The 963,285-nt window shown below is 38.5% G+C and overlaps 1 protein-coding gene across 1 annotated transcript; it reads left to right on the top strand.

The window, feature by feature from the left end:
- Positions 1-147,311: 147,311 nt before the first annotated feature.
- On the top strand, positions 147,312-680,270 carry ROBO1 (roundabout guidance receptor 1; the record flags this gene model as incomplete). The annotated part of the gene is made up of 30 exons (XM_082008056.1): positions 147,312-147,420; positions 300,010-300,093; positions 411,272-411,598; positions 565,567-565,724; positions 592,227-592,347; positions 595,977-596,115; positions 597,393-597,520; positions 616,955-617,079; positions 619,018-619,189; positions 621,741-621,946; positions 623,346-623,427; positions 623,595-623,763; positions 623,865-624,031; positions 627,633-627,754; positions 630,242-630,473; positions 631,716-631,837; positions 635,352-635,523; positions 642,804-643,001; positions 646,376-646,402; positions 649,066-649,108; positions 652,709-652,863; positions 656,225-656,560; positions 659,027-659,134; positions 661,803-661,947; positions 662,255-662,506; positions 666,320-666,729; positions 669,945-670,097; positions 677,876-678,184; positions 679,448-679,647; positions 680,256-680,270. The coding sequence occupies 30 exons, from the start codon at positions 147,312-147,314 to the stop codon at positions 680,268-680,270; spliced, it is 4,986 nt and encodes a 1,661-aa protein (XP_081864182.1).
- Between the last annotated feature and the right edge of the window lie 283,015 nt (positions 680,271-963,285).

The following is a 963,285-nucleotide window of genomic DNA, read 5'->3' on the forward strand; positions in this document are numbered from 1 at the left end:
AATAGGTCAGATTCTTAGCTGGTGTAAAATGAAGCATTGTAGACTTCCACCTGTTTAAGGTCAAGCCTACTATATTCACAAATGGCTGTCCCATATTGCTGTTTTATATAGCCATATAACTTTCTAGTCTGCTTTTTAGTCCTTTCCAAATTCATCCTCAATTGCTGCACATCTAAAAATCTGTTAAAGATCATCAGTGGAACAACATAAAAGCTCAGCTCTTACATTAAGACTTTAAATGAATTCTGCGTATCAAATTGTTAATAATTTTAAAAAGTCAAAAAAATTAATCCCTTCAGAGCTGTGATTGTGTATTAACTTTATTCACTCAAGGAAAGTTTGCACAGAACCTTTGTGGTGTAGTTCTAACTAGAAGGCTGCAGGCATGCCATGTGATCCATAGCTTTTTTGGGATGGGGGGCCAAGATGTTAATATTGTAGAAATCAAAATTCCTCTCTTCCCCCCCCCCCCCCATGTGACATGGTAAAAAAAAAAAGACAGACTTGTGAACTGCAGGGCTGAAGCTGTCTCCAAGTGATTACATGTGCAAATAAGGCTGCCCCTTATTTTGCTGAATAAACTAAAGGCTATTGTTTAAACGATCTTTAATGCCCTTCTAAATCTTTACTTTAGTAACCTTCTGCTATGAATAACGACTCTGACCTTCCTGACTTCTCATGGTATGAGGTGCTATCCAATATGCACAGGACCAGCAGGAGTCTATCCTTAAAGGAGCCCCAGTGAGATGCTTTATTTCCCCCACACCCCTTCTTTTCCTTCTGCAGTATCAAGTGGTAACAAGCTCTTTTACTTCTGCCAGTGTAGGACATTTCCCAACTAGAATGCTGGAAATCCTTTTGTGGCACAGTACCCCAAATTTCTTGAAGTTTTAAACTGAGTCTAGAATTCGCGGTGCATTTCCATTAAAAATAATTGTTTAAAATCAGTTTGGTAGTCTTACCACATGAAGGTAGCTATTAAGTTTTCAGAAATTAGTTCTGCAAGATGTATCCAATAATGTTGTGCTCGATGCTAAACCCTTATATTTTAGGGTACATTTTGTTATTGTTAAGTTTTATGTCCTCTGAAGCTAAAAAACCTCTCTCATATTTCATTGCTTTTGAAACGGAATGATAAAATTTTCATCTAAATTTTATATCAGAAATCTCAGCCATTGCTTAAGGGGCTTGAAGCTGTGCAGGAGGAGTCTTCACAAGGGCCCTTTCAGAGAAACATTCTTTAGAAAGTATTTATCTGTGTGCTAAATTGCTAGGATTTTCTTTCTTTTTTGTTTTATTTTATAAAGGTGACACTATTTGCATTCCCGTTAGCAAATTCTTTGTGTTGCACAGATCAGTCTCTGAGACTTTCATTCAAAAGCCAACAGTAGATCTTCCTTTGTGTAATCTGTCTGTAGCAGGGCAGCTAAAGCCATATCCTAGGCTAAGAGGTTGTTCAATAATGTCAAATGAATCCCTGGAGCCCTGCTCTCTGTCATACTATTTTCTGCAAATGCTGACACAAATGAAGTGAAGCATTTATTTATATTCATATACCTATTATTATGGTAATGGAATTGCTATTGTAGTATCAATATGAGAATTTGAATACATGGGGTGTAACTTTATGGTCCTTTTCTATGATTACTTCACCATTTCTTCCCAAAATTGAAACGGAAAGTCAGATGGAGTTAAAAAATAGTAAAACTTAGTTTCTGCATGAGTAAGGAAGGTAACAGTTCAAGAGTTTAAAATAGTTATACCTTCAGTGAGGGGCTATACTTAACTGCTTCCTGCATCTATATAAGTGAAATGTATCCAGCAATATACAAAAAGCTGTGTGACTACAAAGGATACCTTAGACTGTGTTTTGAGGCAGAAAGAGAACACAAGTTTTCTTCATTCCCTAGAGAAAAGTGAGGATCCATTGTGAGCTCCATTTATTGAAGTGCACTATTGCACTCATAAAATGTTTTTTGCTTATGGTTCAGAGGAGAGAGTAATTTAACCCCTAGCTTGCAGAAACATCTGAGCGCTTAGAATTCCTGTTTAAATTAAACATGGAAACATAAGGTAGCACTTTCACTTTTAAGAGAAACTAGATTTAATTTTAATTGCCTAGCTGACTGAAAAACATGACTGGTTTGTGTGCTTCAGGTCAGACCCTTTGCCGAGTCATGTACATATGTATTTATATATGTAGTTGCATGTATAGGTTGTGAACTTCTTTTCAGTCGTCTTTAAAAAAAATCTGATTGTAAAATAACAGAAGACACTACTTGGTTCTCTATTTCAGTTGTTTTTGTAAAAAAAAATTGAGAAAAGTATGTTTTAGAATTTCCAACTTACTACTGTGCTACTATTCTACTGTTAACTCGTATTTAGTCTTGCATATCCATGGAATTAGCTATGACAAGTCTTTTAAGTATAGCTAACTGCTGGTTCACCTTTCCACTTTCCTACTTGCCCATTATGTTAAGAAGGATGGCATATTGTGATTTGGGGCTGCTAAATGCTTGATATATTTTCTGTCCTTTCTTAATGATAATTTACTTTTATGTTTCTTGCTCCTCGACGTTTGGCTGTCATCCACTCTTCATTGCATTGAGGATTAAGTGGTTGCTACCTATTCCCCTTTTATGTTGTTTCTAGTTTTCTGCATCTCTAGTGTATGATATATAGTCACTTTGACAGTGTTCTGCTTTTGATGTGGGTTTTTTGTTCTGTTTTCTTTTTTTTCAGTCTCTAGTATATCCTTCTGTGATTTTTATAGTTCTACAACATCCATTGCCTCAGGGTATGTTCAGGAAAATCCTGCAGGAGTTTGTTTAGTCTTTAAGAGGTATCAGTTTGTTAATAATGTTACAGGACCTGGAAAGCAAGAAAAAATGTGAAATTTGTGGTAGGAGTTGTTCATTCACTGAGGCATTTTGGCAGATATATTGATATATAGTTTCTTTGAACTTAATGCTTTTCTGTCAGGATAACTCTCTACTTTTTCTTGTTCTGTCTCAGCACTAGCAACCTCTAGGTTCATGTGGTGCGAGTGTGTGTGCGCATATGTACACTTAAAAAAATGTTGCATTATGCTTTACATTCTTGTCTACATTTTGACTTTTATTTTTCAAATTATTTACAATCTCTACTGCAGCTATACGGTAGAATGTACATGCTCTTTATTGCCTTTTAAATTTACTATGTTGTAATTAAGTCTCTAGGTAGCCAGCAATTGTTCTGTCCCTGGTCATGGGTGTCTGAAAGAGATGCACCTGTAGGAGCTATCTTACGGGATAATCAAGAAAACTCATGCTTTTGACTGTAAAAAAAAAAAAAAAAATCTATTCAGTGGGAAGGAAAAGGCTCAGGAGTCTTGTTAATGAGAGAATGAAAGATCATGAGAGAGAGAATATTTCACTCCTAGGTCACCAGTTCAAATGCAGACTAGCTTAATAGTTAGTGTAAGTTGTTACCATCTGACAGCTGTTCCATCATCCATGAGAAATGGAAAAATCATCCCAATCTAGTTTCCCTGGCATGTAGATCTCTCAATGTTGACATACTACAGGCAATCATAATTTGCAAAAGGATATTAATAATTTGTTTTACCCTTGCAGACACTGAAATGGAATATTACAATACTGAATGTGAAGAACGCTTATAATATTGTTCGGTGGGACAAAGTTGAAGGGTATTTGAAAGCTACTGTTAGAAAGGGGGAGGTACCACCTACCCCTGCCATTTGCAGTGTTCAGTTCCTTGCATAATTGACTGAAGATAGCAAAGACGCTCAGCATCAGACAACACGGACCCTTTCTTTAAATAAGCTTTACTGGAAGTTTTTAATGCATAAATACAAAGCAATAATTCCAAATTGATTTTGAAAAACAGATTAAAAAATTAAAAAAATTAAAAACAAACAGCATGAATATACTTCCTTTGGATTCATAACTCTGAGGTAGTAGTATCTATTCCAAGCTGTAACTTCTAAAATTCTTAGGTTACACTGTTTTGTGCACTAATGAAAGTTAAAAACAACACACTTAAACAAGTGTAGTATTTATATAAATACAGTGATCAGAGTAACAAATTAGTGCATTTTTACTTCGCAATGCTTCAAATAGTAAAGGTATAAATATTACATATATCAGTTGACTGTAGAAGAACAATTACATTAAGATTTATAAGTGTAGATTTTAATAGGCAGAAAAATTCAGTACTTATTTGAAGGCACCAAAATTCTTGGACTTGATTCTGGAAGATTTAAAAAAAAAAAAACAACACAACAAAACCCAAAAAAAGAGCAGGAAGATAAGTCTGGGCTGTGAGAAAGCATTAGTATGCTGCATAGATGATTTTTTTTTTTTTCCTTTTTAAATTTTTTCATCCAACAAAATTCTGCGTAAATATCAAAGTCAAATATTACCCCAAATGGGGAAAAGCAAACCACGGAACATGTGTGTCATTAATGTTACAGTTCTGGTCCATTTTCTGATCTTTGATTTGGAAATATAAAATTAAAAGTTCTTTGGGCAGGATCCATTTTTAAAATGCAAAGTGAAAAACATTGTCACCTGTTCATGTTGCCTTTGTCACCTGTCTGGCTTGAAGGATTTGGGAACTCGAGTGTCTCTCTTCCATTCCTCAAACCACAGCAATCATAGATATTAAATAGGTTAAGATTTATTTCAAGGCTTCAATTTTGTTTCAAATTAGTCTACTTTATCAGTTTCTTAATGACCGAAGGCCCCAGGCCTCGTTATTAGCACTGCTGAGCATCCTTTTGACTTCAACAGGCCTTGTAAGCGTTCTGGGCTTGTCAGGTTCAGGCTGGCACTCCAGGAAGAGTTCGTTTGCATCCACATAAATTCATTTTGCTCTTTGATGCATCTTGTGAAGGCTCATCAGGTTAATGAAAACGCAACCCAGCTGCTAGGAACAGGGAAACATAATTTTGAAGAGCCTTTTGCTGTTATAAAACATAAATGATGCATAGTGCTGATATGTTTGTAAGGGAAAAGAACATACTCTGTCTCAAATGGTAGAGCACATCTGGGCAGCTGCTCTTTAGATGTAATTAGAAGCCAGATGCAGTAGAGAGCTGGTCATTTAACGGTAGTTAACAACAGGCATTAAAAACTTACTTTGTTAGAATAAAAAAATGCAGCTAATACAGTAACACAACATGGAAATTAGTGAGCATAAACCAGATTTGATTAAGCCTTTTGTTAACCACATTTCTAAATTAGCAACTACATTTATATAAATGTCAACAGTTATAGGCTGTTCTGGTACCTTTTGAACTACCATAATGAAATATTCCTTTCAAAGTAGTATGTTTTTCTGAATATAATCAGAATTATAGACTATCTCTGCTCCTCAAACACCTTGTTCTCTGGATTTAACACTTCTGCCATCTAGTTAACTTCTGTTTTTAGGGACACATGCTTGGAAGGTTCTCGCTGTTACTGTCTCTGGATCAAAAGACTAGAGAATTACTTGCCTTCAAAATGCTTGCAGCTTTCAAACTGAATATACAAGCTAGATTTGCATTGTAGGTGTATAAGAATTAGTTTCTTAGAATGTGTTAGTGCCCCAAGGCTTAGTTGCAAACAGGACCCAAACTGAAAACAGCTGATGATCAGTAAGTAGAAGAGAGTGTCTATTCCCCAGGCATTTCTACCTGAAGATGGGAGACAAAGCTGACAAACAAAACCCAACATTAAAACTGCTTATTTAAAGTGGCAATCTGTTTTTATTTTTGATGACATTTTCAAGATGCAAGCTCATTTCTTTCCAATACGATTACATAGTCTGTGATATATAGCCAAATGATAGAATTACTGAATTGTTGTTTACTGTAACTTGAAAACAGCACAAGGTACTGCATGCTGTATAATTTTTAATTTTTTTTTTTTTCCATTTTTATTGCCAGTGCAACTTTTCTGTTTAGCTCAAACTTCTCAAAGAAAAAAAAAATTAATTTCAACTCTTTATTTGCAAAGTGAAGCAGTTTATAGGTGCATAAATTAATTTCAATAGCTACCAGCTGGGGGGAGCATGTGTTTCAGGTGTGCTACTTTCCAATCTGTTTGCAGAAAAGAAAAATTTTTGCTATGGCTCTAGTGGTTCAAACTTTTGAAACTCACAGGTGATGTACTGAAGATGATTATATTCCCTTAAATTATTTCTTGTCTTTATCAGTTGTAAATCTGACATAATTTTATACTTCATCCATACATTTTGCTTAAAAACATTAGTAAGGGATTTACACTGTTCAGCATCATCTGATATATACACAGCCTTGTGTATACATATATATACTCATATATTGGGTAAGTTTTGGGAAGAATCATTAGTTAAACATTCTGGAGATATTCTATATATCTATTATATATATCTAGTGATATATCTGTCACTAACAATGTAAAGTTGAAGCAAGTGTTGACTTTAAAATATTTGTGTATTGAGGATACTAAGTAAACCTGCTTTAAAAATAAATTTTAAATAACTTTCACTAGAATTATTCACTATTTTTCGTACTGTTTTCTAAACCAATCTTTTTTCCTGACGTTAAAAAAATAACTAGAAAGTAAGGACAAGTGTTTTCTTTATTCTCTTTCTGAAAATATATATTCAAATGACATGGATATAACCATAACTAAAGTGTAGCTTTTGCGGGAACATGTAAGGTCCTTTAATTAAGTTAGCAAGGCTTAAAATGTAACTTATGTTCCTCCACATATTTTTTTTTAATATATACACTCACAAGATGCATAGTGCAATGTGGGAAGAGGAGAAAATACTACTACAGGCTTAATGTAAATCAGTGATTTGTAGGACAAATAGAGCAATGGGGTTCCAAAGTTTTTTGAAGATGAATAACAGATTGAAAAAAAAAAAAAACTGATTCGAGCCTATGCAGTGAATCTTTTTTTTTTTTTAATAATCCGTTTTAATAAAATCAACATCTGGCATCCATTGCATATCTAAGATTTCTTGAAGTTTTTATTGTAAAAAAAATAATTACTGTAGTGATAGATGGTTACAGATTTTGATATGTGTCTCACTGCAGCTTCTTTGCGGAATTAAGGATGGTGGCAAAGGTGAATTGGTGGCTGCCACCAGTATAATAATGTTCCTTTGAGTACGTTACTTGCCTTTTTTCCTTGGCAAACATGTTCTTTAGGGTTTTTGTAGGAAAATCAAGAAAGTTCTTTCAGGTTTTTATTACTCCTGTCGCAGCTCAGTCATGACAGCTCCACCTCATGTAGTCTCATCCCTCCAAAGTACATCTAGTTACCCGACAAGAGCCTAGTCCAGCCTTCCCTACCTGCGGTTTTGACAGCATGATGGAGTCAAGGGTTGCTCAGGTGCATTAATTAACTGGCTGGCCTGGGCAGGTGGGATGTTTGGCGAGGAGAGCTCCTGCTGCTGGCTGCCCTTCAGTGAGAGCATGTGGAAGTTCATCTCTGAGACCCCACCTCTCAAATTTGCTTACAGTTCATGAATAGATTCAAGACCTGTTATGGACTTGGATTCAGAGTATATGGCATAAATCTTGTTTTGAAGGAAACTAGGGGAAAAAAATGAGTCAGATTTACTCATTTTGGTTTAGGCAGCTGTTACTGTGGGAAAAAAAGATTTCTATTATATATAGATTATATTCACCTATTAAGGTATATTTTTACTGTCATTTCCATGCCAGTTTAGCATTTGGTTTAAACAAAGGTGAAAACTACATTCACTACATTCAGATGTATCTGCTTCCATGCGATTTCAGAATTCCTGTTAGACAAAAATAGGAGAGATACTAAGAAGTTAATCTGCATATATCTGTATGGAAAGCCAGCTGCAGACCCAGGATAGAGAGTTCTTTTGATAAATGCTGTGTGTCGTTTTAGAAATATGGAATCCTCTCTTTTTATTTTGCATATGAGTGTCTCGACACGCAGATAAAAGAAGGCAAGTTGGAGAAGAATGTGTGTCTAGTACTTTGCAATCAAATTAAAATGAGCATAGCAGGCACAGCAGGATGGACTGGAGATTGTGTTGTGTTATGCCCTCTATATATACACCTATAAGCAAATTGGATTCTGTACTTTTTAAAATGCACTCTTCAGGAAAATGCTTGAAACCAAACATGTTTGAGGTGCACTATGGCATATGGTGTTGAACGTGTGTGTACATAGGTGTGGCATTGTAACGGATGCTCACCAGTTCAGCCTTGTGTAGTCTAGAACAGAAACCTGCAAAGATGATGTTAGGCAAAACAGTAATGCAGCCTGTGGCTTATAAAGACTTAGACGGCAAGAACAATGTGAGCAGAGGAGAAAACGTGATGACTTTCATGCAAAGAGAAAATGAAAGTGGTGCTTCCACTTATCAATGACATTTGGATTGTCAAAGCCCCTTTCAACAGTACAGAAAAGCCTATGCGCTGAGGAGCTCATTGAGATAACACAGCACACAGGATATTTTAAAAAAAAAAAATGTGAAAACTGTGAATAATGCAGGCATATTTGAGACGAATGTGTATCTATTATGTTGCATTCAAAACTGAATGGGCAAAGGCAGAGATTGCAGTATGCGGTTAAAACTACCGTCTAGAATATACTGGAAATTGAAAAGAATTTTGCACCTTAAATAGTTGAAGGAAAGCTTTGTAAAAGAGCAGAAATTGCAGGCCAAAAAGAAAAGCTGAAAACAGGAAAAAAAAAAAAAAGATGTGGTTTTCACCTGCCTCAATTAAAGCATACAGTGAATATTGCATTTCCTGATTGAAATTCAAGCTATTCTTTTAATAGTTTGAGGCTTAATTTAATGGAAGAATGCATTGGATAGTGTAGATTGGATAGTGGTTTTCTTCAGTCTCTTTTCCTGCATTCAACTTTTCTTTTGTAATTTATATACTTACAGATAAAACAAAGATGGGAGTTTATAGCTTGCTATTGATTAAACTCCTTTTCCAGTTGATTTAATTAGGTCCTTTGCTCCTTGAAAATCTGATCTGAAGCTTAGATACGGATACGAATGCCTTCAGGCATTCAGGCTAAGGTGATGGAAGGAGGCAATGAGCCCATTGTGAACGGCTTGGGATGGGGAGAGGTGAGGGAAGCCAGGCAGCAATCAATCAGTGCTGCTTGCCTCTCTAGCGCTGAAGTCACTATTGGGAACAGAGATAGGCAAATGAAAGCATAGATGGCTGCATAAATGCAGACTGATAAAGAGGGGGATTTGGCAAATTCTGTATATATTTGTGTCCAGTTCATACAGACTGAGGCTGGTGGGGTTTTTTTGGGTGGTAGCTTTTTGTTGGCGGTTTGTTGTGTTGTTTTGTTTTAACATGATTAAAAAAAGAAATAAGAGCAGGCTGGAAGACTTGCTTTTTACCAAGGCATGATAAATGAGCTTTATGTACAGTTATTCTAAACGGATGCAAGGACATGCCTAGATGTGTGTGACCTATTGACCATCTAGCAAGAGAGCAGTACTATAAAGCAAGATCCACTGATATTACAGTAAAAATAATTAATTTATATCTGACAGTGGTTATTTTTAGAAATACAAGTGATGAGATTACAGTTAATCTGACTACTGCTTTCTAGCATCTCATACCCTTTGTGGAGGCTGTCTCCTGTATTTAAGATATTTATTTTTCAACTCATTACATTCTTAATCTTTCTGGAGCAAATACGAAACAATCTTTATACTGCCTAGCTATTTTCCCATGAGCTAAGTAGCCACAACTCTACGTGTATATACAGACTATAATCCTAGCTCTAGAATAGCACATTATTACTGTATATTTAAATGAAGTCAAAATACGGAAGGCCAAAATAAGGCCACTATATTTCCTAAAAGCATTTCAAGAAGTTTCTTAGCTCAATAGGCTGTGTACATTCAAATTAACTGTAAGTTATTTCAAATTCCAACCACCCCTACCAAAATGCTGAAATTTAGGTGATAGAGTATAAATCTAAGCTCACTTCAGAATTGCATGTACATTATCAGAGCTTTAGGCATTATGAAATGATATAAACGGTCCCAACAGAATTACGTTTACTAATGCTATAGTGTAGGGTGCCTATCGAGGAAAATGATCTTCCTTACTTCAAACATGATAAAGTATATGGATATTGTCTTTTGTTTCTCAGACATTAGGGCTTGAAACATGAAAGCTGGAGAATATCTTCTTTTTGGTCGTGACAAGTAGAAAATAGGGATTAATGAGCTGCAGTTGTGGGGAAAAAGCAGATTGTTTTCCCATGTTTTTTTGGTTGGAACATATGCATATAAGATGAAGTATGTTCAAACTTCAGTATTTGGCAGCTAGTTCAACCTCCTGCTGCAGTTAGCAGGGCTAACTTCAAGGCTCACGTTCTTGATATTTTGTTCTATTTTATGGATATTAAAATAAAGATCTTGAATTATTCCTGAGGCAAGTTTTCAGAATTCAGTAGGCAGGAGAGAAAGGTTTGGTTATTTCTGATGCGCAGTACTGTATTAGCAAGACTCTACCTGTTTTGCCAAAATAAGTCATACCCACGTAATAGGTGGAGGGCAGAGGAGTGGAGAGAGAGGAGGTCCATCTGTCTCAAACTCCTTCAAGAAAAACATGAGAGGGGTGGGTCTAGCAGTTGTGGATGGGGCAAGTCTCTCTGTGGGGACAGCAAGGTCCAGATCTTTATAACTATTTTTTTTGAGTCTTATTTCCCTCCTGTGCTAAGGGCAGCAATGCATATACCAACACAAAGCCCAGCAGAAGGGAATGGGTGTCGGTCCCTGGAAGAGGAAATGCAGCCTCCTGTGCTGGAGTCCTTGGGTAGGGACATGCCCACCAGCCCTACAATATGGCATGGTTGTCGTTGCATGCATGAACTTTTGTCCCTTAACTGCCTTAGCTCTTAGCTACCTGGCAATCTGTTCGCTATACACAGTAAACTCTCAACAAATAAATAAAACAGTACAGGCATGGAACAACGGCAGTTTTTCTATGCCTGGTCATGAACATGGGGACCAGTGGTAATGCGAGGTGTGCCTTGGAACTTTTCCCTGCAGATGTCCGATAGGTGACAATACAAAAGATTAAGTATCTAATAATTTCTGGTTATTTGTGTTTATTATATTCTTTTACTTTTTCATTTTTTCTTTTTCACTGAATTATTTAGAGTTGTCATATAAATATAAAAATAGAGAAACTCTTTACTAATACCAGCTTTTGAATTCCGTCTTCAAAATGCTGCTCTGTTTACTCTGTGACTAGTCATAAAATCTCATAAAATATCTCCAGATATTTTGTTAATTTGGTTTTTTTTTGCTACCCTTTCTACCAGACAGTCTCAGTAAGGATTAACCGTTTCACTAGGCAAAGAGAGGTAAGTATATGAATGTGGTGAGGGGAAAAAAAATTATTGATTCCTGACAGAATTTGCAAGTAATTTAGTATTGTCAATGCCAACCATAATTGGAAAACAGGCTTACTTTTTCTATGGAACTTTTAAAACTTTTTCCTAGAGTCAATTGCTGTAGCCACTTACCCACAAAAAAAAACCACCAAACCAAACACCCCAACACAACAAAACCAAACCACAACAACCCACCAACAAAACCACACCAAAAAACCCACAAACTGAAAAAGCATCTTAACACTTCAGAGACTGTATCACCTTCCTGACATCACCTGTCACATTAGCTTTGCAGGTCACTGATGTTTCAATGCTGACCAGGGGGTATCCTTGTGACTTGCATTTTGCTTCAAATCATGTGAGAAACATTCAAAATTGTCTCAGAAGATAAATGTTGCTTGTAGGCCTTTGTTTTATTGCCAAAATACCCATATTAAAACAAAACTCAACACCTTTGTTTCCTTTTCAATTTAGGATGTCTGGAACAAGAATAATGTATTTTAGATGTTGATTCAGTATTTGGCAGATCTTCTGGAAAACAAATAGATCTTTTAAGATGGGACAATATATGTCAATCACATTGCACTGTTACTGTAGTTTGTATTACAGATCTGTACAGGTCTGATACATGGATTCAGTACGCTCCTAACTACTTCTATTGCCTTCATGGTTCAGGTTGCATTACTCCCTCCTCTGTTCTGGGCATCTGTGCCCTGGATCATCTTCTCTCCATGGTGCTATGCCGGGCTACTCTCCGGCCCCTGTGTGAGATGGTACAAGCATCCCTAGAAAAATCCCAGTGGTTGTTGAGCAGTTACAAACATGTTATATGCAAATGTACTAAAGGTGCCTATGGGTGAGTATCTGTGGTATAGGTACAGCCTATACCTATATACAAGCCACAGATTAGTTCACATGCCATGTGGTGTGAGTGTGACCAGGCAACTCTAAGCAGTGGTTGCAAAGAACAGTATGGATGTGAGCCACTCTGAGCCAACTAGCATAGGAAATGGGGATTGATCTGAGGCAGCTCAAAAAGACAGTGTGGATACACGTGGCCCATGAAAAATTTGGGAAGACTGCTACTTTTTCAAATCTTCCTGTAACACCAAGCTAGGTATCACAGAAACTGAACACTGCCATGGCTTGCCTGTAAGTTGCTTCTTAGAGTCGGTGTTCTGTAGTATGGCTTTGGGCTGTATTTCTCCACTTCTGATGTGACTGGCTCTTTCCCAGCCCTTATCTCCAGGCAGTCATACTCTTTCAGAGGCAGAGGTTCTATGTATGTCTCCAGGGGTTGAAGTTAGGTTGTTTCTTCCATCATCGTCTTTTAAATATGGAAGAAACTGGCCATTTTGCTCTACTCGGGAGTTTCTTGCATTGTCACAGGTTTGTTAGCACAGTATCTCTTTGCAGGCAAGCGGATAAATGTATTTAATTATATCGTTCTGACTTGTCTAGAGATATAGCCTAAAACATTCCTTTTCCTGGGTTTAACCCATTCTGTCTCTTCAATAACATATGTTTTGAATGTGGAGGCATACTTGCATGTCTCCATTTTAATTCTGACATCTAGAAGATAATTAAATTTAACAGAAATGCATGTCCAAGGAATGTGCAGTCCATACTATTACTCCCACAGACGTGCAGCCAAAGTTTGGGACCCAGTGGAAATAAATACTGCTGGTAACAGCACTAGCTTATAGTGTTCTTAGTTACTTTGTACTGTATCATAACAAAGTCATATCCAGGGCTGGGTAACCAGCAGCATTTGTGGGAACTATATTCACTGAAACATAAAGGGAGGAATGTGAAGGAAGTCCTCTCCAAACTTCTGGACAGATGTAAGAAAGAATGAAATCTAGCATGCGGAACCATGTTTGAGTCCGTTGTCAGTAGTGACGTGGAGCCCCCTCCCATGTGGAAAAGTGCATCGTGCGCATCATTACTCCTCCTGCCATGAGACTTAAGGAAAACACATTTTGTTGGTCAAAAACTCTCTTTCATGAGAAATTAGGAAATGCCTCTTAGAGTGTGGGTCATTTCAACATCCTTTACTGGCTGGGTCTCTTGATTGCACATTTTAGCAGACGCAGAGCCTTGAGAGCCATGGCCAAGATATACTTAGCAGAAGACCTAGCAAAGCAGTTCTGGTTATATATTGTTACGACCTCAATCCTCAAGTCTCTGCTCAGCTCAAATGCCATTTCAGCTAGCAACAATTAAAGAGAGAGGAGTACATGCCATTATACAGAAGATAGTATCAGATGATTAATACTATGTGCTGGCCATTTTACGCCATCATTGAAAATGTGCAGAATTAGCACTTCTGCTAGAAATTTCTTAGTGCTTCATCCCTAAACATATCCCATGTGAATCATTTTTGGCTTCAGTACTAGAGTTTTTTTCTACAGGATGCTTAATAATACATATTGAAAATGGCAATTCATATTTCTTTGATAACTAGAGCTTTGGATTCAGTGGTTTGTTTTTCTTTAACTGCAGGCTGTAGGTAATGCATGATTTAATAATATTACTTGAGCATTCCCTTCTGAGCACTGATCATGATAGAATAATACAAATGATTGATGTTCCCTTCCTTTATGGTAAGCCAAAAAACCTGATCATGGTATCATAAAAAAGGAATAGCATTTTATAGCAGCAATCAAAGTTGAATGAAAGCTAATGAATTAAAGGGGGAAGTTTTAGTACATCTTTTAAGGAAAAATTCAAAGTATTTTATGGGATGCATTTATATAGGCATTAACACAGGGTTCTTTTTATAGAACAGATATGATAGGTTTTGCTGTCACATTTAGTGTTAAAAATATTCTAAGAGCAAAAAAAAAAAACATCAGGGTTTTCTAAATAACAGGCTCTGCTGTTTTTATTAGAATAACTAAATATTGCTTTATTTTATAGCTGTGAAATGAATATGTAAATGAAAGAACATATGTATTTCCTACTGTGGATAGAAAAGAACTGTGTGATTTTTCTTAAGTAATTTCATTATGTATGAAGCTTACCTGTAAAGGCTGTTGAATACCTTCTCCCTGGGGTTTTGTTGTGCTGTGCTCCTTCACATATGTATACCTTAAAAATCTATCCAGAAGGTAGAGATTTATTATTAAGAATCCCTGACAAGTTAGAGTTGGGATCTGGTCATGATCTAAAGGCATGGTCATATAGTCATTTAGTTTAGCATAAGTGTGAGCTGCTGCCAGCAGAGGCAATTTCTCCCTTCCTCTTCCATAGTCATGGCTGCCTACTCTTACTATGTCCTTCATGCTCCCTGTAGCACTTATGAAGCTAAACCATAGACTGAGTGAAAAACTTACCCAATAAAAAGAAAGTGGCTAGCTTGCTGGGTGCCTACAGGAATTTTATCACCAGAACTGAGCAAACAGCTGGGTCTATAACAGTCTTTTTTACAGGCACAGAAACTTTGACACGTTGAAGATGAAACTTAGTAATGGTGCTTATTAGGGGCTGTGGTGGGTTGATGCTGGCTGGATGCCAGGTGCCCACCAAAGCTGCTCTATCATTCTCCTCCTCAGCTGGACACGGGAGAGAAAATATAATGAAAGGCTCGTGGGTCAAGATAAGGACAGGGAGAGATCACTCACCTGTTACTGTCACAGGCAAAGCAGTCTCAACTTGGGGAAATTAACTTAATTTATTGCTAATCAAATCAGAATAGGGTAATGAGAACTAAACCCAGATCTTAAAACACCTTCCCCCTACCCTTCCCTTGTTCCTAAGCTCAACTTCACTCCTGATTTTCTCCACTTCCTCCCCTCCAGCTGCACAGGTGGATGGGGAATGGAGGTTGTGGTCAAGTCATCACATGTTGTTTCTGCCACTCCTTCCTCCTCAGGGTGAGGTCTCCTCACACTCTTCTTCTGCTCCAGCCTGGGTCCCTCCCACAGGGTGCCGTTCTGCCAGAACAGACGGCTCCTGCGTGGGTTCCCCATGGGGTCACAAGTCCTGCCAGCAAAACTGCTCCAGCCTGGGCTCCTCTCCCCATGGGTCCACAGGCCCTGCCAGGAGCCTGCTCGAGCGTGGGCTTCCCATGGGGTCACAGCCTCCTTTGGGCATCCTCCTGCTCTGGTGTGGGGTCCTCCATGGGCTGCAGGTGGAGATCTGCTCCAGCGTGGAGCTCCATGGGCTGCAAGGGGACAGCCGGCCTCACCAGGGTCTGCACCAGGGGTCTTCACCACTCCCACTTCACTGCGGGTGAACCTCTGCTCCGGCGCCTGGAGCACCTCCTCCCCCTCCTTCTGGGAGGAGGGGGGTGTCTGTGGGTGTCTGACCTTGGTGTCTCCAGACTTGTTGCTCTCACATATTCCCACCTCTCTCTTCAGCTGCAGCTGCTGTGCTGCCTTTTTTTTTTTCCCCCCCCTTAACTCTGTCATCCCAGAGGCGCTGCCACCGTCGCTGATGGGCTCGGCCTTGGCCGGCAGTGGGTCCATCTTGGAGTGGCTGGCACTGGCCCTGTCGGACATGGGGGAAGCTTCTGGCAGCTTCTCACAGGAGCCACCCTTGCGGTCCCCTCCACTACTGAAACCTGCCACGCAAACCCAATATGGGAGCATAGGGAACAGGACGGTCCACCAAAAAGAGGAGAAATTGCTGTTGTCATTTTGATGTCATGGGTGGTTTATGTTAACATCCAAGGACAAAGCTTCTTATTTAACAAAGCCTCTAAACCGCTCTGTTCCTAGGGAGGCATTCCTCTTGCCTTCCACGTGCCCTGGGTTGGAAGTGGAGGCAGACTGGCTGAGGGCCATGGCCCTCACCGCTTGCCATTTCAGAATGACACAGGGCCGGGTGTCTTATCCCCCGTCCGTAAAGGTCCGTCTGTGACATTAAGCACCACTTCAGTTCAGAACAGGCTGGTGGAGGACAAACAGGTTGTTCAGTTTGTTCTTTGAGTCAGTTGTGAGCCACTGTTGTGAATTTGCTGCTGCCTCAGAGTACACCTCGTGATCCATATGCATTGTCTCTGGCTAACAAGGTCAAAATATTTTTTTCTCTTGTTTAGTGCTTTCTCTTTTGTTCATTTACTGTTGAAAACATAGATTTTTAATAGTTAATTCAGAAAAATTACACTGTGATGTATGAGAGAGTGGGATCCTAAGGAGAGGCAATCAGAGAAGAATCAAAGATTGTTTATGTGTGGTTGGCTGTAAAAATGTGGCGTCAAGTGTTTGACATTTCTACATAGTCTCTGTGCATGAACTATTAGAAGTTATGGTTTTAGTGTACATATTGATAGATGATTTATTGTTCCCAGTGAAGGCTCAATCTCACTGTAAGACACACAAATTACATAGATTGGAAAGTAAAATCATTGTAAGAAGAGTGACAATATGCAATCAAATATGTATTGTTTATATACACATACACATTTATATGAATTGTTACTTGCTTTCTTACTGTTGTAGCATTAAGCATCTTAAACTTAGCTGGCATTAGTGAGCTGCTTCTTAGAGTTAGGTGTACCATTCAGGAGGAAGTTCATAGAGGATGTTTTATGCCAAAGGCATGAATTGAAATGAAATTTTAGATATTTATGGGAGAAAGTGGCAAAGCTCTATATAAAATAAATGGTAGCAGAAGTAGGATTTAAAATGCCGAGAGAGAGGAGGAGGCAAAAAAGGATCAAGTTAAGAAATATGAAAAAATTGGTGCATGAAACACAAGAAGGTGGCAGAAGGATTACAAGAGTGGATGAGTGTGTAAAATTGTCCAATTTCCAAGATACTTAGGGGCTGATGTGCCATTGTCAGAGAGTGAAGCTTTTGTAGATGTTCATGTGTCTAATAATAATCTGCATCTTTAGCTGCATGAGTGCTTACAAAAATGACCCATATCCATTTAGAAACCTGAATGGATTCAAGGATCTTTGGTTTTTAGGCTGTTTTATGCTTTTGGAATTTTTACCCATTGTGATGAAACCTAAATGGAGATAAAACTAAAAACTGCATTTAGAATGGGTTGAAAGGGAATGGTTGATACGATGTAATGGAGCTTGAGAATAAATGAATCAAAATGAGAACCAAGAGCTTAAGTGAGCATTTAGCTGTGCAGGCAAAAAGGAAGAAAATTATCTTTAATGTGTAGAAGAAGCAGCAGAAAGATTTATTTATGATCTAGATTAGGAAGGCTAGGGAAAGGTGAAACAAAAATGACATTTTTATTACAGGCTTGAGTGACAGGAGGATGCTGGTGATGCAGTGCTTGGGTGGGAAGACAAAGAGGACAATTTTGGCCACGTTAAGCCAATGGCATGCCAGCTAGGTGAGATATCAGTGAGACAGCTGAGGTAGGACATGAGGTATAAGAAGAAAGGTCAGGAGTGGAAAGGTTAATCTGTGATTTGTCAATAAAGCTGCTTATATATTCTGTTTAGTAAATAGTTTTATTAAGCCTGTGTCAGAATCACAAAAAAAAAATCCAACCCCAAAAGCCATTGGCGGTGACTAGATATTTTTAATAAAGGATGCATTTATTGCAGGTTTCATGACTTGAAAATAGATCTGCTCACAGAAGTCGTCCTTCTCATATCTTCTATTATTATAACACTGGGTTTGATTTATGTTTGAATGGAGACAGTGATCCATTAAAAAAAATTGCCTGAATGTTTGCCCAGCACATCAGATGGACTTTCATATGTGAAATTTAGTGGTTTAAACTCACAGTTAGACAGACAGGTTGCACCTAAATGGAAGCAGTAAAACTATTTTGTGTCGTCCCTGCACTGTTTTCTTATTTCCCTTCTTCTAATATTGTATTCTGTATCTGTTGTGTCACACTGAGAATACAATTCAGTTTATTGCACTTCAGATGTTCAGAGAAGACGTGTATTTTCTGTATGATATATTCTATATTACTGAAAACTAAAACAGGTGCTTTGCCAAGCACAGAGTAAATAAACTGCTTAAAGAATGTGATGGTGTAGTTGGCTTAATTTATATGTTAATGTGAGCAATCCTATTTTAGATTAGTGCAGCAAATTGCTAAAAGAGGAGACTCATAAATAAAAGCTTTTGAAGATTGGAGTCTGAATATTTAAACAGGAAAAGTTTTTTTTCAGCGAAATTTGATTTTCTGAATGCTATTTAAAAAATAGGGGTTTTTTTCCTGCCAAGGACTGTTGGTTTTCAAACCACTTTTCAGGAGCTTTGGATTTTTTTTTTTGTTTGTTTTACTGTAATCAAACCTGCTGCAATTCCTATTCATGCGCTATATTTTTATTTGTCTCAGTTTTCCTTGCCTGCAGTGGTAGAGCAGCATCTGTTGCTTTGAAGAATGTCAACAACTTGTCAGTCATGAATTATTTTTTATTTGGTTATGTTTTATCTGTGAGAGTATTTTTAAACTGATTTTACTGGGGGAAGGGAGCAGAGAGTTATTTTCTGTAGGCATTCATAAGGGTAAAATTTTTCCCAATGTACTGATGAAGGTGTTACCTTCCAAGACATATAGCGTGTCCTAATGTGTATCTTTGGTCCACTGCTGAGCATGGCAGTGTACTTTAGCATGCTCTTTCTCCCCGACTTCAATTTAACTTTGTTTCATCAAAGGCAATTTCAGACAAGAACTTTAGATGCCAGGAGAGTTAGTGTTTTTTTTATGAAAATGAGATTTTGATTTGTCATCTGCTGGCACTTTGGTTCGTGGCTCTTGAGCTATTTGAGTGCTCTGCGTAAGCAGAGTCTTTGCGGAACTAGGAGACACCTTGAGGAACCAAGAAACAGTTTCTCATGGCATCATCACCTCACCTGAGCAGGAAAACCAGTGTTATTGTGATTGTTACAGGTGTAACTGTAGGAAGGAACTATTTATAAACACACGGTATAAACCATTCTGTGAAGGCCAGGACAGCTGTAGATTTTGTGCTTACAAATAGATCATCCTATGGTAATGACTTTAGTAAAGATTCAGTCAGAAAAGTTTGACTGGGTGTTAGGATGCTGGTATCTGTGAAAGAGATACTAATAAAAGTATGCACATGGGGTGACATAGAAGAAATGGGAAGAGTACCAGGGAATAATTAAAATATTTTGTTTCAGATACCAAAATTCTTTAATTGCTTTGTGGTTATGTAAAAGAAGCTTTATTGGTATTATTAATTTATTAACTGTGAACATGTGTTGTTAGAGGTCTCAATTTTAGTGCTTCCTATGCAAGGTACAGTCTTATAATATAAGCACGTACAGGTATGCTAGTGCATACTCATTTCCCTGGGAAAATATAATTAGCTGTTACTTTTTTCCAGTTAAAAAGTTTAGGGATATTTTGTACTCTATGCTCTTTGTGATACTCAACAAATTTACTTTTTGTCTGACAATAGATACTGGAGATCTGCAAGGTAGATTGAAAACAAATTAAGCATTCATTTTTCAGGAGATGACTAGAAAGTGGGTTGTGATATGAGTTGGCACAGATGAGAGCAAGGATTTAAAATAAATTTATTTCCCTCTCACTAGCAGGAGAAGAGCTGGAGAAGAGTAGCTCTGAATCAGTTTAATGTGTACAAGGAACGTGAGTTTGAGGCATGTTATGAACCTCTTCATTAATACTGATTAGTTCATCTGACTATATGATAAATCATGTGCTCAAAATGTCAGTAAATTTACATTGCAGCCACATGAACATCTAATCCACTGCTTTCTTCTCACTGGTTGTAGCACCAGAGTGCTGTGAAGCAGCCATCTACCATGGATCCAGGTTTCCAGACTCATTTGAAAAGAAATGAGGGGAAAGAGAGGGCATGGAAAGGCACGGTAATGGAAATATTAGAACAAAATTATTATTTTAAAAAGGGGTAAATAGGGTAAAAGTATCCTGAGGCAGTTTTTTACCGTGCCTTCCTTTCACTAAGTTAAATTAACGTTGCCTTTTTTTGAGTCCTAGAAAAGCAATATTGCCTTCTGAAAGTTCCGGTAGCACAAGACAGCACATGCATAATTTTCTCTAACATCTAATTAACATTCTTCATTTCAGTTTCCAGTTCAGAGAGAAAGTACATGATATTGTTCTCTTCCTCCACTGGTATCTTATTTCTGATAGTATCGGGCTTCATAGAAAATGAACACTATTTTGTTTCAGGTATAGAGACAGCGACTCCAGTGACAGAAAATAAAAACTTTTTCTACAAAAGACAGAAATGTTTCTTTTCAATCACTCTTAGCCTTTTTAAAATTATACTGTCACAATGCCTGTGTGGCAGTCACTCCTCTAGTAGTCCCAGACTGAGAGAACTGTTTAAATGAAATATGCAGAAATACAGCTGATTATTAAGTCATGAATACACAATTCCTGTGGATTCAGCCTTTTTTTCTACCCCTACCTGATTATTCATCCATTACAAGTTAGTGTGGCCATTATGATTTACTGTTAGGAAATCAGTTGTCCACCTCTATAAATTTCCAATTGTCTGTTTCTGTCCAGCTCAGGAATATTTAAGCTCTAGTCTCTGAAGGTTTAGGAGCTAGCAGTTTAGTTATTTGGTCCACGTTTTCAAATTCCTGCTGATGTGACTAAATTCAGTCATTCAAGACGTTTTATTTTCTTGCCCACCCGAGAGTGATTATACAGCAGTTCCTCTATTAGGAAAGGTCACACCAGTTATGTCAGGCACATCCATAACTTTTAAAATATGTTTATAGCTGGTGTCTGTTGTAGTTACAGGGAGCGTGATAAGTGTGCATTTGACAAATCCAAAATGTGTGAGGAACCGTGCTAGAAACTGGGTATCTGTCAAAATACTAACCAGTTAATCTCAACTTTTAGTGTATTAGATATTCTGAGAAAATTAAATCCCTTTTGTTTGTCCTGAATGTCTTCACTCAGGAAAGTTCATTGCATTGATAGGAGAAAATATGAATGCAAATTATTGCCAAGCTTTGGTTTACTGTGCTATCTGGGTAGCTGAAACTCCAGAATCTGGTATTGAGAGGCGTGGGGTTTTTTATGTTTACTCTTGTATATAAATGTTACTTCAAGTTTTGCATCGGAATTTCTAAGTTTGTATAGCCTTTCTGAGACATAAAACCTTAATTCTCTTTTGCATGTCTGTTGTATTTTCCTGGTGAGGACACTTTTAGGAGCTTTTTGCTTCTTATTTATTTTTCTACAATAATACTTAGAAACAAAACTTAAAATGCACACTTTTGTTTACTGTATTTCATATACTAATGAACATTAAGAGCTTCTCTATTTCTAATAGATGGGATTAATGGTCTGAGAGCATCATCACAAGGGAAGTTTTCCACGCTCAAAATATTCAGCCTATCAGTCTGAGTTCTCTGCTACTGTTACACAGAATCACAGAAACATTAAGGTTGGAAAAGACCTTTAAGATCATCAAGTCCAACCATCAACCCAACACCACCATGCCCACTAAACCAGGTCCTGAAGTGCCACGTCTACGCGTTTTTTGAACACTTCCAGAGATGGTGACTCCACGACCTCCCTGGGCAGCCTGTTCCAATGATCGACCACTCTCTCGGTGAAGAAATTTTTCCTAATATCCAATCTAAACCTCCCCTGGCACAACTTGAGGCCATTTCCTCTCGTCCTATCACCTGTTACTTGGGAGAAGAGACCAACACACACCTCACCACAACCCCCTTTTCAGGTAGTTGTAGAGAGCGATATGGTCTCCCCTCAGCCGCCTCTTCTCCAGACTGAACAACCCCAGTTCCCTCAGCCGCTCCTCATAAGACTTGTGCTCCAGACCCCTCACCAGCTTCCTTGCCCTTCTCTGGACACACTCCAGCACCTCAGCATCCTTCTTGTAGTGAGGGGCCCAAAACTGAACACAGGATTCGAGGTGCAGCCTCACCAGTGCCGAGTACAGGGGCACGATCACTTCCCTACTCCTGCTGGCCACACTATTGCTGATACAGGCCAGGATGCTGTTGTCCGCCTTGGCCACCTGGGCACACTGCCAGCTTCATGTTAGCTCTATAACGGATAACTTCAGACCTTAAATTATGTTCCAGAACTGATGAGATGATTAAAAATATGCTGTAAGGGATTTTCGTAAAAGGATAAACTGAGGAGGAAGGGGGGAAAGAAAAAAAAAAAAGGATGATAGTTTTTTAGTAGTGATCTGCTTTTGGAAATTAATATTTAGATTATGAGGCAAACTTGCTTATCCTGCTCTTTGATAAAATTCAGTGCAATTTTTAAATATATTTTGTCTGAGGCATCAATACAATATTTCTAACATTGTTAGAAATACTAACAATGAGATTTCATTGTTAGAAATACTAATAAAGAAGATTCTCTCTTCCCTCCTACATGTAGAAACACTCTGTGCGGAGCTTGCGGGTGATACCTTAACTTTTCATAGGTTGTTGGCAGCATATATACTAAATAAAACCCTTTCATAAAGTATACTTGAGAGATTATCAGGGTTTACAGAATAGCGCTTGCTTGCATGTAGTCTGTGGTCTCCCCACCTCCATTGGCTATTCTCCTCGTAAGAGGCTGAAACAGAAATAACAGGACCAGAAGGACTTGGGTGCTGACGGATTTGCATCCTGCATCCAGTAACGTTTCTCTCTGAAATAATCCCAGATCTCCTTTTTCATTCCCTCCCTCATATGGAAGGCCCAGCTCTGCACTGCCCGGCATCTCGCTCCCCTGCAGCCAGTGTGGAGTTCTGCATGGGTGCCTTAGACTGAAGAGGTAAGGGTGATGTCCTCCCTCTCTTCCTCTTGGGGCTAGGAGTGGCGGCATTATGTTTTTTTTCCCTTGACCCGAAGATTTACAGTCTCAGGAGCTGTAGAAATGCAATTACTTTAAATCTTTGTGTTTCTCCTCACGCTAGACTCCTGGTTTGAAAAGCTAGTGGGAGCAAAATGGACAAGAAGGTGGCAAAGTCTGCTTTAAGTATTAAACATGGCTAAAAGCTACTAGCTTTGGTCCTTGAAAGTCTAGGAGGCAATAGTAGTCCTCTCACTCACAGGGAGAAGCTCTTATGCCTGCTGGGATTATGGACGGGCCGGGGCTTTCCAGAGGCGCAGCCAGGCCGCAGTGTCCCCCTGCAGTGACAGCTCGGCTGCTGGCTGCCCCAAACCGTGGCGAAGTGCCACCGCTTCATCCCAGGAAGCGGAGGAGAGGGTTGCTATTAACAACCGTAATGACCTTATCAGATCAGTCTCTGTTTCAAAGGGATTCTGCCACTCTCCAGTATCTTCATGAAAGCTGGCATCTTCTTGCTTTCCCCCAGGGAGTTAGCATTTCACGTAAGCCTGTTTAACCAAGAAGCAGACAAGGTTGAAAGTCCTTATATTGTTTAAGCTTCACCTTTACTGGTGACCCCAGGAGGATGAATGTGCTCTAGGGGGAAGCTGACTGTTCTTTGAATCCTGATGAAAATTTCTCTTTGAGAAGGCTCACCGGTGGGGCAGGATCTGCAGATACTTACTGCCTGCCTCTGTTCTTATTAAGGGCAAAAGCCAAGCTATTTTTCTTTCCCTCAACGTAGAATCTCCAGAGGAAAAGAATTCTGGCAAGCCTTTTGCCTCCAGAGGCTGCAGTCCATGGTCCCAAAATGCTTATTGTTTCCTAGCTTTGCAATGGAGTGCGTGTTTCATAGCTTTGCAGTGGAGAGCATCTCCTGTTTTGCTTTGTGCAGAGACTTTTTCTAGTATTCCCTTTTTATATTTCACAGTTTTAAATTTATGAGGGGGCATTTACTGCCTCTGTCATCATAGATAGAAGCCCGAGAGGCTTGGAGGCTAGATGGACACAAAGCTTTCACCATGCGCTGAAGTGGAGTTTGGGCTTTTCTTTGCATCGAGTGACCAGCAGTTGCAGTGACCAGTCTCTTTTTGATAAATTGTAGCTGGAGAGAGAATTTATCTCGGAATTTTACTTTCATATTTAAACACACTTTCATAGCACCAGTTATGCCAAAGCTGTGATCTCAGGTCAGATCTTAATTTTCAGACAGGCAAAACCCCAGGACTTTTTCCTGCCTGCCCCACTGAATATATATATGTGCCTGACTGCTGGAGCCTAAATGCTAGCAGAGTGTCAGCTCTTCTTGGACAACTTTAATTCATGTTTTTGTGCAAGGTGAATAATGATGCGTGCAGAAATGCTGTCACTTAATAGCTGAGAATCTGAAAGGAACAGGTTTTAAAACTGTCCCTATGTTCTTGACTCTGTGATCGCTACTGTTCCACTCCAGAGTAAAGGCAACCAGCTTAGTTCAAATCTTTGTTCCCACACTGTGTACTCAACAGTCATTGACTCACCTCTCTGCTATGTGTATGTAACATTTTTTGTGTTCTTATTTTTAAATTATGGGAGTGGGATTTACAGAAGTGCCTAGATCCATCCTATTTCATTGCATTTGCAAAATTCCAATCAATTTGCTCCAATCTGGGAGCAGAGTTAGGTCAGAAATGTGTACTTTTGAGATTACCACCTCAGATCTGTTGCATTTTTCAGAAAGCAAACACATATTTCGTAAAGCCTGAGGAATATATAACTTGGTCAATTTAATATTGTTGAAGCATTATCAGTAATCTTCTGCTTCCCATCTGTGATTCTGAACTCTGCATCATTATGTTGATATTTCATGCTCTCCACTCCATTAACATTTAGGATGTGTAGTGGGTGCCAACACTTCTCCAAGCACAAGGAATTCAGCAAGATTACAGGATTGGCTTTTACAATGTACATTTTAAGAAGACTCACTGAAATCTGAGATATTACATGTACCTGTGGGGTTTTTTTAGTTGGTGAAAATAAGTTAAAAGTGAAGTTACTCTGTATTTTTAGAAAGGACTGCTTCAGAAATTGTTAGTCTTTTTTCAAGAAGGGTGATACTGTTCTTGAACATTGGTGACATTTTATAAATTCTTTTTAGTTTGTCAGTTAAGACTATAATTGTTTAAGTTTAGAATGCTTTTTAAGTTTGCAACAAGATTGACTTTACAGTAATTTATATTTCAATTTCTGCTTATATAGCATTATATATCAACATGAGACAAGGTTAGACTGAGTAGTGAACAAATGCTTTCCGGAAAAATGAGTGGTTTTAGGGACATGTATATTTATCAACGTGGATTTTGAAATGTAATTGTTCTCTAGTACGCAGTCCTGTTTTATTTGAAAATTAATATTTTACTTCACTGGTTAAATATTGATTCTGTTTACTATTTCAACATTTTATGAATATTTTGTTTTCTCTGGGGACTTTCTATGCATTTTATCAGCTGAATAAATGAAGTAATTCACAAACCAACTGCCTTTTGCTTTCAATGGCTTTAGGGGACCTTGTCATTCCCTGTAGCCTTTTCTCAGGCCCAGCTGTGTGGCTCTGAAATCACTTGGCTGGTAATTAGGTATTTATCAGATTGTTTCTGAAAAGGGATGAGACAGTTATCTGACACAATTATCTTTGAAAATTGAATCCCTCTTTTCTGGTCCTGCTGAGGACATTCAAAGGTACTGTGAATGTTTAAAGCTAAATGCCTTTGAAAAACCCTTGCTTTTTTAGATCAAGTATAACAGAGAAGTCAAAAACGCAGTCAAAGGATTTTTATTTTTTTTTAACCTTTCAGGCACTGGATTTTCTTTCTATCAAATGTGTTTCTTTTCTATGTGACTCTGTTTGGAAGTACTTTTGACAACAACCACTTTACTACTTCAAAAGTGTTTGAACATTGACAGTATTTCTTATGAATCAAGAAATCACTAATTACATCAAGAATTTACTTTTTTTTTTTTTTTTAAGTGATGAGCATGTAGTTTTAGAAAAGCAATTTGAAAACATGGTATTTCATATTGGGAAATCTGCAATAGATACAGTACCCATTTTTTTCCAAACAGTCCCTTGAAAGTCTTGCTAATTGAGATGTGGGCTGTTGATTTAATATGCCAAAGGGCAAAAAGAGGTAATGCATCAGTAATATAAGATATGAGAAAGTTCTTGTTTTATTTAAACCATTTTTTTGTTGTATTTTTGAAAAACACAAACTTTTTACCATTTAGCTAGCTCTTTAGATTTGTCTATTAGAAAACACAGGGCTCATTCCACTGTTACTGAATTTGTCATAAATTTAGATTAGAGTGCAAGCATATTCTTATTATTTTGAAGAGATAACCTTGCTTTTAACAAGTTCAAACCTCTTTGAAGCAACCTATTTAAGTTTGAACAGAAGAAACTTAATTCTTACATCACTTACGTGCAAAAGGAGTTTATAGAAAGGAAAGGCGGAAGTGTCTGATCTAATAGCAGTAGAGCACCACTTTCTTTCTTCCTGATATTCACAAATAGGAGTATCCCTAAAGGGAGCTTCCCTTTTTACTTTTGTTGTATTGTTTTCCAGGCTTGAGAAATGATGAGAAAATTATTTTGTATCATACATGTTGCTTTCTTTTGAGTAGTTATAGACTAGTGTCTGATGCTTGGCAGTCTTGTAATCTGGGTTCAGAATCATGTTGAAGTTTTGTTTCCTGATAGTTCAATCACAGTCAGAAAAAGAAAATCTCACTAAACAGGGCAAAGCATTTAAAAGATACAGCCTCACAGATAGTCCATTAATTTTGTGATAATTTTTATTCTCATGACTATGTGCAAGTTCTTCGCAGACACCCTGCCTCAATCAGTGATCCATCTACTAACCAAGAATTGTTGTTTTTTTCTTTCCCCTCCATGCTTTCTACCTAGTTTTGTATGTGGTACCACACCCAAATCCATCTCTGAATGCAATAAAATTTCCCATAGGGTTTTCCATAGTACTGTTACTACAGGATTTGCTGCACATTTGCTTGCTTGCTCTTATTAAGAGGTGGTCCCTTATTTTGCAAAAAGGGAGGCCCAGGTTGATTAGAGAGGATACAATTTTGAAAAATACAAAATTGCATTTAAAAAAAGAAAAAACAAACCCAAACAGCTGTTTCAAAAGTTTTGCATTTTAGAATTGCGTGGAGTGAGTCAGTTGAAGCTACTGGAGACTGTAGTTTGCTCCTTTGGCAGGCTTCTTCAATTATAGAGACATTTGGTGTTCTATGAGCAAAATTATAGCAGGCAGCCTGGCTACAACTGGGAAGAGCAACCCAAGGTGTCGCTTTCCTCTAGGTTTGAAGCACAAGTAAATTTTAATAGATTAGAGGTATCTCTAAAGCCACATCGCTTCTTCCTCTCACACAAGTGCTTGTGCGTATGCACACACACCCCCCCGCCAAGTATCCTGCACTGTAAAGCTTTTAGCTAAGATCTTAAAATTTTTCCCTCTCACTCTGTTGGCTTATTGAGAGTGATGATAAAAATATTTTCACTTCTCCCCTCTCTTCCCACAGCTTTTAGCTATATCAGCAGTTTCAACAAAAAAAAAGTCTAATTAACAGAATGAAATTGCCTTCTGGATTTGAGGGAAATTTTGTTCAATTAATTCACTGGTGACTGTTACCAATTATCTTTGGCCTCTGATTGCTCCCCCGAGAGTGGCTGAATATAAAAAAGAGAACAAAACCTGCAATACTGTGGGTCTGTGCAAAATAATAGTTTGCAAGTTAGAATTGATTTTTGCATTCCAGGGGAATAATAAGCCTGAACAAGCACTGCCGTGACAGGCAATGGCGTACAATGCTGCGTAGCATATTTAAGTGTTAGGCTAACTTCTATGTTCTGCTTACCTGTGGGATCATAAGGTTATTCCCCCAAAAAAGCCTCCTCAACTTTCCATTTTTGACCATGCATTGAGGACTTCTCACAGGATAAGTGATTTTTCTAGCATTCATATCTTCTTGTTTTTTAATCTTTTTTTCTTTTAAGCCCTAAAATACATGCCCAGCATACTATCCCCATCCAGTCAGATTCTCCTCCAGGACCATTTGATGCTGCTAGCTTTTCTAGTCACCACTCTACACTAAAGCTTCTGAGGATTTTGTGACTAGTTTTCTATGAGAGGTAGCCTTCCCTCATTCTGTGCTACACAGTTTATAATACTGCATTTCATGAAACAGTGTATAGATTGCTGATTTTGGTGTTGTGGTTCCCAAACAGTGAAGCAGGATAATCACAGCTGGGACAGGGAGGAGATCATTAGTCCAATGCCCTGCTGGGAGCAGGGTCAGCCAGGGCAGGTTGCCCAGGACTGTGTCTTATCAGGTTTTGCATATAAGGGTGGAGTCTCCACATTTATCTGCGCGACCTATTCCACTGTCTAATCACCCTCACAGAAGAAAAGTTTTATTTCTTATGTTTAAGTGGAATTTCCCGTGTTTCAATTTGTGCCTTTTGTCCTGTCACAGGGCACCACTGACAAGAGTCTGTCTCTCTCTTTTTCATTCCCTCCCAGCAGGTATTTATCCACATGGATCAGATCCCCCTGAGCCTTCTCTTCTCCTGACTGAACAGTCCCAGCCTCTCCCTGTATGACATATCCCACCCTCCCACCCCTTATTCATCTTTGTGCCCCTTTGCTGAATTTGCCCCGCTCTCAGTCTTGTACTGGGGAGCCCAACTCCGCACCCAGCACACCAGATGTGGTCTCAGTCAGTGCTGCGGAGAGGGGAAGGATCACCTCCCTTGACACAGTGTCAACACTCTTCCCAGAGTAGCCCAGGATATCTTTGGCCGCCTTTGCTGCAAGGACACATTGCTCACTCAACTTCTTGTCCAGCAGGAGCCTCAGGTCTTCCTTGGCAGAGCTGCTCTCCAGCCAGTTGGCCTCTAGTGTGTACTGGTGCCTTGGGTTACTCCTCACCAGGTGCAGGACTTGGGATTTTCCTTTGTTGAGCTTCATGAGCTTGTCCAGCCTGCAGAGGTCCTTCTGGAGGTAGTGGCACAACCATCTGATTTATCAGTCACTCCTCCCAGTTTTATGTCGCCTGCAAACTTGCTGAGGGTGTACTCAGCCTCACTGTCCACGACACTAGTAAAGATGTTAAACATTGTTGGACACAGTAGCAACCCCTGGGATATACTACAAGGGACTGGACTTTGTGATACTGATAACAATCCTTTAAGCATGGCAGTTCAGCCTTTCAGTCCACTTCACCCTCTGCTTATCTAGCTTGTACTTCATCAGCTTCTCTATGAGGATCTTATGGAAGACAGTGTCAAAGGCTTTCTTAAAGTCAAGATAAACAACATCCACCGGTCTTCCTTTATCTACCAATCCACTCATCTCATCGTAGAAGGTTTTCAGGTTGGTTAAACATGATTTCCTCTTCACAAAAGCATGTTAACTACTCCCAATCACCTTCCTGTCATTCCACATGTATGGAGATTGTCTCCAGAATAGGTTCATCCATCACCTTCTCAGGAATCAAGATGAGGCTGACAGGTTGTCTCTTCCCTAGATCCTTCATCCTGAAGATAGGGGTGACATTTGTTTTTTTCCAGTCCTCAGGAACCTCTTCTGACCGTCGCAACCTTTCAAGGCTAATCAGGCATGACCTTACAGTGATGCTGGCTACCTCCCTCAGCTCTCACAGGTGCATCCTGTCAGGTCCCAGGGACTGGTATGTGTGTCCAGGTAGTTTAAGTGCTCCCTAACCTGGTCCTCCTTCACTGAGAGCAAGTCTTCCTTAGTCTAGACTTCCCCTCTGGTTTCAGGCATCTGGAATTCCTGAAGGCTAGTCTTTCCAACAAAAACTGAGATAAAAGAAGTCATCAGATACCTCAGCCTTCTCCATGCCCCTAGTCCCCGGGTCTCCTACCTCATTTTCCCTGGTCTTCCTTTTGCTGCTTATGTACTTGTAGAAGTTGCTCTTGTTGCCTTTCACATACTTTGCCAGACTGACCTCCAGGTGGGCTTTGGTTTTCCTAAGCCCAGCCCTGCACCCTCAGACAGTGTCTCTATACCGCTTCTGGCACAGCAGGCAGAAAAGGCAGAGAGCAGTAGGTGCTGGGTGGTAACCTAATTTGACTCCCTGGGAGCGACCAACAGTCTGGGGGACGGGCAGGGGCCTGCAAAGCACTGTCAGTTATCTCAAGTGGTCCCAATTCAAAGAACAATTGGAAATGATTGTTTTACAGTTAATGGGATTGTTGTTTGGGGTTTTTTTCTGTTTCTTTTTTTTTTAAATACACTCCTTAACACTACTTCATGCTTCATACCTTGTGTTGCACATTTATTGCATTATAAATATATTGCTTCCTTACACAGAAATCATGTTGCTCGCTGTCTCACTTATGTACTCCTCCCTGAGGAAAATGTTCTTTGTTAAAGTTGTCACTTACTCAAAATTAATCTCAGTTTATATAGCCAGGCACATGAAGGAAACATTAGAGATTAGCAAAGTTCTGGTAGAGACACTGTTTATGAGACTGAGACTGGTGAGAGAAAAGATGTTTCTTTTGTCATGAATTTGGCTCCTCACACCAAGCTTTCATGTGTAGGCTGCACAGTAGAGGGTATTTAAGGTTTAGGCTACAGTTTATGTCACACAGCACAGTTTGTCAGGATGATACTGCTGTTTGGGATTCTGCTGCAGTCTTCCAGTATGGTGGGATGAACATGGACACAGCTATTTTTTTTTTTTCTTTGAATTATACTAGGTGAACTATTCCTATGGTACTGCTTAGGCAGTTAATATACCATACAGAGAATCAGGTCAGTTAAAATCTAGGTAAGACTGTTGTACACGTAAGTTTTTCACCTGCCAGCTTAGAAATGGAAGTTGAGAACATTCAATCTATTATTATTACTTTACTCTTGCTTTTCTCACTGCATTTAAAAAAAAAAAAACCAAACCCACAGCTTAAACTAGATAAAGTATAAATCTTGCATCATAATTGTTAAAACTGACATAACAATTGGTTCTAAAAAAGTAAATGTTTTAGAATACTAAAACATTAAATAAGGTGAGCTTCATGAATGTCTGCTGAAACTGTCGCTGAAAAGATCACAGTCCAAATCCATAGATGTTCTGTACTGATAACTACTCTGGTTTAAACAGATTTTTTTTTTTTTTCAGCTGCTTTGATCTTAGTAGAGTTGATTTATTTTATAACAGAAAAGGAGCTGGCCAGGCTTTTTTCTCCTAGTTTATCAACTCTCTGTCATTCTTGCTCCTAAATGGAAACAGTTGAGACAATGTATGGCAGTGCTTCCTTCTCATCCTCCTGGAACTCCAAATAAATTTAGTTTAACAAAGACAGGATGTTTAAAATAGTAGAGGGAAGTTCTTAATTTCAGTAATATATAACTTTACTGATGATAATGCACAGGAGAAGTAAGTTCAGAAGTAATGTCAATGTAAACAGAGATGACCAGATACCAGACCAGAGATGACACCAGAACTGGGTGTCCAAATAATAAACATTAGGACATTATAACAAAAGGATTGAAAGTATGGGAAGGTCCATCCAATATCAGCAGGCCTAACAAACATGCATGACAAACTTTAAAAATTTTCTGCATTGAAAATGAGTTAATGCTTCAAAAGAAAGATTCTCTATTTTTTTCTGCTTTCAGTGAAGTTTTGCCAGTCCACTCCAAAATGGCCTTTGAGTACACGGCAAATCAAGATTCTGTGTCATCCTGTAGGTAAACAGTCATCTTTAGCATAATATTTACCAAAGTGCATACATTTTATGAAGGGAAGTTATTTTTACAAGTTAGAATCTTACTTACCTGACCTTTGTGTCCTTTTTTTTCTATTCAACATACTGTCAAAATCTAGTCTAACCATTTCTGAGAAGCAACAATAATAATCAAATTGTAAAAGAATTTTAAAAAATTTAAAAGAAAACCATCATTGGTTTTGGTCTTGTCTCAGTGTCTTTGCTTCTGCTGCTGAATGCTGCACTGTCTATAGTGATAAATAGCACTATAGTTGGAAAGTGGAAGAAAATAATTGATTAGACCCTTTCCCTGCATTTACCATAGTCCTTCTTTCCCCTCTGGGTTTGTGCAGTTTAATTTGCCATTGATTCTTTAATGATTATAATGTCACTGAGGAGCCAGTGTTTATCTTCATTGTGTGCTCTAGACAATGCATTGGACCTGAATCTCTTCTTGCACATTCTGGTGTAGATCTGCACTCATTTGATATGGACTTAAGTGAGGTCTCAGGCCAGCTGAAGTTTATATGGCAAGTGCATCCTTCTTCTGTCACTGGCAACATCTAATTAGTGCCAGTCCTTATTCTGCAGTATTAGTTTTCTATTTCAGACAGTGAAAGACTAATTGCAGAGAAGGACCAAACACAGAAACATTTAGCTCTTCTATTACGATCAAAAAGTTAAATGCTATGACACTGAGAAATTTATCTATGAATAGAAGTTCTAAATGCATGTGGCAGATGCTTCATGGGCTTTTAGTATGTACTAAGGGAAGCAGTGTTCTAAATTGCCAGCTGAATCCCTTTGGTTGTGATACAATTCTGTGGGTTTCTTCCACTATAGTGTAGTACTTGAATTGCAGACTGTGGCAGTGGGCTATGATAAAAAAGAACTGTTTCTCTTCTGCTGAAGTCAACTTCTATCTGAAGAACATTTTCTATTCTGATGACATCTTTTTCTAGTTTATCTTCCCTGTGATGAGGGCTACTGTGTCAGAAGCAAGCATTATACTCCAAATATAGAGAATTAGCTTCCTATTCAGGATTGTTTTAAAGGAATACAAGAATTGTTTTTAAATGTAGACTAAAAAGCTTTGTTTTCTTACTAAAATTATGTGGCTTTATTAAAGCCATCTTCACTGAAATTTTCTGCAAGAATAATGTTTTTAATAACACTGAAATAATTTCAGGTTTTAGAATTAAAAATTATATTTCAAACATGAAACATGAAACACAAGCAGAATTAGAGGGCAGAAAAGGTTTTAACGAACAAACTGGGCAGTTAAGGTCTGAGCTCCCTGTGGAGCTCTGCCAAATACAAATGGATTATAAAAATTTAGTCTACTAAAAAATAGTCTACTGATTAAGTAAATGGAAGAGAGAGATATGGAAAAGATGAAACTTTGGATTCATGCATGGGATGCTTCACAGATAGAGCAATTGCCATAAAGTCTGTTGCTGGGATTCATCTCCCCTGCCCCCCCAGCTTTATGGTTGTGGTAGGTTAACCTTGGCTAAAGAGCAAAATGTATTGCTGATTAAAATGGAACTGGACGGTGAGACAGACAGACAAAAGCTAAAACACCTCCCTCCCCCTCCCATTTTTCTTAGGCTTAACTTCACTGCTTCATCCTCAACTCCTCTACCTCTGCCCCCACCCCGCCTCCCCAGTCCTTTCCCTGGAGTGCTGCAGGGGGATGGGGAATGGGAGGTTGCAGTCAGTCCATAACACCTCCTCTCTGCTTCTCCTTCTGTCTCCTCACACTTTTCCCCTGCTCCAGAGTGGTTACTTCGCATGGGCTGCAGTCCTTCAGGATAAACCTGCTCCTGCTTGGGCTCTCCATGGTCTGTAGCTTCCTTCAGGGCACATCCACCTGCTCCAGCCTGGAGTCCTCCACAGGCTGCAGTGTGGATATCTGCTCCAGCGTGGTCCTCTCCATGGAGTACAGAGGAATTTGCTCTGGCACCCGGGACACTTTCTTCCCCTCGTCCTGCTCTTACCTTGGTGTTCCTTCTCTTGTTTCAGACCTTTTTTTTTTTCTCTATTACTCTGCCTACCTGGCATTTTGCCCTTTCTTACACAGGCATTCCTAGAGGCACCGTCAGCTTGGCTGACAGGCTCAGCTGCACCCTGCAGTGGGTCTGCTGGAGCCGGCACCAGACAGTCCCTAGCCTCCCTCAGAGAGGTCACCCTGCAGCAACCCCTCTACCAGCACCTTGCCACATAAACCTAATACCATTTGGTCCACAAATCAAATCCCGCCTCCAGAATGTGTGATCTTAACTCCTATTGAGATCAGTAGGAGTTGTGTCCTGCCACTGGATGGGAAGACTTTAGACTCTTATGAAATCCGAGTCCTTGAAAAATTTTGCAACATATATTAATGAAATGATTCTTTCACATTGACATATATTGTGTGAGCATCTCACATTATAATGACAAAGTAAATCCTTAACTGAAAGTGTTATTTTTTTGTTTGATGAACCAAACTCAATGGGCTGCCTTGTCAGCTTTCAGTTAGAAACAACATTCAATCCTGTATTTGCAGACAGAAAGTACAGATGAGGAAACTGGGAATCTGAAGCCAATGTGGCAAATAGTTTTATAAATTAAGCCAGTATTACTGTACAGAGAAAGAGGTCGATATTCTAAAGGGCTGAAGCTGCAAATGCTCATTTCAGTCTTGGGAGTCATATCATGAATAGCATTTAGAGCAGCATGTAACACCTTGGCCATTAATTGCCGTTAACTCTGCTATTAAGAGCTGTCAAGCTGTTTGCAACAGAAGAGCAGTCATACAAGTGATAGGGGAATTAAAAGAACGGGAATGGAAGAAACTGGGTGTTTTGTGTGCAGTGCAGATGAAGTGAGAAAAATGAAGAAAAAATATTTTTTAGGACTCAGGTAAGAGCAGTAGTAGGAAATGAAGTATTATTATTTCTGGTTGCTAAGATAATAGAAGCACGGTATAACACAAGAAGCGATTGTAAAATGCAGCATGTGTAGGTGATTGAATCTATTCACAGCTAACTTATTTATGCATTTTTGAACATCCAGAAGTATCAGATGACACCCAATACTCCCAGTACCAATGCAACTCCTATATCTGTGGTCATTAAATATATATTAAGTTTACAGCTGAAAATTCTCTTTCCCAGCAGACTGAAGAAGTGACTGACAGCACCATAGGTTTTTTCACTGTTACGATTCTGTCTGCTGGCATTTAGGTGATAAAGGAGTCATAATCCAAACTGTTCATCTCTGTGTATACATACTTAACTACAAGGGGAGCGAGTACGAGGAGAGAGAAATGAGAAGCACAGTTGTAACGTTATCAAGGTCTAACATAGTTATTTATTGTTGGAGTAGAGCTTCATCATGCGTCTGCTTGCTTCACCTTTACAGTTGCGTTTGGTGGTCTCTAACTGTTTGTTAGGGTCAGACAATTGTGTGCATCTAGTAACTTGATAGACACTTAAAATAGTGTCTCTTTTGTCATCGAGAAGTTGACATGAACACCAGGTACTATGCAATATATGAGACATCGCAGCCACATACATTTTGGTTTGTATTGAGATAAAAGCCCTTACAAAAAACTCCCCCTCCCCCCCCAACCCAAACAAAATACCAAACCCTTTTATTTACAGAATGTGTGTATTTAATTAAAGAGATTGTCTAAAAAAACTTACTGTTTTTAGAAACCTACGATCACCTAAAAAACACCATATGTTTTTTCAAAACCTATAGATGGAAGGAAAGGCATTTTGAACTGGTTGGTATGCTGTAAAGAAGGCCTGGGGAGTTCTGGCGAAATCTGTGCTAAGCACTAATGTAGCTGAAGCATAAGAAATGAGTAGGATGAGCAGACATTATTTTTCAACAGCGGTGGAGTTGTGAATACTTTTCAACTTACAGTTGTGGTGGTCAGAAAAATGAGTGTAAAAGTCACATTTTGATGCAAAAGTTTTTCTTCCTTCATAAGATGCCAGTTTCCTGCCAGTTGGATAAAAAATTTCTGCCCTTAAGAACACAGAGTCTCAACAAAAAGTTACCTTAACTGTTTAAGTTATTACTGGGTAAAATTTTCTCTAATCCTCATTCAGCAAAACACCGTGTTATAAGAAGAGGACTAGTGTAAACTTTTAATGCTGCTTCTATAGAAAGCTGTATACCATTGAAGCGTTTTCAACTAAGGCAAGTGCTTAAGTATTTCCTTGAATTGGGATGAATTAAGCCTACACTGAATTGCTGAACTGAGCAATTTCTTTAATAACTTGGGTTACATGACCAAGTAACATGCAGCACTTTGAAATATACGTGTGCACTATGGGGCTCCCCATGTCTCCCTTTAAAATATCTGTTTTGAGGTTGTCTGCTCTGCAAGGATAGTTAATATTCCGGTTGTGGTTTACACCTTCCTAATTGTTAGAAAATTTAGTATTATTTTAATAGCTAAAACTGTGTTGAAACCAGCATATTTCATATAGTTATATTGGACAAAAGTATTTGGAAGAACCTTAAATTTATCATTAAATTGCCTGTTCTTATTTCCATTGTGTATTGCAGGTAACAGTTACGTTAGTGCTGCTGAGCTGGTGTAATGCAAGGAAGGACACATCATGAAATGGAAACATTATCCTTTTTTGGTCATAGTAGCTGTATTCAGCTTTTCCAGATGCCATCAGTTACTGGGTCAGCTCATTCCAGGTAGGTAGCTTTTATTTAAACATAAATGTTCGTGTTTTTACGAACCATTTTTATGCTGTCCATGTGAATATGTGCATCTCTATACCTGAAATTCTCTCTGGCGTTAAGAAATTTATGAGCATATCTGCATATTTAAAACACAGAATTTAGTAAGGGCTGTATTGTCTATGCTGCAATGAGTTGCTTTTTTTGGCTGCAAAGGAAAATATAAAAAAAGAATGGCCTGAAAATACAAGTACAAGAAGGTTAACGTGGCTATTAAAGCATTCCTTTGATGACCACTGTTGGTGGAGTGAAGAAATAGAGTGCAGAAACAGACGTGAATATCAAAGAGAATAGGAAATATATAGAGAACCTTCCTGAAGAGAAAGAAAATAGCAGCAACTGTGAAATAGCTGAAATCCAGTGTTTTCAGTGAAGTCCTAGAGATCAGGGATCGTCCTGGTGCTTGCATATGGCAAATCTTACTAGTGCAAAGAGGAGTAATAAGCGTGCATAAAAATGGCAGGATTATATCCAACTTCAAAGAGAAGGTGGTGGTAAAATAGGTAGCCTGTATCACTTCAGTGAGCAGTGGATTTTTATTGAAGTAACATACAGGAAACAAAATCTGGTTTGTTGTGTTGTTTTTTTTCCTTAAGAATAAATTTGTAAAATGAGCTTCTGAGTCATTCTGAATCATCTTCAGTATTTGTTAGGAAAAACCCAAAAAAACTTTGACCAGTACTGCTAATAATGTACAATCTTTCAGTAAAGTGTAGGAAAATACAACAGACATGCAAAAAAGAAAGTGACATACTGATTTTGGGTGGTTGTTTATTCTGCTTTGTGTCCAAATAATAATGTAGAAGACACTACTGGCTGGATTTCTAAGTTGAATGCATTGTCCATGCAGAATTTGGTGGCTATACAATTCTTCTCCATATATCTATAGGCAACTAGGTCAAATATAGACTACTGAATGAAAAGAGAAAGAAAAAGTTTTTTCCTTCAAGGGTTTGTTGACCTATAATGAATGGTGGTTCATGGAAAGTAAATTAAGGAATTTTTTTTTTTTCTGGTTTTGTTGGTTTCAAATGCGTTATATAGGAGGTGCAAAAATACTCCACAATAAAGGAAGATGTGAGTTAAAATTATCATTTAAAAAGTTTGACCTTGGTTTTCAAACATAATTTCAAAGCAATTTACCTGGCACAAAGATATATACTGCTCTTTTTAGAAAGGACGCCTGCAGATCCAAATGTATTTGCGTGATAGCTACCTCCATCCACTTGCATTGGTTTCAATTCAATCATAGTTTTGTAGACTGCACTAAAAAGGCTGTTTGCATTATTTTTTTCCATCAAATTAGTTTTAGAATAAAATCACAGGTGGCATTTTGATTTTGTCCCTGCTTTATAATTTTCATCACCGACCTCAGACTTGAACGAAGAGATTACTCTACTTGGCCAGACATCAGTATGCTCAGCCTCGCTGACAGGGTGCCAGGAGTGTGATTATCACAAAAGATCGAATAAAGCAGGATTGTTTTTTTCCTTTAAGCAGTTCATCCCATTTATTTTGCTCTTTTCATGTCCTTTCCTTACAAAGGCAAGTCTCTTAATTTTTTTTAAAAGGTTTTTTTTTTTTTTTTTTCCAAGAGACACCTGTGCAAAATCTCAAACATTTTCCTTCATTTAATGGGGGGAAAAAAGAAATAATGGCTCTTTGGAATTCTGCTGTATCCATAAAAATATCAATAGACCAATAGGTAATAGCTTTTTCTGAGGATTGCTAAAAGCACTAAGCAGCTAAAACACCTGTGATCATACTACTGCTAATTTGTATTATTTTATTTCAATAAAAACCATGCTTTCAAAATAACAGCTTCAATGAAATTAATTTTAGATAATGTTATCAGAAACATTTAAAAATGAAATCTTATGGTTTCAAACTCTCCAATTCTATCTTATCTAAAAATTGAAAATTGTTCCAGCTTACTGATGATGTAGCTTTAATTTCATATGACAAAATATCAGAAATGTGTTAAAGCTTACCCTCAGAACTGGTATTCTCAATTTCAGTAAAATGTGATGAATTTAATGGTGGTCTTATAACTTTGAAACATTTATTGTCATTTTTGCTGAATCTTTTCATATATTCTTGTTGAGTTTCACTCTTTCGCATATGGGGTCCACAGGGAAGTACTGTCTGCCCCCTTTATTAAAATCACGGCTGAGCCTTTCATCTCATGTCATTACATCTTATCTCTAATTCACATATAAAATACCCTCACAATTCTACTACAACTGTCTCTTGAGGCATAAAGTATCTCTGCCTTGGCACATCTTTATTTAATCAGGGGTTGAACATTATCTGGGAAAGATGTGATTTTTGTTTCTAGTTGCTCTGTATATTTAAATGCTAGAAAACTTGATACATGATTTTGAAGTGCACTGATCTAAGAAAACATGGCATTAACTAATGCTGTATTATGTTTAGATGCGTACATTGAGCTCTACGTTTTCAGTTAAGTCATTGAAGTGTTTTAAATTTACCAGTTACTACATTAAAAAAAAAAAACCTGTAGAACTATAAATCCCCCAGGCAGCAAAAGATTTTAATAATTTAAACTGAGAATTATTTTTATTTTTAATTTTTTTTTTTTACATCAATATGAGTGCAAGCTTTCAGATTTGTCGTCTGTTAATAAAGACAGTAGAAACATTCCTCATGGATTTGGTTGGGCTTGGGATCAGGTCCTTAGGCAGGGAGTATTGTGGAAGTGCCTTCCATCTGAACTGGAACAGATGCCAGATATGTGGGATCTAGTCAATCCTTGAGGTGTACAGAGATATCTGGACAAAGAAAGCCTTGTAAAACCATGGAATGACAAATTATCTGCCCCTGGTAGATTATCAGTAGATTTTTGTAACAGAATTCTCTGTAGATATTGGGGAGCGAAGGATGAGGAGAAAACCTCTTTTGAACACTGATTTTTAGGAAACCTCTGTGGACTACAAGTCCTGTCTCTCAGTACTTGAGCAAAGGCTGATGTTGTACTAGAAAGCCTGATATATTTCCATCAATTTCAATTAAAAAAAATTGCTTTTCTGATACTTTTTAAAAAATTTTAAAATCTGTGAAGTGCATTGTTTCCCCAGAAAATTAGTTTTGTTTAGGAGATGCAGATATATAACAAAGCATAAGATATTTAAAGCATACACGGTGAAATGTAAATTTGAGAAACATGTTTCGCTAGTGTAAGTTTAAAAAACACAAAATAAACCTTTCTGATAATCATAGAATCTTACTGAAATCCTGAAGAGAACCAGCCCAGGATTTGACCTCTTCTGGGGTAGACAAGAATATTTTAAATTTCCTTTTCCCTAATACTTCTTGGCTTACTAATGAAACACTACAGGAAATACATTCACTATCCTAGCTTGTTTGCCTCTTTCAGGAGACAGTTATTATTCATAATGAAACTTTCATAAATTCAAGTTGTCTTTTTTCACTGCCTCTAACATGCTAAGCTGTAAACAATCATTTTTGGAATCTGAAAACTCTTATATCAGAGCTTTTTTCAAGTTCATCATAATTCAGTAACATGAGTAATTAAATTGTTTGGTGTGATCTTTTTAAAATCACTGTTAACTTTTCAGTACTCAAGACTCTGATCTGGCTAGTGAAAACAAGATTTGTAGTTTTCCCCTGTCACGTGCTTGTCAAACTGCGATTGGTATTTATATGTGCAATTGGTACATTTTGACAAAAAATTCTATGTTCCTCTTGTTTCTGTGCAACCTGTGAAGATACCGTGAAAAAATGGTTCCTAGCACTGAAAGATCTTCATTTGCTGCTACGTAAAGATCAGTGTCTTGTATAATGTAATGTGTACTCATTCATTCTTCTGCACTCGTTAAGTGCCTGAAAGAATTTTCAGTCAAATATCCAAAATAAATCTCTCAATGATCTGAGCAGGTGATGAATTTAGCTAGTTTTATGGTTGTGCAGTTTTTTTCTGAGAATAATGTTTAAAAAGGAAATGTTCAGCCAAACTCAACCCATAGTTTAACTATTGACTGTCTTTTGGCACAGGCTCAGAGACAAAGAGAATTGGATGCTCAAATTTCATGTAAGCCCCTGATTGTGAAGCTGTAAAGGAAGACTCTTCACTTTACTCTTCAGTGAGCTAAGGAAATTAAGTGACCAGTATTTCCTTGACCCTTCTCAAAGAGTAGGGGATATGGATTTAAATTCATTCATCTGGGAGGTACTTGAGGATAATTTTCATCCTAAGCAAGTGATCCAACAGCTGAGCTCATATTTAAAAAAGATGGCAGTTTATATTTTTTTAAAGTAAAGTGGTGTTCATAACTATTTTGTGATGAGCCAGTAAGCATTTCAGAGCACCTGAACAGGAAAGCCTAGTTTGTATGTCACAGGGGAAATAAGGCAAAGGACAGAAGCCAAAAATCTCAAAACTTATGTAAAACTACACCTTCTCAGGAGCAGAGCTTTAAGTTCTGGAGGACTATGAAGACAGAAGGATTTGATTTAACAGGGTCAAATTTTTAAATATAGGGCCACAAATTCCATGTAAATTCCACATATTCTTTCACTGAATCTGAGCCCAAATGAAGATAATCTTTAACAATTTTTTATTAAAGACATAAGTATAAATATAAGATTGGAAGTGTGTGTAGCTCTGATGTAGGAACACTCATGGAATCATGGAAAAAAATAGGTTAGAAGGCACATGGAGGTCATTTAGTCTGATTTTTTTTCTCAAAACTGTGCAACATGATTTAACTCTGCAGATAGCACTGAGCTGTGTCCAGCTGTGTTCTGAGCATCTCCAGGGGTGGAAATTTCATAACATCTTTGGACCACTCTCAAGGTGAATTTTTACTTCCATTTAGAGCCAGCTGGAACTTTTTGTATTGCCATTTGTGACCCTTGCATCTTGTCCTTTCACCGTGTACTTCTGAGGAGAGTCTGGCTCTCACTTCTGGCCAAACTTTCTTTACGGTAGTTGAAGACTGTAATTGACCACTACCTTAGACTTGTGTATGCCAAACCATCTTCTTTAGCTTCTCTCAGTATCTCATATTCTCCAGCCCCCTGACCAACTTAGAGGCTTTCCTTTCGGCTCTGTCCCATTTTTCTGTTTCTCACTTAGTGAGTGGCCCAAAACTAGATGCAATCTTCCATGTGCAGACTCGGGAACTGACAACCGGAGGGAACTAATCACCCCTTGACCTGCTGGTTATGATCTCATTAGAGCATGCCAGTATGTTGGTATCCTTCCCTGGGTCAAGGGCACACTGCCAGCTCAAATTCAACTTACCAACCAGAACCACAGATTTATCTCTGTCATGTTCTTAATTTTCCATCATATAACTTCTACCATAGAAAGGATCATCTTGGAGGAACTGTTCTGTTGACAAACTGTAGTCACAAGAATTACCATGTTTTGGTGCATGTTCTCCGGTAATTTTGTTTTCACAGTCTTTATGAAATGTCACTCTTGGCCATTGATTACATTTTTGTGATCCTAATTTAACATAACTGTGACAAATGCATGTCACTGTAAGTGATGTGTATAGCAAGGGATGATGGTTTAATGTATTGTTTCCAGTTGTAAGTGCCACCAAGTCTGTAGACTGTGGTATTCAAGGTCAAATTCAGAGAGAGTAGACAGGCAGTTTAGGCCTTGCTTAGGTCAAGGAACATGTGGAATGATATGCTTCTGTCATCCACATCCAATTAACTGGAAGCAGACAGAAGATATTCTTCAATTCAGATCTTAAAAAAACCCAAAAAACCAAACCCAAACAAAAAAAACACACCAAACCAAAACCCAAACCAAACACCACTCACATTTTGGCTAGCCCCTACAAAGAAGGGGCTCTATTTAGAGAGACTAAAGAAAATACAAATGAAAAAAGATAAAAACTGGCATCTGTGCTCTTGTAAAGACCATGTTTGTGTCTGCCTCTTCCTTCTCTCCTGTCCCTGCAATGTGCGCAGGCCATACTGTAACCTCTTGTAGCGAGGAAGTACTATCAAGTGAGATCGTCTAATTAGACCACTGTATATTTGTATGCATGTGTATATGCATTTGTAAGTACACATAACGACATACAATTAGTAGTAACTCTTAAGACTGAAAGTCATCTTTACTCATGGAGTATTCAGCTTGCTTTTAAGTGCAGGGTAATATGTCATCCTTGCAAAATACTTAAAAATACTTATAGGAATTTATATTCCTATATCTCAATATTCATGAATTAATGCTCGATCACATTATGTTATGCTACAATGTATTTGTCAGGGAGACATGATGTTTCCATGGTATGATATTACCATGTATAATTTCCATTATGACTGTACAAACCAGATTACTTAATAACACAAGAGATAATAATTTCTTGTTATCATAAAATGGAAACTGTGTAGTAAATCATATATACTGTTTTCAGTTAATTTACCTGCATAATGATCATGTAATTTATCTAGTCATCTATCCCTGCTGATAGAAGTAAAAATACATAACTGTTTTTCTCTTAATTTGGAATATTGTGACCAAATTTTTCTGACTCTATCAGATAAATGCCAGCTGATTTTTACAGTTTTGTCAGTTACCCATCGTTTTTTGATTGACATCAACACATTTTCAAAGTACTCACGTTGTTTCACATTTGTTAGCTTTATAGTGTGACCTTAGGTTTTCCCTGTTTTGGTTTTGTTTTTTTTTTTGTTTTGTGATTTATTTTTCCCCCCCCCCAACTCCTCTCCCTGCTTGGGAGGATGACAAACATTTGTAATTCCTATTAGTAGAACTGTTGTGCCTGGAAAGAAAACATATATTAAAAGGGGGAAAAAAAATCCAGGCACGTGCCTTGTCTTCCAGAGATTGTCACTGTGTACACTGAGGTCTTAATAAATAAAAAGATTGCCAGCTGTACTTCAATTCATGGCTTCTTTATTAGCCTTTAAAAAGAAATAAATAAAGCATGACGCTTTATTTAATTGTCTGAATAAAGGGAGACAAATCAAGAGGCACAGTCAGCTGCAAGACACTTAATGAAGAAATCCCGGTTTTTAATCTAGCTGTAGAAGACAAAACTCTTCTGCTTTGATGATGTGGCCTTTGTGATGAACCTGGCTGGAAAACCACATGTGCTGCACCATCTTCTTAATTAAGACATCAAAATGCACTGGAGCAAACTGGGTGACTTGTGTAGACCAATATAAGTAATTTTAGTTCCTCTATTGCTTGGTTAATAGGAAGTGGCACTGTTCTAGATTATGACTGATAGAGGTTAGATGCTGCAGCTGCTATTATTGCGCCCGCAGGTAGGTGTCTTTGCAAGCCGTTTCTGTATCTGTGTAAGAAGGCACACTTTGCTTTGTTTCCCTTTCTTCTCTCTTATTTTTCAACGACGTAATCCCAGAGGCATTTCTTCCATATTTTCCCCCTCCAGAAGCTTCTGCTTGTGCTTTTCCTCAAATCATACAAATCTTCTTGTTTTGGATGCACTGACAGACCATTCGCCAAAACTCATCTCAGAAGTAAGGTTTTGGGAAGGCTGCCCACTAAAATAAATTAAAAGATAAACAAGAAGAAAAAATTTCAACAATGATAATCATGGTCATATAAAAATGTTTGAGTATGTATAATGAGGAGGAAATCAGTTTTTCTGATACGGTCTTGATTGGCCACAGCTAAAGATTTTGTAAATGTGTAGACCAGATTCTGAAGCTTTTATTGGTAAAATTGTTGGTAAATACTCGTTTCTTGCTTCACGAACAGTCTTACTTGAAGCTCTAAGCTTCTTAGGGACAAAAATACACTGATTATGAGAATAGCATAATCAGGTCTTGAGTATCTATCATAGGCTTTATAAACCTATGTTGAAAAGCTTTCCTAGTTTACATAGCTCTGTAACACTCCGAAGTTGATAGCAAGGCTACTGTACAGGCATTTGCATACAATAATGTAAGAATGCATTTGCTTGAATTTTTCTATAAACATCATGTTTCATATGGTTAATGGAGAAAGTGGCTATGTGTATATTTGTAGGTAATATTAACAGAATTTTCACCAGAAGTTGTTCTACCTATATTAAAATTAACAAAAATAAGTGTTTCTTTACATAATTCATCAATTATCCTGAGAACAATCTTTGGTTACGAAAGTACAACACAAAATGATATAGACTCTCTATTGAATCTAATAATATTTGTTTAGATGATTAATCTGTTTGAGCTTCAAAGCAATTTAATGTCTTTAACATAAATTATAAAACTAATTTCAGTCATATCAGTGAAAGAATGTAACAATTTATAAGGATATTTTCACACTTCTGACTACTTAAGGGGTTACTGTAGGCATATCTACACTTGCTAATTTATTTTCAGTGCTGTGAAAGACTGTGTCTAGAGCTGCTTTATTAAATATTTTAATAAGTGTCGAACATATTTGCACAATTTCTGCCTTGACAAAGCGTGATTTATATGCACCTGTTATCTGCATATACAGAAAAAAAAATACCCTTTTGTCAGAGACTGCCACCTTATTTTATGCACAAACTAAACAGGAAATTACTGCCTTTTGTCTAATCTGAATTTTAAATCAAAGTGAAACAGGTAAAAGCAAACAAGTCTTATATTTTAAGCTTTTTTCTCAATCTTAACTGTAGATTTAGATTTACAGTAACATTATTCTAAGTATTTATACTATATCTTTGATGGTGTTAGCAGTACAGCAATGTGTAACTGACTAGTTGCTGTGTCATCTTTATTCAACGTTTTTTAATATAATTTTATAAATTTTTGGAAAAATATTTTTCTCTATGGTTTAAAAATCACCATCTATTATTTTAATCCAGAGAAAAACCTATATATTGCTCATATTCAGAGTCGTCAATATTTTATATTAGATAAATTAAACAGTATAAGGCTGCAGGTACCACGACGTTCAGTAAATTTGTAGTTTTGTTAATACAACTTAAATATTTTTCCTACATTAATTTAATTATTGTACACTAATTGTCAAAATAGCATGTCTAATATTCTATGCATGCTACCATTAAATCAATCAACTCTTCTTCCTCTGTTGTATGAAAATGAAGAAACACCTATCCTTTACAAGTGATTTTTGCTCAAGGCATTGTTACAGGCTGCCATGAAGATAAAAGACCCCTTAAAAGTTCTGCAAAGCGCATCTGGTTGGCCATTTACTGTTAAGTTTCCATGTTTATGACATTTCTTTAATTACATTTTGGGTGTGTTTTTTCTTTTTCTTTTTTTTTTTTTTCTCCCCAATATTACCCTAAGGGTAAAATTTTTAATGATGCTCTTTAGAACTTGTTTTTTAAATCAGATCGTCAATGACTGAGGTTTTAAGCCCACTTCATTTTGACACTCAGCTGAGGTGACCTCCAAAGTCACACTTTTAATATATCAAAATAAAAAGGCAGTCAATGGTACACAACAAAAGGATGCCTTGGGTTTTTTTCTTCCTTTCTCTCTCCCATTTTTGCAAAATTGATCAGTTATGCCATTCAGGATTTTATTCACTTACAGTACTCCCTACTCACAGTAAGATTAAACAATTTCCAGTTCGCTTTACATCCATCTGGCACTTAAACGTACGGGTGTAAAATTAAAGGTTCTGTTCATGTACAGTACTATTTCAGAAAACATGCTTTGTTATATTCACTAACACTCATTTAAAGACATGGCATCAAACTAACATAGAATTGATCACTTGCATTTTTTGAAATTATTTAATGTCTCACCATGTCTTCCTTTAATCATATGCTATGCTAAACTTTATAGGATAGCTTAATGCTTGAAATTTGGTGCACATTAGGCTTCTTTGCTGATTTGGCATGATTTAACACGTAAACAAATATCACAATTTTGAAAGAATGCGATACCCATGACCACTTCTATTCATCAGTTTCCACCATCTCCTTTTGCCCTGGGTCTTAAGTACGTGCTTGCTTATGAGTAGTAGCTGATAAGCTGGATTTTATCTGGCTATTAAATCAGGACTAGGCATTGTGCTATTTCAGAATTGGAGTTAGCAGATAGGTTAGAGCCTGTGGATATTCACAACTACCTCTTCCTGAGGAAGATTGGGAAAGAGTTTACAGATGTTTAAGTAAGAACTAAACCACCTCTTGGTTGCATATGTTTGGTTGCCTCCTTAATTTGTTGTCTCATAACTTGTACATGGATTCATTATTTTCCAGTTCCCATTGGCTTATTTCCTATGTTTTAATATTTCTTTCACTTTTATCAGTTGTCTATAACAGCTCAGAATTTTATCCTTCAGTTTTTAACTCATTTACAATCTGAAATACCTGTGATTAGGTTTACTGTAAACTTTGCGTTTACTTCAGCCACCTTTGCACAACAAAACTGACATCTTTTAAATTTCATCACTTTGGTGGCCTGCTTCTGATATAGCACTCATGAGGGGTTTCTGTTTCTAAATTGGAGCTGTTCCAGGACAGAAAGCTTCTTATGCATTAACTTTTGTTTTAGCATTTAAGTTGAACAAAGTAGTTTGGATTGGTCTCATAAACTAATCACGGCAGTCTGATACACAGATCAAAACTGGTGTTTGAATTTGATGGTACTCTGTCCTAAATTTTCAAAGTATACAGAGAATTCTGATTTTGAAATAAAACGCATGAAACTTAGGACTGGGAAGAGGACAATGATTACTGCCTACCTTCCTACTTTATTTTCCATTCCTTTAAAACTCATCTTTTTCAAAACTTTTCTGTCATTGAGAGTGCTTGCTACATAAAGAGGTTCAAATGTTAACTTAAGTTTGGGTCTTTCCAGCATTCACACAGTTTACCTGAATTGAGCTCCCTGCTGTCATGGCTAGATTACTTCTGGGATCTGAGCTAGCTTATTTAAAGCTAGCCTGGGACCTTGACTTTACATTGCGATCTGCTGTTCTGTCACTGTTTGCTGTCTTTATTTCATAGTGCTGCTTTTCTTGTGAGACTTCATGGTGTTTTATCCTAATGCAGACATTTTAAAAGTTAATATATAGCTTGTAAATGAAATTAGCCTCTAATTCCTGTTTTTTTTAGAAATATTCCATTTGTCCAATTCCACAAAATGCCAAGGTATTTGTCTCCTGTGTTTTTTGAAAGACTGTGCAGAGGGTTTTTTAAACTTTACAAGAAGAAAGTTGTGCATGCTTTAGCAGGAAAGTCTGAATCATCTAGTATTTCAAAGGAATTAAGTACAGTGAGGAAAAGGATGGTCTAAGGTCAGTCGTACCTTATGAAGGTATTCAGTCAGTGTCAAGTCTGGCTTTGAGCTCTGGTTCGAAATATTTAACCTTTCTATTACTGCAGAAATTCCAATCAATCTATGTTACAGTCACCTTGCAAGAAATAAGTGAAATCCCTTGGTCAGCATTTGCAGAACAGTCCATTTTGCTAATCCAGAAAGACTGACAGAATGTTGATCCTAGAAATAAACCAACTAGTCTATCCTCTTTTCAAAAAAAAAGACTAAAAGCATGTATGATATATATAGCTACAGTAATAACATGTTTAAAATTCATAAAAGCACATTTTTCCCCATTTTTTGAAACTGAAGGAAGAGCTAGAGTAAAACTGCTCCATTCTAGGCCAGTTGTATAAAATCCTTATTCTGATAGTTGACGACATAAGCATTCATATAAATAACAAAGCATAAGCAATATTGTAATAGTACAGTGCCGAGATAACAAATTCCATTAAAGGGCCACAGGGCACTCGCAGTCATCATTAAAACTTGCTAATGAATTGACTTCTGTCAAAGTGAAGAGTTAGGTGATCTGAGTCATCTTCTACTGAAGCCTTTGTCTTACTTCCTAGTTTAATCTTTAATACATGTCTTCATTCAGTCTCATAGAGGTACATCATGTTTCATTCCCCAGCTGTAAAAGACTGGTTTGCAGCCTTTTCTCTGCAGAATTCTTCATTCCTACCTCATGGATATTTCTCTTTGCTCTATCTTGCTTTTGTCTACAGAAAGATTTTTTTTTTTTAGCCTGTTTATGTAAACAAGTAAAATATGCATTTTTATACTTCTGTAATTACCTTTTTATTTCTTCTTTTCCTGTTCAGTTCACTTCCAACTATGCAGCAAAGTTCTGGATGACTTGGAAAGTTTATTTCAATCTTCAGGTAGTGATAAAGCAATGAGCTTGACTTATGATTGAAAGTTCCCATTATTAGGACCTACCTTTTGACTAGCTTACTAATTTGGATTGCAATTTTCAGTGTTTCCAGGTGAACCAAATTGATATGTTTGTTTAGTGTAACATAAATGTTTTAGGGGTTTGTTTTTTTTTTTTTCAAGAACAGAACAGATAAAAGGATTCTCTTTTCCCTTGTTAGTAAATGCTTGACATTTTGGAGCAAGAACTTGAAACTGGCATCTTTTTGTCAGCTTTTTGAAAACTCAAATGTGCTTCAGCTGTATAAGCCCATGAAATCTCGTATTCAGCAGCTGATGTTGGATTTAACATATTAATGGAATGTGCAAAAACATCTTTCAATATTTTTAGATTGGAAAGGATGAGCAAGACTTTCCCTGTGGTCTTTGCTCCTGAGGAATAGGAGTTGGACTTTGGTAAAGCAATCAGGGTGATGCCAAATAAATTACCAGGAGGGAGCTGCTGAACAGAAGAGCCAGTGTGGTGAAAACAATGTGGGAAAGGAATCAAAGGATGTTTGTATTAGGAATTAGGAAAATAAAGAGATTCTGCTGTGGAATTTGTCCTGATAGAAGAAAAAACAGAGTGGGACAAGTACAGGAAGAAGAGGAAGGAGAACAGAGAAGGATTGGTGCAGAATGACTGTTACTGTAGGCACAGCAGTCCTAAGAGCCTAAAAACAAATGTGGGAAGTGTGGGTCTCATCCTTCACTACCTTGGGCTTTTTCTGTTAGATTGTATGAAGAGACCTCTATCTCGGCCTCCTTCCAACTACAAGGTAAAGTAGAGAGAAACTCCTAAAAGTAAGGAGTTGCTGTGTTTCCATTCATATTGGGATGACTCTGGGGACCCACCAGATGCTGTTCAGGAGTTCACAGAATCACTAAGGGTGGAAAGGACCTTCAAGATCATCAAGTCCAACCATTAATCCAGCGCCACCATGTTCCCTAAACCATGTCTTGAAGCACCACATCCACTTGTTTTTTGAACACTTCCAGAGATGGTGACTCCACGACCTCCCTGGGCAGCCTATTCCAATGCCTGACCACCCTCTCGGTGAAGAAATTTTTTCTAATATCCAATCTAAACCTCCCTTGGCGCAACTTGAGGCCATTTCCTCTCATCCTATCGCTGGTTACTTGGGAGAAGAGACCCAATACCCACCTCACCACAACCCCCTTTTCAGGTAGTTGTAGAGTGATAAGGTCTCCCCTCAGCCGCCTCTTCTCCAGACTGAACAACCCCAGTTCCCTCAGCTGCTCCTCATAAGACTTGTTCTCCAGACCCCTCACCAGCCTCATAGCCCTTCTCTGGACACACTTGAGCACCTCAGCATCCTTCTTGTAGCGATGGGCCCAAAACTGAACACAGTATTTGAGGTGCGGCCTCACCAGTGCCGCGTACAGGGGCACAATCCCTTCCCTACTCCTGCTGGCCACACCATTGCTGATACAGGCCAGGACACTGTTGGCCTTCTTGGCCACCTGGGCACACTGCCGGCTCATGTTCAGCTGGCTGTCAACCAGCACCCCCAGGTGCCTTTCCGCTGGGCAGCTCTCCAGCCACTCCTCCCCAAGCCTGTAGCATTGCATGGGGTTATTGTGACCGAAGTGCAGGACCCGGCACTTGGCCTTATTAAACCTCATACAGTATCCTCTTTCCTTCACTAGTCTTGGAATCCATTGACAATTTTTTTTGGATGTAACAGAAGAAGAATTCAGAGATGTGAAATTCTTATGGGAACTGGGCTATGTAGAGAAGACCTAGGTTAGTACCCCCAGACATCTATTGCCCATCAGTACATGATGTAGCTCAGAATGAACCTTGTACATGTTGGGGTTTGGGCATATACAGCTAGGGGTTATGGACAAGAAAGGAAAAGAAATGCAGAAGGGTGTAGAGGTACTGGAGGAGAAATGAAATCACTCCTGAAAGGATTTCATAAAGATCTGGAATTATCATGGTGGGACAATGTAAGAGAAGAGAGGGCTGTGCTTTGTTAGATGTACTGCTTATGGAACGATTTCTTTTTCTATAATATCCTTCTGTCTTTGAGTGCATAGTGCTTCTGCACTGTGGTCAGGGTAATATCGTAAATAACTGCTGGTTTTATATTGCCTTTCTTATTTACTGTGCAGCCACAGAGAAATGGAGTCCATCCATGCATCTGCCACAGGTTTCTTAAGTGCTGCTGCACAAGAGTCTTCAAACAAACTGCCAACAGCTGGACATTAATAGTCCACATTTCATTTCATAAGTTGTCTAATTTGACTCCCAGGACCACGTTTTCCAGCAGGTCTGAGCATTCACCATTAGAATTAAACACAATCACATTTTTCATCACCACAGAAGATTATTAAGGTGTGAAATATTCTTAAAAAATGAGACTTACCATGTCTCAGTTTATCCGTACAATATTTGTGGAAACTCTAGGTATTATGGGTGGTAGTCCTTAATTCTTTCCATCTGTATAATGGAAGATATTTTACCTTACATGAGGAAAATTACATTTTCTAGTTATGGTGTTCAGATACTTTGAGAGTAAAATGTGCTGTGATGATGTTAAGGGAATACAATAAAAAATTCTCTTACACTGTTTTATGTTGTAGCATATCTACTGATTCATAGGCCTGATTTTTTTGTGTATAGGATTTAGGGGAAAAAGTCAATAGGGGTTTGCCAACAATTAAGTTTCAGTGCTGCCGTATACAGAACTCTGAATGTAACTGTTCAGAAACAGCAGCCTAGCAGCACTGTAACTTTTATCAGCGAACTTCAGAAATACCCAAATCTTTTCAAACAGAAGAAATAATATTTTTGAACAACATCCTGAAACAAGAAATCCTAGTTTTCTTTATACACACTTTTCCTTCATTGTATCCCAATGTGTTGCAGCGCATTGCCCAGACCCATCAAATAGGCAGTGTCTCTGCGATGACACTTGGTCATCTTCATTCACCCAACTAGCATCACAGATGCAGCTATCCAATGCTGTAGATACTTGCATCTGAGCTGATCACTTGGGCTCTAAATACTTTATACTCAATAAGGAGAGGACATTCAGACTATCTTTGATGTGTCCTAGATGCATTTTGGGAGTTGCCCTCTGTAGTTGCCTGTTCTCTCCCTTTATTAAAGAAAGAGTATGGATTTACCTTTGGTCAGATAAATCCCATCCTCAGTGTCTGTTAATTCTCTTTTAATGACTGGTCTGCCTCTAGACTAAACAGTGGATATGCTGTTGTTTATCTTGCGCTTGTTCATCCTTTAATTACCCAAATCAGGGATCAAGACAAAGTGTACTGTGTCTTGTACTGTAGCCCATGTGTTCCTGTTTTCTTTCCAAGAAAACTAACACCTAGGGTAAAGGCCCTTGGTGCTTGCCTGAAGTACAGGTCAGGCTGAGGATGTACTGCTAGCCCCACTATTTTAGGTGTAACAGAGAAGTCTTCATCAGATTTTAAATGTGAGGCCTTTTCCGTTGTCACACTGATGAGAGGCTTAAAGATGATATGGGAAAAGTACTTTTCCCAGCCTCTTCTGACAGAAGCTCCAAGATTACGGGGAAGACTTGTAGCTCTAGTGCGTGGGGGGACATATTTGGGGTTCACTGGTATTTTCAAAACTAAGTGAGACTATGGTAACATATGATATATTTCATGGCATTGTTTGGACATTGAGCTGTCAGAAATGAGGAATTTTGAAAGCCTTTGTGAAGTCTTCAGCATCCGTGCATGCTCTTGGAAGGGACTCTCAAGTGAACCTGCTGAAAAGCTTAAAGCATGAGTCACAAGCTTCTGCAGCCTGGCCAGGGCATCTCAGGTCTCAGAATGGGAAAAAGAGTTATGCCTAGAGCTTTAACTCCAGACATAGTGCCTGAAAGCTAACCAGTCTCAGGAAACATAGAAGCTCAACCGTGTAAAGCCCAGGGAAATAACTTAGGGAGTAGTCATGAGGGTCTGAATTTATTCCAGCTTATGTTAAGTGGAGACTCGCGAGGTAGGGCCCTGCTGCAGCCAAGGTTGAAGTGAATTATTCCTTGACTACCTATGTCCTGCCATTGACTAAAGAAGGAACCAATAATGGTACCTGGTGAGTGTCTGATGTTGGATCCAATGTACTGAGTCCTTTTTTCTCATCTAGATACTGATGTGCTGTGTCAGAAATTGTACCAACATTGTAAAGCAGCCTTGACATCACTTACTCTAGTATGGATACATCAATTTTTTTTCAGTCCTCAGATCCCCAAGCTTCTTCGGCTGTCAGGCTCTGCAGATAATCCTGAATTGCCTAATTCTATTTTTGTCCCAGAATGTGTATGTAGTGAAAGAGTGTTGAATAAATTGCAAACTAACTATTTTTGTGACTACTTTCCTCGTCTTCTTGGGATTTAAAAAAAAAAAAAAAGATGATGCTTAAGAATGTAGTTGAATGGAACAACACAAGAACCACCAGAGAAAGTAATTTATTACTAGGCTTTACCTTGAATAATAAATAAAACATTTGTTCACAGTTTTAAAGATGACAATGAAATGAAATATTGCAGCTAGGTATTGTGACCAATGCTCAGCCTGTGCACTGAAAAAGGTGTTCTACCATGTGAATAAACTCTACAGTATTACATATACAGAAGAAAAGAATAGGAAAAAATTAATGTTTTACAGAGAATTATTTTACTGACATTTCCCAAATGTTGAGTTTCACTTTATCATTTGCTCTTTAAATAAAAAAAAACCCACCACAAACCCATGTACAGTATCCTAGTTTTGCAGAAAGCCAACAAAGTAATCAGTTTAGTTTTGAGTTTGAAATTAACATCTGTTTTGAAAGTTGCTTGGCATTTTCTGTTACAAAATACTATCATAATAAAATAGTAAAATAATAAATAAACAATAAGAAAAATGTGTATGAAAACTCAACTTTCTTCAGGTTAAGTTTTCATACTTTGATTGCTTCTACCAAAACAATTAAGCTCTTCCTGAGGGTATGGTTCCATATGTTTTAACAAGTTTTTACCCCACATACTTGTTTCTGCATGAACTTCAATTGTGCTAGTGTAACTATTGGTGGTGTTACGGAGTAAACCAGATCAGTAATATGATCTGTTTACACAGCAGCCCTGCAAATGATTGCATCTTTATAACTAAGGTACTGGCTTTGGAAGGACAGACTGGAGAGTAGGATATGACAGCTTTTCTCAGAAGCAGTGCTGTTGTAAAGAGCTATTTGAACATGGTGTATGTGAGATGCACAGCTTGTTAGAGCATCCTTGGCAGAGGACGGGAGCAGAATGCTGCAGCAGCAAGAACCAACCTTTGCTGTTAGACTATATGCATTTGCAAATGTAATAATTTGGTGGGATTTTTTTCCTGTATGATAGTTAGAAAGGATGATTAGAATCTTTCATTTTCAAATGGCATTTTAAATTCTGTTTTGTGCTGCAGTTTTTTGAATCACATTGGTGTTTTAAGGTTGTAAAAAGTACACATAAAAATAAGTTAGGGTATGCCTGGTCGTATCAGGACTGTTGCTTCAGGGAAAGACTTCAAAAAAGGTGTGAAAAAAATTAGTTTTATAATAATTAGAAGTAACATAACTAATTTAAAACTGTTTAAATGACCTAATTTAAATTTAAATTGAGAGAGAATGCATAGCAAGTATTTAATTTTGCATGCTGCTTGAAATTCAAATGTCAATCTATTCATTTCATAAGCATGAAAGTAAACTGTTATGTTCTAACTTTACAAGTGTATCCCAATTTCCTAATTTATAGGACATGCAGATAGTTTTTGAATAATTTTATATATCGGTATCTGCCTCCCACAAAATTGTTTCATTTCTTGATACCACACTTTTTTAGTCTTTCTCCTATACTCCCAACCAAACTTGAAAATATTTAGGTCTTCTCAGAATTACTCACATGAATTATCAAAGGCCTGTGATATTTATAAAATCCAGCAGGGCTCACTGAAGTGAAATGGAATTTAGAAATCTAATGTTTTCCATACTTGTTTTTATGAGTATTTGCTGTCGTTTGGAGTCTAAAAATATTCAGGGACTTGACCCTGGAATTATTGTGGGAGCAACAGAGGTCACAGCCCTTGACAATTAATTTCTACTCATAAATTGATCATATCTTCTGACTAATGACTCAACATGTTGATGTTAGTGTTTTATTACTCCTGCGTTTTTACATAGTTTGTGAATTATAGATGTAGTTATAACCCAACATTGCAAGTGTAGTAAAAATGTACATATTATTATTGCTCTGCTTTTGTTAGTTTATTATACAGACTTCTGCATGAATGATTTTATTTCTCTATTATTAAAAGCCTCTTTAATTTGCACATATAGGTGTCATTGCCTCAGCATGTTTCAGATGTAATCTCCATGTTACGGCCATAATTCAGTGTAGTTGTTTGCTGTAGCAGTGAGCATCCATACCTAAGTATAAGAGATGCCAAATTACATACTGATTTCTGAAAATTACATTGCACAACTGAGTCAGCAAATTTTAAACTCTTATTTGAATAAGGGAGCAATGATCCCAGTTTATATGCTGATAATGAAAAGAAGGAGATGGATGGTTTTCACTATGGATTACCTGCCAATTTTTATCTCTCAATTGCTATTTTTCTGTCATGGTTTTGGGTTTTGAGTTTTGCTTTTGGGGTACTGAACGCTGCTTCTTCTGATCTGTTATTAATGGAGATGCGTAATACTGAAATTTATGCAGTTGCAGAAAGTCCATCAAGTAATATCTAACTTTTATGATGGACTGAGAAGATTTTGAAGAGCAGAGCTTCTGTTGTTCGTGTGTTGTGTTCTGTGAAATAGCCGTGTCCAAGTCTTCAACGTAGCATATGCATTGAAAGGAAGAGCAGATCACTTGTACTGTGGAGCCCTGCTTGCTGAACTTAGCAGGGACACGGAGAGCACAAAACACATGAGTGTTGGGGGTTACTAGTTAGGGGAAAGGAGAAATAGCTAGATAAATAGCTGAGAGGTGTTTACTAAATACATCTGTGAAATTAGTTAAAGGAATGCAGCAACAGAGAGGAGAGAGACTGAATGATGGAGGTCCTACAGCTCGTATCCTTAGAGCAGTATTTGTGGCACATACTCACTAGCTGCTAAGAGAAAATTTAAAGGCCGATGAGCAGCTCCGATACGAGAATTAGAGCTGTAGTCCGAAGGCAAGAGAAAAGGAGACAGGAGCCCCAGGAATATCACATTTATTTTCTAAGGGAAAAACGAGGTAAAAAGAACATTAACTAAAGGATTCAACTCTGTATGGTGACATGTCTGATGACATGGATTAACCTCCCATGTGCCACTCAGGGAGACTTTTTAGTGCTCACAGTGCAAGTCAAACATGTCAGCCAGCCATTGAGTCTTTCTCAGAAGTCTCTAAAGTCACTGTATCTTTTTAATGCTTTTATATCATAACACATCAGTAGCTCAGGGGTTAATATTTATTGTTAAGCCTATACAGCTGTAACATAAGGCCAGCTCAAGGGGGAACAAGATGATGAATAGATATTGCTGTACTTTATCCCTGTAAAAGAAGACCTATGAATTTTGCGCCAGGGTCTGGCATAGAGATGCTCACCCCATAATCAAAAGATTATTACTTGGGAGAAATAGATAAACCAATTGGTTGCAAGAAAGTCAGATATCACTTCAAAATACTTTATTTTATCTTATTTCTCAGATGACAGATTGTGGTGAATCTGTAGTACAGTTTCAAATAAATTCTAGAGGAAGATGGTCTCATAGTTACCAGCCTTGCAGGAAAATACATGTTAGGGTTCTTCTAATGTAGAATGCTACAAGATAAGGATTCAGTTTCATTTTGAATTTTCAATTTCAGGGGATTTATTTTAATTTTAAACCAATTTTTATAATACTGAACTACAGTTACTTTTCTTCATGCAGTTCACAAGCAGTTTAACAGGAATCCTTGGCAGATTAAGAGAAAGAATAAGTGGTCTCTGCACATGAATATATAACAGATAATACTGTTAAAGTACCTAGTCTGTGTATTACTACATATTTGTATTGGTAATGAAACAATATATGCACACAGTTTTCCATTTGTAGAATAGATGTTGATTGGAGGAGAGTACCCAAATATATGAAACACCCTATCCATCATAGTTTAAGATGATACCTTTTATATTATCTTCTCCAAAAGAACCATTTCTTTGCTTCTCCTCAATTTATGGATCTTTCTTTCACACGCAGTGTTGTTAACTTTATATTCCATTTTTCTGATTTATACAATTTCTGTTCTTTGAGGATCTCTTTGCTTAGATTAAATTATATTTTAAAAATTTAACACAAGATGTAGGCATAACATAAAACTCATGTTGACTATACTGAAAGTTGTTTTTTTAACCCCATAAAAATGACTTCTGACAGAGAGGTCAGAAAAAAAGTACATAATTTCTTAATACGGTTCTTAGAAATAATGCAAAATTAGTTGATCCAGTGCACCAGTCAGAGAGGCACAAGCTCACTCTTCTGATTACTGCGTTCTGATCCATTCTTCTCAAATCACTGAAAGATGACTGGTATACAGGACCATAGATGTCTTCCAGGAGTTTCCACATCTAGAGGATGAATTATGTTGGAATTAAAATAATTTCATGCTCAGTTAATCTTCTGAAAGCCAGCAATGTGGTAAGGAAGTGTTGGAAGTTCATAAACAAGTTAACCTCTTTTAATCTATCCTACATAACAAATAAATATTCTCCTAGGCATCATATGGCTGTATTTTTGAAGGAACCGAGTCAGCAATGAGGAAGACTTACGGGTCAGAAAACGAGTAAAATACGAATCAAGCATAAGTGCAACTCTTTGTACACAAAGTCACGCGTGTTGAAATCCGCTGTCTGCAATGAAGGGATTCCATTTCCCCCAGCTGAGTTTCTGTCAGATTGTACCAAGGTTGACTTCCAAGACAGCTCAAGGTTTTACAGCATGACTCAGCAGCACACTGTTGTGAGGTCGTTTGAGTTGGGTTTCCTAAGCTCTTCATATAAATCACAAATATATGAGTTGAAATTTCCTGATAGACTTTGAAACCAAGACCAAACTTCAGAAAAGAGCTCACTCTAAAAGATACCAAATTACAGGGTGAGCGCTTTTTGTTTTTATAGAATACAGTAGCAACATTAAATGAGTTCAGATTGGGGAGCTGCCAGATGTAATTGTATGTATCAATGGAGAAAGTGCTCTCTACCCTTGCTTCCTTGTAAATGCAGTGAAGGATAAAGAAGAGGCAGGAAAAAATAAAGGTGTTTTATCTGATACTTGTCAACTGTGGAGGAAGCACAATACAGTGGAAGGGTATAAAAAACTGATTCACAGAAGGTAGCAGCAAAATGCTAGGTAGTAACAAAGTAATATTGATCACTCAAGCTAAAAGCAGGGAAGACTTGGATATGGAATGGACATCTGTGAAAAATGTGAGAACATACCGTCAATTACTTTTATATATCTATTTCTAAAGTGTTCACTGATATGTAATCTATATGGTTGTTTTAAAAACATATTTTATCACTAATCTGAGAGTTCAGAATGTGTTCCATTATGATTCCTGTTAATACTATCCTGACACACATTTCTCACAGTCAGATTAACTGATCCCAGTCTGTAGACTAAGCTACCTAATTACTTTGGTTAAAGGTGGGGGAAAATTGGCATATTTGTAAGTGTTATCCACCAGCTTAAAAGTATTACCCTTTCAGTCCACTGAATCAGTGTGAAGTTACCATGGGAAAGGAAATCTCCATCCAAAATATGGTCATTATTCATGTTATCTTAATATTCACATTTTTTGCCCAGAAGATATCAAAACACAGTAAAATGACATTTATAGGCAATCTTTCTGTTCAAGTTAAATCCTTTGTGTTTCAATACGTGTGTAACATAAATCAGACAATGGTACCCAGTGTATCTTTTTGAGGAAATGATGGTTGCATCAGGTATCATTAGAGTGTGTGTGTTCACACATACATGTATATGTATGTGTATGTGCACACACACATGCACCTGGACATCTAAGAGCTAGCTTGTAGACACTGTAGATGGTCACGGGACTGTAGAATAGTTCTGGCTGGAACAGCCTTGGGAGGTTACTACTGCAACCTCCTGCTCAGAACGGGGTCAGCCACCAGGTCAGAACAGGTTGTTCGTGTCTGTGTCCAGTCACTTCTTGCAAATCTCCAAACACTGAGTTTGCACAGTCTGTCTGGGCAACCTTCTACGATGCTTGACTGTCCTCATGGAGAGACATATTTTCCTTATATCCAGTCTGAACCTTTTTTCTTTCAGTCCGTGTCTGTTGTCTCTCATTTTCCCACCACTGTAAAGGGCTTGCCTCTTCCTTAATGGATCATGACTTTTTTGTGTACCAGCATGGTAATGAAGGTTTGTCTGTAGTGTCAGAAAACTGTTCCGTAGCTTTTACAATAGCAAGAAGAATCAATTGAATACCTTTACTTCTAATTCTTTTTAAATTTAAATGGAAACTTGTTACATGGCTTGTTGAAACATAACTAGTGGTCACACAGTCTTTCCAAAGTGGGACTGTCATATGTCAGAAAGATAATGATACTTTGTTAGGGATTAATCCATATTTTCAACAAAAGAAGACATATACAATGTGTTTGGATGCTGGTCATACTATGAAATACTGAACTATCCCAATCCATGTTATTTTTTCATTAAAATAAATCAAGCAAATGCAGAATTACTACTCAGCGACCTTGACTCACTTTCTTATATTGATACTGTGAAATTAATTGGGTGAAATGCTACCTCTTTCTGTTTATCTACTCTGGCCACACTAATGTACCGGCAAAGGCTGATGGGATATGCTTTTTCATCTGTTTCTTTTAATTCTAGGACATAAAAGGAGATTTCAAGTGAAAGATGAATATACTCACAGGATTGTGGCCATGTCTGTGAATGGAAAAGCAAATGTCTTTTATGTTTTTTCTGCATTTTGTCAGATGCTTGTACATTGTGTTGCAAATTTTATTATAGTAATTTTAATGTATTTTTTAAAGTTAATCTTCAAATCATTATTTCAGATTCCATGTAGCTATCTTTAATACATATTATGTTGCTACTAGTTCTATCTCCTGTGACAGTTTATGAACAGAAAAGAAAGTTGGATCTTCATATGAATATTTCTGCTACATATGTGCATTGTCTGTGCTCTTACTCGGTGTATGTGGTGATTCAGACTCCAGCTTTATGTAGGGAGCAATGAAAGATTGATAACAAAATCTGTTTAAGAGATTAGCAAGAAAACAGCTGAGCTGGGGATGTAGTCAGGTGTTCAAAATTACTGGTGTGGATAAAGCACCCAGAAAAATTAATAAAATTGTGGGATGCATATTTGTCTTTCTCTCTACAAATGTGAGATGTGTATATAAGATGTCATATTAGATTATTTGAAATGAACTGTCAAATGCAAGTTAGTTCAGCGTTTTCTGTTTTTAATTACTTTTGAATAGCAAGCAAAGGAGAGTATAATAGTGGAATAAAGAAAACATTACAGAAAGTACTTCACAAATGACAACCGAAGCCTATTCATATATACACAGAAATACCTATGATAACTAAGAACCTGAAGTGCTCAATGAGGTGAAAAAAAGCAATGGATTTAATGCATTTTGGAAGTATATATTACATTTATTAAAATTAAATAAAATTTAGTATTCTCACATTCAAAGTGGGATTATGTTTTTTGGTTTTGTGTGGTGATTTTTTTTGAAGTCACCTCACTGCACAGGGAATGTATGTGTCATCCTGGTCCAAAGCTTATTTATATCAGTGGACTGGTATACCATGTAGTGTGCTAGTATTAGCGTTAACATATAGAGATAGTAGGGTGGTTTGTACAGGTCTAGAGCTTTACTGATCTCAGAGTGAGAAGGAGAACACTTGCAGCTAAAACGTCCCCTTTCTACTGATTCTTCCTTCAAGAGAGTTGAGAAGATGGGGAAGGAGAGCAAAAGAAAGGAACAAAGACGGGAGTAGCAGTATAGAACTTTATGCTTTCCCATGAAGCATTTTAATACCTGCAGTACATCTAAGCTAATTAAATGGACTACTTTGCAAGGAAGCAAACTTGCTTATTACCTATGTACTTGCTTGCAGGTGGAAATTATTGTCTGGGAAGCCCCAGGTACCTTCATTCTAGTGTTAGAGTCAGGGTTAGAGTCTGAGCAGGGGAATAGGAAAACTAATCTCCTTTTTTATCCCATAGCACTTACTGCAAATAGATATCAATAGAGAGTCTCAAGGCTATCCAAGTAAAGCCAAAGGAAGAAAATCAATTTTGTAGTAGATTAATATTGTCAACATATTATGATGAAAGGGTCAATCATATATAGGTATTTACATACACTTGAATTCTGCTGTGAAATTATTCAAGATGGTATTAATAACCATATATTGATGCTGGAGTTAGTTGCATTCTAAAGGTGTACAGATGGAATATGATTGACAACGAGAGTAACTCTTTTTAAGGAGTTGGCAAGGCATTAAGGGAGGGAAAATAAGTATGATCTGCATTGACACAACACATGGCTCCTCACAGAATAAGTATCCCAAATCTTTAACACAGAGAAGGATTGCAGCTTGTGCCAGTCATTTTTAGGCTCATTACTTCTGACGTGGAAATTTCCTTTGTATGTAACTGATGGATATAAAATGTTTTGGGTTTTTATGTGTGAGGGTTTCTTTTCCCGATAATAGTTACTAGAGAATACATAAAATAAAACCTGCTTATTTGCATTTGAGTGTTAGTTTTCTCATACATCCCTGTGTGAGCAGTACCAACCCTCCTTCTGTACAGAAATTACCTATTTCAGCTGTTTTTGTTTTTGTTGTAGAAGGCATCTGGACAACAGTGTAGAATATTATATGATGATGTTGAAGAGATTTGTGCAAAAGAATGAAAAAAGGGGAAGGGAAAGAGCTGAAAAATAAAGGCAGAATTCTAGCCTCCCAGCAGAGACAAGTCAGTTAGGAAACAGAAGGAATAAAAGATTGCTCTTGAGAGAGGAGGAAGGTCGCCAGCAGAGTCACACATGTCTGGGTTGTTCAACATTCTCATTAATACTGAAAAAGGGGGGAGGTGTATGAGTAGACAGAATTTACTGATGACACTAAGTTTTTCAAAGTAATAAAACCAAAGACTGACTATGATGAACTGAATAAAGATATTACCATATTAAGTGACTGCAGTAAAATAGCAGAGGAAATGCTATCTAGATAAATTTGAAGTGATGCACATGGGAAATAAACAATTCTAAGTTTACATATGTAATAATGGATTCCTAGCTGACTATTATCACATGGAAATGAGATCTTGGCATTATGACTGATAGTTCTATGAAAATGTCAGTTGAGTTCTCAATAACAGTAAAAAAAAAAGGCAAATGTTAGGTGTTACTAGGAAAGGCATATAGAATTAGGCATTAATATGCATATATAAAAATCTCTAGTGTACTAACATTTTTAATACTGTCTGAAGTATTAAAAATAAAGAAGAGAAAGACATGGGTCTGAAGAGAAAGACTGTGGGTATAACTGCAGAGAAAGACTGACCCATCAGACTGGGACTTATGAGCCCTTGAGAGAGATGGCTGAAGGTAGATAGGATGGAGATTTAGAAACCATGATTGTAACGGAGAAGCTGAGTTTGGAATGATTGCTCACTAGTTTTTCAGATTCAAGAACTGGAAACATTCAATAACATTTACAGGAGAAAATATTGTAAAAAAAAAAAAAAATCAAAAAACAAAAAAAGTCAGCATGTTCTTCTTTTATGTAACGTTTACTCAGACTGAGGGACTCCTTACCACAAGATGTCATGTCAAAAATTGGCTAGAAAAATCAAAGGAAGAAATAATGCTATTATATACCAAATGATACTTCTAGCACTGAAAGTCCATGACCTGGTAATTGTTGGTTATAGGAAAAGCAGATTAAGGAAGTAGCACTATACCCTTGCCCAGTAATGCACTCTCTGGCTGGCATTGACCATTGGCTGCTGTTGGAGGCAGGAGCTAGGTAGACCTTGGCAGAGCCATTCAGATATAAGATAGGATTTTAAGCAAGACCTGTATAAAACCACCTCCCTATTTATTTATGGTGCACCTTTTTCCTTTCACCAGCTGCACAGCTAAATGCAAAGTTCTGGGCTTAGACTTAAAAAAGCGCCAGTTTTATGATAATAATTATTTTTGGTTTTCTGATGCTAGGAAGTAATATATATGAAATTTGTGAGAGTATGTATTTACAGTGATATCTCTAAAACACCTGTTCTCCAAATTGCCAAATCTACCTTTGCTGGTGATATATAGCTAACTGTTTACCTGAATTTTTCCCCTTTTTTCTCTGCCAAATTGAATGCTTAGAAAAACAAAATTCATTAAAGCAATTATTAGAAGCTACATGCTTATATACTAGTTCTTACCATAACCAAAGCACCAAAATAATGTCCTTGCTCTTCATAAGCACAGCATCCCCGAATAGTTCAGAGAGCTCAGACTTGCTCATGAAGTTATAAAGGTTTAATCTTTCCAGGGCTCACTCTACAGATTCCTTTGAGTTCTCTTTTCCTCGTGTCGCTGTCACACATTTCCATACTAATTCTGTTCTGCATTTATATTAACACATGCACTTGACATTTGATTCTGTTCAACAGAAGTCAATAGATATTTCACTTTTGACTGCAGTCAAAGCAGAATCGAGCCACAAGCAAAGAACATGACAAAACCTGCTTTTCAACTTGGGAATCAACTATTTCTTTCATCTCCTACATGGGCTGTAATTGCTAATGTGGGACCTGCAGGTCTGTAGTTTGCAACTTAATAGTTTAACAAGTCTTCTGAGCTAGTATGGACTGCTAAGAATAGATTTATAAAGCCAGTACATTTATTTCACTTTTATCTTTCTTCCTGCCCAAAACTGAAAAACAACAAAAAAAGCAAGTTCTTTAGTTAAACTAAATGTTTCTTCCCTTCTGTTTTTATTTGTGCTTAGTTTGTTGTAAGCAGAACTTATTTTATTGATTAAAAAAAAAAAATTAAGCAAACATGTTTCTAGACACATCAAGAGTGTGCCTGAGCAGTTTTACAGTGTATATAACCTATCGACAAGTCAATATGTGTTAGAGTGGAGTGTAGTTTTTATAGGAAAAAAATAGTGAGGTTGGAGCAGAGGAACTAAAAAGTTGTTCATGAGATCACAGGATAACAGCAAAAAATTTCGTTTTCTTCACATTGCACATACTAAGACAAGCAGGAAAATATAAGCAATAACATGAATTGACATCTTTATACCCCCTGTACAGAGTTTCTAACACCTGAAAGATACACAGTAAGGGCCCTTTTCACATCAAAGGTATTAATTCTAGTCATACGGGCCTAGACTGTTTTGCTCAGCTGCCTAGTGTAGCCCGGGAGCAGAACGTGCCACCTTTGGTCGTCATTCGCTGCAGTTGGTCGGGGTGTACCTGAACAGTCCTTTACACAACGTTATATGATACGGTGTATATTCTTTTGTGCCCATTTCATTCTTTTAACGAAGATATGAATGTACATCTTTTAATATTGCTCTGTGCTTTTTCTTGGAAGATACTTGTGCATTGAAATCTCACAGGGTGGGCTGAAACCACGACTGTGGTCCTGCGGGTAGTTCCTTCCCAGATGAGACGCTCAAGCCGGTGGCCGCAGTGCTGGGCAGGGGGGCCGGGCAGGCGGTGCGTGCTCGCAAGGCTTGGGGGTGCTGGTCTCTGTCTAGCAAATATTTTTTCATGAAACAAACCCATGTCTTCTTGATCCTGACTGAGTAGTCTCTGGGAATTAAACTGAACTGCATAAGCCTCCTGACCAGAGGCAGTTCTGGGCATTTTTAGAAGAATGGTTCCAGACACCAAGGGAACTGCAAAGCCAAATACAGAAGGAGCTTCATTTCTTCCACTCTGGGAAGAAAAGAAGAACAAATTTTCAACACCTCCGTTCTATTACCTTAGTATAGGTCCCTAAAATTTTTATTGGGCAGATACCTTTGCCTGACTTTCATATCAGAAAAGTAGGACTGCACTATGCTTCCTGATGGTGTGTTTTGAAGATAAATGCAAAAAGCGGTAGTGAGATAGCCTAGGTACTGTGCTTCTCCTGGGCTATCGCTGCACTAAGTTACCCTGAGGTGGGTTCTTCAGTAAAGTCTGGGTAGCATCTTCACGGCAAAGGAGGAAAGATAAGCAAGTAGACACTGGCTTTATACGTCTGTAAGAAAATGAGTTTATAAACAAGGCAGAATTCTGTAAGTCCACTTACAAAACTATCAATTTGGTGTATTTTTTTTAAGAAGTGTTTCCTTGATGGACTTCCATATATTGCATTTTACTTTTCAAAAATGTAGCCTAGAACTAAAGTTAAAATTATTCTTTCCACAAAAGCAAATTAACAAAAAACCCTCAGAGCAACAGGTAGACAAGATAAAACTGCCATTTATATTTGAAAGATATATTTTCCTTCTAATCATTAAACATCAATGCATCTTAGATATATTTCTCACCTTTCTGTCATAAAATCAATGGGAAAGGAACACAAATCAATTTCAGCCTCAGAAAATAAGTTGTCAAGGCTTCGGGAATTAGTTTATCATTATTTGCAATGTATTTTAGAATGAAGAACAGTGTTTGTGACCCACAGTTTTATGTTTTGTGCCTTTTAAAAACTGGTATAATGGCCTTCAGAACGCTACATATCATTCAGGAGCAAGTTCTCAGCTGATATTTTATGAAAGACAATTTTAAAACATCTACGCGTTTTAGGATTTTGTGTGGCTTGTGTTTGATTTAGTTCTTTCTATTTTTTTTTTTAAGTTTTTTATTATTATAGAAAAAGACTTACAAAATATCATATTACATAGTTATTAGTTGCACTGCTATCAGATGTTGATATAATCTAATAATTGCCTGGGGGTTGTAATCTAAAGTCTTCTGAAGTTGTTGCAACCTGTTGAGTGCTTAGATGTTTTGCAAAATTGAACATCTCTTTAAGGTAGGAATTCAAGAGCCTTCTTGCATTTTAACATAAAATTTTATTAGCATATACTAGCTGTATAACTAGCTGCATAGTTTCAAGAATTATATTTAGGACTGATAGGAGAATGCTAAACATTTAGTGCATTATATTTGAACGGGAGAATGCTCTGAGTTTCTGAAAGTCAAAGTTCAGTTTAGGGTTTTGCAAACTAGATATCCTGACATGGAGGTAGAAAACACTTGTCACATCTGAAAATTTTGGCATAACAGTAGCCATGGAAATTATGCATATAAGCGTATGCCTATCCTGCTAGATTTAAGAGTCTCTTGAGAACATTCCTGGCCAGTGAAACTTGGCAATTAGTGTTGATGAATACCTGGACTGGCCCCTAGCATGGGTGTTGGCCTGGGCCAGCCAGAAGCCCAGGCGGTCCCCAGGCATGGCTGAGCAGTTAACATCAGTCCCTGTAGCCTGAATACAGTCTTCATCCTTAGGTGAATAAAAAAATTTGCTAGCAGAGGCAAGAGTGGCATCGTTATCAAAGGACCTCAGTGGCATGTTTAATTCACTGTTGTGGCCACACACGAATCATGAATCCTGGAAAGATTCGGTAAATGCTTTTATAATCATCTGATTCTTAAAAGAATAAATCTGAACTTTGGAAATATCTAAAGTTCATCAAGAAACTGCATAGTACCATCTAGAGACGAATGTTAATGTTAGCTATGTAATCCCTTAAAGCTGATACCAGGCATGAACACCAGCTCTGTGCTCTTGTGCATAGGTGCGCCATAGATTTCTGGCAGTGTTTTCTGATCAAAGTCATTATCGTGGCAAGTGGTGAACCACTTACATTTTGCTAATCTTCATAAGTGCAAAATGTTAATTAACAACCTCTTAGATTTCTTATTAAAGAAGTGATCTAACAGATTTCTATGCGTCTGTGTCACCTGCCATGCTGTCACCATTGAGATAACTGGGGAAAGACAACACTGCACCACAAAACTTCCATTGCCACCTTAAGCAAATTAGTCCCATAATACCCAGAAGCAGCAAAACCATCAGCCAATGTTTAATTATGACACTATTGTTTCCTTTTGTTTTGGCATTGCTAAAAAGAAAAAGAAAAATCTCAACTGAGTAGCTGTCTGATTAATAAAAACCTCAAATAAATATTGTTGGTTTCAAATAAACATTGTCGTTTTCAAATATATTTTATACAGATTCAATATGATTCATTCTAACATGTCAATAATGCTAGTGACTTTACATTTTTGTTTATTTTTTTTATTTTAGAGCAAGACATTAATAAAAATATTTCAGTGTTAGCATATCAAGGCTATCGTTTTGATACGTCATGTTAACATACGATGCTGCATCTGATAAAAGTTTTCCTAGAGGCCCTAAAGCACAACATGTTTATAGTTTCTGATCCCTTTTGTTGAAATGGTATCGCTGAAGGAGAGCTGGAAAGGCAAGAGAGGATATTTGGGATATTCCTATGCCCTTTGTAGCCAGAACTCCCTCTTGCAAAATTTTTGTGCCGCCCTGCAGTCAGGAGAAATAGGTTGCCTTTGAATAGTTAAAACAAGGCTAAGGAATCAGATCTTTACTTTTGAATGGACTGAAACCAGAAAAGATTGGGAAATTGTCCAAGTTTTTATTTTACTAAGTTATTATTTTAAAATTTTCAGGGGTGAAAATGATTAATTATTTTTAAATGGCAGTAAAAATATTGATTTAGAAACAGATTTAAATACTGTGTTGCACTGAGGAAATGTTTCCCCTATTACTGGCAAGTATTACTGAACACTTTCTTGATGTGTAGATAATGTCTCCCAGAGGAAGTAGCAGTAAATGCTCATGGGCAAAGCATTCAGTGATGAGATGAGTATTCTTTTCTTGGCCTTTCTGTAGACTGCTTGTGCAGCTTAGTTCAGTTCATTTAATACTGCTATGCTGTTTTCAGTTATTCTGTAAAGTTTAATAGTGATAGTTCCCGAACCATAGGTATATGTGAGAATAAACATAGTGGTAACTGAAAAAGTCAGATACTACCGTGATTATATATTTCTGCATACCTAGAAAAGATCTTAAACACGGAAACAAGAGGAATACACTATATTAAGCTCAGCAAAATGCTCAGTGGAAAACCAGTTTATATAAATGCAGTGACCAAATAACTATTTATTGATGTTCTTCCTTATGCTGCTTTGCCATGACATCTAAACTTAATTTTCTTGGGAAAGAGAATTGGATCTGTGATTCAGACAAACTCTGACTGATAACTTTGACATATAGTGTAGTACAGAGAGTACAAGGATCAGAAGTTAGCCATATGCTGTATCTTCCAAGTCCATTACAAGCATTTATCCTTGGCCTGCAAAAAGTAAAAAGGAATTGATTTCACACTTATCAATTCACTGCTTATTTTTCAGCTCAACAGAAAGCTTTTTAATGAGGGAAAGGAAATCAGTTGATAGCAGTTGCCTCTCTAGTCTGTTTATGGATTATCTAACCATGGAAGCTAATCCAAGAAAATATAGCTGGACCTTAAAAATTAGGATGGTTTGATTTCATGAACTAGTCTGACATCATAAATTTATTTCATAATAGCTACATATAATCATAGACTAAATTATGCATGTTCCAAGTTCAGGCTCAAAGCCTGCAAAATATACAATTAAAGCAAACCAACAAACCTGTAGACTTCAGGGGATGTTATGATGATACTGGAGAAGAAATTAAATTAATGACTCCTGGGACTTGACCAAGCTCTGAAAGGATGAGGAGATACACTCACATAATATTTGGAGTAAGGAATTGCACAAAGAATTCTGTGGTGGCTTCTTAACACTTGTGGATCAATGTGACATTTTGGACAAGTATTGTAATTTTTCTGTGCATAAATTTTTCCATCTATATAATATAGATAGAACATTTCCCATCCATATGAACTGCTCATAGACCTGTGAATGTTTCTTATTTTGATACTAATCAAACGGAGACTAAATATACTGATTTTTACAATAATATATTTTTCAGAAGTTCAAGACTTTACTTTCAAAAACAGTTATTGAGCAGAATTATTTTTCATTATAAGTAATGAATCAGTAATGTTTTCAGCACACTTTAATGTTCAGGTGATTTTCATTCTCATTATAGAATGTCTACTGTAACTATTATTCAAATTTCTATTAGTCATCACACAGAGTCTGTCTTTTTTGTTGGGATAAAGTCTAAATTCTCTCTTATTACATGAATGTCTATATATGCATCTCTATATATGCATGTTTACATTTTTATGATTATATAGTATATATATCATGTACATATATGTGTAAATAGTTGTATATAAATAGAGGGTTGTATTTTTAAACACAGACACATTTATGTATATCTTTTAAATTGTCTTCTGTGTTATGTAAGATGTTGAGGTGCATCATTGAATGAGGTGTTCAGGAATATAGTAACGGAAAGAAAAAGATGCTGTTTTAATCCAATGAGAGGTAATAATATGAATTGATGAAGCGATGTACAAGCAGACTGTGTAGTATCTGTGTCAGAATTATTGAGCTTGAAATCTGATCAAAGAGGGGAATTATTGAAAGCTGGTGATTTAGAAGTGGAAATTCTTTTTTGACAAGGCAAGACAAGACGGCAGTAACCTTGACTTAAGATGCGGAATCAGAATGATTAGAGTTAGTGCAAATTTCAGTCCCAGTCCCTGACAATAAATAAATGGAGGTGTCGAGTCTCATTTTGATCACCTTCAGTAATGACCTTGAATGCATGCAAATGTGAAATTTGCTCAATGGGGACTCTGTGGCAACTCTGCGATTCAACTGTGAAATTAGAGTAGCTTATACTTAAACTGGAATTTCACACCTGCTGAACTAGCAGTCTGTTTCTGACTTACAACCGGAAGGAAAGAAATATTTTACAAAGCCATGTTTCTATTTTCTTATTTGAAATAATTTCTTTTTCCTCAGTTATGACTACGTAATCCAAAAATAATTTTAAAGCCCAACTGGGGTACCCTAAGACAAAGTGACTGTGGTGGATTTTATTTGAAAGCTATGTTCACCCTATTTTAAAAACATTTTTCATTGTTGAAATAAATATCACAATCTTTATAGATGCTGTATGAATAAGAACTTACTGAAACACCAAAAGTGTTTTTCTGATTCTTAAATACGAAAAAAAAAACCTTCAACACAGTGTATCTGATACATTAAATATCCAAATTGTTAAAATTAGTATAGTTGAGAATAATAGATATATACTTGATTTCATAGGTGAGTCCACATATTTATTTCTTGACCTTGCCATAGAGAGAATGTTTTTTAGAACATAACAAAATATGCATTAATTGAAGAGCGGTATAGTACCAATCACACCCTATCCCAAGCACTTTCCAAAGTAATCAATGGAATATTGGCTGTGTAGACAAACAGTGCTTTCACAGCAGAGAATCTCAAATAGAATTGCATATTATGCTGGGTTTTTGTGAGGCAGGAATGGGCTGTTTCTGATTATATACATCCTTTGGAATTGCATCATGACACTGTTACTTCCCATGTTGGCCACCATGTGGAGAGAGTGAGCTGTTCCATCCAAGTTCCGTTGAACACAGTGCCTAGGTCCCACCCGTGAAGGATTTTTACAAGTTAACTAAATTAGTATGCATACAAAATGCTGAGTTACCAAAAATTTAACTGAGAAGTGGAATAATTTTTAATAGGATGAAAATTCTTTTTTAGAAGATTTAATAGTTAGCTACTTAAGCTGTGTTCAAGAAATTAACCTGTCATGTATGCAGCTTTCTTCCATAGGGATAGTTGTTTCTGGTGAGTAATGTTTTTTATATTTACTGTGAGCACATTTTTTTTTCAAACACTTATAATGAAATGAAAAATAACAAAATAGCAAATGTTTCTATAGATTTTCAAATATGGCTCTGTAAAAACGACACAATACTATGCAAAGCAGTACCTGTGTTTTAGAAGGCACTTTTTCTCTAATGGTTAGAACATCTTTCTAATCTTCAGATTTTAGCCCTGCTGCTTTTTAGAAGGATTGAATTGAGAACATGTCCAGTCCTCCTCTGTTCCTACCATCATTAGTGCTTCAAACATTTGTCACTTCCCTGAGATAAAATCTCATGCGTTTAAACTGCTCAAACAGAGAAGGAACCGAAACATTCGTAGGGACTTTCCTGCTCTAGATATCAGGCTGTTATAAAAAGAGAAGAGCACTACCACCAGAACCTTCTCTCTAATGAATCAAACTCTGAGTCACCAAACCACTGGGTGTAGTCCACCCTTATTTGCTTTTATTACAATTGCCAAAGAAAAAAAAATTCAAGTGAAATTGCAGTGTAATACTACATTGTATTATCAAATACTCCTAGGAAACACAAAAAATACATTTTAATGCATCCACTATTTCTCAGATTTTCTCAATTTTTGTGCCCTGAAAAAGGAATTACATGAACATACGCCTGTTATCATTCAGCTAGTCCTGCCTGGACCCATTCTCTAATAGGGTTACCTCTGAGTTGGAAAACAATTTCTGGTTTTGTTTTTCATCTTTGTTTTCAATATTCCACAGCAATAGCACAGTCTGTTGTTTTTTCTATTGCATTTTTTTCTGTAATAAGTTCACTATTCCTAAGCGTTTGTTTACAGGTGCATTTTATATTGGGTATCTCTACAGTTAATCAACATACAATTGATCAAAGTGGTTTCTACAATACCTTGTGCTGTTTGTTTGTTCTTCTTATTGAAGCCATGTCTCAAAAAGTATCCCCAGGTGGTGATTCAGTGGTGAAGAGGTTGTCAGCTATCACATGCAGATACGCCTACTCCTAAAGGCAATATTTGTTCTCTAAGCTGTATCTTCAATGTAAAAAACTACCAGTATGATTTGCTCCCTAATTTTCAGCAGAGGTCTCTGCTGACATCCAGAGACAGTGCTAGTAGTCTTAGCATTATTCCAAAGTCTTATTTTTGGTTTTATATTTAGAAGATTTCTTCTGTTCTAAAAAGTTGAAGCAAAAGCTAAGTGCTGGCAGAGTGGCTACGTTTAAATTTGATTCAGCTATAATGGAAAATTTTTTTTCAATAGTTATATATGCTCCTAAGAGGTACAAATTATAAAAAAAAAAAAGTTTACAAAATGGATCCTCTCTTTCTGTGATTAGAAATCAGATCTCTCTTATTTAGCTTCCTGGAAATTTTTCCTGATCACCCTGCATGTAACAGCAATAGAAACATAAGCATTTGCATTTCACCAAAGCCTTTTGGAGTACACTTTGTTTTAACAGATAGTATTTTAAATATTAGTTAAATATGTAATTATTGCGAGGCAGTTGTGTTTCAGTGCAGTTGCGCAGAATCCATAGGCACCAGTCTAGGAAGTGTCTTAGGCAGATGCTTATCTTTAGACTGATGAGGTCTGTTAACTTTGATAAAACTAAACTTGTGCTCTAAGTGGTTTGCTGGATTGGGGCCATATACTGTAATTGAGTTGGATTTTTATCTTTAGCCCTTCATTCATTTGTTAAAATTTTTGATGAATTTTTTTCTCTTACGCATAATTATCTTTGTTTAATGCTACTGGTTTCCTAATGTAATTATCTTCCAGGCTTCATTAATCATGTTTAAAGTACTTTCAGATATTCATGCATAATTTGTGCATGTTAATTTAACTTGGTTATTAGGATTTGTTTAATACCCTTAAATATCACAGGATACACATCTGTATGTGTGTCCTGGTTAATAGACTGATGTGATTCTCATATTGTAAGTACATTTATATTTGTATAAGGCTTAGCTATAATGAATAGAGTTACTTTTGGCAATGTTTTGCATTGTAACTGCAGTGCATACACTTCCCTCATAAGATGAGTCTACTGAAACCTGTACTTCTGAAAGTTTCTGAAGTAGTTGCAGATAGAGGCTGTTTGCTTTTTACTGTGAACATTAGTTTGCATCAGGATCTATTTCAGCAGTGATATTAGTGAGAATCCAATGAAAAGTAGATAAAAATAGAAGCTGGCATTCGAAAATAGAATGTATTAAAGGATAAAGAATATAATATTTATGCATGTGGTTGTTTTCATAAGCGCAAGGATTTTTATTGTACTATATGACTGTCTTCGTTTTCCCCTTGTTTGTTTTATAATCGCTTTGTTGTTCCTTTCAGTTGGAATGTCAAAGTTTTCAAGCATGGATCGCATAAGATTTATGTACGCATGTATAGTATCCATCATAATGATTCTAATTAATGCCTACAAATAATTATAATCACGTAAGGAAATGGGTAAACTTGACCAGTCTTAGGAGACAAGAGCGTCCTGAGAACTACTGCTTCTTCAAATACATCATAATAGCAATCCTTCCCTAATAAGCTAATTAATTATTAAACGTTTTAATTATTAATTATTGCACATTATTAATTATTACAAATTTACAGTGCCCAGGGAATTGGTAACAACTGAAAATGTTTTAATGAGTTTTGCGATAATATGCCTTGAAATATATTTTCATTATTTCATACTTTTTGTGTTAAAAATTTTCAAAATTTACTCTGAGAATATTTAAACTATTTAATTGTCAGATTTTACCTCTATTGCTTTTTACCATATAATACAGTTTTGTTGCTTTCTGTTTAACATATTCTTTCTTAACTTTCATTATTCCTTTTTTTTCTCTACCAGTACACCTGGCCATAGTCCGTATCCTTGCTGGTTTGCACTATTACAGATTAATATGATAACTAGTTAATGACGAGTGATTAAAAGCACTTTTCTAGAAAATGCAAATATACTTCTAAATTGTCCTTTCAATGCCCTTTAAACGTGCATTCATTAGATCTTGCGTATTTCATGTGCTTCAGCTAGAGGGAGAGAGACAAGGAGAGAGGTGGGCAAATTTCCTCCTTGGGCTACATGTTTCTTCATAGCCAGAAATATGCCAGATAGGTAAAGCAACCTAAGGATATTGTGAAATTAAGCACAGAGCTCTGTGGATATGGTTCTGATACTTTTGAATATTCCTTGTTTCACTAGTTATCTTCAAAAAGGTTCCTTATTTGAATTATTTCTTTTCCGAAGATGATTTAATGGGGAAGCTGTGTAGCATTATGGTAGAAGACTACTACTACTCTGATGAGAGTATATTCATTTAATAATTTTTTTAGTATTCCATTTTCAAGCATTTTGATTCTAAATACAAACAGTAGGATTTGACCCATATTATGTTTGTCCATTTATATACAAAATGCCAAAGTAGAAGAGACATTTTGTTGTTGCTTATAGTTCTCCTGAGTTATGACTATGTCTGGGTGAATGGTTCATCCCATCAAATCTGAACCTAGCTAATAAAAACAAGATTGTTTCTGTTCAGCAAATACTAGTGGCTTGGTATGTATTAGATTCAGACTTTGCTGAACTGTTCACCTCCTCTTAATCATTAATCAATTTAGTGACAGCTTAAACACATGAGCAACTTTTTTATGACAGTTGTATGATGCCTGTAATAACAGAGATGAAATGTTTTAGTGTGATGCTTTCTGGAAAATATGCTGTTTTGTATCTTCTGTCTTCCTTTCATTTTATGCATTTAAGGGTATATGGTCAACCCCAAGCAATAGGATGTTTAGCTGACAGTACTCATAAGTCAATATTAAAGACGCTATATGTCCAGTTTACTGCCAGATAATTTGCAGATGGAAGAAAGCTGTTGTTGTTGGCTACGTGGCCAGAAACTACCAGCAAACTGTATACAGTGAATAAAACCTAAAAACTTAAGTTTTGTGTCAGTTTCTACAGTTTCTACTGGTTTGTGGCGATGACGTAAGTGGCTGATCAACATTCCAGTTAAAGATCAACGTTGCTTTATTAATTCCTGAGGGGGCAATATTAATTATATGAACTTAGAATTGGGTCCACTTGGTTGAAAATTCTGTATAACTTTGCAGAGCTAAAATATGATGTTCCTTTTTTTAAAAGTTAGTCCTTTTGCTTGCTGCTAGAAGTTCTCCACCTTTGTGTGTGCATGTGTGTACGCCTGTGTGCATTAGAGCTAGAGAGAGTATGATGGTAAGCACCGTCTTTAATTTGAAGAACTTTTTCAAAGAACAATAGAGATGTCAACCCCCAAGGGAAACATGCAGGACCAATAAATACAGATATGGTTTTGTTAAGTTATAGCTTTTGTAACTGTAAGATAAACCCGAAGAAATATGAATAGGGAAAAATACATTTTGCTACAGGGAAAAGAATCATTTTTCATTATTTTTAATAAAGATTACAGGAATTGGATGATGTTTTGAATGTTGAAAAAGTAGATCTGAATTTCCAACAGACCATACACAGCATTCATTGTAGCAGTAGTTGGGAAATGCTGCAGCCCACAGTCTCCACATAAAACATTAACTGTATTTAAAAACAAGATCAAGCTGTGCAGTGTCAAGTGTGGTGTTTGTTTCTTTGTAGTTTCTAAACTATAAAAACAAGATTTTAGCAGACACTTAAAAAATGAGGAAGTGTTGAATTTAAACCTGATTCCTTCATTATGAAGAGCTCAATCAAGAACTTGGCTAAGGACAAAACAGTTGTCTTTACGTACTTCTTTACAATGCCACAAGATTCAAAGATAATGCTATTGTGTTTTCACTTACAGAAAAGTTTAATGAGAATACCTACGTATCTTAATATGCTTTCATTTTAGACCAAATGATAATTTCAGTCAGTACAAAAATATTTCTCACCGTTTTAATAATTTTTTTAAAACATTTGAAAACTATTTTTCTTTAACATATTCATACATTTGTAAAATATACCATTGCTTTTTGTGATAAAAAGGCACATTCTTCTTAGGTTTATCTATACCACTGCAAAAGGAGTTTTAAATGTTACATTTTATACTCTTTTCATTGGCAAGGAAACAAAAAGTCCCTTTGTAATCCCCATACCTTGAGGGTGTGCTCATTACAGAGTCATAGACCTGGCATTATCCTTATCACATGGATGCTAGAAAAAAAACCCACCACACAATCATTTCAGGAAATTAGAAGCTTTGCCATGCATCCCTGGTACTTTGGATGGATGGGAGTACGCTGCACATGCTCGTGGCCATTGTCATGCACGCACAGTTCCAAAACTTCCCCTGTAAAATCTATTGTTCATGAATTTGGAAGATTCACTTGTCCTGCCAGGACTGATTTCACTTTATCACTCGACTGATAAAATGACAACAAAACAAGCCAGGCTGGTTAGCAACTAGCTACGTATCAACCTTAGTTACTACTGAGGTGCTATGTTAAGCTCTTGCTAACAGTACTTGCACTCTGCATCTCATTTTAAGGTATTTTCTATGTATATGCAGGATATATACATGTATGCATACACATACACATTATGTGTAAATAAGTCTATGTATATCTGTTAATGCAGATAGGCAGTGCCGTTGGCCTTGTTCATTACTAAAAGGTGTCAAAGCAGCAAAGATGCTGCATTCTGAAAGTTGTCAATGGTCTCACTGAAGATACAGGCACATCTGTCAAATATGAAAGCACTAATTTGAAGAAATTATTTTAATGTTAATTAAAATAAAATATACATGTATGTACATGTTATGTACATATTACATATTATTATAAATATTATAAAAGTTATGTAAATGTTACATAAACATTATACAGCTTGTGTAAATATTATAAAATTAATAACATTTTTTTCTTCAAGAAAGAGTTAAAAAAATATATATATCCACTAAAGGAAACAGCATCTGCTGCTGACAATAAGCTAAATATACTAAACATCTGAGTTCAGTTCTGAGAGAACAGGTTGTCTTTTTTCTATAAAGTATATTGTTTTCATGCTTTGTCTAGGAAATGATCACTCCCATAATGGTATTATTTTTAGCATTTACTTTCATAGGATTTTGGTTAGAAGAAGGTGGGATATATTACTTTCTCCTTGTTTTTTTTAAGTTCATACTCACAAAAGGAGAAAAGAGACAAAATGAAAGACATTAAGCATGGTGTTGCCAAGGCAACAAGTACTCAAGCCCCAAGGTGAAGTGTGACTGAAATGCCTATGATGCCATTGCATAGGGTCATGTGGTCTACTACACTTAGAACTAAAATCAGCTGTATTTAAAAAAAAAAAAAAAAAAATTAAAACCTGTATTTTTAATACCTGTTACTGTTAAGACAGTTTAGTTTCCAGATGGTAGCACCATACAAGGAACAATGGATTTCAGATATACTGGCAAATATTATACTCGTATTCATCTGTGAACTAATACTTAAATTGAGTTTTAAGGTCATCTAAGGAAGGGAGGAGGTTCCTGTGTTTTGTTTTGGCCTGGGAAAAACTATTTATGGACAAACACTGATATAAATTAGGGAAAAGGAACTGAGAATTCAGGGAAGGTGTACAGACCTTCTGCTTTGGTAATACTTTGTAGAATAATTGTTAGAATTGTTATGGGCTACATGAGGGTTCCCCGTCTAACCTGAAGCATGTTGATCTTTGTTTTGTTTTTTGCTATTAACTTGGAAACTGTAATAAAATCTATTATTAATAAAAGTAATTATAAGCTGAAAATATCATATACATGCAACACTGTCTATCCAAAGCTTTAAGAAATCATGAGATAGGCTGAGAAAAATTGCCATTTGTTTTCCTTTTCAATAATTTGGATTCTTTGTATTTTTTCCATCTCTTAAGACAAATTAATAAATAAAGTTTGAGAGCTTGACAGAATCATGTGACTCCAGAACCTGAGGATTTAAAGCTAAAATGAAATGCTGTGCAGTATCAACTAACTTCCTAGCTTCATAGCAATGGGATGGTTTTCTTCTTGTTATTCGCTGGAATAGTTCTCAACTGGACCTTTTTCCATCACAAGAGATCCAGGTATTAGTGTTTCACAAAGCACTTGGGGAACAAGAGGCAGTAGTGGAATTGGTCTCAGAGTAAAGATTATAAAGATTTAGGCTGAATGAAACCCTGACCAAGTCTCAGAAAAATGCTAACAAACGCATGCAAAAAACCTTACTCTCTCTCTCTCTCTCATTTTTTAATCTAGTTATATCAAATTAAAGGTATGGAGAGCTATATGTATGATGTTGTTTTAAACTGTCTTCGCACAGATCAAACCTTAACAAATGTTTTAGTCAAAATTACAATATTAAAAAGCAGTTACTTTTTGAAGAATTCCTTCTCCAAATTGACTCAGTAATGTCTCTCCTGTGATAGTAACTGATGTTTTAGAACAATGTTTAAATATTGTAAAAAGGAGCAGAATTTGAGGAAAGCAAATCTTACCTACCACAGTGTGTTTTACTTGCAGAGCTGCGTTTGCTATCCAGTGCTCCAGAGGAGCTGTGAGAGTGTAGCTTCAATTTTATGATTATTTTGGGCAAGCGAATTTATCTAATTTTTGTTCTAGAGAAGAAGGAAAAGACTGGAAAAAGTCCAAACTAGCTTTAGTTTAAGAATCATAACTGATACGTAACGATCGTAATTGGTCTGGGATTCATTTTACCATGAAGACGACTATTCAGTTGTCACTTCCTAGCATCTAGAACATTTGTTTCTAAACTTTCAGTAGAAAGAAATCTGTGATGCTGGGAAAAAGAGAACTTAAACACAGAAAACAGAGTAAACAGATAAAAAGGATTATTCTGTTACTTACGAAGTACACATAGACTAATAACCATAAATTAAACCACAGATTCTCTGCAATTGGAGCCATATTATGAGTAGAATTCAGACTGGCATGGCTGGATGTGCTAAGAGAGGTAGAGTCTTGATTATGAGAGACATCTTTCTAGATAACCATGTCGATATAATACCTTGGATTTTTCAAAAAAGCAATGTTGAAAATTATTTTGTGGTATGAGCAAATGTGTGCATGTGTCTAATGGACTTACTTCGATACGTGTATTTGTAGACATAGGGTTATATAGCTTTTACGTGTACAACCTATTCCAGCATAATTTATTCGAGTTTGTGTTTGCTTGGGGAACTTTGTTATAAGGCCCAATATTCTACCCCAGATGTTTTTTATCTTAGGACATATTGTTTGCTGCTAGTGCTTTATGGTAGAGGATACTCAGTATTGTTGGAGTGGAGAAAATGTTCTTTGTTGGTGCTTGCATATGGTTTGGCTTGTTTTGAAGATCGCTCTTTCATTCATGGCATTTTCTGGTGGCAGTGTACATATTTGCTACACGCAATAATAGTTGTTCAAAAATTTAAAGTTTAATCTTGTCAACATTGTGATAATATTCCAATATTAGCTTTTTCCTTTCTAGGAAAATACACCTTCCTTATCTTAATTAGACTAGATAGAATTTAATTTAAAATAATTGCAGTTTTCTGAGGTAAACCAAATTGCTATTTTCTAATTAGAATCACTTTGGCTGGCTGTCCCCATTGTCGAGGTGAGGACCTTTTGGGGTCACACTGTGTATTATATATCAAGAATTTCTATAAAAGCAGACTAATTTGTTAGATCCGTGAGCCTCACTGCCATGTCGAGCTGGAATAAGGCTGAGCAACACCAGGCACACCAATTTGGTGTCTTAAGAGTCATATCTTCTGATTGCTCTCGACTCTGGGGCTTGATGCTGCAAGTTCATGTGGCACGGCTTTCTGGTCAGCTGCTGTCCACCTTCTCTCTCTTGAGTCAAGTGAAGGTCCTTGGGAGAGGGGACTGCAGTGGGGCTTGCACAGACAGTTCCTAGAAAAGTCAGCATCCCTCCATTCCCCCATCCTCCGAGCAATGCGAGAGTACAGAAGTGCCATGGGAAGAGGTTAAGTCGGTGATTAAACCCTACTTCCACCCTTGGAAACTCAGGAGTCAGAAAGAGTAACTATCCTACCTTCCTGCCTCGGCTTGTTCCTAGCTAGCACAAAGGGAATACGGATGCTTTGACCCAAACAAGAGCTGACTGCAATAGTCAAGGAACTGCTCCTACTTCTCTTGAGAAAACTACTTAAAGAAGCCGTTTTCTTTAAAGATTTCTTTACCCAGCTTCATCCTACATCTTAAAACTATGTTTTCTGTTTGGTTCACTATTGTACTTGTCTGTTAGTATTAAAAACCAGAATACATTTTCATCTTTCTTAATATTCATCTCTGGGCAATCTCCCATGAGAAGGAGAAAATGTGGGTTTTGCTTTACCAGATAGAATAATCCTAGCTATGTGTGATGTATATACATAAACTTCAGCAGTAATACTTTTTAATAGTTCTTTCACTAGCAATTAAAAAGCAAAAAACACTCCCCACCAAATAAATAAAAAAAAAAAAAAAGCACAAGTTGCAGTAAAGCTTATTTCTACACTAGAGTAATTGATAATTTGTGGGATTTTTTTTTTCTCTCTGTGAAGCCTGCAAGACAGGCAATTCCTTAGCGTATTGCAGTAGCATGCAGTACAGATGTAAGGGAAAGCTAGGTGTCACTCAGTAAGGAATGCTGTTGGTATGATTGACACATAAAGCAAATTTTTTTGCCATTCTGATGTGTGCTTTCTTGCGGAGGGATATCTCAGAGACAAACCATTGGAGTAAACCCTTTCTGTTGTCATTTGGAGAGAAGATTTTTATTTTAATGAAAGCAATCTGTCTTGTGTGCAAATACTAGCCTTTGCTGTTTGATATGCACAGAAATTCAATCAGATGCTTAATTACATCTTAACATGAGTTCCAAACAGCTGGCTAATTCCCTTGTTTCTGATTAAAGAGATTACAAAACTAAAATTTAACATTGCATTTACATACAGCTCTAAAAGGAAACACTTGCCCGTAAGTTCTAGTCATTTAGGAAATTCATGTCTGTTCAATGCAAGAGATCAAAGCTTGTAGCATGATGAATTGCAGAGTGACAAGAGATTTTAAAAAAAGAAAAAAATAGCAATTGGAATTTGTCAAATGTTCTGCTTTCTGAGTATGGCAGGCTTTAACTTGAAGGTGTGAGTGCATAGACTTATGCAGGAAGTATTTTGTTTCATACTTCTTTGTGAAAACATAGAAATTAAGTTTGTTTCTAAATCTTCACTTCCCACAAACTCAGAAGATTATTTTTCAAATAGGATTGTTATAAGCATATGCACTAATTTGTTTAAAGTTGATTTATTAACTATTACAAAATAAGGTAGAATTTAATTTGTTTTCTGTCTAGTTTAATCTTCGAGTGGTGTATTTTTTAATAATTTTAAATTGTATTTTTAATCCAAAGTATAGTTTTTCTAATGTCAGAGAGTGTTTGACATTTACATATATCTTCAGCAACAATAGTATAAAAATTCTCTTCCACAAAAAACAGTTAAACTCCTTTTAGCTGTAATTCTTGTACCAACGCATGCACCAGAGGTGAAACCAATCATAGTAACTGCTAAAAGGCAGTGGAAAATAGATTCCTAATGTTGTCATTTAGGCCTAATTGAGATTCATTTAAACACATTAAAAGAGCTATTGTCGTACATAGAAAATTCATGTGAAAAGCTTTCTTTAATATTTAAGTAAGAAATACGTTGATTATTTAGAAGTAGGAAATCAAGGGAGCTACAGACAGTGAAAAGCAGCTAAATGAACTGTATGCGTGACTCGCTGACACTGAAGGTTGTGAAGAAATACCTCCCTCTTTTGGCAATAAAGACTGAGCATTTCGAGAGGTTCTGGGACTATTCACACTTTTTAAAAAATCAAACAGGACGAATTCAAGTTTGCTAAGAGAACTGGAGTATAAAATGAATGAAAGGTTATTAAAAATATGCAGGTTTTTCTTGTTCAGGGGACTGGAGAGTGACAGATATCACATCCAAGTTTTACAGATGTCTGTGTGTGAACCAGGGACTACGGACCTCCAAACTATAAATTTCAGCCTATTCTATTAGTGAAAGAGAAGACCTGGGAGACCATGACATGACAAGTCTAAGTAGAAAAGTCTGTGTGAAAAAGAAAACCTCTCCTTTCTTGACCTGTTGAGATCTTACAAACACGTTAATAAATGAGCACATTAAGAAAATCATAACCAACATTTTGTTTAGAGTCTGCTGAGACTTTGAAGAGATCTCTGGCAACACTCAGCAAATATATTGAATAGTCATGGGATGCAAGCTGTAAACGTTGTATTGTATCCTATCAACAACTGACTTAGATATAGAAGATGAAAATTGAGATCAAATGACCAGATTTCACTGTCACCCCCCCTATGCCCCTGTGACAAACAAACAAGCAAACTGAACAGAGATACCTACTTAGAGCTTCTGAATTATCCCATGCAAGAACAATGTACCGGGTCAGGCTAAAGGGCCGGCTTGTTTTTTACCGGCCAGCAGCCAGTAAAAGAACTTTTACAGAAGAAGAACTATTACAAGGTGGTATTTCCCCTCACATGCAGGTTAGGGAATATCAGATGAAAGATTGTACTGAATAATGGTGTTTAACAGTCCTTAAAGGCTTTTTCTTACGTTAAGTGATCTAACCATGTTGGACTGCATTAATGTCAAGAGTCCATTTCTCTCTGACCAGGTTCTTTTGATATTCCATATGTGAAAGGTTTGATGTTTAATATCAGGTTTACTTATTTGACGTTATCTGACATGACATGGGATTTTGAGTTAGCACAGTGATGCAGCAGTGCATGTAGATCAAAATACAAGTACACTTAACAGCGTGTAACAATTCCAGTGCCCAGCTGGATGCCAGTACAATGGCCGGGTGTCCCCAGCCTCTGGGAAGGAGTACCAGGGTTCAAACCAGCTCAAGCCCTTTGCTCTCTTCTAAGTTCTGTTTGCTAGTTACTGACTTTTTGTAGTCTGTGTTGGGCTGAGCCGTGTACTAACCTGCATCTCACCAGTCTGGCTAGCTGAGGAAGACAGCTGATGTAGCCTAAAAGCTATCCTCTCAGCCCCTCGGCCTTGAGGTAAGTTTAGCATTCGTTGCATCAGGACTGGACAGTCACTCCCCACATCCCATCACGAGTGAAAAGTCCTTACCTCTCTCCTCAGAGCCTTCTTCTGCAGGGCTTCACTGGTCAGTTACAATTTCTACTTTTGATGTTCACAAGGTTTTGTGGCAATGAGGGCTGTAATTTAAGCATGAATTGTATGAAAAATAATTAATTTTTGTTGGTTATTAGGAAATAAATGTTGAAAGGCATAAAAATAGACAATGGCATGGAGAAGGTTTTTTCAAAAGTAATAGACAGCATCAAATAAAATGCTGAATCCTCAGATCCAAAACCGCCTGAAGAGTCCCATGCTACCTTATCTCTCCTCATACAAACTCTGCTGCCTATCTCCCATCAATTTTGTTGCTCTTTCCTGTATTATTTCTATTTCTGCTGTATACTACTTTTGATTGTATGTAGTATCCAAGACATAGGCTCACTGTGGTTTTCTACTGTGGCATAATAATTCTAAGCACTGGACCCAGCTGGAGCCCCAGCCACCTGCTGTATTGTTGCATTGCCAATGAGAACTGAGAGAGAAGAATCAAGAGGGGTCCCCAGCAAACCGTTCTGTGCGAAAGCCCTCCCTGGCAGATTCATGCAATGCTGTAAAAACAGTAAGCTGTCACTGTACACGTCTCACGGTACCTTATTCTGCTTTCTGATGCTTATGCACATCACCTCATAGCCTAGCCAAGACCATAGGCTTTTGTCTTCATTTCAGTGTTACACAATCTTTTCCATCGCCGCTCAGACCACTTAGTACCCTAAAGCTTTAGTGCACTGGAAATACTCAAGGAGAGGGGAAAGTGGAGGCTTCGTTGCCTTTATTGATAAACAAAGTGGTACAGAAGCCAAGACAACCTGTCTGCCCAGTAATGAGAGACACCTGCTCCCGATAATCATGAATTTGTATGTTTATCATATCATCAATTAATTGTCTCCTTTCTAATCTAAAGAGATCAGGGCTAGTTAATCTTTTCCTGGACAAAACTTGTTAAATACCTTCTCAGTGATCAATGGAAAGAGTGTGTAAGCTGTTGAAAGATTTATGCAACAGAACAGAGGTTTAGAATTACCAGTGAGAGACCAGGCTGACGGTGAGCTCTCAGTTCCGGCTCTGAGCCATGAAATGCTTCTTGAACTCTGCTGCTGGCCACCAAGGCTCGTTCTTATGGGATTTCAGGATAGCGTGAACTCTCTAATTAAAGTGAGAGTAGGAGGGAGATAGAAAATACACTCTAGAGAGTAATGCAGGGTGTGCAGGCCATGTAGTGTCTGAAAATGCTGAGAAGGTTAACAGATCTGTTGGAGTCTGCTAATCACTTGCATTAGCTTCTTTCCTGATTTCATAAGGTCCTCCTATTTCTTTCTGTCATATTAGATATATACCTGCATGCATGCTACCCAAATCCACTGATGCCTGGCTGAGCTCCAAGACTTTGTTTCCGTAAATGAAACCACTTTCCAATTCTTGGGATTTCAGTGGCGTGTTCTGCATTGTAGAGTTTGCATGGTATTAAAAAAAAAATTGTTTTGTAAAAGAAAACATCATAATTTCCTGGAAACATCTGAGAAATGGTTAACTGAATTAATGAGTATTTCCTCAGAACCAAGCAAATGCCTCAAAAAACACCCTAAAGCCAAGTCCAAACAAACAAATTACATAAAAGTATTTGAATTTAGCACATGAAATCCTAGCCTCCTTGTAGCCAGTGCTGGAACTGACTTCAAAAGAGCCACAACATTATCTAGAGCTTCAGCTCAGACTGGGTCTGGGTGTGAGTGCACGTTCCCCAAAGGAAAAGGAAGACAAGATATTGAGCTTGAGGTACACTTGTGTTCACAAGGGTGGAATCTCTCAATCAATGTTGAGATGACTAGTAATTGTGCTGCAATTACTATGACCAAAAACCTCCACTGTAATGAATAACTTTGCCTTGGGTTCTGCAGGAAAGATGTTTTCATCAAATTAACTTCAAAAGCATTCATGGCTTGGGAGGACAGGCACATTTAGGTATTCTCACAGTCTTCAGTTAAATGAATCAATGGTTTACATTAAAGCATTTCAATTACAAAAAAATCTTTCAAATTTTGCTTATTTTTATAAAATGGAATTAATTTAGAAGCAAGCTTGCAGAAGCATGCAGTCTTAGATTGGGTGAAAAAGAAAGAATTAAACCATAATTTTTAATATTAACATTGTAAACATACAAGAAAAGGTTATATCTTCTTTGTTTTCCTGGGGAAATCGTATTGGTTTTAGGGAGCACTGTTGTTGGTTTCTTTGTGATCTTTAATGTTTCAGAGACCTGAAGTAGGACCTGAATATAGTAAAAATTACAGGTAGACGAACTTTCAATACTGTTCCACATACATATGGTAACTATCCTGTAATTCAGATAACTTAGTTCAGAATAATTACATTGATTGTATTTTCATTTTAGATATACTGCAGTTATACCACAGATGCTGCATCATGGCGGTGACACGTTCCATTATTTAAGAGGCTTACATATTTACTGAGTTTTCAAGACTACATAAAATTGAAAGGATGAAAACATATGGCACATAATTATGCTTAATTGAGGAATTTAGCTTGAAATACAAACTGCCACATTCGTAATCTGCCTCCTCCAAAGGGCAATATTTAGGCCCCTGTCAGATAAGGGTTACATGTAGAAGATAGGGAGGCAAGTCTCGCGCAGCGTATCATCACATCTGCGAGTTGACAAGTAGCCAAGAAGGCTGGAATGCTGCCAGCCAGATTATATTTTATTTCTGTATCATTTATACTGCTTGCTATGATACATGGTACTATCTTTTAATCTCATTTCCTATATTTAAAAGAGTTCATTAGGGGGAAGAAATCACAGTACTGCTGCTTTAAAGAGCATGTTTTATTATTACTATAGAGCAGAAACTTTAAAATGAATTAATTTGTAAAGAACACTTCCCTCCTTCTCCCTGCAAAATACACAGAGCAACCTTACCAAAAGGTTTGGGGAGAACTATAAAGTCTTAAGTTGAGTGAAGTCATCACTTTGCAGTTTTAGCAAGTTTTGCTACAGCCTTCACCGAGGCCCGGGCTGCACTCCCAGATTATCTTTGTTCTGCTTCTCCTTTGTTATGTTTGGCCTGTTTTGTTTCTAGCTCTTCCCTCAGTTAATGAGTTGAATTACAGAATCTTTGGCATCGACCTACCCAATATTAAAGTTTTTATGCTTGTATAAGAATATATATTTTCCTGCAATCATTTCCATAATAGAAAGTGTATTAGTGCTAATAATTTGGCAATGTATATTTTGTGTGATAGCAGAGACAGGCATGACATGGGAGTGGGTGAGTCTGTTTACCCAGCTCAACCTAATCTACCTTCTAGTGATGACCCTTCTCTCTAGGAGGTCATGTAAACTCTCTTAGGCGATGTATACACTGATCCTTTGTGTGTGTGTGAAATTCAATGACATTTTACATTAAGGCTTGAATAAATACCAACAGGATGTTTTGCCAAGGGCTTAGTCAGTGGTCTTCCAAACTACTGAAATTAAATTAGAAAGAACAAGTAAAATGTCTTGATGTGCAAGAAAGAAAAATATGAAAAATTCAGAAGAGCTAAGAAGTGTTCATAGTATCACTTGTACTTCAGGTCTTTCAAGAGTATAAATCAGGACTGTAAAGAAGCACAGTTTTGTGCAAAACATTTATTTTTGAGACTTTCTCCCTATAAAGGATGTAAGGGAGATAAGCATATGTAGTTATATGAGAAGTACATTATGTGTATCAATATAAAACCAATAACATATTTGTAAATGATGGAAATGATGAAATAGTTATCAAACTAACAATTTCATTTAGAAATATCTCAAAAATAACCAGTCTTTTATATGGAGGTTAAGATGTAAAATAGCTACATTTAATACTCTGGAAAGTAATAAACATCTTAGAAATTAAATCACTGTATTCACTTTATCTATATCCTGGAACAAGATATATATCAAGAAGTGTAATAGGATGGTTTCAGGTAGCAAAAAAAGCTAGGGTAAGTAATATTACTGGATTTGGCACGTATTTCATTTGATTAATGAATCACTTCCCTGGATTGGGTTTCTAGTCTAGAAGGCAAAGAAAATAAACACATCTAAGTCTGCCTTATTAGTTGATGTTTGTGAAGTAGTTGATGAATGAGGGGTGTAAATGTTAATTGCTATTACCACAATAAGTAATCTTGTTGTGATATTTGAATTGCAAGAGAATCTAAGCCTTCAGACTTTTCTTCTTAATGAAATCTCCGTGAAGAATATGACACTTTTACTACTGAAATAATTAGGACATGTTTAGGGCTTAAGGGTCGGGAAGAGTATGGATCCATTGACCCTATAGACAGAGATGAGATCTCTTGCTCAAGACAGTCATGAAACTCACTATCACAAAATATGATATGGGTAGCAAGATTTGTCATGCATTTGCATCTCTTAAACTGTAATCTAGCCCCAAATCCAAGCTGGTAAACTTTGTTCCATTAGATTTTATGATGATTTATTAATAGATTTTATGATTTTCATCTTTTTCATATTCTTGTAAATCTGCCACACCACTGACACCTTTATAAAAGCATTCTACAAAGACATCAGAAATTTTCAAACACTGTAACTGACCACTTTGCATGGTGCAAAATAATAATGAAGTAGCAGGCCCTCTGTGCTTTTTGTCTTGTGTTTTGCTTGGTAATGTCCAGGAAAGTTGAATGAAGGCTTGCAAAGGTTTATCACCTTATCAGGAGAAAAATAGCTTACATAAAGCTTTTCCACCATGTTCAGAATTCTCTCTAGTTTTGCCTTCCTGCAGGGGCATTCAGTGTCACAAGTAGCTGATATAGCAATCAGACAGAAAACGCTTCCTCCCTTCCTCCCTTCCTCCCTTCCTCCCTTCCTCCCTTCCTCCCTTCCTCCCTTCCTCCCTCCCTCCCTTCCTTCCTTCCTTCCTTCCGCCCTTCCGCCCTTCCTTCCTTCCACCCTTCCTTCCTTCCGCCCTTCCTTCCTTCCGCCCTTCCTTCCCTTCCTTCCGCCCTTCCTTCCCTTCCTTCCCTTCCTTCCCTTCCTTCCCTTCCTTCCCTTCCTTCCCTTCTTTTTTGTCTTGGGGTCCACTGACTTGAATAGTTATTATTTCCAAATTGTTAAAAATATGGTTATACTGCTTCCTAGTGGTGTATGAAAGCATATTTTGTTCTCATTTGGTGAAACTTTTTTTTGTGATCATGCATGCGTAGTTTTTTATTCTTTGGATTTGGTGCAATACCAGAGTATTTAGAGCTTTTCTTTTTTCTATTGCATGGTTTTATATCAGTGTAGATTGACTTCAGTGAATTTGTCCTAGTTGATGCCAGTGTGTGTAAGAGAATATAAAAGCAGAATGCCTCGCTGTTTTACAAGGGTCTTAACTCAAGCCTACAGCATGCTGTTTATAATCCAAGACAGTGATTACACTAGGTTAGCAGCTATAATCTCCCCTGGAGATGTGCAAGAAAAATATTCTTTTCCCTTACCTCATTTGTGACAATCTATGTTGGATAGCAGCAGGCACTTCTAAAAAGAAGATATTTTCTTTTTATAGGGAGAGACAGAAGATGTAAGTAACTCAGAATATGTGGAGGTCCATTTAAAAACAGTTTGGCAGAGAGAAATGCCTGTCAGGGAGAGAGATGATTGCTTTTTGAAGCATTCATTGGGAAAGAAGCGACACTGTGCACTGACCTCCCCCAGAGAACAAAGCTTTGAGTACCTTCAACACATTACTGATATTTGCCCAGTAGTACAGATGTTGGACTGAGACTCAAGAGATCTGCACATAGCTCTTGCTTCTGCCATCAATTTCTTGCAAACAGCTGGGGATGTACCCCTCAGTTCCAAAATTCAGCACTAGCAAAATGGCAGTGTTAGATTTCCATCTCCCTCCTTTCGTCTGCTTAGGGACAGACTCAGTGCAATTATTTATGTTCAACTATCACTTGAATATTCCCACTAATTTTTAGTGAAATTATGGAAGCAATAAGATGCTACGGAGTGATGGAGAGATGGGTCTGCACTTCAGAGAAGAACAGACATGTGCAATCTGTTTAAACACCACCTGGAGCTGGAGGTCCCAGTGCCTGGCTCCGGGAATGTGACGCTGAGTTCAACGGTAATAATTCTTCCTCATGTCCTTGCAAGGTGCATACTTTGTTTCTCTCTTTGAATTATTTTTTTTCACCTAGAATCCCAAATCCACAGAATTGGAGAGAGAGGCATTTTAGCAGAATCCACATTTTCATGTTTGTTTTTTTTTTTTAAGTAGTTCAGATTCTCTAAAATTGCTTTCCACTGTCAGCTGGTTTTCTTCCAAGACTCCATGGCTCATGAACCTACCTACCATTGTAATGTCTTAACTTAGACGGTAAGAAAGAGAATTGGTAATATCTCAGAACAGCTGTGACCCCTTCTTATATTTGCAAGAAGGACTGGATTTGTGATTATATGTCATTCACAATCATATTTTCTTCTTAGGCATGCTTATTTGTTGATTCACTGTAGTATGACAACTGACAATATACAATATATCAAATAAAAAAAAAAAATCTGTTCTTAGTACACAAAATATTTTCCCTAAATACCGACTGCTGTTAATAGTGGTTATGTATATGAGTGCCCTGTGCATTAAAATAGATCTTTTTGTGTTTAGACAGAGATATACCCAGAAGTACTGTTATGTAACATTTAGAATTTGTAGACAATGACCTATGCATTTTCCTCTCCTAAATTAAACTTTACTTATTTGACCATCTTTTACCAAAGTTATATCTATACAAAAATGTTCCACTCTTTGCTTTCACAATAAAGCCATTCACAGCAATTTCTAATTCACATAAAAATTGTCAAACATAGAGTGGTCTCAAGGTCTCAAACCTTGCTGGGGTGGTTAAGACAGAAAATGAGTAAGTCTCCACTATGTTCTTCACAAGAAATTATGTCCCTCAAAGAAGGCATTGCAGAGAGGACCTATCCCTGTACTCCAGGTGTGTAGCCTACCATGTTAATGTAAGCTACTGTTGCTCACGTGCCCACCTGAGCAAAACACAGTGGGTATTGCTGTCTAAAGGGCTTTGGCTTTTGCCACCCATTGCACTTCGGTGCTGCGTGCCTGCACCAGCCCCAGCATTGCTCATGGTTTTAAGCCTTTGTTTATCGTGAGATAACTGGAGAATCTGACCGTATGAATTCCCCTGTCAGAGACTAATATACAAGGTTTTCCAGGGGATTTGGATTTTTATTGCATTTATTTATAGAGACTGTTCTAGAAGTTTAATTGGGCCTGAAATTTTTTTACAAAGCTGAAGACTGTAGGCAATTTCTGTACTACCAGTGACAAGGTGTTTCCCTTCAAAATAAAACAGCAAAGCTTCTGTAAGTAACTAGCAACATCATTTCTTCCTCCTAAGTCAGAAACGGCTATCAGCTTTGAGTGCTAAATTACAGCTGAAGTTCTGTGTTGAGAAAAGCAAAATAAAAATAATATAAACCAACGCATACACTGACTGATTCTGCTATGCTTAATCAGTTTAAATAATATTTTACTGTTCAAGAGGTCTTGTTTAGTTTAATGAATCTAAAAGCTGTTTCTGTTTATGCTCACTATTAGTGAGGATGACATGTTTTTACTCATGGTTAGAGTATTAACTGTGCTTGGCAGTAATTTTATTTAGGTAGCAACTTGCCCTAATCTGAATGAAAAGACACAAAAAAATGCAGGAAAGCCAGGAAAACCTAGTGATTTTGCTAGACTGCCTGATTAACCAGGGACAGTGTGATACAGAGACTATATTAATGAAATATTTTCTTTAAAATAAACAAATGTAAAGTTGTGTTTCTTTAAATTTTATAGTAGTCATTGAAATAATTGATGTAGGTTAACACATCACTGATCAAAATACACTGAAGCTTAACAAGAGTGTAGAACAGGCTATCACAGGACCCGTCAATGGTCTGTCTACCTTGATACCTCGAATCCAAAATTACCAACAGCAAATGCATAGGCAATGTAAGGAAAGCCCACTTCCCTGAAACACTTCAAGGGATTATCTTTCACTTTAATAGCCCTTAGCGGGGGGGAGGGGAGGGGTGTCCATTAATTTGTCTAAATATTTTTTGAAATCATGTAAACTTTTAGCATCTTCTCTGTCTTGTGGCAGTAAGTACAATGGCTTCATTGGCTCTTAAGAAAATACTCCAGAGGATATAAATATGCCACCTGCTGCCACCTATTTTTGCTGCTTCATGGCTCTTGTGTTATAGCTGGAGAATAGTTCTTCCTATCCTTGAGTAACCTCTTCTTAGGTATTACTATTTTTAATAAAATCAACATGCTAGAGAGCTGATATTTCCAAATATGAGAGAGGATGTTGTGCTCAGTCAAATGTGAAGGCTTTTGAACTTAGCAGATGTATAAGTAAGTAGAAACTGTGGATATCAAAGCGTTCCCAGCAGTTTTTACCCTGGTGATATGTAGTCAGGGTCATATTTTGGTTCATCTGTGTACTACTCAAACAGAAAACCTACTTGGAGCCCTGTTCTTTATCAAATATATATATTCATCGTTTCTGTTGTTTTTAATGCCAACTGAGTGATCATGATATAGCAGCAACACAGCAACTGCTTGAAAGAGACTGGAGTCTGAGGTGAAAACCAAGTAGGTTTGTTCTCATCAGGTAAAAAAGAGCATAAGGTCTCCGAAACAGCTGGGAGCAATGTGTGAAGCTGGGAAATCACCTTCACCATAGTGTTTGTGCAGCGCTCCGTGTTAGTAAAGAAAGCATTGAAAGAGAGCAGAGAGATGGATTCCTGGGTGTATACATAAAGGTGTTTGTACATAAGATGAGGCATACAAAAGCAGAAAAACTATAGAAAAATTGAACTATTGAAAACCCACCAGAGGGTCTCCCTTTCCCCTTCCAGTACTTCTACGGTAGTTTGACTGATTTCAATTGATCTCCAGCTAATTAATCCCCGAGAAAGATGGAAGAAATTAATCCCTATTATATATTTGTAATATGACATTTTGATATTTATGACTAGGGATGAGAAAACACCGTTTACCCCTTGTTCTGCTTTTAAAGCATACGAGGGGTAAACTTGCACTGCCTAGTTATCCTGAGCAGTATCAAACCCAGGACATAAAGGCTTGCATAGCTCAGATGTGAACAACTATGAAAGGAAATCCCTATTAGTTTACTATGACATCTTTTTTTTTTTTCCCCCCCTGCATTTACCCTTGTGCAGTGCCAAGGCATCTGTGAGGAAAAAGAGAACAATAAATCCTGTGGGGCACAGTAATCTCATTTTCCCTGTGCTCCTTTCTCGGTCATTTTGGAATTCATTCCCGTTTCTGGCTGTTGGGGCTGCAGCGGGGGAGCTGCCGGAGGAGGGACTGCAGGAACAACAGACCCCGGGGAACGCTGGTGGCATCGCTGCTGCGGTGCAGCAGTGGCCCAAGGGGAACGGGAGTGGGCAGGCCAGCCATGTTCTCACTATTTTTACTGGTTTGGGGTGAAATTAGTGATTAATTCCAGTTAAACCTACCGTTTTAAGAATGAGGCAAAACTGGAACAAAAGAAGAGCCAGTGAGTGGCATATATGGAGTGGGGCTTTTTCCTCTCTCTCTCCCTCCCTCTCTTCCCATTCTTCTCCCCGACCCACCCTTCTCTCTCCCACTCTCATCTTTTATCGCTTGTATGTTGTTTTTTAGGAGACAGTACAATTTCATCCCCTCAAAGCAGCAATCTCCAGCCTATCATTCAGCATGAAGCCTGAAATATTATATATACACGGTATTACAAGCCTGAAATAACATAACGTGAATTACACGTTTGATGACAAAGGATAGCTATGCTGTTGCCAAAGGCGTTCCCTTTGATTTTGAAATTCATTTGAGTGAGTCCCGCTGCCTCCTGGACGGGCCTGCCTTCCCTGGCAGTGCCCGGAGCAGCTCGGTGTGAGGTGGGAGAGCTCCGAGCAGCTGCTCTGCCTTCCCTGGAGCAGCAGCTCAGCAGCCCTCCCTGACCATTTGTTGCCTCAGTTTATGACATTTCTGCCTTTCCTTTTCATGTAGTGTATGTTCAGAGACCTCCTAAGGAGCTGCGTAGGAGAGCTCTGCCAAACCCAGAAAGACCGAAGCTTCTAAAGTGTAACTCTAGGCGTATGAAGAAATACAATGTGGCTCAGACAAGGTTTAGGATAGAAGATAACCTCTGTACACGTTGCTTTTTTTTGTGATGCTACCCAGCATATCTAGGCTGTAATAGATACGTTGCTGCTCTTTTGCAAAGCCTTTGGCTACCAGAGGTGATGCTTACTATGCAAGAATTAAAGGCAGAGTTGCAGCGCAGCCTCCGTGAAATTTGCCGTCCCGTCTGAAACATGGTTAGTGCTGTCAGCAGCAGATCACGTGCAGCACTGCTGGAGTTCAGCTGGACATAACCTCTCAGATCACCAACACACGTTGTTTTCCACGTATCCACGTGAGCTGCTCCACTGAGTTGCTGCAGTGGGGTATAAGGAAGGGGTATAAAGAAGAAATTTTTCACAATGACGGTGGTGAAACCCTCAAAAAACAGGTTGCCCAGAGAGGTGGTAGATTCCAGGTCAGGTTGGACAGGGCTCTGAGCAATGTGATCTTGTTGCAGATGTCCCTGCCCATTGCAGGCGGGTTGGACTAGATGGCCTGTGAAGGTCCTTTCCAAGCCAAAGACTCTATGATTCTCTATGGTTCATCAAAGACATGGTGGGATACAGGAGTCTATGAGCCTGAGAGTGAACAAAATGAGATTTTAATCGCTTTCAACTGCAATACAACTGAATTGCACCTTGCTTTTATTAATTTGTTTAGATGTATTTGTTTGTTGTATTCTTTCATTCAGGAAGCTGATCAGGTGAGCCAGGGGACCTGTTAATCTATTAATTTCCGTTAAACTCTTAATTCAGTTAATATTGTTGATAAAGAGCAATTTCAAATTTTAGAAGAGGGAGTAGAAGAGGTATTTTTCATCCGTCTGTTCATTTCTGTACTTGAGTGTTTTGTGTCCCAATATCGTTTCTATCTGTCTTACCATTCGATTCCTCGACAAGCCCGAAAGGTAAATCCCTTTCCTCGATCAGTACGTCAGCGCTAAATCCTAAATTCGACGTTCGGTTCTTGGTCGTTCCCAACTTAAACACGCAGCCCCCTGAAGGCAGCCCGGCCGGCCTTCAGGAGCCCGGCTTGCGGCTGGGCGGGTCTGCAGCCGCCGCGGGGAGGGGGAGCCCGGGCTGCTGTGGCGGCCGGGGCGGCTGCCGGCCGCGGGCGGGAGGCGGCCGCGGGGGGGCGGCGGCGGGAGCTTCCCGGGGAGACACCGCTTGCTCTTCTGTTTCGGGGAGGGCACACAGCGCGCGATGCCAAGCTTGTAACGTACCGGCATGATTTTTGTGTAACTACCGACAACTTTCACACATTAAAAAAAAACCAAAACCCAAAACAAACAAACAAACAAAAAACCCCCACAAACAAACAAACAACCCCCCAAAACAACCCCAAAAAACCCCAAACCAAATCCGGGGGCAAAGTTTCAAGCCGTGTCTTTGAAACGCGCCGGGTATAACGCGGCCGAGCGCAGGCGCAGCCTTTTTTCAGCCGCTCAGCTCCAGCCTGGTTCTGCCATCTAGTGTTAACGTAATACATTTCACCTTCCGCAAAGTGATTTTTGGAAGTATATTTTTAGGACAAAAGCGTCTTAAAATAAGAACGAGGTGGAGAAACAGCATTTGTTAGTGTGAAAGAAACGTAACAACAAAGGGAGGAAGACTCAGTACAAACGGCGTTTTCTGCATTCTGAATAAAACTGCTCTTTTAGACAGTAAACTAACTGGTCCTCGTCAAGGCTAACATTTTTCACTGGTAGAGCTGTAAAAATTTTTATTATACTCCTACGCTTTTGGATTCTCCTTTGTTTGGTTAAGAGCAAATTTATTTTAAGAGTAAATCCAGATGTATCTGTTACCATAAATAGTCACTGAGCACTTTGCATAATTACCCATCAGATTTTTCGGTGGGTTTTTTTTAGACTGTTTACTTTTGACTGTTTCATACTTGTATTTGTGCCTTGTTTGACTTATGAATGCTCGGTTGATTATATGGGCTTTTGAAACTAGAAAATAATTGATTCTATTTCAGACCTTACAAGATGGGGTCATCTTTATCAGACAGATTACTTCTGCCTCAGGATGCTATGGAAACTTATTTAACTGGAGGTTATGGTACAGCACAGTCTTCTGTGTTGATGGGACCCTGTTAAACTCTTGAACAAAAAATGTATCAATTAAGTACAATTTTCTATTGTACTTGGTTTACAGCTAATTTCATCCTCTGCTTAGTAAAGTTTCTTGTTAGGAAAGTGATTCTTAATGATTTTTGCAACTCTTGCACAGCCACTATTTTCTGCCAGTAAGTTCTATTTAAGTGGCTGGTTGCTTTTCTGTGTTGGGTTTTTTTCAGTTGGTTTTTGGGGGTTGGTTGGTTTGTTTACAAATTTGTGTTAAATTATAACCAGTAACGGTATGACTGAGAAAAAAAACCCCAAACCAAACATTTTTAGAAATCTAAAGTATAAGAGTGAGCTGTTGAAGAGCAAGTCTGTATCATTTTCATATTTGTTGGAGGAAAGGGAGGAGACGGGAAAAAAAAGGGTGCCTTCACTTTTATAGTAATAATACATTTGGCTATGGCAAACTGAAGGAAAGGCATTGGCCGCATTGGGAGCCAGAATGCATTTTATCCGGGAAACTAACCTCTGCCATGCCTTTCTGGTTCTTGAATAGAAGACCATTTGCAGACTGCAAGTAAATAACGTGCAAGAAATCATGGTAGAACATTAGACCACAAGAATGGAAGTAGTGTAATAGCTGGGAGTAGTGTTACCCCAGCTATGCTGAGAGGCAAAGAAAATGATGGGAGAATAAAGAGGTTTAAAAAGAGATAGAGGGAAATCGCAGAGGAAAACAATAAAAGAAATACAAAGCCACTAAAAGAAAATACATAATTTGCAACATTTTATGCTTAATAAGAAGTTTTTTGTATCTTCTAAGGAATTCCTCCTGCATCTTTCTGGTTGTTTTCTATGAGAAGAACTAACAGGATGAAATTAAACTGGATAAAAATATCCTGTTGGCATGTTGAGCAGTAAAGTATAGCACAGATCTCCAGGAAAAGGATGGACTGGGAAGCTGTACATGGTATCTCTTCAGTGATACCACACTTTCACGTTTCCTGCGTGTTTGGATCCGCTTTGGTCTTTGTGGTAACTAGAAGAATTAGAGACATAAAAAAAATTGGCCATCTTTCCTTTTCAAAAGGTAAAAAAAAGACATCATTGAAAAGACAGTGTAGTCATGAAGTTCTTCCTAACATTTCCCAGCATCTTTAAAATGTCAGCAACGATACCTGTTTTTCTCTCCTATTTTGAAAAGAGACAAACAAATCCTGTTTGTCTACTTTTCTTTTTAATTTTAACATTTTGAATGGTAATTTCATCTTTCACACACTTTCTTTGTCCAAGCATACCACAAGTTTCCACCTTTCCTCTCCTTTGGTACATGGACTGCTTGTCCTCAAAGAGCATGCTGCAGCTCTGCACTAGTTCACCTCTGAACTGTAATCCACAGATTTTCAGTGGTTTTTTTCAGCTTTCTGGAAAAGATTATCCTGTCTGCGGCTATTTATATGTTGTATACTTACAGAGTAAAAAAAACCCACCGCTTTGTTTTGCTTTCTGTCAGATGTGGCTCATAAACCTTAACAGCTAAGTTTATAGACTAGGAACTTTTCTCCTTTTTGCATTATTGAATGTGAAATTTATTTATGTTATAAAACATTCCATGTTCAACCTTTTTATTTTTATTTTCTGGTATGAAGTGACTTATGACCAAAAGAAAAAAGCTACTACGTAAAAATCAAGGACAGAGTGCTCATTTTTGGTGTGTTTACAAGTTGCCTAAGAAAGTTGCCTGCTGCTAGTGGAGAAGGTCCTTATCCTGTAAGTCAGGTCTTTGTGAATGTATTCTTGCAACCATTAAAGTCAATTGATTTTATCAGGGTTCAGCCACCCAAAAATATCTCTTATAGTCTGACTTTTGTAATACTCAGCACCCAGTCTTGTCTTTATTCCTTTCACAATAACTTCTCAGCATACAGTCATATCTGTACTATTCACGGGTAAATAGGATTATTTGTTTTAACGTCAAAATCAGCATACACATTCATAACTGTCAAGTATGAATGTCAAGTATGTAGACTTTATTTATGCAGTAGTAAAAACTGATGGATAAGTATGTTCTACTGTCTATTGACATGGCACAACTCTGTTACTTTTCTAGTCGGCTACAGACAATTTTTACGTTTCATGTGGAAAATTGCATTTCACAAAGAAGAAATGATGTATTTGCCATGCAGTAATCTCAAATCCTTTGTCGTTGCGTTTTTGCATACCCTATTGCTTTGTCATTTTGAATCAAAATTTTTAATGTGTGTATCTTGATAATTGTCCACATTCATGAAAAAAAGAAATAAAAAATGATTGTATAATTATCACTAATGGAGAGGAGAAAAAAGACACTGCAAAAAAAAGTTTTCAATTTCCATCACAAAATAGGCTTAAAGATGTTTCGGTATCCATTTTATTAATGCTAAAGTAATAAACTTACATGCTTTTCTCCAGGGAAGGGGAACGTTTTCACTGTGAGAGAGGGCAAGTGCCCCTCAGCAAGAGCCACTTCTAACCTTTCTTCAGCATTGTGGCCGAGAGCAAAACACTCGGTGTGTTTAAACAAACATACAGTCTGTATTTCTCAGGAAACTAAACAAACGTGATGTAACTCTAAAGCATTACAAGATAAAAGAAGGAAGGGAAAATTTTGCCCTCAGTTCAGAACAACAGAGTGGTTTATCACGAAGCAGCAGACAAAAAAGGACCCATGCCAACAAGTAAAGCTTGTCTGGCCTGGATTTCTTTCTCCCATCTCACCCAGCACGTATGTTTTCTAGTGACTGCAGATGAAGAAGCATGTAGACTTTTTTTTGCATATTTTCTCTGTCCTCATTGTCCCTTTAGTGCCTCCTGGAACAAATGACATCCACAGATATCCATTTATTTTCTGTGCTACACCAGCCTTTCTCCCATAGTGCTCAGAACATTTAAAGATCAACAGGAAAAGCGTCCTGTCAGCTTATATTAGCTGATTCCCTCAAAATTAACAACTAACTTGCTGCTATGAACTACTGGAGTTACCTATTAGCTCTACTAACACACATATATATTGTTACTTAAATGTTTGCACCTCAAATTCTGTTGATAATCCTGTAGAGAGAGAAGAGCAGCAGGGCAAATCGGAGGTTGTCCGTGCTTATTTTGCATGGGAATGAACATAAATGGGCTGGGGGGAGAGCTGCCCGAGGAGGGGCAGTGGACAAACACACCACTAAAGGGTGTGATGGGAACGAAAAATGAGAAGGCAAAAAAAGGAAGGAAGTTATATTTTTTTTTCTTAATTCTTGTGTAGAAATGGCTCTCTAAGAAGGTAAAAAATAGGGCACCAGAAAAGACTGCTAGGAAATGTATATCAGTACCTTGCCCTATTCTAGTCAGCATTGATTAAAGAGCCTTATTTTCCCCCAGCATGTTAGTATTAAAAGACTGTAAATTCAAAGTGTAAATTATTTTATTGTTTTTCAATCCTTGCAATCATTTCATCATCATATTCCAAATGTAATTGTGTACAATTTTACCTTGCATACTCTATGTACATATATGTATGTATGTATGTATGTATGTACTACAACCCATTGGTTTGCAGCTGTGAAGGAGCTCCTGCTGACAGCTTCACAGGCCTAGGTGCCTCTTTGGCTGATTCAAGCCACTTAAATAGGTTATCAACTCCAAGCTGCAGTTACAAAACTATATACTGTAAATAAACATAGCTCTGACTGCATCGTTTGGCTACTAGCACAAATATATTTCTAAAATCAATTTACTATCATTGGATTCCATTTTGCATTCTTCCACATGGGCAACAAAATCCAATGATATCTATTTTATTTCCAAAGAGAAACAAATACATTTATATAACTGATTCTTCAAGGTGTCAGCAATGCATCTACTCGGTATTCAATCTCTATTACTGTAAACAGCTGAAGTTTCATAATTTATAACATCAATACTACTGGCATCTTTTCAATTGTCAGAAACATTTGTAAAGTTAATTAAGAAAAAAGCTATTTTCACAAAATACACAGCTTACAAACAAAATTTCCACCTAAAGAGATGTTCATTCTTTTAAAAGCATGAAATTAGTGAAATAAGAAAAAACTTGCAACTTGTTTTCCTATAAATGTTATTGCCTTTGATAAGTGCATGAAGACAAAATGTGCTACTCCTTATAAAGACAATGTTGTTGTCCCGTTTTTCAGCATTTTCTGAAATACTAGATCTGCAGACGCATGGATCAGTCAGTAAAGATAAAAAATATCTCTTATGCTTCATTAAATATCACTGTTCGTTTCCTGATATTTCTTTTGATATTATTTGTTCTCCGAATCTCTTCCGCTGTCTACAAGCATTTCACAGATCGGTAATCGGAAATGAGTTTTTGATGTTCAACCTTAACTCTGCGGCCAGACATTACATATTCTACGTGAAGGTCAGGTTACCGTTGACTCACAGTCTCTACTTGGATGTGCAGCGTAGGGAATATTTCTATTGCTCCTGCTTAGAGGATGCTCCCCACCCCTGCCGCTCCCCACCCCTGCTGCTCTCACCTGGTTGTTGTTGCCTAAAGGACTAGTTTTCTTATTACTGAGTTAAGATGAAATGTATTTCAAGATACTTCTCTTGAAATGCTTGGGCTCTGGTCAAATACTAGGTCATATGGAATACAAAGAAGAAGGTTCTGTAAACTTGTCTCCGCTCAGTGGTTTCGTGGGTGGGTCCTTGCATGCAGCCTTGGCTCCAGTTACCTCTGGCCTCCAGGCCACTCTGACTGGGAGCCAGCCCCACACAGTCCCCCGAAAGCTGCTCCCCCCTGCCTAGGAAGTCAGCAGGCAGCTCCCAGCTCTGCTACCTGCAGGTAACCACCTTTTTAAGACTTACATGGAATTTCTATCCTTGAACTGAAACTGTTTCTTCATTAAAGGTTTAGGCATAACTTTAGGAAAAAGGAAAGAATGAATCAAAATTTGGTATGTTTCTGCTAAGACAGGCACTCCGTTAATAGCAGACACAGAAATTCAGTGTTTCACAAGAGGTGATTTTGGAATATGACGTATTCCTTTGGAATCTGTATTCCCCTGTCTTGTAAGTAACTGTGTGTAGCTTAGGATAATCCAGATACTTTGACTGCATCTGGACTGTGGCTGATACAGTTTTAGGAAAAAAGCAGAAACCTGAAGGGTTGTCCCAACTCCTACCAGCTGCGGTGCCACTCCGGAGGGCTGCCTGCCAGCTGGATCTAGGCAGGCGCAGGCAGCGATCTGGCATCCTCTGAGCACAGATGCAGCATTCCCCCTTTCCGAAGGCAGGGAGAGCTGGAGTGTGAGTAGCAGATACCTCCTACAGACTTTGTGCTGCTCACATAACGTACATAAAAATGAATTGTAACAGGATGTAAAAGTGTGTTACTATCTAGGTCAGTTTTTCTTCTCTTTCACTTGTTGATGTGGCAGAAATCGTCTCAGAGATCATAGACAAAGAATTAATTTATAAACCAATGCAAGGGCAAAGTACATAGATCAAAATGAAATCCAGAGAAATCTCCTGGCAAACTGAAGAAAATGTTTGTATCTGGTTTTTATAAAGTTGTTCCTGTGCAGGAACAAACAATTTATTTTAAATGTTTCTTTGAGCTGTGACTTTTTTCTGGAATGGAAAATTTCCTTGTAAATGAAGCCCACCAAATTCTGGAGTAAAACCAGTGGTGGTTCTTCCCCTGACTTAGTTAGGGCTGGTTTTATGTACCAGCAAGTAGGTTGGCTGGCTGACCTTCTCCCTCTCCTCCCCTCCTGTCAGAGCTCTTGTATGGATGGCACTGATGGAAAGCCCCATTCGCTTCTCCATGCTGCTGATTATCATCAAGCGTAATGGGCTGGAGCCCAGTAATGGGTGGCAATAATAGTAATTTGCAGGCAGCTGGGAAGAGGGGTATTACTTGATTTCCTTTCTTATTTCAGAGTCAGTTTCTGTGCTTTGCTAACTATTTTTAGCTGACTGTGCACATTCCAACATCTCTAGGTGTTCACAGCACTTCAGCTTATGGCAGTGTCCTGCATAACTCCTTCCATAAGTTGTGACTTTGCTTCTAGAGATTGTATAGGTGTCTCATCTAGGTGATTAAAGCAACTCTTAAAGAACACTATTGATTTAAAACATTTAGGGATTTGGCTCACCGTTTAAAAGCCATCAGTCTAAAAACAAAGGATAGAGGTCTTGAAATAGAGGCATGATGCTAGATATATTTATATTGAAAATGATGACAGAGAATGCTAAACACGAATTGGGGAGTCTGCCAAATCCAATTGGGAAGAACACTGGGGAAAAGGGAAGGATATTAAAAGGGAGGGAGGGAAAGAGGCAAAGTAAAAGCTATAAATTTTTCATCATGAGGGATCATTCTAGCAGAGCTGACTCAGGGCTTCTCAACAATGTAGGCAAAAATAAATTTTGCTCTCCCAGCTGCTGTGGAGTAGAGCTATGACAGAGTGCTGGCTGAAGAGCAGGGAGAAATTTTTTGGCTTTATGCTGGCTGTGCTAAGAGCCTTTAGATAGGCAAAAGGCATAAGGGTAGCACCTCCTCCTGTGAGCAGAAAATTGAAAATTGAAAATTCATCCTGCTAGCAATGTCTGCTACCACAACTGGCCCTAACCTCAACCTTTGATGAGCACCTGGACTAATTTTCCAGAACTGTGGTGTAGGCTCAGCAGAGCCATGTCTGTTCTTGCCAGGGAAAGGGAAGGAGGGCCTAAGCAAGCTTTCTGTATCCTTTCAATGCTGTCTTGATATAAGTGAATAAAATAAATGATACCTTACGTAAACAATTTTGCCGGTTTAGAATTTACATTCTGAGGCCAATGTAAATAACTGTCAAATGATGTTGAAACCTGTTGTATTTTGCCCAGGACCTCTTCTTTATCATATTGTTCATGTACATCAGGAATGGTCTTGCACGGGTTAGCACAAGCTGTGATCATGGCTTCTGTCACCCGTCATGTTCAGTGGGGGTATAAGCATTAATGGGACATCAGCGAGGAGCAGAAGATGTAGAAGCTGCAGATAGCCATAATGAGAGAGAAGCTATAAATCCTGTGATTAAAGGGATGTAACCTCCTTTTGTCACTGGGCTTTAATGTTAGGCTCATTTTAATCCTTGGCTCTTGCTGGAGTCTAATGCAGTAATTCAGAACCCACCAATTTTAATGAGTTTGTGGAGATTTTGGGCCAAATGCTAATATTCCTCATACTTCCCGTATCCAGAATCAGGTTTGCTTGAAAAATGTTATTCTCATGATTCAGTTTTAGAACAGAAACAGGATTAAGTGCTTTAGTATGTTGTAGGAACTCCTTCTTCATATACGCCTTGTGTTAATTATCAATAATAATTGAATTATTATTGAATATTGAATAGCATTCAATATAACAAAACATATTAGGTATTGCTCTGCCAAGATGTTACTGCAAAGAAGAGCTTTGTTTTAAATAGACTAACAAACAAAACAAGAGATCTGAAAGTTTTACATTGATTTTAATTGTAATGTTGCTATACATGCACATTCACCATTAAGCAAAGTCAGCAGAAGACTGAAGTACCACATAAATCTTTTACTAGCTGGAAAGCACAAATAATGTTAGTAGCGCTACTGCTGTGGCCTCTCGCCCCTTCTTGCCTCCCATGAAGTGTGTTAAATAAAGATACTTCGTTTGAGTTCTGGATACCAAAAATAAAAATGAATCCATGAGAGAAGACTGTATGTTTTGAACATTAAATGTTGGGCTGTAGTATCTTTGGATATAATAACATTGTATTTGGGGGACCTAAATTAAAAAATATTTTGGGGAACAGTCCTGCATTTAATACATTCTTTTTGAAGTGCAGTAACTCTTGAAGATAAAATGTTTTAAAGCATATTGATTTCAGGGGGGCGGGGCAGGAGGGGGAAGCTATTTTAGAGGCTTTTTGAGACATCCAGTCTTTGGAAGGTCTATTGAACAAGGAGCTTCTTTCACCCACCTTTGTAAAGGAGTACTGCTGCTAATCTCAATTTATCAGGATATGAGACATTGATCATGACCCATGAAGTGTTTTATCCAGCTGAAGGTACTTTGTGTACACAGAATGGCTTTTATTTGTTCCTCAAAGGGACTGTTTGCAGACTTTCTTAATAGTCCTTGAGCTGATCGCTGTGTTAGTAGAAGGGACTTGCAAGTAACAGCTTGTGTTTCTGCGTTACTCCGTGACAGATAAAAAAGCACTTTTGCTTGTTATGTTTGAAAACCTAATTTTCTGAAGATGTAAGATGCTAAGGAAGTGTTACAAGAGCAAATCGGGTAATGTATTTACACATTTGACACAGTCATCACTTCATCATTTATTCAATTACTAACATAGTCATCAGTGAAAATGTCACAGGCCACACTAGAGTTACTTGTGCACTGAGTTGCAGCAGTGAAATTCGGATCTAGGATGGCTGTCGTCTTAATTCTTGATTACAACAGGCTTAATCCTGACCATTTACTTGCTAGGACTGAACTTAGAATCACGTCTTTTTTCCTTTCTTTTGCATCGAGCGCAGACAAGCTTTCTAAGATTTATCCTTTTCTTCTCACGTAACTCAGGAATTTATGAAGCTTATGTGTGTATTTCACCTAAAGCTGTAAGGAAATGCAGGAGATGGCAGGGGTGCTGGAGGTTAGGACCCTTTCCCCACACTGACTGCAGTATGGAATACTGCCTACATTTTTCCTTGGAGCATTTCACACCAGACAGCTTCATCCCTAATATTCTGCAGCTACAACTCTCTAATTCTCCTCTGCAGCAGTAACCCAAAGACAGGGTAGCCCCGCCGAGAAGTTCCAATCGCACTAAAGTCATAAAAACTGAGCAAGCCATCAGGCTGGTCAGGACCCAAGCTACTAACGCTGATCTACCTGTATCTGGCTTGCAGGGAACCCAAAATTGTTCTAGACAGCTGAACAGATCTCACTTAGTTTTCTCTGTGTGTGTGTACATGTGTGTATGTGCTGTGCATGAAGGGCTAGTTTTCACATTTTTTTCACATTTCTCTAGGGTTTTTTATGGATAAATTGTTTTTGGTGCACTGATGATTTTCTGCTCTGTATGAATTATTTGTCAGAATCAACAAAAATACCAAGTACCTTGGTTGCTCCTTCATGACTCTGGATTGTAAATGGTGCCTTTCCAAGATGATTTATCAGATAGATAAGATGAAGGTATAAATGGCTAAGAGAGAAATCAGAAGAAAATATGGTTTGTTCTTTGAAATGAGAGAAATTACCACCCGGATATTACTAGAGTTACTGGTGCTGTATATATGTCTGCTTTTGAGCAAGAATATAAAAGCCGTCACCTTAATATATGTTTTCATTTATCCTCGGTTTGGATGTTACGATAATTGCTCCTAAGGTTTCATGATCCATGCCTTTCTGGTGTGGAGATCAGTTCTGCTACATGGTGCCCCTTCATGAATACAGTTACAGGAGCTAGTCGAAAGGGCGGGGGCTATGTCGGTACTGCTGTTCTTTGTGAACATGTGAGCCTAATGCTTTGTGATGTATGTAGGTGGTTTGGGGTCTAAAGTCTGGGCATTATTGACCTCAAACCACTAAAGCCTCAATTCACCTACGTCATCTAACTGTGGTATTGCTTCACATCTCAAGTCGACGTGAATTGACACCGTTGACAAAAGCGATGGTTGTGTTCCGCCCAGTGCTTTCTGCCAGGCATCCCTTCCGCTTCCCTTGAGCCAGCATTAATATTTGTGAAGCTACATGGTCAGTCAGCTCAAAGAATTGATCAGACTAGCCGTGATAAACAAACCCTAAAAAAAAAAGTAAAAAAAAAAAAAAAGAATTACTTTTCTGCCAGATCAGCTTATCTCGTATTGGCATAAGCCTTATGAAATAGTTTTGTTTCTGTATTATTGACATTGAGATTATATGTTGTTGTATGTATGCTGATATAAAAGTCATAAAGCATTAAACATTGCAGATGTTATTTGCCTTTAACACACTTCCGTGAAGCAGGGGTAACTCAAGTAATTTAGGTCCAATAAGCATGTATGAGTGTATGTTAGAAGGCATATACATATATATATGTGTGTATACAAACACACAAAAACACAAGCATACACATTCTAATAAAAGCACTGAACCAGATTTAAGGGATGTTTTAGATAAAATTCTGAGGTAAAAGTTTAAGAAATGCAAGACGACTCGTAGAAAACTGAGCTAGAAGAAAACATGGAATAATCAGCTGAGGATGTTAGCAAGTTTTTTAGGGCCTTATCAGTCAACATAACCTCAGCTTACAGGATGCTCATTAATTATTGTTTTCCTAGGGCAGGCAGAAGCCTTAGCCAAAAACTGCAGATGGGAGAAAAGAAAAGAGGGAGTTGCTGGAAACAAAACAAAGCTTGAGGACTTCCATTCACCCAAATATTTATCAATGACATTGTGGCCCCAAGTTGTTCACAGTCTCCATAAACAATGCCATATATTGAAAGAATTCAAACATCCCGTAAATTTACTTTTTTTTGTGAGACAACCCAGGGATACCAACCAGTTAAACTTTGAAGCTTCTGTCTCTTGGATTGATTTCATCCAGGCAAATCAAGTAAAATATTTAGTTTGTGCCAGCACTAGGAAAAGGGTCATGGGACAGGGTGAACTAAAATGTGTTAGCTGATCACAACGTCCCTTCAGCCCCTTTTTCTAAACTAAATAAAACCTTAGTGGATGAAGAATAAAGCAATCGCACCAAATCCATCAGATCCTGGGGACATATCAGTGACACCTAGCTGTCAGCAGTATCAGAGGCTGTTGATAACATTAACATGGACACCTGACCTTTGTCCACAGCTAATGGAAGTCTTTGATCAAGGGTACAAGTGTTGTACTAAACTGACTCATGTCTGAAATAAAACTGAAATTGTAAAAAAAAACCCAAAAACCAAACAAAAAACCCTACTTAGAGGTACCTGAAGTTGCCCTAAATATAATGCTATGTAAATGTGTTAAATATAACTTACTTTCTGTTAGAAGACATTCTAAATGAATTAAAATATTCATATTCTTCTATGAGCAGATTTTCCCAGGGAAAATTCAGGTACAGTTCATTTTTTAAGTCTTTTTAAATATCCTGATAGTGTGTTAAACTGACTTTGAAGTTCTTGAGTCTTCTCTTAGCTTCATTAAAATCTATTTTCTAGTTCTCTAGTGCTTGATTAAATGTGTAATTCAGGCTTCCTGATTTTCTTGTAGGTTCATAAGGAAAATATTGCTCTCTTAAATATGTATTGAAAAAAAGATTACTAAATTTATTGTTCTTTGAAAGTTTGTATTTTAATTACTCTGCATTTAAAGAATGAGAGTGATTTGGTAGTGAACTATGAAGCATCCAAGGGATTCTGTTTACATGGTATCTGATACAGGTAGTAGCAGTCATAGGTGAGGTAAGCCTGGGATTTTCCATAACACACAGATAAACATTCTAAAATACAATTTGGCATGGTTAGGAAAAATTTTAACTTCGACAAGGATCTAAAATTCTATATAATATTTATTTCCATCTTTTTTTTTTCCAAATGAACAAATGAAACATTGACTAATCTTAGGCTCTACAATTTGCAGTGCATGGGCCTGATTTACTACTGTTAATTACCTAGGTTTGCTTGTCAAATGTAGCCCTTTACACAATATATTCAGTGATTGCCATGATAAACTACTCACATCGTGAATTTAATAAATCATTACATTCCAGACATGAAAATATCACTGCAAAATCTTAAATACAAAGTAACTTGTACTTTATCACGGATTCCACAAGAGGGCAACATGTACCAGGCATTTAACTACAACGGTGTTCTTAAAATACTTTCCTTATTCAACAGACTTGGATGAAGTTCATTGATTTTGTATTTAGCATTCTTCTGTATTAAATTGTACTGTTATCTAAACCTTGCACATTGATAGGTGTTAATAGAAACCAATCCTATTTTATATGGTACTGAACACGGGCGCTGTTATGGGTACTTATAATTAATTACAATTAAGGCTTAATATGTGTTTCATTTATCACTTAGACTGTCTTAACACAAGCCTTCTTGTATTAGAAATGCATCCATGGCTAATGGAAGCATATAGTGTATGTTAGAAGGTCACACGTTAGCAGAACATATGCTAATATTCATGTTGGAGTAGGTTAACAGCAATGTTGGGAGGTTACTTGAAGGGAAAAAAACCTCAGCACCACGTTACACAACTGAAGGATATAATCTTTGTAGATTATGTAAAAAAACAACTTGTAAAGGTGGAAGTGTAATTTTTGTCTGAGTATTCCTCTTGCATTAGCTCACTAGGGCAGGAGCCTGCATTTCTTACACACACTGGATAGGACTTTTCTCTGCAAGTAATCACAATGAAATCAATTACGCTCTTAATAGAATAACGGTGGTCCAACCTGGTCCTAAACAATTAAATCAGTCCTGTGAGACTGTGACACCTGATCAATGGCATTGGCGTAAAACTCGCCATCTCATCAGTTTCTTGAGACTCACAAAGCTCATGTCTAAGGGCTGTGCATTTGTATTTCTCTCTTTCCAAAGAACAAGGAAGATAAACTTCTCAAATTTTGTGTGTGCTGCACAGAACATATAAGAACATTTTTATATAGTCTAGCTTTGAAGTAGTTTTATTTTAGAGGAACTGATACACCGAAATTTCAGTGTCAAAATGGGCATTATTGTTATACAGTAAGGTCATAAAAACTGACCGATACAGTAGGATGCTCAAACTCTCGAAAATAATTTCCTCAATATGTATGAAACACTTCATTTTTCACACACTTGTCTCTTCAGCCTGACTGTATGATGAACGATTTGCTGTAACTTACAGAATGTCTCACACTTTATGTCAGTACTTAGGAATAGAGATAGCCATCATTACCTTCACAAAGCAGTCAAACTGATTTCTTCCTTCTTTGTAGTAGTCTCACTGAAATAAGCAAAAGTTTGCTGGAAAAATTAATGTTACCTATTCAAAGTCTCCAGAAAGAGCAGACAAAGAATACTGCTTTTTATGTTTTATTTTGCTTTCAGTAAGGCTTAATAGAATAAAAATAATAAACTTACACCATTCAATATGCTAGAAACTCACTGCTTTAAGTCAACCATGTCATAAAACAGCAAATGTATCTGGAGAGTGAGTACCCTCACTTAGAAAACAGAAGATTTAATGAATACTTGAGTAAGCCCATATATATTTAAACTGCAGCCACAGAAGTTATTTATATATGAATTAGCCTGTGGTGGGCTCTAGTCTGTCAAAACTGATTGACTACTGAAACCCAAGCCAGATAAAGATTGGTTGGTTTATCTCTCAGCTACACAGCCCTGACTACAGTGTAGATGAGATCGACTCTAGCATACCTATTCTGCTGTATTTATCTTTGTTGTCTAAGAGTCTTGATGTAATTTTTTCTCTTTTTCTATGTAAGGTTTATTTTTCCTTTGCTTTGTCCTGGAGTAGTGTGAATTGGAGGCATTAGGGTTTGTCTCAAGTAATTAATACCTGCTTTTGCAATCTGCTGGCCCACTCAGCAATTGCCTGGATGTTAAACTGTATTTCCAGCAAAAATGGGAGTTCTTTGGTCTTTAGGTCTTCCAGATGCACCTCTGCTGAATAAAAGTCTCCCTTGCTTGCATGTGCTTTCCTATGTAGAGAAGTTCTTGATGCTATTGCTTGTCTCATCACTGCACATCAATAGTACCTTTAACAAAACAAAGCAAAATAAAACAAAAATCAAAAGTACAGTTTGTCTTTATAATTTTACTAAGAATCAGAATATGGTGACCGTAAGTCTAAATAGTCCTTTGTATCTAGCTCCCTTTCTTGGTATTGTAGCCATTTTTGTCTTTTGTTTCTGTGATAATTATCCTTTCTGCAGTGATAGATTAAGTCAAAATGATCTATATTTGTGTTTTCTCACTAAGAGGTTTTTCCGGATTTAAAACTTGCCCTGTGCTTCTAAATAAATCAAGATAGCTTTTTTCCAAGCTGTTACCACTGATACCCTTCATCATCTCTAAAAAATTTCTAACACCACTTTTGAAGCTGGATGATATTGAAAAACTTTGTTAGGTTTGTTTTATTCTTACCTAGGAAGTTTTTTACATCATTACTAGTAAAATTTGAACCATTGACAGGGAAAATGTTTCTTGTAGTCCCTGTAAAACAAAGTTTTGTCTGATTTTTCCACACACAGTTGTTTATATTCCAAGTTCCATCTTGAATACAGACTGAAATTAAACACCCTCTCCCTTTGTCTGACCTTGCAAAAGCTACATGTCCATGAAGCTGCTGGTCTTCCCTGCTGGAAAAAAGTGTGAGGGAAAATGTCTGCTGATATCACTGATGCCATTGATCATATCATGCTGTAAAGTCTTGATTTCACACTGGAGGGGGTTGGCGGGGATGGCTGGAGCACTTGCTCCTGTGTCCCACAGTATGCATCCAGCACTCAGTGCATCACTCGAACCCTTTCAAGGTTATGGATAGACTGCAATATATATTGCTGCACTAGGAAAGGATATGATCCTTTTATTTTTCTTATCTGGGAAACCTTCCTGATGGCAGGTCAAGGGTGTCCCAAGAGTAATGCAATCTCCTCTGGAAATTTCAAAGAGCTTGATGATTATCTGCAATTGACTGAGGACATCTGTGCTGGCATTACTGACACCCTGCCTAATTGATTATCCCAGATTCGCGCAGCTACATTCAAAACCAGGGCCCCAGCTGAACAGATGCCATGGCTAACACCCCCTCGCATTTCATCAAAACGTTCCACAGGTGGCTGGTTGTCTGTCAGAGTGGGGAACGTGTGGGTACACTGATTGGGTTTTATTAGTTTTTCTTTTTGTAGTTGGGAAAAGCCTTATACAATGTCAGCCAGTAATGCGGAGCCATAACTAATTGGTTATTAATACTACCTGTGGCAAAGTCCTTACCCCCAGCTATGAGGAAGCAGTACTAAATGTGAATTCTTCCTGTAAATCGGAACATGCCGACGGTTTTGAGGGCTGTGCCTGGAAAGGACCCTTGGCTCTTCCCCCAGGGAGCTTGTTTCTTCAGTTCTCTGAAAGAACTGAAACTTTTGGTAAAATCTAATAGTGCGTGATCATATCTGTGTTTTTCAGTGGGATGGTCGCTTTGAAGAGAGTGTCACTAGAAGAGAGTAATTCTCTCTTGTAGTCTCTACAGTTGACCACATGCTCTGATTGTATATAAACACTTTAAGCAAATTCTCATAGCCTCTAGTCAATCTAGTCCCTCTCTATTGCTGACAGATGTTTATCACCACTTCTGCCAGTAGTGAAAATGCTATCAGTCCTTAATATAACGTATGGGATACCTTTCAACATTATTTTCCACAGCAGTCTATCCAGCAGTTGAAAATTAAATGTGAGTACGTATTACAGTACATTTCTTAAAGCTTGCTAGTACATAGGTGTGAAGTCCATAATAAGTTTTCTATCTTTAATTTCAGTACCAAGTCACACTTTTATAAAAAGGAACAGCACTTAATGAGTTGCAAGTTTATGATTACTGCAGATACAGATCGTTTAGTTATGAACATTGCAGAAAATGTCTTAAAAGCAAATGAAAAACATGAAGTGAAAAATTGAAACTATTCTTCCTCAGCTTATCTAACTCACCTTTAATTTTGGTGACTAAACAAAGGACTGATCTACTTTTGGCTTGACTAAATATCAGTTCTTTATATGGATCTTGGCTGTAACATCTTTCAAGGTATTTTCTGTGAAAATGATTGGGTGATCTAGTGGAAGGTGCTCATGGCAGGGGGGTTGGAACAAGATGATCTTTAAGGTCCCTTCCAACCCAAACCATTCTATGATTCTGTGGTTCTTTGACATTCACAGCATAGCAGGAGTTCTTCTTTTATACTTCACTGCAGACTAAATTGAGTTATCCAGCTGATCTTTGCTTAATGTATGCTGACTTTCCGTCCTGATTATCAGAACTAGGATGTCTTTCAGGTGATACAAAGCCTACCATCTGGGTGAAGTCTCTAGTTAAAGTGAAGTTTTGTGGATTATTTCTGTATTTGCAATCAGGTCACTGCAGTGCAGATATGTTCACTCATTGATCACAGCTGCTGAGCTCTCTGTACTTGTTTCCACCTGTAGATTGACTGTGTCATTACTTGCTAAAATCCGTCCCGCTGTCTCCATTTTAGTAACGGGTAAGAGCTAAAATTAAAAGAAGTTTAAGTTTCTTTCTTTCCCTCGGTGTCAAATATGCTGCGAGAAGAGGTCTGCTCACTTTGGCTGTTTGATAGGTAATAACCTTAGGTTGATCTGCTTTAAAAGTACAAAGTAGTGTACAGAAATGTCCACAATAGCAAGAGAAGAAGTCGTCTTTTACAACTAGTTTAACATTTCACTGTAACAGATAATATCTGTTCCATCTAATTTTTCTACTTTGGAGTAGATTAAATTATAGTTTGGCAGACATGATCTCGGATTTTCTCCTTACTAATACCTCAAGTTAATTTGCCTTGCAGCATTTTTTCTAGAACACTTCCTATGTTGAACAATGCTTAGTTAATGGTTTAGTTCCACCCATTAATTTCATTTTAGGCCTTCTCATTGATGAGGAAATTTTTTGTGTTCAGCAATTACATTTGACATTGGTGTCTGCTGATATAAAGGAGCTCAGAGGAACAAGAACGGAAGTTGCCTTCAAAAGATGGCCACCTGGGAACTTGTGACCTTCTTCAGCTGCATTGCATGAGAATGGGAAGGAAAATCCCACTTGTAAAACAGAAAATAAAAAGTTAGAGCACGACTTTGTGCTAAGTTACTTTGGAAAATGCAGTAAATACTCTCCTGACCATTTTACTATACTGCTTCTGCTCCAAAATGTCATCCAACCATTCATTTACATAACTGAAATGTTGAGTTGTTGGGTTTTTTCCTCAGAAAACAAACAAGGATTTTTCTATGTTTATGGAATTAGCTAGTTGAAGTTCAGCTTTGAGTTTTTGAATGTAGTCCTCCTCTAGTTGAAGCCTCTACTCGTTGACCTTAATGCTGTGGAAACATACAGTTCAATAGCAGCTAAGGTCCCTATTCCAAAAGCAGGTTGGTGTTCTCTCAGTTGTTCTTGTGATTTGTTCTGGAAGAGGCAAACAGACACAACAGATAATTGTATTTCTTTTTCAGGTCTTAATACATTGAAATGTTTACAGAATTGACTAAGTATGGGGGAATTCCCTATAAGCTGTGGGTTTTCCTCCATTAGACTATATATACCTGAAGTCCAGGTCAGTGCAAGGAGAGTAAAAACACTTCCCTTCTCACAGGTGTGTCATGTGTCATAAGTACTTTTTAAAAGTGATGTGGTGCTTAGATACTCTAGTAAGGGGAGCCATGAAAGTTGGGAAAATAGGTAAGTCAAATTCTAAGAAGAATTTTAGAGGAAAAGGCAAAAGAATGATCCCAGGAGTATCCTCCAGCTGCTTTGTGCTGCTCATATACAGCAACACAGGGGTAGACGTAGCTCACCACACCTGGGTACTCAGTGCAACCCAGGATGCAAAGGGGCTGACAAAGGATTCTCAGAAATAAATCTTGTCCCCCAACATGGGGGGAAAGCTGCGAGCACACATGCAAAATACACTGTATGTGAAGATGAAAAGGATTGTTTCATTTGGTCAAGGCATGCAGATGACTGAAAAGAGACTAAAGAGAGTAGGCTATTTCATCAATTTACTTTAGCTGCCTGGTGGAGGGGTTAGGGGACAGTGGTCATTACTGAGCGTCCCAAAGGAATTCAGCTCAGTATAAGAGGGAAAAAATGGTACATAATATCATTTCAAATAGTAGAAGGTCTACTGGTACATGTTTTTTCTGCCTTTTGTCTGTATTGCTATCTTATAGAAAGGGAAGACTCACAGCATTCATATTAACTGGGAAAAGTATGAATTGTTACATGCCTTTGCTGCGTGTCCTGAGAAAGGTGAAATGGTCAATCAAGTCTCTGTCCATTTTGACCCACTGCTAAGAAATCATGGTTCCCTTAACAGTTGACCTCTAAAACCTGAAGCATCCTGCAAATGTTGGCCTTAAATTACAACATGGAGGAAAGGTGCTTTAGTTGCAGCCAAAATATGCAAGTCAACCTCTGCATTTTACGGGAAGCTGCCTTCCCTCACCTACTGGGCAGGGAACAGGAAGAGCCATCAGAAAGGGGAGGTGCTTTGTAAGGGAGCAGCGTACTACAGAATTCATAATTCACATTGTGAAGAATTTTTTCATCTGATGACAAAGCTAGAGGATGTTTCCTTTGATATCAAAGAGACATCAGAATTGTATATTTTCTTTCAAATTACCAAATACACTTTTGTGGGCATAAATGTGCATACAACTGAATTTCCTTTGAATAAGGTACTGGCATCTAACTAGAGCAGATAGTCTGCATAAAATGAAATATTTTAAGAAATTTAAAAAATTGATATTCACAGAATGAAAGATTTAAAACCATTTGTTCAGCTATATTGAAATGAGTTTAAAAGTAAACAGTTCTAATTAATGATTGTTAACTGATAATGTATTGCGCTTTCCTCAAAACCACTGGGCAGTGAAAAAGCCACTTCAGCAATATTGAACAAAGGATTATCCCAGTGTGTACTGTAAATTTCATTAAGATATCAGAAAGAGTTCACCCAAGCAGAAAAAATTGCTGCATCCTTGACTGTAATCAGAAGAAAGGAAGCAGTAGCTAAGATTATATTTGAGTTTAGCCAGTCTGCGGCAGGAAAAATCCCGTTAGTCATGCATTGATTTGGAATATTCAAGTGCAGCCTATGTTGGTTTGGTTGAGAAGTAACCCTGATTTAAATGTTAAGCTTCTGAGGGCTAGCTTAATTTAAAGAAGATAAACCTTGGGATTGTATGAGGTATTTACCACAAAGAACATCCTCTATATTTGAGAGAGTACTTAGCAGTTTAAAGAGCCAGAGAAATTGAAGTTCTGAAGGCCACAGAAATGCTAGAATTCACAAACACTTTTTTACATATTCTGTTTATATATATGTAAAAATTAAGAGTGTCTGTTCCATGAGACTAATTCAGGCCTTCAGCAGCAGCAATGACAGCTTCTGGTTGTGGATCTAGCTTATTTTGTGGCAAACCTAGAGAACCAGTGGTGTAGCAGACGTGTAGCTGATGAATGCCACAGCTTGAGATTCCCTGCTCCAGGAAGTACAGCACTGCTCTGGGACTCAGGTGTGCTCATTTCTATTCTAGCAAGCAAAGTTCAGTTTTCCCTTCATACTTCTCTTTCTTCTGTTCATTTTGCTTAACTGTGTATGCATGATCTTGGCTTGGAAGGCTAGACATTTCTTTAATGTAATCACAGAATCACAGAGTAGTTGAGGTTGGCAGGGACCTCTGGAGACCATCTCATTCATCCACCATGCTTAAGGAGGGACACCTATAGCAGGCTTCCCAGGACCATGTCCAGACAGCTTTTGAATGTCTCTACGAATGGAGACTCTAAGCTCTCCGGGTAACCTGTGCCAGTCCTCTGTCACCTCACAGTGAAAAAGAATTTCCTAATATTCAGACGGTACATCCTCTGTTTCAGTTTGTGCCTGTTGCCTCTGGCCACAGTCATAAAGGATAACAAAAAATGTTTTTACAAATGTATTAGCAACGAAAAGAGGGCCAAGGAGAATCTCCATCCCTTACTGGATGGAGGGAGGGACATTGTCACCAAGGGTGAGGAAAAGGCTGAGGTACTTAATGCCTTCTTTGCCTCAGTCTTTAATAGCCAGACCAGATATCCACAGGGTATTCAGCCCCCTGAGCTGGAAGATGGGGATGGAGAGCAGAATAAACTCCTCATAATCCAGCAGGAAACAGTTACGGACCTGTTAAGCCGTAAGTCTTAACAAGACACCCACAAGTCTATGGGGCCTGATGGGATCCACGCAAGAGTGCTGAGAGAGCTGGCAGAGGAGCTTGCCAAGCCACTCTCCATCATTTATCAGCAGTCCTGCTTAACAGGGGAGGTCCCAGAAGACTGGAGGCTTGCCAATGTGATGCCCATCTACAAGAAAGGGCAGAAGGAGAATCCTGGGAACTACAGGCCTGTCAGCCTGACCTCCGTACCGGGGAAGATTATGGAGCGGTTCATCCTGAGGGCGCTCACAAGGCATGTGCAGGACACCCAAGGGATCAGGCCCAGCCAGCATGGGTTCATGAAAGGCAGGTCCTGCTTGACCAACCTGATCTCCTTCTATGACCCGGTGTCCTGCCTAGTGGATGAGGGAAAGGCTGTGGATGTTGTCTCCCTGGACTTTAGTAAAGCCTTTGACAGCATCTCCCACAGCATTCTCCTGGAGAAACTGGTGGCTTGTGGCTTAGACAGGTGTGCTCTTCGCTGGGTAAAGAACTGGCTGGAAGGCCGAGCCCAGAGAGTTGTGGTGAATGGCGTTAAATCCAGTTGGCAGCCAGTTACAAGCGGTGTTCCCCAGGGCTCGGTTGTGGGGCCGGTCTTGTTCAGTATCTTTATCGATGATCTGGATGAGGGGATCAAGTGCTCCCTCCATAGGTTTGCAGATGACACCAAGTTGGGCAGGAGTTTTGATCTGCTGGAGGGTAGGAAGGCTCTGGACAGGCTGGATCGATGGGCTGAGGTCAACCGTATGAGGTTTAATAAGGCCAAGTGCCAGGTCCTGCACTTGGGTCACAACAACCCCATGCAACGCTACAGGCTTGGGGAGGAGTGGCTGGAGAGCTGCCTGGCAGAAAAGGACCCGGGGGTGCTGGTTGACAGCCGGCTGTACATGAGCTGGCAGTGTGCCCAGGTGGCCAAGAAGGCCAACAGTGTCCTGGCCTGTATCAGCAATAGTGTGGCCAGCAGGAGTAGGGCAGTGATCGTGCCCCTGTACTCGGCACTGGTGAGGCTGCACCTCAAACCCTGTGTTCAGTTTTGGGCCCCTCACTACAAGAAGGATGCTGAGGTGCTGGAGCATGTCCAGAGAAGGGCAAGGAAGCTGGTGAGGCATCTGGAGCACAAGTCTTATGAGGAGCGGCTGAGGGAACTGGGGTTGTTCAGTCTGGAGAAGAGGAGGCTGAGGGGAGACCTTATCGCTCTCTACAACTACCTGAAAAGGGGTTGTGGTGATATGTGGGTGTTGGTCTTGTCTCCCAAGTAACTAGTGATAGGATGAGAGGAAATGGCTTCAAGTTGCACCAGGGGAGGTTTAGATTGGATATTAGGAAAAATTTCTTCACTGAGAGTCAAACATTGGAACAGGCTGCCCAGGGAGGTGGTGGAGTCACCATCTCTGGCAGTGTTCAAAAAACATGTAGACGTGGCACTTCAGGACATGGTTTAGTGGGGATGGTGGTGTTGGGTTGATGGTTGGATTGATGGTCTTAAAGGTCTTTTCCAACCTTAATGATTCTGTGTGATTCTGTGATTCCGGTCCTGTCAGTGGGCACCACTGAAAAGAGTCTAACTTCGCCTTCTTTGTACCTTCCCTGCATGTATTTATGTACATTAACAAGATCCCCTCTGAGCCTGATCTTCTCCAGGCTGAATAGCCCCAGTTCTGTCAGCCTTTCCTTATAGGAGAGAAGCTCCAGTCCTTTAATCATCTTAGCGGCCCTTCGCTGGACTCTCTTCAGTGTATCCATCTCTCTTGCACTGGAGGGCCCAGAACTGGACCCAGAACTCCAGGTGTGGCCTCACCAGTGCTGAGCAGAGGGAAAGGATCACATCCCTCCACCTGCTGGCAACAGTCCTCCTAATGATGATTTGGTTAAAAATAAGTTTAAAATTACTTCAAACAGTGTTTTGACATTTTTTAAACCAAATAAGTTGATTTGCCTTCTGTAAAAAGAACTTACTTCACAATTTGATTCCACTGTGTTTAAATAAACACATATAAAATAGAAAAATATTCAAAATTCGCTTGTTTCAGTTGCATGAAAAAGATCATGGCATCTGGTATTTTTCTGGTGTCATTACCAGCAAAATGAAAAAAAGAGTGTTCCTACTGTTCTATTCAGAAGGACAATATTAAGTGGACTGTAAGGATCTGACAAAAAATTAAAAAAATATTTAGGAAGTTAGCTGCTTAAAAAGGGCTAAATTCTGTAACCAAAACAGAAATTTTACTTTGACTTTAAGTCAATCAAGAACTTTTTTGTTGTTATTGTGGTAGTATTATTATGTTTCTATGTTATATCAGAGAGCAAATGGTTAAGTATAGTGATTTTGACCTTTGTATTCCTATTGAATTTGAAATACATACTACCTTTAAAAAAAAAAAAAAAGATGGAAATTGGTTATGACTTATGATCCTCAGAATGAAACATGCAAGGGAGGATCATGCTTTAGCTAAGGTGGTGATTTAAATTCCATACCCTGGGATTTCCTTACAGATTCTGGATAGACACAGCTAAATATTTATCTTGGAAATTACCTTTTTTGATATACAAGTTGCCTTTGTAATGCAGTAAAACGTACTCAATACATACAAAATATAGACATTATATATAAAGGCTTACTTCTGAGGTGGCATTAATGTACTCTGTCTTCTTGAACAGAAAGAAATGGACAGAAAGGAGCTAACACTTTTTTTTTTTGCTTATATGGTTTCATATTTCATCATCTATTCTAGTAGATTAGTAATTAATGAAATTCAGAATGCCGACCAGATATCATAGAGAAACCATACTGGGACATTAAAATGAACAATAGCAAACATAAACATAAAGTCTCCTTCAGATTCCAATTACAACACACCCATTTTTTTCTGTTGCCAAGGAACACAGGGAAAATACTACTCAATAATGTAAGATATGAATTAATAGCAAGCTATCTAATTCTAGCACACACTAAGAATACCTTTATAAAAGATAGTTTACTTCATTCTACCTTGTCCAGCTAGGTTGTCCAGAAAATAAATTTGTGAGAAAGATGTAGTATATTGTAAATCCATAATTTCATTTGATATGTAGGAAGGTTTTGTATTTACTCGATATTTTTTGAAGGTAGCAAACTGAGCAGGAAAACAAAACATCTACTATTAATCAAGGAAATATACAGACCATGTTAAGCCAGTTAAGTCAGAAGGATGTGTTTATTTTGAGATTAGTGGACATCCCAACCATAAAGACAGGTTTTGTGCCTTAAAATTTCTAAGGAGCTCTTTTAAGACTCACTCCTGAATGAAGCAAAAACCAAATAAATATTGAAATAATTATTCAAGAGAGTGCAAGAGTATTGTAGCACAAAATTGGAGTGCCTTGAACATTGCGTGGACACCAAAATGAAATTTAGAGGTAGTATTTAGAAAAATATTTAAAGACTAGGAAGTCACAAAGTGCACACTGAAAAAGCATGACTGAAACATTGTAAACACTTTTGTGATATCAAAAATTATTAAAAGGATGGTGAAGTTCTTTAATGTGTTTGTATTTTCCATTCAGCTCTCCCCTTATTTATCTCACTCCTCACCTTGTTTTCTTTGATCCTGTCTTCTATTCTGCTATTCGTCATCTTCTGTTGCCTTTCTCTTTTGTTTCATGGTACAGTTGGGTCTGTGGTTTGATTTATAGATTACATGCTGAATATTGCAGAGAGCTTTCTGTTAAACCTATCATCTCCCAAATGGAAATCATGGCAGTTGCTTTGTGTAAAAGCCTAAAGACCTTTACCTGAGATTTCCTCTCTGCTCCCTGCCCCAGAGGGGCAGGTAAAGCAGCTGATGGCTTTCCATCAGGATCACATCGGAGCTGTGATGGGACAGGGGGGAATCTGTCATGCAGGATGCTCGTGCCAGGGACCACTCGTGTTTCGCACCAACTCCTCCATTTGAGATTCCTCCTCAAGTAGCCTAAGACCATAGACCTTCCCACAGTGTTACAACGCTCTTGGCTCAGTTATTCACAGAGGGTGGGGAAACCTGAGATACTGTTCTGTATATGACTATGTAGGAGAAAAGGTTGCTTCCCTTTTTTCCTCCAGAAATTCAAGGGCTAGGAAAATCTTTGGCCTGTGATACTTTCCTCATGCTGGTCCTTTACATTTAGAGATGTGCTTCTATTTATATTGTATTAAAGTATTGGTGAGAGAGCCTAGAATATGAAATAGAGGATAGCTTTGTTACTTCAGAAAAAGCTATGGAAGTAAATGTGTATTTGTTGCATTACTCTGGACCTTGAAGGTCCTTTCCAACCTTAGTGATTCTGTGATTCTGTGGTTCTGTATGCCAAGGATCATTAATGGTTGCTAATTTTGCTCGAGTCTGTGAATGAAACTGAGTTGTTCCTTCATAAAGGGGAAATTAACTCTTAGATATATATTGTATGCATTAAATAGACCAGGAAACTCCCTGACTGCCATTTTGTGGAAAAAAGGTCCATCCTGAAGATACAAAAAAACATTTAAGGAAAGGAGAACCAATACTTACAGAAACATATGCCTACCGTGTTTATGGAGAAAATAAAACATGAGTAAGATGAAAATGGTATTCAGGTACAAAGTTTTCATGCTAAGCCTTACGTCATATATATGTTAACTGCATATTGATCTTCCAAGAAAGGATTTTAAGACAGAGGAGACTACATAAGGGGGAGAACTCTAGTTAACTACAGAGACCTTGCTAAGGCGATACATTCTGGGTCCAGTAACTAAGACATACTGTTGTGGTTTAGCCTGGCAGACAGCTGAACACCACACAGCTGTTTGCTCACTCCCCACTCCAGTAGGATGAGGGAGAGAATCAGGGGGGAAAAAACGTAAAATTTGTGGGTTGAGGACAGTTTAATAGAACAGAAAAGGAAGGGAAAATAATAATACTGCTACTACTACTAATAATAATGATAAAAGAATACACAAACCGAGCGATGCACAGTGTAATTGCTCACCGCCCGCCAACTGATGCCCAGCCATTTCTCAAGCAGCAGGCCTCCGGCCAGCTTTCCCTCTACTTTATACACTGGGCATGACGTCATATGGTAGGGAATACCCCTTTGGCCAGCCTGGGTCACTGTCCTGGCCGTGTCCCTCCCAGCTCCCCGTGCACCCCCAGCCTGCTCGCTGGCAGGGCACTATGAGAAGCTGAAAAATCCTTGATTTAGTGTAAACGCTACTTAGCAACAACTAAAATGTCAGTGTGTTATCAACATTATTCTCAACGTAAATCCAAAAGACAGCACTGTACCAGGTGCTAGGAAGAAAATTAACTCTATCCCAGCCAAACCAGGACACATGCTTTCAGATGGAAAGCAGGAAATACATGTTAGAAAATATTAAGCTATACTATCTTACTTGTGTATTTCAGCTTACTTCTTAGTTGTAAGTACTAATTGCTTAATAGTTTTTAAATTTCTTTTCTCGTCTTTCTCAAACTGAAGGCAGTATATCTGTATTGCCTGAGATAACTGGGCTTGAACCATTTCAACTCTTGCTCTTCATAAAAGCAAAGCTCAGGTGTCAGCCAGTCCCTACCCAGTATCTGAATTTTCTGGCCACGAGAGCCAGAATGTGAACCAACACGTGAAGTGAAGATAATCTCTGGGTTTGGGCTGCAGTACAGACTGGAGTCTCAAGTAAACACGACGTTACAGATACAGCCTTGCTTTCTCTCCATAAAGGGGAGGAGGAAACTGGACTCTCACACCAGGGAAATATGTAACACATTAAAGGCAAAGGTTCATTCTGAAAGCCTAAAGTGAAGAATCAATTCTAATCCATAACTGCTTGTCACAAGTAGCTCCTTCATGCATGAATAATAATATTCAACTCAATGAATACTCAGGTGCATGGTTTCTCTGAGATAATGCTTTTTTTTTTTTTTTTTAGTCTGCTTTGTAATTCCTGGTCAAGATAATACACCATGTTGCTAAAGAACACAACTAAAATATTCTAAAAACAATGGAAAATAATGGGCCAAACCTCTGAATATAAAAGAAATAGTTGCTCATATATTTACAGGCTACTATGGCTCTTGAGCATCTGCCTAGTTCTTGATATTATTACACTACACTTTCATGCCTATTCCAGCATAAAAAGAGTTAACTGCCCTGACCAGTAAATGTGTTCCTTCACATTTGTAAGCTCCTTTGGCCATTCCAGGACTTCTTAGGGAGGGCTGATTTTATCTATGGCTTGGATTGCTTGCTTAAAAAGCACATTCTCTTCCTAAGCCAAAGATAGTACGATTGCATAGTGATGCTTCTGCTGTCCCAGCATTCTCTAGGACCTAAATCAGAGCGTGACACAAGTGTGACTGGCATAGCTACTGATACAGCAGTTATGAAAGTACATTTTTCAGAAATGTACACTGGCCTGCAATGTGTATTGTCATAATTCTCTATATTAACATTGATTTTAAGTTACAGTCATTTCTTTTATTGCAGTTTTCACAGGGAAATCATGTACTAGCTGCTAATATGCTATCTGTCTCCAGGATGCTTGGGTAGCTGAACCTAGTATTAGTATTTCACTGACCTTATAAATTTTACCTTTGGGTTTATTTGTGTTTTGTAATGGATTTTATTTTTTTTAGTATTTAAGCTTTAAATCTTGTTTGATGTGTTAGAGGACAAATAACCTCTAATGAAACTGATGGGACTGTCCCTTTCAATTACAAAGACAAAGGAATCAATGGGACTCATTTCACACATTCAATGAGGTTGGTATTGTTTAACACTACAATGAGGGACAATAATTGATGATAAATGATGAATGAAGTCTGATTGGATTATGCATTACTTTACTCATAGTGGTGTGAAGGATTAATTAAATTGTGTAGGAAGCTGCAATACATGAAGTTTTTCTCAACTCTGCCTCAGCTATCAAACCATAGGATAAGCACATAAAGTGTGCTTTTATTTTTATTTCTCTGAGGGGCGAAAAATAAAATAATGCATTTTATATTTTTCTATACATGCATTTAGGTGGTCCATCGTCTCTCTTTAATTGTTCATTTCAGCAATGCAAGGAAAAGGAAACATAAAATTAGGAAAGAAGTCATAAGATAAATCTCAGATCCTGAACACAAAAACTAACATTTATGTAAGGCAAGGAGAATTCAATTAAACTATGTATCTTAATTTGTACTGTACACAAAAATATATTAAATTAGTTTATATTCCTCCTCAATCACTTCAAGTAATTGCTAGTGCACTTTTCTGCACTAGCAGTGTCAATTCTTTTGTAATAAAAGGTTGATAAAGATTCATTGACATTACTCCTGAAAAAAAATAAAAGAAATGTGTTTGTAGCAGTGATTTCTGTAATGCTTTCATGCATTAGATACAAATGGTGGATCCCAGCAGTAAATGCTTTTTGTGTATTTATTTATTTTAATTTATGTATTTAATTGGGTAAAGATATGAGGCTTAATAATAATTTCTTAAGGATCCATTTAATACTCTTCTGCACCGTTAGTTCCCTTATACGCTCAGTAGTTCCTCCTGGTAACCCTTGCCCTACCAGGTGAGCTCCGTTTGTTCAGCCAGCTGGTTACAAAGGAGTAAAGAGACTTCCGTAGCCCACCTTGGTCTCTGGGAAGTGCTCATTTATAACTTGATCAGCCAGGACTGTTATCCCAAGGTGAGTCTGTAGCCATGCTCGTTAGCATTGCTGGATCTTGAAAGTGTAAACGTCAGAGGCTGTAGAGAGGTCGGCCTCATTGCCTAGGTCATGAAGATTCCCCCTTCCTCACTGTGGCAGCTTCTACAGCTATTTTGTGATGTCCTGACTCTTTTATGGGTAGGTAACCCTAGGAATAGGATAACGTATCGCAAATAACATCTCTCCTGCAATACTGCATGTTGTTTTCTGCTGAATCTGAGGCAGGCTAGCCAGCATAAAGGAAATGCTCTGACCAGTGGAGGCCAATTTAAGAATTCATTTGCACAAGTTACTAGTTACCCTTTTATTCTATGAATTATAGTCTTGTGAAATGTAATAGCAGTGGGATTACTCAAGGTTTAAAAACAAAAACCCCAAACAAAACCACACACCTTTTTACATGGGCAAAGATTTGCAAGGAGGTCTTCTGTTACACTGGGAGGAACTCCATTATTTATTTTCTCTTCCCACTAGGATGAAAGAGAAAACATTAAATATGCAACTAGAATATGTTTCCTAAGATATCAAGTTATACCTTTGACTGACCTCATGAGGTATTTATACTGTTGGGAAGTAATATTTCCAGGTTTTCTGCAACCTCCTTTGTAGCCTGTAGTTCCTTTTTTCTTTTAATATTTCTTATGTAGTGATGACTGTACAGCGGACTGTCAGTCACGACTAGCTCATGCACATCCTCCTGTCAGTATGTGTGTGGAGCACCGTGGAGATCTAATGGAGCAAGGGAACAAAAATCAGAAGGCAAAGTCATCCCTGTGTGACTTTGAAAAGTCATTTAGCCTTTTTAAACAGGAGCTGTCACAAGTGGACTCAGCTGCGCTTGTTCTCCTTTGTTGTGTCCGGGGAAAGATCTGTGTATGTTAATGAACACTTCCAAGTCTTGCACTCTTGTTTTAAGTCTTGAAATTCCCATCAGCTCCTAGCTTATACTAACAACATCAAAATTTTAGACCTTTTTTTTTCTTCTTCATTTAAAAGAAGAGTTTTCAACTCTCTTGTAGAGAGTAAGCTTCCAGAGGAACACTTAAAAACTTCAAGAGAATGCATTTTAAAGTCACAATCAGGAAAACAGAAAACAAATTAGAACACAAGATCTGAACTGTATTTTAAAATCTTGTTCTCTGGGAGGTCTTGTTTAGTGTTATATTTTTGTGGACTAATTATAATGAGAGTTCTGTTTCCTTTCAATGATAAGCAAATGTTCAATACCAAAATTGCACAATTATTTCATAAGAAACATAGAAAATGCTTAGCTTATGCATACTGTAAAATAATTTTAAAACCTCAAAGGTCCCTGAAAAGAAAAATCAAGTTCTATTATCCCACTTAAATGAGAATAAGCTTAAGAAAGGCTAATTGTGCTGTTCTGACTCCAGGCCATCTATCATCACGTTGACAGAACATTTTCTTCAGTGGTGGAAGCAATGATAGGGCGTAGCAGTGATGAGTTAAATTGAATAGTCACTTTTTCATGCAGATGTATGCACTTGCAAAAATAATGCATTGAGATTCCCAAGCTGTGACAACGTAGGAAGTTGCGGTTAGAAAAAATGGTGAGAATGGGCTTGAAATGTTCAAGTATATTTAATTGACATGAAATGCAGAACAAATTGTATTTAATAACCTCCTTTTGAAATTATTTCTAATTAGTGAGATGTTTTGGCAGGTGCGCTTTCCTTTTCATCTTTGAAATTTTACCTTAATTTTTTTGACAGACTAGTCTCATAATGATTACAAAAGAAAAGGCAAAGCACCTAGGTCATCTAATCTACAATTAACTTCATTAATTTCCTGGAAGAATGAAAAAGATTGATATAAATGTTACACATTACCTGATTCATCAGAATTATTGTTAAACCTAGGAGTAGAACTTCAAGGCGTATTTATTCTGTTAAAGGTACATCACTGCAAGGTACAACACTTTAAAATAAAAGTGTTTTCTGATCATATGTTAGCACGTACAGTAAGGTGAGAAATCAAATTCAACTCGGTGACGTGCCTTTAGCCTCTGAGAATTTAGTACAAGAGAGAGAGATTTCTCCTCTAATTATATAAATAAATGTGATCCAAAAAGAGAAAGTGAATTTTCTACAGCAAAATGGTCTTGACCGTTGAAGAAATTTTCTATGATGTGCTTTAACTTCAGTCGTTCTGTGTTTGTAGAATCATTTCAATGTTATAATGGTGGAAGCAATGAGGAAAATGTTTATCTCAGATTCTGGATGACCAATATAACTTCGAGTCCACATTTACGAGTGCAAAATAAATAGAATAGAAGAAAACCATAACCATGCTAAAACTAAACAATGGCTCTGCTCTTTCTGAATGTCAACTGCATCTTCTCCCGTACCCTTGGAAAGTAAAGAGACGGGGCATGATCGAGGAGCCGCACCCCACACGTTTTGTTTCTGACATGCCATTCTACGCGGTGAATGCGAACCAGCAGACCCCTTCTGTTCATGATGAAATAGCTGCAGGTATCTATCACCCGGAGGAAGGCACCTTCTCATTTAGGGATATTCTTAAACCACTTGGAGCTTTTCTGATTAAAACTAACACGCTGAATTCTACCAGTTTATTCTTTGGCGCCATGTAGATCTGCCCAGAGCACTGATGTAACATCCCCCGGCTGTGAAATCCCCGATAACCAGAAGGCCCCAGAATGCTGCATTGGTTTAAGTTTACCTTGATTTCAGTGTCACATCTTGCCTAACATGGGATTTATGGCAATCAAATGCTCAAGTACCAAAGTCATGAGTATTTGTGTGGCAAATTTTATATTGCAGAAATGTTTCACAGTTTCAGCCAGAGACAAATCGTTAGTAGAGCTATATTCAAAAGAAAACCATGATGCAACTCTGTTTTCTGTTGAAGGTGGCATGAAAAATCCCTGCTGCTTTTGGGAAGATTTGTTATATCTACATTGAGTGCCTCTGAAAATCCTGTTTTAGATGCTTTAGCCACAACTTACCCGATCTGTTCAAACTCACCATTACCAGCACCTAGTGTTCCAAAGGGCATTTGCAAGAGTGTCGTGTTAAACACTGTCCCTTAATTTTATGTGTGTGGGTTACTTAGGTGTGTGATGCTGTATCTTTTTGTCTTTCTAATCTTCCTGCTCTCTGTCGGAGGAATGAAAGGACTCCAATTTTTCACTACTGTGTCCTCATAAATTCTTTGTGAGAGTAGCATTACAGTGTAAGACTGAGGGCTTTATCAGCCTCTGTGATGCCTTTTGCCATCCTGTGGAAGTGGGAGATTGGATCTTCTAATAAGAACAGCCAAAGTAGGCTGTAAAACTTACCCTTTCCAATTATTTTCTTCATTAATCACAAACACTTTTGTCTCCACCACATTGTTCAAATGCCAACCCCATTTCTGTCTTTCCTAAAGTATTACTTTTCTCAGCCCATTTGCTTTACACTGTTCATCAATCTATTCACTATATTACCTTGCAAACACAGTAAGAATCAATCTCACTCAGAAGAAATGAATGGCATCTGTTGCAGGGTATTACTTGTCACTAGGGGGAAAAAAACCACCAACAATTTCTTATGCCAATTTTTTGGCTTATGATACAGGGAAATACCTCTACGAAACACTAGCTGTGGGCAGATATTTGGGTGACAGACTAGGGAATGAAAGTAAGCTAACTAAACAAAAGACACTGTAGATTTTTAATTTTCTATTACTAAATGACAAGGATGCAGCTATAGATAGGTAACAGTTTTGTTTCTAGTGATAAATTCTTTCTAGAGCTCCCCTAGATAATTCTTTCCCCCTAGAAAATTGTTTCAGAAAATGAAAATTTAATGCATGTTTGTGCAAACCTACATTGCTTTGAAGATTTGTGCCAAAAGTGTGGATTTACGTGGCACTCCTGATTTTTTTTCAGTTTCCCTTTGCATATTCATCCAAGGCACAGAAACAATAGCAAGCAAAAATATTAAATATTTGAAGACACAGCTGAAATTTGGACACTAGATACCTAAAAATATTTTGTGAATGCAAGGAGTTCATAAAGCAAAGAAAAAGAGCATTTGTTTAATAACTTTTATAAACACTACCAAATTAACTGAACTTTAAATTGGAAAAATCATCAGGCAAAACCTGATGCGCACCCGCGTACACAGGCAGACAGCCACAGAGGAGAGGAGATGCAAATGTTAAATAAAGGTGCATCTCTACCAGTCTCTCAAGCAATCCCGGCAATAGTAACAAAATCCTAGCTGAAGGTCAGGTAAAAAGTATTTACTGCTACTTGTTTTTCTTTCATTTACTAGGCATTGCTGAATAGGGATTATGGATTCTGACGACAAATTTCAACAAGCGTTTCTATTTTTCTGCCACCTCTGTGTGACACTTTTTTTTTTTTATCAGTACTGGAACATATTCTAGTGAGCCTGAAGTACCCTGACAGCTAACAGGCAGGTTGAATAAATTGTTGCTATGTGCCTGGGGGTCTACATTTCCCTGAGTCCTTCTCTTTTCTTTTTTCCCTGTCGCCATTCCTATCCCTCCCCTTCCCCTTTTCTCCCCTCATTTTCCTGTCCTGTCAGCTGTTGCAGAGTTCAATTTTTAGTGCATCATGTGCAATGTGTACAAGACTGTGGGCATGGGCAGGCTCATCTTCATAATCATATTTTACCCTTCTAGTAGCACACATCGCAATAACAACAATAATATTTTAATATTCATAGCGAGGTATTTTACATGCATAAAATTCGGAGGTCTCGTGCTGCCTAATACTGTATTCTTTTAGTATCAACTTCAATTCAGTGTATGTGACATCAGTAAACCAGGCAATCGTGCCTTGACTTTGTTCTGGATTGTCCCTTTGATCACATCATGCTTTAAGGAGTCTATTTGCCAGCAAATAGGAGTTGCCCCTCTGACCTTAAGGAAGAAGATTGTCCCTTCCCACTGCAGTAATGACTTCTTTTTCCCACATGCCCAGAAGGATGGAGGTTAAGAACTGTATTCCTAGTAGATGACACTGACAGGCAGCAGCTCTCTGATGCATAATGTCATAGTTTTGCTGGCTTGCAATTGCGTTTTTTTTCTCTTTGAGGGAATGTAATGTTGAGTTTGGGTTTCTCTTTGCTGTGGCATGATATATTCACAACTTACAAAGATGTGAATGTAATCATTAGAAAAAATTTCTATTTATTTCTATTTATCACATCAGGACCTTTCAGAATTTGCATGGTGTGTCATGTGGCTGGAAATTAATAACTCACTGGAAAAGACAAAGATTCTTAATTACTAGGAGTTTATACCCTTTCTGTAGAGATGGACAGAGGGAAGAGTGAGAGGAAGGATGTCCACGGCACAGGAATGTTTTAAAGGTCAAGATTTTTTTGTGCAGCATGGCTAGGTGCAGACTCAGAAGCCAGGCGTGAACTTTCCGCCTGTACTGTCGCTTGTTTGCTTTGGCCCAAAGCCTGAGCAAGCGACTTGTGAATGTTTAAGTGTGGGACATCTGGTGCTGATCTATTACCAGGCTTGATGTACACAGCCTGGGGGAAGAAGAATACCCTCAAAGGTGTCAAGGAAGTGTCATTCCTCCTCCAGAGGCTCCTGATCCATGGCCCAAGTGTGCATACGAGCATGGGGATGGTAGGACAACCTGAGCTCGGACCAAAATTTGGCTGATGGAAGTGACTGCTGAGTAACCGAAGTGACCCATAGAGTTTCCCCCTTGTTGACTGAGAAACTAAAGACACAACAATGATATGGCAAAACAGTTGCTACCCTCATCTTTCTGTCTTTGTGAAGCTGAATAAGCCGCCCGTTAAGCAGCTACTGAACTGCTCACAGCATGCTTTTGTACTGAAACACTGGACTGTAAATTGTGACATCTATGATCTGATTCATTTTCAGTTTAGGCATCAGGTAGAAGAGATGGATGAAGATCATGGGAAATAAATGGATAATCTTCCCTGTGGTAACCCATCTTCCCTCATAAATACGATTCTTGGGCTTTTTCTTGTCCAAGGCTGACTAATGACTTGAAAAAGTAAAGCACATCTGCTTTCTATGGACAGACACGAACTACTTCACTATATCCTCTAGCTATGTGTTGTAACGTAATTTCTGGAGAGCCAAAGATTAATTTCAGTGCTAGTTACATTTCATAATGAACTCTTAGAAAGTACAGTTTTGACATTCCTGACTTCTGTGATGTATCAATTCAAAACCTCATTTGTCTTGACTGAATTTATGGTATGTAGTAATTTCAGAGAGATGATTTCTCTTTTATCAACTATGCTTTTATCACTTTACAGTTGTCTTCACTATTTTAACTTCCGTACTCTGTAAGTTACACTGAAAACAGAAATCTTCTTCTATAAGATAATTATATCTACAGGATATTTCCAAGATTTTTATTTCATTTTTTTGGACATTAAGTCAGTTATACAGTAGGCACTTTGTGAGGTCTGAGATTTTTTTCAGGATTGATTGTATCGATTCACCTGAAGCTTCCACTTATAATGCACTGAGGACTACATTTGGGCAGATATATGTTCTTGTCCTCCATCTTGTTTCTGGAGAAATATTTTTAATTATTTCCTACACAACATACACTAAAAATATCAGTAAGGGGCATTTTTATTTATGTATCTGCTAGCTTTGCTGTGAGAATTAGTCCACTCTGTTCTTCCATCTTAATATCTTAATGTATAAGGGTTAAGTTTTAGAATTCTTAATGAAACAAAACTTAAATTTTGAAGGCAATATTTAATATAATTGTAATACGAATGTGTTTAGTTAATATATTGTTCATTTTAAACCGCACTAGATTAGAAATAGCATTTGTTTTAGGAACAATGAGGACTATAATACATTTTCCTGTATTAAATTAGTTGGAAGGGGAGGATATCAGTAACAAGACTGATGGATAAGATTTCTGCTGGAAAAAATAGTTTACAAAAAATAGTAAATCAGATTGAAGTTTGAGTAACTAATATTGCTTTTAAAACTTTCTTGGTAAACAAAGCTAAAGACGTTAGATGTATTATTGTAGATTACTTCAATATTATGTTGTCTTTAATTGTAGATGGAACATACAGGAAATTTGAGAAGGATGATGTAATGAAAGATGCCTAATAATTATATTAAAAAAAAAATGCATTTTATTTCCTTAGCATGCACACTAATGAGAAAAAAGCATTATAGGACTGTCCTATTTAAAGTAAGGCAAAACTACTTCAGCACATTTAGTAATCGACTGTAATCCTTTCTACAATTTTGCAGCTGTCTCTGATTCTTATGACACGCAGAAAATGAATGAATCTAACAAGTACTAAATTATTAAACATTATGTTACAAATTTCATCACACAAGTTTTAAGTGCTTGAGGTTCTTTATTGAATCTTTCTAAAATGAGCAGAGATAACATTAATGTCAAGCAGTCTTTATTAAAAGAAAACTGGAACAATCTAAAACCTTAAAATAATTTCCATTCTCATTTTTATACATTGTTTAAGTCTGTCAAAGCAAGTTTATGCTTCTTTTCTTGAGGGAAGAAATATTATATTATAAGATTTTGATAGCATTATACCATATTTTTATATTAACACTTCAACATTAACTAGGATTTTTTTTTGCATGCATATTTTCTGGAATTTATCATTTATGAGCAGAGCAGTGCTTTGCTTCTTTCCCCAGTCATCTGATTCAAGCCTGTCCTCACAGCAGAGCTGTTCCATCCCTCCTATCATTTGTGTGGCCCTCCTCTGGACCCACTCCAACAAGTCCATGTCTTTCCCGTGCTGAGGGCTCCAGAGCTGGACACAGGACTCCAGGTGGGGTCTCACCAGCGTGGAGCAGAGGGGCAGAATCACCTCCCTCGACCTGCTGGCCACACTGCTTTGGATGCAGCCCAGGATACAGTTGGCCGCCCGGGCTGCGAGCGCACATTGCCAGCTCGTGTCCAGCTTTTCATCCACCAGTACCCCCTATTCCTGCTGTGACCCTTACCACTTCAAAGAAGGGAAACAAAGAAATGAAAAGATGAAAACAGGAGTTGAAAATGTAGATGCAACACCTCTGGATATTTCAAAATAAAGAGCATGGGGCCATTCACAAATTACTTTTTCTAGTGTTGCTGCTCTCACTTTGAAGATGCATTTACAAACACTTCACTGACACCAAAGCCAGTGCGGAGTCCCTGCTCAGATTAGCAAGTCCCTGATTCTCATTTTCTCCTTTACTCTGTAGTTAGTTACTCCCTCAAACTGTCCTCATTCATCTGCCTATAAGAGGACAGGTTGAAGGAAAATAGGAGTAGGGTGGATCATGTTCTTCCTAAAGACACTGATGCTTCTTTTTCTCAAAGTCTTTGTCTAAATTCTATACAATTCCATGGAAAATTTTCCATTTTCCAAGTCTCTCAACTTGAATCTCTTCCCATAGTGTTGGAAGGTTGACATATCTTATTTTGGATCATTCTCTTTGTAGTTCAAGTTTTATTATGACTTTATAACTTCTCCAATTTCCTTAATTTAGAGAGAAAGAGGGAGAGAGAGTGAGGAAAACTTGGAAAAAGTAAAAAAAACCTTGGAATAGTATTCATTTTTAAGACAGCTGAACTTTTTTTGACATTGTATGAGATAGAAACAACTTAAAATACTCCATGTGAGCATTTTGTGATATTTAAATCCTACTACCTCATCTAAAAATTTCACTGGAGTTTTATTATGTGCCTGAGAGCCATAAGATATCCTCAAATCTCCTCTGCAGATCTCTGACATCTGGTTTCATTTTTGTGTTTATGGGGCTCGGAGCAGCCCCCGTGGCTAAATGAAGACTTGCTGCTGTGTTCCTATTCTCCAGAAGGAGGTGGATGACCCAACCTACACTGTGTGGCTGGAGCAAAAATGAATAGAATTTGTCCAAAGTGATATTATTTAGCGTATATGGTATTCTAGCAAAATTAAAACAGGAGAGATACATTGTAGAGCATACACTGGTATTAGTGTTAGCTGCAATAACATACCGTGTTCAATAGATACTGAGTATAAGCTTTGACACTAATAAAAAAGGAAATGTTCAAGCTTTGCAAACATTATCATTCCTAACTGGTAATTATCCTACTTCATAGTTAAGCTGAGAGTGCAAAATCTGGAATAAAAATAAATTCAGTGTATAACATTCAATTTTTTAAAGAACAAACGAGCAAGCAAACTATATACCCATTTTTCAGAACAAAATGTAGAGTGAGGTCATAGTCTCAGTGATGACAAACTTTACTACACTTAGGTTGAACTTTTGGACTGTTGTTTTGTACAACATACAATAGAGATATTTTAAAGTCTGTAATATGTTTAATGTAGTTTCACTCCTGTTTAGTGAGTGAAGTATATATACCTATGCATTCTGCTTTATTTGTCAAGATCTATGACAAAGCAACTATGTTATATTTTTGATTAAATAATACTGCTTTTAGAAGTTTCTTGGTAAATAAAGCTACAAGCATTAGATAGACAATTGTAAATTTTATATTGTGTTTGATTATAGACTATTGTAATTATAGCCATATAGACTATTTCAGAAACAAGTTCTGGTGTAGAATGTCTAACAGAATTTTAATTAAAAGAATTCCTATAAAAGGAATACTAAAGAATAAATTTTACCTTATGGATTTCAGGCAAATTAAATGCACAAAAATATGCATGTTTTGAGGCGATGAATCTTCAGGTATTTCAATGCTGAAGAGAAAAAAAAATGTGATTTTAATTTTAATGTTTTTTAACCATTTTGTAAATTAAAAAGAGATGTTCAGACAGGAGTGGCAAGCACACTGCAACTGATCTCACTGGAGTGGAGGTCACTTTTTTATGTGAGGAACTTGGTTTCGAAAGTTATTGTGATACTATATTTTAAGTTTCTTGGCTCTCAGACCTCACACATCCTATCTCTTTTGCCAAAGACTATTTGGAATAGTTTATCAGCTTCACAGCTCCCAGCAAAGTGCCTGACAAAAACTTGACCAAAAATAAATCTTTTTTTTCTACTGATATTTTTCTTCTCATTTTGATTTATAATATTACAACTTTCTTCATTTTTCATTAATACTTTTTGCCATTTTACTTTTCAAATTCTGCCTTATGTTTTTCTTCTCTACAGTTCCCTTCTCTGTGCTCAAAGGAATAACATGTTCTCATGCTTTTTTTTCATGAGGAGTTGGAGAAATTCTTAAGATTCAAAGAAGAATAAAATGTTCTGCTGCCAGAACCAGAAATCTTACATGGAATACTATTTCAAGAGTGAAAACTGGGAGGGTGGTTTTGATGGAACCATCTGCTGACACAGAAACACAGAATAAAAGATTTGGCTCCTGAAGCTATTCACTCTAGAAAATTACCTCTCCCTTTCAAGAATGGTGAAAAATTCTGAAATTACTGGAAAAGGTTGACTATTTCCAAGTGCATATGTTCCTATTTGACAAATCATACCATTTGGCTATGTATAAATTAGATGTTTATTCTAATGAGTTGTGGTTTGCCAATGAAAGTGAAATATGTGCTATAATTATAAAATGCTGATGCAGAACTTCACAAGTTAATTCAAGGCCAAATATTTATTCATCAATGTATGGTAGTTGAGTTTCAAAAGCACATGCTTCTATCCCAGAACAAACTTTATCCAGAGGTCTAAATCAATACTTTTGCAAATACTAATTGATCTATTGTTCTGTGTTGCACAAGAAAAAAATGTTTCCATATATCAAAGGAATATTTATAGGTTCTGGTGACTCCTCATCTTTGGAATTTGAAGTAACAGAGCCAAGTCTGTATTTGATAGCAAAGGATTTAGAAGGTATACCCTAAGCCTTTCACGTCTCAGCATTGTAGTGTGAAAAAATGTTTCATGTTAAGTATGAGTAATGGTCTTCATAATGTCCACAGCCACTTGTTGTAGCCTTCATTTCAGCTGGCTACATACTTCAGGTCCAAATGTTCTTAGATTTTGGTTGATTATTTGGTTGATATAATAGCAATGAAAATTTGGTTGTTTAAAATTTATCTGGCTACATTGGTGCTATTTACAATTTGCTTTAACAACAGTTGATACAGTGACATCTACAGTCTTAATTTTATTATATAAACAAAACATAATAGGTGGTTAAAAAACAGTTTTCAAAACTCACTTCTTTCCAGACTTTCTTTGAGGTTAACTTTAAAAAGCCAGTATGATCATAGAATCATAGAACCTTTGGGCTGGAAGGGACCTTTAAAGGTCACCTAATCCAACCCCCCTGCAATGAGCAGGGACGTCTTCAAGTAGAACAGGTTGCTCAGAGCCCCGTCCAACCTGACCTTGAACGTTTCCACAGACGGGGCATCTACCACCTCTCTGGGCAACCTGTGCCAGGGTTTCACCACCCTCATTCTGAAAATTTTCTTCCTTATTGCTAGTCTAAATCTACCCTCTTTTAGTTTAAAACCATCACCCCTTGTCCTGTCACTACAGGCCCTGCTAACAAGTCTATCCCCATCTTTCTTACAAGCCCCCTTTAACTACTGGGAGGCTGCAGTAAGGTCTCCCTGGAGCCTTCTCTCCTCCAGGCTGACCAACCCCAACCCTCTCAAATGAGCTTGAGTGAGTAAGGAAATAAATTTCAGACACTTCCCTGAAGCTGCAGATTTAATAGACTATTTCATTACTCTGTTAAGTACTGAGCAGGTTGTCCTTTGGTTATAACTCCTGCTGATTTTGAGAAAAATTGTGTTCCTTCTTCCTACCTCTTCTTTCAGGGGTGTGTTTGGGTTTTTTTCCCCCTCTTCTTCTTTTATACCATTTTCTGAACTGTGACACAGTGAGTTACAGTTCCTAATTTCTGGTCCACATTGCCTTACATAATGAGCACAATAAGCATGGTAATGTATGAAGCAATTACATACATCTCAGAATCATGAATTTAAAATGTATCTAATTCAAAACAAATCAAGCAGTAACACAGATTACAAATATAAAGTTACTCTAGGGATTTCTGTGTATACACTGCGCAGTTTTGCTGTATGCTAACAGTTTAGATTCAGTAAAGAGACCTCACAGAGTGAAACTGCCAACATATGTTGTAAGCAGAGAATTATGTCATCTAGTGTTAAGGTTAATAGGCTAAATTACAGATAAATGGTAATGAATCCACAGGTGGCCTTACGCCTGCTACGAAGTGTAGCAGCTAGTTAGAGGAGAAGCTATCACCTTACAAAACAAGACGTTAGGTATTATTTTATTCTCCATCTATTTACTTATGCTAAACAAATAGTACACACATATCCTAATATATATTGCATATATATAGCCATGAAAAAGACTTTAACTGCTCCAAAGAGAGAATTGCACTGCATTGATGACATTAGGAGAGGAAAAGAAGAAATTATTAAAGATTCCCTAGAAAGTTAGAATGAAGGGAACAGGTTTGTTAATTCAGCTGAGGCCGACTCTTTCTGTAAAATGATCCTCTAAATGTGTAGTCTGATAAACCAATCAACTTTATGTTAAATGAATGAATTATTTAAATAAACTGAATTGGCATAACTGAAGTTATGCCATGTGACTTGTCCAAGCTGACCAGTTGCATGTGTGTTTTGTGAAGAAGTGTAGGGGGTGGAGAGGAGGAGGAGGAAATGAGAAGGAAGGTGAGGGAATGAAAGCAAGGGTGAGCAAGGGGAAGAGTTGTGTGCTGTTCTTACAGGGTCCTCTCTCCCCTCTTTCCTACTTTCCAGATTTCGTTGGGATTTATTTGGGATTCAGATCTGCCCTGAGGTTTGTGAACCAAATGCTTTTGATTTCTGTGGAGTTTGTTTACATCCGAGTTGACTGTGGCTTCTCTTTGACTGGTTGTTTGGGTTTTTTTTAAAACTTGAATTAATGAAATCCCACTGCATAGTAAAAGCTAATGGTGGGTCTTGGAAGATGATGGGAGAAAAAACACTTCTAGAGGCAGATGTTCACTCCAAAATGAGTGTGAATGTTAAAGGTGTTCCTGTACAGCCAGGCTGAGATTCATTTACACAATGTATGTTGGGTGTATCTAAAATCCAAAAAAAACCCCTTGAGCAGCCCTCTGGGTTAGACATTACCTCAAAATTAGATATTTTGACCTGAATTGCAGCAATCTGCAGTGGAGAGAAGGAAATGCAGGGTGGGAGTCAGCAGGAACGGTATCACCTACTTCCATGGCCTCACAAAAAAGCACATTCGGGCTTTTCCCAGTACGAGCTTCCGTCAGACGTGCTGCTGCCACCACGTCGCCTGGAGCCTGCGTGGGTGCATACCCATCCCAAGGACCGCCACTCGTCCTTTGCACTTACCTCTTTCGTGGCACTCTGGGTCTTTATTTTTGCTAACAACAAGTCTTCGGTTTGAGAAGACTGTAGTACTTTGCAAGACACAGGCAGGCTGCCATACTGCATTCTTCTATGGGCTTCATTTTTACAGGCTGCAGTTCCCATATGAACTCTGCAGTTCAAATACACTACATGCAAAACCAGTAAGTTTTAGAGGTTAATTTTTACTCCTTTCAAAAACCTTCCATGCTCTAGTATGAAATATGCAAATATACTTCAATTTTATGTTAATCTTTAATAGTAATATAATTTTTACATTTAAAAATTCAGTCTTTTATCTAGTAAGCTAACAGCACTTCTGTGACTGCTGATATTTTTAAGATCTGATTAAAAAAAGAAAAAGAGTGCTTTAGAATTTTTTTAAATTTTTTTTTTACAAACTTATAAATTTGAGACTATTGTCGTAACTGGCCTGTCTAAGAAGTCATGTTAACAGCTTTCATCTTTAAAATAGCTCTGAATGCACCTAGAATAGCCGTCAATAGAGCAGAAATCTGTGAAACGTATCAGACAACAGGTCCACATGTAAGTGCGAAGCACATGTGTTAACTTTAGCTAACATGGAAAATCAAATAATCAGGAAAAAGAAAAAAGAAGAGGAGAAGAAGAATAGATTAGACTTACTAATTGGAGAAATACTAGCTTTTCTGTGGGAAGCAACACCTGCAGGCACCGAAACCACTTTACAGCATTCAGGTTGCATTCATTTTCGTACAGAGGGTTTTATACTGATAACTCCAAAAGGTGATACTCATCATTCCCATCTTACGAGAAAGTATGGTAATCACTCTCTCCTCTTCCCTTACTGAAGTGGAGGTTTTTTCATTTTATTTTGATGATTATTACTTATTTTTGTGTTATACATAATATATCTATCTTATCTGTAAAAAAAAAAAAAAAAAAAAAAAAAAGCTTCCTGGCAAACTATGTTACTACATAGCTCTGCCTCTCAAAAATTCATCTTTTCCATAGCATAATTTAGCCATGTTTCATCCTGGTATTAGTAAGGAGAATTTGATTATTACAGCCACACTTTTTTTATTAAAACCGTATCTTTCATTTCAATGTACAATTTTTAATTCCCATAACAAACTCCCACCAATGAATGAAAGGTGCATTTGCATTTTCATATTTTTCAAAGGAAAATGGCCGGGATTAAATGTCTCCAAAATGTGATTTGATAATCTTTAAAGCAGTCTACTTGGATGTTTCCAGTTATTTCAGTGCATATTTTCAATGATTTTACACAATAATGCTTCTCTTTATGATAGATAAAAGTTATAACATGAACTCAGACCTTAGCAAGCCTTATGGTGATGTATAAGAATTTTCATATAACAGATGACAAAAGCTTCTGTGCATTAATTGAGTCACAGCTTATGTTGGAAGCGGTTACTAAATACTGTGAGAAAAGTATTGATTTTATTATTAAAGTTATTAATTTCAAGTAGCTCATATACTTAGGAATGCTTATTATCCTGTGTCTTGGTTATTATGATATCATTCTAAACACCAATATATTAATCTGGTGATTTTCTAGATTAGAAAGTGTGGAACTCATTAAAAACACATATTTTGTCGTTGGACTGATTTCCATTAACACATCTGTGTACGGTAGTACAACATGAAACTTAAGGTGAAATGCTGCCCTGAATTAGCGAAGTATTTTTTAGTTTGATACATAAACAAAAGCCAGGCACAGTCGCCTATGTTATGGGTATCTTTACATCCCAACTCATAGAAAATTTTTTTTGTGTTTATATTTCACTTGAATGTTGAGTTGGCATGAGATTTTAAGATGGTAATTTTAGCCCCATGTTCTTTATGATGTATCAGCTAGTGATGAGACTTTTTTTATTTCCATACATCTATTAAGCATACGACATTCCTAATTCCATCAGCTCAGGGCTTAAATTAGAATTTAAGGTAAATGTTTTCATTTAGCTTATTGATTCTGTTCCAATTTAGGAGATTACCCCATAGCTCTAATTCACCCAAAGAATCTCACTGGGGAGATTTTCAAAGGCACAAATAGAAGTCAGACCATTGACTGCTGAAAATTGTATTACTGCATTCTCTCTGGATACACAGAAACCAGTTCCCATTGTTCTTTTAATAGGAATGTGCATCCATCTTTCTCAAATAGGCTTTGAAAATGTTGATCAAAGCAGAGGAGGCCAGATGCTCACAGTTTGCTATAGTTCTGCTACAGTCAGTGAATTATTTGCACCATTTGAGACACAAGCCATATCGTTACTAAAATGATTATAAGTTACTTAGTCTCCTAATAACAAAATTCAACATTAAAGAATTGTTTTTCCAGCTAAAATGGAAAAAGAAAATATGGGGGTTGTTAAAAAAAACTCCGTTTATTAACACCAATGCAATTGCCTGTTAAAGTCATCCTTCAGCTGGGATTTTTTCTATTAGGCTGTGAGATGTTGACCTTCATTCTTGTTCTGATCAGTATGGAAGCACTGCGGTGTGCCCTCACCCCCTTGGACAGTGTAATGCCTTCACTGCATTGCAAATTACGTTGGAATATTATTGGCAGATGCAAAAAAAGTGCATCCAGACTCTTATACCTGCTTTTACACATTTTGTCATAGCTCTTTTCTCTGTCCATCTGTCAAAATAGTTCCCCATGCTTCTGGTGCCACCCACCCCAGGAAAAATCAGCTGATTTTGTGCCGATCAATTTGTGTGCTGAATCATCATGCCCTGTTCAGCAAGCATGTGTCGAAAGCAATTTCTTTTCTTAAATGAACAGAATGAATGCCAGGAATATTTCCATCTTCTAGGATAAATTTAATGGGTTTTTATATACTTGGTAGGCTGGCTCCAGTTTCTAGCTTTTTGAGCTAAAAAGTACAACAGGGCCAGAGTACAAGGTGTATTGTATTTTTCTCTCATGTCATCTACTTAAAATCAGCCGCTGAGCTAAAGCCACCCTTGCTTTGGTTTCTCGTCTGTTATTCACTCATGTTGGCACAGTGCTCAGCCCAACTACCTTTCCTTCACACCTCTTCCATGTGGCACCTTAGCGCTGAGTAGGGGTTGGTTATCCAGAGGTACGGGAGAAGAAGGTGAGGAACGATAGGTGGAGAACATACTGGAAAAAAGAGTGTCGTTCACTGAGACAGAGAATAAAGAAGTCAGAGCTAGGTGGAAAGGAAAATAACATTTCAGTAAAGAGCAATTAGCAAAAAGGGAAGATATTTTAAAAACATAAGAAATAAAGAAGAAAAAAAATGCAACAAGCTTTGTCTTTCATCTTGCAATTATAAAATGTCCAGATCTTCTCTGAATGCTTTTTTGAAGCCCACTAACATTATAATTTAAGTGTGTGAGAAAAAGTAAATACAGAAATGCAAATTAGACCTGCCAGATTAGCCTAACAATCATTTCTTGAAAAACAGAAAGCCGACAACAGTTTAGGAGTTTATTCTGAGAGCTGAGTAGGGTGGCATATTTTTACATTAAACAATGTTAATTTTAGGTTTTGTGTGTTTATTTTTGTCTGAACATATCATTATAATTCTCCACCACTTAGTAAACACTCCTACATTTGCCTGAATTAATAGGATAAAGATTACCAGTTTGTTAGAACAGATAAAGATAAATGACTCTGTACATTAAATGTGTTTGGGATGCGTTTAATCCATAAGTTTGATGTTAAAAGCACCAGCATTATCCTATAAAATTTTACTATCAGCATGATCTGGATAGCATTCTTGCAATAGTTTCATATGGCTTCTCATTTACGCTAACATAAAACACCGGCTATGCTGAAATATCAGTTCATGTAGAACTGTGTAGATCTGCTAGGTGTATAGTCACACATAAAAATCCTAAATAATAATTTTAAGAAGGCATGCTATGGCTGCTGGTTTGGGATCAAAACAGTAAGAGACAGAGTGCCTTTAAAAGACTGAAGTGCCATGGTGTAAGAGTCCTGTGAGCTCTTGAGATGTACTCGGGTTTTTTGCTGATTTAGTGACAGAGCTGAGAATGTGATGCTTTTGTGAAAGTCATGCTTCCTTTACCAATGGGGTGTTGGGATTGAGAGTCTGGTGGTACTTTTTGCTTTTAAAGAAGTAATTTTGTATTGCACAGAAGCTATTTGTGGCTCTAGAAGGAGAAGGTACAGGAAGGAACTTGTAACTTACTACAGTAACATCAGCATCACTCTGGTACACTGGCTCAGCTACGGTGGGAGTACCCTGCTCTGGTCCCTAGCCATTTGGCTACTTTTTTTTTTTTTTTTTTAATAGTGACTATAAATGCATAAACTCTCCTAGAATGCCACAGTATGAGGGATACGTTATCCACCTCCACCTCAGATAGAGAGGTTTTCTCATGTAGACTTCAGCCAGTTGCAATGTCTCAGATATCTAGGTTGTTGTCATGGTTTAACCCAGCAACAGCCGGCAGCTAAGCCCCACGCAGCCGCTCGCTCACTCCTCCGCGGTGGGATGGGGGAGAGAATCGGAAGGGTAAAAGTGAGGAAACTCATGGTTTGAGGTAAAGACAATTTAACAGGTAAAACAAAAGCCACGCACACAAGCAAAGCAAAACAAGGAATCCATTCACCGCTCCCTGTGGGCAGGCAGGAGTTCAGCCATCTCCAGGGAAGCAGGGCTGCATCACGCGTAATGGTTACTTGGGAAGACAGACGCCGTATCTCTGAATGTCCCTCCATCCCTTCCTTCTTCTTCGTCCCAGCTTTATATACTGAGCGTGACGTCATATGGTATGGGATGTCCCTTTGGCCAGCCTGGGTCAGCTGTCCTGGCTGTGTCCCCTCCCAGCTCCCCGTGCACCCCCAGCCTGCTCGCTGGCAGCCCAGCACGAGAAGCTGGACTGGCCTTGACTGCTCAGCAAGAACTCAAAACATCAGCACGTTACCAACATTTTCTCATCCCAAATCCAAAACACAGCCTCACACCAGCTTCTGTGAAGAAAATTAACTCTACCCTGGCTGAAGCCAGGACAGTTGCTTAGGAAGGCTGATCTTTTTTGCCTGAGTGCAAGTTGGAAGATATCTCATAAGAACTTACTTTGCATTCTTGACGACAACAACAAAAACCCTTCTTTTTTGCATGCTTATAGATCAGTTTTTCTTTCATTTAGTTCCTGATGGGTTTAAAGTATCTGTTGCAAACAAAGAGAAAAATTATATGTTATGAGATAGGAAAAAAAATAATCCATGTTTTTCTCATACTAGTTAGGCCAGCAGTGTGGAATTTCATGTAAAAGACACAGTAGTTGCTGACTTAGCTTTACAGACATTGTCTAATGCCTACTCTTCTGCAGCCAGATGGAAAAAATAAGTCTGGTAATATTCTTTGATCTCTGTATGTGTTTTGAAGTCTCTTTTATAGTTGATAGTCTCAGACTCTTGCACTTAAAAAAAAAAATAATCTGTGTTACCTTGAGGGCATGAGGATAGATGGCAAATTGATAAGGCATATGGGTAAGAAAAATTATATTTTTTCCTCTAAAAACCAGATCATCTCTTTTAAATTTTTCATTAAGAGTAACTTCATTCCATGTTCATTATATAAAATAAATTAGTATATATGTAAGTCTGGTCGACCCAAACCAAGATTAGTTTACTCAAATGTTATTTCAATTAAGATTAAATAATACGTATCAAAACTGATTTTTTAATTGTGCAACTCTTGCTTTGTTTATGTGTTTGTGAGTTTATTAGTAGGAGAATGTATATATAGATGCATGTACATGCATTTAAAGATTTGTACGTGTATAACCATTTATGCAGAATACATTTGTTTTCCTCTACCACCAAGAACTTAAAAGGTGCTAGCAAAATGTGTATTGTTATGGTTGAAAATTTAAATGCTCAAAAGTAAGGAAATTAAGAAACAAACGAACAAACGTGCCCTCACAGAAGTGACAACTTTTAAGACATACTTGTGTGTACAGACCATAAAGTCTTTAGCGGAGAGGTAATGTCAATTTATATCTTTATACAGTGCTGAGTGCACTGCTGGTGTTCAATAAGTAAACAGAAAAAGCAAAGGGTATGTTAGTAGGATGGTAAATTTTGCATAATTCTTTAATTCTATGCATTTGGACGATAAAAAAAAAATTAAGGCATGTTTTGTACTTTCCATGAGCTACAGGAAGTCTAAGGTTTTTTTGTTTGGTTGTTGTATTTAATAGTTCTATAGTACAAGCAAAACAAAAAAAAAACCTTACCAAGCTGATCTGGGAGCTTTACCATTTCCCCAAGCTTGCAGGGCTAAAATGGCATTTAGGTCTGGTCCCCACACACACTGCTGAATTATGTGAGCATGCCCTTCGCTTCACGGAATTGCACTGTTTTCATGGCAAACACCACTGCGTCCGAGTTGATCTCCTCAGAGTTGTTAGAGTCATAGGGCCTGCAAAATAAAGCTTGGGTACTTTTTAGCTGTAATGAGTTCTGTAACTGTTGTCCCGTCATGCCTGAAAGTCTCTGTATGGCTGCCTCACAGAGGTTCTCTGATTGATAGTCACCCGATTTTGTCTTTCTTCTAAAATGGGAAACTGTTGCAGAAATGCATCAAAGGCAATGCAAGAACTGTGTGTGGCAGCGGTCTAAGTATGCTTTGTACTGCAGAGAGAGAGACCAGCAAACTTGATAAAGATGCAGCTCATTACCCTCCATGATAAGACAGGAAGAGAGCAATAGATGCCCTTATTTATGAGTTGACCCAGTCCTAGTATAACCTTCAGGAGAGGATGACTCATCAGCCCGTGCTTCGGTGGCCAGGCTCTTCCTTGTCAGACTGTCCTCTCTAGTACTAACGCAGCACGTGACCTCTGTGCAAAAAAAGCTTGCCCCGATCATCAATTTCCAATGCAATCAGTGGTGGGTTCTTCAGAAGAGGCAACAGAGAGGTCCCTGTGTAAGGAAGTGGCTTTGGCTTTGAGGAGAGTGGAAAAGGACTTCTGTGCATAAGAAGGCTGACCTCACGGCCCTGCGGACTTCCAGTGAGAGAGGTTGTAGCTTTCATCATGTCTCAGTGAGTGAAGCATCCTTGTGCAGAAGAGAGGAAAGTTGCTTCAAACCCTTCCTGGAAGGATGTGCCACGATGCTGCAGAGAGCTCTGCTACCCTTTAGAAGAAGGTAAAGGTGAAGTCTCTAATGAAGGTAGAGAGGACTTTAGAAAAAGTTCTGCGTTTTATGGATAAAAAGCTCTGTGAAAGACATCTGATCCGAGGAAAGAACTGTGCCGTAAATTGCTAGTGACTTTTATTTATGACACACTAAAACAAAAATTAAAAGGCTGGGGCATAATGAAAGCTGAGGAGAAATTAACTATGTCTGAAGATTTTAGAGAATGACATATATTAAAGCTAGATAGAACTAGCATAACAGAGACCATAAATTAATTTTGTGATTTTATCTTTTAGTCCTTAACTTCTGACTAAGCTGCAACATATAAGTCAAAAAGGCATCCCATCTTGGTGTAACATCTTCAAGTGGTGTACTGCATCTCTGCAAAAGTTGTCCACATGGCTAATTCCAGAATTAATTGCCTTGCTTTTCAGTTAAGCTTTCAAATTGCAAAGGAGCTCACTTGAGCAGAAATTATACAGCTGAAACTGAAACTAGCTAGTTAAATGAGCTATAAAACACTGAATCACATAGGAGCAGGTCACCTTTTATTGGGCTTCACACCTCTGAATGCTCAGTCAGTTCCGTTTTACTTGCTGTTACTCCAATGGGGAAGGCAGTGGACTGACATTGCCTCTATGGCAGTATTTGTCCAGTATCCTGATAACCAGCCACACTGTGCATGAGGCATTCTGCTAGACAAGGTGATTTTTAAACTTTTCTGGTGATAAGTTTTCCCTGTCTGACTGCATTTTTGGTGTGCATGAAGAGAAATATGGTCACATACAAGATGTTGCTTTGGGCATCCCTTCATATCCATGAGAATATGGGGCAGCTTTTCTGAAGGCAACAACAGCTCCTTCTCCTTTGACAGGATAAATGGATGCAACCTGTGCAAAAATGTCCATGCAGGTTTTGGGTCTATGAAGTACCCTTCCGTTAGTCTTCTAAGATGAAAAACCATCTGGCCTACAGTTCTGAAACTTTCCATTAAGTCTCTGTTAGATTGTGTGCCAAACAACTGCATGGCTTGAGAGCTCAGCAGACATCTGCTGAAACACCAAGCTGATGCACCATTTTACTCTTGCACAGCACAAAGCTCAATGAGGTTTGGATCTGGGACCAAATAAAGGATAACAGGCATTAACTACAAGGCAGCTCAAGTGTTCGGCTGGGGTTGGTTTTGTGTAGTTCATTCTGGAATTCCACAATTTCTTTTTTTTTTTTTTCCTTTGCTTGAAAATCTTTATCTTTTGTCCTTCAGATAGTGCACTGCCAACTGCAAGATCACGAAGCCTTTTGGTTTTGGTGCTCATAACTGCAGCTGTCATTTGAAAAGGCAATTTTTTTGCATTCAGAGTAAATGGCACCATTCCACGTTACAGCTAACGTGCTCCTAAAGGACCACTGTGTACTAACTGAGGTTTTTTTTCCTGTGCCATATTTTGGTGCAGTGAACAATTTGGTACCTTCAGGTGTCTTACATAACCAGCAAGAGGATGAGTCATCTTTAAGAGAATGAGTATTGACACACTCCCCTGGCATGAGTTCAGATGGTGAAGGATGTGCAGTTAGAATGTGCTTAAAACAAAGGCAATCTGAAACTCGTAACCATTTCTTTTCACGCCGTATGTTACCGTGGGAGTTATTTCTGCTCGGGGGCAAAGGGCCCGTGGCAGGTATGGTACTGAAGCTCCATTGTTCTTCAGGCCATACGTGTAACTCCTGTAGAATAAAATGATGGCAAAGAAACCAAACGTCTTCGTCGGGAACTTCCACTGGGATGAGGAGGCGGCGAGTCTCCCCCTGCCCAGCCACACTGTTGGGTCTGTATGCAGAAACAGACCCCTCCTGGTGATCTGCGCGGGGGGAACAGCCGCGTGGGGGCTGCTGGGGTCGGACTGAGATTGGAGACTGCTTGTAATGTGTAACTTGTGGGAGATTTGACAGATCACTGGTTCTTTATGTCTTCTGCTGCAAATGCGCCTCTTTTTGTGCTGAATGTAGTTACCCAAAATTGAAATATGAGCACATCTCCCTTCCTAATTTCTCCAGCTGGTCTGAATGAAGAAACAGAGCTTTCCTTTCAAAGGACTCTTGCATAACTACTTTAATAGACATGGAAAACTTTCTGATACAACATTGCTGCTGTCATCTGAAGTCTAACAACTTTAGGTAAAAAATTGCTCCTGACCTCTTTTGGAAAGTTATCATCGCTAACGTAAGAACATCTAGAGGTGAATGGCTTCAGATGGTCACACTTTAACTGGTCACTGTGCAGTGTTTCAATAGCACTAATCATTTTGAGCTCAAACTTCATGAAGAGCAGTGGCTGTGAGCACTATGAATTGAGAGATGCATTATTAAGACTCAAATAGCTTACTTTGTCTCATTTCTTTGTAACTGAAATTGTATCTAGAAACTTACAGAGCTACGTCATTCAAAAACCTGAATTCTGCAGCTCAGTTATAGCCACAGCATCTACACAATAGCCAATATGCAATGGGTGAGGCAGGAGATCAGCTCGTAGAATGCTAATTCATTGCTGTTCTATTAAGAAAATAAGTCCATTGTATAAGTAGGTTGTAAGTATTCTGAGGCTGATGCTTATGATGCTAAAGAACTAGATATTTTGTAATTTCTTTTATTGAATATAGATGTAGACTTCATCCAGACGGAAGTCCACTGTCACCAGGAGTGAAAAGCACTCTGGTCTTATTATAGTGATTTTCAGCTCTCAGGATGAAGCTTTCCTGGGCTTCTACAGGTCGTACGGAATGATTTCATAACTGTGGTGAAAGGGTTAGCGGATAATTTTTGTTACAGTTCTTCCTTGAGGCTTTTTTGATTGCCATGGGGAAGTTTCTGATCTAGCTCCCTGGCACGGACAGATACGGGGTTAAATGTTTTCCAGCAATACTGCTGTTAATGCTGCAAGCACCGGAGTCTGCTTGCGCAGGGTACTGGCTGCCCAGAAGCTGCTGGGGTGCAGGGTGAAGCTTTGTTAGGTAACATAGATTATATACATAAATTCTCGTGGCGTCTCTTACTGTTGGTGAACTGTTCATTCATGCAGGGTCTGCTGACAGAAACCTGGGCTGGAAGTAGTATTGTTGGCACTATTTTCCCTAGAAATAGGAGATATGCTGAATGAGAGGCAGAGTTATTGAACAGATTAAAAAAAAAAAAAGAAAAAGGTTTTTTCTTTTTGAGCCTTTCTTTCTCATCCTAGGCACATTATTTTTCCTCCCTTTCCTTACCCACCGTTTGTGGGCAGGGAAGGAAGCTGTACAAACTGTTCTTTTACACCCATTGATAAACGTAGTGAGTTTTGAGTGTCAACATTAAAACGTTCTGTGCCATCAGCCCTGGGAAACTGCAGTGCAATATGCAAGCGATGGAGAAAAAAACCTCCTCCGCTTGCAGCCCGGCTGTGTCCCCTGCCAGGGTGCCGTGGGGAATGTTGATAAACATTGGGAAGGGCTGAGAGGTGCCAGAGGCGGGTGAGGAGCCAGTGGCTTCTGAGGGACCACAGAAAGCTGCCCGTGCGTCTCTCCCGGCATCTGAGTGCCGGAGGCTCCTGCTTAGGGGAAGCCTTTACGACTGTTCTGTTTTTACGCTCCCTGGATAAGAGAAATAAGCGATGCAATGGAAATACGATTTTTAATAAACAGTTCTAGGAGGAATTAGATTTTACATCTCCCTCTGCCTCTGCTGAGTAAGTGCTGTTAGCTCCAATTATTCATTCCTGAGGAAAGTCTTCTCATTCGTCTTTATCGGTACTCCAAGTAGAGGTGATTTTTTATTTTTCCGTTACCGGGCATGGCTGTGCTGTCAGTGCTGCTGCTGCTTGGGCTAGTAGACGTAACTGCTGCCGCGGACGTCGCGCCTAGAATAAAAGCGGGGTCGAGGTGGAGAGGTGAAAAGAACCGTGAGTAACCCAGGCTTTTCCTTCTCTTCTTCTCGGCTCTCTGTTGCAAGAAATGTGTTAGGCCTCGTTTCGCCGTGTAATTCTTCCTCTCTGGGAGGTTGCTCTTTAATAATAACCTTAAAGGCCGTGCCATTTTACCTATTTAAATATGCAGGCGGAAGGCGCGGGCCACACCTCCTGTGGGCTCCCCAGGCCCGCGGCAGGTCCCGGGTGCCACGGCACGCTGCCCGCGCGGGTTAACGCCCCTGTTGCCGGAGAGGCGCAGGGCCCCCCGGCTGCCGCCCCTCCTACCCCTCCTCACCGCTGCGCACGCAGTTTCAAGCGGTGGCCGAGGTAAAGGTGGCAAATTTTAGGGGTCTGCTGGTGGTGTGGAGGAACCCTGTAACCCCGGTGATGATGCTGGGTAACGTTGTGGCTAGGAACGGGTAACTGCGGCTGAAACGCGGCAGGTTTGGGAAAGGGGGGTTTAACGCAGCGTTGCAGCTTGTGCAGGGTCATCAGTGCCGCACTTAGAAAAGAGCAGCCTTAGAAAAGGAAAGTAGATGAGTCATGATAATATTTGGGAGTGAGACTTCCCGCTGCATACAAAATTGCTGGACTGAAAATAGCCTGGTGATTATTTTCATTTAAAGGGCAGCTCAGCTCTTGCTGAGGTTATTCTTTATTCCTATCCAGCTATTTATAAATAAGCATGCTCATGATGGGCAACACACTATTATCATTCTGACTGTGAATTTTTGCTATGCTGCTTTTTTTTTTTTTTTTAAGAAATACCTAGGTTATAACAAGGGGAAGGAGTATTGAAAATGGAATAAAGGTTTTCAGTTTAGATGCGGCTAAATGTGATGTGATTAATTGGAAAATATATGTGATGGAAGTGCCTGAAATAACCAGAGCTTGGAGGGATGGCTGTTGGTATCCTTGGGCTGGGTATTATTTGACAGTCATGTTATCCGGAGAGATGATCTGCAGCTTGAATAATATTTGTTTATCTTAAAATATCTTCATCTTTTAGTATATCAATAAATGTGCCACATATCAATAAATCTGCCACTTCACTTGGTGCCCCAAATGAGCAGCGCTGAGGAAAGAGGTGCTGGACTGAGTGGAACTGAGAACTACCTCATCCACTCATAAAGTAATTTACATCTAAAAAATACACTGCCCAAATTAGCAGGATGTTAATGTGTGCATAAGTGCTGCACAAAAATAATATCCTACAGCTTATAAATATTTAAGCGTATTAACTAATTATGGCTAAAAGAGACCTTTAATTTAATGGATGTGGAAACTGAGGCACAAATCTAATAAAGCCTGAAATATGTTCATTGAAATTTTTCTAAGACATGTTTCTTCCTCAATAAAAAGATCTCCTAAAATATGTAACTATATATCTTCTCAAGTACTACCTTATATGAAAAAAGCCAGTTCCCAGACTAAAAATACTGTATTTTCAGTTTTGAATCATTGATTTTCAGGTGTTTGGAAGTCTGTGATTCTGAGTATTTAGTCTGATTTTTTTTTTTTTAATGAAGAACTGAAATTGCTGGAGATATAGATATTAATGTCTCAAAAAAGCATAACTGGATAAGTTAATAATTTTGGGATGATAAGTAAATTACACAAAGACTCAGGGCTTTAAGAGCACCGCATCTTTTGGAAATTGTTTTGCAACTATGGTAGGTCACTTAATGTCATCTGTAGTTAACTATTAGACTTTATGGATTGAAAATGTTTTATTTCTTCTCTCAGGACAGAGGGCTCTCAATCGAGCACATGAGCGAATTACTAATATTTGGTTAAAGGAAAAACAAGGATGTAAATTAGTTTTTATATCCTACTGATGTTGTGTTGCTTAATTGCCTAGAGAGATCAGCTGTGGAATGTATTAAGAATTTGAAACAAGTCTCCTTGGAATTCAGAGGCATTTGGATCAGACCCTCACGTTCCTTTCATTTAAATATTAACAATATTCTCACTAAGAACAACTGCTGGGTGGGAGAGATTTTACAGGAATGCCGTTTGAACCATGATGTCAAAATTTCTCTAGTAGCGGAATGCAGATATCCTGCAGAGCGGGATGCAATGGGAAGTAGCTAGCTCCTCCTTTCTGAGAAAGCAGAAAGCCAAAATGTTGTGTAATCGTAGTTGGTTGATGCTTTGTTGCCTGTCAATTGACAGAGTACTCAAAGCTGTTCTCTTACTGGGTTATTTTTGCACATCATAGTTAAAATGCTACTAAAAAATACTCTGAGAAAGTGTGTGTTTGTGTAAGATATATGTTCATTTAATTGGGTTACACTTACATTGCATAACCCAAGCCAAAAAGTATGACTTCAAATGAAAGGGGATGTGGCTGGTTTCTGCATCTCTTAACAGGAATTCTCACTAAAGCATTCAGGTGTAGCAGTATAGCAATGCTTTAAAAGTTCTTCATATCTACAGTATAGAGAGATTTCAAAATACTTTTGCTCCAAACGGGTCTTTTAAAAGATAAAATAACTTTGCATTTCTTTAGAGTCTCTGTGATGCTTCTCCAAACAAGATCATGGTATAGCAGGAGGCATTATGAGTTATCCAGAAAAGTCTTCATGGTCCAAGTTCTAACCATGCATCTCAAGGGCAGGACCAGAGTGGTCCAGCAAGGAGCACAGTAAAACTCTGTGAGTGGCGTTTGCTTTATCTGCGCTTACACCTCCTTGGACAAAGCTTTGCTCTTTACTTCCCCATAGAAGGGTCTTGGGGCTGGGAATTTTGTAGCCTAGTTTCTGCTCCACCACAGCTCAAATGAGTGAGATCAGATTTGGGGAGAGAGGGAGGAAATTACCATTTCTGACAAATACAACTGCAACAGAAAATGGTATGGAAGGAAAATAAGAGGATTTATTCCCATATACATTTTCATTGTAACAGCACCTGGGTGGGGCAGGAGAGAACGACGAGTATCTTGAAGGTAATATTAAGCGTATAAAATGTTTAAATGTATAAAAAATATCATTCCTTAATTGCTTACGCTATGGTATCTTCTTCTGGCACATGTTATTACTTTTTTCTGTTCACTTCATTTTTAAGAAAACCAACAATTATTGTTTGAACGCCTGTATTTTACAACTTCTGTGCTTATGATTGTGGGAAATAATACAAAGAAATCTCATTGGTATTTTGACACTGAAGTGGCAATGCATTAAGAGTGTCTTACTACCCCTCAGAAAAACTATATTATGGAGTAATACCATGGTTATTATTTATTGCCATATACTACATATAATTTTTACATTGGAGACTGTACATGCATATTTTCTGACATTTACAACTTTTTATATTTATTGCTATATTGTATGTAATTTTCTTTGTTAGGAAATTTTAATCAAAATGGTTTGCTTATTCTGTGTATATTTTATATACATTTTCTCCTAGAGAATAAAATTGTAATTTTCTGGGCAAGTTTTGGATGTCATAGGTAAGATCAGAATTTAAAGTTGTCACAGCGTGAATCGCTGAGAAAAAATGTGGGTTTGTATTTTTGGTAGAATGAAAAAGTTTTAAGATGTTAGGCAAAGAGTTTCAGATTAGCATTGTGTTATTTACTATAGCTGTCACTAGGAATGTCAAATGCCATGGTCTTTGTTTAACCATAGTTATTACCAGGAATGTCACTAATATATCACTAGTAAAGAACAGTGATACCTGTTTTTGCTGATTCTTTTTATGTTGAAAGTTATATACACACACACACACAAGCATACATACATACATACATAAAGGTATGTAATATATACATACATACACTTTCTAAAAGCTCCACAGCTGTCTCACTTGAGCACTCCGGGACAAAATATATTCTTGCTGAACCTGCGTGATTGTAAACGTTTCCTATAGTTTAGTTGATTTTTGTGAAGAACTGATTTTAATGGAATTTTAATATTTCTAATAGAAATTGTGTGCTAGGGAAACATCTGAAAGAAAAGGTCTCACGGTAGGACTGACTCCCGAGAAAGGACTGACTTTTGCTTCAAACTTTTGCTGCTGAAGCTTAGAATATAAACAGCACGCTTCCATCCCGTGGGCTGACAGCATGCATGGGTGTGTGCCTCGTTCCTTTGGCGGAGCTTCGTGTAGGCTAAAGGATGATCAAGAAGGAAAACCCCCACAGTTACAGGATTCAGACTGTCACTCTAGAGCAGAATGTGTGTAGCATTTGTGAACATGGGATTTCATGTTCAAAACATTTTACAATTTGAACTGGTAGAAAAAGAGGGTAAAAGTAAGGTACTTAAACAATAAAGGTCTCTAAATAGAGGATGGAGCTAATATTAAGCTGGTAAATATTTTAAATATTTGCATAGTAACGATAACCTCTTATAAATCATTTTTATCTTTATTATGGTCTTATTTTATATTTTTTATATTCTTCATGCCTTGTTCAAAAGTACAGTTTCTGAGTTTTGTCCCTAAATTGTACAGAACCTAATCATAGAGTATGCAGTTCAGGAGAGGAAGGGTAATAAGGTTATCAAGGTTTTCTAAGCAATAAATCTAGCAACTACAACGAACACCCCCCCCAAAAGTCAGCATACATGTGATTTTTGGGGGGATTTCAAAACTATCAGGCTATTCATTTGAATATACTGAATTAGGAAATGTAAGAAAAATTCCAGTGTATTTTTTAATCTAATCTATTGATATTGAAATTACTGTATGAAAATAAATTATTTATTACATTGATAAGAATTTTCACTTTTAAAAAGTAAATGTGTATATACATATAATAAACAGAAAAATATTGGTAAATAGTTGTGATATTTTTCTACTGCTGTCTCCATATAGAAAAAAGCCAACAAAAGTATGCACCTTTCTTCATCTGGACAGTGAATATATTTAATTTTCCAGATTTATTTAGAAGTAGACAATAATTAAAATTTTTAATCCATTGAGGGATTCATTGGGACAGAAAGCTTTTAAATCCTTGTAACATATGTGGTAAAGAGTAATAGAAATAATTTCCTCTAATTTCTTTCGGTATTCACATAAGCTAAGGAATTTCATTAAAATGATACTGGTAATCACAATATACTTTTTAATTTTAAAATATTTTGCTTTCTTCAGGGTTCACACTGGTATCTGAAGCCTGTTTGGTATTTCTATATGACTGAGTCATCAGTCTAACATTTAATGTAGGTGCATACAGAGCTACTCTGTTAAAAGCTTTAACAATCTGATGTTATGGTGTTAAAAGCCCATCAGCAACATATTAGTCATTTTTCAGTTAGTCCTAATCCAGTATTTCCTAGGTACAGTAAATATGCTGGAATTGTTTACATATTTTCTTATAAAAAAGTTGTATTGCTGTTCATTGATTAATTGATTGTGAATTTATTATGGTATTTCATGCTCATAATTTCTACCTGTCTTCAACTGATAAAGAAACACTGTCCTAATTCTGTTCATGCAAAATCGATCTGTTCCTTTCCAGCTTTCCTCAGACTCAGTGCAACTTAGACAAGTTGAAGGGTGCATTGGGCTTAAATGTTGCCAGTTATTCCATGGTTTACACTTGACTACCAAATAACTATATCCTTCAAGCAGTTTTTGTAAGAAGGAAAAGAAATCTGGTATGTGGCTTTATCTGCATGGATCCATGAAAAAAAAACACTTTCAGATTTAACGGTACCGTTGCTGCCTCAAATATAAATACGCTTGAATAGAAAAGAAGCAAAGGCAGTCCTGCAAGGAGTTTGGGGGAATATCTTATGGCTGAAACCCTTTAAAAAAAGGTCTTTGCTTACAGTGTTGAGAAGGCGTTAAGTCTATCTGCTGTTTCGATGGAAAAGTCATCTCCAGCTTCCGACCAGAGCCAGGTCCGTAGGCTAGCGCTGCGAGCCCGGCGTGTACGCATCCACCACGCCTGGGCAGAGGTGGCCCGTCCCCGCCCTGCCCGGGGTGGCCCGTCCCCGCCCGGCGCGCCCCGGGGTGGCCCGTCCCTGCCCGGCGCGCCCCACGCCTCCCGCCGCCCCGGCCCCGGGGGAGCATCCTGTCGGTCAGAAGCACCGGCCTCCCGGCGTGTGCCCAGACCAAAGGTCTGCGTCCAGCCCAGCCCGTGCAGAGCTCTCTCACGCTTTTTCCAGGAGGGATTTTAGAACGAGGTGGGCTGTAAGGTTGAGGGCAGGGGGATTGCTCTGCAGTCACCATCTTAGCGGGCAGCCGTTAGACCCAAATGCGACGCGGCCCGGGCACGTCACCGGCTGTGTGCCCGTCTCCCCGTGTGGGAGCGACCGCTGGGCTCCCCAGCCAAGTAGCTGCTGGGAGCACGCCACGGGCAAGAGATTAATTCCTCTGCCCGGATGAACTCTCCTGGTTTGACGTAAAAAAGTGTAAGGTTGAGTACACCTGCTTTAGATTGCTAAAATGAAGTGTTCTTTTAGAGAGGCCGGGAAGTGGCTTATCTTACAAAGAATACAAAATGGTTTTTCTTGAACTGCTGCAGAGTAGACTTTGCTGTTCAAATTTGGGCTATTGTTGCAGTATTTAACCCTGACGTGTATCAAATAATTGTAATGTGCAAGTCTGCATTATCGTATTGCACTACATGTTTCACTGGAAGCTTTAAACAGAATCCCAAACCAGAATCATTTGGTGACCTTTGGTTACCTTTGTCTGGTAACAAACTGTAACCAGAAAGGTTTAATACAACCTTTTCCTTGAGGAAAAGGCTCAACCTTGAGGCCACTTTCAAAGTACTTTTTTTCCGCTTTCAGGTAGTTGTATTTCTTATATGAAATCTTGTTTCACACAATCCTATCTTAGATGATAGCGTTTTATCACAGGCATTTTAACGACAAGTAACTCAGTATCTGAAAAGAGCTATGAACAGAAAAGATAGTTGCCTTTAGATGCCGGAGACTTTTTTTCTCCTTGAGTAGATGTGGCTGATAAGAAAGTTAGAAGAATGGTGAAAAGAGAGAGATTAAGAAAAGGAGGAGATAGATTTTAAAAGGGAGAAAAAGAAGAGAGAATGGGAAGCAAACAAAAGAGTGACAGTTAAATAGCTGAAGGCTGAAGAAAAGTAAAGAAAAAGGAAAAGAAAGATAAGAAGGAGAAAAGAAAATCTAGAGGTGCGTAAAACAAAGTATTTCTGCTGTTACCATTTAACTAATTTGCAATTTCTCATGCAAACTACTTTGTCTGCAGTATTAACTTCAGTGTCCCACTTTCATAAATGACCTCTTATGTCGAGAAATAAATTTACCTAGAACTTTGTCTAAGTTATGAGGATAAAATGAACTGTTTTATTTTAAAATTGCCTCAGTAAGATTTTATGGTAGAAACTGAAGTGAGATGACATTGATTCATAAAAGCATAAGGATTTCAGAGTAATTAAAAGTTGGAACATTTGGCACCCCAGAAATTTTGACCTTTAATAAATTTGAATGGAATTGAACTGAATTTCAATGTGCAGTGTACCATATGATAGATAGTAAATGAAGCTCTGTGAGATTACATTTCTGTAAGACACTCTGCAATTTCAATAGAGCCCTTAAATGATTTTGAAGTACTTATGTGGAGAGAAAAAAGCATAATTTGTGTGCTCCTATTTGTACTACTTTTGTGTAAAATTATTTAATTATAATCTTTTAGAAACTTTGCTTTTCATTTATTATTTCTGAATAACAAAAAAAAAAAAGTTCTTTTTGTAACTTAATTATGTTGAGCTATAAATGCCCATTTCTCTTTGTGGGCCTTCTTGTACCAACTATTAAAGCCAGCCCATGTATATTCTCCTTTCAATATATTTGACAATGATTTCTTTTTAATCATTCTGTAGTCGATTCTAAAGCATTATATTTATAACCTAACACCTACAACAGTATCTTTATTCTTTTTTATTTGGAACTCCTTATTTTAGCTATTGTCTAAGGACAATGGAAGAGTTAACACCGTTCTCTACATGAACTCTACTAAAATCCTGTGACTGCATTCCCTTCTTTTTTCCCCTTATCTTAGATAGTCAGAGTCCCCGATAACTCGTCTCTCTCTGCCTCTTCGCTTGGTGATATATGGAATCATTAGGCACAAGTATCCACACAGGAACATGAGGACCACCCAGTACCTAGATAAGTAGTTCATGGTGCTCCAAGTCTGCCTCCTTGCCAAGAGCGCTGTTATTAAGTTCAAACATTTACAACCATGATTAAAAATCTCACGATTTAGAAAAGAACGGGAAAGAACCCCCTCGTTCCTCTTACAGTGACCTTACAGCCTTGCACTTGCACTCAACTCCTCCATTTTCAGGCTGTTTCCCAACGTGAGGAAGATTCAAATAGTCTTTGCTTATCTCCAGGGCCTGGAGCTGTAACCGGGACACTGCCTCGTGTCCCACTGCTAATGAACCTGCAAGGCACGGTCGGCTACACCAGGCACAGGTGCATTAATAACTAATTGGGGAAAAATATCTCTGAATCGCAATGTGTTACGGATTCCCTTTTCCTCTTCAAGGAGTGCTTTCCTTTTGGTGATCTTTCTCCTCTCACAAATCTGATACTCCCCTGCCAGCTTCCTTTCCCTCAGCCAGCGAAGGGAAAAGCGGCAAGGACCCTCAATTCCTCCCGACCCCTCCAGTTTACGGCAACTGGGGATACAGCAAGGCTGTGTTATTTGTACAAATGCACACAGATATGCCTGAGCCTGTACTTGGGAGTATCTATACCCCTTCATCTCGTGCGCTGATTTCACCTCTGCCTTATCCTTGTTCCTTCTTCTTTTATCACGTACTTTTCTGGTGCCCCAGTTGTGATTTTCTGAGGCTTTTTCAAGCTTTTCCAATCTGTTGCATCTTTTCCGGGACCTCGTGTGAGCGTCGCCAGCCCACGTGGCAGTGAGCACTGGGCAGCCTGTTTTCCCGTGGAAATGAGCCTCCTGGTGCTGCTGTGATCAATATTCTGGGCTCTCCTTGGGATTGTATTGTATACCTCAAGGAGAACTGGGGACTCAACAGGTATTGCCACCATCAGAGTTACTTTATGTGGCTCTCTGAAGTGCCTATTGCGTTTCAGCAAGATAAAAACTTTGGGTTGCAGGCTGAAGGATCAGAAAGCCTGGCTACCCCTGCGTAAGTTCAAGTTAGAGCACGGCAGCATTTCAAGGTGACTACTATTGGCTCAAAGAGATGTTCTAGCCAAAGTAAAAAGCTTTCGTTTTAATTTTCATTTTTTACTATAGTCCTGATTCCTGTATCATGAGTTGCACGTATGTGGTTCTACAGCGGACTATTTTGTTTACACAGATACCGTAGGTGAAGATGCTTGTGCATACGTGTCTCAAAGCTTCAAGAGAGATCCAGATGTAGGAATCCACTGGCATCCTCATGACTTTCTTAAGTCAAAGTCATTTATCTTTGCTTACAAAGAAGGCTTTATATTTTTCATATAAGGCAAGTATAGTTTTCCAGAAAGCAAGTATAAATTTAGTCATCAGTTAATTTTATTTGTATTTATTATAACATAAGTCATAAATATTTTTCTGATGTGCCTTTTTTTTTAGTTACTTGTACATCCTTAAAAATGAATGGTTTCCTGATTCATCACTGTCCCACTTCAGGTCTGCCCTCCAGTGAAATGATTGCTTTATAATGATATGATGCAGGATTACTGATGTTATAAATCTGACCCTCTTGTTACAGATGAAAAAAATCCTTATGGCAATAAGTACTTATAGAAATACTTACTTCTATATGAGGTATAAATTAATGTATATACTACAATCGAGTCAAGATAACATGCGTGCGTTTTCTAGAAATGGAACTTGGTGTCAACCCGGAGATATTTCTGTACGGTGAAAGGATGCATATGGGAATTATAATGAAACAAAATAATAAACATGAAGCTTGCTCGATCTAGATCACCTCCAGTGTGATGTGTACTTTATATTTCTTGGTCTTTCTTTGGATTTTTTTATTGGACTATAAAAAAAACAAATCAGAAAATACTCTTCAAAAATGGAAGTCTTGGGTAATGCTGTATTTCTTTCTTTCACTATTCCAAAACTACAAGAGAACAAACTTAAGACAACAGTTGGTTCAAAACCTGAAAAAGAGCTTGTGAGCTTGAGTTTATTTTCTAAACAGCTGTTTGTTGGGGTGGCCCCGTCAGTGATACAATTTACTTGCTTTTTGCCAACACCCATTTAAACGGGGTTTGTTCAGAAATTATTAGGAAACATCTGTTCTTTGTACAACTACCCATATTTGCATTCTTGCAAATAATAAATGACAAGTATTTCAACTGTTTTCATTCTCTTTAAAAGTTTGCAATCCAGTTAGGCACCAAAACCAATACTATGTTAGTTCAGGGACTAGTCACATGCTACCTAAAGAAATTTCTACAAATATCAATGAACATAGATTTAACAATGCATATGCAGAGTTTGTTCCTCAGAAGTGTATTGCTTATGTTTACAAGGAATATATTTATAAAAATCAGGATTAATTCTTAGACAGTGGAAGAATGCATGAGCTTTGTCATAACTGGTTTTACTTGGTACGGTGATACAACCTCATATATTTTGTCTGTGATACAAAATGACTAAGGCAAAATGCCATTACATGTGATTTGTGCCCTGCAGAGTGCTTGGAATATCAGTGTGTTTGTACTCAAGATTGAATATGACATAAAACAATAACAGAACAAAAGAAAAATTAGGAAATTCACATACAGCAGAAATAATGAAGCATCATAATAATATAACAACAATAACAACAATAATAATAACAACAATGTGCCTAATAATAGTGTCTCACATTGTATGTTTTTCCTGTCTTTGAAGGTGCATGCATATTTTTAATCTCTTCCTCTCCCTTTTTATCTATTTGTAGCACAAAACTCTTTGCTTGACACCAAGCTTTCATGCAGAAAGAATGCTCATAGGGTCCCTCTCTCCTACCCAGCCTCCTGTTTTCATGTTACATGTAAGATCTTAGTGTCTCTGAGAAACTTCATGCTGCAGGGCTAGGTAGGAATTTGGGCAAAATAGAACAAAAGTCTTTTTCATTTGTGAACTACAGACTTGAGTGGAGGAAGGCACTGAGAGCTCATAGCATACTAAAAGTCTGTATTTGAGTAATTAATGTAAAAATGGCATGACTTACAAAAATCTACAAAAGTTAAAACCTGGCTATACTGTGTAGTAAATTTTTGTGTGAAAAAATCTGTCTGTGATGACTTGAGCTGAAAAACGTAGCCACTGCAGAAAACCCCACTTATTTACTATTCTTTTACATATGTTCAGAATCAATCAGTTCTCTAGTCATAATTACACTCCCTTTCATCCAGGTTTTTATATGTGTTAGCCTACCCAATGGACTGAATTGTCAGGCTCGGAAATTACCCCTGCAGAATGTTTCCTCTGATATATTGCAGTCCAGAAAATGGACTTGCTTTTGTTGCCTGCATTTTTATTTGCATTTTCTCCTCGACAGGCTTTGCTGAAAGGAACTACCTTTTGGAATTCTTACTCTTTTTTTGTCCCTTCATCCTTGCTCTCCTAAAACAATTCTTGGCTGTCAGTCTCCAGCACGTGATGAGGGGACATGTGGACACTCTAAGCAGAAAGAGTCAGGGAGGAAGAAATGTCCCCAGTTGCTGACCCTTCTTATTCCATGGCCTGAACCGGAGCTAAGGGGTCTTCTAGAATTTACGTAAATCCTGTTATGAAACCCATTTTGCTCAGAGATTTCTGTGACAGAAACACAATGCACTACAGAAAAAATTAGGTATTTAATGAGAAACAGATGGGGCCTGTGTATTGTTAATGGAGAAAGACTACTGTTTTGTGTAAAGAGAAGCCAACATGTAACATGAGGAATAAAATCAGAGTGGGTTACAGGACATTGTAACAAGATGTTAATTTTATGCTTAGTGTTTTAGCTATTGCTTAAAATAATGTCGTTTTAACTTAATCTGTGCAGTCTACGTGTATGTCTTCATTAAAAAAAAAACACACAACACAGAAACTAATAAATACCTATTCCAATACTTTGTTGTTTCTAGTGCTTTCAGTTTTACAGATACACTCTTTCTTTCTAAACACCAGTTGTCCCTTTACAACAATATCCAAAGATAATATTTTTCTCACAATCAATTTCTGGTTGCTTTAACATTTGTTGATGTGATTTATTAACATTCAGATAGTTTTTTTCTTTTTTGCGTGCGTTCAGCAACTTAAAAAGAATCTAACTGCATGTTTCCTTGAAAATAAAGTCTCACTGACTTAGATTTCTTTTTTCTTAAAGACCATGGGGAATATTACAGTTTTACATGTCAGTTACTAATGGTTTTATATCCAATATTTGATTTAAAAATCACATGGCCCTGAATAGTAGTGTTTGGTTTTTTTTAGCAAAGCCTGCTTAGTTTCGTATAACACTATGACATTAATGTCTTCTTTTTAATGACTGCAAACATTTTCGTTTGCATTTTATATGCAGCACCTTTAAGCTTTAATTGGACATCTGATAGTCTGTGTACATAAGCACCTCACAGATAATGTGGAAATTGTAGACTGAGAAGCAATGATACTATTGTGCTGGTGGATGCAGACTTTAGCCTGTTTTGTCAGATTGTCTCCCAGGAGTGTCTGCTGTATTTCAGAAACCCTTTTCATATGAACTGTTAAGAGAAATATGAAAATGATGAGGCAGGTGCCAAAGCAAATCTTTGACAGGCATTTTATCCCACCAGATTATAAAGTTCACACCTTTTTTTTTTAAATCTTAAATATTGAAATCCTAAACTGTGTGTCTGGTAAGGTTACATCTCTGACTTTTGATATATGTTCAATCTACTATCATATGTTATAAGTACAGTCCATCATTCTGTTGTTGTAGATGCTTTGGTCTATACCATGTCTTACTTTTTGGGGTTTCATCCTGTAGCTAGAGAACAACATATGCTATCGATTTGTTTTCTGACAGATTTTTTGAGAAGCTCTCCCCCTTTTCTTCTGCAGCTGCAGCACCTTCTGCTCTGTGAAAATGTGTATAATCAGAATGAACCAGTTTTCCCTTTCTAACTCATTGTAACTACTTAATTTAACTACAGGAAACATCAATGGTCATCTAACAGTGCTGCATCGAAATGTGGTTTGAAGTGTTAATTCATCCTGGGATTCAACCTTTTGGGATGGTATTTTATCAAAAGCATTTTGTTTCTGAAGTAGCCCCAGCCCAAGAAACATAATCTAGCAACCTTGCAGCAATTTTAGTATCTAAAGACATTAATTGATCCATTTTCTTCACATCACTACCAGGTGCTGTAAGTAGCAGTGTTTGTTGTCTTTAATTTATGGATGAAGTCAATGGTAGACAAAGTATGTATGAGAATTTGCAAAAACCACACAGAAAATTAGTAGATTTACAGATTCTTGTCTTGTAGTTCTAAGCTCACGAGAACCTGGTGTTGCTAAAAAAGAAAGATACATTGATATGTCAGTATATAGTGCAAAGTCTATATATGGGTATTCCCTTGTACATGTTATTGGCTCTAGATATATTTTATGTTGGTTACTGACAGTGTTGCCGTATGTTATGAGCAGCTAGGGAAATAGGGTCAATCCAGAAATATCTGGGCATATGCAGTCTTTTGAGGACATTGCAGCAGAGGCAGAAATCAAATGCAATTCTGGATTAGCTTAAGCATTTTTTAATTGCTAAAACTGTTTTGGCAAAGATTTTGGTAAAATTTCTATGTAATCTAGTGCACATATATAGCAGCATGTTCTCTCTTGAGGTGCAAGAATGCTTTTCCGTACCTCGTTCTAAGACAGCAGCTCATGACAATGAAGATAAGCAAGAGAAAAAACATTGAAGTTACAGTTTCAGGACTTGAGCAGCTCTGAAAAATCTACAGCAGCTTTTTCATGATGGAGGAAAATTTGTTTTCTCTGGGCTATACCAAAATCAAATGATTTAATGTTTTATTTGGAGTCCAAGAGACCAGATGTATAAGTCAATTAAGGTAGTAACCAAATAAGGGTGGTATTCCTATAAAGGCTGAATTTAGACTAGCTATCCAAAAGCTTCTCAGCACAGGACTTCCTTTGAAGGAGCCAGTAAGGGGAGCCTGGGGAAATTAACCTCATTAGGCTAAAGTTTGCCTTTGGACCACTCAAAGTGCACAACATTTTTGGACAACACATCTCTGCTATGGGCTTGGGGTCATCAATAAAACAGAAAATGTCTTAGGAGCCAAGAACATATCTAGGGATACATAACTCCAAAACAGCCAGGAAAAGGAGTCTCAACAACAGAGAAAATACGTAATAAAGCATGTCTCTTAGGGAACTGAATGCTTACAATCAGATCGATTGACATGTGAAGTTGAAGATCTCAATTACACTATAGTGTACTGACACCACCTTAGAAAAACTGGGTCTCTATGCTCTTATAAAAAGCCCTCCTTGACATCTAAGTGATACTACTCACTAAGCAAGAATAAGGTATTACCAAGCAGTAAATCAGGCTTAAATTTACACACAGCAGTCTCCATCACTTGTATAGAGAAGAAATTATTAAAAAAAGTAGAATCTGATAGTAAGTAGTCTGCCAAATAGAACCTGCTCAATGGTTGAGTAATTACCAAAAGGGATGAGTTTCTTTGTGACAGAATTGAAAAAAAAATTACAGTACTTGTAAAGCATGCACAGCACCATATATATCCATATACACCAGAAGTTTTTGCTCAGCACTTGGATAATTGTTACTTTCTCTAGATAAAAGAGGTCATGAGCTATAAACTAGGTTCCCTTAGTATGATGAAACAAGGCTCTTGAATAAAAAGAAGCAGAAAGAAATTTCTCATTAGTTGGTTACAGAAGACATGAATGCATATACTTCAAAACGTGCTATGTTAAATGTTAAGATTAAGCCTCTCCAGTTTAGACAGAATTAGATAAATACAAATAAAGTAATAATACAACGTCATGAAATACTGAGATGTGACATCAGCCTGTGCAGCTGTCTGTTTTCCTCAGCAGCTTCCATAGTATACTTGATTTTTAACTATGAGAGCACTCTAGTTGCATGTTATAGCAACTTGTCGTGGTTTAGACCCAGCCGGCAACTACGCCCCACGCAGCCGCTCGCTCATTCCCCCACGGTGGGACGGGGGAGAGAATTGGAAGAGTAAAAGCGAGGAAACTCATGGTTTGAGATAAAGACAGTTTAAGAAGTAAAGCAAAAGCCGCGCACGCAAGAAAAGCAAAACAAGGAATCCCTTCACTGCTTCCCAGGTGTTCAGCCATCCCCAGGGAAGCAGGGCTGTATCACGTGTAATGGACAGATGCCGTATCTCTGAACATCCCTCCACCCCTTCCTTCTTCTTCGTCCCAGCTTTATATACTGGGCATGACGTCATATGGTATGGGATGTCCCTTTGGCCAGCCTGGGTCAGCTGTCCTGGCTGTGTCCCCTCCCAGCTTCCTGTGCACCTCCAGTCTTCTTGCTAGCAGGCCAGCACGAGAATCACAGAATCACAGAATCACTAAGGTTGGAAAGGACCTTCAAGATCATCAAGTCCAACCATTAATCCAGCGCCACCATGCCCCCTAAACCATGTCCTGAAGCGCCACATCCACACGTTTTCTGAATACTTCCAGAGATGGTGACTCCACCACCTCCCTGGGCAGCCTGTTCCAATGCTTGACCACTCTCTTGGTGAAGAAATTTTTCCTTAATATCCAATCTAAACCTCCCCTGGCGCAACTTGAGACCATTTCCTCTCACCCTATTGCTAGTTACTTGGGAGAAGAGACCAACACCCACCTCACCACAAGCCCCTTTCAGGTAGTTGTAGAGAGCGAGAAGGTCTCCCCTCAGCCTCCTCTTCTCCAGACTAAACAACCCCAGTTCCCTCAGCCGCTCCTCATAAGACTTGTGCTCCAGACCCCTCACCAGCTTCGTTGCCCTTCTCTGGACACACGAAGGGCAACGAAGCTGGACTGTCCTTGACTGCTCAGCAACAACCCAAAACATCAGCACATTATCAACATTTTCTCATCCCAAATCCAAAACACAGCCTCACATTAGCTTCTGTGAAGAAAACCAGCTCTACCCTGGCTGAAACCAGGACACAACTGACTTTTGCTATGAAGAGGAAACAAGCATAACAGCTCAGTTTGCACCATTATATCAGCGCAATAGAAAATTGTTTTGTTAGGAGTTGGCAAGATCAGTGTTGCTGTTACCAATGAAACACGGATTCCAGGTTCTTCTAGGACATGTTTCCTATCACTCATAGGATTAGCTGGCCGCAGTGGTAGGCAGGCTAGAAATATCTCATTCAGCAGAGAAGTGTTACAGCTGCTTTAAGCAATACCTTTGCACAAAACCTGTGGTTCTACTTAGCAAAACTGCCTCCTTAACTTCCCAGTTTAGCCAGTCTGATCCTAAGTTTACCTGATGTGACACTTCTACCATTTCCTTGGGGTTGAACTGTTACGGGTACTCACCTGAGTTTTGATCTTGTATAGATAAAGGAAAGTACAGCCCAGAGGCCCAAGTCTCCTATATGTGTACCCAGAGATGGGGAACATAAACAATGCCAGCTGTGTTGAGCCCGACAGTGTGTTGCTGATCATTTGTAGAGCTCTTGGAAGGTATGCTGTATTCGTACAGGTATGATATTTCAAATAAAAATGTCACTGCCTTGCAGCTGAGTTATACCTATTTCAGAAGGCTAGCACTCGGAGTAAAATTAGAAATTACCAAAGAATGCACCAAAGCTGCCAGCTACACTGAATGTGATTTCATGCTCAAATACTCAAAACACTACTAATGTAATCATTGATGAGCACTCTCAGAAAATGCCAGTGTTCAGATTAAAAATCCAGTATTTAGTTTGCATTTGCATTACCCAACTCTCTTTGATCATACAACACTCTTTCTGCTTTGTGCATATTCATAAAGATGTGTTCACGCTCTTTGCTTGCCACTGTGTCGTGACTACATTACTTCCACACAGCAGTTACAGGCTCAGGCTGCAGTCCTGAAGTGTGGGAGCATTCCTAGAATAAGCCATCATTAGATTTTTTTTTTTTTTAATGTACTCTTTTTTCGATCCCTTGTGTCAGTGTCAATGCCTGACAAAATCTCTGTGGCTTGCTCCATATCAGTTCTGTGGTTTTTAAAGCCTTTTGCAAACTTTTTGCTTTTCTTCGGCTCTTTCACACCTTGTGTTACAGCATCTGCAATAAGCCTACGGTAACCCAAGTGTTTTTACCCATTCAGAAAAATGCAGATACCTAACCTAGCATTTCACCTGTGCAGTCTAATTATCTCTGCACCCTCACCCAGCACATTCTTACGATATAATTTCCAAGTTCAAGGAAAAAAGCATATTTTGTGTGTTTAGTGCATAATTTCCATGTATTCACACAGTAACAGAACCGGTACCTTCCAGAGGCAGGCGTGCACGACTGCTTACTGAAACATATGCCTGTGGTAGATTTTATCTTCCAGGCTACACCTGCTCCAGTTATTCAAAGGAAACATACTTGTGTGCTTACTAATACAGAAAAACAGTTCTTTCACTCAAAATGGATAGAGGCATTTTTGCTTAATTAAAAGCAATTACTTTCATGTGGGATGGCAACATGGAAAAATATCAGGATGTCAGCGGTGAACGTTCAAAAAAGTTACTGGTTCTTGGAAAAAAGCTACTAAAAGGGAACAGTTGTTCTGTTTTGCTTCTAGACTGCTACTTTTGTTCTTATCCATAGTATTCATACATTTCTGACAACTAACAAATTCATTAAATTTAATGAATTTAATTCTAAATCTTAAATTCATTTCAGACTTGGCAAGTACAGAGATAAGACTAAAAGAAGTATTGTGAAGTATTTAAAGAGTATTTGTTAAGAACTTTAAGATTCTTGGAATAATATACCGTAGAATGCAAGGCCCTTTTATTTCAATAAGATACTTTTATTACTGTAAGAAAGCTTGGGGTTTTATTTTTGATATTTTATTTTATGTTGTGGTTTAACTTTATAGTAAAATGCTTATATAAAAAATCAAAAAAAAGTTCTTAATTCTGAAACTGTAAGAGAGAAAAAAATTCAACTTGGACGTGAGCCATTCATGCTACATAACTGTCAACTATTGTTATTCTGGTGATTTGAAATCAACTCTTCATGCTTCACAGGTGACAAGAAATTTTGCTTAATTTGCAAAATGTGTATGCATAGGTTATGAGTTTGAATTTCAGAAAGATGATCAAAATAATGTAGAAAATCTCCATTCATGCATTAATTCTTTTAATGTAGTTATTCATGTGTATTATAAAGTTACAGTATAAATCTCACTTTGTACAGAATATTTATTTAGACAGTTGTATTTTAACATCTGAGACAAAAACCTTTCCAGAATCCTGCTGCAGAAAACAGCTCACTGTGTTCTCCTCTCATGGGAAATGCAAGTAGTGTATTTAGTGAGATGAGTACCAGTAGGTACTCATCTTAAAACAGTACTTGCACTTTTTAGCCAGTTTCGCAGCAGGATTCGTGTGATTGCCAAGTCCCAAAGCGAGGTGATAGGGAAAGGAACAGTTTGGAAATTTTCATGCTTTAGGGTAGTCCAGCTGTTTGTCTGTACAGGTTCTGGGGTTCAAATGGGTAGAGAGTTTGCGCACACCTATTTATGAAGGAGAATGAAAGACTGCTGTTAAACTGCCCGAGTGTTTTGACTCCCTGCTATGAATTATCTTGAGTCCATCTATGGAGAGAAGTAAGTATAAGAGTACCCTTACACTGAAGTAATAAAGCCCAACTTGTCAGACTCAAAACTTGCATCTGATTTCAACAGTTATTTAATATATTGTCACAGATCTTTACATTGTTTTTATTGTCAAGAGTTCAACGGGCAGATGTGCAAACTCAGGTGCCATTTAAAGTAAGGAGAGTAGCTGTCTGTCAGAAACATAACCATCTCTGGGCTACTTCTGCCACATATGAGATGACAAATGATAGAGTAAATGGAGTGTACTCCAAGCTACAGAGTAAAAAGAGGCCCCTTCCTCAGCTGGCAGGAATGAATTTAGCGATGAGATTGATTTATACCAGCTGTGGAGCTGGCCCACTGTTAGAGAAGAGGGGGATCAAAGACAGCAACCTGTTAGCAGCCTGCTCTTGCTGAAGTCAAGACTTTGGAGTTATGTGGGAGCTGAAGGTATGTGTTATAGAAGTGTTTCATGGAGTATTGGGATATCTTATTTATGTTATGAAAATACTATGTGTTGCTTTTTGGCTTGGTGGCCTTCACTATCAGCTTTCCAGTCTGACACTTGGTTTGGTATTGAGCAGACTTTTTGTTAAGTCCTGTAGCCCCGTAGGTGATGTTTAGCTGGTGAATATTTGCAGTCCAGTCTGGAAAGGTTACAGCTGAACTGCACTGGGAAACAGATGGAATAATCTGAGAAGGAGCAAACTGTAAGATGTGTTCCCTTGCAGGAACAGGGAGAGGAAAACACTGAGATGGAAACAGGTTGCCCAAATAGTTTTCCTTTAGGAAATAATAATATGGTGCGCTTTGGCTTTGAGTTGGTAACTTAAAACAGTGTGGGAAGACAAAGCTAATATAACATTAAAAAAAAAAAATGCTGTTCTTTAATCTTCTTTCTCTATGTTGTTCAAATTTCTGTGGTTAAAGCTTATCTTGTGGGCTGTTTTGTTTTGTGTTTTTTATTTTCCCTGCTTTTTTTTTTTTTTTTTCTTTTTTACTGTAGTCTTGCAAGGGTTGCAGTGTCCCAGGTATGGTAAGGCTGGCAGTTTAAGGCAGCATGTAGTGTATCTCTAGCTCTGAACTTGGCAAATCTAGAGTCAAAGCTTTTCTTGTTACTGAGTCTAGAACATCAAAGAGGGTAAACTATCTCTCTTCTAAAGCTTTCCCCACTGGGCTTTAAGGACATGGTAACAGAGTTTTGAGTCTTGTTGATCTCACTGAAGTGAGTAAGGCTGCTGAAAAGCAGACAAACCCCTTTTGATCACAAGGGACTGAAGGGTACTTGTGGTTCTTCCTGTCTGAAAGATAAAGCTGTGGGCCTGCCGGCTGAATAAGCTACACAGAGCTCGGTGAAGAGCAGTCAAAGTTGTATCTTGGCATTAACTGTGAGGTGGGTCAATTGTACTTGTATTTAACTTAAAAAGAACTGCCTGATGTAATGTGTTCCTGATTATTTTTAACATGCTATATAAATGCAATTATTAATTGTGCTAAAAGTTCTGAAATTATAATGCATGGTTAATTAAGTTGCTAATATTCTGAAGTTACCAGAGCAGCAATCCTTGGTGTACTGGAAAATCCTCCATTATCTTTTCTACAAAAACACTCTCCAAAGAAATTCAGGGAGGTAGATTCACAAACCTGCTTTTTTTTCAGCTTTGTTTTCCAGCTAAACAAGGCATGTGGGCATGTAATTGGTTTGGGCAAGAAGTTTCTACATAAAGCTGACTAAGGATCTCTTTAGCAATTATTTTTCCTAATGGCAATTTGGGATTACCTGCTGGTATTTTGTATGTTGGCTTTTTGTTTTGTTTTTAATGTCAACAGCTGCTGTCTCAAAGCATCCTAGCATCTCTCTAAATGGTCATCTGAGTCCTGTGAAGCATGAGATTGCTCCTCGTACTTCTGAGGGGCACTTGCTCAGTGGCCCAACCTTCATTCATGGGAACCATACTTTTTGCTTGTGATGATATCGAGTCCACTTCAGTCTTACATTTGGAATCACTGCTGTTCTGTGGTGCGTGTGGCATAGTTACCACCTGCTGTGCGGGCTTTTTGGGGGGTTGTAGTGATTTTTTTTGCATACAGTGTGGTGTTTTGCAGTGCATGTGTGTTTAGCTAAAGGGTTAGGGCACTGAAGTTCAAAATTACAGTTCTGAAACAGCGTTTCTTAACAAGTTTGCAAAGCAAATCACAATATGCCTACAGGGTACAGTGCCCTTGAATCCTGACATATCTTTAATGCTGTCGGAACCTTATTCCTGGCTATCTGTATGCCTGTAATAGCTTTAAGGTATTGACATTCTCTGTTAAGTATTCACATGTATGAAAAGTCTCTGTTGAAATGAAGTATTTGGTCTTCTTAATCTATGAGATTAGCTCCCTTGTGGGAGCATAGGTTCCTTGGTTTAAAGTAAATAAATAAATAAAAAGACTTATTGTTCATAACACTAGCAAATATTGCTAGCCTATCTACCAGTTTGCCTCAAGTCAAAGAGACGGTGAGGGCTGTTTATGTATTCTGAGGTGTGGTTACTTTAAGGTCACTTTTGAATGCTGCTTTGTCTTTCGATCCCATTAGCAGTGTAATTAACTCTCTTGAAGAGCTTCGTTTGGTTGAGGGTGGGAATCTTCTTCCATTGATGGCACTTGTCAGCAGCGTTTACCTTGCCCTATGTTTGAAAGCACATCTAACTGAAAACCGTCTGTGAAAAACCTCTCTGCAAATAATGTGGTTAGAGCTGAGGCAGACCTCTGGCTCTGGCAAATAAAATCTAGGAAGCTGTAAATCAGACATCAAGGCCCATATCTCTGCTGTAACATGAATATTATCAAGTTTTTATGTTAGTTTTATGAAATCTTAAACTAAAGAGACCATAACTTTCTGGAGCAGATAGAATCACTGAGAGCTGTGAAGATATGGCTATTGTGGAGGTAGATAAGGACAGAAGGAGTTTGAGGACATGCCTGAGACTTGGCTTGATGAGGAAAATGAAGCAAGGGAAGTTGCTAGGTGACCATGGGTTTTAATGCAGTTAGAAGGAAATAGGCTAGCCTATCCTGAGATGCTACCTGTGCAATGGCTGGTGTGAAACTGTGTGAAATACTACCCGATATCCTTGAAAATGCTTTAAGAAAAGCCATGCAGTTCAACTATAACAACACTGTTTTTAATTGTCACTTTACCTTATGGATAGGGTTCACAGTTAAATTCTATCTATAGTTGCTGCAGAAGCAATTAAGAGAACATAGGCAGCACTTGAAGATAGTGTGATCTTCTGTTGCTGCAGCCTTCTTTCACAAGACTTGATTTAGCTTTCTTTAGTACTAAGAATGCTAAGTGAATTCTTCGGGTATTAAAGACCCTTTCTGATAAACTGTGATGAAGGGCAAGATCCCTGGTCATTAGTGCCCCACTTGCACTGTCTGGTCAATATGAGGACTGGAAAGTAAGGATTAGGATTGGAGTGTAGATGCAGAGGATTGTGCTTCATCTAGTACTTCCAGTTGTTCTGGCTAAGATCAATATGTACAAGACATAGGTCTGGGGCAGACAGTCAAGGAGCTGCTACTTGCTGGGAGCCTGAGCAAGGAGCTGAATGTAACCTATTGCAGCCTGTGAGCATGAGTGGTGCAGAGGAGGTATTTTTCAGCAGAATTGGAATAAACAATACATGCAGTAGTCTTTTGAAGAGTTAAGTTTTAGCTGTGATAAAGAGAAATTACTTGTTTCCTTATGACTGGATTATTGTAATAAGGTTATAATGATGAGCCCAAAACACCCTTAGCTACGCTATAGGTCATCTTCCTCAGTACACTCCCATTTTCTGCAGTTCACTATATCCACTGTGATTAAACTTGACTGTAAGTGAATCTACAATGCTGGAAAATTGTGGAAGTTGGGCTCCCTGCTCCTTAGTGTTATTACAGAAAGTCAACTGCTGGAACATGAGCTCACCACACTACATATTTTTCAGTTTTTCTTTTGTCTTTTTCAGATGGCTGAGTAATTGCCTGTTCTCTTAGGTATAAAGCCTTGTGAATGATTGTCTTGTAACTTGCCTGACAGATGCTAAACCTGCTATAAATTAAGTTGTCTACTTGTTTTACCAGGCGAGTGGGGCTGCGTTAGTCAATAGTTGAGGTAATGGAGAAATAGGAGGAGGAACGTGGAATGTGAACCAAAAGCTTGGTCCTGGGAGCCTTCAGGGATTGGGTTGGGTTTGGTTTGCCCCTGATGATTGTGTGTGGAAGTTGATGAAACTCAAGTGGTAAAGTCACCCCCAGATTTCTCTCCATCACTGCTTGCTAAATGGGAAGCCAAAGAATCAGTATGGAGGAGTTGCCTTTCTGCAGGTTCTGGCATGACCCTTTGCTGATAAAAGACAGATTATAGTGTGGGGCTGTTGTCTAACAAGCTGTTGGCTTGGGGAAACTGGGTCCATATACTGTTCTCTGTATGTATGGCCACCTCTCTCTGGTGTTTTCTGGCATGCGTGAACCTGTCTACTTGGTTTTGTTAAGATCATTGAACAGCCGTGGTAGTTCCTAATGAGAGCACAGGTTGGATGCATCTGAACTGATGGTCTTCAACTTGCTTTTGTACATCGTCAAGTTGCAATATTAAGGCTACTAACTAAACATTATGAAACTTTCTTTTACATTAATACTATCAAGTTGAGGACTTGAATATTCATTGTTTAATCATGCCTGCAATGGCCTGTTTGTCTACAAAACAGTTGCATTCTGCAGAAGGCATTGATTAAACTTCATCGTGAAACTATTTCTGTATGTTTGCTGTTTCCTCGGCTATGCTTTTTACCAAGCGCGTCATTATCCCTTCCACAACAGAACCTTCTGGAAAGGAGCAAAAGCTTCAGGGGGAGGATGGGGGGGAGCTTTTGTCATTTTAAATTTCTCACAGATTGCTCAGGGTAGCAAAACAATGAATGTTTCATTATTACCACAATAGATTAAAACATCTGCAATAAATAATGCCGATGGCTATTTGTGATGGCATGAAGTATTGTTTTTGTTCTCTTTTATAAAATTACAGCTCATTAACTGTCATAAAGCAAAGATACCATAAATAAAACAACTAGTAGTGTTTCATTTCCCAGAAATGTGAAAGCCTGCTGGTTGGGAACTTTGAAAAGTTTGTTTTCACAGCTGGGACAGTCAAGTATTGGAATATATTGGGGTCTGTCACTTTTGTGGCCAGAGAAATTATGAGGTTTCAAACAATTTTGTTTGTCCTCTTTACAAAGCTAATATTACTCTTATCTTCCTTCTAATCATGAAGAGCTCTTTGTTTAGCCCACAAGACACCTGTATTGATCAGCAAGTGTGTGTATATATTTTCAAGTACAGCAGTAATTATAGAAGGGTTGTTATTTCCAAAAAATAATTGGACAACTTAGCCTGACTTCCACTATTGTACTAACCATGGAATAGTTGCCCAGATATCCCCACATTGAACCCAATAACTCGTGATTATAGTGGTGTTTCAAGAAAAGGCCTAATCTTAACTGCGAGTTGTTAATAATAATCCAATTGGTCCTTCATCAGAGATCACCTCATCTCACCTGAGATCGCAGCAGTTTTATGCGCTCTCAGTTTTCAAGCTATGAGAAAAGACTTGCAGTGGCTCACTTACCTCACACATGTGCAACAGTATAACTTCAGATTTGTTTCCAATTTATTTGCCATAGACAGGCTTCTACGGGGTGTGTGTGGGGGAAATTCATTTGAAAAGCAAAATAATTAGAAACATACCTCATTGTCTCAAGTTCTGAATGATAGTTCAGGTTTCCAGCCCCAGATTTTCTCCTGCGCAGCTCGGTGTTTGTGACAGATACAATCATGTGGTAGTTATGGGATAGCTAGGGATTTTTTTCACCGTCCAGAAAAAAAACCGTGGGCCGGGTTCATGCTGGAGCCGCGGACTGCACACATGCTGCGTCTCGTTGTGGGACGCTTCAGCCCACAGCTGTAGACGGCACAATAGGAAATCCTCCTCTGGATTTAACATTTCTCAACATAAAGGCTAAATTTGTATTTTGGCTATAGCCATGCGTCTTTTGAAGCAACAGAGGGGCATACAGCACTCTTTGTTCCTGAGGCAATTTAGGATTAGATTAAAAAAACTTGTCTGGCAGTCTGAACCGCAGTGCTCAGCTGCCTGCGTGGTGAAATGCTCCAGTTCAAGGTCCAGCAGACATCAGGTGACAGGTTTTTCTCAGTTGTGTGGGGATGTGCTTGTTTGGTTTTTGGTTTGGGTTGTTGGTGGGGTTTTTTTGGTAGGGAGTTGAAGGAGGGGATGCGTGTTTGCTTGGTCTGTGGGTGCTGGGGTGTTTTTTGTGTTGTTTTTAGTGAAAGAGGGTGCTTCTGTGACCACAAGCAGTTGCATTGTAGAATTCTCTCCCAAAGGAGAGCATGGAGGCTGGAAACTAGCAGGAACCCAAACAAGTTCTGAAAAAAATACCTTTAGGACTGCACAGGAGGAGCAAAAAAAACCAAAACAAACCCAACAAAACCAACAATGTTAGCACACGTAATAAAAAAATACCTCTGGTTTAGTAAGTTCCTGTAGAGCATATCACTGGGTACAGGATACTGATAATTCAGGGAAAGTATCAGTTCTGTGTTTAAGTGCAAACACCATCCTGGACACCTGTCTGAAAGAGGATACTTGGCTCTTCGATCTGATTTACCATCTACCAGTCAATCCTTTTCATATTATTTACTCCTCTTCTTTGAAACCATGCCCATATAGAAAGATTTTCTAAAGTAATTTGGAGTTAAGTCCATCTTACTGCTAAGATGTTCAGGTGGGGTTGGGAAATTACAGGTATCATTTTTTTTGACAATAAACCCAAGGTGTCTTTAAGGGCTGGGGAAACCTATTGGATACATGCAAGCTGTCTGCGCTTGCTCCTCCTAAGGATGGTGATAATCCCTTGCAGTTTCACTTCAGGATGTGCTGCAAGAATGTTGACCCCATTTTCCCTCCTCTAGGGCACTGATTTTTGGAAACGTGGGAAACTTCCTCCTGTGCTCTTTTAAAAATGAGGTGAAGTTCCAGCTTTGCTGTCCAAGGCAGAACTGAATTAATATAACTGAAATTAACCGTGGTAGGGTTTTGTTTTGATTTTTAGATAGATTAGTAGTGTGGCATATCCTTTCTACGGTATGTTTTTAAAAACGCATTTCTGGATTAGGAGTTCAATACAGATCTCAGAAAGAAAATATTATAATACGCTTTGAAGTAAGGGATTTGACTAGGTATTTCACCTTTAGATCATGGAGAAGAAAGGCTGGGATAATAGATGAGGGTCTATATTCTCAGCAGCGTACAGCTATGTTTCAGAAAAACCCGGTCTGTTATGTGAAAAGGAATGATATGTGCGGAGATCATAAAGGAGGGTGTCATTTGTTTTGGGTTTGTTTGGTGTTTTTCCTCCTTGCTCCTTTGTGATAATTAACTTGACATCTTTCAGGCTGAGGCACGGATTCTGTCTGGGCTGAGCACGTACGCTAGCTGTGCTTTTACTGTCTCTTTGCGCATGTTTACAATATTAAAAAAAAAAAAAATCTGCTTGTTGAAAATATCAGCTGCTCCAAGTGAATGTGCATGCGTCAATGCTGTGCAACACCGCGTTGGGCAGCGGTAGTAGCCAGAGCCCTGGAAGCAGCAGAGTCCCACTTCAACTGGTCTAAGCAGGGACCTCTCGGCTGCTTCTAGGTCTCCAGCTATTTGTTCAGAACTAGCGGAGATATTTCTGCACGCCAATCAATAAGGTATGGTGTAGTGCAGATGTTCTTCGCTGCGTGAATCTTGGCAAGACCATGTGGAGTAGATTTCAGTGGTCTGAAGCTTTTTGAAGGAAAAGAGCATCTCTGTCACTTCAGCAGTATCAGGAGCTTGTTAGGAATATCTGATTTCACAGATGGCAACTGTATACGCTTTCACATCCATACTTACTCAAGCTTGGGAGCTGTGGTCACAAATGCTTAGTATCACTGATGAACAGCTTTATATTGCATGAGTGTATTCACTGGTTTGTAAACCTAAAAACTCCTTTGCCTTTAGTTCCAGAAAGGCTTGGAAATATGGAAGAAAAGTGTTTCCAAGCAATTTATCCTTAATAAAGGGGTGGTTGTTGCAGTGCAGGACACGTGGCTCTAAGGAGAATTTGTGTGTGACTGTGCTGGTGCGATACACAACAATCCCAATGGACCGTAACTTAATTTACACCCTGAAGTGTGCTAGACAGCCTGCCCAAATCTAGGAGATCCTGGCACTGAGTCCTCTATCTGTACCTCATCTCCACTATTCTGGATTTATTCTATCTTCTCCTGTGGTAACAGACAGGAAGGGAGTAATCTCTAAAGCAACGCTTGTTCCTACCAAGCAGTCTAAATGACATCTGTGAACACGACATGCAGACACAGCAGTTCCTGTTCGCTGCAGAATCCAAGCGCTCGCAACTAATTGTAGCCGAGGTTGGCTGAGGACATGCAAAACAGGAGGAGTATTTTGCCTCTTAAGGCTATTAGATTGTTTTTATTCATCTGACATCCCCGGGAAAACATTGCTTGTGTGACACTTGGAAGAAACCTGCAGAGGAATCACATGGGATGCAAGAAAGTGTGTATGTACACACATGTTTTTATACTTATAAATATATGTGTGTGTGTATATACTCACACATAATATAGTTACAATATGGCATAGCAGAGTTTAAAAGCCTAAGGACATAGGGCTGAGAAGCTGGTATTACCCAGCTATAAATGGCCGTTCCTTAGGCTCCAGCTTACACCTTAATAATCCTGGGATGCCCTTGGAGCTAAGGGTAACAGACCAACTGCGCGTTGTAGATTGTGGGGTTTCTTGAGTGGGGAAGCGTTAAGTCTCTCGTCATGATCCCGTGGCTGGAATGATTTGCAGATCAGCTGTATGTGATATATAAAGGATACTACTGATGGTAATACTTCTAATTACTAACTACTCAAAAGCGTGGGGTAATGAACAAAGCACTCTGAAATGCCGGGAATAAAGACTTTTCTCGGTGACCTACAGATGGCAGACCAATATAACAGATGAGCAATGTGCTTGAGGCATAGTTCTTTGAATATTAGAAACCTAGTACAACCTATTTATGAAGGTTTTCATGGGGAAAGAGGTTTTAACTGGGTCACTATAAAATTTAAGCACTTTTGCAGTTTCTTGCTTTACTTCAGAATGTGTTCAAGATCTTTTGCATTGTGCTATGAATTGTGTTCAAAACTAAATCCAGAAGTTCCAAGCTGGGAATGTTTTAAGTATTGTTGGACTTACCTAAAGCTGTTGATAAGTAAGAACAAATTTTCAAATATGGACATGTACAGGAGCGCACATAATTTATTTTAAATAAGAATGCTGCACTTGTTTCCACTGACATCCTGCTGTGTTTTGTGTAAATCTAGGTGGTTTTTGTCCTATGGAAGACACCAGTAGATGAAACTTACAGTTGACTTGTTCAATCACCTAATAAAAAAAGTAAAAATTCTTTAAGAAGCATTTAGTTTGGAAGGAAGGAGGAATTGTTGATACAGTAAAGCTTTTGTTTTCTCTTCCTCTTGGGTGCTGAACTTTAGTGGATGATTTGATACTCTTCTGCATCCTTAGCTCATAAAATTTGTAATTCCAGAAGCACAAAAAAAGCAAGCCTTTTGATTCACTTGGAGAAAAAGAAATTATTGGAGGGGGGGAAAAAATTAAGAGAAGGGTTTTATCAACTTTGTTCAGTGAATACCTAACAGAAAAGGCACCTTAAACCCCATATTCTTTCAAGTATTTGTGTTTGTTAGATAACATCATTAAAAAGCAGTTGGAAGAGAAAAGCTGTTGTAGGATCCCTTCCCCTTCCATATATTTTTTTTTAAGATGGCTAGAAAGAAACTCTCTGTAGTTGAGTGTTTTAGACTTTCTTTTTTTTTTATGACTGTAGGTTGAAATAGGCATATTTAAAATATTGCAGAGGATGGAAGTGATTACAACCTGCCACGCAAAGCCCTACTCAGGAAATTGAGGAACAGGGGCTGAAAAGTAGTCCCCAAACAATGGGCTTAACAGACTCTCTCTCAAAAAATTGCTTCGACAACCTCTTTTTTTTTTTTTTATTAAACTAGAAAATACTCTGTTTCAACCAAGTGACTGGAAAATATTTTACTATATTCTTGAGCTGTTTTCTATTATGGAAATGAAACAAACTGTCATGCTGGATTATTCTTCAGGCAAGGGGAAAGAATGCTGGTTGAAGCTGCACGCAGGTCTGTGGTCTATGCTCTGCCGTACTGTCGCATCTAAGCCTGTCCTAACTGTCTCCTGGTGCAAAACAGTGTTCTGACTGTTAAAAACTTAGTGAAGCAATAACTCCTAAACCTAATTCTTTTCGGCGTTACATATTGAACACTCAAAGTGGCAGGGGGGTTGTATTCAGTCTTGTGCTGAGAAACCATGACAGAGGGGAGTCGTGGTCTGCTCTGGCTGGTCTGCATTATCTGTCATGCATATGTTGGAGCAGGAAAAGGATGAATTTCCCAGTATATTAACTTCAAATGTGACGGGGAAGTGTCTGGTTGCATAAAATCTGCTGCAAAGATGAAACGTGGAAGAGGCTGCAAAGGTGGCCCTTTAACTTTGCTATATGTCAATGTCAGAGCCTTGCTATCTCTGTCATAAGGTAGAAGAAGAATTTGAAGAAAATTGTCTTGAAGATCTGCCTGTATGGGAAGTCCAAATAAGAATGCTGAGGGAGGGAAGGAGGTGGTGAGCATAATGATGCACTCTGATATTGGGGATGGAGCATCAGCCTGGCATTTGCCTGGTGGGTGGTTAGGTTGGGTTTTGTCTTAAACAAAGAAACAAAACAAAAAAAAAACCCCCACAAAACCAAACCAAAAACACCCCCTCACCCTCCCCGAATTATATGCAATCAAAAGAGAGGGATATAATCTTGCTTTGAAATTGGCTTCTGTCATGACACTAAGCTTTGCTGTCTCCTGAGGTTTCTCAAACACCGAGAAGCAAATGAGACTAAGTAATTAAATGTGTAAACTGATCAAATAAGTTCTGCAAGTCTTTGCTGGCTCATGGGAAGAGGCTTCTGAATCAATGCTAAGGTGATGAACTGGCATCTTGCAAAATGAGCAGCATACTGAAAAATTTTGATTTAATGAATCTACAGTCTGTGACTTCCAGCCTCAGGACTGGGAATTCAGGTGACTAAAATGTCACTTGTATTTTCTCACACTGTTTCTCACGCTTTTAGAAGAGATAGGGGTTCTGACCCATTTTCTTTCTTCTTTGGACTGCAGAAACTCTGTTTTCTCTTCCATATGCCAGCATATAGTATTCTTGTAGCAACAACTGTATAGTCCAAGTTACTTTGAAAAGTAATACTTACAATGTGCTTTGCCTATAATATGACCTAGCAGTTATGAAACAGGAGGTTAGTGGAGATTATAGGAACAGCTGTTTGCTTTTTGCCACTCCCACGCATTCCCTGAGCCAAGCTTTGAGGACCTGACAGAGCAAGGCATATTACAGCCAATATCCTTTCTTCTTAAGGATCTATGTCTACATAAAGAAGTCAGAATAGACTCGGTGGTAGCAAATCATACTTCTTTATAGTTTGCTCTGAGATTACCATTATTCCGACGTCCGCAGGTTGCAAGCAAAAATATGTGCTGCTGTTTTCCCAAGCTATTCCGGTGAGACGTTTCCCTGAGCATTTATACAGGGAGAAAGAGAAATTGAACCAGGATCAGTTCTGTTATCTCTCTCCAAAACGTTCATTTACTTAAAGTGCAGGGGAAGCGTAAACCAGTTTCTTGTTGTTTGTCTTTGATTTCTGTTTTTTTTATAACAGTAAGTACAAGCTCTGAGCCTGCAGTTTACTACGTGCACATGGACAGCTGCACCTGCACGGAGCCATGCTGGCTTCAGTGAGGCACCATGTAGGCACAGCAATCTGCCCACTCGTAAGTTGTAAATCTCAGGATGAGGAATTTAACTTGTTTATTTAGTGTTCTTGAAGGAGTAAGGCATTGGAAAGTGCCTGTAGGGTGTCGGCAGGTGCCATATGCATTTTCCCACACAATCTTGCCAATGCACAGCATTCCTGACCTGTGACTACCCTCCTTGTGCACATGGTGTTCAAGCTGATGACTATTCAGGGCTGTGCTGCCTGCATTGAGGTAAGGGCAAAGCAAGTCTTGCCATGCTAGCTCCAGTTTGTAATTGGTATTGTACTGCTAAAAGGCAAACGAATGGAATGCAACTTCCAAACTTCATTCTGTTTAAGATGAAATGCATTGATTTTTTTTTTTGTTGGTATTTTCTTAGTTGTGTTTTGTTGTTGTTCTTACTGCAATTTTTTTGCCTGGACATGAGGTTCTGGCAACAAGTTGTTTTTTACAGCAAGATAACAAGTAAAGATACTGAACTGTAAGGGGAAAGCAGCACTGCTAATGCACCTTGCAAGAAAACACTAACTGCAGCCACCTGTTCTAACCTGGCTGTGCAACCTCATATATGTTTTATCCATCTTATCTAAGAGTCGCAAGTCTGGCTTGCTTGGGTACCACCATCAAAGAAGGCAAACAGCAGCTGCTTCTGGCCCTGGGCCAGGCCTCACATGCAGAAGAAAAATCGTGCCTTCTGCTCCACCTCTCTCCTCTCAAGTATCAAACTGGCTTCAAAAAGTTTGCGATGTTCTTTCTTGCATGCAGCTTACCATCATTCTGCCTTCAGCTATGTCATCATTCTGTGTTGACTGATGCAATTAGTTCTACTTCAAAATAATTATTTTTTTAATGTAGACGTATTAAAACAATTATGTGTAATGTAACATGGGGTCAAATTCATTGTTGGAAACTGTTTCATGTAACTGAGTTTCACTATGTTTCCAGGTTTGTCTAGGCTTTGTCTCAGGCTTGTTTCATTATTTAATCAGGACTAAGAACTGCTCTCTGTTAATAATCAAGGGTATCAAAGAGGGCTGTATCAAGTTTCTGTGTTTTGAGAAGACTGCAAATAATTATCAAGAGGCAGGTAATTAAATACATAGTCTTTTGTGCCTTTTTCAACTGAAATTTCAGAAGGAGAGTCTGTTTATCTGAAGATGGGAAGTAGATAAAAGTATCAGTAGAGTATGTCAAAATAGACTTTTGGTATGCAGAGGCATACTTGTCATGAAAGAGTTAAGATCTGTGGGGAAGCCTGCATTGGGTTCTTCAGTTGAGCAGCTGAGATTGTTTGAAAGAATTTTGGTCAGTAACAGATCAAGTTTTGTTAGAGCATAACCTAGACTATTTAACTGCTTAAATAACACAAAACTCAAGTGGTCTGGGTAAAACGAAATAAAAACACAAAGGGTTTAACCATGATAGTCTCTCTTCTTGCTGTGTCCATGCAGTATGTGTCTGGCCTTGATCTTCGCTCTGCAGTAAGCTGGACATGCTCTCCACTCCGGTCCAGCGCGAGGCTGGGCACGCTGCTGCCTGCTTCTCTTGGCAGTCGTTCAGCTGCTTTGCGCAGCAGCCAGCTGCAAGCTGTATTCTGTATTTTTGTCTTTTATAACAGAAAGTGACTATCACTTCTGGGCACAAAATTCTACTGCATTCTCCTACCAAGAAATGAAAAGAAACTCTGACGAGTCTTTGGTACTGTAATTTAGAAGAACAGGGTGTGCATGACTGTAGTTGAGCAACTCCTATAAGTCTTCCCAATTATCCTGTGATATGTTTGCATTTAATTTCCATTAAATGTTCGTAGCAGATTAATTACTCTTAAAATGCTGAGGTGGCAAACAAATTACTGCCTTATTATTGAGTAATTTTAGCAAAGGTTGAGCAGAACCTAAAGCAAGCTGATCTCATCTGAAATCAAGGATGCAACCTGGTAGGCAGGGTTATGTGGAAGGGGCTGAGAACTTTAATGCCCTTTCTGCAACTGTGCATTGATCCTTGGCTGAATAAATAATCATCCTGGTATATGATTGGAGAATAGAAGATCACACATCATGTGGAGGATTACCATGGCATATGCAGTAAGCATTTCTTTTTTTAAACAGGCTTTTTGATTTTTAGTTTTTTTTCCAAAGCTGTTTTGGATAAGCTCAATTACACTCAATTTGGATGGCTGCAGAGTTTTACTATGTGATCCTGAATGTCCAAATCACTCTTGAATATCCTGGACTTTTTTTTCCATTGGTTTGTGTGCAGTTTTGTGTTTGGGTTTTTTTGGTTTTGTTCGTTGTTTTTGTTTTAGTCAGTACACTGAGGACTTTGTTAGAACAGTGGACTCTAGGGTAACATGATGATAAACTGTTTTGTTGTGTATTTTCCAAATTTCTAAAGTGCAAGAATGAACTCCATTAAAACCAATGGTGACATCTTGACAGAGTGTTCCTGCTATATAACAACTGCCACAAAAGGGTGTTTTTCATGGGCATCTGTACAACAAACTGTAACGTACGGGAATGTTCTTGTTTCTGTTTGTCTCTTGCTGGTTTCCATTGCTAGTGCTCTCCTATCTGTCTCGTAATTCAATTCTACTTGAACTTTGTATGGTATTTTAAGGTAAATGAAACAATTATGATCTTTTGCCTAAGTAAAACTCCTTCCAATTTTTTATCATACTGTAAACATCAGTTAATGCTGCTTGAGCTCTTTCGTTACTTGTTTCAGACAAATAGGGCAGATATAACAGAGTATATGTTCAGATAGTATTTGCTTGGGCATGTCTCTCTTCTCAGGGAAGAGCTGAAAACATCTGCAAATACATGAAGTATCATTCCTTTTCTGCACTGCAGTTGCTCAGACTAGGAATAGCTCTTTAGCTGTCTTTGAAGACAGAATTCAGTTGCCCAGATGTGCATGTTTTTTTGTGACTTGAAGTCACTTCAAGAGTATCCTTCCTCGTTTCCAACTACTTTGGATTGTCATTGATGTCCCGCAGGTCCTGCCTCGTATGTGCCAGCTACACATGGGATATCTGGGATACCCTAGGGCAAATGAAGTAACCAGCTGGAGACTAGGAGGAATATCATAAGCCATGCAAATGTCACCAAGCACCTGGGTTTGCAATAAAACTAGGCAAGTCTTTGCATTATAGTCAAACAGTATAGATCTGTAATATTCAGCTTTTTCCTTGATGTTATTCTTTCCAAGGGTAATGTGCTTATCAAAGGGATGTTACTAGAGATAAGCATAATATCAGATGTAATGTTTCCTTTGTTTAAAATCAGTGCTCTGAGAGAGAGTAGAAACTGTGATCTGAAAAACTGCTGAATTCCATACCCCAAAAGAAACCGAGGCCTCTTTTATCATGGGGTCAAATCACATTCAGCAGTGGCAGGCTTTGATACTTAAACCACTGAAGTCTTGTTCACAGTCACCTTGCTGCACTGCAGTTAATAACATATATACTCTAATTTCTGTAACAGATGGAGGTATTCTATATACAAATATTAGAAAAGATGGTAAAATGCAATCTGTGCTGCCATCATCCTTCATAGCAATAACTCCAACAGCAAAGAGCTAGACTGCGATTTGGGAACCAGTCTTGGGGATACCATCAGTCCATGGTGACTGGAGATGTGCAAAATGGAAAAAAAAAAAGGATTTGGAGGAATGGCTCTGATAGTCTTCCATGTGGTGCTAGCAATAGGGATTTTTGTATGGCAGGACAGTAAATCACATCGTGTGATTGCATGTTATGATACTGCTTTTTCATTCAAATGTTGTGTAATAAGGAAAGTATTAATTATATCACAAGATAGGCTTTAATGGGCTTGAATTCCTTTTTCCTAGCACAGTGTTTTGTAAGACTGCTATAGTATATAGTGCACACTGCTGCATTTTACATGCAAACTTTGGTAACTACTAACAGAGACCTGAGGTGTCCTGACTTCTTGTACACCACTGTTGGCTTTAATCACTAACTCCAGGCTTGCTTTTGTTTCTGGGGTGAAGCTAGGAGTTTGGTATGTTCTTTGTGACCCACAGTGGTGTAAGTGCCACAGTAAAGTAAGTGTTCTTGCTTAATGGGCACTAAGGGCAAGATGTATCTTTTTCAAAACAATTGGGGAGAAGCACTCTGGGCGACAGAGTTGTTTCTCTCATCTGATTACAGAGGGAACCTAGAAGCACCATCTTCATAAGCTTTTGCAAGGAACTCTCCTTCGTGTCCACAAACCCCCACCTTTTCAGCTTGATCTCAAGTAAAGTAGGCTTTTTTTTCATGTGTTTGATCTTGAAACAGATGTGATAAGTGAAACACAATTTTTCCTTTACCTTGTCAGAATTCTTTGGGATTTTTTGCTTTAACTGTGCTTACAGTTGAGAAGTTTTTGGTATAAGCCTCTGGGTTTAATGATGTTTACTGAACAACTCCATACCTAGTTCCTGGCTTTCTGCATTATAAACAATGTTGTTTGTGCCCGTTATGAGAGTGCGCTTTCCTCTCTGGAAAAATAAAGGGACTCTAACAACTGCAGAAAGCAATGGGTTCTACGATGCATTTTATTAATGATTGCTTGCTACAACTGAGTCCAGATGAGGGGAGGAGCTTAAAACTAAGACTACCCTTGTGCTTTCTATTAAAAACACATTCATGGTATTTTAAGTAACTTGCCTGCACCTAGTAATTTTAAACAAAACAGCTGATTCCTGCATGTATCTATCACGTGTACAATTAGTTGCTCTTTGGTATAATCAATTAGCCCTTACAGGGGGAAGCTTCTCAATTTGCAAGCTACATAAGGGCTGCTTCTGTGAGGCTGTACACAAAGGGAAACTTTTGTATTTGTGTTTGTCACACTTTATGATGTTTCTTCATTTATTAATTTCTTTTGATAGAAACCTCTGAAAGGAGACGAGCAGGAAGTTAAAGCAATGCTGGACCGTACTTAGTGAAGCCAAGTTTTCAAGCATAAAATGTAGGCTTATAGCCAAGAAGATTATAGTTTAAGATAGCTTCTAGTATTTCTCTTCGGAGATGATGAGATATCAGGTCATTAAAATGTCTTCCTTTTCAGGGAAGGATCAGGAAAACTTCTTAGCTAGAGGCTGATGTCAAAGGGCATGGAATGTGTCTGCAGAAAGTGGGCTGTAACTTGGCTTAAGAAAGTACAGGTAGCACAGAGCCCAGGTCATGGCTTGATGTGAAGATCTGTTGTAGGTTAGGCATTATGTAAAAAATCTTTATTTCATTTAGCCTATGTGTGCACAGTTGATCAGAAGAGAAATCGTGCTGTCCTGTGAGGAAATGTTCCCAATGTCACTAGAAAAGGTTTGAGGAGGGGAATACTTTTTGGAGCTATGACTACGGCCAAAGCTCAGAAGAGACCCTTGGAGCATTCTAAGAATGAGTTCCCATTAAGAAATGAAATAGGACATTGTTTTGGGTATCTGGCTGTTTTGAGCACATTAACTGGTTAACATGTTAGTTGGTGATAGTTGTTCTTCAGGAAGAAAGATATGCAAGATGCAACTCTCCTCTATGTGTTTAAGCAATTGTCTATTGCTTCTGAGGAAATCATGGCCTTCCAACTTCCCCCAGTAGCAGAGGAACCTCCAAGTTTAGGTGTCTTGTACAGACAGATATTGAGAGTTGTCATATTCTACAGATCCATTCCTCAAAGCACTTGTTCCCTTTCCTGTAGACCCTAGTACTACCTAATTGCCTGTGCAGTTTTTAATGTGTAGAAAAGTAGCAAAACTAAGTGAACATAGTAAGCCCCTGTGTCTTGCCTTGCTTGTGCTTGTTCCATGCTACCCTTCACACTCTCTCCAATATTTGTGGAAACCAGTAATGAAAGGACTAGAGGCTGAGTATTTCTCCTGCTTGCCAAATGTAGATATGCTCTACCCTTATCTCTGCTGGTCTTTGTCCTCTGAGTGTGATGAAGGGTATTTTAAAGTTAAGAAAATGAGATTGTTTTGAAACATTGGCATTGGATTTATTTTTCTGTATAGGAAATTGGAACATGAAAATATAAAAAAACCTTTGTATGCATGTAGGGAAGTGTTACTCCAAGATAAAGGTTGTGCTAAAACCTAATCAATATGTATATACACTTGTGCATGTGCACTAAAGGAAACAGGAAAAAAAACTCTTGTAACATTCGAACTGATTAATTGATTCTTATGAGAGAGAACTTTTGAAGGCAAAACCATATTTCAACTGAAAAAAGTCTTCATTACCAAACTTTCCGTATGATCGTTTTGGAGGAACAGAATAATTTTTTTTTTTTAAATACACTTAGCCTGGATATTGGTTTGTTTTTTTTTAAGATAGGACTACTGCAGTAAGAACATCGAAAATCATGCACTTGGGAAGAATGTAAATGATGTTATAGCAACAAACAGGTTACAAGAACAAAATTTTTTTGTCCCTTTTATGAGTAAAACATACAGAAGATGCAGTGAGAAAAAATAATTTTTAAATAACTTCACTCTTGGGGCTTAGACAGTCCTAAATAATAGTGCACTGTTCTTTTTTTTGTTTATATTCTCATTGATATTGGAAATACTTGCCAAGCAGCCAAGATTGGCCACCTTTCTGAGGACCATATCCCAGGCCACTCTGCCTCCCTTCTTTCTTCATTCCTTATAGCTCCTTTTCATACACCAGCTATAGCCTTGGTTTCTCATACAGCCTGGATTAATGTTAGTCTTATCTGACAAGGATTTGATTGCCATTGTTAGTAACGAAAACCTTAGTTTCATTTAACTTTAAAATGATTGCTTTGTCCAGTGCTGGCATTCCCACCCCACCCCAAAAGAAAAAAAGAAGTTGTAACTTTCATGTCATTGATAATGAAGCTATGAAAAGTTTCTGTCCTAAAATATCATGATTACAATAAAACTACAAGAACTGTCTATTCATACTGTGTAAAACAGAAATCCAAAAGCCACTGGTTATGTCTTATTGATGGCATTACTATATATGAAAGGAATGCAATAAGTGAGTTTTTTCAATGCTCCTTCATTTCTTCAAAGAAATGACTTAATCTGTGCTAGAAGTTGCCAAATTCATGTACAGTGTTTACGATTGTACTCCCAGCAGTTAATCTGAGGACAAGTAAGGTTGAAAAGAGATATTACTGCTTTTTAATGTATTGAAATAAAAATAAAAAATAAATAAAACCCAGCTTTCCCATGTGAAGTGTTTTTTAATTTTGAAATGTCAGCCAATGTTATTCCAATGCAACAAAATATTGGCCAAAAGACAATGTTTGTCAACTTAAAATATTTTAACAGTCTATGTCTCTTAATATGTGAGCATTTTTAATTGGTATTATAATAGATAATGCATAAATAAGTAGTAATTACTTTTAATAAATCATTGGAAAATGCACACTAAAATTATAGCAGGTGTGTAGTGCTCTTTAGAAACTGACCTTCTGTAATAGTGTGTTGCTTTTTGCTGTTAAAATCTCTTGAAATATAATTATGAAAATTGTCTTGTGTAGTTGAACAGGAAGAATTTTAGAATTACTGCCTATATCTATTGCAAGCTGTGCTGGGGTACGCAAGTAGAAGGATCACACAAAGGCAAATTACCTTCATCAGGAGCTTCACAGAAAGGTGAGGAGGTGAGGGTGTCAATATGTACGGGTGAGATTCTTATGATTATCAAGAAGTCAAGAGCACTCAAAGTAAAAAAAAAAAAAAAAAAATCCAAAAGCAAAACAAACAAAAAAAAACCAAACCCAAAAAACCAAAAACCAAAACCAAACCCTGGTTTTAACAGCTCTGCTCTGCCTTGTGAGATCTTCTATTCATATAGCTGAATGTTGGGTTCTTGTTTTCTTTGTCTTAAGAAGGCCAAGGGAGAGAAAAATGTATCGGTACTCTGTTTCAGGCAGATTGACCTTCTTGTGGTAAATGTCATCTGCTGTTGAGACACTTCTGACATGATTTTGTTTTTCTTGCAGAAATCAGTTAGGTACCTTTTAAAGATCAAGCATCTGTACTTAAGTGTGCCCAACTAAACGCACAAGCTCTAACATGATGTTTGTACGTTTGATGACTTAGCATTGATATAGGAGAGGTCAGGAGTGAGGCTTGTGTCAGACTGAGTGCGGGCCTGCTGGTGCATGCTTAACGGTGAAAATACCAGACTCTCTAGTTGGAGCAAGCTGTGAGCTTGTGTGTGCTCAGGTATTACTGCTCAGCTAACACTAACTCATTAAGCCATGGTAGCTCTTTCTTGTGATCACCTGTTCGTACCTAAGTATAGTAGTTGCTGTTTGTGCACATAACTAAAGTTTTCATCCAGGTGGTTCTAAGCAACTCAGCTAGCACAGCACACCCCTGATCCCTGGTGCTCCCCCCCCCCCCCCCAACTTTGACAAATGCTATCTTTTGCTATTCAGGTGTGGCATGTTGACTGTAGTAAAGATTTGGATGCCCAGTGACGATATAAGCAGCAATAAAAAGGAAAGGTTGAAGTGATAACTTTGAAAATCATGTTGTCACTAAATATGAGGTTATATAGTCTAGGTCACATACTGTATCCTTAACTTCTCCATATTTCAATGTTATCCCTCTATAGTCAGAAGACTGATAGAAATGACTTTGTAATGCACTGTGCGTTTGTTTGGTTTCTTTGTGTGGTGTGTGTTGTTTTTTTTTTCTTTCTCCTCCCTCCCACCCCCCCTTCAGCCTATGTCTGAAAAAGTTCTGGTTAGTCACTTAAATATGTTCCAACAGCAGCATCAAAATAAACTGCCTTTGAGGTCTGTAAAGAAGGAAGCTGCTGTCAAGCCTGAAATACATTATTTCTGGTTTTCCTACTCTAGTCATCTTGTGCGTGCTCCCAGCTTAACTATGTTTGTATGTAATGCTTTGCTACATCTTAAACTCATATAGCTTCTCTCTACTTCAGTTAAAAAAAAGTCAGATTTTTAGTATGTATCCAATATTAGCCACCAGACTGTTTCCATCACCTTTTTTTTGATTCCCCAAAGCAAGAAGCCGGGAAGGCTATCCATCCTTCATAAAAGTTCAAAACTTCGTTTCTTTTCACTATAGATCCATTTTTTTCATTGCCAAAATTTTACTAGCATATTCTTCCATTGAGTAAACGTAAGGGCTATTAGCAATTCAGTGCATGAAAAACTGCTTTTTATAGACTGCAAATAAATTTAGAAACATTTCTTGATTATATATGGAGAGGAATCCTGGAACTCCTAAAGGTTGCTGGTGGTAACAGCACTGGGCTGAGGTGCTCAGCCCTCACACCATTTGACAGCACTGATGACATTGCGCTCTGTTAAGAATTAATCAGCCAGAGCTGCTAGTGGTGGGTCCTGTGAACTCCTACCCCAGTGCAAGTCTGTGACATGGAGATTGATGACATGAGGAACATATGACAAAAGCTATTGGCTCTTACATAGAGTGGAGAGTGATGGAGTGGTGGACTTGGGGCGTTTGTATCTGCTCCTAAAGGTGGCTTGTATTCTTCCTAGGGCAGTAATCAGTCTTGCAGGAACAGTGCTTCAGTGCCTGATGTTCTGGGGCTTGTTTTTGTTTTTCAGTATGGATGATGGGGTTGCATAGGACAAATACTTGTTCATCTCCTATAAAAAGACACAGACACCAATCATGGATAGGTTGTTGCTATTTGGTTGGGTTTTATTTTTGTCTGTTCCTTAATATGATGCCAAGTGGCTATCTGTAAATTAGGAAGACATGGCAGGGATGGAAGATTTTCATAGTCAAAAGTAGGACTACTATCTACAACCAGAACAAATGTTTGCTCTCCCCAGGAATACATACGCCCACCCCCCTCATAATAGGAGAAGGGTTAGACCTATTTTCTGCATATTGAAGGAAGTTCTTCCCTCACCTTTGTTGCACTTGCCACTTCCTGATTTACTTCTGAAACATGAAATAGAGGTTTCCATGATAAAAACAGATATGTATGGATACTGAAGTAAACTCAATAAAAAAAAAAAAACAGATGAAAGTGTTAGTAAAACATTAAAGCATTATATTTGCTTCTAGTACTTGTGTTGAAAAAGCTTTAAAATGGGACTATAAAATGTGATGTGAACAGGTATTTTTGGAAAGGCATTTTGTACATGAACACTTAGTTACACAAGGGGTAGCTAATTCTGAGAAAATTGTAAAGCTGACATCGTTTCCTGGTGGCACAACCATAGTGGCAGGATGTGAAGTCTATAAACGTTGAAATTTTCTGATGTTCTGCAGAGTTGGTGAGGCACATAGAAGTCAAAGGGCTATGCAAAAGTGCTTGATATTAGAACTTCACTAACATTTGTCACCTCTCTTCAGCTTGGTACCATACCGAGTTTCATCTTAATGCATTATAGTATGCTAAATATGCTATAGATCTGTCTTTTCTAACATAATACAAATATATATAAGAAGAAAATTTGCTAACTCCTTGTACACCCTTTAACTGATATGTGGCTACTCTTTACTCGGCCATCTTCATACAGGAATCCAACAGTAAAACAAATAAATTGGAGACATTCTTGCCATGAGAGAAAGAGATAGGTTCATTCCAACAGCCTGTTTCTGCAAATGCTATTAGGTGGAATGTAACAACCAGATGTTTTCTCATGAGTTTAGCTCATATGCAAAACATTCTGTTAGTAATATGATTCCAAAATAAACTATAAAATAAGGATAAAATAAAACTCAAGAGACGGTAAAAACTTATTTTTAACTGCTGTGATAGGCCCTTCCCTTCCTATTGTCAATTCAAAATTCCTTCATTTTGCGGTTCAGATCAGAAAACGTTCTTGCTGTAGAAACGCAACTAGTATAGCGGCCCTCCAGTTGGGTGATCCTGAATAGTGGGGAGTTGACTTGGGATTCAGTTAAACAGTGTCTTCCTGTTTGACAAATACATTATCCAAACTTTTACCTATGATACTTTGTCTTTTGGACATGCAAATTTTAAAATACTGAATGCAAAACATACTTTAGACAGTGCTGTAAGGTCTCAGAGGATAACACATTATAATGGTTGTAAAATCATGGTCTGATCAATGATCACCTGTGTCTTGTAACTAGCAGAGTCTCCATTTTTGATTTTGTGGAAATAGTTGATGGCTTAGTATTAGCTGGGTTTCGACATTTGCCATTGGGAAATGTTTCCCATTCTTCACAAAGTCCTTTATGATTTAGATTTGGAAAGCACTGGGTCCATGAGGCATGTGCAAACATCTGTGAGAAAAGTGACAATGTTGAAGACTGAAAGGAACAAATGGAAAAAATGGAAGTTCAAAATATGTCTGAGTAAACTGGAAACCAAGCATGAAGACATAGTTACACTTTTAAGAGTTGTATTACAGCAGACTTTTATTCCAGGTTTGAAGTGGCATAGTATAAATTCTTGTTCCTGAAGGCTACATTTAGAAAAAGAAAGCAATCTATGCTAACAACAACGTAAGGATGATACCACAGTGATAAAACATCTGAGTTAACGGAGCAGTATGGGATAATTATACCCCTATATTAGTTTTTGGTGATGCAGAAAAGTACTGTATTGGACTACACTGGATATGCTGCATTAGAAATTAACTACAATACATATATAACAAAATTCATTTCGGCTTACAGGTACTAAGCCAAACGGGCTAAATTTTCATGTGTACGGTGCTGTGTAGGCCTTTTGAGGGAAGAAGGTCTTGAAGTAATGTCCTTTTTTTTAAAGGCTTCCTACTTATGACTTGTGCATCATGTAAAAGAAAACCAGGTAAAAATGTAAGGCACTGTGTCTTAAAAGTTCCCTTAAATTTAACAATTGTAGCTTTGTAGGCTCTCTTTTTATCCCCAAACACATATCCCTTCTCCTCCACTCCCATCATGCCCCAGAAAAAGAGGAGTTAAATAAGGCTATCCATCTCTCCTTTTGGAGGAGTCAGCTGAGGTCTGGTCACAGCCTTGCAAGATTAGGATTGTGATGTCTGACATAATTAACAAAATGCCTGTCTTAGTGTCAGCTGCCAGTCCCTGATTTGATGCATGGAAGCAAATATTCCCATGCTTGTCTGCTGTTCTTCACATGGCAGAAAATTTTTATTTTCTTTGTATGGCTTGGTATTTCAAATGGTTATAGGCCCAATGTAGTTTCATTATGTAAGGTGCTGTACAAATACTTCAGTAAATGACAAGAAGAAAACTCGTAACAAGAAGGAAATTGAGCTTTTATGCAATTCCTGGAAAGATTTCCATAGCTTTAAACTACCCTTACCAGGAGGTCGCTTGCATGTAAAGCTCACAAAGAAGTCAGGCTACTCCAGAAGCATGTTTGAAGTGAAGCTGTGTTGCCAAGTAGTATGGAGCAGTCACAGGCCTGTAGGGATGAGATCATTTTGTCCACCTTGGGAAGGCCTGGTTAAGACTTTACTACTTGTCCAACTAATTTCTACTTCCTGAGTGGAAGAAGTTATTAGTGTTAATAGTTACAAAGGCAGTTAGTAGTTGGTTAAATAGTAAATGGCAGCTTCAGTAGTAACATATGCAGAAAAATGCACTGTTTTAAGAAAAATTAAAAAAAAACCCCAAACAACAAACCCACAAGAAGAAAAATCCTCAAATATTCCCTGTCCCTTGGACAGACTTACATCAGAATGGAAGTAGTCGCTTTGACTAATACTGTCATGTTGATACAAGGTATAATTAAACAAAACCTTTTGGTGGTGAATGGAAATAAACTTTATATAAGTATTAAATGCTGCAGTACTGCTAGGCACAACTGTATATCGTATAGTCAGTCAATCTTTTAGACACATTTCTTTTCCCAAATATTAAGAAAGAGTGAAACAAATTATATTGTATGCAAGATAAAATTGTAGATCTAATGTTAATTTCCCTGTGTATTTAATGTCCCATTAAATCTGGATTTACATTTTTATTGGTTTGGAGGTCATTATTTGTGTATGCTGTGGCATTGCTTTTCTAAATTGCAACTTTGTGCTTTCAAGCATAGCCATTTTCATTTGAAAGGGGATGTACTGAAAATGTGCTAAAGAGAGCCAACTGTTATATGATGCTTTCCAAAGCTTTTTCCCAGGACTTAATGGCCAGCCCTCCCATTTGACCTGGAGTGAAACAAGTATCTCTCTTAAGTATAGGTCTCCCAAGCAGGAAATCTTATATCAAAAAAGTAGTATTCTGTTTTCATTTTCTTTTAAACTCATTGTGATTTAACTTGGGCTGAAATCACTTAAACTGTTTGGGTTTATTGGGAAGGGTTGTTGCACATTTTAAGTGAGCATCTGGTACGCATGCAACTGTGCCATATGCAATCCCACTGTCTTTAGAAGGTGAAAGGCCAGTGTAGTGGTAATTTTGCCCTCTTTGCACCAGATGTTAAAGCTCTGCAATGTCCCTGAGTGACCATTAGATCACAGGCAGCTGGGATTCGTGGTTTATGTTTAATTTATTATCACACTATTAATCTATCTGACTGTCAGAACTCTCTCCTCCTCATCATTTCCAGAAGTCCTTACATTTTAGGGACAATTTAATTTCCCTTATGATGGATCACTTTTATTTTGGCTATATATTTACAAAGATGGAACATAATTTTGGGGGGGATGGTTTTGAGATTGGAAATATATAAATCTAACAACTCATTAAGCTTTAAAAGCACATCTGAATTTATTTAATGCCGTATGCTATGGATTAAAACACATCTCCTATAATCACCTCTTTGTTAAAAAAAAAAAAAGGACCACAAATAACCCACAAAAAAATACCTCAACACAAAATAAACTCCCCCAAAACCAATGTGCCCCCCCACAACCCACCAAGGAGCCCCCTCTGCTCTAGGTATTTTTTCCATTTACAAGTTTGTTTACATTTAGCTGGTATGTTTTTTGGGTTCTTGGTGGGAGCTGGCTTGTTTAGCTTTGCATTTGTGTTTTTGGGAGGTGGGGGGAGTGCTGGGAGAATGGAAGAGATAATGATAGTAATTGGAATTTGCTACTGGTAATTCTTGGAGTATTTTAGGCTAAGAGTGGGGAGAAATTGACAACACTGTTCTAATTTATTTTATCATCAAGATGCTTACTTGCTTCAGTAGTTCATAGGCAATTTTAATAGCTTATTAAGTTAAACTCTGTGGTCTTGTCTTACCTTTAAGGGAACAAAAGAAAAAAAAAATCCATATATTTGATTCTTGTATTACTTGCCCCACACCCCTGCCTACCACCAATGCTAAATTTTTTTTAACACTTCCTGGGGGAATACACTTCATATAATTAATATTTTGCTCCAAGTGAAGCCTTTATCCAAATGGGGTGTTCACTGCATTGCTAAAAGGTGGACTCTGCAGGACTAAATCATTCTTTGCTGCTGTCCTAGCTTCTGATGCTCCCTCCTCCCTCCAACAGTGCTAAACCTGCAGACCAGCTACTGTAAGAATAGAATCACAGAATAGTTTGGGTTGGAAGGGACCTTTTAAAGGTCATCTAGTCCAACCCTCCTTCAGTGAGCAGGGACATCTGCAACTAGAGCAGGTTGCTCAGAGCCTCATCCAACCTGAATGTTTCCAGGGATGGAGCACTTACCACTTCTCTGGGCAACCTGTGCCAGGGTTTCACCACCCTCATTGGGAAACATTTCTTCCTTATATCTACTCAAAATCTACCCTCTTCTAGTTTAGAACCATTACCCCTTATCCTATTTCTACAGGCCCTGCCAAAAAGTCTGTCCCCATCTTTCTCATAAGCCCCCTTTAAGTACTGGGAGGCTGCAGTAAGGTCTCCCTGGAGCCTTCTCTTCTCCAGGCTTACCAACCCCAACTCTCTCAGCCTGTCCTCACAGGAGAGGTGTTCCATCCATCTGATCATTTTTGTGGCCCTCCTCTGGACCCATTCCAACAGGTCCATGTCTTTCCTGTGCTGAGGGCTCCAGAGCTGGACACAGTACTCCAAGTGGGGTTTTCCCAGAGCAGATGGGCAGAATCACCTCCCTCAACCTGCTGGCCATGCTTGTTTGGATGTGGCCCAGGATACAGTTGGCCTTCTGGGCTGGCCCAGTTGCTGGCTCATGTCTAGCTTTTCATTCACCAGCACCCCCAAGTCCTCCTCGGCTGGGCTGCTCTTGATCCCTTCACCCCCCAGCCTGTAATGATACCAGGGGTTGCCCTGACCCAGGTGCCTGGAAGCCACATAGCACTATAAACAGATTACATCCTCAGCAAGTCTCACCTGCTCTTTTAGCCACAAGAAATTCATAGTTCCAGATTTACTTTTTACTTCATATTCAGTGTTTGTGTGCCCAGGGTGCTGCCTTCAAAGATAGTTTTGAAGTTTTGTCAAGAAAGATCCCTTGTTCTTTATCAATGTAACTGCTGTTGGGTACTGCCAGCCCTTCTGGGTGAAGGCAGAAACCAGTATGTTTCTGTCAGTACCACAGAATAGATATTTACACACTGCTGTTCTTGTCCAAATAGGCTTGTGCACTCCTGGTAGGATATGGCACATCAAAAAGGTCTGGAATTGAAGGGAAAACTTGCTGGTTCTTTTCAGGAGCCCAAATAATTGAAAAGAAAAGATGAGGCAAGTTTGGGAACTCCTCAGAAGTTAGGATTTCTGTTTTCTATATGCTTCTGAAAAGGTGATTCTTCTAAGTTAACATGTGCATGGATAACTGACAACAATCATTATTCTGTAGAAATCTGTCTTCTGTATGTTGAATGTATGGATTTTTTAACAATATTTGAAAACTAGCAATACGCTAACTATGAGCTGATCTCCTTTAACTACTATTAGAGCATGAAGTGCTTGGGCATTGCACTGTTAGCTGATGCAGTGAAATTAGGGATGAATCTAAAACAGTACTGTTGAAATTTCAACAGGACCCAAAGGAATGTAAATATAATAACTAACAAAATACAGCGTGAGTTCTGTTTTTTATTACTTGAATATAAACTTGTGCTGTATTTTGTTAGTTGATATAAATGCAATAAAATCATTCCCAGTGATTTGTAATGCTCGTTTTTATTTACACTGTTTACTATACAAAATACATTAATCTTTCCATGCAAGTATTTTTTTCTATGATTAATGGCAGTAAGTATTGAATAAAAACTTGGGAATAGTCTTTTCTTTTTTCGCCTTTTTTCTTTTTATGAAACTTCATGTAGTGAGGTCACAGTATCTTAAAATAGTGAGTCGCTGTAAACATTAAAAGTTAAGTAATGTTTTGCAACATTGGTGATCTCATTATTCAAAATATATTTGTGTTAATTTATAGTAAGTTGCATGCATGGAATTTTATGGTAAATGTTCTGTTTCTGCAAACATTAGGACACACTCTTAATAAAAAGCAGAAATCAGGCAGAAATCTACACAGATGTACAACAATTCATATTTATTCACAGGGATCAAGCTGCAAAGATTACCATAGCATTCTCTGTGTTTAATACCTAATGAATACTGGTTTTGTGTAATTACTTGCAAAGGAATCTGTAGAGAGCTTAATGATGATCACCTTAATGCAAATGAGATTAAAATTTTCCCTAAATTAGCACTTGCAACTCACTTGGGTCACTGGTCAAATTTGTAACTACTGTTTAACACGTCTACAACCCCTGTAGTTTGCACGCTCCTTTGCAGACATACCAGAAAAAAAGGTCTCTGCCTAGTAAATCTTAGCAGTTGTGTTTGTTCTTATAACTGCACAGGTTCTGCTGAAGGTAATGGAAATGCTCATGTTACAATAAGTGGAAGATAAACTTGGCTTAATTAACTGATAATGTAGTTTCGAATCCTGCTAGAAAATGCACTGCTTGTGGTAGAGGAAACTTCAAGCAAAAATGGATTAATCCATTCTTAGAGTTTTTATGCAAGCGTTAAATTTCTCTGGTCTTTTAAGAAATTATGACATATGAAAAAGGAAAATAAAATGAAACTGTAGTTTTAAGTGAGATATGCCCAACCTCAAGTCCATTGCAATGAGAGAACCTATTTTTCTTGCTTGTGGAGAGAGCAATGGCAGAGGCGGCCGTTTATGTGGCTGGGGTCAAACTCAGCCGTGGGCTGCTCAAGGCTTGCGCCGAGACTACCCTGCCCAGTCCCTGGCGAAGATAGTTGTCCCAGCCCAGCCGCCATCAGGAAGCAGCAAAGCTCTGGGGATGGCTGGCTGGGCTTGGCTTTCCAGAACTGGGATGGCAGCAGGGTGCTTGCCCACCTGTGGAGGTGCATGCTACCAGCAGGGCTGTCCCTGCCAGGTTAGGGTGCTGCAGGAGAAGGTGAGCAGATTACACAGCATCAGGGGAGAGGAAAGAGGGAGCATGAGGATCTTCACAGGGACCTTGTAGAAAAGTGCCTGCATCCCATCTGCGTGGAAGAGGAGGGGCAGAGGGAAGCTGCTTGACTGAGCCACAAATGGGGTCTGTCATGATGACAAAGGCTGGAGGCTTGGGGCTTCCAGCAGCAAGAGGATGGCTCTGTCTGGCCCCACAGATCAGAACCTGCAGAATAGGTTTGGTGCCCTGGTGGCAAACAAGGGACTGGGAGATCCCTCTGGGGAAGTATCATAGGTGCTCAGTCTGAACCTCATGTCCACCAGGAGAGACATGCTAAGGGATCGTGGTGGGAGACTCCTTGCTGCAGGACACTGGGACCCCATCTGCTGATTTGACCTACTGACCAGGGAGGCTTGCTGGTGGCTCAGAGCTAGGATGTCATGGAGGCTGCCAAGGCTCATCTAGCCCATGGACCGTTTATCTTGCTTCTCTTCCATGTGGGCATCTGCAATATCACCTGGGAGACCTGGACAGTGTATCAACAACTGTCACACACGCCTCACCTTCAGAAAAGGCCTAAAGGATGATCTGAGGAACTACAGACCTCACTTCAATCTCTGGGGAAATCAGAGTCGAAATTCTGCGCCCACGAAGGCAGTGGCTGGTAACGAATTGTGTTACCAAGGGTAAATCCTGTCTGACCAGTTTGGTTGTCTTTTATAACAAAATAACTGGGCTTGCAGATGAGCACAAAGCAGTGCATGTCACTTACCTCAACTTTAGCAAAGCTTTCCCCAGCGTCTCTCACAATGTTACTGTGTCCAAGTTAAGCTATTGCAGTCTGAGTGGTTGGACAACTAGATGAGTAAAATACTGATTGGATGGACTTAGGCTGAAGGAATGGATCAGCAGGAATTTTAGGAAGTTCAGCAAGGACAAATGCGAAGTCTTGCACTTCGGAAGGAATAGCCCCTGGCAACCTAACAAGCTGGGGAGGAGCTCTGCAGAAAAGGAGGTGATTCCTGGTGTCAGCAAGCTAAGTATGAGCCAGCAGTCTGCCCTGGCAGGGGAGATGGTCAATGGTATTCTCAGCTGTGCTTAAAGGAGCACAGCTGGTAAGTTGAAGTAGAAATGGAAGATTGAAAGGATATCCTTCCTCTACTCCAATGTGGCTCCTAAAATCAGAAAACTTTTTTCAATGGACAGTAACAGTGCTTACACAAAAGAAGTTCTAAGATGAAATTTCAGAAAAGGAATATGCAGTATATGATTTTTTTTTCATTATTATTAATTAATACTAAAAGAGAGAGAGCTAATATCACATACTTGAGTATACCTGGGGTACTATCTGCTATGACACCTGAAACATCTAAAGACACAGTTATTTCTTTTATTAGAAGCATTTAACTTCTAATTTTCCATTCTTTAATGAAACCAAAGTATTGAGACTCTCAAGAGAGGAGGGGGGGTGGATTTGGGCTTTCTATACAATGTAATCTTCAGGTAACCTCTATTTAAACTTGAGAAGCAGGAAGGAACAATGAAAGGTTTGGTGTTATGGTTTGAACTAAAGTTGGTTTTTTGTTTTATTTCAGTTCTTTTTGCCACACAGATATTATGGTATATTCCTTACCTCTTGCTTAAGATTTTCATACTTTAAAAAAAAAAAAGGCTTCTGGGAGTTGTAGTAATGGAAGCCCTGTGATTGAATATTTTTGTACTTGCTGCAGCACTTATTGCGATATATAGAAGAGGAAAAAAAAAAAGAAACATTAGATGTTCCTCATTTATTCAGTTTTCTTCATAAAACTAAACTTTTATATTCAGACAGTTTTTAAAGTGTGACATTGATAATAAAGTATGCACTAGCATTTTTTTTTTTAAACAAAGTAGACCTACTCTGGTATCATCTCTTATGTTATCTTGGAGGTAGATACTGATTAGCTCTACCTTCTGAAAAACATCTTGCCAAAATACTCAGTTGTCCTTAAACTTTGATTTGAACAGTAAGTTTTCTGATATTGTGCTTTTACAAGTAACGTTCAGATACTCCTAACCTTTATCATCCTTGGGAATTCATACTAAATTAACTATATTTGGTTAGATGCAAGTTACTATTGCTGTGATATAGAATACATTTAAAAACAATCTGTTAGCGCATAGCATTTCTCTCTTCATTTGCTAAGAACCAGAGACACACAGAGAGTGAGGTTCAAAAACTGTAGCTCTGTAGAGACAACCCCTGTGAGTCGCTTGAGTTGTCCCTTTATTTAAATCAAATTTTGCATTTTTAAGAATAGTAGAAGCTCTTGGAAATGCCTTTTCTAGCTAATGCATTTGTAGACATTGTATACAATGACAACTTTTAAGTTTGTATTTATAACACTGAGTATGTTTCAGCTTTCCACTGCAATTATAGCCAGCACATGAGAATCATTGGGAGATTTAAGAAAGGGGGGTTTGTAGTCAAAGTAGTGTAATTTGGATACCGAATAAATTCTAGCAGCACAGTTGTAGCAGTAGGTTTTGTAAACAAAGTTTTTGAGTTTTTTGTGAATTAGCTTTTTGAGTTTTGTTTGTTTTGTTTAAGTGGTACAGATAGTTATGAGTTATCTATGAGAATAGGGCTTTTAATATAGAGTCATAATTCTTAGGGAATGTCTGTTATAATTGTTATCTCAATGAGAGGAAAAATCATATTCATCTTTTAATATCATCCCAAAAGTATGATACAGAGGAAAAATCAATTATTATAATTTAGAATAGGAAAAGGATATTAAAATAGATGTGATTTCTTTTCTTTGTATCAATTGTGTGTTAACAAAAACTCAAGATTAAATTAAATCAGTACGGGTGAAAGGCTTTTATACATTCTAAGATTATTAAAATATGCTCAAAATACTGCAGTAGAGAAATACTCCCAGAACTGTAATGCTGGGAAGTTTCACTACCATTGATGTTAAAAAAACACACACCAAAAAAAAAAACCAAAACAAAACCACCAGCCCCCAAAACAACAGAAAACCAAAACACCACACCACTTATTTATGCACCTTTCTGTCACTGATAGATGACATACACGATTTTGCATTGCCATGTGTCTTCAATTTCAACATATCTCTGAGGGTTTTTTTACAAAAATCCTTTATTTTTCCCTAAGCATGTCTTGCTACTACAGATTTTAAACCTTATTATGCTATAACTGACCCGTCTGATACAGTGTGAAATTGTCCATAAAACAGTTAAGACTTCTCTCTTACCTCTTTCCTTTACTTTCCATAATCTGCCTTAGTCTGAGGGCCAAGCAAAAACACTGCATTGAGTCCTAACGTCTCAGGAGAGTCAGGAGGAGCAAAGCACACCCATGCAGTATGATGAAAAAGGCTCAGCAATACCCGCAGCTGCCAAACACTTTTTAACAGACCTAAGGTTCACAATGAAATCTGGGCCCAGAACTAATCGGATCTAATTAAGACAGACATGCTATGGTCCAGTACTGTTGACAGGGTCAGGGTTCCTGTAACTGTAAATGAGGCATGTTACAATTATTATCTAATTGAAAAGCTGGGAGTGATACAGAACCTGTGCACTGCAGGGTCGGAAAGAAAACTTGCTCTTCAGGTCCTGTTGTGTACCTTATTAGGTTGTTAATGCTCAATTGAACAGCTGTGCATTTAAAGAAAAAAGTGCATGTGACAGTTGCCCATGGTTCAAAGAAAACCTATGTGAATTTTCAGTATCTCTTTGGATTTGATTCATAGAGATCTACTAAATATACAGAAATAAGCTGTTTGCTTGATGTTTGCTTTTTTCCTCACAGCTTATCTTAATACACAGCAAGGCAAAGGGCTCTTAGATTATTTTATCATGATGCAAAAATACAGTGGAGTTTTTTCAAAGTGCAGTATGAGCATGCATCAATCTGCAGTGTGATACATGAAACTTGGAGGCTGCATTTTCTACCACTCATCTGTCACTATCAAGCAATCAAAGAGCTGTAGAGTGGCTTTTTCATTCTAGAGACCGTGGTGCCTTCATTTCTGGTGTAAGTATGACTTGATATACGGTCTTATAAATTATCATGCCTTACCATGGGTTGTGTCATGTACAGTTCAGATTTCCCTTTTTTCTGTGCAGAATTTATGGATTTGAATTCAATGATTTCTTTTTATAAGACCATGTCTGCAATAAAAAGTTATATTAGAAAACAGGAGTTCTCACTCCACCTTGAAAAGTCATTCACGTATACATGAAGTGCATAGAAAATTGCTGCCATTGTGGAGAGTTCTACTTTGATCCCGTGTGTTCTTGCATCTAGTATGCATACATATACATGAATAAGAGAGATAATGAGCCTAAATCTGCACTGCTTAGCATGTGTTAGAGATGGAGATCACTGACTTTTTTCAGTCTACGTGGAATTCCAATACAACAAAATATTTTGTTCTGGCTATTCAAGATGTTTTTCAAAAACATTCCTAAAGAGTTCTCTTACTCTGCTTTTTGCCCAAATCAAATTTGATGAGCTCTATGAAGCATTTTCATTTTGCAAAGCAATGTGGCCATACCATATGCGTGGTAGATTAGCCTTGGCTAACAGCCAAATGCCCACCTAGCTGCTCTCTCGCTCCCCCGTGTGAGTGGGACAGGTTAAAAATAGGACAAGAAAGGTTGGGTGTCAAGATAAGACAGGAGGATGACTTACCAGTTACTGGCAAAACAGACTTGGCTTAGGGAAAAATAAATTAAATGTATTGCCAGTTAGAAACAGAATCAGGTGTTGAGAAACAGAGACAAAAGCTAAAACAGCTTCCTTCCATGCCACCCCTTCTTCCCAGGCTCAACATCGTTCCTTTGCTCCCAGCTTCTCTGCCCTCTTCCTTGCACAGCAGGGAGTGGGTTGGGGATGGAGGCGGGGGGTGCAGTTAGCACCTAACGATTTCTCTCAGACGCTTCTTCCCTCTCGCAGTTTTGTCCTGCGCTAGTGTGGGCTTTCCACAGCCCACAGTGAATCTCTGCTTTGGCACTATGGAGCACCCCTTCCTTCACTGACCTTGGCGTTCGTTGCCTTGCTGTTTCTCACACTTTTCCTCCTCATTCCTTTCTCTGGCCATCCAGCACTTTGCCCTTCCTTGCACAGGCTGTCCCCGAGGTGCTGCCATCGTAGCTGCGGGGCTGAGCCAGGCCCTGCGGTGGGTCGGTTGGAGCCGGCTGGAACCGGCTGTGTCCGGCACGGGGCAGCCCCGGCCTCTGCTCGCAGGGGCCCCAGCAACCCCCTGCCAGCCCCTGGGTACCCCCACCCTGTAAACACGTTGAAAAGAAACACAGAATACTCTGCCTTGGTCTTCTGGTAGTAGCCAACTAAATAGAGAGTTATATGAACTTTGTGTCAATTAATGGCTGGTTCATGAAACCATCTCTAGCTGGACGCTCTTCTCAGGTTGATGGAAAGAATTTCACGGGTTCCTGTGTGCATATCCTCCATCATGTCTGCTGACTTGTGCCTCCCTCAGGTAATCGGCATAGTCAACTAGAGGGCCAGCGAAGTGAATGCTTTTCTTGTTTTGCCGCTACCTTAATAAAAGCTCAGTCTGCTTCTGCCTTCTACGTATTTCAAGCGAACAGGGTAACTCTTTGATCTGCTGCCAGAAGGCTCTCTCTTCCCTATCTTCCTAGGGCTGCAAAGCAGGCTTGCCCCCTCACTCAGGGGGGATTAGCCAGCCTGGGAGACAGCAAATAATTATGTCAAAACCAGTCTTGTGCTGATTTAGCAATAGCTGTGGCTGCCTGGGAGGAGGAAACCCCACCCTGACAAAAAAAAAAAAACACCACCAACCAAAAAAACCCACACCAAAAAAAAACCCAAACCCAACCCAGAATTGTGCACAACTGCATTGATCCTATCCATCTTTCTGGAGGCTTTGGTTTGAGTTTAAAGATCTTGAATGCCTGGGGAGATTAGCATGTGTGGCTGGAGAAGGAGAGCGTGGATATTTATAGTCCTGGCTGTCCATCAGTAGCATGGCCATCCCCTGGACAGCAGGAGTTGGAGCAAGCTGAAAGCAGGATGGAGTAGCATTAGAAATGGCAGCTGTTTGGGTTTAATCAATAAACCCTTTACTCCGATTTACCATGTTGCCTGGTCTGTGCAAGTGGCTTCTGTCAGCTCTGCAGGGGCTACAGGAGGCTGGCAAAGGCAGCCCAAGAAAGGCTAAGTTAGCCAGTGGTGGGCAGCTGCACGTGGCTTTCACATATCTCCTTCCAAGTAGGAGCTATGTCCAGACCTGCAGGACATGCTTGCTTCCGTCTGCTTAATGCTCTGCTAGATCTTTGTGCCAGTCCTGTGTGTGTCTCTTTTTTTGTGTTTTGTTTTGTTTCTTATCTCTCAAGCAATTGCAGTAAAGGGACTACAAGCTCAGTCTTCTTAAGTAAAGCCTAACTGTTTTTTTCAGCAGGTACGAACAGGATCCCTGACACTCAGTTGTTATCTTTTTTGGGTAACCCTTTGTGCTGATGACTCAAATACAGTGTAAGTAAAGAATGAAATTTAGAATTTAGTATTTAGAATGAAAGGTGCAGCCTTGCTGCTTAGTTCTTGCCAAACAATGTTCAATACCTTTTATTCTTAGAAAAAAATCTCCAAGAATTTATTCTTTCCCTCTCCTGTCCCAAAATTATAAATGCCATACAATGATTGGAAGCATTTTGGTGATTTAACTATTCTAAGAGTATGGAGAAGGGAACAGATAATGATAGAAGTCAGTACTGTATAGTAGCTGATGGAAAAGAATGGCTTCTAATTGAGAACACTTATTTCTAGAAAAAAATAGGACTTTTTATAGGAAGCTATTTGTAGAGTCAACATTCCTTTCAAAAGCAAAGTGAAAAATACACAGGCAGATGTTTCCATGTTCTATTTAAAAAATCTCTTATAGAGAACTGCTTATTTTACTTAGTATCATAAAGAACATCTTAATTTTTTATAATACATATTTGTTCAGAAAATATTCATCTTCACAATTAGAGAAATGAAGCTCTTGCCTTCTTTGCACCTCTCCAGCTTCCAAAATGTTCTGAATTTTGTGCACAACAATTTCAAAAGTATATATTTAATGTGATTTAAAATCCAATTTGCTCTAACTTATTTTCTACAGAACTTGGCATTCTAAAATTATTAGCTGTTCTATGAATTTCTACTATTTCCTAACCCCTTCTACAAAGACAGGAAAGGATAGGAAAGAGGTTACATAAAGATATAAAAGGTTAAGAAGGTATGCTTTACTTCCTCCACTAATAGATTTTAAGAGATTTTGCCAGTCACATACATTTTCTTAAAACTCATTCTTGTTAATTTTGAGCTGCAGCCACTGGAACCTTGAACTCTGTGTAAAGGCATTTGCAGTTTTGTAGGTCTTCCTGTTCTTTTCGGTATCCTATGTGAATTAAGTTTCACTGCTTACTTGGAGAAAAAAACCTGGATTTTCTTTTAAGCGTGTTTTTTTGCGTGTGTGTGGATTTTTTTCTTCTTTTTTTCTTTTTAATGAGAAATTCACACTACTGACATATTTCTTTGACTGACTACACAGATTAAGGCTGCTATGAAACTGACCCTTCCTATTGACACAAAGGTCTGGTCTATCTATCACCTACAGCAATTCCTAATTATTTTGAGCATGTCATGTGTCAAGTGCTGATAAACTTCAACATTAAATTCTTTTCCACATGAGTTGTTATCAATATTTCATGTTGGTTGGCAGGACATATTTGTTATTCTGTTTTCCTTCCACTGTACTTTGTTTTGCCTCAGCAAATTACAGTGGAAAAAATATTTGATATGTGTAGAGGACTTCAGCTGATATAGCAGACTTCTGAATGCTGGTTCTTTGCTAGTGTGTTTGTTTCGGTGGGTTTGGGCTGCTGTGCTCTTCCCCCCCCCACCCCCCTTTTTTGTGTTTTTGACTAGGAACCTCTTCAGGTATGGGCTCTATCCCTGGTTTGTCCTAAGCATCTTCTCTCTGTTCAAGACACCCGTGCCCAAAAGAATCACTCTGAAAGCAAGACAGTGTGCACAATATTTGATAGTAGCTCTGTGGCCATAGAGTACCTACAAGATTAATGTCTGTTTGAAAGGGAAAATCTCTGAGGAATGGCTGAATACCACTGCACACAAAAATTACAGATCGGGTAAAGGGTATATACTGTGTTTCTTTCCCTCACAGGCCAGTACTGGGAATGTTGTTAGATGTGCAAGCAGTTGCATTGTTCAGTGTTCTTAATCCATAGGAATAGTGAGGCCTCATCTGGAGTATTGTGTCCAGTTCTGGACTCCCCAGTTCAAGAGAGACAGAGAACTTTTGGAGAGAGTCCAACAGAGGGCTATGAAGATTACTAAGGGACTGGACATCTCTCGTATGAGGAAAGGCTGAGAAACCTGGCGCTGTTTAGTCTGGAGAAGAGAAGGCTGAGAGGGGACCTTAGCAATGTCTATAAAATATCTGAAGGAGTCTGTCAGGAGGATGGAGCCAGTCCCTTTTCAGTAGTGCCCAGTGATAGAACGAGGGGCACAAACTGCAACACAGGAGGTTCCACCTCAACCTGAGGAAAAACGTCTTTACTGTGAGGGTGATGGAGCATTGGAACAGGCTGCCCAGAGAGGCTGTGGAGTCTCCTTCTTGGGAGACCTTCAAAACCCGACTGGAGGCATTCCTGTGCAACCTGCCCTACATGATCCTGCCTTGGCAGAGGGGGTTGGACCAGATGATCTTCAGAGGTCCCTTCTAACGCCTACCATTCTGTGATTCTGTGTTAGTTTTGGTCAAAACTTAAGGCCCCAAGAAGCTAACAGAACAGTGGATGGATCTAACATACTCCACACTGAAGTTTCTTTCACCAGGACTTGGTTTCTGTGAAAACATTATTGGTCTTTCAGACCAGGGTTATCTTCCCCTCTCTTTGTACATTCCAGACTACTTTCAGTTGGATCCAAGTGGCCCTATTTATGGTGGTATAGTAGAAATGAGAGAAACTATCCTGCTTCCCTGGGAGTAACTGGATTACAACCACATCATAAGTACCATGAATTACAGTAGCCATATAGGATACGTCAGGACAAAGTAGAATATTGAATGGTTAGTTATATACATGCATCTTTCTGTTTCTTTTTGTTCCAGGAAACACTCCTAAGATGTGAAAACACAAGAAAAAATGTGGTTAATCATATTTTCTTGGAAAGAGGAGACAGTTTTATCAACTCTCAAGTGAAGATTAATATAGATTTGCAAAATAGGAGATGGAAGAAAAAAAGAAAAGAGGAGGAGAGTGTTCCCATCTTTCTTGAAGGAAAAGTGGAATGTTGAACTTCGGTTGCACTATTAGATGCTAGTGTGGCTTCTCAGGGTCTTGGGGGAGGCATGTCCTGGGGAAACAACTGTTCTCCAAGCAGAGAAGAGAGAAAGGAGGATAGTGTGTCATACAGGCATGTGCTCTACCACCATGGCTGTCTATCTCATCTTAACAAAAAAAAAATCCATTAAACAAAAGGGTCTTGTATTATGTTATCTGTTAAAGCGAAGCAGTATACTGTACACTTGAAGTGTCTTAAGCTGAAGAAATTATTTGAAAATAGGTTGGAAAAATAATTTATCTTCTCAGTACTAACCTTAGCCTTAATTACTTTAAAAAAAACAAACAAAAAATCATAGTCCCAAGATTTATTGGTATTAAAAAAAAAAAGGTCATGTTCCTAGTAACTGATATTCCTTGTCACACATGGAGAATGATTCCGTTTGAAGGAGAAAATGTTCAATGTTCAACTAGTTTAAGTAATAGGTTCTGAAAGCAAGCACTATGCACACATATCTGTCCATTTATAATTAAAATTTATAATTATATAAATATAAGTTATATAAATATATGTAAATTATATAAATATAAAATTATATAATTTTAACTTATAATTAAAAACACTCAAGTAGTCTAAATACTAATTATTTGTATATATTTTTTTAAAATTGCTTTATCAGTATTTTGATCTTAGAATTTGCCTTCAATACTTAATAAAAAGCAAACATACACTATTAACTTGCTTTTCAGGAGTGTTATAGAAAATATGTCCTGTAGAGTACAAATAGGGGAAAAGAAAGAGGGGGAGTACTTTGTTCTGTCACTGTGTAATGTAACCTAAATAAGAGTGTCACAAATACCTGTTGTGGGAGAAGGAATATTTAAGGTTATTTCTTTAATTTGGCCTGAATGTTGGGTGGGGGGTGGTTTTTGTTCGGTGGGATTTTTTTGGGTGTGTATCTTACTTTTCCGTGTCTGATTCCATAGTTGGTTCAGCAACTTGATTATTGCAAAGGTACCTTCAACTCTGTTAGCGTACAGTCCAGAACCAGTAACCAGTTTCTGAGTATGAATGCCTTACGATGGCTTTACCTGCTACACACAAGGTCTCCTTTCTCTTGTTCTTCTCATTTTGCTAATACCTCCCTCTGTTTAGCTAGTCCAGTAGCTCAAGTAAAGCTAGAGAAAAACTAGATGCTGATGGTCTGCTTGACTTTGCCCTAGTGCATCCAGCAACAGGATTTGTCTGTGTGAATGTACTTGTAGTGGTATGGCTCCATTGGTCATTAAATAGATGGAGTATGATATTGCCGTTTCTTATATGGGTTTGACAAGTGTGTAATCAACTTATAGACTTAAAATTTTAATGCCTCATTGTCCTCTTCTCAAAAATAACTGTTTCCCTCATCCATCAGTTCTGGAAACAAGAATAAGTAGTGACAATTCTATAATGCAATGGTTTCTATTGTGCATCATGCAACAGTTGATGAAGTGGTCAAATGTTTTGCATAAAACTTGATTTTTGAGCATTGTCTCTGGAGAAAACAAAGTGCTAGGACACAGAAAAACAAATCCAGTCTTTAATCCTCAGATTTGTAGCTGGTTGTTGCATTGTTGATGAGCAAAAGCTTGGACTCCTGCTTCTTTGACGAACAACTCTAGCATAAGCAATAATTGCTGCGCTTTTGGACTAGTTGCTGAAGGGACAATTATTATACTACTTATGAAAAAAAAGGTAGATAACTATGAGCTTAACAGGTAGTATATATATAAAGCGTCTTGTCTTTGCTGCTGATTAGAATGCTTCATCAATGACAGGATGCCACATGTGACAGCCAAGGACAAAATGCATTCCCTCAAAATCAGTGGTAAGACAAACGCTCAAAATGAAGCTTCCGGAGAGTTTTGGCTTCTGGAGCTCCTGAGGAATTTCTCCACAGATAAAAGTAAGGGAGCCATCTCTGCCTGGAAACTGCATCATGGCAGCTGTGAAGTACTTTAACATTTATGTAGTTTATATGTAGATAGCAATCTTTATTTTGTTTTCATTGATGCAGCCAGGAAAAAGAAAGAGAACAACTGATACCCATGGCATAAGAACTATTCCTTCAAGAGTTTTCAAAATGCTGAAGGCAAAGTCCTTTGATACAAGCTCTAGATATTGGGAAGCTGACTTCTTGGAACTTAGAACGTAATTTCAGGGCAACTAGAAAAAGTAGAATGTGGCTAGTGAAAGAGAGCTGCTTTGTTCGTTTGTTTGTATGCGTTTCCTTGCCTTTCCTTTCCTTTGCTGGAAATTCTGAAGGAAAGCATGAAAATATTAAAGAAAGGCTACAAATTACTGTTACCTGTTTCAAAAAAATGCTATGCTGTACCCCATCTGAATCCCCAAGGTTTTCATCCTGAGATAACCAAGTAGTTGTCTTGCATCTTGCCACTCTTACGTTTTTGAGAAAAATTGGGACATTAAGACATTAAGTGACAATAGATTCTTCTTCCTTTCAGTTTAGCTTTCTTTCCAGCATGTACATGCTGTTCCTCATCCTCCTCAGTCAGTGCAGTTTAAAAAAAAAAAAATTAAAAATCCAAATTTCATTTCTTATTAATAGCTTCTATTAATAGCAGTTTTTGTATGTTTGTTTATTTTTTGCTTCAGTCCAAATCGCAGTTCCAGTCAGTCCTATTCCTATTAATTTACCTCTAAACCCTGAGGACTGTAATAAAGTCTTTAATCTCCTTTAGCACGTTGAGGAGGGACACCATTGGATTGGCAATCATTAATGAAACATCTGTATAAAGTGCTGTATCTTGCCCCCGTGCCCTTGCTTCAGTCCTTTAATATTTGTACATTTTCTTATTTCTTTGGCAAAAGCCATCCTTTCCTCCTTCCCTTTTCAGAGCTATTTGGACTAATACCACTGCTGATTAGTCAATGAGGTTTTCAAATTATACTATTCAAGAACATATCAAAATTTAAACTCGGGTCACCTTGTGCCTGAAACAGTCTCATCTGAAGAGCTGCAGAACATGGAGGTATTCAAACAGTCAGTCAGTTCTTGCAGGAATATTTTCTTTGGGGGCTCTTTGAAGCATTATACTTTATCAGCGCTTTGTACTAAGATACCACTGTTGATGCCTGCTTTTTGGCTTCAGTGGCCATTTTCATATCGGCATTCAGATGTAAAATCTTAGAACTTTTTGTGGAGTACTTTCCTTGAGCAAACAATCTGCAGTTTTCTTAAATGTGTTAATGTAGGTTTTACCTGTTTATCTTATGCCTCTTCAAACATGAAGCTGACAAATGAAATGAAATTTTGACAACAAAAATCGTGAGGGGAGGCATTTTTGCGCTTTTTTTTAATAAACCTGAAGTTGAGCTTGGCATGTATAATTCATAAGGAAATGGCTAGTAAGAGTGTATTAGTGCTCTGTCCTTTGAAATGGCTCTAGCTGTTGATTCTCCATAGTTACAAACACATTGACCATGCCTCTTTCTCCCCTGACCTCCTATTACTGTGCCTCTACAAGCTAGCCGTAACAAAAGACTTAATATCATCATGTACCCTTTTGTTAAGTAACCTTGCCTGTGCTCTGCTACCTCATGTAACTCAAGCAGCAGAATCTCCGGGGTCGATTATACGCTTAAAGGCTCTCTATGCTCATAAGGTAAAACTTAGAAACTCTGACAACTTACGAGGTTTTTTTTCTGGAGCTTCAGAAGTAACAAATCCTGAATGATAAAAGGTCATCAAATAGCAGACGTAACCATTATTACCCATGCATACCTGAGAAGTATCTCAGCTATGCTACTCTATGATGCAGTCATATTCTGGTCTCGGAGACAACTAGTTATTCCCTTGCTTATGCCAATTTTTGTGATTACACTAAATACTTGGAGGGATTATTCTTCCTATCTACAAGAAAAACTATTAAATCCTCGAGGAGTCATTTCCAGCCATTTTGGCTTTGGTCTCATGAATACCAGCCTTGATCAGTGGACAGTGTAATGTTGTGTGGTGTCTCTCATGAGAGTCCAGTATGTTAAAAAAGCAGATTTCAAATGTTTGCCCTGTCAAAGCAATCAGAACTAGATAAACTGTAATGGCTTCTAGATTTTGGACAATATGAACTCCTTGACAATTAGATCACTTGGACGTATTTCCTATACCTTATCTTTTTCTACATAAACTACATTTTTACTCACCTCCTCCATTCCCCATGCCATCATAATATTTCTTCTTTAGCTAAAAACAGCCCTATCACTGTAGCAAACTAATTCTTCAAATAATGGTAAGATAGGGACAGATAACCTCCTCCTTTGAATAGCTGGATACTCAAGGCTCCATTTTCTAAGATACCATTACACTGTGTACGTTTCAGTGTAGCAAGGTGGTAAATAAATCAGCATGTTCTGAAATAGGGTTTTTTGTTGTTGGTTTTTTTTTTCTTTTTTCACCACTAAAAGAACTGGTACTTTATTTACAAGTGGTGTTCATTTTTCATGTCATTGTTCCCACGGGAATTAACATAAATCAGATGAGCTCAAATGTTCTAATTTCAGTGTGGGACCAGCAGCTGTTTCCCAGAAGTTCAGACATGCAGGACTCAGTAAGTCACCAGTCAGACAGGCAAAGTCAGCTATATCCAGTTTCATGCCATGATATGTTCACGCTACATATGCCTATTAGAGATTATGATAACAAAAGGATTCTGTAGGGCTTCTGAGAAATTATGAGTTTAAGTAAACAGTTATGTAATTGTCCCCCTCGCACTCTGTAAATCACAGTGACATAAAAATGCAATCTGTGAGTGACCAGTCTTTGGAGGTATGCAGTAGTGAACTGGCATAAACATGAGTCACTAAGTAGCAGTAGCAAGAGCTAAAACCCCTTGGTTTTTTTCAGTGTGAAGCATGTCTATAGAAGCACATAAATGTATGCAACATGTCATTTTTCAGTCTATATTATCATAGAATACCAGGTTGTAAGGGGCCTCAGGGATCATCTGGTCCAACCTTTCTTGACAAAAGCATGATCTAGACGGCCCAGCACCCTGTCCAGCTGAATCTTAAAACTATGCAGTGTTGGGGAATCCACCACTTCCATGGGAGATTATTCCAATCTAAACCCCTAAATTATTAGAACAGCTGGGAAGAGGTAAACAACTTCTGCTTTATTCTTCTGGCCTGTAACTGAACTGCTCTCATAGCATAGTCCATAGAAAGGAGAAAAGCTTGCTACAGTAGTGTCTTGGGAAGGATGTATAGATTCTTCTTTGTCCTTTCTGGGCGCAGGTTTTCCTGGCCTGCCTTTTTTCCACATTAACTCTGACTTACTGGCTAGCATGTGGAAAGAAAGCAAAGGCAAAGGAAGGAACCTTTATTACCTACTTTACTGACCAAAGGTATCAAGGTGTATGTTGTGTGCAAGTGTGCTGTGTTGTGCAAAATCAAAGAGAACAGTAAGTTAAGAAGGATCAATTGTGTGTTGAGTTGAACCTCTAAATTTAAGACTCAGTGCCCAGACCCAGGGATGAAGTCTTCATTCTTAGGAATTCCATAAGATTTTTGTCTCGGACACCAGTAAATCTAGGATTTCTCGCCACCTTTGAGTTAAACATATGAGAATGAAGAAGGAATAGGTGAGAGAAAGTGGCAAGCATCTCTCTCTTCCAGTTTCACCATCACTTTGATACAGACGGGATCAGATCCTAGGTTCACATGTGGTAAAGTGTATTCATGATAGTATTTGTCAAAAATCTACAGCAACTACCTATGTTGTAGTAATGTAATCATCATTTGGTATCAAATTTTGACATTTTAAAATATCCTTAAAAATGTTTAGGAAAATTCAGTCTTAGCTTAATATAATGCATACATTTGTTTTGCCCAAAGTATTTTTGTAAAAATCTCTCTTCAATCTCCCAAGATCATTTTGGTTTAAACAGACACTGTTTCACAAAGCACTAGTACACTGTGGCTGTTGATTTCTGTTTCTTTATTTTGTTTTGTTGAAGACTTCTATTTATAACAGGGAGACTTCTGCTCTTAGAGACAGGGTGTTTTATGGCAGTTTGTCAGTGGAAGGGACTGAAAGTGGCCATCAAATGGCACCACTGTATGGAAGGGCACACATTATGGTTCTGATTTACTGATCTGTGCATTGTTTGGGTCTTTTTTTCTTATTTTAAAAAAAGACATGTATCTTGAAAACTATCAACTAACATACAATAAGTATGAATGATGAATTTAGCTGTCTAATGTCCTGGTCTTTGATGGTATTCATGTTGTTAGCTTTTTTTTTTTCCTTTAAGTATATGCATTACTTATAGGCAGAAAACTAATTTCCAGACTTATTACTTCAATGCTAATTGGAATTTACTGAGGATTTACTACATTAGGCCTGAAGCTTCCATTTGGCTATTTCATTAATACGACTGTTCTTTCTTTTACAGAAAGAAAGTATTATCTTACCTTATTTTATTGAATATTTTTCAACAGTCTAGCTGCAGTGAATCTATCTCCTTGAAGTATATGTTTGTGTAATCATCTCCTTCCCCCCTCCCCTTATTTCTTTTATTTCCTATTCCAAAAGGAAAATGAAGCTGGATGAGATTGATTAATGTAGGAACAAGGAGGTAAGGCAGACTGCACTTCTGTTGACTTTTGACTTCGGCCTAATAGAGATATATTGGGATATTTTAAAATGGCAGGTTGGGTCTAAAGATTAATTACCTTATACTGTTGCTTAAATCTCTTCCTCCTCCTGGTCACTGAGCACTAGTATAAAACATTTAGTAAACAGATTTGAATTACGCATTCAGAGAAAGTGCAAATTTAAGTAGTTGTTTTCATATGGGGGGAAAAATATACTTTAAAGCATATACTGGGATACCTAGGTTTAATTATTATGTTGCAAACAAAATTAGAATATGTTCTGCCCAGAATGGGAGAAAATATTTATAGTTCATAACCAGATTATGTTACCAATGAGTTTAAATAAACAGAACCATAGATAAATTTATGCAAGAATATGAAGATTATTTACTCATGTCTTTCTCTTTAATACATTTAAGTGTTTACTAACGATATGTAACATGTTCTTAGTAGTACTACCTTTATGAAAGCATAAAGATGATTCCTGTGGAGAAGAGAAGGCTGAGGGGAGACCTTATCACTCTCTACAACTACCTGAAAGGGGGTTATGGCGAGGTGGGTGTTGGTCTCTTCTCCCAGGTAACTAGCGACAGAATGAGAGGAAATGGCCTCAGGTTGTGCAGGTGAGGTTTAGACTAGATATCAGGAAAAATTTCTTTACAGAGAGGGTGGTCAAACATTGGAACAGGCTGCCTGGGGAGGTGGTGGAGTCACCATCACTGGAAGTATTCAAAAAACATGTAGGCGTGGTACTTCAGGATATGGTTTAGTGGGCTTGGTGGTGCTGGGTTGATGTTTGGACTCGATGATCTTAAAGGTCTTTTCCAACCTTAATGATTCTGTGACTGTGATAATAGGGAAAAAGGGAGTCTTTCCTCATAGGGTAGTGCTGTGAGCCTCTCCAGCTTTGTCAGGTAAAACAGACTTGCACTACAGGGAAAAAAAAAAATCTAATAATTGAAACACAATCAAGTATGGGATGTGATCAGGTAGATTTTGAAACCTGCTTAGACTGTTTGGGACTAGTAATTGCAAGATTCACTCTGTCCCAAATTCTGTATCTGTGTCAACATGAAGGCCAATGGAGGAGCATAGAAAATATGCTATTGTTTTCTATGCATTTGTTTTCCTTGTGGGGGGAGTTGTCAGTCTGTTCTGGGCATCCTTTTATTAATTAAAATAAGAAATTAATAACTGACCACCTCTAATTACAAAAAGGAACTATGAACTATTTCTTTTATCTGAATTGCATCTGCACATCTTGCTCTCAGTGGCCCATAGGAATGGGCTTCCTGTAATCATGTAACAGGCTGTTCGCGCTGCATTTAGCCTGATCGATGATATAAGAAAGTACCAAGCATCAGTGCCCCTTTTCAGTGACATACGCATGAGTGGTGAAGCAATGACGGTTGAATAGCTGTAACAGTATCTCGCATCCCTGTACGTTCAACAGCTACGTTCCTGCTTGAAAGGGAAAAGTGTAACTTAAAAAGACAAGAACTGCTGATATGCACTAAAAGATATAATGTTAATAATACTTGCAACACCACGTCAGGCAGAAGGTTGAAGGGGGACTTGGGGGGCAGCTGTGAACTTCTAAGGGAGCCGGTTCAATAAAGAAAACCACAGTGCTGGGGGCAGGGGAGATTTATTGCCAGGCCAGTGGATTCTGCATCTGCTCTCTTTAGTTTCATATGGATCCAAAATCGGAGTCTTGGATTGCTTATCAGCACGTGACTTACGCTATTGAGGAACAATTCCCATCTGAGCTTGTTTCATTCTGTCTTATGTAGGTAGATAATTTCTTTTTGTAAAACACTGCGGGACTGTGATTTCATCAGTCTGAGTAGTGTGGTTTGCACCAGAAATGTTGATTTTTGTGCTAAGTTGCTGATGGCGTATTGGGGAATAACTCCTGCTGTAGCTGTAGCTAGAGCTGGGTTGAAGGAAGCTAATGCCCGTAAGAAGCTTCCTGCATGTGTCGTCCATCTGCCCTAGCAGCTACTGAGGGGAAAAAAGACAACCTGCTTCTCTCTTCTCGTACTAGCCTGTAAATAGTATGTAACTGAGCCCCATTTATGTAATTTTGGGTGTCCTGGCATGTTTAGGAGATTCCTCCTTGCTGATTATGAATGTAGGTACCTTTTAATTAAAAACTTCCCCAGAATAATAAATACATATAACTTCTAAATATAATGCTAGGTAAAACGTAATATATTTTCTGAATTACAGTTGTAGAAATTACAGTATGTTTTAAAAAGTAATTTTAAACAGAAAGAGAACAGCTTTCAGAGTACACTACAGATAATTAGAACCTGTTAGTTTATACACACATTTATTAGCAAGATTAGATCTAGTGTTCTAAGAAAACCCTCTTATTTCTCTTGTAACCACTTAAAATAAAAAAGAAACTTTTTTTATTGTGATTTTTTTTAAATAGAATACATTTCATTGGCACTTTTCAACTATAACTTTATGTGATAGAAGCAAAAGTTACTATAGTGAGCACATCTGATACTCAAACACATGCTTTGAATTAACTTGCCTTGTTTATTGCTGGGGTTTTTTGCTTCCTTTTTTTTTCAAAGGCACAGTGCTTCTTGAAGATTTCTAAAATTTCTGGGGAATGTGCTCTAAGGATTTTTTAATTTTTTTTTTTTTAAAGCATTCCCAGAAGATTGTCTTAAAGATATTTCCCTCCAGGGTTAGCAGGTGTGAGGATGAAATATCCATGCCTTTCTGCAATATCAGGTTTAGAATTTCTGAAGGGAATGAAACTGCAAGCAAGATGGTTAATAGTTTGCTAAACCCTTTAAAGCCTGGAAGTTAATAGTGAAAACGGAGGAGCGTCAGATGAAGACCAGTTGGACTTCAGTTTCTCTTTTCTAATTGTAAACCTTGGAAAAGCTTGGATCACAGCATGTTGGGCAGACTCGGATTTTGGGAAAGGCTGTTCAGTGAAGTAGTCCAACGTTTGCTCTTTAGCCCTTGTTCCTTCATTGAGACACGTTTCTGTGAAGCCAGTTGAGGTCTATCCCATCTGCCCTGCTATGATTGCGATGGCTTTTGATCACTTGGTTGCAAGGACAAGCAGCTTGGAGCCCCAAGAGGCTGTCTTATGGGGTGTTGCAAGTGTTATTGCATTAGATTTTTTTTTTAGTGCAAATCAGCAGTTCTTTTATGATTAGATGGACTGTCACTCCAACAGGCAGCTGAAAATAGTATTGTGTTGATTTGTGTTCCTCGTGTAAATGAAGGAGAAACATGACAATACATTTGACCTAATGTTACCTTGTAAATTAAACCTCTGTCTTCTTTTAACTCTTCTCACTTATTATCAGAAAAATAACTAAAACATTCAAAGAGTACACAACAATCTGAATTCAGAGATGTAGGAATGGCATGATCTATTTGTGTACTATACTGAATTCTTACAAAGATGGGATTACCTGACTTGAACACAGCTGTGTTATGGAAAGCTCACTAAATTAAAGGAAAACTCTGCATATGGTATTTCATATTTTGACAAAATATTTTAAGCAATTATCTGTTTTTTTCTGATAATGACCAACATCCTGCTTATAATTTTAGAAAGACTGTTTTTCTGAAATACTTCAAAATACACTGTTCTAAATTCTGCTTGGTTGTCAAACCACAGAGCTATCCAATCACTGTATTAATCATTCCAGTAAACAAACTCCCTCTTTTTCCACTTTTGGTATCTCGGAGATGATAATGTGGCCAGCTGCCACTACATGTGGGGATAGTTTCTGTGATTTGGACACCTGTCAGCAAGAAACTGAAAACCACACAGAACACAAAGCAGCTGCCATGTGTAATGATTTAATATTAACATACAATAAAGAGTTGGGGCATGTTTCTCTTTTTGTATTGCACTACAAAATAAATGATGTAGTTAAATCACTTGTGATACCCTCCACCATTTGATATGTGCTGTCAAGTGTTTAATAAATAAAATGAAGACTACTTTATGAATTCCTTGTTATATTAGATTTTAAACCTCTTTTAATGCCTGGCATGCTACAGAAGGTAGTTTTTCTCTAGTCCTGCATACTCAAAACCAACTGCCTATTTTCCAGGGCATGCTGTAATGCATGCCCATGTGTGTCAGATTGGAACTGAGCCAGTGCCTTATCCATCAGCATCAAGAGCATGACAGGGAGCTGTTCTGTGTGCGTGCGTATCCATAGGCCAGTATGTTATCGCACAGTATTTCAGGCCTACTTGTTTTTATACAATTCTGTTGCAAATTTTCTCCAAGTAATTAGACCCAGTATTTCTAGTTTGATAGTAAATCTTTACTAACCCTCCTTGCTTTTATTAATTTCATACACAACTGGTCATGCATTTTCCAAGTCTTAGGGCTGTATCTTAGAAGAAACTGTTCTCACCTGTTTTCTTTGATGGCTTGTAAATTTTGACATACAGGATTTTCATATGTCGTTGAACGATGGAAGTTCAAAATATTGAATGATGCTCAGAAATGCAATGTAACATTATAATTGTTAAAATACAATTTTCAATTAAAAATAAGAAAGTAATTTTATTATCTTACAACATATTATTCTGGGAGTAATGGAACACTTCATGTGCAACATTTCTTACATTTTCTATACAGAGGGCAGTGCTTTGCAAAATTATAGGAAAGAAATCTTATGAGTTGTTCTCAGTGACACTGTGCTTGCTTCCCCGTCTGCTTGTCTAGCAAATTTTTGGCCTTGAGACGCTCATTATCCTTGAGGGTTAAGTCAAGGGGGAAGCATGGCAAGCTAATTCACATTTTGTTTTAGAGCTAGCTTCAACGGTTTGACTTTGGGAACGTTCCAAAATACATCCATTTGTACAGGTTGCCACAGATGATTTAGTGGTTAGGGAGGGTCATGTTTTAGTTTGCTTTCTGTTTAATTTCTGGGTTTATAATTTATAGTGAAGAAATCAAAGAGGTCTGGTTAAAGCCCTTTTAATTTCTTCTGTGCAAATATTGACTAAAATAATTTTAACAATAAATCTAGTATTTAGACTTGACAGAATAAGCTGTGTATTTCTAATCTCTTCAATAAGGGAAGGCCTAATGCTGGAGTGAAGGAGTGGGAGAGGGGAAAGCAACAATGTTATATAAACTTGGAAGTACACCAGTTCTGACCTCATAGGAATGTGAAGTCCAGTGAACTTAATGGTATCTTTCACTGATGTCTGTGCCATTTTGTGAAAATTAGGTAGATAATGCATGTTGCAAAAGTCAACAGATTTTTCTGCCCAGTTTCTTTGGACTGTGTGAGATGGTCCCATAAAATACATCCGAATACAAGTTTCACTGCTTTACTTAGTTACATCTAAAAAGCAATTGTTTATGGACTGTTAGTCATCCTTCCTCTGTTCACTAGCTGGAAACAAAGTACAGGAGCTATTAAACAGTGAATTTATTTTTAGTAAACTGCTCCAATTCAAAAAAGCTATGCTGGAAAACTATCTTTTAAAATCCTTTGGGACTTTGATTTCTTTACTGCTGGGATTGTTTTAAAAAAAGGAACGTGGGCTATATGTGTTGCTAAAATAATGTGGACAATTTAAGTGATTGTATTGATAAACTGTGCAGGCTCATTCATGAAGAGTTTCTATTTATCTGGTTTTAGGATTTTTGCTTGTATTCCCAGTTGTGGCTCCTTAGGGAAGGGAAAGTGTTGACTCCTCAGTGATGCCGTTTTTCACATTGAAGGGTTACACATTTTGCGGAGGATAATAAATGTGCCCGAAGTGACAGAGCTGACATCTAGAAATCTGGAAGTGTCTTTGAATAAGCTATTCATAGGGTTTTTATTTGAATCTATGATATGTTAGTTTTAGACTGAGTCAGTTCTAATTCTTTTTTATACAGATTATACCTTCCTAAGCTTAATTACTATTCTTTTCCTAATATGTCCCTGAAGAAAAGCTATTTTACTGCAATTACTGAAAATGAAAAGGAGAATAAAATTCAGTGATGGTAAACTAGGCTCCTCAACCGTACATATTCATTTTGGGGATCTGTGTTTTTGCTGGTTTTCTTCTTCCTTTTTTCCAAATGAAAGGCAGGTCCCATGTCATTCTGAATTTAACAATCAAGCTTTTAAGAGCTATAGAACCAACTTCTTTCCTGTTACTATCTTACTGAAATAATTAGAGATGGATATTGTTGAATTCAGCTCACTTATTTTTTGTCACATTAGGCTTAGAATACTTTTCAAACACCAAACATTGAACAGTGTTTTTGATGTAGAAGCAATTATTGCTTGTATCTCCTGAGGTTTTTTGGGAAACAATCTGGAGTAGAATTATTAGATGAAATTCTTAATGGTGCATTCATTAAAGCAATTATTTTAAATATCTTCAATTAGTGGTAAGTAGCTGCATGGAATGTACATCTGGAATGCAATTAGTAAATGAAATTGGGGCTATACCACATGACTATGGATTTAATCCAAATATTTATATGGTACTATCCAAGCTCCCAAGGCAAAAGGAAAGTGGCAAGATTTGAGCTCCTGACCTCAGGTAATAAGAAAGCTGATGAACTTTCAGCAAAAATGGTCTTAACCTTAAAGCTGAGTCACTCAAACTTGAGATATCAGTAGAACATAAGTGATCCTTTAGGCTGCAAAGAAAAATAGAAAACACTATTTATTTCTTTTTTCATATGTGTACATATGTAACGCCAAAGAGCTGCAGCAGGGAATCGATGCTCTAGTCAGTGTCTAGCCTTGTTCTTTTTCAGTCTGTGATTGACAGTAAGTAGGGTTTCTGAATGATCTACACCTCTAGTGCAAGGAGGGGAATAAAGAGAGGTACAAAAAAAATATATAATCAGACACAGCTCTGCAAAATGTCCCTTTCCAGTTCTGGAATTTCTTTCTCCTGACACTAAACTTGAAAATAGCTGGTTTGGAATTTTTATTTCTTGGTATCAAATAACAGTTTTGTATAGTGCCTATCCATATTATCCCTGTAAGCTGAAAGGATCCATAGCTGTTTCAATCTTTCCAATTAGTCTTTGGCTTCCTTATATTTCCATTCACTCGGTGTAGTTTCCTCAAAGGTACTTGAAGGTGATGGTTACGAGAACTGATAGAATATCCTCTTTTGAAGGTTACACTTCTAACAGGAAAATTCTCAGATGGGAGAAATTGTTTGGTACAATTTACTGTACGAAACAGTTTTCAAAGAATATTTCTTTTATTTAAAAATCTTATCTTCTGGAGTATGAGATGCCCAAGTTTAATTTCCTGCAAAGTTATTAACTGCATTTAGTCTAGGTGATTTTGTAATTAGTTAAATAATAAAAATAGTTGATCAAATACATCTAGTTGGGCAATTCAGCATTTTTAAAAGCATAATTTTCTTGTGAGATTTTATTATTAGCTTAGAAACACTGGATAATTTATGTACAATAAAACTAGGAGTCTCATGCCATGAGCCTTAGATTGGTAGGGACCCTGGGATACAGCTATTTTAGTGGTCGGTGGAGTCTTGAATAGTTGAGTCTTGATGGAAGCTAAAAGGCCAGAGTGCCGTAAACCTGAGTGAGGGGACAGTACTCGCTTCCCTTGTCCAGAGACAAGGTTTGTCTTCTGGCATCAAAAGGAGGGGGACCCAAGCCTGGCTTTTTCAGGGATGTGGAAATACCTGAGTGTGTTTGTTGGATGAAAGGAAGAGGGAAGACTGGCTCACCCAGACCACTAAGACACAATTTTCCCTTCAGGGTTTTCAGTTTGGTGCAGGTTCAGAGAGGAGAGAGAAAAGTGGCAGATGTGTAGGGAACATATTCCATGTTCACCCCAAACCAGATCAGATTTGAGACACTTTCATAGAATCATGGAAGAGTTTGTGTTGGAAGGGACCTTCAAAGGTCATCTAAAGGTCATAAAGAGCTTTTTTTATTAGATGACCATGGAAGTCACTGAGGGAAACCTTGAGAGAAATTACCCTTCTCGTTAAATAAGTTGGCTTTTTGTGGATCCAGTTCCTATCGACCTACAGTTTCTAATATACTTGGTATTTATATGTGGCTAGCTTCACCATTATATTTTAAAGTATCTCAATGGAATATTTAAGCAGTAAAAAAGAATGCAGTTTGAAACTATTTACCTTTGTATAAAGGCACTTATAGTTTGTTTAACTTATCTTGTTATTTCATATAACCTGAATGTTGTATGAAACCACTGTTTTCATATATTAGAAGCTAAGTATAATTTATTGAATTAGACCGTCTCCAGCTATGACAGATGAGTTCATGTGACATAAGTACCTGAAAAAGGAGAATAAAAAAGATGAAAACAATTGTATAGTTAATAGGTATAAAAATCAATATATAATAAAGGAAGAGGTATGTAGTATAAAAAGCACAATGTCAGCACAAAACAAGAAAGATGCTGAAAACCTATGGATAGCTTTAGTATGTGGAATCAGCAATTCTGTGACAGATAAGTAGCTCAGACTGTGGTCATACAACTTTTACAAGGCATTAAAAAGACAGGTGTTTGCAAATGACTGTGTAAATCTACAGTATTTTGTTATTAAGTTCTAATATTAGACAAGTATTGCATGGGTCAGTAGAAATGTATCCTTATTATGTCAGTGAATTTAAGCGTAATTTTCCTTGTAGGAAAACTAACATTAGGTTAGCAGTGAATAAGGTTACCGTTATCTATGATCGCGTATGAGGCTCCTGGCTTGCATGTGCTGATGAGACCTTGATGTGTGACAGAAACATCACCAGCTGCGTTTTCCATGGAAGCTAGGTGGGTATGAGCCTCCAGAGGTATTGTGACATGATATCTGATGTGAATCCAAAGGGATACGGTGTCTTACCTGTTAGCTCAGGGTGACATGGCCACCAGGTACTACGTGTGAAGACTGAGATAGGAAACAGCAGAATTGCTGCCCCTTTGGTCAAACTTCCTGGCTGAATTTTGACTTTGAGTAAGTTCCCTTGAAGTAAACACTTGGGTTTTTAGGCACTGGGATTATGAGGGCTGTGTGGGCAAATAATTTCACTGCACAGACTGTGGATCTGGTGCTTGGTTTGATGTTTTTGGGGGAAGGAGAGCTAGATGTGAAGCTGAATGGGAGTTAGCTTAACTGGAAAGTTGCCCCTTCCCACAGGTAAATGCATGTTTTAAGTGACAGACTAAGGAAGTAAGTGGAGTATTGATGAAATGCAAAGGCAGGATGAAGCACTCTGAAGGGCAATGAATACTTCTCAGTCCTCAGTATTTGGTGGTTCCTCAGACATTTTCAACTCTGTAGCTCGGGTTTGGTTTTCTCTGCAGTTTCTAGGGCTTTCAATCCCAGTTGACCCATCAAATAACTCCCAGGTGATTCTTTGGTTGCAGTTTTCCCTGCCAAAATAGCCATCACACCAAAATCATACTGATTTATAAAAGCACATATAGCAAAGAATAATAAATAATGTGGGGGAAATCCTAAAAAAAAAAAAAAAAAAAAAGCTCTAGCTCATGAAAGTGACAGATGACACTATCGTGCAGATAGTCTTTGTGAAACAGTGTCCCCAGATGAATAGATCTAGGGTTTCTAGAGATAAACAATGTAATATGGTATTCCCAGTAGATGAAGAATAATAGAAGAACCTTCCAAAAGTGAAACCATCTTGCATTTAAGGTACTAGTAAGCTTAGACTGACAATAATATTTTTGTTGATCAAATCATCATGTAAGTTGTGAGAAATTTCTTAAGAGGTTTGTTTTCATGCCTAGGGTGAAAAAAGTAAAAAAGACTTTCCAGTTCTTTACAGTGCAGTGTCTCAGGTCTGCCATGGAAGTCTCAATTTAACTAATATTGAATGTAGTTCGTTATTATTAATACAAATCTGTAAAGAAGTATCCACTATCCCAAAGCGTAGGGAAAACGTGCAATACAGCCTTCTCTGTTTAACTACAGAAATAAAAGCTCCTTTTTAAAAGTCTACATTGGTCAACTTCTAAACTTGGATTAATAAAGCCTGTCTTTAAAAACAAAGAAGCAAAAAAAAAAATATTTACTTTATTGTAAACATTTCTCAAAACCAAGGCCCATTAAAAAGATCTCTCTGAATTTAATGAACAGAAGTTATTTCTTGAATTTGTAAACAACAAAAAAATCTGCATTTTTGTACATTTTGTTTACATTTATCGTTATATTTTCCTTATTATTTGTTTGTTACCTCCTATTGCATGTCTAGACCTCAAACATACGCTGTAAATTACATCTGTGAAATAGTAGGCACTTAACTATATCTCATCCGCAGTTTACATTAAAACCTCAAATGTGCTGATACAAATAGAGTGGGAGTAAGAATTGACAAATGATATTTGAGAACTTACCCCATTTGGAACTTTATCTTAAATTAATGTCAGGAACACTGCATGCTTCATTCTTTCCATCCGTCTCTTCGGGACATGCGACTTCTACTTGCATCTCAAGTTATGACGGGGAGGTAGTATCTTAAAGATTTCTACAAGCTGTCATTCCAATGCAGTTTTGAATTTGGGATTATAACCCTGTTCTGAGCTGGTTTGGGGAAATGGGTATAACCATTTTAACCTATTAAAAAAAAAAAGTTCTTTATACATTGATTGGCTTTTCCCCATACTGTTTCTGAAGTGCAAGGGGAGGTATCACCAATTTGAAGAAGCTTTCAGCACTGTTTCCACACAGCTTTTGGGCTATGATTAGTCCCACTAACTGCGCTTATCAGACCTGTCGGCAGCTGAGAGGAAACCGCGTGTATGTGATGTGGGGGGGAGGGAAACCATGACAATGAAGTCCCATTCCACTCCCAACCCTTGGCCAGTTCATGAAGAATCAAAAAGGAAGGTGCAGCTCTGGGTCAGGGTTTCCAATGGTTATGGCAAGGCAAACCAGCAGCTATAGCTGTAGTAAGAGAGAGAGGTAAACTGTAGAGCATGAAAGTAATCTGTGGTGAACAGCAAGAGTTTGTGACCCTTAAACCACGCAGCTTCACATGTCGTCCATCGCCAAACACTCAGGTAGAATTCTATTTGACACACTCACCGTGTCTTTTTCATTACATTTTCAGCTCAGATTTTATGTTTGAATCCTCATAATGAACAGCAGCATGTTTAAACAGAAAATACAATTTAAAGGTGATTTCTGTCTTCTGCCTGGGACTGCGTGATTTGCACAGTCCTTTCCTTTAGGGGCACTTGCACATATTTGCTTTTCAGCAGGAAGACACACCTAATGGATGAGGGAGAGGCTGTGGATATTGTCCACCTGGACTTCAGTAAAACCTTTGACAATGTCTCCCACAACATTCTCCTGGAAAAACTGGTGGCTCATGGCTCAGACAGGTTTACTCTTTGATGGGTGAGGAACTGGCTGGATGGCCGAGCCCAGATAGTTGTGGTGAATGGTGTTAAATCCAGCTGGTGGCCGGTCACAAGCGGTGTTCTCCAGGGCTTGGTTCTGGGGCCGGTCTTGCTCAGTATCTTTATTGACGATCTGGATGAGGGGATCGAATGCTCCCTCAGGAAGTTTGCAGATGACACCAAGTTGGGTGGGAGCGTTGAACTGCAGGAGGGTAGGAGGGCTCTGCAGAGGGATCTGGACAGGCTGGATCAATGGGCAGAGGTCAATTGTATGAGGTTTAAAAAGGCCAAGTGCAGGGTCCTGCACTTGGGTCACAACAACCCCATGCAATGCTACAGGCTTGGGGAGGAGTCGCTGGAGAGCAGCCCGGCGGAAAGGGACCTGGGGGTGCTGGTTGACAGCCGGCTGAACATGAGCCGGGAGTGTGCCCAGGTGGCCAAGAAGGCCAACAGCGTCCTGGCCTATATGAGCACTAGTGTGGCCAGCAGGAGTAGGGAAGTGATCGTGCCCCTGTACTCGGCACTGGTGAGGCCGCACCTCAAATACTGTGTTCAGTTTTGGGCCCCTCACTACAAGAAGGATGTTGAGGTGCTGGAGCGTGTCCAGAGAAGGGCAACGAAGCTGGTGAGGGGTCTGGAGCACAAGTCTTATGAGGAGCGGCTGAGGGAACTGGGGTTGTTTAGTCTGGAGAAGAGGAGGCTGAGGGGAGACCTTATCGCTCTCTACATCTACCTGAAAGGGGGTTGTGGTGACGAGGGTGTTGGTCTCTTCTCCCAAGTAAGAAGCGATGGGACGAGAGGAAATGGCCTCAAGTTGTGCCAGGGGAGGATTAGACTGGATATTAGGAAAAAATTTGTTGCTGAAAGAGTGGTCAGGCATTGGAACGGGCTGCCCAGGGAATCACCGGGGGTTTTCAGAAACGTGGATGTGGCACATGGTTTAGTGGGCATGCTGGTGTTGGGTTAATGGTTGGACTTGATGATTTTAGAGTTCCTTTCCAACCTTAATGATTCTATGGTTTGTGCCTTTACAGACTAAGGCCCATAAGGGAAATGAATGCAGATCAGGTGTTTGTATCAAGGTGTTCTGTTTTTTTTTAATGTCACTACTCAGCAATTAACAGTGAAGCATTTAAGTAGTTATAAAGCATAGCAGTTCCAGGAGCAAGCACATCCTTAAAAATGAAGGATCTGTGGCAATTCAGCTAGAGGAAGATCCGAAAAGCAATCATGAATAGATGTCCATAAAGAAAGGCTTTTAAATTACGGAAATAATTATTATGCTTAAATTGCTTTGTGTACTTATTTTGCAGGCATGAAATAAAATCTTTCTCTGCAACTGGTGGATTTCTTTTAATTAAGACATATACAAGCCTAGCAGCATTTTAGTGTATTAAGAAGAAAACAGATTAATACACATATCTGAATGTATGCTGGACATTTGCTGTGTTAGGGGTTTTTTGTGGGCTAAAACACTGTGCACAGATTTTTTCTTACTATGGTAAAAGCTTTGCAACTGTTAAATTTTTTGATCAAAAGTATTTAAATAGAAATTTCAGCAACCCTTTGACTAGCATAATAATATTGTCTTTTACTGGATTATTGAAGTATAAAGGAAGATTGATATTGCAGTAATTGAAAAAATAATACGCAAGCAGTAGAACTTGTTCTAACGTTGGATGATAAGAGTCTACTCTGTCCTCGAATTCTGAATGTCATTAAGAAATGCTGAGAATGGAATTTCCAAAGTGCATTTGAAGTAATACAATATTTATGATGATAAAGAATGTACCATTGGCTTCCCACGTAATCCCTTGAGGCTCGTTGGCTGCATAATTAACATAGATACAAATTAGATTTCAGTAAAATCAGATTACTTTTTTTTTTAGCAAAAAGACAAAGGTTCTATCAAAATACAATTACCAGAAAACTTAGTAACATAGGACTGCCTTTTTTTTAGCTATCTATAAATGGTATGCTATCTTGTGTCAAAGGCAAAAATGACAGTGGACTAAAGCAGCTTTTGTGTGGCTGATGGCTAAAAGCAGGAGACTGCTGACTGTGTGATAAAGAGCGATTGCTGTAGTCATTGATGAAGAGGTTTGAATATTGCACTGATTGATTATTTGTTTCCATGAACATTTGGCATCCCATTAGAAAGGATAAGCATCAAAGTCAAAAGACACCAACTTATATGGAATAATTTAAAAAGTGGACTTACCAGTTAAAGTTATTTGTGCAGTAAGCTTTGTGTACAGCCTACATATGGGCTTAAAAATTCCTTTTAGGACTGGAATTAGAGGAACCAAACCATCAATATATCAAGTCATTATGTATTGCCTTCTCATCTGCATGACCTGTTATCATGACACCACCATCCCATTAAACAACTTCATTCACTGGTGCCGGCCAGAAGTAATGCTTGGTAGAGCAGGCACAGTTTTTGGAGGCAAAACTGAGATGCTTTGAAATTAAATACAGTTATTAATTATTGGTTATTTTAGCCTTTCATCTGCTTTCCCAATAGTGCTGACAGTTGTCTTCATTTCCCTAAGGAGAGACCCTGTCCCGGTTGAAATCAATGGGAATTTTGGCACTGCTTTAAGTATAGTCAGAGGCACTCTTTCAATGCCTGATGCCTAAGTGAACGTAAGGGAAGGAAATCTTTAAAAGAAATGTTTAGCCTAGAATTTAAGAATGGTGCTTGGTTGTGAGGTCTGAGTCTACGAAATAATTTCTCCGTGAGACACTGTTTGGGATATGTGTCTATTAATTGTCCATATGGAATAATCTCCTTGCAACATAACAGGTATTAAATGAGGTGGTACTTTGTGGCTCATTGAGAAAAAACTCAAATTTTCTGTGGTGTTTAAATCAACCATGGCTGCCTAGAAAGTTTTCAGTTGTTTTTACCTGGTAGAGCCTGAGACAGATGCTTTTATAAACTTTAAAACTGGCTGATAATTGCTGTGTGTAAAATGTGAAAAATTAAAATATAATCTTGCATTTTTATTCTATACTAAGCAATTATTGATTTCCCTGTCCCTGAAATGGTGTAAAGATTTATTAGCATCAGAAATTGATATTGATCAAGACTAAGATGGTGGGTCAATGCATATTAAATTAAGGTATTTTAATTTTCCCAATGTTAAACTAATATTTCGCTCTGTGAATTCTGTCATCAAGATTTTGCTTCTGGTTTCAGATATGCTGAAAATGTAACTGCAGATGCAGGACTTAACTAACTCGAGATGTGCTTTCATATGCAATGTCATGTTTCAAGCAGTTTTAAGTCAGATGGAAATGATTACCAAAATCATGCAAGCTGTTTTTTTTTTTTTAAAAAAAAAAAAAGTGGGGGGTGGGATGCTGAAGTTTTACTGTGCATAAAATGTTTGCCTACACTGCTATATCACTTCCTAGCCCTGACTGACACGCTGGTGGATGCTCTGATGCTGGATTGTCTAATCACAGTACATGCATACAGATTGCTTTTGTGTACCACGGCTCTGCAGACCCTATTGACCCTGTATCACCTGCAGGAGACAGGGAAGTCTTTTGCAGAGCTGGGAAGCTGGAAGTTGCTATTGCCTCCACAGATCATGGTTTCTCCTATTTGTGTCTTCTTAAGGCTGGCTTTGCCCATCTTCTTTTTCTTATTTTTATTCTCTTGGCTCTAGCCTATTTATCTACAAATTCTAACCAAGACTGGTATCGTTGATCATGGTCCCCAACCTAAATCCTTACTTCGGTGTAGATGGACAAAAAACCTTCTGAAATACAGTTTATTTTTTAATTATTTTTTTTTTTTAAGATAGGTTGAGCTTTAATTTGAAAGAAATGGTTTGAAGTTTTTGCTGGTATAAAATGTATTTGCTGGGATTTTATACCAGTAAGCCACCTTCTTAGGACCTTTTGTTTACAGCTTGTCATCTATTACTGAAACTTGTGACTGAAGAAGAGAATATGGAAAATTTTTTGAGTGTCAAAAATTAAACAAAAGTCTGCTACTTAAAATGGTGATCTTGAATGAAAACTAAACTCAGTGCTTAGACTATAGAATGTCTCTAAACTGTCTTTACATTGTTATTATGTGAACAAAAAGCTTTTTTAATTTCTGCATCCTAAAAATAAATTCTTTCAGCCTTATGATCGGCTACAAAGCTAGACAATCAGTGATCCACTGCCAGTCCATGGAGCAAGGTAGCCATTTAAATATTTATCAAAACTGTGCTGAGGGCAAGATAAAATTTTAAGGTTGACTAAGATACAATACTCCAAAAAGATAAAACGGGGCAGGGGACACAGACCCAAATCACTGGCAGTTAAAACACAGGATTTGTCTCCCACTTCTGCAGTCAATAGAAGCATGGGCAGGTTTTGGTTTTGTTCTTACCTTTCTGTGTCTGTTTCTCTTGTATTTCCTCGTCCGAACTGCCTAGGTTTAGAGAAGGGACCATCTCTTGCAGAGACCTCAGTACTGAGAAATGTATGATATTACAAGCAAAGGAAAACTATGTCTGTATTTAGATGAGCATATATTCATTAGAACTGATAGCTTCAGACTGAGGCCTTGGAGCTGAAAGTTAAGTAAGATCTCTAAAGGCCAATGAATTAGGCTGCTGCCCTACATACCGCTTTGCAGTGGGTGCTGGATAGACATAGATGACAAGGATCAGAAGTCATCGTGAACGTTTCATCGTGGGAATGGGAAACAAAGTATTAGGAGTGGGCATGTAACAGAAAGCACTACAGAGTGTTTTATAGTATCAGTAACACCAGGTCCCATTCTAGTTTCCTTGGATCTGTTGTAGCCTGGGCTGGTAAGAGCAGGGTGAGAGGAAAGGAGTGCGAAGTAGACTCTGTCCTTCCCCCTGACTTCTCCACTGCTCTTTTGGCCCCTCTCCAGACCTCCTGCACCTGCTACAGGACCAGTCCAGTAAGAAGAGGTAAGATTAGGAGATGATGATGTCCAATGACCGGGAAGCTTATTCCATCTCCTTCTGGTTACATTACATCTTATTCACAGCTCAGTCCTGACCTATGCCCAGGCTGTCTCCTCTGAGCAAATAGAAAGGTCACTGTCTCCTCAAAGGTGCCTTTCTGTGGTCCCTTTCTTAGCGTCCCCTGGAGTTAGGAGAAAGGAGTAGGCTTTCCCTGGCTGTCACGTCTTGCTTATTTTTCCTGGTGCTCAGGACACTATTGAAGAAAACTGGGGAGAATAAGCAATGCATTTATTCTCCTCCATTGCAGGCTAAGGCTGTCTGAATTTGTGTGTTCCTACAAAACAAAATGAAGTGATGAAACCCTCTTTTTTTAAATAACCAATGCTAGTACTTTGTCCCATGTGCCAACTAGAAAATAGGAAGGGCTTATATGACTGAGCCATTCTCCTGTCCTTGGGCTGATTTTTGAAGCAATGCAATTACATGTTGTCACATGTATTAGGTTAATTTAAAACACAAATTTGCCCTTGTAACATGATGACTTAAGAGATGTATTTTACTCAAAGTTACTAATTCAACGAGAACTCTCTATTTCAATGTCATGTCTGAAAATTGAAGTACCAAAACTGAGTGCAAACACATGGGTTTGAGATGACAGATTTGCCTTTAATGTTTAACTTTGTTCTGTCAAGAAAGTCCCTGATTTGTATTCATTTCCTGTTTCGTTTCTTCATTCTGCATTTGGGTAAAATCTTGAAAAGTCTCTTATTCTCACTGACTTTCTTATCTTAATTTCTCTTTGATCCTTTTTTTTTTAGTTCCTTTTTTCCATTTTAACCTCTCTGTAGCTGTACATGTTGTCTAAAGCTGTTATTCTCTCTAAAAATCCCTTCCCTCCAGATAATTTCTGTCCTTCAATAAAACGTTCAAAGTAGCTCAAGTCTCATATTCAGAAGATATAATTACTTAGAAGCCTTTTCTCTTTGAGAATCATTGAACTAAATATTAAGATAATCACTTTAGTGGTTTATGTTCCACTCGCTTTTGTAATCTTTAAAACTTTTCCTCCTTTTAATTTTTCCCAGTTGTACCTAATTCTTTCCCTCTCTCCCTTCCTATTTTTTTTTCTTTACTACACTGAAAAAAACAGAAGACTGTTTTCTTCATTTGTCTCTCATGATAATTCACAGTTTTTCCTGTATCTGGCATATTCAACTTTTTTCTTTTTTTCTTTCACAGTCCCATCACATTTCCTACATCACTTTTTCCTAACTTTCATCTGTTTTTTTCTTTCATGTCTGTGCAAGAGCAATGGTGGTACCTTAAAGCAAGAGAAGAAAATAACTCTGTGTAGCAGCCAAATCTAGTGTTTTATTCCGCTCCCCATATTCTGTTCATAGGACGCTCTCCTCATATCCATCTTTCAGCTCATTTTTTTGAAATGCATGCTATACAAATGTCTCTTAAGGGAGAGTTTGTGAACCTCAGCAAGGTAAATTGACAGCCTCAGAAAAGAAAAATTTAATACCTTCATTAAGCATGGCTACAAGGCAAAGAAGCTCTTCAATTTCTAGTAAATTCCCCAAGCACTTCCTTTCCTAAGTTATTCTTTCTACGAAGTGGTATGAAGTTATGAGTCTTTTTTGCATTCACAGTAGCCTACTACATGATAAATTACAGTCTGAGATTTTTAACCTCTTGGTTCCTTCTACGGATTCTTTGTTTAACAACTTCTATAATTGAAAAACTTACTAAGAATTATGCAGTAAAATCTGACACTCCCTAGCATTGTATCAATCTACAAAATTCATGATACGGGTATTTCCTGTGGAAAGCAAATGTTTTATCTATCTAAACCAAAGCATTGCAGGCAAGGTAGTATCAATACAAATAAGAGATTATTCACCCCAAATTAACTAATGTCTTTAACTCCCAAAAGAATTGAAAATGAAGCCTATGCGTATTTTTTGTTCCTATATGAAGTATGTTTTATAGGTACCGATTTCAATTTAAAAAAGAGGTTACACTTCTTTTAATATTTTACAGGTTTATTGGTTCCACCTTGCCATTTCCAATGGGCACCCATATTTCTTAAATTAGGCCAAGACAGTAGTTTTGTTAGAAAAGTGATAAAACTGACCTAATTAAGTTGTGAATTGTGAAATACTTGTGGGTGAAAGGTCAGAGACTGAGAAACATCCTGGGGAGACTTTGAACATGAAGGGTTACCTGTATCCTAGCAAAGGTATGTTCCAATGGAAGAAGTTCTTCATATGAAGGTTGGGTAGGCCTGGACCCCAGCTGTGAGTTTTTCATCATCTGTTATAGCAGCTGGTTAGTTGGATAAAGCAAGAATGAAGCTTTTTGGAAATTAACTGAAGTACAGTTAGCTGTAAGGATTGTTTCCTTATATGTGTGTGCCTCTCTGTAGACCTGCTCGTACTTGATATTTTAAGTATAATGAATAAATTGCTTCTACCTTAACATGTCTTGGGTGTCAAGGCTGGTTTCAGGTTAACTGATGAACTAGAGATATGATAAGTCTTAAAATCAGGTACCTGGACAATTCTTGTATTCTGTTATCAGCAACATAAGATGCAAGCCTACGCTGGGAACAGGCCTCCTTCTCACACGTTTTTTAAAGAGTTTTAAGCTGGTAAGGCAAACCACTGGTGTGGAAGGAGCCTTTTTCTAGCTCATCAGCTTGCTCTTCAGCACGTGACTGCCAAAGCAGGGGCAGCCTCCAGATCCTCTTTAAGGACGTAGCTACTAAGTTGGTATGCGTGACTACTGAGTTAGTTATTGACACTTACTGAGGAGTTAGTTACTTATTTATCATTTAAGATCTCCTCAATTACTGAATTGATAAGATGTATTGCTGTATGTCAAAGTTTTATTTCTAAAGCAGTGCAGTCAGGATTTTAGTAAGCCTCTTAATATACAACTTTATATGAACAAATTTAAAAGTTGACTTAATAATACTTAGAGTTGCAGCTGTTAGAAATCCTGTTTGTCACTCTCTTAATTTCCTCTGAGAATTAAAGGAGATGTTTATATTTTCCATAAAAAGGAAATTATAGAAAAGAGAGTTTAAAAATGTTGCTGAATTATTTTTTTTAGATTTTTGAAATACCTTTTTACTCTATACATATAATATTATTTCTTTATGTATCAGTGCATGATAGTGGTATTAATAGCATACTTCTATTACTAACATGTCAGAATATCACAAAACATTCTCTTCTATTTTTATTTTGGTACATTTTTGAAATTGTTGTGGACAGCTGCTGCTAAGTAAAATATCTCTTCCTTTTTCTCCAACCTGCCTCTTGGTCTGAAAACAATTTGGCAGAACTTTCTTATGTAGATATGTGTATATGTTTCAACTGTAAACATACCCAGCATGATAAAAAATAAATACAAGGTAATACATTTTTAACTGTAAAAAAGGTAAAATACAGTGTAAAATTGTGAAATCCTTAATTTCCTAAAGCAAAACCTTAAAATTAAGACATTTCCCCCTCGGAATTTTCTCCAAAAGCAAGCTGTTTTCCTACAAGTCTTGCTTTAAATAAAATAAATTCCATCCCTCTTCCTTCCTTTGTGTTTCTCCCTTCATCTCCCGCAAAAGTGGGGAACTTCATAGTAGCTCAGCACATAAAAGTACCTCTAAATCAAAGATCCTAGTTGGTAATTAGAAATCTATCTCCTAATAAAAAACCAGAAAAAACCCAACCAAACAAACAAAAAAACCCAAAAAACAAAACAAAAAAACCCCCACAACACATGCTGCTACGGTGTTACGCTGTATGGTATAATAGATATTGTGGCTATTCTGAGCTAGAGAAGAGCACTGCACATAGTTTATCTGTGACACAGCTTTATTTCAAGTTCTACTTAAAATTCAGAGCTACTTCTCAGATGTTACACATGACAGCAACTGCTCTATGAACGATTGCATTTCTGTACATGCTACAGCCATGATCGCAGCTTCTCTGAGTGCTGCAGCTGTTCAGTCAGTACACAGCACTACAATTACAGTCAGTTTTATTTCTCCTGTATTTAGTTTCTAGAAAAATGTCATCGTGTACTGCCCTCCCTAGCTTCCTCAGAGAACACATGCACTTTGAAGCAGTCGTTCTTTTAACAGCACAGTTTTCTCGTTTCTTCCATGCTGTGTTCGTGGCTGTTGGGCATTTACCTTTTTTTGTCCTTCCAGGGTCTTCAGGTTAATTATAGGTTATATCCTAGAATCTTTATTCATATGAAGAGAACATTATTCGTTTCCTTTCATTCTTATTTGCGAAACATTTGTTTTGAAATAAAAGCTCGGAAAAAATGTTTCTAGACACATTCAGTATACAGCTTTTAATTTTTGTGAAAATTAAGTTGACAGAAGTTTCCTTGACCCTATTGTTCTAGTGCTTCCTCAGAGCATAGAATATCATCGGTGATCAGTAATTCATCTAAGTGTTATGAGTGATTTGAGGGAAATTTGGGGCGGGGTATTAAGGTTTGGCTTTTAAGGAAATAAACTGAAAACAAAATCCAGAAATCTTAACCTCAAGTAGTGTCAATGTGACTTTACCGCCTGGAATTTATTATGAACCTGCAAAGCTTTCATTCTGCAGCTATATCCAGTGTGAAAATCTTTTGCCTGAATAATGAAAGGTATAACCAATTGCACGCTGGGCCTCAGGAAAAGAATTGGCTGCAGCATCACATGACATTAGTGAGGGACGTGATCATCTTCACCAACTATTAGAAAAAATAGAAAAATTTATCTCTGAGTCTCCTAAATGCATGCTCCATTTTGCCTTCTGGCAGTGATTTCCATGGTCTCTTTGCATGGTGACTAAACTCCTCTCTTTCAACTGTTCTCAGCTTCCTACTTCTTAAGCACTTGGACTGTTCTCTTGTTCCCATATTGTGAGGTACGATGAACTGAAAAGCTCAGGGTATTTTACGCCTGTGGTGTTTTTCATTGTGGTGTTGTATGACTCCTTTTATCCATCTCTTGAAGACCAGCACACTCCTCATCCTTGGCCCTACTTCTTGCTGTAATTCCTTTGCTGGACAGTTTTTAAAGAAAAAGTTTTAACTACTTTTTCTATGTACCTCTCTGACGTCTGGTCAGTGAAACCAGTTTCACTTCACTTAAAAGATGAAACTACAGCTGAAAAACAAAATATGCTGCAGACGTATGTGTCTTCTAGTATGAAGCTGTTGTTCCAGATCACAGAACCAGATGCTATTGAGATTGTTATCCAGTTGTAGCACTGAGAGAACAAACTCATGTATATCACACTGCTATAACTCGGTTGGGTACTCCAGCTCATTCTGCTGACTCCTGTGTGCAATGTCTCCAAAGAGAAGTCAGCAGCTGAAGAAAGCTGGTTTTGTGCGGGGCACACTTCTTTTAGGGGTGGAAATACGATTTCATCTACTTTCATAGGAGGACTTGCGTTTGAAGCCTCGTTACCTTAATAAAGCAAATTACAAAAGAAAATTTTGTTTAAAACTGGTATTTTGGGATTCTCTGTTTCTGGTGACTTAGTAAAATGTCAGATTATTTTAACCTCTTCTAGAAGGAAATGCTGCTGAAAGAGAAAAAGAGTCTGTTTTCTTTTATTCTTTTTTTTTTTTAATTATTTATTCCAAAGACAGTATATGCATCATTTGCGTCTGGCTCGAGTGGCAGTTTAAGATCAAAATAGCATCATAACTATTTACTATTGGAAGAAAAGCTGCGATTTCATTTTGTAAGTCCCACTAGGGTAAAAGGATCTGATCACGTAAAGATTCCCAGCAGGGCAGCGCATTCCCAAATTCAGTGTGTACTCTTGAGTATATGTATGTGTTGTTCAGAGAAGGTTATTTATTCAGTGAACATAGCTTTCCAGTTAAAATACAGCCTTTATGCCCCATTACTGTTTTTACTTGCATCTGGTGTACAAATTGTGTTCTTTATTTATCGATTCTGTGCTTTTACCTTTTACTCGAGGAGCATGTCATAAGGCTTACAGAAGATCGAGGGTGGCTTGTGAGCACTGTAGTACAAAGGACTGAAAGCTTTTTCTTTCCTTCCTTATGGAATTCAGTGTTGAAACTGAGGCATTTAAGTACAGTTGTTGAAAAGCTTCTGTTGTGAGCAGAACTTGAAAAGAAAACAATACCATAGCGAGTCACTTGTTCTTTTATTGCTTCTCCCTGTGCAACCTGCTTTTAGCTGTTTATTTTATGCTGATTAAACAGACTCCTTTCATTAACTGCACTTCCTTAGATATTGTTTCTTCTGCAAACATGGCAAGTGCCAAAAATAAAGTCATCTTTTGAGCTTTGTTCAACCTGAGCTTTTGCTAAGCCATTCCCATGTACTCTGTAAATAATGAATATAATGTGATTCCATTAGCCTAATCATCCTAGTACAGAAGGAGAATATTTGACCAAGTCAAAAACGCAATTGATAATATACCCTGGAGAAGAATAAGCAGCCGGTTAGTATAAGAAAGAAAAATAAAAAATAACTAAAACAGAAAAAAAAAGTATAGTTTTCAGACCACTTGTTTCTATTCATCCTTTGCACTACCTCCCACCCTTTCCTGAAGTTTCGAAAATATTTCTAGGTTTTTTTTCAGGATGGGGTTTTCTGACATTCAGGGTAATGTTATTTGTGTATTCCATTATTCAAGATACTAGAATACTATGGCACGTGCGACGTAGTGCTGGGCAGAAGCCCAGTTGCCCCTAGTGAGGCTTATTTCAGGTCTTGACGGGGAAACTTAATTAACTAGCCATGAGCTACGTCTTGCAGAGCCACTTGGGCACTTCTGCGCTGCACTCCTCATTGCGTCAGCTTTCCTCGGGGTGGCACGATGCCTCACTGGCTTTGCGCTGGTGCAGTGCAGGACCACAGCGCCCGGCGTCCCCCGCAGTGCCGGCCTGCCTTCCCTGCCGAGTTTGGCCAAACCAGGCTTTGCCCACCCGGCACGCGGGGCCGAGATGGCTCCCAAATTGATTCAGTGTTTGGTGCCGGCGCTGCCCTGCAGCCGCCTGCTTGCCTCAGGCTGGTCCTGCAAGCTCAGCTTTGGGTATCAGCTGAGGGTGGCTGCCACAAGTTAGTCGTACGTCTTGTTTATGTTAACTAGGCATGCCTGAAGCCAGGTGTTATGTGGTCCAGAAGAACAGATTAAGGATAGCTCGCCAACCTTAACCATTTTAAAGAGGCATTTCATATCTTTTTTTCCCTATTTTATGCGTTTATAAAATAGAAACTCTTAAACTGTGTCTGGATCTAAAATGAGCGTGTGCTTCCTGACATGTTTCTGTTGTTGTAATTTAATCTCACACTTCATTACTAACTATACCTGTTGTAAATGACCCCGTGTATTCTAATATAGATATAGATATTCAAATCTAGTAATAGTAACGTACCTCTACTTTCCTATTTATGCAAAAAAAAAAAAGTATTTTTAAGTTAGTCTTCTGGATAAAAGGGCTCTATACTGCGACATCTACAATTTACCTGATTTATTTCAAAGCGAATGAGATCTATCTTAGGCTTTTCAAGTCTAAATTTTCCTAAAATTCCTGTATTTCAATTTCTTCAGCGCTTAAAAAAAGAAATCAAAACTGAGTCAACACATGATTAAATCAAAGTGAAACTGTTCCCTATAATAATGCATTTCATGTAAAATAATTTTCGGGCTTGTGTTAGTTAAGCAAACACAAAAGTAGTGTCTATAGGTCAATATATTCTTGAAGTCACACTGAAATGCATCCAACAGAAAGTCAAACATGTCTAAGAAGCATTGAACCGTTGTTTTATTCATTGTCCTGGCTCCATACTACAGTAAACAAGAGCTGCTCAACTGTTTTGTATCCTTAAATCTGTGTGCAAGAAACTTTGCGAGTAACAGCTCTGTCAGATAACCTGGCTGAAATCAGTAGATGGACTGCATAGCTTTACTTCTTATTTAGCCATTCAAACACAGAGATATAGTTGAGAAGAAATAAGGTAAGAGTTTGAAAAATTAATAAAATGCTTAGGTGGCTTAAATCTCCTGTCAAGATCAGCAACAGATTTACTTTAGCTTTTACAGAAACGATGTTTAGGATAATCGAGAATTACTTAAACTAGTAGTACATTTTATTATCAAGATATCTAGGGGAGAATAAATATTACTATTGAGTCATTAATGGTAATGAATAAAACAGTTAATAAAAACTTAACTGCATGTGTTTTTCTACAGCCCCTTTCTTTATATATTTTAAAAAATGGCCTTAGTAGCACAAGTCCTCTCTGATGGTAAATTGCATTTTACAAATACCTCTTATTTGCACGAATAAAACAGTTGGTATATAACTTGTAATCAGTGTGTCACCACTACTTAAAAGTGAACTGCAAGGCTTCTGCCCTCCTTTTTCATTTTCTTCCTACTCTCTCTTGTATTCCTCATCAGTTTTTCTCTGCCTGCCTCTGGCTCATTGGAGAAGCCCAAGGCTGTGCGTATGGACCATAGTTTGTCAGCGGTGCAGTGTCAGTCCAAGTGGTTATCTCGTCCTAGCATTAGCAAAACTCATAAGAACCTATCAGTAGATTGGACTGCGGGAGTAGCAATAGTGGGAACAAACATGAGGGTGATCCTGTGAAGGCTGGAATGCTTTGGAAATGGAGCAAGGGGCGAGAAGATGATGTGAATGTGATGCCACAGCGGGATGTCTTGGGTGCGAGGAGTAGCAGAGCTCAGCAGAAAGGAGAGGGGGCTTGTGCCTCCCTTGCTCAGATTATTTTGGTCCATCTGTTCAATCTAACTGTTGAGTTGCCATAAGACCAGGGTAAATTGCTTCTGTTCCTCATCTTTTAAGGTGAGGAATGACAGCATTTCTGTGCTGAATGAATATATCTCAGATATACAACACTGTGAAAGAGGTAAGCAATATTATTTTGTCTGGGGTTTAAGATAGAAAGAAGGACCATTTGGAACACATGTGAGGAAGGTTAGCCACAAAGAACTAAATTAGGAGGGGACTCACTCATTCACCAACCTCTTAACCCTATGATGCTCAGAAAGTGTTCCATAGTTCTGTAGAAGTTATTTTCCTACTGTTCAAGAGGTATGCTTGATGATTGAAATGAAATTCATTGTGGATTATGCTGATATTCTAGATCAAGATGAGAGCACCTTGCTGACATTTTCAACAAAGCTGGTTGGGAGATGTATTTTGTTTCAAATCTTGATACTTTAACAAAACCTTAGAGGACACTGAAAAATTTGAAAGAAACTTCTAGTTCTGCAATTTTGTATTTTTCTCTAAATTCTGGAGGTCCCTTATTTAATCTGTCCTTAGTGCAAAACAAAATTTAGTATTTCCATTCTAATTACCGTATTTTTCTAGCACCGTATGAAAGTATATCAACAGACATGCTCTTATTCTAAAAAGCTCTGAACAGACTGTTGAAGGTTCCCCTCCCATTTTACTTGTCTGATTTATAGCTTGAGTTGGCAGCAATGTCTATAGCTAAAGTTTCTTAACACTTTCTGTTGCCACGTCTGTTTTCAATTGTTTATAATTTTGCCAGCTTCAGCTGCTTCCCAGTGTTTTTAGACCTTTTGGCTTGGCCAGTGGTTTTGAGCTTTTACGATACTGGTGAGTTACTTCAGAAGTTTTATGGACCTCATCCTGAGCTGATCTAAATTTGTGTAACTTGAACACTGGGCTTAGCTATACTTTCCTGGATATAATGCTACAGAAAGAAGCCCAGCTGGTTTTTATTTATTTTTTAGAGAGTTGTGATGTGAATGAGAATGAGACAGACAGTAAGGAAAATGAGAGGAAGTTGGGCTGGAAACTCTACAGTCATGACATGTAGTAACTTCTTTCTATTATTCTGCCTTTTCATGTTGCACAAGCATGTGGATTCCATTTGACTGTAGCCAGCTCTGCCCTTCATCAGGCTCAAATTTCTTGCTATTGCAAAAGCAAGCTTGAGGGGGTTATCCTAAAGCAAAACTTCCCTAAGCAATTTAGTGCATTTTTCGCTAAATTCCTACACGGAAGAGGTGGTAGAAACTGCATTTGTGACACCACCCTCACCCCCTCCAAGATCGAGCTCCTCTGCCTGCAGTAGCAGTGGATCCTCTGGGACACCGGAATTTCTCCGCTTCTGTGCCATAACACCCTCCAGCGTGGGTGCGGAGCAGCAGCACGCTTAGTGACAGATGGGCAGGCAGAAGAAGCCTGGCCCAGCAAAGTGGGTCGCTCCGCTTCCAGCGGCTGCAGTAAGACTGCGCGCAGAAGGGGGGGTTCACGTGCTTGGTGCCTTAATGGCTGTCGCGGGGTTTTTCATAATTTAATGAATAGAAGCAATATGAATGATAATTTAATCAGAAGAATTTTGAGTCCTGCAAGGATATTTCAGCCTAACAAAGTGTACTTAATCTGCGTACGTATTGCTAGTTTGTCTTGGTTATAAGACTTTTGTTCTGCTGAGCTAACCCTTATTTTGAGTACCTGACCCAATTTATAGCTAAACTGGCCATGGTTAAAAATAAGGTCAAGTGTGTTGCACAAAGATAAAAGACTAGCTTGTTCAAGAGCATGAGACTCTTCTGAGCCAATATCTTCTTTTAAACACTGGTTTCCATATTGCCTGTGCCTTTGTTAGACTTTTTCATCAAGAAATCAAAAGTTCTGAAAAAACAAAGGATTTTCACTAAAGGTTGTGTGCTTGCCTTCAACATGTTCATTTTTTTCTTCTGGCAAGTTTAATTCTTTTTGGGATAAATAAACCATTTAAACACCTGATAGAAAGCAGATAAGTGGTGTCAGGGAAAAAAAAAAAACAAACATTTTAACCAAATTATTTTTTTTCCAGTGAAAAATTACTTATGAGGAATATCTTACTGTGCTTTTGCAAACTGATCGATCTTTACCCCCTTTGGCTCTCAGTGCTTAGGATGACATATGTTTTGGTTTCTGTGACTCAGTTTCACCAACTAAACTTTGCTTGAGAATTAAGCGTGCATCTAAATATAAGCATGCCTCTACTATTCCATTTTTTAACCCTTTACTCCAAATAAGTGTGTTTGCACTGAATACTACTCTGAATTGTTTTTAGTATGGCATTTAAAAGCACTGTGCATTTTTTAAACAATTTTAATGCCTAACACCTCTCTCTATTCACTTGCTCTTGTGATTACAACTTTTGGACTTTTTCTTGTATTCTTATCATCTTTTTACCTTTTAACTGTCTCAGAACAGTAGTCTTTGTTATTCTGAATCTGTGCTTACTCTGTTTTAGACATACATGGGTTACAGGAGAGAGAGTCTCTGTGTAGTATACTGTATTTATTTAATTTCCAGTACTCCACTGAAGGTGTCAGTATTTTCAAGGAGACTCCAGCGTTGCTGAAAATGTGTCAGTCTTATGTAGGCAGCACTATGCCTAAATTACACATGTAACAAGTGAAAGAGGATACTTAATTAAATTCTTAATTAAGGTTCGGTTTGCTTATCTGAGCTCTTAGTAGGGCACATATAGTTAGTAATGCAGTAATGAAACACAATTATTGCATTAAAAAGGGCTGGGGGCAGGGGTTGGGAGGGGGACTGAACCAGCAGCTTTTTATTCATGTCAGAAAAATCTGGTTTAGTTTGACCAGATTAGAGACGTTATGTTCTGTTGGATTAAGTAATTTATTAAGAAAATTGATCTGAAGAAAGAAAAAAGACATGCACAAAAACCCCAAGCAGATTATTTTTAGCCTGAGTACATTCTCGACCATGGTTGTCTTCACAGTGTCAGGGCCGCTGGCCTGGCCTGGCCTGGCCTGACCAAGGGCACGTGGTGCCGGGAGGAGAGGTGCTGCTTGAGTCAGTGCTGCCGCTGCTCAGCAACTTGAGGTTTGAACGTAGCGACCAGGCAGATTTCCTGCTCGTGAAACTGCTGCACAAAAGGTGCTGCCGGAGAGCAAGCTCGTTCAGACCAACAAATCAATACTTTGTTATGATCAGTGCACCCCGCAGTTCCCACTCTGCTCCCCAAGAGAGGAATCTTCACCAGTCATGGAACTTTGTAGAGGAGAAATGTTCAAATTACCTGGGAGAGTAACAGAGTTGCTTCTCAGGAGGCTCACTTCTTGCTCAATTTATAACAAATATGATGCCTAGATCTAAGTCCTTCTGGATCTATTTGGGTTTTTACCTAGTTGGATTTTTGAACAGACCACCTCTCCAGTCTGGTCTTCATTAAGAATTCTGATTCTTTTCTTTCCCCTTCCCCTGCTCCCTGACAAATTCCTGGTACTGGCTAATGAATGCATCCTTTAGGGATATAATCAATGTCTCTTACTATGGGTGGATGCAGAACTCCACACCTTTGGGTGCAGACAAGCTGAGCTATCAGGATGCAAGATGCAGCACCTTTATCATCCCTTGATCTCTAGGTGTTGAGGACTACTTTCAGACTAAATTTCAAGGTTTTGAATACTACTCTATTTTTTTTTTTTTCCCCCTGAGAATTAGTTTAAAAAGAACTTCAGAGCACCATAATGCTCTGACTGCACCCAGCAAGCGTGCTCGTGAGAGCTGAGCAGTATGCAGGCTCCCTTTGCCAGTATATTCCACTTGCTGGTTCTCAGCTGTTGAAATTTGGTGAATTAGGATGCAATGGGACAACAAAGGCATAGCTGATTGCAGGGTTCACTGTCACTGAAAGAGATGGTCCTACGTTCTCCTCCCTCTGCTCCTTATTCTGTCCTCATGCTTAGTTGACACCTTGGTAAACCAAAGCAGTTCTGATGGCTTCATAAAAGTAATAAAGGGGGGGAGGGAACTAGATTTTTTGCTGCCTTGGTGAACCACATTACCTTGCTGTTAAGTCAGCTTAGTACCACAGTCAGTGTGGGAGAGGCGCAAGAGCATGTGTCTGGGAGCAAAAGAGAAAAGAGGTAGAAACAGGAGACAGCAAAGGAATAGGTGAACTGCCCCTCACAGCAGCCTTTTAGGTCAGCTGAGCTGTCTTGCCTGCCATTGCTCTGAATTTTATAGCCTTTTTTATGCCAACACAGACATGCAATGTGGATAGAGTGTGACTGATGTTCTGGCCCTTCGTATTCTTGAGAAAAGTCTCCCAGAAGGAACAGTACTTGAAGGAAAACGCAAGACGACTCTCTTTAATGGACCATGAAGTGCTGACAGGCTACTTTTAAAACAAACAAAAGCCCAAACTATCCAAAATCCCCACTTGCTTTTGTATGTTTTTCGATTTCAACTCCCCCAACATGTGTAGATGTCATACATAGTATTACACTTTGAGAATGTTTTAGGTCATCAGTCTGTTACTTACAGGATTAAAAATTTGTCTTAAAGGATACTGTGATCTGTCTGGAAGCCTGATGAAAATGTATCCTTCTCATAGTTGTTAATCTCCACATCTGCCCCTCTAGAATGCTTTCATGTGATCTACCAGTGTTGTTTTTTAAGCTTATGTGACTGATGCTAGATAAAGATTATATAGATCAAATGGGAGAGAAGTATGATTATTTTACATACAATATAAAATTCAAAAAGCATGCTTTCATCTACCCACTATTTAAAAAAAAAAAGGGGGGAGGGTGGAGGAGAAAGGTGTCAGACCTTACTCAAGGGATAATTATCTTCTCCTGCACAGTGAGTTATATAAGAAACATTGAACTCATCAATATGAGAAAATCCCCCCAAGTTATAAAGTGAAAAAAGTAGAGGGTTGAAGCTAAGAACAAAGGCTTGTCAGACTGAAATGGATACAGCTGTGTGTACAATTTTAATACTGTTCATAAGGAATTACGCTAAGACTTCTACAAAAGGAGTCGTGTGATCGCCAAAGTGGACACTTCTGGGATTTAGAAATAACAGCAATAGTGGTGGGGTTTTTGTTCAGCTGATTTGAATGCATCGTCCTTGTTTAGGTGTGTTACACTGCTACTTCTTGCAGCTTGAACAGTGACACTTGGTTGGCCAGGGCTTTCCATGAGCCTCATGTCCGAGAGCTGCAGCAGCTGTTGGGATGCTAGAAGGTGCACAGTCACTCCGAGCAGCCCTGCCCTAAAACCTCAGCAGAGCGTGGTAGCTATCATTTGATGCAACCAAGGTTTTAGAAGAAAAACTTCGTGAGCTACTGTTTTTTCCTATGTTTTGGTGATATTAAGTGATTTCCTGAGCTACTTCTATAGTAAGAATATTTGGTAATTCAAAACATGCAAAGCATAGGAGGGATTTAACTTGAGAAAAATCACTTGCAAATTCCTGTTAATTTTGCACACAGTTAACATGGTGTTGGCCTTTCTTAGTACTAGTCAATATGATTGATGGCTTGCTTTCAGGGAAGTCGATTTAGTTTATTGAGGACTTCTACAGAGCTATCAGTCACTGTTTAAGACAAAGAAAGAGCAGTTTAAAGGACTGACAGAAAAAGTACTGAATATAAAATAACTTTTTTTTTTAAATTAGGAGTTGTACTAAAAAGTTTCATGAAAACAGTAAATTGTTGCACCTTTCTGAGAAAGAATGTATGGACAGAAAATCTTGTTGACAACACATTGAGATTGGGGGGGGAGTTGATTGATATCTATTAGGATATAAATAGCTTTGGTTTTTTATACTTAATCTATCAGTTAACGTGTTGTATCAGCATTCAAAATAAAGTCAAAATGCTGCTACTGGAAATATAGTGATACATTTACCTGTCAGAAAACAAAATATATAATTCCAGATAACTTTTCTAGAAGTATTTACTTTATGTGGGGCAGAAGGTATTTTTAAAAGTGAAATTGATAGGAAAATGCAAACTTCTATGGTTGGGGGATGTGGATTTCCAACCACCATACAGCCTTCTAAGGGTTTCTCAGTGGTATGAATTTCACTGATGGTCACTAACAAGTCAAGGCAGGAAGGCACCTTTGGAGATTGCCTGGTCCAAGCCTCTGCTCAGAGCAGGGTCAGCCAGAGCAGGTTGTTCAGGGCCACATCAGCTGGGTTTTGATTATCTCCAGGGCTGGAGATGACTTCTTCAGTTTTCCTATTACTTAAAATGCACTCTGATCTCGCGACTGATTGTTGTAACTGTTACTGTGAGGAGCTTAGCTGTCTCCAGGTATTGTAGATTGAATTCAGGTGACAAATTTGAAGATGAACAGCTCTGCCTGGGAGCTACACACACAGATTCACAAGATTTATGCTCCTTTGTACCTCTTCAAAACAGTACCTGGCATCTTTTTGTGGGGTTGAGATTTCATGAGCAGCTGGAGTCTCTTTAAAGGTGGAATGAACCACTAGAGGAAATGATTCAACTCTTTTTTCATTCCACTTTGGTCTGCAAACTTGGTTCTTACCAACTACCCAGCACAAGACTTAGTACTGTGTGGGCACATCTTCAGCCACATAAGGGATCTGATTCAACTGAAAAAAAAAAAAAACTTCTGGGTTTCTTTTCTTAATTTTGTTTTGCGGAGTTTTATGTTTGGGTTTTTTTAAGGGACTGAGATTAGTTTTCAGCTGGATCTGTTGAGAGATTGAAGAGAAGCAGCAGAGCTGCCTTTGGTGGGCTGAAGCTTCTCAAGAAAATTTAGCCTAAAAACAAAGGCTTTTTACTCCCATGTCCTGACCATTTTTTTAATATAATTTTTCCCTTTTTACTTGCCAATCTTGATATCCTTACAGTGATCTACCCTGTGAAATAAATACGTAGCTGGATGAACCTATTACCTTATACTTTTTATCCCTTATTTCATTTTGTTTTAATCCTAGGGTTAGTGTTTGTTCCTAGTAGCAGTTCTTTGCACTGGAAACTGAGATGCACATTTTTACACAGCTAAATTCTGCTTTTGCACAAACTGGCTGGGAGACCCTTTCAATAATAGAAATCAGCAGTAGTTTGGTTGATCTTGGCAAAATCATCTGCTATAATCCCCTGATACAGCCAGCGTGTCTATGGCAAATGTACTTATACTTCCTTCATGGTCTGCATGGAATGAAAGCAGTTTGGTAGTATTACTGTTCAACTTTAAGGGTTTACTTAGGTGACATTATTAATAATAAGGAAGACTTGATAATGTTTGTAAAAGCTCTTCAGTGACATTTAGTTGATCGACATTGGTAATATGCTGTTACCATGCAGTCGTAGAAGTAGCTGCTGTAAATGTATCAGTAGGTGCTACTTCCCTCAGGAAATTAAACGTTGTGGGGCATTGTATCATTTCGGTTTGACTTCTTGCAGTCCGGAGTCAGACTTGGAGTAAGTAGGATCAAGTTCTGCTGCAATGGAAATAATCTGTGATGTTAGGGGAGTCAAGCAATCTGTAAACATCAATTCTTTGTAAATAAATAAATTAGGGATGACAAGATGCTTTGTTTACCTCATGGCATATCAATGTTTTACTAAATATGTAGTTGAAATTCTGTAGTGTCGAGGGTCATGCAAGATCTTGGGTCTGGACAAATATGCTGTTCACAGAAGCATCATCTGGAGAAAAAATGTGGTGGGTTAACCTTGGCTAAGGGCCAAATGCCCACCCAGCTGCTCGCTCACTCCCCCTTCTCAACAAGACAGGGGAGTAAATAGGATGGAAAAGCTCATGGGTCGAGATAAAGACAGGGAGATCATTTACTGGTTATTGTCATGGGCAAAATGGACTTGACTTGGAGAAAACTTTATTCATGCCAGTTAATATAGCAAGAAACAAGGTAGTCAGGGTACTGAGGAAAAAAAAAAAGAAAATGCAAAACTGCAAAATTAAAACACCATATTCCACCCCCTCCCCACCCCCATTTTCCCAGGCTTGACTTCACTCCTGACTCCTCTGCTTCCTTTCTCCCAAACAGAGCAGGAGGATGGGGAATGGGGGCTGTGGTCAGTGCATAAGGGCTCCTCTCTGCTGTTCCTTCCTCCTCACACTTTTCCCCTGCTCCAGCGTGGGTCTTTCCCACAGGCTGCAGTCCCTCAGGATAAACCTGCTCCTTTGTGGGCTCTCCAGGGGCTGCGGTTCCTTCAGGGCATAGGCACCTGCTGCAGGGTGGGGTCCTCCATGGGCTGCAGCACAGATATCTGCTCCACCATGGTCTCTCCAAGGGCTGCAGGGGAATCCCTGCTCCAGCATTTGGAGTTCCTCTTTCTCTTGCTTTTGTGCTCAAAGGGATGTTTCTCATGCCTTTTTGTTCCTTTTTTCTTTTTGGCATTTTTGGCCTTTTCTTATATATGCTTTCACAGAGGCCCCCTCAGCCATGGCCTGCAGTGGGTTGGTTGGAACTGACTGTTTTTGGTATGGGGAAGCCCCTGTCTCTCCTCACAGGGGCTGCCCTGCAGTCCCCTGCCAGGCCCTGGGCACCTACATCGAGCACAAAATATCAGTAGTTCCGTCAAAAATTTTAAAGCATAAAAGATTGTATAAAAAGATCATGCTTACCTTTCCCCAGATATTTTGGAGGATGACAGTATGGCGGTCTACTGCCATTTCTATGAAAATAGAAAAAATCTGTTGCATGGCAGACAGATAATTTTGTACTATTTGGGCAACTTCCTTGCCTTAACCGACTACCAATCATTTTTCTTTCGAAAAGTAGTATTAGGATGGTATTTATATATGAAAAAAAAGCTAGCATTATGTGCATGTAGCAAATTAAAATATATTCCTTTATTTTCTTTCCAGCGTAAGAAACAAATAGGTTTCTGCTTTGTTCAAGATGGGCCATGTAATTCCTTGTGACTTTTCTTGGCTTTTGTACTTGTGAATTTTAGGGTGGGGACAGTGATGAACTTTGGAAATTTTTCAGCAGGAATTTTGGTCATCTGCCATAGGGCAGGTAAAAAGCCTACAGGAATAGTCATATGGTATTTTATATGCACGTAGATTTTCAAACAGTAAATGTAATTCTTCCATCTTATTTGTATGTATGTGAAATAAATACACAAATCTGATAGTAAACAGAATATATCAATTATGTTGGTATTTGCACCTTGCTAGTAACAATTTCAAAGGCAGGGAGAAGAAACTACTTGGCTAGGTAGGCATTAGGAAACGTTATGATTCCCTTTTCTACAATTTCAGCAGAATATATGGCTCATTCATCAGATTTCCCACTTGTCCTTCTTTGTGTAACATTGCACTGCTAAAACAGTTGATCAGTGACCTGTACAAATCAATGGGCTATCTTTTCAACATTTGACAGATAGGTATGGATGAGTTGCATGCTGTTAGTCCGTTTGTCTCTGTTGCTAATGAATGTTCTTGACCACAAGATGCCAAAGATCAGAGAACAGGAGGCATCCCAGGGCAACTTTTCTGTCTTACACCTTCTTTGTGGCTGTCTCAACTCTGTCAGGCTTGCATGCTAAAAGAAGTGGCAGTGGCAGTCTGATAATTTCTTATCTCCTCTGACATCACTAGGTCCTGTGGTTAAGTATACATGAACAAAGAGAGGTGGAGGAGGAAAAAATTCAGAGTTCTGAGGAAAAATGCTTTGTGTTTGGAGGTGTTGCTTCTCTTACCTCCTTCGAATGTATGTGCATATATAGAAAACTGCTTTGTTATACAGGAACCTTCCTGCCTTTTGCTGCCCTGTGGTGTTTACATGTTCCTGGTATAGTTCTCTGGGATCTTGATGTGTTTCCATGAAAATTTAACTGTGGAAGGGCTGCTCTTCCAGATAATTGGTCTGCTAGTTTGAAAGCATCAGCATGTGTTAAGGGCTCCACTTTCAGAAACAATGTGTATTTATAAATCAGTTTGAATTGGGTGAGAGTTTTGGCTCTGGGGACAAATCTTGTTGGGGATTCTTACATTACTTTATTAGACTAGGTGACACAGCTGGAAAATACAGATTCCTTGGCACTCAGGCACCAAGGTCAGAAACAGCAAACTTCAAGGTAATCACAGAAGGGTTGTTTCAAGCTTAACTTAGTTATATCAAGGTATTAAAGAGAAAACTCTTGTTGGTACTTCTTAGAGCAGAGGTGAATGTGAGCAAATGGAGACTTGATAAGGCCATAGATAATCTTTTAACACTTTGTAAATGAAAAGTACTGAGAAGAGTGAAATGCTTTCAATAGCAAATCTCTTGCTGTCAGGAAGAATAGTTCTGAGACCAAAAGACGTGCAAAAGGCTGGCTTCCTCCATCTCTAAAGTTTTATACGCTCCCATTCATCCCGGCAGCTTAACTTCCTGAGCAATTTCTACTAGATTTCTCTTTAAAGTCACTATGTCACTTGCCCTAGCCTCATATATATTCCTTAGTAAACCTTTAAGCCATACTGAAAATTTGTTATACTTTCACCAACTGGTAAAACCAAGAGGTTTTGCAACATGTTGATGTCTTTTGATCAAAGAGAAATCACTTAGACTAGAAAGTTAGTGTTAGAAGAAATTTTAATCACTAGAGGCTTCTTGTGAGTGTTCTATTATTTATACAGTTCTATAAATATACACATTTTTACAAAGAAAGGAAAAAATATTTCATCAGTTACCATCTAAATGATACAAAGATGTGGTTATTTAAAAAAACAGGGAAAATGTGTAGCCTGTTCTAAATGACTAAAGCAAACAAAATACAGATGGGTCTCTGCTCTGCCTTTTGGGAGAATTAGAGAAGGGAACATCAAGCAGACATAATTTTTGATTTGCTTAGCTCAGTCATGTAAAGACACTTGTTTTCTTAGTTGTTTAAATACTATTTCACTTATATTTATAATGGGCTTCATATAGGTGCTATGAACTAGTAATTTTATATGTTTACTGATTGGGAGTGGGGAGAAAGAGCAGCAATACAACAGTGTAGTCCAAGAAGAATTAAAAGAAACACTGGAAATTAAAGAGAAGTTGGTGACTCTACTCCCTTTTTAAAATTAATTTGAACAAAAAAATACATACACTTAATATGAAATCTGACAAAGAGTTAATATGTATACTACAGGGATGCCTAGAACTCTGACATAACTATAGGGACCTCAAGGCAAAATTTTGATTAATAAAACTTTAGCTTCTTAATAGCACAGAACTATTTCCCTATATCTTCCCAGCTATGTGAGTAAATCAGATTTCAGGATGATATTCCTTAAGTCATAAAAGCATAGAATGGTTTGGGTTGGAAGGGACCATTAAAGGCAATCTAGTCCAGTGCCCCTGCAATGAGCAGGGACATCTTCAACTACATGAGGTTGCTCAGAGCCCCGTCCAACTCGACCTTGAATGTTTCCAGGGATGGGGCATCTACCACCTCTCTCGGAAACCTGTGCCAGAGTTTCACCATCCTCACTGTGAAAAATTTTCTTCCTTATATCTACTCTAAACACACCCTCTTTCAGTTTAAAACCGTTACCCCTCGTCCTATCGCTAGGACAGGCTCTGCTGAAAAGTCTGTCCCCATCTTTCTTATAAGCCCCCTTTAAGTACTGGAAGGCTGCAGTAAGGTCTCCCCAGAGCCTTCTCTTCTCCAGGCTGAACAACCCCAACTCTCACATAGGAGAGCTGTTCCATCCCTCTGATCATTTTTGTGGCCCTTCTCTGGACCCTCTAACAGGTCCATGTCTTTCTTCTACTGAGGACTTCAGAGCTGGACACAGGACTCCAGGTGGGGCCTCACCAGAGCAGAGGGGCAATCTTCTAAGAATTCTCCGGTATGCTGATAAAACATACACCAGCTTCGTTGAGAAAATGAAAATCACAGACCTCAGTAAAAAAGGTCTTCTCTTTGTGAACACACCGCATGAAGAAACAGTTATAGACAAGAAACTGTCATTTTTCCATAAGCAGGTTTTAAGCATGGCTGTAATTTTAAAAGTTGCTATTAAAACTGTTAAAGCATATGTGCTTCCTTGTGCATACTGTAAGTTAAAGAATAGATTTTCAAATGCATTTTCTGCCACTAATCCAAAGAAGGCGTGTTTTTACTTCTAAGCCAATACCAACTTACAGGAATAATTAGACACTTGTGTGTATCTATAGAAAGAAAAGATAAAAATCCATCCATTTATTTATGTGGGGAGAAAGAGTATAGTTTCTTGTTCTGGCTTGCAGGCTCCAGACTATACAGATGTTAGCACAGAGTATATTTGATGTAGTCCAAAAGTGACAGAAACTATTTTTACAACAGAATTAATTGGGTGTTTCACATCTTGCTTAATAAATGATTTTACAATATCTTCATTTTTTAGCTTATTTTTCTACCCCTATTTTCAAGGAGATGAAATAATATGGAACCTCTGTAAGAACCAGGACTACTTCTAGTAGTATTAGTGTTGCTTCATCTTTACAGCAATATTAAGTTGCATAAATATATTTATGTACATATATATATCACATCAGCAGAGTTGATGGGAGAAGCTGAGGGCAACGTGAAATGCAGTCCTGATTCATCACCAGGAGATTTCATGTATATTTTCTTTGATCATCTCTATAAAATCTGGTAGCAGTATATTATCATACACTTACGAGAAGAATGAGCAGCATGGCTCAAAAAAGCTGAGCTTGTTCATCTTTCAGGTCAAGCAGTTAATTGTGCCAAGAATTGCTTTGAAATCATGCATGCCTCAACTTAGACCTTTTGCCTCCCAAGAGAATTCCTCAGGTCTTACTGTGTATCATGCTTCCTGTGGATGCCGGTCTAATGCTAGCTAATCCTGTTAGCATGTATAATAGATACAGTGATATGTGGAAATCTGAATCTGTATTCAACAGTCCTACACACCAGCATAGGAGGAAATTGAAATATATGTGGCTTCTTGAACATGAGAGTAAAATCTGATTCGTGGTTAAAATTAGTGTCATGTGCTTCGATAATTCATACTTCACAAGGCAGAGGAGTAACTGCCAGTTAGGATTAAAGATTTTTCAGCTACTTCTTGTACATTTTAGCTGTACAGTGAAACTGTGAAAGAGTTCCGTGCTTTTCAGCTTCCCATGCTCCCCTCTGTATAGGAGACTACTTTTCTAGTGGATTTTTTCTTTTGGATCTGGTGTTTTCATACAAATCTCTATCAGAATTGTGTAACTGATAAGGATTGGTCTGAATTTTTATTTGTTTTATAAAGTGGAAAAAAGGTTTTTTTCAGTTTAATAATGATGAATCTTGAATCTTTAGAAAATGTCCAAACAGTGCAAAAGCAAACTGTAGTCAATGGTATCTGATCCTTTGTAGGCTTTGGTCCTTCCCTGAAATATAGAAGGTCTAACCATAACCCCAGTCAGTGTAAATACCAATCATCATTAGTGTGGCAGTAAAATAATGCAAAGATCAGGTCCAACTGAGTTGTGGGCTTTGTTTTGGAGAAGTTCATTGTAGTAGTGACTATTCAGAAAGATTCAAATGGAATTGCAATGTAAGTGCTCTGTTGCAAATGAGAGCAACATCTCTGTTGCTGGAGAGCAGCCCGGCAGAAAGGGACCTGGGGGTGCTGGTTGACAGCCGGCTGAACATGAGCCGGCAGTGTGCCCAGGTGGCCAAGAAGACCAACAGCATCCTGGCCTGTATCAGCACTAGTGTGGCCAGCAGGAGTAGGGCAGTGATCGTGCCCCTGTACGCGGCACTGGTGAGGCCGCACCTCGAATCCTGTGTTCAGTTTTGGGCCCCTCACTACAAGAAGGATGTTGAGGTGCTGGAGCGTGTCCAGAGAAGGGCAACGAAGCTGGTGAGGGGTCTGGAGCACAAGTCTTATGAGGAGCGGCTGAGGGAACTGGGGTTGTTCAGTCTGGAGAAGAGGAGGCCGAGGGGAGACCTTATCGCTCTCTACAGCTACCTGAAAGGGGGTTGTAGTGAGGTGGTTGTTGGTCCCTTCTCCCAAGTAACCAGTGACAGGACGAGAGGAAATGGCTTCAAGTTGCACCAGGGGAGGTTTAGATTGGATATTAGGAAAAATTTCTTTATGGAGAGAGTGGTCAGGCATTGGAACAGGCTGCCCAGGGAGGTGGTGGAGTCGCCATCTCTAGAAGTGTTCAAAAAACATGTGGATGTGACGCTTCAGGACATGGTTTAGGGGACATGGTGGTGCGGGATTAATGGTTGGACTTGATGATCTTGAAGGTCCTTTCCAACCTTAGTGATTCTGTGATTCTGTGAAATGTATTAATATTGATTATTACTTGTAGTCCAACATGTTGCACTCCATATATACTCCAGCATATATTTTATTAATAACTATATGTGCTTTTTCCTGAAGAACTTGAAGTTGTTTGACATACATCATTTCAAGAAGTTTGAAAATATTGCTAATAAACAAAACCAAGGCTGTTTTTTTCTTTTTTTATTTTTTAATAGAATTATTCTTATCAGAATATGGGGCTGATTAAAAGTTTGCATATCTAGCTACACTTATTTCCTGAGACAATTTTGCAAAACCGAGATTTACAGTTTTGTAAATATTTGTAAGTGATGTCAGAGTTTCCTCAGCTGCAAGAAAGCCAATTGGTAAGTATGTGAACTGGTAAGAGTCCCCAAAACAATGGCAAATAGACGTTGTTACAGGCACAAAACAACTACGTATTAGATGAAGAATGTACAGGGCAAAGTACATTCTTGGCTACATCCCAGCTGTTGCAAAGATTTTTTCCTCTCTCTCTTCAAGAAAAAGTTGGTTTTTGATTTCCTGTTAGCATTCCTTCTGGAAACTGAGGTCTTTCCTTCTTTACAAGATCAACATCTTTTCAGAGATTAAAATGATGATCATACACAAAGATCCAGCAGGATCAGATCATCTGCTACAATGACTTCAAATAATACAATACTATATATATATATATATATATATAATATAATAAAAGGCTTTCTTCCCTTTAAGCCTGGTGCAAGAGAAAAAAATGTCCATTCTTTTAAACAGAATTAACCCCATTTAAATGGAATCAACTTTGTTCTTCAATCTGTAAGGAAGACTAGGTCACCTTGTTAAAGCAATGGTCTTTAAATAGTATGAAGGCTTAAAAATAATAAATATAGATGCAGAAATGTCTATCCCATAAGTGAGTGTTACATAGGGTTTATTTTGCCTTATCTGTGAAAATTAAAAGTATTTTCTCTGTCTTTGTAATTCTTTTCAATCCCGACATTCAACAGATAGGGAAAGAGTGTTGGTTTTCCAAGGATGTTCTGTAGAAAGTAATTCTTTCTTGGCATCATGTCTCACTAATTATTAATACAATACCACAAATATTCTCCAAGGATTTGTATGCCCTGTGGTACAGGCTGTACATGTAGTAACCATTTCTATACAAAACCTTAACATTATAAAGGCATAGAAAAATGGAAGGAATGGAAAAGGAAGTAACTTAAGAAGAGGCAAAAAAATCCCATCTGTAAATCACCGACATTTACTGATAATGTTATTGTTGAAGGTCTTCCATTATAATATTTTAATGACAAAGTTTGTTTATTTCAAAGCTAGCCTTGTTTACACTGTCAGTGAGAACTTCCACTATTCCTTTATATCTTCAAGAAGAAAACTTGAAATTTACAGTTTCACTTTCTTCATGATCAGATCATTTTGTATAAGGCAGCACAGCCCTAATAAGGATCCCCATTTCATATCAGAGGAAACTAATGAAGATCAGTGGGTATTTACTCCAGGTGATTGTCAGGAAAGATCCCATTCCGACTCTTTTTAGACCTAATATTCACTGACACGCCACTCTTCAGGATCTCTCCAGCCACTGACCCATTCTTCATAGTTTCTGTAAATGGACATGAATTCAGTCAAAAGTTCATTGTCTTTGTATAGTTTCTGGCCTTTAGCAATTCTCTTCACAACTCTTTGTTCCATCTGTCTCATTAGGTTGGAGAATGTAGGTACCTTGAAATACATGAATATTTCTGAGATCACCCGACCTAAGTGATGCTTATGTATGCCTCAGGAAACCCTGATGTATGCTTCATGACAAAACAGAATAGTGTCCATGCACTGATACTGCTTGTTCTTTGTGTTCAATATTTTCAGCAGGGTTTATTGCTGAAAAGAGAAATATAAACTATTCATTAAAAACTGATCTGCTCATTCAGATCTCAAGGTATTACAGGCTATCCTACAGTGTGTCCTGGACATACGAAGTTCCCTCTTTTGAGTCACTCATTTATTATTGATTCAATGAATTCAAGTTGCTTGTCCACAAGCTTCATCCCTTTCTGACCGGTGTGCTTCTAGCCATTCGGTAAGAACAGTTGTAAGTCTGCACCATGAAAAAGATGTGCTTGATAGCTGCTGTGGTGACTGATGCTGTAGTGGGTCTTTTTGTTCTCTAATAAAGTCTATCCTATGCATAATCAAGGAATTTGTCTAAGAGGAATCCCAGGCTCCAAGTCAAGAAACCATTTTAAAGTATTTTTAAAGTTTTGTTGAATTCACTGCTGCTTAGAATGAAAATAAGTATGTGCTTAAAGAGTTAGCTTTACAGGGGTGCTTTCCCGGATTGGGACTTCTATTGAATCACACTCCTATTTAGTCTACATTTTGAAATTCTTGCTCATTTCTCTTGTGAATACTTTGCTGTCTTAGTTGTTATGAATAGAGCTCTTTGTTTTCTATATCTGGAATTTAGTCTAAATAATGACCTCCAATGAAGTACTTCTGTAAGGTCACAAGTGCCTCTCAGAGCCAAGCTAAAGTAAACATCCTAAATAATGATATTTTATTTTTTATGGGCCTAATATATCACTGACAAATATTGAAAGTTCTCCAGTACGGGAATGGCAACTCACCACCTCAAGTTTCATTGACCTGCAAGCCGCTTTTTCTTCTGAAGACTTTAATTGCAAAGGACTGAACTCCTGAGTACCCACATACAACGCATATGGCTCATTTCAAGCCAGTAGGTTTGATTCGGAAGAAGATGGTTAAAATAGGCTGATTCTGTATTGGTGAAAGTCCCTCAGCCAGGCAGCGTAGAGACGTTTCATTTTTAAGCACTCGCTTCTGATCCAGAGTATGATGGTCCTTACGTAGTCTCACGTTGAGATGTCTGAATGAAAGACCTGCTTTTTTCTTTGGGGAAAAATGATAAACCAAAATCTGAACTGTGTGTTATCTGATCCCACTATTAGGGAAGCTTGCAGCTGTTCATATTTTTTCTCCGCAGCACGTGTCACTGTGGCAAATGGAAAATATTTTCATCCTCTAGGATTACAGAGCTGCTGAAAAGCCATAAACAAAACATAACTAGAATTGTGCATGTAAGTGACAGCTAATGCAGCCTCTCAGAAGAAGAAAAGGTAGAAAGGAAGGAAAAATATGGGACAGAATTCATACTTTTGCTTGTAACAATACATTTCAGAGAGAGTTTCTGAAGAAATTATTATACGTATTGATGGAAATGTGTTCCTTCCATTGTTCTCAAACTAAACACAAACACATAAACCTGAGGGAAGTACTTTTTACAAAGAGGTGTGTGTGCGCGCATATGTACGTACTCAAAGGTAAAGACCCAGTGTGTAAAGTGGGGATCCATCTAAAGTCATCTATATCAGAAAAGTCACACTGATGTTAATGCACTTCAACAGTTTCCGTTCCCAGGGTATCTGACAGGCTTGCAGGCCTTATTGATGACGAAGGAGAACGTGTCAATATTCCCACTTTAAGATCTGATTCAGAAGCAAAGTCATTTTTTTCAAGGTCAGACAGAAAGCCTGTGTCTTAATTCTTGATTTCATCAGGCTAAGGCCCCAACCCCAGAGGCCTTTTCTTCTGAGGAGAAGGTGGCCTTAGCGTTTCTCTCAGTGTTGCTGATCCCTTCCACATTCTGTCCCTCATTTATCCCAGCAGTGTAGATGTGCTCAATGAAAAAAAGGACTACTGGCGAAATAATTCGGAAAGTTTCGGTTTGCGTCTTGTGGCTGGTTAAAGTGTCTTGAGCCAGGGCTGGCGGTTCGCACCGCAGCAAAAGGGGGGAGAGCAGGGCGGTGCTGTTCATTCAGACTCAGAGCAGAAGACGCAGCAGGTCCCCTGCTTGTCGTGCTACAGATGCTGGCCCTGACTATTGAATTTTATCCGATCCACCTCTGGCATATCTACAGGTCTCCCATTTCCCTTCTTTTCCCACCGCCACGGCTCTTCTTAGAGGGACACGGCAAAGCAGAAGCATGTTGCCAGTGTTTCCCAAACCTCACCTTCTTGCTCCCCTGCTTTCCGTCGCACGCCTGCGGAGCAGGGCGGCTGGCAGATCCCGGTATTACAGGCTTCCTTTCCTGGGGCATCGTTTTGACGCTCCTGCACGAAAGTGACACAGGTATTCCTGAATGAACTGCGCCACGCATCACTTCAATGGGCGCTGTTCCTGCTGGAAAAAGAAATTCTTAATAACTTACACGGAAAAGTGGTAGCTGCAGCATGCACGTAGGAGTATCAATTCACTGGGGTGATATCCTAAACGTAATAAAAGATACAGCAGTGCTAGAAACCACTCATGTAGCTAATTAGGGGTGACCTGATAATCCATTTTCTTCATTTGCAGAGTGTTTAAACAGAGAAAAAGAGAGGCATTTAAAAAAAAAGGGGGGGGGGTGGGGAAAGAGTACTTTAGAAACCTGTTTTTAGTCCTGGCATTTATGGCTACTCAGTTCCAGCAGGCAGCTGCCTGCGGGGCAGCCTGGCGGGGCTCTGCTGCCAGCCAGCCCTTCCCAAGGCACAAGGAGCCGTACCGAAATTCCCGGTCATGTCTCCATATGTGAAAGTGCATGTAGTGTTTGTCACAAGTGCAAAAGAACCGAACACCAAAATGTCATGGTCTTATGTCATGTTACGGTAGCGATAAGGCTGCTGACTATGAGTGGGCTTAAAGCAGCAAGATCCTTATAAAAGGCATTACTTGGTGGCTAAATACGGTCTGCTAATTCTCCATTGCTTTTTCAAGTATTCAGACTAGTATCTAGAAATAAACCTAGACATCTAGGCACTAAAACAAGAACAATATTTTAGGGTTTTAAAAGTTAATTCTGAAGATATAAACTGTCTACTGTTTAATTTAAAAAAAAAAAAAAAGTTGCATTGTTACCACTTAAAAAATAATCTGATTAATGTGATTTGATAACCGTCTGGGACTGAGTGTTCACCTCCTTACTGAGAGCACACAATAAAAACAACAAAAGAAGAAAAAAGGATTTAAAATGCTCTTTTCCTGTTTAGTGACAGGAAGCCCATAGTCAGCAGAGTTGGAAATGCTTATTTCACATTGTGGACATCAAAAAGATATGACATACTTTTAGCATCAAATCTACCCGTTGCATGAGATCACATTTTCAGAGACTTACTGTTGAATTCATAGCTTTGATTTATTAAGTGTGTTTTGTTGAACAAAAGCTATGTAACTGATTTTTCCTTTCATCTTTTTTAATTCTGCCACTTAGAAAGCAATGTCATTTGAGTACAAAATACCTGGGCATTCTTCATTAAGAAATTTTTACTCTCTTGCTTCCCCTTTTGTTTGGGATCAACTCCTGGGAACATACTGCAAGGTGAACAGTGATTTTATGATGCTAATTCTAGGGCATCAGAGGAGCATAAATGTGCAGAAACTGGACAAAAAGGAGCATTCAAATCTTTGGTAGTCTGGATAAAGTGAGGTAACAGTTTTGTATTTACGGTTGGGCCTTGGTTAAGATTCTGTTTATTGGGTTTGGCTATCATGCAATTATGAATTTCACTTTCATTTGACTGGGGACACAAAGTCATGATCTTTCTTCACACGCTGGCGCTGACGTGCTGTTGGCACATCCGCTGCGCAGAGATCAAGTGCCAGGGCTTGGCACTCGGGACCGGCAATGTTTCCAGCTCCTGTGGTGCACTTGGGACTGGTCAGAAGTACTAGATTACACTTTTGGCCTGCAATCCTAGAAGAATCCTGCAGCAGAGAAGGATTACCATTGTAGATATGGGCTACGCCTTATGCGGCTAGTTTGTTCTTCATGCTTTCCCCCACCATAATGTAGACTTGTATCGTGTGCTAACTGTAGTACGTAGTCAGAAAATTCACACTTAAAATTCCCAGCTTATTTCTGGCATCCGTTACATACCCAGAAGCGGGCAAAATTCAAGGTATGACTTACGCGGTTAACCTGTTTCAAGTGTGTTTTTCTTCTCTGTTTTGGAGTACAACTTTGGCACTGTAAGAGGAGCTATAGCAATGCAGTTCAACATGGAGACAGGTGAAGTCCAGATCCACAGTGACCTCACAATGTCAGGTGGAAATAACTGGTTGTGTCTCAAGGTGGTTTGATGATGTCATTCTCTAAGGGAAAAAAACTCCAAGCTTTTTAATGAGTTGTTGATCAGTGTGGAATAGATAGTATGAAAGCACGAAACTTCATGACTGTCGTGGCTGCTGCACATGGCTTCAAAGGCCATGAGATGACCATGTAGGTTGGATATGGGCTACTCTACAATGTGCAGTTCAAAAAAATGTGAACAATTACAAAAGCTGTCTTTATAATACCCGTTTATCTGCCATACTTCTGTCTTGCAGCTTGAGTGTTTTAATTGTAACATTTAAGAGGGATGACATCTGAATGAAATGTTACCATGTTTTATTTTGAAGTATAGGAACATGCGTCATTTTTGCAATGGAATGGCTGCATGAGTGGTTGGCTAGCTTCATGAATTTCTCATTCAGAAGTTAGTATGGAGCTAACACCCATTTTACAAATGGAACAAATGGCTTGTAGGAGCAGGTGGCTGTTCACAAGAATTACTCCGTCAGGTCTGAGTTTGTAAGGGAAGAATATCTTGTGCTCTGTTTTAGTTATGCCTATACAGTTTCACTGCAGATGGCAGTAGCAGTTTCCCCAGCAAGGCCTTCTAAAGACTTCACTGATTGACCATAAAGCAATTGTTTTATGTCTTCCTCAGGCACAAAAATCAGAACTGTGCCTAAGGAATTCTGGAATTCCTTTATAGTTGCAAGAACACTGAGGCTGCACGGTAACGTGTCTAAAATACTGCTTTCCTGTAACTCAAGCTTAATTGGAAATTATCATCTGACAGTATATATAGTACATAGTGTTTTGGTGCCAAACCTACTAAAATATGATCTTTAAACTTATTTAATTTCAGTTGTAATCTTTATGATTTATTATGACAATTTTTTCCGTGGCTCAGTTTGGAAAGCTGTTGTATTCCTTGTCTAGAGAAAAGAAGAATTTTTAAAAAAAAAACAAAAAAAAATTTTTTTCTGTTATTGTAGTTGGTAAGGAAAGATTAAAAAAAGAGCATCTTTAAAAAAGCTGTCAATTAAAATGTTGCCACCTTAATAAGGTTTTGAAACACACATGTTGCTTGATTTTTTTAATATTGAAGCCACTTTTTATATATTTAAAGATTGTTTCAGAAGTTTAAATTTTGTCATTTAGTTTTCAAACCAATAGTCATATATTTTTGTAAATCTTGAATGCCTTGGTATTGTTTTATACCATGGACAAAATAAGGAGAAACTGAGCAAGAAAGAGATTTAAAAAACACTCTAAAATAAGAAATAAATGCCAGTTAAGATACATTTTTTTGGCAGTACTTGGTAGAACCTCATTGCCTCTGTGAAATTTCTCTCTGTTCCTTCATCTCAGACTGCCCAGCAATATGGCTGTTGTTGGGATAATTTTTGTAGTGGGGATTGTGACTAGTCCATGGAAATACATGTACATATAATTCTTCAGATAATTAATCACATCTATTCTGTGTCATATCTGGCACACTTACAAAACCATGACAGATCTGGCCAGATTTTGGCTCTCTCTTTGGGAAAATACAACTACTTTATGTCAAATCTTGCCAAATTATTGCATGTAAAATCCCTACTCTTGCTACTGTGGTAATACATCATATTCAAATACTTTTTTACTACCATTTTAATATGACTATCTAATAAACTATTTACTTTGTTGTTTTAAATTGGACAGTGTCTGCAGTTATTGATGGAAAAGTACTAATTTACATATGTAATACTCTGGACCTGTATTTCGAATGAGTAAAAATACATTATTTAGAGGGAGTAGCAGCATAGTTTACAGTTATGTAATATCAAGTGTTTTGTTTTGTATGAACATCATGGTCAAGAGTTACCTGTGACTGGATAGGTCCCAAGTGACGTTGTGATGTCAGCTAATTTCTTTAGTCTGTGGAGTCAAAAGTCACCATCAAGACCTGAATGTTAAGTTAATGAAAGAAAAAAAAATTAACTATTTTCTTTAAAATTCAATTTTATCATACATATGTGACATGCAACAAAAAAAATGCTTTGTAGTTAAGTGACATCTTGATTGTTTGCAAACTACAGACCATCATCTGTAATAGCTCCAGCTTTGGAAGACAAATCCCTGTACATGGGAAAGGATACATTGCCTTGCATCCCTCTGATAGATTCCAGAACTGAAAACTGTAGCCGACATTAAAGGCATTCTGTGGTGATTTTCTTGTAAATTTGACACCAGTGATAAAAAGCAGCCCTGCAGCACCCACAGTTAACCGCTAAATTTCAGGCGCCAGTGGCATGATGTCGTTCCATGTCCATGAAATTACCCGTGGCATGTATTTCCCCCTCCGAAAATCCTTGTGTTCAGGGTACCTGTAGGAAAGTGGCCACCCCCTGTCAATATCTCAAAGAAATGAAATTAATTGAACGTGGATGTAATGGTTAAGAACAAAATGACATATAAGAGCAGTATAGCATCCCGAAAATTGATATGCTGATTGCAAAGTGAAAAAGAGAAGCCAATGTAACAACCATTAGAGAAGAGAGCTGATGGGTTTAAACTGAAGCATGTGGGAGACATTTTATTCAGAGTTCTTCTTGGAATCCTTATTCTGAAATAACATTTGTAGGCAGTATGTCATTTCCCTCTATATCCACCACCTCATTAATACAGGCTGGCAGCAGGAAAAGAAAAAAGAAAAAGAATGTGCAAGGCTTGCTACATATACTAAAAGGGGCTTTTGCGTACTGTAGAAATAGGTTTCCTTTGGGTGTCTATTCTAACGGTCAGTCACCGATACTGATCAGTGAAAACAGTGTTTTCCTAAATATGTGCCATTAGATTGTGACATCTATTTGGGCTGCCACAAAACCTACCAAGCGACCTGTGAAAGCCTGGGCTTCAGCCGGTACCAATTCTAGTTTCAAAACGCTAGTGAAGTGAAAACCAAAGGGTTTTGTCTCTGTTTTAGCAGGGAAGTGCATAGTGTGTATGCATACCCTTGCATTTCATGTACAAACACAGAGTTTGAATCGAGGGTAAAACAACAGACGCTTATTGGGGGAAAGATTTAATAATACTGTGCTCACAACTAATATGTCCACCCTAACATCTGTGAAGCAAAGTTATGCTACTTTGGGCTTCATCCCCACGAGATGCATAGAGATCTTCTTTCTGAGGACTGGGAGTTGTCAGACGTGGACTATGGGGAGCTCATTTGCACAGGCTCCATGACTTGTAGCTGGGGACCTGGGGATTTTGGTCTGTGTCAGGACATCTGCAGCAGGTTTACTTTTCATCTGCGAAGGGACTGGCTTGGTTCGCAGCTGGAGTCAGAAGTCTCTCAGGGGCTGCAAGGCTCACAAGGCCGCAAAGGTGGTGGAGATTTGTCTTTTGCTTTGCCATTGTCATTGTTTTGGACCTGTTGAGCTCCGGCATGGTTAGGTTTTCTTCTCTCGCCTGTACCTCCATGGATGAAACACATGAATTCTCCTGAATTCAGAGCAGGACTGAATCTGGTGTCCACCTGCTTCTTTGGTGTCCATCTGCTTCTTCAGTACTGACCCTGTGTTTTATCCAGTATCAGTCAAAATAAGAACTGTCACGAGTGAGTAAATGATGACACATTCATGCTAAATGGTGGTGAGATGACTCAAGAAGCTTACAGGAATATTACAGAGTGTCATATAGGACAGGGAGTGCCTCTCTTAACACCTTCACATTAATTATTTTTATGTTGTGGTCGCAACTGACTTCCCTGCTTGATTTGTAAGGTGTATGCCAGTGGAATGTAGCTTTTCAATTTTTAATTAGTCTCTCTTTGCAGCTTGTGTATGGAAAGATTCATAATACTCCCTATTTGTTCAAAGGCCTTGAAATTATCTTGCATCATCCATTTGTATAATGTATGTTCTCTGTATTTTTAGCACATTAGAATGACTGTAACTTCTTGTAAGTTAATTTCAGGCGTTTAGAGAGAAGGAGAAGTGTTACAGTTTCTATTTCTTTTAGGTCTTTTATGACCTAAACTGTTTTTCATCACGGAATCTATTGCTAAAACAGTTTTCTGAAGAGAAAATAGTGTTTACTAAGAAAACGTTTTTTCTGGCTGCAAAATTGTTTGCTGTCCAGGAAGCAAACACATTCTAGTTCATTACATATATTTTGAGTGTATGAAAGGAAAATAAGTTTATACATTTTAAACGTGCAGCTCACAGACTTTCCGGCTGGAACCCACTTGGGAGTCATAACACGTTTCCAGGACCTCCCCTAGTGAGACTCCTCAGATATCAGAGTAGTAGTGACTCATCGACCGCAGGAGAGGCAATTGAATTAAAACTTAAATATTTATGCATCTGACTCACTCAAATTGCAAAACAAATACAGCCCGATTTCTGGGTGAGATATCTGTGTTTCTCAAGAAAAGTTGGAGCTGGTATTTCCAGAGCTGCAATGGCCCAAATTTGGCTGTTGGTCTTTGTTTTCACACCACTTTTTTTTTTTTTTTTAAAGTGCTTTTCACAGCTTTAGAACTATAGAAATAGGACTATTATAGCTTAGTTATTAAACATGTCTGGAGTACTTGACAGTAGTGACAGAAATGGAATTTCTATCAGACGGTTCAACATGCTCTTTTGCACTCATAACTCCTGCCTTTGGATGTACTGAGGGTCCGAGGTAAAGACGGCTGTAAATGTCACTGCACTAGAACAGTGTCATCCTCCCGTCACTTCCGAGATACATGAAAGACTGTCCAGGTGTAGGTACAATGAAAAACTGAGCAAAGGAAGGAGCTGCTCTAACTCTGGAACTACTGCTGCCAAGCTGTGCTTTTGCCAAGTCCTGAGATTGACAGTAAGAGCCACCAGGTCAAACGTCTCCCTCTCCCCGGCACAGCATCAAGGTCTTTGCAAAAAAGTGGAGCTTGATCCCTCTGAACTTGTTTCTGAAGCTGGTCTTGCTGACTAAATACAGAGCAGATGTCGCTACCCACGCTCCGCTATCCCTTGCCCTGCAGTCCGGTGCTGGGTCTGAGGCTGTTTCCTTCTTCCAGGCCAGTCTGCTTGGGGAAGGCTGTAACATATACCTAATTACCTTACAGCTACGAAAGCCTTAGCAGACCCTACTTATTGAAAACTGAGCATGTGCTTGCTACAGTCATAATTTGAATCTAACTATTTTATTACACATTTTCTGTTCCAAAATACTGATTTCCAGCTTGCCTTTGAACAAGAAGTACAGGCACTTGTCTGTCAGCAGCAAGATACGAGGTATTTCATGAGGCCACAAATAAAGCTGTTGTTCTGCAAACCCAAGTACAGCACGTGTTTGCTTCTCTTAAGACAGCTTTCTGAGCGACACAAAAGTGTGATCTGAAAATATAACCAACTGTTCTCTTCAGTGTTCTTTATCTAAAGAATGTCTGATGTGCTACTGCCAGTAATTATCAGCTCTTTGTAGTCCGCAGAAAAAACTACACAACCTGTTCCAGTTGTCTTTTTTTTTTTTTTCCCCCCAAATGTTCTTATTTTGCCTTGGATCAGAAGTATCTTCTGCCACTCATATTTCCAGGTCTTAAACGAATTTGTAGATTTGGCATGAAAGATGGCATCAATATTTTCAAGTTTAAATTCTACATTTATAGATGGGTCATCCAGATGTAAGTCATAATACTGCCTCATTAGGCTCTTTTTCTAATGCTGAATTGCTCTGCTATGCAATGTGTCGTGTTTATCCTTTTTCTTTTGGTTGCAGTAGGGATGATTCCACATATTAGATAAAATCAAATTAAGCTGGCTTTTTGGCAAATCTTGTATTCTTTGATCAACTTCAGCTTCTCAAACGCTTTGAATTAAATTTGGATGATCAGCCCCATCCTCAGTTGCAGTGGTAACTGCAGCTTGGTATGGCACAGTTGCTTAGCATAAAATAAAATTCACATTTGAATATGATTTTGTGATTACAGGTGTGTGGTTTTTATAATTTAAAAGAAATGTTAGGATAGCATGGTATTAGATTTTTCCATTACACAAAAGTGTTTGGCTAACTTAGAGACAGCTATTTTTTAATATATTTTTATCTTAAATTCTGCTGTGCTTGTCGCAGGGGAGCTAAGTTTATGGCTATAAAAAAAGCTAGGAAGAGTTCATCCAGTGTAAAACAAAATAAATACACCTTGCTGCTGCCATCTCTGAAGGTCATAAAAATATTATGGGTTTGAGGAGCTTGATCAGTTTACATAAGGGATTACAAAATGCGGTTGCCTGTAATACCAAGGGACTGTACTTGATGACCTAAGACTTTTCTTCCAGTTTTTCATTATTGAAATCCAGTCATAAGAGAGAAAACAAAACCATAATCACTGATGTATTATCTTAGATGCTCAGTACATAGGCTGTTGCTTAGCCTATGAATGCTGTGCTGCTGAAGTCCCCCGGCTGAATTGCATGCAACTGAGTGAATGACATAGCCAAGCATCAGATGCTGCCCAAGCTGAGACTCGTACAGACCAGCATTTCATGGATTTCCATGTGCGTATTTGCACATTGTAAACAGTACGTAGCAGGTTACGCCGGGAGGACCCAAACTGTAATCCATGTAAGAAGGTGAAAAAATGCCAGATTTTCCTTTGGGGTCTCCGACATCAGTTGCCTGAAAGAGCATTCTGTCTGGTTTGCTAAAATTTGCAGGCAGATCAACAGCGTGCTTTAGTCAAGGTATCAGAAGCTGCCTATAATGCTAATTAAAAAATCACTTGAGGGCAGCCTTCCCTGGGCTGTTACGTTGGTACGGTTTCTGTCCCACTTCCACATCATTTCAGCCTGTTAAGAATAAATAGCAAATATTATGGCATCCAGTTGTTCCTGGAGCTGCCTCATTACCGCTTCCTTAATAATTCTTTACATTCTGGCAGATCTTTCACTATTTAGATTAATGACACTGACAAATTTTACTGTTCTCGGTAAAAAAAATCTACCCAAATTTTGTCGTGAGTGTCCTTTCAAAGGAAAGTATTAACAAGTATTGCCACCTGCCTGATATTTCTATATCAGCTTTATGTTTGTATCGGCTCCATATATATCTGATGAAAGCTACATCTGTTGAATGCAAAGTAAAACAGCAGAAATTGGTTTTGGGTTTATTTTGCATGTTTTGGTTAAAAGTCAAAAAATTAATATATTTTTAGTATACTTTTCTGGAATGTATTTTTGGCTTGAGTGCTTTCAAAGTGCTTTAGTGAAGCTTTTGAAGATTGCCTGAAAGATTTAATTGTATTATTTTACAGCTGTTTTAATCACATCGTTATTATTCTGTAGGAGAACCAAAAACCTAAGGTATGTGCTGTGAATTACTACATTCAGAATTAATCTGAAGAAATCTATGAATAAGGAAGAATATATGTAATGCACCGTGTTTTAAAAGTAGTATAATTTATACATGGTCAGTGAAGAGAAAGGTAAACTTGTATTTTCTGGGATGACCCGTGACTATAATAATTTTTATCCTTCTGGCTGGCTTAGCACTTTGAAAAGATAAGAACTCATCCGTTGTTGAATATAGGCAGAAAAATTGAGCCAAATCTTTTGAAATGTTCTACCGATTTTTGTCAGTGAAAACCCAAAAACCCTGGCTTCACCCGTGTGGAGCTCTAGCACAGTCCCTAGTTTTAGACTTCTGAATGCGGTGGGATTCTTACCTTCTGTAAAAGTGTTTCAAGAATTTATAATACAAAATAAAATACTGTGTGCTACTAAAGTTATCCACAAAAATGTGTTATGCATAATCCACTCTTGGCAAAACGTACGCGTAGCATGACCATTTAACTGTCTTTCATTCTTTAGTTCATCTTATTTTACCAGTTGATTTTTAACACACCTCATAGGAAACCTCTTCTAGTAGTTCAAATGACACCAGTGTTTTCACAGAGAATATTTTTGTTTCAGGAATACTGATATGATGAACAAAAATTACTTGCTTTTGTTGATGGTTTATTATTCTCTTAAGGAAAAAGAAATTTTACAAATGCAGGTGAATGGCAGGAAACGGAAAAGCAGATAGTCACAGCAAAGATACAACTGGGAGTTCATGTAAAAAAATTAAAAAAAAAACAATTACAGCCCACGGTGGGGATAGAAATAATGTCACAGGGATCACCGCAGACAGATCACAGTTGCTCTAATCAAAAATCTCTCGGTGAGTGAACCAAAGGGCTAAGACAAATACGCCAAGGCAAAGGGAGCAGTGGGAATTGTCTGTGCCTTTTTACGTTACTTTTCTGCTTTTTCTGTACGTGGAGTTTTCTCTCTTTTAGAAGCTAAGTGCTGAAGGTTGTACTTGAATAAAACCTGGTTTTTTGATCCTTTGGTCCACTTTGGGCACTCAGTGGAGTGCCTAGGAGAAGGGTGTAGGCATATTCATGCTAAATATCTGGCCCATTCAATGTCCCATCTCACCATGTAAGAAGTGGAAAAAAGCCCAAGTGATGGTACACCACAGCGTCAAGTTTATTGGTTTTTCATCTTTCCACAAAATGAAGTTGTTTGAGTTTTTGTAAGACAGCCTGGCATGTCTACTCAGCAGGGATATTAAAGCAGTTGTCCAGTAGTACTTGTTTCATGTATGGAACTGAGTTAATTTTATTTATTTGTTTAGCTTTATGTTGTGATTTGGCCCAGGTTGTTAGGGAACTGCAGTGAATTTTAAGAGTATTCAATTACTGTAGAATGTCACGGTTGATAACACAGCACTGAATGATATTTTGGAGAAGAAACATTTCTAGCTTTGTTTGCTACTTTTCTTCTTCTGTTGGTTGATACAGATGTTAGTATTGTTTCAAGAGATCTGAAGGTGCCAGAGAGCAGCTGTGAGCAGTGGGAGCCTGTTCCCTGACAAAGGCTCTGAATTTGACACTGGATTTCAGCGTTACTTCGGCTCCCACACTCACGTAACATGCTGTGGGAAACGGGATAATGCTGAGGCACTCAGGTGAAAGGACCAAAGAGGTTCTGAGTAGGAAAAAGCTTATTTAGCGTGCAAAGATCCAGCAGATCATCAGCCTTTCTCCAGGCACAGCAGGGGCAGATCCACAGCCAGCTCCTACAGGCACCGAACGACTCTTAAGCCGCCAGCTGCCATGAGACCATCCACAACACAGGCTGTCATTTACTGTCAGCAATCACTGCTGCTGTATGGTTTTTAGCTCTTTTGGGGTTTTTTTTGTTGTGTTTTTGTTTTAAATAAGCCTTATCCAAGATGAATATGGGGTTCCAAAACCCATCTGGAATCAAGTAGGTTCCAAACCGACTGATTTTTGCAACTGGCATCCAGTCACTGAAGAAGCCCAGTGGAAAATCTCTGGCAGAGCTTTCCATCAGGGATGTAATCAGCCACATCAGCAAGAAAGCCAGGCAACAGGAAAAGGGACACTCTGAAGCGTTTTAGAGGACTGCTGTAGTTAACTTCCACAGGGGCCCTTTGTATGAATGCTGGAGCGCAGTCACCACACATCACTTCTTAAAACACGTTTCACAGACATCTCGCTACAGATGTGTGACAGAGAAGTTCCCTGTGGAGAAAAAAAAAAAAATTTAGGTGTACCCTTCTCATCCTCAGTTTATTGCAGTATTTAATATTAGGCAGAAATCTGGCTTTCAAGATTTCTTCACACTGTGAGAGCATGGAAAGCAGGTGCCTGGGTAGCGAGGAGCGAGCACGCTGTGGCTGGCTCTGGCTGCACTGAAGTCCCTGTGTCTCAGCCCAGTTTGCTCTGCTAAGCTAAGCCCTTCAGGAGGTGAAAGCTGGACACATGATACCTGCGCACGTATAAATATTTTTGGTATAAATAATAGATCCTGGGGCATTTAGTGCTCCCTCCAGAAATACAAACCTCCGCTATTGTGATCCTAATCATTGTGTAACTCTCACCTGTGAACAGGCTATTGTGTTTAACATCTGTGAAAGTCTGCTTCCTACTTGGGCGTGCTGCCCTCTCGGTGGAGTGTACTAAATCTTCTCAGCGGGGAAAATAACCTTAACTGATAGAGATAACATAGCCTTAAGTCCGTAGAGATTTATTATCATCAGTGCAACTAAACATTGAAGCCCTTGTATCATGAATTAGCTCCGGCACGCATGTTGTTCTGCTGATTCTGGCAGCCTGTGACTAGATCCTACAGAAGTTCAAAAGTAGGAAATGAGTGCGTGTAAACATACGGGGAATTCAGCAGTATACAGAATGAATGTTAAAATGTCAGCTGTGTTCTGAACACTGAGTAATGTAAGAATAACATAGTTTGAGAGTGTACTTAGGTTCTGTACAGTTGCAGAACAACACCCAGTCCCCAACTGCAGCAATTCCCACGGCTTGCAGAGGAGCCCCCGAGGAGGTGCGGCACTCGGCAACCCGGAGCTGCTGATCTGCGAGTCGCAGGCTGGGATAGCTTTCCTTGGTTGCTGTCATCAAGCATCCTCTGGAGCAATCTCTCTCCAAGTTGGAGATAGAAGTCCTCCACTGTGTCCTCCACATATACTCAGGGCACAAAATGTTTGGTTGTTACTCTGCAACATAACTGCTACAGTTTTTTTGCTTTTTGACTTAGCCCATCTGAATTCCAAACCAAGAATTTTTGAAGTTGCTCAATCCATCTTTCCCCTTTTTTTTTTAAGATAATCTTCCTTTTGTGACTTCTGCTTTGTTTTCCAGTGGCACAGTCCTAGGAGATGGAAAGATCTGAGAATCTGTTAATCTGGGAAATTAGTAAACAGATTCTACTCCGTGCCAGAGAATTAATTCAACTGGAAAGTGCCATGTAAATGTTTTATTTTGGAAATCAAGATTTTATAGACTTGCTTCTCACTGTCAAGATTCACTTAGCTAACGACATACAAACCTATTCTCACAAATGAAACGTTCATCTAAATATTACGGGAAATGTGCTTGTAAAGGACTTATAAACTGTCTCACAGGGTACTGTAACGTTTTCCCCTATGAGCTGCTCCTGTGTCTCCTATCAAAGCAGTTGTCCTGTAACAGAAAGAGTAACCGAAGTGTAAGTACCTCCTGATTAATCAGCTCATTTGCATGTGTGCCACGCCAGTGCCTGTGGCGATATTATGCTAAACACAGATGGGTTCTCTGCGTCTCCTCACACTTAGGTTTTGGTGCAGCTGCACGTGAAATGGGTGGTGGGAATAGCAACACAGATGTAGCTACAGCTAGTCCAGAGAAACCTGAGCAGAGCAGTTTCACCTTTATTGTGTGCAACTGGAATTCCTTAGGGGTTATCTCCTTCCCTGCACATATTTGGAATTTTTGTACTAATCTTGCCCTTCTGCATCACATCCTAAATACATTTAACATGTGGCAGTGATTTCCACTCCAAGTGTGTTGTGTGGGACTCCTATTAGCAACAGTTGCCGAGACGTTCGGTGCATCTTTCTGATGAGCAGTATATTTTGTTTCTATATAACTTCTTTTTCTTTTAGTCTTTGCGCTTTTAAAAAAATAAGTTAACTCATTCTTCTAACCATAAATGGATTATAAGTAGTCTTCCTCCATCTCTAACGCTGTCTAATAGGTATATTTTAGTTCTCTGAATATCCAGCATGGACAGAAATCTGGGCTCGATAGAACCAGTTATCAGATTTACTACAGCTGGTCCTGTATTTCATCAGTCTCTAACCACGTTATAAAAAGATGCCAGGAAATAACGTTGTGCGCCATGATTTATCACTTGCTTACACATGAACAGACATTTGTATCCTTTTCAACCCCCTCCATCTCTTCTATTCCTCCCCAGATTAACTTGGTTTGTAATTTGATGGTTTAGTTCCAGTACTTGTCTGTCAAAAGCAGCCGTATTCATCCAGTAGGCTGTAAAAGCAGGTGTTTGATATTATCATCCAATATTAGAGAATAGTAGCCAGCCTTGATACAGATGTCCGCAATTTCGCGTGGTTTGAAAAGAAGTTTTGCTAAGTACGTGCACTTTGAATTCACAGGTTATAACAAATTAAGTTGTCCTTTCCCACAAAAACAAAGTGTTTCTGGAAGAGGGGTGTTTGAATTTTTGAGGGTTTTCTTAAATGTTTCGAGTATCTTGTGTTATTATTTTTTTAAATGCATTGCAGATACTCCTCAGCTCCTTGAAAGCATTCTTCCTATGCTGTAACCAGGATAGAATAAACAACTTCACCTCTTTGCAGTACAGAAAGTTGTATGGCTAAAACTGTGCCTCAGCCACAGTGAAAGTAGTTATCTGTGACCAAAAACTACAGCAGGGTTTTGTTTCTACATTTTTCTTCAAATTAATGAAAAATAAAGACTGTGGAAGAGTTTTTTTCTAACTTTAGTTAGAAGGAGCTAGATCTACTGAAAATGACTTGAGTAACTTAGAGTAAAAAGCCAAGGATTTTCCCTGGGTAGATACCTGAGGTTCTTTTAAAAATGCACAGAATGAAAGTTGTTGCCTTAAATAAAGTTAGTGGAAAGTTGTGTTATATTAGCTGTTATATGATTGAGGTTCTGAAATACATGGCATTTTATAAAAATCTGAGAGTAATTAAAAGTGAAACTATGGAATGAAGAGGACAATGATGTGCGCAGCATGAATAAAAGCATTGATAATATCACTCTAGTATTGTTTTTTATTCTGTGACCTATTAATTTTAGTTGTATTTACTTTAGGAACTGTTTAAATCTGTTCCAAAACCATGTCATTTGAATTCTGATAACTTAAATTATTTAACTTTTTAACTAAGCAGCCAGATGGTATTAGCAGAATCCTTTGCATTATCTATAGTGTAGGTGGTAAAGAGCTGGCTTTTCTATTTTCTCAAAAACTCCGGCCAGTGTGGGAAATTAAATTTAGAAAGCAACTTGATTTACTGCAGCAGTGAATTTGCTTCCTGAACATATTCCCTGTGGCTCTGGCTACACTAGCACCAAAAAGTTGCACTTTAGGATTCCTGGGAGTTAAACTAACTTGTAACTTATTCATTGAAAAGTACCGGAAATGAACTTCTAGAATGAAAAATCTTACATGAAGATTAGAAAATTGCTGCCAAGTAATAATCGTTCTTCTTAAAAAATAGAGTCAGAATGTCCACTAGCATCTTTCCTGTCTTTTCTTCACTCTCTTTTTCTAACTATTACTTCTTCAGGAAAAAAAAAATCTCGTTAAAAACTTCATAAGGACTTTAAATTTTTAAAACCACTATTAGTACCATGTAATAAAAAACACTAATAGTATCATCTTTGTATGGTTAAGTAATATTATGCTACTCAGTCATCTAATACCAATAAAGCCTTTTTGAAATTACAATTTTCACTTATTGCTTTGCAAGAAAAAGCATTGGCGAATACTGTTTATTGAAGTGCATATTTTTACGAAGTGAATGCATTTCCCTGAGCAGCAAAAACAACCTCTGCAGACATGTTTCTGCAGAGTTCTAGAATATGGTGCCTAGCAACATGGATTTTGTGTGTATGCTCATGCCACGTTAACAACATTTGAAGGCAAATGGATCTTTTTCGCGTTGGGTTAACGGTTGGACTTGATGATCTTGAAGGCCCTTTGCAACCTTAGTGATTCTGCGATTCTTTTGAATCTGCAGCGCAAATGACGCGCAGCCCATGCTTTCAAATGCGTACTTTCATACTAGGGGTCTTTATGAGAGAGAAGTTCAGTTTGGCTTTTTTGTTACAACCACCAGCTGTTCCTCATCAGGAAATACACTACACTGGGATCTGCTCTTAGACTACTTGCCCGATTCACATGTAGTTCATGAAACAGCCATTGGCTTGTATTGACTTTCTGTCACTATTCGTCTGACAGAATTTGAACCAGTCACCTACAGGTGGTAGGCAATATATTCCTTAATTGTCTGAGTATTTGTATCCTGCCACTATTTTGTCCATATTTCAAGATTTAGAATAAATGAAACTTCAGCATATTTATAGTCCATAGTTCAATATAAAGAAATGTTCCCGTCCAAAGTACAGGTCAGCCTGGGGCTATTTCCCAGATTTCTCCCTCCAAAGATCATTATGGATCTCTTTTAGATCATGTCTACACGTTTTCATACTAAAGACTCAAGATTACTTGAGTGGCTTTTTTTTCTGTATCTGGAAATACTTTAAAAATCAGAAAAAATTTAAAACCTGTATGTCGGTGCTCTACTGTGTTGACAGATTAACATCCAAGCGTGCAATTCGGTATTATGCTTCTCGGAAGACTTCCAGAGCCTCATCAGCATCAACTGATAAAATTACCCCATTCTTTCTAGGCTGGCCCAAGAATGAGAGTTTTTGAGAGCAGCATCTTTCGGGTGCTTTTAGTCCTCTGAAGAATCAGGGATGGGTTCATCAGCTTCTCTATTGCTAATACCAGAGCAAGGTGTGAAGATTTTTAACCCACTGTCACAGAACAGGAATGTATGTAAAGAAAATTTAAGAAAATCCTGAGTGATTTCAGAAATAACAGACATATTACAGTTTATAATAAAACCTATTCTCAAGTAATAAGATACCAGTTTCTAAAGTTCCTTAATGTTTTGTTAAGCTGGTAAAACATCAGTGGTTTAGCATTCCACCTTCGTTATTTTTACTTTCCGGTCTCTAATAAACGTTTGCATACAGCTTTATTTTCTTTCTAGAAATGCAAAATATAGAACAATTATTTGGATGAAAATGTTTTAATAATACAGTTTCAATAATACGCAATCTTTGTACTTCTTACTAATTTTAAATATTTTGAAGACATTTGTTTTCTGCATGTAATAAATGACAGAGCTGTAGCGCTTTTTTTCCTGTGCCTCTTCTCCAAGATTTTTAGATTGGATTGAGGTATTTTAAGTGGTTTTGTTAGTTTGTTTAAACAAGAAAGTAAAACCAAACAGGCCAATGAAAGGGAACAGACTGTGTGAAATCTTGATTCATTAACTGAACATTCATTCACTCAAAACTCAAATATTTACAATTTATCTGTCTGTTCTTATCTGAGGGATAAACAAAAGGGCATACTAACAGCAGGGCATCTTGCATAGCACATGCAATTGTGATTGACCTCCTTTAGGTTATGGCTATTTTTGGTGAAAAAGTTGTAAATATCAAGTAATACATGTTTTAAGATCTTGTTTACAAACCTATGAACAAAAAGATTTTTCCTTATCCTTAAAGTGAGGGCAAGAAAATTTTCTGAGAAAGCACAGAGATTGTTTTATTAAGTAGTATGTTGTCTACGTGAAGTTCATTCTAGCCACAAGTACTCAATGAATGGTCCCTCCAACAAAAGATCAGGTGAAGCATGGACATCTTAAACGCTGGCATTTTTCACTCAAGGTGTTGAACTGAATGTCGATTTTGAGTTCAGTCAGCCAGTGTCTTACTGTGGGAATAATGATTTTTTTTTTTTTTTTTTTTTTTTTTTCTGTCTTTAGATGCTACTTAACCTCTTTGTTGCACTTAAAAGCAGGGCTTGGACATTTCAGTGGTTTGCCTGTGCAGTTTCTGGCCACAGAGCTTTCCACTGGGTGAAGGACTGTGAGAAAAAAGAGAAAATGGAGTCTCCGGTAACAGACTGATATAAAAAGAATCTGATATAATCACATTAAGACGATTTATAGTGCAGCTTATTCTATTGCTATTTCATCCAGTAACAGCTGCATGTGTTTCCAGAACAGATCCATACAAGGACAGGAAAAGATTCTTTAAAAAAAAAAAGTAAAAAGGATATTCTTCCTTATTTTGTTTGTCAATAATGAATGTGTGTGTTTCCCTATTTTAGTGATGAGTATGAGTGATGTAAATCTGGGATTGTCCTCTTCCTTTACTACTTCCATCTCTGCTATGTCTGATCAACTTATTTCCAACTTACATGAGGCAACGGATACATTTCCATTCAGTAACGGACAAAATTGCTCACGTACGTACATCTGCAACATAATGACTTCCATATTCAACTCACAGAAATTCCTCATGACTAGAGGGTCTCCACAACTTCTGTTTCTTTCTTCTGCAACGACACGAAGTAACGCAAGCTTAATTCTGAGCATGTGAAGTGAATGCTATCTGATTATTCAGAATGCAGAGTGGAGGAGTTACTGCCAGGATGCTTAGTTTGCATAGTGGGGAATTTCAGCTGATGGCTATCTCAGAGTTGGTTGTATCAGAAGTCATATAAAAGAGGGAAAGGCATGGCATGCATAGATGGAAGATTTTTATAAAAGTACCCATGATCTGGTATTTTGTTATAATTTCTGTTGATTCCTCAATGAGGAAATGCAGTGATACTTTCTGTATTTTAGTTGTTATATGAGATTACAATTTCATAGAAGCAGATAGGTATGGTTTGTATAAATGAGATTAATATTTCACATTAAAATTTGACTCTGTCGTGATGGGTGCAAACTCTGGACTAGAATTAGCTGGTAGTTTTCTTCTCTCACATGCTCAAATATGAATAAGTTCTTTTATAATGTTAATGAATCTTTAATAAAGATGTGCTCCAGAAAACTCAGGTGGTTCCTGAAAGTACCAATGCTCATAGATAAATACCACTACATTCTTCTCCCTCTTCTTTTGCTTAACATATCTCACTTCTAGTAGTCTGCTTTTTGAAACTGTTCCTGGTTTCTCTTTGCAGAGTTCTGATCTGATGGCCCCATGATTCTTCTAATGTAGTTGAATAAAATAACGTTTGAACATGAAGATGTTTTTATTTTTGCTTCATTTTCTTTCATGTGTTTACATAGGCCTTTAATTCATTTTTATTTTTACATTTTACATGCCCATAATGGTATACATATTATAACTGTCCTGAGTACTACAGTGAATGAAAGCTCTGTTTAATTTGCTGTGGGGTTTTTTTATGCGTCATGAGTTGAGTGTTCTATAAATGAACCTGTACATATATTTTTGTCAGGGCCATTTGGTTCAAGACATTCTGTAAAGAGACCTGAAAATGTACAGACATCCTAGAAGCGAAAGTCAGATAAATGCAAGCAAAACTGAAAAAGTCAGTTTTTCAAAAAGTCAGAGTCCCGTTATACATAGGAGGATTAATACTTCCCCAGTATCTCAGCGTTCTTTGCATGATGTCTCTGTGTAAGTATGGTCTCATACATATGTGACTTAAAAGCCTACGTAAGCTTAAGGAAGACCTTCATATTATGTTTTCTTCTTAAATGGGGGTAGGAAAGGAAACACAATAAGACATTTTCCTGTATCCCATAGTAAAGTTTTCACAGCTGTGCTTTTATTGTTCACAGACTAAACATTCCCTGAGGACAAGATCCAAATCCCATTTGAGATTAGTGGAACACTTTGGATCCAGCTCGAAGTCATAGAATAACATGTAATCTTTATCTTAAAATGTGGTAGCTGTTATCTCATCCTTCAAGATTACTTCTCTGCATCGGCATGAGAAGGCAAACAGCAGACACGTATAGAAGCAGGAGGTTCCAGCGGAACAAACACTGCCCAGTGTCCTCTCCAGGAAAAAGCACGGTTACAGGAGTTACATGTGGCTTCAGGGTATAAAAGACATGTGGTTTTGCATTACCCCCTGATTGAGACTTCGTATGTGAAAAATAGGACAAATTTTGCCAAGCTAGTTTGTAGGGGAGGGTTTACAACAATTTCCAAAATCAGATCCCTAAATTATGCATTTTTTCTGATTTTCAAGCAGAAGTATTCCTATGCTGTCACTCTGATTATTTTTATCAGAACCGCTTTTGAAACTCCACTTGGAGGCAAAAAAAAAAGAGAGGAGGGAAGGCGAAACCATCTGATGTACTTTGCTGCCTTTGTTGAAGTTCCACTGAGTCATTCTGAGATAAATGGAATTTTCTTCTTCAATCCAAAGCTTAATTATGGTAATTAGCCTGTGCAATTTGTAAAGTTTGGCAGTCAATTCAGCTCCTAATATGCATAAGCCTCTTTCTGTTACAAATTGAGCAGGTTTAATCAGTTTTAAAAAGACAGTGTCTCACTATGATTTCTCTTAGATTTTCAGATTGGTTGTTATTCCAAACTCTGCTACATCATTAGCAGTTTTGATATTTTTAATATTCATGAAGCCTTCATTTTAGCATTAATCCCCAGCATCTGTGATTATGATGGGTACTTTTGGGATCTGTCTATTGTGTGTCTACTCAGAATAAAAAGCCCAGCAGTTCCTGGCAGTAAATTAACCCCCACAATGCCAGTTGGTGCTGAACCCCTTTTGAAATGTTGCCTTCTGCTATTTTCCTTTCTATTCAGATTTCACACTAATGTATGATTCCCTCAGCAGACACAAGCTTCATTTCATCCTGACAGCCATCTGTGACAATAAGAATTTTTCCTTAGAAGATGAAGGCATTAAAGAATTTTATTTTCCCAGGATTCAAGAGAGGGAGAAGGATTTTTTTTTTCTTTTTTTTTCATATTCACAGTAGGATTTTCTTTAGTGGGAGATATTTTGCTTAACTTCTAAACGTGGTCATACAAAGGTCTTTGGCTCTGCAAATGAAGTCTAGTGAATGGAGAACAGATCTTGGGTACTGTTTCTCTCTCTGCTGCTAACTTGTGTCATATAGCAAATTAAGCCTCTATCCTTTTTTTCTCCTTTTCTTGTTTAGAACTGTATGTGTTATTTACAGTGCAGTATCATATCACCTATTTTAGGCATGCAGCTTCAGCTGCTTATCCCTATTTGACAAGTACTTAACAAATGAGGACAGACTCAGCTGGTAGGTTGTAGTGCAGGTGCTTTAAGTTGCTGGAGGAGCTTCCCACCATGGAGGGATCCTCAGGGGTGTAGATGGCATCCAAATTAGGATGGCAAGAACAGATACTGTAAAATATGCACACTCTTCCTCCTGTGCAAAGCATGAAGATGTCAGCATCAGCAGGGCATAAAGGTCCAATAAAAAAAACCAAAAACCACATGCTATATAGATCATGTTATCACACACTGCCATGGTTATAGTAAGAAGTCTTTGCAGCTCGTCGTACTTTGTGCCAGACATGTGACTCAGTTCATATCCTGAAGAAGTCCTGAGCAGTTAGGACAGCTTTGGATTCCTCTGTAGGCTCTGTCAAAACCCTTCTAACGTGGGTTGCCTGGAGATTGAAGCGTCTCCTGCTCCTAACTGCCTTACCAGGCTCGCCTCCCGGGCTCTGCTACCTGATCACAAGTGCAGGGTTGTCAGGGTTTGCTGTTTCATCCATTCTTCCAAACCGTCTTTGTCTCAGGCTACTTAAAGGCTCTGCCTGCCCCTTCGGATTGAAATGAAATTTCTGTCTTAAAAATGTGTACAAGTAGGTGGCTTTTAGCACATTGTAAATAAAGGTGGAAGGTTCTTTTGTCTTTATTCATCAAGCTTTTTCTCCAAGACTGCTTAGTTGTTTACTGTGAAGCCACGTGGATTTAATTACATAGTTTTGGAAAAATACAATTGTGGGTAAGTTGCTAATTGGCCTGTCATTAGGAGCCCTAGCTTCTAAAGCAACCGTACTCACTGTAAGGGGACGTGCCAGCAGGTACTTCCAGCAATACGGGGAGCACAGAAAGAGCCGCATCAGCAGCAAATGCAGTCAGAAAGCCGGGCGTGTGGCGTAGAATTAATATTACAGACCAGAAATGAGTTGCGGAGAAAGAAGGACGAGACTCTGGTGTCTTGGTGATGACAAGCTTTTCGGATGTCCTAACGGGACAGTCCTGAATGCTGTTTGTAATGCCTGGAGTGTTAATGGGGACCGAGGATGGGCACACTCGTATGGTTAGTGCCGGATTGTGTGGCACTGCTTCAAAGCTAGTTCGGGCATCCTGATAATTTAAAATAAATAACCCTTTCATCAGCTTTTTCATGCTAATTCTTTCAACGTTTCTAGCAATTTTGACAGCAGGAGCGTGCTGGAATTTGGGCGGAAGCATATGCATCAGCAGGCATGCAGTAGATGATATGTCCATAGTCATGTTCTTGTGTCACAGATTTCAGATTCCATCTTCTTCTCCCTTGTTGCATTGTGGAAGTGCAGAGGGCAGACCTTCCCTTGGCACCGCTTGTGACTCTGTTCCTCCCACCTGCACAGCCCTTTCACACCAAAGATCTGAACTCGGATCTTCTCAGCCTTTTAAGCTTGACGTATTTACCCAGGTTTCTTAGTAGTTGTACTGTTTGGAATATCCTGGGAACAGTTTGTAGGTAGATGCAAGTGCAAGAAAGCCCCAAACCTCATCTCTTTTCTCCAGCTTACTAGTTGCACTGTGTTGTGCGTATATAGTTTCACTGGTGCTTTCCAGGAAATACTGGATATTCTGCTCATGTTTATGGACGTGCCCAGGCTCCCTGGTGTCTGGGAATACAGGGCAGGTGCTCAAAATCTTTGCTCATTCTCTGGACTACACTTTGAGACAGAAAAAGTAAACGTGCTGGGAAAGCTGCAGAGGTATTTCTTAAGCCCTACATACCCAACTCCATGCCTTCACCAGAAGGCATTCTGCATGTTAGCATTATCTGTCCTGATGGTGAGAGCTGAACTGGCCTCCTTCAAGCAGTCCTCGTCTCCCAGCTTGGGTACCCCCTTCTGCCATGCTGGTGGCTGCTCTGTGCTTCCACTGCTGTGGTAAGCATGGGGCACGGCTCGTATTTCTTAAAAATAAGAATACTCCGCCACTCCCTACCTCTTCACAAATTAAGCGGCACCTTTGGTAGGATACCTGTCATGAACTGTATTCTTCCAGTGTAGACTTGGATTCTGGAGTTATCTGATCCTAAGCACAGTAATCATGAATAACTTCAAGTACGAAGGATGGAATTTAACAGAGGTTCAGTTTTTATTACAAAAGGAACAAGAGCTTTGCAGTCTAATAAATGAAAGAAAGGTGACAGGGCTGGAATTTGATTTAAGGAAGCAGGACTCTAAAACATAATTCCTTCTGTGTAATTTAATAGCCATTGAGGAAGTACTGGAATCTACAGTATGTGGTCTGTTAATCTAATTAATCTATCCTAAAGGTTAAGTCACACAACCGACAAGTGTAAGTGGATTTTGATCAAGTTTTACTGGGCCTATAAAGTATTGAATATATGAGGATGTCCAGATTTACTTGTGTTTGCATTGGAAATAGCTCAACTTCATAAAGTCGCATGCTGATATACACACGCACACACAGAGGGGCGTTTTTATTTAACTTTCTATTTCCAAACATAGCGTACTGTGGATTTAAGAATTGTTTTTTATGACGCTGAATGTCATTGAAAAACTGTGGCAAAAAAAGGAAGGAGAGAAGTGCTGTTCGTTGCCAGCGAAGGTGGGGGTTAAAATGAGCGTTGAATTCCAAAGCCTATTATTTTTAAGGATGTAAGAGGGGCCCCCAATTAGTTTTGTGTCACACTTGGTGCTCCACAGATCGGTGTCCTTGGTTTGCATGCACTCTGTCGTCCTGAGAAGCACTGAAAGCAGAGACGAATCTTTCTATTCTTAGTTTCTCGTCAGCTGCAGCCAGATTCCTGCGATGATGACTCTCGGTGAGAAAGATCAGGCGGAATTAACCTTTCTCCTGGGATCTCGGGTGAGACTGGCTCACCGTACCTTGCAGTAACCCCAATCCTGGTCTGACCTAAGAGAAAACTAATCGGGATCTTACCAGCAGCAGCCCCGGGTAGCTGAACCCAAATCTACACACATCTGTAGAGGAGCTTGGTTGACAGAGGCCTTCCCAGCTGTTTACCTTCAGTCCGCGTCCTCTGTTCTATCAAAACCCACATTCTGATTCTCTCTCCGTGGTTTTCAGTAGGTCTTCTTGCCTTATGCAAGCAGCATAAACATACAACCTCAATATCACACATGTATCCGTGCACTCCTCATGGAAGGTCCTCGTTCGTCTGACCGTACGTCTGCTGCTGCGACTGTTGTCACAGTGACAACCCTCAAAGAAACCTCCACCTGAAAGAAGTTCAGATGGAGGGGCAGAGTGCTGCACGCTTTTGGGGCTCTCCGAGAGTTTTTGTTGCCTTCTCCTTCCCCCAAAGGTTTTTGTTACCCGTATTTAATTCAAAAAGGCTTTTTTCGAGTGGAATCCGAGCTGCCCTGGACCGGCGCACCTCGCCACGGGTGCGCCAGGCCCGGCCTCTCGGGCGCAGCAGACGGCCGCGGTGGGGAAGCGGCAGGAGCTGCCGGTGGGGCCCGTGCTCCGGCTCCGTCTGCGGTCGGACGTGCTCCGGGGGAACCTATCGTGTGTATCGCCCTAGTTGTGTTCATGTCAGCATGCAGATTAGTTGCTTACCGTAGGAGAAAATTACGTACTAAGGCTCTAGAGAGCGTAAATATTTAAACATGTTTTAAATACGTTCAAATATGTGTGTGTGGGGAGGGGTTGGTGGAGGTGATATATTCAAATAAACTTGTTCGATATTCTATTGTATAATATATCAACCCTGCAAATTCATACTAATTAGTATTTTGAGCTCTCGTGGTATTACTAAATCATTGGCACCAGATGAATAACATGTTTAGAAAACTTTTTTATGATCTTATTGGTGCGTTCACCCATATCAATGACCGAAATTTATCTTGCTTTAGCAAATCAACAGATTTCTTTCTTCTGCTAAATGTTTTTGGCAACACAGATGGAGAACGCAGCAGTCAGGGCTCTGCTCAAAGGCGCCAGATAACTGAATGGGTAACTTCCTACATTAAAACCAGCTTGTTGACTTGGCAAAGAGCCCTGGTCAAGTAATACAACCAGTGCTGCTGCCATTTGTTAATTCTGCATAATTAAACACCAATTATACATAGTATTGTCTTCTAGCAGGCTCCTCAGCTGGCTTTGCTTTATTATGATTCTGTGCCAGTTTCCTTCCTTATTACTAAAAAGGACTTTTTATTTGTTATTGTAATTAGGAGGTTTCAAAGATATCAAATTTTTCTAAAGACAGAATAGCAAATGATTATGGAAGTTGGCATATCATTTTGCAAGAAAGACATTGTATATAATAGGTATTTTGATTTTTTGGTATAATCTGTACTATTACAGGACTCCCCAGCACAAGTCTATTAGCGAATATACAATAATAAATGAACATATTTACAAATCGCTTTCAAAGTCTGTCTTAAGAAGACACTGGGAAATTCAAATGTAGAACCAACATTCATTTCATTGCGCTTTTATCCTCATTTGGCAAGACATACAACTGCCGCAAACCACACGCTTAAGTTCTGTTGAAACGAATGTAGCTTAAATAGGTTTAAAAGCGATACATACTTAGCTGCTGTTTAAGGGATAAACCTAAATATCTGGTCAATGTTCTGCTGAAGTTGGAAGATCTTATGCATCCTATCATACTACCAAGTATTTGGAGGCTGAGCAACAAAGGAGGGCATTGACTGTCTTGATGCTTTAAACTGTGGTGTTGTCAGTGATGCAGCTCTATTAGTAATGGTGATGGAGAAATTTCAAGAAAGGTTTTGCCTGTGGTGCTGTGTTAAATGGAAACTGTGGAATTAAAGGAGCAGAAAGTTGGAGGCAGGTTTTATGCTTGTTTAGGGTTTATATCTTTCCCTCAGTACTGATGAAGGTATTTGTTAGGTAGACTCAATATTTATTTTTTAGCTGCTTAAGTTTACAAAAATAGTCTGGAAAATGTTTTTTCCCCTTTCTTTATGATTGATTATGTAGTAATATCACCAGAGGATACTGTACAGCCAAAATAGGTATGGGAACTCTCTGGAGGGTTTAAGTGCATATTATACAACTCATAAACTTTATTGGAAAAAAAAAAAAGGAGAAAGTTTCAGGCTGGATAGTCATTAGAATTTAAAAGCTCAGGAGAGATGTTAACTGCGTCTGTGGCTCTTAATCCATGGACTATTCATCAGTCACACACACATACTGCATCTGTATGCAACATCCTCATGAACTTTTTTGGGAAATGTTTCTATGAGTCAGCAGCTGGACCTCATTTCTCAATTTTTTTCTTGCCTCTACTGTCCTTGTGACTGCTCTTGTTATCTACCGTTCCCTTCCTTTGAGTGCACATAATTATTGCCCCGCCAAATAAAAATGTTCAGTTTTAATCTTGACAGTTCTTAGTTCATTTGCTAGACCACAAGTCAACTAAACTATAAAGAGGAGAAGACACGGTTGTCTGCTTAACCTTCAAAGCCATGAGGTCAGTGGGACTTCCCACAGCACATAATAGGAAGCACAAAAGTCTTTGCAAGATGAGGCTTTTGTTTCATGTTACGGTTATGTTAATGGAGCCATTTTAAGTTGTAATTGTCAGTAAAGTAATTTCTTAACTCTTTGTAAGGAAAGGTCAGCTGTTTTGAATCATGTTGTGTTATGTGTGAAACATATATATTTCAAATTCCATAAACTCAGTAAAACAATACTTCTTTGTCTTACTTGCTTGAAGGAACACATTATTTTTGGCATCTTCTTTGGATCTTCTATTGTCATAGCCCTTATTCTTCCTGTCCTGGGCATACACTTCCATTTTAATTATGATTTAAATAGAAAAAGTGGATTATTTAAGGATTAATCTCAAATATTGTATCTAGATACAACATCAGGTATGCCTTCATTTTACAACTACATCAAATGCAGCAGATTTTAACTAGTGATACATTTTCACTGTAGAAAGCTTCCTTTAGCCTTTTATCCTGAAAGAAATCTTTTAGAGGATACCAGTGAGGAATGCAACAGAGGATCTTGAGGAGAAGGGAAAAGTGCAACCTGTGGGAATTACAGTGAAAAAGAGGAAGAAAAAAAAATTTATTCCTCATTGGCAATTCTTCTAAACAGCTCCAAGCCCTGGGATGTTGTTTATTATTGGTATTACAATAATGCCCCAAACATGGCAGATGTTGAATTGTTTACCTGCATGTAATCAAACCTGTCCTGAGTTTTGAAATGTTTGTACTCTTAAAGAGCTGGAATTAGACACCAATTCAACCAAAGCTGCTGAACCGCACAGATAATTTCTCTAGTAGTTTGTGCCATTGATTTCCATAGCTTTGTTTAAAGAACACTCCCCAGTCATGGCACTAAGATTTTGCTTGGAGCAAAGAACCTGCATAAATCCTGTTTTGGATGAGGGTAAGTGGGGAATACATGCATAAAAGTGGATCAGAGCAGCATAATGAATGCAGCTTGACTTATCTCCACTAAATGCCAATTTTTATTTTTGTGCACATGTACTTATTTAAAATATATTTATATATAGGCATTCTGAGTGTATCATGATATCCCATTGATTAATTGTAGAATGATGTGATAAGTTGCATTTATAATGCACCTGGGAATGCTTCCCTACAGCCATGCTATTGAGGCTAATCTCCTGGAGTCAATGCTAATAGTCTTACCAGGATCAAAAGTTGAAGGTCACCTGGCTAACAAACCACAAAGGTTAGAAACAGAGGCATCAAACCATGAGAAAGGATGGATCCTCAGCTTCGCTTAGGGAGAGCATTAGCCTCAAGCCATGGAAAGCCCCACAACACTGGGCCTTAATAACATGCAGGTTTTATGCCTGGAAAAGCCATTTCAGACTATAGCTGGAGTTTTTTAAGCTAATTATTTTTCTCTGCTTCTGGACTCAAAAATAATTTAACTGTCCTCCTCCCAGATTTGGAAGAAAAAGAACTGGCAAAAATGTCAATCTATTGTAAATAACTTGGGGAAAAAAATTGGAAGATAATTTTGTCATACAACAATGACACATGGAAAGTCCATATGGCATTTGTAGATGCCAGGATCTTTTTTTGCCTGGACTACTTTGTCTTGAGAATAACCTGGGCATGCTGCAGCTAGCCTAGCTTCATGAAACAAAAATATTTAGACCATGTCGTTGTCTACTCTTTCCAAATTAGACTTTTTGCTATATTTAAAATGTCACTAATTCCTTAAACTACAAAAGAGCAAGCTGTTGTGGCTTTTTCACCTAGACGTGATCCCAGAAATCAGTTTGATGACAAGGGGTGATTCTACATAATAGAGAATAAAAAACAACTCATTTTGCAGTTCATTTCATAATACAGATTATCGGAACCTCAGCCAACAGCCTTAGAAGCTGCTGATTAGGTTTCTGGAAATGTGGGGTTCGCGTTCAGTGAGACACTGGGAAAAGGGAAAGTATTTCCAGCTTGTATTATTTCAGGATTGCACTGAGTGGTATTGCAAAATGTCATGTTTAAATGCTGCTAGGGGCTTCTGTAGTACCACAGAAATACCCGAAACAATTTTGACAACTAGTTTATAGTAATGAAAAAAACTAATCTACTAAGTAAGATGTCGTGTTCATATTTGGTAGCCGTAGTTAGATTTTGTAGCTTAGGAGTCTCATACTAAGAAAGTTGAGTTTGTAAGACTAAGCTGTCACTTGACCATTTAAAAGACTTGCAGAAAGAACAGATTTAATACTTAACATATTAGCATTTCTCTTTATGTAGAAGAAAATCTCTGTTGTTTCTTCTAAAACGTGAATGATGTTATGTGAGATAAATCATTATTTTACAGACTACTGAATACCTATAGATGCTCAGCAAAGTGCCGGCTTGTAGGAGTAGTAGTAAATTTAGGCTTAATAAAACTATTTCTTTTACAAAGTGCAGCAGTTGATGTTTCTGGAGATGTAATTACAATGCAAATAAAATGTTCTCTTCTAACTATAGGACTAGTAAGATAAGAGTTGTACTTACACAATTCTTAACCTTCTTAACCAATGAAAGTTTGAGTGGTTAGGAAGTGTCTTAGACAAATTTATGCCTCATAACTTGTCAAACCTGCTGAGATTACTACTGAAACATTTTTGACAGTGTAATTTATAGTCGTAACAAAGATATTAAGACACATTTCAATTTGATATGGACATGCATATTTTATAATTCAGAAACCTTTTATTCTGGTTTTATAAACTGGATAAAGAGAGGTGCAGGAATAGAACCTCAGAGGTGTCTGGCATCTTAGTACCTGTCTGGATTTGAGTACTATTGATCTGATCATAGTAATCTAGCAAGAAAGTGACAGATTAAGATATTTGATTTCAAAAGTTAGCAGCTGAGATGGTTTCCAGGCTAGCAGTCTTTCTTTCAAAACATCTATCTCTCCTTAAGTTTTCCTTTTCTTTAAGCTACCTTGATTTCAGGAGCCAAAACATTCTCTAGAATAACTTTTCCTCTGTTTTCTTCCTAAGCAATCAGTCCCAAACTCTTTCCTTTAAATAAAACGAACCTTTGTCAGCATGACCTTATTTTCTGCAGCACATACAGAACTTGGCCTCAGCAATCAATTTTCTTCCACATGCATACTTACAAATGGCAACAGGGATTACGTTTTTGCTTTGTTGGGACAGGGACTCGGAAGAAGAAAGAGAGAAAAATAGAAGACAGCAATCAAAGTCTATATTTTATGTTTGATTTCATACTAGTCAGGCAAACGTAAACCCAGATTTTTAAAGATTAACTATAACATGTATATATATTTTGCAAAAGTAGACATGAAATATGAATCTTGTTCAGAATATTACAGATTAACTATTTTATCATTTAAACACATTCAGTGGAAGTGACAAATGTATTTCACACTTACTAATCCTTTCCTAAGAATTGGAAATGGTCTTTTGTAGGTTGAACTACTAATTATTTGTTGGTCTAGTGATGTTCATGAAGGCAGGAAATGTCCCCATTTGGGCTTTATAACATTTTTGGCTTGCTTGGTGCCTCAAGCCAGCTAGGCTAAAACTTTGAAACTAAGTCAACCTCATGTTGTCAGACAGCAGACTAAAAGCTCCAAAACACAGGGTCATCACGGTATTGTGACATCACTGGTGTCCTCTCCTCCCTGTACTAGCTCCAGCATTACAGGTTTTTAAACACGGAGCTGGAAACCTTGGTGGTGCAGGTCTTAAGAGAGTAATTTTCTTCAGAGAACTTGTCTTTAACCACAACAGCATCTTAGACCTCAAGCTTTAAAATGGAGATGATAAGAGTACCTCCTCCAGCTTGCAGCCTTTTGGGGAAAATGTATGAATTCAGATTTGCAGAATATTGAGCAGTGGTGTCCGTGAGCTTGTTGATTTTGAAGAAGCCCGATTCCTAATCGGCGTTCAGTGTCTATGTACTTCAAACACTTTGGACTTACATTACTATAGGGGAAAGTTACTTAGCAAAATGAAACTGTCATTAGAACAGCATTTGGAATATGTATGAACAATAAGGAGAAAGCGAACATTGCATAGTTGCTTATTGACTGGGCATCATCTGTTCTCTATGCTGGAGGAATACTTTGGGATGGTCATGGAATTAATGACTAAAACATGCCTGGGGAAGCTGTAGTAAGATCAGTCGCGTAGCTTCTACAATTTCCGAAGTTTTAAGTTTGTGTCTTCGTGACCATAAGACTGTACAAGGGTCTTTTTACTTGCAGGGATTTTTAGTTGGGGTGAGGGGTGTCATCTTGTCACTGCCTATTATTTGATGCTATTGACTGAAATAACACGTCACAATGTTTTTTTGAAGGAACGTATATCTGGCTGCACTCATTTCATTGGGACTCAGGCAACAGTTTGTACCGTTTTTAAAGCTTGTTCATTATCACTTTATTTCTACTCTCTGTAGATACTTGCAAAGCACAAAGACAGAGGAATCAGACTTCCAAGTGATGGCTTTCATCCCCCTAAAGCGATTCTCAAGAATATGAGAGGGATGAAAGTGAAACTGTGGTGTTTTCATCCCTTCAGACATTCCGCTTTTCTCCCCTCCCTGCCTCCCCCCTCCACGCTATAATTTCACCTCCTCCCTTCCCAGCAGCAGCTGTAACTCAGCTCTGTCAGGCCCCCAGGAAGCTCTCCCCGGAGGCACCGCCGTACCTCCCTGACCTTCGCCGGGCTCCAGCCCCAGCTGCAGCAGCCGGGGGCTCCTCTCGAGCCCAGGTTTTCCCTCCGGTTGAGCACTGCCTGAGACACCAGCCGGATTTTGCTGAGCATCCTTGCAATGGGAGATCTGGTTCTGTTTTCCTCAGATATCTGTTTCCAGTTTTTCTAGTAATGAAAATACAAAAGAAATCAATCGTTTCCTTAAAAGGAGCTACAGACTGGACCAAATGTGTGCTCTCTCTCCTCCCTCTCTCTCTTTTTCTTTTCTCCAAAGAGCTTAAATAAAATCATAAGATAAACTTACCTACCACCTTGCAGCTTCCCTTAGCACGGTGACCTTTCTGCAGCTAATGGAAGCCTGTGTGAACACAGTTTTCACAAAGATGCATCTTCAACTTTGTTTTGTTTTCCGCTAACTAAATCTGAAACACCGAACAACCTGAAATGCTGAAAAAAATGCCAGGAGACTTTGTGCTTGATTGGGAAAAAAATTGCTGTTGAGAAAGAGATTTTTAAATGAAGAAAATACCAAAAAGATCCTTGCAAAGATTAAACTTTCTAAATCTGCAAATAATAAAATAATAACTGATTGAACTGGCCTAGCAATCAAAGATTGGTCATTAGTTGAGCTGTTTAGTCGGAAAATGAAAACCAGTCATACATGCAAGACAGAACAATAGTTATTTTGTGAAAGGGAGGGAGGTCAAAGAAAAAACTGACACTGCTTCCAGTATTTTTAAAAGACGCATTGTGTTGATAGGGTAGTATTAGATATGTTGTATAGTATTTTAGTCACATACTAGTTCAGTCTGCTCTGTACCGTTCTTCACAGATTGAAGCCAATTGCACAAAGTGCAGAGCATCCTTTCTCCCTGCGGAAGAAAGATCATTTCCATTTCTCTTATTGATCAACTTTTCTTCAAAATAAACATTAGGGTGGGAGTCATGTGCTCTGCACTTTACATTTCAGTGAGAGCAAAAAACCAAACTTCGTAATGAAATCAGGTGTGCTTATAAATGGAATATTTTTCCCTTGTCTCATCTTCAGATACTGGTAGACTAGAGAAGCCGTGGTCTTAGGTACCTATTTCATCGTTGTTCTCTCGATGATCAAAGGTTCCCAAGCAATCCAGAACTCCCAGGTTCAGCGAAAAGTGACACTTTTAATATGTATCGGATCCTCAGCTGCTACAATTGTGTTGAAGTCCATTTTAGTTACTAGCAATACACTACTTCTGGGGATCACCTAGTGTGTATTATGTGATACTTCCCACTGTCATTATATGAATATGCCCTATAATTTCAGTACAGCAAATCTATTGTATAATAATCATTCTTAACTGCAACTTCAGATACTTATCATTGAAATATTTTTCTCTAAAATTAATATCTTATGGTTACTTTCACTTTGGTTGGATGATGTATATAAGAATGAACACAAAACAGAATCAATATAATCATTAACTGACACACCCACAGAGTATGATAAATGAAGGGTCAGCTTAAATTCAACTAAATTTTCTTTGGTACTGCATCACAAAAATCTTCACGTGCCTATAGCATTTTTCATCAAGTGAATTTTTTTCTTCTTAGGAATGGCCTTTATTTTCAATTATAAGAATCTTCATAGTTGTTCAAATTGTGGAATTGGAGTCAGTCATTCAGATTTATGAAATACATAATTTGTATTTACATTGCTAATTCAGATTATGAAATATATATTGATAAGATCAGCTGAGTGGGATGGGGAAGGGCTTGGAAGTGTTTTACTTTAGTCTGATTTTCTACAGAACAGGGTTTCTGTTATCACACAGTCTGTATCTGTTGGGTATCCTCCTCTAGTGTCTTCTGAATTCACTTGCTAATCTGAACCAAAATCTTAAAGACAGAAGGAGTATCAAAGCTATGTCTGAACCAGTGGACGGGAGATGTATTTACATTTTGTCTGCATATTAGGAGAAGATCTTGCCATACACCAACTTCTGTCTTTTGGTTGCCTTGAGAAAGATACCCATGGTGGGAGGCTGGAAACCAGGGAAGGTTTTGTCTAGGACTCTGATTGGGATCACTGGGGGGGGCAGGACCCTGAGACACACTCATCTTGAATCTAGTCAAACATAATTATGTTCAAGTTTCAAGCTGATGAGAAAAGATTAAGTAGGAGCTTACCTAGGGAGCCTTATTAAGCATGAGTGCCAATCAGTGTAAAACTAGCTAACATTCGGCTTATGGGAGATTTATTTATTTATTTATTTCAATTTTTTACCCAGTTTGCCTTTCACCACTGAACATAACTTGCTTTTTGTTGTATGTGTCAGTGCATTCTTCTCTGAAACTATGTACATTTTCAAAAATACAGCCATTTGCTATAGCAATTTAGAAAAATAAACATCTTACGTTATTTCTAATTATATTATTTCTAGTGACAAATGTTTCTGTTCTCATTGCTCAGTCTTTTGCAGTTAAGAAAAAGTTCTAAAATGTTTAACAATTTTAGTAGCTTTTGCTGAAGTGTGCTGAAAACAGTCTTAATCTCAGATGTAAACTCTTTTTCACCGACTTGCTTAATGCTTCAGCTGTATTCAGTTTTGAGCACTTACATATACCTACAGCTTATTTATCTCCAGACTTATACTTTCAAGATCATATCACATCACTTTGGTCGCTCTCCAGTTGTAGAACAAGTTTCAGTAGAGTTAGATATACTGTAAAACTTGAGTAATGGGAATGATTTGGTAAACTCAGTACCGTTTCTTTTCTTTTGAAGTTTGAATTTCCTCACTATCTTTTGAGGCATTTTTTCTCTATTTGAAATATTAAATTGGTGTAATAAAACAATACCATTCTGCTTTGTGTTATTTTACTTTCTGACCAGTGTTCAATGTCAGATTAGTCTCTAGCTGGATATGTTATTTGATCCAATGTGCTAGTCTCTTTTTTTCATATCTAGCACCTTCTGAAATTACAGTGTTTTTCCAGGAATTTTCTATAGTCTGGCCTGCTAAAATGAAAGATTGCCTTTAATATGCTAAATATGCTTTTCTTTCTCTAGGTTCTTGTGTTTTTGTTGTGTTCTTGTTTCCTTTCTCTATGATCTTTCATACCTATACTCCTAGAAAAGTCAATAAAATAAATTTGAGGTCTGCAAAAATATATATTTTTCCATTTTGGTCTGTTGTATGGTAGAAGTTTAGTATACTACTCGAAGTAATCTTGGACATACCTAGAAATATTTAGTGTCACAATATGATGAAGTTCCAAACTAGCAAACCTTTAGACACAGCCTGCAGTCTTTTAAATTCAGTAGTAGTAATGATGTATCACTGAATCGTGAGCCACCGGTTGCTTGCAATTGATAGGTTACGTGTACAGATCTGGTTCCATAGCTCTGTGTTTATCAGTGACTCGATCTTCTGATATACTCTGTTATGGGGTATACTTATTTTCTGCTCAGTGTATTTAGTTTTAAGGGTTCATTGCTGTAAGCTAACGTTTTCAACTTGAGACCTAACTTGATTATAAGTTTCCCTATTGACTAGGTAGTAAAAATGTTGGTGAAGGAGATTTGATTTAGTTTATTGGCACATCTGTTGCACTCCAATAGCCTGTTGCCCACGTGCGGCACCCAGCAAGGACTGGGGGCTGTTGGCCCCACTGCCACTGAGCTGGGGCACCCCTGGGTTGAGGTCTCAGCGATGAACAGAGAGGATCCCTGAGGGCACCAGGGCGTGCAGGAGTTTGGAGGCGGTTGCTGGCTGCCGCCTCAGGGCTCAGGCCACATGCTTTTATCGGCAGCCCACCGGAGCATGCCGTGCTCAGATGGAAACCAGGGCACCATCTTCCCTGTTGGAGTTTCTGTGCTGGATAGCAGTTGTCCTAGCCTGTAGGGATAAAGCGTCTACTTCTGACTTTTATCCAGTTTGACACGTTAAAATTTGCTAAAGAACTCTGCTAGAGGTGCTTGAGGGCCCCAACAATATGGAACTAATCATGCTAGAAACATATGATATGTATAATGTTGCTTCAGAAGTATTTTTTATTTCCTGCTCAAAGCAGCTGCACCAACACATTTAATGAAGTTAGGACAAACAAACAATCTGGGTTTGCTAAAGAAATTTTTCTTTTTTCAAGCTGTCACTCTTACAGTGTTATAGTTCAGTTCAGAGATATTAAAGCTGTGACCTAGCCAGCAGTGATATACTTGGGAAACTTTCTACAAGTAGATCTGACACAATGCGTTCTTAGTCCTCTGCGCTTCTATTTTCAATTCATTGTTGTGTTGATAAATGAGTCCCTTACTACGAGAAGCCTAATTTCCTGATCTCTAGCACTATGGATTTTCTGGCTTTGCTTTTTAAGGGTGGCATAACTGTTTCCTTCCATTTGCTATTTGGTTGTTGTTCTGTATCTACCAATACACAAACTGAAGTTTCTGATAAGGTTATATCTTACTGGGTGGTTTATCTCAAAGGTCTGGTTGGGTTTTGAACATAGATATGTGGTTTGGTCTGTCTTTGCCATCTTGATTGTCTTATCCACTGAAATTTTGATGTGGCTGCTTTTGTTGTTTACACTGGCATTGTTCTCATCATATCTGTATAGTTTAAAACATATCATTTTTCAGTGTTCATACTTTATTGCTTTGGGCTTTGTGCTTCCAGTTACAGTTCTAATTATTTCAGGGGTTCCCATGGATCTATTGAAGGTCCTATTTTGTTTCAAAATTACTGCCTTTAGCTAGTAATGCCCATGCTCAATGTACACAATATTACAAACTGACAATATCTAGAGAAATCTGTAGATCCTTGTAAACTGACGTACCCCCTGATGTATTGGATGATTTCTTATCTGGTATTAATTCTGGCAAGATAGACGACTTATTGATTGTTCTCCTCCTCGGCTATTTCATTTCATCATTGTTCTCTTTTGTCTGGAGCTTGAGTTCATAAACTTGGAGTAATTTTTGACCCTGTGCTTTCTTTTGAAGCTGACATTAATCACACTGAGAAATGAGATTCCCAGCTAGAAGATGCTAAAGAACAACTAGGAACTATTAAATTAACTTACCACTATTTTATGAGTCTTTCCTGGTTTAGACTGAGAATTATTAAGTTGATTGGGACATATGTCTATGTTTCATTATGAGCTAGATAGTAATTGCTAATTCTTTATTTGTGGCTCTTTCTCCTGTTTCCCTGAAGTATTCACAGCTGTGCTAACAGAACCCTGCATATACAGTCAATGGGAGCATTTTGCTGCTTTAACAAGAAAGGACTTCAGCCTACTATCAAATTTTCCAGGCAAATGCTTACATGCTCCATCATTTGTTTTCTTAAGGATATGATTTTGAGCTGTGAGTGGTCAGCTCAGGTAAACAAAGAAAGGAGGAACACCTGTTGTACAGCTTCTCTCAAAGGGACAACCTTAAAAACCTCCTTTGTAGAAAGCATTTCATTACGCTGCACAAAAGCAGTAGCTTTTAGGAAGAGCTTTACAGAAAGAACCCCTGCAATCTAATAACAAAAGACAAAAACTTCCCTGAAGTACTTACCTCTACTTAGTATGAACAAAAGAAAACATTCTTTGGATTTAAAAAAAAAAAAAAAAAGTTGTGTTGCAAGTCAGTATCATTTGATATCTGTGTATAATTCCCTGTCTTGGAAGGTGAATAGGACAGGGAACTCTGGGCAGACTCGACTTAACACTGCTTTGCATGGATATGTACTTGTGATTTGATGATGCTTGTAGCTTGCTGGAAATTTATTCTTGCAGAGCTGTACTGATTGACATGGCATGTTTTTCAACTCCATGCCTTTTTACAAGTCAGTGTGAATATTTGTTTACCTTGCAATTCACCTTTTTGTTTCAGTTCAAAATCATCCCTGTACATTACTTACTAAATTACTTTCCTGTTAGGCCACAAAGTTTTTAATTGTTAACTACGACAGAGTTAAAACCTCGTTTGTTGAATGCTTGAATCACCCCATAGCATCATCAGGTTTTTGTTTTGTTCAGAAGACGGGTTAAAGAGAATGTGAGTGTCTTTAAGTATGAAAGGAAGGGGACCTTCAGAGCCTGACCTGCCTGCTGGCTTCTCTGTCATAGCCAAAGGGCTGGGATTGTGGAATGGAAAGCACAGAAGTGCAACAACAGGACACGTTTCCTCTGAGACATCTATATGCTGAGGGTACCAGTAATCACGATGTGGCTGAAGTCACTGTTGGGAGCTAGAGAACATGTGTTGGCAACAGCAAAATGATTCAGAATGTTGTCCTTCTAAAAGGAGCAGGGAGGGGGCAACCAAACCAGGACAGCTAGAAACGTAGCTAGGAGTGTCTCCTGAAAAAAAGAACCCAGGATTCTTGCAATATCAGAGAGACTTCCTTGCTTATATAGCAGTTTTAATAGGCTTAGTGTGCCAATGTATTCCCTTGCTGGACAGTGTATCGGTGCTAGTATGTCCTTTCTATAAACAGGCATTGACATACATTGATTTAATACTATTCTTTGCGCTGAGCTCTGCAGGTAGACTACTGAAATGTAAATGACACAGCTGTGTTGCAGATGTATCTTTGATAACTCGGAAGATGACTTTGCATATACAGAAAAGCAAGGGAATGAGAAAGGGCTTTCTCAGCTCTTGAATTGTGTACTTTTCAATGGTCATTCTTACGGTAGTTTTAATTTCAAATCATGTGACTGCAAGGCTGTTGGGGTTGCTGTGTTGAATTAGTTCCTGCATTTTCATTGCTTGTCTGTAATCATCATTAATGAAGGAAATTCGTCACCTTTCCTAAGTTCACCACTCAGCTGAATAACATAAGGGCTAATTAAGCATGGTGGGTTTCTTGCCGTGTTCAAGTTCTACAGTAAAGAGGAAATGAACCCAGTTCTTTGCTACTATTTTGGGGGCAGCTACTTGTAAAGCAGCTGCATAATTCAGCCTTTAGCCTTCCATGGCTAAAAGAATGGAAGCAGCAGCTCCAGGGGTTAATGTCTGGAGAGCTGGGTGTAGTCTCATAGAGTTGATTACAACGGTTAGGGGATCATTGCAAGAAGACCAGTGGAGTTGGAGGATTGCATGGGAAGCTTGCATAACCAGTTCTTCAGCTGTACATGGTGCTAGTTGCTATTATTTAAATGTCTTGATAGTAGTTCCCACAGTAATCCGAACTCTCTTGAGAAACATGTAAGTTTACTTGGAAGAAAACAAAATAAAAGAGCCTCTAAATGAGAGGAAATTTCCTAAAGTAAGGTCACATTCAGAGCTTGCACTAAAAAGAGAGTAAAAAATATTGATATGAAGAAACCTATGCCAAATAAGTCTTATGCATACGCCATATTGAACATAGTCAAAATGACTAGTGAGCACTTCAGAAGAAGTCATTTATTTCTGTATTTTCTGCAGAAAGTTTACTTGTTGCCTTAGAGAAGAAAAATCCATTATAAATCTGGTTGTCCCTCCTTAGCAAATGGTTTCTTGTCCTAATTAATCATAGTGCCTTATACAGGCTAGTGATGGGTCTCTTATCTACCCAGAAGCAGCTGGGGCCACCACCTGTTAACTCACTTCCAGCACCGTTTAATTAGCCGAGTGGCTGTTACCTTCGGGTTTTTCTGGCAGGGGAAGAAATGGGAGCAGATGCAGAGTAGGAGAGAGCTACAAGGGACAACCCAAGAAGTGTCAGGAGGAGCCAGGAGAAGTCAAGGTGTGGGAGGAAGTGGAGACAGGACAACAGACAGGTTTGGGAGCATCAGAGTTTTATAGTGCATGTTTATGTGCTCTCTGCTAAAGACCAAGTTTGGAGAATTTAAGTGTTCAGTCAGAAATCGTGCTATGTAATTATATTTGTATGGTTTCCTGCATGACTGGTCCCAGATGGGAGTTCAGCTTCAGAATTTGAAAGCAAATGATGCAGATTTAAAACAAAACAAAACAAAACAAGAACAAAAACACCCAAGAAACCTAAAACATAAAAAGTTATGTTACTCTGTAAAATACATTTGCTGGATCTGTATTGAAGTTGCTAACACCTAGGTTTACTACCTACTTCCAAAACAAATAAATAAGATGCAAAGTGGTTGTTTACTAGCAATGTAAAGATAGAGAGGTTGTTTTCTGCTTTTGCATAACTAGAAGTCCTCATTTGCTTGTTACTGAGTTAAAGGCTGTTATGAAAGAACCATGAAAATGAAGGGAAGGAAAGGTGTTTAAATAGCATCCACTACTGAGGTTTTGTCAGGATTTCAGTGGTATGCATATGTTCTTTGAAGACAATAAAAAAAGATACTCAAACCATTAAATAAAAGCTGTATTCTTCCTTGTTTTAGAAAATTCTGTTCCTAAGGCTTTTTTACACCACAAAGTATTCTATTCTCATCAGAATATTGTCTCTTGTGCATAGTGAATAACATTTCTGTACCTGTACATAAGTATACATTTTATTTTTGGAACCACATATTGAGTTGCTAGAACATACTTTTATAGGCTATTAATAAAAAGCATCCTTACGGATTTACTTGTAATTTACTTGTGCCAGATCCTCAGATTAATGCTATTATGTGACAACCAATTCTTGCCTTTCCCCCTTAGCTTAAACCTTTCTTAACTTTCAAGATGAGACAGCTGAGTAGTGTAAACTTTTAATGAAGAGCTTCTTAATTACTTGTGGAGACTCTTGGCTGATGAAAATGGTCGCAACTCCCTATGGTTATCCAAATTAAACAAGTTAGCTGGCTGAATGTGAATGTCTTTAGAAAGTTGCCCTATTAAGTCTTATTAAAAATAATATAATAATTCCTTTCAGCTAATATGAAACAGATTAATCAGCCTTGTGCTGCATAAGCTTCTGAGATAGACTTGCAAGTGGTTAGGAAGCTGTGATAGTCTAAGAGTGGCCTAATTATTCCCAATTCTGTACATAGCTTGAAGATTTTCCTTTTTGTTCCAGATCTGAAGAATAGACCTACATTCTTGAAAGCTTGTCTTTGTTTTTCTGAATAAACATATAATTTTAGGTAGTACTTCCCTCACAGATGTATTAAATTAACTTTAACAGTAGTTCTCCCTTGGGTATTAGCCTTACTTAACTATACTCTGACAGCATAAAATGGTTTGTCATTATGAGTAACCAAATGAAGATATAGAATTCAATCAAATATTCCATAAGACATATTGTAGTGTATTTCTACAGTAATTCCAATGAAAACCTAGAATAAATCAAAATGCTGAAAAAAAACAGGCTACTAATTTATTTTCTCCTCAGGTTGTGGTTTGATGTGGTCAGAGTTGGTTTTTTTTTCTTCCTGATGTCTCTTCCTGAATTCCTCTAGATCACTAGGAAGGAATCAATGGGAATTGATCCAATTTGTAGAACACAATTCTAATATTGATAGTAGTTTATATTAATTTGCTCCACCCTAATCTTTTACTAATGTTCATTTGCAAAATGCTGTTCATGCTGTTTCCTCCCAATTTTGTACCCCCAAGCTGACGATGATAATGAAATTTAGAGAAACGTAACAAGAAATAATGAAGTTAGATATTCTGGAATTAAGTAAGGCAACAGTTACTATTTTTGTAGTCAGACATTTTTCAGTAGATGGCTTTAATTTCCGATAAACTATTACCTGTGTATAGTCTCAGATACATGAGATTTCTACAGTAGTACGAAGTTGTGTCTGTTTAAGTCTTTTCAATTTTTCTTATGTCCTCCAGGAGGATGGGCCAGGGCATCAATACTGAATTATTTGGGGGCTTTCAAGGATGCATCATCAATAAAACATGTCATACAGATATATCTCCCTGGTACAAAAGCAGCAACAACTGATGGCATCACTTTCTATTACCGTTGGGGGAAAAAAAAAAAATCACTGATGACTTTTCTATGAATAGCAAAGCCATGGTTAAAAGCATTTAGTACAATTTTTGAGGTTAAGATGCACAATGCACTTGAACGTGAGTAGCTGTGCAGATAACACTATCTGTCTGGTTTGAGGTGTTGTAGGAGAGGAGAGAATGAATACTGTAGTAACTATTTAAGATTTGGGTTTTCTGATCATTTTTAAGAGTTAAACATATGTAAATTAAAGCATGAATGGTGTTTAGTTACTCCTGCTGCTGTCCAATAAAATGGAGTAACTTACAGATTTCAGTGGGAATTTAACTGGCAAATGTTTCCCACATTTTCATAAATCTTTGATGCTATCCCAACTGCCATTCAACCACCTAAACTTGTTCTGAACTTGTATCATTAAGCCAAATCCTCTTGCTTCTTTGAAGGTACCATCTGTGACTGGGCTACACTTACTAAACCTGAAACCATTCCACCAAAAATCTAGACCACTCAGTGCTGGTAAACTTAGCACTCTCCTATCAAGTCAAAATAGATGTTTGTTGGGGTTTTTTTAATGCCTTAAGGTGTTTATCCAACTTAATGGATAGTGCCTCTGGAAATGGCTGTTGAAAGAGGGAATGAGATATTTTTCATCATGATGAGGGTGGTTCCTCCTCTCAAATGATGCCTCTCTTAAATGTTGCTGTGAGAGTGTCGTAGCAACTACACTTGCTTGCTCCTTTTTTTTCTCTTTGGTAGTCAAGGCTTCACTTTTCGTCTTCCTCTTCCAAAATAAATCCATTTGGGACTATTAAAAAAAAAGGCGGGGGGGAACTCCTTTTACCTTCTTCCTGAAATTTTGCATACTTACAGGTAAAAGTAATTTTCTGTTGAATTAAATGTTGGAATTTGTTTTGTTTTGTTTGATTGCTTGTTTGTTTTATTGTGTGGTTGGTTGTTTTTTGGGGGTTTTTTGCTTAGTGAATCAACCAATTACTGCTTAAGGTATTTTTAAAATGCAAGTGTTATTTTACTAAAAATAGACTTTCCTTAGTAGCTAGGATATCAGAGACCTTGGTTTAAATTCCTCCCGTCTCATACAGAAACTCAACCAAAACATTCAGCCTTACTGGAAAGTTGTTTTGAGAGACATCTCTCTGTGTCAGTTCTGTGAAACCTCTACCCCTTCATATTCAAACTAGATGAGAACCCTGTTATAGAGTGATTGTGGCATTTCTCTAAGAGATGACACAGTGAGTTCAATCTTCGCTTTGACTCAGACTGAGCTGTAAATTTTTCATACACCAGGTGAATTGTTCCAGGTTATGTAATCCATTCCCTTCACTTTTTTTGGCACAGTGACTACTTCAAAAAGTGTAATGATGTAAAATCGTTCATTATGTTTAGCAAAGCTAAATGGAAAATTGCTTGTTCCTACAGCAAAGTAGTCAAAAGAAATACATCTCTTCTTAATATTCAGGCCCTTTACCACCCATTCAACAGAGTGCTTTCACAGCAGTCTCATGGTGAAATGTGCTGTTTGAGTCAATAGTACTTATTTCTGTTAAGTTTTAACAGAGACTCTCAAGTGAGGACAAAGCTGGATCTTGTGACAGAGCTGAAATTAAATTCAGCCCAGTGCAAGGGGCCACAGCCTGAAATGCAGGACTTAGGTGCAGAGTTATCATTCTGTGAAATGGGTAGACTTCATCCACAGCATCCATAGAACTGAACTTCAGCAATCATCATTAGTGAAAGTAATTTCCAGCCAGGGACCGTAACTGAACGTTCGTTGAATATCCTGTACTTCATGACTAGGTCAAAACCTAGCATTTCTCAAAGAAAGAGGGAGTGAATAATGTCTGTACGCTTTTGGATTGTAAATAATAAGTGCACAGTCACTAGCAGATATCATGTAAATATCAGTAGTGTTAAAAAGAGCATATTCTCCTCATTTCTGTCAGTGGACAGATTGAAACCAAGATTTTCATGCCTAAATGGCTGCAAGCAGTTGCAGCCTACTTTTTAAAGCTGCTGCTCTTATGTCTTGTTGGTTGTATTAAAAGCACAACATTTCTGAAATGGAGACTGCTCCTATTTAAACCCCGAAGTGAGCCTTACTGAAGGGCGTTAACATTGGTTGTTGTGTGAGATGTTACGAAGAGGGTGGCCCATTGCTGGGAATGCCATGTCCAAAGGAGTTTCTTGGGTAGAAAAGATCAATTCATTATGCAATTATATTTTGCACATGACACCGGACATTACACTGACACATAGAACACTCCAGTAGCTTTCAGTGCATCTTCCTTCTTCATCATTTTGAGTAGCATGTGGTTAAATCTCCTAGAAGGCAATCAATCTTTCAAAATTGTGATCAGCAGGTTCGTTGCTTGAAATCTTGGTCCGATCTTTCTGTAGTCAGTTATAAACATTTTCTTTAAAAAACATAGGCACAGTCTCTTCCTCTTAATTTAATAAAAAGTCCCATCCTTCTGTGCTTTACTGCTGTAATTTAAAACTCTGACCCAAACAACCTTTGAATGCAAATAAATGAGCAATCTGGAAAAACAGAATGTTGATCCAGTCACTCTGCAGCCATTTTCAGAGCGGATTTAAAAGATGTACGTGACATTGGCCATTAGTGAGCCAGTAAAGATGAATGGACCAATAAATGAACATATTTCACTTTTTTCATCTGTCAAGATGAAACACCATCTTGGTGTTTGGTTGTTTTGTCTTTTATTTTCTTAATTTGAACAGCAGTGTTTTCAAAGGCATGCTATCAATCCTTCCATTGGCTTTTTTAAAGTTTTGTTTTTTTTTTTTTAATAAGTCCCTTTAAGTGGATTGGTCTGGAGGGCTTTTATTTTTCTTTTGTAATTCATTAAAAAGATTTCGGTTGCTAAGGATGCTCTCTCTATAAGATTGTTTAAAAGACAAATGGTTGAATATGAATGCTTGGCATCACATTTTAAAAATTAGATTGACTAAGCTAGTAAAATCAGGCATTCAGAAAAAAAATCCACTTATGTTTGTTTCTACTTTAATCTCATACATAGTTGCTTTAGGTGTTTAGTGAAACTTCAGAATGATTTTTAGCACTGCATGTGCATTTTATTGAAAAGGTACAGTTACTTTCAGTCATTATCGAAGTCCAGAATGTGTCTGTGTGTGAAAGAGCAAAACATATCTTTCCTATTCAGGGTCTTTACAATTATTAATAAATTATCTGACACCTGTCAACAGGAAAAAGAAATAAGGAGCCTATTGTTGTGGTAGTGATCTTCTTGACAAGAGATTTGCTTCCTGCAGTTTTGGTTTTTTTTTTAAACAAAACATGACTGTTTCTTTTTAGGTGTTGCCTGTCATACGGTGCACTATCAAAGGTAAATTAAAACAGAATTTTAGTTTAATAAACAGTTTTACATTAAGCCATATAGACAAGAGTAAAAAGAATCAGTGATATTCACAACAAATTCCTTTGGGTTGTGCTGTTTTGTTTTCAGAGCCACTGGGATTTTTATTTTATTTTTTGCTTTGAATTATTTAGTTCACTATTATGAGTTATCTTTGCAGTGCTTTGTGGTGGTTTGATCAGCAATTTATCTTGGGGTCTTAAAATATGTGTTCATTTATGTGTTTAGCTGACCAGATGCTTTCCTTTTTTTTTTTTTTAATGTGACATTAAAATTGAATGTTTCTTTGCAAGCATCTTTCAACTCAGAAAATGCATCTTACTTTTTGTGCTGCTAAACTGTTGCCTTTTCACAGAGGGGTACTACCCCTCTCCACTGCCCCATCTTCCAGAAGAGGTAGAGCAGCCCCCCCGTGCTTGCCAAGACACAGTTGTCCCCCCGCCTCCTCCCCACAAAGAGGTGAAGTCCCCTGAGCCTGTAATTGCCAGGAGATGAAGCGATGATGGGGAGTGATCGCAGTCAATAGCTTTGATTAACAATAAGGTGGAAAATTAGCAATGCTAGCATTCAGCTCCCCTGCCTGCCCGTCCCCATATGCTCACCACAGCCTGTGCTGGCTGGTTGGCAGGGTGGCCACTGCGCCCGGCGGGCTGCGGAGCCAGACTTGGCTGGGCAGAGAAGGGCAGCGGGCAGCGTTTCGGGGACCCTGGGCAATGCTCCCAGCCGCCTTTCGCTGGGCACCACCGCGCAGGCAGGGAAAGGAGGGAGCGTGCCCCGCGCTGGCACTGTGGCTTTTGCTGTCATGTGGGGATTTAATTGTGTCTGGACGTGTTGTGATCGAAATGGCAACTGCTGTTACTCCTGTGACCCCATCAGCAGCTCTGGTGTTGTTTCCGACAGACTCCGACGACCTAGAGAGGGGGAACGACAGCGGGACACCACTCCCCACCTCTGATAACGGTGACAATTCGCTGGGCTACACAGGTAGAGTGCATCTTTCCAAAATATTCCTGACTGCCTACTTCTGATACTTTCCACCTACATCTGCCATTACAACCTCTAGAGGGTTTTTTAATCATCTTTGCTAGCTGGCTCTCTTTCACCATCACCCTAGAAGTTTAACATTGTTAGTACTGTTGGGAAATATTATTGTGCCTTTTAACTCACCAAGATGACTGTCTTTTTGTGTGTGTTACTACATTTCAGTTATTTTCATGTTTAAAGTATTTTTCTATTGTCAAAACAACGTACCCGTTATTTTGCTTTGAACTGTGTATATTAGTGCATGAGGCGATATAGCATCTCAGATAAATTTTTCCAAAGACCAAAGGAAAGGATTTTTCCATATGTTTATTTTGTTTTGTTTTTTCTTTGTTTCTGTTACAAACAAAAGTAAAATATATTGCAGCAGGGAAAAAAAAAATCCAAATGAAACTGCAGTGTGAATGGAGGAGAATCTGTTTCGTTGCCTTCTGCTTTGCATAAACTAGAGAAATGTATCTCTAGGCCAAATAAGAAAAGCCACAGATAAGCAGCACCATACGGAGTGTTGCAGCAGTGATCGCTGAGGGACCCAATTCTGTAACTCCTCTTCACACTGAAACGATACCCAGCTCCAGGAGTCCCGCTGCTGACCACAGCCCGGCCTCAGCTACGGAGCCCCTGAGCCCAGGGTTTTCATGAACCGGTGGTCCAGTACAGCGGCAGATTCTAGATCTAACTAACTTTTAGGTTGCGACGGTAAGTATTAGTTCTTCCGGTGATAGCAACTTTTGGAAAGGGAAGGAGGGAGGATGAGTTGGACGTTTAATCGGAAGGTGTTCTCCAGATACTTTATTGGTGGGTTACTAGTGCTGCTACTGCTCACACAGTGTGAAAATGCATGTAGTCAAGTTATTAACCAAAGTGTGTGAACTGGATATCCATAACTAAGACAGTCTTACAGGATACAAGAAAAGGATAGGCAGGTATAAGAGAGAGGGAGTAATTTCTTGTCCATTCATAAACTTTTGGTCTGTTATACACCACTTACAATGGTTACGGCTTTCATTGCCTACCCCTTGCAATCATCCCTGCATGTGGTTTAAAACCATGACACATAGTTTTATTCCAGTTTAAAATACTTTTTTTTTTTCTAAAAAGGTAAAGAAACAAAGCAGTACAAATTTCCCCTCAGTCAAGAAGATCAATGCCTTCTTAGAAAAACACAGCATGAACCCTGCTGCGTGTGGACTATCTAGACTTTTCTATCTTCTGAATATTCCTATTAATCTTTTTCTAATTTCCCCCGCCCCGAGTTTGGCACATCTGCACTCCCTGATGCATATAGTGTCTTCATATGGACAAAATGAAAATTAATATAGCTTAAAGACTACTTTTTTTAACTTACTGCAAGTCAGATTTTTGCTTTCAGAAAACAGGGCTGGGAATGGTGATCCCTGGGTCTCATGTTTAAATCGCCACTAATTTACTTGGGACCATCAGTCAGACTCTATTACTAATAAGGTTGCTCAGTGTTGCCTAGAGAAGAGCAGCCGCCCCCCTCCAGCCCCCTTGCCCTCCCTGACTTGGGGCTGGTGCCCAGCAGGCAGATTCCCTCATCCAGCAGCCTCCAGCCTCGCGTCTGGCCACGTAGGCGGGAGAGGGGCCCCTCCACAAGCCCCCTTAGCCACGAGAGTGGCGGGGGTGCGAATTCAGGAGGAGACGCCATCGCCTCTTCCCACCGGCGCGTTTCGGAGAGGGGCCGGAGGCTTGGCGCGGGGCGCGCCACGGCGAGCGTGCCGGGGGGGCGATGGCAGGCAGAGGCTGCAGGGCCTGCAGGCCGCGCTGCCTGGGGGCTTGGTCCCCTCCCGGCCGGGCAGTGTCGAGGGCGTATGAGGTGGTGTTTAAGAGCGTAGCTCCCCTCTGAGCGTGGGCACATGGGACGACGTCCCGAGCAGAGCACAAGCCCTCCTGTGCATGCCCGCCCGCCAGCGTCCCTCGCCCGTGCCAAGGCGCGCCTGGGCGCCACGTCCCAGGCCAGGCCTCCGCGGGGGGATGCAGCGTGTTTCTCTGTCACTCATGGGGTCACCCGGGGAGACGGGCGACACCAAACCCCGGTCTAGTAGCTCCCCAGAGGCTCTGGATCTTAACTCCAGGCTGGATTTGAATAGGCATTTTCCAAGCAAGCACGAAGGTCAGGATCAAGTTAGGAGCAAACACAAGCTGAACAAAGATACAAACCGAGAGGATGGCTGGCTTTCTTTAATTGGAGTTTTTGTGGCTCTGTTTGAATAAGCACTGGATGAAGGAAAGACCAAGTTTTTCACGTTTAAAAATTTAATGATCCAGTATTTTTTTTTCTTCGCTGTGTAATAACAATCGGTGGCACTATGTGTGTATACCTTGGGTTACACGGAAAAGCCTTGAGGTATTTATTAAAATTAGTCCAACAGTTACGTAGCAATCGGTAAGGATTTTAAAAAATAACATTAACTGTAATAAAATCTTACAGGTAGAGTTACATTTTTTCCCAATTTATGGGCCCATTTATGTGGGCCTAATATGGAGTTCTTGGATTTTATGGAAGTATTCTCAGATCATTTTTTGTTCTCTCTTACCTGTAGAATTCCATTCTCCAAAAGGAAAACCATTCCGGAAGCTTGTTTGTACTGAAAATTCTCTGACCCATTCCTAACATGTCTGGACCTGTGAGGAAAAAAAAGCAGCAGTTTATTTTTGAACCTTATTTTTATCTTCAGGTGGTGTCTGAATGGACAAAATCCAAACAAGCTGATAACTGCTGTCACACAGCAGCATCATAATTTTTACTCATGCTAAGAGCAGTGATAGATCTGCAGGGCACATCTTCCTTCCAGTTCCATATAAGTTTAGCTGTAAGGTAAATAAGCAAAGCATTCACTAGTATGGGAAGTTGCAGGGTTAAAGATTATAATGTTTTCCTACATATTTTTCTTTCCATATATGCTTTTCAGGATTAATACATGCAGCTGTTTCATACTGTTCTTAAGTGGAGGTACATGACTCCTAGAGAGTGTTTCAGTGTGTTCTCCTAAAGCCTGCTTTAAATTAGGAGATTTTTGGCTATCCCATTAGGTTCTTTTGTCTCCACTGTGGATGTGAGCACTTGCCTTGAGAAGTAACCTCATACCAACCAGGAAAGACATCGGTTTCAGGGGGGAGAGACAAGTTGCTAACCCAAGCTGTTTCAGATAAAGATTGAAGTTGTTGATAAATTTCAAGACCGTTATTATGGGAAAATGATGAACTTGTATTTGACTTTTCATGACTCTTGGTATGTTACCGGACCAAATTCTAGATTTTTTTAATCTCCCTAATCAATATAGTAATGTGGTATCCAACAGATTGTTGCACTTTTTATAGGTCAGGTTTTCATTATCAAAATAATTATTATTTGTTATTAATTGTAGACCCAAATGGAGAGGCTGTATACACAACTATATTAAAGATGATCACTTTTGGGAAGTATTTGTAGTGTAAATAAATATTTGAATAAATAACAAAGAAAGAAAGGAAGTTAAGTCGCTGAGGATTGTTCCATATGCATGACACAGTTGTTAGACTGAAGAAGCTTATAGGAAGGTTTTCTCTTGCATGTTTGATATGAGAGAAAGGCTAAGAACAAGAGACATCTAAAAGTTGATGTGACCACATAGGTAGCACATTAAAGATGCTAGACATATGTGGATTGATTCAGCAAAGGTTTTAGGGTTAAAAAAAACCAGGAACTTTTAAATGTAACTCAGCCAGTTTAAAGAAATGAGCCAGGAAGATTATCTTGTCTACATCTTCACAAAAGACCAATTCTAGTCTGTCAAGGCCAGATTGGAAAATAATTGTATAGTTAAGATGTGTAATAGTAAAAATCCAAATTACTATTTTAACTATGTGCATAAAGAACAGGCCAGATCACAGTGACATTCAATAGGATAAAAGCATATGATTTAGATACTTTGTGTTGTATTTAATTTGCCCTAAGGAAGACATCCAAAGTGGTTTTCTGAAATGCCCTATAACTATGCCTGTTTCTCTTTCTACAGACTTTAAGGGAACTTTAGGTGACTAGCAGTGATGTAGTTCTCTTAAAAACGATGGCAAGTAATCCTACCTTTCCACCAGTTTGGATCTAGGTTCTGAAAGGAGAAGCAGGTGATAGGAGTGCGCACCAGAAAATATAATGAAGTCTTTCCTGATCACCAAAGGAAGGCAGGGGAATGGAAGGTTCAAGCAGGAATTCAGTTCTTTGTCAAGTTTAGGCTGTAGAGATGTCAGACAAAGACTATTGTTTGGACAGTTATTTTAGAGTGGAAAGAAACCCTTAAGTTGCCCATCGTTATTATTTTCGTTAAAGTCCTGGAGATAAGTACAAACAGAAAAGGAAGGGAAGCAAGGAAAAAGACCTAGGAGAGTTCCCACTGTATATCAGATGAGAAATATGGAAAATCATCCAAAGAAGATACTGGAGGAACTCAGGAGATGGAGAATTTGGAAGCTCATAGAAGGAAGGGCCTTAAATAACATCAGGATTTTCAAGAGAAGAGCTTGTGGTTAGTGGTCAAATGGAGCAGATGATGTGCTGAATGATGTCCCCTAGTGCCCGAGGAGCTTTGAGAGCCACAAGCCTGCAGCAGGGAGCTGGGCACGAGGAAATGTGAAGAAGAGCATAGGATAAAACTGCCTTGACTAAAACTGCTAAACATATTTTGCTGTTTAATATTTACCTGTTAGAGCAGATTTTCAAGAAGAGTAAAGTAATTAATATTTCCACAACAGATTTCACATGTGGTTTGCCAGCCTGGAATAACCATTCACTCTTAGCTCACAGGCTTCCTTTTTCCTCTCCAAAATAGTGCAAGGGCAGTAAGCGTCAAGTATGAGCCTCAGTTATTTTCCACATAGTCAACGGCTGTAGAGTAATCTCTAAGATTGCATTGTGCTATGCTATTGAAGTGTGAGCATGCATTATACTCCAGGAAGTAGCACATTTCCTGTTAAATCAACTGTGACGCAAATATCGGGGATCATTTAACAGATCACAGAGTATCGCTTGTGTTATGGAGACCAGAATGACAGCTTGTTAAATTAACACTATATAGTCAAACATTTGCAGACAAGAATCACCACTCCTCATTAAGTAGATTCATGGCTTTTTAAAGGAATCTTTCCAAATAAACTTTTTTATTCATCATTTTCTCAAAAGACTCTTCCAGTATGTAAAGAAATCTTGCGGTTCCCACTTGTGACCCAAAGTTAGCCTTCAATTTTAATCATGAAATCATTGTGGTGGTGTTCTTTTGTATGACAAGGGTTCCCATCCCTTTTTCTCACATTACCTTTCTCTTTTGCTACTATCTTGTTATGTGATCAGGAGAATTGTTCCTAGTGGATCACTGCTTGTCCTATGTCAAATAAGACATTGCCCTTAGTGACCATTTTAAGAAATGAAGGGGAAATCTTCATTGCGTGGCCATTTCTGAGACACTACTATTCCACTAATTTTACATAGGTTATCCTATGTATTAGAGAGTGGTTTCAAAAGCAATAGTTCTAAAAACACATTCAAGAAAACACTTCTAAGATTTCTCTGACATCAAAGGTGGAAATCTACGGTAATACTTATCCTGTGAGAAACAGAGTATTTTTCAACCACTTCTTTTCTAACAGGTTAGTAGAGGTAGTAAATGCACATACGTGAGAGGAGAAAAAGCTATGATATGTAACAGGATAGCAAATAAGCATGTTGTAAAGAAACAGTTGCTATTTGATTTTATGTTCCTTCTAAATTATTATCTTTAGTTCAAGGCTTAGTTGGAAAGAATGAACAATATTGGGAAAAAAGGCATGAAAGAAAAGCAGAGTTTGGCTAATGAAATGCAAAATGTGGTGAATGAAGATGTAGGTTGTAGAGTTTGGATATTTTGGGTTGGGAGGAGGCTGTAATTTCAAATGTGAAGCAGGTAGGCAGTGATGGCTGAACAAAACAAAGATCTTGTTTCCATATGAGTACTCCAAGTAAGCTATCGGCATGTCTTATATGGCACTGAGTTCATCGTGTCCAACAACCTGAAGAGAAAAACACAGACTTGTTTGCACTGCAGAACCAACAGACAGCTGATAGAGCTGAATGAATCACTAGACTAGATGGCAGCAACATTAATTTAATTGCAGTTACAGAATCCTTATTCCTGGCGGTAATACACTGTAGACTTCTGCTTGGCTTTTGCATCTCAGGATATGTGCAAAGCTAGGAGTTAAGACCTTTTTCATAGTCTTCCTCTTTTTTAAAACTTGTAGATTGAGCAAGTATACTCTCAAGTCACCGGGAGAATGAACACAGAGCCCCATGATACCAATTTTACAAAGTTACTTCTTAGAGTACATCTGCACTCTAAATCCAGGAACAGATGGATACTGTTATGCTTATTAAAAAAAAAAAAAAAAAAAAGAAGAAAGACTGAAAGAAAAAAAAAAAATCCCCTGCTCTTGTCTATCAGCAATCTCTCTGTTCCCCATGTCAATCCAAACTGCCAGAAAGGTCTTTTCAGTTTTGTGATTCTCTTTGCAAGCATTCTTCTGACACAGATACTGAGGTGGTGGTTTTTTTTTTAATTTGCACTAAAATATAGATGTAAATATAACACCGATTGATAGAATTGCCTGTCAACAATAACAATGTTCGGGCAATAATAATTTATTTAAAACATATAGTAGCAATATTGGAGCACAGATACTCCCACTTATATAAATCTTGCACTGCCAGTTTTTACGAAAAAGTTTATAGAAAATCTCCTCCTCCATTTATTGTGTTATACTTCAAGGCAGAGCTTTGATTGAAACAGGAAGCAATGGTGACATCCCATGTTTCTCAACCAGTTAGTGAGTTTTCTAGTAGCAGTCAGACCAATTTAAAATGACACCACCACCTCACCTCCCCCCCCAAAAAAAGATAACACCGTGTGAAGAATTAGTCTAAAAATTACATTAGTAGCAGTATATGTCCCTATATAGCTAAGATACTAGGGACTGCTCTAAACAATCATATCTCAGGAAGGTGAATTTAAGCAAGAGAAGGTGCAGGAAAGGGCTAGTAAAATAATCAGGGAGTAGAAAGCTTATATTGACAGAAGCCTTAAAGAAAAGGGGATGCGATTAGCATTTGTTGCCTGCTTTATGTTTTTAGAGAACACAGAAAACAAAAAATTAGCTAACAGAGCACATTGCCTATACAACTTGAAGAAATCCAGTTATTGCTACATAGCCTCTCTTCAAACAGTGCTCAAAATGTATGCTTTTATAATGAGTGATTCTAAGCTTTTACTCCTATGTTACTACGTGACAAAAGAATAAGCAGGCATAAAATGGGCCCTAGTCAATTTAGGATAGAAATTTAGGATGTTTTACAGCAGCAGTCTCCAGAACAGTTTCCACACAGGAGTTTGAAATCTCCTTTCCAGAGGTTTAAATTTGTGATAGGCTATGCATGCTAGGTTTGATTCCCCAGGATGAGCATTTTAATCTTGAGTTCATGTGTTCCTAATTAATCATGAGACTAATAAAATCAAAACAAAAGGCGTTCACAGCATATTATACTTTCTCTTTTCCATTTGGACTGTCACAGACAGGAACCCCTGGAGTTGATGAGAGGCTTTCTGCTGAGGGCCTCCTAGCAAGAGTAAAGACAGAGCAAATTACCCTCAGACACTGCTGTCAGTTCAGTGAATTAAGTATGCAAAGCAATTTGTGAAGATGTTCAGAAGTGCAAATTTCTGCCAGTAGATCAAAAGAGTATGAATTATCACAGGATGAGAAAGGTAAGAGGAGATCACTCCCCGTCCTCATCAGGGTGTGTTATACAAGTTAGTCTTTTGTTTTAGCCAGGCACTTTGTTTTATTTAAAGAAGTAGGAAGTTAGTAATATACATGGTCTCATTAAATGCATAGCAGTAAAATGCACTGTATAGGTGACAACACTCACTTACTGTATCTAAAATAATGCACTTTCTTGGGTATTATAGGAAAGGAAAAATGTTGAAAGGTAATTTATTGTAATTCAGATATTTACATTCTTGGTAATTTTTCATAATAAATACTATATAGCATTGTGGATTTACAGGATAATTCAGGTTGGGGGAAACTGTTGGAGGTCTCTAGTCCAACTTCCTGCACAAGCAGGGTCAGCTACAAGGTCAGATCAGGCTGCTCAGGGCTTGATCCAGTCAGGTCTTGAAAATTTCCAAGGACAGAGCTGGCAGAGCCTTTCTGGGCAACCCGCTCCACTGCCTGCCTGTCCTCATAGGGAAAAAATGTCTCCTTATATTCAGTCAGAGCCTCTTTTGTTTTGACTTATGCCTGTTGTCTCTCACCCTGCCATGGACCACTGTGAAGAGCGTGTCTCCATCTCCTCTGTGACTTCCCTGCCGGTATAGGCAGGTGGCTGTTCAGTCCTCCTGTAGCTGCCTCTTCCCCAGGCTGAACGAGCCCTGGTCCCTCAGCCTTCCAGGCAAGTGCTCCAGCCCTGACTGTCCTAGTGACCCTCAGTTGAACTCATCCCAGTTTATCGTTGTCTTTCTTGTACTGGGAGGCCCAAAACTGGATGCAGTACTCCAGATGAGTGCTGAGTAGAGGTGGATAATCCCTTTCCCTGAACCTGTGCACTCATACAGCCCAGGATGCTGCTGGCCACCTCTGCTGCCAGGGCAGGCTGCTGGCTCATGCTCAGCTTGCTGCCAGCCCAGAGCCCCACGGCCTTCCCAGCAGAGCTGCTCCCCAGTCTGGATGGATGCAGGGGTGTCTTCCTTCCTTCCCACAGCAGGACTTTGCATTTGTCCTTGTTAAATTTCATTAGGTTCCTTTTGGCCCGTTCCTCCAGCCAGTCTGGCTCCCTCCAGCTGGCAGCCCTGCTGCTGGACATGTGGACTGGTTCTCCCAGTTTGGTTTTGCCTGGAAACGTGAGGAGCGTGCCCTCCCTCACCTCCTCCAAGCCCCTGATAAAGAGCTTAGGCAGGACAGGTCCCAGGACAGCCCTGGTGGTGCCTCTTCTTGTTACTGTCCTCCAGGTAGCCTGGCAGCCCATTAACCATTCCCTTCTGAGATGATGAATCATCATGTTTTTACTCATGCGGTGATCCATCCATCCAGACCATAATGTTCCTGCTTGCATACAGGAATATTGTGGGAGACAGTGTTGAACCCAATACATGGGAATCTAAAAAAACCCAAAGAATGTATCAAATTAGGTTTTCCCATCAAAGCTGATCTCTCCTTTTAGCACTGTTTATAATTGCAACTCTTGTCCCAGAGTCACAGCTTCATAGATCAACACTGAATAAGAAAATAAAAACCAACATCTATCGGAAGATCCAGAGTTTTTTTATCAAATCCTTCTGGAAGTACTACAAGACATTTATTTCAGTGCTTTATGTGGGTGTGTGATTCTTGTACGTTACTTATCCACAAACCCTAAAAAGTTGAACCATCACCCACAAGTGTTAAAACATTGTAGAGAGCTTTTTAGAAGGACCCACACTGATTTTCAGTGACCCTTGTTTAAGAAAGGAGACATTTTTCTGTGGTACAATTTACCAGACAATACATTATTTATAGGGTTTCTGTCTGATAATTCCTAAAAGGCAGTGAGAAATTACTACCAAAACTCACTGATGCTTTCTTTATTGCAGAAAATCCTAAAATATTTTGCACTCCTAAGTATAGGCAGAACCGTAATTTTTTTTTCCCAAACTATGAATAGTATGAAATAATCTTTTCCAAATCTGCACTAGCTTTTTTACTAGATTCTTTGCCTTTTCTTAAACTCTTCCTTTTATTCCCATCAGGTGGTTCTTGTGGGGTAATAAACTCCAGTTTCTTCATTCTCCTGTTTTCTTTCTCTTTCTCTTTTTTCCTAATTTCATGGCTAATTTCTGAATATCCAACAGGAAGACAAGGGTTGCAAACTTGGAATGGAGTAACCAGGCCACTCAAACACTCATAACTTACCCACTCAAAAACCACTGCAAAACTATTTTCTGGATTTACTTCTGTCTAATCTTTAGGAGAATAAATTTCTCTGTCTTGTTTCTGTATTAGTGCAAAGCCGTATACAAGATTTTGCTCTTTCTGTTAGGAGTCCAAGAGAAACCAAATTGCTTTTCAGTAGATTTAAACTTTTGGATAGCAAGGTATCATTTGCTTCATTTTCAGTAAGATTTTTTACTTGTATTCTGATGCATAATGAGGCCTTTCATCATTTCATATGTAGATTATTTTTCTTTAATTTTTTGCTTAAAACCAGATGGATAATATTGCAGTCTTCACATCAATGGGAAAGTCAAACTTTGACAGAAAGCACAAGAGAAAGGAAAAGGAAGGTGAAAGGATCATGAATGTACTGATCAAGTGATTACAAAGTTAGTGTTCTGGATTTCTTACAAAACCTCAAATGGCAAATGCAGCATACAAGTCTGGTGGAAGAGAAAGATGCCAGTTTCTCTGGAAGAAACTCCTGTGCATCATTCAGGTATTATATAGAGTTTAGAGACGATTTTTAATGAACAATAAGTACATCACAGGAGGCTGAAAATGGCTTAGGGGTCATTTTTTCCTTCAAATTGTAGCCATTTAATAATACATGACCGTTATCAAATGGATACAATAGGAAGAAAGTTTATTTGGACTATATACTGTAGGAATTTGTGGGAATGGTGTGAATATTGTTGCACAAAATGCACACAAATTGGTATCTGTATAATACCCATGGGATAACTGGATTTTAATGCAAAATTTATATGCATAAATAGAAACACGTCTAATTCTGGGTTTATTAAGAATTACTTTGCAAAATTATATCCATAACATAATCAAAATAATCAGCACGCAATGAGAAATTAAATAAACCCTCTCTAAAAAAAAAATTTAAAAATAGAGCTGGCATCTATATCACACTCAACATTTGATTTCCCCCTGCCTCCCCGCCACACACACACTTTGGCGTTTTTGCAAGAATATACTGAAGATTTGGAGGAAAAAAATAAAATTTTCCATAATCACAGTGTTTCCATTTCAGACAACCCCAGGTGGAAATTCTTCAAAATTCAAGATCTTGTGCGGGTATACAAGCCAGATAAACAGCATAATCATCCCAAAGGGAAGGCTTTATAATGAAGAGAAGAATTTTCAGAGGAAATGTTTGTTTAGGTAAAGGAGGTGTGCATTTTTCTTAATAAGCAAGATTACTTGTAACACATGGCTAACAGCTGGGCAGTCATAATCTAGGCTTCACTTCAGCACATCAGCATAGCGAGCCAGTTTTTACTCTTAATAAAAGAGTAGACAATATTGAGATAAACGTTCACCGAAGTTTGTAATAACAGGCGGGGATCTCATCAATGTACGTAAATACCTGAAGGGAGGGTGCAAAGAGGACAGAACCAGGCTCTTTTCAGCAGTGGCCAGTGACAGGACCAGAGGCAATGGGCACAAACTGAAACACAGGCAGTTCCCTCTGAACATCAGGAAACAATTTTTCACAGCAAGGATGACTGAGCACTGGCACAGGTTCCACAGCAAAGCTGTGGAGTCTTGATTTTTGCAGGTTTTCAAAAGCCACCTGGACATGGTCCTGGGCAACCAGCCATAGGTGGCCCTGCTTGAGCAGGGGAACTGGGCAGGATGACCTCCAGAGGCCCCTGCCAAACTCAACCAGTCTGTGATTCTGTAATGTAAGAACTTTAACAAAAAAAAAAAAAAAAAAAGAAAAAGAAAAAGCTTTGTTAATCTTAATCTGCCTAAAGCTATTTTCTTGGCCAAAACTGTTCCTTGATAAACTAGAAAAGTGTGAGGAACAGTAAGATTATTTGGCTGCCCTTAAACTCCAGAATGTTGAGGCTTTACCTTTCCAGAAAAAGACAAAAAACACCACTGAGAATAGAAGTTGTTTGATCTTTCTTCCAGGAGCACAAGCTGGAGCTGTAGAGCCCTATTGTTATTGACAGGAACATGCTTTTGCCGTGCAAATACGTTAGAATGTACTTCTATTGTTTAAGCACTTTAAGCTAATTATTTTATATATAAATTCAGTAGAAGTTAATTATAAGCTTATTCACATGTACACATGCAAGTGTGTCAGACTGGCTCGTCTCTGTGTTTCTGTGCTTGCCAACATGCTGAATATCGATCCAAACCAAGACAGGTACAAATATTATCAAGCGAGTAGGGACTCAGAGGAGAACAGAATAGAGAGGATAAGTGATACTTTTTTTAAACCCACGTGAGTCTGAATATAATAGCTAGAAGGAATATACTTGGTGAGATCTCTTTCTTAACAAGTCTATAAAAGAGTGGGTGCAGCTCATTTTAAAATCTGAATAATTAATTCTTTTGTAATACCCACATGGCATCTTTATGAGTTTTCTGCTTATTTGGTTGGAAAATGTCCTTGTATTAAGGTTAAGGTCTTTTTGTAGCCGCAGATGCTCTTAAAATCTGCTCTCCAGAAGCTAAACTGAGATAAAGAAAAAGCATTGTGACACATTTATTTTGGCAGCCTGATCAAAGCGGAAGGGCTGTATTTAGGCAGACAAGTGTATCAAAGTGATGCAGTTTGAAACGGCTGAGTTAGCATTCCGAAAACTGTGTCCCTGTGACAGGCGAGGCTCTGCAGTGGTGCTGGCAGGGTAGCGCCGCTGAGAAAGCGTTGTACATCCATCAGGGCACAGCTTGAACTGAATATAGTGAGAAATTATGATTCACTACGATCTTTTGCTGCCTGTATTAATTTCCCTCTAGCCATAACACATCTGTTCGTGGTAAGACTGATCCAATGCCCATCCAACTACAGTCCATTTACTTCGGCAAGCAATGGATCCAATAAATACTATTCATGGGAAGATTTCAAAAAATTACTAAAAACTGAGTTAAGGGCATGAGTCCAACTAGAACAACATAGGATCCTAAGTCCTCTAGCAGCTTTTGAAATGTAGTTTCCTTCTTTTCTCTACCAAGATAGTGGAGAGTACCGCCCTGCAAGGTATGGAACATTTATTAATTATATTTTTTTGCTTGCTTATTTGTTTGTCTTTTCCAGTAGGGGTAAAGGACATACTTTCAGGTCTATGTTAGAGCACTCAAGTAATAGAGGAAGTGGATTTTAAATCTGTCATTTGTCAGTATGGTTAAATTTGAAGTCTTTCTCTTGCAAGAAGTTTTTAAAATAAATAAATAAAAACCGCTTCTGAATTTGCTTTTCAGTACCTCAGAATTAGTGGGTTTTGTTTATCCTTTCACTAGATGAGTTCAATGGAAAAAAAAATTATTCTGGATTCTTGTGAAACCATCTGATTCCAACATATGCACACAGAATACTTAGTCAGGTCTGGGACTTGGATTACAATGAGCCTCTCTTGTGAAATAACCTGTAGTTTGGAATAAAGTGAACTATTCCATGTAAGTGGAATATTTTTAGATAAGTGTTACGTAGAAGTCAGTGGGTGAAGCACTGCAAATACCTAGTGGCCACTTGTCTCTTCTACTGTAATGGAACAACAGTTGAGAGCTAAGAGAGCCTAAGTGATTAGCTTGCCTTTTCCCTGCAAAAGGGCTCCTTGTAAATGATTTAGTCAGCATTTCCTGCTGAATCAGTGAGCTTGGCTTCTTAATTCCACTCCAAGCAGGCAAGGAAGAAAATAGTATGGCTAGAAGGAAAATAAGAGTCTGGGGATGAAAATGAGCTCAACTGGAACAGTTTGAATGTTTCCTGTACTTTTCTGTATTCAAGCAGAAGTCCAATTAGAGAGTGGGTTATAGGCTACTGAGAGTCATGGCATGAAACAGATTGTATGCAGTCTTCTCATTTACAGGTATTGATATGTGTTTCTTTAAAAATAACGTTGCAGATTTCTTGGTTAAAGAATTTCCTAATCAATAGGCTAGATTACTGCATAGCCTCAACTTTCATCCTGAGGCATAAAGGGACACAATCAATTTTCATATTCTCCTGTGCCCCCTTACCATGTGTACTACTCGAGTCACAGGAAAGGTCTTCTCTACGTGTCCCCATATACAGAGAGCAGAAGAGGTGGGAAAGAGTGATGAGCTGATAAAGCACTGGGGTTGTTTCCTTCTCCTACTCAAGCACCCACTAACACACATGTCTCGCCACACCAGAGGCTCTAAGCTGAGAGATTCTGTATTTTGGGGTAGAGCCCCAGAAATGCTGCAGATAAGTGCATAAGTCCTGGGCCTGTACTCCTGCTCTCAGTCGAGGGTCTTTGTCAACTGTAAGGTAATGGGGGAGGGCTGGCACACTGCAGAGCTACTCTCTTGCTCTTCCTGCTGTTGGGCTGTATGGCTCCAGCTTCTTCTGGCCTTCCCTCAAGGTCCCCACCAGCCCTCATCCTTCATTCCTCTCTTTTCCCTTCTGCACTTTTTCCGGCTGCACTCATCAAGCCCAGATTCAGAAGCAGCTCTATTGGTAGCAGACACAACAGAGCGGAGAAGAGGACATGCAGAAAATATGCTGCAGCAGATAACAGGGGTAGCTGGTCCCAGCTGGAGTAAGCGCTCCCAGATACTAGCTGCCACGGAGTCTCCACCTGTTTCCTGGGCTCTTAGGTCAGTGTTAAGAACACACTGCCCTATAACGAACAGGTTGCCCAGAGAAGCTGTGGATGCCCCATCCCTGGAAGTGTTCAAGGCCAGGCTGGATGAAGCTTTGAGCAACCTGATCTAGTCGAAGGTGTCCCTATCGATGGCAGGGTGGTTGGAACTAGATGATCTTTGAGGTCCCTTCCAACCCAAACCATTCTATGATTCTATCCATCCGACTGATAGACAAGCCACAGCTTGACCTGCATGATTTGTAAGGTTCAGTGCACGCTGCTTGAAACAAAGCCCAGAGAAACTTTTTTTTTATGTAGTCAGAGATGACTACTTCTTTAGAGTACACAAAAGCTACCAAAGCTCAAATATGTTAATAGAATGTGAGTACCTTCTATTCCTGACAGAGTTAAATAACAACTACATTTGAAAAAGCACTGACAATTGCAACTTATCATGTTCTTCCTTTGCACCATTATTAGTAATATCCAACTCTGCTCCCATTCTTATCTTCACAACTTCTTTTATTGATAAACTTCAATACTTTTTAAGCGAACCTGCAAGAGAGTTAAACAGGAAAGTAGTCTTATAAGGTACATTAAAGGCTCCCAGGGCTGCACTGATGATTGTTGATTCCGTCTGAAGAGACACCAAGGGTGTGAGTTTCCATATGAATGGTTTTTTGCCTTTTCAAGCTCTAAATAGCTTAAGGCTCACTAATTATACTGGTTCTGGGACTACCTTACCAACACTATGCATCAGAACATATTTTAGATGGTCAGCAGAGAAGAACTAGGTCAGAGACCTCTGGGGATTTAATCAAAAGGTTAGCAGACCTAGCAGCACACCTTGAGCATCAACCACTGAGGCTAATGAGACCTCATTTAAATAGTTTTTCAGAGAAGTAGAAAAGATTACCTTTTGGGAAATGAAATCTTACTCTGATATTTTTGTCGTACATCTAGTAGTAGACCCTTTCCTCTATTTTATTTTCTTTACAAATTTTCCTTTTTATTCTGGCAAGGTTATTAGATTAATAGACGTACCTAAAATATGCTGCCATTAGCACAGCAAACGCTACTTTCCTGGGACTTTAATGAAAAAAAATTCTCCACAGCTGATACTTTTTCTTTAAGATAAAATCTGTTAATCTATTATATTAATATAAGCTGCTAAATGAAAACAATAGCATACCTTATTTTCTTTTCCAAAACAATTAATTCCTTGATTAAAAGCATTCAGAGAATAATCTGAGTAAAGACTGAGTAAAGTATATTATCTGTGATGTTAAGATGATAACATTTTATACATTTCATTATCAAGGTTGTTATATGAAAGGACTAAATATAAAAATGTACATGGAACAACATTAAAGGTATTAAATTAATATAATTTATTTAAAAAGTTAACATAATTAAGAATTTATTAGTCATCATTTTAAATACCATAAACAGACCTACCACATAAATGTTCTTTAAAATAGTCTCACTGAAGCTGGTCCTTCAGTGCTTTAGCACTGAAATGTCTTTCAGCAAAACCTAAGAATGCAAAATTTTAGGCCAGGGTGCCTTCAATACTTATATAGTCTGAGAATGATTTCCTATATATTTTCTTTCTAATTTAAAGTGCCTATGTTCAACACAAATATCGACTTTATTTGTACTATAATTCAGCCTCCTCTGGCATAAGAAGGAAATGGCAGAGAAACTAAACAGTTAAATAAACAATATTCAAATAAGAATGCAAAAAAAATGCCACAGAACAAAAGCAGTAAGCAGTAGCCTCCTGCACAGGCTTTGTGTCATTCCAAAATTGTTTTTATTTGCAAAGTGTCCTTTCATGTAGAGGCAAGAATCAGAGGGATTTGAAACAATTAAATTTCCTTTAAAGAATGATCATCTATTGAAAGCCTGGGAATATAATATTGAAATAGTAGAAGTTTCACAGCTTTATGTTCCCCAAAGGTGCCTGATATATGTGTTGTATTCAGTCAATTTCTGATTTATGGATAGAAATTTCTCTTGACTACCAAATCAAACATAATACTTTTTTTGTTCCACATTGTATGGTTCGCAGTGTGTTATGATGGAAAATTCTAATTCACTAAAGAGGTTTTACTGTAACACCTGATATATATCAAAAAGCTCTTTCAAAAAACCCATTCAGGATATTCTGAATTTTATGTGGTAGCTCCATATCATTCATTTTCTTAAATGATCTCCCTAAAGATTTTCATTGTATTCAAGTGAGTGGAGTATTGAAGGGATTGTATACTCAGCTACCACTTAAGAATAAGAATACAAGGACTTCTCAAGAAAATTCTTGGGGCTTTCTTTTCTTTTTCAAGCAGTTGAAAAACTAGAATGCTGAATACAGGGATACAGGTTTTTATATCTTTGGGAAATCATTATGATTTGTATGAAATGCCGGTAGATGAAGCATTATTTTGTCAAAAGTTAATTACACAGGATAAAAATCTCATTAAAGCCCCCCTTTGGCATGGTTAAATTTAGTTAGATTGGGCCTGTTGATCTTTGCCAAATGCTGTCTTGAATTATTCTATATGAAAATGTCGCGTGCACATTACTAAATGCCATGGTCCCATTTATATTGATTACTCTAACCTATAGAGTTACAAATGAATTCACAATTGTTTATGAAGATGTGGTTCAGTTCACAGTGGCCAGCAGTCCAGGGGGTATTGCTTCTGATTACCAGTCCTTTACTCAGTACCGCCTTGTAAAGATTTATACGGATCCATGCTTAACATTCCATCTAGCTGTGGATCTGACCTCTGACGAACTCCACCCCTCTTCTTCAAATATATTCTATAGGGAAACTGGTGGAAATAGGTCTAGTTGGATTTAAATTGGTAGGAATTCTACTGAGATAGATATGAAAATGTAAGACTAACTAGCTGTCTGATTCAAGCATTTACTCTGCAGCTACCAGTTCTCTACACCTCTAACAACCTTTAAGAGTAGAGAGGAATTAATGCCCAGCAATCTGTTTAACCAGTGTAGTAAACTGTAACATTCTCGTCTTAGATTAAATAAGGTTTCTGCCCCCTAAAATACAGTCTTTTGTTAGGAAAAAGAGTAAAAATATGGAAGGCAATTTACAAATACCTAGATAAGTAGCCTCTGTGTAAGATGAATGACATTTTAGAGTAGTTAATTTTCACGCATCCTCTTTATTACAAGACAGTTACACACATTATCGGTCCAAAACACTAAACAAAGGAAGTTGTGGATTAAAACATGTTGAATTTCACAGATGACTGCATTACAGAAATATACTTCCATTGATGTACTGTAAACATAAGCCAAAATCAATGATGAAAAAAATATTGTTTCTTCATATGTCAGAATGAATGGATTTACATTTTATTTCAGCATTGAAACTGTTACAGTGGATGGAGAATGCCTCGCTATTTATATTAAAAATATGAGACATGCTTTTCATAGATAATACATAAAATGCTAAGACAAATACATGAAGTTTCTTGAATAACCTTTATTTGGAGCTCAGAGACTAGAACATTTCATGATATTGCTACTATACATCAGAATGAATCAATACAAACCAAGCATAAGTTTCTCAAGTGAAACAAACATCAGAAAACATCTTCTGTCCTTATTGACTTCAACAAGCTACAAGCAATCTAATGATGTTATAAGTTTTATACAATATCATGTTCCACAGCAAGGAGCTTTTCATTCTGTCTCTAGATTACTGTCTCTTGGGTTCTAGTTAAATACGACTGAGCTCCGCAAGCAATCAACTACAGGGGTTCATAAGAAGGTTGTGTTTCCCAGTTTAATTTGATCACAGTTGTTTCAATATTTTCTTGAAATTATGTTCTATATAATTCCAACTGAATAGGAAAGAGCCTCTCATATTCATGCTCCTGAAAGAAAACCCTATTTTAAATGATGGTTGCAAATATGGAGTAAATATAATCAAAATGAAAGGATAATACTTATTGAAGGTACATTACATTTTGATAAATGGCAGACAGTTATTTTAGGAAGCATAGTTAAGTAATGAAAATGGAATAAATGCTCAGAAGCTTGATATACTGGAAATCCTGAGGCTACCCTAACATTGTTATGCACTTCAGCCTTTACTAGTAAATCTCTGTTGAAAAGTGAAGGAAGAGAGTCAGGGGGTGCTTCTGTACAGGACATAAACCATAATAATCAGACATTTTGGAGTCGATAAAATGTTAACATGACATGTTAAGCAGCAAAGAAAAAAAAAGTGAATGCAGTACTTGCTTCAAAGGTAGGATAATACATAAAAATAATATGAATATTTTAGATTTAAGAGCAAAAGCAGTCTTTATTTGTCTGCACTTCTATGTGAAGAAGACATCTGTGACCGCAGCCCTGCTTTTAGTGTTTGAATGACAACTGAATTTGACCAAGGAGAATGTTCCTATTTTTCTCCAAAAGGCAGGTCCCGTTTCATTTGGACTGCTTGACAAATTAAGAGATACGTAGCTGTGGGCTGCCTACAGGCATGGTCTGACTCCTGGCCAGCCAATATCTCCAAAATGGTAAACAGAAGACACAGGAGAGAGCTGAGATGCTACAGTGTGCAAGGAAGACTGTGGGAGAACTGATGATAGTGCGTTACATTGCAGACAATGTAGAGAACATGCGAAGAGCGAGCACCAAATTGTGGCAACATGACTGCTGGGAGAGGAGGCAAGAAACAAATGCTTAGGAAACCAGGCTTCATTGATCTGGCTGTTCAGGAAACCATTTGTTCTCATGCCACGTACTGTACTAGTTGTGTATTATTCATCACCGATGACACTGCACAATTACTGTGTAATTTGAAAGAAAGCTAAAATTCTCATCATTCTAAGGAAAGTATTTTTCCCATTCTCAATTTTAGGGGCTTAAGAGATTTTTTCTTTTCCAGGAGCATTAAGTTACTCTCTGCTCTGAAGCAGGTAAATAGACAAAATGTCAAGAATCAACCTCATGATAAAACAGTTGGTTTGTTGTCATTTGAGAAATGCTTTCAGTAAAATACTGTTTCTTACTGGGAAGTAAGTACATCTGGCTAAAATACCTCCAGTGTATAAAACTACTGTGCCACAGTACAGCAGCAGTTACACAGAAAGCTCTCTCACTTGAAAGCACTAGAGATGCAGTTGTCCACACATGTGCTTTTCATTCAAGCACAGGGACTATCGCAGAGTTTTCTCCCCTTGTTGACATATTTACAAATCTTGGCAGACCTAACAAAAAATTTTTGGCTCATACCACTGGATTCTTCTAGCTGAAGGATAAAAGGCGGTGACGGGATTGTCATTACTGTTACCCTTCTTACCTCTCAAGCTCTCTGCAAAGTCCAGGAATACTGAAAATCTCTGTATGAGCAGGTTTTTAAAACGAATTGACTTCAGAACTGAGTCAGTAATGGCAGTGTGGAATATCAAGGTAAGGCAGACACTTCACTTGTCCTAAGTGGGCATCATTGCCCTACCATATTGCATACAACACACATGTTCTACGCACAAGAGAATCCATCTGCCAAGATGGCTTAGTGCCTGCAAACAGCCTATAAGATCTTCGTCCCTACAGCATGGGTGCCAACAACAATAGACTTGCTTTGGGAACCAGTGCAACCCTGTAAATAACCTCTCATCATGTAGGAAACCCTTCTCTCTGTTGGCATCGAAGCATTGGTACCACATGCATCTTTTCAGTTGTTAACAGCTGCTAATTAGCAGTAGTCATATTCTGAACCTCATTCATCAGATTGCATCTTGGCTAAGTGCTCAGCACACTCAGAAATAGAACTGTTAAAAAAAAATATAAAATTGAAAGGCCTCTGGAGCAGAAATTGTCCTTTTAAGAGCATCATATTGCAGTTGGCTCAAGGTAAGCTTTTGCGTGTTACAGTAATACAAACTAAACGTGATTTTCTTTTCCTGTGAGAAGAAACCTTTGAATATGAAGTTCAAAAACTATGAAAAATGTATTAGTAATGAAAAAATTGTCAGTTTCAATTTTTATATTGCCTTAGTCTGAGAGGGAGCAAGAGCCAATAAAGGCAATAAGCCCTGACAGCAGGACCCTAGACTTCAAAATTTCAGTTCCAGATAGAAGTCCAATGCAAAAAGAAGTCAGCTGCATAGTGAAGAAGCTACATCCCTTATATGAAGACAGAAAATCCTATTTTTGAGTACCCTTCTTCAAATGGATGTGGAGAATTGTCAATTAACTACCTTTGCTAAGTGACAGACAACTTACTTGATTGCCTTGAGTGCATGCCTGTCTTGATGAGTAGCAGTAACGCTGGATTTCTGTGGTAGATTTGCTTTTAGAGCCTCTTTGAAGGTCCCAGCATCACATGCACATACATGATTCTCCTTTGTAGTCCTATTTGCATTTCAGCACCTCAGTTCTCACTTCATACATCAGAGATGAGGACTAGATGAGCAAGAAGAGGCAGACAGTCTGCAACTTGACTTCAGTAAAACAGCTTGTTTTACACAAAGTACATGAAGGAAATGCTCTGTCTTCTTTCAGTATATGTATAGAACTCAGTCATGTTCTCTGTTCTTCGGTGCTCATGCTTTTTTCCATTCCTTTTTTGATGGTCATGCTTGGATCCTACTCTCCTCTCTATCAGGGTAAAGCCTATATTCTGAAGGTCTAGAATTCTTAAAATTCTTCCCTCTTGTAGATACATGTATATATGTAAACTCTCTTGTAGATATGTATTTCTCTTTTCGTGTTATTTATCAGTATAGTATTGCCTAGAGAGGTGGTAGATGCCCCATCCCTGGAAACATTCAAGGTCAGGTTGGACGGGGCTCTGAGCAACCTGATTTAGTTGAAAATCTCCCTGGTCGCTGCAGGGGGTTTGGACTAGATGACCTTTAAAGGTCCCTTCCAAACCAAAGATTCTATGATAGTAGTGTTGGCTTCTAAACTGTGTTCTATGGCATGTTAAAAACCAGTTTTGATCACTAAGCTGTCACAGTGAAACATATTTTGCTTGCCATTACTTATTCTTATTCATTTAGATTAAAAAAGTCCACTCTAACTGCCCAGTTAGTCCACATAATACTAAAGATCTGACTTGAAGAATGCATTTGAACAGTGTAAGAGGTTCCAGGCCATCTCTATAGCTCTTCCTTGCTTGTGGAACATTAGAGGCAGTAATGAAATCAGTTTTTAGCTGGTCCACAAACCTTGTTCCCAAATGCAGCAGCAGGAAGAAATTAAGTATCGCTTCTTAAAACAGTTCTATATAGTCTATTTCTTCATAGAAACTGATATGATAGGGTTTCTCTCCCTTTTTCCACTTTGCACAAGAGAGCAAAGGAAATGGAGAGAAAAGTAACAGATGCCAGAGAGACAGTACGCAAGATTGTGCTAGGTTGAAGATGTTGAACCAGTCCTTTCCTATGCTGACATTTAGCATCTGACATAGCCAGCACGCTTTTGGGCCATGAGAATTTGAGAGTTTATAACGAAACAGATAACCACGAGGAGAAGTACGTTACACCACGATCGCTTTATAGCAGTCTGGAGTTTCATTAGGTGACGAAATAACTGTTCAAGTCTGACTCCCATAGTGTAAAGGAACTGGAAGTCTGGATTTCACACAAAAGACATTAAATGATGTTATCCCAAATGAGTGGGGAAAATAGAGCTTATATAGCTGTTGAGTAAACTCAGGGATGTATGTATCAAAATACGTTTTTCCTTACACATGAATCAATTTTAGCAAAGTGGCTAATCATCCCTTGCTGACTTAATTCCCCTTCTGTTCAATTTTGTAGATAATATGAATTGAATAGAAATTTCCTAGCTCATGTCTGGCACATCAATGAAATCACCTGTATATTCATCACACCCTTTTAATGAAAAATAGATGCGAACTTGAGGAGTGGAACTAGAATCCTAGCATATTTGCGAAGCTTGGTCTTTCAGATGTGCAGTACAGGGATTAGAGCTCAAGTGAAACGCTCCACTCACTACATAGAAGGTAAGAGCTGCATAACAAATACATTTAGGGCTATTTGAAAAGAAGGAATTAAATCAGATTCCTATTTAACAGTAGGCTCTCCCAAGAGCTCTGAGCAGTACTCCATTTCTCATTTACAAAAGCAATGAAAACATTAATTGACCTCTTGATTAGTATTTAAATAATAAATACCACAGTGGATTAATGCACTGGCCTTTTACCTCAAAGACATAGTTTAAAACTGACTTGACAAAAAAATCAATTTAATTACATGATACTAAAATTGCAAGTGCCAATAGGTGAGCGTTTCCGTGCACACAAGGCCACGCATCACATAATCGTGCCAAATTGGAATTTATTCAGTCTTTCCCTTTTTCTTTTTTTTTTTTTTTTAATGAATGCATGCATGGTGTGTGTTGAAAGAAAGCAGGCTGCCACCTGCCACAGAAATATCCCACAGAGCAGCTCCCATCCTTGTGAACTAAAATATTTGGTTTAAATGCTAGAAACCTGAAAACTGACACAGTTCCATTATCACATTCAGCTAATTAAAGCAGATGCATTCTGGAAAGAAACGTGAAATGTTTTCTGTAAAGCGTATATTTTGTAGAATCATTGCACACATAGAATTGTGGAAAATAAACACAGATTTTGTTTTTTTGAAAGATCTTTAAACGCAAACTTGATGTTGGCCAGGTCAATGGAGTCTGGAGGTACTTGTTTATATTAAATTAGTTTAATGCAAGGTTCCTTATGACTTTGACAGCTGGGAAATATCATAAACTGCTCTTAGTAGGCTTCTACCCTAAGGAGGGGAAATCTCATGAGGTCATCTATTCCTTTGAGTTTTATCTTAGCCTGAAACTCTGTGAAAACGGCTGGCCAAAACAGATCAGGAGAATAGTCTGCATCCACATTTGGGTAGGTACCAGAAGAAAAATCCTTAGGGCAGGCTCTGATATTTAACATTTCTGATGAATACATCTAGATGCATACTATGTTTTAGGGAAATTAGATCTGAACTCCCATACTGTGACCGTAATCCTGGGGTTTTTTTTAAATGTGTGGGATAAATATTTCTGGTTGTATTGATCTGATTGTCTCAGTGTAAGTGAGCTTGCTGTAGAATTTAATAGACAATCCTAAATTTCTGAAAAACATGTGTTAAACTTTGGTTGTTAGATTTGTCCAAACCCAGATTATTTTCTGAATGGACATATTCTGCTTTCATTTATGCATATCTATTTTTGATGAGTATAATTATGCTATTATTCTGTTTGGCTAAAATTTTCTTGCAACATTGTTTTAAATAAGATTTTGTTTTCAGCTATTTTTGATAGACACTATAAGTCTCTTGAAGAAATCTTTGACTCTTATTGAAAACATGAAAATTTTAGTCAAAAAATACATTTTGACTCCATTTAAGCTGATTTTCAATGATACTCTAGTGTATGCATGTTTTAATTTTTTTTATGTTGGAAAGATAGGAGCAAATCAGGTCTAAGTGTGCAGTTTGACGATGTACACAAATGGACATTTGTTTTCATAAATGTATTTATAGAAAACATTAATTTTAGAATTACACTAGTACAATAGAGAGATAAAAAAGCCTACTAAATAATCTGCATATCCAATGCAAATGCTCTGAATAAAATTCTAAGTGGCTGAAGTTTGACATTAATTTTAGTGAGCACAGTATTTCACCACCTCAATTTTTAATTTTAATTTAATGATTTGTTGCAAGTCTATAATGCTAAATGAAGGATGAATTCATAATGTAGAATGCCCAAGAAAATTCATAAAGAAGAATAATTTAACAAATTATTTGGTGTGACTAAAGCTGTTTGCATAAGTGATGGACAGTAACCAAGATATTCTAACTGTAGACAAAACAATCACAAGAACTTGAAGGTGAATTTGTAACATGTTTTTTAGAAATGGCTGTAATTACTTTTCGTTTTGAGTATCTTCAGGATTAGGGATCCTGAGGCATCGGTTGGAATTGAAATGTAATGGCAGGTTGCAGGAAAATGGAGATACATACAAAAGGCATAAGTAAAAACTTCTTTTCCTTTTATTGATATTTTTTCCCATTTCTCAACAACTAGAGGTTTAATGATGCCTACTAAAGGCCACTCCCAATGATGAAATCTATGTAGAAGAACAAACACTTTATGAAAAAAAACTATTCAAATGGCCGACTCATTTCTATTTCAAAACGACTGTGCAAAGTTTGCATTTGCAGGAATTTCTCTGCATATGTTCTGAACTTTTGATTCATTTAACAATGGCAGTGAGATTATGTTAAAATTCAAGAGCCATCTAACTGTAGTAGGAAAAAATGAGAGTACTTCAATTTGATCAACCTCTGCCAAGCTGTTTTGCTTTATTAGCTTTGTGTGATGAACATACAAATTTTGGCTCGTACTAAAAACCCTGTTGAAAACTATAAGTGTTACAGATTTTCACATACTACAACAATGCGGTTCAGGCAGCTGGAAACGTATTGTGGCAAAGAGACCACATGGTAATTCTCTTTGTAATCTTAATTTTGTCTTCCTCCATTGCTATTCATACTTAGTTGTCTCAAAGATTAGAAATTCTGTAGGGCAGGAATCATAACTTTATTAATTTTGTAAAACACCTAAGACAACTTTTTATGGCACCATTTTATAATGTCTTCTTCGCGCTTTGAAAGTCTTGCTAAGAAATTTGGACAACTTTGGACTACTGAGAAACTACATGGGTATTTTATCCTCTTTCATACTATAAAATGTGCATTCAGAAAACCTTTCATAAATCCATGGAACCAATGCATTTTTGTAAGTTTTTTTTTTAATTTAAAAATAAACAAAAGAAGGTCTGTTTTGAAAAGATGGATCTCATTGTTTCACAATGTTGCCTGTTTTGCATAAAGTGCTTTTAGATGGAAAACCTCAGTTACTGAATTGTTTATTAAATTTTGTAACTAACCTACTTTATGCTTCATCACAAATCCTTCTTGGTGTTCTGTGCATCATAGCAATTTGTTCACTGACATATTCTTCACTTTGACCCAAAATACATAATCTATCCATGAAAGCTACATCTGCTTTATAATAAGATTCACTTAACTCTACTCATGAAAAAGACTTACAGCTAAAATGTATAAAAAAGTGTTGAAATGCTGTATTTTAATTTTATTCAATTTACACTTCTTAACATTAAGCCTTTAGTCAAGAGGCAGATGCCCTGTAATTTCAGAGGGTGATGGGCAGGTTCCACCCTAAAATTCCAAAAAATCACAGGCCTACTGTAACTGCAAGTTATGTAGGTGCATAGCCATGAATGTCTGAATAATCTTAATTTATACACAGGTAAATGGATTTTGTGCTGAACTTCTGAAAATGTGACTAGTCAGAAAATTTGACAGCTGAAGGCCCAATTCACCAAAAGACAAATTCCCACTTCAGTCAGATAAATAAAATGGTTCCATTCACACGCATAAGTATCTTGCTTGTTTGGAAAGAGTTTTCTGGGCTTGACTGAAAATGCACTGATAAATTATCTGTTGTTGTCAGTCATAGTTGTCTCAGACCCACGGTCTTTTAGAAAACTAAAAAATTACATCAGCAACACCTGCCTAAGTGCTATTTAAGTTAAGCTAACTAGATCTTATACCAACAAAAACTACCACTTAAATGTTAGCCATATTTTTGACAAACTTTGTAAACCCCTTTATGTGTTTCAGAACCTGTGAGAGAGAGTATTAACAATGCAAGTGTATATTTTTGACAGAGGCGATGAAGCAGAGCTCATCACCTGTAGAAATGCAATCTTCTTTGGAAGTGGTAATCAGCATGACACGTTTTATAATGTGTTTTGGCAGCACATAAATGAATAGCAGTGGAAAACAATGCTGTTTGATCTCTTGCCAAAGGATTCGGTGTTGTGGCTTAAAAGTCATACAGGTGTTCTATTTACTTGTTGTGGGAACACAAGACACATCATATTATTAGTGGCCTAGAGTTTTCATAGCTTCATATGAAATGTTGTGTGTAGTTAAGGGATTAAAACAGGACTACACCTTTATTAAAGGAAAAGAAAATATTTGGGTCAGTTGGCTTATAGGATAAAAATTGACTTATTGGAAAAAATTCTGATGTCTTTCCAAAGCGTGGTTCAGAATTGAATAACAACAACTTAATTACAAACAGCCTTTATGGCTCAGCTAATTCATTTTGGAAATTATTAGTACATATTATCAAATCACTTTATATGAGATAATCTGGTAGGAATGACAGTCTCCATTTTAAAGAGCTAAGAAGAGAAAAGCTATGCTGGATTCATTTTGCCATAAATAAAAGCAGAGGTCATAACAGGATAAATTACACAAAATTCCCAGTGCTGCAGCCTGCATAGCACCTCTGTGGTAAAAACAGAAGTCTAGGTTAGTAATGCTTACCATGTCAAATTGTCAAGGAAAGGTCTGCAGGTAAAATGATTGGGGTTTTTATGTGTATGGTGAGTTTCCTTCGTCAGTATTCAATGTCTATCTTTCTTGACAAACCTGTGAACATTCTTACATTCTTATGTAGCACAATAAGGACAAAGAAAACCCTGGAAAAAAATATTTACTTTGCTGTTAAGCCTTCTCTGGGAACTTAGAAATGCGAAGTATTCAGTCCACTGAAGTCAACAGGATTTTTCCATTGATTCAATGAGCCTAGGGTCCCAGTCTTCATTCTAAACGCACTTCTGTGTTTAAACTGCAGAACGATCCACCCATTATAATTTTGTACTAAACAATATCATTATGCATCCATAAAATGCTTATCACTATAGCTTATATATGACCCAGTCTCCCAGCCATAACTTTAGAAGGTAGATGAGTGGAAAAAATGTCTCCAGTTTAAAAGCTTATTTCAGAATCTGAAGCAGACAGAAAGCCTGATAAACTGTCCTTTCGTGGCCATTCACTCTGCCTGTGATATATTTTCTGTAGATTGGGATTTTAGATGCAAACCTACAGGATGGAAAGAGTCCTATATTTTGGTTTTTTAATGTTTGTTATATCAAAAGATATTGAAAAAATGGATACAGGAGAGTGTCAAACATGCTTGTCAAGCAGGTTGCAGAAAAAGGCATAAAATGATATGGCTGTTTTAAGTAGCTTAGATGATTTCATGGTCTTCAGGCTTAAAATCCAGCCGATGTTCCTGTGCTCATGCTCAGTTTTAGTGACCTAGGCTGTGCCAGGATGTCCCACAGCCAGCATATGCCTGGCTTGAACTTTCCTGCAGGACGCCATGCGGACACACTGATGAAGAGGCAGGGATGTTCACCCAGGTACCTATTCCTAAACCTTTACGTCAGCCTCGTAGTCTGCTGGTGGTGACAACTGAATCTACCTGAACTGGTCGGACTTGCTCACACATCTCCTTCAGCTAGTACCTTTGGTCTTCCCTCCCTTGTCCTTGCTTCACCTTGCTGGAGGGCATGGAGGGTACGTCCCCCTGCGAGCTGCTGGCTCAGCTGCTCCTCCATTTGACGCTCCCGAATCGATGCGCGACAGAGACGCACGAGTCACTGCTTCCGCTCGCGTCGTTCGTTCTCGCCGAACGGGTTAGAGAGCGCCTGTGTAGGAGCCCGACTTCCAGCAGGGAGGTGTTAGGCAGCGACTCGGGGATAAACCTTCTGCAGTTGACATAGCTTCAGCTGCAAGAAGATTTGTGAAAAAGCACCTAGCGCAAGCTGGATGAAAACCACAAGGGAAGTTAAACTAACTTACTACCCCTCCTAAAGCAAATTATTGAAACTTTTACTCTGTCCTCCTAGATCTTGCAGTGACCTGTTGTAGACATTTTGTGTGCTCTGAAGGATGTAAGCTACAGTATAGTACCGTATGCAATAATCCAAAATGATGAGGCACCTCTCTGAGTGTACAGTAACATCAATTTACCATATTTATGAATAAATCTGTTCACGAATCAACCAAGTGGAGAACATGTGTGTTTCATGCTTCTGAAGACAGCAGCTCCCAAGGGACAGAAAAAAATATGTGTGCACCATCATAGCCAGGTGGTACAAAAAGTACACATTTTTCAGCTTGTACTGTGGTTATTTTCATCTCAACTTTCCCCACATATTGGCAGAGTGAAAACGCTTGGTGAATCATCTATCTGAATGCAAATGTAAATGCATGTGAATGTTAATAGATATAAAAATGAATTTGCATTGTATATGTGCAGACTAATTTTTCCAGGCTACAACTGTCACCTTTTAGATGGAGAAACAATTTAATTGCTCTCCTTGGCATTCTTTTTAAAGCTTGCCTTTTGTACCCTAGAAAACAGTATTTGATATGATATAAGAAATTGTCTTTAAGATTTATTTTTTGCTTAAACTTACAGCCAGCTGAGTATTTCTGAATTTTAAGGAAATTCTAAGACATTTCTAATTCTGAACCGATAAAATTAAATTTGCAACAGAAAATACAAAAAATATTTCAAAACAGATTTTTTTAAATAAGAACTATTAAGAAACAAGAGCTTATACTTTTAGAAAATGACATCTTGAATATCAACTTTCTCAGATCTAAGTAGCATAAACATTAGCAAAATCTACTGCTAGCCAAATATATGTTATTGCTTGATTGAGACGAGGAAAGGCAGCCAGAGAGAGATGTTGACTTTTGAAAAATACATCTGTTGACCAGTAAGCGAACCCAACTGATATCACATAGCTTTGTTCAACAAAACTTTAGCCATTTGCCTTCCAGAATGCACTGCCCGTGGTGATAAAACCCCCGTACACTTCAATGGAAGCTGTGAATTTTCTCCAGTTAACTCGGTCGCTGTACCCTTCTGAAGAATTTACAATGAAGTGCATGGCCCTTCACGTAGCTGTAGCTGCTCTGAGGCACAGGAGGAGTGAACCCGCTGAACGTGGCATCGTTCATGCCCTAACGCCATTAGCGGCAGCAATGTCTGACGCCTGGGATGGGCTGGAGTCACTGCCTTGCACGGGAGCAGGTCAGGCTCCTGTACCTCTCGGAGACAAGGGCAGCCCCTGGGTTCCAAGGACGTTTTGAGGGGGAAGCTGGTAGCACCACGGGCACAAGGTGCCATTAATCGCTTGATTGACGGTACTTTGGGGCTGTGTGCCTTCCAAGTTTGGAATTTTACACCCTCACATAACAAACTCTTCTTTTCTCAGTACTACATTACTTATTAGAAAAAGAACGGTGCTGCTACTAAGCGTCTTGGAAGGAGGGTAAAAAGTTTTTGGAGATGTTGGGAGAGGTGTAGTTCACAGTGCAGGGAAGTGAGTCCCTAATCTCTGCTGGAACTCATAGAAGTGTGAGGAGCAAAACAGTTTGCTGATGATACCAAACTGAGAGGTGCTGTTGAACTCTCCTGGGGGACAAGAAGCCTTGCAGAGGGATCTAGATAGATTGGAGCATTGGGCAAGGATTAATGGGATGATATTTAACAAGTCCAAATGCCAGATTCTTCACCTGTGATAGTGTAATACCGGGCACGAGTATAAACTGGGAGAGGAGTGGCTGGAGAGGAGCCCTGCAGAGAGGGCCCTGGGGGTGCTGGGTGGCAGCAGGCTCAGTATCACCCAGCAGTGTGCCCCGGCAGCCATGAGGGCAAAGCGCGTCCTGGGCTGCATCAAACACAGCACAGCCAGCCGGCCACGAGAGGAGATTATCCCGCTGTATTCAGCGCCGGTGCGGCCTCACCTCGAGTGCTGTGTGCAGTTCTGGGCCCCACAATTTAGGAAGGATGTGAAGGTCCTTCAATGTGTCCAGAGGAGGGCAACAAAGCTGGTGATAGGGCTGGAAGGCATGTCCTGTGAGGAGCAGCTAAGAACTTTGGGTTTGTCCAGTTTGGAGAAAAGGATGCTGATGGGTGACCTCATTGCGCTCTACAGCTTCCTGAGGAGAAGGATGTGGAGAGGGAGGTGCTGGCCTCTTCTCCCTGGGATCCAGTGATAGGACATGTAGGAATGGTTCAAGGCTGCACTGGGGAGGTTCAGACTTGACACACTAGGAAGCATTTCTTTACCAAGAGTGTGGTCAAACACTGGAACAGGCTTCCTGGAGAGAAAGATGGTCAATGCTCCAAGCCCGTCAGTGTTTAAGAGGCATTTGGACAATGCCCTTATAACACGCTTGAACTTTTGGTCAGCCCTGAAGTGGTCAGGCAGTTGGACGAAGTGATCGTTGTAGGTCCCTTCCAACTGAAGCAGTATATTTTGTTTTATTCTTACAGGAAGTCAAGTAATAACAGATAGATCTGCTAGATGGCTGTATTATTTCTATTTGCGTGATAATACACATATTTCAAATAAAACAGACGCTAGCATTAAGACATTAGAATATAAAAATGAAAAACATAATGTCATTTCAGTTCTGGTAAAGCAACTCAGGTTGGGTGAAATAAAGATTAAACAAACATGAGACTATATAAAAATTGCTTATTTTAAAATAAATACCTTTAGGTAATAGATTTAGAAGCTACAGTTGCCTGAATATATTAGACCGTGGTTCCCAAGCTGGACTAACTGCCCACATTTTCTTCTGCAGCATTGAATAAAAGGAAATAGTGTATTTAAAATGAAAAAAAATAAAAGTTTTGTCTAATACACAGTTACTGTTTTATTTTTTGATCTCTGTTACTGATCAATCCCAGAGGCCAGCTCCTAGAATAGATAGGCTGTGTTTGGTCAGAATACGGAAACTCTTACATTTTTGAAACATCAGAAATTATTTCCTGTTGGTGGGCAAAGGGACTAGCTTGAAAATGCCCAAGAAAGAATTCTTCCTTTTTCCAGTTGTGGAATTTTATCTTAAAAATTATAGCTGCTCTGTGTGCAAGCTGGGCAAGATTCAGACTATTGCCTAAAGTATTCAGATGTAACAGGCAAATTATTATGGAAATTTAACTTTTTAAACTCCTGCAATAATGTTTGTAAAATCTATTAAATAGAAAGAACTCTCAGTCTTTTACAAACCGTCACTGAGTAAACTGCTTTTGTGATGACACATTTGGCACATTTGCAAACGAAGCATCCACACAGTGGTAGAGAATTTTTTATACTACATGTACATTATCATGAAATCCATTTGAATCATACGTATTAAAAGAAATCTGTGTGTTTGTATATAAATGTGCATTGCGTGATATACGTACTGTGCTCTTGCCCATTTTGTCTAGGTGGGATAAACATCCCAGATCCATGTCACTAGTGTTTCACTCTTCCATTTGGCATAGAATAACCAGAGTTATTGTAACACCATGAACCAACAGAGTCATTATAGTGAGGCCTGTACCACAGGTTTTAAGAGTGGATGTTATTCTTGCATGGACGTTAGAAAAACATGTAAATACACACAGAGTCTAGGGAGACATTTTGCTCCTAAAAGGCGGAGTACCAACCACGTGGTTATAGCTGAATGGTAACAGGGAGCAAAAATTGTAAATTCCAGGGCATGACATTATACAGCAGTCTCTGGTCTCTCACACTGCATTGTGTTGGTTTATTTTTATCAACTGTAAAATATTCCATTATTAAGACGTAATTTCACATTCTTATTGCTGTTTTTATTTTATAAATGCTAAAATGGTTCAACTCTCTTTCTTTTCCTTCAGAGAATTATCTTCTTTTCATGAGGGAGATAATCTAAAATCCATAAATACAGAGTATTTTACATGAGATATTTCCTGAGATACCAAATTACCGTATGCGCAATGAAATGTAGAGAAGTCAGACAAAAGCAAAACATCAGTGTGATCCTGTAGGTGTATTCCTTGAGTATTTATGTATATTTTTTGATTATAAGACACACATAAATCAAAATTGCAAAATAGAAGGCTAAACATGAGGTCTTAAGATGACCAACTCCAATGTCGTATTTTCATGTTTCATACAAAAAAATTTTGAAGTAACTGAAATCCGTAAGTTCTAGCGTGAATATGCAAACACCTTGAAAAGCATGTATAGGTGGATTCTGGTTGCTTAAGAGTGGTTACTTAAGACTGCCTAAACAGCCACATACCTAAACCCGCCAGTTTAGGGAAAAACAGGTTCATCCTACTATCATCCTTTTGGGATACAGAACGTTTTTCTGCTTTTTGCTGATCTCCCTCTAGCGGAGACCTGTAAGTCTGCATGTGATGGAACTAATTTCTCTCCCCAATTTTTCATGCAACATAGCTATAACACATGATGCATATGCTACAAACATCTGTTTTCAGTAATCAAGACAAATTCTGTCAATTCCTTTAGGGAAAAGCCGTGTATGTAGTATACACAGAGACTGGAATTACAAAGCCTTGAAACTCAGCGGCCCGTTAGAAAATGGCTAGGAATGTAATTTGTTTGCTTGCTAAACCCATTCCTTATAGTTGCAATTTTAATTTTTTTAAGAAATTGGATTAATATAGGGGCTAGATTCTTCCCTAGATATGACAACAGTGCAGAAGGAGAAAGGAAAAATAAAGAAACAGGTGTTTACAGAGACTTCTTTATCCCTCGTCCTTATGGGGTGAGCAGGCTCTCAAGGGGATAGCAAATAAAGTATGGCCTCACCTCCTCTAATCTCCACGCCAGCCCGCACTCTGTGTTTGGTATGCAGAAGGAGTACATTGCACCCCATAAATCAATGTCATGCCAGATATGCTCTTTCCCTCACACCCATGTTTTGTGCCTTCAGACAAGTGGAGTTCTCTAATGCAGAAAGTCTCCCAGTTCCTGCTGCAGAGTGCTGTTAACCCAGCTGCCCCAGGCTTTCCTTGGGTGGCAGCGAATGCTACGATGAGCTGCTCTAAAAGCATGCTCTGATGATTCACATATGTAAATAACAAAATTACTTGTGCACATATGACATGTGGCAGCCTTACACACAGAGAAGCAAATCTCTGTTATGGAAACTGTGGATAAATACATAAAAGCCAGGGATAAAGACACATATGCATTCATTCGCTCATGTATGCCCTCAAACGCAAATTGCCAATCATTTTAAAGAAGACAAAGCAGTTCCAAGATAAGAGAAGGTTGTTCTTCTGATATCAATAGCATTAATCATATATTTCACTGTGAATATACCACTAAAACATAACTTTGATTAATGATAGTGTCAGTATATTTAATCAAGTGCAAGCAACACAGCACTGGTTGGTTGTGATTATTTCTCCTCTTGACCTCGTCCAGCTGAGGAGGAACGTGAGTGAAATCAGGGGCGTTCCACTGATGCAAACCTGGCATGCAAGGAGACTCCAGGGCCTATCTTTGTCCAGATGACTTCTCAAAACTCAAGAGAAGGAAAAAGAGGAACAAGTCTCAATGTTTGAACCCACATCAAACATTGCAGTGATTAATTATAGGCAATGAAATCATATCTATGGATCTCAACTAAAAGCAGTGTCTTCTTGTCCTAAACCTTGCGTTTGCATATACTGAGGAACCACTCCAAAGAGTTTCCAGTTATTGCAGACAAAGATTAGGGAACGTTTACAGGTGCAAAAAAAGTTACCGATCGATCTGGACATCGACTTCCCACAGACAGCCCTCTGATACACGGTCCCATGCTCGATCTGCATGGTCGGACTGTAGCTCTCACTTTGGCAGGGGTTTGAGCTCTCCTTCCCAGTTGCCTTTTTTGTCAATACAATGGAGCCTCACAGTTCTCGGCGGGTGTTACTACTAGCTGCACGTAACCCCTAGTGAACTGACACTAGCAGCAGAACAAAGACAAATGGAATGGCACGGCAAGTGAAAAAGACTAAACTCCAAGTAGCAAATCTCACAAAGGGGTAGAGGAAAAAGGAGAAGAAAGATTAGAAAGAAGTGGTGGGAAGAGGGAAAAGAGATGGAGAAGGCCAGGTCAACGGCAGCGCTCATTGCTGCATATAAAGGAAATGGAGATGAAAATCATGTACAGACCTATCTGAAAGAAGAGGGAGAGGTCTGTCTTTAAAGAGTTTGCAAACCGTTGCAGTAGCCCCAAAACCACCTTTCCTTCCACTGTGCTGCGTTCGGTCTTGCTGCTGTATTGGCTTTTGTGTGCTTTTTGGCAATTGCAACAGGAACTGTTCTAAAGAGTTGTGGGCACGGCGTTATGTCAGCCAGCAGGAAGGAACTGGAAGGACTTTACCTGCCTGTGGCAAAGATGGCTAAAACACCTCCTAGGGCACTTTGCCAGTACCCTTCAAAAGCACCACTTGGACTGCACCTTTAAACTGGGCAGCTCGTGCAGCTCACTGTGCCAAATAAAAATTCTCTTGGCTTCTTTTTAGACAGCTTTTGAATCATGGTGAAGCCAAAGAAAAAAGTCTCTAATAAGTGCTATTTTTTCCACTCACCACTAGTACAAAAATGCTGAACAGATTGAAGGCAGGGGGATGGGAAGGGAAGAGGGATGAGTGAGGAGGAGTTCCATTGTGCTGAGACCAATTATAGAGGTCTCAGCCCAAAAAAAGGCTCTTTCAGAAAGTCACAAACAAATGAAAACAGAAGACTGTGATAAATCGTGGCACAGCTTTAACAGCCATGCAGCTCTTGTTCCCCCAAAAGCTATAATAATAAGCAAATTGTGTTGGGTCATATCCCTCTGAGGACTGTAAATTCAATCACTATTTGAGTACTTTGCATCTTCACTGTGTTAGATTGTTTTACTACTAACGAATTATAATTTTTTTTAATTATAAAAAAACCTGCAAAAACATACCGCTTTTAAAAATATATTCGTCTTTCTGATACCCTAATATAGTACTGACAAAACATGCTTACAGCTTGGTGTTGGAAACATAACAAAGCATCATCAGCTGGAAATAGGGCTTGTTCTGTTGAATATGAATTCATCCACCGCCTTCAATTTTGAAATCTTAACAGCCTTACAGCACATTCAGCTTGTTCCCTTGTATTTCTCTGCATATTCATGCAACTTTTTGCTCACAGAGCATTACATCTCTTTTGCCCCCTTGAACATGTTTGTTCAATATGTTTTTCACATGGCATATCCTTCCCAAGTGTGTTTTCAGAAACCACCACATGGGAAACACTGTAGAACCTCCACTTTTTCAAGCACAAGAGGGAAAATAACCATCTGATAATCATTAGGATGTGGGAGCTGAAGGCGTATATGACATAAGTATGTAAGCATAGCTTTCATTAAAAAATGTTTAAATAGCTAACCGGAGTGGATAAATCTGTCCTGAAAATTATTTGGTGATACCTATCAGAGGCGATCACAACATACAAGTTACAATCTGGTGTTTTCCTGACTATATCTCAAGGCAGTTTGGAAGACAGATTATGTCACCACTCTGTTTCTGGTTGCCATTATTCATGCTTCTATTGAATTCCATCTATTTCTGTTCTCATCATTGTTCAAAAATACTGGATTGTGCCACCACAGTTGGGAATCAGTAAGGAGGAGCATGCCAGTTCTAAAAAAGGAAAGCTTTTTGCTTTCACAAAAAAGCTTTGTTAATTAGTGCTACACAAGGAGGGAAATGACAAAACTCCATGCTTTTCCATTTAAATGTTTGTAAAAGTGATTTTGTTTAAATTTCACTGAGTCTAGCAGGAAATGTTAAAGCTGAAAGAGACCAGACAGAACATACTAATGTCCTTTGGGGTGGGAGTGAGAGATGGAAAGGGCCCGAGGATTATATTTTCTTTTTTTATACTCTCTCCTTTTCACTAGAAAACTGTGACCCTTTAAAGCTTTTAAAAAAAAGTATTGATTGAAGACAGAACTCTTCTTTTTATATAGGGAGCCAGCAGAACACAGGCAGTCACAGTATGAAACCCCTGTTCACTGCTGATCTGGGGGCAAAGGGAACAATTATGGAGCCAGGCCAACACCTATGCAAGATGGTGCATAAATTTGGCTCGCTGTTTCAGAGCACCCTTACACCAGGATATATCTCACCTAACTTCTGGTATTTAATTTGAGGCAGGCTATTTTCTTACCCTATGCAAGTGATAGCTAAAAAGAGATTCTTCTAGAGCATAAGTGAAATCTCAAATGGATTTTTCATTGGCGATAGAAAAACTGCAGGATGCTTACACTCCTAACTTGGATTCTTCAGTTATATGCTCCAAATTAGGTGGATGAATCTAGATCTTAGCACATCCATACAAGGAACTGGTGTTGAGTTGCAAGTATACTTCTAATTCACATGCTAGTTCACTGTGCATTCATTTCCTCATATAGACAAGATAGAAGTCACAAATGGGGCTGTTGTTTATTAGGATGAACTGGTAAGGTTTTGCTGCAGCTATACAAGATAATTTCTGGAAACTGTATTACTCCACTATCAAATAACTCATGCTCTGTATACAAAAATAACATGCCTAAAGCACAAGACTTTAGCTTTTTCCTATCGAAGCAGGGTTGTCTGTGGCAGTAAAATTACGTTTGTATTGACTAGTCCTAAGAATACTATTTATTTATTAGTGGAAATGATAATACTTACTTTGGCAACCAATATTGACTTAATAAAATACAGATGTGTGAATGTAGCTATATTTGCATTCATGCAGGGATCTGCAATTTATAGTCACCTCGGGGCTCCCTCTATCTACAGTAAGCCATAGGCTTTGGCTCCATGCTCGGCAAAGCCACGGAAGCTTTTCTGTTCGGACTTCAGCTTCTGAGAGGGAAATGTGGATGTAGCTTTCATATAATTAATTTCCTTTTCTCTGCCTCTTTACTTTTTTGCTTGATTCATGAGAATCCCAAACCAATCTCTGGTGGCCAACTAACTTTTCTTTTTAGGTCAGAAATTATACTGCTAATATAAGGATTAATTTTCTCTGTTCAAGCCAGGAAAATAGACTTTTCCCTTAGCTTTTCCTACCCAAACTGGTCTCTCCTTCACAAGGTAACCAAACATTATGTCATATATCAAACCACCAACAAAATCTACCCATGCGCTTTTGTACTGGAGCTGCCTATATGCTGGCACAACCCAGAGGCATCCCAGGATAACTCTAACGTATGCCAAGTAGCCGTGTCTCAAGGGGAGTGTTCTGGCAGCCAATGAACGTGACCTTGTTCCAGCCATATTCATTCTCCTTTCATCAAATATTTACTTCTGCTCCACTACACCAGGGCCTGCAAGTACAAGTGACGTAAAACCCGCCTTTAGAAACCTCATGTCACTTGATGATTTCTACACCTATCACATCTTCCGGTGTTCGTTTGCCACAGATAGATAGATGTAAACCAACTCGACGCCAGAAGAGGACTTCAAAGCAAATTTGACTGGGTTTGTTGTTCTTCAAGACTTTTTACCCCGCATGGCAGCTAAACAATAGGTGTTTCCCACCTGTTCTGCAGGTTCATCCTACAGCTTTTGCATGGGTTGAATAACCTACACTTGCCTGCATATTTTTAGAAAAAAGTGTCGTATTTTTCATTAGTAGTTTATTTCAATAGATCGTTTTTGCATGTTTCCTCTCTTTTTCAAACACCAGCAGACTCCAAATCTGTTTTGTTTTGTTCTGTTTTATTTGAGGTTGTGGTTAATTAAATGCTGGCATCACTAATACCATTGCTATCTTAGCTATATACTTTGGAGTCATCCTTGAAAGTAATTTACGTTCCATAAGAACAGGTTTCATTCAAAATACCATGGGGAAAAAAATGAGAGCAATTGGCTTGGGCTTGAATTAAAGCCACAGTTTCTAGGGAAAATCTAATCGATTAGCCTGGCTGCTTAAAGAAATCCTTGAATATTGATCCTGTAGAATTTGGTTTAATTCCCAAAACATTCTTGAGAGTGTTTGTTTGATTTTGTTTATTTGATTTTCTAGAGCAGGACTCAGATACTGGTTTTGTATGAACTTTTGGTTCTCGGCAAATGTTTGCTGCCAAGCAAAACCCCATTGCCTGTAAAATGCCATGCATAGTTTAGCTTTTTACCAAATACCTAAATCTGTATCCCATGATTCTAGGATAGATTAGAATGAAACTTATTATAGATGCTTATTCCTGACTTTTTTCGCTCCTTGAGCCATGTTATTTAATTGACTTCTTTGATCATCTTGTGCCATCATGTGCAAAATGAGCAACAATTTACTAAAATGGGTCATGAATTTGGCTCATGACATAGAGGTGTAAGGCTAGTGTCTCGGCATGAGTTCTCACCTTGACGGCTAGTCTCAGGAGGCATCAGTATACGTTAAAGCAGGTTTGCTTCACAGCAGAGCTTTCCACATAAAAAGTTAGTGGTGCACAAATTATCCTAGCTAGAGAAAGCCCTGAAGTACTAAAAGTAGAGTTAATTTAATGCTTTCAGATTAACTACCACATGCATTTCTCATGGATTCAATCTGATCAGCCTGGTTTTGATTTGGTTATATGAGTAAATATCTATGATTTCTCATGAGACCATAAAGTATGTTCATTCACAAAGAGACAATAACATGCTAGTGTGCTTCGAAACATGCAGCTGCATTTTGGGCTTGCATATGCAAGAGTCTGTTACTTATGGTCCATTTATAATTTGATATGAAGTACTAATATACATACAAAGAACGTCTGTACTGCTTTGTCCTACGCTACTGCAGCAAAAAGCAGCTAAAAAAACCTGCAGCTTTTGAGCCTGTCCTTTGCCCTGAGTATCTCATTAACACTTCAACCTTAGTTGCACTGTATCTTGTTAATTTTTAATGCAAAAATTCAGAGTGAAGTAGAAAGGAAAAGGAAGGTGAAGAAGGATAAAAAGAAAACTAAAGGATATTCAGATACCAGTATGGGTATATACACATGCAGATTTTATATGGTACTTAGATACCTAGAGGGAAGGGGACCACAGTCAAATACGGATGTTCATATAGCCTGTTGTGAGTGCATTGACAAGTGCAGTCACCAGATTGATGCAGAAACAAACATTCACAAAGCCTAAACTGAAAATTATTTATACGTTTTATGTCCACATGTAGGTAATGTGGTATGTAGCTAATGAAGACAACATTTTTGGTTGGACAATGGAAAGCCCTTGAGCTCATATGTTTATATTACTTTAATTACTTTAAGCCACTCGTTCCTCTAAAAGGTATCTCTGACTTTGTTCTATTGTTTTAAGGTCTACGTCTTTGTGCTTGAACCTTGCATGCATTTTAATATATAGCATCATTTTTACAATTTTGTTTCTCTCAGTTATAGCACAGTTTCATTTGTAATGTATAATAAACAGCTAAAGGGCCAAATTATGTTAAATATAACATTCACATTTCCTAAAAATACAAAAACTATAACATTCCTGAAGTAAAGATTATCGGTTTAGACTACACTCCCTTCAGGAATTTCATTGACTTCAGGAGTTTATCCCTGAATGTTAAAATATATGTCAACAATTTTGATTCACATTTGCTACTCATCCGTAGACAAATCAATAATATTTTTTTTTTTAATCTGTCAGTACAGATGCACTGTGTATGTACACCGTATAGCAAGAAGGGGGAAAAAAGCCCTGAAAGCCCCACAGTTCATTAAAGATGCATCAGGCTTTATTATTATTCAAAAAAGAGGAAAAAAAAAAAATGGGTGAAGAGGCCATCCTCTGCAGCGTGATAGAAGCTAGGCTCATATAAAACAAGCCAAAGAATTAGTTCCTTCACCAAGGAATGACATGAAACCCTAACCATGGTAGCTGTAAAAACAGTTAAAGGTCGTCTTTGTGCTCATTAGCACCACTGTGCTGGTATTCTGTATTGGCAGCTTTTGGTTCTGCCGAGGCAGTCCTAAAGAAAGTTGTTACCAACCTATATTCTACAGTTCACAGGCTCTCAAAAAGGACACATTAAAACAGCTAGAATCCCCAGGGCAAGTGGGGAGATTAAGTAGCCCTCTCCCCCAACAGAAGCCCCCGCAGACAAAGCTGGGCATTGTGCATTCAGTACACTATCTCTTCCCAGCACTGAACTTCACCATTGTCCTCCCGGATCCTGGTTTACAAAGTGTTTGGGGGACTTTGCGTAACGGTTCACTGGCACCACCATTGACAGCCATCTGAGTGTGGGAACTTTTTTAAAGGACGTGATGCCCCCAGAACCATCGGCCTATTCTATGGGTCCTTAAGCGGACGCCAGTGGCAGTGTTTTAGTGTGTGTGTGTGTGTGTGTGGGGGGGTTACTCTGGAGTTTTCTTGAAGTCTCATCTTTCACAAGAATACAAATTCAGGCAGGCAAAGCAAACAGGGATTATTTGTTTCCCAAAGGATCAGCCTTTTTCAGAAGTTTTAACTGTTGCACTGTGCTACGGAAGCCAACGTCACAAAGAACACAAGGTGCCTTGGAATACTTCTAGGGTTTTGGAGGGATATTAAAAACAAACTATTGGGGGGGGGGAAACAATGCAGTATTAAAGTGCTGCTGTCTAGTATAGCAGCCATGAGAAGGATTCATTAGCTACCCTGTTTATTTCCATTTGCTTCTGTGCTGAAATTTTTCAAAATTATTTTTTGTTAATTTGAATAAGAATAGTAAAAAGATCTAATCTGTTGCTAAGGCCCACTCCTGTTGGTGTGCTGTTTTTCACCGAAGGCTTAAAGAGGACCTGGTATGAGAGAAGCAGCCTTCCAGGAAATACCACATTTGGAAAGGATACTTCAGCTGAATCTTCTATTTAATTTTCAGCTTGTTTTATATTCCAAACAGACTTAACCAGATTTTTTTTCCAGATTCCACGAATGTTAGCATTGATGCCTGGAAAATGGAAGAGGCTCATTCTGGGCAAAAGCATGTTTGGAAGCAGAGAAAGTTCTGGCGAGGGGCACGAGCTTCCCCCTTCCCACAGCTGCTTTCCTGGTTGCTCCCATCTGAGGAGCTCAGCCCATCTGAGGAGCTCAGCCCATCTGAGGAGCTCCACCGGCAGCCGAGAGCACAGAAAGAGGAGCCAGGGTAGAGAAACGCAGAAAGTGTGGAGCGTGGTTCCTGTGAGGAGAGGTGTGCAGTGGAAGTGCTGATGGAGCAGGAGGGAACGGACATTGGCTTGCGGTTCTCCGAAGGAGGCAGAAAATACAGCAGAAAGGAGATGGTGGTAGAAGACCAGGGACAGTGTGGAGAGGTTTGGTAGGAAGCTGGAAGCCAGTGTTAAAAACCCAAGGTGTGAGGTGTCCTGCTCTTCACTTACCCACACTTGCCTGACTCATTCACAGCTGTGTGCTGGTAGTATGAGGTCTAAACCAGAGAGGAGCTGTGTTTTTGCATGGTTTGTGTTTAGAGTATGGTGGATGAAAAAAGGCTGTGTGTTGACAGGCACATTGATTTTTACTGTGAAAAACACTGTGATCACAGTGGTGTTAAATGAGATTCATATTTATGACTGAGAAAGAGAGGGGTAAAAAGGAAAGTGGAGTAAGATTTTCTGTACTTGATGACTATGATGACAAATGATGAGTTCTCATACTTTTTTTTGTAACTGATTCTTTGAGATGAGAGAAAAGCAGATATTCAATACACTTGGGCTTGGGTATATATTTTTTCTATTCTACATAAGCAAAAATTAAAGTACACTGTAGAAGATTGAGTCTAGTATAAGTTCAGTAAATTGAGTGAGCAACTCAAAGGGTGATGATGAAGGGAGAACTATAGAAATATTGAAGCTGAGGTAAGGTTACAATGGAGTCTTTCAAATATCTGCCCTAGTTTACTAGTTTTCCTAACCAGCCTTGTATGAGAACATGATGCATGGTAAGATTTGGAGATACTGTAAATACAGAAGAATATCAGAACATCATTTAGGGAAAACTGTATTGACCATAAGGAATAGCAAAACTGAAATGGGACTGAGTGCAGTACGTGAAGAACAAGGTCACAAACTAGGGGACTTAGATTATCTACCACAAATTTTAGAATTCGTGATTGTTAAATGATAAAGGAAAAACACCTGAGTGTACACATCAATCACAAAATGACAACCGGTAAACAGTGATTCAGAAACGAAGCTGAGGGAGAAGGTTTGCTCCCAAAAGCATTCATCAGGAGATACTCCTCAGGGAAAGAGAAAGTAACGATCAGACATAAAGATGAAGTTGGCACAATGCTAAAAAGGCATAAAGTGGCTATAAATAAGCTTACAAATTAGAAAAAGGCATCTATGCATCGGAGGAGTAAAATTCTGGCACGGCCTTCCAATAGGCATAGCAAAAGTGCAAAGTCAAACTTAAAATGTAATTCCTTTGCAGGAAAGTTAATGTGTGAAATGGGAGTTAATGTTTGGTAATCCAATTTTTCCTCTCAAATTGTGATTTATCAAAATCAAAACATTCCAGATGAATTAAAAAAATCAGTTAAATGGAAAAAAAAAAAGTTTTTTAATAAGATTGAGTCAGACATTTAAGTTTTCCTTTTTTAAAAGCCTTTTATGGAACTTATTTTGTACTTTACTAGTGAAGACAAAGTTAGAGAATGTCTTCTTCAGCAACGAAATACTTCAGGCTTTGTATACTCCTTTTATTTGGTTCCTGAACAGGAAAAATATAGAGACTTGCAAGTTCCTTACGAAGCCACGAGCGCCATTTCCACGCACCTCTAGTAAACTCTGCCCCAAGCAGCAGGTTTGGGGACGGCGATTCTGCCAGAAGCAGCCAGAGCAGGGGGGCTGCTCTCTGGCCTCGCTCCGGCTTGCTCCAGGTCCCCGAACGAATAGATTGCTGTGGTATTTGGGAAAAAAATCGTACGTCGCTCTTAAGAGCACGCCGTGCGCTGGAGAGCAGTAGCTGGCTGCCTGCTCGGGGGGAGAACCGACCCGGAGCAGCCGCTTTAAGGCAAGCGGAGTTACTGTGGGCACAAGGAAAACCACCGACTGAACGCTTGCTCTCGTACACGCCGAACCAAAGGGGCTGTTATACGGCTCCCCAGGCACCCAGATGTTGTGTCCATGGTCTTAGCAAATTTTTAGTCTGTAAATCCTGGGTAAAGTCACGACTACAGGGCAATAATAGGACTTACGTTATTTATAAATAAGCTGTTCTTCAGAGGTTGTTGTTTATCAATGTAGCGTATTAGCGGTATGGAAAATTAACCTGGTCCTCTTCTGTAGATACTCTGTCTTCTTTTGTACGTGTTCCTGGGAGGGTATATTTATTTATAGGCTCATAAATAAGAGCTTAAACTGGTATTAGTTTGAAAATATGTCACCTCTGATCTTGAAACTAATGGGTTTCTGTGGACTCTGTTTAATTTGCATAATTTCCTCAGCATGATGTCTTTATTGTTCTTTCATTTGAAAGGGAAAAAAGTCTTTATTTCACTACTGAACAGAGAATTTTAAAAAATAAGCCTTCCAGTGATCATAGATTAGGTGCAATGTTTCATCTTGTAGTAAATGGATATATTTCTGTCACGTACTTTGAGACTTGGAATTCAGTCAGAGGTGGAAAATATTATTCATAGGCATGGATCCTTGTTAAATAAGCGTTACCTTTGTTTTAGCTCTTCTGCACTGGGGATGTACAGCAACATGTACGTTCCAGGGAGCCTTTACTTCCCCGTGGCGATTGCTGGAGGAAACCTGACTGGAGAGCCTGTTTCACCCCACACTAACTCCCTGGTGGGGTTCCCCCACACCTGAGGAGAGGGAATCTCAGCTCCCTCCTTACAGCCGCCGAAATCTTTCATAGGCAGCATCTAAGAAAATAACTCCTACCGAACGCCAACGACGTGAGCCGCCGGTTGCGTTTGCACTGTTTCTCAGTAGCCTGCAGCTGGTGCCAAAGCAGTTCTTTTAAGTAATCGATAATTTCAGACCTCCTGTTTTTGGCTAGCAGTCGGACTTAGCAGTTCTGCCAAGCGGTGGCACTTTTCATTTAAAGTAGCTTTAGAAGAACTAATACTCTAAAACCTGAGGTTGAGGAGGCAAAATGTGTGTAGCCCCAAATTCTCTGCTGCTTTTACCATTTCGCTTTCAAGCGTACTGACATGTTCTAGCACTAATACGAGGGTGTGTATTTTCTTTCCAGGACTCGCCACAAAAGGGTGATACAAATAACGAGCAGGTGTAATTCTGTTCCACATGGCAGTGGAGAGGAGCTATGCAACAGCACGGCCATTTCTTTTACGAGGACGCGGAGTGACAAGAGTGGCATTGCTTGTTAGCTAACTGAAACTTTGGGTTTAGCTCCATTAATTCCGTGACGACCGCAGTGCATAGCCAGAAGAAATAAGAGGCCGGGAGTTGTTGAACAGCTCTCCTGTGTCTTGTTAGCTCAAATGTGAAATATTGCTCTCGTTCGTTGTTGGAATGTAAACCATACGACCTGTTGTCATGTGGCCCTAATACAAACATGCCTTGGTTTACCTGAAGGAATAAAACATGTATGAAACACGTCATTTTGTAAGTGGACTATTAGGCCTGCAAGCAAATTGCAATTCAACTCTATATATGTAGATGATGATATAAAATATGATTGGAGTTTAAGAAGGTAAACCGTGATCTCTTAGGTCTAATCCCAGCCCTGAAACTATCCGGTTTTTACTGTCTGAAACAATGTATTAAGCCACTTAGCAAAAATCTTTCTATTTATACAACCTACCTGCTTCACTGAGATTGTTAGAAAGGCAGATTAGGAAACTGCAGAAAAGAAAGAAGTGAATGAGAAGTATTGCCACTGTAATGTTGGAATATGAATAGAAAGTATAAAAAATCAGTGTACCGGAAGAGACAAAACCGACTGATTCCTCTTTTAGTATCACCTCTTATTAGGTGGTGGGAAAAATGGAAACTTAAGCTACAGGCAGTGCCAAGAAAGCGCTCACCCCCACGCCTCTGCTTCAAAGAAAGATCCTTGAAAGGGCTAGGTTAAAAACAGCCAATATGCCATGAATTGGGGATTAAATTACATTGACATCAACTGAAATCAGCACACTTAAAGTAAAAAGATTATGCAGGAATACAGCCAAAGAGAAAGTGGATGGACATATAAAAAAGTAGACATGCTTTGAATGCCTGGTATCAGCGAATAGGTGAGTAGTATTGCTCAGAATGTGGGCATCTATGGCCAGTCCTGACTTCAGGGCAGTGTTTAGAAATCTATTTTGCAATTTGGTATAAATACAGTTCGGTTTGCCAAGTTTCATGTAATCTGACCAGCATGTTGAAATTCAACAAAGCAGCAGCAAATCTCAGCGAAAAGAAACAGAGTGAACAAATTAAATACTAATTTTACTCATGCACCTCCTCATGTTGCAGTCCGATTAAAAGTTAGGTTTGGCACTAATTTCTGGGGTTTTGTCCTAGAAAGGTGACAATGAAATCCAAATTTCTTTATTTTTGTTTTGCTATTGCAAAACACAGATCATGTGACTTACATTAATCCCAAAGTAGTATTGTGTAAGGTAACATACGGTAGACGAAAAGTAGGTCCGTGACATATTTGTCACCGTGCTAGAAGACATGCATGATGCTGTGATAAACACTCTGCAAGGCACTTGTTAAGACAGCCCTTACCCCGAAGGAATTTACAGCCTGGGAGACAGAGGGAGATAAGATAAGATGCACCTGGTAACCAAGAAGTGATGCTATGTACATTTTTCTTTTCTGTTTGCTTTCTTTTCCCAGTGTTTCACCCCCTGTTTTATAATGAGGTGCTGGATTGGTTGATGCGACACTTGTGAGTCTCTAGGAAGACATTGATTGAAGAGGAGTGGTGGCTGGCACTGGGTCTGGGAAATCATATTTTACAAGATAGGCAGCAGAGAGGAAAATATAAAGAGAGTGGTGATTGGAGATGGTTCTTAAGGCCCAGTCCCTGTCAAACACTGAGCATTTTGACTCCTGTCAAAGAAAATAAGGAGGGGGAAGTATCCTTCAGAAAGGGATAGGAACTCCTGTATGCTCAGAGGATGATTTTTTTTTTCTATTCAGATATTTAATGCATAACCCAGTCCTCCTCTCAACAGTGCAGTCTTTTGATGAACAGCGAGTTACTGTCGTAACACTGGAATAAGAACTCAAGTGGTTGCTAAAGATTTTCATTTACCTTGATGGCATCCAGACTAGATATGAGGCCTTGTTTAAGTTCCCAAATGTCATTAGGTTTCTCAGGGTTATTGCTATGCTACTGGACTTGCTGAAGCTATTCGAATCCTTTCCACGTCTCATTAGAGCATTGCTGTCACTTTTTCTCAGCTTCTGCATCTGCCTGTTCCTGGTTTCCTTCAATATATTCCATCTGACCTGTCTTCAGTGTTACTTCCTCCATATCCCCTCCCTCACTTTTCCCCTTGTCTCCTTCTGGTAGCGTAATATCATCATGTGAAATTCATGGCCAAGTTTTCCGATGCTTTTTGCCCACTCCTGCTCCCTCTTCTCAAGTGAGCGCTTTGTATGGCTACACCTTGCAACATCAGCCAAGTCACACCTTACCTTTTCCAGTGTGTTCTTTGCCACTTGCAAAGGTTTTTAGTAGTCTCAACTTGATTATCTCTCTGTTCTGCAATTGATTTTGTTGGTGATACCGAAAAATCACAGGCTTACAACTCACTGGAAGTGTACCTCACCTGAACCTCTCTGTTTTGAGTCAAAAAAGGTTTGATTTTGTTACCCGATTCAATTTGGTTCCTGTTGTCCTCTGCCAGTTTAAAACTATCATCTTTCTCAATGAGAAATGAAAATAGTATCTTAGGTTCTTCTGCCTCTCCTGCTAACAGCCGATGCCCATAAGAAAGTAGAATAGGTCTGAATATATAGCCCAGGCTACAGTCTTGCAATAAATTCTCAACAACTGTAATATGCAAATATACAGTGATAGTCAAGCAGGTAAGGCTGTGACACCCACCTCAGAAATAGTTACTATATAGTTCGAGCATAGTCTGCAGAGACTAATAGCAACATGCTTTTATGCTTGGTTGCTGTAGCACAGTAGGTGGTAATGATTATGAATCAGGTTGAATGTTATCCAGATGCACTATAGCTGTGAGAGTATAATATTTATGATCGTTTTGAAATGGTATAATATCTATAACCAGCCTAAAAACTCTTAAACATGCCCTCAAACATGATTAGCAGTAATTTATCTGAACGGAACATGAACAGATAAGCACCTCAACTGACATAGTTATACTCAAAGCAAAAAAGAATTTGATTAATATAAAGCACCTGTACTCTTTAAATCATTTTAGAGATGGCAACTGTTTTCTTACGAGATTAAATCTATGTAATATCAGTATTTTACCTCTAGACCATGTGTCTAATAATCTCAAAAGTAGTATAAAAGAAGCATACAAAGGAATGGATTTGAAAGAAGAAACAGAAAGACAGCAACATGTATGGTTTCATTACAGTGTTTTCACCATTTATCTAAAGATCTTTGGAAGAATTTATCCATGGCTTTGAAAACAAGCAGTAAGGATTAAACACTTGCTTGAGTGTTAAAACTCAAGAGAGATGTGAAGAAAGAGTAAAGCAAGAGGCAACTTTTTGTTACCGTGATCACACTTCATACGAGGTGTACAGAACGTGGCAGAACATGGGCAACTGTTGGTTTCCATTGAAAATAGCCAGATTTATTATTCTTTTCTTCACCTTAGTGTGTACGTGTAGCATGTGTGTGTGTGTAGCATGTTTGGAGAATAAGACTTGATTTGATGCTGATATTTTACATGGATTTACTACAATTTCTCTGCCATCTTCAGAAATTTCAAAGGAAAATGCATCTTCCAAAACATGGCACAAGAAGCAGCAACATAGCCCCTCATAAAGGTTCCCCTGCAATTCCAGGGTCATGGAAATAAAAAGTAATCCTAGAAATTTTTACTGGAAGAATGAATAGTACCATCATATCCCCTGTTTGCTTTATTAGACTGTTGATGCAACTTTTGCACATTGACAATATCATTTCTATAAGCCAAGAAGTGATGCAGGTTTATAGAAAAACATGGAAAGATTTTTTCTGTTGATAGACTATTATGATATTCAGCATCAAGGAACCAGCCACCTTAAAGCAAGTTTAATTAAGCATTTTGTTCAAAGGGAAATTAAGGAGTCAAGACCTCTAATACAGACATTAGGACAAGACCTTAATTGCACATGGAGTTCATTATGGTTTCTTTCTGAAATACAAGAATGGGTAAATGACAAAGGGGACAAAGAGAGAAGCGCACATATTGTGTACATGTAAGACTCAATAGAAGTCCTTTACTGTGGCTTGAGCAATTTCCTCTTGTACTGCAAAACGGCTGGCCAGGGAAATATAGCTGTGTTTGCCTGTTTGTCCTTGCATAATAGTAGGAGAAATGTAGTGATGTTAAAGGAAACTGCAGAGCAATTAGTCTACCCCTTTCTTATAGCCACTTTGGTTTTTAATTAATTTATGTATGCAAACAGCTGACTTTGAATTTTCTGTGAAAATAATCAAGGAAACTGCTTGATTCAGATGATTCAATCAGATGACTGATGATATAGCCAAACCACTCCGATTCAGAGCTCTTAATTAGAAGTTTCACTACTTCTTCACAGACTTTGTCTACAGCAGAGACTCCTAACTCAAAGACCTGTGTTGTTACATGTATCTAAAGCTAGATGTTGAAGATGCCTTTGTATGAACATCTTTTCCAAGCAGAACAAGGTCCGTCACTCAAGCGGACCTCTACTATTACATGTAAAGATTGGATTTGTCTTTGCCTAACTTCAGGTGTATAAAAAGTCGTTAGGCCAAGTCTAAACCAATCATGCACACCCCTCTGCACTTGAGAGGGCAGAAACGGGCACTTCCAGAAGATGATTCAACAGTTCTAAGATAGGTGTTAAGATCCATCGTTAAAAAAACTCCTCTGGAGTTACCCATTTCTCGGTGTTGGCTGTAGATGGAATAGGGGCAGAATTCACTTTTAGACAAGCAGACCTTCTGTGAAACACTATTGCCAATCAGGTACACAGAAGTCATCAGTGCAAAAAAGAAAATGCTCTACAGATTTCCACTTTGGCTTTAAGAATAACTTTTGAAAAACCTATGAGTAAAACAAATGATCTTGGAATTTTCTGATGGAGATAATGACTGATATTTATGTTCATGGAAAGGAAATCTGGGTTCAACAGAACAGGCTCTCTTTTGAGCCTCGGGCTCCACAGAGCTGTACGGTATGTGATGCTGGAAACACATCAATAAACTCTGTTTGGGAATCAGTGCTGTACTTTCACCCACTGGATAAGGTTGTGAGTTGGAAGAGTATACAAAAAACTGTCAATAGAGGTTTTTTGCTTAATTCAGTTTCCTCTACTAGACTCCGTACTATCTGCAGAGTCACTAATACGAGATTGCCATGTGCCTGTTTCCAATTCATGGAATAGTGAGAAAAAAAAAAGGGGGGGATCACCTCACTGAGAACAGACTCATAGAACAGTTTGGCTTGGAAGGGACCTTTAAAGGTCATCCAGTTCAACCCCCTGCAGGATCAGGGACGTCTGCAACCAGATCAGGTTGCTCAGAGCCCCGTCCAGCCTGACCTGGAATGTTTCCAGGGATGGGGCATCTACCACCTCCCTGGGCAACCTGTGCCAGGGTTTCACCATCCTCACTGTGAAAAATTTCTTCCTTATCTCTAGTCAAAATCTTCCCTCTTTTAGTTTAAAACCATTGACCCTTGACCTATCGCTGCACACCCTGCTAAAAAGTCTGTCCCCATCTTTCTTACAGGCCTCCATTAAGTCCTGGCAGGCTGCAATGAGGTTTCCCTGGAGCCTTCTCTTCTGCAGGCTGAACAACCCCAAGTCTCTCAGCCTGTCCTCACAGCAGAGCTGTTCCATCCCTCTGATCATTTTTGTGGCCCTCCTCTGGGCCCACTCCAACAGGTCCATGTCTTTCCTGTGCTGAGGGCTCCAGAGCTGGATGCAGGACTGCAGGTGGGGTCTCCCCAGCGCGGAGCAGAGGGGCAGGATCACCTCCCTCGACCTGCTGGCCACGCTGCTTTGGATGCAGCCCACTTCTCTACTATTTTTCTGGTTTAAAGCAAAAATAGTTTCTAATTTTGAGAATGTAATCCATTTAAAGGGAGTTCTCCCTTGATTTTAGCAGAAATTGTACTGTAAACCTAACACCACTGAAATCTTTGGTCATGATAAACTTAGGTAATATGGTATAGTTTCGTTTCAGACAAACATTTTCCTACTCAGTGTGCTGATTCCACAAGAACATATTCTATCCTGGTTTTACTCTTTTTTCCCCTGCCACCAAGTCCCACATCAAAGCATTCCAACTTTACTGCAAATTAGTGATTTGAAATAAATGGAACCTCTCGTTATAAAATGGGAGAAGATCAGAAACATTCTCTGGCATACGCCTATTGCTTTGATTTAACTTACAAATTCATAGCCTACCGACAAACGCTTCTTTGTCTGATGGTGTGGCTGTAAGTTGTTTGGTAAGTTAGAGAGTACATGCATTTTTACGTATGAAGTTTGCTATCAACACTACTTGACAGTGTAAAACTAGGATAATGACATAGAAAGATAAACCTTTGTCAATGATACACCTTCCAAGAAAATTATTCTTTGTATCCCAGTCTTAAAAATGCTGCAGCAGAAAGATCATACAATCTGACCATCATCAAACATTATCTGATGTCACTTTATACTTCAAATAGTTCAACGTGACACCCTGTTTGGTTTACCCTTTGCTAAGATGGAGGTTTTACCCTGATGTGACCTCTTTGGTTTTGCAGTGAATTGTTTTAGTAAACAGATGGATCATTTGACTCGAAGAAAAAACCCTAAAATATTCATTTAGGTCTGCAAATCATTTCTCTGAAAGAGAACAGTAAATTCTAAGTGCCTGAGGCTTCAAACCTTTCAGAAGTTGGAATTCTGCATGAAATTGGGTTGTTAGTGTCTTGCCTTTATTTTATGTGATTTATTCTTTGTACTCCATGAAGCTGCATACTAGAAAACCTTTAATTACTTATTTCATGGAAACATGTGAGGAGTTGTATTTGTTTCACTTTATTGGCAGCTTTGCTGAGCACTGTGTGATTGTATTTAGTACAACTGGGTCACATATTTCATTAAAGGATTTGTTTTCCAATCTTACGTGTAATCAACTGAAGACATTACTTCATTGAAAGATACGAAAATTCCCTTAACTTTTATAATTAGGAACACGACTGTAATCAACTTGTGTTGTAGTCTGTAAACCACAAACTGGAGAGGTGTCAAAGCAGTAACTCATTCCCCTTTTGTGGGAATGGGCTATCACATTTTGGATCTATGTTCATTTTTGTCAATAGAATAGAAAAGAATCTTTTGCAAGCTGTGGCATGGTTATAGTTGCAGACACAAATAAAACCTTTTGAATTAGTTGTAGTATACAAAATCTTTAAAATACTGACGTTCATCTCCTAGATGATGTTTAGTATCAGTTGCATGATTTGTAGCATTTAAGATAGAAAAGACCACTTGATTAACAAGTATAATCTTATAAAAGCCATTTAAATTTCACCCATTTAACCCCTGTACTGGGCTCCATAAGACACGTTTGTATTTGTTTAAGGCTTCTAGAAAAGCACCTTATCTTAATTTGCAGGGATCAAGAAAAGAAGATTCCACTTCTTCCCTTGACTCTTCGGTACCATCTTATTATAGGTTGTTTGCAATAATAACACTAGTAATTTGTTTGCAAATATTGATTCCAGAGGCTGGTATCTGGTTTCAAAAGCAGAGAGCTATTTCATACGTCTTACGAAACGTGTTAGCAGCTTGGCATAAACGCACACAAAAACGCACACATCTGTTGTTATTTTTTTCAGTGGGTACAAATACGATGTTCCTAGTTTTTCCAGGATATGACAGAAATAAGACTTTCACATTACTCCAGGAGTCATGACCTCAAGCCTCGTGATGTAGAATTGTTGTGCTCTTATTTGGACGTGGCAGTGTTTCAGAGGGCAAACGTTGGAAGAGTGAGTGGACAGAACGTAAGCATTTTGTCATCGTTTTGTGTACAGACGTGGATCCAACTTTGTGTTTACGGAATCTCAGTCAGACTTGCGGGATTGTCGCCTGCGCGGCAATAGAGCGTTGAAGACACACGGCCTGTCTGTCTTCCTGCCTGTGGGCTGGATGTGAGACGCGGGGAGGTTCGCTGTGCCGCGGAAACGGCTGCCATCCCTGGAACAGCCTAAGCGTACCCTTTACCAAGACGGCTCTTTTTTTTCAGAAGGGAGACCTATGCTCTATGTAAAGCGTCATGGCCAGCATGGGAGCATTTGGGTGAGGGTATTGCATGATTGCTACGCTTTAATTACATGGTTAAAGTGCTGCAAAAATCCGTGTATGCTTGTGTACCAAGATTCTAGAAATAAGTCCTCTCCTCTCTGTGAGATGGGTTTTTCACTGTGTGCTTACTTCAGTCTCTCCACTATTCAAGTGGAAAATCAGTGTCAAATCGATAGGTTATCCTGAATCCAACAGCGAATAAAAGAATATGCTATTTCTTGAAGATGGCTTGTTTTAGCCACTGGACACAATACTAACCTCTTTAGTAAAAAAATGGTTACATATAATTTGGACTAACATTACCTGTAATACATTTTTTAACAGAGAAGCGTAGAGATAAATGACAATTCAAAAATGTTGCTTTGGTAGACTACATTGGGCAAATCTTCCGGAAAAGCAATGTAGCAAATTTCACAAAAGCTAGGCATCACACCATTTCACTGAAAGGAACTCTGGTTGCTGATCAAACTGTTTCCTGTAGTTAATATGTTAAGTTTAAAAACTAAACCCAAACAAACAAAATAAACCCAACTGCAATCCTCATCAGAGCAGAGCAGATTTCAAAGAGAACTACATTATGCTATTTAAAATGTGCCTCCACTGGTGTCTTCACTGTGGCTTAAATGACTTGGATAATCAGAGGTATGGCAAATGATTAAAATGTTGGGGAAGCAAACAGATGGACTCCAGCTTTTCACCCACATCTGAGAAGTGGCAGGCATGCCTCCCACACCTGCTCTCCGGCAGTGGGTTGTCACCTCAAGCTACTGCCAGCTTAGGACGCGGCAGATCCAACAACCTAAAATCCTCTAAGGGTTAGCCTAAATCTACACAACGGTCTTGGGTGCTAATGTTTGCCTTTAACGTTTTTATTACCACACCTACGCGTATTCGTCATTCGGATCCAATGCCACCGTGTCACACAGAAGCAGAAGGTTTTTGCCATCTGAAACGACGTTGTGTCAAAACAGTGAGATGTCATCTATTGTATAGCAATTTGTCTCACGAAAACATTTTAGACTATTCAAACCCATACTTTCGTTGCACTAAAATCGTGCGGTTTTCGATTGTGAAACATAACTGTGTGCTCAAACATAGAGGAGACATGCTGGTTTTGAACAAAAGCAGCTCTCCAGAGAAATGCATGTCCAAACCGTAATCAAGAAAATCCTTCATGTCTCCTGCTAATTGGTGATTTGCCCTGCATGTCTGATGAGAAGATTTATGGCTTCAAGCAAAAATCTCTTTCAAGGGATTCTTAATAAAGGTTTAAGGGTGGGATTTTCAAGAATACTGAGGGGAGTTCTGTCAATGGCAGTCGAACATCCCCCTCTGCAAAGCACTTTTGAAACCCTCACTCATATCTCCAAGACGCCAAATTCAGGCCAGGTTTATAATTTTTACTCTGTGTTCAGAGAGAACTGAGAGACAAAAACAAGAACACCCTAGACCTTCTTTTTATCAGTACCCTGTCTAATTAAGGCAGTTTTAACCAAGCCACTATGAAATACAGGCTTCAAATGATATGGCACTTTAAAAACCATTACTTGATCAATCTGGCTGCACAGAAGATGCTTGTGTGTTTGATATTTATTCATGGAAAGTATTAATGGACTCCTTGGGAAAGGGTAGCATCTCACTAAGCTTTCTGTAAGACAGTGGCAAGTTGGGAAAGAAAAATCTTAAGTTGATTTTCAGTATTTCCTTCTTTCAATGCAGAAAAGTATTGAAGCAGGATTCTTCAGTACATGCATACTTAACTGTCTAAATTGTCATTCCCATTTTCTTAAAAGCTATTCAAAATATTGATCAAGATTATCAAGTAAGTCCTAGTGCATATATTCAGTTCTTTGCTTTAACAGTGGTTTCAGTCTGTGGTTATTGTCATGTGTTGGCTGGGTAAAATGTAAGCCAAGACCTTTGAAATTCTATTTGAAATACTGAAATCTAACATGGCCATTTTGGTTGGACTAGATGACCTTTAATGGTTCCATGGTTCTGATGGATGAAGCCCAAATGGTTCTATGATTCTGATAAGGTTTTCACAGTCTTGATTTTCTAATGGGAAATTAACTTCTTAACTTAAATGGACATCAGTTGATGGTCTTAATAGTTTCTTCCTTTAGCCCTGGTATTTTTTACAGAATTTGAGAATTTAGCAAATATTCTTTCTTGAGAAACCTTGAAAGGTCTTAACAACTTTTTACAAAGTTTTTATCAGATGTGGTATTGTTTAAGATCAATTTGGCTGTTTTTACTTAAAAGCTTCTTACCAAGTCTCACCAACCTAGGGTACTGGTAGAAGTTCATAGTGCTTTGGGCCCTCAGTCTTTAAACTAGTTTTATACCTGATTTAAAATCACCTAAAATGGAGATCTAAAGTGCTTTTACTAGCTTAACACCAGCAGAGGGCATTACAGCATAGTTCACTATAAATACGGTGTTACTTTTTGGGGAAAAATCAGATCATAGAATAGAATAAAGTATGTTGGATGGTTGATAAGTACTTTACGGAAAGACGTGTAGAGTCTTTAATGATCGCATTGAATTGACTGAGAGGATTTTATAACCATAAAAATCAGGTTTTTAAAACCTGATTTGCCTCTAAATCAAAATGCAAATGTTGCAACACAAGTAATATTGCACACTAAAATGTGTCGCAAAAAGTAAGCATGTATATTTTCTTAAAAGTTGGGAAGAAAGTTTAAAATTTTACAGTTAAAAATAAAGTTGCTCGTAAAGAGAACCAACTGAATATGTTTGTATGAAATCTCTCTGACTTTTACTCGGGTGAATTGTTTCCCCTACCAATTAAGAAGAGGTCCCTTGTTAGTGTCACATTTTCATGGCGATATGCAAAGTTTCAATATTGCAAACCCTCTCGATACCAAGGCAATCTCCCCTGGCCTGAGGTTGTTATCTCTGTGTGAGACTCTAAATTTTGAATATACAAAAGTGATCTTTTCCTAGCTCCATCATTAGGAAGCAACATTTAAAAATTTCGGTTAAAGCTAAAACAAACAAAAAATATATTAAATAATGCAAAATGATCGGGAATGCTTTTCTGCGTGTGTGTAGCTGTAGGTTTAGAATTAGATTTTTAGCACATAATGTTTGTGTCTTGCTGTTGCTCTTCTACTTACCCACCTAAGAATTACAACTACAGGGTTCATAGGTGGAAAGGGGGTAGATCCCAGGTAATATCCTCCCCTGTTGTCATCTGTAAGAGTTCTGCCGGAGACTTTCTTGGGTCTCGGTATTTACTTAGTCTGATATTACTATCTGAACTTCCATTCCGGTACTGTCCCCCGCCAGGATTAAGATTTAAAGAGCAATCTTTCTGTTCTTGTTGCATTCTTTGAGGTTAGCTATGAGTCCATGCAGCTCTGACTGTGCCCTCCAGCTAAAAGTAGGATGTTCCAACAGTGTAGTCGAGGGTAAATGCAGATAAATTGTGTCCACTCAATAGCAACTTGGGAAATACAAAACTTGTCCATTTATGTAAAAGAGAAAGGTGAGTTTTGAACTTTTTATTTGCAAGCAGATTGCTGCATTTTTTTAGGCCTCCTCCAGTGCTCGGTGTGTAATTCACTCTTGCATCTTTTCTGTTAAGAGGTGAGAGGAGACTGGAGGTTGTATACCGATGTGATCCTCGCTTAAGGTCATGCTTTCTACTGGGAAAAATCCATCACGGTATACCTGCAGTGATCCTGTGACCTGCTAGAGGCAGTCAGCACTCCACAAACCTTTCACAAACATACTATTTTCTAAATGGTCGTCTTTCATGCCAGTGGCGTTTTTTGAGAGGAGCAGCTGCTGGCTTTAAATTAAATGACAAAATCTCCGGGAAGAAGAGGAGGAACACGCTGACGGCATGTCTACACAGTCAGGAGAAGATACTTGAGTGCCTGCTCCTCACACACGGCAAGCCAGGCACGCAGAGCCAGCTGCGGCGCAGCAGCCATACAGCCAGGTTATTACAGTAATGAGCCTGAGCTAATAAGGCCTGTTGAGACACAACCTGTGTTAGCTCAGGCTTGGCACCATGATAGAATATTTACTCAGCTTCTGGATTGGAGCTGGCTCGTGGCAGGCTGTCTCAGAGAGTGGGAGGAATAGTTGTGTTACTGGATGCTCCTAACTATGTAGACATACCCTGACAGATTTGTCCTTTGGGAGGTTTCAAGGAGAAGACTGCAAGACCAGTTTTCTTTTTAATGAAATATTTAGCTGGGGCCCAAGGCCTTCCCCTCTCGTTTGTTTTTTTGGTGTTTGGTGGGTGTTTTCTGGTTTTTTTCTTTGTTTTTTTTTTTTTTTAATTTTTATTCTGAAGGTAGCCTACACTTCTGTGATGTATGTAGTATGGGAGCCTGGTTACTGCCGTTTCCCGCGTTTCCTGCACAAAGCTGGAAGGAACTATTAAAAAAAAAAAATAATAGCCTGCTGTGTGAATTGGTATACAAGACTCATCAACAGCATCCACTCCCTCAGCAGCAAACCTTACTTGCCCGGTAGATTTTGTACTTTATCAATGTCTGCTACCGAACTTCACAATATATAACACCTGAGCACTTCTCGCCAGAATCCACTAGAACCTAGACCAACAACTTTGAGGAAAAAAAAAATAAAAAGAAAGCCCCAAAATGACTCCATGTCCCAAAGAGGACAGAAATGCTTCTAAGGGCTAGAAAACGTTTAATATCTGTCAGGATAAGGCGTTTCCGATCAACAGAATTCTCTTCTCTCTTTGGGGGAGTGAGAGGTTTAAGTAGTATTTTTTTCCCTTTTTCCCTTATTTCCTACCTCAAAAAGTTGGGGTAGTTTGGTTTTACTCAAACACTTGAAATACATTTATACACATTTTTGGTTTGCAATTAAACTAAGTAATATACATTTTCACAGTTCTCTTGAAGTGTGGTTTTGAGAGCTTTTAATATGGATAAGGATTGCTGGGGCCTTTATACCTTTTCACCTAGGGTATTTTGCAAGGAATTTTAGATTGTCTGTATGTGTTCTGTACGTGCAGAAAAGGCTAAGGCTGGGCTAGCCCTTATACACAGAGGAAGGCAGTTCCACTTCTTCATTAAAACGGACATATTACCGCTTTGAGCAGGGCACCGACAGCAAGGCGTACTGCCAGTGTAGGATTTTTGCCGCTGCTTCCAGTAGCATACCGTGTCTGCTGACAGGTAGTACGTGCTTCTGACACCAGCAAATAAGCATACCGTCATGGGGCAAAGGCTTTCTCCTCTTCCCATGCTGGTCACACAACACGCACTGAAAAATTTCAGGGGGTGTAATAAAGCGTGTGCTCTAGGCGCTGAAACAGGATGTCTCTATCACTTGTCGTTCCATCCTTACGTTTTTCCCTTCCTCTACTCAAGGGCAGAATGTAATATTAAAACTACAGTAAGCATTTTTTTAATTAAGAGAGGTTAAATATATGGGATCAGATAGGCTTTCATCATGCAATTATAAATTATATGCTGGTTATTTTGAATTTCAACATGCAATTGTAAATCGTACTGGGTGAGCTGGCTTGGGTATCTGCTTTGCATTTGACTGAGTTAATTCACTGCAGGTATTCAGTTCTTAAGTGGCGTCTGCTTTAAATATGTGCAGTAATTCAATCAAAGAAATAAGATGGATCGTTTATGTAATCCTTTTCATCTCCAGATTGCTAAGGTTAACCTTAGCTATTCATGAATTATAAAGGCATACAGCAATCTCAAACTAATACATGTAAAAAAACCTTTTTTTTGATGGCCTGTTGAAAACCATGGAATAGTTCCTTCTTTTAAAATATAATTGATGGAACATACAGGCACTGTATATCATTTCTTCCACTTATTTGTAATCTTAAACAAAAGTTTTGTGCAACTCATTTAAAATGGTCGTCTGTGGTAATATTAAACCTTTCGTCTGAGCCAGGAACATAGGTAATTTTCTCTTCAAAATTTTGGATACATCATTCTTGCAGCCCTTTTCAGTGCCAATAAATTCTGTGACATGAATGGGAACCCAAAGGCAGATATTACAGAACAATAATGCTCTGTTGAAGCCTTCACAATTCCCGGAGTAATTAAATAAAGAAAAAAGAATCCTTTCTCTTTCATTTTGTTAGTTCATTCAATGCCATTTGGATGGTTTTGCTTGTGAGCTCTCTCATAGACAGGCCGAACAATCCACTAGGTGACACCCTCATACTCTTCCTATACTCTGTATAGACACAAGAGATAGCGAGTACTGAATGGCTCATTTGTGAAACATTTAAAGCAAATACTGAAATTTCAGGGACAGGTCTCTCTTTGTTTAGTAATATCAGAGATAACACTGGTTTTGTAATAAATACTGTGTTGTTTGTATATAAATTACATATTAAGCAGATTAGCATTTTGTCATTCACAAGAACAAAACCACAGAGCAGAAGCACGCAGTATTTCCTATAATTATAATAACTTTTAAAAAGCATTTGAGCTAGTCTGCTGAGTAGACTGAATAGAAAATATGCCCTTAGCATTTTTACTGGGGGAACAGAAGGAATATAGCTTCAGTGATTTTTTTTTTTTCTCCAGTGGGGATGTGCTATAGCATCTTTGAAACAGAAATGAAAAGCCACATTAACCCCTAATATAAAGGAGTATTAAAGGATAAACATCAATGGAATTTTGCATGTTTATGCCAGTGGTGAATTTTTCTTGTAGTCCTCTGTGTTGATAATGATGCTTTATATATCCTTTGAAGAAAGTATCTTTTGTCATATTGTTTTTATACACCCAGCATAATGAGGCTTGAGCTTGTTTAGGGTCTCTATCTACAAATTCAACATAGCAAATAAAATCTTACATTTTATTGCTAGTATTCCTTACTCTGCAATGGCTATGAGTACTATTCTAAATGTTGTACGTAGTGGAAGACACTGAAAGTCTGAATTCACTAGTGATGTAATTAAAAGTAACATCAAAGAAATAAGAATTACATCCCAAAATTAATATAAATAAAAGAAAAATCATATTAAGGCCCTAACACTCAAAGACAAGAAAATAATTTCTTTGAACAGCATGTTTAAACAGTAACCAGCCAGGTCAAGAGAGAGACAGAAGTTGACTTATATGGGTATGGAAATCATAACATTTTTTGTTTACTCATAACAATTATCCCAATTAATTATATGGCAACTGTACATTTTCAGGCTTTTGCTATCCATGCACTTTTTATATTCAGCTATACTTTAACAGTGCTCCTCCTTCTAACAACTTCACTGACTGTTTAGCTTTAATGTAGAAAAATCAACTTTTTTACTGCTGAAACATGCAAAAATCTACTGAAACTACATACTGTTCTGCTGTCATTGTTTATTGACTTCAGTTAGGATTCCTATCATAGCTTAGGCCCATAATATACTTAGAGACAAATATACAGAGAGAGACATATAATTCCTTGTATTTTCCATTTCATTTCAGCTTATTAATGCTTACACTTAGAAAAAAGATTTTCAATAGTTTTTGAAGACAGTTTACCGAATAATCTGACTGGTCACTTCTGTGGTTTCCTAACAGTCTAGGAAGGAACAGTTTTTGAAACTTATTTATATCCGATAGAACAATGGCAGGAATATAGTGGACTTTTTAGGTGTCTGCCTTTTTAAAATGAGTATTTCATTCTGAGAGTAACATAATGTGATACAGTAATTTAAAAAATATTTTAGACTACAGTAAGTAAATGACTAACATTAAAGTGATTAAGAGATTAACTGAGGGGAAAAAAAACCCAAAATGAAATACAAAGGACAGGACATATGGAATCACATGACTTACTATGAGCGAATGTGCAAGTGCATTGGCTGTTTTTGTGGGATTCTTGAATCTATTCGGTTGTTCATATGAAGGCAGACCCTAGCCCGGGAAGGATGTCATGCAAACCTTGACAAAAATCTGTGAAAATAGTTATAGTTTGAATAAACTGTACAGTCATCTTCATACTACTCTAATTGATAACACTAACAGTGCACTCTTCTCTGAACTATCTCTCTGGGAGGTCAATGGAAGCGTAATTGTGGCGTATAGAATAATGTTACTGATTTAGTCATCCTCACTGCCAGGCTCAGAACGCTCAGAATGATAAACTCCGTGTGCATATGCAGACACGTGCACGTGTGATCATATAACATACACACGCATGCATATAGGTATTTCCGGCAGCCAGTTCCCGGAGATAACCGAAAGGCTACACAGTAGTTTTAAGGTCATGAAGGTAAGAGCCATTTGAAGTTCAAAAAGGTTTGTGGAGAACGTGTGCAGTTGCCTCCATAGCACATCCAAGACATCTCGTGCACATCTCTGCCTTTAGAGAGAAGTACCCCGGGACCTTTAGGACTTAGAGAATTTCAGGTTCTTCTAGGTGACGTGAAATACGTAATCTCTAGAAGCTCATTGTGCGCTGTGTCAGAGGCAGCACTGATTTCAGCCACTTCGAGGGAAGAGTGCCATCTGCTGAATCACAACTACCAGTTCTGCAGAAGCTTTTCTTTTTCTCGGAGGTTTCCCAACCACAGTCCCGTGCCTCACACGCAGGCAGCATGTGTAATTTTGTGCACAGGAGTAGTCCTATTTGATCAGAAATTACGTGTTTGCCTAAGTCTGAAAAATTGGGGGGGAGGGGGGATGAGATTTAGAAGAAGATAAATACCAAATTAAAAATTCAGTCCTTCAACTGCTGTGCATTCAGTACTGTATGAAATTTAAATAAAAAGATAGATGTGGGCAATTAGAGCTAATATTTCACCTTGATGCATGGACTAGATGTATGTTATTGTACAATCAAATGCGTACATTACTGTATTTTCTGTAGTTTTAAAATTCACTTAAAAACATGACTCTCTCACTGGAAGTGGGCTATTTTTTTCGATGCTTTTGGAGTCAAAATTATCCATTGATATAATTTAGAGTGGAATATAATTTTACAACATTTTTGCCTTATCCTTTTCAGATGCCACCACATTTACTTTATCTGACTATTTTTCAGGCATTCACATTTCACATATTACAGAATTAACACAGCAGACATCTGCATTTTAATATACGTAGAAGTGTTCTCCAGACTTGAAGAGGTTAAAGCCATATTTCTTTTTCTAGAAACATTTTCTGACATATATGTGTGTGTGTCTCATATATATGTATATATCTCTCAGTATCAAGGACAATAAGGATGCTTGAATAGCACATATTTTGTAAGAACATCTGCAGAATTAACCATGATGTCAATTACTTAGAAGATATTCTGATGAACTTCTGTAGGCTTGCAATTTGAAGAGATTCACTCAGCCATGCAGCTGTTATATATTATAACAATCTAAATGAATTTTAAAAAAAGATAATTAGAGCAGTACATATACACTCCCAGTATTTTTTCTGAAGAAAACAGTGACAGCTAAACATTATGTTATGAAGTATCTGAGACAATACAAATTGAACAAGTCTTTGAAGCTCTAGTGTACTTTCACTATAGGTAGCTGAAGTAGAATGAATCTGTACTTCTCAAAGGATAAAGATTTCTGTATAGTAATAGAAACAGTCTTAGATGCCCCTTAAAGATGGGGTAACTGTGGCACAAAAGCTTTAAACTGTTTTACTTATGCTTAGCTCATAATCATACAGTAACATCATGCAGGCTTCAGAGCTTTAATCCACTGCTGTACTTAGAATCATAGAACCATAGAATCTTTGGGTTGGAAGGCCATCTAGTCCAACCCCACCCCCCGCAAGGATCAGGGTGCTCAGAGCCCCGTCCAACCTGACCTGGAATGTTTCCAGGGATGGGGCATCTACCACCTCCCTGGGCAACCTGTGCCAGGGTTTCACCACCCTCACTGTGAAAAATTTCTTCCCTATATCTAGTCTAAATCTTCCCTCTTTTAGTTTAAAACTGTTACCCCTTGTCCTATCACAACAGGCCCTGCTAGAAAGTCTGTCCCCACCTTGCTTATAAACCCCCTTTAAGTACTGGAAGGCTGCAATAAGGTCTCCCTGGAGCCTTCTCTTCTGCAGGCTGAACAACCCCAAGTCTCTCAGCCTGTCCTCACAGCAGAGCTGTTCCATCCCTCTGATCATTTTGGTGGCCCTCCTCTGGGCCCACTCCAACAGGTCCATGTCTTTCCTGTGCTGAGGGCTCCAGAGCTGGATGCAGGACTGCAGGTGGGGTCTCCCCAGAGTGGAGCAGAGGGGCAGAACCACCTCCCTCGACCTGCTGGCCACGCTGCTTTGGATGCAGCCCTGGATACGGTTGGCCTTCTGGGCTGCGAGTGCACATTGTTGGCTCATGTCCAGCTTTTCATCCACCAGCACACCCAAGTCCTTCTTGGCAGGGCTGCTCTCAATCCCTTCATCCCCCAGCCTGTACTGGTACTGGGGGTTGCCCTGACCCAGGTGCGGGACCCTGCACTTGGCCTTGTTGAACCTCATGAGGTTCACACGGCCTCATTCCTCGAGCTTGTCCAGGTCCCTCTGGAAGGCATCCCATCCCTCAGGTGAATAGCTCTCTGTCTGAAATGTGAAATTAGAAAATTAACATCCAGCATACATAAGAGTTCAACACAGCATAACATTTTACTGGCCCTCTTTTTGGCCTAAGCAAAAGAGTGCGTGAATCTAGAAACCTACAATTTCACTAATGTACAGAAAACAGATTTTTCTGGAGTGGAGAAAACACTCTGAGAATTAGCTAAATGCTTTATTTACTTTCTCTCCACGTTGTATATACTTGTTGCCAGTTACAAAGTAAATGGATTAATGTATGTTGCTAGATAATACATATGTTATAGAAATGCATTAAAAATTATGCTTTTATAATTAAAGATTACAGGGAATATTGACAGCTTCATATAAAAACAGGTATATATAAAAATGACACTTTACAAGTAAATAAATACATGTATATATAAAATCTGTGTGTGTATGTATGTACATGCACAGAATGTGTAAACTCATTTATTCCCTATGGAGTGACCTACTGGTAGATTTGTGGTTTTGCTTTTTTAACAGAAGCAATCAATTAAAATATGTAATTCAGTACAATGTAAGTGAGTCTGTCAAGTATTGATACAACAGAAGGAATAAAAAACATGCCTTCAAAATGTTAGTGGTGGTGGTATGTTTTCTGCCTGGAGACTGTTTAGTCTAGGCATAAAAAAAAATAAATCTGTCTATATAATAACTGGAACAGGGTATCTAAAGAGGATATGAAATCCCAGTCAATAGAAATATATATAATAACAGGATTAAAAAATACCTGCTGGCGGGAGTCTACTTATATTTGACCCTCTCTCAGAAGAGGGCGGTGAAATAAATGAACCCTTGAGGCTCATTTTCAGCCCTGCATGCGACTCCCATTTATTTAATTAAATAAGAACAACTCCAAACCTAATTTATTGAAATCTCAAACTTCTCGCTAGGTTTCATGGATTATCTAGGACCTTTTCACTGTTCTTGTGGTGTGTTTTAATTCTGGAGGTGCTAATACATTTTCCTTTCATAAAGTGCAGAGCAATGGTATGAGGCCACTGAACAGAAAAATTCTTGGCTATGTATAACTTGAAGAAATCCGGTCATATGCAAAAGTATTCACTGTTAATGATTCCATAGTTATGATCGTTTTCTAAATGTGTTTGAAGTAGGATACTAATTACTTTTTCTTTCTGAAAATTAATGTCCGATTGGTGTTAAAACACTAGATTATTTTTCTAACTTTTTAGTGTTCTAATGCTTGGTCTGCTTAAGATATTTTAGTGGAAAACCGTGCCAGTTGGACTGCTGCTGATACATATACACTTACAAACCAGGAACTTCCTTTTCCAATGTAAACCAGTCCTGCCTTATGTTACTGAAAATTTGTCTTTCCGGATCTCGCATAGAAGTGGACTAACATAGATTCAGTGCAACCCACAGGACCTTTCTGTTGTTGGACTTGCAGGCAGTTTGCCCTACGCCACCCTGGGGCAGGCGAAGTGGGGCAAACGTAGTGGCATGCCAGCGTGAGTGCCGTTCCATTGATGGTGGCTGACAGCATCCAAACCTGTTTGGCTGATAACGCTGTGGGGCGTGTATAAATCCCACGACAGGAAGTAAAGGAAGGTTCTTTCTCTGGAGTTTCATTATCCCCCTGCAAAAAAAGGCTGACTTGCAGTGGGGTTAATATATTCAACATGCTTCTTGGAAATGAAATTTCTTTTTATATCTCATTCAGCGCTCCTAAGTTAATGAATCAAAGCTAGGAACAGCTGGACCTCTGCTGTCTGCCTTACTGGGCAGCGGTCTTTCTTCCAGGTCCGCCTTCCCTATTCACCTACAGTGATAGGACTTCTTGCCCCACCGCCACCTCTCGTGGCCCGAGGTAAAGCTCACAGGACCGCGTGGAGTTGACCATCGGAGCTGCTCACGTAGCTCTGCGCAGTACTCATCCGGGCGCCCAGCTGCAGGGGCGAAGGTTTGAGGACGCTCGTCCCGGAGGTCTGGTCCGCACCTGGGCGCGCGGCCAGGCCGCAGGCGCTAGGGATGACCCGGCAAACCGCAGCCTCCCCGCTCCGCTCCACCGGGAGTGCCAGGTGAGGCTGTAACCGCCTGCAGTGCCGCCCGCTCTTCGTGCCATTGACCAATATGGCAGTGGAAAGGGAAACGACCGGGTCAGCCCTCAGGGAAAGGGCGGGCTGCGGCCCTACCTGCCGTGGGCCCGCGTGGCCGCGCCATGGCAGCGAGCCGGTGCCTAACGGGGCGGAATGGCCCGGGAACAGTGAACCAAACCCTCGGTAACCTCGAGGGAGGCCTCAACACGCGTCCGGCCACTTTCCATCTGCGGCTGGGGGCTCCGGAAACCCGAGCTGGGGTTTTTGTTCGTTTGCTTGTTGTTTGTTTGTTTGTTTGTTTTTTTGGGGGGGGGTGAATCTGCGCTTTTCCTGTGACTGCTGATACCCCCGGCTCAGACCGGGGGCTCTGCCCCCTGCCCCGAGCTCAGGCCGGCGGCGGGGGGGACATGCCGTGCCCTGGGCACGGCCGGTGGCGGCGGGGGCGGCCCCCGCGTTACCTTCGGCAGCGGCCGGCGGGAGGAGGGGGCGGCTCCGCGCAGGGCGGGGCGGGGCGGGATCCGCCGGGCTGGGCCGGGCCGCGCCGGGCGTGCGGGGGCCGTGTAGGTGCGGCTCCTTTAAGGTGTCCTGAGGCGGCAGCAGGCCTGCCGCGGCAGCAGCGCGGGGGGAAGGGGAAGTCCGCGGCGGCTGCGAGCGGCTCGACGTGACACCGGAAAGTTCGGGCGCGGCGGGCTCGGCCCCGCCTGGCTCGTGCACCCGTGCCCCGGCGGCGGGGGAAGGCGAGGAGCCGCTCCTCCTCCTCTCCTCCCGCTGCCGCCGCAACTGAGGGCGGGCGGGGTGGCTGGCGGGGGGCGTTGGCCCGGCGAAGTTTTGCTCGCCCTCTCTCTCTCCTTCCTTTCTTCCTTCGCCCCTCCTGTGCCCTCCTCCGGCGCTGGGGAGGGGGCGAGTTTGGGATTCCCGCGTGCAGGGGGCGGCGGCGATGCTGGGCAGGGCGAGGGGCTGCCGCCGGGGCTCCCCTGCCCGCCGCCCCGCCTGACTGCGGCCGGGCTCCGCCGCGGCCCCCGACGCGCCCGCCTCCTTCCCCCGTGATGGAAGCGGGGGCTGCCGCCGCTCCGCCGCCGCGCTCTGCCCGCCGCTCGCCCGCCCCGGCCGCCCAGTGACTTGGCGGGGCGCTTCGCGGAGAGCGCTTCCCTGCCCGCCCCTCGCCTTCGCGGAGGGCGGCGGTGGCCGGTCCGTGCCCATCCCGGCTGCGTTCCGTTACTGGTTCGTCCCGGGCGCCCGAAACAAAGTCTCGGGCCGGAGCAGCGACTTGCGGTCGGGAGGCGGCGGACCTCGGCTGCGGGAACTCGAGGATCTTTTGTTTTCTCCCGTGGCTTTGGATGGTCCTGGCAAGTGTCAAGGCGCCGCGTAGGAAAGCCCGGGCCAGGAGAGGGGAGGCCGGCCGGCGCTGGCGCGCTGCTGGAGCCCCGCGGAGCTGACAGCGCCCTCCCCGCTGGGGGCTCGCCCGGGGAGTCCGGCGGGATTGGGAACCCTCGCTCGCCTTAAGCTTCTGTGGAATTACAACTGGGGGCTCTTCGTTTCTGCCCCCGCTCTTCTGGCATGAGACTGCTTGCAGGCGCCACCCGAGGACAATGATCGCGGAGTTTGCTCACTTTTACCTCTTCGGATTCGTATGTCTCGCCTCAGGTAACCACCGCGCGTAGCCCAGTCGGATACGAGGCCGCGGCGCTGGCCGCGCTCCCGCCGCCCGCCCCGGTTTGGCGGGGGGAGATGCGCTAGCCGTCCTCCCCGCGCCTCCCGCCCCCCCTCCCGGCCTCCGAAACGAAGCTTTCCTTCCACCCGCACCACGTTTGCCCCGGGCGCGGTGTCGGGAGCTGCCGCCGGCCGTGGCCCCTCCGCGGGCGCGGGCTGCCCCGGGGTGGGGGGTACGCGGCGCCCGTGCGGCCCCGGGCGCCTGAGGGCCCTTTGGTGTGACCGCGGTGGAGTAAGGAGCCCTGGCGGGGAGGGTGCGGCGGGGAGTGACCCCCGCCTCCCTCTCGGCTGGGGCTCCCCACGAAGGGCGCGCCAGGAGAGAGGCCGCAGGTACTGCGCACCCTGCCCCGGGCGGGCCGTTGACGGCCGTTCCCCCCCTCCCAACCTCCGGGTCCGGGGGCCCACGCGTGAAGGCGTTAAGCCCGCGCACCCGCCCCGGGTGGGGAGGGCTCGGGGACAGGTTTCGCTTCACCTTGGCTGTTAAAGTTTACCCACGTGCGTGGAGTGAAGCGGCAGCATGATAGATGGGAGCAGGAGAGAGCGCCGAGGAGATGGGGGGGTGGGGGGCTGGTGGTCACGAGTCACTGTTTGCGCGGGGCTAGCGCGCGTTGGGGCACCTCATCGTGCCTGTGGGTTACAGATAGGGCCGCGCTGATGGGGTGTTGCTGATGGCAGACGTCGCTGTGCGGAGGCACCCCCGGCCGAACCGCGGTGTCGGGCAGCGCCATCGGGGGCTGCCTGTAACGACGTGGGCGCGGGCGCGCATCCCTCCGCGTGGCGGTGGCAGCGCTCGGCCCGGGGGCCGCGGGGCTCCAGCTCTGGTCCGGAGTCGTCGTGGAGGTGCTTGGGGTTTTTTTGGGCGTCGCTCCTGTTGCGCTTTGGGAGGCCGGGTTTGCCTGCCTGCAGCCTGCCTGCAGCCTGCCTGCCCGTTCGCCGCGCCGCCTTTTTGTCACGCGTTGAGCTTAGGAGTAAATTCAGTGTTGCGGTGGAGGCTAGTTTGGGAGCTGACTTTTCTACCCTAATTGATTTTTGCTGAGGACCCCTTTGAGTCATTAAAATTAGGGTAGGGTGAGACAGCTGGTCAGTAGGTGAGTGAATGAAGTTTTTGAAAGACTTAAGTGCACTGCCTGAAGCTTTAAGTCTTAATTATGTCACCAAATGCAATAACTTATGTCTCCTTCTAGATTATATCATAAATTTAACTATTACATTTTTGCTGTCAGGTATTAGATTTGCTTCTTGCGGCTCTGAATATGGGAAGCTCTGCACCTCTCGTTTAAAAGGGGGAGTAAGTCTAACCCTGTTCAGTTTTGACTGTGTCAGTCATACCATCTTTAATTTGCTTTTCTTTGTATAGCCTTCTCTATCTAATGGAAGAAACAATGGGAATGGGGAAGAGCCTTTTCACCAATTTGCTCTCTGTAAATCTTTCATGCTGATCGTCTCCACCGTGGAAAAGTTGACTTCATAGACAGTGTACTCTGTAACTCAGTACTGTACTGGGGTGTCTTTAACTCCAAGTTAAGAAACTTTTTTTTTTCCTTAATTCTCTCATCTATTTCTCACATAAATGCTCAATGGAGTAAGATGGATGTAAGGGTTTTTTTGGTTTTTATTTCTTTTCCCCTCAGGATGGGGATGTTCTCTTTAATAATGTTGATTCCAGCTGAGTTGTTGGACAGAAAAATAAAGAGAAAAAGAAAGAAAAACAGCCATGAATTTTTATGGAGGCTTTTAATTTTGCCTTGTAAGCAAAGTCACTAACAAAGATAGAGACAAACACCAGAGAAGAACTTTGTTCCAGCTCCCTCACCAGAGGGGTTTCTTTTTCCCCTCAGCTAGAGTGTGGTCAAATAGCTGGTCTTGTGTCTAGAACAATGGAGATGCCAGAAACCTTTGGCAGGGTGAAGTTTGAGGGCAGATGGCTGCAGTGCAGAAGGAAGGGCAAGAGTCATCTACAACAGTTTCCACACTGAAATCCTTTGAGTTCTACTGACAGCTGATCTGCTTGCAAATTGATTGATCCTTTCCTCCCTTTTCCACAGAAGGTTTTCACTTCCCTCACAGTCAATACTGAATCAACGGTTTATGTGGCCACACTCTAAACGGGATGTTAGACATTTCTACTGAGAGGTGGGAAATAATTGGGGGGATGGGGAGGAAGAAAGTAATAGAAAGGTAAGTGGGTTAGTGTTTGTGAAAACAGTAATTGGTAAACCGCTTAGAATTTAAAACCCCTAATTTTTACTCTGGTGTGGCCTCTCAGCAATCCTGTAAAGTACCTTCTTTCATCTAAGCCTGTGGTTAATAAATGTTGCATAAATTTAAATTTGAATAATTTTGAACATTGGCATATATAGCAGCTTTCCTCCCATGCTCTCCTGCTGTAATTTCAGGGCATAAAGATAAGACTAAAAATTGCTTTAAGGGGTACTTCTCTGGTATCCTTGTTTTCTTGAGTATTTACCTGCGTTTTGCCCTTTTTTCTCCATTTTGAGGCAGTCTTCCCTTCACAGAGTTTTCATCTCCCACCCCCAAGAAGCAGCAGCATCAAATTAATGTTTGGAAGATAAAACCTTTCAGTTATCTGGAGAGTAACATGCAGAATGCTTTTGCTGGGAATAAGAGTGTCAAGGTTCTGGTTTTCTACATGTGTCTTCACTGCTCTAGAAATTCTTGAGGCTAAATATGTTACTGTTTGATTTTCCTTCCCCCCCCCCCCCCCCCATCTCTCCACAGAAATCTACTAGGCATTTCATTGCATAGCTGATTCCCTGCCCAGCATGTTTCCCCCCCATCCTGTTCATGGTATCCTGTACTAATTACTGTACTTCAAATGGGATTGGTACATTTGCTCGAGAGGGCTTTTCATGGTGTATGAAACGGGGAGCTCTGACAGCAGCGAGACAGGCATGGTTTCCAGTGATGGTTCTAGCCAGCGGAGGGCAAAATTGCCTCTTGTATTCCTTCATGGGAGAATTATCTTCTGACGATTAATAGTTTAAGGGGTGTCCATGGAGTGTCCTCAAAGTCCTTTCCAGTTGGCTAGCCTACCTACTGGAGTAAATAAACCAGCTATTTCTTTGATACATTTTGTTTTTCTCATAAGTTTGTACTTTAAGAGGGAAGTTTCCCTTCATGACGTGGTATGAAGAGTATTTCAGGAAATGTTGCTGCTCTTTTCTTGCATATTCTGTCTAATAGTAATAAAATAAGGGACATTTAAAAAATATTTCATAGTAATTCAAAGGATTATATATGTCGAAGTGCATAATCTGTAAAGTAAATAAGTTACCCAAGGAAGCATAGAAACGAGGTGCTTTTCACCTACCCCTAATGCATTGTGTGCTGTTCCAAGTGATTCTACTGTAAGAAAGTTTAAGAAGGATCGAGTCTGCTACTTACAGTTGAAGAAGCTGGCCATGCTTATACTGTGTTTGAGGACTTCAGACTAGAAAAGAAATAACCACATGCTATAAAATGGAGAATATTCTATCACAAGTAAGAAATTATCAAAGTATCCAGGTGTCTGATTCAAAGCCACTTATCCTTGTGATTACTGATAGTATCTGTGGAGATAAAAACATTTTTAGTTTGCATTAGTGTGGTTTTTGTTACCTTTTGACTAGAAGGAGACAGTTTTTCATATAGCTTAGCAATTAATTTGGATACCTGTTTAAAACAGAATACTCAAGGTGGCTTTTTTGCTCACCACAGTCAGTGTTGGTTGTCAAATGTTTTCTAGTTTCTACGTCATGTAGTCCTATACCATTGTCCTGATGCAGCATGGTATCTTCATTAGCAGGGGTCATCTGAAATGTTCAGGGTACTGAACTTTGGAGGATTACTCTGTACTGTCCATAAGATTGTACTAGAAAACATGAGTTTATGTGAAGGATACTCTTGAGTTTTCCTGCCCAAAGTTTACAGGCTAAAGGTTCTGATTTGATCTACAAAGATAGATGGACCATTACAAATATCAGAAACTAGTGACATTTAGGTAGCAATGTTGTTTAATGTCAAATAGTAACATGTGATACCCATGCCAAATGATGTTTTAATATGAAACATTTCGGAAGCGATGGCCAAAGAGGTCCAAAGGGGGATCAAAACCAATCTTGTTTTCATAAGAAGTAGAGAGAGAAAATATTTAGACATTTGAGACAGACAAATCTATTGCAGTAATTAAGAATCTGAGAACCTATTCCCTCGCTCTCAAATAATACTGTTTTTGGTTTGGCACTTAATTTTCTGAAGTAACTGGAAGAGTTTTCTTTCACAATCCTAAACAAGTATGATATTATGTCTCATTAGGGGATGGTGTTGTCTAATTAATTTAATAATATGCTGGGGCTAGCAAGTCCAGTTGCTTGCTCAGCTTCTACAATTTATTATTTTTGTCATCACTAAATGTGTTGTGTGAATAACGGTCACTTGGCTTGGTGTTGTGGTACCTGTTTTAGATTCTTCTTCAAAATATTTCTCTTTCATAGTGAAGATGAGTATTGTCAATGTATAAGTTACTGTTGCGAATTTGTTGTTTTTTTGTGTGCTTGAATGGCTAGGAATGAGGCTTTTTTTTGTTGTCAATAATTGTTACTATCTTGAGGTTATTTTGTGGTCAGGAAGTTAGTAGGAACCTTGCTTCTTTCAAGCAAACTAAAGGGCACTTAAGAATTTTATATGCTGAGGTCCTGACACATTTTATCTGTGTATTCTGCTATATAATCTCGTTCAGTGGCGATAACCTTCCTCAACTTTTCACCTGAGTGCCTCTTCATAAAATTGTGAAGTAAATAGTGAAATAACTGAAGTAGTGATTGAGGTGTATTTAAAATCCAATAAATTGTGTAAACAGGGGAAATAAAGAGTATTTTCTGTTAGTGACTTGAAGCTTGACCAAGAGTTGAGAGTAGAGCTACAAAGCAATACTCTTAAGTATCTTAAAAGTTAGAGGTGCTTTTAGGGGAAGATAATTTACAAGTTCATACCTTCTCTTCATACCTTCTTTAGCATTACCTACGTAGCTCTTAATACTGGTGTTTGACTATAATAGCATGTTTCACACATACATGCCTCTTGGCTGATTATTGCATCAGCTTTAAATCAGTGCTAAATTGGTGTGAGCACAAGGGCATTCTATGTGAACAAAGAAAATGTGAGAACAAATATTTTGGTCTGCAGACATGGGCCATAGATGGCAGCCAGCTACAGTGCACTCTCACAGTTGAGACTTAGTACAAATCTCAGTGGGTGGAAAAAGATCGGCAGCTGGGAATCCAATAGTGACTTCGGTTTCCAGTCAGATGTGCAGAGTTCTGTTATTCTGTTGTTGTATTGTGTTTTGGGGTGCTCCTTTTTAAAGACCTAAGGTAATAGTCAGATACTTAAAAGCTTAGATTAGACCAGGTGCTGGAAGTTACTTTTCCCTGAAGATCTTTAAATAATTGGTGAATTTAATTCTGGATGCCAGAATTTTTGTTAGTTAACACAATGATTTCACTGGAAAAATTGTGCATTTCCTCAGATTTACCCACAAAAATGATAAGATAGGGTTCTGGAATATTTAAGAGCTATGAGGGTGGGCCTCTCAGGCAAGGAACGTATGTGTTTTAACTGGTGTTAAAACAACAGCACAAAGTTAGCCAGAGGGAGAGGTAGGCAAGTGTTTATTCTCATTTAACTTTCCTGGAGTATCCATTTCAGGTATAAGTAGTAGGGGAAACGTCCTGCACTTCTATAAAACAATGAATAAGAGGCTTAAGGGTAGTATATTCTATTTCTTTCTACTTCTTTTGAAAATAAGGTGAGGAAACTACTTTTAGTGGGAAAGTGAAGGAGTATATGAATAACTGATGAAGTTAAATATTGTCAGATTTTGAGAACTATTCTAGAGCTCACTTGTTGAGACTTGTAGATATTTTCTATGCTTCTCTTGTTCTGAAGCTTAGCAAAGTTTCTGACCAAGACTGATGTGTGTATGTGTGAGTCTGTGTATGACTGATTAAAACAAAATAGATAAGCTGACAGTAAATGTGACTTGTGAATGGTGGCAGGCCAGTCTTTTAATTTAGAACCTACCTGTAGTCTGAGCAGCTGCAGTTAAGGGGAAGATGCAGAATGCTTGTTGGTTCACACCTGTGAACAGAGAAGTCAGTTTTCCTTTGCTGAGAACAGAACCATTTATTGAATGGTACATCCTCAAGGTGGCCTTACTAAAAGGAGGTGGACTCTGATGAGAAGGGGAGTAGAAATAGGAAACCTTTTGCTTTTTTTGATAGTGGGAAGTAACATTAATTATGTTTTTCAGAAACAGAAACTTGGAAAATCAGGAAAGAGGATCTACTGTGAATTAGCAGAGAATGCGCTTACACATCTAAATATATCCAAAGAGCTACACAGAACTTGAGCACTTTTCCATCTATCTTTTAGTGAAATACTATCAACATGTTTCTGCAAGAGTGAAGGCCCTGATGGTGTAACTTGGGTGTGCACTTTGCCTTCTGATGTAGATGTTCAAAACATGGATTTTTATAACAGCAACAGCATTTTTCTGTGTTGTCTTCAGCCTCATTTTTAACATGACTGGTTTTTATCTTAACTGATTTTTTTAAAAATACAAACTGTATACAGCTTGTGCATAAAAACATCAGGTATTTTATGAAGACATATTAGGTATTCATCTTCTCAGTCAGAATGCTAACATATATAGAATGCTTGTATTAGCATATATACTTTCACAAAATAGTAAATAGGTTGCTGAAGTTTTCTTTCTTACCTGGCTTTCAAAGAAATTCCATAACAAACAATTGGATTCCATAGCTAAACAAGAGGAGGGTTCCTCTATCAGTTTGCTGACTGGTAATAGAGGTAAATTCCACAATGTACTCCTATTCACCTCTTGTTTGCTGCCACCAGGCTTTACACATTTAGAGGGGCATAGGGCTGTACTATGTTAAATGTTTATGTTTATATTTAAGTAAATCACTATAAGTTAAGTAAGTAAGAGTATTTAGTTTAAATATAACTTACTATAAATTCAGTTTAGACCAAAAATGGCTAGTTGAATATAATATTATTGAAATGATATGAATTTTTTTTAATCGGAAAACAAGCATGTTTTCTGGACTGCTGCAGTCCTGAAATGCATTTCTTCAAAGAAAGTACATGTATAGTCAGATATGCAAAATTATTCAAGCTGCCCTTTTCTGTTGGCAAGTATTTGCTCAATATGGTGTTGCATTACTGTAAGTCTAATGCTAATATAGTGAATGATTAAAATAATATGAATGCCCCTTACTGGAGATTAAAGATCTGCAAAGCTGACAAGCCTGTGCTGAGCTCTGGATTTAAAATCTTAAACTTAATATTTTATTTTCTTCATTTTGCATAGTGAATTAGCAGTTGGATAAGCTCAATTTTGGAACAACTGATCTTCTCAGACAGGAAGGGCAGGGTGGAGCGAGGGTCGGTTTCCAACCGGTGAAATCCGAAGTCACTCATGGCGGCCATGGGAGAGAACTGTATAGTCTGTATACTTTTGATGTTGTTCAGTTTTGTAGTCTTTTGTCTTCTCCTTTAACTCTCTTGTACATAAATCTGAATTGTGATTTCTTTAGTACTGTTAAACTTTTTCATGGTAATACTGCGTTAAAACTTGCTTGGCTAGCATTTTTGTATGTTCTGAAATTTGCATATCCCCAGGCAAGATACTTATTTTGCATTCTGGGTTAGTTATATTGCCTCTTATCTAATTGTTTAACTGCCTTTACATTGAAGATTAGACATATAAAGCAGTTGATGGTTTTAAATTCATATATATATCTATATCTATATATAAGACTTCAATTTTACTATTTGCTTCTACAGTAGCATAATAGACATCAACAGTTTCTCGTTTTAGAAATTAGGATATAATATATGGCCAAGGATGCAATTTAGGCCTAAAGATGTGTGCTGAATTAACTTTCCCCATCTTTTGGAAGTAGATGAAAGGGGGAAGAAATGGGGTTTTGATAGTGACCAGATGGACATGCTTTAAAGTGTGCCTTGATTTTCAGTAAACACTGAAACTTAGGTTTTTGTAATCCAGGATGTTCTGAGTTGTTGAAGTTGGGAACCTACAGCCTAAATTTGGAGCCACTTAAGATCGATCAGTAGTGACTTTTGAAACTCTTGATTCCAATGTTTAAATTAAATTGCATACTGTTTGACTTCATCTTCAGTTGCAAACGTCTATGGATCATTGTGGGTACTTAACCCATCTGAAAATTGAGATTGTGGTGAACATTTCCATAAGAGCCAATTAACTCAAAAATGCTGCATGCCTGGGAATTGACATGTGCATCTATAGCTCTGTGTAGGGTGAGAAGCCAATCAAAAATGTGTTTGAGTGTGTATTCTTTTAGAATCTTCTTGGCTTGTCACTTCAGTAGTATATTTTACTAACATCTGTCAAAAGCAGCCTTCAACCTAGACATCTCCCATTGGCCAAATAAGCCTAAGCATGTAAGCCCAAGGTAAGGATAGCAGCCCCCAAATCCTAAAAGAGGTTGTGCCTGTATTTGTGCGGTGAATGCATAATACAGGGTCATAAAATAAGGATTTTTGGATCAAATGTTCAGCAATGTCAATACTCTTTCTTCTATCAAAATGTCTTGGCACCTGGTATTAAACTCAACGCTTGCTCTAATTTTGTGCTGGGAGATCTCTTGGGTGCTAGGCAAGGTCAGAACTGGGATTTGCAAATGCTGAATGTTTCCCCCCTCACCTCCCACTCCCAAAACAACTCTGTCAGTGCAACTTTCTGGTTTTGGAATATAGCTGATGCCTTATGTACAGCAGCTGACAGATACTTCACAATCAAAATGTTTAATGGTAGGAGGTGATAAAGGGAAAAAAAAAAGTATTAGTGTGAGGGAACAAGGAGAAAAGAAAACAAGGTAAGGGTAGTAACAAATTATTTTTGCTACCCAAACCAGGAGTTGTTGCTGGAGCGGGTAGAGTTCAGGACTATGACGCTGTAAGCAGCAGAGAGAGGACATACATAATGAACAGGTTTAACGAAAGGGTGTCATCTGAAACTGTGGAATGAACTTGCACTGTGCCAGTGCTCAGGCATAAAAATGATTGGTAGGAGGCCTCATGCAAGGAGTAAAATCCTGTCTCCACCAACGTGGAAAATTATGGTTTCAACTGCAAAAGGAGGCAAAGCTTGTAAGGAATTAGCATATCTCTAGCACCGAGTGGCATCTGGAACTGAATGGCTGGGTTAAATCATTCAGTAGTGATTAATGAGACTCATTGCTTAGGCTATACAGCCCTTAAAAATTAAAAGGAATAATTTAAAACTGGATGCAAGGCAGAAAGAAGGAACCATTGCTGGTATTTACCTCTTGAATACAGAAGGTGGTGAAGGCTTCCCTACCTTTTGATACAAGGAGAAATCTGTTAAGTGCTGCTTTTAAGTATAGAAACTAAGAAATTAACTTTTGGACAATTGTTCCGAGGAACATTTTGTGACTTTTAAAATGTGTATGCAGCAATCGGAGCCTTGAAATGGGAAGGAGTGTGCAGGATGGAGTTTTACTGCTGGTGAGTACTTTGCTTCGTAGAAAACTTCAGAAAAGTAATTATTTCTGTTTCCTCATTCACTCGTGAATGTTAATCTATGTTGTCTGTAGGGAAAGCAAAATATGGAAACATGAAATAAGATTAGAGACATACAGAGTACTTTTCTCAAGCATGATTCTGGCAGTTACTAAGCTGAATGGTAATGTAGCTTTCTATCATATCAGGAATAATGTCTGAAATGTTCAAAGGCTGTCATTCCATAGGAGGATTACAGTACTGATATAAATACACTTCTGTTTACTTCCAAGTTTTTAGTGGAGGCAATAGCGAAACCAGTGAAGTGTGCGTTCAAGTGTTATTTTTTTTAAACGGTGTAAAAAAAAAAAAAACACAACAAAAAACCCCCCAAAAAACAACCCCCCCTCAAACCAAAAAAACACAACCAAAAAAACACAAAAACCAAAAAAACCCCACACAAAACAAAAAAACAAAACAAAACAAACCCCAAAACAAAAAACAAAAAAAACCCCCCAAAAACCAACCCAGTGGCATCATTTATGATGCTGTTGCTTAAAATGATTGACCTTTCTGCAGCAAATTAATAGGGGTAGAAAATAAAAGGGAGCTAGACCCTTCTAGAATAAGATCTTATCCCTCTGGGGCTTATGCAAATACTAAAATAGAATTCAACGTTAATCTCTACCAGCTAGGGGCTGAGATTCCCTAAACTGAAAAAGCTCTGCTCACAACATTTTTGGCTTCTGAATTGCCAGTTTTCCCACTTGTTTAATATCTGTCTTGTTTTGTTTTTTTGTGGGTTTTTTACCTTCGATTATGTTTTTTTGAGAGGGGGTGGTATGTCCAGCAGAAAGCAAGGAATACTTTTTAAAGTTAAAGGATTGCTGCTTTCCCATCCATACATTTATGTGGTAGCTGTTACAATAATATGGAATGAGACTCTAATTACCTCCCACTCACCCTTCCAAATGCTCCATATCAGATGGGGATTCCCCCCCACCCTCTGCATTTTCTGGGACAGCCAAGCTAGGAAGTTTGGCAGATTTAGGTTGACCCAGTGCTTTAACGTTGTGACCAGAAGGAGTGAATGTTATTTATATAAACAGCCTCTGGTGTTGGTTTTTTTCTGACTATAGGGATTATTAATACATTTGATTTTGGCTGATAAATAGTGAACACCGCCCCCCCCATCATAGTTAAATGTCAATGAAGTGTTTTTATTTCAAAAAGATTGGCTTAATGTCTGCACTCAGGTTATCGTGTCTTCAGGAATGATATTTCTGTCTTTGACAGGAATCTACATTTTATTTCACATTAATTTACAGAAAGACATTTACATTTTGTTTGCCTGTTACCTTATTCCAGGAAGGAAAGCAACAACCTCACAGCTAAAAACTCATGGTGACCTACGGTCCAGTAATAATTAAAATTAAACAGAGTTAGTCATTTAACTTGGCCATTTCATCACAGTTCTTGTAGGTTTGCAGCTGATAATTTTGAATCTCATAAAATGAAATTTTATTTTACTCACCTTATGCAGGTCAAGTAAAAAGCCACATCAAGTTAATGAATCCTTTTCTTTGCAATGAACTGAACGTGGCATTTGTTTTTGTTCTAGCAGTCATGAAATCACAGGGTGTTGGCGACAAGTCCATTATTGGCTCTGTGCACTGTGTGTCTGAGGGCTTTCACTCCACCCAGCGCATTATGTGTGCAGACTGTAATTACTTGTTAAAACTTGTTTTAAAATGAGGATTCCTTTTTTTTTTTAAAAGCAGTAATAAAGAGAAAATAAAAATAGCTCCCTGTTCTTTATTAGCATAAATGAAAGAGACACAGCAACTCGTTCCTTTTGTGGCCTGAGGAAGAAAAACAAAACTGAGATGAATTCTCAGCTCCTTAAAAGAAGTTTAACTACTGATTTCAGTTTTTACCTTGTGTTGCAAAGGTTCAAGTTGTGTGTCAGTTTTCCACTACGTGACACTACGTAGAAAAGCTTAATAGTGGGGGAAAAAGAGACGATTAATAATGTCACTTCCAAACTTAGAAAGCGAGGAAAGTTTCAAGACTAATCAAATTTTCCAATTTAGGATCCTTTTTTGTCATTCGTTGCAAGCTTGGATTTATTGTGTGTTGTGTTGGTGCTGCTGGTGTCTTTCCTGTGGCAGTCATTCATTCCCCTGTTTCCTGAACACCCGTGCTGGTTTTGTTTTAGGTTCTCATTTTTATCTCTCTGTTGCTTTTTGTTTGCTTGTGTGTGTAAATGCTTTTTCAAAGCATTTTCAGCTTTCAGTTTTCCTGTGCTGTATAATGTCCTTTTCTCTGTGGCATTTAGCCGGGATTGTCAGAAGCGTAATAGATAAATTTAAGAGTTTGCATTGCATAGTTCTGACTTTTTTTTTTTTTTTTGTAGATAGCAAAAATACTCAACCGTTGCTGAAGTTTGAAAAGGAATAGTCTGGTTCCTACCAGCATGATATTTGGAGAGCCGTATTACATTATCAACAAAGTGTTAAGCACAGATCACTTCTTTAAAGAAAGAATGGTGCCAGCCATTTAAAATGATAACAAGCTCATCAGCTTTTAGAACATGCTATTTCCAAATCTCTACTTAATTTCATTTTTTTTCCCCCCAAAGTTTTAAATTACAGAAAAAATAAAGCCAGACTTTCCCCTGTGACTAGTCTTTTTTTCCTAAAAGTACCAGGTGTCTGATCAATAGCATGTGCTGGGAAGCATGAATTTCATCTCTGAGGAGACCTTAAATGTACTTATTTTCAACTTTGATGAACTACAAGTTATACGTCTTGTTTTGTTTTCCTTTTCAGCTGGGCAATGCTAGGTAGAGTTTTGTTATTTTGCTGCTGATTTAAGACAGATACGTACATATTTTTCTTCAGGCTTTTAAGGGCTCAAGTTTAAGTGGTAGATCATTATTCTACGCATCAAAAGTGAAAGGTGATTAACTCCGTCTGGGTGCATGCAGTGTAATTTTAGAGGCTACAAATGTTGTTACAAGTCAGGTTAAGGTTTAAAGGTGAAAGTTTGGCTGAATGAGTTTTACAGCTTTAAGTTAATGTACGCAAACAAAGAAACTGTTGTTTTCTACCCATTTATGTCTAGTGAGCAAGTAGCTCATGTGGTACAGAAAAGAAAATGAAGATTGTGCAGTTTGCCATAAAGTTCAAACCACATACTTTTTATTTCAATTTAGAAGTCCCATTAAATAAACTGAATCTAATACAACTTTGATTTAGGCAGTTCATCTTCTGAATGTGAAGTGAAAGGATAATAGCTTTAAACTAAGTGATAATGATAAACTAAAGGATAATGACTTTAAACTATTATAGCTTAACTTTTAACATTAACACATTTTTGTAGATTTGCTCATATGCCATCAAAAAATTTGAGAAACCTGTTGAGATAAAACTTCAGTAAAATGTGCCCAACTCTGTTTAACCTTTCCTTCTATATAGTTCGATAGTTGCATACACTCAATTCTCTGACTTAGAGTCAAACTTAAATTTTTGGGAACAAGGTATGTGGGAAGAGAATAGGTGTTTTTTGAGTGACAGGGAAGTATGCAGAAAGGCTGGAATTTCTTCTAAAGATATCAGCCTGATTGTTAAAATTGTAATTAATGAGACAGGTAGGACCTACAATAGGAAGAACACAACGTTCTTCCCCCCAACCCCTTAACGATTTCTTAAAGGACCAAGAAATTTGGAAGCTTTTGATTATCTGTGATTGATTCCATTTACATCAGACATAAGCTAAATGGTGTGGATTTTTATAGGGCTGTATACAAGTGTAAGAAGGTGTTCAGCTGCGTCTGCAGAAGTGATCTATTCTGAAAGCAATTCCGATTACAAAAGCCAGGGTGTATAAATGGACTAAAACAAAATAGAAGTCATTAACGGGAATAAAAATAAACAGTTCTTGGTCTTGGTAAATGATACCTTTAAAGCACAGCAGTGTTGTTGAACATAATTAAAGTTGTAAGAACTGGGGTAGGGTGAGTGGGCTCTGTTCTCAGAGGTCATGATGGAAATACAGAGGTTAGGGTTTTGCACTTAGTCTTATGTAAACAATGTCACACCCTGGTAAATACAAGAATTGATTTAATGAGATTAAGCTTATTTTTAAAAAAATGCACATATTTGATATTAAAATTTGAGTGCAGCTTCTACATCCTCATTTAATCAGTTAATAGAGAAAAGTGAAGAGAGGAAAGTGAGAAGCAATTTATGCTTGCTTGTGAATGCCCATTGCTACTGACTGACTCTGTGGTGTCAGACTTTATACAAGAACCCTTCTGTTGTTTTGCCAGAGCCTAGTCCATGAAACCTGCTGGTAGGCAGTTGTTCAGTTCAAAATGAGACTTCTTAGAACTTTTGTTTCTAGTTAAGTCTACTGAATATTGTTTTCTTCTGCTGTGGAGCTCATGTGCTTATCCTTCTCGCACTCCAGACTGGTGCTGTGTATCTCCCCAGGTATATTAAGTCTTTATTTAGTTCCAGTGGTTGTGGGGTTTGGTTGTGGGCTTTTTTCCTTAATTAGTGGTTTGCATTATGTATTCAGACCTACATTTATGCCTGGTAGGATACCTCTGTACCCTTGAATTTCTTTCCTAACAGTTTTCCCTTCTGAATTTCACGGATTTTCTTTCTTTCTCCCTGCCCCATCTCTGACTCTTTGTGTCGAGCCTCCTTTCATTATGGTACATCGCCAGTCAGAAAGAACCACTAGCTCCAGACAGAACATGTCTCTGACTATTAAGAGAAGGATGGCTGGCAAAACCCCTAGGAATTCAATTGAAAACAGAGTGCTGTAACTTAGTCTGGCAAGCACAGGCACCACTCCCTCCCAGAAGTTTCAAGGGCAATTGCTCAGGCTTTCACATGCTTTGTCTAGTCATCCACCAGCTGTGAGCCGGCCAGGGCTCACCAGTTGGAAACTGCTGGTTGTATAAGCTGTCGCTTTTTTATCACTGCAGCGTAAGGAGGGCTGCAGGCCCTTGGAGAAGAGGAGGACTGGTGTTCAGCATAATGATTAAGTGTGTGGAAGAAACACACTGCAGTTTCTGGCTCCAGCAGTCTTCGGGCAGCTCTTCCTTGGTGTGAAATGCTGCTTTAATGTAGGTCAGCTTTAAGTGTTGTAAATGAGTGTAGTTCTAGCGAAGTCAATGAGCCGGTGTTAATTTACTTCACTTGAGAATCTGCCCAAGTAGATGAGCAGCTGGCAAACTCAAAGGCAAGCGTTTATCCCACAAGAAAAGTTCAGATCAGTTAGGTGTTTTGTATTTGTTTTCTTCTCCCTCTCTTCTGTGGGAGAAGTTAACATTCCTACATCCTGGCTGTGTTTATTGCAAGTAGAATTTTATTCACTAACGAAAAGTTTGTAAACCATTGCTGTTTTGGAAATAAAGGGATAACAGGTACTTCAGCTTCTCATTCCAGTTCCTTTCTTTACTGGTAAAATGAGTGGGTGATCTGAGCTCAGTTGAAGAATAAGTGAGATCGCAAGATTGACAGTCATCATTCAGCATGACTGACATAATTAGTAGCTTCTAGTGGAGGAGGCTGAAGACTGCTTTTAGTGAAGACTGCTAAATGCTCGCCCAGGCCCATTCAGAGAACAGAGGCATCATGTATCCTAGGGTTTCTGATACGTCTAATAAAACTGAAATAAACACTGTGTTTTGCCCAAAAGAGCTTACTTTGTTATAGTTGGTGTTTACCTGACGCTCTTACATTGCAGAAGGAACAGCATATAGAGTAGTTACACCTTTGGTGAGATGCAAGAGGATGCATGCTCAGTCCATTCAAAACTTCATGAGAGACAGACTTCGATCAGCCTGGTCCCTATAGATGCAAATATGTGTTACAGAGGGTTGCAAGATTGGTAACACAATTTTCTGTTGTTCAAAAAATAGTAGTCTTATAGGTCAAATGACAATTGTGGCCCTTTTAGCAAGCTAGGTGACAAAGCAGGTGACTTAAAAAAAACATGTGAAAGTAACTAAGCCAAGAGTAACTAAGCCATTGGAATTTCCTAATCTAATGTTATCAAATAGTGTTTGTAAGTCTCAGAGGAGTCAGATGCTTTTAGCACTAGACTGTGCACTACTTTAAGATATGCAAATAAGAGAAAAACCTCATTTCTACAGCATACTATGTACATATCTATTGGAAGAGTGTGCAGTAAATGAGGGAAGAAAATGCCAGCTGACACTTTGGTTTTGTTGTTGTCCTTAACAATTCGGCCCTACCTAGAGACTCAAAAATAGACCCTTCCAGCTGATGGGATGATTTGGTTACCTAGACTTAATGTTGTTCTAAGTGTTTGCAGGACTGGATAAATTTATCTTGTTCAGTTTGAATTGCAGCTCTTTACTGCCCAGTACTTTGGTTCCTCCTGTAAGCAGATGTATTGAAGTTTCTTACAGGAGGTGCTTTGCATACCAATTGCCCTGCATTTACATTAAGTTTATTCTTTAATGTGTATTTCCTATTTTTGTGATCAAATAGCTCCATGAATAAAGCAATATCTTACTTTTTAAACATCCATAAACACATAATCATGAAGATTTGATATAAGCAAAAGAATTACTGTATGCAGAATGTTACTCCCTGTATTAAACCAAGAGTATGCGAAGCTTTGCTCCTTTCCCCTGTTCACAGTAACTTCAAATGAAATGTTTAGCCTGGAGTGTGTTCTGGATATTTCCAAGTGGTATCAAGTATCATCACATTAGGGTTTTTTGTGAATGGTTGATAGTTCCAGGCAGAAGGGATGGTTGCATCCCGATTGACTGCATAAGACTAGTTGCCATTTGTAGCTGAGACTCATAAGAGGATATTTGAATCATCAGAGGTTTCACCTGCTAGCTGTATGACTTCAGGGGATGTAAAGAGACAGCCAAATACAAAGAAATATTCCTCAATATTTCTTTTTACCACATTTGTCATGCGCTTTGTATATGTAAGAAAACAGAGGATTGTATGTGGTTTTGTTGTTTAGGGTAACCTAAGCATGGTTTCTCCCCTTAAATTCTTAAGGATTGCAAACAGAAGTAAGTTGGGTCTGTATCAACGCTTGTCTGTGGTGAGCACGCATACTCCAGCAGAGTTACCGATTCCATTCGGCATTGCCTTCACCGCATAGGAGTTCTCTTGCCTTCTGTACGGCAGCGGGACGGCAGCAGCGGCGCTCTGGAAGTCTGCCCTGAGCTGCGTGCTTGCTGAGTAGGAAGTCATTTTCTAGGTTCGAGTCAGCGGGGATTTGAAGGCACTTGTATGTCCGCAGTTTGGGAAGCAGTGTTGAACGCGGCAAGTTAGGGCGATGGAGATGGAGGGTTAGAGTGCTATAGGTTCTCAGTGAATTGTGACCTCTGGTAATTATTCAGAAACAAACTTTGTATGCAGGACTTCCCTAGCAGTTCCTTCCTTCCTGCGTGGAGATTCCCTAGTGTTGACAGTGTTGTGGGAGAATGCAACAGAAAACGTTTTGGTTTGACTTGGTTGTGTGGTTGATCTGTCATTTAATGCTTTGCTTAGTTTTGTCTTTTTTAAACAGTCTGTCCAGACATCTTGCTTGCCCTGCCCTCCTTATAGGGATTAATTTTAATTACAGCTTTAGTTAACTTTTCTTTGAACATGTTAAGGTATGTCTCTAAAATACATATGTATTTTTTGAAAGTCAGATATTATATAATGTTTCTGGTATGTTTTGGAACGTGCATAGTTCCCTGGCAACTGTTAAGCAAAATTATGCCTTTACGTATATTGAAGTGTAGGAAATCATTATTTTAATCTTAAGTTACATACAGAGTTTTGGGTTTTTTTTAATATGAAGTAATACCCTTGGGGATAAAGTAGGATCAAAGCCATTTCTATTTAAGAAGTTAGATTAAATATTGTCAGTGTTAATACAGCAATTTTGCTAATATTTGTACCCAGTGAAATGACTTGGCAGACTGAGAGCTAATACACAATTTCAGAGCAAATGTCAGAGAGGACTCTTTCTTCCTAAACTTTGTTTTCTATGTCATTACAGACTAAGTCAGAATAGGAGAGGCCTATTTGTATCTGGGGGCGAATTAAACTAAAGGAAACAATGGTTCCACAACTTGGTTGTGAAAAGTGTAAGAAGGTGTGCTAGTGTGCACAGACCTGAAAGATGGCATATAACGTTTCTTGCTTCTCATGGATATGGCTCAGTTCTAGAGATTAATGTGTCGGGCTTGTAAGCAAATAGACTTAAATAGGTAAGCAAAAATTCTGGAAAAACATGAAAAGTGAATTGGAGATTCTTTCTGAATTGGAACCTGACTAGGGGATCAAAATCTTTAAATAGTTTCTTTTGGAAATTGTACACTTCAATAGCCATTCAGTTCAGGCATTCACCACTTCTTGCTAGTCTGTTAATGTGCAGGGTATCAGCAGGTCTGTAATGTAAGGTCTCTGTACATTTTAATTAGCTGGAATCTAGGAAGGTAAAGCAAGCAGGATTTTTCTTCATTTTTGTTTCACGTTGACTAAGTTAAGATGCTTTTATGGGCGCTTTTGGTTTGACCTAGTATAAATGGCCACTTGTTTATGCAATGGCAACATCTAACTTCGAGTTGGTTTTGTGTTGTTTTTCATGGCTCTGTGTGTGTGGTTTTTTGTTTGTTTGTTTTTTTTAAATGGAATTAGGAAATCACTAATTAGGATGCCATGAAAGCCACGGAAGAGGATCACAGCACCCAACCATCAGAAGCAATAGCAGTCTGGGATGTATTCAGTAGTTGAGCTAACTAATGCCTCTGCGTTAAGCTGTTGATGCATTTGCCAGCTTTAATTATGGGCATTCAATAAAAAGTAGATGCTACTTCAGCTGTATTGTTTTTTTAAGGAAATATTTCTAGCATGTGGACAATTGGTAGGGAGTCTGAAGAACAAGATTTATTAAATAGCTACACACTGGCTTTGGAAATAATATTTTCCCTCTTTGGGTGTAGTCTTGGAACAAGACTGCATTCAGCAGCATGAAGAGATACAGAGTGTATCCAATATTATCTTGTTATCATAAGGAAGTGGTTTTAGTCTCACAGTTGAAGGAATGTTGTGTTAGGTATAAATATTTTATATATTCTTTAACAATGAAGCAATAGTTCTGTTTGTTTTTGTATGTATGTACATGTGAATCTGTGACTCATTAGTGTTAAAAAAAAAAAGATAGAATTCTTTATCTATCCTCACTGCATTTATCTCATATCATAGGTTATTGAGAAGTATTGGATGTTCACTTCATTTAATCTTCCCTGTTGTTGTGTATTACATGGAAATCTACTGACATTTGATTGTTAAAATGTTGCCAGTACTCTTCCTGTGATAAGGTTCAGTTACTTCAAGGTATAGTTGGGAATACGAGTTGGATTTGTTTGTCCATTATAGGAATGCTAGCATGATGTTAGGTTTACAATAGGCAGAACTATTACTAACAACAAAAAATTATTGCTTAGTTTTTTATGTATCAGTTTTTGTTGCTGCCTTATTTTGGAATTGTACAGGAGGTGTCACCTGCTTAAAATTTATTGGTATTAATCTTATAACTTTTAGTGTAATATTTGTGTTTCTCAACATAATCAAAAAAAGGGCATTTTTCAATTTTAGAAGCAGCAGGAAGAGAAGAAATCTCTAGATTATATTTAGTAACATTTTTCCTCTCACTGGATTAAAATATCCTCATCACAGTGGTAAAATCTTAACTATTTTGATTTATTTCTTCATCTTACTTTTTTCACTTTGAACAGTCCTAAGAGGAGTAAACCTCATAAACAGAGATTATATTCGTTTCTAAAGATAAGCTCTTTCACTCCTTTCTTGCTTTCTAGGAAATGAAAACAATCCATTATGGGAATAAGCTTTGAAGTTGTATGTAAATTTTATAAATAAAGTAATGCAAAAATCGTTAAATACTTGTTAGAACAATCAAGTCATAGGCCTCATCTGGTGAATGGTTTTGGTGCACTCGTATTTCAGTGTCAGAATTGAGAGAGAACTGGATTTGGGAATAGGTAACGTGACTAATCTAGTATAATAGGAGTTTTCAGTTCCAACAAAATTCAAGGTAGATAGCTGAAGTTTAATAGTACTTTTGAACAGGTACATAAATAGCCAGTTATTGGTTGATTGTCAGTTTTGAGCCTTTCATAAGTTTTGCTTTTCTCTATATTGTATTGCTTTTTTATAATTAATTTTTTTGATACACGACTGCAGATACTTATGTCTTGGACAGCTTTCTTCTCTTACATTGTCTTTTCTCTAAAGGCTTTGTGTAATAAAGGAAATAAATCTTACTGAATTATTTTGGTGTATCCTGAGCACAAACATATATTGTTCTTAATACATTTAAGTAGGAGAGTTTACTAGATAGTAAGGAATGTTTCTTAAAGTATATAATTATGTTGCTCACTACTTCGGTGTAATTCTGTTCTAGCTATGGAGCACTGAATTATTATTTATTGGATCATTAAATCCCAAAGTCAAAGACAATTCATTGTCCTAAGTGAGGTAACAGTGACTATTTCTTCCTTCCAAGATCTTTGTCTTACTCCAAATTCCATCTCTGAGATAAGTGAAAGGATTAACTTTTTCCTTCAGATCGCACTGCCATATTTTATATTCAGGATATGTAATTAATTAGTTTGAAATAGATTCATCCTTGCATAACATACAATATTACCGTTGTGATTCCCCCCCCCCACCCCCGCACATTCATCCTTCTCATGAATAGCCAATAGTTTTGACAATTTTCAGCAACTCCTTTTAGACAGGCCTTTAATCCTCTACTACTGCTTGTCTCCATCATTACAAATACAAGTTTAGGCATGCTAGAGGAGGGGGGAATGTTTTCTCTGAGACAATATTCATCCTTAAACAAAAAAATGAAGTGTTTTAGAGTGTTATTAAAATGAGGAAGCTTATATATAAATTAGGGAAAAAAATGTGTAACCTTTCATGTGTGTATTTAAAGAGCTTGTTATAATTTGGGAAGCTTCAGAGAAGAAAACACTGTTTATAAAATGTATTTTCTGTTCCATTAGAATAGAAAATGTCATTTTGAAAAGGTACAATAACAAGCAATTCATTGTTCCTCCCAGCCACATTTCTAAGAATTTTCGTTTGATGCCTTCTCCGTCAGTTGTTTTGAGACAGTGGTTGGAACATCACTATGGTAATGCTGCAGTTTCCTAGAAGTACTACTCTTCCCCCTGCATCCACACCCTTGTCTCTTATCTCTCTGCCTTGCTTGAATCTGCTGTGTGAACAACAAGTCTGTGCTGCCCCTATTCCTTCCCTTTCCAGAAGGGAAATGCTGACCCGCAGCATGAAACTCAGAGTGAATTTAAATCGTACAGAACACACTGGTTATAGGGCAATATTGCTCTAGCCTTTCATATAAACAGCATGCAATGCCAGGAGCTGCCTTTTTTGTGTTTGTCAGGTTGTAGTACTGCAGTATTTTATTTTTCAAGTGAAGATAGTTGACTCAAAAAAAAAAAAAAATCTGGAATTGTATAAGAAGAATGAAGAATATTGGTGTTTTACAAATTGTAGCACTAGTCTTAAATACAGTATGACAAGTGGTTTCCACCTTTTTTTGAAGAGACTATGTAAATGCAAAGAAATTCTTGTACATTACTATATATACACACCATTAAAATGAAATTTAATGGAAAGTACTGTAAAGGTGACGATGGTTTCACATTATCCATATGGTTCCATCATGTCAAACTATGAACCTCTTAAAGCTATCACATGGGGTGATAGTTGCTTGCAGCTTACAGTTTAGGATCTGTCTTCAAGGAAAGACCAAAGATGGGCTGCTTTTCTTATGACAGATAGTGGTAAGGACTTTAGGAGCTTTGTGCCATTGATATTTTACGTGTTGTATGTTCTCCATATATATGTATTGTTTGGTCAGACTTAGATGCTATAAGCAGGCTGAAGTCTCACTGACTTCCTTAATCTGAGCATGACTGCATGCTCGCATCCAGGAGCCGCTGCCTGTCTTCGAGGGCGTCCCAGGGGTTCTTTCAGAAATGATTTCCCTTCTAGCACAGTGACAAAGAGAGGGAGAAAGTTCTCGAAGATATGTTTGCCGGTGCCAGTGGAGGCACAGTTATAACCAGTGAATCTTTTATAATTAAAACAGCAACTGTATGACTCAGATTTTGTGCTGGGCAGGTGGAATGCTTTGTTGTGGGTAATTAAATTACAATTCTTCTGCTCTTAGTTCTTGACAATTTTCCAATGAGTTTTCCTACTATCTGCGTTACCTGTGATAAGACCAACCCTGTCTTTGTTTGGCTTATGCATTTCTTTTTACATAGGTAAACAACCAAGATTATTGGAAAGATGTTCTATGTTAAGCATCTGCCTTCACCTCAAAAAAACAGGATTAAACTATTGCTCTTTCAGTTAAATTTCTTATTGGAGAGATAAAGTAGGGCAGTGGGATAGACTTTGACTTTCTGAATGTTCTAAATATTTCTGAGAATTAAAAGTGAATCTTTGAGCTCCGTGCCACTAAAAGTGCTGTTTAACATTATTGCTACAGCTTACTTTAGTCAATGAACAATGACGAACAGAGTAATCCTAGGAATACATGCTTTTAAAATATATTTATTTCTAATAGAGTGGTGTTATTTTATATATACTTGTTGAACTTAGCCAGATGCATGCCATTTAATAGCTAATGCACAATTCTGCATAAATACAGAGTTGACTGTGTTCTTAATGCATTTAGCTATTCTAGGAAATTCTATATATCTTCAACCTACCAGGCCCTATAGAAATACATTGTCTTGCTATAGTAATATTTAAACTCCAAAATCTGTTGGGTGTGGGGGTTTTTTTTGTTTGCTTGTTTTGTTGTTTTTGGTTTTGTGTTGGTTTTTTTACCCCTGAAATACTTCCTCTCAGTAGAAGCTAACCAATTTGGCTTCAGGGTTTGCGAAGGGTTCTAAAGTTCATGTGTTTTCATTTAAGAATGCCTGAAGAATGCCTCATTTCTATCTGTTGGCATCAAATATTTTTGGAATGTAAATTCAGAAAATTAAACCAGATACATTTAAAACTAAAGCGTTTAAGAATTAACAGTCAACTACGTAAAATGTTAGATCATGTTAGTAGGAAGTAGGGACGCTGCAGTAAGGGAGGGAGGAAGATGAGCAACCATGACTTCCCATTTTAAATGTGTATCAATGAGAAAACAGCACTAGTGTTGTCATTTCTGACAAGAAAGCAAAAGTAAAGATGCAGAGGACTTTGACAGGAAAGCCATTAGGTCTGAGCTTTTCACCTGTGAAGGCCAGCTGTCCTGTGTGGGGTTTTGCTTTTGGTTTAAGTCCATTTCTACTACCGTCTCTAAAACTGCAGCAGAAACGGCAAATTCTCAGACATTAACAGTAGCTAGTTTGATACATGGGGAAAAAGTGTCATGTATTGGAAAGTTGAACTACCTTCTTAATGTACTTCTCTTGTGTTTATATGGAGTTTTTGCATTTTGCAAACCATACTGCTGCTGCCAAAGTGACTAATAGATCTATTGACACCATTGTCTAAGGAATACACAGCTGCTCTTTCGAAGTCTGATTCAATTTTCAGTACCAAAGCGTTGTTTATAGGAGGAATTATTTCTGTGTTCCTCTCTTCTTTCTCTTCTGCTCCTTTTCCCCTCCCAAGGATACTCAATGGTGATTCATACTGGAATTTCCCACAACTCCCCCACCCCGACTTCCTTTTGCACATCCAGTAAATTTCTCTGTTGATTCTCCAGTTTTATATGATATGTTGGCATGTTTTATCACAGTATAGAAGCTGTAGGGCAATCTGGACAGAAATAAAACATCAGTAGCTCATTTTGCAGATAATTCTCTTAAATTGGTTTGTTATTTTGGAAACTATTTGATGTATATAGGTAATGTTTTTAGAAATGAACTGATGATGCATTAACCATATTTAAGATTGTGTCTTCTGAAATACTTCTGTAAACTGATGATAGAAATACCGGTTTCTGCAAGGTGGACTCAAATTGTACTTAATATTTAGAATGTACATTTCTTTAAAAATTATTCTTGTTGAGTAGTATGAGGGTGTCTGGGAGGAGGAAAGCATGCGTAAGTTGATATGCAATGTTCCAGTAGTAACTAATGCTGCTCAGTCTTGCTGTTTGTGGTTGGCAGAAGCGGCACGATGCTCTAGGCAAATCATGTTGCTAATGGTGATGACTTAGAGGAACAATTATATACATTTACATTAAAATGTAGACTTCTATAAAGAAGACATTCTGAAGCATGGTGGAGCTTTAGCTTATGGCTCACTGAGCCATTCACCAATATCCATGAAGTGAAAGTAGTAAGGACAGTCTCCAGAGCAATAGAGATTGCCTGTGCTTGCTGAAGGTTCTAGCAAGTCAAAGCAAAATCTGTAGTTTGTAAATAAGGACCTAGTAAAGAGAGGAAAATAGCTTTCTCACGACCTGATCTGAGGAGTTTCATTAAAAAAAAAGAATTTAAAAAAAAAAAAAAAAAGGCAAGGTAAAGATCCAAGTTGGGCCAACTGTGAGCAATGGCAGTGAGCCGATGATGCTGTTGGAAGCGCTAGACTTTCTGGGAAGGAGAGCTAACTTCTGTCAGCTAGTGACTTAGGGTTAGTTGTTCATAATGAACAAATTTCTTCTGTTCATCTGATGAGTGTTTCTTACTTTTGTAATGTTTAACTTGGGTTAATATTAAACAATCTCAGCCCTTAAGTTTTAAAGGCAATGCTAACTTTGTAGGTACTTTCTCAATTGAACAGAGCCATGTAACTTAATGGTATTCAGACATCTAAGTTCATCTGCTTACAAGTGCTGCAAGACTATATTTTAATGTTAAGAAAAAAAAATCCAAGTATAACAAGAATTTAGTAGTGTTGTACTCATCTCTACTTGTCAAGTATGTTTTAACCATATGAATGTAATTTACAGTAAGTTGTTTGAAAATACCTGCTGTTTGTGTCCATTGAGTTTCTTCAGGGATCACGGAGAAAGAACCAAACTACAAATCTCTTCTAGGTCTCCTGCATTGGTCTTCCTCATGATGATACATATCCTGAGATCCTCATTTTCCTCCTCTCCCAGTTCTCTGGGAGACCTGCTATTTCTGTAGGAGTTTGCGGGGTGTCATCTTCTTGGGGAAAAGTAACTACTCTGCTAAATTTACTAATTTATAGCACTAAAATTAGCTATTGGTCATGATGGGAGCAATATGAAGATATAATAGATGTCTTCATAATTTAATCTTTCAGCTTTTCCACTTGTTTGTATAAACAGACAATTTATTTCGGGCATCTGTTAGAAAAAATGTATGGATCACACCTCTCAGGCACTGCTTTTGGCTCTGCAGACCTGGGCAGGTCCTATAACAGTTATGTCGGTAGCATTTAGGAGGAGAAGAGGAAAAATTGGGTTTTTTTGAAAACATAAAGATTTGGTATAATGAATAAAAATCTGTTTCTCTGATAACTTGCTAATCTGTAGCATAAAGGAGATGATGCATCATGGGGGAAAAATCTGATTTTTGGCTTATAGAAGGGTGTTGCCAGTTAGCAATTAATTGTTAGTCTTGCATTCAGTTGTTTAGACGTAGTTTCAAAAATATTCTTCCTTTTTAAAAATGCGTTTGCGATATTCAAGTCATCATTTTTGCTGAGAGCTGATCACAAGCAAAAGTGATCCAACAAGGCTGCATCAAAAATACTGAAAAGACTACAAACTCAAACCCGTCCTGAAAGGAAAGGAATGTTTGACAAATTAATAAATTAAATTAGAAGTGTTATAATAATTAACATTTTCTTCAGCATCACACCATTTTACTTTGGATGCAATACAGCTTTGAACTTCACAATTCCCTATGTTTGAAATAGAATTTAAACAGACTTTTATAAAGTATGCATAGTAATTTGTCAAGTTCAACCACATTTTCTCTCATACTTTTTTCCCCTCCATGAAATGGTGTCTTCAACATATCTTTGTACACAAGCCAGAAAAATCTGTCAACTTTATGCGTCAACTTGTTGACCTTAAAAATAAAAAGGGAGAGGTACAAAGAATATATTAGAGTTTTTTTAAAGGATTCCCTATTGTGAATATTTATATGTTCTTTTTTTAGTTGTGTGAAGAAATCTTTCATCTTGACAACAGTACCTTGTTTTGTAAAATTATAATGCTATCCTATCATATTTTGATTGAAAACTCAACTTAAAAACATATTTACTTGGAGGAAATGGGCAAGTCAGCTTTACTGTTTTAACTAAGTTATGTTTTATTTTAATAACATTTTTCTTTAATGTTTTATGCAATTGTTAAGTTGTATGGATTAATATTTGATTCAGAGTAGTTTCTAGTAGTGTACTGTCTTATTTCCACTGGAAGTGATATACTGTTTACCCCCACAATTTTGTCTACCCTCGCAGATTTTTTCACCAGTAGTTATTAATAGAGTTTTGTCTCGGCGCAGAGCCAGTGTGCTGTAGAGTGAGTGATAGGTATTCATAATGAAGGGAGTCTTCTTAATGGAAATAAAAAAAAAAAAAAAATTGTACATTTGTGAAGGAGGGCAGGTAAAGAGGGGCCTACAATGAGCAATACTAATAAGCAGGCAAGGCTTTAGGCACTTGCATTCACAGCAGTGTTTTGTGGAGATGGCCTCTTTAGCATTATTTGTCTTTTTAGTTCCCGTCCCCTGCTAATTCATTCTTGTCATCGTGAGAGCTTTTAACATAAAAGTAATGATTTTTAGTAATTCATTCTGGGCTGTATGACAGCATTAACAGGAAAATGGGGATTTTTTTTTTCCTCCTGAAATATACCAGGAAAGCTTTTGTCAAGGTCAGGGATGATCTTTACTGTGGCTTGATTCTGCATGTTTATATAAGTATACCTTTTGCAATTAATCACTGAGGATATTTACTTAAACTACAGTGAAAGATATTTTTGGGATCTGTTGTTTTACTTCAGAACAGTGGTTAAGTTTGTGTTTTGTTTGAGAGTTATTTTTATGGTGATATATGAGAGAGACTATAGTCTGTGTTGGCCCGTCAAACTCTGATTTCTCATGGAAGAGAATAATCTAATTAAGGAGTGTAATTAAGTGGGGCTGAAGAACTGTGATTTTGTAATTCCACATTTGTTTTTTTGTTAAAGATAGTATTTCAAAGAATTATAAGCTGATATTTTGTCGAGGAAAGAGATCTCTTGTATTTAGTAAATGGGGGATAGAAAACTATACTTTGTATCTCAGTTTACTTTAGCTGGTCCTCCTTCAAGATGGGCACTGTTAGGCTGCGAGAAAGATGGGATGAGATACTTGAGGGATACCACTGACTTAAATATGCGGGCAGTATACTCAATGTACAGCTTCCTGTTAAATTGTTTGCTTTCTTGTTTCTGGCCATCATCACACAACATGACTTCCTCAGAGCTCAGTCAGTGAAACCTGTATGAATGGTAGGTAAATGCTTGCTGAGGTAACCCATTTGATTTGGCATGTTTGTAGGCACACTTTAATAGGGGAAGATTTTTATGGTCAAGGGATCTAAAGTAAAAAACAAAACAAAAGAACCAAAAAATCCCTCCATACTCTTTTCTCAGCAGTATATTAAGTTTTCCATTTTTCAAATCACCTTTAAGGATTTAGGCACTTGAATCCCATTGAAATGCATTGGGACTTAGCACTTCCTAGAGCCTTTTATTGCCTAAATTTGTAAACTGATGATTTCAGAATATGTCTTTATTTTTATTTCTTTAGAAAATAGTACTTTTACTGTGTTTATAAAGGCCCAGACCAATGATGACAATTACTTCAATTGGTAAGAACAGATAAGTTGAGTGTCTGTTGCATTTTTAATATTAAGTACCTTTCAAGACCTTTAGAGAAGGCTGTGTACTACAAGAAACACTTTCTGCAGTGTGTATAAAGTGTATGGAATGACAGCTTGAATGTGTATTATTTAGTATATTCAGCTTATGTCATTAGAAGAAAGGACTGGTAAATAAATGCTGTATGCCTTTTTTTCTAGTTTCAGAGTGCTCTACTCTTGCATGTGAAAAAAGTATTTTTTTCAATGATTTTTTTTGTACCAGATTGAAATCTAGTCTTATCGCTGATATGTTTTTCCAAGTAATGTAGGAACTTTTGTTTGATTCAACATTTTATCCTATGCTATCAATTTATCTCAGAGTAAGATGTTCTTCCACTTACAGGTTTTTAGTAGCTAAGCATTTGTGCAAAAGTTGGTCTCAGTTCACGTAAATAATACAAGGTCAAAGCTCCAGTAGCTGCGCTTTAACTCAATCCCCTGTGCCTTTCTACATCACTTAACAGATGACTTTCTGGAGAATTAGAAGTATAAACATTGAACTTACTTGTGTCATTGATAATGCTATATGGTCAATTAAGAACTAATACAGCAACTAGATAAAAAATGATCCTCTTTAAACAAGAGAAAGGCAGAAGTTTTATTTTAATTCTTAAAGCTATGTATCCTGACTTTAATATAAGAAGTTTTCAGTTTTGGCTCAGACTCTTCTGCCTTGTTAAATAGAAATCTGTCTGGAGTAGACTTCTGGAACATTGTTGCTAATTCATCAGCTTTTCTCTTTTTAATCAAAACCCATCTTATTCTTGTTTTTAAAAGTGTCTTGCTATTTTGGAAAGCCTGTTCAATATGCCTTATATCTCTGCACAGGAAAGAAAACTACCTAACAAAGCAGTTGTGAAACTGTAGTGTTGACTTGTAAGAGCAGTTGTTTGATTTTTTTTTTTGTTGTTGTTGAAAATTAAATACCAATATTAAAAGGAAAAAAACATCATCCACTGTGTTTGCTGTTAAGCACTTAAGCGTTGTGAATCTGTGTTGTCAGCTCAGCTGTTTCTGCTGGGACTTGGAATTTCTCGATATTCTGAGAAGTGCTTCTTGATCTTTTTGGCTTCACTGCAGTGATGAAATGGCACTAAAACCAGCATGGAATGGCCATTTGAGATTAAAAAAACAAGTTTTGATAATTTTTTAGCGTAGTGTTTTCAGGTTTCTAGTTTAATTTTTTGTTATGTATCTTAATATTTAAATAGTGCTACGCAGATGTTGGCAGATTGAGCTGATAGCAGTTTCCATGAATGGGTGGATAAATATCTGCCTCCTTTCTAGAGTTGAAATAAGCACCCAGGTTAAAGTTAGGATCCAAAAGGGACTTAGGTACATGAAGTGGAACAGTGTCTGAAACTGCCATTCTGAAACCTCTATGATCTGTTTCCTAATCACGGGGAATCCTCAATGCAAATTCCTCCTTCCTCACCCCAACTTTCTTGTGCCCTTCTTCATGTGTATTACTCTTCCTATGGTCTGTAGGGCATTCAGTCCACTAACATGTGATGTAACTGTCTAAGACCAGCCAGGTTGGGTTTCATAGTCATGTCCACTTTCTTCAAAAATTGGTGTTTCAACTGCTTTATGAAAAATTGATCAATAGCCCTTGTAGTGGAAATTTCTGTATTTGCTGGACTTCTTTAATTGGTGATGCAAATAGGTGTCCTTATCACTTTCTTCCCATTCTCTTCAGAAGACATATTCTGGTGTGGTTTTGAAAGAAAAGGTATAAACACCCTGAAGACATGTGAAGTCTGTGGACTGCTTATTCCAGGTGGAGGGGGTTGACTAATTTACTATCATTATAGTGGCATGGCATGAAGAAATAAGAAATTTGGCTTTGGCGTGGTTAGGCAGTTTCACACCAGGTAGGCTGATTCTACATCATTTTCTGCTTAGAGTGTTAAAGAAAATAAATGTTTTATACTGAGTAATTTTGTCTGTAGGGGTTATATGTACCTAATAGAAAAATCTTGATGGTGTGGTTTGTGCGTGTTTGTGGTTTTTTTTTTCTCTTTACACTGCAAAGGCCAAGCACTTGGTGTTTAAATATAGTGGTTTCACTTAAGGGTATATCCAGAGAGGACCTTGGGTGGCTTCTCAGCACATCAGTCTTAAGCTGAAACAAGAGTGGCACACAATCTTTGCTGAGAGCTTTGAGATCTCCTTGAAGCCCAATTCATTTTTTCCTGATGATAAAACATGGGATTTGGACTGAAATATTTTAGAGACATTTTTCTTTCTTTCTTCTAAGTCTTATACACCAGTTTCTTCTTCATTTGCTTTTCATTAGATGAAATAATTAAATTTCAAAGATGATGAACTAATGCAATTGCTCTTTTGATGGTAATGTTTCTCAGTGATGGTGTGCTCTGTTGAAAGACTGAAGCAGTTGATGCAAATAAACACTCCCTAGTCTTTCCCCAGTGTTTCCTTCCTAAGGAAAGTCTTGAAAGTGAGCTGTTTACCACTGTCCTTATGAAGAATCAAATAGTGTTGAATCTGTCCTATGTAGCTTGACTATTTATAATTAACTTATGTTTATAAAGTCCTGTAGTTACTACAGTGTGCAGATACGCCAGCTTATAAATACTAGGAGTGATCACAAAATTATAGAACAAATTAAGAGTAGAATTCCGAAGTAACATGTAGCGGACTCACAATTTGCAGACAGCCTCTCAAGACAAGACCCATTAATTTTTAATAGACCTTTTTTAGCACTATTTAGCTTTTGCTTTTAATCGAAATGCTATTGCAGGAGAATGTCCTGCTTATTTAAGGTAAGAATTTAGAATAAGGACAGATTATTGTCATTAAAAATTCCTTTAAACTGATCATGTGCCATAATGCCTACTAATTAGTCATATAATGGTATACTAGAGAATAAAAAGATTGAGATTAGGGTTTTACCTGTAGAGGAGGGACAACTGATACCCATTAATCAACTTAAACCCCTAACCATGCATTTAATTCTCAGCCTTTGCCGAGGGTACCAGTGAGCAGCTGTGAGCCTCAAGGCCTGGTGGTTCTGTCTAATTAGTCCCACTGAAGTCTTTCAGGCTGTTCAGGAGGCCTTAATTTAGGTTGAGGGTGTTGGTTTCAAATAGCTGTTTACATAAAGTGGTAAAGTCCATCCATTGGTTGCCTTTTAGTGTTTAGAAACTATGCTGTACTTGCATTCATGATACAAAAAAGGTAGTTTAGCCTTGAAAACCCTATTGAAAAAAAGCCTGCTTAAAACCTTGGGTAGTCCTTTGCAAGGATGAAAATGAACAAAACCTCTAGTTCCTTGTGTCCGTCTCTCGAGTCATGTTCGATAGCCTACCTGTGCTGTAACGGAGATGGATGTAGCTACTTGAACAGCGTAAGTTTCTAGTTAATTCTTTAAGATTGTTGAGATTAATGTTACGTGTTGGCAGTGAAGGTTCCAGCCTGCTTTTATCTCTCTGGAGGGATTGAGTAAGTTCGACATGGAGTAGCTGTGGGAGGAGGAAGAGAGGAAGGCAGGGGGTGGCGGTGGTAATTAAGACTAGCCCACTTTGCATGTTCTTCTCTAATTTATTACAAACTCAGTGAACAGGTAGCTTCCACGCATAATAGGAAGTATTACCTGAGTAGTAGAAGATGAGATACTTGTGTTTGAGATTAAACTAGTTTCTTTAAATGAATATAAGTAGCTTTTTTCCCTCAGCATTTCTACATCCTTGTAAAATGCAATTTAATTTGTTGGAAGGACAACTCTAATAATATAATCATACCTTAGGGTCTTACAGACTGGAGAAAATAGCTTTCCTTTGCTGAAGGAACATACTTAGCTGAATTCCTTGAATCAAGCTGCCTACGTTTTATAGGTTGTTGCTGTTCTTTCTCTGCTTGCCTCTCTGTACATGGCTATCTTAACTTGTGAAACAAGCCTTGTGTGGAGAAATAATCTGTTTTATTAGATCTACTGTTAAAGTTGCAAGAAAGATGGATAGTATTTTTTGGGCACACAGACTCCTCTAAGGCTTATTAATTCCTGGCACAACCTATTTTTCTTTACTGTTCAAACCTCTCCCCATTATGTAGTGATTGCTGCTAGAAAAAATAGTAATGATGATTCCTTTCCCTTGTTTTCAAACAGCTATTCTCCTTAATAATTTTGAGGCTTCGTCATCATTTGCATTTATATGTATAAACTGTATAAACCTCTGCCTGCTTGCCTGAGGTGGTGTTGTATTATGCATTATAATCTTCTCAAATTGTACAGCTCTATTCCTCTCGTTTTCACTTACTGTTTTTTTATTTTTATTTCTTGCACAGCTCTGCAGAACTCTTGAGGTCTGTTTCTCTTCCCTTGCTTGCTGCTTATACTCATCTCTGCTACTTTTGATTCAGCCTCATGGTTATGTAGCACTGTGTCTTTCTCCTACCTCTCCCCTCTCATTCCTTTTTCGACCTCTAAATATTGATCTCTATTTCTCCATCAGTGCTCTAATTCCTACACCGGAACCCCTTATAATAGTAATTCAAAAGCTAAGTTGTTAAACTAGCTATTAAAATACATAAATTAATAAAAATAATTAAAAAATATCTAAAATAAAACACACCTGACTCTTTTATTTTGATCAAATATTTTTTTTAACTTTTTCTCATACTCTTAGTAATGTTCTTCACTCCTGAAATCTCATTCTCAACATCCATAAGCTACTGCCCTTCTTGAACCTTTTTCTCATTCTGTTACAAGCTTTGGTAAGCAGTGTCAACAATATTTTTGTTTATCTGTAAGATTCTCACATTTAGCATGCTATATAAGGTATAAACATTGTCTTCATTAATGTTCTGGATATGTCAGAATTTGCTTTTAAGGTTGAAAATTGTCTGAGGTGGGCTGCATTCCTCTAGGGATTTGTTACTAATCCTTTAAAAGGCCATTTCAAATATTTTGTTTTCTGAAAGTATAAATGACTCCAGACAACTATCCTTAAAATTGTGGTTCAGTACTTTTGCTTGAAGTTAATAACTTGCCTAAAACTGGTGCTATTTAAATACCTTCCTTGAGCGTGCCTATCATACAGGACATCTCAAAAGCTTTGTTTTAAATGTTTAAATACCTCTCAGGCTGCTGAACACTTAGACTATTAGCTATAAGTTTTCTGAAGAATTTATTATGAATATTCAGGAAAATAGTCTGTTAGCATTTTGTTTTACTATTTCTTTTATCAATAACAATTTGACTTGATAGAGTATTGTTTTTCTTCTGTTAATTTTATAGAGAGAGATGCTAAATACAATTTTTATGCTTGAAGACTGAAGTTAGTGTTTACAGGGTGCTTCAAAATTTAGATTAGTTTTGAAACTACTTCCTTTGAGTTATTTCTTTATTTACAGATTGTGTTGTAGTATAGAATGAGATGGAAAAACTAAAAGCCACATCGCTAACTGTATTTTTTATATATATATATGTAGCTGTGTATATACTGCAGAACCTTCTTTTACCAAGAAGGCATGCTGTTATGTTCAGAAAATTGACAGGTTAGTTCAGCAATCTTCTAGAGATTGTGAAGTAAAAATGAAAGTCCTTTGTACTTTTCTCAGTTCCATTTATACCCATATGTTTCGTTTGGCAGTGTCAAACTGCGAGCTGGGGGAGTGCCTCATAGCAGGTGCCATGGTCCTCCCTTCCCTTCGCTCTCCCTACGGGTAACATTCAGCTTGTTGGCTGAAGCATCTCCCCGTGCTCGGCTGTGAGATCGTGGAGAAATTTCATTGAGCTGCTTTTTGTGCCTTTCTGCTGTGTAAAGAGTGATGTTTTCTGCCACAATCACTTTAACACAGCTCTTACTTACAGTGAACCAATTTTTATTCTGAACGGGTCTTTCTTTAGTTTTTGGATAGCTGACAAATTTTTCACTGTGCCTTGGTAAAGGAGGGGTATATGGAGCTGAGCGATTCCCTGTGTGGCTTTGTTTCTTGGCATCTACCAGAGAGCTTTCCTTGTAACATGATTCAAAGTGTGAGAGCTCTGGCTGCAAAGGTGTAGGTGATCAAGATGACAAGCCTGATTAATGGAACTTCTCCAGGCCCTGTTTTTAGAAACTGTGGTGGCTGCTGAATGATGCCAAAGTCTTCGCTGTGGCTGTATATGAGGAGTCATACCACTTTCACTACAACCTGAACTAAAAACCAGTTGGGAAGGTAAAGGAGTGGCAAAGATGTTGGTTGCAATTTTTGATGATTTTTCACTAGTTTTCATGCTCTGGGATGGGAACTCGGACCACAGATGATAATGGCATGAATAGTTCTTCGTCCCTCAGAGAAGAAAACTCACTGAGTGATAGTCTTCTCAGCCCATACTGTTGTACATTAAGGAGGCCCTGGGAAATGGCTTTCTATGTGCAGTGCTGTTCATCTATGGTAGGATGTAATGTTAGCATTGTAAACTTACGCTTTTTGCAAAGAAGTAAGTAGAAACAGTTATGATTGTTTCTACTGAAGCTCTGTGATCTTCAGTTTGAATTTGGAACCAAAGAAACCTTTTAAAAAAAGTGGATTTTCTGGCCTGTTAAGGAACAAGAAATTCAAATACAGTCGAAGGGAAAATATTACACAGTCACTTAGAAAAAGATGATTCTCATGGCAATGAGAGGTGGAAGTTTATTTTAGGTGAAAGTTTGTTTGCTGTTTTGACATGTCTTTATATTGGTGAAAAATAGCTATAGAAAGACAGTCATCATGCAGTGAATATCATGTTGATTGCTATGCCAAGTAACTCATGGTTTTTGAACCATGCACTGGTTCTAGCTTATTGCTGCAAACATAATCATCTCTTTCTGAGTCATTGAGGTGTCAGTGTCCAGCAGTACGGTCTGATTTGACTATCAGTGTTCTTACAAGTTCTACAGGTGTTTAATTTCTAAACTGGTGGCATCATAGTTCCTTTTCCTCCTCCTGTCAGGAGGAGGTATTTATTGCTTTCATACTAATTTACTTAGCTTTATATTTGAATAGAAGTACGTTTTGGAAAAAGGGTGGGGATAGATGGCTTTTAAATAAGTGTTTATTATTCTGTTTTCTTGGTGGAAAACTATTAATTATGAGATACTTTAATTGATCTGTACATTTTCTGTAACTGTAAACAACTGATTGACAATAGCTTTTCACTTGCATTTAGTTTTCCATTCTTCCTTGTGCAACTAAAACATGACAGTAGGGTGTTACTGCAGTAAGAACTTGTAATTGAAAATGCCTAGCCTTTTTGTAATTGTCCAAACTTGTACAAAAAGTAAAATTGACTTAAATGGAGTGAAATCAAGCTGTTTTAATCCAAATTTTTAACATGTTAAAATAATAACAATAGAAATAGGGAAGCTGAACTACTTAGTAGTGATTCTTTTTATTCCATTGTTAATCTTTTCTAAATGATGAGCACTGTAAGTAATTAAATTCAAACTTATTCCTGAGCTGACACAACCCTCTGATTAATACCTAACATTCGGATTCATGAGGGCAGTTTTGATACCTCATTCACCCTTGCATCTGAAACAAATTTATAACCATTTATAACCAAAACCAGTAGGGTTTTGGATAGTTTTTTTTCATCTTTATATTCCTCTTTAAAATTACTTCGGAAACAAGAATAAATGGCACTATTGATTTTATGAGATGTACCAAAATTTGCACAGGCATAAGCCTAGAAATGTTATTGGCTGTGGTGTTACAATACTGGGCTTCTGTTGTGGAGTTGAGGAGTGTTGCCTGCTACAGCTGAGAAGGGAAAACCCTTGGCCCTATTGAGAATTGCTGTTTCTCTGGCTTCCCGATTAGTCCTGTGGAAAGGAGGATCCTTTTTCCCTTCTCTCAGCATCTCTCAGACATTTGAACATACAGTTGATCAATATCAGATTCAGTCACGTGCTGAATCTGGAATTGGAAATGAATTAGCAGTTGGTATTCCTAAGCATGGTAGGAGGTGGCTTTAAAAAGTCTGGAAGTGTGGGGGCAACTCATCTAAAGGAATAGGAAGAGAATGTGTTACATTTGTTTTCATGACTAAATGATTTTAAAAAAGAACAACCCAAAAGGCAGGTATATATTTAGATATATTTATGAATTGAGGATAGGATATTTTGTGTTTCGTTTGTTGTTTTCCACCTAGATAAAACTTCGGAGTAAAATAGCCTAGTGTGCTGTAATCACGCCACAAATAGGTGAAGTCTCTGACAATGATTACAGATAAACCTCAAGGTGAAGTGCAATTTTTCTTCATCGGTATGTCTGACATCTGAATTATCAACACAGAATATATATAAAAATAAAATACAATACATAATAAAATACGTCAATATATTAATATAATAATGTTTTGTATGCCTAGATAATTTTGAGTCCTAAGCATTTTCACTAAACTGGCAGTTCACTTGGCTCCTTCAGCACAGCTAAGAGTCCTCCTTTTTGTTTTTGTGCGCTATCACTGTTTTATCATTGTTTTTCTCCAAGCCCTCTTTGCCTGTTCTGAAGGGCAGACCAGTGGTTATGGCCAACGAGGTACTCTTCCTGTCTGGCATTAAAACATGATTGAGGACAAGGACTGAAGATGGAGAGGAGAAGGGCCTGACAGTCTCTTCTTTGTTTCCTAATCCTTTACCGTTCAGTAGAAAAGCAGGCTCTGGAAGTGCCAATTCCTTGGTGACTCACACCAGCCTCTGTTCTCACACTTTCCAATTTACTATAGTTGTGTTTTTCTTCTCAGGTGTGCCAGTGAAGCTGCTGACAGCGGATCAGAGCTGTCAGGCCTTCCTTTGTAGGGACATGATCTGTCAGGGGAGAAAAGAGCAGCAGTGATTACTCTGAGCTCTCCCAAATCTTCCTACCGTGCCCCAACTTGTCTGTTTAACCAGTGATCATTTCCAATATCTCTGTTATCCACAGCATTATCCAATTATTATCAAGTCCTATCACTTTAATATTCAAGTATCTGTTTCCCTACTGGTCTTCCAGTCATTCTTTACTTCAGTTCTACCAAATATTTACAGACTCTCGGTAATCCTTTGCGACCTCTTTTTCCCCAGCCATCCTTTTTACACGCTTGACGGCCGTTCGAGGGTCTCTGCAGCTCTCGCAATGTCACAGCCTTGTCTCTGTATCAGCCTGACCCCACTGCTTCGCTCGTCCTGCCATTTGGTGTGATCATCACTGAGCAGTTTGTCATTGCCAGGTCGTCACATCCGAATCTCCAAAGACGAGCTTGCCTTCAGATGCATCTCAGCCATTCTCAGTTGTCTTCTTGTGCTGCTCTTCTCGATATTATCCCAGTGTAGGAAATATCTCCCAGCATTACTTCAGCCATTTCAAAGACAACATGAGTAATGAAGTAAGCTTTATTACTGTTGTGTTTGTTTTTGAATATGGTGTGGCTGCTTACTGAGTCATAGTTGATTTTTGCATTATTAATGAAAATGCTGCTGTAATTTCATTAATGTTTTCTTTAAGGGAAAAATACTATTCCCAACTTACCAGTTAGGTGTGGTTTATTGTAATTTTTATTGAGTGACATTTGGTTTCAAAAGTCAGTGCTCTAGATACTGCTATCTCAGACTACTACCGTATCTGCTGAAGTCAAATGACATAAATATCTTGCCAGAAAGCAGAACTGAGACAATGAAAAAAGTAAAACTGAGCGCTTTCTTACGCTGTGAACATAGTAGTACAACCTACTGCCTGAGGTTTTATGTACATGTCAGCCTCTTACATAGCTCAATATAAATGTTATTACTTTAAATTTATATTCTAGCTAATTTAATGACTAACCAGGTCAGGACTTATTCATGCTAACTGCTGGACAAACCAGTAGCATGTGCTCATTTGTCTGTAAAGCTACATCTCGAAAATAAATGGTTTGTTCAAGAGCAGTTTGAGAGAGTTGTATTTCATTTTGGATTAAGAAACTAAAGCATGACTCTTACTGTTGCCACTTTCAGCTTCTTTGTTAAAAGTGATCATTTCAGAGAGCTAGTCTCTCTTAGCATCTCCTGGGAAATATGTCTTTAGGTATTAAAACAAAGACTAAGTGTTAGTATCTGTGCAATACAGTACTTGCCAATATATTTTTTCTTTTTTTATTCCCACTGGGCAGAGTATCTAAATAACTGTAAGATGCCATACATCTTTCCAGAAGTCTTTTTGCCTAAAAATTTATTGCTTTTTCTGACCTAATCATGTTTGTCCAGAATTCCTGTAGAAAAAGGAACAGAAACAGACTATTTAAACCAACATAATGTATAAATAGATTTTATTTTTCTCCTTTGTTTATTCAGCTTATTGCTAACTCTTGTTCAGTTGATGAGTACATGAGTATTGTGTAAATTGAATGTCTATAGCTTCCAATATTTGGATTACATCTCTCAGTATAAGAGCCAGGCACAAAATAAATCTGTATTTGAGGCATTTTTATTACAGCTCCCATTTAATCTTGTTTCAGACAGACAGACAGACGTGGCTTAAACTCCAGGCTCATTGTGGTTATTCTAGGGTTTTTTTTCCAGCCATAAGTTTACAGTAATAGTGGTTTCTGACATCTCCTGATCGTGTGGTAGCCATGACAGAAATGTAATTGTAATTCATGGCGTCTTAGCAACGTAAAATACATTAAGGTTATCTTTCTAACTGGGAAAAACATTTTGTGGGTGCCACAACTTAAGTTTAAAAGCTGTGGCCCACAAAATTCCTTTTTATATTTTATAATCAGACTTTGTATTTAAACTACAACTTGCTTTGCCCAAAAATATCCTGTAGTAACAAAAATAATGAAGAAGAACAGTTGTTAATAACTTCATCTCTCATTAGGAACAGGAACTCCAATAGCAATTAAAAGGGGGAAACAAAAGGATTCCTTGATGTAATGGTGTAAACTGAAAAAAGGACAACTTGTGTTTCAGGGAACTTTGCGGTGTTTCCATGGTAGGAATGATCAGTTGGTGTTCAGCGCTCTTCTTTTAGTTACATCTTGCTCACCTGTTTTCCATTGTGTGCTTAGAAAAAAAAAAAAGGGGGGATGTTACTTTTCATTGGGCACTCATAGGGGAATTCCAGGTTCTACTGATCCAAAGTGAGAGTCTTGCTTGTCACATTTTATGGTATCTAAGTTATTTGAAAGAACTGGACCTATTCCCAGATCAGTATTTGGAACCGTTAAACACATCTTAAAATGCATTTCAATAAACCTGTAGTCCTGGGTGGGCATTAATCAACTGACGTTCTGTTACGTTCCAACTATTCATTTTTCTCCTTAGTGTACAAATACAGTCTTGCTTGCAGGACTGTAACACCTCAGTTGATATTTTTATTTGGAAAGGTGGCATCCTTTTAAAGTAGTTACGGAAATGTTCACAGGTATGACTGTGCAAACTAAAGGCAGGATTTGGGTGTAACTTAATTTTTTTTCTGGACTGTATGTTCAATGCTCCATTGTTACAACTGTTGTAAATAAAACTCTTTGTGCGAAGAACTACTTTCTGAGTCCAAAGTGATACAATGACCAATGATACTCTAAAATCAGTGTTTGGAAGTGTCTGTTAAATAAAGTTTTGGTTCATGTGCTTTATGCCAAAGTAGAATTCAGAAGGGAAATTTCTGTTATTATACAGTTAACTACTTTGGGAAAATCCACAGGCATAGGCACAGCATTACTGGCTTCGTTAATTACTTCATGTCTTCGGTTATGGAGGGAAGACTGCAACACCTGTTAAAGGAAACTTCAAAATAGCTGTTTTTTAATATGCACTACTTTTGCAGGCTACAAAGCTCAGGAAATCAGGTGTTTTCTTTAGGCTGAACAAGGGTAGTATACAAAGAGTATTTAAAAAAACTTGGAAAAGTTCAGAGAAAGAAAATTAATGGGACCATATCTCTGTGGATCTTTCTTGTCCTACTGTTTTTCCTTGAAAATTACTTGTTATCTGTGAGAACAGGTAAACCTAATAGGTTAGGTTGAGCTGCATGTCTGGGCAGAAAAACCGCTTTTGGAAAAATAATTCAATTTTTCCTTCAGTTATTTTTTCCCTGTGATACTGCTTTGCAGTGTGTGCTTGAAATAGTATTCAAAGCCTGCTTGCCTCTTTACTGTGTATGGTTTGCGTCTTCCATGTTCAAAAAGGATGAACTCAAAGGAGAATTTAAGATGAGGAGACGGTGAGCAAATCTTATGAGGGGAAAACCAAATGAGATTAGTTTGTTGATTCTAACAGCCACAAGAACACAAAAGAGAGAACAGTAAAAAAGGAAAAGGCTGCAATCTGCATGTCAAAGGGATAAAATTCCAAGAAGTTCGTGGAGAGATCTGAATTAAAAGGCAGCTCAAGCACAGGAGGAATGAGATATTTACTACTCAGGGATATGTTTAACCTGAGGATTACAGAAAGATTTCTAACCACTAGAGCAAGAGAGTTATGGAGTATCTTTCCAGTCAACATAAACAAAACCACAAAAATATTCCCCACACTTCCTGAAAAATTTCTGAAAGAAGTTTAGTTATGTGTAGTGGAATACTGGGGGATTTGGAAAGCTCTTGCATTCTGATGAAGTATAATTATTTGCAAGAATCACCTAACGCTGTTTCTAAACCTGTGGTTTTGTTTGTTAGTATTTTGTTAAAAACTTTGATAGCAATTAGACCGGTCACTCAGATCTTATGTTACGATGTAGAGCGTTTCAGTAAAAGAAAAGAGCTGAGATCTTGTCCTCTGAAAGTCAGTGTTAAATGCTGTACTTGTGAAATGGAAAAGAAATGGGCCCAAGAGTATACTGGCTATTTGGCACTTGGCTGAAGACAGTCCGTCATGCAGCATTTTTATAAGCCATAGGATAAATTACTACTTAGATCTATTGATCTTGGGAAATCAGGTTTTCCACATTAATCTGAGCTTAAGCTTAGATCAGCTGTAGGTATGGTCTTGATTTTTAACTGTCTTAGGCTGCATGTTTCAAATCTGAGGCATTTTGTTCCAGTAGCACATATTTTTTTTGTTTCTCCCCTAGAGAAAAACAGCACAGCATTTGTACCCTCCATATCAGCAGCTTTCCCATTAAAACACATTTCCTGCTATTTTTCAACACTTTATGTTTATATATGCTATCAAAAGGAAGTTTTAAGATGAGAATAAAGGCAAATCTTGCCTCCGAGTTTAGCATTCAAATAATGCTAGATTTCTTGTGAAGGTTCACATCTGTTTATTTCAGGTTTGAATTCTTGTAAAAATAGTTGTGGCACAGTCCAAGAAACTGGAAACATGATTTCATATAATTGTTCTTTTAAGTAGCAGCATGGAATAATTAGCATGGCATACTTTAATTGGTGGCATCCTGTTGACTTTTTATGAAAGACTTAAATAAAAGCAGAGAACACGAGTTGGTTAGTTCCTATAACCCAGTGCTGTCATCTTTGGGGGGAAGAAAAAGCAGCTCTGTTTTGTATTTAAAGGCAGATCCAGCATGCAATAGGTGTTCTGCTTCTATTTTTTTTTTTTTTTTCACCAAATATCCCCTTGAGAAGAATTTTTGACAGGAAAATTACAGGATTGGTGCCCACTGTAAGATTTATGTTGATAATTGAAGCTGCTGCTTCTCAATAAAATGTAAATGCAGCTTAAATAACTAGGCTAAAAGGAAAGGAAGATTTAAAAAAAAAAAAAAAAGTGTAGATATGTAGAAAGATTATAACATGGTTGTCAAGGCCATTATACCCCTCAGGCAGTTGTCACTAAATCTGTGGTTAATGCTCACTATGTGCCAGTCAACCACTCATGCAGCTTTTTGTCCCTTTCTTCTTCAAGCAATTTAATGAATTTTTCTAGCAAGACATTACTTTATAAGATGCTAAGATTAAAAAAAAAAGAACATTTCTGTCATTTTAACTCCTCTACTGTTACCCAGCAAAGACATTTAAAAAGTACATGAGCATTCCTGGAGTTTCCTGAGGACTTTTATCCCCCCTAAGAGTTTTGAGTCTCAGTTTTCAAGAAAGTTTAGAAGTCAGTCTTTTAAACTTCCATTCTGTACACTACTTAGAGTTAGTGGGCAGTCACTTGAATGTCAGTGGAACTCGTGCATACAATATATGTGAAAATGGTATTTCATTTATTTGTGGTCTGGGCCAGGCTGACAAACAGTAGGAGGCGTGTGCCAGTTAGTTAGCATGATCAGTAAAAATACAAATGTGATACATACTAGCATATGTGCAAACTTTGTTTTTTAAAACAGTTCTTACCTATCTTTAAACATTTTACATTGAACTTGTTTTTTTATGTTTCCAGACTGACTTATAACAATTGATTTTAGCACTCTAATCCTTTCTGTGCCTTTCCTTGTGAGGTACATAATTAATGAGTAAAAGTATAAACAAAATAAGGTTTTAATCCCTGTCTAGGCATTTTTGCCTTGGAAAGAGAGTTCTAAAATCGGTCACCCCAATTGTGAGGACAGTATTATTGCATGAGGGGCTTTTTACAAAAGCTGTGTAAAAGTTCAGGATGAGTAGACACAAATGCAGTTTGCAATGACTGAGATGTGCTCTCAGGGCTAACAGAAGTATATTAGAGGCTTTTTTAGCTACTGGAAAAGACCAGTGCTGGGTGGCACAATTTTCTTTCTTTGTACTTTTAGCTCTTCTCTGACTGGATTTGGCCTGTGCCCTACCTCTAGGAGGTGCAGCTCAAAATCTTGCTGTAAAGTGATGTGCAGGGCTGGGCTGCACAGTGATGTGTAGCCAGCAAAAGGATTAATGAGTTGCCTGGCTTCTGTTCTATCTGCCCATGCTTTAGTTTTCATGTCTCAGGCAGTTGTTGTAGGTAAAAGTAAATGTAAAACTTAATTACTTGTTTGCTTTAGGAACCACATAATCTTGCAATATTGTGAATATCCAAAAAGAAATTGGGAAATTAGATAAATGAGAAAATGCTTCTTAGAATTAAGGAATATAGTCCTAAATACAATACTACTTGTATTATCTTTTCTCAGAGGACTGAGGAGTAGGTTTATTGCTGTTATTTTGTATTTAATTATCAGTAATGTTCGTATAAAACTATCTTCTTTGACTGCATACAGAATGCAAGCATATTTCAATCTAGTCAAGCCATACTACCAGAGGTCTGATAGTGTGGTTAGTGCTAGCTGCTTACTGTAACGTTTAATTTGCATTTATTATCTTGAGTTAAAGGAAATACGAAACAAACTTTCAAGTAAAGTTATACGTTTTAGAGTATTTTTATTTATCTCTATATAAAAAAAAATATATGCACACACACGCATGTACTATATATTGAAAACGGAGCGTTCTCTGGGACTCTCCTTTCCTTGTCTCTCTCCCTTTTTCCATACCAATTTATGGTCTATTAACCTGCAGAGAATAGATCTTAAATTTCCTTCTGGTGCTTCACAGCTATTAAAAAAACATGTTGTTAGTGTTAATAAAGAATCTTGGCATCTAAAATTTTAATAATCAGGAGTTAGTGACCCAAGAGACTAATTTTATCTATGGCAAAGTTCTATATCAAGTAAGAGAGGAATAAGGGAAATAAATGGTTGACTCAATTTTAAATTATTAAAACCCTCAAAGTTTTGGTAGCTGCTTATTCCTAGCTTGGAATTCTTGGGCACCCAGTTGGTTGTCATATTCTTCTGTAGTAGATATCTATCCAGACTATTATATTTTTTGCATGACAGTTATCAGGTTGCAGTTTGAATTAGTTTGAAATTGAATGCTTTTTCAAGAAGAGCATCTTGTTTGCTTGTAACTTTTCTTTTATCCCCTGTACTGTTGTCTCGTGTTGTATCAGGGTTCTAGATTGGAGGCAGTAACATTTTCATAATATAAAAAGCTGCTGTAATTTTCCCTGACACAAGAGGTATAAGAAGCACGTGGGCACTCCATCCATTTGTACCTCTATGGTACTGCTTAACAAGTGACTAAAATGAGCTGATAGCACAAGTGAAATAAAGCAGCTTTGTGGGTGCTGGAGATGTTAGACTTACTCTGCAGACATTGCAAGCATTAATGGGCTTTCCATAAGGTCGAATAAGGTTGACTATGACTTTGTGTTATGAATTAGAGCAGTACCAGTTTTGCTGGTGGAGATGATCTGATGTCTGTTGAGTATCTGTGGGATTAGGTTTTCATTAATTCTACATATACATATGCATGTATGTATAAATTTATATACATGAATAGATCAATATAAAAATGGATATGATTTAGCAACATGACGGTTTAGTTCACTAATATAGGTCACCTTTTGAATATATTAATTTGGGAGAACCTTGCACACAATGAAGTGCTTCAAGGTTTTTTCCCACTTGCAAAAAAGATATTAATAGCTGTTCTTATTAAATCCCTTGCTACGGGCTAATGGTTAAGTAGCTGTATTGCAAAACACAGTGGCTGTACCTGGCAACAATCTCCTAAGACAACTTTGCATTTTTATCTTGCAGGTTCCCGTCTTCGGCAAGAAGATTTCCCACCTCGAATTGTCGAACACCCTTCTGATCTAATTGTTTCCAAAGGAGAACCGGCAACTTTAAACTGTAAAGCAGAAGGAAGGCCGACCCCCACCATCGAGTGGTACAAGGGTGGGGAAAGAGTGGAAACGGACAAGGATGATCCGCGCTCTCACCGCATGCTGCTGCCCAGCGGATCTTTATTTTTCTTACGCATAGTCCATGGGCGCAAGAGTAGGCCGGATGAAGGGGTCTATGTCTGTGTGGCAAGGAATTACCTTGGGGAAGCTGTAAGTCATAATGCGTCGCTGGAGGTGGCAAGTAAGTACATTTCCCCCCCTCCCCCCCCCACTTTGGTAACAGCCGCTTGCTTTGATGTTATTTGAAGATAAAAAAAAAAAGTGTGAGCTGCCTCTGAGGCATTGACTTAAAAGCAATGAAAGAATTATACAGTTAATTGTTATTGATACAGAGATAGGAAAATAAAAATTCGTCAGAAGAGGTGTCATAGCACTGTAGAAATTTGTCTCGTATCAATGGAGAAATAGATGCATTCTCACTACTTTTATGCTTCCATGCAATTATGATTGCTTAATGTTTGTTAGATTTTTGTATACTTAATTTCAATTCATAGATGTGTTTTCCTGTCCAGATAACCATGCAAAATGCAATGTGTAATAGGAGGCAGGATATCTAGGATTTGATCTAATAGAGCTTGTTTGGAATTATTACACAGATAAACACTAGAAAAAATAATGGCAGATTTAGAAACACAATTTTTTTTTTCTCTAAAAGAAGTGGCCCACAAATTATGTCTCTTGTTTTAAGTAGTTGGCCAACGGGAGGAACAGTCAAGTATGTTCACATCACTTTGTAATGCTTATCTCTTCCTGTATACCCTTTAAACTCTACTTACTTTAAAGGAAGAGAGTGTACATGAAAGGGTTTTAAGCATTCATATGGAGGGACAAGTGTAGGTCAAAAAAAAAAAATCAATTTTGAGGTACTGAAGCATGAGAGGAAACCTTGCAATTAAAAAGTTAGGTATCTATTTTAAGTCACCTTTATAGGCTTCCTCTGTAGTCTAGTCTCACTCACATTCAGAGAGAATCCCAAGGACTTTTGTCATTCTTATACCAGAAGGTTCTCAAGCTTCACATATAATACAGTAAATACACATGATTAAGATCTATGACCATGCTGTTTCCTTGTTACCACTTCTAGTAATAAAAGTAATTAGTGTCTGGCTAGCTGGAAGTATGCTTATCCAGTAAACATATAATCTGTTCAAATTATCTGTTGATTGGTTACTCACAAATGTTAATATTCAGTATCTTGTAGGTGTAATTTTGAGTCAGTGTTAATGTTTAAGAGCTTCTTGATTTTTATCTATTTACTGCTGTTTACTTTATAGCATTGCTTGTTGATTCTTAAAACAGGCTTTAATGTTCTGTCCATGCAGCAAAGCAGCATGGACAGTTGTGCTTATTCTTCAATAGCTCACATTCTTTTGGTTTGTGATGTACCTTGAAGTAAAGTTTGAAATGCATGTAGTGTTTCTGTGTCTTCCACAATTTTTCATCAGAACCCAGAAACATGAGGTAGACTTCAATGGTTGATACACTATGGCATGCAACAATTCAATAGTATGTAGTTGCAAAAATGTGTTTGTCACCACTGCCTCAAGTCATCTTCATGTGATTACAATAGAGTCTAATTCACAGGGTCTGAATGCAAAATATTGATACTGCCACAATTTTTTTTTTAAGAGCCTCAGCCAACACTCAAAAAATAAAAGATGAGTATCTTCTTGAAGGGGTTCAAATGTACACTGTCTAAAAATAGTATAACATTAAATTGTTAATACAGCTCAAAATTACTCTTATACACCATTGTTGGTGTTTATTTTCTGACAATAGCCCGTGGTAAGTGGGAGGGGAGATCACAATCTGTGTTTGGAAATAAGATCTGTAGGTATAAAGTATACAGTTTTAATTGTATACCAGCAGATTATAGACAAAAAATTTTAAGAGTGTTATGATTTTAATAGAAGAGGTAGTGATGTGACAGTGCAAAAGCACCAAAAGACTTTAAATAGCACAGAAGAGGTGAGGGACAAGGAGAGTTGAAGGTTGATGGATCAAATTTGCATTAAATTCAAAATCTGTGCATTATAGCTGTAATGCTATCGTCTTTATAAACTGTAGCTACATTCACAGTGCATCTCTGCCAAGGAGCAAACTGTTTTGATTAGCTTTTTAGTACACCTGTTTTGAGTGCCACAGCATTTACATTTGTATACGTGTAGTCATACACAATTGCTGTTTAAGAAATCCTTATGTTTAATTTTTGTATGTTTACAGAGTAAAATTGCCTTTATTTGGTTTCCATTTACAAAGTACAGAAGATCATTCAAAGTACTCATTTCATTATATGCTTTGATGCTGCAAGTTTAACCAAAAAACTTTTGTGAAATGTAGAACATGTTGCACTGTAACAGTTCTCGTGGGAAGAAGCAGCTCAGATCTGCACCAGTTTGTTTCATAATGTGATAGGGAATTTATCACAGCATTTTCTTTCATCACCTCTTATAGTAACAACTTCAGTTAGATGACGTTCCTTCACTGTTCAATGGCTCTGTAGATTTGACTTCAGATTCAGGTTAATAGTAAAAATAAATTTTCATGTCTGTCTGTTATTCCTTCATGCAGATTATTTTTTTTAAGCAGTTCCAGTGCTCCTCTTTGAGATAGGCAACAAATTCTATGTTGACCACGTAACAAAGTGGACATGTTCCTTGAGTACACTGTGCATAGATTCTGCAGTTGCAAAGAAGGAAATGTAGAGGGATTTAAAATCTACAAAAATTTCACAGGTGCAATATGTCAAAAGCTTTTTTTATCTTAAAAATGTGTGTATTTTGAGAACTTTAAAAGTAGCTTTTAAAATCATAAATCATTAAATTGCAGAGAGTTTTCCCTCTGCTTTGTCCCTTTCTATTAATCAACCTTTCTTTGATGACTTGACTGAGGTGTGCACACCATTTAATTCAAAGGATGCTGCATTTTCTTTCACTGATAAGTATCCTGGTCGTGATAGTGTAGTCCTCAATGAATACCATTGAACATGATCTAAATACCACTTATTATCATAAAATTGAATTAAGTAAGTCTCTCATTCATTCTCTGCCTCTTGTGGCCCTTCCAAAATGTTTGAAGATCCCATGTGCCTACTCATAGCATATATCTTCTCCATAATGTTATTTTATATATAAAAATATTTTTGCAGCTGTATTTCCTGCAGTTTCTGTGGTTATTTCCTTGAAACTGTGCCCTATCCCTACCCCCAAAAAAGGCTTAAAATCAAAATGATCCTTCTGGCTTGTGAAGAGTGGTGTCTTAAATCTATGAAACAAGTCCTTGAACCCCCACTGACTATATTCTGTTTGATTATGCTGCAGGGTCCGTAACTTTCCCTAAACAAATAGCTAGCCACTTGATATTTCAAGAATTAAAATCTCTCAGACACTTTAGAGACTAGTAAAAGCTACTGTAAGCTACACAGCTCTGTGCAAAATATGACATTTTCCATGTAATTTAGATCTGCAAGATCTTCATAAATGGGAAGGATATAAATTTGCATAAATAGGAACTCAGCAAAAAGCCGAATTACAAGTCAGTTAAATAAAAGATGTAACTCCTGTTTAATTGGGTTGTTTTTTTTTTTTTTATAGTTGACTGGTTTCATCTTTATTTGAAATGTTATTTCCACAAAATTTCTTAAGTGGAGACTTGCTGTATGTGTTCAAACTTAATTTGCAGTGGAATGAAGTTTCAGTAGGGTAGCCCAGAAAGGGTGTGTCATGGGATCATCAGATAACAGTCTGTAGTCATCCTTCAGATTTAGGTTTCTACAAGTCCATTTGCCTTCCTCTTCTTGACTTCCTGAACTCTGCCTTTTGATCAGTGGAGACTTACTTAAATTAACTCTGTGTTTTGTTTTTGAGGAATGTAACTGGTTTCAGATTACTGCCTACCAGTGACACGTTCTCCAGCGGTGAAATGTCCTAAAGAACGTGAAAAAGGGCATGTCCCTGTCAAAATGAAACTGGGTAATTCTCTCTATAAATGTCAGCTTTTACAGGTGGGAGCACAAAGTGAAACCATGCTTGATCCTCAGAGTAAGTGCTGGAGAATATTTTGGCTATCACATAAACAGTTGGGAAACAAAAGTAATTTTTCACAGTAGATAAGTAGAAGTAGTTTTGGAAAAGGGGCAAGTTACCTGTTAGCAGACTGGAAGGTGGCTGTACCTGCTTCATACATTTGAATCTCTCAGGATTGTCTGGTGAATGGATGTACCTGATCAAGACCAAATTCATGTATTGGTGTGTGATAGTTTCAGTCAGTGTTTAATTTTTTTCAGTTACACCTTTTCGAGGAAAATTTTATCTCTGAGTCTCATGGGTGTCTGTTATATAGCATTGTGTAGAAACCTACCCATGTCAAGAGTGGTAACAATAGCTGCAGGGATATATTCCTATTTCTCCACTCTAAAGTTTTTGAGGATGCTAAGAAAAATCAAATGCAAATGAAGTTATGTCTGCTGGTCAGTGACTTAATGAATCTTTATTTCAAATCATGTTTCTCTGAGAGAAACTTACTTAATTTTTGCCATGAAAGTTCTAGGGTGACGTTTATCACAACGTTTCTGTTTTCCATTGACATATGGATTTGCTTCTCAAGAGAAATTCTTTTGCAAAAGTATTTTTGAAGTTCATACACGTATATGTTACCTCTAACCGCAATAAAAGGATATTTTACACTAAGTAACCTGTTTTATATAAGTTTGCTCACATTTGTTTTCAATTTACAATGGATAATATGCCAAATACCTTCAACATCAGACCCCAGGAACATCCCAGTTATAGACTTGCTATGCTCTGACTTTAAAAACAAACAAACAAACAACCTTACATAGGACAGGATTGATAGAAAAGACGAGTTAACAGCTCTGTCTGTTCAGTGGTTGTAAAAAAGTAATATCCTACTCACAATGCAAAGTCGTATTTCTTTGTGGATTTTCATCATATGTTCAGTCTGTGCTGTTAGGCTACGCTAGCCCTCCTGACTGCCATTGTACAGCATCAATGTTTTCAGCCACGCTGAAATTAATGAACAATTTTGGAGATTTTGTTACCTGAGCTGTTAAAGTCTTGCTCATAAACAAGTGACTTAATGCGAATGCTTATGTGCATATAGAACAAAGATAAATCTCAATTTTACAAGAATCTCGTTAAGCACCTACACACATACCAAAAAAAAAAACTGGGTGAAGCTATGCCATTGCTTTCCACAGGCAATGGCATTAACAGAAGTTGCTTGAGGCATAGAAGGTTTTAATAGTAGTGCTGTTGCTAATGCTTCTTAAAACCTGTCATTTATCAGTGGTAGGTTTATCTTGAACCTGACTCTTTCAATGCTTGTTGCAGCTGTATAGTAAACCAGGATCACTATAAACTGCCTCTGCAGCATATTTTAGTAAAGATGTAACGTCATTTAGGAGACATTTCTTTGCAATGCAAAGTTGTGTGACAGTGTGCTGCTTTTTATAATGTAGTTATCCCTGCTTGAAGAAAGCGAGAATAGTTTTTTTTAGCTACTTTTGCAAGCATGTGTATATTGCTTTCCTCTGCCATAACAGTCAGTTGAAGAACATTGAGAGTCTGAATGTTAATGTAGTCCTTTAAGGCCCCCTATCTAATTTTTGAAGATGCATAGAGCCTTATTTTTACTCTTTAGATAGTGTTTGCTTTACTAAACAACTCCCTGGTAACTGTGGAACTGAAGTAATTTATTAGTACTACGCGGAAATCTCACTAAATATCACTGCTAGGAAAAGCGGTTGTCCTAATGAGAGTTGAGAGTGAACGAGAAAATGTGGAGAAACTAAAAAATAACTTCCCTGAAACCTATTGTCATATTTCTAGATGCTAGTGTGTGTGTGTTTGCATGCGCTCGCTCGCTCTCTTTGGCATAATGGTATTGCATCCCTGAGAGTTTGAGAAGTGAACCTTGTACCTTTTTCTTTCTATTTTTTTTCATTAGATGAAAATGATGTTGTCATGTATTGAGTTAGACCTAATGAGAATAGCAGATGCTTTACAAACCACCTATATTTTAAAGAAGGCTTACCCAATTATGTTTACTTTCACCTATAAAAAAGGCGAAAGTAGGGTGAAAGATAGGGAATTTTGTTGTCCCATTAAACCTCTATAACAAAATAGAGAGGTTTTATGTTCATACTTTATATAAATATTTCTACTCTGTACACCTTCTTTAAATTATAACGTGAATCAACCAAACAGAAAAGGAGATAGGGCAGTGACCGCGTGCAGAAATCCAGCAGGCCAGCAAATGGAACCGCTTAAATATTATGTCTCCTAGAGTACTCAGGTTTAATCATATTATTATTACCATTATATCCTAGTTCAGGGTTAGAAAAATTGATCTTCCATGAGCCTTCCATGTCTGTCCTGATAGGTCTCCATGAATGTCCTAATACATGATTTAAAAATGAAGTAGTGACACATTTAAAGAATGTCAGTCTGAACTCGTAGGATGGTGCAGACAGAAGAAAATATTTTAGGAGATTCCAAATGAGATCAGAAATTGCTAGGGTGATCTCTTCTACTAGGTGGAAATAAGACATAATTTTAGATTGGCTTCAAATTGGACTGTCCCAACATGTGAAGGCAACATGTTGAATCTCTCTGTTCATGTTCTTTATGAACAGAACTTAATCTTCATGTAAGCAATCCACACATGGCCATGTCAAGTTTCAGAGAAGGTGGCTGAATTACTTTAAGATGGTTTTATTTGATGAAACTGAGATATGAAATCTGATGTCTCCCACTGAACAGACTATTAGCTTTTCTTTCCCTTCACCCCTTGCCATGTCATAATGAGTTTTTAGAGAAGAGGTGTATTTACATGATTCTTTCATGTGTGGCTTTGTCATCATTGTAACATAATCTTTGGCACATGTTAGATGACTGTTCTTGTTCTAAAAATGAGTTGTTGGAGTTTCAACATTATTTAAAAGGATTTAAATGGCATACAGTCAGTGTAGGTGTCTTATGGCTAAAACCACTTCAAGTTCCTTTCAATTACAAGAAACAGAGTTAACCATCCTGTGAAGAGGATGGTTTCATCAGAAGCATCATTAATTATTGTTGGTAAAATGAAATATCCCATCTTGTTCTGAAAGTCCTTTGGCAGATGTAAAAAGTTGCTATATAATATAAAGATCAGTGATGACTTTCCTGCTTTTCATTTTCCTGTGTTATGTAGAATGAGCTGTTCAGCTAGCTGCAAAATTCTTTCTCGCTTTCTATTAATTTTGGGCAAGATAGAGTGTCCTTGAGTTATTGTTCATATTAGCTGCAAGTTATGCAGTATTGTCAACATTTTTATAAATGGTTTGGGTTTTAAATTATATCTCATGTACGATCACTGGTGTTTGAAAAGGTAAACAACAGGTTACTCCCTTTTTCAGTTGCATGGCAATGAACACCATAGGTTCTGGAACTTCTTTCTGTACTTTGTCAGCAGCAGTGAACATGCCACAGTAAACTCTTTTTGGGAGGAGAGTCCCCCCTCCAGCTGTAGGCTGCTGAGGATGGATGATAGATTTCAGAGTAGAGGTTCCTACTAGAAAAAGCTAATATGCTGCACTTGCATGCTGTATGTAGTACTTTGCATCAGGATATAACGGAAGCCTTTGTATGGCAAATATGCTGTTTATGTTGGTTACAATTTTATTTGTCAATGTCTCATAAAAGTTCTGGATGGTTTTTGTTTCAAGTATGCAGCTGGCTGTAAGATATCCCAGAAGGTTTTTCTTTTTTTTTTTTTTTTTTTTTTCCTAATTTATCATTTTGTTCAGAGACTTAAGTTTCTTCAGGCAAGTTTCTACCCTTGTGGGGGCAGTGGGAGAGACAAAACGAAGAGTTACTTTTTTAGTATTGCTTGGTGAAGTTTTGACAGTTCAGTCTTGGCTGTACCCACGAAATAAAATAATAAAATAAGGAATGTGCCTTATCAGAGTTTCTGGATGCTCATGCTGTAGAGAGGGTTACAGGGTTAATTTATGCACTGGGGAATAAAATTATGTACAGTTTTAAAACACAAAAAAGAACAGAAAACCAAAACACCAAAGCTTGACTGGTAATGCCATAACTTAAATATGTTTCCTAACTGACACAGTTTGGTATGGTAGAACTTCATGTTGTAGTTATGTCCAAGTCTGTCCTTAAAGAAAAATTGTTATCTAAAATACAACTTGTATGTATTTGGGAATATGTAAGAGTAGTTTTCAAAGATCTGAAGGTTTTATAGTCTACAGTTGTAAGATTAGTGTTTTGGGATTTTGGTTGTTCCATGGAGATGACTGGAAGCCTGTACTGTCTATATCTTTCATACTAGATCTGAAATGCTAAGATTCAATATGTTTTGGAAGCAGACTAAGAAGACTTTTACTGAGGATGTGTGTCAACATATTTGAGTGTTATAGCTAATTGTGTACTCAAAGCAGTTCACAGATCAATGTTTTTATTAGTGTGTAACAATGGTACTGATACAACAAATGAAAGCTTTTTACTAGATGCTGTTACATAGGAGGCTTAACATACAACTACTGTGAAAACAGAGCACATAAATAAAAGAATCCTATTCAGTGCAATTAACTACTTCTGCTAAGGTCGGGGCAGAACAATAGGCTACACGAGTGCTTTGTCTGACCCCCAAGTAAGCTGTTCTTACATATTTGTGTCTCCCCAGAAACTATGCAGAACAGAGGAATTTAGGTTGCCTTTAGTCAATAGAGTTCTTGATCAGTTAGGATACTGTGACTGTACTGATTATTAAGACGATGAGTAATTTAGGATGTTATGGTGACCATGCTGGGAGGGATGATCAAGCAAATTATGCATTTTGTAGTCTTGCCAGAAATAGCTGTGTAGCACAGCAAATTCATAAATCAAAGAACATGGTGGCAGTCTTTCTGTGGAGTGATGACTCTGATGGGTAAAAGTTTATCTGAAACCTTGAACCAAAATTGGGGAACTTGTTTCTTAGAACAAAGTGGAAGCTATGCCTTGCAGATTTAGACTCAAAAATTTCAGAAGAAAAACTGAATTAAACTTGTTCAGGTTTAAAGGGCCCTTTCTTTCCAAGCATGAGCCTGAGATGGATATAGAAGTCATTCACCTGAACCCAACCAACATAGTGAATCGATACCAAAGCTCTCCTTAGTTTTGCTGTTGGTATTCAGAAGCCTGTGGAAGACAATTCAGACTGTTAGCATCAAGTATAAATACCAATAAAGGCAGGCATCCTAATTACATGAAGAAGGAAGCGGAGGTTTTAATACCACAGTCTGTTTTCAGTCTCTGCTGCATACCCTCCTTCCCTTCCCACAGTGTTAGGCAATGTGCTGTTCGATACATCTCAAGCCTGTGTGCCCTGTGGGCTGTGAAAGATGGAGCCTCAAGCTGAGTTCAGAGGGAGCTGCTTGGTGGAAGTTATCAAATGAATTGGAACCATTGGCCGTCTCCTCTTTTTTTCTGGTTGATGAGCTTCCTCTGGTCCAAGGGAGGTTTTATATGTGGTTTTCAACTAACAGATGTCTAGTATACTTTTCCACCCGCAGTTTCTGCTTTAAACTCTGATCTCCATGCTCCCCCCACCCCCTGACGTATTGGTAGAACTAGATGAAGTGAAGGAAATAATTCCTATTTTTATTAGTGTTTACATTTCCTAGATGATAATATAGGACATAGGGCTGTAGGCAAAAGAGTAAAGTAAAATGCTGACTAGTAATCCTCATGCATTGGTGGTTCTGATGCTTTTTTTCCCCAGTTCTATGTTTTAAAACACGTTTTCCTGAAGTACTGAAAGTCTTGCTCCTGGGCTAAATTTGGAGATAAAGTTGCATTGTGACAATACCCTTTTCTGTTTGAATTTAGAACTTTTGGCAAATACTTCATATTGATGAGATACTTTATTATTGTTATTTTGAATCCTCATTCCTCAGAAAACAAAAGTATCATCTGCATTTAAAATTGTGAAGAAATGGATTTTTCTTTCTTTTTACTGTCATCACATTAAAACCTTTCTTAAAAGTCATGCTGCTTTCTGTCTGTGAGCCATTTTGATGAGAACTGTCTGACTTGACTTGCATCCTGTATGTAAATTGATTTCAGCTGATTGCTTTGAATTTGAAAGAAATTTAATTTGAAAACTGCCCTGTTCCACTCCCTGAGGTAGTAGATGCTTCTCTACGTCATCTGTTAAGCAGTGCATAGTCAGCATATGGCTGTTCCTCTCCTATTTAAACTGTTTCCTCCAGAGAAAGAGAAATTCCCTTTAGACCAGACAGACATCTGCTGACTCTCTCCTACTAGCAAAGCAGCTGAAAAGGTATCTTTCCCATGATTAAAAGAAATAAGTCTGGAGGCGATTAGTTTTTGTTCAATTAATCAAAGATTAAACACATGTGGACTCTCTAAACTGGGCTTCTTTGTGCTTCTATGCTATCAAAAGTGATTGGAGGGGAGCTGTATGCTGGAGCTGGCTTGACTGAACTTTAATATTTTACCTATATGCCTGCTATAATTCAGTTCCAAAAGTGGGGAAAAACATTAAAAATTACTTTTTAAAATTAATGTACAACTTAAAAATACTCCAGTTAACAACAAAAAAAGGGCTAAAGTGTCAAATACTTTTTCTAACCCATCTTCTTATATGGAAAAAAAAAAACCAACTTAGGGATATCTGACTGTGCTACTTTAAACACAGTTGCCATTTTGGTTTCTTTAACCATTTCCAGATGCAAAGGCATTCTTGGTTGCTTTTGTTCCTAAATTCCTATTAGTAAATGCTTTACTAGCAGAAACTGTTAGTGTTAGAAGTCTGGTATTCAGCTCAATGCCTTATCTTTACTCAACAATTGTACTACAGATGGAGTATTTAGTAAAAACCTGCAGGTTTTTCTGATGTCAAAAAAAAAAGAATTTTTTTTTTTTTGCCCTAAAGTATACAGAATATGTAGGCTAAAAATGCCACAAGAGTAAGATGGCAATAATTAAGCAGATTCCTTGAATACCATGCTGCTCTTAAATTTTTCATCAGACACTAGCAAGTCTCTCTTGTAGACATCTTTATCTGAAGATAATTTGTTTGGCTCCAGTTTTATTAGTGGAATTAGTTCTTTGGTGTAGTCTGTGGCAAGGTTTTAAAACAGGAAAGGCTCCACTGATAATGTGACTTTACTAAGATATTAAACTGTGTCTTATGCTGGACTACTCTTTCTAATAACTATGGTTTTGGTTTATTAACTGATCAAATTTTCTTTAAAATATATGAAAACTTACCTTTGTACCATTTTCTTAAACATAAATTAAAACACAATGAAAAGGACTGTCCTTTCATAAATGGGCATCAAGTAGCATTTTTCACAAGATAATCTAGATGATAGCAAAATTTCCTTGTCAAGTAAGGTGTATTAGTCATGTATTAAAAATTATTGAAGAAGCTGAAAATGAAATATTCAAAACTGTCATCATGGGATTAGCTAGTAAAATAAAAATAATCAAAATCTCTTCAATATGTAGCTTTTTCACTATTAATGGACTGTACCAGTCCTTTGATGTTAATAAAAGGTCCAATGGTAGGCATAGCAAATGACTGACTTCAGTTAGCATTTTAAAATTAATTAGGTTTTTAAACCAAAAATAATCACAATATTTTCCAAAAATGAAAAAAAATAAATCATAAAGGCCAGCTAATTTTACTAAATATTGTCTGTGTATATAGAATAAAGAGAACCGAGGCACATGCTTCAATTCCGGTATCTTAGCATTGCTTTGTGACGTTTTCTTTCAGAAGAAAAAGAAAAGTCCACAGTCCTCTGTTTTTTGCATTGGTATTTCAAATCAAGTTTTTAAAAGCATTTTATAAATGTTCAAATGTACTCATACTTGGGAAGGCAGGAGGTCTTGCTATTGCTGTTCTCTAGACAGAAAAACAGGCAGGAAGAAATTAAATCTTTGTCTCAGAGGGTCACGAAGATATCTGTCAGCCATGGAGAGATGGGGAACTCACTGTTACATTTGTTTCTCACAAGAGTGTTCTTCATCACTCTGCTTTAAAGACTATTTGAAATGTTTCATAGCTATTTTTAGCACTAATTGCAAATAACTTTAGAAGTCCTTTGAAATGTTCCAAAAATTATCCCTTTTGGGTGGTGCTGGGATATAAATTTAGTTCCCTAACTTGTAACTCTTAATTTTCGTTCTATGGATTTATTCCTCTAGAGCTTGGATTGGTGATTCCCTATGATTATGGGCCACCTTTGCCACCCCCACCCCAACTCCTGCCAGCTGCTCATGGATCAGATGACTATATCAAGATTATTGTATATTCAACCCTCCATTGTTCAGAAAGAGAAAGGTACAAAAGAGAAATCCTACTAATACATAGGTGCTATAGAAGGTGCTGGAGAACCTGGTACAACAGGGACACTTGTTTTTCTGACTTCAATTTAGTGTGTTCCTGCTGGATTCAAGACTGTTCCTGCAGAAGGAGATGAGTGTCAGTTATTTGAATTTCACCCATGGTAAAGCCTATAAAGTCAAATTAATTCCTTTTGCTTTAATACACAGCGGATGCAAAGTGGAGGAATTTGTGCCCAGATCAGAAACATCCAGACTAGCTCTCTGCTCCAACAGTGTGACCTGCCTTTGGAGGGATTGTAGGTCCCATGCAGGAACGGTGCTGCCTTCCTCTCCTCTGTTCGTAGGGGTTCTTGGAGCACTGGTTCACTCCTGGTGTACCCTAATTATCTAGTAGATCTAGCAAAGCTGCCTCTTAAAGGCATGTGGGCTGTAGAGCCTGATGTGGTTCTCCAAGCCACTGCAGCAGGAAGCGATCCCTTCTCTGGTTTAGCCCAGTTCAGGGCAGACCCTGTGAGGGACCCAGCCTGCTCCAGCTCACCTCCACACTAGCTGCTCTCTTTATAAGCAACTGGGGAAGGTAGGAAAGTGCTGGAATGGTTACACTGCCATTTTTAGCCCATCAGCCCTTACACATGCTCTTTTGTTCCTCCCACCTCCTACTTCTCCTCACTCGCTTTTCTTTCTTTCCTGCTCTCCTGTGGGCTAAGCAAATTGTTTAGCACAGTACATGATGTGGAGTCTTGCTTTAGGCCATTGTAGGAGCCAAGCAGAACTGTCTTGCGGGGCTGGATTCAGCCTTCAGGCTGTCAATTAGTTTTCCCTGTTCTAGAGGGAGATCACAACTCATGCATATTTCTGCTCTATGTCATGGAATAGATGCAGAGCTTCAAAGTTAAGAGGGTAGAAAATGAGAGCCGTAATTAGGAGTCACAGTCCCTGGTTTTGCTCCTTCAGTGTGCTGTCATCATTTAAATATTTTGTTGCTGGAAAGAAGAAAGTGAGTTTAATCTTTTCCTGACTTCAATTATGACAAAAAAGAGACCTGATTTAAACCAGCCTGCATAGAGGATTAGACGAGCACGAGGAGAGCCTGTCCATAGAAAAGCGGTGTAAACTAACGGAGAAAAACTGACTTACTTTTCTTCAAATTATCTGACTAGCTTATAGAAAGAATCGAGCAGTGACCCATTTCTTCTAAACATGGACACAAAACCACTAAGTTACTAGATATGTGTAGAAAGAGTCACTGAAGTAGAAGCGTATTGCTCAAAATAGATTTACCCAATAATCATTAGTCACAACTTTCAGGATTTGCACAAGACATGTTGATGGATAAACAAGTAGTGGTAAAGCTAAGTCCACTCTCCATATTTGAACTGAATGGTTTGGCAACTATATATGCTTGCATTCAAATTCCATGTTGTACATCTAAAGTGGAAAGGTATATGTTCAGAAGTTTAGCATTATGGGACTATATTGTGTAAGGGAGTGATGCTGAAAAGGACCTGGAATCACAGTAGATAGTCTAACAAATTTTTTTCCAAGTTATGCTGAGGAATATGAGTAGGGAGGTGAAGTACAAGTGAATCATTAGTGAGACCATTTTTGGAATGCTGAGTCCACACGCGCAAAAAGGGACCTTGGAAAGTTGGAACGGGATCAGAAAACAGTTGCACCATTTCTTCCAAATTTGAAAAACGTGGTATATGTGACGCTTGTGTTCAAGCTAGTATAGTTTTATGAAAGCAAATGTTAAGAGGTGACTTGAGGCTACAAGTAAATTCATACTATATGGAAGTTCCAACTAATACTATATCCTATACTATAGGATTCTGTTTCTAAGAAGCTTTTTATATGTACTACCCTGACCACAGTTACAGCATTGAAGAAAGTCTAAATAGTTTTTTGCCTATAAAGTAACTCAGTAGGTAAAACGTGTGCAAAGTACACAGAAAAGAACTCTCTTATTTATCAGCCTGTGGCCACACAAATGCATCAAATCTGCCAGCTGGACTTGTGTAGGAAAATGAAGTTTTCTGCCCAGTGTCAGAAGGTGCCAGGATCTCAGGGCTCCATGACTCCTCCATTTCATAGGATCACAGAATCATAAAATAGCTTGGGATGACCTTTAAAGGTCATCCAGTCAAACCTTCCTGCAATGAGCAGGAACATCTTCAGTTAGACCAGGTTGTTCAGAGTCCTGTCCAACATGACCTTGAAAGTTTCCAGGGATGGGGCATCTACCACCTCTCTGGGAAACGTGTGCCAGGGCTCCACCATCCTCTGTGAAAAATGTCTTCCTTATATCTAGTTGAAATCTACCTTCTTTTAGTTTGAAACCATTATACTTTGTCCTATCGCAGCAGGCCCTGCTGAAATGTCTGTCCCCATCTTTCTTATAAGCCCCTTTTAAGTACTGGAAGGCTGCAATACGGGAGACCTCCTGGAGCCTTCTCTTCTCTGGGCTGAACAACCCCAACTCTCTCAGCCTGTCCTCATAGGAGAGGTGTTCCAGTCCTCTGATCATTTTTGTGGCCCTCCTCTGGACCCGCTCCAACAGGTCCATGTCTTTCCTGTGCTGAGGGCTCCAGAGCTGGATGCAGGACTGCAGGTGGGGTCTCCCCAGAGCAGAGCAGAGGGGCAGCATCACCTGCCTTGACCTGCTGGCCATGCTTCTTTGGATGCAGCCCAGGATACGGTTGGCTTTCTGGGCTGTGAGCACACATTGCCGGCTCATGTTCAGCCTTCCTCCCCTCATCCCCTGTTTCTGGGGGGCTCTTAAAAGTAGATCTGTTTTCCGATAATGGTATTTGTTGTATCTGCAGTTTCAGTCCTTAATGAGCCATCCTTTGTCTTCTTTTCTGGATCTCAGGCTTCTGATAACCTTCAGAGTGTAGAAATGGGACTTTGGCAGCCCTGCACCTCAGTGCTTAACTCTGGACATGGGCTTCTTGGGCAGGTGCTACCACGGAAGGGTTTGGGGAGGAAACTCATCTCACAGGGTTGGCTTGGACAGGCAGTCATGGTGCTGGCCTGGAAATGGGTTTGTTGCCCACACAAAACCAAGAAAGCTGGATCTGTCCAAGCTAGGTAACATTTTGTCCATATATTATTTCCAAAGATTTTAAACTGTGTTGATGGCTTCTCTGGAATTCAGTAACTTCTTCCTCTATGAAAGGGAATGGGGGATTGTTCCCACTGGTATGTCATGTTGGCCCGAAGTTCAGCATTGTGTTGTGGCTGAGACCTGAGGCATGGGAAGGTAAATTAAGAGTAATGATCTCCTTATTCCTGACCTTAATCATTTGAGTTTTTGCCTTTCTCTTTAAATGATTTGAAGTGATAAATATTACTTCCTTTGAAGGGTATTACTTTGGCTAAGATAATTTGTTGACACATATGGCTTATGTCTAATGCCTGATGATTATTCCTACAATAGGTGTATTGGAGACGCTACTGATTTATAAGTAGAAAGTGTATCTGAAATACATTTGCCTAGTGGGAATAAGTAATCACAGGTAGGCTGTTCTGTAAGTGTAGCAGAGTGTCAAACTTTGGAATGTTACATTGCTTTTTTTAATTACATGATAAACAAATCAATGGAATGGAACATTAAGGCATGTCAGTGTTCATGTAGATTCAGTTGTTTTAAGTAATAAACATTTTAACTTTAGATAACATTCCTATATTTCTTGTGCTGATCTTCTAAATAAAAATATATATTAGCATCTTGTTTTAGAGGTGTTAGTTTAGTTAAACATACATGTGTGTATTATGTAGGTTTCATATACATATCTCACTAGAAAAAAACTCTTCACAAATTTATTCAGGCATCTTGTTCAAAGCTCTATTAATAAAATACACAGAGAAACTACCTTAAAAATAAAATACAAAATACATTTTCAATTATTGTATGCAATAAAGATCTTTTTGCCTGTGCATTTTATTTTTTGATCTTAGATTTACTGTATCATCTATAAAGGAAGTAATATGGCCACTATAAAAAGTTATGGCAGGCTTTGCAGCTTTCTTTAAGGCCCTGATTGGGAAGTGGTAGAGATTTCACCTTCCTGAGGAAGTCCAAGGTGTGCTTGGAAATGAGAGCTTCTACAAGAAGAATCAGGAAGTAGTGCTGTACTAGGGCTAATTAGAGGAAAAGAAGTATTCTTTATGAAAGAGGATTTTATCCAAAATAGATTGGAAAATACCACGTGAAAGCTCTCACCATTTTTATGGAAAGAAATAAAATTAATGCTGGCAGATGTTGTGTTTTGTTATGGTGGGGAGAAGTAAGCTTTATGGTGATGGGAAGGTAAGTGTTTCTTTGTGACAGCAATGAAATATAAGGTAGGGTGATTTCTGTGCTAGTGAACTTTTTTTGTCAAGACTGTTAAGCATACGATTTCAGTGACCACTAAGATAGTCAAAATACACTAATGCCTTCTGAGCATGCTTTGCCAGTTTGTTTAGAAAAATAGTAGTCACGGTGGTTTTGAACTAATTGACAGTGAGAGGTTCCTAGTAGAGCATTGTTGTTTCTCTTGCAGCTTTGTTCTATGGTAAGGATTACAGGTGTTGTGAAATAACACAATACTGTTAGGCCAGTAAAAGTGTCTGCAATACAGTTTACAGTTAGAACTGGTGATAAATATGATGGTAGCATGTAGTGATCATAAGGGCCTTTCATTCCAGTGAAGGTTAAAGAGACTTTGTTTACAAGCATTTTTTTTAAATGAGAATTTTTTTCATAATTATTTTATGTCTTGTGACTGGGACATCTTTTTCAGTGTTCCATTCTCTTCTAGGATTTGGAGATTATTGTGGAAATACTCAATTTTCTATTTATCAGTGAAACATTTTGTTAGCTCTCGAGCCGTTTATGTACCAGTACCAGCATCTGTGTATGTCCTGGGGAAAGTTTGGTTTATGGTGTGATTGTAGGCACCTGAATTTGTTCATTAGTGGAGCAGAGGCCAAATCCCTGTGGTTCTAGATAGATTGTAATGCATAGGACGGTTTTGGAGGGAGTGTAATATGAAGTCTCTTTTGACTGTCATTTAACCACTTAATTTATGAAAATTTTAAGGAGGCAGGGAATCTTGCTGTTTGTCATATTTGGATTCTAGTTCAAGATGAAGTGGAAAAAGGCTGTAGTTGAGGACAAAGCTGATTTGTGTGCAGACTTCTGGTGGTACAGACAAGCTCTTCTGTTACTGAATGCAGAGAAAGTTCTCTTTAATGGGAAAATCCACAAGCTTTTCAATTATTTGCTTACTTTCTGGTAGGCAGGAACAGCAGTACACTGTTTTGTTTGTGTTTTCTTTTGTTTGGCTTCTCCCCGCCCCCCCCCCCCCCAATTTAAGGATGGGAAACACTAATGTGAAATATTTTCTTTTTTTTTAATGAGGGGAGAATATTTGCCTTTTATCCATGGAATCCTCTACACAACTTACTTCAGCCTTGGGCATGCTTCCAGTAAAAAAAGCTGTTAGTCTCTATTGTTACTACTATTTTTAATTTGTCTTCTGAAGGCCTAGTTATCTTGAGAAACTTGTCTATCCTTAGTTACCTTCATTTGCTGTTTTTCTTGCTTTACAGATTTTTCTTCCACAAACTGGGGTTTATCTCTCCATGAAGTGATCTGTATTAAATTAGTCTGTATATACAGACTGGTACAAAGGCTCCAAACTAGGTCTTAGTTTAATCTGGAATATTTACAAAAGAAATAAAAATAAATGAACTAAGAATGAAGGCTGTGTCTACACCAAAGTTCAAACTGTTGCACATTTGTTTATAGAATACATCATTAAGATAATACCAATTATAGAGGTAGTATTGTATCAGGTCTGTGGGCTGTTTGTTAGTCTGGGTGGGCCATAGCCATCTCTATTGCATGGCAAGTTGGCAGAAAGCTTCTTTATGCTGCAGGTACACCTGCTGGAAGTGCATTGCTCGGTTACGTAGCTTGCTTGTTTACTTTGTCAAGCTTCGTGTAACGTTTGATAGCATCATTCAGCATTTAACAAGCTAAGTAATGGAGATTTTTATTCTGGATAGTTAGCAAAAACATCCTAGTTACTTTCTGCTCTGTGTTTTCAGAGTGATCAGCACTGACCTGTCCTTTTATTTGTGAAGCACTGGTACAAATGTGAATCTGTATAAGTAAATTCACACCCCCAATATTTACCCTACCTATCACACATCCTTGAAGTGTTGTTTTTCCTTCTTTGAGGAATAATTACATGTGTATGTACAGCCTTAACATTCAGTATGCCATACGCTTGCACGTATGAAATTACAGTAGAAGTTATGGTATTTAAACCCTTACATGTCACCTTCTAAGGTTTGTCTCTAAAGCAAAGAATACCATAAAATAATCTCCATTTGTCCTTGCTGTCTTAAAAAGTGACAAATTCATTGTATTTAAAAATAATAGGAAATATACATTGGAGTGTATTATTACCTATTTAAAAAGTAACACAACTTGCTTTAGCTTTCAGGACTGTCTGTATCAGTGAAGTCTGTATTGTGTCTTCAGGTTTATGAATAGAAAGTATTGCAAAGGTGGAACCGGCATAAAAGAAAAAAAAAAGAGTTTTTTAAAGGAGTTCTGTCAGAGTACTGAAGGCAGGAAGCCACACTGTATTCCAGATTTGCATTAATGTGCTTTGTGGCCCTGAAATAGTATAGCCTTTCTAGCCTGCTCTCAGTATAATATGTATTTAAAGAGACCTGTGGCCATATAGAAATACTTTGTATAGGAGTTCTATGCAACAAAGGCAGGGCTTTATTGAGTACTTTAAGGAAAAAGTGCCAGCTGAGGCTTTATTGACAAATATATGAGGCAGGTTAGCCATTCTGCTAGGGCAGCTTTACTGAGGTTTGCAGATTAACATCATGATGTTGGTTATTGTAGGATTTAAGGAAAATTTGAGTAAAATATTTCCAGTGTCTTTTCAGGTTTCATTCCAAGTAAAATCTTTTCAAAAACTGGTAGAAATAAGAACTAAGTATCAGAATTAAAAAATAATACATAAGGTTTATGTTATTCATATGTGTATATACATGGGTACATATGAATAACATATACACCAAAAAAAAGCAGAATTTATAGGTGTAAATATTGACTGAGTCAGGAAGACATTAATAAAACTTGTTTGGTTTTCACTTCCTTTTTTTTTTATGCTGACCATGGAATGAAATCCAGTGATCCAATCAGGATCAAAAGAGCTTACAGTCTAGCCTAGGAGTAAACGTGTAGGAAGAGATGAAGAGGCTGCAGGGAGTGGATATATTGTACTCTTTAAAAGTGCTGTTGCAGACACTTCCCCAGGCAGAGGCAGCAAGTGCCAGTGCTGAGTCTCTAGATATTTAACTTGGGCTCTGTCCTTAAGGAGCTTCCCACTGGTTTGCAGTGAGTGCTGCTCCACACCTGAGCTAACAGTCTGAGCTGAGTCAGGGGCATGATCCAGAGCTGTTCACTGCTCGGTTTGAGAGTCCCTCTGGTTTTTCAGTTCAGTTCAAGCCTACTGTTGTAGGCCTTGTGCTGTGCCACAACTCATTTTGTGTACAGTGAGAGAAACTATTCTTTGTGTAGTTGCACGGGGGACTGGAGCCCCACGGCCACGTAGTTTACTGCTTTACTAAGCACATCTGGCAGACACTGTCACAAATGAGAAGACGACGAGGTAGATGTTCGTATGAATGAGTTTGTCTCCATCTAAAATAAACAACCTGAATATAGTTTTGAAGGGTTTGTCACCTGTTTAGTTTCATGTGAGACAGCTCAGCCTGGATGTCTGTTCATTGAGTTAAGACTGCAGAGAGAACCCACCAAAACAGAGGGCTGGTTCTAGCCTGCTGCAGGTCTGGGTTGCTACATCTCAATCACAACTACTGTAGCAACTTAAAAGCAGTGTAATCCATAGAATAGTTGCATAATATAATAGGTAATTAAATACTTGAATTATTATATATGCTCAAAGAACCACAGCAGAAATAGACTTTTCAGATGCTTACTCTTTCTTTGTAAGTCTTCTGCAAAAAAATGTTCTACATTTGGAAACGCAGATGAGCAGCAAGGACAGGCTATTTTGGGTGCATTGGGGGAGAAATTCCAGTACTGTGGAGCTTACTTCTCCAGATCCCAGCTGCTGAAGTACTAACACCTCGTCTCCCCAGGCAGACAGTTGTTCTTGTTGCTGCGTGTCTCAAAGTGGGGACTGGGAGATGACATCACCCCTTTCCTCCGTACGTGCAACCCCACCGAGGTGGGGAGCTGGCTGAGTGTGCTGCTAACTGGTTTTCTGTCAAATCGAGTCAGATGTGCTCTTCTGGTTACAGTTAAGCCAAGTTAAGAGGTTTTGGTCCCAGCTGTTTGCTTCTGTCCTCCTCTACAGTTTTACAGCCCTACTCGGATGCAGCATAACTGCATGTGTAACCACTGTCAAGGCTGTCTGTTTTGAGAAAACCTCAACTAAACTGCGCTTTTTAAACTGTACAGGATTATTCTGAAAAAAATAAGTTAGGGAAAGACTATATGCTGGCTGTTACTAAGCCTATATTTAAGCTAACTTACTTAAACAGATCTTTATCAGCAAGGGTAGCATTTTTTGCCTGAATAAACAGCCAAAGGTGGTAATCTTATCTCGTCGTCAGGGTAGTATGCAGGTCTATAGCATGCTGCTGCCAGGTTACAATTATGTATTTGGTAAAGGTATGAAAAAAGTCATATTCCTCCAGATTCTGTCATCTTTTTGTGACTTCTGTCTTCCTATAGAGTGTCTATAATTGTTTTTTCTTACTTGAATTTAACCTAGTGATCAACTGAACTTTTGAAATTCCACCTATTCGTGTTCCTTATTTTCACCTGATATATTAGTCTTAAGTAATGACATCTAGTAGGAACTGTTGTTTCTTTCCTGGATTACTCAACTGTGTTGAGTTACTTGAAACAAAGGTCTAATCAGACTTAATCAATAAAATTCGGACTGAGTGGAACACTTATTCTTTCAAGATAACTTGTTTGTTTATAAGGCCATATTCCAGAAGGAGAGTTTGTTTCAACTGAGTGTTAAGAAAACTTAAACATTCAGTGTTGTAGCTTGCCCAACAAATTTTTGTGTTTACGGTATTTACCATTTAGTGTAATATAGTCACATCCTGCTGCAGAGTTTTAGGTAAAGCATTAGCCTATTCTATAGGGAGTTTACCTTATGTATGAAACATGAAATAACATAAAATCTTTAATGGTCAACTTAATTTTTGTGCTCTATGAAAGAAATTCCTATGTGTAAAAGAGCTTGAGGCATTCCTTAATTTTTGTTAAAATTGCTGTAAAAAGTCCTGTTTATTTTTTACCTGTGTGTTTTGGTGGGTTTTTTTTGGTCCATTTATAATAATCCAAGACCGATTTCTGAGCGCAATTAAGTATTATAAACATTGTTTAATGGGCTGTTGTGGTTAGACTTAGTTGGAGTTGCAAAAGCTACCATTTTGAGGTTAAGGTAGAGCTGTGTCTTTGATGCTCAAGAATTAACTCTGCCACAGGTAGTGGGGGCATGGACAGGATGACGCACTACCAGAGCTGAGAAGTTAATTTAGCAGTTGGTCAGACTTAGAGTACTGATCGCTATATGGTTAACTTGTATATGGTCCTTTTTGTATGCAGTTGAATATGCTCAGAGCAAACATACGGTAGTTAAGTTACAAAATTATGCATAGACCTGGAGATAGAATATAAGTGAATAATCTATCGGTTCAGATATAAATTACTATTTTGTATTTCAGTAGATTTACAAATTTTATTTTAAAATCTAATTTAGGGAAGTATATTAAAGTAGGCTTATAAGAGAGATGGTGACAGACTTTTTAGCAGGGCCTGTTGCCATAGGACAAGGGGTGATGGTTTTAAACTAAAAGAGGGTAGATTTAGACTAGCAATAAGGAAGAAACGTTTCCCCATGAGGGTGGTAAAGCACTGGCACAGGTTTCCCAGAGAAGTGGTAGATGCCTCATCCCTGGAAACATTCAAGATCAGGTTGGACGGAGCTCTGAGCAGCCTGATCTCGTTGCAGATGTCCCTGTTCATTGCAGGGGGGTTGGACTAGGTGACCTTTAAAGGTCCCTTCCAACCCAAACTGTTCTATGATTCTATATTTACCTTACAAAATAGGCAAACAATTTTAGGACGGTAAATTAGTTTAAAGAACTGTATCTTCAGAGCATTTGAAGCTTTATTAAAAACAACATGTAGATCTCAGTTGCTATGTAGCTCAACACAAGAAAAGCTGTGACTTGCTTCAGCTGAGAATAAAGTAGAAGTTATCAGCTTCAATGAAGTGGGAGCTAATTAAATGACTACATATTTTAAGGTGATTTCTAAATAAATTGTGCATCTTTTGCATGTTGAACTACAGTATAACATGTTTTAAAATTAAAAGTTCCCTTGATTTTATTTTATGACAATTTTACATTTCCTAGCCTGGGAGTTTCTAGTAAGAAATCATATCTTGCTGTTGGAAATCATGTTGTTCTCTGGATTTGTTTTTTTTGGGTGGGAATTTTTTTTTTTTTTTTTTTGCTAACTCAGTGACTTAATCCCAAGTAAGTGCAGACAGGGAAGGAATTGAAATGTGTATTATGAGTAAACGTGGTGACACTTCATTGTTTGAAAAATTATAAATGTTGAAATACTGAAAAGGCTAGATGGTGGATTTGTGATCTGTGTCATTATTTTAGCAAAAAACATAGGTATGGATACGGTATTAATTTTCTGCTCAGTTATCATGAATTTCACAGTTGACCTAATAGAGTGAGTTGTATGAGTGAGTGACCAGAGCTGTCACAGGGAATCTGTGGTCCTTCCTTTCAGCGTGAATCTTTCAAGGCTCTAGGTCTTTTAATTTTTTTAAAACTGAAAGCAGCATAAGTGAATACTTGATTCTGGGTCAAAACCACAGTGCATTGTCTCAGAGCCCTGCAATAACTAGCAATTTAGACCATGATGCAACAGCTTCATACACAATAATTGTTTCAACATTATCTACAAACATTTGTTCAAACAAATATCTGAACAGCTGCTAGGGCAAAGTCTTTGCAGGGATTGAGCAAAGCTAGAGAGCACCCCAAATCTCTGAAGTTTTGGAAATACTCAAAATTTGAGGTCCTTCTTCCCTCTCCCTGTTGATGTATTCCTGCCTCCTATTCAGACATCCTTGCTGTTCCTTGCAAGTGATGCAGCTTTTAGCTGCTAACATCTGGCTGACAGACAACAGTCAGCTGTATTCCATGCCAGTGATTCTCTGGCGCCTTTTTTCTTTTTTTTTTCCTCTTCAATACAGAGAATGGCAGAAAAAGAATAATACGCCAGAGCCAGAATATTCTAATAAAGTTTGCAGTTCCTATGGGATCTAAGGATTCAGGTTGAGTCTGCTTTATTGGCAGAGCTGTGGTTGTGAAGGTGGCAGAGTTATGCTGTAGATTATTCTCTTGCTTATTTCTTTATAAAACTCAGATTGTGTTATAAAACTAGTTATTCAGAACTACGTTTCAAACATAAAAGCACTCAGGTAACTTGCAAGAATCACTGTCCAAATCTATAGAAAGTTGTTGCTGACTTTCTAGTTACTTGCGCTTAGAAAAAAAGCCAATCATGTATTTGTATCATAAATGGCATGTTCTGCTAACATTGTAAAATTTACTGGAAGAGATTTATTTTTCTTTCTAGCTGTATAGGATATGGGAAGATTTTTTTTTTTTCTTGTTGGTTTTAAAGCTACAACAGTATTTATGATCTTGTAACACCACTATTTGGTGGATTGCTTAAAATGTAAGCAGGACTTCTCACAGTATGTAAAACAAAGCTTATTAAGTGCCCTTTTGCCAGACTGTGACTTAAAACCCTTCTTCCCTAAGACAGTTTTAAAATTCTAGTATTTTTCAAATTCTTTTCCTCCCTTTGTGCGTGTGTGTATGTGCATGCACGCATGTGCATATGTGTTTGCTTTCCGTTATTTGCCTAAAGTAGCGATGCTAACATAGCACACTGTAGATTAAGGCTTCAGGGAGCTAAAGTAAGCGTGAAGTTCAGCCCCTAGCTGAACATCGCCACTGGGCTAATCTGTGACTTACAATGATCCATCACGGATATTTACAAGTAGGCAGAGTGCAGTGCAAAATTAAACAGCATATGGGTACAGTTATCCCTGTTAAAATGACCAACGTGCCTTGTATTGTGTGTGGAAGATAACGGGACAGGTGGTAATCTGTCTTCTCTGGATGGAGACAGCTGGTATTTTCCTTGGGTTTCAGTGGTGCTTTTCTCTATGGTCTCACCTACCAGCTGATATCTTGCTTGTTAGAACAATACCAAGTATATCTTAACCCTTTTATCTATTCCTCTCTGATATCCAAGGGGGAAGTATCAGACTGCCTGTCCATACATGTGGCGATTTAATGTTTCTAGTAATATAAGATGCATGCAGCTTGTCTTAGTGACCTCCTTACGTGCATAACTGTGATGATATTTATCAGTAGACAGTAGATCAAAATCTTGGCGTTTATAATTTATATAGTGTTTTTTTGTTTGAATGTCCACACCGAAGGAACATTTGAGAAACAACCCCCTTTCACTTAATTTATGAGAATCTGAAAGGTCATATAGAAAAGAAATAAAATTGTTTTGTAACTTCACTTGTATTTACTTCTAGCCATATTGCTTAATAATCATGCGTGTCTAACTGTTCCTTTCAGAACATGCTAATTTAGTTAACAACATGAGTACAATGAGTTGGCTTTTTTTTTCCCCTCTAAGGAGAAATTAGGAACAAATATTGTCTTACTCACCATTGATTTTTTTTTTTTCCTCTTAAATATTTACTAATTGTCTAGAATGTGGGGGAACTAGGTACAGAAGTTCCATGAAAGGCAGCAGGCGCTGCTTCTGTGGGACTGTCTTCTGCTTCTGTGCCCGGGCAAGTGGGAGCCAAACTTGTCCATCTCGACATGTGGCTGTGTTCAGTTAATTGATAAAATTAATCAACAGTTAAGTTATTCTGTCACACCTGATGTTGTTAGAGCCCTGGACAAGCTCTGGTAACGTTGAGCAAGGGACAGCAGTGTCACAGGACACAACATGGATGTATCAGGGGTGGAGGAGGAAGCTCTGGGAATGATCATCACAGAAGTGGTCTTTAAAGCTGTAGCAGTGAGATCCACTAACGGCAATCCTGGAGGAAGGAGAGGTAAGAGGAACATCTACTGATGAGGCAGGGTAGGGTGACAGGCATGCAGGGACTGCAAAGCCTGAGGGAGGCCAGTGTTCAGACAGTTTATTTTTAGTTGGGGATTACAAAGTTTCATCTCTTTATCTGAATAGGCTGATTACTGGTGGTGATTGTTTTAGAAACCATGTTTATGCTTGGACATTTTTTTTTTCTTAGTAATATAAATGAATGTAATAAACTTGGAGGAAAAACCCCAACCTTGATCTAAAGCAGGGCAGGTAGAAGGGTTCTGTCCAGAAGAGGAGCATGAACTTTGTGAAACTGTAGCCCAGTGAGTCCAAGCACAATGCTTGTCGAGGCTTAAATTTCTAATAAAGGTTAGACAGGTAAAAGCAGAAATTCTTCAGAAATTCTGATAAATGAACTTTAAAACTAGAAACTTTCATATTAATCAAGAAAGTGACCTCAACTTTCAAGTCTTTATTAACAGCCAAATGTATTATCTTCCAAAAGAGTAAAAATGTCTTACAAAGGTGTTTTAATGATTCTCTAGAGAATCTACAATAGAGGAGATAAAACTAAATTGCTTAAGAAAATCAACAGTTTTGCCAGCATTTTGTCTGGTTAATTGCCATTTGGTAAAGTTACTTTTCTTTTAAATTAGAAGAAACATCAGATAAAAGAATTACTGAAACTAACCTTCATTTTAGAAGACTGTTAAAAGACCTTGTAGATAGAGTTTTCTCCTAAACAAATTAAGTTAGAAAATATCAATGTTGTTTTCAATTTAAGGAATGGATTCCAGATTTTTGACATTAACCTTCTGAAAGTATTCCCAGAGAAAGATATTTTTTAAAATTTTTTTCATTAGTCAGTCTTGAATAAAAAGAATATTAGCAAATCTTACTTTATTGAATAAGTAAAAATATAGAGTTTTTTAATATCACAAAAGAGATTTTTTTGTTTTTGAACATGCTCAAATTAAAATGTTCCTGCATAAAGAGAGTATGACTTGGGGTTGTTTTATAGCATTAGTTTTCAAATGACCATTTTTTGAAACCTAAATAGAAAGCCGAAGAAATATTTTTTTTTTTTTTGTCTTGACTAGTAAATATACTTTAGTGATACACTACATTGTGTTGTACCGCAGCTTTTGGAAGTAATGTTTCACAATCTCTTCTCCAATGTGAACAGTGCAAATGTAACTATTTATTCCTGACTGTCCTGTCCTGTGCTGCATGTGCATATTTAGGCAGCACGTAACCACAGGGGAGGCATGAGCAGAACTTTGAGGATCTTCTGTTCTAATGGATTTCACTTGACTTTAATTGGTTCCAGCTTGTTAATCATATGTGTCCTTGGAGAACAGCTTTTTTTCCCCCCTGTCTGATTACTGCTCACAGATCCACATTTAGTAAGTATTTCCTAAGCATGAAAGTGTCTGTACTGTTCTGTCTGCATGTTTTTCACCCATGAAAGCTACAATGATGGAAATTCTTCTCCTTTTTTATTTCGAAAAGTCACATTAGAAGCATTTCATTTTCTGTCTAGGCTTCCAGCATAAACTCTGATTGATTTTAATGTCCCATATTTCATGAGCCAGTGCACTTAGATGCTAATAATGTTCAGTGCTGCTTGAAAGCTGCGTTTTGGCCTTAAAAGGGAGAGTACAATGAAAGCAGTGGTTCATAGATTTAGTCCTTTATGCTTTGTTAGTAGCAAAAAAATCAAGCTTGGAACTTACCTAAAGAATCACAGCAAACTAGTAAAAGAAACCCCAAACACCACCAACAAAACAATTTTTAAGGCCTCCAGACGTATCAGCTGTAGTGTGAGGAGTATGATAAGGCATGACAAATAGAAAATTTCTGAAGCTGGCTTGGTGTGTTGCTTTATTTTCTAGCTCTGATTTAAAATGTGTCTGATTTTAATGATGTCTTGCTTTCATTTGTCATTTAAAGTAGTTTCCCAGGAAACTTCAGCCTTGGACCAGTGGAGCTTCATTTTCATTGTATAAAATTCACTGCACCCCAGAATTCAGGTGGCATGAAAAGTTATAATCGGAAGAAAACACTGAAATCTGCAGCCTGACATTCTGGCCTTTTCTCAACAGATTTTTTCTTAAAGAATTGGTTGGCATGCACTGCTGGAAATGTTACTGTAAGAACATGTAAAGTCACTTCTGTTTTCATTTGAATTCATAGACTTTAATTGCATACGTATTTGTGTGTATGACCGCTTAAAGCAGTCAGTGAAAATTTACTTGGTTAATCACAAAGTAACATGGCTGTAACTAGAACAACAGTCACATTGGTTCCCGGAGTCGCAGAAATCTTGGTGCTTGGCGTCCTAAACAAAATATAAACAAATTTTTGCTAGAAATTAGTCAGAAAGGTGGAGGAGGTTTCAAAGGTAGCAAAAGCAGGTTCGCTGAAAGGAGGCAAAGTAAATGTGAAATTTATTTTGAGCTGGTCATGAGTTAAGAGTTAAACTGATTTTTAATAATAGTAATAATAAATAATAATAATTTATTGATGTTTTCATAAATCCACAAACTTATCCCTGAACCCACTTCAAAACAGTCCAGATGGCTGGGAGATAGTCCCTGAGAGTGTCATAACATGGCTGAGAACTTTGACTGTTGAGCTACTGAATGTAAAGAAGGTACATTTCCAAATGTTGCTATATTTGGAAAGAATTGCCCCCTTTTAAAAGAAGAATCTTATAACCTAAATCTAGAGGATTATGGTTTATGAATTCAGTCATGAAACATATGCGTGACTTTCTAAAGGGATGAGGTTTCATGTGCTCCTTGTTCATAATTTGCTAGTTTCAGAAAAATTCTTCTGCTCTGGAAGTTGTAGTGAATGGGTAGTCTAGGTTCACAAAAGAGCATCAATGTTTAAAGGAAGTCATAAGCAGAATTTATATACTGATTCTAGGAGTTCAATTATCAAAATCCTGTTGTGTGAATCTGGTTCTGAGCCCTGTCTTTCTTTTCTACAGTGAAATGGGAACTAAGGCACAGGGCATTGAAGTCCAATGTGGAATTAAGGTTCTTGAGAAGTGAGATGCCCTTTGTGAATCAAATCTTTAATTTTGTATGAGTGAAATGACTGTATAGTAATACTTCTGAATCATGTAGCCTTGCTTCTGTCTGGGCATCCTGATGAAAGAGGATTGTATTCCCAAGTAAATAAAATTTGTGATTTGCCTGCAGTAGAGCAAAGCTATAGACTATTCCAACTAAGTTTTATACATGGACTCATCGTCTGTGATACCTGGCAAATCATTAAGGCTTTCATGAAGTGTCATGTCAGAGAAATGAAGCCACAGTCAGTGACAAGCTTTATGCTTCTGCTATCCATAACAAGTTACTTAATATATTCCATTTTAATTGTTATCTTGGAGTCAATCGGGATCTCACACTACAGCTACTGACAGGAATCATCAGTTATGTGCACGGTGTTTTGCAAAATTGCAAATTCACAATACATCTCTCTTCAATGGCAGCAATGTTCAGCAGCTCATTAGCTTTTGGGCTATGCCTTCTGGTCAGTAGATACTCAGCCAGCCAGCCTAGTTGATTTGCAGATGTGTATTAGTCAAGATGAGCACTGCAGTATAACTGAAAGAAAACACAATAGAATAAAATAGCATTTGGAGTAGACTTTCATTAACTGGGAGATTAAAAAGATAATTAGAATGTGATTATAAAAGACATAAAGTTGTTTTTTTTTCCTTAGTAATATCTCTCACAAAATATACTGTCAAGTTTGATGCTTTTGATTACACATTTAAAAATGGTCCATTTCATCAATTTATATTCGAGGAGAAGTAAACATACAGCTAGAAACTGTACTGCATGCTGTTGTCTAAATGGTGGAGTTCTTGAAGGAAAATGTAATATTAGAAATAGGTCCCATCTGTAATATGCTGGAGATAACATGTAATATGTTGTCCATGGTTACAGCTTCAGAGGTTTTGTTCAGATTTGATGACTTAATATTACTTTGAAGAAGGTGGACTGGAACAGTAGTCCTGAATAGCCACTGTAGACATTTTCTCGGCATTTAACAGCTGAATGAGTGAGAAGAGTCTTCAATTATTCAGACAAATAGCAGGATCAGTAGGAATTACTACTGAGGACTATAGGATAGTGTAATTGGAATGTATAGATCAGGTTGGGATGTTATCACTGAAAATGTGTGGAAGGTGTGTTAGTTCAGAAGAAGTTAGGACTGGAGGTATTTCGTACCAGATGTATGTTGATAATAAAGAGGATGCATGCAAAAGGAGTTCTTGGCAAGAGAACTTATTTTTTTTCCTTTTTTTTTTTAACTTCCTTTCTCCTTTACTGCATCTTTTGTGCTAACTTACTGAATATTAAAGGGCCATGCTGGATCAGACCAAAAATCCAACTAGCTTTAAATGTTAAGGAAGAAAGGTTTATTAAACATCAGGCATGCTTGAAACTCTTTCCCAAGTTACAGGTTGGGGGCTGAGAGGCTGGGAAGCAGCTCTGCAGAGAAGGACCTTGGAGGTCCTGGGGGGCAAAAACTTGACCATAACCCAGCAGTGTACCCATTTGGCTAAGAAGGCCACTGGCCTTCTGGGTTGTCTTAGAAAGAGTATTGCCAGCAGGTCAAGTGAGACAATCCTTCTCCTCTGTTCAGCCCTTCTGAGACGCATCTGGAGTGCTGGGTCCAATGCTGGACTCCCTGGTACAGGAAAGATATAAACTTACAGGAGTGAGTCTAGCGCAGAGCCATAAAGATGATTAGGTGACTTGAGCATCTGTCGTATGAGGAAGGGCTGAGAGAGCTGGGACTTGTTCAGCCTGGAGCAGAGAAGGCTCAGGGGGATCTTAGCCATGTCTGTAGATACCTTGTTGAAAGCAATGAATAAGAGGGAGCCGAACTCTTCTTAGTAGTGCCCGGTGACAGGAGAAGATGCTATGGGCACAAATTAAAACACAAGAAAAAACTTTTTTACTTGTGAGGATGGAAAAAGTTGCCCAGGGAGGCTGTGAAGTCTCCATCTGTGGAGATATTCAAAACTTGACTGGGCACAGTTGACCTGAGCAGCCTGGTCTAGCTGACCATGCTTGAGCAGGAAGGCTGGCCTCGAAGATTTCAAGAGGTCCCTTCCACCTTCAATATTTATTAGCATTGTGGAGCTATTTACAGAATGTACTGTGTTTAGAAACAAAACAAAGTCACAAAACTTATTTTGAAAAAAACACGAGTAAATATGCTGCCTGGTATTTTTGTTGGTGTACCCAGTTCTTGTGTTAAAAGTAACAAAATATGATCAGTCTCTTATGGGATCTTTGAATAGTTCTATGTCAGCTACAAGCATATTATCTTTTTAAGTTCTCTTCTGATGTTCTTTTAACAAAAATTTGCTTTTGGTTGATTTCTATAGTTCACCTTTTATTCTAGTTCATTATTTCCCCTTTTGGATATTGATTGTGGTTGGTTATGGTCACTGTATTAAGTAGTTCTTCATTAGTGATGGTCTTGTGCTTGAGACCAAGCCAACAGTTGTTTCATTACATTTTTTTAGAAGAATACCTCTTTTTAAAGGATTTTGAACCTAACATCAACTGTGCTTGACTCCTTGTACAAGCCAGCCAATTGTTAATTTGTTGCAATGTATTAGATAACTGACTTAGAACAAATGAACTTAAAATGTCTTTCTTGTTTTCTGTGCTTCTGTAAAACCCAGAAGCCATCTAGTCGTAACTCATTACCCCAAAGCCTGTCCAGTCATACCTGTATCATTACTTGACGGATGGTCGCCTGACATGTTCTTTGAGACCTCCAGTGAGAAGTCTGTAAGCTCCCCAGGTGGTCAGTAATGCTTTGCAGTCTTCAGTGTTACAAATATTTTCATAGTCTTTGACCTCGCTGTGTCACTATTACTGAAATAGCAAGAATTTATTCTTTGTCCAGTATTTTGTGGAAATGGATGTGCCTTTTTCACAAGAACTTTTTTGCCTACTTGAAGACCATTGTTACTTGTTGCACCTAAATTTTGCTGCCTCTGTCTAAGAAATCCTAACTTTCTTGATATTAGTCAAGTTTTTCATATCTTCATGTCATTTGTGCTGTAGTCCCATGGATTATTTCTGATGTCTGACTCTTTTTTTAAAATTTTTTTTCTTGAAGAGTGATACCCAAATTGGGACACAGTATTGTAGCAGAAGCCTGACTCATGCAAAGTATGTGTATAGTCTCACAACAGTACTCTTCTATTGGCTCATCCTCTTATCCCCTACAGGTCCAGACTCTTTCAAGATTCCAGATTATACAACGAGTTAGGACACTGGGGGGAAGAAAAGTGTGGATCTCATAGATCTGTAGTTGTACAGAAAAGATCTCTTTCAGTCTGTGAGTTCAAAACTTGCTTATTGATGTATGTCACTAGATAAGGACCATACAAAGAGTTTTACTCAAGAGTTTGAATGAGTTCACATTCCATTCAGTATGTTCAGTGAAAAAGCTGAGTTTACTTATATAGTGTGATCATTATACTAGAACAGTTTTGTGAGCTGAGCCTTATTTTTCCTCTGCATTCACTGCAGATTGCCTGGCGCGAATTTGTACCTAACACTTCCATCACTGCTGCTGTTGCTAGCTAAGGACTAGGTTTGGCATTTTATCAGCAGAGTATCTGTATACCTAATGATAAATGAGCCTGTATTAATTCATTCTTCCTGAAATGTGGTGAGGTTTTTTTGTTAGTTTTTTTTTGTGTTTGCATTGGGAAGCAGGGTAAAAGTGTTAGCCTAGTTATTGAAAACAAAAGCCCAATTCCACAAACGTTATCTGATTCATTACTTTTGCTGGAGCAGCATATGAATCTGTGATCAAAGGGACCACAGAGAAACACCTAACATCTAAAATATATTCTTAATAAGCATTTTTGCATGTGGTATTTGGGTTTTTGTATGATAAAAATGTGTTTTATAGTCAATTGGCTGCTCACTTATTTAGTTGAGAAAAACAAGGAGACACTCTTAACATCTTCTGTGACTTTCTGGATGATGTTACATCATTCCTTTGGCTGGATATTCATTGTGTATTTCCAATAGAGACTAATAAAGCTTCTAAAGCTGCATTTATTTATAGGCAAGTTAAATATTCTCTTGTTAGATTCAATTTGTCCATTTTAGGTAAGAAGTTGCAGTCTAGCCATTAGGCCTGATTTATTGCTCAGTGGCCTATGTGAAACGAATAGGTGAATATTCACTAATTTCTGGTGCCCAGGTGTTAAAGTTGTATACTAAGTGCTGTAGTAATTTGCATTAATTGGCAAGCTGTCATCAAGGAAATGTCAAATGTTTAAGCAGTAATTTTGCAAAACGTTGAAGCTCATTCGTATGTCACTTTGAAATAAAAAAGTTTAAAGTATGTGGAACTTACTACTAAGTACATATTCCAGTCTTTTGCTTAACAGGATCAAACTGCTAAATTAGAGCATGGAAACTAGCACTGAACCGTTTTGCTGAGAAATGCCTCCTTTACAACTAAGTTTTAGAATGAAATCTTATGTATCTTATATTCTGTTTGCCCATAACAGAGGCAGAACGATGCCAGCGAAGAGCAAGATTTCTTTTTTTGTGTAATTAAAAGTTAAATCAGTCCAAGTCTCTTCTCTTTGTATTAATTTAAAAGTAATTTTCAGTGATTTTATTTACATGGCATAGTCAGGGGTAGTCATCAGCAATTCTGACATGCTTTTAAAAATATGTTGTAGCTGTTAATGGTAGTATCGATGACATTGTGTGAAATGCAATAAAATCTTGAAACTCTTGATTTAAAAATGTTATTAGAAAATTATCTAAGTGACAGTCACAGCATTTTTTTTTCAGAAGGGTTACCTCTACCTAACCAAATAAAAATATTTTTTGTTGTGTTTTTTAAGGGATAATGAAATAGTATTTGCAATATACCAAAATGATGGATTGATATAGTGACTTAACACTGGTATTAATCAAGAACTAAGGTAAAAATTAAACCATAATAAAATCTAGTATCAATCTACCAATTTCAGATATAATTAAGGCCACTGTTTACCTTTTGTCATTTCTGATGCCTTCACCATCTGTTAAATTAATTTTTAATATCAGTGTTTATAAACTAGAAATTTCTCTGCATCTTTTGCCCTCTGAATATTTGTAATTACTATGTTCCATACATGAGTGAAGTAGTAAAACTAATTTTTTGAAAAATCAGCTTTTCATAATGAGAATTTTAGGACAGTGTGAGAAAATATATGCAGATAGATCTCCCTTTAAAATATGGTTTTGATTCATATAAACCTAATTATAAGTATGCAGATCTCTTAGAAAAACCGTAATGTAAAATCTTAGTAAAAATATTTTGTTCCAGACTGGGTGGAGGTTTAAGGTTATCCAACCTGTACTGAAGCCAACAGAGGATAAGGAAAAGGAAACCAATTATTTGTACTATTTTTATAAATCTCTCTTTATTGCTTAACTTCTTCAAACAAGAAATGGATTTATCCTCTGTGGAGACAGTAGTATAAATAATGTCATTCTCTGGCTAGAAATGGCTCTAAAATCCTGTGATCTGAAATAGGGTTGCTTAATTCTAAGTACACCCTGTTCTAGTATGTTCACTCTTACTAGGTTTAAAAAAAATTCAGCTCTAAAAATTCTTGTCAATAAATATGTTTTCTTTAGACCAATTTAATAAATATAACATATTACAGTTATTGGTGTGTTTAATTTCTACTGACTGCTTTTGATGTTTTGGACTTTTTCTGAAAACTGGGTTGACTTTTTATTCTCAAACTTGGTAAAAATATTACAGAAGATCTTTTAAGTGAATAATTAATAGAGAAAGTGTTTAGTCTACAAAGGTTGGACTGCAGCAACTCTAGAAAGAAAGTAATTTTTTCCTGTTCTGTTTTAAATTGTGGATAAAGAAATCTAACAGCATATTCACTTTCCCTTGGACATGGTCATTAACTATTGTATTTTTTTTGTTTTGTTTTATTAAACCAATATTGGGGGAGGAGAATGCAGACAAGGGAAAAATTGACATAATAAGAGAAAGAAAACAAGCATGAAAAGGGCCATCATAGAGGGGAAATTGGGCTATCACAGAAGTTATTAGAGGACACACTTGATGTGGTCTAATTTACCAAAGGTACAGGTGTGAAGAAATGATAGCTAATGTGTCTTCTACATATCAGGAGACAGGAGCTAATTCACGCCTGCCAGGCTAACATTTTATAGATTGAAATAATTTCTGTGCAAGATTGTTTTCCCCTACCTTAAGAATTTTTGTTCACTGTCAATTTGACAGTATTTTGCCCACTTGCTTTATTAAAAAAAAAAAGTTGATTTGAACTGGCATATGTTTTTGCAGTAAATATTCCTATGTTAAAATCACCAGTATTGCACTGCCCTGATGAATTTTGCTTAGTTCTTGGATGCTGCCGTTTCATAGTCTTGAAAAAGTCCTTTCAAATTTCCATCCTTCAACAAAAGTGTTTTTGTCTTTACTGTGATCTTCTCGAAATTTCTTCTTTTTCAGAATATTGTGCTTAACATGAGTCAATGACTTCTTTTATGTTCTGATAATGTACGCCACTGCAAGGTTATACTTTAATGAAATGGAGCTGGTTGATTAACTCTCCATGACATGCAGAGGTGACTGTCACTTCTTGTGGCCATCATGTCATCATGAAACTCTGGGTACGAGCTCTTGTCGGAGGGGGGAACTTCCAAGTTCCCATGATGAATTCTACAGAGATGATGGCCTCTGGGTCCTGGAGATCTTGCTGCGATATGTACACTCTATATTAGCTTTTTCTATCAGGAATAAACCTAAGATACATCTATGAAATTACAGTTCATTAAATACTGATTTATATATTAAGCAATTTCCACTCTAATTATATAACAATAATTGGAGGGGAGAATATTGCCAGAGAAAGAGAAAATGTAAGACAATAAAGCAGATATTTATGAAGGTCTCTATTTTTATTTATTTCTGTCATCTTTTTTGTTAGATTATGTAGAAAATACAAACATTTGCTCAGAGTTTTCGGATAATGTATTTGTGTTTTCTTTATAATTTAATAATAATTTTTCATAGACTTGCATAATTTAAAAATATCCTCTGCAAATGTGAAAACTGAATGATAATGAAATAAGTTTTTCTCTTCATTGCGTTAGGTGAATAGCATTCTCCTTTGGCCAGTCAGTCCTAGGTTTTGGGTTTGGTTGGTATTGCAAGCCACATCTTCAAACTCAGGAACCATCTGTATAAAGGAAGAAAATTTGAATAATTGGTGTCATCTTCTCTCTATGTGGGTGTGTTTTGTGTTGTTTTGTGTGTTTGTTTTTTAAATTATTTTATTTTTTAAAAAGCCAGCTGCCAAGAGGAGGAAACATTGTCCATCTTCCCAGTTAAAAAAAAAAGATGATTATGTGTAAAATCAGGAGAAATCATGAGAAGTGTTTACAAATAACATGGATGATTGAGGGGAATATTCAATAAAGCAGAGCACTGTTCAGGAGGTGCAGGAGCCTAATGTTAATATCACTTTACATAATTGTTTTTCATGTATTTTAATAATGATACTTTACCAAAGGCTTGTTAGAGCAATGGTTTTGAAGATGAGATTGATATTATTTTTGTAGTCTTCCAACAGCAAATTAGAGAGACAAGGATGCCACATATCTGTGTTTTGTCTTTCCATTTAAATTCATTTGAAACACAAACAAAACAAAAAAAACCCAACCCTTCTCACTCCTTTTGCAGAAGCTGCAACCTGGCTGGACCTTTGGCATATTTAGGACTCAGACTCATGGGTGTTTATAAGTGTTATACCTTCATGCGTATGCACTTTCTATGGTTTGTTTACTTTTTAAAGTAGGTTTTGAAGCTGACTTAACTGAAGAATTTTAGTATCCCAACTGAATATTTGTACTGATTTCAAACAGCTTATGTCAGCTTGGCTTATTTCTGTGTATTTACAGACAAGTGTTAAAATATACAAGTCAGTGGTAGAGCCATTAAAGTGTGTCAACATGTGAAGTTGAACTGATTTATTAAAACAGTCCAACTTTGTATGCGGAGCAGACTTCCATTTCCTTGAGGATATTCTTTGGGCAGCTACCCCTGTGCCACTTGTCTCCCTTCCCACCTCTCAAATCTGTGCTGGTAGTACCAGAACTAAGCATGAAATAAAGTATCTATTTTTTTTGTCCTAAAGTTCAGTTAGGAAAATAAAGTCATCTATTCATTAACCAGCAAATAGATTTTTTTTTTTTTTTTTTCAGGATACGTATCGGAATTAATTTTGTACATGTTGGAGAACAGGTTACCTTGTCGAAAGGACCTTGCTTGGAATAAAATTAAATATTCATTTAACTGTTTTATGAAAGCTTATGCGGTAATACTGATATATTTTCAAGAGGCACAGCTATGTGTAACTGCACTTTCAGAGTTCTTGTGGTTAAAATTAAAATTGCCATGTCTTCTGGTTTCTGCGTTTTCCTGGAGCTCTGATCACATTTCTGTCTATGAAAGCCTAGAAATAATAGCCTTACACTTTTTAAATTCCCACAGGCCTCTCTGCTTGCTTTCAACATGGACTGTTTTTCTTGTGAGCAGGAATTTTTTGCACTGGCAGGATATGAGGCAAGGCCAGTAGCTACTTTTGTTCTGTTTTTGAAAGATTATTTTTTATGACTTAATTTATTTCTGTGTTTTTTACACATAGAAATGTTATGGTAGTCTTGATTTACAGGCAGGGTTAGCAGTCTTCCTATAACTCTTACTCCTCTGAGTAGTATCAGTAAAATCATCTGAATTGTTTTGTGACCGAAGCGTATGCCTGTGGTGAGTGCTTTCGTAATGCCTCTCCCATGGCAGCCCAGATAATAAAGACTAAGTTGCAGCTTTTATGAATTGCTGACATTGATCCAAGAACTAATAACAGTTCTGAAATGGAGAGGCTGCATCACTGTTCTTTAAAGTCTGAGCAAGGTAAACAGACTCCTATTTAAAAAGAGGGGGAGGGAGGGGAGAAAAAGAACTTTGAATTCTTTGTCCATCAGTGAGCCAAAGCCATGCCTGTGTATGTGAAGTGTGTGCGCTGTGACTAGCTGTGCTTCTCACAGAGTTCAGTCACGTGACAAACAGTTGTGACATGGGGAAAAAAGAATTTCATGCCCATTTGAATGCCTCATTGGCTTTTTGCTTGCTAAAGTGTTTCATCAGGTCTTATTTAAAGGTTCTATAATCCTGAACAACTTCAAGAAACTGACAGTTCAATGTGTCTTCCCTTCAAACGATACATTTCTTCCACAACAATTACATCAGCCCACATCCAAAATAGGAAGCCAGATAGACAAGATCAGTACCTGATTTAGTGTGCTCCCTGCCCTATTTCCAAGTAAGGCTTAATAACACTGGAAAAAAAGCTCCCTTACACTGAGCTGTGTCAAAGTTACTTTGGGGAAGGTTGTGCTGATCGCTTGTCCTCATGGCCCCTTTAACTTCTGCATCAGTAAATGAAACATTAAGAGTGACGGCCAATAATGAATGGTCCAGCTTTCATGAGGACCAATGGGCACACTGATCATTTAAGGTTTTAATTAAAACCATTGTTGAAGAGATCATGACCCAGCTACAGACCTGCAGCTGGACAGGCAGTGCAGCCTGGGAACCGCCTCGCTGTCCTGTTTCTCATTTGAGTCCATGCATTGCTTGATCCAAAACTGAACCAGACCAAGCTGGAAGGCACCAAGGGAATCCCTTAAAACAAGGGGAAAAAAGTAATTGATATCTGTGTAAAATAAATTAATTGGATAAAAACAGTTCAATGCAAGGTGCAGTGGCAGAAACAAAAATGTCATGTTTGAAGATAAAGATTTTATGGCATACACGTGAGGTCACACAAGTCACAGCACAGACAAGGTTTATCACTTATGTGCTAGAGTTCTGAGTCCTCCAGTGGTTATCCTTCATGAGTAATCTTTAAAAACTTAAGTACTTGGACTGAAGCTAGTGTGTAAATGCTTTATGGAGGTTTCTTTGTCCCAGAAAGTTTATTATTTTTTATTTTATTTGTGTTTGTTTATTCTCTTGAGTTCTCATTACCTTGAATATAATTATGCTGCATATGGGTACTTGTAGCTTAAATAAAATTTGGATGATTAAGAAATGACCATTGATTTGATTTTAGCACAGTATTGTGATTAAGACAAATTCCTTCAATTAAAATATGTTGTAAGAACATTAGTTGACCCATGAAACATCTTAATCAAGCATGGTTTAAGTGTATGGATGGTTCAATTTCACTTTTAAAGGACAGCTTGCTTGGAGATTTATAAGGTTTGGAAGAGGTCTTTTGTATCATTCAGTAACAATAGATTGCATGTCTTCAAAGATTCCTCTAGGGCATCAACCCTGTTAACCAGATAACTCCACAAATGAATGGGATTTATACTATCAAGAGATAGGATTAAATTAAAGGAGTTTAAATTGAAATACATACTTAATCCCATTTAGGAATTATAACTAATTTATATTGAGAATTTTCTTTGAAACTGGCTTTTGTGATGAATATTTTTAATCTTAAACATTAAGGTAAAAAGTTCACTTTCAGGGTTGTTTGGGTGTTTTGTTTTTTTTTAGCAGTTCTTTAGACAATGTAATCTGGGAAGGTTCTTTTTTCATTTCAATTAAAGCATTCAAGAAGAATGTTCTTGGGAGACATAACTGTGTAACTAATACTGTGGGGATGGAAACATAATTTTTGTGTCATAGCGTACTGAGATTTTAAAATATAAACTGCTTATTCAACAGCTCTCCAATGAAGGGTATTTCAGAGTTTTGTTAACAAATTTTTGTCACCTTCCAAGTATCTATAAACATTGATCTGTCTCTAGCTGTAAATGAGAAAAAAAACAGGAGGTATTGCAATATTTCACCTTTCTGGATGGCAGATTATATCTTAACTATTTTTTCCTGGGGAAAAAAAAAAAAATCTGAGTTTATGTAGTTTGCTAGTCTTTTTCCTTGTCATGCTGACATGATACAGCTATTCTACTGGAAATGTATGTCGTCATAATCATGGATTGTACTTCTCAGATGTAGAGAAGGTCTTTTCAGAACTTCAGCCTGAAGGGTCTTGGGCCTTTAGTCCATTTTACGTTGCCATTTCAAATTGGAGTCACAGTGATGGTACTCAAACTTAGCAGTTTTACAGAAATCCTATTGCTTGAGTGACAAGAGTGCTTTGATTTGGACACTTCCTCATCTCCATTACCAAAAAATTGTCGTTACAACAAATACTTTTCTCAGTAGACTCAGTGGAGTTCAAGGAGCACCTTGGAGTGTGCTGCTCTTGCAATTGTAATTGTGGACCCTTAAGTTTAGGATTTACTTCAGTGGGCAAACATAGGGCATATTTGCATGGGTACACGGTGTTTACCTGTTGAGTTCTAGGTTATGGCCTAGTAGTAAAAAATAATTTAGCTGAATTTATTAGTCACTGTCAAAACCCGTGAGGTAACTGTGATGCAAACACTACCCTCTGTAGCATTAGTAGGAGCTATGTATCATCTAACTGTGGCCATTTGAATTGTGTCAGTGAATACTATTTTTTCTAGACTCTTTTATAGTAAATCAGTAAACAGCATGTGCATCCAAAGCTTTAGCTTTGAGTTGCCTGTCCTGCTCCCTTAATTTCAACAGGGAGCTATGCAACCAGCTGAGGATAGTAGACTAACTTCAATAGTTAAGTGAGGTCACCATCTTTTTATCTGAAGAACTTAGATTGAATTAGCTTGATTTCCTGTGGCTGGAGCTTTGATTTCTAAGTATTAGGAGAGATTTAATAAATTTTATCCTTTGTTGTCTTATTTCATCCTATAATCTGTTTTTGAAAAGGACACTTGTTTTTAAATTGTTCCATAGCTAGCTAAATATTAGACTCTTGGCTCTTTATAATCCTCTTCATTCTTGCCTTTTTTCCCTGAGACTGCTGTCACTGGAGTAACTAATAAATTCTTTATGGCTGATTTCAAAATTTGTGTACTTTATACATAATAGGCCTCAGAATTTCTCAGGTTTTCTTCCCTTTTTCTTTGTGTTGCTATAATTCAGACAACTAGAGTATTTAAATAGATACTATGGTGAATAACTCTCTCCAGATTTGCATCAACTGCAAATTGACCCAAATAACACTATCTGTGTTTTGTCTCATTGTAAGTCTAATTTGTGTATTCAATTATATTAGAGAATCTTGCACTCGTATCCTTTTCAGTTTCTCTTTGAAACAAATAAATACTACTGTAGTTAATGAATCCTCATATACAGTACTTTATAATTTTACTAATGGCTGCCTGAAGCCTGTAACCCTCCTGGAATCACCACTCTTATTTTATTCATGTGAGTTTTTCTCGTGAATATATTCAACATTTTCCAGGTTCATTCCAGTTTTTCTCCTATAGTTCATAGTCAATGTGATACTTTTTTTTTTTTTAACCTCAATGCAGAATATTTTCCATCCATGTGCCTGATTTTTGTTCACACATTTCTTCAAACGTGATGCCTTTCTCTGCTTCTGTTCTTCAATGCTTCTACTCTCCTTGATTCCACATAATTTGCAAATATAATGATTACAGTCCTGCTTTCTTCCAGGGCTTTATAAGATCTAAATTTCCTGTTCCTCAAGGAGGTAATTTTTTCTAGTTTCTGTAACTCATATTTATTTTTTTTTTAATTGATATACCTTGTTTTGTGTTTCCCCTATCAAGTAGGTTAAGGTATTTAAAAGCATGTGTGTGTGTATATTAAGATATACTAATAAATGTATAATGTAACTATTCATAGCCAAATTCTAGCTACTCTTTCACTTTCTCATATTTAATCTGGGTAATTTTATAAAATTCCATAAACTCTCAATTGCTTTTGTCTTTGTAATTCTGAGTGACGTCCCTTCATTGGGGAATATTTTAAACTTTCAGGTCAATTGAAGTACAATACGACACTAAACAGCCATTGCACTGAAACCTAGTGCTCAGATTAATGATGTAATTGTAGCAGTCTCATTTGATAGACTTGCAGTGCAATGAAAGCAAAGTGTGTTGTGTTTTATGTATACCTGTGTGTACTTGCAATCTTTTGCAAGTAAGGAGAAAAAGCCTAGAGAAGTTTTTTCTTTTTTAAATGTTTTTAATTTTAAAGAGAATTTTTAGATGAGAATGCATGGGTTAGAAATGCTTCCCTTGGCTCTGAAATTTGAAGCTATTTCTTTAGGAAAAGTTTTCAGATTTTTCTAAGACGTATTATGTTTAGAATATATAATAAAGTGTTCCCATAAAGCTTTGTGAAAATAAAGGTATTGTGAAGACCAAACCCAGAAACTCAGAATGCTTTACTTGGATGAAAATGTTGGCACAGATTATGTAGCATTTGGGAAGAAGATTACTTTTTAAAATTTTAATTTTATTTTAAGGATACCCAGTAGATGCTGAGGCAAATACAGTTAGTGTAATATTAATAGGCTTAATGCTGTACAGCCAAATGCTACATCTTGGTTTTCAGTGTTCTTTGAACAGCCAATGAAGGCACTGAGGAATCTGTGTGTGTGTATGTGTTCTATTTAAAGCAGAATCATCAAAGGGTTTGTATCCTTTAAAACAAATTAACAGATTATTCAAGCAAATGTGAAGACTCACTCCTTGAATGGAGATCACAAACATACATTTCCTAGAAATAGCAGGCAAAGTGTAATTGTCCACAGGCTGTGGTTATATTTCCTTTGACTTTTCAGGCAGATCACCAAAAAATCACATTTACATATATTGCACAGATGGCACTTTGCAACATACGTATTTTGGGCTAGTGTCAGAGCTTATTTGGTACACTTTTAAACTTGTGACCTCTGGCTATTGTCATGGTCCTTTGTATTTTGCATTGCAGTGATTTCCCTTTTTCTTACTGAAACAATTTTGTGTTGTTTCTTCTTTGTGCGATGCATGTGTGTTAAAAATTCTACCATGTAATTCCTGTTCCTTTTGTTCACATTACAATAATTGTATTTTATGCAAAAAAAAAAAACCAAAACCTAAATGTTAGGTAGTATTTTCTGACTTAAAAATAATCTGAACATCTCAAGATAAAATTTAAATATTAACTGCCCTGTAATAATAAAGTGTAGTTGTTCTTTGTAGCATTTGTCATGAGCAAAAATAAGAAATTGGAATTTTACATATGTAGTGTGTTTTGGGTTTTTTTTTTTTGTCCAGAGAGCTTTTCGTCCTTCCTCTCTTCTTGAGTAATATTTAAGAGGACTGGACTTGTTGAGAAGATACTACACTGTCATATGCACTCTGTGACATAAGCACATAACCAGAGAAGAGGTGATTTCAGAGATAATTTTGGTTAAAGTTTTGAATAGAAATTTCCTACTCATAAAAAATGAAAGATGCTTTTGAAACTTCCATCTCAGGGTTCAATTAAAAGGACTTATACAAGAATTCTAGAACTAGGAACATGGAACCTGGTTCTATTTTTCTCTCTTTTAAGGACACACTGCTTTAAAACTTCCATAGCCTTCTAAAGGAGGTGTAGATATCTTAATTTATAACCTCAGTTCCAGGCACTTCTAAATGACACTTAGGACATTATGTATATATAATGGCAGTATTCATGACTGCGTGTGCTTTAGTTTTCTGGAATCTCAGCAATTACACAATTCTGCTAATCAAAATGAGGCGTTCAGTCCCTTGGGACGCTTTGTGGACGTTTGCTGAGGTGGTTGCCGACGTTGCACTTCCCCGGCGTGGCAGTGAAATGGAGCTGGTTTGACTGTGCCTCCGTACACCCACTGCCACGTCCCCTTTCTTCTGTCTGTTGGTGGCAGCTTCCAAAGTACCAACTTCTTTCATGTCAACTGCGCATTGGGCCGGTAATAAATCACCAGTGAATAGCCAGCTCTGTACTTCTGTATTTAAAGCAGTCCTGAACAGTGATTAATGTGGCTCTTCAGTGGCAGAACAATGCTGAAGGCACGTATGCACATGAAAAGCTCTTCCAGTGCAAGAGATAGCTTTGTCCTACATGCTCCCCAGCCTTCCCTTTAAATGACTCCCTTCCTGGGCTAGCCCGGACCTTGGCTAATTGATTACCAGAACTTCAGGCAGGCTGAGTTTGGCCTCAGCCGGAGGGGGTACTGAGAGCCTTTGGGCAGTCTGGCTCTCCTCTGTGGAGATGCCAGCGGCACGTGTCCCAGCCATGGTCCTCAGCAGCGCAGCCACGTACTGCTTGGGACCCCGGCTGTATTTAATACGTAATCTAAGGACGTTTCTTTTGTCATAACGGATAATGGGCTTCAGTTGGCAGATGACTAAATGGCTAAGACTAAATTTAGAGCAGGATGTTTGGTTTTGGTTTGTTGGTTTTGTTGGTTCTTTTTTTTCCATTTTAGGCTTGGAAAAGCATATAGAGGTAAGGAACAGGGATATGTGAGCTCAGTAGTTTTCTTGCCTTGTGACAAGTTACTGTTCTGAACTTGAGGTTGGTCGTTGTACTCCTGCTCCTTCGAAACAAACCCTTGTGACAAGCCTTGGAGAGTGGGGCCTTTCCTGTCCTTGGGAGGCACTTCAGTTCGTTAGCCTCAATTAATCTGCAGAGCAATCCTGCACAGTTCAGCCAATTAATGGAGTAAGGCCAACATAGAACAAAAGAATATTGTTATTCTTTTTAAAACTCTTCCATGCTTTCCACTACTTTATTTTTAATTGTCTTCATATAGAATTTCAATATATATAAAAGTAGCTATAAAATGGCAACACCTTACTGCATGTTAAATGGTTGCTACAAAGTAGTGACTATCTAGTAAAATCAACCACCCTCTAACTTGTTAATTGGCAATATAGTTGGGATAGAGAAAACTGTTCTTCAGAATCTGAGAGTTTGGTATAAAAAGTTTTTACTTTACCAGTTAGCAGCTTAAATCCTTCCTTTTGGTAGTCCACTGTGAAATAATTGTGTGATATAACAGGAGAACAAATAAAGAAAAATTATCTTTAAAAAAACCCCATATACTAATTAGAAATGGCTGCAGTCTGAAATGTAATTTTTCTATGACCAGTAAAGTGCATGCTTGTTTCTACTGTAGGTATACTTATATGTACTTCATCCGGTTTTTGTACAGAACTCAAATTGTGTTTATTTTTGCATTCCTGTCACATTTATAGGCAAAAATATTACTGTTGGAATTGGTAACTATAATTATAGATGTAAATATTTTGTGTTTTCTTACTGTTTAGAGACTCATGAGTCATACATTTTTATTGCCTTAAATATACATGAATATTTTTTTAATCTCTACCTCCAGAAAAATTAGCAATATCAAGGTTTTTTCAATAGAACCTGAAGTTTCACTGGATCTCAAAAGTTCTCATCTTTTCAGGGATGTGCTTTCACTCTTAATTAATTTTTCCTTCTTCCAAGTTCTTCTAATACTCATTTTGAATACAAAAAAATGCAGCAGCTTTCTCTCTCTGTTCATCTTGTCCCCAAATCCAAGAGTCTTCAATGATTTCTTGTTTGAATATTCTGTACAAGAAAGAATTCTCTGTATTTCTTTGCAAAAGTTTCCCGGAGATAAGTATTTTTTTGTCATAAACAAGGCACAGTATTGGCCCATAATAGGGTTTAATATAGCTTGTAATTCTAAACTCTGATTCCTCTTGCCTTCTCTAGTCTTCAGTGTTCATATGCTCTATTGGTGACTTTTTTTTTTTCCTTTTGGAAACCTCCATGTTCTGTAGTACTGCTGAATTTCCACTTGTGGGTAGTGTTTTGGGTTGTTTTTTTTTGCTTGTGATACCTTGGCTGTGTCTTTAAAACTTCTTCAAAGTAGAGAAAAAGAAAAGCTGCCACCAGATATACCAATATTTGATTGATGTGCCCATTATAAAAATTCATCTTTTGTATTTATCTATCAAATTGTTAATGTTCTGATTATGTTGTAATGTGAATTTGACATGATGGAATGCTATAGTTAGGAAGTTTTGAAATAACCTGGTGGTTCTGTCTGAACTTGTACTTATAAGTGCACTGGTGGCGTTTGATGCAAGAGGCGACAATGTGCTGAATAGATTTTGCGTTGGGAGGTTGGGACTGCAGCTCAAATCTCCTGGCTTTTAGTGCTTTGCACTCTGTGTCATTTGGAATCAATGTTCCAAAGAGTGTGGATGCTCTTCCCGAGAGTTCTTTTGAGGGGGAAACAATCAGAAAAAGGTTCACTTAATGAAATGATCTTTTCTTGAACATGGTAAGCTCATGGCACTTCCTGAAGAAGTATTTTGAATGGAAACTTCAGTCAGTGTTAGAAGAGACAATAAAGTTTCCGAAAAAGACTCACTATAATATTTCTTCACTTGAGAAAGAAGGGACTGACTTGGAATATCTCCAGCCTCCTTCCGTTGTTAGCATCTGACCCCCTGTTATTCCATCCTCCCATGTGTCCTCTTGCATCTAGCTGATATTGTCTCCTTGATGTCTGGCAATTGTATAGGATAGGAGATTCAACTTTCTTTGGTTAAACTGCCAGCATAAGCCAAAGGATGCTTAGCAAGACTGTGGTTATATTGATGTTGACAAATACTACAGTGCAATATGAGTAAAAAGGTTCAGGCTAAGGCCCAAACAACAGCTGTTTATGGCTTTTAGGGCTTCTACTTGAAACTTGGTCTGGTCCAGATGCTTGGCCTCAACAACAGGTCCTCTGCAGGACCTTGTCATTTGTCTTGGCTTCATCTGAAGGGAATCCATTTCAGACACTGCAGGACTGCTATGCGATGCAAACTACAATACAGTAAGTGGGGATGTTTGGGAGTAATTTCAAAAGCAGACTTATCTAAATTGAAAAACTGATGTATGCAGACTGTTTGAGGCATAGCAAGGGTAACAAATACCTTATGTAGCTGAGCGGTCCTTTTACTGGGGAAGGTGGCCTAGACAAGTAAATCCATCCTTAATTTGCAAAATGCAGAAAAACAAAGGAGTTTGAATTTCATCTAGTCCTAGATTGTTTGTTTGTTTAATGCTTCCTCTTTCCTAATAAAACCTTGATCTAATATCATATAAGGAATGAAATCTACTACTAGGAAGACTGGTAGGAAGATTTTCCTATTTACTTCTCTTTCATCATATTCCTCTTCTTTCACTGTGATCTTGATACCTAATAAAAATAGACAGGGCCTTGATGAAATCCTCTTATCCAAGGTAGTAGTCTTTTTTTTTCCCCTCCCTGTGTGGACTGTAGTGGTGCAGGGTTCTTGTGAAACATTCAGGGAGATTCCCTTTTACATGGATATTCTTGTAAGGTGTTCATGCATTGCAGCAGAAGCTTGGTTTGTCATTCTGTGAATAAAATGGCCAGTTTCAATCTGGTCAAAACTGGATTGTTGATACAGGAATCCCAAAGCTGTGTCTGAAACTGGATTTTCTGTAAATTAGTACATTATAGTACCCCCCGATCTCTACATAATGAGCTCTTTCTGTTTTCATATGTTCATTAATTTGCATTCATTGAAGGATTTATAAAATTATAAGATACAAAGTTAAAGCTTAAACTGATACTTAATAGTGAAAGCATGTAAAACAAAAAAAAAAAAAATCATGTAGGCGCACTGGCAGTTACTGGCTGAAGCCAACAAAAGGATCATTTTGCTCCATTGCTGATTTCTGCACCCAGCCATAAGCTTCATGCCTCTCCTAATTAACTTCATGCTGGTGAGCAGATTGAGAATGGCTCTAGTCAGCGATAAAAATGCCTGGAAACACGCTGTTTTACAGCCGTATGCAAAGTTGCTGATTTTTTTTTTTTTTTTAAATCACTGCCAAAAGCCACAAGACATAGATGCATATGTTTCATGCTAATCACAAAATAATAAGGTAATTGATATTCAACAATTTAAAACAACAAACAGAGCGCATACTCTGAATCTGGCTGGCTGGTTTTAATTAATGCTATTGCCCACTGTTCGAGTGGAACCACAAAGGAAGTGGTGGGAACTTAGTTTTGAAAGAGAGGTCTTTTCCAAAATGTTGATAAAGCATTTAAAAAACTCTTTATGCATCCAGGAAGGCAGCTAAAGAACTGTCCTCCTTTCTCTGTTGCTTGCAGTAGATTTGAAAAGCAAAAGCAAGGTTCTAGGAAGGTTAAACCCTGACAAGGTCTGGGAAGAGTTTTGTTTCTTTCAGATTAGCTAGTGCTTCTTAAGGAACTCGCTTCAGGATTTGTCCAGATTGTCTAAGTGATGTTTTGAAATTAATTATACCTGTTCTAAGGAAGTATCTGTGAAGCACGTTCAGTTGTTTCTGAGGCTGCTATTCATCTATATCACAAAGAAGCTGAGGGTAGAAACAGTTGTATTGTTGATGGAAAAGTAATGTGATGAATGTAGTTTACTGGAAGGGAGCATGGAAAAAAGGCCCTGGCATTGACAGATTAGGCAGAATTGGTATTCAGAATCAACTTGTGAGCTGAGGAGATTTTATGGAGGGGTTTTATTTGTAGTCATTCTGTCTGCTCTAGTAGTCAAATGCTGGGCTTCCATGAACTGTCAGAGGTGTTTTGGTGGCACTCAGCCCTTCCAGTCATACTGGCGGTTACATCAGCCAATAAGTGAATAAAATTTGAAAGACATATCCTCAATTAGAAGTCATATTTTCATCAATTTTTAATTTTTAACTTTTTTGTGCTGAACAGTAACTTTTGATAAAATTTGATTCCTTTCTGTCTTCTGTATGACCACTAGGAACATCTTGAATAATTCTGCTGTGTGAAGCATTAGACCATTGCTCTTGTTAGCTCAGCTACTTTCATTTGGTTATTTATCTGTTTTGTTTGTCTGTGGGTGTTTTTCCAATTCTTTGTATGTTTGTTTTTAAAGAAGGTGGGAGAAGGCAGCCATAGAACTATGATGAAGAACTTTTCTCTTGTCTTCATTGTCTGCCCATCTTCCCTTATGGTAGTTATTGCCTCATAAAACCTAAAATTTTAATATATGAAACAGTTGTTGCAAAGCCCTGCGATGAATGATTTATTACCTGGCTATGTCCAGGTAAATTGATAAGATTCTTTTTCATTGGAATAACAACCGTGGTAACATTTTTAAAAAGCTCTATTGAAGGAGGAGCTTGGGTATTTTTTCCTCCTGGAAATGCTTTGGAAAGGAAGCTTTTGTTCATTTGGCCAGATCAAGCAGTTGTCGGGAGCAAAAGTCTTAAGGGTCCAGTATGGACATGGGGAAGCGTTTTCTAAGCTTTTCTTGTGTTTTGACAACCTGCGTGTGACAATCCAGAAAAATTCCACTACTACTTTTAGTTATCCTTTCTAATGAGAATATAATTTTTAAAGGTTTCTGAGATGACTGTCAGAAAAAGATTTTTGTGTCTATTCTCTCACTCTCTCATTAAGCATAGAATGATGTATTATTTTGCTTACTCTGAAGAAAATTACCAATTTACTGGATTGAAAATCTCAGCCCGTTTTTTCCTTCTAGCACAATGAAATGGCTTCACTGGTACAGTATACTAGTACAAACTGTTTCCTAAAGGAAAGAGGTAACTATGAAGAATAGAACTGTCAGTGGCTACTAAATATGTAAGTCCAGATGCAAACTCTTTTAAACCACGGTTTCTGGTTCCCAGAAGCTGAACTGTTTGTACTGGGAAAACAGTATTTCTATTAAATCTGTTACTAATCTGCAGCTCAACACTAATGGGGATGTAATACTGGGCAAAGCAGGCCTTAAGCATAGTCCTGCAAGGAAATACTTTGTGTTCCAATGTTTTATAGGTAGAGATGTTTTTGCTGTAGAGGCTAATGGAGAAAGAACAAAGAAAATTTTTTAAATATTCAAGAAAGTTCAAAAAGGGACGTGAAGAATACAGCCTGGAGTCAAACTGAAGTGGCTTTACATGGTCTTTGAGCCTTTCAGACCCTCTGTTGCCTTGGGCTCAGTTTCATTACTTAGATAGCCTGCTGCATCTACTGCATGCACTGGTTTTCCCAAGGGTGCAGAATCTCAGAAACCTCCATACAGCATTGTCAGCTACTGAAGTAAACATAGTAGCTTTTTTTTTTTTTAAATAAAGTTTAAAAGTGGTATTTCAGAAACATGATTAGGAAGAGATGGGTACGTTATTAAAACTAAGGAACTGATGGCTTTACTAGAGGTCATCTACAGGGAGAAGTGCTGAAATTCTCCCATGCTTCTGTGGTTGCTCATTAATTTAATTTCCTCTGGCTTTTTCTAGTAAATGCTTAATAAATTAAGGCTAACTCTTCTTTCTCATATCAATTTGCCTTTGGGAGAAGGGAAAAGAAGGCAACAGTGTTTTGCTCCTGTGTCCTTCACTCAAATCCCTGGCTATGGTAAATAACCCAGCTCTGGAGTTTGCCATTCTGCAGCCAGCTTCTTCTGTCTGTGTCTCTTGTGTGCGATTGTAACAGTAACGCAAGGAAGCCAACCGTGCTCACTCGCTGCTCCTGCTAGAAGGCTTGAGTACCAACACTTGATGTTGCCATTAGGCTCTGCCAAGGCCCACTGTGACAGTCATGAGCGTGGGGCTCTCAACAAACAGCGTTGGTGGAGGAAGTAGAATCTAGCATGTTCATTCTGGTTGTAAGTGGTTCATTTATTTAGTCTGAGAGCTTTTTTAATACTGTGTTTCTGAGAAAATAACAATATGAAGTTGTAAATATCAGAAAACCCAAGCTGGCAAAGACTGTAATGAGGAGTTCAGTGAGGATGAGTATAAAGCCAAAAGTGTCAGTTGAAAAGCATGTTTGGCAGAATCAGGAAAAAGAAAGAATTAGGTTCCAGCTCACCTTTGGAATACCTTTTCTGTAGAAACTTTAGGAGTTAAAAATAATGACTTCCAACAGGTTTCTGAATCATGTGCTAGTTTGAGTTAGTGGATCTTTCAAGGCCAGTTAAGGTTTTTTTTTAATATAAAGTCCAGAAACTACTGGCTTTAACTAACAATACTTGATTTACCAGTAAACATGACATTATTTTTGTACTTGCACCACTGAAGATTATTATTTGCCTTTCAATTATGTTGCAGACAGAACTTGGATTTCCATTTCTTCCCACAGGTAAGCTCTCAGTGTCCTTCAGAGATTTTTGCTCAATTGTTTGAAGTTTTATAAATGTCCATGGGAAACCTGAAAACACAAGTGAAGGCTGGACAAAAAAAATAATAATACTGAGGAGACTGAAAATTTTCTGGAACCCAAAATATTGTCCAAGTTCTATATTGTATTGTATATATATTATAATAATACTTTATTATTCCTGCATTGTATTTATGTACAATATCTAACAGTGCAATAAAGTACATAAATACTTTATGTAGGAACTATGTAACTTGGGTGTAGAAAATCCATGCCTACATAAAGAAAATAAAAGTTGAGTATAGAACTTCCCATTTTTCCTTCTTTCTCTTCTGAACTCAAAGCAGATGAACTGTTTTCTATTCCTAGCTTGCAATTTAGGACTTGAATAGTCCCACTGGTAGTAATGAGGCATAGGAGGAATGAAAGTTGCTGGAGAGAAGTTCCTTCTCACATGCAGTAGTTACAGTTTGAAAGATCAGTCTGCAGCTTCCTTAATACATGTGTTATTCTTGAGTATTTGCAATTAGATATGTAGAGTTTTTAATAAGTTCTTGATATTTCTTTCCTGTGTTGCTGACTCTGGCTGTCCAATTAAAATCATATTTAAAATAAGTTGTACTAGGTTAAAAAAGTATTGCTGGGCTGGCTTTTTGAAGAAGCTGTTAGAATTTTTTTGTGGTGTAGATCAATAAGTATTCTAACATCTGTAATACAGTAGGCAAAAGGTAGAAAGGGAAGCAGGGTAGCAAGTGCCCAGTTTGTAGCAGTTCTTTGACTCACAAAGGCAGGTAAAGGGAAAAAATTTCAGTTTAGTACCATCTTGTCTCTGTAGCATTGAGTTAGCTTTCAGAACAGCAAGGAAAATTTCACTTTTTCAATATAAACAAAGACATTTCCTCTAGGTGAAGTATTGAAAATGGAAGCAAAGTTGGTCTGCCTTTGTTATTTTAGGTTTTATTTTATGGTCATAAAAATTTAAAACAAAATTAACCAAGCTGAATGTCTAAGAATAGCAGTCATCTTGAAAGAATTTCTGCTGGAAAAAAGTTGTCTTCATTCTAGTTTAGAGCTTTGGGAAAAAGGTTCCATTGCTTGCACTTTATTTTATTTTGTTACCCTCACTGGCTAGCTTTGTGTCCTTGACTTTAAATGTATATATACACTGTTACTAACAATTTTCTCTGTGTAAACATTTGAAGAGCAAACAGCAGTATCTTGCAAAGGGTAAGCAGAGTTTCTGAGGTGAATACCCTATAGGTAATGTGGACTTGAAAGAGCTTTCCAGCAGAGCTCTGTCTATCTTTTCCAAGGCTATCTCCAGTGCTCAGTTGTCCTTAGTCTTGCTCAGAATTGTGCCAACGGTATTTTCCTCAAACTATTGGAGAAACAAATAGACCTTGCCTTTACTGTGATTAATTTACTGCAGCCTGAAGCAGCAAATCTCTTCTGGCAACCGTTCATAAGCTGAGTAAGCAGCACCCTCACATCTGTTGACAACGCGAACTCATTGCAGAAGCCAGTATCTGAGAAGACATTAGAGTGTCCGGAATGGGAGAGGGAATATTAGTCACTAACAAGTGAGAGCTCTGAATTTGAACACTTTGAGTTAACTACTCACATGGTGGAATATGGATATGCTATTTGTTGTCTTCTGTTTCTCCGGTATTTATGTAGCTCAGCTGGAAAACCAAAGGTCATTATGCTGGGAGAAGCCAGTCCATTCTGGCTTGGCCAGTAACTGAATTTAGATTTCAGTGAATTTACTGAAATTATAATCAAAGCAAATCTTTTCAGCGAAGTTAGTAGAGCCCTGATTTTTCAGAGCTACTTTAAAATCTAGCTTACGTAATTAAATAATTTATGTTTGGGGATTTGCTTTTCTTCTGGATGGCCAGCTGTATCTTACCAAATCACTTTAAAACATTATTCCCTGTAATCAGTCTTTGGTCCTTCACAGCAGTGCTAGACTAAACAAGGGATAACATTGAAAATCAAAAGTCCGTTCAATGACATAATGATGTTGAATACCTAAACATTTACTGACTTGAGTCATTTCCTTCTCCAGCTTAATTATTGCACAGCATTGATCATTTTTATTATTAAACAGTGCTTTTAAAAGGTACTTGCGCTTTATCTGGGCACTGGTAAAGACCTGATCTGGTCTTGGCAATGCTACTGCAAAGTCCTGGAGACCTGGTGTTTGCTCCCTGCTTGGTTTTCTTGCACAGTGTTGGTGTATCACTTTGACTTTTTGTATGGCATTCCTCTAGTTATAAGATTGGGCTAGCAGTGGGCATTACATTGAATATTTCCATAGTCGGGAAAATATATACTACTCCCACAAAGATATTCTGACTTAGCTTCAAACTGGAAAATGTTTTCAGAATACAAATTTTTGTCAGTGATAGATAAGATACACATATGTATTCAGTCAAGAAGCCAGCTAGTTGCGTAATTGTGATTCATGACCAGTCTCATGTTTTGATTTTTCTTTAGTCAAAGTGAACTATCAGCAGCCAGTACAGAAATGGTAAAAAAAAAATAAAAAACCAAAAAGAATCATTAAATATGTTAAACAAATAGAACCCATCTGTTTGTGAGCATTGTTAGCCAAAGAGAAAAAAACATTGTGATTACATATTTTTGAGCGAGTTCATTGCTTAGGTCTACAAATTTCTGTCAAATTGTTGAATATGATACAAGCTGTTGAAACTTGTTTGCATTTGTGTTCAAAATACAAAGATCTGATTTTTCTCTAAGGGTTTTGGTTGTGTGTTGTTACTAGCATTCGTAAATTATCCCGTGATTAAGAAAAATGATATGGCAAACAGAAACGGTTTTAAATTGATGGTGAAGCATGTTAGTGACTCTGTTTTAATAGAAGATTGCTTTGTACATTTATCATTTCTATTTCTAAAATTTGGTGCTTCCAAATGGATCTTTGGTTTTGTGTGTAGTCAGACTCTTTTTGTATATTCAGTACAAACTTTACCTATGTTTATACCTCATTTATTTTGTTTAAGAACTACTTATGTGCTTTTATAATTTAGTTTCCTATTGTTGGTGCCAAATCCTGAAAAATTGGTCCCTGTAGTATGCTGCAGCCATTAAATACCAGTTGGTTTCAGAATATCATTTGAACTTATTAAAACGTGATTCATCTGGTGCCAAGTTTAGTCACAAGCCTTGTGCTGGGCCAGGCATTATACATCAAGGGAAAAAAATGCAAACTCCCATGGGTAGAGTTGGACAACTAAATTTTGTGACGGTAGTGAACTCCTGTCTACACTGGATCCAGGAGAGTGCTGCTGTCCCTTTTCTCTTCTTCACTTACGTTTTATCTTAAGTGGACAAGGGAGCAGGCGCTTGAACATGTGAGCGAGCAGAACTTCTGTGGTCCTAATCCCCTAATTAGACTGTCTTGCACAGATGGTATTTAGATTCCTTTTTGTGTGTGAAGAAAGCATGTGGTAACAATATTCATGAATTTTTATAAGATCAAACATGCTATGTAGGTTTTGCTTGCATATTTCTTAACCTTGTATTTGGGCCAGACCACTGGGTGGAAACAAATGTGAAATTGAACCTAAATACACAATGAAATTCTTACCAAGTCACTTGACAGCATGCAAAAAGTAAATTTGTTGTGCCACACTAGTGGTATTTGTGACAAGGTGACAAGTTTTTTCATTATCTTGGCTGTTGAAACCAAAAAGTAAAATCCAGTAAAGTTTGCATTATTGCACTCATTCCAATATTATATCCAATAGTATATTATAAAGGAGCTATGCTTAATTTTGTTTCGAATAATAGAAGCTGACAAATACATACTGAATTTTCAAGTTTAAAATATATAGTAGCTTAATTTTCTATAGAATGACTTAAGCATTTTGGTCAAAGGGATTGTCCAAATGTAGATATCAGAGGGAGATCCATTATTGTAAAGCACTTGTATTGGGTAGTCATTTGCAGACAATTTTTTTTTTTAATCTGTCACATAAGTATCATCAATATTATATATGAGAAAAATTGCATACTTGCTTTAAAAATTACTCCAATTATGACAGTGTTTTGCAATTTCTTTTGCATGACCCATGGAACCAACAAATAATACATAAAGGAGCCATCATAAAAGCTGACACTTGCTGTGTTTAAATCTTACATTGAACTTGCCAACTACAGTGACAGTTTCTCATTCTGTCTGGCATTTATATGGTGCAATTGGAATCAAATTACAGCTTTTAAATTGTCTAAGGTGGACTTTCAGTAAATGAAATGGGATTTTTCCACATTGTTTTGATAAAACATTGATTTACTGTATTTTGTTACTGAACATACTTGAAGTGTTGAAGAGATTCTCATACAAACTTCAAAGGAACAAATGAAAGAAAAAGAGATGCAAGTAGCATCCAGAGTGCAGAACCAGACGATAAGGAGAGGTAAAGAAAAGTCGAGACATAATGGTTAGCATAAAATGTTGTGAATCTAATGCTAACAGAATTTTAGAGAATGATGTAAGTTCTACTGTTTTTTTTTAACAGTAGGGATCTAGGTGAACATAGGAGTAATGATGCAGGTAGAGAAAAAGAGTAACAGTAACAGATCTCCTGTTCTAGGTAAGAAAGATGATAATTATGTCACATAAGTGAGGCAGAAAGAACAGTCATAGTGTAGGGGACAGCAAAAAAAGGGATGTGTACACTAGTGGACATCTCTTCCCCCCCACCACTAAAAAAAAAGTTCAGATACTGTGCTAAAAATAGCAGAAGGTAGAAGACTGGGAAGGAACCTCATGAGAATGTGTAATACAATGATGTTCTACACTTTTTAAACTCTGTAGAACTGAAATAATAACAATGAGAAAATATGTGCATCATGTCAGGCCTGAGAACGAATAGGTTAATTAATATATATTAAAAATAAATGAATTGCTATTTAAATTACTGTCTTCACAGATAAGTGTGTTTGTGGGTGTCACTAAATTCTTTACAATCATAACAATATATTTTAAAATCATAGAATCATTTAGGTTGGAAAAGACCCTTAAAATCATCAAGTCCAACCATTAATTTAGCACTGCCAAGTCCACCGCTAAACCACATCCCTAAGCACCACATCTGCATGTCTTTTAAATACCTCCAGGGATGGTGACTCAACCATTTCCCTGAGCAGCCTGTTCCAGTGCTTGACAGTCCCTTCAGTGAAGAAATTTTTCCAAATATCCAATCTAAACCTCCCTGGCACAACTTGGGGCCATTTCATTGTGTCCTGTTGCTGGTTACTTGAGAGAAGAGACCAACACCCACCTCACCACAACCCCCTTTCAGGTAGTTGTGGAGAGCGATAAGGTCTCCCCTGAAGTTCGTTTTCTCCAGGTTAAAGAACCGCAGTTCCTTCAGCTGCTCCTCGTAAGACTTGCTTTCTAGAACCTTCACCAGCTTCATTGCACTTCTGTGGACACGCTCCAGCACCTCAGTGTCTTTCTTGTAGTGAGGGTCTCAAAACTGAACACAGTATTGGAGGTGTGACCTCACGAGTGCTGCATATCACTTTTCTCCCAGCTAAAGGTGTGGCCTTTGAGGGATTAGTAACATCTGCATAAGTTTTATTTTCATATGTCTTGTGCACTGTTTACAATAGCAAAAACAAGAGCAACATTTTCATGTAACTAAAGCAAGCAAGCTTTTAAAAGAACAACTTTGGTTTGTAATTGTGATCATCTGGCAAGATGTGAGAAACACTGAACTTTTGATGGGGTAAAAATGGCCCTGCAGCTCTGTTGGCAGCAGGGCTTTTGCTGTTTGCCCTGCCCATTAGTCCAGCTTTGTTACTTTTGTTACCTGAAAGGGGGTTGTGGTGAGGTGGGTGTTGGTCCCTTCTCCCAAGTAACCAGCGATAGGACGAGAGGAAATGGCCTCAAGTTGCACCAGGGGAGGTTTAGATTGGATATTAGGAGAAATGTCTTCACCAAGAGGGTGATCAAGCATTGGAACAGGCTGCCCAGGGAGGTGGTGGAGTCGCCATCTCTGGAAGTGTTCAAAAAACGTGTGGATGTGGCACTTCAGGACATGGTTTAGGGGACGTGGTGGTGCTGGATTAATGGTTGGACTTGATGATCTTGAAGGTCTTTTCCAACCTTAGTGATTCTGTGATTCTATCTTAGTTTTCTACGTTGAGAAAACAGAGTGATTATCTCATGGTGCTCTTCCACGGTACATGTTGCAGATAAAGCATGCCCACAGTGGTAGAGCTACTGTATTCGTGCCATGGCAGTGGTATGCTGGAGTGGGAGATGGGATACATCCAGTGCTCTGTTCATTCCAGCTGCCAAGAAGGGAGGTAAAAGAATGAAAAGATGAGTCAGATACTAGATGGAGTTACAAAGAGAGATTTGGGGCAGTATGTATTAAAACACAGATGCAAGTGTTCTCCTTAGGCTGGTACTGATTGACAGTGCATGCTGACATTGAGTACCACTGAACCAGGTATGTAATGCAGCACTCTCATAGTAGGACCATTCAATATCACTCCACAATGTTCTTCTTGTGTAATATACCAATACTAAAAATACTCCAGAGGAAACCATTTTGTTAAAAAGTTCTCGATATAGTGAGTTCATGAGTGGAACAGCTGGGGTTATTTTAACTCACTGCCAGGAGACAGGCAAGTGCTTTCAAACAGCATAAGTAAAAAAGTAGCAAAGCCTCTGCCACAGGAAAAACCGTGGGACTATGCCACAGTCGTAGAATCACTCATTGAGGGGACAAATACGACATTGTTTGTATATCGGGTGCATTGCATGAAGGTGAATTAAGTCATTTGGATGTAGTCACGTTGGGCAAGAGGAAGATCTCACTGTTAGAGATCAGATTTTGCTGATTCAGAAGCTTATTGGCAAGGCTTATGCTATTTAGGTGTCTGATTTTTAATCTAAATGAAGAATTATCAGGTCTAGGTATAAGCATGAAAGGAACCTTGAAGCTGTTGAACTTTTCAAGCAATTGTTTAGTGATCCCAGTGGCATTGAAATGTTTATGCAGTAGCCTGGGAAAAGAGGGAGACCTGGTGCAGGCATACTACTGCAGACAGAGCTTCAGTCGATGGACAAAGGAATACGGACAACCCAGAAATAGGATCTAACAGTTCAGCTAGCCCATCTATTTCTCTTTTGGCGGAAGAGAGACAGCAAAATCTGATCTCTCCAGAGGGAGATAATAGTGCAAACGAAACAATAAATCCTTCTGAAAGTCACAGTTACCTCAGTTCTCTTGAAAAGGTGAATAAAATAAATCAGACATGTAAGAAAAACACTCTTTGTCAGACGGTTTCACTTTTGTGAAGGAAGGAGAATATTTGGGTTGAAGAAAAAGAGAGTATTTTTAACTGAGTCTGATAGTTTAATGCAATGGTTTTATGAGTAATTTAATATTTAAAGAATTTCTGAAGACAGAAGAAGCGAGGAAAGGACCGTGACTAAATACTTTTCTTTAGTTCTGTATCCTTTTTCCTCCAATACTGAAAGATATTACGGGAAAATTGAAAGTTCAAAGTAAAATTAGATGGCTAAATTATAAAATCATCTACACAAAACGGAAACCATACTGGCTGTTGCTCAATACTGTGTAAAGTAGCAAGAGGAGAAAAGTATTTTCAACCCTATGCGATAACAAGGAAAGTTACAAAGAAGCTGGCTTTAAAAAGCAGAGTTTGAAAAGTGTACAGCATCAGCAGAAGTATTGCTTGGTTTCTGGTAGAAAAACTTTAAAATCTACTTTAAATGTGAGAAGAAATAGTTATGCTGCACACAATTTTTGTAATTCTTTCAGTATTCTTAATATTGAAAAGGTTTGAGTTGCAAGAGCAGAAGTTGGGACATAATTCAAGAAGTGGAAAGGCCAATTTTGAAACCACTAAGTAGGTCAGAATTTTATGGAAAGTACCACATGTCTTGGGATCACATCTTGTAAAGAGGCGATGTTGCATAAAAATCTTGCTGTGTTCTACAGCAATGATAGCATGAAAAACGTGAGCTTTATGCTCTTGAGAATGAAGCGAATGCCAAAAGACCAGTCTGTCTTTAAATTAGTCTGTGGTTTATGGTAATGATCCATTATGAATTTGTGTCTTTGTAAGCTACTGACTAGGCTCTCCTTTACAAAAGGAGAATCCAAGGTGCCTGCTTTAGTGGTGGGGTCTAAGATTGTTTTCCTCAGCACTTCTGTTACCTAATGACAGGGAACTTTCTGCTGCACATGCTGACTTAAAACTTTTTATTCAGCATGATGACTTTTTAGTATCCTACTCTGAATATGTTTTTACCCTGTCGGTAGTGTCTGATGAAAACTGCTGCATTTTGGTGCTAGGGGAAACAGATTAACCTGATTAAGCCAGCATTGCAAATATCTAACTCCCCATAATCCTTGACTTTGGGATTTTGTTTCAATAATGAATATGGCAGTGGGACTATCAAATAGTATGAAAGAGAAGTGGAAGGGAAAGTGGATGTCTGTAAGTTTTATTGGTTTCGATTTTGGAAATTGTTGGGGATGGTGGGTTTTTTTTTTGATTTAATGGGTGAGTATTTGATCGTACTTTATTCCCTCACCCTTTTAATGATAGTATATTTTAAGGAAAAGACATGTTAGTCTGTTACAAAATAACATTTTTTTTTCCCTAATTTTAGCTTTAAAACATACTCACCTTTGGTCTTGTGTGATAGCATGAGTCTACAGATATTGGTATTAGGGCTTCACCCAGCAAAGAGTATAAGATAAGTTTAAATTCCGTATTGGCTGAAGCTCATGGCCCTGTACTAGAATGATGAACAGAAAGTCCTGCATTTAAGGTGAATAACAGAATTGTCAAATATAAGCAATGATCTTATGAAGCAAACGTGCCTGAAAATGAGAAGGTTTATGAGGGTATCAGAAGATGACTGATCATCTGGTGAGACTGAGTGTAATAATGTTAGTTAAGTAGATAAGGAAGCGTCTGTGCCATTGCAAAAACGCTAGGTGAGACCTCATCTGAAATACAGTTCACAACTTTTCTCTTACATGTTCTAGAGACATGAATTAAGACTAGAAGTGATGCTAAGGAGAGCTACAAGAACAACTGGAAGAATAATGGACCAGCATTGTAAAAAGAGACTATAAGAGCAGCTTTGCTTGGATGAGTGAAATTGAGAGTTAAAAAATCTATACTGCTTGAACAGTGTAGAAGAGGAAGGTATTTCCTTATTGTTCAAAGACCAGATTTTAGCTAAGAACAAATGAATAGAAAATTACCTTAAATAAAACCTGATTAGAAATTTTAAAAGGGGGTTTAATTATAAGAGATGTGAGGCTTTGAAGCAGCTTTTCAGTTGGAGTACTGGAGGCAAAAGTGTCACTTTCAAAGACAGAGCTCAATAAATGTATTAGAAAGTTTATATACTTTGTATTGGAACTCAGGACTAGCCTCATTAATTCAAAACATCTGTAGTAATTGTTTTTATGGAGTACATGATTGTAAGGATACATCTTTCTGAATAAAATTTAACAGGGCACATTTTAAAAAAATCTGTTCTTTTTTAAAGAAATTACCCAATTTAACTTGCATTTAATTAAAACATCCGCACTGTAAAGCAAAACCTTATATCCTGTGAGTAGGATGCTGGGTGTTTTTCATTGCAAGTGGACATCATGTACTGCAAGAAGTACTATACTGTTGCCTTGTAACATACAGTTAACTACTGTTCCTTGTGTATGATTTGTTTCTAGCGTGGTATGAACATCGGTAATTACAGGTAAGGGAAGATGGCTGCGATGTGCCATACTGTTTTTCCTGTTTATCTTCTGTGTGAGTGGGTAATGCCTATGACTGTCCCTGTCCCTGACTGTGAAAGCTGTAGTTACAAATTCCATTGTAAATCTCAGGTTTTATTTGCTTAGGGATTTCCTCCTTGGCACTTAAGATTGATATTTTATTTTACTTCTGCTGCTTCTGACAAGGTTGCTATTTTTTTCTTTGTCTTTTAGTAGCATACGCTAAAATTTTGTAGTGTGCGTTGAGGACCCCAAATACCCAACTTATTTTACAAATTTTTTAAAACAGATGCGTTTCATAATGAAGAAAGAGAAATTTCTGTGTCGCTGTCACACTCCTTATGTGCCTATTTTGTTGAGTAACTCTGAAATGTTTATGATGTGTGTTGTCAGCTAAATAAATCCAGCAATTTTTTTCTGTATATACTCAAGATAATAATTGAAGCATTTGTTTCTTCTTTCTGTGTACTGATCTACTATATATGTCCACTCAGTCTTTCGTGTCCATCCTTTAAAAGACCAAAGAGATTTCAGGGGCCAGGCATTTCTTTTGTTTCATGCTAATGGAAATCTGGATAACTGTTTGAGTAACCTGGTCACCTCAGTCAGAAAGTTTAGTCACCTCTGTCAAATAAAGTGCAAGATAAATTCTTTTTGTATTAATGGAACTTGTTCTAAGTATGCCTTATGTACAGAGCCATCCTGCAGATTCCAGGTGCTTTTGATTTTCTGCTTGTTTGTAAAAAGAAACTTATCCATTAATCAAAATAGTTATTTATTCTTCCTTACCAAACTTCAAGTTTAGCATGCATGTTTCACGATTATATCCTACTACATTGCAGATGCATTTGCGTCTTAGTTAATCGATTAACTAAGTTAATAGGTAAAGTTAATAGGTTCTCTGGTGGGAGAGGATTTACTAAAATGGATAAAAGTCAAGATACACATATTCTAGACATTAAAACCTCAAAGAAAATTGTTATATACAGGCAAAATTTGAGCTGATTGTTCCTATTAATCTCTGAATATTAACTATAATTAGTTTAGTATGGTTGCCTAGTTTCTTTTTAATCACTATTTTATGAAATTTAGTTTAAAAGGCTCCTTCTCTATGATTCACTTTTACTTCTTTTTTTTGAGCGGGGTTTCAATGGTTCTGTCTGCAAGTGTACATATATGCACCCTGCATAATATTTTATATTTTGAAATGCATCTGCAGCTGGTTGTATGCTCATAGCTTTCCTACATGCAACATTTTCTAGCTGATGAGAGGGTGTTACTCTTAAACAAATCATTCTGTGTCTTCTGAAGCTTTCGGTTCGTGCACAAGAAGTGAAATGGATAAAGTACACACATATTCCTAACCTGTTTTCTCCAAAGTGAGGGAAGTCCACTGCTGAGTTCAGGCTTGCACTCAGTTGTTCATGTCATAAGACCTAATTCAGTTGCAGTGATTACCTTGCTGTCTTTAGAAGCAAAAGGTAACCATTTTTTAACGATAAAGAGAGAGAGAAAAAAAAAAAAGTAAGTTTTAGAGAGGAATAGGTTTGGTACTTGGGTTTTGTTTGGCTATTTTCAGTGGAAAATCTTTCATTCTCAGAAACATTTATCTGCATCAGGTTTTTTGTTTGGGGCTCCCTTTCACAAATTCAGCTAAAATTTTGGGTGATAGGTAGGGAAGCTGTTACTTTATACAAGTATTGGGATAACCTAGTATGAAACAGTGGTAATGATAAATAGCTTCACTTAGTGCTGAGACTTTCCAACTCAAAAGTAGTACAGGCTAATTGCAATATTCTTTACTGGTTTCCCCATGTGTTTGCATTTACACTTTTCATCTCACAAGTGCGATTAACTCAAATTTTGTATTTACTGTGGGCCTTTGCTTCGTTAATTATATGTCAAAATTGAAACTTCAGAAGTAGAGATGAGTAGCAGGGAATGCATCTCAGCAGAGAACTTTCTTCAAAAATCTGTCCTTTTATTATCAATCCTATTCTATTAAGTATTTTCCAAGGTATAATAGGGAATTTTTAATACATTTGTTTAATTAAAATTAAACTATTAAATCTCTTTCCTTATCTATGATTCAACTCCTTTGGCTTGGCCTAGAGATATTACCTGTTGATGTGGTGCTTTCTCTGAGATGACCTGAGTTTCTCCTGCCTAATGCTTGTCCCCTTAGGTTATAGGCTACCTTGTACGAAACCAGCCAGCCCGTGTAATAACTCTTCATTTCTGAAGAGGAACAGGTTATATTGTTGATTATTTAATGAGATGGTCACAGTGCTTGGGTGGTGTGCCTCGCTGACATCGAGCAACCAGAATATCTTTGACCTGTAGAGATGAAAGTCTAAAAAAGACAAATTTTATAGGGAGACCTACAGAAAATAGTTAACTTGGGTTGAATTTCTTAGGTTAAATAAGTTTTCAAATGTCTGCCTTTTTTTCCTCTACTGCAAGGGTGGAGTGTATGTCTAGGAATTAACCTTACTGAATGCCATGAAAAAATTGTTTATTTTAGTAAGTCATTAAATGAGCAATGACAGTTCACCTGCTGTGCTGAAGCCTTGTGAGCTGAGTTCTTGAGAGCAAGAAACACACAGAGGTGGAGAGGACAGCTGGTGGATGGAACCAGTGAGAACTGAACTGTTACTAAAATTGTATAAAGGAAAATAATAAAACATCATCTCAGAGCTGATGCCTCTTGTAGTAGCACACTGGTGTGTTTAACCCAAACTGAAAAAGAGTTTGGGTTTTGTCTTGGACAGGTGAAGAAAGCAAAGGCAGAGCTGAAGCTAGTACTATAAGCTTATTTTTGTCAGCTGCCTTACAAAACAAAACAGAGTTTAAGGACAGAAAAAATGAAGCGCTATATTTTGATCACGTTAACGGGAGCTTTTAGAAAGTCTTCTGGAAAGAGCAAACCTAATACATGGAATTAGAGAGGAAACTTATCTGCGGGATACTTTCCCATCTCATTGATAAATAATGTTTAAACTTATGCACAAACAAATCTGTTTTTCAGTCGGCAGTTTGCTATAACTGCACGGTCATTCTCAGAATAGCCCCGTTGTCTGCCGGCGCAGCATGGACTCGAGTGAGATGACAGGAAAAATCTTGGTTCTGTGCACCAGAGCAAGACTAAGTCAGATGTTTCCATTCCTGTCTGCTGGAACCAATTTTTTGCAGACTTGGCTTTTAGCATTTTAGTAGCGACTTCCAAAGGAACGGTATCTAATGTGGTGGCTAGGAGGGTGGTCTGGTTTAGTAGCTGCCTCATGCAGTATCTAACTTCCTGGCTGGTATCTTTTTAAGGGGAGAGAGAATTGTTTTGTTGAATAGCTCATTGCTGGGAGGATTATGCCGTGAGAATTAAGAGGAGAGGAGAAATCTTTATGAGATCCAGGCCTTTTGTGAGGGCTAGTGATATGTGTGCTAAAATCAGTGGGAAATATTTGTGAGCTATCACTGTAATAGAAGACACCTGGGAACATTAAAGGTGTAACTAGGCATCTAGGTTCATGCTTGTTGATACATAAAACATCAATATATGAAGGCACATGTAGTTACTTTCTTTGTAGCTCAATCATTCATAATAGGAGGGGAAGGGGAAAAAACAAAGCCAAAACTTTCCTCTCATTTCCATCCAGGTTAAAAAAGCTGCATACTCTGGAATTTTTGCTTAGCTGTTGTTTTCTCACTCCCTCCTCTCCCACTTGTTGTTGTTTTTTTGGTTTTGGGGATTTTTTTTCCTTAGAGGATAGGAATAATACAGGTATTCAGCCTAAAGAAGATGACAGCTTTAAGGCAGAATGCATAAAGAAGTAGCTTTCAAAAATTTTTTCTTACAATATTTGTAATTAAAAAAAAAAATCCTATTTTGACTACTGAATTCCAGACTTTATACAAGAAGTGCATTGTAAACGTTTTTCTGTGTTCTTTTCAGAATATGTCATTGTTTATTAACAGAAGTAAGAACTTGCACAATAAGATAATTAAAAACACTTGTTAGGATTTGTGCTATCATCATAGTAATTACTTATATATTTTAATGCATACTCTTATATCTTCCAAGTAATTAATTACATAATTTCAGACTGTTAACATTTTTATATACATAATACTTCCATAGATAGTAAGGTACCATAGATCTATTAGATAGACCTATTGACGTTTTGAAGTCTTCCTAAATTTTACTGTGACACCCTGTGTTGTTTTTTTTAAGTAGCTTTTCCTACATACTGCTTTTATGAACTTCTCCCAGTTTTGAGTTTGAGTACATCACAGAACTTGCATAGATACTTACTGCCAGAAAAATGGACTTGTCTTTTCAAGTCTACTTTGTAGATTGTGGAGCTGGTATGTCAGAGTTATGTTGGATTTAGCCAGCAAGAGGAACATGAATTTTAATTAGTTAACTTCACTGGTATCAAAGTTGCTATTTGCAGCATCACAAGGACAAGCTTTTGTGAACAGTAGAGTTACACAGTTATCACTGGCGAGGGGGAAGATTTGCAAACTTTGATTAGTGTGTGCAAGGTGGAGAATCTAGAGCTTGGATGTTAGATCCTAGCTGATTTTGTAGCTGTTCCTGCTATACATGGATAGATGTCTTGTGTGACTTGAGAAATGCCTTAGCAAGCATTTGATGAGTGGGTAATTATCTAAGTTGGACAAAAATACTTCTGAAAGTGTGTTACCAAACACGAATATTTAAGTTCTTGTAGCTCTGTTTGTAGGGCTCTCAGCACCTGACTGGCACTCATTTTGGGCCAAGTAGATAGCCTGTTTCTCATTAATGAACTCTAAAGTTGCCTAGCAAGGAATTGGATAAAGTTTGGAAGATGCTATTGTATGAAATAATCCCATGAGAATCTGATGTCTCATTTTCCTGGCTAATGCTTTGTGTTCAGGTAGTGGATTCTAGTTTCTAAGAGCGAATGTATGTTTTTGTCCATCTCCGTGTCTCCCATGCTTCCCTCAACTTAATGACATTTTGTCAAAAAATCACAAATAAGCACTGTCAAAACCCCAAATCCAGTATTTATGTAAAATAATGCAGGGACGATACAGCTGAATGTGCTCATTTTCCAGCATGTTTAGTATTTTTTTGTCTGCTCACTGAGTGTGAGAGAGAATTTTCAACTAGCAATTTCAGATAGACTTTCATCTTGCAGAAACCATTTTCTGGCAATTCATAGTGTATTCAGTAGTTGGTTGGGCAAGCTAGAGACATCATATCTTGATGTGATGGCTTGTCACTTAGTTTGTGAGGTGCCCTGTTTGAGGCTGGAGAATAAAGCACAAGCGCAATAAAGAAAAGATCTTTTTGTGTGTGTGTATTCCTGTGCCCACGCACCTATTCAAATTGAGTATAATCATTCTTCACCTCTGCTAAATTTACATTCTGTAAGCATCCTTGCCAGTTTTTCATTTGGCTCAGCTTGTTCTTTCTGGATTTATTGGTCTCATCCAAGAGAGACATATCTTTATCTTTTGAAGAATAAAGAAGTTACCTCAAGATTTTATTAGGTTTTACTGCTTAGGTTTGTTATAAAAAGTATTATATGTTATAATAAGTATATATATGTTATAAAAAGCAAAGTATTGCTGTTTAGGTTGAGTAACATTCGTGCCTGAAGAACCTCACTGTCGTGTTTTGAATTTTCATAATAATATTTTGAATTTTCGTAATGCTATAATAATAACAGAAGATGGATGGTGTGGTGTAAATACTGCAGGCCCTGCAGTACGATAAAACTGAGCTTGGTTGCAATTCCAGCATGTGTGTGACTTACTGCAATTGCATTCTGTCTGACTTGTCATCACCTACTGCAATGAAGAGGAAATTCTCAACAGTATCAATTCATATCTGAAGGGTTTCACTTATGCTGACTCTGTGATGAAGGCTTTTCATGTTTATTTTACAGTGGGGGGAGAAAATCATAGTATGATTTTAAAAATTATGGTATGATATTCTTTTTTTTTTTGGCCAAGGTTGGACCAGATGATCCTTGAAGTCCCTTTCAACCTGGTATTCTTTTCTATGATTCTATAAAAATTAAAAAAAACTATATGAAAGACAAAGCACATAAGACTTTGGATCACTTTCCCAGACTCTATTAATTATTGTGTAATATATATAATTTGTTATTTCATACTAAAATAAGAAATTTATTCTATTGTGTCTATCCCAATTCTGCTGCAAAATTGGGATGAGTAAGAGAACACTGAAGCTATCCAGATCTGTACCATGTGCCTTTCATGAAAGATATCTCTAAAATGTTGAATTAGATATTTGTAACTTCATTTAATACAGTTAAATAATTTTCAGTTACTAAAAATAAATCTTATTTAGTGTCATAGATTATTTATTTCTTTTATTTTCTAGTTGTTTTCTGTTTTCTATGGTATTTAATTATTTTAAAGCCTATTTCAAAGGTACTTTGACTTGGAGGCCCATACAAGTACTGTTTACCTTCTAACTCACTTATTTCAGAGTCATAGTCCATGCAAATTTGGTTATCAGTGAATTAATATTATTTACTACAAATAAAGATCTAAGTTTGTTGCCTAAAAGCTAAGTGTGTGTCAATAATGTCTGAATATATGGAAGAAAGTGATATTAGCACATAAGCATTGAGAATGCATGCTGTTACTTTCACATCATGGGGAGTAATCAATAACACAAAAGAAATGTGATTACTGTGTAGTTATCGCTGATGGTATTTTATTCTTCAGCACAAAAGGTACAACTTTTTGTGATGCATCTTTCTTCAGTATCATTTTTCATGTTAAGGTAGCAGAGTCAAAAGTCTTCATCTACCGTTTATACCACCTCTACTCAGTACGCTTTGTTTTATCTGCTTTTAAATGGAATATAAAACCAACTTGGATATTGGTTGAGATTTAATACATAGAAAAAACTGAAGGTTTTTGTATTGTGCTCTGGAATTCTGTCATGCCACTTTCTGGGACTCACTATAAGATACTTGGCTAAGATCACAGGTTCAACCACTTGCTTGCGATGCTAGCACTCAACAGACTGTCTTTTACACCCTAGCAATACTTTAGAAAACATCTGCTTGTTAGAAAAGCCAAATATTTCAAGTCCATTACTCTATTCTAAGCTTTGCCCCTTTCATCTACAGGAAAAACCATTTTTTTTCCAGGATTTGGAAAGTACGTTCTTTCAAGTCCAAAAAATATTTTCTGAATTAAATATTTGAAAAGACATCAGTTTAGTCTCCTGCCAGATGACTATCTCGAATGAGCCAGATCAAAACAACTGCCTTTTAGCCAGAACTTTGTACATTTGCCTTGGTTTTGAACTGGACAAGTGTCGGGGTTTTTTTTCTGTAAACAGTCTCACTTCTGCATGTGCACGTTGCCAAGATGTAATCACTACTTAATATGGCAAGAGAGAGTTTTTTGCATAAATGTATTTTAGTTTTTATCTTGCTTGACACCCTGCCCTTTGTCCTTGGCTTGCTGAAATTATCTTGGTTTCTCCTTCATTGGTATGCTTTTCCTTTCTTTGTCTGTTCGTCGTTCTTGATGTACATACCTCCTGAGAAGGCAATCTAGAAGGAAATTTTTTACTTCCTCCCATCCAGTAAATCTAAAATTGATTCAATAACTGTAATAACCAGAATGATGCCATATGTGATGTATTGCTGGTTTCAAATCTTATTGTTCTTTGTGTCTAGGTAAGGACATAGTTGATAAAACAACAGCCGAGGGAATTTGCTATTCATTAAGACTTCCTTGTGTGCCGCTTTCCTCTACTTGGCTTTTATTCTTCCACCTCTATTTATCAGACTTCCAGGACGTTTTGGATGTGCATAACAGTGATGGCAGCTCTCGTGAGTGAGAGGTGTCACAGCCCGCAGCACTGCAGCAGTCTCTCCCCGCCATTCAGCAGGCGGAGCGGTTGTCCTCAGTGAAGGGCAGCACTCCACTCCTCCAAGCCAGCCCTGCAGCCCTGGAGGAGAGCAATTAAAGCACCTGGACTTAGTAGCCGTTATACTTCTCCTATGACAAGTCTACTCCACCAGACTTCCTTTAGGTTAGTATGGGAATCGTGGCGTTTGCAGTGTTAGAGAAATATATCATTTCCCTTCTTCACAGTGTTGAACAACAATATTCAGAAGTATTTCATGTTTATTTTTATCAGGGCTTTACTGGAGCTGATACTTTCAAATGCACGAGTGGAGGCTGCACTTACGTGTCTGCTGGTTTCAATAAAGTTCCCCTTTTGCCTTTAGAAAGTCTTCCCGTGCAACTGGCTGTGTTTAGTTGGAAAGTCTCTGTTTTAATTAAACACTTAAGCACTTTTAATTAAACAAAAATAAGTTTATATTTTGAACATAGTGTGAAGTGTTGCGTAGATATCTGTGGAAGTCACTATCGTCTTTACGGGCTACTTTTCACATTGTTAATTTTCTCAAACTAACTGTGAATATCATCATGTAATTACTGCGAATATGTAAGTGTTGTTCAGATACAGATCTCAAAGGATTTACTTATTTGTGCTTCCTGATATTTTCTCACTCCATATAAATCCCAGAAATGCAGAAGTTGCTATCATCATAGAAAAGCAGAAAATTACTTCCTCTAATACAAGTTGGGACAACTTTATTCGTTTGAAAACAGTTATAAATCCAGGTTTCAGGGAGAGGATTCTTCATCAAAAGATAAAAATTCTGGCTTCCAGAAGTGAGAAAGAGAGGATATGGCTACTGCTATCTTTTTTTTTTTTTTTTGTCCCCCCCTTAAACTTCTGGGACCCTATTTCCACACTTAGGGTGAAGGAGGTTCAGTGGAGCCTGTAAGCCTGTTCAATGCAAATCACAGTGTGAGATATGGAGTGGCAAATCATGTGTTGAAGGCTTTCTTCTTCAACAGCTTTCCCTTTAGACAATTACTGTGAGTGAATGCAGACAGTTTCATTTCAGCAAGACGAGACAATAAGTCATGTTGTGAATTTTTCATAATCCTCCAAGTATGTGTGGTGGGGAAAAAACCCCAAAACTCAAGCTCACTTTTCCATTTTAAATTATATTATTAAAATTTGCTTGGACAAAAGTAATTTAATAAAATGTTGTTCAAAACATAGTGTGTTTTCCATAATAAAATGAGAGCGCAGCAATGCATCTTTTAAAGAGGAGTGATTATTTATTGTTAATTCAGATTAATGACGTATAATTATTTTGTTCAAATATGCACTTGTTTGTACTTCAGTTGTTGCACCTCATAGGATCCTAGAGTTTGTTTTCCCTCTGGCAAACTGCTAAAGTACAAGCAATTTTTGGCTTGAAAAATCAACGAAACAATCATCAAATCTGAGTTCATGAGAAGGTAAGCTACTTACTGGCACGCATTGTAAATTATGTTTGCCTTCTCAATCCCTATTTTGAATACTGTGGATTTATTAACTCTGCATGTTTGGAAGGATTTTACTTAGCATAGTATTTTTGCATTCAAGTAGTAGAATGACTGGAAAATGAGTCATTAAATGTTATTAACATTTAATTTCTGCCAGGTAGAGGCAAGCTTGAAATAACATTGTATTTCCTGTGACAGTAAAAATGAACCAAAGGAAGGATGATCTGCTGCGTTATGTTTAGAACAGTTTACTGTGATGAATGTCAGTCTTTGCTTCATTACAGATTTTAGTGGCTTCTAATGAAACTTTGTCTTGATTTTCTCTTTATTCTTCCCTACAAAGCCCTTATGAATCCTTGGTCATCATATCAAGGAAGCCTGCAGAACTGAATATTGTTGCGAATAAGAATTTTACAAAATTGAAAATTATTGTTACCCTTCGTTAGATTGAGCCTGTTACTTTTGCTTTGGTAACTGAAGTCAACAAGCTAAGAAAATAATCTCTTTTACAGTCATTAGTTTTTTGTATTGGACAATCTTTACCATTCATTTCCCCTATGCTTTTGTTTGATTGCACTACAAATCTTTTTTCATTTTAATACAGTAGAGCTGGTCAATTTATAATTAAATGTATTTATTTTTGTAAAATGATGCCACATCTGGAGCTGTGTTAAGCATAGTGCATTTCCTTACCAGTATGATAAATATGCAGACACAGAATTTCAGTGAAGGAAATTCAGTGTTTTTACTTCATATTTCCTGTCAATAAAAACTTTGGAATGTAATATATTGAGTGTACCTTTCAGGTATACAGAAATATTGCTTAAGAAATAAGTGTATGTAATGATAAATTTCCGTGTATTTCCATGTATTTTTCACAGTGATTTATTATTTAAGTATTATTGCCATGCCTGGTCTTATTCTCTCCAATCACTTGATATTGCCAAATGATAAGAATTTAGGAAAAAAAAAGTATTATAATTGTATGCAGAGAATATATTGCATATAATCCACAGGAGTTGATACTTTCTGACTATGACAGTGTTTGGCTGGATATTATGAAATAGTCATTGCTGGAGAATTCAAGAGTCAGCATGTGATTAGAAGGACTCAAATCTGAAAATATATTAAAAGCTGTTGAGTGTTTGATCTGTTAGCACTTAGTAGGTCAAAGATGTTTAGGGGTCACTGCACTTCCACAGATAAAGACATCAGAGTAACCAGGGGGGCTGCATAAATTATTATTTCTACAGTAGTCCTGCTGGAGGATTAATAGGGTAACTTTCTTCGTTTTATTTAACAGCTTTTGGGGCAGTCAGATGACTGAAATTCTTCCATGGTTTATTTAGGTTTTTTGTTGTTGGTATTGGTTGGGGTTTTTTTGGTGTAAGTTTTCTCCCAAGTTACAGTGAGCGAAAGGGATGTTTTGTTCTGTAAATCCTATTATGAACCTTGCCCTTCCCTCTTCCTCCATTTGGAAACATTTTGTGACATTTAATGAGCTTGAGCACTGGATGGAAGAAGATTTAGACATCTTGTAGACATGCTGCTGGGCTTGCAACAGCAATGCAGGCAAAAATGAATGCGTGTTGTGAAGAAGTAGAGGGTCTGCCACAGGTCTCGCCGGGACGCTCCTAGCAGCCTGTGGAGAGTGTGTGGCTGTTCATGTTTCCTGCCTGGAAGTAGTAGCAAAAAGTCAAACGTCTGTTTTAACCTAGTTGCACTCAATCACTCAGTTACGTGTGTAAACCTATTGCACAGGAGTTTGGTTCCGCACGTGTTCAGTGGTTTTAGAAAAAGCAAGTTGTGCGTCTTTCTCTTTTTGAATTGTGTCTTTTGTGCGTGTGTCGTTCTGTCTGTCTTCTCCAAAAGCAAATACTCTCTAGTCATTCAGAAGAACAGAAATGTCCCGATGTTCTTTGTATGAAATGCCAAATTAAAGAGAGACACAAGCTGTTAGTAGGCTGGAACTGTTTACTGATATTTATTTATGGGTTCTCAGATGCCATTTGTTATACCAGAGCAATCACAGCTGAGAGAGACGTGCAGGGTGTGCGGTGGGTAGCATGATGTTATGCCAGTTCAGCTTCTGCATGTCTGGCAGCGAAACTGGAGGATCTGTTGCCAAAACTCTAACAAGGGCCTATGTGTGTATCTTTTCCACTGAAATATTTTCTGAATCACCAGTGCTCCATGTGGCAGGCGCTGATTTCAGAATGCTTTGTTCATGCAAAATCCACTAAATCACAGTCTAAATTCCAAAGTCATATACTCCATCATCCCTCACTGCTCTTTCATCATCTCAGCAAATGTAAATATTGCAACATTTCTTTCGAAGCAGTTCCTGGATGGAGGAGGAGTTGTCTAAGCAATCATGGAGCTAGTCTTGAAATTTTTGTGCACAACTGGAATGACGTGTGATTTGACTTCTGATATTTTGTGTAAAATCACTGATCTGCAAATAAGCAGAACTTTTTAGTAGTGGGATAAATGGCCTTTACCCACTTTGAACCTTAGAGGACTGCAGGTCTTGCCTGGCGAGAGAGGCCCACTTCATGCTAATAGGCCAGTTTGGTTTTGGAGCAATTCCATTGTACTTTTACGGCACATAAAGGCACCTTCATGTTCAAATATTTACACCATTATAAAAGGCTCTTGTGCAACGCTATACTCCTATGAAAAGTTTTTACAGAAAATAATTACCAATAATTCATGATATAACCTAATACTTTATAGGCACGAGGTACTTTGCATACAACATTGTTAGGTACTATGGCAAAGTCCACCCTGACACGTCCTGCAGTGGTGATGTTGCTGAAGACTGGATGGAAGAGCAGGGGTTTTTGATCACTTTTCATTTTTCTATTTCTTTTTAAGCCCAAAAGAATAGTATCCCAGTGGGTGAAAGTTTTGCCTCATTAGTCCTTGGCAAAATTCCACAAATCGGTTGTATGACAGAGACTGCCTTCTAGGAAAAATTATCATGAATGTTAAGCAGAATATATGCATTCCCCTTCTTTTTCTTAGGATTTCTTTCTAACTCTCTTGCTGTCTCTTTCCATAGATATATAAAAGAAGAGTATGTTGTCAACTGTCATTTGTTTCCTGAAGTATTTTTTGCCTAGTTTATTATTTTGCAAGTATGCTCACTGTGTGCTGCTGCTGGAATGACAACATTTTAATTCTGAGATCATGAACTGCAGGACGGCTCTTTGGCAGAGTTCTGTTCTGAACTCTAATGCGTTTTCTAGTTGCAGTATCCTTTGATACTTCAGAAGTCATATCCTTTCTAAATTGACAGATACAGAGAATCAAATGTTATATTTTAATTAGAGATAAGAACAGTGCTCAAGTCCTTTTGGAGAATAGCCATGACATGCTTTAATGGAAGTGCTATAACTTTCACTTAGCACTCTTTTCAAATCAGTACGAGCACTTTACTCCGAGCTGCAAATTCTAAAAAAAATAAAATTTATTACTCACATATAGGAGAATACTCAACTATCTGAGTTATTCTCAATGATGTTTGGTTTGATTTGGATTGGTTTTAAAATTTTACAGATTAATCATATTAGTGTGCTTTTTAGGAGGGAAGAGACATTACTTGTAATTTATGTGTGATTGTTTCACAGCCAAAGAGAAAATTAGCGTTCAGTCTTTTATCAAGAACAGACAGCTCTTCCGCTTTCTTCTGCCCATCTTCTGTCCGCTGTGAAAGAACAGGTGACATTGTAATCCCATGGTTTGTTTCCATGTCTATTACCTAATTTCTAAACACTTTTTTCCCTAGGTCTGTCATTTTTTCTATAGGTCTGTTTAGTTGCCATCTCATTTTCTTTGCAAGGTTTATTTCACTCTCGCATTCTCCTTGTGTTCCATTGAACCACTCTCCATTTTGCCACGTCCTCCTTCATCCTTGTTTTTAGCCTTTAAATTTGCACCCCTTTACCCCACAATCTACAAACACTTCACTTAAAAAAAAAAAATTAAAAAAAAAAAAAAAATCTGTTATGCCTTCTCTTTCCCTTGATGTGTTCACAATATCATAAGAACTTTGGTCTTTACTTTGTTTGAAGATAATTTCTGCTATATGATCATTTATGAATGGTCTATAAATAAAAATAACATTTTTAATTTTAATACTATACAAAATCTTTAAGATAGAAGATCCCTTAAATACCTTAGACTAATGCTACATACATTTTTTTTGTGAGATTAAAATAGATGCGTTGGGTTATTTTACAAGTCTGAAGCAAAGAGTATAATAACCTTTGCTAAACAATGCAGGTTCTATCTTTTTAGCTGGTTGAGCTATACAGATAATTGAGAGATGTTCAGACTCCTTTTGCTGAAATATTCACGTAATGTTTCGCTTGCCTTTCAGTGTTTGCTTTAAGTGGTTATTCCAGTATGGTTATGGAACCTGTCTGTTCCAGAACCTGTGTGCACCATAGTGCTTCACGGGGCTGAACAGCAGCTGAGGTATAAAACAGTTTAGAAGAAACAGCATGTCCAAATGTATTACAGTTTTGTTTCTGCTCTTTCTTTTTACTTATTAGCAAAACTGTACTTAAGTACTTCAAAGGAGTGTGGACAGACTTTAACTATCATATTTTTAAATATCTACAGTAGTTCTATATGATTTTTTTTTTATTAGTTGGAACGGAACATTTATTTGATAACACAAAATCACTGTCATCTTATGAATGTTTTAACAGATTGTACACAAATCCCAACGGTTTACAAGACTTGTGCGTAATAAATTGCCGTGTTTGCTTTGTTAAGGGCAGTGTGGTCACTTAACTTGTGGATCCATGAGATCCAGGGTCCTTGGCTACTGAGAGAGAGTACCTGGATGGAAAAGAAGCCACCTGTGAGTTGAGTTCCACCACAGGTAGGAAGAGATAGCTGCCTTAGCCTTGAGGGCCAGCTGCTGACACTGAAGTGTCATCATGTCAGCGACTGTTTTTTCAGGCTGAGAAATGGTAATGCATATCTGATTCTTCAACTGGTTTTCTTGTTTGAACTTATAAGATGTGTGCCCATTCTGTAAATTTCACAGTCTGCATTAAACCACTGATCATTATTTCTGTACGTAGCCAAAAACGGCCGTGGTCTCCATGTCTGTGTTCTTACCATCTGAAACCAAGAAAAGAAGTAACAGACCTTCTAAATATTTTAAACCAAAAACCCACTAAAAATAGTTTACTGAATTTACTTTAACTTACTTTAAAAAACTGGAATACATTCCATTATAATTTAATTCTATTTCAGAGTTTTAAGTCTATATTACGAACTTAAAATAAAAATCATGGCTTCTTTCCAAGGGAATTAAAAAGCAGCACTGAAACATGTTTCTAGTGCATAAATCTTTACAGGACTGAGGTCTAAAAATATGTACAAATGACAGTGATGATGCTTTTGAAATTGCAGTCAAATTATGAAATAAGTGTAGGTCTGTGTCATTAAAATTAATTGTTGACTGAAATTAATGATAGTTTTACTATTTCTACTGAAAGCACGCAGTTTGTTTATTTAGGTGATAAACTTTTGGTTGTAAATTAGTGAACAGAAAATGCTCATTTGCAGGCTTTCATTGATTAGCTACAGTCATTGTCAGAGGATTGTTGAAAGGAAGGTGAATAAAACGAGATATAAGACTTAAAATATTTGCGTTTTCCAGGGTTGAAGTCAGGGATCTGAGACATAATATTGCCATTCATTTTTGGTGACTTTTGGATCACTTATAGATACATTCTTTTCTCAGAATTTATTTCCTTTGAAAACATACATAAGTTGTTCTCTTGTTAGTGTGCTGAAAAATATTTACTGTATCATTTACAGCCTTAATGATATTTAAAAAATAATCTTCATAGAACAAAAATGAAAATAATAATTGAAAAGGGAACATTCAGAGTGCTAATGAATGTGATTTAATTGGAAATGACTGAGTCAGCCAAATATATTTTGCGTGGAAAACTGTTTTGATAAATGATCTTTCAACATTCCTTAAACCATACTAAAACACTTATCTTAGATGTAAATGTGGAGAAGTTCTAAATAAGAACATGAAATGGCTTCAGGGGTGGCTGCAAATTTGTAGAAAGCGTGAAGAAGTTTGCCTACCAGGAGTGTTGTTTCATTTGTCAGCTTCTTGCAGCAAATTAAAATACTTCACTGATTTGCAGAAAGGATATTTGACTGATAGAAATAGGCTTTAGACTCATGTAATATATAATGTGGAACATTTGCGGTTTAATTGTAATATTTATAAGAAATGCTAGTTACGAAAGGAGTATACCTGTTGCTGTAGAAATTACTTGCAAAAAACCCGTAGTTACAGATAACAGATCTTAACCAGTAAGGTTATCTTATATTTAGTTCTTTATGTAACTTTCTTTTAGAGATGACATTTAAAAATGTCTGGTATTTCAGATGCATTCTGTGTGGCCTGGAAATGGAGCGGAGACACCGCATACTTAAAATATCTCAATATTGTAGGCTTTTCACAGGGTGGGGAAGAAAGAAGGGTACTTAATGAAAATGTCTGTCTGACATGTAATTACTATAATTCTACTTTTGTCCTAACATCTGATTTGAAGCTTTTTACTCTTCTGCTCTTAATGCACATATTTGGAGTGCAATGATAAGGTCTATGACATATTTGCTTATCCCACTCGCTTTTGTAATCTGTTTAAGGTTAGCAGAATTTGTATGAACTCAAGAAAAATACAATAAAGTCAATACCTGTACTACCTTTAGTATTGACTTTAATTCAAGCACTCCTCCATTAGTTTGTTAAACTTCAGTCTACATCAGTTTATTACAGAGACTGTTATTTTAATGAATTCTCTTAGAAAAGAAACACTGAGATCATCCACGGAGAACAGTCTTCGTGGTCTGAATAAGAAGTGTAATTTTGTAGGGAGATGTTCAAAACATGGGAGACAAAATCTGGAGGCCGTAACCTCATGCAAAGCCCAATATCCTTGTGATACCACTTGTTAGGTTTGGCATCTAGCATTGATCAGATCCTTGTTCAGCACTGCATAGGTTTGGGTTCAGCCACTATTTATCTTTTGACACTGAGAGTGAGATGGGAAGGAGCTTTCAACTGCTTTCCTATGGCAAAGCCTCTTGAGAAACAAAGAAGGAAGACAAAGTTTAGTGTCTCCTATTCATCTCTATTTCCCACTCTGTGACTCCCCCGCCTCGTTTCAAGTTTTTGGTCATGGTTGCCCACAGTAACACCAAATTTTAGGTCATATTTCTCCACAAATAATGGTAATTCTTGACTTTCTTAAGGCTTGGATTTATTTTCAGTCACTTGACTCAGCAGTAGCATGGCATTGGCATAGTTGTTTACAGTCTTAGTGCTGCCCACAAGGTTCTGTAAAAGCAAGAGCAGAGCTTGAAGATTTTGTTTTAACTTCATAGAAAGAATGCTCACAAACGATGTGCTGTAGCTGATGGTGATATCACACTTTTAATTAATATCCTGCTTACATTTACCAAAAAGGAAGGAAGTACAAGTATTTTAAAACAATGACTTAAATTATGTAGGTGATGTCCAAGAGCCAGATCAAATTCCAGCATAATTTTTGTTCTTAACCTAAAAAAAGATTTCAAAAAAGCTCTGGCAAGTTGCTGGTAGTGCTGGAATCGCAAAGGCCTTATCTAGTAAAGTAAGAACTAGCTGTATATTTTAACTGGAAAATCATAAAACCATTCCAAAAAAATGCCCTGAGTGTTCGCACTTACAAACTCTTAAGTAGAGCTGTGCTTTTGTTCTTAATATAAAGAGTATGAGCTCTTGTCTGTCCTTTTGCTAATAGTGTCTCATGTAATTCTGACCTAAAATTCCAATAAATGTGTATTTAATAGGATCTTTTTCTAAAATTGGCTGATACTAATTTCTGAGTTCTAACTAATAATTGAGTAAATTAAGTAGCATCACATTAGACTAGTTTTTTCCATTATTCCATCTAAAGTTTCACAGATAGTTTTATGAAATTTCCTTAGGTTGTAATTTTTCCTGCACGTTTGACACTCAAAAAACATGAATTTTACTGTCATATACTCTAACCTCATTGCTTTCAATTGTTACAAGCTTAGGAAGATTAGGTGCTTTATTTTGGAAACGTAAACTTTTGTTGAAAATAAATGACCTAATAGTAATGCAGTAGTGTACTGGGTTTGCGTGGCAGGTTTTGGTAGCGGGGGGGCCGCAGGGGTGATTCCTGTGAGAAGCTGCCAGAAGCTTCCCCCGTGTCCGACAGGGCCAACGCCAGCCACTCCAAGATGGACCCGCCGCCGGCCAAGGCCGAGCCCATCAGCGACGGTGACAGGGTTAAGAAGGGGGAGAAAAAAACGGCATCCAGCATTTGCCGCCAGAGAGAGGAGTGAGAATGTGAAACAGCCCTGCAAACCCCAGGTCAGGGCGGGAGGGGCTCCAGGCACTCCAGGAGCAGAGGTTCCCCGGCAGCCCCTGGGGAAGCCCGTGGTGAGGCCGGCTGTGCCCCTGCAGCCATGGAGCTCCACGCTGGAGCAGATCTCCACCTGCACCCGGGGAGGGCCCCACGCCGGAGCAGGGGGATGCCCGAAGGAGGCTGTGACCCCATGGGAAGCCCATGCTGGAGCCGGCTCCTGGCAGGGCCTGTGGCCATGTGGGGAGAGGAGCCCAGGCTGGAGCAGGTTGCTGGCAGGACTTGTGACCCTGCCGGAGGACCCAGGCTGGAGCAGCCTGTTCCTGAAGGATGGCACCTGTGGGGGGACCCGGGCTGGAGCAGTTCGTGAAGAACTGCAGCCTGTGGGAAGGACTCACGCTGGAGCAGTTCATGGAGACTGTCTCCCGTGGGAGGGACCCCATGCTGGAGCAGGGGCAGAGTGTGAGGAGTCCTCCCCCTGAAGAGGAAGGAGTGGCAGAAACAACCTGTGATGGACTGACTACAGCCCCCATTTCCTGTCCTTCTGCGTCGCTCAGCAGAGAGGAGGTAGCGAGCAAAGTTGAGCCCAGGAAGAAGGGATGGTTGGGGGGAAGGTGCTTTAAGATTTGGTCTTATTTCTCATTATCCTACTCTGATTTTGATTAGCAATAAATTAAACTAATTTCCCCAAGTTGAGTCTGTTTTGCCTGTGACGATAACTGCTGACTGATCTCTCCTTGTCCTTACCTCAACCCATAATCTTCTCACTATATTTTTCTCTCCCCTGTCCAGCTGAGGAGGGGAGTGATAAAGTGGCTTTGGTGGACACCTGGCATCTAGCCAAGGTCAAACCCATCACAAACAGATTAATATAAATAGACCTAAGTAAGGACTGAGAAAATAAATTTCTTACTATTTTATTTTATCTACCAATGCTTCCATTGAAGTCATGGAGATTTTGTTTTGGTTCTAAATGCTAAGTATTCTTACTGCAGTTGTGGCAGTCACTTGTTGGATGTATCTTAAATGTCAGTTTTGAAGAAAGTGATGCAATTGTCATGAAGCATTCTTAAGTGAAAGTATCGCATTTAAAGTATGGTAGCCAAATGGCATTATCTGTTGCCGCTACCCTTGATTTGCAGAAGGGATATAAATCCCAAGTAACAGTTATTTCTGGTAAGGCAGAAAAATTTCAATGGTAATTTTTTCAAACTTGCTTCACTGCTGGATACTTAAGGCATAGTATTTTAATGCCAGATATTCAAAGGAATTATTAAGGTTATGACATGTTAATATTCTAGTCCTCCTGAACTAAGTCTTTTTTTGATATTTATTCCTCATCTGAGATTTGAAGCTGTGTCTGGATGTACAACACAATGTATGAGATTGAAAAATGATTGTGGTTTTTCTTAATTTTCATGAATATCTGTCACCATAATAATGTGATATAATGGGATCCCTGGCTGGCCAGGAATACTAATGGTGAGAACCAAGTGTGGCTGCTACTGAAAACTTTTAACTAAACACAACTGTTTTAACTAAACACAAAGTGATGGTAGAGTAGCAGTCTTCTGTAGGAATATTAAAGAACTTTTGGATGTGATCTGGGCTTTGCATGGCAGTCTTTTGCCAGTTTTTTTTCTGAAGTCTAGTCTGCGTCTAGGGGAGTTATAAATGAGTGGCATGGACTGCACATGGATCCTATGGGAAATTAAGCTTTCATGGACTTGCCCAGCTTTTTCCCTGTCAGGACCAGATGTTCTCTGCTCTATAGGATCTGCTCTGGCTTCTGTGACAGTATCTCTTGCTTCTAGCTGTAGCTAATGCTTCATGATCTCTGCTTAGATATTTGTACCATTTGCTATATAAAACAACTGAAATAAATGATGTGACTTCAGTGGAGACTTTGGCTTTTGCACTGAAGTACCAGCAGTGCTGCTTATATTGATACAGTAAGCTTCGAAAGCCTGAAGGGAGAAGGTCCAAAATATGGGGGCCAGTTGCTAGCTTAGTAAGAAATACACTTTGGAAGATTAGAAAGAAATTCTAGGCCCACAATAGACATTTGTTGACTTAATTAGGTCCAGATTCCTACTGTAAACAAATTAATATTTCATAGAATCTTTGGGTTGAAAGGGACCATTAAAGGTCATCTAGTCCAACCCCCCTGCAATGAGCAGGGACATCTGCAACTAGAGCAGGTTGCTCAGAGCCCCGTCCAGCCTGACCTGGAATGTTTCCAGGGATGGGGCATCTACCACCTCTCTGGGAAACCTGTGCCAAGGTTTCACCACCCTCACTGGGAAACATTTCTTCCTTATGTCTACTTATATATCTATCCTCTTCTAGTTTAAAACCATTACCCCTTGTCATATTGGAACAGGCCCTGCTAAAAAGTCTGTCACCATCTCTCTTATAAGCCTCCTTTAAGTACTATGAGGTTGACACGGGCCCATTCCTCAAGCTTGTCCAGGTCCCTCTGGATGGCATCCTGTCCCTCAGGCATGTCAACTGTACCACTCGGCTTGGTGTCATCTGCAAACTTGCTTTATGTCCTATGTCCATGTTTCTTGGGAAAGTTGTGCTTTTTTTCTTGCTGACTACTTCTTAAAGTTGGAGGATGTGTCTGAAAGCTGATTATCTGAAATACATTTTCCAAATATAGGCTAATTAAAATGAGCAATGTTAAAATTAATCCCTTCCCACACTGCAGAAGCAAAAGCTTCAAGCATTTGCACCTGCCTTTGAGAATACATAATAATTACTTATCACTAACTTCTCTGTGAAGTTACATTTTTTTAAGTACATGATTTAGTAACAGAAAAGTTAATTTCTGTTTATTTTAAAGCCTGCTTTGTTGAGAAAAAAACATTATTGGATTAATTTCAGACAAGATGGATTTCTTCAGGATACTTGATCAAAACATAATTTAAGATTTATCTGTATCATACCTAATTAAAGAGAGAAGGTTTCTTTGTGTTATAACAGTAGTTTATTCCATACCTGTTGCTTGGTGTTCTTAGATGAGGTTTACTGTGGAAAACGACTTCTCATTTGCTTAATGTTTTAATTAATTATCATGAACTAAGAATGATGATTTTGTAAGATTCCATTATCCATCCTGTGACATAGACCAACACTGATCATATTACAGTTAACAAGCAAATTGTCAATAAATAGTTCTGGATTTTTGACTGCCTAATGTGTGTTTTCATGCACACTGCCTCTGTGGAGGTTTTGCTAATGTAATAGAACCATGACCACTTTGATACAAGCGGTTATTAGCTTTCACTATTGGCAAAGAGACAGGATTTATGAGTAAAATCTTGAAGGATACCAGTTTTCCTGGTTTTGGCTGGGACAGAGTTAATTTTCTTCCTGATAGCTGGTACAGTGCTGTGTTTTGAATTCGGGACCAAATTAATGATGATAACAAACTGATGTTTTTAGTTGTTGCTAAGCAGTCAGGGACTGTCCAGCTTCTCATGCTGCCCTGCCAGCGAGAGGGCAAGGGGGCTGTACGAGATGCTGGGAGGGGACACAGCCAGGACAGCTGACCCAGGCTGGCCAAAGGGATATTCCATACCACACAATGTTATGCTCAGTATATAAAGCTGGGGGAGTTGGACTTGACCATAGCCACTGTTGCACAGGTTATCCATAAATGTGAAGCATGCTGCAGTCAAGCAAGCCAAGCAGTTAAAGTGTCTAGAAAGACCGAGCCCAATTGTATGAGGTTTAATAAGGCCAAGTGCCGGGTCCTGCATTTGGGTCACAACAACCCCATGCAATGCTACAGGCTTGGGGAGGAGTGGCTGGAGAGCTGCCCAGCAGAAAAGGACCTGGGGGTGCTGGTTGACAGCCGGCTGAACATGAGCCGGCAGTGTGCCCAGGTGGCCAAGAAAGCCAACAGCATCCTGGCCTGTATCAACAATAGTGTGGCCAGCAGGAGTAGGGCCGTGATTGTGCCCCTGTACTCGGCACTGGTGAGGCCGCACCTCAAACCCTGTGTTCAGTTTTGGGCCCCTCACTGCAAGAGGACATTGAGGTGCTGGAGCGTGTCCAGAGAAGGGCAACGAAGCTGGTGAGGGGTCTGGAGCACAAGTCTTATGAGGAGCGGCTGAGGGAACTTGGGTTCAGTCTGGAGAAGAGGAGGCTGAGGGGAGACCTTATCGCTCTCTACTTGTGGCGACATGGGTGTTGGTCTCTTCTCCCAAGTAACTAGCGATAGAACGAGAGGAAATGGCTTCAAGTTGCGCCAGGGGAGGTTTAAATTGGATATTTGGAAAAATTTCTCCACTGAAGGGATTGTCAAGCACTGGAACAGGCTGCTCAGGGAAATGATTGAGTCACCATCCCTGGAGGTATTTAAAAGATGTGTAGATGTGGTGCTTAGGGAAGTGGTTTAGCCGTGGACCTGGCAGTGCTAAATTAATGGTTGGACTTGATGATCTTAAGGGTCTTGTCCAACCTAAATGCTTCTGTGATTTTATGATTATTATTTTGTGTTCAGCAGTTTACATTGTTCTCAGCTGGGATCTGAAACCTTTTTTAAAACAAGCCTGAAAATTTGAATTTGAGTTTCTGGTTTGGTACTTTCCTCTATGCTTTAACAAAGTTATTTTCTATTCCAGGATCTGGATAAGTTCAGTTAAAATAAGATGAATTTTCATGTTGGTTAAATAGACTTGAATACTTTAACAACAGCTGTAACTGTGCTACCAATTTGTTGTGAAACCAGTACTTAATTGTAGATAAATTCTGAAATTACCAGTGTTGTCTAGATTACATGTATGGAATAGGATGCTTATTTTCTCCAAAATCCGTATTTATGTGTTTTCTCTCCCCCACCCCCCAGCTTTCTCATAAAGTTCCCAGAGGTGAATGTACATGTATCACACAATCATTTGTTGAACAGTCACTGTTCACACCATCACTGTCGAACCAGTGATCTTGAGGATCTCCAGTCCTTTCCACTCTAGGTTATTACTGCTTTTTTTCTTTGAAAATGTGCCTCATCTCACACTCTTCCATTATATCTGCCTCGGTCCACATTTAATGGTATTAATTTTATTCCACACACCCCCCCGCCCTCCCCCCGCATTCTACAAGAAACTTCCATAATTGTGTCATATATATGCTGCTGTATATCAGTTAAAATCATTTGTGGGGTTAATATAAACGAATGACTGTCGTTAAAAAAAAAAAAAAGTTAGTACTGACTTACACCAATAGCAGTTTCATGCAGAGATGGTAATTCAGTATGTAACAGAACCCAGTTTCCCTAAAATCAGCCCACTTCAATTTCCAGAGCTAAAAGCTTAGTGTTTGATTAATTATTTTGGACTTTTTTTCATTCTACTTAAGCACTGTTTTTATTAATGCATTCTTCAAACCTAGACAGAAAACATTATCGCTTTCTTGATCGCTATAGTAAGTGTTGAGATCTGAGAGGACCAGCTGTAGCAGCTGTGTTCCCCCTTGAATCTGGAAGCTAAAAAACTTTCATCTTTGTTGCTGTCTCAGCTGCTGGTCTCGGGCTGTGGCCTTCCCATAACTCAAACCAATTTCAAAGCGATGTAAGTAACCTCGTTGGAATGCTTTTGGAAAACCGCAGGAAGATTTTTTTTTTTTCCCCCTTCTTTTTTAAATAGTGCCTGTCCATTTTAAATGAATGTTTCCATTTTAAGGTAATCTATGCACGATGTCTGTCGTGAACTGACAGACCATCCTGCACCCAGGTTAGGAATTTTGGTTTTGTTGCTGTTTTTTCAATGAGGAAAAAAATGCAGTGGTTCCAGAAGGGCATATGGCATGTAAAGACTGAGCCTCAGAGGTTTGTTTAAATCTTTTTGGTAGTTGCATGTAAGGGTATGACCTTTGAATCAGGTTGCACACAGAATTGTCTCTCAGACACAGTATTGCTATAAAGAGAAGATAACGTTCCTGAAAAACATACAAATGTTTATAAGTTACACTGACACGATGGGCAGAAATGCATTAAACTGTAGCAAAGCAGTAGGAGGAGAGCTTTTGAGACCTCATGGTAAGACCATGCGCTTACACGGATGTTACTCACTTCTTGGTGTTTCTGACCTCAGAACCTCAGACTTTTTAACCTTTCTTGACTGACCCCATCGAAGTGTAAAATAGTAATAGTATGGGTCTTTCCAGGAAGGGACAAATTCCTGCTGCTGACTTTCATCAAAACTGAGAGAAAAGCATTTGTTTTTTCTTCTGAATCCTAAATCTGTGATTGTCAAGCTGACGAAATATGGGAGACAGCCTCTCTCTCCCCTTCAGAGTAGTGACAAAGTGGCTTACAGTCTTGCTAATAGGAATCTGTCAATAGGCAAGAAGCTGAGTGGTAACTAATCAGAATGCTAGGTCAGTAGCAAGAAATTGTTGAAATGAATAAAACTTTAATAGATCAAAAGAAATAATCAGACAAGGCACTGTCTGTCTGAATGCTTTTGCAAAATAAGCACTGGAAACCCCAGTTAAAATTTGTACTGATAGAAGAACTGGTGATGACTCTCTGAAGGTTATATAATTAAATGTTTTATGATTTAATTTTACCTATTTGCAGCAGTTCATCTGAAGATAAGATGTGTCTGTTCCAAAAGATCTGCATGAATTAGCTCTATCTTTTCAGTGTAGACAATGAACATGTTTCTGTCTCACAAAGGACAGTCAGGGCTACTCAGGATTCACCGAGACATTTCTATTTTCAAAATAAATGCTGTCTTCTAGCCTAGCCCTGAACTTTCTCCTGTTTGACCTGGCTCAGAGCACTGCTTTATGATGGGATGATGAGGGTGGCAGTGCTATAGAAAACATTAGCTGGGTACCAGAAGTGTTTGTAGTGTGAAGACCCCATATCCTTCCATGCAGGTTCAGCTGGTATTGCTCCAGTCATTGCTTCCCCTCGTGTCAATTGCAGCTGCATCCCGTTGCTAGCGGCTCCTTTCAGGTGCATAAAATTTCTCTATGCAGATAGCAAAAACATGCTTGAGTGCCAGACTGTCACTGCTGACTTTCACTTTCTAGCTATTGACCCAATTAGTAGTCTCATGGTGGATTCCAAATTAAGTGGTATTTTATAGCACTAGCAGAGCGCTAGTAATCACTCTCTTAGGCCAGCAGGGAAAGGCATCATCCTCTTAATTTCTGGTGTCAGGGGAACTTTTAGAGTTTATGGATAATGATTTCTGTCTCTCCCATTTATGACTGGTAACTGAATGATTTATAGTTTATCATTTCATCTTTCTGTTCAGTAGAGGTCTAATACAGGAGAAGTATATTTCGGGGTGTAGGAAAAATGGAAGAATTTAAGCATGAGGTTTCATTACTATTCTTTGAACCTTCTAAATGATTTGACCTTTATCCATAAAGCGATTGTTGTGGTCAACAAAGGCTGATATTGATTTACAGCACAGCTAACCTGTCAATTCTAAGCTCAGCCTTTGACCTTTTGTTTTGTTGCTGGAAAAATTATGGTGCATGCCTGAGTCATACTGTTTAATAGGTTTTTTTCTATATTCAAAAGGCCAAATGGCTCATTTTAAATAAATCAGCTAGTTTAATAATCTAGGTGGCAGGAGAAAGCAAATTGTCTATAATTAAGAAGTTCAGAAAACCTGACTATGCCAAAAATATTTTTCAGAATTAAACTGATTTTTTTTTCAGGAGACAGTAAATGTGCATGTTTTGCAATGGGTAGCTGCCTTTTGTTATCACATGCATTTTTCTTCCTTGTTGCTTGTCTTTTAACTCATATCTGTACCAAGTGGGGAAAAAAAAAAAAAAGGCAGACAAGATCCTGACCATCGAGAGGGTCTGTTTCCTTCCCACTTCTCCATAGATATGGTGTATGTTTGCCGTCATCTCTAGGGCAAGGTATACCACTTCACAGCAACTTTAACCTCAAACTCATGAAAGATACTTTTTTTTTTTTTTTTTTTTTTGCCAGGATGTCAGCTCAGGGAGATAGTGTTTACATTGTTAGTAATATGGCTTACATAAGTTAAATGTTCTGACTGACCGTTTAATTGTGCAGATGGCTTTTCTTTGGTTTGTCTTTATTTGGTTTGTTTGACATTGTTTGTAAAAAGCAGTTAATGGAACTAATCTGAATGAATTATACTCCTTGCCCATGTGCGGCCTCCCTGCTCCCCTCTCCCCCCCATAAAAAAAAGGTTGTTTTATACATTGAATACCAGTTGTTTAGTAGGTTACGGTATTATCATTGAGGGTCTATGGAAATACAACATTATGCATATAATAATCATTACAGTTTAAAAGCTTATTATCTTTTAGTTTATGATTTTAGTTTAATATTCCACACTTAGTAATGGAAAGTACTTCCATTAAAACGTGAATAAAACTTCCAGGGAATGCAAAGTGTTGCTAAACATAATTTAGAACAAAATGTAACTTTATACTTTGAAGGGAAGAATGTAATTGGGTTTTAGAGAAGACAAAAGTCTTAACTGTTAGAGTTCTGAACTAGGTTGTAGTTTCTCCTTCTGAAACAATAGAAACCAGAACTGTCCCATGTCCCAGTCAGACACCACTTAGAGTTTACATATACTTCAAAAAAGCAAAAGGATTGACTATGAGGAAAAGCTCAGCAAGTTCCCTTACTTATCCTGGATGTTTTTACATAGTTTACATTTAAAAAAAAAAAAAAAAAGGCCTCTTGTTTCTTTTAAGATGGATGGTAAACTCTTGTTACTTGTCACAAGTAACTGCTAGTACCTTCAGGAATATTCTTTTTGTTGAACAATGACTCTGTCATTAATGCAGCATTCTGAATATCTGGGCACACCCCTCACCCCCACCCCTGATGGCCCACCCATAGATGCAGATGTCCTTGCAGCCTCATTTTTATCTAGGACTCACTCTAGGTCCGTATGATAGGGGATTAGATATACTTGCAGGAACACACAGTTGTATCAAAGAGTTTGTCAATACTAACCTCCTTTTAATGATTATTCATTTTGAATTCCAAATTCAAATTAATGCTTGGATCTTGTTTCCATGACTACAGTTGTGGTTCTCTGAGATTGGTAATATTTGATGCCTATTTATGTCAGCAATTCCTGTACTAGAAATATGTAGGTAGGTATAAATTGGTATCAGTTTAGATTTTCCTTTATGCAAAGACTGGAACAGACTATCATGACAACCAAATACGTAACTAGCAGGCATGATGCAAGAAGACAATGTGACAATACGTAGTTCTGTGCACTATTAATATACTGAAAGGAGTCATATGTAGACTTGGCTGATTTGGTTCGGCAGGCAAACTCCCTTGTTCTGCTTACCCCAGGGAAAACAGATGCCAATGCAGAGGAAGAGCTTTAATAATAGCAGTAGATTTGCCATCTGTCACCTTGCTGGACAAATAATCAAGGATTAAAGATTTAACGCCTGAGAGGGATTTTTTTTAATTTCTGTTCTGGATTTTGTATGTAAATCCCTATGAACACTACAGTGGAGTTTATTGTACTTACATTTTCCTATGGAGAGCGACCTTCAACAATCTTCTCCTGAAATCCCACCTTTTGTAAGCAGCTTTGGAACACATGTAGTTATCAAGGGGTGCATCATGGAAGAGACCTTGTTTGATTCCTTTGCAACTAGATTTCTCCCTCTCTGTTATTTCCCTGGAGTAAAAAGAAGAAAGAAATTGAGTGATCATTACTATGTATTGGTACAGAACATGAGATCTGAAAGCAGTATTTAAAGGAATCTGTTACTTGCTGGAATTAAGTGCAAAGGTACACTTGCAAGTAAAAACCAAATATCTCTTGCTGCTCTAGTTCTTTGTGTCAGAAGTTTCAGAAGTTTCAACTTGCTGAAGGGTTAGACGATACATTTTGAACGTGGGTGTTAAAGATGGTTCTTACTTTTGGGAGGGGTGCTTGCCCCACTCTAATTTATTAACACTGCAATAAACAGTTGCTGTAGTTTAGTCATTTCAATTGCTAAATAGCAAAGGAAAGCAGGAGGAGAAGAAACTGTAGTGCAATGTGTGCTGTATATGATACCACACACTGTGCAGGTAGGTCTATGATGTGAGATAGTGGATGGGTAAAGGAAAAACAGCCAGAGGGAATATAAGCTAATAATAAAAGTAGTAAATGGTAAGTGACGATGACAGCCCATCAGCAGCCTAGCAACTTTTGAGTTCTGTGTAAATGTTGCAACAGGACAACTTCGATAAAACTGCTTTGTGACTTTGAGACTTTTGTGGGAATCGTTACTGTTGCTGGGATGCTTTTAGAAACAGAGGTGTCTGCAGGGAAAAATGGAGTAAAAGAAATATCGATTAAATAGAAGACAGATGGAGGGGTGAGATGTTAAGGGGCCTCAAAAGTTAAGGTTATCATAGAGAATAGCACTTGAACTGTTGTCATAATAAAACTGTAAAAACGGTCTACACGTGCATCCTTCAGTTGTGTGACTGAACTCACGAGGGGATAAAGAGGGCAGAGTCTGTCTAAATATCTAATTCCAGTTGTGAAACAGGTTGTGGGACAGGTTCCAGTCTCAGGATAATGAGATTGAAATTGTTATTTCATCTTTTCAGTCTCAGTTAAAAAGTACTTTTGTTTTTCTGTGCCAGAGACATGATGATATGCCATTGACTCTTTTTTGACAGTGTAACTTAAATGAGTGTAAAAACAATTTTTCTATTGTGTTCTGTGTCCTTACAACATGGAATCCTCCAAGTCACGTGTATAACTTTTACTTTGTTTAGGGATATTTGGCATGGAGGAATGCCACAGAAGTGTAAGAAAGGTGTGCATAACAGGAACAGTGTTTTTTCTAACTGTCAGAAAACATACTGGTTGCGATGCTTACAGTTTTGATGTTATGCTGTTCCCAAGAGAGACAGCACTGGGGGTTCTTCACAGTTCCTTCAGGGGCTGTGGGGAGGAGAGTTGCTTGTGTTGCCTTCAGGCTTCTCATAACCCTAACCCTTCAGTCAATGATGATTCTGTCTGGTCACCTGCATAGCCAGGAGGTTAGACTATTCCCTGATACCAAGCTGATCAAATGCATTTTATTTTATTTATTTATTTATTTTCCTCTTTGGCTCTGTAATTTCAAATATCTTCAGAGAGAGGCACTGAGGACTAAATGACATGGTTTAAAACCCACACTTGCTACAAATTTAGTTGGTGGGCTCTGGTCTAAAACAACCTGAAAATTATTGCCACGTATATAGTGAGGGTTTGCAAGCAAGGTTGGAAGGGACTTTAAAAAGGGGTTTGCTTTTCCAAAGGGTGTGAAATATAAACTACCCAATAGAGTCCTCTGATCACGTTACCTAATCATCTCTTTGATGTTTCAGTGCTTCAGCAGTTTGGTCTCTCCAGTTCTTTGTCCGTGGTACAAAACTGTTTCTAACAAATGGAAAAAATTTTGGCATAGCTGAAGCTAGTGGATTTGTTATTACGCTATAGAAGTGAAAATGAACAGTACACGTGCAATGTTCACTTGACCGTATACACTACAAATTTTATATCCCTATACCCTTGCAGAGGATATCATCCCTATTTTTCTTCTGGCAAAATGTCCCTTTCTTTGCTTTCAAGGTACTATTTACAGAGGGATTTACAACTTCATAGGATTGATGGCAAACTAACCAAACCAATATTTTCAGTTGTACAGTTGCATCATGAGATTAATACATTATAATTACAGTCTTAATTTGAGTCAGATGAAGATAATATAAAAATTAGCTGTTGTACCTGTTGTTGGCCTCCCCTGATTTTATCAAATAGGTTTGAGAGTATTTAGTTCACAAGTGAGTAGCTGGTTGTGAATTAGCATATTACTACTTCCCTTGGAAAGAGAGAGGAGTCTTTTTAATAATAGTATGTACAGGTTGTGTGTCTTTGAAAACCGGAATTACAGGCCTCAGCTGGGATGTTCATTCAGAGGACAAGTGGACTCCTCTGGAGCTAGTAGCCTCATTTTGCCTGGAATTTTTTCTTCTTCTTCTTCTTTTTTTTTTTTTTTTTTAATTACTGGGCTTTAAATTTACTGTGTGCAGAAGAATTAAGGAGTGGGATTTTCAAAAGACTCTGCAGTGGCCTAATCTGTACTCAGTGAAGTTAGTGATAAAACACTCAAAGCTGGATTTGATTGAATTAAGCCGATTTACACCATCTGTGAATCTGGCCCCCATTAACTTCAGTGGTAGCAGATTTAACCAACATTGAGAGCTTTTGAAAACCCTATCCTAATTTGGTAGTAAATATATATATAAACAGTAGATGTCAAAGAGTAGTTAAAAATAAATTGGGTATTTCCAAAGCATCAGTCTAGGTTTCCCATTGTCCTTTCTAGTTATATCTTCTTTCCTGTCTTATAGTTCTAATATATCATGTACATGATGAGTAGATTATATTTTTTTTAACTACTGTTGTTTTACTATATCCAGTCACAAGAGATCTCAAATCACACGTTTAGAAACAGGTTTTGTCTGTGGAACCAAATACACAAAAACCAGATGTTTGGTTTTTGTGGTGTATGTTTGTACACTTGTTCTTTTGGAAGAGTGATGGGGGGAAAAAACCCAACAAAATTTCTCTCTAGCAAAACAAGTTTGGTTACTTTATTATTGTTTTGGCAGTAGGTAGTATCACACAACCACATAAAGCTAACTTTCTTTATATATACATAAGTCAGCATATTTCTGCTTGTGTGAGAATGTGTATATATTTTTACATATCTGTTAGACATAGCTCAGCTATTTTTAGCTATTGTCCATGTCCATTTACCTTTATCACCCTACAAAGTATAATAAGAGAATGCATACTATAGCAGTGCTTAAAGAATCAGTTGTATGTCATAAGAAATTGCGTGAAAGTAATTTTGCTTTTTGGAATCATTCTCATTTGTTCCTCTGAGGACTAAGATAAGATGCCAAATACTTAATTTCATTGTACTGCTGTAGAAACATTTGCGAAATTATTAAGTAGTCAAATACTGTACTTACTGTCTATTTCACCCTTTGTACTCAAATATTTTGGTTTTGGAGTGGTTAAAGTACATGCTGTGAGCTATTTTTTAACTCAGAAATACTCTGTGTTAAATTCAGCAGAGAGGGTTTCCCACATGTTTGGACTTGACCACTACCACCGCTAAAGCTTTCCATTCAAGACAGACCAGGAGCAAAAATAATGTTCCAACTTAGTAATTTGGGAGCCTTCTCATCAAGTCATCATGGCTTTTACCTTTCTGTATCCAGGATTAGAATTTATCTTGAGATATTCAGCGTTGACTGGAGCATTTAAAAAACTACCACCAACAGGTTTATGAAAAATATTATGGTCATTGTTCTGCTGTCATTTGGATCCAAGTTACTTGCTCCATAGAGAAGGCAGTATCTTGCTACAGACAGCCGTCAGAAGATATGTGACATAAACAAAACCTCCATCAACGCTGAAATTCTCAAAGTGGTAACTGAGATTTTAGCAACAAGACTCTGCTTGACTGTAATCAGAGTCAAATGGCTAAAACTACGTTCAGCTCCTTGAACACTTACTCATTAAGGGACTGGGAAAATGAGCTCTGTGTTTGCTAAAATAAGAAACATATATCTTTTTGCACCTTGAGCAAATTCACTGCTTTTGGCTGTTTACTGTATTCTGCTTTAATCTTCAGCAAAAGTGTATTGGCATGGTAAAACTGGAAGTTCTTGAAACAGGTTTTTTTCAGATGCTATTGCACTAAGAGAGAAAGTAATTTTACCACTTTGACCTAAGTTCACTGTATTTTTTAATAACATAAATTTCCAAGTCATTGCCATGGTAGAGATTCTTCATATTTAAAAGTAATTTTAAAAGTTAAGTAAAATATAGCATGAGATCCTGATACAATTGTCCACATGTAGCTAAAAAAAAAAAAAGCAAGCAGTGCTACTCCGGAGATGTTTTAAAACTGATTTTCATGGGCTATAAAGCAGTGTTTTAGTTCAACAGTTAAATCAAACTATATCTGTAATCTTAAGAGGTTATTATTATTACAAGTATTAAACTTGACTGAAATAATTTTCTCCTATTCTTATTTTCTATTATTAATGTAAATTGCTTAATTATGGTTAAAATGAAATATGGATAAAGAAGAAAACCCTTCAATAGCATGTTGTATGTCTGCATGATGGGGCACAGTGAAGCCAGCAATGATTTGTATCTTATGCCCTTAAAATGATCTGTATTCTCATGAAGATGATAGAATTATTCTTGTGAGCACAGTACTGCAGTGATGAGACATACTCTCGCTTTCAAGAACCAAACTGGTATCTCTCTGGCATGTTATGCTGAGGGCTTGACAGGACCGTTTGATTCAGAGCTAGTTTATGGGTATATCCTACATAGTCTTTTGGAAAGACAGAGCCTAACATGCAAAAAAGCAAACAATGCTTTTACTCAAATCTGATGTTTCATTATTATTCAGTCCTCCTATGATAAAATACATCCATGCTCATTCTTTGATCTCTATCAGTCCTGTTGCTATACATTGTGAATATAAGCAAGGTTTCAGTCTACCAATTTTTGTTAATAGGCTTTGGAATGGATCTGAAATTAAACTTAGTAACAGAAGACGCCCTTTTGAGGTCCAGTTGTTAATTGATGGCTGAAGATGCCAAACTGATAAGTCAAAACATTATTCTTCAGGAAAAAAAACCCAACAAACACACCAAAATGCAGCAATAAGCTGTCCTGATTTATTGCTTTTAATTAGGAGAAATGGAAAACAGGGCTAGGTAGATATGGACTGTTGTATGTATAATTGAATCGAAAGGGACACAAATTTTCTTTGTCGTCCAGTCCTTTTCGCATTTAATATGCTCATTGAAACTCAGTATCATTTACAGCACATGAATAACACAAAGCAGCTAGACCATTAAACCCAAAATGTTTTTACTGTTGTATTGGTTTGATGATGTTTTTGAAATGTCAAGAATATCTTCTATTTATATGATGATACCTTCCATTTGCCAATCTCTGTCACTATGGATGGAGCTGAGCTTCTTACAGCAGCAGCAGAAGGGGTTGAGAAGTGAAGTGGGTCAGAGGTATTTTCTGCCTCTCTGTGGTGGCTGTAGAGAAGCATCATGGAAAACTTTCCTAATGTTGCACACTGGAGTGCTCTGTCCTGATATCTGGAGTTCATCTGTTAAAACCCCAAATCTACAGGCAGTCAAAGGCAAAAACAAGTTCTCATGATTGTTTCCTGATTAATTCTCAATGTATGGATAGGTACGCGTGTGTCCCCACTTAATTTCTATGTATTCTGTGATGCTCAGGTAAGACATGGGGCTATTGTGGTTAAGGTATGTTTATGCTGATTGGTGAACCAACTACTGCCAAAAAGCTTTGAATACCTTTTACTTGCTGGAAACAGTGATTTAGACTCTTCTGGCTCTAGCTGCTCATTTTCACAGAACTTGTAGGAGTGTAATACAGTCGCTCAGAGATCATAGCCTGACATTAAATTTGGTTGAAAGTGACTGTATACCACAAAGTTATTAGAGAGACAGGTAAGCAGACAGATGAGCAATCTATCCATATTAACCTTTCTTCTTTAGGAAAGCTACTTCTATTTAAAAGCATCACTCACACAACACTGAATCTTTCAAATCTCATTATGTCCTGCAGGTATAATAGGTAGGAAATGTGTAGGAACTTGTTCTTATAGACGGCATCCTGTAGGGTGGAAATTTTCCCTGCAGCAGTGGCAATATTTTAAGACTCCTGTATTGAACAATTCTGCCTTGTATACGTTTTTGTAGTGCCTTTACCATTGAAGTGTCTTTGAGTTACGCGTTAAGCAAATGACAGTGTTTCTCTTATCCTTCTTACAGAAATGGTGGTGTAGCAAATATCATATTTGACTTGGTTATTCTTATGAATTCTTTTTATCACATATTAGCAATAAAGAAGAAAATGCCCAATGAAAACACATGTTGTGTTTGGATGCAGTAGGGCCTCATTGGAATAGCCTTCTGAATCCGAGTAGGGAGCTGTATTTGTCAAGAGCTTCTTTGTGTAACTTTAGCTCTTCCCAGTCACATAAACATTGTTCATTTAGGCGTAGTTGTCTTGTCCTGTGTTTTTTCCATCATCATACTACTGATGTTTTGGGACTTTGTAATCATGCACATACACGCACATGCACATGTGAATCTGAAATGGAAAGATTTATTCACTGTGATAGTCACTAGTAATCAAGAAAGTCTTTGGAATTCTCATCCTTGCCAGTCTGCTGTGTTACGTATCTACATAAAACTTGTTGAACCTTTCAATATAGTGATTTTGCAAACTATTGTGAAATCTCTGAAATTAGCATGTAACATCTGTTAACTTGCTGACATATATCCACGTTCATCCAGAATAAATTAAAAAAAAATGCGTGAAAAGAAAAAAAAGTCAAGTCTCCTGTCTCCTGATACTATCATGACAGACAAAACCAAGTTTACTTGGAGTCATTGCAAAGAACAGGGGGATGCAGTTCATGGAATTTGGGACTGACTCTATCAGTTACTTGTTTGTTAACAAAATATGGTTTTACATAATTTTTTTCAGTTTGCGATTCAAAGACAAGATATGAAGACCACTTAAAGAAAATAGCACAGAAGTCACAGTTTCTGCATTATACAATACCAAGGTTTAATTCATTCTGTGGCAACATTTTTGGCTCAAGATTTGTTAGATCATTCTTCTAATCCGTACCTCTAGAAAGAACAAGCCTCAGGGATCATCCTGTTATCGTGCTGACAGGAAGTTCGAACTTGAAGAATTAAAATTAAGCAAATCAAAAGCAGAGGTTTTGACACTTGAGGATGTCGTCCAACATAATTTTGGCTGTACAATAATTTTGCTCTTCATATTTTGCATGCGAGTCAGAGGAAGCATGCTCTGTAATAGGATGCAGGAGTTGTAAGATGAAGTTTCTTCAACCATTCACATCAAGTCTGCTCCCAAATCTCGCAACAGATAACTATGTCCAAGTAGAGCTTCTCAGCAGTGTTTAAGAAACTGAAATGTGTCTGATATATTACTAAGTTACAGGAAAGGAATTTTTACGTAAACAAGGACAGTTATCATGTCTCCCTTGCAGTCTTATCCATTCTTTAGAGCACTTTTGGTCCTTTTCCTCTGAGGACACATCTAGACTTTCTGGTCTTTTTAACTCTTTTTAAGTCATAAAGAGTTAGCTGACATTTTTCCTGAAGTGTGATGGCAGTGCTCAATGTCCAGCTAAAACCCTGCCAGACATAATTGATTAAAGTATTTAAGGAGTTTCAGGAGACAACCAAGGTTTTTGAATTTATCACAAAGTTGGATTAAATATGGATATATTTAATGAATTCTTCAGTTGAGAGAGCAGTATGGGCAGGGATTTGGGGGAGAGAGATGAAAGGGGCTATTGTTTTTTGAAAGCTGATGGAAATTTCCTGTTCAAGTTGGTCGTCTTTCTGCTATTCTTTTGTGAAATACTACTCTTCAAATATGTCTAGTTGATTAGTAGGTTCCTAAATACACTTGAGCATATCTAAATAATATAAATAGTATCATACCTGGTAAATATTGCCACCTGCTCAAGTCAGAATTTATGAAGAATTTATGATTAGTGGGTCATTTATACTTGGGTTCATGAACATGTATGTAGAAAAATGCCTTTAGAAATAGAGATTCCTAAACTTTTCCCATTTTCTTCTTCATTTCCTCCATTGTCTACTTCTAACGTTGCTCCCTCTGTGATACAGATACAGCAGTGCTGTCCCCATAGGTCTTCTACATGTGACATTGTTAGAAAAGGACACCTGCTGATATCCGAGCCGATTTTACCCAGTGGGACAATAAAGAAGTTTTGTTCCTAAACCTACAGAAACACAATCAGATGACTTCTCGTTATGCCCAGGTTGATGCAAGTTGTAAGACCAGAAGAATGGTGGGAGTGAGGCAGAATTTCTGGGGAGCCGGGTTAGCTCAGCAGAATACCTCATTTAAACAAGGTGGCAAACTTAACTATAAGTAAGCTCATCCTATTGCTTTCTTTACTGGCGTTCAAAAAGTAGTAAAACCAAATATCTGTTGTCTCTTAATTAATAAGTCCTTTCTATTGTACCTGAATTCCTAATGAATACTTAAGCTTTTATGGCAGGGAATGTCTTTAACACAAAGTTAAGATGTATCACTGTGCTATTCCAAAATGTTTAATTTGACTGTCTGGGTAAATTGAAATACTGGAGATTAAGACAGCATTAAAAATATAATGGAATGTGCATTTCCCAGTTGGTTAAATCCAGTCAACTTGGAATTCTTAAGTTGGTATAATTAATCAGTTAGACATACTGCCTTTGTAATACTCATGTTATATCATTTCCCAGTAGGATTTTTATGTAAAAAATTATTGCTTTATAATTTAACACTAAGTGCTCCCTGTAGAAAAACTATAATACAGACTTGTAACATAAACAATGTAGACTATGGTTGTGTATGCTTAGTTCAGTCTTCTTTGTACTTCTGCCATATTCATAAAATCGATTGTGAAATATGTGACACCAAATTGTTTTTTTTAAAGTTGGTGGACAAAATTTTCCAAACAGTAATAATGTTTTCTCAGGGAACTTTTGTTTCTGTTCACTGGAACCTCTCTACACAATGTCATTACTTTGTGACTGCTTTTCTGGAGATTTACTGATCAGAGTTTTTTCTTGATTTCCTCAGAAAGGCAAAATGCTAAAATGTTTTCCAAACTACCAAATTAAAGTGGTAATGGATTTTAGTGAGAGACACACATTTCCATTATCTGGCTATAGTTAAGAAAAAAAAAAAAGGCAAAGTAGCCTTTCATAAAGAAATAAAACTTTAGCCAACCTATTTAGCTGTTTAGTATTTAGCTATAGCAACATACAGTAACTTGAACCATTGACATTCCCCTTGTTACTGATTTTATTGCATTCTTTTCCACTCTCATTAATCTGTTTGTATACACAATTTAGTAAATTGTCTATGTAGGCACACTGTAAATAGAACTGCGAAGTGGATGAATGACCTGGTTTTTAATCCTCATTACAGTTTAATTTGTTTTATTGCAGATGATTTCTGACCTTGGCTTTTTTTTTTAACCACATATTTAAAACCTTCTGGCATGGGAAACATTTAAAATATATATTTTGCTTTATTAATTTATCATAGTGACAAGAAAAAGATGTGTGTACCATGAACTGTTGGGTCAGTATAAAACTATGTTCCTGGAAATGAAATACCGTAATTGGGATTCCTTGGAGGCACTGCTTTCTTTTTAGCTTGTTTTTACAAGAGAATGACTTCAAAGTCTTCTGCTACTTCAGCTGATAGTGTAGCAACTCCCTAAGGCAATCTCAGTTAGACAGCTCAGGGATGGTCATTCAGTAGTAGATAAGGGAGTCTGTGAAGTTAATGAGTAATTCTGCCATTTAAAAATGCATTGCATTTTTATTCATTGATGAAAATTACAGCTTTGACATCTTAGTTAGAAGTTGAGTAGGAATGGGGAAATGGTGCTGGTATTGTAAGAATGATCAGAGGTGATAATGTCATAGCACTGGCAAGTAAGCATTTTCAAGTTAAGTGCTTTTACCTCCAAAGTCTCACAGAGGAGAGAAACTTGTTAGATCATCCCATCACCAATGCAGTTACTTCCCAAAGGAGAGTAAGTAAGTTAATGTTTAAATTACCTAAACAGGGGTGCATCTTTTATGTCACTGGAGTTAGTTGCACATTATTTGATAGTTTCTCTCTCCAATCCTCCCACTCCCCACCCTTCCCCCCCCCCCCCCCCCATGTGCTGTGATTTAGTTGATTTTCTTGCTTTTATGTAACTGAGCCTGTTTGGAGAATGACCATATTCCAACTTTTGAGCTGCAAAAAGTACCTGTGTCAGCAAGAGTGAGAGATGTTCTCTGCGCACAGCCCATAGCCCCTAACGGGCTGGGGTCGAAAGCCTTGTTTGGTTGCCAATGCTGAAGACAGTGCCAGCACGTGAGGTGTCGCTAAGCTGCTCAGTGCAGCCAGGCATTTACTGGTGGCATGTCCACACCGGCTGGGCCAGGGCTGAGGACTTGTAAGCACAGGTAACCCTAAACCTTATTCTTTCTCTCGCTGATTTTTTTGTTCAGATAGCAGCAGGTTCCCTTCCTCTGTGCTCCAGCGTATAACAGAAACGTGATATACTAAGCATCAATCAGAGACGGGAGCTGGGCAGGAGCAGGAAAAAACCTTGGATAGATAGGATGGAAAAGAGGGCTTTTGGGCTGCAGTGTCTCGGACACAGATGGGCACCTATCATTGCTAAGGAGGCTGGCAAGCTGCATGAGAAGTTAACCTGGGAGAACAGGTTATCCTGAGCTGTTTGTTTCCAGAGTGCTGCTGTTTACATGGGCAAGGTCTCCTCTGAAGCAGCCCGCATCTCCCTGCAAAGGCTGGTGTTGCTTATCCTGGCTCCACATCCTTCTGACAACTAAGGGGGAGCTGCCTGCAGCTGCCAGCTTGGTGCCAGCCCCCTAATAACAGGAGCGGGAGTGAAGCGGGAGGGAAGGGTTTTGTAACCCTGTGCACTTCAGAGCATCTATTTACACAGCATGTGGTGCTGAGTCAGCCCAGCCTGGCTCATTTCTGGTCTTGCAGCGTCAGGGGCCTCCATAGCTGGTGTTTAATAATGTAGTGAAGTTCTGAGCTGCAGTTTGAAGTTCAAAGCTCAGCATGACTATCCGTGTAAATAAGGCCACTAGACTTGCACAGTCTAAGCGGACCTTTGGGACATGGTTTAGTGGGCATGGTGGTGTTGGGTTGACAGTTGGACTTCATGATCTTAGAGGTCCTTTCCAACCTTAATGATTCTATGACCCTCTCTTTTCTGCCCTTGATACCCAGAGACAGTTTTCATGATAGCTCCATTTCATGTTGCCTTAGCGAAGGGAAAAGTTAGTACATCTACGTACTTCTGCATGAACCATTCCTCTAAGTCTTTAAATATGTTTTTTTATCGCTGCCCTTAAATTCTCATCAGTTTATTGAGGTACTTTCAAGTTAGTGTGGAATGTTCTCTTTGTAACACACATAGCACTACATATAAAGAGATTATAAAATCTTTATCTCATGTCACAAACTGTTTTACATGCATTATATTAGAAATCTAGTTTAATTCCATTTTGTGTTAATGGGAAGGAAAATGCATACCTGCTACTAGGTATTTAAAGTGGTAAAAATCCCTTGATCTTTAATGGTAGTAATGTTACTTTAAGCTGTTCCACAGAACTGTAGAATAGTAAACTGAGATGGTGTCTGAATGACACGATTACAAATCAGTTAAATAGGTAACATGTATTCCTATTCTAAAAGTACTGTAAATAATTAAGTTTTTTCTAATGCACATATTTTCTAGAGCATACGTACTACTATTACTAGTTAGAAAAGTGTTGTCATACAAGAAACGTAAATTACCTCCTTCATTTAGAAGAAAGAGACTGCAGTCTATATGCCTGCATTCTTTCCTTCTTTCTGACCCCTGAGAACAGGTACTGACTTCAGAATTCACAGAAATGAAATTAGGTGCTACTTAGTTTTAGAGTGCCTTTCATCTCAGTATAAATGTAGACCAGGAACGAACCTCCTGTGTAACACAGGCCTTAGAATTTCACTCAGTAATTTTGACATCCAACCTGCAATTTGTGGTTGAGCTAGAGCATATCTTTAAGACAGATATCCAGTCTTAATTACAAGATTTAAAATGAGGGAGAACCTACTACATTCCTTGACTGTTCAGTGTTCTCTATATTTTCTGGACTGAATTTGACCAATTAAAACTTTAAGCAATTAAGCTTTATCGTTCTGTTTGCCAGATTAAAGTACACTTCTTTTAACTAGAAATATTAAACTTCTTAGATGAATTGCCTTAACTAGGCAATAGTGTTTTAGGTTTGACAAGCTGCAAACATGGTCAGGATGATGTTAAAAGAATGATTTATAAAGTGCAGTACTTAACTGTATTTCTTTACATTGTTAATAGCTTGTGGTGCAAAATCATTGTATTTCCTTATATTTTCCATGCATCAAAAATACGTAAAAAAGAAACTAAATACTTGAATTGCTATATCTATACACTCCCCAGAAAAAATTATAAACAAACAGTGTAAACTCCATTTCAGAGTTTTAAACAATAAGAGTCATCTTAGAACAAAAAAGCATTTATTTTATAGGCTGTGTTGTGTGCTATTTCTTAGTCATATTTCTCCCTGAACTTTCATATGGTCTTGCAAATCTCTTGTGGCAGTATCTTTCTACTGAGTTTCAGGTAAAGGGCAGGCAATACAAATGTAGAAAACACAGCCTAGTTCAATAGAAGGAATTAGATTTAATATATAACAACTTTGACATATGGCATGACAGGAAGCCTTGAAGATGCAATGTTCATGCAAAATTTCATTAACCAATCACTTCAGTATCTGAAAATTATCATTTATGAGGTATTATGTTCCTTCTACCTATCTTAGAACTATTGATCAGATTTTTTAAATAATCCAGTTTGTCTTTCACTTTAAATTCTGATCAAAGATTGCAGAAATTTTCATGTCTGTAACAGTTATTTTAAAAAGGAAAAAGATTTATTCTGTCAATTAAGATAAACTTGCAATAACATCTCGTTAATGGCATTGCTCTGACAAATACATCCACAGGCTGTCTTGGCAACAAGAGTTGGAGATGGAGAAATATATCTCCTGACACAAATTTCATAAAGTAATCTTTTATGGTTTTGTGGGGTTTTTTTAAAGAAAACAGTTTTATTCCATATTGTCATAGGAAAAGTGCTGTATTTTAAAATATGCAATTAAAAACCCCTAGAAATTATTACAAAATCTCCATTATCATTACTCTGGCTGTAGCGTAATCTCTAAGGATTGCCATTTTAATGCTAATTCCAGAAGCAAATGGAGCCAGCTGACATGTGGAGTATCAAGAGAAGAAGGTCAGCATAGCAGCTAGAGACACAGGAAACAGCAGGAGACTGCGTTATTACTCATTACATATATTACACTAGACCTTAGGGATTCTGGCTATGACCAGGACATTGTTATGCTTGATATTGTACAAATGCAGCAAGAGCACTCCATGGCCTGAGTGATATCAAAACAGGAGCAAGCAAAATGCCTATGTAAATTTTTTTTTGCTTTAATCTTTTTTTCTTTATTGGCATACGCTGAACCAAAACAAACTGGCATATATTCAGAAGAATGCAAGAAGTCTTTTGCTGTCCCCTATGCCTCTGGCTGTGACTCAGATCTTTGATGAGTGTCAGTATAGAAAGCATGGGACAATAAATGGTTTATTAATTGCACGTGATGGTATACATATCTGCATATACTCTTGTAAGCATACGTGCAGGAAAGATCATCTCAAACTCTATGTAGTGCATCTGGCTGCATGCTCAGTCAAACGAAATTAGTTAAAGTGGAAATTATTTTATATGGCATTGCTATTTTTTTTTAACCCACCACCACCCCAAATTGTCGTTAGCCACAAGTGTTGTTTTCACCTGGGAATTCATCATAATTCAGATCTCTCTGCTATGCACACAAGATCTGGCTTTCATAATGTTTAAGACTGGGAAGGATCAATAAACCATTTAGTCTCATCGGGACCGTGCATGTCACATCTGTTAATTTTCACCCAGTTATCTGCGTGCTAAGACTGGCAGCTTTATATAAATAAAACTATTTTTTAGAACAGCTGAAAACAGCAGAGACTAGAACATTATCAATTTTTGAGGTCTATGCAAAATGATTAGTTTGCTAAGATGATCTCAGCAGTGTGTCATTATGCATGCTAAAAAGGGAGATGATTTGTTTCCTTCCTTCCTGTCAGTCAGACCTACAGTATACATATATATCTCCCTCTCTCTCTCCCCCATCTGATTATACGTGGGGGAAGCACCATGACTCTCCGTGAGCAAGCAATGCACACAGACTGGTATCTAGCAATAGTAATTCTTTGGTAATTGGTGACCAATATGTAAAATTTTAAAGGAATTAAGAGTTTTCCTTTTATTCCCACTTTCTATCTCCCAGAAACAGAAAAAGAATAATAAAATATGAAAACTGAAAGCAGTTAGACCAGAATCCATATAATCACTTTTACATAGTGCTCTAGAATTGCTGGGAATCAGATGAAGAATAGGATTTCCTTACAGTCCAAAGTTTAACCTGGAATACTAGGTTCTCGCTTAAGACTTAGAAGTGTTGACTGTGTCTCTGTCTGAGCATTGGGAGCCAAAACTGGTAGGTTGCCTTCTACCACTGTTTAAAGGCATAGCCAGTTCTTCACTAGTACTTGAAGTTTTTCTTTGTATGCAACCACGGATTGTTGTATTGCTGCCCCTTTTTTTTGATGGAGGTTTTTTTTTTTTTTTTTTGGTCACTGTATTACATTAAAAACAGATGTTACGGCAATTGTCTGCAAGTATTGCTATATAGCATGCTTTTTCTTGATGTGGTTCTGGAAGTAGTGTAGCTATTTGTTGGCTGAAAAGTTGGTCAAAGCCTGCGCTGCTGCTGAAGGGAACGGCCTGTTCTTACTTCAGCCACAGCCACACGTTCCCATTCCTCCCCCTGCGCTGGCTCTTGTACCCGAGTTGTAGCATGGTGAATCAAGTTTGCTCATCTGACTAAATCTACCACGGGAAAAAAAAACCCCACTCTTGTCTCCGTTTGAATGGGTGAGCTGATCCAAGTCCCTGTGAGGAGCACTACGGCTGCCTTCTGGCCAGAAGTAGAGAAATTTGTAACCCTTTTTCAGTGGGAGCGTAATGTTAGATTAGTTTCACTTGCTTGTGACCAGATTGTCTCTCAGAGCAGTATTGTGCCAAGGCTAGTCGGGCGCTGGCATGGTGCCATACTGCTGTGGCTATACTTCTTCCCCATCCAACAGTAGCTTATTTGGGGGCTTGCAATCTATATTGTTTTAGTTCTGCTGTGTAAAGACCTTCCAAACTTTAGTTTTTATTCTTTTATTACACTGAGTTGTATTTTAATCTCAAAGGTGTTATTTTCAGTTTGTCGGTATAAAATATATTTTGTTGATTTGCAGTTGTTTAACCTGGTAGATTGTTCTGTAGCAGTAGCCAAGTTGCTTTAGTTCTTTAATTATTTATGTATTTACTAATCTTTCTGTCATCTGCGTGCTTGCAATAGCGACTTTATGTTTAGATCATTGTTTGAAAAAAGAAAAAAAACGAACAAACCAAAGCCACAACCCAAAACAGTTGGAAATAGCAGTGTACTAAGAACAGGTCCCTGGGGACCTTAAAGCACTTCTGCTTGTTCTTTGTGAGCCAAAAAGTCATAAAAGAGAAAACGTATAATACAGGTATTTAATAAAATCAAGTTCAGCTATTAAATTGGAAATGAAAATCTAGGATATCAACACAACACAGACCACTAACACCATCACAAAAATATAACAGGTTGGTTTGCTAGTCCTGCTGGTTGACATTATTGATATTTGTGGGCCCTAACTATTTATTGTTAGAACAATGAATTTACTTTACTTGTTTATAGTTCCAAAGTTTGAGTATTTATGGATTTATTGTGTAATAGTATTTTCATGGCTTGCTGACTTTTCTTTTTCCTACTTTTTTTTTACTGACGTACCTCTTCTAGTAAATCAACTTTTTTAGATAAGGTAGGTAGAAAAGTTAGAAATCAAACTAGACAATTTAAAAATCTTTGTGCAGTAGCAAATGTCTAAAAAGACTTACAAAGAAACCCTACATTTTGTCTTAGTGGGTCCCTCTTAAGGAGTTACATTCATTTCTCAGAAAATCAGATCTTCTATTAAATGTGTTGCATTCCACATTTTTCCTAATTACCACTGTATATCATAATTAAAACTCAGCAGCTGTAAATATGAATCAATTATTGAAAAATACTTATTTCCGCTGTTGCTGTAAACAGAGCAATTTTGACAAGTAGACTAGCACATGCTGCTTATTAGAGATAATTTAGAATTGAGTGCAATTTTAGTCCCAGCCACAGAAGAGCATGAGCTTGATCTTGAGCTGTACAGCAGTAAGCAGAGTCGAAGTTGTTTAATGTGTCATTGTTGTGGACATAAAATCTGAAAGAAATAAGTCTTCAAATAAACTCTTTATAATTGAGAAGTTCTGTTACTTCTATGTCAGGTGATGCAGTTACTATAAAATTTAATTTAGCTCCAGCAAATTCTTTAATATATTCCAGCTGACTGACTTTATCAGTGTAAATAGAAAATATGTTCCAGTTTTGTCCGTTTCCTGCAAAATAATCTTACTGGCCTAAAGCCAAGTCAAAACACCCAGAATAGCCTTTTTGACATGCATCAAGTTTTATACAATGTCTGTGGGGTTCCTGGTACCAGAAACATGAGTAAGAGATGGTGGGAGAAAGTTTCAGGTTGCTAGGAGAAAAACCCAAATAAAAGCAAGGAAACAGAACAATATAATTTGTCTAGATAACTTCTATTACTTTAAAAAGGCATCAATGGTCAGTGTATCTAGTAAAAGTGTTTTTGCACGGTTGAAACAAGGTACTTAGAGGCTTACTGTATTATAAATCTTGGGCCATAATCTTAGCCTAAGCAAATAAGAGGGAGCTTCACTGATTTCAGTTAAGCTGTGCATATGTAAATGAGATGAGGTTTTAGCTTTCTAAATCAAATTAAATAGGAAGTCACTGTCTCCGTCCATACCTGTTAGACAGTACACATTTTCGAGTCTCTTAGTCATACACAGATTACAATGCATAAGGGTGTATTATACATACACACGATGCCAGGTAGCTAGAAGAGACAAAATGGGATCTGTTAAATCTGCCTTGAATCTTGTCACAGCTGAATATGCTAAAAACTCTGGATGAAATCTTCGTTGCTTTTGGGTTTGTAGGATCAACAGAACATGAAAATTTTCCCTATAAAGAACTCTGTTCAGTCTTCCTCCAAATACAATGCTTAATTCAATCCTTGATAGACTAACAGATCATTTTTGCAGTCATCAGTTTTACCTCTAGTTTAGCTCCAGATGAGGACAGTACAAAGTACTAGTTTATAGTAATATGAATTAAAATAGCACAGTGAGTACTCTCCAGACTTGCTTCCCTGTGAGTGCTGAGGTCCTCTTCCATGGTCTTCAAAGCAGAATTAGAAGGCTCATCTGATGCTTGGTTGTCCTGATTTCCCTATTCATTGACAATTTGTGTGACTCTGGACATGTTGGCTCATTTGTGCTTCGGTTCTCTGTCTGCAGAAAGCATAAAAAAGTCTTTTCCTAGCCATAATATTATTTTGAGACCTTCAAGTGCCATGATGAGCAAGATGAGAATGATACAATTGCTTGGTCACATATCGTGAGTTATGCATCCCCGGGACATATATCGTGAAAATCCTGTTTGGCTCTATGTACTCAGGCATCGGTCTTCTGGGAAACTCTTCCTCTAAGGACTGAATAACTACTCCTAGAATAGTATTCCCCTTCCTTTTGTTCACGGTGAGATGAATTCAGTTGCATAGCCTTGTTAAGATTTACCTGGAACTTTGGAGCTTTAATTTCTACCACGAGATAGGAAACACGGGAATCTGTTTAAACAGATATCCCAACAAAAGGTGCGTGGTCTTTTCAAAATACCCCTGTACTCTTTTAATAGGAAAGAGAGAGTCATGGTACATTCCATTACAGCCATCTTACAGAGTTTTGTACAAATTCTGTACCTTTTTGTAACTGTCTTCAAGGTTATTGATGCTAGCATTTCAAAAATTTCTTTCTTCCTCATTCTTAGGATCAGTTCTAAGCACAATCTGGTTGCAGTATCTCACTTTCATTGCCTTAATTCTTTGACTTATATAGCGCTGACCTCAGCTTCCACAGTTCCATATTTAATTTTTTTCTTTCTTTTTAAACATACAAAAATGTCTTTAGAAAGAAAACTACGTTCTCCAATGCCAGTCTTTCTTAATATGAAGTTCAACATTGGGAAAACTTTTCTGTCTGGTTTTGGTGGCTCCTTTCTGTTATTAAATTAACATTCAGCATTCCAACAGCGCTCTCTTAATGTGAGCCTTTCGCTACTGCCATCTTAGAGGAAAATGGAACCATTAATCTTTGCTGTTCGAAAACTGCAACTATACAAAAAAGTTAAATGGGCAAATAATTATGAATACATGAAGAGGAGCTATGGTTATACATTAGGATTGTATACCTAACTTCACAACTCAATGCCGAAGCAACTAATTACCATCATAGGGCAAGAATTTTCAGCCACTAAAAATCCAGTCTATATGCACACCAATAATTGAGAGATCTGTGTCCTTAGAAAGGAGTGGTATTGCAGAAGGAAGGAAGTGTGAGCTACACCCCCAATTTTAAAGAAATAACTGTATTTCCCATAGGTAAACATATTTTTCCGTGTAATTTCTGTGGTTGCCGTTACTGTAAATTGTCCTTAGTTTTGAAAGTTTGCCTTTTAGGGATTAATCAAAGCATAATACTTGACGCCAGTTTACATACAGTCGTGCACAAATATACATAGCATTTTTAAATGCCTGTATATCTTTCACCATAACCTCTATGTTTATAAACAGATCTGAATCAAAACTGCTGTTCATTTCAGTAACCAATTTTGAGCTTAATGTATATATTTTAAAACTAAACATCTGGTTCTTTTGGAGCAGAGGCCTAAAATGTACACAGTCCAATGGAACAGACCATGTTCCTGTTTTTTTATGTTAAGTTACGCTGAGATCCACTTTTTATACTATCTCTAGAATATATTTCCTCACAATATATTCCCCACCCACAGTGGCAGCTAAAGAACCTAAAGTTTTTATTATTGATTGAACAGAATCTGCAGCTGGCAGCAGGTGTCTGTTGATACACATGAAGTCCGCGCAAGTGGACTTCAAGTGTTCATGTAGGTGTTTGTCCTTCTTCAGGTCGCAGCAGGAAGGGGGACCTGAGTCTTTCATATGAGCACACAGTTCAGAATGCTTATGCCCCATGTCTCACAGTTTATGTGGCTCAGTAGGGTTGTTGTATATACTGTTGTTCGATAACAAAAGAAAGATCATAGAAGTTTTTTAGAGCATTAGTCTTCATAGCATCAGCAGGACCACAGATGGAGAGGAGTTTTATTTTTCTGATGTCTCTTACATCCTGGTTGCACCTATGTTCTATTTACATGTGTAGTTTCTAGCAGTATATGGCATTCCTTTGAAGTATTCCACTCCTTTAGGATCAAGAGACGTGGCTGGTCAAGGGTGATTGTTCTTTACAATCAAGGATGTTCTTAGATGAGTTAAAACAGACAATGTGTAAGACTTGACTATTCAGTCTGTATAAAACTATATCACAGGCTGAGGATTTGCCTTTCTGTAGTATGTGACAGACAGCTATTTCTTCTAATAAAATTATTTTCCATTCTTTATTTTTATAGGGATTTGCCTGTGTACCTGTGACTCATTTGGTCACATGGAGGTTAGAGTTTGCAGTATGTCGTCCACAGGAGAAACCGTTCAAAACTGCATCTGGTGAAAAAAGAAAATCCGCTTACTAATTATATTTTTGTTCTCAATGCGTCAGCAAACGGTGTCCCCTTATTTGTGCAGTCTGCAACATCTTGTATTTTTGAGCTTTTCAGGATAGAAAGTATCAAAATATTTCAGTTTTGTGATCTTAATTTGAACCCAGCTTCTTTGGAACTTTATCTATTCAGCTGTCAGTCTGACAAACTTGCAGTTGTAGATGGTTTGACCCACCTAAGGAATGTTTCTTTCATTTGAAAAGGAAAGAGACAAAGATATTCCCTCTAATTATTTAAACATCAGCTTTTTTTTCTTTTCCAAGTAATCTGGGTTACCTTTGCATTAACTATAATTCTGATGGCCCATATCCCAGCACTAAGTCACCTGAGTCTTTTAGAAGTGCCTGAGTACTTGATTATTGCAACTTGTAAACGATGTTCTTTACTGAAATCCATTACTTCTTATTTTTTCTCCCTTCTGTGTTTCTGTGAGTGTTCTGTGTTTTTCAGACATCTTGTCAAGCCTTGCTGTTTCTTAGGAGAATAGATGCTTAATGTAGAATCATAGGCATAACTTCTGACCAGGAAAAAAGTAGTTCTAACAAAAGGTTGAATCTTCAGTATTGAAGACATTGAAGTGAAAAGTAGCCTGATTAAAGACAGCAGTATTGAGTTTTTGCCATTAGACTAGAAAGGCTGAATTGTTACTAAACGCCATGGAGAGGGGGACTCTGGAATTTGTGGTGAAAGGAAATTGCAAAGAAACAGAACATTTGGATTCATGTTTCATGAAATAATGTGTGTGACAGAATAGGAAGGCAGTCTGAGGGAAAATTGACATAATTTTTTCCTACAACTGGGAAAGGCCAGATAAATATGTCAGTGTTAACAAGTGAACTATTGTATACTTAGAGAAAAAGATTCAGAACAATTTGTAAATATTAATTTGCATTGGCCTTAGAAGAATGTTTTATAATGGACAAAAATGTACATTTTCTCTGTAGAATCTTTAGGAGCCTATACTAATTACAAAACCTTCTTTGGTCTTCTTTAGTTATATAGGAACAATTCTTTATTCATCTTCACTTATCTTAATTATGAAGCTATAAAATGGAAGATTTCCCACTGTATTTTGTTACAACCACACGAGCAATAGAGAAATGCTATAATATTAACTTTTTCAGATAGGAAAGAACATTAGGGAAAGAAAAAAGAGATTATTAGATCCCGAGTGTTAACTAAAAAGGCAAAAACCAAAACCAACAAAGACATAATTGTGGAATTTTTTTTTTTTTTAACAACAAAAGAACAAAGCACATTCTTTAATTACGATGTTCACAGAGTAATGGAGACTATGGGTTACAAAAGTAAGCAGGAACAAAATAATGCTTTAGTAATTGGAATAAGCTCGCCAAGTAAATCAGATCACTGGAATATAAAAATATTGTGAGTAAATGGGCATAGGGTAACCTAAGTTTAAAAAAAAAAAAGTAATTCAGTTTTAGCAGAAAGCCAAAAATTGGGAAGTGGTCACCCAACAGATGTCCTGAAACTCACTTATGGACAGTGGCTAGATCCCAGAACCCAAGTGATCACAGTAGCAGCATCAGAGTCTTGAATTCTATATTTCAGCAGTACAAGTGCGTATTAGTGATCATTACAACCACTCTGTCATTACTATGTGGTAACACCAATATTTCATAATTATTTTGGTGGTACTTATCTGAGCTACTTCTGTCCTTTTTTGTGGTTATTGAACTGCTTAGTTTTGTATATTGTTTTCAGCTATTTATATCAACTGAGATAATTACAGTCTCAAAATGAGAGAAAATTAAGCACTTTCTTGGTATACTTCAATTCATGGCTATTATTAACTGTGTTTCAGAGAATTTCTCAAGCTGGCTGTAGGCACACTGGCATCACTGGGAGATCTCACATGCTTACGTTGCACACGTTTTAGATGTCTAGAAATTGGATTTGTGAAAGAAGAGGAAGAAATTAAAAAGAGAGTATATTTGTACATTTAACTTACTGCATAGCCATTCTTTAATCTTTCCACCCAGGTGATGCTCAAGTCTTTTGATTTTTCTCTAGACCATAGGACATTCTTTTCTTCTTCTCAGCTACTTATTTTCATCTCTGATTAGAGAAAATCAGACAAAATGAGAAGCACAGAGTTGAGTAATTGCCTTAAAATAAACATATGTGGGTAGGTAGGTAGGCAGGTATGGGAGCAAGATTTCTTGTTTGCATGTTTTCCCTGGCAGGCAATAGAGACTGCTATGGACAGAAGAGCGTCTGGTTCTCTTCTCTGAAATTAGACTCTCCAAAGCTTCTTGCTCTAAAACTGTCTTCTCTGCTTCTGCTTCTCTTTGGTCCAAGAAATCCTATAGATAAGCACTGTAAATATTTAATGCACCAGCCTCATGGGTGGCATGGTACATTGGAACAGCTTGCATGACACAACATTATTTATGTAGTTAGTTTTATATTGTTGGCCTTGGTGGATGTAACGCACAAGTATAAGCCCCTTGCCCACACTTATTTTATTTTCAGATCTGAAGTCCATCCCTGTGTGACACTTTCCTACTCCTGTTTAGGAGAATGGAGATTTTAGTGTTGCTGCAGAGAAAGAGTGAGAGAGAGGAGACACAGAGGCACAGAAAACAAAAGTAACAGCAGGGATGCATTGCAAAAGTCTTTTAATTATATCATTTGTCAAGCAAATTCCATTCTTCAAGTAATTTGCAACCTCGGTCTGAGGGCATGATGGACGCAATGCTGTTCCTGATGCAAGAATTTGTGGACACCAAAATCACTGTCCAGTAGGTCTCTGTCATTATGTACAGGGGCAATATGCCTTTTCTCAAGAAGGGAGCAGTAGGGCTTATATAATTTTTAATGAACTTTGGGAGCCCTTTATAGAACATTAACAAATGTCTGATGGCTGCCGTGTTCTTATAAACAGGATTTTTTTTCTTGTTCTTCTTGTGCTTTAGTCCATAAACTATTGATATTTCCAACCTCCCAGCCAAATTAACACTCAAGAGGATACATGTGTCTGCAGTCTTCAAAAAGCTAGATATCACCCAGTTACATCCAGGAATTTCCTTTTTAACAGTGTGTTAAAGTTACTAGGAATGTTTCCTGATCAACCTGAAAGAAGTCTTACGTTGGGCACTGGGCTAATGTATGCCAAAGCGTATTAATTTGATTACTTCTACTTGTGCTTTCAAATCAACTGAAAATACATAGTCGACAACGTAATTATTAACAATATGCAGACTTTTTTCGTCAGATTGAATATGTCATCACAGACAGGATTCACAGTTGTAAATCACTGAATTATAGAAGAATTGTACATACGTTGTGAATGGTCATTGAAGAAAAAGAAACATTAACATGAAAAATATCTGAAAACTTTGGGAATTTTGTTTATTCCGTTCTTCCTTTATATGCTAAGGCTTAAGAGAACAGAGTGCAAATGCACTTAAGAAGGACAAGCAAAAAACAGTTCTCGGATTGTCTTTAAATATAGTACTCCCATTGATTCGTCTTGCTAGACTACACAACTCTTCCAATCAATTTTGGGCTATCTTTTCACATAAAATAGTCTCTGAGTTCAGTATTCAAATTGAGAAACTCCCTATTTAAAAAATTTGTGATTGGGATGACTTCTTTACTGAAAATTTTCAGAAAAAGTGTTGTTGAACCAAAGGGTCCGTTCAGTATAGTCAGGTGTCCTCATCTGAAAAGCGTGCTCTCACCAAATCAAGGATCTACATGGTGGTATGTTGTAGTTAAAATATGCACAAAAGGAAAGCCTCACAGCTTTTCAAAGCATTTCATATCCTCGTGTTCACTTGGAACTTACTGGTAAATGTTCTTTCATTAAATGCAAGATACCTAAATTACATTAAGTAGACTATAGGTTAAAATGATCGTCTTTTATACATTTTCAAGGGGTTGCTTATTAAGTCAGCATTTGCAGTATTTTCATTTCTATTTGGTTTTCCAAAACATTTATAGGTACAGATTGACAAGAACTTTTGACCTAACAGTAACTATCTTCTATAAAACTAGTTGTCAGTACTTTGAAAAAATTCACCTAGCTAAGCTGGTTTGTTTAGTATTTTTATTTTTATTTCATTTTGATGTGCTTGGTGTATTTATTTATTTACTCAAACCTAAAAAACTTACCTTACACTTAGAATATTATATGATTATGTTATTTTACTTTTTTGTTTGTCCGCTAGTATCTTCATTTTCCCTCACATCATCTTTCTTCTTCCTTAAATTTTAAAATGTTTTTTCCCGTATCCTCTGCTAACCTTTACGTTTGCCCCAACATTTAGCTTTGCATAGTCTATCTTCCTCTGCTTTCCACCCACAGAAGAATAGTTCCTTTGCAGAATTAAACACATTCACAGGTAATTGGAAGTGTAGAGTATGTTACAGCATACACTCCTCAGTTACTGGAATTCTTAGATGAATTTGTTTAAGAAAAAGGTAGCATTTATTCTGAGGGCATTAAAATTGTACTGTGTCATTGCATACAAATTCTGTAAACCAAGGAATCAAATTAGGAAAATGTTGGTTATATTTTATAGAAGTTCAAAGTTGAGTTCTTTTGCTCTGGTTAGTGTTAGAAGAGACAGCTTCATTGCTGTGCAGTAGCTTGATACCATATTTCATTACCTCATTTAAAAATGATACTCTAAATCAAGTCTATGACTTCAGGAATAAAACGAAAAAATCAGGCATACATTATTTTTAAAGAACTGAAGGAAAGGGAAGGTAGTGGGTATTGCTGTATGTACAGCTGATTCTTTGTGGGAAGAGATTTTTGTCAGGAAAGTCTTGACTGTTCTAAGTAAAAACAGTGTTGACTGGGAAGAAGTAGATGGCAGTTGACTGGAAGTGGACAGACTGAAAAAAATGTCCCAAGCAAGTTAATAGCCTGAGCCACATCTGTTGCTGCTTTTTTATTGGAAATTTTCACATGAAAACCTGGTTTGCAAGCTGGAGTTTGGAATAACTTTTCTTTACATTGGACCCTGACTTCCCTGCAAAAAGCAATTAAAACCATATGTATCACTTCTTTGGATGCAAACTTCCCTTTGTCCTGCACAGACCTGGGAGCATTACGAGTAACATAAGAGCTGAATTATGAAAGTAGTTACAGAATAAAGTTACTTTTCCAATGCATTTTACAGCATAATTTTTTCACCAGATGCATTTGCTCACATAGAGTTTTGGGGGTTTTTCTTCTTTTTTTTTTTTTTTTTTAGCAGTGTAGAAATCTTGGTGCCATGCTTCCCCTTCAGCATTCCTAGGAGCAGTTATTGACCTTAAATGGTTTTCATGTTTTTTAAATTCCAATCCTAAAACACACGTTTGGTTATTTAACACCTACTGAGCAATTAGGCAAATGTATACTGATTTGTGTGGCTATGAAAACTGCACGAGTGGAAGCCAGTTGTATTGATCACTTCAGCCAATTATACTTGTACAACACATGGTTATCCCATTTTATTCGCTAATACGCAGTAAAGAAAGCTGGCAGCTGAGAGTTGTTACATGATGAAAGCCTCTTTACTTACTAGTCTGATATCACTGCTGTGAAGGACAAGTCTTGTAACATATTTAACAATCTTTTCAAGAATACAACTCGAAGTTACTGAGACAAGAAAAAAATGTTGGCACAATTAGCATTTGGTTGAAAAGTAGCAGTTCCCGGCCAAATAAAATGTTTTCGATTAAAGTTTGGATTCAGCAACATAATTTGAAAAGAAGGCGGTTGACAAGGCTACAAATACGGTGAAGGGCTGTGGTGTGACAGGCTTGATCTGGAGTGGAAGTTCTGTTTGTCTCTCAGATTTCTGTTAGCTTTGAAACTCGTATGTCTTAATACCTCAGAAACGAAAACCAGCCTATAATACTAGCTTTAGCCGGATAAAGTGTCAGGGACTTGCTTAACAATATATGGGTTTCGTTTCATTCCGGTGGAGAGGCAAAGCTAGGCCTTTGCTAAGCAGAATTGCAAAGGAGTTAAATCGGTATGCAGATGCAAATGCATTTGGGTTGAGACTTAGCTAAAAGTGAAACACTGCCTGCAGTCATGGGGTTTAATTCCTTTATCCATTGTCATTTAGGCTCCCTCTTCTTTCCTGCTGTAGGATTTGGCATTTTATAAATCATTCTGTGAGGCTAACATCTCTTTTTCAGATCATTTGACCTACAGTATTAGGAAAGAGTACCTTCCTCCAAAAAGTCAAGCTTGTTGTTTATTGTCAGTGAAAAGGTTTTTCTTTTTTTTTCCTTTTTCTCCTTTAACTTCTAATTCCATCCTTCTTTTCCATGCCACCAACTAGCTTTGCTTCTCTCTGAAATGACCAGCAAGAGTACAGTTAAAATTATGTGGCTTAACCTCTTCTCTGTGAAAATGGCCAGCAAAGCTAATATCCCAAGGCCTTTTCTGAGCCTGCATGCTCTATCGTAGTTAAAATAATGTGTATTAGTAATGCTTGCCAAAACATGGGTGGGAGATGGTGAGGGAATTGCACACAACCTTAATTTAGAAATAGCATCACTGGAAAAGTTGATATTGAGAGTTGTTTAAAATTGTTAAATCCATATTTTATGCAGGGCTGCAAATAACCTGAAAAAAAACCAACGAGCTTAAGATTCTCTTTTATACATATTTTCTTAATGTTTTGTGTATGTGGAATATATTAGGTCTACGTTATCCATCATTTCTCCATTATGAAATCTCAGTTCATTAAGTCTTATCTGCAGCCTTTGAATAGAATCCAGTCTTCCTTTTTTAGTAGCAGGGCAGGTTACTCTTTATCAGCTGTTAGACCTTGCAGATGTTTTCCTTGTAGCCATATATAAAGTGGCATGAATCTCCATGTGACAAATAACCTTCAAATGCCAGAATCCTAATTTAGATTTCCCTTCGACTCCTAATCTCATACACATCTTTCTACGATATGACATGACAATTTAGGGTTACAAAAATGACTAATTAAAAAATATTTTATTCAGGAATAGTTACAGCATTTTAATAAGGGATGCATGAAAGTAAGATTGATAGGATATGACCTATTGCATTGTAATGCACAAAAAAGGACAGAACTGTGTAAGGAACTGTAAAGGAAGACTTGTTTAGATCTTTATGGTGGTACTAATATCTTCAATATTTAAAAGCATAAAATAGCAGGTTGAACCTATAACATGTGCCAGTGCAACCCTTGCTCCACATTAAGAATGGGCTCCTTACATTATTGAAGTTAGGTGCATGCCGAGTTCCTTGTTATCTCAGGGCTTCAGTAGTGGCTTTGTGACTGTCGCTAAATCCCAAAGCTAACAGGTATTTGGTGGCACAGGAAAATGATAGTATGAATGCTTTTTGTTCTAAATCATATGGAAGAGCTGCCTTTAAGAATCTGGTTCTGCTTTAGAGGTCTTTTTGTAACAGCAGCAAGCAAAATTATGTGTACAAATACTGCTGGATTTAGAAGTCAGATAATGTGTCTTTACAACAAATACATTTCCTTTCCTGACTCCCTTCAAGGTATTTTTCCTCTAGGTTGCATATCCTCTTTAGCAGCATAGGTTTCATAGGAGAGTTCCTGGCTTCCTTACATTTCATTGTGGTTGAATAGATGCAAATCAGAACAATGAGACAAGGATTAGGCTATTTTATTGTGCCCATTAGGATCCAAAGTCAGATTCATTTCAGTGTTCCACAGCTGCATTGACTTTAGGGGTTAAAGAGAGAGAGAGAGAAAGCATGTGTGTGCGAGTGGGGTTTTTTCGGTAGATGAAATCTAAAGCAAGCTTCCATCTTTCAAGTATGTCGTGCCATATTTTCTTATCAATCTGCAACCATTTTCTCAGCGGGTGGGTTTGCCATCTAAGTAGACACCTACATCTGAAAACTTGCTGGAAAGGTAAAGAGAATCGATCTGTGTTGGAGCACTACTTGAGAGAAGGAACGAGCCTCAGAATAATCCCGAATTCCAGACAAAAAAGAACAAAACTGCTGCTGACCTCTACAACTCGTTTTAAAACTTGGCCTTGTGTAAGATGCTAAGCAGAATACTGCTAGTTAAATAAGAGGAAGATGAGGGCAGCTGCTGTGCTGAGACTTGCACCACAGATTGACTCATTGCTGGAAAGGAACTATGAAAAAAATGGTGCCAGAATCAGCTCAGAAACCAGAAGAGCATGCGAAAGGCGGGAGTTGTGAGAATGCTTATGAGTGTAAGGGTTGGGGAACTTGATCCAAGAAGCACAGCAAAGAAATCTAGAGGACTGCAAAAGGCGAGCTAGCCCAGAGACGTCTGAGCTGTCTGTAGAAAAAGGCATCAAGAGCCACAACTATTGGGAAGGTTTCCAGGAGGGAAAAGGACTTTGCCAGAAGCCAGAAAGACTTTTTTTTTTTTTTTTATTTCTTTCTAGTGAACTAAGCAGCCAAGCATTGGCAAGCTGATCCACGATGTGCCAGATTCTGAGGCAGATGCAAAATAAAAATCGGTTGTATTTGCTTTACTTCAAGGATTCACTGAAGACACAGAACTTTTCTTTCATTTTAGGGTTTTTTTTAGTTTTGCTTTTTTAAACTGGAAAAAAGTGCAGTTGTAACTTCTTTAGTTAGCTGATGAAGTAACGCTTTGATGTATAAAAGCAATTGTGTGTGATTTTTACTGCAGAGAAATGCATAGTATGAAAATTCCTCATACTTTATGTATGTATGAGTACACAGTAGTGAAACCAACCAAAACAATTGGAGGCATTTTTTTTCCCCCTCTCTTCTTTCAAATAAATTGTAGCAAGTATTGCTAAACTTTTCAGAGTGATAAATAACTGTCGTGCAAAGTTAAGGGAAGTGCTCCTGGCATTGTGACGCAGCTTTGTGTTCTGTTACATGCAATTGTATATCAGTTTGTATGCTGCAATGGAGGTTGCATTTCATTGATCTGACATCAGTCTCAAACTAAAAAACACACCCTGATTCTGAAGAGTCCAAAACACATCTGTGGGGGACACAAAAGCCACCATGTAATTTTTACATATTTCAAGAGAGGTGAATATCTTTCTAAGAAATAATGTGTTTGATGACTGTAGATCACGTTAAACTTATTCTTATTTTCCGAGAAGATTATAGACACAAAGAAATACATCCTAGCAAAGTAAAAGAATATGTATGTGCTTACAAAATTAGAATTGATATTAAAAAGAAAAAGTTAAGAAGATGTAATTAGAGCTCATTTCTAATCCCAAACACTAAACAAGGTTGGGTATTAGTAATCTTTCCCAACAGGGCGCACTGATAACATCGCTCAAGCACACACGCTGGAGACCAACTTCTCAGATCACCCTCATTCCATGATTACTGGCTTCTCATTACATTCCCGATATATCAGATAAGCACTGGCAGCAAATAAGCCTTCAAAGTTAATCTGGGCACTCCACTTCTGTCTCTGCAAATTTGGTGACATAATTAATTATGAGTTCTGTGTGTTGTTGATAATGCAATTGAAATGTTAGTAGAGACACCCTACACGGATTTAATTTTCATGTTTACATTTTGTATCTTAATTTTCTGTCTTCATTTGAACTTGCCTCTCCTTCCCCTTCCTAGGTAAACAGAACTGTAAGTGCTCACCTCAGAGGTGGCATGCATTTTACCAGGCAAAGCACTTATTGCATTGTCATCTCTGAAGTACTTTAAATCTCATATATTGTAAGAAACATTTTCTATGCAAATTCTTAATACGAATCCGATTGTCATTGTGCCCCCAGCTTTTGAGAAAGATCGAACATGACAGAATAGGAAAAACTGGTAAAATTGAGAATGGTGTTTCAAATGGGGATGCACACAGGCATTTACAGAGTTGCACTCAGTTTGGGAGGCCTTGTCTTAACAACTGCTTTATTCATTCATTCATTCAAATGCGAAAAAATACTGCCTGTTCTACCAAAAAGAAATCATACCAGCAAAAGCACATGGGTAATTTTTATTTTGGAAAGAATGAAGCAGTGCTTAGAAACTTCAGAGTGAGCTGCAAACACTTCTGTTTAGAGAACTAATCCTGGTTATAGCATCTAGGCTGGTAATCACCAAGTTTGTACTAGACTTAAGCTTTTTGTTTTCTGAACATTGAGAAGTTGTGATATTGTATGGTACCTGTGCTTCACTGTACATCCTAATAGTCTTTATTTTCAGTTCATAGCCTGAGGCTATATGACTGCCAGTGCACTCAATGTCAGATGCATATAGTTCTTCATTTCTTTAGATTTTTACCCAGCTCTCCCTTGCAGAGGTGATTGAATTTACTTGAGTTTTACTCTGTACAAAAAGGAGACTTAACTGCTAAATTTGGGGAAGCAGGCTGTAAGTGAGGTAGCTTTAAAATTTTGTTGCTGATTTTTTTTAAAAAAAGTTATTATTTCTAGATCCCATATTTCAGTTGGGGATTTTTATTTTAGTCAACAAGGGATCAGCCATACAGCTAAAAAATAACAGCCCAAAAACCCCTATGAAACTGTCCTGCATTTCAAAGGAAAAGTTACATTAAACCCACTACAAAACCCAGTGAAATTAGAGTTTAGGAAAATAAAAACCCTCACATAAAAAAAGGTTGTTCTAGATGATCTTTAAAGGCCCTTTCCAACCCAAACTATCATTGTAAGAGTGTTTCATGAATGTCTAACAATATTGTCTAATATCGGAAGGGAGAGCTACCCTGCAGGAAGACCTGGGTAGGCTGGAAGAGTGGACTAACAAGAACTTTATGAAATTCAACAAGGACAAATGTCAGGTCTTGCAGCTGGGAAAACGTAATCCAGGCTGGTATCTACCTGGCTGGGGAGCAGCTCTCGGGAAGGGGACCTGGGTATCCTGGTGGACAACAGGCTCAATATGTGTGGACAGTGTGCTGCTGCATCAAAGAAAGCCAACAGGATGTTGGGTTGCATCTACAAGGGTATCACCATATCCCACTCTACTCAGCACTTGTCAGGCCACACCTGGAATACTGTGTTCAGTTTTGGTCCCGGCTACACAAGAAAGATGTGAACACAGTGGAGAGGGTCCAGAGAAGGGCCACAAAGATGATCAAAGGACTGGGAAGCCTGCCATATGAGGAAAGGCTGAGAACTGCATTTGTTCAGCCTTGAGAAAAGAAGGCTTAGGGAAAACCTTATAGTTAGACATTCAAACCTTATGTTCCAGGTTTTAAAGGGCGGCTACAAAGAAGATAGAGACTCCCTTTTTACAAGGAGTTACATGGAAAAGACGAGGGGTAATGGGTACAGGTTACTCCTGGGGAGATTCTTATTGGACACAAGAGGACAATTGTTCATAATGAGAACAATCAGCCATTGGAATAATCTCCTCAGGGAAGCAGTGGATTCCCCAACAGTGGACGTTTTTAAGATTTGGCTGGACAGGATGCTGGGCAGTCTTGTCCAGACCATGCTTTTGCCAAGAAAGGTTGGACCAGATATTCCCTTCCAACCTGATATTCTATGAATCTATGAATATGGTCGGTACATGCTTATTAGAGTATTTCAAAGCATAGTTGCATTTTTGAATCTTTTACTGCGTTTACCATAGAAGTTGTTAAGACAACCCTTTTTACCTCTGGACGTGGTATAAAACCAACAACTAATACTGTCTTTAGCTGAAACATTCAAACTATGCAAGTTCCGTACAGGAAGCTTTCCTTGAGGAGTACTTGAAGGGGGAATGTTGCTCCTGTGATGTTCTGGAAACTAATACTGTGAAGCCATGTATAAACTAATATTTGGAATAAATTCACGAACATGACATGTCTTTTGTGGGTGTTAGAGTGCTAGCTTTGCTTTCTTCTTGAGCTTTCTGAAGCACGTGAGAGAAGAAATGTGGGGTATAAAAGGTAAGTATGTGGCGGACTTCTCTGGATTAAATGTCTCTTGCATAGTGGAAGAGGGGATGATGGGCTGGATTGTGTTGCCCCTCAAGATCCCTCACGGTCCTATGTTTCTATCTTACCAGGATGACACATGCCACAGTGTAATTTCCAGATGGCTTTTGAAGTTGGATGTAACAAAGTGTTTGCTAAGTGGCTCTTACAGTGGTCTAAGAGAGCCCAAATTGCTTTCTGTTGTCAGAAGCAGTGAAAAGCTCATCTCTCTCTCTAGTTAAGACTATGGGGCTCTTTTGTGGTGATGCTTGTTTCCAAATGTCTCTGAGTTCTAATTCATTTTGTTACAAAGATTTTCATGCATATTTTGTCAGTGGTAGATTTTGGAATTACTCAACTATATTCATATATGGCACAGAGAAGATATAAAAATGTTATTATGCGCTTTATATAAGCTTATATAAGCACAGCCAGAGAAAGGGGAAGTATGAGCACACCCAGATAAATTATATCAATCTACTCAGAGAAAGAAATCCTGACCGTAGATTTAAAAGTCAGACATAAAGCTTCTATTGACTTCAGTGGGTAAGAGTTTGACCCAAAGAAATAAGAAACATGCCTTACATGAACTGATGTCAAGATGTACGTCCTCTGCCCCACAGAAAGAGGATATTTAAAATATTTATGTAAATATTTCAGAGACTTGCCAGTTGAGCTTTGTTAAAGGAACCTGTATGCGTGTTGACCTTATGTTTATTTGTTTCATGGAAAACAGCTGCTTTTCATAACTGTGTTCACATCTGCTGTTGCTATGTCATTTTTAGCCTGGTTTCCGAAGGAAATGAGGTTTATGTGATTACACTATGTGTGCCTGGGTTTGCGTGCACATGTGCATCCACATGCATGTGAGTGTTTCCCACAACGACAGATTTTTTTTAACTCACTGGCCATTTTCAACCAAATCTGAAGGGGTGAGAGAGGACCCAGTTTCTCAGATATTCCATTCCTACAAATTTCCTGAAATATAGGCACCTAGGTAACAAAGTCAGAGAGCGAGAGACCTTGGAAGAAGTACTGTGCATGAGTTCAGCCCTTACAAGACACCAGAGAACAGACCTAAATGTAAATGACCTAACTAGTTAAAAGCTACAGTTTAAGTTGCTACCTTGTTAGATACTGGAGTAAGTAGTTACAAGATACAAATCTGCAAGAAATCAAGCTTGATTAATTTTCACTGTTTACAAAAATGTCTTTCCTAATGAATTGTCTTTTTATTTTAAAATTTAATTTATTTTTTTGTTTATCTGGTCATTTTTCAGTAGTAATAACTATATTTTATAGGAGAGAAATGTTAGATGTAAGAGAGGAAAAAAGCTTGAAGGGTTGGTAGTACTTTTTATTGGCAAGAGCTTTTGATGGTATTGCATGTGAAAGCCATAAGTTACTTCTGCAGTTCATCCTAAGGAAAAATGAATAAAACCTTTGTTATACCAAAACACCATGAATTCTCTATGTACCACATAACTTGCATGGAAGAAAAATCTAGCTTCATAAAACTCTCTTGAATTATTTCTCAGTTGCATTGATGTTGTTTCTCGTCTTTTCCTTTGCTTGACTGAATTCCTCTCATAGAACAAATCTACATGTGTGGAACTAGAAAAGAAATGAAAATTATAAGCAATAAATTGTAGAAACCTTTAAAAATGCTTCATGTAGCTTTTCCATAAATTTGCTATTGAAAAAATGTGATCGATGTTTATAGAGATATGTATTGGGCTGGGTGTATACCTGTATATATATGTATATGTATATATGCACATGCACACACATACATATATATATAAAAAAGAGAGAGTGAATAAGCCAGAGTAGGAGCAGGATCTCTCCTATTGGAAAGGGAATTTGTGGCTCACTAAATGCTAAAAAGCCTCTCTTTCCAGCCCTAATGGACTGTGAAATATTATACTTTAAACCTGTCACTGTTCAAGGATTGAATAGTGCTTGTCCTGTGCCTTAGGGAAGTGTAATTGGGAGTGTATGTATGGGGGTGTTTTGGGGATAAAGAAATAAATGGAAATTCCACAATGGAGAGAAAGAAAGGAAATATTTCCTGGTGGAGGGGGAGGGGGTTTTATTTTTATTTTTAAGAAGTGATTGGAGATGTTCAAATATTTAGAAGTTAGGAATGTTAGAAATTGCCTTAGGGAAAATGGATTAGTGGACACAGAAGTATAGAACAGGTGAGCGGTCAACAGGACATGATGAATTAAACTACCATACAGTTACAGGCTTCATTACAAGATATTACATTCATTACATGAATTTGCAATATATTTGTCTCTAAAGCAACAAAAACAGACCTTTTGGGGCAGAGCCGATTTAGGCATACCTTATCTAGGATATTATTTGCTCTACCAAGCAAAATGCTTAAATGCTTTTTGGGATTCAGTTTACAAAAGTAACTCCACCCCAACAAGAGTATGTTTTTCTTTTGATAATATGTGTAATGCTGAGAGAAAGAGAGACAGTTTCTAAGTGTGCACACAACAGTTTCTCAGAGGACGTCTTCACGCATGTACTGTGATGTAGAAGTACCCTTTTGAAAGCCAAGGGGAAAAGTTTCTTTAAAACATGTCATAGTTTAGCTGGAATGCCACACGGTGTAAGCTCAAAGTAGCTGCAGACTATCGTTTGAATGTTGTTCGAGTAATGGGAAAGAAAGAATATTAACATTCCTGCATCTCTCATTTATCTGAACATCAGCAAATGGACACTTCATTTGATATCTTGACATTTCTTTGTTTTTATATATTTGGCTGGTATATATCCAGGAAGACACAATGCAGTTTCTTTGAACTCTGTTGCTGAACATCTGTAAAAGTTTACTTGGCACATGGTAATAATTTCAAGCTATGTGTATGGCAAAGATGTGTATATGTCTCTGTACAGAAGTTAAACTGGTGAATCTACCACATTTGTCTAAAACATTTCATTTATCCAGCATTTTTTTTAAAATTATATGTCAAATTAAAAATGTTATCTTGAAAAGATTTTTTCTATACTTAGGTGTACCTTTGAACATAATGTTGAAAGAAGACCCTACGTTAGCTCTAGTATTTTGGATGAAGACCCATATATATATATATGCGCGCATGTATATAGTTCACATATGCATATATTTCATTCACATAGACACAATTTACTTTTATTTATAAGTGTGATCTGCAACCAAACCATTTCTGGTATAAGTAAGAATGTTTGGATTGGTAGCACAGGATGGAGAACAATGTAAATCCCTTTTTTTCTCCAAAATTAAACTTTATGGGTTTTTTTCTAAATAGAGCCCAAGCATGATCCTTTTTCCTCCCATGATCAAATGACAGATGCTTTTTATGAAAATACACAGATACTTTCCTAAAATTTATTTCCTATTTCTGTCACTGGAATAAAAGCTTTTGCTCATGACCGATGTGTGCTTTGGGACTCAGTTGCTGTTTCAGGGGACTTCACATAAAGTCCATAGACTCTGGGGAGATACAAGGGACTCTTTGTATGGTAGTCTGTAGATTCAGGACCTTTCCCGCCTCATATTTAGTTTTTCTTTATTTATTTGTTTTAAAATACAGGAAATAAAAAATTTAATTTCTGTAGTACTCGAGTAAGTAATGTAGAGGACTGTTAGCTCTGCTGCAGCTGAGCTTTGTGGTGGAGCCCAGGTTACCAGCCTACAGTTGCTTCTTGGAGAATTTCCTCAGTTTATGGACCAGCAGAAGACACTGGAAATAACTTGGAAGTGGAAAAGGATGCCTGTGAGAGCATCTGATGAAAGGGGACACAGAGGTGACCACTGGCAAGGTCAAGGGTGGAGCACTGGCAGAGAGCAGGGATGAAACTCTTCTACTTAGAGGTTGGATTCAGTGTTTGGCAGCAAATATTAATTTGGCTTAAGTTGAAGCTTCAGTTTTGAATTTTGTGCCATAAAAATCTTTTTGACTTATTGATTAAACCATTGGCAAATCAATATACCTCTTTAAAGCCAATGTTTATTGCCGCTCCTCAGGCATTTCTTTAGAACTGAAGTTTTGGTCTTTGATATGTTTTATAAATTTATCACCCTTGTTGATTGCACTGGTACTAATTTGTAAGTAATGGTGAAACACAGCACTAAAATGCTTGGTGCTCACAGAAAGTTACTAATACCTTAATGTCAGGTCCGTGAATGAATGCAGAGCATACTGTGTTATGTTTCTGGCAATGTATTTTGCAATAATCCATTTGCAGATTCATATTTCACATTAGAAAGTCTGCAAGGACAGGACTTTACTGAAAACTTAGAGATGTGCCTTTTTAATTCCATAGCAGAATCATCAGAAAATACTGTGCTTAAACTGAGTGTAAAATGCAGCACTTTTTACACTTCTCCCCTGTGGGGGAAAATACAGTGCAGGGCCTTGATGTCAGTGTTCTGAGAGTCTAGTATTTGCATTAGGAAGTACTTCATATCTCCTAGTGGGAGTAATTAAACTGGATTCCTGTGGTGTGAATAGATGCCATAGCTTTTATTTTGCTCCATTTTTTCCATGTGTAATTGAACAGCATTGTAGTAAGAGAACAAAGGTTAGATGTGTGCAAGTTTATCTGGATACTAGGTTTCAGTGAGAGGAAACCCTAATTCCTTCTACTTTTTCCGGGTTGTCTGAAGCTGGTATGCAAAGGACATGCTAATTTCCTCCTCCGACACTACACCAACATTGAGTTCTTTTTGATTTTTAACGAGCATTTTTTGGCCTCAGATCCTAGATATCTGGGAAACATACAGATAACAAAAGGTGCAGTTAAAAAGAACTTCAGGACCATCTTACAAAAAAAAATCATGGCAGGTAATATTTGCTTTTTTATGATCATTCAAGCTAATATACAGCACAGCTGAAAATCTCCAGGGAGCAAATGAGCTGTGTCTTTTGCACAAAGAGGATTAGCAGATGCACTATTACTTTTAAGGAGATGTTGTTATTATTATATTAGGCTGCAAATGTTTTTGATGTCTTTAAAATAACCTTTGAAGAGCTCCAGCTTCCTGTGTGGTGATACGGTCAGTAGCGCCGTGTGGTCCAAGCAGTTTCGTGTTCCAAATCATCTGCCTCTAGTACCCATCCTTGCCAAACAAGAAGCGTTTGGTTTGAGTTTTTTTGGGGTTTTTTGAAACCTGATGTCATTGGAGCTTGCAATTTATGTAAATGAAAAATAAGACTGAACATTTGTATATTGTTTTGGAAATGTTTTTCTTGCTTTCATTCTGATTTCACACCTAAAAGGTTTTACAGAAGGCCTGATTTATCTGGCTGTAACACTTCTCTATAGAACAGTACATAATTTGTCTTTATTTTAAAGACAACTACACTATGGAGAAAACTATGGGAGGCCAGTGGCTGTAAAATTTACCAAAACCAGGTTAAAGGCAGCACAAATGTAAATGCCTATGAAAGAGTAAATCAAGTTACGATGAGATACAGTAACTGAACTTCAGGAATGCAGTTCTGCATTTACTGCTGTGGAAAGGTTGAATATGTGTCTCCCAGTGGTTTCTGGCACAAGTGAGTGCAGGCACGCTTCATTGCTGTCTCTGAAAGCATTAGCCCTCTGCATTTCTGTGCCAGGGTGTGGGGCAGGTGAGGCAGGCAGTCCTCCATCCCTGGGGTTGGCCCTGGCCATAGTCTCCCCGCCGCGCTGTCAGGGCCACTCTCCCCAGCGGGATGAGGCCAACCTTGGCCCCACCAAGGCCAGCCCATCCCTGAGCCCCCGCAGCCCAGTCCCCAGCGGGGGAAGCTGCCCCAGGCCCCTTACTGCGCTCGCTTGCTCCGATCCCGGCAGTCAGAACATCTCGGAGAAAAGGTGTCCAGGGAGCAATAAGTTTGTAATTCTGCCAAGTCACTTTTGAGATGAAAGGTACATCTGAAAAGATTGGCTTTTCCCTTCTTCCAGCTGTACTTGGGTCAAGAGATCAACATAGACGCATAAGACACGTCTTACGTTTGGTTCCTAATCTGAGCCACAAGTGACTTTCCATGAAATCAGGGAAGAGAAAACGCTTTTTCCTATTGCCACTTCAACTGAGTGAAAGCAGCAAAACTTTTAAATGCCCAGTATTTGATGTTAATGTTTTCGTTAGGTCAGGATTATTTTTCCTGTTTTCATTTCAGGAGAGTGACAGTGTGGGTGGCATCACAGTGTTCTTATGGTAGAAGCAATTGGATATGATAATACCCTGAACCTTTTAGTGGTATTTTGTGCATTTTTCATAGGGGGGGTGTCAGAGACAATTTTTATTTAGGCTTTCTAGGCATAGCTTTTGAGAGATATCGCTGTTGCCGTTCTGCTTGGAGACCGAGGCAGAGAGGTGTGACGTAAGTAGTTCAGGGTGTCAGGAAAAGCTGAGTCAAATGAGCCAAGTCCTCTGACCCCCAGTCCAGAGCCCTTTGCCACCCCAGAGCTGCTGCTGGAGACTGGCAGTGAAACCCTTTGTTTGAGGTGGAGCACTCCAGGCCCTGGGAGATTTACACACTAATCCTTTGTGTGACAACACTCAAATCTCAGGCTTACAAACACGGGGGTGATGAGTGTGTTAGAAGTGTTTGGATAGATAAAAATAAAATAAACTGTTAAAATGGCTCAATTTTTTAACATGTAAAAAAAAATCTCAGCAAGACAAGATATTACTGGTGCTAAGAACAGCTCTGAAAGGATGTCAAGATAGTGCTACTATCAACATGAGCGTTTGTGGTGATCCTTCAAAAAAAATAAGCTGAGAAACAATTTTTATTCATTCTGTCCCCTGGGGACACGCTGACTAGTGATGACTTGTCTGGCTCAGCTTTGTGTGGTCTAATTCACTTTATTTGCCAAGATCAGTCAACACTCATTAGAAGTAAACTTCAGCACTTAGTTCAGATTCAGTAAATAGGTTTATTAGTTTAGGTGAAATACTCTTAAGTCCTCAGCCTCACTCAGATGACACAGTTATCTGGGTGTAACAAGGAGAGAAACTATTCATAAATCCTTCTATTATTTTAGTGTCACTGAAATGGAGTTCAGTTTTATAAATTACCAGTTTGGCTCTGCTTCCACAGAGATTCTGCTGTTACAGACCCAAGATTCACTCGTTTTATCTAGATGTAAGTTTAATTTTAGTTTAGAAAATCATGCAATCACGTGACTACAACTGTCTAATGCAAACCTAAATGTAGACTGAGTTTTTAAAAACCCTTCCGTACTAGAACTAATAAAATGACTTAATTTGTAGAACATAGATGATCTCTTAATGATGACAAAGTACTTCAACATGAAGGTTTATTGATTGTGTTAAAAACACATTGCACCTATTACGTGTGTGAATGTGTTTGTACTTGAGCTACAAGTTTGTTTTCAGGAAGCGCTTTTTAACCACTTCAAAATCATAATAGGCTAGCACCAAAGAAAACAAAAAGGAGAACAGCTGTCTTTTTTTTGTGGACATGGTTTTATATAATGCTTGGCCATCTAGTACCATCTACCAGTGTAACCAAATATAAAATCATAAATAGTTATTCAGTGCAATAAATAAGGAATTATATTTCATCTTAAAATTTGAATTTGCTTTATTGGTGTAAGTTTGATGATTGGCATTACTTTAACATTTGTTCTTCTCTTCATAGAATCTATTACATTAGAATATAGAAACCGTTCCATAGTTTGCGTTGGAAGGGACCTTTTAAGGTCATTTAGTCCAACTCCCCTGCAACGAGCAGGGGCATCTGCAACTAGATCAAGTTGCTCAGAGCCCCATCCAACCTGACCTTGAATGTTTTTATGTGAAAGTCTGTTCTCCATACTTTTCTTTAAAAAAAGCATCCAACAATGTCTTGCAATCAGTGAGTTTGTAGCAGTGTTTCAGAATTGCAGCCACAACCATAGGAGGAGTCACGATAGTTAGCTGAAAAATGTTCTGAGGTAAATTATGTAAGAGCTGGCCTGTGCATGAGGCTTTTAAAATTATTTTTAAAAAATCAACAGCAAACACCCAAAAAAATCCTCTAGCATGCTTGGAAGCTGGTTTGCTTGGAAACAGATTCTTATGTTAGTGCTAGTGTAGCTGTTAAGATGCCACGGCCGCCTCCGGCATCAGAAGGACACAAAGGCACAATCAGGATCTTGGGAAGTGCTGGGACTTCCAGCAGATCGCCTGCTTTTTCGGAACTGCTGACAAACAGACAGTGAACATGTGCATATTTGGTTGCATGTGTGTATATAAATACATGCTGTGAGTTTTAAGCATGTAGAACTGTTGATTCTTAATTTTGGAATTTAATATGTGAAAAGGGGTTGGAAGGCAGTAACAAAGATTTCTTCATATCATGGTCTGAATTGAATCATATCTGTCAAGGTGTGGATTCTGATAAGGTCAGGAATTTTTGACCTGTCACCGAAAGTTATTATTTAGGCGATTTGAAAACATGGAAGCCTATGAAAGAGTATAATGCTTGTTTTTAGCCCAGCTCCAGGAATATATTCAACTGCTGTCCTCTTTCTTCCTGTGATCTCTTGTAGCCATTCCTGAACTTTAACAATCTGACTTGAATTCAGGTTGACATAATTACTCATAACTTTAAAGTAGAACAATAGTTAGAGTACACATAATATCAACAGAGCTTCAAGGAGCTTGTTAAAGAATTTAAATTTAATTTGTGTATACATAAAATGGTAGCTTAGACCCAGGTATGGCAGCAGCCTCATTATCCAGTAAAAATCAGTGATGTAAAGTCCTCATATATTTTGCCCCAGGAATCTTGACAGCCGTTTACTCTGTAAGATTTGTTAGTATGTGAGCAAATTAAAAGATGAGATTCCAATTATGGTACTTTTCATTTAAATAGTCATATTTTATTAACCTCATGCTCCCATTAGAACAGGTGAATGGATGTTATCAGATCCATATCACATAAATGATTACAGTGGTCTTTATCTTATAAACAGACAATAGAAAATCTCACTCATACAGTTCCAGTATGATTTAAATCTATTTAATGACTGATTTGCAGGCTTTCATTTCAGAATTTAATGTGGCTATAACAAATACAGTGAAGCATCTTGTTAATACCTTCTCAGGTTAACATATCGACAGTGTGGTCAAGGAAAAGGTGTCTGTCTTCGTGGCAAAAATATGACCTTAAGCACAGAAAGCTATGAATAAGATGAATTTCTTAACATATGTGTGTGGACTCTTGGCAATATGGAGAGGACGGAAGGATTTTCATTAACCTAAAGCTATTTTAGTTCCTGAAGGGCTCAGTGATCTAAATCCTCTCAGTATTTATCTATGTGTCAGTATTTATGTGTAGATCTAGGTCATGTTCTGCATCTATCTGAGGTTTTTATACAGCCTTCATGTTTGTAATGTGTTACGACCTTTAGCTGTGGGGTAAGCCACGTGTTTTTGCAGACAGGAAACTGGGACTAGAGCAAGTAAAGGCACGTTCACAGAACAGAGGCAATCAGAGTGGTTCTGTTCCCAGATTTGGAAACGCTGATGAGTAAGTTTGTTACCTCAGGTGCTGGGTTACATGACTTCACTGATTTCAGACCTGCAGTGGAATCGCCGCATCGCTGGTACCGCACCGTGAGCATGTACTAACTGGATTGTAGCTACTCTGCAATCTGTCTACAGCGGGCAGATAGACCCTGAGTGGGTGTATAGGATATTTATAGTGGAAAAGGAATGGCATTTAGATGATGCCCTAGCAGACTGGTGTACTCAGTGGACAATAATCCTGCATGATCCATTTCTAACGGTGCTGATTTTTTTTGCAAGCTTTCAGACAAAGTCATGAGACGACGAGTTAACCTGAGTCCTGGCATTCTCATTTTTGGTATTGACAAATATATTCTTATTGATTAAAATAGTTTTGAAGGCCTTGCATTTCTTGGAAGCACCAAGATTAGTCTGTCTTTGTGTCACTGAAGCATCTTGTCAATATTGGTAAATTCCAGAGCGTGCGCATCCAGCTGTTTCTGTGAACACAGCATCAAAAATACAGGCCATGTCATAGTATGCTTTAGTATAAGCTACAAGTACTACTTAATAAATTAAATGCTGACATGTTTGCTAAAGGAAAAATTTTGACAGTATCACTGTAAAAAAAGTTGATTTTCAACACCAAATACTTAAAGCAGCTTGAAGCCTAAAACTGCTGCATGCTGAATTACTCTGCTAATATGCCTAATAAATAAGAAAATGATGGAGCTGTCAATACTAGATTTTTATTGTTTAGATAAACCAAAAGCTTAGTGTTTGAGACGTTGTTCATAAAGACAACATTAAAAGTTTCTCCATGAATCACTACGAGGAGATGCGAACTTAATTGCTGACCTCTCGGGTGTGAGAGGTAACCTGTGTGTGCCACCAGCATATGTACTATGGGTATCAGTGCTAATACCCTTTCCTTCTCAGTTTTGTTTAGGAGGCAATTTAAGTATTGTTTATATGACATTCCTGAAATTTAAACGCGTATTCGTTGAAGTTATTCAGTGATTCAAGCCAAATCAAGAAATAGGTCACAAAATTTCCAAAGTTGATACTTTTTGCAGACAAAGCTGTTTTCAACTGTTCTCAGAGAATTGCAGATCAATCAGCTTGGAGCTGTGGCCAGGGCAAGGCAGAGAAACACACTACTTGGTACTTAGCTTAATCAGACATAAGTAACTAAAATCCTGCACTTTGGGATTGGGAGAGCGGTGACGATTATGTCTAAGACTTACTTTTGTTATGAGGCAGTGCATAAGTTGTTCTCTACATTGCCCTACTCCCCTCCATTCTCTTGCAGAAAATATTTGAAAGTGTAAGAGGATGACAGATCTTTAGTCATCAGCTAAGTCTGTGGGTGTTAGGCTATTACATAGAAATGAAATGGTTCTTCTGACTCATTGTCACTTGCGTATTCGAGAGATGGTCAGCATCTCAGGAACCTGCCCTGTAGGACGGATACTTGACAGACTGGTTTGGAGAGAAACACATCCCAAATGATGCTATATTTTCGTCTTAGTTGCCCATGAAGCTGAACTACAAAGCGAGGGTGAGCCTAGCCTGTAGTTATGGTGCTCTGCAGAGGAAACAAATGGGAACTGACTCTCCTCCAGACAGGTAACACTACGAAGTAGTGAAAAACAGTGGATTTACTCTTTCCATCTGTAACTCTTAATAATTGTGTGTTTGTTATTGTTAAACACTTGTCAGGTGTTTTCAATTACTTTCTTCTAAATGAAGATAAATAAAACACATACTTGAGGCTGATAGGAAGAAGTTTCATCCCTGTTCATAGTTAGCGATCATACAGGAATATGCATACGTGACAGTGTATATATTATTGTAAAAAAATTGCATATTCTGCCTCTGAATACTCATATCAGTATTCAGAAACCTTAGGGAAAGGCAGTTCCTCTAGTGCTTCTCCTATCTAGCCTAACACTGAGCAGATGGCTTGTGGCATGATTTGTAAAAAAACATCTGAAAAAGCATGGCTGACTTTCAGTTGCAGTATGTACCATACATGGATGTTTATTCGCTTTCTGACACATTATATTTACAGTGGAATACTGCAAAGCAGTGCAGAGATGCAGTACTTACGGAATCATCTGAAAGAAATGATCCGTAATGCTGTTAGGAACCAGTAATGAAAGGAGTTGTAAAGAGTGCCAACAAGAGTTCATGCAACAACTACACACCTTGCAAGATACTCAGTTGTGAACCATGAAATACAGGCTGCATTTCCTGAAAAGTGCTGATGACTTTATTGGTTATTTCCAGTTGTTTCTCTTAATCCAGACATGTAAGCATCTGAATTTTGTGAGAAATAAGGCTGAGGGTAGCTAACCCATACCTAGTCCGTAATCTCATGTTGACTTTGAGTCGTTCTTCCTTCCCTAATAGTAGGCTTAGATGTAATGGAGCCCTTGAAATAGGTGATAGCAGCATGCTGTCCGAGTGTGATGTGGATGCCTCTTGGTCTTTTACATATCCATGTTGAATGAGCATTATTTGTGTCCAAGCAACTCAAACTAGGACAAAAGTCTGCTTTAAGATAGACAACAGTAAAGCACTGTTCCTTAGGCTATAGAAGGTGGGCAACGCTTGTCTCTGGCCTGTGCTTACCTCACCGGAATTAGTTATGCAGCTATTCTTGAGATTCAGATTCCTGCACTCCTCACAAAAGCAAAATTTTATGCATATAAGACACCCTTTAACTTTTGTACTTCTCAAATACAAATTTTGCTGGTGAGGGACTGAAAGATAGGAAACATAACATGGTGCAGACCTCAGTTTCTCCTAGCTCCCGGGTAGGCTGGTGGAAGATCTTCAACCCAGATATTGGTAAAGTAATTTGGTTTTCATTACTGCCCATAGTATATTCTCTTGGGTCAGCACGAGTTCTGTTCCAACCCCTCCTTTTCCGATATACGTTACACTACTCATTTTAATAGAAAGGACTGCTGTTGCTTACAGAAAGGGATTCTGTGGTGTTCTAGCTTTGAACAGGTGCTCTTCTGCACTCTCCACCACCTTTGCCTGGTTTGTTTGTTGTTTCTTGCCTCCTTTTCTTGTTGAGTCTCCCTGTAACATGGAAAAATCTTGATCACTCTGTATTGCCGTAACTGAAGACTGGTGCCAATGTATGTCGATGCAAAATAATTGCTAGGACCTGTTTTTTTGTTTTGCTTTGTATTTGAGAATAAGCAAGGCACTTCTTAAAACAACATAAATGTTAAAAAAGTCTCAACTAAAAGCAACAATGTTTAACGATAGGTTTTGGGTACAATGTAAAACAATTAATTGTAAGAAACAAACAAAAAAATCCCACAACTTGGTAGAATATCACTGAACAAACATATAATGGAGAACAGCTCCCAGAGGTATACAGACCAAGGAGTACCTGTGGGGAGAGAAGAACAAGACGTGAGAAAGGCAGGGGGTTGTGAGATTTGGAAAAGAGATTTCATGAGATGTCCCTTCTGTGGGCATCTGAAGGTTCTGCAATAGCCTCTGATGAATACATAGGCCATTACTCATTATGACCCTACCTTCATCCCCTTAAAGTGCAGTTTCTGGTTTTGATGATGAGGACCGGTAAATGTAGCAGTAATAACGATTGCAGGCAAATCTTTTTTATCCTGTCAGTGCTGAGATTGCCTGTCTTTTGTCTTTGCATACAAGTGAAAAAGATTTTCTCCAGTGTGTCTATCCTGCTTTGGAAACCTCTTCAACAACTTTAACTTCATAAGTATCATAGTGTACATTCTTATAGTTTGCAAACATGGAACATTTATTTTTCACATGTTGTTGCTTTGTTAATACCTTCTCTCCCTTAAAACCTAATCTTTCCCTGTACTGTCAAAGAAGAACGTAATCTTCTGTTAGAAAAATGCGTTGAAAATCCCCATTAGATTTGTTTATGTGTGTGCGAATGTGTATAAAACAGTGCATTTTAAATAAAAGTCATTATGAAACAGGAATTCTTTGTTTTCTTTCATTTTGTTTGGTCAACTGAAAAAGAACATCTGTACCATCATCCCCAGTGCAATTTTCTACCCTGGCAATTAATCCACATGACCAAAGATCATGTGCTGTTTTAGAGCGCAGGATATAATTGTGCAGGGTTTATGTTGATCTGGGTAATTTAGTGGAAAAACTCTGATTAGACTAAGCTTGCCAAAAGGTAGCAAGGGACACATTAGATGGCTTACCTGTAATTTAGATTTCTTTTAAGCTAGGTACAAATTGATGTTTTTGTGTGCATATAAAGACATTAGAAAAAGATGTATTATTCATAGGTACTGCTTCCTAATGGAAGCTAAAACTTTTTTAATGCATAGTGCATTCTCACTAAGGCAAATATGTCCAATATTTCTTAAATGTCATATATATTTAAATATTTAAAAATTAGTTGATTTTTTTTGCTTAATTTAGCAACATATCTTTCAAATACATACATCATTGTGAGTTATTTTGAAAATGCATTATCCAGTTAGGAATTGAATAAAATGACATGCTGACATAAAGACGCAAAATCATTGTAGTATAATTCTTTTTATACAGGTCATAAAGTGAGGTCAAACTCAAATTTCCATTCATTCATAGCCATAGAACAAGGTTACTAGAAGGTCACCTCTTCTGAATAAATACAGCATCAGTTACAGTAGAAGAAATGAAAACTGCTCACTTGAAACTTTACGTGTTTATTCTTTGTGCAACTGCAGAGATTACAGCAATTGTTGAATCATATTATTTTGTGCATTGCAGGCTAGAGTAAAGAATCTAATCCAAATATCATTACAGTCATTGTGAGGGATAGTGCTTGATAGGGCCTGATCCATCCTATTCGGTGCTCTGCCTTCTGTTTTCCAAGACCTTTGAGACAAATATGTATGAACAATCAGCTGCAAAACTTGTTGTTTGTGAAACTAGAGATCCTTTCACCATCAAAAGGTTTGAATCCACTTTCAAAAATCTTCTAGTTTACTGTGATGTATGTGACATTCAGCCATTATCAACTTGGGGGGAATGGTTATCATTATCGTGATTGGGGGAATGTGCCTCTCCTGACTTTGGTGAAACTTTTAAGTGCAAGGATATAAAACCTCTGAAGAGTGATGGAAAATCAGCCAATAGAAGGAATCAAGCACAGAATGCAATCAGGAGTAATAACTGGAGAGCAAACCAAGTACAAAAGAACACAGCATGCAGACCTCTCCTTCGTCTTCTCTAGCTCTCTCCTGAAGGGGATTAAGGCAAATCTGACTTTTCGGGGGCTGTTCCATTTGTCCGATGGAATTTGCTTTTCCCCCAAAATCCTCTTTTCAGATGGGTTGAGCAAAAATGCTTCTCCCAGAAGGTGAAAATAGAGGACAGAAAGGGCCTGAAGTGGACACCACTGGTTATTCGCTCACCCTCAGTGTGCACCAGGTCATGTTTTCAGCAGTGCCAAGTTACTCTGTCCATTTGTCTTTCCTTCCCTCAGCCTCCCTCTGTGCTGAATACTACCCATGCTTGGAAGGTTTTTCATTTTATTTTTCTTGGTAATGGTATTTTGAATGACAAGTTTTCTTCTTTTGGACTATGTGCTTCTTTTCCCAGTAAGTTATATAGTCAGTCATGTTGTACTGTATGACCTTTGGTTTTAGTATTTTACTATTCTACTGCAGTCACTCTGTACTGCAGTAAAAGACTACAAGTCACAATGCAGTCAAGAATAGTATGCCATCCTTACTTAGTTAAATTCACTTCTGAAGATTCTGCTGACATTACCCAGTTCGTAATTCAATTTAGGAAGCATGTCTGTTGTGGAGTCTGACTTTGTGGGGGTTTTTTATTTCCTTTCTTCTCCAATACCATTGTCTATTGTTATTAAAATGCTTAGGGACCTAATTTCCAGTTATGCTCCTCAGCCAGATCTTCAACAGTTCAGTGATGAATAAGTCTGAAAATCAGGCTCCTTGCGTGCATTCTGTTGAGCATTGGCCTTCCGTAAAAAACATGATGATGTCTTCCCCAGCCAATCTGCCAAAAGAGCCCAGATTTTGCTGAATTGGGTAACTGTTCAAAATCCAGTATGATGTCTATAGTCTAAAATACGTAGGGATGCATATGCGTCTTGCTAGGTCACTTTATTCCTGCTATTGTAGAAAACCATGATAAATAATCCTTTTGTTTTCCCACTTTCGAGGAAAGCTTTCATTTTATAGTTGCTGACTGTGGCACCAGTGTTTCCATTGCACTCTTACTAATGACATTTCGGTCTTTTCCCTCACTGCTATCATTTAATTTATTAGTAGTATGTATACATGCATGAGTAGTTCAGATTTCATTTTCTAGATAGTAATTTGCACTTCAGGCATTTAATTTCATTTGCTGTTGTGTTGCATGTTTTATAGTTTCTGACTGGCTTTTCCCTCAACAAAACACTGCCAGCATGAAATAATTGGTATGGGAAAAGGCTGTGCACATGGATTATGCGTGAAGGGACTTAATTGATTAGCTTTGCAAAAGATGCAAGCTTTGCTTGGTGTGTGTTTGCCCCAGTTCAGTCAATGATACCAAATTTTTATGGATGGCTCAGCACATCACAAAAATGCCTTCTCTTTCTGAGGATCTCGGCTTTCCTGGGTACAGTCCTGCAAGACTGCACTTTGTAAATCTTGAAATATATAGCAAAAATCTCAGAGTTTTGTGAGCTTTGCTTTTGAGTGGTGTTTGGTGGGGTTTTTTTATACCAAAGGTTCTGTTTTTGCTGTTCATCTCTGTGCATTATTACAAGATGATTGAATGCCAAGTTGAATTAGAACTGCTATAAGGTTGCCTAACCACACTGCTTTATCTTTTCAATATAGCCTTTTCTGTATGCATTTTATTATAGAATGTTCAACATTCACTTTGCATTGTATGAAAAATTTAGACGCCAACCTAATGTAAGATATTGGTAATTTGTCAGTAAGAGAGTAAAGGAAAGTACAAAATGGCTTGATAAAATTTATCAAGACACTTCTAGAGTAATTGTTTCATGAAACTACCCAGAAAGTTCTGCCAAACATTTCTGCAGAAGCTTTTTAAATCATAGAAGTATTTTTTCAGTTTAGACTTGTCAAACGATTCACTTAGTACCCTTTGTGCTTCAACCCAACACTTGTGAAGAGAGTTATGAATGTAAATAAATACAAATCAATAGGAACGCTGTTTTATTATTTCACTGGGAATTTCTGTACAATCTGAGAGCAACTTGCTACAAGTTGAGCAGATGATTAAGTTTAACCTTGATCTTAAGCCAGCTAGGTTGGCTTACATTCTATCAGCAAGGGATTTAAATTTGCTCGGACACATTTTAATTGGCATTTATGCAACATGTACTCACAGATGCTGAATTCATTGAGAAATCCTGAATGCCATCTGTTTAACTCTGTTTCCTCTCTATTAAAGTATAATAAAATAAGGCCAGATCATTCTGGGTTGCTAATATATTTATCTTTTGGAATACAATATTTTAATTACCACATAAAAATGTGTTATTTTGTGATAGATATTAATTTCTGTGTTTAATTAAAAGTAACCTTATTTTCTTTGCTCTTTTTCATAGCTGTTTCCTCAAAAAAAAAAAAATCAAAAAATCAAAAAAAATCAAACTTTTACATCTGATGCAAAATGTTTTTAAAAATACTGGGTGTTTGTTGCAATGTTTGCTGAATGTGGGTGCTGCTAATAGTGACTCACATGGAAAAATAATTAAAGTTACTAAGTAACATCCAGCCCATTTCTGAAGAATTTGGCTGCCTTTAAAAATGTGACTGATCATGTAGCCTAAAGTAAACATGTATAAATTCTAGATACATTTTATTTTGTGATAAACAGTTTGTTTGGAAACATGAAGGAAAAAAGATATTTTCATGGAGTATCTTGGCAGTGTGGGAATATATATACATAGAAAATGTACAAAAGCATTCATTTTAAGAATTTCTAATCTCCTCATATGCTAAATGTAACAAAAAAAAAAATCCTTGAACATATTTCATAAATGGACGAAGCTGTTTTGAATCCCCCGTACCTTGTGTGGAGCTGATCTTCTTACCGCATACCAGGCCTTAGGGACTTCGGGTTCAACTGTTGCGTTCTGGACAAGATTGTACATGGTCCCAGGTGTCTAATGGCAGGTAGCATAAATCAGTGCTGAATGTAACTCATGTAATTGTACCCCCCCACTCTTATGTAAAGAAGTACTAGAGAAGGGAGCTTCCATTCTGTAAAAATAATGATAGTGTTATTCAATGTTTTGTGGTATTTCTGTTGTGTTTTGGTTTTGTTTACCTGAACACCATGCTTGTACTTTGATAAGGTGGATAGACCTCTTCTCTGCTTTTGATGTTTATAGGGAGAACTGACAGGTCTCTCACTGACTGAAGAAAACTTCTAAGCATATCTTAAACTCATTGCTGCTGCAGAAACATGGGACATGCTTAAGCACTTTTCTAACTTGGGTTCCAATATTTCTCTTTTTTACTTTTGCACTGATGAAAGTCATGGAACTGGTGAGGAGTAAAAGGTTCCTCTTTTTTACTTTAAGACTTATATTTGTCTCCAAATTAGTTACCTTTTGTGTACATTCTTACAGTAGAAGTTGTTTAATGTAGTAAGTTTTCCAAATTGTTGTTTAGGTCATACTTCTACTTGTGCACCTGCCACTCTCTTCATATTTTTTTTTTTAGCACTGTTGCTTGCTGCATGAGAAATAAAAATGGTTTTATGATGAATTTTTTTTATTAGTTTCTCTGTTGCATTTCTGTATTTTTTTCTGCTTTATCTTAAATCAACTTGTAATTTATAGTAGTATGGGGTGTATATATATATAAAAAAATTTGGACCTGTGTTATAGAAAAATGTAAAACTTGCAAAGGGTAAGGAGATTTGAATGTAAAATAAATAGTGAGTATGGTGCGCTAATATGATGAAAGATACAGAGTAACATCTAACCATGAAATCACATACCTTCTTCATACCTGCATTCTTTTTTTTTCCCTCACTCTTTTTTTTCTTTTTCTTCTCTTCTCCCAATGTTTCCTTTGCAGTGTAAGCTGGCTGATATTTGAATGTAATTGTTAAGGTTATAAAGATAATTTGAGAAATATTCCTGGTTTACTTGTGCAAGATATTTGCCTTTGATAATGTGTTTGTGGTGCTGTCTCTATGTAAAGCTTGTTACAACAGCGCCTCAGCTTTCATCATTTCTCTATGGCGGTTTATATTGAAATAATAGTAATTCCCTTGCATACTATGCAATTAGCCTTGCTAAATGATATTGGGTCTACAGATTCCATTTCAAAGGAAAGGTTAAGACACCATGAGTATCTTTTTCCTTTGAAGTATGCTGTTGAGACTGCAGTTGGGGATGAAAGGGTATGGGCTTCTAGGGCAGTGGGGTCTAAAAAGAAGAATGCCCATCTCAAATATGGGCAAATCAGATTGTTTCCATCTCTCTGCAAATAATGCCCTATAAAACACTGACACTTCAAAGAGCTGAAGAGTTAATCAGATAGATGTTGATGGATGTAGGAGGTTCAGTGTCCAATCACACCAGAGGAAAAAACCCCAATCCCTTCTGGAAAAAAAATCCTATAAAATATACATGCATGTAATAGGATTTCCTTGATATTTATTTCTTGACTTGTTACTAGTACTGCTAAGTTAAGTGGATTCCCACTTGGAAAGTATCTTTTTAATTATCTATCTGTTTTTCCCTTACCTTTCATTAGTCTGTCTGAATTGGTGGTTCTGTGTGCTTCAAATGGTATGTAGATTAATTTCAGTTCTGCAAGTCTTAAATTATTTATACTGTTTGGGAATAATGTGCATTTCCATTGTTTACAGCTCTGGTGTTTCTGATTATGTAGCATCAGTCTTGTTTTCCTGAGAGTGTCCTCTGTTGATTAACTCTCTAGGTAGTTCGATAATGGCCTATATCCAAATGATGTACAAATCACAATTGCTTCCATGACAGAATTTAGTGAGGTATTTGTTAGTGGTTTTTTAGATGAATATGTATAGAGTTACCACTTTGCTCTTAAAAAAATTTTCCTCTGAGACATCAGATAGTTTTGTCTGTTGTACAGTTTTACATGTTAAAATAACAAAGGCTTTAGCCGTACAAACTTACAGTGAAAACAGAAGTTGGACACAGAAATGGAATATATGCTAGTAGCACTGCTTACTTCTGTTTACTGGTAAAAGCACTCACTTTTTATTCCCCGCTTACTCTTACATTCTTAAGGATTCACCTTAAGGTCTACCATTTTGGACCAGGTGCATTGGTTCAATGGATTTGTGGATATATAATACCATTATTTCTATGGCTTTAGTAAGGACATAACAGATATACCCCTTCCCCCCAACAAACCCAAAATATACAAATGCATTTTAACATTTAGCTCTAGTGCACAGGCATTGCGTTCTTGGTACGATGTAATACCAAGATTGTGTTGGTATTATGTATTTCAGCTCCATGTATTTCAGTTCTGAGACAAGTATCTCATTGCTGTAAACTGAACAAGAAACATAGCAAGGAAACCAAGTATTTATATGCACCTTATAGTTTGTATAAACATTAGGAGTGTCTACTGTTTAAAAACACTTTTTACACGAAGTAACTGTAGTGTCTGGAAGTTCAGGAAAGAGTCTGAGTAATCACTTGTCATGGTAAGCTGCTGAAGGATGCCCATCAATTTCATTCAAGCACACAAGCGACAACAAAACACTTTCTTTAGCAAAGGGAATTTCTCTTTTTGCTTTAGATTCTTGTATATAAATGAACATGGTGACTTTGAAGATCCTCATTTGCTGTTTTGTATTTTCTTGTTTCCTGACAAGACAAGGCTTGTATTATCTTTTTGTTAGCCCTCTTGCTCCATGATGTTTTTGCAATCACTAGCCAAATTCTAATAAATGGATACATACACTGAAAGAAAATGTGTAATATGAACTTAAAACTTACCTGGCCTTGTTAAAATTGTTATAGTGGATATTAATAAGGATTTTTTATGAGATCGGATGTTCTTAGTTCTGCTGTATGTATGTTATGTTTACAGCATGTAGTTGCAAGTAGACAGCCCAATAGAAGTGTATTTATTGAGGGAAACAGTTGGCCCAAGCAATGGTGTCTGTACTGTGTATGTTTCATGAGGACTCCAGTTTGGTCTGTTGCCTGAACATCCATTGGAACCGGGTCGAATTCCATCCATCGCCTTCCAAATAATCAGTTTTTGCATTCCAAGCCCCATCCCAAGATACAAATCAAAGCCAGGTTGGTGGAGAAGATTTGGAGATTTCCTTCACAGTGCAGTCCTGATCCAAACTCAAGTACTGACATCAACAGGTCCATAGAGGAACTTCCATTTTGCTTTTGAGTTTGGTATTTGCTCTGTTTGGAAGCAAACTGAAGAGAAGCAAGAGAAGCCAAAATTACTTTTTCATTTCTTTTGTTATACCTTGTTATACCCCTTACTAGGGGCCCATATAAATATGCAGACCAGAAACTTAACAAATTAATTGAAAATCTGATACGCCTGGCACAGCTTCTCAGCACTAACTAACTAGGTAGGGTGGGAAAACAGAAGTTGCAATTCTTCCTGATTAAAGACTGCTGAAACCAATGTTGTTTTGCACTGAAGACACTAATAGTAATGAGTAACAGTAAATAACCTCCATGGTGCCATTCACCAATAAGCTTTAAAGTGTCTTAACAGTGAAGGTAAGCAGCACCAAACCAGCTGGAGTTTTTACTTGCTAGAAGTCCTATAAAAGCAAAAATGTATTATCACAGTATATCAGAAAAACATGTGTAAGGATTTTGGCAATCCAGATAGTGTTTTGGGGTGGTCCCCACCCCCCCCCCCCCCCGCCCCTTAATTCAGTCATTTCTGAGTGAATTAGAAGATACCAGTAGTTTTTATCTCGCAAATTCATTGGCTTCTCAGTGTTTACCAAAATTACTGTATTACTGTTTACTGAAATTAGTCACAATGTATTTGCTTTTTAAAACAGTCCTGAAAAAATATAACTTCCTTTTTTATGTGTCTAATGATAATCTAGATCAAGCCTTTAATGTTTTTGAGCTTACTTTTTAGGCTTAAACATACAGAAAAGAAACAGTCCACTGAACTGACTTGAAAATGTAATTATATTCAGAGTTCATAGAGAAATAAAAGAATCCTGGTCTCACACGATACCATATTTGCTTTTTCTCTCTATAACAATTCTTAATGTAAATCTAAGAGTCTTGTGGCTTACCAGGAAATTAACCCATATGGGCTGCTTAAGACTGATAGGAATGGAATTAACAGAGTTGGTAGGTCTTTGTAGAGTGTATCATGGCCACAGTTCAAGTTCGTAATGGCAAGGGAATTTGAGCATAGGTACTTCTGCTAACAGAACCCCAGCTTGTATGAAATCAAGAAAAAGCGTGGTCTCTTGAATTTTGTCCAAACTTGCGTTTCATCATTAAGAGCTAGAAACAGCAAAAACAAGGGGGGGAAAAAGCTAATAGTCAACTTACCAAAATTGCATGTTACAATATCTTTACCATTTTTGTTTCCTGGGAAGTTTTCAAGGAGTTGCACTGTAGTGCAATTTTTCACAGGGCATAAAACAAAGCTGAAAACAACGGTTCCACCAAATGCATTCACTGCCTTGATCCTTTTAGACAGTCACAGCCATTCCCGTTATGTTGGTTTGTTTTGTCTTGAGTGCATTTATAAGTTTCTATTTCAAACAGACTAAGCTAATGTTACAGTCATCCACTTTCCTTTTCCTTGGTGGTCAGTGCAGACGTGTTGCCTTGCATGCCGTGAAGTCCCTGCCAGCCCATGGTGCCTCACAGCGTTACAAAGTTGGACAGCGATAGATGCCAGCATCTCTTTTGTAGCTGTTATTAAAGATGCTATCTTTAGCTGCAACACTGAAGTTATGCAACTTAATGTTCTGTGTGTATTAAAATATTAACGAAAACACAGGGTTGAAAACAATGGATGTGACCCAATGTAAAAGGAAGCATTTAATCAAAATTAAAATCTTCAGTAATGAAATCTCAGCCAGCTTCATGTGCATTCGTGTTCGTGCTGAGCATCGCCCTCTATTTCCTTTCGTTAATTCTGAATCAGACTTCTGGCTGCTGTTTTACCACCTGGAGTGATCCAAAACTTCATGCACTCCTACTGCCAGCAATAAGGCAGACTCTGCTAATAGGCAGTGTTTCTCTGATTTTTACTCAGTAGCACTTACTGCACATTAAATACTAACATATTGATCAATTGGCATGTTGCCCTTTGAGTATCTCATACGGCTTGAAGCCAGAATAAGAGTCCAAATGCAGAAGTACTTTTCTGCATGATTTTATTGTCTTTTGCCATTTGCGATAGCATATAAATCTCCAAGAGTTGCAATTCAGACTTTCAGCTTGGTGAATTTGGTAATGTCCATCTGCTTACAAAACCATTTTTCATCGTTGTAGCTATTAACCTTGCTACTTTTTGTAATGCTGTACATAGAATGTACAATATTTGAAGCCTTCAGATGGTTTTCTAAATGAAGAGCCATCATTGTAAGGCACAAAGGCATCTGTCTAGAGATTTTTCAGATTTTGAACAATAAAAAATTTGAGTGTATGATATTGCACCATGGTTCTTTATTCTGAGAAAACGGAACGATTCGTATCTCAGAATACGCCTGAAATGGAACAAACGTTTGCCTGTACCATTTGGGATCTAACTCAGAGCAGTTAATTGAATTAGGTGGAGACTATATTTCTCTATGACCTCTGTATAAGGCTGTCTGCCATGTTTCCCTGAGGTGTTGTCCTGAAATGTCTTCTAAAACCAGCAAAAGTAATTTGAAAAGTATATATTTGGTGTAAATATAATTTTGAAAAGGTTTACCTGTTTCTACTGTGGCAATCTGTTGTCAGTTTACATCTTGAATGTTTTAGGAGGTAAAGAAACAAGATAATGTTACCATAAGGATGATATATTCATGCATTTGGACATGCGGAATATAATTAATGAAACATCCACTAACTTGGGTATATCCTGCTGTATAGGAGTCTGCAGAGGTGAGAAAAGATGGTGGAGCTCTGTGGTCTGTAGTTCCTTTCAAGAGAATAAACTATATGTAGTAACAACAGAACAGTAGAACAAAATAAAAATGTATATAATATTTCAGCAACATTTTTGAGCAGTGTGGTTTGCTATAGTGTCTGGCACCAACAAATGCTGTTCTTAGCTCTGCTGTTATTTAGAATTAGCCACTCAGCCATATGAAGTGCCTGCATCTTGCGGCTTCTAACTGACGTTTCAGGCTTGACCTCAGATGTAATGGGGGAATACAATTTTCCAGAATATTAAAGAAGTAGCTTAGCTGTTTGAGTGTGATAATGATGCTATATAGTCTCTGATATTAAAATGTCATATTTTTCAACCACTTTAACAGCATAGTGGGTATTTTTTCATGGAAATAGAGCCCTTTGAAAAAACGTGGATGGTAGTGGTAGAGTACATGCTAAAATTTGAATGCTAAGCAGAAGGACGTGGCTAAAATTGTTGCCTTGAGGCAGGACCTTAGCAAAAGAGTAGCATAGTGCATATGCAGATTTAGGGCTATGCATACTGCAGAAACATTGTTATCCCAGGCATGTGAATCTTTTATTTCTTTGAAAACGTCTCCTTTGATAAGTTTTTGTCATCTTCAAAATGAAAGGATGATTATAAGCAATTGTACGAGCATCGGCCATTCAAGTCTTGCCTGTACTACAGAAATGGTGCTGCCACAGTTTCATTGGCAAGCCTGTCGAATAGTTGTATCACCTCTTGTAACAACACAAGTTAGGACAAACAATGTTCCTTTAGGTTTGGCCTGGTGAGGGATTTTCCAGCTTAGAAACTATGGGAAGCCAGTCAGTTTTTGGTATCTCGAGCCAGCATAGCTTGCTATTTGGCAGCAACACCTTTTCAGTCAATTGCGTCTGGCTCTATTTGCCAGTGCCATATATCCTAGCTTTAAGCTCTCACTGAAAAATGCTTAAATATTAGCTTCTGTCCTTGCTGCCTGTATGCCTCCCTTTATTTTTCTCCCTGGAATCTTGAGTTACTGGTGTTTCTGTGTTGGTTTGTGTTTTCTTTCTTAAAATAGGAAAACCATTCTGCTTATGAAGTAACGTTTGATAAGTAGTTAAGGAAAACATTGGCATTTTGGTGGAGTGTCTTCTCACCTTTTTTCTGTCATTGTTTGGTCCTTACATCTCTTTTTTCATTTCAGTTGCCTCTTTATGCTTCAAATTGGAGGGCCAAGACAAGGTTTTGCTGCAGCATCTTAATCTGATTCTTTTTCTCTATTATAATCTGCTTCGAAGGAAGGCTAGTGCAGCTAGCAGTTCATTGCAAATTAGACATCAGAACCTTGATTTGGAATGTACAGGAAAAAAACCTTGAGAACACTCCCAAATCCTTGGATTTAAAGATGCAAACCCTTCTTTGCCTGGGGAAAACTAATTTGTGATGTCTCAAAGACACAGTTCTTCTGTAAGCTCTGTCTTGGACCCCTTGGTTTGTGTCAATAAGTTTGAAAATCCACTGTGTTAGTCACACTAAAAATACTGCCTGTAATGAAGCATGATTCAAATAACCCCAAAACTCTAAAACGAAATGTACAAAATAATAATAATAACAACAATAATAACAATAACAACAATAACGACAACAATAATAGTAACAAAAAAGAAAATAACTGTACATATTTAGGACAAGTGAAGGGAAATTGTGTCTGCAGTGTGTACAAATGAATATACTCTTCCAGGAGGGAAATTCTGACTTAAAAGATGGTAAATGCCTTGTCCTAGACCATATGTGGAAGATGGTGAGAGCGATCATGTTTTGTACACAGTCAATAAAATTAATAATTAGGCCCCTTCTCCTTATCTATTTTCAATTTTCAGTCAACCTAAGGCATACTCTGAGTCGCGTGCCTGAGGCGTCACAGATCCTTCAGGGTCTAATTAGGTTTCCCAGTGCTGTAGCATGCTCTCTTAGGCCTGTCGGTTACTCCCTCACAGGACTTGAAATCACTCTTCATTTGATTTATCAGATTTGGTCATTTAATTGATTCCAAATTCATCATGTAATTCATTTAAACTTTCCTTTCCACACATGGAAATACCGTTACGGGCTGACAGCTATGTTGCCCAGTACGATTCCTGGCAATATTTAAAGTCCAAATCTTCAACTACTGAAATAAAGCCAGACTGATAGTGAAGGTTTTCCATAAATTTTTGTAATTATCATCAGCAACTTTCAGCCAATGGTTTCTACAGAAGACTTTTTTTGGAACCTGCTACTTAAGCATGCATTTCTTTCTATTAACAACTGTAAGTTGCTTAATGACGGTAATGAATGACAATAAATATATTTATTTTAAGGTCTTCACATGCATTCAGTATGTTTATTGCCAAGTGTCTCAATATTTAATTGCTTTTGCAGAGTAGCATGTTGCTTGATTCGAGCATATCATTTGTATTTGTCATCAGCACCTTTTAAAAGATGTGATCCAGTAGGTGCAGCACTCCTTGATTTCTTAATGGATTATGAGCATGCAGGTGCTTGATTTGCTAACGTGTATTGCTGAATACGATAGGGAATGACCCGTTTTTCCAGAGAAGGTAACTATTGACCTTCAGTAGATATTAAAGTCCCAGTTTAGTGCTGCTGTATAAAAAGCAATCAATCAAAAACATTACCCTTTGGAGAGAATACATTTTAAAACAACTTAAAGGTTACAGTAATTGAGGCAGTACATTTCGTTAACATTTTAGAAGTGTGATCTAATTTCACTGCTGCTATTTCATACATCTAGCATCTATATTTAACTCTATTTCAGCTAGTTGTGGACTGTGTCTTGGTTCTGTTCATTGGCACTAAAACAAAGCTATGTTTCATTGTTGCTTTGACCACCATTGTTCTTTACCGGTGTCATCTTGGCAGTACTAATAATGTTAATATTAAATTACATAGGTTCATAACATGAACCTCCTTGACACCTTTAATCTGTTAGCATTCTGATAGCAGAATGTGGTTCCAGATTCAGTAAAATATTTATCAGATCTGCATGTTTGATGAGAAATAGGCAATTTCCAATTGCTAGAAATTCTGTGTTACCGTGGTGGGTAGTAGGGATGCAAGTTTTCTGAACGTCTCATCCCAGAACTGTTTAAAGCATTCTGTGTATACCATTCACTCTTTAATTCATTCATTGATTCATTTTCATTCATTTAAATTTAATTACTGGTAAAATTTCTGTAAGCCTCTTAAAATGTCTACCAAAGACTTAGAAATGTTACAATTTCAAATTTAAAAATAAATCATTGACATTATGAAAGGTTAGGACTAGAAAGAACATAATAATGAAAGGCAGATCTTAAAATGTTTCAACATCTAATTAAAAAGAAAACACCTTTTAAAATCTCTTCTTCCATTCATTAACTCTAGAGTTTCTTCCGTGGTGACATCATGGAGTGTGTTTATGAACCAGCTGTTTAAACTAACCTAGTTAATCTCAGTGGTAGTAGAGCAGAAAAAATACAGGGTTAGGTTTTTTTGGTTTTGTGGTTGTTTCCTTTAACTTTGCTATTTTGAGCTTGAAAAGGAGATCTTGAAATACAAATATATATGTATCTCAGTTACAAAGATTCAGGTCAAGCATAGCAACACTAACTCATACAAATACATATGAATACTAAGCAAAAAATACTACTTGATTTTAAAATACTTTTGTTTCTTCAGGCTTTGCACTAGGCAGGTTTGCTAAAGGGCAGAGTATAAAGCAGAGCAGGACAGCACTGTATGAATACATTACCATGAATGTGTTGTCATAAATATATAATCGAAGATTGAAAATTTATTACTGTCATGATGTTAAGTGATGGTCATCACTTTATGATCAGTCTCTTTATAATGAGTAGTTTCTTGTATTTGGAAACCTATTCAGTGTGAATTCTTAGACCATGTCATTAGAGAAGTCCTGTGTCGTTGGAGGGCTGGCTCTGCAAGAGAGTTAAACTGTTGAGCCACACGTCCAGTGCTTATATAGTTTTGAAGCTCAGAAAAGGCTGAAAGAAGCTTAGACATCTAGATACTGAACTGACCTGCTTGCCTGTAGAAGGCTTTTAGTCCAACTGAGAAAAGTGTAGCGAGATCCAATAGCTGAGGTCTAAGTGCTTCAAGGTAGGAATCAGATGATGACTGAAAATGATGAAAGTGAGGAGCCTTAGGCAGGCTGGCTGCTAAATGAAGTGACTCCCTACCCTGTTGGTGGCCTTATAAAAGCGTAGACATCTCTTGAAACATTCAGTACCGCATTGCTGGACTCAGTCACTGCATCCAATTATTGCCTGCATTACATGAGTGATCTTGTTAGATGATCATAACAGTAATTCCTGACCATTTATAGCCCTACTCCTTCTGTTCCATTTTAATGACTGTGCACTGTAGTTAACACCAGTATTAACCTGTTTTTAACATCTTCAGAAAGGAAAAGAAATCATTTACTTCAGGGAACCAGTTTTTCCTTTAACTTTACATGACTGTATGGAAACTTTTAAGGGGCTGTCTTCAGAAAAGAGTATGTCTCATTTGTAAATGATCAAGTTTTTAGTCAAACCAGATACCATTCTTAAAGAGTTTAATAAGGCCTAAAATACATTTTGGTAACTCACGTGTTGACTTAAATCTGATCATGCGTGCATTTTTTGTTCTTTTTTAACTTAAATTAGGTGCTATAACACTTTCTTGTTAGCAGATGCATATATTAAAAATTATGTTCTGACATCTGTATAAATTTCATGCCAGCAAAGTCTTTAAACAAGATACCATAGTTCTGGCTGATGCTTAAGTTAGTTGTAATTAAAAATAAGCACCTGGTTTGAGGCACTGTTCAAACTGACAAGCATCTTATAATATATTTGAATGCCAGAAATGTTTGCCATGTCTCAGTAAATTTGAATTACAAGTTCAGTAGGTAGTGGGGAAAAGGGATTGTTGATAGTCCTAAATTACGAGAACTGTTCTGCTTTTGTATAGCAGCTCAATCCTGACTAAGAAGTAATTAGTTTCTCTTTGATTATGGCTTCATGGGATTAGAAATTTATATAATCTTTGAATCCCATTTTTCGTTTTCCTAATCTTATAGCATTTTAAAGTAAGTGCTTATTTTTGGTGTTTTCTTCCTCATATTTTATTAGTCAGATTAAGTATTGGGTAGAAACTTTCTTTGCAATACTTTCGTTTTGTTGGGGAGGAGAAGGGAAACATTGAAATACTTGTTACACATTTACAGGTATTAATATAATTGGTGGGTATTAAAAAAATTAAAATATATTACATGGCATTTTTAGCAAAATTAGCCAAAAGGTAGAGCAGGGGCTTGTTAAGGTTGTATTGCTCAGCTTTAACTTGTAGTTTGATGTTAGCACATTTTCGTTTGTTGGGTGGAAACTTGCTCATTAACTGAGGTCTGGTTGTTTTCTAAAGCAATATGAGGAATGAACATGTCTTCTATTTATTTCACTTTCTTTTTTCCCCATTTTTGAGGCACACAGTACAAAGAAACATTTAAATTATATTCGTGCTGGAAGGGTAGAAATTGTTGGGATCCCTTCTGTTACCTAATTGTGCAATACTTTGGCTTGCTGATCTCTCTCTAACAAGTAGACTTGCAGAAGTGTGTGCTTTGTCTGGGATAATGCAAGAGAGTTAGTGGGAGGCAAGCCTGGATGACGTCTTTTATAAGAATAGAAATGGATTAAGATTGCCATGTTCCGATTATGAAACTGCACCCCAAACGTCTTCGTTTCCATCTCTTCCTCTCTTCAGCAGGTGACCATGGCTGTAATACCTTGGTTGGTTAGGGATCCCGGATATATTATGGTGCACTGCTGTGAACTGATCTAGCATCAAGTCTGTAGAATAGAATAGACCTGTAATCAAAATTTTCAGGAGATTTCTTATTTCCAGTTCTTAAATGATACCACCTGCTAAGGCATGATATCCACAGTGTATAATTGTAATTAGTGTGTTCCTTAAAAATTCATTCTTTTCACCTATTGACTGGAGCTTTCTGGTTGGTTTTGTTTTTTCCTTGTGTTTTCTTTATTGTCTTTGAACTACAGCACAGTTGTTTAATGATAAACTTTATCAGTAATCTTTCTTAAATATCTATAGCGTGCATATGCAAAGAAACTCTGCCTACCTACTTACCATTTTACCCAATAGTGACTCCCTACTCTTTTTCATAGTAGCCAATGAAGAACTTAAGAAAAAAACATTGAGTGCTGCATTTTGAAAAGCACCGGTTAGGGTTTACACAAAAAATGCTGTCTCACCTTTATGTGTCTTGTCAATAAAAATGTATCCTCAAGTGATTGCTAGTTCCTTTCTGCTCTGGGAAAGATTCTCTGGGGAATGTACATTGTTTTATTGATTGAATAGTACACGGTATTAAATAGTTGTACGAGTAGTTGACTTTTAAGTGAAGTTACAAAAGTTGCTCTTGAATCGGATTAGTTCAGCAAGCATAGCCTAAAAGTTTTTTCAGCACAAACACAGGAGTTCAGAGTTCACACAGCAAGATCATGGAGTTGTCGTAGCTGTGCAATGACAATAACTACTACAATAATGATCATTATTCATTGTATTTTAGAAAATATTAGAGTAAAATGTTAGAAAACTTTACCCACAGTATGTCAGAAATGTAGGGGGGGTATATCTATGAAGATTCTACACTGAATTTGTGAAAAAAAGAGAAAAAGTCACGCATCCTCTTATTTTATCTATTTTCATTCCAGCTGCATATAGGTAGAAAGAGGTGCATGTGGTGGAATTTGACCCTTTGTTGACTGAAAGCACATGCTTACCTGGATTAGAATGTATACTTCTATTATATCTTCAAAAGGAAATATATTCTCAATTTACAGTGAGCCTTGACTATGAAGGACAGAAAAGAAAAAAATTTTTTTTTTTCCAGTGAGGGAAGAAAATTTTAAATTTATAACTTCATGCAAGATTGCCAGGGCCTGAGGCAAAAAAACAGAGCATGTATCTACTTTACAGCTGCAAAAATAATTACATGATGACTATCTGTGGACTAATCTCTAATGGTTTACATTTTGTTAGTATTTCATTATGTAATGTTAGAGCGAAAATAATTCATAGTAAATGAAAAAAAAAAAAACTTGTTTTGATGTATCTGTGGCCTGGACCTTTGATGTCCTCCTAAGGCATTCTAGTAAGCATTGCTTAATTTATGAATGGTCTTGGTTTACAGACAAGGTACTGTGCTTGTAAAGCTGATATAACACCAAGGAGTGTAGAAATTACTGAAGTAATTTGGCAAAATAACAAGTACTGGACTTCTTTGTTGCTTCAAAGGTGCCAAAAGCCATCTGAGGTGCTATCTGATAGGCTTTGCTCTGAGATATACAGTCTTTTAGACTTGAAAAGCACTTATGGTCTATTAAGATCACTTAACTTGATTTTTTTTTTTTTTTTTTTTTAACTTAAGGGCACTTCTTTTTATCTATCTCAGCGTTATCCAAGTGGTACAATCTTCAGCAGTAATAAAAGGCTTCTTACTCATGGTCAAAAAAACCCTTTTATTGTGTTGCAGTAGAACTGTGGTGTAGCAAATAAACTCTTTCATGTGCTGTTGGCACTAGAAACGGGATATATGGGCGTTTTTTAGTAACTTGATGCAGCTTCTGTTGCTGCTTCTATTATGTTCTTTAATTTGGAGAAGTGAAAAAAAGAAGTAATAATATGACCAGTGACTCCAAGCCAGATCAAGTCTCTATTAAAGTAAATAGGAAAAAAAAAAAAATCTTTGACTTCTGCAGAACTGGTGTCAGCATAACCACTTACGCTACATGATTTACTGTATCTGAATGGCTTGAGGGCTATCTGGGAACACAAGAAGTTGCATCTGGTTATTCATGCCATATTCAGTATAAACAGAATAAGTATATATAAGGTTTTCAGTGTATGCGAGTAGTATTTTAACACTCCCATAAACAAAATAATTTGATGTATCCAATTTTGATGCATCAATATTTACGGGAATGTAGTAAGGAAGCTATAAGAGAATGGGTCTTTTGACATACCTTTGTGAATAACTAAAAATAACATCATTCCCTTTTCTGAAAACATATTATTTCCACTAGATGTAACCTGAATTAATTTTATAGCTGAAAACATCTTCAATTTTCCCTAGACCATAGAAGGAAAATATCCATGTGTTTTGCTTTTTAGAGAGAGAAATTCTTTGTTCTTAGATGGAACATACTTTCTCAGGTTTTTGTACACCAAGGAATAGGTATGTGGGTTTGGGGTTTTTTTTTAAATAAACTTTCTAGACTGGTTTTGTTTGAGAGACCTAGTTCATCCAGAGAACATGTTCATCCAATAGCGTCTCATTGTTGTAGACTCAATGACCTCCAGAGGTCCCTTCCAACCTAAATTATTCTATTCTTTCTTCATTAAGTCCTGTCATTCTGTTGTATTAGTTTGTATTGTTAAAGTGGTAGAGACATTTCATCCTTGATTATCCTCTTTCAGTGCATCAGTATCTCCCGATTCCAGGGCATCCAGAAACATCAGTAGTTAAACTGAAGTATCTGAAATGTGAGTGCTTCAGTATGGAAGGGGATTGGTAAATTCAGATGATGTCTGGTGAGATCTGCAATATACTTCAGTCTTGTTGGTACACTGATGTTCTTTGGTACTTCCAGAAATTATATCCTGTTTCTAGAACAGTGGTAGAATATTTTGTGTTTGTTGCTTTTGATTCTCTACACATATATCAATCTGGAACTTTCCCTGTTGTATATTATATTATAATGAGCCAAGTTGGATACATAGACCTGTGACGGTAGCTAGTGAATGGTAGGGGATCAGAATATAAAGTAGATGTACTTGAGAATTAAAAATAGAAGATAGTCCTACTTATTGTTGACAGGTCTATTTGCCAATAATCCTCCAAAACAAAGAACTACAAAGTCATTTTTGCTACCTCACTTCATTTTAGATTATATAGCATTGCAGAAAGTAGATGTGAGAAGGGTATATACCTCTCTCCCAAAGCAGATGACCCATCTTCCCTCATAACATTTTAAAAGATCTTAACAGCATGAAAGACCTTACAGTGAGAAATGGTTTGGTGGCAGTGCTGTACCTGCCAATCTGTAAGCACAACCACATTCCTTAATATCTAACAATAAATTGCACCTCTCTTTGAAGCAGCGTTAACTACCAAACCACTATTCAGCAGTGAATGTTCATATATCTGTGGTCCGTGGCTTAGGGAATATATTTTTTTCTGGAGATTCTTGGTACTATTTCCTGTTGACACAAGATAGTTGCAGGTAGGAAGAGTGACAGATAGCTTTGCCAAAAAAGCTGAGAGTCCTTTGGTTGTAATGTACTTTTCCATTACAATATCTTTTGTTCAGTGTGGATGGGAGTAAGAGCAGTGGAGAGGACTAGAATGTTATATTTGTTATCATTTGAGTTATTTATTTTTACATTAAATCTAATGCCACTTACTTGGCAAGACTTAGGGATGCCATTCTTCTGTTAAACTGTGTCCCTCTGTAGTGGTCCGCTGAGCACAGTATGATGTCTCTCCTCTCCCAAAAAGAAAAATAATCACACAGTTATTGATAAAATTCATAGTGGGTGATTGGAGGGAACTAGATTTTCCTGTGCCTGGTTTTGGCCAAATGAGGAGAAAGAACAAATTCTACTAATGAAGCCACAATAAAAATGTTTCTTTCTATGAAAAGTTAGTAAAGTTGATTTTTTCTTCCAAATGAAGGATGTAGTCCTGGCTCAGGCTAAAGTATGACTGCCATAGATCAGGAAAGATTTTGTAGGGTTTTATTCTTGAAAAAGACACAAATTGCAAAGATAGGTTTGGGTAAGGCTGCACAAATGTTTGGTGTCTTATAAATGTCATTCTTATAAATGTCATCAAAGAACTGGGAAGTTTAGTTAGTTTGTGCATTTTTGCCATTAATTTAGGGATGGGTGCAATTCATACGGCCAGTAGCCAATCTTTAACCATAAAACTTTGAGTTATTGGCAGACTGACCTTAGGTCTCAGAAAAAGAGAGGCAGAAAGTAATCTCTCTCATGCTCCTCCCAAAGTGACTTTCTAGCTGGGCAAGAAGACATTGTGCCTTCTTCAGTTGTGATAGGATTCCTGTGCTCACACGCTAGGCAGACACTATACCAAGTACTTCCAGTGAGGCAGCTCTTCTGTGCAGACAGTCCTATGTCTGTGTCAGCCTTTCATCTCTGTCAGTGTTAGTCACTTTGCTCATATGTTGGAAGTTAAATGAGTTATACATGAGTTTTCTGTCTTACTGTATGGAAGTACCAGAGACAATCCCCAGTTGCCAAACAAAATTCAAAACTGAATTGTTCATTAATATAAAGTACAATGACAGGGACCATTAAAGTCCAAAACAAAATACTTTTGCTGTGCTATTGGTATATTGTTGGGTAATTTTTGACTTCATTTTCTTTATTCTTTCAGTTCTTCGGGATGACTTCAGACAAAATCCATCAGATGTAATGGTAGCTGTGGGTGAACCTGCAGTGATGGAATGTCAGCCCCCAAGAGGTCACCCAGAACCCACTATATCATGGAAAAAAGATGGGACCCCTCTAGATGACAAAGATGAGAGAATTACAGTAAGTATAAAAAGTTTCAAACAACACAAAAATCAACTAGTCTAAAATTGTTAGTCTCTTGAGCAGTGGGCATCCAGCCATGCTGTACTTTCTAGGATCTGTCCTTTCCTTGCCTCGGAGGCAAGGCTAGTTTGCATTCAGCTTGGAATGCGTTCTCTAGTCTCACTCTACTTCATTGCAGGGTATGAATTTGTTTGTTAAAGAGGACCATGCAAAACCTGTGTTCTTCTCTTCCTCAGAGGAATTAGAAGCTTGTGAAAATGAAATTCATTATATTTGTCACTGTCCTATAATTTTCTTGCCTTTTATCCACCGACAAATTTCTGCAACCTATAATATCTTCCTTCTTTGGTTGGAAAGAGGAACTACTAGTAGTCTAGGTGAGACCTTCTTTTGTAATTCTGTTGAAAATAATCCATGCAGAAAAGTTGTGCGTTGTATTAGAGAGGATAAGAAGGCTTTTGGGATATAGTCTCATTTCTTCAGAGAAATGATGGCTTATCTCGCCATCTCAAGTTAAGGTGTTTTCTCATTAGAGGTGTTGTCATACTCGGTTGTATCTGTAACTTGCTGAATACAGTGCATGATTATTCAGGAGTATGGATAAAGCAGCTTCTCAAATCAGAAAACTGTCCTTCTTTTAATTTTTGACATGTAAAACAATAAGCTAGGGAGCCAGGGAGCCTAAAAGGCTTGAAGAAATGGCAATGAAAAATGGAGTTCAAAAGTCACTATATTCTGCCAACATGGTGACACAAAACATCTTTCCATATGGTGAGAAACCATATCATCTGAAAGGACATACCATAGAGGATCCTGCTGATACTGGGAGGATTACTAGCATAAAGCAAGGTGAGAGGCACATACAATTTATATACCTCAATTATATGCTGAGATGAGGGAAATCTTAAATGGAAGAAGTTTAAACTTAAACCTCAGCAGCCTAGATAAAAAAATTACCATTTTTGTTTGAGATTTAAATCGCCTGTTGTTCCATTTGTTTTTTACAAACAAGACAAAGCTCAGGCATTCTGTAGTTGTGGCATATGCATACATTTAAATTTTTAAGTACCCTACGGAACCTATACTGATTGCTGGCTATTAACTCAGTTCCTTCAATCATACTTGCTAAGAACTTGCAATTTCCTTTTCAGATCTCCTTCCCACTGTGATAAGTCAATTGACCTGAGATAAAGAGAAGATTCCAGTGCTACTTTTATTTTCCAGGAAATGCTTTCTAAACTTGCACTTTCTATTACTATAGTTTATTCTCTTGAAGGATTTTCAGGTGTTGCCTCTTAAGTACATTTCTTTCATTACACATGAAAACTGCTCTTCTCCCAGCTGCTGGAACAAAGACATACCTAGAGCAAAAGCAGCTATCACTGGCTGGCAGTGCCACCTGTATTTATTAAAACTGTGCTTACAATGGAGTAAAACCCCTCCATTCGGTTTTATTTTCTGGTGATTGTAATCAAAAAACTCACCTACATAGTATTCTTTCACCATGACATCTGGTGGAGTTATCTTGCGTTATCAAGTTTCTGCTTCCAAAAACAAACAAATGAAAATGAGTTTTGATGGAGATGTAGATATACACTCGTTGTAGGTGCCCAAATGAGTGTTTGTTTTCAGAGGTGTAAATTAACAGTGCTGCGATAGCTAGCTCAACTGCATTCATTTACATCATATTTGCCTGGCGTTGTCTTAAGCAGCACTAATAATATCGTGGCTGCTTTCTCACACAGGCAAGAGAGTGAAGCTACATTGTAATGCAGATTTGCATCAACTTACAGCTGTAGCAGGATCTTGCCAAGTGGATAAATAGGCATTCAGATGTACATCTTAACAGCTTTGCAGTAACCGTCCATATTATCTTGCTAGTGGCTTGGAGGCGAGGGGAGATTGGGACCTGGAATGGACAAGGTGCTAAAGGACAGATGGGCAAAAAATACTGATTTTGAAATCTGACTTAAAATTACTCCATTTCTGTTAACTTATCTCTTTTAGGTCATTTCCATTTCAGTTTAGCAACAGAAACGTAAAGAATTAAAAGAGTACAGCAGCTGAAATAAGGGTGAAGTTGTTGGGTTTTAAGTGATAGCGATTTTTAAGTATTCAAAAAACGTGTGGATGTGGCGCTTCGGGACATGGTTTAGTGGGCATGGTGGTGTTGGGTTAACGGTTGGACTTGATGATCTTGAAGGTCCTTTCCAACCTTAGTGATTCTGTGATAGATTTCATTTTTGCATTAAATCAACATGGGTTTTTTTAAAAAAGTTTTTCATTTGAGTGCCTATATTTAAAATGAATACCTACATTCATTTGGTAGCAAAATTATCATTAACTCAGTGAGATTAAATTTCAGATTTACAGGTGTTTAATTTACAGCTGGTACCTTCCTCTTTTTAAGCCATGAAATTACCAGATCCGGAAATGTCAAACTATATGTGTTGGTGTTCAATATATATGTAATACCAGTGGGCATTTAATCAATGAAAATAATTTAATGGCTCCACTTCTAAAGCATTTCCAGTTGTTTTCATTCTTAAAGGCTTGTTGATCTTTGACTCATTGCCATTTTAAGTGCCAGAGGCTGTTTAAAGCATTTCATTATAATACTTTCCTTTCTGACAAGAGATTTAAAATAAACATTAAGGTTGCATTTTTTTTTAATAAGGGATGATGCTTGACACCTCTTTTTTTATTCATATCTATACTTTCTTCATAAAGATGATATGTCCATGAAGCAACCTTATTTTTAATATATGGAAGTTTTTTTTCTCATCTGCAATGACAATGTTGATCTTTGAGTTAGCAGAACTGGGCTTTACAGACTGACTATTAAGAGTGCTGGAGAAACAGAGGTGGTTCCTGACAGAGTTTGAAGCAAGAGATGTAGATAAATAGCAGTTAAATAAGATCCAAGTAAAGGCACAACTTCCTCTGGAATGCAATAAAAGGAAAATACTGTTTTGTCCTGGTAGGGTTAAGGAAATCAATATGTTTATGTAGGTGAGATAATAAAAATCAAAGTAGTCTTTGCATATTTTTGGTCCATTTGTAGGGCAAATAAATGTGCTTTGAAGAGAAATAAATTTATATGTCTTTCAGGTTATAAACAGAAGTGAGTGGAACAAATAAGAAATGAAAGTAAGGGTATGGGCATAGCTATCTGTGATGGGGATTATAGAAACAGACGTTTTCTTTGAGCACAGATCTCCCTGAGCAGCTCAGTTTTAGTACAAGTCAGACTCAGTGTAGGTTCTTCAGTGTACACGTGTCCACCGGGTGCATCTGAGGAAGAATCATCATCAAAACATTTTTTACTCTCTGCTCTTGAGTAAGTTGTCTCTAAACATTTTTCTCAGTGCATTGGAGCTAAACATGATTTTTCTCGTGTATTTTTTACACCACAGTATGAAAGCTTATGCTTGATGTGGCTAATGCCTCTCCATATATTACAAATGAAGCGGGAATGGCAGTCTTGCATGTGAAGCAAATGCTTATCTTTAACTTAGATTGTTGAATTGAAAAACAATTATCATGAGGCCAGAGCAGAACTAGTGCAATTCTGTGCTCATCTAGTTAATTTTTCTCCTGGGATTACTGTGGAATAAAGAATACCTCCCATCATATATGGAACTGAAAAGGAGTGCTTCAGTGCAGTCCAGTGAATAACTCTAATTTCTCACTGCCAACAATGTAAAAATAAAATGTATTTTTCCAGTTTCTGACATGTGCTGTCTGCACTAGGAGAGGCTGTGCGACTGTCCTCCTGCAGCCGAGACAGAAGAAAGAAGTTGCAAGGTCTTATCTACGAGTGAGAGAGAAGGGAGCTCACTGGGGTGGGGAAGTTCCTCGTTCTGTTTCCAGCCCTTAGGGGTGTTGATGTGATTGGAATCGCTGTCTTGCCAGGTGATGTTCATGGACCCGCAAATTCTTGGAGCGAGGATCTAGGCCAGGGCTCCAGGCTTCTAGGTACCCTCACCAGGCACAGGCCTCTTCCCAGCCCCATCAGTCTAGCCATCTTCTTTGCATGGCAGCCCAGTGTCATTAGGACATAGCCACGTGTTTTAGGCACTTACCTTGGTGCCAAAAGCTATGAGTTTGCATTCCCTCGGGCTGAGGAGGAAGTGCAGCCAGTCTAGTTTCTGCTGACTGCTGTAATCACTGGCTTTGGTTTTTGCAAATGTATTTTGTCTGGATGCAGTTGGCAGGAGCATCCTTGACGGCAAGTACCATTAGCAGTGACTTGCTTGGGCACTCGCAGCAGTGAATATTGGTTGCTTGTAAGCCTGTGAATACCTCCAGAGTGCCTCCATTCAATTCTCGGGCATCTTCTTCTTGTACCCCAAAACCTCCCACTACTTTTCAAATCTCGCCCGCAATGCCTTCCTACTACATACCACGGCAATGAAATGTTTACCTCATTCCCCATCCATTTCCTCCATCTCACAACCTTCCCTTGCATCCACCCAGCCTTTTTCTCCCACCTTTCTAGCCCCACTACGTCATCTGATTAGTGCTAACTGCTTGTGTGGAGGTAACAATTTGGAAGTTCAGATAAGCAAAACCTCCTGCTGTATGCTGTAATGTAAAGGCACTCTTCCTTTGGCTTCGCTGTTCATGTAAATGCCTGGTGTGCTGTGATTTCAAATGAATGAGGTGTTGTCTGTCTGTGTTAGGTTTGCTCAGAGCCTCCCTTAAGGAACTGTGTTGGTGCTCCGTCTTTGTGAATCCCAAATGCAATTACCTGTATGTAAGATGCTGACATGAGTAATCTAACCAAGATGGTGGGGCCTTTGAGCATATCTTTAGGCAAAAACTGGCAGTAATTATAGACTCTCAGGGGTGCAAAGTGTTCAAAGAGGATTTTGTGGATCTCCCATCTAGACGGGACAACCTCCATGTGCTTTTGGACCTCTCTCTCAATTTGTCTCCTATTTTTGGGGCAATGCCTGCATAATTAACTAAGCCTCAGTAAAATCAGGATGCAGTTAGAGTGCCTGTAATTATCAATACTTTCCCAGTGGGAGAATGTATACGTATCTTGCATGAGCTCTGGAGCAAATTGATGTTTGAGCCAGGTTTGGTGGTCAGGATTTCCACAGCTGCTTCTGTTCCTGCCCCATGACCAGTATTAGCCCATGCTTCAGAAAGCTTCCTAATTGTTCACATGAAGTCATGGTGTAGGTGGTAGAAGAAAAAAGCTATGCATACTGAACATGAAATTTTAATAGGTAAAATCTTTTACATATACATGAAAAAGGATGCTGGTACCTAAAAAAGAAATCCTTTGTAATTGAATACAAAAAGCAAAGCCTTTGCATTGAAACTTTGGTGCAGCACTGTGATTGCAATTTCCCCCTCTTTCATATTAACTCTTATCTATCATTTATCCTGAATCATCCTCATTTGATTTTTAAAAGAAGAAGCTTGAGAAGCCATTTATCTTTCCTTGTTCAAGTTTCTTAGCTTTTAAGATCAAAGTTAGAGGATGAATAATGCATATAGGTTTTCATTCCTTTTTTGTGTGACTGTCTTGTGACATCAGCAGTTTTGAATGACTTACACTCTTACTTTAGATAAGTTGTAACTTGAATTCTTGATTCCTGTTTTGTTTCCTGGCCCTTAAATACTACATCACAAATACGAAGCATTTATTGTGTCTTGCACAATGCTGTTTTTACATGAGCAAGTGATGAAAATGCTTTCCACAAAATACAAAAACAAAGCCTCTGATCTTCTGCTGTGAGAGGAAAACCTCCTTAAAGGTACTGTCCACATGAAGACATTTTATTTCTTTGCCCCAAATTTTTTGTTCATGAATTGTCAAAGAGAACTTGGTTCATTCTTCTTGGTGGAGACCATTCACAGCCTCTTTGTGCTTTGGCAAGTTTAAGACTACATAGGTGAAACCAACATGATCTTGGTCATAACAAGAAAGGGAAGAAGAAATGGCAGAAATTACTATGGCTATCAGTTAAAAAGGAAAAGAGAAAGGGTTGTTTGTATTGGAGGGAACGGCGGAAAAAGCAGACGTTAATTCTCTGTTTGGGAAAGGGGCCTTTCCTTCCAAAGTCAAATTGCAGTGGGAAAAATTGCAGAGGGGAGGTGAATCAAGAAAAAGGAAACAAAAACTGATTGAATTTGTTGCTGTGTGCTGTGCAGGAGTAACAGTCTTAACCCTTTAAAACAGCAATGCTCCTGACACAAACCATACTGTTACAGTGCCACTCCAAGATGTTTATGCTTATTTCTTTCTTCTCCATTTTGCTTTTCTTTTTTCCTGGCCTCCTGTCTTTTTTCATTGATTTATTATTAATTTATTTAACATCTTAATCTCCCCAAATAACATATTTTAGATACACAGCAAAAGAATGCATACTCCTGTGGAAGATGTAATGCTAATGGTAAAATAGTCTGTCCTATGGAGAGCTGCATGAAAGATTATGGCCTGGGTACACAGCACACAAAGCAATGGGGGTGAGGGGAAGGCAAGGAGCAAGTACCTACAGTTCAGGGTTTTATTTCATTTTAATTGTTTTTCTTTTTAGGGGCAGATTAAAGGGCAGGCAGCAATTTCCTATATGCCCCAGGAGGGTTAGAAAGAGAAGTGTATTTTTTCTTCTGAGTCCCAATATGTATTTGTTGGCACCCAGCAATTTCCTTTCTTCCCAGTCCTTTTTCTTCATTTTGTCTCTTTTTCTCACTCCCTGAGAGGGCTGGCTTCCCACTGTACCTCTCTTTTTCCTTCATCTGCTGATGCCTACAGTGGTGGCCTCATTGAGGATCAAGGGTAGTTTTTGTGAATGATTTATATTTCTTCCACTATTAATATTGCTTCCTCTGGCAACACAACTGGAGCTGCTGTGAGTTAACTTGGCACCCCAAGGGGAAAAAAAAGTAAAAGATTGTGAAAAATAATTTGGAACCATACAGCTGTCCCAGAAGATAGTGAGAATAGCTCTAAATCCTGCTGTTTCTTGCGCTTAGTTTTTCCAAAACGTGACATTGTTTTTCTGGGTTCACACTTAAAGCTCTGTTTCAGGGTCGCTGTTGCTCCTGCTGGAGTCTCTCTGCTCTCCAGATTCCACAAATCATTCAAAATTTGGATAGCCTTCCTTGTTTTCTGTTCTGACCATGGCATGTGCTTCTTTTGTCTCCTGCATTATCATCAGGGCACCTTTCCCATCTTCCTCCTCAGTTCTCTCTGCATGCCTGCCTTTTCCCCTGCTGTTTAAACCCCTCAAGTTTCCACATCTGCACAACCACTCTTTTTTGTTAAGACAAAGAGTTTTCAGGGTGTCTTCTGCTACACTGCTACTTCCCATGTCATGTGTTTTATTCTCACAGGCATATCTGAGCTCTTTTCAGTGGTACGTTAATCTTTGATTAGCATTTGTGGCATCGTTTTGTACATTGTTTGTGGGGGGGTTTTTGGCTGAGCCTTAAAACACATTACCACCTTCTACAGACGACCCTGCTCATCCTGGAAGGCTGTAAAATATCTGACTGATAGCCTAGGCTAACAGAAAAAAGAGAAACTATTGGACATACTTTTATCTTTTTAGTCATTTTCCTCTTTCTCATCTTCCATCCTATTTGGAGTCTTACCATACATAATTTTTTAGACTCAGCTCTTTGAGACAAAACTTTTCATCTCTAACACATCCACAAGTCGTTTCCAACCCTGACCACAGCTGTTAATAGTGTCAGCTTGTATTTCTACAAACACTGATGTAAATGTGGATTGAAAATCCTAACCTATTACAAGATTCGCTCCTCGCAGCTTTTTGCAGGTTTGCCATTTTAAAGAGTATAGCTATGCAGACTTTTTCAGGCAGATGTGAGCTCATTCAGTTTGCTCTTTGAATCAACCAGAAGCCATATGGCAGCGGTTAATGTGGCGCCGAGCCTGAGCTAATAAGCCCTGCTGAGAGACAGGCTAGATCACTCCGGCACGGTATTGTACTAATATGGCCACACAGCTTCTGTTGCACTGAGGGTGAAGGCAAAACGAACTTGTGTTGGCTTGAAGTCTCCACGTGTCAAGCCAAAGCAAATGGCCTGAAAAAGCCCGTCTGGATGTTCCCTTCCTTCTCTATAGCTCTTACAGTCAACTGTCCCGAATACTTCTTTTGGGGACAAGATGCTTTCTCCATTAGTGTGTTTGCTGCAAAGAAAATGGTGAGGAAAAAGCCTGTTAGTCTAAAGTATTTGAGTTATACTCAATGCCTGACATCGTTTCTAATTGGTTTAAATGGCTCATTATTAACCCTGAATCTTCTATGCAAGGTTGCTGGATAAAGTGTAGGACAGTGTAACCCATGCATTGGTTCACACTTGATGTGATGTCTTTTCACTGGACATCTCCAAGGGATGATACTGGTCTGTGGAATTAGTGGAAAGGGAAGGAGCATCATGACGCAGGGCAAAAGGGTGGCCCAGCGTCAAACATCTGTGGACTGGGGAGGACACCAGGTTCTGTAGGCTTGTGCTGGCTATCACAGAGACTAGATTTTGCATTTAGGACCAAACTGACTTCCTGTGTTCCCAAGGACATGCCTGGTAATACTGTAGCCTACTGTGTGAGTTTGAGATTTATGGACTGTGTTCAAACTAACCAAAATAAAACTCATCATAATTCAGTGTTACATCAAAAGGCTTGTTATGGTCACTTAACTGCTGACATTTTAAACCAAGTTATTGCTGATCATATTGTCCCTATAGCTAAGAGTATCTGTTCCTTCTGTTTTTTCTCAAAACTTTCAAAAATGTTCCTTTGCATCAGTGGTGTGCATTGCGTCTGCTATTTTGTCTTCTCACCACTTAAAATGTCAGGCATTAGACATGCATAACTATGGTTTCTCAGTATTGTTTCACCCAGTGGTAGTGAAAAGTACTCCTTTAATGTGAACTAGGTATGTATTTTTCTATGCTCAACTTTATTTTACACTGATTTCTACTTTTAAATTTAAAAGTAAAAGTGAAGAAGAATTAAGTTCTTTTGCAGATACTCTGCAGACTTAAAGGAATTTGAAAACTCCTCATTGAGTCAAAATTCTCCACGGATTTCTTTTGTCCCCAGTCATGAACTGATGACCTAGATAGTAAAAGAAAATAAATGCCTGCAGCAAATAGAGTATATGTTAGATATCCAAGTTTTGAGACTTCCACAGGCCTAGACGTTAGACTATCAGGATTTTCATGTTAAAATGGCTTATTGAGAGTTTTGAACCTCTGGGACCATCTGAAATTATAGAAAGAGAGTCTGGGAAGCTTCTCCTTAAAAAATAATAAAAAAACAGGTGGTTATTATCTCAGACTAGTTACGTGAGCTATCCAGAGCATGTAGGACTTTATGATTTGAATGGTTAGGAGCAAAGGTGATTTATTATGCTGAGAAAGTAAATTCTTTGTTTTGTTTGGCTGACAGTCTAGTTGTTGGGGTTTTTTGGGGATGGGTGAGGGAGATGAAGAAAGGATGTGGGAGGGAAATTATTGCTTCATTCATTTTATTCTCTTAATGAAAAGGAAATATTTTTGTTTGGTTAGTTTTTTTAAGCAGTCAGGAAAGGAGCCTTTGCTTATGTTATGCACAATAAAGATGAAGATTTAGTTCAGAAAGTTAATTCTTCTGCTCCCTTCTGTCTATCAGCTGTATGGAAATCCTACCTGTAGAGTGTGGACATCCTCCTCTAAGTTAAAAATCCATTTCTGGAGACACTGTTCTCCCCAGCCCCTTCGGGACTGCTGTGCCGTGTGCCTTCTCCGATTCCTCATCATGAGCAAAAACAATGAGAAACGAAGCAGTACTTGAAGAATGAGACTTTAAAAACCTTTTATGAATCTGACACACTGATCATTAGGGGTCACCTGGGGAAGCATGCACACTTTTTACAGGCAGAAAACATGTTCAGAGCAGAGTTTGGCCCATTGGATGTGGGACTTAGGATCCCTACGGATCAAATGTACAAAAAAGCACTAGAAATTTTCTGCCTTCCAAGGTTCTTTCATGCAGACTTGTGGACCTGTGAGCCTTTGACTTTATTTTTTACTGTATTTACATTTACTTTATACTCTTACACAGAGATATTTCCATTAATAAAGCATGAAAAACCTTTTAACGCACAAATATCCTACAGAAATCAGTGTATTATTTGTGGCAAGTCTGTGTCAGCGAAGGGAAGCAACCCAGCTCCTCACTGGGTTCACTGTTTTCCAAACACTGAAATCCTCTCCATTTGGGGGTGGGGGGAAAATACATTTTTGTTCTTGAAAGGCTCTAGTAGACCTTATAAATTTGATTGTTCTTGACATTTTTGATATTCCTAGTCGCTTGCACACTGCAGCAGCCACATGTTGTCACTTAAAATCTAAATATCGGATAACTGCTAACTGAGACTTTATTGTGTATCATGCTTTTTTTAGGAATTAGTTTTGTAAAGTAAAAATGACACTAACTCTAAAAGCATGCTTAATAAAACCTCAACAATCTATGTGCTGAGTTTGCACATATTATGTTCTCATAATCAAAAGAAAAATGTAGAATAAAAATAGTAGAGCAGAGCAGTGCCCATTTTTGGAACCTTGAACAGATGTAAGTTATTAGAGCTTCTTGTTTGGTTTGCTTTGATTTTTTGGTCTACTTTTTGAAAGTTCTGTCAACTTCATTTTTGCTTATTTCATTTTGTTTGGATAGTTTTGCCTTACTGAGTTTCCTGTGATGCTTCTGGTTATATGAAAAGTCTAGTCCAAATCACAGCACTTCAAAAATAATAATTTTTCAGTTCTTGGGTTTCCTCAACCCAACAGAGTACTTCTCTCTCTCCAGGTAATAATATACTCACAATTACTTACTGCCAAGTTCGGATATTCACCATGTGCAGTAGTGTGGGACTAACATACACATTACAGGGTGTTATTCCAGACTCCTGTGTAAAATTTTGTAGGACTGAGTCTGCTTTCTTACGGTTGCCCTCCTTAAAAGAGAAAGAAAAAAAAGCTACTTTCATTCCTTATTTAGCTGTAGGACAATTCTTGCTAATACTCATGCTGCATTGAGCAGTTAATTGATCTTTTTTTTTCCTCCTGAAAAATCATTACCTGACAAGAATCTGTTTGGCACATGGTCACATAAATATTGTTCTTTTATTTAGCATGGAAGTGTGGGTGGTTAGTTATACTTGGATTTAATTATACTCATTTTCTTCTAACTCAACCACTTTGCTTTTGCTTCTCTCTTTGCTGCTGTTGTCAGTTGTCTACTCGCCTCTGCTAGGCCTTCTGATTATGGCTGCATGAGGGAGAATAAATTACACAGAGGTAAAGAGGGGGAAAAGTGAGTAAGTTTTTCCCCCTATACTTTTAAGAGAGAATAAACCCCACAATCCTTCCAGGGAAAACTATGCTGTTTAAAAAAGTAAAACTTGAGAAAGTGAAATGCTCTCCTGATTTATATTTTGAAATATTTTTAGTGCTACATGGAATATATTTAATTTTGAAACTAGCCATAGAGATGTGTGCTTAAGTAACTTTGCCTTCCCTCACAAAATGTGAAGTTGGGTTCATTGAACAAAATGATAATGACACAAGATCTCTTAACTGTAAGTTTGTGTATTTTGCATCCCTGCTTTTCCAAGTGGCTATGCCATTCAGAATGCCAAGCTTTTAAAAGAGAAAATGTTGACGTGATGGCTTGGGCTTCCCTGCATCATGGTCCACATGTCAGACTCTGAAGATCTTGCTCTTCCCATTCATCTGAAATCATTTGTCTCTTAGGACTACTTTGAACTCTGGTGTTCAGTTTGAACATTTCTCTTGGAGTAAGACCTGATGCAAATCAAGTAGGAAAAAAATTGCTTGTTCAGGATCAAGTGTTACCACAGAAGCTGCAGGTTTCTGACTGAAGCTATTTCATGGCTCATGGTAGGTATTCCAGGAATGAGTGGTTCTGCTCTCTGGCAGACCTGTACGCTGAATAGAATTAAAGATGAGCTGTTTTTACCATGAGATACACAGTTATTGCAACAAGATTTTTAAAAGTGAACTGCAAAACATTTTTCTACAGAGAAAATTATTATACAGTAAAGGAAAGATTGCCTTGAGGTAGAAAGTCTGCAAGCTAAGCAAAGCAGATTGCTGGGCTGCTGCAATCTTCTTGTGTGATTTTGGGCAAGCCTTGACATTGTTCAGTACTTCTTATTCAGCATCTCATGAGTCGTGGAACTGAATTCATTCATACATGTAAAGCTGCCTGACACTTGCAACAAAGCTATGTTGTGTCACTTTGACAAAGTGCAAAGTTTATTACCTCCTAAATCATGAATAGGCTCTTTTTTGTAGACAAAACAGCAGAGTAATATTCTCATTTACATACTCAGGCCATGCTCCACTCTAGGTGTTTGTGATTGTGTAATACTTGCAAGGTCTAGCCCAGCTACAAATATTGTGAGATTTTCTTTTATTTTAAAGAAAACATCTCTTTTGCACTCAAGTTATATGATGAAGTGTCAAAGTGGCTTTGAAATTATTGTCCCTTGTATTCAAGAATCTCAAAAGTTTATTAATAAACTAGGAATATCTTTATAGTAGGTACTTTGCATGATTATAACTCCTGGGAAATTTGCATTCACAATGACTATGGTAAGTATGTTTCATGAAAATACACTTTGCACACATCCTGAACTCTCTGTGTGAAGTTCTGGCATTACTGAAATCAGTGTGAGTATTACCATTGTCTTCACTGAGACTAATATTTCACCCTTTCCAACAAAGTATATGGTATAATCTATGGCAAGGGAGAAACTCCTTTTTGAAGTGCTAAATGAGTTCACATTCTTCATCTTTTTTGTTGCTGTTGTTGCTACTGCTTCACTTTTTACTGTTACTGGCTTGTTTGTCATTAAGCTACTTTCCTTTTGCCACTGGAGTTTTATGAACATACTTCATATTCATCCTCATTTTTGTCCTAATGAGACTTTCTGCTAAGAAAATTTCCATGATTAATGTCTTGCTGGTGTCTTTTGCATTTGTCATTCTTAAATATCAGGAATTACCCAACTGGAGGTGACAGCTGTTACTGTACTTTTGTAATCCAAAATCAAAGGCTTTGGTGGTATAAAAGGTCATCTATTGTATCTGTTATTCTTGAAGCTAACAAATGCAGGTAGTTGTAATAGTTTTTTCAGTAGGAGAAGCAATCTTAATTTTAGCAATCTGGATATTTTAGATAGGACGTGGAGAAACAGCTTCTAAAATTGGCAAAATGAAGAGTAGCTGGAGCAACCAGAGCAAATAAACCTGCAAGCCTGCTGTGCTAATTATTTCAGATTCAAAAATCTAAGGTAACCTTTGAAAATATTTGCTATTACAATTTTAGCTGGTGGAGAACTGTGTTCTCCCCACGTTAACCATCTTAACAAAGGCCATTTCTTCTACTGCTATGAATATAAAGTTCAAAAAAAAAGGGCAGTTCTTCATCTTTGTAACATACACGTTTCTTAGACTGCAGTGTCAGTTTTACTGTGCTGCCCTGTCAATGAGTCTCAAATTCACCTTGAAGGACCCTCTCCAGGGATGCCAGCTGAACCATTGACCCTTCTGTTCTGACTGTCACCAAGGTTAACACATCATTACAGCTTGTGATGTTCAGGATACCTGTTCATTTGGAGCCTTTATCAACCCACACTGTTTCAGACAACTTAAACAGAAGCCTCAGTCTCTCACTGCTGTTGCATAGGAATATGTTTTGGTGATTTTTGAGAATGAATTATAATTCTTCCTATTTTGGTGTTAAAATAGATGTGAAATTTTTAAACTTACAGCTTTCTCTCTGTTTTTCCTCAATTATTAAAATAACACCTATATGTCTATAAGAAAAAATAAAAAGATGAAGAAACATTTTCTTTTTAAATTTGAAAATGAGCAGATTCATACCTGAACTGTTGCTTACAGTGCTACCTAGCTACACCGTGCAAAAAAATGTGTGGTGACAGACAAAAGGACATCACTAGGTATGGCTTTGTGGGATAAATTCTAGCTACTGACAGGTTAAGGACACTTTGTTTATTTGGAGTTGTCTTACCAAGGTACCATGTTGGATAATTACCTGGCTATAATTAAAATGGGGTTTGATTTGCTAACCCAGAAATTTATATTTGCAACTACTGTTCTTGACTGTGGAACTGCTATCTAGCCAAGGGAACTCTCTTATAAAAGAAGTCTGTTGACACAGATTTTCTGAATATGTATTAGAATTCATTATTTTAATACATTGTACCCTATAAATGTGGTCTTAGCAAAGTGCATCTTTTTGTCAAGGTTGTCCTCTGATAAAACACATATGCCATTTGATTGGCCAGATCTGTTCCTGGGTACTGTTACGGCCATCAGTTTTGTGTTCATGAAATAATAAAAGGGATAGAGACCAAATTCAGCTTTATTCTCCCTCCTACATTGTTTCAAGTGATTTATGCATATTCTCATTGGAGAATTAACACTAGCTACTATTGAAAAGTTTTGTAAGGTAAAGATGACCTGTTTGTTCAGGTACAGTGGAGAATGCCAATGCAATTTTTGTTAGTGCTAGCGGAGGAGATTACTTTTAAGCCCAGCGGCACATAGTTTACTAGGTTTTGCCTTCGTATTCTTTCCTCCTTACTTTCTACAAAATGCAGTCTCTAAAATAGGTCTACAGGCATTACACCCAGGTATCTATCTGCAGCATTCAGACTATATGCAAATTATTCTGTATCCTCTTTACATTCAGTTGATAGAGTTGAGATATTAATGGGACAGTATTGTGTCCTTTTCTGTCCTCTCTGTAAACTCTTTGAACGCGATCTTTTAAGTAACAAGTCTTAAATCACTTCCTCCTTTCAGTTAGATTAATGTCATTTTCCTTCTCTTAGCCTTGTCTGGAAACTTAGAATAGTCATTGTAACAGCTACGCTAACTCCAGTTAGGTGTGATCCCATGTGTTTTCCTTTTGGAAGTGTTTGAACAGGAGTTGACAATGCCACAAAAGAGCTTTCTGAAAAGGAAAAGTGCTGTTTAACCACATGATCATACAGAAAAAGAAACACTTCAAACCACTTTAATATCTATGTGCCTAGCTGACTAATTTAAGGATCTGAAATTTCTTACTGATGGAATCCCATATCTGTGCCTTCTTCCAGATCCTCTCTTAATGAGCTTCTGGTCCTGCACTCCTCAAGGAAGTGTGCATCTCATTAAGTCCCTCTTCCCGCTTTGGTTTTTGCCTCCTCTTATGTCTCAGGAACAGAGTTGCTGCTTTGGGCCACAAATACGTCACCCTCAGCAGAGGCACAGTCCTAGTCCTCTGCTTCAAGGTGAATTTCTCCTAAGTATTTGTTGAAAAGTTACCATTAGGATCATAAACTCATACCTTTGTGGTGTATTTCCAGACAATCACGCTACTAAATTAGCTTGCTGTGTGAGCAGAATGAGCCTAGATCAAAATCTAACACGTTATTAAAGGCAACTGGAAATACAGCAAATATAATATTTTAATATTCTATGCATGGAATGGCCTGCATATCAGATTGTTCTTTGCACTGATGTTTGAAAGTGTCAGTAATAATATCTATAGTACTTATGCATGAAGCATTTATGCCTTCATTCTTACAGGTCTTGAGCAAAAGTTTGAATCTAATAGGATTTGCCAGAATTTGTGTATTCAGAAATTTAAGAATATTTAAGCATTTTTCTGAAATATATTAGAAACATATATACAGAATAGAAACATTATATTTAACAAAACGTTTCTTGCCAAACTTTAGGACTGGGAAAAAATTGTAGCATTTCATTGCAATCCACCTGAAGTGGGTCTCATCAAAGGACAAAACTTTTTTGAGTTTGAACAGCACTTTTGTCAAATGTGTAGTAACACATTGAACTACTTGAAGGTATGACTGACTTCCATTTTCAGTAGAATTTGCCTTTTTTTTTTCTTCAAAAAAGTCAACAATATGGCTGTCTTAGAAAAAGTCTGTATGCAGTGCATGAATTACTATGCATAATAGTATAATGCCAAGTACAATGATGAAGTCTTAATTCAGCTGACTGTGTTTTTATGCTTATCATACTTGAGGGTTTGTAGAACCTCTTTCTTTAATTTCTGAATGTTTTCTCTATTCAGCGTTTGAAAACCACATTACTAGTGTTCCATTAAAAATTAATTTGCAAGGGTAGCAAGAATCATTTCTTTACCTTTTCTAGACATAAATAAGTGAAACCAGAGGATCTGTATTGGAGCAAACCTGTCCTTTAAGATATACAAGGGTAAATTTTACTGTTAACAAAATTTTCTATAAGGTTATAGCTTTATGCAAGCGTCAGGGTACTGATGTGAAATTTGTTTATATATTGCAATAGTGGTTGATACTGTTAATGTTTGTTTGCCTTGGAAAAGGAGGCAAGAAGACTAAGGAAGCTTAATGATAAGGTCTTTTGTTTGCATAGATGCTATCACGACAGTCCTTTAAATATTGTCTTTCTTGCCTCTTCACATACGTCAACTCTTCCCACCATTCTTTAGTGTGTGTTTTTGCATCTTTTTCCTTACCTTTCCTTGAGGTGTGTCAGTAATGGGACAGAAGTTAGCAAAGGAAAAATTTGCAGTAGTGGGAATAACACAGAGAAATGCCAGTTATAAATACCTTTGCTATAAATATTTTTATGTATTTGGGGCACTGATTGGAGTTGTAGGGTGTATCAGGAGTGGTGAGTTCAGACCTTGGTGGGGCTCCAGCTGAGGGCAGCTCTTACTTGTCCTGTTTGTAAACGGTCCCTTATCGGTCAGGAGGGCACTGAGTGTATTGTATGCCAAGGGCTACAGGCAGCACCTTTTGGTGATCTGCATTCAGGACCAGATTTTGAAAGTGGAATTACAAACTAGACTAGCTGGACATGTCAATATGTCCATCTGATAGTCAGAAGTGTTGACTACTTACCTTATTCAGTGGCCAAGGACTCCTAATTTGTGCCATCTGCTCTTTAAAAATTTGGCCAAGTTGTTAGGTAGATGAGTCTTTAAATACAAAGGTGTATCTTTTTTCAATTTGACATGCTAAGTAGCTGGCAAAGGAAAAGTGATGTCTTTCAAAGTTAAGTGTTTACTTCAGACTGAACATTTGGGTTTGTATCTGTTTTAGAAGCATAGTGTGGCCGTTACCATGTTTTTAGGGAGAAGAGTTTACTGTGGGAATGCAATTGCAGAGTTTTTAACTTCCTGTCGCTGCCATAAAAAGGTAATTCATACCAAAGGAACTGAAATCTGATCAGGTAACACTTTTTGTTTTATGTAAAGACCCCTTCCTGTTCATTATGTGTTTTTACACTGCTCAGAGAAGATGTCAAAGCTGCTTATTTATTTTTGGATAGTATTAGTTTTAAAAAAGGCATGCACGCAACCACAAGAAAAACTCGGAAAATGAAAGGGATAAGTAATTTCAATTTCTCTGCCATTTTTACAAGCCCATTCCACCAATAGCAAACTGCCATGAACAGGAGACGCGGATTTCCATAGAGAACTTGGCCAGCTAGGTTGTAGTTTGCTTTGTAAATAAATACAAATGGAAAAAGCTGAGCAGCTGATATTTCCAGCGTCCACAATAGTTTCTCCCCTCTTCCAGCCGCTTTTTTTTGTTCTCTACCTTTTCCATTGATGCAGTTTACAATACTCTTTTAACAACAACAAAAATTGGACCAGGAGTTGAAACCTACTGTGGCAGCTGAGAGGTCCAGGAAGAAACTGCTGCAAAGGAAACAATTATCCCAGCAGGGCTCCAGACCCCCCTGAATAGCTCGGGCAGCCCCCAACCGCGAGCAGACGAGGCAAGGGGAGAGGCACCATTCAGGCTTCAGTCTCTTCATTCTCCTTGGCTATTCACACTCTGACCGCTTCCATTTGCACTCTGAGCAATATGCGGCTCGCTGCTCCAAAGGCAAGGGCTGAGTGGGAAGAGCAGAACTGGTAGGCAACATGTTCCTGCTGGCACTGGAGCCATATTTATCGATGGCGAGCCTGGCGGTAGCCCACGAACAACAGCTCCCAGAGGGTATCGTAGTTAAAGGATGGTGATGGGAAACGTGTGAGCACCAGGAAGCAATGATCCCAGTATGAATAGAGAATGGCAACAGCATATGCTTTGCTCTGCTTGATTGCAACCTCTGCTGGCTTATTTTAAGAGTAACACAGACTCCAAGTAGCTCCTGGCTTCACTGTCCATTGCTAAAGATCATCTTAGATTGTATAGTCCCCTGTGGCAACAGAGGGCTGAACATTTGTGAATGGACTGAGATCTGCAGGTCACTCGCTGCCTGTTGAGTCTGTCTGGAGGATCTACAGTTGGGCACAAAAATGAAAATAATGACGCAGGGCTGGTGTGTGGGCTGGGGAAATTGGGCAATTTGATCTTTATCTCTCTGTGCATACATTCTCCTCCTTATTCTTTGTAAGTTTAAATTTTAGCATCTTCCAAGCAGGGACCTTATCTGTAGATGTAATGTCTAGCCCAGTGGCTTTTCAGTGTTCCTTCAAAAAAAAATGAAAGTTACAGTCAGATTTGCTTGTGGTTATCTGTAACTGCAGGTTTTTACCTCAGTCCTGTAGCTCAAAACTTGTGTGCAGACCACAAAAAATACAAGGAAGCCTGTGATATACGATCTGCATGTGCTGCAGTCACAAGAGCTGCAGTGATCACTGATGGAAGAGTGAAATGTGGCAGATTAATATATGACTTTTGTGTTTAAATGTTCATGAAAAATGAACAGTGTGATCCATGTGTTCCTTTTTTTGACATTGTTACACAAATGATGTGAAAGTTTTAATGTTTTCACAACTTTGTATGTCCAGTATAGTCATAGTATAAAAGTTAGAGTTCTGCTAAGCTTAGGCTCAGTCACAGATAAATGCAATAGAAACTTAACCCAGGTTTATATACTTTTTTTGAAGTGTGGTCTTATTTCCATGACATGTCATCTTGGTCAAAAGTCAGAGAATAGGTAGTTTTTTAGTTATGTTAGAAAACATTTCATAGTTTTTTTAAAGTTACGTTTTGCAAAATATTTGTAGTGTTTAGTTGGTAGGGCCAACACTTCTTTGGAAGTAAACTTGATTATAAAGTTTTGAAAGAAAATGTTTAGAATAAGAAGTCAAATCTGTCTCAAAACTTAAAACTGTCAAAATACCAACTTGGAAATGTAGGGAAGAATCCACTCATTTTTGCCACCTGTGACAAATTTTATTTGATTAGGTTGGTTCTCAGTTTGTATTCTATGCCAGGGCTCAGGTTTACCCCCAGAGGAAGACAGAAATTCCTTCTTCCCTTGGGAAGCTGCTGTGCCAGCTCTAGGGAGGAAAACTTTCACAGTCAGTCGAGTGCAGGAAGTGCAACGGTCACGGAAAGGGTCCAGGAGCCTATAATTCCCATCCCCTTCCGCAAGGAGCCAGCAGTGGACAGCCAGTCTCAAAGGGGATGTGCCCTCCTCTCGAGGCAAGTGGGAGTCTGAGCCAAATCTGCTGCAGCTCAAAAGGCCACCGAATGACCGAAGACAAAGCTGAAAATAATGATGTGCTGCGCAGACCTATGCCAAGAGAAAAATTTTGAATACATTTTTTTTATTTCTGTTTTCTGAGACTGTGATGTTTTTGTTGTTGTTGTTCCACAATTGTACTTATAAATCTAGGAGACCCTTGGTTTTGCTAAAGGCTTCAATTTATTGTGGGAGTTCATTTTAGAAGACGACCTGTGAATGTCTACTTCAAAGCTCTTGATAATTTGAGTCCCATCAGAAGTTCCCTTTAGAAGACCCTGTATCAGAACCTTGAAAAATCCTGTATTTTGGCACAGTGGCTATGGGAGATCTGCACTCTGAGAAATGTCTTTCCTCAGATTACAAGTCTTAGCAAAGTTTTATCTGCCTCAGCTTCTAAGTTGAAAGTTAGAATTCTGCTGTTGGAGACTCACACTCTGCACAATTCCTCTTTCCTTAGGGGAAAGTAGGAAATTTCCTATTGAGGAAACACACCCCATGATATCGACTTGTCTTAAATCCATTTCATTGTCCTTCCAACATTAACTCCAGGCTTAGAAAAGACAACGTTGGTCAATACCTACTATGACAGACAGGAACTTAAATCCCCTTGAAATCAGCATCGGAGTCCATACTCCTCTGAAATGGTATGGTGGTGGTACTCCAGCCCTCCAGGGCTGTCTGCAGGGTTTAGGCATAGCGTGCCAAGTCACTGCAGCGTCTGGTCTGGCCCATGTAAATGGGCCCTTGTAGTCCCTGGAGAGCTGGTCTGAAACCGTCCTTGGCTTCACTTTAGGTGACTTTTCGACGCAGCCCCACAGACAGGTCTTGCATCTGTCTTTCGCAGTGTAGGCGCTCTCAGTGGCAGATAGGCTGCGAAATTCCTCTGCAGATTGGGCTATGTTGTTTCTTTTATGGTTACCACGTAGGAATTTTTTATACTGTTTCAAAATTTGTGGTTTGTTACGATTATTTTTCCATATTACATTTGTGATACTTTAGGTAACATAATTAAAAACTGAGAGGTTTTGTGTGGCAAATTAACCCCAGCAGGTCTGGGATTTTATCCTTGGAGGAGTGTAAATAACACAGTGGTGGTGATGCTTAAAAGAAAGTTCCCATGTAACAGATACTTAAAATCATCTGACTTGCTTAAGGGGAGAGAAATGAAGACATACCAGACACTGAGTTCAGTTCAAGTTCACTTTTATTTCTGATTTCAATCACTGATTGCAGTGAAAGCTACATACGCACCAGCGCGTCCAGGGGAGATTCGTGCATGAGGTTAAATTTACAGTTTTGCAGAAATAACATAGTTATTACATACATGTTGTTCCCATGTTGGGCTCAGTAGGGCTTGGTTTGGGTGTTGCAGAGAGATTGGTTAGTTCCATATATTTTTTACTGACCCATAGGATGTGCTTATGTGTTGTCTATGAGTTAAGTTTAATGTGTTTTCTGTATTCAGTGAATAGCATTGTGAAAAACAGTTTCCAAGGCAAGTGTTTGCTTGCCTTTTTTTTTTTTTTTTCCCTAGATCCTGGTAGGATAGATTTGTGGCCATAAAGGTAGTTGTAACAAGCTTTTGTTGTAGGATTTTAATCTTGGTTTATAATAAGAAAGGAAGTATTACATAGTAATTGTTTTGTACTGTAGCTGTGAAAACGTTTCAGGAAAGTATTTTACTGATTCAAATATTTTCGTATAAACATAGCTGTCTGTTGAGAAATAAGTTCTGATTAATGTGAGCAATACAGCCTATTTTGAATTAAGTCTTCCTTTGTGATTAACAAAAGCCAAATGTTTGTAGAAAGTAAGTTTGGGATTGTTACAGTTTTAAACTTCTGAAAATTGTATTTGCTGATGTATAGATTTTTCTTGCAAAACAAAAAAAGTTGCTGATTTATGACATGCTGCATGTATCTTGCCTCTGTCCACAATCTTGTTAGTTGGGTGAAATATCGAACACATATACTAATCCTGATATTTGGTGTCTTGTGATAATGCCAAGGGCTGAATAACCCTCAGCTGCCTCTGAAGTCACCAAACAATTCAGGACACAGATAATCCTTAAGCCTTTGTAGATATCCATCTTCTTGTAGATACAGCCATTAATAATGAGGCCATCAAAGAGGGGAAGGCAGTCTCATGAGCAGACTTGAATCTGATTCCGACTCTGATGTGTCCTGACCAGATTGGCAGGGGTCCTAGAAGCAGCAGCTTGAATCTACTGTCATTTTATCTACCTTAAATGCTCTTTCTTTTCAAGTAAAGCTATTTTCCCATGCATTTTGCATCATCCTTTACAGACTCTACCTTCAGGTCTGTCATCATTGCAAGACTATTTCGTTGGCCTGTATGATAGGGGGAACAATTGACTTGCACTTTGTCATTCACAGGAAGACCACTTGAAAGGATGTTTTAAACTCCTTTCAAATATAATTTTTTGTGTGTTTGATCTGGAGGTGGCAGCACATACCTTCCTGGGGTCCCAGAGAATGGAACCAAAACTGGGACAGATTCCTCTGTCTGAATTTTGAAGTTGAACAAGAACAAATTTTAATCATTGTTGAAGACCTATTCCAAATATGTTTTGATGTCTAGTGTCTGATATTTAAGCGTGATAAAATAGGTAGGGAAGAACACGTGGGATTCACAAGGCTTGGAACAAGATACACATTTTTAAGTAAAATGTAAGATTGATATTCACTTACACTCTTTTTTAATCAAGTTCGTTAGAGTAAACTTGAGTACTCTCTGGGGGTTTCTCTCAGAAACCCTGCGGCTTCTGCATATGTAATATCACAAACAGAGGTATTTCATTCTGCAGTCTAAATTTCATTTTCTTAGGGATTTAAGTTTGCTTTTGAATTATTTTGCAACAGTGCAGATTTCATTTATTAAATAGAATGAAAGTAGGAGCTAAAAGAAAATTAAAAAAATGCTAGTCACCTTTATATTTGGACTTCCCAAGCATTTCTCTCATGGCTTCATTCTTTCTCATATTTCATAGCACATTTCTGTGAAGAGTAAATGAATCACCCACGTATATAAAAATATTTCTTAACACAGACAGATGGGTATGGGTTTATACATACATAAATTTACACATGCACACACAACACTCATAGGTATATAAAATATGGTCTTAGTATATATATACACGTACGGATATACTGAATGCTTGGTGGTATGTTGTAGAACCCTTGGGTAAGTTTTTATGGATTTGATTTATTGGCTGACCAAGTTGATTCATTATTTGTGTATGATTTTTTGCTGCTGGGTGGCCATAATTTACAATTCTGGGCCTAGTTAACTCTGTGGGTGCCTAGAGTTTTCTGTATGAACATCTCCAACTATTCTTTAAAGAAATAAATGAAGAGGACTTGCTTGAATGAAGAGTTTACTCAAGAAGAGCAAAATATGGTCAGGCAGGCAGGTCATAGAAAATAGCTTTCGATAAGTCTTTGTAAGTCACTATATTCTCTTAACGTACATAAAACAATCCGTACGTGTTACAGGCAACTGAAGATCATCTGTGAACCGCTGATCACAATTTTTCCTCTCATCAGTATTCAGTGCTATTCTCGTATTCTCTACTTGCACAGCTCTGATAAATTTGCTGGTAGGCACAGAACAGAACAAAATCCTGAAGAGGCATGAAAAGCCAAAAAGTGCCTTGGCATCATTTCTGTATAAATGAAACATGATACTTACTTCCATCTTTTCAGAACTGGTCTTAAAGCTTTGGCAGTTAGCAAAGCAATTCTTTTCCCATGATATGCAGTATCTACCAGAATAGTGTAATAAAACTGTTTGGTATATCTTGTTTACGAGGAAGAAAGGACTTCTTTTTGTGTTCAGTATGGTAACAGCTCTTCTGGAGGTTTGAGATGAAATGTTACCCTGCCTGTCACTTTTCCAAACCCTTATATCATTTGCTACTATAAAGTCCAGCTGGGGTATTCTGGGGAAGGGGCACAAATATGAGAAGAGCCAAAGCTCTACGTTTCTTCTCTAAGTTTCCACAGACTATGACTAGTTCTAATTTGCATGATTTCAGATACTGCCCCCAAAGGTGATCTGGCTCTTTACGGCATTAAATACTGGATATGAACTGCAGTACTGGATTACTGGATATGAACTTAGTGAGAGAAAGAAGTGTAGCAGTGATTATTTATGTGTTCCTACAAACATTCATATGCATGTGTTTCATTGTGTACTTTGTTAGATAAAGCCATTGGTCTATAGCCCGTAGGTATTTCCAGCATTTCCTTTGAGAGACAATGTGGCAAACATTGCACATAAAGAACGTAAATGTGTCATAGCTACAGATTTGATTTGCAATATCTTGTTAATAAATAGAAGGGCTTGATCAGTCTTACTGAGATGGTGGGTACCAAACTGTTAAAATTTGATGGAAAAGCTACCCAACAGCAGAAGTATGCTTTCTTCTAACCATCTGTGAATGCTCTAGTTACAGATATATGTAATTCCACATGCACTTGTGGTATATTTTATTGTAACTGTGTAATACATCACGATTTAATGTGGCATAGCCATCATTGTAGCTAAAGTTCTAAACCCTTCTTCTGTTTTAAGGAAAACAAACAAACAAACAAAAAAGATCAACAGAGGACAACCCCTAGGAAAAATAAACCAAATACATTCAGAATTCCATCTTGGAAGCACAGCTTCCTTCAGCAGGCATGTCACATCTTTGGAAGTTTGCCTCAACGTCCATGAGAGGATGTTTCCTCTGCCTCTCCTTCCTTATGTAAATCTCAAATAACTTGGAAAAAAAGCAGCTTTCAATGATTTTTTTAGTTGTTCAAACATTCCTGCTTTAATGCATCCCTCAATCTATGCTTTGAAAAGAGTCTTGTAGTGATTCATGAAAGAAACTCCTAGGATAGTTCTTGCTGGAGGTTACATTTTGTGCAAAATACACAGTTGTGTCATATTGTAATGAATTTGAATGGAATTTTCTTAAGTGCCAAAATCACAGAGGACCATAAGTGCTACTGAATGTCAGTAGGACTTAAGCTCTTAAGTCATGTATAAGAATCACTGCTTTCAGTTTATATGGGTTTGAAATCATCATCTGAGTTGATAAATTCTTGTGACATGTAAATACAATTCTTTGTTAAATCCAGTGCATTCAATGTTTATATATATGAAAAGTATATATTTCTGCTTACATATCTGGATACTCAAATACCCTAAAATACATGTGGAAATCTTTCTAAAATCGGTTTTTAAAATCCTTTGCTGAGATTAATAGGAAATAAATAGCTTTCTGTGATTTAGGGAGATGTAAAAAGGAATAAATACAGATAGACTTTTAGTTATATGTTACTTTCTCTTCTCATACTTACCATTTCAGGCAGTCACCATCTAAAAATGCACACAGATTCTTGAAAAATGTGTATTTGCAGGTCACCTCTATTTTTTCGTTCTTCATGCCTCAAATTCCCATTGAAATTTGAGCATTACTAGATTTCTGGATGATAAAGGACGTATCTTTTCTGTTCTCAAACAACGAGTGCCAAAGGCAACAGAATGAAATTTGTATGCAACACTATCTACGTTACATGTGCATGTTCATTTATCTCAATAACCGACTGTCATCTTTGTGTGCGTACATCTTACAATGATAATAAGAGCCCAACACTGCTCAAGATGTCAAATTTTCAGGGATAGATTTCTAGCTGCAGGCAAGTTGAGTTAAAATACCTCATATTGAGAACACTCTCATCCTTGTCACTGACCACATTAGAGCCTTTCATGTAGCTTCATATGTTGCTTTTATTTATTGTTTACTTCCACCCATGCCTTTAACTGCAGGGGTTTTCATGTGATTGGACTCATAAGCATGTGTTCACTTAAAACTAATTAATGTAATTAAGTAACTTTTTTGTATATTACATGGTATAAACATGGTACATAGTTGCCTACACAAATTTTGCTGCATTTTGATGAACTTTGAAACTTGTTCAACCATCTTGGTTGGTATTTGGGGGTATTTGTATAACCAGATGTATACGCAGAAATATATACTTATCATGTATATCAGTATTGAATGCACTGGATTTAACAAATAATTGTATTTACATATCACAACCATTTTGTCAATCAAATGGGAGAATAAATACTTTTAAAGGGAGATGAGATATTTTCATGTGCATTCAATATAGATTTTTAAATAAAATAATAAGATTTGGAATCACAATGGGGAAGTATGTTTTCTAATTTTGGGGTTATTGGAATTCCATTATCTTCCGAAAATTGAATTCAGAATTAAGAGAAGAATGTTATTCATTTCCCAGTAAGGATATAATTGCTTCTGCCCAGCTGCTTATCACCCTTTAAAATTACTTATTTAAAGGTGAAGAACTAAAGAATAAAAAATTTTCTTCACTTCCTTTAGAAACGAAAACCAAAACAAACACAAAATTCATGAATAATAACGAGCATGACCAATGGTAGAATAACGTATACGTATTTGTTGTCAAGAAAAAGTGATTGCAGCACTTGATGTGAAAATGGGATTTATGTCTAGTGCTGATTTTTACTCTCCACCTGATAATACCAAACTGCAGTAGTACATAGGAAGGAATTGTAGTCTTCTGTCCAACAAGCATTAAACAGGCTGTTGAACAGCCAGGTTCACATTATGCAGAATGAAGAAAAGAGTAATAGGGATTCAAATCTGAGTGATTTTAAAATAGTGATGTAAAACTAAGAGGCAAGCTTTTTGCAGAAGAGGAGGAAGCTAGGTTAATAGTAATTTTTTCTTTTTTTTTATGATTTGGAAAATCACTTGACAGCTTGGTTTTTTTCATTATCCGTAATGAAACCTTCTTCAAGTTAATAAATATTATTAAGTCATTAGTTCATATTAAAGTATTTTTTATTATTCTTGATTTGTCCTAGATCAGAGGAGGAAAGCTTATGATCACATACACAAGAAAGAATGATGCTGGCAAATATGTTTGTGTTGGAACAAATATGGTTGGAGAACGTGAAAGTGAAGTTGCGGAGCTCACTGTTTTAGGTAAGAACCCCTCCTTTAAGACTTGTGTTAATGAGCATGTCCAACTTTTGTTTTTCCTAGTAAGCCTTTTATTAAAAATCATTCTCATTTATTTCCTTTTCAGTCTTTATGTTGAAAATGTTTTTGTCATCATCATGTTCTAGCAAATGGGTAGCAGTTAAGGGCTTTGCAATCCACCTTGGACTGTTTTTGCTCTCAGAAGACACTTTCGTACTTAGTTCTCAAACTGAAAAGAATTCCAGTGTCCACTGACTGGATCAGTATTGTAAAATAATAGCAAAACAAAAATTAACATCACTAAGAAGTGGAGGCTTAATTTTTCCTTCTTGTTGAAGAAAATCAGAATTATTCTAAATTTCTATTATAAATAATTGTCCTTTTATTTATAGTTGTGTGTACTGAGTGTTGTAAAGATATAACAGGTCTATTTGTTCAAGTGATCCTAATGACAGTTCCTCTGACCATCATAAAATATGTTTTCATTTAAGATAACTGACCTTAGTTGAAAATTGCATTTTTTGTTGCTATTGCAGAATAGAAGCTGTAACCAGAAGGGCAAACTCAGACTACCTTCAGCATGGGAGAATTGCCTCATGATCACTGTAGATGCAGCTTTGGTAGTTTTCATTCAAAATGCGTCCCATGTTATTTTACAGCAGGGGAGGCTTGAGATAGCTTAATTGTTGGTGCAGAAGGAATAGATATTTTTATCATCACAGGACGAGAATATCCAGCCCATAATTCATAACACACTGGTTTCCATCACAGTGCTACTGCAGTAGTCCTTGCTCTTTTTTACTTCAGGTTAACAATCTGTCTTGTCAGCCTTTGACGCACATTTATCTGTCTTCACTACTTGTTGGACTTAGGACTCGGGCAACTTGAAATCCTGTTCAGAGTTTTATTTGCAGCAGGGTTTTCTGTAATGAAATGAGATAGTATGCTATCTTAAAGGTGTTGAAACTGAGTATCCAGCAAGATAGTGTGTAACTTTTTAGAAGCTGAGGAAGACATTCGATCATCCACTATGCTGTTTTGGGGTTTTTTTAATTTATAGACAACTTTGAAGCACTTTGGGAGGATGTTTATTGTGAAATAGGCTTTTAGAACTTCCAAGAAAAGTCTGGAATTGAAAGAAAATTGTAGTTACATGAGTGAAGTCCTGGCACTGGGCTCCTAGTTGACTGTATCAGTTAAATGCTCATCGCTAGTCTACTACTAACCAAGGAATCACGGTACAGACTGCTACATAATCCAGCCAGGAAAATATTAGTCTTGCTGAACCCCTGTAACAGTGATGCATTGCTCAGAGAGTCTTTGCCTTTTACTTCATCTCATTTTCCCTTCAAACATATTTCTGATTTTCAGCCTGGGAAAACTGGTGAGGTTTTCTTTTCAAATGGGACAGTAAAGCTTTGAATGTCTTACCAGTCTGTGTCTAGAAATCTTTAGCACACCTTATACTTTCAACTCGGGTCTTAGATATGCGTGAAAAAGCATGAGAAACATGCTGACTTCATATATTAAAATCTTTCAACATAAATCTTCTGTTTATGGGTTTTGGTTATTCAGAAGTTGAACTTCTGCTTTCAGGTCTCTGCTTTAGATCAGTGAGAGGATTGCATGCCAGAAACTGTAATATTAGAAAATTTCAAAGTGATCCTTGCTAAGCTTTCCTTGTATTTACCAAATAATCATGTGACAAAGATAGATACTTAAATCAGATGCATTTGAGTAAGAGTGTTATGAATGGGCAGACAAAAGCCCTTGGACTATTACTCTTCCTTTAGGAAACAGATCTAGAGAACAATGTGCCTCTTGTGGGTTTTGCTGTTGTGCAGCAGTCCTGGCCTTACCAGATCAGTCCTTTTTCTCTTGCATAATTAAGGTAAATATTCTTCACCAAAGTATTCTTACTCTGAAGATTAATCCAGAATGTTCTTTTCTTGCATTCAGCTTGCATTTTTACTGCACCGACAAGAAGGGGACCGCAGCAGGGGACAATTTTTGTATTTGTATTCTTTTAATTCACAGCTAGATTCATGTCTGTAGGTCTCTGTTTTATTTCTCACTTCTTGTATATGAAGCCAGGCTTAAAGATTAACTTGCTATTTCATCTATCATTATTTGCCTGGCATTGCAAGCAAAGGTAAGTTTTCTAAAACCCAAGTGTCCGGTTGGTCTGGACATCCTCCAGAATAAAGGAAGCTCTTTTACAGGGTTTTGTTCAGTTCACTTTTCCACTTCAGTCCTTTTTGAACCATTCACTAACATTTTATAATACTGAATCTCAACATCTTTATCTGCAAAGTCAAAGTAATATTCAGAACCACCTTTTTCAAACACAAATGTGAGACACTAAGAATATGGCATTGTCATATGGTGCTTTTCTACTCCTACAAGAAATTTGTGGCGTATTTTTGGATATTCACACTTCCTCATTATGCCAATGGCTTCAAACTCTTCCAGTTCCAGGGAGATGATATTTATATCTTTAATAAATACAAGCCAAAACATTCAGCTGCCTTCTCAACTCCCTCAGAGCTTTCACAGGCTTATAGGTAAAAAGGTCATCTGTCTTAGGCAAAGGAAGCTGCTCTCTCCTGTTACAGCACTCTCCTGTTAAACCTTCCCTGTTGTCATTTGGTGCTGTCATTCTAGATGGGTAATCCTTCCAGGAGTATCCCAGAAACTGTTAAAAACACTTTTCTTCCTTGTGTGTGTGCAAACCTCACTGCACTTCAGCCTGGTGCGGAACTACAAAACTATGACTAGCCCAGCAGCATAAAGCTTTGAACCCTGTTGCAAGTAGGAAAGTGTGCCGGTCCCTTTCCTGAAATTTCCAGCTAGTAACTGGGTTGCCAGAATAGCACAGCCTGTACTGAGGTCTCGCTTTGTTTCAGAAAGCCTGAGATGCAGCACTTAATCTGACTCTGGTGAGCCAGGTCATCCATTCTTATAGTGTAATTCAGAGGTAACAGCAATTTTTGTGGGCAAAAATGATAGAGAGGACATTGTGGGGTTTTTGGGCTTGTTTTGTTTTATGTGTGCTAGTGAAAGAAAAGAAAATGTTGTCTTTCTAATGTAGCATTGGAAATGATTGCATCGAACAGTAGCTGCTTCTGACACCTGCAAGCAACCTCCTAGAGATATTGTGCTGGACCTTACTTAGCCTTTGAATTTAGAGACACCTTTGAGTCAAAATCTCCAGTGACACAATGTTTGATTTGTACCTTCTGTCTTTTTAACCAGTGCAGCAGATGAATTGTCATTTGTCTGGGTCCTTGTAGCAGGCCTGCTTCTATCTGAGGTTGGATGTGTATTTAGATTTTCTGTGTAGTTTGTGTTTTCCTTTAGCTGCATTAGCTGTGACGACGATACATAAGAAGTCTGTGCTTGGATCCTGAGCCACTGCTGAGAGTGTCTGCCTCCCGTGCTGAGGTTCACAGTGCAGGGGTATGGATCTGCTGCCTGGGGCTGGGAGCGAGAGGAGCGGCAGCGGAGGCACCTCCATCAGTTTCGTCACCCTGCTCCCCTGGCTCTAACAGCCACAGTTCAGGGAAGATCGCAATTCAGACACAGAACTACTGGACTAATCCCTTTTTTCCTTTCCTTTCCTTTCCTTTTAGAGAGACCGTCTTTTGTGAAGAGACCAAGTAATTTGGCTGTAACTGTGGATGATAGTGCGGAGTTTAAGTGTGAGGCCAGAGGTGACCCAGTCCCTACAGTAAGATGGAGGAAAGATGATGGGGAATTACCGAAAGCAAGGTGTGGTACATAGAGTTACCCTTTTTATGACATCTAGCTTGGTATATGATGTAACCATTCAACATTTGACAGCTAGCATTTCTTTTTCTTGAATGAATAAAGCCTGGCTGAACTAACAAAACATTTCTAATTACCATTAAGCCCTATTTGAAGTTATAATTTATATTGAAACTTAAGAACAGCTTGTTCTCAAGTTTTTGTTGTGACAACACATGACAAATAAAACAAAAAATAACCAAGTTCAGTCAGTAATATCTGATACAGATTAATTCTTCATCTGAAGAGTCTTTTGCAATTACTACAAGTTTTGGAGAATGTATAATAAATAGTAAATTAGATTACAACATCAAGTAGTATATACTGGAATTGCAATTGATGTAAAATGTAGTCTGGTAATGTAGAAAGCTGCCTTGTTCTTGTTATACATGTTTTTGTTACTAAGTTGACAATTAACTTTTTTTTTCCCCTGTCATTGCTCTAATTCAGGCCAAAAAATAAAACACTTTATTAAAACAAAATGCATTCTGTGATAGCTAGATTGGTTATTTATTTATTTACTTGGAATTCCTAATCATCAGTTAAAAACCTACTGGGGAGGGGATTCAAAGAAGAAACCCTGTACAGTTGGCTTCAGTCATCCAAATTCAGCTTCCTGTTAATCGAGACTACAGCGTTAATCAAAAAAGTGTTTTTAAGAGAAAAGTATACTTTCCATAAAGAGAAACACATTGACTGTATTATGCAAAGAAGAGAAAAACGGTGATGAAAGGAGAGGAAATGGTAACAGACCACATTGTTCTTTAAAAAAAATTATTGAATGAATTTTGATTTATCTTGACTTTCTAGCAGTTCTGATCTTCTTGGAAAAAATATGTTCTTTTCAACCACATAAAAAATATTCCTTCATTCAGATGGAAAAATTATAGGGAGACTAATAACTATTATTACATTTACTTGTTAAAAAAGCTCTAACAATTAAAACATTCTGTGTTAGAGCTTTATGGTTGTATTAAGCCAGTGAAATTCTACTGACATCAGTAAAACTGACTCACATTGCAAATGAAATCAAAATAAGCTTTTCACGTATTTAGATATAATCTTTTAAATATTAATTTTTACATTATCAATTTATAAGGAGTTGTACATATATTTATTTCAAAGGGAAATGCAGGAAATAAAAATATTTGAAAGCAAGCCTACCATATTTTTACCCTTTACATAAATTGTACAAAGTTCTATTATTCCTATTCATTGTTTATTACTATGTATATTTAAAGATATGAAATCCGTGATGATCATACCTTGAAAATCCGGAAAGTTACAGCAGGAGACATGGGCTCGTACACTTGTGTTGCAGAAAATATGGTTGGAAAAGCTGAAGCATCAGCAACTCTAACAGTTCAAGGTAAGAATGTTTCTTTACATATTACTCTAACCTAGAATAAAGTTGATTTTTTTTTGCATGGCAGCTTTGTAGAGCTGCTATACACAGACTAGTTGGGTCTATACACAATCAGTAGAGTTGCACAGATCTACAGGAACTCTATGCTGTGTTGTAAAAAAAAAAAGCAAAAATATAAATTTGGACTGAGTTGTATTCTTAAGAAATTGAAGCACTTCATATGTAAGATTTTTTGTAAGCAGTCTTTGCAATACTGGGATGGGGAACTGAGTTATGTTTTGAACTTAGTGTGATCACAGTCATGTCACTTACAATCTTTGTATTTGAAACCCTAGCAGAAAAACAGTGTTACCAAACTACATTGTTTAAACTTGAAAAGAAAGAGTTGTAAGTTCAAGTGTCTGCCAAATTTTTTCAATTAAATGTAGTAAAGCAGCAGTGAATGATAAATCTATTTGTGTATCTTTTAATACACTAACCCAGACCACTGGAATTCCTGATGCTTTTTCATTACAAAAGCGTATCGTAGCACTACTGTTTCTTTGTCAGATAAAAATTCAGTGGAACTCAGTAAACTAATATGTATAAAAATCCTTCATTGCCTTTATATACACAATCCAGATGTTCACTATTCAGATAATCCCTCTCTTCCTTTCCTGGCTAGCAGACAGGCAATGATGTCATCCTGATGCTTTTTTCTAAGCACTGATGGTCCTTCTGTCTTTTTCTCTCTTCAGTGGGAATTAGTCATTATGGAGTTCTGGGGAAGTATAGGCTTAAAAGTATTTTATTTGGTAACAGGCCTCTATTTTGACACATTTACTGTAACAGGAAAGGTCTTGTCCTTAACCTGCTCTCCTTTTTCCACTATAAACATTTGGTGTCCCTAACGTCTGTAGCTGTTAGGAAAATAGGAATTCTTTTGCTGAAGCTCTCATAAAACCAAGAATTTTGAGATGTTCTGTTTTGTTAGTCATCATAATGCTTATATGTCAAAACTGATACCTTATGTTTGCAAAATAACCAGCTTTTATGCTCAGTGTTTAGAATAAATGATTAGCACATGAGCAGGAAGCACAGTTTATTCAACAGAAAAAGACTGAATTATTTTTTAAATGGTGATCTGTTCTGAAGATCATGTCTTATATCGACTGTTAATCTTGTAAAATGTTAGTATTAAGAAAATTTGCTTTATGGCTGGTTGAGCAGTTATATTTCTGGAAATGATCTATCGATAGCCTTAATCCTTCCTAGCCGTATTCAAAATAATAAGTAAACACATTCTTGTAATCTCATTTAGATTAATGCTGCTACTTAGATATAAAATGACATAAGTATGTAGATGTTAGAGATATAGAGTGAGATCTTTTGAATTTTGATAATAAAATGGTACTTTTAAGGAACATGGTCATAACCTAAGTCTTGATTCAGCAAGATTCATTTTTTTTTAAGTACTTGTATTACACAGTAGATATTTACATTGTAACAGCTTTGCGCTGTGGATATTGTTATGGGATAATTTGTTTCCCGGTGTGAATGGATTACCTCCTGAGCCATTTACCTTACTAATGTCTTTGTAGAAGGGATTGATGGGAGAAACTGTAATGTGTAAAGGCCAATTTATAGTTGGTAATGTAGTAAATTGTCATCAAAATCCATTTATTAGAGCATCCAGGAGAGCTGGTTTTATGGAGAAAAAAAAAAAGACTCCTCTAGAAAACATGCATTTTCCATTCAGATTTTTTTCACATTTTTCCTTCTTTTTCCTCCTTGTCCTTCCCTCCTCTCCCCTCCTCTTCTTTCTTGCTTAGAACACTTTTTTTTTTTCCCTAAATGGTCAGCTTTTTGACTATGCTCCATCTAGAGGGGTAGATTTGATCTTCTTCGTGTCTCAGTGCTAACATGACATAGATCTGACATCTGACATTGAGCTTGTGGGCACACAGCTCTGTGGGGGGAATTTTTTTTTTTCCATGGGTAGTATTTTTTCTAGGTAACTTAAGGAAGGGAAATGACAGGTCTCTTCTGCTCTTTTGTTAATTGTCACGTACTGTGTTGACTGTAGGGATTAATAAATGTGTGTTCTGCTGTGCCAAATAGAGTTATTTCTAGTATATCTTTGTAAACAGCGGGCTGTGTTGCAAATCATGGTCTCAGAAGTGACACCTGCCACTGTGTAAACTTGTTACATTCAGCAAAGGCAAAAGAGGTTTTTTGGCTTGGTTTTGGGTTTGTCTGGGTATTTTTTGGTGGACGTTTGTTCTGGGTTTTTTCCCCCTCGGTCTCTCAGTGATAGGCTGTGGTGTTTTCATGCCAGACTACACTCCCAAGAAAGAATCCGAGAGCTGTTACTGGTAAGCCCAGAAGATGCGTGTCGCTGTCAGGAAAGGGGCAGTCGTCATCTGCCAAGCGCCTGTACAGTGGAACCGCCGCTCTGGATGAAGCGCGGCGCACAGCCGAAAGGGCCGTGAGCGGTGCTCTTCGGGGCACTGCTCGGGCCTCAGGGCTGGTAGCGCTGCTGGGAAGAGGACATAACCTCTTCTGTACTCGTCATTTTTCAGGCCTCGAGCGCTGCGGTTGACCTGTGTATGTTGCGCGCTGTACAGGGTTATCTGGGGTATGATAAGGTGGAGCGCGCAACGCGGGGGTAGTTGAGTTACCTCGGTGTCAGGGGTGCGTCGATGAAGCGCGGGGGATAGCTAGCCTGGTGTCTCAGCAGATTGCTGGCCTGGGTCTGGCAGTATTGTTACCTCCAGGTCAGCTCTGGCACTACTTGATCTAGCAGACGTTGGAGTCCATAGTGCGTGCCCTGCAGTACTCCCTGTCTCAGGAAAGCCACACAGCCCTGCCTCCGAGCCAGGGGAACGGACCCTCTCTGTATCTGTGGACTAGGAACTGTCAACTCAGTTCAACTATTCTCTACTAGGATGCTAGCAGTAGAAAATATAAAAAGGGAAGGGAATATCAATTCCATTTTAATGTTCTTCCTGCTCATGGCACCAGCATCACAGATTCTGATTATTGAAATCACTATTGTCCTTTATACAGACTCCTAACTTTGAGGAGTATAAGCGTTTCCTACGTGAAGTACAGACGCTGTATTTTTATTGCAATTTCAGTCATATTCCTAAACAAATTTGGAGTTCTATAGAAGTTTGAACCCTTCACTTAGTCTTTTACTATTGCAGCTTCAAAGCATTTCTATCCTTGAAACTGTTTGTCAGGTTATCTTGTTTTGTCCTTGAAAGATTAAATAGTTAAGAAAATGTAATCCTGCTGTTGTTTGCATTTTCCTAAAATTAGAGTATCTTGGGTCCACTGTTTTCATTTTGCAGCAATGTGTAGTGCATATGTAAGGCATCCAGAGACATTGCTGAATATATGTGGAAGCGTTTCATTCAGGAGATGATTAATTATTAAATCAATACCTCAGTCAATACAAATTGCTAGGAAGCAGCCCAGAGTACAATACATTATATTTTACCAATACTTTATATTTTACCGAGGATCTGATGTGGTCCAGCAAAGGGAAATAGTGGCCAAAAGTGTATCTCTGGAACCAGTGGATTTTTCTCCTGCTCTAGATTGAATATATATGCAAGATGCTTTTTGTGTTTTGGCAGAGATTTCTATTATGTGATTTGCTTAGTTTTATGCCTTGAAGCAGGACTGTAGAAATTATAATATTATATACAATTTAATTGAAGCCCATGCTTGTAAGACACACAAAATTACTAAAAATGCACACCTCAGAACTTCAGTCCTAAAAGAGAATTGGTTTTACCGTTAATGGAAATAGAAGTAGGGCTTCTTCAAAAACTGCCAATTTAATATTTGATCATAAAAATGCTTTTAAGTAAATCTAACAACCAAAGGTTTTACATATTTTTCCCTACTTCCATTTGCTTCATTCCCATTTGCAGTACTTAGTTAGGCTTTTTTAGCATCTAATTTTATAATAAGTTTATAATTTATGCTGAAACGAGCTTTACTCTCTGATACAAGTGGAAATTATGGCTCCAGTGGAAGTCCTACTAGGCAGTTGGCCAAGAACTATTACAGCAATGACAGTGTAGTTGCTACTCAGCAGGAATTGAAAGAGAGACGGGTCAGGTGGGTCAGTTGACTTGCGGACTTCACAAGAATCATATCAACACTGCGACTTGGTCACCAGCAGGTTGGTAGTGAACAACAATCCTCAAACTTTGAGCTCTTCTTAACTCTTCTCCTTCAAGCAGTGGCTCTGGAGGAGCCCACAATACTTGTTACAGTGCCCTGCCTGGTATGCACCTAAACATGCAGCAGCAGTGACTGAACTGTAAAATGTAAATTTTGCTATTCAAAGACAAAACACACTCAGTGTTATCAGTTTGGCAGGAAAAAAGAAGAATTCCTGTGGAAATTACTCTGGCCAATTCATATTTTACAGTGGTGATCTTTGATATCAAGGGTTTTTTTAGCTTATGATGTCATAAATTTTAGAGTTAACAGAGCTTGTCTGCAAGGTGGATAGAGAGCAGAACTTTTGATAAGTGACTTCTGGCTGTGATTTTGCTGTACTAGTCAACGGACAAGGAATTTTAATCTGAAAAGGTGGCACATGCTTCAGGTCTGGAATTTCTTCCTCCTTCCACCCCCTCTTTGTACAAAGTAGCTTCCAGGCACGCAGTAAAAGACATCTATTTGATAAGGTTTCTGGGTAGGGCTGAGAATACCACCCTGAATGAAAGGGAATAGGATTTGCTCTTTTATCTGCCAGATACCATATAAATGTTTCCACAGTGTCAGGCCACTGGTACACATTATAAGTTGGCTGTAAATGTAATTGCTTTCTAGGCATCTGAGCTACCTACATTAAAATAAAGGCAAAATTCAGATTTTTATGGGATTACAAAAATGTTATTGAGATGTATGGTGGTTATTATGTGTTGCAGCGAATACCTCAGTACTATGAGTGAATTTAATACTTGAGTGTTAAAATTAGGATTTGGTTTTAAATCTACATTTGTCTACATGGTCTCTCTTTAAGTCAGTATTTCTCCTTATGAAAGAACTAATTTTAAGCTGTATTCTGTCTTCAGTCCCCATGAAAGAGGAAGGAATAATAGAGATTGTCCTGTGAACTTCAGAATTATTTTACTTAATAAACTTTTGGCAGGATGAATGAGGGAAACCATCTCTTGGTGATTTGTATAGCTTAAAGAGACAGCCCTTTCCCCCTTAATGAGTACTGTAAACTATGACAGCACTTCAGATTTCTATCAAGGATCTGAGGAGTTTGCCACCTATTTCTGGTGAAGGAATATAAATCTTAAAAGTTAATCAGAAGGAACTGAGAAAACTATCTGAAGAAGAGATTAGTGCCCTGAAGGTGCTTGTTCTACTGATGCAAGTGATGAACGCTAAGATTCCTGAAGCATTTCTGAAAGTACGGGTAAAAGAAGGAATCAGTAAATATTTCAGCAAAATTTTAAAAGAAGAGGTGATTTATAGTCACTTCAAATACATGTAACACATTTTAATAAATAACTGCTTCTGTGGTTTTTAAGATTTTTAATGGGGTTTTATATTTTTACATGGCGTCTCACAACAGTGAGAGCAATTGCTTACAGGGGACTAACACTTAAAAACTTTTGAGAACCTTTCCTGCAATTTAGTACTTTGAAACAAGGACTTGAAACAGATGTTCCTGAGCAAATTGAACAGGATTCCAGGTAATTTGGAGAAACATTACTACAAAAATAAGTTGAAGCTAGAGGCTTTCTCCTGCTGTAAGGGTTTTATTTACTGTAAAGTTTTTAAAAATTCTACCTTTAGTCACTCACTGCAGAGAATGGAAGAAAGTATATTTCTGTAGCATACTTCAGCACACCATTAAAAAGAAAATCTGAAGACTGCTTTCTAGTGCAAGCAATTTCGTAAGTCCGATGGCTAGGGAAAAATCAACTGTTCTTGTATAAGGCTTCGCTGTTGCAGACTTCATTTTTTGACTGCTGTTCTAAAGATAACATTTCAATAGTTCTGCCTTTGGAAATAGACAAAGTAGAATCTTACTACAAGTTATGGAGTTTGCAGATTTTTGGTTTTATATATAAAATTGAGTGCAAGGAACAATAATTCAATTGGTTGTTCATTAAACAGTACTTCCACTATATGTTCACTCTGAAATAAATGTAGACTTTATTAAATTATGCTAAACATCCATAAAAAGATAATACATGCTTTATTTTCCTGTTGTTTATATCCTGTAAGTAGTTTTTATAAGGACTATACAGCAATTATAGTGCACTCTCTTATTTTTGTTAGTTTACATGCATCATTAAAATCAGTCATCTCTGAATTGGTTCTTGACCCAAAAAATGCTGACTTACATTAACAGTATGTTCAACATTATTTTGATAAGCTGTTTTGAGTACCATTTGTTACTACGAATTATGTTTTCTTTGGACACCAAAATATTTTGTTGTTATGTGCTGAATAACACTCAAGAACTGATAATAAAGTATCTTGCAGTCTTTATATGTGAACTGTATCACATAGTAGGCTTAGTATCAGCATCTTACAGTGCAAGAGCAAAACTTGCTTCTTCAGGTTAAACTGCTAAATATCAAGTATGCTCACATTGTTTTCTGCAGGAGGTAGCTGCATGCTCCTCTTGTTGCTATGACCACACATTAATTCCCAAAGTTTGGGGTGAATTTTTTTTTTCTCCATTTAAATATGGAATAGGACGAGAGGACTGAGAAACAAAATAAACAAAGCTGTCTGGATGGACATCAGGTTGGCTGCCTTGTTCTCATAAATGTCCTATGCTCTCTAAACACAGCATGGAAGGGGATTCTGTTCTCTTCGCATGAGAGCCCACTTAGGACTTGCATCTCCTCAAATCAAACAGCAACTCTCTCTTTTGACACAGTTAAGATAGTGCACTGATACTTGGGTCTCAGTACAGAGGAAGAAGTCACCTGAGAGTTCTGCCATCATCCAGTCAGTCTTCCACCAGCAAGGTCTGATGGCCTTTTCTGTACCTCTTCCTTCAGAGTTCTTGGGTGCTCAGATCTTGCCAGATTTTTTTCCTGGAAGGGTGTATGTAACCTAACTAAAGATTTAACCTCAAAATATGTTTGCTAATATCCTTAGACCACCATAACTGCAGCAACACTTTTGTTTAAGACTACCAGCAATTTTTGATAGCATTATCGTGTTTTGGCAAAGATGAACCACTGCTTCACCCTATGGAAATCAGGCTGAGTGTCCCAGATTTTATTTTTTTTATTTTGCTTCATTTTTGCACATTGTGTTTATTTCCTTAAGCAGCTTGTTCCTTTTCTACCTCCGTCCCACTAAAAACTCCCCAGTACCTGATTGCTAATTCCATCTTATATAGAATTCTTATATGTTGTACTTTTTGCTACCTATAATTAAAAATTGTTACGTGTGTCATGGCTACCTTCTAGATAACACTATCAAAAAAGTAGGTTCTGGTATTAGTGTCCCATATGTAGACTTGGGTTGTCTGTATGTGTGGGGTGTGGTGTCCCCATAAAAAGTCCAGATTTCTTTTGAAATAATATCTGTTTCAGTTGACAGTATTCCTTACTATTACATGTCCAAAATAACATTTTTTTAATGATCAAAAGTTACTGCACTGTAGAAATATATTGACCTTCCATTTTTAGTGTGAATTTGCTATCTATTGATCATGGGGCTGTGACCATTTTTCACGAATAGCTTTAACTTATTACAAGAAGGTTCCTGTGGATTTCAAGTACTTCTTTTGAAGAAGAAAATTGTGCTATCATAAACAGCTGGGAAAAAAAACCTACACCATTTCCTTTTCAGCTCTACTATCTTTTATTCTAAGTCAAAAAATGCATTAGGAAGCTCCTAAGAATTCCGCAAATAGTATCCAGCTATCATAATCTTTTTGTATGTTTGCACAGCTTATTTAAAATTCATCTGTCTTTTTTTTACTCCTTTAAAAGGCTTTAGTATAAATATTTGTAGCCATGACTACTTAGATTGCAGCAGTGCCCACGTTACCTCAGTTCTTTTTAAACATGGGGGAAGATAACTCTTCTCCAAAAAGAGAAGCCTGGGAAACAAGGCTCCACAGTTTACTGCATCACTTCAGTGTTTAAATAGATGGAATTAGACTTGTCGTAAGTGTGCTCTCTAAATTGTATGTGGTTTATAGGATGTTTTAGGAGGACCCAGAACAAGGAAGGGGAGGGGAGACTAGGAGAGGAACTTCTGGAAGACCTTAAATCCCTCACTCCTTCTCTCTGTCTTCATATTTCAGATTTCTCTTGTCACCTCAAGGCAATGACTACAGGATTTATAAATGTTTTAAACTGTATACTACATGTATTAACCTGAGAAGTGCTACCTTATAAAACCACACTGCAAAGTCTATTTCCACATTTTTAATTTTTATCTTAGAAACCTTCATTGATTTCTGCAGAAGGAGAGATTATGAGCATTTATATTTTGTAGCTAGTATCAGCCAAATCAGTTGCAAATCAAAAAATCTCATGTCAGTACATTTTACAGACTGTTCTCTTGCCACAATTTTTTGCAGTAGGTTCCTCCCCCACATACATACACACACACTTGTGTAGCCCTTTTCATCTTGACTTTTTAAATGGTTTAAAGGAAAGATTCATTAGCCTGCTGTGAAGCAGACATTAGGGTAGTCTAGTTCCGTGTCTGAGACACAGCTGAGATACAGCCAGATTTTACTGCCCAGCCCCATCAATTAGAGTTGAGGAGGGAAACACCTCTAAGCCTAAATTAAATCTCAGAATGGCCAGAAATCCATGAGGAGTCAAAATACCACTTGATAGCTCTTGAAAACAGAATAGCACCTAAGCAGGAGGTTGTGCTGATCTTGTGCTGTTCATCGGCAGAGAGGGGAGTTCAAGTCACCGAAGAGACTAGAGAAACTTAGTGACGTTTTAATGCCGATAATGAAACCAACAATCTCTTTGCCTGTTGTTCCTGCCGCAGTTGAGAACAAAAACCTTCCTGCTTGCTGCAGGAGGGAGAATCGTTGTTTCTGAATCAGAGGAGATGTGCAGCAGGCAGCCCACCGGTGCCCCAAGAGTGGCACCTTCGTGCAGGGCAGAGGCTCTAGCCAGCCTGTTTCGAAGTTACTGCCCATGCCCAGCACATGAAAAGTCCTCACTATCCAGACTCCTAACAGATGGGGCAATGTGGGTCAAGTCTAAACTAAAAAAAAACCCAAACCAAACCAAAAAAACCTCACTGGGAAGTATGTTGAGGAACGCAGCAAGTAATTGATGCTGGGATTATTGCCTTACTAGCTTTTCTGTGCATGAATTTGAAACATCGTTACGTGTTTCTAGGTTTCCACTGCTTCTAAATGTCATCTTACTATCACAACTTTTTTCCTAATACTCAGTCAACTGTTTGCTTTCTTAATTTCATTCTCTTACTATAGTACCATTATAGAAAACAATTAATCTGTTTCTTTTCCAATCAGTTAGATTTCTGTCTTGCCTTTGGTAACTTTGAAGTTACCATAGTCACTTGTTCCTTTAAACTTAAGAAGTGCTTATCTGACACAACAGCAGCAATCCAAAACAGAATTTTTCCAGTCATCATAAATGTAATAAACCATGATCACTGCCTTCCTGGGGGTTTGGAATTACAAGTCATCGCTTTTGATTTGAAACATCAAAAAACTCATGTAAACATCTTGCCTCAGCTATCTGGCTGTGACATGCTTGGTGCCAGACTGTTAGACCTTTCCTCAGAAGTTTCTACTGCACTGTATCACACTTCGTGCCTGGGACTGCATACTGAGGAAACATTCATGGTAAGGGTGTGCCAGTCTGGTCTTAAATGAATGTGAATTTTAGCAGAAAATCTGGGAAAATATGAATTATTTATGTAAGTATCTAGACCTTCAAGAGGTGACAGCTGAAAACAGAGAGACCAATGAGGATGAAAATACACCCCAATTCTTTTGTAATGTACCTGGTATTATTTTCCCATATTTTTCACAGGTTGAAGCCAGGAGACAGCTGAATGGCAGCATTTTTTTTTTTTTTTTTTCCCCAGAACAAGAGATTTTGGCCTTTGTTTATTTCTCTGTAGAAAGTGATACTTTCCACAAATGACTGCAGTGTGCATATCAAGGATATTGGGTGTTTCAGATTGCTTTGATAAGAACAAATAGCCTACAAATCACTAGATGGGAAATGAAACATGGCATATTGTCTTAAACTATCTACTTTAATAATAGGTTTTGCAAAACACCAACATAAATTTCCGGTAGTCATGTTGCAGAAAGGCATTCAGTGGTCCTTGTTCAGATACTTGAAGGTAAAAAGTATTTAGATTTCAGAGTTTAGCAGGCTTAGCCATGAAACATATTTATGAACAGAAGAGATTGACAGCTTTTTAGCTGAGTTTTTATTTGGAATTTGGGAAGGAATTAAAAAATAAAATTGTTCAGAATTTCTTTATTTTTTTTAAGGAGTAAGAAGTCAGAGTTTGACCAGTTTGCTAAATGTGCTCAGACTCTCACATTTCCTCTGCGTGTAACTCTAGTACCCAAATTTTCTGCACCCACGCATTTCAGACAGAGATTATAAAATGGGTTTCTCACCCGCGCATTTAATACAGAGCTTACAAACAGCTGAGTGTCAGCCATTCTGTAGAACCGCAGTGCTCCGTGACAGATAATGTAGCTGTCTCTATACTATCTCTGTTGCTAGCTCTGGAGTTTCTCCTCTCACACGGTCAGTGTGGTCTGCAGTCCTGGTTAACAGGAGAGGTCCCAGAAGACTGGAGGCTTGCCAATGTGATGCCCGTCTACAAGAAAGGCCGGAAGGAGGATCCTGGGAACTACAGGCCTGTCAGCCTGACCTCTGTACCAGGGAAGGTCATGGAGCGGTTGGTCTTGAGAGTGCTCACAGGGCACCTGCAGGACAACCAAAGGATCAGGCCCAGCCAGCATGGGTTCATGAAAGGCAGGTCCTGCTTGACCAACCTGATCTCCTTCTATGACCAGGTGACCCGCCTAGTGGATGAGGGAAAGGCTGTGGACGTTGTCTACCTGGACTTTAGTAAAGCCTTTGACAGCGTCTCCCACAGCATTCTCCTGGAGAAACTGGCGGCTCATGGCTTAGACGGGTTTACTCTTCGCTGGGTGAGGAACTGGCTGGATGGCCGAGCCCAGAGAGTTGTGGTGAACGGCGTTAAATCTGCTGGCGGCCGGTCACAAGCGGTGTTCCCCAGGGCTCGGTTCTGGGGCCGGTCTTATTCAATATCTTTATTGATGATCTGGATGAGAGAATTGAGTGCTCCCTCAGTAAGTTTGCAGATGACACCAAGTTGAGTGGGAGTGTTGATCTGCTGGAGGGTAGGAGGGCTCTGCAGAGGGATCTGGACAGGCTGGATCGATGGGCAGAGGCCAACTGTATGAGGTTTAATAAGGCTAAGTGCAGGGTCCTGCACTTTGGCCACAACAACCCCATGCAATGCTACAGGCTTGAGGAGGAATTGCTGGAGAGCAGCCCGGCGGAAAGGGACCTGGGGGTGCTGGTTGACAGCCAGCTGAATATGAGCCGGCAGTGTGCCCAGGTGGCCAAGAAGGCCAACAGCGTCCTGGCCTGTATCAGGAATAGTGTGGCCAGCAGGAGTAGGGAAGTGATCGTGCCCCTGTACTCGGCACTGGTGAGGCCGCACCTTGAATACTGTGTTCAGTTTTGGGCCCCTCACTACAAGAAGGATGTTGAGGTGCTGGAGCGTGTCCAGAGAAGGGCAACGAAGCTGGTGAGGGGTCTGGAGCACAAGTCTTATGAGGAGCGGCTGAGGGAACTGGGGCTGTTTAGTCTGGAGAAGAGGAGGCTGAGAGGAGACCTTATCGCTCTCTACAACTACCTGAAAGGGGGTTGTGGCGACGAGGGTGTTGGTCTCTTCTCCCAAGTAACTAGTGATAGGACAAGAGGAAATGGCCTCAAGTTGCGCCAGAGGAGGTTTAGATTGGATATTAGGAAAAATTTCTTCACTGAGAGGGTGGTCAGGCATTGGAACAGGCTGCCCAGGGAGGTGGTGGAGTCGCCATCTCTGGAAGTGTTCAAAAAACGTGTGGATGTGGCGCTTCAGGACATGGTTTAGGGGACATGGTGGTGCTGGATTAATGATTGGACTTGATGATCTTAAAGGTCCTTTCCAACCTAGTGATTCTGTGATTCTGTGTGATTCTGTCTATCTATCTGGCCAACCGCATCAGGAACGCCCACGCTCCCAAGCTGTGCTCTCTCTTCCAGCACATCAGCTTGTACTCGGATCCCATCTCCTTCCTACCTGTTTGTTTCTACAGGCACACTCAACCTCTGATATATTTCACTTGAACTGGGATTAATGTATTACCAAATTAATTGAAAGCAATCTAAATTGCACTGACTGCCATTTCCTAGATTAATCATATGGCCAAGGATTTAGACAGAAGCTAAAGATTGTATATGAGCTTGATTGTTGTATGTAATTATTGTCCTGAAGATTGGGATTGTTTCATTTCTCTGGTGTAGCTTTATACTTTCTTGCTTCCTTTATAATGGCCTCTATATGCTATAAGGGTGTCAAGCAGTCCCTAAGGATGTGAAGATTTTTATTTAAATAGTCAAAAGTGAAACCTATTGAACTTAGTTCGAAAGTATTCAGTTTGTGTCAGCTGAATAACAAGATATTTTCTGAGCACCTGGAAGGTATTTATAAATAATAATAGTCAGAACAATAATGAGTGAGTATTTAATATTCAGAACAAAATACTGTGTAGTAATTAAGTACCACCTTGACTCTCAGGATGTGAAAAGGACCTTATTAGTATAAGAGAATGAAAATTTCTATAGTTATACTCTTTTTGAGATAGGTAATTACTACCACAGCTTTCAGGAATAGGGTACTTGAAGTTCAGAGCTTGTGCAGTATCAGACTAAGAAATAGGCACATCTCTGGAATATTTAATTTTAAATATAAGGAAACCAATGAGTTACAGAGAAACACTGCATCAACATTTGCATTCACCTTTGTGAGCAGAATTACAAAATGTGTTATTTAGAGAAGTAGGCATTAGATACAAGTGCTGAGAGAATGGTGCTTGCTCAGCTTGGAGGAGAAGTGGCTTCAGGGGGGACATAACAGCAGCCGCCAGTTCCTACAGGGAGGTTGTCGGTAAGAGTGAGACAGACCCATCGCAGTGGTATGTGGTGGGAGGACAAGAGACAACAGACGTAAGTTAAAACAAGGGAGACTGAGGCTGGCTATAAGGAGAAATTTCTTCACTGGGTGGACAGTCAAGCGGTGGAGCAGGTTGACCAGAGAAGCTGTGCATTCTCAGTCCTTGGAAGTTTTCAAGACCTGACTGGATCAAGCCCTGTGCAACCTGGTCTCACCCCATAGTTGAACCTGCTTAGGCAGGAAGTTGGACTAGAGACCTCCCAAAGTTGCTTTCCAACCTGATTATCCTGTGATCCTACAATACTACATCTGTCAAATGCAATAGTTGCTCCATTAACATCTGGCAACCATACTGGTCAGTAGTTTAAGCCCTAAAACTGCAAATTCCTACTCCTGTGGGTGGATTTAATGACACTAGTAGTCCCAGTGAGGTTGATAGGATTGCTGGAAAGAATAAAGCATTAAAAGATCACGTCACTAGTCTGGAAACCACTTTTGTTTTGTTTTTTGTTCAGTGACTGGACATGTCTTCCCTGAAAAACCTCACACGTCAAGGAAATTATTTGAAAGGCAAAAATACTATTCCTTTGGTATTTGTGGTTTTACATGCTAACTTCCTGTCTTTACAAACAGGTTATTCCCTCTAATTGCCATGTGAAAAGCCACGGTTAACACAGGGAAAATTAATTTACTTTATAATTGAAAGTGCTGTCAAATAAAATGTGCCATAATAGAGGAAAAACTATTTACTTCTCAGTTTTAGTAACCTTAGATAGCAATAGGATATAAATCAAACTAAGAAAGTGATCTTTGTTGTAGCTGTTGCAGTTATTGTTGTTCTTTTAAACCACACGATGTCCTTCTGACAGAACTGTTTAAATTTTTCTATGAAATTTTACCCTTCGCCCTTGCCACAAATTTGCAACCAATGTGATGCCCTGTTTCTATAGGGATTTATTTTCATATATCACTATCCCCTCTGTTTTCACAGGTGGGCAAAAAAATACATTTGCTTGACAGGGTTATTTCTGACCTACAATAACAAAACCATCTGGTAAAAAGAAAAGTGGAAATTCAGCACTTGCAAGTTAATTTAATTTGTAGAAATGTAATTCACCAACCAAGGCAGATTTCTATCTGTTAGAAACTTTCAAGTGAGCTTTCAGTAGAGGGCTTAGGCAGCTTTGCATTGCTCCCAAGAAGGCTGAACTTTCCTCTTTTTGGCACTACTAGAGTAACGGAAAATTTGTAATTTAGAGTTACTTCCTCTGTGCAAGAATCCCATTAAGTCTCTTATCAGGCTATTTCGTGTAGAATATGAATTGTGTTTTATGGAGGAGCATTTCTAATTCCAGAGCGGGTCAGACTATAGTTGCAAGTTTATTAGAGAGCTTTTCAGTTAAAAAAGAGTGGTTACTGGGTTACTTACCCATGATCAAGAGTAACTGGGAGCTTAGTCTTGGGGACAAACATATTTCCCTCAGGAATTCTTGTGTATAATTTCTTGGCCACTCCTCTTACAAATCATAGACTTGCAGATAATCTGAGCAGAATAATGAATGCTGATTTTCTCTTTGAGAAATACTGAATCCACACACTTAAAGAAGGCTAATGTACATCCAGAATACTTACTTAAAAGTTAAACTCAAATCTTTGAAAAATGATAATTTCAATTTCCTCTGTTTGGGATTATTTCCTTAAAAAATGTCTCTAATAACATAAAATCCAAATTCTTTATATGGTCTGGTTTTGGTGCATTCAGTTGCAGCTTCTTGGCTTCAACATCGTCCAAATTCCATTATATCTGATTCTCTTTCTGCTTCATTTTCATAATACACCTAGAGTCCTCTATTTATTTGAACAGTAAGCCAGTATTCCTCATGCCTAATGAATGTTGGCAGACTGGATATTATTAGTTTCCTCTATGTGTTTTAGCAGAGGATGGTATATTGCAGGTGCTTACCTACTCAGTATGAAAGTGTACCCTGCTGAACAACAGTTGTTTTACTCTCAACATAAAGTGATAAGACCAAAGTGTTGAAGGGTTTGGTATTTGTAACATGCATTAAAAATATATATTTTGGGGGGACTTTAATTATATTATACCAACTGCCCTTTTTTGAGTAAATTTTTTTGTCAGTATCTGTGTATGTTTTCCAAATGCATGATTTTTACATTTTTATTTTCAATCTGTTCTTTCAACTAGTGATACGTGGTTGGAATGTTTTCTAACATGCCTTTCTTTTATAAGTGAAGTTAGCCTGCCAGGATCTGTGCCATTTCAGTTTATGAATATTTTCAACTATGATTGAAAGATAATTTAATATTAGATAATTTACCGCTGACAATTCTGTTAAAAATCCAATATTTTGCGATAAATCTCTGGTTTTGAAAATGTTAATGAAATTGAGGTTTGGGGTAGGGTGTAAGAAAAAGGTTAAGAATCTTTTCAAATGAATTTTAATTGTGATTTAGTTTGCATTTGTAATAGTTTAATAGTGAGCATTGTGACTTTGATACAGCAATCTTACACTAAAGGATTGCTGTGTGGGCCAAATCTTCAGAATATTATTAATTTTTTAATAAACTTCGTTTGTAATAGCTGCTAGCCTCAGAAAAGTATTTTCCATTTGTAGATGTTCGGATGCGTTAGGGTGTAAATGTCACTGTTCAATTTCAGCAATGTTGCAGATTGATATTTACTGGAGATTTCAAGTTAATTTTACCATGGAAAGCTCTTGATGCAGCGAAATAATAATATGAAAAAAAAATTTTACTCAAGGTTACACAACAGTTCATTGGAAAGGCTTGGAGTAGAACCCAGGGTGTCTGCCCATTATTTCAGTCTGTTACCCATTTTCCTCTACAGCCTGCTTTCAGCATTTGATAGAGGCTTCTGCTTAAAAATCAAATAAAAAATAAGTGGTTCAAAATTTTTAACCTATTTTTCATATATCAGAATATGTATGTGCTTTCTAAGGTCCTTACCAAGAATTCTTTTTGTTTTTTTTTTTTTAAATTTTGCTTTAGTCTTTGCTTTGCTTCATGTCTATTCAATTTTATTTATTCCATGTTTTCTTTTTGTTTTGTTTTTGTTTTTAGTTGTGTCTGGTAAGTTGAAATTTTATTGGCCATCTTCTAATCATCGTATCACTGTGACGGGAACTTCTCCTCCCCTTCCCATCCATCCCCTTCCATGTCCTTCAACCAGTCAGCTCCCATCTTTTACTTGTTATTGACAAGACACATCGCACAGAATAAATTCTGCATGAAGTATGGGTAACTTAATGGCAAAGAGAAAGGTAATGGGTTGATAACTTTCTGTCTGTTTTTACATGATGTAACGAGTCAAATCCTAATGTCTTCTTTCCTCAGTGAATGCATTAGTTGAACTTCAAAGTGTTCTGTAAAAAATTACTTTTGTTTTAAAGGTTTCAAGGATAGAAGTTGTTCTTTCCTTAAGTGGATTATTATTTCAGCATCTTTAACAGTATACTCATGACATACCACATGTATGTCACCCAAGGTGTGGAAGCAAACTGAAGTTAAAAAAAAAGACTGAAAATGCTTCCACTACAGTGAACATTGAATGGAATTTAACAACAAAGTTTCACTTAACCCTGTTTTAATTCTTCTGACATTGAAGCTAATAGGATTTTTATTATTTATTAATGGCAATAGGTTTAGAATAATACACATATGCATAATACGCATGTATATTTAGAATAATATACATAAGAATGCATATTTAGAATTCTAGAAATTGCTAGAGAAATATATACCTATTTACATTTTATAAATTCTACCGCAGTGACCTGAAAGACTGAATTTCTCCTCATTTTTTTGTGTTCAGTAGTCCCTGAATGGTCATCTTGCAGTATTTCAATACTTAAAGGGGTCTTATAAGAAATATGAGGACAGACTTGTTAGCAGGGCCTGTTGCGATAGGACACGGGGTAATGGTTCTAAATCAAAAGAGGGTACATTTAGACTAAATATAAGGAAGACATTTTTCATAATGGTGGTGAAGCCCTGGCACAGGTTGCCCAGAGAGGTGGTAGATGCCCCATCCCTGGAAACATTCCAGGTCAGGTTGGACGGGGCTCTGAGCAACCTGGTCTAGTTGAAGACGTCCCTACTCACTGCAGGGGGGTTGGACTAGACGACCTTTAAAGGTCCCTTCCAACCCAAAGATTCTATGATCTTCAGGTACTAGAATCACAAGCATTCAGCTGTTTCTCTGGTGGTCAGAACTATTTTGACCTCTTTATAGCTGTACCCATTCTCAAGTTCAATAAAGTCTGAAACCTTATAAATCCTATGAAACTAGCACAGGATTTAGAAACCCTCAGTCCCATTTTCTGTGGCATTGTGTCAGAGACTAGTACAGAACTAGCCAAACCCTAAATTTAACTATATGCTAAATTTATTCTTGTTATTAGCATCCAACAGCATAACAGATGCTTCACCCTCATCTCCATTTTCCCCATCATACCTTACAACCCTGTCGCAAACCACCAACAGTTTCACCTTCCGTTCTAAATTAAACATGCTGTCATGTCAAAGTCTTCCCACATCTTCTTCTAAGGCATTGATTGAATATTTCAGAGCTAAATGTTTTGAAGTTTCTTAATTCCTGTAGGTCAATCTCACCTGGACTTTGGCTAGTTCTTATCTAGGGAAGGTAGCAGTTGCATCCAGTTGTAAATAATAAAGCATTGTGCTTTAAAAATTCCTCCCAAAGCAGGAGGGTTGTTGGAAGAGTATATTCTAATATGAACTCAACAGGGAGCAGAGACACAAGGCATAAGGAACAGATGACTGAAAGTATTGGCCCACGTGAACACCGAAAGCAATTTTTTTAGAAAGGTTTTTGAGTGTTACTGAATTCATTCTAGATAAATTCACAATCACTTGATTTTTATAAACACGTTGAGTGATATCTTTAAATTATACGATTCACACTCTTTTTAAAGGAAGGTCTTGTAAATACAGAAATGTTTGAAAGGAAAAAAACCCAAACACCAAAAACATTTGAGTTATTAAAGTTGGATTCAAAACATCCCCTTTATTCTCAATCCAAAGAAGAGGGAGAGCATAATTAGCTTTGGGCAGATGATCAGAAGGAATTGGAAATGAATAAGTAAATGGACTTCCATTTAATGCACATTTTTCAAGAAACAAGAGTTAACAGCCTATAAAAGCAGCTAGATTTTTTTCTGTGCTAGCCCCATCAAGATATCTAATGCTGTCATCTATGTGGATTTTTTTTCTTAATGTGACTGACATGATTTTTTGACATTCTATTTATTACTGGATGAAGGGGTTGTGGAAGTCTGTGTAAATCAAACAGTTTGGACAATGCTGGCAGTATTTATAATGTTGGGCTGAGCAGATGTTTCAAATTCGCCTTCATTTGCATATATATTTTGTTTGAACATGCCCTTGCCTATGTAAATGAGGAAGACATTTAGCTCTGCTGTTCCTTTAAATTCATTCCTCATTCATTCAGTAATTGGACTGAAGATTTTAAATGGTTATAATTTGTTCAGTAGTATTTTCTGGGGCTTTTGACTTTAAATTTTTTTGAGCCCCTGACTACATCAAAAGTCTTGTATATAAGCGATTAAGGGCTTTTTCTCTCCTCAGCTTTCCTAAATCAATGATTTAGGATGACTTTTGTGCACGTAAGCCTGAATACATAGTTACACAACAATGTTTACTGCAGCCTTTGACAAAGTGTGGCCTGTGGGACAGCTGTCCCTCAAAGATTTCTTCATTCTGACTCCATTCTAGGGAGTTGGACTTGATAATCCTAATGGGTCTCGTCCAACATGAGATATTCTATGATTCTATGATTTGTAGCCATACTGTCCTTTAAAAAACAAATTGTAACAAATTTGTTCGTATTGGTGACTGTTGCTCTGCAAGTTGTCTCATTAAGTTGGTGGGACTTACTTTCTTGTAAAAGTGGTCCCTAATAAAAGCAAATGATGCACAGAGTTTTAACTGGGGTGTCCAGCAATAGAAAAGGTGATCTTAGTGATGCTGAAGCTGTTTGAGACTGATGTGTCTTTGTGCTGCCTCTCCTTATTGAAGATACTTAACTACTCTGTTTTAAACCATTTAAAGTCAGTAGGCAAACTGTGGCTTTCAGTTAGGCTAACTTTGGTCTTCTGATAGCAGTGTGATTTTTTTTTTTTTTTTTGTATTTTCCTCTTTCAGAGCCTCCACAGTTTGTTGTAAAGCCTCGAGATCAGGTAGCTGCCCTGGGGAGAACAGTGACTTTCCAGTGTGAAGCAACTGGAAACCCTCAGCCAGCCATCTTTTGGCGGAGAGAGGGAAGTCAGGTAAAAGAGACTTTCTGACCCTTCTTCCTAGCAGTTTCTTGAATAGATATTGTCACACAAAAGAAAAATATTTTAATTATTGTTTTTAAGATGTGAAAATTAGGTCTAGAGCTTGGAGACGCTGGATGTTTCTTCTCTATTTCTACGTCACATGCATGCTAGGTGATGTCAGCCTTCTTAGAAAGGATATCTATGTTTTGCTCAATCTACCTTTTTCTCCATGAATGTAAAGATAAATCTATGAAACAACTAGAAACATTCCATGTTTCGCCACTATGAAAATCTTTTTCATCTAACAGGGAGAAACTTTAAAGAGACGAAACAATGACTAATGCTGAAGTTTGTTTGAACTCGCAAAACACTCGCAAATTTTCAGCAAGTTTGGCTCTGGGTTTATGGTGCAGCTGTTAGTTTGCCACGTGTTCGTGTGGGTCTGGCAAACTAAACCTTTTGCTGTATGGATTTGCATCACTGCATGGGTAGGACTGTCGTTTGGGACTCAGGAGATCTGCTTTCCCACTCAGTCAGTTGGCTGACAGGTCATACTTGGATAGGTCACTTTTTCTCCCAGCTTCCTTATTTAAATGGGAAGGAAAATTATTTTCAGCTTCTTTGTAAAGGATCTTGAAAGCCAGTGGGTGAAACACTATATAGTACAGCAAGAGAATTACAGTTTTCTTTCAGAGTCATTTTTTGAAGGAGGGATGTGACACAAAGTATTCTTTATTGGAGGGAAAGAAGGAATATGGGACTCTGGTTTTCCTGTGAATGAAGGAATGAATGGTGCAAAAGCATGTGACAGGGTTCTTTGTGTTACAAAACAATAGGGCAGAGAAACTGAGAACGCTTAGAGATTGACTCCTTTATTCCATTTGCAACATTTCTGTCAAAATTCCTAAGTACAACTATACTGGTAACCAAATTTAGATGGTAATCTTAAGTGGTATAAGTATACTGGTATATTATGTTTGTATTTTTGTAAGACCTGGAATTTTTTATTTTTTATTTCCAAGTATTGCCTAGTACATAATATTTCTGGCTCATTTTTGACTCTGCTGAGTGGTGACCACTTGTGATGAACGAGGAAACTGAAGAAGGCAGTCAACAAATAGGATTTGCTAATACTAAAGTAAAAGATGTTGTGTTCCATTCCTTTGGATGCTTTTTGGAAATGCAAAATGTAGTTAAGCAAGACAGAGAGATAAAAAAAATCCTCTGTGACCCTGAAGTATTCTCATTCACAAATTGTTCAGCCAGAGGTAGAAATTTAGAGCCAGTATTTGATGTAACAGACTTGTACGATTACAGTTGCCGTTCTGACTTCTGACCAGTGCTGGTAAAATACTGTGTGCTTCGTACCAAAACTGTTATGTAGAAACTGGCACAGGATCTAATTTTATATTATAAGGCTCGTTATAGAACACGAACACTATGATTAGAGAGACCTAAACAGCATCTCTTCTTTAAAAAACTACTCCATTCTTAGGAAGTTGAAAGTTAAAATACAAATAAGAAAACCAACATCTGCATTTAAGTGAAATAAATAGAATGCCCTGGAGTAAGTTCTAAAAAAGGGTGTTAGAGCAAATTACTTAGGTTTGCCACAGTTGCTTGTGCCATTATGGTATCTATACATATCAGATCTTTGCTAGTGCCTGTTAAACTTTGTGTAAAGCCCAACATTGACCACAGAGGGTGTTAGAGCAATCCCAAAAGACTTACACAATTGTATGTGCGTATCTGCACCTATTTTATGACAAAAAATCCTATAAAAGCTATTCACATTGTGGTATAGATACACTTAAGATATGAAGAGCAGAACATTTTATGTATAATGTGAAAAGTTTAATATGTTTAGATATTTTAAAAAGTTAAGATTACTGATGTTTGAATTTATTTAACCCTTTTTTCACACTTTCTTTCCTATACATCTTGTAGAATCTGCTTTTCTCATACCAGCCCCCTCAGTCATCCAGCCGATTTTCAGTGTCCCAAACAGGTGACCTCACTATCACCAATGTCCAGAGATCTGATGTTGGGTACTATATCTGCCAGACTTTAAATGTTGCGGGAAGTATCATAACAAAAGCCTACTTGGAAGTTACTGATGGTAATGATAGCTTTATTTTATCATTCCCAAGTTTTTATTTTTATTTGAAGACAGCAATGGGATATGTGAGACTACTTTGGTATCTGCTTTGCTTAAGTGTGGACTGCGTGTGTCTTTGAAAATAAAAATCCTGTTTTGGCAATCTCTGTCAGGGGTTTAGAATTGTGGATATTGTGTAACACAATTTTTCCATTTTGTATTTGGTAAGTATACTTCAGTTTATGGATTTTAGTCAGATCTGTTAATTTATCTGACTCTTCTTTAGCTTTCCCTACTAGATTTAGTTTACTTTCAGATTGCTTGCTGCCTAGCTCTTTATCCCTATTACTGTGTGTCCATTTGCTTAGCATCTCCATTTACCTGTTGTGTTTTTTTTTTTTAATATTGCTGTATAGCAAGGGGAAAAAGCTCTATCTATATGGAAGTCAATAGAATAACATCCAAATTAATATTATCATACATTCCTTTTGAGGAGCAGTTGTGACAAAATTGAAGATGAAAAAGCTACAGGAAGCATGACTGCAAGCAGTAATATATGCTGGTGTGAGGCCAACTTGCCAATTAGCAGAAATACTTCATATTCATAATAGCAAAGATATGCAGAAAAAGTAATAATCTTAGTACTTATGGAAAAAAGAGGATGAGTGCAGTCTGTGGAGAGACTTCGAGGGTGGGATGCTCTTGTCAGAGAAGATTTTCCATAAACAAGATCTTTGCCCTATAGAAAACATAGAAACAATACAGTGCTAGAAACATCCCATGAACCTGGAGAATAAAATTGTTTCTTTACACCTACTGGACTGAGATTGCTTGGAGGAATAGGACTGAATCCTTTCTGGTTTCTCAAAGGTGGTAAGCCACATTTCTTAATCCACCTTTACTCGTTTGCCGTTGGGGAGAATGCTATGGCAAGGTGAGAAAAAAATTTAAAAAGAAAACCAAGATAAGGACCTTAACCCTAAAAGTTTTTCTCTTAATGACCTACACCATCTGAACTTGGAAAAAAACCAATTTAATTTAAATAATTTCCTTTATTATGAATATAAGCTCTTGATTGATCTGATGGATAGTTGTTTTGTATAATGGCTTGGGACAGTAATTTTTTTGTACTTTTAGAAGGCAGGATATGCAGAACGATGCCCTGGTATTCCTAGATGTAATAGAAGTTGCCATCAACTTCAGCGGCACTTAAAATTACCACGCATTTCAGTGGCATTAGATTTTTTCTGTAGAGCACAGATCCATCAGTCCCTTACCACTGACAACTGCAAAGCTCTTTGCAAACTTGTCGAAGCTAAATACAAACTGTAAGTTAGCTTATTTTGACTGTCTCTGCAGAGAAAGATACTAATGGCCTTGCAGTGCATTGCAACAGGTTGGGACAAGAAGTAAAGGATAAATTATGCATTTGAAAACACAGTGTCATTTAAACATGCAAATGAAATTACAGAGGTTGGAATTTAGCCAAAAAAAGCAGTACTAACACCCTGTCTGTTGTTATGAAAATTAATTTAGAAATATCTGAAGTTCAAAAATTATCAGAAATTCAGGTTTCTATTTCAGCTACCAAACCAGTTTTTAAGTTACATGAGCTCCCATGACACTGATGAATAGATTTATGTCATTCAAAGTTATGGCTATTTTCAGATCATTGGTCCATGTCATGTTGGATGGTACAGGTAGAGGAGATGACTGAAACACAATCAGATAGTTTTTACCTCTTTTTTTGATTATCCAGTGGATAATGGAAAGAAAAACTTCATGTAGACAATCATTCTCTTCCTGTAAATACTGAGACTGCTTTATACCTTTCTGTGCACAGTTACTAAATAACCCATCAAAAACATTTATTTTTCATTGTGTGAAAGATGCATTAAAATTGATAGAAACAAACTGTGGGATTCTCGTTGTGACTTTGAAGTCATATTGACAGATTAAGTCATCATAGAACTAAAAGTCAGAAACTACTGGAAAAATATTTCTTAGTTGAGATTTTTTAATATGGTCCTATTCATTGGCTTTGTGTTTACTTTACCCTACTGCTAGGCATCTCCCAATTAGGAAACAGCACCAAGATGAGTTGATGGTACACAATACAGTTTTTTTGAGAAATACGTATTTGCCAGGTTATTCCCCTGCCTGCCTACCTCCTTTTTCTGGGTCTTTGAATACTGAAAATATGAATTCTGTTATACAGGCCTGCTGTGTGGTAAAAGGTGAAATTTGTGCCTTGACAAAGAATTTGGGAAGTCCTTTCTCATTCCATTATCGCTTTATAAAGACATTGGAATTAGAGAATGCCTAGCAGATACCACTATGTAATATGTCATGCTTCTTTACTTTCTGAAGATAGTGTTGTGTATCATTTTAAAATTCTGTAGTTGTGCATCATTATAATGCACCCTGCCCTGAATAATGCATGCCTCCAACTTTAATTACTTGTTTAATTATCTTCAGTTTGTTTCAAAGCCTCAAGCAACTGCTGTTGCTTAGATGATTAGAAAATTGCTTCCAGTTGCAGAAATCTCTTTCCTGTTGTTTCTTCTGGCAGTGATTGCAGACCGGCCTCCCCCTGTTATTCGACAGGGTCCTGTGAATCAGACTGTAGCTGTAGATGGTACTTTAGTACTGAACTGTGTGGCCACAGGCACTTTAATGCCCACTATCCTCTGGAAAAAGGATGGGATCCTCATTTCCACCCAGGACTCTCGCATCAAGCAGTTGGAGACAGGAGCATTACAGATCCGATATGCCAAGGTAGCTTGAACTGGCAAACGCTTTTTCTTGTTGTTTGTTTGACTGCTTTTTTTCACCTCCGGGCACTTTTGATGCAGTAAATCCTACTTTTAGAATTTTGATACTATATTTGATACTTCATGCTTTCAGATTGTTCATTCTTTATGCTTAACACCTTGGCTTATTCTGCCTAGGGCACATTATTTCAGATTTCATAAAGAAAAATGCTTTCAAGAGGTATTAATTAAGGGAATTATTTGGTACTTAAAACATGAAGGGGAAAGCAATACATGTATTTCAGTAAGACAAATCCTTAAATTATTTGGGCTTTAGCACTAGTAGATTAAAATGATCTAATTATTTAAAATGTTTATAAAGAAAAACTTTGTTTAGCATACTGCAGTAATAGAGCCATGTGCACAGCTTTTTCGAAACAGTTTTTAAAGTTTACACATATTTACTAGAAAGTACAAACATAGCTTAAAACGGTTAACCACCTGTCAAGTACCTGGCTTCCTTAGGGAATTATAGAAAGTACCTGGTCAGTATTGCTGGTCATGTCTCGCACGCTGTAAAATATTTTAAAATGTTGTCAAGTTTTGGCATACTGGCTATTCTCTGCTATCTTGTCTGTGATTTGAAATGTAATTTTTAAATTAGGCTGAATACATCACTTTACTATGTTCCCTAGAGTTGCCCTGTTACCGATTACAAGTTACACTGGCTTAGAGTTTGAACCTGTGATTTTGAGCGCTTCCATTCAGCTCATCTGCTGAGGCGGGGACCTTAGGAGGATAGCATTTCTTTTTTGGGGAAAAAAAGAAACTCTTTTGAAATGTGATTAAGTCACATACAGACAAATAATCCAACATGCAGAACTAGATGAGAATAGCACATGGAAATTCTTTTTTGGGTCTACTGTAGAATGAAATTTATACTAACACAGAGAACCCCGTACATACAAGGCCCTGTGCAATATTTAAGCTTTGTTTTAAGGATGACAGGCTCTCCAGTGCTGCAGTCCAGAGAAATCCCCAGGCGCTATTTAGGTAGAAGGTTGACAGTTGCATGGGGTCTTGTCATCCGAGTTCCTTCTCGATTTATTTGTTAGGACCTCTGCAGAGTAAGAAATCAATGCCACAAGAATTGGCCTTTAGTTTGTTCATTACAGAATAAGTAACCTTAAATTAGAATCTGCAGCTTTTCCAATTCTTTAATGAGTGCTCAGAAATAAGTACTCATTTTTATTTTGAAGCACACAAAATCATAACTTTTAATGGAAGAAGTTTCTGGTTTGAAGTTTTTGCAGCTTAATACATTTATACATATTCATGGGGGAACATAGAGAGCTGTAATTACTTTTCTAGGCCACTGAGTGCCTGACTGTTTCAAATATTTATTCTTCTCTTTTCCCGCTCAGCTGGGTGACACTGGTCGGTATACCTGCATTGCTTCAACCCCAAGTGGCGAAGCTACATGGAGTGCATACATAGAAGTCCAAGGTAAATCAATTAGGGTTTCTCTGCGTGGAGAAAATATGTAGAGGAAAATCAGAAATTGAAATGCAGAAGTTAGATAACTCTGTCATAAATTACCAGTGCAGATGTGAACAGCATTTAGCTTACAGCTGCTTCCTCTTTATACTCAGCATTTCTCTCTCCTTTGTTAGAGTTTGGAGTCCCAGTGCAGCCACCAAGACCCACTGACCCAAACTTGATTCCTAGCGCTCCATCAAAACCCGAGGTTACAGATGTCAGCAGAAATACAGTAACATTGTCGTGGCAACCTAATTTAAATTCAGGTGCAACGCCAACCTCTTACATAATTGAGGCCTTCAGGTATATGAGTCTCATGTGATCTTGCTGTACATAATGCTTATATATAATATGTTGTTAAAGAAGCACGTGCTAACCTGCTGTTGTGTGTGTTTTATCCTTAGCCACGCATCTGGTAGCAGCTGGCAAACTGTAGCTGAAAATGTGAAAACAGAGAGTTTTGCAGTTAAAGGGCTAAAACCTAATGCAATTTATCTATTCCTTGTGAGGGCAGCTAATGCTTATGGGCTAAGTGACCCAAGCCAAATATCGGATCCAGTGAAAACTCAAGGTAAGCTTTTGATACTGTCCACAGTGGCTGTCACAAGTTGACTGAGCAAAACCAGATGCAGGAATTCTGCTAGCTTTCATCTGTCTGTCTATCCTGGCTATAATATATGCTAGAGAGTAAAATACAATGTTTAAACTTGCATTTCCCTGTAACATAGATTCTAAAAGCTGCTTAGACAGTATATTGCATTGCCTAAGGGAACCCTAGTATCTCTTATCTAAAGATAGTTACATCTTGCAGAATAGCTCTTGTTAGCAACAGAAGTAATCTCTGATTTTTTGAGTTATCACGCAAATCCTCAAATTCCTTGGAAATGTTATTATTATGTCCGGTGAATCAGATGAGGCTTAAGACTGAGACAGAGAGAGAAACAGCACATAATCTAATTTGGTTTCTGCTGCATTAGGAAAGAGAGAAATGTAAAATTTGAAGGAATCGGGCATCATGAGCCAGTAAAGAAGAGGTTTTGGCAGTATATTAAAAGTATTGCAATAGTACTACTATTGAAAGTAAAACAGTAGGAAAGAGAGACAATGCTTACAGATAGTCAAGTGGAAGAAAAGGTCGGGTAGTAGTGGATGAAGGAGTCATTCACCGACTCCAGCCATGACTGAAGTCCAGCTACGGACTGAATTCAGCTGTTTAAAATTTAAAATAACTTTGTGTTCACTGTAGAAAATAAATGACACATATAATGGTGTACAGGAAATAATGCACCACAACTTCGCAGCGTGCATTTTTCCAGTGGAAATACTTTGGTTCTTAAGAAGGGAAAAACTGGACACAGTCTTTTTCAAAGTAAAAGTGATAAAGATCATCTTTCCCCCCCCCCCCTCTGCTTTTCCTACTTACTGGAGAAATTGCCCTATTGGCTTATTAAGAGTGCCTGTGTTGTATATTTGTTTCTTTGCTTGCCTAAGTAAGAACATGTTTGTTTTTGAAAGGAAGTTCCTTAAAGGAAACAAAGCATTTTTGTTTCCTGGCTTTTCATTTGTTCTGAAGTTGATCTGAAAGCAAATCTTTCTCATCTCCCATGGGAAGAGAACAGTTTCACATTGCTGCCCTTTGTTATTATGCATTTCTCCTGATGGGTGGATATATAGACAGCAGTGTCATGGCCACATGGAAAATAGGGATTACACAGGTTCCCGGGTCCATTAACAAGGAGAGATTTAGTAACCTAATTTAGTGATTTCTATGTTCCTGGGAATAGGGCAACACATGTTACTATGCAGGCAGGCTGCAGTGTTCTGCACGAGTCTGTTTTTCATGCAGTGTGGTTTCATTCCTGGAGATGAGATGAAGTATCGGGTCTGAATGTCCCAAATGAACTGATCACTCTCCTGACTCTGATAAACAGCGAGTGAGACAGAGTATTCTGTTCACTCACAGAACTGAATGGTTTATAATGCCATGGAAAAGCTTTGCTGTCCTCTGGGCACCTAGTAGAGCTGAAGATCTGAGAACCACACAAAGCCTGAGTGAAAATAACAGGCAATATATAAAATTCTCATCAACAATAAGAAATGTAATCAAGTTCTTTAAGCAGTTCCGCTCTTCTTCCTTTTCAGTTTTGTGTAAGTTGTGGTCTAGCTAAGTAAGTTCAAAAATTTCCCAGCTCACTTTTGTCTCGAGGGTGTTATAGTCTTGTGCTAAATACCTGTCCAAACCAGGAACCTAACCTACCTTCATCTTTATGCTTTATCAACATTATCAACAACACGCTTAGATGTTCTCACTGACAGTCCTTGTCTTGGAAGCTTGGAGCCGAAACAAGAAAACATACGTATTGTTGTATAGCACAGATGCGCAAAGGACCGAGCCTATTACTAGCTTGATTCATATTGTTGATGACTCATCTTTTACGACTAGCAAAGATAGAACTAATTATTCCACTGACTTTCCTGTTACTTTCTAAGCAGGGTGATACTTAGGCGATTCTCCAAACAGAAGCTTCTTTCTTTCTTTCAAACTTTGGGGGGAGGGAAATACTCTGATAAATGGACTGTTTGGTGGAATATACTACATGTGGATACAGCAGTGACTCAGTGGTGGGTTTTTTGTTTTGGTTTTCTGTTGTTATCAGTGTTCCTTGTTAAGAATCCAGATTTGTCACCCACTGGCTACATGCTAACTTCAGTTTGCTGCTTTAATTTTGAAGAAACCCCATCTTCCTGTAAATATGTTGAGGAAACTGTATGATAAAAGTTCAAAGTGACATAGACTTTGTATTTGGAAATGGAAACTATGTTTGTGGAAAAAAACTTGCCCTCATGCCTTGTCCTAATGCATTCTTACAATGTTTTTATTATTATTTAGACAAGACCAAAAGCTGGTAAACTGAGAATATGGCCACCATGCAAAAACCATGCTTTACAACTGTTGCACTTGCACTGTCTTCTATATCAGCATCAACTGTGCCATACAAACCTCAGCTTTCAAGATAGTCTGCGCACCTGCACTGACTTACTACAGTAGCTGTAGTTGTACATAAATATATATGCAATTCCTATGTATTCTGTCTTTGGCACTTCTTGTAAGCAGACAGGTGTGGAAATTTCCAAGGTCTTCAGAGGGCAAGAACCCTTGAAGATTTCCTGATCTTGCCTACTCACTAGAGGAGGTCAGGCAGGGAAGTAGTAGACTACAGCAAAGTTTATGTGATGCATTACTCTGTATCTGGAATTACATGAATAAAAAAAAAAAAGAAATCCCTGTAAATACTTTTCATGATTTCCCAGTCTGTGACTTTTAGCCATAGTCAGCATGTTACTTGTTTAAAATGAAGTGATCAAAGAGAGACATATGAAATCAATACAGAAACTATGTTACTCTGCTGTCCTTAGTACTTGTATATTTTAGACAGTCTAATAGTGATTGCCTTATAAATTTTATACTTGTCTGACAGTCATGCCATTTCAGTTAAATATGCTTTTCAAGGGCACTGCATGCAGAAAATATGTGTTTCCATTGTACCATTGTGTATTTTGAGAGGAATTTGTCCCTTCATGCATATGAACAATTCTTTTAGCTATAAGATAGACCAAATGTCAGAAGAGCCAGACAGCCCTCAGCTGTGCTCTGCCTCCTGTTTACAGAAGTCACTTGCCATCAGAGGAGCTGCAGCCACACGACTCATTTTTCTTTTCTTCAGTTGTTACATTTCTTTTGTAATTAAAAACAGTAAGTTTGCCCATCAATTTATCTGAAGATACAGCTTCTGCTTTTGCTGTTCTTTATAGGTTTCCCGGTCTCTTGGAATTTGCAATGGGTAATGCAGCATTTTCTCCTCCCAGCAGGGAATAAAGAGATGCTGCTGTAGTCATTTACCAAAGACATCTCTAAGTATGTGGGGGGATTTATGCAGCATTTCCCTCCTGTTTCTCTCTGTCAAAGAAAGTGCAGTGCGTTGATTTGGTACTACCTGGTGATTTGCTCGGGACAATACTTCATGTAGTTTTTTCTTACATAATTGGGAAGTACTTAGGGTAAACTTTATTGGTGATAGCATCATATACTTTATGATACATTAATTTGTATTTACATACACTTATTTAACAATCATATATACTTGTGAAAATGGAGTCTTAAATTATTACAGATGTTCCACCAACAAGTCAAGGTGTGGATCACAAGCAGGTCCAGAGAGAACTAGGTGATGTGGTACTACATCTGCACAACCCTACCATCCTTTCTTCCTCCTCAATTGAAGTTCATTGGACTGTAAGTATAAATCAGTATCATGGAGGTGGTTACATACACTGCTGAATTGTACTGTTTGACTGCAGTGGAGTCACACTTTAAGAAGCTGTGTGGTTTGTATGCCTGCAAATGTTTTTCTCTGGAATGAGTGCTACTTGGGCTTTCCTTTGCTACTTCATTAAATTTTGTCCCATTTTCACCATTTTATGTCTCCATAGAGAGTGCTGCTTACAATATGGTGAGAGTTTCAGAGTCCTCTTTTGGAAGCTAAAGGACTGATCAAAGCCTTCTTAAGTCATACCATTTGAAGCTTTTGCCTGTTTTCAGTAGGAAGTGTATCGGTCCCCTAATAAGACAATTTGGGCACTTCCCTGCCTGTCAGACACCAGCGGAGAAAAATACTGCATAATTCTCTTTGAAAGTGTTACCTCCATCCTACGTACATACTGAGAAACACACCCAAACCAATATAGCCTCATCTGAACCTATCCTTTCCCATGGTGCTATGAATACACACAGTACAGGGAGAAGAGACGAAAAGGGCTTTAGGGTTTAGAGAAGTTGTGTTGACGTTGCTCTGCCAGGGGGAAGCAGGAAGCTGGCCACGTGGAGGATATAGCAGAGGAAATGAGAGAGTGAGGAAACAATACTGTAGGAGTCCGGAAGCAAGGGGAATGGGAACATATGTGAAAAAGATTGAAGCAGGATTACAAGGCTGAGGCCTCAGTGAGAGAAAGGATTAGAAATGGCTTACTGTGGGAGACATTTGGCAATCAAGAGGTAGATATTAAGAGAAAGAACAACATGGGAAACTAGAAGTAACAAGCAATGAGATAAGAAGAGCAGTTTTAAAACAGAATGCAGAATGAAGAATGGGGGATAATTATACTAGTGCCAGAATAAATCCAAAGGGAGCGAACTTTTAGGTCTTTTCAGGACTTCCATCTGAACATGTCAATATATTGGCAAGGACAGTGTAGGAGAGCTACACAGGGTGTAGCTCCAGCTATGCCATGGCAGAACATCTGGAACAAGAAAAGGCATTTTGACTTTGTAGAAGAGCCCTAGCCCAATGGAGTCCTGGTCCATGACCAGGGCTCCTCGGTGTGGCAAGAGTACAAATAATATCTGCTGTGTTGCACAGTAATTACAGTGTCACCTGCAGTACGGCCACCTGCAGCAGGCAATCTCCTGTTTTAACTAATAATGTTAAAACATCTTTGAGGTTCCTAGCAGGATTTTGTTTGACCTTTACTTACAGAACAACCTTTTGCAGACAAGCGGTTTTTGTCAGTCTCTTGGGTGGCCTGTGGCTTCTCTGCAATTTCAAAAATAAGCATTACCTCAGTTTCAGCTAACACACGCATTCTTTATGTGAATATTAAAAATGAAACATGTTGCTTTTTGGAGTAAAATTGCAAGCAAACAGTTTTATTATATCACTGTATGAGATTTTTTGAAAATAGGGAAAATCTGATGCACTTTTAAAAATGTTGTTGTTATTGGACTTTCTCATCAGAAATTGAAACCGATAATTAACAGATAGTGCATGTTCCATGAGAGATCACTTCTATAAGATAATTTTCTGTTTCAGTTATAGCCAAACACATTGAGTCCCACCCTCGTTTACATTAAGATCTCTCACCACAGGGAGGTTGGACAAGATGGCCTTAAAAGGTTCCTTCCAACCTAAAGATTCTATGATACATGTGTTATAAAATTACCTTGATCTAAAAAGCATTTGGGACTACTGAGTATCATTTTGAGCTGCTTTTCCAAGTCTCATCTGTGTTACTGTATTGAGTCTTATGAGCCTCTTCAGAGCCCTCTCGAAACAGCCCTTTCCCTCCAGCAGAGGAGCCTCCCGCTGAGTGGGTGGCCATGGAGGAAGTGCTTGGACAAGCCTGCCCTCTGACAGAGCCCAGCCTAATCACAGCGATGGAGATAGTGCCAGCTGGCTGCCCTTTCAATTCACTTTCTCCAGAAGGAAGCAGGCAGGAAGCAATGCTCATTTCACGGATTTTGGGAGGCTTCCACACCTCAGGAGAGTTGGCAGGCTCTCTCTTTGATCTCTGTATTCATCACCCTGAGTTGCGGAGCTGTAGACCCCCTGCCTTCACCCTCCTCCCTTTCCCTGTGCGCCCCTTGCCCGGCCGTGCAGGTTCGGGTGGGCAGAAGTCTGGCTGTCCTGAGCTCCGTTGACGCTCCGCCGATGCAAAGGCTGTTCATTTCACGGGGCTGGGGTGTATTATACAACTCCATTATCCCCCTTTAATGCCTTTATAAATCCACGGAAACCAGTGCAGTTCTACCAGCATCAAATAGATTAATGCACTTGTGAATCAGGCCTGTAATTTGCTGTAAGGCAAGGAGCCTTTATTTGCTTCGGCGGTGTTTTTACTTTGAATAAAATGAACGGGTAGTCCAAGGACCGTGCATAGTGTCACAGACATCATTCCTGGTTCCTGTTTGTTAAAGGATGTGTTGTGTGTTCTGCTGTCTTGCCAGGTGGACCAGCAATCCCAGTATATTCAAGGATATAAAATTCTGTACCGGCCTACGCCAGCATCCTATGGAGAGTCAGAGTGGTTAATCTTTGAAGTGAGGACTCCAACCAAAAACAGCGTTATCATTCCCGAGCTGAAGAAAGGTGTAAACTACGAAATCAAGGCTCGCCCTTTCTTTAATGAGTTTCAGGGAGCAGATAGCGAAGTGAAATTTGCAAAGACCCTGGAAGAAGGCAAGTAGGAGCCAGACCGTCTTCATCGTTCCTTTTTGAAGTTGTAGTCTGGCCTGCTTTCCTCTGATATGTGCATGATTTGATTTTGTTTGAAGTGCGTGCTGTTTGAGAACAGCAATCTGCAGCAGAGGGGGCTGTGTTGGACTGATCATTATGTGAATTGCTTGGTGACACAGAAGTAAATATTCAGAACCACGCGCGAGAGATGGAGAGAGAGGGATGTGCAAAAACCCCCTCCGACACACAATGGGAAATGCGCGTTTTATCTTCACTGCAGTGTGCACTCCTCCCTGCCGAGTTCATGGTCTGGTCACAAGTCACTTCTGTCAGATTCAAGCACTTACTAATCACCATCTTGAGTAGATAGCAGACACCACAGAAATCATCAAAGCGCTATGGCTGGGGGAATGGAAACCACATTTCTAGAAGGCTTTCATATCTGGATCAATCACTAAGACAAAATGAAAAGATGAATGAGGGCAACAGATAGAGTGGACTAAATTATGTATTTCCATCTCATACATGTGCTGAAAAGAGAAGGTTCATGAAGCTGTTCCGTTTGTTGCTGCTCAGGCATGAGTATGCAAGGTGGCCAGTGCCTCTGAACATGTATTTCAGTGCCTCTGTTGGAACGCGATACCTTTCCCCTTCTCTTTTCCCTCTCCAGTATAAATGCCATGTAGCTCTGTTTTTTTGCTGCGGGTGGTTCAAGAGGCATGCTTCACTGCATTCATCCTAAGTATCAGCTAAGCATCCTTTTTTTGAGACTATTTAAAATGCAAAACATTTTTTTTTATTATAAATGTGTTACTGTTATCAGCTAAGCATCCTTTTTTTGAGACTATTTAAAATGCAAAACATATTTTTTTATTATAAATGTGTTACTGTTAACACATTTTGTCCTGATTTTAATAAGTACTGTATTACTCATTATTATTATTATAATTATCACTCATTATTATTATTATCACTAGAGGAACTGAGGTTTAGCGTTCTATTGGAGTCAGTTGATAGACTTTATCTTTCAAAGCTGTTGGTCCTGGGTGAGGTGATTTAAGACCAACGAGGAATTCAGTGCTCAGGACTGTGTCGTTTTAGCTTGCAGGCAAGAACTGCCCTTAATGAAGGGTAGGGCATAAAAGAATGCATTTGTATAGCCCAGAAACCAGCTTCCTCTTAAAAAAAAGCTCGCTGCTGCCTGTGACAAATTTAACCATTCAACCCTTCTCTCCAAACAAACAGCTCCTAGTGCTCCACCTCAGAGTGTTTCAGTAACTAAGAACGATGGGAACGGGACAGCAATTGTGGTCACCTGGCAGCCGCCCCCCGAGGACAACCAGAACGGGATGGTTCAAGAATATAAGGTACTGCTGGCTGCCTTGATCCCCTGGCAGAGGTGTATTGGCCAGGTAGTGACAGATTAGCTGTTCGTGGATGCTTGGCTCCATCTCCTGGTTAGTCATAGCAAATGAGGTAGAAAGTCACTTCTTTTAGTCAAACTCCTTATTTAATAATCCTCTGTAGATGGTAGAAAGCAATTAAAACAGCCTCCATAAATCAAAGCAAAGGGTCAACGCTCTTAATTAAAACAAATACCTTCTTGCCTTCATTATAAATTGAGAAATGCACACACAAGTAGAGAGGGAACCATACCTGTTTGAGAACCGTTTTGTGACTCAACGACATTAGCCGAGGTAATAAATATAAACAGGCTTAATGAGTTGAAAAGCTCAGGGATAATAATTAATAGTGTTAAGATCTGAGTAAATTATGCGTAACCGGCTAGTTAAAACAAATGGAAAACTTTAAAGTAAAGAATGTGCTTGTATAATACTAAATGTATTTAGCGTATAGAAATCTTTCTTTCACACAAACACAGCTCTCATTATGCTATTTAATTTTTAACAAATTGTAAGAACATTATAAAATATTTATTATTCAGTGTTCATTTAGGAACATACACCATCTTTATTTTCAGTTCAAATTGTTTTGCGATAATTTACATAGCAAAAAATTGAACCTTATTTTTCCTAAGCAAGCTACAGACATTTTAAACGTATAGTTGTGGATATCAAGTAAGTTTTATAGCCATGGAGAGGCAGGATCTTTGGTTTAAGTCTCCTGCAAATGCACATTATTGAGAAAATTTTTAAATGAGAATGACGGGGTTTTTTTCAGATTAAAACACTGTGCTATAGACATATATTCCTAGCCATCAAAACTCATTCTGCTATTTTCTTTTCCTCAATAGAAAAGGGAAAGGGAGGAGATCACTAAGCTTCATGGTCAATTTAGAATAATAAAACGCCTTTCAGAAGCTGGTCAACTGGTAAAAAAATCAGTTTATGGCTTAGTTTCGGATATATAATGTAATTGGAAAATAAATACTTGCAAAGTTATTTTATTTAAAGACAGACCTTGAGCTGAAAAGATGGAATTATTTCCATCAAGAAACCACATCAGAGGAAGGTTAAGGTTGTAAGGACAAAACAATAAAAGTCAGCAAATTCACATTTCCAAGTGGATATAATACCCAACATACCTGCTGGCGTTCAGAGGTAATGGGCTATCAGGTGTAAGAGCAAGCATCTTGTAGTGCTTGTGTAGCAGTAGATGGCACACTGGCACATTTCACATCTATATTTATTGTGTGGATGCCATTATTTTCCTTTGTGCTTTTCACCATGGACAGAAAGCAGACACAATGAATATATATGTAGTTGCTATTTAAAAACTAAAAAAACACAGAACCAGTGATTTAAGATTAATAACTTGAAAAAGACAAATAGAAGTCTGTAAAATTTTCTCTTTTTTCTTTCCTTTTTTTTTTTCCCCCGTCTCGTGTTTTCTCCCAGAAAAAGTTTTGCATGTATGTGGGGAATTCTTTGTTTCCTCAGCAACTCAGATCTAAGGCAAGAGTGTACCTACTTTAATCAAAAGATAAAATAAGTAGGAAGGAGGGATACCATCTTAATTGAAGAAGTGTCAATAGCACACACAAAAAGCCGGAAATCCAAATCACAGCACAAGTCATTCCCTAGCATGAAGTTAGAAATTATCTTGTAATACTAATTCTCTCTTCACTTATGTGTCTACTGTAATGTGAATTCCTCCTTCCTTCCTAACATTCTAAAAAGTTCATTTTCACTTGGCTATTTAGGTATACAATCAAACACAGAATAGCAAGTATGGAACACCCTGATGCTTAACCTAACATTCTTGTTTTGTGAATTTCTCCACGTATTTGAGCGCCTAAGAACAAAATATTTTTATGAATTAGTAGTGCATAGTTACAAGTACATAATAAATTGTTCTTTTGTTTGCACATACACCATGGTAGAAGATGGCAGTAGCAATTTCTGTGAAAATGACATAAGTCAAAATGTAGACTTAAATCTTTTGTTCCTCACTTTATCGAGTTCTTATTTACATAAGAGCATTTTCGTGGACACTTCTTTAGGATTTAAGAGCAATATTACTGATATTCCTGATAATTATACCACTACTACTACTGACTGAAACAGTCTCTACTTTGTATCAGAATATAAAAATGAAATTCTCTTTGTGTGCTCTGACCTGCTCTGCAGCAAGCAGTTATGTATATGCTGTGTTGGGATTCTATTTCAAAGCAGCTTAAAATACATTTCAGATCCTCCCAGTGTCCCACTAACCTGTTTTCCATCCTTAGCATCCACAGAAGGAAAAAGGGTCTTACAATGTCCTGAAGGGGAAATAAAATTTCCAGTGTCCAGGCAGAAAGGGCTCTACAGAAAGGGCCTTAGCAGTTGTTCTGTATGCGAAACTCTAGCTCACTCACCTGGCAGTCTCCATGGTGGCAGAACTGCGTGAGGGACTAAGAGCAGCTCTCTGGGTACTAAAATCTTTTAGGAGCTCCATATGCCAAAACTAAAACCTTCCCTACTGTGTACAATCAGCACAAGTTCAGAAATGCTGCTGTTCCCAGAAAAGTTTGCTTCTTTACAGATAAAGTACTGAATTTAACTAATTTAACTTTCTCGATAAATATTCATAGTAGAGCAATACATTTGTGGAAAGGGAATAAAAAGGAAATCAACACAGAGTCATCTTTTTTTTTAGCAGATCTAGATTAGCTGCTGCTTCACTTTTAGCAGCAGTTGCGAGTTCAACCATACTCTTAGAAGCATTTGCCACATCAATGGTACAGGCCTAAAGAGACAGAAATATGTCATCATATTGTTTCTCCCAACCATTTAATATCACTGATGTAACTTAGTGGTGAATTGTGTCCTGATCTCAACCAAAAAAATGAGATCTGATATTGTGCTGCTGTGTCTCAATAAAAGATGGCATGTTATGCACTCCTTGCCTCTTGCTGCCATTTTAAAAAGAAAATACAACGTTTGGATTCTAGTGTGACATTGCTTCTCTTGTGACATCATGTGATGAAAGCCTTGCTTGACAAATGATTCCTGAATGACAGAATTGCAACTTCACTTAACTGAATTCTCTTTGTTGTTTATGTGAGAGACTCTTGGCTATGGGCCTTCCATTATTTGTTCTGCGTTACTAATGCTTTTAGTTTTATTAGCACTGATGTCACTGGTTGAACTGTAAATGAATTATGATAAACCCACCAAATAATTTCAGTAGCTGGAGCTGCTCTTTGGAACAAGAAGTATCTTTTCAGTATTCATGGAGTGAGTACTGTATGAATGTACCTATGTATATACAGAACAGCAATCCATGACTGCAGGTGTTAGAATAGTGACAAATTCTAGATTTCTTTATCTGGCATGATACATTCCATCAGAAGGGAACATGTCATCCTTCCTTCTGCTTATCCTTTGGTGACGAATTTTGAACATTTATGCATATCATACGCTTACTTCCCTGCAGGTTTGGTGTCTTGGCAATGAAAGTCGATACCATATAAACAAGACAGTAGATGGGTCCACGTTTTCTGTAGTCATCCCCTCCCTAGTTCCTGGTATTCGATATAGCGTGGAAGTGGCAGCGAGTACTGGGGCAGGACCTGGAGTGAAAAGCGATCCCCAGTTTATCCAATTAGGTAAGCCTGCTGGTAATCCTACCTATAGGTTTCAATGATTTTTGTTTGTTTGCTTTTGTCATTTATGGCACCAGAAATACTTTCAAGGCAAGTGAAATAGATAGTGTTACTTTATCTCTAGAATAGCAGGATTTGGCATTTCTGGTTTTAAACTTGCCTTAGAACTGCGTTCTAAAGATGGGATTATAACAACACAGGGTTTTTTTAAATTCCCAATTCAGCAGTGTTTTTTGGTTATTGATTTTTCAAAGTGAATTTTCACACTTAAAACTGGTGTAATAAAACGTGGGGGACTATGAATCACTAAGTGTTGGCTCACTTTAGTTTAGGGACATAATTTGTCTTGGTAAGATTTTATCTTTCTTTATTGAAACAAAAAAGCAAGAGCATACTAAAATTAGGCACAATAAATATCCAATATGTGTAAAAAAAAAAAAGTATATAATCAGAGTACAGGAAAAAGAGATACACAGATGATGTACAATAATCTTGACCTCCTAACTTGATTTGCATCAAACATCTCTCTGTCATAAATGCAGATTAGGGGCATTGCTCCTGGATGTATCTACGAGAAATGCTTCTTGGCTGTTGGTTAGCTGAAGGTTATTTAAAGTAGCTTTAGGTATAGTCATATGATGCTTTTTTAGTATGCCTGTGTCAAAATACCTTATGATTACAGTATATAATTGTGAAAGCAAGCTCAGCACGTTGCTTTGGACTTTTATGTCCCGTCTATCTCTGTATCATTAGTAGATCTTCCTTGTTAACTTACTTTTTAAATTTAAAAATCTATAATTACTACGTGTGAAAACAAGACCGAATGACTCATGTATTCTCTCGAAAATTACATGTACATTTCCTTGGCTATTAAAATGAAGGTCATCTTTAACTTGTTTAACTTATACGGGCATAGATTCCCAATTGCATTAATAGAGATTGTAGAACAAAATCACACACAGCTTATATGATATTCCATTAATATCTGCAAAACCCTATAGTAATTTGTTGTATTGTTTTTTCCTACAGCTAGCTTCCATTCACAGCTTCCTACAGCCAGCTTTCCAGTCAAAGTCAAGCTTGTTCTATATGGCTTAGATTTTCAAAATTTTAAATTAGTGAGTCTTATGAGTGTAAGATAATGGGATAACCTCAATGTTCAAAGCAAAAGACTTCATAAACACTTTTTTTTTCCTTTTCTCTGAGGGTAAGCAAATGCTAGATGAAGGTGAATTTTATAATGGAAGTTAATCACTGTAGGGTTTTGGTAAGTGGAAAAAGAAACAAATGAGAATATGTCAGGGTAAGATTTTTGCCTGCCTCTGGCTTCCTGGCCTTCACTGACACTATGATAGAAAGCATGGAGCAATCACACACCTCAGAGGGTGTTCAAATGTGCAAGTCTAGTAGAATCCATGTATTTCCTTGTGGTTAGGGTTTGCTTTCATGGACTGTACCGCTTGCTTCGAATTAAGTGACACGGCCAAATCCACATATGCTGTAGTAAAAATCCCATAATTTGGTTGTTACATGGTAAAGACCTGGAGACAGGAGTCTTGTGGAGATCCATGCCACTAGACGCAGCACAAAGAAATAACTAGACAGCGCTGCAGTCCTTTTGGCAACTGCAGGAGCCTGCTGAATATTAGTACTTAAATTTAAGAGGAGTACCCTTTAGTAGCAGAGATAAACCTAAAATCATCAAGGCAGAAGAATGGCTGCAGTTTACCTAACTCTACCCTGTGATACAAGTTCTTCTACAGCCCCCACAAGGAATCACATTCTTAGTTCTTGGATATGCTCCCAGCATGGAGGTGGAGCAGACACTGCAGTTTTCTGGTAGCTCTTCTGAAGAAAGAAAATTAGTTTGTTGATGTCATCAGTTGGCACTTTTCACCAGCAATAAATTATATGGTTACAGAGAGAGGGAAGGGAGGCCAGGGAGGGGGAGGAAAGAGGACTAAGGATGCTACGTTTAGAAGGTTTGAAAGAGTCCTGACTCCATGTACTTATAGGCTCTAGGAACTGTGTGTTTGCCACTGACAACTTCTCCTGACACTGATCCCAACTATTCCTTCCGTAAATCTTTTCCTGATATCTGAATTAGTACAATACTTTTTTTTTTTTAAAAACTAATTAAGAATTCCGTGAGTGGGAACAGGATACACTATGTGATTTAGATACTCACTTTTTTTAAGAACTTTTCATTGAAATGAAATGTCTATCTCCTTATAATGTGTTTTTCTTACAAAAAATGTAAGACTAAGTTGTGGCTGGCTCTGGCCATCCAAAGAAGAGGGGTTTTTTTCCCCAGTATAGCCTACTCTCTTGCACAGTGACCTCACATTTGAGTCTGCGTGCTGTGCAGGATGCTCCCAGATTTGTGACTGTGAGAAATACCTGGGCCGAGTTTTAGCGGGCTGTGTGACAGGAGGAAGCTTCACCTTTCGGAGGACACCTTCCAGAACAAAAGGGGAGGACAGGAGAAATTGGATTCTCTAAGAGCTGAGGCGTGCAATCACAGTCCCATGCATCAGCTGAGCTGTGATAACTGACCTTGTGCATGCACTTAACCTGTTAGAAAGACAGGTACAAATTGTGAGCTCAAAGCTCTTTCATTTTCAACGTCTCAGCTGCCATGAAGCAGCTGACTGAGCTGCAGTACCCCAGACTTCCCGTGCCACCAGGGACAAACCAACAATATGCATGGTTCCTATTCAAAAATCACCTTTCAGTGTTTAAAATCATGAGATCAACTGAAAAATCATGCATCTTTTTAAAACGCTCCCCTTGGGGCTTCTGAATTTTCCTCTTGGCTTTTGAATGACCTTTTAAAGTGTTCTGTGGAATTCCAAGGGCTGGAATACCATTTGTTTGTTAGTTTTAAAAGAAAAGTTGATATTTTACATAAAGACTGAAAAAGCTTTGGTGTTAAGGAAAAAAAATTGTATTTCATGAGAGCTAGCCACAGCTCACCAAATTCACAGCACTTTTATAGAACGTTTTTTCTTGTCACACATGTAACTTCAGGACATTGTTTACAACACTGTGCTGTACAGAAAGGTGACAACTATCACAACAAATTTATTTTTTGCTGATCTCTAGCACAACATCGGTACAGTGATGGGATACTACCTATGATAGTTTAGCAGTATTACCTATGCTTGTTGGCATATAAGTAGTGAAATTGAAATGTATTGCAACATATTTTGTTCAGGGTACCATCTCTGAGAAGCCCCGTAACTGCAGTTAATGTTACTCATAACATATCATTTGTGTGAATATATGGTATGCGGTTATTTAGTAAGAGATGTCTGCACAATTATTATAAATGTTGAGTGCATTATTCAACCAGTGGATGTCTCAAGTGTACAAAACACAGGAAAGTCTCACTGAATCTTTATTGTTCTAATTGCTTCATTTAGGAGATGTGATTAGTGAACCTGCTAGCATGCCTTCAGGGATATTATTCTGTCAGCCCTTCAAGTAATTCTAGTATGATAGTTGTAAGGGGTTTTTTGTTGATATTTTTGTCTCGTGGCCTGCAAATGACTTGAAGAAAGTGGTCTCTCTGTTTTTCCCTCACAGCAAGCCCTTCCAAACTAGTTCAGTGCTGTCTCCTCACAAACAGTATGCTGTTAAGATTGAAGTTCAAAAATTAGATTTTTCCAATTTTGGAAACGCACATAACTAGAAAGGCGATAAACCAGCATATTCTTAACCTGGTAATATTTTACCAAATAATTTTCATATTGCATCATGCACATATGTTTGAGGAAACACTCAGTCATTATGTTGTAAATTCCAGGCATTTTGCAAGTTTTGAATTACCAGAATTAGCACTGTCAACAAAAGTTAGATCTTCCTACTTATTGTTTATACATTTTGTATACTAAATGAGACAGGCATGTGGAAACGTACCGTTCCATAAATTTTACATGTACAGGGCAAAGTTAAGGTTGCTTGCACACCTGTGAACCTGGAATTTCCTGTGTTTTTGGAATCTTTGGCATGCCAATCTTAATGTACATTAAACTTTTATTTAACATTTAACAATTTAAATGTTAGTTTTTACATTATTATTATTTACATGAATATTTAACATTAGAGAATTAGAGGTCCCAGTTCTTCTTGATGTAAATTCTAATTAGTTTTCATTGAAGTTTGAAACTTGGAGCTTCAAGACAGATCGGGTAGCTTGTGAGTAATAGCCATAGCAACATCATCTGTGATTAAAAAGAAGGCTCTTCTTTTGGGGTAGAAGAAGAAGGGATGAGTCACTGCGATAATATGCTGGTTTCAGGGAGTTGTAAGATCAGCCTGCTCCAACAACTCTGAGGCATTTTCATGTACATTGAATGCTGCGGCTGCTGCTCTGGCAGTAAGATGTGCTTTGCTGTAGAATGTTTATGTTCACTTATTATTTGGCACATCTTCTTGAGGAGTGCAAGCAGAAACAGGAATGTTGATTATGAACTGTTTATATCTCAGTCAAAGCTTCAAGAAATTTCCTGGGATGAAGAAAAAGTACTTTTTTAGTTCAAGAGCTTTTTTCCCCTCACTGATCACTCAGAATCTCACAAGACTATTCTGGAGAGGGAAGATGCCTTTCTCAAAGAAAGGCTTCGAAGGTACTGTTCCTGGAAATCTTTAGTAATGAGGGGTTCACTAGATTTCATTCCCTTTACTTTCTATTTAGCTTACTTTCTATTTTTGAATTATAAGAGGAGCAGGACATGGGGCAAATGTAGCCTCTTGAAAGCCCTTCCATCTTCTTTTCTATGGTGCTGTTTATATGACTGTACATGAACACATACGCATTTTTCTCTTCACTGTATGTGTAAATATATACCAGCTAATTTAATGTAATGGCTGTATCAGTCCACCCATGTACCACGTGCTATAAGCCTAGTTTCTTAAAAGCAAACATATTATTATGTTGTTCTTATGCTTGCAATAGCTAGCAAAATAATACCATGAAATGAATCTTAATTAAAAATTAGAACAATAAATGTTCAAAGAGATTCTTCAGTATTTTGTAATCTTTGGACATGCATCGACTGAGCAATGCAAAATGTTTGTATATATAAAAGTACTGTCCTTCTGTATAGCTGAATTGTTGACATGTTTAAAAAACATTCTTATCTGGCTTTTGCGGTTGTGATTTTTTTTTCCCCTGGATTTATTGTTTTAAATAAGTATTTGAAGAATTAGAGAAAAAAATATTTATCAGTCTTCTAAATTTATTCAGGACCATAGGTTCTCCAGAAATCTTTTGTTATATTCCATTAAGATGTATAAGGTAGTGTAGCTGTTTGAAAATGTAGAAATAGTAGGCTTACTCATTTTGAAGAGGGACTGATGATGCAAGTTTTCATATCTTAATATGGCCTCAGCTGCAAAGAGACAAAAGATGAGATAGCGAGTGACAGATTTAATTCATTGGTCACAGTATACTTCATACGTTTAGGCCCATCTGGCCACTTGTGTGGAACTTCACTTGGCTGTCTCCATAAAATCTGAAGCAACCCATCTTAACCTTGCACAAATAGGCGTGAAATCTATAAACCCAGCAGACACAAAGGGTGTATTAGTAAGAAAAGAATGAGTCTCCCTGGTGAACTTTCAGACTAGGCAGTGCACTTAGGATCACAGAAGATAAAGGGGTCTGAAATATGAAATAGAATTTCCAATAAGGTAGCAGTCAAAGGCAGTGGTGATTCCTTGGAAAAATAGGTATTTGATCTTGTTGTTGCGAAAACTAAAATCTGGAATTCTTCACTGGAAGAAGCTATTATTAATTTAACCATTTCCCATTCAAAAAGGTATCCTTTTCCAGAGGAGGTTTGTTACTTGTTTGATTAGTTGTGATTCCATCTCCTGTTTGTATTAGAGTTTTTCTTATATTTTATGTAGCCTTATTTTGGAATAATGCAAGACATGTCATCATTAAAAAAAAAAGAAAAATCTATTCATTGCTTAGTCCACAGGGAAAAGGTATTGTTTTTTAAGTAAATAGGTTTTCATTTCTTATCTAATTTATATTAACAGAATTAATAACAGCACCTTTCTCCTTAAAACACTAATCTCTCATTCTGAATCTGATGTCACTACCCATAGTAAAAAGCAACTAACTGTTGGATTTACACAAGAGTAAAAATGAGTATTTCAAAGACTAAGCTGTGGAATGTGTAAAGCAATATCCGCTCTGAGTAAAGGTTTCAAATTCTTGCCCTCACCCTGTGCAGTAATGAAACTTCCAGTAAGCACTCACTGTAGTGGTAAAAAAATCAGGAAGGGAGTATTTTGTCTTTGAGTTGCTTCATTTCAGTTAGAAAGCTCTGGTCACTGACTGAATATTCTTACTGCTGTTCCTAGAAGGTTCTTTCAAAGGTTCAATACAGAAAGAGCAGAAAAGACTGATTCTTACTTGTACTTTCTCTATTAAAAAAAATTAAAAATGTGTGGAAAAATACATGGTTTTGATTCTTATGTGGGGTATTTAAGGATAAACTGATTTTGAAAAAGACTGCTTGTCCAGTAATAACGAGGCTGCTTGACTATTTTTACCAATTCATAACTCTGGTTTTAGTTATCCTTTAGCTTTTTCATCCACATCAAGAGGGCAGGATTGGTTATATCGTACTTTTACTTCTTTACATACTTTTAAATATTCAGTCTTTTTCAATTGAGGTCAAACTGAGAGACTGCAAAGACTACATTAAACTCTGTAATACAAGATTTAAGTCATCATTCAGGAACTGCTAGGTTAAAATGTATTCCTCTATCAACCTCCTGTGAATGTACTTTGAATTTGTAATTTTTCTGTGATTTTCAGTTATGAGAGTGGATGTTTGGGTAGCTGACGACTTCTCGTTCGTGGAACTCCAAGAACAGACTACGCATGTTTCATACTTGAGCTTTCTGTTATTTATTGTGTCCTTTTCTGGCTTTCTGAATAATTTTCTGAAGCTGGTGTTGTTTTAATAGAAATTAAAAAAAAACCAGCAGACCCCAAGTTTGACATCTATGATCCTAACTTTCTGTTTGTGTGCCTAGTGGCCTGATTTTAGTGTAAACAAACCAAAGTCAGTGAAGTTGGAGGTACCTGTCTTGTATGGAAAACAAACCATTTCTGTCTAGACCTGTGAAAAGAGATTTTGAAGAGCAGTCTTAAGGATTTTACCTTGAAAAAGTGGACTACGGTTATGTCAGTTCTTTTCATGCTGCCTTTTAAGTCACTCATTCAAATTAACTGGCTATTTTGGATGTGTTCTTTTCAGATTCTCATGGAAACCCCGTGTCTTCAGAAGATCAAGTCAGTTTAGCCCAGCAGATATCTGATGTAGTAAAGCAGCCTGCCTTTATTGCTGGAATTGGTGCAGCCTGTTGGATTATCCTTATGGTCTTCAGCATCTGGTTATATCGCCACAGGAAGAAGCGAAATGGACTCACTAGTACTTACGCTGGTATCAGAAAAGGTGCCGTATTATATATTTCAGTCCGCTGGCTGCTGAATGCCTGTTTACTGGCTATTTACTTTATCATCAGTCTCTTGTTCTTCTAAGACTCGATGCAGGAATTATCAAATTACTTCAATACTTTCAGGAAGCGTGGATCAGGAGCCAATGCAGAAAGCAGCAATATTTACATAACGTGTTAAACCTGGCTTTAAAGCATAAGCCTTTAGCAAAATACCTAGACTAGCTTTTCATAAAGATATTCCTACAAATGAGAAGTGTAAAGATGGATTTAAGGCTGGGAGCTTCCCGTATGCCCTTGCTACCTGACGCTGTACCATCTGAAAAGGAGCCAAGTGGACGGTAGTTCATTGTCCCTCCTGTTCGGTCCTTTGCTTGCTGCTAAGAATACTAACAGTGGTGTACATTACAGTAACGCTTTTGGTGCGTGTACTCGAATTTCCTTGTGTTCCGGGGGAATGTGGTGAAGTGGCTGTTTGCAAAAGCACAACAGTCAGTAATACTTCCTAAGACTCTCTCATAAATGCTGTTGTGACACCCTTCGTTGGGACTGAATTCTGGGGCTATTGCATCTTGCATCTGCATTCGATTAGAGTGGCAGCAGTGGGACTAACTTAAAGCACTCTTCGTTTTCATGTTATTGATACCTTTTATATCAGATTGTCGGTGGGCAAGCAGTGTTTTACAGTATACTCTGTGACAAACAAAACTAGAATCTCTACCTGGAAGATCTTCTGGAACAAAAACTTGATTTCTCCTGATTCAATAATCTTTTGATTAAGCCCCAAAGTTCAAACTGAATTCAATAAGCTACAGTTCCTTACATCTCAAAGCAGTACTTCATAGGCACTCATGGAGTAAGAACGGTAAATTCCGGAATGAACCAGAAAATGGGAGATCCTTCTTGTAAAGGAATTGAGGGAGAATGTTTAATATTTGACAATCAAAAGATAGACCTAGGCTTAAAAGGTGCACACGTGTGTATGAAAGTTGTCATGAGATTATGTTCTTTAGTCGCTTCAAGAATGAATGTGTGATGGGCAAGACAGGCAAATATAACACAAATGTTTTCCAACAGTAGCAGTGTGTTGCTATGACAAAGCAGCAGTGCTAAAAATAGGACTGAGTGAGTGGAAACGGGGAAATAGTTCTGGAGTGTTGCAGCGTTTAGGTGTCCCTCCATGCTATTAAAGTATCAGTGCTCGCGGTAGACTCCAGGCACAGTGGTTATAGCAGAATTGTAACCACAGAAATCAGGTATGAATGTCACCTTTGATTTTGTTCTGCTAGGATTTCTTAGATAAGACAGACCCTGACATATTGCTGCATTGACCTGCTCTGTTTTGTTTTACTAATAGCATGCTGCCATACTGCCTTTCTACAGTTCTATCAAACTAACATCACTATGCTTTCAGCAGTACCTATGATTAAGCAAGAGACATACAATTTGTCCTTAAAAATGGTTACTTTAATGATAACGGCTATTGTTCAAAACAGCTGTGTTTTTCAATATCTGTAAAAATATCTTTTGTGTAATTTGATGAGGGGTTCAATGAAAACATACAGAAAAGCAGGGTCTGCATTTCCATTATAAAGTATTCTTCAAGAAAAAAAGCTACCTTTAGTGAAATATAAATTGCAAAGTAGTTTGCCACTCTGCAGTGCATCAAGTCATCACCACAAGCCCAAACTTTCTTCAGTCTTGCATTTATTTATTTATTTTTATATTTAGCTTCAGGCCTGACATCTGTTAAAATACTTCACTACTCCCACACACACATATTGTACTAGCACTCTTACACACTCAGAAGGATTTATTAATAGAAGCACTGAGAATTAAGTTGTGATAAAGATTTCATTTAGTTGAACCTCTGTTCATCTGTCCCTCAGTTCCTTAAGAAACTAAACTAGATTTAGTAGTTAAACCACAGGACAGTAATGAGACAGTAGTTTAAGATTTCTTTTTCATGTCCTTGTGGTTGCAAATTAATTTTGAGACACTTGATTCTCTTTTGAATAGCTCCGCTTTAAATGCACCTTCTATTTTAATGAAAGCTTGTTACTATGGTTCTATATCTTTGAATGTAGCTAAATTAAACTCGACTGTGTGAAAAGGCCTAGCTCAAAAAAACCACAATGGAATTCCCAAGATAAAGAGCTGTGCCATAAATGAAGCCTGAAATGGGCAAATGCTTAGAGGTTTTTCATTTTTTGCTTAGTGTCATATCCCTGGAAATAAATTGGCTTGGTAAAAGGGGGAGAAGCTATAGTATATCCTAAATTATAACAAGACACTCTGGACTCCCCCCAAACATCAGAGTTCCTGTAAAAATTAGATTAAGCATTTGTTCGCTTAGCCAGAACCTTTTCTTTCTGTGCCAGGTTTGCTAATCAAATTCTGTCTCAAGGCTACCTTTAGTGAATATTTTATTGTTTTTCTTAGATTTCTCTTTGCTCTCAGTAGATCGAAAAGGGCAACGTTAGCCTTAGCCTGCCCATCAATGATAGAAAAACTATACTGCCTTGTCAACAGGAGGGGGAGCATGTGCTAATAGGAAGAGCAGATGCTGGTGCTCTGTATTTGGATTAGAGATCCTATTGATCCAAAGAGGATTTATAGTAGCTGTGAGAGTGAAGATTGTCAAGCAATGTCATTGTTCTGTTGTTAACCTTTCCCTCTTAAAGCCAAAGGTTGAAAGGTAGAAAGGGGTTACATCTACAGAGATCTTTTGCCCTTTTTGGTGATTATTTAAGAAAGAAAGATAATAACTCTGTTTAACAGTCTCATCTATGAAAACAAAAATTAATTGCTGCAGTAGATTTTAGTGCCTTTATTACAGTGAGAGTTGGTGCTGTTCTTGATTCAGAGACCGTAAAACAGCAGTTCTCTTTGTTCCTTTATGTGATTATTATTTCCTTACTGAATACTTAAGTGTGCCTATTAGTTCAGCGTAATGAGCATTTACTTAGTGAACTGCAGATAACATTCAATAGAACCTTGATAAGGCTTTGTTCAGGAATTTTTCATACTGCATTCTAAAATGATTAACAGTGTGGGGGTTTTGTTTGTGCTAGGATTTTCAGAAAAATTTAAAATACCAAACTGAGGGGTATTTGAAAGGCTGAACCACAGTCCGGTCCCCTCAGGAGCACAATAGCACATCAAGCTTTTTTTTCAGACTGGTACCTGCAGAGACAAGCTTCTTTCTGAATCACAAATTTAATTTTATTTCTATATCAATGTGACTGAACTTCTGATTAGTTATATACATTTGTTTTATGTTCAGCTGTCTGCTAGTTTTATACTAATGTGGTATGTTTCCCTTTCTCTCTTCAGCTTAATAACCAGTTTGTATTTTGTTTTGATTTTTCAGTCCCGTCTTTTACCTTCACACCAACAGGTATATATTTGCACTTTTCCCCCCTTCTTTGTTACTTTAGCATGTGTTTGTGGTACTGTTTCTCTTTTTCTGACATAACCAGCCCAGCTGTTCTGAAAGTTTTTTAAACAATTTCATTAATGACAGGTATCATTATTTTGTTCTCTTATGTAGTGTACATTTATTTGCTTTGTAGCTGACACTTTTTTTCCATTTGTGTGTACCATTTTGTAGCATACCATTTGATGCAAGCATACAATTTTGTAGCATGATCCCATCAGTTTGTATAGCCTGGGCTCTCTTCTTGCATTGCGATGGAATAGTGTGGCCTTCTGCATCTAGCGATGCGAAAGGTGCTTCTGATGAAGGACGAATTGACTTAGCAGAGCCCAGATGCTGACTTGAAAAGGATTCCGTGGGATTATAGGTGGCGAAACGCTTCTTTTCTTTACTCTGAATCTGCATTGAACCAGTGGCCTAGGATTTGCCTGCTTTGGAAGATGCAAAAAATCAAAGTGTTATACCAGTTAGGTTTCTTTGTTTGCTGCCTCAAACTGTATCCGTGCTATGAAATTTAAAAGCAATCATCCCATTCTACATAAACAAAGGTGCATTTCAAATTCAGGGAGGGTTTAAAATCTTCTTCTATTTCTTTTTGCTGGGAAATGTAGAAAATATGACTGTGCCATAAACTGCACCATAGCCCACCGAAGTCCATGAGAGCCTTTCTATTCTGTAGAGCTGGCCTTCAGTCTGTCCCAGAGTCTGGCAGCTCAGCAGCCCTTCCTCAACAGTAGATACACTTCAACCCGTTCAGTACCCACCATACGTTACTTTCAGCTACAGCCTGGGTGAACAGACAAGGTTGTTTCTTCCTCCTCTATTCTAAATCCCCTGTTTTCACAAGAGGTCTATGAGACTTGCAGGACATGTATATCCAGGCAGGGTAAGAACCACCTGCCCCCTGCTCTGCACACTCACATTAGCAGGGCATATTAGCTCAAAATCGGCAATTTGGCCTCTGGGCAGCAGCTGAGTTACATCTTTCCAAGTTGGACCGCAGATGAAGCAATCTCATGTCTCTCTGCATTCATCCACATTGACCTAATTGTAACGGGTTACATTCTTATGCACATGCTTTTCATCACACTGAATAGCATCTTGTTTCAAAAGTCATCCTATCGTGTTCAGTGGAGTTGCTTACTGTTTGGCATGAGTCGGAGTGGCCCTTAATGTTTCTGAAGTCCTTTGAGATCCACGGTGGAGACTAATTCGAACTATTATTATTTTGCTCTTACTTAATTGGCTTGACAGAGGGCTTCCATTGCAATCACAACTGTAGCATGCTACTGAGATTCTGCAGAGATTGGTAGGTTAGCTAACATATATTTCGATTCTTAACACTAAAAGAAAATATGAAGGCTCCATAAGATATGTCAGCTGCAAAATAAATAGAGCTGTGATTTTTAGAGAAGAAATTGGAAACAACACAAAGTATGTAAGGCATTTAAAGCAAAAAAAAAAATCCTTTTTCAATCCAGGATCCCAGTCATTAGTTCCATTGACTTTAAATGGAACCAGACCCTCTTTAGCATTACCTGCAGTAAAAGACTTACCTGTAGCAATGCATCTTACACTTTAATCCTGTTATTGTAATCACTGCCAGCATTTATCTCTCTCTTACAGACTCCCAGTTTGGAGTGCTTCTAAAGAGCAGAATTTGGCTGCTTTTTTCCCAACACATTCCTAGTTGGAAAACATAGAATCCGTCAGCATTTGCAGTGAGGCAATCTCCTTAACCCTTTGCCAAACCCAATGCAAACCTGCAGAATTTATAGCCCTGTTTCTTCTTGGATGTTTGCATCCTAGAAACTAACTTTTCAACCATGATGCTGCCTGTGAAGGATATGCAATCCATGCCAACAAATAAATCCATAAGGACATCCACTTGTTTGATGTGCAATGCTTCTGAAATGCTAGCAAAACTGTTCCTTCTAATTTAGGAAGTATTCTTTCTGCCAGACATTTTTTACCAAGATTTGTACATTTAAATTTTTACATAAATAAGTATCATTAATAAATCCAATTGTAAAATGTTATAAAATGTGAAGCTTCTGTGGACTTTTAGAAAGCGTGCTTGTTCCATGAATATAGTGCAGTAACATTCAGAAAGAGCATGTGTTTTTGCATTAGGCTCAGCTGTAATAAGCCATTGTTTACATTGGAAGAAATGTCTGTTACAGAATCTCGATACCTCTTTAATCTTAACAAAATAATAAGGTAGAGCAAAGCTTTAACGTCTAGCCATTCATGAAATAAATATATGACCTAAATTCTTCCACAGAGTAACTCCACTGAAGTCAGCAGAGTTATTATGTTAAGGATAAGTTCAACCTGATGTATGGCTTCCTGCTTTCTTAAGCGATACGTGTGTGTTTTTCAGAACAGAACTGAAATATAAAACTTTGTTGGAGCTAAGACTAGTAGTTATCAAGCAACACGAGTATTATGTATAAACTTGCATTTGAAGGAAGAGCTTGCAGAATGGGATTCAGAATTCATGTATAAACAATGCACGTTTATTGTCTTAGCTAAAATGAAACAAAGGCGAATTTAATACTGCTATTGAAGGAGTCTTTTATGATTTTTAAATTATTTCCTTTTTTCATTTTTAACTATTTCAGTAACGTATCAGAGAGGAGGAGAGGCCGTAAGCAGTGGAGGCAGGTAATTATGTGCTTTATTTTTAAAGCTATATGTCGTGCAACTAAATTGAAGGATGCTAGGAGTACAATTGTCCTTGTAAGTGATGGTAGAATAATCACTTGTAAAGATATGTTTTAATTTATTATATTAATGTATACATTTTGACCATATATTTTTCTGTTTAGAAGGAGGATATATGGTTTGAATGTTTAGGTTGATTTCCAAAGAATGGGTTGTAATATTTTCAGCTTTGTTAACCTGTAAAAACTGCATCACAAAAAAAAAGCAGCAGAGGGAGCACTTTAACTTCAAAATAAAGACCTGGCTGATTAAGGGAGTAAAAGTAATTAAGTTGTGGCATTTATGAAGATTAAGAAATATAGCTGGCTTACAAACACTGCAAAGAAAGACAACGTTTATTGGAAAAAATTGCTGAAGACATAAACAGCTTATAAGGTGACTTTTTAAGAAAAAAATCTAGCTATGAATGCAGAACAGTTAAAGCATCGCTTAAAAGAGATGGGGCACTGAAGGAGAGGGAAATAAGGTAGGCTTTAAATTTAAAGCTCCCTGCTTTCAGAACCTAGCCCATTCCAGATTGAGGATTTAATTTACTGGGTTTACATTATTACTTAATGAATGACAGTGGACAAACCAGTAATTTACATTTCCTGTGTAGAGGTAGAGTTTTCTTCAGGAGGCAAAATACCTGTTTTAGCAAAAAGGCAGGTCAAAGCAGTGTCACTTTAGTAGCACACCTTTTTTTTTTCTAGGTCACATTCAAGCATGCCTTTTTATAAGCATCTCAGTTAAAGATTTGGCATGACGCTGAAATAAACTCTAAAATTTCAGAGAGCATCTGGGTGATAAATTCCTATATCCATTCCTGTTTCACAAGTGGCATCTTGTGGTTCCTAATTTGCAAGACTGTACAAAAATTCAGTAATAGTAAAGATTAGGCATCAAATTAAACATTCCCAGTCTACTGGAATGCTGTGCAGCAGCAAAGCTACTCTGCTGCTGAACCTGGCGTGCTAAGAGTGATTGCAGATATTTCTGTCCAGCACTGTATGCTGCTGTGTTGTAGCCGTAAAACCGTGGAGGAAAACCTCTAGAACAGTTGCCATGGGATTTTTGAATGGACAAATCTGTAAATCACTGGGTTGCTGCCTTCACCCCAGGATAGTGAGAAAATAAGAGAACAGAGATGAACCCTCCCTTTCCCTGGCAAGGTTGTTCAAAAAGATATGCAGTTAACATCCTTTGTGTTCTTTGTGCCACTGTGCTTCCTCGCTCTTCCCATAGCAGAAGCTAGACAAAGCACACTCACATAGACTCAGAGGGTAGAAATGAACCCAGAAATGGCTACATCATTTTGGTACTGCCAGAGAAGCAGCATCATTTTTTACTGTCCCAGTTTTAAGGATCAGTGCCACAATCTAGCAGTGTAATTGATTCAAGGTGCTAACATCTATTCTTCTTTTGTTCATTTGCATATATAGCATTTACAGGATCTATAAAATTCGGTAGAACATCATATAATACGAAACATACTTCTGCAATGTAAAAACAAATGTTATTTTTACATATGAAACCTTTACTCTGATTTCTAAATCTAAGGTTTTCACTTCCTTGAATTATATTATTGTAACGTTTTGGAGGCGGTTAGCATTTCTGTCAAGGACACTCATGTGAGTATGTTAAAGCATTGTTCAGAATTCAAAATGTCACACTGATACATTTCAACATAATCCCCACTTCTGTGACGATGAAAAAATGCCCGTTTGTGTATCAATCCCTTTTCTAGACAGGGTTCAAGTAATGGTAATTGTGGTGGGCTGACTCCAGCCAGCAGCTAGGCACCCACTTGCTCAATCTACCCCTACCCCAGACCCAGTACAGTACTTCAAGGATTCAAGGAATTTGCTGCAAAGGTTAAAGATCTTTGGAAATTATGATCACTGGTCATCACCAGGCTATGGAGCTATAATGCAAACATCTCTTGCCTACAGTTCCTCCTAAATGGCTCCAATTAGAGTTTTTGTCTACTTGTATACCTCGCACTACATTTCTTTCATGACAGCAGGTGTGAATGCAAAGCAATTTTAGAAGCAAAGGACCTTTAATTCTCTATCCAAAATCCAGTACACAGGCCTTGAAAGTGCTGAAACGTTCTGGAAGGCTTTGTCTCCTCCAAATGCCTTGAGGTGTAGTTTCGTTGTAAGAGCAGAGTGGTAGGGAAGAAAGCAGGGTATTTCAAATCAGCTGGCCTGCTCACAGGCCTACATAACTGTACATTTATTTCAGATTTTTACAAAAAATACTTGTTTAGTGCATGTGTATTGGCTGGTTAGTTAGCCTGACAGTAAGTCAAGCCTCATCACTTCCTATGGTAAATTGTCAGATGACATATTCGGTACAGAAATATGTATACACGTATATGTATAGATCTTCTAAATGTCATTCTAAGACTGTGACTTAAACCTATAGCACTGACAGACTATATCCCCCACAACTAACTGCATGCGGTTTGTATTCTCAACGTGCAGTTTAAGAGGATTAGCATATTTTATTTTTGAAGAGCATCACATCTAATATTATGGAGGCTATTTTCTGCACTATTTCAAATGGAAAGTTGCCTGTTAAATTCTGTGATGGAAGAGACTGTGTTCCTTTTTTTTTTTTTTAAAATATATGACAGTGACTAAAACTATCTGGTTTTGAAAGCACCTTAGTTATCAAAGGCAAATTTGTTAGGGGATGCTACTTATATGGGACTTTATAACATGCCATTGCGTTGTTAGTATGAAAACTGAAGAGGCACAAATGATTCTACTAAACATTCATCAGAGCATCTTTCACACTCACTAGAAAAATTCAGCAGCTTGGAAACTAAGGAATGCTATTTCTTTCTGCTGATGGCAGGACTACACTTTAATCCAAATGCTGCATATTAGCAGCATTCATATCTGGATGTTTTTAAAGGTGTGTTGAGTATTCCCAATTACTTTAAACTTGCGTAGGAGCTGCTGCTGTTCCACCCACGTAAAGATTAAGCGAGTGCCTTACTCATTAGCAAAGATGTATTGCACACTCAGTGTGCTTAGTGAGATCCAAATACTCCCAAGCGACAGAGATTTCTGTAATCTGCTGTTCCCTTTGATCCATTACAGTAGTATTATCTGATGGTGAGGAGAACTTTGTTTGCTTGACTTGCCAGTTTCCCCTTTTCTACATTGCTTTCTCTAAGAAAAGGAGAAGGGGCAGAAAAATAAAAATACAACCTTCCCAGGAAAAAAAAAAAAAAACACCACCACCAAAAAAAAAACCACAAAGGAAAAAACCAACAAAGTGACAGGTAAAGGTTGCACACTAACATGTATGTGTAGTTCAGCAAACTGATGCTGTCCATGGCTGTTCACTTCAGAGTATCTTAGCAAGGAACAGATTATATAGGAAACTAGAAACCATTAAATAATTGAATCAAGCTGTATTTTCCAATGCTCAAGCTTTTAAATATGTGATATTATTTTGTAATATCTAACCTTTTGAGAGGAATATAATTGCAGTGTGAAAATGGTTTTGTTTAATTTTTGAAATGACCAAGCTTTGTTTTTAAAGGCCAGGACTCCTAAACATCAGTGAACCAGCCACTCAGCCATGGCTAGCAGATACTTGGCCTAACACAGGGAACAATCACAATGACTGCTCCATCAACTGCTGCACCTCTGGCAATGGAAACAGTGACAGCAACCTTACGACGTACAGTCGACCAGGTTAGATATATTTCTGCCTTGCTAAAGAATCTTCTTTATTGAATATATACTTCTAATACCTGAGAGAGTGTACAGGTTTGTTTGTTATTTTTATTTCCAATTCATTTAGACTTGATATAGTTTCTCCTCTATGTCATGATTATGCTTTCAGTCCCTTTTTGGATCCCTTTCTTCCGTCCCCTTTGGATAGTTGTAGCAAGCTGTAGGCTGAAGGAGCCCTTGCAAGTTCAATGTTACCAAAAGCCACACTGAAATCATATGTTTCAGCATCTGAAAAAGAGCAGATAAGGTGATTTTTAGGATGTTCTGTATGTCCTTGTTGCTTGGATGGAGAAGGGGAAGTACCAAAATGACACTAGTGAAATGTTCCTTCTGGTTTGGGTGTGATGGGAAGCAGGAATTAAAGCATTGCTACAGTACTTGCAAGACAGTCAGTCTACTTTGGCACATTCAAACCCTCCCTTGGGGTGCCATTCTGTACAAAATTGGACAGCTGGTTTTCTGTTTAAGGCGTGTGGATAAAAAAGTTAACTTCACACTCTAAAAGCAATTATGAAATGTTAGGTTAAGCGGTAGTTCCCAGGAGCTTGGGCAGGACTCAGAGTGCTCTCGAAGAAAGCCTTATGAGTTCCATGGGAACACAGTTGGGGAAATAGAGCTGGAAGCAGTAACTGTTGCACATTTTGTTTTAAACAGACCTTAGGTTCCTTTTGTTTTAACGCGGTTTGTGTTACTGGTGAGGAATGAAAATTAGTCTTTTCCACTACCAGCATCTCTTGCTGATTTTTGCTAGTAGCATTTCCCAGCATTTCAGAGAGGGAGAATGATTTCCTATAGTGAAGTTGCATAAGTGCAAAACAGCATTACCTCCTGTAATTAATGTGAAATCAGTCATAATGTGATGGTGGTAATTCATCTCCTGCAATATGCTGGCTAACAGTAACCAGTGCCAGGTGCTTCAGAGGAAGGTGAGAGATTTTAACATTAGAGACTTGGAACTTAACCCTGCCCGAGGATATCACGTCCACAAATACCTGTGCAAAAAGATTTCTGATAAGGAGATACTTTATTGTGGCAAGTACAGACATACCAAGTTCTAGTAACAGAAACTTAACAAATTCAGAAAAGGAAGAGAATGCACATTTTTGAGGGTTGTAAACTATTATAACATCTTGTTAAATGAGGTGCAGTGGATTCTTTCTCAATTTAGCTTTCAGCTAAATTTAGCTTGGTTGTGTTGCAAAGTGGTTCCAAAGTGGCTCCTTCCTTTCAAGTAGAGCTTATGAGTTTGAGGATCAGAGGAGGTGCTCACAGCGGTCTCTTCTGTCCTGGAAAATCTGGCAAATATTCTTAACTATGTCAGCTTGGGCTGGGCTTATGCTCTGAAGCAGCAGAGCTGGATATCCCCTCTGTAGCTGTGAATATGCTAAGTAACTGTGCATTTTTAATTTCTTTTAAGTATAGTACTGTCTTCCAAGTCTACTGAATGGGAATGAGTTGTTCTAAAAGTAGATGCTATAAAAAAATCTAGCAGAATAAATCTTCTGTTATATAGGTAAACCAGTTTTAAGTACTTTGTATGAGGAGTTCTGACACGTCTATGTAAAAAAATGTACCTACTGCATATACTGTATCGAATATATTGCCCTACACACAAATCGGATGTAGCTGAAAGTGAAAGGAGGTAAAAAGATATGTTACAAGTGACCCTGCAAGGATATTATAGCAAAGCATGAGGTATTAGGAATGAAGAATATGCTGGGTATGTTGTTGCCCAATATAATACAATAGACTTGGAAGGGAGGAAAGGCTAGCATGGTTTCAGTAGGTGAGAGAAAAAGCAGAAATTAAAACATTTAAAAAGTACAAATCAGGGAGTTGAAGACTGTGAAGCAATAAATAACAGCTCACATAAGAAAGAAAAATATATCCAACAGTAAAATCTTCAAAAAACACAATCTGCGGGCTTGAAATGTGCAATGATAAGTTGCATGCGGCATGTTCTGATACTGTTCCATAATCACTGTAAATGTGGATCAGTGATCCTCAAATAGTATTTAACTTATCTTTTTCAGGAAATATTTCTCAAAAAAGATGTATGTATTAGGGAACATTTTTGAAATTAATCATCCTCTATATTTAGTAATTATTTCATTTAGTATAATGGTCAAATCCTGAACTCCGTACTTAGTTTTACTTGGCACCCTCTCCAGTAAATTAATTGTGGCCACAGGTAATGGATTTCAGTTTTTGAATCAAACTCATTAGCATGAATACCACATCTTTTAAAAGCAGAAAAGTATATTCCTGGTGATTGTTATATGTAATTATTGATGCATTAATCAGATGGTAAATGAGAATTTTTGCTTAATGATCATTGAATGCTGGTTTCACTAAGCCTTCTAACTGCCAACCCACAGACTGTGTTACTCCATTCAGTATTTTTCCAGTGGACTGGATATGGAGAGGAAAAAAAAGCATGTGGAGCTGCTTTCACACAGAGGCAAGAAAATGCAGAAAGGCAGGCACACTGGTTCACACAGTAGTAGCCAGAGCATCAGTACATCTCTAATTTACTCTATGCAATAAGTGATGATCTCATGATGCACTATTAGAAGAATGAACTCATGCTGTCTATGATACATATTTAGCATACAGAGCAATGGTATTACTATGGTATTACTTATTTTGCAATATCCAGAGCAACTAAAAATTAGCAAAAATTCCAGATTGCTTTCCTGTCTTTTTGTTTCAAACCAAAATATAAGATTGTACAAGGAAACAATGATCAAATAAAGACTTCCTACTGGGCACTGAGTTACCTTTCACATTGTACTGCTTCTCTTTAATTCTGTAATGTGTGATCATTTTTCAGTCTGTTTCATAAAAATCTGTTGTATCTCAATTTCTTACCACAAGTACAGGAAAGTCTAAATGCTATTGAGATGACATGAGATGACTGCAATGTTTAGTTTTTCCCACTGTTAAGTTTTGGTTGATTCTTCCTTTCAGTGCAAATTATTTTAATCACAGTTATTGATTGGATAGCTATACTGCTTTGAGAATAATGTCTAAAAATGTGAATGTTTATATGGCCCCCGTAGGACAAGCCCAGCAAGGTAAGTCATTGTAGGTACAATTTGGAAGGTCTGAAATTACAGTGAATCAAACTAGTGAGCACTACTTTTGAAGCTTATAAGATAAATACTATTCTGTAAATTATTTAGTTAATTACAGTATCTCTGCTTCATGGATGCAAGCCATATAGTTATGCACTAAAAAATTTTTAAAGGGAATTTCATTGAAAGTATAGCGTAAGCGAACAGAATGACCTTTTCTTTTTTCTCTCCTCTGTGGTTAGCCGATTGTATAGCAAATTACAACAATCAGCTGGACAACAAGCAAACAAACCTGATGTTGCCTGAGTCAACTGTATATGGTGACGTGGACCTCAGCAACAAAATCAATGAGATGAAAACCTTCAATAGTCCAAATCTAAAGGACGGAAGATTTGTCAGCCAGCCTGGGCAGCCCACTCCTTATGCCACCACTCAACTCATCCAGTCAAATATCAGCAATAATGTTAACAATGGCAGCGGGGATACGAATGAGAAACACTGGAAACCCTCTGTTCAGCAAAAGCAAGAGGTTGCACCCATACAGTACAACATTATGGAGCAAAACAAATTAAACAAAGGTGAAGAGCTTTTAAGCTTGTTTCTCCTCTTTAGGCATCAGAGGAGTTTTGACCTTCTGATGCTGGGAGTCTAAAGCTTTCAGGTTCAGCAATTACAGACTTCTGTGGTGCTTTTAGACTTCTCCCTTTTCAGATTTAGAAATCCACAGTTAGCAGTGTCAGAAAGTTAATAAGCACCACAATAACCTTCAGATATTGAATTTCTTGTAACAAATAACAAGCTGTATCTTCAGAAAAGAGTTAAATAAAATACATTTCATGTGGATTTGAGATTAATTTAAATTTAATAGTAGTTAAGGGATTGGTTAGGACAGAGGCCAGGTATTTTATTCATAAGCCAGATGCATGGTAGTCACATTATACTCTACCTTAAATTTTAAATAGGTCAACCCACTCTTCCCAGTCGTGGATGGAGACTAATTAAATCTACATGTTCATGTAAACGAATGAAATTTTGCATATCAAACTCTGTAAAATTGTATTGTGTTGTACTCTGGGGACACAAATGGAGTGATCCAATTCATTTTAGACTTGTTCCTAGCAAGCCTTCGATTCACGTATTGAGAGGCAATGCTACCGCACACAGTTTTGGAAACGAAATTCCTTTGTTACCCTGCCTGAAGTCTGTGGATCCAGAAGCTAAAAATAAATTGATTTTAGTGTTAACGGGAAACATCAGAATGTATTTTTGTGGCCTTGAGGGCATGTTTCTTTAATATAATGTGTGGGAGTTGGAAGAAATAGGTATGTGATTTCTCGCTAGTCCTCCAGGCTACCATGCAACCTCTTTTAATAACCTGATTTGCAAAACAGTATCCCTAGGAACTGGACGCATTCTAACTTGGAACTTTTTGCATGGATTGTTGTAACTCAAGTAATCGCATAGTGATAAGTTATCCACAAAAAGATACGTTTCGTTACAGGGATGTTGATTTCTCTACTGGACCCACCTACTCACAGAGGAGTTCAAAGGGCAATATGAAATGTGACACCTTCCCTTGACATAAACATGTCCAAAGAAAATTCAATTTTTGTGCCTCCTTACTAGAGGGTGAAAGCTGTATTTTTTGTAATTATGTTTTCTTTCATGAACTGTGTATTACATATCTATTTTGGAATTAAAACATGTTTGGTTTTTACACCCTGGAAGATACTGCATCTTTCAAACTGTGTATATTACAGCTGCATATTCTCTAGCATATTGTAGCGTGGAAAGGCCCCCTTAAAGCATTGTCTGCTGACAGTCTTATTATACATATTTCAGGGTGTTGATTTACTGTTTATCCTCTGTGTAAACATATGCGGTATGCAGGGCTTCAGCGTGGTCTCTGGAATGCAACTAGGCTGAGAAAGTATTATAGAATATGCTCTGGTGTGGAATTTATCATTTTGTTCATTTTCCCATGCTTACGTTATCACAAACAGTTCTGTAGCAGATGGGAACTGGATTCTTAGTTTTGTTTATTTTTGTTTTGATTTGCTATTTTATGAGTCAATATTCTGATCTTGGTTTTCTCATTTCCTAAGTCAAAACCATCTTGCTGACAATTATACCTATAGCTTTTGTGGTGGGAAATAACCATTTTGATGAGTTACATGCTGTGCTTCATTGTCACTACTTTATGTCCAGCGGTTCTGTTTATGATGCAGTTTTATTTGCTGTATGAAGAGTAACTCAGCCCCTTTCTGTTCTCTGTGAATTATAATTCCTTTTTGGCATGAGAGTACTGTTTTGTCAGATGAGAATTTTACTTCTGAGAGGTTTTACAGATCTGGTTGCCAAATATAGATTTAAAAGTAACCTCTGTATATCAAGTGCTTTGGAACTGGAGAAGGAAGTTACGGTAATAGCCATTAGCAAAAAAAAGACCCTGCCTGTAGCTAGAGCCTGCATGACCCAATATAAACAGAAATCTTCTTGGAGCCAGCAGGCATTAAACAAAGACCTCTTCTGTTGTAAACCAAATTCGATGGAGCTGCATTGTTGCTCCAGCAGATCATTCGGTCCTTGTAATACAAGGCTGACTCCTACTTGGGTTTGTCCCCTTTGAAATACAAAAAGTAGCTACCACAGTCCATTGGCTGCCCTACATGTGTAAATTAAGCAGAGACCATGGAAAACCAATCAAGGTGACAGTCTGTTCCTATGCAAAATGCTCACACAGGTCGTTTAGAGAGAGAGAGAGAGAGACTTAATTGTTGCAGAGGCACTGTGACAACCCTGTGCATAGGATTTCGTTTTACTTCGTTGTTGCTGTGGAGCTACTAAGTTCCCATGATTTTCCTTAAACTTACAATTAGAGACAAGATGAAAATAAAACATGATTATAGAATGATTTTCCTTTCAAAAATGAATTTATTTCTTCCTCACTATTTTCAGGAGATCTTACTTTATGTTATAAATCAGGTATATAAGAGTAGATGCGTTTTGGAAGGGTAGCATTAACTATGCTATTAAACTTGCAGATTACCGGGTAAATGACAACATTGCTCCAACTATTCCGTACAACCAGTCGTACGACCAGAATACAGGTGGATCCTACAACAGCTCGGACAGAGGCAGTAGTACATCTGGTGAGTATCTATAGTGCTTTCCAAATCTTAGGGGTTTTGGTGTTTGGACGCCCTAGCCGTAGTTGGCACTAGTTGCTGGATTTACAGAAGGGATGACGCGGAGGGACCCACTGACAGTAATACAGCACAGGGATGTTAAACAGCATAAAAACTGGTCCAATGGGTGCCTATATTTCTGTTGCATCCTCATGATTGCTTAGTGCTAAATGTCAATTAAGTAGTTGATTGTCCAAAATTGTGAAAGTCATGAAATCAAATAGAAGTTGGATTTCCTATCCAAGTTAATGCCCTACTGGTTAATATTATGGCCTCTAGATGGGCAAGTCACAGACATTCCTTTTCAGCTGTCACAAAAAAGAGTATTTTAATTTATGCATTACCTTCCTGGTACTTTACTGACTTTTCCATCTCCTGGGTCTGCTCACCCAAGACAACCTTATTCATGAACAGGCTCAAGACACCAGAGCATTTTGAGTGTTCCCTAACAGAACTGCTTTAAGAAATCTTTCCTTTTTTAAATTAAAACCATGCATTTTATTGAGTAAAAAATCATGCACGCATACATATAATTTTTATAGATTTCAGTGGCCATATGTCAAAACTATTCTTGTACATCATTCAAATGTAGACAAATAATTAAATTTTGATTCTCATCAGCGTCTCCTGTGCAAAATATCTAAAAGTCCTTTGTAAAAGTCTTGAAACAAGGCGGCTTTTTGTGCTGGAGAATGCTGACCAGGGCACTGGAACCACAGAATATGGTTTAATTCAAAAGTTACTGCTTCTCATCATGTTACAACGTATTCCCTTGTAACTTTGATTTCGGGTAGAGGTGTGTGAAATGTTCAGAGCTAAATCAGAAACTACAAGTAGGCTTGGTTTGGAGCTTTATCGTTAAGTCTGATACTTAGCCTATGTTTATTTACATCAAGCCAATTACAAGATGAGTTATGGCCACAGTCACCAGTGCCCTGGGCTTTATATCTACTAATCAAGACGAGGACTTTTCCTTTCACCTTTTGTTCTGCTGTTGTCTTTGATAGTCCAGTTGCCTTAATCCTAACCTGCTGTCCATCTTGACTGATGGTGACTGAGGCACAGCAGAGGCATAAACATGTAGATGAGCCTGCTGTACCTTTGGGTGACCTGAATTCGCAGTGGCTGGGGTGAGATAAGCATGGCTCCCAATTCTCCCAGCTGCGCAGGTGTGTTTTCTGGGAGCCAGCCTTTTGCCTGTTCCCAGGTCTACAACACTGGGATGTGGTGCTGAGCCTGTGATCAATGTTGTTAAGACCTGAAATTCAGCATGAAACATCTCAGCAGCATGAACCCATGCAAATTAAAAATGAGAAAGTGGTATTCTCCATGCTGACACCTATTATGGTTATTCATAACACTAACAATTTATAGTCCTAGACCAAAGACTCCAGCAGAAATGAAGCAAGGTGACCAGAGTTATAAATTAATTGTGCTGAACCTGGTATATATCATGGTGCTTAGGGTAGAGAATGCAGATGATGATCACCTTGGGATAGTTGGGGTCTTGCTTGATGTACTGAGATACCAGAAAAATAATTGTACATAGCTAAAACATATTTGTATCTGGCAACTAATGTGGGACAACGTAAGCAGAACTAGATCCGTAAGAATGGAAGATCTGAGACAGCAGAGTGAGAAAAACAAGCTTCCTAAATTTGACTGCAACATATTTAATTGTGTATAACGCTTAATTATGGTAATAAAACACCATGCCTTAGTTGAAGAGAGAAATGTGAAGGATTCAAAAACATACTCAAAAATATGGTGACTTTATCTACAATTAAAGAAGTAACAGTAACAAAGAAGGATAAAAATGTATACCAAGGAACAATGGTAGAGTCAGTTCTGATCATAGCCATGTCCAAAGTTAAAATTCAAGACCACCTGAATAATTGGTCTTATTCAAAGTTATTGGAACTGTTAAAGCTGCATTGTTCTGTTATGAGCTATAATTTCCCATAATAGTTGTGGAAAACATTTGCGCCATACTTCATGGATCTTCTTTTTTCTGTTATTTTAGTTCTTCTAGCAATTATTTTCGACTGCACCTGCCATTTAGTCTAAAACTAGTAATTTCATTGTGCCTAAAACGTTTCAGTGGACAAGTACAAATTACATATATTCAGTGACTTAATGCAACAGTGGAACTTTAATAGATCATATCTGTATCATATTGTATTTTAGGTTCCAGCAATTAAATAGTATAAAGGCACTTTAGAAAATATGTCTACAGCTCATTTGTTTTAGATGATAATCTATAATGTAATTAATAGAAGTAGGAAGCTCACTTTTAATGACATTGCTTGTAAAATTAATTTATGGTTTTATCGCATTTTGACTATTTATTAACAATTCAAGGTTTGTATCCCATGTGCTTTTTTCCATGCTATGCAAAGTTTCTGGTTAAATTCAACTGCTTAAAATGTAGAGTAATTCTACAAAGAAGCTATAAGTACAAATTGGTGTAAAAAGGAGGAATGGCAGTTTATTCCAACTCAGCACAATGGTGAATTCCCAGAGAATTCAAAAGGATCTGGGAGGGACTACAGTTATTTTGTTTTTCAGAGCTAGTGGTGAGGAGATACCTAAAAGCATTACAAATATGTACTGTTTTTTTTTTTTTTCACAGGGAGTCAAGGGCACAAGAAGGGTGCTCGGACCCCAAAGGCTCCCAAGCAAGCTGGCATGAACTGGGCAGATCTTCTTCCACCCCCTCCAGCACATCCACCTCCCCATAGCAATAGCGAAGATTACAGTCTTTCAGTGGACGAAAAGTAAGAAAAATGAATACATCATCAATTTCTCACTTTAATCACTAGTTAATTGAACTGTAATTTGCCCTACAAGCTGGCAGTGAGACCTTCCTTCAGTACCATTCTGGTGCTCCTCATCTATCTATAGTGTGGCTGTTTAGAGATCATCTACTGACAGTGGTGTACCTCCACTCAGTACATCCTTACTAAGCTGTTTTCAAGAGCACATATAGCAGTGATTTTTTTCTGAGCTATTTATACGTGTATCAGATATGCTAATTACACAGTAAAAATTTAAGTCCTTATTTTCTTAAAAAATTAATTTTAGCTATGACCAAGAAATTCCTTGTCCTGTTCCACCTGCAAGGATGTATCTGCAGCAGGATGAACTAGAGGAAGAGGAAGAAGATGAGCGAGGTCCTACTCCACCTGTCCGAGGAGCAGCTTCATCTCCAGCCGCTGTCTCCTATAGCCATCAGTCAACTGCCACTCTCACCCCCTCTCCCCAGGAAGAACTCCAGCCCATGTTACAGGACTGTCAGGAGGATCTGGGACACATACAACACCAACCTGACCGGAGGTGTGTCAATGCAAATCTAGCGAGAGAGATATGACAAAAGTCATCCTGGCCCTGCTGAAAATTCCTGTTGAATTCAGTGAGGCCAAGCTTTTCCCCATTATATTTATTCTGTTAATATTTAACTTCTAATCCAGGACGCTAGAACTATTTGTAACCTAAGAAATACATAATTAGGTTGCTTTATTATTATACCATGGAAAGAAATGTAGTATATCACTTTACGGTACGTACGATGCTGACACGAGTTAAATTCAGAGTCATCAGGATATTAAAGTGGTATCGTTAACACAGCTTACCATATAATTACAGTTCCATTGTTTCCAATAGATTTACTGCATTATTACCATAAAATAGCGTGCATTACTTCACAGTAACTGTGCAATTAACTTGTCACCAATATGTATGAATATATATAAATATATAATTTATATAACCTATAGATTTTCCTCCTCTCATAAATCCTAATACAGGAAATTATCGCTTGCAAAATTTTCTTAACATTTCCACCTACCCTTATTTAAAGGAAGGACCAGCATTAATAAAGGTAGATATTTGTCACAGGGAAATTTTGTTTCTTCTCTGAGTTGCTTTTACTACAAAGTATTTTGCATATACACTCTCACAGCTTCTCTGCCATAAAACTGTGTATTCTGAATGAGGTTTTTTATGTATGCTGCATACTTGTCTTTCTTTTTTTAAAAGGGCACAGTTTTTCTATCCCAAATGGAAAAATTTCTTTATTTTTTACTCCAGTGGTTTGCACATATTGTTTATTACCACAAATATACAAACGTACCTGCAATATTCTAGTCATACTTTCTATTTTTAGTGAAATGCAGGCCTGTCATGGTGAAATTAATTTGATCTTGCCAAGTAGACTGTAGAACTTTGACTTTATTAATATAGCTTACTGGACATTTACAGATGTATTTTCCAGAATGTTTTTTAAAAAGTTACTTCATTTTTCTGTTTTGCTTTTTAAAGTAAGCAGTAGTTATTAATCCTTTTTTTAAAAGCCTGTGCCTGCTTTTGTTCCCCATTTCTACTTGGTCTGCCTTGTTTTGTTTTCTTTATTCTTTATGGGAACACCTCTTCTGTGTATCTTCTTCTCTTCCTCTATCTTCCTGAATCTTTAAAGTCACTCTTTTTATTAGTGGTGGACTAATAATATTTTCCTGTAATTTCCACTGGCCCTGATATGTCGGGGCACAGAAGTGTTCATTTTAATCACTTAAGTTTTCTGGGTTATTTAGAGGTTAAACTCACTGAATGCTAATGGGAAAGGGAAATGCTAAGTGAGCCATGTGTTGTGAGTGCCTTTCCAGAGCCTTACCTACCATCTTCTGGAAAGTGGGATGCACACTGACATACAGAGTGGAGTAGGCACTGGAGCAGACGTATGCAAACATGCATAACCAGCCAGTAATTGCCTGAAAAGTGGAAGGTTTGCTCAACACAAAGACTCATGGCTAGTCACCATAAATGTCATCAAAAGCAGTGGCAGAAGTATCTGGAAGCATGTTCCAATTTAAGCTCATAGGGCATACAGCTTACTCCCTGAGTGGACTGAAAAATAAAATGTATATTTACTTTGTTCTTCCTACAATGCGTAAGTCTAGCTTTGCTGAAAGTCTTAGAATTGTTAGTGACTAAATTTGTCTTTTTTAACTTACTTTTTCAAACATTGTTTCTTTTCATTTTGCTATATCCATCTCATCAGTTTAAAAAGATTCACATAATTCTATTTACTTCATTTGTAAGGCTTGACTGACTACCTTTTCCATCTAACAGCATTGATATGACCCATGGCATTGCTGTTTAGGAGTTGGATGTACTGTGCTCAACAGCTGTACGCCATTCTGGAAGGGAGGGTTCTGTTTTGAATATTGTGTGACAATACTTTCCAATTAAGAATACATTCTGAGAGATGCCTCCCCGTATTGTTTTGGGGGGGTTTGTAAACAGTGGTTTTACAGTGAAAATAACATCTAAAATACTGTTTGTCATACTTTTTATTAGCTTTACTTGTAGTTCTGCTGAATATTATCTCAATTTCTGATCACAACCAGACATCTAGAGTATGATTCTGGTGATGATGACGTACTGTAATATTTCTTTGTCTGGTCAGCTTGCTAGAAGTATAGCAAACTGAAATAGAAATCCGTGTTCTTAAGAATGGACAAGCAGAGAAAAAAATAAAGAAGTAGCGAGATAGCAGATGATGTCAATTTTGAAGCAAGAGCTGAGATAGGAGATGATGTCACTGTTAAAGCAAGAACCTCTGCATCATACAAAGTGAATGAAGTATTGTTAATTCCATACGCCCGTGAACCAGCTATTCTCAATTAGCCTATCCTTAAAGGTTGGTAGGCAAGCTATGTTTTCAAGAACCCTAGCTTATTTTGTGACCAGTTGCCTGTCTCCTAATACCAAAACCTAGAGAATAGGAAGACTAGCAAATACATTACAAGGACAATTGTCACAAGAGCTTTAAATTAAGGTAGTAAAACTTTATTGGGCAAGGTGTCTAGTCAAAGGCAGGTAGAGATTCCCATGCAGCAATGGCTTCTGGGATTTGCAGGGGGAAGCTATTAAATTATTATTGGGTATATATCCCTAACTGACCTTTTCTTTGTGCCATTCAGTACTTAATACAGCAAGTGGAAAACAGTGGCTAGATAATGTAGTCCAGGGAGGTTCCAGTTTGCTCTTGCAAGTATTAGGTTTTTCCTTGCTAAATTTTCTTTTCAAAATTAGTAAGTATTCCCATTTAGTTAAACAAAAAAAACCCACATCCCCCCAAAAGAAAATATTTAATTTTTGAGAGTCATCATTTTTCAATGAGGTAATAAGAGGGGAAAATTGACAAAGGAAAATTACTTTGGAAATTTTTGCAAAGCAGACTGCAGTAGAAATTCCTGGTCAGCAAAGTCAACAGTACACCCATTGCTGCAGAAAGTGTTTCTTCCCATCAGAAGGGAATTATATGGCAATTAAAGAGCATGCCTGTGCTCCTGTGAAGAAAAACTGATGGCAGTGTTCCTACCTCGGACCTCTGAGTGAAGTATTAACTAAACTGAACCTTGATCTAATGATATCTAATACTTTGCCTCTTTAAGCTGGAGACACCATTACTGATGATTTAAGCTCAGAATAAATTACCACATACATCTTTATGCATTTTGGTATCCCTAAGACCTAGAACTGATGTTACAGTAGAGAATTCTTTCTATATACCAATTGGTCTATAGACCAATTTAAAAAATAATGAAATAACAATATCTCTTTTCATATCTTTCTGAATTACCAGGGTGGATGCAGGGAAAATGTTTATGGAGCAATCTGTTTGGATAGAGGCATCTGTTGACATCAGTAGTTTCAAGCTTCTAGAGCAATATACAGACACTTCTTTTGCTCATACTCTCAAGGGTGCACAAATAATTTTTTTAAATAGTCACGTGAACTGTCACCACCTCTTCACCTAGCTGTACATGTGCTACTTTAGGAAAAATGAACAGCTTTATGGAAAATAAGCTAATTTTCATTAAAAACGGTGATAAAGGAACCGTATTCAAAAATCAGGTTTCTTTGTGGTAGATTTCAAACTACATAGCTCTCAGTAAGTTCTGATTTACAGCAAAAATAAAACCTGAAAAAAACAACCAGCCCTGAACTTTTCAGATATAAATTCTGTTGATTTAAAAAGTCAAGTCAAGCTTGTTGGGAAATAAAAGAAATATTTTCATCAATCTGCTATTGCCTCTGACTATATTATGTGACTTCAATTCTTCTTACTCTTGTATTTTTATGCAGACGTCAACCTGTGAGTCCTCCACCCCCTCCAAGGCCTATCTCCCCACCACATACCTATGGATATATCTCAGGCCCCTTGGTCTCTGATATGGATACTGACGCACCAGAAGAGGAAGAAGATGAGGCAGACATAGAGGTTGCCAAGATGCAGAACAGAAGGCTCCTTTTGCGTGGCCTTGAGCAGACACCTGCCTCCAGCGTTGGGGATTTGGAGAGCTCTGTAACAGGGTCCATGATCAATGGCTGGGGCTCAGCCTCTGAAGAAGATAACATCTCAAGTGGGCGGTCTAGTGTTAGCTCTTCTGATGGATCATTTTTTACCGATGCAGATTTTGCACAGGCTGTTGCAGCAGCTGCGGAATACGCTGGCCTGAAGGTAGCCAGACGTCAAATGCAGGATGCAGCAGGAGGTGAGTTTGTCCTGTCTTTGATGGGAGAAGAAAAAACAATGGCCATTGTGAAATGTATTCATCCACAATCGCTTCCTGAATTCCTGTTGTTCTTACATTTAGAAATTCAGGAGAGGGGGTCAAGTTACACTAGTGGAAGAGTCAGAAAAGGAGTTTTAGTGAAACTGCTCTACGTTGTTTATCATAAGTAGTTCCTAATTTTTTGGTCTCATTGATTATTGCCAAACGTCAACCCTGCTGGTGGGTTTGCACCCAAAACTGAATGAGAAAGAAAAAACAAACAAACAAAAAAAGGATTACAGAATTCTATCCTTTTCCTAGTATAAGGCTCCCAGTGTTTTCAGTCACTCTTCATGAGAGATATAATCCCTCTGTATCAAAATGTCCAAATAAATAGTAAACCTTTAGACTTCTATTTCCTCTGGGTTTGAACAAAAAAAGGTAATACAATTATTGTTGCAACACCTCTCTCCATCATTTTTGAAAAATCATGGAGAATGGGAGAGGTGCCTGAGGACTGGAGGAAAGCCAGTGTCACCCCAGTCTTCAAAAGGGCAAGAAGGAAGACCCAGGAAATTATAGACCAGTCAGCCTCACCTCCATCCCTGGGAAGGTGATGGAGCAGCTCCTTCTGGAGGCCATCTCTAGGCACATGAATGAAAAGAAAGTTTTCAGGAGTAGTCAGCATGGATTCACCAAGGGGAGATCATGCTTGACCAATCTGATAGTCTATGATGGAGTGACTAGTTGGGTAGATGAAGGGAGAGCAGTGGATGTGGTTTACCCTGATTTCAGTAAGGCTTTTGACACTGTCTCCCCTAACATCCTCATAGTGAAGCTCAGGAAGTATGGGTTGGATGAGTGGACTATGAGATGGATCAAGAACAGAGCTCAAAAGGTTGTGGTCAGCGGCGCAGAGTCCAGTTGGAGGCCTGTAGTTAGTGGTGTTCCCCAGGGATCAGTACTGGGTCCAGTTTTGTTCAACATCTTCATCAATGACCTAGATGAAGGATTGGAATGTACCCTCCGCAAGTTTGCTGATGATACAAAACTGGGAGGAGTGGCTGATACACCAGGAGGCTGTAGTGCCATTCAACAGGATCTGGACAGACTGGAGAGTTGGGCGGAGGGGAACCTCATGAAATTTAACCAGGACAAGTGTAGAGTTCTGCACCTGGGGAGGAACAACCCCATGCACCAGTACAGGTTAGGGGTTGACCTGCTGGAAAGCAGCTCCATGGAGAAGGACCTTGGAGTCCTGGTAGACAATAAGTTATCCATGGGACACCAATGTGCCCTGATGGCCAAGAGGGCCAGTAGTATCGTGGGGTGCATTAAGAAGACTGTGACCAGCAGGTCAAGAAATGTTAACCTCCCCCTCTACCCTGCACTGGTGAGGCCTCATCTGGAGTATTGTGTCCAGCTCTGGGCTCCCCAGTTCAAAAGAGACAGAGAACTTTTGGAGAGAGTCCAATGGAGAGCTACGAGGATGATTAAGGAAAGCCTGAGAGACCTGGGGCTGTTTAGTCTGGGGAAGAGAAGGCTGAGAGGGGACCTTAGCAATGTCTATAAATATCTGAAGGAGTCTGTCAGGAGGATGGAGCCAGTCCCTTTTCAATAGTGCCCAGTGACAGGACGAGGGGCACAAACTGCAGCACAGGAAGTTCCACCTCAACATGAGGAAAAATGCCTTTACTGTGAGGGTGATGGAGCACTGGAACAGGCTGCCCAGAGAGGTTGTTGGAGTCTCCTTCTCTGGAGACCTTCAAAACCCGACTGGACACGTTCCTGTGCAACCTGCCCTGGGTGATCTTGTCTCAGCAGGGGGGTTGGACCAGATGATCTTTAGAGGTCCCTTCCAACCCCTACCGTTCTGTGATTCTGTAATTGTTTTCCACTTTATATTTTGTTGTTATCTTTTGGAGAATGCTGTTCAAGCTCTTACTGCTGTATTATTGAGATGAACTGGGTTTGTGTTGGTTTCATAATTTGACAGCTGTTATTAGTTGCAGTTTAGATTAGAGATTATGAATATGCAGCAAGGCCTTATGCACGTTTCTTCTTTTTTTTCTCCTGAATCACCGCTGGACATATGCAATATGATACTTGAAATAGCTAATGTTTTACAACATAATGGTTACTAGTAACACTGGATATATACAGGTAATCAGTAACCTGACTAGGCCCACTGGATATTGTTGTAGTTCAGCTAAGAATTAAGAATACTGCAGGGCAGAATGCAGGTTTCAAGCAGATCCATGAATGTTTCACCTATTAAACTGCCAAACCTGGAGAAAGAGGTACTCTGTCACAACTGTGTCCACCCTGACTCCGCAGATTTGCAACCTTCCTCCCGTTTCTGATATCCTCTCCCAGTGAACAGTCCTTTGCTTCATTTCAACGCAGCTGTTTATCAGGAAGAGTGAGAGGGGAGGTAATTTAGTAATTCTGGATGAAATCCTGGCCACTTGAAGTAGGTGGCAAAACTCCCATTCACACCCATGGGGCCAGGATTTTATCTATTTTATGTGTACATGACCATATAAATATGTGAGTGTGTCTGAATTTATATATTTAGAAAAGGTCTTTTTATATCCCATTGCTATTGCAGGTAAATAATTTTACAACACTCAGGTTCATGTTATGATTTTTATGTATTAGTATTACCTGTACCTGACTAAACATCCTAAAAATATGACACTTCTTATCTGCAAATAAGCTGTGATGAAATGCCAGTCGTCCATCCCTGATGCATTCCTGGTAATTCACTCAAAGTGACAGAAGCAGCACCTGTACCCGAGACCTGCTAGTAGCTTCCTCTGCTCATGGCATGGGTGACCTCACGCTGCCCCAGATAGGGGAGGTGAAACCCGTCTTGAAATGTTTTGTGGTCTCTGGAAGGTGGGAAGCCCGCCTGGGCTTGACTGCCGATGGTGTTCAGCTTCCTGGAGCAGAAGCTACCAGCTACCAACCAGCTGGACAATACCTGTGAAACTAAGCTAGCCGGCCTAACTGATAGGATATCAGATGCTTCAGTTTAGTTGTGGCTCACTCTAAAACTGATTATAGGAAGGATGAGAGTTCTATTAGTGTTCCAGCAGTGTATTTTCAGGTTTTGTATAGCTAGGTCGTTCTGATGGGGAAAAAAGAGAAAGTGTGAAATGTCTTATTTTAGATAAGAGAAATAATAGCTATCGTTCTATAACAATTTCCAGGCCGTAGACATTTTCATGCATCACACTGTCCTAGACCCACCAGCCCAGTGTCCACCGACAGTAACATGAGTGCTGTTGTAATACAGAAGGTCCGACCTGCCAAAAAGCAAAAACACCAGCCAGGACATCTGCGCAGAGAAGTCTACACAGATGGTGAGTCCACTGAAATGGGTGAAAACGTCAGTGAACCTTTCTAAATATTCATTCAATGCGTGTGTGTGAAATTTTTCCACAGAGATAACATTATGTTTCAGAATTCAGTGATTTGTGTTTCCTGTTGCTAAACACACTGAACAGATTAATCATTTTAAATGCCAGAGTTCCTTAATACTGTATGTTGATGCTTCCACTCCAGAGCCTTGCACCTGTTTTCTGTAGTGTCCTAATCGGCTAATTACTGTCATTATTTAAGAGCCCATATAGCATAAATAGTACAGTCATTGAGAATAATGTGTGGTTAGGATTAAAATCTTCATTCACATGACTGGCTATTAAAACCTTCAGAATGTATCTTTTCCTGAAAAAAACAATTTACCATTCAAATGGTGGACAACACAAATCAATGAATTTTAATCCTGACCACAGCATTGTTGCAAGTCACTACTTTGTGAGTAAAAGCAAAATCTAATCATTGTCTCTCGTGCCTTCACACACAATATCAACTCTGGCTGAAAAGGTAGTGCTTGCATTCTCTTGGGAGTGTAGGAGGATAATGCAAACATTGTGATGTTGTCTAGAGAGAGCCTTTAATGAAAATGCCTCAGGTGGTGCAGCTTTTATTAAAGCACTACCTTCCAGTTTTAGAAAACAACCCACGGGCTTTGTTGGAAATTCATGTAAGATAAATTCTCCAAGACTTAACCCATCTTGTCAAGTTTGCTGAATTTGCTAACAGGGGGGAGGGGAAGGAAAGGCATCGTTCCCCACCTCCTTGTTCTCTGCAACAACAATCTGATTAGGACTTTCATTACCAGTCTGAAATTTTTCAAAGAGGGGCATCAATTTGCCATTATCATATGAAAGCCTAATATTATAGATCCTTATCCAGGGTTACAAGAAGGGAGTTGTGAGCCACTTCTCCCTATGATTCCTGCCACTTGACGAAAAAATTTAATACAAAGCTCACAGCACGATGAGCAGAAGTAATTTAGCAATGAGTGGTTGTCCATGCTATTATCTGTGGTTTATTCTGAATATTTTCTCTCACTAGCATCTATCTGATATTAGGCTGCATTAAATACTGGCATGACACAGTGCACCTGGGCCTCTTGGCTTATGCCCAGGCCCCTTCTGTCAGTGAAACTGAGCTGTTGGAATATTATCTGATTTCAAGAGGTTATTACAGTGGTTTTGTGCATGTTTGCTTCTGTGAAAGGACGACACAAGGTGTAAATCCCAAAACTGTACCAGAATTATTATGTTTCTGAGATTCCTATAATGGCATTTTGCAAGACTTTATGGGCATTTTATCAGCTTTTATTCTCTTGAAGAGAATGCTCTTAACTGAGCGGTTGGCTGAGCATCAAACCTCGATACAAACACAACAGCTAGGACGTCAGAAATAAAATCTGGACAGGAGTTTTATGTGGCCATTCTCTTCTAACATAGGAATAAATAAGAGGTAGGCCTGTATTTGATGACAGGTTTTTGTCAAAGTAATTATGCGAAGTTAAATCATAGAGCATTGTGGTTAGATACTGCAATAGATTTGACAATTATGATCAATATTTGTGTTGTGTTATATAGCACCTGCTTACTTCAGCATATTTTCTAATTAGGTAAGAATTTCTGCTAACCTGTTTACTGCACAATGCAGTATGGTCATTCAGGGAACAGCAAATTATGGCTTTAATTTCTGCAGAACTAATAAAACCCAGTTCAAAGGTTGAAGGGCTTGTTTGGTTTTGATTTTTTTTTAATTATTATTATTATATTTTTCCCCTCAATCCATTTGCATAAGCATATCTGGAACCTTCCTGAAGATTCTAGCCATTCATCTTAATAGCCACATCTAGTAACAGTCCTTTTAGAATTAGCTATAAAATAACATCTACTAATTGTTTTCTTAAGTGGAGAAAAGTGATATGGAGGCGTGAATGAAACATTTAAGCACAATTGACCTTTCCCAGATATACTTCAGTTTTTCTGTTGGCTTAATGTCACACTGTTACTTATTTTTTTTTATAAAGGCATGCCTGATAAAAAGATTTTGTCTCCCTCATAGTGGTGATCGTATATCTGTTTCTAGTAGAGCAAAGCAGATATTCTGAATTTAAGCATTTATTGGTGAACAGAAGCATTGAACAAATACTAAAAAGAGAAAAATACATTGCTTCATTAATTTCTCAGCCTTTAAAATTGAGTTTACTTTCACATAAAAAGAATTTTCTACTGTTCCCAAATTACCTGAATTAATATTTGCTAGCAGTTTCATGAAATACCAGTGTCATGAAGAATTTACATGATTGGTTGACAGAAAGGATGTATAAATAAATTAAGTCTTTGCATGAATGGTTGAAAATGCCAAGAGTATTATCAGCAGCAATATATGTAAATCTTAAAAATTACATATTTTCTTTATACAGCAAGATTTGTGAGAAATTGGTATTTCTGAAAGTGTGTTTGTTACTAACGTAGCAGCAAAAGGTCTACTACTACCCTTTTTGTAATAAAGGAGAGTGCACTCTGATGTATTTTGCATTATACAAGTAGTAACAGTTTTGTAATTTCTGCTAGCATTAGTTCAAATCAGTTTCCACATTATGTGGAATGGGATTTCAGCTCAGTTGTTTTGTTCCTTGAAAGTCATCCAGGCAGTGAAATGTTCTCCATAGTTGTTGCTAAAAATCTTTGCTCAGTAGGTGGTAAGGATTAAAATGTATGAATTTTTAATTGCTCTTATCTAGCCTTTTACAGAGTTAACTACTAAGAGTGCATTACAAGAACCAACTAACAGATGCATTCTCCTTCTCCACCTTGCCTGACCTACTTACATATTTAATTTAAGAAACCAAATTTTAAAAGATTATTTTTGTCTTTTCTAAAATTATATATATATGAAAGTCTCTTTTGGGCTGTCTTGAATTGATTTATTAGTAGTTACAAGCCCTCAGAATTGTAAGCATTTAGATAAAAAGGATAAAAATACTTTGTCATTGCTTTGATGCAGTAAGTCTTTCAAAAGAAATTGCACCATTGACAGTTCACACGAGATCTCAAATCCTGATTCTCTTTTCAGTCTCTGAGTGGCAAAGGAAAAAATACTAACATTTTCACAACTAACTGAGTGAGACTGAGTTATTTAGCTGTGTTATCAATGACATGATGTTAAGGCAGATGAATTTCTCACAAAAGGCAGTTGAATAACTGCTAAATATTTTCTTGAATTTTCACTTTGAAATGTTAAGCCATTATGCATGCCAGCATCATTTCTACTTTTGTCTCCCTCTGCCTGTGCAGTACAAAAAAATGCACTCTGTGCAAATTTCAGCAAGGTAAAAAATAAGTAGGAATGCATTTCTTACCTCTGCTAGAAGCCACCTTGTTACTGAAGGATAATAATTTTCAGATACCTGCTCTCTTTGCAGTTTTTACGTTTGATTTCATTGTGAGATACTTTGTAAATGCTGATTTTCTTACTAAGGGAGGTTTTCTGGAGTGAAAATTGTTTTGATAAAAGCATTAGGTAAATGTACATACAAGCAAAAAAAAAAAAACCTACAACCTAGCAATCCGCTGCTTTTATACATCATTGGGTTTTGCCGTATCTATTTATCCATCCAGTTATTGCGTACAGTTTGAGCGATGTTTCTTGAAAGATAAAGCACGAATGTAACTTCAGTACATGAATAATAGTAGCTGGGGTTATTATGTATCTAGGAATCTTAAATGATCTTAAAGTTTTACTCAGTCAGGAACAATCTTGAGTTTTGCATGGCTCCGTAAATATGCAATAGAAAAAAATTCACTCTGTATCTTCTCCAATATTGCATCAAATCTATAACTCTGCTGTTTTTTTTCAGGACATGACTAGAAATCTACAGCCCGATAGAGCTTGAAAGACAGAGTTGTCTAATAGGGCCTACTTCCTTCATTTGTCACTACTTACAATTCATCTTGCTTAGCTTATTTGTGGTTTCTCCACTTCAGTGCCAAACTAACTTGCAGATTATTTTTCCCTGCTGGTGTTTTGCTTATCCCATGATTCCTGTATGTGTTCTCACTTAGAAAATTAGCATCACTCCTTTCACTAGACGTATATGGAAGGTTTCCTGTGTAGATCGTGCTATGCAATGGCATCCCTTAATTGTTTAAGTTACGTGGGAAACAGTACAATAGTAATACATAGACATGAATGAAACATGCGAGCACAGCTGACCTTTATCAAATACTTCTGAGTTCTTTATATTGGTTTGATGTTACTTTGTGATTTATTTTTTATTCCTTACAATGGAAGCTTCCATTTCCCTTTTAATAAGAAGTGTGCCAGTTTGTACTCGAGGAGGCAGATTGAATCTGGATTTTCTCTGTGATCTGAGCTGTTAAAATAAATACCACAGGGGTGTAATAGTGTTGACCTCTGAAGAGCTGGGTTTTTTCCTCCGTAAAGAATTCTTCTCAGCGAGGAGTACTGTGTTATAATGAAGATTTTTATAGTTTCCCTGCAGGTTGCAAAAATGTTCTTGAAAGAGAATATCACTTTTCTTTAGTTATTACTGTACCATAGAGCTACTGCCATTTTGTGAAACTTTTTATATCAATGCATCTTTTCCATAGCCAAGACTTAACACCACTTTGTTCATTGTCCCGTGTAGCTGGATAGGATTCATGAATAAAGTAGCTTGTTCCAAGTTGTATTTTATAGGCTACAGGGAAGATGTTGGTTCCTTCTCTTTGGTATTCAGCCAGTGCCTTGCCATGCCACAACTGTTGGAGACTGGCGCCAAGGGTGACTGAAAAGGCTGATGTGAAGTGCCTACACTCCCTTTACCTCAGCAGGCTCAACAGAACAGCTATTCAGTGCTCTGATAACTTAATAGAGACAGTGAGTGGGAAGTATGAGACACAAGATACTGCATGAACAGCTGTGGTTCCAGAAGCCTACGCTTCTGAGTTTGAGTATCATCATCCACTTCTGCTTCAACATGTCCTTTTCTGAGCGAAGACATGTTGTGAAAAGGATGTTTTCCTCAGAAATTAAAATATTGTTTGAATCTCCCCAGGCTAATGCAGAGTTTATCGTATTTTTTAAATCTTGACCAAGTTGTATAATCACTGAAAGTATTCTGCAAAAGGTGGGAAACCATCGCCATCTCCAGCCTTGCTTTTGAAGAACAATTCTTGTGTCTGATAAGCTTTGGTCTGGATCTAACATAGTCTGATGGACTGGGCTTTCGTGGAACATATCACACATAATTCAGAGGTCTTGTGCAGACTTCATATGATTTTTCACCTAGTTGTTGAATTGTAAGAGCTTATATACTTCTTCAGACATGTTTTGGAGAGAGTATTGACACTTAAGCTCATGTGACTGTGGATCCTTGTGATTCAGATACCCAAATTTGCAGGCACGTATTGGATTTAAGCATCTACAGGGCTGGGCAGCACAGTGAAAGTGTTTTGGTTCATTCTTTGGTGGCTAGAGCTCACAGGGCATTTTTAGATGCGTAGAAGAGGTAGTCTGAATGCTACTCTGATGTCTGGAATTAGAGTGTCATTGCTAAGGCTGTGTATTAGACAGAGTTTACCTCTGTAAACAGTGTTTAAAGCATTATGGCTAACAAAGGAATGCATCGTAACTGATGCTGTACTTTCTTACCAAAATCTGTTGTATTTCATGTCTTATTGAATCAGAAGTTGACTCTCTGTTTTACACTTTTAGTTCCCTCAGACGAATAAGGCTAGCCCATTGCCCACAGATCTGGTTTTGTTCTTACTTATAGTCTAATAATTCCCATTACATAAATAAAATTATTTTGATTAAGCCATGTAGTATATCCAGGCTTCCAGCTAATTTACATTATGCCTTCTCAAGGTTGGGAAATGACAGTGCCTTTTCTTAAAAGACGTCTGCAAATTGGTGAGTGTTAAGTAGATACTTAAAATTGTCAGTATTCAATTGTTCCCCAAACTACCAAACTTTGAAAAACAAACTAGCATAAACAATTTGCAAGGAATATAAGACCAGCTGTCCAACTTGTTCTTAGCTAAAGAGAAACAAATAAAAATGTTTCTGTTTTTTTTGTTAAATGGATTTGGTCCCTTATTCAAGCCATAAAGTAGAACAAGGAGCAGTTTGCTTGGTTGGTTGGTTGGGTTTTTTGTGGGGTTTGGGGTGGGGAGGTGGTGTTTGGTTTAGGTTTTTTTTACGAAGACTGTGGAGTTAATGCAGCAAGAATGATGTTACAGATCTCATTTACCTGTAGTATGTCCAGCCTTCAGAAAAAAATGTTATGACATCTTTCTTCCTCATCATCCCAGTCCAGACAACTGGTAAGATTTCCAGTCTTAATTAAAACAGGCCAAGGGCAATTGCAAGTTATGTCACCAGTTTAACATGGAGGATGGTGCCCAGTAAGCTTGCATGAGCGCTGAATTCTCCATTGCTAGACTTTTCCACATGGCTAGGTCAAGTCATTTGTGCTTTGTGTCGCTGGAAAACCTCTCAGAAATGTCTGGCATCTGCCATATCCAAATTTATACATATATGTATAATTTTTTCTTATTCAGGAGTACTACCTTTATTCTTGTTACAATTTAGTTAATTTTCAGTTGAAATGTTCTCTTGAATAGACTGTGAATTAGTTGTATATATAGTGATGGTGTTTGAAAAACACAGCTGCGTCAAGATTTTTTGGAAGTAGAAAGAATGAATGCACACTATTATGAAGTGCTGAAGTTACATTTTTTACTAGTGCTGTTAAATTTTTTTTTAAGCAGTCTCACTTGAGAATATTAACCTCGGAAACATCTTTTACATCTCACTCTTTTTAGCCTGTTGTTCTCTTATACGCATGTGATTTGTTCCTACAGCTTTGTTGTGAACCACTTTTGTATTGTCACGTCCTTGTTTGACTTTCACATTTTTTTCCTTCACATTTTATATTCCACAGAGTACTATTTTATCCTGATGAACAGTTTTACACAATCTAGTTTTAAGTCATAATGCAGGAATAGAAAAAAAAATGCGTGCCTTATGAGTAATAGCTGAAAATATACAGAATTTTAAAACCCCTTAAGCTGTGCTAATTTAAGGAGAAATATCCAAATGTCTTTTGTGTCTTTTTTTCTTTTTTTTCTTCTTCCTGAGAGCTTGTAACTTCATTCATTGAGTGTGGGATTTTTTTGTATCTCATGACATATCCACAGATGTCAGGGGCATGTATGTTAGATTAACGTATCATTTTGAAAGAAGAGTGCAGTAATTAATATAGTTTATGGTTACATATATCAGCACCACATCCGATATACATTCTTACACCCCAGCCAACTTGCTCTAACACTCAGCACACTGAAGACCTTGAGCAACTATAGCACAAGCTGCTGTGTTGTTCAGTGGACTTAGCAAAAAATCATAAATATCAACAAAGATATGTTAACATCTTTAACTCTGTGTTGATATCTGTAACTGATATGTTAATGTCCAGGTGCCTAAGGTTTATTACAGCTTTTTGTAATTAGTTTTAAGAAAATTTTGTGATTTGATAAGGCAGTGAGAGGTCTTTACTTTGCATTTTTAAAGATCAAGTTTGGAAAAGTACCCATCAGCAGTTGTAACAGTAACATAATACTTTTTGGGGTGAAGAGAGAAGGGCAGAGGGAGGTCTGAAAGTAAATAGGGCATCTGTTTCTTCAGTTCAAGTTAAATATTACTTCTTAATTTTACTAGCGTATGGTGTAATTTTAATTATTATTCTTTTTCAACTTTGTAGACTTGCCACCCCCTCCTGTGCCACCTCCAGCTATAAAATCACCAACCGCCCAGTCCAAATCACAGCTGGAGGTGCGGCCAGTCATGTTGCCAAAACTTGCTTCAATAGAAGTGAGGACAGACAGATCTGCGGAAAGGAAAGGAGCGAGCTACAAGGGGAGGGACGGGGTGGATGGGAGACAGCATTCAGACGTGCGGACAAATTCAGGAGAGCGGAGAGAATCACAGGAGCAGCAAAGTGATGGGAAACTACGAGGAAATAAAGCACCAAAACGAGAAGGCGCACCAGCAAAAACTCATCTTCTTCAAGGTTATTTTGCATGCTCTGGATTTAATGAAGTATTGGGTATTGATCACAGGGAACAGGCAGCTCTTTCCAGGTCTCTCACACAGCTGATGTGAGTGAAGTTAGGTCTGCTGAATTGTCACCAGTTACTGTAATCATAGGTGCTAATACAGGTCATGATGCAGGTTCTCATTAGGGTAAAATGGAAACGAAAGCTTATGAAAAACATAGATTTTCTATCGTGCTTTGCTTATGCACTCATCATGTATTAAAGCTGAGGATGAGGAAGCCCAAACAGAAACATTCCTCAAGAGCTATAAGGATCAGTGTCCTTGCCCCTACTGTACATTTATAGTCTAGTTATGTCTCATCTATCTAACTATAATTTAATTTACAAGGGAACTGAGTGAAGTCAGTAGATCTGTAAGTCAGATATTTAACTTTTCTACCACAGAAGTGGCACTTGGCCCTTCTTTGTCTATTTGTAAACCTGGACCTTTTTAAAAAATAAACCATAGTAGTAATGCATTAGTTATAAATACTAACTGATGTGGCATTATGTGAATCAGACCTGATCAATGTAATCTCTTATATATAGAAGTTGGTAAGATTCCTGATTAATGGAACATAATTAACTGAATTTGCCAAGTGTTCACTAAGGTTTTCAACACGGATTCATACAACTGCCTGGTCCTTTCTTCCTAGAGTTATCCAGGGTCAGTATCAGAGGTGATTGGGCAGTAAGTTGGCTAAATGAGCACATTAGTAAAAGATTGATACCGATTACAGTGGGTTACTGTAGTGAAAAGTTATTAGAAGTTTACCTTAAGAGGATGGTGCTGAAATTTTAAAACACGCCCACTAATTTTCTTTCAAACTCAGTTTGAGAAATACAGGGTCTACTATTTAGATGCAGTGTGGTCCTTGTGAGTATCACGCATGTATTGTCATTTCCTCCTACTCAGTCATATCGAAAATAACCTACAAGGGTTATTTTTTTTTCTTCATTTTCCTGTAGAACATAGAGCAGTGATCATAAATTGAAATGGACAGTAATCATGAATTAATTTTTCTGTGGTGAATGTTACCATGTGAATACTACAAATTTCATCAAGAAAGCTTCTATAATGCTATTATGGAAACAGTGTATTTCATATTCCTGTGAGGCATCACTTTAAACCTACTGAGGTTCATAAAAAGTTAACTAAATCAACTGCATGCAGAAATTTTAGGATCACGGTATCTCTGGGCTTGTAAACGTGACAATGTGTACGTTTAATTATACAGAGGACATCCTGCCATATTCTAGACCAACGTTTCCAACATCAAATAATCCTAGAGATCCCAGTTCCTCCAGCTCTATGTCATCAAGAGGGTCAGGAGGCAGACAGAGGGCGGATCAAGCAAATATAGCCCGAAGGAATGTTGCAGAAATGCAAGTACTGGGAGCATATGAACAAGGAGAAGAGGAAGAAGAGGAGATGGAGGTAACTGCAGTTTTACTACTGAAGATGACTAGAATAAGGCTATTTTCTGTGCTTAGACAGATGCCAAGAAAGAACACTTTTGAACTAGAAATATTTCTCTTCAGAAAAATTAGTACATTTATCTGTCTATTAACGTTTTGCCCAATCCAAGAAAAGAAAGTTTAGGAATGTGTCAAAAACATAAAAAACAAGTAATTTGTTGCATAGTAAAACTGTCACCTCACTAAAACCTATGGAACAGAACTTGCAGAAATATGATATTTAAATGTGTACATTACATTATCCAGATTCTTTCAAAAGCAAAAATAAAGCATTAGCGCATCTAAGAATGCCTTAACATTGCCTTTCACATTTTTTAAAGGTTTATCATTCTAGGTTTTAGTAGTTACTAAGACGTGAACTTTTTTCTTCTTTTTTTCTGCCTAAAGATACTAATTCAGTTTAAATCCTGATTTTAGAAAGGATGTCCAACATGCAGGCATGTTGTTGCATGTAATTAAAAGTAGTAATTATTATTTAAAGGTAATAAATCTCTAAGAAATATGAGAAACAAACTTAAATTAATAAAATTTAACATGTAGTCATTTATGTCTTTTTTTTTAATACAGGAAACAGAAAGCTGAAGACAACGACATGTACTGTAACAGGCTTTTAAAATCTAAGCAGAAAAAAAAAAAATCACTTAAGATGCCTCAAGTCTGATGACGTTTGACGCCAGAAATAGTGTTCAGTGCAATCAGTGTACAATTTTTCATTTTTGTTCATGCCATCAGAATGCTAGTTTTTATTTTACTCTTTCTTTGTAAACCCTCCTTATTAGGAACGGCCCTTGCCTATTCCGTAATGCTAAGTGCATCACCTTCGCTGCCCAAGAAGGCAGGTAAGCTGCTCTTTGTGGTACTTGGGCCAGCTGCTGCTTCAGGATTAGAACAGGAGGGGATTCCTGAGCCTGGGATCCCCGCGTTTCTCCCGTGAGGCGGTGCTTAGTACACTGCCGGTACGCCAGTGAGCCAGTCGATAACATTGCAAGTAATACAGCGGTGATTAAAAAGTTCCCCAAAGTGACCATCATGGAGAACGTTCATCTATTCTAGGGATTTCACTGTAGTCTGCAGTTAGTGCAAATGGTATCTTGCAATTTCAATACAGACTGTGTGTCTTGTTTTCTTCCAGTCTCTCGCTAACCTTTTGCAGATGATACAGTTTTACAAATGCAAGTAGAATTAATTTGGGATGAGGTGGCTCTTATTGTAAATATGTACTCATTTTAAATCCCCTGTGGTACTTTGATTTGTCTTTCTATTTTCATCATTAAGTACATTCTTATTAAAAATGTCCTTTGGGATAGGCAGGAGGTAAGCCGATGTGATTGCTGTTTGCTTAATCATAGCATGAGCAAGTTTGTCTGAAACTTTTTCTGATTTTCAGCTTCAACGATGCTTATGAAAATAAGCAAGAAAATCAATGGACATTTTTAATAACGATTGGGTAATATCATTAACTGTTACTGGCCCAAATCTCAGACCTCTACTTGTGTCAATTCACCTTAAAGAAGTGCCACTTAAAGAAGTTTTGTTTGATCTTGGCGATTAATTTTTTTGTAATGCACTGCTTATCTTTTTTTTTTTTTTTTTGGTTTTAAAAGCACAATCACTAAACTTTGTTTGTAAACCATTGTAACTATTAACCCTTTTTTTTTGTCTTATTGAAAATGTTAAGCATTTGTTTGGGATCTTTTTCATCTTTTTGTTAATGCTCTATGTTTGTATTTGGAATATTTGAATGATGACAGATGGTAAAGTAACAAACATAAACGTGGGCCATAATCAAAACACTTCTCACTTTTCCTGGTCTTACAGAAAATTATCAATTTTGCTGTGGCCTCTCTCAACATTGGATTATCATTAAAGCTGAAAGAGGCATTAGTTGCATTGAATTTGCCAAATTATGTCCTCTGTCTGTAGATTTTATGATCTTTTTTGTAATTATAAAATTTCTTTGTCATTGGTGCTAATGGAAAAATGTGTGTTTGTTTATTGACAGCTATCAGGACTAGCCCCAATGAAAAAAAAAAAAAAGAAGAAAAAAAAAAAGTGTTTTGGTGTTTACCGAGGACTGAAATTTTTCATTTAGCTAATTTTTAAAGAAAGGTTCCATAGAAAGGGTGTGCAGTACTAAAGGAACAATCCATGTGATTAATGTTTTCATTATGTTCATGTAAGAAACCTCATATTTTAGCCATAATTTTGCATACTGAGGATCCAATAATCAGAAAAGTAATTTTTGTCACATTATTTATTAAAAATGTTCTCAAATACAATATCTTTCTTGCGTAGTTTCTTGTGTTCCTTGAAACATAATTTTAGGGCCAACTTTGATCTTATTTCTGTTGAGTCAGACTGTTCCACTGAAATCATGCCGTCACGGTAGCATGAGCAAAGTGGGAGAGCTGGATGCAGCCTAAGATTTTACATAATTACAATTGATTGCCTTAAAGATCTGATTTCTGGGTGCTTCATGAACTGTGATAACGAAAATGTCTCTTAGCCTGCCAATTTTCAGAGAGCGCTGATGAAGAAAATCTGTACCAACAAAAGCATTCACCTCAGGGGTGAGATACGTTTGTTACAAAGGAAATAAGATCCAAATATATGAAGGGAATTAATATTATGAGTCATATTTTTGTTGGGGCCTGCACAAATACAAGTTTTCTTACCTGCGGGCCGTCCTCCTGCACTGTAGCCATTCTGTGGTCAGCTGAGTCCTGCTGTGGGTCATGATCGAGTAGGTGATGGTCCCTTTTCCGCTTTTGCATGTTCATGTCCCTGTACTCTTACTGATCACCCCGTTCTTGCCCTTCCTTACCCTACACCCATAATCCCAGTTTAAAAAAAAAAAAAAAAGATGGCCAGCACATTCCATTTAAAAAAAAACACTATATCTTCTATTCAACAAAACCTTTTTGCTCCTTATTTTGAGTTGCTACACCCTTGACAATTTAAAAGGGCTTAAGTACCAAGTGTAATTTTTTTTTCATAATTGTAGCTTTGAAGCAGGTATTAAGATTAAGTAGAATAAGTTAAATATGTAACCTTTCTATCTTGCTTAAAGGAGTTTTTTGGGTGTCTTCGGTCCTCGTGCCTGAATTCAGACCACCATGTGTTAGAGCCACCAACACAATCCAGACAGGAGCCCGTAGACCAGACTGCCACAGGAGACATCCGTCTGGCCTGCATCTTTCCTTTGGAGGAGGCAGGAGAGGTCGATTCGATGGGCACAGAGTGCTTCAGCGGCTGATTGTCTTTCCCGGCACCAGGAGCGTCCCCGTGGCTTGGGATCAAGCCACTGCCATAGCAGGGTGTGGAGAACGAGGTGGAGCTCGAGGCAGGGTCCCCGAGCCTGTCAGCCCCTTGGCGCAAAAGCTTAAGCTGCTGCCAGAGGTGTAGTGGTGCCTCGCAAAACGGGGATGCGGTTGCAGCTGTGGCATGGAGGCCTCTGTAAGCGCATCTGCGCAGAAGCACTGGTGCTGCGTTGCCTGAAATAACAGGTACTCGCTTCGTGCTTTACTGGCACGGTGACGTACTGGAAACCACGCATCGGATCCCCAGCTGATGTCCATGTCCATCTGCATAGCTTCACTAGGTGTCAGACTCCAGCTGAAGTTCAGACCTCAAACAGTGGTGAGGTCAGAAGTGGGAAATCTTGCCCGATGGGTTTTTTATTAAGAGCTACTATAAATTAGTTTGATGGCTGATGATTTTCCATAAGAAGTTATTTGGCTTGTTTTGTGATTGCATTCAGTTGTGATTAGCGGTATCTTGAGATGGTGCATCACAGAGTTGTCACAGGGTTCTTGCACCCACACTGGGTCCTCAGTGCATTGTGGTCTTACCACATCTACGGTAATGAAGCCATTTTTTGGCTATAATTTAAGACCAACAGCCTGGCCTTAAAATTGTAACTCCTGATAATCAGTATTGATACACACTTGACTTGGTCTTTGGCATTCAGGTACAGTACAACTAGGTTATTTACACGTTGCTACTTTACCTAAAGAATTACTCAGTGATTAGAAAGCCAACACAACATGAGAAAGTAGTGTTCAGAGGTTTTGATTACGCTGTATACCTGAAGAAGTATTGTACTAGAAAATCCATAGCATGTGTGCTGAATTAATATAATGGATGTAGAAGTTTGATTTTTTTCTTGTAGTGTGTTCTGTGAAATCCTGTATGAGTTACTTGTTAAATTTTACTTTACTCAAAGTAAAATAATACTTGTTAGAATATTATGATGTCTAAAAAAACCAGAATTATAAAATCTTAGAAAATGCCTTGCACATGTTTTAGCATTATATATCAGTTTATTTTCCAAAGAGTACCTATTTTGAAGCATAAATGACAAACAAAGTGGTTTTACTTTAGGGTAATGCAAATATACCCTAGATCTGTATTAGCAAAAATTGTATAGGAGTAGTTTAGCTGTACCAGATCATGAAACCTAAGCGATCTCATTTGCTTCAACTCCTGAGAATATATTTGAACTGTCTACCACCTTACTTCCTATGTTCCAGAACCAGCTATTTGTTTATATACCAACTTAGTTAATTTATTGCTTTAGTTAGTGTATGAATTTTACACAATGTGTTGCTTTTAACATTTGCTACTTTAGTTTTCCATAATCTGTTATCTTCCTTGAATAAACTTAAGGAGGAAAAAACTTCCATCGGAAATATGTAGGATCTGCCTAACATAACATCTATTCTGCAATATGCTTTTTCAAAAGCTAATCTCCAACCTCTGTATTCACAGCTCCTAAAAGATTTTTTTACCGTCAGCAACAGAACCATCTATTAAAAATGAAAGCTACTATGTCCCTTAAATGAAGCTTAAAAATTAATTAAAGGATGTGCTTACAAGTGGAGAAAATGTTTACATACATTATTTTTGCTTATGTTACAGATGAAAATTCTTTGCAAATGGAAGTCCTACTGCCTATATGTAAGAGAAGCATTATAATATGTTTAGTGTGTACACTGGAAGATACTGATATCTGCAAATGCAGATTTACATGCATATACAGTTTTGTATTTGCGGAGATGAAGGTTGGGAACTGAGAGTCTGTTCCAAACACTCAGCTGAAAGGCGGGCATGTTTATGCATGTTTGAGGTTTGCCCACGAGTGAGTAACTCCCAGTGTTGCCATGGATGTCATCCTCACTGGACACGTCCTTCGACACCTTCATTTTTTGTTGAACTAACTGAAAATTTTGGAACTAAAATCACAAGATGAATCTTTAAAATTGACGACAACTGTGGATCTCAGTGTGAGCTGTTTACTCAGGTTTGATTATCTTTTCTTCGTTGTGTATGATGATTTTTCTGCTGCCTATAAATACATTCTTCACAACAGCCAGTGCACTATTGTGCTATGACAGTGAAACGTCTGAAGATGAGTAACATTATTTTTTAAACTATTTCTTTTTATTAAGCCACTGAATTGTGGATCACAGAAACAGTCAAAAATTTGAGATGGCACCATGGAAATGAGGATCCCTTTACATTTTATGTCCATATTGAGGATGGGAAAAAAATCCATCCTATTCAGAAAGAAGAAAAGGAATTGGAGAAGCTGGAACCCAGTCTTCACGAAAAACATAAAGCAGGAAGGCATGCTGGAGAAGGGGAATCAAGAGACATACAGGGAAAAAAACTCGAGGACCTGAGGAACCCAAGTCTCACTGAAGCTAATGGCAAAAATCCTGCTGAATTGAACTGTCCTGGAAGTGAATTACCTCCTTACGGACCGGTAAACAACAGCCATCCCAGTGCAATGAACACCGGAAGAAGAGTGAAATCCTTGCTGCATGCTTGTTTTGCTCTGTGTCCTTGCTAAATGCACGCCAAATTGGCTCATTTTAAGCTGTCAGAAGAGTAAAGTGGGGTTTTAATTCACCATGGTATTGAGCTTCCTTGTCGTATGAGATCATGAGGATGGGACCTACTCGGCTCTAGTCTGTATCTGGCATAAAGTGGAGCCAATTGCTTTGTGGATTTTTTTTGGAGCATGACAATCAAAGCCATAATGATAAAAATGGTATTTATTGAATTTTTATTTCAGGCCTAAGATATTTTTAGCAAGAGTGCTATCAGAAAATGTAGAATAAAACTACTTAGTATCGACTTTTATTCTGTGGCTTCCCACCAGTCTTCAAGCACAGGTGTCGTTCAAAGTCAGCAGCAAGGGATAACAGTAAAGGAGACCTATAGGCTTTGATGCATAGAAGGACAAAAGCAAAATAAAGCAAAAAACCCCACACCTCCCCCCTCTTCCAGCAAATGATGGCTAATTGGGTATTCCTAAAGCATGTGGATAGCATAAAAATAATGGCCAAGAACCTTTATTTCTGCAATGTTAATTGTCACAGAATCAAAGATTTCATTATATTCCTGAACAAGATACTTGCAAAAGAAATAGCACTTTAGTAGAGAGCTTACTAGAGAGCACTGCAGTTTCTCATACCTAGTAAAAGGCCAAAAAAATCGGAGCCAAGACCCCAAAAAAGTGGTCCTGCCACGATAGGCTCAGCAGCATGCCAAATCTGTACTCCCCTGATCACTCACCTTACTAATACAAATTAAAATGGAAACAAAATGTTAGTTTCCGTAGCCATCATGAGCAGATGTTACAAAGGTGGCAGCATTTGATGGCTTAAACAGCTTGAAATTCCAAAGCTATCATAATGCTGAAGTCTTTTATTTCTTGGATACTGGTTCCTGAAAAAAAAAAAAAAGATAGCATGACAATGCAAGGTGCTAATGGAGACTGGTCATAGAGGAAACAATCTATTTAAGCAGATGTCAATGATGCATGAGTGCCAAATGGCTTTATATATATATAAACAGAATATAGATATATAGATATATGTCTTCTGTTTCTTGAGCTAACCGCATTCTTACATGAGCCATTTTGGAGGGACGTGGATATTATGCTGCTGCTACTGTAATGTGAATGCTTCAGAAGGTCTTCACAAGACTTGGCAGCAGCTTTATGTATACAAGATACAAAGGAGAAGAACGTACATTTGTTTATCAACCTAAAATTTTCTGCTCTTCTATGCTTGCATTATGACATTCTTTTTACTTGCCTTTTACCTTTTTTTCTACAAAACCTGTTTCACAGAGTGTACAGGATGAAGATTGACTGTCTAGTTTGCAAAAACCCTTTCTGTTTGTTGAGCATGTCCATGCCTTTGGTGAGTATTTTGCAAATGCTTCTTTTCAGGGAGAATTTTTAATTTGTCCATTAGAACTCTGCCACAGTACTATGAAACAAAAAACACATCTTCATTGGGATCCTAATCCTTGAGAGCACACTTTGGCTGGCTATAATAGAGGCAGGCAGTAAATCTAGGGCGCACACTACTAATACTCTTTCCTGTCTATGTAGCTGTTCGTACTGTTCCAACCTCTCATGCAGGCACCCTGATCGCGTTCCAGGCAGCGTTTGTTTCCCAGCTATACAAGTTGCAAGCTGAAACTTATATTCTCAGAGCACTTCTAAGAATTTATCAAAATCACACAGAAAAGCTAGCACAGCGCTGATGTTCAGTTTCTGACGTCTTGCAATGTTTTCCTTTGTTCTGCATTAATAAATACCAGAAATATAAGCTCAGCCTATGGATTCTCTGGGAGTGCAGCATCTCACGCAGTTCTTGCTTGCATCCACATGTACCTATGTACTTCTCCTCTGCCTTTTGCAGCGCTTTTTCCACTCTGCTCCAAGGAGAAAGTTAGGTAGGGCAACAATGACGCTAGACATAAGTCTAAGACGTACTAAGAACATAAGACGTAAGCTAAGACGTAATGAAGCTGAAGAAGCTGTTTTTTCCAGAATATTAGCCTCAGACCATGAAAGAAATCAGGGTGTCAAACCCCCACTGTTGGGTCCTCCTGGCACTCTGACCTGTGATGAACTGATGGAGTGCACAAGTGCTTGGAAAGGAGTTGGTCAGAAATGCTACATGTCCTGGAACAAAAATTCAAAGTTGAAAAAGGGAGGCGAAGAGGGGGTTTGAAAATGTGCTCTAATGGTGGTTGTGGTTTGTTTTGGGCTTATTTTCCCTGAAAGAAGAGCAGGTAAACACTGTTATGTTCTACTCTATTGTGTATGAAAGCTTAGGAGAACAAAGAACCGGTGGTATTTCCGAAGGAGATTGCCTATCACAGTAATTGTAGAACTTTCAAATGAGGAATTTCAGCTACATTCATTTTTTACATAGCTGGGAGATTAATAGGGCTGTGCCAACAAGATACCAACGAGCATGTCTGAGCCCAGTTTTAAAATGTAGAAAAACATCCTTGAAAGAATATTCTCACTAAAATAACAAACTGGAGTGTAACTCCTGCAGTAGGAAGGTGCTACAGACACTTTTGCAGCAGATACGCCTCAGAACCGTCGGCATCCCTGTGGCAATTAGAATGAAGATACAGTGGGATTAATTTAATGTCTGTCAAGCACTCTGAATATGAAGGTTTGTGTAATGAGCCCTAAGTAGTAGCAGCACTACTGTCAGTTTTACTCTGTGATCGCAGTCAAGATGGTTTCTCAATAGCTTTCGGAGAGTGTCTATTTAGTTAGTTAACCAGTCCACTGAAGTGCAATAAATCTATACTACAAAAAAAGGAAAAGAAAAAGTAGATTTTATGTGGATACTTTTTCTGTTTCATGCTCACTGCTTGTAGGCTTGCTTTCTTGGATGCATGCACACTGTCACTATGCTTTGACATCATGCGCACTTTGGGGAAATGCCGATTCCAAGTGTCAGGAAAACACATATATACTAATTTCAGTTGCTATTGCTATCTTGTTGAGGGCAAACTATGGAGGATGTTAGTCCAGCTAACAATAGGAACATTTTGTTACCATCAGTGATCAGTGATACACTGATGAAGTTCCTAACAAAGTGAATGATTTATTAAATTCATCAAGTTTTAGAGAAATCGGTTCACATATTGACATCAATTTATAGAAAGGATCAAAGGAAAACTGAGGAAAAATATAAATGGTACCTTACTTAAGTATTTGTTGGTTGCAATACTTCAACAATCAGAAGCAAACAGTTCTTTATTGGTTCTGGTTATTGTCATCAAACCAATTTTGTGTTGCTGAAAGATGGTATGTTAAAAAATTTCCCAGAAATGCTGAAACTGATGTTGAAAGATCTTTATATTGAATGGTTAGGAATCTCATTCAATACATCCAGGTAAGCCTTGTCTGAGAGCATGCTGATTTGTGAAGAACATCAAAGAAAAACTCTGAACATTTCTTCAGGCTTTGCAATAGGCAGCAAAGTATCTGTATGACTATACGTTACCTTACCAGCTGCTTAAAATTTTCAATTTTCTTCTACCCTTCATTCATCCTTCTTGTAGTTGAGTAAGATACAGCGGGATTTCTTTTTTTTCCCCCTCTCTTAATCTGCAAATAGCAGAAATGTAAATTTCAGACAATGTTCTATTCTCAGATAATCTTTGTTACAGCTGCCATAACATCATCTAGATTATGGCCTCTCAAAACAGTAGAATACGACTTCCAGCCTGTCTCCATTTGTCCTGTCAGTTCAGGTCGTTGGCTCCCCTGGACAAGGGCTGCCTCTTGCTGTGTACGTATGTGTGTAGTGCTGCAGGATGGTCGAGTCCAGCGTTGCTGCCGCAATGTAAATAATACAATATAATTAGTATCAGAATGTAAGACCTAATGATATTCTCAGGCTATTGGTGGAGCCCCTTGAGGATCAATTTTGGGACAATCTTATTTAATATTTTCATTAAAGTACTTGGCACAAAAACAGGAGTCCGATAATGAAATGTGCTGATCACGAAAGTTGTGAGCAATTGTCGGTGTGGAGGAGGAGTGGGTCACCTTGAGGACTGGAGTAACAGAAATAGGATGAAATTAAGTTGTTCACTATGCAAGGTCATGCGTTTAGGAATTAATATGAATCCCTATTATATTCTGGAAATTCATCAGTTGTAAACAACTGTGAGGAAGAAAAAGGCCTGGATGTATTTGTTGATCCCAGGAAGTTTTATAAGCTCCCAGTGAGATGATGCCAATAAAAGCGGAGCAAAATAAATGCAAACCTGAGCTGTCTCATAAAATGTATTTCCAGTAGAAAGAGAGGGAAATGTGGATGTCATTGTCTCAGCACTTATAAAAACACAGATTGGATGCTCTGTCCAATTCTAGATGTTATTGTGAAATTTATAGAAAATTAGAAGTATCTGTGCTCTCTAGTCAGATATAGACCTTGTAAACTGAAGGATTGTGGTAAAGAGATTTTCCTTCATGTCACAATGCAACTTTTTAATAGGAACTATTACAAACCCATGGAAAAACAGCTGTTTGCTGTGTTTATATGTGAAAAATTCAGAATAATTTCTATCTGGTCTCAGTGTAATTGGTCTAAAATTACAGTGGTATCTCACTCTTCAGTAGGAACCTTTTGACAGCTGGACTCATCAGGAGAGTTACGAAAGCACAGGATGCAATTTTTCTCCTGCCAGTGGCTTCTGCAACTCTGCTGCTGAAACAGGCTGAAATGATTATCACATTCACTTTCAGAGCAAGGCATTAGGGTTAGATTTTTCCATCTAAACCTCAGTTTAAAGACGGAAAGAGAAAACTGAACAGTTATCTTAGTGCTTCTGGAGAAATGGCAGAGTACCAGTAGCCTGAGATAACCCATGGTGGTCAATTTGGTTTCGCTATTCAGACAACTACATGGATAGGCAGAAGATAATGAACTTCATTCCGGTAATAACTTAGCTTTTGGATATGGATCCAAAGTTGAACGTTTATGGAAGTCACCAGGAAGCTGGGGAGAATAAATACCCTGTGACCAGAAGGTAGATTTGGTGAGGTGAAAGGAGCGTGAGCACCATGGGAGCGGCACCAGCGTGCCGTTGGGGAAGGAGTTTGAGTTACCAGAAACCAGGATCCTCGCAAGGTTGCGCAGGTCGTCTGCAGGCCCTGATGAGCCTGGTGGTAGTTCTGTGGTGCTGCGTTAATGGTGAGCAGGACCTCTCCCTCTGCCTGACAGGCGGTGACTGCCATACCTGAGCCTAGAAAACAAGTCCCCTCGCTTGTTGGTTTAATGCGGTTAATTGAGGCAACTCCTGCAATTTTGATAGACTGGTGCTTTTTTAGTAGGGTGTTACAAACTGCTCTGATTCCTTCCTGTGTGACTGCATGAGTGCTTCAGTGTCCCGAGACCCCATCTTTTTCACCCAAGGTGCTAAGTGTGAAAGCAAAATACATCGTTTTCAAATACGCTTACAGTATTTAGAAGCCTAGGATTTAGCCCCTGAGTGCATTTTACTACATTCAAATATTTTAAGCCCCTTAACACGATGGTTGTGCAGTTTTCAATATCTCAGTGAAATTAGAGATAACCTCCTTCCCAAATATTTCAGTGTAACGGTTGTTACCTGCATAGCTGAATCTCACACAAAAAGAGGAAGGAGATTGACAATAGTTTACAATGTTTTTATTGAGATCGAAGTATCTTGCAGTGACATGGTACTTAAATGCCAGTACAATTGTAATCACAGTAGTTTACAGAGCAGTAAATCAACCGCTCTAAACTGAATATCCGTTCGGTGGCAAAACATAAGTTTAGTTTACATTTAAGCGTTTTTTAAAATCACATCCACTACCAAAATACCTTTATGTATTTTCTTGACTGTCACAATTTCTCCTATGGCTTTTGCCAGTGATGTTACACACCAGAGCATGAAAGCTGTAGCAGGATTTTTCAGATGGAGTCTACCTATGAACACATTCAGGCACCCCCCGGTAGACTTCTTACTGCATTACTTAGCTGCATCTGCCTCCTGAAATTGCTTTTCGTATCCAGCGTGTATCATTGAAAGGGAATTACACCCCAAAGGCTCTGGAGCAGATCTTTGGAAAAAGTACTTCCCCTAGCAAGTCTTGGAGTAATTGGCACTCAGCAGCCTGAGCACTGAGTTTGGCAGTCTGACCTTAAACTCCAACCTCTAGGTTTTTATTATCATTATTGTCATATCTGCTCCTCTGTCATTAAGAGACTTTCCAGTTTCACTTTATTCAGCTGGGAGCTTTAAGCCCTCTGGCCCATAATTTCCTTCTCTTTTTTTTTTTTTGGCATTTCATTTTCTCAGTCCTTTCATGAAACTTGTCTGCTGAGTGACATGCCCTCTGTAAAACATAAACCATAATTACTCTAGGATTGCTCATACTTGGCATAAATACTGTACTTGCAAGTATGTAGTTTATAGCAACATGTGTCACATTTAATTAAATTGCAAAGCTACATCTTATGTTGTCCTTCAGGAGAAAGAAAAACGCGAGAGAGAAGGCAAACTTGTCTAAAAGAATTTTTCATTCCAGCTGCCGCTTTTAGGCAACAACCTTGCATAAACTGGGCATACGCGTGGATGACACACACCATCCTCTTTTTTTAATTGCCAGGATTAAAGCCGCTCTTTACAGGTAGGAGAGTCATATCTTCCTGGTTTTTGTTGTCATGATCTGTACCCCATGGGTAAGAGTCTTTTGACCCAACCACAGCTGTCTACACCCGAGCTGGGACTGCGTCCCAGCTTCTTGTATGGGAGAGGAAACGGCATCTTGGTGTGACTCATTTCATCCTAAGATACGTATCTAAAGTAGGTCAAATAAATCGTGCTCTGACACTGCCTCTTTCTCTTGATTGATGGTCTATGCCAGGAGCCAAAGAGGACCAGATCAGATTTATGTATCTGCACTGGTACCTAAACTTGGGTGAGATTAATTCCATCCCTGTCATCTTTACTTAAAAAAAAAAAGTTACAGTGTTAAGATACAAACTTTATTTTTACCACTGAGGTAACGATTCACATTGCACTGCAAAACACTTATGCTTGAGCATCTCAAGTAGTTCCTTCAAAAGAACACCTGATTTTTTAATTTATTTTTTTTAAGCTGCTTATTTTGCCTTCATTCTTCTTAGGATAATAAGAATTTCTGTTGTAAAAAAGGCAACAGAAGCATTAGTTTACTGAAATGCAGAAGCTTTGTGGAACTGTGCTTCTAAGACAATTTTCTCTTGGAAAATGCTGAAATTAGTTATTTTGAATTTCTCATTTTTATCAATTCTGTTTTGTCACTACATGGTAACATAGCAAAACTGAAACATTATTGATTTGAAAGGTTTCAACATACTTCAGATTATTAGAGGGTTTTTTAAAATCCTGTCAGTGGAAAATATTTGAAACACGAACCTTTGGTTCTTATAGGGAGTAAAAACAAACTCAAAAAGAATTCTGTCTTCTGTCTAGCTGTGGATTTCTTTAGATGCTGAAGCTTAAAAATGCCAGCTTAGGAAACTCTACAGTTTCAACCAAACCCTTCTGGCTTTATACAAATGCAAATATGATCAAAATCTTGATCTTGCTTGGACGCCTGTAAGCAGAGTTTTCATTCAAAATCTAGGTCTGCTTAGCTTCCGGACTCTAATGATGTGAAGGCTGCTTGGATCTGTATCGCTGTCTTTCAGGCTGCCCTTCAAACTGAACTGAACCATAATCTGTAGTAATTCGTAAAGGACAACAGGGAGACAGACAGTTTTAACAGCAAATCTGTAGAAGTTTGGTGGTTTTATTTCTGAAGAAAAGTACTATGGCAGGTAGCTCGTACAGTCTCTTTAGATAGAGTTCAAATTTTAACATAATTTTTAATTTCTCCTGGAAATTCTTAAGTATGACTTTGTTAAAAGTCAATGTGAACTTGCCAATTATAAGATACACATTTATTAACAATATGTAACACTTTGTGATACAGGCCATAGCTTTAAAAATATTTTTAATGCTCAGAGTATGTTTTCATTAAGAGCTAGAAAATGAGATCCTATTGTTTGATTCAAAGAAATTCAAACTTAAGAAATTTAAACTCAATAACATCAAAGTGTCATTAAGCAGACATCTTCATTGCAGCGCTGGACGCGTGGGGGATATCTCCTCCTAACATGTATGTGCTGAAACAAAAGCTCACCCTTTATATACCTGAAAGACATGAATATTCACACATTTTCCAAGAAATCCCCGCCTCCTTGCTTATCTACTACATTTACGTAATGCTGGCGTTGCGAAACCACACTATGCATGTGCGGGCGTCTCGGGTGGTCGTCGGTGGTTGTTTGGGGAGCCAGCCCCCTACTCCTTTTTCCTGTTTATGGTCACGGGTCTCCTGAGGACAGTTTCTTCTTGAATGTTCACCCCTTCTGTTGTTCAGCCAAGCAGTTCCTTCTTATCATCCTTGTTAGAGCACTCCTGCCAGTTTGTGTCTATGCGCAAGGTTAAGGTATCTTCTCTGCTCTCTTTATCTCTCAGCCCTTGCTCTTAACTCTTCTTTGTTTTAATTTTCATGAGGCCGGCTTTCCTCCTGAGTAACGTTCACACATAGTTACAATGTCAGCATTGAGGCACATACAGCCTAAGGACTGTGAGAGTAGGCCGTTAAACATAATCACGCAGTTATTAGGCTAAAGATTTCTATATTAAAGTCAAACTAATCATGTAATCAATAACCTTCCGTATGTTAAGAAATTTGCAAAACTTAGTTGATTAGTGACACATGCTAAAAGCTTATAATTGGTTTAGATCCTTGTTTCAGTTACTAAATTTGAATCACGTTCATAAATAGTTTTGGCCCAGTTCTTACTGTCACATCAAACTAATTATGTGAGAGCAGTTCATGAAGAGGTCATCAAAGGTATGTAAAAATTAGAGCAGACTCTTTACTTACTTCTAGGACAATGCAAATACTACAGTATTTTAAGCACAAATTTCTCCCTATTCTTCACTGAATATGACCAAACCGTTCATAATATTTTACTCTTCTGTTCTAAAAAGCACTGGCTGAAATTCTATAAACCCTATAAATACATATAAATCTGGTATGTAAACCAATAAAATGCTATCCATAACAGTTTAGCCCTTGCTATTTTTAAGCAGTCTCAACCTTTGTTATAAGTCAGACTTCTCAAGTGTTTTCTTTTTGGTGCTGTTTTCCTGTCTGAGTCCTGAGTTCACATGTCACTAATTCCTTACCATACCTGACAGTTGAAGGATTAGTGGGTGCTTTTTTTCATACAGTTTTAATACAGCTAATTTAAAGAGGCATTTGACACGGAATATGGAAAGAACTGTTTCATTGTTCAGCAGAACATGTTTTCATTACAGCTGCATCTGGCTATCTGGCTATGGTAGTTGACCTTTACTTGAATGTAAAAATTAATGCTTTGTCTAAACTAAAACATAGATTATTTCCCTGCAAATTACCAGCAGAGGTCTCTGATAAATAATCATAGCACTTTAACATAATACTATTTTGAACATCATGACAGTAGGCAGGCAAAACATTTGTTGATATATTTCTATAGTGCATGGGCATTTCATTTTAATTCTTGTTGGCTGTGGTGTGTGGATTCTCTAAAAAATAGTAATCTAGTAGTATTTACAGATCTACTGACATTCACTTTTACAGATGTTTTATTTATTTATTCTTAATATATCTCCTGTCATGAGCTTATCTGCAAAACGCACTGATATAATATCTGTAGCTGGAAGCTGCAGTAGCAAGAAAGCAGCTGCCAGAAAAAAACCCAAACCTTCCCTGCATCTTTCTTTTTATATATATATAGCAACAGTGTTCAGCACTTAACAGGGTTTCTTTGCTACCTAGATACTTATTATTACACCTTTATTTCACAAATATTCTGCTTTTCTGTTTTTTTATTGTTTTGGGGTTTTTGTCTGGCTTTGATTTTTTCCCTAGGTTGATTATTATTGATATTTTCACAACTCATCATTGTGATTATTTAATTTATTGTTTACATATCATCTAAAGGGTACAGAGGTTATATCTTTTTTAGTATGCATTGAATATTGCTTTTGTCTTTTCTGCTCTGTGTAGAAAGCTCACATTTTCTCTCTCTCTCACACTGTCCCGTGATCCTTTTATGCTTCACCCAGGTTTGATAACTGAATACCAGTACCCTAATTGTGTACATCTTATCTCAATAATTTCTTATGTTCAGACCACAAAAACTAATGGAAAATCTGGGGTAACATTTACCAGTAGAGTAATTCTGACTGAACAGATCTCACTTTGGATCCAAGCAACGCACAGCAGTAGTCCTCTTCTGCCCTCACACCTTCATAATAGTACCTCACATTGCAATCTCAGCAAGGATTTACAATGATGATTTCTCTTTGACGGAAACAAACCATGGAACTGGCATTAGGACCATAAGATATACTCCATAGTTCCTGGTCCCAGTCGCAACATGGAAAACACTTAGCCTGTGCAAACCAAGTAATGTTGATATCAGTATTAAAATAATCCTTCTGAGTTGAATACATAACTAAATCACAGGTAATCTCTTGCTGCTAAGCTTTCTCAGAGTCACTCAGATTTATACCTAGTGATGAATAAATATTGTATATTAACCTCAAGTTATGCAAGCAGATCAAGCTTGTATCTTCTCTACCATTCTTTGATCCTTGTCATTTTTGGTCTTGTCTAGGTCTGTCTTTGTCTACAAAACTCTTGGGGTGGGGAACTCTGCTGCTCAGACGTTGTCTGATTGTTTCAGTATGGGATCACCCTGAGGCTCAAGTTACTGGAGCTAATAGCATTATCACATAGTTCAGGTAAAGTATTCCCCTCCCAAACGATTTTAAACAATTAGACCTGTTATCCTGTGGACTTTCTTACTTGCATTAGTCACCTAGCATAGATACCAAAGCAGTCTTAGACGATAATCCTCTACTTAGTTTCAGCAGAACTTGAACTCCTGTGGATTATCGTTGATTACTGGTGATGGTGATTACTGTTTGATTTTGACATTTTGGTATTTTGACTTCTTTTTTTTTTAACTTAGTGATTAAGGAAACAAAGCTTTTTCAGCTTTAATGAATGCTTGAAGAATGTCTGTGTTGCTTTTACTTTCTAGGCTTATGGCACTTCTATATTAACACAGGCAGATTTTTATAGCCTATTCACTGTTATGAAGCTAAAATAGAATCTAATAACATTAATAAAGCTTGTTTAAAAATAAATTGATTTGGGCATTTTAAAATACAAGATTATGTCTAGCTGTTCTGTGAAAGTGTGATACCCTCAGTAAATCACAGAAGATAACACAGCAGTAAAATCAAAGTTAGATATATCTTTTTAGGTCTGTGGAATTTGAGCCAAATTCATCCCCAGTAATATCAAATAGGAGATTCCAGGTGGAAATGTTGGTGGCGGATTAGCTACATAAAAATCTATTTACTGCTCTGTTACATAATTATAAAATGGGCATGAGCTGCTGTGTAATCTGATTGTCTGGAAGCCTTACAAACCATGGGTAATCAACGCCATTCATGACACTGAACTCGCTTGCCGTGAATAGGGCTGATTACAGCTACAGCCCAGAATGTCGTTGCTTAGTTAGCTGTGTAACCGTTCCTAGCTAACGCTTTGTAGTAGCGGTAGGATGTGGTAGCACAAGACTCGTGTATCGTTGACCTAAGCCTGGTTGTCTCAGCGGTGCTTGGCTTCTGTTCTGTGGTTAACAGGGTAGGCATGAATGAATGCAACGGAGCTCGCGTCCCATTGCTTAATTGTCGTATCAGAAATATGGGGGTGGCTGTATGGGGGGATTTAGCTGTGTGGGGTCCAATTAATGTCACTGGGCACCATGTGGCTGAATCCCCTTTATATCGTTTCAAATATTTACCCTGCAGCGAGCAAGTGAGTCTGACGATATGGTTGTTACCGACTTGTGTTCACTCCATCTTTCTGTCTGCTAGGGCAGTTCTGTGTTTTCTGTGCCACGATATTATTAACAGAACAATGGCACTTTCATAATTTTCATTATGGATTCTGCCTTTCAGGTTTCATGACTCAGCTGTAAAAATTTGCTCCGGGCACAGGTTTGGTATATTGTACAAAATATGATCCAGAAAATAATTTTGTTTATTTTTGTTTGTTCCACACAAAAGCTGAGCTGGGCATTTTCCTTAGGTGGATAAGCATTTATCTCATAGGTCGTGATCAAGAAAGAGGCGTTTTGGGTATCCCTTTTTCCAACTTACCTGCAGTTTAGGCACAAGTGTGAGATAAGCCACTATAAGCTAATTTCCAGAAAATTGAATGAACTGGAGGGATCTCCGCAACATTTTGTACCCCAGTTCCTTTTTTGAACTTCTCTTAGGGAAAGACCTGTTGCAGACCTCAGCTTGCAAAGCGTTGCTGTGCCCTCGAACATTTTAGGAGCACCACCAAAGAATCTTTTTGCACACACAGCAGCAATTTCTTCTCTAGTAAAGGGGGTCACGTGAATGTCTCCCACACTGAACTGGAAAAAAAAAAAAAGAAAGAAAGAAAGGAAGAAAAAGAGAGAGAAAAGGAGAAGGGAAGGCAGGAGGGAAAGGGGAAAAGAGTGAGCAAAAGACAGCCAAAGAGCAAAAGCGGGGGAAAGGGAGAAACTTCTCTATCCGCGCAGTTTGAAGACATCACTGCACTGTAATGGAGGCGGCAAGTTACAATCCAGTTTGCAAGAGTCCCCGTCACTTCGGGATCCTCCGTTCAGGAGGCAGCTGCAGGGGAGCGGGGAGCGGAGCCACTCGGCGCTGCGGCAGCAATGGCGGGGCGGACCGGGGCATCTGCTTTTCACCGCTCCCCCTGCTCCTGAGCCTCGAGGGAGGCTGTGCTTGCCGCTTCCGAAGGAAAAGAAAAAAAAAAAAGCAAAAAAAAAAAAAAGGAGGGGTTCTGCCCCTTTTCCTGTAGGGAGGAGTTTTCTTTGGCGTCTTCTATGCAGAGTAACGCAGGGTGTAACTAACTGGTAATGACTGCAGGCTGAGGGGCCACATCTGCATTTAGCACGGGACAAGAAAATAGGGCTGAAGATCTGCTTATGACTTCGTTGAAGCTAAAGACCCAATCCTTTATCCTGGTAATTTCATTTTTGTGGAGCAAATGAGGACTGGACAGACTGCAAGCTGTGAAACAAGGCTTCCAGAAGGGCTCAGGTTTTTAGCTGTAAAGCACCAGTGTGCTTTGCTTTACAAACCAGACCAGTTTTCCCTGTATTTCTAGAAGTCACATGTTACTCAGTCTATTAAGCCACTGTAATTATATGTATGAGCATATTTTTGTCACCGTTTTAAATTTGTTTATTCTCGTTTGTCGGAACTTTTCGCTGCCTTAATGTCATTTCTGGTATATTAACACTAACTGCCTCATAGCTGAATTTTTCAGCTTCCATGCTGAGCAGAATCAGTTCTGCTTTCAGGCAAAGCTTTTCCACAGTGATTGACAGGAATGGATAGCAAGGGAAGTTCCAATTCAGTGCTGTAGGAGACATTAAAAGTGCTCATGCTGATTATTATTTTGGATTAATAATAGTGCAAAGGTTTGTGTTTCATTACCACACTGATGGGTGGGCTTTGGGAAGCTATTACCAAACTGAAATCCCTTAGCAGTACTGCCCTGCATCTAAAGCTGAAAGATGTTTCCTTCCTCTGAGGGACAGATGAGATAAGGGAGTTGAAAATGTTTATGTGACTCATTATCCAAAAGAGAAATTAATGTTTTGTAATAGCTAAAAAAGTCCCCATAAGAACTGGAAGCTTAGTGCAAGTTTGTGTAGCAGGGAAAATTTAAGGAGTTTTGCCTATTTGTTTTTTTTTGAGACAGAACAGCTAGATGCTTTAAATCCCAAACATTGAGCTCCAGTTGTTTTTTTTCCATATTTGCAGGAAGTAATGAAGTCTAAAGTATCATGAGGGTACAAACCCCATCAAACCAGAAGAGTACAGCACAGCATAAGATCTGCACTGGGGTTCTGAAGTGATACCATCGTCAAAAGAGATCTCTGCCTCTTCCCAAGTGCTTTGGATCAAAATTTTAATCCTCCAAATCGTGCATTTGGCTATGTAGTACTTAGAAGTGAGATCATGATGGATAGGACTCTATCACATTTAGGCATACCAAAAAAAAAGGGAAAGAAAACTGTTCTATCCTAAAAAATCATTATCTCTAGAAGTTCCCAAGTCAAGGAAAAGCCATGAGCATCTATATTTTTTTTATAGCTCAAGGAATAACTTTGTTGGCAGAGGTAGTACTTGAACGAAAGATACAGTCAATAATATGTTGCTAGCCTGCAGGAAGAGGGCCAGCTCCGTTGTCCCATTCTTTCTCAGATTAACCCAGGGAAAGCATACATGCGCAGTACCATCTGGCCGTGAAGAAAACATATGAGCTGGGCTTTAGCTATCATTGAGCCAGGAATATTCTATACATTTTTCTCCTATGGAAAACAAACAAACAAACGAAAAATACATCTGGCAAATATGAAATCTAACCTTCCTGTGACCACAGACATTCTTAAATATTACAGTCAAATGTTACTGCCTCCGTCAGATAGAGAACAGAGATACTGTAGACTTAATGACCCATAACCATCTTATTTCACAGATATGTAGTTTATAGCATTCTGTTTGGCTGGAGAGATCTCATCTGAATAATGACTGCACAGTCATTTCCGCATCTCCCCTCGCTCTGGCTCTTCCACGCCATCACACAAGCATGCTCCCACTGGTGCCGTCTCCGTGCTGATGTGCCCACCCCGCCATCGCTCCTCCGTGCTCTATCACATCCATCATCATGCCTGCCCACTTCTTTGGCAGCTATTTAATTATGGAAGAGTAGTAGTATGCTACAGCTGTATAATGAAACAGGAGGGCACTTAACCTGTCCCCACAAAAAAGGGTAAAGCGATGTATTGAATAAACAGGCACCAGGAAACTATCAGAGCAGAAATGAGGTTAAAAATCATGAAACAGAGGTTTGTGGCCAGGATATGGCTGGGGAATTTTGATGGTGGTAGAAAGTTAAAGCCACATTAATATTCAATAAGCAATGCAGAGATGAAAGAAAGAATAACGTTTTCAGTAGCTACTTACAAGTTTGGCTCTTAGCGAGTTTTCCGTCCAAAATGCAGCACTCCCTGCTAAGCAGAGGAGGATGCTGAATAGTTGCTCAGATGCAGTTTGGGGGATACAAAAAATAAGGAGTGCTGAGTAGTTGCCATCCGTTTTACCTACCCCAGATCTCCAGGATCATTTTCCCTGTATTGCCTTTGGTTCATGGAAGGATGTTTGTCTCCTAAAGAAGCAGATCTCCCTTGTAACACAGAGCTTACAAAGATGTCCCCATTATGAAAGGGAGAAGTTGGTTTATGTCCTGTCTTGGAAAAAATGGTTTACCTGAGCTCTGACATTGTGAAAGCTAGCTGTCTTGGAGGGGGTGTTTTAACTTTATTTCTTCCATAAATCGAGCAACAGCTACCCACAGACTCATTTCACCTTTGGGTTGCACTTGCTTGTAAGCTATTTATTTCACTGACTTTTTGTCCTCCCCCTGCTTTCCCTCCCCTTTGCACTGCAGTTTGCTACTTGTGGCTTCTGGGCCAGGGAAAATATCTGTGTCAGAAGAGTAAATTGGTAGTCTCAGCTATTACTCTGAGTCCCACTTAAGAAGATGATGTAGGATTCCTTGGTCCATGAACTGAAAAGAACCTAAAGTAGAGGAGATATGTTGCCAGAAGAAAAATAAAGAAATGCACATAACTGAGCAGGGTAACAATGAAAGATGAAATAATAGCTGTAAGGCTGGAAACCTAATCAGTCTCCAGAAAATGTTGAATTTTCAGTCATCACTACATTGCTAACAACAACCTTCAGTGGGGGTTGCTAAGAGAAAGGTTTTTGGGATGCTGTATGACTATGTTGTAACTGGCATAAGGCAGCTCTGCCATAAGAGATTTTGAAAGGAAACTAGCTTTATTCTTCTCTCTCTGCTCTCCTCGCTCTTTTATGTATTTCACTTTTTCAATTTTCTTTTCTATTATGCTGTGCTCTTCCTCTTTACTTTTCTTGCCAATCCTCATTATAGTCCACTGTTTTGTCTTTATTATGAGCCTGGTAAATCCTTTTTTACGCATAAAATCATACTCAATACAAATTATTCTGAGTTAGGGAAGCAGCTACGGAGCTTTCATAAATTGTTTAGGTCCCAGCCCTGCCAGGTGGCAACCACCCTTTTCTCTTGGTTATCTCAGTGGAGATGAGGGTGCTTAACAGCTCACAAATTTAATAACAGCTGAGATTATAGCCCAAAGAGCATGCAAGGAGGCATTTTCACTCAAGAGCTAAATGTTTTCTTGTCTTTATCTGCATTGTCAACACAATGAGCTATGCATGTGTGTGCCTACAGATGCATGTATAAAGAAACAGAAGAAAAGCAGCACAATGACGAGAAGGTAAGCCTCCATATTGGAACTGCATCCTTGTACTGTTGCTGACCGGGAGTGTAACCAAGGTGGTAGGGAATTAAAATAAAATAGGGTTAGAAAATAGGTTTGTGAATTTGTAGCAAGTTGTAACTATAAGAACATTATGCACCAGCAATGCTGCTCGAGAACCCACCTAACCCTTCCCATCTTGATTTAATTATCAAGGAGTTAAGTGTAACATTGTGATCATGATATTATGTTTTGTTCTAATAACAAGTAGTCAGAAAGAAGGAACACCTTGGTCAGTTCTACGGTCCGGTGGGTAGGTAATTATTCATTCTATAGTCCTGTCTTAAAACAAAGGACTGCGGGGTGAATGATTGCATGTTGGACCGATAGCCCGTGAAGGTCTGTTGAGTGTTGCCAAGCTTAAGTGAACTTTGTAGGAAAGGTAATTCCGGCAGGGGGAGATCGCGACCACCGGCTCAGAGACCACCCACTCAAGAAACCCTCCGACTCAAAAGATTAAGGAAGTAAAATCCCAAGAAATTATAGTGAGCATGCGTGGTCATTTACATGGTAAGCAAGGAATACTTAACCAATCACTGTATGGAAACTTGATGAATATGTATTAATCTTGCCTATAAATGTTTGATTTTTGAACTGATCGATGAACACGATTTAGGAGGAGCTATCCCCCGTGTTCCCGGTGCCGTGAATAAAGAATGCCTGCCTTTTAACACTATATTGGTGTTACGAGGTTTATTCCCGATTTCGGTGACAGGAGCATTCTCCTGCCAATGAGTGAAAGGAATGATTTGTGACTTGGACCCCATCCTAGTGGATCAGCACATGCATGGTAAATCCTGGTATGTCCTTTGGGGCATTTATAGGATCATGGACTTTCCCACTGTGCCGAGCTGGCCACCGTTGCATGACAAATCATGAAACTCCAACTGTGAAAATTATGGACTCAGTCAAACTGTCACTCCAGTCCTGAAAAACAACTGCTGGTAGAAGTAACCTTGACAAAAATTTCTTCTAAATGTGGTAATATTTGTAATCTGCAATAGATGGATTTCAGTAAGCCTCTCCTAGTGACACAATATACTGCTCCTACCAGTGTTTGGAAAACACTCATACTCAGTAGACACAGTGTGTGATGTGATGCTCACATTTCTTGACAATTCTTGACTTTTGAGTTCAAAAAAACCTTCAGTTTGTGGTAGAATGAACACTATTATTATGCTGAACTGAATGTACCATTTTCGTAATTGAAGCTCTACAAATCGAACGAAGAGCAGTCCATGTTTTGTTTAAAATTCAACTTCAGGTAACATATCATAGTTAATTTTCATGCTTTGTGAAGTTCTTATTAGTATTTTTCCTTTCTTACAGCTAAATTTATTTTAAATATATTCCAGATTTAACAGGACTTCAGTTTTAATAAATATGTTTATTTTTAAGAATGTGGAGGTGCAGTTGTATGCATATGCTTTTCTACTAATAGGGTTATAGATGAAGAACCACCTTTTAAACAAAGAAAAGGAAATGGAATAGCATAACAATGTATAACCTAAAGGAATTATCTTTTGGAGCTTCTAATGCCTGGAGTCTCTTTTTAATATATAGGTGAGAAGCACCAGGTTCAAGGTTTTACATTCACTACATGTAGCTAGCCAACATTTTTTGAACCAAAAGTAACTCAAGAAAATTAACAAACCTTTTAACCTTTTTTAATTTGATGGATTTTGTGAAAGGCTGAACTAAAAAAGTACAATTTAATCTTCTGCTTTATGCTTTCTTAATTTCTCTTTTTAAATCTTTTTTACATTTCTTTCTTATTCATAGCACTAAAAGGAAGTAAGAAAGTGAAAGACAAAGCAATCAAATACGTATATTTCAGTAATATAACGGGAATTTTATACCTGTTGAAAGCATTTTCAGAACTGCAATGTTATTTTAAGCTCATGTTCTTGACTCATCCTTCTTCCAGGGTTGCGATCTACTTTGATGGTACATTTTTGTCATTTAAAACATGATTTACAGTGTTTATTGCATGCTTAGTTTTTTATTTCTTCTTTTTTTTTCCTGATTCTAAGAGATGTTGATTTATTATAGTGACTCCAGCAAATATATAGAAGTTATTAACAGCAGTATGAAGCAATGAAAACTTCATTTGTTCTGAATAGCAAAAAGGTCAATGAAACAGATGTCATAATTGTAAGTTTATAACGTGACATGGATATCTCTCTAGCTATACTGCCTTACTCTGTTGAAGTATGTCAGGGCTGGATGGAGACAGTGAAGAGAGAAGACAGCTTTGAAAGACATAACTTTGGAGTCAGACAAACTTCAGCCTTCACTCATAAATTCTTTCAGAGCAAAAGAAAAGAGAGTATTAAATTGCATTATGATATGAAATTATTGCATTATTTTATTATTACAATATAGCATAAAATATTACATTAAAGAAACTGCTGGTGGATGACTAACAGATATCAGTTGACTTCAGATTGCTCAAGGGCTCATCCCTGAATGACAGGAGAAAGAAAAAGATTTGTCACGGATGGGGAGTATGTGAAAATGGACAAAGGCTACTACCATAGCCTTGTTTGGAAGCAATGTCAATATTATACAAACCTATGGCAGGTAGCCTTACTGCTAAACCATTCTGAAGATTTTTCTCTTTGCTCACTGTAGTTTTACTGATAAAGCCATGTCAAAATATTATGTCTGTGAAAAAAAAATTAACACCTTTGAAGCAATATTTGTGTAGGAGTCTCTCCTACATTTTGTCAGGCCCTTCGTGGGTGGAATGAAACAACTGGGACCATGCCTAGTCCGTGTTTAAGCTGTAATTATTACCTCCAATCTTTAGTCCATCTGGCAGGTTTTATTTGTTTTACAGTAGATGGTGGTTTGAATCATGAATGCATATGTACAAAAAGGCCAAAGGCCGACAAAATATTGGTGAGTAAACTGGTTTTTTTTACTGAAGATAATTGTTTGGTTAGATTTTTTTTCTCTTTTAACTATTTAAAAAGTTATGATTATGGAAACATCCCTCAGTCTTACAGTGTTTTAATTTTATAATGACTTTTATAGCCTTTTCATTCTCAAAATACAACTGCCTACAACAAAGTCAAAACAGGTCCTAGTCTACTAGAAATAAAACTGCCACAGCATTTGTCATATCAGAAATGATTCTTCATTAGCACTTGGGGCTGTGAGGGAAAAGGGAAGAAACAAAGAGCTGACTACAAGCGTAAAAAGTCTTAATGTCCTCTTAGTTATTATTCTGCACAGAGCATGTTCATTTTAACGTTGATGTTGACCAGCATTCTCTGACCAGGAAAGAGTGGAGACAGTCCCCTTCAGACGTGCCTGGGGTTGTATAACAGCAGGAGACACCATTTGAATACACACGTTGAGTCCAGCTTTGGGGTTTATGTCGTACTTGACTCTGGGACTGGCTTCAAGCTCTCTCATAAAGCCAAGCATATCCTCCTGTAATTTCTCCAACAACGGGCCATGCTGGTGGCAGCAGGCAGTGAGCAGCAGCACTGCATAACACAGATGGTGGTACATCTGACAGCCTGGATTATTTTACAATAAAAAAATGGTTGTCATTTTTATGCTTCCTATTATGAGGCCACCTGTATTCAGTCTGCTCTTGGGCGGTAGGAGGTGTTGGGAAATACGGGTATGTTGTGCTGAGTATTGCATATCTGTGCACTCTGTGTGTATTGTACAGAGACATCTACAGAGAGACAGGCACATAGACACATGTAAATGTGTATGTGTGCATAGACGTGTGTACAGAGGCATGTGATGAAAAAGTATAATTTTTTTTCCCATGAACAGCAGAAAATTTTGAATTCCGAAGTTTGCAGAAACATTTGATCGTATTTACTGGTTCATTACATTTGAACATTTGAACATTACTGGTTCTTAAGAGAGCTTCGTTTTTAAAATACAGTGCCATTTTCTGAGAAAAAGGCTTCTTTCTCTGTCCTGTCAGGGGGTGGAGTACTTATTTAATACTTGTGGTAAAAAAAAGAAGAGTTCGGTATCCCACAGGGTAAGAGAGAGGCAAAGCAACTTGCAGCCATCAGCATGTTTGAATCCATGCTGTACCCTCCCAGGGAGCTACCAGTAGCAAACGAAGCTGATGCTTCTCCCACTAGAGCTGTAATACAGAGAGTGATGACCCCAATACAAACATTTTGATCTATTTTAGGTTTGGAGACACTGAATTGTGCTTTTTATACTGGTATACAGTTTTCATATCCTAAGCAGGGTAACGAGACTACAGAGCTTCATTTTTCAGACCTTTGTCTGTTTTCCTGAAAAGAGCTTTTCTGACCAAAGTGGTATAAAAAAACCCTGAAAATCAAATGAGGGCCAAACACATTTTAGTTTACAACCACTTCTTAAGATTGTAAGGATTTCACTGTGTCATGGTTTGGTCTTTAACCATTTATCTGACTGGGTATGAAATGACAGCTACAGGCTTTTCTAATTCATGTGTTTCTGAAAATTCAATAGCAGGAAATCAATAGAGAGAAACAAGTACATGAATTAAGATTCAGCACACAAGCCTTTACTTGTGTATTGAACTCAGGAAGGGTGATAGTCACCTGTAGGAATTAATAGATCTGAAGGACAATGTAACCGCTTCTTTCACCTTGCACTTCACAGGAATGGTGTGTTGTCCTCTTTACCCCAGTCGCTAGAAGCCCTCAAAAGGAAATGCCTTTCAGACCTTAAAAAATCTACCCTTGAAGTTTCAGTAGAAAAAAAAAATATATGAAAGGCATTGACAACTACAACACTGGAGCAAGATTTGTTTTTCCGAAGAAAGTCAAAAGTAAGTGAAGCCCTGAAATGCAATCATATCTAGGATGTTCTTAAGGTAAAGAATTCAAGGATGGAAAAAAAAAAAGAAACCTCTGAAGTCCCACACCTTGGCAATTTTTATGAGCCTCAAGAGAAAAGTGACACTTAAGGTCCTCTGATGGACTAATTTTGGCTAGTGTTTTTCCACCAGGTTAAACAGAACTTGCTGAAGGTGACTTTATCTCAGGTCTCAAATTTACTTTTCCTGTATGGATATGACCATAAAGTCTTTTTTTCTTTTGAGAGCCAATGATAGGTCCTTACATATTAATATGTAAAGGTAACAATTATATTCAGTGAGATAAGTTTTATCTCTCAAAACATGGTGTGGTGTTAAAACCCTATAAATCAATGAAGTCACAAGATAAAACAAGCACTCAGGTACGTTTAGTGCTACCTGAGTCCAGATGGTACAGGAATCCAATGCAGATCATTTTAAAGGTTAAGTGAAAGACTTGGACATACCTGCAGAGATTAATTGCATAACCACTGAAGATGAGATCAGAACCAAGGCAGAGGTTGGACAGAATGCCCCATTTTTCCTGTTATAACTCAGATTGGACTGTTTTCAGTTTTGAAATATAAAACCATTCCTATATCAAAGATTGGATTTCTTTATTTGCTAGCAGGGCTATTTGATCATATACTTACTTAGTTGTCCTTTGTCTTTCTCCAGTTCCTCTTCCTCAGCTTATATTTTCAAACAGCATTTTAGAAAATTCTTGTACATGTTACTAGCATAAAAGGCAGTAAAATACCATATATGCCGCAGTGTTAGCAGAAGGTACAAATACTTTGCCTGCTGCCAGTTATTTTGCCCATACAGTTTTGCCTGACTTTGTTAGTTTGACATGTTTTCCCTATTCTGTGTTTGTGTGAGAACGGTAGTTGTGTATTAATTGCAAAAAATATTTGAACTGCAGTAGCAATGACCTGCAGGAGCAGATACGAAGTAGCAGGAAGGATAAACCTCCCACACTAGAAATAATCATGAGCAATGAACATCTGTGTGGTCAGGGGATCATGGACAAGTTAATAAAATGTCTAACGATGGGCAGGATAATCAGAGGGCTCCGTCTATTCAGCGCAGGTCTTATAAATCTATTTTTACCAGCTTAGGCCGTTGGCTGCACAATTGTGTGAGGTCTTCATTTGAAAGTCTTGTGAAAGGAACTAAAATAGGTAGAGGCCAGTAAGTGTTTGCAGCAATTTTTTCAGTAGTGATTCTATATCTAGAAGAAGAGGTTTGATTAGGTATTAGTAAAAGATTTGGAAGCTCCAAGAAGACCTTGCTCGATCACTGTCAAAAACACAAGGAATCCTCCTTTCAGTCTTGCAAAGGCAAGACTTTGATTTGGTTTCAAACCATTCAGCTGGGGTACAGTTTGATGTATTTGAAATCTGCTATAGTACATGTGGGCGTGACCAAACCTCAATAGAAAGCAAATACTGTTCGATGTAGAGTTTAGATGACTGTACAGAATGAGAGTCCTTTACTAAGGTTATTTAATCAGTAAAAGAAAATCCTCGTGCAATACTATAAAAACAGTCACAACTGTATTTAGTATTTCCTTTTCCCTGGACCCAGGATCACAGAATAGAGTTCTTTCAAAATAAGAGGTTAGTTTTCATGTCTGGGTTGGACTAATTTTTTCTGAAATATACATTGGGACTACAAAGAGATATAGCCATATGTGTAGAGACTCTGTTGTGGTCAACAATGTGACTTCAGCTGACCTGCATATAAAAGTGTATCTAGCCTTTAGGCTGGCCTAAACTAGTTTGGAGTGCCAGTATGTTAGCTGTAATAAGCCAGAGTGGTATGGGCTACGCTTCCTTTGGTTTACCTGGTCTGTGCACTTAACTCCACGCTTTGTCTCTACGCACAACCACACCCAAGCTGGTTAACTTCAGGTTAATTTGGAGATTGCTGAATTCCTACCACATCTTTAACTGTTATGTAGTATTTATCTTTTTAAATACAAACCCACAAAAAGTCGTCTATTAAAACAAGGGTTAAGTGATCATTGTGTCTTCAGACATGGGCCAGCGTCTCTTTCCTCACACCAAATAGACTGAAACCCTTTGGGCTAACCAACCCGGTCAAAAGTGAGTGGGGTTCATAATTTTGAAAGTTATTAATGCTGCAGAGCTGTTTGAAAATACAAGGCTAGGTGGAGAAGAGAAACAATGCAATATCCTTAACTGAAAAAAAATACTACAGCATGTGCTCATACAGTACCAGCCACCAGAGAATCCACACAGGAGATGTTCATGCAAGTGGCCCCACTCACAGAGAAAACCTTGCATTGGAGTTTACATCATCCTAGACGTGAAAGTCAATAAAACTTAATCCAAGGAAACCAAACCTCATTAGTTCTACTTTTTTTTTCCAGAACAGCAATCTTGGGTCAGCTTTTCTGGCTACACTATTCTGTGAAAATAGTGGTTAATAATATATGAGATGGTAAAATAATAATTGAAGTAGCTTTAGGACCACAATTACAATAGATTAAAAACAGTATGGTGTTTTTTTCTAAATGTTTTTTAGGATATGTTTGATATAACCCTGTGTTGCAAGGCCACTTTTAGCTTACGTTTGAATTTAAAGAATTAATCCTGTCTGTGTTTAGCTTTAAAACATCATGGACTAAAACTCCAAATCTTCTTATCTTCAAAATTATGTCAGCAGCTATGACAAAATGACATCTGTTCTGAAGCTGTAACGGGAATACTGCATTACTTGACACTCAGTCGCTTCCCGTTACAGGACGATGTCTGCCTCCCACGTAACAGATGCAGCGATTCCTCTGCTGAATGTATACGATTCAGCCGATAACCATACTTAGTAACTGGTTAATAATTAGTATTTGCTGCCTCTCTTCCAGTGAAAAATGTCAGTATTTCGTAGATTTGCATCGGTCAGAGCAATGTGAGGCCTTTTTCTAAAAGCAGGGTGGGGCAACACTTTTGTTTTTCCAATTTCCAGAACCCGAAGGCTGGGGAACGACGCAGCAAAGCCACTTGCTGTGTCCCCTTGCCATTCACTGTACGCACTGAGGCTGCCAGAAACTCTCTGCTGCTGCAGTTAACGCTGAGCAGAGATGGATTGCGGGCTGTTGTTCCACAAGGCAAGGCTGAGGCATATTAATAGCTCATTGCTACTGGAAGGGGGTGAGGGTCCCATTCCCACCTTTCCTATTCCCTCTGGTAATCCCGGCCCTGGGCTCCTGCTCCTGACCTTGTTTGGGGAATTAATCCTGTGGTTTCCTTGGACCCCCCACATGTCTGTCTCAAGGAGCTGCGGGGTGGGGAGCAAACCCCGCAAAAGCCTGGGTGGGTCTCTGGTGACAGGGAAGAGCGAGAGCTTCCCCTCGTGGGAGCAATACGCTTTTGATGAGCTAAGCTGTCCCTGGAGCTGCCTCCCCATTCAGTAATGGCACATCTGGCCAATAGTCCCTCCAAATCAGGGGGCCGGATGTTTTTTGCTTTTTTTTTTTTTTTTTTTTTTTAAGAAAAAAAAGCTTTTTTTTTTTTTTCTGCTTTGCCAGACCCCCATCAGGCTCTGGCTGCTTGCTGCTGTCGAACGTAACGTTCCAAAGAGCGCAGCAGCTCCAGCCGTTCAGCTCTCCGGCAACGACTTTCTTCCCACGCCTGCTTTCTGCAGCCAAACGTGATGTAATTAACCAGTAACAGCAAAAAGGACGGTGAGGTTTCGCAGTCGCATTCCCCCCCCATACACCAGCCCTGTTCCTGCAGCCCCTGAAGCGCCAGGTGCTGCTTCACAGACGTGCTTCTCCATGCACACCGGCAGTGCTGGTTTTCTGGTCCCTCCAAGCCCCGAGGCCGAGAAGTGTCGGTCCGTTGTGTCTGATAGAACGGCAGGAACATCACCTCTGGTCCTCTCCGCTGTCTGCCAGCTGAGGAAAGGGGTATTTGCTTTTTCCAAGTGTGCCTGTGAAACTGGAACAGCAATCTGTGGGCCTCTGGTGCTAATTCCCAGGTGCTGCTGCTGTCTATGACCTTAGGACTACTCACTGGTTTTTTTGGGAATGAATGGATATTTTCTTACCCCCGAATCACAGTGAGAGTTTCGTCTTGTACGTCTAGAAGCCTCCAGTGCCTTTCACATAGGTGCAAACGTTCTTATTTTCCCATTTCTGTCAAACCAGATGTTATCAGCTTGCAAACTATATTTCACCAGTTCCAAACTGTAATCTAGCACTGCTAAATATGAAGAAAGGTCTGGCTTTAGGGTGTTTTACCATGTTTCCACTTTAGATTTTCAGCAGACTATGTCAAAACATGTAATTTGCCGAAAATTGCATAGTCATACCCACTATTTCAGGGATAGTGGGTAGCAAAAAATAACTGTTGAAGTATTATCTACTAAGATTATCTGAAGGAAGTGAGTCTAAGTAGTCTAAGACGAGGACATACTTTCTTACAACAAATGTAAAAATGTCAACAACTACCTGCTATTTTTTTCTAACAAAAGAGCTCCATTCATGACAGTTTTTGATGTAAAACTTCTCTTGTATATATTTGAGACTAATATAGAACCCCATAGTCTTCTTTTTATTGTTTTCTTTTGTTTCAGTCCCTAATGACCTTCAGATTTTCTTTTAGACCTCTTTACTTCCAATGTCTTACAATCATTTGACTGACTTACCCTCTTCAGGAGAATTTATTACATTCTGCATGGTCTCATTCTTTGTGCTAGCTAAGACATTCCTGACACTCGTGGTGTCGGGAGAAAAATCAGTACCAGTTATCTGACCTTGGCTGTTTATCACTGTATGTAGTGAACAAGCTTTATGTATTAAATATATGTGTGTGTGTGTGTATATGTAAAGCCACATATAAATATATATGTTTGTTTATGTAGTGATCATGGAGGGTACGGAGTCTCTTGATCTTTGTCTTTGCTTTCTGTTTCTTTCTGCAAGAATGAGGAAACTTTCACACTGATTTTAGAACCTGTGGTTCTTCACGTCCCTTTAACCATCTCTTGAGATGTTTTATATGCCTTTTTGATGACATCTCCAATGGCTTTTGTTGCACCTTGCAAATTCTAGTGGATGAAGGACTGCCATGTTCTTAACCAACAGAAGTAAGTTTTCTCCTTTGAGATTATTCTGAGTTTTATCTTTTCTCATTTCTAATCAAGAGTGTCATGCATACTCTGCCTTAATGGTCATGAATGCCCTTGGTACATTTAACAAATTCTCGCTCTGTTGAAAGAAGTTCATGCAGCGTTTTCTTCTTACAAAGGGTGGGATATTGCCTTGTCATGTTCCTTTTGCAGCAGCATGTGCAATCTTTTGCAGACTCCAGCTTTGCAGAGCATATGAGAGTTTTTTTAAATCAGATGTCTCTTCTTTTGCATTATGGATAATTACTTTGGTTGCCGAGCACTTTCTATCAACCGTTCCTGGCTGTTTCAGTCAGAATGACTTCCTTCTTTGTCAGGTTGGGCTTTCCTCTGTTTTTTGAGTACTTCGGGCAAAATTCCACTTTTGTTCCCAGATTCAGGCTGGTTTCTTATTCCTCTTTACTTTGACCCAGTTGTGAAATGGCTTTTCAAATATTCACACATTCATGTGCTTTTAAACAGAACACAACATGGTGGAACGTCCCCCAGATTTTTTTGTAGTTAATTTTCATATATACTGTCTTTTACCTGCATTAACTAGAAAACTTTTAAGGAAATTCAAGTACTTCAGGAAAGTCATAACTGTCACCAGAAAAAATATCACCCGTACCTGAGATAAAAACCAGTGCAACTTGAGCAAAAACTTGTTAGCAGAGAGGCCGTACAGACTTTGAAAAGTTGTTCAGGAAGATAAAGAATAAGACATGGGGGGGATAAAACATAACAAATTGTTAGAAAAGATATTTTTGTAGCCAGTTGTTCAGGAGTCTTTGGAGTGGGCAACGTCAATCATTATACAGTTGAAAGGAGCTGGTGGGAGAGTCTCATAATATTGCACACAATTTTTTCAAGAAAATGTCACCACAAAGTGAGTGAATCTTTCCTGCCCTGCAAGAAAGTGAGAGCCACCCAACCTTCCAAAGTATTATGGCATCATTTTACAAACTTTATAAATATTCATTCTTTATTATAAATGGAAAACATGCATTAAAACAACTTCTATATAAGTACGAATTTTAATATTATAGTTTACGGATACCTGAATGCTTTCTTCATGCGTGACACATTCACTGTTGTTACTGGTGAATTCCAAAATAAATCAGTCAGTAATTCCCAAATGGTGTAATAATCTAGATATAGTTATGCAACTAATCAAATTGCATCATGCAGTTGTAATAACTGAGTTTTGGTGTCTTATTACTGCAGCGATATTTCTTAATCATTTTCTATATGTATGTAAAACAAATAGTTTCTCTTTCTTCCTGGTTGTGGACTGAAGCACATAAATACATGCAAAAGAGCAGCTCAGGAGGAAAAGCTCTGCCTAAATTAAAAGTATAAAAGGAGGATTTCACACAACTAGTTGTTTTTATTGAGAGTATTCTTTCTCCTTGAATGGCCTATTAATTCTGAAGGCCATTTTGGGTTAGAATTCTTAATCTGAATTATGTTGTTATTCATGGCCTCATTTTGTGTCTTTTCACCATCATCTTTGTCTGACGGCTATTTTAAAAAGAGCATTTAAGAACAGGATGGATGGCAACAAAAGAATGTGTTTACTTCATCCATTGTTATGGCCCAATTCCAGTATACTTACCCTCACTGAGACATCCATTAGATTTCAAGTGTTCCATTCATCTCAGCGAAACTAATTGCAGAGCAAAATAGGCAAAATGTGAATGAGAATTCAAAGAATTCAGTTTGCAGTAATTATTGAAGCAAATAAAAACATTTTGTTTTGCTGACTTGCCTTTTAGTGCATAATGGCTAGCTGTGGGTCCTATGGCCAGGTCACTATGCACTTGAATAAGAAGGGTGACCACTGTATACCAGAAAAGATGTGATTTGGCAAAAAACCTGAGTTGATCAGAGAGGATGACAACTTATGGTTCTGGAGTTGAGATTCCTTTGTGTGCTAAGTACAGCCTAAAGTATCGTCTCTGTTCAGTAACTGGAAACATTCACATAGTAGAAAGTGGAAATATTTGAAATAGTATTTTCCTTTTCATGAAGCTATATGTGGAAAAAACTGGTAAATGTGAAGCTTCCTTCTAGAAAATCTTCAGGAGAATAGTTTTGTGTCTGTTAAGTTTTTAGGCAGAGGTAACATCTTTTAATAAAAGTTCCAGTATGGTCAGCAGAGGAAATAAACCTTTTTTGCACACTTTTCAGGTTTGAAAGAGAAACAGCAAACTTCAAAGCTAAATATAAGCTGAGTTTAATTAGCTGAATCTCAGTCAGACCATGAGACAAAAAGTATTAGATCTGTTGGAAATAGAGGAGATGTTACTGCTGGGAGGGGATGATAAGGTAGAGGAAAAGAAAATGGTAGTTCATGCCCTCCAGAACTTGAAGAGATTAGTAGGAGTGTAGGTGAGCATGAGACTCAGAAAGTTTTAAAACTAACAATTATATGGGCTATGTAATTTTTGTTATTTGGTAGATTTACTAATTTTAGTTCCCAAGCTTGTGTCTGGAAACATTTTACACACCTCTCTTGAGATCAGGGCTGAGAGATCACTGACAGAGTGGTTGTTTTCATAGAATCATAGAATGGTGTGGATTGGAAGGGACCTTAAAGATCATCTATTTCCAGCCTCCCTGCCATGGGCAGGGATATCTGCCACTTGACCAGGTTGCTCAAAGCCCCAATCCTTCCTGGCCTTGAACACTTCCAAGGATGGGACATCCACAATTTCTCTGGGCAAACTGTTCCAGTGCCTCACCACCCTTATAGTGAAGAACTTCTTCCATATATCGAACCTAAATCTACCCTCTTTCAGTCTAAAGCCATTACCCCTTGTCCTGTCACTGCATGCCCTTGTAAAAAGTACCTCTTCAGCTTTCTTCTAGGCCTTCTTCAGGTACTGGAAGACTGTTATAAGGTCTCTCCAGAGCCTTCTCTTCTCCAGGCTGAACAACCCCAGCTGTCTCAGCCTGTCTTCATAGGAGAGGTGCTCCAGCCCTCTGATCATCTTCATGGCTCTCCTCTGCACTCACTCCAACAGATCCGCATCCTTCTCACATTGGTGGCCCCAGAGCTGAATGTGGTACTCCAGATAAGGTCTCATGAGAGCAGAGTAGAGGGGGAGAATCACCTCCCTCGACCTGCTTGCCACACTTCTTTTGAGGCAGCCCAGGAGACGGTTGGCTTTCTGGGCTGCAAGCACACATTGCTGGCTCATGTTGAGCTTTTTATCAACCAACAGCCCCAGGTCCTTCTCCTCAGGGCTGCTCTCAATCCATTCTCCGTCCAGCCTGTATTTGTGCTTGGGATTGCCCTGACCCGTGTGCAGGACCTTGCAGTTGGCCTTGTTGAACTTCATGAGGTCCGCACAGACCCACTGCTTAAGCCTGTCAAGGTCCCTCTGGATGGCTTCCCTTCCCTTCAGTGTGTCAACCACATCACACAGCTTGGTGTTGTCAGCAAACTTGCTGAGGGTGCACTCAATTCTACTGCCCACATCACCAACAAAGATATTAAACAACACTGGTCCCAATACCGACCCCTGAGGAATGCCACTCGTCACTGGTCTCCACTTGGACACCGAGCCATTGACCGCAACTCTTTGAGTGTGACCATCCAGCCATTCCCATTTTGTGGGAAATACTCTCATGTGAGTCACTGGGGCTTTCTGTCCTTTAATCATCACCCAGGAGTTCATTTTAGTGTGATACCATCTTGGCAAAGACTTTCGGCTCATTGGGCAATGTAGCTGTTGAACCTTGGGATCCTGATGGTTCTGTTTTAGGGATATTTATTATGATGATTTTAAAGGTGTGTCAGTGAGTTTGCCAAAATTTATGGTCTGGAATTATGCAGCACATATCAATTTATGGCATCCTCCTCCTATACATAAACATGGCCAGACCCATGAAGAACTTGTGGTCTAAATAGATGAAGTAGGCAAAAGACTGCAGCAGTATCACTCTGCTTTCTTCTTCCCCCTTGAGTAAAATATAGCCTGTGCAATGTAAGACCAGGCACAGACATGAAAGCTGCCGCTGAACAAGGTGGCAGGTCAGCGTGGCGTGCTTTCTGTGTTCTGCAGATGCAGAACAGCCACTTCATAATGTAGTAATCACTCAAGGGTGGCACTACATGATGTGGCTATGCTGCATCCAGAACCTCGGCTAAACTGTCTTTGGTCACAGGGTGTCCCTGGATGGTGCTCCCTGCTCTTAAATTACAGTTGTTGCACTCACTCTGCAGCTCCTGCAAGGGAACTCCTTGTCTTGGTAGGGCTGACGGCCACTTTTCAATGAAATCCTTGAGCAAAGCACTCTTCTAACAAGAAGTAATCAGCCCAAGAGAAAGTCACATCCACTTCTGATGTAAAATGGATTATCTCCATCTGGCTTGGACTCTCCCCTGGTATTTTTTGTCTGACTTCTATTATCTGTGTCTGATTTAGAGGATAAACACCCTAGTACCACATGCCATGACAGCAGTCAATAAATTATAGGAGAAGGTGATCACACAGGATTGTTCCCAGCTTCACATCCCTGATCCCACTATTCACAGATCCCAAGCAGTGCAGAGAAGCTGTGTTTTCTGAGAGAGACACTGTTCTACACTTGAACAGATTTCTCTTTGAACTAGTATTTTCCTGCTAAAAGGCTTTAAAACATATCCATTCATAACTTAATGAGGGGTTTTTTGCTAGTTATTCACTCCATAATTCAAATCTGTTCCAGACATTAAGACACCTGGGATAGTTGTAGACAGTCAAACAACTAAAAAAACCCCCTAAGCAATTCCCTCCTCCTACCTCAAACCCAAATGACTTCAAAATTACTTTTTCTCTCCCTCTTGATCTCTTTTTTTCACTCCACTTACCACACACCTTTGCTTTCATTACACTCTCTTTCCTGTGCTCCTTCCCCTCAAACCCAAGCTTCTCATGCAGTTTTTCCTCTTCTTGGGAGATATACAAGTATAACCACTAATATCCGTAATAATCTCCTTCCATATTTGCAAATACTTAGGCATGACTGTAACACAAAAGAAACCCTTAACTGGGTAGGGTATGCTCCTAAATTTAGCTTATTCAAGCTGTCTCACTGAAGCCTGATTTTTACACTTTCTGCATTTTTATTGTTCTTCCACAGGCACTAATGAAATACAAAATGCTGCTGGTCTGAAAGGCAACATTTACATTTAAAGGACAGAATGCACAAGGTCAGTGGAGATAGTCCCATGTAGTTCTTTTAACCCTTTTTCCAAGCCCACCCCTTGGGTTTTATGGTATCCTGTGTTGTTTTCTTCCATTTCCCTTACAATCACAAAATAAATACAGTAAGAAAAGCTGATGTTCCTTACCATCCTTCCCGCCTTAAGTAGCAAATAAAAAAAAAAATCTATCTCTGTGGACAGGTTAAACACTTGCAAATTATTAGCCATGATGTCTAATGGGCTATGCTGCTTAACTGAAATGCATAGATTCCCTTAAATCGTAAGTTAAAACCTCAGCATTACTGAAATACACTTCTCCAGTTTTCGGAGGCAGTCGGGTTGAATGCCTTTCTACTTACTCTGCAGTTCCCATTAATGTTATCAGGCATATTTCTTTTTGCTTCCGTTGGAGTCGACTTGATACACATGTGGGATCCTTTGATAACCTCTTAAAAAGACACCCTTCTGCTTTACGTGCACTTTAGAGCTTTAATGATCTCACGAAGCTTCTTTGTGTCTCCGTGGCCAAAATGTTATCTAATACTTCTTGTAAATAATACAAGATAGCTTTTTACTCTGTAAGTGACCTCTGCAGCATGTACTAACAGTCTATTTAAATATACCTTGCATGGGGAGTGTTCTGCTGGAGTCAGGGGAAAGCAGTAAGAAGCAAAGCAGAAAAAGCACTTCCTTGCTTTTCCACAGCCCAGAAACCACCGCAACTATTCAGCTACCGAGGGAAGACAAAACCTGAGAGGAAGAAAGGTGAAAGAAGGAGGAGCCAGTACCGTTATCTTTGCTTTCCAGTTCCTTGGTCCAAAGACATATAGGAGCAAGTAATTTCTCCTGGGGAGCATCTGAGCAAACCCTATCGCGATGGAGATTTTTATATCTGTTTCAAAGGCCACTGTAAACATACCATGGTGAATTGTAATGTGTCTGTGTGTATATTTGTTCCTGCTTCTACTTATAGATACTGTATTTAAATCTTTGAGTCCTTACCTCACATCATACGCTAACTAGTTTCTTGGGGTAAATTTTCCATAAAAAGCATGAAATCAGACCTTTGGGTCCCCTTTCATAGCTATGTTTTAGGTCCACAGAAAGTGTTATACAAGTGTTGAAACACAGCCGTATGTGCAGAGCAGCCTGACCTGAAGGTACACAAAGGAGCGTGCCGCAAGGCTTCGAAGTCCCAGCGCGCCTGTGCACATCGCGCACGACCGCACGGCTTCCCTGCGAACGGTAGGACTTCTCTTTCTGCAGATCGCTCGTGCAGGATGGTTTTAGCGGTAGGGCATGGGGTGGGGTCAGCTGTTCTCCCTCTGGCTTTGGCCACCCTTTGGCAGTTCCTGGAGGGCAGCCCTGCACCCTCTGCTTTGGCCATCAGGCAGCAGCTTTGCACAGCAGTACAAAATGCAAGAGAGCCTGGGCAAGGGGGAAAAAAGCCTCCATTCCCTCCCTGAAGGCCTACGAACATGTCCCTGCTGTGGGATCCAGGTGGGAGAGGGCACTTGCCCTCCCTCTGCCCTTTTGAGTCTCCTCCTGCTCCCACCCCATCCTTGGCCAATGGCGACGGTGGCTAAGCCGTGTCTTTGGGATCTACTGAGTAAATATGGGGTACTCTGCTCTGTAACATGGAGCTGGTGGCTGTTCTACAGCTGTCAGATGGAGCTGAACAATGGAGCAGATTGTGTTTGCAAATTAAATAAACCAGGAGGATGATGGGCATAATTCATGTCTGGGGTATAATGGAGGAGACTACAAAGTGTGATACCTGCTGTACGTCTTTTTGTATGTGTGTCGCGCAAGGGACACTAAACACATACACTGGGCTTCGGATTCCTGCAGTTCTCGAGCTTTTTTTGTTGTCAGTAAGAACCGTGAAAATCGAAACCTACCATCTGCATGTGCAACATCAGAAAGCAGAGGAGCAAGCTTCCCTTCATTTCTCCAAATACAGATTCTGTTCTCTTCCTTCTTACTACAACTGGCCGGATAACTTACATCTATCTTTTTTCTGTTTTCTGTGTTTCTGCTTGTGTCTCTGAAAGAATTGAACCACCTGAATACGGAGGCTACTAGCTCACAGTGTCACTCAGATCTCCCCCTCTCTCTAACCTGTACAAAGCCAGTGTGACTACTATTGCATTTAGGACAAATAAGATTATTAAAAATGTGTTCACCGTTTCTGATACTTACAACAATCTCAGTAATAACTATGTTTTAATAGTTGGCAGATTCTGGTTGTTGGGGTTTTTGGATAGATACGTGCATACTTAGGCACTACATTACAATGAATATTCGTTTTGGTTGCATTGCATTTCCCCGTCAATGACAAAGAGAGATTAACTAAAACAATATTTTATTTCCTACTTTAATGGTGAGTACATAGCATTAATTGTATTATTAATCCAACTAGAAACTCTTATAGAAAGCTATTTCAAGCCATTAGTTGCCCCGTTGTAATTGATGGATTACTGCATTACCATTTAATTTAGTATTGTTTTCAAGACATTACATTCAGTTTCATTCAAGTTAATTGTAGAGCCAAATAAGGAAACAACTTGCTTCATGAGCGTAAGTGATGCGAGCGTGGATTCTTCCTGCCTTCAGATGTATAATGGGATGTGATCCATACAGCAGTTCTGCACAAGGCCCTCCAGTTAGCATTACTTTGCAATTTATGGCAACAAGAAATGAGGGAATGGACCAGAAGATTGCATGGCATTTGGATTCAGCATCGTGATAGTCTTCTCTGCAAATGGAAATTAACATCAATTATTCAAATCTAGTTATGCTTTCAACCCTCTTAATTGCAAAGTGTTTTCCATTCAGTGATCAAGCCCAATTCCCTAAACATAATAGCAATTATAACTGTGCATCCAGAGGAAAATATACTCTCTTTGGCCCAATTTTCAGCTCAGATATGACCTCTTTATGCTGTTTTTTACACAGAGGGGTTGTTAAGCCGGAGCAACGGTTCTTTTTGCATAGAGCATATCCTAGGGCTGTCAAGGAACATGGGCTATAATCTTCTTTACTGCCCCAACATAAAAACAGGAAAAACATAACGGGTGGGATTCAGCTGCCTAGACAAAGGAATGTAGACCACTTTAAATGGCCTTAGGTACCTGAGACACCTTCACAAGGGTAGCAAATGTTGTGTAGGGCTTGGGGAAGATCTGTGGCAGCTGGAGGCAAGGCTGCAGGCAATACTCTAGGCTATCTAAAACAGCACAGTGGTTAGTGGCCTGAATTACCCTGGCTTTGCCTGACAACTGGGACAGCTCTTCTGGGCTGTGCAAAGCTAAACGTAAATTATATTATTCTTGAAGCTGAAAATTGCTTCATGTGCTGGATTGCGTCAGGGCATAATGAAGCTGCTTTCTCTTTAGCGTAATTCCTGGTTTTTATTAGAGAACCTTCAGGCAACTCCTGTCCACCTTCTAGCTTTTCTGTGTCAAAAGTGGATGATTCCATTGCATTCTTTGAGTGTTTAGTCTGCAAGATTTTCAGGAGTTGAAAATACTGCACCCGTTACTGCAAATAAACTGGAATGCATAATGTGTCTACAGTCAAATCTTTACTGAGCGGACAATAAACGCCAAGGCTTAATGTGAAGTTCCAGTCCTCTGGTTAAGCGCAATAAGAACTTGGTCCAAATGTGCCATGGCACAGCCAACTGCCCTGATCATGTTTCTGTAACATGAGAGCAGAAAGACCAGGGAGCAGCTAGTGGTATGTTTGCCATGGAGAAGGTGTCTTGTCCGATACTCAGGGACAATTCAAAGTCTCTCATTCAATAGTCGCATGAGATATCAAAAATCAATGACATGTCTGCTGACATGCTTTTTTGAAGCAGGTGGTTAGTTGAAATCAGTGTCCTGTGGATTATATTTACTAGAGATAAAACCAGTGGATGGAGTCAGGTAATTCTTTGCTGCGTACTCCTTGGATTAAAAAAAAAAAAGGAAAAGACAGAAACTCTCAGTCTTTGGAACTTTTTAGGAATCAAATCTAGGATTCATTATCCTTGGTTACAGTTCACTATTTCCTACCAGTATCTAATCTAGAGCTCTCCTTCTCCAGGTTGTACCACTTGTGCTTTTGAGAAACAGATTATTTTCTTGCTGCCTTTTCAATTTCCTGATGTGATGTTTTGTTTTCACCCTAAAACAAACAAACAAACAAACAAACAAACAAACAAGCAAACAAACTCATTCAGTCATAATGCTTTGGCTAGATTTCAGCCAGCACTGACTGGCCTGCTTTTCAGCACTGACTCATGCTTCATCTCTCTCTGGCAAAGAAATTTGGTTTATATATTTGCTCTGAATAAAGGTGGCTTGCTTATTCAACCACCTTCAACTAAATTATAACTTCCCAGTAAACCAGTACAGAGGTATGAATAGTCAATGACAGGGGTGGAAAGACCTGGAAAGATGGGATCGTCATTTTGGAAACTCCTGGGTTGGCTGTGTTTAGATAGGAGATTTGGTTGGCTACAGATGTTTACCCTTCTAAAACAGAAAGGATGCTTCCTAAATGTATCAAAGGTTGGAACAAGGATCAGTCTTATCTCCAGTAACAATCTGTAGAGATTGGGGAACTTGCCATGGTTGAAACCACTTTTTCCTTCTTTTCGAAGATAGTCCTTCACTTCCAGAGGATTAGCCCAAGATCTATGCAACACCTCCTGCAATGTAAGCTTCATTTTGAGGGATTAGGAAGGATTTCACTTATGTCCAGAGGATTTCTGTTTTGTCTCTCTGCAGAGGCATCATTTTCCAGCTTTAAAAGAACTGGAAATGCTGCTTGACAGAAGGGAGCTTGAATCCCATGCTAACACTCACGCAGAGTCCACTCCTTTTACGAAAAGCTGCTGGTCATGTACACTGAAAGCTTTGTTTTGCATTACTTTACAGACGCATATGGTAGGTTATTCTGTGTATTATAATTGAAGTCTAGATGTATTAATGGACGTAGTGAGATTGTAGTTTATCTTTTCTTATAACTTAGAATGTGGTGTATATATGTGTATATTTCTGGTGGAGCATGTTACTGGTATCTGGATGCCGATCCACAAGAAATTAGGTGCATTAACTGCAATAATCAGACAGTTGTCCTGAAACCCGTTCAGTACAGTACGATCTGCTCATTCTAACAGGTGCCTTTTTATTCATTATTACTTTAGAATTAGTCTCTCATTCAAGGAAAAAAAAAGAAAAGAAGGAAAATACTGCAACACAGAGAAATTACTCTAGTGGTGGTAACACATGGAAACATTTGCCATGGGCATTGGTTGGAGTAGTTGTCACGTATTTATGTCATGATATAATGGCATACTGTAGGCTATTCTTGTATGTGTTCTCATTCTGAGCTTGTTTGTCACTTGTCTGTTTAAATTCAACATCTTTCTCATCTGGGGGAGTTTATATATCTCCTTGCAGTTGGCTGTAAACAAATTGCAAGCGCTGCTCGGCAGGTGGCAGATAGATGTGGTTGGTTAGGTAAGGCTGTTGCAGTGTCAGTGCAATATGAAAACTTTACACATTTGAGAAATTCCAGGCTGCTGCTTTCTGGTGTAAAGTTTGGGATATGACGGCAGATGTCAGATTTAAAAAGGAGAAGGATGAGATTCTATGGGGGATTGAACTAGTTTGTTTTATTCTTATGGAAAAAAAAAGTCCAAACAGTTTGCTGGCTTGCTGCTGTAACTGGTTGCATTATGCACAGTGTGAAATGAGCCCGTATGTGGGGGCTGTGTTGCTACACTCTGCTGAGGCAGAGTTTGGTTTCTGATTTTCAGCATATGCCAGACTCTGAGACATGGCAGTCAAGCAAAGGCCTCCATCATGAACAACTGGATCGAGGTGCTTGGGATCCCCAAGCTCTAGGTCCCCAGCTTCAGGGTGGCTGCGCACAGACTCTGCTGTAGAGCTCGGTGCTGCCCCGGAGCCTCAGCATATCTCTGCCTTGGATGATGGAAAACTTTAATAACACATACAAAATTAATTTGGACCTTCTCCTAACACAAGTCTTTGAAGTCAGTGGGAAGCACTGAGGATTTTTGGCATGCCAGCTCTTTATTTGTTGCTGTGTATTCAGCTACTATACCTATTGATTTCAGTCGGTGTGAGTCACTGTTGTTTCCATAAGCACCTCTTTTAATACGTAAAAGCCACATGTATTTGTTAACTGCTTGGTGAGCAGCCTCTCACCTCTCAGTTGTGGAGAAAGGTGCTACACAAAAAGAGTAAATGGGTAGTGTAGCTCTTTGTGCCTTGCTAAAATAAGATGCTAGCTACATGGGCACTGAGAAAGCAGCTGAGAGCTGGGAGGTTGGCGGGGGGGGGTGTTTGTGTGTTTGTTTGTTTGCTTTTGTTAGACCCTTCTTTTAATTATTTCTTTTTTCTTCTGCTCACTTAGAGCTGAGACCTTGTGGTTCCGTATGTAGTTGTGCTAGCCTTTACTCAGGAGGATTTCTGTACACTGTAGTCTATGAAAGCATAGGACAGGTTGCTGGGGTCAAGAAGGGCAGCCGCAGCCTGCCTTATGTTACCCAACGACGTTCGTAGATTTACTGACTTCACTTTTCAGTCCTTGCGCTGCCTATTACTTCCACTAGAAATTTGCTTAAAAACTTCGTTCCCCTGGAAATCTTCTCATGTTCTGTGCAAGCTTATTCCTGGCCATGTTTTCCTCCTCTTTGTTCTTGCGCCAAAGGATACGACGTCTTTTACTGTCTTTTGAATGTTTATCCCTCTCTTCCCATAACACACACACACGTTTGCAAAATATATATATATCTGCTTACATGAACAGTAATTTTTTCTCTAAACTGAACACAGGAAGCGCTTCTAGTCCTCATATTAACTTAGACACTCTTTCTTTCTGTTCCAGCTTGAAGCTGTCTTCCTTGACTGTACATGATTGGAACTACACGAAGTATCCCTATGGTATTCTTCATAAATTGTCATCAGGATCTTATACAATAGAGTTAATACTGCCTCTCCCTATGGAAATATTTGGTTTGCATTGTTGTACAATCATATTATGTTTTTTAAAATAAAAAAATGCACCAGTGGTTCATGTTCATCCTGCTTATACATTTCATCAATTCATCTAGTTTGTGCAGCTAATATACCCATATTTTCTTCTCAGTCATTTAGAAACGCATAGTAAAATTGTGCATAGTAAATTATAAAACAAGGTGGATAGGATAATAGAAAAATATGTAATCCAACACGTAACATATAGAATTGGAGACTCTAGGGCCTGGCCCCAGCAATTTTTTTTCCCCAAAGACGAAGTGTGTAGAAAAGATCTCTTCCATTTTGAAAATGCAAATTGTGACTCAGGTTAACAGGTTAACCATTTTGAATACTATTGTATAGCTGACATGAACCAACCCAATTCTTAATTCATTAGCTGAAAAAAAGAGTTAATAACTGCATTATATATAACTTTGAAATAATGATGCAGGTCAAAACAAAGGACATTTTCATCAGTGATCACTCTGCATCAGCATTTTAGTGCAAATATTCAGGAATATTTGTGTTATAGGATAAAAACATACTAGAGATTTACTTATTATAAATGATGTTATTATATTGGAATCCATCTTTCTCACTAATAACATCTGTTCAGTCCAATAATGTGCATAATTGTCAATGTTATAAGGCTAACTTACATCTTGAATTTACTTTCATCTTAAGCTTTACCAAATATTTTCCATAAATGTAAAAGTGTACAGATCACTGGCTCGGTAGTCACACCAATCTCTGTATTAATTTTGTCCCCTTTGCTAATATTAAATCTGCTAAATAGGTTTTCAATGTGATTTTGAATTATTGTAAATATGGTTTAAAAAAATCTATTATAACCTTCAATATTTGCATATTATTCTAGCACTGCATTCTTACAATGAAAAAAAATACATGGCCAAAAAAATTATAATGGTCTCAATTCCTTTTTTTCATTCTCTGCCTGTAAGTTTGAAACCTCTGCAAATCAACATTGTTTAATGTGCTGGCCATTTCTTTTGGTGAGAAAGTGTATATCCATGTGCATAAATCTAGATAAATAAGAGTAGCTACGCAAAGGACTGCCTATGGATACATAATTTATTATGAGTTACTGATGATCTTATAGCTCATGAGTGACAGAGCAAAACAGAATGACGAGGTGATATGAAAGCTCATCAATAACTTGAAGCTATAAATAATGTATTTGTCATCTGCCAATTGAATATCTTTTTTAAGCATTAGTATTTTTTTCCAAGTGTTCAATAATTATTTCGAAATGAGATAGGGAATTACACCATCTAGATTCATGGAAGTATTTAAAAAATCTCATTTTATTCTGTGGCACACCTTTGCTTTTGTTTAAATTATACAGAGAGATACTAGAGATGCACAACTATTGTCAATGAATAATTTATTTGAATTTAACCTCCTTTGCTACTATTGGAATACTCAAACAATATGCCACAACTTACTCTGATTCATATGTTATTAAAATTTTATTTGACAGATGTCTTTTTGAGTTTTTATTTTATGTCTTGACAACGATTATTTGAAAATGGAGCTATGTACTCTAATTCTGCTGAGATACATGGGATGCTTTTTATCTCATCCTTGATTAGCTGCAATTGGCCTCATGAATCCCGTGGTACTCTGTGCCCTGGCTGCATGAAAACACAAGAAATTCTTTCATGAGCATTTTATATACAGAAGTAAAGGTCAGTTTCTGCCATTTCTCATGCATATAACTTTGAAGTTGCTTTCAATGACTATATTGGTCAACTGCAAAAAGCTACTGGAGATACAGAATGAAATAACTTACTCTAAAATTTCAAACATTTTTTCCCTTGCAGGTTTTTAACTGCCATTGAGGCTTCATGGTTTATATAATTTTTTCTATTCTGTGTGGCATGATCTGCCTTTTCCTGATGTTCACCTGCCCAGTCCTGAGACCATGATTGTCCTGGTAGCTGCTTCTTTCGCTATGGACTGAATGTGAAACTAAACGTTACAGGTGAGTCACAAAGCGATTTAGGTGCTACAGTACTCCATACGCTCTTACTCCTCTTGTGTTTTCTATAAAGACAGATCATTAAATTAATATATTGGAGTGAAAGTATAGTCCACACGTCCCTGTCAGACAGAAACTTATAGGCCATATGCATTCCACCTAATTCCAGACACATAACTGAGGATTCTATGGGAGGCTGAAGAGGTAAGCCTCACTCTCAAAGTGTTTATTTCATGATAACCACCAGTTTTGGCTCCCTTTTCAATCAGTACAAAGACAGGAACCACGCAAGGACAATTTGGATCACAAATGCTCTGGGTTGGTTGCTGGATCATCTTGCTTGCTGTCGTTGCTGATCACAGTGAGACACCAGGAGGCCAAAGACAGGTTTTATCTAATGGAAATGTGGAGGACACCAATGAAATAGGCATTTCTAGACAATGATCAATTTTATCCTAAAGCAGCTCAGTGTTAAGGTGGCTAGCTCAAGGGGAAATTTCTATATTGTAGATAACTGAATTTAGGTTAAATGAATCTTGGTTTATGTTAGGTGCCTAAATACAGTGAGATGATCTACATCACAGACTTTTTTAATGCAGTGGAGTATGTGAGTGTGGCCGGTAACAAGGACTCAATTCTGCCTGGAGAAGCAAAATTCCTATTCCCTCGCTGGGAGCAGCTCTGCTGCTCACCTTGCTTCTGCTCATTAAGGTTTTCATTACGCATTGCAGGTTAGATTTATTCCTGATCTGAAGTCCAGGCCAAACTTCCAGGTTCATTTTTACTCAAAACCTCAGAACAAGGCTTTGAAGAGAAGTGAAATGGCCCCATGCTGACTCCCTGGTCAGGGGCATATCTTCTTGATACATGACAGTTCCTGGGCTGTCTTGATAAGCTCCTGCTGGGCTGAGGCATTTGTTCACAATTAATATGAAGTAATACAAATGATCTCATAAAAATGAACTTGGGCATATGCCCCTTTTTCACAGAGTCTCACAAGTGGTTTGAGAAGGTATATTTTTGGGAATGGTGGTGACAGGCAGCCTAATAACGTCACTTTATTTTCTGACAGAACAGTGTTTGTGAAATCTCAGGGAGAGACTCCCAGCTAGTATAATTTGCCATCTCTCCCTTGGATTGCCACTGTTTTATTGCAGCTCAAGAATCTGGCCCGTGACTCTTGTTCCACTCCAACTTTTGTGGTTCCTGTGTGCCCCGTATACCCCTATTTTATTAAACCAGGCTGAGAAGGAGGAGTGGGTTTCCTTTTTGCCACTCCAGAAATACAAAACAACTTAATTGGCCAGAGCAGGCAGGTTTACAGCTGCTTTATGCTGGCAAAAGGGCACAGAGGAGCCAGAAGGCGCGGCTGAAACGAGACCTGTACCTTACAGTGGCAAGGTGTATAAAGGAGTGGATGAATTGTAAATACAGTTAGATTTGACAATAAGTCTTTTCATGGCCCCTTCTTAGAGCTGGATTCTATTTCAATGCTCTCATTCACTGGAAGAAAGAATATTTCTTTGGGGAAAAAGCTCTGTTCTGAATTGACGTTAGGGGTCTGCTCTCTACTGCGTGATGCAGACTGTCCCCCCTTCATTGCCAAAAGGGCTGGCAAGTCAGAGGGTCTGCAGTAAAAGCCTGGTCAGTGTATTTTCAAATTGGAGTAACGTGATGGTCAATCCCAACAGTAATTTGATGCAGCTGCAAGATGCTGCTTTGAAGAGCCTAAAGCACTTGCTGACACTCAGAGCTCCTACCAGAAGCCCTGCTGTCTTTAAGGACCTTTTCCTTGGAGGAAGCCCTTTTAATTAGGCTTTGCTCCAGTTCTCAGATATTATGTTTCAGAATACTGAAAATAAGTATTCTGAGAATCAGAAGTGCATATGCCACTTTGATATTGTCTTTATTCATAGCACTGCTGAAACCCAAGCAATAAAAAAATTATTCCAGCAAATATAAATGGTTGCATTATGGGAAGAACTTTCTGATCAGTCATAATTATTTTGCATGGCACTATTTATCTGATATTCCCTCCCTCCACCCCCGCCCCTGCCTAACCCTCAGAAGAAAGAGGGTGAAGGAGGGTGGATGGGAGGGAGTTCACAAGCAAATGAACCTCTGCATCTTGAGAAGACTGCAGTTACTGAGGCTACAAATCACTTTAGTCCCCAGACAAGTGGGATGCATCTGCTATCAGCAGCAGTGGGGTTAATAAAAACATGTTCTTCTGTATCTGTCTTCCTTTATAGATCTCTGTGCTTTTTCAGAGTTTCTGTAATGAGCATGTTGTGCCTGTCAGGGGTTGGTTTCCTCAATGAAACCCTCACAGTCACTTTCATCCCCAAAGTCTCAAACTTCTTGTCAAAACCTATAATTACCTCCCAGAGTCAAATCTGCCATTAATCATCTCAGAACGAGTTTTGCTAAGCCTTATCACTCAGAGAGCTGAAAATGAGTAGGGACCTCCTGTATCTGTGCCACCTCTCTGGACTGTGTTGTCCTGTTCTGGGAAAATTGAGAATTAGCTAAAATAAGCTTTGCTGAAATAAGGTGGCTTTCAAATGATAATACAGTATAATGTGAAGGTAATCCAGACGTCTTTCTTACTCTTTCACTCCTTCCTTTTCTTTCATCAAAGGAAGACACTCACCTTTCACCATTTGCTACAATACAACTATAACAATTAGAGGGGACATAATGTGTGAAATATTTTTCCCGGTGTCTATATTTTGCAGAAAAGACACACTCAAAAGGCTAAAAAGAAGGGGGTTTTTTTCCTCCTGTTCGGTTATAAAAAAATCAAGGTAAAAGATGTTACAAATGTTAACTATTCCAGGGAGGGGAAAGGAACTTATTTAGGAAAAAAACGAAAATGCATCTTTAATTGGAGGCGATGCTTTTTTTTCTTTTACTTTTCTTCCCTGTTCTTTTCCATCTCCATTTTTCACTTTTTTCACTTACTTAGGAAAATAAAATCTGTGGGGGAAAAAGAAGGGAGAAATACTGATTATTTAAAATAAGTTCACAAGGCCTCCAGCAAATTATAAGAAATAGTTTTTTTTAAAGAAAAAAAGCTTGTACTTGAAAAGAATAACATATATTTGTTACAAAATGTCAGCTAGCCTGAATATTAACATCAAAATAAATACACAGCTATTTTAATGAATATAAAAGCAGAGGAACACTTCCTTCCCCATATTGTTAACCCCAATGTATCCATTGGTTTAAAATCACTAAGAAACTGAGAGTTTCAAGGACAGTAATACTTTGGTATTCATCTACTTGATGTGGATAATTTGCCAGCATAGGTAAAAGAACAATGTGGACAATTAATGCTGTTTTCATGGCATCTACAGACTGAGAGCTCCGTAGTCATGTCTACACCACGATCATCATGTGAACAAAGGCCAGTGTTAAAAAAATAGGGGTCCTGCTGACTCTCCCTTACCACCTAGCATTCTTCTCAGCACCTGGTAAATTTATTTGATTAAACTAGGGTAGAGTAAAGGCAAAGTTCAGCCTGTTTTTACTCTCTTTTTTCCTCCCCTTCTTTTTTTTTCTAGAAGAAGTGAACAAAGCTCCATGGAAGATATTTGTATTTGAGACATTTATCAGTCTCTTTTCAGTATATTTGAGACTACTACCAGCATTCTTCTTGGTAAAACCAAAATGAAGTGAAAAGGAGTGATGGAGGAGCAGTGCTAGAGCATGGATGATCAAGCTCTGGGATAGGAAAAAAAAAGGCTGCCTACCCAGCTAGCACCTGGTGCTCCTCTCCAGGCACTGCTGTGTGCCTGTGTGCTATCAAGAGAAGAGCTGAGTTCAATGTAAAGACACCAAATTGGTTTTATTGGGTCATAGTAAAGAAGTTTGGGTTCAGAGAAGCCAGTGGGTGTATTTCTGGGTCTGTGTTGTTTGTATTGGTGCTGGTCTGGCACCGTCATAGTTGAGGGCAGCTATGAGTCCGCCTACGCGGATGCTGGGCTCAGGAGAATATGCTTTGGGCAAAAGCTAGTTCCTCAAGAATCACAAGGTTAAATCTTTCCTTAGGTTCTCTGTACTCCAATTTAAGCCATTACAGAGGAATGCAGTGATAACCCACATATTCATCCTGCCCTGCATGGGATTTCCCAAGTAGTGGGTTCCCAATGCCGAAATTCCCCAAGTGTATTGCTAAGTTGTTCTTTTCTCATAGAACACGTGGGAATTTTAAAGCTTTAAGAGCTAAGGTGGTACTATCAGTTTGGGACATCTGGATCCTAATGTGAACGATTCGATAGTTCCCTGAAATTGAGAATTCTTATGAAGCTTTATTTCCAAATCCATTGCTATCACTGGAGTCTAAGAAGACACCAGTTCGAAAAAAGACATTAAAAAATCTTCACTGTCCAAGTAGCTAAAGGTTTTGTAGCCATTTGTAGGCAACTCAGAGGAAGGGGGATGCTTGTAGCAAAGGAAGAAAAGAACGGGGTTATGTCATGAACCAGGGTGGACACTATGGAAGTTCTGCTAGAACAGAGATAACTGATTTGCATTTGGGTAACTATTTAAGTAAGAAACGTAAGGCTAATTGGAAAATGATTATTCAGCACAGGCCAGATGTTAGTGAAGGTAATGAGAAGGTTGATTAGCGAGTTGAGAGAAACTAGAAGGATGAAACCAGGACAACCTGCTGCAGTTTGTTGTGATTCCTGAAATGAATATCACATGGGAAATAGGCAACTGGAAATATTTATGAATTCATGTGTAGAATTTTGTCTGCAAAAATGAATGGGAATATAAAATAACTGTCTCTTATTTGGTGATGGTAGGTGAAGTAAAAGAGGAAAAAAGCTTCAGTTTAGGGAAGAATCATGGATATGCTCAGGGATCACAGGGTACATCGTTCCAACCATTTTTATCAACCTCTGAAATGTGTCTCATTCTGTGTTGAATCCTGCACAAAGACCCTTGATTTTGTGCAGGCTTTTCATCCTACCCATCCAGGTAACTTCCCTGCAATTCCAGCTGTCTTTGTGCTCTTCCACTGCCTGAGACGGTTCTCAGTTACTGCCTTACTTCAGTGACTGGGATATTTTACTTACCACCGGTATTCCTCTCTCCATACCCCAACTCCCTCACTGGTGTGTTGTACCCGGAGAGCTGCACCCCCATTTTTCAATGACTCTGGGATCTAAAATCTAATCAAACTGTTTTCTGATCTCTGTTTCTTTGTCTGTCTAATCTATCAAGAGCCATTTTCCACTTGAAAGGGTAAACAGATACCCATTTCTACCAACAGCATTTGTACTGACAGCAAGGGAGAATCATGAGCCTGTGACTATAAAACCTGTAATTCGACTAAGGAAGTTAAGCAGACTTTAGCATGGCTATCAAATTAAATTCTGAAGCAGTTATTCAAATTCTTTTCTGTTGTGTGTACGCATCTTGCCATTTTTTTCTGTGTACTTATTTTTTTATATTTTGTATACTTTTTAGATATTTATAATTTTATAAGTAGGATACATTTTAAGATATTTTTAGAGAGAAATATCTTATAATATGAAGAGTACAGAATTTGCCAAAGGGTTAAGTAAATTAAAGCAGTAGGTAAATGAACTGGTTAGGCAGTAGGTTGATTTGTGAAAAGAAATATTATGGCTGACATAGAAATCTGTACAGAAATTAGAGCCATAAAATGGTAAGTTGATTCTAGGATGCTACAGAGAGAATTTACATCTCTAGGGTAGTTAAAATAAAATAACACAGAATCAGCAAATGTTTTTATACATTGGAGAATCCTATAACAAGGCAGGATATTTGATCCTGGCAGAGTTTTAATTACTCAGATGTTGATTTGGATGCCACTCAATGCAAAAATGAAGAGGAGAAACACATTTTGAGAGGTATTTCAGGATTGCTTTCTTCCACGGTTTATTGAAGCATTCAGATGGTTAGAGGCTATTTTGGACCAAGTCCTAGAAAATATACCAAGTATGATTAATAGGACTGAAGCAAAGAAACACCCAGGACATTACAATATCATTAGTTCAAAATATTCTTGGGGGCTGGTGGAAGCAAAGTGAACATTCTGGACCACAGGAAAGCTGACTTTGAGAAAACATGAAATGCCCTAACAGGTTTTGGTTAGTATTTTATTGGTCAAGATGTTATTATGCAGAGGGAATCTAGTGGAGACTCTAGGAAGTGTTTTAGAAACAGTTGGTGATGCAATTAAAATCCATCCTGGTTCAGTCTAGAGGGAAAAAAGGGAACAGATGCAAGTTTGTTTAAGTGGCAATGTAAAAATAATTATAAACAGAAGGCTTCTTTAAAAATATATACAAAAAGTAGTGAGAGGTGGATTGGGAAATCTCTAAAAATAAGCATAAACAAGTCAAGAACATAATTAGCAGTACTGAATGTTGAATTGTAAAGGGTATTTCAACTAACAAAGGATTCTGCTGCTGTATTTACAGTAAATGAAAAATAAAATGAGAAAGTGGTCTACTTCAAAGGGAGATTGGGGAACCAAAAAAAGTTTAATAAAATAACAGACTTCAGGAAGAGACTGGAGATGGTAAACTGCTCAGGGCAAGGATTACATTTCCTAATTAAACCAGTTATCAACACTTACCGTTGCATTTAACACATTCAGAGCTCTGCACTACCTGGTAGCAGTTGCAGGGGAGTAATCTTAGCTCCATTTTACAGATGGGAAAGCAGAGGCAGAGATGAGCTAAGGTTGGTGCAGAGCGAAGTGATACACTGGTGAAATTAGAAGTCTTTTTGATTGACAGTTCCCTGCCTCTCAGTTCCTATTCTTATGGGATTGCCTAGTTCTGATTATGGGCAGGGAGAGATAACAAAATAGCTCTAGCAAAGAAAGAGAACAAGAAGGAAATTGAGTCTCCAGTCTTACAAACCTTTCCACATTGGCAGGCACCTTTCACAGCCACAGTGAAGCCAGCCATGGTGCACCTAACTGGAACAGTTTGCAGGAGTGGGTCTAGGGTGCCCGTAGGAACCAGGACATGTGGAATAGTTTGGGTTATCTGAGGGGGTGAGGACCTGGTCACACTCACTAGGGGAGAGACCACACGCATGTTCGTGTTATACAGAACCCAACCTGCATAACCTGCAAGCAGGCTTCCTTCTGCCATTCCTTCCTTCTGCCTTCTATCCTTTCTTCTATGTTTCTACCACTGGCTGACTTGTACAGCCCAAGAAAAAAAATTTGGACCCCAGCTTGTAAAACACATGTATGACTTAAAATTATAAATGTTTCCATCAGTTTCAAAAAAAACACTCATCTACATGAAGTTGAGAACAAGTTTATGTTCTCAAATGATTCAGGGCCATGGTTTTCATGATGTAGACCTGATCATAAAGGAAAATTTCTAGTATCTTGAGGAAAGAGAAATACTTGAATGCAAATAATTTATAGCTATGAAAGTTCAAGAAAATGAAGACAGAAACAGATGAAGTCTTCGGGAAATTGCTTTCCAAGTTCCTTGATGAGAGCACTAGAAACTTGCAAACATAATGTCATTAGTCTGAGATAGGTCTGTGACATCAATTATGGAAAAATATTAGCAAGAATGTGTAGGGTCATCGATGGAGCATGCTGTGGTACTTAATTTCTTTAGAGACAAGTAACATAAATTTATGAGAGTCTGGTATTGCTTAATTCAGTTGTCCTTTTTTTCCCAGTTTTTATTATGCAATGTTGTCTGCATTCAGTATAGAAAGAGTTGACATAATTTTATTTTTTAATGTATACCATTACAGTGATTCATTTCATCAATGAGTTATCTTGGTGAAGAAGGCAAAGATATTCTTACCCTCTTTCTTTGAAGACTGCGTGTGGTCCCACCATTCCATAACGGGACGCTTCTAGATGTATGGTTTGGCCTTGCCCTTTCCTCTGTTCTGGCTGCGGCAGAGAGGCAAGGAGAGCTGCCCCTCCTGGGGGGCTCTGCATGGCCACAGCTCGGCTCCTTGTGTCAGATGCTGCTGAAACACATTGCTTCTGGCTTTGACATATTACACATCACTTTTGAGAGTGGGACTGAAGCTTGCAGGTCAATTATTTTTCATCAAGGTAGTGCTACTTTTTTGTGTGATGTTTCCGTGGCTTTCAAATTGCTCAAATAATAGTTTCTAGAAAATATCAGGCAAAAGGTTACTACTGAAGGAGCACAATTCTGGATTAAGACCAGCCAAATGGAAGTGTCCAACAAAATATGTCAGAATAATTCAGACTTTGAAACAGATTTTGCTTGTAATCGGCTTTATGATGTATTTCTCTTTCCCAGTTTTTTTCTTTCCTTCTCTTCAATAGATTTCCTAAAAGCCTGATGATATGGGTTACACTGGACTTGGGGGAGGAGATTTCTCTCTCCATCAAACAGCAGAATGGTACTGAGGTTTCAGAAGACTTTTGTCTTCACCAGCATTCTCACAACGTTGTAAAGTACTGAATGTATAGCTGTTCAACAGGTGTAGAGTCTTCTTGGTCAAGGACTGCTACCCATGCAATAGCAATTTTGGTGCTAAGTGACTGTTGCAGGATTACTGTTTCAGTCAGAAGGCAGATTCATCTAGAAATATTCACTATAGCGTCTGGAAATCAAACTTATAGACTATTACCAAATTATTTGTTATTCATATAAGTACCTTACTCTTTATTCATTCTATTTGAAACTGTGCTCCCTTTCTCTTAAATTGTGGCTCTTTTGCATGCGGCTCTTTGTGACTGAGGAAGCAATATGTTTCAGGAACGCACAAACAGAGTATCAAGGCAATTCTGGAAGTACAGGGTGATAAGTCAGACCGTGATTGCACTTGCAAGAGTGATCTGGTAGTGCTGGAGCCTGGATTTGCTGCTGAGGACTGCACTGAGCAGTAGCCTACCCCATGGTGCTCATCGTTCCAATTGCTTTGCCAGTTACATGTCCTGAGCTTTCTCCACCTGTTTGCACACATTGACTCCTACTTTCTGTAGTATATGGTTCACTGAGGATACAAAAATCCTTTAATGATGATAAATAACTACCTTACAAAGGCTTCATGACCCAGTTAGACACTGAACCTCACCCTGAGTAATTACACCTAGTAATGGAATCTTTTGCTAAAATCCTTAAGTAGTCGTGTTTTACTCATGAGTATGAATTATTGACTGACACGCTAAACAAAAAGGATTTTTGAACGTAATCAGAAAGCAAGTACAGAATATCTCTGAAAGGTGTGAAAAGGCTTATAGTACTCATCCAGTTGTATTCCCATGCAATGTCTCCTCTGACTTGAATCCCACCTAGCAGCACCTTCAAGTTTTGTTAGTACGGGCTACCTCTTCCTCCATGTGTCTGATGGACACTGTCCAGCCATGATACAGGTCATTCTAGCACAGTTTACTACTGGCAGTACGTCTGTAAACAAAGCAAATTTTAAGGAATGGTTTGCAATAGGTTCAGAAGCTGTCATGTTACCAGTCCAAACAGATGAAAATGTCACCTGACTTACTCAGTTAAAAGGCCAAAATGACTATTTTTTTACTAGCACCTAGGAAGTTTGCAACATTTTTGTCTTCAGAAAATTTCCTAATAGTGAATATGGCCTTGATATCCTCTCTTCCCCTCCGTTTCTGAAGCTGCCACAAGTAGACTAAAGTACATGCTTCTGTGTGTAAGAGGAAATGGATGACAAAAAAATAATAAGAGCTATAGGAAACTGAAAGCACAAGTGACAATAAAGGGATTTTATTGTTTAATGGTCCTTGAATTCCTGACTGCATGTAATGGCACTGTAAAAGACAAGCTATAGAGGCATCTCCATATGGAAACTGAAAGGGAAATGCTATTGTTTGCGATACGAGCTACTGGCCAGACTTCTGCTAGTTCACTGTATTTGGTTTCGGTGACCTTTTCGAGCAGACAGTAGTGCCCTGATGAAGGTACAGAGCACGGCATCAAGGATAATTCAAAGTGATGGGAATAAGATGTTCTTTATGGTATATAATAAATAACAGGTCTATCCCTGGGTGGCTATATTGTGGATAGTTATATTTATGAGCCAGCAGAAGTCCCTAACATATGTGTTTGTGGGGCACTTTTTAGGAGGAAGTAATTTTCTAACTAAATGGAAATTACTCTTACTGGGAAAGACTGAAGGAAAAATATATTCTTTTTTATTCTTCATTAGATAAAACATCTTATAGGTGAACATTGCTCAGGCAGTTTTCCAAAAAGAGGTTCATAGGTTTTAAGCTTCTATTGTTAAAGGAAACTCGTTGGAAGTTGTTAAACACACTGTTTAACTTGAAGTACGTGAGCTACATTTTGAATTCACTAGGTTTACTTGAACTTTTATAGTTTCTGAAGTGCATGGCTGGACTGGGACCAGCTCTGTGGGGAAAGATTTGTAACTTTCTGCTGTTGATATTACTGCAATGCAAATACTAAGTAGTAGTAATTGTTGTGCTGTTTCACAGTGATTATTAAAATAAAACTTCATGTAGCTTGTTGGCTCCGCTGGTTAAAGAGTATCTTTTTGCTAATTTGGATTATATAGTTTTGGCTTGCTCCTTCAAGGTTCTGCACCCATGTTAATAAAACATTTGCTTGCAGTTTCTTTTCTTTTGGTCTTAAGGAGCATCTTGTACATAGCAATTACTTAGTGGGACAACTAAAAGAGGAGACATCTAGCAGTAAACATTAGCAATGGCAAAGGTAAATCAAGACATTTAAAAAACCCCAAACTGGTAGCTGCTACCTCAAAAGTTAAGGTTTGATAGAATTGCTTTTTTTTCCCCCTTGTAAATGGCATTACCTCACATAACATACCTATGTATGCATGTCAGCATGAGACATCCAGCTAAAATTTACTATCCGGTACTCAAAATTAAAAATGAAAAAAATATTCTATAAAGTAAAAGGCGCTCTGATTTCTTTCTCACATTTCTAACACAGAAGAAGGTGCTCATATAGCATATGACATACTCATAGTGTTTCACATGTCCAGGACTGATTAGCCATGTGGTGCCTGCTCCACATGGCTAATTGATCTCTACAATTTATCTGACTTAGACAAACTAACTGAAAAGAAGTGCACTCCAGGACCCCATACCACATTTATTGCTCATGTGCATGCAGTCTGCGTCAATTCTGAACAGCATTCACAGTGGGACCTCTACCTCTCAGGGTCAGTTCACACACGTATGATGAGTACTTGCTTAGGATTTTGTAAGCTACCTTCTTTCAATGAAATTAATAAAAAAACAACTAGCCAAAGGGATATATTGAATGGTAAAATCTGCAAGTTAACTCACAGTGTTTTTGTAGTAAACCCATTAAAGCTGTGTCCTGCAATTACTTACCAGCCATTGAGTGCTTATTTTGTTTCCCTGGGGAATGGCTTAGTGTAAAAAGCAGTGATATATTTGACAATAACTAATTATTGTCAATTAATAAAACAGTTGGCAATTAATTCAAACATGGCAGCAATTTTGTATGGCTTATTCTTCATATGGAAGCGTGATGCAAGCAGGCATTCCCTCTTATGTGCCCCTATGGTTGAGATGATAGTCAATTACAGCTGCAGACATTTTTTGGAAAGGGTAATTTTATTTGATTGGATGAAAATTTAGAATATGTACTTATCTAAATATAACACAAAGGAAGGCTCTTGAAGTAGCTTGCAAACGGAAGGGAAGCAACTTTTTGTTGGGATTGTGCACCTGGAAAAAATATTGAGGTGAGAACCATGAGATAAAATTGTGAGCTGCTGACAGCCTTAAAAATTGCCCTAATTGAGAATGAGACTGTGAGGCACATCTAACTGTTGCTAGGACCTTGAAAGGACTGGCAGTCAATCTTCTAATTCCGTGTTATGGAGCGAACCTGCAGTGTTTGTGACCTTGCAAAATCAGTTTGAGCCCAGCTGACTTTTAAAGCCTTAAATCAAGATCCCGCCAGAATGAGATGATTCTTGTAAGAATGATAACCCACAGATAAGGCAAAATGAAATCCAGTTGGCTCTTGAAATGACTTGGAGGAACTTTGGAAATGGAAATGTCAATCACATGGCCTTCTTCCAAGGTTAAATCTCAACTTCCTTGTGATTCAACAGTTTGGACACCTTGGCAATTGTTTCCAACACAAGTACCATAGAAAAGCAAGAAATTTCTGTTAACAGTTGGTGTGAGGTGACTTGAAATAGGCTTTTTAGCTTTACTTGGGAAGTAAATGTTAGAAAAAGAGGAGAAAGTGATTGTTTTGGACAGTAACTCGTCTCCAGACATATGGACCCAAAATACTTCACTGCTTGGTCATGTATCTGAAATGTAGACGCAAGTCAGAGGTCTGTATCTCCCAGCTAAAACTTGGGGACTGACAAATGCTTTAAAGTGAACCTGTGCATTCAGGGTTCCAGGTAAATCGTCATCTTCAAATCCTTACCATAAGATCCAAACATCACATTTTCCTCACTGACATTTTGTTCCATATTTCTTCATTGCTCTTGAGTTAGACATGCCAGTTTTTAAAATGTCAAAACATGAGATCTTCTGATTATTTACAGGGAGAGTATATTAATAGACTACTGTTGCTGTTCACCCCAAGTCTATACAATAGCCTAGTATTTCTAGAACAATAACATCTGTCACTTGTTTCTAAATGTGAGGGAATTATATGTTTCCTTCCTCATGTTTCTGGCCATAGATGGAATGCTAATAACTAAAAGCACCTTTCTCCTAAATGAAATGAAATTGCAGTGCAGAAAAAGTTTCTGGCTGGACTCCAAACTTAATTTCACTGAAGCATGGCATTTTCTTTCTTTGTAAGTAAAAGCAGAGAGGAACTTAGGACTCATTCAGATGCCATCTAGTTACAAATCATTTATTTATCCTTACGAGGTAAAAAGGGTAAGTAATAGAAGCAAGCAATGTGTTTCTTGAGAACTTTGAAGTTCCTATTCCAGGGGTGAATTTGATATTAGATATATTTTCACACTTAGTAGGGAATAAATTTAGCATGGCAAAAGAAACTTATCAACACGGGTTTATGTTATCTTCCTTTGCAGCTCTTTACAGAACTGGTTACGTGTACCGTAATACGCTGTAATTCCTAAGCTCGGAGAGGTTTGTTAGTTCCTAACAAGGGGTTTTGTTTTCACCAGCCAGGCTCCTCTCACCACTACAGATCCAGGCTCCCCACCACAGCCCACTATTCTGTCTCTTCCCTGTCACTTCTGCCACTCCTTTAACACGCACCTTTTAATCCTTACAACGCTCACACAAGTGGAATGCTTACATTATTTGAGCCTTTCCTGGGTAACAGCTGGCCAGCATGGGTACTCATTGTCCCCCTCCCCTCAGTCAGGCAAGTCACCCCTTCCTGGAAATAGGCTTCTCTCCCACTGCCTTCCTCCCCTGTAATTTCACGCTGGTGCCTTGTAGAGCGTTATTTCCCAGAGAATGCTTTTAAACCTTTTGCTGGTCGGCTTCCACGTCTTTGCTAAATCTGTTCTAAGCAGATCAAATGTGAGAGATAACTGATGTTATAGAAGGAGCTCTGCTGGAGTTTTCTGAGAGGCAGAACACAGTGCAGATCTGCACAAAAATAGGAAATCTGCAAGGCAGTTTTGCGGGGTTCAAAATCATTTTGTCTGTAATGACTTTTTAAGTATCTGTACAAAGAATTCGGTTGTGCTATTTGATCCGGGATGAGAAGTAACAGAGACAGTATGGATCAGTGATTTTGCTCTCTTTAGGAATGCTTGATTGAGAACTCTCCACAGAACACTCATTATGTTTTGTTTTTCCAGGTACATACATTATTGTGTTTGATGTTGCCCTGTCATTCACAGCTGCTGAGTTTGTAATTTGTTTCCCAGAATTTGGAATATGTGCTATGACTGCTGGAATAAAGAACAACTGCAAAAGGTTATTGATATGCCTCAAAACTGAGCCTTTCAGTTTTGAGAATACTACTTTCATCACTGTCATGGAATCAGGGTGAAATCTACTTTAGACGGTGAATTCTTTGTTTTGTAGCATTCATGCAAACCCTTGTTTCAGTTAGGATATATTTGAAAAAGCCACCAAATGCACAAAAATGAAGAAAAAACCCTACCAGATTCAAAAGTACATCACAGATAGGAAAAAGCACCTGATTTGCTCAAAAGACAGGTTAATCCTAGAAAAAAAGTGTTAGCTAAGTGTTATGAAAATAAACCTGTGTACCCACCACCTTTCTCATCCTTGGAAGAACTGTGTGCTTATATCTGTACTAGTAAACTGAACGTGAAGAGGAGGGCTCCTGAGCTTGGATTCCAACTTTCAGAGAGTGATCCAAGTCTTTGCCTGTAAAATGCCTTACCCCTCACACCACGTTTGGCTGCTTGCAAGCTGCCTACCTATACCAGCTCTGGAAGGATCTAGTTCCTCGGCTGTACCTGAGAATTGCTTGGAAAAGAATAAGGGGAGCACTGACAAAAGGTGAGCTGGGTCTTCTAACAGTGCAACAGTACTGAGAACCATATTACAGTTCCCAAGCAGTGCTTTTTTTTTGATATATACATACATATATATGTGTATATATGTGTGTATATATATATATCTCTATGTCCCCTCTGGTTCCAAATGGCAAAGCAAGCCACCACTTTTCTTCACCTGCCACTGAAACACTAGAACTTCTCTCTTTACACAGTAGAGAATTCTCCTCACAAACAGGACCTTCAGACTTTGACAAAAGTAATTTTCTGTATCTAATTTAAAAATAAATAAGGTGACCATAAAATGAGGATGAATTAACATCTTGCCAGAATTCCTTATAGAAATTATACAAGGCTGGAGTGAATGTCCCACAGCCTTTATGGAGAAAAAGCAAGTTTCAAAGCAGTATTTTCGCTGTTTTTCCTTATCTGTTATCAGATACTGTATGCAATATGTGTGCTGAATTATACTGTTTATTTTATTTCTTCTCTAGATGCTGGCACTGAGTTACAGCAGGATGGCCAACTTGCAAGTCTTGACTCGCATGCAGCTTATGAACTGCTCAAGTGCAACTTCTTAAATTGCTGTGCTTCAGTTAACCCCTCCCAGAGATCATGTCTTTGGTCTCTGAAGTATGGTGGGATGTGTTAAATGGCACTCAGTCATACCATATTTTTGGTAATAAGTTCACATGGCTGGAAGGGTTGTCTGTCTCTGGTTGGGTCATAAGGTGTCTTGGCAAGGAGAACAGGTACACAGAAAACTTTCCATCTTTCCCCTACACAACAATACGAGACACTGGCATGATGGCTAGCATCATACATTGGTCCTGCCTCTCCCTTCAGGGAATAAAATATTGAGAACTGAATAGCAGGTGCAAAGAGCAGGCATGATCTCCAAAACATTGCTTAACTTCGTTCTAAGTATAGGTGCTATACATTTTCATATGGGCTGTGTTTTATGGTTAAAAAAAATACACTTCTAAAAACATAGAATTAAATTATTAATCTTACATTTTGATGGAGTATTTTGTGCCCTTTCTGGATTAAATCTGATCTGCTTAGTGAAAATATGATTGCAACAGTTATTGAAATGTATAATTTTTCAAACACCAGCTATTTCAGTAAATTAAAAATACTGATCATATGTCAGTTTCAAAAAAGAAGAACAAAAGATTAAAATGAACATGACTTCAGTTTCAAATGCTTTGCACTAAAAAAAAAAGAGATACTTATTCTTTATCACTAGTTCTAAATACTCGAACCAATGAAACACTTATCAACACCCCTGGGAATATTCACTGTAGCTAGATCAATCTTATTCTCAAGTGTTTTCCTGAAATTCAGTGTAAATTATCCTTTTCTTAATATCATTCTATAAATACTACGTCTTCAATCTGCTTTTGAAGTATTTGTCATGAAGCGTCAAATACAACCATTACTAGTTCTCTTTTTCAATGATAAATACCATGTTCCATGTAAATCAAATCTTCCATTAGAACCTGGTTAATGTTGACTCTGTTGCCTTTGGATTAGACCCTAAAAGGTAAATTGTGCATTGAATAAGTGGAGACAAGGAGTGAAATTCTGTACAGAAATGTGATTTCTTATTTTTTGTTCCTGAAAACTTGGAGAGAAATTATTTCCAAGCTCCTGGGCTGGCGTTCTTAGATAAAGCACTAACTCATGCCCAAGCAGAGGATGACAGTAAAGTATTGTGAGCATCTATCAATTACATTGAAGCTGTTTTATTAAAAAACAGGTAAATCTGTGTTCTGATGGGGCTTAAATCTGAGTAATGTTTAAAGTTTCATGCTATAAGATTCAAATATCTTGAGGATTGCCATCTATACATGTTGTTCCAAGCTCAAAATATTTTGCATCCATCATGGAAGTAATCCAATATTAGATCTCATTCTGACAAAGAATCTTTTATCTTGAAGTGTTGAGAACATCATAAGAAAAGTCTCACAGAGTTACGAATTCAGGAAGTTGAATCACAGTGGTTTTCCCATTGAAAATGAGCTCCCAGTAGAAATAAATGCCAAAAAAGGTCAATGGGACTGTTTAGAGCAGAAATCTGGGAAACTGATGAGGAGTATAGATTTTCTATTGCTGAGAATAAACATTTCTGGAATGCTCAAGTTTAGAGTCCACTCCTGAAGAAATAGTTAAATACTGGAGAAGGTTCAAATAAGAATAAAGAAAAGGGTTAAAGAAAATTGATTGTTTTGAGACATTCCACATGATCTATTTAGTTTAGCAAACATACATTTAACCTCATCTCCAACTTTTAGTGAGGAACAAAAATTTGCTGAAGAACTCTTCAGTCTAACTGAAAAGAGATGAACAAGATCCCATGACTGGAAGCTATAAAAAGAAATTGGAGATTCAATTTGAATATGGATGAATATTTGTCACTTGGAATACCACATTTTTTTGACATTCCCTAACAATTCCTATCAGGAATTTAAGGGACATAACTTTGTTCACATTTGACTATTCAACTGAAAGTAGAAATCGATAGTACACTGTCTTGATTTGCAGATAGATGTGATCCCAGATTTTTAATTAGAAAGATTTAAACATCTAATACTGAACACAATTTGTGTGGTTTCCATATTTTAAAATATGTAGAAAAAGTAGAAAATGGAATGGAAAATGGAAACTCAATGTGCTTCCCTACCCAGCTTTTTTAACATGACATTTATCCTGGTAGGGCAATTTTTTACCTTTCAGCTTTTCATAAGAGTGGGTTGTGTTATTTTTAAAACTTTATCTCTCTCTCTTTTTCTCCATCCCCCCCTCCCTCTTTTTTCTTTTTTTTTTTTTAACTGCAAAAATGATTAACTACTTATTTGTGCTCAGCAGTCTCAGCAGAAAAATGTGCCTTTAGCATTTTACAGAATGATTGCAACAAAAATGTTCATGGGAATGTGAGTAAATAATGACAGTCCACAGGCACAAGTGATGCTATGTTTAAGCTTCAAACGTTGGAGTGTATCACTCTGATAAAGAAGACATATAGAAATATTGATATATACAGAGAGATATACTGTGATGCACTTACAGTTTATTTTCAAATGTTCCTCAGCTACTTCAGGAAATCAAAATGTAGTGGTTGCTCAAAAGAAGAGTGAAAAGTCTCCATACCATTCATATTGCATATGAAGCAAATGTCATTATGAAAACTTCATTAATATGTAAATTGCAACATTTTGATTAGCACTTGCAGACCCTTTTTGTTAAGAAAAGAGACGAAAGGAGTTAACCAGATTGCAATAATTTGCATAATAACTCAGTGGTGGCAATGCCACCAAGAAGAGAACGTAAGGACGGCTATAAAGTCTTTTTTAACAGTTTAACACAATTTTAAAACACATTGTACAAACGGAAGGAAAATATTTTTCTTTAAACTGGCAAACTCTTTCAGGGAGTAGTGGGATATATTAAAGATATGCTGTAGCTTATTTTAAAATAAAATGATATAGATCTTCTCAACAAAGGAACAAATAATTTGGGTCATTATACAGTAGTCTGAAGCCAAATGAAGAGTAGCTTTTGTAACTTGGTTTTATTATGTGTTTCTCTACAGTGATTTTGCAATGTGCTAGATCTTATCCTTTTGGAAAGCAATGAAAATTTGTCCATTGACTTCAATAGCCTCAAGATTTATTTCTGTGCTCTTAGTTTTCAAACTGGAGTATGTCAGTAGGACAGGTATGTCTCTCACTCAGATAATCAAATTACAGTGTCATAACTGTATAAGATGGCATTTGAATTTCTAAATTCGGATATATGCATCCAGATATGTTCTTTTCTGGCAATATCAATCAGTGGTATTGCTGGATTTTTAGTTGTTTGAGCAATATAAGAAAGCTAGTATGTTATGGTTTTGCTTGTTACCTATATTTAAAATATTAAGAGCAGTAAGTTAATGAAGTCTCTTTAAGTATCAGCATTTTACTACTTCTATTACTGGTCAATTGAAAGATGTCTTGATATTTGGACACCCTAAAGGGAGCTCAATAGCAGTCATGTTTTCTCAGCTCTTTGGGTGACTGGCTGTCAAGAGACAGTGGAGCACCTACAGCTGGCTTACAACAGCATGGCTTTTTTAGTGGTAAACCCAGAAGATGCCTAGTAACAGAAGAAAAAGAAAGAAAATAGTGGGGATTCTGAGGACTTTCATATACTCACAGAAGTTCAGAGACCTCAGGGCAAAACAGGAAAAAGAAAAGAAAAAAAGATATTTGAAAAGCAAAGTTCAACAGCTCTGCTTGGTGCTACTTGAAAGTATATTGCAGGCATCATACTAGATTTATCAGAAAAAATAACTGTGATCTGTTAAAATTAGTGAGCTAGGTGGCATATTCTGTTTGTTACAGTTCCAGAGGTGGTTTTTTTTTTCTAGCTGATTTCTATAGAAAGGGCTTCATTATGATGTAACTAAAGCAAATATTGGTCTAAGAGTTAAGAATAACAATACAGCTTTTTTCCATTAAAAGGATATTCTGTTACATTGGGAAAAGAATTTCTATGAAGCAGTGTGCCCACAGGGAACTTCAGAATAGGAATGGATGAACCTGTAGAGGTTTTTTTTTTATTTGGCTTTGTTAAATCTTTAAAACATTTGTAGAGATTTTTAATGTTTTAGAGACCATTGTAAAAAGCATGAAACTTTTGTCAAACTTTTAAAAGTTATTCAGGATACGGTTAAAAAAAATACCTAAAATAACTGGTCATGCTTATAGGAAGTACTGGGCTTTCAGCTGGTGATAATCAGCCTTGCTCCATTGAATTCAATAACCTTACACTCACCGTCTGGCATCGCAGGCATCTGCAGGAAGGAGTCTATCACAAAGGCATCAGCCTAGCTCCAACTAATGAAATATTTTTTGAGTTGATGGGATAAGTCTGATTTGCAAAAGATAAGTATCTGGCATTATAGGATGCATGTGAGTCAGTACGCATGAAGAAAATACCTAAAAAATTCCTAAATGGAACTACTAGGTATTATTGCCCTTTTAAGAGCAGTAAATTTTGGCTTGTCTGTGTATCATTAGTGTTTGTGAGATTAACTCCTAACCAGATAACTGGATTCTGTTCAATGGATAACTCTCTTACTTTTTTGGTTTTTAAGTATGTTAACAAGCATGTAGCATTTTTAGCCCCCTTAACAGTTATGAGCTGTCATATAATAAACAAGTCTTGATAATTGTCCTTTGATCAAAATGTTTACAGAAAAATCAGCACCAAGTCCCCTATTGTACCTTCTTGAAAGCAATAGTTCCTAAAAAGATGAACGGATGAGGCCGAGCAGTAGTTGGTGACACGGAGCACCTGGTACCCTCCCCTCCCAGGCTGGAGGTGACCAGACCTTTTAGCTCTGGCCTAGAGTCTCTGGTTTGCTTGAACTGTGCTTCGTGCAGGCTCAGAAGGGAAAATGTGACATTTCAGTTATCTTTCTGCTCCTTCTTTCAGGACCTGTCAGGTGCCAGCTAAATCTTTGCCATAAAACATTTATCCTCAAGCTTGTCTGTTTTATGACCGGCAACCCATAGCTGCTAGGGGCCATTCCAGTATCAAGAGACTAGGAACTCCAACATGCATGACACCAAACAATATCTTCTTTTCAGCTGCATTCATGTTGGCAAAGTGGATGTTTCAGCTATTGTGCTACTGTATATGCAAAGGGGTAAGACTCTAATGAGGGACTGGGATGAATCAGACTTGCTAATCAGGTCTGCTGTCCACGTTGCCAGAGCTGCTGCTTCATGATAGCATAAACAGTTCTGCTAGCCATTGTGTGTGTGTAACAGAAGTGGCTGGGCTTGTGTTAGCATTTTCTTTGTAATAGGGCTAGAACTGTTCTGAAGTGAAATGCAGATCATCCTACCTTCCCAGGCATCAGTTTGGTTCACAGTGTTAGTCGGTTGTGTGCAAACTTGAATCCTTTCGAGGCAAACTAAGTTGGAAGTTCTCCTCCTAGAACCTAGAATGCACCAGATGTGCTCCAACCCTTGTGGAGGACACAGGGGTCCAACACAATGACTGGTTCACAACAGCACAAGGGCATCCTGTGCATGCCAAGCACACATGTGCCACTTGAAGATTTACACACCAGTAAGAAGCTCCTGCAATGTTCAGAACAGCTGCTTTAGGGTATGCTAAGATCCGTAAGACATATGCTCCTTCGTATTTGAAGTCAGTCGTACAGCCTTCCCTTTGTTCAAGATCCTCTCCCATTTTTAACTGCTTGATCTTCTGTTGCTGAACTCTTCTTTTCTATCAATGTTTTAAGGAATTATATCTCCTTTCTTCCTGCTCACCATGGAAATGGCAACACATCTCCCTTTATTCTCACAGAAGTTCCAGAAACCTGATCCAGTGACACTGACACCAGACTGTGCCCTAAAGGGCTAAACTTTGTCTGATGGCAGCATAACATGTTTCATTATTAGCAATCCAAGCAACCCACTAATCTCATGACTGCGATCACATACACAATGACCAGCAAAGTGATACATTAACATTCGAGAAGATGAAGTCCCTTTTATTGAAGACATGGGACAAAAATCTCCCTTTGTGAGTGGCAACATAACTGTGACCCTACTACAGAGACTTCGTACAGATAGCCAGGTGAGAAAACCCAGCTGGGCAGGTCAGTCTTTTGAGTGCCCCCGGTGTAGGTCTTGGGCTCACAGTGTGGGACCGTGTAAGGGTGTCATCAACTACCAGTCTAATAGTCTGTTCCTATTCCATCAAGCTGTTTGAGCTTTCAGTAAGTGACTTGTTTTCAGGTCCTTCCCTTTAGGGGTCTTTTAGGGAGACCTGGCTAGTCCCAGAGGATGGCACATGGGATGATCCCAGACTCACACCTAAGCTATCACACAGCTTTTTGTATGTCACCCATAGGGCCCTCTGGCCCATCGTATATTCAGTGCACAAAATCTGCCAGTTCCATACTTTTCACATATCCATACTAATTTTCGTGATGGACCTTCAAGTGGGATGCTTTTAGTTTTTCAGTTCCAGATGGCACTACTCTCAAATTCTCAGCAGCAAACTGAGCTGGTACATCCTCCTCTAAGTAGCCACGAAGGGTCTTGCAGTTATGAACGCCTCTTCCTTCCCCTTACACACTCCCAGTTCTGGGGTGGTTTGAGGCATGAGCCTCCTGGCCCTGCCTAGCATTCTCTCATCATCAGATGTTTTAGCTATTTTAAGCTATTTTAATAATTGATACTTCTTTGCAATGTGCCAGAGATGACAGACTTTTGCATTTGTGTTCTGAAAACATGACACTTCAGCTATGCCTGCGGCAGGGCACGCCAAGAAGATGCATGAGGGTGCAAGACCTGGTAGCATCGTAGGACAGGGCTCTACAGCAGGAGAAAACCCCAGTGCAGACATAATCTATACTGCCCATCTGAGCAGGGCCTGGGCTGATCTAGCCATGGTGCCGTGCCTGGGTTTTAGCTAGTGAGAGGAACCTATCTGGTTTTCTCCAGAAGGGATCCCACAGGCATGCAGTGAGGCTGGTCAGAGCAACCAGGTGCTGAAAAGAAATAAAGAGTAATCTGAATTGACAGTGTAAGTTCAACCAATGTGTCTACTAGCTGTGACCCAAGGGGATTTATTTGAGACACACAGATGGTGCAAATGCAGCGAGAATAAGAGTAAGTTAAACGTGCTTAGTCTGATCTTAATTTCTAATTTCATGTACCTCTATATAATTATTTTCCTAAGGAAATTCATCGTAATCTCAGCAATGAATGCCCTGAATTTCAACTAACTTTATTTTCTTTTATTGAAACATTCCATTAATTCCGTTTCCCCTCCTCACCCCACAATACTGATATGTTTACAGCAAGCCAGGTATAATGAGAGGGTCTTAATTGTTTCTCTTTCAGTGTAGGAAATTATCCTTGGTCCTCTATTTTTATTGTGAAACTTGAAAAAGCCTATCTATATTAATTGTAGGGTTGTTCTATATATAAATATAATGCTGATTATGCTGCTTAAATATTATTTTCAGCATCTCAGACAGCCATTGTACCATTCAGTCTTTTAAAATGAGGAGCAGTGCTCATGTGAAAACAAATTGTGGTGAACAACACTCAAAAAACATTAATGTGTGTGAAGCAACTTAAAGCAATAACTGTGGCCTTGGACACACAGGCAATCATTCACTCAGGCTACAAAGCAATCTTTTTGTCCAAGAAGAGAGAAAAATAGGTTGGAGCAACAATTTGTTCCTCAAAAAAATTGGAATCAGTTAATCAATTTGCAGTAACTATCTGATTTATTTGTGTAATAACATGACTGACAATTTACAGCCTTTTCCAATAAATCTCAAAACCATGATTTGCTGCAGCCATAAGCCATTTATTTTATAAAGATGACCTTTAATCTCTCTGATGATTGATTAATCAGTATATCATAAATAGAGTCATGAGAGGTGAAGAAAGATTTGCTTGATGATGACCAATCTTCTGTTCCTAAAGATCTCTGCAGGTGTGTCCAGCACACAGAGAGTTTCATTAAAGACAACGAAGGAATGAAAGCGGTATGTGGTGCAGCACTGAGAGAAGATGAACGCAATAGGATTACTTAATATTTGTTCATTAAAAAAGCCATGATGAACAAAAATAATCACCCTGTCTTAAAGAGCTAGCCTGTTGCTTTATGACATGTCCTAAATAAGAGGAAGATGGATGGTTAACCGCTGGATAGAAAAGAGAATGAGCTGTGGCTGTGATTTCAGCATCCTCTTAAACTTCCCTACTCTGGGGTGCTGAGTAGGTACTTTAGCCCATTTGGTAATCACTGTTTTCAGCTGTTCTACCTAATGACTAGAGAGAGAGAGAGACATATTACCTGAGCTTCTCCCACTTGTCTTTTTCTCTACTTCTGCTCCCTAGCCACGTATGCGGAAGAGTGAATAACAGATAAGCATTGCTTACCCTCCTGACTGTTCAGCTAAGTTTGCAGGATCATCCTCTGCTCTCTGGAGATGTGTTTTCGTGACCTGGCTTCAATGGTGTAATTGTCATCCCTGAAAAAGGCTTTCCCCTTCCTTCACATCCAGCTTTCCCCTGTCAGTCTCATGCTCCGACTGTTTCTCTTGAGCGTAGCACTCGGGTGAGTTTGCAGTAATGGTTCCTAAAAGAAAGGGAGGGAAATATTTGGGGGGTGGGAGGGGAAGAAATTTTGGTTTTTATCACTTGGTTAGCAACAACTCACGTACCCAGTGATTGGGTGAATGTCAGAGCTAGTACACAGAAGAGTGGGGGTGATAGGAATCATTTCCATGGAGGTGAACATTCAGTTGGCTCAGTTGCAGGTCTGAAGATATATCCACAGAGCCTCTAAAATGTTGGTGCTGTGGCTCTTTTAGTGCTCTGTTGCATCTCCCTTGCACCTGTTGTCACGCAGTCAGCTGTGTTGGAATGCTGATCTGGGTGCCCATGGCCAGCCCTCATCTTAACACAGAAGAGAAGACAGGAAGGGGTAAAAGTTCTGGAGAGGTGTGTGATTGATTGTTTTATGGCCTTATGCTTGAATAAAAGGTGCAAGAAAGTCTTTGGCCTTTTTAAATGTTGGAGTTTTTTGTTTCTTTTTTTTTTTTTTTTTGTTCAAAGGTTGATTGCTCACTTCCAAACTTTGTGTTATAGACTTGTTCACAAAACACTATTAAGATTAAATAAAAATACCTGTCACCTGGTTTTCACTTGATTTGTAGAGCTCCAAATGACTGTACCAGAAGTGACATAGTGAGAAGCCAGGACCATAGTGTATTAAAACGCTACTTGTGAGTAATAGCTGAGGAAAGCCTGACAATAGCAGGGGAGGTGGTCTATGATGTTGTTTCAGGGCACTCTCCCATTCCTGGATTGCAAATTCTTTATCTGTACGAGTCATGCAAGTGTCAGATTTGATAATTCTTCTACCTCTTAGGCACCCTCTGTGCATGGATAGTCTCTAGAAACAGTACCGCAGTAAGTCCCCCTAGAACGGAGGGAGAAAGAGTGCAAGCTGCTGAGCTGGGAAAGGGGACAGTCGGGGTAAGCATGCATGCCCCAAGGGAAAGCAAGGCATAGAGGGGCAGTAAAACCCAAACCATGATCTGGACCATGCTTTCTTCTCTTTAAAAAAGTCCAGCAACATCAGCAGTGAATCTGTGGGGTGTCTGATCATTTTTCTTCCCAAGCTTACAATATTTCTGCTACTCAGCTTTCAAATAGGGCAGATTGATTTTGACAGCACAATCTTCCCAGATTCTGCTGGCTTTACAGAGATGTATTCAGTAGCATTTGAGTCTCTGGTGAACGGCTGTCTGCAGCTTTATTCATGCATGTCCTAGCAAGCAGTTCTACTTAGTGTTTCAGTGGACTGGGTGCTCTGTTAGAGGCTAGATGAAGTGACAGTATCCTTTTTCTACTCATGATTTCCACAGGCATTTCAAGTCTGGTTATTTCACTAATATGTATATGTTACCCAGGAGAATCCTAATCTCTCACAGGGTTTTGGATGAAAAAGGAATGGAGAACTTTGGTTAAAAGTCACAGATGGTTTGACTGTTATGAATGGCGATGTTGTAGAAGATCCTTTTGGAAAATAAATAACAATAGCTGTGTACCATTTTGTGATTTACATGTGCTAGAAGACTGAGTTTGATCTGAAAAAACCTGAGTCTCAAGCTTTGGGTTTACAAAGTCTAATATCTTAAATCCAAGAATGCAAGCAAGGCTGTCCTGAAATACAGTGATTTTTTTTTTTTCAACTCCACCTCCTCTCCAGCAAAGCGTATGTTCCCACTATATAATTAACTCTGTATTTCTCCTCATTTAGCCTGTATTTTTAGTGAAAAGAAATAATATTATTGTCAGTCCCATCAAACAGACACTGCCATAGGCTCAACAATGCAATGGAGCAAAGTGTTAGTAGATGACAGAATTTCTTTATTTTGAAGTGGAGGAGGAGGGAATCATCAAGTCTTGGGATTTTTTAATGCATATATTAAGTTGGCTGGCAGAATATTTCAACAGGGACGCCAAACCAGCCAAAAGGCCTAGTCCATAACCTCTAATCTTATGGAGCTGAACTGTGTCATTTGCCATTAAAATTAGATGTTACTGAGTTGTAACAGATGTCTTCAGCAGACACATTTTTATTATTGAAGAAGTTTAGGTAAATGGAAACTGAGTCCCAAATTTTATTTTGTAGATTATGGGACGATTTGTGGTTGAAGCTGGCATTTTAAACATGAATTATAAAAGCTTTTAGAAACCACACACCAACTGATGCCTCAGCAGTTCTGCTGAATCACAATAAGAACACAGGCTTCCATGAAAAAAAAAAATGCTTGCAATAACTAGTTACCCAACACACTTGCTCTTTTTTTGCACAATGACTGACACTAGTTAGTGGGTCCATGTTATGCATCTCTGTGGAAGTACTTTAATTATCTGTTCTGAAGAAGCAAGGAAGGGGGTAAGAGGAAAATATTCCCAAAGACCTTTAATAAAAGCCATCTGGCAGATGCATGATGGGATATGAAACATCTTTATGAAGGTGTACCAGCACAGGTGTTTGAATAAAAACAAGAGGGATTAACACAATCTCTGTATTTGTAACAGTTTGACAAAAAAAGGTCAGAAACTACAGGAAAACTGTTTTGACAAAGCCATTTAAGCTAGGGTATTGCATTAGTGTGAAACTGCCCTCTTCAACTTGAAACATCTAATATAAAACTGAATATATTAATCTTCTGAAGCATGTGGGTATGGTTCCATGTGCCTCTAGCACTGGATTAGAGACCCTGGCTTCAAGAGTGCAGTGATATTCTTTTTCCAATTTAACAATACTATTCAAAGGCACTAGACAGTAAAATGAACTTAATCATTTCAATAATATTCCTCTCTCCCTGAAGGTACAAGGGGAATAGATGCTTAGATATATGGATCGTGTTTGCTTTATGAACTTTGCAGGAAAGAGTTTGATGTTTCTCCGTATTCTGCCTTGGGGCATACTATTTCAATGATGGTAGCGGTAAAGGCATAATTAAAGAGAAGATGGTCTTTTTGGTGCTCTGCTTTCTGAGTGTGATTCAGTGCGGTAGCAATGGTAGTGTGAAATCTCAACTGCATGACCCCTGAATGATACTGCAAATGTTGAAAATTAACTTTTTCATTCTTGTAGAATTATTTCTGTTGCCTTCATAACCAATTTTAAATTACAAGACAGACTGTAAAATATGATGCTGTATATGGCACATACTTCTCTCAGTAGTATTTAAAAATAGAGTGAAATAATGAAACTTCCATAAAAGGGAAAAATATCTTGGTTTTACTTTCAAAAAACCTGCTACCATGGAGGTCAATAAAATAAGTGAGTGAGGTTATTTGTGAAGTAAATCAACATGAACAAGGTGGGGAACGTTGCCCTAGAGAAGGATTCCTATCATTTCTTCTGCAGTATCCTGGACCAATCAAGGATGCAGTCACTGCTTGTGAACCTCTTATGTTACCCCGGCAGTGTAATTAAAATCATCGTTTTGCACCTTGACACAATTAATTGTTGTTTTTAATTGCCGTGGTGGATAGAAGAGAAAAATAATATCTTTTCCATCCTCAATTATCTTCACTAAGCAAGCACTTTATGCAGAAGGATATGCCACTTCTGTACTGCTTTAAAAAAACAGTATCTGCTGTTTTTAAACTGAAAACCATTTCTGACTTGGAAGAGGTTGTAAAGGATGTGTTTGTCAGGGAGCATATTTCAGTGTGCTTAAAATGGCTTTAGGAAACATTTATTCTCTGAGCAGTTTATAAGCGATGGCTTTCTAAATACATATTAGATGTAATCTTCCTTATTTCTCCATGTCTTTTACATGGTACCATACACTCACTGCCAGTGTTTTTAGATAGACTTGACCCAGAAATCCATGACCTGAAGAAATCATGGTTTGAAGAATGTATTCCCAAAAGCTTCCATGTTTTTTTTTACAGCTTTATTAGCCTCATAAAAGATTTTGTCTCTCCTTATGAAATGGCCCATTCATTAAAACTGAGGTTTGATTTATGGTAGCATTGTATTATTTTTCTCCAATAGCAGGAAATAACTTTGCAAAACTTAAGAGGGCTTTATGCAGTACATGCATTTCGTGGCTGGGTAGAAAGTGGGAAAAAGCAAATGCATTGCCTTAACTTTTGGATACAAAGGGAGATACGTACTGTGTCCTTCCTTTCCCATCTGGAGCAGGAAGACAGAAGGGAACTAGGAGCAGCACTGCTCTTGCAGAAGGCGTCAGCATTTGAAGACTTGCATTCCTTTGGCTATAAGCTCTTTAGTTACACTGGGAGCTGTACATTGAAGAGTGTCTGGCATAAGAAATTTGAAGTTGGCTCACACTGAATGAAGGAGATCTCTGTCAAACCCTTTGGCTATGAGCAATTGACGATTTTGTCTTCTAAAAAATTAGTAGCTGTGTAGGCAAGAGACAGCTTCAGGATGTGACTCCCCGTGGGCAGCCAAAGTCCTTGCCTTGGCTTTTCTGAACTGGTTCTTGGTGCCCAAGAGCAAAAATGGAGCTGAGATCCATCAGCTCAGCTCTGCCCAGAGGGAGCACTCCCTTTCCTCTGCTGCTGCATTGTCCCCTGTCTTATTCAAGAGAGAGTGATGAAGAAAGAGCAATACAGAGGATAAGAAGTAACATAGAGATGTAGAGGTGCTACTGACCAATGGAGTTAGAGCATCTTGGGGTCCAAAGAGCTGAACTGTGGTTGGAGATGGGGGGAAACTGAGGCAGTGAAAGGGGGCAGGTAGATGACTAAGGGAAGGTGCTTGTGGGTGACAGAGGTTTGTTGGGGCTGTGAGGGAGGACACACAAGGAGGTGATATTTTCTAATTCTTAAAGTTGAAAAGGAGACAATATTTCCTTTTTCCCATGCAGTCCCAATCCTTTCCCTTCTTAAACGAGCCTTTCTAGATTTCTGCTTCCTCCTGTGGTAAAGAAATCAGTGTGTTACTAGAGCACTTCATTGAATTTGGAGGTCTTGGGGAATGAGAAAGGTGTATAGCTTCTGGCAAATTTGTCTCTGCTGTGGCCTGAGTGGCCCCAAGAAATACCAGACCCATTGCTGTTCCCGTGTTGTTGCAGTGCAACATACAACTTGGCTGAAAAGGCTTCATCTCTACACGGATCGAACTGCTGTCACCGAGGTGCTTCTTCCCCAATGGGCTGAGGTACTGAGGTGCTCCTTTCCTTCTCAGATTAATTCTACATCTGATCACGATTTGCTTTCACTGAATTTAGGTTAAGGCCTTCTTCATGCTTAAGTCCAGATTCATTCAATAGCTTAAACTTACATAATATTAATTGGGGAAAAAATTGGTTGCTAGGGTAGACACTAGATGTCTTTTGGGGGTGGAAACCAAGAGCAATATTGTCATTGTACAGAAGATCTTATTTGCAGTTAAGTAGCCTAATTCTTTTAGAGTAGCTGTAAATATTTTTTGTATTTTTAATTGTTTTAATTTACATTTTAAAAAGAGTAGTTTTAATTCTCTAGTTAATCATAAATAACTTAAACATCGATGGACAGGCACTGTATTCACCAAGGTATTGATTCACCCTGTTTTGATTAATCATTTAAAATTAAACAACACCACCCCTTTTTGCCATCAGCTGAAGTATGGTCTTCATATACAATTATTTGTACAGTCATATAGTTAGTAGTTCAACACTACATGTATATAAAAAGGGAGAGTTAAAGTTGAATATATAGCCCTAGATTTGTAACTTCTTGACTTTTCAGTCCTTGACTTAGTAACCTGAATGCTCATCTTTTAAGGTAAGTTTCATGGGGAATATGCTTAAATTTTCTGTTTCATGACCTAGTTCCTTTGTTCTGAAGATTCAGTGTGCAGGTAAACTGTCAGAGCCCTGACAGCTGGCACCACAACAGAAATACTAGCCTTTTTTTTAAGCTTATCTCCTAGATTAACTCCTCAAAGCGCTTGCACACTTGAATGGCAGACCCTTGCAGGTTCCACTTCATCACAGTCAATGCTTTGACTTTTGCTGAGCAGAGATTGCTCAGAATTTATTTGTTCTCTGCCACATTTTTCAATACATAAAGCTGAATTTCTAGCCAATTCTTTCTGGAAATATGTTTTTCCTGGCTAGAAACTGTAAGAATTGTAGCCCTGGCTAGTGTGGAACACTGGGTAGGAAGATTTCAGTAGATCTGAAGCCTGCTTCTGTAGGTTTAACATGAATTGCTTTAAGATAATTGATGAATTTGTTTTTCCAGACTACAGCTAAAGGGAAGGAAGCAAAGTCTTAGCTGTGTAATATTTGTATGTGTGCAATTATTAAGTGCATACCACATCCTCAATTGCTGTATGTCGTTATAGCTGATGAGGTCAGAAGACTGATGGCAATTTTTGTTAGCTAAGCATCTACCCCATGGTCCAAAGGTTCTAGTGGAATGCTTTGTGTAATATCAAATTAATGACAGTAAGGGGAAAACTTACGTTATCGGCACACCATGCCAAATGTACAAGTGACACACTATTTGCTCAAGTGCTGCTTTCTTTTTAGGAAGTAACAAAATGGTAACATTTCTACCTGCCTCCAAAACTGAGCAATTTGGGTGTGATGAGGTGCAAAGATGCAAGGTGAACAATGTGCTCATAAAAACTGAATAAACGAGCAGCTGCGTGGTGCTTAGTTGCTGGCTGGGGTTAAACCACGACATAGGAGTTCCTTCCTACCTTGTCAAAGGTTGGGTACGATGGTAAATGTGCATTTCAGTGTAATGCACTGGTTGTGATTTCTTTGTTTGGACTGTATAAGTAACCTTATTACTGAACTAGAGAAATAGCTCTTTAATGGTTTTACTTTTTAATTTTCCCTTTGTCCACCAGCTTTTCTCTCACCCTTTCAACCCAGCTAATGCTATAATGAGGAACGCATACATTACTCTGCTGAAATTTGAACAGAAGGCTAATTCCTAATCAAAATAGGCACTAATTTCTTTCAGTGCAAATTATCATCATTCATTGCAAATTTGCTCTCCTTGAGCTATGCCAACATGTTGTACGAATTTCAGCACTTGGAGCCAGATTCTTATATACATCCAATCAAATAATATACTATTGGCTTTTTATTATTTCTGCTGCATATTTTAATGAAAAAAAACAGCCTCAAGGTCTTACTAAATGAATATTGCTACTGTTATGATGAAAAGAAACATTTAAACTTTTGTTGGGTTCTTACACCAATATCAGATTGTTCCATAAAAAAAAAGAAAATTCACCTGAAAATGCAGAGAAACTAAATAACATGACACATTGTTTATCTCTTTCTTGCTGAAACAGATAATCCATAGGGAATACAGAGCTTTCAAGAAAAAGATACTGCAGAGGTACCAGTGGAGATCTTTATTCCTGTACCCAATGGGTATTGTTTCACAAGCATTGCAAAGATGGCATTTGATATTATGAAAGAGATGTACCTATCAGCCATCCTGGGAAACTGGGCCTCCCAGTTGGTGTGCTTATCTATTTTACATAGCTTTTGTGGTCTTCTAGGTGTCATCACATGTATGCCTGCACATATCCTATGTCTTCAAACACCTCTTCCCAGATACAATTGTGTTTTATAGCACCGTCTGTTCAAAGTATGGATTTCATAGATCTGTAGTAAAGCCATCAGGCAAATAGCTTTGCGAATTGCAAGTACGGTTAAAGTATACACAGAAGATACAAATATTAAACACAGCGATTATGTATTTTTTTTCAGTCTTGCAATGTGTATGTGTCTGGATACAATTACTTTCTGCTGTTGCTGAGGTGTAGTGCATATCTGTATGCAAACAGGATTTGGAACATTTTGTTAATCATGGTTTTTATTCTTTTGTTTGCTGGTTTCTCTTGCGAGATGGAAATCTCTAGTCCAATATAGTGTTCTTTACATATGAAAAACATTGATTATAGTATAAATTAAATAATTGAAAATATAAAATGTGTGAAATCTAATTACCTGCAGCAAAAGTGTCTGTCCCAAGTCATCTAGCATTGGGGCTGTTTTAGTCATGAGACTTAATTTTTATGAGGAAGCAACTCTAAAAAAAGAGGGGAACCATATATTGCAGAAGTTAAAGTGGAGTGAGATACCTAAAACTGAACTTCTGCCCTCCTTCATTTAGTGTACATTAAAATAATAAAATACTTTCCAGTAGGAAGTTCATACAATGCCTTTGATTTGTTTGCTATTCAGTCCTGGTTTTGGAAAGCTCCCAAACAAAGTATATAACATGTATACTGCTACATGAAAACCTGGGAAATGATCTTCATTGTAAAAGGAGAGAGGGTGGTGGGATATTTCCTAAATCCAACCATGGATGCCAAATCACAAAAGAGCAAGGCTGCATTCCACTTGACAATAAGATGATCTTAAATGCTATAATTAAAAACAAGAGTTACTTTCATTAAATACTGAACCCCCATTGTGCCGATTATCCTCGTAATGCTTTGCATAATGCTTGTGAATTTATAATGCTTAAAGATACAAGAGGAAACACACTGTAATGACAGTGAGGAACAAAACCCCACCAAGCCTTAAAACATTGGGTTTTTCCTTTTGTTGTGTTCTTTGGTTTCCATCAAGTGAGGTTGAAGAGCTGAACACTTAATGTTGCATGTGACAATATATATATATATATGACCCTGTGATCAGTTGTGACCACTAGTGAAACTTGGATATCAGACAAGGGAATTCAGTTGCTATGTATAAGAATTAAGTTGTTATATGTAAGATTTATAATCAGCTATTAAATCTAACATTGTTTTCTGCGCCAAGCACTAAGGGAAGGACTTAGAGTCAGCATGCTATATTTTTTGATGTAGGCACCACTCACAGTGGACAGATACAACATGGTTTCTGGAGCTGGCCATTGACGTTCAGACCTGCATTGGGTTTGTGTGGCAAGGTTTTGGTAGCGAGGGAGCTGCAGGGGTGGCTTCTGTGAGAAGCTGCCAGAAGCTTCCACTACGTCCGATAGAGCCAGTGCCAGGTGGCTCCAAGATAGACCCACCGCCGGCCAAGGCTGAGCCCATCAGCTATGGTGGTAGAGTTTCTGGGATAACAGGCTTAAGAAGGGGTGGGGGGTGAACTGTGCAACTGCAGCTGGTTTGGGGAGTGAGAATATGCAAAGGAAACAACTCTGCAGACACCAAGGTCAATGAAGGAGGGGGAGCACCAGATCAGGGATTCCCCTGCAGCCCCTGGTGAAGACCACGGTGAGGCAGGCTGTCCTCCTGCAGCCCATGGAGTTCCATGGTGGAGCAGATCTCCACCTGCAGCCCATGGAGGACCTCATGCTGGAGCAGGTGGATGCCTGAAGGAGGCTGTGACCCTGTGGGAAGCCTGTGCTGGAGCAGGTTCCTGGCAGGAACTGTGGACCTGTGGAGAGAGGAGCCCAGGATTTGCTGGCAGGACTTGTGACCCCATGGGGGACCCACGCCAGAGCAGTGTGTTCCCGAAGGAGAGCACCCTGTGGCAGGGATGAAGGCTGGAGCAGTTTGTGAAGAACTACAGCCTGTTGCAGAAGTTCATGGAGAACCCCATGGGAGGGACCCCACGCTGGGGCTGGAGAAGAGTGTGAGGAGCCCTCCCCCTGAGGAAGAAGGAGCAGCAGGAACAACGTGTGATGAACTGACCACACTGCAGTCCTCCTGTGATACTGGTAGGGAAGGAGGTAGAGAAAAGTGGGAGTGAAGTCAAGCCCAGGAAGAAGGGACGGGTGGGGGGAAGGTGTTTTAAGATTGAGTTTTTATTTCTCATTATCCTACTGTGATTTGATTGGTAATGAATGTGTTGACTTTTCCCCAAGTCAATGACAGTAATTGCTGAGTGATCTCTCCCTGTCCTTATCTCGACCCACGAGCCTTTCACTATATTTTCCCCTCCCCTGCCCAGCTGAGGAGAGGAGTGGTAGAGCGGCTTTGGTGGGCACCTGGCATCCAGCCAGGGTCAACCCACCACAAGGCTGCAAGCTGCAGCTGTCTCCCGCTGTTTCTTCTGAATGAGAACCGTCACGTACCAGGCGGTTTGCAAGGACAGAGTAAAGATGCACTCCTTCCCATAGGCCTTACACTCTCAGACAAGTGATAAAAGGGATGCCAGAAAATCTCATTGACAACCTATTCTGTTGTCAGAACAGCAGCAGCAGAGGTATAGCCAAGGTGTTCATTGGCATCCAGACACATGCAAGTTTTTGGGGGGGCATCTGAAGAACCATGAGATGGTTTTGTGTTTTGCAGAGTGCTCCTCTGAAGAATAAAGTTCCACGTGGCAGGAAGCATAAAGATATTTGGTGAACTAAAAGCTACTGTCATAATCTGACTAGAAATGACATAAATTTTCAATACTAGTAAATAAATACTAGGCAAAGTAGGAATGGACTTGAAAAAACTCAGGTTTTGGCATGATATAAGAGAATCACTGATGCAATGGATAGGCATGGTTGTGAGCTTTCTAGATAACTAGATAGGAAACTCCTAGTTACCCTTTCACCTAAATAAAGTGGTATATTTACTATCTGAGGAGAGAACAAAAACTTTTCACAAATAAATTTTCCAAGGTTACAGCCACAGAGAAATTTTCCAGGAAGGAGAAATAAGAGATTTGCTGTATTTTTCTGGTTTGGTAATGCTTTTTTTTGGTTTTTTTTAGCCTATATTTAAAGCTAAGAAGCATTCTGCAACTTTGGGTGGAGAGGCTACAGCACCTTTTTTTAAACTGAATCAAGATACTGTGGTAGACATATCTATGCAGTAGTTGCATATCCAGCAGATCAAACTTCCTTTGTTGAGGAATTCTTTAATCCATGTTCTCATCATAATGGCTTTAATTCCTCCTTCTTGCATGAGGCAAGAATACGGCTAGGCATAAGGATTTGAGCCCAGGACACAAAGCACACAGCTGGTCCTTGGATGAAGGGAAAACCCCTCTGGAATATTAGTGGCTCGAGTAAAAGAAGCTTTTGGATGCCAAGTGGATTTACAGTGGGTTTAAGCCACTCTGCTTTGTGCTGTCAGCAGTACTGGTGCCAGTACATCCCCACGCGGGGATGTCACCAGCCATCTCCCTGCTTCCCTCTGAGCTCATGCCAGCCAAGCTGCCGTCAGGGACCCCAAGTACCATGTTTATAATGCGTGACTAGGAAGGTACCAGCAGACAGAGAGGTCTTTAGGAATGAACAACCATCTCACCAGCCCAACAATGCTTGAAGGAACATAGTGACTGTCTCATTCAGTGTTTTGTGCTGTGTCTTACACAGCCCCAAACAGTGAAAGGAGATAGGTGACCATAGCTAGAACTTCTTCAGGAAGCAGGAAAGGGAGTCTTAGGGTGATACAAGAAGAACAATGTGGTGAAACTGAGCAAAAATAATATTTAGGTCATAAAGACATTTCCGTCGGTGAGCTGGAAGTGGCCACTGTAAAAAACGCTGTGGTAGCATCGATCACCGTGGCACCCAGTGAGCTGCAGATTTTGGTCCTATCAAAAATGAGAGGGGGAGCAGAGCCCCTGGGGCGGGAGGGGGAAAGCTGTAACCTGACTCACAGCTGTCGTGCCCAGGCCCAGGGCTGCCAACATGCTGTCGGCTTTCATGTCAGATAAGACGAGTTCCCTTCCCTTGGCTCGCTCTCCAGCTTCCGCTGCTAGTAGGCCCATGGCCAGCTTGTGTTCCAGTAACTTGCAGGATAAATCTTCCCATCGTCCCTACCAATGCCTTGCACTCTCCAGTCATTTCTTATTTTTAGGCATACGTGCTTTTGGCTAATCTGTGCTGCCTGAGGCACGAGCCCTTTGTGTTCTTTTTTGCTGTAATCTAAAGGAGCCTGAACCCAGAAGATGCCAAAAGATATCAGTTTCCCTTGCAGGTGGTGTAAGTGGAGTGTGCTCATTGCCTCCAAAGATACTTGACACACTTCTAAGATGGGATCCTGAGTACCTATTTATCCAAGTCTGGTGCGCACAGGGCAAAGGGCTGCATTTCTTTTTTGTTGATGATTAATATTATATTTCAAAATGAATTTTCGGCAGCAGTGAATTTTGAGACTGTAAGGAATGCACTTCATTCTAGAATCAAGATCGTTATGTTGACTAGTTCAGATGAACTCCACAGAATTGCAGGTGGCTTAAACCATCCTCATCAGCTGAATCCATTAAAACTTAAGGAAATGGTTGTAGTGACCTTTTTCAAAATGACTCTCTGATTTTATTACCATTTTTAATAGCATTTTTGACACACCCTCTACCTCTGCTTTGTTTATTTTTTACTAGACAGCATCAGCAATGTTGACCCAGAGTTGTCAAGGTTTTGTGGCATACCGATGTTTAATTTTGTTTACAGGAAAAGAAGATAATTTAATAACGTGCGTACGATAGCACACAGGTTTGTACATGTTGATAGTGGCTACAGGCTGTACACGCAGCTATGAGAGCAGAGGTGTTTGTAAGTATGTGTGTCTGCATATGTGGATGTGAAGAAGTCCATAAATACTAGCACGCTTGCTTCATGTACAGAATATTTTGCATGTGTAAGTGTGTTTGTACAAATGCCTGTGTGTATTTCTCATTGTGATAAGATAATAATAGCTTTAGAATAGCAGCACTGCAACTGCCTGGTACTAGAATATGATACTGTGTTGGGTTATCTGTGTTGCAAGTACACAAATGCGGTGTTGCAGCATGCCAAAATATCTTCAACAAGGAACCTCGTTTTACTTCTCTGAGTATCTAAATAAATTATGAAAAATATAAAATACAATTCATGGAGTACATAAGAGAAGTGCCTACAAAGCATGGCAGATCTCAAGGAAATGTTGATGTTTTTAGTACTGTCATCCATCACCATAATGAGTGCCAAAACTCCTTTGAAAATTAGCTGTCTGTGATTAGGCAGGTTTCAGAGTGCAGGTTGTTTCTGTATCTGATTCTGAAATATATTAATATGAATGTTATGCTAATTTGCCTACTTTTGACCTAGAGCTTATCTTAAAGATTCAAGAGGATATTGCCTCATTAACTAACTCACTCGCAAAGTAAAACTACCCTCACCTTCTCACTTCATTAGAGGGAAATGTTACTTTTATTTTGGGGAAGAGGGAATAAACAAAAGTCCTTCAAGATGTGTTGCTTATTTCAACTTCAAGTACAGTTGTCTTGTGCATACATAATAGAGGTATTAAAATTAGTGTTCAGCTCTAATTCTCTCCAGTCTAACTGATAGTGTTTTGATGAGTTTTGGAGTTTCTGTTCTGTCTGGGAATTTTAGTGATGAGGTAAGGCAGACAGACAGCAGCTTGGTTTTCATCAGCTTAGTTGACCTTGCAGGACACAGAAGCATAAAATGTTTATTGTGAAACTGAATAAATGTTCCTAACAGGCAAAGAGTATGCATAAAGGAAGAGAAAAACACAGACACCTTTATAAGTATCCCAGACTGACCAGGAATTCGTATTATTACATTTCTGTAGGACAAAATCATCCATCTCAAAATGTATGATGTCACATTTATTTTTAATACTGTAATTTTTATTTCTGCATATTGCAGATATTGCAGAGAGGACATTTCCCCCCTGCAATCAGTGGGAGAATTTAGCCAGATTGTATTAAAGTCCTCCCTCTTACTTGACCCCACCTGTAGTTTGGGGCATGTTTAGTCTAGAGGGTTGAAAAGTGGCATTTGTGCCCATACTCTGGCCTAAATTTGCCTAAAACTTGGATGTGTTGAATCCAGTGATTTCTAGTTTGAACCTTTCAGGTTTTTTATTGAAAACCTAAAATAAATGATAGAGGAATATAAAATCTTTTACATATCCTCATTGTCCCTTTTTAACCCTTCTCTGAGTCTTATGTTGGATGCAAATTTAATTTTAAAAAATGACAACAGAAGGCTTTTTCAGCGTCTTATGACTATCGTTAAAAATAAGATGTGCAGGCAACCTCTCCAAAAGATTTCCTTATCTTTTCAGCTCCATTGTACTGCACAAACAGACCAGTTCCTTTCTTTGACTTCTGGCCTATCCAATATCCTCAGTGATCCCTTAGTCTTTCTCAAGTCAAGTCTCCCTAGCACTGGAGTTGCACACCAATTTTGATTTACTTCTGGCAACAGACATAGAAACCCAGGGATTCTAAGAGCAGCCCTGGTCCCTAAGTTCCAGAATGATTGCTTATATCATTTGATTTAGCTCAAAGAACATTAAAATGATCTCTTCTGCCTAGTTGAGATATACTGCTTAGCTGAAGTAAGTCCCTGACCTCTTCCGCTGATCTGTGATATGGAGGCTAATAGCCCTTAGAACTGTTATCCTACCTACTGTAACTGCAAAGGCTGTACTTCTTCCTACATTTCAAGTGGTTTGGTGTGCCTTTTTTTTCTTTTTAATCTGAGTAAAACACCTTCATGAAATCTCCTGAGGTAGTGTCTCAACTCACCGCTCCAATCCCAGCAAATATGGCTCTGTTTTTCCCTCCTTACAGCAGTGCATGAGTAGTTTGGGCAGAAATGACTCGTAGACTTCTGTGCCTGACTTCAACCAGGGGATGCTCTCAAGTAACAGGAATGTCCTACTGCTACCCAGGGAGAGGCAGGACCCTTCTGCTGTCCAACTTGTCCCTCTATGGACAGGTAGAGGGAAAGGTTCAGGAGCAAACATCTGTGGAAGAGTTGAAGGCATTTGGATACATCCATGTTTTCATCTGAACCAGTGGATCAACTGCTCTGTTTCCAACCCTGTAGTACTCAAACGTCCTGGGGATGTTTTGGATCAGAAGTGTGCCTTATCCCCAGTAGTAACACAAATTCCCAGTCAACATTTTGAAGATCACAGTTTGTCTCCAGATTACTCATGAATAATTCAGTCACTGGGAGATCTGTGTAGGTGCACCTGAGTGAAAGTGTGTTGCCCTGCTTTGCCCTGAGGGCAAATGTGGACCTATGTAAAGCTGCTGCACAGAAAGACTAATATTTTCTAATTCTGTAAAGCTTGGCCTTTATTCTGCAGAGGGGTCTTGGTAGTGTAGCAAAGTAAATGGTTGAAGGTCATTGTATGAATGATAAATATCATGCCGTATAGATGGCAGCAGAACTCCCTGATGGAAGTGGAGCAGAGCTTATCTATGCACACTACAATGTTGTTGTTTATATTTGGGATAAAAACTAAATTACTTGTATATCCTCTTGGCTGTCCCTTCCTTCATATGCTCACATATTTCTCATGGCTTCTATGCCACAGAACAACAATGCTAAGAGATAAGAGTATATAAATCTTATTTGGGCCATTGAAGAGAGAAAGTATTTGCATACTTTGTTGTTGTTGTTACTGTGTGTTAAGATAACGTAAAGCAGAAATGTAAATACTTTCACAAATGAATAATTTCTTAAGAAAAACAACCAACTGACAAAAAAACCCTGAAACAAAGCACAGTAAGTAAGCAATATAAAAGCCAAGGCTCAGTCTTGGCGTGGCAGCAGTCAGTTAGTGTTTCAGTCTCAGATATTATGGTGGAATCTGCCAGTGCAGCCAGGGGTAATATTTGCTAAGAAGTCAGTCAGATGTCAGCTTTAGCTTCTTAAAACTGCTGTATGTGCTGCTGAGAATGAAGGCACAAATCCTATTCTCTCATTATTTACTGTTCACAAAAATTTGTGCTGTTTTAATGATCTGTCCACTACATAATATTTGTGTTGCCGTAGTCTGGAATCCAAATTTTTGAATGATACATCAATTAATTAGTTGTTATTTTCAGGAGGGTGGGAGGGATGATTGATGGAGGGAGTCACCGGTGTTTCTCTTAGCAAAGTAACAATGCCTGGTACTTGTTATCATCCTATTTCTTCTTGGTGCTTTGCAATATGTTCTACAGAGCAGACGTTATTTACTATAGGAACTTAAATGTCTTTATTGACAAATAGCAGGAGACAGACCCTCAGGAAGGGTGGCTTCATTAGCATGCAGCTTACACTATTTTTCAAGAATATGTTTGAGTCTTTACACTTCTTTTGGAACACTGAAATGTTGATAGTAAATGACAGTGGGAATAAGTGCAGCTGGCAGGATAAAACCGATGGTTTAAAAAAGCCCCAATCTGTTTTCTTGATCTGTTTTCACCATGTGTGATATAGTCTTAAAAGCTATACATTTTAAAAGATGGGTGCAGCATTTATAATAGTGATTTTTATATTTCCTTTTGCGAAGGAAGGGCGAAGAACTTAATTTTGTATCACACAGTTTACAAGGAAGGTATCACAAAGCCCTTTTCCAAATAACTGCTACTGGGTGAGGACAGAAGCTGCGTGAACGTGACTGCAGTGGTAACGGCTTCATTTTAAAACCCGAGCTTCAATTTTAGAGCCCTGTTCTGTGTAGACTTTTTATAGGTGGAAAATGTCAGAGGAGAAAGAGGGTGGGAGGAGTGCCAGAAGGGGTTTTCCCCCCACTTGTGTGGACAGTCACAGCCCCTGTGCTCAGCGAGGAGCAGGAATCGCTTCCACGTTTTCCACCGGGGCGAGTCCCGCCGGCCGAGAAGAGCAGCGGTGCCCCGAGGGGTGCGCAGCGCCGCGCCTCTGGCACGCTCTGCTTTCCCCAGGCAGAATTCATCCCCCACCCGCCCAGCGGAGTGCCGAAGGGGCTACAGTAGAGGGGCTGGGCCCACAAGCCATGGCCAAATCTGTGATACTGCATTCATGCATCTAACACACCACTTGCCCCCCCCCGCCCGTTACTTCATGTCGTTGAGGACTCCCTGGCCCCCTCTTGCCCCTCAAGGAGAGCCAATGAAGAAGCGTAAGTTACTGTTACGGCCTTTTCCGACTGTGCAAAATCACACTGGGAAGTGATAAAATCTGTTTCGCACTAGGAGTTAACAATCCCCCATTGATGCGACCTGTGGGCTACTACCTGTGAGCGGCTACTTGAGCATCTCCCAGACCAGCTCCTTTCCCTCTCTCCGAGAGCCAAACGAAAGCAAAGTTTTCCTTGCAGTCTCTTCTGATGGATTTACATCAAATGAGAGAAGATACCACCCCAGTGCATGGAAACTGCTCACCTTGTCTCTCCTTGTTAGTTGCCAATCTAGTTCGTTTCTTTTTGTAGGCTGCCTAGTACCCTCTCACTCTTCCTCACGTCCCCAGAGCTGCTTGCCTTCCTCTCATCAGTCAGTTCAGTTTACTACAACTCCCTGAATCTATACATCTCCTTAATGCACTACACTAATAGCCATTTATGTCAAAATAGGCATCTAATCCCTGCGTTAATCTAAGGTCTAAGGGATGCAAAGAGACCAAAAAGGGGTAAAATTGATGTAGTTTTGGAAAACTCTTCCTCGAAGAAGTATATGATACATGTTTTGTGCCTTTCTACACATGGGAGCACAGTTTCTAGAGTACACCAGAAAAAAAACCCCAAACATATTAGTGACTTGGTCCAATACCTTCGTTTGAAAATATGATCATAAAGAAGAAAAATACTTGCAAGATTGCAGATTTAAAAAACAACTTTTATCAGTATTAAGAAAAATCAGAAGTGACAGAAATGAAACAGAGGTGAAGATAGATGGTACAATAAAATTAGGCTAGAGCTTTTTTAGAGGAAGAGAGTACTTGCTACTGGCTTCTCTTTTCTGAACATCTTGAGCAAATAACAGCGAAAACAAATTGGAAGGAAGACTATGAGTGCTTGCAAGGACAAACTCTTCACGCTGGAGATAAACTGGATTAGTAACCTAAAGACACTGACCTCCTCACAGTATTTTTAATTGATTAACTTAAGGTTTAGTAGTAAATGCTTACCAGTTGAAGAAATAAATGGACACTGTCTCATGCAGACCTTTGAAAGTGCCTGGGGAAAAGATTTGTTTAGTTTTGTACAAAATAAAGACAACATTCTTTTGCTTGCAATTGTACATTCAGGCTACTCAAAGCTATGAATATAACACTAAATTTGATATCCCCTCTGTGAATTAAGCAATATTTCCATTTTACTTATGAAGGAATAGAAAATATGGTGCACGGCTTCAATTGCATAAAATGGTAAAATAATTTACATTATCAGGACAGGAAAACATAACAGAATTTTCTTTTGATATCAGGATAACAGTCAAAAAAATAGGATACTATTTACTTCTTTATAGACTGCAGGTTATGAGATAAAATGTTATTGTATATAAAGCATACATCATCAGCGGTCTGAACACGCTGCTTGTGAAAGTTAATGAATGACTGGCCACTGAGCTTTGGATTATCCATTAAATCTGTGAGAATCATGCCATTACTGCTGATACTGAACCTGGCAATTTTGAAAAGCAAGTAACTTGTTATTTTAGCATTATTGATTAAAATTATGGTTAACTATATAACAGGACCTGTAGATAGATCTACAGTCAAAAAAATTAAGACCACTTGGGATGCAGGCTTAGTATGGAATTAAATTTATTGTATAAAAATCTGTAGCATTTCCTTGATTATCTTTAATTATCCTTTCTATTTTATCTCTTTTTTTTAATCCTGGGAGAAGTCAGTGTGTTGTGAGAACATGTCAGCTCAAGTGTAGGTTTACAGTTACAAGGGTTAGAGTCACAAGGGAATGGTTACGGTGATAGTTTTCTCACTGCTATTTTATCAATCTAATATATGGAAGCTGGGACACAGTCACACTTATTGATATGGTAACAGTAAGATGTATCATCTATATTAATATATTTAGCTTAAGACACATTTACTTTTATTGATGTTATGTCAGTATAATATAATGACAGAGAAAGCGATTGTGACTTAATTTTGAGTTTTCCAGAGGATGGTGATTCTGTTTGATCCTGAGGCTTCCTGAGCTTTGAAATGTTTTTATCATTTTGTATGGAATTTTCTCCCATTTGGGAGAAATACAAAATTGTGCTGAAATGTCACAATTCTTGTGTGAAGAAAACCAAGTTCCTCAATTTTGGATGACATTTTGGGTACAGTTTGTCCACATCCATGTGAATGCACTTCCCTTTTCTTTGATAAAGACAAAAAATTTCCTTACCCAAAATAGTGCTTCCTCAGAGCAACACCACCAACAAATACTTTTGGGAAAAAAGATAATATAACTTTGCGACTGGTTTCAGACCAATGTGTTTCCCATTTATCTGATAATGGCTGAATATGTGCCTCTACGTGCTGTTCTGCTTTAATTCAACCTACTAACTGTGCAGCAATTCAGACTTCCTCGATTCTTGCTTGACAGTCCCTGATTTAAGAAACAAAATAAAAACAAGTAATCAAGCCCTTTTCTGCAGAGTGTCACTTTCTGTATGTGTATACATTTGTGTCAGGTAGGCACAAACGGTATTTTTTAAATATTTGGGTTCTCAAAGGGCAGGTAGTTAAATGATAGCACTTTCTTTACAGCACATGATAAACTGATACACTATAAATGTGTTTATTTAGATGTTACCATCCTCTTCGTTAATGTTTTTTGATGTTCTACCTGCTAATAATTTATTTGTTTATAGCAAGTTTTTCCATTCGTCTTTAACCTGTTAATGGCTTTTGAGAGTTTTTGGCATGTGGGCAGTTATATCCAGAGGTCTCATGACAACAGCTGGAACATTGGAGCATCTGTGCAGCCTGGAGACGATTTCCAGACATCTCATTTCTTTCTCATATATTGAAGAGGAAAAAATCTTTCTTTGTGGCCAGTCATGAGAATATCTTTGACATCAACTACTTTCTGAGTACGCAAGGACACAATAAGATAGAGAATGATGAATATCAAGTGTTTTTCAAGGGCTGGCACCTTGCCTCATCACCACATCTGCCAAGCTCAGATTTCATATTAAGAGAAAACAGTCTATTTATAGAGTACAGAGATCTCAAGCTTTCTGTGAGCAGATCTTGCCCTTCTGAGGTGAATGAACACAGTTGAACAGAGAGCATGGCAAACACAGAACTGTTGTGCTTCTGCTTGTGCGTAAGTTACATCTTAGGTGTTCACGGGGAATGGCATTTGCTATGGCTACTCAAATCAGTGCAAATGGGAGAAGGCCCTTTGCGTAGGGGTACAGGCCGTACACAGCTCTTTACCCCGTTCTCAGGGTACAGATTCACAGAACCACAGAATCTTTAAGGTTGGAAAGGACCTTCAAGATCATCAAGTCCAACCATTAATCCAGCGCCACCATGTCCCCTAAACCATGTCCCAAAGTGCTACATCCACATGTTTTTTGAACACTTCCAGAGATGGTGACTCCATCACCTCCCTGGGCAGCCTATTCCAAGGCTTGACCACCCTCTTGGTGAAGAAATTTTTCCTAATATCCAATCTAAACCTCCTCTGGCGCAACTTGAGGCCATTTCCTCTTGTCCTATCGCTGGTTACTTGGGAGAAGGGGCCAACACCCTCATCGCCACAACCCCCTTTCAGGTAGTTGTAGAGAGCGATAAGGTCTCCCCTCAGCCTCCTCTTCTCCAGACTGAACAACCCCAGTTCCCTCAGCCGCTCCTCATAAGACTTGTGCTCCAGACCCCTCACCAGCTTTGTTGCCCTTCTCTGGACACGCTCCAGCACCTCAGCATCCTTCTTGTAGTGAGGGGCCCAAAACTGAACACAGTATCTGAGGAGTGGCCTCACCAGTGCTGCGTACAGGGGCACGATCACTTCCCTACTCCTCCTGGCCACACTAGTGCTGATACAGGCCAGGACGCTGTTGGCCGCCTTGGCCTTCCGCACCTTTTCTTTCACTTTTTTGACTAAAAGGAATTCCAAGCCTCTTCTGCATTCATTCATCAATGCAGTCCAGGTGACCCTGTTATCTCAAAGTCTGTCTTTTCAAAATGGAAATCCATAGTTTATTAATCTTAGTTTAAATTGAATTCACTCATCATCACCACATTCAAGGTTATTTTCTGCAATCAGTTCTTCTTTCCTGTTCCTGCCACTTACCAAAACCTCGTCTAAAAATAGCATAAAATCATCTCTTGCTGACTCAGTAGGTATTTGGTGAATAAATCTGTTTACTATTATATCCTGAAATAGCTGCACTTCATAATTGTACTTAGCATTAATTACTCAGTCTGTATTAGTTACTCTATATCTTTTACTTTCACATTTTACTTTCTAGTGCATATAACCTTTGATATTTGTGATATAATTAAGCTTCTTGGGATTAGATTTTGCATTTTTCTTGAAAATGCTGTGTTAAAACCAAGGTTTGATTGCCAATGCTTATCGGTGATTGGAATTTCTGGGAAGTTTTATCCTTTCTTCCCTGCAACAACTTTGGAGACCCAGAACTTCCTCTCCAGGAGTCCACAGTCATTGCTGTCGTGTCCAGAAATTATATATAACCATGAAATACGTATCTTAACAACGCAGAGACAGAGAAGCACAGCAAAAACCAGTGCTTACTGACCCTAACCGATTAAAACTACGTCCTGCAAAGCTTGATTATAGTTCTGTTTCTTTAGTATCGGCTCTTCCATCTTATACCGGTAATTCATTTTGCTGCTTCATTTACACCTTACATTAGTTCATAAACAGCTCAGATGTTTCTCACTGTCCATACCAATTTCTGTCTTCCAGCTCATTGATACTCCTTTATTAATTGCTGAATCTCTATTTACCTGGTTTTTTCTTTTGTATACTAAAACCTAGTGGAGATTTGCTTGAATCTTTTCTAACCTTCATCCAGTACTACTTTGTTTCTTTTTGTCATTTAAACCTCATTAAACGCTATTTAGTTGGATAATTTATTTTTTATTTACTTCTCGGTATGTGTTCAAAGGTGCATTTGTTGGCATTTCAGACGGAGACCTGGACTCTTGCGACATGCATTTTTTAATAAGCAGCCTGTACAAATATATGGTAAGCACATACTAAAAATAAATCACTTAAATGCATTTAGAACTCAATCTTGTTATGACTATTTTTTTTCCTCCAGGCACTTTCCCTTTTTTTACAGTCAAACTAACTTTACAATCACTCTGTCGCACAGAGTACCTAGTGTTAGATTCTTGCATTTTCTTCCTAAACAGTTAAGGCTAGAGCTCCATTTGGTGTTTGGAATTAAGACCATTTTGATGAATTTTTCCATTTTATTCAATCCTGGCCAGCACTTTGACAGTTTGCCAAGAGGCAAACTAAGTGGCACGTACCTTCTGCAATGTAAGTCCTCAGAGTCAAATATACAGCTGATTAGTACAAAGAAAAATAATTTTAAGTTCAAGTGATTGTGCTTTAATGTACCAGTTCTCCACAAATTCATTTTCTTTTCTTCTTTTCTTGCTTTTTGCATTTACACTGAAGACCAACCACAAATGTTACATTGAAGGCTGCTTAGGTCTATTAGCTCGGTTCATGCTGGCATATTCTGTTTTGCACAGAACACGCAGACATAAATTTTCTGGGAATTTTTGATTCTTTGCTGTTTTTTGTTGTTGTTGTTGTTTTTTCTAAATGAAGGAATAAAATTAAGAAAAGACTAATGGATGCTCTATTTTTAAGCCTATGTTGAAAAATATGTGGCACAAGGTATTTTTTGCCTATGGCCTCAAATAGTGAAAAATAAAAAAAAACCCCACCTTAAAAAACTCTTTATTTTTAAAAACAAAGTATTTGGGATTCTCTTTATAGACTGCTACCTACTAAGATCTTCTGTTCCAATATGAGGACTACAAAGACTTTTTGAAAGAATGTGAATGTGAATGCAAGATATTTATTCCTATATATGTTATTGTGGCCTGAGTTATGATTTCTGAATATTTAATGTTTTCAGTCCTGGAGGTTGTCAAAGGTATAAATGTATTTATAACATTGTGGATTTCAGAAAATGGACTATGGAATTATGAGAAAAAATAAGCCAAAACGTTGTGGAGAGCATGCAGAGCATAAACTACAGTTCCTGAGAGAACAAAGTCCATGTGATTCTGTTTTCTGATTTTTACCTTTTCCTTTAGGTTAGACAGTTTTCTCGAGCGAGCGTTGTTAAAGCAGTAGTAGCCCAAGGCAGTTGATTCAAGATGAGACATCAGAAAATCTGGAAGATATAAAAATGACTGAGGAATTTAAATCACAAAGCTTTGTTGGTAGTTGTAGCTGAACTTGTTCAAAGTAATGTAGTCAGACGTAATATGTGAGCAGTGTGTCCAGACAGAACACTCAAACAACAAGGCTGAATATTTACTTTGTGCTCTGTGTTAAGGATAAATGAGTTCTCTGCTGTCAGCTTGTCTTGTGTTGTTGTGAAATCACATCAATGCCCAGTATTCCCAACATGCCTAAATACGGAAGAATTTTCAAACACACACGTTTTATTCTTTACTTTTCCGTTTCTGTTTATCAGCTTATTAATCTGGGATGGGAGGTAATGTAGAAGAGGTATAAGCCAGCATCATGGCGTGAAGGTCCTAAATATTTCAATACAAAAGTGATTTATACCTGCATAAAAACATTCTTCTCTTCCTATTAAATGTAAAAATCTATCAATGTGTCCATCCAGCCACACATACCCACACTTAAAGCCCTGTAAATCTGTTATACAATCATTTGTATAAGCACAGAGCATCTATCAATTATTAATATTGTTATGAACACCTACACATACACATATGAATCTATAACCTATGCATACCCATTTTATGGGTAATAATCCATAAAATTGTTTTGCAGTATTCCAAGGCTAATTTTGAAAAGTCCTCTGTTAATGCAGTGCTACTGTACAAAACACACAGAAATTAGGAACTGAAAATTACAGAAAAGCTATGGGGACATATAGCCTGATAAAAAAGGCTTTCATCCATAAACAGGACTTTGTTCTGGAGCTCCTGGTTCAATGTAACGTATGTGTGTATATTTTTACTGTAGTAAGCAAGGCTCATGTGACTTTGTTCTACAATGTTCATATGTCCATAAACATGAATATATTAAAAAAAATATAACCGTATAGAATCTTTTCACTGCTGACTGACATAGGCCCAACTTTACCATAGCTTTTCATTTTGAGAGCTCATACCATACTTCTAATCCTGCAGAAGCAGACCCAGGATCTTCCATCAGCTAACATGCATGAAAATGAAAAAAAGACCCACATAGATTGATTTTCAGCATTATTACTGTATAAACCCGTTGGCTTCCTTCACCTTAAATTCTGAAGTATCTTTCAAAAACAGTTTCATGAACCTATACTATCTGATAAAGACCGTCATGCTGGCTCAACTACTCTATCAGACACCAGAAAATCTACACTGGCAGTGTGAACGCCTCACTGAAAAGAAAAACTTAGCAGATTGGGAAAATTAAAACATAAAACATAAAAACACAGGAAGCTGAGTTTCTTAAGTTTTGCTACTCACAAAACTACTTATTTTTCTTGTTTGCAGATTTAAAGATGTATGACTGAGCTGTCAGTGTAACATGGAGGAGACATAATGAACCATGAATTGTGCTGTCTGATTTACTCAATTATCTGAGCTCTCCAGTGCTTCCAAGCAACCAAAGCCTCCAAACAAAACAAGTTGGTTTTATTCTTTTGTTTTTCACTTCACTAAGAAAATGTGACTTCACTTTCAGTTGTACTGAACATAATAAAATAAGGGACAGTGCAGCTTTCTGTTTTAAAGCTTAAAAATATGCCGATGAAGTGAGCCTTGCTTACAGGATTAATCTAAACACATGAATATTTAAGGTGATATTATAATGGATGTGGAGCTACGTCTTCTACACCCTTCTTGAAGCAGGTTGATTTGGTCCCCATTTCCTAAAATGTAACTAGTGTGGGTATATGTGGATGTAGAATATGAAGACAGTGTATGAGAGGGTGGCTGTATTAGGGCAGACAATGTATAGACTGTTACTTTTAAATCTTTTTAATGAGCCCTTTAGAAAAAAAAACAACAATGCTAGCCCCAAACCCTTGAACAATTCTATTCAGACTGTTTCAGTGGTTTACTTTACATTATTTTGAAAATTACCCTAAATTATGAGTGATTATATATGTATTTTATTTCTACCTTATTTATTGCCCCACTTGCTTGCAATTGCAGGACGGTGTGTGTATAACTTCGACGTGTGACTTCATTGTTGCTCCGTGGACCATAGGCAGAAGAACACCACTTGAGATTACCCAGTGAAGTTTTACACAGTGGTGAATGATAATAAATAGAAGTCAGAAACTGAAGTCAGAAACCTGATAACAGCAACATATTTTAATATGTTTGCATATCCTCTGATGTGATATTCGCATACAGAAACCACCAGCCATTTCATTTAATGATACTTCCTCAAAGTACTTTCCCAGTTTGTGGTTAGAAGACTTCCAAAATATGTGATTTTTTTTTTTTTCTATAGTTAATAGCCCACAGAAGATACTAATTTATTCAGTTGTCCTTTGAATTCAAGTAAACCTCAAACACTTTAGCAACTGGGAACAAGATGCTTCAATGCTTCGCCATACACTGTATGACAACTTCCCCTTTTTGACTCTTTTGAACCTGTTAGCTCCTAAGTTCATTTGTTGTCCCCTTGTAAGATGGTAAGCAATCAGTCTTTATTAATCCAGTCCAAGGAGCCACTGTGGTAATGCTCTTGCTTGTTCCTAATGGCTTTAAAAAAATTTTTCTTCTATTTTATAACGTATACGAATATATTGTATTTTTTTCTCTCTCAACCTCCACATTATTTAGTCCTGCTCTGAGGAAGTTTATATGATACAAAAACATGGCTTGGCTTCTAAACTCTTTTGTTGCTGTATTTTGATCAGCAACTCACTTTTTCTATGTTAAAGTAAACCAGTATGTTACTGTGCACTGGTATTATACATATACTTACGCACATATATACATGTGTAAAAATATACATGTTTCTGTAGGGGATCTGTCCACAACAGGCTAAATAAGCTGTGTCTACATTAGCTTTTTTGGGTTGAAACAGCAGTGTGGTTTTGAAGCAAATGTCTTAATTCTCTCCTTACACTGCATGTTGGTGCAGTTTTCAGAAAAATTTCACATACCATTTTATGAGTGTTTATTCAAGTTCATTGGTAATTGTATAATATTAAGGAATATCCATTTTTTTACTGCTTATTTGAAATTAGAATGTGTTCTTACATACCATCTCATATAGCTGGTTACACTTACAGTAAGCTTGCAGTAGGAGTTTTCCATTGTCTCTTTTGTTTAAAATGTTATTTCTCTCAGTTGTAGGACCTTGTAAATTCACTGCTTTGATAACTAGCAAGTATGTGTGTAGAAAAATTTTCTTTTTTAGAAAAAAATGACTACAGAAATCTGAATTAATGGAATATAATTTTATCAGCAAAAAATTATTCAACAAGATCTAACTGGAATACATTGAAATCTCGTAGAGATAAATGATACACCTTTTATTGATTCCCTTTACTGTATCTTTTTATTCATTCTGGAAGTGTAAGTGACTACTCATGCTAAAAAGTGATGTACAAGTTTGAGAGAGGTGCACTGAAGGAAAGGACATATACATGCAATTTAGTCCTTAGCTATAAAAGCAAAATTTTCCATCCAACAGGTCATTTTGCCAGTCACACTTTGTTAAAAAATATTTTGCCAATGGATAGTGTCATAGGTCACTAATTTATTTCTACTAGTGGTCTTCACCATGATAATGCACAAGTGCCTAACCCATTTACTGCTGAAGCTATAGGCCTGAAATGTTCCCACGCTGTCATTGAATGTCTGTAGGAGGCAGTTTGTCATTAGTGACAACTTTAAAGTGGCCACCTTCATTCTAGTTGAACTTTGTGTGACTTTTTGTTATAATGCGTGTTTGTTTGGCAAAAGAATTTTATCTGCCCCTTTGGAAGTTATTTAAATAGTGTTCCATGGTTTTGTGGATCGTCCTCATTTGCAAGTAAGCTTAAGACGCAGTATAGGTTCAAGGGCTGTTCATTCATTAACCTCTGTTTAGAGATTTGTGACATAAATTCATGTGGATTCTTCTAGAACTGATTGCAGATTCCTGCTGATGCTTTTGTATGCCGCAATCCTGAGGCTAACTACAGAAAAGGAAAATGTTTACTATATTGTAACGTGAAAACAAAACAAAACACAACAACAACAACAACCCTACTTTTGAGGTTTTTGTAACAAAGTTCAATTTTCTATAGGTTTCCAGGGTGGGGATTCAGCTTCTCCATGAACATTCTCCCATGTTGTGTTAATATATAATACACATTTCCCACAATAAGGAAAAAGCAGAAAAATATTACTGCTTTGTCTTTTTAAATCTTCTCTTTTCATCAGCATTTTGCAATTTTGACACTTGCACAACATCGTTTTTTTCTTCAGTGTTTAACCCTTAATCCCTCTAATGTGTTCAGCTAGCCTGATTTTGTATAAGCGTAACATAAATATATCATAAATCAATGTATTTATACAGAAAATAAATAATACCATTTTATCCTTCACAAAAGGTAAGGATAACACAAAGCAACAATAGTTGAAGATATATGTTCTTTCAAGGTATACTTTGCTGGGACTTCATTAAATGCAGCCAAATATTGAAAGGAAAATAACAGGAACTTTTTATCAAGAGTTTTAACAAAATCCTCAGAAGACATGAAACAACAAATAATGAAATTGAAATTCAGTAAGTGAGCATTTGGCTTGTGAATTAGCTATTGTAAGATGAAAGGCTGAAGACATTAAATAAGAGTCACACTAGTCAGGAATGTAAAATACCAGAAGGAGGCTTAGACATCCAACAGTTTAAAGTATGTGTCATAAATCTTTAAATCGTTATGTCCACATCACGTGACGGACAAACAGTAGGGCCAGAGCCTCTTCTCATTCTCTGTGTGTCCTTGGAGAATGGGGTTACTAGCATTTTTGTTGAAATTCACAGCGGTTTCTTAAGTACCTTTTTCCCCACTGAAACAGCTATTCCACCCCCAGCACCCACACCTGTGCACCACTCCATGGACTCTCCCAGCCTCCCATGTCTGCCCTGCCACTTTCAGGCCAGCATCTTGCCCGTTTGTAGAGAAGGCTGGCGGACCATGTCAGGAAACAGTGGAAATCAAACCTTTGGGTTTTTTTTAAATTTTAAGGGGCATGTTTCAGCTGCTACCATCATTGGTACTTTACAGCCACTTTTTTTGTGATCAGCTGTTAGGCAGTTCAAAACTTAAATACTTCCACAAACATGACTCTCACTCACTTTCTGAGTGAGAGGGACCAGTCAAGAATAGGGATGTGGAAGAAGCCTGCGAGTGTGGAAGGAAGGAGGAGGGAGCGGGAGAAAGAAGGGATCAGAGGTTTGTATAGGAGAGGGGATATATTCCTCTTATGTTCCTCAAATGGTGATGGCTCAAAACTTGAATGTAGTTTACTGGTGGCTTTGTAGCAAAATTGATATGAATAGGAAACCAGTTGACAGAATGGAGGAAACCTTCAGCTTGAGGAGCTGCTGGCTGGCAGTGGTACAGTGGTCCTCCGGTGGAGGATAGTGTGTATCCTCATGGTGGCCTTGCAAAGCCATAGCAGACCTGTAACCTTGAATTTCAGGTAGTTTTCACTGGCAAACTGAAGCAAACCCACATGATGCTCATTTTGTGAGTACTGTGTTGCAGATGGAGGTACCAGCTATTTGTGAGGCCACCAAGTGAGGAAGTCATCAAACAAAAATGTACCCATTTACTGATTTTGCCAGGTCTGTAAAGTAGTGAAGTACCTGCTTGCCTCCCACCACCAAATCCACCCGTTGCTGTGGAGAAGCTGTGGCTGTTGGGACAGTTACGTCCACTGTCAAAAGTTTGCGTGACGGAGAGGACAGCTTTCCCTCGTGAAGACAGCGGCAGGGGCAGCAGTAGTAAGGGACACACAGCTGTACAGAGACGATGGCGAAGGGGCAAGTGGCCACTCCAGGCTGCTGTAGGAAGAGTGCTGGTGAGATTTGGCTATGACAGGGGTGCAAGGGAGGCATGAGTTTTGAAGGAGCAGGTCTTTGGGACAGGTCTGCTGACATGGAGCGCTTCCGCTGCTCTGCATGTCTGGGGCCACCTTGTGCTGCCTGGCCCAGGAACTGAAGGGTGCTTCCCAGGGGCCTGCCAAGAAAAAAGTAGATGTAACCTAATGCTTCAGTAAAAGCTTTGACTCTGCTCTGGCGTAGGAATGGAGAATCAGGCTTATCGTTTAGAATTTGTTAAAGTATTTTCAAGGAATTGAATGAGTGAGAATAAATTTACAATTTATCCTTTCTACCGGAATAATTTTCTGTGTTTTGTTTTCTTGCATCTGAAGAAAGTAGTCCTGAGGGTAAAAATTTAGACTTCAGAAATAAGCAGGGTTTTATATTTGCAATAATAGTGCTTTTTCCTGAAGGATCTGAGATAGATAGATGCATTTAACTTCCTAGAAAATAATTGCAGATTTAAATTATGTAATAAACACCCTTTTTATTTTAGTTCATGCAGTGTTTTTCCTTGACTTTTTAAATGTAAACAGCTACACAGAGGAAAGGATTTGTAGGAAACGTAGTTCAGGTCTGAAAATTTGAGGAATAGCAAATGACCTGTTATTGGAGCAAATTCTCCTGTGCTGAAAAATACATAACACATCAAAACTATTTACTAGCAGAAGAAAGTGTTGGCTTTTTGCAGAATTCTTAACTTTCTCTTTGAAGAGCATGCTTTTGCTCTATTTAATACTTTGGCTTTCTTTGAACAAAGGTGGGACATTTTATTAAAAGTTTGCGGTCTCTTCTCTCCTGTTTGCAATAAAGTTTTGCTAATGAGTGACAATGTTTTCCATCCAGATCTGCTAATGAGTTTTTCCTGGAATTCTTCAATGTGAACTCATGTAGTGACTGCAAATAAGTCCTTCAGAAACACATCTCATAAAGTGTTACTTATATCAAGACTATCCCCAAAAGAAAAGCAAATAAGAGTATGTGTTTTATCTTAAACCTTTCAATGTAGCAGTATTTGATTACTACATGTGGTAAAATTGAGATTGAGTAAGACTGAGTGAATGGCTAATGTTGATATTAAAGCAAAAGTGTGGTTTCATGAATTGAAGATATTGCTCTGAAGCCACCAAGATTTCTGTAGAATAGTAGATTGCCTTACAAAAAAAAACTGAAAAGAAGGATGGTTGGGATTACATTCTTTAGTCTCTAGCCCTGGACTAGATTAACCCCCCTAGTTAATTTTCCAATTCTTTTATTTTCAGTGCAAAATTATCTATTCCAATTTTTCAAAAGTAATGTCACATTTTTTTTGTTTCCTACCAAGAATCTTTGGGCTTAATTACAGCCTAGATCATTTAAACAAACAGAAGACCTGGCTATTTTCATTTATGGCCCTATAAGCTGTATATGCATCGAATGAGTCAAAAGCTCTGCAAATAAACTACAATTTTTAATTGAGATATAATTTTCTGTCTTTTAAAAAATGTCCTGTTACTCAACTGGATAGTGCAGTATGTCCTGTGGTCCTTAAAAAAGGAGATCAATCAGATTGTTTCCTGTGTTGAATATGTTTTTAACTGGTTGCTATGACAATCCTCTTCCATTTTCTTCCTCCCTTGTAGGCTTCTCTCTTTTTGATTCTGTAGAGGGAGTTTGCCAAGGTAAGAAGGAAGAAATGTTTCCTTTTTCTTTTCTACGTCAAGGATTTTATGTTTTGAAAAAACGTTACAGCCAAAGCCTTAGATTTCCAGTGTGTCTGTTCTTATTCCACTTTTTAAGATTTACAAATGAAATATGCAGGTTTTTAGTCTTTACAAAAGACACAAGCAATAATCTTTCACTTAAGAGAAACTAAATGTTCTTGTTGTCATGAATCAAACCTCTGATGACTATGGAAATTATTTAAAGAACTTACTGTAGAAAATACCACATGTGCAGAGCCCATAGTGCCTGTGCAGGGTAGTTTAAGTGACTGTTTTACACAGCTGCCCAGCAGGAGTTTCAGTGGTGTGATTATGCAGAGAATCTCAGAGAAATCTCTTTTTAAAAAGTGCTTGATGAAAAGAACAATGTAGCTGAAAGGAATAATAAAGCCTGGCTTTACTTTTTGCTAAACCAGGTTTATTTGTTTCTTGTTCTCAAATGTTGAAAGTGTGGGTACTATAAATTTGAAGTGAAGTTTAAATTTGGTTTCTCTGAAAGTTCTTGAAACAATTTACCTAAATCATTTTGTTAACAAAAGGCTCTTAACAGGCTTAGAGATCTTCTTCTTAAGTGTTGGAAGGATGTGGTTCTGCAGAGAGATTGCTTGAGGCTTTTAAGAGAAGGGATAAAAGCAAGAAGAGGTTTAGTCCATCCTTTCTTGTGTAAGTAGGGAAGGTGTGCTGTCAGATTCACAATTTTGAAGAAAGGTAGGTATATTTTTAACAATTCCTGCATCCTTTCTGTTTATAAACCTCGGCTGTGCGTTCATATAATTCTTCTCTTCTGCTCTTCTTGCATTTCACATGGTCCTTTAAACTCAGAATAGGCTACCTGTTGTTTGTTCTGAAATACTGCTTTACTGTTTTTCTTTGTGATCTTCACCTGATCTTCCTTAACATTTTCACCTTCAGATCCAACTTCTTCCTTCAGAGAGCTGAGAAATATTGAAAAAGGATGTAAAGTAAATATCATTAAGCATCTAATTTAAATGGATTGAGAAGTATGTCTAGTAAACTAAAATATTCTTACACTTACATGTATCTTAAATGCTTCCCTTGAGATCTGTAGGCCCTGTTTCATTTGCTACCTTTTCTCAAGAACAGTTCTTTTCTTGGACTAATTTTTATAATGTGCCTAGGAAATTTTTAGGATGCAAACATAATGATAGTCCTACTGGATAATACTTAAATTCAATGACGTAGGATCTGAGAGTGGCCATTAGTAGATATGGATCGAAGAGTATAATAATGACACTTCATAAAAAATTTCCTCTCAAACTCCGAAAGCTTGTGGTTCAAGGACTACCTGTGACAGAGGTTATTTCTTTTCATATAAAGTGTGATGAATTTCTCTTCCCAAGAACTTAACCTGTAGGAGGCATCTGAATTTTCAACATTCACATCATCCTGCTTCCACAGCTTAACTGTGAGAGCATACTTTGGTTTGTGTTTTGCACTCAACACCTGCTAACTTTCCTAGTTCTTTATGTGGGAAGATACAATAATTCCTTCATCATTCTATTTATGCCAATCATGATTTTCACAGAATGACAGAATCATTAAGGTTGGAAAGGACCTTCAAGATCATCAAGTCCAACCATTAATCCAGCGCCACCATGTCCCCTAAACCATGTCCCAAAGTGCTACATCCACATGTCTTTTGAACACTTCCAGAGATGATGACTCCACCACCTTCGTGGGCAGCCTGTTCCAATGCTTGACCACCCTCTTGGTGAAGAAATTTTTCCTAATATCCAATCTAAACCTCCCCTGGTGCAACTTGAGGCCGTTTCCTCTTGTCCTATCGCTGGTTACTTGGGAGAAGGGGCCAACACCCTCATCGCCACAACCCCCTTTCAGGTAGTTGTAGAGAGCGATAAGGTCTTCCCTCAGCCTCCTCTTCTCCAGACTGAACAACCCCAGTTCCCTCAGCCGCTCCTCATAAGACTTGTGCTCCAGACCCCTCACCAGCTTTGTTGCCCTTCTCTGGACACGCTCCAGCACCTCAGCATCCTTCTTGTAGTGAGGGGCCCAAAACTGAACACAGTATCTGAGGAGTGGCCTCACCAGTGCTGAGTACAGGGGCACGATCACTGCCCTACTCCTCCTGGCCACACTAGTGCTGATACAGGCCAGGACACTGTTCGCTTTCTTGGCTACCTGGGCACACTGCCGGCTCATGTTCAGCTGGCTGTCAACCAGCACCCCCAGGTCCCTTTCTGCCGGGCAGCTCTCCAGCCACTCCTCCCCAGCCTGTAGCGTTGCATGAGGTTGTTGTGACCCAAGTACAGGACCTGGCACTTGGCCTTATTAAACCTCATATAGTTGACCTCTGCCCATCGATCCAGCCTGTCCAGATCCCTCTGCAGAACCCTCCTACCCTCCAGCAGATCAATACTCCCACCCAACTTGGTGTCATCTGCAAACTTCCTGAGGGAGCACTCGATCCCCTCATCCAGGTCACCAATAAAGATATTGAACAAGACCGGCCCCAGAACCGAGCCCTGGGGAACACCGCTTGTGACCGGCCGCCAGCCGGATTTAACACTGTTCACCACAACCCTCTGGGCTTGGCCATCCAGCCAGTTCTTTACCCAGCGAAGAGTAAACCTGTCTAAGCCATGAGCCACCAGTTTCTCCAGGAGAATGCTGTGGGAGACGCTGTCAAAGGCTTTGCTAAAGTCCAGGTAGACAACATCCACAGCCTTTCCCTCATCCACTAGGCGGGTCACCTGGTCATAGAAGGAGATCAGGTTGGTCAAGCAGGACCTGCCTTTCATGAACCCATGCTGGCTGGGCCTGATCCCTTGGTTGTCCTGCACATGCCCTGTGAGCACCCTCAAGATGAACTGCTCCATGATCTTCCCCGGTACAGAGGTCAGGCTGACAGGCCTGTAGTTCCCAGGATCCTCCTTCTGCCTTTTGTTGTAGATAGGTGTCACACTGGCAAGCCTCCAGTTGTCTGGGACCTCCCCTGTTAACCAGGACTGCTGATAAATGATGGAGAGTGGCTTGGCAAGCTCTTCCGCCAGCTCTCTCAGCACTCTTGGGTGGATCCCATCAGGCCCCATAGACTTGTGGGTGTCCAGGTGGCTTAACAGGTCCTTGACTGCTTCCTCCTGGATTATGAGGAGTTTATTGTGCTCTCCAACCCTGTCTTCCAGCTCAGGGGGCTGAATACCCTGTGGATACCTGGTCTGGTTGTTAAAGACTGAGGCAAAGAAGGCATTAAGTACCTCAGCCTTGACCTTGTTGTTGGAGACAATGTTCCCCGCCATATCCAGTAGGGGATGGAGATTCTCCTTGCCTCTCTTTTTGTTGTTAATGTATTTGTAGAAGCATTTTTTGTTATCCTTTATGACTGTGGCCAGATTGAGCTCTAGCTGGGCTTTTGCCTTTCTAATTTTGTTTGTGCTTGACCTAAGAGATCCTTGTACTCTTCTTGAGTTGCCTTCCCCTTCTTCCAGAGGTGATAAACTCTCCTCTTTTCCCTGAGGCCCAGAAAAATCTCCCTGTTCAGCCAGGCTAGTCGCCTTCCCTGCCAGCTCTTCTTACGGCACATGGGGACCGCCTGCTCCTGCGCCTTTAAGATTTCCTTCCTGAAGACTGTCCAGCCTTCCTGGACCCCTTTGTCCTTCAGGACTGTCTCCCAAGGGACTCTCTCAACCAGTGACCTGAACAGGCTGAAGTCTGCCCTCCAGAAGTCCATGGTAACAGTTTTGCTGACCCCTCTCCTTACTTCACTCAGAAATGAAAATTCTATCATGACATGGTAATTATGCTAAAATGCTAGATGAGTAGCATATGAACCTGACAACTTGTTGCCGTTCATTTAATCTATGCAGTCCACAACCTCTTCTATCTGCACTTTGATTTCATTTAGATCCTCAGCTGAGAAAGACTACAGTGAGATGCAAATTCTAATTTAAAAAGAAAAAACATCTTTCTGCTCTGACCTTATATTTTGCCTGACAAAAAAGGAAGATATGGCTTCCAGATATTTGGGAGATAATACACATTAATGCAAAGAAAAAAAGAACCGTTTCTGCATGTTCCTCTGGCATTACTAGTTAACCAGCGTGTGGATTAATTTGGAGTGTGAGCGATGCTGCAGGTCTTTCTCAGATATATTGGAGAAAGTTGCATCACAGATATTTAATTTTGTGTTCAAATTGTTCTTTACATTGAGCTTTTCAGGCAGGACATTTGTTCCCAGACATTTGGTAAATCTAAAAGAAACTTGGATTCCTTCCTCTCAGCTGGCAGAAGAATAAACTACGTTTATTTTCAGCATAGTTTGGAACATCTTTTTGAGTTACAAATCCTGCAAGTCCTAAAACAATGTCTTACCAATTTTCCTATGTTATCATAACCCACAGGGCCCCTCTGGATAATACAATTTGCTCTTCTGTTAAGTGGCTACTTTTACCTTCCCAGGCTGGGTGAGACCCACGAGGTAGCTACCATATGGCACTAGAGCAAGATAACACCAATGAACCAATGAGCCATACATGTTTCTGTGAACACAAGTAATTTTGCCATGTTGGAGACCATATCATAGAATCACAGAATCATGGAATGGATTGGGTTGGCAGGGACCATTAAAGATCAGCTAGTCCAACCCCGCTGTACAACTCTCTTGACAGTTCAGGCACAGGAACAGTAGATTTTTTATTGACACTGTGCTATATAGATAAGCAAAGCACACTATATTTTATGAATACAGTTTCTTGCCTGTGTCATACAACTGTCCCGTTTTTCTGCTTCAAAGATTGGCTAGATTTTCTCACAGCTGCTTCCCGCAATTGAAAGGCTCGGATTTTAGAGAACTGTTTCATTTTCCTTTGCTGTAGTTAAATTACCTAAATTGACATCTTTCAGAATCTATTTCTCCTATTTAAGAGTCCTCTGTGGTAGTTCATTGTTTCTTGCGTGAGCATTATCCCAGATTTACTGTAGACATTGCAACAAAGAGTAGGCAGCTGTAGCTGTGCTTTTCTAATGTCAAACAATCTCTGTCAGCATGCCTGTTCTTGCTGTTTAGATTACTTTTGTTTATGTTTGGTTTTCTGTTCATAGTGGAGCCACAAGGGATGTAACACTAGCCCACCTGCAATGTCTAAATCCTTATGTAGCTGAGTTTCTCAACACGCCTGTAGAAAACCAAAACATGCAAATCCCATATCGGATGGCTAGCACAAATACAGTTGGTTTCCACAATGCAGCTTTGAACAATTCTAACTATTCCTGTCATGTTGCATTTTACATAACATTGCCATTATACATGGAATACATTTAGACATCTCAGAGGTGAACATAGTGGATGTCATGATGAGGAATTAGAAACCGTTAGGAATGCTTGCTGGTCCTAGTGAGATCAGAAATACAAAGAAACAATTAATAGCTCTGCCAGTCAGTCTATCATGCAGATCTCAGTAAGGGAGATAAAGCATTCTTGTCAAGGTAACAATCACATCTTCTCCAGGTTGACCATATAAAAATGCTGTTTACACTTTTCTTCTTAAATGAACTGTGTACCTTGCATGCTTACTTTCTCACGCCTTTCCTAATGGAATTTAAAAAAAAATAATAAAATTTCTACAGCAAAGTTGCCCCAGCCTGCATCTGGGTCCTGGGAGGGCTGGTGGGTTTATGCCTTTGCTCAGGCTCAAGTTTCTCCTGAGATCTGAGGGCAAGTGGGGAGAAAGGGCAGGACTCCTGTTTTTCTAAAAGACTCCTGTTTTTCTAAAATTTGCTACCTTTGGAGTTCTCATGATTTGTGAATCACAGCTTTTTAAATAGGTGGGAGTAATGCTTGCAGAACAGGTAGCAGCTCCTGCTCCTGCTGTGCTTGCAAGGCGAGTGGGATCACAGAGCTGGGAGCTATCTTCCTTCAGAGCCAAGTCAGCAGCCAGAAGGCCACAGGATCCCGTTTTTCTGGGGAAAATGGGATCCTTGCCCCTGCAGGAGGCAGCACATTTAGCTGAGTGCTGAGTTCAACAGGAGCTGAGAAACAGAAGCAGCCACTTTTTACAGAGAGGAGAGACTGCTGTGCAGCAGGGTGGTGGCAGCTGACTCCCAGGAGAGCCCCTTCCAAAGCACCTGTAAGTGTATTCCCCAAATGAGTGGTGGTACTGTGATGCTAAAAAACCATAATCCAAACCCTAGAAAAGGTATCACGTTCCTGATCATTGCTGAGCCTAGCCACACAATGGCTTCCTAGACACACGTTGTGCTCTATACCCTGCTTCACGTTGCCTTTTTGCTTTAAAAACATGGCAAGTTAATGATAATCTATGCAACAAAGTCGAGTGATGTGAGATATTTACAATTCTAAGGTAAACTGTGACTTTTTCATACGCACAGGAACCTCCTTAAAGCATTCAAGACAGGTTTTTAAAAGAAGTTAGGTCTGTATGTTGATATTCAAGTGACTCTACTATCCTCACTCTCTTCCTTTGGCCATGCATAAATGTTTTCACAGCTGAAAAGCATCTGGAAGTGGTATCCAAAAACTTACTGACACCTGTGTTATTACCTCTCTCTGCTCTGATTTAGGTAGCGAGTCCTTCTAAATGTTGGTTTCTCAGCAGGGCAACATAGGGCTGCAAGTCTCTCCATGGTATTGAAAGCTGTGAGTATTTAAAAGCGAAGCTGTGAAGCAGAGGCTTTTCACAGGATGGATGTTTTATGGGTTTTGGGTAGCCTGGTAGGCTGAATTGAACGGAACCTGAAATGGTGCCCTTATGAATCGTGCGAAGACACTGGTTCCTCCAGCTACTGGTAGGTGTCATGCTATGATGGTGCGGTGGCTGGGTTGGCCACTTCCCAATGCTGCAGAAATTCTGTCCAGCGACTTTCATGTTGCAGGTGAGTAAAATTTATGCAATAGTATATGGTTTTGGAATTAGGCAGGAAGGTAAATTTAGCTTTAAGCTGAAAAAAAAAAAAGTTCCTACTGCCTTGAGTATATAGATTTTTTGAGTGGGATTAAAATGAAGAAAAAAAAGTAGGTCAGCATGCTTTGTAATAACAGTGCAGTTCCTCTATAGAACCTTTCCTAGTGTTTTTTAGGTCCTTTATCAACTTTTCCACATTTAATGTAAGTTTTCATTATTATAACTTAAAAGAATTCATAAACACTCATGGTGTTCCATAAGAAAACTCATTTTAATTCCTATTCTTTGGCAAATGATCACTTGCTAGTGTAAGAAAGGGAAACATTTCTTTTCATCTTGTTTGTTGGTTTTCAAATAATTACCCTGGTAATATTTGAAGGTGACTTGCAAATATTTATGTAATATTAGATGTAGATTTTGTATGTGCTTCTGGTGGTTACTCTCGTGAGTCTATATAAAAGCGTCAATAGCTAATTCGGTCTTTTACTGAAAACTTTTTTCCTGCTCTTTACTGTAGGTAAGAAAGATTGACCTAAATAATTTCTTCATAAGAGACTGTAGAATGTGGGACATGCAGCACCTATTGCAGCATTTCTTGGGTATTCTGGATTGATTCGAATAAGCCATTAAGCCCTCAAATAACAAAAAAATTGGAGATGCTCTCAGCCCAAATAACTAAAACAAAAATCAACTCTAATTATGTGATCAAATGTGATCAAAATGACCAAAACCACAATAGTAATAATAATACTTTTGCTTTGAATTACATGCTTTACTGTAAAATACTTTCACTTGGAATATTTCAGTGATGCATCACCTAGATTCCACCTTAAAGCTTTCATTTTATCTTTCTCTATGTAGGTTATACAGTGAACAGCATTTGGATCAGGAGTCTCATTGTGCATATTAATCTGAGGGGGATTTTTTCACTGTTCATACGTGGGTTTTGAGACAATGATTTTAAAAAGACTGATGGGATTTTTGGTATGTCCTCTATGAATCGTTAGTATAATTGCCATGAATTTGGCCAGGTGTAGCTAAATAATGTTTCAGGCAAAGAACTAAAAGCGAAGCTTTTTACACAATAATTTCCTGGGTAAGGTTCAACAAAATGAAAACTCATCAGAAACCCTGCTGGGATTCCATCAGCAAGCATTTATTTGCAGTTGCTGGTACACCTGCTTACACAGTAATAATACACCAGTGAGTTAAGTCACTATGCCAATGCAAATTAGCTTTATTTTGAATCAAACACTAGATTTTAAAACATATGATGGGTAAAAAAAACTGTAATGCCACTAGGTGCATGCAGGAAAGTGACAGGACTTTAAAAAAAAAAAAAAAACCCACAACTGCACATTTATTCTTGCCTTTTCTATTGCTGCTTTTCTGTATGCTGATATATCCCATAAGAATACCTAGTCTATTTATAGTATGTATCTGGAACATATGCTTTTCTCCTCTGCTATAACTAGATTTTCTTTAGCCGAAGCCTTGCCATCTGCAATATTTTTTTTTTTTTTTTTTTCAAAGATGATCCTGTATTTCAGTCTGGGGAGAAATTTCTCAAAGTGGCCTTTTCTGTCAGTCTGTTTAATATGATCTTCCCTTACCCCCAGACAGACTGTGGTTTTTGTAAGATCAGTTTGTGCTGTATGTGCTTGGTTTTGCTAATGCAAATCTTAGAAAGGGATTTAACACTATGCAATTAATTTCTCAGTACTGTGGCCTGATTTCTGGTGTTTGAACCTTAACTGCATTTTTTTAAAACAATTTCCAGACAAAAAAAACTTACTTTGTGTACTGGGATTATCAAGGTATCGTGGGAGAATCAGGTGCCCAAATCTCACTGAAATTCAACCTCTCTTGCAGTCCTTTGAAAACGCCAGCCACTGCCAGCAGGCACTCGGTGATCACAATGAAGAAGTGCAGGGTTTTGAACCTGAACAGAATAGTAAGAATTTGGATGTTGAGCCATGTAACAACAATAGAGATCTAAATTTCATCCTGTCTTTCAACCTTCCGTGTATTACAAATTTATTCAATCGTTCTCCTCCCTTAAGTGCTTTTTCTTTGTTCCCAGAAACTAAGCACAGGTCTACCCTGGATTCTGCCAGCACAGCTATTTCAGCCAGGAGTGTGAAGGCAAAGCTGTGGTGACAGAAGAGCAAGCAAGACACTTGTTCTGGCACCGAGGCCGCTGGCATCTTGTGTGAGCACATACAGAGGGTAACAAATGCTCAGGCAGCAGCCAGCTCGTACATGGCCCCATCGGCCTGAGAGAAACCCTTTTTGCAGAGAGAGATGGCTGCTGGCGCGTTAGCAGGAGCTCTTCATGCATCGACGTGAATCTGGGTGGTGAAATCACACAGCTGCCGGCATCACTCCTGGATTCTGGAGCCCCGATTGTCTGCCCCACAGATACTAGTTCACTCTAGAACTTTTTCTGAAGGAAACATGAAGGTTTCCTCCTAGACAAAACAGGATTTTTCTCATGGTGAGTTAAATCACTCCCTGTGAGTACTGCTTTACTAGATAATACAGATGAGATTATCAGGTTTGGCCCTCTGCTCTTCACAATCCTCCAGTACCACCCTAGCAGGCTCTACGTTCAAATATTTCATGTTTTCTCATTAAAGTATCCTACATTACTTATTTAAAGAAAAAAAAAACACACAAAACCCCAAAACAACAACAAAAAATCCCAACCTGACCTTGCTTGAGCAGGGGTTTGAACTAGATGATTTCAAGAGGTCCCTTCCAACCTCAACTACTCTTTGATTCTATGGCAGTCTCTCTCCACCTATGTATAAAGGTGTGTGTATCAGGACAATAATGCCAAAACTGCTGTTCTATCCATTCTGGAATATTTTTGCTATTGATGGCAGGACTAGTATAGGGTTAGGCACAGGATGGATTCAAAGGCAACATAAAGCATTGGATGTGGAGTCACACCAGCTCTCTTTGACTTCAAGAGATGTGCAGAGACATTCACCTCCCATTTTCCTTTGTGGTACTCCTCAAACTATGACAGCTTGTCACTATTAATTTCTACTTTTTAAAGGTAAGGCTTTCAGATGCCAAGGATGTTGGTTAGCTTGTGTTAACCAACTGCTCTTTACATCTATTAGGAAACTACTATTGGCCTCATTGCTGATTATTTGCATCAAAAGGATGCTGATCTGTCCTTTAAGCTATATTCAAAATTTGCCCACAGATAATTTGCCTATAGCTAAATAAATAGAAAGGTTTGCAGTGTATGTGCAATGCAGCTGTCTGTTTTATCAGGAAACCAAGTGAACCACAGGACAATTTGTGTCTTGAACTCATTTCATTTTATGTTGCTTTAGGAGAGTTCTTTATTCCACAGGAAAATCAGTATCATCACCTCATGACAACTATGTGCTGGAGCAGATTTGTCTTGCACAAGTGGAGCTATAATATTCCCTTATTTGGCAGACTAATGTAACAGCTGTATAGCAAGCTACTGAATACCAAGCAACTGACCCACTGCAGTTTCACTTGGGTTCAGGAAGTTGGATCCTACATTAAATCTGGCAAACCAACAGAATCATATTTAAGAAGCTGAAAATCCTGTTGCTGGGTCAAATACTTCAAATGAGGTTGCATGTTGGGGGAATGGCTAGATGAAAACCAAAGTGCAGTATTCAAGCAACAGGAAAATTTTTAGCTTAGAAGATACATGATCATAAACATCTTGACAGTAAGAAGCAAATGTTATTAAAAAATGTCTTTGTACTGGTGGTCTCCAAATTAATTTTTCCAGGCTACTTTGTTTCTCATGGAAGGTACGCATGCCCCATAGAGCATGCATCCATAAAAGGTGTGCTCCTGAGGGTCTCTGATTGTGGCTCCTTTGTGCTGTTGCAAGATATTTGCTCAGTAATGCCACTACATGATTTCTTTCCTCGTTCTTGCATGTTGTAGACTTTTTCAATAGTCACTAAAACCTTATTGTCATAACTGGTAAACAGCAATTCTCTTTTGAGTAAAACATTTATATTCCACTCATTAAAATAGATTACTTTGACAAAGTTGTAAATTCATCTGCTTTCATTGTATTTGGGAATGTGAGCTGTACAAATTAATCAGCACTTACATGCTGTTTTTCAACTAATGAATAGACCTAGGGACAAGATAGCCAGTGAGATTGGCAGCTGGATCTGAGCTTATCAGAGGTTGTCACCAGCTGTTATAAAATAGCCAGCTTGGTAAAAAGCAAAAAAAAATTATCTTTTTCATGTTCATTGATCAAATATGAATGGAGCAGTTCATCACAGCATTGTTCCCAGAGAGTAGGAGTGACAGGAAAACTACTACCACAGCTGGAAGCCAAAGACAGAAAGGAGAAAGGTTGAGTGATTCCCTACCAAGAAAGAAACAAAAAAACCCCAGGCTTTTCCATACCAGGCTGTATGGAAATCTTGCATCTCCACTGACTACAGGAATATTTTGTTATAAATGATCAGCTGACCTGATTCTGTTTTAGTTAAAGCCTTCACACAAATCTGGTAATACTAACAAGGAAATTTACAGGTGTGCTTAGGTTAAGGCTGGTTACATTTCCAATAGTTATGTTTGCTACCAACTGGTGTGAGGTCACTGTCTTGATATAAAATACCTGGCTAGAACCCAGGCTTGCAAAAAAAAAACCAAAACAACAAACCCCACAAATATTTTTTTGAGTATATTCATCAAAAGAAGAGCTAGCTGCAGGTTTGTTTGTTTTCCTGCAGTGTTACACTAGTATGACCAGCATTGAAGATGTAGGATAAAGTCCATCAAGGACTTCTATCATCTGGATGGGTGGGAACAAACCCTTCTCTCACTGAACCCCTACTGATTCCAGGGTGGGGACTTGTCAACTGGCAGGGCTGCCCACTCATCAGTTCCAAAAATGAGAATTATGTGAAGGATGATAAGTATAAGTTCATGAGCTGAAGGGCTTCAAGGAATAGTAATGAGATAGCTGATGCTAATAGTTAATGTTTAGAATCTTACAGGCAATGAAATAGTAAAAAAAACAATTATACAGTTTTACTGTAGGTATTCTGCTGATAAATGCACTTTACATATGATACTTCCAAATGACTTGGTGAGATATAGTTCCTGCTACAGTTTACCTTTCTGAAAAAGCATTCCTTCCCCCACAAAAGATTATCTATGTTCCCTCAATTTAAAAGCCACTGCTAAGTTTTGTTTGTCTTTTTTTAGACAAAGAAGAAATAAAAATTTGTTTTGTTGAAATAATTTTTTGTGTGTGTGTAAGTGCAACAGTGAAAGTAGCAAAAATATCAACAGGGTGACAGAAAATAGTTAACATGTGAAGTTTTTTTTCTTGTTGCTTTTCTCTAAGGTATTGCAGGTCTATTCAAAGCAGGAATATTGGAAACATATTTTTAGCATGACTAAATTTAACAACACAATCCACAGAAAAATAACCCCTAGGTGATCTGCTTTTTATAAAATACATAAATAGTTTTTGAGAATTAGTTGTAAAAACAATATGTCTTATTCCTCTGTTTCCTTTATGTAATAACATTGTGGTCCTGAGGGATGACAAGAAAAAATAGTTTCATTTACGAAGGCTTGAATTTTAGTGGTTTCAAATCTATAATTTTGTGACAGAGTGGCACAGGACTATTTTCTATTTGCAATTTATGTCCAAAACAACAAGAAAAACTCTAGTAGCACTGTTGATACTATAGATCTTTCTGTGGTGGTTTGTGTTTTGCTGTTCATTCACTTTCCTCCCATAAATAATTGATACTATAACATTTAGGTATTGAAATCTGTGGTAATGTTTTCCTGAGTAAGTGATCGAGTCTCTGCTCTGGAATAAAAACCTCTGGATCTGTATTTTGATAGTGACTCCAGACACGAATCTCACCACCCCATACAAACACTGCAAAACAACTAATCCTGTATAAAGAGCTTACAAGACAAGCACTTTCTGCAAGAAACACGGTGATTTAGCTCTTAGTTACTTCAAAAATGCAAGCTCAGATTCCATAAAGTAATAATTTGAACATACCACTAGCATTTCTCATACACCCACTAGCATTTCTCATACACCTATTGTACATCCAAATGCATTGGTTAAGCAATGCAGAACATCTTTAATGTATTATTGTTCTTAATTTTATTTCATAAGCTGCAAAAGTATTTAGCCTGGGAGGAGGGGGAAGGCGGTGTAACGCCACATTTATTACACCATGCTTGATGCAAATTAGCTTGTACTTATCCAGTAAAACGCAGCTACAAAGGCAAGTGATGCCATGCTTGGGAAGTTTGAAAGAGTGATGAGAACAGAGGAGTGGGAATTTCATAAACCAGGAATAAAAATTTGAACTGTTCTGCAACATTTTAATTAGCTATTTTTTAATTTCTCATTGCATTTTAGTGTTTAGGAATCCTTTTGTGCTACACGCTATTCAGACACTGAAAAATAGGCAGGTAGTTCTTCAAAGAAATTATAATATGTGGGTCATAATCTATTAATTATTTTTTTGTGTGTCAGATAACTAGATACTTTTTGTGTGTGTGTTTTAGTAAGCATTCAACATATCTCTGTATACAGGGTATTGTATTGTTTATGGCTATAATGCTATTAGATTTTAGTGAAATATTAGTTACAAGTAAGGGGTGGAGGGAACCTCACTTGATATATATATCCCAGGAATCTCTTTTTATGGTTTTATATATAAAGAAACCAAGAGAACCTCAGCGTAACCTCCACAAAGAAAACTCTTATTGTTATGTTTCATCACTGAGAAATGTTTATGGGTCCCATAAGATTTCACTCAGATGTTTAAATAATTTGTGTAACCTTTTGGTCATGTAATTTATTTGATTTATCTGAAATGATTGTAGAATAGAAATTTCATCAGCTCTGCTTTGTTTGAGAGTTTTCTCATAAAGCAATGGAAAGAAAATTGTTCTTCAGTTACGGTAGACTTAAAATTATTCTAAGCAGCCCCCATAAAAGTAGACAAATTGTGGATTTTCTGCTAATTTCATCCATACTATGTCCATGTCCTAGAATATTAGTATAATTTCATCAGAAAAGACAGAAAAAGTCTTGCTTGCAAAAAAGCACATCATCTTCTTTAAGTGGAGCAAATTTGCAACAGCACCTGCATGGGATTCACAAGGAGATCCCAGGGGGAATCCCTAGGGAGGTTCCTTTGGGAGCCCCCATGTTGCGAACAGGCAGAGATGCATCCATGTGCTCTCTCGGGTACGGGGTCTGCGGCCTGTGTCCCAACATACCTGTTTGCATAGAAAGGTCACAGGTGAGCCTTTCCATTTTATGTTAAAATTAAATGCATCCGCATTAATATCCAGCTGTGTTACAGTTTAAGTAGTATCAATAGTGCCATATGTTATGTACTAATCGAGCATGACTCCAGTTAGCAAGCTTTCGTATGCAGCCCTGTAAAAAACATTTTGCAGTGTTTCCTGTCTCTGTGCTTATACCTGAAGTGTCTGGTTATATTTTGGGTACATTTTGGATACAGCACTGGCTGCTGTACCCTCTGTAGGTGTATGTTCTTCTCTGTGGGTGCATATGTAGAAAGCATTAAGCCGTGAAACTACACAGGCATATAACTATGGAGGCTGGCAAACCTAACCTTCTCTGTCCTCAGCCAGCCCCTCAGGTGAGGCTTTTAGGATGTATTGACTTCTGTGGAAGAGCAGAAGGCACTGATTAAAGGACTGCTTAGTATTAATGAAAGGGCTTAAATGAGTTAGAAGGACACCGTGCAAACAGCGGACCTAAGCTGTGCCCCAAGCATACAAACCAGGGGTGGCCTCATTTACAGTTTCTTTAGAATTTCAAAAAAATATCTAAGAAAAATAAGGACATTGTTGAAATAAAAGAATTTGGATATGATTATTTTCAAAACCCAGTACAAAGCAGAAGCAGTTCCAGTGAAGTCAGAGGAGTTATTTTTGATATAAGTGCGAAGAAGACTGAAGGCAGATCTGTCAAATCAGTTCTCTTTATTCTCATAATGATAAAAGCTCATGACTGCTCATTATGTTTTGAAGAAAGACATTCCTAGTGAATTCATTAGTGAAGAGCAGGTGCTTTAATTTGTGATCTTTCCTATCCAAACGTTTTTCGCTAAAATTCCTGGAGGTCTCACAACTGAAAGGATTAATTCTGGTAATAACGCACTAATGTACCTGGAAGTAATGATCGTTCTGGGCTGTTAAGAGGTTATGAGGATTAACAGGAAAAGTTCCTCAAAAGATGCAAACACAGTTTAGTTATGGTAAATCAAACTTTTGCCTCTTTTTAAGATGAATCATTATGAATAGGAGAGGAATATTAGGTGGTGATACTAAACCTGGATGTTGCTTTTGGGTTTGTTTCAATCCATGAGCATATTTTTTTTTGCCTTGGAAAGCCATCAGAGTGGGTGCTTCTGTGCTGCTTCCATTTCCTCCCTACCTTGCTGAAAGACTATCTTTTAGCACGGTCTTCCTTTGGCGGCTCCACATACAATAGAGAGTTCCTGTTCTGATGTAGGACACAGAAGCAGTGAAAACTGTCCTACAGGCAGGGCACTTCAGTTCTGCAGTGATGCTGTAGGAGGGAATAACTCTGGGGGCCATGAACAGCTAGTAAAAATAGAGTAAACCTTGATATCCTCTCTTTTTGATTGGCCAGTGCAAAGTACCATATAGTTTCAGTATTTAGGAGAGAAAAGTAAACTAATTACTTCACCTAAGCTGTCCTTGGATTAGGACAGCAGGTTGCAGTCTCTTGGTCAGATCGGCTTTATCTTCTTGTTATTAGAATTGCCTATACAGATCTCTTGAAAGTGAAGCCTGGTAGCTCAAGTGTGAGTTCAAACTTGATTCGTCTTTGGTGCATCTGTTTCATGGTAAGTGTTTTGATGAGTGGGAACAGGAAATGTTAACAGCTTGTAAGATCATTTTCTATGTGAGAAAACTGCTCTTCGCAGCAAGATAAATAGCAACCCATCCAGCTTTGCAACCGCCAAAGTAGTCTCCCAATAGCCTGGGGAGCAGAGCGGGTAGGTTGAACTCCAGACTCCCTGAAAATAATGCGGAAGAGCTGACAATTTGTCACAATGCCTATGGATTACCAAAAGTTTCATTCATGACCAAAATGCCTTTGAGACTGGCATGGTTTTACTTATCTCTTAGAAGCACCTGTCAAAGACATCAAAGTCTATTTATCCCTTACTACATTTTAGGAACATCTTGAATTGTCGTATTCCACCTGTTCTCACAACCACAATGCTTTTCACTAATCAAAAACCATCAGATTTGTAGCCTCAAGGCATGATCAAAGTGTCAAACAAAATTTTATTTTCACCTTTTCATATTCCTCTGAAGTGCAGATGAGACTGACTTGGCAGTGGTACTCCATACAACAGCAAAGTCTCAGGACATCCAGGTACAATAAATGATCCTCAGCAGAGTTTGTGCAATACATCTGGATGTAACATTAATGAAGTAAGCCAGAAAAATTACACTTTGCAATCACAGCGTGTGTTTTATTTGAGAAGGCTGAGATAAAAATCATATTTAACATAACAAAGTACAGCTACGTTTGGAATAGAATAACATTTATGAATGTTATTGAGTTCTGATAATTCACTATACCCTTTAAAGCAGTGCCGTTCATGCTCTTTTTCAGCTATCTGTAAATTTTATTTTGAAAATTCAGTGAATTCTCAGTCTTGATAAGGTCAATAAGCCACTTTACTAAGTTAAGAATTTTCATCAAATCAGACTGGGTATTTCTTCTGACGGTCCATAGAAAGTACCTAGGCTACGATCCAAGGCAGAGTCTTTAACTTCTAGAAGTCTAGAAGAGCTCAAAGAAAAGGTATTGCCTCCATATTTGTTGACTACAGTAATTTCAATGTAATTAGAAGTGCATAAAATTTTCTGCATTTATGGTTTTTGACAACATTGATTACTAAAGACAATTTTGATGAAAATGAGTGTTGTTGAATATTTTTTGCTTTCTACCTACTTAATAGCTCTCATAAAATCTGCATTTGGAAATCTTGAAAATCCCCTGCAGTTCTCTGTCCATCACTGGTATATTTGTTAGAAAAACATTTCTGATAGTAACGTATATACTTTATAGTTGATCTTACTACTGCATGTATTCCAATTCACTAATTGTACCTTTTTCTTGGCATCTAATTTCTGGAGGCTAAAATGTCATAGGAAGCCTTATTATCAGCATGTTACTTTTGTTCTCTTTGTTTGATATTTATTGGTGCCATTTTCTGACTCCTTTACTAGAAATACCAGAGGAGGTATTTTTCTTCAGTTACATGTTCATTTTTGAGCCACCTAAAAGTTTAGTCCTTACAGAAGAAAAAGACATTTCTTCAAACAACTTAATTGATAGTCTAACTGCAGCTCAATGACCCTTATTCCTGCACCTAGCATTTTGTCTAAACATGTATTTTTGGCTATGTGAAGCAACTGAATTTCTACTTTCCTCAGAGTTTTCCAGTATGAAGTGTCTAGATGTTAATGATAGAGCACTACAGGAATCTTTCTTCCAGAAAGCATATCCCACGAACAGCTTTGAGTCATACATTTTAATCTTTCTGGGTTCAGGTGGTCAGCAGGCTATCTATTTAAGCCCCCACGCTTCATTATCTGAACATTAGAGTAGTGCTGGAAAAAGATAGACCCCCAATGAATCTTATGAAAATATTGTGGTGTTCAAATATATTATATTATTGGTATTAATAAGATGAAAAATTAGACAGTACAAAGCATGCTATGACATTTTTCAATTCAGTAAAAAAAGCTTTCTTCAGAATATATCTAAAGGAAAGTATGACAGCAGGGAAATAGATCTGAAGAGGGTTTTTTAAGCTTGCGAAACAAAGCATGATGGTAAAGAACATAGTCTGGGTTAAAATACATTAGTGAAATAGCTATATATTTCACATAAACAGAAGAAAAGGCTGCATCAAGGCTGCCAAACAATATGTTTTCATATGGAGATGTAAATGAAAGTTCAATATGTTACGTAAGTGCAAAAATATTAAAGAATAATTGAAGTATTTCCATTTCTGAAAGCAACTAGCATTTCACTCTCTTTAAAAAAGGCTGAAACCCTCTTTATCAGGAGGGATCATATTGCAACAAAGAAAAAAATTGACAGAATTCATGTCAAAAAATGGGACTACAGACCATAAAAGCAAATGGCTTCGGTTTAGTACACTGAATATAATACAAAGCTGAGGAAAATATGTATGGTACTTAAGAAATTTAATACGATTAATAGCAAGTTTCTGGATATTTGTCTCAGATAACAGTACTGGGGAAATCAGTGCAGAATTTTTTTCCGCCGGTGAAGGCACAGTGGTTCTGTCGCCCTGTATTGGCAATAGGGCCACTGCTGAGGCTGAGACCTTTCCCATCTCAGCTCTAGGAGAGTGGCAAGGGGAATTAAGGCCATTTCTTTAGCACATGATTTGTCTTCGTAGGCAGTCATTAAATCCTGCTGTTGAAGGGAACTGCTGGAACAAGAAAGCAAAATCTTAGCATATTAACAGAGCAACCACTGTTTCAAAGGCAGTAAGCAATAGCACCAAGTCTCCATAAGGTCTCCCCGGAGCCTTCTCTTCTCCAGGCTGAACAACCCCAACTCTCTCAACCTGTCCTCATAGGAGAGGTGTTCCAGCCCTCTGATCATTTTTGTGGCTCTCCTCTAGACCTGCTCCAATAGGTCCATGTCGTTCCTGTGCTGAGGGCTCCAGAGCTGGATGCAGGACTCCAGGTGGGGTCTCACCAGAGTGGAGTAGAGGGGATGAATCACCTGCCTTGACCTGCTGGCCATGTTTTATTTGATACAGCCCAGGAGATGGTTGACCTTGTGGGTTGCGAGTGCATTGGCAGCTCACATCCAGCTTTTGATCCACCATTACCCCCAAGTCCTTCTTGGCAGGGCTGGTCTCGACCCCTTCATCCCCCAGCCTGCATTGATACCGGGGATTACCCCAACCCAGGTGCAGGACCCTGCACCTGGCCTTGTTGAACCTCATAAACTTCACATGGGCCCATTCCTTGAGCTTTTCCAGGTCCGGGCCCATTCCTTGAGCTTTTCCAGGTCCCTCTGGATGGCATCCTGTCCCTCAGGTGTGTCAACTGCACCACTCAACTTGGTGTCATCTGCAAACTTGCTGAGGGTACACTTGATCCCGCTATGTCATTGATGAAGATATTAGAGATTATTGGTCCCAATATGGACCCCTGAGGGACACCACTCATCACTGATCTCCATCTGAACATTGACTCATTGACCACTGCCCTCTGGATGTGACCATCCAACCAATTCCTCATCCACCCAACAGTCGACCCGTCAAATCTTCTCTTTAAATTGGAGAGATATGGGATATTGTGGGACCATGTCAAAGGCCTTACAGAACTCCAGATAGGTGACATCCGTAGCTCTTCTTTTGTCCACGGATATGCTCACTCCATCATAGAAGGCCACTAGGTTGGTCAGGCAGGACTTGCCCTTGGTGAAGCCATCCTGGCTTGTCTCAAATCACCTCCCTGTCCTCCATGTACCTTAGCATAACTTCTAGAAGGATCTGCTCCATGATCTCACTAGGCACAGAGGAGAGGCTGACAGGTCTGTAGTTCCCAGGGTCCTCTTTGACACCTTTTTTAAAAATGGGTGCAATGTTACTCTTTTTCCAGTCTCCAGGGACTTCACCTGGCTGCCAGGACTTTTCAACTATCATGAAGAGTGGCTTGGCAACTACATCAACAAATTCCCTCAGGACTCTGGAATGAATCTCATCAGGCCCCAGAGACTTGTGGATGTTCAGGTTCCTCAGCTTGTCACGAACCTGATCTTCTCTTACAGTGGGAGAGACTTTGCTCCTCCAGTCCCTGTCTTGTGGTCTATCCACTTGAGAGGTGTGGGAAGAGACACTGCCAGTGAAGACGGAGGCAAAATTTTTTTAGTACGTGAACCATCTCCTCATCTTCATACCTGTAGAAGCCCTTCTTCTTATTCTTTGCATCCCTTGCCAAGTTCAGCTCCAGCCGGGTCTTGGCCTTCCTGACCCCGTCCCTACACAATTGGGAAGTGTCCCTGTACTCTTCCCAGGATACCTGTCCCTGCTTCCACTGCCTGTGCATTTCCTTCTTGCCCTTTAGTTTGACCAGCAGGTCTCAACTCAGCCATGCTGGTCTCTTGCCTTCCTTTCCTGATTTCTTACACCTGGGGATCGAGAGCTCTTGTGCTCTATGGAAAGTGTCCTTAAAGATCTGCCATGTCTGTTCTGTTCCCTTGTCCCTGAGGGCAGTTTTCCAGGGGGTCCTCTTGACTAAGTCCTTGAAGAGCTAGAATTTTGCTTTCCCAAGATTCAGGGTCCTGTCTTTGTTCCTTGCTTGCCCCCTATCCCTCAGGACTGTGAACTATCGATAGCTGCACTCCAGTCATGGGATTCGTCCCACCAAGTTTCAGTAATGGCAACCAGGTCATAACTTTCTAGCAGCATGGTGGCTTCCAGTTTCTCCTATTTGTTGTCCATGCTGTGTGCATTGGTGTAGAGGCACTTCAGCTTGGCTGTTGGCCACGTCACCTTCTTAGAGAAACACCCCTTAATTCCTTTCAGGTATTTCACCGGTGTTTCCTTGTTGGCTCCTTTCTGCAAGACTTCAAGTGTGCTGCAGTGTAGCCAGCACGTCTTAGAGCAACAGGCTGAGGGCCCTTGCTAGCACCCCATCCCTCAAACCTTGGTGTGTCATCCCACAGCTTGTCACAGGCAATCCTGATATTATCCCTCTTCCTCTTCAAGACTTGTTTAAAGCTCTGTCAATGAGCCCTGCTACCTTGTGAGCAAAGACCCTCTTACCTCTTTGAGGAAGGTGAATCCCATCCAACGCCAGCAGACCTTGTGCCTTGTAGGCCATCCCATTATCAAAACCCCCAAAACTGTGGTGGTGATAGAGCCATGTATTAATACACTGGGTCTGTCTGTTGGCAGACTATATATATATATATATATATGAGACAGTAAATCATGCTTAACTTCAAACACCGAGAAGGCTTCAACTAATCACCATCCATTCTTATACCCAAAATAATTTGAGAGTTTTTCAACATCCTTAAAGGATTCAGGAGGCAAAAGTACACCTTTTTCATTCTCAGAGCTGTTTAGTCATATTTGTAAATGCTAGCTATAAGACTTGGGGTTAAAAGCTATACTGCTCTGATGTGAAAAGACAGAGCACTGTAGAACAGCCAATAGTTCCCCAGTTACACATCGGGAGAATAGTTTATTTACTGCAATCCGTTCTCCATTTCAATCTCTTGTCTATATCTTCTGTCACTGCTGCATACATTAGGAGAAAAAGGCAAGCATAAACAGCACAGAAGCTACCATAAAGAAGCTTAACACAAAGCTCAGCCCTCTAATTTCACTGTTCATATGCAAGTACTCTTTTCTTGAATGGTTCAATGAAGAAAATAAAGTAAAAGGGGCCTGCTTACCAGTAATGCAGAAGGAACACCACTTGATAAAGTAGGGGAATATTTTATGCTATACTAATAGGACTGATGCAGCCAATGAATTGTACCAAACTGTACAGTTGCTCATATTTCAGTATCCTGAGGGAGAGTTTTACCAAAATAACTTTACTGAGCCCACTGAGTTACTACAAGATTAGATTAGCACAACGGAGAGTGTGACTTGGTCTTGTACAGAAAAGTTATCACAAATCTTTTACACTTTACAGTATACTAGCGAGTATACACACTCATACATCCCAACAGTTGACCGAGAGATAGACTAGACAAAAGGAATCACTATTGATATTAAAAATTGGAAACCTTTTTTTCTGTCTACTTGCTGTCACGTGGGTACGTGATGATCCCAGCTATTTATGTGTAAGTACTAACTGAGTAAATACTAACCCCACCACTATGCTGAATTGGGAGTAAAATGGGAATGGCTTTGATCAACATGAGTAATATTTTGCCATATACACCATACTTCATACAATCATAATATTTATCCTGCTTGTAGCCTTCACTGGTGACAAACCTAGACAAAACCATATATACTAAACATCCTTTATTAAGGCCGAAGTTGTACTTGTATTATAAGCACAGCTGTACATGTTCCTGTGTACCCTGTGCATTGGTAACTACTGCCATCAAAGCCTCTACCCAAGAACTTGGGTCATAACCAAAGGCGGTGTCAAAGCTAAAGGTACTAGTGCGCAACCTATTTCAGACCTAGCTGGAGCCGCAGAAGACCGTGCTGCCCTTCTGCTGGAGGGTAATGCCCTGTGCGGGTCAGCCCATGGACCGCAACTGGTGAGCACTCCTTAGTCCATCAGAGCGTAAATGTAAGGAGCTGAGCGGCTGTGGCTGCGGTAGGGTGAAACGCCTGGGTTTGCGTGGAAGAAGTGACACCCCTGTGCTCTCTCCCACCCCCATTTCCCACGCACCGGCTGCCAACAGAGGAGGTGGGCAGTGCCTGACAGTCCAAATCATGTATTTTAGAAGTAGAGAGTTGGAAGACAGGGTGATAAATCTGCCCTGTTCCTGGGACGGAGAAAAGAAAATTCTCTTGTAAAAGAGATTGTTGTCGGAGAAAGAACCCTGTTTCTCTAACACAGAAGCTGTTAGAGAAACAGGCTTGGAAACGGTGAGGAAGGAAACTGCCTGTTTTTCTTCTTACCTTCTGGTTCTGGGGAAACAGTTCTTCATGGGCACTGTTTTTAAAAAGGAGACTAAAATAAAGAGATTGCACCTAAGAAATAACCAACTGTTATTATACATAATTGTTCTCAGCAGTTAAGTTACAGGAAGATTATACTTTAATTAGTTGAGACAAAGGACAGAAGTATTAGTAGGATGGGACGTTTTCCTTCTGGATACTAAATTCAGACACAAAATGTACGGCATGAAATACTATAAACGCAAAGGAAACTGGTCAAAAGTTAGAACACATTGGGCTTTGTCAGCCCTTCTCAAACATTGTAACAGCAGGAAAGGATAAAAGAGTTTGAACACTGATATTACATAAAATAAATGCTCCATATGTCAAGTGTAAAGTTGTAAGAAAAAATGTTTAGGTTTAGGTGACTTGGTAAAAAATCTTTATTTTGATTTATTCCCAGGCACTTTCCAATCCTTCTGTGAACAATGAACCTATAGTATTAATAGGACACTACCCAGTGTGCCTCTTTCTTTATAACAGTGGGAAAGAATACTAAAGTATTGGGGGGTGGGGGGGGAATGAACTTAAGCTTTGAGTGTTTTATCTGGCTCTGCTCCAAAACAAATGGAGCACAGGGAGGGCAGTTACCCTACGGCGTGCAGAATAACTGTCAGGCTTAGAGTACTGAATGGTCTTTGTTCACCTCTTAAAAGAAGTAGGGAAGAGAGATTATATAGGGTATATAGGATATATTTATATGTTATGTATGTATCTCCATTGCCTGTTGTTTCTGGGGGACATTAAAAAGAGAAAAGCAGAAGGTGATATTATCTTATTTTCCAGTGAGTGTTTTCTAAGCTTAGTCAGTGTTTTATTTTGAGATGCTGTGATACAAATTGGTGGTCATATGTTGTTGAAGTCCCCACCTGTTCCAATTATTTCTGGACGGAGTTGATTGTGAAGCTGCCGCATACAGAAACACGAAGAAACATCTGTTGCTTCTGTGATGGAAGGAGAAGAATTTCTGTCTTAGCAGGATGCTCACGTTTAATGTATCACTGAAGTTAAAATTTCTATGTTAACGTTGTTATAGATTCTGAGGTAGAAACAGGTTAGCGGGCTTTAAATTAAGGTTATCTACAAGGAGAATGGGGTCTTACTCGTGGCAGCTTTACGCGCCTCTCTGCTTTCCATGGTTTTTCTATGGAAAAACCATGGAAAGCAGAGAACCCATGATGAGACCCACTGCTGTTGTTCCGAAGTGGACCCTAGTCTTACACCCTGATTTTTTATTTCTTTTTTTGTCATTTACCTTGGTGTTTTGGGGGAAGGTGTAATATACTGCAGTCAGTAAAATGGAGTTGTGCTAGTGTAGCAACCTGTGTGTAATACATCACTGTTTCTGCTCAGTAAAACGTATGTGTTTTGCTCTCTTTTTTAATGGCTTGTCTGTTAAGATGGCCTTAATATTCTTCATAGGTCTGATTTGAGATAGTTTTAAAAATCTAAATACTAGAAAGTGTATTCATTCCTTGATCTGCTTTAATGGAAGTTGTGCCTGGGGATGAGGGGACAATAGATCTTCCTGTGTCTGAGTGAGATTACTTCTCTGGAGTTTCAGAAAGGTAATTTGTCTTAAAAAATGATGTTGCTTAAAACTGCTTTGTTTGTTTCCTAAATGGGATAAACCAGAGCTGCCAGATGCATAGAAGTAACCAGAATCTTAGAAAAATACTCAGGTACTTGGAAATAATTTCTGAAAATCCTGGAAGTTGGGACTTGCGGGCTTATGATATGTGCAAAAAGAAGGTCTTAGAGCTGCGAAGTCAGCTAGGCACACGCAGCTTCTGTCTACTTTCAAGTGTCTATTTCCTGTGTCCTTCTAACATCTGGCAATGAAATAAATTCTTAAGATTGAAATGTAGTATCAGGGCTTAATTTTTCAGAGTGAATGCAGTTTAAATGACTTGCTATAAATGCATTGCAATGAACAGCAAGAAAACATAAAAATTAACTAACTAGCTACTAGGATGGATCTGCTCCCACGCTCTCTCTGCAATCAAGCATCAAGCTTAGAAGCCATCTTTTAGTGTGGCCGCTTATCTCTCCCTGGGAGGAATAAACGTGGGTTTTTTTGAATGTGTTAGAGGTATTCAGAGGCCTGCCATTTTCTTAGTTAGTTTTTTATTTGCTTATACTTAGCAAACATTAATTTTCCACAGGATTGCCTGCTTGCATCCCTGAATGGGGAAGTTTGTACCCCAGCAGGAGTACAGCTTCTGGTGCGATTAATTGGAAGAGAACGATGTCGCAAAGGACATCTTAAAACTTCTGAAATACTGATTCAGTTAAAATACTGATTCTTAAACTATCAGTTCTTACTGCCTACTGCTCTGAGAAGGAAGCAGCTTTTCTTTATCAATAGGAATCCAATCGGCTACAGCGCTCGGTAACATGGGATGTACACCGGTAGCTGACCTGAATAAGGTGTGGTGCAGATGCATCAAAGAGTAAGCAGACCAAATTTTACTGCTAAATACGTAAAATATGTCCTGTGTTGGAAGAATTAGTCCCACAGCGATAAAACATTGGTATATATCAGCGTTGGTGGCCTTCGTTATAAGATATTCTGTGGTAAATGAGTATTTTTTCATTGAGCTTGTCCAAGGTAATCTATAAACCAAAATGGAAAGATGTTTACCTCACCAGTTGCCCACTCACAAGACATGTATTCAGCATAACTCTTTAGTATAGTTCCCTCACAGTACAAGGTTATTTGCCATGTTTTTTCTACCTACAGTGTTACGTTCCAGTTTCAGTTATACTGGCATCTTCAATTTTCAATACTTATTTTTTATATTATTGTTATTCTATAACCTGTAGAGTGCAGTTAGTTTTATTCTCCAGGTACCTTATCTCTAGACATTCCCCAGCCTAACCACTCCACATAAACCTTTTTTCAGACCACTTCCCCTGAGGTGTAAAAATATCGTTTATAATAACAGCAGGGGGAGAACATAAGGTCTATCATTGTATAAATCATTTTAGGCATGACATGGGAAACATTTTTCAAAAGGAAAACATATCAATAACTGAATATATTTTGAAAAAATGTTTCTTAAAAGAAGTTTTCAAAGACTTAAGGCTGAAGTTGAGGTGGCAATGTTCCTGGGCTCCCATTTACCACCTAGTATAAAATGTCTTATTTCACACTCATGAAATCTACTGTACATTCACCATATAACCACTCCACTTGGACGGAAAAATCAAGAGCCTCAATAAAATATGTGGCACAGAGCCCTCTCTGTGTGTGCGCGTCTTGCCTCCATAAACCTAACGGTTGCTTATGCATGTACGTCTTTTGTAACTACAAAACTGAGACATCAGATGGAAGCTGACATTTTCCTTTTACAGAGTCTGTGCAAATGCTAAGGTCCATGGTACAGTACTTCCAAAACAGGTGGTACAAGGATGCCAGTAGAAGCACATCCCAAAGGCATTTCTGTAGCATGGAATTACTCAGTCAACTTGCTGAAGGTTTCTAAAGAGAAGATGGAGATACTCTGTTTGGGACAGCTGTTGCCATAGATTCTTATTTTTGGGGCTTGGGCCATTCCATTTTAACTCTTTATCAATATGGTCTGTATCATTTACATAGTTGATAGGTTTGGAAAAAAACAAACTAAATTCTACCAGTCAGCACCATTTTTCTACTGAAAAAAATGTTCAGAGAATGATGAATTACACCTCTTTTGTCCTACCCTACCTCTCTGCTAATTTCTTAGTCTCCTTTGAGAGCAGCAAGTGATTATTATATCGCTGACTTCTGGGTTTAAATTCACAGTTTCAAAGTGATTCTGTTAAGTCTCACATTTTTCTCCAGCCATAGTTATTTCCAGATCAGTAGGTAGCTCTGTTTACTAAATGCAATGCAATCCAGTGCAACTTACATTATACTGTACTAAAATAAACTTTTCTTGTCAGAAGCCTATTTATTAAAAACACTTTGTTATGAACTGCATTTACAGCTAAGTGTTGCAGCCATTTCCTGTGCAATAACAAAAATTTACTACCACTTTTTTCATTTGGTAACGTTTTATCATCTACAGTAGAAGAATTACAAATCTAGCCACTGAAATCCTAAGCCATATTTTTTCCAATTTAATACCGGTATCCTTTTGCCTGGAGGATACAGAATAGCTGTAATTACACCCATTGTTTACTAAGGAAACAGCAGCATGACACTTAAAAAACCCCTTTGCCTTATAGTTAAAGGACAAAGTTCACGGCGTTGATGAAGGAGTATCTGCATGCAGGTGTGAAACTTCAGTGCAGCTATTTGCTCTGTTTTTACAGCTGCTGATCTTTTGCACCTCTCAAGCAGACCATGCTGTGCAGGAATTAGTACGTAGAAAATAACTGGACACAGTGATCAGTTATCACTAGCCTCATAATTCTGCAGTATTTCAGGATAGTGTTTACACTTTTCTTCTTACTTATTGTAAATTAGGTACAAAAAGAAAGAAATTGGTCTGATTATTTCAGTCAGAAATTAGTCTTAATGTCTGTCATATACATTTGTTTGTTTTTTTAAATTTTTCTTTTACTTTTGCTTATTACTATTCTGGTTATGTAATTTTTATGATGAAATTTGGGCAATGATCAGAGACTATTTTACTCAAATCTTGATGAGGACACTTGAAAATTTCAGAAAAGACGCCTCTGAAATAATTAATTCCCAATCTTTACATAGTCCTGACAATTGTCACAGTGCTAAGAGAATGAGACTTTAGCAGCTCTGTTGCCTGTTTTGTAGAGACTTTTCTCACTAAAATAGTTCATTACATTGTTTAGTGTTGGTGTTAAGGACAAATATAGAGTCTTCAAGACACCACAAGACATTTTCAGCAGAAACAATGATGTTTGACAGGTTAAAAGGGACGGGAAAGAAAATCAAGTACAGAACTAGATAATTTTTATATATGACATTGTATAGAAGGAAGCAAAATTCGGGTGCAGGGTTTCAGTTTCAGACTGAAAGTGCAACTGAAGGAAAGGAAGGCTGGCCCAAAAGTGATCGTGAAGGTTACAGCTACTGTCACGTACGGTCTCCTGGGGAGAGTGGATCCACAGCCAGCCCAGACCTGGCAACTTCCATCATGCGGGGTAGGAACTGAGCTGAATCTTAGTCTGGGGATCAAAGCTGTTTCTCCAGAAGCTGAGACTCCTTTCTGCTGGCTCTAGGCATACAAAAATCAGTGCAGAAATGAGGGAGGGGTTTTTCTGTAATATATTAGCGATAATAAGCTGCAGTTCGTAAGAAAGCATAGTAGTGTCTCTGGTGTAAATGATTATCAGGCAACTGGGTGCATTCTAAAACTAGACCCTAACGCTGCCATATCTGATGTGTCTCTCCAGTTTTGGGATGCTATAAGCATAATTCATAGATGTTGTAATTTTCACAGGGGGAAATAGTACAAAGTTGTACATTATTACTCTGAACTATCCAGAACATTTAAGCATTATAGATACCATTAAAAATACATTTTTCAGTGAATCACAAGGAAAATGTTCCCTGAATGTATCTTTCTCTTATAAAATTGAATCAAATGAATAATTTATGTCGTTCAATTTTTATGTTATTCCTTTTCCATTTTATTTTAAAGAAGGAATTAGTTTTTCTTAAGCTATCTGTAAAGAAAAAAAAAACATCATAAAGAGGATGGAATTTACCTACCATTTCCAACAAAGAAAAGACCGCTTTTGATGCTTTTACTATTATTTGTGCCATAATGATTTATGTGACTTTCTAAACTATGAAATCTTGCATATTGAAGCATCTCTACCCTAAGGGTGGTGGGCTGGTAGCTGACATTGAAATAAAATTAAAATCTTTTTCTCTTTCCAAAATGCACACTATTCATGCTTCATAAAATTGTGCTGTTTGACACTTCTCCAGATAGATGCAACCTCCTAATGATGTGTCATGCTTCATTATGTTAGCAAGTTCTGTTCCTTAGAGTAAATCAAATGGCCAGTGGAATTTTCTCACAGCTTTTTCATGTGTGCCTTATGCAAGTTTCTTTGTTGAAGGAAGGCCTTTATATCCCTCTGAAATTGCTTTTAAAAGCAATTCTATGAATGATGAAGAGCGTGTTAAGATCAAAAGTGTGGGACACAGCAAGAAGGTGGCCTAGTCCTCCAGTTGTTTACACAGGGGCTCTGCTAGTGCAATCCTCTTGTCCTTCTTATCTGCCTTGAGACTAGGCTGATTTTCAGTTATGCCACCAAGCAAGGACTCCCCGACTGACCTCCGCAACTGTGGCCCACACAGAAGGAATTGTACCAATGCAGTCCCAGAGCACGAATAGTAACACAGTAGGGAAAAGGACAGAGAATTAGTAGAGTTATGCATGGGCTGGTAGAGGAGTAATATTTTCTAGTTCTAGGGCCATAGCAATGTATTCAAACGCCAACATGCATGTTGTGATGCTCTAAAGCACCAAAACAAGTTCCCAGTGAGAAATCTGGGGTTATCTGTGTCTCTGATGTTTGTGCATGTACTTTCCCTATTCCACTCCATATTTACAACACACATTTTCCTCCGAGTTAATGCTGGAACCAAAACCCATTTTTACTCAGACCTAAAATATCTACCAATATAGTTTTATGTGCAGAAGGTCAGCTTCTGTTCTTCTGAAGGTTAAGATGTTCTTCATTCAGTATGAATCAAATCTGACCCATACCAGAAGTCACGCCAGACTTCTGTTCTCTCTTAATTTTTTACTGAAAGGTAAATGTGACTCTTTTTCAGGAGTAATGAGGTCACCCTGTACTCTGGCATCATTCTTCCTACATTTCTTTTCCTGCAGGAACTGCCAGCAGAAGTACCATTGCTGGGTGAGAGGAACCATTCCTCTACGTCGCACCTGTGCATGCTGTGTAGGACAGGAACAGCTTTGTTTGCACCAAATCATGCCAGAATGACAACGCCTCAAACTCATTTGCATTTTCCTGTAAACCTGGTGAGTACGAATTCCCTTTCATGAACACCCTACTTCATTTATGTTAAATCTCATCTCTCTTTTTTTTTTTTTTTTTAATAAGAAGTCTTTTGTATTTACATTCTCTGAGCATGAGTTAAATCCTCAATTCTACTGGGCTAATAAGCATAGCTGAGGCCTGATCAACTGTTACCTCAGACTGAGACTGAAAATCTCAATAGGAACAAGTACTTGGAGAGAGTTTGCCAGTATCTATACTGTTGCAAGCCACCCAGTCTCACAGCCTTGCCCCAGGCATCAGCCAGGAGGTGATTGTCGCAAGGTGCCTTGAAATTCAGCAAACAGTGGAAAGTATTTTTCTATCATTCCCAAAAAGAGAACTTTTCTTCTAAAAGGGAGCTAACATACATTTTGCCTTTTTTGTTCACCGGTTTAATAACAACAAACCCAGCTACATACAAAAGCACACTGAAATTCAAAGCTTGTTGTTTCTGTTTCATCATCACTGAATTATGGCAAACAGCAGAACTCTGGGTCTAGCATTTGCCAGCTACCTGCTGCTCCAGAGCCAGCAGAGGGAGCACAAAACACTGTTTGTTTGTTTGTTTTTAATTTCTCAGTGATGGTGTGGTCGACTTAAAAATGACAATCACAAATCCCAGAGGTTGTTAGAAGCCATAGGGCATCATCAAGCTATATATTTTTCTAGCTGTCTGCTTAGAACTTAGTTACTGATGGTGTCTTTCATCTCTCAAAAAAACACACGTAACTTCCAGGTATTGCTTCTTTTCTTCATAAAATCTGTCTAATCTCTTTGTGATGGATATGACTTTAAATTAATTTTTCAGTTGAACTTCAGATGCCACATCTTTTAATCACCACCTAAGGGTCCACATAAGTGGTAAAATAGTTAGAAATATGTAGAATTTTTTAATTCAAAGCAGACTACCTTGGCTGATGTAATTCTGGAGAAAGCATCACGATCTTGTCAACTCAGTTTTTCTGAATCTTTTCTGTGTTACACATCTGTGTGTGTGTTCTGCGGTTCTTGAAATACCTTCTTCCAGCTCCACTGCCTGAGGCCACAAGTGCGCAGCACAGTTCCATCTCCCGAAGAATGTAAAATGCAATGAAAAGTTGAACTTGCAAAAGAGCCAATTTCTGTATGCCTTCCTGCTTGATTCTACTGCCTGCTCTTTTTGCTTTCCACAGTTCTCCCAGGTTTTATTTTCTGCTTTTGGAACTGTATCCAAAGCTTCCTTAGAATGAATTGCTTTTAAAAAGCTTCCTCATAATGAGGCTTGTCACACAAATGAATGGAGCATTGCTGAACTCTCACAATGGGGCATAGGCTGACTCAACCTTTTGATGTTTGCTCCCAGAATTAACATTCTTGTCTAACCATGGTTTTTGTCCCTTCTCTTTCTGCTACTGAAGCTCATGACCTGATATATTCAAGAAATTGCACTCACAAAAATGAATGAAAAGTGTAAAGATTAAAGTGAAGGTTAACGTCACAGAAGAGGAGAACTTTAGAGTCAGGTTGTTGTCCTTATCCATTGGACCTAAGTATTATAGCAGAAGCAGAAGAGTGAGTGATCTTGCATTCAGTGCCAAGGGTGAAGGGAGCTTTCTTCACAAGGAGCAAAGCCTGCTTGCTTTAAGAGTAACTTCAATGAAACTACTCTCATGGCTGAGGCAAACAGGGTTGGGCCACAGATGCATACTCTTCTGCTTTACCAAGGAGTACAGAAGATGTGCTTAACATCTGTTGAACACCTTGTGCCCCTTTAGACCTCTGAATAGCCTAACTGAAGGAGAGAAGGTGCAAGATACCTGTTTTGAACTGATGAATGATGGAAGAGTACAGGCTAGAAAGCCTTCCTGCCAGTTTTTTGAAGACAGTGGCAGTAAATAGAAGAAAAGAGCGCAGTCTTGTTGCCTGGAGTCCTGAGAACTGAACAGTTCTCACCAGAGCTCACACCCAAATTACTGGTGCTGAGCAGCCCTGGGGGTTGTGTCTGCTTGTGTCTGCCCCAAACTGCAGTTAATCTTACAAGTTCTGGAAAGTTTTTGAGGACAGCTTTCTTTCCAAAGGGGACACAGTGCAGAATAAAATGGAATGAAAATTTATCTGAAATCCTGAATTTCCGTTCTGCATGCAATTGCAATTGTGAAGGAAGGAAAGAGAGACAAAGAGAAGAGAGAAAAAGGAAGACATAAGAAGAAAGGGAAGGGAAAGGAAAAGAGCCAGAACAACAAGACTCCAGTTCAGCATTTATTTTTGAAATGTCCAGTGGGATGAAAACTCAAATAACTTTTTTTTTTTATAGGCACAATAACTTTTATTTCAACCTTGTCCTGGTTTCAGCCAGGATAGAATTATGTTTTAGATTTGGGATGAGAAGATGTTGTTAACGTGCTGATGTTTTGAGCTGCTGCTAAGTAGTCAATGACTGTCCAGCTTCTTGTGCTGGTGTGACAGCAAGAAGGCTGGGGGTACACGGGAAGCTGTGAGGGGACACAGCCAGGACAGCTGACCCAGGCTGGCCAAAGAGATATACCATACCATATGATGTCATGCTCAGTATATAAAGCTGGGATGAAGAAGGAGGAAGGAGTGGAGGGACGTTCAGAGCAATGACATCTGTCTTCCCAAGAAACCATTACGTGTGATGGAGCCCTGCTTCCCTGGAGATGGCTGAACACCTGCCTGCCCATGGGGAGTGGTGAATGGATTCCTTGTTTTGCTTTGCTTGTGTGCCCGGCTTTTGCTTTACCTGTTAAACTGGTTAAACTTTATCTCAAACCATATTTTTTCTAACTTTTACCCTTCCGGTTCTCTCCCCCGTCCCACTGGGGGGGAGTGAGTGAGCAGCTGCGTGGTGCTTAGTTGCTGGCTGGGGCTAAATCATGACAAACCTTTAGAAAGGATGTGTGACTCCCCATGCTGATCTGGCAAACTTGCATTTAGGCTTTTGGCCAGCTATCATGAGTTCTGGAAAAGCCTAGTAGTCCCAGCTCAACTGTGAGTGTCTCTGATGTGTTATATGGTATGCATGCCATACTCTACAATCAGAGTGTAAAAATCTGATGACCATAGATGGTCTTTCTGTGTCTTGGCTTCTTCTGCTTAAAATTTTTGCAAAAGCAAGCAATCTAGAAGCATTGTGTATGATGGATGACATCACATTTCTTCCATGAAGTTTTAATCCCGATATGCACCGGTGACCTTGCACAACCTTTGAAAACTTCCATTGCTTCACTGATTAAGCTGATAGACTGACAGTTTTCTGCTTTCTGTGGAAAAGATGCATAACACCTTGCTTGATTACAGATACAATTGCACAGAATTATTAGCATTAGGCAGTAGAAATTATCAAAGTGCAATTTATGATTGTCTGGTTTCCAGCCTACTATGCTTCATTAAAGGAAGAGAATATTTTGGGGAAGAAAAATAGGAAGCAGGGGCAGGGTAGCTGATGATCCCGTATTCAATTCCACTTGAGGCAGAAACGAAGCATGCAAAATTTAGCCCAGAATGATTAACATTCCTGGGGTTATAAATGATACTGAAAACCGAAAGCTATAAAGGAAATTATTAGACAACCTTAATTAAAAACATCGCTACCAGCTCTCCACATAATAAACTCACTTGATTTGAGTAAAAGAAAATTAAGTTAATGGTGAATAAATATTTGAAATAAAAGGAAGATTTTACAACTTATTGTTGGAGGGACCCCATGGGCAGGGTCTTCCCCTCTCACACAGAGGAAAGATGAACGCAGAACATCCATTAGCCCTAAGTTAGCGCCAGATGAGGAGAGAGAAGGACAAGTGGCAGAGAGGCTGGACTGTCTGCTGGCTGGAGGAGGCAGATGAGGGGCCAAGCAGGGAGGGGAGCTGACCTGATACCCCTGTTTGGGAGGGAGCCAAGCCTGGCTGCAGAGGTGAGCAACACCCTGACGGGCAGCACCCGACAGGTACAGCCTTAGACAGGTCCAGGCTAGCTAAAGCAGAGGTCAAGCTGAACAAATCTGATTAACTTCTCCTAGGAAGTGACAATGACAACTGACAGGAGTGCCGCAGCAAATGTAATCCTTGGACTTCAAGAAGCCTTTTGCCGTGGTATGGCTTCAATGGCTGGTTTTTAGAACTGGTGCTGCTGGCAGGATTTTACTAGTTAAATCAGCATCAGTGTGAAGGAGGCAAGTTAAAAGCTCATTTGAATTTGGTGCTAATCACCTTGGCAGTGACCTTTAAAATAAACATAATTTTAAAAATAAACTTCACACTACTTGCAGCTGTAAGTGCTGCGTGTACTTACCCAAGCAACAAAGGCTGACTTCAGTCAGAAAGATGAGCTTGATAGGTTGCTTTAATTAATTCTTAATAAAAGAAAAATAAAGCAGATGAAAGAAGCCAACTCAAGAATTTAGAAGCAAGCCAAGAATTTAGAAGTAAGCCAAGAATTTTATACTTACGGTCTGTGTCTTGTAAGTACAAGCATCAGAGTAAATTTATTTCCATGTGTGAAAATCAATGGTCTTTGTCATTGTAATTAAAACGATACTTAAAAGCATAACTATTTTCATTAGGAGATGTTTTGCCTGCTTGTTTCCATAAGAGTTATACCACTACTGGCAGACAGGGAAAGTCTCAGGCTGCACATAAGTTGTAAAGGCACAGTGGCATTACTTCTTTTCTTGTTGGGGTGTAAGCTGCCCAAGCACATCCTACCATGAGGACACCGTCTTGCAGCTGTTTTCACAGGATCACCAAATCACCAAAACATCTGTGGGAAGGGACCACTGAAGGTCTTTTATCCGACAGCCCAGCTCAAATCAGGACTGTCACCACTGCTAAATCAGGTCACCTCTGGCTTGGTCTAGCTGGGCTGTGAGAAACTGATTTGCAGATTTGAGAGCCTCTCTGGGCAACGTGCTCCAGTGCTGTGCTACACACTCAGCTTTGCTGTTGTTGTTTTGGGGTTATTTTTTAGTGTTTTACTTGTAGTGCTTGATGAACAGGGATCCCTGTACACTAATTCAAAGGGGGGAAACATTTATGACCAAACACACCCATCTTCTACTGTTTTCTACCTAAGGAGAGTGTTCAGGCTGGCTTGTCAGCACTGAATACAATTTGTTGCCTTTTGTTGTTAGTCTGGTCTATTAATGTTGTTTAAACATTTTCTTGTACTCAATTATTACCGTGCATTGTCTTGGGACCATTTGAAACTGAAAAACAAGACTTTAATGATAAAATACAGAAACAAAGACAGTCAGTGTCAGCAAATAAATAACATTAATCTGTCTTCATTAGCCTTGCATGGTGTAACACAAGAGTCCACCAGGTGGGAACAGGTATAACATCTTTTAACCACTCTACAAGTGTTAAGAATTAAGCTGAAACTTAAACTGCAAAATTTTCTTTGATCCGCAAAGAATGCTGACAGTCATTTTGTCTTCAGAAGCTTTTTGACCACTTTCTGTTAGGATACTGAGAGAATATAGGATTGTCTGACCTGACCTGTCGTCACCAGTTCTCGATGGGAGATGCCTTACTGCTAGTTGTGACTTTGGAAACTCTGCTTTGTCTGTGTGCTGTAGTGGGGTGTTCATTCCATCTGGAGTTCTATCTCTTTCCTTCTTTATTATTTAAAAGTATGACGTTTCAATTAACACATGGTTATGTTTTAGAGTGCTTTAGAATATATCATATCCTTAAAGGCCTTCAGCAAATGGATGTTTGGTTCTCCTCTTCCCACCTCAAAAATGAGTTATCCAAGCAATCTGTGCTACATGTTTTAGAGAATAAGGGTTGGAGACACACAACTAGATTATGTGGCAGTGTAAATCGGAACTGCGCAATTCACTTCAGTGATTTACATTATCTGAAGATCTGGACTATTAATTATTGGAAGCCTACCTTTTTAAAAGCAATTTTTTAGTCACTTTGACATCTAACCATCTGGTTTGAGTTTCCCTCGGTAGGCACTTTCAGGCATGAATACTAGGAGGCTTTGTTTAAATATGCAGATTACCTAGGCAGCGTGTAGGAGATGGTGAAAGATACAGCTTTGCACAGTTTATTTCTTTGCAAAGTTGTCTTGGTTAAACTTCACATAGCAGTCAGTAATGCATTTTATTTGCTGATCACTTTACTGTGGCTTCGTACTACCATTCAAAAATTTAACTGATGGGTTAAAGAAAACAAGTGCCCTGGCTGGTGTGAGCAATGGTTCAGCTGCCACCAGGAGCTGGTGCCCCTGTGGAGGCAACAGAAGTCATTTAGGGAGAGCCTGTGGGCCTGGCCACTTTCGGCAGTCTGTTCCTCTGGCACTTCCCTGTAAAACATAGGTATGTCTGGGCAAGAATAATGGCTATGGCAGCGCTATCCACACAAAGTGTATTTCATGGCCTATTTGCAACTTTTTTTGCTGGGGAGGTTTTTGTACCGACCTTTCACAGGTTTCTACGCTTTCCTACATGTGCGTGTGTTGGGGTTGCCTCTCCCTCCCTGAGTGTGCTCGGGTCGTGGCTCTGGCACCGCTGGGTCTCGCATTCCCAGCCCGGAGGCTTATCTCTCTTTGGCTGCCACTGCTCCATCTGACAAGGAGCCTGAGTCAGCACCATCATCACCTGCAGAGCTGATATTCCAGAGTATTATCACCAAATCAAACGGGCAGAAGCTGTAGACTGGGCTGTGAAACCACAGGGAGTTAAGCTACCTCTAACAGGCTGCTCACCGGGAACAGCAGAGCTCTTCAGTCCCAGACTGAGATTCATGTCATGCTCTTTCGTATAGCTCCTACACACGGACTGTAATTTTCAGACAACAGTCTCATCTATAAAGTAAGATCAAGTGCTTGAACACGGAGTTCTGTTCCCCCGAGGGATATGATTTTACCCAGCACAATATTTCCTGAGGCAGCAGAGTTATTGACTGCAATACTTTATGTAGCTGCAGAATAGAAGCTTCTGTAAAATAGCCTTTAATTATCACCCTGTTCTGTCATTATTGTATCTTCAGGCGTGGATTTAGAAGGGGGTGCGGGATATGGAAGAACCCTGAAAAGCTTTGTGCTGGCTCACTACTTTTTCCTTTAGTCCTGCTGAGATTTCTCCATTCATCAGATGTGAAAACAACCTGTGGTCCTCGGTGGGAATATGTACTCCTAAACCTTCACAGTCCCAACCACTGCCTCCTCCTGCCCCCCCCCCCCGAAGCAGGAGTGTACTCTTGTCACCTGATGTCCCCTGTAGGAGAAAATGTCCTAGTGTTTCTCTGCTACCCCAGCTGTGAGGCTGTCACCAGTCTTGCTGATAAAGCCTGAAGGTAACTCATTTAACTGGAGGGATGGTTTGTATATGCTGCCAATACAAAGAATGGTATCTGCAAAAGTTTTTCAATAACCTCAGTTTTATAACACTTGTGACATTTCAGTTAGACGTAACAATTTCATCAAAGGTAATGGTACATAAGTGGTTAATTTTAAGTTCCTTAAGACCTTTCTTAGAAAATGCGTTTCCTGTTGTCACTGTAATTTTTTGCTCACCCCGGTTTAAAACAGCTACTGAGTTTCAGTAGCTTAGACTCTTATATATGTGGTGTTAATTCAGCAAGAGGGACGTATGTTTGTATGAAGAAAAATAGCTTAGATCCCATTAAGACCCTCTTCACTCCAAAACCTGTGATAATGTTGAGAATTCTCTGATCCTGATGTGTGCAGCTGAATTTCCCAGCTCAGTGTGTGCATCTAACAAAACCCATCATCAGCCAATTGGAAGTCTGATTTTGAAGGACCATTGAACACTGAACATTCCCAGTGAGCTGCAATTACAGAAACAATTGTGCTAAATAACTTTGGACTGACGGTGTGTGAACATCAGCCCTCCCAACGTCCCTTTCTTATTTTGGTTGGAGTCTGATAGTGCACACGGTTGCAGTAGGAATATTCTAGGGAGTGTCGATGTGCTTCAGAAATTCTGGCATTTCTTCATTATTTCTTCTGAATTACGCCTGTGTTTTATGACTCCATGCTCTGAATAGCCTCATATTTGCAGTTGTATTTAGTGTTGAGAAGAAAAAGGGCAGGGTATGTTTTACTGAAGGTGAAGCATCTTAAACTCCCCTCACATAATTCCAATTCCACTTTCAGTCATAGCAGCGTAAATCAGGAGGCGGCAGCACGTTTCACATCTTTCCATAGTGCTGGACATATGTCAAATGTATGAGGCAGTTTACCTAAGACCGATGATAGACTGTATCAGAAAATCTACCTTTGTTTATTAACCTTGTGAATTGTTCACTTTACGCTTTTATTTGGCACAGTGGAAAGTGTTAATATGCATGTATTGCGGTGAGACTGAAGGGTTCAACCTCCCTTAGGAGTCCTCCAAAGTATGTGAACAACATTAACTTTGTGGTCTGAGACTGGTGAATTGATACCCGATGCCAGCACATGGGCAGCGCCCTCACACCTCACGCTGACCACCAATGTCGCCTCACCCCATTGTTAGGAGTCAGCAGTCTTCCTCTATGTATTTTTTACAGGTCTTGTTCTCGTCTCTGCTAGCTTTCTGGATCAAACGCTGCACACCGATCGTGACATAAGTTTTTCACATATAATGACTCTTTTCAAACGCCTGTGGTACGACTCAGTGGCCTCACTTAAATTCGCGGATGAGCCTACACATGGTACAGCGCATCTCCTTGCTGGCTGTGCCTGAGCGAGATCAAAAAGCTGCATAGTTGGGTTAGATGCTTGGTTGTCTTGCCACGCTTACAGCTAACCCATCTCAGGTTGGCTACCCAAGTGAAAACACAGCGCAAACGCTGCCTAACCTCTGCAGGCAGCCAAAGGACCTCTGTTCTAGAACTGCAAACTCGTTACCTGCAGTGAGCACAGAACAGACTTAAAACGTTCGCCATGTAATGAGACTATTAAATGTAATAGTTGAAAACAGCTGTATAAACATAAGGTAACCCAGTAGCTTTAGCAGGTACTTCTCCAATCCTGCTCGAGCACAGGTGGAAATGCAGACTAAATTGTGTAAACCAAACCTCCACGAAGTAATACATAAATGGTGATGTGCTGTGGCAAGGTGGTTAACAAAGTGGAAGGACGAACATCTGTCTCCTGCAGATGGATTGGCAGGTACAGTGAAGACTTGAAGTACCTGAAGGCTTACAGAGATGCTTGCAGAATACTGCCTGTGTAAAACCTCTCCCTAGTCCTATTTTGAAAACTGGACTTTTTCCACTGTTATTCTAAAAGGATGAACTGAGGAGGAAAAGGTAGTTTCTTATATGCCTATCTGGCAGTACAGGTTATTTATATTCTGATCACAGAATGAAAATGAGTATGATTTAAAGTTAAGATGTCTAGAAGTAAGGATTAGAAGGCCCATAGGGAAAAGAGTGAAGGTATGTAAAACGGGAAGCTGTCATTTTAATACGAAATATTTAGTTAATAAATAAATATATTACATTTGGATGTGTTGTATACTCAATTATTAGAAGACCTGAACCCAGTATGTAATAAAGAGGTGTTCTATGTTATTTGTTTTGTTTTGGTTTTCCACCTCTGATATTACAGAAACAAATGTTTATTTAAAAAAAAAAAAAAGATATTTTAAGGAATTGCTCTCAAATTTTCCTGGAATGATAACCAAACGTTTCAGCAGAAAACAAAAAAGAGCATCTTCCTGCCTTTTTAACAATAATGTTAATACTAATTCTGCCTTTTGTATGTGCATGTGGTAGAAGCAAGCTCCTGGTAAGTCAAGGATTACATTTAAAATTAAGAGTAGCACTTATGAGGCCTCTGAGGGAAGAGATGGTAAACTTAATAAAACGGTAATTTACTTTGTTGGGCTGAATTTTTGTTCTCATGATTGAATGTTATTGCATCCTTTGAAAAACTCACATGAGAAAGTTTTGCAGTTAGAGAGCTTCTAAACTCAGAACAAATAAGTAGTGTCCACAAGTTCTATATGTTTTTACATTAGATAATAACTTTGTACCCTTTGTCACACTTTGCTGTCACTTCCTCTTAAGTTCTCAGGTGCAACATGAGAGAGGTGAGGAGATTTTCATAGCAACATGGACCCAGGAAAATTCTCTCTGGCAATAAGCTGTTCAGCACTTCTGCTTTAGTTCCTCTTCAGTTCACACTAGAACAACAGTAAGGTGAGCTTGGGGAAAAACTTTCGACTTCTAATCACTATAAATAAGATTTCAAAAGTTTATTTTTCTTAAAGCGATGAGAGTAATCCAGTCACTGGGGTAAAAAAATCTTAAAACTTTTCTAAATGTAAGTACCTGAGGCTATGAAATGCAGCAGCCGTTTAAAACCTTCCTTTCCTCTCCCCATATATAGCATTAGAGCCACACATGGACAGATGGAGCTGCCTATGACTGTGCACGGGATTTCCATTGCTATGCTATAGGTCAAGCCACAGAGGATGTATATTGCTGTTTGGTTAAACCACTGGAGTATTTCCAGAGTAGGATTACCCCAGAAGCCTGATTCTGAACGATAGTAGATGCCTGTGAAGAACAATGGGAGTTGGAGCAGTCCAAATCTATTCGTTTTCAAGTGGGACATAGACAGATTTTTTTTTTTTTGATGGTACAAAAGCACAGGAATATGGACCATCTAGGTGCTAGTTGCTACGGTAACCATAAAATCACATTCTCCAAAACCTTTCTATTTAATTATATACATCACTGACTATCTAGTGGAGTAAATTTCATTTTTTCTTTAAAACTCCAGATTGCAAAGGAAAAAGGGATGCTCATTGCAGTTTTACCCTTTCCTTTGTCACTGATATTCTTAAGAAGAAATTCTTTTTTCCTTTTTACACACATTTTTTGCTGATGCTCCATCCAGTTTTATTGACATAGTAAATTATTGTATTGGTCTGTAGTGGTACACAGTTAAGGGTTAGAGGTTTGTCATTGTTTCTGTGTATTTATAGCCTAATTCTCCAGACTTCTCCTTGATATACATGATTTGTTCACAACCTGCATTCTGTTGGGGTTGTATTTCACCTTTGGAAATACCTGCATTATGGTGAAATCCATGTCTACTTGAAGACCACATGAAAAACACCACCTGTACACAGAAAACTTTATATACTGCCATTGAAAACAAAGCCAAGATACTAAAATCAAAACTAAGATTGTACAATGGTTCAGATGTGCTTTCTGAACTGTTTTCATGCACCAGGGTGATTTAAGTTAACGGGCATTAATAGCCAGACCAGTTTGTACACAGATAATTCAGTCAACTCTTCTGTTCCTAAGCTACCTTCTTTGTAAAATGGCAATAATTATAGCTAACTTTGATATCTAGGGAAAAAAGTGCAAAATATTATTATTAGTTATTTTGTTTACCAACTTTCATAGCTTTTATGACACATCCTTTTTTATGTTAGTAGAAGAGATACATATGTGACTGGCTTGGATAAAAAAATAATAACTTTCTTGGTTTTTACAATATATGTAATATGTAAATGTAATTTTTTTCTTTTCCCTCTTTAAATATTTTTCTTTAAAATATGTTGATTTAAAAAAAAAAAAGTAATGAGCCGTGATCTCCATATAAGTATTATACATTCATGTTCAATTCATATAATTCTTTCTTCATTATTCTGATATTGCAAAATGAGTATTTTCATATAAAAATGAATCTTTTCATATTAAAAAAAAAAAAATCTATGTCCCACACAAATTTGTTTTGTGGAGTTAAACTGCACATAATGTTGGAGGCTTTCCAAGCAGGAGGTCACATTCTAATAATTATGTTTATTAGCTACAGAAGTATTACCACTGCAATCAAAATTGCATATTGCAAATCACTATTACTGTTTCAAAAGCAAGTAATATAATTGAGAGATGTGTTAAGACAGTTCTTAAGGGCAATCTCTCTGAAATCAATATACAGAATCCCAAAACAGCAGGCACCTTTAGCCAGATAATAAATAAATACAGTGTTTGAACCTTACCGAGTGACTTATACCTAACTCAAATAATATTTTTAAGCCTAATTCATAATATTCTTTGTACTGGACAAAATAATTAGGATAAATATAATGAAAAAAAACAAGTCAGGAAATGTAAAGTTATAAATTTAATAATGTAACAAGAAAACTCTATCAAAATTACTGCCAATGAGTTTATTTTTGCCAGAAATGAGCCTATTGCGGTGATTAACTGTTTTGCTTTCTAATGAAAAAGTAAATTATATTAAAAAAATAGTAAGTGCTCCAAAGTGTGTGCTTGTACAGTTTGGTAAATGTTTTAAATTGCAATAGCACTGAAAACCTAAAATTACTACCACTGCTTTGGGTGTTAAGCACCAGTCTTTTTCAGGTTAAGAAAGGCATTCCTCTAAGAGGGGAAAAATCCAGAAAAGCCCTACCGGCTGCCTGAACAAAGAGCCTAGCCGTCCCGAATAAAACCAAAGTCCTAACACAGGCCTAGAAGGGTGAATCCCTATCTGTGGTTCAGGTTTATGAATTTGTGACAGACAGACAGTTCTAAACTGTCCTCAGTCTAGCATCATGCTTTGATCTGCAGATGCCAATTATAGCAACTTCACATCTTTTATGAAACTGGGATGATCCTCAATTTTAATTTTCTTTATTACTACTTCCAGACCGTGGGATTCTTGGATATTTTGGGAAGATGTTTTCTCTGTATGTATGGACTTTATATTATTATTATCTCCCAAAAAGTCTCAACAACTTGGTGGAGATGTATCTTCTTACCTTTTTGAAACAGCGGAGAAATGCACCGGGGTATTGTGCAACCTGCAAGTGTTGCCAGTTTGTTGTATTTAGGTTACAGAATAAATTGCATTTATTTCCACCTATTTGCTACACTCAAAATTTTGTTACAGGGAAAATAACTACTTATCATACACAAACAGGGATTTTATTGTTATTCTAATTTGTCTTAACAGATTGATCAAAGAATAACCATCAGTTCCCTTACAATCGCATTAGCACTTATGATTCAAATGATACACAGTTAAGATTGGTGTGCACAAACAGTCTAGTATCTCCATGTTTCTCTGGTATTACTGTCATCACTCCACTCTGTTTCTGGGTCCTAAGGTTCAGGCTTCGGTTCAGGGCAGGCGGGAAGGATTACAGCCAGTCATCAGCACCATCCTCCTTTTTTGGCCGAACTGCAGTGTCGATGTGTGTGTTTCCCTCCTCCTCACTTTTGGGTCTGTCTGGAGTCATGCAACCTGATCTAGTTGCAGATGTCCCTGCTCATTGCAGGGGGGGTGGACTAGGCGACCTTTAAAGTCCCTTCCAACCCAAAGATTCCATGATTTTATATGCTTTATATGATCTATGTCCTGCTGCTTCTTCATTGGTTCACACTTCCACACTACTGTGTATGGTACATTTAACTTATGTTAGATACGTGTTCATTGTTCCCTTTGTTATCCTTAAAACTCTCTTTACCCTGCTCACATGGTTGCATTCCTTTAATGACCGTTGGTGACATGTTTATAGCCCTGGGGCCCCTGATGTCTTCCTGTGTCCATAGCTTCAACACCCTTGCCATCACCCCATGCCAGTACTCCTCGACTCTTTTTATTCTAGAGTCATAAATAGTTCATTCTGCACTGAGTAACTGTTTGCTATTACCCCATACAGTTGTTCACAAGCTAAAACAAAGTAGGCAATTGTCACTGGATTATTAGATAATCATTGTTACACCTAAACAAGACTAAATATGACGCCAGCTAGGACAAAACAAGTCCAGACAGAGCCTGGTAGGTGCTGAGTTCTGTGTTGCTAGCTTAGCACAAAGCCTGTTACAAACAACACCGTACTTGCTGGGCAACAAGGCTACAAACAAGCACAAACCCAAAGCCCTCGCTTTAAGGATCCATACAATTATATCCATACAACTATGAATGAAGTACCTACTGCTTGGTTAGCAGTGAAACAGCTATGATACAGGACACAGAACCAAATATCCTGTTTACTTATAGTTTTGCAGTGGTGGAATAGAGTTATAAAGAAATAGAATAACGGAGACATTGCTATGATCATACTTAAGAATAATCATCTCAAATACTCCAGTTTCTCAGGCTGCTTGGTTAGTTTCTGTGAGCTATCCCCAGGCTGGCACACTAGAGAGAGCTCTTAGATCTGAATGTTTTCTACTTGAACTCTTAATATTGGTTAGAGAAGCCATTTGGAACAGTTTCTTCTTTGGCCCACAATCAAAGGACCTGGGTTTTTTTCTCTCTTACTTGTTTACCTACTCATTTCCCTGTGTGAGAGCATTGAGACATTATACGGTGCCAAGAGGATTATGTAATCGCTTTCCCCCATCCTCCCTAAGTTTTACTTGATTAACATTTTTATTGCATATCTTAATTAGTATATTCCTAGCTTTAGGCTTCAGGCTGCTTTATTCTCCTTACAGCCTTCGTTGGATGCATTGACCGCATTTTAAAAATTCTGTAACATGGGAAATTTTAATGGTTTTAAATATTTGGTTTGTTACAACTTTCTATATAGACTACCATAACAACACATTAAAAATTATTTGAGAATTTGCCTCTGAGAAGGAACAGCTTCTTCCTTTACATTCCAATAGATTTCAGGAAACTCATTTATATGGGCAAAAAATAAAAATAAAAATGGTATGTCCTCAGTGTGAAGGATTTAGAAACAGCGTTTGTCATTGGAAGAATATGGTGACATATTCTTGCAAATATGAAGGAAAACAGAGGGCAGCATTGATCCCTTTCCAGCTCAAGAGTTGGAAAGGTAGGTTTTTCTTTGCGTACTTGGTCGCTTGAGGTCACTTGAGGAATTGATCAAGAAAGCAGCATCAAACCAATTCCAAATCTGCGGAAAGCACAGCTGGGTAGAGTGTGGTCTCTTCTTTTTTCTCAATAGTTCGGTGATTACAGAACTCATCTTATGCATGTTTTCTACACTGGATGGAGTTTGCTGATCACCGTGTTGCAGCATATTCTTATTTAGGGTTCTTGCGATCTGTCCTGCTGAATCCTTTTTGCTTTTTATAAAAACCTTGATTATCTTTGGTGGAGCAGAGACCTGAATCCTACCCTGACAACAGTGCTATCAGTAAGTTAGTTGTCATTCTTGCATTGTCTGTTTCTTCTTCCCCCAAGTATTTCATGATTTGGAGGACAGGTGAACAGCTTCATAAGGATGCTTCAGGTTACTTGAGGTGACAGGGTTAGGTTGGCCCCTGGCACCTGGTGACTCCTGGAGACGCTGTCCTTGGTGAGATTCCCTGTGGCGGGGAGAGACCCTTCATGCCTAATATGCAAATTCCATCAGGTAGCAGGTTGATTACAAGTTGTCCGGTGCAATGCAGCTCTTGTGGATCAAGCCTAATGCTGCCAGCAGTTTGTTAATGCAACGAACAGCTGTATTTCCTGTTTCTCGTGTGGGGTTTTTTTTAATTGATCCTTTTTTTCAATGTACAGAAAATACTCAGGGTAGTTTGCACCTGTACTGTTTGGTGCAACAGTACATTTTTCATGTGTCTCCCTTTTCTAGATAAACTTATGAAGCATCGTTTGTTTGCTATGGAAGTATGTGGCAAAATTATGTGCTGGGATTTGTAGGTGTGTTGAGAGAAATCTCTTGTGTCTCTTGTTTCTTTCTACACTACAAATCAGGCAGCAACAAATATAATTTATCCCCAAATCACATTAAGAATAACTTCTCGTATTGTTATGCCTTTAAAAGAACTCGGGGCTTGGCACATATCTGGGGCTCTGCGTATCTCTTCTCCTAGGAACAATTTCTCCTTTGCTAAACTTTCTGGCTTCTTTTACACAAAAATGATCCCATAGGATGGAATGAGGCCAAACGTTGCATTGGCCAAAATATGAGGTGATGAGTATAATTGGGGTTTTATTTATTATGTGACTTGGCATTATGATATCTGAATTATCTACACAGGCTTACACAAGCCATATGAGAAAATGAGCCTGCTAGCTGGATTTTGTGCCTGGAATTCATCATCCGTATGTTGCTTCCTTGCCTTGCCCTCACCTCACCTCTCCTCCCTACAGGATCCCATCGCATGTGCTCTGTGCTAGGCCGGTTTAAGTAGCCAGATACGTACGGATGGTTGTAGTTAACTGGTGGGTGAAACACACAGGGCTGGAGGCATTATCCAGTCCCTCCACCTCTTACCCTCTGTGCAAGGAAGATTGTAACACCAGGCTATCTTTCCAGAGCCTAATTCCTGTGTTATGCAGCAGAATTACGCTGATATCTTTCCAAAAAGAACACCTCGATTTTGAAGGCAAGGAATGGGCTTGCAATTCACAGAAGGTTTCAATTTTTAATTGAATTTCTGCATCTATTTCAGCTAAATGTTAGAAGTCTTATTTTCCCCTTTGGGATATGTTAGTGGTGAGCCCAGTTGCCAATCAGATCAGTTGGTTTGTGTTTTTATTGTCCTAGGCTGTCAGAATTGGGATTTTGGTCCTACAGATCACACTACGAATTGTAGTGTTTCCATTTCTTTGAGTTTATCCCTGCTGGCCTGTCTAGTTACCTTCAATATGTGGCATTGGAAATACCTTTCCATGCAAAACCAGAGGGGAGAATATAATGGTGACAAAACATTACAAAAGAATTATTTCCATAAATTACCATTTACTTTGTCAGCTAATTCCACAGATCATGATATTTTCAGAAGAGGAAATATTTGAAGTCTCTTGTCCATGGAAGCCTGGGAATCAAACACGTTGCATTTAATATTAATTTTGGATCATGAAAAGTGCAAAATTACTTTATGTATGTAATTTCTTACAAGAACTCAGAAACACACATTCAATAAATTCTGCAGAAGTGTTATGTTGGGAAATAATATATTCACAGGATAATAATAGCAAATATTAGTTCTATAAAAAAAAACTGTGATATTTAATTATTCAATTAAATCTCTTTGCATGTAGTTTGTGAGAACACTGTGACTTGCAAAAACCGTTCAGAATAAATCTGTCTCTTCAGGCTGCTTAAATATTCAGTATTCAGAGTATATCTGCTATTTTTTCTGAATTCCTTGATTTAACAACCATCATTTGTGAACCTGGGGCCTTTGTAAATAATAATATTGTACACACTACAACTGATATAATTATGCTGGTAAAAGTAGTGATACAGCTACAGTCCTATGAGAATACGTCATAATAACACCGTTAATCCCTTTGTCCTCAGAGGAACAGTATTGTTGATGAAACTAAGTATTAACACAGTTATAAATATAAAACATTTCTCTGGCTACAAGACCTTACTGTCAAAATTCTGATGTGAATATTTGGCTTTCTAAAATGTTTCAAAATTCAAGAAATATAGTTGTTCAATACAGTATGTAGCTGGTTTGAAATAGGAAATGGGAAAACTGTTTCAGTGAGGGTCCTTGCTCATGGTTTCCAAAAATGTTATTCCCGGAAAATTTGTTGTTTGATCACTAGATCTTCCTATAAAGTACAAATGAGTGCAACCAAAAGAAATCAATTAAGAAAGTTTTTCTTTTTCTCTACCCTGATTTTTTTATTGCTTTTACCTGAGTCTTCTCAGCTCCATTGGAAATACATGGCATTACTTAGAAATCTACCTTTCCATTTTTTGTGTTTTTGTTTTGCTAACAATTTGTTCAGTGATTTAATATAGATATCTATATTTAATATAAATAATACAGAGTTGTGCAATGAATAACTAGTGACTTTACATTATCTTAATAAGTAATGAAAATAGCCATCAAACAAGGAAAGAAAATTAAACTATTTATAAAAGATGTTGCTAAGGCGGTAGAAGAGCCACTGACTACGCAGCAAACCAGTACTTTCCTTGAAAATTTCCCACCTCTTTAAAAGAAAGGTGTTATTCTTACATGAACAGAGAAAATAACGTTATTTGTATTTATCAAAATGTCTGCAACTGAATGTCAGTCATAACTAGGAAATTACTTTCCATTTAACAATGGTGTTGCCTTGAGTCTTTTGGCTTCAAATGGTTGTAATCAACAGTTTTAGAAGTGGAAAAAAGAGATACGGAATTTGACAATGCAAATAACTAACAGTGAGAACACATATGCAGATATTTGTGTGTATATTTAGAGATACATATAGAAATACAGATATTTTTATAGCTGTTTGCACGTGGCTCATGAAGCTCCATTAAATGACCATTGACGATATGATATTTAGGTGGTTTGAGCACAAAATACCAGCCAACTCCAATGAAAATGAAGAATTCAGTACCATTCACCTGTCGTGTAGAATTTTATAATGGGGGGGTGGGTGGGATGGGAGACCAGGTTCTGCTGGCATAATGCACACTGAGGAACTCTTCTTCTCATGGAATCCCTGGGTTTCATTACCATTATTCACAATACAAGGTCATATCCAATGGGAGCAAGAGTGGCAGAATTTGCCCTGAATTGAACCAAAAATAGAGGTCCAAATTTCAGTACAGTTCCTCACTGACTTCAGTGGAGAAGTCCATTTAAAAAAAATGTCACCCTATGGCCCTCTGCTATTCCTCACATACAGCACAATGTGCGAAACCTATAGATCTCTGGTTCTTTGTAAATATCCAGTCATCTGAAATGATTAAAGTCCAGTGTGGAAATGTATGCTTTATTACTAATTTGAGCCAGCTTTTTCTATTAACTCATGAACTGCATATTAAAATGTAACGGATCTCTAGGTTTATCAAATTAGAAAGGAAGCCACTGGGAATCTAACCCATAACAACTTAAACACAGATTATACTGCAGCCTCTGCAGACACCCACAGCACTTGAGGCTGAAAGTTTTCTAATGCACTGCACAATTTTAGTCCCAACAGGTAAGCTAAAAATAAAACTGTCAAGACATCTTATTACCTCCCACAAAGTGTTGCAGATATTTCAGTAGTAGGACTCAGGGTAAAGGCATTCAGGCCTGATCCCTAACCCAGAGATGACAATGAGATTTTACATACTACTTAGATTATTCTTTGTGCTTTGTTTTGCTATATATGGAAATACCAGTAGAGGTCATCACCATTTTTACTGGAAAAGGACAAGGAAGACAAAGAAGGAAGGGAGATAGGGAGGGAGAAGTACAGTTACTGACTTTGAACAAAGAATGCTGAAGCTGTCAATAAAAATCATTACTGGAAGACTGAGTAAAATTATTATTTTTAAAAGCAGAGAACAATGAATATCTTTTCTCTAATTTCAGAAAAATATAATATAAAGCAAACAAGTCCATGTGAAGTCATATGAAATTGAACCAACTGTTCTATTTCACATTTTTTATTATTAAAAATATCCACCAGTCAACAGTATCATGAACTCCAAGAAATCTGGATAAAGAATTTTTGGGCACAGATCAGACAGAAGATGGAGTGACTGCGAATTCATTTATCCTACAACAATGTATAATGCAATTATCTAGAGAAAAAACTCAGGTTTTTTTGAACCTTGGCGGAAAAAAAGGGAGTGAAGGAGAAAAAGCTGGATTTGTCAGATCTTCCAGACTAACAAGATAAATATTTAGTGCACAAATTCAGGAGGTGTACTGAAACTGAGGTCTGATCAGCTCATTGTTATTTGATGAGAACTAGATCCCAGGAAGAGTGTATGTACCTAAAAGTTAGTTTCTTCAGGAAGGGAGGAAGATTTCCTCCTCATCTTTATTTTAAATTTGTTCTTGAATAAGGGAAAAATTCTTTGGTTAAGAGAAAGGAGAGAAAATATCTCTAGGTTTACTAGAGCAAGCAAGGAGGCAAGAGGAACCTTGTCTGTTTAACTTAACAGCATTCATCAGGAAGAAGGGGGACACAGGCTTGTCCGTTGGCAGTCTTTGATTCCCAGTACCACCATAACTCTATCTAAGAACACCTTGATGAACACATTCAGGCAGGTCTGGAAAATAAAATAAATAACCAACAGAATTAGAAATGCTGATAATTCTTGGCATTTTGAGTAGTACATTTAAAAACAAATTGTCTTAATTATTATTTGATAATAACAGTAGATTATTAGATGTTACTACATCTGATCAAGAGCATCACAATATGTTTCCAGTCCTTAGTGAGGTATATTAGAAAAACAGGCACGTTAATAATTGCAGAAATTAGGACAGGTCTGTCCCTGCAAACATAATTTTCCTTAGGGTAGACTGGTAAATTTCTCAAAATTCACTAGTTTATCAGTTAAAAATTCAGCAATAAGCTGAATATCTGAATCCCACTTTTTAAACTTGTTATTTAACTAAACTTTTTCCAAGCATTTTGCTCAGTTAATCCACTACTTTTTCCACTTTCAAACTCTGACCAAAAGAGAAAGCTCTCCACATAACTCACATCATCTGGAAGCTGTCTTCTAATATTCAGCCTTTGCTGCGATATTTCCCTGAAAAAGGTTGTCACCTACGCTGTAAATCCTTTTTACTCCAAATCACTAAGTTCACTGAATGCACATAACTCCAATTAACTGCAGCCTGCTGGCTCAAAAGCAATTTGGTCTTTCATTAATTACTCAGGTAAACACAGGAAAAGCTCTTTTAGTTTGCCTGAATTCACAGAACCAACAAACCTCCCCCCTCGCCCCCCCCCCCGCCCCGTCTTTGATGATCCAAGACGATCTTGTCTTTTGATGCTTATCACTTAGTTGTTCAATAAAATGTAATTAAAAACAAAGACAACAACATCCCCCTATCACCAACCTCGAGTTACAGTTAATTATCAGGCTTTCAAACTTACTCTCGCAGTGTAAAGCTTATTGCACTTTAGGTCACAAGACTATTTGTTTAATCTATTTCCTTGTGGATTGACTCTCCTGAGTCTCACAGGGGGATTTCTGGAGGTGAAATTCAGTCACAGATGCTTGGAGGCTTTTCTCACTTGGTTTTGTATTGAATATATGCAAAATCAAAAAGACTATGTATGTTTTTATTCAAAGACATAAATCAGCTCTTATAGAAACCCAGAACTATTTATGGTGCTTAGCAAGCCATTTGATCAATTAATTCTGCCTTTCAAGATGGAAAAAGAAAAGGTAAACTGTTACTATTTATCTTAATTTAAGGTTAATTTGAATTTCACGTAAAATAAGAAGACAGGTGGAGGCCATTAGAAAGTCTATAAATATAAAAATTCAAGTAAATCCAATCTGGAAAAAGCAAACTCAGTGGCAGGTAACTGAAGTATCCAGTATGATCATGCCAAGGAGCCAATCTGAATCTTCTAAGGGCTTCAGAAACTAAATTGAGCAGTGATATGGGCATGCAAGAAGTAATTATAAAAATTAATGGACTGTTATTCATCTAGTTTTTTTAACATTAATGAACAAATTAGTCTTGCATGTGAGCGTACCACATCTGTTTGTGCCTACATACATAAAGAAACACATCCACATGTCACACAAGCTGGCTTGATTGCACTTTGCAGGACGTATTTGTATACATTTTATCACCATTTCTGTAAACAGCAGTTTCTTTCAGTATGTTCCATGCTCTTCGCCTGGGTCTTAATGGAAGTGTTAATTAGAAGCGCAGTAGGAAAACAATTTATGCTTCTAAACATGTCTTGTGTATGGAGTTTGAGTAATGAGAAAAAACAGGCCAGAACATTTGTATGAACAGATACTAATTACTGTTTCTGAGTCTAATGTGCTCACTATTATTGCCAAGAGTACAGCACAGAACTATGAAAAAGAGAGATGATGAGAGATTTTTAAATAATCGGGAAAAAAGGGCCAAAATCCCCAATTTCCATAAAAGTAATTTTACATATTTAGCTGGATGTGGAATGATGGTTTGCTCTCACAAAACTTCATTCTGCAGTGTCTTTAATTTGCTTCATGTTCAGTATCTACTGAAGTCACTGTACACTTACCTTACCTTGATGAAATTCTCAGAAATCTGTGGCAGGATTTTACCTGGTCATAACTATTCTCCCTCAAATGTAGTTCACATGTACCCAAGTGTTTCCTTCCACTGTCAAAAATCAGGTTCATAAGTGCTGAGGAAAAATTTCTGTCCTGTCCTATATTCCTGGAATTAACTGAGAATTTATCAGGAAAGAGAGGGTGATAACAAGATAGACTTTCTTGTGATTAGCTAGAGAACTTACATTGACTTGCTTATAGTGATGGATAATTAACTTTATAAACAAAAAAGTGTTTAAACCTGATGATAGTAAATTTAGTGAACAACAATATCAGAATCCCAGAAGGGGGAGGAAAAAGGAACAATAGGAGAATGTAAAAGGGAAATATTGATAATACAAATGGCAAAAAATAAAGGACAGTAGGAAATAAAAGGCACTAACACTCTATGTGGCTTCTTATTGCTTGCAGAATGATGGAATAAACACCAAAGCTAATGAAGAGTATAGTTTGATTATTTACCACCTGGTTTCATTTCTTTTTTTACTGGAGTTCATTATACTTCATATATCACACACAGTTGGAGTGGAACAGTAAGTATATAATTTTCTGCTGCTTAAGTACACTATTCACTATAAATTGAAAACTTTCAGCTTGCTTTAACTTTCCGTACAGCCAGACAAAGTGATCAGCAGTTCAGTCATCCAGGAGTATGATGGGTTCTTTCTGAATTATATTATCAGTTTAGTTGTCTGGTGCCTGTAAACTGCTTTTATGGAGTGGGATGATACAGGTATTGCTCTCTTTCCTCAGAGGTGTAGTCAAATACATGACTTTTTACAGCTAGGAGTAATACAGATTGCCCTTAATTTTTGTTGTGTTCCTTACTGTATTTTTGTAGGGTATAGTAGGCATCATCAGAAAGCTCTAAATAAAAATGAAATTAAATTTGAGAGATGGATGCTGTGCTTGTGTATATATACATATACATGTACATATGCCTATATAATGAAGAATGCACAGTAAAATACTGTTAACAACTCTATACACAGCTCTCTTCTACTTGGGTATAGGGGTTATATTTTTCAAATTTCCTCACTGTCCTGTTAACATGGAAGTCAACTGTGAAACCATTGGCCAGATTTGGACCAGCTGAAAAATCTTCTAAGGCCCCACTAAGGACTTTGTTGTCTTGCTTGCAAGGAAAGTAGATGAATATAAAACTTGAAATATTGTATATGGAATTCACAGTAGGTCCTTGAAGGGTGAGACAAAAAAATTGAGGTTAGGGTTCCTGGAATAGGAATATATATTGGATTTCATAGCAAAACTTCAAAGGGAGGTCTGAGTCCAGACAATACGTTGAAAACTGGAAGGTAATGAAGGTGGCATTTCAGGGTTAAAGTCTGAAAAAACAGAGCAGTCCTTGCTTGGAGCCACATCTAATGTCATTTCCTGTTGACAATGGTACAGTTTGCCAGTTTGGGAGAATTCCCACACCCTACTATGCATAAGTGTTCATGGTTTTTAGTGTCCTCTTTCGTTTTCCAATGGCGATGAAAGATGGCAAGCAGATGACAGAAGCAAGTGGGCACTGTCAACAATAGCTTCTAAAAAACAGCCATCAAACTGTGTGGTTTGAAGAAAGACAGACAGAAGATGGATGAGAACAAAGGAAGATGAGAGGGTTAAATGAAACAAAAGGTGAGAAAAAAGGGTAAACACAGGAGAATAAGTAGGACATAAAATGTTGAATACCAGAGTCACCAACAAGAATTTATGTCCTCTCCATTGGCCAGACCTTCCAATTTCTGGCCCCATGTTTTGTGTCTTTCATACTGAAATTTTTTTTTTTTTGTGAATTATTAAAAAGCAAAGATTCATCTCACCTCACTGTTGGCATTGATAAGATAGAATGCTATAGCAGCACTAGTCACCTGTGCTTCCCCTCTAGTCAGTGAAGAGAAATGGGCATTTTTAAGGCATGATTCATCTGATCTATTTTAGGTGTGTACATTAGCATGAGACAAATTGTGGCATGGAAGTGCTTGCTTTTCTCCATCGCCTGGATGTTTCTCACATTACTACTTCATGTACAAGCAGCTACAATCGATCAAATTACTTAGCTCTTTTGTACCTTTGCATTTAAACAGTCTGGTGGCTTGTAATAGTTGAATGTGAGTAGCTGAGGGTTTTGGCTCACTGTCAACATTTCTTAAAATCAGTAGAGTCTCAAGCTATTTTTTGTTCTTTTATTTTCTGGGCAAAATGAAGCACTAAAAATAAAGATATGTTTCAGGTACATCAAAATGGCTTACACACTCTAAAACAAATCTTTTGGTTTTAACTTTTATCAACTCTTAACAATATTTTTATGGCACCTTTAAAATATATAAAAAATAAAATCTTTTTAAAATTGAAGAAACATTCCGTTGCCTTTTGAAATGTTATGTTTGTTCTTTGAAACTGTTTGGCAAATTTGACTTAATTTTGGCTGGGCTTAAAAAGCATTTTTGGCTAGTAAAAGATTTGGAAAAAAAACTTTGACCAGCTCTAATGGCCAGATTAATTGTGCTTTTTCTTTTCCAGGCTTGATCTTTTTTTGAAAAACTCTCAGTTGTGTGTCTGTGAAATGATTGCTTGCCCCTGCTATGAGTCAAGGCCAAGTGCTGTACACCCATTTGCCTGTGCAACAGCTGGCAGCCAGGCAGTCGGCTGCAGAATGCGTCTGTCTTCTGCACGGAGTCCAGAGGCCTGCGAGGCTGGTGGCTAATTGCACCTTGGCAGCTGCGGTAGAGGACAGGAGAACTGTGAAGAGGACCTGGGGTGTTCGGTCTTTGGAAGAAGCTGTAAGATTCAGTGAGTTAAGTAGCAATGAACCTCTCCACCCAGCTGTCTTCTGTGCATTGAAGTATGGTTTGGATTGTTGCTGGGGTATGTAACGCCTGTAGCTGATGCTAAGAAAGAGAGACAACCTATAAATCCTTCCCTTAGATAAGAGCAAATGCCGTGTTAGCCAGAGTACAAGCGGCGGGGCAATGGCAGCAGGCTGGGGACAGGCAGGAGCCGTGGGACTGCAGTGGGAACCTCTGATGAGGGCCGAGTACACCGCAAGGAGGAAACACATTCAGTGTTCTACAGGACAGAAAGAGGCACTAGTGAGGAGCCATATGATGTAGTTTAGACCAAGGTAAATACATATAAATGAGTTGTCCCCACTAACAGCTGCCTGCTCTGAAAAACTAAACACCTCTATTTCCCACTTGCCAGCATGGTGATGTGGGGTATTTCTTTTTTTTTTCCCTAGTCCTTGCGTGCTTCGAGGAATCACCTCTGTTTCTACTCATATCTTTGCAAACAGGACTAGGAAGTCATATTTTTGCCTATAACTGTATTTGCCAGGTAAATACCGTAATGACTCATTCTTTGTGTTAAGACTTGGGCTTTCCCGGTGTTGCTGGCACTCAAGTGTTATTAGCATAATGTATTTTTAGTGAACTCTGTCAGCAGAGCACTGTATGGCTAATCAAGCACTCATTGGGGATAAATGGTAGACTTAATATTCTTATCAGGATACTGGAGCTTAGAAGTTACCGACCCTTGTTCCACTTATATCAAAGGCACTTACAATGCTACTAGCTTGTAGCAAATTCATTTTCTCTTCATGTTTGATTGCCTATGATGGTGCCTAGAAACAGAAAACAGAAAATGGGAAACAGGAAGGAACAAGGGCCTCTGTTTCCTGAGGCCTTAATGCGATTGCAAGATATTGATCATGTTGGATACTGCAACTTAATCCTCACAGTTTCACAGGCTTTGCAAAAAATGTTTCTCATAAGCACATTTTCAATTATATTTGAACCTCAGTGATTCAGAAATATGATTCTTTAAAATGATCTATTTAATATTGGTAGTAGTTGCCAATTAAACTAGGGATTTTATAAATTTTCTCTAGTATTTAATCTTGTCTGCTGTCCCTGTGAAATCCAAGCAGTCTAGGTCAAGGTAATGCCATGGGTCAAAACCAGGAGCTGCTTCCCTCTAGCAGGGAAGCTAGCCTTGTCCTAGGCTAGGAAGGCTAGCTCTGCCTTTTCCCTAGGAAAAATCAGGATTGATTGCAGAAGCAGTGACATTTGCTCAAGCAGCAAAACTCCTCCTGTGATGCCTGCTGTGTCCTGCCACATTTCCCCATTTCTGCTGCAGTTCTCCCATTTCTACCATTTCTGTGGCACCTCTGGGTCCACGGTCCTTCAGCCCCTCCATATCCGTTTCACTAACAGCATCACTTCACATTTGTTGATCTGTGTGTTGTGCAGTAGGTTTGGCATGAGATTCAGTTTTCCACTCAGAAGAGAAATCACAGCCAAAGGCGAAGCAAACAAATTTTTCTTTGATACTAAAAGGAAGAATACTAAAGGAAGGAAGTGTTCAGGCTGATGCATACATAGACATCCTTAAAAAAACATCCCTTGGGACAGCCATTAGAAATAGTATAGAAATGGGAAGAACAGGTGTCTCACTTATTTCGTGATATTGTTCTTTTACTTCCGTGTGTTTCTGCTGTTCTGAGGCCAGCTGGATGTTGTTCAGGATTCTTCTGTGGTAGGTCAAGAAAGTCTGCTGCCTTCCTGGGCTGGATCTGTGGGTGTGCACGTGTGTGTGTGAGTCTCTGTGCATTTTTGGTCATGCACATGTGTGTACATGTGGGCACGTGTGTGTGCCTGCATACATGCCTGTGTACATCTATGACTATGTGTGTCTCCACACGTGTGCATATATCTGTGTGTGTTTTCCAAAACTGGGCTCTGTCCTTGCAGCTACTTGTGCTTGATAACAGCAGCTTACACTGAACAACTGATAATCTCTGCTAATGTCTTGTTGTCTACCCTCCACAATATGATTTAGCTGGGTTCCAGAGTAATTCTTCGTTTTTCAGTGAGATTTAAACCTATACATTTTGCAGATAAAAACGTTCTAGCAGCAAATAGTTTCAAACTGTACCATGAAGAGGATTTTTTCATGAGACATTTCTATCCTCAGTTAATTGGTCACCAGGTGACTTAAGGTAGTTAACACACTTCTTAAAGGCCAGAGGACACCACACACATTTCTGCTGCAGACTCTGGATGTTTCTGCTTTGCCCTAAGCAAATCTAATGTTAAGAGACTGGCAAATTTTCAAATATTGATTGTGTTGCTGGTGAATATAAGTTTGACGATTCTACAGTTAAGCCATTCCTTTGAAAAATGGAAGAAGCATAGGGGTTATTATCCTGCTAGCATTTATCCAGAGTTATTAGCTGCCGCTAGTTATTCAGTAATCAAATAAATGTCCTAGTGCAGTGTAGGTAAACCTACTTTAGGAGAAGCCTCAAAGGTTTCTGAGATTAAATAAGAATTAAAAGGTAAGTCTTGAAAACAAAATGATCTAGTTGTAAAGTGTTTTGTCTTAGAGTTGCTACTTCATCTGATATTTGTCTCACTTTAGGTAAGTGAAACAATTTCTATGTAGTGTTAAACCAGCTCTTATCTTGGAAGTGAACGCTCAGTTTAAGTTTAAATGAATATTTTAAATTCTCAATGAATACTTCAAACTTAATGTGATTTAACGAAGTCACAATAAGTGTATTTTATTCCTTTAGATCAACATTTTTGAGTGACCTCAACCTGACAAACTAACAAATCTGTTCCAAAATACATGACGTTATAGGTGTTGCTACATGAACACATCACCACAGGATAAGCAAGTTACAAATTCAGTTACTTTGAAATAACTGTGTGCATGCTACTAACCAAAGCAAACAAGTAAGATAACTTAGTCCTCACATTTGCTGTAGGGTAAATATTTGCAAAATGAAAACTTGAGAAATTTCAATGGAGTACCTAACACACCATGATCTCTAGTCTATCTTACTGCACAGCAACTAATATCTATAGCTTTACACTGAGTTTGACACCTTAAGCACCACTCAGGAGTCATGAAGGTCATAAACCTCTCACTTCTCAGAAAATTTAATTTTTAATTTTAACACTAATTAGTTTGCCAAGTACTGAAGTCAGTGTAAAATGGTACTTTTTACACAAGGAATGAATCAGTCCCCTTCCCTTCCCTTCCCTTCCCTTCCCTTCCCTTCCCTTCCCTTCCCTTCCCTTCCCTTCCCTTCCCTTCCCTTCCCTTCCCTTCCCTTCCCTTCCCTTCCCTTCCCTTCCCTTCCCTTCATTCTTTGAGTCTGTACAGCTGAGATGCATAAGAAAAATGTTTTCATAGTACAGGTTCAAAAATCATTGTCTCAGGAGGTTAAAAAATATTTAGAATAGGTAGGATGTTGTTCAGTTATTCTCTTTCATCAGTGTTAATATTTTATAAGCAGTAATATTTCTCACAGAAACAGTTTTTCCTCTCGTTGATTATGTGACAGTTGGGGAACAAAGTTAATAATTTCTTACAAATTTAAGAAATGTCCATCCATATGATTCCTTAGTTTTCACCAGTTATATACTGCATGGTAGTATAAACATCTACAAAACCAGATGCCTAAGGTAAAGGACAGAAATAAACCTGGACATTAATACCTCCTTTTCAAAAGACTACAGCTTGGTATGTGTTGTCTAAGCATCTGTGGCTCTTGTTGACTGGGATAGGAACAGCTGCCATCTTGGGGAAAGGAGTGGAGTTTTATGTACATGTAAAAAAATTGCTCTCCAGTCCTGACTAACATCCTGTGGCTGCTTAAAAGAGTCACAAAAGACTCATTAAATATATTGAAAAAAAGACTCTTAGTATGCTGGATTTTACAGTCTGTTTGCCTAGAAGTGAGTGTTAGCTGTCAGTTGCCCTTGCAGGAGGGGTACTGGTCTGGGCGTGTGGAGGGGAATTCCTCCCCAGAACCTGGTTCCAGCAGGATGAGCCTCCACCCTCTCTACACACTTTGGCCGGATACATTACTCCCCCTCCACATTTTGGGCTGTAAGTCACACCCCCGGGATCAACTCTACCTGCAGCTATGTTGGGATTTCTTATCTTCAAAGCACTGCAATATCCTAAATTTCTTTACAGATGCAAACCCTTTTGCTTAGTCACATCTTCATAAGCATATTTGCCAGAGGTTTATTATTCCCTTTTATGGCAGCTGAAGCATTCAGAACTTAGCTAGAAGTAATTGTCTTTCACCTTTAAAGCAGTTATTATAAGTCATTCCAAATCTTTCTTACCTTTCTTCCTAAAGTGTGTGGCATTACATTTTTTACCCACTCTTTCCTTTCCAGATGGCATTAAAAAAAATTAAAACGTTTCTTGATATTTCAAATGTAAAATATATAAAATGTAAAGCAACTGGGTTTAGTTTGTCATTTTTGGTGTATCGCAGCTTTTCATATAATCATAGAATAGTTTTGGTTGGAAGGCACCTTTAAAGGTCATCGAGTCCAACACCCCTGCAATAAGCAGGAACATCTTCAACTAGATCAGGTTGCTCAGAGCCCCGTCCAACCTGACCTTGAATGTTGCCAGGGATGGGGCATCTACCACCTCTCTGGGTAACCTATGCCAGGGTTTCACCACCCTATTTGTCAAAAATTTCTTCCTTACATCTAGTTTAAATCTGCCCTCTTTTTGTTTAAAACCATTACCCCTTGTCCTATCGCTACAGGCCCTGCTAAAAAGTCTGTCCCCATCTTTCTTATAAGCTCCCTTTAGGCACAGGAAGGATGCTATAAGGTCTTTCCGGAGCCTTCTCGTCTCCAGGATGAACAACCCCAACTCTCTCAACCTGTCCTCATAAGAGAGGTGTTCCAGCCCTCTGATCATTTTTGTGGCTCTCCTCTAGACCTGCTCCAACAGGTCCATGTCGTTCCTGTGCTGAGGGCTCCAGAGCTGGATGCAGGACTCCAGGTGGGGTCTCACCAGAGTGGAGTAGAGGGGATGAATCACCTGCCTCGACCTGCTGGCCATGTTTTATTTGATACAGCCCAGGAGATGGTTGACCTTGTGGGTTGCGAGTGCATTGGCAGCTCACATCCAGCTTTTGATCCACCATTACCCCCAAGTCCTTCTTGGCAGGGCTGGTCTCGACCCCTTCATCTCCCAGCCTGTACTGATACCGGGGATTGCCCAACCCAGGTGCAAGGCCCTGCACTTAGCGTTATTGAACCTCATGAGGTTCACACAGGCCCATTCCTCGAGCTTGTCCAGGTCCCTCTGGGTGGCATCCCGTCCCTCAGGTGTGTCAACTGCACCACTCAACTTGGTGTCATCTGCAAACTTTCTAAGGATGCCACTCGATCCCACTGTCTATGTCATTGATGAAGATATTAGAGATTATTGGTCCCAATATGGACCCCTGAGGGACACCACTCATCACTGATCTCCATCTGAACATTGACTCATTGACCACTGCCCTCTGGATGTGACCATCCAGCCAATTCCTCATCCACCCAACAGTCGACCCGTCAAATCCATATCTCGCCAATTTAAAGAGGAGGATGTTGTGGGGGACCATGTCAAAGGCCTTACAGAACTCCAGATAGGTGACATCTGTAACTCTTCTCTTGTCCACGGATATGCTCACTCCATCATAGAAGGCCACTAGGTTGGTCAGGCAGGACTTGCCCTTGGTGAAGCCATCCTGGCTTGTCTCAAATCACCTCCCTGTCCTCCATGTGCCTTAGCATAACTTCTAGGAGGATCTGCTCCATGATCTCACTAGGCATAGAGGAGAGGCTGACAGGTCTGTAGTTCCCAGGGTCCTCCTTGACACCTTTTTTAAAAATGGGTGCAATGTTACTCTTTTTCCAGTCTCCAGGGACTTCACCTGGCTGCCAGGACTTTTCAACTATTATGAAGAGTGGCTTAGCAACTACATCAACTAATTCCCTCAGGACTCTGGAACATCTGGACATCAGATCCCAGAGACTTGTGGATGTTCAGGTTCCTCAGCTTGTCACGAACCTGATCTTCTCTTACAGTGGGAGAGACTTTGCTCCTCCAGTCCCTGTCTTGTGGTCTATCCACTTGAGAGGTGTGGGAAGAGACACTGCCAGTGAAGACAGAGGCAAAAAATGTTTGTAGTACCTGACCCTTCTCCTCATCTGTTGTTACCAGTTTGCCAGTCATGTTCTTCAAGGGGGGTACGCTTTCTGTGACCTTCCTTTTCTGGCCTTCATACCTGTAGAAGCCCTTCTTCTTATTCTTTGCATCCCTTGCCAATTTCAGCTCCAGCCAGGTCTTGGCCTTCCTGACCCCATCCCTACACAACCATCCAGCATCCCTGTACTCTTCCCAGGACACCTGTCCCTGCTTCCATTGCCTGTGCATTTCCTTCTTGCCCTTTAGTTTGACCAGCAGGTCTTGACTCAGCCATGCTGGTCTCTTGCCTTCCTTTCCCAATTCCTTACATTTGGGGATCGAGAGCTCTTGTGCTCTATGGAAAGTGTCCTTAAAGATCTGCCATCTCTGTTCTGTTCCCTTGTCCCCAAGGGCAGTTTTCCAGGGGGTCCAGTTCTTGAAGATCTGGAAGATTGCTTTCCTAAAATTCAGGGTCCTGACTTAACTCTTTGCTTGCCCCCTATCCCTCAGGACTGCGAACTCCACCAGTGCATGATCACTGCAGCCCAGGCTGCCTCCAAGCTTGATGACACCAATTAGTTCACATGCATTGGTGACCAACAGGTCCAGTATGGCATACCCTCTGGTAGGGCTGTCTATTAAGTTATCTTCAAATCATTCCAGGAGTCTCTTGGATTGCCTACAGCTCACCGTACTACTTTTCCAGCAGATGTTGGAATGGTTGAAGTCATCCAGCTGGACGAGAGCCTGTGAGCGTGATGCCTCCTGTAGTTGGAGTCAGAAGGCTTCATCAGTAGACTCCCCTTAATCAGGCAGCCTATGGCAGACACTAGCCATAAGGTTCCTTTTGTTGCCTTGGTCTCTGATTCTTACCCATAAGCTTTCAACCTGCTCATGGCTATTCTTCAGAGACAGCTCTTCACACTCTATCCATTTCTTGATGTAGAGCATAATGCGTCTGCCCATCCTTCTTCACCTGTCACTTCTAAACAGCCTGTAGCCATCGATAGCTGCACTCCAGTCATGGGATTCGTCCCACCAAGTTTCAGTAATGGAAACCAGATCATAACTTTCTAGCAGCATGGTGGCTTCCAGCTTTTCCTGTTTGTTGCCCATGCTGTGTGCATTGATGCAGAGGCATTTCAGCTCGGCTGTTGGCCACGTCACCTTCTTAGAGGAACGCCCCTTAATTCCTTTCAGGTATTTCACTGGTGTTTCCTTGTTGGCTCCTATTACCACAGGATCCCCGGGCTCCTTTCTGTAAGACTTCAAGTGTGCTGCAGTGTAGCCAACACATCTCAGAGCAACAGGCTGAGGGCCCTTGCTAGCATCCCATGGAATTCTAACCTTGGAATGTCATCCCACAGCTTGTAATGAGTAAGCCTGTTATTATTCCCCTCCCCCTTCAAGTCTAATTTAAAACCCTCTCAATAAGCCCCACTAGCTTGTGAGCAAAGACCTTCTTTCCCCTTTGAGAAAGGTTAATCCCAACTGATGCCAGCAAGCCAGGTGCCCTGTAGGCCATCCCATTATCAAAAAAACAGTGATTGTGGTGGTGACACCAGTCACAGAGCCATATATTAGTAGACTGGGCCCATTTCACAGAATCACAGAATCACTAGGTTGGAAAGGACCTTCAAGAACATAAAGTTCAACCATTAATCCAGCGCCACCATGTCCCCTAAACCATGTCCTGAAGCGCCACATCCACACGTTTTTTGAACACTTCCAGAGATGGCGACTCCACCACCTCCCTGGGCAGCCTGTTCCAATGCCTGACCACTCTCTCAGTGAAGAAATTTTTCCTAATATCCAATCTAAACCTCCCCTGGTGCAACTTGAGGCCATTTCCTCTTGTCCTATCACTTGTTACTTGGGAGAAGAGACCAACACCCTCGTCACCACAACCCCCTTTCAGGTAGTTGTAGAGAGCGATAAGGTCTCCTCTCAGCCTCCTCTTCTTCAGACTAAACAACCCCAGTTCCCTCAGCCGCTCCTCATAAGACTTGTGCTCCAGACCCCTCACCAGCTTCATTGCCCTTCTCTGGACACGCTCCAGCACCTCAACATCCTTCTTGTAGTGAGGGGCCCAAAACTGAACACAGGATTCAAGGTGCGGCCTCACCAGTGCCGAGTACAGGGGCACGATCACTTCCCTACTCCTGCTGGCCACACTATTCCTGATACAGGCCAGGATGCTGTTGGCCTTCTTGGCCACCTGGGCACACTGCCGGCTCATGTTCAGCCGGCTGTCGATGAGCACCCCCAGGTCCCTTTCCGCCAGGCAGCTCTCCAGCCACTCCTCCCCAAGCCTGTAGCGTTGCATGGGGTTGTTGTGGCCAAAGTGCAAGACCCTGCACTTGGCCTTATTAAACCTCATATAGTTGGCCTCTGCCCATCGATCCAGCCTGTCCAGAACCCTCTGCAGAGCCCTCCTACCCTCCAGCAGATCAACACTCCCACCCAACTTGGTGTCATCTGCAAACCTACTGGAAGGAAAGAAGAAAAAAACCCCTGTGTTCCAGATTCCCTTACCAACCATAGGCAGGCCCTGAAGTCTCTTTCGATTGCTCTTGGGCTATGCGTTGCGGCTTCATCTCCACTCGCTTGAAAGAGCAGTAGTGAGTGAGTAATAGCCCAAGGGCCATACCGGGCTAGGAAGTACCCTAGTGATGGCTTCAACCCAGGCGCCAGGTTAAAGGGCCTGCCTTTTCTATAAAGACTGCATATGATGATTTAACAATACAGTTGGGCAATTTGGTAACTAGCTGCTTGGGCTAAGGAGAGTTTCTTCACTTTCATGGACTTCCATTTGTTTCTCATTAGCATGTATCACTGCTGTACAAATATTTAGGGGAAGATATCCTGCAATTCCCATGCAAGGAGAAATTTGTTATTTCATCATAAGTATGTGAAAACAGGACAACAAAACCACCTGAACAGATACATTAAGTCCTTCCCTGGACCAGGGAGATTTCTCTTCAGAAAAACAATGATGTTTTACAGGTTGTACACAGAGAAATATCTTTCAAAATGGTTGTCATCTTTTGCCGTTGTCAATAGTACAACTGAAGTTACCACCTTGCTTTCAGGAGATTATTTTAGAAGGATATCCATTTCTGCTCTTTTCCTTAGATCACTGGGAGATAACCTTGTGATTCTCTCCTGGAGAAGAGGTTTTGCAGCCACTTCTGCTGATTGGTGAATGCTAGGTATTAAAAATGATAGCAAAAATGATTATTTCAATAGGGTTGCACTTCAGGAAGTTAAAAGAATTGGACTGAAAGTTTCAGGTGACGTAATGTGGCTGCAGAAAGCAATGAGGAGTTGTTATATGGGCATAGGTATGCTTATACATGCACATTTGTGCATAATGGAACATGGACAAAGCAACAGAAGGTTACAGCAGGTGTATAACAGGAGAATAAAGTCAAGATTTGGGAATCTACATGCCTTCCATGGAAAAAAAGATTTTTTGTTGTTTTTTAATAGAATCCCTTTAAGAAATTAAGCATTTTATATTTTTAATGCTAAATGTCATGAATAATAAAATAACACAAACATTGCAAGCTTGCTATGCAATTTGACCTATGCTAAATATTTGGTGTAGAGCATGTGTTAGTTTTGGTTTAGAGACTAGATTTTAATGAACACATTTACCTGTAAATCCTCAGAAAATTAATTCTTCATTGAAAATGAGTGGAAATTTGGTAAGAAGGTGGCTGTTATGTCTCATGTATGATAAAGGGATTGAATTCCAGCTTTAACTCACATATAAAACTTCGGCTGGCACTTCCATAATACATGCCATGAATTCTGTTTGATGTGTATATCAATGTCCTTCAAATACCACAAGCTAAGAAAAACACGGTTAACTGCCAGTTTTTGCAATTTTCTAGTGCTGGATGACTGATTAAAGGAAGCTTGTCTATATGCTACTACCATTTATGCTATTTAAAACTTAACCCCTTTTTCACTCCCTGTTTTCAATGCTATTATCAACCCATCCTGTTTGATTAGGAAAGGATCAACATGAGAAACTCCTTTAATGGCAGATGGGGGGGGGGGGCGTTTTGCAAATATTACTATGAATATCGAGAAGATTGGGCAGTAGTCGATTTTATTCATGCTTCTAAGGATGATGGATATGGCTCATTTCAAATATTCGGTATATGTTAATTCTTGCTGTTGTTTTTAAGACTTTATCTACTGTAAATGGAAAATTTAAATAGCAACAAAACGTTTAAACAGAGAGTAAAGAATAATAAAGAAATGAGTTGTAATCAGGTGGCATATGAGGCAGAATTTAAGGCCACCATGACTGCAGCTGAACATTTGCTTTGTGACTCACCAAAAAGACAAAGCCTCCACCAGCATAATGTGTGCCCCCAAACATCAGTCTGATGCATTTTTTTAAGGCATGAGTTAATGAAAATAAATCCACCTTCTGAATTTCCACAGTAGGGCTGGTCTAAGCTGGGAAGTGTTGGTATGAGATAGAAAATATTCTTTATATACAGAAAGAAAAGGCTGTAAATAAGCATTTAAATATATATTTTTAAGTAGAAAAGAGGATCATACTGTGTAGGGACCTTTCAATTTAATAGCAAATCAGAGATTTTGGCACTTTTCAGGATGTGAGAGGTTGAAATGTGTGTTTGTCACAAACACTGCCTGCTTCTCAAACATCAGTCTAGGCTTCAACTGTTGCCATGTCTTGCACATTCTAGGAGCCATCCCTCCAAGTACAACCTTGCTAACTGGGTAAAACATAACAAAAAGGCAGCCTGGTTAACACATTTGAAATATCATCACAGTGCACATGAAATATCACAGTATTTAGAGAATCACAGAATTACACGGGCAAAAGCTCAGTGTAAGTCTGTGGTTGTGGTCTTTAATGGTGAACCTCAGCAGATCAAGGGAGTTGTTCATGTCAGTTTTTAACAGCTGGTAGTTCTTGTTAAGGTATTAAATGCTCTCACTTTTCAAGTAACCAAAGAGAGATTATTCTTACATAAAATATCTGTTAGGGGTAAAGGGCAGGAGGGCCCCATTCTTTAGTAGCTGATTAATAATGCTGAAATAATATTCTGTAATATTTTGGTGAGCTCAAGTAACTGAATTGCTTAAGATTCAAGATTCACATCTGGTATTTTACTGGTGTTTTTAGAGAAGAAAGAATTTAGCACAGCATGTATTTACAACTCAAATGTCTTGTAACATTCCTCACAAACAACAAGGTTGTACCTACTTCCTCTCACCACAGATTTTTTTTTTGTTTCCTGAAGTCACCATCAATAACTCGTCAACAATACACCACAGATATTTGGCTCTTAGAAAAAATACGTCTTTTCTATCTCAATGACATAAAGAGTACTTTGAGAAAGCTACAGATCAAAACAAAATATGAAGATCATTATGAAATAACAGTGGACCTCCAAAGACTCATTGCTGTATGAAATTAATTACAGTCTTCACAACAGCCCTTCACTGAAGGAAGTCCATTTTAATCTTACCTTCTGTGGACTTTTCTTGTATTCAAACAAATGAACTTCTGAAGGAAAAGGCGTGAGATGAGGTTAACAAGAGAGGGAGTGAAAGTGGTCCATGAATGAGTCTGTATGTTAGAAGGTTAGTCACAATAAGGAAAATGTTAAAAAGCTGTCTAAAGTCCAAAGAAATGTTTCTTTTGCTCTGTGCAACCTATGAAAACCACACTAAAGCTGCAAACTTGATATGCAGCAACAGTAGAATGCACCTCTAAACATATGAAAGGCCCTGGGCTGAAACTGGACAAAGCCTTTCACAAGTCTCACCTTTCAGTTTATTCTCAAGGGGATTGCTGTTTCAGAAACTGAAAGATACTTTTCCATATTAAAAAGACCTTTTTTAACTAGTGCTTTAGTTTATTGTTGACTCATTCAAGTGGCACCCAATAGAGCAACTGAATTTTATTTGGAAACCCACTTAGGGCTTAACAGTTCTGGCAGTATAACTTTCCTCTGGCTTTGGGAGATTTTTCTACAGCTTTTTACCATGTAAATATGCCCACTGAGTGATTCAGTTAGAAATTTCCATGAGAATACACCCTGACAGCAAGAGCCATAGCTATGCCCCAGCATACACTTTCACACAGGATGGGCTGAAAAGCTTTCTGGGAATCACTAAGCATGCAAACTGATTACTTAATTTTTTTTCCTTTCTGCACTAGATTTTCAAGGTGAGCATATGTTTCTAAGTATACCTTGATGTTTTAGCCACCGGTGATTTGAAGCCATTTTCCCACTGGTATTATCTTGATTGATACACACTTAGAGCTTTTCCAACACAGAACTTTAATGACATTTTCTCTGCTGATCATGCTTGTCATACTTTGTTCTTAAACAGTAGGAAGTCTGTAGTTTTATGTCCTCCAAGATACCAGCCTTTCTATCATTTCTGTGTAGGTCTGATTTTTTTTTTTTTCTGCTGTCTGGTATTTTAATAAAACCCTGTTTCTTCTAGTTGATTAATTTTGCTATGCTTTCAAGATGCTAAATACTACTTAGATCCTATGTAGTTTGACAGTATATGTATTTTTAAAGTTGGTTGCAGTTCCACTTACTTCTTGTCATCTGGTATCCTAGTTTTATCCTCCCACATAAAACTACTTATACGAATAAAGTTTTCACACATGAGAATTTTGGAGACTGACTCCTTTGGGAGCTGGCAGCTGTGGATATAATTGTGTGAGGAGGGATGGGGAGCTGGAAGAACCGACAGACTGAACTGGCCAAGCACTGCTGAATACAGGGGGCAAAACTGAACATTTTAATTGAGGTCAGAATGGATTGTTTGAAAAGGGATAGAGAAATTCATTTCGAAAACAACTGATTAAGAAAAGGAGAAGCCATTTTGGTAAGGGTTCTTTGGTTAGTAAACTTGGGGTTTGGACTAGCAGAAGTTCTTAGAGGGGAGACTGACAGCTTTATTTAACATTTCATAATTAGGAGGAAATAAGTGACATTGACCGGGCAGCAATTTATTGGCTATGGTATATAAACTTATGGAGGGAAGAATTTTTTTTTGTTTTTTCATGGGTATTGTATACCAACTGAAAAAAATCAGCATAAACTTGAGACCTTGATATTGCTGACTGCAGTTTAGTTCATGTAACTATTTGTTCTTCTGGAAAGCTGTACTTTTTCTGCCACTTCTGATGGTTTTTCTGCTGTTTTATTTCCTTCCAGCACCACTTAGCCAAATCTAAATCAAGGTGTGGCCTGTATCGTACATAACTTGGCTACTTATGAAATTCTATGCATGTATATATTGTTAAAAGTACATCAAAAGCTGCTGCCGAACTTACTTGAGGCTGAGAGGTTAATGGTAGCAGTCTATCATGTCTAGAATGCCAAAGAATGCTCTGCAATATGAAAAGGAGGGGACCTGCTACAGTATATTCCTTTCAATATCATTCAGGTGTAACCCAAAATTGTCTGGCTGTTCTCAGATCAGCATTTAGATATGTTTGGTTTAAGCATGTCTTTCTCAGCCATTTTTGCACATCATTCATATAGATCTTAAAATGTTTTCAGCCGTGCATGAATATTCTGTTACTGTTGGTGAAATCACTGCAGCAAGGTTCAACAGGGTAATGCTTTCCTGAAAATAACCTGAAGTATTTTGATTTAACCTTGTAGGACCCACAGTTTAAATCCTATATGCATGAATTTCGACTTTTAACTCAAGGTCTGAGTACATTCAGTCCGAATGCTTCTTCAGTCCTTTACAGAAGTGAAATTAGTGTTTGGGTCCAAGTAAAGAAATTAAACTCCATCTGCAGTTCAGAAGTGTTTGGATCCTTTTTTTTTTTTTTTTTGTTAATGTCCACTTTTTACCACACTAACTTCCAATTCCCATTTACTACCTAACTTGCCTTTGATAAATTGTTTCTGAAGAAATACATAATTAGTAGATGAATGACACATTTATACTGATCAAGGTATCTGCTGAGAAGTGTTGTCATGGTGACAGTAAGGCCAGAGAACTTTGTGAGACAAGATTAGTTTATTTTATTGAGAGTTTTTGAGAGCAGCCACAGATGCATCCTATGGCATTGTATATTTCCTTTGCTTTATTATTTTTTTTATGAGGTGAAAAAAACCCTGTGCTTCCAGGCATAAACCATAGAACATAGACTGGAGGAAGCTTTGTCTTAAAGCAAGTCATTCTGTTGCTGAGCATTTAGCCTCAGGAACTGGCCAATGCTAGAGGGGTGTTCCCTGGGACCCAGTACAAGAGGATCCATTGATACATCAGTTAATTTTAATTTTGAATATTAGTTCTACAGCTAAGGAGAAATACCTTCGTTTATGTTTTCTCCCAATACCAAAAAAAAAAAGAAACTATGCGATACTTTCTTCTGGACAACTATTTTACAATAGTTGCTGCCAAACCACACAACTAATAAATAAGCAAAGGAAACAAAATGTCCTGCTAACAAAAAGCTATTATGCAAAATGTCATCAAAATGATACTTCTGTAATGATGAATTTTGTAGTAATATATCCAAAGACATAAAATTCTGCTTTCAACATCTACACATTGTTAGGAAATTCTCATTTCCATTGTGGGTTTAGTCTTCTGACTGCTGTCACTTCCATTTGATTGTTGTTTGATGATTTGTAAAAAAAAAAAAAGTTTTTAAAATGGGCTTTTCTACTAAGTCATTAAGAAAAGTATCAGATAACTTGTAAGTAAAAAATTCTTCTCTAATGAGCTTACTTACAATGAACCACTTTTTGCTCTTTTTAATAACAGAAGCTAGATTTCTGTGCACTGACTCCAGTAGGATGTTGACAGTACTGCTACAACCGGATAGATTAAAAAGAAATTAAATAAATCTTAAATGGAAAATAATTTTACCAATTAGGTTTTGAAGTTTTGTGCTCCTACCCTTCATGGATTTTCCAATCATTCTTTTTGCAAGATTTTTTTGTTTAATAGTGTCCATCGGTGGTTAATCAGTACTTCTTTTCTTTCTCTTTCTTTCTCTTGTGTACAAAGTACCCTGAAGAAAAAAATTTAGTCCCTCCTCTCATTGATGCCTGTGGCAGCACACTTCTGCCCCTATGATCTTCAATCCAACAAAAGAAGCTTGGTTTGATGCCCTTATTCAGAACACCAAACTGTTTTGTAGAAACTGATATTTCTGATTTTCTGTTGCTCCAAGCAACAGTGTATTTTGCATAATCATAATTTACCTTGGGCAGATATTATATTAGAAGGACAAATTCAAAACTTCTTTTTCTTAATTTCTGAGGGACAGTGTTTTTTAAATATAGCAGGTAAAGTTTAAATGGAATAATGTTGTATATTGTAAGAGAATATTCTTCTAATTGTAATTAAATTAATAGTTAATCAATGGTTTGTGAAAAAGTATAGAAAGTATAGTAAATTCATTAAGTAGACCTACTGGGTTAGTAAGACATAAGAGTATGTCTAATTCTTAGCTACATATTTTAGTGTGCTGTTATAGTTATTCTCTATGACAAATAAAATACTACAATTAAATAAACCTGTGTTGAGAGTATTTTGCAAAAGCTTGGCATGCTAAACAGTATTGCGTTAGTTCTTTATTTTACGGTTTGAGTACTGTTTCCTGAGTATGGTGGATCTGCCAGGGGAAACACACTGTACAGGAAGGTGGAAGAGGAATAAGGTACAGATAGCTTGATATGCACATGAAAGGAGTTGGCTGCAGCTAAGGATCATATTCACAAAAGAGCTCAAAGACTGGTTTATAATGGGAGAGAAGGCAAAGAGAGCATTTGTAAGAGAACAAAGTTATATCAGATCCCCCAGACCATATCCCTCTTTGGGGAAATAGCAGGTGGACCTACTTTTTGTATGCCCTTTCCATCCTTCATGTCGTTTCTACTTCAGTAGTATCTGGAGACCTTCAGATTAAATTGCGGCCTCATTCTGCTAGCTCCAGATGAGCTGCTGAACATCTTTCCCCTGTAAATCCTGACCCTGCAAAGCAGAGTGTTTGCCCAAGCTGCTTGGAGACACAAACCCTAGTGATTTTAATGGAGCTGCTATCCTAGTGAAACAGGTCTCAGGCATTTTACATGGGATCTAAAAGTGTGAGAGAAAGGACTGGGGATGAAGGACAGCAAAAGCAAGGTATATCATGCAGGCTAGTGTTCATTGCTATTTAAAAATAGCAGCACAAGTTAATGCAAAAGTAACAGCAACTCGTATAGACATACCTGCACTATCCTCAAGCCAGCAAGCTTGAACAGTGATAACTGTGCCTTTGTTTCCCTCATTCCTTTAAGATAAGAGCAAGGCAACTCTTCTTGTCTTTTCATAATAAGAAATCTAGTACAATCTGATGGCTATTATATGATTCAAATAATATTTATTTGTCTGGGACAGCAGTTATGAGAGATCATCGTATCTTCGAGTCTAACTTTATCTGACCTCAAGCATCTTTCAACAAAAGCAGTACAATCTGTAAAGAAAGATTCCACACCAAAAAGAGAGTAAACAAACAGAACAGTACCAGTACACAGTGGTTTGTATAACTATGGCATCTTACCATATTTCCATCAAAACTAAAAGAGATAAAAAGGAAAAAAGCCAAGGAAAGACAACTCCTATGAAAAATAAGAGGAGAAATAAAAAAGCAGGCTGATAAAATTAAGCATTCTTTACAATGAACTACAATACACATGTATAACAGAGGGCAGAAGAGATGTGACACACCGGCTTTTAAGAAACAGGCAAAGAATTAAAAATGTGCAGTGTTTTCCCCTGAACAAATCAATTTGTCAGGAGCTTGAAGAGTTCTTGGACTTGGTAGGGTTTTTTTTGTTTTTTTTTCAAAGAAGGTTGTTTTCACAGAATACTCTATGTGTGCATAACAAGTCATCTAAATCAATGTTGTACATTGTCTTTAGGCAATTATTTTCTCCACTATTTGTCAGATGTAAGAAGTATATTCCAAACAGTTTTGATCTGTTATTTTGTTGTAATTATCCTTTCCTTTTAAAAAGATACTGTGATTTATGATGCAAAATGAGTGCTTCAGGGTTACTTTCTGGCATTCATTATGTCAAAGAGAGAAACAATTAAAACCCCGGTATATAAGAGGCTGGTAGGTGCAAGAATGTGCAGCACAGCCTGAAATTAATTTGAACACTGAAGATTTATAAACACACTTGGAATACTTGATGGTAGTAGTAGATCTGTTGACTGCCATCTAAGTACAATGTACGCCTATACTAAACCTTAATTTTAAGCTTTGCCAACGTTGTAAGAACAGTCTTGTAACAGAGTGTGTGTGTGTGTGTCTGTGGTCTGTGTGTACGTACACATGTGTGTGCTCTGCACTCTGCCAGGGAGCCAAGTATCAAATTTGCAGGGTACAGGAAGGTTAATGGTGCACTATAAAGTGTGGTTCGGGGGGAACAACATTAATATCAGTGTCCAGAGATGTGAAAAAATGCACAGCAATAAGAGATAGCTTAGAAGTAGTAACTGAATCTGTTCTTAGGGTTGTGTTTTCTGAGTTTCTCTGTTTAGAAGGAACTAGCTGTGTGATTTCCATTAGTATCCCTCAAGAATTTTTACAGCTTCTGGATTACAGCTACCGTAAATCCCACTGGAAATGCTGTAACCATACCTGTCATCAACATCCTAGCCTATAATATCCATATCAATTTGCTTTTCCCACTTGACCTGCCTTCCCTGTCATTCCTGGTACATTACACCACTGTCCAGGTGCAGTCTTACAAAAATAAGAGAGGCCATAGAGTTCCTCTCATTGCTTTTACTTGAATGCTAGAATATTCTCCAATTTGGAGTTCAGGGGCATGAAATTAGCCTATGACAGTGTTGTTTATAAAAAAAAATGCTTTATTTCAAAAAGAGAAAAACAAAACTTTTCTGTGCAGAGGTAAGAACAATGAATAGTTTGGAAACAATTTTTTTCTGAAGTACTTGGCAAATTATGAATGTGAGGGCATATTCACAAAGATTAGTTTTAGTCATTAAGAGGCTAAACTCTTTAACTTACAAAAGACCTTTCAGGGACAAGTCAGAATAGATAAAAGCAAGCCCTATTTTGATTCAAAGGAGGATCGTCTGTCTTGCACTCTCACTCTGTCTTGCCATTGAATACAGAGCTATTTTAGGGAGCTCTTGTGTCCAAAACTGTAAGTAATTAGTTGTTGAAGAAGACCTTGCTTCAAGTGGCAGAATAGGACCCAGTGACTTCTGAATCTGAACCTTGCAATCTGAATTATTCTATTATTTATTTGGATCTAACTTCACTGAGAGTACGGATTGTGATGTTCTTATTGATGATACTCTCTCATCTGTTAAGAAGTACATTTTTGCATTATACCTTAGCCTTATATACTCATGCAATTTCAGAGAGAAAATTATTGTTTAAATATGCTAGTCACAAATAACACAATCGTTTTCCTTTTGCAAGTATACTGAATGTGTTTTGGATAAGTTGGAGAGGGAGAGCAGTCAAAAGAAACTACATGTGCATTTCAAACATCATCATGATTTCCTTCTCCATACAAGTCATCACTAAAATAATTTTGCACACTTCTGTACATCTTGTCATTGATTTTTGATTGGTACAGTTGGTAGCCCGCACATTTCTGTACACTTGAATTCATTGCTCATCAGTATATATTCATTGATTATACAAGCTGATTTTCATAACCTCCAGGAGCTTTGAGAGCTTATGATCCAGTAGTCCCTGAATGTTTTGTTTCATTTTCATGTCAGCTGTCCCACCATAACTTGTTGGATCAGAGTGCTCTGAGCTTGTCTAAACTGGGCTCCCTTTTGCCCAAGTTTTAGTATTCTTTAATTTTCCTTATTTAGAAAAGTTTCGACAGTATGGTGATCCCAGAAGACATACTGGTCAATAATGCACTCCATACGTTAAGTTCAAAGAAGGATATAATTTTACTAATGTTAACTAATTTTGTGCAGATTTTTGTCTTAGCTTTCTAGCATGTTGGATACATAAAAAAAGGTGATGAATCCAATTATATCAGTCTTGCACAATGATCATATATGATTTGCATCTGATGTTTAAAGCACTGAGGGCAGGCAAAAGAACTCACATTCTTGTCCTCATTTAATATTTGTTTGCTTGATTTTCTTATTCTGACCTTTGGTTAAAAGATCCTTTAATTCATGTATAGGGACTTGCATAGTAAAGAGATTACTTGTTTTCTAATTCAGGTCTGTAATATGTTGGATTTTTTTTCCGCATTATGCGACCAAGGATTTGGTGAGACTAGACTGCTTTTCATAAGGTAGCACAGCTTTTCTTTCTGTTGTTAGAACTAACCACATACAAATTATGTGTTTAGAATTAATGCTTGTGATAGATCTCAACCAGAAGGTATAAGGCAATACACCAATAAAAGGCAGTAACTTTTGACATTACTCCATTTCTAAAACTTTCTCTCTTCTTATGCTATTTAAGCATAAATGACCAGGCTCACTTTACAAATATTTTGTTGAGCACATTCTGGTATTATCAGCCATACAGCTGGATAACAGAAGGTTAGTGAGCTCTATTACCCTATTCTCTACTCTCCACTGAAGTTGTAATCTTTTAATATTTTCTTTTTAAATGATCCTCCCATCTTGTCAGTCCCTATGGAATGTGGCCAGGTGGGTGTTTCAGTTCTATTTTTGTTCATATTCCACTCTTGCCCAGTGCTGTGCTTTGAGCAACAGATAATAGGTTTACAAATAAATTCTTCATTCAAGAGAGCATGTCTTGGTGTCTATTTTCTTTTCTGCACCACTTCATACTTGTGCACATCTGTCTGCAGCTCAGCCAACACTTCAGAAATCCTTCCTCTTTCCATATTTTTTCTGACTGAAGGTAGTTTTTGCTTTATGTTGCTCCACCTTGCTCTTTTCATAGCCTATGTCACTTAGACTTCAGCTTGAGGCTTTGTCTTTCTCCTGAGATCTTGCCTTGTGCCATGGATCATTAACATCCATCTTGATACGGACACTAGCTCCTGATGGAGAATGGCTTCCTACAGACTTGAATCTCTTTATTTAATGTATGGTACAAGAAAGCAAAAGATAAAGAATTCTAACAAGTACTTTAAATTCCATTTTCTTTGGTAAGAAAAGTATCTCTGCTTTCATGCACATAATTGAATTCTAAACTATACCAACTTACACCACTAAAAATTTCAGAGGAAGATAGTCCCTGGAGTCCCCTCCTAATAAAAATTTCTTTCAACTAAAGACTTATTAATCAAAGCTCAGAGAGTATGAAAATGTGGAAGCCCCTAGCACTGAAAGACAGAGGTTGGTTTTAATTATTTGGAAATAATGTAAGTTTTTCATGGGTGGAGTTATAGATGATAATTCAAGCAGAAAATTAAAGTTGAAATTCAGCCATGTTTATGCAACAATGGAAACTGAGCTTGGGTGTTATTTTCCAATCCAAGAATGTATGTACATACATGCCTGTCTCCACAAATGAGATTTCCCTCCCAGTTTGTGTGTCCACAAGTCCTATATGCGCAACTTTCCCTCTTTTCTTAGCAGATAAGCAGTTCCAGTTCAGGCTGGTAATGCTTTATTGCATACCACAAATGGGAGCTGAAAAAAAATAATAATTGTGAATGTGCCACTCACTGAAATAATATTTACTTTGTCAGTTTGAATAACATCTGCACTTGCTGCTTCAATCTTTCTACCAGTGTTTGACCTCCATTTTCTTTCCTATCTCTAATGATTATGAGTTATTATTTAAGCTCTAAACACAAAAGTCTATTATGGTTTTTGGCCTTGGTCATTCATGTCTCTTCTATACCAAGGTCTCACACTTACCTGTCCTCTTGTAAATTAAACTGTGTTTCATATTTATCACATAGTTAGAAATACAGCTACAGCACAACTGGCTCTTGACTTCTGGCAGACATTAAATAATCCATAATGAAAAAGGCAAACTATTTACACAAAAGACACTATAAAATATGTTTAAATTATAGACGGTCTCTGTTTTTCCACCTTTACCTTTTAGATACCTTCTTATGAATTTGATGCAAGTTGTACCAAGAATATGTGGTACTTCTATAGAAGAAACACTCTAGTAAAAATATACAATAGTCAGGTAATCCTCAAAATTCAGGATCAGGTCTATACTATTGAAAGCAAATTTTCCTACTGTTATTATTTCTGGACCTGGAAGTACGTCTCCAAAAAGCAAATATTGGTCTTAGAATTATGTCAAAAACTGTAGCTATTGTACCAACAGGAATAATCTATATTGTCATGGAGCTATATGACAGGAGGGCAAATGCAAAGAGCAAATAGATCAGGAAAGTTTTCTAAACTTGAAGAGAGGATGAAGTATACTTGAGAACGACAGGGGGAGATGGCTGCTGCTGGGGGAGAGGTATTGGAAGAAACACCAAGTCTATGGGGGAAACTTCGGGCATATAAACCCAGACGTTTTCAGAGAGGTCTGTACTCAGTGTGTCTGCACTCTCCCCTGCAGGTATCCAGTGGTTTGAACATTAGGATACCAGCCTGGTCACTGGCTTGAGCTCACCCAGGCAGAGGAAGCTCAGAGTCTAAGTCCTCTCCCATTCTGTCACAGAGTATGTGAGGGGCCCCATGAACAAACCTCCTTCACCTCCGTCTCCTCCCTGCCTCCCAGCCCCTGAAGTGGGAGAGAAACACCTAATTAATATTAAGTAATGAGATCTGGAAATTGACTTTAGTCCCAAACAATGTTTTTGAATCAATTTTATATAAGTAGTCTCATTCCTTGATGTATGAAGGAAGTTTGTATAGTTGATGGTCTCAGACAGCAGATAGCTGTTCTCCACTTGCAATGTGCAAGTAATCTATTCATAAAGGCTTATCTCTGAAAAATCACCCATCCTCTTTTTGAAGTTCCATAGAACAGGTTTTGTAATGTTCATGTGAATGATTGAAAGCCATCTTTTGAGCATGCTAATGTGATTTCATACATTAAATTGTCTCTTAATAGCAGTAAAATTGTGTTTTCTGTCATCCAGGGTTTATACATTTGCTTTAATAATTATAAGAGCAGGCCATTTTCTAGATAATTGCAAACATTGGCAATTCACATTTAAGTTTATGCATAAGAATATTATAGGTACTGTAAATTTTATGCTTTATGAAAGATGCAGGATTAGTCTGATACGTATCTTTTATGCACAGCCATTGATTGATGTGCCAGAGACTAATAAATTTTGTCTGAAGCGTTTCACTGCAATCTGATTCCCATTCATTTACATATGACTTCATTTTCTGAGCAGTGTAAGAGTGTAACTATTTCTCAGTAGCATTAAAATGACCTAAATCTGACATGGAGAGATTTATTCTGGGAGGTGACAGAGCAGAGGTACATAAGCACCACTGACAGTACTGAGAATACTCAGGCATATCTGCACATAGTGCAACTGATTTTGTAGATAATACAACACCATCCAAAGAATAAGAAATAATTTGGGGAATCTGAAATTGGAGAATACTTCTAATCTTAATCTCTGAACGTTGATGTTTTTTCCAGCTGTGTAGTGGTGTTATGGTATGGTTTATGAAGTACTCAGATGCTATAGTAATGATCAAATCAGCAAAATCCACAGGGAAATTAATATTTCTTATCTCAGAGAAGGATTGGACAGAGTGAAGTAAACAAATCCTAAAGATATGTATTGAGCAATAATGACAAAAGAAATCTTGAATAGTTACTCAGTATGTGAACACTATAGCAAACAGAACTCATAGGGAAAAAAGAAAAATGTGATCATGTAATTTAGACTGTGTCATATAATTTACGCCAAAATGTCTGAAGTTTTGATATTATTATTTTCCAACTTTAAAATCTTTCATCCTACAACCTTAATAATGGTTTTAAATTACTTTTATTGAAACTTTTCCACGATTTAGGGAAAAAAAAAAATTAAAAAACACTTAGCAAAAACATCATTCAGAATCATTCAGACATCTAATTTGGGGTCAGTTTGGCTAGGCTGCCTCCTCTAGTCAACAGAGGGGTAGAGATAACGAATGAGAGAATCCTCCAGAAGACAATTCAGAGCATTTATACTATGCCTAGGGTATTTTAGCAGCTAAGATCTCATGCATCTCTGTTGAGTATGTTCAAACTGTACATTTAGAAAGATTATTTGTTTTAGCAGATTTTCTCTTCACTGGAAACAGCTCAGCGATATCTGCCATGTTCCAAAATATTTTTTAATACACAGAACCTCTAGAGAGGATAGCAATACTAATATAATAATACATTTTATATTAATATAATAATATGTAGGTTATCTCAGTTATGAGAAAGCAAGTTAAAAGTTGGTATAAAAAAGCAATGAAAATTAAATCATTTTAATGACAAGAAGATTCTTATAACTATTTATTAACTCATGCTGCAAATACTGCCTATAATAAATATAAGAAGAGTGACAAATGCTTAAATTGCCATTTGAATGCCAGTAACCCTTAAGGCAGGTCCAAATCTTTGCAGAGAAGCTACTAAAACTAAAATCTGCTTTGTGAGAAGGCTTTGTAATGCTGTGTCTGGAATGTCAGTGATTAACAGGCAGAAGGACCATGGTTATGGTGTCCATGGACTTTACATAAGAGTGTTCATCTAACCGAATGAAATGGATGTATATCCTAAACCTCTACATCTGGATCATATTTTCAAAGGTGAATATCCTGTCACATATTTCTAATGGTCACTGTTGTAAAGCCTACATGCTAATCTGAGCAACTGTGTACTCCGTTGTGTCAGACAGCAAGCTGACCACTGTACTACTCTCCCATCTCCTTATTTAACTTCCGTGAGTTTTCAAGGCATCTCATTTAACCACTATGTGCGTTGAGCCAGAACTGGCTTTCTAACTACCAGCAAACCTCTTAAATGTATTGCCTACTTTCATTTGCTGTGGTTTTCTTCTTTTCTTTCTTTTTCCTCCCAGTCCTTACATATAACTTTCATAAGACTTGGATAATTCAGTTGTCAAACTTAAGTATGAAAGTCTAAAAATAAGGCCTCTCTTCATGTTTGTTGAACGTTAGCAGGCTATGAGTGGTCAGGGTTTCAGCAACAACTGTAATTTCAGTTCAAGGATCAATTCAGCTTTGTCGGTTGTCATGATGACCAGGAAATTAGTTAATCTTAATGCAGTAGTTTTATGTAAGGAAACTCTCTTAAATTATCTGAAATCATTATCCATGCTCACCCCACTGCAGTTTCATTTTTAACATCGTTCGCTTCTGTTCAGGCAACTGCTGAATATGTAGCTCATACTCTTTGCTAGTTTAATTTTGATTTGTAACAAACAGCCATCCCCTCACCTTGCTAGACTGTGCATTGATTTACATATGTTCATGACTCTCCAGTTCTGAATAAGAGATAACAATGTTTATTAGCAAATACCATTCTCCCTGCCTTGTTGTTCCTAAAAATATTGTGGCTAGTGATTTTTTCCCCCCACATTCCAACCATACAACCCTTTACCAGATTACCTCACTATGAGGAGAATTTCCATCTCTTCATGTTTATTACCTAGATGTTTAGCACCAATGAATAAGCAAGTAACTTTTTTGTTCTTTTTCACCTCTATACAAATCATATGTATCACCTTGAGTCTGACATATATTTGTCTTCCCTCCTGCTGCCATTCTTAGTAGGTGATGTTTAAGAAGAAAATCAAGAAGTGTAAGAGAGAAAACATCAAGTGCAACTTGTACTTACAAAGCATAAATTATGGCAAGAATGGACCATGTGATTACTGTAATGAATCTGAAGGACAAACCTATGAGAATAAATCCTCTTGCTGTGCTTTTTTTCCAGGCCCACATTTTCCTTGCAGGCTGAATCACAGAATCACAGAATCACAGAAACACAGAATCACTAAGGTTGGAAAGGACCTTCAAGAACATCAAGTCCAACTGTTAACCCAACGCCACCATGCCCCCTAAACCATGTCCCGAAGCGCCACATCCACATGTTTTTTGAATACTTGCAGAGATCGTGACTCCACCACCTCCTTGGGCAGCCTGTTCCAATGCTTGACCACCCTCTCGGTGAAGAAATTTTTCCTAATATCCAATCTAAACCTCCCCTGGTGCAACTTGAGGCCATTTCCTCTTGTCCTATCTAGTTATTTGGGAGAAGAGACCAACACCCTTGACGCCACAACCCCCTTTCAGGTAGCTGTAGAGAGCGATAAGGTCTCCTCTCAGCCTCCTCTTCTCCAGACTGAACAACCCCAGTTCCCTCAGCTGCTCCTCATAAGACTTGTGCTCCAGACCCCTCACCAGCTTCATTGCCCTTCTCTGGACACGCTCCAGCACCTCAGCATCCTTCTTGTAGTGAGGGGCCCAAAACTGAACACAGGATTCAAGGTGCGGCCTCACCAGTGCCGAGTACAGGGGCACGATCACTTCCCTACTCCTGCTGGCCACACTATTTCTGATACAGGCCAGGACGCTGTTGGCCTTCTTGGCCACCTGGGCACACTGCTGGCTCATGTTCAGCCGGCTGTCGATGAGCACCCCCAGGTCCCTTTCCGCCAGGCAGCTCTCCAGCCACTCCTCCCCAAACCTGCAGTGTTGCACAGAGTTGTTGAAGAAGAGCAAAGAAACATGGTGGTTGTCTATTTACCACATTCATGAGAGGAGCTATAACAACTCAAGTTCCTTAGGCTCACTGTTACCCTGAGTACCAATGCTACAAGATTAGTGACACTGTGACCACTATAAATGCACTACACAGAGTCCCTCACATAGTAAAATCTGTCCCAAGGTTCAGAAACCACTGAGTCATTTTTTTTTCTTGTTGGACGAATATGTTACAGGCAGGATTTAATGTAATTTGTTTAGACTCTGTCCCTGTTTGTTGCCTAAGTAGTTCCCCTGCAGTAGAAAGCAAACCTGATGGAGGTTTCCTTCCAAATGAAGGAATGGGCAAGGAGGCAGCACCTCCTCTAGTTCCAGCTGAGAAAGGACCTGAAGATGCAAGGACACATCAGAAATATGGAGGAACTCAGAAAGTTGGAAAAGAAAAAAAAAAAAAGAAAAAAAAAGCAAAGCGCTGGTATCATTTTCCAGGCTGGAAAAAGCTTCATTTAACATACTGCTTATAAACAGGACATTACTTTATTACAGAAATACATGCTTGAAAGGTGAGTAGGAAAGTGTTTTCTCCAATTTACACCTAGGGCAGAGAAAGGTGATGATAGTTGTCAGAGATCACACAGTATGTGTGACAGAAAAAGGAGTCTTGCTTTTCTTTGATAGAATATCCTAAGCTGTTAAGAAAAGTGAATCCCAGGAATTCAGTCATCTGATGGAAAAATACACCAGAAATCCTTACTTTAAACTAGATAACACAGCTCAAATGTCAGACACTGATGACTTGCAGTGAAGCGCTCTGAAATGTGATGCAGACTAGAATTGTTAATAGGAATTATTCAGCAACTGTATTTATGAGAATCATAAATAACTCACAAACAGGGAGGAGGGAGTGAAATTAACCAAACCAGCAATTCATTATGAATTATATGCTCACTTTTAAAGGAGAATAAAAAGGATCAGAGTCTTGTCCTGTCTCAACAGTAAGGTGAAGTGCGGTCAATCAGTGCAGACAGCCTGGGGAACAGGAGCTGTAACAAGAGCAGACCCCTGTCACGCATCCCTTGTGTGGGATATACATAAATACCCAGAAAAGTAAGGGAGAAAGGAACCAAAAAGGGAAAGGTGAAAACAAGCAAACAAATAAAACTCAAACTCAGACTAAACCCCCTGGAATTATTTTCAAAGATTAAGGAGATTTCTATTGAGAACTTTTCCCCTGACATTTTAGCTCAGTGTTCTTCCATTTCATGAACTCCAGAAGGGAATTCTCAGCCTGAATATGGTCTACATACCAAAAAGGCTCTTGTATTTTAGACAGCTAGGGCCAAATTCATTCAAAAAAAGTTTTTGGAAAGGAGATTATGTTTGCTGTATATCTTCTGGCAAGTTGTACAAGTATGATGGCAAACTTTTTCTAATATCTAGTCTATGTCCATTATCTTTGCCTAATAATTCCCAGCCTATCTGTACAAATCATTGCCTTACCTACTTTTTCCCACAGAGCTAAGTTCATGTCTCTACCCGTTTGATTTGGATGTTAATTCTATAATCTCTGCATTGTCCCACTTACTGGAGACCTATGATCCTGAGTCTCAAGCAAGCTACCAAGTGATATAGGAATCTGTTGCCCATGCAATACTGATTTAAAAAAAAAAAAAATTGGAAGTTGACGGGGACTATAATTTTTTTCTCTTTTTCCCCCGACATTAACATAAGTATATTTTCTTCAGTTACAGCTAACTTCTGAAGGGTACTCTAGTCTTGATATAGAGTCAGCAAGAGGTGGAGGGTCCACCATTTCCCCTGCTAATTTTAATCAACTTTTACCCTTCCAGCTAAAAATACGTACCGTGTTTTTATTTTTAAGTTTCAGGGTTTTTTTTTCTATACTTCTTTTTTTCTCCAATAGATTAAAGAATCCTTTGTTCCCTGATGTTTTTTCCCTATGCATGTGGTTATAAGGCATTATCAAATCACCTTTCAGTCTTCCTTTTTATAAGCTTAACAAAATGAGTGCTTTAAATTTTTCACTGTAAGTCATTAAGTCTCCAGCCATTAAATCATTTTTATAACTCTTTTTAGCACCCTTGCCAATACCCTTTAAAAATACGGAGACCCAAACAGCACTGAATATTGCAATAACAATCACATAGAGGTAAGCTCACCTCCCTCTACTCCTGTGTTTATAGCATTAACCCTTTTCCCACAGCACGACATAAAGGCTCTTGGAGTCATATATCTACTGTGACCCCTAAATTCTTCTCAGAGTCTTGTTTTCCAAAACAAACTACTCTATTTTGTAGGCTTAATTTGTATCCCTTATTTCTCAGTCTGTTATCTAGCATTTGGTGAGACAGAATGAAACACGCTTTGATTGAAGGGTACCCATTTGCCAAGTAGAGTAGCTCCTGAAAAAATCTTTTTTTTTTTCTCCATGCCATCAGTCCCCATCTCTTCTGCAAGCTTATCAGAAGTGATTTTATATTCACTTCTATGTAGTTGATGAAAATGTTTTGAAAGTTTGCTGCTAAAAGCTTTCTCAGATCCCAGGAAATACAAGCAGGGAGTGGTTGGCACCACATGCTGGGAGTGGGCTTTCTTTCAGTCATATGCAAGGTATCTTCTTACAAATGCCCCCAAACACACCCCCCAAATATGTCTCTGTTTTCTACACAGCTAAATAAAGAAAGATAGAACAATACTGCTGGAGGAAAACAAGCATAGAGAAATCAGTGGGCTTGCTCACAGTCATGCTCAAAAGTGAGGAATGGGATTCCCATTTCTATGTCTTATTATTTGTACTCCTTGCTTAACCAGCCATAACCTGTCTAGAATTTTTGCCTGAGCCTTCTCCTCAGACAAAAAAAAAAAAAAAAAAAAAAAAAAAAAGAGAGAGAGAGAGAGAAAAAGAGTAAAAAAGAAGAAACAAGACAAAAAATTGCCACTGGTTTGTTCATGTGGCTGTCTTTCTAAAGTGGGTCTGCTACCTGAATCCGAGCTTATGGTCAGTAGGAGTTGTATGCTGAGATTCTGGAAACTGCTTTAAGTAGACTGTCTAACTAAGAAACTACAGTGTCTCCTTCTTACTTTAAAAGAACATTTTTTTGTGTTGTCTTTAACAAGAATTTGGGTGCATTTGCAGAAGTGGTCATTTCTGATAGTTGTGGAGTTTATTGTACACTTGAGTTCTATGATCAACATCAAAATAGGCAGGTTTGCATATAAGGCTGTCGGGAGATGAGTGGATGTACAAGTGTTGCGTGTGCGAGTCTTAGCAGTGTCTTCACAGGTAAAGAGAACAAGTGTAAAGGTTGTGAGAAGAAAGAAACATCTGATCCTGGGTCTGCTGGGAGATTTATGGACAAAAAGGAGAAAAAATCCTGGGGAAGATGAATCGTTCAAGGCCAGGAAAGAGGTAGGCTAACCTCTGAGGGAGGTCCTTGGGGAAGAAAGGCAGAACTGTCTAAATGATGGGGCAGATATCCCAACGGGATTAGAGTGACAGGCTCAGAAACAAAGAGTCTAAGATTAGAGTTGTTGCTTATGGCTTCCCCCTCCAGTCTAGACTTCATTAAAACTGCAGGAAACGATTTAGTGTGTGGAAGTTACATGACCTCGAGGTCACACAATAAGCTTGTTTCATAAGTCATATGCAGTTTCCATCTCTGCTTCCTCATTCAGCTTCACTCTTGCTCCCCCTTTCCACACACACTTTGTAGCATCCAGTCCTAGTCTTTTCCTTCAAGACCTTTATCATATTTCACTGTCCTCATCCCTCAGACTTCTTGTCCCACCATCACTAACCTTACAGGCCCATGCTCTTCTCCCATTACACGCTAAGAACCATAGTCCTTTCCACTGAAGGCTGCCATTCCAGTCTGTCTCTCCATGATTTACCCTGGGATCCTTCCTTTCATACAACTTCTAGACTTCATCTGCCCTGTATTTGAATCTGGGAGGTTTCTTACATCCCCCTTGAGCCCTTTGTAGGATGTCACTGAGAGCACTAGAGCAAGAGACTCTCAGTTTTCAGTATAGCAGCTGGACCAGGCATGGCCTGAAGCATCTTAGAAGACAATAGCAGGGAAAGTCATCCTCAGCCCTGGCTGGAGCATTGCCAGTGCAGATGGTATCCTTTGGGAATTACAGAACTGTTGAAAATTTTAACATGTCACTACTGAGCATGTGCAAACAGTGATTTCCCAAAGATGTAACAAGTTTGAGTAGATTTTTACAGGGATGGCAAAAGGCAGATCTCTGGCAAATGCCACCCTATGTAGCTAATTTCGAATTGCATTTCCAAATCATGAGCATGCTAGGGATTTCCAAATAATATATTTCCTTTCTAAAAAAAAAAAAATATATAGCTTTAGAAAATCATTGCTTTACCTTACGCTGGAAAGGTAAGAAAAAGTTTTTTAACAGAATGAGAAAATCAGTTTGTGTAGCTTGATCTGACTTTGCATTAAGCTTTGAAACAAGGCAGAAAAAACCTGTTATTTCAGGATAAAATGAGTCATGTCATGTACTCTATATAGCCTTCAATATAACTAGCTATTTGAAATTATCCAGGGAACCAGAATTAACACACTTGTGTGCTGGGGAAAAAAATAAACAAACACACACATCAATGGTATTTTCAACAACATCTCTGAATGCTGACAAATCACGGCTCCATGTCACCCTCCCTAACCCAGTGGTGCAATATTGTTCCAGTACTAACTCAGAGGGTCACTGATTCAAACAACTTCCTGCAGCAAATAGGCTTTTCTTAGAGCTCTTCTACTCAAGCATTGACAACTCCAAGGCCTGTTAAGTTTTTGACACATGATTTTAACTTCCAAATATTTATCTATAACATGTAACACTTCTCCATGTAATGGAGACTGGGTTTTGTTCTCCTGGATTTATCATTGTTGTATAATTATGTTTTAACTGCACTTCTAATCTGTTAAATTGTGTCTTTTGCAAACATAAGCTATATTGATCTAGAACTCAATTTTTCTTAGTTTAGTTTCTGATAGTATTGTATGAAAACCTTTACATATACAATTTAGTATGTATTATGAAAGGGTGAGCTATCAAGTCTGGTATTTCTTTTGCTTTAATATAGAACTTTTCATTTTCTTCTCTTAAATTATCCTAACTGTAAACAAAATCTGTATTACAAATTAGTATAAAGAATTAGTTGTGGATAATATTCTTTCTGCAGTTATTCCATTGTTTCTGTCTTAATCTATTCAGATAGAGTATTTACTGATAGCTTTCTATTTTGATTTACTTGTTCTGATTTTTGCTCTGAATCTTAGGTTGAAGTGATGCCTAAACTTCATTGTACGGCAAGTGATACAACACATAAACTCTAAGAAATCCCAAGCCTAGACCTTTGCATCAGGCTAGCTATGGAAAAAACGGTAAATCCAGAAGAAATACATTGATTTCAAAGGGTGTATTCTTAGCTGGCAGACTTACTGAGAAAACAGTGTTTGGCCTATTGATTTCTACTAACTATTTCCTACAGCACATTCTAGAGTTTAGGAAGTTCCCCAAGTACTAAATGTACATTAAAATCACCATTTAAGAAATGCTAGACAGGGAAGTGGGGAAAACAGGTGTGTTTTCTAATTTGAAGTCCAGTTAGATAAGCAAACAGCCTGATAGCAAATGGGAAAATCAAAGGTGTAGGTTGGTCTATGGTATGGTCTATCAAAGATATATGGTAAACCACTTATCTGAATTTTTAAATGCAGGTTGTGCCCAAGAATGTGTAGAAAGAGATTGCTGGGGTAATGAATGTTCCCCGAATCATCGCCTTGGAGAGAGCAGTTTGTAAGCTGATCCACTTACTGTGGTGTTTGCCAAAAGAAAATTTAAGTCAAATATAGCTTTAACCATGGCAAAATGTATAGATTTTCCCTTATAAGTAACGAGTAGTTAAACTGGTATATTTTCTGTAACTAGTTGTTAATTCTACACAGACAGCAGACTGTATGAAGACTACATAAAGGTTCTTTTTTCAAAATTCTGTGACAAAGTGGACACTGAGGGTCCAAATTCTCAGTATTCAGTTACAATTTTCATTTTCCTTGGACTGCAGTATACATGCAACATATCCCCCTCATCATTTTGTTTGGATGGACACAAAACCACTGGCAATTTGTCTGACCAGAAACTTTGTTGTTTCTGCATTTCACAAAATGTTTTGTGACACAAAGTTTGGAAAGTAATAAAAAAGGACACTAAGAAAGGAATAACAATATCTTCTAATCAAACTTCCATGCATCAGAATTTCAGAAGTTTATTCCAGTAAACCTGGAGCTTACAGCAAGAATTTCTAAAGTTTATTTCTCTTGAGATTTAGCTGCATCCCATTACCTCTATGGCTAGAGAAGGCTAGTCTCTGAGTGTCTGAAGGGCAGCTGATTTTTATCCACTATTTCAATTCTCAGAAACGGAGGTCATCAAAAGTTGTGATTCAACACCTTCTATCATCAGTATTTGCTTACATCTTCTAAGGTGCACATGGATGCCCTTGGCCCATGGGACCGATCCAGCTTTTAGGGATCATTGGGACAACACAGTTCCTTGGGCTCATACTGTTTTCCTGGTTCTTTTCCTTTAAATATTAAGGGCTAGGACTCTCACCATCTCTATGGTAACTTAGGATCCCCTATAGACAAAATTAACTCCCAGGTTTCCTGTCAAGTTTGACTCTCCAGCAACTCTGTGCAGCTGGGATGGTGAGAAGTTGCCAGATTGCAGGAAATAATTATGGTAAAATTTCACAAAAATGCAAATATGCAAACCAAAGCTAATTAAAATAGAAAAAAAGATCATAGTAATTGACCTTTACAGAACTCATACAGTTATGGGCTTCAAATGGGAAAATAAGTACAACCAGGTGAAGCTGATGAGACAGTATGTGTAACTCCATGGCAGTCTTCCCTTTTTCTGCATCTCATTTTAATTATGCTCAAACACGGGACAGAATTTGTGCTTCAGGAATCCTTACACAGAATTAAAACCCAAGAACCTAGTTGTAAATGTCCTAGGTTTTTTTTCAATCTTGGAGTTTTTTTTGAGCAGAATAAGGAGAAAAATAACACCTCATTTCTTAGCAAACAGTTGTGAAAGATCCTGAGCCAATCTGAGCTTGCTTCAATATATAAGGGTCTGCCATGCGCAAAGACTTCAAAATATGGCCACAAAGTATAAAACCTTAAAGGAGCTAACAGGCAAGGAAGCAATATACCTTTCATTATTACATTAGTTTGTGGGTAATAAGTACATATATTTAAATGTTAACATTACATAGCTGAATCCTTGCCTGAGATTTTGGAGTGACATGTATTGTAAAGATCTTGTGGACTAACAAAATTCAGGAGTCTTAAGGATCCTTTCTGACATTCTAGCTGGATTCACAGGATTCATAATCAGGTGAGTTTCTTCTGAACCATCTGTTTACACATATAGTCTACAGTCTCTGGGCTTTTGCAGAAAAAAACCCCACATTATTTAAAAGACACCATCTCTGGTTTTTCCTCCTTGCTTAGAGAGTTAGACTACTAGAAAGTTTATCTTACTTAAATCAACAAAAAATAAACCTGATCACAGAGGTAGAACTTCCACTTGACTTCTCTGAACCATTTTTTTCTGAATAGTCAGCAAGGCGCTACAATAAGTTTCTGCAGCCTGATTTGTGACATGCAAATATTGGGAATTCATGTTTATTTAATTGGAGAGAAAAGAAGGTTCTGGCATTTTTCTCTAGGAAAGCAAGCACAAACACATATGTATAACAGGCTTTTAATTTGATAAGAGGTCTTGTACTGCAACTTTTTTATTTATTCTCATGGGACTCTCTGAGCTTTCCCAGATCTACCTTGTACCATAGAATTGCCTGATGTTCTTCATCAGCTTTTAAAAACAGAATTATTACAAATGAGAGCTTACAGTGGCAGCCCTGGTTTATTTTATGAAATGCTGCCACATAATAATTGTATTACAAAAGTTTGGCAGCATTTCACAGCTGCACTGAGTCATGCTAATGGGTGGTATCCAGTTGCTAATGTTGAAAACTGCTTCTACACAGAAGCTGATTGAATAGGTTTGCTCAAGAGCAAAGGCTCACTCATTTATTTCATTTTTTAAAGAGAGGCCTCACATTATCCAATTTGTATGTCCTATGAAAAGTTTCAATGCAGACTGGATAAAGTAGTATGGAACGAAATCTGAGTGCTCACAAAAAAAAAAACCCACCAAAATGAAATTTTCCATGTGCATCTATTTTTTCTAACCAAGAGACCAGAAAGAAGAGCCTTCTTAAGTTACAAATTTAAAGTATTTTCAGGTTTATTTGATACCTCTGAATCTCTACCAAATTTTCTTAATCTTTTCTTTTAATCCCTGCAAGTGTCTCTTCTCCCCTCCTTTTCTACAAGGATGCCCCATCTTGCCCCTGTGCACAAAAACCCAGACAGTTACCTACCCATGTGGTGCAAACAGCTGCTCCTCTTGGCTACCTGCATGCTTTCAAACATCTGTCCAAGAGGGTGATCCACCTCCCTGCACAGTGGCAGCAACCTGCTTCACTCAATTTTTCATCGGTGACTATCTGTTTTGCTTGTCCTTGTGCCAGAAGATGCTCATGCTTCCCAGCTGCACCCAGCATGGAGCCTATCTGCATGTGCTGTGGTGAGTGCGGGGGAAGCTCTGTACCTATTCTTCTTGTCTCAGGGAAAGCAGTGGCCAGGTGGGGCAACTTGTGGACTACTTTTGACCTATGGATGTCCTTCCTTATCCTTCACTAACAGGGAGGTGGGTGACACCACCACCATCTCAAACTCTAAAAGTGTGTTGTAGCTGTAGCATGTTAAGCAGGCATGTGAACCTGGCATTGGCTCCTCAGGAAACACAAATGGCACTGCTAGATTCTGTCTCTGAAAGGAGATCTGGGCTCATCAAGTAGCTCAAGTGAGTCAAAGTTTTCTGCGTCTGTGCATGAAGATAATGAAATCTCAGTCACTGAGAGAGTTTCAGGCTTATAAACACCACCATGATATGCATTTGGATGGCTCTGGAAGAAAGTGGCAGACACAGAAGAATTAAACAGTTGTCTAAAAATACTGTATGCAAGTCTCATTGTTATGGTTCAGCTTGTTTTATGGGACCAGACTACCTGATATTAATACAAGAAAAAATAACAGACCTGAGCAAACCTAAAATATTTTAAGTAATACTAAAAAAACACATACAATGTTATTAATCTATGATAAATCTAATAGTGTGAGTACTTGCTTTCTGTTTTCATTTTTTCCAAAGTTGTCCTTTTCTAAACTTAAAGAGTCAGGAAGCCTCTGTTGCACTTCCAGGTCTGGAACCCACACGGCAAGTACTTTTCAGAGCATTCTTCCTGGTAGGCTATAGGCAAGTCTGAGAAGGCCTAACTTGTCACATAGAAGCCTTGCCACCTTTCGTGGTTTTGGATCAAACACAGCTCATTTAATGTGGGACATGCAGGAGGAGAACAGTGAGCATAACATTGCTCCTTGAAAGAGCTTCCTAAAGAACTCCTCATTGCTTCTTAAGGAGCATGAGTCTTCTTCAGTCAAAGGATCAGGGCACTGAAGGATGAAACATAGGGTACAGTCTTTGTCTCAAGTAGTAACTATGGTTATTATTGGATAAATTGAGTCCTTGAAATAACAATGGAAATCCAAGTCCTCTCTCTTTCCATAAGAATAATTAAACGTTCATGATGGATAGGAACTAAAAATCACCTTTGGACACAGCGGTCAGTTTCTGGCGTATCCTGCTTTAGCACACTGTATTTTGTAGCTCCTATTCTGAGAAAAAACATTTGTCTGATAATTACCTTTGAAGTACTCAACTTTATGTTGCCACAGCCTCTTTGTAAAACTACCTGTAGTATTAACAAGCCTATCCAAGGTTCCATGCATCACTCAGTCTTACAGCATATTATTGACAGTGAAGGAGAGAGACAGGAGTCATATTAAAAGGCATTTGCTGTTTTAATAAAACAAAATATCCAAGTACGATAAGTGTTACATGAAGCAGACAACACTTTACAGCTACACAGAAAAATGGAAGGGATACATACATGACTACGATCAAAGTGAAATTATCATTCACTTGTAACAATAAAGAAAAAAATTAAAAAGTACTTCTTAGGCTATGGTCTGCAGATCAGGACCAGGCTGAGAAAGTAAAGCTCATATGTCTAAGACTTTTAGTTAAGAAATAATAAAGACTACGCAAAAATAGGAACTTTTAACAAAACAGAGTATTCTCAAGGTTGAATTAAAATACAGTTCACCTTTCAGCATTGTACAAAAGACACTGTTAAAATAAATGGTGCTAATTTAGTGTGCGGGTAAAATGGCCTGATTGACAGCTGTGGGAAATTTTATTCAGAAAACAGTGCTAGAGAGGCAAATTTCCCTACATTGTCATCACCAATTTGCCTTACCTAGAAAGAGCTATCATAGGGGTAATTACTGTGTCAAACCTCCTTTTTTTAATCCTTTTTTGGTCACACGGCTTCTGTCTCTCTAGGCTTTAGACGGATACTGTTCAGCTCATCGCATGTCGTCCCACAAGCAGACATCATATCACACTGGTCACAATACTTCGAGGCGTGTAACAGATCCTGGACCAAATACCGGTGTGTTTGTCGCTCCGCGAGTGCATGGGTTTGTGTGCTGGCAAGACTCGCAGCACAGCAGGCGGTGCTGGCAGCCATGCCCGTGCTGGTGCTCAGCCCAGCTCAGCCCTATGCTGGGTCTGTGCCTGGGGCCGGCACAGGCCAGGGGTGCCCTGGGGCCTCACTTGCGGGCAGAGGCACGGCCACAAGGAATCTGGTTTGCGCAGTCGTTCGCGGCTGCGCCACAGTGTAAACTGTACTGTGGTAAATTGGCGTGATCACTAGATTTGCTTCCACAAAAGCATGCTCCTGGTTCAAGCTAGAAGGCTGATTGCAATGGCTCCTCCATACCACTTCCGCTACAGATTTTATTGGCTGAAACTAACTGCAGGTGCAAAAAAAATAGAAGCCAAATTTTGAAGAACGGGCCCACAGGTAAGGTTTGATCTAAATATTTTGTTTGAATTTGTATCGGGTGCAGGTGTCAAGGGGCGGCCCCTGTGAGGAGAGGCCGGGGCTGCCCCATGCGGGACACAGCCGGTTCCAGCCAGTTCCAACCGACCCACCGCAGGGCCCGGCTCAGCGCCGCAGCCACCATGGCGGTGCCTCGGGGACAGCCTGTGCAAGGAAGGGCAGAAAGTGTCTGACAGAGAGAGGAGGAGAGAACAAAAAGAGTGAGAAACAGGAAAGGCAACACCAAGGTCAGAGGAGGAGAAGGTGCTCCACAGCACCAGACCAGGCACCCACTGCAGCCCATAGAGAACCGGAAGCCATAGCGCATGGCTCCCAAAGGAGCTGCTTCCATGGAGAGACCACACTGGAGCAGAGAAAAGACGTGAGAAGGAGGCAGCAGCAGAGAGAAACTGCTGTGTGCTGACGGTGAACCCCCTGTGTCCCTTGCACTGCTCAGGTGGTGGAGAGGAGGTTGGAGAGAAAGGCATGAAGTTGACGCTGGAGGAGAAGTGTTGTTTTAATGTTTGTCTGTTTGTTTGCCAGTATGGAATTAGTTATTAAATCTTTAATTTAATTTACAATAAATTAATTTAATTTTTCCCCATGTTTTGCCCACAAAGGTAATTGATAAGTGATCTCCTTGTCCTTACCTCACCGTGGGAGCTTTCTCATTCTTGTTCTTCCTATTTTCTCCCCCCATCCCACTGAGAGAGGGGAGTGAGCGAGCAGCTGGGGAAGAGCTTGGCTGTTAGCCAAGGCTAACCCACCACAGATTTATTTTTTTCTATGAAAATTAGTTTTAAATACCTAATTTCCTTTTTATTGTTGTTATTTTTACTTTGGGGCATTTGCAAAAAATCAAATAATTCCAGCTGCAAGAATACTACTCTTAGTTTGGGATATTTTGCATTTGAATAAAAACATTCCCCAAAAATTGAACCTAAAGGTTCAATTAAGAGAATAAAGGATAAAAAGAGAAGGTTCTTCAAAGAAGAAATTAAGTCACTGAGAATTTTTTGTTGAGCTTTGGATGAGCCTCTTGGGGAAATTTCTACGCAGTGCTTGTAATCCCTCCATGTTCTCTACAGGTTAAAAAAAAATTTAGGACTGAAGTTAATACTCTTTGAACCTAAAATCAATACAAACTAGGAATAACACGGCAGTGAAAAAGTGGTTTTAATTCAAAACAGAAAGCAGAATGCATCCCTGGTCATTTTAGATTGACAAAAATTAATTAACTTTGACACAAATGCTGCCTCATTGCACATCTTTCGAAGTCCAAGACAATCATCTTAACAATCATGCTTAGTATAACTAGAGTAAATGGAGAAATACATTTGAAAATGTCAGAATCACAATCGATATAATTTACCAGAAATAGGGGAACAGCTTTGTTGCGCCCTTATGCATCCAATGAAATGCTCTATTTTCATGAGACTATCCCAGAGAGGTTTAAATTTAAAATTATAAAGAATATGTTCAGCAGCCTGCAGAAAATTAGATGGAATCCCATTCAATTCCTAGAGTTATCACTGCAGATAGAATTTTTGATGATAGACTTTGAAAAAAATAAGGTTCTTGTCCCAATGAGACATTAACTGATCTCAATTACCTTAAAGATAATCAGTGTTAAGGCTGGTGAAAGTTAATAGTTTTTGATGGAGTACCATGGCTTACCTGTATTTCCCTGCTACTTGAAAAAAGTGCTTTTGCCAGTTCTTTATACTGAATATTAATCTTGTAAAAATTCATGCTAGGCTGAGGAAAGGAAATACAGGATGAAGACACATGGAAAGCTTTGATAGTCATCTAGTGAGTTTGAATCTAGATTAGAAGAAAACTACTTCAAAATGAAAATTAAAAATAAAAAAACATTTTTTTTCTCAGCATATCACCAAGGTTGTTTGGAGATCTTACTTGTTCATTTCTCTATAAACCACACTTCCATCATTTTTTTTCTTTAAATCAGTTTTTGCTTTCATTTTGAATAGCATACATATTAATCACTTCTCTTTTGGGAACAATCTTTGTGCTCAAAGTAAAATTACTGATGTTAACTCTTGAGCTGGACTTCTTAATGTCATTGTTGTTGTCAAATATGTTGGGTTCTTTGACAAAAAATATGTTACTTTTTTGATACTGGATGAGCCAAAAACTCAAAATGAAAATCAAAAGTGGCCAGTAGCACAGAAACAAAAATTCTGCAATGTGAATATCCTTTGGTTCTTATATAAGCCATTCATCAATGTTTGGTGTCTTTCTACTTGTTTCTGCTTCTGTTGGAAGGCAACATGAATTACAATAATCACGTTTCTTTGAAACAAATCTCATTTTACAAAAATGTACTTGTATTTTTGAACACATAAGAAATCTCATAACAGCTGACTTGTTTTTTGGTTTTGGGTTTTGGGTGGTTTTGGTTTTTGGTTTGGGGTTTTTTTCAGGAATAGGTTTTCAACTACCACAAAATCCAGAAAGATTGGTGGGGGGTGTTATTCTGCAAGTCATCCTCTGTTTATAGCTGTCTGTATCTACTATGTTTCTGCTGTGTCTGTGCACACACAGATACACATTGAAAAGAGAATTGCTGCTTGTGTTTATCATGACTGAAGGATAACCTGTATGTCCACAAGCTCAATGAGATTTTATTCAACTGTCAGACTAACAGAGAAAACAGAGAATTGAAACAAAATTCAATGCAGTTTAAAAATATGCTGGCCTGGCTGGACAGTGAACTCAGGCACATGGTGACTTTGTGAGGGAGGGAGAAACCTGGAATTCTGCAGTATTTTTTTCTAGTGCATCACAAGGAAAACAGTGGGAAAGCCATTACTTGTGTCATTGATTTTAATGACTATTTTGTCTGTGTGCAGAGTATGAGTAGGCACAAGCATAATTTTCCCAAAAAGCCTAGGTAATAATGAAATTAGGACAAAGTTTATGAACAAAGCCATTGAAATAGATACACTGATCAGAAACTGAGGCATTTGAGTCTTTCTATCTGTAATGGATATGGGGACAAATTCTGAAGGCTTTATTCAGTGCTTAGCTGAACCAGTGAAAACTGAACCATGAACTGTTTTTTCCATAAAAGCAGCAAAGCAAAAAACTCTATACAAAGATGTTGCCTCCTGCCAGTTTGCATAGCTGGTAACCTACAGGTGTTCAGAAGGAGCGTACAGGTGTACAGAAGCAAAAAGATGGGTTAGACAGAGAACAAACTGTGGAGAGGTTTACACCTCACACTGACATTTTTTAGAACTGAAAAGCAAAACACCCCCCCCCCCCCGATTAGGCTTCCACAATTTTCCTCATACTGAAAGATAACAGTGGGACCTTTCCCTTCCCTTCCCTTCCCTTCCCTTCCCTTCCCTTCCCTTCCCTTCCCTTCCCTTCCCTTCCCTTCCCTTCCCTTCCCTTCCCTTCCCTTCCCTTCCCTTCCCTTCCCTTCCCTTCCCTTCCCTTCCCTTCCCTTCCCTTCCCTTCCCTTCCCTTCCCTTCCCTTCCCTTCCCTTCCCTTCCCTTCCCTTCCCTTCCCTTCCCTTCCCATTTTGAAACACTTTTAATTTCAACGTCATCTACCAAACCCCCCCCCCAAAAACCCCCAAAAACAACACCTTCTTTGATCCCACAAGATTACTTCATCAATCTCACTGTTTAATCCTTCTACTCAAGTATGCAGCAGTATCATAGACTGTCTTGAACTGTGTACAAATTCAGAAAGCTGCTTAAAGGCTAGGAAAAACTATAAAGGTATGGATGCAAGGAGCTAAAGCCTAACATAGAAGTGGAGGTCTGCTAAATTAGTGGTCTTTCCTGAGTTATTAACCTCAGTTCAGAAAATCCATAAAGACTTGAAATACTGAGTACAAGAGATGAATGCCTGAAATACATTCAGCTGCTGAAACTTTTCAAAGTGTAATCCACACAGTGATTCAGTACATACCTAATGTCCCTAATGGTAGTGATGACATTTCAATCTTTGGCAAAATTCAGGAAGTACACAGGCAAACTCTTGTGATATTTGACTGTCTGACAGCTATTAATCTAACATTTCACAATGCCAACTTGAAATTGAATGAAGTAATGCTATAATTCTTTTCCCCCAGGTAATGTTATGGAGCCAGACCTAAAAAATAACAGCAAACAAAAACACAAGTCAGCTTAACATTTACAGTGCAAAATTTCTTTACATACAGCCTGACATTCTGGGGAAAAGATACCTTAACACCACTTCTCATCTGATGAGCTTAGGTGGAGCCTCCTTACTGTAAGCCAGGAAAATCACCAAGGTATGATTTCCTTTCTTAAATTTGTCTCCTCACTGACCTTACCCCATGGCTGAACCTGCTAGAAACTTCCATTCATGATCACTTACCCATTTTACCAGACTTTTCCCACTGACTACAGGATATAAATTACTGTCTGCCTCCTGGTTCAGTCTAAGTAAAATATCGTGTGTGAACAGCAATGGTTAATGATGACCAGATGTCTGGATCTCAAACTATGACATCTTTCTTAAGACAATGTTTGAATACTGACTGTATCTAACATCATGCCCCTCAGTAACTTTGGGCAAGTTGGTTGTGGCAAAAAAAAACACCACCAAAAAAAAGCAACTCCCACCCCCCACCCTCCCCCATTAATTTTGTCTGTCCAGCTTAGGCTATCTAGAGTTTGAATTTTCGTAACTTCTTAAGTCCTTACAGAAGCTAGAGGGAAAAGTAAATCTTCAGTATGTTTTAAAATCAGGCTATAAATACTTGAAGTTGGTGGTAGACTCTCTTTCTTAGGTGTAAAAATGAATTGTTAAAGAGCAACATAGAAATAAAACCAGGATGTACACAGAGAATCTTCTGCTCAGGTGCTCAAACACTCCAGCTACATATTTTATACTGATTCTGTCCCCTTCTTACAGAAAACAAACAGAAGGAAACTGAGCATATGAGTAAAGAGTATCTTGCACTTCCCTGAGATATGTGCTCTTTAGGGATTGTGGTGATGGCTAGACATGAGACCATACATAAGTGTTCACTTTATCAGGGAAACATGGAGTTGCTCACTTGAAGGAATCAGACAGACTCAAGAATTAATGTTTTTCTATAACCTATTTGAAATTATATTCACTTTGGAAATCATTCCCAGGAAAAGAAAACAGTTCATATATACAGAGGAAAATATAGCTTTGCCCCCCAAATAAGGGACAAGCCCTCTGTTTTCAAGTAAAAAGTGAATTTGTGCTGCACAGGGACAACTATATAAGCAAGTCTTACCACTGTTCCCTCTGCCAGCTTCAGGATAGACATTTCACAATAGAAAGCTGGCCAGCCTAGGATCTGAGTCAAAGGTCATCCTATATGTCCTGGTTTCAGCCAGGATAGAGCTGGTTTTCTTCACAGAAACTGGTGTGAGGCTGTGTTTTGGATTTGGGATGAGAAACTGTTGATAATGTGCTGATGTTTTGGGTTGTTGCTGAGCCGTCAAGGACAGTCCAGCTTCTCGTGCCGGCCTGTCAGCAAGGAGGCTGGGGGTGCACGGGGAGCTGGGAGGGGACACAGCGAGGACAGCTGACCCAGGCTGGACAAAGGGATATTCCCTACCATACGACGTCATGCCCAGTACATAAACTGGAGTTGGCCGGGGGGGCGGAAATTGCTGCTCGGGGATGGGCTGTCAATCGCCAGGTGGTGAGCAATTGCTGTATTGGGCATCACTTGTTCTTGTACATTCCTTTGTTGGTATTATTATTGCTGTTATCATTGTTGTTTCCTTCTTTCTTTCTGTCCTATTAAACCGTGTTTATCTCAACCCATGAGGTTTTTTTCCTAATTCTCTTCCCCGCCCCACTGTGGGAGGGGGAGTGAGTGAGCGGCTGCGTGGTGCTTAGTTGCCGGCTGGGGCTAAACCATGACACTATATATACAGGTAACTAAGCATAATAAGATGTGCATCTGTATGCTACCTGTTCATGATGGATAGTGTGTGCCACTAAAATCAATATGATCCTTCCATGGCTTTTTTTCCCTTTCTTTTTCCCCCCTAACTTTTTAAATGAACAAAAACACCTCTGAATACATAGGTGAACTTAAAAATTTTTTGCCACAAAACAAAAAATCTATAAAACCCCCAAACTTGCAACTCTGATCTTGATTACAAGAAATAAGTGGCATTATTATGTATTCCATTTTATTAAGAAAGAGTAACCAAATCTGATGCTGTCACTCATCATAACCTGTGAGAAAGCAACTAACTGAAAAGAGCAGCCTACCATTTGTGCATAGCGAAGGACCACCAGCCTACCTGTTTTGTTTTGATTTACACATATAACATATTTCTATACTCCTTAATAAAAGTCATTATATTTTATTCAGATATTTCTAATGATGTAACCATGTTACCAGTTCAATTCCTGTTCAATGATATCATAGAATCATAGAATCATAGAACCTTTGTGTTGGAAGGGACCTTTAAAGGTCACTTAGTCCAACTCCCCTGCAATGAGCCGGGATGCCTTCAACTAGAGTAGATTGCTCAAAACCTCATCCAAACTGACCTTGAATGTTTCCAGGGGTGGGGCATCTACCACCTCTCTGGCTAACCTGTGCCTGTGTTTCACCACCTTCATTGGGAAACATTTCTTCCTTATATCTATTCTAAATGTACCCTCTTTTAGTTTAAAACATTACCCTTTCTCCTACCGCAACAGGCCCTGCTTAAAATGTCTGTCCCCATTTTTCTTATAAGCCCGCTTTAAGTACTGGAAGGCTGTAATAGGGAGGCCTGGGGCCTTCTCTTCTGCAAGCTGAACAACCCCAATGCTCTCAGTCTGTCCTCACAGGAGAAGTGTTCCTTCCCTCTGATCATTTCTGTGGCCCTCCTCTGGACCTGCTCCAATAGGTCCATGTCTTTCCTGTGCTGAGAGCTCCAGAGTTGGACGCAGGACTACAGGTGAGGTCTCACCAGAGTGGAGTAGAGGGGCAGGATCACCTGCCTCGACCTGCTGGCCATGCTGCTTTGGATACAACCCAGGATAGGGTTGGCCTTTTGGGTTGCGAGCGCACATTGTCGGCTCATGTCCAGCTTTTCATCCACCAGTACCCTCAAGTCCTCGGCAGTTCTGTTCTCAATCCCTTCACCCCTCAGCTTGTATTAATACCGGGGCTTGCCTTGACCCAAGTGCAGGACCCTGCACTTGGCTTTGTTGAACCTCATGAGGTTCACACAGGCCCATTCCTCGAGCTTGTCCAGGTCCCTCTGGACGACATGCTGTCCCTTAGGCATGTCAACTGCACCACTCAACTTGGTGTCATCTGCAAACTTGCTGAGGGGGCACTCAATCCCACTGTCTATGTCATTGATGAAGGTATTAGAGATTATTGGTCCCAATACAGACCCCTGAGGGACAGCACTAATCACCGATCTCCATCTGGACATTGAGCCGTTGACCACTACTTTCTGGATGCAACCATCTCCTCACCCACCAAACAGCCCACCCATCAAATCCATATCTCACCAATTTAAGGAGGACAATGTTGTGGGGGTCCATGTCAAAGGCCTTACAGAACTCCAGACAGGTGACACCTGTAGCTCTTTCCTTGTCCACTGATGTACTCCATCATAGAAGGCTGCTAGGTTGGTCAGGCAGGACTTGCCCTTGGTGAATCCATGCTGACTGTCTCAAATCACCTCCCTGCTCTCCATTTGCCTTAGCAAACCTTTTAGCAGGATCTGTTCCATGATCTTACAGGGCACAGAGGTGAGGCTGACGGGTCTGTAGTTCCCAGGGTCCTCCTTGTTACCTTTTTTAAAAATGGCTGCAATGTTTCCCTTTTGCAGTCACTGGGGACTTCACTTGACTGCCAGGACTTTTCAACTATCATAGAGAGTGGCTTGGTAACTGTTAGCCAATTCCCTCTGGACTCTAGGATGCATCTCATTATACTAGATGCTATTTCATAACTGGTTTATGGTTCTTATTTTGGTGTAAAATTCAAATTTGATCCTTCTCAATATATGTGTTGACAGTGTTATTTATAGTTAAACTAAAGTTCTTAATAGTAGAAAGCCAGTGAGCATAGCAAAGCTTACTGTTAATAGCTATACAGCCTGCACAGTGCATTTTCTGTTTATAGAATAGACAAATAACTTTTAGCCTAACTTACATAAATTCCTAAGTTACATAGGAAGTCCACATAGACCCACTGTTTTGTAAATGTCTCTATGCACAGAAATACACATGCAACTCAATTACCGCTGATCAATTACCACATGTACAAATTAATTTATTTGAAGTGAGGAAAAAAATTAATTAAGTACTACCATATCATTGCTGAACCTCTTTTATAGTGTCATGTGTAACAGAAACAGGCTATTATTAATATAATTTAATTAAAAAGTAACTCTCACATTGAAAGTAATAATTTAAAACCGTTGTGGTTTAACCCCAGCCAGCAACAAAGGGGACTTAGTAAATAAAAGATTATCGAGGAAGAATAAAAGTCCATTGAGAGTTACTCAGGTTTGGCTATTTTCCCCAAACACCGAGTCTCACTGGGAAGGACTTACATGTTTCTCTCCAGACAGTGAAATCTATATTAAAGAAAAAAAAAAAAAAGACAAGAATGTAAACTCTTGCAAATAAATCATCCCATTTCCAGTCATGGCAAGATTCAGAAAGGTGAGCTGATGTCCTCTTACGGGGCTGCAACATGTGAGTATTTTTTTGCAAGGTGTTAGATGTCCTCTGTATTGAAAGCCAGGGATTATAAATGATGTTCAAAACTGCAAGGAAGGGTACTCAGACAACCATTACAAAAAGAGTGTAAGTTTGACGGACTGAAGTAACAGTATAACATCCACGGTACACCTGAAAGGATCAATTTCTATTTGAAGAAAATAATTAATTTATCTATTGTTCAGTTAAAGCAGTATAGAAAGTACCAAAATGAATAATAAAACACCTAGGAAGGGAGGTGATCATCAGAATACAATCGGCTCTGCCAACCTCCAGTATTGCACTTCTGTACTGCTTTTGATGCCACAAATTTTACATATGTCATGTGAATGACCATATCCTAACAGAAAGGGCATGACTGCAGTTTACCATGGGCTTGAGGCCGGACTGGACAAGTTATGCAACCAGTGCTGGTGTCTAGGCTAACAGCTAACTCCTTGACTAGGACATTCTGGTCAATAAGGCTAACCAAAAACCTGCTTAACAGTGCTCTTGATTAAGAAAGTTAAATTCATTAGGTTTCTCATCTTTCAAATTTTTATTCCAATACCCTGTTCATATAGAAAACATGAATAGATGGAGAGAAACATAATACAGCTGCACTCATGCCAAAGGACATGATAGAGACCAAATGGATTCCTTTGGGTTAAGACTTCAAAGTAGTTCCTAAAAGGAACGTAGTCCAATTGAGTCTATATATAGAATTGCAGCTGTGACATTTAAATGTGAATTTCTAAGCTTTTGTTATAGACTTAACATTCCTTTAAGGGTAGAACATGCTGGACATGTTTCACGGGTCAAAAATAAGCAAAACATTGGTAGCTAGCGATCAAAAAGAGAAGCTAATAAACCCAACAGAAAGTTAAAAATTAACAGTGACCAGAAAACATACAGGATTATAGCTAAAGTATATGTGCCCCTCCTGCACGAGGTGAACTATATATTACCCAGGATAATAGCTTTCTGTCTTGCCAGCAACTTACTTTAAGATTATATGAAATTTCCATACGATTATGATGTAATTTTTGTTCCACCTGATTTGCAAGGTTGTCCTGGATGAGACAAAGGTAAAACTATGCTCTATGGAGCAGGAGTAAAAAACTGATAATTGTTGCTCACTATGACTTTTACTACACCAGTGTTTTTTTCTTAAGCAGGAGGAGTTAACAGTAAGGTTATTCATACTGAGGTCATATGCCTCCCTTTGAAATCTGTCTTGATACCAGCCTTATAATAATAACTTATGGACAAAAAATCCCAGTTTCATGGGAAATTGAACAATTGTAATCACTTCGTTTTTTGAAAGAGCTTTTACTGATCGACTGAGTGAAAAACATTGCGACAAATATTTGTACAATATTTGCCAGTGCACTTTCTATTTACAGAATAGACAAATAATTTTTAGCCTAACTCTCAGTTACATAGGAACTCTACATAGAGCCACTATTTTGTAAGTGTGTCTATGCACAGAAATGCACATGCAGCTGATCGATTACCACTGATAGTTACTACATGTACAAAATTATTTATTTATTTGAAATACAGAACTGACGAGAAAAAGCTCTTACTTCCCATATCCTCATGGATGCCTCTTCCCTCACTCTTTATAAGGGACGTTGATACAGAGTTACAAAAACTGCCTCCATGAAGACAAATTAAAAGCTGCTCAGGAGTTCCTCCAGTGTGGAGACTTCATGAACCTGAGCACAATTATAAAAACACTAGTCGTTTTAAACATGTCAAGTGGTTACTTATTTTAGCAGAATTTTTACAGACTTTCCTAAAGATGCATACTTGCTCTAGTGCCTTTTTTTTTATTCCAAAGTGAAGAAATTTCCAACTAATCTCTTAATACAGAAACTATCTAAAAATTGCTTCATATCAGTTATGTTCCCCTTGTCTGTTGAGTGCAAACAAATACCCAGATCTCTTAGTCTCCCGTGATTTCAGTTGTGTTCTTTGAAATGACACGCCAACACTGTGAGTGACATATCCACCCTCTGGTAATTTGTCACTGATAGATTATTCTTTAATTAAAGTTTCAAGGTGGATTTTCTTGTACTCAGGAAAAGCTGGCGTTACAGTTTTTATCTGGAGGCATAAGGTAACAGTGCACCTATAAGTGGGTGTCATTTATCTTTCTGATAAAAAAATATATAGGGGGTTTATTGCATTTATATAAATATTTGTGAGTAATATATTTATCTATGTTATACACATAGAGAGAAATTTTAACCCCCAAATTTAAACATCTTTCTTGACTAAAAATACCAATGCAAATCAAAATGCATTTCAGGAGACTTGTGTTGATGTATGTCTGTTCAACATACTGCTATCTGATGCTATGACTTGTAATGTTAATAACAAAATCAATCAAGTGCCACAAAAGTGAATGGCAAGTCTGCTATGGCCAAATTTGAAAATAGAATTAAGAACCACAAAACAGATTAATACTGCATAACCTTGAGACCACTTGAACTCCACAATGGCTGTAGTTTTTTGTTTAGAGAGAGACTCCAGAAAGTATTTTTAGAGTATGACAGGGTCAAGCTCATCACAAAATGAGATGGCAGACACACTTGTTTAAAAGATGGATGCCATAGGAGAAGGAAGACCATGATTTACATCTGCCTAGCATACAGGAATTCAAACTCATCTCTCTCAAAACACTGCACTTATCACCAGGTTATCAGCTGAATTTTCATTCACGTATTTTGCAATCATGTCACTGTGCAGGAGAGAATTCAAGACAAAGCCATTCAGAAAGCAAACAAGCAAAAGACATCACAAGTCTGTAGCTGCCAGTTTACCTCACAGAAATGTCACACTGGAAATCTGTGCAGGGCTCTGTGCCCAAGCAATGAAGTCTTTTACTGCCTCTCAGAAGCTTAGCAAGGTCTACGTTAAAGGTCATTAAGAGCAAGGGGAGCAAAAATCCTGTAATTTTGATGGGATCAAGAAGCCTTTCGATAGCCTCAGTGACTTCTCTTTGTTCATGGAATACTGAGGTGCCAGCATCCTTTTCTGAATCTAACATCTCTTCATTCCAACAGTAAGTGGGTCGGTCTCAAAAATAACCTATTGTCTGGGGTATGTTCTGTTGCCACTCACATCTCTTGGAATAAAGTCTTAGTCAATCTAAGATATCCAAACTGTATATACAATATCTTGATACTGGTTATATAATCTGAATATATCACACTACTGATCTGATGAACCTTTTTTTTTTTTACAAAAATAATCTTCAATGGATGATTTACAAAATCAAGCAAGCAAACAAACCAAAAACCCAACATGAACAACCCCCCCAAACAAAGAAACAAATAAAAAGCAAAAAGAGGTGATACAGATTTTTTCCAAATCAGGGTCTAGGTGACCTAAAAAAGAACGTGTTGACTCTTTTGAGTTCTGTATTTGCCTAGACATCCCAGCCAAGCACTTCTTAACAAAGGAACGTTTTCCCAGTGAATTCATTTCCGAGTAGCAGTTCTTTCTGGCCTTTGTTTTTTTCTCTTTTCTGATACAAGGTGAAGAGTTGGAGTGAAAGAGCGGACAGATTTTCTCTTTCCAGACAGGTGTGGTTTAGGGGTATTATTTCTGTTTTCAGTACACTATGAATCACACAGATTTGAGTGCAAGGGTTGCACAAAATGTAATGAGTCAAATCCTTAATAAATATTTACATCACTAGTGCAAAACTAAATAAACTATAGGTCCAGAGTACTGTAACCTTTCACTTAAAAAATGCAGACTAGCCCCCACAGGACATGTCAACTTCTCATACATCATATGAAACCCATGACAAACATTCAGGAGCAGTAGTATGCTTTGCAGCATTTATTAAGCTTTATCCTTTATCCTACCTCCTTACGATTCTTCTAATAATATATTATGTAGCAAAAGATTATTGGGTTTGTGTTGGCTTTTTTAATGAAAAAAATCACAAAATATGTGCCATGAAGACATGAGAAAATTACATAGTTATTAGGAGAGAGTATGGAGTATGGAACCTATAATGCAACACAGCATAATTGCTGTGCAAGTTACCTTTCCTTACTCATTTCTTGTTTCTTTCCAGCTTCCTTCTGCAATTTTATACTGCATAGAAAAGGTTTCATTTGTCAATGTTTATTAAATAACTACAGTTCAATAAATAACTATATTGATAAGTACTATGCTTGTAGTTATCAATAAGTTATTAACAACTTACTGATGTTTGGATTCTGTAATAATGAACTATTTATTAAAACATATGTACATCTTTCCTGGACCTTTTAATTAAAGTCTGATTTATAAATAATCCCCAAGAAATGACCTATTCCCATTCATGAGGTAGTCTTAACTCTCTAAGGTGTTTATGATTTCCAGAATGCTGCAACCATGCTCACTCTATTCTGGATATCAGAAATATATTAAACCCATATTCTTTGTATTTGCTGCTTGGCTTCCTCTGTCTGCTCACACTTCTCTTTTTTCATCATCCTTTTCTCAACATTCATTATGCTTCACTACAGCCAAGGACCCTGCTTTAATTTATACTGGCCACCTCATCCAGAAGTGATTCCATTCTAGTGAGACAATATGTCTTTGCTGGACTTTGGAAAAAAAAAAAATAAAAGAAGAAAATTAAAAATGTGTTTTAGATTACTGGACTGTTGCCAGCAACACAAAATAGGTCACAAACTGATATGGTAGCAGTCTGAAAACAGTAGGCTTCAAATACAGTTTTAACATAAGAAATCTGCATGAACACAAATTTATATTCATAAAACATACATGATCATGCTCAAGATATTTTAAATCTTTTGCTTTAACTAGGGAACAGCAATGCCAAAGTTACCCTTTTCTTCATGAAATGTATAATGGTGCCCTTTTAAGACATGCTGCATTGTAATTACTGCTTTGCTATTGCAGTGTACTTCAGGGAATTGCAACTCACAGAACAAAGGTATCTTGCTTTTAGTTGCTGAACAGGCAATTAGCTTGCCCCGAAATGGCATGTTCATATCCCTGAAGCCCCATGAAACAAGAAAAAAAAAAGGTCTATACATCATATCCTGAGTTCTCTCCTGTTCCATAGAGTCTGAGGTTCCTTTCACACATACTGCTGATCCGCGTTTGTCAGTGAAAAATCAGAATAACAAAGCAGCATTCCACTCCTGCTTGTCACTTGTCATATCTTTTCCACCAAAGGAAATTTGCACTGATCAGCTGTAGCAGTTCAGGAATACTCAGCATATAGGCTGCCTCCTCTTTCCTATCTTTTGCAAAGAAGGTGCTGGGTAGTCCATGCTTAGGGAGAATTTATCCTGAGTCCTGGCATTTCATCCTGTAGGTCCCCAAACTTTCACAGTCTGGGGGGAAGCTTCCCCCATGAGTAGTGCTCTTGCAAGAGTTTCCTGAAAAACATCACTTTGGTTGAATGTTACCCCCAAGGAAAAAGAATACAGATTTGTCACCCATTAATAAAGTTGAAACTTAGAAATTAAAAAAGAAGCTCTATTCTGGAAAAGGTAATGGTTACATTTTTGGAAAAAAAATGTTACAAAATGTCCTGGTTTCAGCTGGGATAGAGTTAATTTTCTTCACAGAAGCTAGTGTGAGGGTGTGTTTTGGATTTGGGAAGAGAAAATGCTGATAATGTGCTGATGTTTTGGATTGTCGCTAAGCAGTCAAGGACTGTCTGGTTTTTCACGCTGCCCTGCCGGCGAGATGGCTGGGGGTGCCCGGGGAGCTGGGAGGGGACACAGCCGGGACAGCTGACCCAGGCTGGCCAAAGGGACATTCCATACCATATGATGTCATGCTCGGTATATAAAGCGGGGACAAAGAAGAAGGAAGGGGTGGAGGAGACATTCAGGGTTATGGCGTCTGTCTTCCCAAGAAACCATTACGCGTGATGGAGCCCTGCTTCCCTGGAGATGGCTGAACTCCTGCTTGCCCATGGGGAGCAGTGAATGAATTCCCTGTTTTGCTCTGCTTGTGTGCCCGGCTTTTGCTTTACCTGTTAAACTGTCTTTATCTCAACCCACGAGTTTTCTCACTTTTATCCCTCCGATCTCTCCCTCGTCCCATCGTGGGGGAGTGAGAGAGCAGCTGCGTGGGGCTTAGTTACTGGCTGGGGTTAAACCACAACACAAAAATAAAAATAGTAAAAAAAAAAAAAAAATCCAGGCATCAATCACCTTTCTTTGCTGTCTCCTAAGATCTCTTGACAGTGTGTCTTGGCAGGGAAAAAAGTCCTCCAAACCTGACTCCTACCTTTTAGAACTGACCTCTACAACTAATGTAGGAAGCTAGTAGCATAGCCCTCTTCACCTCGTCTGCATTGCCTCAGGGACCATCTACATATTCCTTTTCCTTTCACCTATGGTAAAACTCCTCCTCCTATCCTTCCTTTCATCTCATTCTTTTCTTCTCCTTTTCATGAGATGCAGGTTTTATATTTATACTAAATATGTCAGTTACTAATGATCCTTCTCTGTCCTTCAGGATTGGTACCCAAGGCACATAACGCAGTTGCAATGAAAGGGATCCTTCCTCTTTATTTAGGGTTTACAGTCCCATGGCATTCCTCAGTTTCACATTCTTCATAGTTTAAATGACCTTCCTACTTAGTTCAGTGTTTTCAGGACTTTACTGTGGAAGGAGTAGGATAGCCCCCTATACAGTAGCTTCAAGATTGTCTGTGGCCAAGGATTCCTGTGAATTAGGGTTAACTTTGACCTTAAGCAGAGCCTAGACCACAGTTGTATCCATGCAGTCTTTTGCTACAAAAAAAGAAAAGCTCTCTACTGTGGAACACTTCAAAGTTCTTAAAGAACTGATTAATATTGACCTAAGAAATAAATTTTTTACAGTGAGAATGATCAATCACTGAACAACTTCAGCAGTGATGTGGTGGAGTCCCCATCACTGGAGTTTTTCAAGATGTGATTGGACAGGGTGTTAGATATCTCATCTAGGCTCCCTTCCCCACAAAAGGTTGGACCAGAGGATCTTTCAAGGTCCCTTCCAAGCTGGGCTGTTCTATGATTTTATGATTCTACGAATAGCAGGTCTCTGTGAGGTTGCAAAGGGACAGGAGTTAATGGTCTTGCTTTCCAGTTTGGTATACCTACAGCTGTGCACTAGAAGATGAAATATATAATAACCATCATATTACACACACTGGTCAAACAGAATATTAAAGTGCTCATTCTCACAGAATAGACATCTTAACCATGTCTATATTTAAGAAGAATTGTTTAGTCCCACAGCTAAACTTTTTTGGTTCAACAGGTTAACAGTTAATACCCCTCTTATTACGCTAATGCCTTTTAACTTTAATTTTTATTTTTTCCTCCATTTGGCCTTTAATATTCTTTCTGGAAAGTTCTTGCACACATCTTTGTGTTTTAAGGCCAGTTTTATCCATTGTGCCTCATATTTAGCCAATTAGGTTACAACATATTACATTCGAATACCTGTTTTTCTCACTTTCTACAAAAGCCAGGTATGTATCACATATCATTCCCCATCAGTGACACATGCCTAACTGAAGCAATTCCTTGAATTGCTCTACATATTCAAAATGGCATAATTACTCAACACAAAGAAGCAGTTTTTGAAAATATCTTCCTGAATTAACAAAAAAGAAAGATTTATTTTATATCAGTTATTCAAGGGAATTTTTCAGGGGAAAATTGTGATTCTTTCTAACAAAAACAATTGTGCCATGCTGACAGGAATTTACTATGTGTAGGTATTTCAGTGGGTTGCCACAGATTTTCAGGAGGCATAAATGACAGCAGGCAATTGCAATTCCCATCAAGAAAGAAGCAACTCCTTTTAGACTCTCTGCAAAGCGCTGATGTGTCCACAGATTCAGCAAAAGAACAACTTGCTTTCTGTACAGCTGAAGCAAGCTGTGTCAACAAGACAGAATTTAAATTATTACATGCTGCTGTTACATCTATAGAAGCAGAAGAAGGGAGTACATGATTATGGCCTAGAGCTTGTGGTTAGGGAGGGAGTAATAGTAGCTCTTCAGCATTGGTTGTTGATAGAAAACATCTGCTTCCTTTCCCATCCCCATGAAACAGGCACTTGGGAAACGTCCCCTGATGGTATCTCTCTGAACTGGGTCATTCCTCTCCTTGGAATTCTTATGCAACATTTGGATCCTCTGGGAAATCATTAAAAAATCAGAATGGAAAGCAGATAAGAAATCGGGGAAGCCTGCATTTCTACATCACCTCTGAAATGTGGCACACAGCCTCTAACTGTATGAAAAGTGATGCCTTGCCCTGTTACTACAGCGGGGAGCACAAGCAGTCCTTTATTCTTCCCTGGGGCAGGACTGGGGGAAATCCAGATTCCTGCACTGGTTACATCAGAACCCACCAGAGCCCAAGTTGATACTGTTCTTCACATCTTCACATCTTCAATTGCAGCACGTCAAGCTCAGAAGTTAACTAGCCCCACATAATGAGCAGGAGGTGCACGCTACACATGTTCGGTGGGGAAATTTGTTTCCTACTGATTATACATATCCCTTTTTTTCCCGGACACATGCTTTCTTTTCAGGCCTAAAGTTTGTTCATTCTCTTCGAGGTAAACCACACATCGTATCACTATAGAAAAAATGTAAGGAATGTGATGAAAAGGAGTGATGGTTTTGCTTAGCCACCATGTTTTCAAACTTTGTTACCATCACATTTAATCTAACATACCAAAAAAATTTTCCAGGTTGTGAAATAATGATTGAAAGAAAATTAGGATATTAGAGGAGAGGCAATTTTTCATTTTGAATCCAAATTTAGCCAAAAGGGTGGCAGGATTGATTTCATGGTCTCAAGAAGCAGCGCTCATGAAGGAAGAAATGTGGGTCTTCCATTTAAAGAATGTTTGATTTCAGAACGCATGAATACAGGTATGGTTCCCTAGCCTGTGTTTCAATCCTTCAGAGTCTGAAGGGAGATATATTTGTATATATAAATTATACATGAATACACACATATATAGAGAAAGTATATATTCTTACAGAGAGGAACATTACTGAGTCTTACAGACAAGCATGGAAAAGATAACAAGCCTTTCTTTTATGTTCCTTAATGATATACATACAGGAATCCTTTTTTGTATTGTGTGAGTTTATATGTAATTAGTAGATAAGTGAGGTGAGGGAGATAAAAGTTTTATTTCAAGGTACCTTTATTTTATGTGTGTAGAATACATCAGTGTTAAAATGTCTGTATATAATAGAGCTTTATTCACATTGTGTGTATGTCAGATTGGTTACTATAATTGTGTTCAAGGCTCAAAGCAACTCGGTTTAAAACCTTTAAGGACCACAGTAAAATAAAGCAGGAAAGCAAGTCTTAAAGTTTCCCCACATAATGGTGGACAATATGATAAAGCATCTCTTCACAGCTAGAGCATCCAGCCATTATGCTTCATAAATCCAAATCTGTATTACTCACATTTATTTACAATTTTTGGGGAGAAATCTGGCACCCAACCAGAAATACAGTTTAAAAAGCAATAAATGTCAGAGAAAAAAAATCCCTTCTGTCATCAAGTGATAAAAGTAGGAGTTTGCTAAATATGTGGTGATGAATTAAAATATTACAACTAAGACAGAGCCTATACATAATCTTGGAAGAGAAATTCTGGAGATGAAGAAATACTGTAGTACAAGTTAGCTATTCTGCAAATAACAAAATAACACACTACAATGAGCCATCTGCTTGCTCTTAATGTAGACAATTAGAAATTCTTATACTGCATATATTTATTTACTTGAAAAATACATGATTTCTTTCATTTATCTTTAAGTGTTTAGTAATATTAATTAAAAATGTTTAAGGAAGTTACAAAAGGGGAATGGGTTTGAAGTAGCAGATTCTGACTTATTCTGTTCCTTGGTCTGTGACAACTTAAAGACACTTCTTTGGATTCCCTGATACACAGAATGTGATATCAAAGCCAAGAAATTATTCCCCTAAATACAGACTCATCTCTCTTGATTCAGTGGGACTATTGTTCACTACTGTTGTTCACTGAAGTCTAAATCCACAATAGTGTTCTGGGAGCCCAAAACCCTAGGAAAACTAATGGAGCTCAAAGCTGGAATTCTGAAAATTCCTAATGCCAATTCCTGAAGTATTGCTAGTCCAAAAGTGACTACGAGCAAAACTGCACAGACCGTTTGCATCCCAGCATAGTGAGGTCTGACTACGTGTAGCAGTGAATGCTGGAACTGCCTTCCAAGCTCATTCTCTCATTCAAATTGGCTGCAACATACTGTCCTCTCCTCTTAAGGTATTCTGCATACCCATAAACTTTGGCTTCATCGATCATCCAAATTTTAAAGCATTGATCAGTGAAGGCCTTCCAGGATCCATACATATGGAATTTCTCTGCCTGTATTGCCTGCAGGGACCAGTTCAGTAAAACAATCCAAACCTTCAGGATCAGATGCCATAAAAACTCTAGTGTCTTTATCCACACACTTTTGCCCAACACCATAGCAACAGAGCATTTATTCATATCTAGGACATTTGGATTAAGTTTTTTCCATCCACCTATTCGAATACCTTTCTACCATTTGATTATGTTTTCAACTCTTCCAGTCTAGAAAATAGAGGAAACGGAGTAGAAAAAAAAATAGGAATTGATGAGTCTTCCAGTAGGACTGAAAAAAATCACTTTGGCTCCTGTTCCTCATTGCCACAGATCCTACTTAAGGTTGCAGGACTCTGTGGCACAAAAGTGTCGGCGTGTTATTACTACAGTTATTCCAGCCAGGGCACACCAAACTATCCTTGCCATGGACCTGCTGGGACTAATGTCTTTCCTGCTGGTGTTGCAAGAGGAGGTGAGAATCCAAGGATTCAAGCAATCATTGCTTCTCTTCAGTTATGTTCTTGGTAACCTACATATTACCACCCCACTCAAGTACTTAGCTCTGTCTATTTTGAGTTTGGGAGTAATACTCTTTACCATGATTACCTTGACTGCACCCATAGCAACAGATGGTGTCTTATCCTTGACCAGGTGAAGCTGAGGCAACACGCCTAAATGATAGCAGAGCTTCCCTGGATTGCTACAAGCATCGTGTATTAACCCACCATTTAGCCTACATAAAGCCCAGACCCCGTGCCTTGTCTTTGAAAGCTAAAGGATAAAAAACCAGAAAAATGTGGATAATATACACTCAGCAGCTAGTCACAGGACCTCCTCCTGAACCTGCTGGGCAACCTCAAGCAACATGGCTGTCAGATTTTACATGCTCTGTTTTCTGACGTGGACTGGTTCAGGAGATTGCACATGAGGAACTTCCTGTGCTGAAATTGTTTTAGTGTGCAAGAAATAATTGAATCTTCACAGGACACGATAAGAGATTATTAGAAAAGTGTAGTGTATTGGTGAAGACTGACATTCCAATGTGTACTAAAACAGGGTAGCAAACATCTGAAGGAATGCTTTACGGCCCAACACGTTAGGCATATATTTGATGATGGTAAAATATGTCTTCCTGTATTTCCTGCATTCAGAATGAATGTTTTTATTATTAGACTGACAGGGAAAACCATCTCTTCCCTCTGTGTTTTATAAGGAAGGGCTGGATTTAGACCCCTACTTCCAGTAGATGGATCACAAAGCAGAGTCCCCATCCTGCAACGAAATTCCAAAACCCCAGAGAAGGAGCCAGTACAGAACATAACTTTCTCTGCTGCACTCCCCATTTGCAAACTTCTTAGGATGTCTGATGTGAGTGACATCCTTTGATGCCTGATTTGCCACGTGCATGTTTCAGGACTGAACAGGCAGCCTAGGAACAGAAGTCAGAACTGTGAATTCCTATATATTAACAAAACTACTCAACGCTGAGGCCATATTGCTGAACATTTCAGTGCCTAAGCTTTTGTGTGGCTTCAGCCCTGTGCCACATACAAGGCAAATGATGGAATTATGCAGGACACAAAAATAATTAGATTGCTAGCCTGTTATAAGATGGCACGAGCATGAATACTTACAGCTGCATGCCTAATACTATTGCATCCTACAAATAAAAGGACTTACTGTCCTATGTACCTACAAAATAATGAATTTTCCAGTTATTTTCTTAAGTAAGGAGTTTCTGTTGCTGTCACAAGGATATTACTGGTAGTCAACAGGAAAAAAAAATCTGTGCAGTAATGAATGGAGAGCTGGCGTTCATAAGCTATCACACTCCATTAAGATGAAGGCTACACTGAAAAAAATATACCCCCCCGCAAGATAACACAAATGCCCATAGCCAATGGGATCAGAAATTTGACAGCTTTTACAGTACCATTTCTGATACCATAGACAATGCTGCTTTGACAGGCATTGTCAAAGCCCTGTCCCACGGTAAGGACAATAGGACAAGGAACTGGTACTTTGAATGCTCAGACATGAAAAAGCCATTTCATTTCCCTGGAGGTATTGCAGAAAGTCATTAAAGAACATTGGTTACTTTAGCACAATGGAGCCCTGACGGATAATTCAAAAAGCAGACATGGGTTTGGAAAAATATCCTAGATTCCATAATTTCTTCAAGGTACCAGTCAGAGGGTTATTTGAAAAGTTAAAATGAAAAATGATGGCTTTTACCTTAGGAAGGGATTTAACACCTCTAGTGTTGATGGGAATAGGGTTAGGTGGACAGAGGAAATTATAAAAGTCAAGCCTAAAATATGTATGTAAATCTTCAAAATAAAAGATTATAGAAAAATGTGCGTGTAAAAATATTATTGTTATAGAGTTGTTTCCATCACCTAAATGCCAAAAGAATATAGCCTTCTTTAAATAAGGAAGTAACATTCAAACAGTAGGAAAAAAAATCTTTGGATTTATGACTGTTGATGTTTATTCTCTTTTTCTTTTAACAGATCATTAATTTACAACACAACACATTTCTGAGTCTGCCTTGGTCTACACAGATATGAAGCCCATAGGAATATATAAAAAGAGCTCTTTCAAACTGTGGCAGACAATTGTCTTTTCTTTCTTTGTTTCCTTAAATCCACCAAAAAACTATGGCAGATGCCATTATTCCCCCTCTTTTCCAGCAGCGTAATAGAAAGTCCAATCACAAGTGAATGTGAGGGAAATGGATAGTGACACCAAGTTCAATGAGTTGCTACACCTTCGAATGAAAGCATCACACAGTTGGATGTTAAAGCACACTAAATATTAAATTAGCACCACTGAAAGATGCTTATGCATTGCTAGGGATATCTTTCAAGAGAAAAACCCTTTTCTGATGCTTCCTTATTCACCTGTATAGCAAAAGTTTCTTCCATTAGGAAAAAGTTCAATCGTTTTATCAAACTTTACTACGCAATATTCAAATATAAAAAGTTTTGGTGGGGTTATCAAGAATCTTCAGGTTATATTCCAAATTAAAAAAAAACCCCACACCTGTCTTTAAAAGTACATAAATATATATATACATATAGATATTTGCATATACTGAAGGTTTTCCAGTCATAGAAGTGTAGCCGAGATAATTATTATTTTAACTCCATTTACTTGGTATCAGTTATGTATACCTCCAATGCTGTCTTCACAAAGGAAGATTTGGGTTTGTTTGCTTCTTTAAATTGAAAAATCCATTTCTATTTTCCTCCTGGGAAAGATGACTGGAGAGCATTAATCTTTGAGCAGAGACAAATTATAGAAGTAATAAAAACAAACAAAATAGTAAATAGTATGGAGTATGCATCAAGCATTTCTCTTCACCTTTTCTCCTTAGACATAGAGAAGGGGCAACTAGTGAAAATTAAATTGAAATGAAATAGTGAAATTATTGGTATGATTAGAAGAGATGACTAGACCTTTTCCTATACAGCTTCTTATTGCAGGTTTTCTTGTCCTATTCTCTGAAACAATTGGTTTTAGACACTTTTCCGTACAGGTCATCAGGCTCCGGAAACCAATTTCTTGGAAACAACTTCTGCTTTTCTGTTGGTCTGCTCTAAACCAGTTAATGCAAGATTTGTTTCTATGAAATTATACATGCTAACTTTTCTCCTAAATATACCTCACTATTTTCTCTGCTCCCTGGAGTAGACCTACATTCTTTCAGGCAACTCCTATGGCACAGTTAAAGTCACACATTAAGATCAGTTAAAGCGTTTGGGTAAAGCCACACTTAGCTATTATCAGAGTCTCAATACATTTTGTCAGCTCTTTGGCAGAACTTGAAAAAATATTAAGTTACTATGAGAAAGCTTTTGCTTTATATGGTCTGAAGATCGATGGCAAATAAAAAAAGACATAGAATATGCCTGTGCTGGAGTTGCAATTTAATGTATTGCCAACATCTGCTTTCTTTGTATGACTAGGCACACTCACATTATTGTTTATTCTTTATTACCAAAATTTTCAGTCCTTTATAAGAACTATGTGTTACTGTCACATTTAATAGAGAAATCCTGCATAAAACAGCTCTCACACATGTGAGTTTAATGCTCCCAGCTTCAACGCCTTTTTATAAAGGGCTGTGAACTCACTTCTTTCACCTTTCAGGTGAAGGTTTGAATTACTATACTATAGACTTCTGGGAGAGCAGATGCTCTCATGCCCTCCTATTGTGATTATTCCACTTTAACGTTAAATGTAATGTTATCATTCCATATTCAGTAGACCAGAAAGAGAAGGTGAACAAACAAAAACATGACTGTACAGGTTAGCTGTTACGGTTCTTACCTAGAAAAAACCCAACTTTCCATTAGTCTCCCTGCTGCAATGCACACTGAAATTTAAAATGCTTAAACTTTTACTGGCATTCCAAGAAGAACCTACACTGCTTAGGCCAACTCTTATAATAAGGCATGGGAAGTATGCTTACAGGCCTTCCTCTCTGGTCCACACCATGTGGTACTGTTTCAACAGGAAGGATGAAGACTGAAGAGTATCGTAAAGACCAGGGGTTAAAGCATTAAATGGAGGAATTAATTAAAAATGTCCACAAGACCACCAAGAAGAAGGGAGAGATTTAAACTTCTAAACCTCTTAATAGTGTTAGTGTATGCCAATGGCTAATCCACAGAGGAGTGATGGTAAGAATAGGAGGATATTTTTTCTTGCTTTGCACAAACACAATCTAGAAGTGTCTTCTAAGGATGTCTCAGCAGGTGAGAAAAGTGACAACTGCTCAGTGTCTCAATTTCAGCAGGCTTTAAATTAAGCTAAGCACAGTCTCATAGTATTGAGATATATGTCTCAGGGACTTTATTAGTAGAAACCCAAGACACTTAGTGATCTTTTGAGGTTAAGTATGCAGCTAAATTGGGGTCACCTGACTATCTAAACTGTACGTTAGGGATAGCTTCTGGTAGGTCTGAGCACTGAAGATGAGCAAGGGCATGCTGACAAAGACATACAATGCCATGCCTTTATCACCACCTTCAGGGTGGGCCAGCACGATGCTCTGGACCCCCAAGGTGCAGCACTGCCCCAGGCTCCCAGCCTCACTGGCCAGAGGGTGTGTTAACGCCAGCTGTGTTGCAATGGCACAGTTACACAGCCTCAGCTTGGTGTCAGTTCAAGCTCCATCACAGCAGACATCAAAAGGCCTGGAGAGGTTTTATGGATCTAACCCAAGTGAAAGAACATAGATATTGGTCATGATATTTCATTCTGAAACTGCAGGTGGGATAAAAAAAAAGCAGCTCTGGTCACCTCTGCCATCTGAAAAGCTTAAAAGTAGTTGAAAATCTTAATAGAAACCTTAATTATGAATTCTAATCACAAGAAATAATTACATAAAATGCAAAAAAGAAAAAGACCTTTGTGCTCTCTTCCAGTTGGTCTTTTTGCTTCTCCACAAAGCACCTTGTATTATGCTAGTCAACTTGTGACTAAACTTTCCAGCATCAACCAAATACAGGCTGTTTCTTTGATTTGAATCAGTCGATGTGGAGATGCTTAAGTCAACCATCAGCCTTTCAAAGGCTTCTTCACTAACCTCCTTAACCTGTCTACAGCCTTGTGTACAAAACAAGTGATTGGCACAGCAAAAAATCCTAAAGTAATGGAGAAGTAGCACCATACATTTAATATACATCTAGACAATAGCAATCGTGTTAGTTTCTGAATTACAGCATAACAAACAGAGGCATATACAGGTTAATTAGTAATAAAGTTGAACTATTAAAGTGGCTCTCAATTAATTCATAGGTTTTCAAAGTATTTTAGGCTACATGGATTCTAGCCAAGGCTCCAAGCATGTGAAACAGTGATTCATGGCTAATAAGGGCAAATGCCCTAGGGATATGAATATTTGTTACCCCAACATGCTGACCTTTTCCCAAAGAGGCAGAAATTTAATTATCTCCTTTGAAAAGCACAATTATAGAAAAAGTAAAAACCAGATTTATATTCAGTTTCTGCATTTTTCACAGATTAAAAAAGTAAGGAGTAAAAGAAACTGAAGCAACATTTCCCAATAACCAGAACCAAAACTAGTATATCTGTGCACATGTATTTTGGGGGGTTGGAGAAGATTTTTTTCTTCTGTTACTCATTTAAATTTTGCCACCTCTTTCAATTTTGTCTCACTTCAGCTCATAGGGCATATAGCAGAAAACTTTCTTTACAGCAAAATCCAAACTCAGAAAGCTGTCTGGTCTATCTCTCTCCTGTGTCTCAGCTCTGGTTGGCATTATTCTCTTCACTGGCAAGGTAAGTAACTGGACAGAGAGGTCAGTGGCATGGCCCAAGTGACAGACACAAGCATGTAGCCAGTCCCAGGTTCATGACCAGCACTTACCACCACATTGCCACACTGGCAAGTCTTGCAGGGGTTGTTGCTTTAACGCTGAGTGCAAATGACAAATAATAAGTGGTTGTGGTCAGGGATGAAAAAATAAATTTTGTGAAACTTTATTCAAAGCCATGATTTTCATCTGCTTGTGTATATGTGGAATTATCTGCATTATTTTTTTTTCTTCTACTAAGAGTCCTCCAACGGCTAAAATCATAACACTGTGTAAATGTGCTGATTAAGTCAGTAATTGTCCATGGTTAAGGCATCTGCATTAAAAAATAACAAAAAAAGCCACCCTAAGTATAAATGGAAAACAAGCTGAATGCAGATTACCTGACACACTTTCACGAAGTACACTTCTTTAGGAGTGATCTGAGCTCTGATCTGCTATACTCACACAAGATCTCTTGGGAATGCATCTCCTGTAAGATCATATCTTAATTTGCTCAGGTAGTATTTTTAGCAATTTGATGTCTTCCTCTCCCCTTTCCACCAATGAAATAAATCATACTGTGGTCATTAAGTAAACCCATTCATCCAGTTCCATTTGCTATAATTCTGCCTGCTACTGTGTAGCCTAGGGCTATTGATCAAGCATAACATTCCCATCCAAGAGTGTGTATGTGAGCATGTGTTTAATTAGAAACTTAATTTATTGCAATGACAGCATGGAAACTTTTAAACACAGGAATTCTTAGCCCTATTTCCAGCTCTTAAAAACATAAAAACATTGATTGCAGACAGCTTATTTAATTTATACAAAAAATACTTCAATAAATAAAATTAATTATGAAAAATTTTCATTCACCTATTTTTCAGACATTTCGTCTAAGAGCTTATAAACCTCACAAAGGTAGAAACAAAAGTTACTTAAACCAATGTATACTCTGCAATTTTACAGAACCACAGACTCACTGGGACTGGAGAACACTTCCAACCCCCTGCTTAGATCAGGGCCACCTATGGGTGATTGCTCAGTACTGTGTCCAGTTGGCTTAATATCTCTAAGGATAGAGACTCCACAGCTTCTGTGGGCAACCTGTGTCAGAGCTCAGCCACCTTCACAATAATAATGTGTTTTCTTATGGTTAAATGGGATTTCCCATATTTCAGTTTGTGCCCATTCTCTCTTGACCTGTCACGGCACCACTGAGAAGACCCTGGGTCCCTCTTTACTCCCCCCATCAGGTATTTGTATACATTCACGTGTGTCAAAATCCTTGCTGAAGATAAACAACATCCACTGCTCCCCCTTGTCTGTTGAGCGCATCATTTCATCACAAAAGGCTCTCAGGTCAGTCAGGCATGATTTCCCCTTCATAAACCTATGCTGACAATTCCCAGTCACCTTCCTCTACTTCATATTTGGAAATGGTTTCCCAGAAGCGGAGGTGAGGCTGAGAGGCCTGTAGTTCCCTGGATCCTCCTTCTTGAATATAGAGGTGATATTTGCTTTCTTCCAGTCCTCAGAAACCTCCTTCAATCACCACAACCTTTCACAAATAATGGACAGAGGCCTCGCAGTGACACGGGCTAGATCCCTCAGCACCTCTTGGCTCCATCCTGTTAGGTCCCAGGGCTCATGTATGTCCAGGTTGTTGAGGGACCAGGTTCCTTCACCAGGTCCTCCTCCACTGAGGGTAAGTCTACCTTCCTGCAGAATTCCCCTCAGGTCTCAGGGGCCTGGGATTCCTGATGACAAATCTTACCAGTAAAGACAAGGTAAAAAGGTGGCACTGAGCACCTCAGCCTTTTCCATGTCTCCTGTCAGTGCATTCCTTGCTGCATTTCAGCAACAGGTCAACATTTTCCCTGGTCTTTCCTTTTCTGCTGAAATATCTGTAGACACCCGTTTCATTGCCCTTGGCACCCCTTGCCGGGTCCAACTCTCAGTGGGATTTGGCTTTCCTAACTGCTCTGGTTTTGGCTGGGATAGAGTTAATTTTCTTCCTAGTAGCTGGTATAGGGCTGTGTTTTGGATTTAGTATGAGAATGATGTTTGGTAACACACTGGTGCTTTAGTTGTTGCTAAGTGGTGCTTACACCAGTCAAGGACTTTTTGGCTTCTCATGCCCTGCCAGCAAGAAGCTGAGAGGGGTCGCAGCCAGGAAGCTGACTCGAACTGGTCAAAGGAGTATTCCATACCATATGATGTCATGCTCAATACATAAACTGTGGGGAGTTGGCTGGGAACACCCTAGCTTGGGAACTGGCTGGGCATCCATCAGCAGGTGGTGAGCGATGGTATTGTGCATCACGTATTTTGTATATTCTTTTATTTTTACTATTACTATTACTATTACTATTATTATTATTTAATCATAGAATCTTTGGATTGGAAGGGACCTTTAAAGGTCACCTAGTCCAACCCCCCTGCAATGAGCAGGGACACCTTCAACTAGACCATGTTGCTCAGAGCCCCGTCCAACCTGACCTGGAATGTTTCCAGGGATGGGGCATCTATCACCTCTCTGGGCAACCTGTGCCAGTCTTTCACCATGCTCATTGTCAAAAATTTCTTCCTTAGATCTAGTCTAAATGTACACTCTTTTAGTTTAAAACCATCACCCCTTGTCCTATTGCAACAGGCCCTGTTAAAATATTCATCCCCAACTTCCCCAGCATGGAAAGGCTGCAATAAGGTCTCCCAGGAGCCTTCTTTTCTCCAGGCTGAACAATCCCAACTCTCTCAGCCTGTCCTCACAGCAGAGCTGTTCCATCCCTCTGATCATTTTTGTGGCCCTCCTCTGGACCTACTCCAACAGGTCCATGTCTTCCCTGTGCTGAGGGTTCCAGAGCTGGACACATTACTCCAGGTGGGGTCTCACCAGAGCAGAGTAGAGGGGCAGAATCACCTGCCTCAACCTGCTGGCCACGCTGTTTTGGATGCAGCCCAGGATAGGGTTGGCCTTCTGGGCTGCGAGTGCACATTGCCAGCTCATGTCCAGCTTTCGATCCACCAGTATCTCCCAGTCCTTCTCAGCAGGGCTGCTCTCACTCCCTTCATCCCCCAGCCTGTCTTGATGCTGGTGGTTGTCCCAACCCAGGTGCAGGTTCCTGCACTTGGCCTTGTTGAACCTCATGAGGTTCACATGGGATCATTCCTCGAGGTTGTCCAGGTATTACTATTACTATTACTATTACTATTACTATTACTATTACTATTACTATTACTATTATCATCGTTATCGTTATTATCTCTTCTCTTGCTGTTCTATTAAACTGTCTTTGGCTCAACCCACGAGTTTTACCTTTTTTTTTGATTCTCCTCCCCATCCTACTGGCAGGCGGGAGGAGTGAGCGAGCAGCTGCATGGTGTTTAGTTGTTGGCTGGGGCTAAACTATGACACTAACCCCACCTCCATGCATCTGGACAGTGTCTTTATATTCGTCCCAGGTCATTTGTCCCTGCTTCCATGTCTTGTACACTTTTTATGTTTGAGTTTAGTCAGGAGCTCCTGGTTCACCCATCCAGGACTCCTGCCACGTTTGCGAGGCATGAAGAGGGCCAAAGGGACAGCGTGCCCAGCTGCCATCATGATTTCAGAGCAGGAACATGTTGTCATTTTCCACTTGAAGCACTGACAGCTGTCACAATCATTTATTTTGAGCACTCCAAGCCATATAGCTGTTATTTTTCTCCACAGGAGACCACCTCCGAGAGCCTGTGAAGCCCAACACTCAGCATGCTTGTTGCCGGGACCTCTCCTCTGAGGACACACAGCATCAGGCTCCCAGGTTTCTGATGGAGGTTACCATCCCGCCCTCGTGACCACGGCCTTGCTGGACACAGGCTGAGATGCAGGGAACGACTGTTCTAGCGAGGGGTCCCCACCTCGCCTGCCTGCGTAGGAGGGAGACGGACCCGGGGCAGACTCTCGGGTCGCCTGCGGCTGATCAGGTGCAGTGCAGACACGAGCTGAATGACATAGTGAGCAAAAGTGTAAGAAGTGAAGCAAACAAATGTGATAACAGATGCTGCAAGCGTGGCTTGAATAATTGTGTAAAAAGCACCGGTTTGTCATTGGGGTACGAAAACCTTAGAAAATTCACATTCAAGGAATGCAGAATTTTCCTCATTTCTCGGTCATAACACAGCAATCCCAACGTCTATTGTACAGCTAAAACTGAGATTACAAAAGGCAAACTGAGTTTCCATAATTTTTATCTGGATTATCAGAATTAAACTGCATGATAACCCACCTCCCATGCTCTCCGTCAAATAAGACCATTCTCTGACTCTGTCTCATTCATTTCAAATCACGCAGACTTTACTCATTGGCTATATTTCCTAGTTATTTCCTCCTAAAAATAACATTCTTCCTAATATTTGTATAAAGAATATGATGATCCTTACTGCCAGAACAGAAACAGCTCACTGTCCTCTTGCAAGGCTTCAAGTCATGTGCGTCTCCTAAGATTAAAGGAAAAAAAAGACAGTTTTCTACTACTGAACAGATTATGCCTGATATCCCTCCTGTAGTCTGATGTTCAATATTTCCCTAAATACATTGCAACTACTGAGTTTTGGGGTTTTTTTAAAGAACATATTGGAAAATACATCTAATGCTTTCTCTCTTGTGTTTGTTACCACCAATAATCAGATCAACGTCTCCTCCCCTTTTGGGGGAGAAAGCTATCTTTTATCACATGAATCACTGTTCTGTGGTTTTCACCTCCAACTGTCTAAGAACCTCTATGCAAAGAGATGCATAGAGGTCCATGTCCCCTCACTGGAACAGACACAGTAGAGTGCTGCTCCACGAGTACTACGACACTTTAAAGAATCAGTCCTTCCCCATGGTAGTTTGTATTATTATATGGAAGACAGTAAGTCAAAAGCCATGTTGTAACGAAGGGGTTACCAGGAACAGGACCCTAGGTTCTTGAAAAGGAAAAGGTTAAATTTCTCTTGCATTAGCTGTTTTACTTATTTTTCTTGCCTCATCCTCCACCCGCAGGGGGCGGCTCCATCACAGGGATGTTCCTCCCCCCAGTCATACCTCCGGGGCAGGCAACAGCGACTCATTTTTTATGTTTTATTCTTCAAATGCTCTTTTCTACATTTCCTCTGTTTCTTCCAATGACATTATATCTGTGCCAAAGTTTTTGACTCCATGCAATTTTCGACTTCTCTGTTGTTACTTGCAATTAACTTAACAACTTATCACTCATCCACAGAGGCTTTAAACAATTTATATTTCAGGTTTTACTTTGCGGTATATCTTCCCTATCTTTTTGCAATTTTTTTTTTTTTTTGTCCTCAGAGTTCTTTGCTCGTAAACACTGCCAATCTATTTTACTTAATACATTTCTGATTGTATTAAATTGTACCATTTACATGTTAATACACAAATATTGATATCCAAAATCCACCCCCAATGATCGTGGTACTTACTATATCCATTTCACTTAATAAAATTCAGTCTGAAGTTTTTCCTTGCTGAGTTGCCTGTAAGACATACTGATATAAAAATGAGTTCTACATAAAACTCTATTCCTCCTTATTAATGACTGAATAAATTAATAAATTATACAAATCAAAATTCCCTAGATATCACTGCAGTCACTAATCTAACACTCTCAGCTGTCTCTGAGTGTGCTTCCCCTCCCTGAACCACAGGTGGTAAACACTTTTTCCTTCCCCCTCAATACTTCAATTTAGACTGACTCCATATTTCCACATTCCACTTCATTTTTAATAATCCTCATCACAAGCTGAAAAGAGTTATTAACTCACAGTGCCACCTTCCTCTACTTCCCCTTATCAAATATTCTAAAGCAGAGAGTGCCCTCCAGATTCCTGATCTAATGACAGACACCACACACTACACAAATAAGAATTGACCCTGGTTTACCCAAAGTTTTGTAAATATTATTAATAAAATAAAAAGAAGGTCTTATAACCACTGTCAACAGAAGGACTATCGGGGCCTTATATAGATTTTATGTGCCAATATGTTGCTATTTGTGGAGCATAGGAACCTCAGTAACCAACCTGTAGCCAACAGTGCTAAGCATTTCAGAAAATGTTGTTTAACCTGCTCACCCAGCAACTCTGCAAAGCTTTTGCAACAGCATTATTAATGCTGTGTTTCAGTATCTACTTTTTATTTTCTGTCAAAAGCCATAAATCTGCCTCATACCATTCAGTTGCAAGCCTAGATAAATGTTTAAATGAGAATTTTCATGAAAAAAGTTTTTCTCTGAATTCTATATAATGGAAAAAGTACCCCCTCACCACCAATATCCTTGTATTGTCAAATTTTAAAGTTGTTAATAAAGAAAAGGATGAGCAGCCTTGTCTTTCTCCCAGAACCTCATCAAACAGCCTTTCCAGAACCAACAGGGCAAAGATCTGGGGCTTCAGAAGGGGACCTCTTCTTTCTTCTAAGACTCTAGCAGAGTCTCCTGTAGCAGATTCATTGCTATATGCATAAATAAAGGGAACATAAAACTGAAAAAAAAAATCAGCAAGCGACAGCAGCATTGGAGACCGATTTCCTTTAGATTTGCACTCTAAGTCATCAAAATTGCTATTGCTGCTTCCCCTCCCTCTGCCACGCAGCCGCATTGTTCCACAGCTTTCCCTCATACCTTCGGCGGGATGGATGGGGTCAACGTGGTGCAACCTGCTGCTGATTACTTGCGCCTACATAGCTATGGACAGACAGGCAAGTTATTCAGAGTTTTCCTCAGCCAGAGGTACTAATTTGTGAATTACCCCTGTCCGATTTACACTTCGTTGTGTGCCTCAGAGGGAACACCGTGCCCATGAAGTCAAATTTTCACATTCCTTATCTAAGATTAGTAGTGGCAAAGAAAATCATGGGTATGTTCTGATTACTTATCTGCCCGTGAGAGTACTTCCTTCCTGCTTCCTTCATATGTGATAGGCCAGAAACGTCTATTTCTCAGTACTAAAGACTTAACTATACCAGTAATCCTCATGCACCTGACCAATACTAATGCACCTTAAACTACGGATACTGAAAAATAAGTATGTAAATCATGTATTTCTTCTCCTCATTCATAGAAAATGTATTCCTTTTTCTGCCAAATACAAGAACAGTATTCTGGACCATGAACTTTAAAAAGAAGCTAGATCTCTGCCTGTCTGAGGACAACTTGAAACTTTAGGATGCACAAATGAAAGATGAGTATGTGGAGAAGAGCATGTCTCAGGCTTATACCTGCACATGGTCTAATTTGAAGTAACACAACCTGCCCAGCTGCACTATAGAACTATACTAGAAATATAGATAGCTATACTAAAAATAATTATACAGATAAAAGCATGTATAGAATAGCCCATAGTCTGTTACAGAGGTTGCTCCCTCCCCTGAGCTGTAATGCAATATACTATAATACGATACTTTAAATCTGTACATCAATGAAATTTATCTATAAGGTATATGCGCTGAGCTATGCAACTCAGCAGCAGGCAATGAATGAAAAACACCAGATAAACTAATGTGAGAAAATACTGTTTCTCATCTATTTTGCCAATCGTTTGGTATTCAGCAGGTCAGACGTTTGTACAGATATAAACCACTGTGTATCTGAAAGTCAGCTGCCCTTCTGTGCTATCCACCGAGCCACGAATGGTGTGCAGCACACGTAGTCTCCTAGCACAGCTTGTTTGCCTTGATTTATCAGTGGGAGCCAGAAGAGCATCTTGCTCTAGGTGAATATATACAAGTTTACATTTCATATCAGTAATAAAGGCATTTGAAAGCCTGTAAGAAAAACAGAAGTTTTGCCTCCGTCTAATATTGCACTGAATGGCATAAGAATGTGATGCTTCCTCTCATCCTACCCTCTCTTAAACTATCAAATGGAAAAATGTAGAGAGTAAGGACACCTTGTATTTCTTCCAGAACAGTTAAAACCTGGTTTTGGGGTTTTTTTTTTTCTGTCGCAGCCTACATACTTAACAAAAAGCTTCTCAACTATCATTTCTTCTTTTCTCTCATACTACTTCACCATTTCTTTCAGGGCTTTATTTGAGAAGCTAGTAATTTTATTTCTTTTTATTTTATTTCTTTTTATTTTAAAGATAGTGAAGTCCAGAAATGTGACCAGAGTAATGGATTGGGACAAGAATACAAAACCACTTTCTGTACCCTATACTCATCATCAGGCCCTGGATGCCTCTGATTTTTTCCATTTCCTCACCTCCTCTTTAGCATCTTTTCTGATTTTTTTCTTCCAGCTCTTCTCCTGCTCTTTCTACAGATTTAAAATACACCAGTGTGTTAAAATGATAAATCAAATCTCCCTTTATTCTCTTTTCCCCTCTAAAATCCAACTGATGTACACTCATGACTTTGTAATAAGTTCTGAACTACATTTTCTTTATTCTGATCCATTTTAATGCCAGAAGGATCTTATTTTGAAGTGCTTTCTGCAGCCACAAGAGTTAGAGACTTCTTTTTCTCGCTAAAATAAATGTTGAAATTTTATCACAGTCATAGGCCTTCCATGCATTAGAACTTTAAGAGAAACAAAATTGTTGCAAAACTCATGGTAAAAGAGAGTGACCAGCATAACTGTTCCTCCTATCCATCTTCAATGTGCTAAAAGGGAGACAAGAAAAAAAGGGAAACAACCACAACAAAAAAGCACAGCTTGAAGAAATGGGTCGAATAAGTCCCATTCTCTTGTACTGATGTATTAGAAGCATCCCTCCTGTGAAACAACTGTCTAGCATACACATGGTCTTTGGCTGACAGCACATTTTCCTTCTAGAAGACAACTGATTTGGATTAATATATTCATTGTACATTTTGTGTCTGTGCTCAGAACAAATCTGCACCCACATATTTATGTACTATCGTTGTTTCATTGTGTGAAAAACATTGTCTGAACTTACTCGAATCACCAGTGTTAATAAATCATATCACAAAATACCTTTGATACATCACTTCTGTCAGTAAGTCATGGGCCAAAAGGGAAAAAAGAAATTGCTTCATGCACATGTTTTAGGGACATTTTGTTCTTGCTCCTCATCGTCTCACTTCTCCTAACTCCAGTCAGAAATTCAGCAAATGAGGGCTGAATTGTTTAGCACCCTCCAAATGTGCTGAAATGAGTTTAGTCACAGCCCACACAGAATGCTATTTCTATTTACTGCAGTCCAAATCTGCTCCACAAGTGAGGATCATGGATCAAAGATCAGCCAGCAGGCAGCAGATATTTTATTTCCAAATCTTGCTTGAGGAAGAAGACAAAAAAATTGTCACTTAGCAGACTTCACATGAAATACATGTAAGCATCATGCAAGTGGATTTTACATGAAATACATATGAGGATCATAAAATGGGTTCAATCAAACAGCAGGATACATTAATCATAAAAGCACAACACAAATTTTGACAGCAATGTGATTGTCCAGCTATTATAAGGCTTATTTAGTAAAATATTGTTTTAATGCAAGTCCACATTAACTGTGTTCACTTTCAGATTATACTCTTAAAAATACTGTTTCCCTTAAATAGTCTATCTAAAATGCATTTAAGACATGTTTATGGCATATCTGATGATATAATAAAGTTCTTTTAGTTCCTATAAATATTCTTAAATGGATGTTTTCTGCAGATTTTTCTTTTTCCTCACCAGGTCACATACTGATATATGATGCCATTAGTAGGCCGTCTTTAGCTCAGTTTCTCCACTGGATGCATATATTTTTAATGATTCCTTCCTTGTCAGAATGAGTGAGATTTTACTGGTTGCTATACTGAAAGCGGCAGGCAGTTGACAAAGTGCTCCATGGATCTGTCCTTCCATTCATCAATTTCTTGCAGGTGTACAGTTTTGTTTTTAAACACTATAGTTCTGTGTCAGATGAGATGTATATGGGCTTAGGGGGTCCATTCAATAAGCCATAAATTCTGCAGGTGGCTCTTGATCTTACTATAAAATTGGGGTGCCTTCGCTCTTTTCAGCTCAACACCCTGCTTTATTTTTTTCACTTTCATCTAGAAGCTCATGGTCATAATTAGAAAAAAGAAAAACAAAACAGAACAAAAAACAGAAGCAGAAGGGCAGGCTCTTTTTTCTCTGTAATAAAATTTGTATTCCTCTCTCCAATCCTACACACGCACAGTGTGCAATCCCTACTTAAGGTCGCAGCCTTTGTGCCCCTCTTGCTTTCTGTCTCATTATCCTAATTGGGTCAGAGTAAATGTTATAGTCCCCTGTGACTGCCAGAGATGGAAGCGTTTTTGAGGAAAGAAAAAAGGAGAGGGAAAGGGGCAATGAAGAAAGAGTAGAGACCAGATGGAGTTTTCCTGGATCCTAGGAGACTTGCCCCATTTGAGAACAGCCAGTTTAGCAACAACCTTAAAATTCTTCTAAAAGCAGGTGCAAGCTCAGCTTCACATACTAGTTAAGATCTTTACGTAATAGCCCTATCTGGGTACTTATTCTTCTATACAACTGATATTATAAGCATGTGATTAGCTGAAAGGTGCTATGGATTATTAGTTTGGAATAGCAGAAATTTTCACACTCTTTTAAACTTCAGCTCCCTATCTTGACAGATGTCTTTATACATTTGCTCATCTCTTCTGTCTTTGGGCTGGATTGTCTCTCAAACATATGACAACCCCTCACAACTAATTGCATTAACGGGTTGGATCCATTTCTGTACTGCCCAACACGCTTGTGAAACAAGCTGCCACAGCAGCAGTATAGCTGTCAATGCAGAGCCCTGCTAAGGTGAATGTCTTTAAGACAAGTAGTTATTTTATTAGGGACTAACATAAAGACATCAGAAATGGAAAATCTATCACTCATGCGCGTGGTTTATTACATTTGTTAATCACCTTTGCATCAAAACTCTGTTATTTCTCATGTGAATTCACACGGTTATAGTTCGCACATACTGGCTCTGTTTTTCCTCCATTCTGTTACAGAGCAGTTAGTACGTAGACATTTTTCCCAGGGAGAGATTATCAATATAATCAAAATAATTCCTCTACCTGTTTTTCCACACATAAAACAAGTTGTGTTCTATATGTCTCTCTTGTAAGACATGGCATTTTTTACTCAGCACTTAGCTTTATTTTCTCTCCTTTCTCTGTATGTTCTCTAGATTTTTCATATCTTGCTTCTTGCTGGACCAAACCTGTGGCAGATAGAGTCAATCTAATAGTCTTCAGGTACGGAGGTAAAACAGTCCTTTCCCATGCTTGTAGGTCCCTGTGCAGCCGGTACCACCCTCACCTCTTGCCCCTGCACAGCTTTGGGAGCTCCTGTTGAGCTCCCCTGCAAATCCTTCTGAATGCTGGCCACTGAGAAGCAGTTCTGAAATGAAGAGTGTATACTTGAAGCCAGGATTTTAGCACTATCAAACACCTCTCAAAAAACTTTTAGGTGAAATAAAAAATGCTTTTTTTGATCTAATCCACTGATTTATCTTATGTAAACATTTTATGTCAGTAAAATGTTAATACGATTAACGGACAGTTAAGTGGCAAGACAAATTACAAAAAAGAGAATGGACTAGAGGGTCTGTACAGACCGAGTGATTTATAGGTCCAGATATTTTTCAGTAATGTCAGTGCTAAAATGTTTTTAGGTTAAAATTAAAAAATATTCAAGAAAGACGGGGACAGACTTTTTGGCAGGGCCTGTTGCGATAGGACAAGGGGTAATGGTTTTAAACTAAAAGAGGGTACACTTAGACTAGATCTAAGGAAGACATTTTTCACAATGAGGGCGGTGAAACCCTGGCACAGGTTGTCCAGAGAGGTGGTAGATGCCCCATCCCTGGAAACACTCAAGGTCAAGCTGGACGGGGCTCTGAGCAACCTGATGTAGTTGCAAATGTCCCTGCTCAGTGCAGGAGGGTTGGACTAGGTGACCTTTAAGATCCCTTTCAACCCAAACTATTCTATGATTCTGTGATTATATGATTCTATATTGGGTAAAACATAAATTTAATGAAAATTTACTGTAGGAGCTGGATTTTACACTAACCCAGATTCAGGAAATGTATCTTGCAGTACCAAACTAAAGGGCCTAAACTAGGAGCGTCCTTGTTCTCCTCATGGGGAAATAGACTGCTCAAAAATTCAGTCCATCTAAAATCTCAGTTTCTACCTGGCATCTCTTATGGTTAACTAGATATCATTGAAAGCCTCTGACTCCACTGCAAAGCTCTTGGTCCCCATGTGCAGTGGTAGAGAGAGACCCATACCTGCCCCATGATGGACCATGTCTATCTCGGGTAAAAGGTCCATGTTCACACTGAATAGGATTATTATTCCTTTTAGGGTTTAATTAAAATGCTTCAGGTGCAGCATGAGGACACAAAGGAGCAGGTAAGGATACAAAGACTGCAGGAATCACGTTGGAGGTGTGCAGAGAGCTGAGGGAGTCCAACCTGCTGCAGTTGCATCCATATGGTACAGGGGTGGTTCTAGGACCATTTCCCAGAGCTGCATCACGTTTTCCTCTCAAAAGGAATTAGCTGATTTGCTGTGAAAGACAGCTCAGGAGCAAACTGCCTTACATTGTGCATAATAAGGAGACGAGGAGCTAGGATTGAATCGGGGTCTAAGTTATCCGATGGTGTGGATTTAAAAGATTAATCCTCTAGGCACCCTAGGGAATATCTATTGTGCTCAAAAAAAAAAAAAAAGAAGAAGGATTAAAGAGCAAAACTGAACACTGGTCCCCTGATCTCTACATGTTTAACCATTATCTCATTCCCCTAGTTTTCTTTGGCCCACACCAACAATCTGCCCAGATCAACCATGTCATATTCCTGAGGACTTCAGACTTTCAGTGCCTCTTGCTTTCAGACATAGGGATTGGTCTCTGGTGCTTTTTTAAATCTAGCAGGGTAGGTGTATCTCATTTAGTCTGTGTGAATTCAAGCCTATGGATTTTATAGTGATAATAAAATTACTTCAGTTCTTATAGTGATATTTAGTACAGCCATAGGTACATGAAAAACATTGTTTACTTTTGTTGTACAGATTTTTGCAGTGAAGCAGCAATTAATGAGAAACCAATAAATTTGTTCTCTTGAATTATTTGATAAAGTAAATTATTGCACTTACAGTCACAGTATATGACTATATTCTCTGTAAACTTTCTCAGTGGATGTCATGTCTCAGAAGAAACATGAAACTTTATGTTGTAAGACCATCATTAGCTCTTTAGATGGGTAAAAGTACAAATACACTTTTCCTTTGGCATAATGAGTCAAAAAGGTCATCGTGCTGCTAGCAAAGACCAGTTTATTGCAATATGTGGGTAAACTTATTTTAAGCAAGTTTTTATGAGGGAAGATCCTGCCTGCTCTTAACTAAGTCCTGGTATGTCAGATGTCATAGTGGGAGAGACAGGCAAAATATAAACTATGCATATTTTAACTCGCTTAAAATATCTCTGTTTGCTTTCTCCCTTGGAAAAAGTGGATAACCACAACTGGGTACATGAGAAACGTGAAATCTGTATAGACTAGTCCCTCCATGAGCTTTCAAAAATCAATTAAATTAGAACCGTATGTAGTTAAACATAACTAAAAGATTTTTCAGACAGACAACTAAGTTTCAGTGAAAGCCATTGAGGTTCAGGCTTCTAAGACCCTAACTCACTTTTCAAAAGTTACCTCAAGTTCTTAAAAATCACCTAGGTATGTTTGGAAATTACAGCCAAAAGAAACATCCTCATGTTCTAGAATGACTCTTCATAAACTGCAGCAAGAGAAACAGCATACTTTTTCCCAATATATTACAAAATAAGAAGAATTAGCAAAATAAACAAGCCACAGCCGCGCGTGTTGCAATGCACATAAAGTATGAAACATCTACACAGCATAGTGAGATGCTTGGATTATCTGTTTAATTGTTTAACACAGAGATAGATCGCACCCATTAAATACAGAAATTGTGTAATAATAATCCAGCAGGGAGAGCTAGAGTGTAATACTTTTGCCAAGCACTTAATGGCAAAGATTCAGACTACGTAATCAGAGAAGACATTGTTATTATGATATGCATTTCTGAAGGGACTCTCCAAAATGCCTAAGCGCTCTCATTTACGTTTTTGCTTGCATTGGTTGTCTCAAGGAAAGAAACCGCACTTCCCTTTCTTCATTATGAATCTGCTAACTTGCAAGCCACTCACTTTGCAGCTGCCTCCAGAGACACACAACCATGCCCTTCCACAGCTGGTTGTCCACCCAGTGCTGAAATCATTTTGCATCACAACCCAAAGACTATGACACTCTGGATTCAATATGATCTCCAGAACAGTGACAACAAGCTGTCAGCTGAGTTGGTATGCAGTACTGGTCCCCTTTTTCTAACTTTGTATTTTGCAATAAAATTTTAATTTGGTCTAACCACTCTGCATCCATTGCGTGGTTATAGTTGTAAATCAGTCTTAGTCATTATGTTCCTACATGGTTTCGTGTCAGCAGAGTGTACAGATTTGCAACTTCCAATAAATAGAACGTTATTTAAAATTTGATGAAACCAAGATATATTTTGTAAAACTATTCTAGTTCATTATTTGCCCTTATTTGGGTGGATTTTATGTCCCTCTGTATTTTATATAGCTATAACGATTACAACTCTACACAAGATATGTAGATGGAAAGATAGATACCTGTAGAATGGATAAGGCTGTACAGGCCAGGATTCTCCAACCCAGGGCAGTGCCTGCAGGTTCTTGGTGCTGGTATTCCTCTTCCTGCTTTCCTACCTCCCCACACGATTGAAAAATCATATGTCTGCAATGTTAACAGATTTTCCAAATCTTTTCAGCGCTTTTTGCATAGCCATCTAAGAAATATGGCCCAGTTATAGCTGTAAGACTTGAGTTCTTGCAAGTGCCAGTTGGAACCAGCTACAGTGTGGAGCAGGAACTCATGTGCAGAACCGAGAGGCGGAACACAAACACTGCACAAAGGAAATCTCCAACAAACGCGTTGGCTCCGAGTGATTGCTGAGCAGCCCGCGCTAATAACAGCAGGAAAATTACTGAGTAGAGAATGAAGCAATTAAAAGCTGTACTGGGTTTGGCACATTTCTGAGACACAGAGGGCAACTGAAGAAATTTAATAATGCCGAACTCTACATTTGTCAACACTAAAAATATCCAATCACAAAATTTATTTCTGTCTAAAAATAGCCTGTTCTAAGGCACCCAAATATCACCAGATTTTTGTGCATAAAATTGTAGCATAGACATCTGGGCAGTAATGAACATCACATAACAGTTATCCAGAAGGTAGAGTGATGTTTATCCAGAAAGTGTATTTATGTAGGGAGTTATCCAGAAGGTAAAGAGAGAATACAGTGGTCTGCTAACACTTGGAAAAAATGATCAGTGGTCAGAGATCTAACCTTTCAACACTGAGCTGTGTTTGACAAGTGTTGTAATGTGATCGAAGGATTGAGAAATGAGGATCTAATTAAACATGCCCTTTACCCGAAATATTTTGACAGAATTAAAACTACACTGTCCACAGGTACCATCAGTCTTTCTACCACACTGTTGTGCTTCTACAAAAAATATAAACAAATCCTCTGTTAATTAAAAAAAAGTTGTACATGCTAAATAAAACCACAATTTCAAAACAACATTTACATTAAAGACACAATTTTTCCAGGCAGAAATACAATCAATGTACAGTGATGTACAGATGCATCTGAGCACTATTACTCTTGATGAGAGGGCGGAAATGGTGTTCAAGTAACAAAGCACTTGCCAAACAGGAACATGGAAGTGGACATCGATTCATATTCTTCCCTATAAAATAACAAAATAGAACCAGTATAACAGGTGCTATCCCCTGCTAACCTTTCCTTCGGGAGAAAACCGAAAAAAGCACGGCTGTGCCATTAGAAACTGATGTCAGAGACATTTGGGGCTAAATAACAAGACAAGAGACGAAACACTCGCTGTAATTTGTGATTCCGAGAGCTGCTATTACTTTGGGAAGGTTTTGCTATCGTCTGCGGTGGGGGGAGATGGCAACCGCAGCTGCGCTGTCATAACAAGCTTAACCCCGCAGTCACGGGAAGTTGTCAATCTAAATGGAGACGTATTGTGGAGGACAAGGCTCGACTTTCTCTTCCTCCCTGGGGGAGGGAAACCAGGGGAGCCGAGTCACTCGTCTTGCCCAAGGGGGTCTCGGCGAGACGGTTGCCACCACAGGCGGAGCCAGTTCGTGGAGCTCGTGTCCATTTGGGTTGATAAAATTGCAAATAATGGATTTATCGTTTCGCAGCAGCAGCACCGCTGAAATTTTAGAGGATAGCAACAGATTAAGACAAGAGGATTATGCCTGTTAATTGGTATTACCGGTACATTTGAGTGGAAAATGAAGGTGTCGGGATCTGGATGTTGAGCTGGCTCTGTAAAGAGACCATTGAAACAGGCTTGTGCTGTGGGACAGCAGCTCCTGGGTGAGAAGTTGTTCAGCGCTATGTAAACAAGACTACCTGGGGCTGGAGAACACCTGAAGTGCTGAGGCTCCTTGGCCCCTGGAGGGCTGTGGCTGTGATGGGGCTTGGCAGGCCCCCGCCTGCCTCTTGCCCCTTCCTCCACACCTCTGTTCCTGTTGGTAACACCCAGGTACAAGTGAAGGTGAGGAACATCCCTCTCCGCCTCTCTGATATTCGTCTTAGCACCTTCCATCCAAAATGAAAAATATACCTTTGCTGATGTTTCTTTGGAAATTATGCAGCTTCAAGTGATCACATAGGAAATCAGACTGGCTTTAACTTGTAATGAAAACTGGTTAAAATTTATGCTGTTCTTCATTTTTATTATTTATTACAGTCCCTGCCTGAGTATATTGATTTTGTGCCAACCTCTGTTCTTGTCACAGTTTTTGTCACACAAATGAGGTTCCAGAAATCTAATGCCTATATTTTATGAAATACAGCCCTATGCCATTTCAGGATGACCTTTTCAGTATTCTGCATTCTGATGCGTTAGCTGTTTCTGAGGCAGGGGCCTATTTCCAGCTACACCTTATCCCTTCAACACTTAAGTTTTAAAAGTAATGGAAACAGAAGTTGATATATCAATTTCTTCTGTTTGTATCGGCATGCAGAGTTTATAATCTCCTTTCTGGAAAAATCTGTGAACTCTGGACAGCTCAGTTTTCACTGTACGTTGTCTCCGTGCAGCTTCTCGCCTCCTTCCTCTGTGTAGGAATGAAATTTTAATTACAGTATTAATTTTAGTATTAAAATATATTTTAGTATTAAAGTATGTTAAACTGAGGGGACTGTTTTGCTTTTGTTTTCAAGCAATTCCAAATGTAGATTTGAAACAGCACCGTGAAGCACGCTAATGAAACAATTTACCCAAATCGGCAGCCCTCAGCTGTAAGTGTCTGAACAAGGAGGAGCAGACATACAGACCTACAGAGTCATCATAGTGTCACCATAGGGTGGTTGAACACACACGTGATGCAGAGAAGAGCCTAGACAACTAGGTCCTACAGTGGTAAGGTGAGTCTTTACAGTGCCTGCATGTCAGGAATCTTCTGTAGGCAGTATCACAACTGCAGAATATGAATAACGTATATAGCAATTTCTGGTCATTCCTTATTAACTTTTCCAGCAGTAGAATAAGAAAAATGTGCAGCAAAACTTTCTTTAAAAAGCACACCTGATTCTTGGGTTTTTCCCTTCATGCTCAGCATGGTAAGAGTCCCTTGCAGGCTTCGTGAAGGCATCTGTTCCAGTTAATCAACTCCTATCACACAGATCACAGGAGCTGCTGACTCTTGATTTCTCTATGACAACCTTAGTATGTGGCATTTTCCCCAGTATACATTAATTTACTTCTGAACTGACTATTTCAGAACACACAACAAAAGACAGTGAAATTATGTACCCTGACAAGATAATCCAATGGGTAGGATATTTAACCAGAATGCGGGAAGCTGAGAATGTTTGTTAGTCCCTATTACGTCCCTGGTAACCCTCTGAGCCTACGCTCTGAGCCCCTGCTCCCCTGGCGGCACTTTCCATCCATCCATTTACACCAGTGGCTCCCAGAAGCAGGAGCTCCGAGGGAGCCGACAGCTAGCCAGACCTCAGCGCCGCAGCGCACGTGTAGTGGCTGTGACTCACCTGTGACAGATCATCCAGTTTTTGCATGCGCTGTGGGGACAATTTGGATATGCACAGTAAATCCAGTACGCCCAGAATGTTTCTGACTTGCTACACACGCTTTTGTCACCGCTGTAGCTTGTGCAGAAGTTCTGACGCATCCTGAACGCATCGGATTCACAGCGCGTGCACCCTTTCTGTGAGCATTTACTTCTGCTTGGAAAAATAGGCGAGTTGTGAGAGTCTCGAGGACGTGCAATGGAAAAGAAATCTTGACAGATTTTGACCAGCTGAAGTCCAGCAAGTCTCTGCTACGAGCACACGGGGTGCAGAGCTTGCACATAGCAGTGTATTTACTGCTGCAAAACGCGGGGGCTCCTGAACTTTTCAAAGGAAACGTTTTACCTGGGGGAAGGGGCAGGGAGGCACAAAGCACTGTTTTTCCTAGCCTTGTTCGGGAAGGAGAGCTGAAAAGTGCCAAGTAATACAGAGCGGGTTTGGGCTGTACCATCCGCCAGCAAGTACAAACCAGCGTAGCTCTCTTCCCCGCTCAGGCGGGCGCCCGTCGTGCAGCAGCATGCCACGCCGCCGCTGCTGCCTTTTGAACCTCAGCATCCTGCTGCTTCTTCGGGGGAGCCTCTGCATTGCTCTCAAGTAGCATCAAGGCAAGCAGGGATCCCGCCAGAAATCTTCCAGGCGCTGCAAAGCCGGCCAGCTTCAGCTGATCTGCACTGTCTCGCTGGAACTGGAATTTACTGCTGAGCCTGAATTCATCCTGCTGTACCTTCCTTTTACAGCACGGGATGGTACAGAATAGCTTGTACATCGTTACTTCGGATAATGTACTTTGGGGATAAAAAAGCAGACAGAACAGTCAAACTGAGGGGGCATTTACACCTCGTGTATTCTCATACTGAAATTATTAAACAGCCTAAACTGCAGTTCAGCCAACAAAAAGGCCTTCCTGCCCTGCCTGGACTGCTTCTTGGAAGAACTAAGTCCGTCAGAGGGAAAAAAAGCTCTCTTCTCCAGCAAACAAGCAAACTTTTAAATAATATGTGCTTTAGCCTCTGAGTATGTAGTTAGACCTCTGAGCAGTTAGTTATCTTCACACATTTCAAAACTATTACTGTCAAAAATGCAAGAAAACAAGAGCAAAAAATGGAAGTGTAAATACGTGTTAGGCAAAACCTATCCTGCAGGGAACAGGAAGAGGAACCCTGAAAAGCTTCTAGATCAAACAGTTTAAGGAATTACTTTACCATTTTGGATTCGTAAGCATTTCCTCAGGAGGATTAAATACCTTCTTCTTTAGAAAAAGTTCATCTTAAAAGCTGTCACTTGTCATCCATAATGCCCTGGATGTTTAGCAGAGGTCTAGACAGCATTGCAAGTCAGAATTTTATTCAAGATTTCCAAGTCAGTCTCATAAAATTCAGGCAAACATAAAAGAAGGTTTGGGAAAGACAGATTTGTTGAAAAACATTACTGAGCTGTATAAAGAATGACAGCAAAACAGCAGGAGCAGGGTGTGGGAAGTGGAAAGGCTATAATAAATGCAGGCAAGAAACTTTATGAGTAAGAGTGCACAGCTATCCTGTTATCACCAACACGGGTGCTAACAATAGCAAACATTTTCAGAAAGGGATGTCTCGGAACTATGGTAAAACAGTAACACTTCACTGACGTAAACACATCAATGCTGATCTGTCCCGGTTGAGTACCTGGCTCTTGAGCCCTCTTCGGACCTGCCATTGTAGGGAAAATGGCAGCCAGACAGTGCTGGACATCATACCCGTCAAACACAAATAGAAATTACTACCTCTAAACTGCACAACACGCTTTAACTACATGAGCCAATATGGATACTTACGCTTTCCCTGTGAGGACATCAAGGCATGGGCTTGTAAACCTAGAAACATGCGGTCTGAGCTCAGCTGTAAGAGCGTGGGGTCCCAGGGGCGCCAGCCTGTACACCCGAGTCCTGTTTGCCTCTCCAGCTCGGGAGGCAGGGGCTGTGGCACCATCCAGAGGGTGCGAGGGGCCAGGCCAGGCAGAGCTCACCAAAACTTGGAGGTTGGGTGTGTGAAACAAAAGGGGCCGCACAGCCAAGATTTCCGAACCCTAGCATGCAGTGAATTGGCTGATGGCACATTGTCTGATTTGTTTTTCTTATGCCCAGCTGCCAAATCACATTAAAAAGAGCTAAAGCACGTTAAACATCTCCTAATATGAAGTTGCCTTGAAACAATGGCTGGAGTTGTCCCAGAGATGCTATATGAATATGGGAATTGTTCCATGTGATCCTGATGTGTCCACAAAACAAGTTCCCTTTTAAACTGTTCAAGCCAGATGTGGAAAAGGCAAAATAGGCAGATGTTTAGGCCTGTAATACTACTCTCAAGAAGCGTAACGGGTACTGCCTATCACCTACAGCCAGGCGGGTAGCGGCAGCTGAAAGACACAGGATCCATGCTTGCAGGGACGCAACCCATCGATCACTGCCCCCAGGGCTCCTCCCTAGTCCCACAGCAGCAGTGGCAGCAGCAAGACGCAGTCTCCGAGCCCCTCTCTTTCTTACATGTCCCTCCGTTCATGCCAGATCAGCTTTTTCTGTACTCTTCTCCAGCAGCCCAGTGCCTATCCTTGACCTATAAGAAAAATCAGTTTCTGTTCACTCTTGAGAACTTTGGGGAGCTTTAAACTAGGGCTGAAATTGTGCTCTACATATCAAAGACACTTGCTGGATGGAAAGAGGTAAAGCAAAGACATGTCCCCAGTACCATGTTGTTCATTTGTTCTGTTTGTATTTAAGCTAAAATAATCTAACCTGGGATTCGTCCCTCCAGGCTGTTCTTTTTCCCTCCTGGGAATTAAGGATGTTAAAATCTAACCTCAGCTCCCCATATTTAAAATGGGAAAATAAGTGTCTACCTTGCTGGGGGAAGGAGAAGTGAAATGGAGCCATCTGAAGATGGAAGCATTAAAGATTATGAGGCACTAGGAGCTATATCCATGGGGTTCCTGGAAGTAGCAGAGATCAAAAGAAAGATTTGCATGCTCTAAACGCACCTGGATATTTTTGGAGGAAAAAAAAGCATAAAAGAATTCTACTGTAGTATTCTCCCTGTCTAGACATTAAATACAACAGAGAAATACAATGTGTTCATTTACCTAACCACTTCCTCATGAAAACAGTCCCACTCACCCACTTCTTCTAGCCAAACGTTATCAGAGGGTGCTTTTCTACTTTGTATAGCTTAAATGTTGATTTTATAGCCTGAATTCTTCAGAAAAGGGATGCAAACAAAAAAATTTAGTCAATACCTAATCACTGATGTCACAAAGAAGTCTTGGCAGAATTTCATGTAAAATACACAATTTTGAATCGGTGGCAGATCTGAAATAGAAAAATAGAATATTTTACATACTTTAAAAGATATGGAGATATAAAGTGTTCCTCTTTTTTTTTTTTCTTCCACACATTGGCAAGATTGTCCCTTTACCTGGCATGCCATTGGCCCAGATTTCAGATAGGAGATGTGAAGACAGCATAGTTACCCACCCCATGAAAATCTCTTTTTAGATGTGAATAAAAAAACTTATTTTCCTGAATGCTTGAAGGAACTTCCAGCCGAGACAAGAGAAATTCACACAACAGGGTCCCTCAAATTCCCCAGTCTTTCTCTGTGCTTATTGGCCCAATCAATCAGAAGTGGCATAATAATCCCTTTCCTTTTGGAACTGATGGAGAGGATGATAGTGACAGCTTCTATGGTTCAGCCATTCATGATAGAAAGAGACATGCAGTAGAGATGGCAGGTTTTAAAAATTTTAAGATATCCATAGCATCACATAGAAAGATAATAGATATCAAACAGGTTTTAAGGCTTATCGAGTCAGAAATTAGCCCCCCAAATTACGGGTTGGGTTTCAAATAGTATTTTAAAAATTGAAAATGTTGAGTTCTAGTGCTGAGAGCATTAAACATCACAATTTTAAAGCTTTTTAGAACAAGTTGCGAGAGCTGTAAAGTTGCCTTAAAAAAAAAAAAGATGAAAAAGAAAAAAGTTTTTTGAGAGTTTCACACAATAACCCAACTCCAGGAGCTGAGATTTTAATGGGAAAATAAGCATCACAGGACAACTTATAAGAAAGAATGTAAGAACATAGAGAACATAAATCCAGTCCAGAAAGAGCAATAATGAAGTACTGAGTATGGAACTGGAACACTGAGGTAACAACGATTAGAAATGTGTGGGGACAAAAAAAAAGAAGTAGAGCTAAATATTTCTTGTTTCTTCCAATCTTTTTGTTCTCCCAAGCAAAGACTGACTATGATGATGTTCCCTCTGTTTTGAAAGTGATTATCTTATGGAGATCAATATTTTACTCTTCCTTATATTTTTCAAACTTCTTTCTGCATATGGGCTTCAAATGAAGCACATTAGAATTGCTAATAACATGCCTTACTTAGCTAAGAATATGTCAGGTCAACTCAGCAACAGAATGAGTCCAAGAACAGCAGAGCTGGAGCTGAAATAGATGTAAGTATTCTGTTTCCAGTACAAAGTATATTTGCAAGATACTGCAAAGAAATGAATATTCAAAACAAACACATTGTCAGGAAAAAAACCCACCCGTGTTAGGCAAAGAAAGGAAATAAAGAGCCAGTAATCTCTAGCGGCAAATCAAGAAATTTCATTTCTGACATCAAAGAACAAGGTGAGGAAATGGAAACATCTACCTTTGACAACTGAAGGGGAAATGTGATGACTAGCGAATCCGATGAATGACATAAACTGTGTTTCACGGCAGCTTACACCACCCAAATCCAGTCCAGAATAGCAGTAAACCAGTCTGATGACTGTTTAGTGGGGTGTGTGAAATGGCTTTAGGGATTTCTGTCTGGTACTTATACCATTAATTCACATTACTAAAAATAAGTTCTAAATAATTCAGTTTAGAGTAAACATGTGTGGCTCAAAATCATCTGATATAAATGAATTGATGGCATATATAGTTTGTTCTACCATATACAGATGTATAATAACCACACATTGACGTCCACTGTGTGAAAGTCTTGGTCGTTTTACATTATAACCTCACACGTACTTGCCAGCTCTCTGATGGCAGACACCACACTGCATCCAGCCTAGTACTTACAGGTGGAGGGCGTCTCTCCTATTTCATTTTGTCAGCTTTTATTTCATTAATCAGCAATAGACATAACATTAATCACAGAATTAGTTGTATGCAGTTTTATTAAATAGGGCAATACACAACCTTGGGGCTATAAGCATTAAAGAGACACTAGCTCTTACTCTGTGGGTCTGAGTATATCTATAGCATTCCTTGGCTGGAGCAAATATGTCTCATCATGGTCTGTCAACCAGGGTGAATTTGAGAAAAGGTGTAATATACTGCAGCTGGTAAAAAGGGATTTACCCACCTAAAGAACCTAATCTCACACCAGATTGCCAAAAGAATCACATTGTACACATAATTCTTACTCGTATTCTATCAAAAAAGAAATTAATGTCAATTTCAAGGTATTGTTGATTTGATAAGCTGTAGGGAGCCCCAGAGAATAGCACTTCTGTTGACAAAGAAGAAAGTAAATTTTCAGTAAATGTGCCAGCACTTAGCACTTGGCCTTAACCAGATGCACAGGTGATCCCTCGCATGTTATGCCAAAGCTTCAGTATGGAGGTGTGATTGCCTTGTAGCCCACCAGGGCCCAGTTCTTCAGCTTCATCCCACAACAAAACAGACTTTAAGGGGCAGAGAAGGTGATTTGTGGTCAAGCCTTTGCCAGATGGATCTAAGCTTAAATCACTTCTGATGGCAGGGCAGCTCCTTGTAGTGTCTTTCCCGAAAGGGGCAGCCGAAAGTTGATGGTCTTACAAAACAGTGCTGTGAGCATATTTTGAAATTGATATTCCAAGTAAGCTTAACAAATGCAGAGCAAATTCATTTTACTTTGAAACACTAGAAAGGATGTTTCATTGTTCTGCAATTCAATTGTGCCATTAAAACTTGTCAGTTAATTATCAAAGAGATTATATGAGCATCTTTGATTGTTTCACTAACTATAATGACAAAGCTTGCTCAAATTTATTTTTACACACAATTTCCATGACAAGACTATGAAAAACAAGGCGATTCTATCATTAAGCTGCAGTTTCATTATTCCTTTGTGCAGTCATTTCAGATATGCCCTGAACATCAAGAGGCAATCTGAAGCGTAACTTCAAGCCTAGCGTGGCCTTGCCAGAAGTAAAAAGCCGTACCTTAATACCCAAATCTTTCAGTGCTCTTTGTAGTTTAGCTCTTGGATCCTTACAAGCAACTTAATTGATGTAAGCTTTAAGCTTAATTTAAATTGGAAAAATGCCTTTAAGGCCTTGAAAAATTTTGAAGGATAAAAAGTATTTTCCAGGTCTACTGTCAGAGCGGCGATGAGGTGGGGAGGGGGATGCGAAGCCTGGGAAGGCAGAACGACGTGCTGTTGTTAACTTAAGCCCTCATCTCAGCCAGCAGAATTAAGTCAGGTTATGGGTTCGGCAGAAGAGAGGAGTATACTTCAGTACTTGATTTGCTCATAAAGGTGCCTGGGGTCAACCCCAGGGAAACGGCCACTCGTAGCCCTCCCATACCCTGCCGCAGGTGGCCAGAAGTTTCTAGTGAAAGACCGGAGGTACCATAAGGCTCCAGAAGGATGGGATACTCAGCAATAGTGAGGAGTGAAAATTAGGCCTAATCATCTCCTTTGTTTTCAGTCATCCTAGTTGGACAGGATACACTGCTGAGATTTTGAGCTCTGGTTTAGTTTATGAGTTAAATTTAAGACTTAATTTTAGATGCCAAAATATGACTTAGTTTGAGGGCAAAGTTTCAGGTTTTAATATTTTCTAGTCTTTCAAATTAAAACCAGGAGCCTCACTTGGATCTTATTTTATCTCAGTAGGAAGAGGAGCTTGCCTGTAACAATAAATTGGACTCAACACCTATACAGCATTATTTTATGGTTTACTGGACATTCATTTTAGTGAAGTCTGCATCTGCATTACATTAAAGTTGAAAGGAAAGCCACAAATGAAACTCAAATTCAGATCCAAGCAACAGTCAAGTCAGCTATGGAGTTGCTAACTGCATTTGTATTGATTAAATTTACATTCTGGAAATAATGAAACTACTTCTGCTGCATTTACCTTATCATGATCCCAAGCAAGGCAGAAACATTATGTAAAAGGAAACAGTAATGTAAAATAGCAGGTTCAGGGAGGGAAAAATAAACGACAACCCAAACACACTTTTCCTCTCTCACCCCCTAAAGCTACATAATTTGCTCCCAGTCCATAAGGTCCTTAGTTCCAGTGATTGGGATGATGGATGGCTCTGCTTCAGCGGCAGCAAGAGAAGATACAGCAATGTATCACTCCGCTTGAAAAAACAATAGAGCAAACGAAGCAGCAGCACAATGCAATGGGCAGAAGAGCCAAGGGAATTCTCTGCTCGTGGAAAAACAGACAGCCCTACCCCAGAGTTGTGTAAAACGCAGCGGGTTGGTTTTACACTCATTGTGGCCATGCTTATGTGAAACCTGATAAAGGAGGAGGTGTCCAACAACCAAAGAAGGGGGAAGATCTTTTCTGCTCGAGTACTGATGTTTTTACAGGAGCAGAGGCTATAGTAGATATGTCATAGCCTTAAATCTGATGACGTACTTAACTGTAAATGTTTGAAAGAGAGTTGGGTCAGTACATGGTTAGTCTCTGTGAAAACTAGGTCACTCTCCAGTTTACCTGTGAAAAATACTATTGCCTAAATCATTCTACGGCAATTGATTAAAACATTTATGTTTTAATGTAAGTCAGTGTTCAGACTCAGATCCAATAAATCAACAATTGCTCTGCTAAAACTACCACAGTTCCTACAGTAAAACTCAGCAACAAAGGTAGTAAAAAAAGGAATACTACTATTAAATATTACACTCTTTTCCACAAGAAGCAAAGGCACTGTTCCTTGGCAAAGGCAAGTGATGGCCTGAGGAAATTCTGAAGGCTTAGGTGAAACATTTAAAACAAACAAGACACACAAAATATATCCATTATTTATGTATGCTTTTGGCACATAATGTAGTGATAGTGTATTAATTAAAACTTGTAATTTAGATGATTTCGACAGAATATAAGGAGAGAAATGTAACCACAAACAAATAAATTTACATAATTCACATCATAAAAGTTCAAGGGCCTTTTTAATGCCTACAGGAAGTAGAGAATTTTGAAGCTCTTGGGTTTTAATTAAATGCTGCAATAGGACAGGTTTTCCACTTTTTAAAGGAAAATGGGCTCATCATCCAGAGAAAGTCATATGAAACTCTAATGATTTCTCATTGTTAAGCATGTTAATACCGCTTACTACTCAAGCTTTTTCTCACTTTCCATTGTAAAATCTATTTCAGTAGCATGTAATTTTGCTGAACTTTAAACAATGAAGTTGAGAGGGTTTCTTCCATTCTAGTTGAATTTTTTTAGAAAACACCTCTACCATTTCTACAACAAGGTCAAGGAAATAAATAATGTTTCACCCACCTGAAAAACTCAGTGACTGTTCTTTGAACAGCAATGGCACCTGCATTGTTTTAGAGCAGTTTTATGAAATTTGGAAAGGGTGGCCACTGATTACTTGATTTCTCTCTTGCTTTTCTTCCACAGTTCAACAATTTACACAAATCAAAAACTTTTGTAAATGCAAATGTGATTCCAGTTAACTAAAATATCTGGAAAGTTGAGCCTTGCAGAGCAGGTATGAAGCTCTTGGACTAGAGGACCGCGCCTGGGACTGCCTTTCTGTGAACCCTTTGCACGGGAGACAAAGGGAGTCTTGCATTTAAGACGGAGGGGTATACCATGCCCAGGACTTGGATGCCCTGCCTGTGCATGCCTCCCTGTTCCCGTGTGCGCTAGGCAAACAGTTGATTGGGATTAGATGGATATTTCTTCTTGGAGGTGGGGCTGACTGACAAAATGGGTTAGTCCTACGGTTGCAACTGAATCAATGTTTTTCTTGCTTTAATATCTGAAATAGCAGTAAGTACTCTGAAAAGCCAGCTGTACGTCTGAAGTTGAGCCCCAAAATGAGTGTACACTTTAAACTTTTATCTCTGTGAGCCAGCTCCCAACATCCCTCAGCCACTGCACAGGGAAGATATATTCATTAATGTCTCTAAAGCACTAAAATACTGGAATGGTGATATCGGAGAAAAGCCCATCAGGAATTAATAAACTTGGCTTTGGAACAGAGTTTTAAAAGAGTGCAGTTAAGTAAAGCCTATGACCTTATGACCATAGAAGATGAAACAAAAATATTGAATTGGTAAGGGAGTGCTGTTAATTCTGTACACTGAATAAAGAAAGGATTCTATGGACATACTCTACCTGTTTATGTAATTAAAGATTAATATATTACTAAATACATAGGAGAGTGAACAAGACACAATCCTGATTTTATGTTTCCTGACTTCTGAATACTGGATTTTATAAGTTTATTAATATTCTTCTTTCTTATGCTTTTGTATATTATCAAAATATATGTTCATATTCAACATGAATATTCAGAATTCCAGAGAAGTGAATTTTCTGCAAAATTGAAATCTCTCTTCCAGTTGGAACCTGCAATTTTATTTAACCCCCAAATTGGAATATTTGCTTTTGTTGAATTGATCTGAAAGAGTGCTTTTAAAATCTGATTGTAAAACCTTTTACTGCACTTCCCTTACAGTAAATTGGCATGTCTCTTGTAAAAAAGTCACAATCACCTCTGGTAGGTGTGAAAAAATATGTTAGAAAAATATTACTAAGGTTGTAAAATCAAACATTCAAAACAAATATTTGAAGAACTTGCCTTCAACTGATGCTTCATCCCCTCCCCCTACCATCTATTTGCCATACTTGAATTAGGATAGTAATCTGAGAAGTCATTCTCTGCAGTGCATTGAACTCCCTGTAAGACCACATATCTTCTAGCAAAGACTGTGCCCATGTTTTGACTGCCATGTGCAAACCTGGTCATGCCATTTAAAAGTTCACATTTTAGTATGAGACAAAGGGAAGAGGCAGAAAGGATGATAATGATGCTTTCTTTTCTAGGGGAGAATTTAAAACAACTACAACTCCACAGTTTAGAAATGAGAGAAATGAAAGAGCATGCATAACATAACATAATATAAACTAAATATAATACAATAATAAAATATAATACAATAATGGCTACAATATCATGAATGACATGGAGAAAGTAAAGAAGAAAACATTCACTGTTTGTAACAGGGGATTGAGAGGGCACTCAGTGAAAGAAAGTACTACTCGCTATAATTAAATGATGGAACTCATTGCAGTAGCATTTTTTTAATCTGCTCGGTATATAAATGAGTACAGAAGCGATGAGAGAAAATCATGAAGGAAAGGTCCATGAATATCTATGAAACACAGTGATGTAATTGAAACTTCTGGTTCATCAAACTGCAGTTTACTTGCAGACTAATGACAGATAACATAATTTGGATACTATACTGGAGAAATAGTACCCCACATTTTCCCTGTTTTTTAAGCTCTTTCCCAAAGCACTCATAATGTCCCCCTGTCAGAGGCAAGATGCTGGGCTGGAGGTATCTTTGGTCTGCTCCTAACTGCTGTATTTACTATGGAATAACCCTGGAAAAAAGCTTTAATTTTAACGTGCTGTAGGCTGAGCTGGCTTCCGAATAAGACAAAGAGTGCATTCACTCGAATGTTATAACAACATTCCCCCTAACTGAGAAAAAAGTAACTGTACTCACAAACACATCAGCTTGTTTTTGTTGGTTGCTTGGTTGGGATTTTTTTGCGATACGCAGTTATTTCCATTTCAGACATGAAAGACTACAGATTCTTCTGCATTGCCAAAAATCTCACTTTCCTTGTGATATGAAAGGGTTAGCAGCTACAGCGTTAAGGACTAAAACCCTTTGAACACAGGTCATGTATACTTTACTAGGTGATTAGAGGAGGACAGCTTGGCTCCAGCCTGCCTTTCTTTTATTTTCTGACTTATTTATGGGTTTTCATGAAATAGTTTTGATCAAATGTGTTGTGGAGCCAAGTGGGATCAGAGAGCCCTCTGAAGTGTCCTCGGAGTTAGAAGCCCCGACTCCTGCTCACGTTGCGGTCAGGCACCTGCCGTACCTGGCGGCTGCGTGCAGACACCTAGCTGGCAAAGCCCGTGGGAAGAAACGGATCAGGCTCTCACTGCCTTTTCCTAGGTTTCATTTTTATTCCACCAGCTAATGTAAGAGTTTAATTCCAACAGCTCCTCTTGTAAAGAGCTTTGACATTGGGCAGCACTCTACATGCTCTCGAATCCCGCATTAGGCTTAATGCGCTCTGAAAGGTGGCATGCATCTGACATGACTCCAGAAGAAGAGGGGGGAAGAAAAGAGCTGATCGAAGTCATTAGTGGGATTCTGAATCTAGCAGAAATGAAAGTCTCACACACTCCAGCTCCGCTCTGCTGTCACCGTGATTATTAACTTCATGTTAACAATAAGGTTGTAAGCAAATTTGTAGCTCAGCTAGGGAAAAGATTGGAATAGACCACATTTTTTTCTGTCTCATTAATCATTTTGAATACAACTGAAAGGAATTTTAATATTTAAAAAGAGAGGTTCAAATGCTATTTACTTCTGGGCAGCTTATTCCAACACCACCTCAGCTTATTTTTGCTCCCATGCATCTCTAATAAGTAAATATATGCTCATGGTTAACTCTAGAAATCTTTGCTATTTAATGAATATGCAATTAATTCAAAGTCTTTAAAGCATTTCCCCTTAAAGCTTCTCTCCTCTCCTCCACCCTGGCCTCATTTTCCTTCTCATTCCAGAACTGCTAAGATAGACAGACAAAGTTCTTTATCGATATGCAGCATAAAAATATAGGATTTCCCCCTTTTCAGAAGACATGCCACTGTTTATTTGGCTGAAAACCATCACCATGTGCCAGGCTCTTCCATTCAACAGAAACCTATTGTGGCTGAAGGTCATGCTGTTGTTTTACTGTATGCCGCTGTTGTTTAAGCTATGCTGCAGAAATCCTCCATTTTTCCAGCATGAGCAGGCAGTTTTGTGAGCTGACAGAGGATAAGATGGTAGCAAACAGCACTTCGAGAAAGGACACATTCCCTGGTCGGTGAAAGCATACTGGATGAGTGACACCAGTGAGACTAAAAAGGCTGATGCAAGCAAGAAAGAAGAGTTCAAGAGACCAGGGGGTGGAGGCTTGTTAGAATTAACAAAACTACTCATTATCTTGAACCAACATGTATATAAGTGAAGTGGTGAAAAGAAAAAAATATGTAACAACTGCAAAATTATTAGCTTTAAATCTATTTCTAATTTTTGACTGAATGGCTTTGTTTCGCTACTGAAATTATTTTACTTATTAAGAAGTACTTCTACTAAAGCCTTGTTGAACTTACTAAGCATAAGCACAGTTTACGTTATTTTGCTTCTTTCAAAACAAGTGAGGGAGGAAAAGAAATATTCCCACTGCCTTTAATAAGACCAAGATTATATTCAGAATAGTCTCTTAACTATCCTTAGATAGTATGGTCGCTGTTTCAAAATCCCACTCAATAGTTTAAAGGAAATCTCTTTACAATTGCTAATTGAACACTAATAGCCGTTAAGGCTTACTAGAAGAGTATAACACCATTTTCAACCATATTTCTTCCTTGTATATCATTACATATTTTTTCCAACCTCCAACATTTGGCTAGGCAGGTGGCCAGCAGGCACTGTCAAGATAATTTATGTCTCTTGTTTATCTGAATAATTAAAATAACAACAACACTGGAACCCTGCAATTTTTGCACACCCCCAGCTTATACAACACTTTCCTCTTCCTTCTACTCTTGTTCTCCCACGGAAGAAATCCCCTGCGTAAGAAGGAAGCTCCTAATGAACCACCAATGCCCGAGGAAGTAGGACTTGGTGAAAGCAGCAAATTTCTGTTCTGTTCCCCAACAAGAGGAGAAAACTCCCGTAGTAGCTCATGAACCCCCCTCCTGCCCTGTTTATCAGACGCGCTCACACCCAGCTCAGCATTGCCCCTTCCCCCCCAGCTTCGCGCACCCCGAGGCTCTTGTGCAGCAGGCAGCGTTTGGCCACCGGCTGTGGCTGCGTACGCGGCGTGTGGAAAGAGCTCTAATTGTTCTGAAGGACAGAGGGCCCAATCCAAAACCCGTAATCTTGAATTTTTTTAACCAAGGAAAAGAAAGCAGTTGAAATCGACGGGTTCTGAGTCTCTCCCTGCAACTCTCATCCTGTCGTCTGTTCCTCGGTGGCTGCGTTTGCCCGCAGGCGATTGCCTCTGATGTCCACAAGATCCCACCTGAAAAAGAAGGAGCTAAACCATGGCAACGAAATTGTAGCAACTGATTGTGATCTGAATTGTTTCCCGTGACCAGCTAAATTCAGAGCATTCTACTTATTTTGGGCAAAATGCTCAGTCACATAAGACACATAACATCACTGACCATGGGACAAGCAGAGTAATTTACAACAGGACTAGACCCTTGACTCGCCTCGAAATATTTTCTTTGTCATTAGCTTTCTCTTCTAGACAACCCATATTTTCCTCATGTTTCAGGAGATTGTTCTGAGATGCCCGTGGTACATGGATATCTCCCTGTACTATAGCAGTGCTGCTGGCCTTGCGATGCAACACAGCTGCATTTTATGGGTGTTTTTTATTCCCTCCTGTATGTTTTCAAAAACTGTCAGGTGATTTTTAAAAGACGTAAAAATGAAGTGATCTAACTCAAGGCCTTTTTTTTGTTAAATGTCTGTAAAATAATTAGAAGCCCCAACTCCTTAATTCACAAGACAGGGGCAAAGTGTGAAGCTATATAAATTGCTTTGCTGATGAGCACATTAGCTAAAAGAGGTCTGTTTTCCTGCTAGGCAGAATTAGTTTGTGCCGGTATGGGGGAACCAAACCATTACCATATTAATCCTCAACACTGGTGGGTGGCATATTAATCCTGGTATTATTGTTTATGTTATCAACTGAGTAACGTCCAGGACTCCGAGTTGTAAGGTTGCAAGTTCCTTTCGTTAGTAAAAGATTTTAGATTATCATGTTCATACCTTCTAGTATGTTTTTTCCTCAATACACATATCTTGCTATGAGAAAAAAAAAAAATACAATCAATAGATAGTAGTTCCTGTGATACTTGTAACATGCCATCTTATTCCCTTTCTCCAATAAAACCCTGCATGCAGGGCAGGGTTAGAGTTTATGGAGTATTACCTGTCACTCAATTTCAAGAGTTAGAATATTCTGCTTATGTTATCTGCCAATTAATCACATAACTGAAAGTTTTTCTCTTTTTAAAAGGCAATATTTTTAAACTATACGTATATTTCTTTGGGAAAGTCCAGAGCAAAATTAGATGTCAGACATACATAAATGAGATGCTAAAATATGGTAAGCATATCTGACAGTTCAAAATACATTATTTCTTTGAGATCTTTCTCAGTGAACTTCTGAAAGAAAAAATAATATTACCTGCTTTATTGTAAATTGTATTGTGAGACAGAAGATTTTTGTTCTATAGCCCTGGTAATCTTCTTGTATTTTTACTACCAGAAACATTGTCTTTAGTCTGGGACATTTCTTGACTTGAATTCTACTTCTTTCAACATATCAATCCATCAATATAATGCTTTTATTTTGGGAGGCTTCTGTTTTCAGAAAAATGTGTGCCTTCATGTTGGAAACCCTGACACCATCTCTCCAAGTTTACAACTGAGTATAACAGTCTTGATGTTAAGCTGACCTTTGCTTTCGAAAATATATTTATTACAATTCGCAGCTAGAGTTGTTTTCTGAAAACAAAAAAAACCACCAAACAAGCAAACAAAAAAATCCCGAAAAAGGCAAGGAGGACTGAGAAGCACTCAGTTCAGACAACTGGAATGACATTTCGGTAAGTATTTCTGGTTTTGGTATTCCGCCTATAGCTCAGCAAAGCTTATCCTTTTCAAAGTGCTGTTCGTTATTAACTGTTACAGCTATTATTTTAAAATTATTACAAGCCCATTTATTCCCTTACAAAGCTGCTACAATTCAAAGTTATTTACATACATATGAATGTATGTATTTGTGTCTATTGATAAATACTTATAAATTCCTAAAGGGAAAATGCCTCCAATTTCAGTATAAATATACTTCAAAATGTACAGGAGGAATTTGAAAGTACGTATGATTACAAAAAAAAACCCTTTCATGATTAACATTTCAAAGAAATCAGTGATTTTAAAACTAAGATGCTGCCACAGGAATCTATTTGATTCAAATAAAAAATTTGCCCCAAGCACAAGCAACCTTATACTGTTGCTAGAAGCAGCCCAGGCACTCCAGTTGAGGCCCCTGTTTCGTTATTTCCTTTTACTAAGGCAACAATTATGAGGATGAGAGGCTAAGGCTCAGCTTATTGGAGATGATAGGTATTTAGCCATTTCCCTGGCATTGCTTTAGGGCACACAGACGGGTCCCCAAGAGCCTCGAGACGTGGAGCTTTTCTTGCGGGCGGGCACCAGAGCTGGTGCCTTTTGCTGACGCTGCAGCTCCAAACGGAGCGTACCACAGGTGATGCTCATTACGGGAGCTACGGGGATGTAAAGCGGAGCACGGGTTATTGCTGGTGGTGGAGTGCCAAAGGTTAGTGAAAAGCTGGATTGTGCGCTGGACCAGGGTAGATAAGAACACAAAAGGGCACAGAAACGGATTTGAATACAGCCACTTATCAGTGTGCCTTTTAAACTACATTATGCTGTGTATAATGGTGTGCTGTTAGCACTAAAATTGCGAGTCTCCTTTTATGAGTGTACTAATTTATTAACGTCAGCTTGTGTCACTGTTTTAGCAGCTACGCTATTTCCCTGAGCCAAGAAGTAAGACACCAAGTCAGCTAAATTCAGGCTGAATTCAAGTGGCTCTAGTTCTTTTCAAACAATCATTCCAATCTGCTGATGTAGCTCTCTGTTGGCCACTGTATTGTTTTCTCCACAATAAAAACAAAGAAACACATGTAAAACAAAGGTGTTTATGATCTGGAATAAACTGTAACTTTGCTATTCTTTGTTACTGGAAACCAGCCAGTTATTATGCAAAAGAATAAAAAAGTATCATTTATATATCATACTCTTAAATTTTATATCGAGTGATATGATAAAATAGCCAACTGGGACAGTGGGTGGGGAATGGGAGGAATGTTAAATTTTATTCATGTCATGTTTATAGTTAGCTATGTTTATCCCTTTTTGTCTGTTAAAAGAACATTAAATAGAATTATCTTGGATTTATGGTAAGTCATAAAGATTTTTTTTTCCACGAATGCTCAATTAGATTAAAGTATACAGTCACAAGGGCAAAGCATGAACCTATTTATGATTTCTTTCTTGAGGCCATCTTCATGTTCTTCTCCTGAAACCGAAAGAATTTGGAAGACCTTGAACAAAACAGTGCCTGTGTTTACTGTAGCACATGCGCGAGCATAATGCAAGACTAGTAGGACTGAAACAATGGAGTTTGGGCATCATGAAAGAGAAAGATGCAAAAATGTTAGCACCAGAAATGAAAAAAAAAACACCAAGCGAGGATTTCTGGCAAGAGGTAATGTAAATAAATATTATTTCAAAAGGGCACTAGCACCACCTGGTCTTTGTGGAGGAAAACTCAAAAAGGCTTTGTTTAACCTTTGTGCTGCCATAATTTACCTGTGCCTAAAAGGGGAAGCCTAGAAATCCATGGTAGAAGGCACCCAATGTCTGGCTGCGTATCATTCTCGAATTGACTCTGACATTTTGCTCATACATCGATACGCCATCTAAAGCTAGGGGACAGATTTACATCCCTTTTCCTGGCACAAGATATACTCCAAAACTCTTTTAGAATGTGAAATTACCATTTGAAACCACAACTGGTGTCTTTTTGTCTTATTTACAGCTGTGCCCCTTTTAAGAGAACACCATTGTGAAACAAGGGAAAGGCAAACAGGATTAAGTTTTATGTTTTTCAACAAGGTTATACCTGCAGTTCAGGGTTTGGGGATTTACTCTTTGCTGTTGTGTATGCTCATATATAAGATAAAGGAAAAAAAAGACCAGCGGTTTGAATCAATCTCAAAACGTTCTGTAGGGCTTATACCCAAATACTGGCTCAGTCTATTGGGTGCCATTTTTGGATTAGCTGGTAAAATCTCTGGCCAGTGCTGTCACAAAAAAAGCAAAGGTCCAGATTTGTTAAGATCATTTTGTGTTGCCTTTCATGCTGCCTTCAACATAATTTTAGTCTGGGCTTAACTTGTTGCACAAGGACTTCCCCACACGGTGGGTTTCTTAGGTAGCACAGTGATTTTTCCTAGCTCCAGCACAGAGAAGCTGCCTGAAAAGAGTTATAGCTGGGAAACTGCCAGACCTCCCGGGACCTAAGCGAGACAGGTAATTGATGGTGCCATGGCGAGGGACTCCGAAAACCTGCTGTTTCTCCTCATTTCTCTTTAATTCACTGCAGAACGTCATTCATGCTGTACTAATAGCAAGGATTATATTATTATTATAATAAAGCTATACTTCCAAACAGACTCTTCTTACTGACAACAAGTGCAGACTTTGAAGATTCTGCTTCGCTATTATGCCACCAAATTGTAAAGGCACAAACTTCTCCACACTTTTATTCCTAAATTTTCCATGCCTCTTTTGTCCTTCATACGTGTCTTAGAGATAGATGCAATCAAGTAGCTATTGTTCAAAATTTTATAATTCATACTCTAAATAACTGAAACAGTAGGGCAATTTTTAAAAAGCATCTTCCTTGCTCACCTTAGGGAAAGTTCTCTGAAAATCCCCATTGCTGCAGATTTTTCTAGTTCATAGTTTTTACAGAGAGTGAAACCTGTTCTTCTATTGTGGCCTAGGATGTAAGTCATTTCAAAAAATCATTTCAGGTTGATTTTATTTGCCCAGTATGGAAAGGTAATATTTAGTACATACACAAGTGTCACACATTTGTATTATTGATTAGCTATGAATTACTCAGTGGCCTAACCCTATGTGCTTTCTTTTTTTGTCAATGCAGAAATATCTTTGAAGCTTGTGAGACAACGAGGGTTGTGGTCTTCAAATATCATTCAGAGCCAAGGAGACTGACAGAAGCCTGCATACATATTGGCCAAGTGCGAACTGCTTGGACACGTCTAGCATCAGAAACCGCTCTGCATGTGACACAGCAATGACTTGTTCCAGCAGCTTTTGCGTATTGAAGGTACATAATCCTCCAGAGTGTCTTTCTCTAACTGGACATAAAAGCTGCCAAAAAAGAAATAGGGAATCCCAGGGAAAATTAAAACTGCCACTAACCGATATCCATTTCTATTTGAAGAATTTGAACCGATATCTATTTCTATTCTATATATTCCTGTCCCTGCCCTGGGCGCACCCTGAGCAAACAACACCAGGGCTTGTCGACAGTGGCAAGTGCTTTGCTGCTGCCTCCCTCCCTGCCAGGATGCAGAGCTGTGCCGTGCGGGGGCCAAGAGCCTTGTGCCGGAGCAGCCAGCTTTGTTCCAGAGCTTGAGCACAGACAGCACACGCCTATTCAAAAGGTCTGCCGCGTCCTCCTCTCTTCTGCGCTGCTCCTCAACGCCAGCCGTTATGGTGCTGGGGGACGATGCTGGGGATTACACCAGGTTATTTTAGGCGTCTGTATCACTTGCCTGAGACGCGAACACCTCTTTCTATTAACTGTAAAGAAAACACAAAGGAAATATATAGGAAACCTAGTTTCCTAACACTGGTGATTCCCGTGAACTGCACAAAGCATACACATATGTTACCTTAATACTTCCCCAGAGTGACAGTATCTGCTGGCTGCCCAGAAGGTCTCAGTGGTTCTGCCGTTAAGAGAAGGGAAAATTAGACAGTGGAAAAAAGGTGGAAAAGGGAGTCAGCAAGTGATGTAACGGGCCGTCAATAAACAAGCCCTCTCTCCCTCGGCAGCAATTAGTCTGTCTGTTAGCAAAGCCTTGCAGTAACGATGCATTTGCCAAAGAACAATAACCTGCATAAAACTTATTTGTAGCTCGGGCAGTTTAACTAGAAATCTAATCCATCGGCAAATCCTCTTTTAAGTTTTAATTTAATTTAATCTTCTCCTCAGGGCATGGAGTACATACAGGAAGAAATTGTTATTATATTTTTCATGAGAGAGAAAAAAAAGAAACATTTTTGGTGAGATGATGGGGACATGGAGCACTGAGGAGGCCGGGGCTCGGGGGGAGCTCTGTACTGCAGATGCCTTCAGGTGAACCCTTGAGGGAAACTGACTTTTCGGCTGATGGCACTGGAGATTGTGGATGGATGAAGACAGATCATGAAAGCCAGATATCAAAAGAGAGATCACAGCAAGCTATTAAAATGTACATTTATATTGCTAAATATTTTTAGGGTTGCTGAATTGAGACAGCTAGCAAACAGCACATCACAGAGAACATTGATTGAAAAGCTCACTGGGTTGGGAAAGAATTTTTCATTTCATAAGTCATTTGCTGTAACCATTCCAAAAAGTCAGCAGATTTTTAAAATTAATGAGAGTCGCTCCGTGATGAAGTCTGGCTTGATGGCCACTTCCTTCCCTGGGTTTTCTCTGGAGAACTGAACCTCATCCTTTTGTGCTGTTAGAATTTTTCGGTCAGTAATGCTAACTCTTTTGGCATGTTTACAGGATGAGAAATTATCTTATCCTGTTTATAAAATCCCATACAGATACAATGTTTTACAGAGATTTTAAGTCCAACTCCAAAGAGCTTTTTCTAAGGAGCTGATACTATGTATTGAACAAACAGTGGAGCAGAAGGGTTGTCATTAGGAGAGGCTACAAACAGCCACAGCTGCATTTTTTTCACTTGTGAAGATCTGGAAGTCTACTATATTTTAAATCAATACAGCATTGCTATTATTATTATTTATTTATTTATTTCCTGGTATCTATATAAGTCTCCAAAAAAACGACTGAAATTCCCTGTCCGTGTCCTAGTTCTGGAGAGGAAAACAGGAACTGGACAAAAAATCAACATGTCCATTACAAAAAATGGGCATTTTCATTGTTTTCCACTGATCACTCCCCAGTACTAGTTTCAATTTCACATTAAGATGCCTCAATATATGTACGAGTCAAGCCAAAGCTACTTCAATACCTGCCACACCTTTGATCTAGAATCACAGAATCACTCATGTTGGAAAAGACCTTCAACATCATCGAGTCCAACTGTTAACCGAACATAGCCATGCTCCCTAAACCATGTCCTGAAGCACCACATCCAGACATTTTTTGAACGCTTCTAGTGATGGTGACTCCATCACCTCCCTGGGCAGCCTGTTCCAATGCTTGACCACTCTCTCGGTGAAGACATTTTTCCTAATATCCAATCTAAACCTCCCCTGGTGCAACTTGAGGCCATTTCCTCTCGTCCTATCACTATTTACCTGGGAGAAGAGACCAACACCCACCTCACCACAACCGCATTTCAGGTAGGTGTAGAGAACGATAAGGTCTCCCCTCAGCCTCCTCTTCTCCAGACTGAACAACCCCAGTTCCCTCAGCCACTCCTCATAAGACTTGTGCTCCAGACCCCTCATCAGCTGCGTTGCCCATCTAGTATAGATGTAAACAAAAATCTTCTTTTTTAGTATATTGCCAAACTTTAATTGATTTTAGCACATTTTAGAAATCTAGACATACCTTTTCTTATCCATAATATGAACGTTTGTTTCAAAGTGACAGCTAACAGGACTAGTAGTAGTAGTGACTTGCTCGTTGCAGGTAAGAAATGTTGCATGAGCAACAAGCCTTCTGCTTGTTAAAAGTTTTCCTCATAGTAAGATCCTGAAAAACCTTCAGGACATAACATATGAAGGTGTGAAAGTTTAACAAATAATAATTAACACCTAACATTTGTCAGGTAATTGGAAATCATTTAAGCTTCTAATATTCTACTGAGGACCAACAAGGGTTGTAAGATCCAACCTGCCACCTGCAAGCTGATTTGTTGTCCTGTAAGAGCTATATTCTCTCTATTGCCTATAAGGGAAGTCCAGATGACAATATTGTAGATAATGTATGTCAGATGGAATAAATGTCATCCCTATTCTCTCATGCATCAGATGCAATCTCAGTTATACTACATTGTCCCTGAAATTACTGCTCTGCATGATCTCATGAGTGCTGAAAACTTCATTTTCCTTGTGCTCAGTATTACATCACATTAACACTAATAATGTATATGCTGACATCCTGCTACTGTTGGTCTTGTCTTTTCCTTCTTTTACTTAAAGCACTAGGAAAAATGGTGTAGTGATTTGATCAACTAATTTGCATATGCATTTTGCTTTGCAAATTATCTCACTATTCCAGAGCTTTAACCAGTCTGGACCACAATTCTGTAACAGTCAGAGCAACTGTTTTGTTTTGACAAATGAATGAGCTTTTTTTTAATTTCTATTTTTGTTTCTCTTACTGAAACAAATGTAATTATGAGGAAAATAAATTTCCATGACAATCATTCAGGGTTGTAGTTAAATTCCTAATCGTTTAATATAAATTTTAATTTCTAAAATTTATTCTGAGTGAAATTGAAATGTAAACAGAAAGAGAAGCTGTTAAGATAATTCAATTCACAAACGTTCCATTCACAAAAAATAATTCTTCCCAATCCTCTTTGTCAACAGTCTCTTTCACATTTACATATTGCACAATCAGGAATCCGAAACCTAAGAGGGTTTCTTTATAAAGAAAACTTTCAAGAGGATATACCCAAGGGCAATTGCTCTTGGCCAAAATCAGCAATCTTTTTCTCTGTATTTCTATGTTTCTATTTGCTTCTGCCTCATATGGTCTTCTTCTTGAAGAACCAGAAAAGAATAAATGCCAAAGAGAACCAGAAAAATGTGATAATGGAAATCCAAGGAGAGAAAGATGACAGAACGAGAGTAGAAGGGTATGGCTATCTGAAGAAAGCTGGTAAGCACAAAAACACAGAAGTTGCAGATTTTGGCCAAACAGTATCCTCAGGGGTAGTGCACAGGCAACAGTTGCATATAGCCTTCTGCAGGTTTCCCCTGCAGCTGTATCTTTCTGGTTCGTCTCATCTCAGCGTAGGTACTCTTACCGAGTTCAGACTCGTCCGTCATGTTTCCTCTGTGTGCTGCCCCAGTGCCCAAGCCACTCTCATTTCTTGGTGGTGAACGAGATGGAGGACAGGCAAACCTATAAGGGGGAAAAAAAATCCTCATGAAGGCAGGAAGAAAGTGCAACTGCAACGTGCGGAGAGGCCTAGATCAGCCTTTGTGTCCAGGACTGCTCTGGTATGGCAGCAACCCGCGCTCCTCCCTCCAGTGCCTGATGGTCTTCAGACGCTAACGCCTTTCTTCCCCTACGCTTTCTCACAGACCTCTCTGCTACACCGGCCTGCCTATGGTTCATGCTCGCTTTCGTTTGTCGTACCTTCCACTGCCATTTCAACACCTTTTGACTCGTTCGCTGCCGTCTTTAAGGGCGAAGTTCCTCCCTCCCTGATGCTCACAGAAGTTCTGATCATCACGAGTCTCACCACAAAATGGCTCAGATGGGAACACATCATATTGCTGTAGGTTTGTAAACACATGAGTTGTTCTGACCAAGATCCTCCTCATTTCAGGGGCTACCCTCAGTTTTCTCTTCTTCCTCTATCACATGTGGGACTCTTGAGCGCGTGCAACCTTCTCCTGCTGCCTCTGCATCGGGTTCTTTAGGAGCGACTGACAGCGTTTGAGGCAGTGGGAATACACTCCTGACGAACATCCCCTGACGCTAAAACCTGCGGCACGAGGCAGTGCCACACGGCACTTTCTCCTTCCCTTTCACGACACTTCTCCCTCTACGGCAGAGCTCCCTCCTCCTCCCGTTTTGCTCCGGCTACCACAGACCTCAGCCCGCGTCCGGAGCAGGCCCGCCCCGGTATTTTGCAGCAGAGAGGGGCGCTGCCACAGAGGGAGAGGGGCGGGGCCGGCGCTTGCTGGGACAGGAGGGCGCAGGGGGTAGCGCTGCCCCAGCTCTCGAGGGCAGAGCCCTGGGCGGGGACGGGGTGGGCACTGACCGGCACCCAGGACCGCTGCTGTGGGCACCCCAGCAGCGTTTAAGCACGCTTGGTACGGCTGCTCTGTGCCCCTGTACTCGTGAAACGGCAGCGGTGTTGGCGTATCACCACGTCTGTGCCAGTGCCCCGGCATTCCCCGATCCTCCTCTTCCTCTTGCCACCCTGCGTCAGCCCCTCCTCCCAGGCCGGGTACCCGCCCTGTGCCCCCAGGTGCAGGTGTCTGTGCCAGGCACCCTCCCTCCAGACTCCCTCTCCCTCTCTGGGCCCTCTTTTATGTGCACAGCCGCTTCCCACACGCTGCGCCCCAAGTTGCCACGCTCGTTCTTCCCCCTAACCGGCTGCCTCCAGCCTCTTTGTCGGACGAAGTCAGATCCCCGACGCCTCGTCTGGGCGTAGACCGTAAACTCTTCGTATACGGTGGTGGTGCTGTCACTTACTTGCTCTGTTCTACGTGTCGTTGCTTTATAAAGGACTGAAATCATTGCTTTGCCTTCAGAGCTATTAGTCTATTCAGGTACCAATTCAGACGCTATTTAAATGACAATTGGGTTCACAGAGTATGGCTTCCAAGTAGTTTAATTTGATTAAGAATCAATCCTTCCTAATTACTTTTACAAATAATTCCTATTTTCCAGCTGGAAATAGAGATAAGGTTATGTGTGTATCTATTTGCTCTGAGACTAAAAAAAAAAGGTTTAATAATTGTGTATCATCTGATAAATTGGACAAAAGAGAGTTGACAACTTTTAAAGAATTTTAAAACCAGATCTGATTCTGGTAATAATCCCTATATAAAAGCAGTAATCACATTAGCAGAAAATAAACTATAAAGAGTAAAGTGAATCAAGTGAATGTCAGAACACGGGAGAAGTTTTATAATTTGGGGGATAGATAAGTGATTAGCCTGGTGAGATGACTGGGTTAATAAAAGTCACAAAATTCTCTAAATTCACAGCAGATGTCAAAAAATAAAGATGATCTTTTTTACTATTTTACAATAAAGATATACACATGGTTTGTTTAAACGTATTGGTGAGATGGTTCATAATATGCTAAAACCAGGAAATTGAAATAAATTTTATTTTAAAATTTTTATATCTATACCATTTAAAAGCCATTCATTTGAAAAATCATAAGAAACATTGAAGTATCATGGTGCATGTTCAAGTTCTTTTACCCTGCACACTCCCAAATGTGCTATTCAGTAACTCTGTAGAGGAGCTGTATAGGGAATAACAGAGACAAATGTTTTAAATTTTAAGCACCTACAAAAGCTAAGCCAACTATTGCTGTTTTTTCCAGGTCTATGGTGGGAATAAGTGGGAGCAGCTACAGTGTCGCACAAAGAACAGCTGTGGTGTGTGTGGCAGAAGAAAGAATGGGACAGGGAGTGGCTGCAACCATATGTACCGTAGAAAAATGCTATTTCTGAGGGTGTCTTCTCCTATTGACTAAGAAAATTATTCTTTAAAGGAATAATAAGCTATAATAAATCTATATAAGACTTTGGTTTCTTCCGGTTTTGTACACTCTGAAATATAAACAGATAAAATCTGGTAAATGTGTATAGACACACGGAGAGAAATGAAGGTGACTTGTGCTCATTTCTTGGTTTTGATGAACAAATTTGCTGAAATTACTCCTGGAATTACAGGAAAAAAGGTTCCTATGCATCATGCACAACTACCTGTTATAGCTTGGAACAGAGACAATGCCCAGTGCTCACCTGACGCCAAGGTGGAGATCCTTTTCTGTGGATTAGCATTTGCTAACTATGGCTAACCATCACAAAGTCTGGGGCCTGCTCTATCCAAATGCTAGCGTAAACGTGTGTTCGTCTTCACCCCAGGTGTGATTTTTGGCAGATGTGGACAAGGGCATGATGAGACACCCACCTGGGGGATAATTCTGTTTGGAATGTTGTTTTGTGCAGTATTGGATTTACCTGTATGCGGGAGCTAAAGTCTTATCTTAGACTTTATCTTAACTCCCTGCAAATGCTAAACTACAGGGGGGAAGAACACTGTTTTCTGACAACCTTGTTCTGATGTTCTGGGAGTGCAAAATGTTGTCATATACTGATTTGTGGATTAATTTTCTGTAAAAGATGGTGATATGTGGGATACGTTTTGATTCCTGACTTTGCACAGAAGCTCTGCCTAAATGAACTCTGTAATGCAGATCTGCGAGGGGAAGGACGGATCCTTTGGCATGTTCTCAATTTGGATATACTTGTAGCTAGTATGGACTTAGCAAAATTAAGCAATTTGCAAATTAGCAAAAGCACACAGGTTAACCATCTACATACAAAACTATGTCCCTGTTGCAATGGGGAAAACTATGTCCCTGCTGAAATGTAGCATAAATATAGCTCCAAAAAGGAGACACTGGCTACGATCACGACCTTCTGACTCCAGAGATAGTAAGAAGCAATGGCACAACATGCTCCTTGGCTGTTTCCACACCCGCCATCCTCTACAAATCACTTCATTGCCAGTCCCTTCTCTGGCTCCCTGAAGGTAACCAGAGTAGCCTAATGCAGTCCCAGTGCTTCACTGGCTAACACAGGGGCAGAATTAAACAAGCCACGTTTGTGGAGAAGAGAGAAGCAAGATGCTGTATCCTATATTTGCACTGTGAGCTGACCAAGCAAGCGCAGAGAACACCACCACAAAGCTGCTCTGAACTGCGGATCCCTTCCACACTTAATGTAACGCCAAGTCAGACTTTTGAGACATTTGCTTCTCCTTTACTTCTGTTGGAATTAGAAATTGACCTAAAGTAACTTCTGCTAGGATTTAAATTAAATGCATCTATTTCAAATTCGGTGTCAAATGGGGCAGCTAAAATAAGAAAGTTAACATTTGTACTGCCAATGCAAATACACATTTTCTTTTTAACAGTTTGACTATACAGCCTATGCAGCAACACTCTCACTTCCCAAGTCTTGTTGAAATGAACAGGACTTAAGTACATATGCCTAAAGTTAGGTATTTGTTGGCTAATACTCACCTCGGTTCAGGTAAGTATTGGGTTTTTCCCGGTAGCTCAGCATATAACATACACATGACATGAAATGAATCTTGCGTTCTCTGATAATTAAGCATCTAGTCCGAGTTATTTCATTTATGTTAAAACTGTGGGATCTTTCCAGATGCATACACGAGATATTTCCAGAGGCAGTCAGAATAAGATCCAGGTGCTCATCAATGCCTCTCTGCACACTAGTTTCAACTGGAGGTTAGTTACACATCCCCAAGAGAGCAGGAGGTGCATTCTGCATTCAGGACAGCGAAATTCCAAGCACACCTCATAGCCCAGTACATCCCAGAGCATCCGCCCCTTAGATTAGTTTCGGCTATAGATAGACACTTATTGTACATACATACCCTTGTCTCTCTCCACTGGTGACAGATAACAACTTCAATCATGATGGTTGTGTACAATGCATCTCATTCGTGTGTGGGAGGTTAGAATTTTAGTGCTGGTTTAAGGAATAAAAGATTTCAAAATTTTCTTCTAAAGTTCGGAAATAGGTATGCTTTAATTTTAAAGTTGGAAACTACATCATGTTGAAGTACAACGTCTCTGTGTTATTGCTGTTTAGATGAAGGAACATAGGAGCCAAATTTGGACTAGTGTTTTTTTTTGTTAAACAAGTCTTGACACTGTGCAAAAATTGAAGTTAGTATATATATTTAATACATATACCTTCATACATACACATAGATCTACACCTACAAAACTTTGTATTTAATATATAACTATATATTCAGACAGATTTGCATTTCAGTTATTTTTCTATATGGTAGATATGTTTGCTTACAGATTCTACGCTATTCCGTAAAGCAAAAAAACCCCAAAAATTAGTTCATCAAGTCAGTCACTGAATTAAGGTGTGAGCTTATAACTTCATTTTTTCTCTTTTCTCCAGCTGTTTTGAGCACACTGAGATGGTTCCCATGTTCTTTGGCCTCCTAAAATGGCTTCAATATAACCTGACACAGACAATTTCAGTCTAACAATAAAGGAAATCAAAATCCATAATGCAGAATCATTCAGAGCTGCTGGGATTTTAAAATCACATGCCCGTTAAGGAATTTTCAAAATAAATGAAATGTTTTATTAATTCTAACAGCTTAATGTACAGAACTAATAGAGGTGTAGTCCATCCATCACAAAAATCTTTGTCTTCTCCCATAATGCATTAATTTCTTTATACAGACAGATTGCGTGGCTATGTTTGTATGACACTTTTTTTCCCACTCAGATCAATTCTAAGACCTCTGAACTAAAGAAAATCATCTTTCTAAATGGAATACTAATTTTAGCTAAGCTGCTTTTGAAGACTATGCTCTTTTTAAAAAAAGCCAAAGCTCCATACAAAAGGTAGGGAGAAGAGGGAGAGTGTAGCTGATGAAATGCAAATGAGGCTTTTCTCAGACAGCTGGCTGCTTTGGGATGACATGTGTGATGAATGGCTCTTAAAACATGAGCAGGCATCAAGCTCCAATTCAGTGTCAGACTGGCAAAAACAGCAGCATTACTGGATGCTTCCTTTAATTAATGTAACTCTTCTGCATTAGTCCGACACTGCCGATAAATGGGAAAGAACCGATATCAGTGGTAATATCAGAAATCTTTCAACCTTGAAGCTGGGATGCATTAGCCAAAAGCTGCGGTATCGTAAAAGGTTTAATTGTATTTGTAATGTACCAGTGCACCATGACAAAAAATGGGAGATAGTGTAGGCAGGACAGAGTAAGCCAGTGATAAATGAGTGTGAGTGAGCGATTATAAAGCACGGAGGAGTGTGAAAACAGACAATAGGCAGTGAAGGGAAAGGGGGCAGGGATGGAGGGTCATGATAGCAACAGCTACTCTAATGCGAAAAGTAGGTAACGAGAGAAACCTGGTTATAGTTTTGAGCAGGGCTACAAGCACAAAGCAGTTTAACACAAATCTTTCCTCCTAAATAGGTTTCATTGATGAAAGTAAGATTTACCACTGCACCTACTCCTAGCAGGACTTCACGGGGAAGGCTTTACTGGCCAGTTATCTACTACAAAGCATTACAACTCACTAAATCAAACACACAGCACAAGGTTTTCTATAAATTGCGTACCAAAGTAATAGGGTACATACACTGTTCATCCATTGTGCTTAACATTATATTTTCTGCCACAACATACCATAAAACTCTCATGCAATTTTTATGCTGTCACATAGCCACCAAGTACCAGTATGTAATAGTAATAACAGCTTTCTTGAGATTATTTGAAAATAAAGGCTAACCTTCCACTGAAAGTATAAGAGCCTATCACACAGAAAGGTTACAAAGCATTCATGTGCAAAGTATTCACGTTTTGTGATTGCCATCAGTTGCAAACATTTCTAAAGACTCCATCTTCTTAGCATGTGGGCTAAGGCACGTAATTAAGATTAACAAGTTCTGGTGAGGTTCTTGAAAATGGCCTATGCTTAGTGTTTCTGAGAAAGGTGAAGTATTCCCGTAATGTACTCAAAGTGATTTGCTGTTTCTTGATGACACCTTTACTCATGTGGTGGCCTTTTGAAACCATTCCAGTTGTTCGCTCCCATTTTCATGCACACAAGAAAAATATTTACTGTGTGCATCAAATATTGAGTGTGTAGTTTCAAAAGTGTTTTTTTCTCTCTTTAATTAAACTTTGTTCTATGAAGCCATAAAAAAAAAAATCTGTTGCTTTTTTAAGATGAACTCCAAGATGAATTATTGTCAATGCTTATTTTCATTCTTGGGGAGAGATCGGGGAAGAGAGATACTGGAGAAAGACTAACACATATTGAGGCATCAAAAACAGGTGCTGGAAATACATATTATGATATATAGATGACTTTACCACAGCACAGAAAAAAAAAAAAAAAAGCAATTTTTTAGTGCTTGTTGGGATGCTTTTCTTATTGTATTAAAACATAGGTGACAAACAATTTATCAGTTAGGAAAGTATCTACAGTTAAGAGCATATATATATATGTGTGTGTCTGCTTCCCTGAACTGAGGCTAAAGACATTAAAACATCCTTTTAAGCTCTCTTTCAAGTATAGCATGTTTTCTTAAACATAAAGGACCGTAGAAAAAGAAACCAAAATATAGAAGTCTAAGTGGTTCTTTTTACTACATTTCTAAATTGTTTTCCTCATTAAAATATTTCTGTATCAAAATTATTATGCACAGACATGTTTTGTTACGAGTAGAAGTATCTGAATAGGAGGAAAGCTGGCCAGGGTTATGGCATAAAAGCTTTGCGCGGGAGAGAAGGGGAATAGCAGGTTAGAGGGGTTTTTTTCTTGCTTGGTACAGCATTTTTGTTAAATCTTTTAAGTCTCGTTTTAAATTCTGTGTCTTTTGGGTAAAAACACAGCTATCATGGTTCCAAAATGACTATATATCTCCAGAAAGCTAATTGGAAACCAACTTGGTATTGATTAATAGGGCAGTTGAACAGGGAAGAGGGTCAAAGGGGTTGTGATCAAAATATTTTTTTTGCTAAGAAATCCCCAAACAAGTAAAACAAAACAAAACCAAATAAACAAACCAAAAAGACCCCGAATCCACAGACCTCATAAATTACCAAATTCTACAGACATGCTCCTTACTAGCCATATTTTCAGACTAATAATTTGGCATAGAACTGACAACAGTGGTGCTAATGTTTATCTTGTGCCTCTTTATTTCTAAGGTCTGCTAGCTATCCCAACAAGCTTATAAGCCTCGATGCAGTGTGTTCTATTGTGTCAGAAGCTTTCCCAGTGAGGTAGGCAAGGCATCAGTCTACTTGGCTTCACAATTTTGCGGGAGAAAACCCCACTATAATATATTGAATGAATTCTAGTGTTTCTGGAATTTTGACAGTAGTCATGAAACAAAGGAAGTATAAAGGCAGTCATGGCCGAGCTTGTCTTAAAGTTAGCAGTCAGTACTTAGGGTAATGTACATCTATACAGATGGTTCATTTTCATTCTTAACTCCCCATGTTCCTGTAATATAGTTTAGCTCCTGTATTATTTACAAAGTGCTTTACCACAGGATAAGGAGGCTATGATCCAACGGTTCTCTTCAGACTACCATCAGGAGGACCATTTACTGCCCCTTTCCCTCCCTCCCTCCCTCGTCTAATATTTAATGTACAGGACAAAGCATTCGTTTCCTCTGAATAAGAGATGCCATCAGATGTGAAGGCTTCGTGCTCAACCAGGACTGGATAATGATATGCTTACTCATGCTTACTACATTAAGAAGTTTTAATAGGACTATGTGAGGATCAGGTGCTAATCGTTGGAACAGCATCAGATTGCAGTCTGTAATTTGGCTCACTCCTCCTGCAGAGCAGCTATTCAGTGCTGATGACTGAATTCTATCCATCTTTGAAAATTCAGGAAGACAAAACAGGATAGGAACAGAATTTAAAAGGTCCCTGACTGTATAGTTGCATGGCCAGAGGAAAGCCACCAGGTAATTGTCGCTACACTCAGTGGTGGCCGGGGCACTGGTTGTGCACATAGCTCCTAACAATCCCCCATTGTGCTCCTCTCTCGTGGGATTTACTTGGACATCATTTTCCACTAATGGATGCTGCTCATGAGCAAACAACTATAAATCACTTTGGTCAAGTTAACTCAAAGACATGTGCCAAATTTTAGTGTCAAACTGTCTAACATGCATTTCCTAATAAATAGAAATGTTTTTTAGCAGGAAACAAACAACCAGCAACATGGATTAGGATGAAATCATCCAACCACAAGGAGAGACCCAGATGGCTCTGGATTTCCTGGTAGAGTCCAGAGCTCCAGTGATCTGCCGCAGTGAGCCTGGCCCCGAGGAGTATGGAGGGATATACGCCCTCGCTGTTCTGCTAAAAAAGGCATAGGAGCATGATCAAGTGCAAAAACTCCAATGAAATAGAAATATCCTAAAGATGAAGGTTTATAGCAAAGATTTTGATGTAACCATTCCATGCAGAAACAGCATATATATAAAATACATGCTTTATGTAATAAGTATTTTTAAGACTGTGCTTTTGTCATTGACCAATACCACTAGTTTCCTGAGATCTCATGGTAAGATGTAAATATGATCTTTATAACCTAGTTGTATGACTTATAATATCCAATATTGACAAGGGGGCAGGAATCCAGCCTAAGTAGGTTTCTAAGAATGTAGAATCTGATAATTGTGGACTGAAATAATTTTGGGTCAGGAGAAGTTTTGAAGAAATGTTTCCAATATTATTGTAATAGCAGATGTTTGAAAACATAAAATTTCCTGTGTTTTTTAAGAATTACAAGCCAGGCACTCAATCAAGGAGCTGGCCCTCTTTTCCTTGCACCACTGACTAGCACAAGATAAAATGCAAAAGGAATGTGGTAATTTTTTAGTTCACAACAGTTATTGTTTTTTATATATTTTATGTTTCAGACACAACAGATTTTGGAATCATAAATGGAGCCTGCATTCGGGTGGGTAATGACATGTATACCAAGCCACATTTCAGTTGGAGCTTCATTGTGAAAGTTTTTCATGAAGTAATACACACGCTAGACACCTTTTCAGCAAAAAGGAGGCAGAGGGAAGTATAACTGAATATTTAAAACTCCTTTAAGCAGGAATACAGTAATTGATAAATCCTTTGGAGCAGATGGTCTTCTAGCTGATTTAAGAGATATGAGATCCCTGGGAGCAATTGCTCCTGGAACATCAACAACTAATTCCCATTCTTCGCATGTTCCAAATTCTGCGTTCTCTGGAATGCTGCTAATTGTTTTACTTTGGTTCCATTCTCAAGAGAAACCTAAATAATTCTACTCCACTACCAAAGTTTGTTCATAATCACTGGAACAAGTGAATTTTGTATCAGAAACTACACTATGTTCTATTTATTGACCATTTTACATGCTTGGGTAATCACATCAAAATTATTTTGAAGGAAATCAGAGAAATACACCACAGTTGAATCACTTGTGTAACGCACAGATGATTTCACGTTGCACCCGCCTCTCCAGATGAAATTAGTCAGAGCAGATATGAGGTGTGCACTGCAAAAAGTGATGTGAGTCAGAGGACAGAAATGGAAACCAAAAAACCTGGTGCTTGGCCAGTCAATACACTTCATAAACATTTTTCTTTAGATCATAAGCTCTTTTTGGACAAGGTCTGTCCTGTGCCATGTATCCATACAGTGCTTTTGTCATGGTTTAACCTCAGCCAGCAACTAAGCACCATGCAGCCGCTCGCTCACTCCTCCCTGTCCCCCACACTGGGATGGGGAGGAGAATCAGAAAAATAAAGGTAAAACACATCGGTTGACATAAACAGGGTTTAATAGGACAGCAAGGCAAGAAAAAAACCCCAAAAAACACTACCACAACCACCACAAAATAAGTGATGCACAATACAATTGCTCAGCACCTGCTGACGGATGCCCAGCCAGTTCCCAAGCCATGGTGTCCCTGACCAATTTCCACAGTTTATATATGACGTCATATGGTATGGAATACCCCTTTGGCCAGTTTGGGTCAGCTGTCCTGGCTGTGACCCCTCCCAGCTTCTTGCTGGCAGGGCATGAGAAGCCAAAAAGTCCTCGACTGGTGTAAGCACCACTTAGCAACAACTAAAGCACCAGCGTGTTACCAACATTATTCTCATACTAAATCCAAAACACAGCCCTATACCAGCTACTAGGAAGAAAATTAACTCCACCCCAGCTGAAACCAGGAAAGCTTTTCACTACACTGTCCTTAAATCAGACCTCCGGATGCTGTTGGAATACAAATAAAGAAAAGATGGTGGAATACAACATCAGTGGTAATGTTGTTATAGTTTATCATCGTTTTCTCTTTCTGCATGTTCTGAAAGTGCTCTACATTAAGATTTGGGCATAAAACCCCTCCGCATTTTTTGTGAGAAGACAGCACAAAAAAAATCAACCTTTTTTATTACAGGAAAAGATTAATCAAACTCAAGGAGCTATGGAAATCAAGACTCAAATAGATGTTTCTTTTGTTTTGAGCAGTTACCCTAATTCCTCCTGAGCAAAGAAGAGTTATGGACCAGCAGGCAATCAGGTACAATATGGATAGTTTATTTGGTTTAGTTAACAAAATACCTTTAGCCTTCTAAAAGAATTCTTATTACCAAGATTGCTGCTGCTGTTGTTATTTTTCTTTTACAAGTCTATTTTGACAAGACATTACCTGACAGGCAGCACTTGCAAAAAAAACCCTATAAATCATCTTTAACATGATAGTTTCACACCTTGCTTGGCATAAAAAACACTGTTCTAATACTAGTCCATCCATTTTAAGATTAATCCATCTGCATTTTACATCACTGCATTATATGCATCATTACACTGTAACTGTAAAAAGGAAAATTAAGGTGTGATAAGCCCTAAACATCTTCATAAAAATTTCAAGTTTGTGGATATGTACGATGCAATTGTCAATTACATCACACATTCAATTTAAATAATAGCCCACATTAGGAAAACAAAAAACATTGATTGTATCTGCTTTCCAATTTTTCTTTTGTTTTTTCCTCAGGTTTTGACTAAGTCCCTATTCCAGTTATAGCTAATTGGAACTAAGTGGAAAAAAAATCAGCATTTTTCTGCATCTTTTTCTTGCAGGATTTTTTGGCATCCCAAAATTTCAGGGTCAAAGAAATGCAAAAACTCAGAAAAGGAAATAATTTTCTTGGTTGAGATGATCTGCCAATGCACAGTAACTTACTTGAAGAACACAATGGTTAAAAATTGCTCAACTTTTAGCAAATTATTTATTCATTTTAAGGCTGAATTACATTTTTTTCATCAATTAAGAGAGAAGCACTACTTCAAAGATAAATCCTATTTCCTTTGATTCCTTATCTAAATAATTAATAGTTATGGGAAAGTTTGGCTTCTGATTATTTTCTATGGTATAATATCTGACAGCTGGCTTAGACTGAGAAAATCCTGGTAAAGAAGCTCACTCAATCTTGAAGTAACCTCCAAAGGCTCCAAAACATTCAGCAGCTCTCAACTGTTCTTCCATTTCCCTTTGCTCAGGGGTGAAGCAGTAGTGGTTGCAGTAGATGCACCGCTGGGGTACACCTACCTTAATTAACTCCTTAGCTCAGTTATTCTGACCATCTATAAGATGGATGAATGTTATACATCACCTCACCACCATCAATTGTTCACCCCATTAGAGCAGAGCAGAAGAATATAGACAAATGATTTATTCATCAAAAAAGAACAGATTCAGCTGACCTGAAAAATAGTCGCAAAACTGGGTCAAATCCATCAGAAGGTTTCTGCTGGATCTCTCTCTCTCTATTTCTCTCTCTCTCACACACAGACACACAAACAAGTTGCCTCTAAAAACCAGAAGGCCTGGGACTCAACTTTTGTTATTACTGTGGTTGGGACAGTCATGGAGGAAATGGGAGGGACCAAAGTTCACTTTGCTCTTCTGCTTAGACCCATATCTGCTGATCCTGGCAGGCTCAAGCCACCGGGCTTCATGGTCCCTCACAATACCCCTTGCTACAGCTGTCCTACATGGTGTGAGGTAATAACATATTTGTTGAGGCCCAGAGGAATGAAAATAACTCTCAGCAATGATGAGTGAACCCAGTGATGGAGTTGCTGAAATGTCAGTGCCCCAAGCCTGGAGTCAATGAACTTGGGTCTCCCAATTCTTAACTACCTCAGCTCCAGGCTGACAAAGCTTCCTACAGCTTTGTCACAGCACCTATATCCATCTCTTTAACCTCTGCTGGTTAGCATTAATTAAAGATTCCCCAAATGGGACCAAAATATTTGCTCTGAGTCAACAGAAAGGGTTTGATTGATCCAGAAAATGTTAAGGAAGAGAGCTGGAAGAGAAAACGTTCACATCGATGAGAAAAAACCAACAGGATCTCTCTTCAAAATGTTCACATTGCAGGTCAGCAGAGAAAAGAGTGCATCACCATACTCTCCTGTCCCGTACTGACAGTGCTGGTGAGTAAGAGGGCAGGTGACCCCCTTACAGAACGACACCGATGCCACGTCCTGTGCACCCTTATTCCCCTGAACGCCAGGTAGATTGGATTCCGATTCAAACTAATTTGTTCACCGGTAATGAGCTGTGATACCATCACCTAAATATAGAAATAAGTATTCGGTGAAGAATTTAATAAATGCAGGAGTAGAAAAGAGTGTCTCTTACCTAGCCATACCCCTTTTGAAAAACTAGAGATCTAATAATGGAAGTTGTTTCTTCTAATGCTTCTAATGAGATAATATTAATAGCTTTCAATCAAATTAACTGCCTGATGCTGAATATCCACTAACTTGATCCCACACTCATTTTTATTCATTTTTTTTCAGTAGGACACTGGTGCATTGACACTTTAAGGACTGTGTTCCTGAAATAAGGTTAAAAAATCCTGTTTTGTCATCACTAAAAACCAATAAATTCTCAGATGTTTTTCATGGGGTGAGAAAGGACTTCAGTTATTTCGACAAAGTATTAAAAGTCTATAAAATGTTGTCCTACTGGAAGATCATAGGAGATTCTGATAGTCATTTCCCAAAAGTATGGAAATTGTTCTCTGTGATATAAAAATAACTGTAAGTGTTCACTGTCTTTCTGTTCCTGTGAACTTTTCTGCAAAAGGTTTCTGAGCTCTATAGTGTAATTTGGAAATGGTCACAAGTTTGGGCAAGTCTGACTGCATAGGCTGTAAGAGACTGGAAGTGAGACATGAGGAATTATGTCAATGGTGCTAGACTGTCGATGATGAAGAATGACAAAAGTAAAGATAAATGAATCATGGTTCATAGCTCGTCTTTTTTCTTCACCTGAGTCCCAAATAAGAAGTTCATCCCAAATCCACATATCACTAAAGTCCAGTATTTGAGATATATGGGGTTCACAGCATTATGAACGTGGCAAAAATTTTACCAGCTATTTATGTGCTCTTGTAAGAATGGACAGAAGCATGTAATCTACTGTTTGGAAACAATTTGTGAACTTTTTGTCCAAATCTTTAAACTGGCATGCCATTCTGTTTCTGGCAGTTCTAAACTTAATATCCTGGCAAAACAACTAATTTCTTTTCTTCACCTACCTGAAGAAGTTTGCCCTATAATACTTTCTAACATTTTTTATTCACACTTTCTCCCTTTCATTTCGATGTTGGTTACTAAATTAGCAAGAACCATAAATCAAGTAACTTCTTATGTGCTTTTACTCAGAAGTTTTAAATCAGGATCAATGTCTTATTACAATAGCTACTTGTGAAAAGATGGACAGCTATAGGAACTGTTCTCACAAAATTTCACTAATTTATTATATGTCCAAGAGAAAGCAAGGACAAAACAAGAAATACAACTGTAATAGCAAAGTTAACTATGCAGTTGTCTCAGCCAGTTAGTCCCAATTTAATCAGTTTTCCCCCTTGTTATTCAATAGTTCCTATTACCTCTACTCTCCAAATATTTCAGCACATTTCCTTCTTGATCCTTGTTTTACATAAATTAAAAAAACTCAAACAAATATACAACAACAATGAAAAAACCAACCACCAAACATCTGGATCATCTTCTGTGTAGATGTAAAATCTAGGTAACTTCTAATTCCCTAATAAAGCTGGGAAAACCATACTCAGCAAAACTTGATTTTCCTGTGAATAATGTCTTCTTTGATCAAAATGAAAAGGTGGTAACAAAAAGACCTTATGGCTTTATATCATTTTCCCTCAGGAGACTGAAGTCCAGAATGTATGAGATGATTGAAAAACAATGGTATTCATTTTTGCATAAAACGCTCATATTTATAGTCGCAACATAACCTTATATTATTCATAATTGCTATAGCCTTAATTTTGTAAGTCAAATCCTGACAAAACTGAGCTGGTTTTTAGAGGAGAAAATTCCTCAGCAAGACTTCTTCCCTAATTTTTAGCTCACAATAAGACTTTTCCTTGGTTGAGGAGACTTTATATTGGAACAAAACCAAGCTTTGAACAGTCTTCAAGGTATTCACACCGTCACCTAGACTGTGGCAACTGCATTCTGTTCCTACACTCCCTGTGTATCAACAGACCCTGTTGTGTAATATTATACAAGTTTGTATTTCCATATATATAGGCCCTGATTCTGCAATCAGATCCATTTGGACAAAAGCCCTTTGTCTGTGGAGAATACTCATGATTTCGAAGTATGGCCATCTGTTCTGAGATTTTAAAACTAAGGCTGCATGACAGTAATTAGGTTTTCTCACAATAGAAATGCGATGCTTATTGCTTATTGTACGTTGCTACTATAGTTGTTGTGGCTGAGTTGCAGTTTTATTTTGTACAAAAAAGTACGGGGTGAGAGACTTATTACACTGTTGGTGGAAAAACAAATGTTGCAGATAGTTGAAGAGTGCAAATGCTCCATACCAAGAAACAGCTGATCACATCTGGTTGTATTGTAGTTACCTACCCAGCAGAAGCAGACACACATGTCAAAAGGTTTACGTTACGTTATTTCTTGTTCAAACAATTATCATTATTCCCCTCCTCCTCCCTTCCATATACATACACATATGCCCTGTTTTTGGGTTTTGGGTTTCTTTTTTTTTTTTTTTTTTCTTTGGACAGCTGCATGGTGAATTAACACACATCTAGTGTATGGACATCATGCAGCTCTAGTGTTGCATAATCTCCTTCTCCCAGGTGGTATTACTAATCATTAGTCTGTTGTATTGAATAACAAAAAAAAATCTATAAAGGATTAATCAGAGAAATTAAGTTTGAGGTTGATTTCTGACTAAATCGTAATCTAAACAGAAAATGCTTCATTTAAAGATAACTGCCTTTTTTTTTTTTTTTTTTCAAATAGAGTGAGAAACTGAATGACCATGAACAGTAAGAATATTCTCTAGCTTCCTCACCAAATGGTTCATTTCTGGTCGAGATGAAGGCCTTTAGCAGTCAAGCTCTCTGAAGCTCCAGTTTACATATGTCTGCACACTGTGCATCGCACTAAAAGGAAAAAGGAAGCTTGCACATGTAAGTGTATTTCTCATCACCCTCCCAAGAGCGTCTTAGCTTTATTTTGTTGCTGTGCTAAATGAGCAAGGGCTGCAAGAGGAACATAACTTATCGCTTAAAGCAAAAATACTTCCAATTTTGCATCCGCAAGCACCTCCTTTCTCATAACCAACAAAAACAAGGATGTAACTCATCATTTGTAGAATCTACTACTATAGTCAGAGATTCAGACTTACTGTAAGCAAAAGAATGAGTTTTTTTCCACATTACTTTCCACTGACTGAGCAGCCGAGTCTCTTGGTTCAGCACAACTAGAGACAAATCATTTTGAAACATAGCATGGGAGTTTTCACAAATAATGCCACAGAGGCAAAGGTAGGAAGAATTATTCTGCTTTGGTTTTTAAGTGCTGCCATTCAGTAGAAAAGATCTTAGCAAATTACTGCTAAAATGATAGAATAATTAACGAATTCTTTTTTTTCAGATTTCAAAACCTATGTTGGAAAAACAGGCACTGATTCACAAGCATGTGTCACTAGATTCAATTCTAATGAACAAAGCACTTCAGCACATGGTTGATTTGAAAGCTTTGCTCAGCTCATCTAGAATCAACAGAACATACCTCACGCGTAAGGCTGTTAGCGAGGGGAGATGGACTTAAGCATGCTCTCAAACGGCCTTGCTGAATCAGGGCGTGGACGATTTGATCTGCACAGGCGGACCTCAGTAAGCACGAAATCTCACTGATATCAGTGAGGTTTTCTACGACTAGACTGCAGAATTAGAGCTCCATTTGGTAGCTGGACAAAAACGTGCAGTTTTATGCAGCAGTTAGAAAACAAAGGAAAAAACAACAGAGCACAACAGACATAAAAACTGCATGCATTATGCAGTTTTATATATTTTTTTACATATTGCATATAAACGCAAGCAGTGTTACATCTGCTGGCAGAAATGTGGTTATTAAAGCCACCCACCAATAGAACTTAAGGAAAGTTAGATGATGAATTGCAAGCAGCTGCATCTTTACTGCGCAGTCAGGATTTTATAATAAGCCTGTAGGTAATGTTTCTCTGCATAATTTTCTTTCTCAGCTGAAAAAGAAGGTCTTTCCTGGGAAAACCTCAAGCATATGTACTAAAGACTAGGTCTCATGGGGAATTAAAAGAGATTTAGGCATCTAAAGTATCAATTAGTTGCTTAATTTAGATCCTCAAAAACCACACTTGGCCAAATAGCACTGCAAAACCGTGCAACCCAAACTTTCCAACAGAAGCAGCCCCTCGAGTACCTTAACATGAGAAAGCAGTCTGCCACCTTAACCATTTGGTCTGCTGGTCAGGACATGTGCACACGCTTAAACATAAATTCTGTAAACATAAAACCTGGCAGACATCCGAGCAGCTCCAACAAAAGGTAATGAGCGTGCGAAACCTCAGCCCGGGCTGGCTACCCTGCAGGGTGCTAATTAGGGCATTCTCCTGGGAGGTTTGGGTTCAAATCTTCTCACATAAAGGATGCTGAACAGCATCCTGAGTGTCCTTATCAGCCACTGAATGCACAAAAAGAGCACCCACGCCAGTGTTTCACAATATAGTCCTAATCCCCCATGGGTTTTAAAAAGAAGAGACTTTCGCCCGATCTCTAGGGGATGTTTCAAGGGTATGAAGGGGAAGAAAAGGTTGTGTATTAGTTATGTCCTGTCCAAGAGCAGTATTTCCTATTAACTTCTGTAGGTCTTGCATTTTTACAGCACCCAAAGCTCCTCATGAACAATATATGGAGCCTGTGCACTGCTTTGATATTCTGCAAGACTCTTCCATATTTAACTATGCTAACACTCTAATCTTTGTATAGCTGAATTTTTCCCAAAATATTTCTAAATTGTTCCTTTGGTCACATTTCAGGCAAACGGAATATGTCCAGAGAATCATCAAAGTATCACAGTGCTTCAGCCTCTTTAAATATTTTAAAATGCACATTACAAAATAATTGTTCAGGGCCATATTAACACCACAATTATTATGTATAGAGAGAGCTTTTATTCTCTAAGTGGTATTTATGTGAAAATGTTAAGTGTCAGAGAGAAAATGAAAAGCAGATAGATTCAACAAGTGAAACATATTAAGATATTTGCTATCCCAGGAGCTCTTTTGGCAGGTCAATTTGTGCAGCTCCAAGAAAGCCACGAATGTTCTCTGTCTACACTGTGCAGTCGGTGTTGCTCCATGGTAAACCCTGCAGTCCTCATTCCTGGATGAAGATCTGATGGCCAGATCCTGGTTGAATGTCAGGAAGAAACCCAAAAGTGCTGCTGCTCCCTTCATGTCCAGATTTGTTTCAGAAGAAAACATTAGTTTCTTCCAATAGTTGACATTGCCCATTTATCAGAGAGCCAGGATAAAGGCACAGATCAGACCCGCTCTTTCTTCTGGACATACAGCACCATTGAGTATTCTTTCATCGTTCCGTTACTAATTTCACCTGGGTTTGTATGTCTGTTTGCACACGTAGCTGTGCAGTCTCACCAAAATGGAGATGAGTTACAGAAAGCCATTTTCTCCTGTAGCTATAGGGGAAAGCGTTGCTATGCAAACCGCATCCAAAGCAGTCCATTAGTCTTCAAGGTATACCTGAAACCTAATTAAAGGTACAATGGGAATAGGTTTTAAGTGTTCTAGGAGATTTCTGCAGTATTACGATTGCTCTACATGTTGGTGACAAACTTTGCTTGCCTATTAATCCTAAATGCTATAAGACCATTTTTAAAATACTCACAGAGGAACTGTTAAGTGTTTTTAAATTGTGCCTTGCTCAGGCGGTAAAGGATGCTGCCTTTGGTTTTGGAGTTAAACTCTTTGGCTGGTAAAATAAAGAAGATATGCAAGTATCGCAGAAAAATAGCAACATTCATTACAGAGTAAATTGCTAATTAGTCACAGAAAACTGAGAGCGATGCTGAACAGGAAGTCTTTTATTCCATTTGTCAGGGTTTCGGACAGGCTCTGCATCCCACCACGCACCAGCAGAAGGGCTGGCTCTGCCCACGTCTCTGAGGTGCGCCTGGCCAGGACCTTTCCGCAGGCCAGCGGGGGTTCGTGCCGCTGTAGACACGAAGTGCTCTACGGGCATTGTGCCCAGCTGCCGCTAGGCAGTCCTCTAGTTCCTAAATGTGGGTCTCCTGTGAAGATACCGTTGCATCCCAGGAAGGACACTGCTTTCTCAACCTACTTCTGCAGCCGCCTCTCTCTCGCCCGGTGATGGAAGTCAGCGTGTCCCCTTTCCAGAAGGGACAGCGAGCGCCGCCGCTGGCAGGGCAGCGCTTCACAGGTGCCCAGCCTGGGGGGATGCCTCCCCCGGGCAGCCAAGCCGCGTACTTCATTGCTGCGATGCTGAAGAAGATGCCCGAGGAAACGTACCAGACTGTCTAGCAACAGAGCGTACTTGGTCTGACAGCCAGAAATAGGTTTTGCAGGGAGGATATCCTTTCGGCAGATATTGAGGTCTGAGTTTAATACAAGAAATAACTCAGCCACTCAAACTTTTGTTTTCTCAGAGTCTTTTGTTGATACAAATAACACCAATCCTATCTGCCTCCTGCTATACCACTGCATTTTACCCTTGTGTGAACTCAGTTAAATATCACGTACCTGATGTGGTAGGCACACCGGTTGCCGCCAGCTTTATGTTTAAGTGCCCTCCTCCATCAAATAGCAGCATGAGGACTCTACAGTGCAGCTACTACAAAGGAACATATGGTGCAAGCTAAACCACGGGTATAGTTGGACTCTTACATAGCCACTCAGTGCACTTATATTAATCAAGCTGCATAAGGGGAAATTCCAGTTGTCTGTAAGTGAGCAAAAGTTAGATCAGATGCAAAAAACCAGAAGAAATACATTGCATATTTTCAGACTTTTATAATAGTTGCAATATTCTATTTTTTTCACTTTCATGTCTTTCCTTATCTCTGCAGTCAAACTAAAGAAGTGTATTTTGTTGACAAAATGGTTTCAAAGTCTGTGCTAATAGCCTAAGCTCTTCTCTCCTCCTCTTCCAGGTGGTTGCTTTGGTTTCATGTGGTGCAGCGTGCTGCTGTTGTATTTGTCTAACAGGGCAGCTTCAAATGCCTAATGCTTTCAGTGTGTTAGTCAATTCTTTCTTTGTTTCACTGTACACACAGGTACATTGCCAAGGAAATGGAAATTTAAACAAATCACAGAATTTCTGAAATATAGATGACATAAAAGCCACTTGCTAAAGCAAATCATACCCTGGCAACTTTATGTCTTCCAGTAATGAGAAAATTCAAAGTTATTTCTAGTGACAATTGATCATACTGCTACAGTCTTCATGAGAAACACTAGATAAAATGGAAAAGAGTGTCATGTTCATCAGTGGAGAAAATACTTCTGAAAGCAAGTATAGTAGAAGATACCCTAAATAAATTGATTGAGCCTTTCAATGGGACAAACCCAAGTCAGATTTGATCCTAAAATTAGATTGTTTATTATTCTTGGGACTTCTGAAAACATTTAGCTTAACACCCAAAACATGCAGTCTATTCCCCTCCCTTGCTTGCAAACAGATTTGTTCTGCTTGGGTATGCCAGCATGAAAGAAAAATGGTGTAGAAGGCAGCCACAAACAAAAGAAAAACTTCACACTCCATGGCGTCTCGCTGCTGAAGACAAAAGAAAGGTGTCATGAATAAAAAAAGGAATCAGCAGGTGAATTGTTTTCTGCATATACTTTTCATGCAGCACATACTTTTCATCTGAAAGCTCTATGGTGTCTTTAATAGTGTTGTTAACATTGTTCTTTTAAATAAGATTTTCAGACTCACACTGCTCCTTCCTAAAGCGCAGCAACTGAGGAAGATGAGCAGCACAAAAGGAAGTAAAACTGAACTGCTTTGGGGTTCCATTAATTCCTACCACCAAAGAAAAATGACTGTAGAGACATAATGCCTGTTTGATGCCAAACAAGCTACTTTCTCCCTTGCTGAATAAGGTCACCTGTGACTGGATCAAGTAGCATCTGACCCCACTGTACTGGCAGGATGTCAGAGCACTGAAACAAGTCAGGAATAGGTTTGATCATGGGAATAGGTTAAGTACACGTGGTGAATGTACACAGATCGTTCAGTCCATGCTTCAAGTCCATGTCACGTAACCTGCATCATATGTGGGTAACATTGATTAATGCTTACATCACTTTAAGGATAGGATAGGATAGGATAGGATAGGATAGGATAGGATAGGATAGGATAGGATAGGATAGGATAGGATAGGATAGGATACAAAAGCAGGCAGACAAAAGGATGGGCAGAGAATCTTAAAAAAATCTCTCCTCTATACCTAAATGCCATCCTGGCCATTTTGTGGAAATCAGTGAATATTGTACTTACTGTTGCAGAGCAGGGTGGAAGAAGACAAAAACACGTGGGTCAGACAATGTGTCAGAAATAGGTCTCTGGTTAGGAGTAACTGCAAACCACCCCTCAGCGGCAGCCACCTGTGTTCCTCTCCCCAGCTGTAGTCCACTGTCACTGCAGTCCTCTGGCTATTGCAAAAACTTTAGTTTCTACTCCTCCTCTTAGCTCTGGCACTCCCACTGAAGTGCTACAGCAAGGATAGAGACTAACAAAAGGTTTCATGGAGGATTAAATGCATGACTAACATTTGTTATTGTTATATTTTCCTATGGCAGTCACTAGTTTGGGGCCACTGTGGTATAACAGGCATAAAGGAAAAGTTGGCCAGGGACCTTCTGTTGAAAATATAGTTTTGATTAAGACTATTTAATACTTAAATCTTATTTAGAGGCAGGTGAATTAGGTTTAGACCAGAAAGTCTTGCACATGCTCAAGCAAAGTTAAAAACGCAAAGCGCTCACTGCAAAATTGAATTTTCTTCATGTGACATGAATGTCACAGCACAAGACAGCAGAGCAGGAAAACACACATTTAAAATCGTTTTGTGAAAAGTCTTTTCATGAAACAGATTATATAAGGAGTGAACATGAAGACCTGTAATGATTTATTTTATCTGTAGGACTCAATGCAGAATCTTAGACCCCTTGATTCAGTAAATCATATATATAAATTGAAACTCTTTCAGTGTTTTTCTGAATTTTGTTTACATTCACTAGATGTATAAGTACTTAGTTCTTCACCATCTATAATGTCTCATTTACTGAGATTACAGGAAATTGAAGTTCCAGTCTTGTGCTTTGTGACACCAAGTATAAAAATGTCTTGTGCCATAAGAAATTTATCATTATTATGATTTAATCAAGAAAGAAATCACTATAATGGGAAAGTCTTTCATCTAGAGCTGCCCTGAAAGTACAAAGTTTGTATCACAGTTTTGAACTGAAGCCTAATTTCTGTAAACAGTTATGACTAATTAGGTCAGGCATCATTTCTAACACGTTATGACCTGGAGATAGTTCACGAGATGCAGTAGTGGCAACCATGGACCGCTCTGTGTGTGTGTGGTGCATATGTTGTGTGTGTTTGTGTGTATGCTGGTGGGGTGGAGACACTTGAATCACGGTGAGCATCCCCTTCACTGAGCCATGGTGTATGCATCACTATACAGGGTGACATAATACACCAGATAGATAGGGCAATTATGCTTTTGGAGCAAAAGAAGCCAGGCCACGCCTATGGGCCTCAGCATGCATTGTAGACGTTCAGCAGAGTCATTCGGTTGTGCTTGGATGATTCACACATGATGAAGGCCATCCTATTGTTTTCATCTCCATTATAGCTAGCATGCCTGCCCTTCTGATCACTGTTACCTTACAGTAACTCTTCCATCTGGTAAGCCACAAAAATAGAATTGTTTTTCCAAGCTCTGATTCATTGGAGCAATTTTCACTCTTGCAGATTTTCCCACTAAAACCACCAGATCTATTCTCATAACTGAAGGTCACACTAAAAGATTGAGGCAACTGGATTCTTTTAATATCTGACTTTTTAGAAGGCACTCGGAACACTGCGAGATCGCTGCCAAAATGTTTGCAAGGGAACTACTGCATGTAGCAGGGAGTAAAAACCCTAGGATATAAACATACAGAAGAGAAGACAAAAGTAAGTGTCTCCTAAGGCACAATTAAAACTACACAAAGGCAGACAACAGTGCCTTGAACTTGCGTCCTTGCTAATCAAGCACATTCTAAGTGATATAATTGGCTGGCTGCAAATCAGAAAACAGTAGATGGTAGCTGCCAAGGTTTGTTGTTTTAATGGAAAAACACTGTAAAAAGATTTCAAATGGTGGCACACTGTACAGGCTCCTCTTGTACAGGGCTGCTTTGTGAACATCTTGCAAAAGATAACAACACATTTCAGCTTTGAGTCAGAACACTGGGAGAAACGCCAGGCTAGCCCAAACTAATTTAGTTACCTACATCACTTCCAGTAGATGTCTTAACAGTGCAGATGCTGCTAAGATGCATATAAAGAATAGAACATGATTAGAATACACACTAGTGAACAGGAAAATGGCCCATTCCAGACATATACACATCAACTACATAAAAAGAATTGTTCCAAGGTTGTTATTAAGACTGCTAACTGTATCACTAAACTGACAACCATCCTCTTTAAACTGAGTTCAGTGTTCCTTTCCAAACACCTCCAGTGCATCATCTGCTTTGTCTCCCCCCTTTTCTTGGTGGCTTCTAAAACCTGGAGCTGATTCCAGCATTCATTACCTAACCAGTTTCTGTAAGTCCTTTCTTCTGGTGCTTGACCCACTCTCTGACTTCACCATCCTACCTCTCTGCCCACTCATAGACATCTCAGCCACAGGTTCCTTTCCTCTGCCCTGGTTCCCCCACTGGTTCCTTCTTTTGGAAACTTCAGCACCCTGTACTTCTTCAGAAACTTGTTTAACTTGTCCACCCTCGCGGTAGCTGAGGCAGCCAGCACACCCCATCAACCGAGGAAGAGCAAGCATATGAAGCTGGTCCTTCTGTCCCTGCCAGAGACTGTGGCAGGCAGCATCTAACTAGCCACAGCCTTTATGATGTTCTCCTGAAGGACCGAAGAGAAGATCAGGTCTACTGCGGGCAATATTTTCAAACTTTTTAGAAGACATATGCAGACAAAACTCTCAAGAGAAAATTTGGATGTTTTTTGAGCAGGCTGAAAAAAGAAGCATTGATGACAAAATGTCACCCTCACTATCAAATGGATGAGGGCACTCACACTGTTGAAGGCATAGGTAGTCAGATTTCATTTTTTGTAGGGGAAAGCAACCCCTTTTTCTGGGCTCTCTTTTCTTGAAACAGCATAACAATTTTGCTATACTCCCCATCATCCATTATCACTTGCGTTGTACTATGAACTCACAGCACAGACTACTACCACCTGTACTACAGGATCAAATGCCTTAGCTGGCAAAGCAGCTGTTGCTCTGGCCCATAAGAAAGGCATACATGAACTGCTGAGAATAACTGTGAGGACCCAGATGCAGTTAAATTCAGCTGTAGTTATTCCTCACCTCCAAAAGACTCTGGCACTGTCTCTTTCAAGGAGACTCCGGCGAAGTGTCACGGGGATGTTCTGCAATGGGAAAGATGCTCTCCATCCCCACTGCCCTTGTGGTGGCTTTGGTACCTCCCGGGGTACGCAAGGCTGCTACAGGTCTCCTGGTGAGGGAGCAGGACTGTCTCTGTAGATGACTCCTTCTCAGCTATTTGACAGGTTGCTGAAATTTCCCTAAGGAATCCAAGCAAAATAAGTTGAAATGAAGTGCTGTAAGTGTATAATGGCATAGGCTTTTATCAGGCAAAGACAGTGTATTTTGTATAGCCAAGGGGTTTTCTTCCTCCCAGATTTCAAAGGTCTCCTGTGAACAAAAGCAGTAGCAAGCTGCTTAAAGAAAGGTTATACACATTTAAAATGTAGGTTTAGAGAACTTCGCTATAGGAGTCATACCTTGCTCCCACTAAGATTCTAAATATACTATTCTTTGTGTGTGAACTTTACATATGTTTTTGTTAAAAGAAAGGTCACACTGTGAGTTTGTTGGATTTTTACGTTTCTGGATGTGGTGGATTCCAGAGATGTAAATTCTTCTTTCAAAATACTACCAACTATATCAATTTTTTTGCCTGAAGGATCAGCATCCATGGCTGTTTCTAACTGATAGCTACAGATCAGTGCTGTTTGAACATCATTTGATCTAGTGAGATGGTACTAAGTGGACACAGTTGATGGTTTTGTGGAGTTCTAGTTGTCTGCTCCAGTCGAAAGCTAGTTGTCTGCTTCACTGGAGATATAAGCTGAAACAGCGGATCAAGAATGAGATCTTATTTGAATAGTTAAACACTGTCTTCATCTGCACATCAACTAATTTGCATGGCAAAATTCCAATTTGCCATCTATCACTTAAATGACAGCTTGTGAAACAGTAGTTCAGCATTCTTCACTTGCGGTGTTAGATTTCTATTCAAATCAGGAGAGGAAACATATGTGGA

Source organism: Phaethon aethereus (genome assembly GCF_964289735.1).
Source record: "Phaethon aethereus genome assembly, chromosome: 1".
NCBI lineage: Eukaryota > Metazoa > Chordata > Aves > Phaethontiformes > Phaethontidae > Phaethon > Phaethon aethereus.